Raw genomic sequence first — 1,153,433 nt, 5'->3', positions numbered from 1 at the left:
ACCAACATTCTGTCACACACACACACACACACACACATAAAAAAAACACTTTACAGACTCGGTAATCTACACATTGTTTGCATTAGAAAATATGTTGGCTCATATAGATGTGTGATATCTATGAGCATATATAGAGGCCTGTATATTCGTATGCTGGCTGTAGTATAAAATGACCTCACACATAAAAGGACGATTTTGGAAATAATTTCAAAACAAAAAGAGGTTTGTATATTAAGAAGTTTGTACATTTATTAATTTGGTATGTTGAAGATTTAAAGTTAGGCAAAAGAGCAACTTTATTTTGGCGTACAGTTTTAACAAAACGATATCGATTTCGAAGGAGTTCAGACACAGGTCTGTCTCCTTATGTAGCAAACATTTTGGCAAAAGGTTTTTTTGTTACAAACGTAGTTTTGTTTCTAATGCATTAGACAAAATCTTACTTTCAGAATACTTTTTTTTCTTTGCTGCTGCAAATAATATTGCATATTAATCGTAAATGGAAATACTATAAAGATAGTATAAATAGCAGAAAATGCAAAATTATAAAAAAAAGAATTCCTTTTTTCTTATAAATGCATAAAATATTTCAAATGAGCTTCTAAATTATCTTCTTCCATAAACTATGCATTTATAAATGCTAATTTTTATCTGCTTGGTACGATGATTTCCAAATGTCAAGCAACAAGTAGAGAAACTAGGAAAAGAAAAACATGCAACCGAACTTTGTATGTGTGAGAGATGTACGCATGCCTAAACTAGCCGCCAGAAAAGATTTTGCAAGGTAATATTTTAAGAAGGAAGTGCTTTTAATATAAATACGCTTTTTTAGCATAGCCTGTATCGCCAAGTTGAGAATTCAAGGAAAAAAACCTAAATGCAACCAAATTTTGAAAAAAAAAAAAAAAATGTTAAACAACATTCCCCGAGTGAGAGATGGTAGGCGATGAGAGTTAATAAGATATCTCGAAGAAGAACAGCAACATTCGGAGCAATCTTAAGTCCTAAATATTAGCACTATGTCTTTTACTGTTGTGGAAGCTGTCTCAAAAATAAAAGGGAAAGTATAGCCCCCCAAAAAAACAGAAATTATGTATCCAGTGGTTACATACCCTCAGTATAACCATTTTATCAGTCTACAAGCATGGTGCTACAAGTCAGTCATTGCACAGGAATCATTGCTTCCATCTTGTAGCACGGACAGAAAAGCGGTACGTTAGTAAATCATGTACAGATGAATGCGCTGTGTGCAACAACGAATGGTTTGCGTTTCACTAAAAATCTGTTATAGAGGGGTTAGTTAGTACTGCGCTCGAGATGACCACAAATGAACTTCTGATCAATGTGTTACAGCATTTAAATGGGTCATTGTTTGATTCCCAGATTGACTTCTGACGATTACTGGTATAGAGAACATCTGTAACACGACAATAATATCTTCGAAATACACTAATATAGAGTCGATGATTTGGACAGTGATTATTTTCGGCCACCATAAACATCTCTTAAATCTTTCTTTGTACTGTGATCGCAGTGCTATATATAGATTCCATCCTTATGTAGAGATCCCATCCTTAAGTATGTTTGCTCATTTTTTTGCGACATTGTGTCTAAATGCTGTTCAGTTTGACCTGGTTTCAGATCTCAGCGGTCTAGTTATTACATGAGCGTTTTCCCAGCTTTCCTTAAGTTCCTAAGTGTAACTTAAAAAAAGCTATGAAAGAAATTGACTCACCAAGGCTAGACTTAGTCCTTCTATACTTTCCATATTCAAATAATTCATTCCTGATGCTCCTCTTATGGATCATTAAATGAAAGTTTACACGCTCACTTTATCGGCTAGTACATGGTACTGGACTACTCCTTCATAGGAAATGGCTATCGAACGTATACGAATGGCTATGGCCCACCTCTCAAACCTTTAACAACTAGGAACATATGAATATGTCTGCTCCGTTAATCTTAATGATTTTATTCTTGCCGTAAATCATTGCTATCAGATATGAATTTCCTAGCAAATGTCATCCTATTTCGTACTGGAAGATCTTCACGAATGAGTTTGCTAATTAAGTTTCTTTTGTTATATGTTATGATCTGGGAATTCCAATAAATATTCTTCATTTTATTCGTTAACAAAATGTGGTGCAACAGATCTTGAATTAAAATGTGTTTTTTCATAATGATTTGTTATTTTGTTAACTTAAGTACCTCAATATAACTAATTTTAGTTTTCAGAAAGCGACTAGGGTATAGAAGAACGTTCACAGGATGAACTGAGAATTTTCATCGTACGTAATTTCCATGTCTGTTGGTACTTGTAATTAAGAACAACGTTTCTAGCTAAGAAAAAGGAACAAGTCTCACCGAGATCTGGATTAACAGACATTCATCTGACCTTTGTTCTAAAAACTGCTTGTTTAAGGTATCTGCCTACGTTAAAAAAGCGATTTCGGCGAAAAAATTCGATTTTTTTTATTGCCCAATTTGAAAGATCAATTTTGTAGGATTCCGAAAATGGTTCATTTTTACGTTTGTGATAATTAGAAGAGAAGGTATAGCCAATTAACTGCACTGGAAGTGAAAGCAGAAAGACCGGAAGTGCCATTTAAAAGGCTCAACTTAAAGGTAAACAATGTTGTTATCCGTGTTTTTTTTTTTTAACTGTTTGTGTGTAAAATTGTGCTAAAACACTTCCTTTTAATTCTGGGTACTTTTTTTTGTTTCTGGCAATAATTATTTGCCTTAATTCTTTGAACTGGGACTGGCAACATTGCGGTTTTTTTAACTGGGTTTGGCAACATTGCGATTAGGTATAAAGACTATGTTGCTGGGTGCATATATAGCCGTTTTAATTTTTAATTCAGGGTATCTTGGATTACTTCCTGTGTTTGAACAATTAGGCATATCAACTGAACAAGAAATGATTAAAAATTACTTTGGAATTGATAACGAAAGAATAAAGAACTCGAAAATTCATTCGTCGCTCATTTCGAAAATAGCCAGAAAAAAATTAAAATCAAATAGGAAATCAAAATTATTTAAGTATAAAGATATGGAGGGTGTGATGTACAAATGTGGAGAATTTTAAGTGTGTAAATACAACAGAACAGTTTTTCTGTTAATGTGAAATCTTTAAATGCGTTTTCTGAAAAACTAATTTTTCTAGTGTTTTCACATACAAGAAATGTAATTACTCAAAACGTTCTAAAGATATCGCTATTAAATTTCACTAAAATGTTTTCTATATTATTTATTAGGTTTTAAGCTACAATCTAAGTAATATTTATTAATTTGATTGTTTTATAAGTATTTCTATATGAAACGATAAGAAATATTTTACAAAAAACTGTGTTTTTTCATGTAATTATACATATTTTAGTAAATTTTAGAAATATCATATACATTTTAGTTCATAACACAGATAAGTGTTGTAGTAGTATACAGTATAAAAAAAATTGAAATATATGCTGTGAGGAAAAATATACGGCATTTAACGTAAGTGTTAAATTCTCCTAAAAATTTGCATAAAATTGCATATATTTCAAAAATTTATAAAAATATTCCTAAAAATTTACCTATTTTTATGATTTGATATCATATTTTGACTAAATAAATATATATTTCATCAGAATTCTACGTTTTTAAAAAAAAGTGCTCCGAACGTAGGCAGATACCTTAAGCAGCGCATCTCCAGATATCCGGACAACAGTTATTTTGAAAAGATACCAAGTATCGGAAGAGAAACAATAAATCTCTATTTTTATGTTTCTTCTATTCTTTAAAGAACTATAAAATTAGGTTAGATGTTACGTATTTAGTCACTTTTTAAATTCGTCATTAAGTATGAAAATGGTTACCCCCCATGCTGCCCACACTATTATACATTGTTCATACTGATTATAAGTACTTGAAATACTAAAAACCTATTTAGATCCCTTGAAATACAGAGATGGATATGCTTAGCTTAAGAGGGTGAACAGTGTTTCAGAATATAGGTGTTAGTGGCTGGGCGTGCCAAACTGTAGAACTGAATTCTTACAACTTTCAGTATATGGCAAACAATTAACGTTATTAACTTCATAAAACGAGTTTAGAGTTGGATGGAATAATTAGAACATTTAATTTATTTCTTATACACTTGAAGCGAGCGCGTTAGTTAAAATTTAGCCAGTGTTTTCAAGTGAAGTTCATGTTAAATTTTAGTATTAATTATTTGTTATTAAAATCGTAAAATGAATTCTAGGCCGTGCAAGAAGTAAAACAGTTTTAAGTTATAATTGAGTTTATTTATTATAAGTTGTAGAGATTTATAAGCATTTGTGGTATCTTTTGTTTCTATTGTTCTCCGCATTAGAATTAAACATTCTTTACTGGATAAATTGAAAGAGTTTCACCACCTAGTTATGCTTGTTGAAAAGTGAATAAGTGAATCAGTTTAATGAGGTACTTTTGAAATTAATAAAAGCCGAAAATATTTTTTTAGATTTTTTTGGCTTTTATTTCGTAAAGCTAATTTTTTATTTTGTAAAGCTAATTTTTATTTTGATCTAAGTTATTATAATTTCCTAAAATATATTATAATAGAACGAAGTTTGAAGATTACATTTTGGATACGAACATTCGTTTTTAAGTGCTTAGTTTTCCCTGAAAAGTCTGAAATTTGTGTCGAAAAACGATTTTAAACTCTAGCATTCTTGAAATACATTTTGCAGTTGAAAAACTATTAAAATTTCTTAAGAATATTGAACGAAAACGTAATTTTAATTTCAAAATACAGCATCTTTCTAGAAATATTTTGATAATAATTTTATTCCTATTGCTTTATTTCTAATAATCGTTTTTACTGAGAGCGGCTATCTTTTAAAAGGCCTCATAATGTAAACACGCGAATACATTAAATCCAAAATAGTAGGCACCTCCGCTGCTAAGCGTATTCAGTTAACAATTTTTACTCTTAAAGTTGCTTTCCATAAGCATTTCAACGTACGAGCAATGATATATTTGCTTTTTCAAATCTAATGTTTGTTGAATTTGCATGCGAAGTTTTAGGCCTCTCATTTACAAGTCAATTTCGCTTCATAGCGCAAATAATAAAATCTCTCGCTGATATATCTATGTAGCTTATTAAAATCAATTTAAACAAAGACCTAAATTACAAGAAAGTATTAATGCATTTCCTATTAATGTGTATTCAGTTGAAATAGAATGTAAATAGTTTTGATACGACAGTATTTACTTAAAATTGCTGTTTTCTGGAAACGTATTTTTTCTCCTCTAAATACACATCTCTCTGTACAACCTAAGATTTCAATCGTACTAATTATGCTTCGCTGATGCCACGTACGAATTTTCTAGAAGTGTTTTCATCCTATTTGTTTCGTAGAATTTTAATGTTTATCTGTCAAAAGGAAAATAGGAAAATCCCGCGTAAAATGCCCGTCGAGATCGAGTCTCTCCCGTGCTTTTAGTTCTAAAAAAACTCTTAATTTATGCGTCAATTAAAATTTTTGAAATGTTTGAGGTAAATATTTGGAAGCAGCCTGAAATACAGTAAATAAATAATTTGAAACACAGTTGTGTATTGCAGAAGTAATGTTAAGGTATTAACGAAAGAATTAAAATGTAATTATATCAAATTATTCGCTAATATTTTTGTACTTGCATGTATTTTGACATTTGATAAATGATTATTTGATTATTATAAGAATTCTGTAATGCTTTTCAAGAACTTTTGGAATTATAGTTTCACGATCTCATGATAATCTTACGAAAAACAGACAAATAACGTATCTTATTAAATAAATACTACCAATATTACTTCGACAAGTTGTATTAATGAAATTGTTTTAAAATTTATTCAGAAACATAAACAAGGGTAATTAAAAGTGATCAGTAACTATAAACACTTATTTCAAGATATTTCAGATAATCACAGTCTACTTTGAATTCAAATTAATTTATGCGTACAAAACGTTTGTCACGCAAAATAACGCTTTTTAAATTTCAACTTGGATATATAAATTCATATGCATATTTTGGAATTTAAATATCCTATGCTGTACAGCTATATTAATTATAGTACCCATATTACTATATAGTACTATATAGTACCTATATGTACCTATATTAATTAACGAGTGAATTTTAAACATCATTTGCAATATGATTCTGCTTCATAACGCTCCAATTATAATATGTGTTGAATTTGATGATTAAGATCCACGTCAAAACCGAATATAATGTTAGGCAAAAATAAATTTTAAATTGGTGTTAGTTTCAGAGAAATTTTCGATATCACAAACACCTTTTCTTTATGAGAAAAAATATGCTGCTTACAAATTTGCTGCTCGAAGAAGAGCAACCTCTTTAGACATAATATGGTCTTAAATTTTCAGAAATGAGCTATATTCATGAAAGGATAATGAGTATATTATAATTTTTACTCTTTGTGTGTAGTAAAGGAGGTATTGTAATCGGGAAAAATTTCGTGCGTCACATTTCAACGAAAAATATCCTTGACATCTGTACTTACGATCAGAATAAAGGACGCATTTTTTTAAAATGGATTGTAAAAGGTATTTAAAATTAATCCAGAAGGGTTTTTTTTTTTTTTCGTGACGTCTGTACGTACGTATGTATGTATCTCGCATAACTCAAAAAACGATTATTTGTAGAGCGTTTATATGGGATTGTTATAACATCTAGTCATGCATCTCCCTTTCTGTTACAATCTGCCGATATATACGTATCCATTCTTTTACCTGGCTGAATGAGCCCTGTTTTTTATTGTTATTATTATTATATGTTGGTTTTTTACTTTAAAAGTGATTGAATTGTATTGTTTTTATATTCCGGATAAGGTTTTCATGCCTTAACTGCATGTTAATCTGAATGCAATAGTTGTAGAATTATCAACAATTTAAAAGTGTGAATCTCGCTAGGCATAATATATCGTTTATTTGTTTACAGTTGAAACTCTGAGAAATATAGTGAATTAAGTCAGTAGGTGCACCAACTTCAGTGTCTTTTAATACAGTGGGACAAAAGCGTAAACTTAATATTTTTTTGCACCGAAAAAGTTTTCTTTCTGTCCATTGGCTGAATTGCTTGTTTTGGCCTAGAAATTCTAATTTTTATTGCAAAAAATAGTTTTTTTTAAATGTTTTTAACGGTATTCAGTGTCATTGGTATAAGGTATTTTCTTCTTCCTTTTTGCATGCTTTCGTGGTGTAATGGCAGCCGTATTTTACAATTCTTAATGAAGCTACCTTGAGATTTTAAGCATTTTTGCTTAAAATCTTTGAACATCACGACTCAGACCAAACGTTTGTGCAAACTGTAAGAAGTAGTAATCGTGAACCTATCGGAGCCTGTTTTGTGAATTGACAGCAAAAGTCTCTTAAAGAACCGTGGAGAAGATTGGCTGAGCTCGAAAAGTGTTACAGAAGTTAATTTCCATTCCTAACCCCAAATGAGATGGAGATTTAAGTTAAGATATTGTTACAATTACATTGCAATCTTAGTATACGGAAACGTGTTCTATTGCCGTAAACATTAGACAAGGAGATCTCGATTTTAATTTGTTTCCTTGTTAGTTTGTTACATATACGATTTGTCAGATTTTTACTTTTGAGTTTTATCTTACGTTTAGTAGCTAAACAGCGTCAGAGATAATGACTCACTAAGCAATATATTTAACTTCTGTGGATAGCCGTTTGGTGTTTAGAAAAACAGAGTTAAATTCTTTTATATCACAGAATTTACATAATTAGATTTTCTCATATTTTTACTTCTTTGTGCGAAATAAAGGAAGTATTGTAATCGCTAAGAATTTCAGTTATCATATTTCAACTGAAATACCCTTTTACCGTTCTCGAATTTATTTCGACGATTTTTTTGCAATGATGTCTGTACGCATGGCTTCTTTTTTCCAAAATAGGTTATAAAATGGATTTAAAATAGATTCAGAAAGGGTGTGATGTATTTTTGTGATATCTGCACGTTCATGTATTTATGTACGTACCTCGCATAACTCAAAATCTATCAACCATTGAAAGTTAGAATTGTACCAACCGTATATATTTATATACATCTATCCCCTTATCTGGCCTTTATACCCTTTGGCCCTTATTATATATATACAGTTTTATTCCTCTTCGTTTTATGGCACAGATATAAGGCTTTTATATAGATCAAAGAAGGTAACAATATTTCATCGTCTTTAATCGGTGCCATTTTGACATTACATTTGCTCAGCTTTTATCAGTGTTTGAAGGTGCAGCAATTTTAAAATATGTTTCAAATATTTTTATTATGATTTTAATGAAATTAGGCTCAGCAGGAGGCACTCGAGTGTTTTCAAACTTCCAGTGTTCAACTAAAAATAGCAAGTTTCAACACACTTGATAGTTTTTGTAATTAAGTCTTCTATATACCCCGTTATTTATATCTATTGCTTAATGTTTTATTCCATCAATTTATACGTCCTTCATTCAGAACAGATTAATTCTTTCAGCGGATTGCATACTATTAACCCATATTATTAATTCTTACAATATTTCAAATATTTAACTAATATTACATTGAAGTGAGTACAATTAATGAACTCACATTCACCTTTACATGTTTAAAAGATATCAATAGTTACATATGATATAATCTAAAACGTACACAACACAGGTACGAGCCGGAAACAAACGTCTTGAGTCAAACTGTAAGCCAAGATGTAAAAGTAAATGACAAGTTAGAAGATTTATTTTAATTTACGCGTTATTTCCTATGCTGTATCTTTCATGGACTTCTAGTGTTTCGCTACTCCATTAGAAAAAGAAAATTACGAGAGTTTAAATAACCAGTGAGAAACTACGTTTAGAGAGAGAGAGAGAGAGATCTAGCATCTTAGGCTTGGAGTTTAGTGATTCTGTGTCTTCCTCGAGGAATGCAGTAAAGCTTGTTGGCGGATGAACTTCTCACTTGTATTTACGTGAGAGGGCGCATTAGCATAGGAGACAGGCACATAGTGTTTATTATTTAATTGGCAAATAATTGAAATACTTAGTATATTATCAGAAAGTAAGCAGCAGGAACGGCTTGTTGTTTAACAAGCCGTTCCTGCTGCTTACTTTTAACAAGCTGCTGAAGTTTAAAGTTCCGCTACCAAGCTTAAGTGCCATTAAATATTTTAGTTGTTTTTATAAGTCTGCTATTATCAGGTTGAGTTACACGATTCTAAGAGACAATAAAAAATCAGTCTGTCAGTCTAGTATGATTACTCAGTGCCTAGATTATGAAATTAAAATGTACGTTCTTGAAGGTCCATTTTAAAGGATTGAATGAAAGTCCATTTCCATTTTCCCTTTTTCTTAGTACATTTTAAAGTTCTAGAAGGAAATCAAAAGTGGTATTTCAACAAATGCACACGGGTAATAATAAAGCGGAAGAGTTTTACTTTACACAAAACTGTCTTTATACTATATCCACTGCTTTAGAATAGGCGCTTCAAGGAAATTTCTCTTCCCTAAGCTAATACTCATAACCATGGCGCGTCTATTGCGGAAAAAGAAGTCGAATCCTCTAATTTATTAAAATTACATAATTCTCTCAGTGCGGTAGTGATGACACGCGTTGTGATTGTAAACGAAGGGAAGGTCGCTGTGATTTTGAGTAACCCATTTTAAAGTAACAGACTGTAGTACAATGTTTATAGTGCACACATGAAACTTATTTGTGCTAAGAAACAAGTTTACAACAACAACAATAACAAAACATTTTATTGCTATATTCGATTTCTGCCTGAAGCTTAAGTCGCAAAAATACCTGAATTTCAGGTTAATACATAAGATACTGCTCATATAAAGTAACGCTCATATGCCTCATAAGTCATTTATGTACATTTTGCTATATCAGGTGGAACTGATGGTATTTTGAATCAAAACATCAAGGTGTGTTATCGTCAGTTTCAAACATAAGCATTGTGTCCAAAGATGGCTGCCGACTCGGATATATAAATAAGAAGAAAACTGGGCAAACGGTTTTCTTGCCTATCTTCCGTTTCTCGCCTGCCAAATGCAACGCCCGCCTTAAGTGGCGGAGGAGTTGTGGGGGCTGGGGGGACGAATGCATCCGAGTGACAGGGGCGCGGGACAAAAGGGCTATTGATCCTCCGCCCGGCGGCGCCCCGAATATGCGTACTCCGTGTTGACAGTCGGCCTAAAATTAAACTTTGGATACGGAACCGTCCTCCCGTGGGGTGAGGGAAGGGGATCCAAAGAAGCGCCAGAAGAAGATGGAGAAAGAGGAGGATTGTAAGAGGCAGGAGGGCGGAAATTGCTTTTAGCGTCGCACCCGTGTGAAACTCGATTTTCGTCGAGTAACGAAGGAGAGCTTCGACTTTATTAAGCGCGCCCAAGGAAGCCCTATTTGTCTCGAAAGCTCTCTTTAGACGAATGTGTCGGAAGAAAGTATTTGCATCTCGGGAAAAACAAAAACGAAACCATCGAATTTTTCTCCATTTCTACCAGTCTCTTTCCTCATAGCTCACTAAACCCTTTCTAACAGTGAAATGGATGGCAGACTTGTCCTGTATGTCTTTACAAGGAGCAAAGACTGTAACGAGTTCCAATATACCCTCCTTCTCGATACATGCATATACATATATTATAAAACATATCGTGTTTCCGTAAAATGAAAACTAAGTCTCCCCAGCGAAACAAACTGATGTGAAATTTTTTAAGTATTATCTGAGAAAGTTAAGGAAACATAAATAAAAACAATTTAATAAGTCTTTTTCCATGATTATTGGAAAATTTTTATATTAGGAATTTGCTTCTTTATTATATTTAAATTAATATCACGAGTGGCTAAGGCTACGATAGGGAAGAACTGTTGTCCCAAGGTCAATGCTTGTGATGAAGTCGGGATGATAATGGAAGTTTTCGGCTTTTTGAGAAATGAAACAAACGGGACTGTGCGGAAATGTGTATCTAAGAAAATGCTTTCTGAATGGGGGCAGTTACAGACTACAGAGCCAAATTTCCCGAGGAAAGGTGGTGTAGGGAAACAGTATTTCATTTCTTGCATTCTATCCTTGTTTGGTTGATTAATTAAAGGAATATATCCAAGCATACAAAAGCTATCTTCTTAAGAGAATAGATCTATCTTAGAGGATAACCCGAGCCTAATCAATCATCTGAAACAAAAGCAGGATCGAAAGACCAATGTTACTGAAAATAACGTAGTTTATTAACATTAGCTGTATATTGCCCAGTTAATCGATAAATACACCTACATTTCCGTAATACCCTACACACCTACATTTCAGTTTTCACGACTTAAGATATGCAAACAAACGTTCTTTCAAACGTTTTCGTTGTTCTAAAAATTGAAACTACAAGTTTTATTTCCTCAAATTTAATTATAAATATAAACTTTCAGTTACAAAGTTATGTAAATGAGGTTATGAATTTTATGAAAAACATTTCAGTGTTGTGAGCTGCAGAGTTTTATAAGCAGAAAAATCTAACATTTTGCATATTTATTGTAAAGCAAATGTTTATTTAGTAAATTGATAACATTCATTAATCTTTAATAAGGTAAATACTAAAACTTTCATACTGTTATGTGCAGATACTCAGATATGTTAATAATAAATTGTTTCGAGAATATAGCTGCTAATTTAATAATCATGATGGTTTATCCGACACGGAACCATACATTGCGAAAATGAGATATTACGTTTATTACTGCTTTCTAACTTTGGGTTTAATAAAGCTGAATTTCGACCATCAGTAAATTATGAAAAGTAATCAACTTTTCCTATCTATTTCGTCTTGTTTTCTCTCTTCTTCCAACATGACTTCGTGGTGTAATGATAGCACAATGGGCGCGTATTCGAGAGGTCAGGGTTCGGGTCCCGACGAGCGCATGGCACACTTCCAGCAATCAAAATGCCTAATGACTCTACAATGGCACCCGAACTAAAAGATGAAGGAGAATAATTTGTCTCCACCAGGATTTGGCAATTGGGTCTCCTAATCGTCAGTCGCTCTTTAAATGAGGGAGGATGTATTTTCTGCTTTCTTCCAGCATGTCTTCGTGTTGTAACATTCGTATTCGAGAGATCCAGGATTCGAGTCCCGGCGAGGGCACTGCTCATTTTTAATGTCTCCAGGATGAAGGAAAGAATAAATCTGGAAGCTTTCAAATTTTATATTGCAAACAAAGGGAGGTTTTTTTTAAACGTTTTCTGTGTTACCTTTATTTATTAAATATCATGTTCTTCAAACTTGAACCAGATAAATTCTATTCAACAACAATATTACTAAATAATTAAAAACAGCATATCTTTAGAATTTCCGACAGTCTCAAGCACTGGAGATAATTTTTTTTTGACACCATTTTGCCATTGCTTGCTTTGAAATCATTGAGTTTGTCAATCAAAAATACGTTGAAGTTTTACAAAATTTGAAATAGATAATAAAACAAATTCGAAATTCAAAATTCGGGTTTCCAAGTGCCCATGTTCGGGTGGAGGAATACGTCATTCAAAATTTGATGGCTCTAGATACCGTCCTTTTTTCGCAGTGCGAAAAATATACAAAGTACGGCAAAATGATAGGTACCATTTCGAATGTCAATAAAAACCAAACCACATAAAGCAAAATTTTTTTTATTTCTTTATGAAATCTACATTTCCTGCTATTTCGGAACGTTATTTTTTTAAAATGATATCTTTTAAATGACGGCCGTTATTGTCGATGCACTCTTGTAAGTTCTCACCGAAGCGCGCCATTACCCGATGGATCATTTCTTGGGGAATTACGGCAATATCTTGTCACATGGCTGCTTTTAATTCTTCCAAAGTCCGCGGACGATGTGTAAAAACTCTCGATTTGAGGTAGCCCTAAATAAAAAAGGCGAAAAATCAGGCAAACACGGCGGCCAGCCGAGATCACGCCGTAAAGACACCACTTTGTTCGGGAACGTACTTTCATTCAGATACTTCAATACTTAATTTATTTCAATGTAATATATGCGACAATATTTGGTAGCAACGTTTTGAAATGTAATTCAGACTTTATAAAAATAACTCTTTATAAAATATAAATAAAGTTAACTGATAAATTTAACTTTTAACTTTCATAGAGAGATTCAGCTCAAAATGCCTTTTCGACACTAATAGCCCTTCTAGACTAACGTTCTACTGAGTTCTAATGACTCTACGACTTAAATGCAGATGTTTTAATTTTATAGTATTTTGGCAAGTAGTAGTTTGAATTTGCATATCCCTATATTGGACATATTTCATTATTTATGTTAACAAAAGCAAATTTAACAAACTGAGAAAGAGAATTTCGATGATTTCTGATTTAACAATGTTCTTAATACTAAACTGTCGAGTAGACGGAGAATGCCCGTGTTTCAGAAAATAAGTTGTATTTGGTATGCTTCACAAAATTTGAGTCGTGATCTACGAATGATTTAAAAAACAATTACAGATGACTCGTGAAAATCTCGAATCACTATATTTTACGGCATCATTACATACCTGATGTAACGATTATATCAGTTAATTGTTAATAGTTACTCTATGTTAGTTATTTCTAGTGAATTGTTAACAGTTATTCTATGTTTATTAATTAAGAGATCATTAATATATTGTGTTTTACTAGAGATCTTCTTTCCCCTCCTCTTTTTTCCAGAGAAGTTAAATACACTTAAGTGTTTTTTGTTGTTTGACTTCTGAATTAGTATTTATTCGGCGTGTTATTGTGTCTTAACACTTAAGTGACTTCAAATGCAGTTATATACATGTAGATCAAGAACCTAAAAATATTTGTGGAACACTTGTTTCTTGCATTCCTCAACGTCACAGTCAAAGAGGATTCACAGGATTTCAGCATAAGAGGAATCATGGAACTACCAGTTGCCAGTTTTAAGCTATCTGGTTTCTTTCAAATGGTATATTTTATTGAAAATTAAAGTATGAATCAAAATTGGTTTATATTTATCCATGTTATACATCGATATTATGAAATAAATGCCAAAATACCTAAAGGCTTATGACACAACTTTTTATATTTGTTATAAAAGCATCTACAAAGAAGCCTGTGATAAATTTTAATTAAAATTACCACAACGCCCTTTTTTATTTATTATAAAACTTCTTGAAAAATGTTAATTTAAAGTAAATGTATTTGAAATATATCTTAACTATCTCTGTCTACAACTCCAAAACCACAAATCTGCTTTGTCTTCCACTCACATATATATTCATTAATATTAATTTTTTCGCTTGTGTTTTCATATTTTTTATACGCTAAAAGTTTTCAGAGGCATATGTTTTTAGATGCATATATGAGGATAATTACGAAAAAGCTTTCGTTCGTCTTTTCTTAAAATCAAAAGCGAGGCTTATCTTTAAGCACATTTTTCTCAGAATCAAGGTTTTATAAATTTATAGTTTTGGTTTTACAGAGACTTCTTACAGCAAAAGCGCAGAATGACAGATTCAAAAGCAAACTGCTTTCATTCTTTGAATAGCTTAACTATCTCTATCTACTAATTTTACATCCGATATTATTGATATTAATGTTTGTAAACTTAATCAAATATTAAAACCAGGGATTAACAAAGATAAGGCTATTTGATAGACAAAGAGAAGGGACTTTTCCTTTTACTCTCTTCATTTCAGTTATTTCAAAATATAATTTAATATTTTTTTATCAGAGTACTTTGGTCACAGCTTGTAAGATTAAATCTAATTTTCTGTACAATTTCTTCTTTTAAAACTTCCCTTTTTCTCAAAAACGTCTTGCTGTGACAGTCTTTGCAATTAAACAGAAATCTAAATAAAGTTTAGAAAGTCCTCCACGAAGGCATTCCCCCTTTAGGCAGATAGCCCTAGTGTGCTTTGCCGTATTCTCAATACACCACACCACCTAAATAAAGTATAACTAAGCTTCAATAACAGATAAAAGATGGGAAATATGATGAAAAGGTTTATTAAAATGCTCTTAATAGCATAGCTTTTCTCTTCATTTCCTCCGATAATGTGGCAGACTCCCACTGGGTTTAGTTACCTTTTCGACAAAGAGCCCCATTATCGGACTTGCTTAGCAATTTCACGTTTGTGACATATCCGCCAAGTCTGTCCTTGGGATGCAAACTAAATATTGTTACGTTTTTTATTCTTCTGACACCAGTTGTTACGTTATTTTCTTCCTTCATGCACGTACGGAGTTCGTAGATTTGGAGTGAATAACGACGACACTTGATGAAGTATCGAAACACACTTTATTTACCAATATTAGTCAGATAGCTCCAAAATCACTTTTACAGTCCTCGAACTGTTATAAACACGCTGACACGTTCAGCGACACAGCCTTCACACTGTCGGGCAATAACGGTGGAGACAGCTTCACTGCAAAGCACCCGAATACAGCTGCCAAATCTGCTTGGTCGTTCTTGGAACTCCACACGCTCTCTCGGAGACTCTCCACGCGATGCTCTTTGGGGGTACATATTGGATTTTAATATCATTTGAAAGATCAATAGTAGCTGTGTGACCTATTTCTGTTACATTGCAGGTTTCATAATCTTTGGATCAAATTAAGGATCCAGAGAACCGTATTTATGTGAAAATTTCTTATCATAGCTGTTTGTCTTCTTCTCAACTACTAGGCCTAGAGGAGGAAGCCCTGCCGACACTTGATGACGTTTTGTACTCATGTAACATAACTAAATATTTATTAAAAACTACTAGCCCCTGCTTGTTCCGAGTTTCAGTAATCATGTATTTAAAGCAGTAAAACACAAAATTTTAACATTCGCCTATTGATTCATTTGCGGTAATGAAGATTCTAAAGGATGTGGGAGCGAGTGTCTCAGGCTAAACAACTGTACTATAAGCGTTCTCTCTAAATAAAATTTTGCTTGCAATTTAAACTTAAACTAAATTTGACTTCTGCTTAAGAGTAATGGAAAAAGGAAAATATAAAAAAGGATTAATATAAAATAATGTGTTAGCTGAAATAATTTTATAAGCTTGAGGCTTGTAGAAGAAAAAAAAAGAAACAGTCTTTATAAATTTACGATGGACCACTAATAACATTTACAGAACTTAGGGTTTTGAAGCCTTTCATTATCCCTTTAATTGATGTCATGAAAAGCTAACTAACACGTGTATTATGTACAAAAATTTAGTACTAACACGTTCATTTGGAATAACGGCCTATGTGTTTTTGATAAACATGTGTTCAGTTAAAGAGAAAATCTCCATAATAACGGTAAAATAATATTTAAGACTGGTCACAAAAATATTTTTATTTCCCATATTTCATGGGAATAAAAGAATAATTAAAGGTCTTTTCTTAGAAGTTCTAATTTAAAGTAAAAAATTATCGAAAGATATCTAAAATCATACATTATATATGCACAGTGGTATATATATAATGTATATATACCATTATGCCCGGTGGCGCAGTGGCTAGCGCATCGCACAGCAGCAGCATAGGTCCGGGATTCGAAGAATCCCGGGCTGGACATGGTCAACTCAGCCTCTCATCCTTGATTTCCATCGCTTGGGTCGATAAAATGAGTACCAAGTTCGCTTGGGGACTAAACACTGGGGTCCTGCGGCAAGCTGACCACTTGTTCAGGGCATATGCTTACGCATCTCGGTGCCCTCGGTCAAGAAAGCAGATTTCGGGCACTGCAGTTCTTGGCCTATTAGGGCTGCTACGCCACTGACTTTAGTTTATATATATATATATATATATATATATATATACTACGATTGTAGTATATATATATATATATAATAAATTGTAGCTGTAGATACAGTTTCTCGAGCATTAAGCATCATATATACACTGGTGTGCAAAAATTAAGGACGAAGTCGAAAAATTAGCATATCAGCTGAACGAAGAGGCAGAGCGGACAGAAAGACAAATCAGGAGATTAAGTAAGGTGATGTACGGTAGCACATGCGCAGATATGCAGGTAGACGTAATGGGGGAGTGTCTGAGTAGTATAAAGCATGTTGTCGGTGTAACATCAGTATTTCTGGCAAAGAGATTGCACGCCGTATAGCAGTTAAAATCACACCGAGTTGCTGCCTCAGCAAGAAATGGCGAATAATCAATCTGTTAGACGACATCTGGATGCTTGTACCCGAGGTCGAATCATTGGGAAGTTGGAGGAAGGCCGCAGTGTGACAAGTGTGGCTGCAGAGTTCGGAATTGCTCACAGCATCGTTTCACGACTTTGGAGACAATTTCAAACTTCAGCTATCCGGGGGTTTAGCAGTGGTCGTCCACGAGGAACCACACCCGCAGATGACCGGTATATTGCCTTACAGGCCAGAAGAAACAGGCGGCAGACAGCGGGAGAAATCGCTAGACACACGACACAGGCGACTGGACGACCGATATCGCGTTTTACCGTGGCCAGAAGACTGCACGGTAGTGGTCTGTTTGCACGACGCCCTGTACGGTGTGTACCTCTAACGCCTGCCCATAGGAGAAGGCGTTCTCTGTGGTGCCGGGAACACCGGAATTGGAGAGACAATGAATGGGGACGAGTACTCTTTACAGATGAAAGCACATTCAGTCTGAGTAGCGATTCTCATCGCATACTCATCTGGAGAGAGCGGGGAAGCCGCAATCATCCCTCGAACATCATTGAAAGGGACAGGTATGGAGGTGGCGGTGTTCTCGTTTGGGGAGGCATCATGCTTGGTAGTCGTACAGACCTTCACATCTTCAACGCAGGTTCAGTCAACGGGACCCGTTATTGTAACGAGATTCTTCTTCCATATGTGCGTCTTTTTAGAGGCGCTATGGGTCCGCAGTTCCTTTTCATGGACGACAATGCACCATGTCATCGCACAGTAGCTGCCGAACAGCTCTTAGAGAGTGAGGATATTGAACGTATGGATTGGCCGGCACGATCTCCGGATCTTAATCCCATCGAGCATGTATGGGATTTTCTAGACAGACGCTTGGCAGCTCGTACCTTACCACCAGTAACGATTCCGGAGCTTCGATTGGCGCTGCAAGACGAATGGGCAGCAATGCCTCAACAACTCATTGACACCCTCATTCTCAGCATGGACAGACGCTGTGAAACCTGCCTAGCAGTCAGGGAAGACCCCTATTAAACCCAGGGTCATATCCCCTATTAAAGACCGGATGTTTCTTGCTGGACACCCATCACAGGGATGTTTCGGCCTTCAGTCGCATTGCGCTCCATGCTACTTTTTCAATAAAGCTTCTTTTTATCCCTCTGATTTCTCTTTTAGTAAGTGTTGCTTACATTACTCATGTCCTTACGCATTGGGGATCTTACGGTATTAAATGTGTTGATTTGGAAAGCTTTTGTACAAAGTTATATTGAAAAAACCGTCTCGTCCTTAATTTTTGCACACCAGTGTATATTCATACACATAAGTAAATTATTTATCATAAGAACGATTTGGTTGAACCTCTAAATATAGAAATGGGAAAAGTTATAAATAAATGATCTACGCAATAAATTTGATTACATTTTAGAGAGAAGGATTTTTAATAAAGAACTTGAAAATAACTACTTAAAATACTCACATGTGTTAACACATTTTACGAGAACTTCCGCTTTTGTTACTTTGTATTTTAGCTTCACTGAGCTTTAAAAAATTGTCCTATTCAGGTTTCATTCTTAAAATGCCATGTCTCTTGTTTGAAGGCACAAAACCTAAAAATTTTAACACTTCAACCTTCTTCGATAAATGGAATTTAATTATGAAAGTTGCGGAAAAAGATTTTACTGGAAGAAAGCGTAAGTATAAAGATAGAGAGAAAATTAGTTGACAAAAAAAAAAAAAAAAAAAAAAATGCAATAGACAGAAAGAAGGCAGATGGAAACGAAAGAGATGTGAGGAAAAACTATGGGAGCGTTAGAAGATTTTGTGAAATTAATATTTGTAGATTTTTATAGTTTTAACAAATTTATTTTCATTAAAAATGAATTTAGTCTTCTCTATCTTTCTGTATTGAAATTTGCGGGATAATTTATAAAGCTGAGGATCGAAATAAAAATGAGCAAAATGTTATCAAATAAGAAATGAATTTTTATTTTATGCTACGTCTAGCTATGTCTAACTATGTCTAATTTAATAGTATCTGTGTGTAACGAATAATTTTCTTTAATAAATGGAAGAGTGGCACAAACTAAAATAAACGATTTTACACAGTTACCTTTTCAATGCTTCAAACTTCAGAATTAAACAGTTTAGATGGTAAATACTGGATGTGGTTTCCCTTTAATTAAATGTACGTATATAGGTTTTTTGTATTTATCATAGTGTAGGATCTAACCTTCTTTACTAACATACAAAGTGTCTAGATCTCTATGTCCTGCCAGGGAAATTCTCGCGCTGGCGTGAAAAGTAACACAACAGGTGAAGGGTGTGAAAAGTCCTTTTTTATTTATAATAACTCTTTAACAGAAAAGCACGGATTTCATGCTAACAAAGTTGCATAGTAATATAATATTACATAGTAACAGTATAATAGTGTATAGTGCATAGTAATATAATAGTGCAATAAGCAATAGTATAAAAGTGCATAGTAATATAATATTGCATAGAATTTATAATAGACAAAATCTTCCTTATTACCATCAAAACGTGAAATGTCGACAGTCCACAGGCGAAAAGACTGTTTGTCAAATAATTTTACATTAAAATACAGCATACAAATGTCAACAAGTACTGGACCATGGGAATTACCCATAAGTAAGCTTTCAATTTGATCAATAACGAGAACGAAGCATGTCTGACTCATAATTTTATTTTTTCAGTAGAAGACTTAATAAATAAGTTTATATATATTACGCCAGTTCTCATTGATAAAATTATTCTTTTTATAGCTATCTTAATTAAAAATTAAATTAGATGCCTTTGTACAGTAAGCACGTTGGCTTTCAATGCTCGCCAATATATAAAATTAGTGGGGATTGCATTAATTGTAAATTAGTGTAATATTGTAAAATTAGTGGAAAAGCAAATAAAGCAGTGTTTCTCAATTTAATTATGTATACTGTATATGGACTTGCCGTTCCTTAGCTCAGTTTTCATTCGAATTTTCTTTTTTTAACCTGCATAATCTCTGTTACAATAAAATATAAAGCAGGAAAAAAGAATTACTACTTTACTTTCATCACAGTAAATATGTAGCTGGTTTATAAAAGAAAGACAGCCCGTTAAAAAGACAGTGGAGCCTAGATTCTACATATTCTATTATATTTTAAAAAATTACATTAAAAAATTTCAAATATCCAAACTATTTTTTGCAGTTTCCTTTATCCTATCATTGATTCTTAGTTTTCATACAGAATACAGATACTGCTATAAAGATTGGTTAGCTGTCAATTTGTCTTTTCCAAGATAAAAAAGGAACGAAGTTTCACTCTCGTAGTATCCGGGATGCAAAAATACAGACTTCACTCCAAATAACTTTTCCTATAACTTAAAAAATACAGAGTTTCATATTCAAAGCAAAAAAAAAAAAAAAGGAAAAGAAAGTGAAATTCGACAGAGTATTTCCCCGCTTTGAAGGAGATTTCCGGATCTTCGTCTATTCTTTTCTTATTGTTTTTCCGAACCGTCGGGGGATACCAAAGGAGGTAATGGCGGCATGTGTGCGGGCATCTACTCTTCTTCCCGCCCCCTCCCTCCGCTGGCGATCGAAGCGAGAAATGACCGAGATTCGAGCCAGTGTTCGGTCCATTACCAAAAACAAAGAGAAAAAATAAAACAACAACAACAACCGCGAAAGGACAAAGTTGGGTGAGCAAATTGAAAAGAAAGAGCAAGGCCCGGAGGGCCCCCAACGTTCAATCGAAAAACCATATCGGAGAGAGAATGGGGTGGCTTATTGGGGGATTCCCCCCACTCGGCTATGTCGGTGACAGTACCCGGGATAAACTGTCAAAATGGGAATCATAAGAATGTTCCTTTCGCCTGGAATCCGCCTCGATTCCTTTTCCGTATTTCCTCTCCACCCACCCCATCTCGCTAGTGTCACCTCGAAGGCAGTGCTGGAGTAGGAAGGAGGTTGGAAAAGGAAACTAGGCGTCCCACTGCACTCTCCAGTTACAGTAACATTCACCTTCAATCAGCAGTGGAAGATTAAAAACTAAAACAGTGTTTCTCTATTTAATTTTATTGGGGAATCCTGTCAAATTTAATAGCAAAACTCTGGATCCCTGCCAGAACTTACATTTGGAACCGTTTATACGCCGAATTCAACTACAGTCATCCTTTTTTTTACCTTTACTTATTTTTTTAGTGTTTTATTTATTTATTTATTTGTTATTTCATTACCATGTGTTTAGTGAAAAAAGAGGTTATAACGTATTTCTCCAGTTATAAGGTATTTCTCCGCTGGGCGTGCATTCCAGAGGTCCGTGGTTCGATTTCCCGACGTTGCTCAGTTTTCATCTTTCCTGCTTTCAAAAAATACCTAATGCCTCTACGCCTGAACCAAAAGGGTGATGGATGATGATTCTTCACCCTCAGGATTTGGCGATTGGGTCCACTAAAAAACCCCAGTCGCCCATTAAAAGGGGAGTATATAAGGTATTTTTCTTGCCTTCTTAGAGTGCCTTCGTGGTGTAGTGTTGCACAATTTTGATGTACTCCTGCTTCAAAATAAACTAATGACTCTACAGTGGTTTTGGAAGATTTCGAGGATCTGGACAACATTCTCCGGAGCCGTGATCGCTGCAATAACCAATAATTGGTTGAACATTTAATTTTTAAGTTATCAGAGTTTCTATGTCACAGCCCCACCCTGAGCCAGCAAGGCATTTTAAAGACAGAAAGTCTTTTCGCGGCTTTATTTTTCAAATGTCCGCATGTTTACTCCAATTTAAGCTTGGATCAAGAATACAACTCAAATATTTAGTCGAATCATTATGTTGAGTATCTATATCCTTGTATGTAACCTCGAAGTAAAAGGCTGTCTGTTCAAAGTGAAGAGTGTTCAAAGTGGTTATTGAACAAGAAGATATACGCAAATTATCGCTATGTTTAAGAATGTTGGGCTAAAGATTGTACAAAAGAAGAGCTCTCCTCTGTGATCTATTCAGGAAGACATATACTCCTAGTCTCTGGGTGTAAACGATCTGTTTAGCTAAATGGCTGAACGCCGTTCGGCTGGAAAATGATGTTTGAGATGAAACAACGAGTTCCTGAGAAATTCGATGCAGAAGAGCAGCGAGAAGCAACGTATTCCATAGCCATCATCTCTATGTGACACAATGAAAGCTGAACACATATCGATTCTCGGAATAATAATGGATTTCCCCAACGTTCAATTTCTAGCAGCAGAATAATAGTGTTTAACCAAAAAAAAAGTAAAATTAAAGTTTGATGCCTGGTATTACCTTTACACAGTTCCTGAATTTCACGCTGAAAATTTAAGATATCTGTAGCTTGTAGTAGAACATAGTAAGAGAAAGGCCGTCACCTAGACAGCCGAGAAATAAAGGCCTTTAATATCGATAACGAGTTATTTTTCTGATTGCATTATTATTTGTTAATCATGATATCAGGTTCAATGTTCCGTCTTACTTTCTTCGGGAACATGCAAGGACCTGACTCGGAACAGAGAGCTTACTAAAGCTATGTTCAATAACTGTGGGAAGTAGACAGGATACACAAGAAGGGTATACAAAACCCTTTATTTTTCTCTATTTACAATAACTTCCGTACTTCGGAATACAATGACCCACTACTTGTGGTCTAAACGTAAGAATATAAAACTATAACTAAACTTAACTTTGAAGTAATAAACGTGGAAGATTGGCCTTATATTAACAGGAAGCCGTATGTAGTACAGAGAACTGTTAATACTACAATACGTTTAAAATTATCAAGAGGATTAAACCTCTGGCCTGGAAGGCAACCAGCAACTGAGTAAAACTTCTAAGGTAAGCGGCCTGCTTCGACTAACTACTTCCTCTCTCTCGCTTGGCAAAAAGCCACAACTTAAATACTTGGCGTTCGCCAGACAAACTTTGCATAAATACGTTAACGCTTATAATTCTGGACGGAAGTAGAAAATAAGAAGTGATAGTAAAGATTTAAAATAAAATAAACGTTAGTAAAACTTAAGATCCTTACATACTTCCCGCCAGAGTTAATTAGTTTGAAACTGAGGTCTAAAACGACCTTGTTGAAAACTTTTAGCTCTAGAATCTAACGCGAGGCCAATCTTTTACAAACATTTTTCGCTAGAAACTAGAAATTTAAAAGAAAGAAATTTGTTTTTACAATAGCAGCTCCCAGGACACGCAATTTTTTCATCTGTACTGCATCTAAACAGGAGCTTTTATTCAAATCTGGTTCCTTCCAGAGATCTGGAAGGAAAAGTAGTTTAATGAAATGTTACACAATGAAATGGCAAGTAACATGTATAATTATATTTCTCTTAACATTCTTATTTCATTCATGACTATTTTAATTATCTCTCCCCGTGCTCTCTGACATGTGTTGTAAAAGAACACCAAACACGAATGTGTTTATGTCTACGTGTTCAACACTTCCTCCTACAATCAAAGCACTAACATGTTAAAACTTCAACATACCAAAACCTCGTAACACACCCTAACTTCAACTCTAAACCCTGAGGTACTATTCTGAAAGTGGCTAACTCTGAAGTGTAGCGTCAGAGAGCCTAACTACATTCATTCAACCTTTAACACATATTCACCATGATTTGGTCTTTTTACAGTCACACGAATAACAAATTTTTAACATTACTTTCACTTTTACCATATCACGGTATTTCTTAACATTTGAAATAACAGTTCACATTGTATATAAGAACATATTAACATGCCGTTAATTTTACGCATTTGACAACATACATTAGTAGTACATTGTTAACTTCTATTCTTTTCAAAGCAAGTGCCAATTCTTTCTACAGTGAAATACTACATTTCAAAAAGTCTTTCAGACTAAAACTTCTTTCTTGCCAGAAAGTTTTAAATAAAATTTATACAATAACTTTTACAATATTTAAGTCTTTACACATCGCTATTATACATCAACTTTAGTTTTACACGCGAGTAATTGAAAAACATAATACCAAAATCGGTAACAACTCATTTCTCGCCCTTTTGGCGATAAAGGTAGACCTCGCATGAGGTAAAACATCTTGAAATCTGCCACTTGCAGTAAGAATGAAAGATTAACTTAAGTTTGCAAAGTAACATAAAATTTTACTTATCTTTGTGATATTCGGACATTCTTTTCTGAGCCCAGTCCTGGAAAGTAGCGTAGATTCTTGTTTGATTTATCCTCCTTCGTGTGCGGGCTCGCCCTTCAGTGCCTTCCTCTAGAAGCTTTCTTTTTTTTCCAGTTCGGTCACCATTGAATACCTTCTTTTTCGCCTCTGCCTGTGGTCTTGGCCGTTTGATGGCAGCTGGTCTTGGCAGAACCGGGAAACTTCTTTCGTGTTCCTGCTTGGACCTCGTTGCTGGCCGTTCAAATTTTCCTTGTAACTTTTCCTCCGCCGTTGGTGGCCCTTCCGCAGTTCGGCTACATTTGCTGCGGAGAGTCCTGTCGGATGAGTAGATCTTCCGTTTTAGAGCCGGGTTATAGTTGCCGTCATTTCTCCTGGCTCTCTTTGCATACGTCGTCCTTCTCCCTTCTTCATTCTGAAGGTGTTCGTGAGCTCTCTTTTCTGGACGGTGGAACGGCTTCTTTTTCTTGCTACCTTCAATTTTCCCGCGGGGAAACTTTCTTTTCACTTGCTCCTGCCTCTTAATGGCTTGCCCTTGTACTTGTCGTTGTTCCACCTCTGGAGCTTGTGCCTGCGGTGTCTGTCGTGCCGGATCCTGCAAAAGATCTTTGAAAATATGCATTTTATTACGATCATAGTAGGGTTTGATTTGATCAATGTTTGCGGAGCAGGTTTCACCATTCTTGGCTTTTAACACTACTACAGCGTGAGTTATTTTTTCTATGACATATGGTCCTTCAAATCGTGGAAAAAATTTGGCACTTTTATCTTCTGGTGCTGAAGAAAGTGAATGCTTAATTTTTAATACTTCATCCCCTACTTTATAAGTTACTCCCCGACGTTTCAAGTCGTAATACAGCTTTTGTTTTCTCTGTGCTACTTCAGTATTCTTTTTTGCTTCTTTAATTAGTTTTTCTATATCACCCATTTTAAATTCTGGGGCTCTTTGTTGCACATAAAATAATTTATCTAACGGCGTTATAATCTTTCTGCCTAAAAATAACTCAGCAGGAGTTTTGCCCGTTGTATCATGTTTTGCGGTCCTAAGGGCGAAAGCAAATTCATTGACATAGTTATCCCAGCTTTTATGAAAATTTTTAACATAACAACGGATTATTTTCACTATATTTCTATTGACCCGTTCCGCTATATTTGATTGCGGCCGATACGGGACCATTTTTAAATGACGTATGCCCAGTTTTTGGCACATGTCTTCAAATACATTACTTACAAATTGAGGACCATTATCCGATATAACTTTTAGGGGCGCCCCGTATTTTAAAATATATTTATTTAAAATAGAATCAGTAACTAATTTCGCGGAGGCTCGTTTTAAGGGAACAATTTCGGTTCACTTACTAGAATGATCAACCATAACAAGGAGATAGCGACTTTTATTTAACTAACTTTTTGGGAAAGGGCCCAATAAATCGATGCCAATTATTTCATTTGGAAATTCGGATTTAATACTATTTAGAAACCCGGCCGGGTGGAAATTAATATAATTAACTGCTTGACATGTTGGGCAGGACTGGACATACGCCCTTGTTAACTTTTGCAGTTCAGGAAAGTAGACTGCCTCGCGTACGCGTTGGATAGTTTTCCGAATACGAGCATGAGAAGCTAAAGGGCTGTCATGGAGCTCCTGCAGGATATTTAATCTAAGACTAGCTGGGATAACAGGTCGAAATTCGTTGTTGGAATTCGTAGTTTTTGTATAGAATAATAGACCATCTATTAGTTCGTAATGGGCCGCCCTATTTCTTATCGCCACAATATCTTGGTGGCTAAAATTTTCAGGATCCTTTAAATACTCATAAATGCTTCCAAACTCAGGATCCTTACCCAGTTCGGTTATTACAGTTTCTCGGGAATTTATTGTACATGCTGTGAGCATTGCCACCTTTACAGTATTACCTTCTTCATCTATTTTAATTCTGGATAGGGCATCTGCTACGATATTTTCCTTTCCGGGGGTATGCTTGATTACCAGATTATATTCTTGTAGCTTGAGTGCCCATCTTATTAACCTTGAGGATAAGTTTTTCCCTGAGTACAATCTAGTTACCGCCGCATGATCAGAGTACACTGTTATTGGCGCCTTTCCAAAATAGACTCGGAACTTTTGCACTGCTAACAGAACTGCAAGTGCCTCTCTCTCGGTCGCGGAATAGTTTCTTTGTGTTTGATTTAAAGTTCGGCTAAAAAATGCCACGGGCTGCTGATTTTGCGAAAGTACCGCTCCTACCGCATAATCCGAAGCATCCGCTGAAATTTCTAAATTCTCATCCTTTTCAGGAAATTTCAACACAGGGGCTTGCGTTAATGCTTGTTTTAATTTTTCGAAAGCACTATTGGCTTCGGCCGTCCACTAGAATCTTGCCTTTTTCCTTTTTAATTTTAACAATGGCTCAGCAATAGCTGCAAAATCTTTTATAAAGGACCTATAATATGAACAAAGTCCTAGAAAAGAAGAGAGCTTCTTCGCTGTGTTTGGAGTCGGATACTTTTGTACAGCGATTATTTTTGATTCGTCTGTCTCGATTCCTTTCTGAGATATTTTGTAACCTAAATATTTTAATTCAGGGGCTGCAAATTTGCACTTTTCGACATTAACTTTTAGACCGGCCTCATTTAATAAAGAAAACACCTGTCTTAAATCCTGTACATGTTGGTCGGGATTATCACTAGTAATAATGATATCGTCTAAATAGATAAATGTGGACTTTCCAAGAACAGGCCTTAACACAATGTCCATACTTCGCTGAAATGTTGCCGGTGCCCCTGAAAGGCCAAACGGCATACGCAAAAATGCATAAGTGCCAGACTTGGTTATAAAAGCAGTCTTAGGCACGTCCTCAGGCCTAACCCCTATTTGAAAATAACCAGTCGTTAAGTCTAAAGTCGTCATATATTTGGTGGATGTTATGTTCCTTAGAATTTCTTTAATAATAGGTAACGGATATACCGGATATTTAGTTATGGAGTTTAATTTACGGTAGTCAATTGCGAATCTCCACCTTTTTGAATGTGTCAAAGGATAGTCATTATTTTTCTTACATAAAACCACCGGGCTAGCATAACTACTTGAGATGGGCGTTATGATCTTTTTACCTAGCATATCGGTGATATGCCATTCTATAATTTTTTCCTTATTCTTATCATACCGGTATGCTTTGTGGCGAACTGGCATTGAATCTCCGGTGTCAATACTATGGTTAGTAACCTGAGTAAATCCTGGAATATCACTAAATAACGAAGCAAATTCACTTACCACTTGTCGGATTCTTCGTTGCTCGTCATTAGGCAGGTGGTCAAGATTTAACATCGGCGGTTCAGCCTTTTCTCCACGAACTGGTTTCATCGTCAGCTTAAGGGACGCTTCATTAAAATCCAGCGTTGCTTGTGCCTCTGAAAGAAAATCTATTCCTAAAATAATATGTGCTTGCAGATTCTTTACTATGAAAAACATAACCTTTACTTGTTCGTCCTTGATACGGACATACAGCGGTAATTTACCTATACACTTACATTTTTCTCCTTGCGTAGCTAACACTGTCGTATTATCCGAATTATATATGCGGTATTTCCGAAAATACTTCCTAAAAAATCTTCTGCCACACAGGAAAACTGCGCGCCTGTATCCAGGAGTGCGGTGGCTGGGATATTATTCACCAACACTTCAATCTTCGGAAGAGTCAAATTTTTCACCATTACTGTATTTAACTTGAAGGAAGAGGGGTTTTCGTGGCCTTCGGATTTCCGCACCCTCCCGTCAGCAGAAATCCGTTTTAGTTTAAATTATTTTTCATTTCCGTGCTTTCCTTCTTTTTCCACTGGCCTTGAGACTTTTTTCCTGGATTGCTATTGAACTGTCGACGTTCGCCGGCTGTTTTTGAATACTCGGGTTTCCTTGCCCACTGATTCGCTTTGCTTCCGTAGCCGTGTGCTTGAGTTTGCTGTAGTCTTGGCGCACCAAATTGGTTTCGCTGTTGATATTGGCGTCTTCTTTCAATGTCCGCCGTTCTTCTACTTTCAAACTGGATTGCTAGCTCAAATAACTTTTCCAGTGTAGTCGGATTTCTTAATTCAATAAAGTCTTGCACTTGGGGCATTAACCTCGGCAAAATCACTTGAATTATCTCAGGATCCGGACGGTTTCCATACAAGAGTTTGAAGACGTGAATTTTTCTTAAAATAAAGCTTGAGAGATTTTCGATTCTTTGCTGATATATACTAAAAAGTTCCGTTTCTAATTTCGCACGATCCCTTACAACAGGGAAGGCTTTTACTAGGGCAGTCTTGAAATTCTCGTAAGTATAGGTGGGACTTCCTGCTTGACCCAAGAGACTTCTGCCTATACATTTGAACCAATTAAGCGCTTGGCCCCTCAAAGCGCTGGTAGCTAAGGTAACTTTTTGAAATTCGTGCACGGGGTAGAGCATGAAGTGGTCATCCAATTTTTCCAAAAAACTGGCTACCGGTGAGTTTCCATTAAATGTTGCTTCTGGTTTCATCGAAGCGCGCATGGTCTGGACGATGTAACCAAATCCTTCCAGGGCGGCAGCTGGCATTTCTGGATTCTGAGCCGCTTCTGCAGGCAGCACAGGTTCTTCTTGAAACTCGGCCATAGTTATTCTTCTTCGTTGGGCGCCACTATCAGGTTCAATGTTCGTCTTACTTTCTTAGGGAACATGCAAGGACCTGACTCGGAACAGAGAGCTTACTAAAGCTATGTTCAATAACTGTGGGAAGTAGACAGGATACACAAGAAGGGTATACAAAACCCTTTATTTTTCTCTATTTACAATAACTTCCGTACTTCGGAATACAATGACCCACTACTTGTGGTCTAAACGTAAGAATATAAAACTATAACTAAACTTAACTTTGAAGTAATAAACGTGGAAGATTGGCCTTATATTAACAGGAAGCCGTATGTAGTACAGAGAACTGTTAACACTACAATACGTTTAAAATTATCAAGAGGATTAAACCTCTGGCCTGGAAGGCAACCAGCAACTGAGTAAAACTTCTAAGGTAAGCGGCCTGCTTCGACTAACTGCTTCCTCTCCTCGCTTGGCAGAAAGCCACAACTTAAATACTTGGCGTTCGCCAGACAAACTTTGCATAAATACGTTAACGCTTATAATTCTGGCCGGAAGTAGAAAATAAGAAGTGATAGTAAAGATTTAAAATAAAATAAACGTTAGTAAAGCTTAAGATCCTTACAATGATACAAATGTTCTTCTTTTCAGGCATTAAAACTCAGATATTTTAAAGCTTAACTCAAGGCTATTTTACATTTTATTTCGTTCATACGGATAAATAGTTTTACTACCTGATGACAAAGTTTACACAAGGAGACAAAAATGGGATTTTTCTACCAGTCGTTTACACGGAATGCCCACATACATACATTTCTTTAATTCAATACTGCCATAGCCTAAAAGCGAAGCAGTGATTCACTTTCTCCCATTTTGAACCTTCTGACTATTTTTACCAGGGAAGAAAAGCAAGCCTATAAATGCTGTGGGCCATTTTTTTTATTTTTTAGAATGATATCTCCCTATTTGAAAATGACCGGAAACTTGCATCTCCAAATAAAAACACCGACCCGCGTTATGAATCGTAAAATTTTGCTCGCGTTCTACATTCTTCCTCGTTTACGGGAGAAAAAAAAATGATCACCAAAAACCCTTCGTAAACAAACGGAAAAAACCGTTTTCTCGGCAAGGCAGGACGTGATCCGACTATCCCTCCCCTTCTTCGGAGCTTGGATAGACATCCCCCCTTCCCCCCCAAAGCGAATAGTGAATCGTGTCTGGGGGTATAAAATAAGAAACGAAAAGGGAGTTGGACCTCAGATTTATGGACGAGAACGGAGCTGCTTCAGATAATACATTTATACCCACCGTGTAAAAAGGTTGGGGGGAACAACCAGAAATCAACTCCCCCTCGTATTGCGTGTGGGTAAGTCATTGACATTGCTTTTCAGCTAATCTCATTTCTCTAATCCTAAATGTGATTAATTTGTAAGGTGTTATGTTCTCCTGGGTGGTTAGGTTTCAGTTTTGCTTCATACTTTCTAAGCAAAGCTAGCAGTTGATGTTGGTGAGTATTGGACCTCATTGCAAGAATTCTGCAGTTGTTCCTTTTTAAGTAAGGCCGTTCAATAATTCTGTTGATTTTTATTCCTGCTTTGAAGCTATTTCAATAGCCGTTAACTGAGTTTGTTGAAATGGTCAGCAAAGTTCATTGAAGAGCAAAAGATAAATGTATAATATAAGTGATTATGTTATAAAGTAATCATGAATAGATTTAGATCTCTTTAATTTTGAATTTATAATGCATGTTGCCTTTTGTGAAAAAAAGGAGTTTACGTAGAAGAAAGGTGTCTTGGGAACTGCTTTTCATTTCCAAAATTATATACCGCAAAATTTATAATATTTTATTGAATATGAATCTGACTGTTGTACTAAAGCACAAATTGACAATGCACTAGCACCAGTTTTAGTTATTGAAACGTATGTAAAAGTAAATTTGTTTACTTTACAAAATGAAAATAGTATTAAGATGTTTAATATGAAACACTATCTGAAATACCCGTTATTGTCCAGGCTTTAATCAGAGCGAAAAGACTTCATTTATTGAGATGGGGATAGTTTTTTCGAAATTTCAAGTAGGCAATGATTTTTCTCTTATTTTGGTTGAAGATCAATTGTGCAAAATTTTACCAATCTCGAATAAAATTTTAAAACAGTGTAGAACTAAGGTAAAACCTTTACGCAAGGTAAAGGTTTTAGTAAGAACTGGTACTTGCTTTGTTACCTCTTATATCTTTCTTTCGGAAAATCACAACGCACTTTGGCAGATTTCTTTAGCGTTTTCGGGATATTGGCAAAAAACTTGCAGAGGGTGCACTTAAATCCTACCTTAAAGTTTCTACCGTGTTCTAAAGAGTAAACGAATAACTGCGCTATCTAACGCTTTTAATAAGAACTGATAACTGAAATGCAGAAACAGCCATATGAACCTAAATTGGTGACGTGACTTTAAAACTGAAACTGTGTAGAAATATTAATATTTATTCTTTTACAGAATTTTACAAAAAATTACAGAGGTTATAAATTCCTTGCTTAGCACATATGACGTCCACTGATAGCGATAGTGCAACTACCAGGACGTGAATCTAAGATGGCCCACATGACTGCTACGTTCTGATAAAAACATGTTGAACTCATGGGGTGGTCCGTGGTTCGATTCCCGGCGAAGGCGGTTGCATATTTTTCACCTTTTCTGCTTCCAATTATCCTAATGACTCTACAGTGGCGCCCGAACTAAAACGGGTTGTGAATGATGATTCTCCACACCCAGGATTTGGCGACTGGGTCCCCTAAAACCTTGTCGCTCTTTAAAAAGGGGAGTATATAAGGTATTTCTCCCGCTTCCCAGCGTGCCTTCGTGGTGTAACAGTAGCACGCTGGGTCGGTATTCCAGAGATCCGTGGTTCGATTTCCGGCGGATGACTCTACAAGTGTAGATATGTATGAATTACACACAAACAAACGAACATTCTTCTTCGTATTAGATGATTGTAATGAATCTAGCTAGAGTAATTAATTTCATGGGTACATTTGGTAATTAATAATAACTGAAATGCAGCTGCCTTTATTTCTTTTAAATGGCTTTGTTTGTTAATTAATAACTAAATTTGAGAGAAAAATTAAATATATGCTTTTCTGAACAACAAAACTCTCGTGGAAGATGAAAGGTATTTTAATGGCAGCATTGCTTTGCAAAGTTTCAACACAAAGCTTTACTGATGACCAATGACACACATCCTTACCGCGTTACATCATGGATTTTACATGACTCACCCAGCTATTGGGCAATGACAGCAGACAACCAAGAAGAAGCAAATCGATAACAGACTTACTGATGCACATGAAAGAAATATTCATGTTAATAAATCCGAAGTATTCGAATTTTCGATACTGCCGTTGTCAGTATTTATTGTAATTTTATGGAGGTATTCTATTTCTGATCTTTTCAAAGAAATTAGTTGAAGAGATAGTTAAATTAATTTAAATATTTTTTGTAGTGTATCTTATCATTTATAATCCATTTTATATAGCAACATCGCTTTTGATAACGAGGTCAAGACAGTCTGAATGTCCTTGCTACACTAATTTAAGTATCGACTTAGTTTAGTCCCCGCGGGAAACTCTACAAATACACATCGCTATTTGACCAGTAATTTGACCACTAAAAGTAAGTTATATGGATATGTTTTAATCGCGACATTTTAAATAAAAAGATAGCAGATGAAGGTAGTATAATAATTCAGAACTTTTGAAGTAAGAACACATGCAAATCCATACTCTTTATTATCGAGTGGAAAATTAATGGATATTCATGCTTTCGAATATAACTGAATGTATGTTAAAAAAAAAAAAAAAAAAAAAAAAAAAAATCTTTAAAAACGATTATCATGCAGCTTTAAGCAGTCCTACTCAACATTCCTCTAAATTGATCCCTGATGTCCAAATACATTCCGAAAAGTTGTTTTAATGTACCTCCCAGCTCTGATTTTCAATGTGCAGCTGTAAAAGAATCTTAAAACACTAAGCACCGAAACAAAGTTGTTGGCTGTCTTCAGTATTGTTTTAGGCTACTATTGTCTGCAACACGTGAATATTCTGAGCTGTGCCTTTTCTACGCAAGTGGCGTGATTATGGATGCTAATCATTTGATATAATTCTTTAATCCATTGAGTAAATTTCTTTTTAACCTCTTTTCAGCTAATTGGCCACTAATGTGATTCCAGTTATACAACAAAAGCACGCGCTATAGATTCATTAGGTTCGTCCAAACAGGAAACATGAAAAATGTGCATTACGTTTTCTGCGATTTGATCTCCAGATCTCCCGATTTCTAGCCAGATGTGCTTACAATTATTATGCAACGAAGTATAGTGAGTAAAATAAGAGGGGGAATAGCCTTATATCTCTTGCCCCATTCGAACGATCGGCGAAATTTGTCTTGCGTTTTTCATCTCTCAAAAGCGCAATTTAGAATATATATTAGATTTATACATACAAAAATGAACCGAATTCAATGATGAATGAACTGAGTTCAATTTGACAAATTTGAACTGGAAAAGATTTTGTGTACTGAAACTGGAAAATATGAATAATAACTGGAAAAGATTTTGTGTTGTTTTGTGTGTGGAAAAGATTTTGTGTTAATCCCAACACAAATCTTTTTGTGTTAATCCCAACACAAAATCTTTTTTAAATGATGTCTACATTTTTTCCATATTTCGAATTATATCTCTCAAATTATGCCAAAATACCAAGTTTTGTAGAAATCCCGCGAAACGTTTTCATTAATTAGCACTCAAACTTTTATTTCGGTAATAATAATTGAATTTGGCATATATTTAATAATATCGCTTTTTAACTGAATTTCCTTGCTTTTTCCTTTTAATAATCTGAAATTAATTTTAAATCCGAATAAAACTGAGACATTTTTTCTAGTTCATTTCTCAATATAAACATTTCCCCCCTCCCACCCAATAAAGACAACTTTAAAGCAAATGTTTTAGGCACATTTCCAAAAAACTATAATTTTTTATTCAAAATTTTTGGATATGTAATTAAACGTAAGTATTAGAAATATTTAGCAATAATTTCAAACTTCACATAAGGTTAAAAGAAGTAACGATGCCAAATATGAGAGTAATTCCTTCTGCTCTGTTTACGTAACCTTCGCTATAAAAGATTATAAAGATTCAGAAAACCAAAGACTTAGAAGTCATCTTTTCACTCTGCTGAAGTCACGATTTCAGCCTCTTAGCGGTGCTGTGTCATTTAACTTTGTAGATGCTATCGATGCTTGGGTGGGTATAGCAAATGTGAAGCAAGCTAACAGGCGCTGAAGTAGCAAGCCAGTTACAATTGCAATGTAACGATGTATATATATATATATGTTACCATGAAAGACCGAAATATGAGAATGTCGACTTTCACCGGAGAATGTCAACGTTCACCAAATACGTCGGTGAAAGATCGAATATTGTATTACATTGTTGTACATTCGGACCCTTACCGGTGTATGTCGACAATCACAGATGTACTCTGGTGTAGGTCGTAAAGAGAGGAGTATATGTACTCGCTTGTCATTGCAAAAGGAAGTATTCTACAAATAAATGCAGTTGTAAAAGCAATGGCCTCTTGTGCAATTCAAAGTTGTTGCAAAAAATAAGGTTTGAATCACATAATTTAGTAAGTTTTTAACTTCTATTATTTTCCTTTCTCATTTTGAATGTACTGTGTGTTTTAAGTTCTTATGTTCTTAAGTTCTTATTTTAAGTCTCAAGTGCGTTTTTTCGTGACTGAATGACGGAGAAGAAAATATAATATTTTGTGTTCAACATTCACCATTAGTGCATGGTGAATGTCGACATTTACAGGTGTAAGTCAGAAAGAAGAGTATTTGGAAAATATTTCGGACATACACCAAGCGACTATGCGAATGTTAACATTCACAGGTGAAAGTCGACATTCTCCAGATTTCGGTGTTTCACAGTAACATATATATAAGATCTAAGATCTGTCTAATTTTTCCAATCGTTAGTGAAATGGAGATAGTTTTGCTACAAGTTAGGAAACAATCAATTAGTACTACAAAATAATCAAAAATGTGTACTGAAATGAAGCACTATTCCCCAATTATTGGTCTGAATGGGTATGCGTGAATTTGCTGTAGAAGGGAAGACATTGTGGTTAAGGAATGGATAACAGATAATTAACCGTTCTATGGAAACAGAGGGGAGGTTTAGCAGCTCCTTTGACATGGAAGTTCTCGATAGCTTTAGATTCATTGTGGGAGAAAATGGCAACTAGTGCGTTATGGATGTTCACCGATTCATTTAGTGCTCGCAGATAGAGACATAATTCTGATATTTCAAAGATGGAATTCCCATGCTCAGCCATTCACCCACTCTACTACCTAGATTTTTTTCCTCAGACGTTTCCTGTTTCCCCAAGTGTAAATTATCAAAGAACGAAGACGTTTGAAGAATGTTTAGGATGTAAAGAAATCCAGAACTAAAAACTTAACAATACTCGGGAAAATTTTAAAACAATTTTAATATCTGATGGAAATATAATATTGTGCATTGAAAAGAAAGAGGATTACTTTAAGAAAGAGTGCTTATTGTCTCCTGTGCGCATTTAACTATACTCGGATCAGCACAGTCTTATAATTTTATATTCAGACCTTGTGTAACAAACAATAAGAGTAGATCGGAAACTAGAATAAAATGTTAAACAAATGATGAAACTTGGTTTTGCAAAAATTTATCTATCTTGAATTTTTACAGCATTATTTCACTAGGAATTTTTGATCATTTTATTCATATTTCCATAACGCATGTACAAATGTATAAGAAAAAGAGGGTGTTAGACCATGTATAGTACTCAGACAATAAAATTCAGGACTAAATAAATTTACTTTCAATACATTTTTGTAAAACATGGATTAAACGCTTAGGCACTCGAGACAAAAGACCTATAAAGGAACTTTTCTAAAAGCAGTGCTCCCCGATCCCTCCTCTTTATTTATTTAGAAAATATTTGCAGGGAAAAAAAAGAGGGGGAGTTCGTGGGAGTAATGCCATTGGGATGCAGGACACGGCGTCGTAACGGAATGCACAAAAATCATTTTTCTCTATCCGGCGGCCCATTCTCTTTGCAGCAATCGCAGAAGGAAAGCCACCATAGATCTGAGGATTCTGAGAGGGAGGAGCGGCCGCACCGACCGCAAACGATCCACATTGGGGAGACCCGATTTAAAGACCATCGATTCACGATCTCCTGTTTCTGATGCCTCTCTTTCGAAACAGATTACAACCTAAGAGAAAAAAATCGGTTAAAGTGTATTTGAAATATAATATTGTGATATAGTAACATCAGATTATTTTTATACAGAGTTCAAACATTTTACTCTAAGGAATTTTAGCACTAAAGATTATTACTCGATACTTCCGTCTACTGTTAATGCACAGCTATTATTTAATCAACAATATTATTCCTAAATATTTTTTATTACTTTGTCATGATTTCTAAATCTAAAATTTCTTTCAAGTAGATGTTCTTATTCCTTCAGCGAGCACTTAATTTCCATGAAAACCATTAAAACGATATGTACTTATATGGAGGAAATAATTATTGAGATATTACTTTCTAATCCCTTGATATCTATCATAAGTCTTCTGATATCACAACGTATGTTTCGCTGTTCCCAAAATGTTATCCATGCTGAGTAAAATTTCATATGCATACTGAATAAATATGAGAACATTGCAATTTAATTTCGAATATTTTATTCTTTAACATGTCGTTATAAATTTTGCATATATACGGTTAATTTTATTCAAGTTATACCTGAAATTGTTGTATTTTTCTGTAAAATGTCGCACTAAAATCCAAAGGGAAGATTCTGTGCTGGAAAAATAGAAATACAGGAGCGAGTCTATTTAACTTTGTTGTAAATGGCTGTCTCGCTAAATTGGTGAGATATCGCCAAGCTGGCAACAGTTTTGGCGAATAATTTTTGTCACCCAGTTTGGCGAGAAATCGCCAACAGTCGCAAAATTGGTGACCTGTTGAGCCGGTCCCTGTATCACCGTAATAAGTACTGTAAATGTATAACTGTCATTGATTTCATATATAACTGAAACTGTGTTCAGCCTTCATATGCCTTCTAGTAATTTTGAGAAGCAGAAAGTACTAGAAATATCTCGGCGGCCGAGTAAAAACTATATAAGACTGGAGAGAGAATTTACCCTCAGTTATCGTTGTGAGTTGTTAGTTCTTAACTCACAACAACAACTAACACTCAGTTGTTGTTGCTGCTTCGCCTTTTAGATGCGTTTTGCTTGCGTTGTGTTTAACGTGTAGTATTTTCAAATTCAACTGCTGGGTGTACTCTGTGTGTGAACACCTGTAGGATTGCTATGGAAAGTGAGAAACATGCAGGAAATAAAGGAACAATAGGGAAGCAAAAAGAATTTTATTGAAGGCAATAACTGAACTAATTTCTTTGAAATATTCATATATTATAGTAATGTCAGTACTCTACCACACACGTGCGCTTTTGAATATTCTTTCTCTATCAGAAATGGGTGCTGTATGTATTTTTTTTTTCTGTTCCTTTTTCAAGAATAAAAGTAGTGAATAGAGAGTAATATGCGAACATTTACTTCCTTTAGGCGAGTAGTCATGTTTGTTAAAAATCCTGCAAAGAGTTTTCCTTTCCAAATCTATCATCGCATTTGGTACGTTCATTCTTTGGCTATACGAAGCAGACCACTAGGTTCTCAATCACATGCAGGATCAAACATGCACAACTCACGACCCATGGCTGCGTACGTCTCATCTGAAACATAAGGAATATTTTTAGGTTATGTAAATAAATTGTATTTTTGCTGTGTAAAATGCAAACCCTTTAATACATGAGTTAAAAAATTTTAAGGGCTGGAGCAAAATGTGTAAAACCTCCCATCTGGTCATACTGACGGATGCAGTCAAAAATGAGGTTAATTCGTTCATGTATGTCTTGTTTCGTGACGTATTTGCTCAGTTCAGAGATCTATGTAAATTTTATAACAAGCAACATATATAAAATTTAAAAGAAAATCGTAACCAGTCTTATCCTGCGTAGAAATTTGGCCACTGCTGCTGACGCAATAGTCTGACTTAAAGTGAATGTCTACCATTGCCAAGGTTGTTTGTTATATGTGTTAAAAGTCAGTTGAGTCCTTCCGACACAGTTAGAGTTACAGCTTCGAGTAGATTTGCTGGAATTATAACCCAGCTAGATATATGATACAGGATTCTAGCAAAAAACTGTCAATAAAAATTGTAAGCCTTTGATTTGTATTATTTTAAGACCCACAAGCTGTGAGGAATAAAATTTGATGTTAACTTTCACATTTTGTGTTGTGTCTTAGGCTCACAGGAAGCATTAAGACAAGCTAGCACATATATTACTTGTAAATGTTAGCAATTAAGTACAAATAGTTATTTAGCAATTAGACGGCTTTATTTTGTATGGGTAAACTTTGTAGAAGTGATTGCTTGAGGTAAGAAACATTTTAATGGCGGAGTTCACATTCATTAATATACGCATAAATTTTTCACTTTATGCAAAAAATAATATCTCAGTTCTGCACTTTAATTATAATTGCAATTGTTTCCAATGCTACACCTGTAAATTTCAAGCATTTCTTGCGTGTATTGCCAACTTCAGTTATTCTTAACTTTCTAGCTTTACTTCGACTGAACTGAAAAAGGAAAAACAAATTCTGAAAGATTTCAGGCTTTTTAAGGTACGCCTTAAGGAGCATTCTTTTCGTTTACACACACATACACATTTCGCGAGCCCTTTCGAGAGCATTTGGACGAAAAAATATTTAGAAACAGAATATCTTTATACTTCCTATAGATAGTGTCAGGCACTGGAGATAAAAATAATTTAATTCCGTAGAGAGTTGCCACTACTCGCTTTGAAATCATTGATGTTTTTAATCAAAAAGTTAATAAAACTTTACACAACATGAATTAGATAATAAAATAAATTCGAAATTCAAAATTGGTGCCGATATCAGGGTCCAGGACTACGTTATTCAGAATTTGATGTTTCTAAGTACCGTTATTTTTCCACATTGCGAAAATATACAAACATTCATGCAGATTCTTCATCATTTAATTTCTTTAAATAAAATACAGGGATATAATATTTGGTGACAACAAATTAAAAGGGATTCGACGCTTTTAGTGATTCGACGCAAAATGCTGTTTCGAGACTAACAACCCTCCTCGCCTAACATCCCTGTGGGCTAAAAAAGGGAACTTGCATTTATATTTTACAGTGCTTTTGTATAAAAGCTATTTAGTGAAATGTATTTGTTGTAATTATGCAGAAAATGAATCATTTGTCAATTAATATATCTTCAGAATTCTTCTCAAATTTAAGCAAAAAAGTAATTTTGGTATGAGGAGAAATTGGCTAGAGCGTGAAGAAGAACCATCCGAAGAAATGGAATAACAAAAAGGCAACACACCCCTACCCTTTGAGGTCATAACATTTAGAGTGCTCGTGAAAAGGCTGAGTATAGATTTTGTTTTTCCTTGAAGAGTTCTAGTCACGTGAAGAAGCACTTAGATTCGAAATGGCAAAATGGTGACTTGTATTCTTCTAACAGTTACTAGCTAGTTTTATTCAAATTTGCCCTTTTTACGGAAATGAAGCTGAAAGTTGCCTTACCATTTTTATGGTTTTACCCAAATTATACCTTGTAAAAAGAAATATGAAAAGAAAATTGTTAATTTTTTTAAATAAAGAACGTTTTTGCAGATTTATGCCAATTTAGACAAAGAATGTATAGAATTAATTATTCTGATATGACAGTTAAATATATATATTAATATATTATTACCTTTTCGTGATATAATGCTATTCAAAGAACCAAAATGTCTGTTAAAAGGAATATGGAGCCGATTTTAATGTTTAAAATGTACCTTCCATGAAAATAAGTTTTCAAATAAAAGCGTTAAATATAGTCATGTTTTAATTCAATTCTTTTTCTTTTATTATTTTTCTTATTTAGAAAGAAAAATTTCATAGATATATTTTTATTATTATCTTAATAATATTAAATATTAATAACCTGCCTATTATTAGGGTGACAAAAACTGTCACTATTTTGTCTACTTCCAACAAATACAAAATCTAAACATCAAATCTAAACCTGAACTTACTATAGGAGTTTCAGATTAATTGATACACACATATTCCTATATGAGTGACAGTTTATGTTTCTCTTATATTTACATGTTAACCCTTTATGTTGTAAAATTAATGCCTACAAGCATAACCTTCGTCTTTCTTACCTTAAACATCGTTTATAGTCAAGTTGTTCAATTATTTAAATAACAGAATACAACTGGGAGCCATATATGGACAGTAACCTTTTCCCTCTGCCTTCTGCAAAGTTAAAAAACATTATTGTTAGAATTGTGATTATCATCATTGTTGCTATTGTCAGTAGACTTCTTAATGTGTATATATTTTCGCATTAAAAAAAGACATTTCAGGGAGGAAAGAAGACTTTTATTTCGTACTTTCATTTTTTCAGGTTCAGAAATACGAAATTCACTTACAACACAACTCTTTTTCAATTTAAGGGAACAGATAGGCAATGACTTGTCCAGGGGTTCAAAAGGGGGGGTAAACTGGCCTTACAAGCAAAATATCTCCAATAATGTGATTTTAGAAAGAGAACTGAATCTACGTATAGAAACGCATACACAGTGTGTTAATACGCTTTTTCATTATGACGGCAGTGAATATTTATGGCTTATTGAAATTAACATTTTTATGTTGATTTTGGTGAACTTGAGAATTCATGTGGTGCATATGGTGCATCTATGTGGTGCATGAGGTGCATACATATATGGTGCTCTTGTTTAAACTGTTTCTGCTTAGACGTTGCGGAGAATACAACACATGATGACAGAAAAGGAAGCAAAGAGAAAAAGCATTGCTCTTCTAAACCATCGCCATGGTGGTAGAGAATAAAGCGATGACAAAACTTCGAAGTTTCAAAATATCGTTGAACAAAAAATAGTGATAAAATATAAATAAGTTATAAAACATCACAGAGAAATATTGATTTTACTCTTCTAAGAAATACTGAATTCTCCAGAAAGTAGTTTTGCTAGTATAATAATATATATTGAGATTTTAGGTGATGTTAGGTTATTTAGATACGGTAAAACGCAAGAGCGTTATCTGCCTAAGGAAACAAACCCTTTCATATAGGGCTCAGTGACTCGTTTTCGTAGTTTTCAGAGAGAAAAACAATGAAAACCAATTATGAAGCCTCCCAGTTCTCCTAGGTTTACGTATGAGGCAAATTACTTGCATTCAGCAATCTTTAAAACCAAGGAACCTCTATTGGGGCGTTAAGCTTTTTAATTAGAAAGAAAAAATAAAACGCGGTACTTTAAATTTTACTTTTATGCTTCATTTTTTAATTTAAAACATGGTTAATGTACAGTTTAATATTTCTCGTTACCTCTTGATCATACTGTTTATTTGAAGTGCATATCAAAAGCTTTAAACTTTTTGTCAAAAGCATGTCAAAAACTTTTAAACTTTTGCATAACTAAATAATTCTAAAACTGATTTATGAATAATCACTGAATAATCTATTGTTTCTTTAATCATAAAGAAATTATTATTGTTTATCTATAACAAAGGGATACTGATATTGATTTAATAAAGTAAATATTGGATAAAATCTTAAAACGGTAAAGACTCATTTTTTGACCATTTTAGCAAAATAAAAAAAAATAATGTTTTTATTATTCTCTTTCATGTAAACAAACACTGGAAAAATGTTTTATATGTAATTCTGTATTTATTAGGCGTAAAAAATACATACCTCTAGAATATTTTTGTCACACAAAATTTTATGACTGTCATAATTTTTTGGCTATGATATTTTGAAATTTGTAGCCCTTTTGATTTTTTTACAGCGTTGTCTTAAAATTATATTTTTGTTCTTTGCTTTTCTATTACGATGTTTAAGAAGATGATATTACTCCTCGTATTGCTTTCTCCATGATATTTTTAGCAGTAATTTCCCTTTCCTTCTATTCCCTTTCAAAGATATTCTGGGTTGTACCATCTGCAAAACTCCTGACCAAAATAAATAGTATTTCGAACTTTTGTTCTTGATATATGAGTAACTAGCGCACCAGTGACCGAACGGTAAAGCCACTGAACACTGGTATTTCTGTCCAGGGGTTCAAATCCTAGCGAACCGGCTGGCTGCATGAGCATTTCGTGTTTTACTATTAAGAGTCAGTTTCCCTTAGAGAGTCTTTCACGAAGTCATCCCTTCCCTAAGTCCCATAACCCTAGAGAGCTTTGCTACTATCAAATAAACCAAACCAATCCTGATATGAATACAAAAATACTATCTTTGAAAAAAAAAACATATGTTTATTATTTCGAGACAGTCTCAAGTTGTCTAGCTTGAATTTAAAAATCAGTCTAAGAATTCAGGCAGCAGTAAGATCTTAACAGAAAAAAAAAAAATCTTAATATGAAAAAAAAATTAGGAATCTTAATTTTGATATCTGTATGCTATAGAATCAGAAAAAAAAACAGAACGAAATTCAGTTCATTTCTGAACAATTTCTAATATAATTTTTATTCAAAAGGGGAACAGAAATACTGCTTTTCTTTATGCTGGATTAAATTTTAACCTTTTTTGATTAGAAGAAATCGGAATCATTACAACTCCAATTTAGTTTAACGTCATTCGTATAACTATGCTTACTTGTCTGATGTAGTCAGCCCAAGCTCTCGAAATTCCTTATGGCAAGGAGCGCTAGAATACACCTGCCGTTGGCAACAGCCTTGAGCACCATTCAGGTGACAGTGCGATTTAGCTCAGCTCCGCCCCCAATTTTGATGGACAGCATCTCGAGGGTACGGGTCCAAGGGTCTCCTACCTCTCTCCCCTTCCATCAAACCACATGAGAGGACTTTTGGCTCGCTGCATATTTAAAGTACTGCTATGCCGCAATGACCGGGATTCGAAACCGAGTACTTCGGCACGGCAACCAGAGATGCTAACCACTATACCGGTTGGGCCACACAAGGAGTAAAGTTGTAAGATTCCAAACTTTGAATGTAAGGCAAACCTTACAGAGTCATATAAGGAGCAAAACTTTAAAATATTAGATTTCTATTATTTTTAATTTATATAAAATTCACAGAAGAATAAATATTTTTCAATACGCAAAACAATGTTTGATTTGCATACTTTGATGGTTTTGTGCATTTCTACAGTGCAAGGATAGTGATTTCTGATAACCTGGTGTTAAATTAAAATTTGAAGGATCATATTCCAGTATTTTCATTTACTTCCGTTTACCTGTTTATTTCAAAAACCCTCGGCGAGTGTTAATTCCTTGTTATCAGTCAAAAAAAGGTGTTATTAAAAATAAATTCTGCAAAGCTACAAAGAGTACTTTTTATTTATTCAGCTTTTCCGCCTGCAAGAACAAACAGCTTCTGATATATTTCGCAGCAACATTATTTAAAGTATCGATTTGTTTCTCGGATCTTGTTATCATCGATAATGATTATTTATTATGAACAAAATTATAAATTGCAACTCGAGGGAGAAGAGAACAAGATTGTGGGCTCACGTGTAGAAGTATTCTTTTTTTGAAATTTTTTTTTATCGCTACTGCAACTGTTGCGAATGATTGCATTGCTTCTTTTTATATTTATTTTTTATTATTATTAATTTTTTCTTAAGCTCGCGGGCTCCTTTTTTAACGAGGAAAAAAATTCATATTAAGAGAGCGATAAAAAATGAGAAAGGTTGAGAAATTCGATTTTAAAAAAATGGCAACATTTGGAATCACGCTCCGAGGGAGCCCCTAACGAGCGGGACTCGAAACGTGCATCTTATTAAGAATTTCCTTAACCGATGATTAAAGTAAGACTTGCTTTATAGGGTGAGGGAGGAGGGTGGAGGGAAAAAAGTGAAGAATAGTGGAAACAAAACAGCGAAGCGCGAAACTAGGAAATGGTGAAGATGTAAAATATCGCGCTGTTCGATGCATGAGTAGGAGTGAAAAAAATGGGGATCTTTTGCCAATTATTTGTCGGAGGTGCGTGTTTAAGGATCGCTCGTTAGCCATTCATCATGCAACTCATTACGAGTTCGGATTCACGCTCCCTGCCGACCTCTTGGACACTCCTCGCATTTTCTTCTGCTTTTTGTCTTTTTCTAGGGACTGTAATACAATTTAGGAACTGTATAAGTCTTTTTTACTTTCTCGACTTTTAAAAGTTACAAAGCCAAATTGCTGTTCAATATTTCAGTCAAATTTGTCAGTTATTAGAAACCTTGGCATAATTTTGATTTTGACCGATAGCAAATGCTTCATTAAACACCTCAGGCACTGGCAAAGTATTACATACGGACCTAGATGAGAGGCTATTAACAATATAAGGTATTTTATCGCTCCTTTCTGCATGCCTTCGTGGTGTAACGGTAGCACACTCGGAGCATATTCCAGAGGTCCAGGTTCGAGTCTCAGCGAGAGAATTGAAGAGAGAATTCGAGAGAATTCTCACGTTTCTCACATCAAATAAACCCTAATGAATCTACAGTGGCGCCCGAACTAAAAGGTGGTGGATTCTTCACCACCAGGATTTTGCGATTGCGTCCCCTAATTCCCCATCGCCCTTTAAAAGGGGGAGTATATAATGTATCTTCTCCTACCTTTCTGCACGTCTTCGTAGTGTAATGGTAGTACACTCGACACGTATTCGAAAATTCCAGTTTGGAGTTCTGGAGGAGACATTGCTGATTTTTTAAATATCTCACATAAAAACAAAGCCTAATGACTCTACAACTGTCTAAAACGGCAACATATAACTGCATATCTTTTCACTGGGTACCTTTATATGTGATATCTGGCATCTTCAGAGATATCTAAATCAATTACCATGGAAGATATCTAAAGCAGCAACACCATCGAATAACTAGCTCAGTCAAGTTATTAAAATCTAGAAGCAGCAAAATTAGAATTTTCCATGTGTTAGCATCGCTTCCTAGTGCATTTGATTTCATTGTTGCGTTTCTTTAGATTCTACCTTTACAGGTACTAAACGAATAGAGACATCTTTTGGATACAAAAGTGAGTTTAAAGACAGTTTTTATAGCCTGTCTTTGACTGGGTTCTGAGTGTTTACAGCACAACAAAGCAGTCTGAGAATGGTGCCAAAACCATTTCAGCTTGCTCCTTCCTTGCTTTACGCGAGATCTTTTTAATCTGGAATTAATTGGAATGTCTTAAGTTGTATTTATTCAAGGTTATGTTTAAACTGCATTTCTTTAACTCAATGTCCTCTGAATTTAGTATAATATATTTCAAATGAAACGTTTAATTAATAAAGCAGCGATTTTTCTTTCCTTCAGCTAGAATCATTCCTTAATTATCTGATTGCTTAATATTTATTGCTTAAATATTTGATTGGACAAAACTGTTTGGGTGAAGAACTGTGCTAAATATAGCTTTAGCAACTATAAATTCAAAGGCGGTAAAAAATGTAATACAATACATATCATTTTTGTCAGCTAAAGAATGTTTACCTAAATTCTGAAAATTTTCGTTAATTCTCTACTTGCTTGTTAAGAAATATTCTCCAAACTTTTGAAAGATTAGAAAAGGCATGTGAAGTAACGAACGAAATATCGCTTATCGCTAGTAACAGCAAAAACTAGCATAATGTTGAAAAAAAAACACCTTGCTCGCGTTTCAGCTGAAAACGTTTACGAAATCAAAAACAATTCAGAATTTCGAAAAATAATGCCCGATCCATAATGAACAAAGCAGGAGAAACTAGCAGCGTTATTTATCGGGTAAAAGAAAACAAATTTCAAATCAAGAGTATTTTAAGAGATGAAGACCAAAGAGTCGTTAAATACTGAAACAGAAACAGAAATACGAAAACGTTTATGGATATGAAAGGTCTTAACAGCACACATTCGATGCACTTAAGAAAATTCTTAAAATAGTAATTTTATCAGAAGAATATGCTCAAGTGGCAACAATTTGTTTATGAGTTTCTTCTCTTCGAATAAAAATTGCATGCTTTTTAAACGCAGAAGTTAAAATTTTGCTTGGTTTAAGGTCTTTTGTCTCTCCTTTTTGCATGCCTCAGTGTCGTAATTGGAAGCCCGCGACTCATATTCGTGAGGTCGAGGTTCAAGTCCCGGCAAGGGCATTGCTCATTTTCCACGTGTTCTGCTTCAAATAAACCTAATGACTCTACAAACTTGTCTAACAACTTCACTTACCTCATTACCAAATGATTTTAATGATTTTAGCGCGAGATATCATACATGAAAGGTTTTTAACATTCTAACTACGCTTATTAATTTGTTAATTAAAGAAAATATACTTTTAGATTTAGATGTATGAGAATTCATCCAAATTTATGATTTATGGGGGAGAAGGAGGATGAGAACTGAATTATGATGCTATATTTTAATGTATAACTACCATCTTTTATAGGAATAAAATGATTTCTTCACTGCATAGTCAATAAAAACGAATTGCAGCTCTGTGAGTAGAAATGGCTATTACTCATACATATTTGACATGATTAGGATTCAGATCACGACATAGACCAGAATAAAGTGAAGAAATGCGTAGCATTAAAAGAAAGAACAAATGAAAAGTACCTTTTTTTTAACTGACAAGATTTAAAGTCTCAAAAAAATGCGAGAAAATATTCGAGAAATTCCATTATACTAAAGAGCTAGATTTATTGCTTATAATGAAACTGTTAACGAAAGGAAACCAATTAAAAATGTCACTAATAAGTGTTCATATGACTGTGCAAAGTTCCCATGACTCCTATCATAGTTCCTATGACTGTGCAAATTTTTAATATCAGGACAGGTATCATTCAGACAAAAAAAATTTCCTCAGATTGTGAGATCTAGTTTTCTTCTGTATCATGCAATGTAAAATTTTCTTCACTATTTAAATGTTAATCTTGCGACTTATGGCAAAGACTTGAAAATTAATACAACAGGGAAAAGGTGTATAAAAACCTTTTTATTGAACACAACGGTTTACAAATGGTACAGACTTGCGTGCTTAAAGTTACCGATCATTTGCTGTGAGAAACTTAAAAGATAATGTAATACTAAATTTAAAGGTAAAGAATAGTGAAAGATTACACAAATTCAGTTTAATCTAGCAGGCTGATTCAGAACCTTATACCTACAGGATAATAATTCGGCGGTAAGAATGCGAAGCCGCTATTCAAGGTTAACAGCTGATGAAAATAAAAACGTGCCCTCGCAGTAGCGAAACACATTCTGACTAAACCTTTCGCTACATCACTTGAACCCCGGGACAGAACGACCAGTGTTCGGCGGCTTTTACCACTCGGCCGCTGTAGGGCTACCAAACTAATGGTGAGGAAAGATAAGGCGAATAAGAGTATACAGAAAAGGGTAGCAAATTTAAATAACTATTAGTAAAAATGAAGGAAACTCTATAAGATAAATTTTTCAGAAAACGTTTCTGTTAATCTCGCTGCATTATCTCAGTGCAAGTAACGTTTACTACAAAAAAAGTACCGGATGTCGGCGTAATGGGCAAGTAGTTAGATTTAAGCAAAATATATAATGGTGTTAAACTTAAATCACCTTAACGGATTTGAAAATTAATCAATAGTAACGGTATTACGCCAGTTTTTAAGAATTAATTAAAGAAGAATTTTAGGTGAGAGTACGAGATGGTTTTGCTTCATAGTCTTCACAGTCTGACATTTCCTCAAAACCACGACGGTATTAAAGTTGCCAACTCAAAACCATCAAATACTACTGCTGGAAAAGAAGTACAATAGACTCTCTTCAGATGCTACCAATTGATATGCAACTAAACTACATACGGAATGTCGCTAATGCCGAGAGAATATGATGTGAGAACATTCAAGAAATTGACATTGAATGCTATACAGTTCTGGGTCTAAATTAATACTAAGAGATAACTGAGTTGTTGCTCCAGAACTAAAACCATTTTACCGCCTGAACAAACATTAACAATCGTGATTATTTTTAAAAACTGACAAATATTTAAATAATTAAATTCTTGCTTTGACTACTTCTCGAGATAAACCTAATTCTATATACTTGTGCATTATTAACTCTAGCTTGTTCAAAATAGAACACCAATAGAAAGGGTTAATGAATATAAAAGGAGATAGGACTTGATTGCATTATTATCTGCTTAATTCAACTGAGAAACTAAATGAATCTCGTAATCACTAATTTGAGCAGATTCTGAATACGTTCTCAAACTATACGATTTTGATTCTTTTCTGGTCTGAACATTCTAGGAACAGGCACTACCAGTAGTCTTTCAGTATGAACTGTTTTTTCTGTCAAACTGCAGATATCTGTAATCAACAGAGAACGAAAAGTAACTAAATACGTTTACTAAATCATTATCCACAGTTTATATAATTCAAGTGTTGATTATTAATCCTTTCCTTAGGATATGGGTCTAATAACTTTTTATCTGATATTCAGTGCCTCGTGAAATTTTCAGCGTGTGGCAGTGCTACTTGCTGATGGAATTAGGAAACATTTTTCACTACCCATGGCTAATACTTCATATTACTCTTGTCTAGGTTTTAAAACATCTCATGATACGATGATCAATATCTAAATCATAATGAATGTGCAAAAACTGGCCTCTCGTTTTAGTTTCATATATATTTAATCAAAAATGAGAATGGAATTAACGTCTACGTTAATTGGCTGAGTTAAATCCGTTAGCTCTGCTTATGGTTAGATTAAGAAATTGCAGATACAAATTTTGATTGCCGAGAATCAAACACGATCCACCGAGTTGTCTATCTGTCAGATTTTGGAAATAATTCAAAATTATTTTCAGATAGATGAACTTGAAAACGGGCCTCTGACTAATACAGATACACATAGACCAAGAAAAATATTAACTTTCTAAATATATTTTTATTTAAAATGCATTTTGAAAGAAAATAAACACTTAACTGTTCATCCTGTATTTTAAATTGCATCTGCGATAAATAAGATGAAAGTTTACCTGATAATAAGTATTTAAGAATTGTTAAAACTTTAAAGCCCACTCAATTTTATACGTTAGGAAATTTACGAACTGAAAAATGTAGTTTCAAACTTATCTTCTGCTGTTCGGCTTATATTACACAACAATATTTAGCTAATATGCACTACAGTATATAGGGATTTATATTTATTTTAAATAACCAGTTTTATTAAATCTGTTATTCTTTCCTATAAGGCTTCATTTCCATAATTGTCATTGCCATAATATTTAAATCTGGTAGCGCGTGTGAAGGAATGCAAATTCTACCTTGAAGAAAGAATTTAAAAACCGAGATTCAGTAGGAAAGTTAGAGAGAGCGAGGCTGTTGCCGTCACCTCTGCTGCGTAAGCGTCTGCTTCCAGAGTTGTTGCTGTTGTAGCTTAATTGCATTTACTTGCTGCCACAGGTTTCGGCGCGGGTTTAAAAAACAGGAATTATCTGAGACCTGTAGCTTAGTTCTACTAAATGTACGTGCCTTCGAATTTTTAGTTCAGTTCTGTGATTTCAGTTACTGCCCAAGGGAGGCGTGTGTTAGCGTCGAGTTGACGCATTGTCAATTTTAAAGAGTTAATAAAGGGTACTTTTAACCCTTCTCCTGTGCAGTTGCTACTCTTACAGTTCTCACACAGAAGTTAGATAAGTGGACTCTAAAGTATTAAGACTAAACTTGTGAATTATCTTGGCCGCATTTTAAAATGTATAGTTTGCTTCAGATTGGAAATAAAAGAAAGATGACAAAAATAACAAAAGTAAGAAATTTTGGAATGTAAAATTATTATTTTAAAACTTTTTAAATTCTTTTTTTTGGAATCTACTTTACTTTGTTTCTCCATCTTTGCTGCTAAGTTTTGCCTTACATCAAAATGAACCTCAACGTGTTAAAAATAAATCTGAAACAATGTTGGCAAATGAAATACTCTTTTGCGGTTTGGTCAAAAGTGCTGTTCGAAAGCCTTTAGATAATCTTTTACAAGAAATCTTAAATGGGTATATTATATATCTCCAGTGCGCAAAATTTAAGCAAAAAATTTATTTTTGAACCTACAACCATGAAACTGATGAAAAGCAATTTCATGGTTGTATGTTGAAATCAGTGCAATGAAACGCCAACTCAGTAGAAAGGTGATGCATATGCAAATATCAGCACCTTGACGTCAGAGTGTATGTTAGGGCGCGCAGAAAGCAAAGAGTGAGCACGCGTAGTGCAAGGCTACTTTAAAAGAATAAAGGAAAGCGTATTCTCAGGGATTCTTCTTTAAATGAAATTAAGATTGTACGTGCAATATGGCTACAAGAAAACACCAGGACGCCTTTACACGTGATATAACGATTGTCAAGCTAGATGATAGGCATAGATTGATGGCTGTCGCCCAGAAGGTTTGGAATTGATAAAAGTATTGCTTTTTGAGCTTGGAAAGCTTTCCAAATGACAGGTACAGCTTAAATAAACGTTGGTGGTGGTCAGCCAACAAAACCAACGGTGACTGATGATCGATGTAGCGCCCTGCAGACGAAAAGAAATCGAAACCAAGTAGCGAGCAATATTTTTCAACAGCTGTGCGCGGTAACCAGACGACAAATATCCTGTTTTAGTGCGGCCAGAACTCTTCTTGAAAGTTGGCCTATTTGCCCTCCGTCCTGAATGATGCGTGCCATTGACAACAGCCCATTGGCGGCACCATGGTGCAGAGAACATAAAGTCTGGATACTGGACAATGAAGTCACACCTTCCTTACCAATAAGAGGCTTTTCAACCTGATAAGCAATTCTCGTCACCACTTAATATGGAGAAATGCAGGGGACCTGTTTTCATTTCACTAACATCAGGAAAAGAGATGGTCGGAGTGGTCCTAGCGTTCCTGTATGGGTGGAATTATGAGGAATGAACGGATGGAGCTTTACATTTTTGACAGATATTCACTTTCCGGAGATTTTTACTGTGATAAAGTTACCCGGTCCCCATGTGCTTCTTTTCAATGGTGCCATTGGTCCCAACTTTGTTTTTATGAATATCACACAGTGCTCATGCTGTTATAGAAACTCCTGGAAAGTAAAGATGTCGACAGAATGGACTGACCAGCATGCTCCCTTGATTTAAATCCCATTGAACATATGCGGGGTACTTCACGAAGACGCACGATCTTACCCTACAAAGAATTAGAGACAACAGAAACAGATGTTCCATAAAGAATAGAAACTGTTACCTCAAGAACCATATCTTCTTATTAAGGCTCTTTGGTTTATTATTCTTCCCCTGGCAAGGCAGTTGTTTTGTATCAATGCCATTCTGTCAATAAGGCCTTTTTCTGTTCATTCCGTAATGAACGCATCCTATTCATTTTTGTTATACTGTACTCTCTGCATCCTTTAAGTACTGTATTATGCTTCTATAATATGAACTTCATGTCCCCCAGTTGAATTTTGAGGAATTACTGCCAAACTGAGAAACATTGCTTAAGTTTTGCACACATATTAGCCTTATTCGATGAAAAACTTTTATTTAGTTTTGAGAAAAGTAGTGGATAACATTTACTGTTTCTTCTGTGGCAGTGAAACACCTCAGACAAAGTTGTGCTATTTTCCTTTCATTTAAATAAATTTCTTCCAAAATATATATTACTTACAGAAAGAGGAATACTGTCTCCAATAAACAAGAATATATATATTTTTTATTTTAAAGAAACTGAGCAATATTTACCTCTTTCTCATTAAGAAAATTTTACTTTTTCATATAAATATTCTGCACTTGGTTTTTCATTACCTGAAGCCACGTTATCGAGGGTACTATTTCTTATCATTACCGTTCAAGAGCACTCTTCTTATTATTATCTTTTCATTTGTTAAGCCGGAACTAAAAGCTAACAGGCGCTCAGTTATAGCCAGACCCCCGCAAACAAGTAACGCGTGCGGAGCTCTCAGGTCCTTTTCCCGATCAAATTAAATTTTACGCTCGAGCTAAAAAGGCGAGGATTGCTCTCTCCATACGAAACGGAAAACATCTCTAATAAAATCCACCCTAATTCTCCCATCTTTGTTGCGACGAAACAAAACGGACCTATTTCAACAACAATGGCTCCAGGCGTCCCAGGCAGTCATTGAGAAGAGAAACAGGGAATCATTTTTAAGGCAGATGCCAATTTTAATGAGTCTTTTCCTCCAACTTAGATCCACAGCTCCCGCTCGACTTATCCTGACTTCGTATGCTTCGTAGTTACTTCTTCTATATGCGTTCGTGTATTTTATGGTATAAGTATTCTATCGCCTTTTATGTTACACCTACTCAAGTGATAAATAAATGGGAAATCTAATGTTGCTTTTTTTTCACTTTTTTATTCTTTAAAGCAATTTCTAATACCATTTTTGGGAGTGTTTTAGGGCCTTGCGGGTATTGATAAGGTAATCAAGAATAAATTGAACAGTTATTAGAACCAAATTGCCTCTCACTGTTAAATACATCAGTTTATAGTCTATGCGAAGATTATATATTATTCAAGATTACATTAAATTTAATTATTATTATTGTATGTCGGCTAACAACCATGAAGTGAATTCTTCAACATACCGAATCACTTTGTAACTAGTTAATATGTAATTGCCGCCTAATCTGGGTAGTGGCTAGCGATGCTGACTGCTGTACCGAAGGGAGATGATGCTGAGTACCGTACGCATCCTGGAGAAAGCATGGATGTTTATAAATACATAGTGTCTGTGAGGCCTGGGGGCACTCTAAATTCGACAATCCGAATATCCTCTCGAGAATTCGGTGGTAGGGAAAGAGGGTATAAGGTATTTCTCCTGTCTTCCTAGCGTGCCTTCGTGGTGTACTGGTCCTGCACGCTGGGCTGGTATTCCACAGGTCCGTGGTTCGATTCCCGGCGAAGGCAATTGCTCATTTTTCATCTTGCTTGCTTCCAAAAAATCCTAATGTCTGTACAGTACCGCCCGAACTAAAAGGGTTATGGATGATGACTCTCCACACCCAGGATTTGGCAATTGGGTCCTCTAAAAACCCCAATCGCCCTTTAAAAGGGGGAGTATATAAGGTATTTCTCCCGCCTTCCTAGCGTGCCTTCGTGGTGTAGGGGTTCTGCACGCTGGGACAGTATTCCAGAGGTCCGTGGTTCGATTCCCGACGAAGGTGATTGCTCATTTTTCATCTTGCTTGCTTCCAAAAATTACCTAATGTTTCTACAAGGGTGTACGAGACTCTCGGAACCGCCCCACCGGGGTGCTCTCGTTCAAAACTGGGAACGGAAACGGAACTGAGCAAAGTTGGCCTTTCACCAGGTTTGTGCCAAGGCTCTTTCTTGTCAAAGACTTGCTGCCTTGCCACGATCAATTTCGTGGGCTTGCTCTGATATCAGACAAGCGAGGTTATTCACAACTGCAACTGGGACAAAGTTGAGCGCCAGTTTAAAAGTGAATAACTTAAATGTTCTTAGGAGAGAGAACTCAAATTTAATTGAAATTTCTTTTTGAATTTCACGAGGCATCCGAGTGCATCTCCTCTTCAGAAGCGAAATAATATGGTTTGGTTCTCTCATCTTCAACGCAACGAACGTACAGTGCTATTTACTTCACTCAACAGAACTTCTCTATGTTGGTATCTAGTGAGAAAATGGATAAGCACGCAGTATGATTTTCTGTAGGCATTTACTGTGACAATAATTCAAGATTCCAAGACGCATAAGGGCAATAAATGCGTATTTCTGTTCTTGCATACCTAAACTTATAACTTCGTCATTGGTTAGCAGAAATATTTACGTCTATTGTCATGATTTATTAATTTACACGTGTAAAACAACTTTGAATCACCAGGTATAAAGTCATTAAAATGCATTAGTTGTTAAATTTTTCATCTGCTCCATCCTTTTCTTTCATTAACAGTTCATCACTTTGCACAGATATATAAATCTATTTAAAATTTAAGCAGCTTAAATACAATAAATATCAATCGGTAGTTAATAAGGAACTGAGCAAAGGAATTTTTGCTTGCTTATACGTAAGATAACAATAGTAACATAAGTAGAATGGATCTAGGATTTTGAGTTGACTAGACTACCGAGGGGATAAAACCGCTGGACACCAGTGGTTCTATGGGGATTTAAATTCTAGTAAATGGGCAGGCTGTATGGTTGTTTTTTATGGTTTTCCTATCAGTAACGTGAATACGAGCCAATTTCTTTTAGCCTTTCAGAAAGGTGTGACTTTTTGCTTAGGTAGAAAGCACTCATTGAGGTTTTCTTGGTCAAATAATCAGGCTCAATGCAAACTAATCATACAGAATTTAGCACGAATATTTGCAGGAATATTCAGGAGTTCTAAGACTGTTTTAAGTACTTTCTCTTGGCCTTAGGAATATTGATAGCTTCTATTATATAGACTATTCCGAACTTAACTAATTTTTCTGTACTTGATGTTTGATTGTACTTAAGCTTTAATCCCTGCACGGAATGAGAACAAATTGGGGCATAATTTTGGATTAATTAAAATTTTTCTGTTATTTACCAGCTTAGGACAGTGCTAAGTTTCTGTTAGGCTAATAAATTCTGCGGTAATTTAATTTAATGATTTGACACAGATATAAATGGGCTTTGGGAGTTTAAACTAGATTTTTTGGATTTAAATAATATCTATAAATGCAGTCTGCCGTAGCCAGCAGACTGAATTTATAAATATTATATACTATACACTTGCATTCATATCGACAGGAATCCATTCAATGAGCCATTTCAAACTTTTGGCTATGTAGAGAAAGATGCATAAGAAGATGTAATTTTACAATTGTTAAACAACATAAAATCTTGGTTGATGGCTCATCAAACAGACATTGTTTGTTCGCATATGCTTAGTTCAAAGAAGAAATAGAAGCTTGTTTTGCATGCTTCTATATAATACACCTTTCAATTTCATGCGTTAAAGGAAAGTATGCATTTAGTTAATCTGCTCAAAAATTTGATGCGCAAATATTTTAGATCTCTCACTGACAGTCCTTTCATTATACTCCGTTATTCGTCGATAAGTCATCGAAGAAGTGATCCCTTCTTTCCTTGAGAGGGAGGAAAAGAATTGTACATAAATTCGAAAATGGGCCCGCGTTGAATGCTCCCCAGAGCCATTAAGCTTCTCCGATAAGAGGTTTTAGAATTATTTGTCGAAGTCTCGCTACGGATTGTCTCATTCATCGACCTATCTTAAAACTTCATTTCGGTCGGCAAAGAAACTTCATTTCAATCCGCCTTCGTTACGAAGATTCGATTGGCAGGCTAAGTGAATTACCGTTAATGCGGCTGTTTTTTGCTTCTTCATTTCGTTTTTTCTTTCTTAAGTAGTTATGGCGAGTTTTTATTCCTCCTGCCCTCTGCGAATTTTTTCTTTAAATTTTTTTCCTCTTTCTTCAGCCTTCGATTTCTTTTAAGACGGTGGAGAAACAAGCCGTCATTCTATTAGGTACGCGCTTGGGGAAACGATCGATAACTTATTATCCCAGAAAGAATAAATAATTTTTCCGCCATCGAAGTCAAAGTATCGGACACCGAGTGCTGACGTTGTCTGATAAATGATGTGTCCGTCCATACTTTCGTTAAGACTACCGATTGAAGTGGTGCCCTTTATTGTAAAGGGGGAAGGATATCTCGTTGGTAATTAAGGCTGTTTTTTCCTTAATATAATGCTGATAATTAAGTGCAACAATATTTCATATGTTTCTTAAGAAATGAAGACATAAAAATGCAGTTAAATATTGGGTTTCAGTACATGGTTTTGTTTTGCCCATAATTATTCAAGATCAGTTGACTCGAAAAGCGCTATATTCTAGCGCTCTTTTTATGTTAATTTAAGCTCCTGCCTATTTTTTTAACATGTCGAAGAGTATTTGTTGTTTCCAGTTAACGAGTTTTGCGTCCTGGTAAAAATATATAATACTTCTAAGTCGATAAAAGAAATATTTGTTGCAAACCTCATATGCAAACGATGCAATGAAATAAATCCACGCCTATATCTTCATCAAATAAGTTTCCAAATCTCCATGTAGCACTGCTTTACATTGTAATAATATTATAGTAATACCATTTTTTAACATTTAATATTGTCATTTTGAATGTAAGATTTTATATTCTATACCGCTAACTTCTGAGATACTAGTTTTAAGCTATTAGGCTTTAGGTAAGAGTTACAGGTGAAAACAATCACGAAACAAAATGTCGCGGAGAAACCAATATAAGGAGAAATGTCCTAGCAAAAGAAAAAGAACAGAAAACATAACAGTTCTAAAACATCGTGGTATAAATCGTAGTTAATACCATTCAATGATTTGGTGGTTGCTTTATCATTTTTACCTCGATATTTTGTGCCAGAATGTTTCGAATTTTCAAAATTTTGCAAAGCTTTATTTCATACCACGCTATTTCCTACTGCAATGCTTTAGAACAGCGATGTTTTCTCTTAACTTTCTTTTCTCTTACGATGCTTTTTTAGGCAAATTTTTCTCTTCGCGTTGTTATGTGGACACTTCGAGTAAATGCTTAACTTAAAACTGGTTCAGATGTCAAATTTAAATTAAATTTATGTACATTGATTCCCAAAAAGCAATTAGTTTATTTATATATTTATTTAATTGTACCATTAATTATCATGTCAGAAGAGTACTTTCTTCCAGTACTACAGACAGGTGCAAGTAGGAGCTAAGCCAGTATTTCTGTAGTACAACAGACGACTGAGGTATTGCTAAACTTAATTAACTGTTAAGCTTCAGCCTTAATTTTGAAGAAGAATGAGGTGGTAGCCCAAGGGTCTCCCACTCGTGTTCCTTTGCCAACAACCTCTCGAGTGGATTTTCGGCTCATTAAGTATTTTGAGGGCCCAATGCCTCACAGATACTATAATGTACTCGCAGACATTTACAGCCAGCCATTTCTTTCGGCGCTGCAGTCAGAGCCACTTTACCGGCTGGGCGGCAGTACTACAAACAGTAGCTTCCAGTTAATGCGCATTGTTTTATTTATAACTTGAGTAAATAATTTTAAAGATAATTTGGGAAATCAGGAATACCAGCCAGTCAAATATTACAAGTGTAATGAAGCCAATAGCAATCACTTACGTATAAGGCTAGAAGCCTTCAAACGCTATTAAATTTTTAACGCATATGACAAATGTTTATAATACACGCGCAGACATTTACAGCCAGCCATGTCTTTCGGCGTTGCAGTCAGAGCCACTTTACCGGCTGGGTGGCAGTACTACAAACAGTAGCTTTACAGTTAATGTGCATTGTTTTATTTATAACTTGAGTAAATAATTTTAAAGATAATTTGGGAAATTAGAAATACCAGCCTGTCAAAAATTATAAGTATATTGAAGCCAATAGCAATCACTTACGTATAAGACTAGAAGTCTTCAAACGCTATTAAATTTCTAACGCATATGACAAATGTTTAATTTAAGGAAATAAAAGCAGAACAGCGCTTTATTATATTCATAAAGATTGAAAAATAAAAGATCTTTTAAATTATATTGTAATATTTTATTTTGAGATTTAGTAACCTAAATAATTATTGTACTGCTTTTTTATTAAAAAAAAGAGATTACCCTTGCAAAACATTAATCACGGAGAACATAATACTACACAAATTTGATAAAAAAAATTTGGTCAAACTCAAAACGCAGCATGTAATAATTTGCTTAGAACACTGAAAATAGTTGAGACTTAGCACCAACAGCAAATAATAGCAGTGATATTTTCAAAACAGTTTAGTTCTCAGTGCTATATTTAAAACAAATGACATTGAAGAAGATGATTATTAACAAGCAGTTTTACGAAGTATTTTTCATATCAATCAATGAACTAATAAGCAATCATAACCTCCAACAATTAAATAGAAAGAATAATAAAATACAATTAATAAAAACGTTCTAGCCTCTGATAGATTTGATAATATGATCGTGAAAGTCATTGGTACAGGTATTCCAAAGCTTATATTAACTCTATGTAACTTTCTGGAAACTCCGACGATTTCCTAAAGGAATAAAAATATTAGATGTTTTCTTTTTTTTTTTTTTTTTTTTTTCCACAAAACTGGAAAAGATCCTTTATTTTACAGACCAGTTAGTTAGCTTCCTACTATTTGCTCTGGAAGTAATAATTTCCATACTCATTTTTTTTTCTGAAAACAAAAGCGATCATCCATCCTAAACAGTATGGCTTTCGAACTGGAAGGTCGACGTAGCAAGCATTAAAATGTCTCCTAGACAACGTAACTGCTAACAGAAAGGCTGATTTGCAGACGGTACTAGTATTGATAGCTGTGAAAGGGGCATTTGATTCTATCTGGTGGCCAGATATTGTTGGAGGCCTTAAAAAATCACAGAACTCCCTAGAGGTAATAAATATCATTAGAAGTTGTTTAAAAGATAATGCAGTTCAAATCAAAACGGATAAGGAAATAATTCAACATAATCTTGAAATCATGTGTCCACAGGATTTGTTCCTTGGGCCCATTCTATGGAATTTGATTGTGAACACAGCCATTCTGTATTTTAAAACTTGGAACAAATACACATGAAAGCATTTGTTGAGGATTTTCTGCTGTTAGTAGCTGAAAGAAAAGATGTTGAAACAAGAACACAGAATTGTCTTGACATTTTTTGCAAAACTGGCAAAAGAACATACACTTCGGATTTCAACGAACAATGCAGCAAAATTGAAAATCTGAGATAGTTAGGTTATATTATTAATATGCTGACATGTATCCAACATCTAAAAGAAATTAAACAAAAAATAGAACTTAACAAACCATTGCTACGCACAACTGCAACTGAACTAGGGAGTAGTGGCCTGCCTCTTAAAAATGAGGTACAAAACCTGAACAGAAAGAATCATACTCCACAGAGTAGTCCCATATTTGAGGTTCCAGACTGATATATGAGAAAATTGCTATTAACCATGCAAAGATTACAGTTACTTATGATCTGCAAAGAGTACAGAACGCCATCAATATTTTCACTTCAGTTTCTGGCTGGGCTTCCTCCTCTAGACCTGGTGTTTGAGAGGAAGGCCAGAATAGCTATAATAACAAAGTTGCAGGTGGACACGGTCTTATGGTATCTTAATTTGGTTCACAGGGATTGATTATGAAACCTGTAATGTAACATCACAAGATCATCCAATAACTACTGACCTCTCAAATGATACTGAAATGCGGTATGCAGCCCTAAAGAAAAAAATGTCTCGTTATATATGAATGAATCTAAAACTAAAAACGGTACAGACAATGCATTCTGCTTACTAGAAAGTGAAGAAGTAATATACACTTAGAAAAGAAAGCGGTGCCGTCTTTCAAGCTGATTCTACCGCATTTAAAACAGCAATTAATCCATTAAACAACAATTAATGTAACTTAATTTTGTTAATGTAAGTAATAAAATTTCAAAAGAAGTTATGATTAACAGTGATTCGGCTATAGTTTAGAAGCCATTAAGGGACTGTGCTAAGGCTGCATCAAAAGAAATGCTCAATACGTTTTGAATTCCAGCGCTCATAGGAATACAAATAAATGAGGAGGCAGATCATATGACTAAATTTGGCAGCAAATGATGTGAACTTACTATAAATTCCTGATAATTCTCATGCTTCATTTCTAAAGAATAAAACAAAAAATAAAATGATGCAAGAATGGTAAGACAGATGGAATAACATACAACAGGAAGACAAACTTGCAGGTTTTTCCCGAAAGTGCGCTTAGAACTTAAAGCGCATAATAGCTTTGCAACACGATTCTTTACTGCTCACGGGCCATTTCCAAAATATCTTAGAAGATCTGAGCGAGGAGATTTAGAATACTATTAGTGTGGTAAAGTCGGCTACTCCAGCCATTTTATATTCAGCTGAAGCTTAATAGCCAGAAATCATTTTCAGTCACCGCTAAACAGTTTTGACCGCAGTAGAAAATAAATGAACATTGATTCAAAGTGACAAAATTAAAAGAAAACTAAGTGAAATTATCAACACTATACAGTATCCTTCAGTTAACAGACGCAATATAATGACAGTATAATAGAATGGAAAAGGCAATATAGTGATGACAGAGCTCTAAAAGGTATCAGCATTTAGGATGGAGGGCTATCGCAGGATTTATTATTATGATTTATGTATGATGATTATCATGGGCTTATATATCATACACCTATGAATCAAGAGCATAGCACGACCCTTATGTAACATAGATTCTGCTCAGTTCCTCTCCCAATCTTGATTGAGGCACCCCGGGAAGAAGGGGTCGAAGGCCTACCCCTCCTCTTCCTCTGCCACAACCTATCGAGAGGTATTCCGGCTCGCCGCATATTTAGAGTGCCCCCATGCCGCATGGATCCTATACATTTACAAACAACCATGTCTTCTCCGGGACACGAACCCGGGCCCATCGGCGCGGCAATCATCAGGTAGTAACTACCAGGATGGCTAAATGTTGAAAGTCTTTTCCGGAAAATGTCAGAACAGTGGTCATCCTTGGTGATGTCAAAATTATGGAGATCTCTGCGAAAAACAAATATATTGCAGAACGCCTGCAAGCATTCTTAGAGTCTTTATTCTCTCCTTCTTTAGGTGAGCTTTGGGAAAAGTGGTTAGGATTACTTGGATATACTTATCATGATGAAACAGAGAAAAAAGTCCATGGAATACAATTCTGTAGTCTGTTTCTTTGAAACAGGCACCGTGACAGCCCTCCGCATTTGCTATTGTAATGCGTGTTGTCATCATTGCACAACACATATTTCTCCGCCTCATTTGAGACTTTAGTTAAGTCAGCCTACATTTTCGACTTTTTGAAAAGAAATGAAGTGCAGAAAAAATTAAGCGGCACGAATCGTCAGCTGCAGCTGTCATTTCCATGGTTAAGAGGCAAACCGGGCTGCGGAAAATGAATCTAAAGTTTCTATTTTAAAGAAACAGAGAAACAGACTATAATGAGCAACAAGAATGGAATCGCATTAATTTTCCAAAATAGAAGTCAAAATATTATAAACTCTCACTTTTGGTGGTAGGCTGAAATTACTAGGTAAGAATCACCGCTTGCTGTGAGTTCTTTGTTGCTGCCAAACGCTATGAATTCTTGCATACAAAAGACTTTCATCTGAACTCTGGAAGCAAGTATTTTGTCAGAGAAACAACTAAAATTGAATACTGTGATGAGAAGTCGGTATGAGATTCCTGCAGAACTCCCGCAACAAATATTCTATAATTTGGATAGAATATTTAAATTCAATTTTCTAATTTCTCGACTACACTCTTAATGGGTTTTTATTTATTTTTTTTTTAGCCGATGCTTTTTACGAGAAATTTACCTCTTTAAAATTTATTTATAACAGGGAATTAATTTTCTTTAACATATGATTTTTTTACAAATAATAAAATATGGCCTTTTGCAATGAAACTAATTGTTGACAATATTCTTCTGTTCTTGAAAATTACGTGAAAGACTGTGAAAAAAAATAAATTCGAGACACATCTACCCTCTTAAAAAAAGTCCTAATTACAAATAAATGTAAGGATGTAAAATAAAAAAACTAAGAATATACAGAGAGTATTTTTTAAAGTCTTGGAGCTAGGTTTTTGTCCCTTGTGTCTCACACATCTCCGGAACAAAGTATAATTTAGAAATCAAAAGTGTCGACAAGAGGCCATTTTTTTATTCGCTTTCGCTCACACTTGTCTCTCATTAAAAACTTAAATCAGCGTGATTCTAAAGCAGTTACTTTTGATTACGGATTTTATTTAATTTTTTTCCCAAGTTCTCTGCTGAGACCGACTAATTAGGATTAATTAAAACGTCGTCACCTCTGCTGCCAAGCGAACGAATTCCTTTCCAATCCATTAATGGCCATTAGCGTATTAGAAAATACAATTTTCACCCACCCTTCCGGAGGGGAGGGGATGAAAAAAGCCCTTCTCATAAAGCCTCGCTGCAAAACGAGATAAGGCGAGAGGCATCCAAAAAACGGAGACATGGTGAGAGGGGGGAGGGAGGGGAAAAGAAAAAAAGCAACTGTCGTGTGTAGAAAACTCTCCTAACGTTGGACAATCTGCAAAAAAGGCTGTTTTTAAATTAAAGTAGCATCCAAAAATAAATTAGCTCTTCTTTTTTGTCTTCACCTATCTCTTTTATGTCCTTGGTGCAAAGCGCCATTTTTTAACAGCGTTTTTTAATGCGCTCCCACTTTTTTATCCCTCTACACATCCCCTCTCCTGTTTTGTACTGAACGAGAAGGGATCAGGTTTACCATTTTGTGAGTGAATTCGCCAATTTGGCGTACAGTAATTAAAAAACTTAATTAATTAATTACCTTGTATCAAACAATGCTTGCAATTGACCGGCAAGTGTTTTTGTTTTTAAACAACTAATTAAGTTACAAGAACAAATAAATTTGCTCTGTGCAAGCAATTTAATTACATCTACAGGATAATTAAATATCCGTTTATTTCCCGTAGCACTGTTTGCCTTTTATTATTAATTCTGCTGTTGTCGTTGAAGAAGACTTAAAAACGAAAACAAAGAGAATAACAGAGATAATTTCAAAATTAAGAATTAAAATCCCTTTGCATAACTCTGAGCTACACTTTATTTTATTGAAATTTTTTTCAAGATTAAACTTTTTTTATCTTTCTTTTGAAACGTAAATTATTCCTACTGTTGCTTAAATTTTAAACAAAGTAATCTTAATTTAACTAACCTCGGATACAAATTAACCAAACAAGAATTAAGACTTTTGCCTCTACAGCAGATCATTTAAACCTCATTCACACAGAAATAACAGATGTCATAAGTAGTTACTCGATACGAGCTAAATCGCAGTCGCAGGTAATAAACATGTCAGACACAAAATAAAGCAGCAATGGAATAGATGCAATAAAAGTTACAGGAAAGCAATAGAAAGCAAAGAAGTAGCAAAGCAATATATGCTACATGAATAAATCCCGCAGTTATACTTGTGCGTCTTCTTTGCTCGTACCTTGTTCATTAATTTGCCTTATTTTTTACCTTTTCCCTGACTAATGGAGAGTAAACGGGATAAAGACTTAACAGGATAGAAGATTAAACACTAAATTTGATTGGGAAAGTTTATATTCCTCGCTATTTTATGATTGGTAAAGAGATACGAAGCTCTTACTGGATACTTGCTTTGCAATCTCAAAAGAGGAACCAGCGAAAACTTTTATACACCATACTTCTACCACAAATTTTAGATATTATATCATATCTATTCTTTCTAGCCGTTCGGCAGTGTTCGTAAAGTGTCCTTGTGTGTTGAATGCGACACTCGGCAATTCGTACTCGAGGAAAGCTGTTCTTCCTTATTATTGTGCGCTGCAATTATTTTATTTTATTTTATACAAAAATTAGTTGGTTTTTTATAAAGGAATAATGACGCTTTTCTTTTTGCTTCCTTCTACGAAATAAAGGAAGTATTGTAATCGCGAAACATATGCGGTTCTCCTTAAAGAGCTAACTGAGAGCATCATAATTAATGAGCCGCCCAACCGGTATAGTAGTTAGCGTACGTGACTATCGTGCCGAAGGGCCCGGGTTCGAGTCCCGGAGATGACATGGATGCTTATAAATATATAGTGTCTGTACGGCTTGGCGGCACTCTAAATATGAGGCGAGCCGAAAGTCTTCTCGTGTGGTTTAATGAAAGGGGAGAGAGGTAGGAGGCCCTTGAACCCATACCCTCGAGGTGCTGTCCATCAAAATTAGGGGCGGAGTTGAGCTAAATCGCACTGTCACCTATTAGGTGCTGTTGCCAATGACAGGCGTGATCTTCCGCTCCTTGCCACGAGAAATTTCGGGGGCTTAGGCTGACTACGTCAGACAAGTGAGCTTAAGCAACAACAACAGCAACATAATCAATGTGGAACAATACTTTGTTCCTCTACTGCTAGAAGTGGTGACCACATTCTATGTTCTTTACCCACTGCATTATCACACCATATTTGTAAGTAAGCTTCTCTATGATACTAACTTTTCCATAAAAATTGTCTTTCGCGTAAAACGCCCATAAATAATTCCTATTCCCAGTGTATATATATCATCAAAATCTTTCACGTTTGTAACTTTTATATCTTTTTGCAGTTTGACTGTTGACTAAATTCTTGTATCTAAATTTATTTGATGTAAACAAATTAACTAAATAAATCCTATTTCTGTATGGCCCACCAGCGGCCGAGCGGTAACGTCGCTGAACACTGGTAGTTCGGTCCGAGGTTCGAATCCCGCGAACGGGCTGGCTGCATGGGCGTTTTCTTGGTTTTACCCATGTGTAACGTGTATATGAGCCAGTTTCCCTTAGAAAGTACTCCACGAAGGCATCCCACCCTTAAGGCAGATAACCCTCGAGTGCTTTGCCGTTATCTAATAAACCAAACCTATTTCTGTACGAGTGCATGTTATGAAAAGTTATAACCCAAAAATCCTATGTAATGATTACATGTTTTTTTAGACTTGAGTAACGATTTTTTCATCTGAAAAGAAAATTATAAGTCATTACAAAAAAAAAAAAAAAAAAAAAAAAAAAAAAAGCATAAAAAGCGAGATTTTATTCCTTTTAACCACAGAGGTACAACTCATGCGCTGCCATATTTTAACCTTAATAAATAGGTAACAAATACCTTATATTATAATAATACAATACTTCTTTTTAATATTTTGCGTAAAATTTGATATAAAGCTTTGAAAACTCAACACTGAGTTGACATTTATACGGTTTACTAAGCTAAACAATATCAATTTCTATTTATGTTGCATGTTTGCATCAATTGTTTCTAGAAAAAGTATATTCAGCGAGTCTTAAATATTAATGTTTATTTTATAACTACTGTTATAGGAAATAACTTTTTCAGTAAATTATCTTAAAAAAATTAAGCATTTTAGCACCAAGTTTAGATAACCAAGCTTCGTTATTATCCTTAGTACTGTGTCTGAAGCATCTTTTACATATGTTCATTAAATGACGCTCTTAAAGAAATAAATATGAGAGAGAAGACCATATGTGGATTGACCATATAATTTACAATCTGCACAGCTGACCTTATTACACAGTTCAGCACCTCAGAAATTTCTATCCTCTTAAAGAAACTAAAGGTCTTGAAGTATTTTAACCCTGCTAGTTATTACAATAAAAAAGTCTAGTTTTGTGTTAGCATTAGAAACCAGATTCACTAATAAGGTGAAACTGGTCACCTGCAGATCGATTAGCCTCGTAAAATAATATTTTATATACTTTTCACAAGCAGATTTTGATTAAGAGTGTAGGATTTCGTTTAATTTTACTAATAAGTTATTTTAATTTAATAGCCTTTTCTGTCTTCTCTTATTCCTCTTGCCTTTCTTCTGCAGTATGTAAATTAATTAGCTATGGTAAAAAGAGTATATTTAAACTGATGTGGCGATAAGTTTAATCAGAACATGGTTTCGCTATTGTAAACGCACGTTATTATTTCTACCAGCTGTTAACCTTAAATATCGGCTTCGCATTTTTGCCGGAGTAGATTCTGAGCCAACCTGTTAGATTAAACTGAATTGTGTAATCTTGCACTACTCTTACCTTTAAATTTAGCGTTACGTTATCTTTTAAGCTTCTCACCGCGAGTGGTCGGTGTCTTGTCAGTACGTAAGTCTGTGCCATCTGTAAAATATTGTGTTCGGTAAAAGGGTCTTTTATACCCTTACCCTGCTGTGTTCATTTTCAAGTCTTTGCGAGAAGTCGCAAAGATTAACACTTAAGTAGTAGTTATATTGCATGATAGCCAAACAGACTAGATCTCTCAAGAGTAATTATGATCAAATAATAAGTATTATGATGTTTAAGACGAATGAGAGTTATTGTCTATATCTTATTATAAATATTCAGTTTTATAAGGTGAAATTCGCTGTCCAAAATAGAGTAATACGAGTTTTGGTCCAAAATGAACATAAATTCAAAGAATATGTTGTTTAATGTTGTGCAGTTCAAACAAGTATGTTGTTGAATATTCAAAATAAATAAACATAAATTTAATATAAAACATAATAATATGATTTGTGGTGGTTGTAAATACAAAAATGCTATGGATCTGTGGAAAATTAGCTATTGTATTCTTAAAATATTACACTCTCATGAATTAAAAAATTTCCTTATCTTGCTGTAATAAATAATAAGGTTAAAAAATTTTGAATTTAAGAATTATCTGTGACATTTACTTAGTAATGTATACAACTTAAGACTAAGAGAATTTATTTTGCGAAGAAAGAAATAAAGCAATAAATTTATAAGATAATATATTCAAATTTATTTTAATGTCAGAATTGTTTTATTCCTACTTAATACCATGCTTGAGAAAGTACAAGAAAAGTGAAAAGGACAGAAAGGGAAATAATACCGGGCATTAATGCAACTTTATTACATTATAACAATGCTTTTAATCATGCAGCTGTATCACATAATTTTTAAGATCCTTAAGAACATTACTATGCCTTCGGTTTATTCTTCATCTTTGTACTTTTTTTCTGAACATTTATTTCAATAATTCATTGATGTGCCTAGACTAAATATTTACTGATCTAGAATTTTGGAAACAATAAATATAGCTTAACAAGAACTGAGAGGAATTTTGCATATGCGGTGCTTATAAAATAATCTTAAATTGAAGCTAGTAAAAGTTAATGCTATAAAATCTTACGTTTGAAAGCCTTAAATGTAATGCAAACAACTATGTTTTTTATTTTAATACTTTCTCTAAACACAGACAGAGGCTTTACTTTTTTAATGCAAACGTCTTCAAAAACAAAGCTGTCTGATCTGGTATAAACTTTTGTTTGGGAGCAAAGCTACTTTTCCTTCATATCAAGGAATGTAAAATGCAGATTTATTCTCAATATAAGCGTTTCTAAACTATAAGCCTACTTAAATAGACGATATAAATGTCGTAACATTGTCAAAGCAGCTTAGTATTTATGATACCATTAAATAGATAATCTACTTGGCGTCAGATAATCTGTCTCTGTAGAAGACCCAGCTGTACTGAATGATCATAATTCAACTTCAGTAAGATATTAATATTTTTAATGTACTATTAAATCTGAATTATGAAAACGTTAAACAAAAATCAAATTATTCAAGGAGATTAGCTGAAATAAGTTTGAAGTGATAAAATATCAGAAGAAAAAAGGTATTATTAACGATTTCTTAATAAGATAAGCTAGTAGTGCTTCTCAGTCGTTTTGCTTTGAAGAATCTGTGAAAAAATATTCATGTCTCATTGAATCCCTACACAAACATTGCATATGATCGCGTATACATTTGCGTTTGATATGGTTATATCACTCTTTCTAGTCGAAACCTTAGCAACTTAAGACTAAAGGTTGAGAACAGATGATATAGGTAATTTATTAATTGTAGTTTCACAAATCAGTAATTTCCATTATACTATGCAGAAACTGAATAGTTTTTCCTGCTCAATGGATAGTTTAGAATATTTGTTCAAAAATAAAATCGAAAACCGCAGTATTTCGAAAGGACCATGGCCATTCAGATCTTCCGACGCTTCCGATGCCTGACTTTTTGAAGGCCTTGGATTGTTTTTTTTTTTTTTTTTTTTTTTTTTTTTTTTTTTTTTCATGTGGTGCACATGAAACGCATAAATAATTGGAAAGTTCTGAAGAATCTGCAAGCCGATATAACAGTTGGCAATATCAAGTCAGTTGAGGAAATTACATGCAATTCGGTAACATCTATATGCAGTGTTGCGAGGGTATAGCCTTCATAACTAAATTCAAAGATTATCTTGTTAATCTGCTTACTCACGGTTATGTATCTTGTATGTCTCGATGTTAAGAGAAAATTTTTGCTTGTGGCTGCAGTGTATACTGAATATACTGCTAAATTTAGAAGTGAATACTGCTAAATGTAAACAAGTACATGGCAGCGCATTTAAAAGTTTCCACAACTTCCGCTGGCGAATTATCATTACGTGCGTAGTATTGTATTACGCGTATTAGTTACCTGCGTAGTATTAGTATTACGCGTATTAGTTACGTGCATAGTATTATTATTACGCTTTAGTGTTAGCTGAAATAGTGTGGAGACATTAGGTTTTTTTGAAAGCAGGAGAGAGGAAAAATGAGCAATGCCCTGGCCGGGATTCGAACCATGGACCTCTAGAATACGCGCCGAGCGTGCTGACCACTACACCACGAAGGCATGCTAAGAAGGCGGGAGAAATATCTTGTATACTCCGTCTTTTAAAGGGCGACTGGGGATTAGGGGACCTAATCGACAAATCCTGGTGGCGGAGAATCATCATCCACTACCTTTTTTAGTTCGGGCGCCACTGTATTGACGTTAAATTTTTTATTGAAGCAGGAAGAATGGTATATGAAAAGTTTTCTTATTATGAATAATTATGATTGATTAATTACATTAATATATATATTGATGCACTTTTGTATGTGATTATGTTGAAGTTTATCAAAAGGAATTTTAATAACGAATCTACTGTTTGAATATTATACCCGAAAAGTTTTGCGGTTACACTTGGCAAAAAGCCTGAGCAGTAAAATCGCTGAACACTGGTAGTTGAGTCCAAATTTCGAATCCCGGCAAACGGATTGGCTCCATAGGTGTTTTCGTAATTTTGAGTATGTGTAACGTGTATGCAGTATATTGCGAATGCATACGTAAATAAAGCGGGCGCAGCCCGCGCAAACCACTAAACACTGGTAGTTCGGTCCAGCTTTCGAATAAAGGCGATCGGGCTGGCTGCATGGGTGTTTTCGTGATTTTAGGTATGTTTATCGTGTATGCAGTATTTTCTGGACGTATACGCCAATAAAGCGGGCGCAGTCCGCGCTGAACACTGTTAGTTAGGTCCATCCTTCGAATTTCGTGATTTTACGCATGTGTATCGTGTACGCAGTATCTTCTGGATGCATATGTGAATAAAGCGGGCGCAGCCCGCGCAAAACCGCTGAACACTGGTAGTTCGGTCCAGCTTTCGAATACCCGTTAAAGAGCTGTCTGTATGGGTATTTTCGTGATTTTACGCATGTGTATCGTGTATGCAGTATCTTCTGGATGCATACGAGAATAGAGCGGGCGAAGGCTCATCACTGGTAGTTCGGTCCAACTTTCGAATCCCGGCGAACGGGCTGCCTCCATGTATGTTTTCATGATTTTCCGCATGTGTAACGTGTATGCTGTATCTTTTGGATGCATACGCGAATAAAGATGGCGCAGCCCGGGTAAAATCGTTCAACACTGGTAGTTCGGACGAACTTTCGAATAAAGGCCAACGGGGTGGCTCTAAGGATGTTTTTGTAATTTTCCGCATGTGTGTCGTGTATGCAGTATATTCTGAATGCATACTTTAATAAAGCGGGCACACCCCGCGCAAAACCGCTGGACACTGTTAGTTTGTTCCAACTTTCGAATCCCGAAAATTTGCAGGCTGTCTGCATGGGTGTTTTCGTGATTTTACGCATGTGTATCGTGTATGCAGTATATTCTGGATGCAAAGCGGGCGAAGACAGCGCGAAACCGCTGGACACTGGTAGTTCGTTCCAACTTTCGAATACCGGCGAAATTACATTAGGAACTCTTATACACACGAACAATGAAAAGCGAGCTTCAGCCCGCTCAGCTGGCGGGCTTGCCCGCTAGTCTATACTATTAAAATCTGTGACCACTACACCACGAAGGCATGCTAAGCAGGCGGGAGAAATACCTTATAATAGATATAAGATAAATATTAGATTTTTCAATGTGATTATTAAAACTTATTCATTCCAAAAATTAAGCGTATGTGTTAATAATTAAAATAACCATTCTTACTATAAATATCGTATTTTGTTCTAAGTAATATGAGTTCAAAATTACAAAAAATAATAACACAGGCAAACTTCGGATTTTCAAGATGCGTACTTAGCATTTTCCAATGTTACCAAAATCAACATAGAAATAAGTCTAAGTCATATGCAGTCTTGAAGTCTACAAGCAGCAATATTGCATGCGGAATTTCCTGAGCGATATGTGAGTTCCCAAATTTTACAGTTAATTTTGGTCTCCTTCTCTTTCACAGTTCTCGGACTGTACCTGTACAGTCTTTAGCTAACATCCCATAATGGAAAATCTTGTGACCACGGTTATATCAAAATTATAGGTTCACCCCGCTTATCTTCGAGAAAGCATTCTGTTTGTCATTCAGCATGTTGCCCGTATAGCAGTAAAATTAACTCGGCTTTAGGTTTTATGTAAATAAATAATTTTTGTAACTAGGGTTTTCTAATTTTATTAACGCTTTATGAAAAAGCTCACTAGTACTTGAATATGTTTAATGTAATAATTCTACGTGCTACTCGCGAAAGAGAGCTGTAGAAGTTTACTGTATTTAACATGTTTACCCTATTTACTCGAAAATGATACCCCCTATTCGGCTGTACGCTTAGTCTAAAATTTAGTATGGTCTTATATATGTTAATTTTGGCACATGATATTGCAGAATGAAAGAAAGAAGTTTAATTATTATGTTATGCAGAATAATTATACTATTTAAATACTAAATATATCACACAGGCAATTATCGTAAGATTCTCTTTCCCAGAATTACTACAAGACAGAATAAATATTCGTCTATATTTTCATTTCTCAAAATTTATCTTAACACGCTATAAGGGTCTTACATTTGAGATCTTATTTTCCAGAAAATATGATAGTGATTTTGTGTGAGCGCAACTCAAAGATTTTCTGTTTCCGCAATCTGTTATAACAAAATTCTATGCTAATGGTAACTTTACAAATAATTCTAATAGAAATTCTAACATTCTAACATTCTACTGGAATTCTAACATTTCTAAAGGAGTCATTATCAATACTATTAATGCAAAACTTCTTAGAATTAAAAGAATCTGTAATAACGCAGACCTCCTCGAAGAAGAAATACTCTACTTCATTAAAATCTTACAAAGCAATCTTATACCAAAAACAATCATTAAAAATTCCTTAAAAAAGCTGGCATTTACCTTTTACTTTAGATTATTTGAATTGGATAATGAAATTTTTGACTTAACTCCCAAGGGAAGGTAGATGATGAAGGGCCCAATATAGCCTATCTCTGAATACCTGATATAAAAATGCAATCTTCTTCCTGAAGAGTATTTTGCGGTACGCAAGTGTTCATATGGCTTCACAAAGCCTAAGCTACATTTTAAAGTCTGTAACCGGAAAGAAGTGAAACTTTCAAGTTTTTGATTGATTTGATTCGATGCTATTACTGCACTGGTCCAATTCTTTAAAATCCAAGACATGTCGACAATGGACCACAAATCGTTCTTTAGGATCTAATCTAAATGAAGACGAATGACATTCCTTTCAGGTATACTGTATATGTGATATACAAAATACTTAGCGATGACTACCTTTTCGCTGGTTTGTATGTGCAAGGCCATCATTACAATTATCACAATAAATTCTTCACATGAATGGCCCGAGAAAACCGAATTACCTCATGATGTTCGATATTGCAAGATTCCTCTCTTTGGAACTGATTATAAATCCACATTCAGAAGTAAAAGATTCCCGAGGTGCGATTATGTTTAATAAACAACAGCTAATATGACAATGAATGCTGGATCACAGACTACTGAAAAGCCACCTTTCCAAATAAGCGCTCTACCTTACGTGCACGAAGCGCTAATTATATTTCAACTGCTACTCCCGTGACTTCAGATTTGCCGATATTTCTCTGAAATGAGAAAAGGCAAAGAGCAGTTTTCTATTGAATAACTATAGAAACTTCAAATTTTTTCAATGGCATCGGGAATAGCTTATGATATTTAGATAAAAATAACGAATATTTAGGCATGGTAAATGTTAAAACTAGTGGATGAACTTTTAAACCTTAGTTGGCTATCACAGTATAAAACTGAAGTTTTCATCGGTAACGGTATGTCTATCTGCACTTACTCGGTTTGTACAATCTTACCGTAAAAGTTTTCTCTATTTGACAGCATTTAACAGCTACATATTTAGCATTATTACTAATAAATGCATATTAAAAAATTGTATATTTATCAGACTAAAAATAGAACAGAAGTTTTCTAGTAAATGCTATTTACTTTATAATGTTTTAATAATTAATATAAGGATAAAGTTTATCTCTTCTGTAGCTAAGATTTCTCATTTAAAATGCAATTCCTGCGAATTAGTCGCCACTGGCGAACCTGCGTTTTTAGAGTAACCCTAAAGGGGCTTGTCAGGAAAAACGCGCAAAAAAATTAAAACGGGAGTAACGTCACTTTGGTCTTTTAAAGGGAGGGAGAAAGAAGAAGGATAACATCATTTTTTTTAACAAACCTACATAAAAAACACAGTCACAAGCAAGAAGCAAGCGAACGCAATAAAAAAGAAATGAGAAAAAATTGGGAAATGATGACTGAGAGGAGAAAGCAAAAAAAATGAAATTGAAATGAAAATACTTTAAAAAACTTTTTTTTCTCCTCTTCTGCAAACACTGTTCTCCAAATGCTTAACTGGCTGGGTGCTCAAAATATGGAGTCACTCAAAGAAATTTTGTGCATTTTGAATACATTTTCTTCCGTGGAAATTTCCCCACTTTAAGTCTAAACCTCTCTCAAAACACATTCAAATATTTTCATGTCGTTCTTAATGAGAAATTCTGTTCTCATCTTCTTTTCTTAAGATTTTAAATCATCTGATTTGCTGAGTACTGTTAGCTATTTCACCGTAGAGCATGATCAGGATAAAAAACCTTTCAAAAAAAGTAAAAATTGGTTTGAAAAGGTGAAACAAATTGTAGCGATAAATTAGTTATCGAATGCAAGAATCTTAGTATTAAACCCTAAACATAACACAATCATCTCTGCACTACGTTATCATAAGTTTCGGTAGTAAACTTAAGAACAAGTATTAAGTATTAGACTATTTTCAATAACGGAAAAGATTATTACATCACTTTCCTTAATGAGATATTCAACTATCCAGCCGCTAAAGCTAAATACTGTAAGACGTTGTAGAGAAGCCTATACTGCTAAATAGACTGGCAAATTTCTTCTTGTCGTCCAAATCTGATTTTTAGACAAGCTAATGGTGCAGGCCCAATTCCTAGTAAAGTTATCTCCAGAAATTATTATGGGGTAGCTATGGTTAAAATTGTAACTGTATTATGGAACCAATTCACGTAACTATTTTAGTGAATATTCGGAGATTTTGAATAAGTTTGTGAATGTAAACTTTTTTTCGCTAAGATCAAGTAATTCCACTAATTTTAATTGTTTTCTAATTTATCTATTACATATTACTAAATTATATATTACAATACTGGATAGTATAATAAATTATGCTCTCCAGTCACGTAAAGTGTGACCCTCATTGCATCTTTTCCAGAGCACACACCTGGCCATAAAAATTTTCTCACTAATGTTATTATCGATTCGTAGCAAACCTTGATATGAAGATGTATGTCAGGTAATAGGAAAATGACTACAAATACAGCGTTGATGTGCATTGCGTAATGCCAACAGAGGACAATGAGCTTCATTCCTTCTGGGGCATCAAAAAAGTACTCAGAGACGTTTGGCCTGCACTTGATTCTGTTGTACAGAGAATTTTTTTACTAGGAGTTCCGTTACACCTCCATCAAACACTGATCAGCGTTCGTGAGGGGAAAATCCTCAGGCGACGTCGGTCGGTCAACTCGGTGAGTACCCCGCCACCTCAGTCATACTGTTAGGAAGTATTGGGACAAACCAATGAGTGTTCATCATGATTGGTTGAGCAGACGTAACCTTTAGATGATGATTCGCTTGCCATTGGCCGTTAAATATGAAATAACCGCAGAGTACAGTCCATAAACAGTGGAAGAATTATAGCTGTTTGAGCTGGTAATAAAATTTGGCAGGCAGAAATGTTCGTTAAACTGCAAATTTGCACTTAAATGACAGTGAGTGTCATGAAATGATGGAAATAAAGATCTTGAGTGCACAGCAGCAGAGACGTTGGAATTACACAAGTAGCTTTGGGAAAATATAAACAGTAACACAGATGCAGAACACTTAAATAGATGGAAACTTCGGACTTGAAAAAATGTACAAAGATGAATTTTTTAAACACAGTATGGAGAACGAAATACATAGCGCTTGAGAGTATTAAATCGTTCTTAAATAAGTAGGCACACTCTTGTAAATATGCCATCCGCAGATTTATAGACGAGAAGATAGTCATATCACCCTACATGCGCACGCAGAGCCAACTGCATCATTGTCCGCCATCCAGACAAGGCAGAGCTTTCAGTACAAGCCTCTGAGTCTGTCCATACCATTGCGATTCTCCTGGCTGAAGAACATATATCATCCCTGTGCCTGTTATATGTGCTGTCAGAGACACCCACCCTCTTTGGAGAAATATCGCGCTCTACGAGATTGGACCGCAACTGAAAGGTACCAGGCCGAGTTGCAATTTGGGCAGTGATGATAGGAGTGTATGGAGCCTTCGTGGGGTACTCCTCAGTTGTGTCTTCGCTTTTCAGCGGTACATTGCTCCCATAGTTGGTGTGATGGTATGGGGTGACCTAAGTTGCGACACCCATCACCTCCAACATTGACCTAAGGCCTTATGACAGCCCAGTGGTATATTCGTGACATCCTTCAGCTACATCTGTTTCCATTCATGATAGGGCTCCCAGAAGGCAGTTTTTACTAGAATATTGCTCGGTCACACATAGCAAGGGCGTTACAAGAATTCTTTCGATAATATCCACCCTTCTTCGGCCTTCCCGATCCCCAGATTAGTCACTGATCGACCATGTCTCGGATCACTTGGGACATTAAACTGCACAGGCTAGGAGCTTGATCGAACTAGAAGCTGGGTTACAGCAAATTTGGAATGAGATGACGCAGAGGATGTGAAATGGCATGATATGTATAGAGGTGTCCGCCGATAACATCTCGGCAAAAACATCGCGGAAGAAAACGTCGCGGAGAAAACAACGCAAGGCGAAAACGTAGTGCTACAAAACATCGTGGGAGAAAACATCGCAAAGAGAAAACATCGCAAAGAGAAAACATCGCAAAGAGAAAATATCGTGCTACAAAACATCGTCATCGAAAATAAAGCGGTTCAAAAACTTCGCAGTTTAAAAACATCGTCGTCGAAAATATCATGGTAAAAAATAAAATATCTACAAATCATCGCATGATGATAACTTCGCAGACATGCTTTTTTCAGGTTTTAATTATTGTAAATGGATATTCCCATAATGATTTGTGAGCGCAGTATGTAAAGAAGGATAATTTTTATTTTCACATATTTTATTAACTAATAAATGTTTGCTGAAAAAGTAAGAAGGAAACTTAAGCATAAAAAATTAAATGCAAATTATAGATTATACTTTTCATGAAAAATTACCATTAAAAAACTTTATAAAAATGATTTATTGATGGCCATTGTTAGTTAGCTATGTCGGTTTAAAATTCTATTACGTGCTATAAGTTGCATTAATTTTCTATGCTTAAGTTTCATTCTTATTTTCTCAGCAAAAATTTATTAGTTAATAAAAAGTATGAAAGTAAAAATTATCTTTCTTTCCATCTTGCGATCACAAATCAATATGGGAATATCCATTTACAGTTATTAAAGCCTGAAAGAAGCATGTCTGCGATGTTATCGTCATGCGATGATTTGTAGATACTTTATTTTTTACTACGATATTTTCGACAACGATGTTTTTAAACTGCAAAGTTTTTGAACCGCTTTATTTTCGACGACAATGTTTTGTACCACGATGTTTTAGAACTGCGATGTTTTCTCGTTGCGATGTTTTCTCCCACGATGTTTTGCAGCACGACGTTTTTGCCTTGCGTTGTTTTCTCCGCGACGTTTCCGTCCGCGATGTTTTTGTCGCGATGTTTTCGGCTGTAACCTGTATAGATATGCATACTTCTGTGCCCACATGTATCGGTTTACAGCTGACACAATTGGGTACCAGAAACTCCATTAATTTGAAGATTTTCCTGTAGTAAATAATACTTTTGCTTAGATTCTGTAATTACTTAGTATGTCAACATTGCACTCGCATACACTATACTATTGCCTAAATTTTTTAAACAATTTATGATAAATTGTTGGAAAAACAGAGGCTTAAACTTACATGGAACTATTTTTTAAATTAATAGATTTTGCGGTATCGTTATTGTATGAGGATTAAAACACAAGTTTTAACCTTGTGTGCGATGAGGAGAATTTGTGAAAATAGATGTGTAATTTCTTTCGATTTTGACACCTCTTGTCGCTCTTCTTTTAGCATTGTATTTTCATCTTGTGTGTCCTTCACCTACTTAACCTGATTGTAGGAATCACTGTTAGCTGTATTCAAGAAATTTTTGTCTAAGGATAGACTGCTACTTGGTTATATTGTAAGTTGGAAAGAAATGAAGTTATTTTCGTATGCTACCGAACTTTCTAAAATTATATGCAATTGATTAACGTTATTGCTTCTCTACTACGGAGTATTTCTGCTTGTAAAATACTATTACTTTTATCTAGATTATCTTTCATTAAAATTTATACTATTTGTACTACTTATTTGTACTAGTGTTATTATACTACTTATTTGTACTAGTGTTGAGAAATATTGCACATGATGAGTAATTTCTGAGCTATCCGGAAATGTTCTGGAGAAATTAATGCTTATAATGCCATTAATGTCAATTCATAATTAGTTGGTAACTGCTGCATCATGCTTACCATGTAAGAAAAATGAGTATCACAAGTTTTCTAGGCTAAAGGATGCAGTGCGAAAGTTTAATTGTAGGTAAAGTTATAATGCTTTTGAGGAGCATGGTTCTGTTTTTCGTTTGTTATAATGTAGTATCGTACCACTAAGAAAGGACAGTGGTTCGCTGAAAATTAAACGTGGAATGGTTTAACTGTTGTCTAGGTTCCCAAGGTTGATTAACTATTTCCTAAATTTTTTAAACAATTTATGATAAATTGTTGGAAAAACAGAGGCTTAAACTCACATTAAACTATTTTTTAAATTAATAGATTTTGCGGTATCGTTATTGTATGAGGATTAAAACACAAGTTTTAACCTTCTGTGCGATAAGGAGAATTTGTGAAAATAGATGTGTATATTTTTATCTCGTTTAAATGCGTTGAATAAGATATTTATTGATCGATGGCTATGGTGTAGTAATTTATCTGCGTTATAAATTTTATTCTCTTATCGCCTATTTTAAAAGTGGGTTTTAACGCTTATTATAGTTCTATAGCTCATACGTTAAAATAAACTTAACTACTATAGGCACGATGTCAGTTGAGATCATAATGTATTAACTAGATGCCTCGACAAGGCAAACACAGGATCTGAAGATCACGAAAAATTGCAGAACGTATTACTTTACTATAAATTGTCGTGTTACCATATCTTGGTGATGGTGATATCATCTTAAAAGTTAACTAAATCCAATACTTGTTTAAGGGATGAGTTGAAAAAGAGGAGCAAGCACTGCAGAATTTACAACCAAATAAATACATATCAAAAACAGAGGTAACAAATTCAGGAAGATTTATTTTGTTGGTTCATTTTATTGCTTCAATCCTTTTTTAAATTCCCTCTGTTTAAAATTTTGTTTTAAACTTTATTATAACATTTTTGTGAATTCTTTAGCATTTTCTTGTCTCATTTTGACTTCATTGAAAAAAGAACTTTACTTTCTCTGTTTTGTATCGTCAAGTTCTTTTTTTTTTTTTTTTTTTTTTTTTTTTAATCAGTAACATAAACCTGAAAGGAACAATTTAATCCATTTGCTGTTGACATCACGCTTTTATCAACATGACGGAAATAATCCGACTTCTTGTAAACTCAAGATGTTCAAATACACTGGTGTGCAAAACTTAAGCAAAAGGTGTTCTTTTGGCCATAACTCCACAAATAATCACCTGAGAGACATGAAGTTCAGAACTGAGGGACAGCATTTTGTATTTAAACGATAACAAAAGAATAGTAGCGCAAAAATGCTTACAAGGCATACAGTATGGAATCAAACAAAAAAAGTCTTTATTGAACTCATAGTATCGTTACACATGATTTTCTGCACAAGAGAAAGAACAACAAGCAGATTTTCTTTAATATGGGATATGCCCTCCTCATACTGCAGTGGTTGCTTCGCACCGTCACTTCATACCCAGCACCATATTGTCCAACAAATCATGAGGTAAGAGTGCCCATCCCTCAATCAGTATCTGTTACAGTTGTTGGGTGTTCCCCGAAGGATGTAATAGTGCCGCAAGGCGTCTCCCCAAAGCATACCACACATGTTCTATAGAATTTAAATTAGGAGAGTCCGGTGGCCAATCCATTCCAGTGATATCTTCACTTTCCAGTAGCTTCTGAAAAACAGGAGTCCGATGTGGCCTGTATTGTCATCCAATAAAAATGAAATTTGCTCCAATGGCACCTCGGAACAGACGCACATGGGGAAGGATCACCTCCTGACAATAGCGATCTCCGGTTACAGAACCTCTGTCGAAAACGTGGAGCTCTGTCCGCCAGTGCAGCATAATGCTTCTCCAGACGAGAACTCCATACCACCGTAACGGTCTCTTTCTGTGATGTTGCTGGGATGAAACTGTGTCCCGACCTCTCCCCAAATCAATTGGCGTTGAGAATCTCTTGTGGCACTAAAACGACTCTCATCTGTAAAGAGGACAAAACTCCATTGATGAGATCCATGTTTGTGCTCCTTGCACCACTCTAAGCGGTGACTTTCAAACAGATTCAGAGTTCAAAACGGCGGACGAATAGACTAGCTTCTGCGTCTGGCTACGCAGACATCTGGACGCAGTTCACTGCGACACCCCGTTGCTGTACACAGTTGTTGAGTTATGGCGCTTGCTGACTGGTTTCAGGCTCTTTTTGCCTTCAGGTATATCAGTCATCCACAGGAGTCCACGGCGGCAACCAAAAACTTTTCTAAAAACTGTACGTATGGTTAAGGCTTTCCAAGGGCGAAAAACGACACTTTTGTTGATTCCGAACTTTTGAGCTACACTGGTCACACTATGCTCCTCCTCCAGCTTTCCGAACATTCTTCCACGTGCGAAGTCATGCAGGTGAATTCTTCTAGCCATATTTCACGAAAGAACTCATCTGTACTTGCATCGAATATCTTTAATTGCGTGTCCCTCCTTCCTTTTATTGAAGTCTTGACTTGAGTCTGCCGATTGCACTTGTTTTGTGTACGCTCACGTCGCCTGTGACGTTTTGTTCCTGACATTTGCATACGCATGACCTTTCTACTGAATTGCGTATTCATTGTACTGATCGAAAGAACCCCTTTTCTACAATTCCATGGCTATCTGATTAAAATTTACATTGTTGCTTAAGTTTTGCACACCAGTGTATATTCATGTGATTTCTACAGCTATTAAAAATGGGGTGAATGAAAGAATTTTGCATTTTACTTTCTGAAGCTACATATCAGCTCCGCGTTTCAAAATCGCCCTACAGGTATTCCTTTTGCTCTACCACATTTCAACCATCTTCGTAATGATGCCAAACATCTGTTTACAGAGGACGTTACTAGTTGAAAACACACTCTGGCCCAATTCTTAACCTTGCGGGAAAAGTAGTCTAACACGCTGACCCGTTTTTTTACCCTGCGGAAAATGTAAATTAAAGACTATTGCCATTAACACATTGACTGCGAAACATATTATGAATATCGTCTGGATATCATCTTATTTTACTCAATATATTTTATAGAGTTAAACACAAATTATTAGAAATAAAATGCCAGATATCTGCAAGAACCGAAACAAAGCTGAATTTCATTACATAAAGAGTATACTTCCCCTAGAAGAAAAAAATTATCAACAAAATCCCACTGAGTCTGCACCGCTCAAAGGGACATAGAGAAACGCGAAATATATGTCCAGCATTTACAGAGAAGCTCATGCGTAGAAAACCGTTTTAAAGTAAGTCATAATTAAAATGAGCTCTTATAGTGCGGTTTAGTTTCATTTTTATATTCTGAAAATCTTGTATAAAAAATTTTAAAAATTATTTTTGTGGCGCCTATACAGTTATTTATGAACCTTTAACAGACGCCCAGCTCACAACATTCGTATACATTTACAAAGCATAATTCGCGCTGAGCACGGAAGAGCTATTCTACGAAAACAAGATAACATGTGATGAGCATCTACTAGCACAATCCCAGTCTCAAGTAGGTATTCAAGAATATAACTTATAATATTTATTAATTTTCAATCTGGAAACTTCAAATTACAGTCAAATTATTCTAAAAAAAGCGACCTCAAAAAGAAATTTTACCACTTACATCTTTTTTAAACGTGAAAAGATCGTAAAATAATTCGCATCTTTCTTCTAAGATAAAAATAACATCTGTATCTTTAAATACTAAAATTGGATCTTTCTTGTTAATTAACATTAAAACTCAACTAATTTTTTAGATTGACTTAATAAAAAGGATAAATATGTAGAATTTTCCATAAGCCTTATTAATCGTCGACGTAGATCCATCATAAATCCACTTGCTAAGAGGCTCGGTTGTACAATAGTTTTACACTTTTGTTGAAATCTTCATTTAAGATTACGCGCAGGCATTAGTGTCCATATTAGTCGACGATATTAGTGTTTTACTCAGTAACTTGTTTCTGTGTTAAAAACTATGAGCATCATTAGTCTAGCGGCTTAACTCATTTTGTTAAGCTACAGATACCAATCGCCAAATTCAACCAGATCTTATATATTACGGTTTTAGACCCATACGCCATCATCCTCACTGACTGCGTGCAGCTTTCATTCGGTTTGTGTCGAACCTTTTCAGCATTATCATTATTTCCATAGACTGAAGATCAAATCTCCTTTGCATCAATCGCCAAGTCTGTTCTACGGGGAATTAAAGGATCCTAAATGGAAACATAAGTATAAAAAAAGACTTTAGTGGCAGTAAACTAGTTTCAGCATTTCAGAGGTTCCCGAATGGGTTTTACTGAATTCGAACGAAACTTAATCTTCATACTTTCTTCTATTTTCAGATGCATAATAAGACTACAAATCAAGCACTAATTCAAAATGCATTTACTTACTTAATATTTTATCGAAATAAGCATCAATTTCATTCAGCAGTCACTACGTAATGCATGTACCAATCGCCAAATGGTAGCATTTACTGTGTTATAGTCCTATCTGCCTAAACATATGCAAAAAAGAAATTCTTCGTAGAAATTTGCTTGCATAATTACGGCTCAACCTAAGAGGGCTATTTTCTAAAGGGTATGGATGACTTCCGGGAGAAATTTCTAAGAGACACTTTCTGATGTTAATGTTACACAAAGAGAAAAATCACGGAAACATCCACGCGAGCAGCCAATTTACCAAGATACGAAGCCAGGTCGAACTACTAGCGTTCAGTGATTTTAACCACTTGGTTACTGGTGGTTCCACTGTGTAGAAAGTAACCAGAACACTATATTTTCAAGTGCCAGCTCACAAAAGAGCTACACTGCAAAGGAAGGTCACAAATTACGCCTGAGTACATTAAATGCATGCTAAGGATACCTCAATTACAACAAAAGGTTTCCTTGATTATGAAGAAACTTTCTGCATATAAAAGAGAAGACATATGTCAAAATGCTATCACATCTGTATAAATACCTCTTATTCTACAACTAAATACAAAAATAATGCAAGATTTCAGAAATATTGTGTCTGAAACAGGCTAAATATGGTATAAATAGTTTTTATAAAATAGCTACATTAAGAATTTGGGCTGTATTAATGTAATAATTAAATCATTAATTAAAAAATAATATAAATAATATACGACTCTATTAGATATATTAGTGTAAATGTAAGTATTATGTGATTTTCTAATGTATATTTTCTGTATTTATGATACATTAATTTACAAAAATAATAATGTAAGACTTCAGTGCTGATGCATTTGTGTGTAACAAGTTAAAAATTGAAAGGAAATGTATTAATAAGAGAATTCGCCTTAGTAATTCAACTAAATATGATAAAATGCACAAAAAAAAAAAAAAAAAAAAAAAAGAAAGAAAGAAAGAAATCCTTCAATTAGCTCCTTAAAATGATGTTTATTTTAATTTGATGTAACTAGATATACTAATGTAAATATATTGTTTGTATGAAGTACAATGTACAATGAAAGTTTGTATGTATGTATGTTTGTTTGTATGTTATGTTTGTATGTAAGTAATTATGTTATTTCAATCTGCCATAATCCAACTTTTGTTAATAGGTTAATTTCTTTGCAATAATTGTATACTATGTCTTTTTAATTGTATATTCAATACGTAAGTCTAATATTAATGTAAAATTACTATGTAAGTGTCTTGGTAGGCTAGCATCCGATGCGGGCCAACTAAAAGCCCAGCGGGGTACAGTAGTGCGGCGGAGCAACACCTGTAAAAGTCACTGACGAAGTTCTGGTGCTCCGTCCCTGACCAGTCCCCAGAGGTCCGTCCACTTTTCCCTGTCCCCGTCCCTGTGTAGAAAGTAAGTGAAATTACATTTAAAGGATTGGAAACAGGCGTTTACGGGTGCAATTGCTCCAGAATATTCTTTCAGGAAATTAAAAAAAGGACATTTATTGATCAGAGAATATCGGGTACATTATTTATTTTAAAAGCTTTTGAAATTTAATTAATCAGGAGTAAACTGTCATTCATCATTTCTAAATTTTAGGAAATATTTCAATAGAATGGAAAAAAGAAGATCAGTGAACGTCTAGTTATTTTATTGTACCAGCAAAACAAGCCCGAAATATTAATATCCTAGAACATGTCACTTTAAAAAAAGCGACGTTGTCATTATCCGTTGTTTTTTACCGAGAAAAAATACGATAAGAACATTAAAGGACACCGTAGATGCTGTTAATCTCGCTTTTGTTAAAAAAATATTTTATGTCAAAGCTTTCGGAAAAAAAACCTAATTGCAACCCTTAAGAAAACTAAAATGACAGTATGTTGTAACAAAAAAATTCACATTGCCTTAGGAGGTTTTACACTTCAGGCATAATAAACAAGCATACAAAGGAGGTTAGTTTATAAAATACTTTTATAAATATTTTAAAACAGTAACTTTAAATTCCGTTCCTACATTACAAATTATTACAATGATACTATCCAAATTTTCTTCTATTTTCCTCCTTGATGCTTATAATATTGGTCTAAGAAAAACTAAAATTGCTGTTTTTTTATTCATATTTGGAGTAAGTGTAGGTTTAAATTTCTTTTATTTCAATAAACATAATAACAAATTTAATTTTTACTTTAATAAATATTTTTTTAATAAAAGTCTTTATGTAAATATGAGTTATTTTGTTATTAAATTAAAATCTTTTATTATTATATGATATCATTTTCCAGTTAGTAATACAATCTTATTCAATACAAATATTGATCAGATATCCAAAATCACATTGTCGTTAATCGATCACGCATGAGATCTCTTATTTTTGCATCGTAAAAAGTGCTTTGCTCATCATTAATAAATGATTTAAAAATTTAACTTTTTTCCCTTAAGAACAAACTTCTTAATAGCATTTTGCTAGAAATGATATTTTGTAGCAGAATAAATGAAGGTACTGTTCTGTTATTAGGATAGGATTGAGAAATGGATATATGAGTTCATGTACGCATGTATATATGCATACATGAACGTACGTATGTATGTATGTATGTATATACACGCAGACATTATATGCACATACACACACTTGCATGCATACAATACATTTCTGAATCCGGTCCCATGACAAAAGAGTGCCTAAATGAAACATTTCTGATGCCAGAAAATACAACATTTGCAAAATTTGTAATTCTATTTCTTCTGCACAGAATTGTTTGCATTGTAATACAAAGTTGAATTTTGATGCTGAAATTTTGCAACATGTACAGATTGCAGTTTTGATATGTATTTTTTCTTTTACTTCCTTCCACGAAGTTGTGAGGTTCCAACATTTTCTCTTACAGTTAAGTGTGTGGAACCTCGTTAACTGGTAAGCGAATAATCGCTTTATCTCAGAAAAGAGAGATGTACACTCAAGAAGGATTAATTACTCTTTATTTCTCAAAATAAGAATTTATAGTTGACTCTTTTCTAAGAACGTACAGAAAAGTCTCCACTTGGGCTGGAACTCAAGAATACTAAGAAATCAAACTTAACTAATGCTTAACTAAAGAGATATAGCCGAAGCTATCAAAATTCTAAGGAGTTGGCCCACTAAATATCAACTTAACTGGCGAAGCTATCAAGGGTCTAAAATACGACTAAGTGTAGTAATAACATAGAGAGAGTGTAGCCACAAGGCAAATGCGCGCTAGTCAGAATCTCTGGCTCTCTAACGAAGTCAGTGGAACTTCAACTTGAATACCGCTATTCCTCATTTGCATTAACTTCGATTCTAAAAACACACTTTGGCAGGAAATTGTAAGCTGAAAGTAAGAGAGATAGGAAAATAGCTTTTACTAAAGATGACTATTAAAAAGGATAAACCTTACAAAGTGATAAAAGTATTGTAATCGTGAAAAATATCGGGTATCATAGTATTTCAACGAAAATATCTATTTTGACAGTTTTCGAATGCAATTTAACGATGTTTTAACGTGATATCTATACGAAAGGACAGAATAAAGGACTCTGTGTCCCTAAACGGATTGTAAAATGGATTTAAAAGGGATTTTTTTCGTGACGTCTTGCATAATAGCAAAAACGATAAATCAATTTATATCTTGCATAAGTCAAAAACGAGTAGCGTCAGAATGTTGAAATTTCGTGTAGGGGACTGCTATGTGCATTTACGAGACGTTTTGTTTCATAGTCCTCTGGATCATAACATTGCGGTCCAAAAGTGGGGCAAAGATGTAATTGCAGGACAGTAGTTACGGCTGCTTCTTGTGCTGCTTTAATATGTAGTGGCAAAAGTCCCGCCAGTATTGTAGCTGCCACTGTAGCTGTTGTACGGTATCTTTTTGTAATAACCAGAGCAAAGGGGCGTTGTATACTGCTGAGTAATTTCCTTTTCCTTTCATTCATTGGAGTTGCTCAGATTGCCGCTCTATAGAGGGTCATTTTTTTCACGACGGACTGATAGAGGATTTTTAGGATCTGTGGTCTAAGGCCGCAGTCTGAGCCTTGAAGGCCCCTTAAAGTATTTGCAATTGCGTGTGTCCTCGTGCGGACTGCTTTGGGGTGAGGTATTCAAGAGAGCTTTTCATCGATTATAAGCCCCAGCAGTTTTAGTTCCCGAGTTCGTTTGATGGTTCGGCCCTTTAGGTTCAAAACTGTTTGATCTATCAAAATCGTAAAAACAACCTTGTATTTAGCGTAAGTATATTTCAATATACTTACGCTAAATACAAGGTAGTTTTTACGATTTTGATTGTCACATTAGCGTGTTTCTCTTCTAGTCATGTTTGACCTAGTTTGTGAACGATCAAATACGTATGCTCCGAGATAGTGAGTTTCTTGCCTTCACAGATCTGTACAAATTGAGCTATGGCATCATTACTATTTCTTTCCAGCTGGTCTCTCGTTTCGCCTCTGATGATGAATGTCGCGTCATCAGAAAAAGCAATCACCTTTGTGTGGGTTGGCCGCAGAGCCTTGAGAATGGAATTAAAAGTTGCATTCCATAGGTCAGGACCTGCACATGAACCCTGAGGGCAGGTCCAGTCTGCTTCTTCTCGACAACTCCACCGTCATGCACTGCTACAAGAGTGCTATCAGAGAGATAGCTTTTGAACACCTGCAATAGATTATTAGGAATGTGAGCATCGTGAAGTCCTTCCAGGATTATTGGCCACCACAGAGAATCAAACGCACTTTTCAGATCTAGACTTAGTACGGCTACATGGTTGTTAGAGTCATACGCTTCATAGATATCCTTTTATAGGGCGCTAAGAGCTTAGATAGTTGAGCGGTGCTCTTGAAAACCGTACTGAGAGTCCGTGATCTCACCCTTAATCTCCAAGTAGTGCTTTATTCTCTGAACTCTTTTATGCATAAATTTGATTCCGAGAGTTGGTTGGTAACGGAGGACGGGGACGCCTGAAATTCCGAGAGTGAAAGATTCTTGACTTTATTGACGAATCCATAAGCAATTTTTTACGCTGAAAGTGTTCTTGAAAAATATTACAGAAAATTTGCTGGCTGAATTATTTGGCTTATGAAAATGCAGCAGTTCCTTAGTTAGAAAGAACAGCGAGAAATACGATGCCAAATTTTGAGAACAAGATGTTTGGTTATAGCAAGTAACAAGTCAAAAAGTCAAAATTGGTAATTCTTTTAAATTAATAGGAGGGTCAGTAAACCGCACTTTTAGCATGGGAAACATTAAAAGAGTAAGTACCATTAGGAATTAAGCAATATCATTGTTATTGGGTTTTTCGTATTTTTGAGAATACTTGCGTAGTGGTTGTCTACTAAAGGAGCATACTTGACATAAGCAAAATAAAAGGACTTTAATCGAACCTTTCCTTGAACAGGGTATATCATCCTATGATATACGAGGAAACAACATAAGATAGATAACATTCTAATACTTAACTGCCGTACATTTGAAAATGATAACGGCTGCGTTATATAAGTAGAATCAGCATAGTCATTATATTAGTTCAGCAGATGCTTGAATGCAATCGCATGCTTTGCTTCTTAATAAATGCTGTCTGGAACACTTTGCTAAATTACTACTCCCATTCCGGTCTTCGACAGCTATATTTCATGCTAAGGTTACATGCATACATTACATCACGGCTATTGGCCACGTCGATAACCTGGAAGACACACACATTCCGGATAGCCACATCGGAGCAAGACACAGTCTTGATTTTTATACGGGTTTATATTCCTCTTCAGTAATGCGCAGACTCAAGGAGAAATGCAAATTTTTCAACAATCGCTTTAAGTGTTTCGATTATATTCATCACATATTAGGTCCAATAACCACAGCTCGGAGCGTTGCCAGAGTTGCCCTTGATATGGCGAAAGGCATATTACAAGGGATACGTACATTATGTGATAAACGGAGATTTTGAGTTTCGAAAAGAATGTATAATTTTTTGGGAAAAAATTTTATCTTATAGCTAAATAAGTTCAAATATATCATATCCACTTCAAACTATTGCATAATAAAATGAAAAAATAAACAGTAATTGCATTATTTTTTATTTATAATTCAGTCATATGAGTAGGTTAATATTTAAATTTTAAATGAATTTTAAACTATGCTTGAAATAAATATACCACATCATCGATTTCACTAAATAAAGTAATAAAAAGCGGCAGTTGCGTTAAGAGTTGGCTGCATGTTGGGTGCTTCCTTGATTTTACCAGTGTGCGACCGATTACTATTAAAAGGTCCTTCACGACGATACTCAAGCGTTGACGTAGTAAATTACTTAATTACCAAGCAGACGCTTGGATTCAAATAAAGAGTTTATTATTGTAAATGAATGATAAAATGGTAAGCAACATATTTGTCCAGTACATTTGTCTCTGGCTTCATGAAATTTCACTTTACGATCCCTTACTTTTAAGAAAGGCCTACAGAAGAGGATTACACTAAGAGGAGGATTCACAAATTAGTTACATTTGATTATTTTAAGTTTATAACAATTCATTGAGCGGTACGCTATAAGAATATAATTCACTGTCTTTTATATAAACAATTAATATCTGTAAACATTTGCCGAAATGTTTAATTAAATATTCGATTTCCCGAAGGTACAATTTTACTCCAGATAATGGAATCACCTCAGAACTGCTGTTTACAACTGTTCATCGTTTCATTGTTCACACAAGATAACCAGTTTTAATGCAATTAAATTAATCTATGGGTTGTAAAATCACTTTGCCCACAAAAGCAACCGTTCCTTTTACATTGATCTTGGAATAAATTTTCAGTTAATCGCACAGTTTGCACTTGCATTATTGTCCGATATTCTTACCGTTACAAGAATGAAATTGCTTTCGTAGTAATGTCCAAGTATCAGATTTATTCTATTCTTACCATTACAAAAATGAAATTGCTTTCGTAGTAATGTCCAAATATCAGATTTATTCTGTGCGTAAGCCACTACTAAGTAATTCTGTTAAGTGTTGGCACAGATATAACTTATGTTTTGAAACTTCTATATACCTCTTTCGACTTTCAAAAGAAATTTAAAGATTATTTTCACCTTTAAAATAGTTGAGGAGATTTTGTAAAAACTAATAGGACTAATAGTAATAGGAAACTAATAAGACTAATAGGAATACGAAAATGTTTCTTATTGTTCGGTGGTTGTTTCATGAAATGTTTGGAAATATTTATAGTTTTTAAGCATGGAAGAACATGCAGGCCTAATGTATTCCTGAGTTCAAATGCAGAATTATCTGACCAAAAAAATTTCTGTCATGTTTAAAGTAGCTCACATCAGTCAGAACAGTCAACAAAACTTGACTGTCAGCATCTGTTCAGATAGAAAGGAAAATTTTAAACATGGTAGTCTGATTACAATTAACAATCCTCTCTCTTGTACAGGAAGTAATGTATTTTTAACTGCACCCGTTACTATTCCCACCTCACTTAATCTTCACATTCACAGTTTAGTGTGTACTATCGTCTCTGTCATTATCTTTAAGTCTGTCACTAGGGTAGTTCACTTTCAGTTATCCGAGGGGACAATACGCGATATATGTGATTGTTAATTTATTTGAATTGTACATTTGTTATACATCACTCTTGTGTTTAATGTTAGTAATTATTCTGGTGTCTGAGAACGCTCATGAACCTTGTCCAGTATGAATTAATGCTAATTGCTTATTCGGTTTCCCAATTTCGGCTTCCGATGAGTTTCTTAAGAACGTCGAACCCCCGGTTTGCTTCAATAGTATGGTTTTAATATAATATTCTATAGAAAAGATTATTTGCTACAGAACTGATAATTACTTCGAATAATATTTATGCGCTTCAAAACGTAATTTGAAAATTAAACCAAAAGTTCTTAAATAACGTATTCAAACAGGACATTTAAATTTTAACTAGTTGAGCGATACAGTTTTTAGTATTATAGATGTACTTAATATTAGGCTGTTTGAGTAAAAATTAAATTCTCATGTCAGATTCGATATAAAGTCTGTCGGGACATTAATTTTTTCTCAACACGTAAGCTGACAGCCTCGTTTCGTACAAACATGTAGTTGCAAACGTATCAACACGATCTTTTGTGACAACTGAGTATATTCATCAAACCGCATCCGAATTCCACTTACGGCATTAATTTTAACTTTTCTTGCAGCCATGAGTCACATATAATTTTAATAAAAGTTTCGTATTCTTCTACCAAGATGGCAGAAGATCGTACATTGACTATAAATGAGTTTTTTATCCGCAATTCATTAATCGCTGTTCATTTGGAAATACTAACCTTTCAGGCACTGCTGAATAATTTCTTCAATAAATGCCTCCCCTGTTTCACCCACCTCCTTATCTAAAAACATTTTATTGTTGGGAGGAAATGAAACTCTTTGGAGGGCACATGTATCCAAAATTCTACGAGGGTTGGGGCAAAAGCCATGGCAACTATTTTTTTCTTGTAGATATGTGAACGGATCACAAAACATATATGTGTCATGTGGAAGTTCTGCAGGCATAGTGTGTATACAGAACAACAGATGGCTCTGTGATAGCTGGCTGTGTGGTAGCGAGGGCTCTGAAATCAGTCAGTTGGTGAGTGTCGTGCGAGATGGAAATAACCAGTGTTGAGCAGCGCGCTTACATCAAAATATAGTAGGCGTTCTCCGAGGAAGAGGCGAAGTTCTCCGAGGAAGTTCTCCGAGGAAAATAGGCGTTCTCCGAGGGAGAAATGCGATGGAATGTCACAGTGAATTAGTAGAAGTCCTTGGGAATAACGCCCTACCATATCATACAGTAGCACGGTGGGTAAGAAAGTTTCAGCAAGGACATGTGTCAACCAGTGATGAGTAACGTTCAGGACGACCAGTAAGTGTGCGGATCGACTTGGCAAGTGCCGTCATGGATGAAGACAGACGATGGACGTTACTGGAGTTAGAGAGGGCAAGTGGCATCGAGAAGCGCACCGTCCACAGGATATTGCGTAATGAGCGCACCGTCCAGCTGGGCAAAATCGCTTCGTGGTAGGTAGGTAGGTAACGGGGAGCACGGGCACTGTCCCTTTACCATAATGGTTAATCGGTATTGCACCGTGCCCACCACTGTCTAGAGCCAATGTGTAGGAGCCACATTTGCGCCCAGCACCAAAAGCCGAGGCCCAACGCTCGGACCATCCAGAGGGCAGTCAAACTGACCAAAAGCGCCCTCCACACAACGCTCACCCAACCGTCCAGGCATTAGTACATATGATAGCAAATACTGAGATTCTCTGACGATTATAATACAATGTGCAATTGGTACATAATGAAATTGCAATTATAAATATACTGCATAATACAAGTCCAATAGTACAATATCAATGTAAAAAGTAAGATATAATTACAAATGCAAATATTTCGTGAACCATAAGTGCAAAATAATAGTAAGTTAAAGGACTACTACTTCAAATATTAGTACATATGATAACAATACTGAAATTCTCTGACAATTATAATACAATGATCAATTGGTACATAATGAGATTGTAAATATAAATAGACAGTATAATACAATACAAGTCCAACAGTACAATATAATGCAAACACGAGTATGTAATTACAAATGTTAATATTTCATGAACCATCAGTGCAAAACAATACTAAGTTAAAGGACTATGCATATCAATGCAAAACATAAAGAGTAGTAGTATACAATGTTAGATATAGATATACTATACAAAAGAAAGTCATATTCGTACATCAGAATGGTATTGCAATTTAAATACCAACAGTATTAAAATATAATTATAATAATAAACTCAAATAAAAATCCGAACATATGACCAATACAAAAGCAAAATGTTATTCTTAAAATATCTATGCAATGCATATTCAAATACAGTCAGTAGATATATACTGATATAATTATAAATGCATAACAAGTTAAAGACATATCGAGAAAACAACCCAATACAATCGATAAGATCTATACAATACAAATTCAAATACTAAAATAATCCAGATATTAATAGAAAAGTAAATGCATATATCAAATGGTACTTCTAACAAAGATAAATTATATATATATATATATATATATATGTAAACATTCTTATTGAACAAAATTCAACGAAGATTCAATGAGACAAATACCAATCCAAGCATGTGATAAGTTGACATATGGGAATGGTAGATTAACACTAACATGTATGCGTACAATATAATAAAATTGTAAATTATGTTACCAAGCACAAGTCAGTACCATAGGAATGAAGTATTTCCATAATTTTGATCAGTTTTTTTAACTAAGTATTTTTGTTTAATTAAAAACTTACAAAATGCACGAGTGTTAGTATTTGGTATGGGAATGTGATAATCTTGTGTAATAGGACACTGAGTCACATAATGTTCAGGATTTCCAAGTTCACCACATACACACATATCAGTATTTGAAATCCCATGCCGATAATAGTAAACTGGATAAAGTCCATGCCCTGTAATATAACGTACCAAATGATGATTGGTAACCTGTCTATGTATATCAACATATGCAATATGAAAATAAGTACGTGGGTACTGCATGCACTGACGGAAGTTCAAAGGTGGGTGTGCTATGCAATATGTTCCGACCACTTTGCACGCTGGCAACAGGACGGCGATCAATTCTTTTCACGAATAATCACCATTGATGAATTTTGAGCCAGGGCATACAAACCAGAACTGAAATGTCAGACCGCGGAGTGGCGACATCCTGGATCATCAAGGCAGCAGAAAGTCCGTCAGAATCCTTTCCCAGTCAAATTGATGGTGATGGTCGTGTATGACGACGTCAAGGGTGTCATTGTTGGCCACTTTGTTCCTCATGGCAGAACAGTGATCGCACGGTACTACAGGGACTCATGTCAACTTTATGTGTATTATGTTATCATTCTTTTGCACGGTGAAGGCCATTGTAATGGCTTCACGGATGAATAAGGCACCATAAAGAAAACGAAACAAATATTTATTAAAAATTAACGTTCAAAGAATAATGGTAAACTCGGAACACTACCTCGCTCCTACAACATAGTTAATCTACCACCTGCGTCCTCTGAGGCTAACATGCAACTGTCGTCTCTCTCACTTGCTGGACTATGGCAGACAGCTGATTGGCTCACCGCAGCTAGATACATGACACCCCCGGTAACATTGTGCTATGCCAAAGCGAAGCAGAATCTGAAAACTGAACCAGCAAATACAAACTTAAATTGTATACTCCACATACCAATGCTTAATAATTAATACACTTATTAATATTTAAATCCTCTCACATTGAAATAAACAATTAAGCACTTAAATGACATATATAAACACTTTTACAAATGCAAATCAATACCTATACTTTCCTAGTATCTCATTATATATATTTTTCCTTAACCAAACTAATTCAAAATATATGAACATGTATACATGACGTAATAACATACTTTAAAATAAGTGCAATAAACATTCATCTCACAACAGATGAACAGTTGCTTTGATACTGTTACGAATTTGGTATTTAAAAAGCTAATATTAGTTCAATTATAAATTAATTGGTTTTATTTCTCGCGCAGTGCAGCGCGTGACGAATATTAAAAGAAAGCTAAGCCGGAAAATTGAAAATACAAGAGCGCGTGCATTAAATAAATAAATATCTCTTTTTGATTTCGAGAAAGTACTGGAAAATTCTAGCGCGTGATTTTAAAATCTTATAAAAGGAGGAAAACATCTCAGTTTGTAGTAGTTGCTTAGTTTGTTGTTGTTTAAAAAAACTACTGTTGTTGATTGTAGCGAATTCGTGGATTAGCGTTCTTTAGCTGTTTTGAATTACGTTCTATTGGACATTTGAGTAGTTAAAAGAAAACTACTGTGAGATATTGTAATACTGCGTGATAATTTGAGAAAATTTAAGCATTTTTGTTGTGATAATAATAAATTTTTGTTCATTTTTTTTCATCGGACTTGTGCATTCATTTCATAACGAACCCGTACGCACGCAACAATTTTTGGTGTCAGGAGTGGGGTTTTGAATGCCAATCACAAGAGCGATGGAAGAACAGTTAAAAACAATTCATGGTAGCCTTTGCTACATTTAAAGAAGAAATGAAAGACTCTGTTAAAGAAGAAATTAGGTCCGTTAAAGAAGAAATGAAGTTGGGCCAGGAATCCGTTAAAGGAGAAATGAAATTGGGCCAGGAATCCGTTAAGGAAGAGATGAAATCTCTTAAAAATGAGATGAAAGCCGGTCAGGACGAAATGAAAAGAGAAATTACCTGCGTAATAGAAAATAAATTTGAGGCTATGGAAGGCAGAATAGACGCGGTTGAAACTAAAGTTGAACAAATAGAAGAAAGAGTTTCTTCGGTAAAAAAACAAGTAGAAGAAAGAATTTCTTCTGTAAAAGAACATATAGAAGAGAGAGTTTCTGCCGTCGAAGAACAAATTGATGATAGGGTTTCTGCTGCCGTCGCCAAAAAAGTTGACAGCCTAAAGAAGTGCATAGCGACGATAGGAAACAATTCTGAAGGTTTCAAATTTTTATCGATGCCTGCTCGTTCCGTTCTGAAACTATCTACATATGATGGGAAGACCTCCTGGCAGGTGTATAGGACACAATTTTCTATCGTTGCGGATGCGAATGGATGGGATTCCCAAGCTAAGGCCTGTCATCTCGCCGCTTCTCTGAGAGCAGACGCAGCGGATATCCTGCAGACGCTTCCCGAAAATCAAAGGCTAGATTTCGAATCTCTATCCGGCGCTTTGGAGCTGCGCTTCGGCGAGAAATGTTTAAAAGACTACAGCAGGCTCCAATTAAAATCTCGTCAACAGAAGCTCACCGAAACGCTTAAGGAGCTCGCCACGGATGTTGAAAGGCTGTCACATCACGCCTTTTCGGAGTGCCTGACAGAAACAAGGGAAATCCTGTCCCTGCAATATTTCATCGATGGCATCCGGGACCCTGAAATACAGAAAGCACTGCGAATGGCGGATGTTAAAGATCTGAAAAGCGCTTTAGTGTATGCCATGAAATTTGAGGTAGCCCAGCAAGCCACCCGTCGAGACCGCCATCCAGTCAGAGCTGCTCAAGTCCAGGAGCCAGGGGATCAAGTCACTGCTCGTCTAGACGATTTAACTAGACAACTGAACGCCTTGAGACAGAATATTGGTGACAAGAAACCGACCGTAAAGTGCTGGAACTGCGGTGCTGAAGGACACATCCGACGAAACTGCAGAACACCCCAGGGCACGGATGCTAAGACCGCTCCTAACAAACAGCAGGGAAACTAATTAGTGGCCATCTCGCGGGGCGGAGGTTGCCAGATCATGAAAAGCCCCAGTTTAAAGCGCTTCAGATTTCTGCAGTGAGAGGCGGCAGTAATGGACTTTTCATAATAGGACATATTAATGGAGTTCCCTGCAATATGACGATAGATACAGGAGCCAACGTTACCATCATCCGAAAAGATTTGGCTCAACAACTGGAAAGCAAACTTATCTGGACGCCGCCCTGCGTTACCCTACAGACTGTGTCCGGTGAGAAGATCGACATCAATGGGAAAGTAAATGTTAACATCACGTTTGGAAGTGCCGCTTACCATCACACGGCATATGTAGCAGAGATCACTGATTCTTGCATACTCGGATTGGACTTTCTAAGGAAATACAATTTTTCCTTGGACTTTAAAAATAACGAATTGCATTCTGCGTCTGAGGACATAACGTTATTTGGAATTAATAATGAAGAAGTTAAATCTGTCCACAGAATCATAGCACAAGACAATATCACAATACCAGCAAGAACAGAAATTTTACTCCCTGGATCTATAGCCGAAAACAGAGATTTCCGCTACGGCATCATAGAATATCCCAATAACTGTAATAGCCCGAAAGGAGTACTAGTAGCCTCAACACTCGTCGACCTATCGAGAATGGTTATCCCGGTGAGAGTTGCCAATGTAACTGAGAAGGCGAGAGTTATTAAGAAAGGCAACGTGGTTGTAGCATGTACTCCAGTAACCAGCGTTGAAAGAAAGAGCAATATCCAAGAATCCGTGTCCTCATCAGAGAGCATTACATCGGAGTTATTGCAGAATGCGCAATTGAACGATGAAGAGAAGAATGCTGCCGATCGCGTCATCAAAGATCTTCAAGTTGTTTTCTCCTGCTCGTCTTCTGACGTGGGTCGAACTAGTTTGACACAACATAGAATAGATACCGGCGATCATCCCCCGATCAAGCAACATCCAAGACGTCTACCGTTTGCTAAACAGGAAGAGGTGCGAACACTGTTAAAAGATATGGAAGAAGGCGATGTCATCGAGCCTTCAGCGAGTCCATGCGCATCTCCCATCGTTCTCGTCAGAAAGAAAGACGGCTCAACAAGATTTTGCGTTGACTATCGCCGGTTGAATGAGGTTACGAAGAAAGACAGTTACCCTCTTCCTAGAATTGACGACATTCTAGACACTCTTTCTGGAAGCAAGTGGTTCTTAACACTTGATTTAAAGAGTGGGTAATGGCAGGTAGAAATACAGCCTGAAGACCGAGAAAAGACGGCATTTACTACGGGACAAGGGCTTTGGCAATTCAAGGTGATGCCGTTTGGACTGTGTAATGCGCCGGCAACATTCGAACGTCTTATGGAGACTGTTTTGAAAGGTCTTTCCTACGAAGCCTGCCTGATATACCTGGACGACATCATCATCGTCGGAAAGAGTTTTGAACAACATTTAGAAAATCTTAGGAAGGTGCTTCAGAAACTGAAAGAAGCCAATCTGAAGCTGAGTCCCGCTAAATGCAAATTGTTCCGAAAGGAAGTGACTTACCTGGGACATGTCATCTCTGCAGAAGGTGTGCGCACGGATCCTGAAAAGGTATCAGCGGTTAAATCCTGGAAACGTCCTGAAAATGTTCATCAGCTGAGAAGCTTCCTAGGGCTTTGCACCTACTATAGGAGATTCGTGAAGGACTTTTCTTCCATCGCAAGACCCCTTCACAAGCTGACAGAGAGCAAGCAAAGATTCTTGTGGACAAAAGAATGCGAGGATGCATTTAACAACTTAAAGGAGGCTTTAACATCTGCTCCAATCCTGACGTATCCTCAGCTCGACCGACCATTTATTCTTGACACCGACGCGAGCAATGAAAGTGTCGGTGCTGTTTTGTCCCAAGAAATAGACGGCCAAGAACGTGTAGTGGCCTACTGGAGCAAGTGCCTGTCTAAACCGGAGAGGAATTATTGTGTCACCAGGAAAGAGTTGCTCGCCATAGTCAAAGCCGTAGAACAGTTCCATCACTATCTATATGGCAGAAAATTCCTGCTCCGCACCGATCATGCATCATTGACCTGGCTTTTAAATTTCAAGAATCCTGAGGGTCAAATAGCCAGGTGGATACAGAGAATCCAAGAATATGTCATCACTATCCGTCATCGTAAGGGATCATCACACGGAAACGCCGACGCCCTGTCTAGAAGATCTTGCCAAGAAAGCTGCCGATATTGTTCCAGGGTGGAAGCGAAATACGAGCTGCTGACTCCGGTCGCAAGACAAATTACAGCATCAACATCGGCTGATCGAGAACCGTGGAGTGATGATGAAGTCAGGAAAGACCAGCTGGAAGACCGCGACATTAAACCGATAATTGATTTAATGGAGTCATCAACCAGAAAACCTACCTGGCAGGACATTTCTATCTGTAGTCCTACAACCAAACAGTATTGGGCACTCTGGGATTCACTTCACATTCGAAACGGCGTCTTATACCGGAAATTTGAATCGGATGATGGGAAGACGTTCCGATGGCAGCTGATACTTCCAAGATCCCGCATTCCTGATGTCCTTAAAGAACTACATAACAGCCCTACGGGAGGTCACTTTGGAATAATGAAGACCTTACAGAGAGTTCGTGAGCGCTTTTACTGGAATAATGCAAAGGATGACGTGCAAAAGTGGTGCCGATCCTGCGATGCCTGTGCAGGTCGGAAAGGACCGAAGAGACGCAGCCGAGGCAAGCTGCAACGTTACAACGTAGGGGCGCCTTTTGAACGTATCGCCTTTGACATCTTAGGACCTCTGCCACGAACTGCTGATGGCAACAAATACATACTCGTTGTCATTGATTACTTCACCAAGTGGCCTGAAGCGTACCCTGTTCCTGATCAAGAGGCTGTCACAGTAACTGAGGTAATGATACAGCACTGTATTTCCAGGTTCGGAGTGCCTCTTCAGTTACATTCCGATCAGGGAAGGAATTTTGCCTCGGCAGTAATCAAAGAACTATGCAAACTACTCGGCATTGACAAAACTCAAACGACGCCATTGCATCCCCAGTCGGACGGCATGGTAGAGAGGTTCAATCGAACCATCCTTAATAACCTCTCATTAGTGGTTTCCAGAAACCAACAGGACTGGGACAAGAAATTACCACTCTTTTTACTGGCTTACCGCAGTGCTGTCCACGAGACTACCGGCTATTCTCCATCACAGATGCTCTTCGGTCGTGACCTTCGTCTGCCTTGTGATCTATTGTTTGGCCGCCCTCCGGATGCTCCTTCATCGTCTGAGGAATATATTCAAGATCTCCAAGCCCGGTTTGAAGTGATGCACAACTTTGCACGAGAGCGAGTCAACTTGGCGACGGAGAAGATGAAGACCCGCTACGACACAAGAGCTACTGAACATCAGTTCCACGAAGGAGACAAGGTGTGGTTGTGGAATCCGACTCGACGGAAAGGACTTTGTCCGAAATTACAGTCACCTTGGGATGGCCCGTATACAGTCCTAAAAAGGCTGAATGACGTTGTGGTTCGGATTCGTAAGTCTTCGAACTCTAAACCTAAAGTCGTTCATTACGACAGGTTAGCTCATTACTATGGCCATAGTACGTAATGTAAATAATTGTAAATAGTATCAGACCATGGTCCTTTTTGTTTATAAATGTGTATTTGATTTGATTTGTATTTAGTATTTAATTTGCATTTAGTATTTGATTTGTATTTAGTATTTGATTTGCATTTAGTATTTGATTTGTATTTAGTATTTGTTTTGTATTTAGTATTTGATAGCATTTCATTTGTTTAAGTTAGATATTGCATTTATTGTTTATATTGTTTGATATTGTAATGTAATGTTTATGCCTCAGTTGCATTTATGCCACAGTTGTAAGTTTAGCTTCCTGTCCAGGGATTGTACTGCCCGGGACGTGCAGTCCTTGGGAAGGGGGCAGTGTTACGAATTTGGTATTTAAAAAGCTAATATTAGTTCAATTATAAATTAATTGGTTTTAATTCTTGCGCAGTGCAGCGCGTGACGAATATTAAAAGAAAGCTAAGCCGGAAAATTGAAAATACCAGAGCGCGTGCATTAAATAAATAAATATCTCTTTTTGATTTCGAGAAAGTACTGGAAAATTCTAGCGCGTGATTTTAAAATCTTATAAAAGGAGGAAAACATCTCAGTTTGTAGTAGTTGCTTAGTTTTTTGTTGTTTAAAAAAACTACTGTTGTTGATTGTAGCGAATTCGTGGATTAGCGTTTTTTAGCTGTTTTGAATTACGTTCTATTGGACATTTGAGTAGTTAAAAGAAAACTACTGTGAGATATTGTAATACTGCGTGATAATTTGAGAAAATTTAAGCATTTTTGTTGTGATAATAATAAATTTTTGTTCATTTTTTTTCATCGGACTTGTGCATTCATTTCATAACGAACCCGTACGCACGCAACAATACAATACCGGAGTTCTGTAATAAAACATATATGCAATACTATTTCAAAACACAATATTATAATGCAACATTAAATCAAAACCACTATTTTTTTTTTCAAAACAGATCGAAAGTAGCTCTCGTACGATACCGGAACAAAAGAAAAATAACTAATGCAAAGTTATAAACATATCAGTGCATACTTAGTTCACACCTATTTCATTCACCAACTAGTCTTGAAAGACCATCTGCATTTTTTAATTGTGCACCAGGGCAATGAGAAATATGAATATTATAACGCTGAAGTGCCATTGCCCATCTGTGTAATTTGGCAGAATGCGGTACCGATTTATGCAAATATAATAATGGATTATGGTATGTGATCAGCTCGATATTTGGTCCAAACACCCAACACTCGAACTTTTTTAATGACCACACAACGGCATAAACCTCGCGTTCAATAGTTGAACATTTCTGTTGAGTCTTCAAAACTTTTTGACTAGCAAAGCTGATAGGATGCAAACTGCCTGTGCTGTCTCGTTGTGACAAGCAAGCACCAACACCATATGAACTAGCATCACACTGTATGGTGTAAGGTTTTCCTGGTTCTGGAGTGTACAATTTTGGTATTTCACACGGTCGACGTTTCAGATCTTGAAATGCTGATTCCTCAACAGCAGTCCATGGAATTATCTCAGGAATTTTCTTTTTCGTAAGCTAAAAAAAAAAGTTCTTTTTTTTTAAAGTTCTAAAGTTCTTTTTCGTCAATGAGCGAGCTATTTCTGCATAATTTTTTATGTAATCACGATAATAGTTGAATAAGCCTAATGCACTCTTTAGTGCAGTCTTCGTTTTAGGACTTTTTATAATTTCGATGGCTTGTAATTTTTCAGGATCAGGTTGATGTCTTCCAGCTCATATTATATGTCCTAAATACTTTATCTCCGAACGTGCAAAAAGCATTTCTTTACGTTCACCGTAAACCTGAGATCACTTAATGTAGATGAGAATTCCAATCTGGTGAAAAGATAGCAATATCATCAATATATGCTTTGCAAAAATCACTATGTTTTCTTAAGGCATCATTCATCACTCGCTGAAAAGTAGAAGCTGCATTTTTTAATCCAAAAGGCATCACTTTCCAACGGTATTGGGAACGATGTGTCTTGAATGATGTTAAATCACGACTTTCTTCTTCTAAAGGTATTTCCCAGTAATCTTTCAAGACATCTAAACAGGTGATAATATTCGCGTGTCCAATTTTATTGATTAGATCAGTCACATTCTTCATTGGAAAATCAACAGGCTTGGTTACTTGATTCAACAATATGAAATCAATACATAAGCGCATACTTCCGTCTTTCTTGGCAACACATACGACTGGGTATGCTATTTCAGCTTCACTTGGCTCAATAAGACCCAAGCTCTCTAATTCCTCGATCCTTCAACACCGAAATCAAATCACTTTTAACTACTCCCTTAAACATATTTAGAAGAAATTTTCCTTAAAATTACAACAAAAATTTCTCACCTTTTCTCAAAATCCAGTCACCTTCGTTCGCTCTGGTTCTCGAAAGGAGAGCGTGCTGTAATGGCTTCACGGATGAATAAGGCACCATAAAGAAAACGAAGCAAACATTTATTAAAAATTAACGTTCAAAGAATAATGGTAAACTCGGAACAGTACCTCGCTCCTACAACATAGTTAATCTACCACCTGCCTCCTCTGACGCTAACATGCAACTGTCGTCTCTCTCACTTGCTGGGCTCTGGCAGGCAGCTGATTGGCTCACCGCAGCCAGATACATGACAGCCATATTGCCCTGTATACTACCGTAATAAATTCGTGTGTTACGATATTCCAGTGCTATTCTTTGTTCACACATGTAGTTAAGACCTTGTCCTTTCATCTGTATATGTCACATTTTCCAACCGAACTGGTATCTTCAAGAAGAATAATAGTTGCCATGACTTTTGCCCCAACCTACGTATTTTTTCTTGAAATCAAGAATTCTTCGTGAATATCATATACATTTACAACAAATCATTCCCGATGCGGAGTGTGGATTTGAAAAATGCGGTTTCTCGCATAGCGTTTTTTTAATTGTACCCAGCTTTAGTTGTATCCAACGCTAGAATTTCATTTATATGCGTTCAACGTTCATCAACACTGAATGTTTACTTCAGATCTGGCCAGAAATTATCAAAAACTTTAAAGCGCTTTTTTCGATCGAAAATGAAGTCAAGGAAATCGTACTAGTTGTAAAAACAACCTCCTCCCTTAGCTTAGAAATAAAGCTTTTGTATCTATCCTCGAGATATTCATTTAACTTTAATATGTAAAAGAAGAGACGTATGTACACTTCTCTTATTCTCATATAATATTTTGAATAAAGGATTTTTTAGTGGCTGAGATTTTATGAAGTAGCCTCCCAGAGCGTAAAGTGGTTAGTGGCTCTGATTGCCATATCGAAGGACCCGGAGAATGGCGTTCCTGTAATTTGTCCGTCCCTTCATAGGAGACAACGGTTGTCCCCTTATTAGATGCATTCATAATAAAGAGACCACTGCATCCGGCCTTAGTAACAGCCAACGAACTTAACTTATAAAGGAATTAGCAAAGATACGACATAGCTTATAAACGGCTAGAGCACGCCATTGGAGAAAAAAAAGATTTTATAACTTTAATGACTTTCACGACTTCACCAAGAGCAATATTATCACTGGGATAAACGTTTTTACAGAATATGTCTGCCATTGGATCATACAGTGATTACTAGAAAAGTTTTTGTAGATATTTTAATGGGTTGCATAGTCCTATTAATTATGCCTCTCATGGCCTTTGCTGCATCGGTACAGATATCAATAGAGTTGTCCGATGGTACTTTATTCGTTTCAAGAAAAGAATTTAACCCATTAACCGCCAAAACTACAAGGAGGTTTCTTTTCTCATGAAAATAATAACAAATATTAAATTATTAAATTAAGCAATTATAGCATAAATTTACATTGAAAATAAAAAAAAAATGCTCTTACCTGTGGAAAAAGCGAGTGTTGCGTTCGCGCAACGTCAGTGTAATAAGACTATGGATGTTTAGTGAGTAGGATTGTACTCGTGTGATGTTTCTTTTGAGTGGATTACTTTTTAGCTGTATAACGTTTTATAAATCTACAAATCACTTTACTTGTAATTAATTTAATATTAAAATATAAATTCTATTTCTTTTACAAATACAGATTATTTCATTTGAAAGATTCAAGCATGAAAATCTTGATTACAATCATGATGTAAAGCTACATTACATACTTCGCATCTATAAACAATCTGGCTATGGTACTCTTTACAACAAAGTCTTTTGTTATCAACGGACTTTACGATAAAATATCTACCATCTATATGCAATGGTTTTTGAATGCTGAATTTACTAGCTCTTCCTTTTGCTGATCTATTTCTGGCTAATTCTACACTCTCAATAGGAGTTTGCAAAAGGAATAATGCATTCTCGCATTATTCCTTTTGCAAACTCCTATTGAGAGTGTAGAATTAGCCAGAAATAATCTAAAAGAGACTTTCTTTTTGAAATCTAAAAGAGACTTTATATTTCCAGTATTAAAAAGTGGTAATATTTAGTAAGTTTAGATACGGTCTCACCTCATATAATTTATTAGTATTGTCAATTTGACTATTGTCAAATGCAAATTCTGCTTCATATTCCTGTACTGCAAACGTGATATCAGTTCTTGTACAACAGGAACAAAAATGTCCTTATCAAAAGATAAATACATTTTTTTCTTTAGGTAAAGAATATGATATCCTGTAAGCAATAATATTCCAAAAAATCGTCTCATATAGGCAATAAATTCTGGGCCTCCTTTTTTTTTTTTTTTTTTTTTTTTTTTTTTTTTTTTCTGAGCGTATATATTTATTTGTTCAACGAGAAGAGAGTAAATGTCTAAACCAAAAAGAAAATTGAAAATCTGTGCCCTAGTTTTTCCTTGTGTTTTGTCTTGTATAATTTCTCTTCTATCTCTCTCTTCATGTTCTTCCTGAGACATAACTAACAGTTCCTTTTTTATCTACTTCAAGATTTCAGTCTTCTGCTTTTTAAACTTTTTAGTATGACTATAAATTCTTTTAGAAGGCTGAAACTTACTTCTTACGTGAATTTCAACTTCCCCAGCAGTATCATTCGGTAAAATATCCTTATCATTATTTAAAACACTGCCATTCCTTTCTTCTTCGTCACTAGCCTCTGCAATTTCTGTGGGAACAACAATAATATCACTTTCATTCTGGTCATTATTAACATTATCATCATCTGTTTCTTCATCAAAAATCTTTGAAGGGCTTCTTCTAATGTAAGATACCTCGTTCTAGGCATTTTTAAACAACCAGAACATGAATCAGAACATCAAAAGGAATGAGTGAAAAAGGAGATTGACTACCTGTTTCCTGCTGACGTTGCGTCAACGCAACACCTGTTCCCCCCCCTTCCGAACACAAATATAAACATCTGACTGATGTAATGTTCTGATAAACGGTGACCTTGACTAAAAATAGATCACTCATAAAGACGGCGATTCTTTCGTTAAATATTTTCAGCAAAAATACCCGGTCGAAAATTTTGCTTAAAATATTAGATTAATTATTATAAAGAAAATGATTGTTGAAGGCAAATATTTTTTACAGAAATAATCTTCATAATATTCCCTACACAAAATCATCTACTAGTATAAAATATCTTAGGTAGTTATATTTATATACGCATTTATTTTGACCGTTGCGTCAACGCAACACCAGCGGCTAATGGGTTAAGAAGCCATGTATTTCCACTCCTCTAGTAAGTGTCGGTAAAGATTTGCATAACAGATGATCTTTCTTGCGTTTTCGTGCGGATAGTTAATGATGGAAATTAATATAAAAAATGCTCTTAATCCAGCTACATGGGTATATCCATCCAATTGTGATGAAAATATGCATTATTTCCAACGAAACGTAATTTCATTCTTTATGTTTGCTTCTTAATCGCTGATGCGCTGAGCTGCACTGTCAGAAATGTCAGATCTTTGCTAATTCTTTTTTTTTTTTCATCTAACATAAATATTGCCATCTCTACAGCTTGAGGTTTAATAAGATTTTCTGCAGTTTCTTCAGAGCGCTGAGCTATCAGATAGCAGAAGAGGAGTCACAGTTATTTTTCCATTCACTGTTCTTGTGGTTTTGACCATAAATCTTTCAATTTAAAGAGTTCGTCTAACTTCAGAGTGAAGAAATCAGCATTTTGTCTTTAAACTTGCTATGAACAGACTGCAAATGAAGACGCATTTTGGCTGAAGCATTAGAGCTAAATGGGGAGAACTTTTCTGTGTATAACACACTGAGGAGGATTACCGTTACTGTTTCGGATAACTTTCATCATTCTTTCTAAGTTTTTCAAATCACGGTTGATTACTGAAGAAGCATTCATTGGCCTAACTTCTTTTGGGGCGATTTCATTTGTAGCACTTTTATTATTACCATCATTATCTTCAGCAAAAGAAGCCATTGATGAATCCGGAGCAGAAGAATCAAACTGTGCAATAGAATATTTAGAGTTCTTTTAAAGCCACTTCTCCATCCTGCAACAACATATCGAAAATGATTTCAAGACAAAGCACATAGTGTTTTTAAAAAATACAGTGTTTACAGCGTTTTTAAGGTCTAATAAAATTTAAGCGATTACTTACGTTGATAATATTTTTATGAGCAGAATATAAAACACAAGCAAACTATTAATAGAATTTAGAGACTTTAAAACTTCATAGACAGAATATAACAGCCATCTCCATCTTCTCTGGATCACGTGGTACTTAATAAATAACCAGGATTCATCAAGTGGACTGTAACATCTGCTGCAAATCATGTGAAAGGATAACATTTCAGTTGGAAAATGCGCGCAATAGTAGCCGCAATTGGATTCTTTTGCATCTGTGTGTGTAATAGTCGAAAAATAAATAATTGTCTGTTATCCTGGTTTTACAAGCTACTTTCTTGATTACTAGCCAAAAAATGCTCTTAAGTCTTATAGAACCCTTGAGTGATCTGCGTGGAACCTCGGGTTCCGCGGAACACAGTTTAAGAAATAGTGTTCTGCATTCATAAAGGGGGATCGACTCTCATAGAATAAATATGCATTAAATACTGATAGCGATTGAACCAACGTGTTCTATGTATTTAATATGTCAATGTCTATTGAAGCATTATAGTTGCTGTTAATAAGAAACTTTTTTTTACTATCATTTTCTTTTTCTAAAATATGCAGCTATTTACTATAGTCTTATATATATATATATATATATATATATATATGTATATGGAAACTACTTATTTCGTTATTTATTTATTTCATTCAAATTTATTTACCTGGAAATTATATGTTTCAAAATTAAAGTTAAGAATCCACATAGCATTCAGAATGTGTAAATACAACAATGTTGAATAAGATGACAACAAGGCATTAAAGATTATTACAGAGAATCTGTAAATAGAAAGATAAAGAAGTTCATAAAAGGATGAAAATTCTTAAGATTCTTGAAACAAATATTTAATTTGTAAGACATAAATTCCGTTATTCGCTTAGAGATGTGACGTTTTGTCAGTTTAATAAAAAGAATGTATATCTGATTCTAATTACGTACATTTGTGCCAAATTTACTGAATTGTTTTAAACATCTTTCATCTGCTTTAACCTGTTTAATTAAATATAGGCGAAAAGATCTACCTACCAACTTAAATTAAGAGATTATCATTTACTTCGTAAAACTAGATTGAATAAGAGAGGAGGCGGCCTAATATTCTTAATACCTAATGTCAATTGTAAAGCTATTGATCTTGACGTACCTTAAAATGACAATGACCTGCAAATACAAGGTATACAGGCCCGCGCCGACAATAGGTGCAAGGTCATGCGGCGCATGACAATGCCGAGTCAAAAAGTTCGTTTCGCTGACTGCCTGAACAAGAAAATTCTTGTCTTATTTAAACGCTTTTCCGAGGGTCGACTCAGGTAAAACTGGGAAAGCTACTGATTCGAATCTGTCGAGGCAGTCTCGGCCGCGAGTGTTTAAAATCAGTCTCCACAGGACTGGAGTCATAGCTGGCGATGCTTTTTTTCAAGGACCGTATGGTACTGTCTTGTCCAACTCGTTGGTTGTGATGGAGTTATATAGTCAGATATTCATAGTTGTCCGAGGCAAAAGAGCCCCGTCGATGGAGTTGGCGAATTCATAGCCTTTAAACTGCTTGAAGTTTCCAGTGGGCACCTGGAGCCTCAAAACTGCATATTCATTTCCTTCCTTGGTTTTTCACTGGGGTCGCCTAAAGCCGAGATCTGTATAGCATGACGTAGTGTTAGCAGGCTAGATTAGTGGCTGGTCTTTCTGACAGTGTTTGACTTCGTTTTTCTGTCCGGGGTTGAGGCTCTTGTTGATGGCAAATGTTTTTACTACCCTTCCAGAACAGGGACGTGGAATGTGAGTTTCTGAGTATTCCTGTCGACTCAGTCTTAGCTCGTCGACCGATAGGTTTGCGGCTTCTTAGATCACCTCTAGGGGTTGGGGCATTTACCTCTAGGGTAACTATGTTAAGGCACCCTCGACCTTGCTAGGTCTGAGTGCTCCTTCCTCTTAGCACACTATCATATTTGACCGAAAGTTATAACCAGAATAGGAGTGACGCATTCGACAAATTTCTTAATCCTTATTTTGTGTCTACTGTTAGTAATTTGTGCAACATTTATCTTTTTGTGATTACTTGATGTTATTGTTTTTCTACATAAAAAAAGGTAAGTGCAGTTTTCTATTATGTTAAACTTAGTTTAACTTTTTAATTCGAAAAAGCAACGATTTGAGCATAATTACTCGAAAACTGTTTACCTCTCATGTTTGAACCATTGTCGTATTCTTGGCCGCATAAGTTACTAATATCTAAATCATTTTCCTGTAAGGTTTTTAATAAGAATGTAGTTTGTCCTCCACCGGTCGTATCTGTTGTAATACAAAATACTAAAATCCTTTCTCTTAATACTCATGTCTGTATTTTCTAAATTAAAATACCTCATACAAATTGATATCTGTTCTTGATTGCTAGCATTACGTGTACAATCAAGTAAAATAGAAAAATTCTTTACCTGCTCGACTTTATTTAAAATAATTTGCTTTTATATTATCCCCTAATAAGCTTATTGTTTTATTTTGAATTTTATTTCCAAGGTAATGAAGCATATTTTTTAAGTTTGAATTTAATTAATATATACAGACATTGATAGTGTCAAATTTTGTAATCATTTCTTTACACTTTAAAAAATTATTATATCTTTCGAATAATTTGTTACTGGAACCACGGAAGGCTAAGTTTTATTTCGCTAAAAACTGAATAGCATAGATAATTCTTTCAATAACATCGTGCCAATGCTTAGTCTCTTTTTTAATGAAATTTGAAATTCCGAATAAACAGGTTAAATCTTTCGTAATCGTTCTAAGAAATCGGATAAGCCAGATTCGACAAAAGTACATCTAAAAAAAAATAACGTCTATTTTTGTCTTTTGGGAAACTGAAACTCGAAACCAAGTTTTGGTAATATCTAGAACAATTTTCTGTTAAGGCTTGAATTTGGGATGGCAATAAGGGACTTGGACATAATCTGGAATCATCAGGCACAGGCAAATGCGTATTTACTACAGAAATTGTAGATTTCAATAGTATTTTTTCTGTTTTTTCGAGAGACTGGCATTGAAGCTAATTCCCAGTGAAAACACTATCTATTTCTGATTATTAGGTTCTTTTTGCAATTTGTAATTGTAGCTTTGTTCTTTTGTAATTGTAGCTGAGACGTTAATGGACAACTAGTACGAGTAGCGACAGGTTGGGTATTCTTTGGGTTTTGGAAAAACTGAGTAGTTTTAAATTCTGCTTTATTAAGTCTTCCTCTCACCTTCTTGTTCTTCATTACATTCTAATACTCAGATAGTATTTTACTGTTTTTCTTCTGACATCTGAGGAAAAATTAAAACAGAAAAGTGGGAGTAAACATAAAGCAGAAAATAACTATTATAAGAACTATTGCGTAAAACGCTTCTTGAAAACACTCAGTCACTGTTTGAAATATTTTACCTTACTCCCGAAAATGTGAGTATATCTTAAATCATTGCTTGGAAAATATATGAACTATTAGATCAATACCAAATAATTCAAGGAGGTGGTGGTACTCGCTTATTGATTAAAGTAAATATATCAAATTTAAAGTATGTATTAAAAACGTAATGAAACAACTAAGCATTTTCCTTCAGTTTCCCGTATAGCTAAAAATCGGAAAATGGGCAATTTTTGATTTCAGAATACCTTGTATATTTTTATTTCACATCAAATCTCATGTAGGTATATTTTTAATTCTGTGATACTCCGTAAGTATGTCAATTCTTTCTTCTCAAAAGATAATTATTTTTAGTTTAATAAGAAAATATTCGATGTAAAAAAAAAAATCCGAGTAATTATGCTCAAATCGTCGCTTTTCCGAATTAAAGAGCTAACCCAAGTTTAACATAATATGTAACTGCCCTTACCTTTTTTATGTAGAATAAATATAACATCAAGCAATCGCTCAAAAAAAATCACAGAAAAGATAAATGTTGCACAAATTACTACGATTGATCTGATGATTTTGTTCATTCATAATCAATCTAAATCTAATATCGCTACAAATTATTTTCTTATTAATATTTAATACTGTTAACGACATATTCTATTGATAAATAAGATAACTATTTAAATATCAAATAATTTCTCGGAAATTACTACTTTTGTAAACGTATTGGATTAAAGTATTTTGTGGACATTAAATACAGAGCTGATAAGATGTTTTTATGGAACAAAAACAAGTAAAAATACTGTAAGATGAAAGATTTTATTAAGAATAAATATTAAAGGGGGTGTAATTTGCTACGTTATATAAATCCCTTGAATAAAGGACATTTAGTCTTCAAAAATCCTGGATTACCCCTTGAATTTTATTGAATTTTAAAATGCAGTCTTGGTTATCTGAGAAAACTGCTATCAACGAGCTAAAAGTGTCAGGACTGCTGTTTCTTCTGATTGCCTTTGGAAACATAACTGCTGAGTATGAACAGGGAGTTTACTTAAAACTATGTTCGTGCGTGTGGGGTAGAAGATACAATACAAATACAAAGGGCTAAGTTTACCCTTTATTTTTCACAGCGTACGTGAATATTTCAGCAAAAACTTAAAATCCTTACAAAAGGTTATACAAAACAAAAACAATTGTGTGAGTATGTCCAAATACGCATTAAAACCTATTGACATTTTTGTTGAAAAATGAGTGAAAAGTTGAAAAATCCATAGCATAAACTTGAAAATATTTTAAACGCATTTAAACACTAAATTAAACAAACGAGTCTTCTTAAACTCAATACATAAAAGAAAAATTAAGAGAAAAAACTGACAGAAACCTTGGAAATCCTCCAAAACGAAATTGAATACAATTTTAAGCTGAGGAAAGAGGAAGACAATCCACTGTTTGTTGAAATGAGATGCAGGGAACAGTTGCACTAATATTTCAGCAAAAGGTTTTCGCAACTTTCCTTCTCGTGATTCATTTTCAATTCAATTTTACAGTGCTCTTTCAGGCAACGCATTTCGAAATGTAAACGCATTTGGCTTGTAAGATTGAAATATTTTAGTCATGGAGGATCGAATTACAAAATTAGATCAAATTCTTCGAAACGATTCAATAAATAGTCTTACTATTTTTTCTGAATCCTTGCGACAGCAGTCAGTTCCATTGTGTAAGTTTCCGAGTATCTTTATATACTATATTTCAAAACATGTTAAGATTTCTGTTTAAAACTTTAAGCCTCGCTTACTTCCAGTTCTTGGCGCTTTTAGTTTAATATCTCTTAGTCAGTGTGAAAACGGGTAATTCATAAAACTAGCAGAAATCCACATGAGGATGGTTTCCTAAATTAGTGCATAATGTCAGAAAGTTGAGTAAAATAAAACATAGTTAATAGTTAAAAAATATGACAACTAAAAATTCTAGAATTGCAATCATAAATATCCGTGAGTTAAGATTTGATTAAAACAAGATAAAAGACAAACAATTGTCAGAACTATTCTTGGAGTATTCTATAGAGTATATTCCCGGAGTGTCAATGGACGTGAAATATTTAATATAACGTTCGAAGTAACATGTTATGTTTTATACTCTGCTCTTCTTTTCGACTTATTTCATTTCGGATACAGGCTTACTCAGTACCTGTTAAAGAAACTTTAATTAGCGTAGGTGTTGGTTCATGTTCTGTGAAAAGCATATTTTGCTGCTCGGTTGTAATTAGTACTTTGCGGTTACCAGCAGGAGCGATTAAAAGATATGCTCAAACAACTACATCTATAATAACTTTTAAATGATAGATACAGATAATTTATGCTTTACAGTTGCAGTTAAAAAAATTCCGAAAGTGTGCGAACACTCTCTGTGTTACTTAAAATATGAGTATTTCTCAAAAATTATTAATGTTATTTTGAAAAAATAATGATTTTATTTGTTTTAAATTGTATTAGATCATGAGCAAACACTTGAATATTTTCATTCTAGGATCTTGATGATCAGTCTAGGATCCTTACTCCGTAACTGCATTGCTTTTATATCTATATTCTTCCAGTCAAGTTCATTGCAGTTTTATTAGCCCAAAGAGCGTTAGTCCAGATGGACTATTAATTTTGTTTTGGCATTTTGCTATGACTCACTATAATCGGCGAATAACTTTTTAAATTGTTGCCACTAAATATTAGAGCCCTGTATTATATTTAAAGAAATTAAATAATGAAGAATCTGCATAAATGTATGTATGTTTCTCGCATTGTGATAAAACAACATTACCTAGAGCCATCCAGTCTTGAATAACGTACGTTTCCACCCGAATAGGAGCATCTGGAAGCCCAAATTTGGAACTTGGAATTTGTCTTATTATCTATTTCATACTTTGTAAAGCATTTATGAGTTTTTGATTAAGAAACTCAAAGATATCAAAGAGATCAATGACAAAAATGTACGGGAAAAAAATTATCTCCAGCGCGCGCGATTATGTATCGGGAATTCTAAATTTTATGGTTTAATTGCGAAGAACATGATATTTAATAAATAAAGGTAACACAAAAAACGTTAAAAAAAAGCCGCTTTGGGGGTAATATAAAATCTGAAAGCTTTCAGATTTTTTTCTTTATATTCCGGGTTTCTCAACTACAGTTCATAATCCCCAATAAATAAAGCGATAATTTTTGTTCATACAGCTCCCACATGGATTTCTCGCTAGGCAGTAAGTTTAATTTCTCCTTTAAGTTGTGTAAGCTATTTAATGTTAAAGTTTCCGGTAATGTGTAGGATAATGCGAGCAAACGTTTAGGAATTTTCTGTACAAAAGTGATCTTTTGAAGAAAACTCCCATGATAACGCACGATTTGATTTAGAAATTACGTTTGCCTGCTGTTCAAAAGCAATCTCCCAAATTTGTTTTGATCTGCAACCTATAAAGATACGTTGTGTAGTTCTATAAACCTAAAACACTGGTGTAACGGTCAGTGTGATTACTTACCGTTTTACCTCTTCGGGAATAGGGAATCTAAAGGTCACATAGCGAGCTAAGCAATTCACAAGTAGGATAAACGGATCTGAGACACGTAGTCTACAAATTAGCGCAATAAATTTCAGTTCTTTCCCTTTGTGCTTTTCAATTTCCCACTTCGCTTTGTACGTTTCTATTTTCCATTCTTAGTGGCGAAACATTCCAATTAAAAATATTCATTTTCAATCTGGAGAAATTAAAAATGTTCAAAATCATTGATGGTGGAAAAAACAGATTAATATGAGCGAGGAACTTGGACTTCCTCGAAGCAATGTAAATTCTGCATAGATTTAAAATAAAATAATTTGAGCAAGAGAGAAGCAATTGCTAGAGATTGAAAACGGGATTTTTGAGAGGCAGACCACCCAAAACACGATTCTCCAGCTTTTAAATTATTAAACAATATCCAACAGTTAATGAATAAATATTAAGGAATGAAGTAATTAAATGAAAAAAGACAAGCAGTATATGCTTTTCATGCACTGAAAAATGGTTATTTCCGGTTGAGTCGTATCCTGTCATACGGCCCCATTTATGGTATGATGTTCGAGCAAGAATTAAACAACTTAAAAATAACTGCCTTGCCTAACTATAACTTGGATGTACGAAAAGTGTTTAATATACATATAACTTGTTTTTTATACAGTGCAACTGTCCAGAAGAGAAGTGCACTGTAAAAGCCTTGCATCATATACGTTTTAATTGGAGAAATGGCGGTAGACTTCAGAAGATTCCCTTTATTCTGAGTTGTAAATCTAAAATAGTCAAAGTAGTTGAAATGTAAATAACACTGTAAATCTCGGATAAAAATGAGATATTTTGAAAATATGTTTGCGACTTTAGACAACGATTCTTTGAAAGCAAACGCAGCATCATGGAAAACTATCCCGACTGGCTTCTAAAGAAATTTAGTTTATCTGGTGTGTATGTGATTAAGGCGAAGCCTCGAGGGATATCTACCTAAGGGGAGGGATGCCTTCGTGGAGGACTTTCTGAGGGAAACTGGTTCTTATACACATTACACATGGGGAAAACCACGAAAACGCCCATGCAGCCATCCCGTTCGCGGGATTCAAACCTCGGACTGAACTACCAAGGAATTTCGTTTAAAAGCAGCAATGATTAATTTGTTTACCCAACTGCACTTCGGTGCTTAAGTCAATGGTTTAAGGTGTTATAAAACATTTTATGGGAGAATATTTGTTTGGTAGGTAGTGTGCAATCGAGAATCTCAAAACTTCTGACGTGAAATTTTTTAAAACATTTCGAGGAATTGATAGGTTTCAACAGGAAATTTCGGTCCAAGTTTAAAATCAATTTTTTCCCACTAATCGGTGTTCGAAAAACAAGGAATGAAAAAAACAGAGTAAGTCATCCATAACCTTGTTAGATTGAGATGTAAACAACAGTTCCTGTCCTAGACGGAATCGAAGTTGACAACCTTGCAAGTTTAGATACGGAATTATTGATTTTAAGTATACTAACTGAAAAAGGTATAAATAATGTAATATTAAAAGCATAAAAATGTGAAAAAACTTCACTGACGATGAGGAAGAAGCAGAGAGCATTTTACTTCATTTTAAGTTCCAAAGATAACTTTTGTCTTTTAAAATTATACATAAAATCGGTTAGATTTTTCGGAGCAAGATGATGTGTTGGAGATCAAAACTTTGAATACCTTGCAATGCTAGCGACTAGCGAGTCACAATGAGAACAGTTATCACTCTCAACTGTTTATATTATCTAAGAATTATCAAATAGAAAACTTTGCTTATTTTTTAATGAAGCATTGAAGGAAAATAAACTATAAGTAATGTAAGTATAATTATGTAGTTGTAAAAGCTTCCTTAACATTATTTGTTTTATTTTAATAATTTATCCGTTTGCCACGTCTGACCACGCTAAATTGTAAAATTTGTTTCTGATTATTTTTTTCTTCCAAAACATATGTTCTTCTTTTAAATTAAACTATCGTGATTGCAAATAAAATCTGAGAATTTTGGCTATCCGAATCAATGAAAATTCGTATTTTATCTGTTATCTATCTAAAACTTCGTTTGAATACCTGTTGATATAAAGTTTTGTACCGACTCAATAAAATTTATAGCTAGCCGGAATATTTAGAGAAAATAGTTGGATTGGATAATGGCTAAGTCTTCTAATAGATACTCAACTATCTAATAATGTGCATACGTGTTTTAGCTATCTTGCAATATTAGAACATTTTCTATAGAAATTACGAGGTATAACTTTGAAAAACACGAACTATTAAAGAAAATCAATGTAAGAATATTATATGTTCTGAGTTTATTATATCTTGCATACCGAAACATAACTTTTCATGAAGCAGAAATGATTTCTGTAATTACCACATTAACTTTGGTGAATCAGGCAGTTTTTGAGCCAAAATTACGCTTTTTTATCCAAATATAATAAAAGCCTGAAATAAATTTTTAAATAATTTTGCCTTCTTTTATTCAGATATGGCGCAATAAGACTGAAAACTCTGAAGGTGTGTCATTTTTATTTGTTAATGTACAGAGATCTTTCAATAAACAATTTTTTTCTTATTGCCTACAGAAAAGCACTCTTTCTTCCCAAAATCCACTTGAATAATACTTTTCGATTCATTTCGCTTTCTGACCCAGTAGAGATTTGTTTTCCTCAAGCCGCAAGGAACATCCCAGGATAAGAGTTGGGGGTCGGTCGCGGGCAAGTAATCTTATTTGCGGTTAAAGGCAGTTCAAGGTGGAACGTGTCACCCATACTCGAGGCTATGTATAAGTCGCACGTGATCTTCAACAAAGATCAGCTTGAAGTATGGGTGACCTAAGTCCACGTAGAGAATCTGAAAAAAATTAAGCGGAGCAGAAAATACTTGGCATTCATTTTCAGGTAACAGATACTCAATATTTTATAATTTTAGTACCTTGTTTTGAAACTGATCCTGAACCATGAATAATAAATACAAAGCTTATCATGATGCAAGCTATTTTGAAGAAGATTTTCCTGTTCTTTCGTTTGATCTACTGTAGGTAACCATTAAATTGTAGGTATTGTAGGTAAGCATTCTATAAAGGTTTCTTTAAACGGAGTGCAGCATTCATCCAAGAATTCTGAGTAATGATCTAAAAATATGCTTTTTACAATTGATAGTGCTGCTTAAAAATGAAAAATCTTCAAAATTTCTGTAAATTTACTGACTTCAACTATTCATAAAATTTACAAATGACACTTAAACATTAATCAATACTGTACCAACTGTAAGGTATCTTATGTTAATTAACCATTTTTAGTCCAAAGGGGCTTTTGTCCCTGAAGGATTATTGTTTTCGTTTTGCGATATTGCGTTGAATCACTAAAAATGTCCATTTCATTTTTCAAACTGTTGCCACCAAATGTTAGAGTCCTGATTATATTTAAAGAAATTAAATTAATAATGAAAAATCTGCATAAATGTATGTCTATTTCTCGCATTGTGATAAAACAACGGTACATAGAGCCATCGAATTTTGAATGACGTAATCCTACTGCGAATATGGGCATGTGGAAGCCCAAATTTGAAATTTGGAATTTGTTTTATTATCAATTTCATATTTTGTAAAACTTTAACGAATTCATGAGCAACAAACTCAACGATTTGAAAGTGAGCTATGGCAACAATCTATGGGAGGGAAAGAAAACCTTTTTATCTCCAGCGCCTCCCCCCGCCCGCGGAACTTTGTATCGGAAATTCTAAAGATAGGCTCATTTTAAAATTATTTTGCGACATTGCTAACGAACTGAAATTTATGTGTGTGTGAACATGATATTTAATAAATTAAGGTAACACACAAAACGTTAAAAAAGCCTCTTTGGACGTAATTTAAAATCTGAAACCTTTAAAATTTATTTTTTTAAATTTTTATTTATTTGTTTTTTGTAGACGTGATCGAATGGTAATCTTCTCAATATACTTTTTCAAATTTTTCCTCCTGTGTATATCATTTTGCATTAAAAAAACGTGTGTAGAAATGTGCTAGAGCTTTTTTTAAATTTATTTCTGTCTTTACTGTAACTTCTTTCCATATTCCACATCGGAATGCAAATTTGCTTCAAGAGTACTTAAGCTGAGATTTTTGAATTTTTAGTAAAGAGAGCTTCTGTTCGCCGCGTCTAGCTGTTTCTCACCAACTCTCATTAAATGTGACATTCCAGCTTCAGCATTCTCGCTAGTCAATGCTTTAAATTGTGCCTCGGTAATATGTTTGAGCCAGCTTATTTCTTATTCTATTGCATGTGTAGTCTTGGACTACATTATCAGCGTTTAAATTAAATTGACTGTTCATTTAATTTAGCCACGAGTGGTGGTTTAATATATATCACAAGTTGTGTCTTTATGCTCTATTTAGACTTGCCAGTGGTTAGGAAAACCAACTGCGATACCAATGGGCCCGGATTCGAATCCCGGAGATGGCATGGTTGTATTTATCCGTTCTCTCACAGGAGGCAAAGATGGCCCAATTCTTAGAAGCCTCTATAATAAAGTAACCACCGCTTCTGGCCTTAGTAGTATCCAACGTCTGCAGACGGTTTGGGCCCGCCATTGGGAGGGGTGGTAAAAAAAATGCTCTATTTAGACTAAAATAAAAAGGTTATTTTAAACTTTCTTCAGCACTTTTTGAGTATTTAAAACGTTGCGATAATACGCTAGTAGGGTCTGCAGGACTTAACTTAAGTTTCTAGTTACAAGAGTACCTTTACACAGTTACAATGAAAGCAAAATGTTATAAAGTCTGAGTTGTTTGTATTGATTACTTTGTATAAAACTTACATCTCAAGTTTTTTCCTGGAGTTTATAATCATCATGTTCATTCATTAAACATTAAATCAAAGACACACGTGAAACTTACGGCTTATCAAATATATTAAACCAGCCATGTTCTCATTTAATTCGTATGTTAAACATTGCTTTAAATTAAAGCGATGAAGAAGATCCGTTGATACGAAGTACAAAATAGCTCAGAAAATTAGTAAATTTATAGTTGAATCTTATCTTTGTAAACGTGTGTGTGAGGCAACATTTTCCTTCATCATAGCTATTTAAATCTTAGTAGTTTTGAACTAACACTTGACATGTGACCTACAATATTAATTTGATTAATATGAAAGCAACATAAAAGTAAGCCGTGAATTATTCAAAGAGACTGCAAAACTTTGTTAGCGTTTCGCCAGTTGCCTTGAATTCATTGTAAGTTCTAGTATTATTCTCTTCAGTTATATTATATTATAAGCATTGATTGATTCAAAGATTAGCGATATCTTCCTAATATTGTTTTAAACACCATTCCGGAGAGATACAGTAACTGTAATCTGAGGGCATTTATGATTATTGTAGGATACAGAAGTACGAGCCAGTTTCCTTCGAAAATCCTCTACGAAAGCGTCTCATGCTTTAGGCAGATAACCTAGTGAACAGAAGTAAAGTTTCGATGCTCCTAGCATAAGGTGAGGCGAAATATCCATCAACGCCCAGTCAAGATTCGCTTCTGTGGTTTTTTGATCTTCAACCTGCACCTTACCGTTTGCTTCTGACGCAAACTAATTTGCAAACTGGGATTGAGCTCGTAATTTTTGCCATTGTGGTTTTTCAGTTTCTCTGTGTAACCTAAACAATTTCCAGTAATCGATACCACCTGTCGATGGTACGTTGGTCGAAAGATCTTTGCTGTGTTTTCCTTGAGAACTAATTGCTTTGCATTTGTAATGCAGAATCAAAATAATTTAATTAGCAACAGTACTAATTCAGAAGTCAAACAACAAAAATCAGCGTTAATTTACAAAATTTTGTAAATTAACGCTGATTTTTGTTGTTTGACTTCTGAATTAGTATTTATTCGGCGTGTTATTGTGTCTTAATTAGCAACAGTACTGTTACGGATTTATTTTAAGTTCCTTTCTTTAACTTTTTTAATGGTTCTTAGAGAAAGATTCGCCAGGCTTTTGCATTGTAGAAAAAAAATAATTTTACTTAAAAATAATAATTGTTAAACAGTATGCAATGAAAGATAAAATGCTTGCAACCATTTTCCTTTATTCCAGGAATTTGAAGAGTATAAATTTTTACAATACCTTCCTTAAGAAATTGAGCTGAAATATTACTAATTACTTCTCAGTGTATCATTTCTGCTACATCTCAAGTCTGGAATCGTTGGACTGGAATGACAGATAATATTAATGTAATCAAAAAAAAATAATTTTGATTTATTATTAAAATCATTAAATGCTTTTATGAAATTATAATTTAATTAGTTGAAATGGATGAAAGTGAAATGAACCCCTTAAAATCATTATATAATTTTTCTTCATAATAACTTGATTTGGGCTGCTGGTTGCGCAAGCAGCTGGTATCAGAAAATCATTAATCAACTTTTGAAATTTATTTATTGTGCATTATTTGTTTTTGAAATTAAATTACTGCTCATTAATAGTAAATTCTTTTTATTTAATGAAACCTAATACTTGAACTGGAGAGTCGGTTCTTATGTTTTGTTTTGTTTATTGTATTTTTAAAACTGTGAAATTTTAAACAAAAGTAAATATTATAAAAACAAATAAAAATATCTGAAAGCTTTCGGGTTTATATTAGGGCCAAAGAGACGTTTCTCCATTTACGCATAACACATGTTTCGAGAGCATTTGTGCTAATGCCCCTTTGGACTAAAATTACTTAAAAACATTTGTTTATAGAAAATTCTAAAGATATAACAGGGTAGTTATATCTTTAGAATTTCCTATAAACAATCTCACGCGCTGAATATAAAAATGCTTTTTTTCGTATAGCGTAGCCTCTACTTGTTTTGAAAACATTAATAAAAAATTTTTCAAAGTTTTACAAAATATGAAATAGATAATAATAATTAAAAGATCTGAAAGCTTTTAGATTTTATATTACGCTCAAAGTGGCATTTTTTCATCTACACAGACATATACGTTTCGACAGCATTTGGGCTAATGTCCCTTTGGACTAAAAGTATTTAAAAACAGCACATCTTAGAATTTCCGATAGCCAGTCTCACGCGATGGAGATAAAAATGTTTTATTCTCTACATTGTTGCCATTGCTCGCTTTGAAATCGTTGAATTTGTTAATCAAAAATTCGCTCAAGGTTTGCAGAATATGAAATAGGTGACAGGTGACGGAGGATGGGGACATCTGATGTCTAACAAAGGTAAGCAGGTATATGTCCCACGTCCTCCACTATCTTGAACGAACCAGCAGCTTCCGAGTCCCAGTAGGCCTGCCTCGGGAATATAAAATAGACAGTAAAACAAATTAGAAATTCCAAATTCGGGCTTTCGGGGGCTTATATTCGAGTGGAGGACTACGTTATTCAGAATTCGCTGGCTCTAGGTACCGTTGTTTTTTTCACAAAGCGAAAAACGTACGTACTACATTCATGCTTCATTATTTAACTCCCTTAAATAATATTTGGTAGCAACGATTTGAAAAGTGATATGACATTTCGAGACTAACAGCACTTCTGGGCTAACGTCTCTTCGGGCTAATAATAAAAGAAATTAGAAATTTAAAATTCGGGCAATATTCGGGTTGAGATCTACTTTATTCAAAATCTGATGGCTTTAGGTACCGTTGCATTTTCGCAGCGCGAGAAACATACATACTTTCATTCAGATTCTTCATCATTTAATTTCTTTAAATATAATACAGGTCGATAATATTTGGTTGCAACAGTTTGAAAACTGGATTCCATGCTTTTAGAGACTCGAAGTAAAATGCGATTTCGAGACTAACAGCCTTCTGGGCTAACGCCTCTTAGGGCTAATAAATTTTTGAATATTACTGTAAGATAAGCTTATAACTATATCATGTTATCTTCTATATCTAAATTAACTATTCTTCATGAAATCCGCATTCTATAGAATACTTAGGCATTTTATAAAATGCCTGAACCTGGCCGATAATATATAAAACGTTTAAACATTTCACACATTGCCTAGGCATTTTATAGAATGGCAAATGACAAACTAGCAAAGTATGATATACATCTCCATATTATTTGCAATGCCTAGAGAAAATATATAATAACTCGTGCAATATATTGCCAGTTGTAATGAGTAAGACACAGGGTAGTTTCTACCGTCTTGGAACTTCTGAAAGAATTTTGAAACTACTGTATACGAGATCACAGTTCATTCTGTGTTCTAAGAACTTGCTCAGAATTGAAGATATGCCTGACCCGAAATTCCTCTCTGGTCAGTCGCAGTTGCTCAGTCCAATGGAGGTGGCCAAGAATTTATTAAGTGTAAAGGAAAGTGACGAAATATGAAATGTCTTTGTGTGAATAAAGTAATGAGGTGATTTCAAAATATTATTCAAACCTGGCATTAACCTATTTGCAACAAATAGATTAATTTTAATTTCTTATTTTTTATACGAAAATTTTGATTTCTTTATTAAGAAGACATAAATTTTTGTTTCTTACGACTTTCATTTATCTTTATATATTTTCAATAAAATTTTTTATGAAAACTCCTTCATTATTTTTTCAAAATGGTATTTTTATTTTTGAGGAATGAGTATTTTTAAATAAGAGCCTTATCATGAAATTATTCCCATGCTTTGCTTAAAGAGAATTTGTGATTGTATAGAAGAATGCCTAGGTAAAGTATATAATAATTTTCATATTTCGTACTTTGCCTAAAAACATCAGGCATTCTATAAAATACCTAGATATTTTATATAATTTCGACATTTATACTCTACCGGAAACATATATAATTTAGCTCCTTGATAGCAGTTGCCATTCTTTCAGATATCTCGTTTAAAATAATTATAAGCTCATTTCATGTTCAGACATTATAGTTCGCAAAACTGTGACAAGATGATTTTGGAATTAGCTATCTGTTTGCTAGCTGAACTCTTTCAAGGCAAACAGTATTATGACAAATATTCATTTCAACAAAAGTGCTACATTTGCATTACTATTTCATTTCTACTATTCAGCTGACCTTATTGACAGTTGATGAATTAAATCCTCGCAGATTGTATATTTGTGCAAGCAGAATTTGTTTCCAATCTTCAGCCAAATATCAACAAAAGATCGCCAGGTAAGTATTTACCACGAGAACGCATCGCCAGCGAACAGTGGCAGAATGTGACCACTCTGGTGCTGAGGACTAACGGACAATGCGAACCTTTACGAATCTTGTCTTTGTTTGGAAAAGCTGTCGATGGGAATAGATATTCGAAATTGCTCTTGAAAAGAATGCTCTCAAAGCAGGGGTCCAATTGTTGAGAGTCACACTTCGAATAACTGCGTCCTTTTGTATATGGTTGGGATGTTTGTTCGACGGAATGTTTGTCTTCCTTCAAATCACAGGGGAACCACCCCAATTAATTTCGAAACTTCCTCGATGCCTTTGTTTAGAAAATTCGCCTCATCCTAAAAGTTGTTGGTTCCTCTGATATAATAGATTTTTGTCACATACTGCTTTCAAAACAATTGTGATTATTAACAGTTTTTAGCTATTCAGACTTCGAGAATTATCATTCACAAAGTAGAGAATAATACCCTAGTTAAAATATAAGTACTCTAAAGTAAGTAACCTGAAATGGAAAATTTAATACAACTCTCAAAAGTAATTGAACTAGCTGCATAGTGATTATAACTGTAGAATTTTATTGTGAATAAAAATATTTTTTCTTATATAATGACAATAAATTAACGTTAAATGTTAATAAGCATAAAAATATTCAAGCTCTCTGCAAAATACTAATACACATATTGCTTTAAATTTTAGTCTTTCCATACCACTACTATACAGCACAGGTCTTTGGGGTTAATTATATATAACATAGTTAAAATTAGTTACTGTTTTTACGTAGTTGAAGTTAATAGCTATATAAGGTAACTACTGTATGAGGTATTCTGCTTTTTTACATATTTTCTGCTCTGAAGGGATTCATTTCATATTTTGCACTTGAGTAAATCACGGAAGGATTATCTGCTTAACAGCAGGGATGCTCTCGTGGAATACTTTTTGAAGAAAGTCAGCTTGTATTCACGTTGTACATAGGGAAAATCATAAAAACGCCCATGCAGCCAGACTATTTGCCTAAATTTGAGTTTGTGGCGAATTACCAATATTTTAGTGAGTGACTTTACCGCTTGGATCGCTGGTGGCTTACCTTCTGGTGGGTCGCGATCTTTAGATATTTCTTGAGGGAAAAAATAAAATGTCATTTACTCATTGCAGAAATATGTAAATAAGAGTTTATAAATAGCCGAGTATAAGAAGGCGCACATTTGCTCATTCTGTTGTTGACCATTATTATAGCTAAATAAAAATTGGGTTACAGAAAATATTTATTAATGTATTTACGATTAAAAAAATGTAGATTAAAATTAGAGTTTCTACGCAAAAACAAGCAATTCGCTCAGCGGGCAAGAAGTCAGATTGTTCGCTGCACAAAACTGAAAGCTTACTTTTGGTCCCACTCTCCAAAAAACACTGAAGGTGCAGAAACTGACTTAACTCACTATTCTACTGAGTTTCAAATGTAAACAAATGGCGGTTCGTTAGGCTTAACTCGCCACTTAGGCTTAACTTTTAAATTGTTGATAATTCTACAACTTTTGTATGCAGATTGAATAAAGGCATAAAAACCTTAACTGGAACATAAAAACTGCATAATTCTATCACTTTGGGGATTTAAATTTATTTTAACTAGCAAGTTAAAGTTTAATTTTAAACTTTCCTATCAGTTTTCATTCCCCTAATTGTCAACGCCAGAATATTTAAATTTTGTAGCGCGCGTGAAGGAATGCAAATTCTACGTTGAAGGAAGTAGTTTAAAAATTGAGTTTCGGTAGGAAAGAGAGAGAGTTAGGCTACAGCCGCCGCCTCTGCTGTTTAAACGTTTGCTTCCAGCGTATTGCTGGTTCACGTGGTTTAATTGCATTTACTTGCTGCCACTAGTTTCGACGGAGGGTTAAGAAACGGGATTTAGCTGAGCCCCGTAGTTTAGTTCTATCACTTGTTCATATCTTCATATTTTTAGTTTCATTATCTGATTTCAGTTACCACCCAAGAAGAGGCGTAGTTTGTTAGCGTCGAGTTGACGCATTGTAAAATAAAGAGTTAATAAAGGGTGCTTTTAACCCTTTTTCTACTATTCCAGTTTTCTCACAAAAGTGAATCTCGTGAACTCTACAACTTTTAAAACAAACAATGCCTAGTTTACCAACATATAGGACTCACCGAGCCGGGTAACAAAGCGGGAATCTATCTATCTATCTATTTATATGTATATATGTGACTGGTGAAGCCGATTGCAACGAAAAAGGGAGGAGCACAACTACATGTTGTAGCAGTCCCATACACAAAATTTCAAAGTTCTACGGCTACTCGTTCTTGAGTTATGTGAGATACATATATACGTACATACAGACCTCAAAAACATTCTTTTCTGAGCCCATTTTAAATCCAATTTACAATCCTTTCTGGCAAAAATAGTCCTTTATTCTTTCCGTATGTACAGATGTCACGCGAAAACGTCGTTGAAATTGTTTGGAGAGTGGTTGAATTTTGTAATCACGAAATTTTTCGTGATTACAAAATTTTCAAATCTTAAATCTTTGTATGATTGCGTAAAAGCCTTTATCAAATTGTTTCAAAGTTAGTAAAAATCTAAATAGATGACCTTTCCGTAAACAATTTTAATAAAATTTCTTATTTTTTTCTATCATAACGTTTATGAAGTTTGAAAATTTGCTTTAGGTAAAGCTAATTCAATAACATCGAGCATTTCAATTTACTTAATTAAGTACGTTCTTTCCAAATTTTTAATGCGTCATATTATTTTTTGTCATATTTATCGTTCCCTTGTTGAAATTAAATTTCACTACGAAGCGTTATTTCCAAAAATGAATTAATGTCATTTAGTTTCTCATAATCTCTTTTCAGCTTAAATTAGATTTTCTCTATGTTAACAATATTAGATATTTATTTAGTTATGTTATATTATATCTTATTTTCATAATTATTATAACAAATCTATAAAACGAATATTTGCTAACTATTTCAATGATATCTTTCTTTCAATTTCATTTCCTGTTTCTAGTATAGGAACTTTAATTAACTATAATATATAAAAAGAGGAGACAAAAAATGCGTCTGAAAGCAAATATCATTAACTAACTCGCATATAAGAAAAATGTCTTAAAAAGATGAAAATACATTCCAAGTTCGAAATTAGTAATTCTTACTTTTGGGAAAGAGATAAGCTTAGTATTGGAGTTAAGATTACATTAAAATAAGCTGAAGGATATGAAACTGCAGCTTATTTGAAAATTATAATTAGACTATAATTTCCAACTGTAGTATGGCAGCTTTTATTCCGAAGCTTACGAAACCACAATTTATCTTTTAGAGATTACTATGTATTTTCAAAGCAGAAACCATTGAAAAACCAACTAGAGCAACTTCGAGTCACGAAAATTCAAATTATCAGTTGAATATTCTAATGACTTATACCGCAACATATTGCGAAGGGGAATGCGATAATTCTTTACATTCTCTCTCCACTTAAACTGCAACTGTAAAGAGGCACGAGACCCAGTCGGCTGAATACAGATGGTGATGAATTATCGTGCACAAAATTTTAGTTCAGCAGTAGGGAATGCTAATTTTTCTTTAAAGCAAGCAGTGAAAAACTTATTGTACTGTCCCCGGGATTCGAACACGGAATCTTTTAATTGATCTTTGGACGGACTGATCTTTTACTGATCAGTGAGCTCTGTCGTTATTATGAATGCTGTCTTACGTATCCGATCTTTACAGTCCAGTGGATCTGTATGAAGTAAGATGAAAGAATTCCCATTAAGCGTCAATTAATATCAAATATGCTCTTATTGGCAGGACGGGAAACACAGAATTCAATCTTAATGCAGAAGTGTATAGGACCCACAGATATGGGATGACTACATAGGGAGCTTTTTCAAAAAAGAAAGTTGAGTACTTTTGGTATCATACTCACCACTATCGTAATTACATAGTTCTTCAGCAACATTTCCTAATTCCAGCATCCTAAGCTGTTTTCAATAACATAATATCCAGCAATACTTTGAACACACGTCTTGCGTCTACACTCTTTTGGGCTTACCCCATCGTAATTCCCTAAAAAAGAGTCTGTTTGGAACATGAAAGAAACTTGTTAAATTCATCCTGGAATTTTAACCGAGTAACTAACCAATCAAATCATGCAATAGCACTCTCTGCAATAGGAAATGATACGATCTACGAACTATAGGAATTTATTCCAAATTGGGAATCGCTCCAATTCATGGATTGCAGTAAAGCAAACTGATTTTTTTCAGTTTTTAAACTATTTAGACTGAAATAACTGCCCCATTTGTGATGTACCAAAGACAATTGACAAACGACTTACGGAAAACAAATTACGTTCCAAAGGAGTGATCTCTTTTTTACGTGTCTGATTCTACCAATGTTGGAATGTGAGAAAGTGTTCAGTGTTGTATTTTACTTACTTCAATTATCAAAATTTAAGTTTTTATTATTATCCAGTTCTTGGATTATTAGCTCGTTCTTTTTTTTTTTTTTTTTTTTCCTACTTTGCATTTATTTTACCTTGTAAGGTCCCTCACTTGAAATTCTAAGTTAATGTTGGAAGTGAGGAACCTAGGAACTGATAAGCGAATAATCGCTAGAGTTCGAAGACAGGAAACAACAAGAGAGAAGGGTAAAGATAAGATTTATATTGTATAAGATTTAACAAAACTCCGCCTGGGAGTGAACAAATAAAGTCCGCACTTTGGACTTGAACTTAAAAGACTAAGAATTAAACTAAAACTAAGATTAACTAACTAAGTATAGCCAAAGCTATCAAGGTTCAATGAGAGTTGGCCCCTTAACTTATTTTACTACGAAGCTTAGCAAGGGCCTGAGTACGGCCGAGCGTATAACAGCTTTGAGAGAGAGAGCGGCCAAAAAGGCAGACGCGCGTAGTTCAGAAACTCTGATTCTTTCTCTGTCTCAGTAAGTAACTTCGTGGTTTAAATACGCTCCTTCTCATTAAATATTCAGCAAATTCCAAAACTACGTTCTAGCCGGAAGTAGTAAGTTGAAGTTAAGAATTTGACAGGAAAGGAACTTAAAATTTAACTGTTAATAAAATTAACATAATCCTTACAACCTCTAATGGTAAACGAATTAACACTTTGTCCTTATTATCCTAAATTTAATTCATTTGACGTTCCAAAAATATTAACTAAATATGTTAAATGGACCGACCATAATTCACTAAATAAACAATTTTGCAATGCAAATTTTGAATTGCAGAGGAAAATCTGAATTTCTGATCAAAGTTCAAAAAGACGAATTAAAACTTTGCCTCTGGATAACCACCTTACTTCGGAATGTAACAAAAACGTTTTATGTTCACTGCCCATCTCTTGGTATAAAATCGTAAAGATCGATTTAAATTCGAAGGTTGAATTTAATTTATTGAATTTAGAGCTCGGTATTTAATAAAATTAACTATTTTCATAGCTTGATTCGAAATGATTTTCAGGTTTTCGGGAATTGTTTTGGCGACTAAAACTTCACGATGGAGCAATCAGTAAATTTAGTTTCAGGTGCGACTTTCTTTATTTGAGAAATAATACCGGATTGTTTTCTTGTTTAAACTCGAGTTCCTTCACTGCATACGGCAATGCACTTATTGCAAGAAATATCATTCGTAGACATAAAATTGCCAATTACTTTGAAAATTTCATTTGAACTTGCTCTATCATGAAGAGATTCGCAAAATAAACGAATCTTCGGCAATTCGTTTATCATCTTGGAAACATATGTAAACTAATAATTGAACAAAGTTCGGCATACCAGTACTTTCATCCAACTACAATGCAAAATATTCACTGTGTTTCATTTTTTTAATAAGTGTCTCTTTAATGGAATTTACCATTTCATGAATTCGTCGACTTAATATATCATTTGACTTAATATATCATTTCTTTGTGAATGGTCGCCTTACAGAAGGAATGTTCAATATCAAAATATGCTTATGTTTTCAGAAATACTGGTTTCTTTCAGAGTTGGTCATCTCAGGGAGGTGGTTTTTGCTATGGGTTTGTTCTCTGAATACACACACATACGCACTTACATTTCTGATATTACAAATAAACACCGGTATCAACCAACATCTCTTTAACGCGACCACGTTCATTCACAATCGCAAAACTATTTTTCTCCGTATTAACGCTGATCGTGATGAAAAAAATTACCCTCCCTTCGCCACTCTCAGAAGAAGTTTCAGAAACAAGCAATATGGTGCCGTTCTAGTTTGTGTTGTGCGCGATGTTTGTGTTATGTTCTTCGCGGATAGTAGGCTGTAGTAATGCAATAAATACTTTATTATGATTTACTATATTACAAATTTTACTATGTTTTACTGTTTAGTTATTAATAATAAAATAACAGCACTGAGTGTGAATATGAAAGCAAATACCACCTAAAGCCATGCACGTGTAATCGTGTCTAATGTGCCCACCAACGGCCGAGCGGTAAAGTCGCTGAACACTGGTAGTTCGGTCCGATGTTCGAATCCCGCGAACGGGCTGGCTGCATGGGCGTTTTCGTGGTTTTCTCCATGTGTAACGTGTATACGAGCCAGTTTCCCTTAGAAATTCCTCCACGAAGGCATTCCTCCCCTTATGCAGATAGCCCTCGAGGCTTTGCCATAATCACGCACACATACACGTGTCTAATGTTTGAGAGAACTTTGTTGATAGGTGACTAGTTCTGAAATGGAGTTTCTGCGCGTGAAATTGATTTTCCATCTTTACTTGCAATGTGCTTAAAGACTGAAAAGTGATAACTTCAGACTTGATAATTTGTATCAGTGTGTTTACATCAAATGCACAAATATAGTTTTTGAATCCTACTAAAACTGTATTTATGAAAATTTCATTTTTGATTATAGTTTAGAAATACTTTTTAAAGCTTGTTCATGTAGATGCTTTATCATTTGAATATTACGTACTAATAAATTTTAGTATACTTTACTTAAAAAGGATCTTTTGAATTTTTCTACTAATGTGATGTGGCCGAGCAAAAAGAATGTTTTTTTATGAAATGAACTAAGTATATTTCGCTAAGTATATTACTTGAAACAAAGTATATTACTTGAAAAATGTACTAAGTATATTTCGCGAACAAAAAAAAGGTAAGTTTTATTAATGAAGTAAACATTAAAATATTTAATGTGTTTATTACTTATTGAATGGGGTAGACAAGACATACAAGCTTAAGGTTGACGCAGCCCACAAAAAGGCCATAGGGCGACGTAAAGTCTGCCAGGAGGATCGGGCTGCTTCCCTCATATCATATCATATCATATCATACAAGCTTAAGGAATCTTTTTTCCATTACTAAAATAATGTAAAAATTTAGATGATCATAGTAGCTTACATTTTTTTCTTTTTGGTCTATTTTCTTTACAAGTATGAAACTAGAAATATATTTTTACATTAAATATTTTGTGCTCTTTTGTTAAAACACATATAATCATTTTAATGCATACTTTAATTTTCCTTATTAGTCTGATGAAGAAAATTTCAAAAAAAATTTTTTTTTCAGAAATTGCTTTTGAAATAAAAATAGATTTGTGATTAATTAATAGAGTTTATGTAATGTTAAATGTGCAAGTCTTGGGAGTATAAAAAATGAATTATTTATTTGAAAACAATTACGTTAAGTTTAACCTTATAGAGTAGTTATTTTCTTAATAGTGAAAATACCACTAAAGCCAATAGAAACCTCATATAGTGGTATTATTTGGAATTATAGAGTTAATTATTTTAGGAAAGTTTCACTGTATAATCAATTGGTTTAGGTGTAGAAATTTTTACGTGGGTATGAATTTTGCAGAAGTAATTGAAAGGCTTTATAAGACAGTTAAAACCAAAGCTTTTCAAATCATGAGTCTTCTAAGGGCACTGGACGGCCCACCAGCAGCCGAGCGGTAACATCGCTGAACACTGGTAGTTCGGTCCAAGGTTCGAATCCCCGAACGGGCTGGCTGCATGGGTGTTTTCGTGGTTTTCTCCGTGTGTAACGTGTATACGAGCCAGTTTCCCTTAAAAAGTCCTCCACGAAGGCATCCCTCCCTTAAGGCAGATAGCCCTCGAGTGCTTTGCCATTATCTAATAAACCAAACCAAACCAATCTCAGGGCACTGTTTTAGCATTGCTTTCAAATATAGTTAGATTAATATTTAAGCATTATTTTCTTTCATTAGTTATACTGCGGGAATGGTAGTTACAATTTTTTGCACTAAATTTATTTGTTTGTGTAAGTATTAACGTAAATAAAACTGTGTGTAAAGAAATGTAACTATATGTGTTATATCCGCTTAATAGCAATAACAGCAATTTTAACTGTGTTTGTATAATGCTGTACAGAAGATTTATTTATATTGCTAAATACTGCACTCTATAAATTTCATTTGGCATTGTAAATACAGGAAATGCTTAGCACGAAGTGTTATTTTTATATTATATAATCTAAAGTCAATAACAGTAGCTAACTTTTCCGTAAATTAAATTTTACTATTTAGAATTTATATGGTTCGAAATAATGTTTCTATACACTTTTTAAAGTATTTTTTCTACAATAAAATCTAAATAAATTATACCTAAAACACTGACTCGAATTTATTCCAATAATTCAACGCTTTAATTAAATTTATGTTCCTTGGAGATGATATATGAAAAACTTTTGTAATAATAAATTATAATTATATATAGTAAATGCTTTTTATATATTTTTTCTATAGGAATTTAGTTTCATTAAATTAGTTATTTAATAAATAGATACTTATAACTACGTATATATGAGTATATTCATACTTATTTACAGAAATGGAATTTTTACAGTACGAAAGTTAATAATTAATCTTTTTCACATCGAGAACTACATATAGTATAAATACCTATTATGTTATAGATTTCATTTATATAAAATATGTGGAAGATTATATAGCATTAAAAGTGAGATACAGAATAAATATTATACGCTATTAGATATTTCCTTAATTCCCGAACTGTGGGTTGAGAATCGGTATTTGTTGAGACTTGTAAATTTTTTAAAGTTTGTTTTCTTACAATATAATTTATCGTATTTTGGGTATTATTAATTTTATTATATTTTATACTGATATTTCATTATCTGAGAGATACAGGAAACATTCAAAGTATTGTAAAGAGGTGGTCGACACAGTGTTTGTATATTATTATTTCTTCACTACATTATATTCTAGGATTCATCCTTTCTTTCACGCAGAACATCTATGTGTATGAGTGTCATAATAAGCTGCAGGGTGTTGCTGCCAGTGGTAAGCGAGTTTTAAGGAGATACCAAGTATGCTAAATTTGAACTCTATGTTAAGCTTTTAATTTGAAAGTCCCTTATTCTTTTTGCTTGCTTGTTAATAGTGTTTCTCTTCCTGAAAATTAGGGTTTCGTCTAGTTTTGTTTAAATTTGGTTTAATGCATTGTCAGTAACTTGAAATTTCAGCAGATGCTAGAAAGTACAATCCCTTGGCAATACATTTCTCATTAGATATCAAATTGTTAAACAAGCTGATGTGATTAAATGCCATTGTTTAATTTCCCAATTAAACAACTGAAATACAAATATATGCAGTGAGATACAGTACTATATATATATATATTTATAATCAAATCAATAATATATATACAATCAAAATCATGATTTCCAACCATCAATAATAATATATATAATAGATATATATAACCATCAATCATATATATAATAGATTCTGTAGTCGAATTCGTAATGAACAGCAAGAATTTTGATAGCATAGAGATGTTGAAATTCCAATCCACAATGAATAAGAAATTTGGCACTCGAGGTAGATTTAATTCAACTTTTCTTTCAGTAAATATGTTGCAGCCATTAACAAATTGGGACATTATATATGCCTATTCCAAAAATTTACAGTTTTGGTAAATTTGTAGTAAGGAAGAAGGAGCAGACAGACTGCAGTCCAGCTAGGCCAAAAGCAAATGCGTGTAACGCTTTCTACACAGCCACGCATTTTCTTAATACACACGCATTTTCTTAATTCAATCTGAATTAAGATTACACTCAAATAATTCACTTAATTCAGACTGAATTTTGGTTCTCAGTGCATTTTTATTTGATAATTAATACTGCTGTAAAATTACTATTGGCTGTTTGAGTTTTAGTTCCATTTACAACATCAGAATTATGTACTAGTCATATTACATGGATTAATCTCGAAATGACTCAGTGCAGTGAAATTACTATTTTTAGAATAGAGAAGGAAAATTAACTTTACGCTGCTAATTTAATCTTTTACATATTCTTCATTTTCTTACAGGCACACACATATATATATATGTACACTGCTCAAAAAAAAAAAAAAAAGGGGGGGGACAGTTCTATATCTCCTGTTCTACTGGGCCGATTCACGAAATTCAAATTGCGTTCTTCATGCCTCGAAAGCGCGACTTAGGATATATATTAGATTTATATATAGCACTATTCTAACATAGGTATTTTGACACAAAATCAGACGTTTTCTGAAATAACATACCAATGTTTTTACATATTTCGATTCTATGACTCAAATTATGCCTAAATATTAAATTTTGTAAAATTTGGTGAGAAATTTACGGAGAAATTCAACAATTTATGTTGCGCTTTTTATTCAGTTTGCGCCAAAATTAATTCACTTGGCGAACTTCTTAATATGTGGCAACCTATTTTCCTTTCCATTTTTACATAGTGCGTGAGAGGAAAAAAAAGACTCAATCGTTCCTTCTTTCAAATAATGTTCTTTATCTTATATTTTTAATTATAATTGTTATTAATTTTAAGCAATTTTTTTCTTTTTCGAATTTATTTTAATTGTTTCCGTTGCATAATTTCTTTCGAATAACTGTTTTAAAAATTTCTATTTACTTATTCGAACTGCGTATTTTAAATCAAAGGCGCATCGTTTATTTTTATTTTTTTTTTTCAAATAGTTTTCTTTATACTATATTTTTAGTCATAATTACTATTTTAGGTAATTTTTAAATTTTTAGACTTTTATTTTAATTGTTAGTGTTGCATTGCCTCTTCAGATAATTATTTTAAAATTTTCTATTTATTCATTCGAACTGAGCACTTTAAATATATTTATTAATATAAATTTTCCATAATTTGATTTTATTTATTTGAATTGCGTTTCTTTCGGAAGAATACTTTGTAACCCAGACTACGATGCATTTGAAAACTGCATATATTAAAAGAGAAAATACAGTAAAGCACACTTAACACGCCTTTCAAAGTTCCGTTCAGAAAAGCTATATATAAATAAGAGAGATGTATAACCGACATTTTAACTTAGGATGACTTGCATACACTGCTTTAAACAGTTTTATCATTGTGCTCTGCTTTACACAATTTTATCCTACATTTGGTTTCTTAAAATGTTATTCATATTTTAGTCAAATATTTTATTTTTGAAATCGCAAGAATCAAATATTATAAGATTAAAAAGTTTTAAATTAAAAAAAGTTCAAATACCAAATTTTACGCAAAAATTTATTTTTTCTTCTCTTTTTATTCAGGCATTCTGCTTCATTCTTGCTCTTTTTCTTTAGGCATTCTGCAAGTGTATTAAAAAGCATTCAACTTTTCGAAACATCTTGGTATTTCTGACAATCATTTTAAATAAAGTTACCGCCTTCCATTTCATAAAGGCCCACAAACGGCCGAGCGGTATCCCCGAACACTGGTAGTTCACTCCGGGGTTCGAATCCCGTTAAACGGGCTGGTTGCATGGGCGTTTTCATTGATTTTCTCATGTGTAACGTGTATGCCAGCTGGTTTCCCTTGAAATTTCTTCACGAAGGCATCCTTTAGGCAGATAGCCCTGCTTTGCCGTAACTTAATAATCCAATCAATCCATTTCATCAGAGCCTTTATCAGTCTTTAGAGGCTAAGCATTTTGAAGATATGAGATAAAAGGAAAGAATTGTTTCATCAAGAGGTTTTGGTTTATTTAATTATTATAATGCACACTGGGGCTATCTGCCTATGGTAAGGGATGCCTTCGTGGAGGACTTTCTAAGGGAAACTGGCTCGTATACACGTTACACATGGGCAAAACCACAAAAGCGCCCATGCAGCCGATCCCTTCGCGGGATTCGAACCTCGGACCGAGCTACCAGTGTTCAGCGACTTTACCGCTCGGCCGCTGTTTCATCAGGAGGAAAAAAAAACGTCTTTAGGTGACATCCACATACATCACTGGATAAACTCCTGAATCTTCAAATAATTCGACTGAGAAATCATAGGATTCTCCGTTTATGATAAGATATGATGTTCTATAACGTAATTTAAATTTATACAACCATATAGTCTAAAACCAGTCGCTCTTCACTTTAATTTGCAATGATACCGTTTTTTCTTTTTTGTTAAACAAGCTCAATTGATGGTATTTGCTGGTGTACACGTCCAAGTGTTTTCTCTTTGAACACCTAAATTCTTTGAAGTATCCTGAAAGTATCTTCAAAAGCGTTCAACTTTTTTAAACATCTTGGTATGTCTGATAGCCAAATTCCCCTGCAAATTTTTGCTTACTTTTCTCCCTAATTTTCTTCTTTTCTTCTACAGTTATTTTCAGTGCTCATACAAGAAAATTAAGATTTTTCGATTGCTAGACTTCAATAAATTTTGCATTCATGTCAATTTTTTAAAATATCAATTACATGAATTGCGTTTCAGCTGAAGACAGCTTTTCATTTTCTAGTCATTTTAACTGTAAATAAAGTTTAAAGCGAAGTCCAAAGGATAAATATTTTAATTAAAAGATTTTTTGCTAAATGACAAAGAAATAAAACAGTCCAGCAGTGTTTATTCTGTACCACCGAGTGATCCGACATTCTTTCTAAGAGGATTAATATAAAAATTTGTATTTATATATATTTTTTTAAAGCTGGGACTTGAACCAAACTGTGAAAATTTTGAGGTTTAATTTACATGGTGGTTATAATTAAACTTTGAAATGGTCATAAAAGGAAAACTACCGGACCAAATGTTATCACATTTGGGAATCGTGTAAAGAAGGTTATGGGAATTTATTTTCCGTTGGAAAAAAAGAGTTCAAAAACTCACCACCAGGGGATAATGGCGCTGTATGGAATATTGTTAAATGAAATAAGACATGAAAACATCGTTTTAAAATGTGTTTAATCGTTTCCGAAATGTGTTACAAAGCATGTTCAATGTAGCGTCCAGTATTTTCCGAAAGCAAGTTAAATCTTACTGCATTCTCAACAGCAGCTTTTAGCATATCAGGAGGAATGTTACGGATATGTCGGGGTGTCACATTTTTCAATTCTGCCAAATTGTTTAGATTATTACCATAAACAGTTCTTTTGAAACCCCATAGCTAAAAGTAACAGAGGTTGAGGTCTGTTGAGAAGATGGAAAGTGTCGGCCTATAAGACGTTCAATCGAGAAATGTTGCCTAAGTAACTGTGCGACACATGTGAGGTGGGGCCCAGCCCTGCATAAAATCATAGTATCTAAAATGCCACGTTGCTGCAGTTTATGTATCACGAAACATTTTAACATTGACTCTAAGCGAGCTGCAATCACAGTGGTCCAGCTGTCGACTGCTCTTCAGAGAAAAAAGGGTTCAGTTATGAAACTAGCTGTCATTCCACACCAAACGGTGTGGAATGACTGCTATGCAATCGAATGCAGTAGAAGAATGCAATGGAACTAGGTAGATAATATGAGGGATTTCTTTGGCCCAAATCGATTAAAAGCGTTTTGAATCAGTATCTTCATGTTTTAGGTCCGAATTCAGGCTTCAAAAATTACAAATTAGCGATCTGTAAGAAAACGATTTCCAGATTGTACGCACTTGTGCGAGTGATCTGCGATCTCACATTTTCTAATCGTTAATTCGTAGTTTTCACGGACGAATTTCTCCCTTACACGGATGGCGCATTCGACTTTTATCGAACTTAACTCCTTTAAATGGTAATTTGCTCACTTCAAAGTTTCTTAAGGGTTCAAAGTTCTTCAAAGTTCAACATATTAAACCCAGACAGAAGGTTAAGTTAGATTCCGACCCATATTTCGTTTAACAATATTGCATACAGCGCCATTTCCCTCTAGTGGTGAGGTTTCGAACTTTCTTTTTTTCGCGGAAAATAAATTCCCATGACCTCCTTTACACGGTTACAAAGTTTGATAACATTTGGTCCAGTAGTTTTCCTTTTATGACCGTTTCAAAGTGAAACTTTAATTATAACCACCCTCTATATTATTAAATATTATTATTAAATATTATTATAAAATATTATTAAATATTATTATAAAATACCCTCTATATTATTGAAGCCATACCATGCGTAAGATTTTCACTTTTATGGAAAAAATAAAGAATCGAAGCAAATATACTTAGGATAATGGACCAAAACTGAGAAAATTTCCCTTGCCTCCGAAAATTAAATATTGAAACTTCGACCTTGAGTTTATTGGATTATCGAAATATTCAATTTGACTTATCTTCTAAGTCGTAGTTCCGACAACAATTCCGTCAAAAATTCCGAATTACTGAAGCTGAAGTAAAAGGTTTAGTATATATTCACTGTATATTAATAAAGTAAACAGAGTCTAATAAAAATATATTATAGAATTTACGCTGATCCAACTTTTTGTCTGAATGCACAACATGTAATGGAAGAGAAGGCTTGTAGAGATCTGTTTTTGACATGCCTCTAAAAGTAGATGTCATACTCATTTTGTCTCTTCAATGTCAAAAACCTTTCCTTTGAGAGCAACTTTAGTTTTTGGGAGAGAAAAAAAATCACAAGAGGACAAATTTGAAGAACATGCAGGACGATTGAGTACACATGCTTATTTCCGAATACAAGTGGTTCTCCGATTGGTTATTGAATAATGAAAATATGCATTGTCATGCAATACAAAACATTTGAAATACGTTTTCTCACTGAAAACGTAAGATTAAAAGTCATCTGCTTAATTCACAGCCATTTACAAGTCAACTGCTCGGGCAATTTCAGAATCGTTTTGATTTTGAGCTTGTAAGACAAACCTAATATAACTGGATTTAAAAACTTCTTTAATCTTCCGAGAACATTCCTTCTTTAGTTCATATTCCAAGAATATTAAGTGAATACAATTATTGCAAAAGAAACTGAATATTCATTTGCACTACGGCTTGGTAGTTTACTGATGATTAGAGTTTAGTTCTTGACAATTACATTCTAAATTAGAATTTTAAGGATAAAATGAAAATAAGCTATGCATAAAAATACATTTTAGGATAAAAAATGAGTTGATTTTTTATGTTTAAAAACTTCTTTAACTCATTTAATAAACATCGTACCCTCGTTGTTAATTGAATCCAGAATTTGGGTGTCGTTTATATAATTATTCTTACTTCTCCACAGAACCTGCTGACTTATCCAGCCATTAAGTAGCTGCAGATCATTTCTACATAACCATTAATTCGGTCTCTAGAAGGTTGTATGTTTATATCATAATTTGACTTTTATAAAAATTATTGTTCTAAATCTTATGTTTCTATAAAAAATATACTGTGCTTTAAAAATATGGATGATAGTATCAGCCGCTCTTTTAGCCACTTCATAAGGAACAGCTTGTTTAGAAATAAATTATGCAGTTAATGTCATAAAATATTTTCGTAAAATTCAAATAAACATTAAACGAAAGTTCTCAGTTTTAGACAATTCGATTTAAACGAAGTAAAGTAGCAGACGATAAAACGCCGAAGATAAAAATTTATCCTTACAAATAATTTTTTAAAAAAAGGAAGAAGAGAGAAATTAAAAAAATAGTTAAAAATTTGAATAATATCATCTATAATTTAAAAAAATAGCTTTTTGTATAGTATTAATAAATATTTATTACGCATCATTGAGGGGAAAAATTTCATATAATTAATTCTCCGTAAAATTTTACTTGAAATTTAATGTTGAAAATAGCTGTGACAATTCACTGTAACAAAAATCCATAAACCACATTTGGCGTTATTATCACTCAAAAAAAAAAAAGATGCCAAATTTCAAAATGCGAAAATATGTAAATTCGTGTATATCTTTGTAAATTTTGAATAAAAAAGTCTAATTTTTTGCAGGTATGCTTAGAAACACACCTAAAGATGATGGTAAAAATTTTATAGGTTATAATTCAAAATTTTTTTCGAAAAATTTATAAAAATTATTTAAAAATAGAAATTTAAAAAAAAAAAAAAATGGGTAAATTTTATTTGGAATGAACCTAAATTTCGAAATGTGAAAGGAAAAATAACAAAAGTTTAATAAAAAAAAAGAGATATTGATAAATTTTTGCCAAATTCAATTAACATTGAGGAGCTAAAATTTTGAGAGCTAATATTTTAAAAACTACTCGTACGATTTTTACAAAACTTTGTATTCTGGCATAATTTGAGTCGTAGAATCGAAATATGGAAAAAAAATTGGTATGTTATTTCAGAAAAAGTCCGATTTTGTGTCAAAATACCTATGTTAGAATAGTGCTATATATACATCTAATATATATCCTAAGTCGCGCTGTCGAGACATGAAAAACGCAGTTTGAATTTTGTCAATCGGCCCAGTAGAACGGGAGATATAGCACTGTCTTTTTTTTTTTTTTTTTTTCTGAGCAGTGTACATATATCATTCGATCGTTGTGAATCATGACTTTGATCTTTCTATTAATTTTATTTTCAAAATTATGTAAAGGGAGTTTAAAATTTTGTAAAGAGAATTTGTACAAATATTTTCTAATATGTTTGTAGATACTGACATGCATTGAGAAGGACAGGGGCTTGTAGATATTTTAAAAATTTTATTAAGTTTATTCGCATCGAATTTTATTTTAAAATACTCTACATGCTTTCTCTGTCATTTAGTTCTGTACATTTCCATCAGTGCTAATTATGTACTTTTGCTGGTTTGTGTTTTAAATTACTAGTTTTTATGGAAATTTGATCTACAGTTCTATTTTTGTGTACTGTTTCTTATAGGGATTGTGTATATGGATACCCGTTCTATGTACGATACTATGTATGGATACTCCGCTACAATATAATTCTATTGGTTTTGTTTATGGGTTTTTGTCTACTGTTTTGTGCAGTGATTTTGCCAAGAGGTACCTTTATCGGTCTGTGGTTTTTGTGTATTTGTTTTTACAGGAATTTGGCCTATGGGTACCCATATAGGTGTATCTGTTTTGTCTACTGGTTGTTACGTGGCATAGACCTACGGAATATCTATTTTTATGGAGATTTGGCCTATGGATATGCATAAAGTTCTGATTTCTGGCTATGGGTTTTTACTGGGATTTCGTTTATGGTGCCTACAGTTCTACAGGTTTCTATGAGTTTTTACGGAGATTTGTCCTACTCGTATCCGTACAGTTGTACGGGTTTCTATTTATAGGTTTTTATGGGGATTTGGCCTATGGGTACCCGTACAGCTGTGCAAGTTTCTTTCTTTATGTTTTTCCAGGGATTTGGCCTACGGGTACCCGTACAGCTGTATGGGTTTCTTTCTATGGGTTTTTACGGGGATTTGGCCTACGGGTACCCGTACAGCTGTACGGGTTTCTTTCTATGGATTTTTACGGGGATTTGGCCTACGGATAGCCGTACATTTGTACGGGTTCCATCTGTGGGTTTTTACGGGAAAAATTTTTATGGGTTTCTACGGGGCATTTTTAGCAGGGTTCATATTTTGATTGGATAATAGTTCACCGCAAACAACAAGTTGAGGTTGAGTGTCCATTTCATCTCTACTTGAAATAAACCCAAAGGATAAATAACTTTCACTATATTTTCTATAAACAATTTTTCTTTTATTCTGAATGTTTTTAGTGCTGGTAGGCTGTACCATGAATCATCACTTTTAGTCTTAACCATTTTTCCATTTTGAAAATCTATGTTTGCTTTATTATTTTTTATAAATACTTAAATACACAATATTATACGAGTTCTTCAAAAACTATATCCTCAAATCTCAATACAAAAAACAAGAAGACAAATTTCCTGCTGTTAGAGATAGCAAATTGACGTGAAAGTTATTCTAATTGAAAATAGAGCTATATGAGCCCGGAAATGGTGGCGAGATAAAGTGCAGCCACGCTAATAAATCGATCAATTCTGAAAGAATTAATGAGATACTATTATCTTTTTATAGAACTTATTTTATTTCCTATTAAATAGAACATCTATTTCTATTACTCCTTTTAAAACATCATCTACGACAAATTTTGTTATGTCTATGCCTAAAATATTGTTTGTGAAAATGAAAAGAGTCTATTTTGCTAAAATCTGTGAGCGTACACGTACCACTGGTTGATAATCGCTGCCTTATACCATTTCTGAAATCCAAGTGATTTCCTTTCTTACGAATTAAATGCACTATTTTGTTCACTCATCATATCTTTCAGGTGCTTTTTTTGAAGTATGTTAATAACAGTTTGTTGTTGGATCTAGAAGATCAGGCAGCAGCTTCTTCAAAAGAGAAAATCTTGGGGGTTAAGGAAATTAGACTTGATAATGGACACTCATTTTCCCTTTGAAACAAAAGTTTAGAATATTTGAATACAGGAAAGTGTATTTAATGTAGTTATCTGCCTACGAGAGAGAATTTCTTCGCGGAGGACTGTGCAAATGATATTGATTCGTATCCCCTTACGCACTAAGAAAACTAGCCATTAAGTAAACGCGTTCGCCTGGGATCGAGTCCAGATCAAATTCCTAATTTTCAGAGGTTTTTAACCACTCAACTAATGATGGAGGTCAAATAAAAGGAAGATAGTTTGAAGACATATCTACTGAGATCACGGTCGAATTAGTCAGTCACCTTAATTGAATTACTTGAAGCTCATAATTAAGTATTAAATTATCTATAGCTGGTTGTCAGCCTAGATAGCTCAGTTGGTAAGGCTCACTTTGCTCATAAATAGGAAAGATCCTGGAAATTATGGCTGTGCTTTACGAAATAAACGTTAAGTGAAATCGATACCTCAAATCCATGCAAAAGGTTGCATTACGACTTTCTTAGGAACAAATTACTAACGTTAGAAATCAAGTTACTAAAAATCAGGTAAATAATTCTTCGATCTTTTTTACTCCGTAAACTAATTAAACTTTAATTTTTTTTATTTCAAGTAGTAGCACTAGTTTATATTTTCTAATGCATAGAAGTGATTTAAATATGCATCATCTGTTTGTGTAAATAAAGTAATCATCTGGTTGTGTAAATAAAGTAGTCATCTGAATTCTTTGTTTTAAATGGATTTTCTTTTAAAAAGCTTGCATTAGTAAAATGTTTGGAAGAGCTGTAGCATTGTATATTTATAGAAAGCTCTCATAAAATGGACTTTATAAAAAGAAATATTCTGAAATTCATTTAAGTACACCGAAATAATGCGGTATTTATTTAACTTTTTTTTCGTTTTTACATTTAGTAATTACTTTTGAAAATGCATTATAAATTAAGGGGCTAAAAAGAAACAGATTGTTGTTAAATTATTTTGCGAGATTACGTTTTAAATTTTAAACTGAATAAACAGCTCAGGAAATTAGAAATGTAATTGAATCAGTAAGTTGTTTAATTTAATTTAGGTTTGATCAATTCTGTAGTATAATTAGAAATTACTTAAAAACTCAGATACCTTACAGCTATTTTTTCCGGTTCTTAATGACAAGAATAATTCAACACAAATTAATGACTTTTTGAGACAGAAAGATTAAAAAATGCAACATTTTAGACACAAAACCCTTTTTTTCTTCCATATTTGGATTGCTGGTTTTTTATTGGGCATAACTATCCAAAGTGGACAAATTGTGTATCATTTACGAATAATATAATTCTTATTTCTTATCTTCCCTTCTTTAATCTGTCGGAAATAAAGGAATTTGAAACATATTAACTTTTAATAACTGTTTAATATGTTGATTTTCATTAAAACGGCGCATGGAAAAAAATTTCTCTATTTTTTTCATTACATGCGTTTACCTTCTACTTCTTGTACTGAGTTGAAAGAGATAGGATATCTATCTATGATCCTTAAAATTTTGTTTAGAAAGTTTTGAATTACAGTCAAATATAATTATGTGAACATTAAATAAATGAAATGCTAATTAGCTTTCTTAAATTTCAGAAAATTGATTGATGCTTAAATCTTCCATCAGAATCAAGATTTTACACTATATAAAAAGTTAACAGCTGATACAAGAGACTTTGCAAAATATGAATACCGAAACTGATTTTGCTTTAAATTTCAGTATAATGTTTTTAAATATCAGCAAAAAACCTCATTTCTCAAAGATGAAAAAAGAATTAAGAAGAACTAATAATGAATTATAATTTATCAAAATATCAAATCTATTTTTGACATTAAAAAGAAAATATCTGATATGTACACCAATGACTTCTTTGTACGAAATATTAAATTATAAGCATTTTTTCCTGCAATTCATTTACATTTGTTTCCTCGAATTTTATTAGAGGTATATTTTTCATTCAATCAATTCAGTTTTCACTTCGCGGCAAGGAAAAATGCAATGAAAACTCAAAATATCTTCATTAAAAATTGAAAAATATAAAACACCAAATTCAGTTAAAACAATTAAAAAACAATTTTTACAATTAAAATTACAGTTTCTAAACAAAAACAAGCAATTTGACCAGCAGGCAAGAAGGCAGATTTTTCAGTGCAGAAAACTAAGTTTTAGTCCCACTGGGCAAAAAGACATTGAAGTTGCAGAAAGTAATTATTCTGATTATTTATTATTGATTCAGCTAAGTTTCTGCTAAGTTTCAAATGTAAATAAGTATGGCTGGTATGGTGAAAAAAATTAGGCTTAGTAGCACTTAAATAACTTTAAAATTGTTAATAATTTTACAACTATTGCACGCATATTAACTAAATACATGAAAACCTTAACCGAAAGATAACAATAACATAATTCAATTATTTTTAAAGCAAAAAATGCCCAATTTATCAACATATAAGAATAAAAAATACTGAGCTCACGGAGCCGAGTAGCAGAGTGGGTATATATAGAGAGAGAGTGAAAATCGTTTACCACGAAACTGAGAGGACCGAAATATTTTTTCTTGTTAAAAGAATTTCATATTAAAGAATATTGAAAAAAAAAAAAGTCTGAAATGTTTCAGATTTTAAATTATGTCCAAAGGGCGTTTTTTAACGTTTTGTGTGTTACCTTTATTTATTAAATATCTTGTTCTTTGCACTTAAACCATAAAATTTAGTTCAATAGCAATGTCGCAAAATAATTTAAAAATGAGCCTATCTTTAGAATTTTCGATACACAGTTTGACGCGCTGGAGATAAAAAGGTTTTTTTCCCCGCCGTAAAGTGTTGCCATTGCTCGTTTTTAAATCATTGAGTTTGTTACTTAAAAATTCGTTAAAGTTTTTTACAAAATATGAAATCGATAATAAAACAAATTCCATATTTCAAATTTGGGATTTCAGATGCCCATATTAGCAGTAGGCTTACGTCATTCAAAATTGGTAAGCTCTAGATACCGTTGTTTTATTACAATGCTAGAAATAGACATACATTTATGCAGATTTTTCATTATTTAATTTCTTCAAATAGAATGCAGGACTCTAACATTTTGTGGCAACAGTTTGAAAAGTGAACCGACATTTATAGGAGTCCGACGCAAAATGCCAAAACGAAAGTAATAGTCCTTCGGGACTCAAATGCCTTTGGACTAAAAAAAAAAAAAAAAAAAAAAAAAAAATCTGAAATGTTTCAGATTTTAAATTACGTCCAAAGGGGCATTTTTTTAACGTTTTGAGTGTTGCCTTTATTTATTAAATATCATGTTCTTTGCACTTAAACCATAAAATTCAGTTCAAGAGCAATATCGCAAAATAATGTTAAATTAAGCATATCTTTAGAATTTCCGATATACACAGTCTCGCGAGCTGGAGATAAAAGTATTTTTTTTTCTATATAACGTTGCCATTTCTCGCTTTTAAAGCATTGAGTTTGTAAATCAAAAATTCGTTAAAGTTTTACAAAATATAAAATCTATAATAAAACAAATTCCAAATTTGGGATTTCAGATACCCATATTCGCAGTAGGATTTCGTCATTCAAAATTCGATGGCTCTATGTACCATTGTTTTATCACAATGCGAGAAATAGACAATCATTTATGCAGATTTTTCATTATTTAATTTCTTCAAATATAATGCAGGACTCTAACATTTTGTGGCAACAGTTTGAAAAGTGAACCGACGTTTATGAGTCCGACGCAAAATCGCAAAACGAAAACAATAGTCCTTCAGGGACAAAGCCCCTTTGGACTAAAAATACATTCAACAAAATCAAAATTTAGTATAGTATATTTTATTTACATAGGTATGTATGCATGTATTTAATAAAAATCAATGAAACAAAAACGTCCACAAGAGCTTAATTTAATACAAAATTTTCACGTTTTTTGAAAAACAAAATATTTATTGAGCTTTGGGAAAATAACCTGATTTTTTTCTTTGCATTGTCTTTTTTAGCATCAAACTGTCAACAAATTATTCGATGTCGTCCATTTTGTTATTCATTTCACCATTGAAATGTGCGTCTAAATAACTGCGCATACTTTTCAGGATGTTCCTCGTTTCGGATGACGTGGGAACAGGAGATGCATTATTCATTTCATTTTCGTCGTTGGCCTCTGCACCAATGATATTTTTCGATCATTTTTTAACAAACTCCAGACTTTCTTTGTCTGCCATAATTGGGGCTGAACACACATTATCATCGTCTACTGCATCGAATTCTTCTGATGATACAGTAGGCGAGTCCACTAAAACAGAAACTTTCTGAAGTATTTTGTTAATGTGTGGGCTCAATATAGTCCTTCTCCATTTATTTTGCCGCGAAACAAACATATTAATACCTTAGGCAAATATTAATACCTTAGGCATTCTTGAAATACTAATGTACCGGAGTAAAATATTAAAGCTATAATTATTTTTAAATGAATTAGTATAATACTAAATTTAAAATGAAAATTAAAACTCGATCTTGAAAGATTCAATACATTGGTGCCCTCATTAACATGCACGAAAAAATAGGCAATTTTTATTCTCACTTATTGCCGATTCAAAAATCATCAGACATGTCCTTGATTCTCCAAGGAATTGTTTTATTGTTTAAAACGAGAGTCAATTAGTGAGGGAATGTGTGAGTTTTGTGCACAGCGGAAAGATGGTGGCACGTAAAACCACCAAAGTTTGAGCCCATGCTGTTTTGAATTCGAATATGTGTACGTCAAAGTCGAATTTCGAATTTTTTTAAATTTATTTTACATTTCTGGAAAGTTTAACACGTTTCATATTGGAAAACATTAACTTAATGCATATACAAGGTGCGCTCGTAAAGTAACCGAAAAAATTCAAAGACCAAATAATGAAATAAAAAAGTGAAGAATAAATGTATGTTTAGAAATAATGAAACCTCAACACTTGTCAAAACCAGTTTAAACTGCATATTTTATCATTTGCTTATTTGCAGTCATTTTCATTTACTGAGAAAACATTGTACAAAACCTTTATTTCGAGATGAGATAACGAATAACATTGAATTTCGTTAGAAATTATTTAAATCCGCTACCGAAATGTTAGAGATGATTCGATCAGTATATGGTGATGCATCGTTAACAAGAACACAAGTGCGTGTGTGGTACAACAGCTTTAAATGGAAGCGTAAAAGCTTTGAAGATAACCATACATAGCCGTGTCCTTCAGCTTCAAAGGTTAAGTGTAATATGCGAAAGGTTACTTCCAGCACTTATAAACAATGTTTCGATGATCTGGAAAGATAACACAGATCATTCTGACGATTATTTTAAACGAGATAAACTTATTTGAGGGTTAGTATTAGATTTCTTATTTATATAAAATTGCTCGTTTTCTATATGGGCGCTCCTCGTAATTTTCGCACTCACACTGTTATGAAGATGCGCGCGTATCTTTTATGACTTCAACTATGACAGATTAAAATTTGAAAACTGTAAAAGTCTAGACCACGAAAAAAAGGAGGTTTTAAGAGAAGTTTGTTGTATAGTTAAATTTGGTGAGTAAAATACTTGTTATGTCCTTTTTATTCTAATAGCGAAGGCATTTTTTTAAAAATTTTATTTTTTACTAGCCACTTGCACCTGCAGGCCTGACATGCGTAACTAGTCAGATCGAGTGCATGCCAGACCGAAAGCTTACAGTTCAAGTGCTAGTAATACGAAAACATCGCATTCAGCATATAGACTTTGAGTATTTTATATTAATTGATCGGATACTACGCTAAAAAATGATGAAGAATTTTCAATCAGATTTGCGCTAATTATATCAATAAAAAAATACATTAAGATTAGTTCTGATACTTTATTATGAAAATAATGCTGAATAATTAATGATAAATATGAAACTTTAGCGATAATTATTTGATAATTATTTAATAAAATAATCTCACAGATAAATTATTTTCAATAGACCTTTTTAATCTCACAGATGTTTAGTTGAAAACTGTTGTTTTTAGTTTCTCCAGCAATCTTTATTGTTTGTTCTCTCCAGGAAAATCTTTCGCAATGAAATCATAGATTTCTTAAAAATTCTATGTTTATTAAAAGATTTCAGGAAAGGATTACTAGCATTTTATGTATTTACTTCTTTTTCACACACAATTTACATATGAAAAAGAGAGATCCCCCTCCCCGTTCAATCTCGGAATCAAAGAATTATGATTCTCTGTAAACTGGTTCATTGTTCAATAAATGCATTTACCTGTAATACATTTTCATGTTAAACGATATTTATTAAGCTTCTATATGTAAAGGAGGCCCACCAGCGGCCGAGCGGTAAAGTCGCTGAACATTGATAGTTCGGTCCGAGGTTCGAATCCCTCGAACGAGCTGGCTGCATAGCCGTTTCCATGGTTTTTTCCGTGTGTAACGTGTATACGAGCCAGTTTCTCTTAGAAAGTCCTCCATGAAGGCAACCCTTCCCTTAGGCAGATAACCCTCGAGGCTTTGCCGTAACCACAGAAAACCAACCAAACTATCTATGTAATGTCCCTGTTATCATTTTAAGAAAATGAAAAGTACCTTTTAACATTAAAAGTTTTTATAACATACATAGCCGTTACAAATTTCGGGGGTCCATGGCAACTCTGTCGTGATATTTATCATACACATTGTCTGGAAATTGCTGCCATTTCAAGAAACAAAAGATCTTTAAATTACCTTGCATACTACTTGGAAAGTACCCAATTCTGGAAGAATTATCATTCGGTGAAGCAAAAGGCCTTTATAGGTGAAATTATAATTACAATTGCTTAATAAGCTCAGCGATTAAAAAATACTAAATGTGCCATTTAAAAATTTCAATCTTTATTGTATCTTTTACTCTACATCTATTTATTTCATACAATTTATGATGTACTTAATTCATAGCATATCCTAAAGATAATTATTATAAAACATTTTTCCTGTTATCATAAATAATAACAGTTCTTTTTAACAAGTATACGTTATGTTGTCTGAGTAAAAATTCATTACCCACAATGAATCTTCTTGCCGATTTACTTTATTTCACTTCACCCGCTTGCACCAGAATAATGCAAATAAACAGCTTCATAGCTTCATGAAAAAGTTTGAAGAAAAGCGCAATGTTAGGCTGTTTTTGTTGCTACTTCCCTAGAATCTGACACCTCATTTTTAAAATTTGCGCCATCGATGACTTTAGACTCGATTTCTTGTTGTGGTTGACTTAAGTTGAGGAGCTATTCCTGTGAATAAATAAATTTGATCTTGACTTAGTTAAATGAATGAATACGTTGGATGAAAATTTAAAAAGAAAATCATTTTGTGTATAGGCTTTAAGGTTAAGCCCTGCTTTGATAAGCTTAGTATGTCACCTGTTGTGTTAATATTACTATAGTTGAAAGCATTTTATTTTTTTAGTGCAAGACATCACAGACAAAACTCAGCTTCCTTTGTTTCTTTCTTTGCAAATAAATACAAAACAATCAAAATAAATTATTTCAATGTATTAGTGAACTATAGAATTTTTGTCCAAGAGAAAACTTTCAGATATATTTTTATCAAACAGTGACACGATGTTGCGACAGTTGTCTTGTCAGTATAACGGTTGCAGATGTACGCCCTCAGCCTGAGTCTGAACTCCAGAAAATGTATGAACAAAGAAGGGGTTAAGACATTCAAGACAAGGACATATCAAATTCATCAGTCCAACCGTCCTTCCTGGTGAAAGAAGAGGGTAGGAGACACTCGGATGCTTTCCAAAGTAATGCTGTTGAGAGACAGTACACTGGGGGAAAAACTAAATGGATTTGGGGAAAAATAGCACCAGCATAATCAGTTAAAATGCTTAAAGTCTCTAAATAACGAGAAGTGCATAGATACATGAGACTTAACTGTGTTACTAATATCGTTAAATAAATATCAGCAACAAATCTTTGGAATGAAAACTCACGGAATGTCACTCCTTTCTGTAGTTAACACAGATTCGGAGATAAAATTTATTTCAGTGTTATACTTGTTTATTTCTCCTTTTAATCGCGAAAGTATTTCCGAAGCATTACCCGAAAAAAATGCTCTCGCCTTAATTAGTTCAGATGAATGAGGTTCTTCTGTACTTCTCCTGATTTTTAACTTCCTATGTCTACTAGAATTTCTAGTTACAGTAATGTATTTGAGGAAGATATTTCTTCATAAAAAGCAGAAAGCTGTCTATACCATATGTACATATGTGCATTGATACCATCTTCAGCATAAGAATTTTTTATGGTCAGGTAAGGTTCAGGTACCCAACATGTGGTTCACTAAGCCAGGCTTTAGAACAGGTATGTCAAGGTGACTATGAACACGTATGTGGCCGAATCATTTCATTCGTCTGCGGCTCTGCGTTCACGCCAAAGAAATAATATATTTGTATACATATATATGTGTGTGTGTGTGATTCTGTTTTCTTAATAAAAATTGGATTTGACCGAGTTTCTAGAAGCATGCACAGTTTTCGGTGCTAAAAAAGCTCTTTAGATGTTAAAAAAATGCTTTTTCAATTGACGATGAATTAGAGGCAGCCAATTTACAGATGCTGTTAAAAGATATGCTGTGGGACTTAACTCTAAAGCAAAATTTCAGTGAATTGGGAATAGCGGAATACTACAAATATGGTTCACAGAAAGTATCATATTTTGCATCGTACACGATTTCCATGGTCTATAATACTTACCAATATGAATAGTTTTTCTCACCTATGAAACCAAAACAAGTCCTTAACGAAATAAAGTTAACAGACATTCATCTGACTCTCTGTTCTGAAAACAGCCAGAGAAAGTTTCCAGGTATCCGAAAGCTGGTTGCAGAAAAAAAATGTGTTAGCTGTCGAGAAAAAAGTAATAGGTATCTATCTACTAAACAAAATTCCTAATATTCAGTCTACTTTTTAAAGAACTAGAGTATTAATTAAGATTTTAAGTAGTTACTCGTTTTTTAAATACGCACAATTAACTTCAGTTGTAGAAAGACAACACTGCTCCCGGTTAATTGTTATTATAGTTGCATTAGTTTTATTTCTCGATTCCAAGGAATCGAAAATTACAAGCTCTCATAACATTTCCCTGTCGCATGATAAGTTTTAAGATTTTATTTCAGTACAAGTGCAAATACCCAAAATTTTTTAAGAGTTTTTATCTATTTTCATTCAATGCTTACGCACTATATGGAAACTAGATCTACATCTCTGTTGCAAGGTAGAGGCAGAATAAATCCTAGTAAAGGGGCAATGAGCCAATACTGGTTGGAAACAAATATCTTAACACAAGAAAGGACACAGGATGGTCCGCGGTCCATTCCGCCTACCACAAATTAAAAAGCCATATTATATTTATATAATGTATTTACGATATCACTATACATTATGTAATATTAAATAAACTAATGTGTGGATACAATATATTTTATGTATTGTATAATATATATCGTTATAAGTTCGTATACATGTTGTTCGTTAAACACTGCAGCTCCAAGTTCATGATGTGTTATGTTAAGACAAGAAGAAGCATTTTGAAACTGTAAGCTCATGCCGAAAAACATTGACTTCTACAGTTGAAGCCATAAGAAAAAGAACATCAGAGTTACAGTTAAAAAGATTGGTCACTCTAAATTGCGCTCCATAGCTATGGGTGAAAGAAAGCATTGATATAAATGATATTGCTACACCAGTATTATTTACAAGAGGTGTTGATGAGAACTTTGGAGCTGCTGAGAAACTGGCATGCATGCAGTCGTTAAAGAGAACTGCAACGCAATGTGTTATTTTTCGTGAAAATCTAGAAGGACTTTCAGCTTTGACAATACCTGTAGCAAACATATGTAATATTACGAATTACGACTGATGGAGCCTCCAGTATGACAAGAAAATGTCTGGATTTCTTAGCCTTCTTAATCAAAACAATCCCGGGAGCAGTGTTGTCTTTCTACATGCGCGACACATCAAGATGTCCCGTATATACCTGCACTGAATATGAAACATGTACTTAATGTAATCTTGAAACTTGTAAATAGTATTCGATTTCGGGGACTTAAGGCAGTTTTGAAACTTTAATCAGGACATGCAATCTGATTATCTTGATAAGCTGTATTACACAAAAACTAGGCGGCTTTGTGCAGAATGTATTTTCGAGCGAGTATGGCAATTAAAGACGACATTCTGTCATTCTTCTATAAGAAACAGTGTTCTGTGGAGTGTGAAATATTGTAAGGCAAAGCTTGGTTTTCAGTTTATGACACATTTTCTATGTCATATAAATATCTGTTAAGGGGCAAGTAAAAAAATATATATTTATGGACGATATCTAAGCCCATTTAAACGGTTTTAAACTAAAACTTGATCCATTTACTGGACAGCTTGTCTTATTCCTTGATGCTAAATTTAATACCCTCAGTAAATAAAAGTAAGCTTCAGAGTTATGAAGATGGCTTAAAATAACTGCATTTTAAATTTGAACGCTTTTTTTTTTTTTTTGAAGGATTTCAAAATTTTATTGCCATTCAAGCCGAACTGGATATTTTTGCTGTGTCTTTGAACATAAATTGTAGGGCACAGAGGCCGGATTTCCAGCTTAAATTAATTGAGTTACAATCTAACGATCATCTCATGCAGTTGTTTTTCAGTGTCCTGGAATTAGAGTTTTACAAATTGTTATCGAAAGGAAGTTTAAGAAATTTAATATTTTAAATTCTATATCTCAAGCCCAGAAAATCAGTGCTATGTTCACTTTATCTTATATATGTGAACAAGTGTTTTCTGCCATGAACCTTAGAAATAATTCTATTAGAAATAGATCGACAGATGAACATTCAGCATCACTTGTCAGAATTAGTACATCGCAGTTTGAACCTGCGCTTAAGGAACTTTTAAAAATGCAAGTGCAGTTTGATATATCACATTAAGATTTGCATAACCTTTTTAAAATTTTAGAATAAATTATATTGGCCCTCTAACTTTTTTCTTTTGTTTTTTAGCCCACTGGCAAAGAAGTTGGCCTATCTCTGTCTTAGAGCATTGTAAGAACCTGTAATTTATGATAGAACTAGATTTCCCATGAGATCAAGAAGATATCTAAATGCCCTTTTGCTTACATATTCTCCTTCTTTGGTCAAAACCTACTTGGGTTAAACTTAGTTTAGTGACTGATCTTAAAGATAACTGCCATGAAGATTGATGTCAACAAATAGCTAATGCCCAAACTAAGGATGGCCTTAACGTACTACTTAGCAGAACAGTTTCATCACAACACTTGAATTATGTCAGTAGGACACAGACACATGAATGGGGTAGGTAAAAGTTAATCAATCCATTGGGGTATCGAGCTTGGGTTCAGGCTGGATCGATATCGTTACCCTGAAGTGGCGTTCATCTCGATCCAGATGAATCCAGGATAGCGCAAACAACGACGCCGTTTTAGAATTCGAGATGAGAAACGCGTCTCCAAGAAAACAGAATAAGGCTTGAGGAGGATGTGAAAAAGGGGAAGGGCGGAGCGTGAGAGGGGGATAGAGGGTGCTCGGAAAGCATCTTTGGCAGGCGATCTATAATGCGCGTGTAGGAAAAATGCGATCCAACAAAACAAGAAGCGCAGTTGACAGAGGAGAGGGGGAGAGAAGAGGGTTTTACAGACGTCGGGAGAATAAGAAAAGAATTTCTGGAAGCGGGTGATATCTTGGCTGCGTGACTGCAATCCCCGCTTTTTTTTCCTTTCGATTTGAATTGGTTTTTGAAAGCGACGAAAAATGAGAAAAAAAGACGCATCCCGGAGAACCGTGTGGATGCTTGCGATAGCCTTGTCGGAAAACATTCTAGCAAGCCACGCCCCTATACCTTGATGTGGAAAATCCTCCACCAAGGTCTACCGTCACCCCTTTTAGGTGCTCACTGTTAATTTAGGAGAGTAGTTGTCTCAATACAAATGACTAAACATTTCACAGCTACATAAATATGTCAAGTTCATTTTGAGTTAAAAGTTCTTTTTACTTTCTTTCACAGAGAAGCATTAAAATTCCATGAAAAGCTCTTCAGAAGTTCATTGTTATAGGTCGTGTAAATTAACAAGTCAGATTCGCAAGTTTAATGCCTAAAAGAACTGATAATCCCAAAATGAAAATTAGTTTGTGCTCTCAGCGACAGATGGCGCGTACTATTCCGCTGCGATGTTGGAGTGCTTAGGGGTGTAAAGCGAGAACGTGGTTTCGTTTTAATTCTTTAGAAGTACGGTGTTTAAATGCATGTCTACGGACTTCTAAGTTTCAAAAGACGAACGTAGCATAATATACCTGAAGTAAGTAATAGCCTTTACCGCCAAATTTTTCAGTAATCTCTGATAACTTCGGGGAGGAAAAACTGTTCACGCGCGAAGCTTGGTAATTGTATTTTGATCATCATTGACGTTTTGCAATCAGCTATGCATGCAAAATAATGGCATTTTAGTGTGAAAACTCACTGAAATCAGTGCATGGCCATTCGCGGCCGCAGCTTATAGGGAACGTTCTTTATGGTTCGATGGTACAGGAATTTATGAATTTTCACAATAACTTCGAGTTGCTTTTTTCCGACAGTATCTTCACAAACTGATATTTCAAAAGTGGAATCTTTAAGTTTACGATTAGGCAAACTAATTTTGTTATCCTCCCCATTCAAGTAAGAACACTGCGGGGATTTGAATTTTGAAACAACTTGCCAAAAAAGCCGAAACAAAATACCAGTCGTACGCTAGTACCACGCATCCAGTTAAACCGAAAGGCATGACGGACAAACCACTCCAACTGGAAGATTTGTCGACCTCTTCAACATCGTGTGGACTCACTGGCCATTTATTTATAAAACAAGTATATGTACAATACATTACAAGAAGGAATAATTATTTTTACGATATATACAGAGTTAAGCCCTTACAATTTGAAAGTTTCACAGATGTAAAGATTTCCTTACAATATACCTTTGGTCATTCACAGATGTAAAGACGAAGTCTCTACAGCAATCTCATCTTCTTTATTTATGATGCTTTGCATCAAGAATTTGAGTCATGTTATACATTTGCTGCCGTGAACTGTTCTCACCTTGGTTAGGGAAGTCGCGTACGTTGGGAGATAGGTCTTTCTTTCTCTTGAAAGTAGTGGTCAATCTTTAAGATAGTGCTCCGAGGATTAGGTAAAGGGATTTTAACGTACAAAGCCTTTCAGAAAAAAAGTCTTTTACAGAAATAGTTTTAACTAGCATAGTAAATAAAGAAAATTAAGAGCAGTATATCTCCCATTTTTTGCTCTTTTTTATATGGACAGAGCATTTTAATAACTTTTTCCCTCTCTTTTATTATTAGTCCAAAGGGGCTTTGTCCCTGAAGGACTATTGTTTTCGTTTTGGCATTTTGCGTCGGACTCATAAATGTCGGTTCACTTTTCAAACTGTTGCCACAAAATGTTAGAGTCCTGCATTATATTTGAAGAAATTAAATAATGAAAAATCTGCATAAATGTATGTATATTTCTCGTATTGTGATAAAACAACGGTACATAAAACAATCGAATTTTGAATGACGTAATCCTACTACGAATATGGGCATCTGGAATCCCAAATTTGAAATTTGGAATTTGTTTTATTATCGATTTCCTATTTTTTAAAACTTTGACGAATTTTTGATTAACAAACTCAAGGATTTCAAAGCGAGCAATGGCAACGTTGTGCAGAAAAAACATTTTTATCTCCAGCGCGTGAGTCTCTGTATCGGAAATTCTAAAGATATGCTCGTATTAAAACTATTTTGCGATATTGCTGTTGCACTGGATCTTATGGTTTAAGTGCGAGGAACATGATATTTAATAAAGAAAGGTAACACACAAAATGTTAAAAAACGCCTCTTTGGACGTAATTTAAAATCTGAAACATTTCAGATTTTTTTTTTCAGGTATTTTTTTCCCCTTTCATGCAAGTATTGATGTAAGTCTGACAGTTACCGATATAATGCACATAGTTTATTTGAGTATGGTAAAGCACTGGAGTGCTGTCTGCAGATAGCACTGGAGTGCTATCTGCCTAAGAGTTTCCACAGAAAACTTATTATGCAATCTACTCTTCCTATCTATCGGAAAGGTATGAGTATCATTTCTAAGAATTTTTCTATACTGGTATTTCTTAGCTCCTAATACTTTTTGTGCATGTTCTGTTGCATAGGATTACATAAAAAGCTATTTCATGGACGCTTTCTATTTATCATATGTGGACATTTTTTTCACCGTGTAATCAAATCTATTTTTGTAAAATTTTAAAGTTTTGCGATGCGGAGCATATTTCAGTTTTTTTTTTTCTGAGATTCACCCTTTGTTTATGTATGCCCCTGTGTTCAGGCTTTTCATTCTTGAATTCTTACTATTGAACAAGTATTATTCAAGAAATAATTGGAATGATTAAAACTTTGTCAGTAGAAACAGATTCCAAATCTAAATGTAACTTTACATTTCGCCGAACGACAACGATACAATGCGTTGCTATAGAGAAAATGCTGAAGACAAAAGAACAAATAAACATTTAAAGACACCTATATTGCAGTTTTTAGACAATAAAAAGTGAATTACGATAAATATTCGTTTTCAAAAATTATTTGTAATGAACACATTTAAATTTCTTCACTGCCTTTTATTTGTTGAAAAACAGAAAAAGAAAAAGATTTTTTTTGGAGCGTATTATCACTTTTTATGCATTTAGTTTGATTTCAAACAGTCTTGGATAATGACAGAGCCAGATTATGCAAAGCATTGTTGTATCTCAGTTTTAAGTGACTATATGTAAAAGATTTTTGTTTTCAATCAAAGTTTAATTTATAATTTGTTTTAAATCAATCTGAAATCCATACGAATGTTTTAACATTGCTGGGCAATTCCATGCACGAAATAGTATAGCAAAACTAAGACTTTTCTCTCGCATTTTAATTTTAAATGGTAATTTTATGATGTTGCGTGGCCCCAACTTGTCCGCAACAATAGTAGTGACTGCTATGAACTGTAAATTATACAAACTCGTAAGAAGGGTTTAAATCCCTTTTTATTTCACTTTAGAAATCACAGTTGCGTTCACTTGACGCTCACAAACTACGCCGACCCGGCGGTTAAACAAAAATAGAAAAGTACAACTAAAAATAAATGACAGAATGAATAAAGAACGAAGTCACTATTTACGAGGCTCTATAATCGTAACTAACTTAACCGCGTTCTAAGATATAGCTGAGATTCAGCAAACTTACTGATTAAGAAGTTGAAAAATTCAACGAACTGCCGAGAAAGGCACACAGGCCGAAACGCGCGGTTCTTAAATTTCTACCTAGCAACATTCACGCTCGCGATTCAAGAAGCACACTTACAATCTCGTTTCCCTTCTATTTAAACTCAACTTACTTCTGCTAAAATTTGAATACTCTGAACGTTCTACTAAAATTTACATACTCTGGCATTGGCAATTCTAGGGGAAAGTAAAGGCTTGACAGGAAAGATAGCTTAAAATAAATGTTAGTTCAAATAAATATAAACCCTACAATTTATTTTAAACATGATCGAATTCACATGAATAGTATTTCATAGTTGTTCAACTGCTCTCCCGAAGAAAAATATGCTCTCCACTAATAGGCCAAGTTTAGCAAGTTAAGCTAAGTTCAGACGACATTATAAAGAGCATAAGTGGTTTAAGCCAAGCTAGCGTTGCCAGGCAACCAGTCTGTTCTACGTTGCTTGCTTACGTCTGTGTTACGGGCTTTTTGCATAAAGTTCTAAGTTTTCAACTTTATGCCGGCTTGGGATAAATGTCAACCAGTCAGAGGGAACGCGCGAAACCTGAGTGGGAAAATAGAGCGGAAAAGCTGTAGAGACATCCCCGCATGCGCAAATTTAGCTTCTCTAAGTGGGTGCGGTTAAGACCCTGTGTCGCAGGGTGTGAACGGAATTCCCGCATTTTATTCCTTGTGACTGTATGACATTAACGCCGCAGTCTAAACGCAGCTTTATGGCGAAATGTGCAAAAAACTAAAGAAATCAGACATTTGGGGACAGTTGTGTGTATGGATAACTTAAAGAAGAGGAAAACTGCTAAGTTCAGGCCAAAGTAGCTAAATGACCGCCTATTTGCACCTATTTCCATAAGTGGGGCAGAATTTTTGACTAAAAGTCCGCTATTTTCCTTTTCGGCTCAACTTCCATCCACTGAAAGTGAATATCAGCATCCTTAGGGCCCTGATGTTTTAAGTCAACCAGTTTTCATGAAAAATGTAAATTGCTCACTGTTGTGCCTACCATTTTGGAAAATATATACTGTTACGCGCGGACGGGTTCGTAATGGATTGAATGCACACAGAGTCGATGATAGTTTAATGAAATTAATTTTTCCGTAAGCACTTCACAGTTCTGGAACTTTTCACACAAAAGCACTTCCACAGATTTTTCTCAGTACACAATCAGAAATTACCACTTAACTACTAAGAACGTTGAATACTAGGTAATGCAAAAAGCCCCAAATGCGTAAGTTGGCACTCTCAATACTCTGAGCTAAAATCTGCACTCAGCTCTGAACTAAACTAAACTGATGTCTCCTATCTTATATAGTCTTTCCTCGGCTGATGAAAAATATCCAATACCTTCAATTTCTCAAAGTTGCTGGAAGCCATATACAGTTACATAAGGATCGGACCAATTACAGTTACACAGGGATTGGACCCAAATGTTGCCAGATAGTCGCCAAGTTTGGTGACTTTTGTCAGTTTATAGCCAAATTTGGCGACTAATTTGTCGCTAAAACCACCACCAGCTTGGCGCTAGGCGACATAGCCATTTACCTCAGTGTTAAACGAACTTACTCCGTAACTTTGTTTTTCCAGTAAAGATTCCAATCCTGAAGCTTTTCATGTTACATTCATTGTACAAGTACAGGTATAAGTACAGGGAATAAGAGGTATTTACCAACAGGTGATTCAGGTGTTGTCCTTGTCTACTAACTATCCAGATATACTATCCGTACAAGAGCGCAGGGTCCCGATGAGTCGCCGAATCTTACAATTAGGTTAGTGCGTACCGCAGGCCCTATCACCGCCAGCGGTACATCGATTCTATTCCATTTGCCCTATCGCTTTACTGAAACACAAAATTTACGTAAATACAATAGTTCTTTGATTCACATGGCAGTCCTCATTACATTAGTCATGTGTGGTTACATTACAGTATTAAATATTATATTCACTATAAGCACTTCATAATGCTTCTTAGTTTCAAGTTCATTGTCATATGAATAAATTTTCAACTAAGAAGAATTATGTACTACTACAATTTACATATTATTTCACTAAAATTATTCATACAAAATTCGTAACAATTCTTTTACTGAACATCAATTCTCACAAACTTATACCTTTAGAATATGGTAGACGCATACAAAATATTATTTAATTTTTATGAACAATATTAGATTATTATTACTTATATTATTAATGTTGATTTAAAAAATTAAAAAAAAAAAAAAAAGGAAACCTGAAAGGCTTCAGATTTTAAATTACGTTCAAAAAGGCGTTTTTTTAACATTTTGTGTGTTATTTTTTTTTTATTAAATATCATGTTCTTCGCACTTGAACCATAAAATTCAGTTCAAGAGCAATACCGCAAAATAATTTTAAATTGAGCCTACCTTTAGAATTTTCGATACACACATATACACTGAAGATAAAAATGTTTTTCTGTACAACGTTGCCATTGCTCGGTTTGAAATCCTTGAGTTTGTTAATCAAAAATTCTTTAAAGTTTTACAAAATATGAAATCGATAATAAAACAAATTTCAAATTTCGGCTTCCAGATGCCCATATTCGCAGTAGGATTGCGTCATTCAAAGCTGGATGGATAGGTATCGTTGTTTTATCACAACGCGAGAAACATAGATACGTTTATGCAGATTCTTCATTATTTAATTTCTTCAAATATAATACAGGGTGATAATATTTGGTGGCAATAGTTTGAAAAGTGAAATTGACATTCAGAGTGATTTAACGCAAAATCGTAAAACGAAAACAATAGTCCCTCAGGGACAAAGCCCCTTTGCACTAAAAATGTCTGAAAATACGTATAATGTGTAACTCTTAAAAAAAAGTGAGATCGAAGATTGTAGATAATGAATAGGCAAAGCTTTATGTATTTTACAGAGCTTGGATAACAAGTGTAATATACTAGCTGATAACAACTGAGCCAAGAAGTATGTATTTATAATTAGGCCGCAGTTAAAAAGTTGTTCTTTTCACAGGAGGCGATTTATAAGTGATACTATTTATAATACTGTGATATCCGTAATTTCCAGATGCGGGTAATGAATATATATTTCGTTCTAGCTCATTTACTTTTGGTTTTTTTTATTTAGCTTATCTGATTATGGCAAAGCACCCAATGGGTTATCTGCCTAAGGAAAGGGATGCCTTTGTGGAGGACTTTCTAAGCGAGACTTGCTCGTATACGCGTTACACGTGTGGAGAATCACGAAAACGCCCGTGCAGTCAGCCCGTTAGCTGGGATTCGAACCCTATACCGAGCTAGGAGTGTTCAGTGCCTCTACCGCTCGGCTGCTGGTGGGCCATTTACTGTTGAATACTGGTTGATGATAGTACATATAGCTACATAATAAATGCAACCAAATCTAAAATGATATTATTCGTTATTAAAATATATTTTAAATTTTCCCAGAACTTCTGTGTGATGTATCGGAGATTTCTGTTGAAGAATTTCTGTTGTTGTTTTGTTCCTTTTACATAAGATTTCTTTTCAGTGAATTGTTCGAATTATGGCATATCTAATAACGAGAAAGCGAACTTTTGACTGAAAGCTTAGCTTGCCCTTCTTCAAACGCCACTTATACGTTTGTCTTTTCACTTAATAAAGTGAATGATTAATATGAAAATAAAGAATTAATTTAGGACTGAATATATGTTACCTAAGGAAAACGCTACTTATTCAGAGAAACATCTGTGATTCTTGATGCTCCCCAAAACAGCTGATGCTTTAAACTTTAGACAGGACACGATTGTTTGAGTGGCTCTTATTTCGATTGGAGATTATACAGTTTCCGAACTAGGTTTTATGTAGAATTTTTTTTAATTAATTACAACCGAAAACTTGAAAGTAAACTTCATGCTTAGAAGTTTTATTAATATTATGAAGATGTATTAGAGAGTCCTGAACTGATAGCTGTAGCTCAGCCTCGTAAACCACAGTAGTAAATAAATATTTTTGGTGCGGTTTTCGATATGACTACCACTAACATTGCAAATGATATGAAAAATTTCAGCCTGACTTAAGAACCCGTTCAGTTGTTTTCTGAGATGTTTTCTTTATAGTGTTTCCAGGACGCTTCAGAGTTTTTACTATGAGCATTTCTTTTGAAGAAACTTTCATGAGTAGCAGCATTACAAAGCGGTGATAATAATTTTTGGAAAGGAGAAGATCATTGTTATTTCTACAATTTTTATTTTGTAGCGGACACAGATATAGTCAGAGAAACGCAGATATAGCCACAGACAGAGAAACTTATAGCCTTCACCCAGATAAACTCTCTATATTTCTTAAACCATGAAACGAAAGGACTTTTTGGTGATAAACTGAGATATTTTGCGTTTGGTTTGTAAACATATGTCAGAGTTAAAGCAAGCGGCACGTCAAGACATATCGACATTTAAGTATATCCAAAAATCGTGATTTGCTCTGAACGTCCAAAATTATTACCCTAGATTTTAATGAGGCCCGAAATTATCCTACATTTGATAGCAATCATGTTATGTTTTTTCCTTGTAAGAGTAAGGACAGTGAATGTCATATGCTCCTGAAAGAACACTGTGTCTGGAACACCAGACTATCTTCATCAGACCCTGACCTTGAAACTTTCTTCTTCCGGCATAGAATTCTTCAGACTAATATGAAGAGCACAAAACTACTCTGAATACATTTTATCCTTCAGAAGACTTGTTGCCATGTAAATGTAATAACTTGTAAACACAGTTAAGGAATTTTAATAATCAAGTTGCAAGTTGTCAATATATAGTATATTCGATATACTTAGACTGGGGCAAAATTTATATACGTAAAAAGGAATTTTCTGTTTACATAGTGGTTTTACGTACAATATATTTTCCTAAAAAATCGAGCACGTACAGTATAGTGCTGATACTATCGTTGCATAATATAGTATATATACTTGTAGTATAATTCGTCTGTTTTCCAATTCTTACAGCTATTAAATAGCAAATATGTTAATATTTTTCAGTCCCTATCTTAAGCGCTGGCCTCACTAAGGCCAAGTGTTTAAAACCACTGAAAACTGGTGATCAACTCGAATTCGACCGTAGGCGAACGGGCCAGCTGAGTGGTTGATTTTCCCCATGTGTAACGCAAATGAGAGCCACTTTCTCTTAACAGGTCTTCCATGAAAGCATCTCTCTCCTTGGGCAGATAGCCCTAGCATGCTTAAAACACTTTCCAAAAACATTCTCTAACCTTATAAGTACTAATGTAAACTTCGTTAATTTGGTTGAATAATCTGTGCGTCGATCAGACTTTCTTCTTTTTATAAAAATTTCTTCCATTTCATTTCGGTAGTATGTAATATGAACTAACCCTCACATGTGTAAATACATACAAAATCGTGAAATAAAATTTTCAAATTATGAATTATGTACTCCTAAACGTTTCCTGCTCCTCTCAGTGCTCAAGAATACAAAATGAAAATATTATAACAAATAAAATCGCACCTTTCGCAAAATACCATTTCAGTCTTTTAGAGCACAATTAATTTCTTAAATTTATTTTAATCCAAGCTTCCTTTAATACACATTTTAATGTAAGGAAGATCAAGATGACAAAGAATTTCACAGAATTTTTATCATTATTCGTGTGTTTGTTAAACAATATTGCTCTTAATAACCAACAGATGGCAGCACAAGTCCCTCTGCGCTCAATCAGCATCTTTTTCAGTCTGAAACATTTGAAGAGTTTTTGCCTTAGTAGCATAAATAAGGGCTTGTAAAGTATGCCGTCGTATAGTGACCCTTAAAGGGTCCTTAGACTTTCTGCTGAAGTAGGATTACATGCATAAACTTTACGTTTAAAAAGAAATTAGAAACGAAACTCGATTTCTGCCGGTGTAAGAGAATACAATTAAGTATACATGAGTTGCACATAAGAGACCCTTGGAACAACAAAACATGAACGAAACTATATCGAACGACATACTATACATGCTAAAACATCAATCGAAAATTTAAAAGATTGCAGATTAAAAGCAAAAGTTACATACATTTCAGTTCTTGTGAGACAAGAGCTTTCAAATTGTGTGTTGCGCAGTTATTCATCTCAGTGAAAGAAAAATCTCAGGTCTCCCTTAAGCACAGGGTCAGACTGAAATCTCAGATTTCACTCCTTTTTGAAATTAAAGAAACAATTTTTTTCACTCCCTCTTCAACTTTCTTGAACTTCCCAAGTGGCTATTAGTCTCGAAATGGGATTTTGTGTCGGTTCACTACAAACAAGGAATCGCGTTTGAAACTGTTGCCACCAAATATTGTCGCATTGTATTATTTTTAAAGAAACTAAATAATGAAGAATTTGCATGAATGTTTCTCGCATTGTGAAAAAAAAGTGGTGCCTAGGGTCATCAAATGTTGTAAAACGTAGTTCTCCATCAGAACATTTCATATTTTGTAAAACTTTAATGAATTTTAGATTAGCAAACTCATCTATTTGAAAGAGAGTAGTGGCAACACTGTTCCATTCAAAACAATTTTATCTGCAACTCGCGAGAGTGTCTATAGGAAATTGTAAAGATATTATGTTTTTAAATATTTTGTGATTTTGCTGTTGAATTAAATTTTTTGTAGCGTTAATGTGAGAAACGGGATATTTAATAAATAAAGCTGACACAGAAAAGGTAGTAATAAAAAGAAGAAAAAAAATGTTTGTCATTTTACTAACAAAATTGTAGGTTGATATAATGAACTGAGAAAAGATTGGAAAAACATAAAAGTATATGACAACAGTTAACACTTTAGCTGGAATTCTAAACTTATGCCATTATGAAGCTTTTAAACATTTTGTGATTTTGTTGTTGAACTATATGCGAAGAAAACGTTGCTTAATAATAAAGCTAAAAGGAAAAAAAAAAAAAAAAAATCAGGAAAATGTGCGAGTTCAGGAGAAATGTTACAAGCCTTAACAAAACCTCTTGGGCAACCGTTTAAATCTAAATTTTTTCAGAATATTTTTTTTTTTTAATTTTTTTCCTGATGGCGAAAGAAAGGCATTTTCACAATTTGTCAAGGGGGTGGAAGTTATTTTGATTCATTACATCTTGTTACTTTAATCATGTGTTTATGTTATTTAATAGTCAACCGAATCCTGCCCAAAGCTATTATTATTAAAACAGTTGGTCTTGGGATACTTGAAATTGCTGCTTTTTACTTTTCCTCCCCCCCCTTGTAATGCTGTAATTGTAAATCAAAGCGGCGAAGAAAATATTTTGTATATGATTCTGAGATTTTCCAGCTATGCCACTGTTTTGTCTAGTTTACGAAAGTAACTCAAATTTCATTTTTTGCTTGACTTTTATTTCCTTTAATGACAATTACATGAGATGTATTTAAATACACCATATTTACTTCTTAATAAGAAAATATAGTCCGTTAGTTTAAAATAGGAGTTTCAAGGCCAAATCATTTCTCCCAAATCTTCATCCATTACAATGGCAACAATTGCTGGGGAAAAAAGATCAAATACCTTGTTCTGATTTCCTCTGTGCTGTGATGACGACATAAATTTATTAATTTCCATACAATAATTCCATTTATAAAATTTCATAAATTTTATTTCAATATTTTGAGATTTATCAATATGTTAATTTATGTTAAGTAATGCTTTAGTGCAAATAAATTTTAATAAGTAAATATTAAGTTTTATTTGTTTCAATATCCTTTATTTTGAAGAGCAATGTGTTTTTGACCTTAATAATTGTAGAATAAACTACAGTAACTGATAAGCCGTGGTAATTCATGAGAAATAATAAATTCACCAAAATCAGTTTTCATTTGCACTCTATTAAAAAGTTGGCCTTAAATCTTGTAAGTGCGAACTATGCATCTGTGTATTAAACTCTGTCATAAGAAAACACACACAGAAGGAAAAAAAAAAAAAAAATCTGAAACCCTTCAGATTTTTTTTAACGCCAAAAGGGGCGTTTTTTTTTTTATTTTTTTAACGTTTTTGTGTGTTACCTTTATTTATTAAATATCATGCTCTTTGCACTTAAACCATAAAGTTCAGTTCAATAGCGATGTCGCAAAATAATTTTAAAACGAGCATATCTTAGAATTTCCGATACACAGTTCCGCACCCGCTAGAAATAAAATGTTTTTTTTTTTTTTTTTTTTTTTTTTTTTTTTTTTTTTACCCGCCGTACAGTGTTGCTATTGCTCGCTTTTAAATCGTTGAGTTTGTTACTCAAAAATTCGTTAAAGTTGTACAAAATATGAAATCGATAATAAAACAAATTCCAAATTTAAAAAGGCCCACCAGCGGCCGAGGGGTAAAGTCGCTGAACACTGGTAGTTCGGTCTGAGGTTCGAATCCCGCGAACGGGCTGGCTGCATGGGCGTTTTCGTGGTTTTCCCCATGTGCAACGTGTATACGAGCCAGTTTCCCTTATAAAGTAATCCACGAAAGGCATCCCTCCCCTTAGGCAGATAGCCCTAGTGTGCTTTGCCATAATTAAATACACCACACCACCAAATTTAAAATTTGGTCTTCCACATGCCCCTACTCGTAAGAGGATTACGTCATTCAAAATTCGATGTTCTATCTACCGTTGTTTTATCACAATGCGAGAAATAGACATACATTTATGCAGATTTTTCATTATTTAATTTCTTCAAATATAATGCAGGACTCTAACAATTGATGGCAACAGTTTGAAAAGTAAAACGGACATTTATAGTGATTCAATGCAAAATCGCAAAACGAAAACAATAGTCGTTCAGGGACAAAGCTCTTTTGGACTAATAAAAAATTGCATGTTCAGAGAGTTCAGTGATGATTTGTTAACTTTGCCGCAGGTCTACGGTTGGTTGTGACTGGTTTAGATGGCCTTACTTATTTACATACATTTAACAAGATCTAAATGCTTTTCCTGATGAGCCAAAGGTAAGATCAAGCTTTATCAGCAAGTTTTCAATTTTTAGGGCTAGAATATTCTACTTTTCACTACCCGTTAATACTCAGCTACTTTCGCAAGCATTTTTCGCACAAGATTAGTGCTTACTTTGCAATGACAACTTTTATTGCTATAAAATAACTTTTATTTATAGAGATATCATAGACTGGAACTTTGAAATTCACTCTCTGACCAAGTACATTGCCCACTCATCAGCAAATTTACTTATGCACAGTGTATGCAGACACAGCTATGACTGGCTATGTCTAGGCTGGTTCAACGAGACGAAACACAGCCTCTCTCGTGAGAACGTGGAAATTTGAACACATTCTTCTGACTTCTTATTTTTAGTTGAGCTGTTGAACTTTTCATGGGAACAGGTATTTCCTTTTTCTACACAGTGTGAAACCTAAGTCAGGCATTTTATAATGCTGCAACTTGGTTAAATCTTTCTTTAAGGGAAGTGTATTGTCATGAAAGTACGCAAAGTTTAAAAAATTCTAAATTAAACATAGGAGTCAATGTATCGATATGCTTATATATTTATTTTACATATTAATTTTCTGTTCCTCTTTTTTATGCCTCTCTTATGCTCAGCTTTAATGAGCACGCTGAAAAGTAAATAAAAGTATAACTCTTTGAAATATATAATTAGTTATGAACAAGAGTGGTCGGTAATTTTGTTTTAAGATAAAATATACTTTATTTCCGCAGAAAATGATGAACTTGTCGAGAATAGAACATAATATTTTTAAGTACACAGAAATAAAAATAAAATAAAATAAAAAAAAAATAAAAAAAAAAAAAAAAAAACTGCAGAAAAAAAGTGCTTGAATCTCTAAGATTCGTAGCATATTTAACAGAAAATAAAACTTTGTTGCTTAACTGTTATAAGGTATTTCACCCGTTTTCTTGGCATGACTTCGTGGTGGGGTGGTCTGCACGCTGGGCTCGTATTCCAGAGGTCCGTGGTTCGACTCCGGCGAAGGTGTTGCTCATTTTTCATGACTCCTGCTTCCAATTCACCTAATTTCTCTACATTACTTATAAGTTGGACATACTATTGGCTAAAGCAGGGCAACTCTGCTAGTTCATTGCAGAAAAAAATTGCAAAAATTAGGAATTTCACACTATTTTTTCTCATGATCAGCAAAGTACCATAGTTAAATTTTAAACAAAATTTTGAATGTAAAATATTTGGTCTTTAAACTCCTTTTCTTGTTCAATTTTCATTTTTTGACCTTTAATAGTAATTATTCTCGTTACAAATGTTATATGCCTCTTCACAAAAAATTACTTAAAAATATATCTCAGGATACTTGTTTTGAATGATTTTACGTTTTCAGCCTCATATATGCTACGCGCATATTGGTGGCTGGCGTTTTCTAAAATGATGAAAGTTTTAGTAAATTGAAATGCTACATCGAAACGTTGTTCTTACAGCATGTAAACAAAGAATAGGATTGACTGTAAACAGTTCTATTCTGTTTAAAACTACGCGATCTACATCCGTTAGAACGTACTTTTAATATGCTTTATTTCGCATTCTTCCGAGTGGTTTCTCACTGTGTTGAATATTTTGCATAATTAATTAAGCCAACATTTTATTGTACATTATTAGCCCAAAAGGCTATTAATTTCCTTTTGGCATTTTGCGCTGGTTCACTATAAAATGGCGTTTCACTTTTCAAATTGTTGCCACAAAATATTAGAGCCATGCATTATACTTAAAGAAATTAAATAATGAAGATTCTACATGAATGTACGTATGTTTCTCACATTGTAAAAATCAACGGTATCTAGAGACATCAAATTTTGAATAACGTAGTACTCCACTCGAATATGGGAATCTGAAAGCCCAAATTTGAAATCTGGAATTTGTTTTATTATCTGTTTCAAATTTTGTAAAACATTAATGAATTTTTGAATAGCAAACTCAACGATTTCAAAGCGAGCAATGGCAACACTGTGCGAAAAAAAAATTGTCGCTTGCGCGCGAGACTGTGTATCGGAAATTCTTAAGATGTGCTTTTTTAAAATGTTTTTCGATATTGCTGTTCAATTGAATTTTGTAGTTTAAAGGCGCAGAACATGATATTTAACAAATAAAGGTAACACACAAAAGATTAAAAAAAAAAAAAACGCCGTTTGTGCGTCATATAAAATCTGAAAGCTTTCAGATTTTTTTTAATATAGATATATAGCTATTTCTGTGAAAAAAGAATTCAGGTTATTCTTCTAAATTATACCACGTGTTATAATTCTATTTACATAATCATTCTTCTTTATTAATTTCAGTATCTTCATAACTTTAACTAAATAATACTGGAAGTACCTTCTGTGTTTGAAGCAGAAGCATCAAATATGAGAGTGAGTTAAATAATAATAAAAAAAAAAAATCCCATCGAGTTGCCATATGTGTAAAGCTCGATATTCCATTTTATTTTTAAATAATAATTAGAAGTTATTCCACGTATCAGTGAAATACTTTTTAGAATACCTGGTATAAAGTTTTATTTCATCAAATTAAAATCTAGTTATCATCTTTTAAAAATAAGACATAGTCCGGCTTCGACTATTCCATATTCACTGTAGTCCGAAACAAAATTTCAAAACAAACTAAATTTTAATTGAGTAAAATAAAAATCATTTCTAAGAAACGCAAAATTATTTTATACAAAATTATTTTAAGGTATAAGTGAGCAATTTTTTTTAATGCTATCAATTCTCTTTTTATAAGACTTTTAAATTATGCGATATGAAGCGTATTTCAGTTTTTCTGGAGGTCAGCCTTTATTTATGCATGTACCTATGCTCAGGCTTTTGGTTCACTAAATCTTAAAAACGGTTTGCTGGACAATAATTAGTATTATAATCACTGTAAACTGATAAACAACTATTTAAAAAAAATATTGGAATGACTAAAACTTTGTCACATCATATTATGGAAATGGATTTCAAAGCTGAAATTAACTTTACATTTCGCCGAACGATAAACGATATAATCCGTTGCTACAGAGAAATGTTTGAAGTGAAAAGGCTGAACAAATATCTGCAGACATCAATATTGAAATCTTTAGATAATTAAAAGTGAATAACGATAAATATGCGTTTTAAAAAATTAGTCATATTAAAGTTTATAAATAGCGTTTTATTAGTTGAAAAACAGCAAAGGAAAAAAAAAAAATTTGGAACCTATTGTCATATTTTTGTAGGCCTTTAATTTTTCAGTTAGCCCGATTTCAAGCAGTGTGTAATAATGGCAGAACCGATTTGCTTGACTATTCAAGGTATTGCTGTTTCTTAATTGTAAGTGAATCTATATGAAAGATAAATTTTTTTAAATTTAAGTTTAAATTACAGTTTATTTTTAATCAGTCTCAAATTTCATATATTGTTGAGTAATTTCATGCCTGAAATAGTATAGCAAAACTAAACACTTTTTTTCTTTTCTTTTATTTGTAAAGTATAATTTATTTTAATTTAAATATGATCAAATTCATATAATATTGCATTTCCCAATTGTTCGACTCTGTATCGAAGAAAGAAGTTCTGTTCATTAGTATGACAAGTTTAGCAAGTTACCACCCATTGTGCAGCCAAACCACGGAATATAAAGCACTCGGTGAATCCAACTATGGAAATTGGACATTCGGGTACAATAGTGCATATGGATAACTAGAAAAGGAAAAATGTGAAGTCCAAAATTAGTGGGGAGGGGAAGAATTTTCGGCTCAACGTCTACCGGTTGAAACAGGGTTGAACCAGGACATCACCACTCTCGAGGAATCACCAAGTTCACCTTCTGTCTATTACACAACCCCACATGACCGCAACAACCCTCCCTATTTATCAACTCTAGTAAGCCTAGTTTCGTCTTCTATATCACACTTCCCCCCTTTTAATCTTCATCGCAGCCTCTCCAAGTGCTGCTTTGGGGATACCCTCGAGGGGAAAGGGGGTCTTAGTTACATTGGCTTGGAGGGGAGTTATATCGATGCCAACCGGTTGCCAGAGCGTTGGTTGATATTTCCTGTATGAAGAGGACGGGATTCGCCTCGTCGCAAACATCTGAAAAGCTGGTGTATCCTGTTTAGAGTTTTGATTGCTAAAGCTGTTAAATCTTAATGGTGATTAGTATTTCTTAGATGTCAGAAAGAATTGTGGATAAATTTCTCAAGAACTTCAGAGCATGTAGCTACTGCTTAAACACTACTGCTAGAAAAATAACAGACTACAATTTACTACTTACAAATTTCGTTAAGCATTTTATTTCTCTTTTTTGAATGCAATTTGTAAATATTTTATAGTCTGTTCCTTAGGGTAAGATAATGTTAACCACAAAGAGAATCATGATTCTCTGCAATGCAGACAGGAGGTTTTAAGAAACAAAGAGGCTAATTATCCACAATAAATTTTGATGCTGGAGGAAGACAGTGGACATACACAAAGACAATTCTAATATCTTGCCTTGTAGAAAGAAAGTTTTAAGGAACAAAGGTGAAAATAAAAGGTTTAAAATATTATCAACAATAACTTTTACTATTGGAGCAAGACAATGGTAACCCAAAAGATAATCCTGATTTATTATAGCGCAATAAAGATGTTTTAAATATTATGCACGATTTTAAACAGCAAGTCAGCTATAATAAGCAGACGAATTATAGTTATTAAGTTTTAGAACTGCAATTAATCCAGAGCTTTTATTTCTAATCAACCAGAAAAAATCATCTAATTGGTTACCGGTATCTTGCTTGAATTCTGAGATCTTAATTGTAATAGTCGATCTTCAACTATAATAGTTGATCTTCAACTGCTTAGTCTCCAACTGATGAGAGGATATTAAATCCTCTTTCATTATTGCTATTATAAGGTATTTTCTGTTTAGGAAACTAGTAGAAACCCTTATAACGACTTTCAACTGTATTTGGTTTGCTTACAGCGACTATGTTTCATACGACAACTTAATTCATCTTAAAGTGTTTCTGTCTATTAGGTGAAATAGGACTAATACTGTTCTCCCGCTGATAAATAGTTTTAATCTTTAAATCTCCCCGCAGACAAATTTAACAACATGCAGCCAAACTAGAAATGATTTCATTCCTCAAAAGTAATTTATTAAAACTGGTGCCCGGTGCTTGTGTTATTATTAATTGATCAAATTCAATACATTTGTTTACGCTCGTGACCGTGTTCCTAGATTCCAAATTGCTAATACTTATTTTATTTATGTGTTTCGACGTTTTCGTAGTGATCTTAAAGATTCTCCCCAGCAATGAACAGCAGGTGTGCCGAGGCATCAGGGGGAGCACGCACCGTAAAAGGAGGGAGGTAACAACGCAGGAAAAGGTTCTGCTCACGCTTTTTATCTATTAAAAAAAAAAAAAAAAAAAAAAAAGGCATGTCCTCTCAACACATAGTAAGTGAAAGATACTTTTAATTTAGGCCCCAGATGGCAGATGGCAGATGTTAAAGTGATTGTGATCAATTTAATAACTAATTAAGTTGAAAAATAAATAATTTATGAATAAATAATTGAATAATAAATAATAAAAATAAATAATTGAACTGTACAGCGCTTGATGTTACATCATTTATGAATTTAGGTTAATTCGATAGCTCAGGTTTTTTTTATTTTTTATTTCTATATATAATTTTTTTTTTTTTTTTTTTTTTTTTTTTTGTGAGCTGTTTTGATATTACTATTTAGATTTTTTTAGGAGTAATTTTACCCTTTCATTCAAATACTTATATAAATATAAACCATATGCTGTTAATTATTTATTTTATTCTCAAATTTCTCAAGTTTTTCAGGATTTTAATGCAACGAGCAATGAACTTATAATTGAATTTCTTTTACCTGTATTATTATTATTTTAAATTCAATGCCTGGTAAATCTGAACAGTTTAAAAATGACGGAAAGCTTTTAGAAATTATTCGGTCGATTTAAAATCTTATTTACTCGAAAATATGAGCACTACATTTTAGATTTAAAAAAATAAATAAAATTTAAAAAAAAAAAAAATAAAATAAAAAACTGAATACTTTTAGATTTTATGTTACGCCCAAAGGGCCTTTTTTTTTTTTTTTTTTTTTTTTTTTCGTTTACACGCATATATGTTTCGAGAGCATTTCATTAAACTTTCGTGTGGGCTAAAAATATTTAAAAACAGCATGTCTTTAGAATTTACGATAGACAGTCTAGCGCGAGATAAAAATGTTTTACGGAAGTGCAGTGTTGCCACTGCTCGCTCTGAAATTGTTGAGTTTTTAAATGACAAATTTGTTAAAGTTTTACAAAATATGAAAGAAGTAACAAAAAAAAAAAAAAAAAAAAAAAAAATTCGAAATTCAAAATTACGGTTTCCAGGTGCCCATATTCGGGTAAACTATGTTATTCAAAATTTGATGGCTCTAGGTAAATTTTCAAACAAAATTGAGCAAAAAAAACAGGGGAGGGAGCTTTATTTTCGAGTAAATGCAGTATGTATCTGCTAAAAAATATTTATAATCTCTGTACTTTTACTTTCGCTTTATGATTATCGAGAATTTCATATACGTTCTTCGTACATTCATGGAAATGATTATCAAAATACCGCTTTTAGAGTGTAGATTTGTAAATAATGAAGTATTATCAGAAAGATGATGCATCAGTTTTATAAATTTGTTTCACATCATATCAGAAATTTTCCAGTTGGAAAAAGTAAATCTTCAACAATTCACTTAAATACACGTTAAATGTATGCATCTACGGCAGGGATGTCAAACTCATAAGTACACTTGGGCCAAACAAACAAGGTTTAACTTTAAACGGGCCGAAAAAAAAAAATTCAATATTCATAGAAACGTAGATTTATTTCGAATAATACAATAATAAACATATATATATATATATTTATATAGAAAAGAACAAGAAAAATTTAATGTTTACGTCCTGATACTTGACATCTCTTCTCTGCTATTATCTTTCCTATTTCGGGAGAAATTTTGTTTGCAGTGATAACTTTCAACGCTGACCCAAGGTGAGCATCATTAATACGGTTTCTAATAGGAGACTTATTACTTTTCATGACTGAAAATAACTGCTCGCACCCATAAGTGCTACCAAACATGGAAATAATTTCATATGCGAATTTTCGAGTATTTTCAAACCTGGCTGGTAAATATTTGTAAAATTCAAGCACGCCCACTTCAATGAATTTTGCTTTCAAATTTGAGTTGCATTGAATCTCGATCACCTCCATTTGCATATGGCTGGGTACTGAGTCAATACTTATTGAGAAAATCGAAAAAAAAAAAAAAAAAAAAAAAAAAAAATTGTCTTCGAGGGTCTTCTAAATAAAAAAAAAAACTAAATAAATAACTATGAAATTCCTAACAATATGAATTAAGTAATAATTAATAATAAAGCAAAGTACCAATATATCGTACAAAACTATGATTGGAAAACTGAGACCATGAGTTCGGCCACATTCGGCTATCGGGGGATGCGTACAAGTTCTGAGTGTACGTGTCCCCCAAAAGCCGAAGGTTGCTGAACGCAAGCTACTCACACGCATTTGTAATTTAAGTAGTGTGTGTGTGTCAGCTCGCTGTGAGTAATCTAACAACACTGAATAAATTATCGTTAATTACTTAGCAGTAAACATTTCATTTTCTTCTTCGTCGATATGTTATTTTATTATTATATATTATTATTTGCCGATATATTGGCCGGGCCGCAAAAATATTTGTTGCGGGCCGCAAGTTTGACATCCTTGATCTATGGCAATCATTCAAACATGAGATAAACCTAAATTAAGAATAGAACCGACAGGATTTTAAATAGACGTTGAGAATACATTGAAATTTTAAAAATATTTGCTTGTTCTTTTCTTGTTTATTAATACGTTTTATGTTTCCTGTAACGGTAATATTTTTTACAATTCCTTTTCATATGCACAAGTATTTTCATTTGAAACGTAATTCCATTCTGAGTTAAAATGATGGAAAATACCGAAGAATTAATATCCAGAATTAATTTTTCGACGGAATCAAATATGACAAGAATCAGTTACTGAATTCGACAAGAGTATATACGAAATATGATGATATTTTTATGACAATTTAACAATTATGATAATTTTAATAACTATTGTATTATTGAATAATTACTATATGATTATATTGTTCAGTAATTATTGAATTACTATATTATTGAATAATTATTTTATTATTATATTAAAAAATAATGTATTATTATATTTTTGAAAAATTATTCTGTTATTATATTTCATGGATAGTTATTGTACTATTATACTATTGAACAGTTATTGTACTATTATATTTTTTAAAAATTATTGTATTATTTACATTAAAAATATTGTATTATTATATTCTTGGATAATTATTGTATTATTATATTATTGAATAATTATAATACTATCGACTATTGTAGATCAAATTCCTAAATTTTTGAATAAATGAGAAAGTTATCTTTCTTCTTTTGACGAGTCAAGAATTTTTCGAAAATTTATATGAAACTCCAACAATCTTAAATCTGTTACGTTAAAAGTAGGCATTTCTGACTCTTCCCATTTTTTACTGATCCAAAATAGGCACTTCTGACACTTTCCATCTTACTAACCTTTCTCATTCGCGACAGTAACTATCGTCATCACCGCGCAACACTTATTTTCTCCATCTCATTTGAGACTGTAATTCAAGTTCGTCTTCACCTGTTCTTATTCCGGGAGAAAGCGGCAATTAGGGGATCTGATCATCTGCGCAGCTGTCGATGCCATAATTACGAGGCAAGCCCGGTAGAATAAAATGAACCTCAAGTATCTATGTCTTAAGTAACAGATTACACTTGGGTAAATTTTACTGTTACTACTGCTATTATTAATACTATCGTATAGATCTAGTTTCTATGATGTTGCTATCCTAATTTAAATTATTAAATTCTTTCTGTTTACGACACAAGTATTTCACTGGAGGACCGCCATTTTTTTGCTCTTTCCGCTTTCAATCCTTTTCATTTATAACCCCAGTCAAGTCTTCTACTTCAATCCACTCTTCGGATATCTTACTTTAAGTTGCGCAAATTTAGAGGGAAGTTCCCCCGTCCCTCTCCATTTCATACACTTCTATGCGCAGAAAATATGTTATATAATTGCCATGTACTTTTTGAATTGATATATAGCTTGTCATTCATCTTTTTCCTAGCTAAAGCCCAGAAGGACTATTAATTTCGGTTTGGCATTTTGCGTTGAAAATTTTAAATGTTCGTTCACTTTTCAAATTGTTGCCACCAAATATTAGAGCCCTGCATTATATTTAAAGAAATTAAATAATGAAGAATCTGCATAAATGTATGTATGTTTCTCGCACTGTGTTAACACGACGGTACCTAGAGCCATCCAGTTTTGAATAATGCTCGTTTTATCCGAATACCGACATCTGGAAGCCCAAATTTGAAATTTGTTTTATGATCTGTTTCATATTTTGTAAAACTTTAACGAATTTTTGATTAACAAACTGAACGATTTCAAAGCGAACAATCGCAACACTGAACGGGAAAAAAATTCAGCGTGCGAGACTTTGTATCGGAAATTCTGGTTTAGTGGTGTATTTAATTATGGCAAAGCTAATACTAAATGGTATTAATTTAGGTAAGGAAAAAGACCGAAATACAATTTCTTTTGTAAATACAAACTAATAATAGCGAATTTAGAAATGGAGGTTAGGGTAATTAGAATATTTAATTAGAAACGGTAAATTATGTAAATAAAAATAACAACAGGAGAAAATTCAATGGTGAAATGTAGAGATATTTCGAATTCTCCTATTGTAATTTGAACTAAATTAGCATTTTCTCTTGACGCACTACGAAAATCGCGAAAAAAAGAAAATTATTTTTCCTATTTTCCGAATGTAATAGAGGAGGGGGAACATATCCGGTCCCTAGGGATCCCCCAACACGGACACGCCCCTGAGCAAGTCAAATCGAAATCTTCCCATGTTCCCGTCCATGTCCAGACGTAGATTTTGCCGCCTCTTGCGATCGACAGGATAGTCACTTTCTTTTTTCCTTTCTTTTTTTATTCTTGTCTGGTAGGCCGTTTTGTTTCGCGGGACGAAGTTCTCACCAACCGCGTAATTAGTTGGCACGCACGGGAACATTTCCTCCCCCTACTGTACCTCTGCACTTCTCTCTTTCCTCGCTTCTCTATATACCCCCTCCCAACCTTTCATCCCTCCTCTCGTCGTCCGTCTCGGTTGACGGGCGGCCGTCGAAACCACGTGGTCTAGATCTCGACGCCTACAAAAAAAAGCCTAATGAAGCGAAGCACTCTGTGAGTTTCACCTTCACCACGGCCGCTGATTTTTCTTTTTACCCCTTGTGCCGCGCTTTTTTCTTATTAATTATTTCAGGCAGGGGGTAATGTCCCCAACTTTAGTCAGGGGCAAACAGTGGGCAGAATGAAAAAAGTACGTGTCTGTGTTAAGGTGTTATGGCAGATTATATACCTCTTGAAAACTATTGGGTTAAATAATAATAAGACGCAGTGGTATAGCTAGAGGGTGAGGTCCACCCCAGGTATCACATTTTAAGGAGGTGGCATTTTTTAAATACGGCATAATTTTATTCTTGGACGATAGGTATTTATGGTAATTTTGTATTTTTTATTACTTAAAGAATAATGCCCTTTATCTTTGCAAATGAATATAATAATATCATTTACCTTTGAAATAAATCATTATATTTGCAAAGGGAAGGAAAGCGCTGCGGATTTTTAGTCTAAAGAGGCAATCTGCCCAGAAGGACTATTAATTTCGTTTTGGCATTTTGCGTTGGTCCACTATAAATATCGGTTCACTTTTCAGGTTGTTGCACGAAATATTAGAGCCCTGTATTACATTTAATGAAATTAAATAATGAAGAATCTGCATAAATGTATGTATGTTTCTCGCATTGTGATAAAACAACGGTACCTGGAGCCATCGAATTTTGAATAACGTTCGTTTCTACCCGAATATGGGTATCTAGAAGCCCAAATTTGGAATTTGTTTTAGTATCTATTTCACATTTTTAAACGAATTTTTGATTTACAAACTCAAAGATTTCAAAGCGAGCAATGGCAAAACTGCATAAAAAAAAAAAAAAAAAAAAAAAAAAAAAAAAATTCCAGTGGAGACTGTGTACAATAGAAAAATCTAAAGATATGCTCATTTTAAAATCATTTTGCGATATTGCTAATGAACTGAATTTTATGGTTTAAGTGCGAAAAACATGATATTTAATAAATAAAAGTAACACAAAAAAATTTAAAAAGTTCCATTGGGCGTAATATAAAAATCTGAAAGCTTTCAGATTATTTTTTTAAAATTAAAATGAAGAAATTGTAATCTTTTCCCTGATGACCAAGCATCTATGACGTATACGGATATGACACATACTTAATTGTATCTAAAGGCACATACGAAGTTTCTACTTGATAGTGTTAATCTCAAGACTGGAAAACAAATATTGATACTGTTGCTGGTTTACGGCGATGAAGGAGCTACGTTGAAAATGCCTGGTATTTTGTTGAGTGGTGTTACTGGATTTACATATAACTATCTAGCGTTTATGAAATTTTATTATATTGCATACAAAATGTCAATTGAGTGTTGAAACAGGAACGCCTTTATAACGGCACCCCCTCGTACTTTCATTCTTTTCAAACTAATTTTCTTAAATAATTTTTAAGAATTTTCACTATGTATTATATATAATATATATTACACTATATCCTCTGTATTATATGCAAACCAGCTAAACACCATATCTGTATTTTTCCTTCCATTTGTTTCACGAAAGAAAACATTTGAGAAAAAAGACACGTTAAACGAGTTAGGATTTTATCTTTATAAAACGCTTTCTGTGTAGCAACAAGTGAAATTTACTACTATATTCTTTGACACAATCATAAACAAAATTAAATTCTGCTAAGAAATTGTCTGATTTTAATATGTTTATCTTTCCTTTAGGAAAAATATTCAGTACTATCTTTTTTAAAATGCCATCAGTGTTAATTTTAATTCATTATTCCTTTTGGAATGACTAAGAGTACAGTTCTATCAGTTTCCTAGAGATGGCGCTAGCTGAACAGTCGCTTAGAAAAGCTGTGATAATGGGTACTTACTTTCTTGTTTTTATGTTGTTTGCACTTGATTATAAAAATTGAGACTCAGTACTCACATATGAATTAAAAACACAGACCATTACTTAAGCAAAACTAATAAATAAGAGTTTCAGTATTCTATATGCATTATCATGCAACTTCTAATTCCTCTATAAAAAATTTTAATTTTTTTCAGGGATGCATAAAAACATTAATGAAACCCAATCAAATAGTTGCAGTATTTCGTATAGGAACCAAATAATGAAATAAATAGCTATAGAACAGAAATAAAAAATAGGTGGTAAAATTTACCCACAACAGAAGTTATATTAAAATTGTTTAGCATAATAATAATTCTTTAATAAAATTTTCTTGAAAATTTGATAAGCTTTAAAAGAAACATTTTTGGATGTAAAATATTGTTTAAACTTGAAAAAGAAAATCAAATTAGTTCCAGAAAAGAGAAGTGAAATTTCTGCTTCATTTCCTCGGTAAAAGAAAGCATTCATTCTGTTAAAGGAACATAAAAATATATTCAATTTTGTTTTTCATTTTTAAGTGTTCCTTTAAGAAGAAAAACAAATTTGAATATATTTTTATGTTACTATATATATATTTCCTTTCCATTTAACGGAAGAAACCTTGCTTTCCAAATAAATTCAATATGCACTGCATCAAATCTCAAGTATGCGTGATTTATTTTTTCTTTTCAGAGCGTATATCTCAAAATTATTCAATATTGCATTAAAATATTTTCATCATTAAGTTTATTAATCAGCTTCATAGAGAATGTAATTAAAACCTTAAGTAAAATCGACACATATCAGAAAACTGCGAAAAAAATCGGCATATCTATATTTTTGGTATCATTTAAAAAATATTTCGCAAGTGCATAGTGTGTTCCAACCACGTTGAAACTGTCAAGCAAAGCATACAATAAATTATCAAGGTCAATAATTTCAACGTTCTCTTTTACTACGAAAGTGTAAGGTAATTAAAATGGCGTCTTATGTAAAACTGCAAAGAATGATTTTTTTAAAATGAAATCTGATATTTTATCAGGTGTTTATAGTAATATAACATGATCAAACTAACATCTTTTTTAAAGTCAGAGAATTATTATTTTTTTAAAAAAATTTTAGACACGTTTTAGCTTTTGTATTTAACAAACTTAAAAGAGTAAAGTGTAAATTATCAAATAAATAATCAGCTTAATTGCTTCATTTTTGGAAGTTGCAGTCTCAGTTAATTAATTCAAACGGTTATAGATCATTCGGAAAATTTAAGAAATGTATGGGTGTCACCTTACAATGGTATAAATTGGTGCAATATTTTGTTTTTGAAAATTTAGCGTTTGGTTCCCCCCCCCTTGTTTTTTAAATTTTTTTCTCGTGGTTTACGTTTTACGCACAGTTTAATATAACGTTTTAGGGTTTCTACAATGATAAATTAAATTAAAATTAAAACTTAAAAAAAAAAAAAAAAAAAAAAAAAAAAAGCCTGAAAGCTTTCAGATTTTACATTCCACCTTTTTAACGTTTTGTTGGTCACCATTATTTATTAAATATCATGTTCTTCGCACTTAAACCATAAAATTCAGTTCAACACAAATATCGCAAAATAATTTTAAAATCTTTAAAATTTCCCATACACGCTGGAATTTTTTTTTTTTTTTTTTTTTTTTTTTTTTTTTTTTTTTAAAGTCCCGTACAGTTTTGCAATAGCAAAATGGCTCGCTTTGAAATCGTTGAGTTTGTTACTCAAAAATTCGTTAAGGTGTTACAAAATATGAAATCGATAATAAAACAAATTCCAAATAAAGTCTTCTAGATGCCCATATTCGGTGGACGATTACGTTATTCAAAATTTGATGACTCTGTGTATCGTTGTTTTATAACAGTACGAGATACATACATACATTTATGCAGATTCTTCATTATTTAATTTCTTTAAATGTAATACAGGGCTCTAATATTTGGTGGCAACAATTTAAAAAGCGATTCGCCGTTTATAGTGAACCGATGCAAAATGCCAAAACGAAATTAATAGTCCTTCTGGGCAAATTTCTCCTTTGGACTAATAAATAAATAAATAATGGGGGGGGGGGTCAAAAAAAGTAGACTGCGAAATATTAGAGTTTACGAATATATCCACATTTCCGATTCTTCGTACTGGTTATAATAGGAACATGAATGTGAATATTTTGTTTTATTATTAAGAAATATGAATTTATTCTTAGTGATGAAAGCTCAATTAACCTGCATTTCAATTATCACGTAAATTAATAATTAGCATGTGATGCAAAAAATTCTAAAAATGTGCAAACATAAAATATTTTAGTATATTTTCTATAATTTGAAGAATTAAGTAACAAATTAGAAACAACATAGTTTATTTAGTTCATCAAAACTTAACGTCATCATGAAATTGCGAAAAAGACCTGAGAAAATTATCTACGAAAATCTTGAGAATTATACAATTATAAAAGTGTGGCCAGACAGTAATGCATTATTTTTCGACTGACAGCATTAACAAAACAATGACAGCAATTAACAAAAATCTAGATATCGCACTTTTTTATAAAAGGTGAAGGAAGAGAGAGAGGGGGAGAAAAAAAAAGGCCATGGTAACTGTAAAATTCAGCTTCAAGAAAAGTATACATTCAGGTGTAATTTTATCCGCACACGTACATTTACAACGCGAAGGAAACGCCTGGATCTACGAGAGAAAACGCGGAGAATATCTGCCAAAATCTCGAGTTATCGTATCACTACCTCCCTACACTCCATCCTACCTTCCCCACTTACACGAACGGCAGCGTAACAAAAATATGAAATTCCGGCAATGCCTCTTCTAAACCGAGGGACCATTAAAAAAGTAAAATTCATTCTATTTTTGCTCGGGCGATTAGTTTCTTGTTTAATGATCGAGGCAAGTTAAAAGCCGCGGTTGATAATTAGTGGTAAGAGTCTCGTAAAGCGCTTTTTATCGAATTACTCTTAAATAAGCGCTTCCTTCTTAATGAAGGGTTAAATTAAGAAGAATGAAAAAAATAAAATAAAATAAAAATGGCGAACGGCGTCGGGGGGGGGGACTACGCACAGCACACGATGCACACAAAGGGCGGCCGAATGTTGACTCGCTCTTGTTTTTGGGTCCCGACAATATGACACCTTTCTGCGCAAATAACTCTTCACTCATTACGTTCTGGCCGCTGCTTAAGCGGTTCTTTTCGTCGCTATTTGCGGAAGGCAACCCCCCAAAAAACGCGACTCCGCAGCCGCCGTTGCCGCGTCGGGGGGGAGTAGTGAGGGGGCGTTCCGATGCGGTACCACCGATTCTTGAGTGACGGCTGTCACCAGCGCGTGACGTCATACCAGTCCCGCCTGCCGCCGAGAGCGCCGCTCATTGGCCGTGGCCGATCGGGCCCGTTTGAAGATACCACGTGGGCTGGATGAGAGAAGGCGCGGGAAATGCTTTGTGGAGAGTCATGTTTGTTGATAGGGGCGATCGGTGAGTGCGTCCTGTTTGCCGGGCATCCTCGTTTTTCTGCCGCGCGGGGGGTGCACCGCTTCTAAACCCAGGGAACCGTGGACTAAAACGCCCGAACGTCATGTCGCCGTTGCTGCTGCTGCCCGTTGGATGTTCCTGATGGCGACGCCGCGGTATTGATTTGGCGGTGAACCTTGGCGACCATGTATCCCAACCGACACCCGGTGAGTTAACCCTAAAACCTTCGCCCTAATAGAGCTTCTTAATTGTTCGCGCCTCCCCACCCCCGCTTAATGAATTTTCTCTCATTACTTCCGTGCCGTTTAAAGTTTGCCGGTGCCATTTTCGATTTGAATTTCCTCTCACGAAACGTGCGGTTTTTTGTTCTTTTTTTAAACGGTGTTCAAAAATACTGAATTGTCCATTATGCGTTGCGTTTAGTCTGCTAATTTTTTCTCCAGCTTTCGCTATTGTTGTAAATGTTTCACTTTTTGCTGTACCTGCACAAATTTTTACCCTGACCTTCCATGTACTCATTGTTTTCTTTAAATCGTTTAATTCCACTAAGAAACGTTAAAAGCTCTTTTTCTTCCTAGGCTTTATGACTCAGTAAAACTCTTTATGTCCTATTTTAAATATATAATACTTGCTTGTATAATATTTAATACAGCTTTTTAAATAAACACTAGTTGCTTACGCAGTATGTTTAATATGAATCCATTAATATTTAGTATGTAAAATTCCAAATCCTAACTTTTAAATCAAGATTTGAGTATTTAATATTGTAAAATGCCATATTTAAGAATATTTACATCTTACATTTAAGTAGGTAGACATATAAGGTTTTTCATTTTGTATGCGCTGTTATTGTAATACTAAGTTTTCAATGTATTTAATAAAATATACTGAGTTTAAGTTATTTCATTTATGGAACATGTGAATATTTCAGCTGTGCATAATTCTTTGATATCGCTTGCATTTTCGAATAAGCTGCATAGCTTAAATAATTTAAATGCGAGTTTGAAAATATATCGAAATGGAATTAAAGCTGTATTCAGATTTTTAAATGTTTAGTTACTCCAATTTAGGCAAATTTCAAATTTAGATACGAAACGTTTACCTTGATTTCTATATCAATCTGAGCTTGAATTTCGCTTAGTTTTAAAACTTCTCTCTCTCATAGTCTTTCAAATGCTGCGTTTTAGAGTAAATATTAAATTAAAACTGAATCTTAGGATGAAACTTAGACTGGTGTGTTGCATGTATGTTACTTTGGTAAATTAGGAATCAAAGTATTTAACTGTATACATTAAATACCTATTTATAAATGAAGACTTTTAGTTAAAATAGTCGTTTCGAGTAACGTTTTTCTAGATTTTAACTGCAAGCTCTTAAATTCCAAATCTTAATTCCATATATAAGCGTTTAATTAAAAATTTTGAATAAATTAAAATACAGTACATATTATAAAAGCCGAATGAAGAAATTCCGGCATTTACGCTTATTAATTATTGTTATTCTGTTTTATAAATATAAGCTAGTTATCCATATTTATTAAATTTACTATTTAAATCACAGCACTAAATTCTTTAACAAGTATAAAGTTCTTATATTCAGGTATAGATTAGCTTCATATCTTAAAATCTTAATAAAAACAACAATTATTTAAATCCGAATCTTTCTTTGTTGATAACCATTTGATTTGTTTGTCATGCTTATTATTAGAAATTCTAAGTTCATTTCTAGTTCTTTTCAGATGTACAACATATGTTTGCACATCATACAGTTGCATATATTTTGTTGTACAATAATCAATTTATAAAACTGTTCGTGATAAGAAAAATGATTAAATTCATTAATTAGATTACATGCAAAACATTTCCATTGTAATTTTCTTCTAAATTAACACCTAATTATGCATGTTCTTAAATTCAAATATCTCTCGTAGATTTTATTTCTGAAGGATAAACTATTATAAATTATATTTAATTTCGTCTTTTTATATTTTTTCACGAACAAATTCAGGTTCAGATATTCAGATATAGTTATAGTGTCAATTTTTAATTAAGGTTAGAATGTTTAACATTTAATTTAATTTTTCCTTCCTATTAACGAACGTCTTGTAAACAAATGATCGTACAATTCATAAAGGTGAATTAGAAATAAAAATAAAAAATAAAATTATAAATGTTTAATTAAGTAAATAAAACATTCAATTTCAGATATTCTTTTGCATTTTGTTGGTTAATTCCATTACAGTTTAATTGTTCAATAAATGTTTAATTCCTTGGTTAAGATGTGCGAATTGTTTAACTCTAAAATACTCGTACATACTAATTAATTATCAAATTCCAACTAGTTGTTGAATGCTCTTCTGAAGTGCGAGGGAAAATTATAGATAATGCTGACCTACAAGTGGGCTTATTCAACTAAAACTTGTTTAGTTTAGATTCAGCTCAGGAAGAATTTTGATATGTTATGGCTGGGCCTTTGCAGTTGCATATCTAAAGCACTGATGAATTTTGTAAGCGCACAGAGATCAAGTCAACAGCACGCGCTAAACACACATTAATGATTTATTTGCCTGACCGCGTTGTTGTTATCTTCTGCCCTCTCTTGGCATTCTGTTATGAATGATTATACATGAAATTTGAATTACGTTATAGCGGAATTTTACGTGAATTAATTTACTTGTTTAAGCCTGCTTATCGCTACTTTCAGATAGTAATTAACTATAATTACCACTCATCAAAAGTCAGTGTACAAACAACCGAATGTTGTTTAGTATATTTCGAATACGTTTGTTATGATAAATATATTAATGCAAATATCAGTGTTATGAATAAATATTGATTAATAATTGCTATTGATATTTAACATAATATCAGTAATATGTCGTTATCAGCACTGAATTGATGGAGGGTTTTGCCAAAGATTTCTGATTTGATTTGTAATCAAAACTTGAAATAATACAAACACCAGGATGTAAGTTACATAACTAGATTCATATCGTGCACATAATAGCTAGTAATTAATTATGTTATTTTATTATAAATAAATAATAGCCCTTGCATATTTGCATAGTAAATGAGGTACTCTTCTTTTATCAAGACCGGATTCAGATGTGTATGTATGTGTGTGTAGACACACAGATACATATGTATATATACATATAAACATGCATACATGAAGACATACATGCGTACATTTCCGAACGGGTACCGATAACAAAACAGTACCGTAAATGACAATTTATTTATGTTTTGCAACATTACATAAGTTTTATTACAAATACAAAAATTATATATTATAAGGTATTTCTCCCGCCTTCCTGGCGTGCCTTCGTGGTGTAGTGGTTCTGCACGCTGGGCCGGTATTCCAGAGATCCGTGGTTCGATTCCCGGCGAAGGCGTTTGCTCATTTTTCATCTCTCTTGCTCAAAAAATCCTAATGTCTCTACAATATTTGATCTAATAAAAGATGCTAGAGTTTCGTATGACATATGTCTTATCAGTGGATTAAAACTTAGATTTCATCGAGGGTTTTAAAAATCTCGATGCTACTGATCCATCTGTTAACAGAACGTATACAACGAACCAGTATTTCATATATTGTGAAAAGGAATCTCCCGTATAATACATTCATTGAGTTCCTAAATATTGCCGTATTATACAAAACAAAATAATACAGTACAATCAAATCCTCGATCATGTCCGTGGTTAAGCCCATATTATGATACAGAGAAAAATGCTGTTAACAGTTTAACCTGTGTTTTTAAACAGCTGGATCTGGAGAATATGTTCATTGGTTAAGTAAATTAAATCGACATTTAAAATAAAGAGTAAATGATAGAAAAATAAAAGTCAGTTGAAATGAAAAAGATAAGCTGTGAGTATCATGAGAAAGTAAATTTATCTTTAATTTCTTTTTTATACATTCCGTAGTCAGTTTTGCTTCATGGTCACGGTTTGTGATTAGTAATTTTTCCATCACTCGACAATAAACGAATTTAGCTTATTTCTGTTCAAAAAGTCTTGATTAATCTTTTTTAATAAAATACAGGAACATAACGTAGCTTTATTAATTAGGTTATCAAAAAATTTATATAACTGCATTATGTTCCTTACATAAATGCAGAAATCTGTTTTATAAAAGTATTAATAATTGTGTGTTGAAAATTTTTAGTGAGTATATCGATGATGATGAAGTGATAAGTTATTTTGTAATAATGTTAAATAAAGCACAGTATCTCATCCTCTGTTATCTTAAGCGTTGCTAAGCGTCATTAAACAAAGGTGCTTTCTTTTCGGCGAAATATCCTGAGATTATGCGCCTTCTTTCTCATTATCTTGGCTTCTATGTTCTGCTCCACTCCCCCCCCCCCCCATCCAAAAAAAAAAAAAAAAAAAGACTATCATTTTCATTTGCTGCAATTTTTTCTTTAGATCGTCAAACGATTCGAAGTAAGAAGCTAAGCATTTGAGAATATTCGCTTTGGCATTTGTGCATTTTTTAGTAGAAGAAAATGTGATAAAGCTTCACCTGAGATTATTCTTTTCGATAAAATTTTCAGTTTTAGAGTTTATGTGCTCAAGGAATTAAACTGGTCTAGTCAGATTATTCAGAATATCCATTATGTTAGGAAACACCTTGCTTTAATTTTAATATACTGGTATTTTAAATTTTCTTATCTGATGTAATTAGCTTTAAATCAAAATTTTAATTCAAAAATTCTGTTCTAGAGCTGTACTAATGCAGAATTGTAATTCAGGTTTACATAGATATATGACAACTGGCTATACTGTATAGATAAAACCATACCGTAGCTAATATTTTTATCATAATGTGAAGCTAATGATAGAAAAAATTGATCCTACATATTTTTTCCTACCACATACTATTAATTTAACTAATTCAATAATATGCATTTTAACAAAATTAAAAAAAAAATTGTTTCATGTTGTTGTTGGGACTTATTTCACTTGTCCGACAATAACATCAGAACAAGCCCATGAAATTCATCCGTATCAAAGAGTGCAAGATTACACCTGTCGTTGTCAACAGCCTTGAGCACCACACAAGTGACAGTGCTTGTTCCGCCCCCAGTTTTGATGGAGAGCACCCTGGGAAGGACGGATCCGGGGGTCTCCCACCCCTCTTCCTCTAACAACAACCTTTCTAGAGGACTTTCAGCTCGCCGCATATTTAGAGTGCCCCCATGCCGCCAGACACTGTACTTTTACAAACATCCATCCCTTCTCCGGGACTCGAACCCGAGCCCTTCGATGTGGCAGTCAGCTTCGTTAACCGCTATCCCGGTTGGGAGGCAAACTGTTTCATAATTCACCGTAGTTCGTAATGTAGTGCATAACTATACGTGTAACTTATTAAAAAAAAAAAAACGACTGCTCTGTTTAACGAGATTAAAATTTTGCGGCTTATTTAATTCAATGAACAGTTCTTAAATCTTATATTCTAACGCGTGCAATAGTTATGGCTTTTGAGAATTAGTCTAGAAATCGATAAATAATACAGTTTTCAATAAAAATTTATCGATTTCTCGGGCGCTCAGACATAGGTTCTTTCTTCTCAGCATGCGAAAAAAAAAATGCTTCCAAAATAATAACAATATTTTTTTTTTTGTCCACCGCATTGTTTTCACTTATGTATTGTTTAACTGAGAATAATTAATGGTGACTAATGGTGACAGCAAAAAGTAATTCAGCTAAAATCATTATAAATCTAGGAACTTTATAATGCAGCATAATCTAGAAAATATTTCATAAACAGCAACATATGTATTTTCGTCTTTATTGTAATAGTGGTTTAAAGGTTTCATATCGGAGGGAAAAGAAGCAAAGATTTACTAATGTTTCTTTCTGTATTCGTATGACGTTATTTAATATAAATTATTCAGATATACAAGAAACAGAATAAATTGTAAAACAGGTAATTATAGGCAACTTTCATAATTAGATCTGATGATATTTTTAGGGTTCTTTAATAATACTGAAATTAAGATTTTTAAAAATTAAAATTTTTTATAAATTTAGATTGTCATTATGCAATAATTACCTTAAATTAAATCTCTTTAAAAATAATGTTGATGGTAATAAGTGCAGGCTCTATGCAATAAAGAAGCTTTGTAAATGGGGATTTTTGTAAATGATCCTCCCATATGTTCTATCCATAATTTCAAATTACATGAATTAAATTTATGTGATATAACTTTATTTGTTTAATTAACAGCGTAACTGGATTGTCTTTATAATTAATTGTAGAGTTCAATTCATTTCTGTGGATCTCGATAATAAACTTAAAGCAATGTTTTTTTTCATATTTTTATAGTTCCATTTATATCCATTACTGGAACATTTCATTACCTATAAAATGTGCGCGAAATTCTGTTATTTAACAACAAATTGCTCTTTGCTGTTTTGGAATATTTTTAACTGTATACAGAAATTCTTTCTATACCTATGTGTTTTATGTCTGTATTATATGCTTATAGAATTTTGTGCCTGTATGTTCTCTCTCTTTTATGTTTATAAAAGTTCTTGCATTTATTCTGGAATATAAATTTCTAGTCTTTTTCCTCTAAACAATGACTCCTAAACCATTCCTTAAACCATAACTTAAGGATTAGCATATTTATATGTATCGAGATTTCTCTATTGCATCTGTAATGTTTCGAATATTTTCGTTTATTCCTAAATGTGTATAGATTGGTCTATTAAAAATGACAGTTATGAGGTATCCAGTTTCATTTTAAACTCTGAAATATACTCATTGAGGTGCATATCAGGCGTGCGTGCTAAATTAAAATGACTTCAAGATAAAAATTTCGTCAAGTAATGGTATAAGATAATAAAGTATTGGTTCATAGTCCATTTTCGATTGACGGCGCACACTGTAGTAAATTATACAACACAGTAATCTGGATCTTTAATTATTGTTGCTATCACTATTGTATTAATATTTATCTATTAATTTGAAGCGTGCACATTGCGTGTATCACATGAGTGGTAAATGTGGTCCATATGGCTGACAGAGCAAGAAACAGATCACATATAAATTGCACCTGCCCGTTTCTCTGCTTGTGGTTATTGCTAATTTACGTCTAATTGATATTTTCATCTACATTCTGACCTGTTATCATATTAATGACAATATGTTCCTTGATATAAGTTTTCAAAATTTGTGAAGTGAGTTTTTTTTTTTTTTTTTTTTTTTAGTTGATTATTTTGCTGATTTTTATGTTCGCTACAATGCGGTTTTTGCGACTGATCTTCGTTTGATTGCATCCCAGCGCAAATGATCATTTCTGAGGCCTTCTTCGAAAAAACGTTCTTTCGGAATCAATATTTGTAGATTAATTACCACTTATTGCTAGTTTGCTGAAGTCCTGAAGACATAATAATTTTTATTTTTCAGAAAATTTCGTTTCGGTTGTCTTATTACGCTCTTTCCACTATAGTGAATAAATATAACAGCGGTTTTAAGCAATCACGTTCGCAGTGGTGGTACATGCCATACACTCCTTGTTAAATTAATATCAAATTATAAGGTATTTCCTCCGCCTTCTTAGCATGTCTTAGTAGTGTAGTGGTCAGCAAGCTTTGGCGCGTATTCGAGAGGTTCGAGTCCCGACAAGTGACTTTTTACGTCATTGCTCATTTTTTAAGTCTTCTGCTTCCAAAATAGCCTAATGTCTCTATGTCGCTCGAACTAAAAGGTGGTGGATGATAATTCTCCACCACCAGGATTTGGCGATTAGGTCCCCTAATCCCCAGTCGCCCTTTAAAAAGGGGAGTACGTAAGGTGTTTCTATCGCCTTCTTAGCATGCCTTCGTAGTGTAGTGGTCAGCAAGCTCGGCGCGTATTCGAGAGGTCGGTGGTTCGAGTCCCGGCGAGGGCATTACTCATTTTTCATCTCTCCTGCTTTCGAAATAACCTAATGTCTCTGCAAAATAACCTATTTAAACACATTTGCTAACACTTATCTCTACATGATAGCGTTATTGCTCGATTTGGTTTTGTGAACCATACCGCATTTTCATTAACTATCGGAAGTTTGAAACATTGAATTGTTGATGAGTATCTGCGTGCATTGGAGAGACCAGTGTTTTTCAAATATTGATATTTTCATGCTGCTGCCTGTGTAAAAAATTCATGAATTGTAATAAATACTGCAAAACTAATTGACTAAAATAATAAGAAAATTAAAAAGGAAATTAGTCTTATTCCTATAACATAAAGTTAGTCATTTTGTCCTTTTAATGCCTTTTGCAATAACTGGCCTTTGATATCCAAAGAAGGTACAACTTTTAAGAAATATGCCATTTTAATTTAAATCTAGTTGATTCCTGGGGGAAAACTGCTCAAAAGTTTTGCATCCTTCTTTCCAGCTGCTATTTAGATTTCCGTATAATATAGAGGATAAGTCTCAAATCTGCATATTTAACAGCTTCGTACTACTTTTCTGGCATAATGATTTCCAGTGATTCCAAAAAATGAGTCCAGATTTTTACGTAAATTGTGAAAAAGCAAATATAGTTGCTTGTTTGCCATTTTCTGAATGCTCTAATCACTATACTAAAAAGGCCGTCTAGATTTACATTATAATTACCAGGCTGGCTCTAAATACATGCTGTTTCATCGTAAATCGGGGATTAAATTAGTACTCTTTTAAGGTTTTCTATGGGTCATTTTTTTTAGTAAATTTAGTGCACAGAATATTTTAATTCATTCTGCTAAATGGTTGAAAATTTAATGTGTATAACATAAATTTTAAATGTAATATTTGACTTCTGTTTTAAATCGGCAGATTTTGCGCACATAGATTCACGTCTAGGCATTTTTCTCTTCTCTGTTGCATTCTTTCTCAAATAATCGCTTTTGTATTTCGTATTTCTTAGTACGGAAATTTCTCCCTTGTATAATTTGATTATGTAATCAGACCAAAAGCACGAAATTTTGTCTAATCGCCAGCTTATGACCTCTCTTTCCGACAATAATCCGAAAGATATTTTAACTAACTAACTTATTAGATTTTAACTTTTTCTAATACAATAACACGAAAAATACGCATCAGATATAATTAAACATATTATTTGAGAAAAGTATCGAAAACGGAGTACCTTTAAAGGGTTTTAGGTATAATTAACAAAATTACATTATGTATTTTACATATCTTTATGCACATGGTTGCGAAGGAAAGGCACATCACTTTAAATTTTTCATTTAAATAGTATTCAGCCTTTGACTGACATTGGCTTTATAAGTAATTCAATTTTCACGACTTGATCTTACATAAAACCTCAATTTCTGTATTTGGGAATGCGTTTTTGAAACCGTCTAATACGCATACCGTGTCATTAAAACTATACTATAATAATTTGTAATTTCTTACTTAATTTTTACGTCAAAAGAACGTATATATTTAGCTTTGCTTCATAATATGATATTTAAATCATATCTATCATTACATTGTTTCGTAAAACACCTGGAGAAGGGAAGGGACGTTTTATATTCGAGCTGATGTGGTACAGAATATAGTTTCATATTTTTAACATGAAAGTATATATTCTTTTTTGCTACAGCCTGGTTAAGGCGTAGAGCTTATTACCTAACTCTCCAACTTCACTGATGCTCCTGAGAGCATACGCCATTGCTGTCAGGAGCATCTGAGACGTATCGTCGTGAGTAGGGGAATACGTCTAGAGCGGAAACAGGCGTTTATTCCAGCGCTTTCGATTTCTTGCAAAGTAGGCGGAGAGGAGCGTCTCGGGCCACTGAAGAAAGGCATTTCGCGTAAGGCTACCCAAGAGGAAAGGAGCGAACATGGGAAGGGGGGTAGAAAAATTTCTATATATCACCCGCCTTTCCCACTTCTTCTTTCCGTATAATAATGGTCTTGTAGTATTCCAGAATCTGCTTTTTTGAAAATCCATATAAAAAGCTGGTAATTCGAGGTTTGTAGCGGTGAAGATTTATGCTGAGTTATTATGGAAGAATGGGCCCTTTTGGTCATGTTTTTGATTTTGTGATTTTTTTTTTTTTCAGATATATTTTATGGAACGCTTGCGATGTGGGAATCTTTCACACTAAATCAAGTTTTGTTATTGATTGAATTAATTTTATTTCAGCTTGCATATTTTAAAATGCAGTGAAGTCAACAAATGTGAAAGGTACATTAGTTTTTTATGTCTGAGTTTAATAATTGTCAAGATTCAGCATTAGTCTGGTGTCCTAAAAAAACTTCTTAAAGCATTTTGAGGGGGGGGGGAGAATAATGGGTCCGCTTTTTTAGGAGCAGAAAATTATTTTTCGAAAGCGCATGAATTCGAACTTCACAAATATAGTGAAAAAGATATCTAAGCCCCTTACTGAGAGAAAAGGTAAATATAAAAATTAATGAGGAGAGGTGGAATTTACTGTTTGATTGATTTTGAAAGAAAGTAGATGCATGGTACTGGCTATCGAAATAGATTATAATTTTATGAAAATAACATTACAGGTATTTCAACTTGGATGGTAATAATAAAGAAATTTTGATAGAAATAATATTGTGATCTTTATTTTGATAAAAATAACATTGAACAAATGGTAATTTTTTGACAATTCTTAAATCGGTAAGCTTAGTTTTATTTTTGGATATAAATCGTAATTTTTATGAAGAAAATAATTTTTATAGATTACGCGAAATTGAACTTTTTTTTGAAATGCAACTCTTAAAAAGATATTTTATCATAATTACAATTGGAAACCTACCATTAATTGTTATTAAAACGGTTTTTCTGTTGTTAAAAAGCCTCTTTTTCGTTCAAACACCAAAGACTAATAAATGTTTGTTTCACTCGCTGTTCATTTTCTAAATAAAACACCACCAGAAAGATTTATAAACACAGGGAGCATTGCATACCTGAAATTTACTTGTAATTTAATGAGCATTAGGGAGAAAGAAACGACATTAGAAGCGTAGCATGTAGATTTTAAATAAAAGTAGAGAGGAAAACGTATTTACATTACAAATTTACAATTTAGTTTTTAAGCGAAGTTTTTTTTTTTTTTTTTTTTTTTTGTGTGTGATCAAAGTTAAAAAATGAGAAGTATTTTATATTCCGGTTTTTTCTAAATGCTTTTTTCATTATCACAACAAAGAAAAAAAGAAGAGTGCTTTATAGATTTAAAACAGAAAGAAGATATTAGGCACATATTTCAGAGGTCCGTCGTTCGATTCCCGGCGAGGGCGTTGCTCATTTTTCACATCTTTCTGTTTCAAAAATAACCTAATGTCTCTACAGTAAGATAATTCATATTTTTCTTCCAACGCGAATAAAAATTTTTGCTTAGTAGTCACTGAATATTTTACTTTATTTGAATTTTAAGGCAAATTCAACCTTGGTCTGATGTTTCTCTCGAGCAATACTGCATGCATTTCAAGAAAATATTACATATATTAGCCTCTTTTCATTCTTATAGTAAAGATATCTTTGCATATTACCTGAAAATACATAGAACATCCTTTAAAATTGTCAACAGTTTAAGGCTCACCAGTCTTTGATTGACGCTAATTACCTTATTTACAGGCAATGAAATTTTTACCACAGTCTTTGATCCGAAAGGAAGGATACCGGAGAATGCCTGATTCCATTTTATAAAAAGTATTTTAAAATGCTTTTTTGGAGGGGAAGGTTTCCCTAATTTAAGATATTTTCAAAACCACTTATATTATCATATTTTTACGTGATAATAAGGCTGTTCAAGTGTCGATATGACAATGCTTGCTAATGCGTGAAAAATTATGACGGAAATATTCGAGAAAATTTATTTATTACGAAACTTCTATTACATACAGCATACACTGAGTTTACCCCCTCCTACACTGAAAAGTAATGAACTATGTATATTCATAGTTGTATTAATATTAGCTAGTATTTTAAATTAAGCACTTTATGTTGTCTATGTAAAAAGATATGCAGATGACTTCCGTAAAAATTATCAAATTATATAACAAATCGAAGTTGTATACTTTTACACAAATTTCTAGTTTGAAATTACTGTGTACGTAGATTTACAGATAAATATGTGAAAATAAATATAGTATGTGAAAATGAATATAGTGTGTCAGCTGACTATATGATCAAAAATGATTTTCTTGATCGTATAAGTAATTCTGAGATTGATAAAAATCACAATAAGTTTATAAGGTATTTCTCCCGCCTTCGTAATGTGGTGGTTTGCACGCTGGCGCGTATTCCAGAAGTCCGTGGTTCGATTCCCGGTGAAGGCGTTGCTCATTTTAGATTTCTCCTGCTTCCAAAATACCTAATGTCTCTACAGTGGCGCTCGAACTAAAAGGGTGTTAGTGGTCAGCACACTCGGCGCGTATTCGAGAGGGGAAAAAAAAAAAAAAAAAAAAAAAAAAAAAAACTCGTGTCTCTACTTTTATATTTACTTTCTACGGAGTTCTGCATCACTTGTCGTCATGTTACATGTTATAGGGCAAATAACCATTTATAATAAATTTTAATCTTAACATTGTGTGGCATGTAAAATAATGTACTATATTATTAGCTATATTAGCTATTTTAAATAACTTTCTGAATCATGTAAAGCGTATGCATATTTCTTAAAAAATACCTTTTAACAAATCCCAGATTTTATTCAAATGCAGTTAAAAGATTTTTCTTTAAGTCATCATCGAAATTGAATAAAATATTCTTTCTGAGAGTTGTGAAAAGTAGCTTTAAAATTTTCCTATGTGATGTAGTTTTCTGTAAAATAATGCATCATTTTATTGAAATGTATTCTCAAGAACTCAACTCACACACAAGAAGAAATGCACTCTTGTGTATTTTGCATTTCAGAAAATGTGGGCTAATTATTATTCATTAGAAACAAAAATGCGTGGAAGATAGAAAGGAAAGAGTTTAAATATTTAAATTGTATCTGGAGCCATAACAACTTAACAATTTCTAGAGCCCTGCAGTAATATTATATTCTTCAAACTAACTTCTATTATTGAAGTTGCATTTCCAGTATCATTTTAAGAAAGAAATGTTTTAACTTTAATTAAATGTTTCAGAATTCGTAGTATGTTGAATATTTTTTCCCTAAGATCCTTCTTCTTCATCTTTTCTTGAGCTTTTTATAAAATTTTGAAGATGAATTAAGGTTTTAGATGTTGGTAGAAGAATGCTTAATGATATTAATGCTTGAAAGATACTTCTGTCAATTTTCTAGCAAAGATATGAATAAAAGTGCATTCAAAAGATGATCTCTAAAACTGCTGTCAAAGACCGTATTTATGGCGGAAGCTTCCTTCGTTAAACCGAGGGCCCACCAGCGGCCGAGCGGTAAAGTCGCTGAACACTGGTAGTTCGGTCCGAGGTTCGAATCCCGCGAACGGGCTGGCTGCATGGGCGTTTTCGTGGTTTTCCCCATGTGTAACGTGTATACGAGCCAGTTTCCCTTAGAAAGTCCTCCACGAAAGGCATCCCTCCCCTTAGGCAGATAGCCCTCGTGTGCTTTGCCATAATTAAATACACCAACACCAACACCAACGTTAAGCCGAGGCTTAAGTGAAATAATGGATGACTATTTTGGCTGCTTAATTATGGCAAATTACCCAGGAACAATCTGCTTCAAAGGAAGAAATGTTTTAATGGAGGACTTTCTAGTCGAAAATATCAATAAAAATAACTTTGAATCATAAATCTAAAAGCCAATCATGTCTAGTTTTTTTTAATAAGACGTTATCCATTGTTTAATTTTCTTAATGCATATTTTGTACTAAAAACTATAAGGTATTTTCTCCCTCTCTTCTGCATGCCTCGTAATGTAACGGTAGCACACTCGAGTCGTATTCGAGAAGTCCAGGGTTCGAGTCTCGGTGAGGGCATTACTCATTTTTCATGTCTTCTGCTTCAAAATAACCTAATGACTCTACAAAACCAGTGTATAAGAAAATTGCATGCAAAACAGCAAACTGGAAAATCTCTATGTAAAAGCTCCTTTTCTTGTCTATGGCTCTCAAATGGTATAAATGCTGATTAGCATTGCGTGAAAGTTAGGTTAAGTTAAATGATTTAGGGCAAAGTAACTCGAATGCTATCTGCCTATAGAGAAGTATGCCTTCGGGGAGAACGTTTTAAGGGAACTATCTCGTATTCACGTTACACATGGGTAAAACCACGAAAGTCAACCACGCAGCAGGCCTATTTTCCGTGATTCGATCCCAGGTTGAACTACCAGTATTCAGCGAATTTACCTGTCGGCTTCTGATAGGCCTCATTTCGAGACGTAAACTCAAAAGAAGATCGTTCATATGTTGTTTGAAATATAGATGTACTGACTGTAGGTATTAATACAATATTGAATTATAAATGTATTAAGCATAGGACATTAGTATCTTCGAATTTCACAAATAGTGCCAAAGATTAAGATCCGAGAGCTCGAATCATTCCGCTTTTTCCGTCATTCGAATCTTTCGAATCGTAAACTAAAAAATCAGTAAACTCTTTAACTTTGGAAACATTAGTTTTATCGACGCAGGACGTTTAGTAGAAGTGTTTGGGAAACAGGACGTCCAATTGAAATTTTCATTAAAACAAGAATGTGATTGTTGCTAATTCACTAGACCTCGATCAAAAGTCATCTTATGGCAGTCATGAGTGTTACGCTATTAATTTTCTATAAAGAATTTAGCGTTCTGTGTGTAATATTATGTATGTCAACTTTTAAAATTATCCCACCCTATCAATACTTGCTTTGATTTAAAGAAAATATATATACAGATATAACTTAACCGTTACACTGTATTTTTATCAATCAAATTATACTGAGAACCTAAATGCTATATAAGCAGAAACCAAGCAAAACTGTGTTATGATTCTTCGATGTAAACTGTTTCTGAACCTAAAGCTTTTAAACTGAGAATAAAAACTATTGAATTTTAAATGTGCATTACGTGCATTTCATTATTTTATATTATGTGCAGTATTTAACAATATAAATACTCAGATACTATAATCAAATTTCTAATACATATAATGCTAATTCATATTCATTAATGTAATTAAAACAAGTTGATGTTAAGCAGTATGCCCTTTTTACAAATTCAGAATACCCTCGGCCTCGGTCATTTGATATCATGAACTTCAAATATAGCGATTACGTTATAGAAGGGTCTGGCTATGAAAGTTAGCATTCATTTACAAGTCGTGAACGATATCAGGTGCCAATACCTCCGTGAACGATATCAATCACTAAACGATATCAGTCGCCAGCAACAGCGCGAGATAACAGTTTGATTGTTGAAGAATGTCATTAAAAACTGAAATACGAAATTTAAAATTAATTCTATTTTATTCTATACTCTATTTCTAAATTTATGCTTTAAAATATAGAATTAAAAAAATATGTGTATAAAATATTACATATTTTGAGTATTGCGGAAAGATTCGGAAGCTTTCTGAAAATGGAGCCAACGTGCTGTGGTGTAAATCAGCCTTTCACAATTCTTGCCCTTTCTAAAATCAGATTAAGATTCAAGAAAAGAAGCTTCTGCGTTTTGGGCCAATTCTTTTTCTTTAATTCTTATAAATACCCACAATTCCTTCAGAGATCTGGAAACAGGTCTATCAAGTCCATTTCCCTCTTTTGGAATTCCCGAGATACTATAACTCAGCGTGGTGACCTACAATGAAAACCCTGTGGACTGTTGTGATAAGAAAGATTCTCTTTGTTGTTAAGAGTTTCTGCTTCTTTCGTATGCAAGAAATTAGTGTCATATTATTGCTCGTAATATAAGGGATCTTTATCAAAGCTATATATATTGAAAACCCGCAAGATATTATTTTATTCCTCGCACGACCTCCAGTTCATCGTCCGACAAATACGTAGGAATAATCAATTTGATTTTTGGATAACAATCTTTTAACTTTGGACCTTTCTTGTTCGTATACAGGCATATCTCTTTTTATTGCATTTCTCACACGTTACGAGAGTTTTTGCAAATCGAAAGTTTGTGGCAAACCTCTCGATGGATGTCATTATGCCACCATGCCGACATTTTCTCGTTTCGTATTTCTGTGTTGTAGAGTAACAGCAGATTTTGTTAAAGACCGAATAGCCGAAACAGATTGATTGCCATTCTATGTTATTCTGTTTGATAGCAAAATACTTTTGCTTTACTGTTTTGCATTAAGACTAAGCCTAATACTACATACAATGGCGGTAATTACACGGTGACTAATACTATATTTCAGGGCCATGCTGACAAAGATTTATTATCTGAAGCAAATTTCAGAACTGTACTTTCTAAATATTTTTTATTGTTTTCATATTTATTATATTTCAATTTTGCATTCCTTCTCGTTTTTTACGTGAGGCTTCATTCGTCGTACTGTCAGTGAGGTACTGCTATATTGTTATTTAAAGCTTTAAAATGTTTTTTTTATACAGTCTTGCCAGTTATTGATTTTGCCTGTTACCCATATCCTAATTCTGTTTTTGTCTCCCACACAATTTATTAGTATATCTGTCAATTTGATTCTTTTAAGACATAAGACTTGGCATATGTTTCTGTATGTAAGCTGAGAGTGTATAGCAAATTGTTTTTCAATGTGGACTTTTGTACAAACTCAAAATAACTTGCAAATAAATTGATCAGTGAAAAAATATTAATAATTGAAATCTGTCTCGGAATTTTCTCCTAGTATTTGGAAGTCTATATCTGCTAAAAATAAGTCCAACTGAATGGTATCCACTCGACATTTCACCATTAATATCATCGTCATCACTGTTGCTGATGATATCATCTTCATTTCCGTCCATAGTATCCTTGATGCAACATTTCTTTAACGTTCGAACCATCATTTTTTGCCTGTTATTAAAATTGAATTAACAAACTCGGGAATTAAAACTCTGCTTTGCTTGTGCCCCAAATAAAATTCTTATCTTCCACGTGCCGGTGCGTTACCATGTTGTTGATTAACAAACAAACAAACAAAATCAGCGATTTAAAAATAATAAAACAGTGCTTATTAATTTTTTAAACATCTTTAATATTGTATCTGATTTAAATAAAAATGCATTTAATTCGTGATATATCCAATTAATAGTTGTCGTAATATATGATCAACAAATTGCTGTTCTCAGATCATACACTTTATTTGTAACTCATAGGAAAGAGTTTGGTACAACTGTCAGCTTTATATGTATTTAAATTAATAACTCATAAGGCGTTTTAAAGCGTAACTTATTAATTAGGCTTACATGTAACTTATTCGTAAACGTACCCACCGTAACAGACGTTCATACTGCATCGTGCTTGTCTATATCTTTTTGAATACCCATAGAACTTAATCAGAACTAGCTGTTGCCATTTCTGAGTAGATAATATATCCAATAATAATAAATAATTTATAATCATCATAAAAATGCTGCTTTACGTTGTCACCAAATCGACAGTTTGCCGCCCCTTTCTAAGCTTTAGATAAATGTATAATATTCAGGATTTTATTTTAAAGTTAGTGAATTGTATGTTAAACTATTTTATAAAAATTAATTTATATTTTGTATCCCAAGAAATCACCAGACTTGTTCAAATGTATCTTTTACTTGCCATTTATTTTCCTTTTAACTATACTACCATTTAATTTTTTTTATTTAATACTGAATATTCTTTCATATTAAAACAGAAACCAAAAACTCTAAGTAAATTAGGGAGATTCAAGCAACGGAATCCCTTTGAAATCCAAATTAATACACTGATTGCCAAAGTCAAATATTTGATGCTATAAAACTTACATTATTTAAGGCAACGTTTACTAAAACGATCGAATTACTAAGGCAAAACTGTTAAATGTAGCGAATTTAGCTGTGAATTATATTCGTATTTTCACATTTTATAAGAAAATCGACTTATAAAATATTTATCTCGTTAATTCTGAAAAATGTATATTTTTGCAAAGCGACCTTTTTATTGATATTTAAATACTGCACTCCAAATATAATCCCTTGGTATTAATATATTTAGTTACGAATCGCTAACATTTTCGATTTTGATATTACTACAAGTATTTTGTACAGCGGCAAATGGAGTTAGTATTTTAAATTTGCTTATATATTCTATAGCTTTGCAATTTATGTTAGCTTTAATATCTTAAATTCAAAAATTTTCTTCGAACCTGAAAGGAAGATGAAAAATTTTCAAGGAATAGAATTTTCCTTAAAGTTGGTCGAAGTGATAGAGGATTCAGTGATGATTTTTATTTTCAAAAGTTCGTTCTTAACAGTGGCATCATTTGCTCATTTTCATCCCTGTTGGGTGGTAAGGAAAATATGCTAACCTACTGACTTCGTTAGAAAAAATTAAATTGTAATGAAAAACTTATTTGAAAATTTTTTATCGTGCATTATTTTCATTTTGCTTACACTTAACTGTAAGTTTTTCTTTGAATAACACTCTGGATCACGAATTGTGCTATAGAATAAATACATGAGAAAATAAATCTTCTGCATGGTACTTTACCCTTATATGAGTAATATGCATGTAGTATTTTTACTGACATTTCTTCTAGAAATTTGTTCTATTTTCATCGCATTTACGTATAATTTGAATATTATATGTGTACATAATTAGTTATTTACTTCTTAACGAATCAAAAATAAGTACTTAATATGCATACGTGATATTCAGATTCCATATCAGCAGCATGAATATGTCTTAGCGTATGGAAACTCTGAGGTCGAGCCTAGAAGTCAGTTTACTATGCCTTGGAATGTCATGGCCTATAAAACATTCTCAACAGAAATGACGAGAATCTTGTGTATGCGTAGTATTTTGAAAATATTTTTCCCCTTCCTTCTTTCTAACGTTCTACTATGTTTGTCTAGCTGTATAAAGTGTAATAATTACTGGAAATCTATATATAATGCATAAGAAGTCTTCAGAATTTCATAATTCGGATTTTTATTCCAATATTCATGGTTTTTTTTAACTCCTTGAATATGTGTATGTTAGAGAAATTTTTCAAATATATTATAAGTATATTCTTTCAGAAGTACCGTATTGTTCTATTTTGGAATTTCCTTCGTGCATAATTAAATATGGCGAGTTGTAATTTATATGTCAGTTAGTATTACGTCAATGTAAATAAAAGGAAATTACAATATGGAAACTTCAGAGCACAATCTAATACCTCTAAGATTTTAACTATGCATAAGAAATAATTAACCCTTTGAAGGTCAAAACGTTCGAGACGAACTCTCATTCAAATGATCACAAGCGCACAAAATGGCTGAGATTGCGATATTGTTTTCTTTCCTCCCCTTTAAATGTATGCATGCAGTAGCAGATGCAGTTTCTCCAAATTTATTGTATCAGTTTATTGAAGACAGCTTGTCCTAAAAGGCTAATGGAAGCTTCTTTGTTAGAAAGTAGAAAGAATGTCATTTGAAATGTTCACACCTCTTTTGTGCGATAATAGAAGGGAGAGAAGGAAGCGGGCGGGACGCGTAATGGACGGGGACGGGCGTTTCGGTATTTTAAGCATACAAGTTAGCGAAGTCTTCGGTTTCCTAAGGGTTAATAGTCCTAGTAAGTAAATTGAATTTTCTCAAAAACTGTAATACGGAATCGGATTTTTGAAAAATGACTTACGAAAATGATGTTATTGCCCTTTAAAATGTCTCACAAATTTTCGTGGGCTTAGGCTGATGTTGTTGTCAGACAAGTGAGCATAAGTAACAACAATAACATGTCTCACAAATTAAATTTTTTTCATTTTATGTAAAACAAATCAGAAGAACGTTTTCTTGCATTTTGCCTAGCTCATATTCCTTCCATTCCAAATTATATCGTTCATGGGCTGTACTGGCACAACTCGAAAAACGGAGTTTTTGAAGCTTTTCTTGGTTTTTGAGTGCAAGTGTCTCACGTTTAATTGATTGATGGGTAAAAGACTACGCATTACTAAAACGCTTTATAGGAGTTCTGTTAATAGTAATAATTATAAAAAGTTATAAAATAAACATAAATATATATAAATTTTGATAAGTGTTAACCTTATGTTGAATTACACTGGAAGTTCATGATTAATAGAAATGGAAAAAAAAAATTAAAGGCAAAAAACTAAAATTTATTAATAATGTTACCACATTGCAACATGTAATACAAAATTATAAAATGGCATCCCTAATGTTTCATTGCTACTTCATTAATCAAAATATAAGAAAAAATAAAGAGTTTCCCAAGAATAGTCGTATTTATATAAGTTTCTAAATAGAACCTATTTTATGATTCAGATTTTAGATTGCTGTAAAATGTTGAATAACAGCTTGATATTGTATTGTTGGCGATTAATTTTTGTAGATCGTCAAATTTCCTCTTAGATATTGCTAAAGGTTTGCTGTAATCTGTTTCAAATGTTGCTTCCTGGAAGGATTGCAAACTTTTCCACGTCTGGAGGCTTTGACATTGACAGTTTTAAAGTCTTTTTCTGTAAAAGAAGTCTTATAGTCTTATAGTAATTCAATGATTGTTTTCTACTTTCAATACAAAAATGTCATTGAATTGTATGGTGTCATTTTTAGTATTTACAATAAAAGTTTGACATGGCTGGTCGGTGAGATCCTTGACATCATTAAAGCCGTCTGCCAAAAACTGAGGAATGTCAGTATTGCAGCCAGTGTACGCGAGAAACCGAAGAATGCAATAGAGACAGTTGCTGTCATCCGTTATGCGGTACTGAACTAAAAAATGCGGCATTGCTGGTTGTCGCAAAGAAGACGATTTTATCGAAATTATTAGTTATAGCGATTTTGTTGAGAATCGCTATAACTAATAATTTCAATTTTTCTGCCTGTGCTGCAGCCTTTGAACGATATATTAGTAAATGTAGTAGAAGATTACATAGCCAATGTTCTGGAATTTATTAAAAGTAACTTTAAATCTGATTTATTAAATGAATAATTTAAATAAAAATGATATTTATTTTCGCTTTTATATTTTCGAATGGGCTTTTTTGCACACTTTTAATTAAGTTCCTTCTAAGTGAAAATAAAAGTGTGACAAACTGGAATGTACTTTAAGCTCTGAATATTGCAATTATTATACTGCCACTGTTTTAACTAAGGTATGTGATGCTGATTTGCACACTCATAAAGAATCTCCATCTGCTTTATCATCCGTTTATTCTTACGATTGGTTTTCTGCCTTAAAGGCTATTAATCATCAACAGATTTTTAATATTCCAGAAAAATCTGGCCATAACTTGTCTAATGATGCTAACACGCAAAACTTCCTGATTGCAGGAGAGCCATATTAACCAGGTTATAGTGTGTTGTTTACTTTCAAGAACGACATGGTACACCCTTGTTTCATGAGTGGTCACATATCCATGTAAGACGTTATCTGGATTCCGCTAAAACTTTATCAAAAGTGATTCAGAATCCTCACATCCTGTTTTCTGCGTTTCCATAGATATTCTGAATTAGGCTGAGGTTTTCCTCATCATGATATACTTTTTAAAAGTTGATTCTGTTTTATCGCATGAAATACCCCATACATACTCAATAGCCACTTGACCATTCAAAACCATAATTTTCCACTCTGGCAATAATTTCTTCTGGGATTGATGTCGATGGACAACATGATGTGGATGGATGACAGGAGCGTGAATCATTTTCACTGGAAAATTTTCCAGAGGGAAATTCGTTTGACTATTTGACCGCTGTGAGGAAGCAGAGACATTATCTCCTAATGTCTAATGCTCTTGTTTCGACATGTGCTTCAAGTAAAACGTTTATCACAGCACGAACTTCAATTTCTTCTCTTTAAAATTTGGACTCATATGTTGACTTGAGATATTTTTAAACAGGAGAAATTCAGTAATATATATTATCAAATTTGTTTTGAATCATATAGCTGTTGAATACTGTATAAACGGCAGATCTAAATCGGCTTACCTTTGCCCTCCTATCTACAAACATTTTTATTGCCTTTCATATGGAATTGCATAGCAATCTATATAAATTTAGAATTTAGGGAAATTTTATTGTTGATTATGACAGGTCTTATGAAAGATAGTTAACCTCTCATAAGACAACCCAAGACAGGCTAATTACCTGTCATAATCAACAACGAAAATTCACCTGTGATAATACCGTTTTCAGGCACTTAAGAGGGTGATTACTCTTTGAGTGCAAAAGAGATATTAATGATCTCCCTTTGGGGGTCTTAGAGCTAAGAATGAGTGATGACTCATGATACTCTCTTCAAATCCTCTTGATATTTTATTCAATTAATACTAGGACGTTAATTCGTATTGTGTAAGATTTTTTGGTCTATTATTATAAATTGCAACTTTCAAGTTTTGCTACACCTGAAAAGATCGCAGCTTTAAAAGATTAAAATTCTATATCAGATCTTTTTAGCCCGAAAGACGTTATCCCAGAGGGGCTATTAATTGCATTTATTATTTATAAACGGCGAATCACTTTTTAAATTGTTAAAACCAAAAATTAGAGCCCCGTGTTATATTTTAAAAAAATTAAATAATGAAGAATCTGCATAAATATATGTATGTTTCTCGCATTGTGATAAAACAACGGTACATAGAACCACCAGATTTTGAATAACGTTCGTTTCCACCCGAATATAACCATCTGGAAGCCCAAATTTGAAATTTGGAATTTGTTTTATTTTCTGTTTTATATTTAGTAAAGTTTTAACTAATTTTTGATTAACAAACTCAACGATTTCAAAGCGAGCAATGGCAAAACTGTACGGGGGGGGGGACGAAAAACATTTTTATCTCAAGTGCGTGAGACTGTGTATCGGAAATTTTAAAGATTATGCTCTTTTAAATGTTTTGTGATATTGCTGTTGAATTGAAATTTATGGTTTAAGTGCGAAGAACATGATATTGAATAAATAAAGGTAACACACAAAATGTTAAAAAAACGCCTCTTGGGGCGTAATATAAAATCTGAAAGCTTTCAGATATTTTTCATATTTATTTTTCTTATTTTGATTGTTTTTAAACGCAAATGTTTTCTTCAAAATTTAAATCACTTATTAGTCCTTTGTTTTTGGACTTAATTTCCCATTGCTACATCTCAGCAAAATGCTACTCTATATTTACGGTTACGTAGTTGGAAGAGAAACAGATCAACGTAAAAATATAAATTAAGAAAAAAAAAAAAAAAAAAAAAAAAACTTAGATCGGCATAGAATTTGAATAAAACTCTTTCCCCCCTTCCAGTTTCGAGAGGGATCATGCTTAGGTTCCGTTTCTTCAGAAGCAAAAACATTTTTGCCAAAACCATTCTGCTGCTGAAGAAGCAAACATAAAATAATAGTTTTCTACTGAATTGCTCTGTATTTTGACGCTCATTCCCTCCGAAATACAAAGATTTTGCTTATGAGAAAAAGGGCATCTATTCGGACCGTAAGCTAATTCGAGTGAGTTTTCATAAAATATACGCTAATTTAATGTTACTTTTTTGATGAATTTTGAATTATAGTCAACTGTCCAAAGACTTTCAATTATTGATCACGGAGTATCTCAGGGAGTATTTTTCCCCCTCTTTTGTTTCAAATTTAAATAAAATAATTTTAATAAATTTTAAAAAGCGCTTTGTTATATCAAAAATACTCTGCGTGGTAATTATGCTGACTTTTGATTTTCTTATTTTATAGTTTTTCTGTAGCTTTTTGTTATTCCTCACTACTAAGTAGTGCTGTATGTTAGGACCGAACGAACATAAAGCATTAATTAAACAACAAGGAAGAAACAGACAAAAACAACAGAGAAGGAAAATAATTATGATCTGCTAAATCATATGATTTAGATGAATAGGGAATTGGATAACCTAAAGATAATGCTAAAAATGAAATAAAGGTATAAATTTTTAATTATTAGATACATTGCTTTTTAATTGTTCATTTAGTTTGTAAGATTCTAGAAATTAACTTTAATTTGCTGGCGAGATCTTTGCTTGAACTGTGAACTAACTATTCGCTAAGTTCAGCTGTATCAACGACAAGCCGAGAGAAGGGTGGTAAGGTCCTTTGATTCAACTCAAGAATGGATTTACAGATGGCATTCCTGGTGCTTACAAACGTACCTAATACTTTTGGCTGCAACTCAAAATAGAAATATAAAATTAAAATTAAGTTAAATAATCAACAGAAGCTGTGCAGAGAGGATTAACGCGAGCTGGCTGTTAGCCCTACCACCGATGTAGTTAAACAGGCAATTAATATGCACGGCCGTAAAATAGCAAGCTTAAATATGGCCGAAAGGCAGAACGTGGTCTGTCTGAAGAAACTCAGACACCAATGTGGCTCTTTCTACTGTACTGCCTATTCCGGAGGCAGGCCTTGTGGTACTCGGGAGCTGCCGGTTCAAGATAGTGGAGGGCGTCGGACATATACCTCCTTTACCTTTGTTATACATCAGGTGTCCCAGTCCTCCGTCACCTGTACTTTGCATAACGCGCGAAACTGAAATATCATTCTGGCAGAAATGGATGTTATGTTGCTATTGTTGTTACTTATGCTCACTTTTCTGACAGTAACATCAGCCCAAGCCCACGAAATTCCTCGTGGCAAGGAGCGCAAGATTACGCCTGTCGTTGGCAACAGCCTTGAGCCCCATACAGGTGACAGTGCGATTTAGCTCAGTTCCGCCCAATTTTGCTGGAGAGCATCCCGGGAGGGGCGGGCCTTAGGGTCTCCCACCCCTCTCTCCTTTCACCATACCACACGAAAGGACTTTCGGCTCGTTGCATATTTAGAATGCCGCGCCAACACTATACATTTACAAATACATCCAATGCCTTCTCCGGGATTCGAGCCTGGGCCCTTCGGCACGGCAGTCAGCGACGCTAACCACTATACCGGTTGGGCAGCTGCCGATATGGAAAGGAGGGAAAATAGAAAAGGTAATTAACTGAACAAAACTGGTTAGTTTAAAACTAAATAAGTTCTTAGAAGTTAATTAATGTCTGATTTCAGTTTGAAAGACAAATTAATAGATGGTACGCCATATCAAAACGCAAAAATTCCGAGAGCGGGAATTTGGTCACATAAATGGCAAATCAAAGACCTTAAACGCTTCATCTAATTTAAATACTACTTGGCAGGCTGAGAATAATATAAACATCTTGATGGTGTAACTTAAAGTAACTGAAGGCGAAGAATGGTAAAAAATAAAGAGTTTTCTATTATAAGAAAAATAGTTAGCTGTTATTATATACCATCTATATTAGTATTTCTAGAATTATTGCTTAAATAAGAACACAACTTTATTTAGAAAGTTCAGAAGGTGATGCGTTAAAATGGGCGTATATCTTGTTTTTCTAGAGCGAGAAATTATTGTCTCAACTTTCGAATTTAGAAATTATTGTCTCAACTTCAAATTAAATCCCGAAGAGTAACAATGTTTTAACCCCGATGTACGGGTTAAATCTCTGTTAACCTTCAAAGTTCAAGCCTAGCTGTACAGGTTAAATCTTTGTTTCTACTTCCCGTTATTGTTAGTAGCAGGTTCTTAATGTCAGTGTCAAAGGTTAAAAACGCAGTTACATCACAGCTAACGGGGTGTGACCATCCGAATGAGGTTTGTTGGCTCAGATCCTAACAAAACAAGGAACGTGCGTGTTTATAAACACTTGATCCCTGTTGACCTTGATAGTACAAGCATGAGTGGTTGCTTCAGCGAAGCGGTTACGAAATTTCACAATGAACCAGAGACGGTTACGCTGTTGTAGATTTTGAAAATTTTATTTTTTAATCTGACACGACAAACGACAATATTGGAGGGTGGGAGAGGGGGGATTCTCTGCGATTTGGTCCTTTATAAATTCCAGAGTAAAACTTCAAAGATATCAAAAAATCACATCTTTGTGAAGTGAAATGTGCAAGTCAATCCAAAATCCCAAGCTCTCTCTCTTTTTTCCTTTTTCTTTACCGTGGGAAAATAGTTACTCATACATGCCTATGATGTGTGACAAACTAACAAACTAAACAAGAATTGTAAAGATTCCAAAGTCTACGTTTTTTACTTTTTCTAAAATATAAAGCAGCTTAAAATCATGCACTCTTTTTCACCATTTTAAATACAATCCAGCATTTATGATTTAAATGCAGCGAAATAAAGAAAATGATGCATGTAGGATTCAAAGTGTATTGCTGCAGAACGTTACTGCCATTGGGTTTTTATTTATAACGCAGACGATAGTATAAACGTAAACGGATTAAAGAAAAGTTCTTTAATTAAGTCGCTTTTTATCTGGCGTTAGAAAGATCCTTTTGATTAGACTAATGTAAATAAATATATTTACGTTCAAGAATTTTTAGGTGTAAATTCATACAGAATTGAAAATTGAAGAAAACTACGATCGTTTTCTCTTTAGCCTTCAATGTGCAGTTCTTAATTTAATAATATAAGTCTATACATGTAACTTAGCTCATTCAGACAGTTACTTCTTTTCCACGTTAAATTCATTTCTTTTGGAATACTGCTTAAGTTTCTGATTACGGTCTTCTGAATCTCTTCAGTAAAGTAAGGAACTTCGAGGTGAGACTTTAGTTTTAGAGAGGAGAAGGTAGTCTACAATCTAATGAATAAGGTTATTTGAGAAATATGAGACTTGCTAGGGACAGCTTGACGGAAATAGATTTATAAGATGACGTATTGTCGTATAGAAGTCAGTTATTCGATGGAGCATTGTCTGTCCGAACGCGCTGAATTCTTTTAAGTCTATTCATTACTTCCTTATAAAATATAGAGTTCACTATCTATCTCTAGCAAACTGCTTCTGAACTATCACTTTCCAATAGAAAAAGGTCATCAACATTGTCTTTACTCGAAATTCCGTGGCCCTAGTGAACGTCTTCAACATAAAAAAGATGATTGCACCAAGTTTTATTTCCAGTCACAAAGTCTTAAAACCATGACAGCACATTCATTCTATTGATGCAAACGATTAACTATATAAAGAATTCTGTCCATAAACAGACGATATTTTAGGAAAAGCAAGTTGAGATGCCATAGTAATAGATGCTGTCAGTTACTGCTTGGACAATTTATTGGAATTAAAAGAATAATTCCTAAAACTTTGCAGATGCACTCGCTAGAAAACCTTCACTGAAATTTTTACACTTTCACAAAAATACAAAATCAGTAAAATAATATAATCGACACAAGGAAACAGCAGCATTTGTAGATCAGACATTTTGTTAATAGTCTCGTTGCCATCGAAAAGTATTATTAAAAAGTTGTAAATATTTTTTTTCTAAGTGTCTCATTTTGCTAGCTTGATGAAGTGATGTTCTACTTCTTGTTTCTTCTCGTCGTCGAGATGACGGATTAATGTTATTTCGAAGAAAATAAAAAAGCGATCAGCAGAAACCCATTTAGTGAAACAATTTCAAGCATTACAGGTTACGCACTGTTATATTACATAAATATTATATGGTGCACAAGTTCGTGCTTCCTTAGTCTGTTACATTATTAACAGTGAATTTTGTGTTGCTGTATGCGTTTACCTTATTTCGACATTTGGAGTTTGGGAGACGGGATAAAAATATATGATCAGATAATAAGATAATAATAAAAAATATTAAATAATAAAATAATAATAAAGAAATAAAAATAAGAATAGAGAGAAAACATAACAAAACAAAGCAGAAAAAGACTGAAAAGAATATATATAGTGTGTGTGTGTGATGTGTGTGTACTAATATTTTAATGCGTAGTGGGAATCCAGTACTTTAACTTCTGGTTGTAGACATGGCTGGGAGGAAAAGGCAGGAATAAGTCGTTGATAAAATTGAATTGAAGAACCACCATCTTTATTTTTACACATTTCAAATTATCTCTTTGGCAAACAAATTACTTTTGAATCATAGTCGAATACAATAAATTTTTGTGTAACAGGAAAAAAGATACGACGTCATTTCAGTCAGGGAAGCATAAGAAATGGTGAGATGTTGACATGGCGGAAGCTAGGAAAAAGGAATGTAGTCCCTCGCAAGCAGTATTTATACTGCGTAAGTGCATATGTGAATCTAAGCCGTGATTGGTTAATTTTAGTTTTAGTTACCTTTTTCAAGCAGTGTTATGTAATTTGGAATGATTTCGAATTTGGAAGAACAGATGAATTTAGAGGGGAGAACACCAAATCTAGAATAGTTAATTTTGAGGTTGCCAATTATTTTTTAACATAGCCGTAGTATTTTATTATATCTTACATTATATAGATAGATAGATAGATAGATAGTAAGTTTAGTACTATTCTTGCACATGTAATATTCTGTACAAGCAAATAAACAGCACTTATTATTATGCAGGCGAATTAAAAGGCTAACTGATGCAATACATACATTAGCACTATTTCAAGCAAATCAGTATAGCATATTGGATAAATGATAAAAACCGGCTGATACAATACGTAAATTTAGGATTGTCGCATGTGAGTAAAGCACGACTTGTTTTCAATCAACAATAGGGACAAAGTTTGAAATCAGCTGAAATGAAAGTTGGCAAAATATATATTACTAGAAATACTGTACAATAATTATGATTATTAACAATATTGAAATGTCTCGTATATTACTAAATAATAATTATACTTTACCGGGCATGTTCATCAAAATTCCTACCATCCCTATTCAAATACTTAATACTGTACGAGCAAATAAACTTTACATATTATTATACAGAAAAATGATACAGATTAACCGAAACGATACACAGATTTAAAACTGTTACAAATGAACAAAATATATTATTATCAAGATAAATGATAAAGATTATTTGATACAATACATAAATTTAGGACTTTTGTGAGTTTACAAGACTTGTTGTCAATTAGTAGTAGCAACAATATTTGAAACCAGTTAACATGCAAGCTGACAATAAATCTGTTTCTAGCAGTATCATACAATATTTATTATTAATAACGACATTGTAAAGCATTACATGCTCATATATACTGTATTTGTAATTTAGAAAAGTAATGAAAAATGTTATACCATGTGGGTTCGGGGCAGCGTTCTGTATTATCATAATTGTTCTTCGCAATATCGATACTCTTCAGCTTATTAACAAAATAGAGCTATTTTCATTCTTTTTAAATCCGTTATGCATATTCGCAATTGGAGTACTGAACTAGTGGTTTTTATATCTTTTATTAGTTATGTTTTTATAAAATGCAATTTCCTCTCAAAATCTCATTTTATGCATAATTTATGAATGCTGTAAGAAATTGTTCAATAAGTAATTAATTGTCTAGTCATTATATATTCAATCACTGGTTGTTTAGTCACTAGCTCTTGAAATGAAAATATTGGCATATCCCTAGTTTCTGGAACGAAAATTGCTCCCAATTTGTCACTCAAAACCTTCATGACTTTTTTCCGTGTCTAATAAAAATGCTAATCAGCCATTTATAAAATCTTTATGCTTGCATGCCTCTTAATAGCAATACAGAATTTAGATATCCATGATATAAGTTATCTTTTTCTTTAGGATATATCTTTCTTGGAGTTTGGCTAATTAAAATGATACGTAGGTTTAGATCCTCTATTTACTTATTTGTAATTACTTATTTTAGCCTCTATTTACTTATTTGTAATCGAAAATATTCAAGATATGATAGGTAAATTATAATTATTAGTCCAAAGGGGCTTTGCCCAGAAGGACTATTAATTTCGTTTTGGTATTTTGTGTTGATTGACTATAAACGGCGAATCACTTTTTAAATTGTTGCCACCAAATATTATCGCCCTGTATTATATTTAAAGAAATTAAATAATGAAGAATCCTAAATTTGAAAATTGGAATTTGTTTTATTATCTGTTTCATATTTTGTAAAGTTTTAACTAATTTTTGATTAACAAACTTAGCGACTTCAAAGCAAGAAATGACAATACTACGGGGGGGGGGGAATAAAGGTAATAAAAAAATCTGAAAGGTTTAAGATTTTAAATTACGTCCAAAGCAGAGTTTCTTTTTAACGTTTTGTGTGTTAACTTTATATATTAAATATCACATTCTTCGCGCTTGAACCATAAAATTCATTTCAAGAGCAATATCGCAAAATAGTTTTAAATTAAGCATATCGTTAGAATTCCCGATACAGAGTCTCGCGCGCTGGAGATAAAAATGCTTTTTCTGTACAACGTTGCCATTGCTCGCTTTGAAATCCTTGAATTTGTTAATCAAAAATTCATTAAAGTTTTACAAAATATGAAATGGATAATAAAACAAATTCCAAATTTCAAATTTGGGCTTCCACATGCCCATATTCGCAGTAGGATTACGTCATTCAATGTAACGTTGTAACGTCTCTATGTAACGTTGTTTTATCACAATATACATACATTTATGCAGATTTTTCATTATTTAATTTCTTCAAATATAATGCAGGACTCTAACATTTGGTGGCAACAGTTTGAAAAGTGAAACGGACATTTATAGTAAACCAACGGAAAATCGCAAAATGAAAACAATAGTCCTACAGAGACAAAGCCACTTTGGACTTAAAAAATATATATATATATATATATCTCCAGCGCGGGAGACTGTGTATCGGAAATTCTAAAGGTATGCTCATTTTAAAATTGTTTTTCGATATTGCTGTTGAATTTTATGGCTCAAGTCCGAAGACCATGATATTATTAAATAAAGGTAACGCACAAAACATTAAAAAAACCGCCCTTTTGGACGTAATTTAAAATCTGAAAGCATTCAGATTTTATTAAAATTGTTTTTATTAGCAGCACTTCAAATTCGGGATTATTCTTTGATTTTCATTCCAGCATTTTTGAACTGATATTACAGAAGAATTTTATTAACTAGTGATGAAATTCAACAATGGTTTAAACGGCAGGAGAAAGTTTTTACCATTTATTTATCTTTCAGATTATCACAGGCGGATGACTTGTCAGTGAAGCATTGAAAGTCACAAAGAAACAAAGTGCTCGCATGTTATCTTTTTAAAGAACTTTTGGCAGCAGAAGATAAGATAATATTGTTTGTTTTGTAAGCGCTACAGGTTCGGTTTGTTCATGTCAGTAATTGTTGCCTTATCTATTCGGAAATGTTTTGATAAATGCAAAAATATCTATATGCATCCCCCCCAAAAGTATGCTTTTATTGCATTTGGAATAAATGTTTCCATTTCTTCAAGAGCCCTTTAGTCAAAGAAATTTATTTGATTAAGGTTAAGGATTTTCATATACTCAAGAAAACAGTTAAGGAATTTCTTTTGTGAATTTACTTTCACTAGCATGCACACGCAAAGTTTTTAATTATCAAAAAATGTTTGAAATATATTTCTTGCATAGTAGAGTTAAACTGATGACAACAGTATAAAACTTTCCCATGCTATTCTTTATTAGTCACAAGAAACTATATACTATATTCTTTCCGTGCTAGTTTTACTGCTTGAAAAAAACTGTAAAGGGAAAATTATTTATGTGTGCTACATTTCTGAAGGGGCAGCTTAAATAATAAACATGGCACATTAAAAAGCGCACATAAAGGCACACTAATGTTATTATATTATGTATTTCAAAGGACTTGTGAATTTTTTTTTTTTTTTTTTACTTATACAAACTACTTTTATATTTGTGCATTTATTTACATTATTACCTTAAGCAGAAGTTTCTAAACCAAGTTCTAGAAATGCCAGGGAGAAAATAACGCAAGAAGGAGAAATATGCGAATAATTATGGGTGATACACAACAAATATTTGTCATAAACTTTGACCTCTAGTGGTGTCAGTGTTTGCCAACCGTGTCCAGCTTTGGATTCAGAACCCTGGTTGCGATGGAATCCAAATTTCTAGCTCTTCAGTTTCACTGGTACTTTGAAATGATTTAAGACTGACAGATTTTAAATACCTTATTTTCGTAAAGACGCTGTAAGCATAATTATTCATATCCTGTATATGATTCGACATTATCGGTGTGGTACTTCTGATCTGTAAGATGGTCAGTCGAGACCGATTACTGTAATGATGGAAGAAAGAAGTTTATATCATTTTTCTCCTGAATTATATTGGACCTTTTCTTTTCAAATGAACGCCTTTTCTTCCCCGACAGAAAGGCTGGAGCGTTTGCAGAGATTTCTCAAATGAGCTTTGTATTTTTGTTTATCTATCATCTTAGGTTCATGATGAGGTTCTGCGATACTTAGCTTATTTGATGATCACCGAATTAGATTATAACTGGTAATATTTATCCGTTGTCTTTCCACCAGTTTTCTGAATAATGTTTGTAAGTAAGGGGAAAAATATGCCATTATTTTTACTATTTTGCCTGCTTTTTGCATACTTTGCATGTACCATCTAGTTATTCTACATTAGAGTATGTACAACTAGATAGCTATACAGGCATAGACGGTGATCTTAATATGTCTTTACAAAAAAGACCAAGTGAAATCCTTGAATTGATTCATATAGTCGAGAATTGGTGGAATTCACATATTCAAGACATTACAATTTAAGTGCAGCATCTTGAATGGAAGTAAACATCCATTACCTTTTTATTGGATGGTTGAATAGACTTTAAAGTATCTGGCATCAAAGTCACATGAAGTCGCTTACAAAAACGAGACCCATGTTTTGCGCCAAGCGACTCTGCGACGCTTAATGCGTTCAGCAACATTGCGCAGCCATTTTATTTAATCTGGGGAAAAGCGAACAGCGTAGATAACGAAGTGAATTCGGTTAAGTGCTCGTCGGTTCATCCCGTCGAATCATCTGCGCCCAAGATTATCTCCGTTACGCGAAAGTAATCGAGCGTAAAATGTTCGTTTCTGCGAAGATTTCTTAAAAGCCTAGTTTTACGGTCGCTTTATTTATGTAGAATGTAAAAGAGGACATTTTCTGCCAGAGAAACAAATCGGGAGAAATCGTTCTCTTGTTTCCTCCCAAAGTTTTGGAACAAGTTGTTTAAGCGGAATCGCGAAACAATGAAAATACAGACAGATGAATGTATTGTATTTTTCCCAAAAAATAAAATGGGTTTCTGGCTCATCTAACTAAAAAAACTAAATATTTCGGAAGTTGAATCTAAGATAAAGAATTTCATTACTTAATTTGGAAAAATATTTTAATATTTTCTTTTTAAATGATTGGTTTCGTTGATGTTTTGGCGAAGAACCTTTTAACGTTTTATTCGCCAACCACAACTAGATCACTCGGTCTTTTGATTATGTACACTGTTTTCGTTACGCTGTTATGTAACATACTATGTTATTTTATTTAAAACACGCAGCTTATAAGATATTTCTCTTGCCTTCTTAGCATGTCTACGTGGTGTAGTGGTCAGCACGCTAGACGCGAATTTGAGGGGTCCGTTGTTCGAGTCCTGGCGAGGGAATTGCTCATTTTTCATCTCTTCTGCTTTAAAAAATACCTAATGTATCTACAGTAGTGCCCGAACAGGGACTCGAACCTTGGACCTCTCGAATTTGCGTCGAACGTGCTGACCACTACACCACGAAGGCATGCTAAGAAGACGAGAGAAATAACTTATAAGCTTTAGAAAACTAGAAAGACAGCCAATGATAAAGTAAGTCTTGATGATTTTGTTGTAAAATTAAAATAGAGAATATGAAATAAAATGCCGAATAGGAATAAAATCACTGAAATACAGGAAATCACTGAAATACCTTCATTAAGTAACTAAAACATCTCACAAAGATAACAACGTAAGATGTTAAATAAAATGTTTTGCTATGTTTTATTATTAGTTAAACCTTGAACATTAAAATATTTGAAACTATTTCCTCACGGACATTCAAAATTGAAGAACCATTAAAGCACGAAAAATTTAAGAGTCTTACAGTTAATTAAAATAATTAGACTTCGTATTGTTATGTCTCATCATGGTTCAATGGTACACTCCTACCCTTCCACAAACTCTGATGATTAAACTTTTAAGTGACAGGTGCCTAAACAAATCGGAACTTACTTCTTAGAATTTCCATTTGTCTTCTTGTTTTAAAGTCTGGGATTCTCAAAACACCTTCTTAAAAGAATGTTATCTTTAATACGTCTCAACTTAATGCTAATTATTTTTTTCTGAAGATGGAGTCACTTGATGAGAAATTTTTACATAATGATGATTCGGATGTAATGAGGGTTAGTAAAAGGGACAGTTTAGTTGGATAGTAGATTCTGCTGTGCTTGCCTCTTGACAGATCACGCTACATTAGTTTTTGCTTATCTAATTTTTTTTTCATATAAAATCGCTTCGTTCCTCTGGCTGCTGAAAGTTTCTTTCGCCCTTCTGAAACAGAGATACCTATATCCGATTGCTCTGGAAACTGATTTCAAAATCTACTTCAAAATGTGCTTTTCTATTTAATTTTAAAGTCTATAGTTTCTTTAGCTTTAAACAAAAACAAAAATGTGGTACTTGTCCGTAAACCGTTTGGCTGTATATCCCGGAAACAGCTTTTTGTAAGAAAATATGGACATATTTTACTAAAACCTTGTCGTCTTTCTTTCTATTTCTTTTTCTTTTTTGTCTACATATACATGTTGTCAGCTGCATGTGCTATCGGTTAAACATGATTTAAATGTGCTATCGGTTAAACATGATGTTGGCCGAATATCTTGTTGGCTAAATGTGGTTATCGGCTAAATGTGGTATCGGCTAAATGTCTTGTCACCCAAACGTCCCTGTTGGCTAAGTGTCTTATCGACTAAATGTTTGTGTCGGCTAAATGTCCTTGTAGGCTAGATGTCCTGTCGGCTAACTGTCCGCATCGACTAAATATCCGTGTCGCTTGAACGTACGTATCGGCTAAATGTCCTGTCACCTAAATGTCCCTGTTGGCTAAGTTTCTTATCGACTAAATGTTTGTGTCGGCTAAATGTTGTGTCGGCTAAATGTCCTTGTAGGCTAGATGTCCTTTTGGCTAAATGTCCTTGTAGGCTAGATGTCCTGTCGGCTAGCTGTCCGCATCGGTTAAATATCCGCGTCGGTTGAATATACGTATCGACTAAATGTCCTGTCGGCTAAGTGTCTCGTTGGTTAAGTGGTTATCAGCTAAATGTCAAGAACAAATTAAGCAATTCTCCGTCAGCTGACGAGAAACATCGTCAATTCCCAAAATCATTCTCAAATTTTTCTAAATCGCAATTCAGCTAATTCTAGAACAGAGCTACAGACTTCCAAGCCTATATCTACAGACAAAAAAGACCATATTTATGTAGTGTAGCACGAGTTTCTGCAAGCTTCGAGAATAATCGGTCGTAAGGCTGAAAAAATTACGTTTTCTCAAATCTTCGAAAACGTTACTAAGCTGGCTAGAAACCGCCAAATGTTTTGCCGTCGAGGCTTTTCAGGAGTGTATTTGCACATATGTCGTGTTCTGCGTGAACTAATTTTATAATTTAAACATTGTTGGGCTTAGCAGTGAATAATCTACAATTCTTTATAAGAAATATGCACTTCAGTACAAAATATTTTATATATTTATTTCATATTTTACTCTAGATATTTTATATTTATTTAATACTTATCGTTCTAATTTGTTAATTTTGAGCTATAAAAATTTTAATTCGGATGAACCTTTTTGCATAAAACTGCATTTTTTCCACCTTATTTCTAAAAGCGGAGGAATTCGGTCTTGTATTTGTGTTTAATGCAAAATTTTCCTTTGTTAATTTTAAAGAATAAATAATTGATTTCAGAAATTTATTTATAAATAATCGAATTTAAAATTTTAATCTATTCAGGATCACTTAAATTAACTAAATGCAAAAAGAGATGTTTAGTTTGAATATCGTTTAATATGCTATCTTATAAAAACGTTGCTTAAATCTTTAAATTATTCTTTTAATTTTATAATGTTTCTATGATACTCGCGGTAGGACAGCTGATGTTTGAATCTAACACAGGAATGTGAAAATGAGCGTTTTATATCTAATTATAAATATCTATCTGTTCGTAAATAGGAGAAAAGTGATTAAAAATATGAATCAGAAAAGAGCGAGACAGAAATAAATAAATAAGAAAGAATAAAGAAAGAAAATGTCAAAATAGAATATTGCTTAACCTTTAGTTATATCTAATAATTTGCGTTTATTATACTCGAAGCAATAAACGTTTTACTTATGTTTTTTGAAGCGCCTAATCGAATTGAAAACCTTTGGGGGAAACTTCTCGCTTTATTGGAAAATAAATTCTAACTATGTATAAATTATTGTAATCTATAGCTGAATTTTGTTGCATATATTTATGCTTGTAGTTTATTATTTACCTTAATATGCTTAAATTTTAAAAGCACTGTTGTACCAAGGAGCTTGTTTTAAATTTCAGATATGCAAGGTGCAGATGGATGAACAGAAGAAAAACTTATTATTGTCTTTAAGTTTCTGGAAGTTCTCTAGAGTCATTAAACTTTTTATTATGATATCTTTCGAACACGTAATCTCAGTTCATGAATTTATAAGAAGCTGAAGACCCGATTAGGAAAAGCGTGAAATTTTAAGCTTATACACTGTATTTAAAATTATCTTTGATAAATTTGTTTCAAGACTTATTAGCTATGAAATCTTATTATGCTAGTTGATATGATTTTCTGTTTATTAGTTTTGATTCCCCCCCCCCCCGAAAAAAGACTCATTATCGCAATCTTTTTGCTTTATGGTAGAGGGGTTTAGCAAAAAAGATACTTCAAGATAAAGTTTATTAATGTTTTTATTGGATGTTCTTGTTTCAGTTATAAAAGGATAATATAAAATGAAAACCCATGCTTTCTGCCTTTACAAAGTATAATACAGTACACGACTTAATACAAACAACAGTAACAAGAAATTTTTAAATGTATAATTTTTTTTACAGTTGTATAGTCATTAGTTTATTTTGAAGTAGGAGAAGACATGAAAAATGAGCAGTGATCTCGCTGGAACTTGAACCTGGATCTCTCGAATACGCTGCGAGTGTGCTACCGTTACACCACAAAGGCATGCAGAAAGGAGGAGAAAATACCTTATGTACTTCCCCTTTTAAAGAGCGATAGGGGATTAGGGGAATCCTGGTGGTGAAGAATCATCATCCACCACCTTTTAGTTCGGGCACCACTGTAGAGTCATTAGGATTTTGTGAAGCAGGAGACGTGAAAAATGTGCAATGCTCTTGCCGGGACTCTAACCTGGACCTCTAGAACACGTGCCGAGTGAGTTATTTTCTTTATAAACAGAAATTATTTAAAAAATAATGCAGGACCCTTGCAGAACAATTTGAAAAAGCTTGTCGTGATTTCGTTAATGAACGCATCTGTTTTTGTGAAGTCTAGCATGTATCTCTTGCCTCCCTGTATCTCGAATCCTCTGTAAGACCACGAAGAGCGCCACATCGAAGCAGATCGTCCCTTGTTCTTTTCCAGAATCACAAAGTGGGCAAGTAGTGTCGCTTAAAACGCCCATGCGGTACAGGCAGGTAGCAAGGCAATCATGTCCTGTAGACAGACGGAAAGCCGCAACTGCATTGCGTCTTTGACTATATTATTTATGCACGTAATATTTAATGTTTTAATTAACTTACTTTTGTAAGCCCCGTGTTGTATATTTTTGGCGCACAGGGAGATTGTATGTGTTCAAAGTTTAAAAAAAATTAAGTTTTGAATTTTTTTTTAACAATTTCTGTTTATAAAGAAAATAATGACAGAGATTTCTTGCTAATAAACATTAGAAAAAGCCAAAACGCAAAACAGTTTAATATGGAGTCAGTCTGGTATGCCCAGCTATGATGTGCTTTGGAATTTTTGAAACTAATTTTTTAGAGAAAAAGGGGGAAAGAAAAAGGATTATATCAAAGGAAAAGCTGAAGAGCCACCATTTCTGATATTCTCTCCCACAGAAACCTGCAGAAGGTAAACATCTGATGTGCCTAACACATGACCTTCCGCCTATTTTATGTTTTAAATAGCAATGAGCTCTACTTTAAGTGTCACTTCCGACTAATCATTTGTAAACAAAATTTAACTTGTTGTCCTAATAACTAGAAAGGTCTGTAATACAAAGTTTTGTATCATACGTTATTAGGTATAATTGATCATGTGAAGAAAAAACTGGTTTAATTTAATAGCAGTTGAATCAAATGTTTGTCCCTTTATTTCTTGTTACTGAAAGTTTTATTTTATTGGGTAGCTGAATAACATATAATTTAATTGGTAGAAAATTAAGTGTTTATAATATACATGAAATAAATACTTTGAAATGAATACTATAATTTTTCTTCTATGCTATTTTTATAGTATCAACAAACCTAAATTCGTTTTGATTGTACGTGTGATCCCGCTACATTTAGATATTAGTAAACAAGGCCTGCTAGTTTTTGCAACTGCAACTAATTAGTGACCACCAGACGTTCAAGGATCAGCAAGAAGTAAAACAATAAGTGTTTTCGAATTTGCTCTTTGCTCTTGTGCCTCGTCATCATCAACAGTGTAAGAGAATAAAAGGTGCATTTTTACTTCCTTGTGCAAAGTATTATAATTGCGAAAAATTTCGGATATCGTATTTCAACAGAAATATTCACTTTAGAAAGTTCCAGAAGTGATTCGGACGATTTTTTGCGTAACATACAGATAGGATAACGGACTCTTTTTTTTTTTTTTTTTCCCAAAACTGATTGTAAAATGTATTAAAAAGAGGTTTTTTTTTCGAGACGTATGTATCTCGCATAATTCAAAAAAAATTTTAGTCATAGAACGTTGAAATTTTATATATGGTACTTCTATAATATCTAGTTGTGCATCTCGCTTTTTTAATGCAATTGGCAATATCAAATATATATATATATATTTTTTTTATATCAGGATAATCAGGATTTTTCTTGTACCTACGAATCTACTCTCTCACTCTCTCTGTATATAGTATACCAATCCCCTTATCCAGCTCAAAATTACGGTTTTTATTTTCGTTGGTCGTAGTTATACACTTCCAGTTACAGAAGTATCTTAAATGATAAAATTGACCGGGACATTTAATTTCAAAATTTGCAGCTTTATGATTTTTTTAACTTCCCTTACATTTTTTCACGAAAATCTGTTCAGAGTTTCATGTGAAATTCACTTCCGGTTTATCAATTTTATCCATTTCTTGTCATTGATATAAATCTTTTAACATTAAAATTGGAAAGTTTTGTATTTTATTTTAATATAGGTTTTCATTCATACTGTTATGAGCTTCAAGTACCACTTCCTGTTCTCTATTTTTATCAAAATATAATCAATTCTTTATACGAATACAGAAAGTTTAAATATGGTAAACGGAAGTTTTTTCGATGTTTGATAAGAGTTATCCTGAGCGAAAACTTACACGTACATACATACAGATAGATATCATAGTAAAAACAGCGAAAGGGTGTTGTGGGGAATCTAATTCGTGCTTATTCACTGAAAACTCACTATCGAAGTTTTGGCCGAACCTCTCTTACCTATGTATAATGGTTAGTGAGAGGTAAAAAAGCCCGAAATGACACAATTTTTGTTGACACCTCCAAAAAAGCTTGAATGAAGTGAAAAGGCTGAAATGAAACGCCACGTTTTTTTATTTGATATGTATGTAAAAGTCTTATTCAGTTATCGCTTTATGTATTTCAACGTTTCGACATCGTTTGAAATTACATTTGTAATGAAACAAAGAGAGATAAAAAAAAAGGAAATACAAGGACTTACGCATTGTAAAAAAACAAACAAACAAACAAAAATCAATAAAAACTATCAATAAAAACAACAACAAAAAAAGGGGGGATTGTGGGCGAGCTTTGAATGAAAGAATAGCGATAATTGTTCCTATTTTTCTGCTTCTTAAAGCTGAGAATGCACAGGAAGAAGCACAAATACTGAATTTTTTACAATAATGTGTGTTTGGAAAGGTTATCCTTTTACAGTGTTTGTTTTGTTATGCGTAGGTTTTCCTAATAATCATGCAGAATTGCGTAATGGTAATTTAGAGTTACAATGCTTCTTTCATGCTTCAGATTAATCATACTGCGTTATTTTACCGAGCAAATAAGATAAACAACGAGATTAGAATTCATACTATTTTCTAAGAGCCTAAAATTAACTTGAATTCTTATATAAGTGTGACTATTAATTATTTTATAATCTATTAAAATTTCAAAATAAGAAGCGCCTCGAATGGTGAAAAATTTATATCTAGGTTTGTAGAGATTGGGTTAATTTTTGGAAGCAGGAAAGATGAAAAATGGCAATCGCCTTCGCCGGGAATGGAACCATGGACCTCTGGAATACCAGCCCAACGTGCAGAACCACTACACCACGAAGGCACGCTAGGAAAGTGGGAGAATAACCTTATAGGTTAACGTTTCTACTGCAAAATTTTCCTGCTGCAAATTAGAAATTTTGTCTAATTTGCAGTTATCATACGAAAAAGGGTTGTAGGATAGCTTATTCTTTCTATGTCCTCAAGAATCGGGAGATACTGCATTAGGGTACTTCATTCCAAGTGTTTTCGTGACGTCATTATCGCAGTTTAAGCTATCGAAAAATGAAACCTCAAAAGGCGCATCGTCTTTAAACTTATCAATCCATTGTGTCAATATTAATTCTGGAAGAGCAACTATTGATATAGTTTTTGTTGCTGCACTTTTTTGTTTTAGTTGTCTTGATAAACAAGCTACTAATAAAAGCGATACTTAGCATCAGTTCGCTTGGATACGGATGGAAAGTGTTGCTTAGCTTTGTTTGTTAGAGATTCTCTAATTCGGTATGTGTTTTATTATTGCAATATTAAACAGTACTTTAACGTTGCACGTTGCTTTTTTGTAATATCATTAAAGAAAATGCGCATCAGTATTTAAAAAAATAATAGCAGCTTATAATAATAATAATAATAATAATAATAATAAACAGAGACATTAACAAACATAGGAAAAATTAACTTCCATTGTTGCAATAGTACAGAGCAGAATGGAACAGCGTCTAAGCAGCACAGAGGCAAAAGCTGAAGTGCGTAATTATGCAAGGTGGATGCACACGAAGAGAAAGGTTTTGGTTTGAGTTAAAAGTTTCAGTTCACAATTATTACGTCATCAGTGCTGCGCAGGCCATGCAAAAGGCCATGCAAGTCTACAAATGACGCAATCGAGAGAAGTTATTACGAATTTTAGAACAGAGAGGGAGAATTAAAAATTTTACCGTTAGTTTAAATTATAATTTTGATTTATATATTTTTTATCTTACAGACACACACACACAGATATATATATCTGTGTAATATATATATCTGTGTATATTAAGAAATAATATAAAGAAGAAATAATATTAAGAAGATTGACGATGGTTCTAAGCATTATAACTTAGAGAGGCTGCTGCATAATTAGAAAGATGACACTCGAAGGAGAGACTTGTAGACAGACGTACCCGAACTGAACATAATCTTTATTGTTGGACCCGAACTAGTTATAGAAACCAAGTTTTTTATTACACGTGATTATGAACCGCACACTACAATTTTATATAGAGTATCACATTTTAAATAACGGCATAGTTAGCAGCACGACGAAGCGCAGCTTCCAAGCGGCAAAAGAGATACAAGCTAATTGCGTATTTATCCAATACGGCAATCTGTTAAGAGAAAGATTTAGGTTTAGGGTTTCAGTTCTTAAAGTTTAGGCTCAGAAATAACTATGTCGTCGGCGTTACGCAAGCTTTGTGGCATAGATTAAGCTAGAGATGACGCAATCCAGAGGAGTTATTACGATTTTTAGAATAGAAAGGGAGAATTAAGGGGTTACCGTTAATTTAAATTGCAATTTTGATTTACATATTTATCGCACACGCACACACACACACACACACACATATATATATAATATCCTGTATATATATATTATATATATAGAGAGAGTGTGTAATTTATTTACTAAAGAAATGTTGATTATAGTATCTCCTAATATAAATTTAGTAGAATGTATCAAAAAGAGGGAACCCATATGCAGGAAGTTTAATTCTGAAAATTGTGTTTTAAAGGAACTTGAATGTAAATAATGAAAAAAAAAAAACTTTTTAAGGGGACTTGAATTTAAATCATGAGTAACAAAATTTCAAACTTTGAAAAGAAAGTAAAAAACAAGTAATTATCGCTATTGATCGAAAATTAGTTGATTTTTCAAGGGGAACAAATCAACTCCCGTTCAATGAACAATAATTAATAAATGCGAAGGTGTTTCGTCTTTTACTACAGTAAGAATGATGACGCCAAACTGGCAAATTAAGTTAGGTCAAAATTGTAGTTCCGTGAAGTGATGGGATGTATAACCAAAGTAAAGTACCTGAAGCATTTTCGCTAATACAAGATTCTTTATAAATTTTGAGTGAATAGCCAATTTATGTGGTGAAATTTACAAGATACTTGAGTAAATGTCCCCCGACACCTACGCGTATATATATATATATATATATATATATATATATATATAATGTTGTATGAACTTAAATCCATTTAGTGCGAATACAAGTTATTATTACTTGCGCAATTGCTGCATAACTTACCAGTATGGATGCACACTTTTAAAATAATTCTACTTTAATTAAACTTAGGAGATAATATAATCAATTAATCAATACTGTTTAGGAAATAAATTATATATATATATATATATATGTAAAAAAGTTATATATATATATATAACTTTTTTACTCTAGAACTGCAGTATCAAATGCCTAGCTATTTTGAACTTTCCTCTTCTTTGCAAATATTATATCTTTATCTATCTATATAATATATTTTATTTACTAAAGAAATATTGATTATATTATCTCCTAAGATTAATTTTAACAGAATTATCTAAAAAGAGTGAATCCATAGCTAGTAAGTTTAATTCCGAAAATTGTTTTAAAGTAACTTGAATGTAAATTGTTAAAGAAATATGTTCAAAGAAAGAAAAACGCTTTTTTAAAAAATACGGAAATGATCATGATAGCTCATTGTTTAAAAGAAATAGCACAGCAATGGTTTCTGTGTATATTGCGCCTTCGTTCTATGTATTTCAATAAACATAATTAGCTTTTCAGTTTTTTTCAAAGTCATCGTTAATTATATCAACAAAGAATTATTTTCTTGATTTATTAAAAGAAGAACAATTGGAAACGTATTTACCATTAAAACAGCAACAAAGCTAGTTAACCATTTAACACACCGTTTGCTCACAGAAACAGTCCTAGTAAAATGAGTCTTCCATATCATTACCAAATTCTTGTGAATACTAAATTAAAATATATGAATGACTTGACCCTCTTTTTTTACCTCCCGCCAATCTCTATATATAGGTAATGCTTTCGAGCCAAAAATTCGATAGTATGTTTTCTGTGAATAAGTACGAATTAGGGCCCCACAATACGTTTTTGCTATTTTTACAATGTTTATCTGTGTGTATGTATATGGGGGGTTTTCATCCACGATACCAAACTTCCAAAAATTTCAGTTTTCTACATTCATGTAAAACATTGATTACGTGTGGGCTGAAACTGGACAAGCGAATGTGGTACTTGAAGCTGATAATTGTTTTTAATAGGTTTAGGAGTGACACTTTACTTGAAGCAGACTTGTTTAAGCTTACCGATCTGCTTTATTCACCAAGTTTCTTGAATGCATTGGAATAGAATGGCCAGTTTGATTAACACACTTCTGTCCTAATAGAAGATTTTTAGGCTTATACAGAGGGAAAAAGATGCTAATGATAATGACAAAATTTTTAATTTTGTATTTAATTGGTTTTGTAGTTTGATAAATTTAGAAAATTTTGGATGGAGAAATTCAAATAGTTTTCTATTCTAATTTTGTACATTATTTAAAAATCGAAACAGTAATACAGTCATTTCATATCGGTAATTAATGCCCCCCCCCCAAAAAAAATCGAAACTAACTCACTGAATAGAATTTTTAGGCTGTTGCGTTACTTAAGATTTTATCTTTATTTAACTGGGCAGCTTTTTAATGTAAATTAAATGTAATTTTAAAATGATCATATACAATAGCTTCTCATGGTATTTATAGCATAATGTAAAACATGTAGGTTAAAATAGCAGTTGACAAAAAGTAAATGTTCTTTTCTCTAGAATTCCCTGATGCTGGTAGACATGTCTTCTAAATTCGTTTGATATCTTTAACATGTGCTTTATTTAAAAAATCACACGATATACATGTTTATGGGTAGATAGCATATTCTAGAATTATATAGTACAAAAATATCTCATATTACATTATTCTATGATAGTTAAAAGTATTTAGGGAGTTATTAAGTGCATTACATTACACCATGATAGTTAAGAATTAAGGCATTATTCCATGATACTTGTAGTTAAGATTATTTAGGGAATAACTATATTTGTGTTAGTTCAGAGTATTTAGGGAATGAATACTGCTTAGCAATTCATCTCCGCTGCATCTTGGGAAAAAAGTTTTGACAAATCTCGCTTCGGAATCTTGGCAGAGTATAAGTCATTTATTATTTAAAAGGCAGAACTGGAGAAAAGAATTATTAAATATCATCCAGAATGATTTGAGGCTTAGATTTAAGTATAATTGGGTTAAAGCTTTTAGAAATAGACGTACAATTTACGTATTTGTTTTATTTATTAAAACAGAATAGAAAAACATATACTTTATTTTTTCCCTCAAATTTCCTTGATCCGTTTATTACCATCCACTCAATGAGCAAAGCATGCGACCGGTGATGTAAACTAGGATGCCATAGAAGATGATGCCTACTTTGTGGATAAATACCAACATCCGGCAGTCATTATTTCTTTCTTGCTATAATCTTAAAGTGCCACGCTGTCTGGTCGTGTGGCTGTAGCTGAATCTATTTTGGCACTACCGTTAACAAGGTCAGCAACCCATAAAAATTCTCCCGCTGTGTTTGAGACACTGTCTCCTCTTTTTGAGATTTCCATTTACCACATCTCACTTTAAATTTGAGGTATTTTCTCTTACTTCTTTAGTTTACATTGAAGTAATTAGTTGGAAATGTTGAGGCGAAGTCTTTGAAACAATAGAGAAAGCAGAAACGTGATGCATCTCATTTATATTTTAGTTTTTGGTGATTAATTCTGTTATGTGTTACATTATCTGCTTTTGATGCAAGTATCTAAAAGTTGGTTAAACTAGTTCTATTGTCTCTCCAATGCAAGGCAAAACTGCCTTATCCAAGAGTCTCGAGTTTGCCTTGGAAGGAAAATAATAATTTTAGATCCATAACAACAAAATTAAAATATAAATTAATATAAAAACATTGCAATGAGAAATTTGATTGCATTTCGCCTGTTTACCATCCTTTCTATTTTGAATCTTGTCTCTCTCTCTCTCTCTTTCTTTCTTTCTTTTTTTTTTTTTTTTTTTTTTTTTTTTTTTTTTTTTTTAAGATATATGCGGATAGTTGATTACAAAACGAGGTTTATTTTCCAAATAAATCCAAAGATGTATCCGCATGATATTAGTACTTAAACGTTAAAGAAGTATTTACTTTTTATAATAGAGACTTGTGTGCATATGCTACATACTTCCATTTAATGTACAATTCTTTTGAATATGTCTCAGTTTAACCAAGCAAAATGATGCAAAATTCAACGTATCCTGACAAGTGAATACTTCATGATATTGCTACATTTTATAAAATAAATAATCAAACAAAAAATGAATTTTTTTTTTTTTTTTTTTAATTTGAAGTCCTCAGTTGCTCGCACTGAAATTTCCTGTTTTGTCAAATGACAACTTCCAGTGTTTATTAGGAAGGTGGCTTGCTATGGAGGGTAACTCTTTGATGAGTACAACGTTCGACGTTGTTCAAAACCAATGTTTACTTATGTACATCCAAAAACTGGTCTCATTTAGAGGGTACCATCTACAGAAAGTGGTCTATTTGAGAAATTTTTCGGCATTTGTTATCGAAATACAAGCTGCGTGTCAATGCATTTGTTCTTAAAATGGATTTCAGCTATTGACTTGGAAAAACTATGCCTGACTTGGGGAAAGTATGCCCAAAATAGAAATACTTGGGTGCGTTTTGCTTATAATGGGGGCTTATGGGTGCGTTTTGCCGAAATATAGTCATGCAAATGTAAAATTTTCGTCTACGTTTTCTCGATCTGCAGGATTTTCCAGAGGTGATCTATTTAAAATCTTGTAATAGTTTAATTTTATTAATATGAAATGCAGCCGGAGTAGAAGCCCAAAACTTTCTTCACAAACCCTTCTTTTTTGTAGACCTTGCGGCTTCTATAAAATGTATACTTAGCGATTATTTAACGTAATTCTGATATTTGAAAATATCTCTCTCATACTAACAAAGCCACATACATGGCGATTATTTGCAAAACCTGAGGTATTTTTCGGGACATATTCTGAAGCGGGACACTGGATTGAAGGCTGGTCTATTAGAATATCCCCATGACATTAACAAAATAATCGGGTCTTGGGGATCTTGTCCGGGACATAATCTTGACACAATATTGAAATCTGGTAATGTCCCACATGAGATGTAGTCATTTTAGCAGTATAACAATTCTACTGTCTTATTAGTCTTGTTATGCGCCAAAGTAGCGCTTTTGATTTCATTTGAAAAGTCTGTCTATATTTTTATAACGAGACATTTAACGTTCAAATTTATGATACAAAAACTTTAAATTTAGCGAATACAGCTTTCTACGTGCTTCTCTTTCTAAGATGGATTATTTCTAGCTTTTAATTTAAAATGAGAAATGCAATCTTTGACTTTTACTTAAGGTAGTACTGATAATTGTATTGTTTTTAATGTTCCAAAATTCAGTATAATACCAGTGAAAAGTTTGAGCTATCACAAGAAGTAACAGCCTTTTTATTAAATGTCTAAATTTTACATAAATACTATAATATTCTAAAAAAGGAAAAGTAATGATATGAGTAGTTTCAAGATTAAGCAAAATTAAAAATTTCAGTATAATAATTCTGAAAGGATCTCAGAACTGCTAGACCGTAAGGCGACACAATGAAACCTTTTGAGTTTCAAAATTTGATAAATACATATGCTTATAACACATATGTATTTCCTTGGCACAAGAGATACGAAGTGAGCCAATGCACTTGATAAAATGTACTTGATTGACTTCTTATTCTTCAATCTGTAAGTCAGCACAAGATCTTTGAAGCACAATAAATTGGTTTATGCCTGTATTTGGCTTTTAAAACTACTCGTGAAATGCGTAGGAAGACCTCTGCACTTTTGCTGCTCACCTAAAAAATTTTTATTTTCATGTAGGCAAAAACATTTTGGATACGAATTTTCTTATAACCATTTACAAATACACAGATTTCTTCAAGATATCTTATCTTTAATTTAATTCTTCTTTGTTCTAAGTGTGTAATTTCTGTTGAAATAATTTATTGTCTAGAAAGTTACGTCAATAAGCAACCAAGTGAATAAATGGTGGCCGAAGAACTGTAAGAAATTTCCCAATGCACCTTGCAATAACATGCACGCCTTTCATTAGCGATTCTACATACACTCTAGTGTTTTTTTCTTTACTTTTGCAAGTAAGCTTTGCTTATTCTTCAGTCAACCTGTAAGTGCGTGGTATGATGGTGCTTAATAAGGCGTATGTGTCAAGTCTGTTGCATGTATTTAACATTTATTTATATGAAATTTGCATGTTATTAAATAGGGAATTATAGCATAACTTCTAGAGAATTTTCTTTCTGATTAAAAATGTAGTTACGAATTTGATTCAGAAATGAATTTTTTTTTTTTTTTTGTTTGTTTGTTTTCTGGCCTTTCATTGAATATGTTTGACTTTTCACCTCCAAGGCATGCAACACCGGATCGCGATTTATCTGTGTAGGATTAGGCTGACAACTCGTTTGAAGGATTAGGGTTCAAACCTATTTCACTGAAGATATATTACTTTAATTTTATTTTGCTTGTATTGTGTGTTGTGCATGTGAGTTTCATTGTGTGGCACTTAACGTTCTTGAGAAATATGAATACATTAATAAATTTTTATTATTATTTTAACTCTGTCTGCCCTTAAACTATGATGGAATATAGCTACTAGTTTGAGTAATATACCGTCTGCTTTTTGAGAATTTTGTTACGCGCAGGCAGACTATATAGGAGACGGATTAGACTTCGCTATCTTTCTTTGCGTCACGAATTTCAAGGAACTTCTGGCACTGTACACTGCGAAAAAAAAGCAGATTTATATCTCTTGTTCCAACTGGGCCGATTGACGAAATTCAACTTGAGTTTTTCATGTCTCGAAAGCGTGACTTAGGATGTATTAGATTTATATATAGCATTGTTCTAATATAGGTATTTTGACACAAAATCGGACTTTTTCTGAAATGACATGCTAATTTTTTCCATATTTCGATTCTACGACTCAAATTATGCCAAACCGCCAAGTATTATAAAAATCACACGAGTAGTTTTTAAAAAATTAGCTCTCAAAATTTTAGCTCCTCAATGTTAATTCAAATTGGTATGTATTTATTAATATCTATTTTTTATGAAACTTTTTTGATTCCTTCCTACACAGTTCGAAATTTAGGTTCAATTATTTGAATGTATGAACGATGACTTTTCCCCCGCTCATGCACAGTGAAGAAAAAAGGAAAAATAGGTTGTTATAAATTAAGAAGTTCGCGAAGGAAGTTATTCTTGGCGCAAACTGAAAAAAAAAAAAACCTCGCCAAGATAAATTTATCACCAAAAATTACAAAATTTAATATCTAGGCATAATTTAAGTCGTGAAATCGAAATATGGAAAAAAAAATGGTATGTTATTTCAGAAAAAGTCTGATTTTGTGTCAAAATACCTATGTTACAATAATTGCTATGTATAACTCTAATATATAACCTAAGTCGCGCTTTCGAGACATGGAAAACACAATTTGAATTTCGTCAATCGACACAGTAAAAATGGGAGATAAAGAACTGTTCTTTTTTTTTTTTTTTTTTTTTTCCCCGCTGTGTACAATATTCAGTTGCTTTACTTCACTTTCTAATTTACTCATAAATTTAATAAGATTAAAAGTTTGGTATGTCGTAAAAGCCTTATTCTCTCTCTCATATCCTACAGAGAGAGAGTATAAGATGATATGCATCTTTATGCTCTCTCTCTCTCTAGGGTTATTTAAAAATATGTGGTAAAATTGTAAAGGCAGATAGAGGAGACCGAAATAAGCCTTGCTTTGTGAACTTTGCTTATGGGAACCTTGCTTTGTACCTTTTTTATTATAATATTATAATATACACAGGAGTTATACGCATTACGAATAAGAACTCCCTACTTTTAATGAAGTTTTTTTTTTTTTTTTATGGTATACTTCTATACCTACTAGATATTTTATTTTGATGCTTCGGTTAACATTGACATTAATTCAACTAGTACTGTATTACGTTGCTTTAGTTCTTATTTCTATAGATGCTTTAGTTAACTATAGTTTCATCATTGGTACAGCTTTAAATAAGTTTGTTATTGAATAATATAATCCTGCTCTGATTAAACTTTCTGATTATCTAAAGCTCTAATTGCAGCTCTTTTAAGTCAAACTCGTTTAGAAAAAATATGATTACATTTCTAAGGCAAAAAGACATAATGATTTTAATTTAGTCTTAATTCCATACAGGCTTTTCTCAATAAGAAATAAGGAAGTAGTAAGTACTTACTCAGAAGTAGTAAGATTTTATTTTGTAAACTAATTTAAAGTAACATAAAATTCCGAAAAGAAGCAAGTTTTGCTCCCCTTTAGTGTGTTATTTTCACAAACTAATAGTGTTGTTCCATTATCAAACGCATCTTATAAAAAATTATTTTCCCAAATCATTTTTTAAAGAATAAAAGCAATTTTTATCGTTAAAAAGGAATTTCTGTGGAATTCGGCAAGAAGTGACTGGAATATTACTCATCACGGAGTGTATTCAGATTGTAATAGTAACTCAAATTTGTAACAGTATATGGGGAAGATAATATTAAAAAAATGCTTGAATATTCTTTACTATAGACATCTTTACTTTATCATTACTTTAGTCTTCATTCATAATACGACGAAATGTTTAAAGTTTTCGCAGTTTCACAGAAATAGTTGAATACTTTATTTATGAAATTATTGCGCATTTTCCCGCAAAATTAGGCCAATTTTGAGATACATTTCTTTAATCAGTGAATTTCTTGTTCTAAGTACTAGCAAAAACTATTCCTTTGTTAAATAACCTGCTTTTTCTTACATATTTTATAACTTTAACTTAATCCCTATATTTTTTGCTACTACTTGTAGGAAGTCTTGATTTTTCGGAAAAGCGAGAAATCAGCTTGAGAGGAGATTTTTATAGCAGGTGTAATTTGAACGACACTTTTTCCCAGCGCAGCTGTACATCTTGCCATCTTAGGTGTATTTAATTATGGCAAAGCACACTAGGGCTATCTGCCTAAGGGGAGGGATGCCTTCGTGGAGGACTTTCTAAGGGAAACTGACTCGTATACACGTTACACATGGGGAAAACCACGAAAACACCCATGCAGTCAGCCCGTTCGCGGGATTCGAACCTCGGACCGAACTACCAGTGTTCAGCGACTTTACCGCTCGGCCGCTGGTGGGCCTCTTGCCATCTTAACTCTGGGTATTACGAATTATAACTTATATTATAACTGGGAAAGCCATTTTCTGAAGAAATGTATTGACAATGGCCACAATTTTGTTGGATTATTAAGCTTTCAAAGAGAAAATATTGGGGTGGATTTAAATCATATTTGAAATTAGACAAACTTTTTAAATTTCCCAAGTATAGCTTGACCGTCTCAAACGCAACCCTGGCTGGCATTCAGCCAAAACACGTAGACTTGTCCAAAGGGGGCGCTATTACTTGCGGCGATGTGAAAGTCTTCTCTTCTCCGGAAAGAGATTCGCCGAAGGGAAAGAAAGTCCCCATCCTTCCACCCTATTTTGAGAATAACTCGGTCCGAATGCGCATGCGTGTTTGCGCTCATGGTCGCGGATGAGGCAGTCGAATTATACCTGTAACTATAAATTATAGCTATCTCAACAAATAAATTATCAGCTCAGTGATGAACTGGGTAATTTCTTTTAAATGGAAGTAACTTCTAGGGAAAAGGGATCATTTTATATATTTTTATATTCTTACAGAGACTAGAATATTAGAAGTTGACACAGTTTTTTTCAGGACCTTTTAGATGTTAGGAACTTGATTTTCAAACAAATAAAATGATCCCTAAGTAAAATAGAAGCAAATACTGCTACTAATATAATCAAAACTTGCTGCTGACTTGACTTTCCGTATGGCATTGGTGTAAAACTTTCAAGGTTTAAAATTCCTCACCAGTTTCTTAAAAGGAATGTATTCTGTTTTATAAGACGTCCAATGTCTGTGTCTAACTGTGTTCTGATTCTCTCTTTTTTGCAAGGGAGACGGGATGCCCCCTTTCAACGCTTACGGAGCACCTCCACTGGTCACCATGATGTCCAAAGAGGTATCGTAATTCTTTACTGCAGGAGCCAGTTTGCTTGAACAGTTTTTTAATCTGCGTTCTAACACGCCTGCGCTTCATTAACGGTTCCAAGCTATAGTTTTTTTCTTTGCTTTTGCAAGTAAACTTTCCTAACTCTTCAATCAACTTTAAGTGCGTGGTATGATGGTGAATGATGAGACATATGTATAAAGCTTATTACGCATATTTAACACTTATTCATGTGAAATTTGCATGTTATTAAGCAGAGAGTTATAATAGAACTTTTAGTTATAATAGTTTTCTTCCTGTTTAAAGTAGCAGTTGTGAATTTAACTTGAGAGGAAATGAAATTTTTTATTTTAGAGTTCTTGTAGAAGATTGTGACTTTTCATCTTCAAGAAATACGAGTCTCGATTACGATAATCCCACTCAAATAAGAGTGGGATTAGTCTGACAACCCATTTAAAGAACGATGACCAAATCTATTTCATTGAAGACTATTATTTTCATTTTGGTTTACTTATATTTATACTTTCAAGATTGCAAAATTGTATTATCAGATGAGATTCATTCATTGCATCATTCAATATTTCATTGGAAATATTACAGGTTCAAAGTTAACTGTTATAGTACTCTGATCATTTTCTTTAATTGTTAATTTTTATAAAATTAAATATTTGCCTTGAATTTAGTGATTGTGAAAGCATGTTATATACTTCATTATTTTGTCATGCAATTTTGAATTCGATTTTAACATTTGAAATTGAATCATATTCTCTGTTGCTAGTTTCATTGATATAGACTCCGACATTCTTGGAATCATTCAATTAAATAACAGAGTTGTGATGACAGACCTAGCAGGATTTTATTACGACTAAAATTTTGTTTTTCATTGATTTCTCTCCGACTTTTATAGGATGTCATTTTAAGTATGAATCAAGTTTCCTATATATCATTCAGTATATCTGTGCTATTTTGGAAAAGTTTGCTTTGTAAAATGTATTATTGAGACAGTGTACAGATTCGATCTCGAAAGAGACCTTTTGGAGCTAGGAAAAATATATCTTCTTTTGTAGCATACGAAGAAATACTACCAAGGAAAATATGTGGAAATATGTCGTAACAATACTAGCATTGTAATTCTCATATGTAATTGTTTAAGTTATAGAATAGGAAAAAAAGAGTTATACTAAAAATATATTCATTTAATACAATTCATTCAATGCAATATATTCGACATAATATAATAATTCAGTGTCTGCTGAGCATGTTTATTTCTGTAACATTAATCTGCTTGCCAATTTATGATGCACGGTTTACCTGTCATTTCTGGTTTTGGGAAATTATATAATGCGCAAAAATATGCAAGTCAAAAATATAATGACAGCATTATTCATGAAGTTAAAGGCAATTTAGTAATTCATTTCATGCATAATAATGCATGCAACATTGTTTGATTCTATGCATTTATGCCATGCCTGTGAAAGGTATTTTAACATAACTTTGGAGGAATATTCATAATTCGTTTTGTCAAATTTTTGCTTTAAATTTCATGTTAAATATCTCAAAAACATTATCATACTATTTTTACCTTGAGAAAAATGTCCACAGACACAGGAACAGCGCGTCTTTTCATTTATAGCTCTCAAAACGTTCTCTCCTCCTTATCTTTTCTATTCTTTAACGAGCAAACAAAACAAACAAACAAATAAACAGAAAACCAGCAGGGAAATCAAGTTCAGTCTCCTATTTTAGGAACGTTCTCTTTAGGTCAGGAAAACTACGAAATATGCTGACCGAACTGCTGGGCTCTTTCTCATGGAAAGAGAAACCCCTTAATTGGAAATGCATGCTATAATGGTACACTAGTAAAAGTAAATAAGTAATTTCAATGTACAAATATCTATCACTTAAAAAAATTGCCTTTCAGGCTACTTCTTTTTCAAGACGGACCTACATTAGTACGCTTTTCGGTTTAAGAAAAAATGCAAAAGCGACTTATCTCTCTCTTTTTTTTTAGTGAAAAAAAGACGGAATGACAAAATATAATTTATCATTTGCTTGATAGCGTTGTAGAGACATAAGTTTAATTTTGGAAGCCGAAGAGATGAAAAATACCAGCGTGCAGAATCACTACACCACGAAGGCACGCTAGGAAAGCGGAAGACATACCTTATATACTCCCCTTTTTAAAGGGCGACTGGAGTTTTTAGAGGACTCAATCGTCAAATCATGGGTGGGGAGTCATCATCAACAACACTTTTAGTTCGGGCGTCACTGTAGAGACATTAGGTTAATTTTGGAAGCCAGAGAGATGAAAAATTACCAATGCCTTCGCCGGAAATCGAACCACGGACCTCTGGAATACGGTCCAGTTTGCAGAACCACTACACCACGAAGGCACGTTAGGAAAGCGGGAGAAATACCTTATACCGTTTTGAAATGTTTAGCTTTAAATTTTAAATATCTTGCAGATTTATGTTGCTTTTGAAGGATGTCTTTTTTGGCCTATGGGAAACAATACAATCGAAAAAAACGTGCTAGTGTTGCTACGTGCTAGCGGTGAAAATGCGCAACTCAAGTGAACATTGTGTTATATTTTAAGTCGTTCATATGAATTACAAACATCGACATTTCATACAGAGGCAAGTACACAGCGAAACTGTAAACATTTTTTTTAATGGATAGAAACGGCACTTTTTTATTTCCTACTCCCTAATCTCCTGCATATTCAATGGCTCCGCATCGCTACAAATCTCATGATGGCAACGCACTATCGTCACTGCTACCTCCTATAAGCCTTCCATACTTAGCATCTTCAAAGTTTTGGAAAGTAAAATTCATCTGATTCTTCCTTTAAACGTTATTTTAAGTTTCAATCATGTTGGTAAGAACTGTTAATTGCTTTTCCACTTTACGTCCATTTCAGCTAGCAAAATGTTTGTATTTTCATAATGTGGAGGATTGTTTAGCATCCTAAAATGTGCAGCTATATCTTGACAATGTTTCAAGCAGGAAAACGTTACAGACAGCCTTTATTGTGACATTAGATATCTGTGTACATGTTGTTTATTCACAGTTAATCAAAAACAAACGGCAGCGCAAGGTGATTTGTACAAATTCTTTCAATCAAAACTCTTAAGCTGAAATATTGATAAATATATACGTTATTTGTTTCTTAAATTAAATGTTTAATTATGAAATAAGTTTTTCAAAACTTCTAATTATTTTGTTTGAAAAAGAATGGATTTAAGCATTTTATGGCAGGCAAAGTTTGCTTATATTGACATTTGCATATATCTTAAGGAAAGTAAAATTTACGAAGATTTTCGTATACTAAATGCATGATGATTGTATAACTCGCTTAAATAAACTCATTGTAAAAACTTTGTGAAATGTTAGATTAATTTTTTTTACTTGTAAAAATAAAATTTGCAGTCACTTTACTGGAACAAATCATTATAGTCTTGATGCATACTACTTAACTGAAGCTGATTAATAATTACAATATTTTTTCGGTGACAAATAATGAGCCTAACGAAATGTGAAGAGTTGATGTGCTAAACATGAGAACAGCTGAGGAAAAACTTCCGCATTTTGTACAAAACCTTGAAATTATTTTGTCACTTTTTCTGAGGTTAAAGCTCTGAAAGATTATTCATCGCCTTTTCCAAAAAAACTTGTTTAGATACTTAAACGTCATGTGACATGAAACGGTGGATGAAAATGGCAACAAGGTGCGGAAAAGATGTTTTAAGAGATAAAGCTTTAAAAACGTTTTACGAAAACATGAGCTTACAAGAGGGCATTATGGCTATTATACTTTACAAGATAGTAAGAAAAAATTGCAATTTAGCTCTGCATATATAATACTTAAAAAATGTTATAAAAAATACTTTTGTGGCTTTGTGAAATATTAAAATCGATACTTTTAATAATGAGATGAGCTACTCTTCTGTGTGATATGTAAGCTGAATAACATGCAAATATTCTTTTCTTCCCTCCCCCTCTCTCTTTCCTAATAATACCTGTTTCTAGCATGTAACAGATTAAAGTCCTTTTGCCTTTAATGTGCAACTCTATTTCATCACCTTTTTATAATTCTGCACTTGATTTGCTCAGTACTTCCAGGTAATGTTATAGAAACTTGTCCATTCGCATTTGACTAAAGGAATTTATCTTTAAATTCATTATTTACATTCATTTAAAATGATATATTCACTGTATAAAACTTTCATCTTTTTTTGGTTTATTTTATTTATATTAGAGTAAATGTCCAATCATTCGGCACATATCGCGGACTTTAAAGGTACTGAATTAGTGGACTTACTCGGTATAAATTTGTAGAAACGATTTTGTGACTATTATTTAACGTATTTTATGAGATGATAGAAAATAAACTAAAGAAGAATAATGTAATCAGTTACTGTTTTGAAATAAACTGAATTGATATTACTTAAGCCTTTAATGTTCACCTGTTTCATAGGCTGTTATTTTGAAACAATTATTGAGGGTAATGTAAAACTAATTCTTTTTCTGATACTGTGAAGGCTCTTATTTTACTTTGTTCCATATGTGGTGAATGAATTCTTCATAATAACATTTTTGGTTACAAATTCAGGAATTGAAATCTTAGGAGAGTCAATTTATAGACACTGGTGATTTTCAAAACGAAAATGAGTTGTCGTAAATAAAAATAATTTAGCTATTATTTATAAGTCTCAGAAAAATTTCCACATCTAGAGCTTTCAGTTATATTCATAAAATATTAAAGTGCACGTGTTTCTATTTTGTTTCGTTCAAAAATATCTTTAAGCTGAAAACAAAATTGTTGTTTTAATTAAACTGAGCTTGATTTAGAGTGGTAATCTACAATAATCAAAAGGATTATGTTCATGAATATTTCGAGAAGTACTGCCGTTATCCTGGGCTAGTATTCTGACCTTGAACTCTTTGTATTACATGATATAGAAACATATCGAGGACAGAATGTTGATATGTTTAATTTGGCAAGCATTTAGTGCGGAACATTTTTATTTGCTGCTATCAACCAACATCATAAAAGGGCCTGGCCGGTCAACATCATAAAAGGGCCTGGCCAGTCAAAGTTTATCTGGGAAGAAGACTTGTTTTTAAGTTACAAGAAATTAATGAAAGATAGAAGACTCACTTCTTAAAATTACGCATCATGACTACCTTTTACTATATGACACATAGGCTTAGAACTAGTCATCATGGAGGATTAAAATTTGAAAGAGAAGGTAGGAAAAACTACAGAAAATGTGATAACTACCCACACACAGAATTGACAACTGCGCATATTTTTGATTGTCAAAATTGGGGGTCTTGCTTAAGAGACCGAACCTCTACGATGATAACATTTTGCAGATCGATAAGGCTGTCATCTTCGCCCATGGCACTATTTGAATAGGCAACATCATAGACACGACAACAACAACAACAACAACATAGCTTTGCCTGCTGAGCGATATCTCTGGAAGGGGGAAGTTAATTAGGAAAAATAAGTATTTTTAAGATAAGCCTTCCTTGAAAAGTGAGGATTAAGATTAACGTGTAAGTTATATTTCGCTTACACGCAAAATCCTTTCTCATGATTCTGAGAGCATACATACGATAGTGTTCCTCTTCGAAGATATTGAGCCTTTACAGATGAAATCATTCGTTTATTTTTGTTATCATTAAGCACTCGAAGATTTTCTTTCTTAACGCGAGACTTCTTTGAAGAATTATCTAACTTTATTTTTAAATGTTATAAGCGTATCAAAATGAATTTGGCATTGTCCTGAAACTCGGAAGAGAATCAACTCACGAACAGAAATGTGATTTTTGGAGACTATAGGACATATCTCATATTAATTATATTATAATGCATTTTCTTCCTCCTTTCTGCGTGCTTTTGTGGTGTAAATAAAACCACGTCAGGAGTTCAAACCACGGCGTAGGCACTGCAAGTTTTTCATGGTCCTGTATCAAAAAACCCTTATGACTCTACAGTATAAAGGTATTTAGATAGCTTATAATTAAAGATAAATTAGGCATTTCGGTACAAGTAATGCAAAAATTCGTTTGTGCCCTCATCAGGTTTCGAACCACAGATCTTCCAGTGTTAGCTAGATATACTATCTTTATGTCACAGGAGTAATGCAATAACTTCTTATAGGTTTAAAACGAAACTCAGTGGTGTAACAGCCCTAACGGGCCAATGCCTGCAGTGCCTCGAAATCTGCTTTCTTGACTGTGGGCCCCGGGGTGCGTAAGCATATGCCTTGAACAAGTGGTCAGCTTGGGTCGCAGGACCCCCAGTGTTTAGTTGCCAAGCAAACTTGGTACTCATTTTATCGACTCAAAGGATGGAAATCAAGGCTGAGTCGACCAGGGACTGTGGTACTGCTGCGCGATGCGCTAGCCACTACCCTTATAGGTTTAGTTAGAATAAAACACGCGAGGGCATTATCCCTAAGAGAAATATTACTTTCGAAAAGACCATTACGAGGGGAATTGACTGGAATTTATGTTACGCGTAGAGAAAGTCACAAAACCCCTATGCATACAGTCAGTTTTATTTTAACTTTTTGTTATATTTGTGGGAAACAAAAATATAAGAACCTGATTTATCTTTCGGGTTGTGTTTTATATGTTGATGCCACTACAAAAGCATGTGTGAAACAAAAACAGGATATCGAACTTAGTAATAACTGTTGCATGGGTACGGGCAATTTAGAAGTAATATTGCATATCACCCATTTAGGCAACCAGTTCGTTCTACGAAAACAGAGCTTGATCATTTATAACGTCTTTTTTTCGTAGAATAAGCACTCCACCGGATCATTACTGTGTAGAATGACACTCCATAGCATCGACGTAATAAAATCGACCCCGGCATAGGAATAACACTGTCATATGATGGATTTTAGGTACCTGCATGCGATCGATACAACAACAAAGAAATTTTGATAATACGTAATAATGAATAAGAGGTTTAATGCACATTTGTCTCCTGTACAGAGTCATTGTAGACGTAGATCATTGTAGACAGAGTCATTGTAAAGACATTAGGTATTTTTTGGAAGCAGGCAAGATAAAAAATCAGCAATGCCTTCGACGGGAATCGAACCGCAGACCTCTCAAATACGCGCTGAGGTGCAGATCACTACACCATGAAGGCTCGCAAAGAAGGCGGGAGAAACACCTTACAGCATGAGATCGACACACCTTATAGCATGAGATCGACACAGATTTATTTTGCATAAGGTCAACACAGGTTTACTTTGCATGAGGTCGACACAAGTCTACTTTGCAAGAGATCAACCTAGACCTAAATCAACATTCTGTACAGTGTCAAGACGTAGGATAGATGGGGCGTACGATCGACACGTCATATGATAAAGAGAGCATAGGATCGGCACGGCGTATGAGTGACACCAACATTGCTATAGTCTAGATAAAACTGATAATTAACATAGGTGCATAATAAAAAGAGAAAAAATTGGATTAATTAATTACTTTTAGGTTACCTACAATAAGATCGACACTACCTTGGAATCGAAACCGATTTTGCGCTGCAGCGTCTAGCATAGTAGCTAGAATTTCTCAAAGTAAAATTCGAAACCAAATATCAGTGTTCTCTGGATTTAACATCTCCCTCTGATAGACCGAGAGTTCAGATAAAATGAAATTTTCATTTTTAACAGATATTTTAGACGATCCAATCATCCCAATACAGATTAGGTAACGAAATTTGAAGTGCCAGTGTATAAGCAAAAAATGCATTGCAAGAGCACACCTTTATAAAATTGTCACCTGATTCGGCCTAAGCTTTTGAAGGTGCTGCTGCCATTACAGAAAACGCTTTTCTTTGCCTCGCAGCTTGTCACGTAAGGCGGTTAAAAAGATAAGTCTTCCCTTCTTCGGCTGTAAAGGAGAGTGTAAAAGACTGGAGGGGGGGGGGAGGCGATAAAAATCCAAGTCTCTTCTCCGCGGAATAGCGAAGCAGAAGGAAAAGATCGAGATGACGAAAGAAAGCCGGATTTGCAATTGCTCTTTTTAAAATGCTTCTTTTCCCGGAATTGTGTCGCATATTATGTTCTAAGATAAGTTTCATTCGTAACTGTAGTACTTGGTGCTTACAGCACCATCGCACGTTAGGATTCATAGTATATTTCATATTTTTATTCGCTGCTACGAATGCCATGAGTAAAGGTTACATAACTTCTGGTATATATAAAATATATAATAAAGTATAGACTAAACATTTTCCTTTCTGTATGAACAATCCATTGATTTATAATACATTTTTGTCCGTACTGTATATGTACAATAATTAAGATTCTGCTATTTTCTTCCCCCCCCACCGTGTACCTTTTTAATGGTCAGCAGTGTAATTAATCGTAAGTGTAATATTGTGCTAAAGGGAAAAAATATAAATAAGGGAACAATCAGTAGTATATTGTTAGATATTTTATTGTTTATGTATCATATGCAGAATTTTTGTGATAAAAAGTAAAAAATTAACGTTATATTAGTTTTTATTTTATTTAAATACCGTATTAATTTTAAGCGATGATCTGAAGACATGAGTCTCCCTCCTTTTTTCCTAAGAGCAGGATGTTACATTTTTAAGAAGAGAGATCTAAATTAGATGGATTTTGCAAACCGTGTACCTACATCTACTGGGCAGATTTCGTTGATCGATAATTTTCGGTGTACACAGATGATTTCTTTTTCATTAAAAAAGTGCTATTATAATGAAAGAAATAGGAGAAAACGTTAATTTAAAAAACATTAAGCATGACTATTTTTTAATTCACTGATTTAATGTTATTTTTCTCAATCTTTTGGGTTAAACAAAGTAGGGTAAATGGGGTTGGTAATGGTAAGTTTTACTTAATGTATAACTCTAGCTCTAGCTGAATAACTCTAGCTGAAATTCTGTCATTAAAAGACGCTAGGGAAGAAGAAAGCTAATTTATAGGCTTAACGTCTATTCATATTAGCTACTAAATTGTCAAGCGGTAGGCTACCTGTTACCCTTACACAATGAAATAATATTCAATAAAACCACTGTAATCATAATTCTGTAATTCCGATTACAGTCATAAAATAGCAAGTTTTCTTTGCCGCTAGATATGCTGTGCTATCGAGAAATTTGTCTGAAGTTCATTGACATTTTTGGGGCTTTTATAAAATTTCTTAAACTCTGAAATGTTTTCGATTGACGATACACTTAACTGAGCAACCATAATTCTGTCATAGCGTAAGTTTAAAATTATTGGCACTTTTTTCTATTTCATCACAGCTCTCTTAGAGGATAATATAGTTACTATGATAATATAGTTATCAATATAATTCTATATATTGTTTCCTAACAACGTTCACATTTGAGTAAACTTCCACCTAACTCGCACATAGTCTTCCGGTAATGCATGCATATACACTTCATTTTCAATAAATTTAAAATTTACTCGTGTAATTATTAAGAATTACTTACAAATTTTCATTTAGCTTTCATTGCTGTGAATTCCATATCAAGAAGTTTAAAAAGAAATAAAAATGATCGAAAATATGCTTTATTAATATCTGTATTTTCCCTTTAAATAATAAACATTATTTTGCTACAAGTATTCTTTTAAAAATTAGTTCCATTCAAGGGTATAAGCGAATAAAATAGTTAATGTATGTCGTTGTTGTTGCTAATGCTCACTTGTCTAACCTATGATCAGCTTAAGCACACGAAATTCCTCGTGGCAAAGAGCGCAAGTTTACGCCTACCGTTGGCAACAGCCTTGAGCAACATACAGGTGGCAGTGCAATTTAGCTCAGTTTCGCTCCCAATTTTGATGGAGAGCACCCTGGGAGGGATGGGTCCGAGGGTCTCCCACCTCTCGAGAGGACTTTCGACTCCCCTCATATTTAGAGTGCCCACATGCCATACGGACACTATATATTTACAAACATCCATGCCTTCTTAGGGATTCGAACCCGGGCTCGTCGGCACGGCAGTCAGCGATGCTAAGCACTATACCAGATAGGCGGCACTAGTTAATATAAAAACTTTGAAAACTAATTTATTTGAATAATTAGATTAAAGCCAGGTAGATATTAAACTCTATCCCAATCTAAATTGAATTGTGTCTAATTTTAGACCATAACTTGATTAACTGATGGTTACTTTTACTGTTATTACAACAACAAAAAGCTATATCAATACAACTATGAGATACACATTCAATGGTATCTACATAATTTATTCATACAATAGCATTTTTTTCAAATAAAAACTTAATTGATTAATGCAAATCTATTTTTATTAAATTCTAATATAGTTCAAATTCTCTTATTTTACAGCACTGATAGTTTGCAAAAGTGCGTTGATTGCAAATAAATAGAAATTATTCAAGTTCATAAATTTGTTTCTTTATAGAGCTTTATAAATTTAAGAAGGGATTTATGTACGAACTTGGAATTTCTTTATGATAATTTAAGTAGTAAAACCTTACCTTTAAGTAACCTTATCTTTAAAAAGGAATCAGATAAAGTACATCTACGTTGCTGCGCTTTTTAAAATACTTCGAAGGAAACCTCTTCGATGCGTTTTTTGTTTTCAACAATCGCGGATTTTGCATCTTGGCAAAGAAGAGAGAATTATCTTTTCATTGGGGAGAAATATTTATTCTAAGCTTCAGTGGAAGTAAGCGATCATACGAAAGTACACAGTTATATTTTGGATACTCAAGCATTTTTTTCTGTAAATGAATGCACTAGACTCCACATGACGTTAATTTAGTATGAAATGATACCACAACGAGTTTTTTTTCTACCATTTGGCACTATCATTTTAAATAGTTCAAATTTTGTTTCAAGTAATTTTATATTCTGTATGTTTAATTTATGTTCTTGAATTAGTAGGCTTCTTGTGATTATTTAGCTTCAAATTGTTTCTCATACTAAACAATAATTGGCATACGAAGATCATGTTAAAATTTTATTAAAGTTTGTGATTTTATATTTAATTTTTTTTCAATTTGTTAAGCTTTAATGGCAAGTGTCATAAAGTTGCAATCTGAAACATCAAACTGTAATCTAATCCTTTCTGAATTGATATTTTTTAACGGAAAACAAAGAGTGCTGTAGAAATAAAATGGATTATTGGGAAATCACGAAGATGCAATTTTAATCGATGATGCTTGTGAGAACCGTTTTAAAAGGCACAGAAGAGACAAAATTGAAGTGAACCATAAATTCCTTTCAGAAAGCTTGAAAGATTTTGAGAGCAACGGATTTCGCTAAGTCTCCGTGGTGAACATCTGGCTAAAAAACCATAGGATTCGTTGCAGTAGTTGCTGGTTTTTTTACTAATCATTAAATATGAATGTATGTAAATTCAATTAACGACTGAAAGCACCTACATCATTTGTATACATTTAGCTTTTACTCTAATGGGGCTTTAGCAAAGTCGTCTATATTCTCCAAAAGAAAGCGTTAATTTCACTAAATGAAGTTTGCTTATTTAAATTGCTGCAGCGCTACGCTTGCGTTTAATATAATAATGTCCTGAATAGAGGTTTATTTACAAACATAAATATTTAAAGCCTTAATAAAGAACAAACATGTTTATTGTGAGCAACCTAATACCATTTCAGTTATCTAACTAGTTTGGATTTCTATAACAAAATCAAAGCCGTTTCTTTTTGAAATCAATGTAAATCTTCTCAAAAGACTACGATTCTCTCAAGGTAATTCAAAATCTCGGAATAAGACTTTAAATTGAACTTAGAAATGAAAAGTAATCTATTTACATATAATCACATTAGAACTAAATTTAACATGCTATTTCAGAATTTTTTTAAATTTTTAAATACTCTTAAGAATCATCGGCGGTATCAAAAGATATTTACCCCTTCATAATCTGTATTATTAAAATTATGCTTTTAGAAGGATATTTACGTATACCTATATTTCTGTCCTCAATAAAATTGTTAAAAAGCATAGATTTTTCTATTAAATCTTCAAAGAATCTTCTGATTTGTATTGAATTTCGGTTTTGTTAAAAGCGAATGCAGTGTATAAAAATGCTTTATTTGAAGATTCCTGCAATATTATATAGAAAAGTCATACTTAAAAGCGGTGTATAGGCCAATAATTAAAACTGTTTGCGATACAACGTCAAAGTAAATTTATCGAATATATGCGTATAAAATGTTTATATAAAATGTAAGAAAAATTATACTGCTTCTCTTTCGAAAACTAGGAACAATATATTTGAAAAATAAAATGTGAATTGCTTATATGTAATATCAAGCTTAAAGATGCAACCAGAGCATTCAAGTGGATGGGTATGTAATAAATCGGCATTTTAACAGATTAAAAAAAGAGTTGTTGTGGAAACGAGACTATTAGGATTCAGGAAATTAGTCTTTATTCATTTGTTTGCATTTTGAATTTTCGCATTTTTAAAAACGTAATCAGGATATTATGTCTACTATATATCTTCATTGCGACCCGTAAGAATAAAAGGATTAAAAATAAATAATTCATTTATCTGTTAACACTAATATTGAATTAACCGAGAGCTAACATGGTGCGAAGACCTACAGTAAAAATTTGTATTCGCAAAAATAGAAAAATATGTAAAACCTTTTTTTAATTCATACGCATTTAATAACAAAATTGTGCAACACTTTTTCAAAAGTCATTTTTGACAATTTTATGCAATTTTGGAACAGTAGTTATTTAGTTAGTAGTTAGTAGTAGTTGCATTTAATAACAAAATTGTGCAACACTTTTTCAAAAGTCATTTTTGACAATTTTATGCAATTTTAGGACAGTAGTTATTATTTTTATTTATTTCATTGTAAAATCCATTAAATAAATAAAAATAACGTGAGATGACGGAATCTGAAGTTTTCAGAATACTAGTTTATCTATTATTTATTATAATTTTTTTGATTAATTTGTCTATGGGAAGTAATTTTGTCATTAACTTGAGAAGAACGAAACCTATTTAAAAGCAGCCTTTAGCGGCACTGCTATTGTGTGAAACATAAGCCCTTTACTTTATTTTCCAAGCACCCTCACGTGCAGTGGATTCTCATATAATACCGGCATTCCACAAAGCATAAAATCTTTGAATGACCTTTCTACTTGAGCTTTTCAAATTTAATTAGTCTACTATCGATTACAAATTGAGACATTATATTGCCAGCGCAAATAAAAGGCCTTTATCTGATCCTCCATGCGCTCTCGCTTGCAATTGATTTTTTGTCTTGCCATTTACTACAGTATAAGTTCCTTAATTTACCAATTAAATTTAAGCTTCTGTTATTGATTAACAAACTGATCGGTTTAAAAGCAATAACAGGATTTCTCACCAATTTATATTTTTATATTTTTTAATAGTGTACCTAATAAAAAAAGTATTTTAATTTATACTTAATGGGCTTAAATTAAAATACTTTTAATAATAAGTAGTACCTTGGTAAGGATAGTGGTACCTTGATAACGATGGTAGTCCGTTCCAGGATTGCCATTGTTTTCTGCAAATATAATAATGGTAATCGATTAATTCTATCCGGCTTAGATGCCTATTTTATAAATATGTAATTTTCAAATATATCTTTAAGTGAATATTTACAACTTTGTTGCAATTAATAAAAAGCGTTTCTAATTTCATATGTTATGTAACTGGTGAAAAGTTGTTTTTAAAATTTTTTAGAATGTTTCATACTTTTAAAAATGTTTAAACATTTAAAAATTTAATGGTGAATTATTTTACTGTGTCCCAGACTATAATCTGATGTCTACAAATCGCAATTCTATTTTGTTCTCTTTCCTTTCCTCCTTTGGCCTTTTTTCTTTATTAGACCTAAATGAAAATAATTTTTGTATAATTTTACTAAAAAGTGCTCCCTAACTGAAGCAGCAGAAAAGACATTTAGAAATGTAGCCTTTGCGGAACGTGCCAATAAAACACATTTGTGTGAGTAGTTTTATTAATTTTATTATTTTTATATATTTTAAAGCCCTTTTTCGATAATCAAAATTGCAGCAAATTTTTCAATATTCTTCAACATTAGGAATCGTAATTATTCTCCCTTCATAGCCTGATTACCGCCATGAATTCCAATCCAGTTCTTCAAAAAGCTTTCACAATTTTAATATCTTAGCTTTTTAACGTTCCGTAATTACTATTTTTCTCACCAAGATCACGCCACGTTTGTGTTCGCTTTGCTCTACCCATTGTTTTCTGTATTTTCTTTCTCCCACTGCTGCAAGAAAAATTTTTGATTCTAAAAAGGAGAGACCTATGTCTGATCGCCCTCGAAATAGGTAGATTTTATTCAAAATCTACAAAAGTTAAGGTTGCTTCTTTGAATTATTTTGTAGTTATACTATGCTTAGATTTACATAAAGACAAAACTGTGTTACTTGTCCGTAAATCTTTTGGTAGTGTACTCTGAAAACAGCTTTTTATAATAAAGATGCGACAAATTTTACTATAAAACAACGTCGCATGTTTTCATCTGGATATATGTCAGCTAAACATGCTGTGGGCTAAACGGGGCGTCAGGTAAACTTGTAAATGGACATATCAGCTAAATGTCCTGCTGTCCAAGTGGCTGTCGGTTAAGTGGTTGTCAGCTAAGTGTCCGTGACCGGTCGGAAACCTAAAAAGGGATTTATACTATCTTTAATGAAGAATGCAGCATCGAATTCTAGTGTGCTCAACGGTTTTCGCTCCTGTTTTTTCCTCAAGTTTCTTGTTTCATTTAAATACATTACGTTTTTAACTTCTATGCTGCAAGTTACTACTACAAGTGCATTACAGACAATGTTTATCAGAGTAATTCATCGCAGACATTATATCTTCTAATATATAAACATGTTTATAGATGTAAAGGCCACATATATAACCTATACTTTCTGACAACTCTGCTCAAACACTGGTGATGAACAATTTTTAAGTATCAAACCTGAAAGAGCGTTATACTCAAAAAAGTTGAAATCAAAGAGCAACAACTGTTAAACCTACGATAAAGCATTGGTGCCCTTATCTACTTTTAACTATCAGCTACCCTTTGAAATTTCATCTCACACCCTAGGTTCTGGCACTTGCCCTATAAATAATGTATCTACGTTAGTCCATAAAAACCTTCAAATAGTAAAATTCTGAGATTTCTGCTTATAATTGTTGCTCTGGAAATGCATCTCGCAGTTATTATTTAATAGATGTCTTAATGAAAGATTCAGAATTCAACACCTAAGCAGTGAGATACAAAACAAGTGTTTGCGAATGAATTCTCAAAACATTTACTACGGTTTTCTCAGTAATTATACAAATTTAATAACTACAGAGTACAGATAATTAAGAACATTTATTTAATAAAGCTTTAAAGCCTATAGCTGCTCATCTAGCTCTGGAGACTAATAATAAATGTATACTAATTAAGGTTTGCAAGTTTGAGAATAGTTTGAGAATAGTAATGTTGAGTGTGCGGTGGAACGAATTAGTATTTCTATATTAAATATACAGAAGTATAAATAAAGATTGCTGTCATCATATAGTTTGTATTCAGCGTTGATTTATTTTGTGATAATAATTACTGGTTAGAAAAAAAAATCAGCTTATAAATTTTAAAAACAATGGATTTTTAATCCGTTAATTCTCTTGTATTGCAATGTTGTTATACTTAACATAATTTTTCTATGTTTAAGTCCATGTATTGCTCATGGTATTTAATTTCGGTTTATATATATCTTAATTGTACAATAACTGAATTCTCAATCTGACGGGTTTAGATTAGTGAAGGAAAAACTTCTTTGGATACAGGTCATAAAACAAAAGAAAAAATATTTAGAGAGTCAATATAATTTATTTGTAAAACTTCAAAAAGAAGATACAAATATTACAATACCAGTTAATAATCTGATGAATGAAATTACAAAGCATTTTTAAAAGTTCCTTAAATTCAGGTTCGAACTGCGATGTACTAATTCTGAGAAGTCATGCTAAATGCTCATCTGTCGGTTTGTTTGTAATAGGATCTTTCTAAGATTTATGGTAGAAAATACTTGTTTATATATATATATATATATGGTTGGGGATTTGAAGATGCTAATCCTAGGGTCAAATAAAAATTCTAACGTTTTCCACACCACAAAACATTTAATGAAAATAACAGAAAAGGTACAGATTGAATTAAATACAAGTGCTGTTGCGCCTTCTCGCGCTTGTTAGATATAAACACCGTTCTTTATCACTTTTAGAATTTAAATAGCAGCTTAGCGCCTACTCGCAATAACTGTCGTATATGCAGTCAAGTTACCACCTCCTCGTGGAAATATACAGTTCTATATTCAACACCTTCACGTGTAGACCTACGTCTTACCACCTTCTCGTGGAGACATCTCACCACCTTCGCGTGGGATAGACGACTGTCTGTCTATATGTCATACCCCTCTTTCACCTCGCTCTCGTTGCTGGCGCATAGTTGAGGCTCTCTGGTGGCTGTGTTGCACTTACTGATACCATAAGGTATACCATATATAAGATAAAACAAAAATAGCACTAATTATTTGGGCATGAGATATTAAATTTGGGAAATTTGCTTTATATAAAGATTTTCGAAACTCTAATTTTGGAACACTGAGAAACAACTGCTTGAGATAATTGAAGGGCCAGCAGCAAGAAAGGCCCAGTTCCACATTTTTAAATTTTCGGAAAATTTTGAAAAAAATTTCAAAAATTTTTTTGACTAAATATTTGTTTTTATTAAAAGTGCTAGTCAAAATATTTTTTACGCCTGTTACTGTAGCAGGATGTGTGTTCAGTTATGCTACATTATTATTTAAATTTAGGACCTAGGCCCTTATTTTCTCAGTGTTCATTGCCCATTTTTGGGGGATAGAAAATTTAAGAGCTAGTACCTGTGAAAGAAAGTTTATTAACAAATGAAAGATAACATTTATAACGTGTGAAAAAATAAAATAAAACAACATAATATGAAATCATTTCAGTACGTTTTCTTGTCAGTATTACATACAGTCATTAACTCAATGAAGATTATTTAAGTACTCTTCATTATTCATCGTTGAATTCACCATCAGTATTTTCAGCATCACTGCTTGTGAAGTCGCATTTCCTATGAACCAGTATTTCTATCAGCAATAACGTTTGTTCGAGTTGAAATATCACTCTTACTTTCATTGCGGTTCATTTTTCATTTTTTTTTCACAGGTCCCGATTCAGTACCTTTCTTTTCTTCCTTGACCGTTCCTTGTTATTGTTCTTGGATAGTATTCATCAGATCAGACCGAAAGGATAGATTCGGGGTCATTTTAACTTCTGTCCCACATGTGAGAAACTAGAAAAGCACAACAACGTTAATAAAAATACAGCTCTCGTACACTTAAAACAATCAGGAACAACACGGCATGAAGTATAGCACCAAGTAAGCAAAAGCTTACTCTGTAGCGGTTGAACTCAACTGTAAAACCACCTCCATCTTTTGAGAATTTTCAGAAATTACTACTTGGAGCTGAGCTCTTTTTGCTCCAAGCCTACAAAAACACCACCTACATCTCTTGAGATTTTTGGAAACTGCTACTCGGAGCTAAGCCCTTTTTACTCCAATGCAAAGAACGATTTTTATTTAGCAGAAAGTGCCCATGAATATAAAATCTATCAAGTGCTGTAAGTCCCTCAATTGTTAGATTGTAACTTAGTTAATTCAGGCTGCAAATCGGGCCTCACTGCTTCACTATTTACATTGAATTGCTTAGTAAAAATATCCAATTCTGTTTGAAAGGCACTAACATATTGAAGTCTGCTTTCAAACTCAAAATGCAGTTTTCTCACGCCATATTCATAACTCTTTAGTTTGCTTTCAGTAACTGAGGGTATTTAATTTAATCTCGGAATGATGTTCTGACATATGGTGAGAAAACAAAGGAAAGGGCTATTTTCTCTCCTTCGCACCGTGGTTAGTATGCTTCAATATATAAGAACAACTGTCTTGGAAAAATTTACCCAAAATGAAATCATTCGTATAACCAAAATTTCATAATTGAAAATTCAGACGTAAATCCTTTAAGCATCCCACTTACAGTAATAAATAATTAAAAGCTTAAATAGCGATTTGCAGGGTAAAACTAATGAAAGATTTTTTAACAAAGGTGTTTACAATATTTTTATAGCGTTATACAATATTGACTACATGTTTGTGACAATTTTTGTTAGTTAACTAGTTCAGACCTTGAATATGACTAATTGAAAAATTATCATTTTGAATGTATCTTTTAAACAATTTTTTGTAACGAGGAATAAAGTAAGTAAGTGAATGGATGTTTTATTAGAATTCGAGCAAAATGATACGTAAATCGTTACAATGCAAAACCATTAAGTGTCATAATAATTATAGCAGTGCTCTAAGATTTATTGCAGTGCTTAGGAATGACTGTTTACTCACAGGTTTTTTTTAAATGAGGTTTTTAAATTAGATAAATTTCGACATGAGATTGTCTTTGATTTTCAGAAAAGGTTCTGACAAAGTGAATAGAGGTTTTCTATAAAACCAATGTAAATGTAATCTAAATTTAAAATTCATTTGGGTTTACCTCTTTTATTTCTGTGTTAACTGAAGCTTTAGAGTGAAGAGAAGATTAATTATGGAAGTGATTAATATGCTTGTGGATATTTTTGTTTTATGGATGCTTTTTTGATGAATGAGCATTTATTTTTTTTAAAGATGTAAATGCTGATGAAAACACTAGTTGCGTGGTTTAGCACACTTGTCTTGCAGTAAAATCAGAACAAACCCACGAAATTAATCGTCGCGTTGATGGAGAGCACCCCAAAGGGACGGGTCCAACCCCTCTTGCTCTACCTTCAACCTCTCAAGAGGACTTTTGGATAGTCTCATATTTAGAGTGCCCCCATGCCGCACTGACACTTCGGTACGGCCGTCAGCTACGATAATCACTATCCTGGTTGGGCGGCTGAAAACGATAGTCAAATAACTGAATGAAAAAAGTATAGGAAGTAATAAGAAATATACTTTAAAATCCTTATGAAGCTTCAGTCTTTCTAAATCCTTGATTTCTAAATCTTGGGTTTTTTAATAAAAATTCTTAACAATATTTAAGCATTTTTCATATGCTGAAATAATGAGGTTTTCAAATTGTTGCAAAATTTGGTAATGATCAACTTTCATTTAGTAAACAGTCTTTAAGATGTGAAACTGTTTATAGTAGATATATTAGCAGACTTGAAAGAATGGGTTTTAAGTTAGGTTAAGTTTGCTTTCGGTTTTTGAATTTTTAAGAATGCTTTAATGTGCTATTTCTTATTTCGATGTTGTTAAAGGCAATATTTGAACAAAGATATTATATATCGCAGAAGGAAACAAGAAGAGAAGATTATTTTTTGACTAATATTTCCCCCTTCAGGTTTTGAGTGCAACAAACATGAATTTTGATTAGTAATATTCTCTGGATGAAAAACACTGGCACTAAGGGCAAAGTATTGAAGCAGAAAGTATCAAATCAATAAACAACTTTCTTAAAAAATACAAATAATTTTTCATTAATTCGCAAATTTTTTCTTCTTGAATAGCTGTTATTATTAACTGGTAAATAGCTTTTGTGTTGTACTTATCAAAATTATAGTGCCTTCGACAGCTTTCAAAAAATTGCGGGCTTCATAAATATTTATCTGCATCTCATCCACAAATTTTTCATGCGCGTATTCTTGGAAATTTCCTTTTAAATGTTTAGGCAGTCAAAAATAATTTTGCAAGATCGCATTCTTTTATATACAGAGTATTTATAAACTAATGGCGCGGTTTTAAAAATTAATAATGAATGGATGTATTACTTTATATGGGCAAACAGCCCTTACAGCATAAGCATCGGCAATTGTCTAAGTTTTTGATGAGTTAATCACAGTTCTTCAGTATGTGAAAAACTTGGTCTCACGACACACATCTACGCGGCAATTAAATTCTTCCCATATTTGGTGTAGCATGACTGCCGTGACAATCTGCAGTGTATGCTTTATCCGATTACTAACTTTCTCAAGGGATATGGGCATTGCCGGTAAATAAACTCGATCTTTAACAAATCCCTATAGAAAGAAATCACATGGTGAATTAACGCTGATTTTTGTTGTTTGACTTCTGAATCAAATCACATGGTGTTAAATCCGGCGAACGGGGTGGAAGAAGGCTGTTGTCTGCTGTTGCAGCAGGTGCAATCCAGCGTTGGTGAAGAAACGACTGAGAATTCATTCCTGTGAAAATGGGGCGGAGCACCGTCCAGCTGCAAAATGTTATCATCATAATTTGATGATAACATTTTGCAGTTGGTTCAGCTAGGTTCAACAACCAGGTTTCCAACAAGTCTAGAAATGAGTCACCGATCACAGTTTCGTGTTCGAGCAAACATGGGCCCTGCACTTTCTCGCGGGACACCGTACAGAAAACGAGCACCAAACTCACGCTGCACTGAAACCACAGCTCTGGAAGCCTCAAGCGAAGCACACAGAAAGCTCCATCTTGGAAACTGACTCTGCGGCTGCGCAGTAAGCATGACAAACATCAAGTAGCACATGAGAAACTTAGACAATTTCCAATGCTTACGGTGTAGGTTTCACCACGGGTAAAGTGATATATCGATTTAATATTAATTTTTAAAACCGCACCATTAATTTATAAACACCTTATATATGAATTATCCTCTTCGAAAAGGTATATAGTGCGATTTACGTGAACCCATTTAATGAAAAAGTAAGTTTTTCATACAAAACCACATCTTTGGAAATGTGATACTATTTTTTTTAGTATGTTAATTAGAACTGGAATTACAAAATGTCTATTACCTCACAAACCGGAAATATTTTGGACCTGAAGTGGTAGTTTAAATTAAGAAATCTAGTTTAAAACGTCAATTTTTTTTTTCAAAATTTATTTTAGGTCATTGATTTACAGCAATTTAAGTCTTTAAAAAAAGCGCAGCAACAATTTCTAAATAATATTTTCATATTGTTTATTATTTTAAATCTACATTATCTTGTTGATTTTGCACTTTGTGGTTCGGACACTGATTTCTTCTTATTTGAATTTTTGTATAATAATAAAAAAAGCAAAGGAATGATATCATGAATGATATCTCAGTTTTAATCGTGTATATTTGATTTATTTGCTGTCCGTGTTTTATGTCTTTTCTTTTCCCAAAACTTCCATGATGATTTGAAGGCATTCTGCAGCAGTTATAGCAAAATAAACATTTGTATATCTTCGAGCATTACTAAGCCGTACTAAAAGAAAACTTTTATGATTTTAAGTTGGCTTTATAGAATTTTGTATTTAAATTGGGTGTACAACCTGTATCTCAAGCTGAGCAGGGTTTCAAGAAACTATATAGAGAGTGCAAAATCGTGGCTCTAGACGGCATTCCACAAATATTTCAAAACTTCAAGTTGGAGTAAAACAACAATAAAGAAGTATTATAAAAAGAAAAAATCATGATGAAACTTTTAAGGCTTCACCTGAAAGGTTATCAAAACTTTTTTCGTGACTGGGAATTACTTTAGATATAGCGATGATTCATTTCACGTCTGGTGAGGTTAATAGTTCCAAATCAAGTGAACTTGTTCCAAATCAAGTGAATCACGACTTATGTAAATTGTTTGCGCAATAATGAAATTAATTTTGATACATCAAAGAAGCATCATATTTTTTCATAATTATCTGTTCGGCGAATGATAATAGACAGATATTGGTAATTCAACTTTCTTAAAGAAACTATTTTAGTAATGAGTAATTAGAACACGTTTTTGATTTCAGAAATTTCAATCATGAAGTGCTTTAGTAAATATATTACATTAGCATTAGTTAATAAATTATTTACTAACATAGGTTAAGGTTACTTGATTAGGTTAAAGCGCTTGAAATTTACCTCTTCGGTGACAAGTTTTATTTTCAGGAAACATTTGAATATACGTGCTATATTTATGGTATATATTAAAAACACTGAAAGAAACCTACTCTGCTACGATTTGAACTTGGGTAAAACTATCTTATTTGTCACTTTTGCATTCTGAGAAGATCTTAAAAAGAATTATTTATTGAAGTAAGAAGAGGGACTATTCTGCCAACTTCAAGGTATAGCCTCTTTAACTTAGATTTGAATATTATTCCCCTGTTACTGCCTCTGACATCAGAACAGTAGTGTGGGAGTGATTTATTGCTGCCATTCTCCCCCTTATTAAATGCATTCATATTCCTTGCCATTAACATTATGTAGTTAGGAATACTTGGCATTTGCGTGCCCAGCGGCATGCATCAAACTTTTAAATGAATCACACGCACACTTGCAGCTCATAACTAATTTATTAAGGGTCTGACTGTGCGAATTGCAAGCTGTCTTCTAAATGCGCATGTTTGATATGCAAGATACTACCAGAACCATGGAAACACTATTGTCAGGCATACCCACATATGAATATATACGTTTATCCTGTATATATAATTTGTGTCTCCAGCTTTTATAATTTAGCAGTTCCGTGCAGTGTGAATCTATCAATGTGCTTGTAAACAGCTCGACAAATCTGTGTATAAATGCTATTTGTAGTAACATGTCTGTTAATACACACTTATAATTTTATGTATATCTACTTTCGGAGTTGCACGGAGCACAGGATTTCATGAGAATTGATATTTTTTAATTACAGTATCTTTCACAACTTACGTAAATTGTAATGAAATTAATTTTGTGAATTGTAAATGAAATTAATTTTGGTTCGCAAGTTAACAGTATAACTTATTTAATGTCTTACAAGTTTTAGAGATTATGTGATCATTTTAATAGAAATCTTCTTCTTAAATAGTTTAAAGATTTTTAAACTTATGAAACCATTTTAATAGAAAGTTATTAAGTCAGTATTTTGTAAAAGAAAGGTTTAAAGGTATTTGAAAAACAATTAAATAATTACGGTACTCTTTTATTACAATTCCATTCGATTTTATTTCACGTTTTTAGAAATAATGGAACCTCGTTAATACTGAAAAAATCTCGTTAATTCTATTTTTCTTGCAAGTTTTTGAAAATTAAGAAAAATACATTAGATTTAGTTCTACGAAAAGTAAACTGAGAATGCAACGTTATTTAATTTCCTAATCATTTTTTCGTGATTTCGTTTGTGTTTGCTCCAATCTAATGTCAAAGTACAAAACCATTCATTCTTCAAAATTAGGCAAGGAGAGATTTTCCTCGACTTAAGAGCAACCTATGACGAGAGCAAATTCAGTGTAAATGAGTATCTGTCAGTATGTATGTTGTTTTTGTTGTGACTTATCTTCCTTGTCTGACAATAACATCAGAACAAGAACGCGAAATTCATCGTGGCAAGGAGTGCAAGATTGCACCTGTCGTTGGCAAGAGTCTTGAGCACTATACAGGTGACAGTGCTACTTTGCACATTTCCGCCCCCAATTTTGCTAGAGAACACCCCAGGCGGATGGGTAGAGGGTCTTCCATTTCTCTTCCTCTACCACCAACTTCTCAAGAGGACTTTTGGCTAATCGCATATTCAGAGTGCTCCTAAGCCATACAGAAAGTATATGTTTACAAACATCACCCGGTACGACAATCAGCATCGCTAACCAGTATCCCGGTTGGACGGCCGGGCAATTAGTATTTATAATTGAGTTTAATAGAATACACATTCTGTCAATATCAAATATATCTTAAAGTGTCCCCATGCTAATGTAGAACCCTTGGAAGTGTAAAAGCCTCTATACTTGCATTTGGACAGGACAAACTCCTTCCTAAGGCCCACCACCGGTCAAGTGATAAATCTTTGAATACTGGTAATTCGATAAGATTTCAAATCCTGGCGGTAGGCTGGTCGCATGGGAATTATCGTGGTTCTCCTCGTGTGCAACTAGAATATTAGCTGGTTTCCATAAAAAGTCCTCCGGGAAGGTATCCTTCTCTTCAGGCTCAGATTTGTCTACAGCTTTGCTGTAATATGAATAATCCTTAAGAGAAAGAGATGACGGGGCCCTTAATAGTTGAATACATAAATCAGTATTAAATTATATAAGTCTCATAAGAAAAAATTATCCAAAATAAGGACTCCAGTTAGCTCAAATGGTGAGAACAAAAGTTTACGAAAAAAACATATTGGATTCGATCCAAAGTCAAGGGCCAAATCTTTATAAATTTGATCACGTTTGTTTCTCTAAATAAGTTTAGAAATCCATTTTACTTTTAATTGGGGAGAGAAAAAAAACCCTGCATGTACTCTAGTCATTGAATTACTTCCTCAGATTGTAATACATACCATTTGGCATAACGGGATAAGAAAAAAAAAATCAAAGAGTACATTAGAAAAGCAAATTGAATTCTCTTGTATTTACACCAATGAGCTCCGTTAAAAACTATCTATGCGAAGAGAAGAAATTGTCCAAATCTCTTAGTTTCGAAATTATGTAAAGAGATGGATGAGAGAGCATTTTTCTGTGCTAGAACACTAACAATTATTTTGGGGCTTAAAATTTAACCATCGTGTCAAAATATCATAAACTGTGTATTTTACTAATTTTTATGTAATTAAATCTTGTGTGCAAAAAATAATTTTACTAACTTTTCTTGATTTAAAGGTTTAAAAATGCTGATTTATCTCAGAAAACTGAAAAGTATTTTCCGGTCTTTTCTTGGCAAAAAGGAACATAATTAAATCAACTCGTTATTTATCTTTGTGTCTGTTTTGCCACATTATATGCTTGTTATATTACGAATACTGCCTTGGTGTGTAATATTTTCATTATAATACACAAAGGTGACTAAAATAAAAATCATTGCAATTTATTTTCATTTGCACAGCTGGAAAATTAACTTTTGAACTGTGTAATTTCTTTACAAACTAAATCGCTTCACGATAGACTTTGAGGTTTGTATAAGCAAATATCAACCAATTTCCTTCGGATCCTCACCGAAATAAATCCTAAATAAAAAACTTTTTTTTTATTTGTAACTTGGTTATTTACGTCATTCTGCGTTACTTTGTATTAAGTTTCGTCATGTTACATTGCCCAATGCATATCTACAAAGCGTGGTCATTCAACGGGTTAAGTCTTTTGAAATATTAACACCACATAAAGTTTGCTTGTCTGATGGTTAGGAAACAATATATCTAATTCTTAACAATATGATTCAACATTACGATTATCAGCATAACAAACGAAGGTACTATTAACTAGCGCATGAATTCGTAGTGGATTGAATGCACATTTGATGATATTTACTTTTCGAAGAACACTTTACAATTCTGGAATTTTAAACGCATAAAAACACTCACAGCTCTTTTCAGTATTAAAGAGCACATTCAGTAGTTACCACTTTAAACTACTAAGAACGTTGAACCTAAAAGTAAATTAAAGAAAAGTCTTCAAATGCATAAGCTCGCACAATGATCTTTCAATACTCTGAGGTAAACTCTGAACTAAACTGGTATTCTCTTCGGTCTTATATAATTTTTCCTCGTCTGCAAAGAAATTTCTACTACCTTCGGTTTCTCGAAATTGCTTAAAGGTACAATTACTGTTACATAGGCTGGATACAGTTACATAAGGATCAAACCAGTTACACTTAACAGGGATCGGAGCAAAATACCTCCAAATGGTCACCAAGCTTGGCAACAATGTGAGATTTCTTGCCGAAATTGGCGATAAAAATTAGATGCCAAAACTATCGCCAGCTTGACCTTATCTCGCCAGCTGGGCAGACAGCCATTTCCGCCAGTTTTAAATGGACCTAACCCTGTAGCCTTAGTTTGCCGGAGATGCTTCGCATTATGGGGCTTTTCATGTTACATTACATAGTTGCTACAATTAGAGATGCTGCAATTTACGTATAATTTCATTAAAATTATTTACGTATGTACAAAATTTATAACGGTATATTACATACGTGCATGGCCCGGCGCGCGTCACGCAGCTACCACAGGTCTGGGGTTCGATGATCCCCGGGCTGGGCAAGGTTAACTGAGCAAAGTCGTACTGTCACTTGTATAGTGCTCAAAGCTCTTGCGAACGACAAGCTCAGTCTTGCACTCCTCGCCACGATGAATTTCGTGGGCTTGTTTTGATGTTATTGCCAGACAAATGAGATAACTTATACACACATGCATGCATTACAGAACTTTGTTAGAATTACCTCTCTTCCTATGAACAAAATATGTCTAGACTTATTATTTCATTCTAATATTTTAACTCATTTAACAAAAAATATTAAACATATTTATTGAAGAATAATGTTTGACTAAAATATTTTTATCACCAAATCCTGAAAAATTTCTGAAACTTGTTCAGTCAGATGAAATGCTTTTGTGTGTAGTTATTTGAGTAAAAAGAAATTGTTGAAAACTGTAAGGCTTTTTTGATAAAGCTTTTTAGAGTTCATAAAAATCACACAAAAGCAATAACTAAATTTAAAAACAAAGCTTGGTGAATACAACCAAGACATCTTACAATGTATAAATTCATGGAAATCAATGCATAAGCACACATCATTCCAAGTCTGCTGTCACACATCCATTTTTTTTTTTTCGGGACAAGGAACTGTTTCAAACAATTCTTCTATCTATTTTATCGTTGAAAGGAAGACTCACGACTTTTCATTCCTTTCACAAACAATTGTAAGTTGTTTATTTTCAACAATCAATCAATACTATGATATATATAAAAGTAATAGTTTTATGTTATATGCTTTATAGTAATATGACATATGGTAATAGTTCGTACGAATATTTTAAATTAATATAGTCGCGGATAAACAAAGTCATAATACATGCATTCAGTATATAATGAAAGATCCATTAACTATGCATTCAGATTACTCGAAGTTACCAAACTCTCTCTTTTTGATATTTATTAATATAACATAACCATTTCTATTTAAACAACAAAGGTCTTCCCCGTTTAAAATAGGTTCGCATCTTTCCACACTTTCTGTCTATGCCTTGTTAAAAATGGTCGCCAGCGAACGCCAGAATAAATTCAGAATAATGACTTTGCCGTTAAAGAGGAAGAGAAGCCTTATGATTCAAAGGGAAAATGAAACGAATGCTCGTCATCTGTCACTTTAAGGGAATGATGACGAATTGTTTAGTACAATATCATATACAATGGAGACATGTACGACACATTCAAAAAGAGTGTTTGGGAAAAGAAAAAAGACCTCAGCTTCATTTCACTTCAACCACTTCAGTTCAAAAGAATCGACTTTGGCATCGTTTTTGTAGCTTTGCTTTCTTACTCTTAACAAAAAGGAAGCGATATTCGAACTCTTTTCAATAAAAGAAAAAAGCGATGGGTTATAAAGAAAAGTGAAAAGAATAGGTCTGAGCTCTAAGAATGAACAATAAAAAGATAAATAACTTTTAGAATGGCTCGAAAAGAAAGCTGGAATAATTAGACACAAGAGCTGGAAACATTAAATCTCAACAACGCTTAAAAATATGTTGACTGTTAATCATTAGTAATGATATCATCAATGTTAATATAGTTTTTGGTTCGTTTAATTGTCACTTTTCGATGAATATCTACTCATACTCTATCAAATAATAATGCTAGTAGCAGACTGTCATAAGACAGCAAAAAGAAACTGTTTCGCTTGAGACGAAAACTTCCTTAATGTAGTTTTTCTCCTGAACTAAAAAAGTGTAGTTTCTTTTTTCCCTCATCATGTTTAGTTTCTGTGGCTGTGGGCAATATTGAGGTGTAGTGTGTCCAATATGTAATGAAAGAGCAATGCAAAGGAAAGTTAATTGGACTTATAATGTGTATAGAAATGACGTCTCACTCATGATTATTGTTATAGTGCTTATAGTTCTGTAACATTTCTTTGGTATTAAAGAGATACCATTCGTTATATTTTCCATCATATGCTCGTTATGGGATACAAGAGTTCAGTAAATTCTTCCTATATTATTGATTCATTCCAAAATTCGGCCCACCAGCGGCCGAGCGTTAAAGACGCTGAACACTGGTAGTTCGGTCCGAGGTTCGAATCCCGCGAACGGGCTGGCTGCATGGGCGTTTTCGTGGTTTTCTCCATGTGTAACGTGTATACGAGTCAATTTCCCTTAGAAAGTCCTCCACGAAAGCATCCCTTCCCTTAGGAAGATACCCCTTGAGGCTTTGCCGTAATTAAATAACGTAACTTAACTTCTCTTCAACCAATTAAATAAAAATATATGTATTATCATCAACCAGTATTCAACAGTAAATGGCCCACCAGCAGCCGAGCGGTAGAGGCACTGAACACTCCTAGCTCGGTATAGGGTTCAAATCCCGGCTAACGGGCTGACTGCACGGGCGTTTTCGTGGTTCTCCACACGTGTAACGTGTATACGAGCCAGTTTCCCTTAGAAAGTCCTCCACGAAGGCATCCCTCCCTTAAGCAGATAGCCCTCGTGTGCTTTGCCATAATTAAATAATCCAATCCAATCTAATCCATTCCAAAATTCTTGTTAGCTTCGTCAATCTTATTGTTTTATATCTTATTGGAAATGCTTTGAATTTTCAACATTAATTGCTACTAAATTACTTTTTTTCACCATCGACAAAACAACCGGCCCACTGGCTTAGGTGCTCTTGAGCCTGTCGGATCTCGTCGCTGGAATAAAAATTAAAAAAATCTGAAGACTTGCAAATTTTATATTACGCCTAAAAGGGCATTTTCTTAGCGTTTGGTGTGTCACCTTTATTGAATAAATATCATGTTCTTCGCATTTAAAACACATAAAATTCAATTTAACAGAAATATATATATAAAAAAATATTTAAAAACAGCATATTTTTAGAATTTTCGGTACACAGTCTCGCCTCGCCATACACTGGCTGGGGATAAAAATGTTTTTTTTTTCGTACAGTGTTGCCATTGCTCGCTTTGAAATCGTAGAGTTTGCTAATCAAAAAAAAAAAAAAAAAAAAATTCGTTAAAGTTTTACAAAATTTTAAATAGGTAATAAAACAAATTTGAAATTCAAAATTCGGCTTTCAAGTGCCCATGTTCGGTTGGAAGACTATGTTATTCAAAATTTTATGGCTGTAGGTACCGTTGTTTCTTCACAATGCGAGAAACATTCATGCAGGTTCTTCATTATTTAGTTTCTTTAAATATAACACACGACGATAATATTTGGTGGCAACAGTTTGAAAAGTGAATTGACGCAAAATGCCATTTTGAAATTAATAGCCCTTCTTGGTTAACGTCCTTTGGACTAAAAAACTAGAGCTTAATACTTTGTCCCCTGGTAATTGACTATGAGGAATACAGAAAGAAGGACCCGAATGTGGAGAGGAAGTGTATGGTGAGGACATTTGAGACTATGGTGAGAAAAGGCTGATCTTTAGGGGATGGTGGACTTTAAAAATTAGTTTTTTAAGTTTTTGTGTTTTCAACAAGAAATTTTCTACATATACGTATTATAATATCAGTTAATAAAGTATATGTTCAAAATTTTAATTTATTTTAAATTAAAAATTTTTAAAACAAGTAATTAATTATTTTAATTAAAGATTTAAAATGCTCCTTGCGCGCTAATTTTCAATATTTTTTCCTAATTTTTCTTTTAGTTATAAAGACTTGACAAACGTTTTTGTGTATCCGTTATTGAATATGATGGATCAGAAATTTTTAAAAAGAATTCTTGTGAACGTAAATACAGTTTTTGGGAAAAAGTCACCTTTTGTTAAACATTATCACAAGTTGAAACTTCTTTATAACCTCATATCCAAAAATGCATACACAGATCTACTGTAACATATAACAAGATAGTTTCTTCCAAATATCATTCATTTTTAACCAAAAATGAGACGCATGAAGCATTTTCAAGACATACGAACTGCGAAAAAAATTTTTTTGTGAAAACCGAATTTTAAGTTTTTCTTCAAACTTACCTTTAATACATGGTCATAAGAAACAGCAAATTAACTTTGAATATGTAGACACTAGACATCATTTTATTATCATTTAACTATTTTTAACCTCACAATATTAAATTTGAGAAAAATAAACATATCACAAATTGGTATGCGATTCGAAGTTAGAAGTAGAAACAATTTATGCATTATATTCAATGAAACTTTTAAAATTCAGGCATGTCATATGTTTTACCTTTATTTGTTATGTTTACATTATTTTTTAATGCTTTACAATATTTTTTACTATTTCTGTTTTTTTTCCAAGCAGATAAACTTCTCTTTTTTGCTTTGGTTCAAGCGACGTTGATCACGCTTTTTTGCAACGAGTAGGGAAAACGAGTTGGCTTCTTCCTGTTCTACGCCTATAGCATTTACATAAAGTAAAATTTATTAATAGTTGTCACTGGCATTTCTAGTTTTTTTTTTTTAAGAAATAACCACTTCTTTTGGTCAAATATACAAATAACATCAGTAAATAATTGTTGAAATATAAATTTTCTTTTACATTTTCTCCAAAATTTAGAGGGAAAAGTTCAAGCTGTTTACACATTTTAAATGCTTGTAACTTCTTTTAAGGCCTACCAGCGGCCGAGCGGTAAAGTAGCTGAACACTGGTAGTTCGGTCCGAGGTTCGAATCCCGCGAACGGGCTGTCTGCAGAGCGTTTTCGTGGTTTTCCCCATGTGTAACGTGTATACGAGCCAGTTTCATTTAGAAAGACCTCCACGAAGGCATTCCTTCCCTTAGGCAGATAGCCCTCGAGGCTTTGCCATAATCACCACACACACACACGCACACACTTAACTTCTTTTAAAAATTAGGTCTCACCAGCGGCCGAGCGGTAAAGTCGCTGAAAACTGGTAGTTCGGTCCGAGGTTCGAATCCCGCAAACGGGCTGTCTGCAGGGCGTTTTCGTGGTTTTCCCCATGTGTAACGTGTATACGAGCCAGTTTCCCTTAGAAAGACCTCCACGAAGGCTATCTCTCCCCTTAGAGGCTATCTGTCCCCTTAGATAGCCCTAGTGTGCTTTGCCGTAATCTCAATAAACCAAACCTTTTAAAAATTAGAATATTTGAACTCGGTTTTTTGCATATGATGTAGTTGTCGTATGTGGAATATTACGAGAGTGAAAAAAAAAACAAATTCAATATTTTGGTTGATTTTTGGCTATTTTAAAGTCCACCGTCCAAAGTTGCTGTTACTTGCAAGGAGGTACTGACACTGCCGAGTACAATGTACTCGCATTTGTCATGCATACTATTAGTTATACGATTAAATTAAAAAAAAAAAAAAATGTTGTAGGTGCTACACTACCGCTTTGCATATTTTTAATATGTTGTGTATTTCTGTTAATTCAATGCATATTTTAGATACTTTTCATTTTTATGATATATGTTACGCATACATATATAATAAGGGCATTGTGCAGGTACAGATATAAAGATGAAATCTGTATAAATATTTATACATAACAAATCATGAAGCAAAGCAAATTGCAAATTAAGTTAATAAAAATATATGTGAATATATGTTGCGATTACATTATGCAAACACTAATGGTAAATTATACTGGCAAAATTGCAAACTCATATATTTAAATTATTCACTAATAGTAAGTAAAAATACATTAAATAAATGCTGAGCTCAGAGAATGACATTAATATGTCTAATGCTCTTAAGTTACTGGAAAAAACAATCTGAATGCAAGAGTGTGTTTTTAAGTACTAGCGAAAATTAACTTACCTTAACCCTTACCTTGATCACATAAAGAAAGCAGTCCTCACTTAATGAGTATTCAAAGTGAATTAAACATGTAGTTTTCAGTTTTGCTTTAATTGTATGTCGCTGGTGGATTGAATATCTCACACTGCGCAGATTGTGTTTGGATTATTTGTAAGTAAGGCAAGGCGGTTGTTAATAAGATACAATTTCGTTAAGATGTTTTTGAAACAAAGTGAATTATGTAGACACTTTATAAGACTTGAGGTTAATTATAAAATGAATATCGTAATAAAAGTGAATACAATTGTTGAATAAAATAAAATTACATTAAAAAATGTATCAATTAAGTAATTTATATAATTATATTTAGACATAAATGAATTCAAATTTAATATAAATCATTAACGAAAGCAACTCTGAAACTTAAGCAAAACTAGTGCATCAGAAAAATAATAATAGTAAACTTGTATGTGTATATATAGAAATATGCTTCAACACAAAGTGCTTGATATGAAATCATTAACAAAAGGAACTCTGAAATTTAAGCAAAATTAGGGCATCACAAAAGTAATAAAATAACTTGCATGTGTATATACAGAAATATGCTTTAACACAAAAAGTATCTAACATGAAAGCAAAAAACTAAGCGCTTATTTGAAATCGTCGGATCCGAATCTATGATGTTCATAAATTTTTCCCCTAATGATTTTGGCTGTTGAGAAAAAATACTGTTTCATTTAATAAATATTTCGTATAATACTATTTGTAATAAAATACTATTTCGTATATTAAATATTTCGTATAGTTCTAAAGCGCATTTATTTCTCTTATAATAAATAAACTAGAAAATCGTGGAAATTTTATACTAAAAGGATTTTGTCGTCAAGTTAAATGCAATAAATCTGACAGTAATAGTAAAATTTATTACTTACTTATGCTACAAATTGCTGGGGCATAAAATTGTAGACTATTTTACGCCCACAGCAAGTGGTGAAGATTCATTTTGAGGATTTTAGCTAATAGAAAGCTACTATGTGATTCGCATTGCAATGCTGGGTGTGTGTGTGTGTGTGATTATGGCAAAGCCTCGAGGGCTATCTGCCTAAGGGGAGGGATGCCTTCGTGGAGGACTTTCTAAGGGAAACTGGCTCGTATACACGTTACACATGGGGAAAACCACGAAAACACCCATGCAGCCAGCCCGTTCGCGGGATTCGAACCTCGGACCGAACTACCAGTGTTCAGCGACTTTACCGCTCGGCCGCTGGTGGGCCTGCAATGCTGGGGTTAAACATCAATGAAATGAAATTTATCAAAATATAACGATATTCAGGAAATTGCTGACGATGCTGAAAAATAGGAAAACACAAAATAGGGTTTCGGTTTCAAAGTATCATCGATTTATTCATCTTTATGAATGTAAAATATTTTCATATTTTAGCTTCTAAAACTCCTGCGATTTATTGAACTTAAATTACGTTTTATGGACTTCGTATATAAAAATTAGAAATAAAAGTTTATTTATTTATTTATGTTTACCAGTTTGGATTTATTTACAGCGACCATTCTGATCTACTAAAAAATAGTTTTTTTTTAATTTATTTATTTATTACGTGCATTTATTTATTACCCTTAGGCACTACACGGAAAGGGAGGGATGCCCCGTGGAGGTCTTTTTAAGGGAAACTGGCTAGTATCCACGTTACACATGGGGAAAACCACGAAAACGTCCATGCAGCCAGCCCGTTCGCCGGGACTCGAACCCCGGAACGAACTACCAGTGTTCAGCGGCTTATACCGCTCGGCCCTGGTGGGCTCTAAAAAATAGTTTGCGCTGTACAATTCTCTTTCAGTGTTATCAAAGGAAATTTTTATTAGTTTTGTCGTTCAACTCAAAACGTTTCTTGAACCTATGGAGAAATAATTCAAGAAGTCAGGACTACCATTAACATGAAAATTTTATCCATACAAAAAGCAATATCATCTTATCTTCTAAATATAAAGACGTAATTCGTCTAAAGAGCACTGAAATTTATATTGGAAAATAATAAGCATTTATCATGCAATATAAATTCTTTTAAATACATTTCTGGGTAGAAAGCTATACTGATTGAATATGTATTCAGTTTCTTTTTCTAAAAACTTTTAAATGAGCTGTTGACAAAACTGACTAAGATTATATATTGAACTCCGCAATAACAAGATCTACCTTATGAAAGGTGGATGTTAATTTTTTAGCATTCAGAAGTAAAGAATGATTTTTATAACATGAATCTGTTATGTGTACTGAAAGTTTATATCATAATTTTACTAGCTCATTTGTCGCTTGAGTTATTAGATTCGTCTTTTATTTTTATTTAATTGGTTGAAGAGAGGTTAGGTTAGGTTATTTAATTACGGCAAAGCCTCGAGGGCTATCTGCCTAAGGCAAGGGATGCTTTCGTGGAGGACTTTCTAAGGGAAATTGACTCGTATACACGTTACACATGGGGAAAACCACGAAAACACCCATGCAGCCAGCCCGTTCGCGGGATTCGAACCTCGGACCAAACTACCAGTGTTCAGCGACTTTACCGCTCGGCCGCTGGTGGGGACTTGGTTGAAGAGAAGCTTATAGAAACTTCGAAGTTTCAACCAGTCTAATGCCAACCACTGGTTTAGTGTCTTCTGCTAAAAAACCTTTGCATTTAAGATTACTTTCATTTAAAGCTCATATTCATAGCCAAAGGTGTTGTAGCTAAAAAGATCACTGCTATTCCAAAACAACAAGAAATTTAAGGCATCTAATTGGAATACAGGACATTTTTATGTATTATAAATAATGCTCATTAAAATATAAGAAAATTACCTGATTGACGTACGTATATACGGGCGAACCTTTTAAGAAGTTTTACTGAAATTTGCAATGCTTGGGAGTATTTAACCTTTACTATGTTCGCCAATTTTTTTCAAAAAAAAAAAAAAAAAAAAAAAAAATTAAAAGGAAAAAAAAGGAATTCCAGAATTTTTGTGTTTGTCATCATTTGTTCGTAGACCCTTTAGTATAAAAATGACAGTTTGTTAAAGTCACATTTCTCTTTATCCGTTTCGTTTATTCTTTCCGAATTGTAATTTTGCATGGACTACTGATTTTTACATAGAGCAAATATCTAAGAGTCGTTAGAAACGTCAGTCAGAGCTGTCATACGTAAGATTGTGCAAGTTTGTAACAAATGTCAGCTATTTCTCCGAATGAATAAATGCGTAAGAGGGGGATAGTTTTAGACCATTTAATTTTTTTAGTTTTTAAGCCCATACTTCTGAAAATTCATTTCCAGTAATTTTACTTGTTATTGTGTTACATTTATGCTATTTCATATTTTGTAAAGCATTTATGAGTTTTTGATTAAAAAACTTAGTGATTTCAAAATGGACAATGGCAACACTGTACGGAGAGGTGTAAAAAAAAAAATTGTCTCTAGCGCGCGAGACCTTGTATCTGAAATTCTAAAGATATGCTCTTTTAAATATTTTGTGATATTGCTGTTGGATTGAATTTATGGTTTAAATGCGAAGAACATGATATTTAATAAATAAAGATAACCCACAAAATGTTTAAAAAACACGCCTTTGGGCGTAATGTAAAATCTGAAAGCTTTCTGATTTTTTAAAATTATTTTTCATCTTAATATCTATTTTGTATCTCTTACTGCTGAAAATCGTTTCCAGAAGTAATTTTATAGCAATATGCATAATAACAAGCTTAAAGGTCTCTGACATGCAAAGGAGGCTGTTCGTGTGTTTTGTAATGCGTTAAGCCGTCCATGCTTTTAAAAGGTAATTCTAATGTATGAATAGCGTTTTTCTTTATCTACTCAGTTGATTGATACGGTGTCTTACAATGTTTAAACTTTAAAAGGTCGCAATGTATCCCTTATCCTATAGAAATCATAGTAGATACTACAGTTTTCATCCATTTTTATTTGCGTGTTGCACAGCAGTAAATTCAATCGGCATCGCAAAACGAGTTTCGAAACATAAGACTGAATTTAATGAATTACATGTTGCACCATCGTTCTTTGTATGGAAGGACGTTGCAGAGGTTAGCAAACTCTTAACGTTTATCGAAATGATGTATTACACTATTTTATTTCATGTGTTTGGCATTAATTTTAACTGATTGTGATCTATCCTGTTTAAAAATGCGCTTCATTTATAAATAGTGAAATAGCATTAAAAAATACCTGTAATTAAATATCCTGCGGTTATGACACAAGTTTTGTTTCCGAAAACAGTAAATGTATGATTGCAACATATAAGGGGTTATTTATTGTTTATAAAAAATCCTGAAGAAACACGCAAGCGCAATTTATTTTTGTAGAGAATTGTTTTAATGGGCACTAGTTCGTGATTGCGTTACATACGTAAAGGCAACCTAAAAGATACCTACTTCGTTTAATTAGTAACTTGTGCCAATGAAAAAGATTTTGTACTACAATAGAGTTGGATACTTTATGTGTAAGTTGCTAAACAATAGAAGATAATTAAATTATTCAAATTCAGAAGTGATTGAACTAAAGTAGGTTTGATTTGTTTTATCTGATTATGGCAAATCACTCACGGGCTATCTGCCTAGGGGAAGAGATGCCTTCGTGGATGACTTTCTAAGTAGAACTGGCTAGTATACACGTTACACGGGGGGAAAACCACGAAAACGCTCACGCAGCCAGCTCGTTCTGCTAGAATGGAACCCAGTTCGAAATTAGCAGTGCTCAACAATTTTACCGCTCGGTCGCCGCTGGGTTCTAAATATAGGACGGTAAGAATTCATAATTGATGAGTTTTTTTGTAATTAGAATTATTGCAAAGTACGGAATTAAGCATTTTTAGCACATTAAATTGAAGAATAAAATAAAACAATTAATTGATTCAACTAAAGGTCAAGAAAGTTTGTGAAAGCTTCCAAATTATAAACGTATCACCTAGTGTAAAATTAAAGATCTTGCTCATGATTGATTCTTCTGTTTGGTGATTGTGATTAAGCTAATAAAATTCGTTGGAGTTAAAAATAAAAATTTAGATTAATTTATAAATTGTAGTTGATGAAAAATTGAACTCCCTTTGATCCAAACCAAATTTCCTTGACTGTAAACAGTAGTTTTCAAATGAAAGAGAAACCATGCTTAAAATTTCGGACTAGCGTTTTTTTTTCAACTTATGAGGGAAATCAAATAGTATTTTATATGCTGAGAATTAACAATCAGCCAGAGATTTGAAAAACAAAATTAGCGGATTTTCTTAGTTCTAAAATAGATGAGCAATTTTATGCAGAGAAATTGCACTTGCATATATCAAATTTTTTTTAAAAAATGAATAGTCCATTTATCAAGATTTTTTTTTTTGGATAAAAAATTATAATTTACTTTTCCTGTATAGTTTCCGAGAGGACAAATATCTGGAGATGAAAACTAATGCTAAGTCATTTAATTGATTCCTTAATTGCACAGTGAATCATCAAAAACGTTTCCTTTCTTACCGATGGAAGTCGTAGTGTATATTCCTTTCAGTAAGATTTGAGATAACAACTCACAACGCAAGGTGTTGCTTGACTTTGCTCTTACCGCCAGCTCGGCACTCAGCTCCTGCTACTCTCACGAAAGTATATAATTATACGGCTTCATCTGCATCATTAATGAACACTACCAACCTTACGAACTTATGCCATCTCGTCGTTCGATTTGCCAAATTGCTTATTAGGACTTTTTTTGCTTATCTCTATTAATTCCTTCTTATGCTAGGTAACATTCTAAAAGTGCCAAAAAGTGTTCTACTGGGATAGGGCCATGCCCAGGCGCCCAAGGAAACTGTACGTTCATTCATCGAGGAAGGTGTTGCTAATGCGAGAGCCGGTGGGTATTAGCCCGGGGCCTCCAGAAGCATAGGAAGTTTATGCTAATCCGTTTTTATTTCGTTTACATTTCATTAACGTGAGGGGTTGTCAAAGGGTCACCAGCACACTAATTTGCCCGGTGATACACAAAGACTGCCCTGGCTAATTTATTCTGGCTTTCTTCAGTCCCATACTTGCTCTAAAAGTACTTTTGCCTCGGTAAAGAATCGCATCAATGGTACACAGTATGAAACTGTTTAAAGTCTCAGTGCTGTAATTTGAAAGATTAAATTGCTGATTGTTAAAAATGAATCTAGTATCACAATTTATGTTTTAAATTTAAATGATTGTTTAAAAATAAAAGCATTGTTTGCCACAACGCGTGCCACAATTAGGGGTCAAAGAGCCGCAGTTAGGCTGTATCTGCTGTGATAATTATTGCATTAGTTATTTTTATTAGTTGCTGTTTTACTTTATAGTTCACTGATTATTATTGTTTTCCTTTCCGCAGGGTCCTCCGCCAGCCGCCGGTCAGCCTTTCAAGTTTACAGTCGCAGAAACATGTGACAGAATTAAAGAGGAGTTCTCTTTCCTGCAGGCTCAGTATCATAGGTGAATATTTTACATGTGATTTTTCTGTTGTTACGCTTATTTAATTCATTCAGATAAAAATTATTAACAAATTTAAAATCAAATTATTACTAAATTTGCGTGATGACCTGTGCGTTTTGGCATATGGAGAGAAAATGATATGTATCTCAAGCTCTAATATACTCGGATCTTTCTTTCGTTTTATCTATATGTAATGCTTGAAAGTGACAAACAGAAAGCTTGGATGTACTTTTCTTACCATTTAACTATGAAAGTTGTCAGAAGTTTTGTTACGCAAAACAAAATTATGAAATATATTGATAACTTAATCAAATTAATATTATAACTGTATGAAGTTTGTCAGATAAACTGATTTCACTACCGAGTTACATAATATCGTGCATATGTGCAGACAAGTTTATTTGGATTGTGGCTAAGTGGACTAGAGGTGCCTTCATGGGAAACTTTCTAAAGGAAACCGGATCATATTCATGGGTGCATATTTGCGGTTTGGTAAAGTATGCAGCTGCTGCCCAGCCCGTTTAGTGATTAGTGATGTTAAAAGCAGTACCAAAAGGTCCGCTTTTGAATCCTGGAACAACGCATAAATGGAAGGTAAGCATATAGTGCCTGTGTGCCAAGGGGATATTCACAATACGCATGTGCCTCTCGAGAGGCTGTGGTAGGCGAAGAGGAGTGGCAGGTCTATCAGACTGCCTTCGGGATGTTTTTCTTTCTAATTCCAATTAGAGCCGAAGCATATTGAGGTATTATTAAATATTGAGGTAAGTACTGAGGTATTATCGTATCTAGGCAGCAATTTGCCAATGTACAGTAGTACCTCAAACACATGTGGTACTTAGTAAGTACAGAAGTGCTAGCTTAGCTTCTACCTGTACCTATAATATGCAGCTATTTTTTTTTTTCGAAGTACTAATGATTCTTAAATTCAGTTTGCAGTGGCAAAAATATCAAAACAAAAGATAAAGTAGGATATTTGCATTTATATTGCAAAGAACTTGAAACTAAATTTTCGATAAGAATATTCTTCAGTGTAGAGAATTACATGCAATGATTCCAAAACTTGAGAATACGCAAAAATTTTCCTTCTTAAATACAGTTGCAAAAGCGGATAATTCCCAAAAAGGGCAATATATTTAAAAAATGTTACTGGCAAACATACGATTCTATGTTTAAAAAATATATGTATTGCTCAAAATAAATTAAACATTTTAAATAAATATTTATAGTTTTGCAATTAAACAAATTGAAATATAATAATCCTTTCTATTTATTTTAAACCTTATAAAAGAAATTTTATTACATAATTACAAGAGGTTTAGATCATCTAGTAAATGTTGGCAACTATTCCCCAATGTTGCGCAAGTAATTTTGCAAAGTCACTTTCAGCTTATCGAACTAAATTGGCCATATTTTTGTATACAAAGCCATTGAAATAGCTTGATCTTGTATCAATATGTTTCTGGTAAATTAAATAACTATTCTAGTACTTCTAATTATTGAATATTTTATTATGAGCAAATACAAACAGTATATTTTACAAAATATAAGATATGAATACATTATTCTGAAATTTTAAGCCCATGTTATCTGAAAAAAGTACAGTTATAATATAAAATGCGTAATCAAAATTTTATCTTAAGTTAACATTTATTATTATTGATCTAAAGCATCGATAAATTAATATGGAATTCTTGAAACTGTTTGTTCATTGTACAATATCAGATGAATATTTGGTACTTTTATGTTTTATGTATACTTGTAAATGAAAGGCGTTAGACAACTTTTGTGTTGAATTAAAGTATCTTTCTTCTGCGAGATGATTTGTTCTCATATGTAAATTTACTTGCATGAGAACAAAGTAAAGTAAATGCAACTAACTTCTACCAGGTCAAAATTTCTAGCAAAAATATTCAGCTAAGGATGGCAGCTCACATTTCTAAGTAGTCTCCTTCAAGAGGTGTCTAAAATTCTAGCAATATAAAAATTTAATTTTTTGTAGGAACATGATCACTATGTTTCAATTCGCTTATAGTGTATTATGCGACATCGTTCATTGTGTCATATCTGATTCTCAAGATGTGTAATAACATACAAAACAAATGTTCTCAGTAAGAAATAAAGGAAAAATAAACCCGGTCTTATAAAAAAGCATATTGTTATTATTATAATACCGTTTAATCAATACTAAAATATAAATGCATTGAAGGAAATATATACTATACATAAATTAAGCATTGCACATGAAGCTGTACATAAATGTATTGCTGCTATACACATCAGCAGCAGTTTTTCAACGTGCTCTAACGTCTTTTTTCTTTGTTTGGTAATCCATTTCACCTCTTTTGCAACGTCAGCCGGTTAAATAGTGTTTTTGATTTTTACAATCGTAGATACCGTCGTACTCGGCATACGGTTAACAATATCCCCCAATCCCGGATATTCAGGATTTCTTCATACTTTTCAACAACCATTTTTTCTCCTTGCTTGACTTTTCTCATTAACTTTCCTAAAACGTATTGCTCATGAATTTACAGAATATTTACGATAAACAACCCCACAAAATCACTCGAAAATTCAGAGTTTTAGCACCTGTTGTTTACTGAATAGTTAGAATGGGCGTACTGACGCTCATAGGCAGTCGTAGTATTGTTTCGAAAGAGCTAAACAAGTGTAGGGCGCGCAGTCGTGGCTCTTCGAACCCGAGTCGTGTTCCATTACCAGACGAAAGTTTTCGTATCCAAACAGGACGTATAGCCACGTTGGACATATTTCAGAGTGATACTGAGGTATCACTGTATTTGTATTCTTGCGTGACGTGTTTTAAATAAATTTTGATGTTTATTTTACATTTTTATGCATTTAACATTTTCAGCATAATGCATCATTTTATGTATTTATCATTTATTATCGGACTTTTAATGAAGCTAAAGTTTGTGGTTTGCTTCTAAGGTTTATTTTAATTAACTGGTTATTTATCATGTTAAATCCTTCCTGCACTTCCATCTTTCTCGTTCTTCACCAACAGAAGTGAAAACCGAGCATGTTTAAATAATCTAGGTTGGACTATTGACAATTACGACCATAGTATTGTAACTCTCAATATTTTCAATTTTTGCTGAATAGCTGTACTACCGTTTAGTGACTTCTAACACGCGTATAATTACAGTTCAGCACTCGCTCTTGTTTTTGAGCCGGATTATTAGATTTATATTTGACTCTTGGTTTGGAAAAATTTAAAATTATTGCTGTATTTTTAACCCGCAAAAGATGAAGTTTCACTTCTGTTAACATTTTAATTTGTAACTTCCATCTGAAAGTATGAATAGAGAATTTAATTGTTTTATAGTTGCTATATCAAATTTGTGCTCTTGAATTCTGAGTTAAAAGGGGATGATGATTCATCTTCAGTTAAAGAAGATTAAACAGGTGTCGTTTAAGTGAACTTAAACTCGACCTTACATGCTTTGGGCCGTTACATTGTTGGAATATGAAACAGAAAAGTTTTGCTACATCAATAAGTGAATTAATAGCCACTTAATTTTTGTCTGTATCCCACAATATAGTGAAAAGCATCTTGCTTTTTTTTGGAAGACACTGGGGACGATTTACGCATAAATACATTTACTTACAGTTGCAGGTATTTTACAGCAAACATCAACGCACATAACGTTTTTGTCGAACTTCATTTCATTTATAGCATTTCTGCTTCATAAGTGCATTTGCTTTTTTTTTAGCTGAAATATAATAAAACCATCAGTTTACTCATATATGCGACTATGTCTTTATAACATAAAGGCATGCAGGTTTATCTGTATTACAGTATTAAGGCAAATATGCTGGTAAACATGATATTGTTATCGAGTATTCCGGGCATCGTCGGTTCATTTGATAGGTTGGAGAATAGAGAATTTTTGTTATTCAAAAATAGTCAATATACGAATCCAGTTTTATTTGCAGTTTAGCTTGGAAATGCGTTTTGATTATTTAAAAATGTAAATAATGCATTAATATCACTTACAAACGAGTCAAAAGCTTGTAATATACTTACATATACACATATGCAGTAAAAAGAAAGAGAAAAACTTGTCTAAATCTACTAAACAGGACACAAGACGGAACCAGATTGTTGAGAAGTTGAGAAGATACCAGGTCTGTTAGGTATGCAGTGATGTCGAACTGTCCATTCACATCAGGATTATTTTCTAAGAATGAAGTAATTGAAAATATATTAGCTTCAAAATTATCAGCTTTATCAATTTTAATAAACCTATCCATTGGAATTACAGGCTGCAGATAAACTACTTTTGACGAGGGAATTCATAGATTACATATGGGTAAGGAACAAATTATGGGTCAAATATATCGGTTCGAACTATAAATGAAGAGTTAAAGAATGTGAAGTTAAGACGAATAGCAGCCACATTACGTTTAATCTAACGGATATTATGTAAATGATATTTTCCCCAAATGCATTTAAGATCTTGCAGGAATTTTGTATGGAAAAATAACAGTTTCCAGTTTATTTTACTTGGATTTTTAAAATGGCGTTTTAAATACTGACGTGTTGCTTTTTCTGTTAGCATCTGGAAGATTAGCGAAAAACTAGTCAATGCGCATTCTAAACTGCTTGAACTATTTCTTTTCTCCAAACTTTTTATTCGTTTTATTCAGCGCAAAGTATTCAGCAATTCTTTATATTTTTATCTGTGCTGCTTTTTTTAGTATCTGATATTTCGGTTAATACCCTCTTTGTGGGAGTTGATAGCCCAGCGCGTTTCGGGTTGAGGTACCCATCAAGTTATTTCCAGCGAAATTTCTCGTGCAATCCCACGATTTTTACGCTGCAACTAATGGCTCAATCACGAACAAGCTAGTTTAGAAATCGCGCTCTAGAATCTAGCCATGCTTGAATACGAAAGGGCGCCAATTGTTGTTCTTCGCTAATGTTCTGTTTCCGATGTATTACTCAAGGTCGTGCAACTACGAGGTGTTGTTAAGTTCCTTCGCATCAAATAAATAATCGTTTCGGACCATATATTTTACCTGACAGGTGAGAATTCATGAATAAAAATGCTTTTTTTCAGACGTGCCCTTGGCGTCTGAAGCATGGATCTTGAAAAATGTTTCCTCACGCGTTAGTTGAATTACTTTGGAGATGCTAGTGCGGAACAAAATTGCGACGCCTTGTCTTAACTTCAAATAATTTTTGTCTTAAAATGAAAACGAAATGTTGAAGTTTAATAACAGACTTGCTGTGTAAGTTTTCTTTAGCTATAATACTGTAGGATGAAAAGCTGTGAGTTGGAATTTACTTGTAGTTTTTAAGAAATTAATAGTCCTAGCTAGTAAAAGATCACGTGATGAGATAATACGCTGCCATTATTTAAGTGGACATTGTTGGTAATTATGTAATAAGGTGATCAGTTGAACCATACGCGTATTTGTAGGCTGTAACAAAAAAAGGTCAATTGATTGTTTCTGATTTATGGACTCTTTCAATGAATCATCCCCACTAACATTAACATTTACAGTTAACTGCATGTTATATTTTTATTCAAAAATTAACCCTGAGTTTCATACTAGTAATAACAAGAATAATTTAGTTATGCGACAGTAGCTTTTTCACTGCATTTGTAAAAAATTAATCGAATTTTGATGTTAGAGATATGGTAGCGTAAAATACATGATTAAAATATAAGTCAGTGGACTGCTTCAGAAATTTATAAGGCGTAATGTTACGTTGTGATTATGCAATGCTACGTAATTCAGCAAGTATTACTACTGCGCGAGGCACAAAAATCTTTAATGTATTTTCCACGCGACCTCGCAGTTAGTCGATACTCAAACTGCTGCCATTCTGCAAGGCATAAGATTTTTAAGCTACTTTCTAAGTTCAATAGTCTACAGCTACTTAATAAACTGATTGATCAAAAAGCAGTAAGCCTTCTCAATAATTTAAATATTTATTTTTATAATAATACATTTAATTAGCGTAAGTTAAAATACTTTAAACTTATGACATGTATATTTGTTAATTGCTATGAGCATTTGCATCCATATCATAGTTTTTAAAAGATGCTTTTAACTCCATATGTTACGTACTTTGGTGCAAACTAATTTGGTTCTTCCACCTTTAGTATCATACAACGTTTTCCTTTTATTATTTGCCTGTGAATTATTTCATCAGCTTACGTAAAGAATTACGAGAAAACTCCTTTTTGAGCAAGCATCTCCAAGTTATCTTTTGAGACTCAGCTATTCGATACTCTAAAACAATTCAATACCAACTGAAATGAGATATTTTTAAAGGATCTTTTTTATATTTATTTCGCATTAAAAGGAGGAGCTGAAAGGAAAGTGCTTAAAAACTACACCAATAACAATTTTAAAATTCCTTTGAAGCTGAACACGGCCCAAAAAAAAAGCGAATTAAAAGAGAGCATTGGATAGAATTGGAACAATCTAATATTATCTTTCCCCGCAGAAAACAAGATCTGTGAGTGCTACGGTGAAAATCGCGTATCAGAGTTCCTCCGCATCTTAATTTTATTCGAGCTTTTGTGACGGAAAGACTCTTATCACGTGGAAGGAAACGGATGACAAAATTATATTTCCTCTCTTTTATTGCTGTTTTCTTCTTGAAGGTCACAAAAGGATTTTTCCCATTGCTGTTTCGAATCGGTGATTTTATTTTTAATCATAACATTTCAGTAGTCAAATATCAGCGTTATTTGATGATATCTGAGCAATAGAACAATGTGGAAGCCTAGTGGTGATATCTGGAATTAAAATCTGTTTTAATCGCTAAACAGACAAACAAACAAAACTTTAAATTTATTGGATATTTTTCTAAGCCTGTTGGCGATACTAAGCCTGTTGCTGCCTTTTTCGTACAAAAGCAAGGAAAGCTTTTGATATGTCCAAATGATTCCTATTTTTAGTCCAAAGGGACAATTTGCCAAGAAGGACCATTAATTTCGTTTTGGCATTTTGCGTAAAATCACTAAAAAGGGCGTATCACTTTTAAAATTGTTGCCACCAAATATTATCGCCCTGTGTTATATTTAAAATTGTTATATCAAAAATTCGTTAAAGTTTTACAAAATATGAAATCGATAATAAAACAAATTCCAAATTATCAGCAAAATCACGTTTCTAAATTATATCTGGATTAGTTTCAAAACTAATCAAAGAATTCTTAAATTTTGAAGATTCATTTCAGATTATAGCAGATTTTATAGTTTACAATTTAAAAACCTTTTTAAGTTCCTTAAAAATATTTTATATGCTTTTAATTCTCATCTAAGTATTTAAAATAATTTTTGTTTTTCATTTTCCCCCGTAAGTGCATTTTTAACCAAATTTTTTTTTGAAATTCTCATCTGCTATTACGTGTAACGTGTATTGCACAATTCTAACTTCATTTGTTGTCAGAAAGTCTATTCAGAAATATATATATATATATATATATATATATATATTTATAAAAAAAAAAAAAATCTGAAAGGTTTCAGATTTTAAATTACATCCAAAGGGGCGTTTTTTAACGATTTGTGTGTTACCTTTATCTATTAAATATCATGTTCTACGTACTCAAACTATAAAATTCAGTTCAACAGTAGTTTCGCCAATTAATTTTAAAAATGAGCATATATCTTTAGAATACTCGCGCGCTGGAGACAAAAATGTTTTTTTTTCCGTACAGTGTTGCCACTGTTCGCTTTAAAATCGTTTAGTTTTATAATAAAAAATTTGTTGAAGTGTTACAACATCTGAAATCGATATTAAAATAAATTTCAAATTCAAATTAGAGCTTCCACATGCCCATATTCTATGGAAGATTACGTTATTCAAATTTGGATGGCTCTAGGTACCGTTGTTTTATTACAATGCGAGAAACAGACGTACATTTATGCAGCTTCTTCATTATTAAATTTCTTTAAATGTAATACAGGGCGATAATATATGGTGTTGCAATGATTTGAAAAGTGGTACAGCCTTTTAAAGTTTTCGGCTCAAAATGCCAAAGCGAAATTAATAGTCCTTCAGTGCAAATTGCCCATTTGAACTAAACGAATGAAGGCGAAATCCTGCGCTTATTAATACAAAAGCAAATAAATGAGTTTCGTTTTAAATAGCTTACATTTTAGTTTCATTTAAGAAATTAGCGAATTTTAATGTAGTTTTTGATTTTAAAAATGTTTTTATGAAGAAATGAAACATCGATCTTTTTAGATATGTAATATTGATTACGAATGTCTTTATTAAGGTTATCCTTTAAAATATACGGCTCATACTTAAATTAAAATTTAAAAAATAATTGTTATTGTGTTAGTGAAATGTTTACATCATTCCAGAAACATCAATCAATTCATTTTTGCATTACATACTATACTTTCAAAATATACATAACTTACATTTAAATTAAAATATTTACGGTAAAATATACTTATAATCCTCACACGCAGTTATCTTTCAGTCGCCTTAAACCATACATAAGTTATTCAAGGTGCTTCCTAGCGGGAGATTTTGAATCTTTAATGCGCCGAGGAGTCCCACAATGGAGTCTATTGGAGGGAGCTGGCGAGAAAAGGGAAAGATAGCAAACTGCGTCGTACTTAAACGATTCCGGGGGAGCCTTGCTGATTCCGATCGATTCGTAGTCCTACTTAGAATGTTTAAAAAGAGCCGTTTTCTCTCCGTACCGTCTCCGAGTCAATACCCTTATTGTTATCGGGAGCTAATTATATTTCCCTCGGACTTTTCCTCGCTCCAGGCTGACTGCCTCTCCCGAAGAAACTTTTTGCCTCTTCTTCCAACGCTTAATTAACGCGAACTGCAACTTATCGGGTCGGAGGACAAAAAGCCATGTTTGCTCTTCCACTAGATCGACATTTGATTGCAAAGGCAACGCGCTTCGGATGGCTGACAACTAACACCGTTATATCTTTCAGGAGGGGATGGAAGAGGACTGTGTTGAAGATTATTCGCTTGCGTTCGCTGGAGCTTCTCTTCTTACGATTGCTTGATTAAGCCTGTTTATGGGGCTTTATTTGTAAAAATGGTTTTTGTAAATACAGGAGGTGTCCATTATAAAATGGTCTCCGTTATTCGTCGTTTCTCTTTGCTAATTATTTGCGACAATTTTCGAGAATTGTTTGATGTGGGAGGTGGAGACGTCTTGTTACATGAAGAAGGTGGAGTTAACAGCTATTCGCGTTGCTCTGATATCCGGCGTTTAATGAGTGTAGTTGGATTTGTTTCTTAATTGGGGAAAGAAATAGCATTTTCTTCTTATTTCGTCTTCTTGTGATTAATGCATAATATTAATCTGCGGTTGCTTTAAAATTTGAAATTTGTATACAGTACGTTTAATTATCTGCATAACATTCATGCGTATGGGCTATTTTGAACTTTATCTGAACACAATAAATGCAAAATGGTAGAAATTCAAAAGATGAGTAATTATTAAATTACATATCGGTCTCTGTATTCTCATTTCTATATACGTTTAGCTACACATTGATACATACAATAAAGAGAAAATATAAAACTACTAAAATAAAGCAGACCTAATAAACCGAATAAATGTTATGAGAGGAAGCTCAGATTTATGCATATTTAAGCCTGCAATAGTATCAAAATATATTTGCTTTAATATTTTTCTCTTTACAGCTCTAGTTTGCTGTGGCGATGCTGTGGCGAAATATAAAACATGTCTTTATGTCTTTAATGTTTTATTTATGTGCACGTTTATATATATATATATATATAAGGGGAGAGAGAATTACACTTTTCATAGAGATTATTAAAACCTAGTCTACGTTCGAAATAAAATATTTTAAAATGTGAACAAAAGATATGTTCAAATTTTACTACTATGCATCATGAAAGAGTAATAATTTAAATAAAGCAAATTTTAAAAAAGTAAAAATTATCTTCACTAACAAGCTACACTGATGAATATGCGCGCGGAAATTTGCACTATAAAATATTAATAATTTAAGTTATATTATAGTCTTGTAAAAATATTCGTTGTAATAATGCAAAAGTAATAAAATAGAGGAAAAAAATATGATTTTAATAAAAAAGAAATACTTTATGCATTGGAAATCCTGTGTAACTGAAATGCACTCTAGTAAGTGAAAATTCTCTAATTCAACCCATAACACGTAAAAGTGAAAACGTGAAGAACATTTTCTGAATAAGAATGTAAATTGGTTGGTTTACGCTTATCTTCATCAATCGCTACAATAACATAAAAGGGCCATTTATATAGTCTGCCAACCATTTCTACTTCTGTAATGACTAACAGTATAAAGAAGTAAAATTTTTAATTGATACAAATATTTTTTATTAATGGAATTATGAGAAAAATTAAGATAAAAAATACGTACTATTACACATGTTAGAATATTAAAAAATGATGCTGTCTGTCTCTCTCTCTCTATATATATTGTTAAGGATTTGGTATTTAATTAGTTAATGCTAGTAGAATTATAAATAAAATTGTTTTATTCCCCGCGCAATGCAGCGCGTGATGAATATTAAAGTAAAGCTAAGCCGGAAAATAAAATACAAGAGCACGTGCATTGAACATTTAATAAATAAATATCTCTTTTTGATTTCGAGAAAGTTACAGAAAATTCTAGCGCGCGATTTAAAATCTGAGGAAAACCTCTTAGTTCGTAGTTAGTTAGTTAGTTTGTTGTTGTTTTGTTTAGAAAACTGCTCTTGTTGACTGTAGCGAATTCCCGGATTAGCTTTCTTTAGCTGTTTTGAATTAAGTTCTGTTGAACGTTTGAGTAGTTAAAAGATATCTACTGTGAGATATTGTAATACTGTGCGAATATCTAAGAAAATTTAAGCATTTATGATAATAATAAATCTTATTCATTTTTTATCGGACTTGTGCATTCAATTCCAAACGAACCCGTACGCACGCAACAATATGTATATATATCTTCAAGTAATGTAAGTATGTATATATATGTCCGTGCAAGTAAGACAAAAAATATGTAAACTAAAAAATAGTACCTTAATTCTTCATTTTAATTTGGCTTCATCCCCTTTCTGTCTTAAAAATAGTAACTGCTTATAACAAATCGCTCTAAACTGCATCATTTACAAATGATCCATGTCAATGATCAATCCGTGTCATATGATTCTTACGTAACGCTTATGACGCAGGACATAAAGACTTCAGCTAATAATAATGTTCGAAACTAACTATACCAAAAGAACTTAAATCGGACCTGAAACCCAAACACTCTGAACTAAGATTTCATTTTGAACGCTTAGCGCCCGCCCTCCGCTTGACAGCTAGATGGCTTTTGTTATGTTTTCCTGCTTTTGAAAAATGTTAAAAAAATATTAAGATTCTACAACAGACGCTTATTGCGCCACTTTACTTCCTTAGACTTTAAAATTTAGGTCAAAGAAAGTAGAAAGGAAATGTTCAAATCAGACAGGAACACTCATTCACATACATGTGTAACAGCAGAACTTGCGAAGTTCACCTTGAATAAAACAAATTTTTCACATTGCTGGCTATTTTTAGGTAAAAACCTGCAGATTCTTTACACTCACTAATCAGTCAAGAAACGAAATACATAGATAATGTATCTATACTATTAAAATCTGTGTGCCTCTGTCTGTTTGTGTGTTTGTAACATCATCTCCTCGGGAACGTCTGGGTGCAGAGCTTAGCGGAAGGTACCGTTGGATTCAGAATGCCCGTGGCTCGCCGGATTGACCATCGGCATCTTCGTGCGACTTTAATTAGCCGAGATATTAATTAAAAACTGATTTTCTCCCTACGTTTCCCTACGTTTTGCACTTTCTTTCACGGGTTTCCCCTATTTTAGGGATTTGGCCGAGTGCCAAATTCGTTTTTCTCGAATATCTGCGGAACGGCTCCGAGTTGCGATTCGAAACGCATATCCCCGTATTCGAAAAAAATCAACGAATCCATCGATACCGGTCCCATCTTCGTACGACAATAATCGGCGGAGTTATTAATTAAAAACTGCGAAAACGTTATTTCATTTTTCGGAGTGGCAACCGTCTCGGAATTAGCTGAGATAAAATTGCTTTTTCGAAAGCGCCGGGGGGATGACAATTGCTTCCGCTCGAGATTTGTGCTGGCGAAAGGTCACGTGTCAATTTCTTTTTTCTTAAATATCTATGGAACGGCGCTGAGTTGGAATTCGAGGCAGGTGTCTGCGGATTCCAAAAAATTCTACAAATCCAATGATACCATTCTCATCTTCGTAGGACGTTAATCAGCTGAGATATTAATTAAAAACTGTGAAAACGCTAATTTTCGGGCTCATTTTTCCGATTGCAACAGTTTCTTGAATCGCCGCAGATACAAATCAAGGTTATATTCTAAAGTTGAATAAAGCACGCGATTGCATGTTAGCTAACTGTATTTTAAAAATATTTCGTTAATGTAGGCATTTTAAATAAACAGCTGCTTTTCACAATTTTTTTTTAATTTCAGGTTAGGATGATTGTCACGTTAATTCTTTTATTGATATTGAATAAAAGTTATTATATTACATTAAATTTAAATGATGACGTTCTTGAAGTTGTACAACTTTAATCAGCTGGGATATTAATTAAAAAATCTGAAAAAGCTATTTTTTAAAAATATGTTGTTATTTTTTTAATAATAAATTTGATTTTTTGGAATAATATATTTTTTTATGTTATTAGATACGTGCACTTAATTTAGATATTATCTTTTAATGCAAATAATATTTTAAATAAGTTCGCACCAATAAAAATTAAATTCACACTTTTTTTTTTTTTTTTTTTAGATTAAAGATTTTTCTTTGCTCCTTTGAGATGGTATACGGTAACTTTCGAATCCCGGTGAGCAGGCAGGCTACACTCATGTTTTTTGTGATTTTACGCATATCTGTTGTGTATGCAGTGTCTTCTGGATGCATAAATGAATAAAGCTGAACTCTGGTAGTTCGGTCCTAATTTCGAATCCCGGCGAACGGGCTGGGTCCATGGGTGTTTGCGTGATTTTACGCATGTGCCTCGTGTACGCAGCATCTTCTGGATGCATAAGTGAATAAAGCGGCCGAAATTCGCTCAAAACCTCTGATTACTGGTAGTTCGGTCCAACTTTCGAATCCAAGCGACCGTGTTGGCTCAATGTGTGTTTTCGGGATTTTTCGCATGTGTAACGTGTATGCGGTATCTTCTGCATGCATACTTGAATAAAGCGGGAGCAGCCCGCGCAAAACTACAGAACACTGGTAGTTCGGTCCAACTTTCGAATTCCGGGGTACTGTACATAAAATTTGGTCGCATACGTGAATACAGCGCGCGGATACCGGGTAAAACCGCTGAACACTGGTAGTTCGGTCAAACATTCGAATCTCTGCGAGCGGGCTGGCTGCATGGGTGTTTTCCTGATTTTCGGCATGTGTATAGTGTATAAAGTGATTTCTGGATGCATATGTGATAAAAGTGGGCGCAGCCTGCTCAAAACCTCTTAACGCTGGTAGTTCGATCAGACTTTCGGTGTCGGCGAACGAGCTGGCTCCCCGGGTGTTTTCTTGCTTTAACTCATGTGTATCGTTTATGCAGTATCCTCTCCATGCTTATGTGTATAAAGCGGGCGCAGCCCGGTCCACAAAATCGCTGAACACTGGTATTTCGGTCCTACTTTCGAATTCCGGGGTACTGTATATAAAATTTGGATGCATACGTGAATACAGCGCGCGGATACCGGTTAAAACCGCTGAACGCTGGTAGTTCGCTCAAACTTTCGAATCTCGGCGAGCGGGCTGGCTGCATGGGTGTTTTCGTGATTGTTCGCATGTGTATCGTTTATAAAGTATCTCATGGATGCATACGTGAATAAAGCGGGCACAGAATACTGCTAATGCGGTTCTGGTAATGCGGTAATTTCGAATCCCGACGAACTGGCTGGCTCCATGGGTGTTTTCGTGATTTTACGCATGTGTATAGTGTATGGAATATCTTCTGGGTGTATATGTGAATAAAGCGGGCAGAGCCCGCGCAAAGCCACATAACACTGGTAATTCGGTCCAACTTTCGAATACCGGCGAACAGGCAGGCTCCATGTTTGTTTTCCTGATTTTACGCATGTGTATCGTTTATGCACCATCTTCAGCATGCATACGTGAATAAAGCGGGCACAGCACGCGCAAAATCGCTGAAAAATTGTATTTCGGTCCAACTTTCGAATCGGCAGCGGGCTGGCTGGAGGGGTGTTTTCGTGATTTTACGCATGTGTACGGTGTACGCAGTATCTTTTGCATGCACACGTGAACACTGTTTTGGGCGGGCTCCCGCCCAAAAGCGCTGAACACTGGTATTTCGGTCCAAATTTCGAATACCCGCGAAAGGGCTGGAAGCATGGGTGTTTTCGTGATTTTCCGCATATGTATAGTGTATGCGGTAACTTCTGGATGCATAGGTGAAAAAAGCGGGGGAAGCCCGCGGAATGCCGCTAAAAAATGGTAGTTCGGTTCAACTTTTCAATACCGGCCAAATTTAACATAGGATATCTTTTAAAAACGAACAATGATAAGCGGGCTTCAGCCCGCTCAGCTGGCGGGTTTGCCCGCTAGTCTATACTATTAAAATCTGTGTGCCTCTGTCTGTTTGTGTGTTTGTAACATCATCTCCTCGGGAACGTCTGGGTGCAGAGCTTAGCGGAAGGTACCGTTGGATTGAGAATGCCCGTGGCTCGCCGGATTGACCATCGGCATCTTCGTGCGACTTTAATTAGCCGAGATATTAATTAAAAACTGCTTTTTCCCCTACGTTTCCCTACGTTTTGCACTTTCTTTCACGGGTTTCCCCTATTTTAGGGATTTGGCCGAGTGCCAAATTCGTTTTTCTCGAATATCTGCGGAACGGCTCCGAGTTGCGATTCGAAACGCATATCCCCGTATTCGAAAAAAATCAACGAATCCATCGATACCGGTCCCATCTTCGTACGACAATAATCGGCGGAGTTATTAATTAAAAACTGCGAAAACGTTATTTCATTTTTCGGAGTGGCAACCGTCTCGGAATTAGCTGAGATAAAATTGCTTTTTCGAAATTGCGCCGGGGGGATGACAATTGCTTCCGCTCGAGATTTGTGCTGGCGAAAGGTCACGTGTCAATTTCTTTTTTCTTAAATATCTATGGAACGGCGCTGAGTTGGAATTCGAGGCAGGTGTCTGCGGATTCCAAAAAATTCTACGAATCCAATGATACCATTCTCATCTTCGTAGGACGTTAATCAGCTGAGATATTAATTAAAAACTGTGAAAACGCTAATTTTCGGGCTCATTTTTCCGATTGCAACAGTTTCTTGAATCGCCGCAGATACAAATCAAGGTTATATTCTAAAGTTGAATAAAGCACGCGATTGCATGTTACCTAACTGTATTTTAAAAATATTTCGTTAATGTAGGCATTTTAAATAAACAGCTGCTTTTCACAATTTTTTTTAAATTTCAGGTTAGGATGATTGTCACGTTAATTCTTCTATTGATATTGAATAAAAGTTATTATATTACATTAAATTTAAATGATGACGTTCTTGAAGTTGTACAACTTTAATCAGCTGGGATATTAATTAAAAAATCTGAAAAAGCTATTTTTTAAAAATATGTTGTTATTTTTTTAATAATAAATTTGATTTTTTGGAATAATATATTTTTTTATGTTATTAGATACGTGCACTTAATTTAGATATTATCTTTTAATGCAAATGATATTTTAAATAAGTTCGCACCAATAAAAATTAAATTCACACTTTTTTTTTTTTTTTTTTAGATTAAAGATTTTTCTTTGCTCCTTTGAGATGGTATACGGTAACTTTCGAATCCCGGTGAGCAGGCAGGCTACACTCATGTTTTTGTGATTTTACGCATATCTGTTGTGTATGCAGTGTCTTCTGGATGCATAAATGAATAAAGCTGAACTCTGGTAGTTCGGTCCTAATTTCGAATCCCGGCGAACGGGCTGGGTCCATGGGTGTTTGCGTGATTTTACGCATGTGCCTCGTGTACGCAGCATCTTCTGGATGCATAAGTGAATAAAGCGGCCGAAATTCGCTGAAAACCTCTGATTACTGGTAGTTCGGTCCAACTTTCGAATCCAAGCGACCGTGTTGGCTCAATGTGTGTTTTCGGGATTTTTCGCATGTGTAACGTGTATGCGGTATCTTCTGCATGCATACTTGAATAAAGCGGGAGCAGCCCGCGCAAAACTACAGAACACTGGTAGTTCGGTCCAACTTTCGAATTCCGGGGTACTGTACATAAAATTTGGTCGCATACGTGAATACAGCGCGCGGATACCGGGTAAAACCGCTGAACACTGGTAGTTCGGTCAAACATTCGAATCTCTGCGAGCGGGCTGGCTGCATGGGTGTTTTCCTGATGTTCCGCATGTGTATAGTGTATAAAGTGATTTCTGGATGCATATGTGAGAAAAGTGGGCGCAGCCTGCTCAAAACCTCTTAACGCTGGTAGTTCGATCCAACTTTCGGTGTCGGCGAACGAGCTGGCTCCCCGGGTGTTTTCTTGCTTTAACTCATGTGTATCGTTTATGCAGTATCCTCTCCATGCTTATGTGTATAAAGCGGGCGCAGCCCGCTCCACAAAATCGCTGAACCCTGGTATTTCGGTCCTACTTTCGAATTCCGGGGTACTGTTTATAAAATTTGGATACATACGTGAATACAGCGCGCGGATACCGGGTAAAACCGCTGAACACTGGTAGTTCGCTCAAACTTTCGAATCTCGGCGAGCGGGCTGGCTGCATGGGTGTTTTCGTGATTGTTCGCATGTGTATCGTTTATAAAGTATCTCATGGATGCATACGTGAATAAAGCGGGCACAGAATACTGGTAATGCGGTTCTGGTAATGCGGTAATTTCGAATCCCGACGAACTGGCTGGCTCCATGGGTGTTTTCGTGATTTTACGCATGTGTATAGTGTATGGAGTATCTTCTGGGTGTATATGTGAATAAAGCGGGCAGAGCCCGCGCAAAGCCACATAACACTGGTAATTCGGTCCAACTTTCGAATACCGGCGAACAGGCAGGCTCCATGTTTGTTTTCGTGATTTTACGCATGTGTATCGTTTATGCACCATCTTCAGCATGCATACGTGAATAAAGCGGGCACAGCACGCGCAAAATCGCTGAAAAATTGTATTTCGGTCCAACTTTCGAATCGGCAGCGGGCTGGCTGGAGGGGTGTTTTCGTGATTTTACGCATGTGTACGGTGTACGCAGTATCTTTTGCATGCACACGTGAATACTGTTTTGGGCGGGCTCCCGCCCAAAAGCGCTGAACACTGGTATTTCGGTCCAAATTTCGAATACCCGCGAAAGGGCTGGAAGCATGGGTTTTTTTCGTGATTTTCCGCATATGTATAGTGTATGCGGTAACTTCTGGATGCATAGGTGAAAAAAGCGGGGGAAGCCCGCGGAATGCCGCTAAAAAATGGTAGTTCGGTTCAACTTTTCAATACCAACCAAATTTAACATAGGATATCTTTTAAAAAAGAACAATGATAAGCGGGCTTCAGCCCGCTCAGCTGGCGGGCTTGCCCGCTAGTCTATACTATTAAAATCTGTGTGCCTCTGTCTGTTTGTGTGTTTGTAACATCATCTTCTCCGGAACGGCTGGGTGTAGAGCTTAGCGGAAGGTACCGTTGGATTCAGAATTCCCGTGGCTCGCCATATTGACCATCGGTATCTTCGTGCGACTTTAATTAGCCGAGATATTAATTAAAAACTCATTTTTCCCTACGTTTTTGGCGTTTCTTTCGCTTTCTTTGTTGGGTTTTTCCCTATGAAAGGGATATTTCTCCGCGGCAAGGGGCGAAATTAAGGTACTGGAGCATTTTTAGTCATGTCGCTAATTAAGCGTCTAATTGGCCGATCGACTTGCAACAAACGGCATACGTCGTTTGAAGATCCGAGAATTAAAAATTTCGAAATTTCAAGAAAATTGGATGATTGGTTCCCAAATTACGAATTTTCCTTAATTAAACAAAATGAATCGGAAAAATGCACCAAAAATACGTATCTCCCGATCTAACCGACCGATTTTTTTCAAATTTTGAATTTTGCACTTCCCGGATGCTCAAATGAACGTTAGCGTTGATTGTAAACTGTTTTGCTAATTAGGAGCCTAATTAGCAGATTCATTAAAAAAGCGCTACTACGTTTATCTCCCCTTCCTAACTCGTGGTTGACGGCCTTCGACTCGGAAAGCGACGGGTGTCGGGGGTGGGAGATGGTATCCGCTCCACTGTTGGAATCGTCAAGGCCATTCGCTGGGAATGAAATTAGCGTAGTGGCGCTTTTTTATTCATTATGCTAATTAATGATCTAATTTTCCAATCAATCTAGAACAAAGAGCATCTTTCATCTGACCATCTATCAGTTGTAAATTTCTAAATTTGGAGCCGATCGCATGATTGGTTCCCGAGATACAAAATTTTACTGAATTTTTCTTAATTACAGAAATTGAGCCGGAAAAATGCACAAAAATACGTAACTTTTCTTCAGGGTTTTAAATTGAATTTCTATTGGTCCGTGGGTGTTTGCGGGATTTTACGCGTATGCATAATTGAATAAAGCGGTCGAACTTCGCGCAAATCCGCTGAACACTGGTAGTTCGGTTCAACTTTCGAATCTCGGCTAACGGGCTAGCTGTATCGGTGTTTTCGTGATATTCCGCATGTGTATAGTGTAGGCAGTATTTTCTGGATGCATATGCAAGTAAAGCGGGCGCAGTCCACGCAGAACCGCTGAGCACTGGTAGTTTGGTCCTACTTTCGAATCCCGGAAAACGGGCTGGGTCCATGGGTGTTTGCGGGATTTTACGCATGTGTACCGTGTATGCAGTATCTTCTGGATGAATTGGTGAATAAAGCGGATGAATCCCGCGAAAAAACGTTGAATGCTGGTAATTCGGTCCAACTTATGAATCCCGGCTAGCGGGTTGGCTGATTGCGTGTTTTCGTGATTTTAGGCATGTGTATCGTATACGGAGTATCTGCTGGATGAATACGTGAATAAAGCGGGCGTAACCCGGTCAAAACCGTTGAACGATGGTAGTTCGGTCCAACTTTGAATCCCAGCCAACACGCTGAATCTATGTGTGTTTCAGTGATTTTCCGCATGTGTAACGTGTATGCATTATCTTCTGGATGCGCACGGGAATAAAGCAGGGGGAACAAGCTCAAAACCCCTGAACACTGGTAGTTCGGTCCAACTTTCGAATACCGGCGAAATTACAATGGACATTGAACAATGAACATTGAACAATGAAAAGCGGGCTTCAGCCCGCTCAGCTGGCGGGCTTGCCCGCTAGTCTATACTATTAAAATCTGTGTGCCTCTGTCTGTTTGTGTGTTTGTAACATCATCTCCTCGGGAACGGCTGGGTGTAGAGCTTAGCGGAAGGTACCGTTGGATTCAGAATGCCCGTGGCTCGCCATATTGACCATCGGCATCTTCGTGCGACTTTAATTAGCCGAGATATTAATTAAAAACTGCTTTTTCCCCTACGTTTCCCTACGTTTTGCACTTTCTTTCACCCGTTTTCCCTGTTTTAGGGATTTGGCCGAGTGCCAAATTCGTTTTTCTCGAATAACTTGGGAACGGCGCCGAGTTGGAATTCGAAACGCATATCTCCGGATTCGAAAAAAATCAACGAATCCATCGATACCGGTCCCATCTTCGTACGACAATAATCGGCGGAGTTATTAATTAAAAACTGCGAAAACGTTATTTCATTTTTCGGAGTGGCAACCGTCTCGGAATTAGCTGAGATAAAATTGCTTTTTCGAAAGCGCCGGGGGGATGACAATTGCTTCCGCTCGAGATTTGTGCTGGCGAAAGGTCACGTGTCAATTTCTTTTTTCTTAAATATCTATGGAACGGCGCTGAGTTGGAATTCGAGGCAGGTGTCTGCGGATTCCAAAAAATTCTACGAATCCAATGATACCATTCTCATCTTCGTAGGACGTTAATCAGCTGAGATATTAATTAAAAACTGTGAAAACGCTAATTTTCGGGCTCATTTTTCCGATTGCAACAGTTTCTTGAATCGCCGCAGATACAAATCAAGGTTATATTCTAAAGTTGAATAAAGCACGCGATTGCATGTTACCTAACTGTATTTTAAAAATATTTCGTTAATGTAGGCATTTTAAATAAACAGCTGCTTTTCACAATTTTTTTTAAATTTCAGGTTAGGATGATTGTCACGTTAATTCTTCTATTGATATTGAATAAAAGTTATTATATTACATTAAATTTAAATGATGACGTTCTTGAAGTTGTACAACTTTAATCAGCTGGGATATTAATTAAAAAATCTGAAAAAGCTATTTTTTAAAAATATGTTGTTATTTTTTTAATAATAAATTTGATTTTTTGGAATAATATATTTTTTTATGTTATTAGATACGTGCACTTAATTTAGATATTATCTTTTAATGCAAATGATATTTTAAATAAGTTCGCACCAATAAAAATTAAATTCACACTTTTTTTTTTTTTTTTTTAGATTAAAGATTTTTCTTTGCTCCTTTGAGATGGTATACGGTAACTTTCGAATCCCGGTGAGCAGGCAGGCTACACTCATGTTTTTTGTGATTTTACGCATATCTGTTGTGTATGCAGTGTCTTCTGGATGCATAAATGAATAAAGCTGAACTCTGGTAGTTCGGTCCTAATTTCGAATCCCGGCGAACGGGCTGGGTCCATGGGTGTTTGCGTGATTTTACGCATGTGCCTCGTGTACGCAGCATCTTCTGGATGCATAAGTGAATAAAGCGGCCGAAATTCGCTCAAAACCTCTGATTACTAGTAGTTCGGTCCTACTTTCGAATCCAAGCGACCGTGTTGGCTCAATGTGTGTTTTCGGGATTTTTCGCATGTGTAACGTGTATGCGGTATCTTCTGCATGCATACTTGAATAAAGCGGGAGCAGCCCGCGCAAAACTACAGAACACTGGTATTTCGGTCCTACTTTCGAATTCCGGGGTACTGTATATAAAATTTGGATGCATACGTGAATACAGCGCGCGGATACCGGGTAAAACCGCTGAACACTGGTAGTTCGCTCAAACTTTCGAATCTCGGCGAGCGGGCTGGCTGCATGGGTGTTTTCGTGATTGTTCGCATGTGTATCGTTTATAAAGTATCTCATGGATGCATACGTGAATAAAGCGGGCACAGAATACTGGTAATGCGGTTCTGGTAATGCGGTAATTTCGAATCCCGACGAACTGGCTGGCTCCATGGGTGTTTTCGTGATTTTACGCATGTGTATAGTGTATGGAATATCTTCTGGGTGTATATGTGAATAAAGCGGGCAGAGCCCGCGCAAAGCCACATAACACTGGTAATTCGGTCCAACTTTCGAATACCGGCGAACAGGCAGGCTCCATGTTTGTTTTCCTGATTTTACGCATGTGTATCGTTTATGCACCATCTTCAGCATGCATACGTGAATAAAGCGGGCACAGCACGCGCAAAATCGCTGAAAAATTGTATTTCGGTCCAACTTTCGAATCGGCAGCGGGCTGGCTGGAGGGGTGTTTTCGTGATTTTACGCATGTGTACGGTGTACGCAGTATCTTTTGCATGCACACGTGAACACTGTTTTGGGCGGGCTCCCGCCCAAAAGCGCTGAACACTGGTATTTCGGTCCAAATTTCGAATACCCGCGAAAGGGCTGGAAGCATGGGTGTTTTCGTGATTTTCCGCATATGTATAGTGTATGCGGTAACTTCTGGATGCATAGGTGAAAAAAGCGGGGGAAGCCCGCGGAATGCCGCTAAAAAATGGTAGTTCGGTTCAACTTTTCAATACCGGCCAAATTTAACATAGGATATCTTTTAAAAACGAACAATGATAAGCGGGCTTCAGCCCGCTCAGCTGGCGGGTTTGCCCGCTAGTCTATACTATTAAAATCTGTGTGCCTCTGTCTGTTTGTGTGTTTGTAACATCATCTCCTCGGGAACGTCTGGGTTCAGAGCTTAGCGGAAGGTACCGTTGGATACAGAATGCCCGTGGCTCGCCGGATTGACCATCGGCATCTTCGTGCGACTTTAATTAGCCGAGATATTAATTAAAAACTGATTTTCTCCCTACATTTCCCTACGTTTTGCACTTTCTTTCACGGGTTTCCCCTATTTTAGGGATTTGGCCGAGTGCCAAATTCGTTTTTCTCGAATATCTGCGGAACGGCTCCGAGTTGCGATTCGAAACGCATATCCCCGTATTCGAAAAAAAATCAACGAATCCATCGATACCGGTCCCATCTTCGTACGACAATAATCGGCGGAGTTATTAATTAAAAACTGCGAAAACGTTATTTCATTTTTCGGAGTGGCAACCGTCTCGGAATTAGCTGAGATAAAATTGCTTTTTCGAAAGCGCCGGGGGGATGACAATTGCTTCCGCTCGAGATTTGTGCTGGCGAAAGGTCACGTGTCAATTTCTTTTTTCTTAAATATCTATGGAACAGCGCTGAGTTGGAATTCGAGGCAGGTGTCTGCGGATTCCAAAAAATTCTACGAATCCAATGATACCATTCTCATCTTCGTAGGACGTTCATCAGCTGAGATATTAATTAAAAACTGTGAAAACGCTAATTTTCGGGCTCATTTTTCCGATTGCAACAGTTTCTTGAATCGCCGCAGATACAAATCAAGGTTATATTCTAAAGTTGAATAAAGCACGCGATTGCATGTTACCTAACTGTATTTTAAAAATATTTCGTTAATGTAGGCATTTTAAATAAACAGCTGCTTTTCACAATTTTTTTTTAATTTCAGGTTAGGATGATTGTCACGTTAATTCTTTTATTGATATTGAATAAAAGTTATTATATTACACTAAATTTAAATGATGACGTTCTTGAAGTTGTACAACTTTAATCAGCTGGGATATTAATTAAAAAATCTGAAAAAGCTATTTTTTAAAAATATGTTGTTATTTTTTTAATAATAAATTTGATTTTTTGGAATAATATATTTTTTTATGTTATTAGATACGTGCACTTAATTTAGATATTATCTTTTAATGCAAATGATATTTTAAATAAGTTCGCACCAATAAAAATTAAATTCACACTTTTTTTTTTTTTTTTTTTTTTTTAGATTAAAGATTTTTCTTTGCTCCTTTGAGATGGTATACGGTAACTTTCGAATCCCGGTGAGCAGGCAGGCTACACTCCTGTTTTTTGTGATTTTACGCATATCTGTTGTGTATGCAGTGTCTTCTGGATGCATAAATGAATAAAGCTGAACTCTGGTAGTTCGGTCCTAATTTCGATTCCCGGCAAACGGGCTGGGTCCATGGGTGTTTGCGTTATTTTACGCATGTGCCTCGTGTACGCAGCATCTTCTGGATGCATAAGTGAATAAAGCGGCCGAAATTCGCTCAAAACCTCTGATTACTGGTAGTTCGGTCCAACTTTCGAATCCAAGCGACCGTGTTGGCTCAATGTGTGTTTTCGGGATTTTTCGCATGTGTAACGTGTATGCGGTATCTTCTGCATGCATACTTGAATAAAGCGGGACCAGCCCGCGCAAAACTACAGAACACTGGTAGTTCGGTCCAACTTTCGAATTCCGGGGTACTGTACATAAAATTTGGTCGCATACGTGAATACAGCGCGCGGATACCGGGTAAAACCGCTGAACACTGGTAGTTCGGTCAAACATTCGAATCTCTGCGAGCGGGCTGGCTGCATGGGTGTTTTCCTGATTTTCCGCATGTGTATAGTGTATAAAGTGATTTCTGGATGCATATGTGATAAAAGTGGGCGCTGCCTGCTCAAAACCTCTTAACGCTGGTAGTTCGATCCAACTTTCGGTGTCGGCGAACGAGCTGGCTCCCCGGGTGTTTTCTTGCTTTAACTCATGTGTATCGTTTATGCAGTATCCTCTCCATGCTTATGTGTATAAAGCGGGCGCAGCCCGCTCCACAAAATCGCTGAACTCTGGTATTTCGGTCCTACTTTCGAATTCCGGGGTACTGTACATAAAATTTGGATGCATACGTGAATACAGCGCGCGGATACCGGGTAAAACCGCTGAACACTGGTAGTTCGCTCAAACTTTCGAATCTCGGCGAGCGGGCTGGCTGCATGGGTGTTTTCGTGATTGTTTGCATGTGTATCGTTTATAAAGTATCTCATGGATGCATACGTGAATAAAGCGGGCACAGAATACTGGTAATGCGGTTCTGGTAATGCGGTAATTTCGAATCCCGACGAACTGGCTGGCTTCATGGGTGTTTTCGTGATTTTACGCATGTGTATAGTGTATGGAGTATCTTCTGGGTGTATATGTGAATAAAGCGGGCAGAGCCCGCGCAAAGCCACATAACACTGGTAATTCGGTCCAACTTTCGAATACCGGCGAACAGGCAGGCTCCATGTTTGTTTTCGTGATTTTACGCATGTGTATCGTTTATGCACCATCTTCAGCATGCATACGTGAATAAAGCGGGCACAGCACGCGCAAAATCGCTGAAAAATTGTGTTTCGGTCCAACTTTCGAATCGGCAGCGGGCTGGCTGGAGGGGTGTTTTCGTGATTTTACGCATGTGTACGGTGTACGCAGTATCTTTTGCATGCACACGTGAACACTGTTTTGGGCGGGCTCCCGCCCAAAAGCGCTGAACACTGGTATTTCGGTCCAAATTTCGAATACACGCGAAAGGGCTGGAAGCATGGGTGTTTTCGTGATTTTCCGCATATGTATAGTGTATGCGGTAACTTCTGGATGCATAGGTGAAAAAAGCGGGGGAAGCCCGCGGAATGCCGCTAAAAAATGGTAGTTCGGTTCAACTTTTCAATACCGGCCAAATTTAACATAGGATATCTTTTAAAAACGAACAATGATAAGCGGGCTTCAGCCCGCTCAGCTGGCGGGCTTGCCCGCTAGTCTATACTATTAAAATCTGTGTGCCTCTGTCTGTTTGTGTGTTTGTAACATCATCTCCTCGGGAACGTCTGGGTGCAGAGCTTAGCGGAAGGTACCGTTGGATTGAGAATGCCCGTGGCTCGCCGGATTGACCATCGGCATCTTCGTGCGACTTTAATTAGCCGAGATATTAATTAAAAACTGCTTTTTCCCCTACGTTTCCCTACGTTTTGCACTTTCTTTCACGGGTTTCCCCTATTTTAGGGATTTGGCCGAGTGCCAAATTCGTTTTTCTCGAATATCTGCGGAACGGCTCCGAGTTGCGATTCGAAACGCATATCCCCGTATTCGAAAAAAATCAACGAATCCATCGATACCGGTCCCATCTTCGTACGACAATAATCGGCGGAGTTATTAATTAAAAACTGCGAAAACGTTATTTCATTTTTCGGAGTGGCAACCGTCTCGGAATTAGCTGAGATAAAATTGCTTTTTCGAAATTGCGCCGGGGGGATGACAATTGCTTCCGCTCGAGATTTGTGCTGGCGAAAGGTCACGTGTCAATTTCTTTTTTCTTAAATATCTATGGAACGGCGCTGAGTTGGAATTCGAGGCAGGTGTCTGCGGATTCCAAAAAATTCTACGAATCCAATGATACCATTCTCATCTTCGTAGGACGTTAATCAGCTGAGATATTAATTAAAAACTGTGAAAACGCTAATTTTCGGGCTCATTTTTCCGATTGCAACAGTTTCTTGAATCGCCGCAGATACAAATCAAGGTTATATTCTAAAGTTGAATAAAGCACGCGATTGCATGTTACCTAACTGTATTTTAAAAATATTTCGTTAATGTAGGCATTTTAAATAAACAGCTGCTTTTCACAATTTTTTTTAAATTTCAGGTTAGGATGATTGTCACGTTAATTCTTCTATTGATATTGAATAAAAGTTATTATATTACATTAAATTTAAATGATGACGTTCTTGAAGTTGTACAACTTTAATCAGCTGGGATATTAATTAAAAAATCTGAAAAAGCTATTTTTTAAAAATATGTTGTTATTTTTTTAATAATAAATTTGATTTTTTGGAATAATATATTTTTTTATGTTATTAGATACGTGCACTTAATTTAGATATTATCTTTTAATGCAAATGATATTTTAAATAAGTTCGCACCAATAAAAATTAAATTCACACTTTTTTTTTTTTTTTTTAGATTAAAGATTTTTCTTTGCTCCTTTGAGATGGTATACGGTAACTTTCGAATCCCGGTGAGCAGGCAGGCTACACTCATGTTTTTTGTGATTTTACGCATATCTGTTGTGTATGCAGTGTCTTCTGGATGCATAAATGAATAAAGCTGAACTCTGGTAGTTCGGTCCTAATTTCGAATCCCGGCGAACGGGCTGGGTCCATGGGTGTTTGCGTGATTTTACGCATGTGCCTCGTGTACGCAGCATCTTCTGGATGCATAAGTGAATAAAGCGGCCGAAATTCGCTCAAAACCTCTGATTACTAGTAGTTCGGTCCTACTTTCGAATCCAAGCGACCGTGTTGGCTCAATGTGTGTTTTCGGGATTTTTCGCATGTGTAACGTGTATGCGGTATCTTCTGCATGCATACTTGAATAAAGCGGGAGCAGCCCGCGCAAAACTACAGAACACTGGTATTTCGGTCCTACTTCCGAATTCCGGGGTACTGTATATAAAATTTGGATGCATACGTGAATACAGCGCGCGGATACCGGGTAAAACCGCTGAACACTGGTAGTTCGCTCAAACTTTCGAATCTCGGCGAGCGGGCTGGCTGCATGGGTGTTTTCGTGATTGTTCGCATGTGTATCGTTTATAAAGTATCTCATGGATGCATACGTGAATAAAGCGGGCACAGAATACTGGTAATGCGGTTCTGGTAATGCGGTAATTTCGAATCCCGACGAACTGGCTGGCTCCATGGGTGTTTTCGTGATTTTACGCATGTGTATAGTGTATGCAGTATCTTCTGGGTGTATATGTGAATAAAGCGGGCAGAGCCCGCGCAAAGCCACATAACACTGGTAATTCGGTCCAACTTTCGAATACCGGCGAACAGGCAGGCTTCATGTTTGTTTTCGTGATTTTACGCATGTGTATCGTTTATGTACCATCTTCAGCATGCATACGTGAATAAAGCGGGCACAGCACGCGCAAAATCGCTGAAAAATTGTATTTCGGTCCAACTTTCGAATCGGCAGCGGGCTGGCTGGAGGGGTGTTTTCGTGATTTTACGCATGTGTACGGTGTACGCAGTATCTTTTGCATGCACACGTGAACACTGTTTTGGGCGGGCTCCCGCCCAAAAGCGCTGAACACTGGTATTTCGGTCCAAATTTCGAATACACGCGAAAGGGCTGGAAGCATGGGTGTTTTCGTGATTTTCCGCATATGTATAGTGTATGCGGTAACTTCTGGATGCATAGGTGAAAAAAGCGGGGGAAGCCCGCGGAATGCCGCTAAAAAATGGTAGTTCGGTTCAACTTTTCAATACCGGCCAAATTTAACATAGGATATCTTTTAAAAACGAACAATGATAAGCGGGCTTCAGCCCGCTCAGCTGGCGGGCTTGCCCGCTAGTCTATACTATTAAAATCTGTGTGCCTCTGTCTGTTTGTGTGTTTGTAACATCATCTCCTCGGGAACGTCTGGGTGCAGAGCTTAGCGGAAGGTACCGTTGGATTGAGAATGCCCGTGGCTCGCCGGATTGACCATCGGCATCTTCGTGCGACTTTAATTAGCCGAGATATTAATTAAAAACTGCTTTTTCCCCTACGTTTCCCTACGTTTTGCACTTTCTTTCACGGGTTTCCCCTATTTTAGGGATTTGGCCGAGTGCCAAATTCGTTTTTCTCGAATATCTGCGGAACGGCTCCGAGTTGCGATTCGAAACGCATATCCCCGTATTCGAAAAAAATCAACGAATCCATCGATACCGGTCCCATCTTCGTACGACAATAATCGGCGGAGTTATTAATTAAAAACTGCGAAAACGTTATTTCATTTTTCGGAGTGGCAACCGTCTCGGAATTAGCTGAGATAAAATTGCTTTTTCGAAATTGCGCCGGGGGGATGACAATTGCTTCCGCTCGAGATTTGTGCTGGCGAAAGGTCACGTGTCAATTTCTTTTTTCTTAAATATCTATGGAACGGCGCTGAGTTGGAATTCGAGGCAGGTGTCTGCGGATTCCAAAAAATTCTACGAATCCAATGATACCATTCTCATCTTCGTAGGACGTTAATCAGCTGAGATATTAATTAAAAACTGTGAAAACGCTAATTTTCGGGCTCATTTTTCCGATTGCAACAGTTTCTTGAATCGCCGCAGATACAAATCAAGGTTATATTCTAAAGTTGAATAAAGCACGCGATTGCATGTTACCTAACTGTATTTTAAAAATATTTCGTTAATGTAGGCATTTTAAATAAACAGCTGCTTTTCACAATTTTTTTTAAATTTCAGGTTAGGATGATTGTCACGTTAATTCTTCTATTGATATTGAATAAAAGTTATTATATTACATTAAATTTAAATGATGACGTTCTTGAAGTTGTACAACTTTAATCAGCTGGGATATTAATTAAAAAATCTGAAAAAGCTATTTTTTAAAAATATGTTGTTATTTTTTTAATAATAAATTTGATTTTTTGGAATAATATATTTTTTTATGTTATTAGATACGTGCACTTAATTTAGATATTATCTTTTAATGCAAATGATATTTTAAATAAGTTCGCACCAATAAAAATTAAATTCACACTTTTTTTTTTTTTTTTTTAGATTAAAGATTTTTCTTTGCTCCTTTGAGATGGTATACGGTAACTTTCGAATCCCGGTGAGCAGGCAGGCTACACTCATGTTTTTGTGATTTTACGCATATCTGTTGTGTATGCAGTGTCTTCTGGATGCATAAATGAATAAAGCTGAACTCTGGTAGTTCGGTCCTAATTTCGAATCCCGGCGAACGGGCTGGGTCCATGGGTGTTTGCGTGATTTTACGCATGTGCCTCGTGTACGCAGCATCTTCTGGATGCATAAGTGAATAAAGCGGCCGAAATTCGCTGAAAACCTCTGATTACTGGTAGTTCGGTCCAACTTTCGAATCCAAGCGACCGTGTTGGCTCAATGTGTGTTTTCGGGATTTTTCGCATGTGTAACGTGTATGCGGTATCTTCTGCATGCATACTTGAATAAAGCGGGAGCAGCCCGCGCAAAACTACAGAACACTGGTAGTTCGGTCCAACTTTCGAATTCCGGGGTACTGTACATAAAATTTGGTCGCATACGTGAATACAGCGCGCGGATACCGGGTAAAACCGCTGAACACTGGTAGTTCGGTCAAACATTCGAATCTCTGCGAGCGGGCTGGCTGCATGGGTGTTTTCCTGATGTTCCGCATGTGTATAGTGTATAAAGTGATTTCTGGATGCATATGTGAGAAAAGTGGGCGCAGCCTGCTCAAAACCTCTTAACGCTGGTAGTTCGATCCAACTTTCGGTGTCGGCGAACGAGCTGGCTCCCCGGGTGTTTTCTTGCTTTAACTCATGTGTATCGTTTATGCAGTATCCTCTCCATGCTTATGTGTATAAAGCGGGCGCAGCCCGCTCCACAAAATCGCTGAACCCTGGTATTTCGGTCCTACTTTCGAATTCCGGGGTACTGTTTATAAAATTTGGATACATACGTGAATACAGCGCGCGGATACCGGGTAAAACCGCTGAACACTGGTAGTTCGCTCAAACTTTCGAATCTCGGCGAGCGGGCTGGCTGCATGGGTGTTTTCGTGATTGTTCGCATGTGTATCGTTTATAAAGTATCTCATGGATGCATACGTGAATAAAGCGGGCACAGAATACTGGTAATGCGGTTCTGGTAATGCGGTAATTTCGAATCCCGACGAACTGGCTGGCTCCATGGGTGTTTTCGTGATTTTACGCATGTGTATAGTGTATGGAGTATCTTCTGGGTGTATATGTGAATAAAGCGGGCAGAGCCCGCGCAAAGCCACATAACACTGGTAATTCGGTCCAACTTTCGAATACCGGCGAACAGGCAGGCTCCATGTTTGTTTTCGTGATTTTACGCATGTGTATCGTTTATGCACCATCTTCAGCATGCATACGTGAATAAAGCGGGCACAGCACGCGCAAAATCGCTGAAAAATTGTATTTCGGTCCAACTTTCGAATCGGCAGCGGGCTGGCTGGAGGGGTGTTTTCGTGATTTTACGCATGTGTACGGTGTACGCAGTATCTTTTGCATGCACACGTGAATACTGTTTTGGGCGGGCTCCCGCCCAAAAGCGCTGAACACTGGTATTTCGGTCCAAATTTCGAATACCCGCGAAAGGGCTGGAAGCATGGGTTTTTTTCGTGATTTTCCGCATATGTATAGTGTATGCGGTAACTTCTGGATGCATAGGTGAAAAAAGCGGGGGAAGCCCGCGGAATGCCGCTAAAAAATGGTAGTTCGGTTCAACTTTTCAATACCAACCAAATTTAACATAGGATATCTTTTAAAAAAGAACAATGATAAGCGGGCTTCAGCCCGCTCAGCTGGCGGGCTTGCCCGCTAGTCTATACTATTAAAATCTGTGTGCCTCTGTCTGTTTGTGTGTTTGTAACATCATCTTCTCCGGAACGGCTGGGTGTAGAGCTTAGCGGAAGGTACCGTTGGATTCAGAATTCCCGTGGCTCGCCATATTGACCATCGGTATCTTCGTGCGACTTTAATTAGCCGAGATATTAATTAAAAACTCATTTTTCCCTACGTTTTTGGCGTTTCTTTCGCTTTCTTTGTTGGGTTTTTCCCTATGAAAGGGATATTTCTCCGCGGCAAGGGGCGAAATTAAGGTACTGGAGCATTTTTAGTCATGTCGCTAATTAAGCGTCTAATTGGCCGATCGACTTGCAACAAACGGCATACGTCGTTTGAAGATCCGAGAATTAAAAATTTCGAAATTTCAAGAAAATTGGATGATTGGTTCCCAAATTACGAATTTTCCTTAATTAAACAAAATGAATCGGAAAAATGCACCAAAAATACGTATCTCCCGATCTAACCGACCGATTTTTTTCAAATTTTGAATTTTGCACTTCCCGGATGCTCAAATGAACGTTAGCGTTGATTGTAAACTGTTTTGCTAATTAGGAGCCTAATTAGCAGATTCATTAAAAAAGCGCTACTACGTTTATCTCCCCTTCCTAACTCGTGGTTGACGGCCTTCGACTCGGAAAGCGACGGGTGTCGGGGGTGGGAGATGGTATCCGCTCCACTGTTGGAATCGTCAAGGCCATTCGCTGGGAATGAAATTAGCGTAGTGGCGCTTTTTTATTCATTATGCTAATTAATGATCTAATTTTCCAATCAATCTAGAACAAAGAGCATCTTTCATCTGACCATCTATCAGTTGTAAATTTCTAAATTTGGAGCCGATCGCATGATTGGTTCCCGAGATACAAAATTTTACTGAATTTTTCTTAATTACAGAAATTGAGCCGGAAAAATGCACAAAAATACGTAACTTTTCTTCAGGGTTTTAAATTGAATTTCTATTGGTCCGTGGGTGTTTGCGGGATTTTACGCGTATGCATAATTGAATAAAGCGGTCGAACTTCGCGCAAATCCGCTGAACACTGGTAGTTCGGTTCAACTTTCGAATCTCGGCTAACGGGCTAGCTGTATCGGTGTTTTCGTGATATTCCGCATGTGTATAGTGTAGGCAGTATTTTCTGGATGCATATGCAAGTAAAGCGGGCGCAGTCCACGCAGAACCGCTGAGCACTGGTAGTTTGGTCCTACTTTCGAATCCCGGAAAACGGGCTGGGTCCATGGGTGTTTGCGGGATTTTACGCATGTGTACCGTGTATGCAGTATCTTCTGGATGAATTGGTGAATAAAGCGGATGAATCCCGCGAAAAAACGTTGAATGCTGGTAATTCGGTCCAACTTATGAATCCCGGCTAGCGGGTTGGCTGATTGCGTGTTTTCGTGATTTTAGGCATGTGTATCGTATACGGAGTATCTGCTGGATGAATACGTGAATAAAGCGGGCGTAACCCGGTCAAAACCGTTGAACGATGGTAGTTCGGTCCAACTTTGAATCCCAGCCAACACGCTGAATCTATGTGTGTTTCAGTGATTTTCCGCATGTGTAACGTGTATGCATTATCTTCTGGATGCGCACGGGAATAAAGCAGGGGGAACAAGCTCAAAACCCCTGAACACTGGTAGTTCGGTCCAACTTTCGAATACCGGCGAAATTACAATGGACATTGAACAATGAACATTGAACAATGAAAAGCGGGCTTCAGCCCGCTCAGCTGGCGGGCTTGCCCGCTAGTCTATACTATTAAAATCTGTGTGCCTCTGTCTGTTTGTGTGTTTGTAACATCATCTCCTCGGGAACGGCTGGGTGTAGAGCTTAGCGGAAGGTACCGTTGGATTCAGAATGCCCGTGGCTCGCCATATTGACCATCGGCATCTTCGTGCGACTTTAATTAGCCGAGATATTAATTAAAAACTGCTTTTTCCCCTACGTTTCCCTACGTTTTGCACTTTCTTTCACCCGTTTTCCCTGTTTTAGGGATTTGGCCGAGTGCCAAATTCGTTTTTCTCGAATAACTTGGGAACGGCGCCGAGTTGGAATTCGAAACGCATATCTCCGGATTCGAAAAAAATCAACGAATCCATCGATACCGGTCCCATCTTCGTACGACAATAATCGGCGGAGTTATTAATTAAAAACTGCGAAAACGTTATTTCATTTTTCGGAGTGGCAACCGTCTCGGAATTAGCTGAGATAAAATTGCTTTTTCGAAAGCGCCGGGGGGATGACAATTGCTTCCGCTCGAGATTTGTGCTGGCGAAAGGTCACGTGTCAATTTCTTTTTTCTTAAATATCTATGGAACGGCGCTGAGTTGGAATTCGAGGCAGGTGTCTGCGGATTCCAAAAAATTCTACGAATCCAATGATACCATTCTCATCTTCGTAGGACGTTAATCAGCTGAGATATTAATTAAAAACTGTGAAAACGCTAATTTTCGGGCTCATTTTTCCGATTGCAACAGTTTCTTGAATCGCCGCAGATACAAATCAAGGTTATATTCTAAAGTTGAATAAAGCACGCGATTGCATGTTACCTAACTGTATTTTAAAAATATTTCGTTAATGTAGGCATTTTAAATAAACAGCTGCTTTTCACAATTTTTTTTAAATTTCAGGTTAGGATGATTGTCACGTTAATTCTTCTATTGATATTGAATAAAAGTTATTATATTACATTAAATTTAAATGATGACGTTCTTGAAGTTGTACAACTTTAATCAGCTGGGATATTAATTAAAAAATCTGAAAAAGCTATTTTTTAAAAATATGTTGTTATTTTTTTAATAATAAATTTGATTTTTTGGAATAATATATTTTTTTATGTTATTAGATACGTGCACTTAATTTAGATATTATCTTTTAATGCAAATGATATTTTAAATAAGTTCGCACCAATAAAAATTAAATTCACACTTTTTTTTTTTTTTTTTTAGATTAAAGATTTTTCTTTGCTCCTTTGAGATGGTATACGGTAACTTTCGAATCCCGGTGAGCAGGCAGGCTACACTCATGTTTTTTGTGATTTTACGCATATCTGTTGTGTATGCAGTGTCTTCTGGATGCATAAATGAATAAAGCTGAACTCTGGTAGTTCGGTCCTAATTTCGAATCCCGGCGAACGGGCTGGGTCCATGGGTGTTTGCGTGATTTTACGCATGTGCCTCGTGTACGCAGCATCTTCTGGATGCATAAGTGAATAAAGCGGCCGAAATTCGCTCAAAACCTCTGATTACTAGTAGTTCGGTCCTACTTTCGAATCCAAGCGACCGTGTTGGCTCAATGTGTGTTTTCGGGATTTTTCGCATGTGTAACGTGTATGCGGTATCTTCTGCATGCATACTTGAATAAAGCGGGAGCAGCCCGCGCAAAACTACAGAACACTGGTATTTCGGTCCTACTTTCGAATTCCGGGGTACTGTATATAAAATTTGGATGCATACGTGAATACAGCGCGCGGATACCGGGTAAAACCGCTGAACACTGGTAGTTCGCTCAAACTTTCGAATCTCGGCGAGCGGGCTGGCTGCATGGGTGTTTTCGTGATTGTTCGCATGTGTATCGTTTATAAAGTATCTCATGGATGCATACGTGAATAAAGCGGGCACAGAATACTGGTAATGCGGTTCTGGTAATGCGGTAATTTCGAATCCCGACGAACTGGCTGGCTCCATGGGTGTTTTCGTGATTTTACGCATGTGTATAGTGTATGCAGTATCTTCTGGGTGTATATGTGAATAAAGCGGGCAGAGCCCGCGCAAAGCCACATAACACTGGTAATTCGGTCCAACTTTCGAATACCGGCGAACAGGCAGGCTTCATGTTTGTTTTCGTGATTTTACGCATGTGTATCGTTTATGTACCATCTTCAGCATGCATACGTGAATAAAGCGGGCACAGCACGCGCAAAATCGCTGAAAAATTGTATTTCGGTCCCACTTTCGAATCGGCAGCGGGCTGGCTGGAGGGGTGTTTTCGTGATTTTACGCATGTGTACAGTGTACGCAGTATCTTTTGCATGCACACGTGAACACTGTTTTGGGCGGGCTCCCGCCCAAAAGCGCTGAACACTGGTATTTCGGTCCAAATTTCGAATACACGCGAAAGGGCTGGAAGCATGGGTGTTTTCGTGATTTTCCGCATATGTATAGTGTATGCGGTAACTTCTGGATGCATAGGTGAAAAAAGCGGGGGAAGCCCGCGGAATGCCGCTAAAAAATGGTAGTTCGGTTCAACTTTTCAATACCGGCCAAATTTAACATAGGATATCTTTTAAAAACGAACAATGATAAGCGGGCTTCAGCCCGCTCAGCTGGCGGGCTTGCCCGCTAGTCTATACTATTAAAATCTGTGTGCCTCTGTCTGTTTGTGTGTTTGTAACATCATCTTCTCAAGAACGGCTGGGTGTAGAGCTTAGCGGAAGGTACCGTTGGATTCAGAATTCCCGTGGCTCGCCGGATTGACCATCGGCATCTTCGTGCGACTTTAATTAGCCGAGATATTAATTAAAAACTGCTTTTTCCCCTACGTTTCCCTACGTTTTGCACTTTCTTTCACGGGTTTCCCCTATTTTAGGGATTTGGCCGAGTGCCAAATTCGTTTTTCTCGAATATCTGCGGAACGGCTCCGAGTTGCGATTCGAAACGCATATCCCCGTATTCGAAAAAAATCAACGAATCCATCGATACCGGTCCCATCTTCGTACGACAATAATCGGCGGAGTTATTAATTAAAAACTGCGAAAACGTTATTTCATTTTTCGGAGTGGCAACCGTCTCGGAATTAGCTGAGATAAAATTGCTTTTTCGAAATTGCGCCGGGGGGATGACAATTGCTTCCGCTCGAGATTTGTGCTGGCGAAAGGTCACGTGTCAATTTCTTTTTTCTTAAATATCTATGGAACGGCGCTGAGTTGGAATTCGAGGCAGGTGTCTGCGGATTCCAAAAAATTCTACGAATCCAATGATACCATTCTCATCTTCGTAGGACGTTAATCAGCTGAGATATTAATTAAAAACTGTGAAAACGCTAATTTTCGGGCTCATTTTTCCGATTGCAACAGTTTCTTGAATCGCCGCAGATACAAATCAAGGTTATATTCTAAAGTTGAATAAAGCACGCGATTGCATGTTACCTAACTGTATTTTAAAAATATTTCGTTAATGTAGGCATTTTAAATAAACAGCTGCTTTTCACAATTTTTTTTTAATTTCAGGTTAGGATGATTGTCACGTTAATTCTTTTATTGATATTGAATAAAAGTTATTATATTACATTAAATTTAAATGATGACGTTCTTGAAGTTGTACAACTTTAATCAGCTGGGATATTAATTAAAAAATCTGAAAAAGCTATTTTTTAAAAATATGTTGTTATTTTTTTAATAATAAATTTGATTTTTTGGAATAATATATTTTTTTATGTTATTAGATACGTGCACTTAATTTAGATATTATCTTTTAATGCAAATGATATTTTAAATAAGTTCGCACCAATAAAAATTAAATTCACACTTTTTTTTTTTTTTTTTTAGATTAAAGATTTTTCTTTGCTCCTTTGAGATGGTATACGGTAACTTTCGAATCCCGGTGAGCAGGCAGGCTACACTCATGTTTTTGTGATTTTACGCATATCTGTTGTGTATGCAGTGTCTTCTGGATGCATAAATGAATAAAGCTGAACTCTGGTAGTTCGGTCCTAATTTCGAATCCCGGCGAACGGGCTGGGTCCATGGGTGTTTGCGTGATTTTACGCATGTGCCTCGTGTACGCAGCATCTTCTGGATGCATAAGTGAATAAAGCGGCCGAAATTCGCTGAAAACCTCTGATTACTGGTAGTTCGGTCCAACTTTCGAATCCAAGCGACCGTGTTGGCTCAATGTGTGTTTTCGGGATTTTTCGCATGTGTAACGTGTATGCGGTATCTTCTGCATGCATACTTGAATAAAGCGGGAGCAGCCCGCGCAAAACTACAGAACACTGGTAGTTCGGTCCAACTTTCGAATTCCGGGGTACTGTACATAAAATTTGGTCGCATACGTGAATACAGCGCGCGGATACCGGGTAAAACCGCTGAACACTGGTAGTTCGGTCAAACATTCGAATCTCTGCGAGCGGGCTGGCTGCATGGGTGTTTTCCTGATGTTCCGCATGTGTATAGTGTATAAAGTGATTTCTGGATGCATATGTGAGAAAAGTGGGCGCAGCCTGCTCAAAACCTCTTAACGCTGGTAGTTCGATCCAACTTTCGGTGTCGGCGAACGAGCTGGCTCCCCGGGTGTTTTCTTGCTTTAACTCATGTGTATCGTTTATGCAGTATCCTCTCCATGCTTATGTGTATAAAGCGGGCGCAGCCCGCTCCACAAAATCGCTGAACACTGGTATTTCGGTCCTACTTTCGAATTCCGGGGTACTGTATATAAAATTTGGATGCATACGTGAATACAGCGCGCGGATACCGGGTAAAACCGCTGAACACTGGTAGTTCGCTCAAACTTTCGAATCTCGGCGAGCGGGCTGGCTGCATGGGTGTTTTCGTGATTGTTCGCATGTGTATCGTTTATAAAGTATCTCATGGATGCATACGTGAATAAAGCGGGCACAGAATACTGGTAATGCGGTTCTGGTAATGCGGTAATTTCGAATCCCGACGAACTGGCTGGCTCCATGGGTGTTTTCGTGATTTTACGCATGTGTATAGTGTATGCAGTATCTTCTGGGTGTATATGTGAATAAAGCGGGCAGAGCCCGCGCAAAGCCACATAACACTGGTAATTCGGTCCAACTTTCGAATACCGGCGAACAGGCAGGCTTCATGTTTGTTTTCGTGATTTTACGCATGTGTATCGTTTATGTACCATCTTCAGCATGCATACGTGAATAAAGCGGGCACAGCACGCGCAAAATCGCTGAAAAATTGTATTTCGGTCCAACTTTCGAATCGGCAGCGGGCTGGCTGGAGGGGTGTTTTCGTGATTTTACGCATGTGTACGGTGTACGCAGTATCTTTTGCATGCACACGTGAACACTGTTTTGGGCGGGCTCCCGCCCAAAAGCGCTGAACACTGGTATTTCGGTCCAAATTTCGAATACACGCGAAAGGGCTGGAAGCATGGGTGTTTTCGTGATTTTCCGCATATGTATAGTGTATGCGGTAACTTCTGGATGCATAGGTGAAAAAAGCGGGGGAAGCCCGCGGAATGCCGCTAAAAAATGGTAGTTCGGTTCAACTTTTCAATACCGGCCAAATTTAACATAGGATATCTTTTAAAAACGAACAATGATAAGCGGGCTTCAGCCCGCTCAGCTGGCGGGCTTGCCCGCTAGTCTATACTATTAAAATCTGTGTGCCTCTGTCTGTTTGTGTGTTTGTAACATCATCTTCTCAAGAACGGCTGGGTGTAGAGCTTAGCGGAAGGTACCGTTGGATTCAGAATTCCCGTGGCTCGCCGGATTGACCATCGGCATCTTCGTGCGACTTTAATTAGCCGAGATATTAATTAAAAACTGCTTTTTCCCCTACGTTTCCCTACGTTTTGCACTTTCTTTCACGGGTTTCCGCTATTTTAGGGATTTGGCCGAGTGCCAAATTCGTTTTTCTCGAATATCTGCGGAACGGCTCCGAGTTGCGATTCGAAACGCATATCCCCGTATTCGAAAAAAATCAACGAATCCATCGATACCGGTCCCATCTTCGTACGACAATAATCGGCGGAGTTATTAATTAAAAACTGCGAAAACGTTATTTCATTTTTCGGAGTGGCAACCGTCTCGGAATTAGCTGAGATAAAATTGCTTTTTCGAAATTGCGCCGGGGGGATGACAATTGCTTCCGCTCGAGATTTGTGCTGGCGAAAGGTCACGTGTCAATTTCTTTTTTCTTAAATATCTATGGAACGGCGCTGAGTTGGAATTCGAGGCAGGTGTCTGCGGATTCCAAAAAATTCTACGAATCCAATGATACCATTCTCATCTTCGTAGGACGTTAATCAGCTGAGATATTAATTAAAAACTGTGAAAACGCTAATTTTCGGGCTCATTTTTCCGATTGCAACAGTTTCTTGAATCGCCGCAGATACAAATCAAGGTTATATTCTAAAGTTGAATAAAGCACGCGATTGCATGTTACCTAACTGTATTTTAAAAATATTTCGTTAATGTAGGCATTTTAAATAAACAGCTGCTTTTCACAATTTTTTTTTAATTTCAGGTTAGGATGATTGTCACGTTAATTCTTTTATTGATATTGAATAAAAGTTATTATATTACATTAAATTTAAATGATGACGTTCTTGAAGTTGTACAACTTTAATCAGCTGGGATATTAATTAAAAAATCTGAAAAAGCTATTTTTTAAAAATATGTTGTTATTTTTTTAATAATAAATTTGATTTTTTGGAATAATATATTTTTTTATGTTATTAGATACGTGCACTTAATTTAGATATTATCTTTTAATGCAAATGATATTTTAAATAAGTTCGCACCAATAAAAATTAAATTCACACTTTTTTTTTTTTTTTTTTAGATTAAAGATTTTTCTTTGCTCCTTTGAGATGGTATACGGTAACTTTCGAATCCCGGTGAGCAGGCAGGCTACACTCATGTTTTTGTGATTTTACGCATATCTGTTGTGTATGCAGTGTCTTCTGGATGCATAAATGAATAAAGCTGAACTCTGGTAGTTCGGTCCTAATTTCGAATCCCGGCGAACGGGCTGGGTCCATGGGTGTTTGCGTGATTTTACGCATGTGCCTCGTGTACGCAGCATCTTCTGGATGCATAAGTGAATAAAGCGGCCGAAATTCGCTGAAAACCTCTGATTACTGGTAGTTCGGTCCAACTTTCGAATCCAAGCGACCGTGTTGGCTCAATGTGTGTTTTCGGGATTTTTCGCATGTGTAACGTGTATGCGGTATCTTCTGCATGCATACTTGAATAAAGCGGGAGCAGCCCGCGCAAAACTACAGAACACTGGTAGTTCGGTCCAACTTTCGAATTCCGGGGTACTGTACATAAAATTTGGTCGCATACGTGAATACAGCGCGCGGATACCGGGTAAAACCGCTGAACACTGGTAGTTCGGTCAAACATTCGAATCTCTGCGAGCGGGCTGGCTGCATGGGTGTTTTCCTGATGTTCCGCATGTGTATAGTGTATAAAGTGATTTCTGGATGCATATGTGAGAAAAGTGGGCGCAGCCTGCTCAAAACCTCTTAACGCTGGTAGTTCGATCCAACTTTCGGTGTCGGCGAACGAGCTGGCTCCCCGGGTGTTTTCTTGCTTTAACTCATGTGTATCGTTTATGCAGTATCCTCTCCATGCTTATGTGTATAAAGCGGGCGCAGCCCGCTCCACAAAATCGCTGAACACTGGTATTTCGGTCCTACTTTCGAATTCCGGGGTACTGTATATAAAATTTGGATGCATACGTGAATACAGCGCGCGGATACCGGGTAAAACCGCTGAACACTGGTAGTTCGCTCAAACTTTCGAATCTCGGCGAGCGGGCTGGCTGCATGGGTGTTTTCGTGATTGTTCGCATGTGTATCGTTTATAAAGTATCTCATGGATGCATACGTGAATAAAGCGGGCACAGAATACTGGTAATGCGGTTCTGGTAATGCGGTAATTTCGAATCCCGACGAACTGGCTGGCTCCATGGGTGTTTTCGTGATTTTACGCATGTGTATAGTGTATGGAGTATCTTCTGGGTGTATATGTGAATAAAGCGGGCAGAGCCCGCGCAAAGCCACATAACACTGGTAATTCGGTCCAACTTTCGAATACCGGCGAACAGGCAGGCTCCATGTTTGTTTTCGTGATTTTACGCATGTGTATCGTTTATGCACCATCTTCAGCATGCATACGTGAATAAAGCGGGCACAGCACGCGCAAAATCGCTGAAAAATTGTATTTCGGTCCAACTTTCGAATCGGCAGCGGGCTGGCTGGAGGGGTGTTTTCGTGATTTTACGCATGTGTACGGTGTACGCAGTATCTTTTGCATGCACACGTGAATACTGTTTTGGGCGGGCTCCCGCCCAAAAGCGCTGAACACTGGTATTTCGGTCCAAATTTCGAATACCCGCGAAAGGGCTGGAAGCATGGGTTTTTTTCGTGATTTTCCGCATATGTATAGTGTATGCGGTAACTTCTGGATGCATAGGTGAAAAAAGCGGGGGAAGCCCGCGGAATGCCGCTAAAAATGGTAGTTCGGTTCAACTTTTCAATACCGGCCAAATTTAACATAGGATATCTTTTAAAAAAGAACAATGATAAGCGGGCTTCAGCCCGCTCAGCTGGCGGGCTTGCCCGCTAGTCTATACTATTAAAATCTGTGTGCCTCTGTCTGTTTGTGTGTTTGTAACATCATCTTCTCCGGAACGGCTGGGTGTAGAGCTTAGCGGAAGGTACCGTTGGATTCAGAATTCCCGTGGCTCGCCATATTGACCATCGGTATCTTCGTGCGACTTTAATTAGCCGAGATATTAATTAAAAACTCATTTTCCCCTACGTTTTTGGCGTTTCTTTCGCTTTCTTTGTTGGGTTTTTCCCTATGAAAGGGATATTTCTCCGCGGCAAGGGGCGAAATTAAGGTACTGGAGCATTTTTAGTCATGTCGCTAATTAAGCGTCTAATTGGCCGATCGACTTGCAACAAACGGCATACGTCGTTTGAAGATCCGAGAATTAAAAATTTCGAAATTTCAAGAAAATTGGATGATTGGTTCCCAAATTACGAATTTTCCTTAATTAAACAAAATGAATCGGAAAAATGCACCAAAAATACGTATCTCCCGATCTAACCGACCGATTTTTTTCGAATTTTGAATTTTGCACTTCCCGGATGCTCAAATGAACGTTAGCGTTGATTGTAAACTGTTTTGCTAATTAGGAGCCTAATTAGCAGATTCATTAAAAAAGCGCTACTACGTTTATCTCCCCTTCCTAACTCGTGGTTGACGGCCTTCGACTCGGAAAGCGACGGGTGTCGGGGGTGGGAGATGGTATCCGCTCCACTGTTGGAATCGTCAAGGCCATTCGCTGGGAATGAAATTAGCGTAGTGGCGCTTTTTTATTCATTATGCTAATTAATGATCTAATTTTCCAATCAATCTAGAACAAAGAGCATCTTTCATCTGACCATCTATCAGTTGTAAATTTCTAAATTTGGAGCCGATCGCATGATTGGTTCCCGAGATACAAAATTTTACTGAATTTTTCTTAATTACAGAAATTGAGCCGGAAAAATGCACAAAAATACGTAACTTTTCTTCAGGGTTTTAAATTGAATTTCTATTGGTCCGTGGGTGTTTGCGGGATTTTACGCGTATGCATAATTGAATAAAGCGGTCGAACTTCGCGCAAATCCGCTGAACACTGGTAGTTCGGTTCAACTTTCGAATCTCGGCTAACGGGCTAGCTGTATCGGTGTTTTCGTGATATTCCGCATGTGTATAGTGTAGGCAGTATTTTCTGGATGCATATGCAAGTAAAGCGGGCGCAGTCCACGCAGAACCGCTGAGCACTGGTAGTTTGGTCCTACTTTCGAATCCCGGAAAACGGGCTGGGTCCATGGGTGTTTGCGGGATTTTACGCATGTGTACCGTGTATGCAGTATCTTCTGGATGAATTGGTGAATAAAGCGGATGAATCCCGCGAAAAAACGTTGAATGCTGGTAATTCGGTCCAACTTATGAATCCCGGCTAGCGGGTTGGCTGATTGCGTGTTTTCGTGATTTTAGGCATGTGTATCGTATACGGAGTATCTGCTGGATGAATACGTGAATAAAGCGGGCGTAACCCGGTCAAAACCGTTGAACGATGGTAGTTCGGTCCAACTTTGAATCCCAGCCAACACGCTGAATCTATGTGTGTTTCAGTGATTTTCCGCATGTGTAACGTGTATGCATTATCTTCTGGATGCGCACGGGAATAAAGCAGGGGGAACAAGCTCAAAACCCCTGAACACTGGTAGTTCGGTCCAACTTTCGAATACCGGCGAAATTACAATGGACATTGAACAATGAACATTGAACAATGAAAAGCGGGCTTCAGCCCGCTCAGCTGGCGGGCTTGCCCGCTAGTCTATACTATTAAAATCTGTGTGCCTCTGTCTGTTTGTGTGTTTGTAACATCATCTCCTCGGGAACGGCTGGGTGTAGAGCTTAGCGGAAGGTACCGTTGGATTCAGAATGCCCGTGGCTCGCCATATTGACCATCGGCATCTTCGTGCGACTTTAATTAGCCGAGATATTAATTAAAAACTGCTTTTTCCCCTACGTTTCCCTACGTTTTGCACTTTCTTTCACCCGTTTTCCCTGTTTTAGAGATTTGGCCGAGTGCCAAATTCGTTTTTCTCGAATAACTTGGGAACGGCGCCGAGTTGGAATTCGAAACGCATATCTCCGGATTCGAAAAAAATCAACGAATCCATCGATACCGGTCCCATCTTCGTACGACAATAATCGGCGGAGTTATTAATTAAAAACTGCGAAAACGTTATTTCATTTTTCGGAGTGGCAACCGTCTCGGAATTAGCTGAGATAAAATTGCTTTTTCGAAAGCGCCGGGGGGATGACAATTGCTTCCGCTCGAGATTTGTGCTGGCGAAAGGTCACGTGTCAATTTCTTTTTTCTTAAATATCTATGGAACGGCGCTGAGTTGGAATTCGAGGCAGGTGTCTGCGGATTCCAAAAAATTCTACGAATCCAATGATACCATTCTCATCTTCGTAGGACGTTAATCAGCTGAGATATTAATTAAAAACTGTGAAAACGCTAATTTTCGGGCTCATTTTTCCGATTGCAACAGTTTCTTGAATCGCCGCAGATACAAATCAAGGTTATATTCTAAAGTTGAATAAAGCACGCAATTGCATGTTACCTAACTGTATTTTAAAAATATTTCGTTAATGTAGGCATTTTAAATAAAATAGCTGCTTTTTGCAATTTTTTTTATTTCAGGTTAGGATAATTACCACGATATGTTATTGCCACGTTATTTCTTTTATCGATATTGTGTAAAAGTTGTTATATTACATTAAATTTAAATGCTGACGTTCTTGAAGTTCTACAGTATTTTAAATAAACATCTGCTTTATGCAATTTTTTTTTTATTTCAGGTTAGGATAATTCGCACGTTATTTCAAAAAATTTTCTATGCAGACATTTAAAGAAGAAGTTGAAATTACTATGTAAACTACTAATTTAAATTTTCACTAAAAAAAAAAAAAAATTCTTTTCGTTCAGGGATTTAAATTGAATATGTTTTTTCTTGGAGATGGTATAGGAAAACCTTTCTTATTATAATTAATTATGAATTATTAATTTCATTAATGTATATATTGATACAGTTTTGCGTGTGATCATATTGAAGTTTATAAAGTAAAAAGAATTTTAATAACGAATCTACTGTTTGAATAATAAATGCGAAAATTTACGCGATTACACTTTCTACAACGGCCCATTTAGCGGGTGAGCGGTAAAGTCACTAAACACTGGTAGTTAGGTCAAGTTTCGAATCCCGGCGAACGGGCTGGCTGCATGGGTGTTTTCGTGATTTTCCGGTTGTGTATAGTGTATGCAGTATCTTCTGGATGCATACGTGGATAAAGCGGGCGCAGCCCGATCAAAACATGTGAACACTGGTAGTTTGGTCCAACTTTCGAATACCGGCGAACACGGGCTGGCTGCATGAGTATTTTCGTGATTTTCTGCATGTGTAACGTGTATGCAGTATCTTATGCATGCATATGTTAATAAGGCGGGAGCAGCCCAGGTAAAATCGATGTACACTGGTAGTTCGGTCCAACTTTGGAATCCCGCTGAACGGAATGCCTCCATAGATTTTTTCGTGATTTTAGTCATGTGTATTGTGTATGCGGTATGTCCTGTATGCATAAGCGAATAAAGCGGGCGCAGCCCTCCCAAAACCGCTGAACGCTGGCAGTTCAGTCCAATTTTCGAATCCAGACGAACAGGCCGGCACCATGGGTGTTCACGTGATTTTACTCATGTGTAATGTATATGCAGTACCTTATGGATTCATTTATGAATAAGGCAGACGCAGCCCGCACAAAACCGTTGAACACTGGTAGTTTGGTCAAACTTTCGAATACCAGGTAATGGGCTACCTGTATGAATGTTTTCGTGATTTTCCGGATGTGTAACGTTTATGAAGTATCTTGTGGATGCATACGTGAATAAAGTGGGTGGAGAACACTGGTAGTTCGGACCAAATTTCGAATCCAATCGTATGGGCTGGCTCCATGGGTTTTTTCGTGATTTTCCGCATGCGTATCTAGTAAGCAGTATCTTCTGAATGCATATGTGACGAAAGCGGGCGCAGCCCACGAAAAACCGCTGAACACTGGTAGTTCGGTCCAACTTTCGAATTCCGGCGAGCGGGCTGGCTGCATGAGTGTTTTCGTGATTTTCGGCATGTGTATCGTGTATGCAGTGTCTTCAGGATGCATATGTGAATAAAGCGGGAGCAGCAAGGGCAAAACCGCTGAACACTGGTAGTTCGCTCCAACTTTCGATCCCGGCGAACGGGCTGTCCAACTTGCGAATAAAGGCCAATAATAGCGGGCTTCAGCCCGCCTGCTAGTTGTTTTATATTTTATATAGCTAGTAAGACCATAAGTACAATGACTTTTTACTATACGTTTTCCTCAATGGATTTCCAGATCTTCGCCCCTGTAAAGATAGCTTTACGTCTTTAGCCTATACTATACAGGAAAAACTACATTGTAGGTGTTTCGAATATCGTAATCATTATAAGTACTGAAATAACTGCAAAGTCCCTCTTATGTTTAAAATTTTAAATGTTAAATAGGCTTTAAGTTATTGTAATTGGATTAAAATTTTTGTTTTCCAATTTAATATAAAATTTCTCTGTTATTTGCTGTGTTAGTAGCAAATAATAAGCTTTTTCGTAAGATTTTGCATGTTAGATACAAACATAACGCCCACGTAGGGTTTAGTAAATAAATAAAGGATTGTTATGTAGCTAAGTATTGCGAAAGTGAGTGGGGTTGGAAATTAATACTACTTAAGTATTAATGACGAATACTTTATTTAAGTAACTGAAGGCATTTCGAAATGAAATAATTTCTTATTGATTGCTGAAATTGGAATTAAAAATCTTTCTCGAAAGAATGTTTTAGGAGTGGATTGAATGACTTGTAATTTTGTGACTCATTATACGTAAATTTAATTTGGAAAAATCGTAGTTATTCTATTATAGATATTTTACTGTGATCATATGTTTCGTTTTTCACTAAATCTAGTTTCCTGTACAGCACATAAGCTACGTTTTCCCTAGATCGGAATTGTTTTGCTATGTTTTTGGATGGAATGTATTCTGTAAGTAAATCCACATGAAAATATAACATTTTAATCATTAAAGTTATCTAAGAAATGGAAATTTTCTTTTGAAATATAATTCTGTAGCAATTTATTAAGGCTACGTTTAGTGTATCATAATTGGTAAACCGGAGGAAGGGGAAGCAAATCTCTGCCTAAAAGTTGATTGCAAATATTCTTCTACGTTGTAATCTGGCACTTAACATTCATGCGTACTGAAGTTGTCATAAAGTAGTACCTTTAAATTCTGAAACATCCATCCATTATCATCATTATCATCATGCTAATAATAAGAAAAATTGATGTTTTTTCGCGTAGTGAATAATATGTTATGTGTACTTATATTTTACAATTAAGCTATATAAGATTTGTAAAGATTGCTAATCTTGTGATTCAAATTTTAGTGAAATCGCAGATCAACAGGAAATACAAGAATTTCATATATTAGCAGGAAATAGAAATATTCTGTAACCGATGCACATAATATATGGCGTAAAGTTTTTTTAATTACGTGTAAATATTAGCGGCATAAAATGGTATGAATATAAATGAAATATACGAGCTGTGACACAAAAGAAACGAGACTAAATGTATAGCTTGAAAACAGAGTGGAGTAGGCAACAACTGTTTTGGTGACGTCATGCCACACACCTCCTCTATCCATTCCACCAGTTGCGAATTAACCGACCACGCCAGTGGGGAGTACTGCACCATTGTGTGAACATGTGCAACTGCATTCTGCTGGAAAAATGTCTAATGTAAAAAACCGAACAGCGAATCAACATCAATTTTCTTGTGAAAGTTAAGACATCAGCCACAGAGGAAACATTTCAGATATTAAGCGAGGATTATAGAGATGAAACTTTGTCTCATGCACGTGTATTTGAATGGCATAAGCGGTTTTCAGGGGAAGGGGACAGTGTGGAAGATGATGGATGTGCTGTGCCCCTTGGGCCCCCAGTCCAGTATGTTCATCATGATTGAATGGGTTCCCAATGGTCACACTATTAATCAGTATTACTACATTGAAGTATTAAAAAGACTTCGTGAAAACATTAGCGAAAAAAAGGCCACAGTTGTGGAGTGATGGATGACTGTTGCACCCTGACAATGCACCCGCTCACACGGCCCTATCGGTCAAGCAGTTTCTGACCAGCAAAAACATTACTGTGATGGAGAATCCTCCTTATTCACCTGATTTAGCTCCATGGGACTTTTTTTTATTTCCTCAAGTTTAATCTTACTTAAAGAGAACTCATTTTACCTCAGGTGAAAAGGCTCAGGCAAAAACGGAGTAGGCAACAACTGTTTTGGTGACGTCATGCCACACACCTCCTCTATCCATTCCACCAGTTGCGAATTAATCGACCACGCCAGTGGGGAGTACTGCATCATTGAAGAGCCTTCCAAAAAACTTTTTCCAGAACTGTTACCAGCAGTGGCAGCACCGAAAGCAGAAGTGTGTGAATGCTGAAGGGAACTACTTTAAAGGTGCTAATATCGCGGAGAACTAACTGATTCTGTAAGTACATTGATTTATTGGAGCAGTCTCGTTTATTTGTGTCACACGCTGTATTAACTTAAAAACGGAAAAAGAATCAAAATATTGTTTATAGATTCTTTTTAAATGGTACCATTTTTCCCGCTGATATTTAACGTGCTATTATAATTTGTAAGCTAACCAGAACATCTTGTGCCACATACCACATTAGCAACAGCTCTCTGTTCTGGGTAATAGTGATTTGTGTCTGTGAAACGAAAATAAAATATCCCTCTTATGTGATTAAACTAACGGTAATAGGTTAGTTTCCACCTGTAACAGAAAATTGTAATATCCCAGAAAGTGAACCTTCATTACAATTAAAAGTGTATAAAATGCGATCTGAAAGCTATCGAATGCAGCTTAATATCTCAAAGACCTTACCGATAGTTTAAAAAAATTAATTCAAAATATACAAAAGGATTAAAAGGAAATTACCATAGTCATGTATGCATATTTATGTTTAACACCAGAAACAATTTTAAACTAGGCAGTTATGACAGTTTTACTAATTTAAGAATTAGTCCGCCAGAAATTAAAACTGTCGTACGTAAAATCTTATATTTAAAATGAGCTGTTAAAAATGTCAAAGTAAAAAAAAAAAAAAAAATTCTACGATATTTACTTCGTAAATTAATATCACGTTGAGACTTGCGCACTTACTTAATAAAGAAAATATTTAATTATTCAAAATATTATTGTGCACTTGTTTTACTGGATTATTTCCGTATGAAGTTAGTAATAAATAGCATTTTCCTCAAGTGGCAATTTTTAGCCCAAAGGAGCATTAACACAAAAGGGCTATTACTCTTAAAACGGGATTTTTCGTTGAATCACTGTAAAAGACTGAATAGCTGAATAGCTTTTCAAATTGTTGCCAGCAAATATTACCGTCCTGTATTATATTTAAATAAATTAAATAAGCCCGAATGGAAGCACATGGAAGCCCGAATTTTAAATTTTCAAATTTGCTTTATTATGTATTTCATATTTTTTGAATCTTTAACGAATTTCTGATTAAAAACTCAATGATTTCAAAGCGAGCAATGGCAAAATGTACGGAAAAAAACACTTTTATCTCCAGCGCGTGAAACTGTCTATCGGAAATTCTAAAGATATGCTGTTTTTTTACTTTACTATGCATTTCAAATTTTGTAAAGCTTTAACGAATTTTTCATTTACAAACTCGCCGATTACAAGGCGAGCAATGGCAACACTGTACGAAGAAAAAAAAAAAAAAAAATTTATCACCAGCATGGGAGACTGTCTGTCGGAAATTTTAAAAATAGCCTGTTTTTAAATATTTTAGAAAAAAATAACATTATCCCAAATGCTCTCGAAACGTGTATATGAATGTAAATGAAAAGACGCCACTTTGGGCGTAATATAAAATCTAAAAGCTTTCAGAGTTTATTTTATTTTATTTTGCTTTATTTTAATATTTTATTTCCCGAAACACAAAATCAGTAAATGCCTCTTTAAGATGTATAAAAGTATCCTATTCTGAATTCTATTTAACCTCCTAAGCTTTAGTTTTTAAATAAAAATTTTTTATTCTCCTTTCTTTGAAAATGATAGTAACACGCGTCTGAAGCTGTTTAGCTGTAATTACGAATCCGAACATTTATGTTGAAAGTTCGATTCAAACATGCTTTAATTAACAGCTAATTTATTATTATTTCAAAAATTCTGTAAATGATCATTTGTGATAATTTAAAACTGAAACCCCAAAAGATAAATATATGTGAAATGTCGATGTAAATATAAAACTTGAAAATATCGGTTAATGATTCAGTTTCTTAAAGATAAGCAAGATAATAAAATTTTATCTTACATGGCAGTCAGATTAATGCACATTGAAAAATTAAATAACTGTTAATCACATTCATCCCCCCCCAAAAAAAAACAGAAATTGCAGATCTGCAGTAATTACATGTATAATTTTATTTTCTAATGTATAAAATTGCGTTTATTATAATGTGTCTTAGAATCATTATTTGGTAACTTTAGTTTCAAAATAGGGATGGTTCTTCTAAAAACAATAATTAAAGTTTCATTTAATTATTTTTAGACAAAAGGCCATTCAGCGCAGAAATCTAAAATATGCTGAAATAATCGGAAACAAATTACTAACTTCTTATGCTGTTAAAATTTGCTTTTATTTTAATGCATTAAAAGCTAAATAAATGTAATATATTGTTACGAAATGTACAGGTGCGGTAATATAGCTTCCCGGTAAAGCACTTTTAGGGTTGCCATAAAATGGCAAAGTTGCCACATTTGACAAAAAATCGCCACATTTGGCGGCAGAATTAGCGATATGCCATGGACGGATGGAGAACCTTCTGGAACGAATTCTTACTGGTTTAGCCCAGAATGTTCTCGAACACAAGCCGAAATCTAAATAAACCGTACTGGTACGCAGTCAGAGTTTGCCTCGTCTAGTGTGAGTTAGTGTCTCGAGTTAGTCAGTCCATGCGGAGTCGATCCAATTGACAGCCGGGCAGCGACTGCCGAGTGGGTCGTCGAGTGCATCGAAAGAGTCTCTTAGTGTATCGTGGTTAGTGCATCGTCGAGAGAGTGTGTTGAGCTCCGGGAACGACTGAACCGAAGAGTCGGGAGCTATGCTCTGTGTGTCGTCGAGTGCATCGCGAGTTGTAGAGTCTTGAGAATACGTGGAGTTCCGAGAAAAACCAAGCAGAGTCGGGAGCTGTATTCTGGTGCTTTGCAGTGAAGCTGACTCCACCGTTATAACCTGATAACAAGAAGGCTGTGCCGCTGATTGTTCCAGCAAGTGTATGGTAAATCTTCGACGACTGTAAAACGTAACTTTGGAGCTGTCCTGATTAATATTGGCTAAATAAGGTGTGTTTCGATACTTCATCAAGTGTCGTCGTTACTTGCTCCAAATCTGCACGAACCCCGTACGAACGTGAAGTGAAAGAAGAAAATAACGTAACAACTGGTGTCAGAAAATAACTTAACAATATTAAATTAAATATTATTTATTTAAATCTAATACTTAGCTAAAGATAAATATCCTTTAGACCTGCACAACGAATATGAAGATTAGTAGTCCACCTTATCATGAAAAGAATATTTCAATAAAAAAATCCAGTATATTGACAAGATTTGAAGCTTTTTAAATATCCCAGTTATTTTGCCCGGAAATTGAAAAATCAATTATATGAACAAGAATCCCTCTATGCTTATTATTTTTTAAAATGTCCTTTGTCCTGAGACTAGAAATCCATTATTTATAATTTAATTTCCTTAAAAGGATTTTGAAATATACATCTCAAATTAAGTTTATAGATATTCATCGTTGATGGTATTAATGCGTCTTTTTAAACTTTCTAAGAAAACATCCACGAATTTGCTTGCATTTTTAAGTAACATTTTGGATTTCGGTATTCAGCGTTTCTGTTGTTATAGAAAACATTTTTGTTTAAACAAATTAATGTTTTATGTTATTCTACGATTCTAGTTTACTAAACTATTTTAGTGTTATGATTTCATCTTATCAAAGACTTCGATAATTCTTTAAAACAACTTTGTACTCATTTTTCAAATATCTGAACTTCTTCGAATAATGCAAATCATTGCTTCAGATTACGTAAATAAGAGCTTAAATATATCACTAAATTGTTTATTCTTAAAACAAAGTAAAAATTTTTGCTGATAATGAACGTATGAAAAATTAAAGCTGAACTAATATAAATAATGTTAGACAAACATTCGGCGGATTAAATTGCATTTGTTACTGAGAACTTGAATGTATTATTCTAAATAATGGGATTATTTTTAAAGTTTTAAAATTAAAATCTACAGTAATTACTATTGAATTTAAATCTGCAAACGAATTTCAGAACATCTCTGATAAATTCAAATAAATTATTATAAACTTTTGCAAAAAAGAGCGAAAACTGCATTTGCTAAATTGCATTTCCTTTCTTTATTTTAAAATTTACAAATGAAATTATGTTTGAATTGCTAATGCTAGATTTTCAGTAATACAAAATTGTCTTTTCATAAAACAAGTCGTTAATTTTATAATATTTTTCTTATCATGAGTACAGTGAGTGTGAGCTAAAATGAGGAATTAATGTAAGTGGCAAGCAATACTTTCTACTGTATAACTATAAGCCATTGAAATTACCTTGCGAATGTTTTTGAAGAAATTTAAGAAAATAATAAAATTAAAGAAAAAAGAATCTGAAAGCCTTAATATTTTATATTACGCCCAAAGGGTTTTTTTTAACGTTTTGTGTGTTACCTTTATTTATATAATATCGCATTCTTCGCACTTAAACCACATAAAATTCAATTCAACAGCAATATCACAAAATATTTAAAAACATCATATATTTAGAGTTTCCGATAGACAGTCTCACGCTGGAGATAATGTTTTTTTCTGAACAGTGTTGTCATTGTTCGCTTTGAAATCGTTGAGTTCGATACTCTAAAATTTTTTAAAGTTTTACAAAATGTAAAATAAAAAAAATTAAAAATTCGTATTTCCAGGTGCTTATGTTCGGGTGGAGGATTATGTTATTCATAATTTAATGGCTCTAGGTACTGTCGTTTTTTTCACAATACGAGAAACATACTTACATTCATGTACATTCTCCTTTACTTAATTTCTTTTAAAATAATACTGGGCAATAATATTTGGTGGCAACGATCTGAAAAGTGATTTAGCCTTTTGCAGTGATTCAGCGCAAAATCCCATTTCGAGAATAATAGCTGTTCTGAGCTAATGCTCCTTTGGGCTTTAAAGACCAGGAATTTGATATGATTTTATTGAATCTGAAAAAAAAAAAAAAAAAAAAAAGACTGCAGCTTGTGTATCTGTACAGTTTTATTTTCCGCCATAATACTCTTCATGAAAACTTTCAGTTTGTTATAAAAAGCTTGATAAAATTTTTAATTAGCATAACAGTTTGGAAAAGTCCTTTTTTAGTATTGAATAAGCGTGTTTTCAGCTTGCAAAGATTTCAGCTATCTGCTCTTTGTTGACGCACTGAGTTCTTGTTCTTTGTTGAATAAAGTACTGCATTTATCTTATAATTGTTCTTTGCTTGTCAGTGTAATTAAGGAGGCTATTTAAACAAATTGTAAGTCTAATATGGCAGTGTTATTGTCAAAGAAATAAGTATTGCAATCATAAACATCATGCAACATTTAAACAAAAGTACATTGTGGTGGACTTTTTTGTGTGCTAGAGATGGATGAATCATTCATTTTTTAGAATACAAATCCTTAGATACAAATTAATTAAAAGATTTTCGGAATATGATAGTTATAGAATCTTCGACCTTAAAATTTTCATGTAACAATAAAAAGTATTAAAAGTTTAAAAATTTGAAACTTTCGTTTGATGAAAAACAAATTTAAGAATACTAACTTTTAAACGTCTGCCGACATTTATAAATAGATGCAAATACAAAATTACGGAATCAAACACATGGTTAAAATTCTTCAACTCTGAGGTTGCTTTTCTCAGTATAGTTTGATAAAAATGTTTGAGCACACTCGGCGCGTATTTGAGAGGTCCGGTGTTCGAGTCTGGACGAGGGCATGGCTCATTTTTCAGTCTCTCCTTTGAAATAACCTAATGTTTCTACAGAGTAACGGTTAAAATATTTATTATTTTTCTGGTATTTTTAAAATCAAATTTATGAAAAGCAGAGGCGAGCATTTCAAGAGTTAAAACCGGTTAAAACTACGCACGAACTAACAAGTAATCTGTAAAAGACTGAGTGTAACATTTAGAGTCTCTATATATTATTAGTGATCTAAGTAATATGTAATTAAAACTGTAAAAATCCTTTCGTTTAAGGAAGGCTTTTATTGGCTGTCACTAATACGAAGCTTTCTAAAGTTTTCAGTTGAAGTGTGTAATTGTTATTTAGGTTACGCTTCGAAACATTCAAATCACAAAAAAGCGTGAAGAATTGAGTTTTGAGAAAGCTAATCCTTTTCAAGATCCCCTCTTTTTAACCTTAGTTCCTAGAGCATTTGTTATTGGACTAAAATACAGAAATAAAATATTTCTCTATCTATATGTATAATGCAGAAATCAAATACTTTTCAATGTATATCTGTTTTAGGATGAGAATAAATATAAATCCTTAAACAAATTATGATGCAAGACATTTTAAGTGCTATATTACGGCAAATTAGTTGAATCAGCTATATCTTATTAATATTTAAAAATAATCTGGTACCGTTCTGTTATCGGGACCGGATTCAGAAGTGCATATATGTTGATGTTTATACACACATACATTCATTCATTCATATATACCTGCATACATAAACACATGCATCCTTGCATGCATGCGTACATTTCTGAATCCAGTCCTGATTGATAACAGAAGAGTACCAATAATTTTGTATTTAGGGGAAAGAAAACATTTCCTCCATTTCTTTCCCTGCCTTTTGCTTGAAGTGAAAACTGGGACTTTTTTCTGGAATTCTTAGGAATATTTTAAGATTTTTTAGGTTTTATTCTCTTATTGCCTTACAGGAGAAGGAAACGTAAAACTGATTTTGCGAATTATGAAGGCACTTGATATCGACTATGTTTATATTATTAAAGACTATAGGTTTATTCACAATTCGTGAAACAGCTTAAAAATCGTCAGTCGCCATAAATAAACTATATAAATGATACCGAGTTTTATTACTCTGTAGTGGAGGCAAACTCTTTTTGTTCAATTACAAATGCTTTGGTGTATCAATCATTGTTAACATTGTAGACAGCTTATGTGCTTGTGGAGAGAGTTTATTTTGGCTTACTGAAAAGTTGAGTTTATATCATATCTGAGTGGAAAAAGTGTTAATACCTTTTGCAACAACACTATTGTCCGGCTTAATATCATAAAAAAAACTTCTATTTCTCACCAGTTGGGAGTAGTTTAAGATATTGAGCACCATCAGCTCGAATTCCAGCAAATGGGTTAGTTGCAGAGCGTTTTCTTTCTGTGTACCATGAATACAAGGCAGTTTCTATTGGAAATTTCTCCACAAAGGTATCCCTGTCTTTAAGCAGATAGCTCTCGAATTCTTTTTCATAATCAAAGAAATAAGTTCGCACAATAATTATCAAGATCATTAGCAAATTTTGATTGTCACAAGACCAACAACATTTGCAAAGTGCCTCAATCAAAATTTGCCATAAACTGGAAATGTATAAGGAGATGTGAACCCTGGCCTCTAGATTTATTTCCATGTGACATTTCTTGGGGGAATAATTGCCAAATATACTGCCTTTTTGTCTCGCCTTCTCACTAATCTCCGGGATCTTCACAACCGTATCACCAATACTGATTGTCTGATCATCGTGATACACCGGGCGGAAACGAACCGAATTATTACATAGATGTCTACTCTATCAACAAAGACGGACATATTAAACATTTGTGAAATACATGAAAAAATCGTGATGAGTTACTTCTGCTTTACTTTAATAAAATTTATTATTAGCTGCGTAGTTTATTTTTTAGGAATTGTTAAAAGATTTCTCGGAATTGTAACTCTGTATTTAAGAAAAAATCTTATATATTTTGCAGTTAGCAATTTTAATGCATTGCAACATTAATTGTTTCCGTATAATATTCTGCATTTCAAAGTAATGGACATCTAAAAAGTAAGAAAATTTGGATTTATTATAAAACCACATCCACACTTCCGGAACCAAATCATCATAAATCTTTCAGGATAGTTTAATGTCATATGATCCGTTTATAAATAACGAGATGCAATTAGCAACAGCGCTACATTAGTTCATTAATTTATTTTTAGGTCGTCGTGGTATTTATTGATATAGTTTAGGAGCAGCTGTAACAGAATGCTGTACATCATTTGCAACTAATTTTTAGTATAAAATGAATTTTCCTTTTACTTTATTTTTTTATGATTTTATTTTATTGCTATGATTCTTAATGTGTTTTTTCTTTTCTTTTCGACCTGTCTGTTCCGGAATCGCTCACCGGTTCCAGAGACACAGTCAGGTGAGTCTGTATTTTTAGTTATTTTTCTGTTATGCATGCTTTATTTCATTTTTATTGTGAGTCAATTATTTTCTTTCATAGTTTTTATCTTATTCAGAATTTTATTTGGTATTTTATTAAAAAAACGATTATATTTATACCAAAAGATTTTTTTAATAAAAATTACTATCGAGAAATTTTTCATCCACGTAACATTTGATTCCAGGTATATGTCTTCTTGAGGAAAACAGTATTAGAGTAAAAATATTTTTTTTTAATGTAAATGACAAATCTTACCCAATTACAAATTGTCTGTAAAAGTTTTGTTAGAAAAGACAATGAAGAATTACCGAGTTGGAGTTATGTAAAGCGACTATTTAAAAATCTGACATGGACTCCTCATGGCTTCTTTCTATGTCCTATTAAATTATACACATTTTTGCTGCATTTCATTTAAAATTATTTCCTGGAATTTAATTAGAGATATATTTCTCATTCAATTAAATCATTTCTTACCTCGCGGCAAAGTAAAAATATATAAAATCTCAAAACATCTTCATTAAAAATTGTAAATTACAGAAAAATATAAAACATCAAATATAGTTGAAACAGTTAAAAAAGAAAAATTTTTACAATTAAAATATTAGAACTTTCTACGCGAAAACGGCCAACGGGCAAGAAGGCATATTTTTCGGTGCACAAAACTGAAAAATTTCCTTTGGTGTCACTTTGCAAAAAGACACCGAAGGTTCAGAAATTGACTTTATTCATTATTCTAATGAGTTTCAAATGTAAACAAATGGGGTTCGTTAGGCTTAACTCGCCGCTTAAACTTTTTAATTGTTGATAATTCTGCAACTATTGCATGCAGACAGAGCTGTAGCTAGGATTTTCAGCGCCCGGGGACAACTGAAGATATCGCGTTCCCTTTTGTTTGCGAAGAATGGAAAACTTTTCATTCTAAAAATTCGTTACATCAGTTCGGCGCCCCTTGTATGCTGCGCCCGGGGACAGGTGTTCCCCCCTTGCCCCCTTTAGTTACGCCCTTGCATGCAGATTAACTAAAGGCATAAAAACCTAAACCGGAACATAAAACCATATAATTTAATCACGTTTAAAGCAAAAAAATGCATAATTTACCAGCATACAAGAATAAAAGAACTAAGTTCACCGAGCCAGGTAACAGAGTGGGAATATTTGCATTTAAAATTTCTTAATTAAATTTTAAATTTATATTTATACGAACAGAGAATATTTGTTAAATTCAAATTTCATTCCTTGCAGCAATGGCGCAGGAGAATTATTTAAATTTAATTTAACTTTAATATATATATACGATTGGTCCAACCGATTGCAATGAAAAAAAGCGATGCAAAACTACATATTATAGCAATCTCTTATACAAAATTTCAACGCTGTATGGCTACTTGTTCTTTGGTTATGCGTACATACGTCATACATACGTACAGACGTCAAAGGAATGAAAATCTCTTCTGAATCCATTTTACAATCCTTTTTGGCAAAAGCAGTCTTTTATTCTGTCCGTACGTGCAGATGTCACGCAAAAACATCGTTCAAATGGTTTCGAGAGCGGTTAAAATGGATATTTTCTTTGAAATAGGATACCCGAAATTTTTCGTGATTGCGGTACTTCTTTTACTTCGTATAAGCAAGTAAAAATTAAAATTTACGAAGCTGTCCAATCCAATAAATTCTAGATAAATATCTAAACAGTATTCTTTTAATCCATTGTGAAACGCATGACATCGTCAAAAAATTGAGATCGAAATTATCTTTTACAGTGAAGTGCTACTTACTGCTACTTGCCATGTGGTGGATAAATTAAATAAGATTTGTAAAGATTCTGAATTTAAAAATCGAGCTGCTCTAAAATTCAGACCACCAGAAGTCATACAAATATTTCATATGTGTTTTTCATTGAAAATAATTTCGTTTTTGACATTCAACAAAATAAAGTTTTATGGTTTAAATAAGCTACAAAGATTATTATTATTATGCCTTACTTTTAATGCAGACTGTAGTGTACGAGCACGAGAGTTAGAAAGCTGCTGTGTGGTGGTGAACTTCCTTAATATTTAACGTTAGTAGCATTGTTTATTCATTATACTGATTTTTAAAAACATTAAAAAGCTTTGTCTGTATCGAAAAGGAACAACTTATTTATTTAAAATAATTTTTTTGTTCAATCTCAAATGATAATTCATATATATTTGATAAAGAATGATCTTCCACGGCATGGTACAGGAAAAGTCTCTTCTTTCGATCAGAGATGAATTTTTTGCAAAATGAAAGCAAAAGTTTCTCTTTCAGGTGCTAAAAAAGGCCTTCTTTGAGGAATTTTACGATGGGGAGAAGAAATTCTTCTGGGGAATTTTATACAGGGGAAAAAATATCAGGAATGCGATGTGGGAAAATAAAGCTGTGTTACCAGTTTAAACGTTTTAGTCCAATGTTCTAGAATGTATAAAATCAAAATGAGTGCTGATACATTTTATTTATAGTGTTGTGTATTTAGCTGCTTCTTTGGAGTACTTTGACATGTTAATTTCGACATTAATTACGGTTAAATGTATAAAATAATATAAAGCTACGGACGTATTATTACTAGGTATCAAACAGACTTCTGTTTGTAAAATCAAATTTTAGAATATCATTTTCACAAATCTTCTCGTGACCATGAAATTAAAACTAAAGAAGTAAGTGCGTCTATTTTTGCATGTATGTTTAATACATTTTATCACTGAATACATTAGCAACACCGTTAAGGAAGATGTTTTTAATGGCGAATATCAGTATATCGATATAAAATTTTAGTTAAAAATAATAAAAATCAAATATATCAAGTATAAATTTCAATTTATAATAAGAATTTATAATTCAGAATATAGAAAGATTTATAATTCAGAAGATATATATATATATATATATATATATATATAATATGTGAAAAAATGTAGACAGAGTTACTGGCAGTTCGCTTTCTTAGAGATAAAAATTGTAATTTCTTGAATTCAAGTCTTGATAAGGAATGTTGTTTTGAGTGGATGTAATATTCATAGCAAAAGTCATGCTTTGAACATAAAAATTCTTAAATGTCAAGAGCTATCGGGATTTTACTTTTCAATTCTGTATGAAAGTTAAACGTCATCATTTTCCATTTAAAAGGTAAAAATGGGGTAATTCATTACTAAAACTAAAAGACTTGGTGATAATGCCCCAACAGTCTTCAACGTCGCGAATATTTTATGTTAGCTAAGCATACCCGACGTTATAAACTTTTTTAAATTTACAAAACACGATGCAGTATGTCGAAATAATTGACCCTAAGGTTTGCAGGAAAAAAAAACATATCAATGTAAATTAATTAAAAAAGATAATTTAGCAGATTTTGATACAGATCTCTTTTGTTCTTAAAGGGGGGCAGGCCTAAACATTGCTTCTTTTCTCTATAGATTAAGCTTTTCCTCCTCCCTTTCCTTTTTATTAATTTCTCCATCTGAAGAAGAGGGGCCTGCGTCAACCGCAAGTCATGTGTAAAAATTATTTCCATCTGAGCATTTGATTTTTAATTACAAATGAAAATGATTGACTCCAGGGATAGTTGAAAAACAAAAACTCTTATTGGTCATTTTTACAATGCAATACAATGCTTTAATTTTCTCTAAATAATAACGAAATTTTATGAAAACGGTTTAAGCCTCAATACTAAGAGGATTCTGCAGTTATAAAGACCTAAGTTTTATATGAGGTAGGTCTACCTTGCAAAATTCGCGGGGATATACGAGAAGAAACATATTGATGTCATTATCGTTTCAAAGACTATTACTGATCAACGTTTAAGAATTTTTGACGAATCGTAGGCAAAATTTGGTTAGAAGCAAAATTTGGTAGTTTTGGCTATTAAAATCATATTGGGTCCGTTTTTTAAGTTCATAGCTCCTTCAAGGAAACATTAATTACACGTGTCTAATTAAATTTTACATATAAATGTGCGTATCATTTTCTGTTTAACTTACTAAAACATGTAGAGAACCTTTCAAAGCCAGAAGATATGAAATAATTAATGCGGCTTTGTCTGAATTCAAACTACCGATTATTTGAACTATTCGTTAAGGATAATGTGTAGTTTTCGAACTGAAATTTTTGCTATATGGAAATCGTATAAAAATTTAGGATTTATAACACATAATTCTTTCACCATGGATCTTAAAACATTTTTCATAAATTTCTGTACGTTATTTCAAGAAACCTTTTCATTTGGAAAGCATTTTTAGATTCATTGTGTAAAGAATAGCCTGTAGCTATGAAGCCTGTAGCCATACATTCCGAGTGAGAAAGCATGGATATAATTTGTCCTTCCTTTCATATGAGACATTGTTGGCCCACCTAATACGTGCCTCTAAGTAAAGAGACTACTGCTTCCGGCCTTAGGAATGGCCAACGCCTATAAATGGCTAGATCCCGCCTTTGGATAAAAAATATCTTCCGAGTATTCATATATTTTTATTATGGCGGATTGCTAGGGCAAATTATAAAATATAGTGCTAGTTTCTCAAATTCCTTTAATAGAGTTTTTGCTAACTTAGAAGCCAAACAACAAAAATCAGCGTTATGTTTTCAAACTTTCACAGGACTAGCTTCGATGGTTTTACCGAACCATTATCCTCAGCTGCAAAAGCGCATATGAACGAGATAAAATATAATGATTAGATAAGATAAGATAAGAAAGCCTAGCCAGGAGATAAGCTACTGGCGCCATCTGTTGATGAAACCAGAACTAAAACATAATTTCTTTAAAGGCTGAAGGCAAAGATGGATTGGAATTAGGGTCGTTAACTAGAACAGAAAGATTTTTTGAATGTGAAATGCCTCTAGAAAATCCACTTCACCAATGGAAGATGTTTTTTGAATAATTTTGGCAGCAGAACAATTGAAAATGTGATTTTTGGACCAACAATGTTGGGCAACAGAAGACTTCTGTGTTTCCTTTTTTCTAACAAATGCCTGATGTTCCTTAACGCGAAATTTTAAGGCTCTGTTAGTTTGGCCAATGTAAATTAAACCACACTGACAAGGAATTCTGTAAATACCCCAGGAATTCATATCCGCAATGGGGTTCTTGAGTATGGAACTCGGAATTTTATTGTAGGGAGAATAAACGACCCGAAAGTTAAATTTCTGCAAAATACGTGCAACTTTATAGCTAATTGATGGAAAAAAGGGAATGACAACATAATTTTTATAATCTCCTAAAACAAGAATGTGCCTTTTGGTCTATTGAGATGAGAGTTTTTACTATTTTATTAGAGTTTACTGCAGCCATTTTATATTACTTTACAACTCATTAAAAATTTTGAATGTGTCAGCCATCTTTCTGTCCGGCAATAGGTTTTGAAAGCTCCGGGAATGGAGGTTACTCGTTAACGATTATCCTATCTCTTAAATATTGCATTTCCCTATTTATAATGATACTTGCCACATCCGAATAGGAAGGATTTATGTCGCAAATATTTTGCAATATTCTCTCGCGTATTCCTATTCTATCCACATGTTTTCAATAACTTTCCTGTTCCTCCCGCCGCCGTTTAAATGTGGCCATTTCCGTCTAGGACATGGTCACCCGAAGTATGTCTATTGACTCCAACTCGCCTTCGCTCCGTAAATATCCAAATTTAATCAAACTGCCGACATCCCGAAAGTCCGCTACTTACGAATTATCATTCGGAGGGAATTATTCAAAGGTTTCGACGCGGATTCCGAGCATTAAAGCATTCATTAGTTGAAAATTGTGTCCACTCTGTCGGTTGATGGATTCCAGCTATAAACGACTAATCAGGTCTTCAGTTGAATCTCGTTCCTGACGCCGGCCACCGTCCCTGGTGACGTCATGCGTTCGAATTACCTTGTAATTAAGTGGTTTACTATGAATGGTCAGTTGTTTCTCGAATTTCACATGCAGGAACTTTGTCCGATCGGTTGCTCATATTCGTCTGGATTGCTTTCACATGTGTTACTGAAGCGTGGACTCTTGTGATTAGATCTTGCAATCTAAATTCTGTTTACATTTTAAATATTTAAAAAATATTGCAGCTTCATGAAAATGGCATGCTGTTTCAGGTTGAGTAAGCCCTAGCTCATAATTTTCTGTTTTTCATATAAGAGTTAGGTAATAATAATAATAATAATAATAATAATAATAATAATAATAGCACTTCAGTTCATATATCAATGGATAAATAATGCGTATTTGTTAGCCAGGTTACTCATATTTATTGATTATTTTTGAGTGTAGTAAATTTTACCTATGACTTCGCTGATTTTTAATTTTTTAAGACAACTATTATATAATGCTTCTAAATTTGTAAGATTAAATGTAATTAGCTATCTAATTACACCTGTTTGACCTCCCTTTGCCGTAATATACTATTGCAACTAAATAGTCCTCTAGCTAAACTGCGATTACATACACAAAATATAAAACTTTACTCAAATTTTGTTAAAATTACATCTTGCGGCGTAAATTAGAGGACACTAACCCCTGCTATTTGTAGGATTTCTGGAACTCAAGTATTTAAAACATAAAATATAATTTTTAACTAAGTAACTCGGTATCAGCAATGAGGATTCAATTTGAATGGTTTAACGGGTGCAAATTTCGCTCAGTCCCAGATCCAGGCGGGATGCTTCTCTATTCCTGAATATTCAGGCTTATACACTTATATGGTGGTTGCCTCATTACTTTGTAATTTCTCCCGTTATTGTAACTCAACTCTAATTTACATTAATTAATTAGTAACTATTAATTTTTAGGATTTACTTTCATTGTTTCGAGCTAGCTAGTCAATAGTTAACACGTATAACTAACTCTAAACTAAGTGCTCTGGTTTGGTCTCTAGTTTTTAATTAGTGCAAAATGTTTATTATTCCAATTAGTATAGATTTGTAATTTTATATCTAACTGGATTTATATCTTGTTAGCTAATACTGCCAATAGTTCTGTAGTTGGACACATAGCTGTATCTGATATTGCTTAATAGCTCGCATACTTACTGACCAATATAAACTCTAGTTTGGCTTCTAGCTCATAAATAGCACAAGCCATAGCTGGGCCTATAGCTCACTAGCAGGCAAATGCTATAGCGCAACCTATATGTTAGCTAACATGTTTATAATTGACAACCTAACATGAGCTTGACATACATCTCATTAGTTGACACTGGATATTTATCCTCGTTAACCAGCTCAGACTATAACTTATTAGCGCATGTTGACATGGGTTCCCTAGCCAACAATAATTATGGTTTTTCTCACATATGTTTTTAGCGACACTTCGATGCCTAACATGGTTTTTTATGTCCATCAAGAAATGCGGAATTTAATTCCTGAAAGATCTAAATCTTGGTTTCTTAAGGGATATTGACTCATATCGAAAGCTTCATGAATCCTTGAAATGTGATGAAGGGCACCATTTCATTAAATGCTATAAGTTTTAGACATGTTTCTAGAATGTATTCATTGAAAGTTTTGCTTGCAGTTTACGGTTAGTTGGAACAAAAGTCCGTATGTTTTAATATTATTTATTTAAGAAATTTTTTAAAAACAATTGCATATTTATGAGTTTATGTCAAGTGACTAAAACTGCTGAATAATGAGAGCTTTGCTCGTTTGCCTCCTGTTTTTCGAACTATGGGTCCTATCGATTGGAAGGCTACATCGTAATAATCATGTATAGTGAACTCGTTTTCCTCCTAGTACCTGCGATAATGTAATATACGACAAGGTAAATACTATTATCGCTCAATGCTTTTTATTTAAATTTACTTAAATATGGGCTCTTTTGGATATAACTAAACTGAAATATTCCTTTAGATTAAAGGGAAATGTTTGTTAGCTCTATTTGATATCTTTAAACATGTAAGATGCAAACATGTAATCTGTTTATAATACAACATTTGGGAATTTTCCCAATTAATCAGACATATTCGCTTTAGACATTCATCGGTAATAATCAAATCCATTTATTTCTGTAGCATTTCATTCCTGAGAGCATTCCTCAAGGTACACCGCATGTGATAATTACCGAGAGAAAAGGGGATTAACAATAAATATCCGTGCCATTTCCAAGACTTGAATATACAGTGGATGGACAAAAATATGGAAACACCTTGTGAAATGCATGTTTGAAAAGAAAGATTGATTTTAATGAAATATGTAGGTGGCCCTGGCGTTTGTGACTACTGACGCCACCTATACAACTTCGTAAATGTGCTAAACAGTTCAGTTGTTGTCGGAGTACTGTTATGTGAGGTTGTCATTGCATTATGTCAGAGTTAACAGACTTCGAACGTGGGCAAATTGTTGGAGCACGTATGGTAGGTGCTTCCGTAAGCAAGGTAGCCGAGGTGTTTAGTGTTTCAAGAGGTACTGTATCGAAGATTTATTCCGCATATTTGAAAAGCGGAAAAACATCATCTGCTAAATCACAGCGCGGACGAAAGTGTGTCCTTAGTGATCGTGACAGACGATCATTAAGGGAAATTGTGACGAAAAATAAGAAGACCACAGCTGCAAAAGTTTACTGCTGAAATGAATGTTGTGTTACCGAACCCTCTGAGTACCAAAACAATTAGAAGGGAGCTTCATAAACAGGGAATTGCTGGCCGTGCTGCAATTGAGAAGCCACTCATCAGTGATGCTAATGCCCGTAACAGGAAAAGGTGGTGTTTAAGTCATAAAGCCTGGACTATAGAGCAGTGAAAGCGAGTAATATGGTCTGATGAGTCTTCTTTCACATTGTTTCCCACTTCTGGCCGAGTTTACGTCTGGAGAACGCCATCTCAAGCCTATAATACAGACTGCTTTTTGCCAAGAGTGAAATATGGCGGGGGTTCTGTTATGGTTTGGGCAGCCATATCGTGGTTCTCTGCTAGCCCCATGATAACTGTGTCAGGGCACATGAGTGCCAAGACTTATGTGAACATTTTGGCCGATCAAGTTCATCCCATGGTACAAACTTTGTTCCCCGATGGTGATGGTGTCTTCCAAGACGACAAAGCCCCTGTTCACACAGCTCACATTGTCCAGGACTGGTTTTCTGAGCACGAGGATGAGTTGTCCCATCTCCCCTGGCCACCACAGTCACCAGACCTGAATATTATCGAACCTTTGTGGTCTGCATTGGAACGGAAAGTGCGTTCTCGTTATCCACCGCCAACATCGTTATCTGAACGTGCCACCGTTTTGCAAGAAGAATGGTATAATATTCCCTTGGCAAACATACAGGAACTGTATTTATCCATTCCGAGAAGACTGCAATCTGTTTTGGATGCCAACGGGTTTCCTACACCATATTAAGCAAAAAAACATGTTTTTTTAAAGGTGTTTCCATATTTTTGTCCAACCCCTGTAGGTCCAACAATGTGGCAGACGACTCCGCTAACCAGATATCGAACAAGAAAGGAAAGTGGCAAAGACAAATTTCACAAATATTTTGTAAAATTTAAAAAGGAAAGAAACATTGTTATGTCAAAGCCATTCATTCTGTTTTGAACCACAGCAAATCAAAACGTTTTTTTATTTAATAATTATAGGTAAATTAAATTTGTCTAATGTTATTTGCTGTAAGGAAATGGAAACCAAGGCCTTGGTATTCTAGTTTGAAGAAACTGTTGCTTTCTCTCAGAACCATTTATGTGGCAGAATTGAAGGAGCGATTCACTTTGCCTCAGGTGGTAGGTCGAGTGTCAAGCAAACCGTAATCCTGGAGTCTTTTAGCTCAATGCATCAGCGCTGAGACACTTCGCGTGCCGTTTCTCATTGCCGATCCCGATAACAGGCGGGATTGGCGACACCAATTACATATTGTTACCAACTGCTAACGGGAACCGATAAAATGAATGGAGTTCGCTTAAAACCTATTCGGAAATCGCATTCCGCGACTGATTACCCGAAAAGCAGTGGTCGGAGGGAGAGAGAAACAGCGCTAAATTAAAAGTGGGCAGACACATTTTCTCCCTCCCTATTTCACTGTAAAGGAGAAATTAAAAAAAAGCAAATCCACCTCCCCCGAGGGGTGGGGTTTGGGTTTCTTTTAATAAGAGTCAGGCTGTACATAAGGGGGTGGAAAGGGGTGGTCGCGAAGCTGCACAAACACGTGTCGCGAGCGCATCGGCGGACAAGGGTTCTGGCGCCGGTGGGTGTGGGGGGTGGGGCGTGTTCCGTCCTTCGTTAATGAGTTTTTCTAATCGAAATGCATTTGCATCTCTTAACAAGTTTTCTCTCTCTCTCTCTCTCTCTTTCTGCTTTTTTTATACAGCTTCCTCAGACCGTAACGACTTTCTTCTCCATTAAGTATTTTGCTTCTCATAAAAACCTTGCATTCGCTTCTTTTTTAACGAATGTTCTTATTAAAAACGATGTAAGGGCGCAGCTAAAGCTTTTTTTTTCTTCAACTTCTTCCCCCTTTCCTTCATTCCTTTCTAGGTTCTCTACCCTCGTCGTCATTTGGAGTTCTCTCCACCACCCCACCACTTTTTTTATTTTTTATTTTTTACCCGGCTGTTTTTCATTACGGCTCGCGTCTGCGTCTTCATTTCTAGCTGCACCCTACTACCTCTGTCTCCTCACCCCGGGTTTTTTGTCTCTCCTTTCATTTAGAGCCGGGTAAAAAAAAAAAAAAATTAAAAAAAGGAGCTTAGTCATTAATGGTTTTTAAAATACAAACATGGTTTTTTAAGATTTTAAGAGCGTAAAAAAACAAGGGCCGCTTCGCTCCTTGCATTAGAAAACGAAAAAAACACTAGAATTTTTTTTTTTTTTTTTTTAGTTTTCTATCCTCCACCGAATCTTCTCCTGTCCCGGGGCAGTTTTTTTCCCTTATTTTTTTTTTGAGGCGAGGGGTGGCACGGAAGCGGCGACTGGGGGGGTGGTGCCTTTTTTTTTCCTCTTCCTATGCTCGCGGGTACGGTTTGGCAATATATTTTAATGAACCTTCTAACCGGTGGATATTAGAAAGCGCTTGATGAGAATATTTGAAGCTCGCATATTTAAGAGAGTAAAAGAAAGAGAGAAAAAAATAATACGTAAAAATAAAAGCCTTTTAACTACGCTCTTTATTTACTTATTCGAGCGGGTATCGCCAAATTCATCGGCTTCTTCCATTATTTATGACTGAAGCCCTCGACGGTATCGATCCTGCAGGTGCACGCAACGTCACTGAACGCCTTCAGGAACGTCTCCAAAAACGAGCTTTTACCTTTTTTACACGTTATTGCGCTTTAAGCGCTCTCCGATGGCACAGCTACAACCTCATTACTCTTCTTTGTTGAAGATTTCATGTTCCCATCAAGCTGAAAATCTGAAATCTGTTGCAGAACTTACAGCAAAGAGGCTAACCAGGCACGATCTGATGGGTGAAGTGATATGAGTTTATTATTAGATTATGGCGCATTGCATTTTACAGAGTACTGATCGCGAAAAAGTAGTAAGTTAATAAAATTATCCCACTAGATCGTTTTTTAAATTACTTTAAATTGAGCCTAACGTTTTCTCGGGCTTAAACATTTACAGACACAATTATTGACCTACACAATGTTCCTCAGATAGGATAATATATTAAATATAATTACTTTTTGAACTAAAATTTATACGTATATATGAAATATTTTGGAATTTTGAAAACATATGTTGATAACGTCAAGAAGAAACTTGCAATCACGGTCGATTTTAATATTCATTTTTGTTCGTTGACAAATATTTTTATGAATCAACGTAAATAAATTGGTGCAGTAAACATCTGTTCTAGAATTTATTGCATTTCTGACATGTTACGATAAGGGAAGCAGCAGCAGTTCTACCTCTCAAGAGAGAGAGGAGAAGAGAGAAGAACGAATGCGACGTGTCTAAGATGAAAGCTTGGTTCATTTGAGATTCAGAGTCACTTCAGTTTTTGATTACTATGTTCCTACTAGCTGTTTCTGCTGTTCTTGTTGATTCAGTTTGCAAAATTATCTGTCATTGGTGGGATAAAAATGGGAAATAGCCAAATGAAAATGGAAAGTTAAGTTGAGCCTAGGCGAAAGGCTCCAACAAAGTGTCTCGCCACACAAGGATGCGGTCACCATGATGATGCACGCAAACGTGGAATTCATATGACGAAACGATGTCACGCCATTCAAAAATCCATATATCATTTAACGCAGAACTATAGCTGCGGATGCCTGTGCTGGGCTGTTGAAAGTAGGCGAAACGGTGGCTGACTTGCAAACACTCCTGCACACGACGGTGCATCTTACGCAAATGGACACTTGCCGTACATTCAGATTCCTAAATCAGGGTGCATGGCATGATCTTGCGATTCATACGGGCCATGAGCAGATGTGACTATATATTGCTTTCTCAGTTCCTTCTAAGCCAGGGGTTCTCAAACTTTTCAGATTTTGTACCACGTAAATATGAAACAAAAATATATATACTTCCATAAAAGCATTTCATCATGAAAAATCAATTCATCCTAAATGGAGTGTATATAATCAAAGAATAAAACCATTTAAATTTATATTATTTAATTATATCCGTCAATGAAACTTTTACAGTACAATAAAATATGAATAAGTATACTACAAGTATATATATATATATATATATATAACAATTGTGGTAAATAATGAGTAATAATATATATATTAAGCAAATAATATAGTTTTACAAAAGCAAAGAAGACACCTGAGTCACAGGGCCAGCATTGAAAAGATACGTTTAAAAAATGTATACATTCTGTCTTTTTGACATTTTAGATAGTACAAGATTTTAAAAAAAATGGTGAATGTTGTGAAATTTAGTCAGTTTTCTTTTAATTGAAGCATGTGATTAAACGTATTTACATGGTTTTGTGGTTAAGGTGTAAAACAAATTATTAAAATAAACCAAGACCATAAAATGCAATACCGCACCTTAACAATGTTGTTTCTCTATAACACTACTCGTATTATTAACAAGCAACTTAATCTTAAACGAAGCAAAAAATAGAATTATAATCATATGAAACACTGTCAAACAAACTAAATGTCGAACACATGTCAGATTTAGGATTGTTTATTCTTGAGACTGTATACGAAACTATCATTGCCATTAGTTAAAAAAAATGTTAGGTTAAATATCAGTGAGGTATTATATTTGCTTTATAGCACCATAAGATTAATTAATGATGAGAATTAATGCGACTAATAAGCCTGTTTTACTGAAACCAATTTATATATGTCAGGTTTATTTTCATTAATTTCAAGCACAAATCCGATTCAAATTGCAACCATGTTCTATATCTATTTTTGATTAATAGCATAACTGGAAATCCAGTTTCCCAGAGATATGACGTGTTGAAAGGCATTAAAAACTTTATCGCTTTGTCCAAAATATACCCATATATTCATCTGTTCTTTTTAACCCAAAACTGCATAAGTTATCTTTTTGAAGTCGTCATTTCAACATTAAAGCTAGAGCCGTAAAAGTCAAAAACTTGAAAAATATATGTGTTTCTGACTAAAATAAATTAGATTAGATTAAAATAAAATGTTAAAGGGGCGCAATTTTACATTCATTTTTAACATTCATTTAATTTTTTTTCTGTAAAAATCGTACCACTAAAAATATTGTAATTTGTACCACCATTAATACGTGTACCACAGTTTGAGAACCGGTGTTCTAAGCCCATATCATACGAGTCCATATTCGCAGTGATTTACACAAAGCATACTTTGGTCTCCTTCTTAAGTAAACAGCGAGGAAATGCGACGTACATAAAAAATTAGCAAACGCCAGGTATTAACTCAAATAGACAGGGATTTTTTTTATTACTGGTGTCCATAACTTTCACCATGCATTGCATTGTTAACCATTTTCATGTTATATATGTTTTAAAGTCATTGCATATTTTCTTCATAATGTTGTCATTGTATTGGCCAGCCTTTTATATATAGCGAAACCTGTCTAAGAAGAACAGCTATAATTCCGAACTATTTTGACCTTCGATAGAAGCGTGCACCTTGCGAAAGAAAATCAAAAACGTTCAGTATCATTATTTAATTCCCTTCCAGAAGACTTTTTCCTATAATTATCATCACCTCAGAGAGTTTACTGTCGGTTACTTACTGTTACTTACTGTGTAGAGAGTTACTGTGTTTATGTACTCAGAAATACTAGTCAACAGTATCAAAAGAGGTTATCGTCAGATGTTTCATACTTGGAATCCAAAGGTTAAGCTGAGGATGCTCTGGAATATATGCGTTATGTTTTATGCTTTTTATGTTTTGTGCTTTTAAATATTTTAAAATGTAATTTGAAGAAGCTTTATCAGAGCATTTGTTTAGAGTATTGTAATATGATCAGCTGTTTGTTGCATATATTAGAAAGCATTAGCATTTTTCATCACTTCTATCATTTTCCCTTTCAGCTGTTCTTATTTTTTTCTTTTCTTTTCTTTCTTTCTTTCTTTCTTTTTTTTTTTTTTTTTTTTTTTTTTTTTTTTTTTTTTTTTCTGAGGCTTACAAACATGCCTTTTTGAGCCTCGAAATCACTGGAATTGTACATCAGCCAAAGCAAAAAGATTATTTTTCTCTCTACGTTTTGCTGTGGGGTCTGAATTTCTGACTCGAAAGCAATCATACAGTTTTCTTTCTGTTCAGCTCTTGCTATTGAATGTCCGTGTTTAAAAATATGACTTTTGTTCGCAAAAAGAATTTTTTTTTATCTTCACCATGTTTTCAATAAAAGAGCTCGAAAAAATATTAAATTTGAAATTTAATATATGTATATGTCATTCCGATAAAAAATTTCTAGGTTTCAAAATAGTTTGGGGTATTTAAGATAATGACGATCAAAATTATTTCCCAGTGCTATTAAAACACTTATATCCAATGAGTTAGCTACATGTGGTTTGTACCTTTATCAAAACCATTTAGGAGCTTGTCGAGGTTGTTCTGATGCTCTAGCCTGAAATCACTCTAAATAGATTCCATGTAGGTGTTTTAAAGAAGGGCAACTATGAAAACGTCTCGAGGATAATGTTAGAATTATGGGACTTTTAATTAGGTGGTTGAGCCAAGCTCATATGTATGGTCAAAATCTAGTTATCAGCAATTTTCAGCTTGATACACAGAAAGTGTATCTCGCAACGCTGCGCGTTTTTTATACTTGTGTTCTCATTTGACTGTCTTGTGAAATATATAGATTTCTCTATAAATAGTAATAAATTTATTGTGGACTCTTGCAATTTACGTCAGCGTATAAGAGTTTTATTAAATCCTGTTCTGTAACTTCTTTAATATGAATAATCATTTTTAACCCCTAAGCTCTCCGACGCTAGCGTTGAATTGGATTCAGTTATTTGGATTATAGCAGATTTAATTGAATCATAGCAGATTTATTTGGATTATAGCGCAATAAAGCTACCTGCTTAAAGGTATGAGAGACATGTTTTCGAAGAGGAATTTCGTAAGGGAATGTAGTTAGGATTCATATTATACTTAAGGAAAACCATAATGTATGGGAAAAATCACGAGAAATATGTAGCTAGATCATTAGCGGGGATTTGAACCCAGATCGAACTATCAATGCTCAAAGGTCTTATTACTTGAACAATGGTGGGCTTGCAAACACTACAGCTGGCTTTTCGTTGTATATTTTCGTAACTGTAAAATAGCAGAGCCATGCACTCCCAAGTGATCTGCAAATATCCTTCACATTTGACCAATGAAATACGAAGATATTTTGTGTTGCCATATTTCTATATGTAAAAACTATGCAGTTCGTTTGCTGTTTATTTTAAGTTCGTTATGTTAAGAAGGGAAGTATTTTGGCAAAATATCAGTTGTTTATCTGGAATCTTCAGGTAGACTGTCTAAATTTCTCCGTATTTCCTCAGTTTTTAGTCCTCTCTGTAGCAAGAAGTTAAACACTGAAAATATTGCTTCCCTCTGTTTTATAAATTACATTATTATTATTATTATTATTATTATTATCATAGCATTAAATGAATTTACAATACATTTCATTTTGATTTCATCTTTATAGTATCATTTCTGTATAGTAATGCATTAAATTTAATGAAAATTTATTTCTTTTTCTTTTACCAGCCTGAAATTAGAATGTGAGAAACTGGCTAGTGAGAAGACAGAGATGCAGCGGCATTACGTCATGGTAAGCACCTTTATTTACAAAATATCAAATCTCTGTTAGTTATGTAAAAGATTAATTGTTTAAAATTATCTTTAAACTGAAGCTTAGTATGTAACTAAACGGAGTTACTGAATTCATTTAATAGGTAAGACTAAGCTCATAGCTACCAATCGTACGTTAATTAGTTCTAGAAGATCCAAAATCTCATTTACTTTTACAGTACTTGCCGTATGCTGACAAAAGCCTTATTTAATATAACAAGCTTACTGGAATTTGCAGGATTGCTTTGATTGATTAGCTTATCGAGCGCTGATCTGCAGCCAAGCAAATCGCATCAAACTTAGCTCTTCCAATGAGCATTTATGGTTAAGTTTAATAATTAATCAAGAGAGGAATAAACAGTATTGTTAATAACTAACTGTTGGTTATTCTAAGCCAAATTAAGCTATAAAGTTTAAACTAGTTTCAGTTTTCAACAAATTATTGATTTCATTTGCATTGTCGTTCTATGCTTAAGCAATTTTCATTCATTATGCTGAAACAAAGTTTTAGAGATACAATATGCTAAGTCCGTTGAAAGATAATATACGTAGAATACACAGGTTTACAATTTCAATAGCTTTTAGATGGGAATTTAAATAAATATGTTTATTAACTGAATTAAGTCCGTGCTTGGAATTTATTATCTGAAAAGCTTATTTTGTTTCAGACTGGCACTGTTTCCCTATCCGAAAATTAGATATGGGTACCTAATATTGAATTTTCTGAAGGTTATGCATCAACATGTTTGAACTTGCTATTGTACAGCCATGGTCTTCGATATTTTATGACAGCGAATAGAAGTATTTAGTACGCTTGCACTATGAGGTGAGATGGATGTCTCTGTTTCTACATAAAAGAGATGCGACTGATTTTTATATTAAACTTGGGAAGATTTGTAGCGAAACACTTCTGTTGTTATAGTATACAAACGGTGATGAAACATAGCAGAGGCATTTCAAGACTGTAACTTCAGCGTTACAACAAAGCATGTTCTGGTAAATTCTCTACTATCAACATTGTACATCCATGGGCAGAGTGTGAATAGTGATTATAACGCACTAGTCTCTAAAACCATTCACATAGGTACTACCGAGAGATTGCATTTACTCCAGAAACTGAGGTTTTACTCCAGAACAATTGTCTGGCTGCATGTTGATGCTGTGGCATTGTTTAAAATCGATATCTCAACACTAGAATATCTTGTTAATTGTTAGACTTAGTGAAGATGTGATTTCTGGACGTTCTTAGCATTGAAGAGGCAACTATGGTTCTCTACGGCAGAGAATCTCTTCTGACGAGGAACTGCATCAGTAGTATTAAGGAGAATATGATAAAAGAGTCTATTTCATGTTTTTAAATCTTTAATAAAACACAGTGAAATGTGTAATTCAATGCGAAGTGCTCAACTTGTAGAGACATTAGGTATTTTTGGAAGCAGGCAAGATAGAAAATGAGAAACGCCTTCTCTGGGAATCGAATCGCGGACCTCTGGAATATGCGCCTACTGTGCAGACCACTGCACCATGAAGGCACGCTAAGAAGGCGGGAGAAATACCTTAGAAATGAGTCATCTGATACAAAGTATAAGATTCATTCTAGAAACTTTTGAATCAGCTTGCGTTGTTAACACAGATTTTGATGATTGTGTGATGTTAATATACTGTAATGAAATGTAAGTAATAAGATAATCAGTTCACAATCAAGATATTATGCCTGTTTTAATGACTTTGCAGTAATATTATAAATCTTTACTGCACTATCTCGGGTATAATAATTTATTCGAATAAATAACTTTATGTCAGCTTTCAGTTACTGAAACTGAGCCTTCATAATGCTATATCAATTGTTGCGTTGAAGGCTTTATCTCTACTTCCATTTGTTATACTTAATTATAAAGAAGTTAGTTCTCCTCTCGAAGCTTTTATGTTATGCTGTGTTAGTTACAAATAATTTTATTAGTCAAAACTAATTATTAATCGAAACTAATAAAATCCTCAATTTTAACCCAATAAAACATTCCAAGTACCACGGGAAAGCATTTGAAAAATGGAGACATAACAACATTTTTTTCTAATAGTTTTGTACTTCGTATGTAATTGTTGCAGTTTATTAAGACCTAAACTTATAAGGTATTTCTCCCCTCTTTTTAGCATGCCTTCGTGGTGTACTGATCAGCACACTCGGCGCGTATTTCGAGAGGTCCGTGATTCGAGTCCCGGCGAGGGCATTGCTTTCTTCGATATAGCTGTTAAACTTACCTAACGTACAACTTCCGAGATGAAAAAATTATTTTCCTGTTGCTAAATTCACTTAAACTTTAGTGTACTTCACTGACAGTCAAAGTTAGCAATTCTTTCTTGAGAAGTCTGTATTGTTAGAGAAGTTTGCAAGAGAAATAATTGCAGTTGTATAATTTGAAAAAACAAATCACAATTTTGCCAGCTAACTTTAACTACAATTTAAGTCGGATTGCTAATCAATCGTAACTAGAATAAAAGTATTAACCGATCAGTTGTCCGACTAAAAATACTGAAACCCCAAATCATACACCTTCTATACAAAACAACTTCAGAATTACGTCTTTACTTCAATGCATTAGGATGTTATTTAGACAGGCAGCATTCTAAGATATGCAGAAGCAGTAAAAAAAAGAATTTTAAGAAGAGTTAAAACCCTTCGAGAAAAGTTATGTTGCTAGATCTTTTTTTTGGGGGGGTGGGTGGGGGAGCGAGTGATCTTTCAGTGCTAGTCTTTCTTTCTTTAAATTTACATTTATTAAAGTTATTTAAATTATTTTTTCTTTAAATTTGCCGTAACGGAATGTATAATCAAAAATGCGATATTTCTTCTACTATTATTGGCCACCATTTCCGAACATGAGTGATATTTTAGTCCACCATTACGGATTTAACTGTTATAATCAACTGTTATGTACTTGACCACAAAGAGTCAATATGTTTCTTTTCTTAAATTTCTTCCTTTTTATCTTGATGCACTGGTATTTAGATGGTATACTATATCTGGTTCTCCTATTTCTAAAATAGAACGACTACTGCTAAAGCTCTTCTGAATGAATGAATCCCGAATCATCGAAGATATTTCTGAATCTATTCATACTGTTTTAATATACATTCACGATCACTCTAAATTTCTTATGGAGTCAGTTCCACTTATTCTGCTTTCAGTCTAAAATGGTTATTAATTTGTCCATTCTACTATTCAATATCTTTGGTACTTCTCTGCATTCCTGTGGCTTCTTAAAACCAATTTACCTTTTCTAATTTTCTGACTTGTTGTTATAAGAGGTATTAGGTACATATCTTAGAATACGTACATTTTAATTAAATATCTGGGATAAATTTTAATAAGTAGAGGTTTGTTCTACAGTGCTTGGGAAAAATCATCTATATTAATCTGAGGAATTTTTCGAGAAATATGAAGTGCAGTTCCCCTAATTATGCAAATTAATTGGAAGAGTTAGACTCCTCAGTGTTCAGGGCCACTTACGGATAAATTTGGAAAGCTTTTCGATGATGTAAACTCTTGTGGTGATTTCAGAGTAATTACTGTGAAACTTTCTTACACTTTTCGATCCTTATGAAAATTTAAGCTATGAAAAGTTACTTCGCTAGATTAAATTTAAAGGGAGTTTTGTAAGAACCTTCTTATTCGTAAGTTAATGATCTAAGATTCAATATCCATTATCGTTATTTTGAGTATAAAATGCTGTTTACATTTTCTTTTTCAATAATTTGAAAATTTAACTTCTGTTCAACTTTATTTTCTATTAATTTTATATTCTGCAGTTATTATTTTTTTAAAATAAAGGAAGTTTCTTGTATAATTTCTTGAAAATTCAATCAATATGTATGGTATTAATTTCTTGAAAATATTTTGACGCTAAATAAGATTTAATAAAAAGGTTAGCATTAAAAAATATAAAATCTTACCATTATTTATCCTTCATTTTGATCCTCTCACCTGCATTTGTTACTGATAATTGTCTTCTTATTCGTAATGCAATGATTTTTTATATCTAAAATGTGGCCTTTTTCTTTTTCAGTATTACGAAATGTCGTATGGTTTAAACGTTGAGATGCATAAACAGGTAGGATTGTTTTTCTCTTTCTATGTGTATTTTTATATGGTTGACGTCTTAGCATAATCATGATTTTTTTCTTTTTTTAATTAATGAATGCTTAGTATTTTTCGTTACTAGCAAGATTACATCATTGAGGAATTTCGCTTGCTTTTTTTTTTTTTTTTTTGTGTGTGTGTGTGTGTGTGTGTGTGTGTGTATAACTTTGCTTATATCTTTCCAAAAAATTCGTATTTATTGAGCTTACATGTGGATTTTGTGCCAGATATTATTTTTATACTTTTGCATGCAAATACGTATGGAAACTTTTGAAAACGTTTAAATTATCTCAGTTTAGTTCAGTCCAATTTACCTTTTGAACTGTAGTTACTTTTAAAGTTAAACATGAAAAAGTGTAGTTTGATAAATACGTGCTATGTGGAAATAAATTATATTCATAAAATATAGTATGTAACCATGAATCATCATTAAATCGTCGATAGATCTATTGTTTGGTTCTTTGGTTTATAAGCCTTTCTCTTGCATTTCCTTGCTTGTGATATATTGGGGCATAATTATTAATTAAAGTTGCAGCCTTCCTTCGAAAGTAGGGCTTCGAAAGTAGAGCTAAGGTTCCAGATCTGCTGCTGATACAAGAAACTTTAAAAGCTCTGAAAAAAACTGTGTTCACGATTATTCAAAGCAATCCCTCTTCATCTCGATGTGCGAGCTTGATCTTTCTATGGTTCCATGACGAGTCTGACTGTTCGATGATTGAGCTCCAAAACCTGCTCTGGAGTAAAACTTCGTTCGCAGTCTGTGCTGAATGTTTGATATATTGCTATTCAGCAGGAACCATATGTCACATTTTCAAGATGTGGCTTCATACAATGAATCTTCGTCACCAGGTGATCTCGAAATTCTAGTTAGAAGGCACACCTTAACTTCAATTAATTTCCTTGCAATGGCTAACTGGAAGCTGTCCATTCTTTGGGTCCATTCCTTCAATGTCTTACCTTTCAAGAGCACACCTTTCAAGAACGTGAAGAAAGGCAGTGTAATACTTCTTTGGCGAAATGAAGCAACTCCAATGATGGAACACAGCAATAACTTTTATTTAGCACTAAAAAAATGGCGACATACAAACAAGAAGAGAAAACATATTCTATCATTTAAAAATAAATTACATTCTTCGTGCGAGAGTCGCACGAGGCACTCGAGTTTGGTTTCAAATATTGCCATTCACAAATACCTTAATGTTCATCTATTTAAATTATTTAAACTACAAGATTTTAATATTATTTAAAGCTGTTACAGCGGATAGTACTGTGTCAGTAAATTTCGATGGCTCTTTAGCTCGTAACTGCTCATTTCCCCAACATGCAACAAAGTTCTCTGTTTGTACCATGTGGGAATTCATGAAAACGAGAGCCATATTGTCTTTGATTAGCGATCTTCAGAACTGTTCAGATCTTCCTTTCTTGAATGTCCTGTAAGGATGAAAGGGCGTCATTACCATTTGATCCGTAAAATTTATTTAAAATTTTTATCATTAATATTAAAAGAGCGGTTCTACAATTTTATCATCAATCTTCTTCGGAATTCTAAATTAATAGTACTTACTAGAAGCTAATGGAAGCATTTTCACCTATATGCAAATTCTCAAATTTTATCTGCCAAGATTTTCTTTCTTTTATTATCATTTTAATGTGATACTTCTTCCCTATCAAGAAAGAGATAACTCGATGGGATGAAAATCTTTTACGGAAGTATTTAATGTTATTTCGCGTGGCTAAATTTTTTTCCAATTAGATATAAGAAAGGCTTGTCATAATGTCAGACTGAGAGGAAACGTTTTTGGATAGTCGGCGTTTCTATAAACTAATGAAATTCTTCACTTTGTTTATTTCAAATTTTCTAAAACTTTTTCGTGTATGCCCATGGAAGCTTCCTGTGCGCTCAGATAATACAGGATACGCTCAGATAATATAGATGCTCGCTAACACACTAGCAGCTTAGTATTTTGATCTTATCAGGTTGTTAGCTTCTGATGGCTCATGTGACACTGAATACGTTTTTGAGATCCAAAATTAAGGTAATGCTGCAGACGTGCGGCTTCGTCAGCACAACACAAATGCAAAATTGCAAAGAAGTTTGTTCTAAATTATGTGTTTCGTTTGCTTCATTTTTATGTGTATTTCTATTTCATTAATTCGTAAATAAATTCGTAAGACAAAATTAAAAAATTATAAGTATTAGTAAGATTATAAATACATGTAATTCTGGCATTGTTTCCTGAGAATGCCTTTTAAGTGTGTTTGAAATGTCAGTATAATAGAAAAGATAAAAACCTTGCGATAACTTGTGAAAACTTGCTAGAAGGCTTGTGAATAAAAAAAAAAAAATGTGAAAATAAAGAACTTGCGATGAGGAAATTATTGCGGAATGAAATGCGAAAGCATGTGATCAATTGTCAGAGGATAACAAGAATAATATATATAAATTTAGCTCGAGTCAATTGTTGAACAACTGGAATTTCAACAATAAGTTTTAAATTATTCAGTTTTTTTTAAATATTTGAAACTGCGCTAGTTCAAATATTTCTTGTTACATGAACTAAGCTACTTTTCTCATCAGAACTGAATGTTTGAAACTCCCCATTCAAATATTTCATCTTTTTAATAAAATAATTGGCATTCCAGCGACGACTCACTAATGATGTGACTACTGTGCTATGTTAAGAGTGATGAAATTGTAAAAACCCATCTTTTACCAATTAAGAAACGTGTTTCATGCAACTCGGAATTCATAATTTTAGGTGCAGGTCAAAAATCAGCGAATAGAATTCATCGTTATCTTCTGGAAAGTTAACTTGCATCATGCTAAATAGCTACATATCGTGCCATATTGACAGACATATGCATTGTGTGGTTTCAGGCTATGTAGCTACATGTTGGTGCGAATATGCTTGTTTCGTCGTATTACCCAGTATTTCATTATTTTATTCGTAGTATCTTCCTTATCTCTGAGGATTAGTGGGTTTAAAGATAAATAGAATGATCAGCCATTTTAGGGAATTTTCATAACAATTAATGATCGTGATGGTTGTAGATTCTTGAAAATTATGTAGCGTTAAAAATTACGTTGTTTTCGGCATTTACATTCCGGATGTGCTGTTTCGTTTTATCGGAAGTGTCCCTGCATTCGTTTTACATGTTCTGGCTATTCCAGGATCTTTGTTTTGTGTACTTAGGACGCGTTTCCAGAAACCTGCAGGGTCTTATACCTAGCGAATGATAAAGGTAACTTCAGTACATTATGTTATGTATACAGGTTTAACATGAGACTACGTAATTCTACGTTCTCGATAATTTTTTGCATTCGTTTCTAATATAGTACAAAGGGCATAGTAAAGATATAAAACAATTGCTATGAAACAGGTTTTTTTCCTCTCAGACGAGAAACGTTAAACGCTTAGCTTTGTAACATCCATGCAAGTTGGTTTCAGTACCATTCCATACTTTTTCTCCAGTAAGTAGCTCTTAAATTCAGCATTTTGGAGAAAACTGATGATTAAGCCATTACGTTTAGTACGAAAGTGACCATTCAGATCATCTCTAAACCTGAAACTTGCAACTGTTTGATTATAAATTTACTTCTTATTGCGAGCATACGAAAATCATTCATAGCCATTGGTAATTTTAAAAGGCGCTATCTGGCGGCAAGTACTGCATATCTCTGAAAAAGTGCTGTTGTTTCCTGTTCGCTTATTCGGTTTTCAGAGTATTCAGCAATGATGACTATCATATTCAGCAATTTTTATAAAATAAATTCTTTTAAGGAAACAACGTTGTCTGAGGGGATGGATGTGATTAACAATTTTCCTAATCAAATTCTTTTAAAGAGTAACCCTGATTATATTCATTTCTGTAAAAATTTATTAATTATAATTTCATGCTTAACACAAGGATGGTTTTGTTAATTGACTGAGTTAATAATTCGATGAAATGCTAATTTTTTAAACGTTCTCTGAGTTTTTGATTCCCACTTTAGATTCCATATAAATCAGTCTGTACTAATCAGTATTTGAATAGGTACATTTAAATTAATTTTAAAGACTTAAATGCTTTCATTATCAGCAATAGTAAAATCAGTAAATAACTTGAATTAATTTTTCCTGATTTTTATTATATATGTTTAACTAAAAGATCGTATAAAGTACTTACATCTGAAGTGTTTCTGATATCAGTACAGATATGTATACATATATTACCTGTAGCTATAATTTATTGCGGTTTGGAAACTGCAGAATAAAATCTTAAAATGTCAATTTGGTACTTGTTTCTCTGTGAAGTTGTTGCATGTATTCTTGCAGTACGCCTCAGGGCAGTATGCCATCATGCTGGCATTCTGCGTTGCATCATGTTGCTTGTAGTATGCCATCATGTTGCATGTATTTCTGTAGCATGTATCAACGCAGATATCGAAGGGTACTACTAAAAGAATACTTGAAGACATGATGATAATTTGTACAGGCAGAATGTATAAGTTGGCAGTCGTGCCAGATTTAGATTTTTCTTTTTATTTAGTTGATCAAACATTTAAGCCAACATAAATAACTGAGGGTCACAGTGCCCGGTTTTGGAGAATTAATTTGCACCGTTGTCATCCAACTTTATGTAAGGAACGGAAAGGGAAAATATCCAAATTAAAATGGAGTTAAAATTATAAATATTTTTTTTACATATTTTTATTTTACATATGCATACATATTACATTTGCCCTCAAGCCAAAGACGAGAAGCAAAATTCCCGGAAAAAGTATTGTAACATTGAAATAAGATTGACATATTTTTATATATTTCTATTAACAATTAATTCATAATTACTGATTAATTTATTAATTAATAACTGTAAATATAAATTTCTTTGGTTATATTGTGATCCCTCCTTCCAACTTGCCTTCGTAGTGTAACGGTAGCCCACTCGGCGCGTATTCGAGAGCTCCAGGTTTGAGTCCCGGAGAGGGCATTGCTCATTTTTCATGTACTCTTGCTTTAAAATAACTTGATGACTCTATAATATATATAAAAGGAATATTCTGTATCTAAAGAAAATAAACTGCAAAGTGTTTTGAAAAATGATTTTCGAAAAATTGTTTTTGATCCAATCGAAGGTCACTGGGCTAAGAAAAATGTTCGCTGAATCAGGATATGTCTGGAAATATGTCGCGAGTAAAAAAAAAAAAAAAAAAAAAAAAGCTACTCTAAATTTCGCATAATTTTATTTCAAAATGCACCTGATGTTCTATACAAGTCTTATAATAAACTTAATAGTGCTAATTGTTTTTGTTTTCCGGCATTAAAACCCAATTTATAGCTCCAACGAGACCTCTTCGCTGCGATTAGCTACTCCTGTATTCAACCGTCAACCAACGTATGCAGCTGTAAAAGGGCAGCAGCTGAAAACTTCATGTCTTGAGCTGCTAATTGCGACGCATATTTTTGGTAACCAACTTCCGAGCAGCCTGTCAACATTTCATTTACCGATTTTTAATAGCGACATCTATGAAGCTTGAGGAAGTAGTGGTAAGAAGGAGGGATGTTGGGGTAAGTGAGTGTGGGAAGATTCTGGAAAATGCCAACCTTTTAACTGAATTAACGCTGCTTTTCGGCGGCGTCTGTGCCACGTATTTTCAATAATAAAAACGAATATTTGAGGAGTTTTTTTTCTTCTTGTTTTTTTCTATTTTCCACGTTTTGGGGCGCGAAGCAGATGGGTGTGTGCGTGGCGTGTGTATGTATGCCGTCGTATTTGCATTGAGAGTCTCAATCTGTTTAAGTCGTCGCATCGAGCCTTTCGTTATTTTAAGGCGGGAGGCCGTTCCCGATGTTTGTGCAGTAGCTGCTGAGAGTAATGTCGGTGCCGTGAGGCGTCATCGCTAAGAAACTCCGTTTCAAAATGAGATACTTCGAACTGCCAAATAGCATTCATACGCCATTTTTGGACATTGCTTGGGATTTATCTCATATGAAATTTTCTTCGTACGGTTTGAATTTCGAATAAATTGGACTGTGTAACTAAATTTTAAATTGAAAATTCTTAAAATCCAACTAATTAGCTAACTCATTAGTGACTACTTCAGTTTCTAATTTTAAATAATCAACATAGAAGATCCTTATCAGTTAATCTGATGTTTCTCTGCTATCTAATCAGCAGTGTGAACGTACTCTAAGTAATAATTTTTCTATTAGAAGAGTGTGATAACTATTTTAAAATGAAATTTCATATTTAAAAAATTATTTTAATCATTGTAATAATTAGGAAAATAAAAACTTTTATGCTTCCTCGCGCCGTAAATTAAAAACATATATATTAAGATTTTTTTAAAAAAAATTAACTTTTCTTTTTTTATATATAAGGAGTGAATTTAAAACTTTTTTTTTTGCAAATAATATTATTTATTTATTATTCATCTATTTTTGCTAACACGGGAATATTTAAAGTGAGGGAAAATTTTATCTTGGATTGACGTTACTTTTGCAGTAAAATGCTGGGCTTTTCGAGAGGAACCATCAAGGATTTTTATTTTACTTGGGACTTGAAGAAGAGGGTTGCATGTTAGCCTCTCTTTAAAAGTCCAACTAAGGTTTACTCAACGACGAACTGAATCCATGACACAAAGAAACTATGATTTTGACTAATCCAACAAAATATCGTGAATATTTTTAAAACATTTTTTACCTTTCATTTCATAGACTAACAAGAGTCGAATCATTATTTTGACGTTATTTTCACACCCAAAAGAGAAGATTTTAATTACAAAAACTAATTAAATTTACACTTAAAAAATTTTATAATATCAATTTAATACATATTTTAGAAATTACGTATGACTCATCATCTTCATGTGTTTATACGTCAGTATTAAATTTTAAAACGTTTTATTTATCAAGTACAAATCTTCGCTGTTCCTCGCCATAAATTTATGTTCACTTTTTTATTGCTTTCAGGAAAAGATGTCCTAATAGTATATTTCGTGCGATTATTACCACGTACATTTATAGTAAACGAACATTTCAACTGCCGAACCTGTTTAGCTTTATTGTCTTCATATCCAGGTGGGGAAAAAATAAAAAAAGTATTTTTGCTGCTGAACGAGAAAGAAAGAGATAGTTATCTCTCTTCATGGCGTAACGTTAGATCAGCAAGGAATGCTCCGAATTCTTCAGTTGATTTATCGATGGTGTAATGTTTGTTACAACGTGCAGGTATATTTATGTGACAGCATTATGAGTTGGAACTTGTCTTTCTATTCGAGCTCTTATGTATTCAAGTGCAGTTTTACTTATCTGTGAAGATTCTTTAATACGAAGAAGAGATTAGAAATAAAGTTATGTGTTCTGCTTGCTGCAGGATGTTGTTTTGCTGGTTGCTGATGCAATAAATGTCGGTTAGATTGATTGTTTGGCTAAATGAAGTTTTTATGTGTGACATTACATAGTAAAATAGAAACAATGCTTGTAATTGCATTTATTTTTTAGTAGCCTATCTTTGGTTCTTTTTCCTGAATCTTTGCGATAATTTTGATGGCAAGAATACGGACTGCAAGCTAATATTTGACGTTTCGGAGATCTGAAAAAAGTTTATTTTGTGTATAAAACATGTATTAAAAATTCGAAAATTAAGGTTTACTAAATTATTTTCATGGGAGGTTTTATTCGTTTATTTCTTTTTTCTGGGGGGGGGGAGGAGGAACTAATGCACAGTGACAGAAATCATACAAATATTTTACCTCTTTTTTAAAGTAAAAGTAACACTCAAAGTTACCTTCTTATAAAACGAATTATTTGGAAGAAAATATAGATAACAAACTATGTATTACCACAAAATTTTATTGCAATCATCATGTTTTCTCTGGAGATAAATGTGGATAATGCAACAAGGAAATTCTTCCCTTCCCCAATCATGATTGGTACCTGGCAGAATCGCAGGATTTGAAATAGATATAACCCTTTAAAGGCCAAAACGCTTGAGAGAGCCTTCCATTAAAACGACAACAACGGCAGTGATTGCAATGTTGTTGTCTTCCCTCCCCTTAAGGTATGTAGTAGCAGGTGTAATTTTCCCAAATGCATTGTATCAGTTTATTGTAAACAGCTTGTCCTAAAAGGCTAATGGAAGCTTCTTTAATTTAGAAGTCAAACAACAAAAATCAGCGTTATATTTACAAAAATCAAAGCTTCTTTGTTAGGAAACAGAAAGGATGTCGTTTGAAATCTTCACACCTCTTTGTGCGGTAATGGACAAGTAGGGTAAGAAACGAACGAGACGGGGACGGGAGTTTGGCTATTTTAAGAATAGAGTTAGAAGTAGAAGTAGAATTCTAATCAAGTTAAAGTGGTTAAAGGCAAGTAGATGATATAACTTCGTGCAGCATTAGCTGCATGGACCGAATTACAGAAAACCACTATAAAAAGTTTGTTTAAGAGTGAACTCCAAGTATAATTAAAGTCTAAAAATAGTGAAAATTGCAGTAAAGAAGTAATTAGAATTTCGGGAATTTCACCTGTATTGCTTTTTTCTTCTATGGCTGAATTAAAATTCGTTCAATAAGTAAGCGAATGGTTAATAGCAGTTTGTAGCTACTATAAGATTCTACACTGTTTACTAGTAGCTGAAAAAAAGGCAATGCTGTTGGAACTGCCAAAAGCGTTTTTTTCAATAAGTATTCTGTTCTATTTTTCCCCTTATGTTTTCGTAAAAATTATAAGTTGTTTGCGTAGTGTTTTTTCACACTTGTCATTTTATTATATTGCTAAGCAATTTGTTCTTATAAGTTGAATCTTGCGTAGCGTGATTTTATAATGGCTTTCAGTTTTTTTTCAGTCAGTAGTTTCTTTGCAAAATCGGAATAATAATACTTTAAATAGCTTTTTCTTTCAAGTGTTAGTTAGGCGTAACTTCGTATTCTTTGTCACGTGGTGTATTAAGAAATGCTTAAAGTGTAACCTTGAGAAATCTCAAGGAATTAGGATAAAAGACCTCAGAGAACACTCAGAAAGAGTAAAACACTCAGATTTTTCTCTTTGCTTCCTGAAGACTTTTTTTTAACATTAATTTTTAGAGCACTTGATTTATATTTAAAATTTCCTGACTCATTTTAGCTTGATTAAGTGCATAAAATATTTTAAGTTGTTTCGAAACGTAATTAATATATTTTAGAGTAAGAAATAAAATTATTAGCCTATTTATATAACTTGATCTTAATTTTATGCATTTAAATTTGGTTTAAAGGTCAATTTTAAGCCTTAAAAATTTATTTTACTGTTTAAAAACGCATTAAATGAGATGAATTCGTGTATGCATATTGTATGAATTCTCAGAATATAAAAGTACCTCATTAAGCACCACAATCAAGTGCTCATTAAAACTCGCAATGACAAAAAATGCTTTAATTTTAAATTAGAGATTAAACTAAATGAAAACTATTTAATGATATGAGGGTTAAAGAAATTTAATAAACATTAGAGACAAGTGAAAATTTATGCAAGATATAAGCTTTAACAGCTTCCCTCTTCTGTTTTTGCATTTAAGGTTTAAAAAAATATATATATATGCGAGTAGATAATATATAAATTTTGAAATATTTATACTGTTATACGCCTAGGAAAATATCTCGAGTAATGTGAATATTAAAATTAAAGACTGGAATAATTAAATTATGAACGTGTTAAAATTAAAGAGCCATTAGTTAAGCAACTATGAAATTAGATAATAAATTTACTAACTTTCATAGATTTTTTAAAAATATTATCAAGAATTAAATAAATAACGCTTTAATGCTGAAAGCACACGTAAGTGAAAAACTGTACTGTTTTGGAGTCTCAAAAGAAATAGCAATTCTTTTCCATAGCAAGAAGAAGAATTAGATAAGAAAGAAAAAAATATATATAATAGTGTGTACTAACTCTATTAATTTTCAAGAGGAAAAAAAAATCGCGCAAGATCACTAGAAAATACTTATGTGTAAGAAGTATGCGAAGGTAACATCCGCAGAGGTCTTTTTATGCGTTTGTTACCCTAGAAATTTAAAATAATAAATATTATAATTCTGTATAAGATAGTGCCTTTAAATAATAAACAAATGTCGCTAATATATATTCCCCTCATATTCACGCAACAGTAAATAACGCAGCAGTGAATTCATCAACATTATAGCCATCTCCTTGGCAATATTAATTACATTTTATATTGATTCTTTATTCAAATACAAGTTCAAGCAGCTGCTGTGGGAAATGAAATAATATTAGCGAGCTGTTAAGAGCTGGTATCGGTAACTTTTTGTTTAATTTGCGATTTGAGGATAACTTTAGTGTTTAATTTCCTTCCTTCTTCAATTTTGCATAGTTTCCGAACAATTTTTTGAACTTATTTTATTTTTATGTTTTTGTTAGCCCAAAAGTGTTATTAATTTTGTTTTGGCATTTTGCATCGAAAACTTTAAAAGTCTGAATCACTTTTCAAATTGTTGCCACCAAATATTATCTGACTGTATTATATTTAAGGAAATTAAGTAATGAAGAATCTGCATAAATGTATGTATGTTTCTCGCATTGTGATAAAACAACAGTACCTAGAACTATCAAATTTTGAATAACGTAATCTTCCAGCGAATATGGGCATCTGAAAGTTCTAATTTGGAATTTGTTTTATTATCGATTTCATATTTTGTAACACTTTAACGAATTTTTGATTAACAAACTCAACGATTTCAAAGAGAGCAATAGCAACACTGTACGGGGGCTTAAAAAAATTATCTCTTGCGCGCAAGACTGTGTATCGGAAATTAAACCTCATATGCAATAAAGATATGCTCTTTTTAAATTATTTTGGGATATTGCTGTTGAATTGAATTTTATGGTTTAAGTGCGCAAAGCATGATAGTTAATAAATAAAGGTAACACAATAAACGTTAAAAAAACGCCCCTTTGGGCGTAATATAAAATCTGAAAGCTTTCAGGTTTTTTTTTAATGTTATATACTTATTTTATCCAGGATAAATATATTTATTTTGTCTTCTCAGAAAAAATTTTAAAGTACGGGAGGCCCTGTGTTAGAAATCTTTGAACTCATTAGCTGGAATGAAATTTTCATGAAACTGTCAGTACAATATAGACTACGCCTTCCATAAATAAATGCTTTTTACAAGTAATTGAGGTTAATTCATCAGAATGTACATAATTTACACTTTTGTTAAATGACATCTTATATTAAAAAAGGCGAAGAAAAAAAAATATGTGGCGTGGACGCATTCAGCTGATCTTATAAGATCAAAGGGGAAAACCTCTTTCCTCCTGTTCTCCGGCAACGTGAAACAGCAGCCAAATGTTTTCCTATCTGCATACGGTGCGCTTATCGCATCAGGTGGAAATGCATTCTTTAGCATTAAGTTTGACACAATTTCTTATTAATTTTCGGAGCATTATTATTCATGTTTAACAACATTTTTACCCGAAATATTGTGTACAATAAAATTTTTGATTTATTTCACGAGTTAATTTATTTGTTAGCTTTTCTGCTCATTGTTGCGCGAAGTTTGAGTTACGTTATAAAACTATAAAATAATTAATCCATCTTCGTTTAATCGTTATTTAATATTGTTTATTTATTTTTTATTTTCGTTTAATTATATTGCCAAGCCTCAAGTATATAGAAATTTGCAACTGGATCTATTTCACGCGTTCGCTTATTCGACTCGTTAAAAAAGCATAGGTTTATTATAATGAGTTGTTACTATGGTTATAGTGAAACCTGAAATGTGTCTGAGAGTTCCTAACCGTTCTGCAATAATGAGCATATTTGCGATATATTGGGAGATTGGCAACATTTTCATGAAAGTAGATTTGCAATTAATAATAACAAAAGTAGTAGCGCAAATTAGTCAAAAGCTAACAGAAATAATTTTACTTTGCCCAAGAGTAATTTTTTATGATTTTTGATGCCATCATCAATTAGATCATTTTAATCAATCAGATCCTTATTTTTCAGGATTTAGGATGATGCGCATTTTAGGATGTAGATCCGCTCTGCAAAAGTTCGTAAACAGACCTACTTCTTAATAACTTCCGTAAATTGTAGCTGCTCAATAACAATCACAGATGTGTTCACCAGTAATTCAAGAACTGTACTTTGATTTCTTTATTCATCGTTGAAAAAAGTCGTAATAAGTAAGTGGAGCCAAAGAGTGAATTCAGTTTGTATACCGCTCATTGTAGGCACTAATATGTTTTCCTATTAACCAAATTCCAAAGGTTCTTTCTTCTCTATTGTATGTGGATTTAAAACAATTTCGTTTTAGAAATAGAAATCGGGAATTAAATTCTTCTGTCAGGATTTCAACAAGTTTTTCACTGGATTTGTTTATTTTCAATAAATTGTTAAAAAAAATTAGTATTCGAATGAAATTTTATTTAAAGTAAATTTGCAATGTCAACCACATACAAGAGCACCAACACTGGCTATCACAGACAGTATTGACCACTTTGGAGGACTACTGACTTAATAGATTTGTCTTAAGAGGGAATCTGTGTCCCGAAATGGCGTATAGAGAAGAAGGTGTCATCTTCGCTTCTGGGGGACGTTCGTCGAAAAAGAATCACCGTGAGCTCGATTCTGTGCCCATAGGGGAAAAAGAAGTTTCCATTCTGTTTCCGGAGAAGCCATCTGCTCTTTCTAAGCATCTCATTTGACACGTGCTTCATCCGCGGAACCTTTTCTTTCCGTTCCAAGCCCCCCCCACCACATCCCTACGCTCCCTCAGAATGGGGGAACGAACGAAGAAGATTCAACCGAGGTTACGCCAGCTTCTTTTGCTATCGCTGGGGAGGGTAGGTTCACGATCAAAGGACCCGACTGCATTAGAATGAATTATTGACAGTTATTTTTCATCGCCGTTCTCCTTCCCCACGTTTTTGGGAGCTTGTTTCTTTGCGCTCTGCCTCATCCCGAAACCAGGCAGTGCAGCGTTTCTCTCCAAAGTAAGATCTGCTTGCTCCTGGTCCATGGTTCGATTTTTTTCACTCTTTGCTGTTTGATTCGTTATCTGTTTCTACACGTTAATTTAAAGCTTATTGGCGCTGCGTGTTTCGCTTTCGCCTTGAACCCCCATACCCCTTTCTTTCGATTTTCAAAATCCAGGAATTGTTTTCGGCGCCTTGTCGCTGGGGGGATATCGTATGCAAATGAGATACGGTTGGTTGTCTTTGCCTCGCTGTTTCGCATCCAACGTTTCACCTCTGTTCCACATGTAGCGGGACTGCCTTAATAAGCGCATTTGGACTCCTACTGATATATGTATTCGAATGGTAAGTTCTGCTAATCCTCCTTGTGGAGTTCCCCTGTATTTGCTTTTGCTACCAAAATTGTGTGCGAGTCAATATCTTGTATTAAAGGGATTTTTATAGCAGTAGTCGAGAGCTAATAATTCCATAAGGAAAACTAACTTCCATTTGTTTGCATTACAGCATTAGATGTAATCAGTCTTCGACATATTTGCCTATTTTTTCCTAAAGAACAGTTAAAGACGTGTTTTTTATTCAAAGATTGTTCACCAAACTGTGATATACTTTTATATCGCAGGTGATTCCTCACCCTCCTTAAATGTAGCTTTATTTGAACACTTAGCTGCAAAAATAGCTTGTTCAAACTGTCTGATCTAAGTAATTTACTTGCGTAATACTTGACTGTAAAAGTAGGTTACGCAATATCAAAAGTCTACTTACAATAACACTTGGCTGTAAAAGAAGATCGTGCAAAATCAAACTATCTAATCTAAATGATTTGCTTATATAACATTTGAAAATAAGATTATGCAAAATCATACTATCTAATCTTAATAGTTTGCTTATGTAAGGCAGAATCTGATTCTATGAATACGAAGAGTATTGCACAAGAAAAAGGAAATTAGCATACATGTGTTATTAGCATAGTTATCATTTGCTTGATTGCTTTTAATTTATTACTAGTGTGAAAAAATTATTTTTCTTCTCATATCATATTTACATATTCGGGTAACATATTTGCGAGCTTTGCTGTGGTTTGCTATTTTTATACATGTCAGCTCCTATAACATAAATTTAGTTTGCAATTGTGATTTAAATTATTGACAGGAATAGTTAGGGAAAGTTTAATAATAGTTTGAATATAGATATTAATCGTAATTTCTGTAATAAAAATAATTAAATTTATAGGCGTATATTCAAAAGAAACAATTATTGCCAATCAGGAAAGAATCTGAGGGGTAAGAAGGAAGAACATTGACTTACGAAAATTTAAATGTCTAGAAACTCTGATTGTTCCTTCTAATATATGAAAAATCTGGTGTTCAAAACCGAAAGGAGTATATAATGTTGTTGCATACAGAAAAGAATATATATATGTGTGTGTTCTGTAGCATACAGAATTTAATAAGAAATGCATAGATTTATGAAATGGCAGAAATAATAGAACATTTTTTGCAACAAAAAATAATTCTAAATATATACAAAATCAAAGCAGGCATACTAAATGTAAAGAAGAGCCCGAAACTCATTTAGCAGTTTTCAGAATAAAGCATATTTTGTAATCAAAATAATGCCTACAATATAAATCGCAGAATGCATGTAATTGGAAATCATTACTTCCTTTTACCCTTTCAAGAAAAGAGCAGGATTACTTATAATATCTATTGTTGTATTGTTTCTTTTTTAAATCAAGAACTGTTTTTACACTAACTCTATCTACGTAAACCTCTAAATTTGTATTCATCCTGAAAGTTCGTATAACTTTGCCCTCTTCCAGTAAAATATTCCATTTAAATTTATCAAAATAATATCGTATGTAGTTAGTTCTCAGCGTTTTTTATGTTAACACTATTTCAATCTAGTTCGGAAAGCGCTTGTTTCATCATTTGAGTTTTGTTTGCTTAAATGTTTTTATGCTCAAATACACTTCGAAACACAGTTAAAGTGCAAATTCTTATAGGAGTGAACGACGAAGTACAAATTTCGTGTAATCCAAATTTATGCAATTCTTCTAGCGCAATTTATATCATGAATAACGCTTGAGAAATGATATAATAATACACCACCGTCTTCTTTTGCATTATTTCAGTATGATATGCGGAATGTCCTTCAGAGAATTTGTCGCGACTCACGTTCATCGGATTCTTTTCATGCGTTGCGCACCTTTTGTGTAGCTCACGCAGGAACGTGCTCATGCGGCAGTCTCGGAAAAGGAAATGAGTCGCGAATGGGGGCCATGCTTTGGCTTGACCGAGCGAAATGTAATGTCTGCCCATCCAGTGTGAAATGGACGCTAATGACCGGCTACCCAGAGGCTTAAGTTTCAGACCTTGATGGAAAGGCGGATCTCCTTATCGGATAAATGCGGTTAACTGGTTGTTAGATCTTGTGCTTTAATGCCATGGATATTGGTGCCTGTTTTCGGTTAAATAAATCCCAAAACGTATATTTAAAAAATATACCTATAATGAAGTGGCCCCGAATTTGGATAATTAATGATCTTGAACGCAGGGGTCAAACAAATAATTTTTTTAAAATTTATTCCTACTTTGCTGCAGTTTTAAGACATATCCACTTTAAACGATTACGCAACTTTAGGAGAGGTATTGAATAATGAGAGTACAGTGATGATTTTAGGACCACAAATATATGAGAGTATACTGCATATATTTGTGGTTCGCGTATGTGGGGATTTTGACAATTCATATGCATTATATAAGCTTTTGCGCAAGATATATATAGAGAGAGATTATTGAGCATATCATTTCTTTTGACAAGAGTAGTTAGAATTCTATGGGAATGGAGTAACTCATTAGCATATTTAAAAATGGAATCTTGAATAAATTTTAAAATGAAAACATCGAAAAGAATTCTTAAATAAATTCAAGATGGAAATTTTAAAAAGTGTAATTAAAAGGGAAAATGCAATCAATAAACCAAGTAATTATCGTCATTGATCGGAAATCGGTTGACTTTTCAAGGAGAACAAACCAATTTCCGATCAATTAACAATAATTAAAAAATGCGAAAGTGTTTCTTCTTTTTCTCAAATAAGAACTATATATATACGTAAAATATAAAATATCTGTCTTTCAAATAATAAATTAATAGCCATTTAACTCCTGTCTTCATTCTAAAAATAACAGAGCAATAAATTTTTTAACTAAACGAAAAAGATCTGTCATTTAACATGTATTGCGAACTTATCCATGAAGTCTGAATCCAACACCTGTACATTAAACTGCCATGTGATCTGAAATGGAATTCGTATTAAAAAGGTCAGTTGCGTCGCAACTCTCTTTTTCTTCTGTCTTCTCTTCTGCTTCCAGTGTCGCCTTGCTGCAGAGTTTACTTTTCTAATTTTCGTCCTTTAAGAAAATGTAATCTGTACAAAGTTGGGAGGTGCATAGCGCACTCACAGTGATACTGTGCAATATCTAAGAAATAAAATTATTTGTGGAATTTAGGCCATGTGTGAAAGTTTTCCTGGTTTATGCATCCAACGTTCTAACTACGCAGCAAAGTCTTCAAATTATGATGCAGTCCTCTCCGACGCCAATCCATTGTAACTGTCACCAAGTCATCTTATTTCAATAATGCCGCAGTCTTAGTACAATAATGGCACAGTCATATTACATATATATATTCTTTTAATTTTTAAGGAAATTACCTAAAGGTGTGAAATCTTTAATCTATTTTCCAAGCTGTCTAACCAATTAATAATTCCCAAAATGTTGCTATTCGACATGATATAAGATTTTAAATTAAAACTGAAGACTTAAAGATGTCTGACAAATTGAATGTTCTGAAAGAAAGAAACACACCTCTTAATATTTTATACATTGATTTCATTTTTGAAGAATTTATCTATTTATAATGCATTTAATTGATATTATTTATAGCATATTAATAATTTTTAAGAGCAATATATACCATTTTTGCAAATTAATAAAAGATGCTTCTAATACCATGTATTGTTAAAAAAACTAAAATACCTCCCAATAAAGAACAGTTTCACTTCTTTATGGTACAGTGGTCACATAGCTACAAAGTGAAAAGCCTCAGTTTCGATTCATGATCCAGGTGACAGTACGTTAATTTTTCAAGATTCTTGACGACATGTAGACGCAGAAAAGCTGATGTTTCCCACAGTACTGCATACCCCAGAATAAACTAATTGGTTGGTTTTCCTATTATTTCCACTCATATTTTTTTTTTGTTTGTTTGTTTATTAAAGTGGCTCTTTCTTGACTTTGTGCCTGGACTTTTTTGTTTTTTTTTCTTTCCATATGGATGGCAGAAAACCATGGAGAAAATCTTACATAACTAAAAATATTCCAATCTTGTTGTTGCCATATATGTCTCATCAGAAATCTGACCTCATCAGAAAAAAAAATCTGAATGATTTTCGGCTCGCCGTGTATTTTGAGTTTTCCCATGCTGCATGGACACTATACGCTTTCAAACATCCATGCCTTCTCCGGGATTCGAAACCCAGCCCACACTAACCACAGCTATGAGAAACACTAACCACTCTACCGAATAATGTGATCTAAGACCCAGACTAAGTTCCCGCATTCGGAATCCACACTGTACTCGTCGTACCGACTCGAGTGTCTTCAGACATTAGCAGTAGCACGTCAGAACACGTAGACGATGGAGTAAAATTCAAGTTGGCGAACAGAGAAAAGAGGCACGAGGAAAAACTTAGGCCAGTGGTCAGTGGTTTTCAATCTGGGTGGGGTCGAGAATTCCTTTCAGGTGTGGATTTCATTATTTCAGGAGGAATGCCATCAACTTTTATTTAGTTATGGGTCTATAGATTCAACCAAAGATTTTAGTGGGATGAAGAAGCACTTCCTTAAGTTAACCATCATTAAAGAAGTGAACAAAATATGAGTACAGAGGGGTCTCATTTAAAACCGCCTAACCAAATATAAGATAGAAAATAATTTTAGCAGTGACAAAAGTATAGATATTTACGTTTTGGAAACGTTAAGAAATATTATTCTAAAATAAACAAAGAAAAATAATTCTTCATGGATGTTAACGTTTTAAGGAAAAAGGACGTATTAAACAATAATGCATAAAAATCCTGATATCCGACATTTATCTGGCAGGCAACGAAAACCTAATTTACGCCAGAAATTATAATTATTTCTAATACCATCACCATATTTTTTACGTATCATAAGTATACACCGATAAAATTGCAAATAAATTTTAGTGTGCGGTGATTATGTTTAGGTTTTACTGTTTTAAGTTTGTAATAAAATGTTCAGTGTCTCTTTAACTAATAATCGAATAATAATTTAGTACTTCTATGTTACCAGACCACCTATCAATCTTTTCTATAGTGTATAATCAAGACTGTTGTATTTCAGAAAAGAATTCGGATTAAGAGCAGTAAAAAAAATGCAGTGTTTTTTGGGGGGAAGGGGAGCTTTATTTATGGTCTAATTTTCGGGTGTAGAAGAACATTTTTCTAAATTTTTGTAAAAAAATTCCTTGATTCTCTGTGAGTCAGTATAACGAAACTGAATAAACTGAATGAACTGAAATAAAATTGTCAGATAACGCACTAGGAAGTTTACGAGAAACCCCGGAAAGAGAGGCGTGATATTTGTTCTATTCTCTGCATAGTAAGCTGTTAAAAATGTTCCGTCATATATAAATATTACATATTCTTTTATGGAATTCCGGATACTTGTCGGCCATTTATGCTGATATTTGCCAATCACAGATTGCTGATTTTCTTTGAAACGCCCCCTTAAACTTCGATGTCCCCGAAAACAATTATACCCCTTAATTAATACCTCCGTTTAAAAAGCGTGAATTTTGGGGCGGATCCCTTTCTGGCACGATCCACTTCTCCCGCACGGGTTATTAATTTTTGAGCGCAGCGTGAGGACGACCGATAATTAAAACAGATCGCGGCCATTATCTATTCATTAGGGCGCACCGCAGCGCCAATTACCGGCCGCCTCTTATGAGCAGGTCCCGACAAAATAGATTTACTGCACTCTTCCCGCCTCTCTCTCTCTCTCTCTCACTTGCTTCGCTCTCTTTCCCGAGTACTGTCTGTGAACACGAGTTCTGCAGGAGGCGGGGGGAAAAAATGTTTTATTGCTGGGCCTCATTACGTAAGCGGATTAGGAAACCGTTCTAGGGAGACGAAGTAACAAATCTTTCGCGGCGTTTGTCTTCTGAACTCCATTGGGTTCTTGTTCTGCCGGCAGACTACAGCTAATTCAGCATCTGGTAGAACCATCTGATACGCTGTTTCTGCTGTGCATGGTGGATTTAGATAGAAAGTGGTAACATACATAAGAAACGGTTTATTTTCATGTTAGATCTAGTGGAATGATTCCTAGTAAGCCAATTTGGAATCTGAAATAAAATTGTCAGATTTATGCCACGGTGACTCTTGTATAATATTTATTGTAGATTTTGCTCTAAACAGAAATACTTCTGTGCAACATTAAATTCTTAGAATACGTTTCCTTCTTTTTTTCTGCTCTCCTTTTTTTACGGGGAGGATGCTAAGTATAGTTAATTGGAAGTGCGGATGAGGCCGGTCTGACAAGCACGATAATCACAGAAAAGGACCGGCGCCTTTTTACAAAGTGATCATTGTTCGCCAAAACATAAGGGTATCGCAACATAAAGACACAAAGGTACATGGCATCCTTATGAAGTTCAACTTACATCACGATGAATGTGACCTTCATGTATATGCCGGGACGCCCATGTGAAGTTCTTTATCTTGGCGAATAGTAACAGACTCGCATAAAGATGCCGGCATCTCTCTGACAGGGCACTGTTATGATATCGTCGAAGTGTTCCAACATGAAAATTCTGCTTTGATGTTATATAACAGTGGTGTTAGGGGCCGCGTGTCCAAAGTGGAATGGCTGCGTGCCATTCCGTTTAAGATATTAAATTAGAATTATTCATGAGTTACCTCAAAATGCTTAGATTTGAAAACTGGAATGTATTTAACAATGAAAGTACGCTCATGTCCATAAATTAAGGATAATGCAAAATCAGGCAAAGGAAGAGTTAGAAGCAAAACAAATTTGACTTATTTGTAAAGCTTATTTATTAAACAAAAGGTAAAGAGCAAAAAAAGATCCTATATATTGGATATTATTAAAAAATTAGCGATTTTTTCTCCTTGGAGCAAATTAAAAAAAAACCTATTTACAAAAAACCAATATTATATGGTTGGTATAATTGTTAATACATTGTATGTCTCTCAGACGATGCAATACAGTCCGTACAACGCCTAGGCATGCTGAGTATCAAATTATCGATCTGATCTTGGGGGATATTATACCACTCAAAAAGCAATGCTCTCCGAAGTTCCGGTAGACATGTAGGAGGAGGTTGACGGGCTGCAACTCATCGGCCAAGCATGTCCCACACGTGCTCTACTGGATTCAAGTTCGGTGAGAATGCTGGCCAGTCTATACGGGTGATATCCTCCAATTGAAGGCATTCGCTTACAATGTTTGCACGGTGAGGACGGGCGTTGTCATCCATAAACACAAATTGTGCGCCCATGGCGCCCCGAAACAAACGTACGTGTTGTTCCAAAATGACGACCCAATAGATTTGGCTTGTCATGGTTCCAATTTGAACATGCAGGTCAGTTCTGGAACCGAGAATAATTCCACCCCAAACGAGCACTCCTGCACCACCATAACGGTGTCATTCAATGAAGTTTTCTTGGTGGTAACGGGTACCTGGAGCTCTCCATATGAAAGTCCGGCGAGAATCAGACTGCAAGCTAAATCTGGACTCGTCGGAAAACATCACACAAGCCCACTGTTGCGGTGTCCACAATGCTCTCTCTACTCCAGGCTAACCGCAGGCGACAGTGAGTTGCAGTAAGCGGAACGCATCTTGACAGGTCTACGAGCATACAGACCAATCTGCCCTAAGCGTCTGTACACGGTCTGCCTTGAAATTGTCGTACCAGTGACTGAAGAGAGCTGACGAGACAGGTCTGAGGCTGTGCTCCGCCTGTTTCTTTTGGCAGAAACTGCCAAATACCGGTCTTCATTCCGCGTTTTAACTCTGGGGCGACCTGTGCTGTAACGTCTACTCACATTACCATCATCTTAGAATCGTTGCCAAAGCCTGGAGATGACACTCTGGGCAATTCCAAGTTCGTTTGATACTTCCAGTTGGGTACGCCCACATTCCAGACGGCCGATAATTCTACCACGTAAAAAATCATCCAAATGCGTCCTTTGTGTCATAACTATTCGGTTATTGCACTGAAATGCTTATAAAGCGCCTGCGAACAATTTTACTTCTTTGCCTGTATTCCTTATATATCACTCTCTTACACTCTCGTCATTGTGACGTACCATCGGTGTCATCTGGTTACTTCTTGAAATTTGCATATGATTCTTGAAGATGCGTGTAGTGATTTTACAGGTGATATATTTATTTTAGAGTACGATTTCCGCGTGATTCCGAATTATCCTTAATTTATGGACATGAGTGTATTAAAACTCACCGGCAGTCTGTAATAAATTTGAATTCGTTTATCAAATATTAGCTGCTTCAACTTTGGCGTATTCTTTGCCGTGTAACAAGTAATATGATTGGTACAAACAATTGAAACGTCATAAATTGGGTCAATAAATATATATATCCTCTCTATAGCGATATATGAAAATCTTATATTTAGGCTTAGGCCCTATGCCACTGGCATTATGTGATCAGTAAGTAAGTGAAACGTTCAAGAACAGACTAAAACACATATTAAATAGTATAATTTTATTGTGATTATTGATTAAGAAAATAATATTTTATTCGCGTGCCGGCTGACGAGGCTCTGCGTGCCGAATGTGGCACGCGTACCATAGGTTCGCCATCGCTGTTATATAGTTTAGTTTAGTTTACGAGTATGCTGCAACCCTCCTGGCCGACAGTAATCGCCCTCATGGTTAACGCAGCACACCCGACGCAGAAAAACAAACAAACAAAAAAAAAAAAAAAAAAAAAAAAATAATAATAATAATAATAATAATAATAATAATAATAAATAAATAAATAAAAGATTAAAATATTTAAAGTCCTGTTCCTATGATAGTCTTATTTTCATTCACAATCCTCATAATTTCTGTTGCATAGCTATTCAAGAATTTTCTTTTTTCAATTACATTTTGTTCATTTATTTTTCCAAATCTCGTCCTCACACTCTCGGTCAGTTTACATTCTTCCATAAAATGAGCTGCATTTCCGTACTTCCCACAAGCCAAGCATTGATCATTGCCCTGGAGATTAAATTGTTTTAAATAGGCCGGGAATCTACCATGATCCGTGATAACTTGAATAGTATCTATATTATTAAATAGATCCATTTTTCTTTTTATGATCAAAATCCTCAAGTAACCCTTATTTTTATTTGAACCATTCCATTACCGAGCCCATTTCTCAATTATACTTGCTTTCATTTTTCTCAAGGTAATTCTTCTCGAATCATTAATAGCCTCATAAATATCACCCTCTCTCAGGGCAGCCTCTTTAGCTAGCATATCCGCCCTTTCATTCCCGATAACACCAATATGTGCCTTAACCCAATGAAAATATATATCATTTTTCTCTCTTATTTTGTTATAAATGTTTTTTTATATCCAAAAGAAGTCTATTGCTTGGTTTCGGATTTGCCAAGCCTTGTAGGGCCTAGAGAGCATCAGAATAAATATGTATTGTAAAGTACTGTTTTAAGTTTTTATAACCCCACCGCAGTGCCTCTCTAATTGCAACCGCTTCAGCTTGATACACTGATTTATTTCCTTCTAATCGTATTTTTCTAGTATAGATTTCGACTCCGTAATAAAAAATAACAAAAGGGCAACCAGTTCCACCTTCATATCCGGAGCCATCAGTGTATATATCAATCATGCTAGTATTCATATAATCTTTATCGTACGGTATGCCCTTGAAATCTTTTGGATGTGTATTCATAAAATCTTTTCTTGTCAAGGCGTTACCATTCAAAACATCACCATTTTCACATGTTAAAATCTTTTTAAAACCATAGCTGAGTAAAAATTTTTCATAATAAAATTTATAAAAAATTGAGAGTGGCGGAATGCCAGCAAGTAAGCAAATAACTTCTGTAGAAACACTGTTATATAGTATAGGATGATGTTAGTTATGAATTTCTGGTGAGCTAACAAACATGATAGGTTTAGTATGTTTACCGTTACTTTATGTTTCTTTTCTGGGGAGACATTAAATATTTTTCTCCCAACGAATTTATTGTTTTTTTCTGCATGAATCCCACAATTATAACTAATCTTTCATTTGTTTCTAAACAATTTATGTAAGTTCCCGAATTCCCGATAGTCCCATTCGCCCTGGTTAAATGCCGCTTTCTCATTTGTTTTTAAAAGCCTTGCAGAAAACGTGTATTCAGTTTAATGCAGTTATCTATTTGCTTATTTATATCCTTGTAAATACATAAGTTTAAAAAAGAACAATACATTATAAGCGTTTGAAATACTCCAGCGACCTTCCGAATTAAAAATTATTTTTTCATTTTCATTTATTTACTTACTTATTTGTTGTTGGGCCATCATAAATTAGAATGTCATTGTCCAGTGGCCTTTTAGTCCAACCATTAAAGGTTTAATTATAATATACGTTCCCTTTGCATCTTGAAACTCTGTTAGCCTTGTCGGAAATGCAGTTTAGGATGGGTAATGGTCCCTTAATATAGCGATACCTCGAGGCGGCGAGGATTTTGTGCACGAGCCCCTTTCTCCAGCGATGCAAATGTCCGCGTCTGCTTCGGATTTCTGACCGTCGTAATAGGAAATTAAGCGGCTTCCGCCGTCGAATGACCGAACGGGTTCGTAGAAGCCGGATTAATGCTAATAAGCGGCCTTCCCTTTGAGCACGTGTCAAATGCCCCACAAAGAGGTGCGCCGCTGCTCTCAAAACAAGCCCCCGTAAAATGACGCGGCGTTCAATCTAGATCTGCTGTCCACTGTTTGGAGTGGAACTTAGACTGGAGGGGTGGAGAAGAAGGTTCGAGGAACATTCCATAGCTCCAAATGACCAAACGGAAGTCGGGCGTCACGGGCTTTACATGAGCCGGATTATTTTCGATGCGCCATTTTCGGTACAGCCGGATTTTGAGATTTAAGTGGATGAAGTAGCATAATCCCGAGATTTGTCGCTCGCTTAGACTGTGTTAAGGCTCCAATTTTTATTCTGACTTCTCTTAAACTTCCTTCTGGGTGTTTTATTCGTTCTTTAATTTTAGCTGTTGTAAAAGTACTTTTTTATCATGCGATTAATCTTTTCCTACTATGCTATTTATTTGTTTAGTTACTGAAAATTATATAGATACCTTTGTTATCTTTGTAACGAAGCAACTTCTTCGTGTTCATCATAATTTTTGAATTTCTTTTCGTTGTTCATCGTAAATATAGAACTTCTAATAATTTATAATATTTCACCTAGTTTTCTATATGTCGGTGTACAGCCAGTTGTTTGTTTAGTTGTTTAATTTTGACGGGCCGCAGGAGTTTTATGTGATAGAAAACTATACTTTCGTTTCATATCTGAGATATAGGACTGGGAACTTGTATCTATTGATGTATCAGTATTTTAACTACGTGACTATTATCTGAAACTCTGAAATGTACTCAAAATTAGACTGAACCTCTGAAATATACTCAAAATTAGACTGAACCTCTGAAATATACTCAAAATTAGGGGAAAAAATTAGAAAACTTAGACTTTACAATCTCACAAATAATCTCCAGCCCCCACACATAAATAGTCCGACGCTTGCTTCTTAAGCATTCGTAGAGAATGGCCAAACGTATCAATCATTTAGCTGACTCATTACCAAGATCATGCCCAGGCGGCAATATCGGGAGCGAGCGACATTACACCCGCAAAGAGGAAGAAAATGAGTATACGCGGAAGAAGAGTCCATGCCCTCGGTTTCGGGTAGTAGTCAACATCCGCTAAGCACTATATCGTCCAGAGAGCCTATTTTGTAAATAAGAAAAAAGAAACTTTCTAATTATCACAGATCGAAGTTTAGACGGGACAGGTACACAATTTAATTTTGTAACAAACAAAGATATAACTTAATTTCATCCTTTTCTGTGTCATTCTCTTTCATGGAAGCTCAGATCCTACACTAGCTCAACTTTTAGAGAAACTGTAGCTCTCACCTAGTTGTTCATAGCTTTTGTTCGAATAAACTTAGGTTCTTTATTTATATTTAAAATAATTATTATCAGATGAAACTGCGAGAACTGTGAGATACTAAATATGCAATTCCCAAAACACTTGTGAATAAAATAAACAATTGTTTTGTAAGTAAAAATCATGATATTACAAAAAAAATTCGTCAAGTAATAACCGGATTGAAATCTATTTGTCGTTTGATAAAAAAACAGTGCTAATATATTTGAACATTTTATTAATTAAATACTGTATACCGAAACTGATACTCAATTTTACTTTTTCAAAAATGCAAAAGGTTAAAGCGTAAAACATTTGCATAAAACGTGCATAATTTGGTTAAGATAAAAGATATGAAATGATATTAAAAATATTTATAGTTTTTCAATTAATGGAAACTTGTTTTGTTATGAATTATTGTTTTTACTTCTACGAAGTAAAGAAAGTATAGTAATCGTGACATTTAACGGAGATATCCATCTGGACCAATCCCGGATCCATTTTGGGTTCTTTTTTTTCTCGTTACGCTCTGTACATAAATATTGCACATTCTGTATTAAAAGTAAAAGGCGTTTTATTCCAAAACGGATTTAAAATGAATTTTTTAATGAGATCTCTGCGTACGCGTTATCTCGCATAACTCAAAAACGACTAACCGTAGAATATTGAAATTTTGTATTTGGGACTGCCGTAACATCTAGTTATAAAACTTTCTGATTTTTACTTACTTGTACGAAGTAAAGAAAGTATTGTAATCGCAAACAATTTTGGTTTTTCAGATTTCAACGGAAACGTCCATTTTGACTGTTCCCGAATGCATTTTGACTTGTTCCGTCGTGAAGTCTGTACGCACGTATGTCCTATAGCTCAAAAACGGTTCGCCATAAAATATTGAAATTTCGTATTTAGTTCTCTTATAGCATCTAGTTATACACCACTGTTTTTGGTTGCAATCGGCAATGCCAAAAGGGCAGATTACTGTAAGACTTTTTAAATTCAATGAAAATATGTTACAAATGTAAATAAAAAAATTAGTAAGCTTCCAGTGTTTAGTTTTTGTTTTCATTTTGTTCATGTTGTTGTTTTCTTGTCTATGAATTTCATGGAACAGTGGTTGGCAGAGCCTCAAGGAGTTTGGACTTCTATTTCCATCCAAATTTTGAGGAAGGACAATCCGAGAGGGGAATGCTCTTCCTTAAAATCCACATGAGAGGACTTTCGGCTCCTTATATAAAGTGTCCCCATATCGCAAAGACACTACACACATACAAACATCGGCCTTCTCCGGGATTCGAACCGGTGCCCTTCGCTACCGCAGTAGGCTCCCTTAACCACTATAACGTTTAGGTGGCCATTTTTTTGATAGTTCATCATAATAATTTAGGAAACATAATATTACATAAATAAAAGTCTTACATTTATTTAAAAAGTAATAAATAAAATTTTTCTCTATCCTAATATTTCAGGTAAGATTGTTGAATTAATAATTGCATAAATATTTGATATTAATAAAAACTAAATTTTTAGTAATTATGTAACTGTTCACTTTATTAAAAAAATTGGAGGAACGTATCTCACTTTCAAATGAAATGTTTAAAAGAAGTGCAGCAAAAAATGTGTATAATTCAGTAAGCGCAGGAGGAAGTCATGTGGTGTACACATCATATTTTTGATTTCTTTAATGCTGATAAAAGTTTGATTTTTAAAATTTTAATTTTGGTATTTCATTTCGGTTTTTTTATTTATAGTCAATTTTTAGGGCTCATGCAGTACTGGTTTTAAAAATTAAACCTTTAAAAATGAGTGCTGTGTCATCAGAAAGGGAATTTATATTTTTAATTTTTTTAATTCTTATTATACGATGAATTTTCATGTATTTTTATTTTTTAATTATGTCATAAGGTATTTTCTCGCTCTTTTACGCATGCCTTCGTAGTGTAATTAGAAGCATTCTCGACGCATATTCCAGAAATCCCGGGGAGGACACTGCACATTTTTCACGTCGTCTGCTGCAAAAAGACCTAATGACTCTATAATATGAATTCCTAAATATTTGCAGAACAGCGTGTCACGTGTAGCAACGTCTTTTAAAATCAAAATATTAAAAAAAGAAAGAAAAAAATTTTTTTTTTTAAATTACTCTTGAAAGAAATTTTTTATGAAAAAATTGTAAGCACCTTTGTAAATATATTAAAAAATTATTATCTTTTTATACCTTAAGTTTTGAAGTAACATTCACCAGTAAAATGACTACAAGTGATAAATTCATGAATATATGATGAAATATAATTTGGTGTTTGAATCTCACTTTTATCAAGATTTAATTAGATTCATCAAATAATTAGCTTCATTCTTGGCATGAATGGGAAAATGTTCAAGGAAAATAACTCTGTAAAATGCCTCATTCAAAAACCATTAATTAGAAAAACGATTAATTAACATTAAGGGAATCTAAAAAAGACTGTATCTCATTTTGGTTGAGACTTTTAGAAATATCCGTCTTTCATCCCCTGCCATTTAGTTTTTAATTTCCTTTCCTAGATATTACGTCATTTTTAGTCGAGCAGTATGTATGTCTTATGAATATATTGAAAGATCCTTTCTCCTCCAGATCAGTTGTCCATTTCTCTTTTAAAATTGTAAGATGTCTTCGTTCATTTAATACGCAATTATTTGAATCTTCTTAAATGAAATTTGCTTCGTTTTTATGTTGAGTATCGTTTTAAATTTATACATACTTATTATGAAAGTCTTTGTTCTTTTGGTGGCATTTTTATAGAGCAATATTTCGGTGCACGCTGAATTACTAAGAAAAGTGAACTTTCTCAGTTGAATGTAAAAATTAGAAATAGAAATAGAATAAAATGCGTTCTAATATTAATCTCTTGCAAACTCTAACAGTCGTCTTCTTGTATTCGATAGGTTTCCTGGATAGCGCCATGGAAAATAATGGTTGAAATGATAAATGTACCTGTCATTAATCGTAAACATATGTTTACGCTTGTTTGCGATGGAAAACTGTCTACTGTATCTTCTAATTCATCAGAAACTGTATGATGAAGTGTATCCAATAGTTTTGTATCTCTCTTTCCTTGCTTTTTTCAATATTCGAACGATTAAAGACTGCTGAATACTGGTCGTTAGTCTTGGGTTCGAATCCAGACCTAACGGGCTATTTGCATGGATGGTTTTCGGGTCTTATGTATGTATTATGTGAATACGAACCAGATTTCCTTAAAATGTCTCCATCAAGGCATCCTTCCCTTTAGACAGATAGCCTGATAGCCTTCGTGTTCTTTGTCATAGTAAATAACCAAGATTCAACCTTGTTTTGATCCCATTGTATTGGATAATTATCGAAGAAATAGGTTTTAAATGCTCTTGTTCCGCATATGCATGATGATCAGAAACATAATAGCAAACCAGAGATTCAAAATGGATTTCCAGCGTCAGAACCGCGTCCGCAAACCTTCATACTAACCGATTGGAATCGCCAATTGTTTAACTGTTTATCCTAAAAATATTGATTTCTGATTGCTCTTAAATTGAGTATTAGAGGAGTCATTTTTTATTATTATAGAATTAATAACAACATCACTATACTGAAGTGCTAAGTTAGAGAAATGCACACTACATCTACAGAATTTTTAGAGCCAAGATTGCACAAAATCAAAAGCTAAAGTAAGCAGCACTCTTAGTTCTTAGCCCTCACTATACATTCTCTGTAAGGTTAGGAAGCGCTTGGTACGTTTAGATCGCTGCTTGATTCTTTCACAGCACCCTTCTTTCGTAATAATGTAGACTCATTACTTAAGATTTTCTGAATCTCTTCGTTGCTATTGAAATAATGACTTTTCATGTGAGACTTAACTTAAGAGAAAAGAAAGTAGTCTACATGTACTGAATCTGGTAAGTAAGGGACGGGTTTTCAGATACTTGATGGGAATGGAGTTGTGCGATGGCAAATTGTGACGCAGCTGAATTTAGTTATTCGACTGAGCTTTTCCTGACCTAAAGCGCCGAATTCTCTTCAAAACTTCGTTCGTTACGTCTTTGTAAAATATTAAGTTCATGGTTTGAAGCTCTCGGGAATAAAATTAAAAGTTACCAACAAGGTCCAGAAAGGTTACCAACATTAGAAAGTTAGCGGATCGATGTTATCAGAAAAAACATTAGAAAGTTACCAGATCCATGTTATCAGAAAAGGTGACCAACATTTGAAAGTTATCAGATTCATGTTACCAGAGAAGGTTACCAATATGATCCTTAGTCGAGATTTCTGAAACTAAAGATTCTCTGGCCTGATGGACTTTCTCTAACCCAACTAATGATTGCCATTTTGCCTCTGTTTCATTTTCCTTCACAATTTAAGTTAAAAAAATCAAAATTAATTACGGCTTTATGATAAAACTTTGTTGCTAATCTTTGTTCAGCTTTCGAATTCATGACTAAAAATTCAAAGCAAAACAATTAACTGCTTAAAAAATTCTGTCCGTAAGCAAACGTTATTTTAAGAAAAGCAAACTGAGATGTCAGAATGAGAACCCGCTATACGCTATAAGTTATCGCTTAGCACATTTGCTTTAATTTTATTTAAACACTTAATTTTAAAACTTAGCAAAGGCAGTGTGAATTATATTTTATCATTAAAATGATAGAAAAATTCATACAAAAAGTTTTACTATGGAGAGAAAGTTAAAAAATTTATTTGGTAGAGATAGTATTTGTCCTAAAAATGTTAAAAGGTACTAAAAGAACCAAAATTTGCTCTGACACATGTTTAACAAAGAAAACCGAAGCTAAAAATTTGAAGATATATATTTCTTGTGTTGGCGAAAGTCTAATATACAAAATTTCTTAGGGGAGGAAATTTTTAACACATTTTTTTTTTCATGAATGCGCCCAAAAATGTGCCATAAAAATGACACTGATGCGACATTAGTTTGATTTTTAACTTTTATTAAAGACAAATACTATCTCTGCCAAGCACAAGAAATACACTGCTGACCACCGTAAATGCAACACTCTGAAGGAATCATGCAAATAACATGAAATTTACAGCATGCATTAGCGGAGGTGCAATATGCAAATGCTAAGAATTCAGCGCAGACGCACATCACGCGCGCCTGTGGCGCCACTTCAAAGTGCTATTTAAGGTTTGGAGTTTTCGACGATTTCAAGATCGGCAATTGTGCTTTTCTTGTGGTTTTTCAAAAAAAAAAAAAAAAAAAAAAAAAAAAAGATCAATTATGCCTCGTAGTAAACAGCGATCATCGTTTGATCAAGTATCCGAGTTCCACAGAGGAAGAATAGTGGCCTACCGAGAGTGTGGATTATCTTTCAAGGAAATCGGTAGTCGTGTTGGACGAAACCGAACTACCGTAATGCGGATATGTGACCTTTGGATGCAGGAAGGTACGACGAACCGATGTGTTCCATCGCATCCACCTCAGTGCACCACTTCACGTGATGACAGGAACATTGTGCGCATGGCAGTGACGGATCGCTCAGTCACATCACGAACCATAGCACAGCGCATTCAGTCTGTAACGCATCATCCAGTGTCTGCGCGTACCATTCGACGCCGAATACAGCAGAGTGGTCTGTCCGCAAGACGTTCATTGCTTCGTCTACCCTTGATGCAGAACCACAGACATCTCCGCCGCCAATGGTGCGATGAAAGAAGGATGTGGACGGCAGAATGGAATGAAATTGTCTTTACCGACGAGTCACGCTTTTGTCTGCAACACCACGATGGTCGGATTCGAATCTGGAGACGCTGTGGAGAGAGGACGCTGTGGAGAGAGGACGCTGTGGAGAGAGGAGCTGCGTTATGCACCGCCACACTGATCCTGCACCGAGTATTATGGTATGGGGCGGTATTGGATATCACTCTCGCACTCCTCTACGCATTCCCGGTACTCTAAACAGCCAGCGCTACATCTCCGAGGTGTTGGAGCCAGTTGTCCTTCCTTACCTTTAGGGCTTGCCCAGAGCCATATTTCAACAGGATAATGCGCGACCACACGTGGCATGTATTGTCCAAGGGTTCTTCGTCAATCGCCAGATTGAATTGTTTCCCTGGCCGGCTCGCTCTTCGGATCTTTCGCCGATAGAAAACATGAGGTCCATGGTTGCTGAACGATTGACCCAGATTACATCCCAAGCTGCCACATCAGATCAACTTTGGCAACGTGTGAAAGCTGCTTGTTTACCTCTGTTAGACGCCAGGCATCCCCGTCCTCTGTCACCTGTCACCTGTGAAAGCTGCTTGGTCTGTTGTACCCCAAGAACACATCCAAAGTCTCTTTGAATCAATGCCGAGGCGTGTGGCAGCGGTAATCTCCAAGAATGGCGGCTACTCTGGCTACTGATTCTGGAAGTAACTACACTTCATAGAATTCTATAAATTTAATTATTTGATTCTTGGTCAACATGTTATCTACTAAATAAGTTTTATTGTGATATCTCTTGTCTTTCTTGGTGTTGCAATTTGGGTGGCCAGCAATGTATATTTTCAAATTTTTAGCGTCATTTTTCTTTGTTAAGTGACATTGTTATTAATACTTGTGATAATATTATTATTATTTATTAATATACTGAAGTAATATTACCACATTTTAATCCAAATTATAACATTATTATCATCAACACCATTTATACACTGTTCATGAAGAATACGAGTTACTCACATACCTGACTTTTAGACAGTTCCTGAAGCATACACTTTTTGCAACCTTTGAATGAATCCTGTACTATAAAATACCGATAACCTAACTTTTACATGGGCAAAATGTGAAGAATAGCAATTTCTAATGTAAAATGCAAATTCCCGGATAGTTTTCTCCGGTGCGCCACAGCTTATTATCTTGCAATGGTTAGGCCATAACGAAAATGGAATTTGTATCTTTATAAGCATACATATATATACATAGTATAAAATTACATTTATCTTTAGATAAATGAATGCTATGTGATTTTAAGTGCTGAATGTAGTTTAGGTGCTACATCCCAGCCTACATTTTGCAATTACTTGATTAAATGCGCTATATCTTACGAAACTTAAAATATACTATTTCGTATTCAACTTGCAATAATTATTTCAGGGGATGTATTTAACTAGAGAAGATGCATCATTTATAACCATTGCATAGTTTATGAATCCAAGCTAGAGATCAATACTTAATTTGCGTAGGAAGCTAGTTAGTTGAGCAAGTTTCCTGAACCTATTCAATGTACAGTTTTAGAATGTATAATGTGTACATTAATGATTACATGGCATTTCTATAAAGGGAACCGGATTAGGTTACTAGATTCTTTCTTGGAGAGCTGAATCATTAAAACGATACATATGTCTCGTATGTTAATCGTTCTACGCTGATCATTTTGTGAAATAGCATGTTGAGCTTTACATCATACAAAGGATCATCGCGGAAATTATGTCAAACAAGGCATTGGTGATAATTTATGACTGTATTCTTTCTTGCTTGGGTTTATAGCTTAATATCCAATCTTGATGAGGAAAAGGCGTAGCGTGGAAAAACTCTTCGAGTAGTTTCATCGAGGGCGCCCAGGCTATATAATAGGGAAATCCGCATTCAAGTTTCATCTTCTATATCAGCGCTCTTTCCTGATTAGCCGGCCCGATGTCGATCAAGCCGCTTAACAATCGCTGTTTTTTCATATTCTCATCCATTAACTTCATTTATTGCAAATGGCATTTTCCTTCCTTGTCTGATATATTGAAAAGATCGGAGAAGGTTATCATGGTCCAAGGGTGGAAAAGTCATTGCCTCTTTCATGATTGCTCCATTAAGACTGATCGACTGATTTATTAAATGTTTCAATGCGCAGCTAACTCTTGTAAGAAATGGCAAAGATCTGCATCTGATTTTTGCAGCCCTCAAAACTTCTTAAATTACTATTGATGAAAATCTTAATAGATAACGTAAATAATTGATTAAAATTGTTTGTTCGTTATACCTATTATATACTCTGTAATAAAGGAAGGTAAAAGAAAGTAAGATGGTATTTAGGAAAAGGAAGGAAACGAAAATATGTTTTCCATACTGTAAGCCCACATTCTTTGTAAAATGAGTTATCTCTGTATTAGTACTTTTATGAAGATTTTCTCATGTCATTCAGAACACTATAGGTATCTAAAGAACGGAAACAAACCAGTGTTAATTATAAAGTAAGTCACGTATAAAATGTTTGATTCTATTGATTTCGAGGATGAACTACCATAGATTCCCAATTTTTTAAAAAAATATTTATCATCTTGCAAAATAAGTGGAACCATTGTTAGTTCATCCTCGAAATCTATAGAGTTTTATATATATAATACATAAATATCGAAAAAAATTAAAACAATTTTTTAATAGAATTTTGTATATTTTATGACAATAAATAATAAACTAGATTAGCGTTTACATACATTTACACAATTTTGACATGCTTTTTTTTTTTTTTTTTTTTTTTTTTTTTTTTTTTTTTTTTTTTTTTTTTTCATGTTACGTTCTACAGTGTTCATCTACAAGTTTTAAGTTGCAGCAAATCTTAACATTTCAGAACATATTTGTTGAGAAGAATCTTCTTATGTATGGAGCCATGCGAACATTTACACTCTGCATTGTTCAAGGCCATGTGCCTTTTAAAATATTAATGTTAAATTAAGGCCTTTTAAAATAACCCCCCCTAATGGCGAGCACTAGCCATTATAGGCGTTGGCCACTACTAAAGCTGCAAGTGGTGGTCACTTTATAATGGAGGCCTCTAATAGGTGGGCCACCGTAACTTCCTCTGAAAGGGCAGACAATTTAGATCTGTGCCTTCTCCGGGATTCGAACTCAGGCCCTTTGGTGTAGCAGTCAAAGTCGCTAACTACATTCCCATCTATGTGGCAAAATGTTTATATCACTTTAAAAAAGTAATGGTACAACTTTTGAAGTTTAATTTTATGAAGAATTATTGCCTTTTATATTTTATGTAAATCTTTTAATTAGCAGCTTTTAGATTTCTTTGGGGATGAGCAACAATAACAGCAACAACATTCGAAGCGTTATTATAAAGCGAAATGTGTCGAATCTTCCAAAAATTTTGGTGTTAGGAACCTTGATAACCTTGTCTCAGTATTACATTTAAGGAGAAATTCGTATCACAAACCACTGCATACCATGACCATGAACAGTAAAACATTAATAAATGCTGTATTAACCATAGGCTGAACCGACGTTTGTTTGATTTCTTCTTTAAAACGATCTGCAGAAAAATGTGAAGATCTTATACGGGGAGCGTACTATTAATTATAATATATTGTTAAGAAATTTATATCACTTGACCCTTAGTTTTTATTTTAGAAGAAAACATATTTATTTACTTTTACCTCAAAGTATGTTTATGTAAACCACTTAATTATTTTTTGAGCATATTAATTTCATGTATGTGAGATAATGTAATATGGACCCTTGCCTTTTTCTTGAAAACCGCCTTCAAAAATGCTGAATCGTTTCACATAAACAACTACTATTTTATATTCGAGTCAGTATAGTGTGATGTAAATATTATACATAAATATAATTTGAGTTTAAGATCTATTGGTGAACCTAAAAAACATCAAAATGTAATAACAGCTTTCAAAAGATCTGGGAAATTTTCTCCAAAATAATTCTGAGTGAAACAAATTTTGAAGATTCTGTAGATATTTCAACGCGAAGTACCGAGGATGAGTCTAATCATACTCATTGTAAGAAAACCAACGGTTAATTGGCGTAGATTTTATTCCGCAGACGTGTTTTGGTCATTTAACACTACCTTCGACTTCATTTACGCAAGATTAACAATTGTACACAATCTTCCTCGGCTAAAAAAGATTAGAAGGACAAGTATCCCAAGAAGAAAGAAATGATGTCGTTGTCCTGCACTCGGTGTAGCACTTTGTTACAGATTAAAATATGGCGACAAAAGCATCGCAGAGAAAACAACGCAAGGAGGAAACTTCATCTTACAAAACATCGTGGGAGAAAAGAAAGCAAAGAGAAAATATCACATTTCTAAAACATCGATCTACAAAATCTCGTAGAAAAAATAAAGCACCTACAAATCATCGCGTGACGATAACATCGCAAATATGCGTTTTCTGACTGAACAAAATTTAAGTAAATTTCGCATGATGAGCGCAAGAAGAAACAAGCGATTTTTTTTATCTCTGTATTTCATAATTTGGTAACTAATAAATGTGTATCGAAAAAGCATAAGGAAACTTAAGCATTCAAAGCATAGTAATCAGTGAAAATTACTGTTACGTATAGTATGAAAATATACTAATATGTCTTTATGAAAGAGATTAATTGATTAATGACTAGCATCAGTTTAAAATCCTATTAACTGCTATACATAGCATTAATGCTTGCTTAATACAAAGTATGAAATACCGAGGGGAAAATATTACCTGCTACTTTTTATGTTCATTTGATGTTTTAAAATGTCAAGAGTTACTAAACAACTTAGCTCAAGATGGCAAAGAAATTGCCGTGCAATAGATGCCACCACACTGTGGCCTTCATCGAGATGATAAGGCAGATTTGTTGGCAAAGAAAGGGACCAATATTCTCTAAATATCTCATAACCACATCCCTTTTTACACTGCCAAAAGAGTAATCAAGACTAAAAAGAAGCTTTTTGGAAGGATATTATTGAAAGGAACAATCATAAAGTACAGATTAACAGACTTTTTGACATTCCTTTATGACCCAGAAAGAAATCTGTTGCTGTCTTTTGTCGACTGGTCGTTGCGCTGGTAATCCTGCTCAGTACGAGAGAAACCGCAGGTTCGGAAACTTGGTACATGTGCCTGGTCGAGTGACCAGTGGTGCGAAGCTACCATCCGTGGGATTATGACTGAACGCCTCTAAGTCAGAATCCCACCTAATCACTGCAACGATACCGTTTGTGCCTTGCACGTCGGTGGGCTATTTTAGCCGGAGCGTACATCTGTCCCGGACGGGTCAGACTACTCTGGCGACGAGGCCTATTCGACTCGGAGCAATCGAGGGGCCGCTGATTCTACGTGGTCCCCGCTTCGAAATCCATACCGTGCAGGTGTGACGTGCAGGCGCCAAATCGTCTGTAGACGACTTAGGTACTGGTTTGGATGTTGTAAATAGTAGAGCAGCCACCATACTGCGATCTATTGAGACTCGTGCTCTGACTGGAAGATTTGTTGATTGGCCATGATTGCCTTTTAAAACATCTGCATCTAATGAACACTATCTCAACCCCAAATTCTAAATTGTGCAACCTTCATAAGGAGATGAATGCTTCATATATGTGTCGTTGTCCTGCGTTAATGCTGGATCACTCTGGGAAAGATATTGGAAGGCGAGACACAAAATAGATTTATAGATTATACTGTCGACTTTTTAGGTTTGTTGTTCTCTTTCTTCTTTGCTCGTTTTGACTACAGTTGTCTTTGCAATCTGCCATTAAACTCAAAACTCAGCGGCACAAACAGCCCTTAGAGAGCCATTGCCGGCGGTGCCCCGATATCTGCTTTTTAGACCCGTGGGCTCCGGGGTGCTTGTGCATCTTGCCTGGACAAATGGTCAGTTTGTCGCAGGACCCCCGGTGTTCAGTCCCCAAGTACTCATTTTATCGACCGCCTTAGGGATGAAAGGCTCAGTCTACCAGCCCAGGGAATCTGCCATTACAAATTTTAAAAAGGTAACTTTTTGTACTCACAAATCATTATGCGAAAAATATCTTAAAATGTTTAGTCTGAAAATGAATGTCTGTGATTTTATCATCATGCGATGATTTTTAGGCGTTTTATCTTTCTACTGCGATATTTGTGAATTTAAAACTGCGAACTTTTTGTACCACTCTATTTTCTAGTACGATATCTTAGAACTGCGATGTTTAATTCCTTACTTGCTTTTCTTTCACAATGTTTTATTCAACAACGTTATTCCCTTGCATTGTTTTCGCCACGATGTTTTCGACAGACATTTTTATCTTCCCTTTAGTTGCAGCTGAAAATGGCGGTATTATTGAACCGTAAAACCCTTCTGCTAAAATAAAATCTACAGCAGTTTTCTTTGCTTTCTTATAGTTTTATTTAGCTCTTCTTCCTTTGCGAGATATCACATTGTTAGATGCGATTTTAACTTTGTTAGAATTTGAATCAAAGATCCAGTTTGCCCTAGAAAGCTTCTCTGCGAATGCATTCTTTCTCGTGCGGATAATCTTAGATCATCCTCCGTTTTATATTTAGATTATATTAGGTTATTTATCATCGATTATAAATAACCTAATATAACCTAAATATAAAACGGAGGCAGTGAGTAATCCCTTTTATTTTAATGAGAATCCAAATCATAGAAGAAGTGACATTTGTGTGTTTTTGTATTTCACTAGTTGCGACAAAATTTACTCTTGTTTTATTTCGACAAGAATTAAGTTCAGTGGAGCATTTAAGAGGCTGAGACACTTAGATTCATGCTCACTCTCAGCAAACTACCTTATCATTCTTTCTCCTAGATGCATCACGCAATAATGTCTTACAGCCTGATACTTTTAAAAGAAAAAAAGAAGGTGATAACGTAGGTGACAGTTGGATGGATGCAACTTATTCAATTCGTTTGCAGTTTTAGCTACTTGCGAGGGGGTGAATCACGATTGAGGAAACTCAGAGACCTCACGATTCTCTTTCGATGGGAAAATAAAAAAATAAGATTTAGAAGGATGAGGGAAGTCAAATTCAAGGAGCTGAGTGTAAAGGAAAGAAAAAAAAGCATCAAAATGTGTTGAGGGATCGCCCTTAATCAACATAATTGGCGGTGAGGAGTTTATTATTAGAGCATCTCTTTTCCTGGGTTGTTTTTTGCTTGGGGCGGCGTCTTTTACTTCTGACAGATGGCGCATTAGCGCCCGACAGAATCTTCAAATATTTGCGACCTCTCGGAACATGTTTTACGGGTGGCGCCCCGCACGTTCTTTACCCTACTGCCACTACTGTAAGGAAGGGCTCTCAGGCTTGAAGAAAGCTTTGAAAATTACTGTAAACAAAAGAAACTGCCTGTTAGTCAACTTCGTTTCTGAGCTGCTATTTTTACATATACTCTTTTACTTATTATGATTTTTTACGCGTCTTGACTTTTTCCTTACATTTCCACCTATCATTCTACTGGCACTTGATTTTTCGTACCTAAGCAATATTTTTTTCTGCCCATTTTTATAGGAAATAATTTAATTTTCATTTGCTTATTATTTTACATAATTACATCGGAACGGTATATTTTAATTTAGGTACTTTATATTTTTATAAGAAAGTATTTAATTTCCGTCTTGCTTTTTTTTACAGTTATAACTCTTCTCATTTGTTTAGCTTTGTGTAATTATATTCCTATCTGTTGCGGATCAGAATGCAAATTTATTCGTTTACAGCATGAAATACCGCCATATGTTTTGCCTAATTTTAATGAGAATCCCTTTAAGCTATTTTACCTGTATTATTTCATGTGCCTGGTTTACAGTTTTTTTTATATTAATGTATATATAAAATGTCCCAAGTCATGCAGAATTTTTTTCCTCAAGCTTATTTTAGGTCAAAGAATTTTTGCTTCATTGACTATGTTAATGGTTTATAGTCTTTTATGTATTACAGAAATCGCTATAATTTTGCTTACGTTATTATGTACATTACTAAAATTTTGCGAATGAGTAATATAATTTGTCTATATAAGTAAGATAAAAAATATATATAAGTAAGACTATAAGAGTAAGATACAAATATGTAAATCAGAATATTAACTTTAATTTTGAATAGTTTCTAAACTCTCTGTTTTAAGTTGGTTATTTCCATTTTCCACACTAAAAATAGCAATTGCTTATAATAAGTCCCTCTGAACTGCGTCATTACAAAATCAACTATTCACCATATGATTGTTTCAGGCCCTTACAAAATATTTAAACCAATTAAAATTTCAAGTTTGCAAATCGAAACTTAAAAGCCAGTCAGAATGAGGCTGAACCCAAAGAGATTTATTATGAACATGATTTTCGTCTTAGACATGTCGCATTTTCCTTTTCGCGTTTTTACTGCTAACATTCTTATGCTTACTCGCCTTCTTTCTTCAAATATATTTCACAAATCGAAAAGCGAGAATCAGCTCTGTTATTGCGTCACTTCGGCTGTTTTTTCATCAGCAATGTTCATCTGCAACAAAAACATTTTTTTTATCCATTAATAAAAGAATTGTTCCACTGGTTTTGATAAGAAATACATTTACATATTACGTGTATGCATGTTTTATAGAAATTTCAAAGGAATTTTAAAATTTCCATCTCCTAGTAAATACTGTTTTTCTGAAATATATATATATTGTAAACGAGTTATGAAATTTTATCTGAAAATGAATTTTTCTTTACTGTTATTGAGTACATTTTCTCCTATGTCTGGTTTCATATGAATATAATTTCGGATTTGTATAAGGTTGCTATTGAGAAGAAAGTTCTCATATTCCTTCATGTCTGGAGCGGTAGGCGTTTCTTTGAATTATGACGTTTTTCTTTTCAAAACATCATGAAGAAAATAATAAGAGGGCAAAAGCACTAACTTATGAATCCATAATAGTAATATATTTCCTTATGTAGCAATTTGACTTAAATATTTTTCAAAATGACCACCCCGTGGTGAAGTGCGTCCCGCAGCTGCATCACAGGTCCAAGGTTCGATCCCCGGGCTGGGCAAGCCTTTCATCTCTTATGTGGAGTGATACAATGAGTACCAAGTTCGCTTGGGTACTAAACACAGGGGTTCCAGCGACTCGCCGACCGCTTGCCCAGGGCATATGCTGATGCACTCCGGAGCCTAACGGTTAAGAAAGCAGAATAAGGCATTGCAGGCCGTAGCCTACTAGGGCTATTGCGACGCTGAGTTTAGTTTAGTTTATTTTTCAAAATACTCCGTGGTACTTATTATTTTATCTTATACATCAAAGGAAGGTAATATTTTTGGTCTAAGTTGTTAAATATTTGGTAGAATTAAACTAAAATGAAATTAGTCTTTAAAAAGTACTTTTTTAAAGGAAGTGTGATAGTATTATTTTTTATTCTTTACTCGTTATATTTTACCTTACATGTAATGCAAGTAATCATCTTTATTCCTCTTTAGTTACAACATTCGCGCGTTTTCATGATATTTCATTGCATATTTTCTTTTCTCTGTTTCTTTCTATAAGGATCTCTATTTGTTTCTTTAAGAAATCCATATACTGAATATTGTTTTTCCCTATGGTCAGACACTTTGTTAGTTAAGCCAAATTTGTCGGAAATAGCCAAATTTGTTTGTCTGCCATCGGAAACATTGCCATATACCACGAGAGGGGGGAACGAATAACCTCCGCAAGAAAAAGGAAGCTCCGACGCAGTTTTGAAAGAGGAAGGAAAAGTGTACAAAGTTTTAGGAATATATTGCCATTAAGTCGAACTTTGAAGAAAATATCATTGATACTGCTTACTGTTCAATTTATAATTCTTGTACAATGCTTGGCAGAGCATCTTGATTTCATCGCAGAATTCATCTTTTGAAATACTAAGTCTCTAGTTCCGATTATCTGAATCACTTCAATCTATTAAAATGATGAACTTAAAGAGGTGAGACTTCGCCATTTAGGAAGTCTCACCTCTTAAGTTTAAAGAGGAGGAGGAGAAAGTAGTCATGGTTCAGGTGGCATATCTTGTGAACAAGGAGGATGGTTGAGAATTTTGTCACTTTTCTTTGCTAGAATTTGCTCCATGAAAATGGAATTTTATGATATTGCATTGTCGTTCAACAGAAACCAATTATTAGATGGAACTTTTCAGGTCTTAAACTCGAAATTGTGTTCACGTGTCTGTCCATTACATCCTTTTAAAACACGGAGTTTACCATCTCCTGCTAAGGAACACACTCCTTAGGTATTGCTTTCGAATCGAAAATATTTACCAGAATGGTCTTCATTCCAGATATCTAAAAACCGATATTATTATGCTCCTAGTATATATTATCCAACTCAAGCTGTTTTGTTTCAAGATCATAAGCAAAGCACCAGGTTTCATCTCTAGTCCAAAACATCGTTGTTCCAAAACATCGGGATTAATTTCGCTTTACTGAAACAATTTATTTGCTATTTTGTGCTCAGTTTTCGCCTCCTTGTTTACTGGATCAAAGTAAATGATTCACTGTATATAAAAATCGTCCGCAAGTATGTGATGTTTTTAAAAAAACGTAAGTTGAGATGTCATTGTAATAAATACTGTTAGTTATTCTTGGGATCTGTTAAAAACGTTTTCTAAAATTTTAAAGCTGCACTTTGTGTGTATAAAATACGTTATAAGTAAAATAAAGTAGATTTTGAACTTGTGTACTCATGTAAAACACATCAGTCATCTGAAAGTGTATTTTTTGTGTGTATTTCATGCAAGTATTAAACCATTATTTCACATAATGTTTATTTTTTTCCTATTTTCCTAAAATTCCATTTTTCACCCCGAATAAAATGTGCAGGATGAAGTTTTGCAAAAGTAAGTTTTTATGATCATAAAAAATTAATTTTAAACTAAAGTGGTTTTGTTTCTACTGGTTTTAAACTAATTGTATGGGCTTTCACTGTTGAAATTTAAACTGGAATCTGTTTTCCTGTTTCGACATACATCAAACTTGTTACATAATTGCCCAAGTATATAAAACTGCTTATTTCATATTGCACTTCGATCAGTATGACGTAATGTTTTTTTCTCTTTATGTTTGCAGTCATTAATTTTAGTTACCAAAGGAAAATATGATAAAGTATTGAATATAATCGATATTGTCTATGGTGATTATCTCCAGAAAAGCCAAAAATCATTTGAAAGGAGCATCAATGCATTTAGTTTAATATACTAAAAACATATATCAAAATCATTTCTGGTTTAGCATATATCCTGAAACACTCTGCTGTTACAATCTAACGAAATCGAAGAAAATGATTTAAGAACTTACTTTTTTTTTGTCTTAACTTTTTAATGTATGGATTAGCCGAGCCTCTTTTCAACACTTCTAGGTGTTTATTTCTTTCTTTTTTCTTTTTCTTTTCTTTTTTTTTATTCTGAAATTTCTAACCAAACTGAATAAATTTTATTCTAAGCAAAATAAGCTCTATTAAGTTTGTATCCCATATTATCGGGATAAAAATTATATATTTCGAAATTTCGTCTCAATTTCGCTTAAAATGTTTCGATGTAATCCTTGATTAGCTTATATCATACTTATCAGAGATGCAACAGCATGCTGAATTTTTTTTTCATTTAGACAGCAAATAACTTGTAAATCTTATGCTTGATTTGATGCTGTAAAAGCTTTAATTTGTTATTTTAATGTTTGATTTCATAGCATAAAAGCTGTAGGTATTACTTTTGTAACTGATTTCACAGCATGAAAGTTTCAAGTTATAGAAGTCAGAATTTTTAAATCATAATCAAGCCAAAACATCAGTAGTGGCAACGGCAAAATTTTGCCATAAATGACTTCTGGACTTGATTTCGGAGGCAGAAGGAGTCTATCATCTGCATTTGAGGGGATTTCAGTGTTTTTCCATTTATTTCGTTGCATTTATAAACCACGAGGCAAGTGCGAACTAAATTTTAATTAATTCACGAAACAAGGCTGTAAAGTAACGTAAGATAAAAGGTGTTAATATTGTACGTAGTTTTTCTTTTCAGATTGATCGGGTTATTATAACCGAGTCTTGCTATGTTGAAGTCATTGTTATTTTCTCTTTAAACCTCTGTTTGCAGAAATTAACAGCTTGTGTTATTTTGCAAGTTTTTTTCGTCGCCATAGCTGACTAGTGCCATTGTCGAATTTGTGGTTTGAGTGTAAAGAATGTGACATGAATCTGATGGCGAATGATAAAACAGAAGTTTGTTTTATTGTTTGTAGAGCATCCCGGTTGACTTCCGGAAAAATAAAGCCGCGATGCTTTCTGATGTCTTATAAAAATAGTCTCACACCGCCAATTCTATCTAAGAGTCTCCATTTTTAAATCGCCTTCCTCTCTCTCCCCCCTCTCTCTGTCAACAAGCAAAGTCTCTCACTCAGTTTCTCTTTCTTGTGTCTAAACTTATCACGGCGGGAGCGTGCTTTTTTTAACCCGAGCGCATTTTTTCCGCTGATTCATCGGTCGTCTGCTTTGTCACTCAACTCTTCTGCTCGACCCTCCCAAGCTTCAGTTCTAAGTGGCGGAAACAAACGCTAAAAACAGATTAGAGCGGGCGAAAACACATCCCAACCCCCGGCACGAAAACATTTATCCTACACGTTGATAGAATCCTCAGACAACTTGAAATCTCTCTTCAGAATGAATTCTCTCTCTCTCCACCCACCCCGTTCCGTCTCCCTCCCCTTCTGACGACTGTTGCAGTGGCAATTATGAAAGCGGCAGTACTGTCTCACGCAGCAAAACATGTAATTCTACTTTGTTCGGGGCACTGAATGTTTTATCCGGAGAGAAGACTGCATTTGTTGGGGGATATTTCTTTCCTCCAAATTATGGACTTCCCTTCTTTCCTTTATTTTGTTCCGGAAGTTTTGTATTTTCTTACTTTTTCTCTTCCTTTTCATTATTGTGCACCTTAGCTCACTCGTTTTCTTATTTTTAACAGATTTTGCTTTCAGATTTTTCCAAATTTCCAGCTGTTTTTTTAATAAATATAAAACTCCACCAATATGTTATCTGATCTTTTATTTTGTGGTACATCTGATTTTTTTCTTATTTCGGATATTACATTTTCTTAAGATTAATATTTAATTTTTATTTGATATTTGAGATGTTATGATAATAGAGTCATTTTTATGGGATGTATATGTTGCTCAGGACCGACGTTGATTGGGATGGGCACTATCCTTGCTGACACGTAAGCGACACGGCAGCTCAAAAACTGGTTTCAGGCCTAAGTAATAGCTCTTTAGAATACATAAACGCAAAACGTACATAGTCAAAAGAGAAAGAATCAAATTGTTTTCTTTTGGGTTATATGTCCTCGCTAATTATAAGTCCTCGCTTTGTATATGTGACTGTAAACCTCTCACGCTTATGCTGGTGTCGATTATTCATTAAGTTGATTCGCCTTCATAACTTCCAACACGAGATTAGGTCTCTTCAGCAGATTTTCGCGCACCAAGAGAAAGAACATGACTAAGTAGATGGTGCGCAGTAGCTTCATGGTTTTAAGGTTTGGCTCAAGTGGGAAACGTTTTAGTACCACGGGAATATCTGAGGGTCCTTACATGTTCTGAAGTCAACCGAGCTAGTGCTGTTTGCTCCTTCCTGTCACCTCTGAAAGTAACAGCAGTCCTGTGGTGTGTCGACACTGTGCCAGTGTTGTCTCTACGCAATGTTCCTCTTTACCATTGTTAGATATGTATCAATATTCATTTTTTATCACGTCGATCATGTGCCACTGACTAGCGACATCGTATATTACTGTAGATTCTAGGTCATGTTGACGCTATGCATTGTCTATCCAAGTGGCAGTGTTGATCCTATGAATGTAGGCATTTTCTTTCGAAATTCTTTCTCTTCCTTTACTTTTTCTCCTTTTTTCTTTCTATTCCTGATTTCTTTTTTCCTTTTAAGGCGTTTTTCCCTTCTTCATCTTTTTCTTCCTAATAGCTATTTCAATTTAGAAATTTTAAAATTTCCTTTTTCAACTTTTTACTCCCCTCTCCTTTCTAATTCTTCTAATATATCCACAGGTTTAGTTTTTCTTACTTTCTTTCACTAATGTACATGGAATATGAAAATTTTATTTTTAAGTTCATAAGCTGTTTTTGTTTGGAGATTATCTCTTTTTCTATCCTGAAAAATCGAGCATACCTATCATTTTGATTTTTTCTGTGCCTTGACCGCATGCCTCTGTCTTTTTACTTCCTTGTACGAAGTAAAGGAAAGTTTAATCACGAAAAATTCCAGGTATCATATTTCAACGAAAATATCTATTTTGAAAGCTATCGAATGCAATTGAACGATATTTTTGCGTGACATCTGTACGTAAGGACAGAATAAAGGACTTGTTTTCTCAAAATGGATCGCAAAACTTATTTAAAATGGATTCAGAAGAGATTTTTTCGTGGCGTCTCTACGTACGTATGTATGTATGTATCTCGCATAACTTAAAAACGAGTAGCCTCAGAACGTTGGAATTTCGTGTATAGAACTGCTATAACATATAGTTGTGCACCTCCCCTTTTTGGTTGCAATCGGCCGAACCCAAAGCACATAAATATATATATTTATATACCCACTCTGTTACTTGGCTCTGTGAGCTTAGTTGTTTTTATTCTTATATATTTCCACCAAAATATATTAAAGATTCTTAGTATAGAAATCTTTGCTTCAGTAAGAAAGCATCTTAAATATTATAGTAGCAGTTAGCGTCGCTAACCACTATTCCAGTTGGGCAGCATTAGCATATCTTGTTGGAGTAAACATTTGGTTATCAAAATCAAGTTTTCCTGCAAGAATGAAATACTCTGGATATCACATTCACTCCGTTTTCTGTCTTTGCTTTTCAGTTAAATACGTTTGAATGTATATGAAACGGAAGTTCTGTGTTCTTTGCTTTTCGGCAGTTAATTTGTCAATTTAGTTTCACATCAAAAATCGAAACTCAGTATATAAAATTTCATATACTGAATAAAACTTTCCCTCTAATTAGCCTTGCAACTATTGTTGAAAGCTATATTTCTCACTATATATTTTTTTAATCAACACTAAAGCAATTATTCTTCCCTCGTATTTTTCTGGAAAAGACAAATTTGGAACTAAGCAGAATTCATACCTAATTTATCGTTGGTTTTTACGGAAAAATTCAGTATATTTTGAGAGAATGTAACACAAACACTTCTCCAATTATTGAAAAAAAATTAGCTCCATTTTTCTGCAAAAGAATTAAATGAACAAAACAAAGTAAAATAAAAAGTAATTACATTAATCAAAACGGCAGCAACATTTTAACGCGATCCTTTCTCAAATCTCTGCCACCAAATATTATCTCCCTGTATTACATTTAAAAAAAATTGAAATATGAAGAATCTACGTGAAGGGTGTCCGGCGATAACATCGCGGCAAAAACATCGCGGACGAAAAAGTCGCGGAAAAAACAACGTAAAGCGAAAACGTCGTGCTACAAAACATCGCAAAGAGAAAACATCACCTTTCTAAAACATCGTGGTACAAAACATCGACGTCGAAAATAAAGCGGTTCAAAAACTTCGCAGTTTAAAAACATCGTCGTCGAAGATGTGGTAAAAAATAAAGTATCTACAAATCATCGTATGACGATAACATCGCAGACATGCTTTTTTTTCAGGTTTTAATAATTGTAAATGAATATTCCCATTATGATTTGTGAGCGCAAGATGTAAAGAAGGATAATTTTTACTTTCACATTTTTTTGTTAACTAATAAATTTTTGCTGAAAAATTAAGAAGCTGTGATAAGGTTACATAAAAGAAGAAGAGACTGAAGATTTATATGGACAAGGATGTCTTGTGAGCATAAGCTGAAAATTATTATTTTTTTTTAACTTACAAACACGTTTTCATAGCGGTTTTGCATAGCGGTTTCGGCCACTACACCACAGCAGTAAATATTAAAAGTTGGTGGCAGCTTTTAGGGATTGTTCCTGAGAGTAAATTTAGGAACGGACTTTTTCGCCTGTGAACTTGAGGTTTATGTTAACAGTAAAGACTTTCTTCTCTTCAAGAACGATCTAGTTTTGCGTGCAAGGACAGTTCGCGTGGTGAAGCCTCTTCAGTGATAAGTGACGTGTGTCAGAAGGAAACGCCAAAGGAAGCGTGATCTAGTGCCACAAAATAGTGAAATTTCCCGGAAGAATATCCAAGTAGTGCCAGGAGAGTCAATCGAAGGCGTCTTCAAAATTGGTGAGTACCATTTTTGTGATTTTGGAGAAGTTATGCCAGTTATTCGAGACTAGGCTTATTTTGGATATAGAGCAGGAAAAGGTTGCCTCTTAATTAGCATTTTTTTAATATACGCTTTGTTTGTAGGCATAGGTATTATCATTATGGTTTGTAAGGCAATTTGTGTTCAGAATTGTTAGGGAATTATTCAGTTTTGGAGAGATAGACCTGTTGTTGTTTTTCGGGGTAGGTTATTTTTCTTTAATTTTCCATAATGGGTGAGTTTATGAGGAAATTTACTAAAGCTCTGCTATTGGAGTTAGCGGAGGAGTTTGAAACAAATGTGTGTCAGGCAAATAGAGTAAGAGAAATTAGGCAGGCTATTCTAAATGCCGAGGACTATGAAGAAGAAGCTGCGAAAGAATACGCGGCAAGAATTTGGGCTGCGGCTGAGCAGAGAAAAGCAGAAGAAAAAGCCGAGCAAGAGAGAGCAGAGCGGGAACGTGAACAAGAGAGAGCAGAACGGGAACGTGAACAAGAGAGAGCAGAACGGGAACGTGAACAAGAGAGAGCGGAACGGGAACGGGAGCGAGTTTTTGAATTGGAAAGGTTAAAACTGATGAATGTGATTCAGACTAATAGCCTAGCTTCCACGGTTTCGAAAGTGGTGCTACTTTGGTAGACGGTTGCACGGATTTTTGGCGATTTACGTTGGCGCAATTGTTGGCGCGATTTCTACAAACGTCAGCCATCTTGAAAAACGCTGTTTTTACGCATAGTAAAGTATTCAAAAAATAAATAAATAAAAAAATAAATAAATATCGTTAGAAATAATGGATTAATTTTTTTGTTGAAAATGTCGTTTTTTAAGATGGCAGGCAAGTGTAAATAAATACATTTACTATGAGTATAAAATACTAAAGTAAGGTTATTATTACTTTCATATAGCAAAGAAGAGAATAAAAACACCGCTATAAAAACATTGGGCCAACGTTTAATTAGATTAAAATATTACTGAAATTGAATATCGAATTAAAAACCGTCATACCAACATTTAAAAGAATTAGAATATTATTAAATTCAAATACTTTAAAATACGTTATATAGAATATAATTAACATTAAAACATATGGACAATAATTATCTCAGCAATTTCTGAAAATAGTGTATTAATTTTTTTAACAAAAATTGAAGTATACAATTATAAAATAAAAGAAAAATATGTACTTACATTTTTTTGAGTGTTTAACCTGTTGTTTATTGATAAGTCCCACAATAAAAAATCAGAATCATAATTTAGATAATATCTTTGAAGGAATTCGAAGATATAAATTAAATTTTAAAACGGCCCGGAAATGCACAAATTGTCAGTAACCAATCAGGGAGCTGATTACAGCTCGTTAATGCACAAATATTCTATAACCAATCAGAGAGCTTATTACATCACGGCTAGAATTAAAATTATTTAAAAATTCATACATAATACAATCATTTAAAAAAAATGCAAAATTAAATTGTATTTTAATATTTAAGAGCCATAAATAATGTTTAAAACATTAGATTAAATTTATACATATTAAAACAAATTACTTTTAAAGTAAGGTGACGTCATTGATTACATCATCCACAACATAAAATTTCATAAAATATGATAAACAATAACATTTTTATTTCAAATAAAAATGCAAAATTAAATTGATTTTTAATATTTAAAAGCCATAAATAATATTTTAAACACGGAATTTATGCACAATAAAACGCACTATTTTTTAAATAAAATGACAACAAAGTATCCGTTACCATAAATGACTTATGGTAAACCCATTGCTTGTTATCCAGCAATGGGTTTACCATAAGTTGTATTACTCGCCAAAGGAAAATCTCCAAAAAATCGCCAAAATCCGTGCCACCGTCTACCAAAATAGCACCTCGAAAGTTGAACAATCTAGAGAAAAAAAGGTTAATTTGAAAGATCTAGTACCGCGTTTTGAACCGAGTAATATAGATATTTCATTATTCTTTATGCTATTTGAGAAACAAGCTCAAAAAGAGAACGTTAATGAGATTGATTCGGTCTCGCAATTAATTCCTTTATTACCTTACGATGTAGCCCAGTTAATAGTGAAAGAACCAGCGGATAAAGGGGATGATTATCAGCATGTTAAGAAATTACTCATGCAGAGATTCAAGCTTAGTTCTTGGGCACTAAAAACAAAATTTGAAGACCATTCTAGAAAAAACGGAATGTTATGGGTGGATTTAGTGTATGAATTGAGAGTGTATTTAGAGAGTTGATTGGATTCAGTAGAAGTTCAAGATTTTGAAAGTCTTAAGGAACTTATGCTCACTGAGCAAATTAAGCGGCGAGTCCCTCTAGAAATAAGAGAGCACTACTTAGACAATTGGGAAGAATTTAAAACAGCTTCCATTTTAGCAGAGAAATGCGACAAGTATGAGGCTTTGCGAAGAGATACGAGGAAGTTAGAACAGAGAGTGGTGTTAAAGAAAACATTTGAGAACAGAGAGCGGTATGTAAATTCTAACTGTAGTTATAATCAGAAAAGTAGTGGTCATCAAAGAATTAAATCAGAGGAGCATAGAAAAGTGGAGGCTCCTAAAAAAAAAGCAAGTTTTCAATGAAGCAGGTTTCGAGAAACAGCGGAAAATAAGGTGTTACCAATGTGGAAAGGATGGACATATCCGACCTAACTGTCCTTCGCTGGAAAAGAATAAGGCTAATCTGGTGAATAATCTAGGAACGGAGAGTTTAGGAAAATGTTTTGAGCCGTATTTCAAGAAAGCAGTAATTAATGGGATAGAGAGAAAATATCTGAGAGATACTGGAGCTGGTATAGATCTGTGTATTAGTACTTGGATTAATACTAATGACTTATTAGGGGAAACTGTATGGGTGAAACAGCCTTTGGACACAGAATGTAAATGTTTACCTTTGGTGAAAGTCACCATTGAAGGTGATTTTGGTGTGGTCACCACAAAGGCAGCGGTTACTCCGGTAAAGTTAGATAAAGAGTACTATTTGTTAGGGAATAAAACTGCACAGTTGATTGAGGAAATTAGGGAACGACCGGTTCTCTTGAATGTTGTGGAGACTCGTAGTCAGGCGCATGCGCGCAGGAGTTTAGAAAGAGTGAGTGCAGAAGACTTAGATTCCAGATCGGAAGAAGAGAAAGAGATAGAAATTGAAAGGGTCGTTAAAAATGAGCATTCGGAAGAAAGGAGGTTAACCAGTAATACGGAGGAGGACATTAAAATTTCAGACATCAGTTTAGAAGAAAGGACTATTCTTGCGGATGTTTCGCCAGCAGAATTCTCGGAAGCACAAGCAACAGAAACTCATGATAATGTTCAACACCTAACAAAATGTATTATATCCCATACTGAAGGAACACAAGATCTGCGGAATTCGATATTCGAAACCCCCACTTCTATCAAGACGTTTTCTTCTGAGAAATTGCTTCCAAATAATCTTGCTGTAAAAATGATGTTTAATTATAATTCTGAATCAAATGCATATGTTATATGGCATGCAATGTATAAGGAGACGTTACCAGCCATTGGCGAGTTTTCTTTGGATGAACTGACAAATCATAAAGTCAGAAAAAGAAATTGGGACCTCATTCAAATATAGTTGTAAATGCTGAAGAGTGTCCTATCTCAGTGATTGATTATTCGAGATCAGATCTACGGACAGCAGGAACTTTAGCATATGAAGTATATGGAGGAGACAATCATTTTTGTTCTGTAAACTGTTGTTTGAAAAATGATTTTTGTAGCGTTTTGGAATTATATGTTTGTAGAGTTAAATTTGTTTGCATTGTGTGTTTCTTATTCAAAATGGTTAGAATGAAATGTTTTGTGTTACATATTAGCAATTTGTAAACTGAAAAGGTACTTTGTGTAGATTCAAAATTTAAATCTTTTTGTTGTATTTATGCAATTTTGTTATCTGGAAATAAGTGCAGGGTAATGTAACTGGCTTCTCCATTCTCACTTAAATAGTTACCACTTGTGTTTTGAAAGCAGTGAAATGTATTTAGAATTTTTCCTTCCATAGTCAAGAAAAATTTCTTTATGAGGGGAGGAGCTGTGATAAGGTTACATAAAAGAAGAAGAGACTGAAGATTTATATGTACAAGGATATCTCGTGAGCATAAGCTGAAAATTATTATTTTTTTTAACTTACAAACACATTTTCAATAGTTGTTAAAATAGTCTTTATTAAAATAATTAAATCGTTGGCAATGTTAAAAACGCAAGCTCGAGAGCCACGAATTGCTCTCGCACGTAAAATGTATAGAAGTTGATTTTTGATAGAGATAGGTTTTTCTCTGCAGAATTGCATGTAGCCATTTTTTTAGCATTCAATAAATTTTATTATGCTGTGTTTTGTTTTGAACCTGATGTCACAACTCAGGTTTTGCATAGCGGTTTCGGCCACTTCACTACAAAGGAAACTTTAGCATAGAAAATTAAATGGAACTTATAGATTATACTTTTCATGAAAAATTACCAGTAAAAACTTTATACAAAATGATTTATTAGTGGCCTTTGTTAGTTAACTATGTCGGTTTAATATTCTATTAGGTGCTAAGTTGCATTAATTTTGTATGCTTAAGTTTCCTTCTTATTTTCTCAGCAAAAATTTATTAGTTAATAAAAAATATGAAAGTAAAAATTATCCTTCTTTCCATCTTGCGCTCACAAATCATTATGGGAATATCCATCTACAGTTATTAAAGCCTGAAAAAAGCATGTCTGCGATGTTATCGTAATGTGATGATTTGTTGATACTTTATTTTTTACCACGATGTTTTTAAACTGCGAAGTTTTTGAACCGCTTTATTTTTGACTACGATTTTTTTTACCACGATGTTTTAGAACTGCGATGTTTTCTCCCACGATGTTTTGTAGCACGACGTTTTTGCCTTGCGTTGTTTTCTCCGCGACGTTTTCGTCCGCGATGTTTTCGGCTGTAACCACCTAGAGCCATCAAATTTTGAATAACCTAGTTCTCTACCCGAACGTGGGCACTTAGAAGACCGAATTTTCAATTTCGAATTGCTTTATTATCCATCTCTAATTTTGTAAAACTTTAAAGAATTTTTTATTAAGAAATTCAATGATTTCAAAACGAGCAGTGGCAACACAGCACGGAATGAAGCATTTTTATCTCCAGCGCGTGAAACTCTGTATCGAAAATTCCAAAGATATGCTGTTTTTAAAAAACTTGATGATTTTGCTGTTGAATCGAATTATGTGGTGTAAGCACCAAGAATGTGATCTTTAAAAGACCCCCCCCCCGAAAAAAAAAAAAAAACACAAAGCGCTAATAATAAAAAAGGCAAAGTTTTGTAAAGCCATCTGAGTAAGAAAACTACACAATAACATGATGAACTGAGAAAAGGTTGAAGAAAACAGAAAAATGTATGCCAACGCGTTGCATCTGAATACTACTATGCTGCTTTTAAAATTTTCGTAATTGTAAATTTGAATGAGTGTAACAGCCGACTGGTAAACTGCGAACTAAGTGAGAGCGTAAAAAACCTTAATAAACCCTTTCGGGCGACTGTTAAAATCTGAAAACTTTCAGATTTATTTATTTTCTAAAATTTATTGTTCTGTTTATATCATATATATGATGGATTATATAAATAGATGAATAAATTTTAAAAAAAATGATGTGTTTAATGTTATTGGTAGTTTGAAGCAGTAATTACTGTCACACTGAGAAGAGCAGTACGAAAACTTTTGTGAAAAGTTCCCAAATTGCAAAATCTTTATTTTAGGAAAGTACATTTCATCAGGCTATCTAAGATATTTCTCCCGCCTTTTTACCAAGCCTTCGTGGTGTACTGGTCAGCTCACTCGGCGCGTATTCGAGAGGTCCGTGGTTCAAGTCCCGGCGAGGGCATTGCTCATTCTTCACATCTCCTGATTCAAATAACCTAAAGACTCTACAAAGCGATCATCGGTTCTGTGTGCATTAAATGCATTAAGAACATGGACGCGCGCAACAAATTGAAGTGCATTAGAAAAGTATTGTAATTCCATAGTCCTCTCTACGTTAACCCATTTTTTTTTCCGCCTGGTCTTTTAAATGGCAGAATAGTTTATCTTTGCTCTTATATATCCAATATTTGAATAGTAAACTAATATTTAATAGTAGCAATGACTGAAGTCTACAGAAAAGTTTAGTTATTTTCTAATGAAGGATAGAACCATTATGTTATTTTGGAGATGTGAAAAATGGAAATTAAAATCATATTCTGCACAATATAGAAGAAATTGCCATAGATAAAATGATACTAGTTTATTCTCATTTTGAAAATGTTTTCAGGTGGAAATGTTTATTTTGAACTGGAGACGTGAAAAATGTGCTCAATTTTTTTTTATGGTTCGATGGAATGGAATGGTGTGAATTATGATGACTATGTGGTAGGTACAGATATCTAAAGGGCTGAGGTGCTGTACTTCTGTCTTGCAAACACCGTAACAAATAAAGAAAACTGTACAGTTACATCTTACAGAACAGTCGTATGCCTGCTTCCACTGTTCACATTAGATAAGCTATGTGAGCAATGTCTATGTCCTTTATTGAAATGCTTTTAGTTGAGAGCCCGATTTCGATTCATCGTATGAATTTGATTAAATTTAAGAAATTAAAATTGTATTCTGGACAATATAGAAGAAATTGCTTTAGGGAAAATGATACTAGTTTATTCTCATTTTGAAAATGTTTTCAGGTTAAAATGTGTGAAAATTTTTATTTTGAACTGGAGATGTGAAGTGCTGTGACCTCGCCGGGACACGAACCCTGGGCCTCTGGAATACGCTTCGAGTATGCTTCCAATTACACTACGAAGTCATGCGGGAAAGAGGAAGAAAATACCTTATAAACGTTTTGAATGAAGTTGCAAAGCAGAGAAAAATAATGAATTGCTTGTTTCAAAACGATTATGTCCAATTTAATTTCTTTTTAGACTTTCAATAATCAATAGAATAAAACCTGAAAATTTATTTTCTAATTATCACTGCTTTCGAGTGCATGTTTTCAAAATCCATCCTACTCCAGATTCTACGTGGTTTGCTTTTTTCATTCCATTTTCGAACTTGCATAAGCTCACCGAATTCATTCATCACCGATTCCGTAATTAAATTTGTATTTTACAATATCCATTCCATTTACCATTATGCTGTATGTTTTCTAATTGTATTTTGTTTGAGTCACACGTCTTTCTTTTACATGAAGTACGTCATCTTCTTGTTTTTCAGCATATTCTGTGAATACATTTGAACCTCTTCCAACATTCCTCAATTTTAAGCATATGCAAGTCTAAAGAGTCCTCTTAAAGAAGCTAGTTCTGTGACTTACTTCGATATGTCGGATCAGACTCTTATTGCTATAAATAAATGCGTAAGTTGAGTAAGCAGAAGAGCATAATTCTAAATCCCAAGTTAAAATATCATAAATCCGCCACTCTCTGACAAAAAATTAACACTTGGAGAAGTGATGGAAGTTGGGAATGCTTTAGCGCGCAACCTGCAGCCCGTTACGTATTTCATCTATAATTAGAAACTCCTAACTTTCTGCCTTCCCACTAGTCTCTCTTCAAAGAAAGACCTCCTATTTCATTCTAGAGCGGCTTTCTAGAAAGATTTGACAATCTCTCCAAATAACGGAGCACGTTACAAGAAACATCTTCTGCACAATCTTGCCAACGAGCAACACTCTGTTTCCAACCCTCTTCTCCACCTCCTCTTTCCGTCTCTTTCTTTTTCCTCTTGTATAAACACGTCTATTTTAAACCCCCTCTCTAGGGTAGGGGGAGGGGAATAACCTTTCTTTCACTGTAGATTCACCTTGAAAGATGACAGAGTTAAGCTTTTCTGTTTGATGCGAATTTAGCAGCGCTAACATTACTCCTCAATGTTTCTCCGAATCGTCTCATTTACCAAGGGCTTGGCTCGGCGCCGCCCTGGGGCTGAGTGCGAAGATGTATGGAGATTCGCATTTAAGCGAGCGATGTCTAAATGTGAGGCTTTTGTTCGTCTCAATTTGGCACGACACAAATCTGTGACATGAAGGCTTATTGATCTAATTTGACTCGGAAAAAAGGATGGAAGTGTGTCTTTTCCTTGCTCATTCATATAATTATTTCCTTTCAGCGTGTGTATACTCTTGCCGTAGATTTTAGTTGGAGACACATTTTTATCTTCACACTGGAAATTTGTCTATAAACGCTCTGAACATTAATAATTTTTTTATGGTTGGATGGAATGGAATGGTGTGAATTATGATCGCTATCTGGTAGGTACAGATATCTAAAGGGCTGAGGTGCTGTCTTCTGCCTTGCAAACACCGTAACAAATAAAAGAAAACTGTACAGTTAAATCTTACAGAGCAGTCGTATGTCTGCTTCCACTGTTCACAATAGATAACCTATGTGAGCAATGTCTATGTCTTTTATCGAAAAGCTTTTAGTTGGGAGGCTGATTTCGATTCATCTTATGAAGTTGATAAAATTTAGGAAATTAAAATTTTATTCTGCACAATATAGAAGAAATTTGCTGTAGAGCAAATGATACTAGTTTATTCTCATTTTGAAAATGTTTTCAGGAGAAAACTTTCATAAGAAATCGTCGAAGATCTCAGTAACTGCCAAGCATAGTCTTGTTGCCACTTGTTGACAATCTTGTTATCATAATAAGCTAAACTTAATATGGCCATTGAAGGGAATATGTGCGTAATATAATTTATATTTCTGTCCATTTATTTGACGTAAATGTGATTCACTAAAAACAGGTTTGTGCCAACCACAGATAATCGAAATTGCAGCTTACCTGGAAGCTGGTTGAATTATTGTTTTCAATTACGTCAACGGTCTAGAGGGAGGAAAGCGATTTCTGTAATAGCGAATGCAAAATAAAATAATTCCTTTGAAATTAAATTGTTCTATTTCTAAAGTTAAATTCTAAGATCTATCGGCTAATGCATCAAATACTATGATAACTGCTGCCACATATTCAACCAAAATTTCTTCAAAAAGGGGTTATAAGTTATTTTCTCCCTCCTTTCCTCATGCTTTCATGGTGAAACTGGAAGTATGCTCGACCTGTATTTAGGAGGTCCGGAATTCAAATACCTTCGAGGGTATGGTATATTTTTCACATTCCTGCATGCATATAACCTAATGACTCTACAAGTGGCTCCCAGATTAAAAGGTGGTGGACAATAATTCATCGTCACCATCAGGATTTGACGACTGGTTCCCTAATCCCCATCGCCTTTTAAAAGGTGAAGTATATGCAGTATTTTCTCCTTACTTACCACATGCCTACGTGGTGTCATTGGAAGCACGCTCTACACGTATTTGGGAGGTCAGAAGTTCGAATCCCAGTGCACATTTTTCACGTTCCTGTATCGATATAACCCAATGATTGTATAGGGTTAAGGAGATTATTTTATAATGCATTGTAACCTAATTGCAAATCAACTTTGCTTGCATTTTATGCATCCTAAATTTATAGTTTATGTAAAGATTATCGTGGTATTTTTCTCAAAGGCTAGATCCTAAAGAATAATACGAGTTTTATTCATGAATTATATTCTGTATATGCATGCTGGTCACTGATATTCTGAAAAGGCACGATCGCTTATTTATCAACTTCTTCAATGAACATTTACATTGGGGAAACTCAGTTGGCTATTTCTCATCTTAGTTCACGCTTTCAGCATTATTTGCATTTCGTGGATCATGCCTTCATCGAAAATTGCTTTTCCTTCTCGTTATGATGATCATTGTCGTTATTAAAATTCATCACGAAATGTTTACTTAACTTTTTGAATGAACTTCAATAATGCAGACCTTTTACTAGGCAATTATTTCCTTTCTTAATTTACTCTTTTATCGAGTGGGATATTTACATCACCAAGAGCATTTCTTCTATCTACTTTTATCTTGATTTACTTTTCACGTATTATATTTTTACCTTGGATAATCGTTTACACTTGCATCAGGAATAATATTTCTTTATGTTTTTACCATGTACTACCTATCGTATGCAATGACTTTTCGTGCATCGTGCTCTCACCATGAATTACCTTTCTTATTTTTTATACTGCTCGTAGTAATTCTTCAAATCATTACGAATTGCATATTCCTTAAATTTTAACGAGTTTCTATGATATGCAACACCACTTGTAGCAAAGAAAAGAAGCATTATAACAATTTTTCTTGCGCTTTGCACTTATTACACGTCATAATATTTTTGCTTACAAGTTAGATAAATAGCTTCGAGTTAGATAAATTTTCTTGTAATAACTTCTCAACTGAATCGTTTCAGTTCTTTCCAGATAAGAATCTAAATCACATTTGTTTGAAATTGAAAGTAGAATAATTATTAAATCTTGAAAATAAAAGTTATATAGAATGCTTTCCAATAATATTAATATTTTCCTGATGCCATAAGAAAGTATTTTTCCTTTAGCTTTCAAATTTGATATAGCCGTTTTCAAATTAAAAAAAAACTATTCTTATGCGATTTAGAAGCACCTTTATTTTCAAAATTAATACATAGTTTCGCTCTAAAATTTACAGTGTTAGAGGGTTCTTTTTTCTCAGTTAATTTTGTAAAAAGGTCTCATTCAGATCTCTAAAAAAAGCGAAGTGCTGTTTGCCCAAGTGACTATAGATCAGAGCAGCATAATAATAATGTTGGCCCACCAGTGGCTGAGCGATAAGATCGCTGAACACTGGTAGATCCGGGGTTCAAATCCCGGGGAGCAAGCAGGCTGCATGGGCGCTTTCTTGTTTTCCCCCATGTATACGAGCGAGTTTCCCTGAAAACGCCCTTTACGAAGGCATCCCTTCTTTTAGGCAGATATCCCTCGATGCTTTGTCATAAACGAAACTAATTAAACCAAACCAACCAATAACAGTGGTTATATAACATGAAATCTTGGTTTTAAACTGAGCTGTTCAGAAAGGCGATGCCAACTAGTAGGAAAAATAGCTTGGTACTACTCCATCGTTCCTATAGTACTATTCCATCGTAAATTAACGTCATGTGAAAACTTGTATACTTATTTAATTTTTAAACAGAAGTCTTAATTGTTCAAGACGTAGCTCTGCATTTATTTCACTGAATCCACTGAGCTTGAGATTTGCAATAAATATTTTCTTCAAGTTATAATACTAAGTTTTTCTGTTGTCATTTGAAAAATATTTATTGCAGACCTTCAAGCTGGGACAAGGAATCCACGGTGTGAAAGCATTGAACTCCCCGAAGAGGTTTCTTTCGAGGTGGTTAAAAAAAAGTAAAAATGTGTATTTCTTATATATATATATATAAATCGATCTTGTATTCTAGCCAATACTGTAATACAAAACTGCTTAACTGAACATATTCCGGAATAAATAAATCAAACACATCAAACAATCTCTTGATGAAGAGAACGGAATATTTTTTCTCCATAATAAAACTCATAATCTTATTCTAAACCCCCCAAACTCCACTCTGTATTGCTTGCACTCGTGTTCCCGCTTTCACCAAAGTGAATATTAAAAGGAAAGGGATTTAAAAATGAGCAATGCTATGGGAAATGCAAAAGAGAGGAAGGATCAGATTGGAAGGAGTTACCAGGTACAATTAAAAGGAAGGTTAGTCGATGCGGAATTAAAACTGTTATGTTCATTATTCTACCTCCTCTTTTGCTGAAAAGGGAACCTTTATCACCCAAACCTCTCCTGGGGGCTGCCTCTTCTCCGGCGGGCATTAAACAGGAGAGAAGAAAGGGGCATGCTTTTAAGGCGATATTCTTCCATTCTTCAACCCGCTTTTAAGACAGATTAGTTCGTATTTAGAGCTAAGGTGCCACCCTGATAAGGAACTTTCTTTTCTCATTCCCCTCCCCCTTTACGTATATAATTCTTTTTTAAACTTTAGCAGGAATGAAAAAAAAGGGGAATCGCCGAGGGGGAAGGAGTGCTTTTTAAAAACGTCCCCCCCTTTCCTCTATCTTATTTTTTTCTCGTTAGCCGCTCGTCCACATTTTTTTTTATTATTATTCTAATCCTGAAATGTTCCAAAGTGTTACAAAAGAACTAAGAAAATGTATAAGAAAAAAAGTAGTGAGATTTTTTTCTCCTTCCCCCATCAAGGGTATTTTTTTTTATTTTTTTCCCCATCTAACCATCCCTTTTCTAATTTCATCGTTGTCTCCACACTTTATGTATTCCTTTAATTTTCCGGCATTTTTTCCCCTTTTCCTTGCAAAGAGGGAGTAATGATTCTAGTATCCACCCTTGATTCCCCACCCCCTCTTTAAAAAATGCGGGAGATAAAAAAAATTAAAAGAAAAAACTGGGGGGGGGAGAGCTTTCGCTCTCCGCTTTTCATGAGACGAAAAGAGAAAAGTAAGCAACAATAACAAAGGCTACGATAAGGCACATTTATGAAAAAAATAATATCGAGAGTTGGGCATGGGGGGGGAGGGGCAAAAGGATGCACAGAGTAAAGAGACAAAAAAAAAAAAAAAAAAAAAAAAAAAAAAAAAAAAAAGAAGGGAAAGTGGAAGGGGAGGGGGGAGAAAGAAGTCTTTGGTGCGGAGTCTGGTACAAAGAGGTTGTTTGCGTTTCAAAAGAATAAAGGAGCTTATCTGGGAGATTGGAGGACGCAAGAAGGGATAAAATATTAATTTTGGGAGAATGAGGGAGCTTATCGTTTAAATATTGATTCGCCTCGAAGAAAAAAATAAATAAAGTGGGGGAAAAAAGAAAAAAATTGCAAGTAGGGGAGAAACTGCGACATGTGAGGGCGATAATTAAGTGTAAGGCAAAAATATTCATCGCCCTTTCAAAATATTTTAAACGTCTGTGTTGACATCGCCTCGACATTTTTTTCTTTTCTTTTTACTTTTTTTATTACTTATTTTTGGAACAGTTTTGAATCAAATACCGGGTGGGGAAGAGATAAATGTAATTGTGGCGGTGAAAGCTGCGAATTGTGATTCTCCTCCTTGTATTCAATTCTGCTTTTAAATGCTCGTTCTCGGAGGCAATCAATTATGAAATGGGTTAATGGCGGTAACATTGTATCCAGTTGCGCTGGATCAATCATGTTATGCGTTAAATGTTTAAATCATGTTTTGCGTTTGGTAGTTGGTTTTATGAGCAGGGGACGTCTGTAAAATGAGTAAAATTTATTTCTGTGCCTTCATTTTGTATTCCGCACAAAATTTTAAGCATCGATTTTATTTTATTCTGGAAATGTTATCAGATGGGTGTCCTAAATTCTAGTATAAAATATGAATAATTTGTAAGCTCGAAGGGCAATTTGTAAAATTAAAAAATAGGCAATGATGGAATTTAAAAAAAATAATAAATAAAAAATTTTAAAAAATTCTGAAAACTTTCAGATTTTACATTACGCCCAAAGGGGCGTTTTTTTAACTTTTATTAAATAATATTTTCTCAGTTTTCGGACTTAAACCATAAATTGCACTAAAAACAGCAATGTCGCAAAATAATTTTTAAAATGAGCATATCTTTAGTCTCGCGCGCTGTAGATAAAGTTGTTTTTCCCACAATGTTTTACCACAGTCTTGCCATTGCTGTCTTTGAAATCATTGAGTTTCTTAATCAAAAATACAAAATATGAAATCGATAATAAAACAAATTCCAAATTTGGGCTTTCAGATGCCCCTATTCGGAGGAGGATTACGTTATTTAAAATTTGATGGCTCTAGGTACCGTTGTTTTATCACAATGCGAGAAACATACATACATTTAGGCAGATTCTTCATTTTTAATTTCTTTAACACAAGGCGATAAAATTTGGTGGCAACAGTTTGAAAAGTGAAACGGATCTGGAAATCTGTCTATGGACTGTAATTATACCTAAGAATTTAAATATTTATCATACTAAAGAGACAGTCCTGTAGTTTGTTACTTTAAAATAGGCTCTTCAAGGCCTTTCCGACTCTTCCCGATTTGGGAATAAAAATTAAAAGTCATCACCTCACTGCACTTATTTTCTCTAATTCATTTGAGATTGGCCAGTTTTCATTCGTTCTATAAGGGAAATGAAATAGGCAGAAAAGAAATTAGGAGACTTGAGCATCTACAGCGGATGTCGCTACCAGGGTTACGAGGCAAGCCAGCTAAGGAAGAAATAACTATTGTAAAGTAACAGACTAAAGTCTCATTCCAGGATCATCCTGATGACAAAAGGGACTGGCTGTATTAGTGATTTCCTGGGGTCTTCCAAATCTGATGTCAAAACGGAACGATTTCTTTTAAATATTCCTGTATAGATCTGCTCCTTTTTAGGCTGCGAGTGCTTTTCATACATTGTGAATCAGCTACTTTTAAAAAGTAACAGACATATGAGCTTTTTTTTTAAAAAAAAAACTCTCATACATAAGAAAGACTTAGGCCTGAGGAATGTATCTTTTATTTAGTATTTTATTCAAAACTACACTCTTGGAAGGAACCGTTTAAGATACAAATGAAATCGCTGGATTTTACATAACGCGGAGATCTAAAAAAGATTTCCATGTGAATAACAAAAAACACTTTTACATAATCATCTAATGAATTATTTTAAATCAGAAGCGTATGAAACGTTAAAGCTTATTATGTTGATTAATCGTGCTCATAATGTTAGTTTTATCTTTTTGAAGGGGATATGCTCAAGACTCAAGGCTCAAGACTTTTTCCCTTTTCAAAAACAAAACAAAGGAATTAGAATTGTTTACATTAACTATTTAATTACAACATAAATATATAAATCTGGCAATAACTATTGCATTAACAGTTTAATCTTTGAAATGTACAATTTACAAGTTTGCTCGAATGTGCCGTAATTTAAAATTAATTATCTGCATTTTTGTTTCATACATACGACAAAATATATTCATGACTTACCCTCTTATCAAAGTTAAAAGATGCCAATATTGTTTAGTACGTGGTATACATTGTTATAATGAGCATTTAATTGAACGTACGGTAAGTTGGAAGCAGGAGTGTCATAAAAATGGGTAATACGTACATTATACAAAAAAGAAAAAAAAAAAAAAACAAAGCATCTGATGTGTTAGTGTGTATGGAACCTTGTCTAGTAATCTGCGGTTGTAGATTTCCGTGTAAAGTATTGCAGAGTTCTTTAAAAGGCGTTGCAAGCTATTTTTGTCAGTTAAAAAACAATGAAATAATTAATTTGATTAATAAATAATATCGAGAATGATGTTATCACTCACGTGTCGCTATACAGAACCATATTTTATTATCGTCATTTTTAAACTCAGATTAGAAAACTAAAGATGGATGAAATTAATTAAATATGTCCTTCTTATCGCTATCGGAAAAATGTTTCTTTTAAAGAACGAAATGGCATTAGGAGGCTAAAATCATGAAAACGTAAACTCCTGGGATTTTAGAATCAGTGATTCAATTTTCGTATCACTGTAATTTCATTCAAATCTATGCCAAATGTTCTACAGGCAGTTTGGAATATAGTGTTGTAGAGAGTAAGTTCTATCTGCATTTCAGACCTTTGATCTTTATATCAGTTCAATTGTTTGTATCCTTTATTGTAGTGTTTTGAGTATAGCTTTTCTGTAGTCGAGTCAAATATACTTTATTTACCTCTCGATAAAGTAAAAGAACTTCTTTCTACAGCTCTTACTCTTTCTTATACATTAGTTATCCCTATGTTTACAAAAGATTATCTTTTATCGTTACTGTATCCTTTGCTTGCTTTGTCATTTGTTTCGTTAAAAGAGATGAAGACAGATCGAGTTGAGTTGCGCTGTCCTCAGTGTGTTAATCTGTTTGTCAGGCACAGATAAAATGGAATCTGATCTTCGATTTGAGCTTGACAAAGAACGGACATCTTCTGCATATTTTAAACAGCGAATCTGTAGATAAAATTACAATGTGAGTAGTTACAAAAGTAGTGATTTGTAGAAAACTGATAGATTGTATTATAGGTAATTTTTTAATGTACACATTAAATATATAGGAAAAGACAAATTAAGATTGAAGCAGTTTAAAATTTTTGTTTGTGAGGTCTCTTTAATTTCAATAACCAGTAATTTTATGTTTTGAATCTTTACTGCCACTTCTCTCTTTCCGCTTTCGCGTGTGTTTAAGTGTAGTTTTGAGATTGTTAAGATAAAGAGTTTTAAATTTGAGTCAACTTCGCTGTAAATTGCTGTGTGTAGTCTTTGGCTATTAGTTATTTAAATTTAGCTTTACGTTTGAATTTCTACTTTGAGTTTCTCGCCATGAATGCTGGCAGACTTGTAAGCACCAGGTGTACCTTCCGTTCATCTTGTTTTACACTTTTGTCAAGTTTGTCTTGTACTTCTCTCTTGCATTTCAGGGCTTCAAATAAGTTGCTAAACGTCTAGCAAAAAGTTAGTCACAAGTTAGCATAGTGAAAGTTACAATAGTGAAAGTTATAATAGTGTCACAAATTACAATACTGAAAGTTACAGTAGTGTTACAAGTTATCATAGTGAAAGTTACAATAGTGTTACTAGTGTTACAAGTTACACTACTAAAAATCCTTATAAGTTGTGAAATAATGTAATAATAGCCAAAAATAATAAATAGCCAAAAAGATAAATGTTGCATTTGTTTGCAATGTAAAATATGTAATTCTTTATACAAAACCGCGGCTGTAACTGTATTTATGATAAATTAGTTATTTTTATATTCTATAATTTCACTGATGATTAAAAATGGTTTTGTCATCTTTTTAGTTGGACAGGAAGGCTATTATTAATGCATCGAGAAAGAGTACAGCCTCTTTCAAAAGCATGAAACAACATTTCTAATTTTTTGCCATGTGAAGCGTTGCATCTTTTAGTGTCCAATAAAATTGCCTTTTGCGGTGTTTTGTTTGATTCTGTTACGATTAAATTCTGGAACACGTCAACTGAAATTCTCACTTCTTTACAAAATTTTCGAGAGACAATCAATAATTAGAGCTCAGCCTACTAAAACCATTCACAGACGCCATCTGCTGTATGTGTTTTTGTTATGTCTTCATGAAAAACCAGTTTTTGAGAGAAATATTTTATGCTACTTGCACAACTAACTGCTCAAAAATTCTTTTGTAATGCTGAATGTTTCTCCGACAAGTAAACATTACAATCAGAGGTATTTTCCTGAGCCGAGAGAAGACCATTATTAAGTTTTCTCCTTGCTGTCATTTAGAATAAATGCTTTTTCCTTTTAGTCATGCTATTAATATTGCCTATCGATCGGGCCATCTAAATTGAATTTTTCGTCGTCACCGCGTATGACATGCTTACAAGCGTCAGTCCGTGATATTTTGCTTTTAGCACATTTCAAGCTTTCAGCTTTATGATGAGATGTCAATAAAAGCGCTGATTTCGTTTTGTGTATGAAAGATAAAAAAAGGATAAACCTACAACGCTGCCAGCTGTCGACTGAGAAACGGAAATGTCTTTTCTCTATGAAATTGCATGTGATGAGTAATTATATGTAGAAATTATTCAGTAGTTGACATTTTTAGTTTCATGTGTGAATAGTTTATTACTCGTTTCGTATGTAGCGGAAGACAGGCTAATTTTATAATTAAAAATTGTGATCAAAGTACAGGTTCTTAGTTCATTATAATTACCTGATAATTTTCTCTTTACATGAATTATTAATTAGAAAATGCCGCTGAAATTTACATACATTTTTACGCTAGATTTATTTACAAGGTTGATTTAATTACTGCGTTAGTGACTGAGTGAAAATTTAAAGGCCTTGTGCGAAGACCTCTAAACAAATTTTCATTTTCTGTTAAGATAAAGTTGCTTGCTCAGTTTCATCTGAAATATATATTTGATGCTTCATTCTCTAACAGTGTCATAAATAACCATTAACTTTTGCATAGTTTATTTCCATTTAAACGTTCTGTACTCTTATAATCATGAAGTATACAGTCTTCCGTATGTATATAGCAAGTTCGACTAGAACGTCGCGATTCCTTCCTATGACATTGAAAAGACCTTAGCCACCTTTCAAACTGACTAGTATTTCTCAGAACATAAATAAACATCGGTACTGAACATCATGTTTATAAAATGACCAGCTTTACAGAAGCCAAAAATCAGCTGGAATCATAAACGATTGCCCAACAGAGTGTTCTCTGTGTATATTTTGGCCATAAATATTTAAATTAAAAAATTGTTAACACTTTTACGATTAAAATTGCAACAAGCTTTGTTATTTATTTTAACTTATTAGAACCCTAAAGTGAGACAACTGAATTATTTCCAGCCAGCTAATATCATTTAAGTCCAAGTAACAAAACTTACTACTATTCAATAATTAAACCATTTATCTAGCCATTCTTGCTGAGAGAAAATTATTGATGATTGTACTAATTGTAATTTTAAGTAGCTTAATATTAATGTAGCTCAAATTAGCTTCCTTAATTCAAAGAAAGAAATTATTGAATTCTAGATCTTAACCATTTATGGATTAGTCTCACCAATGAAATAACTTTTACTTACGAATTTGTTTTCACTACCTAGCAGTCCCGACGCTTAGAATTTGATTCTAAGTGTCGATACTTGCGTGCGTTTAATCGCAACTTCATTTGCGGCGTGATTTATAAATTGTATTATTTTATATTGAGGCTGGTAATGCATCTGAAACACCTGTATCTGGAATGTAATATTTTATTTAACACGGTGTAGGCTGTTTCTAGGAAGTCAGTACTATAGTGGTTGCTTTGGAAATAACCGAGGTAAGTTTTGCGTAGCTACTAAAAGTATTTGTAACCATTTCTATTGCAAATCAGTGGTTGTTTCACTTCATCGCAGCGTAGAAAGGAAATAATTTCCAACTCAGTCTTTTCAAAGAATCACTTTCCAAAGAAATTCAATAGTTCTGAGATCAAGGGATTGCGCAGGACATGAAGGATATTCAAACTCATTCAAATAACTTTGTAATTAGCTCTGCGGTACGAGATAATCCATTGTCATTTTTATTTTCGGCACTTCATTTAGAATGCAGTGCTTGAAGGATTGGATAGATTTATCCCTCTAAAATACATCGATAGTCCTTGACATTGATGTAACCTTTAAGAATAATTAACCTTTGCAGAGGGTTTTGAAGCATTGCGGCGTAGACCATCACCTGTCCACCTGCATACTCTCTATAAGCATGAGACATTTTGGATCATACGCCGCTACCACGCCACTTCTACCTTCTCTAAGGAGTATTCTACTCATAAATTCTTCCCAATAGTGGAAAAATAGTGAAGCTGAACTTATCGACGAAGAAATACATTGCATATTGTCTAAGTTTTGCTATCTTACGTACTGAAAGCAGTTTGTATGCTCGCTAGTTGTCAGAGGCCTTTTGTAACTGTTGGATCGTGAACAGCTGTTAATTATGTGAAAATTTCAGTAGGCAGTTTTTGTAGAAAAGAATGATATGAAGAGGTTGCTGAATTTTGCCATAATTATAGTCAGTTTTAAACCTTTTTTTCATGTCTTTTTAATGTCATTACGCATTTTTCATATACGCGTTTTTTTACCTTGCAGTAGTTACCCCGATTGGACGAAGTTCTTTGCTTTTTTTAAACAGACAGGAGCCTTAGATGCACAAAAAGACCTCTGTCGTGAAAACATTTACTAGACAAACAATTTACCATCTTTTGAACTAGGACATTTCTCTTATTTATGTCCTACAAATCCCAATGTTTGAAGTCGATACTTCTAATAAAAATGAAAATTCAAACTTTACATACTACTGCCGTTGAGAAAATTCAAAATCATTCGAGGCTCTCAACAAAAAATGCATGCATTGTGTTGCGATTTCAAATGTTTTATTTGGCCGCCCACTGTTTCGATTTGATTGTTTAGCCCTTATATTATACCAGCCAGAGTGTCATAGCCAGAGTTTTAGCCGCTCCCCGGTTATATATTTACCGCTCTTCTCAGTGCACACCAAAAAAAAGTATATAAAATATCGAAACGACATATCTGTAAACAAATAAAATTTCTATATTTATTTTTTTAAATAAAACTTTGAGTTCAACATTCTGAAGTGCTATTTTGCTTGTTTAGCTGTTAGCAAAATTGTCGATTACATTGTAGAAGTTTGTTTCATTATTTTAGTTGCTGTTCCGTAAACAGCCTAGTATGATTTCTTAAACGCAGGGTATATTATTTTGAATCTTAAACATTTCTTAATCGATAGGTGTTTAGAAATATTCCTCTCGCAACTAGTAACAGTTACAGAAACTGCAAGGACAATTTTCAGAAATTTCTACAATATTTGGAATTGCGTTCTGCTGACTGCATTTTAAAATAAACTACAGACGTCCAAAGTGATTGTCTTTCCACCTTTTTGTTTTGTGTTCCAAAGCGATTTCAAAATAAAATTCTAAACTATTTCTCTCTCAGTGAGAAATTCCTCCTCGTTTAAGTCATTGTGTTCATAATAATCGGCATTCGCATTTTTCATTCAAACTTAGTTGGAGTAAAAATTACGTAGCAAGGCCATGAAGCTATTGGAATCTCGTTGGGATTTCTTTGCATACTTAGTCCAATGTAGAAGCATTTCTTCCTTAATTAAATTTTGTATGAAAATTCAGTATCTCGTGATTCTTTACCCCAGCAATGACAGAGTGGATGAGATGACTAAATGCCGACTTGGGGTCAAATCTTAAAGAATGGGGTATCTGCATAAGCTTTTTGCGGTATACTCTGTTTGTATGTAAGGTTGTATTCACACATACTTGACGTGAGACAAAGACGTGAATACCAGACAATTCGGCTTTCCTGTCGTAACAGGAATCTGAACCAGTTCCACGTTTCTAAGCCATTCATACAGAACTTCAGGAAGGTATTCCTCGCTTTAGGCAGATAATTAAAGTTGCCTATGAAATTCTAGTTAATTTACGTGTCCTTGGCTACTATACTGAAGCGTCTAACGACTATTCGCTAGTCTTCGTGCTACTATAAAATATGTCCAAAGAATGGTTAAAAATGGTTAAAATACCCTTTTATTCACTCAAAGAAATATTACAGACAGCCCCTCTTAGGATTACGGGGAAGCGCCCACTTGGACTTTAACTTAAGCTAGAAAATAAGGAACTAAACTCATTCTAACTAGCTAAACATTAGCCAAAGGTGTACAGAAATAATTAACCGATTTGACCCGTAATTAAACCTCACTGGTGAATAATAACAGCTGCGTAAGACTACGGTCAAATGTAGTAAAATAGGCTTAAGACGTGGTTCGAAGGTAAAACACGTTGTACTGAGAACTTCTGAGCACTTCTAAGGAAGTGACTAAACTTCCCATTAAATACTGCTTCTATTTCATTTACATAAAATGCGATAATGAAATCTCATTCTGGCAGGGACTTGTAGGTGGAAAACAAGAATTTAAAGGAAAGGGTATCAAAATTAAAAATAGCTATTAGATAATTAAAGTAATTCCTACATACCTTTCCTTTAGTTTAGTTCACCCCAGTCCTTATTTTTACTCCGACGATCCCTACGTCTGAGCTGTATAAAATTACGTTTCGCTTGATAAATGCTACCCAAGAAATGTGCCGCACAAGGCGGACGGACCGCCTCTGGCTATGCATATGTCTCTGCATATTCGTCTGAAAAACTTGCATATAAATTAGACAACAAGAAAAACAGTTATTCAGCATCTATAACTGTTTAAAATAAAATAATAATATGCAACAACAAATTAAGGAATTACTTAGATTTGTAAAAATGAAAATACTTCTTTAAATGTCAACTGGAAGGAATAGTAGAGTTCTGTTTACTTTTATTGATGAATTGAAAAAAAGCTAGCACTTGCGAATAAGTTTAAAAACAAGAAAGTTACTGCAATGAATGCTTTTTAAATATTGAATTAGTGTTTGTGTGCGAGGTTAAGTGACTGAGTGCCTCCTTGAAAGTCCTCTTTTGTGATGAAGTGGTTAGCGTAGTGGCTTCACGTGCTCTAGATGCTATAATCGATTCTTGCTTGAGTTAAGGGTGTTTATAGTGTTCTCATTAAGTAGAACACTTAATCAGTTATGAATTTGTGACGAATAAAACAAAATCGCATTTAAAAAAGTAACCTCAATGAAATGCTAAAGTGGAGCCATAGTAAAAACATATCCGTAATAATATCCGTATCAGAATCAGTTAAAGCAATAATTCACTCATATTGGTGCAAGTTCATTTAGTCTGATTTATTATCATTCGCAGACTCGGAATTTTGTTAAGCTTACAATTTAACTCAAAATTGTAAGTAATTTGCTACAGTGATTGATTACAGTATAGTGGATGATAATTAATTTGTGATGTCAAAATCATCGTAATATAGAAATAATATAGAAACAACTGATTTGTGGAAATAATATATAGAAAACAACTGATTATATGGAAATATAGAATATAGAAAACAACTGATATCACAATATAGAAAACAACTGATTGTGGAAATTGAAGCGAATTATTTTTCTCATGTCAGAGTTCCCCCCCCCCTGAGCGCAGTTCTAACTCAATATTTAATTGTTTCGTAGCATTAATTATTTTTATTAGCATTAATCATCTTGGCTCTTCTCACTCTTTCTTTTTTTTTTTTTAACGACGTCGAATGAAATTTTTCCGGATATGTTTATTATTTTCCGTAAACGGATTTAGTGTCTTAGAAAATTATGAACTATTGCCACTTGCGGGAAACATTTGTTGCAAGCCTCGAGCGTTAGCGGTCCAGAGAATGCACAGCTACACTGTAATTAATTAAGTCTTATCTTTATTAAATAAGAGCATGAATCTCCACGTGGCAATAATTTAGGATGAGATAATATCATAGCAAATTTTTATTATATCATTTAGCACTGCTGTCTTGAAGAACTCATTTTAAATGCATAATTTTGTAAGGAATTTTCTACTGTAAATGGTTATCAGGTTTAGCTAACAGTGGAATATCCGTGGTACGAATCCTGACGAGGACACGTTTCATGACCTTTTATGTTTTATGCTCCGAAATGTCTAATTAATCTCTCTATTTTTCTCATTTCCAAACTAAAATGTGACAGACGATAATTCGTTAAGTGGATTCGGTCGACTAGTTCTTGTGCCTCTTCCCAGTCGCTATTTATGTGAGAGAGAATATAAGGAATTATCGCCTACTGCCATGTGTGCTGTTTTGTAACACAGCACGTCCACCTAGCAAACTGAAAATCTACGGTTCGAATCCTGGCAAGGTCTTCTTTCTCAAGCTGCGGAAAACCTAATGCTCTCGAGAATTTGTATATTCGCTATTTTGAATTCCTGGAAGATTCATTTTTAAACTAAAAGGCTAATAGTAACTGTTTAGTTTGAAACTGTTTCAGCTGTTAAATTGGATAATTAGCATATGAAAATCAGATTACAATTTTGCAAACCTTTATGATTTTTATATTTATTTATTTTTTTAAGTGTTACTTTACACTTCGAGATGTTAAAATATGATGTGAAATTTTCAACTTGACATTTGTTTTCTTTCATCCTGTTTTAAATCTTCAGGTTTATATTTTGAAATGCGTAATGTACATTTGCATGCATTTATTTACAGCTGAAAATCATTTAGAGTAGAGAAACTTCCGAAGAATTGATGAATAGTCGAGTTAAAATGCCAAGTAGATGCGTACCGAGAGGGGGTGGACAGTCCCTGTTTTCTGATCAGGGAAATCTCCGAAAAACTTTAATGTTTTAAGTATATCTACTTATACCTAGGAATAACTTTAATAAAAGCATATACGAAGCTAAAAAGTGGTCTGCATTGAAAATATTAAAGTTCATTGTGGAAATAGACTTCCCAGAATTAGTCTTTAATTTAAATTTGACACTAAAGCCATTTTTGACAGTGTGATTTCAGTTGGTTTTCACGAGGGAAACTTTTCAAATTTGATTAAAAGCTGACTTCGATCAAAAATGAGCCTAGTAAGACTTAACGGGTTGGCAACCCTTTCCACTGAAAATGTGGTAGTAAAAATTTTAATGACGCTGTAAAAAAAAATTCCGCAGTCAAAGCTCACAAAAAAAAAAAAAAAAAAAAAAAAAAAAAAATTTATTTTTTCATTGACAGAAAAGTTAAAAGCACTTTTTTAAAATCATAAAAATGGTAGATTAATAAACGTTTTTAAATATATGTTTGTCTGCTAAATCTAAGCTATATTTTTAGTCTTAAGATTTCTTGTTTCCCAAATTATTTTAACTATTTAGTTTTCATTAAATAACTGTTCGTTGTATATTTGCTTTGACATTTTATATGGGTGGGTCCCAAAGGAAATTTCCGCCCAGGCCCTCGGCCTATAGGTCTGCCACCGATGCTGTATTCAGTTTCTTTTCGCAGATAAACCAACGATATTTGAGTGTCAGTGAGGAATGAGAACTTCAAATGTGTCTGCTTGAAGGTTTTCTGAAAGATTGGTAGTGGAGAAACCAGTAGTGTAAAGTATAATTTAATTTAAATACTAACTCGGGCTTAACGGGGAAAAAAAAAAAAAAAAAAAAAAAAACTCTTATCCTTATGGAAAGGAAACTGTTTTAAGAGAATTCTGCTCCGTATAACTTCAAAATTCTACTTTTCATTCCCAAACGATGAAAGGAGAAAATGAGAAATCAAATCAGGAGGAATCTTCTCCCAAGATAATGTCTCATCATGAATTATTTATCCCTCGCCCGAGACGAGAAGGAGTATCTGTTGTGGGTGAAAATGATCCGCTTAATATCTCAATCGAAAATTACTTCTTTTTGAATTAGCGACGGTGCCGCCATCTGCATGCCCAGCTGGTAAGTTTTCTCCCGTTTCCTAATGAGCCAAAAGACTCGAAAATTTGAGCAGCGCGAGTGAGTAAATTCAAGGCAAGGGAAGTTGTTTTTAAAGGAGAAAGCCGGGCATAAATTTAAAGTAACTTACTACATTAAGCTTTTTTTTAATGTTCATAGATTTATACTGATGTTTCTCTCACCTATACATATGGCATTCGCAACATGAGTTATTGAATCGTATACTGCAAAAACTGTCTGCCTGATCTTATTCAGAATTTTCACGTGCATCCATTACTCATGGTTCAAACCCATGTAGGAGCTTTATTGATTTTTTAAATGCTATACAGCACTTAAGCTTCTCCATTTTTTAAAAAAAATATATTATATGCTGAAATCTGAGATTAAAAACACGGCATTTTATTATTTTCCTGAGCTTATGGGGGTGAATGGGATATGGAACATTTAGTTCATCAAATCATTCTATGTAGTAATCCTATCTTTAAGACTTAACTGTAGCTATATAACAAGAATATTTAAGACATAACTCGGGCGTGGTTGGATTCCCAGTGCCTCAATAAGTTTCAATATAATAGTTTTCCATATTTCATGTAAAATATCTCAGTTTCTAGTTATGGAGACTCCTCTAAGAAAGTATCCCTTCAGACTCTTATCCCTTGAATGCTTTGTTAAAGCTAAAACATCAGATCGAAAAACTCAGATTCAAGTAAAATGCGAATAGCCTTTTCGTTTATTCAACATTTATTACCTTAGACTGGATAATCTAATTTAGGTAAAACACACGAGCCCATTTGCCTATGCCCCATGCCAATGTTGGCGGACAGAATCCGGTGATCACATGCTCCTCTTTCCTTACCACCTCTCGAAAGGTCTCTTGACTTTCGTCTCGACGGATTTTCATGTCACAAAAAAGCTACAGTCACAGTATTCATACCTTATCTGGGATTCAAATTTAACTGTGTGGAAATCTGTTATCCTGCGCTAACCTCCATACCACCCAGAGCAGCTTATTTTATCATAAAATAGTTTCTGCTACATCATGCTATTTTGTAATTCTGGAATTTCACCTGAAATTTCGAATTTAGGTGATGCAGTAACATTATTTACTTTTAGCCTATATTTATGACATTTTTAACAAGATAGTTAAACTTTGGAAAACTTCTTATAAACATAATCGAATCATCATTTAACATCACAACTGCATTTACATTATTGCAAATTTTTTATATCATTTAACGACTGGGCTACTAGTATTTAAATTAAGTTTTCAGCTTGAGCATCGAAGAATATGAAGATGTATCTAATCATTATCATCTGGGAAATCTGTAATCTCTGATATCTTTACAAGTAATGTTTGAAGTTTCTAAATAAAATTCCACATTTTAAATATTATTCTGTGATTATGTGCTTGTAACAGTAACATGCAGGAAAACGTTTCTTGTTAATGTGCTGAAATGGTTTGGCCGTACTGCAGAATTACCATGGTACATAGAGAGCAATCGCGAAAAATTTCTTAATGTCTTCTTATGCTTCAAATAGCGGTGTTTTATCTTCCAATTTAAAACTCGACAAAAAAAAAATCTTTTTATAAATTGATGTGACAACATCTTTTGAACCTTTTTTGGCATAAAGTATTGGAACAGTTTAATAATGAGCTGCTGAAGAGTAGTGATCAATGTAGCGATTTACTTCTTAAAATTGTTCTAAATATTTGATGAATATTCCAAGTTAATCTTATTGCTTGCATCCCAGATAATAACTTTTTCACTGATCCTTGCTTCTTGTTTATATTTACTACAGGAAACAAAATCGTCAGCCTGTCTTTGTCAGATTTATATAGTACCTTGTTAGAATACAATTAGATACAGTCTGTGTCCTTGAGAGATTTTGAATGATCGCAATGGGCTTTTGTGCAGCCGCTAAGACAAGTCATCAAGAATTTAACTGTATGCTGTTAGGAGATTGGTGCATATATTCCTTCCAAACGTAATAATACAAAGAAATGATGTAAAAGTACCCGCTAAGGAATAATACTTTTTCTTGTTTAACTCGATATATATCTGTATTGGATGCAACTTTTGAAAAAATAAGGGAAAGGAATGTTCTAAGTTTCTGCACCTGTGCGATCTTCCTCCTATCACTGCTTATTTTCTTTGGAGTGTGTCACGCTATTGTTAGGCCTGTTCGCTGCCTTGGTTCTCTGTTTGTCTCCTCGTACCCCTTCATCCTCCAAATCCTACGAAACCCCTGGAGATCTTCGGAAGAGAGGAAAAGATCAGAAGAAGAAAGGAAAACCCATCGAGAGATGAAACGATTTCCGCTCTTGGAAAAAGGGGGTTGTCCAGGGACGTCTCGAGAGCAAATCTACGCGTCGGATGCAGTCACCATGGAAACGGAACTTTCTCTTCCCGAAGTCCCCTGGGGAGAGTCTGTCCGCAGTTTTGTTTGGACAGCTCAGCCAGTGTCCTTTCCTTCGCAAACTCGCTCGCCGTCAATGGGAGCAGCAGTAAAGGAAACCCATTCTATGGTCAATATGCGTTTTAGAAAAGATTCGCTATGTTTCACCCATTCACGTACCTCGATCCGCGAGAATGGGCAAAGGAATCATGCAACGTTTAAAATAGTGCGGATTTATCTTTCAGCCATCGTTCTGAGTATCTTGTTGACATTTCTATTTGCTATTTGGGATTTGTTTTCGTTTAATGAGAACACTGAGAATCAAAGGAGCTCATTGGGAAAGACTGAGCAAGAAATGGACTTTCCATATGACTGAAAATATTTTTCACTATTTGATCTCTTAGGTGGTTTGTAAGGTGCCCAGATTTTAACATTGGTAAAGCGGGACACCATTTACATGGGGAGGGATTTTTGATTAAAAATTTGGTCTATATGGAGCAACACAAATTTTCATAGAACGAAAAAATAGTATTGTAATACATTTTTTTCCCTGATTCCAACATAAGAACAATTTACAAATATAATACATTAAAAAATTACGTATAGCATTATTTTATTCTTTGGCATATTTCTCATTTGAGTGAATTCTCTCAGTAGATTGCTGGCGTTTTTGTTGAACAACTTTTGGACAGCTTGTGTTGTACAAGATCTGAAGGAATGATTGTGATTATTAGCAAGCAAAGACATAAGTCCTCCTGCTAATGCTAATTTCTTTTCTTCGTCTCCATAAATTGTTTTCCGAAAGAATTCTTGCGTTTTGGAGGAAGATGCAGTAGTATTTAAACATATTTTATGTTTCTGTGTCCCCGAATGTTTTAAAATATCATTTTTCCAGCCGGGCGAAATAGAAAATTCATCATTACATTTCTTACATTTTACCATGTAATCGCTTTTGGTTTTTTTAACAAAAGGAAATTCACTTCTTAGATCATCTTTGAATTTGCATCTTCTGTTTTCACTCATTATGTTAAAGATATAAGGAAGTAATTTATTATAAATTTATAAATTTTTCTCTAGATATATATATATTGCTTAAAGACACAGTAAGTAGGTACATAATTACATGAACATATTTTATTGTTAGTTTAAAAATTTAATTAATTTGTTTGTTATAAAGTAACTATATTCTAAAAATTATTTTAATTTTAATCCTATATTTCTTTCTAAATAATAACAATACTAATTTGTATTATTTTTCCTCCGAATTTGCCGTAAAGTAAGTCGTCAGCGTCACATTCAAGGCCGACGCTAAACCTTTTGCCGCCACTATGAAATATAAATATTATGAGTACGGTCTGCTAAATTTAAGAAAATTTATGTGTTTATGAAATAAATACTCGTACATAAATTATGTAGCTAAATTATATGAATACCTGATTTGTTGACATCATTTGTTTAACTAACTCTAGCACGCACTATCATGTATCGTCTGAGAGACAGTTGCAAAGTGTTTTCGTCATTGCCAATGCCAAAAAATGCCATTAAGTGGTGGTGCCATTAAGTTTCGTCATTGCCAACAATGGTAGTTGAATCCTAACAACTGATCAGCAATGCGAACTTTGATAAGCAGATCTCGATAATCAGTTGTGAACAATTATTTGTTATTATTAAAATTTAACATTATAAAATTTAAAAAAAATAATATAAGACTTATATCCTGTGAAGTAGCCACACTGTGCGTTTTTTCCAAAAATCGGGACTTTTTTTAAAACGCCGCGAGAAGCGGAACGAATTGTTAAAAATCGGGACTGTCCCGTCAAAAGCGGGTCGTCTGGTCATCTTGCTTTAGAGTGAAGGAGGAAGACACTGAGTTTTAATTATAAGGATTATAGATTTCCGTTGTGGCTAAGGAAAGCATTTCAATCACAGTAAAACATATTGGCTGCAGATGAAAAGAAATGCACATTAATCTTACCCACTGATAATTTTTCGCTGCTTTCACAAATACAATTAAGCCTGCATGCTGGAGCGTTTACAAAGTAGTATATGATGTAGAATGACTTCTAAGGAGACGTCAAATTAATTAAAATTTTTCTCGTTAAATATAAATTTTATCTAAAGGAAAATAGAAAGTATTGTAGTCGCTTACATATTTAGATAGTTGTCATCTCGATTTATGCTAACTGAATAATTCTTAGAAAATTTTTGAAACGTTGCAGGTATTCGCTCTTTAAATTTACAGACTGAAGAAACTTTCATTTTAGTGGCATTCGATGCCAAGATTCTTTCATTTTTTGTATTTTTTGGCTAAATTGGATGAATTCATGAGATTTAATTGTTTGTGCTTTTGTGTATAATAGTAGTAAAGACTTTATCTATGATATAAAATCTTTTGTGGCGTAATTATTTAAACGTACTTTGATTTAAAAAACAAACAAAACAATACACTTAAACTAAAAAAATAAAGACCGGGGTTAAAAACGTATTTCCCAACCTAAACAAAGCCGAAAAATACCTAGCATAACCTTTTTTGAACTTTGCAAGTTTGCAACACAAAGCCTATTTCTAAACTGACTTGATTTGTAAGATTTCAGTTAAAACTAGTGAAAACAGAAATATATATAAACCCAAATCTACCAGAGCATTAATAACGACTTTAGAGTTTTGTGATTAACGCCACTGTTCTTTTATTCAAACACCAGTTTGTGTCCCTTAAAATGTAAATATTACATTAAGTGTTTTCTTCTTCGTATTACTTTTTGTGATATAAAAATTACATTCTACATGTAACTGTATATAGTTCTGCCATATTTCATCTATTTCTCAGTTGTTCACGAAAAAATTCGGTAGCTTCTGTATGCTGCGTAATAAGCATAGTACTCTGATGTTTTACATTTAAGTCCTGGCATTGATTATTATTATATAAATGTAAAACTCTTTTATAGTATAAACATTCAACCTCAACAAGTTTAATTTGTATTAGCAATTATTTATCAATAAATAATTATTCTAGTATAACATAATTCCCTATATCTTTATCACTACCTCTATAAATAAATTGGGTACCATACGGTTATTTATATGCCATTCGTCCAGTTAAACAATATATTTTTCCAAATTCATCATCATTTTTGTCAAGCTGCCGTAGTACCTTTGTGAGAACTCTTTGTCATTACCCCTGCATGCGCATATGAACCAGATCTGAGTGCAGACTTTTAATATTCCCAAAAGATGGTATTTACTTTAAAGGATTTTCAGAGACTGATATTACCATTAACCTTTTGCAATGTTGTTTGCGATCCTTTCCTGGTGCGGAAAAGCTCACACCAAGTCCAAATGATCACTCTGCAAAAGGGAATGTTTTCGTAATATCTACGGGCCATCCCTTTTTTTTTCTGTCACTACACTTCTTCCTTGAAAAATTTCTGAATATCCGTTCCTGTTGTATAGTAGCTATGAGAAACTAACCCATTTGATGACTGGTGTTTTTCTCGGTTTATCTGTCTCTTGTGTACCTATCTCTTATTTCCTATAAGAGAGCGCAGCAGTCAATGATTGGAATTGGATGGATGGATGTGTTACTTTAATTTTCTAGCAATCCCGCCAAGCCAGTTATAGTTTTACTTATTAAATCTTATTTACTTATTATAAAGTTTAAACTTATTAAATCTTCCCTTTGAGTACAATCTGAACTCTTTAAAATTATTTCTGAGCTTCCGTAAAGAAACTTTTAATCTGTGGCCGACTCTTTATATATCGTAGTGAATCAATTAACTATATTTTGTACTACTCTGCTAATAAAGGATCTGAATTCAATGAAACTTCTACTTGCTTCAATCGAACGTTAATTTCAGTGTATATTAAATGTCACCGACAGCATGAAGTTCTAATCTTTTAGAACAGTAAATCCGATAAAACTAGGCTTTACGTTTCTGACATGTATTTACCGACTGCATTTAGAAATGTATTTGTTTTTCTCTTATGAAATAAATTGTTGACTAAAGCTCTATCAAGAATTAAAAAATAAATTGGCTTAACTCCCCCTAAGTAATTCTTAAATTCTTTTAGCAAGAGTAGATCTTCTCCAAGAAAGAGTTGAAAAATAAAAGAACATGTAACTAATGTTTTATTAGAGAAGCGGGATCAGATAAAAGATACATTCTTTTAAAGAAGTGTCTTCTGTCTGTTGTGAGTGTTCTTTTTGTATACCTGTTTCTTTTTAAGAAACCTTCTATTCTTATCTTAGATGTCGTTTAGAAATTTATCTTTTTTTTTTTTTTTTTTTTTTTTTTTTCCGTTTTGTTCATCATCTCTGTTCGTGTGTTTTGAAAATACTCTTTCCTGGCTTTTCGTTTGACACGGGCAAAAAGTCTCTCTAATAGGATTTCGAATCTGTCTTTTTTGATTATCGGTAAATGCCTTTCATCGCGACAAACAATTAGGAAGGACCGTCTTCATTTTTTATTCAATAATAATTCCCACTTTTTTCCCCCGTCCTTCCCCTGCCGTCTTGTTTTGTTCTTGATTCTGGGAGTCCCAATTTTCTAGGTGACAGGATTGCAGGCTGCCTGATGAGATTATCGCTGGAAATAGTGAGGAAGCGCTAACAATATTACTCCCTTCCCCACACCCCACCCATCGTTAAGGATTTAACATTCGCGCCTCTCTTGATTTACAAGAAAGCCATTACCCTGATGCTAAAACCGCTTTGAATCCTGGGTTAACGGTGTCCGCCGCCATTTTTGTTTTCCAGTTTCTTACCAAGCATGTTTTTAATATTAGTTATTCATTAGGAAAATGTTTTACAAAACCTGTTTTCTTTCCAATTTGGTTGATGAAACCAATCGCAACCATGAGCGCTTTCATGCGCACATTCGGAGTGATATTTTTCCGAATGTAGTAGATGGATGTTGTAGATACATTAGGTTATTTCGAAGGTGGAGAGATGAAAAATGAGCAATGCCCTCGCCGGGAATCGAACCACCGACCTCTCGAATATGCGCCTAGCGTGCTGACCACTACATTACGAAGGCATGCTAAGAAGGCGGGAGAAATACCTTATATACTTCCCTTTTAAAGGGCGAATGGAGAGTAGGGGACTCAATCACCAAATCCTGGTGGTGGGGAAACGTCATCCACCACCTTTTTTGTTCGAGCGCTACTGTAGAGACATTAGGTTATTTTGAAGCTGAAGAGAGGAAAATTGAGCAATGCCCTCGTCTGGAATCGAACCACGGGCCTGTCTCGCCGAGGATGCTGACCACTACACTACGAAGGCATGGTAAGAAGGCGGGAGAAAATACCTTATAATATGATTTCTGCGACAGGAACTTTTTAAGGTTTCATTTCTTCTGTTCATATTAGCTTTCCGGAATAAAGAAAAGAATAATATGAATTGTTTTAGTTGTTAGATAAATGATAAAAGCTTTTAGAGACATTAGGTATTTTTGGAAGCGGGCAAGATGAAACATTAGCAGTCGCCTTCACCGGGAATCGAGCCACGGACCTCTGGAATACCGGCCCAGCGTGCAGAACCACTACACCCCGAAGGCACGCTAGGAAGGGAGAAATATCTTATATAATCCTCCTTTTAAAGGGCGACTGGAGTTTTTAGCGGACCAATCGCCAAATGCTTGGTGTGGAGACTCATCATCGAACAACCTTTTAGTTCGGGCGCCACTGTAGAGATTTTTTTTTGAAGCAAAAGAGATGAAAAATGAGCAATCACCTTCCCCGGGAATCGAACCATGGACCTTTGGAATACCGGCCCAGCATGCAGAACCACTACACCACGAAGTCACGCTAGGAAGGGAGAAATACCTTTTAAGATACCAAAGCGACTACTGAAAAAGCCTTTTGAAATCTTCACTGTGCTCCCTTTTGTATTTGGCACACCTACTGGACGACTCTAAATGTCATGAAAAAGCTAATCAGAATAACGCCTTCCAGGGTTGGATAGTACTTAATAAATGGTTCAGTGTCATTTGAGAATAGTAGTTTGTATAGTATAATAGCATTCCCGCAGAAAACTACATCTTCTTGATTATCTTTCAATAATATGGAACAGCAGTTTGGAGTGTTAATTTGCTTTACAAAATTTTAAACTACTGGATTGCACAAATATATATGTTAATAAAGTTTTACATTAGGTGTTTATATAACAAATATTAAAATATTTTAAATAGATTATCTTTTTTGTTATTCACGTAATGTTGTAATATGTACTGCGCTGCAACATTATACAAATATATTAGTATTTTAGCTGGTTTGTTTTTGAAAATAATAAAAATAATGTTTAGTTAAAATGTCCTGAGTTAAAAATAATAGAATTATGTTAAAAAATAACATATAAAATAACATAAAAAATAACAAATATATAAATAATAATAATAAAAAATAATTAAAAAATAAAATAACATTTTATTTATTTATTTATTTTATTTTCGTAGCTCCAAAATCAATAATTTTTTAACATAATTAAAAATAATTTCTAAAATTTTAGGCGAGGGGCAAAGAAGTTTTATTATTATTATTATTATTATTATTATTATTCTGACCAATGGTTTCGAAGAAATCGTGCATGCAAGCAAGAAAATTATAGCATACATAGAAAGCTTTGATTAACATCTTCAATTAACTGGCTGCATTCGTAGAGTATTTTATGTTATTTGACAAATTATTATGATTTACACCTTTACTATAACTTCTCCTTTCCGTAGTCTTTACCAAAATGCATATTAGATGGTTCAGTATTTTTTAGGTCGACTGTTTTGAATGTTTTAGCATTAGAGCTTTTGGCAGCCTTGCCTGCAGTTTACGTCATACGACCCAGTTCTGCCAGTGATTACTCCGAATTTAGCCATTTCGTTAACCGACGTTAAAAACGCGCTTTAAGAAATATTGAGCTAGCTTAAGTACACCAACTTGTGTAGTCTCCGAATACATTATCTCCGAATACATTTGAAATTTCAGCTTATGCTATTTTAAGTACCCCCAAGTGGCAACATTTATTTGTACGCACAAGTTGTGCTTTCGTTCGTTTGAAAATTAAATAAAAAGGTTATTTAAAATCTACTCAAGACTTTTGTCATAATATTTTAGATGGAGTGATAACTCGCTTGTCATAGGATCAGAAGGACTTTGATTTAACTTCTACAGAATAAAGTCCCTATGCACTTTAAATTGCGGAACTTAAACTACCTGTAATTTTATATTTCTTAATAATATATTCATTTTTTCTGAAGTATTTCAGAAATATATTCATTTTTCTGAAATTTCGATTTCAGTTTTCGAATTTGTATTGTCTTATTGTTTTTTCGTCATCTGTTCGCCTGCAATTTCTGGTGATATCTTACAATTGTGCATCTAGTTTTGAAGCTCGTTGTATTACAATGCAATGCGCTGTTTTGTGTCTATTATATTGTTTCTACTTAGCTAACATTCGGATTGATCATATTTAGTGTACGCATTTCATTTATTGCTGTTCGCAGATTTTGTTAATCTGTTAACGGAATGGTTTCTATGCTGTTTCCAGTGTAACGACTGATCAGGCTCATCATCTTAGGAATTAGTTGCCCGTTTCCAAGCCACTAGAATGATGGGTTTCTGTTAAGGGGTGTGTTGACTGTTTCGAAATCTAAAAGTGCTGAACGGCCTAATGAGATTCATGCCTGACACTGTTTGGATTTTTGTTCTGAGATTGTTTAAAATCTTCGTTTACGCCTGAACAAGTTTTCATCTGCTGCAAGAAAGCATCTGTCGTGCTCGCAGTTTAGTTGTTCCTACTTTTATCCAGTAATAAACATGAAATACTGGAGGGGTCATTTGACTGATCTTGTGTTTAATGTATAGAAATCATTTGCATCAATTCCTATAATATTCCCTATGGTATTAAATTTATGAGACACATCGTGTAAATTATGTTTAGTGTTTTCGATTTGTACGTTCCCGAATGGTTCTTTGGTTTTGCATCTGCTCTTATTAGTTATTTCTCCCGCCATCCATCCAAGCATTTGCTCCTGAAATGCTGTCTTAGAGCTCATGAGAAGAACGTACTTTTGTGATTATATGATTCTAGTACGTTTATGACTAAATGTATTTAAACTCGTTTTCGGCAATAACGATTTGGGCATATTTCAAGCTGCACGTTATACTTCAAATGTTTAGGTTCAAGTGTTTGGAGGGAAATATTGATAAAGGTATATAAGTGTTTTGATGGCTGGAGATTTATTATTCGTAATTCATACTTTTTCATGGTATACGAATGTATTGTGTTTTACTTTGCATGCCTGTGATAGATTATGAGCATTAAAAAATAATTGACATTTTCTTCTTGTGTTGCGTGCTTTCTAAGTTTACTGTTGCAATGAATATGGAGGCGATTTTTTTGTTTTTTGTGTTCTTAAATGGCAGCTGCTCCGCATTTCAGCATTTAGCAGATTTTTATCCGTAATGCATTACTTTCTCGCCTCTAATCATTAGAAAACAAAAGAGAGACGCGCAAAAGCGATAACGACATTTGGCCCCGGGGGGGAGGGGCTGTTTTTTTTCTCGGTATGTCCTTTTTTTTTTGTTTTGTTTTAATCCCGCCGTCAGGAACGATAAGGTTTTTTGCCCGTCATCGTTATCTGAAATTATTCCGTCTAAATAATTACCGGAAAACGAAAGACTTTAGAAAAAGTCTAAGCTCGTTTGCGACTTGTCATCATTAATAAGCGACGAGACCTTTTCTGCAAAAGACGTACAATTCTTTCTGTCTGTTTCTCTCTTTCTGTGTTTTATTCGTTTTATTTATGTAATTTTTTTGCCTCTACTAGACTAGATATGTCCGTATTATTATTATTCATTCATTCGCTTGTTTTCGGAAAGGATTTCCGCACTATTGTTCCCTTTCGATTCCACTAATGGAATTTGAGAAACAGGTACGGGAAACGCGGCCACGCATAAATGGAAGAAAATTACTTTCACAGCGGTGGCTTTCATATGTGTCTCCGTCTCATAATTATGTAAAACTGTAAACTACAAAGACCCGCAAATGACAGTTTCTAGATGGAAGTTGGAATGGATCCATCCCAAAGTCGGTGTGCGGTGGGACTGTGCACATAAAGAAGAAACCGATTTCGTGAAAGCGCGTATAGCAGTTAATATAATACCCGCCACCTGTTTTTATTGTTACGCTTGTTTCATTTTAGCTGCAGAAAGCGCACCGTTTATGCCTTATGCTTAAATTTTTATGGATTCGTTTTTGCATAACAAACCGAATAGGTTGAATTTTTATCATTCTAAATTAACTTTAAACAATAAAAAACGAAGAGAGAAAAAGTATATAACTAAAAAAAATGCTGTGGGGGGTAATGAACTGTATCTTAATTTTACTCAGCACGAGATTTCTGAAAGTGTTTATTTATAAATCTGAACTATCTCATTGATAGAAAACAGAAAAGAAAATTGTACTCTTTCTCATCATTAGTTGTAGAATCTCAATATTTTCAGTAATTTGAAAATTTGCCAATAATAAACTTAAAGAGATGGATTGAAACTTAAAGTTTCTCTGTACAATCTCCGGTTTCGAAAATTAACTTGTTAATTTACAAAAGAAAAGTGTTTGCAAGGAATGTTAACTTATGGAATTTTAATATCTCGACTGTTAATTTGTGCAACTAGAATTTTCTTAAACTGCTGATGCGGATATATTATCATTAATGACGTTAAGTGTGAAATTCTGAGGAAATATTTCTTCATTTCTAATAATTCCCCTCTTTTGGAATAAAATTTTGAATATTAATGTTAAATCTAAACTTTAGCTGAATAAGTCTGCTTGCTGAACCAATGCCAAAAATTTAACTAGCAACATTGTAAAGTCATTAGGATTTTTGCTAGCAGGAGACGTAAAAAATGTGCAATGCCTTCACCGGGACTCGAACCTGGACCTCTCGAATACGCTCCGTGTGTGCTAACTGTTATACCACGAAAGCATGCTGAAAGGAAGCAGAGAATACCTTATATACTCCCCCTTTTAAACGGCGACTGGGTAATAAGGGACCTTATCGCCAAATCTTTATGGTGAAGAATCATCATTCACCACCTTTTAGTTCGGCCGCCAATGTAGATTTATTATGATTTTTAAAGCAGGAGATGTGAAGAATGAGCAATTCTCGCCTCGAACCTAGACCTCTCGAATACGCGGCGAGTGTGCTAACCGTTGCACCACGAAGGCATGCGCTGGAAGGAGGGAGAAAATACCTCATAATAATTACTGTCCTTTGACTGTTCATTGACTAAGTAATTATTTTAAAAAGATGTATTTAAAAAAAATAATAATCAATTGCAAGTTGTGCGTTATCTAAATTTAAATATTGTAACTTTCTTCCAACAAACATACAATTAATTCTTACTTAACTATGACAGAAGTTCTAAAAGATTTTTGCACCATGCATCCCTTTCTCCAATGCTAGAAAATCATTTCCCTCTCCTTTCCAAATTCGAAAAATAAATCTAGATAAATATATATATTTATCTAGATTTACATGACTTTTTAAGATGTTTTATAAATTAAATAACAAAAAATGTGAAAAATGTTGATAAATGCCAAAATTTGGATAAGAGTACTTTTTTATATTTATAAACTAAAACTAAATACCTAACAGATAAATAAAAGGTTGACCGCATTCTCCCTTCTCCGAAAATATGAAATTTTCGTTGATGATCCTAATTATTGGCCTCTGAACTATAAAATTACTAATATTTTTCTGTTGTATCTTATGAATAAGGTATCTATAACGCCATTACTTATTTTCTTTTCTGGTTTGAGTCTGAGGAGCTAGTTAATTCCTTTTCCAATTTAGTAATTTACAATAACGCTGAGTTTCCCAATATAGCTATTTTTGTAATATTCGTGCCAATAGCAATAATATTACTGAAACTGTTCACATGAAATTTATAAATCTTCTTGCAAAATATGAATTTTAATTATTTGCAATAATATGCGGAAAAATAAAGCAATGGCAGATTTATAAAGTGGGTTAACTTTTAGAGGATTCATTTCTTATGTAGTTTTACATGCTTTTCTTTGATCTAAGAAAGTATTTTGGTGACCTTTAGAACTTGGGTCTATTCCCGATTGCGACTTGAAACTTACATCTAAAGACAAGAGAAGTTTTCTTAAGAATTACTCTTTAAAACGTTAAACAAAATAATAATAATAATAATAATAAACTAAATGCAAATACAACCGTTGCTGGGGAAATTTATTAATGATTAGAAATTGTAGAGACATTAGGTATTTTGGAAGCAGGAAAGATGAAAAATATGCAACGCCTTCCCCGGCAATCGAATCACGGACCTCTGGAATACACGCCAAGCGTGCAGACTACCACACCACGAAGGCATGCGAAGAAGGCGGAAGAAATACCTTATAAAATAAAGACAAAATCATCAACATTTTCTAACTCTTTCATTACGTAACAGAAGCACACTAAGCTGTGAATTCTGGCGATGAAATGAGTACCAAGTTCTCTTGGTAACTAAACACTGGGGGTCTTGCGATAAGCTGACCACTTGTCCGGGATACTCATGCACCCCGAAGCCCACGGTAAGCAGAAAGCAGGTATAAAGGCACTGCAGGCCCAAGAAAGCAGGTATCAAGGCACTGCAGGCCATGGCTCACTAAGGGCTGTTGTGTCACTGAGTTTAGTTTATCTTAAACCTCTTCCTAATTCTTGTGTTTCTGTCAAAGCTTTTGGTAGTTACACACTTCCAGTTCCTGATCTGTATTTAATTCTGGTTGCTACAAGGAGAGAGTGCGTCCTTTCGCCTTGCATCAACTCGGGCCGCTTCTTTTTTCCTGCTTGTGGTACTTCTGAAGCAAGTTTCGAACATATGAAGGGACAAAACTACCAATACTGGAAGGAGCTGGCTAGCATTGAAATGAATTCAGGAAAACTGACTAACAATGTAAAATAAAATCTTTAAAGTAAAGAATATACATATAGATTTATTCTGAAATATATCAAATAAATCATATATTTAGTATTTCGCCGTTTATTTCCTTCCATATAGCTTCTTTGCTTGGCATTACAACATACTCAATTCAAGAGAAAACTGTTTTGTGTTAGAATTTTGATGAGAAACTTTAGGGAAGTAATATGAAACCACAATGCCACACTAAGTCTATGGCTTTGTATTCATTCCTCTTTTTGTATAAAATTTTAAAGTATATTATATTAAATATAATATTACACTGTTGTCTCATATATGAGGCAGAAATATTTCCAACAATAACTGACTGACTTTTGTGATTCCTAACTGTATGGCTTCTGTCTAGACATCCTTTCCTTTTGCCCGGTAGTCATTTCGGAGAATTTCGTAACTGTAGGCTGCAGTGTTTTTGACAAGATGTTTTCTTTCCTTTTAAGCTGTTTTTCACAAATATGCAACATACTTGTTTATGTGAAATGGTGTACTAATATTTTCCTTATTTTCTGCTTTAGCAATGCTATTTGTTATTGCCTCATGAATAATATCTCACGCTGCTATATTAAGAAATTTCTGGTTCATAACTAGTTTTCCAAATTTTAACTATCTGTCTGTGTATATTGTTGATCTTTCACACGCATAAAATAAATGCTGACACTAATAAATACTAAATAAAGTAACTTGATATCTGGTTAATTTTCTATTGAAAGGCATTAATTAAATTAATATTATATTTAAATAGATTCGTAACGTGTTTGGCATTTTTAACTCATTTTCTTTCACCGAGAGAAACGAATTAATTTCTGAAAATACCGCATTTATTTTTGCTTATTTTTAGATTAAATATTTCGCTTATTTTTTTACAGGAATTTCCAATAAAAATAATGTTGTCACAAAATTAATGCTTAAATCAAATCATTATTGATGCGTAAATCATGATTTATCGCTTTAGAAAATATTTTATAATTTAAAGAAGAATTATTTTTATTTTTTGAAAGAAGTACTTAGAAATACGCATTGTCAATGAGTATTTCTAATTATTACATTATATTTATTATAATAAGTTATTTTTATTTTTTGAAAGAAGTAATTAGAAATACGCATTGTCAATGCAAAAATTTTGCCTTACTTAAAGATGTCTGAGTTGTCTTTGGTTTAAATTATTTTCTTCTTCTTGATTTAAATTTTTTTCTTAATTCTAATGGCTGGTAGTCAGTTAATATTTAAGGACATGTTGTGTGGAATTTCAAGCAAATTATGAATACAAAGCATATAGAAAATGCATAACTTATTCTCCTGATTAAGAAACTACGTAGTGTAAGGTTCTGTAGGTCGGACCCCATAAGAAAAAATAGATGTAAATTGTAGGATCTATGATGTAAGATGTAGCAATAATATCTTGTGATGTTGTTGCTGATATTTATTACAATAAAATTCCATACACTCTACTCTTTTGGATAAAATTAATAAAATTATTTATGAACATGAACTTAATACGTCTTATACAACCATTACTCCAAGTACCATCTATAGCTTAAGCGGTACCACATTTAAAATTGGACAATTCTAATAAAAATTTCTTTTTCTCAATTAATTTTTCTATACAATTAATTTCAACAGAAATTTTTTCATTTTCTTGTCAACTGCAGCACGTAAGTCATGTACCATCCTTTGCATTTTAGGCACTGAATCATATGCTTTTCGTGGTCTTCCTCACAAATATTACAGGGAGACGAACACATTTGTAAAACAATGTGGTTTACTAAGGGATATGACTCGTTTGGCCAGAAAGGGCGCGAATGGCGTGATATTACTAATATTTAAAAGATTACGCCTAATATTTAAAAGGTACGACTTGCAAAGCCCTGTAGACAAAAAAGTCTGGGTATATTTGTTATACATGCGCATACCTGTTATATTTTTCCTGTCTGAAAAACATTTAATTCATCTCAATTAATTACGAACATTCGTTAAGCAGCGTTGGAACCCAAAAATCTTCAAAAAATTCTGATTTCGAATTTTTGCATTTTCAAATTCTGTACACTTTTATCTTTCTAAAAATACCATTCTTTAATCACTATGAAAATTAGAACTGTAAAAAATCTAGTTTTAATTTGTCATCGACTGCTTTGATCAATGAGAATTTTTACATAAAAACGCGTTTTTCTCCAAGCGTGATTTTTTTTATACTCGATGTACCCTTTCTCAGGAACTACTGGTCACAGGTATCTAAACATTTTATAGCTTATTTATTAGGTTTCCCAATATTTACTGAAATGAGCATTTTGTGTTAAACTAAGAAAACAAAATTAAAAAAAAAAATTGTGTGAGAAAAGTGCTAAATTTTACTATGCCTAAAAAATATTCTGTAAATTACTCTAAAATTCAAAATGTTTCAAAAGCTCATTTCAATATAATCAGATAGGTATACTTTAATTACACAAAAAATTTCAAGCGTGTATCTACAGCAGATTTTCAGAAAAGGTACATCGAAAATGGCCAATTTAACATTGTCGGCATAGGGGTTGCTGATACCCCTTAACGAAAACCGCTCTGATACATGCAATTATGTACGTAATACGTAAATACGTGCAATTACTTACGCAAATGTTAAATTAGTATTTGGCGAAACTTCTCCAACTGTTTATTCTACCTTGTTAATTGTGCTACCTTATCAGGTATTTTCTCCCTCCTTCCAGCATGCCTTCGTGGGGTAACGGTAGAATACTTGGCGCGCATACAAGAGATTTATGTTTGAGTTTTGGCGAGGGCATTGCTCATTTTTCATGTACTCCTGCTTCAAAATAACCTAATGACTTTACAAATGGTGCTCGAACTAAACGGTGGTGGACAATAATACTAAACGGTGGTGGACAATAATACTAAACGGTGGTGGACAATAATTCTTCACGACAAGGATTTTAGGAATTAGAGGATTAGGTTCTCTAATCCCAGTCGTCCTTTAAAATGGGAAGTATATTCAGTAATTTCTCCCTCCTTCCAACATGCCTTCTTGGTGTAACCGTAGCACATTCAGCGCTTATTCGAGAGATCCAGGTTCGAGTCCCGGCGAGGGCATTGCTCATTTTTCATGTATTCCTGCTTCAAAATAACCTAATGAGTCTACAACCGTTTTTTGAATGAAACGCCTACCGGCAGCCAGATGTTTCGTACTAACTGGGTAATGTTTTCGCATACTCTGGAATGATTTCCTGGATGAGAAAATATTCATCTATGTCCCAAAACAGTTTAGTTTCATCTGTATTCTTTGTTTCAGAAGAAACATTTAACGAGATATTGCCTGTTATTTCAAAAGGTTTTTCCCCCCTCCATGTTTGGCAACGCAAGCCTTTCCCTCCCCCCTTCATACTACTCTAATTCCTAATCGAATATGCTTTACACCTTCAGTTCCGAATGTTGTATTTCCACGACAGTGGGATGAACCAGTATAGATGAGTAATTTCAGTATAAGAAAATGCCCAGTACAAGAAAATGCCTAATGATTGGAAGGCAGAGACAAATCATTTACATGGCCGTCAAAATTCCAACCTTCATTTTTTTTGTAAGGCTTCATAATGAGCAACGAGTTTTACCAGAAACATAAATAAGGATGAAAGAATCACGTCACATGATCATATAAGTTATGAATGAGATTTCAAATTTGAAAACTCGCATTCAGGTACTCTAGAAACCGAAATCGAATTCGTTGTTCTGAGAAAAGTAAAAAAAAATTACAAGTGGAAATTTTCTAATAATCTACAGAATCTCAGAAATTCATTTTTTAAATTTTATAAACAATGGATATTCAACCTTTATTAACACTTGTTACCTTATTTTCCGCCACAGATTTTCCTAATCAATAATGTAAAAGTAATTAAGTATATCAAGGTTGGTGCTGAGATGATACATGCTGTATAAGCATGCGGTTGAGTGAAAATATAAAATTTTTCGCATGAAGTTGAATATTAGAAGAAAGTTTCTTTGCTTAACCTTACGGTTTTTTCTTAAATTTGCTAATATTATTTTTTGAAGCATTTAGTAATTGGAGGAAGCTTTCAGCTACTCTTATTGCAACTGTTAAAAAATAATACGCTATAATTGTGATTAAGTTTTGTTGTAATTGTAAATAATAAAATCTGCTATCTAGGAAGCAGCATAAAAATACCATACCTCCTTTCCTTTCCGACTTTTTTTACATTAAATACTATAAGGCCTTTCCGGAATTTGATCATTTCATTTATTCTGAATCCTTTAGCAATAAATAAATAAGTAAAAACTTAATTTTCCAATAAGAATAAAACTAATTTAGCTCTCTTAAACGCGAAAACAAATGCCGAACTGAAGTGCAACCATTAATTAATACACGACATTGCGTTTAAATATTTTAATGTCACTTTATTCACGCATTTGGAATGCCCAGTCACTCCAAAAATTTCTCCATAAAAGCACAAAAGCTTCTAAACGGGGATCAGAGCGAATATTTGAAATCGTTTTTCCTCCTCGGTGGAAAAAAAAAGTATCTTTCAATTAAACGTCGGCGACGAGCCATTAACAGCGAGAAGGGGTTAATGATATTGGCTAAAACAATGAGCCCTTAAGAGGCGGTATTTTCTTTATAACCAACCGCTTTCATTACGCTCATTAACCGGATTAGCACCAAGTACTATATTCGCGCCATTTTGAACCACACATAATGTTTTATCTTTTGGAAGAATTTGTAATTTTTATTATTCATTACATCTTCCGAAAACCTGTTCAAAGGAGTTTTTAATAAAACTTTTATTTATTTTTGTATTTTTTAAACTTGTTGCTTCTTTTCGTCTTCATCTATTGCCAGTTCCAAATGAAAAAGTTAGGTGTTTATGAATTAATGAAGTTGATATTCCAAATACTCCCAAGAAATATTATGCCAATTCATCTAGTGTTTGTTAAAAATGCATTATTTTATAATTGGAATGTATTATATTAATTTAATGTTAAAAATGTTTTTTCATTGGAACGATAACCAATGGTCTTGGTTTTCTTCAATGTGTCTATTCCATTTTATCCTTCCTCTCAGCAAGAGCTCTCAAGTTTCTAATATTTAAAATGATAAATTATTCGACTACACAATAATAAGATTTTTTTTATTTATTGGCTTATCGCATGTTGACTTTGCTAAAAAATAATCTTTTGTAGACTTTGTCTTCAAGTCCAAACCATATATACTTAGTCGACTACACTTTTCCTCTTTCAGACATACTTGGCAATGTCTGGTTGCTTATATATTTGGAAGAATTCATAACTCAACTTGCCATATTAAATTTATACAGATGCCAAATGTGCTTCATAAAATCTCTCTTTCTTAGTCTGCGAGCATTCTTTATCTCTGTTGTTTGCAAGGACTGTATTTCAGTCGTAGCACAAATCATCTAAAAGGTCTAACTTTTGAGTTAAAATCTAATTACAGTCTTTATTATACAACGAATATGATTAAGGCATTAATATAAGCTAACTGAATTCATTGATTGTACTGATTTTTCTGTGTTTGACCTATAATGGCCCTGGAATAAATATTCTTGTAATTGCTTTTAAAATATACTGCTTCAGAACTGGTTACATTATACTGTAGATATTTCTACGCAGGGAATGATTTTCCATTATCAATTGCAACCTTTCTTATAGTTACCCAGCTTCCTAGTATATGATAAATGAAAAGACAATGTGTTACTCAGTAATTCAGTAGTTTTCTGCTCTTAAATAGCTGACCAAATTACTTTGACTTCCATACGATAATAAAAGTTAACTGGTGACTTCCTTTGACTAGTTTATTCAATTTTCTGGTGAATTGTGTTGACCTGCATGTAAGCTTCGTCTTATTTTCAGTCAACGTCAATGGATTATGAGCGACCAACAGTATATCGGGAGAAAGATTTTAATGAGCCACGAAACATTTTGTATTTTACATATGTATTGCTTTATAATAATGAATTAATTTACAGTAATTAATTAATTGCTAGTTATTAGGTACACAAGGAACCCTGTCTTTTGCGACTACCTGCTTCAGATGACCTAGTGACCAATGTTTCTGAGAACCTATATAAATAACTGCATTAAAAACAACAGCTCTTAAGACAATTACCTCTACAAATTACCAGTATAATCTGGAATTGTGGGTGATCGGTTAGGACAAAGTTCACTGTATTTAGTTATTGTTATCTCAGTAAATTCTTTAAAGGGTCATCTTTCTCTGGCATGTTTTTTCCTGTAGGTTGCAATACTAAAAAGTTGAATAAACGTAGATCTGGGTCTTTTTTTTTTTTTTTTTTTTTTTTTACATTAAAACTTTGTATATTAGCTAACTGCACATTTGCAAGCGTTTTAATCATTTCTTATTGAATGATGACCAAAAATGGCTGAGTAATTAGATGCTGGCTGTAAGGATGTTATCGCTCATTAAGTAAGCTTTTATGCGAGTGGAGAAAGCATTAATTGACATTTTCTCTCGCTTTCTTTTCGCTCTTTTGTTTAAATTCTCTTTTTACTATGTTCTTTGTGTGTGTATGTCACTATGTAACGTGTTTATCGGATGACACGTTGGAAACAAAAGACGACACTTTGTGTCTTTACAAAAGATTCTTAATCGTCTTGAAAGAAGCGTTATGGAAAACAAGAACGAATTTCTAAACCGTTTGCCCTATTTAGTCCCGGCTTTAATAAAATGTAATAAAATTAAGATGTCATGTTTCCATTGACTTTTTGTATTTTTTTTCCTTTTACTTTCAATCTGGGAAATCTTTTAGCGAAAAAGAGAATTCTTTTGCAAAATGGTGTCTCAAAAATCGTTGTAAATCTTTTGAAAAGAAAATTACAAATGACTGAACACTCTTTACGAACTAGTAATGTTTTCTGTCGACTCAAGTTTTTTCCCTTATAAAAACGTGTTGACTTCAAGCATTGCATACTGGGATTGTGCTTGAGACTGTCATTCATTACTTACTTTGCTATGATTTAAAAAAGAAATGTTTTGAGTTGGCACCGGAGTTGTTTTCGGAATTAATTACGTGAGTTAGGGCATTAATGTCAACTAAGCAAATAAATGGGCGTCGTTCTAATTAACCTTAAAGGTGACTCGAACATACTATACGCGGCTACGTATGTGTAAGAAAAGTTTTGTAAGCTGATTTATGTTATTAAATACTTTTGTCCTCATATTTAATATGAGGTATTGAGAATGGCTGTATGTTAAAGGTATTTATACGAAAAAGAAATTATAATTTAATGGCATTAGAAATTTTACTTTTATGATATGTACCTTAGATTTTTCATTGGTATATTTTGTTACGTATTTATTTAAAAATAGCTCAGGGATCTTTTCTATCAAATGTTTCAATGAAATTAGTGTTTTAATTTCTATCACATACTTAGCAAAATTGTTTTTATTTAAAATGCCGTGAAATTAATATTTTGGACCGACACATATAGATTTGGTCGTGTCTGGAGAGACTGCTGAACTTACCCCCATTCCATGCCTCAAAATCCTATCCCATTGCTCAGAAAATGAACTGAAACTACTACACCTCAAGATAGAGAAGATACAACAAACAAGCTATCAACTTGTATACAGGAATTGAAGCTGCGTCCATTGCTGTCGGCAAAATTTCTTACGACGGAATCATCGCAAAATGTGAATTTAATCCGAGTGAAAAATAAAGAGAGTTTTGAATAACGCGTGTACGTTAGTTTTAACATGTTACTAATTTGATTAGCAGATGTGACTGGTAGTTATAAACATAATTCTTAATTACAAAACACTAAAGAATCATTCCTAAAAAAATCTTTCTTTTCTTTCTAAAGAGACTAAAGAATCATTTCGCACATCGTAAATTAACGAGTCTGAAGACAAAAATAAAACTGCTAAGATTAATTATGTGATAAATTGCGTTAAACGAGTTGTGTAACTGAAATCTTACAAGAAACGCATATGTAAAAAGCAAGAAAATCCTTGCTTAGCTATCCTTGTTTTATTGTTAATAATTCAAAATGCATCTTATCAGTGTTCCATCATTTCTGACATTCAACTGTCAAGTTGGCATAAGAAAGCTGTAAAATCATGTTATGTGTTATTGTTTGTCATTCTGTAATACTTCCATAAAGATTCACGAGAACTCTATTTATGGAGCGAATTTACATGACAAATATTTTGATTCATCTAAATCGTTTTGCGATTTAGAACTCCGTTGTTTTCACAGAAACTCCTTTTATTTGTCACTTCGTTAAGTACATTTTGCTAAACTTTTGTGTTATTTTTATCTAGGTATATTTTATTTAGCCTTTCAAGGGATGTATTAATTGGTGCTTAATGCCTGTGAGGAAATTGTGGCTTTAGAATGTATGAATATAACTTTACATCATTGTATCTTGGTATAATTTTGTTTTTAATCCACTATTTCCGTGACTTTTTTTTTTTTTTTTGTCTGCGAACTGTGTTTTAAATATTTCAGTTCCTTCTCCGTTAGCTAGTTGCAATCACCACATCTTTACGATCGCCTAGTGGAGAAATGTTTTAGCTTTAGTTCTAAGAAGAAAGCTATTATCATCGTGTTCTGTGCTTACTAACACGAGAAATGAAATTGGGCCGTTTAAAATGCAAGTAAACATATTTAGTTTACTTCCTTAAACGGATAGAAATTGGGAATTTTACATTGATGTGGAGAATAATGTAGTTGCGATGTATATCAAAAATTTACTTTAAACCCTTATCCAATCGAAAGCTAGTGTCAGTTACAGTTGCGTAAGTTTTTGTAACGCATTTCTAGCAGATTTCATATTTTGCCTCTGGAGCAGGAGGAAGAAGTTCTCCTTTTTGCCTTAGGTCTTCGTCTTCAAATGCGACTATAAGGGAAAGGATTGTAACCCCATGGTTTTTCACTGAAGAAGATTTCGACGTGTCCCTTACTTCCCTCTAAGCTGAAGAGGAATGAAATGCTGTTCTTTTCTCTTCTCCCCCCTCTCCGGCGGCGATTTGCAGAATTGCGAATTCCGATGTAGAAGCGCCTATCCACTTTGTTTATTTTAATTCTGTGCCGTCGCTTCGACCGAAAAGCATGTGAAATTCCAATCAGGGAGGTCTTTCCCGACCCCCCTTCTACGTTCTGTACACGAAATACAAATGAGAATGCAAGAGAGAAAGAGAGAGCTGGCGAGGGAGCATCTGCTGCATTTGCGGAAACACTTTTTTTTTGTTTGTTTGCTTGTTTGTGACTGTGTATGTGTGTGTGTGTGTTTCGTCTGATCCGAAACCTCACTTCTACGGTTTGTGACAAATAAAAAGAAGTCTCTTCTCTCTCTCTTTCTGTGAGAATCTTGGTGGAGGGGTGGGCAGTTTCGTAGTTCGCGTAAATATTTAAGCGGCAAAGGCAGGCACACTTTTCTTTATTTTTTTATACCTCGGCCCTCCCTTTCCTGTACCCGGAGAGAAGGGGAAAAAATCATTCTCATCTGCGAACCGAAAGAATTCTGTGGAATTTTTGGATTAAAGTCTTCAGAAATAGTTCTTGGAAATGAGGCAGCCCATCGTAATAAAAAAAGTGATTTTTTTTAGTCGTCCCATTTCGCTTTGTTTTTCGACGGCCCCATCATTGCACTATCCGAATAACTGACTAATTGATGAAATTAAGGCTTGCTTTTGAAATGTTTACATCTTATTTTTTTCCCTTCTCGAAATCATTGTGCGGTATAAGACGAGTTTCAGTTACATAAACGACGAAGATTGTAATACTCTTGCTCCGCTTGCTTCCTCGCAGGTTTGCCAGACAGCTTTTATTTTGGCAAGAGTTTAAGTTGAATTTTCCTTATAAATAAATAATACAGTTAAATACATTTATTTATTTACATATTCTTGTGCTTTCGAACACTTTCTTTAGAAGTTCATTTCAGCGAAACCATCTTTGCATTGAGAATGTTACTGTGTTATTAAAAAAATCATTATGCAGTAACATTTGTGACTTCTATTTCAATATGAATATTGACTCTTGTTTACATTTATAAAATTTTAAAATCATTTTAGTTGTAATATATTAATAAAATTCTCGAATTCAAGAGGATTTAATCGTCAGAGAAAAATTTGGAAATAGCAGCTTTGGATTAAGTATGATAACGTCTTTTATATCTGCTATGACTCTGAACTGAACATTTTTTCTTTTTGGTCTGGAATAAGGTAAAGCCATTACGAATTGCTCTTAATACTCCAGTATACTTCAATATTTCTGCTTTTTTACGACTAAATTTCACTGTGTAAAATTTATCAATTTATGACATGTTGCAGAATAATATAATTAATAATGTGTTAAAATGTATCGATCTCGTTCTGAAAGGCAGTTTATAATTACTTTTTAAAGTGTTGGAGAATATAAGTTAGTAAAAATTATGCTTTATGTAGATTTTCTCCTTTCTTGAACTATAATGTAAGATGTTTTTACCATTTTAGAAGTTAGTTGAAATTATTAATTAACTTGAAATCTACAGTCGATATTTATATAAAATACTTCTTTCAAGATTTCAAGATTTCAGTCGGAAATAAACAATGAAAATGGTGCTCTTAAAACGGCTAATAGTTTTTTTTTTGTTTGTTTATTGAGCTTTCTTATGATCTTTATATAACAAGTAATTAGTTAATAACATAAGAGTTACATAAGATAAATATACGTAACCTAAGATAAATAGTTAAAAATAAAAATCTTAACGGTGATAATCCGTGATCCACTAAAAACTAATAATGGAAAGAGCTTTTTGAAAAAAACATTTTTTTGATCAGGTGACAGATGGTTGTCCTTAACAGAAATTATGACAAACGATTATTAATAAAAAGTGTTTTGTGCACCTGTCACTGAAAGTGATTTGAACTGAAAGGGCTTTTATTTTGTTAGCTAACAGTAAGATAATTATTATTTTATTTTTGTGTAAAATAACTTAATTTTATTTTGTTTGATTTACAGTAAGAAGATTGGTCGTTTGATAGAATAGGAATATTGAAGGGTCACAAACATTTATAATACTTTTCTTATGCCTATTGTTAATCGAAATTAGAATTTTTTGGGGGCGGAGAGTAAGAATGATTACCTCCTGAAACAACTCTCACAGTGGCCCTAAAACCTGCGTACAAAAAGACATATGGTCTCCATTGTTGTTATATAATGTGTCTGTTAAAAGATACTTAACTGCACAATGTACATTAATTTTTGTGAAAAATGCAGCACTATAAAGGAATTGTCGGAAATGAATGATAATTATTTCACATATTACTAATAGAGGTACAAATAAATGATAAAATTTACAAGACGAAAAAACAAAACGAACGTCGGAAATCAGTACTTTGTGTGTCCGCCATACTGACACACGCTGTACGTGTCGTGGGATTGAATCATACAGGTTCTGAATGTAATCCTGGGGAATGGCATTTCATATGGCTTCGACAAGACGTTTAAGTTCAGTCTTAGTGTGTGCCCCACCGCCCCACCAGCTGTACTAGCGAGTCCCCGACCGATGAAATCCCAAACATGCTCAGTGGGTGATGTATCCAGGAATAAGAAGGTTATGGAAGAAGAGAAATCTTTTGTATTCTAAAGAAGGCTTGTGACCATGACACTCATGTGACCGCACACCATGACACCAGAAACTTGCTTTTTTTCAACCGAAACAAAAAAGGCAATTGTGAAAATTTGAGTCGTCTGGTATTAGATGACTGGTATTAAATTATCTAATTAATAATAATAATAATTGATCTATTATTAAATTATCTAATTAATAATAATAATAATTCTAATTAATAAGTTTCTATAGATTGTATTAGCTATTTTTTTTCCTTCGCTAAAGCAATTGTTCATTTTCTGTGCATATCTGCATGATGGAATAATTGAGAGCCTATAAATTCGTCCTAAATATCAGTCTTGTTTTTCTAGTAAGAGGATGTTTCTTTTTGTTGGACTTTGAAAGCTTGCACTTACTTAAATCAGCTCATCTTGGGCTGCTGAACTGGATCTGATGCTCGACAGGATGGATGGGGGGAGGGAGAGTATTTACAAAAACGTGTGAGAGACATACTTTTACGTGATATTTTGCAGCGGCGTTCCTAGATCAGGCGTTAAAAGAAACGCAAATGCAAATTAAATTCAAAATAATTTTACATGCTATGAAAATTCTGCATTATTATTGCGTTATTTCTCAATCTAGTTCTGATTAACATAACTCGAAACGCGTCGAAAGCTGAGAAATATACTACATTAATTGCTTATAGATTTTTCTAATAGTATCCAAACAAGTAATTTTATTTATTTATCTTCTTCTGTGAAAATAGTATAAAATTTAATTTCTATAATAGCAGAAATAGTCCATGATACATGAATTCCTTTTGTCCATGTTGTTTAAATACTTCTGTTAATTGTAATTCCTATTATGCAGAAGGGAAGAAAATATATATAATCATGAGATCTATTCAATCATAACGCAATGGGCAATGGATCTCACTTGTAAAGGCTAAACAATTTGCTTCTGAAAGTAAAATGTAATTGGATATTGCCAAACGAGCTTGGAATTCAAATCCGCGGGTTTCTATTTGATAAAGCCGGAAAATGCCGATACTCTAAATTTTTATTTTCATAGCTAATTAAGTAATTAACGATTTAATTTCTCCTTTTCCATCACGGAAAGGTTTTCTTGTACGCTATATACCCTACATTTGCAAAAAGAAAACCCTACGCTTTCAAATTAAAAAGAGAAAGAAAAAGGAAGGAAAGGAAATAAATTAGAAAAATTCGAGATCATCCAAGGGTAGCAAAAACGGAAGTCGGGTAGGGCGATGACGTAGAAAAAGAAAGAGTTAAAAATCGCGGCGGAATGAAGCGGTGATTTATTCCTGGGCGCTAATTAGTAACAATTAAGAGTGCGGCTCATTTGACGGGTGATTAAAAGGCCACAAAGGGGAATTAAAAGCACAGAAGAACATGTTTACACCATCGCCTCAAAAACCTCCTCCTGATGCATTAAGTGCTTTTAATTAGAACCTTAATGAGCGTTCTCTCTTTCCCCTTTCCCTCCCTCTATGTATTTTTTTAAATTTTTCCTTTTCGGAGTGAAGTATTTTTTCAACGTTTTCATTGTTTTTGGTGGTGTTTAAAAGGGAGCTTAATGAGTGTGGCTTAAAACACTCTACTGGCTTCGTTTAAGGAAATTAATTACTTTTAATTATCGGTAGCGACACCTGTTGCTGTGAAGCTGTAGGGCAATCAGCGTGTGAAGAGCTGTTTTATCTGCTGTTATCGATTTTAAGAAAAAATGATTTGTGGAGAAATATGCTTCTACATAAAAATAAATAAGATAATATTTTATTTATTATTTAAATTAGGTGATTTAACGTATGAGTACGTCATACTCATGTATTAAATTTTATACATTTTAATTTATTTAAACTAAAGTATTATGATTATGCTCATTTATATTTATTTAACAGTCTATTGATTGAAATAAATTTGTTTACTTTCTGGAAAGAGTTATTTTCATTTCATTTTTGTCGTGATCTTATGAAGGAAACATATTAGTTCAAACCGAGAAACAATTAAAAAAACTTGAACATTATTCATTTGAATTGTTTTAAGAGTCATTATTTTTTGCTTTAGCCTACTGAAAGGTTTTATTAAAATGAACTATTGAGAATAATTGTGTAAGATTTTTGCCACAGATAGAAAATTGAAACTTATTTGATGAATGTTATAACATCATCTGTTATCTTAATTTTTTAAGTTATAAGTTTCTATACTGCTTTCGTAAAATTTGCTGTTTTACATGTTTATATTTGGTGTAGCTTCTTTTCAGACAAATATGGCTGCAAAATATTTCTCAACAAACTACTATAAAAGTTTCTTCGTGTTAAGGGACAAGTTGCAGACTATTTTAGCTAAAGATATTATTCCTTGCCACAGGAACGATTATGGCGTAGAATGTAACCATTATTTTTGTTCATTAATTAATTAAACATTCTAGAATTCGTTTCTGTTCCATAATAACCCACATCATCTATTCTAACTGAAAATAGCATCACCTAAAGTTTCAATAGATTTTTAACCTGCTGTTCGTACATGTATACTTTTTATCAGAAGAGTATGATTTCTAAATTCTGAAATAAATGAGACCAGAGTTTATCCTTACATCCTAAAAGGTAAGGATAATTGGGTTCTATTTTTAAGATGATAATTGGTACAGATAATTCGGTTGTTTAAAAGGTATGTATAACTAAGTTGTCAAATATTGTAATACTAGTAAGGGAAGTTTTCAACTCTATGTATTTAATTTCAACAAATATTGTGCTGTTAAAAATGAAATGCTTTAATTTCAGATGAAAAAAAATATTACAGTATTTCATATTAAAAAAAGTAATTGGCGTTTTATGCTCAAGAATAAAAAAAAAAGTATATTAAAGAGGTAATACTAAGCTATTCACTGCAGCTGGGTAGCTTATCAAAATGCTTGTCGGTCGAGAAGAATTTATGTAACGTCACCATTTTTTAGTCTATTTTTTGAAAAGTAACTAATACAGATCTATCAAACGTTAATGCCAATATGTATGACAGGCGCATTGACAAAATTAATTTTATAGCTTTTTAAAAGTATGTGCTGTACTTATTATCTTCTTTTTATTTAAGTTAAAAAATTAAAAGTAAATTAATGTAAATGATTTAGTAATGGATACGAGTTTCCTAACCTATGAAGAAAAAAGAGTGAATCTTGTAACTAAAATCTCAAATATCTGGAGACCTCATGATTGAGTTCTAGCGTACCTATTGATGCAATAAAAGATAATTTCGTTGATTTGAGGGCTTGTACATTCTCAGATAAATGTAAAGGTTTAGGATTTTGTTACTGCAATTAGCAGCACAGGTTTTCATACTTGTAAATGTGGTGAAACTGTAATAACATGAATGGGTATATTTAGTAAAGTTATATTTTCTCTCTCCTTTCTGCATGCTTTCGTAGTATAACAGTAGCGCACTCGGCGCGTATTCGAGAGGTCCAGGTTCGAGTTCTGTGGATGGCATTGCACATTTTTCACATCTTCTGCATCAAAAAAACTTAATGCCTCTACAAAGTGACGCTGTTAGAATATTTTCTTCTGAGTCATCATTCTGCTTTGTGTAAACCACAAACTAAAGAAAAAGTATAAGCTGTTGTAAACTTTGTTTGTTTAGAAGCACTGCACATTTTTCTTGCGCTGACATACAGTTCCTTCATCGTAATTTGTATTATTTAGAAAAATGTATAGTCAGAATGTATACAAATTTTGTAAATCTGTTTACAGTATAATGAAGAACTCATTCATCAGTCTTCTGCGGGGCGAGTTTGTGGAGCAAACTTAATGACTGTTCAATAACTATCACATAAGTGAATTTTAGCTTTTGACGCTTGATGGACTTTTTAAGAGAAAAACAATTGCATTATATTAGGAAAAGAAAATGTTTGTTTGTTAATAATTCCATAGTTTTTGTAAGTTTTCCAGTTAACAGATTTTCAAATGAAAATTTAAGTCTTCCAAATTTTTTATAATGTATTTAATAATAGAAAGTTTTTTTTATTAGAGACTTAAAACAGGAATAATTCAGGTTTGCTATTTTGATTTATTAAAATAGTCTTTTTTAAATGAATCTTTTGAATGAAAATAATCATACTAATAATATATTTTCCTTGAAAAGTTTCTTTACAGAAAAGCTTATTTATTTAAGATAGAGTACTAGTTTGAAAATGCTATTTTCCGAGAAAGCATGTTAACTAATATAATAATTCTACTGAGGCAATTTCCAAGTAAATATAATCTCCTTAAACGAAAACAGCAGACGGAGTGTTTTTAAAAAAATAGATTAAACTAAAACCGCACTTTTAAAAACGAGCATTAAATCATAAAATTATAACCCTTGAAAGAAAATACCGTTTGTGGGAGAGAATAAATCCATATGCATGCTTTGAATCTATTTCACTTTAGAGGAAATTGCGCAGGTTTCCCATCATCGTTCATTTGTTATTGTCATTTCAATTCGCCTTGGTTCATCATGCTAATCGTATATTGCGTAAACCATTGTTCTCTGTTTTCATTATTTTCAAACAGTCCGTTAAAACGCTTCTAAAAATATCTTCATATTCTTTCTAAGACGTACAATCACGAATGCGGAAATAGAAAGTTACAGAGCAAGAACCTGCAATCCCAGACTATTTATTGTACACGAAAGAAAAATGTAAAATATTGTAATAAACATCGAAATTGACCACAGATATTTTTGACAGGTAAAATTTGCATTAAAGATTGGCATTCAGGTTTAATGAATTTTATGAGTGCTGGTAAACTTGGGTTTTTAATGCTAATTTTCGTGAAAAAAAAATTAAATCCATGCCTTTATCGACAAATCATAACAGAAATAGCGTTTGAACGTTATAGAAAAATAAATTTTATCATTTTGAAAGCACTAGTATAGAACATGTTATGGAGCTTCTGTTGCAAGATTTAAAATGAAACTTTCATACGATGTTAACAACAGAAATCAGCACTCAGCAAGGAATCAAGTGAATCAGAAATGACTCAAATGAAAAATATATGAGAGAGCAATGCGCTAAAGTAAAGTAAAAAATTAGACTATGGGGATGAAAAAAAATTCAGATTTTAGTCGATGGGGGATTGAAAAAGATTAATGCAGATTTTATGTTAAATTCCATAGATTTCAAGGAGCGCTGATAGGTCATATTCTTCAGAAAAGAAATATACCCCAATTTTTTTAACCCAAGAGAGAATTAGCCCTAATGTGCTATTAGTCTCGAAACGAGATTTGGTGGCAGATCACTTTTGAAATTGTTGCCACCAAATATTATCGCCTTGTATTATATTTAGAGAAATAAAATAATGAAGAATATGCATGAATGTATATGTGTTTCTCGCCCTGTGAAAAAATGACGGTACTTAGAGACATCCAGTTTTGAATAACATAGACTTCCACTAGAAGATTGCATGTGGACTAATTTCGAATTAATTTTATTATCTATTTCATATCTAGCAAAATTTGAATTTATTTTTGATTTTCAAACTCATCGATTTCAAGCCGAGCAGTGGCACCTCTGTACTGAATGAAACATTTTTATCTCTAATGTACCGAGACTGTCTGTCGGAAATTCCAAATTTAAACTGTTTTTAAATATTTTGTGAAATTGCTATGGAATTGTATGTGGGGTAAGTCCAAAGAGCGTGATATTTAATTATAAATTAAACACCAAAAACGTTAATAATAAAAGCCATCTTACTAAGGAAACAATAGTGATACGGTGAACTGAGAGAAGACTGAAAAAAGTGTAAAAATGCCTTCTAGCACTTGACGCTGCATCGGGAATTCTAAACATATGCTTCTATGCTGCTGTTAAAATGCTTGAAATTTTGTTGTTAATTTGTATTTGGTGTAAGTGCGAAGGCTAAAAATGCGTAAAAGCTAAAAAGATAAAAAGAAGTGGGTTAGCTGGAGTGTAAAAATCTTAACACACCCTTTTAGGTGACCGTTAAATTTTAAACTTTTTTCCCTTTTTTAAAGCGTAAATTTAGACTCGAATCCCACCTTCTGAAGGAGAAGGACCTATGTTACTCGCCATTGAAACCAGTATATTGGATGATCTATAAGTTATCGAAATGGTAAGCCAAAAACGAAAATAATACAAAATATATTAAATTAAATTTAAATAAAATTCAAGATACATAGTAATATATTAAAATAACTTTTTTCTGTTGATAGTATAGAAAAATAATGATAACCTAGTTTACCTATAGTTTACTCCCTGAGAGTTTTTTTTTTTTTTTTTTAAATTAGGATCCGAAATCGTGAAGAAAAAATATATAGATATATTTTAAAGACAAACAGGCCTTGCAATTAATTTCTATCGTAATTATCTAGCCGAATTAAAGTTAATCTTAAAATGCTCACATGATACAAATGATATTATGGTTTTTACTCAATAAAGCTAGGCATAGGAATAGGAAAAGATATTACTTTATCAGTTGAGAAAAATTTCAATGCAAGTTTAGTTATAAAAGCGTTATGTTTGCTGTTTTTACTTACTAAAAAAATCTGATTATTCTAGCATTTATGAAAAATTATCACATTAGCTGGACAAAATTTTGTGTTATGTGAAATTATAATAAATCATGTGCATTTCAGTCTGTGTTCATGAACTAAAAGTATAAGGTATTTCTCCCGCCTTCTTAGCATGCCTTCGTAGTGTAGCGCTCAGCGCGCATTCGAGAGGCCCGTGGTTCGAATCCCGGCGAAGGCGTTGCTCATTTTTCATCTCTCCTGCTTCAAAGTAAATAAATAAATAAATACTAATGTCTCTACAGTGGTGCACGAACTAAAAGAGTGGTGGATGATGATTCTCCGCCCCCAGGATTTGGCAATTGCGTCTCCTAATCCCCAGTCGCCCTTTAAAAGGGGGAGTATATAAGGTATTTCTCTCTCCTTCTTAGCATGCCTTCGTAGTGTAGCGGTCAGCATGCTCGGCGCGTATTCGAGAGGCCCGTGGTTCGAGTTCCGGCGAAGGCGTTGTTCATTTTTCTTCTTTCCTGTATCCAAAAAATGCTAATGTCTCTACAAAAGGAGTAAGCTTAGATGCATGTAACTGATAAGCTTTGCAATTCTAAACTTTCTGTAGTGCTAAAATGTGTATGCTTATTAGCCTGATGCCCAAACTTTTGCTGATGAAAACACATATTGAAATTAATATTTTTATCAATTTTGTACTGTGTTCCATCACCTCCACCAAAATAAAATATATATATATAAAAATAAATAAATAAGAAAAGCTTTTGTAATATTCAAATTTTACTCAGATGCCCAAATTGTTTTCGAATGGCTTTTGTTTTGGCACTCTTTCTTTACCATCATTTTGAATGAATTTTGAAATTCTAAATAACAGACAAAATTATGAGCTTCACGAGCTTTCAGAAATTAAGGTCCTGTAGAAAATGCTTTTCGTGGATTCGAAGATTTGTCGTATCTTTGTAGATTCAGAGCCAGACATCTACGAAATAGCTAAGGCTGATAATTTTCCAAGTTGCAAGGGTATATTACCATTACAATGCTATGAGAAGTAAGTATTGTATTATTAGAGTGTTATAAACTTAGTTCTGTTATAAATGCTTGATGATTTTCATAAAGCGACGAATTTTGTCCTCCAAATTCTATCTAAATTAATTTCGTCTGAAAGCTTGTTATTAATTATAATTTATTTAGTACTCATATTCCGTTTAATATTTATAAGAAATTTGCTGACACAAGCAATAGTTCATTGACTGGTTTACATTAAATTAATATCCACGTCATTGTGCATGAATAATTAATTATGCCTATTTTTAAAAAGAGTATGATTAATACCAAACAGACACTTATGATTTAAGCTCGCAGATGTTCGTTTGTACATCGTGGCTACGTCATGTGAATATCATTTAGATATTTTGAGCCATTTTTAACATTTTACTGAAACTCGGAGGTAAACAACGACAACTTTGTGTTGTAAGTAAAGGTATATATGATATGCGTAGTCCTCAGATTAATGTGACAAAATATTTTTTTCAGGATGTACTTGAGTTTGAGGACCAAGGTATTCCATAGCCATACTAGATTTGCGAAAGCTCCCTTTTCAGTGCTTCTTTTCTTTTCTTCATCTTTTTTTTTATTCGGGGCGCGAAGACATAAAGCCGGCGTCTCGTGTAATCCCATTGGTCAACAGGGCTTTCGGGCAATAAAGACGCGAACAAGTTCCGGCCGCCAATCTGATGGCCAAGATTAAGTAATCCGGGCGCCCACCGAGCCGGCACGAGCTCTCTCTTAAGAGGATTGGGGCGGAGACTACTCTTCTACCCCCTTCACCTTACCGCCCGCCGGTAGCAAATGCGGCGCGTAATGGCAGCCCCACTCTCTACCACCTCCCATCTCTCATTCCTTCTCTCATTCTCTCTCTTATGGAGCTGGTGGTGCTGAGTGCCAAGCGTTTCAGGTGATCTCGTCCTTTCTGGAGAGTGATTCCGGCGCGATTGCTGATCAGAGGGCGATCTGGGAATCCTCTTAAAATGTGTTGGCCGAACTTGTGGCCAGGTCCTCTCCCTCCTCTGGATGTCTTCCCATTCTACACGGCCGTAGTATTTTCTAAGTTAAGTTCCCACACGTTGCCCCGGCCTTACTGTCTGTTGTTTCTCTTTGCTGAGAAAATGTGCCCTTGCCAAAGAGTAATCCCCCGTTCAGCCTTCTTTCGCTCTAATTATTTTGTCGATGGTGCTTATCCTAAATAATGATTTCTGGATACTTTGATTTTCTTGGCAGTGTAACGGAAAATAATTATGCCTGCTTGGAGATTGGGGTTGAAAAGCTATGAATGTAATGGTAAGCGTATTTCCGTTCATGGCCGTTTTGTCAATATCTATTCAGTCTCTCAAATTCGATCCATTAGGAGATGCATTTGCCATTAGTTGGGTCTTCTTCTCAAAGCCGCTAAATGAATTTCCTGGAAAGTTTGATAACGTAGTAAAAATCGGGAACATAACATTTTCTCAACTTTCTATTGATGAAAGAGAACATTTTAGAACTAAAAAATTTTCTATCTGTGGGGTAATTTGCTTCAAATATAAAGAGACCTTAGTACTGAGATGTATAGAATTCCTCTGGCAATTAGTGGAATATCACGCATAGTAAGAAAATTGCTAACTCCTTATTTGTGGTGTATACTTTGAGTTTACTGGATGATAACTTATATTATAAACCAAAATCAGAAAACATATGTAGATGTTTTGAAATTCTGGAAACCAGAAATGCATAAAGAATTTTAAGCCAGTCATCCTTTCTTTTACATGTTTTACACATGATTTGCATTTATGTAATTTTATATGAACAGCTACAAATTAATTTTTTTAATGTCAATTGATTCATTTAGTACGTTTCATATGTGTCTTATTCTGTATCTTATTTAAATTTATTAATGTCATTCTCATTCCTTTCTTATATATTGAATCCTTTTTGAAGAATAAATGGAATCTTCCCACAATCCACATTGTCACCATGATATAAATTTGTACTTTTCGAACAGAATTTTCTTTACTGTTCTGTAGACTGAAAAGGTGTTTATAATTTATAAATTCGTGCCATTTTCTCAATTCTTACATTAACGATTTTGATATGATCTGTTTAATAATCTCAAATTCATTCATTTTCAACACTGATCGTTTTGCTACTCAACGCATAATAATTTTAGACAAGATATTTCAAGGACAATTCCATGATTGCTTTTCTTTAACTACAATAAAACAAATGTATAAACATCCGGAAAATTGAAGAACATAGTATAGGATTGTATCATTAAATGTCTTAGTTAAACTTTCTGTGGAAAAAAACGTTTTTTAATTTATTAATGCTTTTCCTGAATATAATAAAGGTGTTGTATAGACATTAGGTTTTTTTAAATGTCAGGAATAGGTGAAAAATGACCACTACACCACAATGGCATGTTGAGAAGGCGGGAGAAATACTTATAGTGTGATTCTAATTAATATTCGGCATGTTTATCTTAACTGAAGATTGCAAATATTTATATTAAATTTTTAATTTATTTTATTTAGATTAACTCCACTACCTGTAACTGTGTTAACTACCTGTAACTGTGTTAATTTAGATTAACTCCACTACCTGGACCTGTAACTGTGGAGGGGTATAAGAGCGAAAGGGGTTTTCGGCGATTTATGTGCCGATACTCCTTCATGATATGCGCCGTGTTTCTGGCAAGGTTTGGGTAAATTGTAGAAGGTATCAGTTAAAATGAGTAGCTATGAACATATGGATGATGGAATGAATTTTCCGTAGCCTGGAAACACGCCGTTCACAAGCGCAGGTATCTACAGATCTTAGTCTAACACCCAGTGTTGTCTGCAGGTTGTGAATACAGTTTCAGGACACTGATATCGAGAGTACCTGGACAAGATCGAACAACATCCACAATGAGGACTATTACTTGGCACTTTTAGCGCGGCGACACGCAACTGCTACAGCTTCACAACTCACACGTGAGCTGTATGCTGACATTAAGAGTTTTCCGGTCTACAATTTGCCTGAAAACTTTATGTGATACGGCTGCATGCAAGAAGAGTGGCTGTTTGCATCCCGCTCATTGCAGCACACAAAAGAACGCGCTTTGTTGGCAAGATGAACCGACGACTAGATTTCAGCGGAGCACTGCGCTTTTTGCAAATGAGTTGAGATTCAGCCTGGACACTGATTCTCAGTGTACTATCTAAAGAGAGCGTGGAACGCGATACCATCCCTCCCTCATCAAGGGAAAGGATCATTACGGTGGTGGAGGCGTTATAGTTTGGACAGCCATTTATTTTGAATGGCCACATATCCCTGCGCATGCTTGTTAAAGGCTGCATGATTATTATGAGTTATAGAGAGGAGATCTTAGAGCTCTATGTTCGACTTTTCAAGGGCTGGGTTCTTGTTAATGGACGGCTGCGTTCATCTACATAGGACTCAGCTGGTCGACGATTGCCTGGAAAGTGAGGGTAATTGCCTCATGGATTGGCTAGCCAGATCTCCTAACCGTAACCCGCACAGAGCATGTGTAGGATGTGCTTTGGAAATCAATTTCATTTCGCCATCCCCTTCCAAGTTTTTTTTTTTCGGAGTTGAACTACCTTACTGAAGGAGTGAGATCGACTGCCGCAGGGACTCCTCATCTGCCGCCTGTCCAGTATGTCATTTTGCTGCGCAAACTATCGGCTTGAGAGAAGGCACCATACTCCGTACCATACTAATTTTCAGTTCGATATCACAACGTGGATTTTGGACAGCATTGCATTATGAAATTTAATGATTATCTTGCGCATAAAATTACTTTTTAAGGAGTGTTAGAACCCCAAAATCTGCAAGAAATTGTGATTTCGGATTTTTGCATTTTCAAATTCCCTATACTTTTACTTTCTAAAAATACCATTCTTTAATCTCTATGAAAATTAGAACTGTAAAAAATCTAGTTTTAATTTGTCATCTACTACTTTGATCAATGAGGAGTTTTACATAAAAACGAGTTTTTCTCCAAACGTATAGCTTATTTATTAGGTTTTCTAATATTTACGAAAATGAGCTTTTTGTGATAAATTTAGGAAAAAAAATTTTAAAAATTTCTTTGTGTGAGAAAAGTGCTAAATTTTACTGTGTCTAACAAAATATTCTGTAAATTACTCTAAAATTCAAAATGTTTGAAAAGCTCATTTCAGTATAATCAGATAGGTATACTTTAATTACACAAAAATTTCAAGCGTGTATCTACAGCAGATTTTGAGAAAAGGGTACATCGAAAATGGCCCATTTAACATTGTCGGTATAGGGGTTGCTGATACCCCTCAATATTACATTTCGTTTTCTGTTATAACTGTACATTCATACTGAATTTCATTACGGAATGCCCATTAGGTTTTCAGAAATTTGGCATTATTTGCAAATTCTTTTAATTTTGCACTGAAATTTGAGTATAACTGGATAAAAAATAGGTTCGAATATTTTCAGAAGGGAATGGTCAATAAGAGAATTGTTGGCATGAAGAAGGGAAGGTTGGAATTAAGGATAAGGGTTGTCAATAAGGGAATTGTTGGAAATCAGAAGACATGCCACTGAAGGAAAAGAATAACTTACTGACAAATGAACAGATTTGACGTTAAAATGTAAATTTAAGCAAGAGCAAAACTTTGTACAGGGTTACTGAGCTTGTAAATTTAGTTTAAACACCTAAAAAGTAAATATCTGAAGTTTACTATTCGGGTGTTTTTTTTTTTTTTTTTTTTTTTTTTTTTTTTTTTTGTATAATACCATTGCAGTGAGAAATTATTAGTATGTATCTTGTGTTCTGTTTTTGATTACTGCGTGAGTTAATTTTTATTTATTGAAGAATGATTCGTCCAGTTTACAAAACGCAAATTTTAATATTTGTATTGTGTGAAATTAAACGCTAATCTTTTTTTTACTATCTGAACTCAAGTAACTACTAATATATTAACAAGCAGTTAATTGTATTTAACAATAAACTGTATTTAACAGTTAACCATAACCATAACCATAACTGTATTTAACAATAAAATTGTTAGTACGTCTGTATAAGCTTTTACCAATTTAGAATAGCAATGAGTATCATAGCCATAGCCAAATTGATTAATACTTTTAGAAGAATTCGTTTTAATTAGAGTTTTAAATTTATACGGTAATCAATTAAATATACAAACATAATAATCCTTAATCACTAATATATATGTATATATATAAGCACTGAAATTCTCTTTAATAATCTTGTAACAGTGAAGGATAATAACTGTTTATATATAAACAGAACAACATAATGAAGAGCTAAACATTCACGAGCTCTATGGTAGTTCGTTGCTAAGGTTAACTTATGGCATGTTTATGTAATTTTGTTCATTTAAGAGTTTTATGCAGTTTGGCTTGTGCACTTAAAATTATTTTACAGCTGTATAAATACATATTTCACCTGGTACACGCTTTTTAAATGTCTAAAATCCTTATGAAACTGAGAAATGCCCTGAACTTCCTTTTATCTGTACTATTTAATGAAGGTTATGCACGGATAAATTAAAAATATACAGACACCCCGGTATAATATATGATGCTACTAAAAATAGAGCGTAATTAAAATAATTGAAAAGTTGCATAGTTTTCTCAATTATTCAATTATTCATTTGAAAACGTTCATCAATAGATTTTTTGTTTTTGATTAATGAAGGAGTCATATTTCTTTAATATAAGATATGTTCCTTATTTTAAAGAAGATTTTTTTAAAGGAAAAAAAAAGGGGTTTCTTTTCTTTTTAGCAAGTATGCGCTTGTTCTAGAACCATCTCGACAATTTTTCACGCAATACAGGCAAACGCACGTAACTGCCATATCATTAAGCTGAAATTCAGTTTTTTTTTCATTCAGATTGTTTAAAATTGTTCTACATATGGCTATGTTTAGTACTTTAACTTCGTCTCGCCGTCCAACCGGTATAGTGGTTAGTGTCGCTAATTGCCGTGCCGAAGGCCCCGGGTACTAATCCTGAAGACGGCATGATTGTTTGTAAATGCATAGTATCTGTGCGGCATGGGGTACTATAAATATGCAGCGAGCCGAAAGTCCTTTTGAGATGTTGGTGGTAGGGGAAGAGGGGTGGGAGACCCTCAGACACGTTCCCCCGGGGTGCTCTGCATCAAAATTGGGAGGCGGAACTTAGCTAAATTGCACTGTCACCTGTAAGGTGCTCAAGGCTGTTGCCAACATTTTGCCACGAGCAATTTCGTGGGCTTGGGCTCACTATAAGGTCAGACAAGTGAACATTAATAATAACTACTTCGTCTTTGCTTTTTTTTTCGCGCTCTGTTTACTGTGATTCAATCCATCAAGATTGTCTTGCTGCAGTAAAATTATATAGACTTCATTTATTCTTGGCTTTATCTATCCATGTTTCTGTATTACCTTTGCTTATACTTTTCAGAGCTGAAGCCAGGAATAAATTGAACGACTGTTCAGGCTTTTTCATAGATGAGCAGTCTTATTTTACCCTAACAGTCGTCAATCCTATTTCAATCTGAATTTAATTAAGCGTTTGATTCCATTGCAAGCCTCAGTAATGAGATTCAAAAATCAGGCTTTTTTCTTTCCAAAATATCACACATTTTTCTTCTCCTTCAAATTCTGGTCTGAGAACTTTGTATAGAAACAATGCAAGGATAGTCTGTAAAACCAATAATCCATACACATTGTTAATTGGAATTTCAGAGTGTATATTAAAAATAAATTCATGACTTGAAATAAGTTCCTAAGTGTTGATTCCTTAAGTAATCTTCTGATGATTTTTTTTTCGATGATGTGCAAACGCTTCTGTTTGACGATAACGCATTGATGAAATATTAGTAAACTGAGCACATTAAAAAAGTGTAGGAGGAGAATTTTGCATTCGATGATGCACATCTGATATTGGTTTGGTTTTCAAAAATGAGAGCTGCGACGATGGTTCAAGTAAGAATTTTATAGATGCACTTAAAAAAGTCCTTGTAGAATTCCATTTGAAGGAATGTTGACAAACCTCTTAAGTATTTGAGGAAAGCATGTGGGTAGAAACCATTTCCAAGTTTCTTGAATTTTTGAAATATTAACTTTATGTTATTCCAAATCTATCTGTAATAATGATATTTATATTTAATTTAGAAAATTTTCTTCTAGAAAATCCTATTTATAGCACTGGTAAAGATATGAGTTTTTAAGAGATCTTGTTCGAAATAGATCTAGGTTTCAAGAATTTTCATATTCTGAAGAATAAATTAGATATGTATGAAGTCTTCTGAAGAGCAAGATTTTTGTACTAATATTTTAATGATTTTTTATTGATATCTGAATAATGCGTAAGTGTTGCACTGGAAAGCTGCTGTTCTGTATGAAATTTAAAATTAGCAAAGTTAAGTCTGGTATTGATATTAGTTCCATTTCAGTATTTCATTCTGATTAAACTGTAAATAGCTTAATTTCGTACTAAAAATCAACGAGCATCAATATCAGATATTGATATATGATTACCTAGTTCTATCTGACTTATATCTGATTACCTAGTCAGATAGAACTAGGTAATCATTTTAAATCAAATAATTTACCCGGATTTTGTTTTAAACAATCATCCTCAGTTTTTTTTTTCTTGATAATAAAAACGATTTTAAAGTTTTTCCTCCCCTCCTTTCTGTTCTCATTATATTATACTAATTTTCTTCTTCTTTACATAGTCGAGCATTTTTCTGTGGTTGTATCTGATTCGGATAAACTTCGATATTTTCGCATGATATATAACTATGCGCTAATATTTAGTGAAACTATAACCAACTAAATCATAGCGAAGCTTATCAACTTGGCTTGAATTTTAACTACATCTCGGTATGTAGTCCTTAGTGATGAAGCTATAACATCAGTTCAGTCTGAAACTATTTGTATTTTCCTTTCTTTATTATAATATACTTTTCTGAAACATTATATTCTCGTTTTTTCTAAAGACATATTATATTTCAACTTTATGTGTCAAACACTCCAATGTTTTCCAGTGTTTAAACTTCACAAAACAATCAGAATTTCGAAATTACAAATTCTAGCTAAGCTACTTGCGTGTTTGTTTTCATGACTCTTTTTAATATGGATATACTCTAAGGCCTTCCTAAAGTATTTGCGATGCTTTGCCTTTACTTATCTTTCTTCTTAACGCTTTTATATTCGATAAAATTTTTCTACAGCTTCTGTCATAGATTGTATTTGAGTCTTTACTGCCATTAGTCCATAAAAAGTTAACTTCTTTTAAAGATTCATTTGGGTAAACTTAATTACAATTTAATTATTTATTTCTAATGTCCATTTATTGAATCTAATTTTATTAAAAATTTTTGAAGATTAATTTTGATATTAATGTTTTATATATTGACAGCAACTGTTTGCTTCAGACCTCGTGACTAACAGAAGGATGTTTAAATCTTTCATCTATTCTCTATATAACGTAGTATTTACTTTTCTTAATATTCATGTCTGTGCTTGAAAATATATGAATAGGTATAATCACCACCTTGGTACCACTTCTCGTTCAAAATAATAAAGTAGTCCTTCTCACTTCTACACGACGAAATGTGGCAACCCTGTAACTAACCACCTCACTCTATCCATGCCAGATACTCGACTCAATGTGGCGTGATAGCGCCAGCAAATCCCTTTCAAGGGAAAAAGAGAGAGAGGCTGGGGCAATAAGGAAAAAAAAGGATAAAGAAGACGGAAAAAATCCATAGGCGTGATTCGAGTTCTCTGTGCTCTTTTCTTTGTGCGCGGCCGCGAGAGTACGATAAACTCCTCAACTCGGCACGTCCAGGTCACGTGAGAGAGACCACTGCGGAAAGGGTAGGTGGAAGAAGGGAAAAGTGGGGAGAGCAAAAGGGGGCCATTACCCTGCCTCATTATCATCTGATGGATGCTGTCTTCTGCTCCCTCTCTGGAGCAATCGATAACCACTGGGATACAAGACCCTACCTACGCACACGACCTTTTTTCTTCTTGCTCCTCTTTTTCTTCTCTTTTTTTCTGTTCTACCCTCCCCCTTGCGCTGGGGATCAGCATCGAGAGGCAGAAACAAATTGCTAGACCGCATCCTTGTTTCCTCTACCACCAACTTTATTTAAGCTTTCTTTATCTCTGTAAGTGCCTTAATTCCGTTGACCGGTAGGGTTAAGGATGTCTATAGGATGTCTATAGGCCTTATAGTCATTTAACAATGGTATCTTTTTGTATTTGTTCTTACCACATGGCTACAGTGAATCCTTGCAAGTTGTTAAGGACAAATTCATAGTCTCAAGAAGAAGAATTATAATTAAACAGTTTGAGCATACTCTCTGTATTGGTGTATAAAGTGGCATGTCTATTGGTCTTATATTCCTCTAGAAATGGTGTATTGTTGGATTGTATCTTACCATATGACAACAGTGAATCCTTGTAAGTTGTTAAGGACTGGTTCATAGTCTCCAAAGGAAGAATTATAATTAAATAGTTGTGCATATTCTCTGTATTAGTGCATAAATTGGCATGCCTATTGGTCTTATATTCTTCTCGCAATGGTATCTTTTTGGAGTTTACCATACCACAGCAGTGAATCCTTGTAAGTTCTTAAGGACTCGTTCATAGTCTCCAAAGGAAGAATTATAATTAAATAGTTGTGCATACTTTCTGTATTAGTGCCTAAACTGGCATGCCTATTGGTCTTATATTCTTCTAGCAATGGTATTTTTTTTTTTTTTTTGATTTTATCAATTACCATATGGTCAATAAAATCAAAAAAAAAAAAAAAAAAAAAAAAAAAAAAAAAAAAAATACCAGCTGTGAATCCTTGTGTAAGTTGTTAAGGACTGGTTCATAGTCTCAAAAGGAGGGAATAATAATTAAATAGTAATACTTGCTCTCTGTATTAGTGCATAAATTGATTTTAGATAATTACTGTATTAGCGCATAAATTGATTTTAGATAATTACTATTAGTGCATAAATTGATTTTAGATAATTACTGTAATAGTGCATAAATTGATTTTAGATAATTACTGTATTAGTGCATAAATTGATTTTATATAATTACTGCATTTGTGCATAAATTGATTTTACCTTTTAAAAATTTAGTTCTTGATGTAAACTTTAATTATGTAGTATGTCGCGGAGTTTTAAATACTACAGTTCTTTTAAATTCTTAAAATTAGTCATATAAATTTATATGCCTCTATTTTAGTTTCTAAATAAGATCAAATATCAGCAAATCAAACTATTTATCTACATACATTTTAATTCATGACAATTTATATAGAGAAAATACACAGTTTTGACGCATTTGCTGACATTCATAATATTTAATTAAGATATTCTACGTTTAACAAAAACATGAGTAACAGTATTTCACAGGTACTCGTAACAGGCTTCTATGAGTATCATAGTGACGTTTACCATCATATCATGGAGATCTAGTGCGTCCTCAATGACAGTATAGATATGAATGTCTCTCAATAATCATATTCTCTCTCACTCTCTGTTTCTCGTTTTTTCTTACTGATGAAAAGCCATGCAAATATAAAAATAATGGAAATGATGCAAACCATCTCGATGTGAATGTGTAACCTTTGTTCGAAATATGAATAAATAGATGATGGCGTACTGAAAACCTTATTTCAAGCCAGTAGTCCTGGCAGTGAAAGGTTTTTGAACACAAGTTTAAGTTTCTGCTAGTCAGCATATCAGAAATTCCCATATTGAGTCTAATTTAAATCGCAATACTACATTACACGCATACGTTCTGTAACACATAATCAAGCCTAAGTAAAAGTATGCTAAAATAAACATAACTTAACATAATGAAACAAGTTCTAAGACGATTTGTATTACTAGAAATTTCGGGAAAATTCTTTTTTATACTTTATTTACTACAATTTCCAGAGCTTTGAAATTCCATAGATGGAATATTTATTTACCTTTTTTTTTTTGTATATTGTTGAAGTTTCACTTTTATAATATTTTGCATGTTGAGAAATATAGCTTTATTTTCCCTTAAAACTTTTGAAAATTTATAACTCTGTTTAAAATTTACAAGTCTTTCTTTTATAATCTGCTGCACTAAATCGCAAGAACTTATTTTTTAATGCAGTTCAGATCATAGCATTCTAATAGATTTCTCTTCTCAAGCATTTAGCTTTAACTTCTATGCTGATAAATTCTATAGAGATACTAATTCTTCAACTTAAATATCATTTTCTACCTACTTGTAAAATTACATATGTATTCAATATGAGAATCTAGAACTGACTTCCATACGACTGTGTATTTGAAATAAAATTTCCACAACTGTGAGTAGCACAACTCAATCTGCCTTTGTTTTTATTGTTTATTCCAACAGATTTTAATACTGGCGATATCAAACATTTAAATTTTTGATATAATTCATTATTTTATTCTGTCGCTAAAGGCAATAACTAATCTATTGTAAAAATATTTAAGATGCTTTCTTACGGAAACAGACATTTCTATACTGAGAATTTTTAATATATTTAGGTGGAAACCATGCTTGGTTATTAATTGTGGAAACATTGCAATTTGAAATCTTTATTAGAATATAATATGCTGCCCAACCGGGACAGTAGTTAGCGACAGTAACTGTCGTACCGAAGGGCCTAGGTTCGAATCCCGGAAAAGGTAGGGATGATTGTAAATGTATAGCATCTGTATGACGGCACTCTAAATAATACGGCGAGCCGAAAGTATTCTTAAGATTGGCGGTAGGGTAAGAGGGGATAGCCTCTGACCCATTTCTCCGGGCTGCTAATCATTAAAATTTGGGGTGTAACTGAGAAAGTAAGTCATATTGACACCTATATGGTGCTTAAGGCTTTTACTAACAACAGGCGCGATCTTGCAGTCCTTGCCACGATGAATTTCGTGGGCTTTTTCTGATGGTATTGTCAGCCAAGTGAGATAAGTCACAACAACAACAACAGAATACCAGAATACGATATTTAATAAACTTAAAGAAATAATGCTATAGTGGACCTACTTTTCTGTAAAGTAAAATTTTAATTAAAATAATAAAATATTTAAATTAAAGTCTTCTCTAAGGCATTTTAGTTATCTAATCTCAGCCTAAAAAATTTCTTTCAAACGAACTTATAAAGATCAAGCGCAATCTAAAAAGTTCCCTCTTTCTTGCTAGCGAGGCATCAGTGATCTAATAATTTTGACTATTATCTGATGAATAGAAAATAAATTTAAACTATCGCGCTAAGTTAAAATGAATTACGTTAAAACATTTCATGTGAAAAGAACTACTTTTTATTAAAATAGAAAATATTTTAATAAAAAGCAGATAAAAATGTAAAATATTTTATATTGTATTTGAATAAATACAATATAAAATATTTTAATAAAAAGCAGATAAAAATGTAAAATATTTTATATTGTATTTGAATAAATACAATATAAAATATTTTAATAAAGCTCTATTTCTATATTCATTATTTCGCAAAAATCATCTAATTGGTGTTTGTGAAGCCTAAACATATTTTAAGAAACGATAGTGACTGTTCTTTGGCTGTGCTTTAAAGTGTTTTCATTTGTAACCATTTCAGTCTCTTCCTCATTGTTAAATGCTTAAATATTAATTTAATATCTAGCCGCAAAAAGAAACTATGCGTTATTAAACTATACGCATTAACTATGCGTTATTATAAACTACGTTTACTATGTGTACGTACTATTGTCGTTTCCTTTCACTTCTGGAATATTAAGACTCTTAACTGTTTCTTAACTTTCGGTAGAATATATATAGAATTCTGCCCTTTCGACTTGGCAAAAAGCAAGTGTCGCTGCTATTTTCGTAAGAAATTAATCATTTGCCTTTACTCTTTAGTAGGAGCAACATAGAGCATTAAGTCATTTTTATTTGTTTTTATAAAGTGGCCATTCTTTCTAGAATAGTTTTACTCTTTGAAGCAGGGGTTCTCTGTACTTGTATCTCTTGAAATAAGCAGGGAGGTGTTTTTTTTTTAACTGACATAAATGTAATCCTGAATTTTGCTTAGATTCAAAAATGTACTTCAGTTCTTATATTTGTGATTGTAAATATCAGTAAATTTCCAACATGAAATTCTTATAGTTATCATATAATCAGTTGTATATCAAATGTAAAGACAATTTTTTAATTATTATTAACCAGGCGTCACTCTGCAATACATTAATAAGCGCCGCATTGCTTTTCTTGAATGCGTGGTGTGCATGCATTTCACACCCAAGAAATCCGAAATCATATCAAATTTCGCTTAATAATCATAACAGAAAATTTCCTTAAATCCTTTGCCGACACCTTCGTGTCATCGAAGTGCAGATAAATATCATTAGGAAAATATTAGAAATATTCAGTTGATAAATATTTTTTTTTAGTATGTGTGTGTGCCAGTATTATTTATTATTAGTTTGGACTCTTTCTCCTTCAAAAAAGAAATGTAGCAGCCTAGCCTGTTGAATGTCATTTTAAAATCTCAACGCTATAATTATCTTTAATTTAATTTAATTTAATTTTTTTTGTTTTTGATCTTTTTTAATTGGTTTTATGCCAGTATCGACTTTCAGTATCATAAGTTCATAAACCTCTTTTAGAAATATAAACAATATAGAAAAGAAGAAATTAAAATGTCAGAATCTTATCTTTGAACTCTTTGAATCTTCTGATTGTAAATGACATTCATTTGCATTTTTCTGAAAGCGAGTTTTTGTATTCAAAAATTAGGAAATTATTTTATTAGAAGTGATCGCTATTTTGAGCTACATAGGGAATTCTATATTAACTGGAAAGGAATAAAATAGTCTTATAAGCTTGATAATATTGCAAATTAAAATTCAATTATTACCTCCGCTGGGAGTAATTTAAGTTTCTGACATTAATGACTATATTTGTCAGGAAAAACTAAAATACACTTGGTGTCTTTGTGTAAGGTAATTGATAATTTGGAATTTGGTTGTGTATATCTTTATTTTTTTCTTTCGTCTTCTAATAATTTACCTGTCATGGAAGCATATATTTTACTTTATTATAACAAGTAATTTTGGTAAGAAATAACTTTCTCTCTTCTTGAGTATTTCTCCTTTGCTTTAGATTATTTTTTTTATTTATAATGCAGCTAGCTTTTATTTATAATGCTCTGTATGGTATATTCTTATGCCATACAGAGGTCCAAAACCTATAAAAAATACAATAATAATGCAATAGAATACCCAGTACAATAATTTACACAGAGAAATCTGAAGTACAAAGAAATATTATACAAAAATAAATGTGTAAGGGATAAAAGTTATATATAAAGATAAAAACGTTAGATTTGATCATGTGTTATGACAAAGCATTCTATGGTTAATCTACATTAGAAATTATGCTTATATGTCTGGCTTTCTTTCGAGGAATACATCATTTTGTAAAGTTTTTCTCCCTCCTTACCGCGTGCCTTCGTGGTGTAAGAACGTCCGGCTAGCAACCGGAAGTTCCGGAGTTAGAACCCCGGCGAGGGCACTGCACGTTTTTCATTTTTCCTTCTTGAACAAACCTAATGACGCTTACAGTTTCACATCGTATACGAGAAATACTAATGCAGCATTCTAATGCACTGCATTCTAATGCAGCCTGTTCTTTCGGTCGCCTAAACTCAGTTAATTTATTTAATACTGCAGCGAATTCGAGGGATATCCACTTCATGAAGAACTTGCGAAGGGACAAACTCTTGCATTCCCTTAACTCATGTTGAAAGTCGTGTCATGTTGAAAAAAACCAGTGCAACTCGTTGGTTGGTTTAATTGGTTTAGTAGATTATGGTAACGCACACTAGGGAAGACTTTCTGAGGGAAACTGGCTCGTATACACGTTACACATGGGGAAAACCACGAAAACGCCCATGCAGCCAGCCCGTTCGCCTGAAATCATGGATCCATTACATGGAAATAATCTGATATCTGTTACATGGATTTGAATCGGGGCTAAAGTATTAGTATGCAGTAATCTTCTTTCGGCCACTGGTAGGGCAATTAAGAATCGGAATTAGGAATGAGCTTCAAGTATTCATTGGTTTTATCTGTTTAACCAAGTTGTGAATATTTGCCTTTAGCTAAAATTTTCAGGAGAACATAGTAGTAATAGAGCAACAGGTAAATTGAAATTTTCGTTATACTAGATTTTCTTGTCACTACATTTCTAACATTTAAGATTTAATGCTGTAATTAAATTATTATACGAGACATACAACTGAAGATTTGATCTAAAATAAAATGTTCTTGTAAAAAAGCCGAGAATTAAGAAAAGTCTTGTCTTCATAACATTTGAATTAAATATATATAATTCAGAATTAGAAGTAACAGAGGTAAAAGCAGTTTTAGAATTTCATGGAGAGATTTTCGTCCTTCTTATAGCAACGTTTTGTAAATATTACCTACAAAGAAAATTCGGAGAAATAAAGTTAAAGATTTCTTTGCCTTTTTTAATTACCTGAATTCTATTTAACTCAATTGTTAAAAATGCTTGTTTTGTTATCCAAACAGCCCACTGCCACTACTTATTTTGTTAAACCTGTGTAAAAACCTAACAGCTTAGTTTATATATCTTTTTAAGGATTATATATTATATGCTTTTCAAAAAATTGTCAAAATGTGATATCGAATTTATAATATCATTTACGCTATTTATATGTATTTTGACGGCTATTAACTGATTTCTCTAAGTTCATAGAGTTGTCATACTCCTTATTTGAAGGAAACCCTTGAAATATAAAGAGGCAAAGAGTAACCATTCGTCTTGAAAATGTCGTGTATGGTAACTTTTGATACAGTTTTTGATGTTACATATTTAATCAAACAAAGAGCATTCCAAGCTTGTTTAATCGACCTTTTTGGATCCAGAACTGTAGTTATAACATTGAATTTTGTAATTTTGTTGGAATTCAATTTTCCGTCTGGGAATATAGTATTTAATGTAGTTTAAAAGATTGAAAAATCTTAGATTGCGAAACAAACGCTGTACGAATTTAATTGTAGATGAAGTAATTAACGTCTCTTGAAAATAAATATTTTACGATTTTATAAATAAAGAAATCCAATACAATTTACTTCAAACCAAACCTTCGCAAGCTCCCATTTCGGCCACCATCACCTAAAATTATTTGAAATAAAATCTTTAATTAGGACGTTCTTATCGTGTGTTTTGGTAGTTAAACGGTCTGCACTCATTACTCAAAGTTTCTCCGTTGGATAGTAGATAAAAGCGAAGTAAAGTTTGCAAAATTTCTCATTGCCAAACTTATCTTCTCCACAAAACGAACGTCACACACTGCATCGAAAATCTCAACACATCTAACTATATCCCTATAACATTTCTCAATTTATGTGCAAACACACTATGCATGATGTAACATATTGTATTATTAAACCTGTACTATGCAGTAGCTCACAGCTCACATATTTCATGAACAAAATACTGTGTTCAGGACGGGGACCACTAGAATGCTTCGGTATGAACAATTCGTACAACTTAGGTGTAACCTGTGTGGCACGAATTCATCATAAAAGGCAAAAGAAGCATTTGTGTATATGGGACCTCTCCCCCTAGAGATCGGGGTTGCAGGTAAGAGGATGGGAGCAGCCAGGGAAGAGAAGTGAATGTTTGTCTCCATCTTTCCATCTATTTCTCATTCGGCTTCTTGCTTCGATCCGTCCTCCCCGGCCTATTTGCTTAAAAACTACGCCACCGGAGAACGGCACTGGGCTAGAAATTGAATTACAACGACTGCCTTCTTTTGGGTCTGATGAAGAAAGTCGCTTTTTTCTCATTGCCTCTTCTCAAGCTCTTTCCATCTTTTTCTCTTTCCTTCAGTGCCTTCAAGCGGATTTGCTAAACTTTGGGCACCTATGCGAGCTGAAGTGCCACATTTGGCTGCGATATCGCGCTACAGGTTTACCGCAGTCAGGTAGTAAACTGTATACTTTATGTTAAAAGTTTAAACAACTAAGGTAAACTAGACGTAGTATTTTGCGTGCTATACCATTAATGTTTTTAAAATTATATTCGCTTTATTTGACCTTCCGTTGCACTGTTATAAACCATTTCCTGTCAGCGAAAAAAAGTATTTTTAACAATATGTACTTAGGATTACTGAATAAAATATTGATGAACAGTTTATGCAGATCTGTAATCTGTCTCAGTTTTAATATAAAAGATTTTAATAACATGAATTGAACATTTTTGAGTTACTTTTGTTGAATTTGTAACCTTATTCAATTTATAATGTATCAGTGTTTTATCAATGTATTCATAGTTTAGTATCTATTATGCTACAGAGCTACTTATTGCTGAATTAAGGAGTAATGAAACAATACATTTTTCGGGGGTGGGGAACTCTTCTATCTTCGGAAGTCAAGTATTTTAAAGATTGATCTTTCTGGTAACATTATGATTTAAAAGTATGAAGTCTTGCCTGGAAAGCGACGTATCTTATCAATGCAATTTACGTATTCAATCTTGACGTATCTTATCATATTTTATCATGACTTACTTTATCATATCATATCATGACGTACTTTATCATATCATATCATGACGTATCTTATCATACCTGACGTATCAATATTTCAATCTTAACGTATCTTATCAATGCAATTTCCTTGATTTTAGTCTACCCTAATTGTTCAGCTGTTGTTTTGTTTCGCCTTCTGACTGAACATAACGAATACCCATTCGTTTCATTGTGGACTCAGAATTTCGCTTAATTATTCTCTTTAACAATGAATACTTTGACACGTGTTCTGGAGCTCAATGGTAACTTCAAGATCCCTTACAAGTATCCACTTGTAAGCATATAGAAAACGCATTTAAAATATTGGTCATTATCCACTTGTGCATGATGTAAAAAGGGAAAGGAAAGTGGGTTACCATAAAATAAGAATTTTTTCGAAGTGAATTATTCTTGGCGCAAACTGAAAAAAGGGCGTCAAGATAAATTTTTAAATTTCTCAGTAAACTTATCCCCAAATTTTACAACATTTAATATTTAGGCGTAATTTGAATAGTATAATCGAAATATTGAAAAAAATCGGTAAGTCTTTTCAGAAAAGTCCGATTTTTTGTCAAAGTATGTATGTTAGAACAATACTATATATAAATCTTATATCCTAATCCGCGTTTTCGAGACATAAAAAACGCAAATTAAATTTCGTCCAGCGGTTCAGTAGAACTGTCCCTCCCCCCATTTTTTTTTTTTTTTTTTTTTTTTGGTTGTGTTTTTGTATGTGTGTGTGTGTGTGCGTGCAGAGTGTACTTATCACTGTCGAAAACGAAAACTGTTTCAATGTCTTTTTCTTTCTACGACGGCCGGATATTTACTTACTAAGCATCCGAATCCAACAGTTACTTAATATCTCATCGTCGAGAACGTTTGCCGGTGCGTACTGCAGAGGGCGTCCGTTATTACACCCTCCAAAGGAAGAGAGAGAACGCATACTATCATTCTTTACGCGGAAGTTGAATCCATGCTCTTTGTTTTAAACCAACTGTCAGTTACTCATGCATCGTGTACCGTTCGGAACGGCCAGTGCTAATCGCTTATCGCAAAGACGGAATTATCCAAAGTGTCTCCTCCTTCCCTTTAGCTGAATAAATTCATAATACTTGGTTTAGGGAGCTATGGCAAAGCATGCGAGGTGTATTTAAATAAGGAGGCGAATAGTTTCATGGAAAACATTTCAAGAGAAATTTGCTCACATTCACGTTATGTATGGGGAAAACACGAAACCAGCCATGCAGACCTCTTGTTCGCCGGGATTCGAAACCTTGTCGAACCATCAGTGTTTAGGCATCCAGCCACTGTTGGACACCAAGATTCTCTTATATTTCTCTATTGTTCTTACTTTCTTTTCCTAAATGAAAAAATAAAATCCGAAAGATTTTTTGTGGGGGCTTAAAAATTTGTAATTGTTTCTTTTCGAGTAGGAAGAGATTTCATTTTCGATGTTTTATGCAACAAATGTAAAGTGAAAAAAAAAAAGGTTTTTTGTTTTATAATTGGGCTAGAATTAAACTAAAATAATCAAACAAATGAGAAATTCCTTTTATATATTTTTAATAGTGTACTAATACACGTTAACTATGAACTACAGTAGCAAATTGGCCATTGTTTACCAAGACACAACGGTGCCCCGATATAAATTCACAAAAGTACACGGCAGCTTTATAAATTTATACCTATGAGGTTTATAGCATGTAGGATGCAACCTCCCAGAAGATGCCGAGACGCCCATGCGAAGGCCTTTATCTTGGCGAACACTCACGAACTCACTTAAAGGCCCCACATCTTTATGACAGAGCACCATTATGAAATCGTCAGGGTGTTGAGACACACAAATTCTCTTCTTTGATGCTAAGGAGAAAAGGATTACATCCAATAGTTTTGAATTTCCGAAGAGTTAACAATTTGACGCAGTTTAATGGTTTAGTACGTTTATGCTTCTTTTTTTTTCGGAGGTGGTGCTATGCCATTAAGTATATTTCTTCAAATGAGTTTACTGTTTTTTTATTAGTGTTTCATCCGTTTTTCAGTCATTCATATCAGGTGATGTTGCTATATGCCAGTGGTGCCTCGAAACATTTTCCGAAATCCTGATAGCCCTATCTATTCCTTATTAAAATGCTTTCGTTCATGACGCAGGTTTGTAAAACTGCCACAATATGAACTGCACACTAATAATGAAACGGTTCCTTGCTTGTCTACATTTCTAAAACTGCCACTGCTGATCCAAATTTTGAAATTTCTTTCCAAACAGTTTTTGATTGGGGAGGGTTTAAAAATATTTAAATAGGTACAAAATCTACAATTTATCTTCTTTCCAGCATTCATTTAAGACACTAATATATCCATGTTATTTTTTCTCAATGTCATAAATGCACTAACCTAACAAAACTTCTAGTTTTCTACTGTTCTATGTCAAAGACAAAATGTAATAACTTTCAAGAACTTTTTTAGTTTTGATGAAACTTAAATATTTCTGGATTATGTTGTAGACATATAAGTTGGCAAACACGAAAAAACACTACTTTTCCCCTTTTTTTATCATTATATCCAAACTTGTGTGTACTAGAGAATACCTTAAAAAATAACTGAAACGGTTTTTGGATTCTCAAATATTTGCCAAGATCTTAGAATTGAATGGTAGGAGGAAGAGTAGGGTAGCTTTCTTAGTGACAGAAAAGCATATAATTTTTGGTTCCAATATTTACTTCTTTCTGGACTAATTCTTTCGAGAAAAGAAAACTTTAGCCTTTCTGATGCTTTCTCAAAAGAATTTATCCACATCAGAAATTATGAGTTATTTATGCTCCCAAAAAAGACGGCACAAACACTTAAAATTAAAAATCCGGAAATGTGAATGCTATTTTTTAAGTCGCGAGATAAAATTCTGAGTATGGCAGCTTACTATGTCAACATAAGAGTTTTTTTTTGTGTTTTATTTTATTTCAGTGTGTGTCTAGCATAATGAGCTCAAAATAATATTTTCTTTGTGGTAAAGGAATTTGAAGACAGAGCCCGAGGAAAAAAGGAAATATTTTCCACCTTTTTTAAAAATGTGTGTTCGAAATTTATTATAAGGCGCACGGTGTAAAACAAATTCCCTCAAAACGATTTCGTAACTTGCATGATTATCGACGTGTTTAGATTGCTTTCCAACAAAAATTGATTGTCTTCAAATATCACTTTAATATTGCTTCCTTATATTGCTTCCTTAAAGCAAAAACTTCTCATAATAAATCCAGTTTCTATTTGGAAATAATAAAAAGTATAGAACTTTTGAAGTAGATATATATATCTAAAAACTAAGTCCCTTTGTCACCATTATGTACAAAAACTAGCTCGCTATAAGTTACAACATGCTCAGTGAGTTTTCAAACTCTAGAAAGTTAAAACTGATACGAATTTTAAACATAGATAGATGATTTTAGTGCAATCATTTGTGAAAATGTTGTATTTTTTTACATAATACAACACGAAAAGTCTTAAGAGGCGAGCTATACCGGTAAAGTAAAAATACAGGGGCAAGTCCATTTAACATTGAGTAAATGGGTATCCCGGTAATTTGGCGAAATATCACCAAGCTGAGAGTGGATTTGGCGACTTATTTTGTCGCCAAACCTGACGAACATTTGGCTACATATTGGCCGGTCCCAGTATCACCATAATAGATTTTATAATTGAATAAATGTAATTGATCACTATATTAGCTGCACCGTAATTCGACCCTTATATTGCTTTCCAGTGATTTCAGGAAGTATAAAGCACTAGAAATATCTCGGCGACCGGTTGAAAACTATATAAGGCAGGAGAGAGCATCTGCTGTCAGTTATTGTTGTTGCGAGTTGTTAATTAATCGTGAAATGAGTTATTTCCGAGTTAGTTTTCTCTTTAGGCACGCTTTACATTGCCTTGTGTTTAACGTTCTTAGTTGTTTGAAAAGTAACGACTGATTGTACTCTGTGATACTGTAAACATCTGTATGAATATTTCTGTGGAAAGTTCGAGAACTTTGAAGTATTTCATTTGATAAAATGAATATCATCGGACCTGTGTGAATTCAGTCTATTATTACGAACCCATACGCACGCAACAATATTTTTCCTCTTTTCTAAGACCCAATATTCAATTACGGGGAGGAAGTTATTCTAGAACTTATTAAAATGTTTAAGAGGATTGAAAATTCCTCCAAATACGAGAATAAGGAAAATACTTTACTGGTAAAAATCTCTGTCGAATTAAAAAAATTCAATGCAAATTCAATCAAAGTCGTGGTAATTTTCATGATGAAGAACACAGTGGCAGATTATCTGTTCTGAAAGGTAATTTGATGAAAACCATTGATAGAAAAATTCAAGAGAACAGGTACTTCTTTAATTGTGTCTTTAATTTTCCTGTCGATTGTGAAAATTATCAAAAATTCTTCTCTGTAAAATATGGCTAAATCATGCAAACTATCAAAAGTTAATATTCTTGCTGAGTTTTAAAACTGGTCTTCTAAGAATATAAGTAAATGCAAATTTGGCACCGTTCTCAGCTTCTTCATTCGATGCCGTAAGAATGGCAATGCATTTTTAGTCACTTCTTTGTAATTTTCGATATATGGATATCCCATTCAGTGGAATAAGGTATCCCATACATGGATATCCCATGCAAAACCATATCTGACACACCAATATACAGAATGGAGGCATTCTTGATTCGGAGAAATTCGGAAATTCAGATAAGGTATTTCGCCAAAAAATATATGCACGCAATATTTTGGAATCTGTTGCACTATTTTTATTGCGGTATTTTTCCTTTAATTTGATATGATAATCTTCAAATCTATTGTAACACATTTAGAAAAAAAGAAAGAGATTGTGAATAGCAATTCAAGAGAAGATATGCGAAATGGCTGCTCAGCCTCAACCTACGGTTCTGCTTCTTAACAAGACTCAGCCGCATATCGCTGTTCATACTCAAGCTTTAAGTCAGCTATTTTGTTGTAAATACATGGATCGTTCTCTTTGCAATGTAGACACAAAATTAGTAATTTTTCGCCTTTTCTTGCATTCAAATACTATTTGAAAACAATGAAACGGCCGTCGAAGCGCGGCATTGGTGGAATAAAGTACTGCAAAATTATGTGTGAAGAGGAAGGGTGTTGTGCCGTTGCCTCAAATGCCTCAGTAATCGCGAGGTTCATCTAAAATTTTTTTAATAAGTATGGAACATAATACTAATAAATGTTTTTTAAAATATTCTTTTCTGTTATTTCTTTGTAGCTAAACGAAACCTCATTTCTGAATACAGTAGATTTAGTGTTAAATAGACTTCCTACCAGCGGGAACAATGTCCGCTGTTAATCTAAAATCACGATTAATCCGGCAGCAGTTAAAAAACACGGAAAATTATATTATAATTAAAATACTGTTCATAATTTAAGATACTTAATTTAAAATACTGTTTAATAAACTTAAGTAGTTTAATATCAAGAATAAGTCCATTTTCTTGCATAAATTAAATCGTTCCTTCTAAACACTTAAAACCATGAGTAATAATACTTTTGTAATAATACTAATTAATAATAATTCTTTTATTATTATTTGTGTATTTGTATTATTATTTGTATTTTGTATTGTCTTGTATTTCGATTAGGTGTCAATGGGAACCAGAACTTGAGTGGCTTTACATTTAATTTATTTTTAACGGATGGTTTAAGGCTGTTTATATATTCCAAATTACATGTAATTTAATTATGAACTGTTGCGTGTTAAAACTGTTCCTGAATGCTATGACATGATCTTCTGTCACTGATGTTAGCTCTCAAATTTTCCTATTCTTTTAATATTTCCACTAGAAATTTTGCTTTATTTTGATGTTTTCTGATAGTAAATTTTCCATCTTCACCATCTTCTTTAATAAACTGTATAAATAAATGTAGTTTATTAAAGAAAGACCTATTGAACTATTGCAACCTTCTTAAGCTTTCTTCGGTTAAACGGAAGTTGGCTGTATATTACATACATTACCTAAAATTTTAATAAAAAGTAACAAGCTGTCTTTTGTAATAAGCTGAGCACTGACCAGGCAATTTTAAATTTTTACATCGATAGAAAGGAATAAAGAATCTGTAGCCCGTGCTTTCCAAGAGAACTGAGTTTTCGCACTGTTAATCAATCCTAGCAATTGTGTACGTATTCATGATAATTAAGTCATGAATAAATAAAATAATTGCTGCAAAGCAATGTAAAACTTCACGTTTAGTTAAATTTCATGAATTTTTCAGTCCATGCAGTAGTATTTTCTTTGTTAATGACTTTCAAAAAATTATTCGGTAAGAATGTTTTCGCTTTGCAACACGTTTATGTGCAAAACTTCTGGAATCGAAATTTTTATTTAGAAATATTAGCTGTAAAAGAATATTCAAATCATCGGTTACATAAGAATAAGTAGCTTTAAATTTGTCCTTTATTAATAAATAGCACTGAAAATGAGGAAAAAGGAAACAAAGCTGTTGGCTTTATTTCAATTTCTTTAATTGGAGTTTTCTCGATTTTTTAATTTCTGTTAGATGTCACCACTGGCTTTGTCTTTTCTTATTAGCTGGAACTTACTAGAATGTTTTGTCTATTGTTATCATGTGAGCACATACATTATCTCGAAATAAAAGGGTTCCGTATAACATTTGAAATTACAGTTCCCCCCTTTTTTTTCCAGAACTTTGGCCACTTTTTTGTCTCTTTTTTCGACACTGGCCACTCCTAAGGGCGGGAGTTGTGGCCGTTTTATTGTGGAGGCATCTAGTAGGTGGCCATCGTTGCCTTCTATGAAGGGACGGACCCCGGCCCTTTCGATACCGCAGTCGGCTTCCCTAACCACTATACCATCTGGGCGACGAAATTACAGTCTTGCAAACTTAACGCAACTTAACGTTGATTCTTCTCTGCTAGAGTATCTTTAACCTTTGTTTATAATTAAAACTCAAACTCTTTAAACAGAGCAAGTTAAATTATTAACCTCATTTGGCTTTTACTAATTAAAAGCAAACAAAATCTGAAAATTTGTTAAAACTTGCAATCAGGTAAATAATTTATAAAGTCCAAATAAATCTTTGCAGTTAACAAGCACTAACTTAAACTAACATCTGGAGAATTCTACCCATTTGCCACCAATCTACTTAGCTTCTACAAAATGCACTGACAAAAAGTGTGCAAAATTACACCTTCGATTCTTCATTTTTTTCTTATTCCTCGTTGCTAACGTTTTCTGAATAAATCATCGCTTATTCAAATACTGTGGAACCTCCCTAAATAACAATACGTTGTTTTAGATGATCACAGAAGCGAGTATTTTAGAGAATTCAGTTATCATTTGTGTTTAATACCGTTATTTAGTTATTTTCTCAGAATTACTTATCATTTTCAGAGAAAAGTCGAGATTTTTAAAATGTAGTCGCCATGTGGCGTTGCGCTGTAATAAAGAAGCGGGTTAAACACTAAGGTATTGATTCCAGTCAGTTAAACTCACCAATACCTTACCCATTCTGTTCTTCCCATTTTCGTTTAGTTATTATATATATATTTATCTGAATCGAAGGCCTTTAATTATAAAAAAATAATAAGTAAAACAAGTTAAGATGCTACCGAACTAAGATATATCTTGCAGCCCTACTCTACATAGTGTCTTTTTCAGATAGGAAAAGTGATTGAGAATATTTTAGACTGGTCTATATAGCAATTACATTTCTAATTTTTCCTGTGGAGAGGAAATGTTTATTGTAGAGGGATTTAGGAGACTCCATTTAGCTAGGGATTTAAGCCTAGGTATTATTTGTATAAATGGTAGTCACTCTCTCTCAGTAAGTGTCTTGAATAGATGAAAATATGTTCTGTTTAATAAAGATTTAATTTTTCTGATTGATACGTTATCATTTAAAGATTTTTACTTGCCGTTTATCATGTATTACATGGTGGAATTCATGTCTTCTTACTGATGAGTTGGATCTCTCCTTAGTTTTAAACTACATTATTTCAAAATGATAATATATCTTTTAATTCAATCTCTTGTCGGTCGCCAATTTCATTGGCAATTCATCGCCGAGATCTGGACAAGCAACCCTACTTTCTGCAAGAATAGCGGTGGAGTCAACATTTAATCAGAGGATGAAGAGGGCATCTTCAGGATCTAAAGGGGTTTGAGGAGGGTTGGAAAGAGGGGTCGTGCGTTTCGTTACGTCTGCAGTCCTACCGCATAAAGTGATTGGGGAATTGGGCCAGCCGCAAATGAAGTTCTGCTGCTCAAATCTGGGAGGGAAATTCAGTCCAAGAGCCAAGGGCGCGCGTAAAGAATGCGAGGATGATTTGTTGGTTTGAGATCGGCCCTAGCATTGTTGCATTTTCGCAGAACCTCTTTAAAAGTTATTAATGATGCTCCTTAATAAGATTTGCATCTGCAACAAAGAGGAAACTATTTTTATTGCTTATATACCATTTGTTTAGATTACCAAATTTGATTCTTTCATAAAAATTCGCAAATTCTTTAAAAGTTCAGCTACTCAGTTAACGACGTATATTTACAAATTCAAATTATAAAGATAAATATCATAAGGTTACGCTTATTAAGAATATATCTTCTTTAATTTTTTTCAGTATTTATTTTAGATAATTATTTTTTGTAAAAACAAATATTATTTAACTCAGTTCAAAATCTCATGTGGTTGTGGTTTTTTTTTCTGTTCGTTTGTTTTTTAAAAGCTGCCAAATTTTTTATATATATGTATAAATTAAATTCAAATTAAATGTTATATATTACATAGTAGTTTCTTCAATATTTCGGATTATTATTCGATGTAATGGAAATAAGTAAGTAATTCTTTGAGTTGTTATGTAAAGATCTTGTTGAAGCTGTCTGCCTAAGCAAAGGGTGAAAATATTTGCATATGAATTTTATACATAATTAACCGGTTGGTTTTGTAAACGGGAAAATCGTTTCTTGTTTTGAGGCAAAGAATAACACTTTAGTGTCTTGGAATTCGAAAGCAAAATAAGTTAATAATGCGTTTTTCTGATTTCTAATCCTAAATTTGAATAAAACATTAGTTTCAATTTTTAATTTAAAAATATCTTATTTATATATTAAAATATGTACAGAAATAAACAAAATTATAGTGACTGTTGAAATAAAAAAAATCCTGTAAAACTGCCTTTCATTACAGCGTATTTTAATTGAAGAAGGATAGCCTTTTGAATTATAGAGTGATTCCGAAAATGGTAAAGATTATCTTAACTGAATTAAAATTGTTTCGCAGATTGTGAAAAGCTTGTAAATATTTCTTTGTACATAACAATATTAAAAAGTATGCAAAATCCTTATACTCCTTGTTCCACATTATGGCACTTCAAGAATAATATGAACTGTATTCTACGCTTTTCCAATAGTTATAAAGTATGCTATTCAATAAACGTGTTTCGGGATTTGAAATGCATTAGTATAAGATCTAGTTACTATATTTTTCATCACTGAGAGGACTCGCGACCTAAAACTCCACCCAGTGGAAATTATTTATTGAAAAGATCTTTTTTGCAGAGAATTTTTACAATGAATATTTTTACATGCCAGTGATAATTTTACATGATAGTGAAAATTATTTAATCTTCTTTGCATTCGTATGCTACGTTGAGCTAATTTTGATATATATTTCAATTTGATTTTAATAAATTTCAATAGTTCAAGATTAAGCGAAAGTTCTGTATTTGAATAAAGTTCAATAGATTAAATTTCTTGTGTTTTGAAGTTTCAAGTTCTTTTGATCGAAGATTTTGTACATAAAGTAGTTCGATGTTTCAGATGATCGTAATTTCAGAGGGCCTTAGTTGGTTGATATAAAATAAATAATTTCCAGTTTCAGTTTAGATCTTAGTCCGAATATTATAATCTTTTTTATAAATGATTGTGGAATCTAGTTAATTTTGATATATACGAAATAAATAATAAAAAATAAATCATAGACTCTAATGTTTAATATTAGAACCCAAAAAAGAAATTAGTTCATGAAAATAACTGTTGAGATTATTTGTTATGATTGATACAGTATTCTATTGTTTTTGAAACTTTATTATATAAAGCAAGATGTTTTAATAGGTGTTGGGTCATTCTTTCCAGTACTTATTTGAAGGTATTTAGTTACTATATAATAGTAACCGGGTGTACTTGCATTTATAAGGTATTTTCTCCCTTCTTCTAGCATTACTTAATGGTGTAGCGGTAGTACACTCGGCGCATATTCCAGAGGTCTAAGTTCGAGTCCCGGTGAGGGCAATGCACATTTCTTTGGTTTTCGGGCATCGAAAAAATTCTTAAATATCTCTACACTGGCGCCCGAACTAAAAGATGGCGGACAATAATTCGTCACCACTAGGATTTGGTGATTGGGTCCCTTCATCCCCAGTCGCCCTTTAAAAGGGGGAGTTTATAAGGTATTTTCTCCCTTTCTAGCATGCCTTCGGGGTGTAACGATAGCACACTCGGTACGTATTCGAGAAGTTCAGTTTTGAGTCCCGGCGAGTATATTGCTCATTTTTCATGTCTTCTGCTTCAAAAAAAGCTAATAACTCTGCACATTTATCTGTATTGATTATTATCTGTGTTTTAGTTCAAATAATTACAGCTTTTTCATCTATTTAATTTTTGGAATTTCCTATAAAATGTCATTTAGTCTCATGTTTTTGCAACTGAAAGGAACTAGACTAGGCAAATTCACGATAAGGGACTTTATTTCATTTATTTTTGCTTGCATATGGAAATTGCAATTTAAGGGAAGGAGAAGTGTTATTTTTTTTTATAATTCAATTAAATATCCGTATGCTGGTATCATTATTATGTCAACTTATTTTGCTTTTTGTTTCATCTAATTGATTATAGGTATCTGAATCTTTCATTCATCCACAGAAGTATAATCACTGAACTTTGAAAGTTTTCCCAGTTTATTAAATAAAAGGAAAAGATACAGTTTGCTTTGCTACATGACTTATTTCCTTATCTTGTTCGTGTTTTAAATGTCACTATTGGAAAAAGTGGGAATAAAATTATGTAGTGGATTCCTTTAGTTCTTATGTAGATTTCATCTTCATTACAAAGTAATACATGACGGAAGAAATGTCGTATATAATGTGCAGTTGAGCTTTGTGAAACGCTGAGCTTCATTTAAAGTTTTTCTTCAGTTCAATGCTAGACAAGTTCAATTGAAGATTTCAGTTGTGTTCCAATCCTCAATCAACGAGGGTTGCTTAGTCCACTTAAAATAAAAATATACTTTTCTTAAATAATGTTATTGTTGGAAATGTCGAATTGTCCTTGAAATGCTAAATAAAGCCCTTTTCTTTTCTTTGTTCTTCATGAATGCAGAAGGTTTTATGATGCTACTAAATTCAAGCTGCATCTAAGACAGTTTAGTTCCATTGCTATCTTAGAAATCTCTTATATATCTTAGAAAGATCCACGCCAGACTTTTCGAGCGCAACACATTTAGCAATGAAATATTTTAATGAAACATATTTCCTAGCTATTTCTTTTCTTGAAGTATTCTTACAAGTATTCACTAGGTAGAGAACGAAGAAGAAAAAGAACCGAAGTGCTTTCCGAAAACCGCTTTTTTAATAAATAAATAAACATAAAAAACCCTCTCCGTTTTCAATTAAATAAAGCCTCTGTTGGAGGACTTCTATGTCCTTGGAGGAAAAACCAGGAGTGGTCCTTTCATATCCTTTATGCGTCCGAGACCCTAGAGGAAAGTGAACGACCCTAGCTCGGGTCCTCTTTTCTTGTGGAGTTCCCGTGGAGGGCTCTCGTGCGCTTTATGATCGAAGACTAGCCTCTATTGTGCCGAAATGAAGGAGAAAAACTCTGGAGGAGAAAGATAGATTAGTTCTTGGAAGGATAGAGCCGGGAGCTTGGAGGAGTTCCTTAGCCTGATGTGTTGTCACTGTCAAGCATTTGAGAGTTCCGGACGATTGGAAATGGGGTAAATGAATGTCAGGGTTTGGGGAAGCTTTTACCGATAAGAGCTGCTCCCAGGCGTTTAGTATCATTTCGAGAGAACGCGCAATTTTTCTGGGCATTCTTTTCGCTTAATGTACTAGTATCACGTCTGAATCAATCTACTAATATAGCTCTTACTACAAATAATACCACTGTGTCATTTTTTATGTATGTAAACGTGTCATATAATATGATAAATCTTTTCTGATATTATTTTATATAATTTAAACTTTAATAAAAACGTTAATGCTCTTGAAATTTGAAACTTGGTCCAGAGATTTTTTCTTGCATTTCGGTTTAGTTTCATGTATATTTTCGAGTCACTCTCACTGTGTTTCAGTCCATGGCATCTACGGTACATTGCAGTATATTTCTCGTAATGTTGTTTATAGTATATTCTAAGATGCGGTTACATACTGCGTTTTATCTTATGTTATTTCGTTTTATTTTTTGAAAGAATTTGTTAATCAATCAAAATCAATTTGTTAATCAATTTTGTTATCAATTAGAATTTTTTAATTAATTTATCACATTTTCAAGAGTGTGCGTATATTATATTAATGTGTTATTTTTTTCACCATTTTCTTATAGAAAATAAGAATTTTTTTTTTTTTTTTTTTTTTTTTAGAGAGCGAGACATTATTTAGCTAGTGCATGGCCGAACTTAGCGCGATATTTTGGAGATAAAAATAGATAGGAAAAACTTAAGTAGATTTGGTTACTTAAGTGTCTTCTTTTCTTACGGTTTTGATCGAAATGCTTGAGGCCATTTGTGACTTGCAATTGCATTTAACAAAAAATTCTGAAAGATTTCAGATTTTTCACGGTCGCCCAAAAAGGTTTGTTAAGGAATTTAACTCTTCGATGAGCTTGCAGTCTACTAGTCTGCTCTTGCACGCACTCCTGCTGATTCTTTCTTTTTTTTATATTATTGTTGTCCTTTAAAGCTATATTATCAAGCATCGTTTTCTTCCCACTTACGCCACATGAAATTCAACAGCAAAACCAAAAAATTTTAAGAGCAGCATATGTTTAGAATTCCCAGTGCAGTGTTAAGTGTAGGAATAAACATTTTTCTATTTTTTCCAGTCTTTTCTCAGTTCGTCATATCAATATTCAATTTTCTTAGAAAGACGGCTTACAAAACTTTTTTGTTGTCTTTTTATTATTCACTTTTGCGCGTTAACTTTATTTACTAAATAACACGTTCTTCTCACTTACGCTTCATAAAACTCAATTTATCAGAAAAATCACAAAATATTTGAAAACAGCGTATTTTTAAAATTCCAAGTAGAGTGTTAGAAGTCACCTTACATATTTTTATATCACGTTATTTCTTATACATATTTTTATTTCAGATTAAATCTGAAAGTATCTTAGGTTTACTGAATATCAACACTCTAGTGCGCGGTATAAGTAATAAAAGTATTTTATTTCCATGCGCGGCAACACATTATTTTCATAGACCACAGTTTGTTAATTAAAACTGACAGATAAAATATCTTGCATTTTTCTGAATGGCAACAGTCTCGCGCACTCGAGATAAAAAAGTTTTGATTTCGGACAGTGTCACCAGTGCTCACTTTCAAATGGTTGGTTAATCAAAAATTATAAAGTTTTACAAAATATAAAAGAAATTCGAAATTCAAAATTCGAGCTTCCACGTGAACATGTTCAGGTGGAGGACTACGTTATTTAAACCTTGATGGCTTTAATACTTCACACTGCAACAAAATGGAATTCCTAAAGCCTTTAAGATACTGCACTATTTGCATTCAAAGTCTTTATTATTTATTTACAAATAATACAGGGCGATAATATTTGGGGACAAGAATTAGAAATGTGAAAATTTCTTTCTTTTAAAGGTTCACCGACATTTATAGTGACACTCCGCAAAATCTCGTTTCGAGGCCAATAGTTCCTCTTCCGCTAAAAAAACTGAAATACGTTCTCTAATACCGCCTGATTTGCGGGTTATAAGTTCCAATATCTGTTGTGTTATGTTGTCAGTAATATGGAACACTGTATATTAATTTAAATACATTAAATGAGGAAATATCTGCAGCCGCATAATAGAACATTAACTTTGTCATTTAGAATAAGTTTATGTATTTATAATTATAAATTATATATTGTTGTCTCAGTGTTGAGTTGTTCCGATTACAAAGACAATTAAAATATTAAATGAAATAATCACCAGTTACTGAGTGCTGCATTGTAAATTTAATGCGTTTTCACAGTTTCTGTAGCTTCGTTTGTTTTCGTTTAATTTCAAACTAATTCTGAATGAATGACTCCTTTCCCTAAATATATAGAAAGATATCCTATCCCTAAAAAATATATATATATATATACACACACACACATATAAAACACTTGTACTCTACAGGGCTTTATGGAGTTTCAAAGGCTAGTAGAACAGTAAACCAGCTTATTACGTCAAAACACTACTGGACTTGTTAAACCCTTATCCAAACCATATTCTTATATACAGTTTGAAACGGATCCAAGCATTATACGGTTTGAACCCTTATTCAAGCCGTATACAGTTGTAAAATCCTTATCGAAGCCTTATACAGTTGGAGCAGGCTTCTTCCTGTCCAGATTGTATAAGGCTTGGACATTTGTAAAAAGAATACTGCATAAGATATTTAAGATCTTTGACTTTGTTCTAACTCAAAATTCACTTTGAAATGAAAGCTTTGACATAATTAATCACCGGAAGTAAAAGCGATCATAAAGCACATTTTAAACTCTGAAATATGGTTTATAAACCCTCAGGAACGTATCCTACAGGGAGATGAAAAATAACTCCCTATCAATAACCGTTAATAACGTTTTTTAAATCACAGCAGTTTTATAGAATAAAAAACAATGTGAAGTAGAAGAATTGCTTTGCCTATTTTTATTTATTTCATTTGAGAATGAGAGAGAGAGAGAGAACGGAGGACTTGGGCACTATCCCTTTACCAAACGGTTAATCAGTATAGTACCACGTCCACCACTATCTATAGCACCCCTTCAAAATACACAATACCACCTGAAAGGTATTCAACCTGCACGATAAGACATACAAAATAACATGTTTCAGAGTTAAAATTAATATTCAAGATACTTTACTGGTACATTACTGATGAAAATATGACAGATGCAGAACTGATACAAAGCTGATATAATACTGATACTGATATTAATTTCTGATAAATTTGAGAATGACAAGAACAGTGCAGTCTTACCTAATGCTTGACACTGCGTGATCGTAGCAGATCGCATTCCATAATGAAGTAGGCCCCACCAGCGGCCGATAGTAAAGTCGCTGAACACTGGATGTTCGGTTCCGATGTTCGAATCTCGCGAACAGGGCGTTTCGTGGGCGTTTTCGTGGTTTTGCCCATGTGTAACGTGAATACGAGCCAGTTTCCCTTAGAAAATCCTCCACGAAGCCATGTCTCCCCTTAGGCAGATAGCCCTCAAGGCTTTGCCGTAATCACATAAAACAAAACAAACCATAACGAAGTGAGTGAGCCTAACTCCTTTAAAACATTTCTTATTATGAAAGTTGCGGTGTGACCATTTTCACGTGCCGTGGGGTGTGTTGACTTGTAAAATTGCATGCTCTCTGTACGACAAGGGGCTAGCGCGTCTGAATGAATCGCCCATCCTGTAATCATGCGTTTGACATTATAGTTCTTGAAGATTACCGAGAGACCTGTAAAAACTGCTGCACGTTCTTTGAACTTCACAACAGACTCACATTTCGTATCGAGTTGCGATATGTTATCAATGCCAGTCATTGAATCATTTCGCGATACTCGATACTCTTATCACTCTAAAATCAAACAAATAGAAACCCACATTATAAATAATACTTTTACTTTAAGGATTACAGTATATTTTATTCCGTGCAAATGCTGAAGTTTTGAAAAAGTGATTAATAATTTAGTAGGGAGTTAGTTATTCTTCATTCATCTTCATCATCATATTAGAGCGTAATTCTTTCCTTAGATCTGGAACTAAGCTTTGATGTTCTCAATCTGCTGACGACTATTTTAGTCTCTTAATTATAAAAAAATTAACTCTTTTCTCATTATTGATATATTTAGGGGCGTAAGTCAAAATTTCTTTCAAATTTATCTTGAATTTTGTAGCTTGATTGTTATGAATTCATTGAATAACATCAAAAATTTGATGTTAAAAGTATGAAGGCTTTCATGAAGTTTACTGTTGTCATATGGTTATTTACTTTAATGTTGTTTCGGATTCTGTAATTATAATCTTTTTTTAAAATAGTATGTCCATTGGTTAACTAGCCACTTCATGTTATGCTTTTCGTATTTTTACTATTTTAAAATTTCTTATCTCTTTCTTGTATTTCTTATTTTTTTAAGCAAAAATTCTGTGAAAATACTAGTCCTAATAGTAATATTTGATTCCTGCCTTTGAATTGTAGTTTGAAATTCCTTACGGGTTTCGTTAATTTCATTTTATTTTGTTTGTCAAAATTACTTTCAATTAGTTTAATGAATGAGACAAAATAAAAAATGTATTAAAATGTATTAAATTTCTTAGAAAGCTTTCAAAATCTTTTCTGGGCATTATCAGTTCTTTTACACTTACTTTCAACATATTATTAGAAGAGAAATATGCAGTTCTTTTCCTTTATAACCTAATGCACAAGTCGAGAAAATTGACTAAGTAAAAAATAACAGTTGTTTCAAAGACAAAGCATATTTTGCTATTGCAAAAGCAATAATTCTGCAGTTAAAAACCATATACTATATATCAGATTCGTGAATGCGAATCTTGTAAAAAAGCAAATTAGCAAAAACATATGTTATTTTAATCGATTTCCTTTAGCAGTGGATCACTCATTTTTCATTTCTGAATCAATATTTTATGTACTGAAATATGTTTTGTTTTGTAAGTATTCATAAATATTTTAGAGGTATTGATTATTGTGCTGAGTCATAATGTTATATTTATTTTATCTTCTATTAAGTAACACGAAATTATTAGGATCTTGAGAAAACGGATATAAAACTAAATAAATTAACTTCAAATTATCTTTGATTTCAATACTAATAATACTGCTAATAACAATCCAATACAGTATATCCTGGTAGAATATGTTATACGTTTCTTTTCTCCAAGGATGAAAATATATTTAAGATTTTTAGAAAGCCTTCGCTCTTTGGTAGAAATGAAGAGATATTCATGCAAGATCCCTACGAAATGGGTAAAGATTGCTCATAAAATCGCAAAATCAGTGCCTGAGCTTGAATTTTGATTAATTTTAAGTAGCCGTTTACCTGTCAAATCTGTTAAGCTTGAAATTATTGTGTAATGTAAAATTAAGTTCAATCTTAAATTGACATTGGTTTTACATAGAAAATGCTCTTTGCAGTCAACTGATTTTAGACTGAAGCTTTAGAAAAATGGTTTTGCTAATTGAAAACAAGGAGCCTGTTTTAGGCTTCCTCAAAATGCTTATACTTTTATCTGTATTGAAAAATTCAAAACCATTGGCGAATGCATTTAATTTGTTTTAATTTTAAATTTCAAACTGGCGTGCTTTTCTTCTCTGTGTTATTTTTTACGTTAATTTTTATGTATAATTTTATCTGCTTCATAAAGTTTGTATAAGAATATTCTTCGTTTAATGAACACTCTTTGTAAATACCATCTTTTTGTGAATTTTTTGTTGCTACACTTTTGCATCTATACTGCTGCAGATGTCAAATGATTAAAAATTGTAAGAGAGAGAATTTCGCATTCTACATGCGAATTTGGCAATTCACATGATTGCTTGGATGGATTCAACTATTTCCATTTTACATAAATACATAAACTTCTGAATTTTAATTTTTTAGTTGTTTTATGTATAACACGATTAAGAATCTAAACGCTGGCTGGTTATTGAAGTTGTAATTTATTCTTATCCTTAAATTTTGGAAATTTAATTTTCTCCCATAAGGATTTATTTAAAATGAAATTTTTCTTTCTAAAGTTTGAGTTATTTAATTTCACATTTTCTCATTCAAGATTTAATAATTATCATAGGTCCGAGAAATTTGTGTTAAAAAATACAGTACTCCTTAAGTATATTTTAATTATTATTAGAACTTTGTTTCATAATTTTGATATATAACGCTTTCATTATAAATTTATCTCTTTCCAGACTGACAAAAACATTTTTTGTTGCACTAAACGTTCTGTAATTCCGGAAGGAGATTTAAGTTAAGTCTGCATCTGAGATAAATGCAAGTTTATGAACGCTAGTTTATGAAGGAGAAACATACCTGGGAACGAGTTACCTGGGATTTGTATATAAATCTCAACCCTGGATAATAGCATAATAATATTACTGTAATACTTCATATGTGATAGTAATAATACTAGATAATCTTAGAAAAATAATAATGATAATCATAATAATAAGCTGTAGATGCTATTGTACTTGTCTAAAAATGAAATTGTATAAAATGTTCCGTAACAACTCGGAATATTCAATGCAAAATAATGAAAAATCTTTATCCTACATTGCCTAGTACCTTACTTATTTGTAAGAGAGTTTTCGAAATAAGAAGATAGTCTCTTTATTAGGCAGAAGATGATGTTAACGACAGCGAAGAGCATGTAAATGCTGGGTGATAAAAGTTAGATTATATCTTTGAAGATATGATCATAAAAATAAATACAAACTCCCGAAATCAAATGTAAGAATTAAGATATAGGTGCCTCTGTGTATGAATTACCATGTAAAAAATGGAACTAGTCCTTAACACAAAGATTTCCAGAGACACCAGCAAATCGCTTACGCCGCTCCTTGCAGGTTTCTTCGTGTACGCTTTTATGTTCTATCAATTCAATTTTTCGCTAATAAATTTTCCTTATAGAAAAAGTCCGCAAGTAAGAACGTCGTAACTCTAGAAGTCATGAATCTTCTCTGCTCGCGGTGATAATGTGTGGTTGCTTAACAAATTCCTTCTGATAAGAAACTTTTGATTGATAGAATCTGAGGATATCACATTCTGTTTCCATTTTCACCAAACTCATGTCAGGACTTGCATAACAACGCATTTTAAACGCCCTTTCTTTTGTAGACATTACAATCATAAACATTCTAAGATTTGAAGACTTACCCTGAGAAGTCATTAGTTTCGTTGATCATCTTGCAAATCTGGGTTCGTTAGCAGGCGAATTAGCTTAGAATTATCGTCTTATAATTTCACGTGAATTGCATTATTTTTAAGAGCAATGTAATGGGGCATTATGCGTTTCAAGTGCATAATCGATGATAGAGCCTTTCCAGAATTCTGCTTTATTTGGACATCGTGGTAAAAGTTTCTGCTTTCAATAAATGCCATGCATCTCTTGTATGAGAATTCATTATTCATCTCCATAGTGTTTTACCAATGGGCTCACGAAACACTTGTCTTCCTCACTCCGTTACAGGTTATTCTCTTTATATGGAGAAGACTTTGGAGTGAATCTATGTGGATCCTTTTCTAAGATCTTCATGTGAAACATCAAATCCGAGTTCTGTTCGAATAAGTAATGTAGATAAGATGGCCGTGGACAAGAGGTATTAAAACTTCAAAATAATAAGGATAGAAAGATAATTATTACTCCTGCCTAGCCCTAGGCGACTTATAAAATTCTGCACGTCGTCACTTGCAGAAGCGTGCCTGGCTACTCTTAGCGTTACAGAAAGTTCTGCTTCCTCCACAGTTCGTATTTCAAGCCTGAATGACGTTACGGAAAACGCCTATTAATCTGAGGTTAGTGAAAAGAGACTCATACCTTGTTTGATTCTCGAGAGGATCGTTAAAGGAATAGAGAATGAGCCGCGCGTGACTCTTCAAACTTTCTCGTGTTCGTTACCCGGGTGAATCGATGAGGCGAGAAATCGGACCGTGACCTGGGCTTTTGTATTCCCTTTCCATGTCCGAAAGAGTCGCATGTTTCGATTCTTTGATTCCCTGGAGGATGAGCAAATCAGATTCCACCGTCTTCGCGCCATAAATTTCTGGAATATGCTCGGAAGATTTGGCTATCTAAATTGGAAAGATAGTCAGTCCAGTTGGAGCTGTAAGGATTGTATGGATCCATGCTGAGAAAATGGATTAAAAAGTAAAAGATTACGAGGTTTAAAGGATTATCTTGTTTGCAAGATTCAAACTAGAGAATATACTTAATACATTTTAAATTTAATTTAATGAATAGGAATGTATATTTCTCCATTTTTACAAACTTATATTTATAATATGAGATCATATGTCATGTCTGTATGATATTCATTAATCAAAGTAAAGAATTTCAGAGTGGAATATGATATGTCAAAAACAGCCATTTTTGATAATAGATATTATATATCGCAAAATGCATGTACCACCTGTTTAGTGAGAGGTCTAAGCCAAAAACGCGTTCATCCAAGAATTTTTAGAAAATTTTAGCATTGAAAAGACTGCTGATTGAAAGTACTTTGATCGTAAAGCGGTATCTTTACAAATCACAACTAGGCCTAACTTAGATCACTAAGTTTACTGGCTAGACTTTGATTTTCGCGTGTTAGCATTAAAGGATCATGCATGTGGAGAAAGCACGCAACAGGAATAAAAACACGAGACATATTTCTTTAAAATATACGAAGGGCAGACAATAGCAAAGCTAAATAAACAAAAGAAAAAAGTTAACAAAGCTCATTTTAACACGTTCTTCAGTCAATGATTGGTTAGTCTAAACTAAACTGCTTTCACTAAATTTGATGTTACAGTTAGTGAATTAAATTAGCTTAATGCTCCAACTACTCTCTCAAATTTAACATTACATTTTCCATTAAAAATTGCTATTAAGTACTGAAGTTTTCAAAAATCTACTCACTCAAATTGTATTTTCATCTTTTTTTTAAAAAAAAAATTCTAATCAAATTTTCATGTTTCTGGAGTAAAGTTGGGTTGAACAAAGAGCAAAGGTTCCCAGAATAAAAGCAAAACTAATTATTTTATCCTAAAAAACTTATGTATACTTTCTTGAGTTTCTATGTCAAAAGAATTTTGTTCCACCCGATTCTGTATGAAATACCAGATTGTCATGAAAAGTCATGATAATTATATGTAAATTGTACCATCATACAAAACAATTGAACAGAAGTAATAAAATTTCATTCCATTTCTTCCGTGTGTTTACGTACTCCTTGTCTTCTCTTTAGAATGAAAAATATAATTCGGTTGAAACATAATGTGGTTTCTATTTGTGCCGTTAAAATCATGGTCACGCTTTTCTTAGGAAAAGAAAGAAAGCGCATTTATTCAACTCATTTTTAGTGTTTAAATAATCTAATGCCTCACGTTTATGAAAACTACTGTATCACATCTCTCATATCTATACATTCATGTGTTACTGGGCGAAAAAATTCTGGTTTCCTATTTGGTCTCTCTACAGAAAACATCTTATTATGATGCTTTTTTTTACTTTATATGTGCTGTGAAGGCGTACACATTTAGATACATTCCTTCAGAATGGTAATCGAAACTCAGTACGACTTCTTAATTTTTTACACACTCTTCCCGAAGATAAGTTCCCGAAGATCTATGGTTTGAATCTTGGCTAGGACACAGTTGATGTTTTATATTATCTTGTCCAAAACTTTTTATGTTTGTTTCCTAAGCATATTTTGTATTGGAAATTTGCAACTGATAATAAATTGAAAAACAGTTATTGTGCACTTACTCAGTCTTCTGTAAGCATTAAGTGACTCGATTTTCAAGTATCCAAAATTTCATTCTAGTTTATATTATAGTCACGGAATTTTAACTTTTTCTGCTAGTATTACAGTTAAGGCATTTAAGAAACACATGTATTGCTAGACATAAAATAGTATTAAAATATTCCGCATGTAGTCTGCTGAGTCTATTTGTAACTGTAAAAATTTGTGCTTAACTGTTTTTTTTTTCGGATATGACTTTTTTATTAGCTGTTGCATTTTATAGGTCTGTCATCACAGTAGAAGTTTACAGTTGAAATTGAAAGAATTAATACATGAATATGTGCACTTTTTCCTTTTATCCGCAGAAATGGAGAACTATTACATTTCTAAATGTTTTAAAAATGGTAAAGCATCTCATCACGTGGCTACTGCGTTTGATTAAAAGGAATGAAATTTATGTCGATCAAAATTGATAAAAGCGTGTATGTACTTGGATTAATTCTTTCAAAATTAAAATTCTTACTGTAATTCAAAAATTAAATGCACCACAGTTCAAATAAATGCTATAAATTTAAAAAACGAATACTCTGGATTTAATTAATTGTTTACTTTAAAGAGTTAAGCATGCTTTGAATTTGTTAAATATAAGAAGGGATATTGAAATATTTTTTTAATTTACAAATATAGATATCTTTTTTCACAAAAGATTTTTCAACGTTTAATATAATTTTCTTTATGAACTTCTAGAGCCCATGAATCCAGTTTTAGTCGCACTCGCGATTAAAGAAATCATTTTCAGTGAATTCTCAGGCATTAGTTTTGTTCAGTCTTATTATCCTTATCTAGCATTAGTTGATTTCTGTCCTTTCCGAATAATGAAATCTTTTACTCCTGTGAAAGGACTGCATGAAACCAAATACCATCTCTGGAGTGATCCAGATATTCAAAGACGATTTTACAAGCGTTTCTAAAAGTGAGTATATTGTCGCATGAAATATGTGAAACTGGCAGCGAATACGTTGAAACGTTCGATTAAATTGATAAGAATTACTACATTCCCACTTGTATGCTTTCGTGGTGTAAATGGTTAACGCATCCATTTAACGAAGCTCTATGGTTTGAATCTTGGCTAGGACACAGTTGATGTTTTATATTATCTTGTCCAAAACTCTTTATGAACTTCATGAAATGAGCTGTTAAATAAGAAGAAAAAGCTTTCGGTACTTTTCCGTTTTGCCGGCGCAGACGATAAAGTCGCCAATAATGGTACGACCGATGCCAAACGGAATATCCTCGCTGGTAATCTTTTACTCTTCATTTTCAAAACAATTTTCAGCCATTTCTTATCAGATTGATTTTTCCTTTCAATACTGGTGTACAATTACATAGAATTTTTACCAGATAGTTCAATTTTATGTCCTAAGGACATTCGCGGGCGGTAATTAAGTGAATTAGGATGCAATCGCACCGCTCACCCGATGCCGAAAATATAGAAAAGGGAAAGTCAAGGGTTAAAGTTATCATTTCTAATGATAATGCACTGGGTTTTACATAAATTCTGAGCAAGCTATTTGTACGAATTGAAATAATTCTTGCATTTAAACTTGTATTACAAATTAAGATTGAACTTGAAATTACTAGATAATTACTGAGTGAATTAGATGTTTGTAGCGTAGTTTACGTGAGATGAGATCACTTGTGGTCACGTGATGTGAACCGGCGGATCAGAATGTGGTACCATGAAAGCATACTCAGTTCTTAAATTAATGTCTTTTTACAAATTTTTTGGCTTTTTTACAAAATTTTAAACGCCATTAAAATGTTTATATCTTCAAAATAAGAAATTTTTAGCACTAACATTTGTCTTTTTTTTTTTTTTTTTTTTTTTTTTTTTTTTGTATACTGTGTGTTGTCGCCAATAAAGTCTGCTTGGCGAAACGGAAAAGTACCGAGCTTTCATTTACATTATTGTACTTCTAGAACTGCAGTAGCGCTTTATGTATATTTTGTGGCTTTCTATCAATTTTGTATTTTGCTTAGTCGATTATTTTATGCGCAAATTAAGTACCATCCTCTCCAAATATCAAGCTATGCTATCTTAATAGCGTCAACAGGAAGAAATAACAGCTAGACGGCCAACAAGCATTGGATTTTTTTTTTTTTTTTTGCCTTGTATTTTTATTCTGTTTGTATATATCCTGTTCATAACCAGACATGTCTGTTCAGCAGAAAAGTCTTTCCTGCAGGAAGGACTTAAGGCAACTTTCTGCAATCCTTGCCTGCCCCCTGCTCCCCGAGGCAGAAGGATCTCTCTTTCTCTCTCTCTCTCTTGTTCGATATTTCGTTAACCGCTCTCGCTGGCCATCGATCTCGCAGTAAAACGGTTTCCGCAAACGCAGATTCAAGCGAAAATCGGACAAAAGGCACGCCGTTCCTTCCAACATTTCCGATATTCTACGCTCAGTCTGCTCTCGTTTCCTATTAATGGAGACCAACCCTTTTCACTTTCAACGAAGCGTTCATAGTTTTAACTGCTCCCTGACTGCTGCGTTCTGATTTCGAATCATGCTCACTCGTAATTTGTTTAATATAAGAACGGACGCGTTTTCTTTGCAGATTGCCCAGTTGACAGATTTAGGTTGAGAGGTTTTAGTCATTAGCGTAAATGTAAAAGGCTTCACTGTTTCGTTCTCGTTTTATGCCATCTTAGTTTATTACCTTGAATAAACTTAGGCAATGTACGAGTAACTCTGTTTTGAAATGTTGCATTCCTGTTGAATTTGCTTTGATTTTTATTGCATTTTGGGCCTTTATTGCCGTAACTTCTGAGAATAAATTGTAATAACATTCTCTATAATAAGAACATTCTCCAAATAAGCGTTATCTGAAAATATAGTTCTATATTTTGCCTTGTATTGTTATTAAATTGTGAATTTTCAAACTAAAAGTAATGTGAGAAAATAAATTGTTACATCCTGAGTTGATTGAGAAAAAATGCTAACATTTTTAGCTTTTACAGTTTGGTACAATATAATTGGTCTACGGCAAAACTTTGAGGGCTATCTGCCTAAGCGGAGGTATGCCTTCGTGGAAGACTTTGTAAAGGGAGCTGTCTCGCATACACATTACACATGGGGAAAACCACGAAAGCGTCCATGCAGCCAGCCGTTCGCGGAATTCGAACCTCGGACCGAACTACCAGTGTTCAGCGACTTTACCGCTCGGCCGCTGTTGGGCCCTTTTATACAATATTTTGGGAATGTTTCTGAAATAAGTTATATAATTTAAACGTTTTGCTAAATTGTTAAATTATCTCCTATTTGGTAGTTATTCTGTTAGTGTAGTTTAAATTTTAAATACTAATATTACAAAATAATGTTTTATAAGGTATTAAACTACGTGTATTTCAATCGATTTGATTTGTTTTTGAAGTGTGTTGTTCAGAGTTTGATGGCACTTATATATTCTTTTGCTTCATTTTAAATATATGATACTTCTATGTCATACAGTATTACCAAATGTAAAAATAATGGATCTCAAATCCAAAATTAAATCAGTGTATCTGAGTTGGCTTTTTCGTGTTTCTTATTTTACTTTTTTATTTGATTATACAGTGCAATTCAGAAGTTTACAGACTCTCATTATAATTCTTTTCCCTCCAGCAATGGTAAACATTTGCCAGTACTGCTCTTCAGGATAAATGGGCTTGTTTTTTGGTGAAATATTCATCCGCATTACGGCCTGGGATATTAAACAAAGGAATGGGTAAGAAGGCTAGTCATGCGCTAAAAATTCTGAAACAGGAACCGAGATTTACTTTATTAAAAGCGGGTTAAAAGTTGAAAAATCTGCGGAATACAACCATTTGAGGCATCTCGTTCAACATTTAAAAAATTATGAAACTTATGTCATCATCTTTATTTATGTATCGAAGAGCATGGTTATCATTACAGAACCTGCGGTAAAAGCATATTTCTGTTCGCTTGCGTAACAATTTACACTCATGTCCATAAATTAAGGATAATGCAAAATCAGGCAAAGGGAGAGTTAGAAGCAAAACAATTTTGACTTATTTGTAAAGCTTATTTATTAAACAAAAGGTAAAGAGCAAAAAAGATGCTATATGTTTGATATTATTAAAAAAATTACGATTTTTTCTCCCTGGAGCAAATTACAAAAATAAACTATTTACAAAAAACCAATATTACATGGTTGGTATGATTGTTAATACATTGTATGTCTCCCAGACGATGCAATACAGTCCGTACAACGCCTAGGCATGCTGAGTATCAAATTATCGATCTGATCTTGGGGGATATTATACCACTCAAAAAGCAATGCTCTCCGAAGTTCCGGTAGACATGTAGGAGGAGGTTGACGGGCTGCAACTCGTCGGCCAAGCATGTCCCACACGTGCTCTACTGGATTCAAGTCCGGTGAGAATGCTGGCCAGTCTATACGGGTGATATCCTCCGATTGAAGGCATTCGCTTACAATGTTTGCACGGTGAGGACGGGCGTTGTCATCCATAAACACAAATTGTGCGCCCATGGCGCCCCGAAACAAACGTACGTGTTGTTCCAAAATGACGACCCAATAGATTTGGCTTGTCATGGTTCCAATTTGAACATGCAGGTCAGTTCTGGAACCGAGAATAATTCCACCCCAAACGAGCACTCCTGCACCACCGGTAACGGTGTCGTTCAATGATGTTTTCTTGGTGGTAACGGGTACCTGGAGCTCTCCATATGAAAATCCGGCGAGAATCAGACTGCAAGCTAAACCTGGACTCGTCGGAAAACATCACACAAGCCCACTGTTGTTGTGTCCACAATGCATGCTCTCCAGGCTAACCGCAGGCGACATTGAGTTGCAGTATAAGTGGAACGCATCTGACAGGTCTACGAGCATATAGACCAATCTGCCCTAAGCGTCTGTACACGGTCTGCCTTGCAATTGTTGTACCAGTGGCTGAAGAGAGCTGACGAGACAGGTCTGAGGCTGTGCTCCGCCTGTTTCTTTTGGCAGTAAATACCAAATACTGGTCCTCATTCGGCGTTGTGACTCTGGGGCGACCTGTGCTGTAACGTCTACTCACAATCTTGGAATCGTTGCCAAATCCTGGAGATGACACTCTGGGCAATTCCAAGTTCGTCTGATACTTCCAGTTGGGTACGCCCACATTCCAGACGGCCGATAATTCTACCACGTAAAAAATCGTCCAAATGCGTTCTTTGTGTCATAACTATTCGGTTATTGCACTGAAATGCTTATAAAGCGCCTGCGAACAATTTTACTTCTTTGCCTGTATTCCTTATATATCACTCTCTTACACTCTCGTCATTGTGACGTACCATCGGTGTCATCTGGTTACTTCCTAAAATTTGCATATGATTCTTGAAGATGTGTGCAGTGATTTTACAGGTGATATATTTATTTTAGAGTTCGATTTCCGCGTGACTCCGAATTATCCTTAATTTATGGACATGAGTGTAGAAATCCTTGGAATTAACGCTGTTCACTTAAAACAAAATGAAATAACGGTATTATAAAGGTGGGATCTTTTAGAATAACAATTCGGGAACTTTGATCTTTTAATATTATAATTCGAGTATTTTTGACTTTCTAAGATTAGAATTCGAGAACTTTTGAATTGCACCTTATAAAGCATTGTAAAGAAAGGTTAAATGTGTGAATCCAATAACCGGTTTTTAATGGATCAGTTAACGAAAATGATAATGGACTAAACTATGCCAATATAAAAATTCAAATTAAATAGAAAATCAGCAATTTTAGTTGGGAATAAATTTAGAATAAACTTTTGTCAGTTTCAGACGATATTAGACACAGGATTCACTTATTCACTTCTTCAGAGGAAAGAAAAAGCGTTTGCTGATAAAGAACAGTAATTTGTGTCAGATCGTCCTTGAAATCGACGGTTTGGCTTGGGTAATTACAGCAAAGCCTCGAGGGTATCTGCCTAAGGGAAGAGATGCCTTCATGGAGGACTTCTTAAGGAAAACACGTTACACATGGGGAAAACCACGAAAACGCCCATTCAGCCAGCCCGTTCAGGGAATTCAAACCTCGAACCGAACTACCAGTGTTCAGCAACTTTACCGCTCGGGCGCTGGTGGGCCCGAAACCGACGGAGATTTATTCTAAACCTCTGCCAAACTAAGATTGCTTTTTCTGCCAAATTTTAAAGATAAAGGTTTACGCAATTAATTTTAAATTCAAATCAATATCTAGTTAGCATCTGTAATCTATTCGATAGGGACATAAATTCCATGCATAACATAGTAATGAGAAGAAAAAAAAACGATATTTACCTTTTTTTTTTTTTTTTTTTTTTTTTTTTGTGTGTGTGTGTGTGTGTGTGTGTACTTTTAACCCAACTGTAATGAAGGTAAATAAACGGCGTAAAGGTCTGATTTAAAGAACAAAACTATTAGCTACAATTAGTTAGCGTAATCTACCTTGCATTTGCTGAAGATATTTCGTTAGCAGAAGATTAGGAAATGTTTAAATATTTCTTCCTTTTCATTTGGTTTTAACTGCTTACCTTTATTTATAATCTGAGCCCACCAGCGGCCCAGCGGTAAAGTCGCTGAACACTGGTAGTTCGGTCCGAGGTTCGAATCCTGCGAACGGGCTGCCTGCATGGGCGTTTCGTGGTTTTCCCCATGTGTAACGTGTATACGAGCCAATTTTCCTTAGAAAGTCCTCCACGAAGGCATCCGTCCCCTTAGGCAGATACCTCTAGTGTGTTTTGCCATAATTAAATGAACCTAAATCTAAACCTATTTATAATCTGCGGCTACCTAAAGGAGTATGTCACTGCAGTGGTGGCAGACTTGCGGCCCTCGAATGCATTTCAATTATGTATTTTTTTGGTCAACTACGGTGCTTATAGTTTGAGAGACATAAAGATTTCGACTGTACTTATGTGCCCGGTTGCTAATGAAAAAAAAAAGGATAGTATAAAAACTGTTTGTAGACTTCTGTATAACACAGCAGATGACAAACTTGTTGATGAGTCCTAGAAAAAATTGCAGATATCAGTGATTTGGTTGTCGTACTGTATTCCTGTAACCTATCATCTACCGAGATCATGACAAATCAGTCTAATATATTCTTGTGTGCGTAAGGGTCCGTAATAGATCAAATGCACACAAAATCGATGATGGTCTGATAAAATTTATTTTTACGATAAGAAAACTTTCCACACACAAAAAAAGTAGTTGTACAGCTCTTTCTCTGTATCACAGAGCATAATCAGTACTTATGCTTCAAACTGCTCAAAACGTTCACCACAGCGCAAGGCAAAACCTATCATAAGAGCGAAGGTCGCATGAAGATCTCATGAACTGAAAAACTGAGATCTAATGCTGTCTCCGGTCTCATATAGTTTTCCTCCGGCCGCCGAGAAATCTCTAGTATCTTCCATTTCTCTAAATTACTGTAACGCATATATGGCTAAAGTTACACATAAAGCCCGGATGCGGTATCAAATGCCGTATCAATTAATTATGCAGGGACGGGGACCGAAATGTCACCGAATGATCCCCAAGTTTGGCAACTTTTTTCGATTTCTCGCCAAACATGGCGACAAAAAATTAGTCACCAAAACCATCGCCAATTTAGCGAGATAATTATTTACTTCGATGTTAAATAGACTTGCCCCTGTAATTTTTTATTTTCTTGCAGAGCTTTTGTATCTTAGGTTTGAGAATGCCGAAAATTTTGTGTGATATAAATTAAAGGTTATTGTTCTTTCGCGTTAGGCTATATCGGCTTACGAAACGTTACACAGGATTGTCTGCTTTTGTATAAGAAGGGAAAGCTACATAATAATAACTAACCATTTTTTATACCATACTGAAGTACTTCTAGATTATTCTTATCTTCAAGTATTTGAACATTTCTCAAGTGCAATAGAATGTCAAAAATGGTATTAAATACATCCAAACGCGTATACCTAATCATTATTCCATTTCTTTGCTTTTCGGATTACTAATTAATTCCATTAGGTTAAGGGCGTCTGCTGTCTCCCTTGTGACGTCACTAGCAATCCCATCAAGCCTTCTTCATTGTTTGGAAACTTGGGAGAGAGCGAGACAAAGCACTCGAGAAATGCCTTTCGTGTTAACTCATTAATTAACTCCTCTTAAATGACGCGTGAAAGATGTAATACAAGTTGAATCGATAAGCTATCGACCTGCGGCTCTTCAGTCGGGGAGAGAAAAGGGGTTTGAAGACGGGGGGACAAAAAGGAGGTGCTCTTCATTAAGTGTCGCCCCTTGTTGAGTTTCCAGAGAGGTGAAGCGCTTTTTGAAAGCTTTTAATTAAGGGAAAGGATTTGTTTCTCCTGTCAGGGCCCAAACTGCTTCAAGGGTTTGAAAAAAAAATATATGCTATGTATGTTCCCCAACTGATGGTAATGCTTTCTAAATTTTTGAGAAATGACAATAAGGATGTGGGTGACGGACGGAAAGAATTGCGGGTTTGGGGTTCTGCGAGGTCGCGTATCTCTCAAGAATCGTTTTCAAGAGGACACATATTAGTGTTTTTTAATTTCCGCATTAGAGAGTTACTTTGTTTTAACATCAAAGATTAATCTATGGTAGGCGCTGTTAGGATTAATTTTGAATCCTTGGCATCATCGTCATTAATTTGACTGTCATTTTGAAGGTGACAAATGGGGCTTTTCGAGGATTAAATATATATTTATTATCGAGAGTAACATATTTTTATTGTCAATATTTGCTCCTTGTAGATGAAGATGACATGTGTCACAAAACTGTCTTATTTGCAAATATAAGAAGTTAAAAACTTTTTTTTTCTGAAAGGAAGCCGTTTAGGATTTACTCATTCGAAATTCTGAAACTTCTGTTGTCGAGTCACAAGTTTTTGTAGAACTGACAACTGGAAATTTTGTTTGTTGATATATCTAAAGGGTCGTTAACCATAGAAAGCATAGTAGAAAGCTAACCATAGTAAGTTAAAACTATGATTAGTGATTTTTGTTTGTGTACTGATGATATAAATTCAGAAATTTTCAATATGAGACGAAGTTATCGTATTTTTGCTGAGGTATATAGGAAACACATGAAAATTTAGAGACAGAATTTTTTTTAACCTTCATAATTTTAGCAGACGTTTAACATCTTAAAGTAATATTTTTGCTTTGCATTTTCTAGTAAACAAATTAGTCTTTTTTTTTTTTTTTCTTCTTATCTTTTTACGGTGAAACGCTCAAAAGCAGGAGACTGGTCCATATGCGCATTGCATAATGGGAAAACATCAAAACCTGTTAAAATAGCCAGCCCAGTTGATGGAACCGAAACCGAGGTAGACTGGTTTTATCCGACCCACTACTGTGAGTTTTTTGAAAGCAAGGTGAATAAAAGTTTTTTCTTCACTGCAGTACGTCAATTTCTTGGTTTAAAATTTGTAACTGTGTCTCGCTTTTTCACCAAGCAGTTACGAATAAAAAAGCGGGTTATGTATATTTGGATTAACTGTGCATACAGGATAAAGACTAAAGGAATCTTTGAATTTCTAGTTTTGTGGTTCATAAACAAAATACGGAATATTTTTCACAGGGTATGTAGATATTTAATATGAGCGATTTATGCTTGAAGAGTGAGAAATTTCAAGCTAGATTATGACCTGTTTATTTCTGACATCTCTGTTAATCTTTCCTATTAATTAATTGCGTTCCATTTTGTGTAAGTATTTTTATAAAGAAGATTACACACAAATATAAACTTTAAACAGTCACTTTGTTTATTTCATTTATGGTTAATTAAACCCAAAGCGGCTATAGTTTTTGCAGTTTGTATCATTTTGAATTTGCTTCTTTGAAATACCTTATTACGCGAAAAATATTGTATAACATAAACACGATCTGCGTACAATAAAACTCCTTCCACCAGTCATAACTTCAGGTTCGCATCTAAAGATCGTAGAGAGAAAATGCCCCTCTTTTTCGCAAGAAATTGCGAATGACGCAGTTTAATTCTTAGAATAGCGTATTTCGAATATTTGGTGTTTGTTTACATTGCTGTCTTGGAACATCTCTGCCACAGTTGGAGATATGCTCTGGCATCAAATTCCTTTTCTACCCCCCCCCCCACTCCTTGTATTCTATTTTTTATGCATACGAAGATGGAAATTGTGACCACCGTGTGCCACATAGCAAAGACCATTGTTTCTAACTGCAAATACTGCCCTATTTTCATCGCCATTTTTGGTCTCGTACCTCTTCCTTTTGCAAATATTTATGTCGAAAGTTCTAAAGAAATGCACTCAGGAACAAACAAACTTTAGAGAATTGTACATGTTTTTCAATAATTTCACTAAAATAGATAATGCTCATAGTGTAAAATATTTAGATTATTAGTTTGTATATAATGTCTTTTCCATTCGAAAATATATTGTAGACTAGAGCTGTTTTTACTGTATATATGTGCTATTCTACTCAGTATAGTAGATATTATATGAATTCGTTTAATTTCATATCTTGAATGGCATATGTATATATATGTGTGTGTTTCATCACTACATCACAAATCATAGGCATGTCAAATCTGTTGGCCGAAGCAGCTTAATAATGATTAGGAAAGAATGGTGTCAATGGTCGGGATAATTGCTCCTTGGAATAAAGTCTTTCAAAATTTAGATTATATGTTATTTAAAAAACGTTTTTAGCATAGAATTTAATTTTAAAAGATAGCATTAAATCGAACATAGACACTTCATGTCGATTTCTTTGTTTTAATCCAACTTTGTGTACAATTTGAATCAGCGCTTAATTTCTAAAATTAGATGTGCTGGAGCTTTATGGTATACTTTCAGGAAAGAACATAAATAAATAAATAAAATGACTGGTAAAATAATTAGTAATTAAATAATTAATGGTTAGAATAATTAAACAATCAATATTAAAGCTTAATGAAATATAGAAAAATAAATAAAAATATAATGTTATTAAATAAATGGTAAATAATTAAATAATAAAATTAAATACTGTTTCTTAACTTATTTGGGTTTTCGGCTGGAATTACAATTTGACACAAAAATAAGAAACAGCTCAAACGGTCTCCTGTTAAATTTTAACTTTGATATAATATAATACTTCAAGGGATGATAGAGAAAGTCCATTCTTTTCCCAGCACACCAATGAAAAGTGTTAAAATGGTTAAAGTGCCACTAATGAAAATATAGAGAATGCCATTAAGAGAATATGGAGAAAATTTCATCGGATGACCTGTAGGCATGAAAACAAAAAAGAGAAGAGTCAAGCATTTTCTGAACACGATCTTCTCTCTGTATAATTCTAGCTGTCAAGCAGGAATATGACAGGGGATCGAACTTTCGCCGAATCGGAGATTTAGCTGAAAAAAGAATAACAAAAAGAGAACAATTTTTATCCCCCGTCCTTACCCGGTTACATTGTTCCAATAAGTCTCCAGGTTCTTTCTTCCGCGGGAAGACACTAGCGTTGGAACGGACACTTTCCCCGCTGTCATAATTTCATTCTACACTCTGGACAATAAGCCTTTGACATGCAAGTGGGTGCTTTTCTTTCCTTAAGTCTCGACCTCCATCCAAGGGTTTGTTCCCCAAGGAAAGAGAAGCATGCATTCAGAAGTTAGAATCGATTTTAATGTAATCTTATTATTAAAAGTAAAATTTTCGAGATCAGATTTCTGCTGAAATTGCTGTTCAGTTACATTAAAGAAGTGTAGGAACCTTCTTATTTATGGCTCCGGTGCAATTTAAGCTCTGATTTGAATTTATATCAAATTATTTAATCATCTCGTTTCACATGATTTGATACTTGACGCAACTTTATGCAACTTGGCACTGAATGCTTCTTGCACTGAGATTCGATGCAACACACACTTATTGTCAACCTGCTACTATACATTTATTAAGGTTTAAATATGTAGTAAATTCATTTCAGTTTTGCTGAAGCTGGAGGGCCCATTACTAACTAGAATTTCTTAGGCTAACATATTGTATATTGAATCAATACATTACTATTTATTAAATGAATATACAGTAGTTACATTATTGTTACATTATAGTTGCATTATTTCTTCATGTATTGTATATTGAATTAATGTACGTACAATTTACAAGCTTCCTGCATATTTAGAGTGCCCCCATGCCTCATGGACACTGTACATTTATAAGCATCCATGCCTTCTCCGGGATTCGAACCCCAGCCCTTCGGTACTACAGTAGGCTCCTTAACCACTATTCCGTCTGGGAGGCGAGAAGAAAGCGGGTGTTAGGAAGTGGATGAATTTACATGCTAAATTTAGAACAGACTCAGTATGTGTCACATATAATATAATACTAATTATGGCAGATATTCGGCTGTTACCATGTTTGCATCAAAGCGTTATTTAAATTATGTATATTCAGCGATTATAATTGATAATTATTGAATGTTATTACATTTCTAGATGTCGATTCATAGTAATTAAGGATTCTGTATAACATTTTAACTGCAAGTGATATTCTACTTCGGTGATTAAAAAGTATAGCTCTTTTATTATTCTCAATCCTTTAATCTAATCTATAATAGATATTTAATTTTCATATCATTCTGGTACTGGATATCTTATTTGGAAAAATTCTTGGAATGGGCAAAGTATATTTAATACCGTATATTTATTTCCTAAAAGCAGCTTCCATTCGGGGAACATTTGTCATGGGCTGTCTAAGTTAATGGAGCGCAAGGGAACACTTCACAGTGCGTGATATTCCGCGACCACTGAAACGTAGCTCTTGCAGTTACACAGTTCCTACGCGCTAATGCGAGCAGTCACGATAGTTCAACGTGCTTTTAGAGCAAATTACAATCTGAATGCATTTTAATGGCACATTTTTAGTGTTTCGCGTGTAAAAGCTATCGTCTTGACAATAATTGTGTATGTTTTCGAGCGAATTTTCGTGCTTGTCTCCTCAACAGCTGCAGTTCGTATTTTTTTTTCACTTTCATGCACGCTTTGACGAATACCATTCTTTCATCGTAACAGACTTTTTTCCCCTGCGGGAGGGGAGAATTAAGATGTTAAATTCGATGACAGCTAAGTAATCCTGAGATCTTCAACAAAGACTTATATATTTCTCATTCAAGAGCAATAAATGTGTTTCTTTAATTTCCATATTTTAATTAAATGTCTTTAAGAATAATATATTGTAAAAGTAGTTTTACGGATTATGACATTACAAGGTATTTCTTCTTCCTTCTAGCATGCCTTCGTGGTGTAATGGTTAGCAAACTCGGCGCGTGTTAGAGAGGTCCAGGTTCGAGTACCGGCCAGGGCATTGCTCATTTTTCATATCTCCTGTTTCAAAATAATAACCTTTAAGTTTAAACGTATTGTTAAATCCAAGTCATCAGCATAAGACCCGAATTTTACCAAGTTAATTAATACATGAACTACATAAAAGCAGAAATCTAAGATATTAAGACATACGTTGAAAAATGGTGCCATAAGAATATGTCTTATTTTTTTGTATTGATCATGAATGAAACTCCCGGAGAATTCCATAGATGTGCATAAAAAAGTGTTTTATGCACAAATTATACGCACTTACACACATTATATATATATGTATCCGCTGACAAGCTCTGTTTGAAGCGTTAAACAGAGGAGATTAATAAAAAAGTTATTTTGTTTTGTTATGTATAATGTTCTATAATTTTTTTAAAAAGTTTCTCTTTTCTCATATTAATTTTCAGTAAAAGATAATGTTTTTGAAAGTTTCATCAATTTACGCTTACTCAGTTTGGTAATTTTTTATCTCGAGAAGAAAGGTTAGACCTTCATATGAAGGAACAAATTTTATTCAATTTCGTTCCGGCATTTACTTTTTGATTTTTATATCCAATACAAGCTGAAACCAATAATTACAGAAACATGTGATTTGAAAAAAAATTAAAAAATTCAGTTATGAATTTTTTACGATAGTTTTTATATATTGAAAACTTCGAAAATGCGCTTGTGCTCTCTTAGAGCGCTGTATGTAAAACCTCAAAAGGTAATATAAAAATTTCTTTAAAAAGAAAACGGAGAAAATGTAAATTCGTGTTTTTGGTGTTGGCAAATAATATGTTTGTTAGCGAATGAATATTGTGCTCTATGTCGTCCAATTCTTAACTGAAAACAGGCAAAAATGAAACTTTTGATTTTCAAACCAATAGAATTGCCAATATGACCTGAAAGTTAACAAATTTAATGTATGTAGCTAAATCATTGAGAAAGGAGTAAATAAAAGACTCCATATTTAAATTTTCTCTCTTTAAATGTTAAGTAACATGATGCTTAGCTTACTTAGTATGTGAAATAAATACGAAATACTTAATATATGCAAAATATTGCAAGTAAATTATCGAAGGGATGGGAGAGAATTTACCCAGGAATTGAACCTTTATTCTCTTACTCAATGTTTTACATTTTATCGTTGTATCGTTGCTTTAGTGCTTAATTAAGCCAGTGTGAATGCCGATCGTTTCCTAAAACTAAAAAGAAAATAGGAATACTCCAGGAATTAATACATACATATTTAATTTTTTAATACTTTTTATTAATTAGAGAAAATGATGCTCCATGATTCTTAAGGGATTTAATAAACAAGTAAGAACATTCGGTGAATATAAAAATGTGCTTTTAGACAAATACATTCATCAGCCCCCGAATAATACTGTTATTAAGGGGATTTTATTATTTTTAATTGAAAAGAATAGCTTCGTTCATTCTTAGTTTTCGATCAGTTTCCATTTAAAGTTTATTTATTCTAATGGGAAATAAATTACAATCTGTAAACTTTTTACTGATTTTGTTTAATTATTCCTGATTGAATAAGAAGGTCGTGACAGTAACTAAAATTTTAATGATAATAAATTACAGAAAAGAGAAATAGTTTATAGACGTAATTCGACAGTGTGTAATGCAGAAGGGTAGATTTATAGAAAAATAGATTTTAATATATCTTACTGGGAACACATGATGATTAGCCTATGCTATCAAAGAACGGAGAATTAATTAGAAAAACAAAAAAGGATTAGAATGTCTCATGCGATTTTATTAAAAAGCTGCAAATTTTAGGCTCTTAACGGTTGTTATAAAATATAAGTAGATAGGATATATAGCAGCTGAATCCTCACATCTGTTGTCTGGTTCTTGAAATTTCCCATTATAAAATATACATTAATTTTGAATACTATGCTATTGAATTTATAGAGACATTAGGTATTTTGTGAAAGCAAGAGAGATGAAAAATGAGCAACGCTTTCGCCGGGACTCTAACCAAGAACCTCTCGAATACGCGCCGAGCATGCTGACCACTACACTACGAAGGTATGCTAAGAAGGCGGGAGAAATACTTTATATACTCCCCCCTTTTGAAGGGCAACTGGAGATTAGGGGACTCAGTCGCCAAATCCTGGAGGTGAAGAATCATCATCCAGCACCCGTTTAGTTCGGACGCCACTGTAGAGACACTAGGTATTTTTTGAAAGCAGGAAAAAGGAAAAATCAGCAACACCTTCGCCGTGTCTCGAACCACGGGCCTCTCGAATACACTCCGAGCTTGTTGACCACTACATTACGAAGGCATGCTAAGAAGGCGGGAGAAATACCTTATAAATTTACTACAATGAAAAACATTTTAGAAGCTGAAAGTTTTGAAATCTTTAAGTGTTTCTTCTTTTAAGTAGTATAGTATTTACCACTCAGGATTTCTGAAAGGAACCGTCTTAAAAATTTTGAGGCAAAATAGATATTTTTTTAAGCTAAGTTTGCTGTAATGTATTGCTATGTATGAGAACTGGTTATCGAAAGCCGCAAAAATATCCTGTCAAGACTCTTATTATTGTGACCAAATATGGCGCTCAGGTGTTTGCGTTCCAATCGAGCGCTCCTGAGGGGTGGAGTATCGTTGACATTCGATCAGAAGGGAAAATAGAGTTGTCGGATCGATCGCCGCGGGGAGGGAGTGAATGCTTCTTTTCCTGAAGCTTCTATAAAAGGTTTCTGCTCATACAACCAAGAAATACTTTTCCATCGACTTCCATGCCCATTCCCTTTGCCGCTTCAAGATTTTGAAAGATATTTAAATTGCATCCGGGAATGTCATATGGCCTTTCAAACTCTGCGCAGACCATAATTTTGCTTGGATTTCTCCATTTGCTTAACATGATGGGAGATCTTGGAGACAATACCGCTGTTGTCTGTACTTTTTGCCTATTATACCATACATGTAGATATGCTTAATATATCTTTTATCACAGCGTTTAGGAAATATAAATGAAGATGTCTGTTGTATTGCATCTTTATAGTAAGAGAGTAAGAATTTGTTTTAAAGGAAAATGTATTCAATTTTTGGAGATCAAATTACTTTAACGTTTTCAGAACACGAGTAGAGTGAAATTAATCTAATCTTCGCCAAGGAGTAGCCATTGTTGATTGTATTATACATACGATGAATATTGTTAAATGTTACTACAGTATTTTCTCATCCAGTTCGATGTGCTTTATAAAATACGGCTAACACTATACAGCCATAGTAGTTATTGCTTGGTTTTATCAGTTTGTCCTCATAAGATTCAGTTTCACCAACAAGTTTTCATTTTGTTTTTTGATGGTCTTTATTCTTTCATTTCAGTTAAGTATTATTTTATAGGTAGGGATCTAATTTTATTTAAATTTCAGTCTCGGGCTCAAAATCGGGGAACTGTGTAAGGTTTACTGGAACGCGCTGCAATAAGCAACGGCTTTCAAATGTAAATTGTGCAGTACGTAGCTGAGGCGTGTTCGGAAATTTGAAAATATTGTGCTGTTTAAGAAGATGCAATGAGCTTTAAAATAACCGGGGGGAGCAGTTCAGACAGTTTTCCTTTTCTGAATAATTTTTTTTTTGACTAGTTTCCCTTTCCTTCATGATCTCTCGGTTGATTACATTAGTAATTCCTTTAAAGATTTATTTACAGTGAGATTAAAACAGCCTGATATCTATCGATATTTTAGAAGGAAAGCCTGGAAAGTAATTAAGAGGATTTTTTCTTTGCAAGTTTTAGAACAGCAGGCTGTGGAAGGTGAGACATTTAAAATTTAAACTCGGTAATTTGTAGGCGCTTGTTGGAGTATAAATGCTAGGTAGGTAGAAGTGAGGTGAAGCACCAAATTCTACATCATGGATTGCACAGTCTGCGCCCCAGCACTTTAATATACAATTATGTAAATATACAAATATTTAAATTTCGTAACATGCTTTATTGTATGCCTACATCCAGTATTATTTGATACGTTGGCATTTCTCAGTTTAATTTTTCTTCATATGTGTATACTTAATTCGCTTACATTTTTGGTTTTTTGTATACTGTACCCCTGATGCTTACACTCATTTTGAATTTAATAATGTTGCAATCATTGCCTACTACAGTATTATTTTATATATTGATTCTTTTTGCATGTACATTCAACTTGGTTAAAAATGTTTTATCTTTACAGAGCATCATTCTTGAGTACATTACCCTAGGTATTTACATACATCTTGAACTTATGATGTCGCTTTAGATGTTATGCATTCAGTATTAGCTGACGATGAAGTGTTGCATTATTTGCCATATGGGTAGTATTGCTTAGTACACCGTCATTCTTTCTCAGCTTGGTTATTTTATACAAAAGAAATGTGCTAAATAGGACTATGATGGTGATAGCGTGGACCGCAGCAACACTTCTGGCATATTCTTCGATTAGCTGAAGAAGTCCAATCAGTGTTCTGAAAGTGACTGTTTTCCCAGGAGAAAGAATTTAATGGAAGATATTTGTTAAATTTGTGTCATTCACGGGGATATGTCTCGAGCGTACCATTTCTTTTGTTGAAAACTAACTAAAATGCATAATTTCGATGCATGCATGTTTTATTATGTCCTTATTACAGCCTCAGGAAAGAAAAGTTACTTTAACATCCTCCCTCAAAATGTTTGGTCTTTGCCAAGAATTAGGTGGGCCCTGTCATATAGTACAAACTTTAATTTCATATGTCTAATAGACATAAATCTCGGTAAATATTTTAGTTTTGTTTCGTATGCTTTTTAGTTAGTAAATTTCTACGACGAGCATTTTAATTATCAATTGCTAAAGAGTCAAGCTAGCTGTTTGGTGAAGTAGTGAGCTATAGAAAGTGTCAAAGAGAGACAAAGAAATATTATTACACAAAACAGAATACAACTCGTTAAATATTGACCTCGTATTTTATCAGCAATGTAAATGCATGGCTATACAGCAGAATCTTATCCCTTTTAACCAGCATCAACGTGACTTCTCCGAATAAGAGATTTTCCTGGATAATTGAAGATATATATTTCTGTAACTTACTTGTTCATATTTTGTGAGAAAAAGCACGAAAAATCCATCGGTCGTATTTATTAATCTCTAGGCCATTGTGTGGATAACGTTTGTATCCTAGAAAACGTTATCTAGACAATGACTCATAATTTAAAATATGCGACAGATGGATTTTTCGTGCTTCTATTTCTATAAATGGTGTCAGAAGCATAACCTAAATATTTTTTACAGTTAAATATTCAAATTGGTATCCCATTATTTATTTTTTATCTCTTAGACTTAAATTTCGGATATAAATTTACCTTCACAAGTCCTGTTATTTAGATAGTACCGGTTAACTAGGTGCCAGTTGCAACAGATTTTACTGTATCCTGTTTGCTTTAGAAGTGAGCTTAAACTCATCATTATTATTTCTAAGTCACCGTCTAGTATCAGGATACACTGTATCATTATGGAAATAATTTTCTATCGACGCCTTTTGCCAAAACATGGAGGAGAAAACGCGAAATGAATTATCATTCTCCGCCACCAAAATTCCTCCTCGGTAATGGGAATCGGGGTACGTATGTCTTTTACGTCGGTCCATATTCATGAAGAAATTTTTCCACCAGCGAGTTTTGTTTCTGACTCAAAAATATTTCTTCCAACCCTCCAGAAGTGAAGAATCTAATCTCGAAGTGAGAGTGCTAATGCGAATAAAAGAAAGAACGGAAACGATTTTTGTGGGTGGTTTAGATGGGAAAGAGGGCGTGGCGGCGTCTTCTTCCACATCCAAAAGAGGTGGTCCGACAACCAAATGGAACATGCTATGGCCGTAACCTTCGATTTTTCTCTTTGTGGAAGAAGTGAAGGTATGACGGGAGAGAGAAGGAAAAAAAAATACCTGACAGCACTCTCTTTCCTTGCATTTACTACAACAGATTGGTCTCTAGTCATAAATGATTGAGAGTATGGCAATGTCGTTCTCTTTTGGATGTTGCTTTTGCGGCATCTTTCCCAGCTTTTGCTATACATGTGTAAAGTTTAAGAATTATCCATTTCCCACACAAAAAGGTGCTGTGATATAATAACTGCGCAAATAAATGTTTATTTTAGCTATTATTTTTACTCGTTGTTACTGTTCACTTCCGCCTTTTCACTTCCCAAAATTATAACCCTTGTAAATGCGATTTATGAATGCGTATTTTGACCTTATTAAATATGTCTTATAAAGGATGTAATTAGAAATGGATAAATTATTAATAATTAGTGCAATATTTATTGATTTCTTCATCTATGGAGTGCACAGAAGCCTTGTGATTCCATAGGGCATTTTTAATAAGAGGAAATTAAGAATTTCATTTTATTGAGCTTTAAATTATAAGTGCAAGAAACGAAGAAATTTTAAAATTTTTATTACAACAGTTTTATTTTCCTTTGTTTAGTTCTAAATTCAGAAACAATATCAAGTAGTATAGTGTAGCTTAAATAATTTTATTTCAACTTAAAATGTTCTTTGTATTTTATATTTACAAAACGAGTCACAGACGGGTCTCCGTGATTAGGAAAAGCAAGTATGGACACCGACAGTAAAGTGTGTAATTCAATCTTTTATAATCTAGTTATTGTGTTTTCTCCAAGACAATGCAGCAGTTCTGTTCACTTTTCGAAGGAAAAGATTTACGTTGAATTATTTTACAAATTTATCAATTTCATTTTTTGCTACTTTTTAAAATTTTTAAATCAGTCTGCAGAGCTTTCTTTTTTAATTTATTTTTATTTGCAGTTAGAAAAATCATATTATACAGTTATTCAGATGTTCAGATCCACGAGATTTGTGTTAATATCTTTAAAAATTTTGTATCTTATTATTAATGAAAGTAAAATTATTTTTTCATGTCAATATTTTCATAAAATAAAAGATCGCATTAATTATTAAAACACAAATACTACATTACAATTCTACAGCAAAAAGATATTTGTTTTAAAATAAGTCATAAAATGAAATATTAAAACGAATTTGAATCTTTTTATAAATATTGAGAAAACCCAAACCTTGAAATCTATAATCTAAAATAAGGATTCTAAATTAGTTTTCGGTAGAACTGTGTAGCTTTATTATTAAAAGATCTGAAACATAGAAAACAACTTTTGGAGAACATTTATTGTGATACGATTGGAAAACAAGAATTCGTTGAAGTTTGTAGAAGTAAGTAACCGTAGTACTCACTGTATAACCTTAGATTTCGTTAAGTGTATAATATCATTCGTTAAGTGTATAACCTTAATCGTTACCTGTACAATTGTAGAATCATAAACTAGTATTTGGTTGAACTATATAGCATTAGTAAAATTTATGAGGCATGAAAAATAATTTGTATGGATTTATGTGATAAGGAATGGAAAATTGAAATTCATAAAAATTGTATAGTTTTAGATAAGAATCATAAATTAATGTTAAACGAATATATGTAGGCGTAATAAGAGGCACGAAATTTTATTCAAGAAATACATTGTTACGAATTTTGTACGTATGTAAATAATTTTAGTGAAATTCTAGGGCCTCTTTTTTTTTTTTTTTTTTTTTTTTTTGTGTGTGTGTGTGTGTGTGTGTGTGTGTGTATAATGTAACATGAAATGCATGAAAGAGAAGATGCTCTGCTGGATATATAAGAATACTGGGGAAAGTCTGTTTTCCCATTGAATATATGTCTATTTCGCTAAATTGGCGATATATCGCCAAGATGACGATGGTTTGGTAGACTAATTTTTCTCGCTAAATTTGACGAGAAACCGCCGACAGTCGCCAAACGTGGGACCATTAGGCAACATTTTGGTCCGGTCCCTGTACAATTGCAATGGGCATCGAAACTAAATAACTGTAATTGATCCTATATGTAACTCTAACTATATCTGGTCCTCATATGCATTCCAATTCTCTCAGTAGCTGTTTAAGTCAGCTGGAAGTTTTGGTCTTCGTAGGAGCTTTGGATTTTAAAATGCGTTTTGCATTTCTCTGTGTTTAACGTTCTTAGCAGTTTGAAGTGTAACTACAAACATGTACTCTCTAATATTGAGAAGAGCTGTACGAGCATTTTTGTGGAAAGTTACAGAACTGTAAATTATTCCTTTTGTTAAACATTTTATAAAGCTATTATTTGTTCTGTGTGTATTCGATCTATTAACTCCGCCCCATATGTAAGAATTTTTTTTCCTGCATGGAAATTAAAGCCCTATTTAAATTTTACACATTTCATAACAAAAATCGAATATCAGCTAAAACTTTTATATGCTTTATATATTATTTCCGTACAAAATCATTTATATAAATTTTAATTATGGCTGTTCATTGCTGATTATCGAAGGAACGAATTTAAAAACACTGGTGACAGAAGCACTAGTGCGGTGTTCTCTTACCTTTTACGAAACATCAGAATTCCATACCTAGCAAAACGAAAGCGAATACGGAAAAAAAAATTCCTGGGTTCATATAGGTGGTATGTTCAAAGCGTATATTTCTATGTAAATTTCTAGATCCGAATGTTTTTAACATTACAATACGTATTTTTGCTACGCATGATAAGGCGTAAAAGAAATAAATACGCGAAGTATACAACAAGAAAAAAATAACATAAAACTAAAAACTGAAAAAAAAATCATTCTTTTTCCTGCGACAGATGATTTGTTTTCTCATTCTGTGGGACAGCACTGTCGAGCGCTCTATTCATATTTATGACTCACTCCCCAAGCTGTCACCTCACACGCAACGACAGAGGCGGCCATGCTTTTCTTTTGTCAACCGTGTATCCATGGCAGATATTTGGCCTGTGTTTCCGTGCCATTCGATAGCGATACGATCCCGTGCGGGGATGAATTCATTGTGTGGAGCCGGTGCGGCTGTTTCTGGTCTCTGTTAGATAACAATTGACAGAGGTGTGGCATTTGCTGGTGAAATAATTCACTTTGGCTGCTGCGAGAATGCCAGAGATTATATCGCCAAGTGCCAGAGATATGTGATTGTTTTTTGTGGGTTGTGATTAAATAGAGATAAGTGTAAATAAGAAGTCTGAATAATGTTTTCGATGTTATAGATCTGCGTTTTTCACACTTTTTTCGAATGGGGACCACTTTTCTTTTGTCCTCCGCTCCCCGAAAATATTTTTAGCGTGTGTTACTAGCAAAACGCTTATATTCTTAAAATACAATTAATTAAAGTTCTATTTAAATTTTACACATTTCATAACAAAAATCGAATATCAGCTAAAACTTTTATATGCTTTATATATTATTTCCGTACAAAATCATGTATATAAATTTTAAATATGGCTGTTCATTGCTGATTATCGAAGGAACGAATTTAAAAACACTGGTGACAGAAGCACTAGTGCGGTGTTCTTTTACCTTTTACGAAACATCAGAATTCCATACCTAGCAAAACGAAAGCGAATACGGAAAAAAAAAATTCCTGGGTTCATATAGGTGGTATGTTCAAAGCGTATATTTCTATGTAATAAGTTTATATTAGTAATAAGTAATTACGTTGTAGGATTCTCCACTGTGTAGTTCTAAGTTACAGTTGAAAGTGAAGAATCTTAAGAACTAGTAAGCGAATAATTGCTTGAGTTCGTGAGATATAAAACAACAGTAAGAAGGGTGAAATAACCCTTTATTATTCCAATTAAAGTTTAACAAAACTCCGTCTTGGATTTGTACAATAAAGCCGAAACTTGGGCTTGAACTTAAGAGACTAAGAATGAAACTAAACTAATCTTAACTAAAGAGATATAGCCGAAGCTATCAAAATTCTAACCGAGTTGGCCCCTTAACGCTAACTGATTGCGAAGCTATCAAGGGCATAAAGTACGGCCGAGCGTAATAATAGCTTACGAGAGAGTAACCTAAAAAAGCGGGCGCGTGCAGCCAGAATATCTGATATCTCTCTCTCTAAGACAAAGAACTTCGCGGTTATATATCGCTCTTCCTCATTAGCATTCAGAAGTAATTCTAAACCTACGTTCTGGCGGGAAGTGTTAAGTTGAAATGAAGAATTGATAGGAAAAGAAGTTTAACTCAACATTTAACTGTTAATGAAATTAACATAATCCTTACAACGTTAATAAATGAAAATTTATATTCGTTTGCATATAATTCGTGACGATTAGAATTTGGATAACCTTACCTTACCAACTAAAAATTAAACAAATTGGTACTCACATTAATGAGATGGATGAGATTACCGATTCAACTGCTCTGTATTTGAATGTATAAATACTATAATACTTACTAATACTAATAATACTTACTAATAAATTTATTAATATAAATACTAATACTTACTAATAAATTTATTAATATAAATACTGATACTTTCTAATAAATTTATTAATATAAATACTAATAATACTTACTAATAAATTTATTAATATAAATACTAATAATACTTACTAATAAATTTATTAATATAAATACTAATAATACTTACTAATAAATTTATTCTCTAATTATATTTTATTAAATTTATTCTTTTAATTAAAAATTTAATTTTTACTATAAAATATGTAAATCTAAGTCTATGTTAATATATATATATATAGATAGACTATTTTACTAATACATCGAATCATGTTGTTAATATGTGGCTCATGTTAAACCAGTTTTGTACTACATTAATTACTGTAGTACATATCTGGTAATGTTTTTGAATTAGAACTGGGACTCAGATTCGATATTCTAAATTCGACTGAACTCAGACTTGCTGAAACTCAGATTTAGAGTTTTTCTAATGCACAACAATATATTACCATTATTAATATTTTGGTTTAGTATGTATGTATAAACAATTAACATTGTATGTATTGTAATAATTAAGACAATTATTTAATTTGTTCCTGCTTAAAACTGTAGTTCTATTAATCCGAGGTAAAAAGATCAAAATGTTTGTAAATATTAAACATATTATTTTAACATGCATATAAGCTTAAAATGTAACTTTTAAACTAAGAAATGCGTTTTATGCACCCATTTATTTTATAGTTATTAGGATTTCAAAAATATAAGTCATATTTTTTATTTACGCATGTCTGTTCGTTTCTTCACGTGAGTTTTACTAATATTTTATGCAGGCTATTATTATTTTTATCACTATTGTTATTTTTTGTATATATTATTATATTTCGAATATATTCTTAACCATCATAATTGTTTGTCGAAAACTGAAAATTACAATTACGTCCATTCACGAAACTTTTCGTCGATTTTTTCGTAAATCATAGACGAACGTTCGAGAGAAGAAGTTAATTGTATGTAGGTTGAACGTCTTTTCCAGATGCTTCTCGTTATTTATGTGGTCCATTGCAGTAGTTCTTTTCTTTTTAAGGTATTTGGAATGTTACCTTTCGATAATAATGAGGTACATCAGTCATTATGAGACGGTACTGGAACTCATCACAACCAGCATTATTATATAAACACACACACACACACAAAAAAAAAAAAAAAAAAAACCACCTCTCAGTGGATCAAATTTTAGCCATGACGAATAGAGTAGATTCATTGCATCATGTTTTTGCCCCTTCTGGGGGCAATCATTACTGTATATTTATATAAAACAACAATTCTTCATAGTTTTAAATATTGAAATAAGTATATTAGCGAATGAAAATGGCTTTTTGCTACTTTGACGACGCGGTATTATCCGAGAGGTAGTTTGTCTGTAAATTTGTTTTCTCTGCGTTCTTTGTATACTAGCAGGGAAAATACATTTACAGTATTTTAAATAACATTTAAACTATAACTCCTATTTCAATCAGTCTATCATAAATCAGTTTAAGACCTTCTGCAATTTTTGTGATAGATTTTATCTGCCAAATCATTATTTTATGCTTTCAAAACCTCTTTGTGACACCACTCTCTGTTCCAAATGAACTACTTCTTCACTGGGGATAGTCATCGTAGGTAGGTGACGGAGGACGGGGACGCTTGATGTATAACATAGGTAAACAAGCATGTGTTCCGTGTCCTCCCAGGGCCGAATCGGGTGTTTATTAGTTTTAAAAGAAAATACATACATTGCCATACAAGCGCGCTTTGGACATATTCGTTGTATATTGCTATATTTTTATGGTGGACATATACATACATAAATACTTTGTTTATGTTCTAAGAAATAACGAAAATCATTCGTATTTCTTCAATCTTTCTACCATTTAATCAGCTTTGCGACAGCGCGAGTTACTCGATTGTGAATGATCAGATTGAAAATCACAGGATTCTGAAGAATAAAGCTACGAGTTTCTGGATTCTGAAGGATAGGATTAGGAATTACTGTTTGCAAAAAGATTATACTCTGAGTTATTGGACTCCTAAAGTACAGATTTTATATTACTGGATCTTGAAAAAAAAATGTTTCTGTTGTCTTAAGGATCAGAGTGTGTCAGATTACTAGTTGCAGGATTCTAAAGGCTTAGATAACTAGGTACTGGATCCTGATGGATCAAGCTTCGAATTACTGGACTCGGAAAGATAATATTGCAAGTAATCAGATTACGAGTTACTGGATTCCGATGAATTACAATGCGAGCAAACCCTGGAAGATGAATATAACAGTTACTGGATACTGAGAGATAACTCTGAAAGCTATTAAATCTTAAAATACCCAAGTTTTGTTTTTCTTTGGAAGAAACTCAATATATCTTTTCATGTTATCGTAATCGCATATCAAAGGCCGATCTCTTTATCTGAAGTCTTTTATGTCTGTGAAAGACAGATCTGTGACCTTCAAAATTCTCTAAACGTATTGAAATTTATTTCTCTTAATTAGTTCCTAATATGCACGAGATGTAAGTATAAATTTCAGTGACAAAAAGTCGGTTTTCAAAAGATTCGCTTCCCCGAATCGATAGCTTTTGTTACATTCAAAAATCTTTAATCACTTGTGAAAGAGCTGTGCCTTTGAACTGGTTACCTCAGATTCTGATATCATTCATAATAGCTCTGCATTTAACCTAGTTAGAAGCAAGACAAAGCTAAAAATTTATTTCCGCCATTAATTGAATATTCCAGAATTTCAGTTTTAGCGTTTCCGGTTGTTGCCATTCATCGGAATCTGAATACTTCAATAAAATTTCATAATCATTTTCCCCTCTTTCTCTGTCTACGAGGAGAATAATACGTATTTAAGTTATTAGCGTTATTTTTTGATGGAAATTGTCATTCTGAATGCGGGCTTTTCCTCCCTTCTACCTCTACCGGAAACGTCGACCGAAAACATCAAAAGAAACCCGAATTAAGAAGACAGAACTAGCTGGAAGAGCGCGTCTTAAAGTTTTGAATCGTCTGCGTCTCCGGAGCAATTAAAACTCTCGGCGGAAGACGAATTTTCTTGCCATTTGCAGCCATCGGAGGGGAAGAAATAAATGGGCGATCTTACAATCGCTGGAAGGGGAGGGTCGGTATCCGGAACAGTCATGAAACTCTCTTTCAAAATGTTCTAATGGAATAAAGCATAAAGCACGCTTTAATGGAAGCAGAAACTCATCTCGACAATTTACAGTGGAGAACTGAGCTTTATTATCTTAAGTCTTAGTAGAAGTTTTCTTTTTTTTTTTTTTCACTCTAATCTTATTCCCCATCTTCCGTTGCCAGCTTATTAGCAACGTGCAACGCCACAGAAAACTTTGTAGCATCGCGTGGGAATAGTTGCGATGTGGGGCAAAATTTTGTACAGATGGTATTAAATTATCATGCATGGGGAGGTATTTTGCATATTTCGTTGTATTTTAATAAAATTTCGCTTTCTTAAAATGTACGTGCTTAAGTTATATGCGCAGTATTGTATCTCCCAGAAAAAGTGGCTTTCTTTTCTAAATACTATTGAAAACTCATTAATAAGATTTGCATCCGGATTTGAAATTTGCTTAAATTATAATTCTTGTTTTACTTTATTACTGTATCTTATATTTTTCATTCAATTATTGTGTAAAATTTATCAGTTCTGGAGGGAGAGAGGAGAGGAAAGGTTATTCTAGAAGTCATTTACGTTTACTATCAAACAGTTTTCTTTTGTCCGAAGTTTACATTTTTTTCTTCTATTCCCTTGCAGTTCGTTATGCATCAGATATCGATACCACATCAGTCGCAAACTAAGTAAAAAAATGATATATTAAACGGAAGAAACTGTAACCGTAGTATAAAAAAATCCAATTGATAAATTGAATTTTTTTGATGTAAAGCGTAGTATAAAAAAATTCAATTGATTTTTATGATATTTTAATTCAAAATTTAGTGTAGAGAAAGAATGAAATATTTTACTTACTTACTTACATGTCATTTTCGTTTTATTGTAGTTTTGCTGTGTCTTCCATTTACATATAGAATTAGAATGAAGAAAATCAGGAAACTATTTCTTAACTTTTTCTGTTACCTATTTCAAAATCCTATTATCTGCATTTTAGTTAAAACTGCAAACCATAGAACAATCTGGATGCCAACATACATGCAAAACGTAGAACAATTTGGATGCCAACATACATGCAAAACGTAGAAAAATCTGGATGATCTTGAAAAGGATTATAATTCTTGAAAACGATTGTAACGAATTCCACGAATAGGCAGCACTTCAAAAAAGAGAACTAAATTTTATTCCTTATAACAATATCCTGATTAGTTTGCATGCTTGGAGGAAAAGGGAAATAGAATTTACTTTACGACATTGCTTAATATCTGGTCGAAATACATCGGGATGACAGATTTGCGAATTTGAAATATAAAAGAGCAAAATTAGAACAAAATAAATTAGTCTTAAAATAGCTATACAAATTTCTCTCTTAAACACGTACGGAAAATCAGACTGTGTTATGTAAAACTTAATTCCCTTTGAATAAAGAGTAAAAAAAGTGGAATGAGGAGTAAGCAATGGACAGCTTAACTATGTTTTTATTGTATAATACATAATTTTTCTTTTAAATGAGCTAATAAAATGCTAAAGATCCTTGAAATTTATATAATTTATACTGTTGATAAATAAATAGATGTTATATTTTATTTCTATCCTGTAGCTTTATAAGGTATTTCTCCCGCCTTCTTGGCATGCCTTCGTGGTGTAGTGGTCTGCACGCAGAGCGCGTATTCCAGAGCTCCGCGGTTCGATTCCCGGTGATGGCTTTGCTAATTTTTCCTCTTTCCTGCTTTCAAAAAAATCCTAATGTCTCTACAAGTGGCGCCCGAACTATAAGAGTGGTGGTTGATGATTCTCCACACACAGGATTTGGCGACTGGGTCAATTTTCATTCTTCTATTTAATATTTAATTATTTTTATTGATTCGTTTGAACTGTTCAGTCCATTCATGAAAAGCATATTATTTTCCTAACAATGATTTTCCGTTCTTAATTTGCTTTACCCCTCCAAGCAAAAAATTCTGAAAAGCTAAGATAATATAAGGTATTTTCTCCCTTCTTTTAGCAGGCTTTCGTGGTGTAACAGTAGCACACTCTACAGGTATTCGAGAGGTCCAGGTTCGAGTCCCGGGGTGGGTATTGTATATTTTTCACATCTCCTGCTTCAAAAAACGTAATGACTACAGTGGCGTCCGAACTTAAGAGTCGTGGATAATAATTCGTCCCCACCAGGATTTGGCGACTGGGTCCTCTAATCTCCAATAGTCCTTTAAAAGAGGGAGTATTTAAGGTATTTTCTCCCTCATTCTAGCATACCTCCGTAGTGTGACAGTAGCACACTCGGCGCGTATTCGAGAGGTCCAGGTTCGAGTCCCGGCCAGGGCATTCCACATTTTTCACATCTCCTGCCTTTAAAAAAAAAAAAAAAAAAAAAAAAAAAACTTGGGATTCAGCGATTCAGCACTAGCGCGTTCTTCAGCTGCAACAATGAGACAGTGCTGAGTTGCTTAAAGAACTTCAGATAAAATTAAATTTTCCCCATTTGTCATCGGTTTCCTCACATTCAGCCCTAACAGTTTCAGTAAAATTATCATTCATTTCGCCACATTTGACATGAAATATAACAAAAATTTGATGATGTAATTAAAATTTATCGCTCATTTCGCAGCATCCGGTGCGCAGAAAGTAAGAATAAATTTGTTGGTATTAACTCATTTTTGTAACAATAAATACGGCATACTAAAACAAACTCTGAGATTTGAAGAAATTAGTTAATATTTCCATTTTTATGTAAAAAGAATTAGTAGAAAATATTTAGCGATTTTTTTTTCTATTTTATGTTTCTAACATATAATATTACTGCATTGGTTCTCAATGTCGAAAAGTATTTGCCATTGGCTAATGTTTGTTGGTTAGATTTTAATTAAGTATGAAGGAAGAAAAACATAAAATTTCCTTTTAAGAAAAAGATAAATTTATGTAATAAATTTATGTACAATAAATTGGGCGGTTACTTTCTTTTCATTATTTTATCCATCGATTTAGCTCAAGGGATTAAGTCTTATTAGAGGCATACGTTTTGTGGAATTTGAGCTCTGCAACTTTCCAAATTTTTCTGTTTAATATGGCAAGAGGGTTTCCGTAGTTTTCTGTAAGGTGAGCCCCTTTTAATACCTTTTACTAAATTTTTGATCGATATATTGCCTTTTCCTGTAGTTTTACGTTTCACTATATATTTCGTAATTACGGATCGCTTATAGAGACATTAGGTTATTTCGAAGCAGTAGAGGTGAAAATTGAGCATCGCTCTCGTCGGGAATCGAGTCACGAACCTCTGGAATACGCGCCCAGCGTGCAGACCACTACATCACGAAGGCACGCCAAGAAGGCGGGAGAACTACCTTATATACTCCCCCTTTTAAAGAGCGACTGGGGTTTTTAGGGGACTTAATCGCCAAATCCTTAGTGTGGAGAATCATCATCCACCACCCTTTTAGTTCGGGTGCCACTGTAAATGAAAAATGAGCAACGCTCGCACCGGGAATCGAACCACGGACCTCTGGAATACGCGCCCAGCGTCCAGAAAACTACATCACGAAGGATCGCCAAAAAGGCGGGAAAGATACCTTATACGCTAATCCTCGTTAGTTTGGTTCGTCCTCTGTGCTAATTGTTTTTCTACTTGCAGCGTTCTGCCATTTTTGTGTTGGACGACTTCAAAAAATATACATTGTGCCTAGAAGTTTGCTTTTAATTGGGGACACCTGCAGTTGCTAGTATTTTTATGCTTCGAAAAACCCTTAAAAGCAGTTATATCGGCTACGAATGAAAGATATTCGCATTGAAGAAGTTGTTTCCACCCGACAGTTTTCAAAAAAAGAACAAAATGGTGCTCGTGTCTCACTCACGCCACATACCAAATCTCCTCTTTGCCCAGTGTAACTTTTTTCTGTTTTCATGGATAAAAGAAATCTCTAAAAACAGTTCAGTAGATAAAAAGAGAATTCAGTGATGTGGATGAGGTGAAAGGAAATACGTTTGTTTGCTTTGACTAATATTCCAAGTCAAGTGTTCCAGAACTATTTTCGTATTTTCAACAATGGGCAAAAGGCTACGAAAATGAATCGATGTGGGTGGAGAATACTTTAAAAGGAACTAAAATATGAAAACGTAATACGCAATACAATTCCTTAAAAATAACTGCGGTAGTTTTTGTTCACCACTTATATGTATGAATGGATTCACAGGTTTCAGAGAGAAAGAAATGTAGAAATAGTTCTACGTCTATAGAAAATAATTAATAAATAGGAAAATGTATTTCTACAGTATATTTACCTTCCAACTTCAGCATGCCTGAGTAAAATGTTTCTTTCAGACACCGAAAGAATTTATGTTTCCATATTTAAAAAAGGAGAAAGAAAAAAGAAGAATGTATTCAGCATTAAATCTTAAAAACAACAATTTAGTATTAAATCATATAAGCATCTATTTAATATTACTCGGAGAAAATACTGAAAAATTTATATTGCAGGGAAAAAGGTAAAAAAATTGACTTAAGCATCTAATTCACTTAATTATCTAGTTATAATAAAAAATTCATTAATGCATGTTAGAATAATAAACATTATTTTCAAAATCCTATTCTTTGTTGAATATTCCGCTAAAGGAGGGAAAAAGTGGTCTGTGTTTTGTTTTTCTTTGCCAGTTGAAAATTAATAAAGTAACGAAATTGATTAAAGTTTTTATTTATTCAGAATTAAAAATTTGAAAGTAAAGTATGTTTCTAATAAAATTTCGCTGCGTTTTTGTGGTTTGTTACTTTTTTCTGCGAATTAATATGCTGAAAAGGAGATCTTTTTCGTTTAAAAATATAAGTAGAGATTTTATTTATAATTTCAAGCCGTAGCAAGGAAATGTTTCGTAAATCTGATTTATTCTTTTAAAATAAAGCATTTTTCCTAAACGGCGAGGATTACATGTGGTCATTTGTAAAACACTGAAGAATAAATAAAAACTCATAACGAATATACAAAAGTATCAACAGAATATTTGAAAAAAGGTGACGTTTGCAAACAAACAGTAAGGAAAACTCAATAATTTAATATTAAAAGCATTTTTTTATTATTATATTATGTTATTTTTCGTTAAGTAAAGAAAACGTTGTTGCGCAACTATTATTTTAAAATTAAAACATTTAGAAAATATTTGTGTACTAGATAATTTTTGTATAAAAATTCTTTAAAAAGTTCAAAATTTCATTTCAAACAGAAGTTTAAAAATTAGATACATATTATATTTCTAAGCCGGCATCCTTACCTTAAGTCTTCGAGACTTTTCCTGTTACAAATTTCGCAAGATTACTTTGTACCACTTAGGAACTATAACATGTATTAACCTCGCATTATCAAGTAATGCTGATTCTTAAAATTATAACATTCAGCAGTAAATTATAATAGTCTGCGTTATAAAATTAGTGGTGTTCATAAAAATCCTTACGCGGCCTTTATATTCACGGCCGTTCTTCGTAGATGTACACTTGTTGTTGCTGTTATTTTGTCCATAAATTTCTTGGAAAAGTGGTTACCAGAGCCTCAAGGAGAGACGTATTCTTCCAAACACAAAAACTTTTCAAATGATACGAATATTCATGTTTTCCTATTTTTATATGTAAAAACAATTTGCTTAAAATACGAAATCTAACTTTTTATAATATATTCTCTCGATTCCCATACCTGTATTTCGGAGTATGTTATGCTCAGTATGAAAAATAAAACTCAGAAAGTTTGATTTCCTTACGACAGAAATTAAACCAGATAGTTCACTTCAAAATTTACGATTTTTGAAGTCATTTTTAATTTTCTGTCAGGCGTCGGTTAATAAATAAATTAGAATAATTCGAGGATGATTTTCCCCGTTAAATAGCATTAGCGATACTCTTTTGCGACATACTAACGTTTAATGTTTCTTTAATTTATAACTTTGTTTCAATTCATGAGCTAAAAAAAATTTAACACAAGTAATTTAAAACTTTTGAAGCTTTAAATATATGTTGTTATTATTCTCAAGCGGATTTATTGCTTTGGAATCCTTATCTAAAAATCGTACAAAAATTTAGTTAAAATAAAATGATTTTTTAATTCATGCAAATAATGTTACAAGTTGGCAGTAAGACAGTCTGCCAATGTTTTCTAGAGCAATAATACTGTAAGCTTCTCTTCTGTGAATATTATCTCTTTTAAAAAATTATTAATAAATATTTTCCATGATAAAATGGGTAGAAATGCTTGTCTTTTAATCTATTAATATCAGAAGTATTTTCGTAAACGGATATTCTATATTTAGTTAAGTATAAAGCCAAGCACTTCGCTCTTCAGTATGTGTATGCCCTAAATATCTCTATCCATTTTTGTCACATTTTACTACATTACATTTACACATTTACATTTTAAAACAAGTATATCATTTTCCTAGGTTGTGAGCACTTAGACCAGAGTAAAATATAAAAAGTTAAATTTTTACAAATTTGTAATTTTTACATTTTTTTAAATACCAAAAACATGAACGTCTGTGTCACTTGAAACATTTTTTAATTGGAAGTATATGTCTACAACCAACGATTTGCCAGATATAAAGGCTGGGCCGGGAATTTTGTGGGTATGGTGTATAATGTTATAATTTTCATAATAAATTATTTCAAATAACAGCAGTTTTCTATCTGTAATCGTAAATAATATTGAAGTCAACAGCAAAATAATGAAAACAGTGGCTACAATTTTGAAAATTATCACATTTGCCCTTGCGTGCTGTCATAGTATAAGTAGTTAGCACCTTCAACTAGCATTGGAAAATCTGTGGCTCAGTTTCCAGTGACGGCATAGTTATTTTATTTTTCAAATTTTATCTATTGATTCCTGTTAGGGCATAGTTAATTTAATTTCTACTGAAGGCATAGTTTATTAGCCCAAAGGGCGTTAGCACAGAAGGACTGTTAACTTCCTTTTGGGATTTTGCGGTGATTCACTGTAAATGTCGGTTCACTTTTCAGATTGTTGCCACCAAATGTCATCGTCCTGTATTATATTTAAAGAAATTAAATAATTACAAATCTGCATAAATGTATCTATGTTTCTGGCATTGTGATAAAACAACGGTACCTAGAGCCATCCAATTTTGAATAATGTAATCCTCCTGCAAATATGGCCATCTGGAAGCCCAAATTTGAAATTTGGAATTTGACGTATTATCGATTTCATGCTTTGTAAAACTTTAACGAAATTTTGATTAACAAACACAAGGATTTGTAAGATGGCAACTTTGTACAGAAAAAACATGTTATCTCCAGCGCGCGAGACTGTGTATCGGAAATTCTAAATATATGCTCATTTTAAAATTATTTGCAACTTGAACTGAATTTTATGGTTTAAAGACGAAGAACATGATATTTAATAAATAAAAATAGCACACAAAATGTTAAAAAAACGCCCCTTGGACGTAATTTAAAATCTGAAACCTTTCAGATTTTCTTTAAAAAAATAAATTCTATTTTAGTTAATTTTAAGCTGGCTTGATTCCGGGCTCCGAAGAGCCTACCAGTCTTCTCAAATAGATTTTATAAACATTCTGATACGTTATCTCATGCATTAAACACCTAACTGAAAGAAAGAGAAGTCAAATTGTTCTTTGTATTCTCCACATTTGAAAGCGGTTTGTAATGAAAATATATGTCTAGTGCAACTGTTAGACGCTGTTCAAGCATTTATAGTTTATTCGTTTTGGAGAGAGCTTGTCTTAAAAAATGCCTCTAATTAAAAACATCTCGCTGCCTATTTTATTCCCGAGCAATGAAGCGCCAAATGATGGCAACCCTAATCTGATCTCTTCCCTTCGGATTTCAGCTCTGTGCCTTGGAAATAATAATCAGCGGATGAAAGAGGACGCTAAGCCTAACTGCCTTCTGGGATCAACTTCGTGTCGACAAGTGCCATCGGAAGAGGCGAGTGAGAGGAGGAGGATTCATTCAGCTCTCTTTCCTCGCAGCAGTTCGACTAGGGAGTTTATATCCCGTGGCTCCTTCTGCCCCGGCTTCGGACTCTCCAAACCCCAAAATCGTCGTTTTACTGATTAGGATTATACTTTTATTAAAGCTATCTTTTCTGCAGATTATTTTGCTTGGGGATTCGAATTACCAATGAGGATAAAAGATTTATGCTCTCGATGTTTAAAACTCTGATGTTAAAGCTTAGAATAAGCAAATAGCATCTTTGTGATGGAGATTTTGGATCTGAAGAATTTCTCCTTCTAGTGACTGAATTATTTTAAATACATTATAAATTTTCTTTCAAGTTACTGTCAATTAGTTTTATATTATCTGAGGCTTACACTGATAACATTAAAATTTTTAGAAATGTTTTTATACAGCTATCAAATAGGGATATGATTATAATACTAAAGGCCATTTGATTTAAATATTTAACTGAATAATCTAGTTACAGAGTAGTATTTTAGATAACATTAAATAAAATAGTATTTCGCTTAATATTTAATCATAATTACTTCCTATTTAGAATGCACGGTTTTCTAAAGTGTGCGTGATGTAGAATATAAATTGATTATTATAAGTGTTCTTTTTAAATTTTTTTGCCAGTAATATGCATTTTTCTTTAAGACAGTTTCCAGAAGCTTAGATATTCCTCCATTTTTAACTGGTAACTTTATTATGTGTTCAGTTTTTATCATGATGAAATTGGTAATCTCTCTTTTCCACTGCTTTAGTAATCTTTCCGAAAACTTACTTTTTTCTGTATTTTTTCATAATTTCTGGGCTTTTCCCAAGGGTTCAACTTCGTATAATTTTGGAGATTCCTTTTTGTGTGTTCTTAGGACTATAATGGATAATTTCTTCGGAGGGGAAGAGAATTCCATTAAGATAAACGGAAGCTTAAAACACATAAAGCATACTTCCTAATTTAGATTCATATTTATGTTAATATTAAAATCTTCGAAATCATTCTAAATGAAATCTACTAGAACATTCGTTTATTATTATACGACATACTTTGCACTGTAACTGCAATTCACTTATGTTTTTTATCCTCATCAGCTGTCAAATGGATAAGATCATTGAGGGCTGGTAGTTTGTCTGTGAATATGTTCTTTCTAGCTTATTCTTGCTATTTTCTTTTCCGTGTTTTTTTGTTTTCCTTCATTCATAATATCATTTTGAGCTAGCTTTCTTTCGAAAGACATCCACGATAGTATAGCGAAAAAACAGCTAGCGTTCGCGGTCGTTTTTCAAGTAAATTACCTCCCTTTGCTCCGAAACATTGGTTAGAACTATCCATAATCAAACAGATTTTATCATCAGTCCGTCTTAAATCATTTTTGTGTCTGCCTATTTCTCTGCATAATTTTCATTCAAATTACCATTATAAAAATTTGAATCTTGAATCATCTTCAGCCAATCACACAGCGTCTAAGCAGCACAGAGGCAATAGCTGAAGTGCGTAGTTATTCTATACGGAAGCATACAAAGAGAAAGGTTTTGAGTTTAATGTTTCAGCTCCCAATTATTACGTCATCAGCGGTGGGCAGGTCATGCAAAATCGAAGGATCTAGAAATGATGCAATCCAGAGAAGTTACTGCGATTTTTAAAACAGAGAAGGAGAAGTTTTACCGTTAGTTTAAATTATAATTTTGATTCACATATTTTTTATCTTACATATATATATATTTATGCATGTGTTAAGTACACTCATAATCTCATTATTCCTTGTTCTTCCATAACAAATCAATGTTTACGACTATGCCTTTTATCATTTAACGTTAAATTTCAAAACCTCAGTAATGCTTTCAATCACTTTAGACTTTTACTATGACTTTGACTGTTCTCTTAGACTTTTATTATGATGCTGTAGTGAGAAAGTTTTAGAATATTCTGGAAGAGTATAGCGATGAAGTTGCTTCAAATATGATTAAAACTGAAGACGTTTTCAATATATTTCTTTTATATCCTTGGTTTTGCTTCTTCTGGCAAATAAAACTCTTGTTTTATTTAGATGATGTTTCGCTTTCATATGTTTGTTGCTTGTAATACCACCAGCTTCTGCGTTTGAACGCCGTAAAAATAGTAATTTAAGTCTATTGCGAAATTTTTCTGACTTCGTGTAAAAACACATGCATCAGGAGAAATCTTTTGATAGGATTTTGAGAGCTTAAGCAATTTCGGATTAAAAATTCTCTGCTTTAAGTAAAGTGCTATGCGTTGATTAGAACAACATGTCTTACAGCGTTTTTCGTTGTATGAATGCAGATTACAGAAATATTCTTAAAAATGAATTACTATATGCTCTATTTCACTATCCGTGTAGTCTGAAAAGTAAAACAGAAGGTATATTTTTTATATTAATCGTGAATATAAAAACGTACAGCAAATATTCTCAGTTTGTAAATAATATCCATAGGTAAATGGTAATTATATATTTAGACATCTGTGCTGAACTGACAAAAATAATTAAATGGCTTTATTATTATTTTCTATTTTTATTTATTTATTGTTTGTTTGTTTCAAACTATGGGAAGGCAAATTCCACTTCAGAGATTCTGAAGATTTGTTTTTATAATCGAAAATTTTTATTGAAATTACCAGTACTTTTTAAAAGTTAAAAATCGAAGGTCTGTTTCATTTTTCAACATTTCTGACGTCAGAAAATTATCCTTTTGGTTTGTATTTGTTTTTTTAACTATGTGAATATATATAGTAAAAATGTTTACATAAAACGCACATGCAATTTCTCTACTTTCACCTTTTTTGCGTCTTACGGATCAAAATTGTTCAGTGTACCCAGACTGAACAATTTTGATCAATAACAGTAAGGGTATAACAATAAGGGTAATGAAATCAGAACTAATTTCAGTAGTAGTACATGTAATTGTCTCTTCATACAAATTATCTGTAAAACTAATCGTTTGTCATCCTAGCCGTTTACATTCCTATATTAGAACGGCGCCGAAATGGAAAGATAAATTTCGATTCGAAACAGCAGTAATAAATTGAACTACTCCCAGTTTATTCAAACCAAACTGTAAACATATAAAAGATAAAATATTCATACGTAAATATTAAGTAATAATCCAATCACACAGTTAAGTTTTAAAATAAGATTTAGAACAGTTGTAGGTCAGCTGCATTCTAGCGACCGATTCTATCGAAGACGAATCCAAAGCCTGTTGCCAACGCAAGGCAACGAAAAAGTGCAAATTAAATCAAGTGGCTTGGACACTAGCTATAGAAGTATCAAGCGTAAACAAGAAACAGAATTCAAGAAAATGTTACTGCAAAACCTTTTTCTAGAGAAAAACAATTTTTGTAGTAACCTCTTCTTGATGCTGTTTCAAAGATACGGACAGAGCTGTTGCTTTAAAACTCTCTAAGCGGCAAGGCCGTATATATACTAAAATATTTATTGTGATATATGTAAGAACGTATATATACGTGCATGTTAAAATATATCAAGGAAATTAAGGCAATATATAAAAAAAATCCATGTATGAAATGCCAGGAGAGTTTTTGCATTAAAATCAAAAAAATAATTTGTTCTCATAGTAGTTTTGGGAAATTTGTGCTTTCTTAACGAAAACCCTGGCCGCACAGAGGGTTAACACATATTGTAAATTCAAATATAAAAACAATGTAATATCTAGAAACGTTTATGGCTCTTATTGCACTGTATTTGAAAATGTAAATCTAAAACTTTTCATGTGATGATAATACTTTCTGCCCTTTTTCTTTTGCTTTTGCTTTAATTAAAGATTTGGCTCGATACCTCGATCTTTTCCAATTCTTTAGTACTGCTTTTAATGTTTCATTAATCATTGATTATAATTTATGTAAATATATTATGAATGATTTTTTAAAAGAAGGAAGAAGCTCTTGACATTTCTATTCGTGTGCAGCATCCATTCAATGATCTGCTCATAACAAACTTACAGCCACACACTATCAGCAGTAGTCTATCGCTTAGTATTGAGCGCACGATTGTGTGGCTTGCTTTTTGCAAGATAAAACATCAACCTTTTTTCTATCTTTAAATCTAGCTCTCTTGTCTGCAGCTTCTCTTTGTGTTATGAAGACAAACTACGTGCAGCAGGCGCATTCATCTACGAAGTAAACATAGCGTGCTTAGAGCTTAAAAGGACTGAAAAAAAGAAGCAGAAACAAGCTTTGAACAAATGATTGCGCTGGGGAAAAAAAAGAAGAGGTGAAATCAGCGACTGCGTTAAGCGAACCTCATCCCCCCACAATGTCCCCGTTTACGGATCGACAGATAGACAGACCCGCATGAGAGTAGCATACCAAAGATGTAGGAAGGGGATCGTCTTATTGGGACCTAACTAGATCAGCCTGAGTCTAGGGGATGAAGGGGTGGGTGCACTTTCCCACCGAATCGAATTTGGAGCCGAGAGCGACTTTCTCTCTTTCTCTGTAGATTCTTCGTACTCACCATCTCTGTCGGATGCGTTGTGAATTGGCTTAGGTGAAAGCTGTGAGGAGAGCTATGTTGGAACGTGACTTCTGTACAAAAAGAACTTCAAGACCAAACAACGCTGCGGTCGAACTTTACTCTTGCAAAGATCTCTTCTTTTGCTTATCTTATTTTGTCTTTTTCTCACTCTCTTTATTTTTTCCCTTAAGGCTAGTATTAAATAAGTCTCTCCCTGCAAAGTAATGTTTAATAACTCGTAACAATTTTTTTACAATTTAGTGTTAATTAGTTTAAAAATTTTACATTTGTTTTACAATCTTGTCGAGGGTTAGTTACAATCTGTTATACTTATACACTTGATATCTTGTGCGAAAGGTTAGCTTAATTAATTCACTTTGCATCTTTAGTTAGCATCCAATGCTAGCAATAATAATCCAGTTTTTAACAAAACAACATATAAAGTACAAGAAGCAGACGCAGCCCGACCCACCTAACCGAACAAGTTAGTCTTATGGTCATAACAGGCCATGCCTTTTCTCAAAACTTCGAGCATGCCTTCGTAGTATAACGGTAGCACACTCTGCGCATATTCTAGAGATTCAGTTTCAAGTACCGGCGAGGGCATTCTTTATTTTTCATGTACTCCTGCTTTAAAAAAATACTGATGACTCTACAGTGGCATCCGAACTAAAAGGTGATGAACAATAATTCGTCACCACCAGGATTTGGCAATTGGGTTCCCTAATCCTCAGTAGTTTAGCACACTCAGCGCGTATTGCAAAGATCCAGGTCGAGTCCCAGCGAGAGCATTGCTCATTTTTCATGTACTTCTGCTTCAAAAAACACCCTAATGACGTTACAAAAGAAATACGGATGTTCTTTTCATGGGATACTGTCTGAACATTAGTCAGATAATTCGAAGAATCCGAATTCGACTTTGAGGAAAGTTACATCAATATTTCAATGATATCTCGCTCCAGATTTGTCTCATTTCTCCAGTAGTTCGCTATTATGGTGGACTACTAACTTTTTGGGCTAACCAGCCTAAATCAATGATCTAAATTTAAAATAAAGTGGTATAATGCTTCACTATAAATTGTTGAATTATTATCTAGTTGGGAATTTTCTTTTCGAATGGCTTTAGGGAATTTAAAAGATACAGTTATAAATAGAAGTCGAGTCTTCTGCTTAATATTATTACACTGTGGTTTTCGAAAATGTAACTGCTGAAGTTTAAGAAAACAAATTTTTAGGTTCTAAGAAGCTTAAGGGAACGGCAGGGCTTATTATGGTGTAACTGCATAAGAATTGTAACATAACTTTAAACTTCTGGAGGAATACTTTAATTCAAATTTCTGTTATTCTAATATAGTTCTGAAGCTTTCTGAAGCTCCCTGTTATTTTTATATATCTTCTGAAAGTCTTTGAAGTTTCTTTGTATACATAGTGTATATACAGAAACTTGTATACACAGAAACTTCAAGGACCTTCATAAGATAGACATTCATGATCAAGTTAATGTCTATTTACTGAAGCCTAGGAGAATAGCTCAGTAAATAGACATTAACTCATAGTCTAACTGCAAAAATCTATGAGACTCATTCAGATATAGTCTAACTGCCTAACTATAGAAACCTATTCTTATATTCCGTCTGTATGATAAAACCATTGTATGTCTATTATTACTTTGTGCAATTATTTTTGTTCACTGCTTAAAATAAGAAATTAAAATTAATAACAATAAAAATAAAGTTAATAACCTTCATGGTTCTTGATTATACGTTCAGACTTGTTGCATAGTATCGATCATAAATCCTACAAATTAAATGTTGAGGATTTCTATCACACTATCTGCACAATGTCACAGCCAGGAAAACGCATTTTTAATATTTTCCTTCACATGAAACTTTAAGGTAGTTATTCGAGCTTAGCTAAACAAAAGAAAAGCATATTCTCTGAGGGGTATAAAGAGAAATTATTATGTAAAACTTTTCTCATAACTAAACCCAAAACATCAGATACGTTTTCTTCAAATCAGGGATCTTTCAGTGATTCATGGTTTTGATATATTGCCGACGATAATGCACTGAAATATTTTTAATCCATATTTCATGGTAAACATTACAAAGTGAATAAATGTTGAAAGTGCGCTGCATTTAAACGACAACAGCATGCTGACTATTTGTCGTAATCATGTTAAACTATTTACCTTCAACCACTGCAGCACACTGTAAATATTACTTCATGCTGCAAATTAAGTTTAGCAGTTCGAGCTTAAAAGCCGAAAATGGAATATAGCTTCATTTCGGCATACAAGAGTGAAAGAACAATATTATAAGACAATCAGAAAACAAAGAATAAAATTGCTAAATTGGTTCTTAAAGGAGAAAGTTAAAAAAAAAAAAAAGTATGATAATACTATAACGGACATGAATGTTTCACATTGTTAAATTAAATTAAGCAGAACTTGTAATCTGAATTGCTCCTAACCCTTTCTTTAATGGAGGAGTTCGAACTCTCATCCCACAGTTTCAACCGTTTGTCTCGGATCCCTCGGAGCATCATTCCGTTTCTATGGCAACAGGATGCGGAGGAGTGAGACCTTAATGGCTGTACGCTCTCGCTCCGCTTAATGAGCCTTAAACTCCATTCACACTCTCTTCATCCTCTCTGTTCGATCTGCCGACCACCGAACCAGAACCCGAAACGGACCAAACAAATTATCGCAAACGATAATCTGCTGCTCCCTCTCCACCGCCATCACCACCGCCGCCTCTCCAGTGTTTACCTTCCATTCATTTTTTTCACACCCCATCTTTTCAGGAGGGCTTTTCTTCTCTCTTCAGTTGTTGCCCCGTAATCATCCTCGCGAATATGTTTAATGGATTTTTAAAAATGAAGCGTTAGTTTTACACTCTCGCCACCGGGGGAAATAAAAAATGGAGCTATGTTTGTATAAAACCGATCATTTGGTTATTCCTGTGAAATCTAATTGCTGCCCGAATAAGCGATAAAGGAAGAACGGGAAATGGGGGTATTCCATGTCAGCGGTCTTTGTTGAATAAGTAAAAGAAGCTTAAGAATATTGAGATGGGAGACTGCATTTTGTACCTCTAGAATCACTTACTGTAAACATAGTGCAGAAGACTGTGCCGAAATGTAAATATTCTTCGAATCATAATGTTTAGGATTATTTTTAATTAGAAATTATTCTACCAAAAGAAAATGGAATTCTAGTCCGAATTAAAACGTTAAATAATATTTAATAGAGCTTTTTCATTTCATCTGCTGTTTAGGCTAAACATAAATTTGAAAATTAATGCTGTAGAAATATTCGTATTAATTTTATGTTATTACAAAATACCGGTGTTTAAAAACTTATTGAAACCTGATTTTATATCATCATGAAATATAACATGTAATTATCACAATATTTATAAATTTATCTCATTAGCAAATAAGTAAGTACTATGTTATATTTGTGTGTTACCTGAGTTCTTAAATATAGATGCGATAGATAGTAAAAAAAGGTTTCGTAATTTCAAATTTAAAGTAATAGAAATATTTAAAGTTACTTTAAATCAAGTAAAGTTTTGCAGTATCTGATAAAAATATAAATAAAAGTTGAAATAAATTACTTATGGGTATATTTGTTTATTATGGGTACATTTGTTTATTATATTTGAAAGTGAGTTCATTCATCTTTCATCATAATTAAAACATATACTCGTAACTATTGTACAAAAGTTGTGCTAAGGTAAATATGTAGTAACAATATATTCGAAAAAAAAATTAAAAAATTACACTTGGAAAAAAACCGTTGCATACCTAGCAATGGATAGCTAAGTATATTTATCTAATTACAAACATATGAATGTTATTTAAAAAAATCTGATGTGGATACGACATGGTTTCCTTATACGGCCTATTAAATTATACGCATTTTTGCCGCACTTTATTTAAACTTATTTCCTCGAATTATTCTAACTTAGTTGAGTCATTAGGAATTTTTTCGATGTCAGGAAACTGAAAAAATGTGCAGTACCCTCACCGGGACTCGAACCTGGATCTCTCGAATACGCGCCAAGTGTACTATCCTTACATCACGAAGGCATGTGGAAAGGAGAAAGAAAATACCTTATAAGTTAACCGATCCCTCAACATTAACTTAAATGTAACTCAAGTGATATCAAAAATTGCAAATTTTGAAATTAACTGTCCCGGTCAAATTTTGTCATACGGTAGCCAAACTTCTTGTGATTCTATTTGCATAACGAATATAAAACTTATAGCAGTCCGATACACAAAATTTCAACTTTCTACTGCTAATCGTTTTTAAGCTATGCGAGAGCCGCCCAGACAGACCGAAGGGCCTGGGTTCGAATTCCGGAGAAGGCATGGGTGTTTGTAAATGTATAGTGTCTTTGTAGCATGGGAGCACTCTAAATATATAGCAAGCCAAAAGTCCTCTCGAGAGTTGATAGTAGTGTAAGAGGGGTGGGAGACTGTCGGATCTTTTCCCCGGGATGCTCTCCATCAAAACTGGGGGCAGAACTGAGCGAAGTCGTAATGTCACCTGTAAAAAGCTTAAGGCTTTTAAAATGATATGCGCAATCTTGCTCTCCTTGCCATGTTGAATTTCGTGGGCTTCTTCTGATGTTATTTTCATACAAGTGAGATAATTCACAATACAGCAGCACTACACAACAAGCTAAGCGAGATACATACATAAGATGTGCGTATAAGGGGTCACGAAAAAATTCCTTTTTAATCCATTTTAAATACATTTTTACAATCCGTTTTGGAAAAAAGAATACTTTATTCTGTCGTATGTACAGATGTCACGCAAAACAAATCTCCAAAATTGATTCGGGAAAAAGTTGAGTTGAATGATGATACCCGAAATGTTTCGTGATTACAGTATTTCCTTTACTTAGTACATGGAAGTAAAAAGAGTCATGTCAGGCAAAGCATTTCCTCAAGACCAGTCTTGTACTAACATGGCTTCGAAATTTAAAGTACTAAAGTATATATTGAATATATTTTTCAAAATAAGCAATGAAGTAACTAGACTTTAAATATATAGCGCAGTGCCTATTGTATTTATAAATTTGAATTGACTCCCCTTCCAAAAGGTAGATAGTCAAATTTGGCATACCTACATCCATGGAAAGCAAGGAATCATGGCAACAGTATATTCGAGAGACGATTTTCCAGTGCAAGTACAGTTTGTGGCAATGGGCGCCTACATTAGAGCAGGCTGTGTCGCAGACCGCTGAGTAGGCATTACGGAAGAACAGTAAAGATCGGAAGAACTGTGGGCTGGACAATTAGAGGATTCTTTAGATTCCAATAGAATGGTGCAAAAGCAAACTCAAATCACACGTTGAATCACGTTTGGTTTTAATACATTTACATTTTGATTACCGCATTTTTCGAGCTTATATGGCAAAAGATTCTTTAAAGGTTAGATGCTTTTTACGAATAAAAAGAATTTACTTTAACTCAGATTTCCCAAACTTGGAGTTACTTATATCAAGTTATTGTTTTGGCTTTGATTTAATGTTGTGTTACATGCAATAAGTATTGCAAATACTAGACGTTTCTTATAATTTTGTGTTTTTTTTTTTTCCTTGCAGACGGAAATAGCAAAGCGTCTCAATGCCATTATTGCTCAGATAGTGCCGTACCTATCACAAGAGGTGAGTGATTAGTTCGCTGTTGTGCTTTTTCTAACCACTGTACTTTGGTAGACTATAACAAAGACATAAATAAAGCGATGTGTAAAATATATGATATTATTATACACCTCTTTTAGTAAGTTCGCACAAAACTACCATCATCTCAATGCCGCAATAGAGAGTTACAATTATACTTGCGAGACGACAAAGCTTCATTGTCTAGTATCACAAGCATAACATTAAATGAAGGTAACCCTTTCTTAAAAAATCCAAAATTAAATAAGCAGACATGCTATGTAGGCAAATTAAAATATCCTTAAAATGATGGTATCTACCAAAATCAAATCTAAAGTGTAACTTAAATCTAAGTAGTAAATTAAATTTGAGGTTTCAGATTAAAAAAAAATGGTTAATCAAGACGTGAAGAATTCTCACATTACATTATGTTAACATTAATTTTAAATTTCAATAAAATGTTGTCTTGGATAAGGATCAATTAAATGTTATCTTGGATAAGGTATAAACATACTACTTTCTGATATATTATGCAATTACAATTTACTTGTGCTAAATGTTTACATAAAAATGTCCGTACATATATAGAAAATAATATTTTAACCCCTTAACTGCCGCGGGCGTATATATACGCCTTGCTCAACCAATGCGTTAACTGCCCCGGGCGTATATATACGCCCTTACAAAATACTATCAGTTGCTTTGCGCTGCTACCCGTTAAATTATTCGCAAACTTTTGGAATGCAACACCAGAATGACCTTGACGAAGTATGTGAAGGAGGATATTATTTCAGAGAAGTGTGGGGAGAAATTGGAGAGAGGGACGTGTCTAAAGTGCTGAAAGTAATGACTGCGTGGTATTGGCTAGTGTTGTTTGAGTAAAACGTATTTTTTTTTATTCTGTGTCCTCCGTTTTCGTTTACTTTTTGTAGTAGGTTCCAGGAATAAAGAAAGATATAACGGATGTTTCAAATCCATTTATCTTTTTTGAATTATTTTTTTATGAACTGCTCGTGCTTTATATTGCTACTGAAACTAACCGTTTTGTAGACGAGTATATGAACCAACAACACCTTGCAAACGAAAAATCAAGAACAATATCGTGGCATTCAGAAGAATATATGTTTTTATAGGCATACTGATTTCACAAGGTATATAACACTGAAACGTGATATTACACTTTACTGGTCTAAAAATGAATTGATCGAAAACCCATTATAGGGACTTTTTTTATTATAAAAACATCATTTTTATTATACTTACATCTTTTTATTATATTTTTACTCAAAATATTAAATTTTGTGCATTCATTTTTTTTTCTTTTAGTGTTTATTTTGTGAAAGTAAACAATTTTTAGAAAGTAAAACTTGCTCTTATTTTCCCCCTAATAAATCGCATAACTACGCGCGGATATGTGAAAAACCGTGGCACTGGGGAATGAATCTTGTACGTTTTCCGCGGCAGTTAAGGGGTTAAGAATAAATAATAATAATCTATGAATAAAGAAAAAACATCTAATATAAAAGTAATTATATTGCCTGAGTTTTCTGTAACTTTGTTTCCGATATAATTTTTCCCGAGAAATAAATATATCTTAATATATATTCGTTTGATAATAAATACAGCTTAGCAATATAAACGCAGAAACGACTAACCCAATGTTCAAAGAATTTTAGGCTTTTACATAATTGTAGCACTGGAATTGTCGACCGGTTGAAGAGACGGAGGAGGTGTTAGTATCCGAGGGGCGAGTGTGAGTTGAACGAACATTATGCTTCTGTTACATTAAGAAAAATTAATGCTTATTGTAGCAGATAGATATAGAGATAGATATAGTATTTCGATTTATTTACTGTTGTTTAAAATTTTTAGTTTCACTTTTGTCATATTTCATTAGCTTAACATAAGAATCTACGACATGTATTAATTTTGAAATGGTGCAGTTCAGAAGGATTTATTATAAATCTTTCACTATTTTTAGAAGGAAAATAGAGAACATTCAATTTATAAAAGAGACTTTAGAGGTTGTTAATAATTAAAGTTGAGTTTTGTAGAGTCATTAGGTTTTCTCTGGAGCAGAAGACGTGACAAATGCGCAGTGCCCTCGACGAGACTCGAACCCCTGACCTCTCGAATGCGCGTCGAGTATGCTTCCAATGACACCACGAAGGCATGAGGAAAGGAAGGGAGAAATACCTTTATACTGCCCCTTTTAAAGGGCCATTAGTTCGGATGTCACTTGTAGAGTCATTAGGGTATTGTGCATTGCCCTCGAAGGGACTCGAAACTTGAACCTCTCGAATGCGAGTATGATCAAGTCTCGAGTATGCTTCCAGTTACACCACAAAGGCATGTGGAAAGGAGGGAGAAATTACCTTATAAGTTTAATATGTCTGTATGAAATAATTCGGAAAATGGTGGCTTCGTGTAGATGGGTACAGAAGAAGTTAACAGTCATGTCCGGATTGTAATATTCCTTTTTATTTCTCGTTGACACAGATTTTCGTAGCCAATATAGATTAAGTGGCGTAATAAGCACCCAAGTTTTGAAGAACTAATTGGTACAGATGCAATTTACCCGATGTTTTCGATTATTTTGAAACATGTTTTAAGCAACGGGTGTCAATAAGTTTGCTGGAAGATGAAAGCTTGGGACCTATCCTTCCTAATTTCGGCTTACAATTTTCTACCAGATTGAGTTTTTAGAATCGAGGTTACTTCAAATGAGTTAGAGCGGTGTTTAAATCGAAGTTCCACTTTAGAGAGCCAGAAATTCTGACTAGCGCGCGTTTTCCTTGTGGATCGAAGTTAATGCAAATGAGGAATACCGGTATTCAAGTAGAAGTTCCACTGACTTCGTTAGAGAGCAAGAGATTCTGACTAGCGTGCATTTGCCTTGTGGCTACACTATTATTACGCTCAGTTGTATTTCAGGCCCTTGATAGCTTCGCAGTTTAGTTGATATTTAGGGGCCAACTACTTAGAATTTTGATAGCTTCGCCTATATCTTTTTAGTTAAGCATTAGTTAAGTTTTATTTCTTAGTACTTTTGAGTTCAAGCCCAAGTGGAGGCTTTTCTGTACGCTCTGAGAAAGGAGCCGACTCTTAAATTCTTAGTTTGAGATTAACCCTTCTCGAGTTTACGTCTCTGTTCCTGAACTAAGCGATTATTCTCTTACCAGTTCACGAGGTTCCTACACACTTAGCTGTTAGATAAAGGTTGGAACCCCACAGATTGAACCTATTGAAAATTAAAATTACAATTTTGCTTTACACATCTTACATACACACACACACACACACACACATATATATATATATATATATATATATAATCGAATGTTGTTGATCTGGGCAGTCAAAGACCGCCGATTTTTGGTAGTGCATTTGAGAAGGCTGTATGAAGAAAAGGTTTCGTAGTTATTAATTTTAGTAGTTAAAGTTGCCCAATATTCAATAATGACTTGTATAATATTGCATTAGGCATGTGCAGTGTAAACTAATACAATTACTCTGAATGAGCTCTTGGCAAGCATTTAAAACGATAAACAAATATTCTGGCACTTGGAATTTGAGGAAACTTGTTTATTTTTATATCATGTCGTACAAAGAGTAGTCTGTTTTTCTATTTCACAGTGATAATTTTTTTAATATAAAGTACATTCTTTCTTTAGAAGAATAACAGTGCTTCTGTTTCCCAAGATATTGAAATATTTAATATCCCGATGTATTGCAACGTCATCCTTTGGCGGGTGATATCAGCGCAGAGCTGTGAAGATGTTCAAATAACATGCGTCATCTGCGCTGCAGTGATGTTTATTTCTTGTTTATGATCAGTGTCATCGAAGGTTTCTTGTTCTTTCACCTTTTTTTTTTTTTTTTTTTTTTTTTTTTTTTTTTTTTTTTGATACCGCAAATGATTTCTTTGTTTGATGGTTTATCAGAAATCATAGCCTCGTCATCACTGCATTTCATGTGGGATATCACCCATCACTTCTCTGCGCCAAGATAACAGAAAACTGGGGAAAAAGAAATCTCGACAAGTGAGTGCGTTTCTCGAAACGAAATCATGCGTAGAAAATTTTTTACTAAAATATAAAAAAAAAAAAATTAAACTTTTGCCCATGATACCCGATATGCAATACATTCGCATTAAGATTTTAAATTTAGGCAATTAATTTCCGATCAATGACGATAATTACTTGGTTTATAAATTTTCCTTTTCGAAGTCTGAATTTTTTTTTTCATGATTTAAATTCAAGTACGTTTAAACAAAAAATTTCAGAATTATTTTTCCATGATTTAAATTCGGGTATCTTGAAAAAGTTTTCGGAATTAAATTTCTTACTTCTGGGTTACTTCATTTTGATACATTGTACTAAATTTATATTAGGAGATAATATAATCAATATTTCTTTAGTAAATAAATTATATATATATATATATATATATATATATATATGTCATGATTCCGGGAACATGGAAGATTAATTAGTTTGCAGTCGTTGTAGCTGAGACTGAAGGATTACAGAGGAAGATAACAAAACGTAAACTTGAAGAGTTTCCAGTCTTTATTTTCACACATATAAAATCATCTCCGTAGATGTTTATCCAATCATAATAAAATCCGATGTATTTCTATGATTCAATCATAATGAAATATGATAAAATGCTATTTACATTGATCCTTAAAATTAAGACGCAAGCACTTTAGACGTGGAAGCAAAGCAAGGAGTTATTAGCGAGGGGTGGGAGCTAGTAGAACTAGTGACGTAAATAACTGCGAGGGGTTTTTATACCAGAGTAGGTGCGATTCAAGAGATAAGCTATAATTGATTAGTTATTAGTTTTGATTACCCTTTTCAAGCAGAGTTACGTAATGTCGAAAGATCTCAAATTTGGGAGAACAAATGAATTTAGGAGTAGATAACCAAATCTGGAATGTTAATTTTGTGGTCGCCAATTATTTTTTAAAGCAGCTATCGTATTTTTTTATATCTTACACACACACACACACACACATATATATATATATATATATATTAAAAATAATGTGATAAGTCTGAGTATGGAAAAAAAATTGTCATTACATTTACTTTTTATTAAGTCTCATATGAATATATTTAAGTCATGTGATTTTAGCATCTGCGGAATTACTCCTCTATTGCGAATTTAACAACGTAATGCTGTCATAAATACAATATTAAACCCAAATTGATCAGCTACTACGTAATGATACTGTTGCATTTTTTTTTTTTTTTTCTGTCACCAGTTGTTAGGTTATTTTCTTCCTTCACGTTCGTACGGGGTTCGTAGATTTGGAGTGAATAACGACGACACTTGTTGAAGTATCGAAACAAAATTTATTTACCAATATTAATCAGGACAACTCTAAAATCTCGTTCACAGTCGTCGAACTGTTATAAACACGCTGACACGATCAGCGACACAGCTTTCAGGTTATCAAGCTACCGCGATGGAAACAGCTTCACTGCAAAGCACCAGAGTACAGCTTCCGACTCTGCTTGGTCGTTCTCGGAAGTCCACGTACTCTCGAGACTCTCCACGCTACAACTCACGATGCACTGGACGACACGCAGAGCACAGCTCCTGACTCTTCGGTTCAGTCGTTCCCGGAGCTTAACACACTCTCTCGACGATGCACTAACCGCGATACACTAAGAGACTCTTCGATGCTCTCGACTACCAACTCGGCGCTATACTTCTAGACACTCGCTCAATGAATGACTATCAGCTCGCTAGACGACGCACATACTCGATAATAACTAATTCGCACTCTAGACGAGGCACACACACTAACTGACAGCGGACCAGCAGGGTTTATATAGCTTTCAGTTTGTGTTCGAGAACATTCTGTGCTAAACCGGTAAGAATTCGTTCCAGAAGGTTCTCCATTAGTCCGTGGCATGTCGCCAATTTTGTCGCCAAATGGGCGATTTTTTGCCAAATGTGGCAACCCTGCCTTCCCTTGACATTTTATGGCAACCCTAAAACTGCTTTGCGGGAAAGCCATCTTACCGCGCCTGTACATTTCGTAACAATACTAATATTACTATGTAGTTGTATTTTAATGGAATACTTTGTTTTAAGGCTATTAATCTTACGACTTCAACTGCTGTTTGCATTTTATTTCACAATTTCTGAAGTTATAGTATATGTTATTATGCATTTATTACGAAGTTATAATATATGTTATTATGCATTTATTAATATTATTTATTACTTTAAAGTGTGTTAGAAGTGTTTTGATTTGTTTTTTAAAGCATAGAAGAATAACAAAATTTTACAATGTATGGTATATATATATATTCTTCTTTCTTAAATTATATATATATATATATATGTTATATATCTAATGTTATTTATAGAAAATAGTTAATCTCAACGTTTTTCGCTCGAATGCAAGCCATTGTGAAATATTAAACAACTTATAAAGTTACTTAGCACTAAATTACTAGTACTAAAGCCCTTAGTTACTAGTACTAAAATATGCAAAGAATTCTGCAATTGTAACGAATATAGCAGTGTTCACCTGAAAATTTTCGGAAAATGAAGGGAATAAAAAATGACTAAAAAATGCTGAGAAAAATTTCTCAACGTCAAGATTGATCAAAGATCGCAAAGTGTTTTCAAAATGTAAGATTATAATGGAACTTTTTTTAACTTCAGGGAAGCTAAAAAAAAAAACATGCAGATCAATCCTCTCAGATAATAAAATTTTCAAATTTTAAGTAGTAAATTATAAACAAATAGTGCCTGTTTAAAAGGAAAGCGAATGAAATAAATAATTATTTTAATCTTTGTGTTTCAGGCAAAAACCTATATTTGAAACTATTTTATGGTACTATCTGAACTTATACTATAATAACTATAGTATACTTAGATCTAAGTATAATAACTATATTATACTTGGATACTATCAGTATCAGTTTTTCTAAGTAGTTATCAACAGTAATAGATGTGGAAATTAAAATTAAAATTTGCAAATTTTAATGCAATATTCTTTGCAAATTTATTTAAACACACTACTTAAAACTCAAAAATTAGCTGACATTATGCAAAACTTAGTATAAAAAGATAGCTTTCCCTCTTCATAGTGTTTTTACAATGGCTTTCAAAATACATTTCAGTGCTCACGATATTTACATCCGAGCTATTAAAAAAAGTTAAAACATCATTTCAAATGTCTGCATTCATTTTTTACGATGGCTTGAACAGCTGCACTCTTCTTTGAAATCTCTTTGTCTTTTATTGTAAGCCCTCCCACGTTATTTTATTGACGTAAATTTAGGATAATCTGGCGTTGTTTCCCTTCTTTTGCTTCCAATAAATTAAGACCCGACCATTGGGCAATCCCCAATAATAGCTTTTGATATATCTCACGGCTGATGAGAATAAAGTGGAGGGGGATCGAGGTTGAGGAGGATGTAGAGTAAGCTTCTGGCCTCATTACGCCTCGCTCAATGGCGATCCGGAGCACTGTGCCTCGAATAAATTGTTTTCAATCTCTCTTACTCTCACTCCGGCAAGCATCTAATGCTTGCGATTATAAACCTGCTCCCATCTCTTTTCCTTTATGTCTTAGAATCCCTTGTTAAATGCCTGGCGATGGGCCGTAAGTAAAAGCTCCGATCTGAGGGTAGATGATGAACTATGCTTCTAAGCCCTTTCCTTTTAACTGCGCCTTTCTTTTTCGTTATTCGAAATTGTTAGTATACTAAAATAAAAATTTAGAATCGAATTGAAATCAAAGACAACTTTTTGGTTTAAGTTTATTGTAATGTATTGTGATACACAAAGATGTGGTGTTTGGTTTTTGGAATAGGAACGAATGAAAAATCGTAGTGAAAAGCAACAGCTAATGTATTAGGATATCATTGTCATTAACAAATTTGAACACAATAGAGATTTTAATTTATTTAACCATTTTTTAATATGTGTTTAAGTTCAGATATCCTTTGTTCCACTCGATTTAATTTGTTTACAAATCGATCTCAGTTTAGGAATGAGGAAATTTAGTATATATTTAAAAAAACACGACGGGCATCATGAAGAAGTGTTCAGGTCTTACCATTTCATTTCATCCTCAGCAAAGGTAGCGTAGTAATGGTGCAGGAAATGTGAGAAATTAATTGTGGGTTCTAATCATGGATCTTTCAGCTCGTTTCTTCCAGCGATTAACCACTGACATATAGTCAACATGCAGAGAAAAGATGGATATAAATTACCCTTACAACAGGAATTCATCTACGGGATTGCGGGTAGTAAATTAATTTAAGTATGACATTGAATACTGGCGACGGATTTTTATTTAAAGTTAGCTTTCATTCTGACATCCGTACTTAAGATGCTGCGCATCTGTTATTTAAATTGCAGTTACATCCGGCAAGTAGCAAAGTATGTAATTTGTTTAAAGTTTTTATCTATGCAATATGGAATCTAATGAATATTTTAGCTGGTATACGTTAAGTTGCTTTTAATCCCGGCGAAGTCATTGCTCATTTTTCATGTCTCCTACTTAGAAATAACCTAATGCCTCTATATATTTTCGGTTTCATATATCTGAACTTTGCGAAAAGATAAAGTTTTTGTAATGCTATATAAACAGCTAACAATGCACTTGATGAAGGATTTATTTAATTGTTTATTCTGTTTTCAGCAGCTGACTTACATCATGCCAGATTCATGTACGTATCATTCATCTTGGAAGACTAAAATCGGCCACCGTTTAGTTAATATAATTAATAAAATATTGATTGATGCAAATAAATATTTTTTGCACTGAAGTCTAGGAAAAAAATAGTATATCACTAACTGTATTTTTTGCTATTTATATCCCTTGTCATATTCCATTTAGATATCAATGATATAGAATGACGAAAACTCAAGGAGAATAATCTTTCTAGCTTTTGTCTTGTTGTTGACATACCTAAATTGTAGTCCGTTGATTGATAATTCAGTCTTATTTCCTTCTAGTATTCGTAGAATGATTTAATAAATTTGCTATGAGATGCAGACTTTTACAGATTTTATGCCTTTAAATTTCGATTATCTTGCAATGAAAAGCCGGTTGTAAAATAATTATTACTATTTGATCACATACAAATTGTCTGTGTACCACCAATGTCCAACACGGGACTTGCAAAACATTCCAAAACATAATTAAACATTATAGAAATAGATAAATTCACTGGCAGAGTCAAAACCTAGAACTTTATATTGTTTTTGAGGCATAATTCTAGGGCCATCTGAAGTAGGACATGAGAAAATTAAATGTTCCTCATCTTGAGGTACTTTTTTCGAACACTCGCACAAATTACGTAATCTGAAAACGAAGCAAGTATTTGAAAGTTTGCCATAGCCAAATAAAAATTAAGATGCTTTCAAATTTGCAAAGAACTACCCAGAATGTAATCTATAGTTAACAGAAGGAAAAAATTATTTAATGTGGATTAAAAGATAAAGTGCATTCTTCACTGCACTTAAATAAAAAGCTTGTTATAATTAAAGGATTTCCAATAACTCGTTGGAATACTAGCATTAATGTCGATTTGTAAATTTAAAGCATCTTTAACTAAGCAATTAACTGGCATTTTTAGCTAAGCAATGGGCTGTCACATTTCAATAATTGCCATGATGGCAACGCACTTAAGCAAAATGGGTATCAATTCCTCTATCTTTAACTGAACATAATTTCAATTTCCATTTTAACTCTGCTCGTTATAATGCTTAAAATCTGAAGAGAAGAAAGATAATCAAAATAAATAAGTTATCTTGAGAATGCAATCCCATTATCCTTCGTCCACTTCACCACAAGATAAATATAAAGAAGTTCTGCTCGAAAAACTGTGCTTTCGCTTCGAATACGATGTTTAAAATAATAACTTCAGATTGGTCTTCAAAAAGAAGAAATGCCAAACTAAATTTATAATCCATTTTATTACCATTTGTTAAACAAAGAATATGAAAACATATCTCAGCAATCTGTTCATAATCATAGAACTTTATGGGATCTAAAACAAATAAACGAGGAATAACATAAAAAGGTAAATTTCCATTTATGCTATCTTCTGAAGTATCAGCTGACACGGCCAAAAAAGTAATATTATTCCTACATTTAACTTGGAAATCAATAGATAGACCTCCTATTGATTATTTTACTTTGTTGTTATGAAAGCTGCGTTAATGCCGATTAATTATTTAACTCACATCAATATAACTTTCGTATGTTAATTCATAAAATACATCGATGAATGTTGCAGCTTATTCTTGGATAGTTTAATGAATCGTTCAAATGCTAGTATTAAATATTTCTAAAATGTAGGTTTCGTTATGCTTTTCGTTCGTTACTGTAGTATGTTAAAACCTGCATAGAAGCAGATGTATATCCACCAAAATTTGCAATGAAAGTCATAACAGTATACGTACTTATTGAAATATCATTCAATATATTGTTGCCTGCGTACGGGTTCGTAATAGATTGAGTGCACAAATCCGATAATAGGTTCATAATTTTTTTTAAAGAAATATTTCAGAACTCTGAAATTTTCCATAGAAATATTCGTACAAGTGTTCACAGTATCACACAGTGTAATCAGTATTTACACTCCAAACTACTAAGAACGTTAAACACAAAGTAATGCAAAGGACATCTAAAGAGAAAGCTTATCCGATCTCACGCTGAACTCGCAATAATAACAACAGCAGCTGACTAAACAACTGAGAGCAGATGCTCTCTCTTCATCTTTAAATAGTTTTCAACCGGCTGAGAGATATTTCTAGTACTTTCTGCTGCTTGAAATTACTGGAAAGCAGTACGAGGGTGGAATTAAGGTTACAGCTAACATAGTGGTCAATTGCATTTATTCAATTTCAATACAAGTTACCGAGCTACTCATTTACTGATGCACGTGCCCCTGTATTCTTACTTTTCTGGCGTAGCTTTCTCTTAATATTTTTTTCGCGCTACATTTCACAGAAAAACACAACAATTTTATTTGTAATTCTACTACAATTATCTATCTAAACTTACGAAACTATATTATGTACATATCCAAGAAACTTTAATACATGCATCTGTTAGAAAATTACATTAGAACACTCAAAGTGTTAGGTGCTTTATACAGGAGATGATTTCATAGGATACTTTCTGAAGGAAGTCACATAGCTTATAAGAAGAATCACAAAACCCTTCCACATTCAATCATTTCAATCACTGAGAACGAACCCCTGCACCAAAAAGCTCCAGTTTAATGTTCTGAAGCGAAAATTTTTGCTTATCGAAGATTATCATTTGTACTTGCATATGTCAGATACAGAGAATCTCGAATCACATACGTCTCATTTTTCGATGAATTCGATTCACAAACAAATTATCAGAAAAAAATTTCCCCTCGAATGACGAATAGCGTTTTGAGTTACAAACACTCAAATTGGCATCATGTGATTTTCAGAGGTGTTTTGACATAACTTGTGGCCCAAAATTAATACTCAGAGACTTCTAGAAACAGCATTATAATATTTTCTGTTACTTAATTCTTGTTAGCAAGACTTGGCAACAATTGACTTACAGGACCATGACTTCGGCCTGGGGGAAATTAAGATTAAATTGGGTTGCAGGTAGAGACTAAGGTTAGGTTATTTGAATATGATAAAGCACACGAGGACTATTTGCCTAAACGGAGGGATGCCTTCATGAAGGATACTTCATGAAGGAGGGATGCCTTCATTTCTAAAAACATTAACTCGTATTCATGTTACATATGAGGAATATATGAAAACCACGCAAGCAGCCAGCCCATTAGCATGGATTCGAACCCAGGTCAAACTAGGAATATTCAGCGTTCTTACACAAACAATAACATTTTCCTCATCATTATCCACTCTTCTTTATACCAGCACAGTAAAATTAAATTAAGTTTTCATACACTTTATAATATTGTGTTTATCTTTTTAGCTTTGTATTTTAATTATTTATATGGTTTGGGCTTATGAACGTGTGCACAAAGTATTGTTGTAAACTTCAGATAAACAGTCATCTGTGGTTCAGGAACGAATTAATCTATTTGGCATTATAGCCTAAGGGAATTTTTTCCGGTTGACGAACGGCCCTTCAGGAACGAATTGAATTTGTGAACTGACCTTTCACTGCCATTCATGCCATTACTAATACATTGTGAGTAAATGTACACATGCAATAAATATTCGATTAATGTTTTTAAAATATTTCATGCATACATCATGTGAAACAATAGATCTTAAAGTGTACAATGCAGTAACATCTCGTTTAACCTAATCTCAATAACGAAAATCTCGCTTAATAATTTACCACGCATCCAACATCACCTTCTTTTCTTTGTCCTTCATGCTAAATTTCTATTATTACATGTATGCACTTACATATATATAAACCATTTGTATTTTTGCTAGCGTATGAAACACAATTCATATGTTGCATACCGAGTAAAATATTCAGAGCTTATCTCATACATTTAAATTATAGAAATTGCAGCCATTGTTAAATGAAGGTAACAAGTGAAATAAGTTGTGATAGGTGAAAATAAATTTTCATAACATTTTCTGAATCGTGTAAATTTAAATCTACTCTTCCGTATCGTATATAAAGCAAAAAAAAAAATCACTGCTCAATGAAACTCGTGCGAAAACTGAAAACTTGCTATATGATGCTCATACAAACAAAATCAAGAAAGAGAAATAATCAGACGTCCTCTCTGTAATAAGGAAATAACAATCTGTATCTATTGCGAGAGATTAAATTGAACCTTCTTGTTTGGCACTAACGGAATAGAAAAAGAAAAGCCTAAAGAGAAAAAAAAAGAGGAGTAAACGAATCCCTCCTCGACAAACAGGTCGAAGTGACACGAGCATCAGTTGGGAGAAGCTTAAAGGAGAGGAAAATATTCTTTAGGGTTAGATTTCATCGGCTGGCCCTTTCAGTAGCCAGCGGCTACACTGAGTCCGGCTTAAACACTGTTTGACCAGAGGCTCGGTCAATATTGGCCTTTGCTCGTCTCTCGGATTAAATCTCCCGGTCGCTATTACTCTCCGGAGCCCCTTGGATTAAGTCTCTTTTCGGCCGTCGCCGCTTTCCGGAACGATTTATGCTACAGTCTCCAGTCATCACGTCTGCCTCTCCAGAAGCATTTAGCCTCTTTCTCGACGCGGTGGAAGAGGCATTATGGGGTTATGAGTTCTGCTCTCCTCGTTTCAAATGAGTTGTTATTAACCTACGTCTTCCTGTGTCGAGGTTATTGCGATTTCTCTTCGAGGTTTCATTTTAAAATTCTTCGAAATGTTGGTGTAATGTTATTGTGTTGACAGAGATATGCAGATAGTTCTACGCTTTCAGATATACACATCTGGTATCAGATTTGGATATGGTAATAAATAGTGTTTATGTCTGTGCGCTATTTGCTATGGTTAAATAAAAATACTGTTTTCGAACACTAATTACTTTTAAATGTTATTTGAAGTACCTGTTCGGTAATGATTGCTGCAAGGGAATGCTGATTGTGTCGTTTTGACGTATATAAAGTTATTATTTTACATCTATTAAACATATGAATTTTATATCTATTGAATTGCAGTTTTGTAATTGATTGCTACTGTTGTTATACGAATTGTAATGTTTTCCTCACATCAAGTTGTTAGTTAATTATTTTATATCCTTCCCGTTAAAAAATTTCCCAGGAAAGTCCTACCACGCCTGTAAAACTTCAATAGCAATGTTTGGCTGTTAGGCGTTCGTGTTTTCTCTATGGATAGATAGACAGATGGAGGAGCATCGAAGGCACTTAATATGCACAAAGAGTAAACAGATATCGTCTCTTTGTACTATTCCTCTAGGACAAAACACTCACTGGTGTTTAACTAACATTGGAGCAGACAAAACACTAATTAACATTCTATTCTAATACATGCTATTGCATTCTTTCTAGTCATTCTGCTTAAGTAATTTCGAGCTGCCCAGACGGTATAGTGGTAAGGGGAGCCTACTGCGGTACCGAAGGGACCGGGTTCGAATCCCGGAGAAGGAATGGATATTTGTAAATGCACAGTGTCCGTGCGGCATGGGGGATACTCTAAATATATGTCGAAACGAAAGTCCTCTCGAGAGGCTTGTGGTAAGGGAAAGGGATGAGAGACCCTCGGGGCCACAACAGGAAGCAGAACATTTAAATGTTACCCGAAAGTAAACTTCAAACTTAAAACTTGCAATAGCTACATAACTCAATGTCTAATGGGACACGGTCCTTTTTTAAGTTATCTTAAAAGATTTAATCTCTGTATCTCGGATAACTGCAATTGCGGTGAAGTGGAGGATCTAGATCATTTCCTGTTTCACTGGAGTAATACTTCTCAAACACATTTGAAAAAAGTCGAGTGAAAATAACTGCCACTTGTGGATTCAAAATTTATTAGAAAATAAAAAACGCACTTAACAAACTATCACAGAGTATAAAATATTGTGCAGCACAATATGCCGGTTGGGACTAAACTCGTTCTACCTTTCTTTTCTTTGTCAAACATATATATCTAATCAGAAAATCTTCTGTAGCATTTTTGGTCCTGACGGAGTATTATTTTAATGTATCTGTATAATATATTCTTAATAATGTTTATAACACTGTGATTGTGTCAGACTGAATAGTATTACTGTATTTTTGTTTCCCTAATTTTTCTCCCTAAAAAACACGTCTAGTGTTATTAATCTAATACATTTAGTTGATGAAGCTAATCACTTTATAATCACTTTATATTCTCTTTGTTTCTCTAGTATCCAATATATATATATTAATATTATATCTAATTTATAACTAGCAGTTATTTTGTACTATATTTACTTATTGGGTTCATAGCTTCCTTATGCATATTTGTGTCTATGTAATCAGTAGTATATTTTTGTATTCTAAGGAATATATAGTAATATGTTTCCCTATATTTTTTGTACTTTGGTCATTTGAGTACATTAATTTTAATCGATTCTGTTGTAACTATTTGTTATATAAAAGTGGGAATCTGGTGTTTAATTCATAAATGGGATCTATTAACCTTGTGCAACTGTAAATTTTGTATTTAATTAATAATGTGCTTTGTTAACCCTTTTGCAAAGTAACCTCCTCTTGAAGCTGTTTAGTAAAATGAACTTATGTTTAGTAAAATGAAGTCATAAAAAATAGCTGTATTTAACATCCTAGCATCGAAAATGTTTAGTATTATATGTAAAAATTTTCATATAAAACTATATGTATATATGGCACTGTAATCTTTTGGAGAATTGTTTAAAATGTTATCCTGCCTGCTAGCTGTAACCACGGATAACTGGTATTAGATGACATCTGCCAACATAATAATTACACCGAGAGACTCGTTAAGTCCTAGGGTCCATAGTCATTTTGGTAGTGTTTCCGGGGTTGATCTCCATCAAAACTGAGCGAAGTCTTACTCGCAATCGTACTCTCCTTGCCACGATGAATTTCGTGAGTTTCTTCTGATGCTACTGTCAGACAAGTGAGATAAGTCACTATAACACAACACACATGTGATTTCTAATCTAAGTATGGAAATTAAATATTGCTATTTGGAAACTGGAATTTGATAATGAATGGAAAGTGTTCTTTATTTCATATGCTTTTTTATTTTGCGCAAATTTGTCCCATCACAGTAATATTTTCAATTATAATTACAATTACAAAGTTGCTATTATGATGCTGAGTATTACATTCAATAAGCTGAAATAAATGTGTCATAATTTTGAATAGGAAAGAGCTGTTTGGATAACGTAGAAAGAAAGTATCTCAAGTAACGTCCTTCAGAATAGCTTAGTTCGTGTTATAGAATAAACGGGGTTAAAATCATCTTTCGACCATTCGGCGTGAGGGCGCCTATTGAGAAAAGAAACTTTTTTTAATCAGAAACAGATTCCTACCATGTTACTATAACCCTATTTACCGAATTTCTTACTATCTGACCCTGCTGATTTCTCTTATCAAGATGGCTGTCATTCCTTTGAGGATGTTAGGTGCTCCAAAACAAGTGCATATATTCCATTGAATGTTGATTCGAAGGTGAGTAGGTAATTAAATTTTACAGTAGGTAGTCATATTTTACATTTTAAAAATTTTAGCCCTATAAGCAAATTCGGTGAACGTTTCGAACACTGGAATATATGCTAATGGTCATTAAAATTCTTCAGACACAATTCAATAACTTGATGTTGTAAATAAATATTATTTAAATACAACTATATAATTTAGTATTATTCGTAAAATTTAAGAACAAAATAATAATAATAATAATAAATTAATAACTACACGTGAAAATATAAATATATCAAAATCAGACTTCTACGAAATGTCCAAAATGTTTGTTAATATATTGGCAAATATTAGATCATGTGACAAAAAAAACGAATTAACATCATTATTTTAAAATAATGCTTAATTCATTTTTATATTGTGATTTTGTAACAAAACTGTAGGCATATTTAGGACGTCTGGCATTGGTGCCTTATCTTTAAAAATCAAAAGTTATGTTACGCCATTTTACAGGAAATACGTAAATAGAATAGATGAAATAAAAGTAAATAATTCATAAAAATGAAACTAATATTTAAAGCGCCATCTGCGAGATACGAAATGAAAGAAAAATTTACGAAATAAGGCTTTGAAACACATTGTTAAAAGCAATATTGGAATGAAAATTATGCATTTGATGCACGAGATATGTTTCATGCAAATCTAATTCACATTTTAAAGATACATTTCAACAAATCTGGTGGAACTAAAATTAAAAGAATGTTAATAGGATCAGCAGTGAACAGCAATGGAAAATTGCTGTGGAATCTATCACTTTCTCTCTCTCTCTCATTGCCCTCCCCCTTCTTTACATGTTTGGTATTCTTTGATTTTAAATTGTAAAGGTCTTTTTTAGCCAGTGTATCTTAAACCACACAAATAAAAGAAATAATAATTTTCCAAAGAATTACATTTTGAAATGGGGTATTTAAGGACAGAAGAGTAAATTTTAGTAAACATCAGTCTCCTTAATAACTATAAAGAATCCATAGAATGAAACTATTTCGTTGATGGTTCCCATTTTATTATTGGATTTTATTTTCATACATATTTATTTTTCTTACAAGGTATACTTATTTCTCCTTTCCTTTCCGATCTGGAGATATAATTAAAGTAAACGTAGGTTTGCAACACCCAGCTATAATGTCATTGATATAAGTGCATTACCATGTTATTAGAATCCAAACATGTGTTCGGAGCATTACTGTAATTATGTGATAATATGTCTGGTAATATTATCTCTTTCAGAAAGGGATATCCTATACATAGTTTTCTGGCTAATTCTCCTATTAGGTAAACTCATATTTCAGAAGAAATATGCTGAAATCCACTCCTTTTACTATCATTACTATTAACTAACCCTATTTCAGTTCGTTGTGGAAGATCATTTCATATTCTGTTTTTGATGAGTATAATTCAAATCATGAGTAAGCCTCCTAAAATAACCTTAAAAAAAGGCTCGAATAACTGCTCCTCTTGGCCTTTTTAATGATTTCCTATATTCGTGTAAATCCTAAAAACCCAAGCTTTGTTTGTTGTTTTTAGCACAGCAGAATCTTTGATTCAAAAGTAAAGAGCTTAAACGTATTTCATAAAGTTTGCTCTTTGAAACTGCGATTCATATGGGCAGAACTATACATAACATAACCTTTAACTATACATAACCTTTTTCTATTACATGACAAAATTTTTATATTAATAGACATGATGTCGGAACATTAGGTGACTTCTTTCAGAGCTGTTATGTTTGCAGAATCTTACCTTTTTTAAACTTTCATAATCCATAGATCACATAAAGAATACTATGTTGTAATTCTCGATAATTAGTCGTATATTGATAATGTGATGTATGATAAACTATATTAATTAATTATTCAGTAATCAGGTACAATAAAGAGATCCTTGATTCCCGATAGATAGTCTCGCTCGCTGCAAATAAAAATGTTTTTTACCGTGCAGTGTGACCATTACTCGCTTTGAACTCGTTGAGTTTGTTAATAAAAAATTCGTTAAAGTTTTACAAAATATGAAATAGCTAATAAAACAAATTCGAAATTAAAAATTCGGGCTTCCGCGTGCCCATGTTCGGGTGGAGGATTACGTGATTCCCAATTTGTCGGCTCTAGGTACCGTCGTTTTTTCACAATGCGGTAAACGTACAACCAGAATCTTCATTATTTAATTTTGTTAAAGATAATACAGGACGATAATATTTGGTGGCAACACTGTGAAAAGTGATTCAACGCAAAATGCCGTTCCGAGATTTAATACCCTTCTGGGCTAACGCTTTTTTAGTTTAATAAATGAATAAATAAACTTAAATCTGTATTATACTAGAACGTCTTCTACAGAAAAAGGGCGTCTGAAACAAGAAATGCTGAAAGAGCTCCAACAACAAATAGAATTTCTTTTTCCAAGAACACTGAAAATAAATAGCTCTTTTCAGATCTAAATACTAATTTTATAACGATAAAAAACATATCATTAATGTATCTTATTATAATATAATTTCATATACCCATGTAACCCATATAACCGCATAAACATGTTATAAAATATTATATTTTAAATTATCATATTTTATAACATTTTATGTTGTTTCGGATCTTTGCGCATGTTTATTATTAAAACTTTTTGGTGTGCACTTATATTATTTGTTTCATATAAATTTTTGCCTTTTTTTATTTGAATTTGTAAATTATTTTTTATTTGAATTTGTAAATTTATGTATTTGTTTGGACTTTTAAAATTTTTTTATTTTGTGTATATTTAATTCTGTTCCCCTGTAGTTGTTTTTAGTCTGTAGTTTTTTTTTTTTTTTCCCGTTTATAGTTGTGCGTCTGTAATTTTCAGACAGACTTACTAGAACAGTTGTTTTTCAACTTGTTTTGCACTATGCACCCCTTTGACGATTTCCCACCCTCTTCTTTCCAAAACTCGAAAAATACATATATATTTATTTAGGTTTAGCTTAATTTTAATGTGCTTAATAAATTAAACAACAAAAAATATAGAAAATGTTGATAAATACCAAAACTTGAATAAAAGTAGTTTTTTATATACATAAAAATATTTAATTACTTAAGAGCTAAATAAAAGGCTAACTGAATTTGATCCTTGAAGGTATGAAATTATCCCCTGGTTGAGAACCCCTGCACTAAAACAAAAGATGTTGAATCTTAAAATTTTCCCCAATTGGGGGTGGAGGAATTTGGCTACATTTTGATGTTTGACAGATTATCACCAAATAAGGAATTCTTGGGAATTTCTTGAACCACTCGCTATTGATTTCTCAGGTGATAAAAAATAAAATACCCAAAAATTTCTGGAATTCTTCCGCTTCGAAAATGCTCTGACTAGAAAGTTTGATGCCGTTGGCAAAATATTAATGGAAATCAAACAGTGTTGAAAACGAAAAAGATTCCGATTTTGGTGCGAAATTTTGTTGCTGAGGGCTGTCAAGATTTTTGTAATTTATTTTTCAATGATGTTGTCATTCTCAGAATTGCGTCGAATACAAACTGTTAATAGAGACAAAAATGAAACAATCCATAAATTCGTTCTCTGATATCATGATTAATTTTGATCGTAAAATTCATTACTTTTTATCCCAAATAAATTAAAGCACGAAAACGAAGATTACTTTACAAATTGGAATACAATAGAGTGCGTATGAAAAGTTAGATTTTATTTTTGCAGAAAGCTCCTCATCTACAGTGTAGAGACAGCTTTCAAGAATTTCTGCCGCTTATTTAGAGAAACTTTGCGATCACAAGAATATATCTAGAATCAATATTTAAAGAAATCAGCTAGTTACCATCTTTTCTAACGCCTTTTGTATAGGAAACATTCGTTTAATCTATAAATTCTGTCTTCTACTATGATTCCTATACATGCCCATCTGTCTCAAGACATTCGATTGTGTACTTCGCCAGTCTTATTCCTCTATTCTTCATCTTTCTTTCCTTCATTTGTCAAGATATCATGGAGGAGACATCCATCCCCCCTCCCGTTGCCTCTTCATTCCCCTTCCGGCGCCCACAAATTCCTTTTCCCGCGTAATCAAAGTTAGAGCAGAATCCGTGCCTCGCTTCCAGAGCGGGGGCACGCGCCCCGGGCCCTCTTGGAACCATGCAGGATAAACATCTCCGACTGCGAATCTCTAGGGACGAGTTCTTTGTGTGTAGCTTCTGGGATTTGTTTGCTTGGAATTCTATCGCGACTCAGATCGAGATTCACTTTAGATGCGTAAGAGGAAAGTGGGGCTTTTTCCGACATTCCCTCCTCTTACAGATTTAAATCTGTGGAATCCCAGCTGATTTCTTGAGTTCCACATAGTTTGTACATACAAGCAGCTTGTGACATGTGCTCACCCAGAGTGTTGGAGGTGGTAGCTATCGTATTAATATTCTCTTAAGAAAAGAGATTTGTTTATTAAAGTATGTGGTTATTACTGTTTGTCATTACGTAGTTGTAAAAGTCTTTTTGATGTGTAGATAGAAAAACAAAGAAAGAGGGAAATATACAAATGTCTAAAAGCTTCGTCTTGCTTTAAGTTATCACTTTGGTGAAGAAATGCTTAACATTATTAGTGTAAAGAGAGACTAATGCCTCCTCTGCATTTTCATTGAATTTGTACTAAAGTAGTAATATCTCTCGGATAACTCTGGGAAAGCCATGGACATGGGTCTTGTGTTTCAGCACTTGTTGATTCTGTAATTCTGTAACCCAAAAGTACTAGGAAGCAAGATGGGTCTAATGACTCGAGTGCAAAAACCAGGAATTTATTTGTAACTAAATATTAAATCTCTTTGATAATTTAAAATTGTAATAATGAGGAAGGCCATTATTATTTCAAATAAAAAAATTTTACATATGGAAAGTTTCACAGTTTAAATGCTGTAGTAGCATTTTTAAGATCATTTAAGTCATTTTAATATTTTATTAAAATAAAACGAAAAGTGTACAATTACATTTATTTTTTTGTTTTGTATGAGTTATACAGCTTTTTATTATTGTTCGGTGAATAAACTCTGTGTAATTTTAGTTGCGTTTCAGAACGAATTTTTTATCTCAGTTGGAAATAGAAGTAAAATGGTAAAAGCGTGTTTGATTGCAAATCTCTCTCTTTAATGACTTTTAAATTTCAACGTTTTAAGTATTCATGTAATGTGTATGTTATGTTTGTCTTTTATGTTATTTATAGTATCTTTTAGAGAATTCAAATCTGAGAGAATTATAGGAAATAATTATTGAGCGGCGCACGATGGATTATTTTATTCCCAGTTGTGTAATAAATGGCATTAGAAATATCCTTTATTTTCCCCCAACAATTATGAAAGTTTGTAAAATTATCATGTAGATGTATTATTAGTCATATAAATTAAATTTATTAAAATTTGTATCAGTTAGAAGATATCGCAAATAAAATGAAGTACGTATATTGCTGTTAGATCTTTTCGTTTGCTAAGAAATATATTGTTTAAATATGAAAGAAAAATTAAAGTTCTTATTGAATGTCAAGTGGCAATATCTTTGAGAGCTCACAATTAGGCAATCCACATTGATGGCTAATGCAAAACGCTTCGTAGAATAATGACATTTGTCAAAATGAGTAGACGAGAAACCATCATTAGCGCAATGCAATGTTACAATTTTAAAAATGGAAATTTTGAAACACTATTTCTTAAATTGTGATTCATATACCACTGATGGTACGTTACATTATTTTGGCGGTGCAATTTTTACACAAAAAATTAAGTTAATGTAAAATAACACTCCTTTTAGTACATATATTGTTACATGAGAAGTACGTATATTTTTTATTCTTGTTTATGTGGCACAAAATTTTATAAGTCTGAGAATCTCTATCCCAAGCTGTAGATGTGTTAGTTAGGTACATCAAACAAGTTTAGGTAATGATGAAAAGGAGTTATTTTGTGAAAAACTGCTTACAATTTTATGTTTTGAAATATCACAGCTCCAAGATTATCCCATTTATTAAAGCATTCCGGTATCGAAACCTGTCATATTATAGAACCATCAAGTAAATGGTTTAAAAATAAACCCTTTGAAATTAATATATATAGTAAAAACGAATGTTTCAAGGTAAGCAGCTTTTGGATAATTATGTTAAAAAGGTAGAAACAATATGTTAGTTATGTAGATCTTGGATATCTCCTTGATCCTCAAACCCAGGTCCATAGCACACTAATCGTAATTTACGAGGCCCCAAAATCATCCTATAATTACTCATTAACTTTGTTTCCTTTTCTGAAAAGAAGAAAAGTAAACGTTTAGGATTCTTGGAAAAATCTTTTTGCCTAAAATTCTCGACTCTTTTATTTGGGCCGTGATTTTTTTTTTCTTTTCTTTTTTTTTCAATGGCGGGGCGCTTTATTTATCGAATCCGGCCCCATCGCTACGACAGTCAGGTTCTCTAACCACTATATTGGCTGGGCGGCTCTGTCTCTGATTAAACTTGTAAATAAAAAGGAGGAATAAAGCACTAGTGTTACCACTAAGACTTGTGATAGCAGTTAAAAGAAATTAATTCTTCATTCAAAGCAAATATTTATAATTAAGTGCCGAGATTAGTGTACATATGTGTGTAAGTCCTATGTATAATGGCAGATGGAAACAATTTGTAAACACTATTATTCTCTATTGTTGTAATTCAAAATCCGCTTAAAAGTGCACTGAAGTAAATCGGCTTAGTTGCTTTATATTTCGAGAATTTTGTTGATATGACTTTAAATTCAGGATCGAAGCAGACGTTTCATTTGTTAATGATTTCTGGAATTGCAGTCAAACATTGCAAAATAGTATTTGAAAATATTTTATCTTTAGTTTGGCGTTATGTTTTTGAAATTATGCATCCCTATAAACTAGTCTTAATATTGTAGAATTAATGTTGTTATGGCATGAAACTTCATATTTTTAAAATAAACGATTAAAATAAAAACAAAATATACGCAAAAATATATTTTTTAAAGTTATATCATATTTTCAACAAAAGAAGCGAAGTTATGTATGTCTCCATTATCAATAAATAATTGGAGAGTTTTATATTCTGGGGAATTTAGTAATATAGTTTATAAAAGTTGTAACGTAGGAAAAATAAGACTTGAAATTTTAGTTTAAATAGCATTCTTAACCTTCTTTATACAGATATATATGTACAAGATTTATATGTGCAATGGTAAGATAATCATCTCGGAGAAAGTTGAGTAAAGGTCTATTGTAACGAAAAACTATTGTAATTCACTGAACATGTGGTGAATTAAAGATATAATATTAAAATAGTAAATGAATTATTGCTTATTCAGTAAAAAAGGATACATGTAATATATATATATATATATATGTGTGTGTGTGTGTGTGTGTGTGTAATATAACTGCTCCATTATTGCAATAAGATTGTGGCATTATTGTAATAAGCCTATAGCATTATTGTAATAAGATGACTTGGCGAAAAAACAGTTGCAACGGATTGCCGATGATGCTTTGCATTATAACTGCATAGTTAGCAAGATGACACTCGAATCAGACACATAACGATACACATATAATTTTATTTCTTGATAATGTACACCATCACTGTGAGTGCATCCTTAACAATGGACGAAACTTACATCCTTAACAATGGACGAAATTAGAAAAGTAAACTTCGCGTGGCTAGAGGCAAGGCGACACAAGCATCTAGAAGCAGAGGTGAAGAGCGAAGAAGGAAGAGCTGTGACGCAATTACCTTTTTATACCGAATTCCATTTCAGATCACATGACAGATTAATGTCCAGAGGTCGGGTTCAGATTTCATGGATAAGTGTGCAATACAGATTAGATGACGGATCTTTTTCATTTAGTTAGAAAATTTATTGCTCTGTTATTTTATATTGAAGACAGGAATTAAAGGTCTATAATTAATTTGTTATTTGAAAGATAGATTAGCTATTTTATATTTTACATATATATGTGTGTGTAACGTTATATTATATACATATATAACAGAACCCCATTCCGTCCCCCAATGAGCTCTAGCTTCATGTAAACGGCAATGGTTTAGAGTCAATGAAATGCATGCTACAGGACGTCTGGCTTGAAGCTATCCTTAAAATAACCGATTTGCAACACTTCGTTGTGTCACTGTGGTGCCAACTGCGGGTCGAATTTCTGCTGCAAACACAGTATGGTGCGCCACTGCCATACTCCGAACACAATGGTCTTCCGTCTCAGTAGCTCTACTTGGCCGCCTGGAACTCGGTCTTCTTGAACTAGTACCTTCCCTTGACCACTGCTGCTGCCAACAATCATGCACAATGGCTACATTCTTGCCAAGTTTTTCTTCAATATCGCGGAAAGGAAATCTACCTTCTCGCAACCCTACGACCTCGCTCGAACTCACTGAGCTGCTGATAATGGCTTTGTCTCCTTAAAAGCATTCTTGACTAACATCAGCTGACTACGTCTAATCTCAACGATAAAAACCGCTCACCAACTTTACAGGCGTATTTAAAGCAAACCTGATTTGCATGTTTATAGTGGCGCTACTAGCGCCACACTTATGCGCTCAGCGCAAAATTTTAATAGATGTCATCTGAAAGATCACGTATATTGGCGTGTCGAAACAAATGTCAGACAAACGTGTCGAAACAGTGTCGAACAAACAAATCAAAATGATGATGTATCGAAACAAATGGAATAAACAAAGACTACCAAATTTCGTTTATCTAGCGTAACTCCTTCTTGGTGTTGGTTTTTTTTTCCACATCAGTGTACATATCTCCTGAAATACACATTTTTAATCATATATAATCATTTTAAATAGAAAAACTTAAAAATATTAAAAATGAGTTACAAATATTATTAATAAATATGGTTTTAACGTTTACTTAATGTGTAAGCACAAAAATGGTTAGCAATTTCTTGGTGGAGCGATGCTGATTGTAGAAAACTTTCATGTATATGTTTGTGCAAAAACTGAAGAGAATGCACGAGTTTCAATGTCATAGTTCGTGTAAATAAAAACGTATTAATTATATGTTTCACAGTTTTGATATTCACCCCGGTAAGGGCGTCTGTGTGTTAGATTTCTTTAATATGTTCATCACCATCTGAAGAATATTCTTAGATGTCAATATTTTAATTTCTATTGTAATATTTTCTTCAGTCATATCTTCGTATGTAACAACATCGTCATCATATATTTGGAAATGCATCATGTCACAATCTGAAAACATTGAAATGGCACTTTTTGTTAGCCTCTTAGAGACAAACAAATCCTCTTTTTCATCAGCTTCCTCTTCAACACTCTTTGTTACGCCGCCGAGCTGAAAAATAGTTTCGGATGATCGGTTCTGTAACAAGTTTCCAAGATTTTTCTAGTACCAGTATTCCATCAAGAAGTGAATTATTATATAATCTACTTAATTGTCAAACTTCTCCAGTCTTGTTTCTTAAAGCGAAATTAAATTAAATTAGATTAAATTTCATTAAATTCATTAATTAAATTAAATTACACTTTTGATGTACTTGTACACACTTTTGATAATCTTCACTTGGTGCATATTTAGTCTTTAAATTTTAACATTTAGTTTGACGTCATCTGCATTGGCACTAATAGTGTCTCTGGTGGTAAAAGGCATCCCATTTATTTCCCAGTTTCTTGAGATCAATCTTTGAAACACTCCTGATTCTCCGACAATTTTTCGTAATACAATATTCCGCTTACTAAGGGCATCCAACCAGCCATATGAGCACAAAAAAGTAAAGAGTAAATTCATCGCTGTTAATATGAAGCCTTTGACCAGATATAAGCAAATTGGGGCTTCTATGAATTGTAAACCATTTCAGGAATGCCTCTTCAACATCCTTATGCTCGAATTTTCTCAATATTATCCCAGTATCCAAATTTTTTCGATAACCAAAAATTATCGAGTATAATTTTTCCCACATGACACCATTGTAGATTGGGGTAAACTGTATTCCCGTTAGATATTGAGTAGGCAACAGCCTACTCAATATCTGACGAGATGTATCTATATTATATTTTCTATATTATATTTTCTATATTATATATCTCTATTATATCTATACTATAATCCTCGTACTATTTTGAAGAATAACGTTTACAACTCTCCATAGGAAACAAGTACAAAAATTATTTCAGTTAAAGCTATTTCATGAAGTTCATTACATCCGATTCACAACGTTTGGAGACTCTTTATAGTTGTATAAAATAATGTTAGTGTATAGGAAAGAACTTTGTTCGTTATATCGGGTTATTCGTTATAAACCGCGTTCGGTTCTACTGTTTAAATATTATGCTAAAAATGCACTATTTTCCCCCTGCTTTAAATCAGAACATCTTTCAAAGTGTCATCAAAGTAATTCAGATATATAATATTTATGTCTGTTTTAATCTATACAATTGAAATTTGCCTTTGCCTGAAACGAGTGTTTTGTTGAAAATGCATACAGGAGTAATTAATTACTGTCTGAAACCGCATGGCAAAGCTTCTGCACCATAACTCTTCGTTATTATCTCTCTCAGATACTTAATTAATTCGCAGTTTGCTTATTTTTGGCTGCGTCTTTAAAAAAAATGTTTTAGGTTTCATTTGAGATAAATGAATTAGATCTGCGATGGCAAAATTAAATTATTCCACATGTCATATTTCAATTATGCAAAAATTACATTTAATCTTTAATTTTACGCAGTATTATTAATTAATTTAGCATTTAATATTTATTAAATTAATTTTTTTATTTTATTACATAATGAATATTAAAAACACTCCTCATTTTTTGTTTATAATCTTTTCAATGATGTAAGTCTTGAAATTATCTGAATGCAATTTTTCAAAGTAGGAACTTAAAGGAATGGGAGTATTCACCGTGGCCGGCCGTTTCGCCGTCTGGACGTTTCACCGTCGGGACATTTCGCCGTCAAGACATATTTTTCTTCGACTGTATTAGATTGAGTTGATTTAAATTAATAACTCTGTTTAGTTTAATAATTTAATTTAAATTAATGAACATTTTATATAAAATGTTCTTGTGTACAGTTTTATATAAGTACACCGTTACACATGACATATTAATTTTAAAAGAGTAAGGCGCTTAAAAGATTCCAAGGCAATTCCGTTTTGCTTTCAGATTTCATAAATATGTGAACTTCCTGCTTGTATGAGTGATTTCTCTGAACTAGCCGACTAGGAAATTTTGACGAATGATGTAAATATCGTACCCGTATAATTTTAAAATCGATAATATAACTTCTGTTATATCAGAAGTTTAGTTTCAGTTCGCTTTGATACCGACATAATTTTCCAACTAAATACGTGTATTTTCTCATACTTGTAAATAACTATAAATATTAAAAACAACCTTCAATAAGTATACAAAAGCTAAACAGAATTATTAAACTTAATAAATTTAATACGAGTATAATACTGCAAGACAAAATACAATCATCTAAGGAAAAATATGTCTTGACCGCGAAACATCTCGACGGCGAAACGTCCCGACAGCGAAACATCCTGACGGCGAAACGTCCCGACGCCACTGCGAAACGGCCACGGTGAAATGGCGATGGCAAACAGTTCTAGACCCGGAACTTTATGATAAAAGAAGTGTAATTTTTTGCCGATTAAATAATTTATAGTATTTTTTTATACTTTTAATGTAATAAATAGTTATTTGTTCTTCATTGATTTGCTTTGATATTTTAAATTTTCAAAACATTTCATGATTTGCTGATTTTAATGGTGGATTCGTGCAATTCTTATAGTTTTCATAGAAGCTGTGTTTGGAATATTAGAAATGCAAACTTAGAACACCATTATTTCGCTAAATAATAATATATTTTCCGCCAGTATTTGACTTTAATAATTGTCAAAATGTGAAGTGTGTGTTATACGGTTAAGTGATATAGGTTTATTAGTCGTATTATTTTACCGATTTTAATTTTAATAGATTTGTATAATTTTTATAGTTTTGGCAGAAACTGTGTTGAGATATTAGAAATAGACCTTTATAACTGCATTATGTCGCTAAATAATTGTATTTTTCCACCAATATTTAACTTCAAATATTGTCAAAACATGGAGTATATTTTATATGGTTATATAATATATGTTTCTAATCATTTTATAATTTTTCTTGCAGCACCAGCAGCAGGTTGCTGCTGCGGTAGAGCGTGCAAAGCAAGTCACAATGACAGAGCTAAACGCCATTGTCGGGGTGAGTTTTCTAATTTATGTGAATTATTTAGCTAATTTTTTTAATTGATGATGAACGTTGACAGTTGTAAACATTGCTTAACTAAAACATACCATGACCATGGTCTTGGTTTATTTCATCTTTTGATTCATAAATAGTAAAATTAGTAGTACAACAACCTTGAGTTTGGCGTAGGTTTATGTCAAGATCTCAATCGAATTCGAGAACAAACAGGTATGTCTGTCATAGTCAGGAGTAAAGAAATCTGCAGTTTAGATCTTGTTACATAAATCTACACTAAATGTTGTTGTTTTACTAATTTTATGTTTCACTTGACGTATTTCTCTTCTATTTTCATAAATCGTAATAAAATTTGAGTGAATTATTCATCGCTGATCACTATTGGTCATTTAATCATTCTTCCAACTTTATCCAAAATCTTCCTAAATGTATCCAAAGGATTTGGTGAATAAGAATTTGGAAATCTACTTAGACTACTACTAATCTACTAATTAGAATTTCGAAATCTTACCTGTAATTAATGTGACTAATTCTAATTCTGCATAATTAGATATGTTTAGGAGACCTAGCTCATATTTTTAATTCTTTTCTTTGTTCGATGGATGTCACAACAATTACTGGCCTCTTTCTTTTTTATTTGATCTATTTAAATGACGCATTTTCGGCTAATGACCATCACAATTAGACGTAAAAATCAATTATTATTATAGGATATCAAAGCTTGCTTTTTTTTTTTTTTTTTTTTTTTTTTTTTTTTTTTTTTTTTTTTTTTTCATTAGGCATTCGTTTTGGAGCACATACACCTAAGTTAATAACATTCTTTCATCACTAAACTGATTAATGCTGCATATGAATAAATCTTTTGTGGACAATAATGGAGTCTAGAGCATGAAAAATCAACGAAGGAATTCGAACTCCGGACATTTCATTTGCTAGCCGGACGTGTTTCCAGTTACACCACGAAGGCTTGCAATGAGGAAGGAGAAAATTCCTTACATTCTGACCCACTTGAAGAGTTGTTGGGGAGGAAGTATACCCTGCCGCCAAATCCAGGTGGTTCATGAAATGTTAGTTTTGGCGTTACTTAATAAAATCAAGTTTATTAAATCTTCATGAACTTCATATTAAGGCTGCCGAAATAGGAAGCGGGAAAAATGAGCGACGCCTTCGCCGGGATTCAAACAGCAAAACTTCCAATTGGTTAGCCGAAAGTGCTTCCAGTTACACCCCGATGATACCCAGTGAGGAAAGAGAAAATTCCTTACCCAAAATTACCCCTTAAATTTTTAATTTATTTCGATTTTGACTCTTTGTTCTGTACAATTTCCACGTACGAAAATTTAAAAGGAATCAGAAGAATCATAATCGTTCTATATGGGATAAATAATAGTTATACATTACTTTCTATAAATTCTTTTTAAAAGGAATTCAACTCAAACAGCAGCTGGAATAAATTAATCATTACATAAAATTTGATAAATAAGTAATTTATATATTTTTATTAAATTTTCAAAATTGAGAAAGTTTTCTGAAAAATGAATTAAGGGCAGGGAGAATACACCATGAACCTTCTTAAAATTTATATTAATACAATAACAGTTTTTGATAAAAACGCATTATCGTGTTAATATATATTTTATTACAGTGATTTCGTTAAAAATTTCAGGAAGAAATAAATTAAAGACAAATAAAAGAATATGTAATTAACGATGCAACTTTGAAACAGATTATAACAATAATCCATCTTATAAAATATTCATAAATGTGACTCGATAATACGGAATTTTTATTTCATAAAAATACCGTTTCTATGAAATGACATGTTACGCAGTATTTTTGCTACAACCCCTTCCAATTTATTCTTGATGGGGAATTTTTTTAGCAAAGAATTATCTGAAGGATGAGATGACAGGCCCTCTGGCCGCGAGGGCCCAGGATAATTCGTCTTTCTGCCGACTCGCGATTAATAGCGTATTCTTCTCTGATCTCCCTCTCCCCACCACACATTGTTCCTTGTTAGGCGGTAGAGAAAATCTCCCAATTCTAACCCCGACTCTTACAAGGAGATCACATATTAAATTATTTTCTTTCTTATCCCAGACATGTTACGTCGAGCCAAAGGTCGCATTGGATTATTTATCACGTGACGAGCTTTAGTAGATTCGGGAGTAGTTTAGTTATTGCGGAAGCTTTTCAAAAAAATTTTAAATTGTTTCCTCCGCTGTCTTTGATTATTTATTCAAGTCCAACAACCTTGTATGGTATGCATGGCGTAACTTCTGAAATTTATTTATTTATTTTACTGCGATCACGTTTTCTTGCCTCCTTTCTGTAGAACAGAAGTTGATTGAATGAAAGCGTTGTTTAATGTTGCTTATTACTTACAGATGGCAATAACTCTAAAACTCGCATAATGCGAAAAAAATTTTTAATGAATAAATTGATGAATAAATGACTTTTAGATGTGTACATTTTTTTTTTCTGATCTTGCGTTTAAAATTATAGGGGATTATTGAACATCGCTGGTTTGAATTATGAGGCTTCATTTAAAAGTATTTTTTTTACTGCATTTGTTTAAATAAATAAACAAACAAAAAAGAATTTTGCAATCTGAAAATTTCAGATTAAAAGCTTACATATGGAAGAAAAATTAACCATTAATAAATTTTAAATATATAAATGAAATAAGAAAAAAAGAAAGAAATTTATAGAAGTAATTTATTTTTTTTAAAATAAAAACAGTAACCACCGTAGTCAACTCAGGAAACTAAATCTTTGCTTTTGAATAAAATTAAAGCTCATCTTAAAACAAATTTCAAATCTGGCTTTTATTTTTGCATTTAAATTTCTTCATTTTATATTAAGTAGTTACGTCTTACTAGCACCTCGAATTAATCAAGTGGAAGATTCTGATTTCGGAAAGCGCCCAGGTAATTTTTCACGTTTCCGTCACAAGACAACCTAATGTTTACTACAGTGTTTTCTGAGCCATAATTCACCACCGCCTGGATTTGATCGACTGGGTCTCATGCCTTTTTCCAAGCACCCTTTAAGTGAAGAAGAAAAAAAAAATTATATTCCCCCACGCGTGTTCTCGTGGTGTAAGTAGTTAGCACGTCTAGTTAATACAGTGAAAGATCCATGGTTCGTATCCCGGTGAGGGCACAGTTGTTTTATCACGTTTTCCGCATAGTAATGCATAGTGACTTTTTACAGTTTAAAATAATTACATACTGATACGTAACATGGAAACAAAGATTTGCCTTATTTGCTTTCTATGAACAGACATCTAAAAATGTCACTCTTTTTCTCCAAAATCAAGCTATTTAAGCATACTAAATTTCTTTCTACTTTTCTATTATGATCTATGCCTTCTGAGATAATAAAATTTCTCGTAAATTTCTTTAATTTTTCTTTGTTCATTTATGAGTATGTTACCAGTTGGCGGCAGCCAAGCGTTTTGATTTTTATAATTATTATCAAACATTTGAATAAATTGCTTCTTTAGAGAGATACTAAGGTGATTTATTTGGGCCGCTTAAACTTGTTCTATAAAGTCTTCATTCCGTATAACCAGCTTGATCTATGAGTTTCATTACTCTATCTAAAGTCGCATACATAAGCTGAGACTTTACGGCGAAACTCACCAACATGCATTAATCTTCACTATCATCAACAATTCCATAAAGTGGAAAACATTCTGTCCTATACGGCAGTTTGCAGCAGTCTTAGCTTTGTATAATTTGTAAGTAGCTAGATTTGCACTATTTGAACGAAAACGTATTTCTAACCGAACTTTAAGAAGTTTTTGCAAGCTAAGCGTTTATAGTTTGTAAAATTTACTAAACATCTGAAAATGCGAAGGCAGTATTACTAAACTTTTAATTGCTTCATCTGAGCTCATTCAGCGTATTTCACCTGTCTAATATCCGAGTAAGTAAAGTTTAAAATATTTGGAATGGGACAGTGATAAAATAAGTAGCTTAAACAGCCGTGTTAAAATTTCAAAACCTATTATAGAAAGTATATGAAGTATTAAACTGAAAATATCATAGAAGTACTTCTTTCTACTAATATACTTTTTAAATTTGCTCTTCCTAAACCCAATGAAATTGCCAATCACTGCGTATTAAAGTTTAGGTTTCCCTTTATGATGATTAGCACTAGTAGAAATGTGCTTGAATTATAATTTCGTGTTTATTCTTTATTTAAATCGCCTTTTTACTTCCTTGTACGAAGTAAAAAGGAACTATTGTAATCGCGAAAAGTTTCAGGCAGCATATTTCAACGCAAATATCCATTTTGACCGCTATCGAATGCAATTCAAAAATATTTTTGCGTGATACCTGTACGTAAGAACAGAATGAAAGACTAGTTTCCTCAAAAAAAATTATAAAACTGCTTTAAAATTAATTCTGAAGAGAATTTTTCGTGGCGTCTGTACGAACGTATGTACGTACGTATCTCGCATAACTCAAAAGCAAGTAGCCTCAGAACGTTGAAATTTTGTATATAGGGACTGCTATAACATGTAGATGTGCACCTCGTATTTTGGTTGCAATCGGCCGCACCAAACGTATATAAATATATTTATATATCAAGCAAGGTAATAATTACAATTTTGAAAAACCAATTTGGTCTAGAAAACATTTTGCGCAATATGCTGCAAAATAAGTAAAATATAAAAATTGTAGTAAGCTCGCCTAAACGTTACCAGGAGCTGCTGCTCCAAAAAGTTCAACACGTTTTAAAAAATTAATACATATGAAAATCAAACCATTAAACACGTAAAACATTAAAAAAAACAGAATCAGATAAAAAAAAAAGTAAGCGGAAAATGGTAAATTAGCCCAACTCGACTTTCAAACTGGCTTTTCAAGGGAAATTTAATTTGTTTGAACGTCGAATCAAACTAACCCCATTACGCGTTTCACCGAAACAGACTATTGAAACTTTTTCGCTACAAAAATTTTTTAATTTAGACAAAGTGTCTTGGAAAATTTTAATAGTCTCAATTCTCTGTTCCAATTTCCCGACGCGTCCGCACAAAATGACACATTAAGGTGTTAAAATATGTAAAACTATACCGAAACATCTTAAATCTAGACTAAAATAAAAATAAAAATAAAAATAAAAACAAAAATAAATAGCGGTCTGCTATTAGTCCTAAATATACAAAAAACATACGGGCTGTGCCTACAAGCTTAAAGATTAACAATTTTATATATTTTAGAAATCTGTAATTAAAATAAAAGAAAATTAAGATGATAACCAACAAAGTGGGTCTTGCTAAGACCAAGAAAAAGTTGTAACAAAAGAAACAAAAAACTGACCTGTGGCGATGCAGAGCTCTCCCTCTTAAAACTAGTTGCAAAGTGGTTGTAATTCCCTTCTGTGTACTTCAGTCGTATGACGTATGTAGGGGGGAGCGAAGTTCTGTGGGCATTAGCCAATACGAAGAGTTTGTCCGTTATCTGCAACTCGTCTCCTATTATCGAAGGGGATCGGAAAACTCGGTAAAACGTGAAAAGATTTCAAAAATGGCGCCTGACATGTAGTTGGAAGGAAAAAAATTGTGACTGAAAGTGAAAATGGCTAATTCAGCTAAAACTACAAAAACTTGGCCACAAAAGCAAGAGTAAAAGGAAAAAACAGCCATTTGTTAAAAAAGTCGTAATTCTTCAAGCTAGCGGGCGATCAAGCTACTATGAAAAACGAAAAGGCCCGATTTGTTAATAAAAGCAGTAAAATTGACCATTATAGAAATTTAAAATTATTTATACAATAGTATTTAAAAGTAAAGTGCCAAAATTTTGGAGGAAAGAGAATGAATAAACAAGAATTATCTGTACATTTTTACATTAGATTTTCTGAATCAGTCATCCATCTTAAACGGTCCTTCGGGCTTTAGGCATAAAATATCATTATCTAATTCAAAAAATCTAAAAATTGGCAAACAAAGGCTAATGCCAGCTTTTGTTAGGGTATTTTTAATTATTTTATGAGGAATTAGGTATTTTTTCAAAATAGTTACGAAGTATAGTATTTCTTCTTGTAAGTGTTTCGCAGTATTGCAGATTCTTTTTATTCTAAGTAGCTGTGAATAAATTGTGTTGAGTATGACTCTTTTGGAAATATTTGAATTCCAGTTAGTTAATTTAAGTGTGGAAAAATTAAATTCTCTTCTTTTGTCGTAAACTTTAATAAAATTTTAATCTATAATATGTAAATCAAGGTAGACTACATAATGCTGTTCTGTATTTGTTTTATTTAGTTTTAAGCATGCAGGGTAGATATTAGTTACTTCTATTTTGTTGTAGTTATTAAATGCAATGACATCATCAATATATCTATAGATGTGTTGGTAAAAGAAACGTTATTCTGTACTGAGTGAACGGACATAGGTCAATTCTTTTGTAAACAGGAATAATTCACAGACAGAGCTTGAAAAATTACCGCCCATAAGGATTCCCTGTACTTTATAATTTGGTATTTATAGATGTTATTGTCAAACTGAATAAAATAAAGGATATTTCGAGTTGGCGACTGTCTGAAAAAGAATCCCTTTCTGATCATATGATGATTGAATTTGAATTTTGTCTTTCTACGTTCTTACGAGACACCTCAAATGTTCCTTTTAAAATCTTCAATACAGGGAAAGCAAATTGGGATCGTTTTCGAAAATTTTGTTCTTCTCGCATCACCCGTTTCATTGATATTCTTAACGACTGTACTGACGGTTCTCGACTAAATACTCTTGTTGAGAATTTTAGTTCTGTTCTTCTCCAGGCATCTCAAATTTCCATACCTGTTAGGAATCATGGTAAGCACAATGTTCCTTGGTGGTCTGCCGAAATTTTTTGTATGAGAAAAAGGCTTAATGCCTCTAGGCGTAGATTTCAGCGTTGTAAAAATCCGTCTCTTAGAGAACTTTATAAAAGTAAATATCTTGAATATAGAAAAGTTTACAATCTAAAGCTTGCCGATGCTAAATCTCAGTCTTGGAAAACATTTCTTTCGACCATTGATGTTCGCAATGTATGGAAAAAGATTTACACGTATGGAGTTAAAAGAGATTTCATGAAAAAAATTGAAATAACTGGTATTTGTCTTTCCACTGGAGAGACAACCAACTCTTTAGAAGAGACAATTATTGCTGTGCTTCAGAAATCTTTCCCCTCGGATCTAGAGGAAAATGATGATGATTTGCATAAGGAATACCGTCAAGCTGCGCGTACTGCTTATTCTTCTTTTGTAGATCCTATGTTTTCTTGTGATGAAGTTAATACAGTTATTTCTATGCTGGAACCAAATAAATCACCTGGTCCTGACTCTTATTTCGAACGAGATTATTAAACAGTTTCATTTAATGTTTCCTCAATTTCTCCATAAACTTTTTAACGTTTGCTTAAATGTTGGCATTTTCCCACGTGTTTGGAAACATGCTCAAGTAATTCTTATTCCTAAAGGAAATGAGTCTAGGATTCCTTGCCTAGATAACCTTAGGTGTATAAGCTTACTTCCTGTTTTGGGTAAGTGCTTGGAAAAACTTTTTATTAACAGAATTTGCTGGTATCTCCGCCATAGAGACCTTCTTTCTGGTAATCAGTATGGTTTTACACCTCAAAAAAGTTCTGAAGACGCTCTTTTACGCTTGAATGAAATTGTTCAGAGAGGAAAAAAGAAAAACTTGCACACTATTTTGGTCTTTTTGGATATTAAGGGCGCCTTCGACTATGCGTGGTGGCCTTGTATTCTCAATCTTCTCAAAAAAGTGGAACTTCCAATGAATATTTTTTCACTTGCTGCTGATTTTTTAAATGATCGGGCGGCCAAATTGCAATTGGGCTCGGCTTCTGCAATTCGTCACCTTGAAAGGGGTTGCCCTCAAGGTTCTGTTTCAGGACCTACGTTTTGGAATATTATTATTAATGATCTCCTATTAAAACTGGAAAATCTTGCTTGTTGTGATACTATAGCCTTTGCGGATGATGTTTTGTTTTGCTTCCAGAGTAGGGACCTTTCTGCTACTTTTTTACAGGCACAAGAGACTTTAAATTTCGCCTCCAACTGGTCAAAAGGTTTTAAATTAGATTTTAATCCTGATAAAACCAGGGTTATGATTATTGAAAAGCGAAACATCTGTTATGATGCATTTCAGTTATCTCTCGATGGCACCCCTTTGACTGTGGTAAAGCAAATGAAATATCTTGGGGTTTTTCTTGACTGTAAATTTTCTTGGAAACAACACTTAACTTATGTATCAGAGAAATGTAATAAATTACAACGTGGATTAAGTCGTATTGCACGCAACACATACGGTATTAATTACAACGTTCATTCGCTCATCTATAAACAAGGAATTGTCCCCTTCATTATGTATTGCTCTAGAGTCTGGGGTATATCGCTCAAGAAGAAGATAAATTATAGATATTTACGACGTGTTCAAAGGCGGATACTTCTGCGGGTCATATGTGGATATCGTACCGTAAGCTATGAGTCTGTTTATGCAATTTCTGGCTTTCCTCCAATTGACATTGCCATTCTTCATTCTATTGCTTATAAGGAAAATATTTCTGCTTCTACTGTCTCTCAGTATGATTGTATATTACCTCTATCTGATCTCCCTCATCCTTCAGAAAGAAATGCTGTTAATTTTATTCAGTTTAGCAATAAAGTCGTAGATGATTCGCCTGTAACTTGCTATACTGATGGCAGCAAAATTGATGGCAAGGTTGGTCTCGCATTTGTTGTCTTCAAAAATGGTCTTGAATTTGAGCACTTTCAATTTAGAATCAGAGATGAATGTACCGTTTTCATAGCTGAACTTTTGTGCTTAAACTTCGCCGTCAAATGGGTCTCTAAACAAAACAGTGCTGTTTCAGACTATCTCATTTGTACTGATTCCCTTTCATCCTTGGAGATCTTAAAATGTATTTCTTCTTCTAATAATATCATTATTGAGATTCAAAAAGAACTGAAAAATGTAAAGGATAAAAATATTTCGGTTTCATTTTCATTTGTTCGTGGTCATACAGGTGTTGTTGGGAACGAACGAGCCGATTTCCTTGCTAAGACTGCGACTAAGCAGGAAATTGACACTTTTGTCAATATCCCTAATTCCTTCTATAAGAAGGTCATGTATAAAAGCATTGTGGAGTCGTGGAATCACGAATTCATTAATTCAAATAAAGGGAGTTTAACTAGAAGATTTTTCCCTTCTATTAAAATGAGATTGTCGTGTCATCATTTCTTCACAAATTATAAATTAACCCAGTTTCTTACTGGACATGGGAATTTTAAAAGTTATTTGAACAGATTTAAGTTGAGTCCTGAGTCTGTCTGTGACTGTGTCCTCGGCGGCGAGGAGAATGTAGAACATGTGCTTCTTCTATGTCCTAAATATGAGAACGAAAGAAAAGTCTTGAAACTGGGACTGAAAAATTTTAATATTAACTGGCCTCCAGAGTTTTACCAATTTATTTCCGAGAGAAGTGCTTTTAACACTTTTTGTCAATTCATTGTAAAACTGTGTAATCATCCTTAATTTTATTTCAATTTTCTCTTCTGTTTAGTTTGTATTGTGTTTCTTACTTACTTCTGTAAGCCCCATGTGATACTATGTGGTACATGGGGAACTTGTTGTGTTTCTTTTAATAAAAAATAAAATAAAAAAAAAACTGAATAAAATTATTGAAGAGCACGCTGGTGAGGAATAGTTGCCATTTTTCGTTGCTGAGAATGGTAGAAATTTGCGGAAATAAGTCTGGAAGAGCTAGTAAACTTGTATAAATTTCTTCAAGCGCTAGAGATGTATAGAGGTTTTCAAAGTCGTAGCATTGGATATGGTCTATTTTAAGTGAATTCATAGTTTTAAGAACTAGTTCGTTACTAGAGATCATCCAGTTGCAATGCAGACCCTCAAAATCATAGTTATTAATTAGGTCACGTATCATACGAAGTTTTTGTGCAAAGAGATAATCTATTTCTTTGAGATAACTTTTGGTACTATTAGCTATAAACCTGAATTTTATTGAAGACTTATGAAATTTAAGTAAGGCATAGAGATTGGCAAACCTGTTGTTATATTTCTGGGGTTGTATTTTTAGTCTTTTATGGAGTGCTTTAAATTTATTGAGAAGAATCTGAGCACTGGTAGTGATTTTTTGGTAAGTGCAGGTGTTATTTAACTCTTTATGCAGAAATATATCCACTCTATTACCCGGCTCAGTGATCTCAGTGTCTTTACTCTTGTATGTTTGTAAATTGTACATTTTTTGCTTTAAAAATGATTGAATTATGTTGTTTTTATCTTCCGGTGAAGGATTTTATGCCTTTAGTAAATCTGTGTGCAATATTTTTAGAATTATCAGCAATTTTAAAGTTGTTTAATTGCCGCTAAGCCTGTTTTTAATGGCGGCCATTGATGTTTACATTTGAAACAGGAGAATAGTGGATTTGTTGCCAATCTAGAGAAACTTAGCTTCGCAACAACAAAGATAACGCATTCATTTATTATTGCCAATTAAATCCTGCTTAATTCTTTCTGGAATTTTTTCGAGGAAATAAGCGTTTGAGATTTACTTCGTAATTTTTAATATAGATATTTTGAGTTTTTATGTATTTCTGCCTTCTCGCGAAGTGAGAACTGAATTAATTAAATGAGAAATACTCAATCGTCTGTGAAAAACTGTTTCTTTTTTGTTTTGTTTGCTTAATTTCTTTTATACATAGTTCTAGCTTTATTATGGTATTTGAATAGAACATGTGGCAACGATTAGATAATTCTTCAAATGATATACATTTTGTGCATTCTGAGTTATAATATGAATGAAATGTAATACTGTTAAGTAAACCTTGCGCCAGAGTGTCGCTATGGTAAACAAAGTGAATTTTAAAGAATGCATTTATTCTATTGTGGTTTATGCGCTGTCGGCGAAGTAGGTTTAATTCAATCTAATAAGTTTAAATAAAATGCAAGAAAATATGCGTATAATTTAATATTCCGTACAAGGAAGTCATGTGGGGTACACATCAGATTTTTTCTCTGAAAATATTGTTAAACAATCAAATGCTGTAGGGGCAAATACCTGTCACTTTAAGTTAAGGTTTAGAATTCTCATGGATCATAGTCTGATCAATAAATTTAGCATAGGTCTCACACTGAAACTAAGTTTTGAAAAGTGATATATAATTCCGTTAAAAAACTCTTAAAACTTAATAATAATAATTCGTGTTTAACATTCCGATTCTCACTAAAACATTAAATTTATTTACGAAAATCTATCAAACCATATGTAATAGTAAAATAATAGTAACGAAATTGAAAAATTAAGTTAACAGAATTTCAAAAATGTTAGCGAGGATTGGACTGGAACATAGGATTTTAAAAGCATTAGGAAGAACTGAATTGAACAGTCCTTCCTTCCGCTTTTATGATATTATCTATCATGTGTATTTGTGTCACCAAAACAGTGTAACATCTTAAACGAAAGACTAAAGAAAGGCAATTAAGAGAATTTTGTTATTAAATTAAGAATTAAGAAGTGCTAAATATTAATTAAGAAGTGCTAAATATGTTTATTTCATTTTCATAAACAATTCTGTGAGTCCATATCCGAATGTAAAGTTTTCATCATATGCCGCATTTTTAATAAATAAACATCTATACTTTTTAATACAACTAAACATACAAGTACTATTTGTGTACATATTCCCTTGTGTACTTTGCAATATTCTAATAAACAAACAACTATTAGAAGTAGATGCGTATTTATTAAAGTCGCAGAATCTATTATTGAAATTTTGCGCAGAGCGGTAAAAGTATCTTTGTGTTTCTTCTCTCATAATTCATGCTAGTTATCTAATAGTCGTAAAATACTGGAATTTGATTTCGACTTCATGTTTGTTTTAATTTTTTTCTGAAAAGCCTCTACGTAATGGGGATTATGTATCCAGTTTAATGCTATTTCCATTTGCGCTAAAAATTTTAAAAATTCATTAGCTACTTCACATTCATGCACCACGGCCAACATAAAAAGTTAGACTTCTTTTTCAAGAAAGGTTTTAAGCTTTATGATCCGCATTATTGCTTCCGGTCCTGGTGTGAAGCCTTTAAATGAATAATAAATGGCGTTATTGTTTTAGAGATAATCTTTTCTTTGTTGATTAATATCAGTATGTAATTTAATTGGTTAACCTTACACTATATTTTGTCTCTTATTAAAATTATTCTTAATTTAACTTGATTTTAAAGGAACTGCAGTTCAGCTGTTTGCTTTTGTATTAGCTTCACTGAAATAGTTGGAATATTTTGTTGTAACTTAGATTTCGAGTTGTTTCAAATTATGTGTAGATTTAGGTGCTTGAAATCTGTACAAGATCAACCTTACGTGGAACTTCTAAGTGAAATTTTTGTTTAGTATAACACTGATTTTTGAAATTTTATTGACTGTTTGCATGGGATAATTGTTACATCTGAATATGGATAGTTTCACTATCTTGCACTTCCATTTGAAAAAAATGGCTTGCTGATGTTCTAATCCTCTATTGTTGTGACCAGTACTCCAGTGTCCTTTTTGTAGTTCTTGTACTATAAGGTATTTCTCCCGCCTTCTTGGCATGCCTTCGCGATGTAGTGGTTTGCACGCTGGACGTGTATTTTAGAGGTCCGTGGTTCGATTCCCGGCGAAGGCGTTGCATATTTTTCATCACTCTGCTTCCAAAATACCTAATGTCTCTACAAGTGGCGCCCAAACTAAAAGGGTGGTGGATGATGATTCTCCACTCCCAGGATTTGGCGATTGGGTCCCCTAAAAAACACCAGTAGCCCTAAAAGGGGGAGTATATAAAGTATTTCTCCTGCCTTCTTTGCGTGCCTTTGTGGTGTAGTGGTCTGTATGCTGGGCGTGTATTTCAGAGGTCCGTGGTTCGATTCCCGGCAAAGGTGTCGCATATTTTTCATCACTCTAGTAGTTCCAAGAAGTCCTAATGTCTCTACAGTACGACTAATTTAATAAATGTATTTTGTGTAAGAATTGCAGTGTCGTTTGTGTAGATAGCAGTAATTGGGTTGTAATATGTGAGATATAGCGTTCACAAAAATGTTGAATAAAATGGGGGTCTAAAATTTAATATATTTTTATAATATTTTTTATTATTTAATATACTATATTAAAAATTAAATTTATTTTAATATACTATATTATATTTTTTAGAATAATAATAAAATTAATAAGAATTTTTAATCTTTCAATTTTATGATAAGAAATCTTTTTGTTTATACCGTCTTCCATATTGAAACAAAAATAGCTTCAAACAAACATTCGTTTTGACTGTTCCTTATAAAAAGAGGGTGGAAAAAAAAGAACTAATTATATATATATATATATATATATTTTTATTTTTTATTTAGTCCTTTTATCCTACATCGCATCTGCTGTGAAGCCAAAATGTAGTTTTTGTAGTAGTAACCATTACAGAGAAGTAAACGAAGCGGTCACATTTTTAATAACCGAAGATTGTGCTCACAAAATGCTCCTATTAAAAAAATTCCCTCGGGGTAAAATACATAGATAGAAAAAGTATGTTCTTGAACGTCGATCACCTTTCGGCAACAGAAGCTGGCGCTCGTTAGCGCACGTGTTTCACAGGGGGGTGAAGACCTCCTCCAAAATTACCATTCAGTCTCTTCTTTCTGGCTCGGGCGAGCGAGCAATTTTCACTCTCCGTTACACGCGGCGGTGCACGCCATAACCGAATAGGATGGGAAATTCTCCCTCCTGGATGTGTGGAACTCAAAAAGGGATGCAGAGAGCAAGAGGAAAAAAAGTTGCCACTAAGAAGAAGAGCGATTCATTTTCCACGGTTAGGATGGCATAGGGTAAAAAGAGGCGCGTCTAAATTAATATTTTCCAAGTGAATCGCCCAAGGAAAGGGCCTAACGGCCAGACGAGGAACAAGTAGTGCGGATCTTTGAGCTTTATGGTGCGACATCTTTTAACTCTTGAAGACGTTGAAACGATGTCACGGGGTACAGGGGTAAAAGATCAGCCTGGGTGAATTTTAATTCTTTCTTTGGTAGTATGACATAAAGAGTTGGGTTTGTTTAGCCTTTCATGCGCCTTACGATTTCTCGTGTTTAATATGATTATTTCAGATTTTGAGAAAAGTGTGAATAAACTCTTTGAGTAATGAGAAATAGGGATAGTTGATTTTTAAGCAATACTGGCAGAAGCTTTAGAAGTGAAAAAATGTTTGCATGTTTTGGTCGCATGTTACCATGTGTAATGCTGGCTGTATTTGGCTTTTACAATTTAAGTAGATTTTTCTAATTTTTTAAAAAACAAAAACCACAAACGTTTGCAGATTAACGTTTTAATAGCCACAAACCTTTTTTCAGAGTCTCTATGTATGTACCCGGAGAATATAGATTCTGGTAAAAAATTGCTTGATTTAGCATGTTGTTCTTGTTTTGGCTAATCTAACTTGTCTGAATCAGAACAAGCCCACGAATATTATCATGGAAAGGAGGACAAGATTGCGTTTCTTGATGATATGAACCTTGAGCTTCATATAGGTGACAGTACGACTTTGCCCAGTTCAGCACTAGCTTTGAAAGAGAGCACTGCAGGGGAAGGATCCCGCTTTCTCTACTACCAAACTACTCGAGAGGTCGACCGTATATTTTAAGTATCCCCATGCTGCATAGAAACTATACATTTACAAACATCCATGCCTTCTGTATGAAAACAATTTATAAAGAAATTTGTTATAATAAATTTATAACTTTGACAGTTATAACAAATTCGATTTAATGTAACTTTCACCTTAAAAGCAACTTTAAATTGAATTCCAATTTCGAATTATTTTCTAGCTATTAGCAAATATAATGTTTTTTTTTTTTTTTTTTTTTTTTTTTTTATAATTCCTCCAAACTGCACTCCTTTTTTGTAGACCTAAAACAACAGCTTTACTTCTATATCTGTTTGGCTTCCATGATCTTTTACCCAGGGAAAAAAAGAATTGTTTTCGCTATCGCTTTTCACAAAAAGAAGTAGTTTTGCACATTATTTCACATAACAGAGGTGAGTTTATATATATATATATATACTCTAAGTGGGTGCCAAAGTTGGCTATCTTTTTCTAGACATGCTCACTTTGAAAAGTCCCTTAGTTAACAATCTTTCTCAAAAAATTCACTTTGAAAGCTTTAAGGAGCAGACACTCTGCTTAAAAATGAGCTTAATAATTTTCTTAGAGGAATTTTTGAAACTTGATAAAGTTAAAGGATTTTTAAAAGCTTTTAATTTTTGAAATCATGCAACAAAAAATACTTAATGTTGTTTATAACATTTAGTTTTAGCTTGTAATCAAAGCAAAAAGTTCTTAGATGACTTTAAAAGAAAGATTTCATATAAAACAAAGGCATTTAAAATTAGGCAAAAAGCTGCCTTAGTTCCCAGTACATTTTAAATAAAATAAAACTGTATCTTCGAGGGCGATTTGACAGAGAATTTCTTTTATTATTATTTTATTTTTAGGCCAAAGGAACGTTAGCTCAGAAAGGCTATTAGTCTCGAACCGACATTTTGCGTCAAATCATGAATTTTTGCCACCATCCGTACAATTTCATTAGACATAATTCAAATGTATATATCTGTTCATTATATACTAATTCAAGAATAGTTTTTCTGTAATGTATGCATCGGTCGTTGAAACCTTAACTTGCAACAAACTTCTTCAGACTTTATTAAAAAATTACTCAGGCACAAATCAAAGAATAAAGGGGGGAGAAGAGTTCGTAGATTTGTGAGGAATATTTTTTCTTTTCTTCTCACGTGCCTTCGGGATGTAACTGAAAGCACGTTCGGCTGGCAATCAGGAGGTTCAGAGTTCGAATCCCGGTGAGGGCATTGCTCATTTTTCACGTTTCCAGGTTCGAAATAAACTGATGATTCTAAAGAATCTCGCTTGCTATTTGTGAAGTCAAATAATTCCCTTATGAATGTATTAATACCCTCGTTGTCTTATTCTGAATCATGAAATAAACTTAGAACTAAAGTAAATTAAGCTTATATGAAGCAATTTAGAGTTATTAATTATCACTCCTCTAGGCGTTTTATCAAATGCGTAAAAGCATTACATTCGAGTAACTAATAATTGGATGAGGAAAAAGATTTTTTCTCTATTTCTTCTATTTGTTTTAGGTAAAATGCATTATTTATCAGCCAGAGAATATCTTTAAAATATGAGAAGAGACGGGGCAGTTGCAGCGGTAGTCATGACATTAAGTGGAGCAATTTCTAGCGGCCGTCATTTTGTGGAGAAGAAATCATCACTCAGTTTGAGCATGTTAGCGTAATGCGTTACGTATATATCTCTCTCAAAATGGCCTCTTCACTAAATCTCCCTTGACTTGGTTCACTATTTTCCACAGCAAATTTTATAGGGGGAAAAATAAAATAAATAAATAAATAAAAAGAAAAAAAATTATTTTATTTTATTTAGCTATTTTTTGTTTTTTATTTTTTTTATATTTTGGGTCCTTGTTTCGCTGCAAGGGATGGAAGTAAAGTCCTTTAATATTCGTCAGAGCGTACCCTGTTCTCTGTACTAATGTTTATACTTATGAGGCCCTGTTTCTTCCAATTCGTTTCTGCTTCGTCTAGAATGCACTCTGGATATGGAAAGTGCACCTTAAATACGAACAACAGCGGGAATAAAAAAATAACTGTATAAAAAATATATAAAAGGAGGGGGATTTATTTTATTTTCCTTTACACGAACCGAATATAGCTACCGGCAATTGGAAATTTCTTACGTGCTCTTTTGAGTTCCCTCCCCACTCCTTACTTCTTTTCCATAGTTGCTGTATATTTTTTGTTCCCGAACATTAAGTTCGTGGGGGTGGGGACTTGGGGGGTTGGCAGGGTAGAATATGGGAGCATAAAAGGCCGTGTTGGGGGTGGCTTTTCTGCATCGATCAACAGATATGCCCCACTTCCCCCTTCTCTTTGTTTCCCCATTTTTTCGCTTTTGCTCCACTGAGCCAAATTACAGTTCCTTTTGTATATTCTTTCTTTTTTCTTGCTTCTGAACCCCGATAAGCCCCAGCACTTTCTCCTTTCTTGCAGTCTCCATTAAGGGGTTTTTCTGGGGGAACAGACTTTGCCTTCTTCTTTCTCTCTCTTTCTTTTCCTTCTTCTTCTCACCTTTTCCCGTTGGCCGGGTGAGAGATTTAAGGGCGGAAAATCCAACCCTTTTATCTTCTTAAAAATTTCGATTCCTCGGATTTCTATGGACGTCACTCGGCGGAGATTAACGACACATTCCGGCATTAAAAGTTTAAGTAGTTTGTCACCTAAGACGCGATTTTGAGTGCTGTTTCTCAGTGATTAATATATTTGTTTATTGATTTCATCAAACTCGTTTTAGAGTAGCTGTGGAAAGTGTAAACAGGACTCTGCTGTATTTCAGAATACGTTTTTAAATACTATAATGGCTTGAATGTAAGATGGCCTCACATAAAAGATGATCTTGCATTTTTGAAGACGCTTTGCAAGGAATAAATAGATTTGCATGGAAAATGGTTTAACATGTCTGAGCTACGTATGTAGCCAGGCAGTCTACAAGAAGATCAATGAAAAGATGTAAGTGTCGTATTTTGACATAAAGCTAGGTAAATATATTTTCATTTAACATAAAAGTCGTAAGATAAATTATCATTTCTTTGAATAAATATTTTAGATTTTCGCCGGCTTTTATCAAAGGGAAAACAATTTTCACAAAAATGCTGTTTTGTCTGATAATGGGGCCAGTACAGCATACGAATGTAAGAAGATTAAAAACATCCGTTTAATCAAACTATACAACGAGTAAATGCATTAGTTTGGTTTATTCTGATTAGGGCAAAGCACTTGAGGCCTATCTGCCTAAGGGAAGGGATGCCTTCGTGGAGAAATTTCGAAAGGAACTGGCTGGTATACAAGTTAAACTTGGGGAAAACCACGAAACGTTCATGCAGCCAGCCCATTCGACGGGATTCGAACCACGGACCGAACTACCAGCGTTTAGCGAATTTATCGCTCAGCCGCTGATGGCCCTATGAATAAATAGAAAATTGCTGCAACTAAAGTTATGGTTATATATTTACTATTTGCAGAATTCTAAAACTATATACTACAATAGAATAGAAATTCATTGGACCTAAAATTACATTTATATATTTCCTACTCTCTTCTAGAATGCTAAAATAAAGCATAAGTAACATCTGTTATTTGTCTGTAAACAATGCATTACAAATATAAAAATACAATCTATCTCGTTTAATAGATCCACTAGTTAAATTGGACAATCATTTATTTGGGTCAAATTTTAAAAAGCATTTCATAAAAGTTAAAAATGACTAGAATCTTTTTCACTTATTATGGCCAACATAAATTTAATTGGAGTATTAACTAGACTCGAAAAAATATTTACTCTATTACTTGTAGTTTTTAGCGCCTAAAAAGTTATGGCTTTTAAACGTAATAGGTAACGAATATTAATCTCATGTTTATAGAGACAAAGAGTTAAAGCAATGGTATCTCTGTTAAGGTCTATAAATATACAAAGACTGAACAACGAAGCTGAAGCACCTGAATCTGGAATGTAATATTTTATTAATATCATGTACATAGCAATATTAATACTGTGTAGACTTTCGCAATATTATTTACTCATTGCACCAATGATTCATTTTGCAATTATCAATTGCTATTACAGTAATTATTGGTAGAAATGACTGACACAAATCTTGCATAGTCCTTAAAAATACTTTTAGCGAACGAAACGCCTTTTTTATTGCATCCTATAACATATTCCATAAAATCTCAATAATGATGAAATCAGAGGATTGGCATGCAAGGTATTTTTCATTTCTTCAAATCTACACTGATAACGCAGCAGATTTGAAGCACTAGGCGAACAGAGTCTTCTAGAATATGTTGACACCTTGACAGTGAATGTCAAAAATAATGACTGTTGTCTTAGAGATTCCTACATTATTGCATCCCGGATCACCAGTAATCTTACGGCGAGCACGAGACAGTCCGGATCATATGCATTTAAAGGAGTTCTTTAACACATTTGCGCACGCAAGATTTAATACAATAATAAAAGTGAACTTATTGTTGAATAATATACTATTTTACGTTGTGTACCATCCAGATTTGTTTTCATGACATAAGTGAAACTTGTATTTAGTAGTAACGCTGTCATCAAAGACTCTGCTATAACTAGTTCGCCAATGCACAAGAGAGCCATGGCATACAGTGTGTGCCTAAAAGTGTCAGCACCATTTTGACATTCAGTATCACGAGGGAAGCAACCGTCATCAATGCTATTGGGATCCCATGTAAAAGTCTTGATTTGGGCGAGCAGTCGCCCCATTTTGCAGAAAGGTGTCACTTTTTGTTTTTTTCAATTTGCCCATCGCTTACCGAGACCAAGGAATACCCTGACATAAAGGCACAGATGTATTGGTACTTTTATGAAGTTCAGTATCATGAGAAAAGGAACTATGAAGGCTGCTGGGACATCCATGTGAAGGTCTTAATATTGACGGACAGTTGCCTGCTTTCATAAAGCTGCTGCAAATTTATTTGTAATTTGTAAGACACCAGCAACATCGCAGAATAGATAAACTAATAATCTTGTGTTACTTTGCCTATTTTCATATACGTTTAAAATGATTTCAAAATAAAACTGCTGGAAAACCAGTTGGGAATTCGCAGTTTCTTATACAGAAATATTAACTGTTGAAAATCGTACTTTTAGTAAGATTTTCAACAGTCTCGGAGACTTGTGGTGCTGTATTCCAAAATTTTTCGATTCTTGATTCGAACTCTTGTACCTTCCGACTGACGTGCTTTCGATTCACACCACTAAGACGTGTGGTAAGAATGGAGGAAAGCCTTACACCGTAAAGATCATACTATATCTTCTGTGATAAATTACAACATCGCGAATTGTTTTAAGGGAAAAGAAGTTTTGTGTAAAACTGAATTCATCTTGCAAGTAAATTTCGCATATTTATTACGATTTCTAATTACAAATAGATTTTTAAAATGGTGAATTTTCTGTGTAAAATTTAAAAAATTTTAATTAATAAAGTTAATATTGTTATTGTGCCATGTCACTTAATATAGAACTTTAAAAGATTATTTTTTAATAAAACAATTTTTACTCTGTGTAAATTGAGCCAGTTTTATAAATAAACTTCATATATATACTATGATTCTTAACCAGGGAACTTGCAAACTCTTATTAAAAAGCCAGATCATCTTTTTGTACAGAATTACATAAATTCGTTGCTTCATGCTTGTATTATGATACTTAGTCTTTAAATTTATAATTTATTTTTAGAGGGATAGCATTTCTTTCCATGCATAACTGCGTCAATTTTCAGCATTCTGAGCAGTTTGCTGCATCCATCTACTTTTCTTCCTCTATTGCTTGATTATTTAGTAAATTTTCAATGTTCTGAACAGTTTACATTTCTACTTTTCCCCGCTATTACTTGACGATTTCGTAAATTTTCAGTATTCTGAACAATTTACTTTTCCCCGATATTGCTTGACCATTTGATAAGTTTTCAATATTCTGAGCAGTTTACTCCATCTACTTTTCCCCAATACTGCTTGACTATTTGGCAGATTTTCAGTATTCTGAACAGTTTACTCCATCTACTTTTCCCCAATATTCCTTGAACAGTTTATTCCATCCACCGCTGTTGCTTAACCATTTTGTAAATTTTCAGTGTTCTGAACAGTTTACTCCATCTACTTGTCCGCGCTATTGCTTGGTCATTTTGTATTGTGTAATAGTTATCCAAATAAAGCAGCACTTTGTCCAAACAATGCATATAATAATGTATAATTTAAGAGGATGGCTATTAATGTAGCATTCATTATATACTGCTGCGTGATGTCATACATGACTCTCGAATTATAATTCCAAGTCAATATAAAACTGAATTTAATTAATTACACAAAATTCAGTAAAAGTAAAATCATCCAAAGTCAGCAGTCTGAAGTAGCTCCATTATTGTGGTAGGTAGCATTAATAATCAGAAGAAGCAATATGTGATATATTTCTTAAATAAAATCTGCTTTAAATGTTGACAGATACTGAGTCACTAAACATAAAATTTAAGACAACTATCTGATTAGAAAACACATACTAACCACTTGATCCAGCTCATATCGCGGGACTTTGAATCGGAGTTTTTGTACTTTAAAAATTTCTCAGCGTAAGGTAGAAGATTTTGTGAAAACAATTTCAGCATTGAACTTGAGAGGGTTCTGTAAATGTCAAATCTAAATTTTTACATGACCCCCCCCCCACAGATATGCAAGTGCAATTAGTCAGTTATGCAATATTTTTTAATAAATTAAATAACTAATTCCAAACATTTAAGCTTAAAATTCATGGAGCTATTTAAAATCAATTTTCTGACTTCAGTTAGTCTTTAGAGGCTATTTGCTAAATCCTTTCGCCAGATTTTAAGGAAAAACTAAAAAATTAATTTTGCTTGCTTTGGTGATTAAATTTTCTTTTATCGAATAAAACAGCACCCGTTATTAACTTTGTAAGTGGTCCCATAAAGCTGTTATTATTATTATATCTGCAAATTTTACACATAATTGTATTGTAGGGAGCTTTTTTTGTAGTTGTTTTTTATTATTATTATTTATTTATTTAACTATAATTGGCTATTTGGACCATATAAAAATTCAGATTTTTTTACCTCTTAAAACTTCAAGTGCTGAAACTATTCCAATAGAATTTTATTACTGAGAAACTTTGTAGTTGGAAATAACATGTTTAACGTTTAAGGAAGTATAGCCTGTAGCCGCTTTTTCGCACACCCTGTATAAAAATAACTAAAATATTCATCGAAAGCCACATCTAAATATTTACACTAAATCAAATTATAACTTAAAAACGCTTTTGTTATTTGAAATTTAACAAACCCTATTAACTCTCTAGTTGTCACTAACTGTTGTGTGTAAATATGACTGTTTTGTTTAGGGTTAGGTTATTAATTTTAACAAATCCACATTGTCAGCTATGAAGGAATAACGTCTAATTTAAGAAAATCTGATTGAAAATTGTAATTATTTTTTCCAAAAGCCAATTGGTTACAAAGTACTGAACTGATTAATGCAGAAAAGGTTTGCAGCTGCCATTGCTGAAACTTCTTTTTTTGCTATCACCTCTTGGAGTCATCTCCTACAATACTGTATGTGCATGTTTTGGAGATATAATATAAAAAAAAAATATAATATAAAATGTTACATTAATTTTAAAATAAAATCGTACGGAATTGCATTCCCAAATTTAAGAATGCTCTAGTTTTACTCTGTGGTTTGAATAAATTACCTAAGTCCCTGTAAGTAGACTTTTTTTTTAATTGTAAAACGTTCAGTTCGTTATTTGACAAAATATATTTATATATTTGTAAGTTTTCAAAGAATCTGGTAATTTTGGGACATTTCTTCCTCCTTTCAACCCGTCATTTTAATTAACTATTAAAAATAAACGTACAGTGAGATAATATAAGTAATTATTGGAAGCAAATAAAATTTATATGCAAATGAAAATAATTAAATTAATTAAAATGTTAAAATAATTAAATATATTATTGTACAAGTAATAAGCGTTTTCCTCATTTCTAATTTCTTTGCTTTAGACAAACAAGTACATCAGCCTAACCAAATAATCTTTACCAATTAGCGGCAGCGAGTTATTACTTAGTAACTTTCGCATTACAGAAATTAAGCCAATTAACATATCGCGTACATGAAATAAAGGGGGGGGAAACAAACTAGAAAAACAGTTTAAATGGAATAAAATGGCAATTCTTCGTATCCCCTCGAGATTTATTCCAAACCCCCTGCCTAGGGGAGAAGAAGGGGGCTCGACTGATGACTGAGCTTTTTGCGCCATTCCATAATTAAAAGACGTAATTGAATTGGAGCGCCCCTCAATCTCATTGCGCTATGACGTTTTCCTTAAATAGCCGTCCCTGCTCATTTGATAAGTGTGAGCTGGATGGAATAAAGGCTCGGAAATGTTCCCTCCCCCTTATCACCACATGCATAAAAACTAAATAAAAAAACATGGGGCGGGAGGCAAAAAAAATTCCCAACTGATGGTCTAGTTCAGCAACGGAATGATTCCATGATCTATTTTCCATAATTCTTCTTCTACGCTTGCATTTTTCCCTCTCGTTTAACCCGGCTCTTCCCCCCTCCCTCCCCAAACCTTGCCACTTTATTTCCCGACCCCCTACCTTCGGGGGGTCTCTGACTCCCCCGAAGTCAGACACTCCTCTCTTATCCTCCATATTCCCTCCATTTACTCCCATTTTTTTGTCGCGACCCCCCCGTCCATACCCTTGCACTGGAAGGAGGAGAATATGATGCATGAACTAAGCCGTTTTTATGGATCTTTTGGCGCGCGAGGGAGGGGGGAAGCAGCCAGACCGCCTCCTAGTGGGATATGGTGGTAGGAGTTCTACCGCCCAGAAGGGGGGTAGGAGCGCTCTTCAAACGAGGAGGGATGTCTGACCCAGGACTGAAAGTCTCTTGTCGCCTTATTTTTTCCCTCTCCTTTTCTCTCGCTCTCTGGTGGGGATGAAATTTTATTTTTCTTGATGCGCCTCGGAGAGGGATTTTCCTCCCCTTTTCGTCTTTCCTTTAAAGATATAGCAGGGTGGCAACGGGGGGTGGCATTCGAAGGTTATTCCGATGTGGGTTATTGAGCGGAGAACTGTCGTAACTCTGTGTTACATGACTTGAGCGTGAACTTGTTCTTGTAGTGCCTCGGCCATAAAAACCTGGTTGAAGAAAAAAGAAATGGAGACCCGGAGCCGCTATTGTAGTTCCATGAACTGCTTGTGCAAATTTTGGAAGTTGCTCGCCTGTCGTTCTTCGTTATCGAAATTCGTGACTGCCGAAAAGGGTTGGTGCAGGAGCCAGGACACAACCCTTCCAAATGGAATATGCCTCCAGAGGCGGAGTTTGTTATAGCGAATTGTAAAGCGTGGTTACATTGCTTACCTTTCAAATCCCCAATATCCCATATTCTAAAATTTGTGGGAGGGAATTTCAGCCGTTTACCCTCTCTGTGGTTTAATCGCGCGTGGTTTTCATGCATTAGAATTGGCTGAACCTTCTGGTATATTTCCTCAGCTGAGATAAGAAAGTTAGATTCATGTTGATTATCTTGGATGAGCGGCTGAGATCGGTATGGGGGTTGATGCCGTATAGCAGCGCTCGGGCTCGAATCTTGGAAAAGGTCTTGGATATTTGTAAGTGCATAGTGATGTTTTGGCGTGTAGTTAAGCATAATACTGTTCAACCGACATTAAGTCTCCTGGAGATGATCATCAGTACATCAAGTCCTCTGGAGAAATTTGACAAGGGAAGAGGTATGGGCGAGCCTCAGGTACGTCTTCGGGATACTGTATGTGGAAACTGAGTCGGGAGATGTACAACTAGTGCGCTGTTACTATATCTATAAAACTATTCGTGGAGTTCTGGTGTCCTGATATCGAATAATGCTAACGAGGATGGTATCCTTACATGTTAATCAATACACCATTCTCAAATTATTGAGTTATATACTATATTATCACAACTGGAATTTTACAAACAGTATATCTTGCAAGGGAAAATCTTTAAAACACACCCTGCTGCTTTTTATGAACTTCCAAATCATTTATACATGTATTTATACAGAAAGGAACAAAGGAAGCTGAGTTTTGTTATGTTTAACATAGACAAAAACAAGACTTAGCTGTTCATGTGAAACGTCCCTTTCCAAACTACTATATTTTATACACTTTTATGGAGTTGAATCTTTTGTTCGTACAAATTCCACACACAACAATAATTTTATTCTGTAAATCAGTAATAAATTATATAAAACGCATACTTAGATATTAATAAACTAAGTAAACAAAACTGTGTGTTCTTTATTACTGGTTATTTCTAGGTACATACCAGAATTACTCGACGCAGCTACAAAAAGTAAAACATTGCATCTGTAGGAGGAGGATGTCTCTGTGCAACTGCTTTTCCAAGGTAGTCCCATAAGTTCTCTATCGCGTTAGGATCAAAAGATTTTGCTGGCCGCGGTATTCTTTCGGTGTCTTCATATTCAAGGAACTCGTCGTTGAGGTTTGCTTGATGTGGACGAGTATTATCGTCCTTATATAAAAAAAAGTCAGATCTATATGCATCTCTCAAAAGTCTTATGTATTGCTCTAAGATCTCATCCTGATTTCTCTGGCTAGTCCCAGATCGCTGTTAAAAATGTGTAGGGGCGTAGGTCCGTCGACCTTTATTTCTCCTCAAACGTTACGAAATATCAACGAAAATATACTAATATCAACGAAACGGTCCCGTTCCGTAATGCTCTGAGAAGAATTTCTGATTCCTGATTCGCTCCAGATCCTTAGAATCAGATGTTGAAATATGAGTCATCAGTAAAGAGATTCCATTACCTGAATACGGCAAAGCCACGAGGGCTAACTCCCTAAGAGGATGGATGCCTTTGTGGAGGACGTTTTAAGAGAAAATTGCTCGTATTCACGTTACACAACCACGGAAAACAACCATGCAGCAAACCAGATCGCCTGGGATCGAACCTGGGCTAAGTACACGTTCTTTAGCGCAGATGTTGAAAGCCGAGCAATCAGATGGAAAAAATGCCTTTCTTCAATACGAATGCGAATATAACACTTTATTGCTGATCTATTGCGCGAAGCGTTTATCGGCTTAGATGAAATTTGAGGCTTTCGGTGCTTGACGGTGAATGTTCCATGATTGCAAATTCCATAGAAGTAGCTTGGATAATGGTCACTTTACTTAACCTGTTCCGCCAAACTAACTTTGGCACTACAGGGTTAGGAAGTCATATTAGTCATTGCTAGCAATCTTACGGTTAGGCCGCCTTTCTACATTTTACATTAATCTGTAGTTTCTTGGATATAATTATTTTCATTCGCTTGCTTCATTATCTCAAAGATGCCCTTGTTGCAGTAATAGTCCGTAAACAGTCTATTCACAGAGTGTGATCCTTTGCTGCAGTGTTTTAGTTTCTTCGAGACTTGAAGGAGCTAACAGCATCTCTTAAAAAGCTGGCATAGCTCATCTGGTGAAAGAGTAGTGCTGTGGTGTTTGGAGCTAGAAGGAGATTGTGTTCAGCAGGTCATGTAATTATGAGTAAGCCTGGCGTCACGGGGTCAGGAATGGCAAGTCAGACAGTATCTTCCTAATTCTTTTCAACAGACAAATGCAGTTATCATTAATTAATTATAATCAATTATAACAATTATAATCAATTTTTAACGCATATTTATTTTTTAAATAAAATGTGTCCCCTGAAACTGTGTTTCATTTATATAAAAGAAGTAGAGCCTTTTTATGTAGGCCTCCGGTACGCTCCGGCTAGAATCACGATTTACCTCAGAAACTGAGAAGTACCGGAGATGGGCTGCGGTGGTCTCCGGCGGCACTAGCTTTGAGAAGCACATAATATATTGCACAAAATAGCGATTAACAAAACATTTCAACCATGTCGCTTCCACTTGCAACCTGCACAGACCACAAACAGTAGGACAGAACCACGCACACTATAACACTGGATGCAGCATTTCCAGCTTAGACATGCCATTGCAATATTTCATGCGTATTTACACCCTACCAACAACGCCTGATGACCCGCCTTTCAAACCAGAAGAAATTAATCATATCTTCCAACAATTGCTGAGAAAAAAGCTCCAGTCCCAAGTGGGATCAACAACGCCATAATTAATAAGCATTACCGCAGCAGAATACAATACTTTCTGAAGTTTTTCAGCAAGCTGCTGCATTATAGAGTCTCCCCAATATTTTCAAAACAGGCCAAGTTGTTCTTTTTCTCATTCGCAGTAAAGATCCATATAAAGTCCCGACTCATACCATTCTATCTGCCTTTTATCTGCGCTAGGAAAAGTGTAAAAAAGTATCAATTATTAATACATTACTTCTCCAACTACACAAGTCTCAGTACTTGAATAATAGAGAGTGTGGCTTTCGAGCCGGAAAACCATCAGCCCGTGCCTTCGTGTACCTAAATGCAGTAACGTAACTAACGTGGAGCAAGGGGAGACATAATTAATTAATTCGCCCCGAGTGCAGCAACGAGGGGGTGAAATTTTAGAATGAAATGTTAGGGGCGCAAAATCTTCAGTTGTTCCCGGGCGCTGAAAACCCTAACTACGCCTCAGCCTAAATGGCAGTATTTTGACCAACAAGCTTTACGGTAATTATGCAGTACTTCTAAGCTTCGATCTCCTAAGCGCATTCGATATCCCTTGGTAGCTTGCGATTCTGCTTGCCGTGCAAGACACAAAATGCACCAGCAACATCTATTTCATTTTCAAAAACTGCCTGAGCAACACACTGCACTTTATAATGCATGATACTGGCCCCATCAGTAGGATGCAAAATAGAGGTTGCCCCATGTTTCATATGCTAAGCCTATCTTGTGGAATCTGACTTTTAATAACATCATTAATGCAGTATGGCTCAGTCATACCTCGGTTATTGCTTACGCTGATTATACGACTTTCATAATAAAAGGAAGGACAAGAGACGAAGTTAAATTACACTATAACGAAACAAGTGAGCATTTTTATGATCACTGCTACCAGATCAAGCTTCGAATATTTGAAAGAAAATCCACAGCACTTATAATCCCTGAAAAAAGGCACCAAACTCACAAGTAAACCCAGATTAGAAATGAAGGGACACAGAATTAAAATCACAAGCACACTCAAATACTTCGGAATGACATGGAATCCACTTCTTACTTAGATACTACACATAATAGACCTAAAACATCGGACAGAATAGACCTGAAACATCGGACATCGTAAGAATGGCGTACAAACTCCGGCAAATACATGGTGCCAAGTGGGGACTTGAATACACAATTACAGAAAATCCTCTACACAAGACTTGCTGAAAATATCATAACTTATGCAGCGGCAGTCTGTAAATATCAATGCAAAGTGGAAAAGTAAAGCATCGTCTATGCATCCATAAGATCGTGTAACGTCGACAACCACGAAGTTCTGAGAAAAAGAATTACCATCTCGAAAGTTCCCACGGACAGAGTATTTCTTAGCAAATTCTCGGAAAGAGGAAGTGACCAGCAGTCACAAAACAATCTCAGGTTTTTGTTCCTTTTATAGTTTGTTCGAAGAAAGACATTGTTCCGTTCCCTTTCATCAGTTTATTGCTTCAGTGTCTCAGACCACCCGGTTTGAGTCTCCAGTTGGAACCGAAAGGTTCTCACGTACTTTTTCCCAGTCTGTCTTCACCATTTCCAGTTGTTAATCAAAATGCTCTCTCCGATCAAGAGGCGCTTCTAAAAATTACGGACAAATGAGGATCCTGGGATTCGTTCCAACACGCCCAGAACAACTTGAACAAAATCATGGAACACAGTTCCAGAGAGAGAGAGCGAGTGAGAGTGAATTGCAGTAAGTAGAGAGAGAAACCTTTTCTCGGTTTTTCCAACTCAGCCACGAGCAAATTTTATTTTCGCTCTGCGTAGAACGATATTGGTATTTCTTACATTTAGATTACGGCGAGTTAGCCCGGTTCGCCGCTACCTTACGGATGAGCACCCCGCTCAGAACCAGCTCAGTCCTCAACCACCGGCTTAGAGATTCGATTAATTCAGCACAGCCTCATCTTGAGCCTACCCTCATCTCGAACTATTTCCAAACATTACTTTGTGAACGGTGTGATTTTATTCACACCGTCTTTATTCACACGGTGTGAACTTTATTCACACCGTCTGGAACTGGTTATATTTCTTTTCCCCTCACCCTACTGTGAGAACATTTATTTACTTATTTTTTCATATAGCCGAGAAAAAACCCAAATAAATTTATTTACGCTACCTCTTGTCTTTCGAATTCGTCACAATCGTTTACCATCAGCCTTACATGTTCTTAACGTACAACGTCAGCAAATATCCTAGCAGGACTCACTCCACTGCATATGCAAACAGAATTTACAACTGCACTACAGACTATTCTCCAATTACGAAAAAAAACGCAGTTCCACAACACATGAGTAAACTAGACTAGAAGAGAAACACGCTAATGTGACAATCAAAATCGTAAAAACAACCTTGTATTTAGCGTAGGTATAATGAAACACTCAATCGATTTCGAGGGCAGCTAGAGGTCCCTCCTCATCAGGAGAAAGAAATATTTAGAAAGAAGAAAGTAAAGGAGAAGGTGTTTCTGTGACTCCTTCTCTTTTATTTTCTTCTTTCTATGTATTTCTTTCTCCTGATGAGGAGGGACCTCTAGCTGCCCTCGAAATCGATTGAGTGTTTCATTATACCTACGCTAAATACAAGGTTGTTTTTACGATTTTGACATGAGTAAACCCTCATGCATTTAAAAGAATCGAGCAATTAGCTGCGTTTTCATCCAGTTGTCAGAGGAGTTTGCAATAGAAGTATACATCTACAACAGCAGTCTACCACTTGTAATGCAAAGTTGCAGAACTGCAATGATGATTCAGACCATGATAATGGAATAGGCTATGCCTTTGTTCAATACACAAATGAACAAGGATTACACACATTGAAAGCACAACTTTTACTCAAAAATAGCTCTTCCAGGCAGAAGCGCACTCAATTACAATGGCAATAATGCAGTGAACAACAGAGGTTACAACACTAGTTATTACAGCGACAACCTGCCAGTGCTACAGGCCATCGCAAACACCCTTCACAGTTCTCATATCCTCTGGAATCTTCAAACGTACTCACGACGCTTCAGACACCATAATTTGGACCTACAATGGGTAAAGGCACACGTCGGAACTCTCACCTCAAAAGAGTCGTCAATAATTTGGCTGAACCAAACAGAAAAACGAATGTGACCATGTACCACGAGGCTGGCGCGCCTATCTACGCTTTCCCAAAGTCGCCAGCAAAGGTGTACTTCCACTTCTGACTCGCTATATTACAAAGTCACTACACCTGTCTAACTGTTAAATATGACGGCAAAATATTTGTGTCTCCGTCTTCCGTTTCTGTTACCTGCTTTCATGATTGTCTGCCCTGCTTCCAAACGGTCGATTCACAAATTCTTCCAAATGATTTTTCAAAACCATAACAAATCATTTTGAGTGATTATGTGCTGAAATCAAAGGCTGCATGGTAGAAGTTCTCTCAGATATTCACTTTGCACAAAACGCTTGATTCACTGTCAGATGACGTAACGCCTTGATTTGGTATCAGATACCGTTAAATCACTCTTGATTGGATAATGCTAAATAAGCTTGTTTTCAACACATTCCCTGCAAAAAAATAGATTACATCGAATGGATATTTCACAGAAAATCTCTTTTTTTTTTTTTTTTTTTTTTTTTTTTAAGATATGTAAAAATAAATTTGGACATTAGTATATATACATTATGAGATGTAACATTGAAAACTTTTAGATCTAACAACGCAGTATAAAACAAGGTGGCGTAACGCAATTACGCTATGCCATTGTCAAGCTCCTATCCATAGTTTTGTAGGTGCATAACTATCTTTTATCTCTTTCATTAATCTGAATGACAAAGTGACGTAAGCAGGTTTTCATGGATATTAGAACACTAAAATTAATTATTATTAAATTAATTTTTATTTCCGTATTGTAGAGCTCCGTGAGCTTTAAATACAAACGAGTAAAAAAATTTTCAGACGATTAAAAAATAAAGAAAAAGAAATAAAAAAAATTAACAAGTGGAATGGAAGAAGAAAGATTACTGGTAGATGATAGAAAAATGAGGTGCTAACTCCAACTGTATACACATTTTATTCATTATTCTTTTGGATATATTGCATATGTGAAATTACTTCATTCATTATATAGAACAATATAAATATTAAATTGTTGAAGGTTCAGTATTAAGAGCTGTATTTTATTTGTATGTCTGTATTCCGGTTATACAAGAATGTGATCTGTGAATAGCACTGAAGTGATAACGAATTTAATTAACATCGCTTGTTAGATTATGTTCCCTCTTATGACATGTTGTCAGATTTTAAAATGTGTAAAAATACAAGCACATCCGATATGATCAGGCATTTGAATATTCTAGTGTCTAATTGCAGCAGTTAAACACTGTTTTTATAAATGAGGAAAATATTTAAGTAACATGTAAATTGTTTAAATAAAAAATTAATAATTTCATTAATTGTTAATTAATGAATTAAAAAATAACTAAATTAATTATCATATTGTTTAAAAATTAATGCTAATAGTTTAAATGATAAATCAATACTATTTATTTTTAAATAATTGTTACTTGTTTAAATAAGTATTAAGATGATGTAATTGTTTAAATTATGGAACGTATTTTTAAAGTGTGAATTATTTATGTTTCTGTTTAATAAAATACTAAAGTATTTTTTTTTAATTTTTATTAGCAACAACATCCCGGCATTGCCCACCTCATGGTAAGTACCATCTGACAGTCCAGTATTTTACAACTATGATATTTATAATTTATTAACTTAATTGTTAATTGTTTGCAAGAGCTGTTGGAGACTGAAACAATCGCTCGCGGATAAGGTTAACCGAAAAGTCCTAAGTACTAAGCTTCGTTTCTCTTTATAAAATAAAACTGCAATTTATATGCCGCTATTCTTTTGCGCGGTGGGGGAATAAAATTAAAAAAAGGGTGTCTTCTTTCTATTATTAAAATTAAAGATTTTAATAACGTGTTAAATTTTATAATTTTAATTTTTATTGCATATGCTCTTAAATTATATTATACCATTTCTTGGAAATGGAGCAATAATAATAAGACGGAAATAGTTCAGTCCGTTTCTATGTGATGACTTTTGTAAAAAATGCATGTACAATTTTAGGATAGAACTGATTTATTTCTCGTATGTAACCTGCAGTATGTCAATAATGTAATATAAACTAGTAACTTTATTCAACGGCAGTTTTGTACATATAAAAGTTTCTTATAAGAGTTTTGCGTTGCATAAGATTCCAGGAATATACATCTATGAAGTTGCAGGACTATAAATTTTTAGAAGTGCTAGGTGAGCTGTAAGGAGAGTTTTACAATTTGGTGTGCAGTACAACTAAAGATCTTGTCTATCGTGCACTTAATATAAAATTTGAAATAATTTGATTACGTGGTCGTAATGAATCATCTAATCTCTCACTAGAGTATTATTTTCTAAAATATTCGAAGGATATATTCATATAAACAACTCCCATTCCCGTGGGAGTAGAATTACATTTGGAGTGCAGAAGTCTAGCCATCTACGATAAGACGCATAATAAAAATCATTTTCTTAATTATTTTATTACATTTTTTTGGAATAAGAATTTCACCACATTTGTATGTCTGAAACAAATTTTGTGAATTTGTTAAAAAAAGATAGGTCTAAAATTTTCTATATGAATCTTCCGATATCTTAATCTCTACCAGCTTCTTTCTCCACCTGCAATATTATCGCATCGGGGACTGTAATCATGGCTAACATTAATCATTGAAAAACTACGTTTGCCCACAACGCTGTGGAAACACAAAATACCACACATATATATTTTTTTCATTGGTATTTTACAACAATATGCATTTTCTTAATTGTTGTACCATTCAAATGGAAAGAATATTTTGATATCTGCTACTGAGGAAATCACTAGTTTGTTAGAAAGAAGCACTTTTAACTGTGCAGATATGTTAGCTTTCTAATATGTAGCTATATATATGAATGCAATTAGTTACACTTTTTTTCCCAATTGAATATTCAATTTATTTTTTGCAAGCAAAATTAGCAAAAGAACACTAGGAATTCCATATAGCATTTCTAACTTATGTCTTGAGAAATAATAAAAATTGGTAGGAATATGTCGCTAAGTCATTTTCATAAAAGGGTACTGCATACTCTATAAAATATTCCCGCTGCAACCAAGCGAATCAATTTTCAAAATCTCTCTTTACCTCAGCATTAATTGCAGCTTCACCAGGCGTTGTTAAGTCAGAGTCGTACCGGATCTCTTCTAATTTGGCGAAAGCGAGAAAATTCGCGCTAAATTTCATTAGTCTGTTCCGGAATCCTTTCGGGAAAAGACCGAGGGGCTGACCTTTGAGAGGGGAATCACTTCAACGGGAAAACCAACCCCAACTCACCGGAATGCCCTGTTCCTTTCTTGTCTGCGACGACGGCCTTTAAACCTGACGGCGAATATCATTAAATTCGAAGGAGAAGGAGACTTTTAATTAAATAGCAGTGTTTAGAAAGTGTCCATTCTCCGAATTAAAACTGGGAGGAGAAACGGGCTTGAGTTGCGTTCGCCCCGAATTAACGTTAAAAGTATTTGCTGGATCCCATGCGTTGATTACATTAGTTTGGAATTGCATGAAAAGCATCTTACGTTTCGGTAACCAGAGGACTCATGATTGGAACGCTGGTGTAAATGCAAAGCTTGCTTGTGACATTTGTGTCCTTTTCTTGTGCGCAAAAAGCCATTTAATTGAGACCTACTGCTACTTGGTAATGGAATAAAAAAGAGGAGCTGGTAAACTATGCATGTGGTTTTTGTAAATAGTGCAAGCGTTACTGGCGAATTCTTTCAACATAGTATCAGAAAATATGTAAATTAAATAAGACCTTCCTTTTACTGAAACCTACAAATTTAAATGTTGGAAACATTACAATTTTAACATTTTAACTCATGCAAATTACGCCTATGCTTCATTATAACTATATTTTCAGGTTCTAGCTATGTTCCTTAGTGATTATAGATAGCGAATCCGCCTTTCAGAGTGATGGATTTGGCTTCGACTCCTACACAAAATATGTACATTTGATTCGATGTCGACAACAAAGCACGCTAAGGCTATCTGCCTAAAAGAAGGAATGCTTTCATAGAGGTTTGCTTTGGTTTGTTTGTATGATTATGGCAAAGCATGCCAGGATTATATGCCTAAGTGAAGAGACATCTTAGTGGAGCACTTTCTAAAAAGAACTGGCTCGTGTCTAATCGCAGGGAAGACTACGAAATCTTACTCGCAGGAAAGACTACGAAAACTCCGATGCAAGTAGTCCGTTCGCCAGCAATCAAACCCAGCTCGAATTGCCAGTTTTTAGCGACTTAAACAGCCGCTTGTGGACATATTTTATAGAAGATATTCTAAGAAAAATTGGCCCGTATTTCTGTTGCACATTTGGCATTTTTGTCAGGATGCGAACTGAAGCTGAATTAAAGTATTCACTAGTCAGTCTCCGATGAGCGAAATCCCTAAAGTACGTTTATCCGTGCCCTTTAATGCATCCTAGACAATGTTCTTGGAGTCAATAAGATGAAGTTTTTGATGAGTCCATCCAGCTTTCGGGTGTTTAGGGGCCGGGATTCTAGTTGTTGGAATATACTGTCCAGTTGTTTTACTATTAAATTTCCAATCTGAAATTTATTATTTATCAAGATATCAGCTTAATAAGGTTTTCGATTTTTTGTGTTCCCGAAAGTATTGTTCCTAAAAGTTCAGTTTGTGCCTTACAGAAATATGAAATCCTGAATGGGCAGTTGCTGTCAGTGGGATATGATCAGAGTGGATTATTTTCAGAGCCTGTTCAGTATTTTCTTGCAATCAATTCCAATTACCTTTCTTTGCAAGCTGTTTTTAAATTCCCATTATGTTTTGGAATAAAGGTTTGAAATTCCGTAAGTGTTCGGGTTCATTAAACTGCCAATTTACGTGGCGATCATTGCACAATATCTGTAGCTCTTGAAGATGAGGTTTCTGACAGCTTTGAACCTCAACATTCAGTGATAAACTAGTGATTTTAGAAATATATTGTACGGACTTATGGCATTGACTTGAGGATGTTAACCTAGTATAAGTGGTTGGCATATCAAGCTAGGGGTAGAAAATCGAGGGCATAATTCATTTTTCAAGTTTCTTGGCTTCTAAAATCTCTACTGTGACTACACCTCTTAAATAAAATATGGTGGATGACAATTCATCGCCAACTGGATTTGGTCGACTGGTTCTTGTGTCTTTCTTCAGACTCCTTTTAAGTCGGGAAAATCCAAAGAACAGAAAAGATACAGTAACTCACTAATGCATGAGATTGATTAAACTTGGAATCGATGCATTACAGTATCTTTACCTTACCGTCATATTATATTAAGATTACTCAACAAAACTGTCCAGAATATAATAATTCTCTTTCACAAAATTCTAGGAAAATAAAAGAGAAATGTGCTTTGAAAATAAGGAAATGGAACATACCAGTCTAAATTATAAACAAAGCAAAAAACGGGGCTCGTTTAGAAAAATTATGAGGAATGAATACTACAGAAACTAAAAGTTTTAACTAATAAACTGTTTAAAAAAGATTGTATAAAAATTATTTACTATTTTCGAGCGAAAAAAGGATTAAAACAATTATTCTTTCAGTTTGAAGACTCACAATAATTTCAAATGAGTAATTTTTTACAACGTAACTAGTTTTACTAATATTTATTGTTTACTTTATTTCTACCTCAGAATTTTATTTTCGGTTTGGATCAGGCAAATACATAGTAATATCTGTGTTGACATGAAAGCATTTTAGTATTACACACTCTTAAGACATTTGCAAACATTTATCTTTCAAAGCAACTAACATTCATTTCTAAACAGCAAATGTCATCAAAATCAAAGATCCTTTAAACCACTGTAAATACTTGCTTTTGGCAGTTTAAAAATCATTGCAAAGTAATTCCTGACTTGGTGTCTTCTTTTCTTCTCCCTTTCTTTATTTTTTACTTTTAGAAACGGAAGAATCAACATATTACGTTATTGTCTCTTTTGTGTAAATATAAATCAAAGACAGAACTATATTTCATTTCCTTACTTGATTTCGCTAAAGTAAAATGTATTGAGATTTTATTTTAAATTCATTCTAATTATGGAAATTTTTTAGATGCTGCGCTTTCCGTTCATAAAAATTGGAAATGTGAACTAATATCTATCTTGGTATTAGAAAGTTCCTTAGAGGAGTCTCCAGACTTTCTAAATCATTAGATTATGTTGCGTTATCATGAACATAACATCCACTCCCGTGAACTAGTGTAGCTACTGCTCGACACATAAGTTGTTTCTCTTTCATGCGTATCTTGCATTAGCAGTTCTCAGGGTATTGCCATTCGGTTCAGTAATTTATTTTCGAATTTAATAGATTTATAATTGCTTAGTAAATTCAGCAATTAAAGCCAATGTACGTATTTCTTAATAATGATTTTATTTTATTTTTTGATTGTATATCTAACTTCTATAAATTAAAATATATTATTGTCATTAATAAGGGATGTCTCCAGCACCATATTATACGCAATCCCGAATGGGATATTTGCTCCAAACGGCATTTGCGTCGAAACACTTAAGCGTTGTATCACTTTCCAAATTATTCTCACCAAATGTTATCGCCCAGTATGATATTTAAACAAATTAAATAATGAAGAATCTGTATGAATGTACAAATGTTTTTCGCATTTTGAAAAAACAACGCTATCCAAAGCCATCAAATTGTGAATAACGTAGTCCTGCACTTGAACATAGGCAATGGAAGCCCGAATTTTGAACTTGAATTTTTTTTTATTATTTATTTCATATTTTGTAAAACGTTAACGAATTTTTGATTAACAAACTCAACGATTTCAAAGCGAGCAGCGGCAGCACTGTACGGGATGAAACATTTTTATCTCCAGCGCGTGAGACGGTCTATCGGAAATTTAAAGATATCCTGTTTTTAAATATTTGTGATTTTGCTGTTGAACTAAATTTTAAGTGGCGTCAGTGCCAAGAATATAATATTTAATAAATAACGTAAACACACAAAACGTTAATACAAAAAGATAGAAAAAAGTGTTTTGTAAATACATCTTAGTAAGAAAACTGAACATTGATATGATAAACTGTGAAAAGACTGAAAAAAAATGTATGCCAACACTTAACGCTCCGTCGGTAATTCTAAACGTATACTGCTATGCTGTTTTTAAAATTTTTGTAATTTTACTGTTGCATTGTATCTGGCATAAGTGCGAAGAAAATTATGCTTAATAATAAAGCTAAAAAGAAAAAAAAAGTGGCTAGCAGGAGTGAGTGTTGGAGCAGACTAGTAAACTGTGAGCTTAATGAGAGATTAAAAAACTTGAAAATAACCCTTTTGGGGGACAGTAAAAATCTGAATCCTTTCAGGTTTTCATTATTTTTATTATTAGTTGAGTCTTTCTATTTTGGCTTTACTTTATGTTTGATACGCTGCTGCAGCATTAATCATTTACGCGAAATGTCAAATACGTAGTCAATACTTATAGCTGTTTCCAATTTTCGGTGGCATGGTTTTTTACTTTATATAACAACGGTTTAAAAACAGTGTATTTCTCTCTATATAGCTTTATTATTTCATTTTTAATAATGTACTTAATAAGCTACATAACAGATAATTTTGTAAATTCATCTTACATCATTATTCATAAGTGTCCATTTGAATGACGCTTACTATGTATTCTACAGAAAAGTACTTTTTGTCACTTATATTTCTATAATCAATATAGTAATAAGGAATAATACAACACCGTCGAGCCTTGATCTATCGTTTATCTGTGGAATAAAAGAAGCGATAAAACGGTTACACATTAGAAATAAGTAACATATCGTAAAACGTAATACTAATTAATTTCAGTGCGAAGGAATTACCTTAAAAATCCATCTACCTTTCAATGGAAAAGTCGTATACTGGCTTTTCTTCCTGCCTGAATTGGAATTTGTTAATTGAAAAGATTAAAAATATTTCCACAATCTAAGTAATAATAGCACTCTTGATACCAGTTATGAACTGTGGTTTGAATATTGATAAATCATACTTAATACCAGCTTTTAAATTAGCATTATCTTAACATGTAAGTACAAATATCTGTCCTCTAAATTATTGCCTGTTTGCTTCTCCATACCGTTTTGAAATATGTTTATTTGAGGCATTAGGATGTAGATATATTACAGTAAACAAAAACTAATGACTATTTTCACTATGCCATTTACAAAAACTAATAGTTATTTTTTTCACTATGCCATTAACATTTATCCGATTTTTGATTATAAATGAAGATTCATTGATTAATTTTTTTATTTGAAGAACTCATTTGGTTTATTTCGCAAATTTGACATAGGATGATATCTCACCTTTACTTGGCTAAACCATTCCGAGCAAATGAACACAGGATAGACGATAGCATTTATGGTACTAAATTAAAACTAAAATTGATAGTGTTTCTTGTGGTTTTCCATTTTTAATTCAGAATTCGCAAAGGCTTTGAAACTGCAAAACAATTGTTTTTAAAACGATATGAAAGTTTCAGTAGACCTCCTGATTTTTCAAAATTTCTATTTTGAATATATTCTTCACTTCTTTTAAATTGTTTTCTGACATGTTGTGTCTCCTAAATTCCTCAAATACATACTTCAACTTTACATGTCTTCGGAAATATAGACAAAGAGTGACATATTCTCATTTTGCATGAATTTAGACAAAACTTTGTATTCGACGCATTCGCTACCATTGTTTCCAACAATTCCATCTTTACCTGAACGCAGAATATGACAGACACTGGTTTCTTACCATTCTGAAATGTTTTATGTATACTAGGCTCAGTTCTGCTGTTATGAATTTTTATGTCCATTTTTCTCTTATATCCGATATGTGTTATAGCTCTCTTTTTGACATGGATATCCTTTTTTATCTTCTTCAAAATATAAGATTATAAAAGTATTATGTTTTTAAATGAACTTTCAGATCAAAGTACTAGTAAATTTTAATTTCCTCTTTCGTGATTTCTATGCGAGTTATTTCTCTTGGAGATAGAAAATACACTACAGTTCGAAAGCGGAAACATGTACAATGCAAAATGGCCACCAGCAAAATTCTTTGACGAAAAGCTGAAAAGAAAGCAGTTCAATCAAACCTCATGAAAATGCTGATTCAATTATTATGCGTGGGAAGAAGCAACTTTTTTTTAAAGTTATTTTATGAAGAAGCACGAGCATCTTTGGAAGTTTCTTTGGTTATGAAATTTTATTTCTTGGACGCTTTTTCTTTGAGATTAATTCAGAAACAGTGTTTACTGGATCGACAATCAAGACCTGCAGCACCTGAATGCATAACAGACGCTTTGGATAATAGTTGCACCGAATACGCGAAACTAACTGTTATCCTGCATATTTCTCGTGCAGCGCCCAAAGTGAAATTCATTCAAATCGTTATAGTGCTTTTTTATGATAGTATGAAAAACAGAAATTTCTTTAGTAAATATTTTTATACAGTCCTAATATTCCGATCACCTTCATTCTATCTACAGTATATAAAGTGAATTAATTGTCTTTTAGCGAACACTGGCATCGTAACATACGTTCTTTTTTTTAAAACTTATAATATTTTGCTGTTAGGAATACGTAAATTCTATTTGTAAAGTTTCCAACTTGCCTCGTTAAATTATCCACTCAGTTTATGTACAGCGAATATGACATTCTCATTTTGAATCATTTTCAATTCATTCAGTGACGCTAATTTTTAACCAGCATTTAATTTTTTAGACATTTTTCTACATTTTGTGTAAAGCTGCATTTCATTTTAAAGTTTCTTTTTAATCAGCACATGCCATTGAAAGATTTCCTTTTAGCATGTTTTTAATATTAATTCTCATTTAGAATATATTAAAAATAATAAAAAAATCTTAAAGGTTTCAGATTTTAAATTACGTCCAAAGGTTTTTTTAACGTTTTATGTGTTACTTTTATTTATTAAATATCATGTTCTTTGCACTTAAACCATAAAATGCAGTTCAATAGCAATGTCTCAAAATAATTTTAAAATAAGCATATCTTTAGAATTTCCGATACACAGTTTCGCGCGCTGGAGATAAAAAGTTCCCCTCCCCGTAGAGTGTTGCCATTGCTCGCTTTTAAATCGTTGAGTTTGTTACTCAAAAATTCGTTAAAGTTTTACAAAATATGAAATCGATAATAAAACAAATTACAAATTACAAATTTGGTCTTCCACATGCCCATATTCGTAGAAGGATTACGCCATTCAAAATTCTATGGCTCTATGTACCGTTTTTTTATCACATTTCGAGAAATAGACATACATTTATGCAGATTTTTCATTATTTAATTTCTTCAAATATAATGCAAGACTCTAACATTTGGTGGCAACACTTTGAAAAGTGATTCGTGGCTTATAGTGATTCAACTCAAAATCGCAAAACGAAAATAATAGTCCTTCAGGGATAAAGTCCCTTTGGACTAAAAAATAATTAACCAAAAATTTGTTCATTATGTTCTGAAGATTACATTTATTAGTTTGCTATAAAAATGAATTCTTCAATAAAAAAAGTATCAAATCTGTAAACTTTTTATTTTTTGTAACCGGGATATTCTCCCTTTAACTAAAAGGTACAAGTATTAAAAAAGGGGGGAAGAAAGGGAGAAGAAAAGGTTTTCTGCGACTGCTTTTGGGTGGATGTTCTGTGTTCTTTATAAATAGTAACTATACTATACAAAGAGTTTTCGATTTGAAAGTTTGGTATCCCACCTTGCAACAATTTTGCGAATAGAAAATGCCACATATTTGTTATTTCCCTTTTAATGTTTCCATATTTGTCGCATTATGTGCTATTGTATTCAAAACTATTGCCATTTTCTAAATGGAGCTAGTCATTAATTCAGTCTTGAAACACATTTTCACTTTTTATTTAGCCTACTTGACGCCTTCGCATTGTTTCTCAAATTATTTCTACTTTCTCCATAAATGGAGTATCCTCTTCTAGAGCGAGTTTTCATTTTAAATGGTTTCATATTTACCTCTTTCAAAAGCTTTGTTTTCCAGCATATAATCATTTTCTCCGTAAAGATTGTCGCCTACTCCTATTTGCAACAAATTTCCATTTTAAAGTTTGCCAGACCATCTTTTCCAATTCTCGGAACTCGAAACCTCATTCATTAAGTGGACCTTTTCGAAACATTAAGCGATTAGACGTGGGGGGAAAAAAACGATAATTGACCTCAGCAGCTGGGGTTGGGGGGTGTAGGGAAGCAAGTTCTTTCTTTCGTTCCGAGTGTGTGTGTGTTTAATTAAGAAAATCAGATTGGGAACGAATGCGCTTCGAACGTAAACGGAGGGTGGAGAGGTTGAGAGGTGGCAATTAGAAAGGAGGAGGATTTCCGCTTGTAATGACTCCCGAAAATTCGCCGGAGAGACACATAATTAAGATCCCGCAGCAAGGAACAATAGCCAGAGGTAACGCACTTAACGCGAAGGTTCTTGTTTGGGGGCATTCACAAATTGAAGTAGACTGCATCCAGATGAATACATAGAACCCGTTTCTTCAGCTGATTTGCAGTGTTCGTTGATTTGTTTCTTCGATTGATTTATAATGTTGACGCATTTGTTCGGTTGATCTGGAAAGTTATTTATTTTCTTCAGTTGATTCTGTACCTAAATGTTTCTGAATTAACACTGTGATTTCATTTCTTAAGCTGACTTTTTTTTAATATTTTTAAATATTACAACTGCAACATCAGTTTTCTGTAATTTTTTTTCAGCTGATTTCTAATAGTATAGATAAAAAATGCGACTATCACTTAAATATTCTGTAATTCCATTTCTTCGGTTGAATTAATTTCGTCAGTTGATTTGTGTATTGTAAGTGTTTTGGATTTTCTCTATAATTTTTTTTCTTTTAATTGATTTTGCGTTTTGTAAATAAAAAGTATTACTATTGAATCAGTATTCTTCAGTTTCCTTTCGTCTTTAGATTCTATGTCTGTATGTGATTTTATTGTATAATTTATTCTGTGCCTAAAGTTTTTGGATTCAGTCTGCAATTTTGCATTAAACTCTAATATTCATAATTTGCTTTGTAAAATAATTTTTTAATTACATAAGCGAATCTGCAAATATTATATTAATATCCTGAGTTATTTCTTGGTTGAATTTTAATAACGTAAATAAAATTTGTAACTGCTATGCTTAGTATCTATATTTTATAAAGTTCATCTTTAGTTGAGTTCATTTGTTCTTCTCATTGTGGGCTAAAATTTCAGGATTTATTTTGTAATTTTATATTTTCTGTTAATTTTCAATAGTATAGTTAACTTCTGTAAACCACAAAATCAATGCTTTGCAATGCTGTTGATTTGTAATCATCGTTGATTTCTATCGATTCTGTGCCTTATCTTTTTGTAGTTTTTCCTGTGATTTTGCTCTTACGGTTGATTATCAGTAATATCAAAAATTAATATATCATTAATTTCTGTAATCATCATTACCGTGTGATTAATTTTTATAACTTCGTAACTCTGTAATTTAAATAGCAAAACTAATTTGTTTTCTCTGTTCTCTATTTTTTTTATTATTGTTGTTGTCTGAAAGTTTTAATTTTATTTTGTAAATCAATTTCTGCGCCTAAATATAACAAATGTAGATAAATTTATAATCGTAACATTAATATTCCACAAATTTCGTTTCCTGAGTTGAATTTCGTTTTTCAGTTCATTTTCAATCTGTCGATCTCAGTGTTCATGCATTCAGATGCACAGATGATATCGCTTCTTTTCCTTCTACTCAAATGTTGCAAAAAATATTATTCAGTATTTTCATATTATAAATAAAAAGCGTTTGTTCGTTCTTGAAAGCATTCGATATCTGCAGTTGAGGCATTTTTATATTTTATATCAATCTTCAGTTGATTTTTAGTATCGCAGATTAGTTAGTTACATTATTATAATGATAATACTCTACAATATCTTTCCTTCAGTTGAATTTTAGTAGTGTGCCTCTAGATGCTTACTGCATTCGGATATAAATATAATTTCGTACTTTCTTCTTTTTTACAGAAATGACTCAAAGCGTTGGAATGGTCGGATGATATAAACGGTTTTCATAATTGTAGCATACGATAAACTTTCAATTTTATGAATATGAAAGGGCAAAATTGCCTATTATTGATAGTTATCTGTTAAATGGAATGCATTTTAACAAATTATATATGTTAAATGGAACTATAATACGCTATGCAATGCTTAATTTATAATTCGAACTGGTAAAAATCTGTAATATATATTTAAATAAAGGAAAAGGAAGATAAAAGATATATAATTATTCCGTTAAATAGGTATTAATCGTTACGCGCACAACAATTATCAAGTATCAGAAATATCAAGTTCAACGTTTTATATAAAGATAACCACCTGTTCACTGCTATGTGAATGTTTTGGTAAAGAAGGTGTAGTAAAGCTGCTGCTGAACAAATATTATCAGGTTGCTGTTTCTTTATGCTTACAAACCAAATTTCCCTAAAATGTTTATAAATATCTCATGCATGTGGAAGAAGTTCATTGCTTATTATCTTGTTAGAAAACTGTAATTTAATTCAACATTCAACATAATAACTTTACCTAAACTTTTTCCCCCACTATACCAATAATAATGATACAGAGTGTGTATTTATAAGTGATAAATGAAAATCGCAGTTGCATACGTGAAGGATTAAAATGCACTCAAAATGTAGATAAATGAATCGCGTAAAATATCTGGGCAAACTGATTAACAGTTTTCGATTGGGTCGAGTTTCCTCTCGTTAAATCCACAATCGACGGTCCTGTTGGATATCTTGAACATAACAGTTGTAATTCCATCTCTAATAACAGCTGTTATAATTATTTTTATTAATTAAAATGTAATGTTCATTCTTTTCACAGTAAGTGACATCGAAGTGATGTTACTATATTTCATAACAGCGTCTGAGCATCAAGCAGAGGAAATTTCGTTGTAACATACGTATCTTTTCCTTTTCGGAGGCGTTATTAATCATCCTTTTTTTCACATTCGATGGATTTTCAAGCATGTATATTGAACTGCTTTATTTCAATTGGTAATGAAATATTGGACTTCTCGTTACGAAGCTTAAATTTAAGAACATTAAATTTGGCTTAAGCAGATTATAGTTTCCTCCATCAAAACCTTTTTATTAAGATTTTTAGCCAGAAAATTGACTAAAAATAACCGCAAGTGACATAATTAATGGAAAATTTTGTCTGGAGTGTAAGGGCTCAATTTTGCTTTTTTCAATGTGCTTACATTTGCAATACTTGTCTACCAGTGTTTAAAATTTTAATGTTATCTAAGAATATAAAAATAAACTTTTAGTAGATTGTGCAATGTAGATTATTTTAATAATAAAACTGCATTATTGTTAAGGACTTTACTCTAAGGACTCTGATAGATTAGGCCCACCATCGTATCAAAAATGTTTAAATGTCATATTTGAAAGCAATTCCAGCTAATTTAAACAAACTCCAAATTAATCTTGTAAACCTATTTGTTGTTATGGACTAACTGGACTCAACTTTCTTGATGGATTAAACCCACCGTTGTATCAAAAATGTTTAAATGTCATATTTGAAAACAATTCCTGCTAATTTAAACAAACTCCAAATTAATCTTGCAATCCTATTTGTCTATCACTGACAACAGTATTGAGCGCATTTTGTCTTAGAGGATTTTGCATCAAAATAAATCCTGAAACAATGTATTAAATTGCCTATGAAATCTTTATTCAAGCATCATCGCTCATTTTGCATTCAACTTTGTATGTTTTAATTCAAGAATCCAGCGGTACGAACATTGCTGAAATTTAAATTGAAGCATATCGCATGCATACTTTAATCTCCTCATTCTTTTGCAACATTTCCTTTGATCTTCACTTCTTTATCTTAAAAATAAAAACCACGCTTCCGTCTCTCTTTCATGTGCGTCATAATATGCCTTTTCATTGTATGTTCTATGTTATGTGTTTTCTCTGATTATGAAATAATTTACATCTTGTTTTAAATTTTCTTTTGATAGGAAAATTGGTTATGTTAGAGTAAAAAAAAATAATTGAAATTTGTAACCTGCGATGTCTTATTTTTAATTCTGTATATTTATCGCATAATCCACTCTTCAGGCTAATCAGTAAGATCGGATTAGTTAAAAAATACACCTGAGAAAATCCAGAACTTCGTATGAAATCACCATAGGCGGCTCCTTTCGATTAATAAATTCATTTCGGTGTAATTACGGATACTGCAAAATATTTCATATTTACCACTTAGAGAATAATAGTTTTCAGAAATATTCTCCATCCGAAAATTAAAGCGCTTTTTAGAAATATTCTCCATCGGGAAATTAAATGCCTTTTTTGTCTGACCACACTTTGGAACAAAATATTTTATTCTGTAGCTCTGCCAAATAATTCCAACCGTCGAGATCTCCTAAATTAAACTTTTTATCATTCCAACGAACACTACCCTATTTTGAGCCTATGACGTTATTTTTTTGCAAAATTATGTTCTTTTCTTAATGATGTTTGGTCAGAAAAGGCCAATATTTCATTTTCTAGTCAAGTTCTTGATAGTCATTGTACATATATTTAGACTGTTCCTCAGTATACAGTACGTGTAAAGTCACTGTTTATTTATCCACTGTTATTGAGTATGCTGTCTATTCACAAATCTTTGTGTTATGGATCATGTCTAATGCTTCAACTTATTAGCACATTAATCTTGAAATTATACTATACTGAAGCCCCAAGCGATAAACAATGCATTTGCAATCTTTTATATATTCCACTTGATTTTATGGAATAAAAGCAATTTTAAAGTACTGATAATGCTTAACATCTTGACGTACTTGTGCCCATTTACCTCAACATTACCTTAATGCTGGGATTGAATTTCCGTCCAAAGTTAAACTGACAATGAAGGCAAAAACACGCAGATGATAAAAGTAACAGCAAGTAAAACCTTAACTTAATTTTATTTTTTCTCACTACTTGTGAATTCTAAATTAAACAAAAAATTAGTCTGCTTGATTTTTCAGCAAATGTCTGGGCGTACAATTCAACTAGTCACAATACTAATGTTTCTACTCGAGGCGAGCGCACATCCCAAACGCAACTAAGCGTGTTTCTAGTACAAATGATGTGGCTACGATTCTTCTCCTCCTTTTTCACTGCGCCGCTTGCCAATAAAAATCGTCAAACCGCTCTGAACTGAGCGAGTACGTAACCAAGAAAGGCGTGAAGGGAGAATTTAAAATCAATTTTTAACTGTTAGTAAAATTCAAATGACATGTCACTCATTTACATAATTCGAAATGTCTCGGATCGACAGTTTCTTAATTTCCATTTCCCATATTGTATCAACTTCAAATTTAAGCTTGGAAAAAAGAAAGTGTGGAATCACTACTTAATGAGGAAGGTCATGTTTTCTTCAATTCTCATCCTCCAGTCCAAATTTCTGATGAATGTCTATAAATTTACATAATGGAAGTACTTAAGTGGCTCGATAGTTTGTGGCAATTTTCCACAGGAAGATTAAGACAATTTAATTTTATGATTATCGTCAAAATTTTCTAATATTTTTATCAATCTTTCTCCAATTTAATCAAACTGCATGTTTGCTTTGTAACAATTTTAATTTCATACAAAACTCAATTTTATATTTTTTTATCATTTTCTTATTAATTTCCTGTTAACTATATATTGAAGTTTGGCAAAATGAAATAAATTTTACACTTCTCAGAATCGAGCGTCTATTATTCTGAAATATATATAATATGTGACAATAAATATATTACATCAAAATTTTTCTTCAAAATCAATTTTTCAAAATCTCATGATTAGCTAATGATCGGAAAATAAAATTTTATTTCAACAAATCATCTCAGTTACAGAATAAATTCATTGGGAATTGAATAAAAGTTATGTATACGAAAGCGTAAAGAATAAGTCACGTCTTAAATGAAAACAATGGCTAATGTTCAATTAAAAGATCCTTACGCTTTTATCGATGTTGTGCCACAAATGAATTTTCGTTATTCACATCAAATGAAATTGTGGCTTTAGGCAGTAAATCAACAAATAAATATAGAATCACTAAAGGAGTTTAAGATCAATTAGGAGGAAGAATTCGTCCCTTTGATTAATATAATTGCTTCCCAATAAACAAATTAGTAACAACTTGTTTTATTGCGTGTTTTCTAATTCCTCATAAGCTTATAAATTCGCTGTTAAAGGAAAACTATGCTTTCATGACGTCTTTAGAAGCAAATGAAATTTTTAATTAATGTAATTTTCACTTTATTTTTTCAGTTATACTACCAGAATTACAAAAAAAGGCCATTCAGTAAAAGCAACCTGACTCAAATATTGTGTTGTTTCCCAACTATAAATAGTCTTTCATAGCTAGAGAAGAAAGCAATATTTATATCGGATGTATTTTACTGTGTTGCTTGTTTTCAAACTGCCATTGTAACTGAATAGTACATTTCTTATCAAACTAACAAATTAGGCAATTAAAATGTAAAATGAGTTATTCGCAATTTCATTACTTAACGGAGTGATTTCGTTGTATGATTATATTTCAGTGATTCTTACATATTTTGGGGTGCTGATTTTGATTATGAAGACTGAACTGCACCAGCAAAGGCCTTTCTTTTTCTCTTTTTTCGTTTGTTTATTATTATTATTATTATTCTTGTTGTAACAATTTTTTATCAATCCCTTTGTCAATCCCAATGTATATTTCCTTCATTCGGTCTGGTTTCAAATAACTTATTCACTCTCTGAATTAATGAAAACATGAGGTGGAGATAATGGCGTCGCGATTAAAGAGATGGAACCACATAGTAAGGAACAAAAGATAGTTTTCATCAAAAGCAGCAAGAACTAATTTTGAATTTCAAAAACTTCAAAACGTATAATTTCAGAGAGCAAAAAAATGTTACTTTTATACATTTCAAAAGTATATAATTTTATACACTACAAACGCACGAACATTTTATTTTAAATTTTAGGAGCTGTATTGCCTAAAACTTTAGTGCGCTAAGATAGTACTAAAGAATGGAGACCAATTATAAATCTTTTAAGAAAAGCTTAAAAGCAGCCATCTTACTAACAGAACTAACTGTCCGTCAGTGTTACTCTATTGCGCTGCATTCCTGAAAGAATCTTGATAAAGTATGAAACTTTTCCTGGAATGTATAAATAATAAGCAAATTTTCAGGGCACGTCTAAGAAAATCTGAAAGTAATAGCACTGCTACTCAAACTACAACTTGGATATGTGAAATATTGTTACTCTTTGATATGGCTTGGTTTAATTTGTTTGATTAGGGCAAAGCATGTTAGAACTATCTGCCTGAGGAAAAGGATACCTTTGGGAAGGACTTTTTAACGGTAACTGGCTCAAAACCACGTTATGCATTAGGAAACCACAAAAACGCCTATGCATCTAGCCCATTCGTCTTGAATTGAACCCATGTTGAACTATTTCAGCGACTTTACCACTCGGCCGATGATGGGCATGCTTTTTTATGTTATGAATTAGATGCAGAATAAAAAATGAAGAACAAAACGTTACACAAAAAGTCTCTAAATTTGAAAATGCACTGAATAAGGCTGAATAATAAAACATTGAAGTCAGATATGGTAACGTACTTATTCTATAACCAAAAGACATACAGTTATAGAAAACTAATTTATAATTTCTCGGAAAGAAAAAAAAGTGTAAAGCAATGGGATTGTAATACAACAACACTTAAGCTTCATATTTTTGTACTCAGCTTGATTTGTTTCTCAGAAAAAAAAGTCGTAAATGATAAGCATGCAGAAAGATCAGGACGTTGTAAAATGAATGCATGTTGCAATCAAAACTGGAACACAGAATTCTAATTGACTGCTTTGGGATTTTAAAAAAAGATTTATTAGAAGTAAAAAGCAAAGAAAATAAAATTTACTGCAATGCGATTTTAATTACTAAATCCAATGGCTTATGCATATAAAAATATAGCATTTTCTGAAAAACAAAAGAAAAAAATCCTCATAGGAAAGTCTGGTAACCAGGTTTAAAAATCCGTGCAGAAACCTATCGCCTTAAATATCAAACCTAAAACACTTGTTTTAGGCAATGATCTGTGATTACTTTTCAGTTTTCCACATTATTCGCTTTGATTTAAATGCGCTTAGAACAGCGATCCGTTAAGCTTCGAATTTTAGCAGAAAAAAAAAATGTTTTGTCACAGCTTTCAAACCATTCTTGAGTGGCATCCTTCAAATTCATAATCTACTCTGGAACGTAATCCACGCTAATGCTGTTTCAGGTTTTTTTTTTTTTTTTACCAGAAAAGAAGTTTTTTGAGAGAAGAGAGGAGTTGAATATTAGTCTGAGGAATTCGAATGTTATGTGCTGGAGGTATGGTGCAAAAGCAAAACTTTTTTGTTATATTATTCACAGCGTTTAGTTTTGTGGCTTGGCGGAGTCAGTTTGTCAACAGGTTAACATAAGGAATAAGGAATATTATTGTGGTATCATGCAATAATTTAATCAATGAGCAGTGGTCCCTATTCATCCCGAAAAATGATACCGAAACTTTTCCCGGCAGATTTCTGATATCTGAGCTTGTGGAGTCCAATGTATTTCTACATCATGCTTTCTTGTTTCGTTTCCGGATAGTGGATGTTGGTCATGTTTTATTTCTTATCATTAGCTATAAATAAAATATTTTATTAGAGTTTGCCGTGGATAGCATTTTTAGAGAACATTCGATTCGGTTTTTAAACATTCTGGCATAAACATCCAGGTTATCCACCTGCCACAGAACATCCCCAACTTTTCAGGCAGGAATTTTCTTTTGATCCAACACTGACCTATTTCCGTAACTATTTAGGGAATTGCAACTTGTCTATTTTCCATCATGCATTTCTTTTTTTTAATTACACATATCTTCAGTGGTTACACCTATACTGCGGGTTAGTCTGGCATCTTCTTTGAGTGATAAAAACATCACTTAAAGAAGATCACATCACTCTATCTAAACATGACAGCCACCTTTTGATTGTGACAGACTAAAGTGCTGTTTTACATAGGCAGCAAACCATGCGAATATGAATATTTGTCAGTATTATGACTTCTTTTAACAAGAAATCATACCTAATTTAGGTAATTTCATACCTAATTTCAATAACATACCTAATTTCATTTTTATAACTGTTAATTTTTATAATGATTTACGCATTCAGACAGACTATAAAGCCAGTCATTATGTACTTCGGCGACAAAATAATTATTTTCGTACTTTGCAAGATCAAGCTTACTACATTTCGTTATATTATTAATAAAAAATAAAGAATGCGATATGATTAATCAAAAGTGAAATTTAATCATTATATTTCCCTGGCAGGTGTGTACATAGGGTGGTTGCATTTATTTTATAGAATAAAAATTAAAAACCTCTTCACCATTTCTTTGCGGTTTAGAGGGAAGCATGCTCTGAAAGTTCCAGGGTTCAGTTTTTTTGTGAGGCCGCATTAATTTTTCCAGTTCCCTCACAAAACTTCTGATGTTTCTACAGATGAACACGAGAAAGATAATAGTCTTACACTAAAAAAAAAAAAAAAAAAAAAAAAAAAAATATGTAACTTTCCAATTTCAGTTATTTGATCGTGATATCACGAATGTCATTCCCTCTCCTTTCCAATATGCTACGCTAAAAATATTTATAAATAGAGAAATGTTCTTAACCATTAATATTTGCAACATCACATCACATATTAACGTAAAGCCTTTTATGGATACAACTAAATAAATTGAAGTCATAAAATGCTACAATATCATATATATATTTTCACTAAAATTTTTTGCATATATTCAAAGTTCGTAACAATATGATAAAATTTAGTTCTGAGCTTCATTAAAAGAAAGGTGATTTTTGTGTTGGTTTATTTTTTATTTTCTCATATTTCGGGAATCTCATTAGTTATTCCAAAAGTATGCAGATTAATCTAATATATAGAGAGAAAGAGAGACTGGCACGATTAGCGGTATAGAGCTGATCTTAGCTGAAGTACTGAGTGACTATTAGTATTTCACATCAGCACACAGCCATCTAGTATAGCTGAGTCAAATCTAGACATCAGCATGTTTCTGTAAGAGTTTACCGCCATTTGCAATTATTGAGCTTTTAACTAACTTTTGGAAAGTTGGATTTTGGTGATGTTTTAATTTAAGAAATTTTTCTTTCAGAGAATTCAGAAAATAATTTTGATACAAATGTTTATTATTATTAATTCTATGTCTGAGAACATTTTCCGCTTCAATCCGCGAAAGTTTTAAACTAGAATCATTTAAGTTTCCTTTAACTACACTGGTGTGCAAAACTTAAGCAACAGCAGGGTTTTTTGCCATAACTCCACGAGAAATCGACTGAGAGACATGAAATGCAGAAATGAAGGAGAGTAATATGTACGTAAAGGATGATGAAAGCATCGGAGCTGAAAAAGGTATACAATGCATATGGTATGGAATCAAACAAAAACAAGCTTTATTGAACGCATAGTATCGTGACTCATGATTGTCTATCCAAGAGGAAGAACAACAAACAGATGTTCCTTAATATGGGATATGCCTTCCTCTCACTGCAATGGTTGCTTCGTACAGTCTCCGCATACTCAGAACCAGCTGGTGCAACATTTCTTGCGGTAGGAGTGCCCATTCCTCAATCAGCATCTGTTTGAGTTGTTGGGTGTTCTCCGGAGGATGTAAGCGTGCTGCAGTGCGTCTTTCCAAAGCATCCCACACATGTTCGATGGGATTTAAATCTGGGGAGTACACTGGCCAATCCATTCGAGTAATATCTTCACTTTCCAGTAACTCCTCAACAGCAACAGTCCAATGTGACCGTGCATTGTCATCCATAAAAATTAAGTCTGGGCCAATGGCACCTCGGAACAGACGCACATGTGCACATGTTCGTTCCTGATATTTGTATATGCATTTCAGTCGACTGGAAAGCACATGGGGAAGGAGTACTTCCTCACAATAGCGATCCCCGGTTACAGACCCTCTGTCGAAAACGTGGAGCTCAATTCGCCCGTTCAGCATAATGCCTCCCCAGACAAGAACTCCAGGACCACGATACGGTGTCTTTCCTTGATGTTACTGAGATAAAACCGGGTCCCGACCTCTCTCCAAATAAAACGCGTTGAGAATCGCTTCTGGTGCTGAACCGACTCTCATCCAGTACCAGAATCGCTTCTGGTACTGAACCGTAAAGAGGACACGACTCCATTGATCATTGTCCAGTTTCTGTGCTCTCTGCACCACTGTAAACGGTGGTGTCGGTGGCCAACTTTCAGCAGAAGGCAGCGTTCAGGACTGCGGGCGAATAGGCCCCCCTTTTTGAAGGCGTCTGGCCACAGTAAACCGCGACACTTGTCGCCCCGTTGCTGTACAGAGTTGCTGAGCAATGGCGCTTGCTGACTGCTGTCGGCCTCTTTTCGCCTGCAGGACGACATATCGGTCATCCCCTGCAGTTGTCGTCCTCGGGCGGCCACCACCAACCTTTCTAACAGCTGTACCTTGGTTTGGAACGCTTTCCAAGCGCGCGAAACGACACTTCTGTTGATTCCGAACTCTGCAGCTACACTGGTGACAGTACGCTCCTCCTCCAGCTTTCCGATCATTCTTCCACGTGTGAAATCGTCCAGGTGATTTCTTCTAGCCATATTTCACAAACTGGCTCACTGGCACTTGCAGCGAATATGTTGAATTGCGTCTCCATCCTTCCTTTTAAACTACTGTTGAGCTGCGCGCGCCGACATCACGCGTTTTGTGTACGCTTACGTCGCCTCTCACGTTTCGTTCCTGATATTTGCATATCCATGACGTTTCTACTGATTTACGTGTTCATTGTACTGATCTCCAGACCTCTTTTTCTGCAATGTCATGGCTATCTGCTAAATTTTTACATTGTTGTTTAAGTTTTGCACACCAGTTTAAATTCTTTTTACCAACAAATATTTTTATTTTTGTTCACTTACATATGCATCATTTTCCGTTCAGTTAAGCCGTACCTCTGTAGATGATTAATCCGCCGCAACAGTTGTAAGCTACCATGTACTAGCATAGTTATGTAAATATATTTGTAGGCTAAACATAACAAGAATTACTGTGTAATTTAAACTATTCCGAAACAAATTTGAAATCTAATCCATAATGATTATCTTGCCGAGCTTCTCAAGAATTATACTGTTAGAGCATATAAATATTGTAACAGTTTATCATAAATGTAACAGTTTATCATAATTATATGCAACAGTTTATCATAAAATAATTTTAAAATATCGTCGACTGGAAAGCAGATTGCTTAATCCCTTCCAGCTATGGAGATTGGATTGTTCAAAGAAGGTTACTGTTTAAATAGAGTGGTTTGATTAATCCTTGTTGTAATGCTGATGTTTGAATGGCATCACACTATATAAAGCATTTAATATTTCATTAAAGTAAATGAACTTCACAAAACAACTTATCCACTTCAAAGACAGCCTGGATAAAGCATTTAATTCTTACGCGCTTTAGACTGTGGTTGCGTAAATGTGGGTCACAACCTAGCAGTGCGCTTGTAGTCAATTTTAATGCATCATGAAAAGCACTGAAATTTTCTTTTTTATTTTTATATAACTGCATATATTTATATTTTATAATTATTAATTAAACATGTTAATTTATTATAATTATTTATTAATTTAGTATCTCAGTTTTCTTCCAGATCTCCTCTTTTTTCTTTTCAATAACTATACGCGTGTGAGTCGCGATAAATTGCTACTAGCCTATGGCCATAGAATACAATACTAAATGGTTTCGAAAGCACTGCTCTAAACATCATTTAAATGCAGTTTTATATTCTGACTCTTTAAATGATCGAATTTTTTCTAAGCTTTCGAACATAATCTTGCAGAACATTATTATTCATTATTAGTCTTATTTTCAAAATCAGATCTCTTTCCTCAGACAGTTAGTCATGTTATTCATATTTAGACAAATTGTTCCATGTTTCTGCTTTCTTATGGCAAATTTCTAGAACATTCGATAACAATTTTATATAAAAATGCGATATTATAGAATATTTTAATGCCTACCGTATATGACCAGAAATTAAAGATGTACGAAATTAATCCTTCATACTGACGGTGCTCATATGGCCTTTTCGTGTTCAAATAAAATACGTTTAAAATCTCCCATTAACGTGAATGAGCTTGTTATGCATTTCTGTAAAGAAGGCTTCAGTACTTATTCGTCTAGACATCCATTAACTGCAGTTTCACGTCGGCAAATATCTTCATGTCATCATTAAAAGTTATCATGTCTTTGAAGACTTGCTATAGTGTCTGCATTGTGACAAACTGACCGACTTTTTGAAAGTTGAAAACGAGACGTTTTTATAGACTCTCAGAGCATGATTTTATACAAACAAACAAAAAAATGTTTTTTCTTATTGAGTTGTTTAATGCGTGAGAATTTATAACCAGAAATTGATAGTATGTGAAATTAATCTTGCTAACATACGCTTAATGGCACTGAAATCAATTGTGTTTAAAATCCCGTTAACGTGAATGAATTTCTATGGATTTTTGGAAACATTTGTACGGAAGAAGTGCTTTGTCTATCTTTATGGCATATTTATTCAGACATTCGTACCATTGATTCTAAATTCATATACACAAGAATCTTCGATAGTAGTTATCGTTTCATTAAAAGAATTTCAAAAATTGTACGAATTTTTATGTAGAAACTCCCAGGGTTTGAACATAAAATCAAGTCTCTTTCTTCAGTTCGAGGTGGAGTTTGCACTATTTCAGCTTTCTATTTTAAGAGGTAGCCTTAAATACCATTTTTATGGCTGTGGTAGAAAAAGAAACGAAAATAACAAATCTTCAGCATTATGCTAGCCGGTGTTAAATCACAATGTTCGTATTCATGATTTGAAAATTGATAAACTTCCTCATCATTTAGAGTCCACTTAAGACATCATTTTCATGATGGTTCCTAATAAAGACTAAAGAACATATCTTTATCTAAATGTATATTAGTCTCAAGGAATTTAATGTGCCTGGTTGACATGTGGACATTTTAAGCAGAATAGTTTAATAACAACTAATTGTTTTTGATAAAATATCCTGTGTTTCTTCGCGGTAGTTTTCTAAAAACTTTTGGAAACGTTTAAAATATTTTGTTATTAAGCTACTTAGTGTCTTTGCGGACAATTTTGGTATTAGTAGTCCTTAATCCGTAAAAGAATACGTTTATAACTTTCATAATTAACTGTGCATTTAAAAACTGGTGATAGTCTGCATTGTCATTGTTCCTACAATCTACCAACGTAAAGAAAATTGCAGTTTCGTATCGTCCCCTGTTGCTAAGGAGAACGATGCTGCCGCGGCTCAGGGTATTTAATTAGCGACAATCTCTCGGCTAATTACCTTAAGCGGGAGCGAAAGGCAGCATGGTCGTCTCGACACTATTAAAAGCGGCCGTCAAGTCGATTGGAAAATAAATAGCACCCTTTCTCTGCATCCCGGTTAACTTTCCTTCCGATTTCGAATGTGTTCTTCGTTCAACCTTCATTCTTCGATGCCTCCCAAACTTTGCCTATGGTGGCGAAGCATCAGTATAACTAGCATTCTTATGTCTCCATAGAAACATTCCCAATGTGTGGGATTAAGGAGACGTATTAAGCTGAAATAGATGTACTCCCAGAAACAGATATGAAATTTGAGCTATTCTGGATATTTCTGAGGGAATGATTCCTCATCTAATAATGCAGAACACTTTTATATCATTGCATTTTTATTTCCTGATTCATTAGTGTTACAGAAACTTTTATATCTTTATATCCATAATGTAAAACATTATAAAGCATTGTGTCTAAACCTTGTTGTCTTGCACTGCGCTTCCTAAAATTAAAAAACTGATAGTTGTGACTTAGTAAATGATCTTACCTATGTCTCTTTAAATTCTAGAGAATGACACCTCTTAGCAATAATGCAAATCTTATTTATGTAATCACGCTTCTTTTTCTGGCCAATAAGAAGTTTTTATATTTTAATTTCGTTGTGTTCATAATGGTAGAGATTGTTAAACATCTTTTCTGAATACCGTTACGAACTGACCCTAGCTTAAAAATTGCTATGCTATCTTAAAAATTTAGAAACGGATGTTGTTTGTAATGTCATTATCTAAGCTTTGTAATACGAAACGCGGCTACGTTATCGCGTTTTTTCCCCTTCTATCGGATCAGTACTATTTAAAAAAAATTAGATTTCTTTATAATTTGGATATATACGTGCATAATGATTTAGGTATACTAATTCCATATTCAAAATATTTTGTCTAAATATTGTTTTCATATATGTAGTGTATTGTGCTCGATTGAAAAGCTCACAAACCATTAACTGTTGTTACAAATTACTATTAACACTTTTTATAATGCTAAAATTTTTACAGTCATTATAAAAATTTTAGCATTATAGAAAGTTTATAGTTTTTCTCTGCTTAATAATGTGCTTTAATATAACATGACTCTCTTTATCCTTATAAGGTACTTTAATTTCTTAATTAAATTAAAACTGGTAAAAAAAAACATGACTTTTAAAATGTATGATGCATTATTCTAAAAACGAAAGTCTGAAGATTGAGTACCATTACTTCCAAAATTGTAGATTTTTAGCAAATATCCACAATATCAGTGTTGAAATAATAACACTGCATCCGATAGCTTGGCTATGATACTGATTTTTGATAAAATTAGCTTTTCACGAAGTTTCGAATTGGACTCAATAATCTGAATTATGGCAAAGTATTCGATTACTGATGAGTCGAAAAGAGACCGGCATTACTGTTCATCAATCAATATCGTTTACTAAAATGTAACGTAAATAGTAGTAGTTTCTCTTTAGATATCTTACATAATAATCTACCAGCTTCATGAATTAAGCAATGAATTTTTGAAGGCTCTCAAAAATTAAAACAAGTCATCTTTGTGCGTGGAACTCCCAATGTTTAGATCTCGTTGAAGCACTACATCACAGAATAAGATATCAATTCCTTTTATGGTCCTTAAAGCCTTATCTGCCAGAAAAATATGGGCAGCTCATGTTTCTTAGGGGATGGAAACTCAGTCCGTTAAACGAGAACATTGCTATAACTACTGAAGTAGTTCCTAAAATCCCATTCCAATAGCTGAACGATTGAAAAAAAGAAAGATCTATATTTTGTTTTCTTAATTTATTGAAGAAATATGTTGTACATGACAGGTCTACACGAAACAGGCTGCAGTCATGAATATCTTAGTGTGATAAAGACCTATTAGTTAGCATAACGTCTTTCCGAGATGTCGATGTTTTGGAAGTGATAGTCTGACGTATCTCATCTTATTTACTAACATTAATTTCAGATAAGCAAGTTGACTTCACAAAGACTGAATAATCTGTTTGGATCTTGCTGAAATTCTCGAATTTTCAGACATTTATCATACACAGAACTGTCTTCACTTAGTGATAATGAAATTTATAAAACTATTCACTGCCATCATTTGAAAAATTTCTATCAATGAATGTAAGCAATGTTTTGCATAATTTCTTCTTCTGTTTATATTACTTATGTGCTAAAGTTGTTTCATCCTTCATTTTTTGCAGCAACAGATGCATGCCCAACAGTTACCTCCTCACGCACATGCGCCACCGCTGCCTATGATGCCACATGCGGCTGCGATTGCTGGCCTGCAACCTCCAACACTACCCGCCAGCAGCGCAGCAGGTCTTCTGGCTCTCTCAAGTTCCCTAGCGGGGCCCGCGGCCCACCTATCTGCGGCTGCCGCCGCTTCCACAGCCTCTTCCTCATCCTCTTCCTCTATTAAGGACCACAGGGAAGAGAAGCGGAACTCCAACTGTAAGTTGCTCTTCCTCATTTGTGTAGCATTCATCACTGACGCATTTTTCTCATCATAAAAGGTTTTATTTTACATCAGTAATGTTACTGTGGATCATTTTTAACAGGCATTGGTAATTTTATCTAATACATTAAATTTAAAATAGTATTTTTAAAATCTATTGCTCGAAGAACGTTTGAAGCAGTATTCCATAATAGTATACCACATAAATTGTTTAAATGCATAGTATAAATTTGACTTATGTCTCACTAATTAAGTGCTTTATTTGTAAATGGAAAAGATGTGCTGCAATACCAATAGAGAAATTCAACTTTTGGTTGGATTAATTTCAAGAAAAAGGCATGTTATCACTTAATTGGGGGAGAGAATTATCCTATTAGTTGAGACTGATAAGAGAAATTTTTTACTTCTAACATTCTTGTTTTAAGCCTCAGTTGGGTTTGCAAAATAAACTAAAGTTAAGAAACGCTGCAGCTTGAAATCAGATGTTAAAACCAAAAAGGAACTAAAATAACTTTATTTAAATAACTTTTGAAGCGATTAACTCCTGGCAAACAGTAATAACAATAAAAAAAGAACACCTTTCAGTACTTAAAATTAAAAATATCTGTATTTTAATCATTCCTTTTATTACATCACGTCATGGGATGTTACACTAAGTTATCATATTGCAGTTCAGATTTTTAATTTTTATTTCATATAACTAAAATTCACTGCTTTAAAAACAATACGCTGCTATAAATCTATTTAAAATATATACGTGCTAATCATTTCAGAAGTGATATGCGTATTTCTTAATATCACTAGTATTTATAACTTAATATAAATAATAAAGGATGTTTTTAATATCAGATATCATGTATCTCCTCTGCAAAATTTCAAGGTTTCTAAACGATATATTCATAGACGTGGAAAAATAACAAAACCTCTTCTGTTACTAAACAACATGCAACGGTTTTCGACAGAATGGTCTGTGCGACAACATTGCCGTCGGTAAATTAAAAGTAATCTTTTCTTAACAGTCTTAACACTGTATGGTAGTGTTCTTATTTACAAACCAAGTATTGTCCATAAAAATATATTATTGTGTTTTCTTCCTTAGTTTAATAAAATAGCTAGCCCTAAAATAGCACTAAAAGGATATATTTCTTTATGTTTAGAAAACACTCACTGCAATCGGAAATGACTTGATGACAAAAGTATGGTTCCTTGCTGAAAGTATCATGTTCATGCACATATTATTCCACAGATATTTGGCACGTGAATAAGATCCGCAATATATACCTTACGTTATTAAATATTAATGTGAAAATTGGTTTTCTAATTATTTTATCACAAAACCGAATGTAAAGGTCAGTTCACATCGACTCTTAAGATCGAGTTTATTCAGTAAACCAGATTTTGAAAACATTAGAAAATAAGTAACATTTTCCCCTCGTTTATATTTATCACCATTTACGGGGGGTGTTTACACATTTTTAGAACGATTTCAATAAAGAATTTTGAAAAAAATAAATGTTTTGAAGTAAAACTTTCTAGCAACAGCTAATTATTTGAATTGAGAAATATCGTTTGCTACTTTTAAAATTATTCTTTTTTCAAAATATCGCATGTAAACAAGCTACAGATTGAAGGATATGCATTTACGCTTGTAGAGACATTAGGTATTTTAGAAGCAAGAGAGATGAAAAACGAGCAATCGCCTTCGCCGGAAATCGAACCACGGACCTCTGGATACCGGCCCAGCGTGCAAAACCACTACACCATGAAGGCACGCTAGGAAGGCGGGAGAAATACCTTACATACTCCCCCTTTTAAAGGGCGAATGGGGTTCATAGGAAACCCAATCGCCAAATCCTTGGTGAGGAGAATCATCATCCAACACCCTTTTAGTTCGGCCGCCACTGTAGAGACATTAGGTATTTTTTGGAAGCAAAGGAAATGAAAAATGATCGAACCGCGGAGCTCCGGAATACCGGTCCAACGTGCAGAACCACTACACCACGAAGGCACGCTAAGAAGGCGGGAGAAATATCTTATACGCTTTACGAAGAGAAGTATTCCTATTCTATAATTCAAAAACGTCGTGAAATGCATGGTATTAAAATTTCTAAGTGCAAAGCAAGCAACATTTATTAATAGGAAAGGAAAAATCGTCAATAATTACTTCTCTATGGAAAGAAGACTATATGAATGCCTAAAAAGGTACGCTTTGTTTCTAATGTTACCAAAATTGAGTCACTTGTAAAAAGAGAAAATCCGCCGACGCAGAAATCAATTGCAAAGTTTTTAAATAAATCTTTAGCAACAATAAATAAAGTAATTAACAAAGATTTACAATTTAAAAAGCTAAAAAACATAATGTTCGTCGTCTTTTGCTGAGGCATGTGGTTCAACGCAGAAGAGTTTTTAGAATCCTGTATGAAAAGCATTTCGCGTGAGGAAATGCACTGTGAGCTTTGATGAAGCTTGGATTTACCTAAATGGCTCCAACAAATAAAAAAGAAAAGGGTACAAACCTGGTTTCATCAGTGCAAAGGGGTTTATGATTGTCGCGAGATTCTCTGGCAATGGGAAGTTAAAAATAAGTTGAATGAAAAAAAAATGTTAAATTAAAAGAAAGTTTGCCGTCCGATATTTACCAGAAGATATTCCATTTCTTTATTCCAGTCACTTACAAAGAATGAAACTTCATCAAGACAAAGCAACAAGCCATACTTCGAAAAGTAACACTGCATTCATTTGAAAAGGAAGACTGATACAGGTATATATTGCATATATATAACTTTTCAACGTATTCCTGCAAAGTCTCTTGACGTTTCACTTTTGCACTCTTGTGCCTCTGGTCCCTTTATGAAAGATCTTTCTGAGCGCAAAACGGTTACGATTTCTGGAGTCTGGAAAGTAGTGGAAGAAGACTGAAAATCAATACCCCTGGAATTATAACGAAAATCCATTATATCACATAAATCACAATATAGACTTATAATCCAGAAAAGAAGGCTGTCAGATCGAACATATATATAAAAAAAAAAAAAAATACTTTTTACATTTTAATACTTTTTACATTTCGGGCTGTTTAAGATGTAAAAAGTATTAAAAAAAAATACTTTTTACATCTTAAACAGCCCGAAATCTTTCTAAATTGTGTAACTACCTTCTTTATTTTGGAATATATCTTGGTGCTATGTTTTAACCACATGACGTACAGATATTTTCTTATTTTGCTCTGTTCATCTAAATTCTGCGATTAAACTAAATAACAATACTAGGATCTAAACTTAAAATAACTCATTTTATCACAACTGTTTTCATTTCTAACCTATTTTTCCTACCCTACTAGTTATAATATTTTATCTATATTTCGAAAAATAAAATTCAAAACAGTCAACTTAAAAGATTTTCTTATACTGTTGTTTCTATTGTTTTCTTTTAGTTTTCAACGACTATAGCTTCTTTCAAGCGATTTTCCTCTCAATTTGAAAAACGAATGCGAAGAAATTATCACTGACAAAAATAAACAAACTCCACATTTGGAAAATCTTATTCTTTTGAAAAGAGTATTAAATAATCTAGTTTAAAAAAAATAATAATAAATAAAATGCTCTCAAATAAGCTTTGTTTCCAAAAGACTTAACATGTTGGGTTGCCTCTATAAGGCTCTATTTTCAAGCAATTGGCTCAATTTTCTTACCTTCCTCCTGAACTTCATTTTTTATTCTTTATTTGTTTGAAGAAAAGATTTTGTTTACGATAACCTTTTAGCGTATTTTTTATAGCTAATTGGTTCGGGTTACCAGGATTTCTTTTCTTTCGTATTTTACTTTTTCGCAAACGTTGGATAAAAGGGGCATTTTGGAAGAGAAACATTTCTTATCTGAGCCTTTAATAGCTGGAATTTTATGAACTTTAAACTGCAAGTATTGAGTTTTTAAAATCATTTATTGCTTCGATTCTTTATTCCAGACAACCTGTTGCTGATCTAGAAATACTCTTTACATTATAGCTGCATAAATCTGTTCATGCAGGTCGCTTATGATGAGGCTTCTTATATTTTTTATTAATTATTTTATTGGCTTATTAGTTTGCATCATTTATTCACTTAATTATTGCTGCCTAGTTATTACAGTAATTAGCGGAGGCAGATCCTACATCATGGGGCATAAAAGGGGTGTGAGATTCCTGTTTCTCGTGAATTTTCTTGATACAATTAGGACTGAGCTGGACAGAGTCGTACTATCATCATCAGTGCTCTATATCTAGGAGTACGATAAACGAAAAATATACCTAATATATTTATACATGAGACCTAACAATGCCAGTTCTGAAAAAATTAAACACACTACTTTCTTTTTTTCTTTTTATGGAACTTATAAAGTCTGGTATGTTTCGTAATCGCCTAATAGTGAGTGTCCAAACTCTTGGTATATTTTAAGCGAATTATCGCTAAGTCTAAAATAATAACTGAAAATTGAGAAAAAGTGTAAAACTCAGAAGTAAACTTTTTATTCAAAACTCAGAAAAACAAAAGACACACCTGGTGCTTACAAGCTCAGCCAGCACTTATGGTGAGATAACTTAGAATAACACTAAGTTCAAATGCAAAGTTATATTTGAGTAAGATAGTAACCAAAGGCTACACAGATCTATTTAACGCGAAGTTGGCTCGCTTATCTAACCGGCGTGCTGATTCAGTATCGGCAATTTTAATGAAAGGCCGAAAACTATAAATCTTATCTTATCTAGCAACCTAGTAGCTTTTCCTCGAGAGGTAGAACAAGCTCTGTCTTACAATTTAAACACCTCATTATAAATATTCGCGAACTAATTTCTTCTCTGGTGGGAAAACGGAACGGAGAAATAAAAGTAAAGATACAAAACATAAAATAATTGGTTAATTAACATAAAGAAACTTTACGGACATTGTATTAACATCATTTGAATAAAGTAAATTTTGTTTTATAAATTGAACTTTAAATTATTTTCTAACTTTAAAGATTAATTTTTCCATAAAAAATGCATGTAAAGAGTTACAAAGTGGCGTAAAAGAATGATAATTTAAAATCATTGTCGAAAGTTTTCGGGTTGGTTAAAGTAGGTAATGTTTTTAATTAATATAGAATTGATTAATAATTTTTTTTCTGCAGTCGCTGAAACCAAATGGAGAACATTTGGTTTCAGCGAGATATGTTGCTAATAAAGTATAATTTGGATTTAAATGACTTAAAGGGGGATAAAGGTTTTAAACCCAAGAAAAATGAATGTAAAACATTTTCAAAGGTCTTGTTTGATTTTTTTAATTGGTCATTTAAAACAGACTCTTGTAAAATAGTATTCCGGTCAATCTGTGAAAACTTTTACGCACTTAGAGCATTGTGATCGGTACATTGTTTTATTGTCACTGGCCTTGAAATAATAATTGACACTGATAGACATAATTAATAAAAAGTTTATTATTGCAGGCTACCATGATTAGAAATCCTCGGTTCCTGTAAATGTAATCAGATATTATTTAATTTCAGAGTCATCAAAGGAAACAACTATAAACATAAAACATTAAGTAAAAAGAGTTAGAAAAGGAGAAGACGCATAAAAGATTATTTTCCCTTGGAGTGTTCAGCTGAGTTACCATGTGCATGATAAATCTGCTCTAGTGCATGGTAAATCTGAATGTATATTTTTATCATAAAATGAATATAAAGAAAATTTAATTGTGCACAAAATGCGTGCAGTTTAATTACTCTAAAAATAAAACAAAAGGAAATCATAGTTGAACTATCATAAAATCACAGAAATACCAGTTTTAATCAAGTGACAGTAAGCAATAACCATCAACCTGCAGTCTCAAAGTAAAGTATAGTCAGTCTACTTCAACGACATTTTGCATTCTGTTAAAAGCTGTAGACATCTGGGTTATATGTAAACTGAAAGCGTAGACAAGAACTATTACAGAATCAGTATATAAATTTTCACGATTAAAAATAGAAAAATAAGTGCGTACTATACTAGCCTAAACATAAAAAAGGCACTTTATTTTTTGCAGTTTGTGGCCTCTTGTTTCCCTGTCGAGGATTTCCATGTTCGCAATATGCGTTTATGGCGAGTATAGGTTGAGTGTAGGTAAAAGGATCTACAGCTGTGGAGACCTATATCCGAGAGCGTGCGATGAGCTGCATAATCACACTCTCAATGGATCCTTCATCACACTAAGTATTATGAACATGAGTTTCGGCACCTCTCCTCGTATTGTTGACAAAAATAAGGCAGCCTACAGTGGTATTAATAAATCGTTATTCCGACCATGCCTTTTCAGTGACACGAAAAGTCTTTTGTTTCAAAGCCGACTTTCCTTTATTCCCTAATCCACATTTTTAATCATGGAAAATAAAACTAGAAACACATTTTTAATACTTACAAAATGGTGCAGCAGCTGAGAAGTTTCATGTAAGTGCTTTTTATCACATAATAAGTAAACACAAAACAAATTCCAAATGTTAACGTAAACTCACCACTGAATAGCATTGCTAATTATTCTACATTTCCATGTCATCATTTTTTAAAATATGATGAAATGGCCCAATTATTACTGGCCACAGAAACTTTAAAAGTTATCCTGAGCAGATTTAAGTTGGGTGCAGATACTTTTTGTGATTGCAGCGTCGGTGGCGAGGAAAATACTAAACATGTGCTTCTTCTATCTTCCAAATATGACAATGAAAGAAAGATCCTGAAACTGGCACTGAAGACCATTAATATTAAATGGCGTCCAAATGCTCATCAGTTTATTTCCGGAAGATGTGCATTTGACTATTTTTGTCAGTTCATTGTAAATTTTTATAATCGTTCACAATTTTGTTTTAAATTTTTCCAATACTGTTCATTATTTTGTATTGCGTTTCACACTTACTTCTGTAAGCCCCATGGGATACTTTGTGGTACATGGGAAATTCTTTGTGTTTTTAATAAAAAAAATCCGTCGGATATTGCAATGTTAATATTACTATGTATTCTTATTGGAATGTAGGTTTCTTTTAAAGGAATAATAGTGCAATATTTATGTGTAGTTTATCCATGACTAATTTTCAGTTATTATATTCTTACTGTAACCTCGTTCTTCGAAAACTAAATTACTCACATAATTTTTCTCTCTCGATTTTCGGAGAATTAAATTATTTAAAAAAGAGAAAATACGCAAAGAAATAAGGTATTCGTCTTTTTGTCTTTTTAGTTGTCTTCGGATAATCGTTATTCTGAATGGTAGTCACTGTTGTTAACCGTAATTTGATAACTCAAAAACCATGATTTTGAATTAACGTGCACGTCGTCCCTATGATTGTCATAGTTAATCGGGGGGGGGGGTAATGTTAGCGTCGAAATTTGAAGGACCTTTCCCAGACCTGCTACTTCTCCGATTATTTATTTATCAAGATGGACCGGGTACTATATAATCTGAATGAAACAAGCTGTGGGTGCAATGTTGACACTGAATAGAAAGTATTTTAAATACATTGAAACTTTGAAGAAAGAAATCTTCGAAATAAGGGCAGACTTCAATATAAAACTTATTTTCTAAACAATGATTTATTACGTAAAATAACTTTTAAAATTTCCATCATGATAGCTTGTATGTATTATTGAGATTACGTATTATTGAGATTTCCATTCGGACTTATGTAGTATTTTTGTGTTTTATTGCATATTTATATATTATTTATTTTCGTAACTCCAAATTTAACAATTTGATTATGTGACAGACTTAAGAAATTTTATTACGGAATAGACTTTATATCGTTTTCAGTCACGACATTTGCGCCCATGACTACAGGTCAGCAGATTTACGTACTGCAAAGGTGATTTCAGAAGTTTTGGTTGGTCAGTGGATAGAGACGGTTTGGTTGGTTAAACGTTCTTATGCAGAATAAAACTGAAACTCATACATTTCGTAGAAAATACTTCATTTCTCCCCGAAATGCGAAAAAGACCATGAGAGACAAAGGTATGAAAGGATAGAATTTTTGAAATCAAAAAAGTATTCCTTTCTGAGAAGGTTAGAAAAGACGAAACAATAATTAGGGCTTTGCATGCTTTTGGAATTATATATCTTACTTTGAATCGTTATTGAAATATTCACTTCTGGATATTTGCGAAAACTGAAATAAGAAGGGAAGTTTAAAGCGAAAATTCATTTCATTTTGGTTTTGTTTTGTTTTGTCTAACATTTTTAGCTTTAAAAATAAATAAATGAATGAATAAAATGGCGAAAGGCTCATTTCATCCTTTGCGCTATGAAAACCGCTTTATCGATGGACCCTCATTAGTTTTTAAAGCTGTTTTTTCATTCATTTCTAGCTAGTGCTTAAGTTTATTTTTACATAAATCCTTCCCATAATGAACTAAGTATTTTTTTCTGAAATAATTATTCGAAGTCTTTGGGTTCTCTGCTTCACCGAAAAAAATTCCCCTCTGTAAAGCTTTGCTAATTGCGCGTAGTAAAAATACAAAAATGAGTAAAAAAAGGTTATTGCAGAATTTTTTTTAAATTCATTTTCTCTCTCGAGATTCTTTTATTGTTTAAACCGTTTTCCTAGAATTTAATCTGGGGAAAAAATTGTATTTATGCGAAAGAGTATATATACACGATCGCTATATAATGGTATCAAAAAATGCCATTCCACGTTGTTTACGATAAAAAGAAGAAAAGAAAAAAAGAGGGAAAAAATACATAATGTTTATCTGCTTAAGGATTACTTTGCCTTGCAGCAATTTATTTCTTTAAAAAGGATATACTTTTCACGTCTGATGTGCGTAGAAAGGAAAATAAGAATATGTTTTTCAGATATGTATGAAAATAACCAGTTTTAAGACTTCCGAAGGTGAGAGATTTCGAAAATTCATTAACACACCAGACTTAATTATGGCAGAGTCTCACGGTAGGAATTTTCTGATTGGCTATATGTGTTGACATTTTTAAAGTCTGAGACTAATCCCCAAAATAGGTAAATGTGTAACCGCTGAATCGGATCATATCCATCCGGTGAAAACGTTTCCACAAAAGTTGATAAATAATGAATTAGCTAATTTTTTCATTGTGTTTAAATATTTTCGTGTAATTATTTATTGCGACAGCAGGAAATTATTGTGCTCTGGGTAAATGCCCGGTTTACGGCCTGTGATTACAGTTTACGGTTTTACTTCATCATGGATTCATGCTTTTTTAAATTCTCAATACAGGCACAATAATTCAGATTAATAGTGAAAAGGAGAAATGAAATATTTTCTACGAAATGTATGAGTTTCAAGTTTATTCTGCATAAGAACGTTTTCATGTCTAAGCTGTTTCATGTCTAAACTTATATACCGTATTTACTCGCGTATTTTCCCCCTTTATTTTACTAATTTCATCGTACGAAACTCGAGAGGTGAAAATTATGCGAGTAATTTAATTTTCGAAGGACACGATATACCAGTAAGAGTAAAACAACTGAAAAGTATTCATCAGTCAACTGCCGGTAACTATCACAACATTATTCACTTAAAAGAAGCCTCCTTTTCATTTGCGTGTAATACATTGTAATAATTATATTACACTGTCTAATCATCTATTTTCATTTCCGCTTCCCGATTTCTGCCAATTGGTAATTCCTAGACATCAAATCATTTAATGCTGTCACAACTTCGTCTTCTCCATCGTTCAGTCTGTTTTTTCCACGCGCAATGATCTTCAGAACCATCAAGAACAATAGATATCTCCGTTTTGTTATTAAAACGATATTGTTGTAACAGATATCAGGTTTAAGTATGCTATCATAAAATTTGCTTGGAAAAAGATATACAATAGCATGAAAATTATAATTTCAAATTATGCTTTACTACAAACTGAGACTCAAAATTGCCTTTTAAATGAGTATCAAACTTTTTTTCTCGATATATGATTTACTTTAAAACACTGGCATGTGGCTCACACAAAAGGAACTTAATGAAGCACGGTGTCTATAACTCTGAATATAATGTCTAGGCAATACAAACATGTTTCACTTACAACTATATTTTTTAAAAAGGGCTTCCCTAAATCACATTCTTTATCTTACATTGTACTTACCTTGCACAAAGGAAAAAGCATAAAATTATATTTAACGTATTCCTGCTAGGAATTTTGTTGAAACTTTAAACTAAAACCTTGTTTTGAAATTTTATTCCATCATGTAAGAAATGTTAATATGCTAATTGCCTGCATAACAACCTTATTAAAGAAGGCCCACAGTAGAGGGAACAATTAAGGAAGCAGATCATTGGTAGTTCTGTCTAGCATTCGATTCAATCAATGAAAGTTTAATTTGCATATCCATTTACATCCCATCCAGATTAAAATAAAGGTAAAAAATTTTTTCTTCATTCTTCAGAAGGTTATCTTATACTAAAAACTAAATAAAATGTAGTTAGCTTGACTTTTTTGTCGCCCGGTGTAAACTCTGTGACTACGAATCGAACTACCAGTTGTCATCGACTTTACCGCGCGGCTACTAGTGAGCAGTGTAAGGCAAATATATATGTAATCACTTTTAGACGGAGAAGATTGTTATAAAATTATTAAATAAAACTGACCATGTAAAAGATACATTAGCGTCTCTTTCCCTGGACGATTTGGTTTTTTACTTTGAAACATTTGTTGTATATTTGTTGTATTTGGTGTATATTTTCATAATCTTAGTCATACCCTGGAATGACTACCCTGGAATATTCTAATTCTTTTGACAATAGGGAGTAATAAATTCCTCAAAATTCCGAATCTGGAGTCATCGTCTTGTATATTGAACCTTTAACTTTATTAATGTTAAATTTTTATTAACAACTGAAATACAAGATGCGAACAATTACGACTGATGTGTTATTATCATCATTGTATTTACATGTAAAAGGCTAAAACTAGTCATTTTCAATGGCAAACCCAGTCATCGTAAGACTGCTCATACGATTCATGACAAACAGCAATTAGGAAAGCAAAATGTCAACCTCTGTGTTTAGCGGCTAGCTCCTTAAACATATTAAGAGCTGAAGCCGAGTGCATTTATTTTGAAGTTTGCATGATGTAAAGTATAAAATAAAACAGAAACTAATTTTTTCTAGAGTCTCGTAGAAGTGCTTTTGTTAGTATTATATAATCTTACGCTAAGTAATAAACGTGACATAATAAGGGTACTACTATGTATAACAATCTCAAGATGTCTAGGCCTCCCCGAAAAACCAAGAACGATGCTTAATTTGAGAAGCTCTACTTTATACATTACTAACAGTTAAGAAGTTCAGCATAGCAGTTAAGAATAGCACTTTTTTCAGCTTTAAAGACTAAGTAAATTTTACTAATTGAATAAGCTCAGTTTCTTATCGAATTATTTATACTGTAGAAATATATTTCTTAGATATGAGTATTAAGAACACCATTACATTTCTTTCAAATTTTCATCGAGTCATTCGCTCATTAGTCTTCTTTTATGTCTTTTTTTCCTTTTCTGAAGGATAAAAGAAATAAAAGTCGGAGAAGGTTGCGAAAATACTTATCCAGGTACTTTTTTTATTTACCTCCACCCTCCATGTCATCCCGACGGTTTTTTGTCAATTCTTGTTCTCTGTCTCTATATAATAGCACTTCGAAATGAATCATGGAAGTCATTTGCAAACAATTGTTTCAGACACCTTCGCTTCCAGCTAATAATAATCACGTCTTAGGAAGTTGTTTGTCTTTCTTAAAAAACAAATAAAATACTTTAAAATAATAACGAAAGAACCAAAAAAAGAAGAAGAAAAAGCTAAACCATCGCTTCCGGGTGGCCTGCGCGTAGTAATCTAATTCGAGAAAATAATGCCGACTTCAGCTCTCTGAGACGGATGGCAGTAAATCCGATTACAAAATTCTATTGCTCTGCTCTCATTTACTGCCGAATACCTCTTTTATTTTTGTGATTTTCTTTAAAAGATACTTCTGTAGATGGATTTATTTTGTTTTACTTTCATCATTCCGTACTCATTTCGATTGAAAGAGTCGGTATTGCGTTGCCCAGATTGAAAAATAAATATGATGACTGAAATAAATAAGTTTTCCGTAGCTCTTTTTTTTTCCTTTAGCTTGTAGAAATGCCTCTACGGGTCTATAAATAATTATAGAGATATAAATGTACAAATAAGAAAAAAATGTGGAAAACGAAACTGTAAGGCCATCTTCGATTTCTATTCACCTGACAAGATATCTCTCCGACCATGCGTATGTGATGGAAAGTTCGCTCTGAACTGGAAAATGGATACTAGGGGGCCATTTTGGAATGGTGAGATGAGTGGCGTGACGACCGGGTGTCGACGATAGAATATTCCAGGGTAGTCATGCGCTATTTATAGGAGGTGGATAGAGGGGAGGAAAGCATCAAAAATTATATTAGATATTCAGAAAGTGATTTCCGGAAAAAAATAATTGAAAGACTTCCATTTATGGAATATGTTTATTTCTTTAAGGGCTCTTGGAAATTTTCTTGAAATCCTAGCTTTTTACTAAACTTTTATTCAGTGGTTTTGAATTAGGTTTGCTTCCGTATCAAATAAGAGAAAACTTCTAGGCTTCCTTCTTAGATTTCAATTAGCATAACTTATTTATAAATTTACCGCTAAGGTAGATTTGTTAAGCATTCTTATTATTTCGAATCCAGAGTTTAAAAAGCAAATTTTCAATTCAGTCCGAATAAAGCTGACATTTGTCTACCTGTGAGTTCGTAACAGCAGGCATACTTTATCTCTGAATACGAACTTTGCAAGGTACAGCCGAATCCAAATAATTGGACCTGACTTTAGCACTTTGGCCTAACCAAAGGGTTGTATCGCTAGCTTAATTTAAGTTTAATTTTTTAATTTAAATAATAAACTAAGTATCTTATTTTTCTCAAATTATTCATTAAAATTTATTTTGTAACAAAGGATAATGAAATCTATATTTAATGCTAAAAGTATACCCACTTTTATTTTAACACCAGCATATGTAGTAATATTAGGACACTGCCTTCCTGTTCGATTTTGCCAGGTCCGAGACTCGACTGAGAACTAGAGAACTGTCGTCCACTCTGGATCTGATCCAAGAAATATGCATATCTGGAGAGAAAAAACGCGTTGAACACATTGTAATGCCTTACCTTTGTCGTGGTATTGTAGCCGTGGTGTTCTATCCTTATGAACTCTTGGCTCAAAGCAGACTTTTGCAGGATTGCTTTACTTTTTGATTACCGATGATCTAGTTTAATATATTTTTCATTTCAATAACTTGTTTTAACTCTAGCCTCTCAAATTCAATACAACTTTTGACAAGATAAGCTCAAATACCAAAATGTAGAAAAGCAAGACTATTTCATCCCGTAGGCAAAATAACAACCAAACAGACGGCGTATGCAAAAAGAGCTGTCGTTGCACATGTACTTCCATTTGGGATATGTTCAATGGCTATAGGTAATTTATATACGTATGTTGGATGTCTATGCAAAGCATTAAGGTCGAAAAATGTCCCATCTGCACACTAGTGAATTTACGCTAAGCGAAGGAGGGCTAAATTAAATTACCGGAATTTAGGAAATTATTCACCGAACCAATTTAGACCACTTGTGCCCAATGGGAAGCTGCGTTATGCTGATGTTGCAAGCCATCATCAACGGCGAAATCAACTGGCATAAGAAAGTAAAACACCACTCTACAACACCGTATCATTTAAGAAAGAATCGCGTTTCATTAATAGTTCTTGTTGATGCCAACATAATACAGCCTATAACACTACAAAGCTACCATCAACTTCTAGCTCATGTAATATCTAGCTGACAAAATAGATATATTATTTCACGCGGATTGTTACCCCACAAAGAACACATTCATTTGCTAAAATTAGCTGAAAATGGAATGCGTCAGGAGGGGCAACTTGGTGCTTGTCACGCAAGCTTCAATTTCTGCATTCTTTGCCTCGAGTGATGGGCATTAATCGATGCGTTGATGTTAATAACGATATGTGAATAGATTGACGGTAACCATACCCACACTGAATGCAATATGTATGACTACTGGATTAAGGGGACGGTGGACTTTAGAAACTATTTTCTTAAGTTATTGTGTTCTCAACAAGAGATTTTATACATATACATATTATAACATCAGTTTATATGTTAAAAATTTCAATTTATTTTAAATTAAAAATATTAAAACAAATAATTAATTATTTAAATTAAAGATTTAAAATGCTCCTTGTGCGCTAATTTTCAATATTTTTTCCTAATTTTTCCTGTTAGTTAGTTATAAAGACTTATCAAAAGTTTTTGTGTATCTGTTATTGAATATGATGAATTAAAAATTTTTAAAAAGGATTTTTGTGAACTTAAACCTAGTTTTGGAAAAAAAAGTCACCTTTTGTTAAACATTATCACAAGATTAAACTTCTTAATAACCTTATAAGGTATTTCTCCCACTTCCCTAGCGTACCTTCGTGGTGTAACGGTAGCACGCTGGGCCGGTATTCCAGAGGTCCGTAGTTCGATTCCCGGCGAAGGCGATGCTATTTTTCATCTTTTCTGCTTCTAATACCTAATGTCTCTACAAGTAACGCTCGAACTAAAAGGGTTGTGGATGCTGATTCTCCGCACCCAGGATTTGGCGACTAGGTCCCCTAAAACCCTAGTCGCCCTTTAAAAAGCGGAGTATATACGGTATTTCTCCCATTTCCCTAGCGTGCCTTCGTGGTGTAACAGTAGCACGCTGGGCCGGTTTTCCAGAGGTCCATGGTTCGATTCCCGGCGAAAGCGATTGCTATTTTTTATCTTGTCTGCTTTCAAAAAAATACCTTATGACTCTACAACCTCATATCCAAAAATGCATACACAGATCTACTGTAACATATAACAAAATAGTGTCTTCCAAATATCATTCATTTTTAACTAAAAATGAGACGCATGGAGCATTTTCGAGACATTATGAACTGAGAAAACATTTGTTTTGAGAAAACCGAATTTAAAGTTTTTCTTCAAGCTTACCTTTAATACATGGTCATGAAAAACAGCAAATTAACTTTAACTATGAATATATAGACACTGGATAACATTTTCGTATCATTTAACTATTTTTAATCGTATAATATTAAATTTGAGAAAAATAAGCACATCGCAAATTGGTATGAGATTCGAAGTTTGAGGTAGAAACAGTTTATGCATTCATTATATCCAATGAAACTTTTTAAATTCACCCGCATCATATGTTTTACCTTCATTTGTTACATTTACAGTATCTTTTAATGCTTTACAATATTTTTTACTATTTCTGGTTTTTTCCAAGCATGTAAACTTCTCTTTTTGCTTTGGTTCAAGCGACATTGATCACGCTTTTTTGCAACGAGTAGAGAAAACGAGTTGGCTGCCTCCTGTTCTACGCCTATAGCATGTACATAACCAAAGTTAAATTCATTGATAGTTGTCAATACTGACATTTCTAGCCTTCTTTTAAGAAATAAATACTTCTTTTGGTCAAATATATAAATTATAACATCAGTAAATAACTGCTGAAATACAGTTTTTTACATTTTCTCCAAATTTTAAAGGGCAAAGTTTACGCTGTTTACACATTTTAAGTGTTTGTAACTTCTTTAAAAATTAGAATATTTGAACTCAATTTTTTACATACGATGTAGTTACGTATGTGGAATATTACGAGAGTAAAAAAACAAATTCAATGTTTTGGTTGATTTTTAGCTATTTTAAAGTCCACCGTCCCCTTAAGTAGCATTAGCACTGAAAAAAAGTGTGGTGTAAAGTTTTGTTTGGTTGGGTCATGCTATCTTGTTTATTCGCCAGTAGCGATACTCTTGTATCAGTTATGTGTACCTACGCTATTTCCCCAAAACTGTTGTCTGCCTTAAATTTAAGAATTCCTAGTAAACTTTATTAACTGTTGGTGATGAAAATCCAAGAGTTGTCAAAGTTTAGCGTGACTTTTTGTTCTAGTCTTAACAGCTTGCCTCCTAACGATAAATCCTCCTTTACACTTGTTTCAAATATAACTATTAAGCTACCGCAAAACAAGATTCATGATCATTACATCACATATGCATAATCCTGCTGAGTATCCTTAGTGAATCCTTCTGAATCGATATATCCTTAGTGGGTAGAAACTGAAAATGTTCAATGCACTCTTGTCCCTTAGTTTTGGTAATTAAATTTATTTTGTATAAACAAATTTCACTTATTAAACACTAGTATTGTTATTCCTTTGAAAATAGTCAAATATTTATCCTAATGAACCCTTAGATTTTTTAAAGAATCCATACAAATCATTTAGTCTTTCGATTGAATGTTAATGGACAAAACCAAGCACATATATTTCACGCAATAAATGGATAGCCGTCATTCTCTTCCCATATTAAGTACGGTTGTAAATGCAATTCCTAGCATCTTTCAAAGTCCCTTGTTTAAATTCAGTTTTTTTTAATTGTATATCGTATGAAAAACGAAAAACATAACACGAAAAGAAACTTTAAATACAGGGTGATGTCGAATGTTACTGATAATCTTGGGGAAGGAACAGAAGAGTTGGAACGCAACTTTTAGGTGGCAATGTTTAACATTCAAATACTTATCCCTCTATATTGCTTACATTTCTGGAAGCAGAATATGGTCAGTTTGAGTTTTCAAACATCAGAGAATCATACAAACTCGGCATTGCGCATCAGTATCTGCCAAATGCATCTCATTGCATTGCCAATGCATTGTTTTCCTTAGCAATTTCGAGACGAAATATTATATGCTTGCAGAAAATTAACCGCAGTTTCTTCCATTACTAGCAAATTCAACCAGTGACATTGAGTTAAAGGCAAAAAAAATATTACCATTTGTTTATGAAAACCGCTACAACTTGGAATACAACAAAAAGAACGCATGCGAAAATGGCGAATGGCGACGTTGCTTGATTGAAGTACTTATGAGCATGACTGCCTGAAAAATGGTTATGCGCTGTGTTGCCAGATTTTGGCACATTCTGAAAATTTGGCGATTTCTACTAAGGTGGTTGCGATAATACTTACGTTTTCACGCTTTCTTTTGACACATACTGACGTTTCACAACTGTACAGTGCACATGCGTTTCTTAGTTGTCTTAACACCTAAAATGGACTTTAGTGAACTCTAATGCTTTGCAAGAGCGCTCATATTTTAAGGGCATAAATATGTTGCGGAAAATTGTATTCAAAATGGCATTTTAAATTTCTTTTCTATACTTTCTTTCGGTATTATTTTATTTACAAAACTATTTAAAAACTTTTTTGAAGTAAATATCAAATATAGTATCTTAAAATAATATGTGTTGTCATACTAAGGGATATTCTTTAACACTGGCGTAACAAACTTATTCTGCGGCCTGTGGCATCAACATACATCTCGGATTTGCTCTTACTGATATCTAACTGATCTAATTTAAAATGCATATGCTTGAAAATTTTTATGAAAATATCGCATAGGCAGAATTATTTTATTTAACTAAACATGTTCTGAATGCAATATTCTATGTACTTGGATAAAGGACTTTTTTAATTATTATTTTTATTCAAACTGCAATCATTAACAAAATGCTCTTTTTACATCTATACCATCATTTTACAAAGCTATTACACTGAAACAGTATCAAAAGTTTTACAATACAACATTTGAGTTATACTAACAGTCAAGTTGTTTGGAATTCTTTTATCATTTTTTTAAAGTAGATCTGATTAAAATTTTCAACGTTTTTTACTTAAAAGATTTTGCATTAAGTTTCTTTTTTGATAACTTTTAAATACTGTTCTTTTTTTAAGTAGTAATAAAAACCTGAAAACCATTATCTAATTGTTTTATAGATATAATAGAATTAAATTGTAACATATATGTATATTTTTATTCATTAGTGGATTAATGTTTTAATAATAATCCCCCAAGTTCTAAGCTCGATAAAGGTAACAAATTTTTTAGATGCGTCATTTAACCTTTTTAAAGAAATATTTTAATGATGTCTTAAAATTTTAAATATACGATTATAACTTCAAAGATAAATTTTTTTTGAATTAAAGCTACTTTTACCGATTTTGAAAGCTATTTTCCATAAACACTGATCTTTTTTAATTCGATGTATTCCCATCAGAGGAACTCGAATTTAAGAAATGAAAGAGCCTTTGATTTTTAAAATTTTATTAGCTAGTTTTTACTTACTTTTAAGCCCTTCTAATTAAAAAAATGTCACGAATGTTATATGCTGTACAATAAATGTAAATTTTTGAGATTTGTAATATTTGGAAAACTAATTTCGTCTTAGTCCGCGATATGAAATTTTTCTTTTTTTTTTTTTTTCTAGTTTTTCCTAAAATTTAAAATTTGATGTTTGAAATATAAATATTAATGTAAGAATAAAAACTGTTTTACTTCCAGAGTGCATTAAGTAAAATTAAGTTAGAAGTAAAGAACTTTCTGTAATCCTTTAGATTATGTTTTTTATATATATATCTTCTTTGTAAAAGTAAAAATATAAATATTTGAAAGATAAAAGATTTTATTAATAAAATCATCTTTCGGTTGTTGGAAAGAGCATTTACAAACTAGAAGGAAAAAAATTATGATGTTCCTTTCATGAACCTGTTATTTCAGTTAGAGAATTTCAAGTTAATTAGTTAATAGTTGACTAGATGTGACATTATAAACAGAATATATGGCTATTTAATAGTTAATCCATCTACGTCTACCTCAGTACCTATGTGTGAAGACATAATCTTTTAACTTCAGATATTGCAATAAATTGCTTTATAAACTAGATTTTTAGACCTTTTTTTTTCGTCTGATTTGATAAATTCGCATTTTGATAACAATAAAAATTAGTTCTAAAGCAGACTGTCCTGAAAAGCTGATTATCATAATTAATAATCTAAGCTAAATTTAGTTTCTACTTTTTCACGTAAATATTTAGTTTTAAGATGCATATATTAATGTTAAACACATAATTAGCAGTACTAGATCCGTAATCAAAGAATGGATTATTTCATTAAGGTAAAGCACACTGGAGTTTTCTGCCCCCATGCCTTTGTGAAAGAATTAAAAAAAAAAAAAAAAAAAAGAACTGAAAAAACGCAGGAAAAACTGATGCAGTCAGCTTGTTCCCTAATGACCATAAATAGCCGAGAGTATAAAGCGGTTTAACAGTTGACCGCAGTTTAGCCTGCGGTGAATTAATTGTCTTGCTGCATGCAGTTTTTATGATTTTTCCCTTGTGCAGTGCAAATCCGATCCAATTTCCTTTAGTCTCCTCTTAGAAGTCCTCCACGAAGCCATGTCTCCTCTTAGAAAAATAGTTTTCATATGATTTGCAATGATCAGTTAACCAATCATCTGCCAGCAGTATCTTGGCCGAACTACGGATATTAAGCGATTTAAGGGAATCATCAAAAGATGGCAATGTGTAATCAACAGCACTACGTATTTTCAAATTGACTAAGCTGCAAGTTTCAGTTTATTTTCAATCTGCATCACGGAATTATTCAAGCTCAACCTGTTTTAAATTTCTTTTAAAACAGTTTTATCTGGTGTCTATTTACGTCCGTAACAATCCATTTATGATTATTTTGTTAAACATAGACATAGTTTTCTAATAAATCATTTAGATTTTTTAAAGATCTCTTCAACTTAATAATTCACTTTTCCCCTCAAGTCTGAATTCTGAAACAAGGGTGTCTGAAAGCGATTTCAGAAAAGTATTGAAAAAAAAAATTTTTTTTTCTTATAGTGAAAGGTCTCGGTTTCGATCTCTGAAAAGAGAGCCGCTATTTTTCAAGATTTCTGTTCTTCCTCCTCCCCCCCAAAGAAAAGGTTAGTAACTATATAATGGCATTTGTACAAGAATGTGGTGGACCATAAGTAATATCACCTCCACTGGTCAACTGGATCTCAACTCCACCTTCAACAAATGCGACATGTGGTGCAATTATCAACACATCCGTATAGCGCAGTGGCCGTCAGACTTCATGGACCCCTTTCATCATTGCTAGACGATCATTTCCCTGCTTCCTCTTTTCTAGAACTGAAAAAAATACATTTATTTAATTTAGAATATTTTTAATGTTTTTTATAAATTAAAAAAAAAGAAGTATTGAAAATATTGATAAATACCAAAAATTCAATACTAATTAATGAATTTATATTCATAAAACTAAATACTTAAGAGGTATACATAAACGCCTGACTACATTCCCCCCTTGAAACTATGAAATACCTCCAAGGGGTATAATTCCTCCTCGGTTGAGAGCCTCCTGGTCTAGCAGCTAGAAAGTCTCTGTCTCGATTCCAGCTAGAACATGGTCAATTTTTCAAAATTCTCAGTCCAAACGGTTGTGTCAAGCTATGGTTAAGTACTTGGCAGTAAGTATATGAGTAAAGTTTCATACTAGGTACTTGATGCCAGTGTATCATCTAAATGGTTTACACTGGGTTGTAGGTATATGACTGTAATCTAATGTGAGTTATATCTTATCCCACTTTCTAATTTCATCACAACGTTATATCTCGAACATTATATTTATATTATATTAATTTTTCATGTAAAAATATGACGAAACACATTTTATATCAGATTTATATTGCGTAAACGTAATTTTTTAATCTATTTATCTAGATTATCTCTGAATGTTATGTCTTGTTTAATTGACTGAATGTTGTTTAATTATGATTAAATACAGTACATTGTAAATCTTTGCTTGGTGACTAAAATTCAGCGGCTTTAAATTACTTTCATTATTTCTTCTCAAACTCATACATACACTAAAGTGAATGTATACTTGATCAAACTAAATGGAAAGAATCACGCTAATAAAATTTAAAATTAGACAAAAAGAGCAAACATAGATCGGGGTAGCTCTGAAATAAAACCCTAATAGAATAAATAGAGTTTTATTCAAAATCTACGCCAACCTAAATGTTTAAGCTAATTTTTAATTTGTTCTTTTTTTGTAAGATTCAGTCGAAAATATTGTAAGTCTGAGTCTTCGTAAAGAGTTTTAAATATCAATGTACTTAAATTACAATAATTTATAATTTAAATACACTTAATTCAGTAATGGATTTAAATCCTGCATTAATGTATATAACTTGTAGGAGATTGGTAAGCAGTTTATTGCTGCAAAACACTACAGGTTTGTCTGCTCGAAGAAGAATATGCTTGTGAAGGCATTTTTTTGTAAAAGACAGAAGTATTCTTGTATCCATACAGAAAATAAGTATGAAAATAATCATGCAGCCATTCCGTTCCGCTTCTGATAATCCAATCACTATCCAGTCGACATAAAATTGTTCTGATCATTGGATTGCAGTTTGCAGTAAGAACAATATTAAAATATTTTGTAACATTGAGAGAAATTGGCATTTCCATGAACAGGGTGATTACCTCAACTTTTCTTCTGAATTTGAGAGAAAATGGCCATGAGCATCCAATTAGGAGATAGCATTGCAGAAAAGAAAAATAGTTAACTGAATCTGAGGAATCAATTAAGTACATACATATTACGTAATATTAGGAAAAGTCGAAGGTAATTAGCATCTATGTGGCCTATTGTTGAAGTTTTTATGTTCAGTTCCCAGGGAATGGAATTATGTAGCTTTTTCTGTTTGCTTTTCTGTAGACCTAGAATGTTTTTTCTTACCAATCATAAGCCTCTTTATTCATCGAAAACTATGTTTTACTTCTTAGAGTATTCTGCAAACAAAGAGCATTTCTTCCACAAGACAACATTTTTCTTCTGTGCGGCTTACAAATGCGTGTTTTCCTGCTTTTGTGTACACAACTTTGTTTTCATCTGTATACTGGACTCAGGTATTGCAGCTCTGTTTGTATATTTTTATTTCGTTTTAGGTGTTTTGTTTAGTTTTGTTTTAAAGTGAAATTGGAGTTTAGATTTGAAGAGAAGACATGGGTCTTATCGGTAAGGTTTTCCGCTGGTTGAACTTTATTTTTATTTGGCTGGACTTTTGTTATTAGAGCGACTTATTGTGGAGACAGCGGTCATTAATTCTTGCAGGATTTCGGCTTATTGAACTCCAAATAAGGTTTTGTGATTCTGAGCACATCATTTCTTAGAAAACATAGTTTTAAGGAGGCTTTTAGTAAGTTTTCTTGGAAACATAGTTTCATTTATTATTTCTGAAGCAATTTTCTTCAAAATGTAGTTTCATTCTTTATTTCTAAATTTTTCTTTTACGCTATTGTAATATGCATGTCTGTCAAACTAAAATAGCAGTTGCTTTTATTAACCATTTCAAGAACTTTTTTATGCGATTTTAAAGCGATAGTAGGTGAAATATGGGAAAATATTTTCTCTAAAAAAATTTGTTTCATAGCTAAATGTTTTACAGAGATTACTTTCTTGGCTCACTAAAGCCTGAATTATTCCTACTATAAGAATGGGTAAAAAAATTAAAAAGGAAAACAAATTATCAGACACAGTTTAACTAAAATATCCATTTCAAAAAGAGTGTTTGAAGATATTTACGTTTACTAAAGGTAATCAATCATCTTCGAAAATAAAATTTCTGGGAATCCGTCTACGATTTCGTAGCATAAAAATTTCTTGAATAAATCTCGTTTTCAGCAATCCAGTTGAAATCTCTGCTAATTTGGAAATCTTTGTCAATTTGTCTTAAAATTTATTAATCTATATGAACGTAAATCAAATTCATTTTAATGAACGTTCAAAGTACTGTTTTCGAAAACAATGTTTAAACTTTTTGCGCAAAAGTAGATGTGAAAGAAATTTTTCGCCTGGAATATATTATTTCAAGGTGTAAGATAACAATTATAAGATTATTTAAAGCCAAAAAAAAAATAATTCTAAAAATATAAACATTTATTGTTTTTATTGTTCTTAGTCTGCAACAGCTGCAGTTGCATTTAACGATGACTAATTAGTTTCGAGGTATGCTATCGAGAGTTCATCACACATTTAATACATAGATAGCTTTATTTTAATTCCTGTGTTTTAACTCAGCTAGTATTCAATTACCTTTCATCACTCAGTATTTTTAAATTAAAGAGAAAAGTATAGGACGGAAGATATAAAAAAGTTTTCAGTACTTAAATTGATGATAAGATGGCAAAAAATAGCTGTATTAAGTATAAGATAAATATTCGTGTCAGTTTATTCAAATTAATATGTCTTTTTTTTTAATTCTATTTTAAGTGAAAAATGAGTATGTTTCGTTTGACAGCATATGCTCTAAATTTTAAAAAACTACAAATTATTCTCAGATTCTAATAGCTCGAAACTTGAATCCAGAATCATCTCGTCTATCGAACAAATACAGTTAACTACAGAATTAACCGGAGCCGTTAACTATTTCGGAAAAATTTTCCGTTTTACGATGTGATTTAGTAATTTGACCGTGATGTGACCGGTCACAAATTATTCAGAATATTTATCCTCCAAATGTTAAAGTAATAATATTAAGACATTAATTCAATCATCTCAGTGATACTTGTCAATATCTGTTAACCACTGATAAAGACCATGTGTCCCCATTCCTCATCAACTGAACTGAACTAATATTTTCGTTTCTCGCATTCCATATTTCGAACAACAAAATACATAAAAATTCTTTGAATGTAAGTACTTCGGCTTCTAAATTCACATCTCAAATCTTGATATAAATTAAATCTGGTAAACTAAAAAATTTTCTTCTTTGCTGCAGTAGCATGCCAGATTTTAATTCACATAAATATATCGCATATGGTGCGTTTTTAACAGACGTGATAGAGTATGGGCTTAGCTTATATAATTTAACCATACCAAGGGGATGCTCTTTACTTTAGAAATTAATTAAAATGTAGACCTCGAAATAAGTAGACACATCATTATAGGCGTAGAATGATTCCAAACCACTCTCTATTTTGTGAAAATAATACGTGATACCTACTTGCTGCTTGAGCTGACAGTCTGTAATTTATTTAATTTTAGAGAAACAGGTTTTTCAATCTTAGTATAATCAACGTATACGAAAAACAATTTTTCCAATTCATCACATGGCGAAGGATTTACGTTTAACTATACATAAAGTGAGTATGGTGTACCTCCTAGGCTATCTAAAGTTTAATTTGTAAAATGTGTAAATTTTTTCTATGATAACTGAGATTTCAGGTCAAACAGAACTCACTGTTCTTTTAATAATGTTTTATTGATATAAGGATGTAAAAATGCTCATCAGAAGTCATTTGCTTTGTGTGTCGCATAGACTGTCTGCTTTTAAAAATTGGAGAAATTTAACTAAGATATCTAGGATAACATTTGAATATTTTACGGGGATACGTGTAGAGATACTTGTTAATGAAACTGTACCGAGAAAGAGATATGAAAGGTAGCGTATATATTCATTGATAGTGATAAAAGTACGTTCAAATCATCGTTATTTTAAAATCCTGAAGGCCACATTGTAGATTCCTGTTATATTTTACCATTTAACCTTTTTTCTTTATCCGTTTTTTGCTTAGATATTATTTCCTCGCTATTTGCAGTTTGAAGGCCATACTAGTTGTTATTTCTGTTATCAATAACTATTGATTTTATTGCTTATCGTGGCTGTCAGTCTTATGCAATCTCCAATTGAAAATACCAATGTCAGTATTATTTTGTTTAACGTACTTCTTGGTATTTTGTCTCAACTGCTTGAAAAGATTTGTAATACTGGCATCAGTGCTTCAGAATCTTACGTACTAATATTATACTTTTCTTGATATTTAACGTACATATCAGGCTTCCTAGTTTATCAGCCAAAATATGTGATAGTATTCATTGACCTGAAAGTTTTGGGTAGGACAGCGTCTACTTGTTTGTTGAGGAAATTTCTTTTATTGATTTGCATTCTTGCTTCCTTTCAGTGAAACTGGCTTGACATTCTGTGTCATTCCGATCGTCTTTTGCTTCTGTGGTTGTTTTCGCTTGGCTATTTTCTACTACTGATAACTTGCTGCTTCTCAGTTTGTTTGGCTTTGTCTACCCCCTGTATTCCTGTGACGGATGTATACTAGAACTAACTTGTTTCCCTGTTGTGTACTCAAGTGGAAGGCAAGAGGAGTGGGTTAAAAAACGGTTTCTAGCTATCTTCTGTCTCTCCGAACAAACTGCGGCGTGTAATTTGATTTGGTTGCAGTTTTCGCAAGGATACATTTCCCGGAGTGCAATGGGTTCGGCGGACTCTGGAATAGTGAAGAAGAGAGAAGGATAAGACAAATTCGGCGTTCGAGTATGGAACGCAAACAAGAGACTCCGAAACATCAACATAGGCTCGACGGGTTTGCTTCCCAAACACTTTAAAGCGCGTGCAGAGGGAGAGCTCGCGCAAAAATGAATTTCGCTCATCCCCCTCTCCAATATTTGCTCTCTCTCTGCTACGGGCTTGCAGTTGCGGACCTGACGTCAATTGTTTTCCCGAAATCCGCTTCTCTTCCGTTTGCTTTTCCTATTTTTGGCGTTTGTTTTCTTTTATCGGTACCGCGTACAAGACATGGGATCTGTTTGTCCGCTCTCGAGACTTCCCCGGCTTTCTGCCTGGGTACATTTGGAAATGTTTATCTGTAAACTTTTACTATCGTTATACGCCGTTATCCGATTTTGAGAGATTCCTGGCTGCTGATCAAGGATTTTCTGGTAGAAATTGTTAACTTATTCAATTTCAAAGCAGTATTTGGATCTTTAGTACCAATTAAAAGAATCTCTGTACTGTGTAATTTGCAAGAAATGTCTGTATAGTAAAATGATGTAAGAGTCCTAGCTCATTAACTCACTTCTAATGCTAAGCCCTGTTTATCTTGGAGGTTTACCACCACACACAAACACATTGCTTTAAGTAGAAAATAATACGACAATAGGTACAATAACCTGAACGTTTTCTTGATTCGTATAGATATTAAGACAGTACTAAAACTATATTGACCATAAAGATTCCGCTGCAGACATTGTAGAAATTAGCATACAAACTAAAGGCTGCAAATTTTGCAGGAACAAACACAAACTAGACGTTCAGCAATAGAAACTTAGCGCATAATTTTAATATGAGCAAAATTTAAGTGAAGGCACGGCTAACTAAACTACAGTATTCACCGTCTTAGTGCCGTGGCTAGTAAATTAAAGTGACTTTCCGCTACAGATACTACAATGTGCAGAGTGATTTTAGTAAATCTGCTAACTAAGATGAGCACAGATACAGAAAACTCACAACGGAACTCGCAGTTTAATAGTTCTCTGCATTAAACTGTTAAACAATGATGTCTTTAGATATCCTTCTGTATCTGCTTCATATAGTTAAATCCACATTATGACTGTTTTGCTTTCGATTATATGAACTAGTTTTTTTTTCTACAGTGAAAATTGTATCATCTAAGTAAAAAAACAGATTAATTCACTTTTGACTACATTTTCATAAACTCTGCAGAAGACACTAGACGCAGATTTCAAATTAATAAACAAATGTCCATATAATATTCATAATAATTATAATACCAATTAATAGTCCTCAAAACCTCAATTGTTCCGCTAAGTGTCGGGAAAAAATGGGAATGACTCTTGCTCAGAATTGACTTAAAAGGGTACAGAATGGCATAGCAAGCAAATAAAAGCTAATTACTCAATTATAAAATTAATGATTCAAGGACATTATTAAATTTCAAAATTCTTATACATTAAGAATTTCATCTCAAGTCTTTAAGAAAACTGAGCAGAAAAATTTTAGCGGTAAGTTAAAATAATTTGGGGGCTTGATGCTGTGACCGAATGCGGAAAACCAATAATTCCATCTGTTGGACAAGAAGTAAATTAGATCTTGCTTCATGAATAGGATTATGTTCTGAATTCTGACAGTGTGATTTCTATTTGTGTCTTATTTTTTGTGTTTGTGTCTTACATACTAATAAAAGAACTCTTACAAAGATTTTGAATGTAGATATTTTATCTCTTATGATTCTTATAAAGAGCGCTTTCCACCATTTGCCAAATTGTTAAAGACTTTTAAATAGTCGTAGTTCTCGAGTTCGAGCCTAGACGAGGACTGGGTGCATGGTTGGTTTTCGTGATTTTGCCCCACGCGTAATTCGAAATCGAGCCACTTTCCCTAGTATGTTTTTCCATATTCGTATAACCATCTAAACACTGCAGTTTTTAAAATTAAGTATAAAATCTATGTTAGTTGTTATGTCATTTAGTACCCTACAGTAAAAATGCAATGTCAATTCTTTTTAAAATAGGACTTCAGAAATAAATGACATCTTAAATTGCATTTTAAATTTCCTACGTTATCTTTTTGAATATGTTTGAAGAATTTAGAGTCCGAAAAATATTATTATTTTAAAATCAGAATATGAATAATGATATATGTATGTTTAAACGTACTCTGTTGCATTTTTATTTAATTTTGACACATATATTATATTTTTCTTGTATCATTTTCATGTGGTAACATTGTTTTTCTTTCTTTTTTCTGTGGCCTGCTTTTCTTCCGATCTCATCTTATGACACGCAGCTGTAAATGACGACCGGCAGGTAAGCAGTTCCTCTTCTCTTTTCTGTTTTCCGTTTTGTGAAGTTAGCAATTTTTCGTACAACGTAGTCATAAATTGCGTTCTTTTAGAGGCAAATGAAATATAAACCACACCCGATATAATATTTAAGATGCTTTTCTAGGAAGGCTAACTCAAAAAACTTCAGAGAAACTTCCTTTAAATTTCAGCGATCATTTTCTGTCATTATGCGTAGTATGATTATGGGAGTTTTGTAACTTTAATAATCCTTTTATATTTTCCCACATGGGTTTGCGTAACATTCTTTTATTTCTTCGAAATTTCCCTCACTTTGGATACTCATGGAGTTTAATTAATGCTTTAATCTTACGCACATGGGTAATTCTAACTTGAAAAGAAATATTTTGTTGTAACCGCAACACACTGAATATCTGATGAATTAGAGCTGACATGTTATAATCCACGATGTGGCCGAGAAAGCACTTAATGGAAATATCTTGAATTACGAGGTAGCGCAGCTTCATTCTTCATTTTAAATAAAACACGCCCGATTTGATTAAAGAGCAGTCGTTCAGATATGACATACGTTTTGAAAATGCCAAGTACAAAGTGACACTTTGTACTTTGAAAATGCCAAGTACAAAGGAATTTTCTCCTTTCTCACTGCGTTTCTTCTTGGAATACTAGGAAGCATGTGAGATTGGCAAACAAAAGATTCGGAGTTTAAATTGCTGTGTAGATATCGTTGAAGTTTTACGTTTCTGGCTTCAGAAAAATTCTACATCACTCTACAAGAGGCAGCAGAACTGAAATGGGAAGAACGATAATTCGCCGCCATTTGGATTTGGCGATTGAGTCCCCCTTCACTCCAGTCGCTCTTTAAATAACGAAGAATATAAGGAGGAAGATAGAAAAATACAAAATGAGGAACGTTAGCTTTCTTAAATGGAATTAAAGTCATTAACTGAAACCGACTGAGTCTGATGAAAGAAAGAAACTAGAAGGAAATATTTAAGGAATAGATATTAGGACAGACGCTTATTTTAAAATATAAATTATTTATTAAATAAAAATCAAGGAAAAGGTAAACAAATTACCCTTTCATTTTCTGTGTCCAGAACTTTCGTATTTTTTAAACCTAAACAGCTGGAAAAAAATGTGTTTATCTAGGTCTCAAATGTATTATAACCATGTTGCAGGCATAAAATGGTCTGTAGAATATGCATAAATTAAAGTCTGTTTTCAGTTTTTGTATATTTTCGTATAATTGCCCTTTTTTGCTTTCTAATTTTGCTTATTAAAATTGTGATTTAAAGAGCTATGGTTGTGAACTGAAAGACTTCTTTCATCTGTAATCTAATCCACTTTAAAAAGTAACAAAGCAATAGCAAAAGCAAAATCTATCAAAAAAAATTATTATTTTAAAAGGTTTATTTTGCTTGGCTGAAAAGGTTTTCTTTTCTTATTTTTAAGTAAAGCAAATTCTTTCTTCGGTGTGTAGTTGTATTACATTGCACGCGTTTTGGTTAAAACCTTATTCGGTGGTAGATTTCAGTAATTTTTGATAAATTCTGCAGCTTTCGACAACTCATATATTCTGAAATGAAAATAATTTTTCAACTGTCTTTCTAAATTTGCAATGGAACAAAATTTTTATACGAAGAAAAATTTTGTTTCGTTTGTCGCTTTTTAACTATATTAAATGCAAAATAAACCAATATTTGAACGTTTCACGATCTGTTATTTTTACCTTTTCCTGTGAGCGGAAATGAAATTAGAACGAGTTGCTTAACTTACTTTATTACATTTGACTTGGTCTTTAAATTTAATGTTGGATTAGATAATGGTAGAAAATTTCATACGGAAGTCTTTTTTTTTTTTTTTTTTTTTTTTTCAGGTATATGTAAGATGCATTTGTCTTAAAGGAAAGTGGATCGCAAACTTTGTCTCTTTATAAATTTCTAGACTGTTTTCAACAATTTAATTCTATAGTATTCAGTTTAAATACTTTAAATATTTGCAATTCTGATACAAATTACTAAACCGTAGAGTTTAATATGCTTATAGTTATTGGTACATTTTCTCATATTTTTTTTTTAATTTTTGTTTAAACAAATGTTCGTGAAGGCTACAGGTTTTATTTCCTTAAATTTTGGGCCCACCAGCGGCCGAGCGGTAAAGTCGCTGAACACTGGTAGTTCGGTCCGAGGATTCGAATCCCGCGAATGGGCTGGCTGCATGGGTGTTTTCGTGGTTTTCTCCATGTGTAACGTGTATACGAGCCAGTTTCCCTTAGAAAGTCCTCCACGAAAGGCATCCCTCCTCTTAGGCAGATAGCCCTAGTGTGCTTTGCCATAATTAAATACACACACACCTTAAATTTTGATCTTAAACATGCGTTTTCGAATAGAAAGCTTGTCAAAATGAGATATAGAACCTTATAGGAACAGTTTCAGCAGTGATAATAAGAAAAATTCTGTGATAAATATTTAAAAATCTAACATTTTATATGGTCTCTGTAGATCAAAATGCCCAATCAGTAAAAAAATAATTATGCTTTAATAAATTAAATTCCATATCTTTATGTGCAAATTTCGTAAAGATATGCAAAAACGTAATGTCTGACTGACTTAAATCCAGGCTGACCATACAACAAATATATTTTGTACAAACTTAGGCAAGGAAACATACTAGACCTGAAAAAATATTAATTTTGTATTTGCATTTATTTCACTCTCTTTGCGACATTTTATGATATTACTATCATGTTATCATAGATAGAATCGCTACGTAGAATTACTAAATTAATATATGACCAATAAAAGTTTTTTAGAAATGTCAAAGCTCATCTAACTCTAATTATCTATTAAACGACTTTTTGGTTATTTAATTTTCTCTTTACTTTTACGAGTTAGTTATTTATAACTAACTCGAATTAATATTTCATTAATATTAATATTTCATTCATTTAATACGTCAATTATACATACAAGAACAACATATAATATATTTATTATTATTATTAAATTAATTGACTAGAGTCATTCTTCAAGGGAGTTTTTAGTGTACTAAACTCACGTCTCCTGCTGAAAACATATCTTTATGTCTTTCAGATATTGCTGTCGAATGAGGGAGGAGTAATATGGTTTTAGCAAATATTGTTACATCTAGAAGTACATATTCTCGTATATCATTTTTCATTTAAAAAAATCATTCTACAGCACTAGGATTTTTTTCGGTTGTAGAGTTTAATACGCTTGCCACTCATCCTAAGTGTCTAAAGTCTTGGTAGACGTCAAGCAAATTATCGGTGAGTCTAAAGTAACAGCTGAAACTTTGAAAGGGTGTAAAAGACCCTTTATTAAAACGAAATGAGAGCAGAAGGCAGGAAGATAAAAGAGAAGCTGAAGTAAGAAAAGAATTCAATTTTTTCTATAACAAAACTTATCTCTAAAACGTCATTGCAAATACAATTTTTAATCAAATTACCAGAATTTAAAAAATATGCACAGAAATTGAACAACCACAATAAGAAATTCTTCTTCTAAAATTGTACAAGAAAATGAATTTCCAATTAACTTCATTAACAGTCGACTTAAAAAAGCTGGAGAGGTCTACACCCTATAAAATTCTGAAGTAGTGAATATTTTATCTAAGAGCTCAAATAAAAGAAGGATCTTTTAGAGGGTTTTATAGTGTAATATATATATTATATTACTGTACATTTTTTCTTGATTATACTTTTATTAACAAAGGGTCTACTCTAGTCTAAGTCGAAAATTTTGTTTCTTTTCTAACATTTTTTCCTTTTTTTTTTGCGTTATTATAATGCTTGCCAAAATCTAAATTTCTAAAATTTGAAAATTCACGTTTTGGATCATTTCAAACTTTTCATCGACAAACTTTGGCCAGTGGCGCCAAACAAGCAGCCATTAACGTCTACTATTGCCTTTCGGATTGCTGTTCTTTTTTCTAACGCAGTAGTGAGATCAAAAATTATGATTGTCTGTTAATTATAATATTAATTAATTAATGTAATTATCTGGTTGTAACGAAGGTTTTCCCCAAGAAAACGTTCTTAATAAAGTTAGAAAAAAAAACATGAAAGCTATACCTTTAGTGCAGGTAGTAATAAACACCGAAATCTATGATTTTCTGCCAACGTTTTGGTAGTTTTTCAAAGCCTTCGTACCAGAAACTTGGTAATCGTGAATCCAAAACAGATCAACATCATTTCGAAAGTTCTGTGCAGAATGGAAGATAGCACCAGCAAGATGTAGCTGCTAGTGGAAAAAAAAGGTAGAACGGTCCGAAAAAAGGTGAACGATGTCGGGTCTATATAAAGATTTCATTCGAGTCCCTACAGAGTCCAGCCTGGGAATGCAGACACATGTGGTCTTGCATATCGTGATGGAATATTACCTTTTTGCGCCGCAACTCACTTCGACGTTTTCCTTGATAACAGCCTCAACTTGGAACAGCATATCGCTGTGCACCTTGCTGTCGAGGGTTTTACCATTTTCCAGATACAGTTTGTGGATAATGCCACGGTAATCCCACCAGATACAAAGCATGATTATTTTATTAGTCAAATTGCTCTTTGCGATACTGCCGTCCTGCTCACCGGACGCAAACCAACCCCTTTTTTTGGTCTGTGTTGTTGAAATAAATCCACTGTTCATCACAACTGACGATCCAGTAAAGAATTTTGTCCTTCCGTTGATATTAGAGCAGATTAGTGCAGGCCCGAACACGTGTGTCCTTATCTGCTTCAGTCAACGCATGCGGCACCCAGCGAGTAAACTTGTACATCAGGTTTATGCGATGCAAAACACGACTAATGGGCATAGTACTAACGTGTAACTCCTTAACAAGCTCTCAGGTGGTTGCATACGGATCTTCTTACGCAAGTTCTCGCAGACGGACCTCATCAACATCAGTAGACCGGTCAGAGCGCTTTGCTTCTTGGATGTCATAGCCCTTGTTTCTGAACTTTTGGTACCAAACCTTCACAGTGTCGTATGATACAGCATGAGTACCTAAAGCTATACACATGATTTGGTGACATTCTATAGCTGATTTTTAAAACAGATCTGGAAGTAAATGATGGCTCTAATCTGGTGGTGTGATAGCTCCATTTCAGACACCTTGTATTTAATGATAACGGTATTTTTTACAGATTTCACAATGCAGTGTTCTAAAGCATGTCTCTTTATTTCTAATGCCAAGAATCGTTTTACAAAATATGCTTAAACACGCCAACGGGAACTGTTTGCGAAGACGATATTTATGGTGGTGAGAAACTTTCGTTAATCACATTTTAATTTGAACTTTAATATCAATATGTAGTGTCTATTTTTCTTTTAATTTTTTGGACATTGAATTTATTTCATATGGAATTGTTTTTGTAAATTTTCATTTCATATGAATGGAGAGTTGCGTCGGGGAGACATTCAGAATTTTGTGGTGAACTATTATAACTAAATTATTTAAGATGTTTCATCGGCTAATTTTGGATGAACAGACTCGAGAAAGGAGGGATTCGATTGCATCTGATTTACCTTCTCTTGATAACGTTGAATCAGATTTTGATAGAATTCCTCTTCCTATTTTTTGTATTTTTATGTGTTTGTATTGTTTTAGGAAATTCCTCTGGTTCGAAAACAATAAGCAGACTCTTTCTGAATGGAAAAATGTGTGCTTTTTTGCATCCTTGTATGAAGTAAAAAGGAAGCATTGTAAACGCGAAAATTTTCAGGCATCATATTTCAACGAAAATGTCCATTTTGACCGCTATCGAATGCAATTTAACGATGTTTTTGCGTGACATCTGTACGTAAGGACAGGATAAAAGACTCTTTTCCTCCAAAAAAATTATAAAACTGCTTTAAAATGAATTCTGAAGTGAACTTTTCGTAGCGTCTGTACGTACGTATCTCGCATAACTCGAAAACGAGTAGCCTCAAAACGTTGAAATTCTGTATATAGGACTGCTATAACATGTAGATGTGCACCTCGTATTTTGGTTGCAATCAGCCGCACCAAACATATATAAATATATGTATATATATATATATATATATATATATATTCACTCTGTTAACCGACTCAGTGATCTCAGTTTCTTTACTCTTATAATTTGGTAAGTTGTGCAGTTTTTGCTTTAAAAATGATTGAATTATGTTGTTTTTATCTTCTGCTTAAGGTTTTTATGCCTTTAGTAAATCTGCATGAAGTATTTATGGAGTTATGAACAATTTAAAAGTTGTTTAAGTGCAGTTAAGCCTAATTGTTTTTGTGATGGCGGTCATGTTTATTTACATTTCAAGATTGGCAAAATAGCGGATTTGTTGTCAATCTAGAGAAACTAAGCTTTGCAACAACAAAGATAACGCCTTCTTTTATTATTGCGAATTAAATCATGTGTTATGCATTCTGAAATTTATTCGAGGAAATAAAGGTTTAAGATTCACTTCGTAATTTTTAATATAGATATTTTGAGTGCTTATGTATTTTTGCCTTGTCGGGAAGTGAGAATTGAATTAATTGAAGGAGAAATACTGAATCGTCTATGAAAAACTGTTTCTTTTTTGTTTTGTTTGCTTAATTTCTTTCATACATCGTTTTAGATTTATTATAGTTTTTGAATAGAACATATAGTAACGGTTATATAATTCTTCAAATGATATCAATTTATATGCATTCTAAATTATAATATGAATGAAATGTGACGCTATTAAGTGAACTTAGCGCCGGAGTGTCGCTATGGTAAACAAATGTATTGAATTTTAAATAGTGCATTTATTCTATTGTGGTTTATGCTCTATCGACGAAGTAAATTTAATTCAATCGAATAAGTTTAAATGAAAGGCAAGAAAAAATGCTTATAATTTAATATTCCGCACAAGGAAGTCATGTGGTGTACATATCAGATTTTTTTATGCAGGTTCTAGGGCCACTGTGAGAGTTGTTTCAGGAGGTAATCATTCTTACTCCCCGTCCCAAAAAAAATTCTAATTGCGATTAGCAATAGGCATAAGAAAAGTATTATAAATGTTTGTGACCCTCAATATTCCTATTCAATATTTTTATTTCTTGTGTTTCTTTGTGAATTAGAGGCTAAATTTATTATTCCAAGGTTCCATTCACAATGATTATAAATTCAACAATTTAAATCTAACTAGACTAAAGACTATAAGCTCTGGCTATAAGACTATAAGACTAAAGACTATATACTCCGACAGAAATTCAAACACGCCACGCACCAAAGCGGAATCGAAACTCGCTCTGCAATAATCACATCAAAACCAGCATTAGAGTCGCCAACAGATTTTGATTTAATCGGCAAGACAGCATTGGCAGCAATAAGAGTGTGAGAGTGTGGCAAGACAGACCAAACTCTCACACTCTTATTCGTAATTCTATAAACGTTAGAGTAAAACTGATTTCCGCTCAAATCTACATAAATTCTGGAATGAGCGAACGTCGTGGCTAAAAGAAGCAGAAAAAAAAATTAAATAGTATTTCGGTAGTAAAACTTTTTGTGGCATATAATGCCACCAAAAAAATAGAGCTTGAGTGTATGATCCCTTATGCATCAGACTATCTATAAGAAGTCAAGTTTTAATTTTTGCTCATTCACAAAATTTAAAGATACTAGTGAAGAAAATATATGAAAAAACAGATCGGCAGAATGGTAGGACAAAATTTAGATTCAGTTTGCATTCATTTAGATAAAAATCAACTTCTTTACAGTAAGTAATGAAAGTATAAGTGCCAAAAATCTAAAATATCTAAGTACACCTTTCTATGAAAATTTTGCAGGGCAAACATTTTAAGCATTTGAATCGATGAAACGTAAATCCGCTTCCAAATGTAATAGATATCACGTTATTTTAAAGGCAGTTTCTTCAGACACTCACAATTTTGTGCAGATTAAAATATCACCATTTCTTTAAGGATTTTGAAAGGAAGAATGTTTTCTTCAAATAGAAATTATCGCAAGTGCTGCAAAGTCATTTTTGTTTCTTAAGAATCGTTTTCTTTTCCTCAAGATTTTTCCAGCATGTTGTGTAATAATCTTATATTTTAGACATAAAGACAAATTATATTTATTAGATAAAAAATAGTAGCTTTTTTATAAGTCTACAATTTATAGCTTTACTAATAAATAAAAATATGACTTTTCTACTGGTGGCAAGCACTAAAGACTACCATCAAACACAAGTAGCCAAAAACTAGGTCATACACTTGGATTTTCAGTCGAAGGGATTGCCTGATATCCGATTAAAGGACTTAACACCCTTTCGGTTGCTGGCAATAAATTAAACTTAATTTACGACTTCTAGATGCGGATTATCCTACAGTTTCTCTCAATAAGTCTAGATCAGCCTTATAATTCACGATGGGACAATTTTGTTAGGCTATTAATAATTGGGAGCAAGATTTCTTGAAACATTCGTGGATCCTCGGCAATAAATTAATTTCAGTATACTGAACGGCTACGTTGACTGCAATCATAAGAGCATATTAAAGAACGGCATTTATTCTTTACATTTTACGCATTAATACACACACACAGATATAAATTTCTACTGGGAAGAAAAGCGATCCTAATTGGCTGCCTTAAATTGCCTTAATATGTGGGTCTTAAATATGTCTGCCTTAAATATGTGTGTCTCAATCAAAGAAGTAGGTTTGTTTGCCGTGTGAGTCTTGGCTGTTACGTTAGGTAAAAATACAAAATATCAAATTAATAAATCGAATTTACTTTGTACTTACGTTCAGTCTGACTGCTGGGTAGATCTTTACAAATCCAAAAATGTGAAGCTAATAGAAAAAAAAAATATTACAGTCTATTTACAAAACATATACATCACCGAAAATTTGTTACAGTTCTTCATTTGTTTTACATACGACCACTTTTTTCCGTTACTCGGTTCTCAACTGCTTATTTTTATCTCAAAAACATCTGCATTGCTCTAGCGCTGTTAGTCAGCGCCCTCTGTCTTATCAGCTCGTGATTTCGTAACAATCTCCCCACCTTGAGTACGATGCAATTCTATTCAAAATCACAGAATAAGTCTCTTTGGCTTATGTATTTTTCCCCCACTTCTGGAAATAACTGGTGGAGATTTCAGGTCTGCTTTGACTCTTCCATCCGGAATAGACTGCAAAACCGTCATTTCGTTTGCTTGCTCACCCATTTCTAAAGGATAAATATTCTTCGCGGGTCTTACTATGTCACCGTTCTTACTTGAACAACACGAACATGTTCATCCTTCCCTGGATACAGCTTAGTTATTCGTCCTAGCTGCCAATCAATCCGTTTAATATTTTCTTTCCCAACCAAAACTATTTCTCCTAATTTTACTTGTTCCTTAATTTTACCGGCTTTCTTAGAATATTTAAGTTGTCCTAAATATTCAGCTTTGAATCTTTTTCTTAAATCTTCGGCTATCTTTGACTCCCTACCCTTGCGATAGTAATGTCTTTTGAATGTGATCTGTAGGTGCTGACTGAAATTGGTTAAACGTTTTTAGGTATTTATCGCATTTATCCTTATTAAATTCTTTATTAAAATTCATCGTACAATGCGGAAAGAGAATAATAAGGATTAAAAGCTTCCCAACTCATCTGTAGACCTGATAAACAATATACATATTCTAACAACACAACGTACTATTCGCGTGCATCAGATATACCTGGATCATATTTGTTGTTGGGTTTTAGAATTTAGACTAATACCCTATAACTTCGTTCCCTGCATATACACAAATGAGTATACATGCAATATAAATCGACTGAAATGATTTAATTTCTTGGAAAGATACGATACTGTATCAGGTGAATATTTTAATGCTTATTTTAAGGATTTTTAGACAATCATGTACCTTTTCAACTCAGACAGGTGGTGATGACCTCCACGTTGTGAAACTATGCTGTATAAAAACGCAATTTCTCCTCAATAATATACAAATATGCGGTAAGAAAGTCCAAAGAAATATTTGAGGCATAAAAGTGACGAGTTAATGAAAGCACAATCATCAGTTCAAACACTGCATAACATGCGATTAAAACAAACAACAAAAAAAAACAAAAAAAAACAGAACTCAAGAAAAACACTATTGTATCAAAGAAGAATGAGCCACATGGTCTTTCTATCCTTCTGGGGAATATTTACTCCCCTCTTTTTTCCGCATTATCACTGATCCAAAAATTAATGAGAGAAAAAATGTGTAATAATGTGCCTCTTTTTCTCACTTTATATATTTTTATTTCCTATGATATTTTGTTATTTAAAAATCAATCAAGAAATAAATTAAAAAATCTGCGATCTGATGAAATCCATGTGATGCTCGTTTTCTTACATAAAGCTGTCAGCTACAAAAAATAAACGCTTTCATATTTCCTCATAAATCCATAGCCTTTCATTCTCAATCTTCTCAGTTCTTTTGGCAAACTCTTGGGAGACACGCTAGGGGTGGAAGTGTGTTGAGATGAGGGTGGATCATCAGAAAAGAGAAAGCGAGTTCTAGTGACACTGAGAAACGAAAAAAAGTGGAGGTTTGAATGTCGGCGCATAGCTGAGAAAGAAAATGAAAGACCCGTTCTCAGTAAACGTACACAAAAAAAGGAAGTAAATAAATAAATGTTTCGGATTCTGTTTACTGTTCAACGAAGGGTAGATATTCTCGTGAAGGCGATAATAAAAATGAAAATTTCTCTTGCCAGAACTTTGCTTTTAGGCTAAACATTTCCATCGTGAAGCTCTAAAAGAAATGATATTCCTTACCATTGCTAATCCAGATATCTGGATTGGACTCCTTGAAATAATAAATGTAAGTTAGGAATTCTTAACATAAATATAATGGAGACATAAATATAATGGAGACATATAATACATTAGGATATTATTATGCATCATTGAAATGATACAGAATGAATATAGTGAAATATACTATTGTATAACGCAATAGGGTTGAGAGTATGTATGACATTTCACAGGGATAGGAAATTTGTATGAATTTTTGTAGCGTATGTAATAATTCATTTTATTACGTAGCATTAGAGCTAGTACAAGGTCGGCCATAAATTTTTGCAATTTCGAAAGCCAAATAAAAAAATGTGATTGCATTATCTTATCGAGTTAATATTTAACAGATTAAACAGATTCGAGACACTTTACAAATATTGTCTCCGACATTATGATCTTCATTCTTTTGCACTTTTGCACCCAATCATGTAAATTTTGAAAACCAAGCATAGAACACATTGAACACGAAACTGTAGCTATTCCATAGCGAGTATTTTGATTGAGTTATTGTTGTATATACAACATTTTTGAGGTGACTTACCCGTTTTATTAATTTTTTATACACAAATTTTAAGGTTTTTCCAATTTTGAACTACGACTTTTAAGATACCTCCATTTAAAAAAAAAAAAAATTAAAAAGTAGGCGAGGAAAAAGGACTTCATTGAAAATCACTTCTACGAGGAAACGATTCACTTGGGATCTATCGGGAAACACTTCTTTGGACACGTAAGGCATATAATACCATATTGCTCCATGAAATCTTGTACCCTTTAAATTCTTGTAACCTTCAAAATCTTAAAAACAACCTTATATTTAGCGTAAGAATACTGAAACACTCAATCGATTTCGAGGGCAGCTAAAGGTCCCTCCTCATCAGAAGAAAGAAATACATAGTAAGAAGAAAAATAAAGGGGAAAGAGTCTCAGAAAAACGTAGTCCTTATCAGCACTGCACGTGGTTATAACCGGGTTTTTAATCAGAGTTACACTGGCCGCCTACTTTTACTGAGCCAGGCTATCTGATCAAACATGTAACACAAAGGACAAGAAAAAATAGCGAAGTTAAAAATAGGGAGCGAGGGGCAAATCATTCGAAGTTCAGATTTTGAGCGTGAAAGTGCAATTGCCCCTCGCTGCCTATTTTTAACTTCACTAATTTTTCTTGTCCTTTGTGTTACATATTTTATCAGATAGCCTGGCTCAGTAAAAGTAGGCGGCCAGAGTAACTATGATTAAAAATCCGGTTATAACCACGTGCAGTGCTCATAAGGAACCACGTGTTTCTGAGACTCTTTCCCCTTTATTTTTCTTCTTACTATGTATTTCTTTCTCTTGATGAGGAGGGACCTTTAGCTTCCCTCGAAATCGATTGAGTGTTTCAATATACTTACGCTAAATACAAGGTTGTTTTTACGATTTTGATTGTCACATTAGCGTGTTTCTCTTCTAGTCTTCTTGTAATTTGTTGAATGTCTAATGGCATGCACTTTCTTTCGCTTCCCCAAGAGCATGGCCATCCTATTTCTTTCAGAGTTAAGAAAAAATCACTTTATTCAAATTCTCTGACCTAGGCTTTGACTAAATTAATACCGGGGGACCGAAACACTGAAAGCACGGAGACAGCTAGCCATAAACCACCACGATCCCTCGAGCCGTCACAGTGGTGCCTTTTCGGACGTGACAGGAACAGGTACTTGACGTAAAAGGAAGGCGTACACCTAACAACATGAGGAAAAACTGATGAACTACGCCATTCGCACCACTCACGGCACCTCACTTCACAAGTGTTCAAGGGGCTCAACTAGCCACGACCAACGAACGGAGCTGACACAGCCCACCAACGCAACGATCAACACATCATCGCATGCGCTCTGAAACACGGCAACAAGTCGTACTTCCTCATTAGCATATAGATGCTGGGGGTATGGCGGCCCGCGAACCACTTAACGCTCGCGAATTCAAAAGAGTTGGATTACTTGCATTCCTTGCTGAAGAGTTCTAATGTGGCGAAATAGAGTATTTCACCCTCATGAAACAGACTCAGGTTCTGTTCTCAAGATAAAGCGACTTCTCACATCGCACTTCAGTTTCGACCCATAGAGATCGCCAAAAGCAAGCCTCCGCTAAAAACACCGAAAGCAGGGGAACAGCGAGCCATAAATCATCACCCTCTGCGGTCGCCACAGTTGTTTCCGTTGTTCACAGACAGTACTGACTATCAACTTTTCGCAGCCTCACAAAAATAAATTGATACTTACCAGCAATCCTTGCATCTATTTTTATACTCCAGAAGGGTAATGTAATCATGGCACTACATTTCGTCACAAGTATTATAGTTTACTCAGAATTAAACTTATTTAGCGCCCTTTGTATAAGTAATTATAGTCTGTGTGTAATAAAGATGGTATTTAAAATCTATTGAGCTAACATTTATCTCATGCGATTGGTGACAGAGAAAGAGGGTGTAGAAGACCGTTGGATTTTATCTGGCAGTGTCCTAAAAAGAAGGACGAAGCTTAGACAGGTAGTTCATGACCGTTGTTTATTTAAGTAATCAAATACATCCTAAATAAAAAAAATAAATAAGCATACTACTTGTGGATATTCATTTAATATTTTAAAAGGACAGTTGTTATAAATCGTCATTATATTTTAAGAACTGAAATTTAGATAGAGTATTTTATATCTGAAGTATACCGCTATTGATGTGTAATCTTGTTTGTCCTATAAGGAAAAAAATTCCTAAAATGCTTTGTTGTGAAATGTGTAAAATATCTATTTTATAAATTATTTAATTTTATATTAAAACGTCTTTTTTTATAAATTAAATTCATCTTTATAAATGTCGGGAAATTAACTGTCTATCTCTCTCTAAATTCATATTTTAAACACAATAGTCTATCGACGTTCCTTGGAATTTTCTACTTTCAGCACCATAAAGAAAAAAGTTTGCACAATTGCTTTAAAATTAAATCTGAACCTCGTGCTTAAAAGTCTTTTATAAAATAAATTGTGCTTTTTTCCTCCCAGAAATCGGAAACCATAATAAAGAAATTTTTTAAAGATGTTATAGAACTTATAAATTAGGAAACGTTTCGTCTTCTTCAGCAAAATTGTTTCTATTTCGAAATGTTCAGACGGGATCCTTTGTTTAAAATTTTTATATTTTAGGCAATCATTCGGCGCCGGATGCAATATCGCGTAGTATTTGTTTCTGTTTTCACGATTTTAAGTATCTCGCTTTTTATTCGCCTCTTGCTTCGAAGTGTTATTACAGTTTTCAGTTCCCTTCGTACCTGTGTGAAGTTGACTTAAATGTTAAGATAACTCTTGCCGCCATATTTGTCCACTCATCAAAGTAAACGCTTTCAATGGCTCATCGTTCTTAATACAAATTTTAATATTTGAGTTACTTATTTCGATTTTCGTGGCTTCAGCAATAAATTTCAATTAAATACATATGTTATTTCAAAAATCTCTATACTTAATTTACAATTTTTTAAATCGTTTTTAACTTAGCATAAAATAATGACAGACGCACAACTTGAATTTTAAAATTAGGCAAATTGAACCTTCGATTTCTTCTGAAATTACACTAAAGCGGTAAACATTTCGGATAAACCGTGCATTGTTCCTTCTTCATCGTGAAGAAAAAGCGTTCATTACGCCATGTGTCGTTTAAATAAACGTTCATGCGTCATTTAAATAAAAGAAAATAAAATAATAAATAAAGCAGCATTTGTGACACCATCTGTTAAACAAGACAGAAAAAAATGATTCAAATTCCCTTCAAGGTATTCAAATTAGCATTGTAAAGCTGTTCTTTGAATAAAATTCTTAAGAAACTAAAAGCTCCTTAAACCAGACATTTTCATTTATCTTTCTTGTATTATTATTATTATTATTAAATGTATTGCATATTGAGGATATTCATAGTATTATATTAATATTCTCTTTTACGATGCACTACTTGGTGTATACTTATTTCTAGAAGGCTTATTCGAATTTTCGATTTCTTCCTACAATCATATGATTGATCATCACGTTGTGATTCAGGATTCTACGCGTTGTTACAAAAATGCTACATAATTATTATGTGCGTCATGTAATAAGATCTATATCTAAGACTAATAACAAAAGAAAACCTGAAATACAACACAAAAAGTGAAAACTAATTAAATTATCATAAAACGCAAAATAATGAAATGACTTTAATCCATTGCATTAATTATTCAGCTCATTTTAATAAACAAACTAACAGAAAAATTGCTGATCCCATTTTTAAAAGGGAGTCTGTCTATCCTCGAGTAACTAAAAAAAGTCTATGATAATGTATCCTCGAATAACTAAAAAAAAAGTCTATGATAAGTTGATTTTTGTTATCTTTTATTACTTAGACTAGAAAAAATGTTGCCATCGTATATAATTTAATCTTGCACTCTTATATCCCTTGGCCATACAAATGCGAATACTGGTGGTGAGTGCAGTCACAAATACGGTTTAGTCCTTAAGGATCCCGGGCCGTCAGGTTGGGTTCATGGAGCCTTCTCCGTGTGTAACGTGAATACGAACCATTTCTGCTTTAAAATTCTCCAAGAAAACACCGCTAAGATATATTTTACAAATCAATTCAGTTTTCTTCTCGTTTTCGGGACCGTCTTTATCTGAAGAAACAAAATCCCTAGAATTTACGTCCGTGATTCGACATTTATATACAAAACAGTCTAGCACCATTAGTATTTTCACCGCGCCCTGAATAAATGGATTTAATTACATATGGTCTGCTTAGTTAATTTAATCCACCTCGTAGACCAATTAACCATTTCATGCTGAAGGATTAACTACGCGAACCCGAAACGAACTCTTATTGAAGGTGTGACAAAAAAGATTTGGCGAATAACATCATACGAAGCGCACGCGTGGTAATGGGCAAACGACAAAATGTGAACGTGTCTGAACATGTCTGAGTGTGGCATAGAAATAAGCATTGCGAATTTTTGTTAGTTACACTCTGATAAGCAAAGGTAGGCTGTGGCTGTAAACTGGAACAGCAGGCGAATTCTGCTTCAAGTTTGATAAATCTAGGAAAGAATGTTAAGAAACTGAAGAATCATTAGGTTATTTTGTTGCTAGAGACATGAAGAATGAGCAACGCCTTCGCTGGGACTGGAACCTGGATCTCTCGAATAGGCGTCGAGTGTGCTACTGTTACACCATGAAGGCATGCCGAAAAGTGGGAGAAAATATGAAACAAGTTTTCGGAGATGATTCTCTAAACTGCATTTATGAACGGTTTGAACGTTTTCAGGAGTGATGGGATTTCACTGAAGCCGCTGTTCTAAATGGTAGACTACGGCTTCTCACAGTGACAAAAACATCGAAAAAATGAAATTATTAACTAGAAAGAGCAACAATGTATGCTAAGATGGTACAAGGATGTTCTGGCAGATCTGCTGTCAAGGATCTGTCGTGTACGCTGAGAGAATACCTAGGCGGGATCTTGGTTACTTCTCTATGAAAATGTCTGGCTCGTCTGGTTCTGAATGCCTGAAAATGCCTGGCTTTGTCTTGGAATAATTTATGATATGTAGAAGAATTATAGTCTCGATCATCCACCGTACACACCTAATCTTGCTTAAGCAGATTTCATTATCTTCTTAAAGCTGAGACGAGCCCTAAATAAAGAAGGATTTTTGGATATTCTGAACAGTCAAATTCAAATCCATTTGAGTAAAAAGGACTGGCATTGCAAATGATGGGCATTATTTCGAAAGAATATGAAATGTGTTTCCTTATTTAAGAAAGCGTCTTTTATTTATCCTCGCATGAACCGAACTCTGTTGTCATAGCATGCTATATTTTAGCTGTTCGGCCACTGGTGGTCTAAATCTTTTCGCTTGTAAATTAAGCAAGGAGCTGGTAGAATGTCTTCCTCGAAAGTATTTCATTTTAACTGTGGTAAACAACTTTTATCTCATTATATAAATTAAAATTTCATGAAATTTTTGATTTTTCACTTAGAATTGTTCATTATCCGCTTCATTCGCAAATAATGAATCGTAGGTATTCCAGATACAGAGATCTAATTTTTTTCGTATGCACGTTTATAATCGCCTGCTTCTATTAGATATCTATTGTTCGATAGAAACTATGAAATTGCAAGAAACCTAAGAAAAAGAATTTCATCATTTACCACTATTGAAGAAACACGTATAATGCTTGAAATTTTATGCGTATCTCAAATGCATAACATACTGGACGGAGTTATTTTTGATTAACTTATTTACCCGTTATCCTTCCAAAGCGCATCGGCTAAAAGTTGGGTAATAACAGCCACTAAGAATTTTATGTTTCTGGCTTTTATATTAAAACTGTTTAGTTTAACAATGCAATTGTCTGTACTAGCTCCATTTGTTTTCGAAAGTCTTTTGGTGATCTTAGTGAAACGAATTAGAGACTGAGTTCAGTGACAAGTATAGTTCCGTGAATTTCAATCTTATTTTTGCAATGCTTTGAGTAGAGTTAGAAGTCATTATCTTTAAAAGTCCACAGTAAATTTTTCGAGGTGTTTGTATAAGCAACCAGAAATTTAATATTAAAAGTTATTTATTTTCCTTTTTCTGCACACTTAGCTTTTTTATTTGTCGACTTTCTCTTTGCTTCAGTATTAAGGAGAACTGAATAGAGAAAGAATTTTACTCGCATAATTACATGAAAGAAGGTGAGTTCCCTTGAATTTTGCAAACTTCTCTGAAGGAAATTTGCTTTGGATTTTTATCACGCTGGAGCATATCTATTTTATATTTTATTTTTGTAAGGAAAGAAAATTAAATAATGATAACGAAAACACAGGAAATTCATTCTTGAATGCCATACTCTCTTTATTTTGTAACATACATTTCACTTTTAAATTTGTTTTGAAACATGTTGTTGAGTCATGCATGCAGTTTTTTCGTGCTCCTTTTTTAATTTGCCATGATGGATGGAACGATGAAACGGAACGAAGATAAATAAACTTATGCTGTTTAGTTAAATCTGGCTACCTAAATTGGTTTCCACGAGTAACCGAGTACATAAAATTCCTGAAGTTCGATCCGAATTCAAATTGCGGCGAACAGAATAGTTTTCGTGATGTCTCTCGCGTATAATATGAATACGAGCTAGTATGCCTTAGTACTTCACGAAGGTATCCGTTCTCTTAGACAGACAGCTCTACTGTGCTTTGTCATAATCAGTTTAGCAAATGTAAATTTGATGTTACGAATAGTAAAATAAAACGACTTAGCATTACAGTTGCAATGTCAACTATGCTGCTTAAACAATGACTAAACTAACTGATTGGCAAGTGCTCATAAATAAAAGGCTCGTGAATTCTTCTTCCTTAAAGTTGCTTACTTCTGGGCCAGGTTTAATTGGAAAGCAGAAAACAGATAATTACAAACTTAACATACGAAAATTTGATTTCTACAACCTTGCCTGAACACTGCTTGAAATTTCATAGCGGCTGGCTGAATTTGTTATTCAGAATAACTGAAAAGAATTTTTGATATAGTGGTCAATGAAATAATAGTGAATATTATAAGCAATCTACATGAAGAATTTTCTTCATTACGAAATTAAACTCAGTAAAAAGCAAAAGGTTCTAAACTGTTTAGGTGAGATGGTTATTTTCAGTTTTTGTGTTAGTCTGTGATACAATTGAAATTAATACTTCATAAAAATTGTTGTGCATTTTTCTCATGAACATTTATGTACTTTTAAAGCGTTTCTTCCGCTATTGCGTATAATCTAATGAACCTGGCATCTGCAAGCTTTTTTAAAAACTTTAATTAGCATCTGTTAGGGTTTCTTATAAACTTGTTAGCCTTGATTTTCTAACTAATCGAATAAGCGAACATGTGAAACTCATTACGTTATGAATTGCATCGGAATGAGAATGGAAGAATTAAAAAGTAGATAATAATTATAACTAACTTAAGAACTAATAATAACAATAATAACTAACGTAAACAATAATTAAAATAGGCAACTCATGCCTTAAAACTTGGATTATCTCATAATATTTTTAAATTATCATCAAAGCAATTATGAACTAAATTATGAAATAAACTTTCAACATCATATAATAGGCTTTCAACATCCTATTGATTGTATTATTCGGAACTTAAAATTCTCAATTTTAAATATATAATGATATCTTACATGTTTCCCAAAATAAAAATCTTAAAATTTAGGATTGCATTTTAAATTGCTTTACAAATAGTTGCCATTCTCAGCTTCAAAGAAAAATTGAATTAAACATTTTGATAGTTTTCAGAGTTTTTCAGATGCTGAGTTAATATTTTTCTGTGTTAGCACATGGCATAAACTTTCTGAATAAACATGCCAGAAGAACAAAAATATTAACCAGATATTTGAACCTCTTTTCTAACTCCAAGCAGTAAAACGTTTTACATCCCAAATATCAATAGCGCAGCGAATATAAAAAAAAAAATATGGCTACATTTAGCTTTCTGAGACCTTAAACATTAATGATCTCATCAATGTCTAATGAAATGACTAATCGGTGGAGAAGCAGGTTTCAGTTTGTAATCTTTCATCTGTCGCATCCAAATCGGTTGTTAGAAAATTTTAAGTTATCATTTCAAACATTTTATGTTAACCCACAATTAAAATCACTGATTGTTACCGAGTTTCCTTCTCGGTAAGTGATTAGACTAGCTAAGATGGGATTATAATATATATAACATGTGAGCCAGTTGCCTTTAGAATGCTTTCAACAAAAACATTCCTTTTAAGGCAAATAGCCCCCGAGTTCTTTACCGTGATAAATAACCTAAACTAACTTCGTTTTATTTAAACTTTCAAGTTTTGAGTTAAATTAGTAGAATCTCTGTCGAAGATGATAAATTGCTAAAACACTACTTGGGGATGCTCAGGTATTAAAGCTGGCGTGCGCTGTAAACTGATATTTATGATTTATTTAACTAATGCATGCACTTGTGCAAGACTGCAGATCAATTGTTTGTTTAAAAATTTAGCGGAATTGGTAAACTAATCTAGGAATCTCGTAAACGAGTCTCCTCTGCTTTTCCTGTGTCATTAATAATTGCGGACACATCATAACCATCATCTTTATCTTCCACGCAATCTGCGAAGAAAGAAGAACCATGCCACATCTAATCCTTACCACGGCGAGTGAATAATGCAAGAGCGTGCCTTTGCGTTTCATTACGGAATTGCGTTTCAAGAGGTAAGGAATAGAAAACAATCGCGCAAAAAAGTTAATGACTTTGTTATTCCTTTCACCAGAACGGATCAGCGTTGCCGCTCGAGGAATTAAGTTTGTTTCCTAATGTCTGGCAGGCTGTAGTCCCCAGGTATTGATACTTAATTTCCCCTCTTCCGACGTGCTCGGAAGTAACTCTTGTTTATTATTCCGAGCTGAAACGTTTCTGGTAGATTACATTTCTAGTAATTTCTTATAAGACGTCCGCGCTGGGGTTTTGTTAAAATGTACTTAAAAATATTTTTTTCCTAAGTTAGAGGTGAACATTATCTTAATGCATTATTTCAGAGAAGGCGGTCTTTGGAAAATAGATCTTGGGATGCAGCATGTTCCTGTTTTCTATTGTTTTCGTTGAGTACTGTGTCTCCTGTGTTTAACTGTGTAAGCTTTGTTATATCTCCTTTAATCAGGTGGTGTGTTTCTAAGCATGAATGCCAGATTTCATTAAATAGCTTAGATAATTTTGTGAAATGCATTTGCTTTTATCTTTGTGTGATTTTCCTAAGCAACGCATTTGGTAATTTAAATGTTATATAAGCGATTAAATTTATATGCTTTCTTCTAAGCATTCATTTTTTTCATTAGTTTTTTATTTTTAAAATTCTAAATCAAGATATATTTTTAAAAAATATTGGCTTTTCTTTCAAATATCACAGCGTATTAACTCAGATGTTAAAAATTAAACTTTTTTGTGTCCTGCTTCTCTATGTTTTTTTTCCACATTTACTTATTTATCATTTGATATACAGACAAATGGATATGCGGATAAATGATATAAAAGCACACACCTAAGGGGGAGGGGGGAACTCGAACTTAAAAGCAAGCAATTTTATGAGGGATGATAATATAGACAAATGTAGCACAATATTATTAGAACAGATTGCGATAAAACTAATTTTTGAAACGTTAAATTATCTCTTCCATCAATAAAAACTGTTCTCTGTTCTACGACTGTTAGCATATTTTTTATGATATGAAGGTGTATCTTTAAGAATACGTATGTTGCCTCTCCTCTGGTGACAGAACTCTCTCTAAATACATAGCTAGATAGCTTACGCAATCAACTCAGCAAAAAAATTTTAAAATTCATCTTTAATTTTAGAGAACTGTTGAATGATTTTTGAGAGAGTCTAGCGTGCATCTTTCTTCAAGGAATAAAACTGGTGGTACTGGTGTATTTAATTACGGCAAAGCACATGGGCTATCTGCCTAAAGGGAGGGATGCCTTCGTGGAGGACTTTCTAAGGGAAACTGGCTCGTATACACGTTACACGTATGGAAAACCACGAAAACTCCCATGCAGCTAGCCCGTTCGCGGGATTCGAACCTCGGACCGAACTACCAGTGTTCAGTGACTTTACCGCTCGGCCGCTGGTGGGCGCGGAATAAAACTTCTTTGTGAATGTATGTATATATACATTCAGAACATTTTTACTTCTTCGAGCAGAAAAAGGCGTATCAGAATCTCTAAAAATGTATGGTGCATTTTTTATAAAATCAACGTAAAGCTAAGCCTGAATTATGCTTAATTTTTTTAAAAAGGCAAATTTGAAAAGAATCATTTTTTGAAATTATTAACGTTCTTGTTTTGCAGAATACGTGTATATACATAATTAATTAAGTTAAATTATAACCACTCATTTAATCTTATCAATTTAGAACTAAGACCAAAATTTTTAATGACTAAAGAAAATAAAAATGAAAACAGATTTCAATTTTAGTGGATGTATCAGAATAATAATCCATAGCCTCTGGCTGAGATTGACATTTGAAAGAAAATTTTAAAATCTTAAATAATTTCAAAATAAATTCATGAAAACCAAAAATTATATAACTGTATTATCATTATCAGATTCTTAACGTCTTCAGGAGATGATAAAATCTGACACTGACACCACAAACTGTATTTGGCGACTAGGATATGTTTTTTCTGTCCATCCTAACTTAGCAGATATAACTAAAATCTTTATATTAAAATTATTTTTAACCTCTGAAAATTAAGGGTACTACCTGTGTGACCAACTAGACCACCACCTGGACACCTACAATTAGTAGTTAACCTGGTCAGTTTGAGATTAACTACTGATTGTAATATGTGATATTGAGAAGAGCTGTACGAGTATTTTTTTAAAATGTTCCAGAACAGCAAAGTATTTCTTTTGGTAAAATGTATCAAGCTATCATCGGTTTTCTGTGTGTATTTAATCTATCACGAACCATTCGCACGCAACAATATATATTATTTCAGATTGCTACCTGAGGTAAGAATGCTTACCGCATGAATTGTATTATGATTATGTTTAAGGTATTTTTGAAAGAAATATCCAATTAATACGCCTTTTAATATATTAGCTTGTGCATTATGTTGAATATGTCTTTCTTGTTCTACAAAGGTACTGTTCTTGTCAAAAAATGTATGAAACGTGTGTGTGTTCCAACCATTCAACTTTTATGAACCTACAATAAAAGAATATTTGCAAGGAATTGCACTCAAATGTTTTCTGCCTTACATTTTTTCCATTGCTTTTTATATTTTCCTGTGTTGTTACTGCAACCTGATTTAAATTATTAAGTGTGGAGGGAAACACAGTAAGTAGTTATTTGTTATATGTGACGCTCCCAACCTAATGTTCATCTAACCTTTTATATGTTTCGGCCTTTATATACCTTTAACTTAGGTTTCTGTGGATTATTAAGTGAATATAGAAAACGAATTTATAAAATTACTTGTAAATTTTCGCCATGTAATGCATGCTGTACTTTTTTTACATATGGTGAAATGTTTGAGTTATGCTTATTATTATCATCATCATCATCATTTTATTTGACATGGCTAGTTACAACTAGTAGTTTTGCGTAAAGCCTTTTAATGGTTACGTGCCTATAAGTTTTATTTGGATTAATTTTTAAACTAAAAAGTGGCCATCAGCAAATATGTCACGTGCTTGTGTTTTTCGAAATGCAGACTCCATATGCTAGTTTATAGGAATGCTTTAATGTCATAGCATCCAATAGGCACATCTGCATGTCCTTTCAGACTATCTGCTTGGCTGATTTGGAAATTCATTGGCAATTGCTTTTTTATATGGATGCTTTAGTGTTCCCTTAATGCTCGCTTTAATCTTTTCTATTGTACTATTTTCATTTTTAAAGAATTTTTTATTACGTCATTAATGATTACATAATTTTTTTTCATTTCTGGAAGAGCTCATTTGACATCTGACATTTAAATGTATCTATTTGCTGTAAATGTTATTTCTTATTATTTTACCCCGTCATGTTTTTAAGAAGTGATTTTTATCGTTTAATGTAATTATTTTCTTCGTAAAAGGTTATCTGAAATACAAAGCAAAATTTAAAGATTTTCTTAAGATTGAACACAGAAGCTATTACTCATATCTCTCATTCCCAAGTGCGTAAATTTATTGCATACAGCATAATTAATTTGTTAAAAGCTGTAAGGTTAATTACATTTGATAATAAAAGATGCTTATATTGTGGTCAAAGATGGATGTGGTGTACGTATTCGCATTCCATTACTCCTTTCTTCTTATGCGAAAGCAATTTGTAGTCGCCCTCGCTTTATTCAAAATGAGCAGCAGCATTCACTCTTTGTCGGATTGCTCCTTCCCCCTCAAAACCTTTTCGTGTTATTTGGCTTCGCTGCTGAAGACTGGAGGAACGTTTTTCCGTAGAAATGAACTTTCACGCGGGAAAAAGACGATTGAAATTCTTCATTCGCTTCGGCTGCCTTCGTAAAATCCCGTTCTCTCTCTTTTTTTTTCCTGCTAGCCTACCTCTTCGCGTCTTATTATTGTTATTATTATCTTTTCTGGAAAGCTTAAACGTTTTTCCTCGTTTTTATGGGCCCTTTATGAACTTCAGCCTCCCATTATTACAGCGGTTGCATGCTTTTTGTCTCGTCGTTTAAAATGCGTTGCTTCTTCCACAGCAGAATCCCTTAGAAACAAAAGTCGGAGAGAAAAAATATTCAGGAACGAGAAGTGGTAGCTAGTGGAGTTTTGAGTACCTCTTTTTTTTCTGGTAATTTAAAAGAGAAAAATAAGGGAGTGTAAAAGTTAATCAAGTACGCTGAATCACTGTATTTTTTGTTCTGCTTAACTATTGTAAGAAAGCCCTTGTTGTGCTTTGAATGTGTCATTACATTGTTTTTGATGAGTTAAAATCACGACATCTGTATTTTTTATTTATTATTATTTTTTAATTCATGAAGGCGTATTGTGTTTAAGCAGCGGTACTTTATCATTTTGAATTTTTTTTTTTTTTTTTTTTTTTTTTTCAATGTTTACGAATAGATTTTTTAAGAGAATTTTTCAGATTGGCAACTTCGCATTTTCATTCCTCCCCCTCTCCGAATATTTTTTTTTTCATTTAAAAATGTATCTAATGGTTATTTTTTCCTCCCGTTTCTGTAATCCATAAAATTTCTTGTGCGTAAGAAATAAGTGCAAAATTTTTGAAAAATGAACATAATTTTTTATAAAACCATTAAATAACTCAATGTTTAGAAACTAAGATGTTTAAATGTTTCGGAAAAAAAGTTGTTAAGGAATTTATTTCGTAATTAGTACTCATTTGTTTATCATTCGAGATTTTTAAATTTCATTCACTATTGACAAGTTAACAAACACAAGAAGCGATAATAGTAAAAGTAGGCGGAATCTTAACATTTGATATTTTTCTAATTAAACCTCCTATTTTGTGCTTTACTCGGACTGTATTTGTTAGGAGTCATTGAAGTCATGCTAAGAGAATAGCATAGCGTAAGGGAGTAAATGTTCTGAGTTAGTGTAGTTTCAACTTTTTTTTAAGAGATAAAGTTTCATACTTTGAAAAATCTTGAACTGTATTTCACCAGATGCAAATATACAGGTAAACATCATTAAAAGTTCTTTCTAACTAAGACTTATGTTACATTAACAGAAACAAAAAAAAAAATGGTTTATTTAAATTTATCTTAATGACGGTTTTCGTGGTAAATGTATATGCACGTCATCAGGCATCAGATTGTCCCTCTGAATCTGCCACATTTTTTCCTTAAAAAAAGGGTGGTTAGAGCTGAAACAGGTGCTAACTTGTTTTACTGAGTTATTAATGTATTTTTCTCATTTAAACTTTTACATACGAAGCGTAGACAAGAAGTATATATTTGATTTGATGCAAGTTTTGAAACTTAATATTAGACCTTATCTTTGTTATGCTACATTTCATTTGAAAATAAAAAATCGCAAGGCTGTATTTTGCTAAGCAGAATTTTTTTTTCCTTGTACGAAGTAAAAGAAGTATTGTAATCACGAAAAATTCCGGGTATCATATTTCAACGAAAATATCCATTTTGACCGCTATCGAATGCAATTTAACGATGTTTTGTACGTTGTGACATCTGTACGTAAGAACAGAATAAATGACTTTTTCCCCAAACGAATTATAAAACTGATTTAAAACGGATTCAGAAGAGATGTGGTTACATTTGAAAATTGGCAGACTAGTGATTTAATTAAGTTTCTGCACCTTCAGCGTTTTTCTGCCAAGTGGGACTATAAATAAACTTTCGGTTTTATGCACCGAGAAATCTGCCTTTTTGAATGCTAGCCGAATTGCCTTTTTTTTTTTTTTTTTTTTTTTTTTTTTTTTTTTTTACGTAGAAACTCTAATTGTAAGGAAAAAAAAGTATTTTAACTGTATTCTGTGTTTTATTTTTTCTGTATTTTTAAATTTTTGATGAAGATATTTAGAGGTTTTATGCATTGTTGCCTTACGGCGAAGTGAGAACTGAATTAATTGAGTGAGAAATCTATCTTTAATGAAATTCGAGGAAATAAAATGAAATGCAGCAAAAATATGCGTATAATTTAATATTCCTTACAAGGAAGTCATGTGGTTTCCGCATCAGATATTTTAGTGTTAGAGATCATACGAGTATCTCCTTTGTTATATGCCTAAAACTTTAAACTATTCTGAAGATGCTCTTCTAAACATAAAGCTACTTAAAAATAACTAAGATCAGTAAAAGTCCTGGTTATTTTCCTTTAATTATGTGAACGAAGTTTTTTAATTGTAGTTGTTATTATTAGGTTAGTCGCTTTTCTTTTTATGTGCGTGCTAGGATTTTAATTATCATTATTATCGTATTACTTCGATTTGTAAAATCCCGTGGTGTTTCATTATTATTAATAATATCTTATTAATGTTTTCTGAGATTCTTTGCATAGATTTTCACTTCTTCCCCTTTGATAGTACTTTGACGTGTATGATGTCTTCAGTTTGTAGTATAGGCGAAAGTAACAAATAAATTTTCCCTCCTCTGAGAGAGAGAAGAAATATTTACGTGCAGTGGATGGAAGTCGGGAAACACATTTCTAGCCAGGCGTGACGTCAAATATGTACTCGAATGAAATATGTTCCATTTCTTTCCCTTCCCTTTCCCTTGGTCGGCGGAAATCCCGGGCGTGATGCGATGCCGGGGCGCCTCCCCGAACGGACGCCCCTTCCGCCCGCCTTTTAAAAACAGGGCCATAAATGTCCCTCAATCTTTTCTTCTTGTTGTGGCCGCGTGTGTTGAGGAAATGCATCTTTTCTCTGCACATCGCGCGATATGTTTTTCGTATCAAACTGGCGGATTAAAAATCTCTGAATATTAGTGGTCATAAAACATACTTCTGGCACTGTTCGTTTGTTGAGATTTCGGACTGTAGGTTTTTTTCCCCCATTTTGGAGAGTAGATTTATTTTAGGACAGAGGGTGGGTTGTTACGCTGTTTCGCTTTATTTGCCTTTGACGTTAAGAAGAGTTGAATTTAGGGCTATGTGCAGTTGCGTTTGAAAGAAAAGAACAGAGAAGAGCGGATTTCTTCAAAGTGCTTGGAGAATATACGTTTTGGAAAGACACTGTGTTCTAATTTATTTTGGACACATTTTTAAATTGTCATTCTATTTATGCTCAGGCTGCTATTTTTCAGTTATAAATAGTAGTAGTTTGTTTATGTAGCTCACCTCCCTCTTCCTCAGCTGTTTGATTTTAATTTTGGAACTTATTTTTGAAATGCTGCATAATACTACTGAAAGAGGAATTAAGTTAATAAAAGCATCAGAAATAATAAACAATCTATATACCATGAATAAAAATACAAAAAAGGCAAAATATAAAATAGTTGTGCGACTGAGATAAAAAATTGGGGACTAGCATACTACTTTATTTCATCAGAAGTGGAAACAAGTAGTCGTGAAATTTATACCAGCTTTTATTATAAATTTAATACCATTTTCTGAACTTATACTGTCAAAAAAATGCGACAATCTAAAATTTTTTAAAACTTAATGTTTTAATGAAGAAAGTAACTTAAAGTGATAACATAATAATCTGTGTCTCCTAACTTAAACAATTAAGTTTTGTTACTTTTATCTAACTATGGGTTATTATTTATATGTACGACATGCTTCCTTTCTGATGCTTCAAAACGCAATTTCTTGTACGGTACTTTTTTTAAGAATATTTAAGTAGCAAGAATTTTTTACCACTGCTGTAAATAAGTTTCTTCGTATAACCAAATTTATCATTAAGCGCATTTGTATAGGTTTTTATTCAATAAAGTAGTACCTAATTGCAAAAGATATAATCATATATATGTTTCCTGGAAAGATTCGCATTAATAGTAAAATTTTATATCTGCTATTTTCGGAGTCAGAGAAAGAAGAAATAGTTATTTTTGTGTGATATTTAATTTCTAAGTAGTTTTCCATGTTTCTTCTCTGTATGCGGCCCAAAAGTATTAATGTCATTCTTTTAAAATTGATTATGAACTTTTAATGAGCATTACTAGAAACCGTCTATTTTTTATATTAGCTATGTTTCAGAGAAATTGATTTTTACAATTAAAAATAATATTAGCTCTGTTGCTTTGAGTATTTGTCTGTAGAACGCAAAAAAAAAGGTAAGATTCTCCATTCAAGAAGTGGGGTTAGGAGGTTTAAGGGTCGTAATTCTATAGAACTTCTTGGAGAAATCTGGCAGAATGTTTGATTTTTATTTTTTACATGAAAATGCTGCAAAAGTTTTATGTAAAACAATATTACAAAATGAACTCGTAGCTCCATTTATGTCAGTTTTTTTTCTCAAATATCGATGCAAATATTCAAGTATATGCGATATTTTTTCCGAATATCGATATACATATTGAGATATTCCTGCGAACGGCCGGCTACGTCGACCGTTTCGTCGTTTTCACTGTGTGTAACGTTAAATGCTAGTTAATTTCCCTTAGAAAGCCTTTCACGATGGTATCTTTTCCCTTAGGTAAATAGCCCTCATATCTTTTTGTTTTAATCCATTAACCTAGCCCATAAACATCGAAGTATTCAAATGACGCACTCGCGAACGATATATAAATGTACATAGAGATATTCGGATACACGTATTTATTAGCGTATAGTCTTAAAATGTGAAGGACGTATTCATGGAGTGAAACTGAATTTGCTGTCACATTTTGGGTGAACTTTGGATACCTCCTAATTAATTAATAAATTCTAAATCGTGGCATGTCGCTCAAATTTCACCGTCGACGTGAAGCAGGCAATGAAGCAGAGCTCTTGATGTAATGCTGCCTTCGTGCTGTGCAAGTTAATGCGATATAAAATCTCCCTTCTTTTTAACCAAAGAGCGTCTGCCGTGAAATAAAAGGTCTGTCCCCTTCACCAAAAAGATCGACGAGGGTGGAACAGAAGGGGGATAATGGATGCGGCGCGTGTCGAGAGAAGCACCACCACACGCCCCGATTTGTCGCTTGCTAGACTGTTCCATCCCCCCTTCAGTGAGGGGGAGCGAATGATTCGCCTACGGAAGCAAACTGCCCCCTTTACCTTTGAGTAGGAGAACAACCAATATCACGTGATGTGATTTCCGGGGAAGAATAATGGATATTTCGATGTGTCATGCAAAATAAGTTATTTCGATTACGGCTGGAGTGATGTCTGTGATTTGATAATCATCGCAGCTGATGCAGAAAATTGCTGAGTGCGGACGCTGGAGGCTTTCGCATTCGAATGCCGCTTTTGGAATATTAAACAAAAGGCAGCAGCGGATCGGGGCGCTCTTAAAAGCCCCCAGATACAGCACTGGGACATTTCTAATTAGGCTCGGCATTCGAATTCATTGACCATTGCCGATGCCTTACAGGAAGAGCGTAAAATAATATTTTTGGGGAGGCATATTGTGTGCGAATGTATTGTGTAAAGTCGAGATTCTGTCATGAGCAGAATCATAATGGAAAGATTTCGGTGGTCTATGTCATCTCAGCTTCTCAGTGTATTGCAATAGAAATTCTGACGCAACTGTTTGTTCACGCTAGTCAGCGAGCAGACTTAATCTTTCGCAGTTGTAAGTGGTAATAGTAACTATAGTTGCCGTCTTGTCTAGTTGTACAATCTATAACTTATATTGAAATGGCTTAAAATTTATACATGATAATATTAATTTCTAGCTGCCGTATTCTCTTACAATAAAACCTGGCGATGCATCAAAAAATATGTCCCTGTTATTACTACGGAATAATCAATGGGTTATAATTTTTTTCAATAAGATTTTTTTGAGTTTTCACCACATTATTCAAAAGATTGCAGTGGAAATAGTCCATAGTCAAAGTGAAACTGCTTAGTATTTCTAGCTGCCGTATTCTCTTACAATAAAACCTGGCGATGCATCAAAAAATATGTCCCTGTTATTACTACGGAATAATCAATAGGTTATAATTTTTTTTCAATAATTTTTTTTTTTTTTTTTTTTTTTTTTTTTTTTTTTTTTTTTGAGTTTTCACCACATTATTCAAAAGATTGTAGTGGAAATAGTCCATAGTCAAAGTGAAACTGCTTAGTATGAGCTGTAGTGTACAAGATGTTAGATTCGTAGTATTGGTACTGCTTATAAAGGCTATATGTCTAAGAAAAAGAAGGGCGTTTTTAACCTTATACTGCATGCGCTTTCATGTATGACTTTCCGGAGGAAACGGAATATATGCCGAATGCGAACATTTACTAATTTATATGTATTGAAAACGACGAAGTAAACACCGAGTCCATTATACTGAGGACCGAAGCTAAAACAAATGTATCCCAAAGTGAAAGGGTTCCGTTACCAAAGAACCCTTTCATTACTACTGAATCCCCACTGAAGCCAGGTGGTAACAATGCGTTAACTAGTAGTCTTAAGTATACATGATGACTCAACTTCTTTCATACATTTTTACCCTGACTAGAACATTGAATGTTATGTCATATTTTTACTTAACTTTTTTGACACTTTTGAGTCAGTATGGTAAGTTAATTATTACGAACGAGATAATTTCTTTGAAACGCGTATTTGAAACACGTCTATACAGCAGTATGGTAAGTTAATTATTACGCACGTGATAATTTTTTTTAATGCGGATTTAAATTCATCAGTATCTTTATTTGCATTACCTCAAAATTATTAGTATCATGAAGTCATATATATACATACACAGTGTTTATAAAAAAGTGTGTGTAAAAAAGTATATGCACATACTCGTATATACATATAAGTGTATAAAAAGTTTTATACGTACTGGTATATGTATATATAAAAAGGAACCATCCTATTTCAAAAAGCTACATTGTTGAAACCAATCTAGAATCATGTGGCAACTTGTACAGTGCCTATCTGAACATCAAGTTTTATGCGAACTATTAATGCTCATTACGCTCTCCGCCGGACTCGCGGAGAGCGTATTAAGTGATACATCTACGTGATAGTCAAACTCATTTCATACTTGTATTCAGATATTTATTATACAAGTTGCTGTATAAATAAATATTTAATAGTTTAAAAATTATAACCTTTTGAAACTTGATAATTCTTTTTGATACACGATATATATGATTGCAACAAACAGGAACTAGAGTCCAGAGAATTAAATGCTATTAATGTGTTGATAGTCACACTCAAAGCAACAAATATAAATTCGCTGAAAAGTAAAGAGCTTCTACCAATAATATTGTAGTTAAAGAGTAAAAAAACGAGAAAGATCTTCAGCTGAGAGAACAAATATGGCAGGAAAGTTTTCAAGTATTATATTCACGTAAATTAATGACAGGTGAAAGAATACAAGAATACGTGCATAGTTTGAACTTTTACTCTGAATAAAAACAGTGATCTCTTTCAGTACTAATTTTCTCTTCGTTTATTATATTTTCTTCGTAGACGCCTAATCGGGATAGTGAATCTGGTTGCCTTATCGAAGGCCCCCTTTTTTGAGTCCCGGAGAAGGCATGGATGTTTGTAAATGTATAACTCTGTGTGGCATGGGGGCACTCAAAATATGCGCGTGCCGAAAGTGCTCTCGAGAGGTTGCTGGTAGGAGAAAAAGTGTGAGAGACGCTCGGATCAGACCCTCCTTCCCCCAGTGTTCTTCAAAATTGGGGTCTCCAAAGACAGGCACTATCCTGCCCCCTTGCCACTATGAAATTTCGTGGGCTTGCTCTGGTATCAGACACAACAATAGCATTTTCTTCGTATTTTTTAATTTTAAAGGTAACAACAGCTTAAATGCGGATTTACTTGTGTATCCATTTATGTGTTTCTCTCTTGCAAGCATATTTTTGTTTTAAAATAGTCTTTCCTTGATCACCACAACAGAAACTGAAAGAACTAGGCGAGACTTAGCGTACATTTTTAGACTATTTTCTCAGTTACATAAATGTATGCTGACGCTCAAGTTAAATCCCGAACTACAGTTTTTAGTATATTTATCCAAGTTATTAAATAAAGTAGAATAATATATATCTAAAATATTCAAATAACACTGGCCGTATCATAGATTAAACTAGCGAGATTCAGATCTAGATAACAAAGAATTTTAATATTACCCAAACTGAATTCGCAGTTAAAGCGGCAGTTTAACTACTGAATGATTGTAGGAGTCGGAAAAATTTGACGAAATAACTCAAGTAATATGACATATCTTGATGATGAGTTTTTTGCTGCAAGGCATAACATGCCTTATATATCTTGTTAACTGCATTCAGAACTCTCCGCACCTTTTGCTTGAACTCCTTGTGCATACTTTGCTGTGACACGTCTTAAGATTGTGTATTATAAAGATGACTTGCCAAAAATATGCTATTCACTTGTTATTTGGCTAAACGTAGAATTGCATTATATTTTACTTTAAAGCAGGAAAAATATGAATTGCTGCTAATTTTTCTATAGTTTGCGTATGTTTTGCAATGAAATAAAAATAACGGATCACTCCCATTTTCATGCGGTTTTCAGCATAAACGTTTTATAAAGCATGCAGCATTTTAGCATTCTAAATATATTTATATGCTGCATGATTTCGTGAGTATTTTAAGGAATCTTTATATTTAAGTTTAAAAAATAAACTTGCAAATGGATTCCAATACTAAATTATCATAGCATTTCAGTTGAACCGAAAAATTCGCGATGCTGGCCTTCACGAATATTCATTGCTCTGCGTCAAGTACCGAAGTGAAAATTTGAATTTTTCGCACGACTGCATTTCAAGTGGCAAAACGTGCGTCCATACCTCATGAGCAAGCTAATCGGCTCCATTAGCAGACTTATTCTGCTCCAATCTCGATGACTCTCTTTTACTTCCATTAGAAGAAGACACAAGAGGGTAAAGTGACGCATATCTCGGTGCAAGAATTTTTTCCGTCCTCTCACTGCACAAATTTTTTCTCATCGTATTATTTTATCGTAATGTAAAATTACTGCAATATCATTGGTGCTTGGTTTGTATTTTCATTCTTAAATAAGCCTGAGTTTTAAAGATTGTTTTGTACTCTCTTCCCTATTACTTTTAATTAAATGGAGTACTATTGTAGGCTAACTTTTCATTAATTTTTATTTGCTGTCTCTTATTTGCGAATAAAGGATGTCTTAAATCCGTCTTGTAATATTTGAACAGAAAATTTGCTTCATGCATTTAAAAAATTGATAAATAAATTCGGTTTGTTTTCTACTGACTTTGCTTGATGTAATTTTTTTCAACAATAAACACATTTCAGAACTTCCTCTTAAATTGCTAATTTTTTCCCTTTAAATATTTCTGTTCCTTTTAAGAATTCTTAATTTTAATCTAAAAAGATTAGATTAACTACTTCTTCATTTTTGTTTCAACCATTTCTTCTTCATTTTAATAATTTATTCTAACAAGTATTTTTTCGTTGTTTATTTTTTATTTAATCTGGTTATTTCTTTCATTTTTATTACTCTATTATTTTAGTGTTATTAGTATATATTTTATGTCGTGCTCTTTCAAAGATTTCTCATTCTTGTGATTCATATTATTCTAATTATTTCTTTATTTCGCGTTGTTTTAAACTTAGTGTGACCAATTCAGAACTTGCACTTATTTGCAATGTTATTTACGAGAAGATTGAACTCGTATGTTTCGTATTTTCTCTACACATACGAACTGCTTTAGTTTTACTTGATGTAAGAATACCTGCTGTAAATTTTTAAATGTGCTACTTAACTATGTAAATAATAAGATATGATAATTTAGCAACCTTTAAGGTATCATAACTCTAAAGGGCCTTCCATAACCTGGAAATTTTACTTCATTATAAATCCACCATCTACTGGTTGGAAAAAGCAAAAACTCAGAACATTTGATAAAAATTATCGAAAACAGAATGGATATTGAATTTTCCTTGTTGCAGACGCAAAGTTGCGTGCGTAAGGTCATGAATATTCCAGACACAATGAAGATAGCCAATGTAGCAATCTTTTATTCACGCACAGACATAAATTGTATTTTGCATACACTTTAAAATATTAAAGAACTTCCGAGTTGGTGACAAATTCGTAGAAGGTAAAAACAGGCCATGATGACATCCGTCTTACTTCTCCTCAGTAGACAAAATCTCCACATCTTAAGCTCACTGGCGATGCTTCCATCCTCTCTCACAGAGTCACTACGTAAGACACTGATATTCAGTTCGCGCAGCCTCAGTAGCTCGGATAAGCCTGGTTGCCATCCAGGGGTCGTTGTTATACGTGGTAAGAGAAATGAAGCTCAGGAAACAGACTCAACACTTCACTGCTTCGTAACATTCTATATTTTAGATGGAGTTTCTATATTTTTTCTACATTCTATATTTTACTACTACTTTTCTACATTCTATATTTTAGCTTCACTGCTCCATGCATGTGTAGGAGATTATTTTATACTCTTGCCAACTGCACATTTAACTGTTTTACTAAAATGTTAATTGCTGCTGCTTCTAAATTTTAGGGCCAACAGCCCGAGATTATGTGCACCTGTTTATAACAACAAATTTAAATTCGGAAACAAGACTGGTAACTTTGTGACGTTCTGACAAAATTTTCGGCAGCTTAAATTTGAACAGTTTGAAAAGGATTTTATCAGTATTTGGAAAGCCATCATGAAAATTTCCTCTTCGAAAGCCATATATACAAGTACCTCGTAAATGGGAAAAGGTAGACTAAGTGGATACAATTAGAGCTTGCACCTTTTGAAAAGTTGCTATCGAATATTTGCTAAAGCATGACACCAGTGCCACTACCGCAATAGGCTTTGCTAGTTGATAGGTGTTTAATGATTTCCATGCTTACTATACTCCTTTATTATTCCTTTATTATTACTTCTTTATTACTCCTTTATTATTACTTCTTTATTAATCCTTTATTATTTATATTACTAATACTAAAAATCACTGGATCTTCTGAACAATGCAAATCTCAATTCATTAGTGAGGAACTTTGCTTCTTGTTCAGCATAACGTCTGTTACTGATTTCCATGTCCGAGAGTAAGGGACGATACATACTGATCATTTGCCAGTCTGTCAGCTTTGTAAGCTGCATTATCACATTATTATTGTTAACATCATTTATTATTATTAGCTTTGTAAGCTGCATTGTTGCATTATCACAAATTCGGTTGGTTTAAAATGCGTATTTTATTCTTTATATATTCTTTAAGCTATCTTGAAATATTATTTGCTATTTAGACGCACTATATTAAATATTTTTACACTGCATTTAAGTATATTCATGGATTATTTCTGATATTTTCAATACATGAACCCGTTTTAAATAATAACACGACTTGCAAGCACGATAAATAAAGCGTCATTCTGAAGACCGTTTGCAAAAAAATTTAAAGATGTTTTTAACTTTTATTTAAACATTTTGAAAAGGAGAAAAGGAACATTTCATTAGTTTTCGTTATTATTTCAAGTAATAATGAAAACTTATTAAGTTGAGAAGCATACATGGCCACAAATATTACAGAATTTTTGTAATAAGTTGCTTATGTGTTAAAAAACGGTGTCTTCTGTTGCGAAAAATTTCTTCTTTTAGATAATGCCTTTTTGTATCACTAAAACCCTTTCAAAACAAAATTTTTACAAAGTAATAGCTTTTGGATTATATTTTAAATGTCATTTGTTTAAAATTTCTAGATATTAAGATTATTACATACGAAAACCTTTATAACTTTCATTATAAAAACTAATCATTGTTTAAATTTTCAATTCAAAACCTCATTGTGATGATAATTTGCTTTACTTAACTTAATTTTACTGATCTTTATTGTTCAGTTACGCTATAAGTAAGCATCTGCCGTTTTAAATTTTATAAATTTCTCTAATACTAAAAATTTATTCAGAAACAAGTGTTAACAAAGATGTTTGGCAAAAAAGAATCAGAAACACGACTTTAACTTTCAGATTTAAAAATTTATTCTTCGTGTAATGTGTTCTTAAATGTAATTAAACGTAGCAGCTGCAGAATGTTCTATTATGTTATTTCGTTTTTAATGAAATTTAATTGATCTTTATGAAAAATGTAACGCATTACATTATTCAAAGAATAATCATGTATTATTACAAAAAATATTTACTCAGATTTAAATTAACAATGAGCAGCGAATAAATTGGCTACGAAATTATTTCTGATGCGGGAATTAAAGTTTATTGACTTAATATTCAAATAATATCCTTGCAGTGGCATTATGCAGTTTTCACTTGTTAAGCTTTACGAAAAAAAAATCACTTTTAATAGGGATTTAATGTCATCAAACAGAAGTCGACAAAGTTCGGAATACGTTGATATTTTGATTTAAATTTTTCCTACGCAAACATAGCTTTCGCAACGATAAACGGCAACAAGAAAAATATAATCACAACAAAAACAGTTCGACAAATTGAAGTACATTGTCGTGTTTATATTCCGAGAACTGTTTCTCCGATTTTTGACTTGCAATCCTTATTTTTATTTTTAAACTTTTCCTTGCAAACAAATTCAGAAAAGCGAAGGATAAATTGGTAATTATTTTTTCTCCTTCATCTGTAAAAATACATGACTCAGGTTTGTTAGAATCTTAGAATTAGCGACTTCAATTACGTTAACGAGCATTTCAAAAAGCTAAAGGATTATTTTAATTTAATAATCCTGGACGTAATCCACTTGTAATTCAGATTCAATTCTAAATTAGCGTACGACTGCTAGGAGGGAGAAAAAAATAAAGAGAAAATACATCGAAATAAAGACGAACAGCCAAATAAGTTATTATGCTTTTTGCGCCCTGAAGGCGATGAATTCTCTCGTATTTCGCCGTGGAAGAAAGAATAGTCGCTATTTGCAGAGGGAAAGAAACAAGAAGGTTTTAAAATTTCTCACCAAATCGTAAAAGAGGTCCTCATTCTTTTCTTACATTTACTTTAAATGAAGTCTTGTTTGGAAAGCAAATTACATTTTTGTCGTGAAACTAGATTCTGGTTTTTAAAATGTCATATTGTGTCTCAAAGGTTTTGGAATGATGATACAATTTTCGAACGCTATTGAAAGAGTGCTGCGAAGGCATTTCCTATTATTTACGAAACAGAAAGTAATCCTGTTAATAAATTGCAGAAGGAAAAAAAAATATATAATGTCAGTATAACGCCCGTTTTATAAAATTTATTTCTCTAAACCTTTGCAAATAAAAAAATAAAGAATTTTCTCATCCGAGTTCTAAATAGCACTATGATCTAATTCCGAAATATTATTAGTTTTTTGAAACATTAGTCTCATGTGCTGATCTCTCTTTTTCTCAATGGAATCACCACATTATTTTCTGTGCTTTTAAAAAAGTTGCATTATATTTCATTAAAAGAATTTGTTAAATTTTATGAAAGGAGATTAAATTAAATAATCTTATTTGATGCTAGATTACTAGACCTGCATTCAGTGCTAAATGATCAAAATAGGCCTTAGAGAAATAGAATGCACGAAAATTGATGTTTGTTGTTGTTATATATATTTATCCTTGCAAATGCTGACAGGATTATACCATCTGTACCCATCTGCACAGATTTTGAGCAAAAGTATTTCTTCTCTTGGTGCCCTAGTTAAGAAATTAATTGTGGTACTACTGCTTGGTACTTACGTGTTAGCACAATAATCTTGGCGCAGTTTAGAAATCTTTTACGAAGAAAATTTTATGAGATACATGTAGTTATGTTCGAATGATTTAAGCGAGAAAAAAAAATTTTTTTCATACGTACATATTACTGCGTACATGTTTTTAAATTTTAATTCGGTATTTATATAGAAAATTATATTAAAAATAAATCGATTTAAGCGGGTTTTAGTTTTCGTTCTGGGGAAAATTTCCTGACAATTCTTTTAAGAACAGATTCAGTAGTTCCTTTTAGCGGTTTTGCGGAAAATATTGTATTTTTCTGCACTTTGCAGAAGCCTGGAATTCTCTTAAATTAAACTTAAGACTACGAAAAATTTATCACGATTTTTATTTTAAAACCGTTGATTTCAGTTATCTATAGAACTTATCTAAGTTCTATAAATAACTGAAATCAACGGTTACGAAAACGGATACGTTCTATAGATAACTGAAATCAACGGTTACAACAAAAACGGAGGTTACGAAAATGCCGACTATGCTTGTTAAAACTTAATATACGCATGTTTGAATTGTTCTGCACATAATTGCAGAATAAATATTGCACATAATTGCACATAATTGTTCTGCACATAATTGCACATAAGTGCAGAATTGTTCTGCACATAGTTGCAAGAATTTAGCGCAGTCTGAATTTGGCAACTTCTACCAAGGAGGTTGCACTAATCTTTTGGAAACTTCGGCTATAGCAGCATCTTTTGTTAAGTAGGAACATGGGTGATAGAATGGGCTTCTCCAAGTGTTATCTGAAATCTGATAGCAACCCTTCTCCCGAAGAAAACCAAAATACCTCACAAATAACTTTTCCTTTCCGACGAATTTTTTAATAGATTCTATAACAGTTGGATTTTAAACATTTCTTACGCTATACAAAGACACTCTCACAAATGTCCACCCATAACCTGGATTTGTCCTTTCAGCTTGGGAACAATCTTCATTGGTCACCATATTCAGTGGGTGATTAATGGTTATATGCTTTCAATGTTTCTTCGGATTTTTCTTCTTTCTGTCGATTTCTTGGGCTCATAATTTTATTTGCCTCTATTTTGATCCTTGTTGTGAATTTCTTTCTTTTATAATATAGATGTCCTTGAATCATAATACTAAAGAATGTTTTCGCAACATACTGTTCTTTTTTCTTATTCAAGTGTCAGAACCAAATATTATTATTAGTGGATTATCATCAATATGCAGTTTTTCTTTCTGCTTTATTGTAATAATTTAATTACAATTTAGGCTAATTTTTTAACTAGACTTTTTATTATTAGAATACTTCAGGTAACTGAAATACAAAGTACGTTTGCAAAGTTTTAAAACTGAATTTCTCTACTTATCACAGAAGCTTCTGAATAATAATCAGTAGTACTGGTTATAAACACATCTCAACAGATTCTATTTAAAATAGTCCGCTTATGGAAAGAAGTGTGAATGGAATTCTTTGTCTCATTTTATGAGATACATGTAGTTATGTTCGAACGATTTCACATTTCTTCGTACATTGCGGTTGCCTTCAAGCATTTTATTACAAAGAGAAATATAACTATCCTTAATTATCTCCCTCCTTTAGACATTATTGCATATTATTTTCACATAGCCTGCACATTACCTTCTATTTCTAGTCTCATCTTAATTCTGCAATGAGAATGTGAGAGAGTGATTCCTCACATTATTATATTATTAGTTTCGTTTCGCCTTATTAGCAAAATATTGGGTTATCATGAAAAGTAGTAAGATGGCACACACCGGATTTCAGTGGGATATGAGGATTTAAGCATACAATTTAATTCCTTCCCCCCTTTTTTTGTTTGTTTGTTGTTGTTTTTTCTTTTGGTAGATGCTTGGATGAGTCTTTGTCATAGCAGTTTGGTCATATGGCTTCTAGACCTTATTCCCTTGAACATTTTACTGCGGGTCCCTGAAGAAGAGTTGATAGAGATGATCGGATACAGGAATTTCAAACAACTTGGACAGTTTATCCCTTGAGATATTGAAGGTATGAGTTTAATATGCTGAACGATACAAAGGTCGCAGGAACTTAGCCATGGCCCTTCTTTTCACCTGCTGAATGTTCTTGTGCTTATACTTGAATCTGGAAAAGGTCATCATTTTTTAACCTGCTAACTCCTACACAGAGGCAAGTAATAGCTGAATGTGACGATATAAACCTAGAGACTCTGAAAAATCATACGGAAACAAAGTAGTTTCCAACCATTCTGATACTTACTGGTTTATAGCCAGGTGTTTTTACTGGTTGGTGGTGTTTTTGCTGTACTGGTGTAGAGCCAGGATTTTTATCTATGCAATATCAATAGCCTAGTGTTCTGTTTTCATCTATACTTATACCAATATGCATTGCTGCTAATGTTAAACATTTTGAATATTGCTTATTATAAAGCCAGTTTTATTCTATTGTCTACACATTAAGGATGAGGGGATTAATATGGTATTCACTGATAAAGTTTCTTTTTTATCTTTTGCTGTGGTACAAAAGTGTTTAATACCAATTTTTAATCATTTTTAAACCCTGAATTTGGCTTTTTTTCTTGTTACTGACAAAAAGAAATATAGTTCTTTGCAAAAAAAAGGTTCAGACCCTCCGCCTCTCAATGCTGAGTCCTCATAGAACGTCTTAAGGGTTTTCTATCTATCTGTAAACAAAGAATTAAACACTATTTCTACTAATATTTTTGAAGTACTGCCGTTGTCGATGACTTTGCTTGACGCCCTGTTATTATCTTTCAATTGCCAAAGCACAGTGTATTTCTCTACTTCTACTCCCATATCATATTTCCTCCATACTTTATCAGTGATTGCTTCGATTAGATAAGTCGATCTAAAATCCTCTTGGTTATGGCCAATTGTTTTACCTTCAGTATTTTATTCTGGTCCATAAAATTACCCCTGGTCTAGTCTACCTCAACCAACACGACGTTGTCGATCAATGACAGTTTCGAGAAATAAACAGAAAATTGTCTGCCTCCAGAGGAAGGAGGTTTGATAGGTGGAGGGTTGAAATCTGTTCTCGCGTTTGAGGGGTGGAGCCGATTCTTTGTCTCTAAAAGGCAAACGTTCTTCACGAGCTGCAGTCACGCCAGGTGTCGTGAGACTCGCGGAAGTTTTTGGGCGTTCAGAAAACGGTTCTCTAATCTTCGGGGTGTATTTTCGATATTTTTACTTCTCCAAATGTATTTTGTCGAGTGTTTGAATAGATTTACTGTGATATGTAATCACTCTGACGTGCAGTATTTTGTAACTAATAGTGAATATTCGTAGATTTTTATGTTTCGGAATCTATTTCGAAGACTGCCTATTGTGCCGAGATAGTTATGACTCTTATTACACTTGAAAATCATTTGCCAACAATTTGGATATTAAAAATGCCGTTAACAGAGTCTCCGAATTTTTGGACCGTTACATTACATGTATGCCCAAAGTAATGCGTATATGTGATCCAAGGTATATTGAGCCATGCATATGTAGAATCCTTGTAGGTACTGCCACTGCGAGAAACATAAACTTTTCAGTTTATTTGCATGTAATTTCACGTGTACCTAGTTATCAGAGTGTTGCCATTTGGCAAAACATAAGATTTTAAATTTTATGTTTCAAATTTAATTTAATTGTCTCTATTTAAAAAAAATTGAGTGACTGAAAAATAATGAACCTGTCTTTAACGATGCTGGAAGCACAAACCTTTTAATCTTGAAATTAATTCATTTGGTCAACATTTTAGTTAGAAGTCTAACTTAGATCTTTTTATGAGATATATATGTATGAACAGCCTGATTTTGTAATAAAACAAAGACATAAACGCTGTATCTTACGCTTAAATCAATGAATTTTATGTTTGTACATTACAGTCGATTAAACTTTTGGATAAAAGTTAAGTAAGTATCACACGTGATAACATACGAAAGCCACAGAAATTGGTTAGTTGTTAGAAACATATTTAGATAAATCTAAAGAGAAACACGCCAAAGTGAAACCTAAAATTAGTAAAGAAACGACAACCGTGTATTTGGCGTAGATTTAGGGGAAAAAAAAAAAAACTCAATCGATTTCGAGGGCAAACAAATCTCTCTTCATCAGAAGCAAAAAAATTTGCAAGACTGAAAAGCAGCGGGCGTAACGGTCTTATTTATGCTCTACTACAGTAAAGCAAATGGGAAGGTAGCGCCATCTGTCAGCAAAATTAGTGACAGAAATTTTTAAATTAAGTTAATTTTAAAAGGACTAGAAATTAGGAAGGACTGGATTGGAATTAAAGTCATTAACTAAACAAGCTAAACTTTTGTGAATGTGAAAAGCTTCAAGAAAATCTTGTTCACCAATAGAGAAACTTTTTGGATAATTTTTGCAGACCCCCCCCCAAGTCAAAATTATGATTAAATTCTCAACTATGACTAGCTATCGAAGACTTGTTAATTTCATCTTTTCAGACATAAGATTCCTGGTACTTGATCCGAAACTTCAACGACCTTTTAGCTTGGCCTCTATATCTCAAACCACATTGACATGATATGCTATAAATTCTCAAGAATTAAAGTCAGGAATAGAACCTTTAAGAAACGAACCACTGATTTTATTGATAAACGAGAAAATGACATGAAAATTGAATTTTTTTGAGAATCCGTGCAATTTTATAACTAACAGAAGGATGAAAAGGCTGCTAATGTTATTTCTTACAGCGGAATGTTTTCTTTAAAGGCAAGATGAAATTTTTTTAAAGGCTTCATCAAGGACCATGAAAGAAAATCCTCAGCCAATGGCAACTGATCTACTAAATAATCAAGTTCATTAGCAAGCAGTGGCTTTGAGGAACAAACTCTGAGAGCGCGAAATACATAATAGTAAAAAAAAAAAAAAAAAAAAAGCCATTTTTTTGCTTAGCCTGGTGACATGACTTAGCATGAGGCGGTAAACAAACAAAAATGGGTGTACGGTAAACAGTAGTAGTGAAATCAGATTCATTGCGAATTATAAGAATATCGAGTAAGGGAATCATATTGTCAGATTTAATTTCAAAAGGGAACTGGATGGCAGGATCAATCGATTTTATAATTAATAAAATATGGAATAAATCTTCTTTATTACCATCCAAAACGCCCGAAAGTATGAGCTACGTAGTGAATCCGGAGACGAAAAAAGTTTCTCAAATAATTTGACCTCAGAATAGTGCATGTAAATGTCTGCAAATATGGGACTGAGAGGATTACCCATAGCTAATCCTTCAATTTGGCGAAAATATTCATTTTGGGAAACAAAGTGGTTCTGACTTAAAGAGATTTTAGTAAGAGAAATTAACTCTTTCATTTCTGTATGTGTGAAATGGAATTCTTGTAGCCTAACTTCAAGACATTTTAGTGCTCCTTCGACTGGAACACCCGTAAACAATGATTAACATCAAAATAAACCATAATGGATTGCAGGGAAGGAATATCTTCAAGTTTATCGACGACTTTAGAAGAATTTTATAGTGCGAATATTATTGTAAAGCAAGCTGGAAACTAAATATTTGGCCAAAGAATATGATGCCGTTTCTCAATTTTCGTCTAATTTTGCCGACAGATGGCGCTACTTTCCTGTTCACTTTACTGCAGTAGGATAGAAATAAGACCATTACTCCTGCTGCTTTCCAAGCTTGCAAATTTCTTTGCTCCTGATGAAGAGAGACTTGTTTGCGCTCGAAATCGATTGAGTTTATTGTCTAAATCTACGCCAAATGCAAGATTGTTTCATTACTAATTTTAAGATTTATACATAACTCGGTTACAGATAGAAGCCGTCTTGCATTATATCTTTAGTCTTACATACTCTTATAGTAAATGTCGTCTTTCGAAAAGCGGTCGTACATGGGAACAAAAAAAAAAAAAAAAAAGAAAAAGAAAAAGAAAAAAAAAAGAAAGAAAATTTTATTCGTAATAGTTGTTTCGTAAAAAAAAAAAAAAATAGTCTTGATATGTAAAAGAGATTTCTATTTCTGCTACTGCATTCTTTATTCCTTTAACTAATATATGTCGTGTTATAGTAATTTTTAATTCTTTATATTTTATTTTACCGCTGATAGAGAGGGGTGCAAACAGAGAGTGGTTATACAATTACTAACATCACCTTTCCCATATATTCAAATAAGACTTATTTATGATTGAAAACGAAGTAAAGGAGGGTTCATAGCTCGGGATTTCCCGAGCATCACAGAAATTTAATATTTCAATTAACAGTGAATCTAATGTATATCATTTCAAGCTTTCCGTCTCCTTATCTCTTCTTGGTTCGTAAGAGGGAGAGTTAATTTTCTTTTCAACTTTCATACCTCTCAGATCAGTTCTCATGATTTTTTTTTTTTTGGGGGGGGGTGTCTGTATTAATTTACATTCTATTTATGTTTGCTCTAGACAAGTAAGCAATTCAAGAAAGTACGAAAAAATATTCCTTTCATGTTTCCTTTTTTGGCGGGAAGAATATTTATATTGTTAGTTTCTTGTGTATTTAAACGTAGTCATTCATAAGACGTTTTTAAAAGACAACAAACATTTATTAAAAAGATAAAAGTACTCGTAATTTATTAAGCTCACTCGTAACTTATTATTAAACGTATATTCCCTAATTCTTAACGTATATCTTATATCTGTTTTTTTTTTTTTTTTTTTTTTTTTAAGAATTTAAATAGAACGACAACCAGCGTCAGCTGTTGCCATTTCTAGTAGACATTCTAAATACAATGAACTTACAATTATGCTTACAATATATTGTGACTAGACAGATACTGTACCACTTAATTAGCGGATGGATTATATCCTAGTTTTTTGCAATTATTTTAATTAAGATAGGAGGGAAAATTATCTTTCTTTTGTTGAATTATCTTTTTGTTGAAATTAATGTTGTCTTAAACCTGTGTACTAACGAAAGTGTTAACACGTGTAAGAAATATGGACTGAAATGACAATATGAGACACCTTTTCTATGAGAAAGTAATGCATTCTTCCCTTAGTATTATTAATTTACCAAAACCATACTTACTGAATCATTAGCAATAATTATCTTATTTTTGTTACAGCATTCTTCAGTGATTTCATAGATTGATAAGTTTTCGATCTCTTATTAGTTTGATTCCCTCCTCTCTCAAAAAACATCAGGCAATTTCTTTAGGCATTTGTCGGGACAGGCTGAATACATCTGTCTTCAACCGTCTCTTTGCCGAGAATGTTATCCTGGGTGTACCACAGGGGACGACTGATATTAATCCTCGAAGAGGAGCAAAACAAAACAACACACTTAAGCCAACCCTCACGGGGAAGTCAAGCCCTTGAAGTTTCTGACTACCGATCAGCCTTCGTTAACTCCTGTACCTCCCAGAAGGGCAGGCAGTTTGACTGTTTTATTTTTTATCATTTATTTAATGTGGTTTTAGATGGAAGTATGTGACTGGATAAAAAAATTGACTTTGTTGATTCAGATACTTCAAAAATTCAAAACCATCTCTAAAAATACCTCAAACACTTTTGGACACTTCTATCTAGCTCATATATAAAGGTCTGCTATTCAACTAACTATGAGAATCTCTTTTTGCTACAACATTCCAAACTTAGCATATCCTGTTAAGATCTGAGGTCTTTTAGATAGAGACGCATCGAGGTAGTTCTTACTGCAATAAACCATATTCATTTCGCGTGACAACCGCAGTTCTTAATGGCAGTCGTTACGCAGCAGGAGCCATCCCAGCTGGCTCATTTGAATCACAACAAATCACCATTATGATGAGCGGGAGAAGCGAAACTGGATGAACTGTGCGTTTTAAAGATCCTCTTCGCCATTGTCAATGCCTCTAATATTTTCGGAGTTCTGCTTTTGTTGTCGGTTCTTGTCTTTCTCGGACATCGTTAGAACTTCAAAAGCCATCACGGTTTGGTGGAGAATATCTTAAAATTTGCTATTTGTTCCACGCTGCGGTTTGTATACTTAATGGGAATGAATATCAATGGGAACAACTTCTTGGTTGCTATTGTCCTTGCGAGTGAATTGACTGTACGGAATTTAGATTTCGGTTTTAAATTTTCAGGTTCGAGTTTGACGCAACGTTTACATGTTGAGCGACTGTGCCGTCACGAAACTTCAGGCATATTTTTACTGTAATAATAGGTTACCTATGGATTTAATTGTTGAAGCAGGAATGAAATGCTTTATTAATTAATTCGTGGTAGCTGGAATGCTTGAATGAATTAATTACTTGATATTTATATCTCAAAACTTAATGTAAGTTTAAAACATGAACAGGGTTTTTTTTTTCTTATAGAATATATTCAACCTCCTTTCCAAACCGAAATGAAAAATTGACGTCCGTAATCTTTAAAATGCTTTGTAATTAAGTCAACGTAATGTTCGCAAACGTGTATCATAATTTTAATTTTTCTGCTGTTTTTCGAACTTGATGAGTGAATTATTTTAACTTTTACTAACATTTAAGTTTAATTTAAACACTGTACTCTTTACCTCTTTCATTCTCGTAGCATATATCTTCGTATACCACAAAGTTTTGCAAATTACAGCACGCTGAAGAAAGATTAAAAGATAGCGAATGTTAACTATAATTAATGCCTTGTTGAGCAAGCAGAGTTGCTGTGCGTATGTAGAGTCATTAGGATTTTTTTATGCTGGAGAAGTGAAAAATGTGCAATGCCTTTCCCGGGACTCGAGCCTGAACCTCTCGAATACGCGCCGAGTGTACTACCGTTACACGACGAAGGCATGCAGAAAGGAGGGAGAAAATGCCTAATATACTCCCCCTTTCAGTCGCCAAATTCTGGTGGTGAAGAATCATCATACACTACCTTTTCGGGCGCCACTATAGAATCATTAGATTATTTTGCTGCTGGTGACGTGAAAAATGAGCAATGCCCTCGCTGAGACTCGAATCTGGAACCTCTCTAACACGCACCGAGTGTGCTTACGTTACACCACGAAAACACGTATAAAGGAGGGAGAAAATGCCTTATACGTAAGGATTGATTTATTTGATTTATGGCAAAAACGTATTGAATCTGAAACTCATCTATCTGGAAAGAATTTCTAGTTCTCGCAGGCCGCATTGATTCCCATTGTCACTCCAGGTTGGTAAGTTCCTCTTTATAGTAATTATCATTGGTTAACATCAAGTATCTTCTTGTTGACATCAAGTATCTTCTTCTTGAGGATTTGATATTGGATAATTGTAAATTTCAACGTAGGGGACCTAAAGTCTTAAACTTAGTTCTATATAAATATCCGACCCTTTTGTCTCTAAATTCTTGCTCTAGTTATAATCCAACAAGAGAGGGCAAAAAGGTTGTTAAATTTTATATCTGTGTTTGTATATGTAGAACAGTTAGGGCGATAACTAGCCGATGTTTAGGAAGTGACTCTTAGTGATGTATAATTAGGTGGACATATTTTGTAAGTAATAGTTTAAGTAATAGAGTTACAAAAATAATGCCACCGCCGCCTTTACGAATCATTGTTGTTCTTTAAAAAATAAGGAAAATATGAAATTTGCATTTACCGATAAAAATATTTTAGTTTTATGTTATGTTAGTTTTGAGTTTCACACCTAAGATTATGCATAGATTAACAAATAGGAATACATTTCATTATAAAAACTTTGTCTTAGTTGTGCCCATACCGCATTAAAGTTTTTACACAGAATTCTAAGTCAAGCTGTACATATACAGAAAATTGTAGAGAGATGGTGCTGCTTCACTCTCATAATAATTAAATATTTCAGTATTAATTAAAAATAACTAGTATATGGTCTGAGAAATTTTCATGGGAGAATAATCTAAAGTGAATGATTTAAAATTTAATATTTACAAATTTTCATATGATTCATGTTTAACTACATACGTATATCTTTCTATCTCTCTGTGTACTAATTACTGTTCACAAAATATTTTAAAATCAAAATATAAAATCCTTTATAATTTCATAAAGCGTAAGAACCACAGACACTGAGAGACTGTATATTAAAAGTATTTACAACACGTGCTTTCCAAACGTTGCTTTAAAAAATATCTCTAATGAAATTTATATAAATCTTTGCTAAAATAGAATACTGTACTGAAGTGATTAAATTTTTCTTTCCATTGCCCAAATCCTCTTTCTGGAAAATCCGGCTTTATAGCAAATACGTATCATTATGTGTACCTCAGATTTGCCTAAATATAGCCTGAGCGATTCTTTTCTGCTCCAAGCTCGGTTCAGAGAGTAAACTCGTCCCGTGTCATTGTGTCTCATCTCTAGTTGTTGCCACAAAGACACCTCTTTTTGCTTCTAATAGGGCAGAAAAGCTGGAAAACCTAAAAGCCTCGACTCACAATGATATCCGTGGAGTGGTCGGAGATCACAAAAGACTGGTTCTTTTTCAGAAGAACATTCCCGCCAGTGATTCGTTAGGGCGGCAGAAATGGATGTTTGTTCGCGACGGTGAAGAACCGTAGCGATTCAAATTTAACGATGCGTTGAACTTAACTGCGACATGTCTGTCCTCGGAACCTTTTAGTCTGTTGTGATGACACACTCTGAGCGGTGATATTTCGACCGCATTGTGGAGTGGTTCGTCTTGACGAGAACTGTATTGTGTAGAGGTTTATGAAAAGCGGCGTTATATTTAGGTGTGCTAGAAATAAATTCAGAAATCCTGACGGGTGTTTATGCGATATCTCTGTAATATTACTTTAATTTAGTTTGTTAAAAAATTGTATAACTATGCCTAATCCTTTTAATAATTTCCAAATCATTCGGTTACAGTTATTATTATCATTATTTTTATTTTACTTGTGATACTTCTTTAATTTAATTTGACTATTCTCCATCATGTCCTAAAACTACTGACTGCTTATAATACGAATCTAAAGGGCATCATCTATCATGCCATTTTATGTAACGCGTAGCATTGCGGATATTTTTTTATGTATTATCTGGTTATTGGCATATAAACTTAAAACAAAAAGGTACCGAAAAATTAGCGTTTATAACCAAATTTAGTCTTTATGAATTCAACAGTTTATCTTTTGGTTGAAAAAATTCCCCAACTATATTTTTCAAATAGTTCTTAGACAAATTTTAAATAAATATCAAATGGAGTTTGCTCTAACTGGTTTTGATAACATCACAGTATTCTTCCAAAATTTTGAAGAAAATTTAGAACATCTTAAAATAATATTTGATGTATGTGAAAAAGAAAATAAAGAATTAAAGCATTCAAAGTGCCACTTTGCTAAAAGAAAAATAAATAAATTTTCTAGGATGTAAAGTCCAAGCTGGAAATTATTAATCCAGTAATGCGAATGTTGAAGTTATTGAAAAATTACAACTCTCTAAAAATGTTAAAGATTTACAAAGGTTTCTTAGAAATATTAATGTGTGTCATGAATTAATTTCAAATTATAGAAAAATTAGAGCTTCTTTAAGAAATTTACTTTAAAAATATACCAATGTAAATGGACAACTGAATGTCAAGCAGTCTTTCAAAATATATAAGATGCTTGAATTTCCAGAACCATTTTTACTCTATTAACCCAAATTATCCCTATCATGTATTTGTAGATGCTTCTAATTAAGCAATTTAAACAAGAGCATCCAAATCGTAATTTACCCACAATAGCTTTCCCTTCTCGAGATCTTACGAAAGAATTATATGCAATTACTGAATTGGAATGTCTAGCAATTGTAAATGCTGTAGATAAATTTTATTACTATTTGCATGGAAGCCATTTTAATGTACATACTGATCATGCGGCTTTAGTTTGGCTTAAAAATATAAATTATCCTTATCCTACAGGTAGATTATTTCGATGGTCTTTAAAGTTACCTATGTATGATTTTGATATAAAAAAGGTTCTACTAATATTGGAGATGATATGTTAACTAGGAATCCTATTTTTCAACATTTGTGTGTACAAATTTATTATCATTCAAAAATTGAAAATCATCAAAATTTGGATAATGTTTGTAATCCTAAGTATTAGAAAATTAATACTATTTTAACTGTAAAAAAACAAGGGTTGTTGTGTTAAATTGTTAAATTGTTTTCTAATAAAATTGTAATATCAATATCTCTTCGCACTCAGTTACTTGAAGAAACCCATACTAAATTTAATCATATTCTTGTACTCTCAGTACTAAATTTCTTATCTCATCAACTTTATTGGCAAAATATTAGAAATTATTGTAAATATTATGAAGCATGTCTGTTTAGTAAGAAAAGTAAAGAGAAGGAATTTGGTTTAATGCAAACACTACCATTTGTAATTAAACGTTTTGAATTGTTATCTATTAATGTTATTGGTAGATTAAATTATTATACTTATCCAAAATTCACATTATTATAGAACCTGTTATACATGGACATTTGCTTCTAAAAGTGTAACTACTCATATTCACATAAATTGCTTAAGACAAACTTTTCAGATTCTGGAACCGAGGAAAATTTTAAGTGACAGAAATGCAGCCTTAATCAAAATTTAAGCATTTTTGGAAAAATCATAGTATTAAACAATTATTAACTGCTAATAGACCAGAAACTATTGACAAAATAGGAAGAGTTAATCAAGCTATTATAAGCAGATTAAAATGTAAATTAAATTTTTATCAAGTTAATATAGCATGGACAAAATTGTTGCCTCAGGCTGCTGAAATTTATAATACACCACATTCTGTAACAAAATTTCTCCATCTTGTTTAATGTACGAAAAATTATTATATTATCCATTAATCGAAAATCAAAATCTATATCCACTATTTGAAGAAGCTAGAAAAATTGCTCAAAATAGATCTGATATTACCATAATGTAAGCAAGACATAACACCCATTTTAAACTTGGTGATTTAGTAATAGAATTTCACTTCGTTATCGATAGACTTATGAAATATGTTTTTGAAGAAAGCAGGTAGGGGCAACTTGCAACAGCGAGGCAGAAGTGAAAAGTGATGTGTTCAGACAAAATCTTCATCCAAAGTGAGTTAGTTTCAATTTCAAGACATTTTGATTAGATAATAATTAAAGTTCTAAAATTATTATTGGCTGCATGAGTTTTAGTTCTATTTACGTGACCAGTCTATTTAGATTTTGTAAAAGTCATGTGATATGTATTAATCTAGAAATGACACAGTCCAGAAAAAGTTATTATAAGTAATTACTAATTTTAGAATAAAGAAGAAATACCTAAATTAAAATGAATAATTAAGAGACTATTGTTAAGTTATAATTTTTATTTAAATTTTTTTATCTTGCATATATAAAATTAAAGGTTTGATATGAATGAGTATATAATTTACGTTGTAGTTAGTGCATAAGACGTACTTGTACTCAGCCGATATTTTATTTTCATTCTTGGAAAAAATTTTTTGAAACAATCATATGTAGCTAAGCCGGCGTAAGACATGTCCCTTTTTTAACAATTACATCTGTTTTTTTCGCATCTTTATAAACAAAGTATTTGAGGTCAGGAAAATAAACAGTGACAAGTAGCAGCAAAGGAAAGAAAGGGTGAAATACGCGGATATTAGTATGAATGTTAGTGAAATTATAGTTCTGTTTCATTTCGATAGGTTGATAATCTCTTTGGTTTGCAAATTTTCAACATTATTATTAACAAACTTTCGGCGTTAAATAAATACATGCGTCATGAGATTTAAAGAAGAGCCATATATCATCAATTTTGAAAGCGCAGTTCAGAGAGATTTATTATAAGAAGTATGTTATATTAGTATTTATTATAAGTATTTTAGTGTTGAAAGGGGAAATAACCAAACTAGATAAGATATTTGAAGGCCTACTGCAAATTAAAATTTAATCTAATATATTCTTTATCTTATACATATGCTCCATTATTATCCATTTAAAAGGAAATTATAATTATTAGGGTATACTGGATATATTTTTACATGACTCTGTTTTAGAACATGATTATTCTCATACGTAATACTACTACCATTAATGAATTAATGGTAGTAGTATTACGTATGAGAATAATCATGTTCTAAAACTTTCTATTAATACTTTCTACCATTAATGAATTCGTTAGCACTAAACATCCATAAATATAATCTCTACAGTGTCATTAAATAGTTACCAAGTAAATATTATGAATTTTTTGATTAATTATTTTTAATATCTTTGATTTTCTCGTCAAGAAAGTTAAAAGAATTTAAAACTGCCAAGAAAACGTCTGTTTTCAATGAGCAACAATATGTTGTTTTTTCGCTATCTCACACAAAATGCTATTTTAAAAATTAGATACACCCAGGAAGTAATTGCAATCAATGAATTATTACCCGAAATCGGAAACATAAATAACTTAAGTAATTTTTGCATAAATATTATGATTTCGGAATATATGCAGGTAGATTACTAAAGCAAATGAAATTTGGGCTTTAAAATCAGGTAAAACTTAACTATAAATTGTCTTAAGTTCTACGTATAATGACTGGTATCTGTTCATTAGTTTTCTGTATTTCGAAGGAATGTTACTCAAGTCTCATTTGTTTCAGAAACAAAAATATGCTCTTCCTTAACCATTGTTAGTAGCAGATTTTAATGCTACTGTTTTACTATTATTTTTAGAGAAATTTTATTATGCTGCTTTTAGTTTTTTCGAAATGCTACATAGAAATATTTCAGTTTTACAGTCATATTAATTCAAATTATGTAATATTTAATAATAATAAACAAGAACATGCATAATTTTATTTCCCTCTTTGATCTTGACGAAATCAACAGATTTTTCCAGGAAAATTTTAATAAAGATATACATTTGAATTTTTCTTAAAGAAAGTCTTCAAGTGTCAACTGACGTGCCGTTTGATTTTGAGCCTTTGCTTAAATAGCAAAAGATAACCTAGTTAAAATATGCTTACCAAATGGCACATGAATGGAGCATCTACCATCAGCAAACCTGTCTGATCATTATACTGCAGAGTATATGCTACCCATAAAAGCAATCCCTCTTTCATTTACAAGGTCTGTCCAGTTTCAGGTATCCCACGTCTTCCTTTCTCTCCATATCTTAGTGTATAACTTCCAAATGCTATCAAAGTAAAATATTGACTGTCAGAGAATATGTTTCAACAATAAGAAACATCGGTGACTTAGCCAAGTAAAACCTGACTCAAACATGTTCAGCGAAGCGTAACCGAAGTTATGCCTTGTATAAATGAAATATTAATACAAGTTGGAAAGAATCGAGACAAAGATATAACAACGTATAAATGTAAGAGAGACGTATAAATGAGCAACTTATAAATGGTGCTTCATTATAATTGATTGAAAAATCTGCATATGTTTATTTTACCTTTAATTACCGAAGATATTTATCGTGAGTTATCAAAAAATTGTTGACTGAAATAACCCTCTTCCTTAATTAAGACAACAATAACACGCCGAATATTTGCTAATTCAGAAGTCAAACAACAAAAATCAGCGTTAATTTACAAAACTTTCACAGGACTAGTTTCGATGGTTTTACCGAACCATCATCTTCAGCTGCAAAACCGCAAATGAACAAGATAGGAAATAATGTTTAGATAAGATAAGAAAGCCTGGACAAGAATAAGCAAGTGGCGCCATCTGTTGGCGAAACCAGAACTAAAACATAATTTCTCTAAAAGCCGAAGGCAAATTTGGATTGGAATTAGGATCGTTAACTAGAACAGAAAGATTTTTATGAATGTGAAATGCCTCTAGAAAATCCAGTTCTCCAATGGAAGATGTTTTTTGAATAATTTTGGCAGCAGAAAAATTGAAAGTGTGATTTTCGGACCAACAATGTTGAGCAACAGAAGACTTCTGTGTTTCCTTTTTTCTAACATATGCCTCATGTTCTTTGACGCGAAATTTTAAGGCTCTCTTAGTTTGGCCAATGTAAATTAAACCGCACTGGCAAGGAATCCTATAAATACCCCAGGAATTCATATCCGGAATGGGGTCCTTGAGTATAGAAGTTGGAATTTTATTGATGGGAGAGTAAACAACCCGAAAGTTAAATTTCTGCAAAATATGTGCAACTTTATAGCTAATTGATGGAAAGAAGGGAATGACAACAGAATTTTTATAATCTCCTAAAATAAGAGTGTGGCTTTTAGTGTGTTGAGATGAGAATTTTTTAACTGCTTGATTAATAATGTTGGGTGAAAAGCCCCTGTCAATAGCTATTGCTTTTAAATAATTTAGTTCTTCATCAAGGGCTAGTTTGGAGGAGCAAACTTGAAGAGCACGGAAAACATAGGAATAAAATGAAGCTAACTTTTGTTTAGTCGGATGACATGATTTAAAGTGTGGTGGAAGGCAAACCGATGAAGGTTTACGGTAAACTGTAGTACTGAAGTTGGATGTGTTACGTGTGACCAGAATGTCGAGAAACGGAAGAGAATTGCAAGTCTCAAGTTCAAAAGTGAACTGAATAGCAGGATCAATAGAATTCATTGTTGAAAGAACTCTATTTAAATCATCTTTATTACCTTCAAACAGGGTAAAAGTATCGTCTACGTAGCGGAACCATGCCGGGAAGTTTAAAGTTTCAAACAATTTTGATTCATAATAATGCATGTAGATATCAGCCAGGATGGGACTGAGGGGGCTTCCCATGGCTAATCCCTCAGTTTGCTTGTAATATTTATTTTGGAAAACAAAATGTGTTTGTTTCAAACAGAGTTGGGTGAGAGAAATTAGCTCATCAATTTCGATGCAAGAGAAATGAAATTCGCGAAGTCTGGTTTCTAGACATCTTAATGCACCCTCCACTGGGACATTGGTGAATAATGATTTTACATCAAAAGAAACCATGAGTAAATTACTAGGAGAAATGTTTTTAACCTTTTTTACAAACTCTATTGAATTTTTTATGGTGTAAATGTTATTGTCTAATAGAGTGGAAAATCTAGAAACTAAATATTTAGCTAATGGATACGAGGCAGTACCTAAATTTGATACAATAGGGCGGAAAGGAATACCACTTTTATGAATTTTGGGAAGAGCATATAATCTGGCACAATTCGCAACAGATGGGATAAGCGAATGTTTTAAGTTGCTTGAAATGATTTGCGAAGATTTGATCGCAGTTTTTATTTTGGATAAGTCCGAAGGTGAAGGATCTGAATCCTTCACCTTCGGACTTATCCAAAATATCGCAGTTTTTATTTTGGATAAGTCCGAAGGTGAAGGATCTGCGGTTTTGCAGCTGAAGATGATGGTTCGGTAAAACCATCGAAACTAGTCCTGTGAAAGTTTTGTAAATTAACGCTGATTTTTGTTGTTTGACTTCTGAATTACCTCTTCCTTAGTTTAGATATAAGGACTTCTATATGATAAATTTCTATTTTTCAACCGTTAGCAGAGGCAACGTATAAAAATTGTTCTCTAATTAATTTGTTACATTCGGGGCGGGTAGGGGGAAAGGGAATTCCAGACATTACCGCGATTAATAGTTCGAAATCGTACAGTGCAGAAATGTCACAGACGAAGAGAAGATCAATTGCCGACCCTCCTTAGACCCACCCCTTCATCCTCTATCGCTTTGACTGGGTGAATTTCTAACCTGCCTCTCTTCCCTGCCTTCCTCCCGCAACTTTTCCTACATCTATCCACACACACCCCTCCCTCATTCCGTCGGAAGCGGTGACAAGCGATAAGCAGCTGTAATTCGGTTCGAAGATTTATATCCTTCTCGCTCTTAATAATGGTCGGGCGGATAGAGCCGCGGATCAAAATACGAAGGGAATTCCATTCAAGCCGCACGAAACAATATCTTCCAATAAATGAATGCAGCCTTCGGTAATGAAAGCTGAAATTCCAGCCTCTTGGAGAAAAACGACCATTGTCTACGGTGCCGTTGATAAATGGAAACGGTATTTGAAAGTGATAAGAGAGAATGCACGATTCTGGGTCCGCTGCTTTCTTTTCCATTTAACTGCTGAATTCAACAATTACTGCTGTCTGGCTGAAATCGCTGCCTGGATGGGCGTTTTAAAAATATGTTCGTCTCCTTCGAAGTATAATGGATATCGTGCAAATTTTAGCGGCTTCTTTGCGTATTAGAATGAATTTGATGACATCTTAAGCAACAAGGACACTTAGTTTAAAGTTAAACATAATCCTGTAATTGTCGGAATGTTTGTTTGTGTAAACCATCCCGCGTAAATAGCCAAATTTGTGAACATTATACACCTCTCTCTTCGGGTATTTATTCTTTTCAGTTAGCAGATTTCTCATGCCGATAAAATAGACTGTGTATACTCACTTGAGAGAATTACTTATTTCAAACCTATTAATCAAACGATATTGTGAAATATAAATGCACATTTGCATCTTGAATGATTAATTCTTTTCTTTATTATTCGTTAAGGTGCATAAGTCTTCATGTGGTGTTGATTTATAATAAAGTAACTAGCAAAGCAAATTTCTTGCTTACTGCCTCCTTTCCTCCTCACCGCTTTGCCATTTTGCATAGCTCATTTTAAATGCGAGATTTTATTTTCTATATTTTTAATTTCTGGGGGATCGAACTGTTAAACTATAATCGGAAACTTTCAGTTCGCAAATTTTTGCTTCTTTTTCCCCGGCATTATTGATTATTATCAGTTAAGTATAAAACTTCGTTTATTAAAGCTTAGTGATGAATTTTATGTATCTTAGGCATTTAAAATGAATATTTTGCTATCGATTAGTGTTACAAAGAATGCGATGTTTAATTAATGCATGTACAGAGTTATGTGTAAAAATGAGGAGCTTTTATGAATCGTACGTACTTCATTTGGCTGTTGCACAAATTAAACCGTGTCTTACTTTCCTTTAATGGTCACCAAGTTTAACGACTTTTGGCGATTTTTAACCAAATTTGAAGACAAATTAGTCGCCAAAACCGTTGCCAACTTTGCGATATTAACCAGTTTAATGAGATACTCATTTACTTAATGTTAAATAGACTTGCCCTGTAGTCTTACTTTTCTGAAAGCTTCGCTGCCCTGGATTTTCATGCTACATTATAAACAGAAAAATACAACAATTTCCCATATAATTAATTGCGCTAAAATCATCTGTCTGTGTACAAAATTCGTAGCAATATAATCCAAAGTAATTTACCAGATTTATTTTCTAGTAGACGAGAAACGTGTCGGGGTATTTATTGTATAATGTTGCTTCCGACCGACTTTTCATTTGAAAAGTGGTACAACGCAAAAGTAAAAATCGAGAGTAATGGCCTCTCTGATGCTATAAACGTTTTAAAATTAAACAGATTTACTTTTATTAATTTTTACATAAAAGACTAATTCTTTCACAGCTCGTTTTCTGGTTTCTTCGTAATAAAAAGTACGAATCAGTCATATCAAAAAGACTACGAATCTCGTTTTGTTCCTACTAAGCGACGTTCAAAGTAAATATACCCTGCCAAGCACAATGGGAACCAGAATTTCTGCTTAACTAATCGTTTTGTAATATGAAAAAAGTCGTAAATGAGAAGGAAGAGATATATGATGGAACACGTGACACTTGCATAAATTATTATAGTATGATACGTTAAAGATTTTAATTTAGTGTGACTTTGTAGATTATAATTGCCAAGCGGAAAATGGAATACAGAAATACTTGGTGGTTATTTAGGGGTATTTGATAATACAAAAGCATTACAGTTTGTTCAAGGAATAATAAATTTTCCCTTACGTTCATTTTATAATGCTGTTGCTGACAGCTTAATAGATTTTTATATCCAGTTAATTACGTGTTATGAAATACAAACGGTGTCATTCGGAAAAACACAGATGATTTCACAGTTTTATGATTCTGTGAGTAACGACTATTTTTGATAAAGAAAATAATAAATTCGCCGAAAGTGAAATAGAGACTAGAAGATAACCTCGACGTGTTGCTAGCCTTTTTCTGTGATTTATGAGTATTTCATTAGAAAGCAGTATATTTTGTTCAAAGAATAATAAATTTGTCCTTGTCTCTATTTTCTAATGCTGTCGTTGCCACTTATATAGATATTTATCTCCAGTTAACTATGTGTTACGGAATATAAAAGGCGTTAAGATAAATTGTAAAAAATCTAGCTAATTTTATACTTTTATTATTTTTCGAGAATATATTTATTATCTGCCTTTCCAACCAATAATAAATAAATTTTTAAAGATAATTTTGACAATAAAATGTTTTTTCTTCTTCAATAAAATTCCACATTTTATAGCGAATTACGGGATGTTTTTTTAACATAGTATGCAACGTTTATTCTTTTATTAAATAAATTTATACCACTTTTGTTTTTGAACTAAGGAATATTTAGATTATTCTATGTTTCTTATAATTCAGGTTTATCGAATTTTGATCGACATTTACTTTCATTTTGAAATTTCGAATAAATAAAAAAGCGGTGCTAAGAAATCTGCTTTTTTGGGAACGTTTAAAGATAAAGTTGTAATGTCTTTAAGGTTTGTGCAAGGTTATCTAACCTAACATTGTAATCTCTTGAATTTGTTGATTTGACTTATTTCCATATGCAAAATATTATTTTTACACAGGTCCATAAGGCTCGACCCCCCCAAAAAATAATAATTGGACACTTCTGAAGTATTGCTATGCCCAGTGGACTCTGTTAATATGATAGAATGTATTTCTATTTTCAGTTTCAAAATAGGCTTCAGTAAAATTTATATATTCAGTTACAAGTTTTAGGCGAGTGCAACTATTTAGTGTTACAAAAGCTGTTTCAAAAGTTTGCTGCTGCAAAATTACTCTTATAAGAAGTATAACATTCTTGCAAAAGATGTTGCACATAAGTTCAAGATAAGCATGCGCTCACCAGGGCCCGAGCGGTAAAATCGTCGAACACTGACAGTTCAACCCGGTGAAGGGACTGCCTGCATAAGAGTTTTCGTGTTTTTCCTCGTGCATTATGTAGTGCGAATCAATTACTTTAAAATGTCAGCCGCGATTGCTCCCCTTTCATATATACATGGCCCTCACGTTCTGTGCTGTAATCTGTATAGTTCATTGAATCTTTTGAATTCATTGGACGGACCAATTTTCCTTAAAAATATCCTTCATGAACGAGTTCCTCACTTTAAGCAAATATTTGTCACGTATTTTGCCGTAATCTCAATAATCCAGTCCAATCTTAAACCACGGAACGCTTGTAGTTTGTTTGAGGTTTGATTTCCGAAGACTACAGACTGAAGAGGTCGCTTCAGTCGGGTCTTGCTAGGACTCTAGGACTTTCGGGCGTCTCCGTTTTGCTGTCGCCCTTTTACTGACAGGACAATCCGTCATTTCGCCATCCAGTAGAAATAAAATACATTACATTTTTACGTTAGTATTATACATATATCTTCACTGTAAAAGCATTTTCTCCTTAATTATATTATTTATGTAAGAATACTATAGAGGCTTTAGCAAGGATTATTTATCAAACTCTAATTCAGTTTAATTTTTTCTCAGGATTATTTATCAAACTCTACTAAATACGACTTTAATCTAGCGGTTAATAGCATTTTTAATGATTGTCTAGACAACATAACTAACCACAGGGACTACATTAATAAACAATATGGTAATGGTATCAAAATCATCAAACTTAGAAAAAATGGAAAGTACGTCATACCACAAAAATTGCAAGGAAAACGAATTACAATTCTTGATAACCTGAAAAATGCAGATCTACATAATACGGAAATTACAGATAAAGTAGATAAAGTGGATAAATCTGAAGAAGTCAAAGCTTCAACTACCAATTCCTATGCACAAGCTTTGTACTATAAAAACCAATAAGACGATGTTTGTTTGTTTTATAGCTTGATTTAATATTGTATCGTATTTTTAGATTGTATTTTTTTTTTGGGGGGGGGTCATATGGTCTTTTTTTTTTTTTGTGTGTGTGTGTGTGTGTGTGTGTGTATGTGTGTGTTTTATGTAATATGGGCGCAGCTCCTTCGTGTCATAAGACGGTCCGGACTGCGACCTAAATAAATAAATAATAAAATTTGTTTATAATATATTATAATTGCTTACTTACAAATGTGAGCTATAAAAAATTACAAGAGGTAGCTACAAAATTATAGCAGTATCAAATACAACAAAATTATCAGATTTCATAATTATGGTTTAAACCTCTGAGATAGTCTGTTATATAATCTTTTCTAAATTGCTTACTAATGACAAAATTCTTTTATCAGCCAGCCTATACTTCGGTAGGGGGACTGAGGAGTAGGAGCAGAAATTCTCTAAGGTCCGGAGCCGTCTTTTGAGACTGATTGTTTTTCGGCCATCGTCTTCTAAGCGTTAATAACCTTATGTTTTTACAGTACCCTGTTATATGCATACAATACACCTAATTATTACACTGGAAAAACAATCCTAATAAACTCTTTACCTCGTAAAAAATCATTAGATATAGGTAATATTTTAGTATTTCTAAGAGATATGTTGTGTTACAAAAGCTTTTTTTTTTTTAATATAAGGCTGTCCGAGGTAAAAAATAGGTAAACAAATTATTAAACTAAATAAACTTAATAAAATAATGGTAATATACAACGGTGAACAGTCCAGGGAGTTTTCATGGTCTTTCCTCATGTATAACGCAAATACGGGCCTGTTATTAGAAATATTCCATTAAAACGTCCATCGAATGCTTTGTTGGTAATAAATAACTTAATTATTAACATTTTGGAAAATGTCGATTTTACTTTAAGAGAGATGCAAGCTATTTATTGAGCAACATGAAACTGTGCTTACTGTATATTTAATATTATTTTGAATATAAATATGATGAAATATTTCTGGCTATGTAAGAAAGATGGAAAAAAAACAGTTCAGAAATTTAGTTTGAATCTTAAACTTAGGCAAAATAGCCATATATTGATGTTATTTTTTAATTTTTATAAAACCCAAAGCTATCTAATGATGAATTTTGCCTAATTTTAAAAATCACTAGTTATCTTATTTAAATTATAATTATAAATCCTGACTTCCTGTACTTTCGTTGTTCGAAACTATACAACTCTTTCTACGAAAACAACTCTTTCTACGAACAACTCTTTCTTTCTTCTTCTTCAAAACAACTCTTTCTACGAAAATTATTGTTTTGTCTCATATATATATATATACTGTTTGTACAATCTCAAATAGCAAAATGTTTTTTCCTATAGCATGCGATGGACTCATAAAATGTCTAAATAAAATCCATCTTCGTACAAATCAAAAGCATTTTCTTTGAACTGATTCCACAATTATTTTTTAACTGATGCACTCTAGAATCCTTTAATCCTTTTAAAAGGTTGAGCCATTTCTTAGCTTAATGTTGATGTTTTATTACATCCGTCTTAGTAGAAATTTAAGTAATTTCAAGGTCTATAGGGTGTAAAATGATGTTTTTTCAAGGTTAATTTGGTGTTCCATGGAGCGTTTGCTGAAATATTTTAAAGTAGTTTTAAGTGTAGAGATTGTGAATAATGACCCATAAGAAAGCAATTGCATTTGAAATTAAAATAAATTGCAGGCAGAGGAAACTCTTTTTTTTTTTTTTTTTTTTTTTTTTTTTTTTTTAAATTTGTCATTATACTAACAAAAATTTGTTTTTTTTTTTTTTTTTTTTTTTTTTTGCAGAAGCAAGACATTCTACACAAATTTGAAGCATCATAAAACATACTGTTTCACATAGGTATTTCACATGTATTAGTGCATGACTGCAGATATTACTTGAGCATTCTCAGGCTACATTTTCTTCAACAGTATGAGTTTATTTCAAATTCAGGTAACTGGTTAGCGCCAGTTAACTGGGTTTATTCGAAATTCAATTATATTTTTGTATTACCCTGTCTTTTCATTTGCTCGTTTTTCTAACTTACATCATTCGCAGACCTAGATGGCACAAAAGAAGAGTAGCGCTGTTATGTATAATAGGTAGTATCAGATATATGATTATATCTATCAATTTGCACAGATTTTTAGGTGTCTTGCCCAGCTGTTACTAGATGAAATTAAACTCAAGTACATTCAGTCAGAGTCTTCGGAAATATTTTCAATGAGGCGTAATTTAACATTTTTGAGTTTAACATTTGAGGAAATTTAAACTAATCAATTGTTACTTTGCTTAAAAAAACATATCTTTGTATAGCTAATAGTAAACAAATAACGATGTTCAGTGTCGTATTAGCAAAAGTAAACAAAACTTGATGACTGATTGCGTTTTTGTTGAAGATATGTCTAGCTTTTTTAAAGCGTTGTTTTTCAGGTACTAAACACGGTAGCATTACAGTGCCTATTGCATTTACTACCGTAATAGCAACCCTTTGATAAAGTTGGACCGATCTGCAATGAATTTTTGCCTATTTCTACTAATCATAACGTTGAGCTTCTCCATTTGCTTTCTGTTCATAAGTTAGTTTATATCTAAACTTCGTTTAGTTGAACATAAATCCATACTTAATAGCCATATATTGATGTAAGAATTATGTTAATTTTATTAACAGTTAAATTTTAAGTTAAAGTTCCTTTCCTGTCAAATTCTTAACTTCAGCTTACTACTTCCGGCCAGAACGTAGTTTTAGAATCACGTCTGAATACATAATGAGGAAGAGCGGTATTTAATTGCGAAGTTCTTTGGTCTTAGCGACAGAGAATCAGAGTTTCTGATTTACGCGCGTCTGCCTTTTGGCCTCTCTCTCTCTCTCTCAAAGCTGTTATTACGCTCGGCCACACTCAGGCCCTTGATAGCTTCTCAGTCATCTGGTGTTTAAGGGGCCAACTGCATTATAAACTTGATAGCTTCGGCTATATTTCTTTAGTTAATCTTAGTTTTAGTTTAGTTTTTAGTTTCTCAAGTTCAAGCCCAAGTGTCAGCTTTGATTGTACAATCCAAGACGGAGTTTTGTTAAATCTTATTAGAATAACAAAGGGTTAGTTAGTTACCTTCCATCTTGCTGTTTCTTGTCACACGAACTTAAAGCGATTATTCGCTAAATAGTTCTTAAGATTCGTCACTTTCTACAGTAACTGAGATTTACACAGTAAAAATCTTACAACTTGATAAATTAGTATGTTGAGTTACACATTATAGAGTTATATTTGCGATTTTTACTTCATCAGTTTATTCTTAGAAAAGGATGAATAGATGAATGCATTAAATAAGATCGTCACTTTCTACAGTAACTGAGATTTACACAGTGAAAATCTTACAACTTGATAAATTAGTATGTTGAGTTACACATTATAGAGTTATATTTGCGATTTTTATTTCATCAGTTTATTCTTAGAAAAGGATGAATAGATGAATGCATTAAATAAGAATTGCTAGGAAAGGAACAATAAGCAGACATTTTATATCCGACTTTTGTATTATCCGACAAAATAATATGAAGTAAGAAATCTTAATGGGGACCACATCTATTCTTTTGAATGTGGTCCCTATAAGGACTATATTTTATAGGGCCTATTAGATTTATAAGACCTTCTTAGATTTATAGGACTATACTTTAAAAATAATACTCTTTTTTCACAAAAGGTATTATTTTATCGTTATATTTCTTAACCATAAATTTCAGTATTTTTTATATTCCCATTTTATGAAAGTATAGCGAAGGATGTGTTAACTAGCGATCAAAAGTTTGTACTATTTTTTTAACTAACATTTTTCCTTAGAAAACAAAATATTTATTTTTTTTTTCTTTCATAAAATAAGTGTTTAATCCGATGCGCTGATTTCAGTTAGTTCCAGAATAATTTTCCTAAAGATTTGTGTTATAGGTTTATATGCATTAAACTGTTTTCAGACTCTTCAGTCGGGTCCCACTTTTATAGATTCGAATTTTCTGCCGGCCACTTTACTTTCGTCCTCTTAGAAATCAATTCTTTAAACATGAGTAGTATAAAAATACGGGTTCTGCGACGTGGGGTGTGGGCGTGGTCAATGACATCACAGAGGGCGGGACCAAAGGCAACGTCATCACACTAGGAGGCGTGGTCACGAGTGGAGTTGAGGTGTTGGTAGACTGCTGGTTGAGTTGTAGACCTCCTGCTTTTCATTTAAAGTTAGTTTTTTTTTTAAATTGGCAACAGGAAATATTTTCTGCATCTTAATTTTGATGAAATGGCGATGCTGCCCTCTCTTGACGAAAAAGTGAATTATATGTTTTAGAAATATATTTTTAAGTCTGGTGTTAAATTATTCAATGCGCGACTCTGAAAACAATGTAAAAGAAACAAATATAAAAAAGACTTTCCTTTAATGTAACTACAAGATAATTTGTTTTTATTACTCAATTTTATTCTGATACTTTTATCTTTTCTAGTTTTAAATGAAACTTTAACTTATTTCTTACGTTTTCTGTTCATAATAACATATTCATTTACTGTCATATTTTTTTAATACTTAACGTTTCTAATTTGTAATATTTTATTTAATTTCCACATACTATTTTTTTTCATACCTTTCATACCATTTCAGCATACCCTGATTTTTAACTTATATATTATATTTCACAAACGTTCCCGCACATGCTGTTTATTTGTTACACTACTTAATTTTAGATGCAATTTCACACTTTTTTTAACGTTATAATGTTCAATATATTCTGAATTTTAACTTCATTTACTTTTTTAAAACCATTCTAGTATTCTATACACACTTTAACTTAGTGGTTTGAAATTCTATTTAAAAAGAAACGTTTATTTTTCATGATCTTAGTTCTTTTACTAAATTTTCTACAGAATTTCTAATTTCTTTCACATGTTTAACAATATCTTCCTTACATTACCGAATATTTTTTTTTTAAACTTAAGTTTATAACTGTTAATTGCTTTTCTTACGTTCATGATTTCCCTTCTGTGTTTATATTTCTTAATTCTAGTTTAACTTATTTATTATAATGTTTTTATTTCTGTCTCATCACTCGTAATTCCAACATTTTATCCCTTTTTATTCATTTTAACGATATGAATTGTTTTCATTTACTCCATATTCAAATATTTCCTTACAATTTTTATAATACTTGTTTTATTCCTCGATCATAATAGATCATCTACAGGTTTTACTCAGAAATTTCCATTCACAACTTTACAGTTTAATACCATTTATATCTAAATGTATTTCTTTTTCATATAGTTTTATGGTCTTCAAAGTTTCTAACATCATATTTAGTTTTAAATCCCGATTACCTTTAAGTGTGTTGATAATTTTCATTTCTAATTTTACAACCACGTTCAGTGTTTCATCCACACATACCAAAATATTTCTTACATTTTCTGATATTTAGTCTATGTCATATTTCAGTACTTCAAATGAATTTACACTGCTCACACTATTATTTTTTCATGTTTTAGAGACACTAACTATACTAATTTTACTATTTTTCCTGCACTAATTGCATCTATGTCAGCACTCATGATAAACTAGCAATTGTTTTGCATCACATGCATAAAGAAATTCTTAAAACCAACTTTTTCAATAACGTACTCAAATTACTGTTTTCCAGATGGGAATTACCAGTATTCTTTGGTTTTACTCTGTTACATCTTTTTAAATTTTAACATCTTACTTTTAATTCTAACATACATCTTTTAAACAGTTTTTTCTTTTAATGATAGCCTTACCTTATTTGTTCAAATTAATTCTTTCATTCACCTTCTTTGCTACCTTTCAGTACCTTCATAATTCACTATGCAAACGCAATGTCTTTCACTGACATTCTGTTTAATAATACCACAAGTTTCCTTAATTGACAAAAAGCGAATTATTTCTCATTTCAAAATAGAACTACTATATTTTTGCACAAACATTACCTTTATCCATTCAAGCCACCCCTTAACCTGTAACTGACGTAGCGATAGGAAAGGAGATTCTTATCATATGCTCTTTCGACATTTGAGGTTTCTAGAACTTCTTTGACAAGTATATCAATACCATCAGAAAATATACTTAACGCTTTTACCCAGTTTAAAGGCAACATACTGTTATAAGAATGGTTTTAGTTAAATTTATAACACAAATAAACGCATTTTGTGCTAAATAGGCATAAACACTTAGATTCAGAATATTTCTTTTTAATCCGATGTAAGACTTGAATTTCATTCATGATACGGATTGTCTCTTGATTTTCTTTTTGTTTACCTTACACTAATAGAAAATTTTTATTTTACAAGTTCAGCTTTTAATGAAATAGAAATAAAAACTACGATACACCTGCTGTTTTTAAGAAAAGGAACTGTGATATATTTCTGGAAATGTAAATGCTTTTAGAGTTTTCTTTCAATAACGTTGATTTTCATTACTTTACTAACTTCAATAATTCTCTTATTAGCTAATATGAATGAAAGAAGATTGTCAAAAATGTGACACAGTATAATTCTTACGAACATACGTACCTTTACCAGCATACAGATATTACCGATTGAAATGAAGAAAGATACAGATATTTTACTCCAATCTACATTAAATTAAAAAAAAAATATTTAAACTTTCATACATTCCAAAGAATAAACGAAAACTCAATAGATATTGTCATGTTTGTATATATGAGATAAAAGTTTTATGAATGGTATTTAAAGTAATGCTTGGAACTTCATAAAAGCGAACATTCACTATGTTAATACACATATCATCAGTTATTTACATTAATCAATGTAATATTAATCATTACATGTACTATATGCATATATATTTAAAGTTTAATTGTCTTACAATTGAATAATTAACTATTGAGAGAAAGAGGTTCATATCTTACACTATTTAATTCACATGGAACAAATTTTTCCATCAACCACATTGAACCAAGTTTATTAAATTCGCCAAAGCTCTTTTATTTCTGCATTTTCACACTCACGACACATTTTAAATGTAACTATTGATTACCATTTCAAACACCGATATCATAACTCAGTGTAAAACTACATTATAACTCATTTTTTCCCTACTAACTACAATTTTATATATTCAAGAAGTACATCTAAGACATGATCATTTTCTATGTTCTAGCAAATCGATTCAATTGCGAACATACTATTAAGACTTGCGATTTTAGAAGACTTGCATGTATTAACGATATCAACGTTTCTTCGTTTTTGTAAGATTCACATCAAATCATGTCGCATTCGAATGTGGTGTAAGAGATCACTTTTTCTTTTAAACACTTGTAAACAATGACTGCAATTTATAAGAAGAGAAGTATCATGCTGTTTCAAAACATCATCATCAGCATATTTCTGTTTCTTTTGACACCAGCAAAATTAAAAAAAAAAAAAAAAAAAAAAAGGGTTCGTGAGATTTTCTTCAAATTCTGTTTTACTTGAAAAAATGTCCGAACATTCAATACGATGTAAAGATTCATGTTGTTTTAAATTCTTATGCTCACTAAATATTTTTTATCACGATTTACTCTTAAAAGTAACTTTATAAGTTTTCATATCCTTTTTACATGAAAAGAACTTGTGATTATTCACTACAAAATTCTAAGACGAGAAGCTTCGCGACTTTTCAAACTACAAACTTAAATTTCTTAGGACATACACTACATCTGATGTTTCTTTCATGAAATTTCAAATATCTCTTCAGATTACTCGTATTCAAGAAACCTTACAAATATCACATAAGTTCAGCGAATAATCGCTACATAAACTCTTAAATTTTCAACACGAGTGAATCACTTGAAGCATATACTGCACTGTAAACATACAATACTTAAAAAAATTGTTATAAAAAATAAAAATACATTCATTTCACCAAGAAGCTTTTCTATTTAAATACATTTATTTATTTCCAAAGAACAAGTTACTGTATTATACATAAAATATACTTAGAAATTTCTTTCATTAGTTAATATCAAATTAACAACAATATCCATTTACTGATATTTGATATACATGTTTGCTTTAAAATTAAAACTAAAATTTCAATATATTTCTATTAAAAAAAACATAAGGAAAAAAAAATACTCATAACATCAACCAAAGACTGAAATTTAGATAGAATAGCTGTACTTATATTAGTGCATTTTTATAATCTTCATAACATTTCGATTCAAAAAACCTATTACAAAATAAATGAAACATTTTTTTCTGCCTTAAAGAATCTCTTATATTTTTAAAATTAATACATAAAAATATATCTTCCCCAATATATTTAATTCTATCCTCAACACTTATTATAATGCAATCATGTCTTGTTTGTGAAGGATGATTTACAATACAATCTTCGCATTTAAATAGTTTTTTAATCACTGAATTTAATTCAGTTTTGATAGAGTTTATGAGTTCTTTAAAAAGTTCATCATCATCACTTACCATATCCGAACAATTGTTTTTACATTTGATTTGCAACGGTAAAATAATTTCAAAAATACTTTTATATAAAGTATTAGATACATCAGGAATAATTTCTTTCAATTTTTTTAAAATATCACAGTTTACTTTTAGGTATGTAGGTTTTAGTTTAAAAGAATTTTCATCTTGTTTAAAAACTTGTTGAAAAATACACTCACCTTCTTTGTTGAAAACTACCAACTCATTATTGCAAATGATGCTGGCAGTCGTATAGACAAGATTAAATTCATATATTTTTGAGGAAAATTCTTGCCATGTTGCAGGAGTTATAACAACACCGCGTGTAGTAGGGTATAATATTTTATTTTGTTCCACAAATTCACGTAGATGAATGTTCATTCTGTTTTCAAACTGATTTATGGACACAAAATATCCCCAACCAAGAGTCCACTGTGCAATCAACTTCGAACTTTCTTTTTTCTGTTCTTGACTATTCGGCATGAAGATATTTTCAGGAACAGACTTCATATAGTGGGCAAACCAGTCATCCTCTGGAAGTTCATCCTCATTATATTCCAAGCGTCGTTTTTTAATTTTCGAAATTTTTATGTTTCGGAATGTGATACTAATTCTAGGATCTTTAACGTCAGGTTGAGAGGGTATTCCGTGCATCCAAAATTGATTCGTTGGGGGTTTCATTACAAGGAGAGTTCCATGAGTTAAGTCCACGCTTCGAGATGTGAAATTTCACCTGGTAAATACCATTTGACGTTTTGCACCTAAACTGATGATAGGTATATCACTTTCAGGTTCGAGACAAGTTTCATTGTCTTTATGCGTTGAAATTTTCGCCACTCCGTCAGGATAATAGTTCAATAAAGCAAAATTATATTTTTTGCCAGTTATCGTTTCAACATAATCTTTTACATTTAGAAGAGTTTGAGTCCATGGTTCTGCACAAATGCTCGTTCCAGAGAATTCGTAACTAAGTCCTTCATCACCAAAACCGAGTACTTTTCTTTGTGGAACATACTGAGTCCCATTAATTTCAAAACTAATATTTTTAAAATCATAATTTGATAGTTCATCTAGCAAAATATCAGCTTCATTTCGTGAATAAAATTCTTCGTATAATTCCACATTTAACTCTGTATCACATATATTCCTCATATTCGCTTCTGAATCTAACGACAATTCTGAATGATATAGAAATACGTAGCATTCTTAAATAGCAAAAATTATCTAAAACATACATTAACGAAATGATTTCATCAACACTTATCGTAATACATTCTTGTCATGTCTTGTTTGTGAAGCCAGTCTTTCCGGCGTCATATGTGTAAAAATAATCATGATAGGATAGTGGGAAAGAGTTATAGTGTCCTAATGTTGTTATTCTGAACCTCGATATTACATATATGCATAAGGAGATTCTCCTTATGCATATATTCCTTATGCATAAGATTCTCCTTATGCATATATGTAATATCGAGGTTCAGAATAACAACATTAGGACACTATAACTCTTTCCCACTATCCTATCATGATTATTTTTACACATATGACGCCGGAAAGACTGGCTTCACAAACAAGACATGACAAGAATGTATTACGATAAGTGTTGATGAAATCATTTCGTTAATGTATGTTTTAGATAATTTTTGCTATTTAAGAATGCTACGTATTTCTATATCATTCAGAATTGTCGTTAGATTCAGAAGCGAATATGAGGAATATATGTGATACAGAGTTAAATGTGGAATTATACGAAGAATTTTATTCACGAAATGAAGCTGATATTTTGCTAGATGAACTATCAAATTATGATTTTAAAAATATTAGTTTTGAAATTAATGGGACTCAGTATGTTCCACAAAGAAAAGTACTCGGTTTTGGTGATGAAGGACTTAGTTACGAATTCTCTGGAACGAGCATTTGTGCAGAACCATGGACTCAAACTCTTCTAAATGTAAAAGATTATGTTGAAACGATAACTGGCAAAAAATATAATTTTGCTTTATTGAACTATTATCCTGACGGAGTGGCGAAAATTTCAACGCATAAAGACAATGAAACTTGTCTCGAACCTGAAAGTGATATACCTATCATCAGTTTAGGTGCAAAACGTCAAATGGTATTTACCAGGTGAAATTTCACATCTCGAAGCGTGGACTTAACTCATGGAACTCTCCTTGTAATGAAACCCCCAACGAATCAATTTTGGATGCACGGAATACCCTCTCAACCTGACGTTAAAGATCCTAGAATTAGTATCACATTCCGAAACATAAAAATTTCGAAAATTAAAAAACGACGCTTGGAATATAATGAGGATGAACTTCCAGAGGATGACTGGTTTGCCCACTATATGAAGTCTGTTCCTGAAAATATCTTCATGCCGAATAGTCAAGAACAGAAAAAAGAAAGTTCGAAGTTGATTGCACAGTGGACTCTTGGTTGGGGATATTTTGTGTCCATAAATCAGTTTGAAAACAGAATGAACATTCATCTACGTGAATTTGTGGAACAAAATAAAATATTATACCCTACTACACGCGGTGTTGTTATAACTCCTGCAACATGGCAAGAATTTTCCTCAAAAATATATGAATTTAATCTTGTCTATACGACTGCCAGCATCATTTGCAATAATGAGTTGGTAGTTTTCAACAAAGAAGGTGAGTGTATTTTTCAACAAGTTTTTAAACAAGATGAAAATTCTTTTAAACTAAAACCTACATACCTAAAAGTAAACTGTGATATTTTAAAAAAATTGAAAGAAATTATTCCTGATGTATCTAATACTTTATATAAAAGTATTTTTGAAATTATTTTACCGTTGCAAATCAAATGTAAAAACAATTGTTCGGATATGGTAAGTGATGATGATGAACTTTTTAAAGAACTCATAAACTCTATCAAAACTGAATTAAATTCAGTGATTAAAAAACTATTTAAATGCGAAGATTGTATTGTAAATCATCCTTCACAAACAAGACATGATTGCATTATAATAAGTGTTGAGGATAGAATTAAATATATTGGGGAAGATATATTTTTATGTATTAATTTTAAAAATATAAGAGATTCTTTAAGGCAGAAAAAAATGTTTCATTTATTTTGTAATAGGTTTTTTGAATCGAAATGTTATGAAGATTATAAAAATGCACTAATATAAGTACAGCTATTCTATCTAAATTTCAGTCTTTGGTTGATGTTATGAGTATTTTTTTTTCCTTATGTTTTTTTTAATAGAAATATATTGAAATTTTAGTTTTAATTTTAAAGCAAACATGTATATCAAATATCAGTAAATGGATATTGTTGTTAATTTGATATTAACTAATGAAAGAAATTTCTAAGTATATTTTATGTATAATACAGTAACTTGTTCTTTGGAAATAAATAAATGTATTTAAATAGAAAAGCTTCTTGGTGAAATGAATGTATTTTTATTTTTTATAACAATTTTTTTAAGTATTGTATGTTTACAGTGCTGTATATGCTTCAAGTGATTCACTCGTGTTGAAAATTTAAGAGTTTATGTAGCGATTATTCGCTGAACTTATGTGATATTTGTAAGGTTTCTTGAATACGAGTAATCTGAAGAGATATTTGAAATTTCATGAAAGAAACATCAGATGTAGTGTATGTCCTAAGAAATTTAAGTTTGTAGTTTGAAAAGTCGCGAAGCTTCTCGTCTTAGAATTTTGTAGTGAATAATCACAAGTTCTTTTCATGTAAAAAGGATATGAAAACTTATAAAGTTACTTTTAAGAGTAAATCGTGATAAAAAATATTTAGTGAGCATAAGAATTTAAAACAACATGAATCTTTACATCGTATTGAATGTTCGGACATTTTTTCAAGTAAAACAGAATTTGAAGAAAATCTCACGAACCCTTTTTTTTTTTTTTTTTTTTTTTAATTTTGCTGGTGTCAAAAGAAACAGAAATATGCTGATGATGATGTTTTGAAACAGCATGATACTTCTCTTCTTATAAATTGCAGTCATTGTTTACAAGTGTTTAAAAGAAAAAGTGATCTCTTACACCACATTCGAATGCGACATGATTTGATGTGAATCTTACAAAAACGAAGAAACGTTGATATCGTTAATACATGCAAGTCTTCTAAAATCGCAAGTCTTAATAGTATGTTCGCAATTGAATCGATTTGCTAGAACATAGAAAATGATCATGTCTTAGATGTACTTCTTGAATATATAAAATTGTAGTTAGTAGGGAAAAAATGAGTTATGATGTAGTTTTACACTGAGTTATGATATCGGTGTTTGAAATGGTAATCAATAGTTACATTTAAAATGTGTCGTGAGTGTGAAAATGCAGAAATAAAAGAGCTTTGGCGAATTTAATAAACTTGGTTCAATGTGGTTGATGGAAAAATTTGTTCCATGTGAATTAAATAGTGTAAGATATGAACCTCTTTCTCTCAATAGTTAATTATTCAATTGTAAGACAATTAAACTTTAAATATATATGCATATAGTATATGTAATGATTAATATTACATTGATTAATGTAAATAACTGATGATATGTGTATTAACATAGTGAATGTTCGCTTTTATGAAGTTCTAAGCATTACTTTAAATACCATTCATAAAACTTTTATCTCATATATACAAACATGACAATATCTATTGAGTTTTCGTTTATTCTTTGGAATGTATGAAAGTTTAAATATTTTTTTTAATTTAATGTAGATTGGAGTAAAATATCTGTATCTTTCTTCATTTCAATCGGTAATATCTGTATGCTGGTAAAGGTACGTATGTTCGTAAGAATTATACTGTGTCACATTTTTGACAATCTTCTTTCATTCATATTAGCTAATAAGAGAATTAATGAAGTTAGTAAAGTAATGAAAATCAACGTTATTGAAAGAAAACTCTAAAAACATTTACATTTCCAGAAATATATCACAGTTCCTTTTCTTAAAAACAGCAGGTGTATCGTAGTTTTTATTTCTATTTCATTAAAAGCTGAACTTGTAAAATAAAAATTTTCTATTAGTGTAAGGTAAACAAAAAGAAAATCAAGAGACAATCCGTATCATGAATGAAATTCAAGTCTTACATCGGATTAAAAAGAAATATTCTGAATCTAAGTGTTTATGCCTATTTAGCACAAAATGCGTTTATTTGTGTTATAAATTTAACTAAAACCATTCTTATAACAGTATGTTGCCTTTAAACTGGGTAAAAGTGTTAAGTATATTTTCTGATGGTATTGATATACTTGTCAAAGAAGTTCTAGAAACCTCAAATGTCGAAAGAGCATATGATAAGAATCTCCTTTCCTATCGCTACGTCAGTTACAGGTTAAGGGGTGGCTTGAATGGATAAAGGTAATGTTTGTGCAAAAATATAGTAGTTTTATTTTGAAATGAGAAATAATTCGCTTTTTGTCAATTAAGGAAACTTGTGGTATTATTAAACAGAATGTCAGTTAAAGACATTGCGTTTGCATAGTGAATTATGAAGGCACTGAAAGGTAGCAAAGAAGGTGAATGAAAGAATTAATTTGAACAAATAAGGTAAGGCTATCATTAAAAGAAAAAACTGTTTAAAAGATGTATGTTAGAATTAAAAGTAAGATGTTAAAATTTAAAAAGATGTAACAGAGTAAAACCAAAGAATACTGGTAATTCCCATCTGGAAAACAGTAATTTGAGTACGATATTGAAAAAGTTGGTTTTAAGAATTTCTTTATGCATGTGATGCAAAACAATTGCTAGTTTATCATGAGTGCTGACATAGATGCAATTAGTGCAGGAAAAATAGTAAAATTAGTATAGTTAGTGTCTCTAAAACATGAAAAAATAATAGTGTGAGCAGTGTAAATTCATTTGAAGTACTGAAATATGACATAGACTAAATATCAGAAAATGTAAGAAATATTTTGGTATGTGTGGATGAAACACTGAACGTGGTTGTAAAATTAGAAATGAAAATTATCAACACACTTAAAGGTAATCGGGATTTAAAACTAAATATGATGTTAGAAACTTTGAAGACCATAAAACTATATGAAAAAGAAATACATTTAGATATAAATGGTATTAAACTGTAAAGTTGTGAATGGAAATTTCTGAGTAAAACCTGTAGATGATCTATTATGATCGAGGAATAAAACAAGTATTATAAAAATTGTAAGGAAATATTTGAATATGGAGTAAATGAAAACAATTCATATCGTTAAAATGAATAAAAAGGGATAAAATGTTGGAATTACGAGTGATGAGACAGAAATAAAAACATTATAATAAATAAGTTAAACTAGAATTAAGAAATATAAACACAGAAGGGAAATCATGAACGTAAGAAAAGCAATTAACAGTTATAAACTTAAGTTTAAAAAAAAAAAATATTCGGTAATGTAAGAAAGATATTGTTAAACATGTGAAAGAAATTAGAAATTCTGTAGAAAATTTAGTAAAAGAACTAAGATCATGAAAAATAAACGTTTCTTTTTAAATAGAATTTCAAACCACTAAGTTAAAGTGTGTATAGAATACTAGAATGGTTTTAAAAAAGTAAATGAAGTTAAAATTCAGAATATATTGAACATTATAACGTTAAAAAAAGTGTGAAATTGCATCTAAAATTAAGTAGTGTAACAAATAAACAGCATGTGCGGGAACGTTTGTGAAATATAATATATAAGTTAAAAATCAGGGTATGCTGAAATGGTATGAAAGGTATGAAAAAAAATAGTATGTGGAAATTAAATAAAATATTACAAATTAGAAACGTTAAGTATTAAAAAAATATGACAGTAAATGAATATGTTATTATGAACAGAAAACGTAAGAAATAAGTTAAAGTTTCATTTAAAACTAGAAAAGATAAAAGTATCAGAATAAAATTGAGTAATAAAAACAAATTATCTTGTAGTTACATTAAAGGAAAGTCTTTTTTATATTTGTTTCTTTTACATTGTTTTCAGAGTCGCGCATTGAATAATTTAACACCAGACTTAAAAATATATTTCTAAAACATATAATTCACTTTTTCGTCAAGAGAGGGCAGCATCGCCATTTCATCAAAATTAAGATGCAGAAAATATTTCCTGTTGCCAATTTAAAAAAAAAACTAACTTTAAATGAAAAGCAGGAGGTCTACAACTCAACCAGCAGTCTACCAACACCTCAACTCCACTCGTGACCACGCCTCCTAGTGTGATGACGTTGCCTTTGGTCCCGCCCTCTGTGATGTCATTGACCACGCGCACACCCCACACCCCGTGTCGCAGAACCCGTATTTTTATACTACTAACATGCAGCAGTATACTTACGTTTTTAAAATACAACTCATTGAAATGTATTTAATTTTATATTAAGTTACGAGGTATTTCTACCGCCTTCTTAGCATGCCTTCGTAGTGTAGTGGTCAGCACGCTCGACACGAATTCCTGAGGTCCGTAGTTTGATTCCCGGCGAAGGTGCTGCTCATTTTTCATCTCTCCTGCTTTTCAAAAAAAAAAAAAAAAAAAAGTACCTAATATCTCTATAAAGTTAACAAAATTTATGTTTGTTTTTAATAACTCAAGCCTATTAGAAATATGGATAATCTTTGTCTTCTTAATGAAAAATTAAATAAATGTTGGTACTCACGTTAATGAAATGGATAAGCCTGCCGAATCTTGCATAGCTGTTCTATGTTTGGATGTACGCTGCTGAAAATCAGCCTAATCATAGTGCTTTAAATCTCTCTTCTTTGCTAAGTCTAGAGTGGGATGTCCTTAACTGAGGTAGCTGGTAATAAAATTTCATAAAATGTCACTCTTAGGAGAAACCGTGACAGTCAGTTGTCATGTGTCACTTCCAGACTCTGAGAATTTCAGTTACAGTGTGGTATACGCAGTTAATTTAAACTTTATTTTTGTCTTTTTTTGGAAATCTAGGAGGACTCCAAGGACAGGTTTCGAGGCGGACCACAGAATCACTGCATTAGACTACCAACTAAATTTTCAATTGCTTAAAATTGAATTTTTCACACTAAAAAAGAAAATAATACCCTTCTTGATTTAAAAATGTGACATAGATGTTTGAAATAAGAGCGAATACATCGTTTATACAGACTGGGTCAGTTGCACGTTCTACGGATTGCTCGATAACACAACCATGCAAAAAAAAAAAAAAAAAAAAAAGAAAGAAAGAAAGAAAGAAAGAAAAAAAAAAAGGTTGTGTTTCATTCCTTCAATTTTATAGAATAAATGTATTTGATCATTTTATTAAAAAAAAATAAGGGACATCACGATATCCTCTTTATGCCTTTGGCACTCTTGCAGACAAGCATGTAGATTTTGAAAAACACACTGGCGTGGTGCGAAGTCTTATTATAAATATTTTGTTTCAGTTGAAATGTTGTTCTGAGTTTTTGTACGACTTCTTTTATACGACTTTTAAGCTTCCCTATGTGCAACATTTCGTTCTAACCACATGTATTAGACACGTTTTAGGTATGGCATGTGGAACCATTTTACTACATCCAGATCTTCTTGTCATAGCCTTTAAATTCTTGCAATTCTGTCTAACATCTAGTGGCCTGCACAATTTCTTCGCTTCGCCAACAGCGTGGCCGTGCTGTTTGTTTCACATTTATGATGGATCCCGTTTGGTCTAACTTTATGATCCGTGATTCAATTAAATTAACACTATGGCAGTCACAAATATCGTGTAAATCGTAGTGAAGTAGTATAGTCGTACAGTCGTCAAACAGCAACGTAAAAATCGTTGTTTTTGTAAAAAGTATTTTATACAACTAGTTCATTGTTTATCTCTGAAGTGTTCCATGGTATATATTAAAATTCCCATTATCTGAAGGATCGCTAACCATGAAAATGTTGTTTTGTTTTTTTTGGGGGGGGCACAATATTGCTAATTGCAAAATTTTATCGTCCACCTTGCATAACTTCTAATTACAGTGCAACTGAAAGGGGAATAAAGAACCGTAAATGAAACACTTTTATTTTTGTAATAATTTCCACGATTTGAAGGAGCAAAGTTATCAAATGTTATGTAGAGATTTACTTCAAAAGTTAAGTATATATGCCAAAATTTTTTTGAAATTATGTTAGTTACTTTTCAATTACATCTTAATAGTAAACGATATTTTTCCTGTTCCAAGACACAGATCCTGATACGGGGAAAAATCTCACCCGATATCAGGATACGTCTTAGAATCAATTACTTTTCTCCAATTACTTCCGAAGTAAAACATTTTTCTAAATTAGTAATTAAAATAGATGTAGTATTGCTGTTAATAAATCTAAGCTTATTACCGAAAATATTTATTTAAATATTTATTTTAGCGTTTTATTTAATTTGTTTTATTTTCTTAAAACCAAAAATCTTCATTTTTTTCTGTTGGATGAGGCATGCAGCTTAAAGAATCGAAGAAATACGAAAGTTATTAAAACTGCTAATCAAATATATTTGTTTGAAATTCAAAATTCTCGGCATTATTAGAGAATTCCGCTTGAAAATAATTCAAACATTTTAAATCAAATTATTTGTGACACCCTACATGATTGTTTTCTTAACTGCTTATCAAAGAAACTTGTAACCTTAAATTTCACTTCTTTAAAAAACAAAGTGAAATTTTATGCTTCTAGGAAGTTTGTAAATTGTTTCATAATTGTCAACAAAACTATGCAAATGGGTAATTAAACGATTCCAACTTAACATTCAGGTGACGATAACGATCTGATTACCAACTTGGGTTCTGTGCTGCCATCTGCGAGCAATTTAAAGAACTACAATGCGATTTTTCCTCGAATTCTGCAACAGTTGCGACATGGGAAAAGTCTACGTAGCAAACTATAGAATACAATTACCAAGTTGCTTGAAAAGGGTGTCTGTCTTAATTAACTGTCTGTCTTTCAGTCTTGAAAACAAATTATAGTTCGCAACAAAGTATTTGTTAATAAAGTAGAAGCTGAATTTTTTAGTTCTAGTAATTGAGTTGATAAGTTGAAAGTAAAATTACATGTGCATTTCACTGCACTATTTATTATTTGTAAGACTGAAAAAGCTCATCATCCCGAATCCTTTGCATTTTCTTGCTAGTTTCTTTAGAAAAAAATCACCCCTTCCCTTATCAATTAAGTATGATAACTAAAGACTTAATCGAATTCTGTATCGAATTGCTCAGTCAGTGCTGTTTTGAATCGAATTTGTGGTTGAAAATTTTAAACTTTGGAATAAAAATTCATGTACATGTTAGCATTTAATTAGTTCCTTTATTAAAAACACATTCCGTCAAACATTAATTGTTAAATACTTGCTTTATTCAGAAACATTACCGTCAACATTACTGCTCAAAAAACTTACAGTTCAAATCATTATCGTTCTAAAAAAAACTGTTGTTGCCAATCGGGAAAATACATTTTAAATAAAATTAATACGTTGCGTTTACATTCGGGCATCCTGACTTAGTTACGACTTCGGAACATTAAGAACTTATATTTAAAAAAATTAAATCTGTAATATTAATGTTTATAGTTCGAAAGTCTTTAGCTGTCATATAGATTCACCGTCGTTTTCTATTCTTTTTTCGTGTCCTAGTTTTAGTAATATGCGGCGTGTTGTTATCGTTATCCTCAGTAACACTAATGTCACCACCGAGTGAGCTACAGTTTGACGTCTGCAGTGCGATATAGGTTTTAGGTTCACCAGCGGCCGAGCGGTAAAAACCGCTGAATACTGGTAGTTCAGTCCGGGGTTCGTATCCCGACGAACGGGCTGGCTGCATGGCCGTTTTCGTGGTTTTCCCCATCTGTAACGTGGATACGAGCCAGTTTACCTTAAAAAGACCTCCACGGGGCATCCCTCCCTTTCCGTATAGTGCCTAAGGGCGGAGCACGTAATAAGCAAAAAAAAGATAGAGGTTTTAGGTCTGAGGTACGATACGGGTTTAACAGAATCGAGTCATCTTGAAAAAATCAGCAAATTTACATGTTTAATTCGGTCAAATTCAGAAAACCTGAGGATTTAGCTTAAGAAATGTTTATTTTTGGATCAACCTAAATATGTGAAGAAACATTTTTTATTAATCAATCTCAGCAAAAATGTTTTATGATCAAGCATCATCAGTGATCCTTCACAAGCAATAATAAGAATTTACGCTACAAAATTATCACCTAAAAGTTAAAAAAAAGAAAGGGGAAGTCTTAACAGTTTTAAAACAGCATCATTCGTCTCATTAAATTGTTGATGATGGGAAATTTATTTATTTTCACATTGGAATTCAATTTTCCTGGTAATTATTATTTGTAAGGGATAGATAAACCTCAAAGCAAAATACAAGTTAACATGGGCTCAACGGTAAACAGAGGATTAATGGCTGCATATGTGATTTATTTTTAAGACTGAGCAATTCGCTTTTAATGGACGATTTAACACTTCTAGGCATTTTGGATTACATACTATTGCCAATTAAAAGAATTCCCAAATACTGCATCATCTGCTATCACTGTTGTTAACACACCAATGTTTTCTCTTTATCGGGAACTTAAGTAAAAAGCCTCCTTCAAGAAGATGCACTTAACATATTTCAGTATTGGTGATAAAGTTTATGAGTTTAGGTTAAGGTTAACATCTTTCACAAAACAAACTAACTTTAAATATGCGCTTCTTATGAAAAATAAAAGTTATCCACAATTTACAGGATTCCATAAAATAAATTTTTGAAGCTTAACGCTGTAGCCTGTCATCATTGAAATTCTGAAAACTTTCCAAATTAAGTTTTATCCACAATTTACAGGATTCCATAAAATAAATTTTTGAGCGTTACTCTGTAGCCTGACATCATTGAAATTCTGAAAACTTTCTAAATTAAGTTTTCACTGGGAAAAGGTATTTATGTTAGGAGATTGATGGTATTTCTCACTCTTTCTTTAAAATTAGTGTTCGTGTGAATGAGTAATAAATTTCAATATATAATGATTCATTTTTGTGTATTATAAGAATTTTCCTACTGTTAGAAATTTTATTCCTTATAGAGTTCACGTTTAAGTTTCTAACCAATTATTTTCTGTTAATTTACTGTCCTATCGCCTTCATTACCATATTCCTGCCAGAATGTAAATTTCTAGCTCGTGTTATATTCAAATGAGTTATAAAGAAGAGACTATTTAAAGGAACGTTTGAGAGGGTAGAGTGAGAGCCTGTTCTGCCTGCTTGAAGGCCACGTTGCTAATTTGGTTCTCTTGGGAAACAGTATTCTGTGACATTGAATGCCGACCTTAGGTCACAGCCAGCTTGCTCTTTATTCCAGTTGTGAAGACGTTAGACTAACTTACTTTCTTAGTTTTTGTTACTCCATTATGTTTGAGTTAAGCCATAACTGTTGGCTTTTGGGCACGAGTTGATGCCGTATGTTAAACTATTATTTGTGTTAATAAAAGGGTTCTTTACACCCTTTACCTGTCTCTCTTATACTTACAAGACGCAGTGAAAATTCGCTTACATCTTTATAGAGCTTTAGTTTAGTTTATGCTACCCAAGAACGTCAAAATCTATATCCTTAAAACGATTTTTAAAACTAAAACACTAATGGAAACTGAAATTCTGCTTAAATATATTTCCATCTGCTGAAATATGTAGAATTTGGGGAGAGTAGAATTTTTTCATAAAGATTTACATTTTTTGTGGATAAATCTGTTATTAAGTTTTATTTATTTATTTTTGAAAATTGTATAAAGAAAGAACGTGTTTTTTGGAAGTTTTCTCTTGGATTTCTGTTGATTAAAATGTTTCGGTTTGAAAGTTCGTAGTTGTGTTGAATGATTTATGATGTAAAATAAAAACCAAATATATATTTATTTATAAGTTGGAGAGATTACCACCCTGTAAAAATTAGAGTAACTGTTTATTATAATGGAAAAAAAAAAAAAAAAAAAAAAAAAAAAAAAAACTATTTTAACACATTGAAAGTACTGGCCAGGTAAAGATACATTACATAAAGATTTTATAAAGATACATTATATAAAGTCTTATATAAAATATAGCTTCTATTTAAAACAGCTGTTTAAAATATAGCTACTGTTTAAAACAAAATTTAAAGAAAAAGCAGCTACATAAAATTTGCTTTATATTTCAAAATAAACCGTTTATTTTTTATGGAAATTGAAAACTTAATACATTAAAAATATTCCGCGAATTTTAAATGCTATCGAAAATTTTTAATATTTTATATGATTCCGTACCATTCATAAGTGTTGGAAATGAGAAGATTTTTAAACATGAAATGACGATCGGTTAAGACTGCATGTTTGCTTTCATGCAGCGTTGTATACCACTCTAAATTCTCACAAAGAATGACGACATACACCAGCAAAACGATTTTATCTCCCGCTCACCACCTCAACTCGCCATTTTTGCACATACATTCCATTACGATATCTAAATAGATATCTAAATAGATATTTGGGTCCCCTTTACCCGCTTGCACATTTTTACGAGACATTTTTGAATCACCCTGTATAAAAGTGTATATAATATATTTATTTCGAAAGAGTTATACAAATTAAGTCAAATAATTAAATAAGTAAAAATGTTTAATTTACATTTCTCTTAAAAATTAATTTCCGAAAACTTTATTTATGTTTAGAAGGAAATAAAAAATTAGTAAATAGATAATCTGTATGGTGGAGAAAAAGTAAAAATATTTAAATCAAACTTCTAAGTGAATTTAAATCATGACCTTCTTCACGTAAAGTATAATTTTGTATTTCATTCTTTATTTAGAAATAAGTAATCGCGTTTAATCTTAAAAGTGCTGGAATATAACATTAAATGCAGATAACATGATTATTAATGTTATCTTCATCATTTAGTTCAAATATTCATTGCAGATTTAATGGTACCTGTCTTATGCGAGTACTTCTAAAAACTGGGCTATTACTTCTATTTAACTAGGGGTAAAAAATAAAGTAGAGGAAATAAGATATTAAAAGAAAACTATATTAAAAAAAAAGATTAAGCGAAAGAAGGGAAAAAAGGAAGAAAAAAGAGGGAAAACACCTGAAATCTCGGTTGATTTCAAGGAGAATAACGAAAAGAGAATGTTTTTGTACGTTGGTATCGATTCTATTCTAGCAACGTTCTCGATTGACTTCTTTCAGTGATTTTTTTTATTCTTATTCTTTTTATTTATTTATTTTCTTTTTTTTTCATCGCTTCTCCCCCCCCCCAATGGTATTTCTTTTTTTGTTTTGTCGGCTCTTACTTTCTCTCTTCTACGCTCGGAACATGTATGTCTGAAGAGAAGAGAAAGCGATTTTCGCTCTCGCAATCCACGTTATTACGAAAGTGATTTTTCTCTTTTTCCACTTGTTTATTTGACAATTAGTGTTGCGGATTTTTTATACTCTCCCCTCTTCACTTTTTTTTTTTTTTTTTTTTTTTTTTTTTTTTTTAGATTATGGCTCGTCTGTGATGTAATAGATGCTAGTCATCGCTTTCCATTTGATGTTTCATCTACAATGATTGCCTTTTTTTTATTTCCTTTTTCCTCGCTCCAGTCATTTGATTTGTGCTACTTTTATTTCTTTTTGTGTGTGTGTGTTTTGTGATTAGTAGTATTGACAGTGCCTTTTTAAAATAAATTCCGTGTGGTGCAAATCATTACTTATTTAAGAAAGTTTTGAAGTTTGATGTGCATGTGCGCTATATGATAACCTTCCAGTTGAAGTTCTGAGATTTTTAAACGCCCATAAATGCTCATTGTTGTCGTTTATCTTACATTTTGTAATTTTTAATAAAGACTGGCGAACAGCTATTTTAAGACATACAGGTTCCGCGTTATTTATGAAAGGTTGCTTTACACCACTATAGCTCTAAGTTTACGGAAGAAGAACATGGAAGCATAAAACGCAGTGTTTTTTACGCCACTGTGGTTTTTTACTTCGTATTATTAAGTTCGTTTTGATCTAAGATAGAAACTTGGCGAGGATTTTTACTTTTACGGGTTAAAAAAAGGCAAAAATATGGTTCAGCATTTGTTTTTGAGATGAAATATGACTTTAAATGTGAAAGAACTCGAAGGTTTAGAGTTGTTTTACAGTGTTTGGATTATTGTATCGCAGGATGTTTTGATTCGCTGTAAAGAACTACCTATTAGAAAACATACTTTATTTAAACAGTTAATCGCGTTTGATCGTATATGAAGCCTTTTACACCAGCCAAACCTCAAATTTTTATACAGGGACAGACGCAGGGAAAGGAAATAAAGACATAATCTAAAAATGTATATAAATAGCAGTCCTCTTTATCCTGTACCCTAGTCTTCTGTACCTTCCACTACCGAATTATCAAAACTTATATAACCAACGCGATCTTTAACATAACATACAAGGTGATGCATAAACGTTAGAATTTAAATTACGAATACTTTTTATCTCCCAATATTATTTATTTTGCCAGTTCTTAATATTAAATTCAGTGAAATATTGGATCACGAACAAATCGGTTCACGAACAAATTTTTCAAACGAGAATGTCTTGGAGGGCGAACGATGTCTCGAGATACGAACAAGTAAGACGCTAAGGAATTGATATTCCATAAGTATAGGAGGATGGGAATATTCTCCAAGAGGTTATTTTAGCAGAGAAATTCATACAAGATAGAAGAAGATATAGAGATTCATTCAACATTATCATCCTGAAAGAGCAGTAGTAAGACGTAGTATAAGTATTTGCAATGACAATGCTATTTCTTGCTTTAGGAACATTTTAAAACATAGTTTGAAACAAATCGTATTGAGTAAAGCCCAGATATTCTCAAATAGAGGTGAGCAGTGTTAAGGGGAAAACAAGAGAAAAAAACCCAGAAAGACATCAGCTATCTGATATTTTTACGTAATAGGATTTTCTCCTTTCAAACAATAACATTCTGCACCTCTTTGGCTTCTGTTCATCGTTTCCCACTTACGCTGTCAACTTTCTTTCATAGAGATATTATAAAATTTAATTCAAGTTTTCCTATTTTTTGTGCGTTTAGTATCGTGTTAAACATTGTGTATATGTCAATATTGCATGCGTAAAATATTCTTTTCTAAGCACATTTTGAGATCAGTGAACTGATTAGTTCATTTTACATTAAATTTGTATGGTGGAAATTGTTTCGCTTTTGCGAATATTTCGGATGATTAAAATCGTGAATCATGGTTTCACTGTACAGTTTAGAAAAATATGTTTATGTTATGGTTTAAAAAAGTGTCTGACAAATGTTGCCCATTGTTAACCTTAACATGACGGGATTTATCTAAGGAATTATGCATAACTTTTGTTGGAATTTCATTTGCCAACTTTGATCTGCTTGTCGAATATCCCCCCCCAAAAAAAAATCTGCAGCTTCTAAATCCGGTGATCTCGATGGTCAATTAAAATTTGAAAATTAGGAAATTATGCGATTTCTAAAAATTTTTCTTAATAAAGCCATTGTTTGCAGCTGAAAATGTTGAACTAGTCTGTTGGAACACTAGACACATTCCGAATACTAAAGAAGCTGTGATTTGTATCCGCTACCTCGAAACAATGAAATGTTAAATTTAAAAATTAGGAAAAAACGAAACCTTAATCTGTTGCAGATTCTGAATGAAACTATCGATTTCGAGAGCAGTCTGATACAGGTCTCTCTTCTTTAGTAGAGAGTAGGGAAACGTTTTTTAAGTGGCCAGAAAAACAATCCTAGTTTGATATGTAGATTTTGATTAGAAGTAAAACTGAACAGTTATTCTTTGTTTTGTAATGAATTTTCACAACATAAAAATCTCCGAGTATATGCGATACTCGGAAATAACCTAAAAAGAAGAAAAATTATTTATTGTGTAAATCATAACTCTAATTATGTGCTATGTATTTACATCAATACGTCTAAGCCGTCCAAATGTTTAGTGCGCTTCCACGTTTTTAAGGTAAATTTAAATAACATACGTAATTTTCGTCTTTTAAGTTTTATAAACTATTTGTCATTATTTGATAATTTTTTAAGGCTGGAGAAGCGAAAAACTTAGATTATAAATTAGATTTATAGTCTATTTTTTTATGGTTTTTTAAAATTTAATCGGTAAATCAATGGTAAAAGCTTCTTCACTTTCTGCCATTTCCAAGGATTTCATAGGAACATTTTGGTTTCGTAATGCTGGTAAGATATGTGCTGTATTTTATAAGTTTCGAAGCTTTAATAAATGCACTTAGATTTCACACAATGTAAATTTTAGTAATTTTTCTCCTAGATTAATCTATAATTACTTTGATTGCGATTACGTTTAGTAACTTTTCATGTGATGATGAAAATGCAGCATAATATCTATTATCTGAATCGCCCACCAATCAAATTTTCTCAGTACCCAGGACTAATTTATGGCACATTGTTTTTCATATAATACATTAAAAGTTATAAGTATGTGTGTAATACACTATACATGTGTAAGCATGTATAAAACATATTGTTGCATGCGTATAGTTTTGTAATTGATTGAATGCACACAGAACCGGTGATAGCTTGATAAAATTTATTTTACCAAAATGAACACTTTACAGTTCTGGAACTTTCCACAAAAACAATCGAACAGTTCTTCCCAGTATTGCGGAGCACATTCAGTAGTTACGCACACAATGCAATGTAAAGCGCATCTAAAGAGCGAAGATTACACGGAGATATCTCAATACGCCATAGTCCACTCTGAACTGAAAAACTGAATTATCTCTTCGGTCTTATATAGTTCCCGGCCTCCGAGAAATCACGAGTACCTTTCATTTCTCGAAATTACTGGAAGGCATATGTGGTTAAAGTTACATATAAGGGGTGGATACGGTTACAGTTACACATAGGATCAATTACAGTTATTAGGTTACATAATTAGTTATACAGACCAAAGCGACGCCAAATAATCACAAAAATTGGCGGCTTTTGGCAATTTCTTGCCAAATTTGGCGACAAAAATTAGTTGCCGGAACCATTGCCAACTTGGCGATACCTCGCCAATATAGCGAGATAGCCATTTACTGAATGTTTAATAGACTTGCCACTATAATCTTATTTTTCCAGCAGAGTTTTTGTTTAAACATTTCATGTTAATTATGCAAAAGATACTACTATTTCACATTTATTTCCACTAAAATTATTTACTTGTGTATAAAATCGGAACAATATAATACATTGAAAACGTATACTTATATAACAATGATTTAAAGTCTAACTAATAACTAATTTAAACCAAGTCCTATATTCTCTTTGTTTCATATCGCATAGGCTCTCTCAGACCAGTAGATTATGTAAATTTAAAGGGTGCGCTGGAGAATGCAAAAAGTAGCGAAAGTTAACTGAAATTCGTGCTTTGTTGAGCTATTTATTTCCAGCGCCAGTCTTCGTTGGAAGGTGACACCTTTTAATTGTTGACCAGATGTATTAATCACTAAGCTACAAGAACTATGGGAGGAATGCTTTTAGTTCCTTACGGTATCATTTTTTTTTCTTTTCAAGTTCTGTTAATGTTAGTGGTATGACTAATGCTAGGGAATACTGTAAAACACTTCAGTTTTTTCCATAATTTTTCATATTTAGGTAAGCATTAGTTATTTATTTTCACATTTTTAACTATTACGGAAAATATTTATCTTAAAATTTTATTTAAAATAATTAGTAATAATAATACTGGGGCTAATTCGAGTTTTAGTCTGTAATATTCAACAATGGACTCTCTTTCAGTTTCATTGACTATTATTATATGTTTTAATATGTGACTGCTTCAGAATAAAAGAGGCGGTGGGAAATCCGCGTTGCTTTAGTATATCTTTATTACTTGTATTCTTTAATTTCTGTGCCGCCATTTCCTGTTTAGTTGTAATAGCTTCTACGTAAGCTTTTAAGAACTTCAAGAACTGTGTTTTGACTCTTTTACGTCATCGTTTAAGTTAGTTATAACGGCTTCTTGCCAGCTTTTAATTCACTCGGGTATCATTCTCATAATTACAATTATTCTTGTAACTCCACAGCTACATTTCCTTCCAGTGCTGTTAAATTACCTCTAGCCTGTAAGCGATGTCCATCTCAAAGAAATCGCTTTGCTGGATATTTATTCAAAGCCATATTCTGATATAATTATAGTATGATATTAATAACAATAATGTTAAAAAACATATTTTTAAATATCGTGTAAAATTTAATTTGAGGAAAATTAATAAAGATTCCTTTTAAACTACCGCGTAAATTTAAAGAGAGTAATCAAACATAGGTTTTTAAGGCATTATTGCGTTAAAGAGAGCAGCAGTTTTATTCGATGGCGTAATCACGAAAATATCAGTAGTCATAGTGCATAAACACATTATTGAACGTAGAGAATTGAAGTATATATGTGATGATTTTAAAATGCGTAGATGAAGACACTGGAACGTTAACAGCTTACAATATTGCATAGATGGCTGAGAACACCGTAGTGGCTGAAGGTAGGGCTGAATGGAAAAGCATGATGACGCATTTATCACAACGGAAGTTAAGAATCACAATCTTTAATTTTTTTCGTATATCAAATCATCATTTTTCAGACAAGATATTTCTTAATTATATTCACATTATTTACGCATTATTTAAAAATAAGAAATTGGTAAATTATTATTATAATACTTATAATAAAGCTGAAAGTATTATAAAATTTAACTATATAATAAACTGCTTAGATAAAAATTTATGTCAATGATTTTTCTTAATGCTTAAAAATAAATCAGTAAAATTCCAATTTGACAATTTTAAAAAAATACTACTTAAACTACTTGTAGTTTATTTTTGATATCAGTTATTTCGTTTCATGTTTGTGAATCTCTAGAAGAAGAATCAAATAGTTGCGCAAACTAATGCTTCTTTATTAAATCACAAAAGCTAAAATAATATTATTAAGTTTTCTGATTTTCAAATATATTTTAAGAATTTTGTAGTATTTTAATCTTTTATACTTTAGAAATATCCTTCCATATGATTTGTTTAAAAGATTAAAATGATTGCTAAATTAAAAAACATATATATATATTTATAATACAGAAAACTTAGTAACATTATTTTTTTTTTTTTTTTTTTTTTTTTTTTTTTTTTTTTTTTTTTGAGGAGTAGTTGACTTTTGAGATTTAATAAGGAAGTTAAGTTTGGTCAATTATTTGAGTCTTCATCTGTAGAATCTTTAAATTATTTTGAAGCAGAAGACATGCAAAATATGAGCAATGCCTTCTTCGAGACTCGAACCGGCACCTCTCAAATACGCGCCGAGTGTGCTACCACGAAGACATACTGGAAAGAAGGAGAAAATACTTTTATATATCAGTGGATTCACAAATATGAAAATCATTTTTAAACAATGAATTGTTAAAATATTACTTTTTCTTTTTGGGAATTCTTGGAAGAAAATTCAAGTAGTTATGCAAGCTATGCTTATTAAATCTCAAAAGCCAACCTTGGTTCAAAATAATTGTACTAATTTTTCTGCTTTACAAATATTCTAAAAAATGTGGTAGTCATTTTTATCTTTCACACAAGTTACGTGAAAAATATCTCTCGAGTAGAGACTAAACGCCTAAAGCTATAATGATTTTAGGGGAATCCTACGCTCTTCAGAAAATAAATGAGAAAAAAGGAAACCCTTAAAGTATACATTAGTGTATGTGTTGTGTGCACCTATCTGTGGAAAATAAAAAGGAAATTATAGCGTTTCAATTTTAATCATAAAAGCAGATTTCTTTTATGCTATTTGAGGTAAATGTTATTCAATTAATTATTCCTAGATAGTCGGTTTTGTGGTCCAGGTGATAGTAAAAAATTCTTTCGAATTTTGAGGAATTCCTAGAAGAGTTGCTTCGAACGCCACGACTCCGCGAACCGCAGTTTGAAGACCACTGGTCTTCATTTAAAAATGTAATGCTTTGCAAAGCTCGCAGGAGGACATTCTGCAGCTCAAAGGTAATCGCCAATTGGTAAAAGAATTTCGTCAAAAATAAAAGAAAGAATATACGCCGGAAAAGTAATACAATAATGGGATTAGATTTCGGCAATGGTTGCACAAACTGTACTGTGCACACTCTTTTTCGTCTTGCTATTAGCGTAATTTCGTGCTTTCCTTTGAAACTCGATTTTCAAAATCAAAATTTTGCAAAGTGCCGTACAAAGTGCCGCTCTTAAAAATTAAACACTGAACTGCGACGAAACATTTCTCCATTTCTGACTTTTCTAGTCCTTTGCTAAAAGGAAGCCTTTTCCTAAATCATCAACTCTTATTTTGTTTGTATTTCGAATTAACCACTTTTCAAAGTGGTTTCTTTCTTGGTATTTTTGAATTCTCTTCTCCGCAAGTTCAACGAAGAAGTAATTCGCTTAAATAAAGTCAGTCGGAAAAATAAATAATTACTCGGAGATACTACAAACACTACACTCGCTTTTACGGAACTCTCTAACCAACCAACACACAGCGTTACATTCCATTAACTTATTACCTCAGCCCCTTAAAGCGATTTTTCTGCCATTTTGCGAAAGTAACACTGTTTAATGTGCCATGTTTACCCCGAGAAGTTGAAACACGCGGCTTCTCAGAATGTCGGTCGACACCCTCCCCTTATGTACCTCCCTATCTCAATGTATTGTACTGTGAGGGGGGAGGGCAAGAAAAAAGAGAAAACTTCAACGCAGAAACAATAACGGCCATAATAATAACGGCAATAATAAGGAGGAACATGCTGCATTCCTCTTCTCTCCAGGAGCGCTGCCCGAAGATAATTAAACAAGGCTCGGTAATTAATTAACCATTACCGGGCGTGATAAGGGGAACCCAATTAAGCCGACGGTTGGCCATGTTTATTCATGTCGTCGGCCGTGTTGACAAAGGGAGACGATGAGGCAAGGGGGGCGGAATAGCGCCACTAATCGCCGTTTTATGTCCACCCCCGTTAAGATTCGTGCTCCGGCGAGCGCGCACCGGATTTTTTCCCCGTTTTCTCCCGTTTTTTTAAAATTGGTTTTCCCGCGGCCGGAATAAGGGAATTAATTTGTTTTAATTTCCGCCGCGATCTGTTTGTGAGCGGAAAAGAGGGATTTTACTTTTCGCGGGATTTCCGAGGAAAAGGAGTGAGAAAAGGAAGGTGGGAAGGAAGGAGGGAGAGAGAAGAGGAGCTTTTACTTCAGAAAGAGGAGAAGTTGAAGAGGAATGTAAACGATCTTGCGGAAAATTCTTCAGAAGAGAGAACGAATTTCGGTGGAAGTCATATATTATTGGAATCATAACTATATATATGACTCTGTGCTTCCTAGAATGTCTGAATTCAAAGTAAAACTATTATTAAATTTGTGTACTATTTTACAGAAACTTCATAAACTTCCTAGAATAGAAACTTAGCCCATTTATTGATTCATTCTTCTCATAACATATTATCAGAAATTCGTGGGCCGTAATAAATGGAAATGTAAAATAACTAAGTATTGGAATCTGTTTCTAATTTTTTTTTATTTATTAGCATTTTTAAGTACTTTTTAAAATTATTGTTTCACTAAGTGAATTTATTAGCTTGACAAAAAAGGTACTGTTGGTATTTCAGCTGAGAAAATATCTGTCGCAAACCTCGTATATCAGCTGTCTAGTTTAAAAAAAAAAAAAAAAGAAAGAAAGAAAGAAAAAGAAAAGAAAAAAGCGCAGCGTACGCTTTGATTGATAATTATGTTTGAATTAAGTTCTTTTCATTAAATAAGTGCAAGTTTAAGCAAGTTTAATTTATTCCTTCCTTCTTCCCTACTGAATAATATCACAATACATTTGCTTTTTGAGTTTGTATCAAATATTTGATTTTACTTTCCGTGTTTGAGGATTATTTTTTAAATTCGTAGTTGGTCTATCGTATCTGTGTAACTTATAATTTCTTTAAGTAGCAAATTGTTAGATGAATGCAGAGATCAGCTTTAACTTTTAATGATAAACTCTTCGTTGAGATATTACACTGGTAATCTGAAATTTGCATTCCCTTCGTTGCGAGTGCTAAAATGGCAGTCTCACTTTAAAGTCATGTATATGGAAAATTCGATTAAACAGATTCTCTCGAAAGCGCGCCATTGGTCACCACTTTTCAAGAATATTGGATGAATCTTCGAGGGACTGTTCAGTGAACCTTTAGAAACCTAGGCCTAACACGACTGGATCTTTGCCTGTGTGATCATTAAGTGTTGGGTTAAGCTAAGAACACCGATCTCTTTTAATTAGATTTTGGGATATCACGTATAACAGAAGGAATAACAGATATGCTTCTATCCTCTTAACTATTGAGAAGTTGGATGGTTGCTTAATTATTAAGGCAAAGCAGACGAGGATTCTTTTGCACAGTGAAAGAAATACTATGAAATACTTCTTAACTAAAAACGCTGGTACTTAATGATATCTATGGAGAAAATACGAAAACACCATCAGACGATATGGGCATAAAACTCCCAGCAACAGATACTTGTACAAAATATATAAGTATTCAGCGTTTTTCTCACTCAGGTACGTATCTGTAAAAAATTTAAAATATTCGAAGAAAATGTGATGCCGATCGCTAGGAAATTATTGCCCATGCTGTATGATTTTAAATTTTTGATATATTATATATTTTAAGCATTTATGTCTGTTATTGAACAAAGCTTGTACAACTTTGTAAATGTTTACTCCAATTTTTTAATTTCCAATCATTTCTATCGAAACACTTTATACTCTGGCAGTCTTCTTTTCACGTAGAGCAGACTTGAAAATAAAAAACCATCTTTTGTAAAGAGATCTTCCAAACCTGCTTAGTTAATGCATAATTGACCAGTAATGAAATTTGGTAATGTCTTTAGTGAATCGCTGTTCCCACAAAAACTGTTATCATGAATTTCAATTTTTTTTAAACTGAAACCAATTATATAAATTTTAATACGCAGTTAATCAAGCTGATATCTTAATAACTTCGTCTACAGACACGCTATTTCTATAATACGTTCTCTAACGACAATTATACTATAAGCCTGCTGTGAGCATAAGTAGGACAAGTGCTGAAGAAATTAGAATCAAAATAAAATTTTATTTTATTGACTTAAATTTTTCATAAATAATTCCATTTCTGAATACCTTCGCTTTATGTTCGTATTCGACAGAAACTTTGTTCAGAAACATATGTAAGATAGCGTTATACCAAGAAGCTCCACAGCTGTCCAGCAGTTAATACAAAACAAAAACGGCACCTATCCAGTCCCCATAAAAGCTGCTGCACCTGTATTCGTACTTCACTGCGACACTTCCTCCGCTGTCTGTCTATGCGAGCAGATGGACTATGTGAGCATCGACAGTCCAAGAGGAAACACATCTCAGATGAGATTCCCGAAAGGCAACACAAGTGCGTAAACGTTCGATGGCTTCACAAGAAAAATAAAAACCCTTGGCTGAAGTAAATGTATCTACAGATGCGCCTTGGGCACTGTCGTATTGTGTGCTCAAGAGGCCGTAGAAATAGAAAGAGAGGACAGCGGTGGCCAAACATCTTACGTCAACAGGCCGACATTTTCTTTGCTTTCCTTTTTTTTTTTTTTTTTTTTTTTTTTTTTTTTTTGTGTGTGTGTGTGTGTGTTCGTTTTTCTTTACCCTTTCCCTCTCTGCGCTTTCTTTTCTTCGTCTTCTCCCGTCTTGTGCACACAAGAGCCGATGGCCATCGTCTATTGCCTTCGGGGCTTCTACATGTTGGCGAGATTTCGCCCCATTCCCTTGTGGGTTTTGGCGTTTGATATAGACTGGATTTGTCTTTCCTATAAAAATTTTTCCTGCTTCCTTTCTTGTCTTTTTTAAATATATTAAATGGAAATGTAAATGTTGAGATTTGGTTTAAAATAACTAGTAAATATTCTTTAGATGGTTGGTTAAACTACATTTACTCTTTCTTATAACAGAGTACACGGATGAGCTTAAATTCACCTGTTCTGTTTAAATTATTTGATTAAAGAACTTGTACTGTTATGAGGTAGGAGACGGACCGGCTCCTAACGTTGAGTCAGTTATCTATAAACAGTATTAAATTGAATGACAATGAGCTTTTAAAAGTTAAAATAATCCATAAAATTGGGAGATTTCATACCCAAAATGACCCTTAGAAACTTTAGATTTCATATTTACTTAAAACTGAGACTTTTGTGAATTTGTTGTTGAGTTTAAAGTTTACGACTATGTACCTGCAATTACAATAATAAAATTAATGAGCAATAACAGTAATTACAGCTTAGGTGGAAAAAAGATTAATGTAAAAAAATGGTATTAATACAAGTAAAGGCAATGAAAAACATTTGCTTTTGTGTATGTCTTGTTTAACTGTAAAATCTGCGATTTATTTTGAATACAGTAGTTGTTTTTGAACTATTAGTGTCTTATAACTGAGTTATGGAAATCGTTTCTTCTTAATTTGCTAATTTCGCTTTTCTCTTGTCAAAAGGAGTAGCCCTAAACTGCTACTGAAATAAGCACAGATAAAAACTTTACTACTTCAAAACTACAACTTTTTTATTATTCAGTTTTATTGCATTATATTAAAACCTAGAAGCTTTAATAACTAATAATCACTAAGTATTTTGAGTATGTCTGTAAATTAGAAAAATTTAGCCTTCCTAAGCCCTCATGTGTTGATGCGAACACACTCATCATTCAGGAGGATGTTACGCATAATCTTGCTGATGCAGCATCACTGAATATAGTTCATTAACAGCTCCACTGTTTACTATTATTATACAAGTTTTTTTCATCCCATCATTTATGAAAGAAAAAATAAGAATGATTCATTTACCTTCTAAACCAAGAGTTTAGACTTTTTCTGCCTTGTAGATCTAAGTTTAAGTATGTGAACCATCATAGAGGCAATATGTAACATTCTTAAATGAAATATTTATTTGTAGGTTATTAAAAGGTATTAATGAAACAATTATAGTACAATATAAAATGTGAATTCCAAATTTTGATAATTTTAGTTAATAAAAATGAAACATATTTTTACTTTTAGTAAAATAATTATTTATAGTAATTTAACTTTATATGTAATACTTAATAGTAAGTATTTTTATACTGATAGTAGGACATTATATTTACTATTTCAAACAGCATGTAAAAAAATTTATGTCTAAGAGTATTAAATAGGATCCTATTAAACGGGAAGGCTGTATGAATGTGATCTTTGTAGCTGGTGTTTTGTTATTAGCATATTACTATCAGGCTCAAATGTTGTGAGAGTCAGACGAACATCACCTCTTTTCAGTACATTAAGTCGATTACGACTTTTTGTTTGCAACTGTGCTACACGACTAAAGCCACATTTCATGAAAAGATGATGAGAAAACGATGACGTACATTTTAGATTTTCCCTTAAAAGCAGATATTTACATGCAGTATCCTTATTCTTACACACATTATGCTTTCGTTTCTTGAACAGATTTCAGACTCTGTCATCAGACCTTTTAATTCTACAAATTCCTCTTGTAACTCAATTTCAGCGTCAGCAATATTTACTTCGAATGGAATCAGCACACAGTCTGGGATGTTTAATTCTAGTAGGTTCTTGAATGCATGTCTTCATATTTTTTTAATGATAAACGTACATAACACAATCATCATCTTCTAAATCACTGCTAACTGAGGCGAGATTTAGAAATTGGTCAAATGCACAAGGTGAGATGTTAATGCATTTTGAGATTTCCTAGGAATATATTGATGGTTTCTTTTCTTAGATATCAAATAATAATTATTGTATATTTCGGCAGAGAAGACAAGGTATAGATTTTCGATGGAAAATGTGGAAAATAATTTTATCTTTCTGAAGAAGAGAAAGTTGGGTGGAATTCTTTCGAAGTATTTCTAATCTAACCTCAATCTAAATTTGAGCATTGATAATGTTTAAATTACTTTCTGTGTTTTAAATTACTTTCTGTGCCATTTCTGTGACCATTATTATCTTAAAACATTGTTACTGACTTTTTTTGTAACCATCAGCAGCTATTTCCACTACCTATATTCTTATCTTAGATTTTGTCCGTGCTATATATATTTGCACTGCATTTCGTTTGCCAGCAATATTTTTGATAAATGAACGTGCCACTTTGATATTTCCGTTGTTCTGCACACGCTGCTGGTAGCTATTGCAACGGTGTTGACAATGTTGAATGGGAGAGTAAATGTTCCTCCATTTATGCTTTAAACGTTTGTTCAGCTGTGCGGATGTGGGTTCTGCTTAAAAGTAAGTCTCCATTACTGTGTACTGTCACGTGCGTTTATATTCATTGCGCTATTGTTCTTTGTAACGTTTCCGCAGATTGTTGGCTATGAGTCACACAGCATTCTCTCTCGTCAGCCTTTGTTGTTGTTTAAACAAAAATTATTTGGAAATGATTGTAAAGTATCTTACACCCTTTTAAGAGGTTAGAGGATTCAGTTTTGAAGTAATGACTTTTCGCTCAACCTATAAAAAAATTAAAATGGCAAGCCAAAGTTTAAAAGAATTAACAAATACGTGTGATGTATCTTTAAATAAACGTATGGTTGTTTTCGCTGGTAATTCAGTGAACTGAATAATAAATCTACCATCCTCATTTCTTCTTCTGCTATTTCATAGCTTCGCAATTCTAGGATTTTATAGCTTGGCAATTCCAGGACTTTATAACTTGGCAATCCTAGGATTTCATTCCTACAGCCTGAATTTACATTAAAGCCCGTAATCTAAAGAAAAACTTATGACCATTGTCTCAATGGTCATAATGATATACAGTCGCCCAAATGCATAATTATGTAGGACCGTTAAATTAATGTGTATACTAAAAGAGGTTGCGCGCTCTCAAAATTGAGAAATTTGAAAATTTGGAGCAGCATTAATATTATTTAAATAACCTTCTCAGTACCAAGCCTCGTGCTCGGTGGATTATGGCACCACATTTTTCTACTAACTTTAAGTCTTAGAATTTAAATTGTTACTTGTATTCATTTATTCTCATTTTTTCGAGTTAATATAAAAATTCTATGGAAGCAGAACAAATATAAATTTTAATATATACTTTATCAGTATTTTATCAGAAGATTGCTATCGTTTATCTTCACGGAATGTATTACTTGAAAGAAGTGAACTGCTTGCAGTAGCATCACTGTTTCAAGACAGATGTAATCTTTTTATATTGTCTAAAGTAATAGATAGTGTAAATTTAGTATCATTTGGCAATTCGAATGTAACTGCGTTATAACGAATAGTCATAAATTTCGCATTTTTAGATTTCTCTTCATTATTTCATTATATAGAATTAGCATTAATCATAGTAATGTAAAACGCGATGCTAGAGTGTTTATAAAGCCAACTATTAAATTCGTTATTGTTACCATTTTAGTTAGTTACAGTAGTCCAGTTTAAATCTATTAAATTTGGCTGGTTTGATGTATAGTTTTAGAAAGCTGACCTCTTGTTGATTTTCATTATACAACAAAATTTACTTGACATCACACTATATTATTACTGTGCATAAAAACAACAAATTCTTACGATTTAAATTCTTTACCATTTTCTTTTTTAATTTTCAGAGGAATTCTATTTCCCCTCACGATCGAGAGAAGCCTAAAAGTCGATCTCCAGATCTTGACATCGAGAAGAAGAGGCGAAAAGAAGACAGACATGACCACGTAAGTGATTTAGTTTTCTACAGTTCAGAGAGTTTTTGATTAAATAATATTGTCCCCATATTTTGATTTAAATAATTTTATCTATAATTAAGAAAATCTGTCGAATGAAGGAAATAAGACTGCTAAAACACGTGCCCTAAATAGTGTAAGTAAATATTGTAATGAAGAACATATGTAAGATATACAAAAAGACAGAGGGCTACAGGCTTTACTTATTTAAACATTGAACCTAGACATGTACTTCCAATTGCAAAGAAATCTCATATATAAAGACAGAAAGAATTCTACGAAAACATTTTCGGGACTAAGGATTAGAAGGTTTGGTAAGGGAATGCGGTATAGGATCGACATTGTGTTAGGATTTTTAATTTAGATCTTATGTCGATGTCAGTCCTACACCAATGCCATTATCCTAAAAGAGTAAATTGAATCAGGTTGAATTGGTTACAAACTTTCAGGAGAGATAGGGTGTACCTAAACGATGGAAAATCAGATAGGAATGCATTGTTGGAAAGACCTTCCTGATTCGGCTAGTGAAAACACAAAACACAAGAGAGAAGGAACATGTTTATTATGCTTATTACAGCAGAAATCAAGAAATAAAAAAGATAACGATCGTCATCAAAGAAAGAGTTCGAAATTACGAATCCGGACCCTAATGCAGGCGTCTCATCTCCGGCACACGAAAGATTTATGTTCTAGAAAATACCGGGCATGTCCCAGACTTCCCCAGCAGCTACCAGGATGAGTGCAACAAGTTCCTCAGCACTTCTAACGACGGAGATTTCGTACACCAATGTCTTGACGTACCCTCAAAAGACGTAGTCAATGCAAGTGAGGTCTGGCGATCTTGCTGGTCAATGAACTGGACCACCCTTGCCGATCCCATGTTGAGGATACGTTTCGAAATTATTTTCAGACACCTTCTTTGATGACGTTCGTCTGTTTTTGTTCTTATTTATTGGTTTCTGCTGCACTAATCATAATAAACATACATTCTCACCTTGTTCGTGTCCTTCCTTTCTTGTGTTTTGTGTCGTCACTACTGCGCCAGGAAAGCGTTTATGACCATGCATTGTTATGTGTTTTGCTATTATCTAGGTGTATTGCCAGATTACTATCCAGCTGTCTAAGTTACTTGTCATTAATGTGCTTTTATAAACATAAATTTCAGTGCAACAAAGTAACTGTTTTAGATTAATTAAAGTTCAGCTTGCTAAACAAACAGGTACGTAATCTATTTCTTACTATTAAAGGTTGAATTCTAGTCTTCCTACGAAATTCCAGGAATTCACAATGAGTGACAACGCAGATGAAATGAATAACAGCAAGCAAATCACTGAGCTTCAAAGGAATCCTCACTAATTAAAAATTAACTGTTAAGAATCAGATCTCTTGTACCTATTGTTCGCGTAATTAAGATGTACGTGGTCTCTTTGACTGGTCGTAAAATGGCGTACTGGAGAACGAGAATAACAGGAAAATCGCATGAACTAAATATTAATCATCAGCAAATTATCACTGTAGAGACATTAGGTTATTTTGAGGCCGGAGAGATGAAAACTTAGCAGCGCCTTCACCGGAAATCGAACCACGGACCTCTGGAATACGCTCCCAGCGTGCAGACCACCACAAAATGAAGGCACGCTAGAAAAAGCAGGAGATATATACCTTATATATTCCCCTTTTTAATGGACGACTGAGGTTTTTAGGGGATCCAGTCGCCAAATCCTGGGTGTGGAGAATCCTTATACAACGCTCTTTTAGTTCGGTCGCCACTGTAGATACATTAGATTATTTTGATGCCAGAGAGTTGAAAAATTAGCAACGCTTTCGCCGGGAATCGAACCACGGACCTCTGGAACACGCTCCCAGCGTGCAGACCATCACAACAGGAGGGCACGCTAGGAAACGGGAGATATACCTTATGGCATAATTCTCATAACTTATTAAAATATGATGAATAATTTACTACTTAGAATTTTTTCTCTGCAGGGTATCCCTGATGAACGCGCTGGTTGTACTTTTTTTTTTTTTTCGTAGTTTTCCTAGTGTCTAACCTGAATATAATAAGCCAGTTCCCCATAGAAAGTTCTCGATGAAGACATCCCTCTCCTTTAAGCAGATAGCCCTTGTGTGCCTTGCCGTATTCAGATAATCTAAACTAATCCACTCACGATGTCGAAACTGTACCCCTAAAATACTTTACTCAAATCTTTTTCAACTGGAAATACAAGTTTAGGATAAATATTCTATTTTTTTAGCCTCCTCTATATGTGAGGTGCATACATTTCTCTTTAAGCAACGTACATTCATAAGGTTTTAAGATTACTCGTTAACATATAAGAAACCTTCTTGATTAGCTGTTGGTTTTACATGTTAAATTGTTGTAAGTGGTTAGATAATTCTTTTCATACATGTCGAATTTTGAAGAAACATTTGTTTATGTTAAATAACTTTTTATGAAATAAAATTTTTGTTAAAAATTGACAAATATGCTTATATAAAATGGTGTTAATTTATATCTGACTAAATGAATGACGAACAACATTATTCACTAAAGGAATAATATGAATAACATAGTTTTAATCGAAGAGAAACAAGCCAGTCTAAAGTTTGAAATTAGATAAAAAAGCAACCTTATTTTTACACAGATTCTGAATAAAATTCGCTCAGTTTCGAGGGCAATCAGCCTGAGGTTTCTCTTCTTCAGGAGCCCCCCAAAAAATGTTTTTTCTCAAAAATCTGAAAAAAGAGTCTGATTGCCCTTGAAATCGATATAATTTTACTCAAAATCTACGCCAAACTGAGGATGCCTTTTTGCCTAATTTTAAACATAATTTTGTTTAGATTAAAATTATTCATAAACCTTCAAGAACATTTCTGTTCTTGTAACGCTTTTCTCCCGTAATGAATCTAATAAAATAATTATCTGTTTGGTCGTGATTATAGTGCTTTATTTATTTTAAATGTGGAAAAGGAATTAAATCTTTATAGCAAAATTTAGAATGACAAGCTATTGTTTCAGATTTCAGTGTATATTAAAACATGATCGCATTTTATTATTTTTTCAAATCTTTTAATTCAATAAGTCTTGGCGTGCCATTGCTAAAACTCCGCCTTGCCGCGCCTTCCGCGGTTTGGCCATCTCTGATCTAAATCCTAGGTAAAATCTAAATACTAGAATATATGCTGACAGCGAATTTTATCGAGTCTATGAATTCTGTATTAAACCTTAGCATTTAAAAATTTCACTTAACTATGTTATTTATCCAATAAAATACAAGTAAAAATTTCAAAGCTTTTTCTGTTTTACTAGTGCTTCTAAGGTCTCCTAAGAAAACGTCATGCTTGTATAGGGCATGTATTAAATATTAATTTAACCTACTTTACTTATTATCGTATCTAGTCGTGATAATTTTTACGTCCTAACTCATATACGCTTGACATCAGTGTTGTCATCTTAGTAATTACTAACTACTTTTTCTAACTTTATATACCTGCTTTAATATAAATTTGTTTGTTTAACATTTTTGCATGTATATCACTTATTTGGGGAAAAGCGAGTTTTTCGATTTGCAATGTATTGTTGAATAGAAAAAGAGTAATGCCATATGAATGACCCGCCAAAAAGTTTTTAAATGGGTTCTGGGTAGCTGTTGTTGCAAGACAGCTATTAAATACTTAATTTGACAATAGATTTCGAGGATTATATGCCTTAAAGTATATGGCATGTGTTAAGTAACAATGGCTTGAAGGCAGGCACGTTAAGGAACAATGGCTGATATTTACGTTACACGCATAACGTGTATCACAATATCACAATAGAATATACAAACCTTAGTATTCTGTGGATGATGATAATTCTATCAGTTTTGTAATTGTTTGGATTTCAGTCCATCATTTGGGTAATAATTACTTCATTCCTTTAGAAATTGGGGAATATCAGCATTTTTATTTGAAATTTCATCGCATTGATTTGAAATTACATCAGAATCACTGAAACGGCAATTCTAAAGCTTCGCAGTTTAAATTCTTCTCCAAGTACTAATTAATGCACTGTGCACTGCCCTCCAAAAGTTTTTAGGCCTTAATTTTTTAATAAAAACAAGATGAAAACGAAATATTTAGCTAAGATTACTAATTTACTGTACATAGTTGTATATGTGTTATTCTGTATTATGGAAAAAAAATTTTCTTTGAAAAACCACAATACTGACAAAATTATTTTGTGAAAACAATTAAGAAATAATACTTGTTATTTTACGTTTGTTAGGTATTGATATTGGCGATAATCCGTATACCCTTCAGTTCTCTCACTACATAGTTTAATTACAGTAAAATAATTTACTGCTCTTCGTCTGCAATACTTAGTACTTATCAGTAAGATTTAGACCTGATGATCACGACTCTAATAATAGCTACCTAGATTACCAGATTGCAGTCAGGATGGCTAATCAGTTAAATCAGCAGATGTGTGTTCTTCTTTGCAGTTGAAATAGATGTTGATATTGGAATGTTTACACTGTAAATAATTATTATGTTTTAGTTTTTATCGGAAAAGCAGATACTGATCTGTAAAATACTGACTGCTTATGGCTACTTTGAGAGCTAGGCACCATCGTACATTATAAGATGAGTATCATTTAACTGTAATAGTATTGAACATGAATGATAAATCCGTCATGGCATATGATGTAATAATTTAGTTAAGCTGGTATGTTTAGACGAACAAGGAAACTCACGCAACAGATTTTCTTAGCTGATTTCTTCTTGCGTTTGGAGGAACTGTAGAAAGAAAAAATTTCAACTTTCTGTTGATACAAATTGTCGGCAACAAGTTGAGGCACACATATGTTACTTTCCTTTGATCATAAAAGCGCGTAAACGAACATCAGATGGGCTTGCAACTTGTGAAGGCCTTTAATTGGTATTCATAAAACCACAGACTTAAATTAGGAGAAAATTATTCCATTGTATGCGGATGAGACATTGTACTTAGCCGTTTTGCAATTTCAATTTTTGATAAGCCATTTCCATGCAGCGAATTACTTGTTCTCTTATAAAATTAAATAATCGATATCATTGAGACATCTTTTGCTATAATTCAAGTATTTCAATGTCTTTTCAGATCTTTTTTTAAATTCAGTATATTTATATAAAGAAAAGTTGTCATGTCTACTCTAAGCATTTTTTTTCCACTATCAATTTTCAATATTCCTTTATTCATATAGATGTTCTAATTCAATGGACGTGATTAGTCTGTCTGTAAGTTATATTTAACGTATAATTCTTTCAAAACATGCTACGGTGAGAAAAACTGTTTGGGCCTTACTTTTTTGAGGGCAGTGTATGAGTACTTCATTTCTACCATGTTGTTATTTAGCTTTTGTTGATTAATTTACCAGAAACATTTTCTTATTTTTTGAAAAATATCTTGTATCGCGCTATCTAAATGCATAGGCTTTAAACTAATTTTTCGTTGAAACTGTTTGGGAACCACTGTTCAGGCCAAATAAAACGCTGAGTGGTTGTGTTTGTATTTCAGTCCGAAAAAGGCGGAACGTGGAACGAGCTGGCAGCCCTCTGCTTCCCCAACACCCAGGCGAACGAAGAGGACAAATGCGATCAGGACCTCGTCGTCGATATCTCAAATGAGGTCAGATTCTTAACGCATGTACTACTTCTTAGTCTGTTGTTCATTCCTTTCTCTGCCGCTTGTAGAAGTGTTCGCCTATAATAAATCCTCTGTGTTTCTTTCATTTTTAAAATACTCCTCCTATAATGTATCCGCTAGCTTGCAGCTTATACTGTGGGCTGCTGCCTTCTTTTGGGAAAATAATGCTGTGTCTGCCTTAAAATTAAAATTTTAAATCTTGCTGACATCGCAATATTCTTTTGCATGAACCTTCATTAATCAGTAGCGATTTATTTTATTCTGCAAGTCAATGATATCAGTAACTAAAATACCTATTTAATTAAAGGGCCTTGTCAGTTATAATTATAATTGTAATAGCCTTGTCAATGTTGATCCTAAAAGTTTTTCTTGCAGAAAAAAAAATTGATTAAAATTTTAATTTCATTATAAATTTTAACTAGAGGTTTTCTTAATGGAAGACTGTTGCAAATATTTTATGTGTGTCATAGATATGCTATGCAGAAACTGTAAGTTACCTTAAATATCCTAGTACACTTTACGTGTCTTTAAAGTGTCATAAAACGTTAAATGTGGTTATAATTTTCTCAACTGAAAGTGCATTGGCAAACAAAGAAATTCTAGTCAGATATCTAGTAAACAATAATTTGCGTTTTATTTTAACAAAAAAGTATACATTGCAATTGTTTATAAGATAGATTTGACCTTATCCTAAATGTATGATATTTCTCATGCTAGAAAATTTTTAATATTTTCGTTAAGTGTCTAAAGTGAAAGGTTCACTTTCATTTTCTTCATTTATTACTTGGTCTTAGATGTACGAAAATTTGATCTTAATGCAATCGAGATTTGATGTTATCTTGCAATAATATGATAAAAAATAATAAAAAAAAACTTATACATTATAATTAACTTACTTTTTAGGTCATAAAAGTGAATACTTTATTACTCTCAAGCGCTGTAAATATAAAATTCTAAGATACATATAATGTTCTATACTACTTGTTAAATTTCAAAATAATATTGATTTTTATAGTAATTTCAGGAAAGAAATAGTAGAAAAAATAAATAACAGGAAACACTGTTGTAAGTAACAGGAAATAATCTTAAAAGTAATAGAAAACATTAAATTGTAATTAATTAAATAACAGGAAATTTTAAGTTGTAATAAACTAAATGTTATAAATATTAAATAATAGGAAATATGAAGAGTGTATGACTTAAATGATGTGCAAAATTAAGCATTTTTCTTGAGCTACTTATAAGTATAAAAATACTGTTCAATACATACCTACACGATTCTACAATTTAATGCACAAGACTGTGAAATTACCGGAATTCTCTCTGACAAAAAAGTTTGAAAGATGTAAAACTTTATTCCCAACATAATTCTGCATGTTAATTTCTTTCCCCCCCCTTTTTTTTTTAATTTTCCAAATAAAAAACTCATTTAAATGCCTTTTCTGCGCAGTTAACAACCAGACTTGGAGCAGTGGTTCCCAGACGAAATATTGATTAGCTATTAACCTTGAGCTAATAAAGTATTTGTGCGAGATATTTTATTCGAATAAAAGCAATTGTTTCCAAAACTTAAAAGCAATTCTATTAGTATATGGAAAATATATTTTAATTGCATGCTATAAATATATTTTTATAAATGATTTCATATCGTAATAATAACACACAGTTGAAAATATTATTATATCTCTGAAGAGTAAAATCAATTACCATTATAATTTTAACTATCTTATAGGCAGCTGTTAAATTTAATAAGCGTATGAAAAGTATTTAAATTAAATTTCGAAATTAAGTATTTTGTTTGAGAGCTATTTCGCTTTCATAGTTAATTTAATTAGAAGTTTTTTTAATTTTGCTTTGATGTAGTTGAAAAAGTATAATTTCGTTGCTTCGTCTAAAATATTCCAGCAAATAAATTTAATATAACTTCTCTTTTACTGTGAAAAAAGTTAGATACAGATTGATGTCATAATGCAAATCGCAAACGATGAAATATTGCATATTATAAAGTATAAAAATTACTTCATAATTATAAATAAAGCGGTGAATGGTAAAAAGTTTTGATTTGATAATTTCAAATAGCAACTGTGTAAAATATTCTTAAAAATAAACTTTAAAGCTTTTTATTAAAACTCAAGCTTATAAACTATCATTAGTATTATTTATTTTTATATTTTTTTAGCTTCTTGAATAATTTTTTCTCCCAAATTTATGGAAAATTTAATAAAAAGTTATTGTTTATATTTGTACTGAACATAATTTACTTATAAATTTTCAATCATGCCTGATATTTCTTAGGAACCTCTTTCACCTCCGAATGGAGAAATGTCACCCAGGGAAAACGGCACAGAAAGGGGTCCAAAACGGGAGCGACCTCCTAGTCGTAGTGGGTCGTCTTCGAGTAGGAGTACCCCGTCCTCTGCTAAACACAAGGACCATGTTGTGAGTTATTGTTCTTGTGGTAACATCTATTAATTTAGACTAGTCTGTTGTAGGATCTCATATTCTGTTGTATGCTTTGTACCAGTAACTAAAGTGCGTATATAATTAAAGGGTAAATATAATAGACTTGTCTATGTCCATCCTAAACTTCTTATAAAAAAAATCAAAAGAAATTTTAATTAATATTTTAATTATAAATTTTAACTAGAGGTTTTTCTGGATTGTGAGTAATAATTTCAAAATGTTAAAAAAATAATTGGTACTTTTCCGTTTCGTCGGCGCAAATCTCGCTAAGCAGATTTTATTGGCGACAACATACAGTGTACACATAAAAAATGTTAACAAATGTTAGTTCTAAGAATTTTTTATTTTGAAGGCATAAACATTTTAATATCGTTCAAAATTTTCCAAAAAGCAAATAAATAAAGACAATAAATTTGTAAAAAGACATTAATCTAAGAATTTATTATGCTTTCATGGTTCAACATCCTGATTCGCCGGTTCGTATCACGTGATCCCAAGTGATCTCATCTCACGTAAACTACGCTATAAAAATCTAATTCTCTCAGTAATTATCTACATTAATTTCAAGTTAAATCTTAATTTGGAATACAAGTTTAAATGCAAGAATTATTTCAGTTCGTACGAATAGCTTACTCAGAAATTATGTAAAACCGCAGTGCTTTACTTAGCTAGCGCATTCGTTTTAGAATTGATGAACTTAAGCCTTTTCTATATTTTCAACTTCGGATGAACGGTGTGATCGCATCCTAATTGACTTAATTACCGCGAGTGGCCTTAGGGCACAAAATTGAACTATCTTGAAAAAATTCTGTGTAATTGTATTCCAGTATTGAAAGAAACAATCAATCTGATAAGAAATGGCTGCGACTAGTTTTTGAAAATGAGTCGTAAAAGGTTACCAGCGAGGATATTCCGTTTGGTATCAGTTGTACCATTATTGGCGACTTTATCGCCTGCGCCGGCAAAACGGAAAAGTACCGAATAATTGATTGGTCTCTGGTTGTAATCATCTTAGTCTTGTAACTGATTAAGAAACTCAGCTTCCTAGAATCTCAAAATTAATTAATCTAGATTATAGTTTTTTAACATGGGCGCTGAGGTCTCGGAAGTTTTATAGAGTCAAGGAAAAATAAGTTTCAGAAGAAGCTGTGCAATAAATATACGTTTGGGAAAAGTGGCTTCCTAAAACGCTTTGAAACGAACCCTTAAACATTCACTTGATTATACAAACATTACACTTAATTTACAAAAATTATACCAGTTATAGCACTTTATATGGATTGGTGCAAGATAACAAGCGGCTTAGGTTTTTTTTTTTTTTTTTTTTTTTTTTATTATTCCAAAAGAACACTCAGAATGTAAATTACAAAACTATGACTATAAAATTCTAAAATACATGCCGTAAGTCCGTATTTGCAGCGATCTCAAGAAGCAATATTCGTCAATAATATGCGCAAGAAGCAATATTCGTCATCTCATATATTATTGTCGCAAAGATACCGGTGGGAGTTCAGCATATTCAAAGAGGGAGCTGAGCTAAAACTTATCGGAAAGTGATGGCGTCTTATGAAATGTGGGAAAACTAAATCGCAATTTCTCAAATTTCCCGGCTCCTTTCCTGCCCCCTTTCCGAGTTTTATGGTGCTCAACGCCCCTCTTCCTTACAACAAGGATATATCACGTATCTTTCAAATGTGATTTGTGGCACTGATAGAAAATGCTTTAACATTTTTAGATACTTTTTGCACTTCACCAAATTATTAATTAAAACTCTTCATTCAGAACGGAAACTGAATGGTAACGATTAAAGACATCTAAAAGCATTTGTAATACTGACACTGACAAACCTTTATACTAATGACTCTTTCTAATCATTCGCAGATTCCTGCAATGACACTTGTTATGAATTAAAAGAACTTGCTTTTTTCGCATACTGAATCTCATTATAAAACAGATTTGTGACCATGCTTTCAGAATACTAGACTATAGTTTATAAATTAGCTCCTATGGGAACAGGAAAATGAAACTACATGTAGCTTCAGCCAAAATATGTGAGAAGCTGATATTGCCTAATTGGTATGATATTTGTATCAAGTGAATGCTTAAAAGTTTATTTCTAAAGTAATCAGGCAACCAAATTTTTTAAGTGTGTTTTTTATTGTCCACTTGCTTCTCAACACTTCCCGAGACCCTCCGTAGTTTATCTTTAGCCCATGTTTGGGAAAACATAGTTTAACTGGAAGTGCTATTGTCAATAATGAGAAAAGCTTAACATAATCGCCTAAAGAATGATTTTCATTTTTATTATTTGTGCGGCGAAGTTAAAAGCAATTTTACAAAACTAATGTAATATTGTGTATAATAATAATACTTGTAAGCATTTCATTGATTCAATTTTCCACCAACTCAACATATTTCTGCGATTGTTTCTTTAACAGTCAACCGCATCGGATTAAAGTAAGATTTTCATGACGCCAGGTACTGTAGGTTGTCAAATATATCAGGATTTATTTTAAATAAGCTGCTTACTTGGTACTAATACTATATTAAACAACGCCATCTACCCAGGTTACGAAAATATGTTCGTCTAGCATTGTTGTGCGCTAAAAGGAATTCTAGCGAAATCTGCAGGTAATTAGCTTACCCAAAGTCCTGGTAACGCTAAATGATTCCTCTAAAAGTTTCGTAAATTTATTTTTGCGCAGAGCATTTTCTAAATCGTTGGACTCTGTGATATGCACCTTCATTATCTTTGTATTGTTCTGAATTGCAAATTGAACATCTTCAGAACTTCGAAACGAAAATAAATAACTGAATTGCTGAAACCTATTTTTTGATTAATTAATTGTAATTTATTATGAAAATTCCGTCATTTCGAATTAAGATTTGGCAACTTTCTTATAAGCAATATATTAAAATATTAGAAATTTCCTGAAATTAATTTCATTCCTTTTTTTAATGTAATTTCATAATAAATAGGAGCTTCTAGCTCAGTAGATTGATCTTTCTTTGATTCTTAAAAGAAATTTTGTAATATAGCTTTTTATTAATGTAATATATTTTACTACGTTTAAAACAATTAATTAATATTAAATCTAAATTTAACAGAATGAAAAACCTCCGACTCCGGTATCCAAGCCGGTGACACCAACAAGTTCCGGGTCTACGACACCTAGTTCCAGCGGTATCAAACCTCATCCAAAACACGCACTAGGTGAGTGGCGTTCCTTAATTCTCTATATTTTCTCACTTATAAATAAATAAATAAAAACTAAAGAAAACTGGAAATCATTCAGAATCTTTTATTCTTTCTAAACTTTTAAACTGATCTCTTTAATAATTATTAAAATATTTTCAATTTTCCACGTATCTAAACAAACATATTTAGCTTAATGGCGATGTTGCAAACATTATTTGAAATTAAAATTATACTAATAGAATGTTTTTAAGAGGAATCAAAACTGATAAATTTTTTTAGAAATCGATGCATGTCATTATGCGATCAGATTGAATTTAGTAATTCAATTTAATTTCTAAGAAAAAAGATACTTCAATGGATATCGCAGTGCATATAGTTTAATTTCGATTATAGTTTGCAAAGTTCGTCATTCCACTAACGTCTGTAACATGACTTTAACGTCACCTTTAAATGCCATGTTTGCAGCTGACGTTAAATGTGCTGCTATATCTATTTTCTTGCAGATAATTACTCAAACAGCCAATAAATTTGTTTAATAAATACACTGAATTTAAATATATCCGAACTCTACTCTGTCGATATCGGGGTTCCTGCATCGTGTTTATGTTTTAATGTAGTGTGCAAGGAGTTTTTCAATAAATGACCTTATTCCTTTTTTAAATACAGTTATAAAAATATGAATGCAATCAAACCTGTGTCAATAGTATCATAAAAACTAACTTTCTCATTTCCTGAACGGATGTTGCTTTTCGAGGTCCACCTTATCCATATGCCCTACATGGCGGAGCTGCCCTAGCCGGAGAGCTTGGCTCTGGACCTGCTTTTCCTCAAGGAGTCCTTCATAATAACATTTCGCCAGCACTCAATTCCTACTCAAGATCCTTGGTAAGAGTTTTTTTTTCTAGTTTTAGGTAATTTACTAAACATGTTTCTTTGTGTTATTTTAAAAGTTTTAAGCTTATTATAAATACTGTAAATATCTCTGTAAATACTTGAATAATCTTTTTATTACATTAATTTTATTTATATTAGGTTAAATATTTTGCATAATGTTGGAAATATGGGGATTTGTTAAATAAAAATTGCGAGCTTAATATCACCGGACTCCTTGTCGTTGAAACGACCGTATATTGTGGTGATATCTCCCGGTTGCTAAGCTTAAAATAAGGATAACTGCTGGGTTAATCAATATAACTTTTCTAATTATTAGGTCTCCATAATTCCGTATTTATTAGAATGTATTAATTTGATATACATAAATTTAAAAAAATGGTAATTTATAGTTTAAGTATCGATAAAATAATAATGAATAGCAGCATGTTTTATTAATGAAATAATATTTTTAAAGTTGGAAGAGTTACAATGACGATAACGCAATATTCTATAGCTCACAACTGGCATAATTTTCAAAATGATGCGATACTGAAAATACCTGTTCGTATACCAAAAATTCAATGAGATAATGTTTTCTATATGAGTGCGTATTTTCAATAGGTAGTAATATAACAAATGGCATAGCATTTTAAGCCTTATAAATACTTGTTTGGAGATATTTTAACCCTCTAAGCGGCAAGGCCGTGTATATACGGCCTAGAATATTTTTTGTGATATCTGTAAGAGCGTATATATACGTGCATATTAAAATATGTCAAAGCAATTAAAACAACATATCAAAAGTACACATACCAGCAGAGTTTTTACATTAAAATCAAAAACATAATTTGTTCTCATAGTAGTTTGGGGAAATTTGTGCTTTCTTAGCGAAAACCCTGGCAAAGATGATATATTCGCTTTACGTTTTTTGTAATAATTTGAAAATCTATATTTTTGCTGTTGTGGAGAGAGGAGGAGGTACATTGGAGTTAATGCGTAAAACATTTGACTGTCTTGAAAAGCAACATAACAAATTCATAAGCTATCAAGAAAGGAGCAAATAAAAAAAATAATACTTTACTGTTACTGGGACCGTATTTAGAAATATGTATGTTTCGTTTGATTTATTTGATTATCGTAAAGCACGCTAGGGCTATCTGCCTTAAGAGGGAAAACACCTTCGTGGAGGACTTTCTAAGGGCACTTGGTTCATGTACATGCTACAAATGGGGAAAAACTACAAAAATATGTAGCCAGCTCATTCACCAGAATTCGAACACCGGACCGAACTACCAGTGTTACAGCGATTTTACCGCTTGGCCACTGGTAGGCCAAATGTGTATGTATACATGTATATACGTATGTATGCGCGTGGATGTGCACATATACATATGTATACGTACTTACATACGTGCACACATGCATACACACATACATTTCTGAATCCGGTCCCAATAACGGAAAAGTAACAAAAATATACTGAAAAGGCAAAATTGCATAATTTCTGTAAATGTCAAATTTTTAAAATTCGAAATTAATTTTTTTAACTGGATGAGAAGAAAGATCCCCCGCAAAAAATGATAAAAATGCATGGGAACTAAACGTTCTTTGTTAAGATGGAAATGTTGCATTCAAAAATAGTTGAATTTTAAGTCAAAAGTTTTGAAAAAGATAAAAAAATATAAAATTTATTTAAAAGAAAATTTCTAAAAATTTTTAGATAAAGGGATCTTGAAATATCCATTTGGTAAAATATACAAATTTCCAGACTGAGGAAAGATTATGCGGATTCAAAGAAATCCAGGAAGTATGGAATCCGAACACTCAGAAAAGGCAAAAAACTGCCCAATTTTCGTAAAAGATGAATTTTTAAGTTCTAAAATTAAGTTTATTTTGAACTGGATCATAAGAACAAGCCAAAAAATAGATAAAAATAGAGGGAATTAGGTAAATTTTGTAAAACAAAGTTGGTAAAAATAAAAAGTAATTAAATTATAAGCCAAAGGTTCTGATCCGAAATTCTAAAATTTTTAATAGGTAAATTACCCAAAAGGTTAAGAATGTAAGTAACTTGTAATAACTTGGTATAATTTGTAAGTTTTAAAACTGAGAAAATTTTATAGTTGGAAACCAAAAGAAATAGGCAATAAGCCTAAATTTGGGAAATGAAAATGAAAGTAATTAAAATAGATAAAGGGATACAAAAATATAAACCTTTGTAAAATAATTAAATAATTAATTGAAAAGAACAAACGGAAATAGAAGACCAGTTTACCTACTACTCTCCTCCCCCTGGAATAATAGTGTTGTGTAAAATCAATGTGTGTAATATAATGTAAATAAATTGGGATTGATAATAAGGGTAAGAATTATATTACTTGAGGAGTATAATTGCTGTTTAATAAAACTATATTTTTAATACCAATCTAAATAAGAAATTAAATTGTTAAAAAATTACTGCACCGTAAATATTTTAATTAATTTAATTGTTATTAAAGAAAAAAATAAGAAGAATTTTTGTAAAGACTTTTTAAATGGAAAATTTTTAAATGAAGGATTTTAAATGTAGGGAAGCTGTGAAAAGGATATTAGTAAGTAACAGTATATACATAAATATATGTATAATTTAAAGTTAAGTTGTAAGAACAATCGGAAAAAGACCTATGCGGTCAAAACTTTTGCGCATTGTGCTGCAAAATTAAGGAAATTAGAAGATAAATTTTTGTACACACGGTGAAAAGTTACCAAAATCTGTGGCTCCGTGAAAACTTCAACATAAACATATTTAGTTGCTATGAAACGTGTGAAAAAGGAGAAAAATACAACATTTGAATATTTACAAGTAAAATTAATAAAAAGTAAGCTATATGCTAAACGAATTAAGTAATTTTAAACACAGTAAAAAACAAATCAATTGATCGAGGTAAAAATAAAAATAGTAAGCTATATGCTAAACGAATTAAGTCGATTTGAAACACAGTAAAATACTAATCAATTGATGGAGGTAAAAATAAAAAATAAAAATTAAGAAGCGGTAAATGGTTAATTAGCCTAATTCGAAGTTCATTTTGGCTCGTCAAGGGAACTTTTTAAAATGAATTTCGAACTAAGTTAACACCAATATAGGCAATAAGCCTAAATTTTGCGTTTCGCCGAAACAGACAATTGAAACTTTGCGCGACAAAATTTTTAATGAATTAAATAAACTATGTCAAAAACTTTAGTCTCAATTCTGTATTCCAATTTCCCGACGCGTTCGCTAATTTTGACACATTAAGGTGTAAAAAAGATAAAAAATAAATAATGGAAAGGCAATTCCGATGTACAGAAAAAATAAATTGCAATTCGCATGGTATGCAGAAATTCATTTGAATTTTGGTTTTGATTTGTGGGATGTCTAGACAAGTTGCAGGATTATATGACACACAGTTTAAAGGTTGCTGCTCTAAGAATTTCCAGATGATACGTCAGAAAAGTTTTCTTCAAGAAGCAATAATGTTTCCTTAAAAATAATATGTCTTGAAGAAAATTCTCTGTAACCTAATTCACCTTTTGAAGTACTGAAACTAGATAGTTTGAATGTGTATATATAGCAGAATTACGGCTTTTATGCCCATTAATGTATTATTTGAATCAATTAATATTTTCATACTGTTAGATGGAAAGATCATCAGCCTTTTATAATAGGCAAATTGTCAATGGATGTTTTTTATATTTCAGGTTGGCTTCGACCATCCCTCCATGCGAACGAGTTTTGGTAGCATACCCGGTGGAAAACCGTAAGTGAATTTCTTACCATAATCTACGTATTTAATGGCATGGAAAATTTCTGAGATGTTCTACCTGAATTCGATGTTCACAACTCTCTTCAACCAAGCATGCTTTATGTTAAAGGAAACATCACTTAATAAAAACATTTGCATTCATATTTCATAGCAGTCAACGAAGGTCACACGGGAACTTAATTTTGCATTTTTTTCATCCATTGTTTTGGCTTTTCGTATAATTATGCAAATTCCTATGCTGAAGCTAAAGCATTTTCTAAACGCATTTTTATGTCATTGCTTAGCTCCATTTGTATGACTTTGTAATTGTGTTATCATACATTATTGTTTTTCATATTTGACTGATAATATAACTATATTCCTTATGAATTTACTCCGAAAATAAGTTTCTGCATGTTCATTATTATGTTTAGTTAATCTTTACTTGACATTTTCACATCATCTTTATGTTTGATAGCTATATGAATACATTTTAGTGTAAATATACTGAGTCGTGTCCATTGTACCCTCACAATCTTTAGAGTGTGGTGTACGAGAGAATAAAGTAATAAGTAACATGCATTTCATAAAATAAATACATGAATTTTAGTCACGTCTTGACTTCGATTTTCCTGCATTGTATTAAGTTATTTATATTTATTTTCATTTGAATGTATTAGTATAATAGATATTGAAACTCTCTTATACCACCTAATTTCAGTTATTAATATAGATCTGATAGGAAGTAATATGATATGAGTACATTTCGCTAAGAATAATGTTTCACGGAACTTAAAGACACGGAAATGGGTAATATATGGGTGTAATGTAAAGATATTAATAATAATTTACACGAAGAGGAATGAAATTGTCAATTTTTATGTTTGAAAGTAATAAATTAGCAGAAGCATTCATCGTAGGCTAAACTGGCAATATTAAAAACAAGGTCTTTTGCAGCAATATGTTTATGAGTAACTTCTGAAGGAGGCACGCATTGTCAATAGATTCAGTACGAGCAATGAGTTAAAAGACAATGTATATAAATATCTAAACAGTCAATTATTAAAGTTTTTTTACGGAGTCTGTGTGTAACTAGAGCATTTACACATCTGCTTTGAATGTAATGGGAACTATATTAAAATATAATGAAGTATTTGCAATCATATTTTCCAATAATCCCTTAATAAGCAAGATATTAAAATTAGTTTTGCCTCTTTTTCATATACTAATTAAAAGCTTCTTTCATTAATTTCCGTGATTGTCACCCTTTTTTTGTCGGCCTTTTTTGCATTCGTTCTAAGTAACACTAAAAATCTTTCCATGATTAACCTTAATTTAATTCTTTCTTTAACTGTTAACATAATCTTCAACTATAGTTGCTTTTCTCCAATATAATCCAAATAACAAATTCATTAATTCTTCATTGCTCTTCTGTTAAACACAGGGCGTACTCTTTCCACGTAAATGCAGATGGACAGATGCAGCCCGTGCCTTTCCCTCCGGATGCTCTCATTGGACCAGGCATACCGAGGCACGCGCGACAAATTAATACACTGAGCCATGGCGAAGTTGTCTGTGCTGTCACCATATCTAATCCTACAAAATATGTCTACACAGGAGGAAAGGTAAGGAGCTTTGTGTTGTCAGTTTGTCTTCTCAGAGTTTTTGTTTCAAGTATTGGTAAAAGAATCAGATTTTAATTCATGAACATCTATTAAAAAAGGGTCTTTCAAGTTGCAAAGTCGAAATCAAAAAGAAAAATTTCACAATAATAAGCAACATGTGGAATCATCGAAGAATACATTACAGAAAATAAATTAATAAGTTTTATTACCTCGTTGTATTATTCTTTTCTAGGAAAAATCAACTGCAACTTCTTGAGTAATCGAATCATGGATCTTCCATTTGATTGCTGGATGTACTAATTATTACACTACAAGAACAAACCTGAAATACTATAATTTCTTTTCGATTTGCTTCCAATGAAAAATTCTGTTCGTCAATATAGAGACTGTTAAGTTTTTGAAGCAAGAAACATAAAAAAAAAAAAAAAAAAAAAAAAAAAAAAATGGTGGCGTCCCTTTCCCCAAAAAGCAGTCTTTCAGTTGTGCGTTAATGTACTAACCAATCACACTGCAAGAACGTACACAACAGAAATGACATAATTCCTCACAAGCAATAGCATATTTAATCCTTGAATACAATAATACTTTTTCTCCACTATAGTTATCACATATAAGTTTGGTACTGGACAATTTTATTTTCCCTGTCATCATCTGTTTTTTGTCCCTTATACCTAATCTTAAACTTCTTATCCTAAAATATTTCGAACAGTGCATTTTTTTTTTTTTTTCTTTCAAACCTAAAGCGAAATTCTTGTCGATGACAGTTATCCTTCCAGGCTTGCATCAGTTCGGCCATTATGAAATTTTTTATTGGAAGATATTTACTCCCTCCTTTCCACGTACCTTCTTGATGTAATTGGAAAGCACATCCGACTAGCAACAGTAGGTCTTGTATTCGAAACCCGGGGAGAGTACTGCACATTTTTCACAACTCTTATTCCAAAATTAAAAATAAAATTAAAATAACTAATGGTCTTTATATAATGTACGCAGTTTTCAGATATGCAGGAACAATCCGCAAAGCTCTAAAATTTAGGATTAATAAACATCCTAGATCCAGCGTAACAGCAGCTACTGAAACTGCTGAGTTCTTCGTCTTACTCGAAAAATCAGAAATCGTGATTTTTGTTATATCTTTCTCAATGCAAAATGTTACGGTGAATTTTAACACTCCCCAGCTATTTTCGAAAGCATTCAGTCTCTTGTTGCGAACCATATTTGTGATTGATATTTCTTTCGAAGTTCACAAAAATAGTTCCTAGAACTCCTTTACATAGGTTTCTTTTGCTTTTAATAGCATACCCATGAATTCTTTCTTAAGCCAAAATGAAATGAAATTAAGAAGTAATTGCTATTAATTTGTATAGTCTTTTGTTGCGAATGATATTTGTCGTTATTTCATACACAGTGGATGCTCAAAATTTTTCATTCTTTTCCAAACATAATCTTATTACATCATACAAAAAAAACATAAAATTTTAAATGAATGAATCTAGGAGGAATCTAAACAAGAGGATAAAATTTTACGGGGTGATAGACCGCAGCCACACAAGCAATATTCGTCATATAAAGTCTGGGCGGAACGCAAACGGCGAGCTGCTAGGTGGCATTCTAAATGGTATAAAAACGATCGGTCCTCGTACCCATTGGCTTTTTCTACCGTAGATTGCCGAGACGATGGCTGGTTATACGTACCACGGAATTTCCAGGGCGATGGATTGGTCGAGGTGGTCCCATATTTTGGCTACCGAGATCACCGGATCTCTCGTGTTTGGACTTTTTCCTGTGGGGCCATATTATAAGTCTAATCTACGAATGCCCCGTTGAAACGGATATGGATCTAGTCGTCAGGTTCTCTCTTGTTACCGGCGATACTCGGGAAATGCCTGGTGTCTTCGCAAATGTGCGTCATTCCCTATCGCGCGAGTGTGATCGCTCTTATTTCCAATCCTGCATTACAGCTAGCGGAAGGTCTTTTTAGCAATTTCTTTGAACATGTAGATCGATTACACTCCTGTTAATAAAATGTTTTCTAAAGTATCTCCTCTCGTTCTTGTGTTAATTCTTTAAGTATTCCAGTGAAAACTGCCTTTTAATTTCTCACCATTTGCGTTGAGACATGTGACGAATATTGCTCGTATAGCTGCATTCTATCACCCCGTAGTTTTGCCCCTTGTTCAGATTCACCCTGTATACATAAAAGCGGGAATGAGATTGTAAAAGCACAGCCTGTGTAAAGGGATGTAATTAGCATAACTTCCATCTCCTAGAACTCGGTAGCTTCTAGAATATGAAGTTCAAAGGTGATGGTTGCAGTGACATTTGCTTGGCTGATTCGTCAGAAATTGGGATACTAACTGGGTTGTAGAGAGGAATGTTATCTAATTCATATCTCATTTTCATTTGAATTCATTGTGACTTATATTTTCGGCTTGTACTGTGTCTGCCTGCATCAATATCGAAGATTAAACTCTGTTGTCTTATGTGAATTTTTATAAAGCACTTGAAATAAAACAGTATGGTATTTTTCGTATTATAAAACAAGCAATAAGTGTTGGCTTTGGGAAAAACGGAAGACATCTATGCTTTTTTTTCTGAGAAAAGTAGGTACCAATACAATGAGGTAAAGTAAATATTTATAAAATGGGGAATACGTGTATTATACTCGTAGTATTACAATCTCTATGTTTGTTTAAACGAAGTGCGTGTGCAATTACCACTTGAAGGGTTACGTCTACCGCTCTTATTTCCAATCTGTTTTAAATCATGAGATATTGCTTGTCGTCGGATTTGCTTCAACGTGCAGGTCCTGAAAAATTGACAACGCCAATGCATCCTGTTTCTGTTAGACATCTTATCGCAAAAGACGTTAAAGCTATGCTTCAAAACGACTGGTTTCCGGCTGAATCTTATTAACGTTGTTAAAGAAGACGTCTGTGCTCTCTTTCGTTTATGTTCGTAGCATATAATTTATACTAACTTAGTTTTCTTTTTAGAGATACAGCCCTATGCTAATTTCGATACACAGAATTTCTTTGTTCATGCTGTGAACATTCTTAGAACTTTAATCTACTTTCGTTATGCTGAAATACTGCAGACAAATTATATTACAGAAATTTGTGAGACAAATTATATTACAGAAATTTTATGTGTACACGTCCTAGATTACTTACTATGACGTGGTGTTTTTTATCAGAATGCATTTTATTATCTTCGATGCAACTTATTATCCTTCAGACTATTGAAAGGAGAATGCAGTCTTTTCGACTCATTCATTCGATTTCACGACAAGTGCCAGAAGTTGATGCGAATATATTATAGGAAAATCCACTAATGTGATTAGAATTAATTCCAGTAAAGTATTAAATTCGTATTACTTAATGTTGGATCTTTTGAACTTAATTTTCAAATATAAATTACCTTTTTTAAGTAGTATTCGTCTATTAATAAGGTATTTTATGTTAATTTACTAATACTTTATAATGTTGAATATTTTGAACTTAATGTTCGAATATAAGTTGGCTTTTTAAATAATCTTCGTCTGTTTATATTGTATTTTATGTTAATTTACTGATACTTTATAAAATATTTTTGTGATTTGTATTTTTATTGGAACATCTCCTTTCCGTTAGCCCTCACCAGGATGCAAATGAATTAGAGTATTTATTTTAAGTTTTGAGTGTTTTAGAGCTTTTGACGACTGTAACTTTACAGCGACGACTGTAACTTTACTTTTTATCACCCAGCTGCCCGGCATTAGCCATTAGCTAGCCGACGTTAAATCGCGCCATTACAATTGAGCTAGCTTAGTTAGGGCAAATTTATTTAGTCTCCGGCTACGACACTTTAAATTTGCATATTCAACTTTATGTTATTTTACTGCTGTCAAGTAGCGAGGTTTGTTTGTTTGTATAAGTGGTGCCTTCTGTTTAAATTCAAGTTTAATAATAATAATAAAGACCAATTTTAATAATCATAAATAATAAAAACCTTCACAGGGTTTTATCTCATTTACAACGACGGAACAATGACTCGCTGACAGGGTCTGAAGGACTTCGAGTTAATATCCCAGAATAAGAACTTTCTAGATTTTTAAAATTTAAATGTAATATAGTCTCTCTTTTTAGTTTCATGGATTAAGCAAGTTGATTTTTCCAAATAAATATGCTTTTTATTATTTTATTTATTCACGATTATTCTTTATATTTAATGCTTCCCGAAATTTTCTTTATTTTTTGATCGATAAGAGTTATCTAGAACTAGTAAGGTAATTAAATAGTAAGGAAATTTTACCTAAGTACAGTTTATTCATGTTTTTCTTACTAAAGACGTTAATAAAGCTAGTTCTATTTATAAATAATGATGTTTATTAGTTAACTGTTATTTATTTAAAATAGAATTTACATACATGCACTTCAGATAATTCTTTTTCATTTGTTTGTTTTTATTTCTTCAATTAAAATACTTCATTTCAGAATATTTCTCCGAATCAAGTTTGTTTGTAAATGTATAACGAAAATTTAACGCTAAAGATCTGTAACATCTGGTGGTGCCAAGATATAGTGACTAAATTTATTCGCTTACATTAATTCACCCCCCCCCGCTCAAAAAAAGAAAAGGTCTTAGATTAAAACGAAAGAATGAAAGAAAAATTTCACGTTTAGACAAAACGGTGTCGGGGCAATAAAAAATTACGCTACCCGTCGTTGGTAAGAAAAACATTTTGAAAGGTGTCATCAGCTCAAGAAAAAGCAATAATAGTTGGTATCTAATTTGAGCAGCCTCCAGTCAGTGACGAATCATGTGCAAATGATTGTCGCGAAGCTACCCATCACATGGGAGAAACGTGTTAATTTAGTCGAGACCATGTTTTGAGGAGACGCATTTAGACCAAAGAGACAAATAGCTCTTGGCAAAAGGTCTTCTCCTCCGAGTCCTTCTCAGAGCTTGTCTTCTAGACAAGCCAACCATAACAAGAGACCAAAATACATGTGTCGTAATCATCGCGTTATGTCCCTAATAGATGGATATCTTCTCGCGGGGTATTTTCTTCTCAGCTGCTGCTCTTTTTATAGGCTTCTTCTCACTTCTGCGCCGGGAACTGAGGTAATGGATTCTGGAAAGACATACATCAACGTCGGAATGCTACCCGCGTTCTATTTTGCTTTTTCGTCTTGCGTAAAGAGGCGTCTGATGAGGAAGACAAATTTAATTCATTGTCACGATTGCTGTAATGGATGTAATATGAACACGTAAGTGTCGGATAGGTCCTTTTCGCAAGCGCAGAACAAGATCAAATATGTATAAATTATTTATAGTGTGTCATCCGCAATGAATGACAGGAACTGTAGATGTGTTTCAGTGACTGTGTCGCAGCCAGGTCACTGATTTTTTTACTACTTCCTTTATTTGTAGAAAAAAGAAGTAAAAGGGATGAAATACAATGTAATACTCCATGCAACTGAGATATCGCTTTTCAAAAGGAATGAAAACTTTTATTTAAAGAAAAATGTTATTTTAATAGTGTGAAGAAACATATCACTTGCTTAGATTTAGTACTTATCCATTTACAGAACATACAAACAAGAAGAACCTTGTTATCAGTCTATGGGAAGTAAAACATGTAAGAAAACCTTTTATGCTTTTAAATTGAAATCAAATGCGCCGTGTAACTTTGTAAGTTAAGTGGCCTTAATTAAATGCACATCGAAGTAAAAATAACTTTTTAATTATATTAAACTAAAAATAAAATCCTAGGTTTGTAAAAAAATAGCGGCTATTTAACCAAAGTAGAGTAAGTCAAAGGTATCAATGAGAAATTCAAGTAATTTTATAAATTATGTTTGATTTAAAAATCCGATGTCATCATTATTGCTAACATCTGGATTGTAGCTTAAAAAATCGAACAATTTTTAGAATGAAGTTACATTAGAAATTCTATAAAGGCCTTCATTTGGAAGATCATTTTTTTTTATCTATTCGATGGTGTAATGATGAATATCCTGTGAGTTTGAGGGTTAAACAACGATGCGGGATGTTAATAAAAGTGTTATTTCAGTAATGTTATCTGACGATGATATTCTAATTTTTCCACCATATTTTTTATTAAACTATAACGCCATTAATTTTTTTCATTTCTCCCTTTTAAAAGTATTTTTACATAAATTCCGTAATTTTATCACCTAGGTATTTATTGACAAAAGACAGCTATCTGTCATTTAAGTGCATTTCTGTGATTCATCCTAGCAACAGTTCATTGTTGGGGATCATGATTTTGATGATCTGTTTATTTTAAATAACAGTACTTACTTTGAGTGGATATATCGCCAGTGTTATGAGACAGAAATTAAGCAGAATAAAAAAAGGGTTTTCGCAGTTTTTTGGATTCTCGAAAGTTATTGACAAAAGATTCTTTCTTCGTGGTTAGTAAGTTAGGTTATTCAAATATATAGCAAAGCACACGAGTCTATCTGCCTTAGAGAAGGAATGCTTTCGTCAAAGCCAAATAAGCTCGTATTCATATTACACGTGGGTAAAGCCATTAAAACCAACCATGCTGCCAGTCTGTTTGCATGCGTTCGAACCCGGGTTAAACTACCAATATTCAGCGGCCTTAACCTCTCAGCCACTGGTGGAACCTTTCTTCAGAAAATTGTAATTTTCAAAAGTACAGAATTTAGAGGCAGATAGAATGTTAAAAATTAGTAATGTTTGTATTCAAAATAATTTTTTCACAATTTGCATGTTAAATTTCTATGTACCGTATCTCAAGTTTTATCGTAAACTATCTACAATGCTCATGCGTGCAGTTAAAATGTATTTTTAACTGTTTAACGCTCGTGGTTAAGGATCATAAAAAACACCGACCATAATATTCTCATCAACATTTTTTAAAATACGGGTCCTTTAGCTGTAAAGGGTTTTGAATAATAACTCAAAAAAGAAGGAAGCGTTCCCTTTCAGTTGGTAAAATAACATTAAAAAATGTTGTAAAGGAGATTCCGCGAGTTAAATGCCTCGTCTTAACATCTCCCTAGGAAAAGAATTCGTACCTGAATATGTCTTACCAAAGTGGCCAAACAGTGATTCTCGAAGAGTGTTTTAAAAATCTCTGACGCACTTTTGCTACGTCGTTAAGGTTCTTCGCGAAGTTTCTCGTCATGAAAGAATTTTACTCCACGAAGCGCTCGGATATTTTGAAACCATTCGCATCTTTTGTTAAAAATACTTGAAGCCTGGTTTAAAGCCTTTCCTAGTCCACTTCAGAATTTTTTCGGTGCGAACTGAAAACTTTTGGAGTATGTTGTTTTCCACGCTCCTTCTATTTTTTGTTAAAAGAATCACTATTAAATCTTTCTGGATAAAGCCATTTTGCGTATTTTTGATATGCTTATTACCCCTGAAGGGTAAATTTAAATCAGATAAGAAAAATAAAAGAAAGTGAAAAAAACTAAAGAAATTTGTCAGCTGCGTGTGATTTTTGACTGAGCATATTTTTAAATTATTGACGGATATTTCTATGGAACCATCATATATATTACGTTTCTCATTTGTTTGATAGAGAAGCACATTTTCAAGAAAGTCATGTGCATAGCGAGGTAATGTTTATCTATTTGCTTTAAAATCAAAGATTTTTGTAATACATGTTCTCGTTATTCCGTTTAAGTATTATTTAAATTCTTTATTTTTTTTAAATTCTTCTAATTCTTTTATACTTGTGTAGAACATTGATATTAAGTATTTTCAAGTTGTTATTTGACTATTTATATTGTAAGGAATATGTTCTATCACTTTTTAAGTGCAACATACAATTCGTCATTTATTAGATTTAACTGCTTTCTTGTTTTCAATATAGAAACAGATGCAGTATTGAGTTAACTGAGTAAACATAAAATTCTCATACAAGATTAAATTTGTATGATCATTAACTTTGTTTAAAGATTATAGAGGTACATATGTAAGAAACGTACGGAATCCAATTTTCGAACAGAAACAATCCTGCAGCAGCAGAAGATTTTGAATGCAATTTTTAATGGCAATGCAGTTACGTAAAGAAGTCATAGTGTCGAAGTAATCGCGCTAGATATGGCTATGTCATGGAGGTAAGATAAAAGGTTAAAATATTCTTCCCTTCAAACTTAAATGAGCTATTTTAAAAACTGCTTCTCGAACTTCATCTACGGGAGAAATGTACTTTGTAATCGCAACTGAAATTGAGCCTTGCCGGTTACTTAAATCGTCTCTTCCTTTTGATTTAATATGACATTTCGAAAACGCGATTCAGATGTTTTCTCAGTAGTGTATATATATATATATATACACTGCTGGGAAAACAGTAGTCATATATATATATACACTACTGGGAAAACAGTAGTCATATATATATATATATATATATAGTCATATATATATATATATATGACTACTGTTTATATATATATATATATATGTTGCTAGTTTGTCAAACCCTGAAAAAATTTTAAATATAGATATTTCCATGTGCTTTTAAACTTCTGTATTCTCCAACACAAAACAATGTACGATAAATGGAGTCATATTGCCATCTAGGTTTAGAGCAGAAATATGGTAAAACTCTTTTCTTCAAACAAATGAAAAAAGTATTAAACATTCTGGACATTATAGCAACGATTTCAAAATATCATGATATAGTCACATCTTCACAACATGTTCAAACGTGAATTATTCCGTTTAGAACAGGGAACAAATTGAAAACAACTGAAGCAAATAATTAAAAAAACAAAACTGAAATAAAAGTTAATAGTTGTTAATTTCTTGGTCTTTGTTAAAGAGCAAACGAAAGAATTATGAACACAGCCATTTTTCTGTATTATAACTAGGTGAATTGCATAAGAGAATAATCAAAGAAATTCTATTTTAAATTTAAATAAAATAATCAAATGAGGAAATATTTTCCATCTATTTGCATCAATTGTTTTAAATTTAATTTGTGCCTTCCTATTTTACAGTTTACCACTATTGGTTGATATTATATATATATATTATATATATTATATCATTACACTTTTTCCTTAGATAGGATAATCAGGACAACATTTTCCGACTTACTCGAACTCATATAGTGCGTATTGTATTTTACATATATACATATATTGTTACGGGTGTACGGGTTTTTAATGGATTAAATGCACACAGAACCGATGACAGCTTAATAGAATTTATTTTCCCAAAAGAAACACTTTGCAGCTGTGAAATTTTCCACAAATGTACTCATACAGATCTTCTCAGTAAAATAAAGCATAGTCAATAGTTACCACTTCAAACTATTAAAAGCGCTATACTGTACACAACTCAATGCAAGGCACATCTAAAAAGCGTAGCTCACCGGGAGATCTCTCAATGCTCCGAAATCTACTCTGAACTGAAAAACTAAGAGCTGATGCTCTCTTTTGTCGCCGACCGCCGAGAAATCTCTAGTGCCGTCTATTTCTCGAAATTATTAAAGGCATTTACAGTTACATATAAGGGCCGGTTACGGTAATACTTACATACTCGTACTTACATATAGGGGCCCCTATTAGACAGATTTTTAACATTACTGGTTTTAATGTGTCATTAATTTTAAAGTTTTTAAATCATATTCTATTGCTCTGATGAAGTTTATGAATGAAAATAGGGCGCTGGTAGAAATCTTCTGTTAAAATTGAATTTTGTATTTATATGGGTTTTAGATATCTGTTCTATGTTGTGAATTTGTGTTTATGTACTTTTTTTTTGTTTGTTTGTTGGTCTGTAATTTTGTGTTAGATGTGCTTACTTATTTTTGATTTAGTATTTTTGTTTGTTGTTTGGGAGTGGCTGGGTTACTGGCTGCCCTCGTTTGTGGAGATGCAGGACCCCTTCTTTTGAGCTATGGGGTCACTCGTGTCCGGGTGGGCTGAAGGGAGCCTCCAATTCTTATTTACATATAGGAATCAATTATAGTGATTTAATTATAGTACCAATTACAGTTATACAGAAAACGTACCAAAATGTCGCCAAATGATCGCCAAGTTTGGCATTTTTTGGACATAAAAGAGTCACCAAAATCATGGCCAACTCGGTAATCTCACCAATTTAGCGAGATAGCCATTTATCTCCATGTTAATAGATTTAATCTTGTAACCTTATTTTTCCGACAGAGCTTCACTCTCTTCAGACTTTTTGCGTTACATTATGCAAAATTCGTTGTAAAGTTCGAGGTCATGGGTAAAAGGGTATTCTGATAATCCTATCCAAAAAGATGTAGTGAAGTAATTATTAGTAAGCCTATTGTTCGGGAAACTTAAACAGGTTATATATATGAATATATATATATATATATATATATTATATTATTAATGTAGGATATCATCATTATCAGTATCTATATATATAAATTATATATATAAAAGTTAAAAGAATACGATATATAAAATTATATATATGAAATATATATAGATGTATAAAATTATTTTTATATAAAATATATATAGATATATAAAATTATTTATATAAAATATATATAGATATATAAAATTATATATATAAAAGTTAAAAGAATACGATATAATAAAATACAAATAAATAGAGTATACCAAAATAATTAAAAAAAAGCAAAATAAAACGAGTTGTTGCATATCTGGTAACCTCTTTTCCGCTGATTGGTCCAGGAAATATTGCAGAAGCCATGTTTCTGAACTAGGCAATGAACTATTTAACAAAACCAACATATTCTTACACTTTCGCAAATGAAGTAACTAAGGGTCGTCTTGAAATATTTATTAGAAATTTTTCTTCACCGTATTATTCATATTAAACCTGCTGCAGCTTTTATTCTTTATGCAGCTCCTAATTATATTTGAATTTATTACATTTATTTATTATTTTAACATTATATTGATAGATAGGTAAAGTATGTGTAAAAACTGATTTTGAATTTAAATATAAGCATCATTAGAAATTCCTTTTTTTTATGAGTTTTAAGTTAGCAGTTATTTTAATATGTTTATTGCAGGGCTGTGTTAAAGTCTGGGATATTAGTCAGCCTGGCAGCAAAAGTGCAGTTTCCGAATTAGTTTGCTTGGTAAGTATAGTATTGTTACTAAATATTTTATTACTTTTTTACTGCTTAGCTTTTATTTACATTATTTATTACCGTTCAAGTCACGTTTGGGGAGTTGATGATCAAAGTTGTTAAGCAGGATTCATTGGCCTGTTTCCTTATTATAATAGTTGCATTAATCATTAATATTTCCTCTTTAAAAAGTGGCAGCAATGATTGTTCCATCTAAGGCATCTGTTCTTTACTACATTTAAAATGGATTCATTTTAGCATAACAATCTGATTTAAAAAGAAAAATGTAAAACATTATGCAAGCGTTCCAAAATTTTTTATACTGTGAATTTTATTTAAATTATTGTTATTTACGAAAATAAAGTATAATTTTTCTTTTAAAACTAAACTCTGAGACCAAAATATCCTATTAAAACTATCATTTTAGTGTATTTGATTTGAAATTCAAACTTTCTGAATAATTTTATATCTATTTAAAAAAATAAAGTTGATTTTTATAATTATTAACAGTTATATCTTGCACGTTTCTAATTAGTCTATACTCCTTTCTTTCACCCTTTATCTATAGAGGTATACAAAACAGAGATTTGTCAAATGAAATGTGTTTCTGAAGATAATAAATGAAATAATAAAAATACCTCAGTACATATTACATAACATTTATAATTAATACCAAACCTCCTTGTTTATTTTTCGGTCGCTGTTTAATTGACTTTTTTTCGTCAGATAATTTTCGATTTTTCTATTCGCTTTTGTGAATTGGAATGTAAACCTTGTTTTTAATTTTTATAAAAATACTTTATAGATCCCTATCTTATTACCTCTGGTATTTAAAAAAACGGCAGTGCATCGATAAGGTATTCAGATGACAACTACCAGCTTGAAATTTTAAGCTAAAGTCTTATTGAAAAACCGATCTTTATTGCATTTATTGTGTAATTCCACTGAAAACATGTGAACTTATCGGCTGGTATTTGAATTCTAGACATGAACTGAAAATTGAATGTATACTTCCCTTTATGCTTTCTACGTAGTTTGCGTTTAAGTGTGGAAACATCTTAAACTATTGAAGGAATCGAAACTGATTTTCTGATTCGGAATGATGGTAGAAAACACTACTTGTTGGGGATATAAGAAAAATACCGAACATCATCATGATCGGTATCTTGAATTTGGCTAGAAATTTTCACTCAAAAAGGGAGGCATGTGATATATGAATTTAAGTTGGAATCTTCTGAATAGATCAATAATGGAGTTTGATTTTTGGTATCATTGCTTATTAATAATATAATTATCGGAGAAGTTGACATAAATGATCTGTTAATTTTTTCATTCCAGGGGACTGAACATAATAATAGCTCTCCTGAAATGAACTGAGATTTTCTTAAGAGTAGAAAACCCTATACGACGATTTTCATTTTACCGAGAGTTTTTATGAGATTTTTGCATGATGAATTTGGATCACATAAACATCTATATTTTTTCCCTGACTTACTATTTAAAAAAGCAATAAACTTCGTCACCAAGCAATACATGACGCTCTCATGTCAACATGAATTTATTATGGAGTTCATATTGCGAACATGAACCATCTGTTAGGGTTGTTTTCTATCCACGTTTGTGTAAGAGGAACCGTACCGTTTGGTAGAGCGTAAAATCTTTGCAACAGAACTTTTTTCGATGCTCATTTCTCGAGACATTAGCTGTGCATTACAATGGCTACTAATTCTTCATGAAAGTAACCAAAACTGCAGTGGTTATTCTTTGTTTCTTGCAGTTTCCGGATATCCATTGTGATGTTTTTTATGCACTGATACCCTTTCTGTTTTCTAAAAGCTTGGCTACAACTCTGTGTGTAATGTTCTGTTGGAGTGAAAGTTATCATCAAAGCTTAAGGGTTACTTCATTATTTATAAAAAATATCTGTTTCCTAGATCAACAGTGCAAAGCTTTATCACCTGAAGGCAAGGAATAGCAGGTTATTACAAACCCATTTACGCCAATTTTACAGGTCATTATCTCTTTTAAGAATTAAGATATCAAAATTAACTACACCACTGTCTTTTTGAGAAAAACTGAGCTATAGCTTATATACCACATAACTTCTTTTTTTCTCTTTAAAAAGTTCTGAAAGACGAAAGACAACGACCGTGATGCATTTATTCCTCAACGGGTTGCAATTTTCACCCATCAACCAAACCCAGTTTCAATTCCTCTAATCGTTTAAAAAACAGAAAGGTTCTTGCAGAATTTTGCATCGCTCAATAATTTATAATTTATTTTATTCTTTCAGCAAAGGGACAATTATATCCGATCCTGTAAGCTATTACCTGATGGCAGAACGTTAATTGTAGGGGGTGAAGCCAGCACAATATGCATATGGGACCTCGGAACGGTAAGTAACCTGGAATACTGCGCAATTAAAAATGATTCGCTGAAACGCATTAATTAAAAATGTAACTATGCATCATACTTTCGTTTTACTTTTTCCAGCAACTGAGGAATAATTGAGTCAAATATCTTTTTTGAAGTATTAGTTGCTTGATTATAAGGTTTCCATAAGGTTATGTGTACTCTGAAAATTTTGATTTTTATTCACAGAAGAAAATCATTTGCTAATTTAATTCAATAATGATATGCATATTTCCGCACCATATAAATAAAAATAAGTTCGTTAATAAACATTTAATAATATAATTATCATCTTTTTAGAACGCTGTAATAGTATTTGTGGGAAATAAAATAAAACTGCATGTTTCATCAGTTTACGTTGTAGAGACATTAGGATTTTTTTTTTTTTTTTTTTTTTTTTTTTTTTTTTTTTTTTTTTGAAGGCCAGAGAAATGAAAAATTAGCAACCGCCTTCGCCGGGAATTGAACCTTTGGAACCCCAGCGTGCAGAATCACTACACCACGAAGGCGCACTAGGAATGTGGGAGAAATACCTTATATACTCTACTTTTTATAGGGCGACTGGTGTTTTTAGGGGTCCCAATCGCCAAATCCTGGGTGGGGAGAGTCATCATACACAACCTTTTACTTCAGGCGCCACTGTAGAGACATTACTTACTTGTTGAAGCAAGAGAGATAAAAAATTAGCAACGCCTTCGCCGGGAATCGAACCATGGACCTCTGGAATACCGGCCCGGCGTGCAAAACCACTACACCACGAAGGCACAAGGAATGCGGGAAAAATACCTTATAAACTCCCCCTTTTAAAGGGCGACTGAGGTTTGGGGGGACCCAATCGCCAAATCCTGGGTGGGGAGAAATCATCATCATCCACCACCCTTTTAGTTCGGGCGCCACTGTACATATATTAGGATTTTTGGAAAAGCCAGAGAGATAAAAATTAGCAACCACCTTCGCCGGGAATCGAACCACGGACCTCTGGAATACCGGCTCAGCGTGCAGAACCACTACACCACGAAGGCACGCTAGGAAGAAATTCCTTAAAACGTTCTGCATCTTACTACTGAGAATTTTGTTTAGAATTTTAGAATTTTGTTTTCATCATTATACAATCTAAAACTCGTAAGTTCACACTTTAATTTACTTTTTTAATCTTTAATAAACTTAAAGATTAAAATAAATATGTATGGAAGTAAAATTTAACAGAAAGGAGAATTATTAAATTTTATGTTGATTGTTACTGTAAAATATTAAAATCTGTTATTTTAAATTGTCGTCCTAAGCTTAATCTTTCCACTTTCCGCGTTACGTTGCTTAACGTTATCAGATCTCAGCTCATTTGTTTGATTAACTATATGGCTTTGCATATAAACTAATTAATTTAGGAGATAACCTGAAATTCAGGAGATAACAAAACTGAAGTGAAAAGAATAATTATGGTATAAGAAATGCCGTATTAGATTAAACAAGAATTTAATTAAAAATCGTAATATTAAGTTTTTTATTTCTAATATTAAATATGTTCTCTTAATTTAAAGCGCACATGTAAAATAATCAGCATTTTAATTTTTATGCTCTTTTATCATTTGTATCATATAAAGTAAAGAGAATGTTCTCTAATCAAAACCACAAATAAATATTAGTTTGTGTGAGTTGGGGAAGGGAAGTACTTGAAATAAGTGCCTCTGATGTGAATCAAACTGTGCTTAAGTGGAAATGAATGTACTTTATTTCGCTTGGAAACGCACATTTAAAAAAAAAAAAAAAGGATAAATTTATGAAATTCTGTTTCTCTCTTCGCATTATCACCTTCTTACACAAAATGAGGAAGATATGCTGTAATAAAAAGTACAGCGCAATAAAGTAGGTGGAAGCGAAAATAAGATTTAGTTTATGAAATGAAGTGAATGAGAAATTAAAAAAGTAAGAAAAAAGCAAATTCTGGAGCTAACCTGCGGTTTAGTTGAAAGATAAGACGGCTGAAAAAAAAAATTGTTGAAATAGCACATACACACAAAAACCAACATTCGGAAATGCGACTCAGCTTTTCCGCATAGCGCTTTTACTATTTTTTCCAATCCCTCGAAAAGACTCTGCTTAATGATCGGTAATAAAAACTCGGTGATTATTTGATTAATTACAGTTTACCCTCTGTCGCTTCTTACGCTCTATCGCACACGCGCACCAATTTCGCGCGCTTAGGATTTCGCGGGAAAAATTCACCACCTTTAGGAAAGGGGAAAAAAAGGTAAATTGGGGGAACAGAAACAAATAAAAAAAATCTCCTCCAAATAATGCTCAACAAAGTGTAAACGCTTAATTAAATAAAAAGGGAGTCTTAAATGAAAAGAGGAGAAGAAGGGGTTGGTGCAAAAACGAGTGGAATAACGAGGTAGCTTTCTATTTTTGTTTTTTCACCTTCCTTTTTTCCACTCCTTCTGCAGACTGGATTAATTGCTTTAATTAGAGTAAAAGGGTGTTTTTAATCCAGCGATTAAAATGCCCATTAGCGAACTAATGGGAAGCAATAGCGCCGAGATTGGTGCGACAGTCTCCTCCATGCCGCAAAGGGGTCGGCTACCAACTTACCTAATGAACCGATGTTTAATGAACTTAATGGATACTGTGGTATTCTGAGAATATGATAATGAGAAAAATTTTCGTGGTTGTGTTTTTTATTCTGAATTATCTTTCCTAGTAAAGGTACTTCGCATAAAACCGTTATAATATCTCGAAGACAGAGTTAAGAGGTTTATTCCAAGATTGATCGCAAATATTAAACCGAGGATTAAGACAGCAACCATGGCGTTAGTCAAATCTAGCATGGCATCGCTCGACCTGTTCTAGATGGCACCGATGTCATGATCGCATTTCACCGGTGGCTACTTGGTCCAGGTTGGTCAACAATAAATTTTGGCATCATTGTTGTTTGATTTTCAGTTCTACTAGCAGTGAAGATTAAATTAAGATATCCTTGTGTCAGGTCTGTTCCCGTGAATGGAGCATTTGCCTGAATGTAACAAATTTGAGGTTTAAGACTACAAATATAATATTCTGAATTAAGAATCTGTTGTTGTCTGATTTCGTTTATAATAGCAGTTGAGCCTCTAATGAAATTGGAAATGGCGCTCGATATTTGCTTGAAGGATATATTAACTCTTAAGCTGATTTACAGTCAGCTTTACAGTACGAAGATTACAGTCATGACATTAGCTTACCTTTGATCATATTTTTAGACTAATAATATTATCAGGAATAATATTGTTTTATTATAAATTCTCTTAGGTTCGAAACAATGTTGTAAGAGTTCTGTGATTTTTTTGGTAATCAAGCTGGGATGATCATAATTCTTAAGAAAGATGATCTTAACACTTGGCTAATGAATCTCATCGAAACAACTTAGAGTAACTAATCAGTATGAACTTCAGAAAGCTAACAATAATTTTTCTCTTTGATATTCTGGAAAAGAGAATATAAATACTTCAAAGTGCTTTTACGTATTACAGGAATGGTTATTGAAGAAAAATATAACAAAAACTTGTTTCAAAATAATAATTTTAAGTATCTGAGATATTAAAACGTACTTTTACAGAAATCAATTTCCGACAATTTTCAAGGATTATCGTCAGTGAACCAGTTTTTGTGTAGTTAAAATTTTTAAATGGTTTTGATAATCTGTGTGCTTGAATGTAAACAAAATGTAAGAAGTTCTCGTACAGAGCCTGTTTACACACTTTTAGAACGATTTTGCGATTTTGATAAAGCACTAAAAACAACAAATGTTTTGAAATAAACATTTCCATCAGCGGCTTATTATTTAAAATGAGATATATTGTCTACTACTGTTAAATTTATTCTTCTTTCAAAAGATCGCTTGTAAACAAGTTGTAGGGTGAAGGATATGTTTATAACAAATAAATATTCCTATTCTGTAATTCAAGAACGTTCTGAAATGCATACTATTAAAATTTTTAAATGCAAATAAACAACATTATTAATCGGAAAGGGAAAAACCATCCATCATTACTGCTACATGGAAAGAAAACTCCAAGCGAATACCTGTAAAAGTTACGTACTGTTTCTAATGTGTATAAAGTTTAATCGTTGGTAACAAGAAAAAATACGCCGCAGCAGAACTCAATTGCAAAGTCTTAAAATGCAACCGTAGCAACAATAAATAAAATAATAAACTAAGATTTATAACTTGAAAATGCTAGAAAACATAATGTTCGCCAGCTTTTTCCGAGGCATGTGGCTTAATGCAGAACCGTTTGTAGACCCTTGTATGAAAATTACTTATCAAAAGATGAATGGAAATACATTGTGACACTTGATGAAGCATAAGTATGTACTTCTAAATGTGTGCAAGAAATAAAGGTCTGTTTATTATTGAAAACGAAGAGAAAAATGTATATAGACCTGATCCTGTCAATGCAAAAAAGTTTCAGTAAGGTTCTCTTACAGTGGAAAATTAAAAATAAAAAGAATGTTAAAATCATCTCAGCGTTGCATGAAGAGAAAGTTTTACGTCCGATATTTACAGAAGAAATTACATTTCTTTATCCCAGTGACTTTCAAGGAGTGAAGCTCATCAAGACAAAGCAACAAGTCATACTTCAAAAAGCCTCCATCGCTTGAATTCCTTGAAAAAGTGAAGTCTGATATAAGTATTGCATATATATATTTTCAATGTTTTCCTGCGAAGTCTCTGACGTTTCACCAATGAACTATTGCGCCTTTGGTCTCTTGAAAAGAGTTCGTTCTAAGCTCAAACCTACCACGACTGATGGACACTAGTGGAAAAGGAATGGAAATCACAATCCGTAAAAATTTTGCGAAAAGTCCTTCTATCATGGAAATCACTATATGGAAGTTTAGTTCAAATTAAAAGCTACAAGCTCGAACATTTAAAAAAAAATACTTCATATTTTAAACTTTAATTAAACGCCTCTTAAGTCGCTCTATAAATGTGTAAAAACTGTCTATAATAGGAATAAATAATTGAATTAAATTATTGACCCTAAAATAGCAGCACTGATTGAACAGAAGCTAATTAAAAACTGCTAATCAAAATACATATGGATTTTTTTCTGTATCATATAAGATCAACAGACCAGTTTTCACTTAAAATCTTGTCATAGGGGCAGATAATTTTCGGCATAATTTATATTTTATTTCAACTTTTCGCCCACAGATCACATTTTTAATATCGCAATGTAAAAACAGAATTAAAAAAAAACATAAAAATTATACGATATTTATTCGTTTTATCTGAGAGCATATTACGTTACTACGAATTATGTAAATGTCCACAATTTTAGGATCTTCTTTCAAAGAATTTAAAATTTGTACGTCTTGTGTAAAGCGTCATCTCTTAGTAAATAACTTAAGCTAAAATATACTTTAACCAAAAAATTCTGCCTGTGATAAGTCTTCAGTTACAAACCGCATTCTGATGCTCCGATTAATTTATTTCATATGCTTCCTATAAAAAATTCTAAATTTATAGGATATCCAGTTTTTGCATATTTAAATAATACAACATAAAATTCCTTTTGAATATTTTTATTTCAGTTGATCGAGGATTATAGAAAATGACATTCTTCGTAATGAAATGATATGTCTACGTAATTTTAACTCCAGGTTGATGTGATTGTTTCTTACTTTGCTCCTATGTACAGTCTAATTAATTCTGATTTTTCTACAGAGTAATTTAGCACCGAATTTTCTTTTTTTAATAGATGGTAAACGATAATGTGTAATGTCTAATGAATGAAAATTCGCAGCTTTTTGAAATCTTACATAAATACGAAAATTCTAGAAAGGAAATAAGTGCAAGAAATTAATTGAAGAATGATATTGACTAAATAAAAATAAGGAAATTGTTAACTTGGAATTAAAGGAATAAGTTTTTAGAATTGAAAGGGTTTAAAAAGCTAACTTTAAATAGTTGTGTTGTTCTTGAACTTTACAGAGCTTTTAGGCAAGACGTGTACGTATTGCTTCTATTAGACCTGGAAATAATTTGAAACTTCCAATTTTAAAGTTTGAATTAGAAATAAGATTTTTTCAAAAAAATGTCTGTTTAATTTGCTGTTTTGAAATTAACAATATACAACTTTTAGCAGTATAAATTTTTGTTTAAAAATATATTATTATTTCAAGTCAGTTTGAATATGGCTTGACATCTTTTCTCCTACATTCCATTATTAAATATAAATGTTGCAAATATGCTGTAGGGAAAAGAAGAAAACACTGTAAAATTGATTTCTTTCAAAATGAAAAAGTCAAATATGTTAACATAAACTGGAATTTCTATCTTATTAAACGTATTTTTTTAAAAAAGAAAAGAAACGAAATTCTTAAAACACAAAGTACTGACTTTGCGATGCTTATTTTCTCGCAAAGATTAAAAATTCTAAAAATCTTTATCTAATTTGAAGTGGTATGACTTTATAATGTGTTCAAATTTTGAAGTTTTATGATATTCTGTTTAATGGAAATGAAAGAAAAGTTACGAAATGATATTTGAAATGATAATGAAATATTTCTCTTTGCAAAACTTTTCTTCTGGAAAATGAAATAGCACTTGTAATGAGATTTTTATTATCTCTCAAATGTATTGTGAAATTCAAACAGCAAGACTTATTGCAACAAATTAATGTAACAGGGGAAGAATCCTTTTTCTGTTATCATCTAATTATCTCCGGAATTCTAAAGTTAAGAATAATAAGTAGAGTACAGAGTAAAAGAAACACATACCACATTTCTTGGGCATTTGAAACTTGTTACCTATGACAGCTAGCATAAGAAGGCTAAAGAAAACGGATTTCTTTGGTTTTAACTTTAAGAAATGCAGATTTCTGTTATTAAGAAATCTAAAATAGGGCAAATGTTTCCTCAATAAAATATTTTTTTTTATTCTCTTTTCTTTGAATTCAGATTTTATCGTTGAATTCAATGAAGCAATATGTTTTACCTTTTAAGCTGAGGAGAAAAATAACACTTGCCGACGTTAATGTCAATTCCTTTAGATTTTTTCAGAAATATAAGCTAAAATTTGAAAAAGACATATATATATGTAATGCACCTATATTGAGTATGAATGGGGAGACTGGACAACAGGTTTCTCATTTGGAAATCTCATTCGAACGGTGGTTGTTCGTGTACAGGTTGCGTCATGCCTCGTATAAGAAGAAGAAATTTCTACCATCACTTGTCAGAATTCAACTGCACCAATATCCTGGTCTATCGAGACAGTAGTTTATAGTTCCACAATATTACTGCTTATGTTGGGCGGGATTCCATGACTATGGATATGATGGGTCCAAGAGGGGCATAATGAATGCCTTACAGGACCTCAGCAGTTTTGGACCACTAACGCCCAGAGGACAGATATGTTATCCTCTTGGCCTTGCGAGATCGTAGAGCCAAGTCACGTAGCCTAAGTCAGGAATTTACCTCATGTGCAGGATAAATGTTCGCACTTACAGTGAAAAGACGTCTGCAGCACCACGGACTGTCTGCACGACGACCAGTATTGCCGCTTTCCTTAATGCTGCAGCAGAGCCAGGCGCGTTTACAGTGGTGCGAAGAACGATGACACTGGATACGTCTTTTTAAGCGAATCCTGGTTCTGCATACAGCATCATGATGGACGTATCCATGGAAGCACCAAGCAGAACGAATGTTGCCAGCTTTCATTCATTATCCTCATATGGGCCCAGGAACTGACAATCTGGTATTGAGTGCCATTTGGTACACATCCCGGGAACCTCTTGTTCGCATACCCGGTAAGGTGGACGGCCGCCGTTACATTTCTGGTGTGTTGGTCTGTGGCTGTGGTCTATCGTCGGATCCTGCGTGACGCCATATTTCAATAAAATAATGCACGACCGAGTATTGCCCATGCTGTCCTTCTTCGATGTAGAAGGTCAGGATTGTTGCCCTGGCCAGTATGTCTTTCAGATCTCTCACCCTTTCATAACATCTGGTCATGGGTTACTGAGAAACTGACATGCCATCACTCGCAAGCCCCTACGCTTGATAAACTCTGGCAAATAGTTGAAGCTGCATCGAATGAAGTACTCATATTTTGTTATCCAAGCTCAATTCGGCTTGATACCCAGCCGGGTTACAGCTGTTATTGCTGATAACGGTGGCAGCTATGCGTACTGAATTCTACACGCTGTGTACCCCAAACCACCTGCAATTTAAATCATGTCTTCCTCCAAATGTACTGTATACTTTTAATAAATAAGATTCTCTTTCTTTTTTTCCTTTCTGGTGTAGCAATTTTAATCACAAACCGATTTGTGCGAGTTCGTGTCTTAGGAGTGATAGACGACAACACTTGATGAAGAATGAAAACACAATTCATTCGCCAGTATTTCACAGGAGAGTTCCATAGACATGTTTAGAGTCTCGAAAAACTACGATATTCTGGTAACATTCTGGTTTGGGCTGAAACAATCAGCAACACAGCCTTCAGGCTATCCGGCTATAACGGTGAAGACAGCTTCGCGGCAAAACACTAAATACAGCTCCCGACTCGGTCGATTGCTTTCGGAGTTCAACACACTCGAGATACTCTTCACGATAAAACTCCTGACACACTCGACGATGCATTCACGGTGCACGCTGTCGATGCACCAACCCGCGATACAGTCGACGACCAACTCGACACTAGACTATACTGCTACTCCGCGTACAGGCGGTGTTTATATAGATTTTTGGCATGCCTTCGAGAACTTTCTGGGCCAAATAGGTAATAATTCGTTCCAGAATGTTCTCCATCCGTCCATGGGATATCGCCAAATGGGCTATTTCTCGCCGAATCTGGCAACCCTGGCATTTCGTACCGCTGGGCATTTCATAACAATATATATATGATAATTTCTTGTAATAAAATTAAGGATTTGATCAGTGGTGTTGTTCTTTCGCTTTTGACAAAAATTTGGATAAAAACTTTTTTTTTCCAGATATCATTAAAATCTTATTAGGAAATTTCGTTCGAAGATCCTCCGACAAAAATAAGGAACCTTTAAATTTAAATCTTTAAAATCTTTAAAATCTTTAAAATTAATTCTGAAGAGAATTTTTCGTGGCGTCTGTACGAACGTATGTACGTACGTATCTCGCATAACTCAAAAACGAGTAGCCTCAGAACGTTGAAATTTTGTATATAGGACTGCTATAACATGCAGATGTGCACCTCGTATTTTGGTTGCAATCGGCCGCACCAAACGTATATAAATATATTTATATATATATCCACTCTGTTACCCAGCTCAGTGATCTCAGTTCCTTTACTCTTATATGTTTGTAAATTGTACATTTTTTGCTTTAAAAATGATTGAATTATGTTGTTTTTATCTTCCGGTTAAGGTTTTTATGCCTTTAGTAAATCTGTATGCAATATTTTTAGAATTATCAACAATTTTAAAGTTGTTTAAGTGCCGCTAAGCTTTTTTTTTTATGGCGGCCATTGATTGTTTACATTTGAAACAAGAGACTAGTGGATTTGTTGCCAATCTAGAGCAACTTAGCTTCGCAACAACAGAGATAACGCCTTCATTTATTATTGCGAATTAAATCATGCTTAATCCTTTCTGGAATTTTTTCGAGGATATAAGTGTTTAAGATTTACTTCGTAATTTTTAATATATATATTTTGAGTTTTTATGTATTTTTGCCTTCTCGCGAAGTGAGAACTGAATTAATTGAATGAGAAGTACTCAATCGTCTTTGAAAAACTGTTTCTTTTTTGTTTTGTTTGCTTAATTTCTTTTATACATCATTCTAGCTTTATTATTGTATTTGAATAGAACATGTGGCAACGATTAGATAATTCTATTCTTTAAATGATATAAATTTTGTGCATTATGAGTTATAATATGAACGAAATATAATACTACTGTTAAGTGAATCTAGCGCCAGAGTGTCGCTATGGTAAGCAAATACTAGAGTGAATTTTAAAAAATGCATTTATTCTATTGTGGTTTATGCGCTGTCGGCGAAGTAGATTTAATTCAATTCAATAAGTTTAAATGAAATGCAAGAAAAAATGCGTTTAATTTTCGTGTGAGGAAGTCATGTGGTGTACACATCAGATTTTTTTTTTAAATTGCTTTGAAAAAGCTGTTTCTGCGTCGAAATGGGAGATCTTAAAACAATTTTATGGAAATGACCTAAATAAATACAAGTTTTAAAGATCAGTTTATTCATCGCATTCATTTATTAGCATATTTCTAATAATAAGAGCTTTTCTGCTAAAGTAACTTTACGAAATATATTCTTTAGCGGATGTGCACCACTCGTACTTTTCTCTCTGTATTCGGGTTAACTTTATTCCGAGTGTGAGCTGTCAGATAAAATAGCACACCTTATCGAACCTAGTAATTAAAAATGCTCAATCATTCAGTCAAAAAAGTGTATATTCTACAAGTGAAATTATTATATAGTGTTTATTGCAATGAATTAGTCAGATATTTATCAGCTTAATATATAATTTTAGCTTTGTTATATTTGTTATAACCACTTTACAAGCCCCTTATGACTAGTTTTCGAACCAATTTATAGATACTTTATAATCAATTATATTAGCCAGTTTCACTCAATTTATAATCGGATAGTGTTTATTATTGGATATTGGATAGTTATTGGGTATTGGAAATTATTGGATAGTGTTTATTGTAATGAATCAGTTCGATATTTATCAGCTCAATATATAATTTTATCTTGGTTATATCTGTTATAACCAATTTATAAGCCCCTTATGACTAGTTTTCGAACCAATTTATAGCTACTTTATAATCAATTATAGTAGCCAGTTTCACTCAATTTATAACCGATTATGGCAATCTTCTGGAAAGAGATTTAGAAAAAATCTGTTATATCAAATCAGCGAAAATTGATAGCGCGAAGTGGTATTTTAGTATAGCTATAACGATTAATCAAATCTTAGCTGTGGTTAGTATCTCATAAGCTTTCAGTAACATTAGATTTTAAATAGTGAAAGTCTTAGAGTTCTGAAATACTTTTTAACATTCTGTTACCGTGATCCTGTCGATATATTCCATATTTCTAGCAAAAGTAACGGTTACTTAGAAGTTATCAAATGAAATAGAATTTTCTGAAATGTTTTGATAAATGTTATCGCAGCTGAGTCGTAGAAGTATTTGTGTTGACGATGATATTTTATGAGAATTTAATAAAATTAGTACGTAAAATCCATGTTAATTTTCCAATTAATCATTTACTCTGGTAAATAACTATTACTATTCTCTCTAAAGACCCTGAATAGTATTTTCAAAAAAATGCGCAATGTTAATGATGTATCTGTCTTCTTATTTCTCGGCCTTTGTGTTTCTAATCAACATGATGTGGGAATTGTTTTCAGTTTTCGAAAATTACATACTTGTGTTCTTTTGTAGCCTACGCCACGTATCAAATCGGAACTGACGTCCAGCGCTCCCGCTTGCTACGCTCTGGCCATCAGCCCAGATTCCAAAGTGTGCTTCAGCTGTTGTAGCGACGGCAATATAGCTGTTTGGGACCTCCATAATAATAATCTAGTCAGGTAATGGAGTGTTCTACGCTCTGTAATTACCTAGTTCTTCAGTTTTCCACAAATGTTCTCCCCGCATATTTATTGGTAATTTGTTTTATTATTTTTTGTTTTAATACAGGCAATTCCAAGGTCACACAGACGGCGCGAGCTGCATAGACATCTCCAGTGATGGCACAAAACTCTGGACAGGAGGTCTGGACAACACAGTGAGGTCGTGGGATCTAAGAGAGGTAAATCTCTATTTCTTTTTTTTTCTTCATTCTTCTTCCCCCCTTTATTTATTTATTTATTTCTATTGCCAAATCAGAGTCGGTCTGTTCACTACACGTGAAGAAACGAAATTTTGATGCAATAAGTATGGAAAGCTTTTTAATTTAGTTTGATGGATAAATCGATTGGATCTGATGTGCTACATAACTATTCATTAAGCGATTAAATTTTTCGATTAGATGTAGATAATAAAAAATTCATCATATTATTCAACTCAGTTAAGCTAACAACATGTTTAAATCATTATGTAATGAAGAAAACATGATCATTCAAAATGAATGTCTGTTTTGCCCTTCATTTGAAGCATTTCAGCATGTTTTAGCAGTTTTTCTAAATTATGTGTTGAGTTGTAACACGAAGTTTTTCTTCAGATGTTTCTGCTAATTTTATGCTGTTTTATTTGTAGGGTCGTCAGTTACAGCAACACGACTTTACCTCTCAAATATTTTCTTTGGGTTACTGTCCAACTGGAGAGTGGCTTGCAGTCGGGTAATGTATATTTTCTAATGTAATATTCAGATATTTCTAATGTAATATTCTAATGTATATTCGGATGCTTACCATTATGATTAATTATGTTATGATGATCTGTCTTAGACTGTAACTGAAAGATAAAGTAATCCGTTACACCGTTTAACTGTAAGGCATTCATTAGAAGGATTAAAAGGATTTAATTAAAACTCATGAGACTTGCCAACTATAATAGTAAAATTGCATAGTCTACCAAACGCAAAGTTTTTTAATTCACATGTATTAATTACATTTCTATTGTTTATTTGTTTTATTTTTAATGTTGTTTAATTTTCATGATTATAATTTATTCTTTTATAAATTAGTCATGTAAAAATATGCGATCTGAAAATTTCAAATTGCAGTCTAACATAGTGTCTTCAAACTGCGTTCTGTGGAAGCTTAGAGGTTTCAAGTAAAATCTCTAGAAGTTCCGCAAATTAAACTCAAAATCTGAAAGAATATTTTATTAACATGTGGCCTGCAGACTAGCCATTCAGAAAGATAATTAAATGAAACATTTCATTACTGTTCTTCTAGTTACCATTAATAATATAAATAAAATCTATTTTTTAAAGTAAACTTGTAATGAAGTAATGATTATTTTCTTTTCATTTTCTTAATATCGTGCAATAAAATTCATATACGAGTATTTCCAATGCTTTTTTTAACATTCATTATTATTATTAGGTTTCCATAAAAAATGTAGCTTTAGAAGTTCAGAAAAGGTGTTAGGGGTTCTTTGAGTCAATACTGTTTGAAATACTCTAACATTTCCAAAAAAAATTAAATTTTGAGGGGAGTATATAAAAATTTTAAAATAAAAAAATTAAATACGCTATCTGACCTTCGTATACTTAACATAAATTTAAGCTAATCATAACTAATTGCTTATCTTGTCGTACACTTCACAAAAAAAGGGGGGAAGAGGATAGTTTTATGTCTTCCGTACCACTGGGCCGATTGATGAAATTCAACTTGCGTTTTTTATGTCTCGAAAACGCGACTTAGGATATATATTAGATTTATATATAGCATTGTTTTAATATATGTTGTATATGACCCAAAATCGGACTTTTTCTGAAATAACATGCAATTTTTTTCCATATGTCGATTCTACGACTCAAATAATGCCAAACTGCCATGTTTTGTAAAAATAGCATTAATAGTTTTTAACAAATTAGCTCTTCAATGTTAATTGAATTTTGGATATATTTATTAATCTCTCTTTTTTTTATTAAACTTATTTGATTCTTCCTTTCACATTTCGAAGTTTAGGTTCATTTCAAATAAACTTCGCCCATTTTTTATCATTTATTTTTTAAATTTGTATTTTAAAATAATTTTTATAAATTTTTCGAAAAAAACTTCCGAATGATAATCGATAAAATTTTTACCACAATCTTAAAGAAGATGTATTTGTAAGAATACCTGCAAAAACCTAGACTTTTTTATTCAAATTTTCCGAAGATACACATGAATTTATATATTGGCGCGTTTGCAATTTGGCATATTTGTTGAAAGCGATAATAACATCAAATGTGATTTACGCATTTTGTTAAAATTATTTGAAAGTAGGAACGATGTAACTTTTTTCCCGCTAATGCAGAATGGAAAAAGGGAAAGGAAAATAGGTTGCCATAAGATTAAGAAGTTCGCCAAGTGAATTATTCTTGGCAAAAGTTGAAAAAATTCCGCAAAGATAATTTTTTTTAATTTCTCCGTAAATTTAGCACCAAATTTTACAAAATTTAATATTTAGGCATAATTTGAGTCCTAGAATCGAAACATGGAAAACAATTGCATGCCATTTCAGAAAAAGTCCGATTTGTATCAAAATACCTATATTAGAACAATGCTATATATAAATATAATACATATCCTAAGTCGCGCTTTCGAAATATCAAAAACGCAAGTTGAATTTCGTCAATCGGCTCAGTAGAACTGTCTTTTTTTTTTTTTTTTTTTTTTTTTTTTCCCTCGCAGTGTACATAATTTTTCAATGTACTTTTTAGAGAAATTCTAAATAATTTTATAATCTTCAGAATGCCTGAAATTTTTCTTCAGGTACTCTCTTTGTAACGAAACATCTTAACCACAGTTATGGTGAAAAAATAGCAATGCCTTTTATTTTTTTTAATTTAAGAATAATGACTGTTGAAAGTTTTTAATTAATGGGTAATGTGTATAATGATATAATTTATTGTTTCTGATATAATCACATTATTAGCTTTCTTATGCCATAATGTTTTCTCTGATCTATTCTAAAAATGCATTGGATCAAAACACTAGAAACACCTTCTTACTGAAAACAAAAAGCTGTGTTTAGTACAAAAAGTTTTGCATCCGACCGATAAATATTTAGTTGCAAAACATTTATCTTTAACAACTTCATTATTCTGCGTGAAATGTAGGCAATTATGAAAATGATTTTTGACTTTTTTGAACAGGAATAGAACTCCACGCATCCTGCACAGCGCTCCATAATTCCTCCAATTTGATGGATGATAATGTTTTAGTTTCAATAAAATTAAATACAAATTACTTTTGTTTAAATTTTCTATTTTTTTAATTCCGTATGTTCTCAACAAGTCCGGTGTCTGAGAGGGCAATGCCGGAACATCAGTTCTGTTTCCTTCGAACTAGATTTCCGTTGGCTTTGCTGAATGCTTCGAATAATTATCTCATTGGTACAGGCATGAGTTGATAGAACTGTTGATAGAGTCATGAGCCATGAGCAGAGTGGAATGTTCTCGTCTGTCAATGATATTATTGTGTTTTCTAAGATATCAGCTTACACCTGTTGGACATGATGTCATATCTGAAACACTGGGTCCACGTCGTACCAGGAAAACAGCACCAACAACATACTGCCACCTTCATCTTTAACGCTTTTTATTATGTCATTTTATATTCCAAACAAATTAATTTTTGTTTCATTTCTCCAGACCACATTTCTTCACTATTTATTCGATTTTTAGTGTCATTTTCGACATGGTACAATTTGGTAAAACACGTACACTTTTTGATATGTATTTTTTGTAAAAACGGAGCTTTCTTTGGATTTCGAGAATATACTTTTTCATTCGCCATTGTGCTTCAAATTGTTCTGGCACTTACATTAAGGTCAGTTTCACGTTGAAGTGCTTTGGCACATAAAAGTGGCTTCCCTCTTGACTTTTCGGAGAAGTATTCTTTTCTTGCTTAAAGTTATTTAAAAGTCCTACCCCTACTTTCGGGAATATTTTTTTGGCATTTTGTATTGCTGCAAAAACTTTCTGTAGGGAACATCTGACCGATTTTGAAATTTTTCTGATTAATAATCCACGGATGTGTGAGTCTTAAAATAGTAGTTTGTAATTCTCCGCTGTTGCAATGAATGCTCTGTCAGTTTTCTTCTAAATAGTTTACATGAGAAAAGTAATCATTTGGAGAGAAATTTCAGAGTTGAAAAAAAAAGAATGACACATCTTTATGGATCATTTTTAAGGAGTAAATGTTATTTCTGTTTAAAGTATTTTTTCCAATGCAGTTTTTGGATAATTTAGAGAAAAACGCTATACGGAAACAGCCTAATAATCAGTATATGTACTTAAAACACATCCCACTACTCAGTATATGTAGTTATGAAACAGCCCAATAATTAATATATATACTTATAGTCTCAATGAATTATATCCCTAAAGTCCAAACAATACACATTATCCATAAATTTGGAATGCTAAACAGACTTTGTTCTTAAGTTTTCAAATAAATAAATAAATAATATATCTGTTTCTTTAGCCATAGCTGTATTTCAATATCAAAACAATTTTTAATTAGATATGCAGTATGAATGGTATAGGTGTATTACGAATTACATCAGTTAGAGATATTATTAGAAAATTTAGGAATAATGTTAAGAAGAAATAATTATTTGGCTTCTAAATCACCAAGTTTCTTAAAAACATATAATTTTTAATCTCGAAAATAAATTAAAGACATTTTTAACTATGTCGAATGGTTGCATGCAGTATGGTAATAATGATGATGATAAAGTAAAGAACAAACACGTGGAATGAAATAGCATGTGGAGATAAAGTAGCATAATGAGCATAACGTAAGAGGATGAGAAAAAGATCGAAAGAATGAACCATACACATTTCTGATGTCAAGACCACTACTTATACATTGCGTCGCATAATTTTTGTCTTGCCAGTTCTGATAGCTTCCAAGAACCCTGGATATTTGTATGCAGCTTTGATCAAGTCTCAACTTTCATCGTTTTTGGTCACTTTCGGGAGAATGTGGAGAAAACTTATTCTTCTAGATGGCTGCACGCGTGATCGTATCGTTTGATGACAGTACTACGAGAAGTAACGCAGTGGCATTGGAAAATCAATTCTTAAAACTGAAATTCACAATAATACCAATAACCTCACTTTATCTCTTTTTTTTGTGATGTATTAGCAAATTCTTCCACGATTATTTTACTTTTATGTAGGTCGATGTCGCTGCATCAGTGCTACTGTGAGTGCTTCTAGAGAGTTTTCTTTTCTAAATGTTTCTCTCAGAAAGCAGTCATTCCTTCTGTTTTCACAGTTGACTTCAACAGTGGTACTAATATCTCATCTCATCTATCTCACAGGCTTATTCTGGCTTATTCTTATTATTATTCTGGTATGCAATCGCCCATGCTGCACATTGTAATTAGATGTTTCATATTTAGCGTCATCTTAACTAATGATGTAAATACGGCCCTTGACTCTCCTTTGAAATGAAAAAAAATAAAAATCGAGGGTCAAATTTACTATACCATTCACTATTTCCCTGTAGTATATTAACACAGTGCATCTATTTCATAAGTGTACCCATATTTTAACTCACCCTATTTATTATAAAATATGCTTGCTTATCCTTCTGAGTTCTCTAATAAGCCTTTCTGGAAGAAGGAAATTGAGAATAAAATTTTCTCAACATGATCCTCAATGCACATGGACCCGATAAATTTGTTTAATGCGTAGGCGAATATGAGGGAAGACGGAGAGTGTCGTATCCTAATTCGTTCAATTTTCTGTAGGGTCATGCTCGACGTGCGGCCGAACATCGTCGTGGAGCAGAACTGGCCCCTCTCTGTTGACCAATGCCGAGCACATGCGTTGCAATTTTTGGTGCATTTCGTTGATTTGCTGACAGTACTTATCTGCCACAATCGTGTCGCTCAGATTTAGGGAGCTGTGGTAGATGAGACCGGCCCAGACCACCAAACAGTCACCATAATTTTCTTTTGGGGTGCATTTGGCTTTGAAAAGTGTTGTGGTGCCTGACCGCGGTCCAACCACTGAGCCGAAGGTCGCCAGTTGTTAAAGAGAATCCACTTTTCATCGCACGTAACAATTCAATCAAAAAAGGGGTCGTTTTTCTTGCGGAGAAGAAGAGCAGATGACACTTCAAAACGGCGATTTTTTTTTATTTTTGCTAAATTCGTGAGACATCCACTTATCGAGCTTCTTTGACTTTCCTATACGATTTAAGTGATCAAAAATCGTTGTTTTGCTTACGCCAAGCTACTCCGTAAGCTCTCGAACAGTTATGCAAGGGTTTGTTTCAACTGAAGTCTTCAAATCGTCGTCATCAACAGCTGAAGAGCGTCCACTACGCTCTTGATCTTCCAGGTCAAATTCTCTACGACGAAACTTTTGGTGCCACCGTTGAACTGTAAATTCATTAACACTTTTCTCGCCCCATATTTTGTTAAGTAGCTGTTTGTGCTGCGCTGTGGCCTAGATTGTACTCATAAAAGTAAATTTTCCGAAAATTCCGTTTTCACATCTAAACAAAAACACCGAGTAAATATGTTCAAAGTAATTTTGAAACAAAATGATTATTACAGAAATATAGAGCCAAATTAGAACTTCAAAAAGATATATAAATGAATGAAATTCCTAATATTTTTGTTGCTAAAAATGTATAGGAAAGATAAACAGTTGCAAAAACCGGCATTATTTTCCGGACAACCCGATACTTACATTAACTTTTGATAGTGATTAATTATGTTATTTTATGAATATAAAGTTATAAAAGGTAAGAAAAATCATGATGTTCTAAATGTCTGATATCACAAATTAATTTGTAATTGAAAAATAACCATCAGTAAAAAAAAAGTTTTGCTAAAATATTTTGCTTCAAACTTTATTGTAAAATGTTAATCAGTTGTTGCTGGGTAAGGGACCCTTTCTCACTTAAACGCGAACTGAGTTTAATATTAGTCCATCTTTAAATACTGGTTCAGGAATTCTTCCTTATTCAAACTACTCTTTAATCGATGACAATTTAAATCATAGAGTTTCAAGTGTTTATTAACGAGATGAGGTTTATTTTCTGTTGCTAAAGCAATTTTTTTTTTTTTTTTTTTTTTTTTTCCATTTTTCCTTTAGAATGGAGAGCAGTAATGTTGAGGTCCTGCACTGCAGTAAACCTGATAAGTATCAACTTCATCTTCATGAGAGCTGCGTCTTATCGTTGAAATTCGCGTCCTGCGGCAAATGGTTCGTGTCCACGGGAAAAGATAACCTCCTGAACGCTTGGAGGACACCATACGGAGCCTCAATTTTCCAGGTAAATTATTTTACAGCATTTCGCTTTCCTTTAATCCTTTAACTGCCGTATGCCAATGTTTGGATTAGTTTACGAAAAATAATTTCCATTTTCCCTGAAAGATTGCATTATGATTAAGAAATGTGGTGTTATAATGCACATTGTGCTGAGCAGAACGTTATTTTAACACATCTCACACTGAGTGTGATTTTCCATATACATTTCGATTCAATATACGATTAGCAAAGAATGCTAATTTGGTAATTTTTATTTGTTTAAATGTCTTCCATCTGCAAAATTAAGATTTGGAGTATGATTTTTCTCTGCGAACTGCCGTATAAAATTGCCATAATGCGTAATTTCATCATATTCTCCTTTTCACAAATGGTGATCTGAATATTTTTCTCATAAAACTACTAATTTTATTTCAAAAGTTTCATTACCCCTTCATATGGATTTCTTTTTCTTGGTTGCGTTTGCCCTTAAACGTCGATGCATTTTATTCTTATTTAAAGAACGAGGATCTAAAAAATTAATCTATTATTTGTACACAAATGATAATTTTAATTTTATGAATTTGAATTTATAAATTAGATGACTCTTTTATCACCAGAGATGATTTCGACCCTCACTTTTTTATCCGTATAACTTTTGAAATAAAAAGACATTACCAAATGTTATCAACGTGCATTATTTTTAAAGAAACAATATAGAGAATATATAAAAATGCATGACAACACGTATAAAAGAGTGTTGCCACCAAATGTTAAAACCAAGTATTATTTTTAAAGAAGTAATATAGGGAATATTAGAAACTGTATGTCAACACTCTATCGAGAATTCTAAACTTATGCTACTTTTAAATATTTTATGATTTTGCTGTTGAATTTTATGCGGAATAAATGCGAAGAAAGTGATGTTTAACAGATAAAGTTTAAAAAAACCTAAATGTTCGTAATAAATGTCTAAAGTTGTGTAAGTCAAGATGACTAAGAAAACTCAGCATTGATTCTAAATATATGCTGCTGTTAAAAATTTTCGAATTTCGCTGTTGAATTTTATGTGGCGTAATAGGGTAGAAAATAATGTTTTAATAAATTTAAAACGGCGAAACAAAATTTATGTAAGTCATTTTGTTCACAAAATTTAACACTGATATGATGAGCTAAGAAAAGACTGAAAAAATACAAAAATGTGTGGTAACACATAACAGTCTATCGAGAATTCTAAAAATATGGGCTCTTAATACGTTTGTGTCTTTGCTGTTGAATTTTATGTGACGTAAGGGCGAAGAAAACGATATTTAATAATAAAGTTAAATAGACAAAAGAAAAAAAAAGAGAGAGAGAGAAAGTTGTTTTAGTAGGAGTGAGTCCAAACAGTATACTGGTAACTGCGATTTCAGCAAGATCATAAAGAAGCTTAACAAACCCTCTGATGCAACATTAGAATTTAAATCTTCTAAGTTTTTCTTTCTTTCTTTTTTCAAGTTATTTTACTTAGCTTAGGGCATTTTTTAAGATTTTATTTAACTTCTGAATTATACTTTATAATTATCTTCTATGTGTGTAAAACATATTACAATGCACGCGTTTATGAATATTTTAAAGATCTGTTCATGAAATGTATCGTACTGTGCTATTTTACTGATACATTTTCTGCTTTCTGCTCTTGAAGTTTGTTTGAGGCTATATATAGAACCTTTAATCTGTCAAAGATTTTATATGCAGTTACATCTTAAATAATGGAGAGTACAGGTAATCGAAGAAACGTGGGTTTATTAAACATGAGCAAGCGTAGAAAGAAAAGACGTATATCGTGGCAGGGCTTTTATAGGCTTGGTTCCTTGGCTTTAATCCTGTACAGTTACTGGGCAAGAGTTAACAGCATTGCAAAGAAATTGATGACGCAAATGGTGCAATAAAGTTCCTTGAAGCTGGATATATTTGAATTAAAATTAACAATTTAAAGGGCTATTGCCAATTAATTTAGTAATAAGGCTTTTCTATCGTTAAGTTTTTTTCTTCTTGAAGGGGGATATGTAAGGTATAAAAATTAAAGAAAATTATTAACAAATTAAATGTAATTGGAACAAATTACTAACTTAATCGTCAAATATGTAGCCCATCGCCATTCCACTCATAACTGCCGTCTTCTGTCATCGTACCATCTAGATTATCCTGCATAAACATAGTATATTTCACTGCAGTCTTTCTTCAACGGTACCTAAATGTATTATTTAGTCGAAAAACATCTAGTTCGGAAAAGCAATAGATAAGCATATACGTGCCGAATTTCTGCTTAGGCTGGAGACGCGCTGTAATGGGGCCTTCCTAAAGGACCTTCACGAAGGCCAAGGTTGTAACCGGGTTTACGTTTACTCCTTCCATACTAATTTAAGCGCGATGTGTATCAGTCAAGTAAAGCTAATGGAGGCTGCTCTATGCCCTTTTAATTGTTCCTCTTTAGTCAGAAGTCAGTTCAAGGACTTGGATTTTGACTGGAGCCTGAACCAAAAATCTTTCTCCATTGTCAGGTTTCTTTTACCGTAGGAGCTTATACGGAGTAGATATTTAACACGAAAACATTTATATTTGCGGTTTAGATTCAAGTGGTTTGATCGAATCTGACGGTCTTAACAGCGGATTTCTTTGCAGAGTTCTGCATTTGGATATTTAGCCAGTATTTATGCAGGAAACGAGATATCGCAAATGTCGGAAAGTGTATACATTAGGTGAAAGAAGCCCTGAAACACTAAAAACGTGAGCTAAAATTTGTTTACAGTTTTAGAAAAACAAGTAAAAAAAACAAGAAGCTTCGAATGGGGAATGGAACTTTTTTCCCTTCAACTGCCATCGTCTTCTCTAACACTAAGCACAAACGCATATAGATGGCGCAACAGTACATCTATATGCGTTTGTTAGAGTTACAGTTACAGGTGGCCGTTTCCTACATTTATGATGCATGTTAAAAAAAATGAAGAACTCCTTTGCAATCAGTCCTTTTTCTCGTCAAAAATCAGATTCTGGCTGAAATATTATCGTTCATTGATTTTGTTGTTGGCCGTCAACAGTAGTAGGTCTTTCTACACAGAGAAATTTCTCAATCTAAAGAAGAGAGATTCCTCGGCTGTCTTTCAAAAAACTCTGATCCTCTGAAAGTGACATAAGGTATTTTCTTTCTTCTTTCCGCATGCCTTCGTGGCGTAAGTCGAAGCATCCTCGAGGAATATTCGAGCGTCCAGGGTTCGAGTCCCGACGAGGGCATTACATATTTTTCACGTTTCCTGCTTCAAAAACCCTAATGACTCTACACTAAACCCCAAGTAGAGATTTAATTTCGCCATTTAACATTCATTTATTTATTATTAAGATTATAAGTCGTTTAGTTCTTAACACGTTCATTAATTTTTTCCTCCAGGCGAAAATAAAAACCATGCAAATATGATAAAAATAAATTGTTTAAAAATTACATATTTCATTACTGTCTATACAAGTAAATTCAAATATGTAAAACTGAGTACATTATCATATTAGACCGGTTAACTGTAAATGAATTAAACCATTTAGTTCTTAAGCGTAAGTTTAATTTTTTTTTTTAAATATATATATATATATATATATATAATTCATTAAAATGTTTCCTATTAAGGACTAAAGCAAAAAAAAAGTATGTTTTGACCATGTAACTGTTTCCACTTTACTTTCTTTAACTATTTATTTGGTTTAACAGTTGTTCAGTAATCAAAATTAGTTTTAACAGCTGTAAAATCAGTGTTTACTGGCCGAACGACATCGCTGATTTTTTTTTTTTTTTTTTTTTTTTCAAAAGTCTAAAGTAATCATTATAGAAAACGTTACCCAGTTTAATACACTTCTGTGGTTTTTTAAACAATTATAGTTTTTTAAACAATTAAGTCAAATAATTAGAGTGAAAAGTTATAAGAACACGAACGTAATTTACAAAATGATTGTAGGGAAAAAAAATTAACGCTTCCCGTGTCATTGGAACATGTTAGGAAGCCCTTTTCTAAAAGCCTATTTAAAAAAAAAGATTACTCCATTTAAAAAAAAAAAAAAAAAAAAAAAAAAAAAACTTAACTAAAAACTCCTCTCTCTTAATAATCATTCCCGGAAATTGGTTTTTGTAAGACCGGACGCGCTAATGAAGGCAGCTAATGAAATTTCGCTCTTAAACGAAACGGTTAAACGAAAAGTAGAAAGCCTTTTGTCCAAGGTTTAATATAGTTTTAAATTAAAATTTTCCTCTTTTTTCACTGCCACCACCACCTTCTCCCAATTCCATTCGAGAAATCTTTAATCCAAGAAAACGCCTGGCTCTTTTAATTTGTATCCAACGCAAAGGAAAATGCTGAACGGAAAATTTCGAACGAGTAATTTTCATATAAGAGGAAGAAAGAGCTCAAAAAATTATTTTAAAAAGGTAACTAGGAAAAAAAAAAGAAGAATCTCTCGCAAAAATAAACTTATTAAATTAACGCGCAAAACATAAAATTCCCCATAAAAATTTAACTTTGAAATTAATTAGACAATTTCGCCAACCTTTCTCCTTGCGAACAAAATTTCTCTCTTTTTTCTTCCTTTATTCAGGGAGACGAGATTAGAAGGTAGAACCTGTAAATTAAGTCGAACGGGAGGTATAGGGGGTCTGGGAAAAGGGGGCTCAAAGAAAATGAGTTAGTATGTTGATTAAATGCGAAACGGGGCCCGATTAGAAAAAAGCAGCTTCCAAATTAAAGACAGCGCCTTAGCGAGGGTGGAAAAAAAACACCAAAAAATGAGAAGTGCTTTATTTTCCACGCATGTATGGCGGCAATTTTTAATATTAATGAAAGGAATTTTTTTCAGTTATTCATTCGAGATGGTAAGGGTGGATAGAAGGGGGGACTTTTTGTTCATTAGCGAGCGGAGAAGCTATTCCTAAGTGCATTATCTTTGATCAGTTTTAATTGGGCGACCGTAGGAAACAAATCCTTTTCCCACATTAATTGGCGAACATTGTCTCCACTGGAATAACCTTGATTAATTCTGCTCCGAGTTTTTCAATTAGCCGCCTTTAAAAGGTATGCGAGAGAAATGGAATGGGTTTGTTGGAAAATGGGCTAAGTCACTACCGTGTTCGTAATTTTCCATACATAATCCTAATCCCTCTTTTCTTTGTATCTTAAGTGTGCAAAAGTCTTTTATAAAATTAATTGTTATTCTTTGTAATTTACTGTTTTCATACACGTTAAACTGCTCTTTCAATTTAAATTTAGAACATTTCGCCATAAATTAAACTTATAAAAACCATACTGTATTAAAAATGTTCAGCAAGTTGAATCATGTTGAGGCGTTATAACAGCAATTGTATTGTATTATGGGACTATAAAAATTTCTAGTGCTTAACCTGTTTGTTGAGTCTTATATACAAACAGAGCATTCCCTCAGTAATAGTGACACTAGCCAAGGTGTGGTGTTTGGTGTATTTAATTATGGCAAAGCACACTAGGGCTATCTGCCTAAGAGGAGGGATGCCTTTCTTGGAGGACTTTCTAAGGGAAACTGGCTCGTATACACGTTGCACATGGGGAAAACCACGAAAACACCCATGCAGCCAGCCCATTCGCGGGATTCGAACCTCGGACCGAACTACCAGTGTTCAGCGACTTTACCGCTCGGCCGCTGGTGGGCCACTAGCCAAGGAGTCATGTGATAAGGAGCAACACCTTCGACTACAGAAAAAGGGCGTTGGTAAGTCTACTACAGGAAGTCTTAGGGCCCTCTATTTACAACACCGTGACAAGAAAAGAATCAGTGTAGTCGGCCTTGGGCTCATTTGACCTTTACTTTCCAGAAACTGTTCTAATAATCTTGTTTTGAGGTTGTATAATGCCCATAATACCAATAATGCCCAGAGTACCAGCTTCTAGATAATGAATAACAGTTAAATTAGTGAATGCTTTTTTAAAAAAATTTACAAAGATAGCCGAGTTAATGGGCCGCAAGCAGCTTCTCTCGAGCTATTACAACAATATAATAATACTTTACTGTGTAGCTTCCTAAGACTTGGTGACTCTGATATCTTCGTTAAATGATTTGTGCCCACAAAAGCATTAGCAAATTTTATTACATGGTGTGGCAATTATCCGTTTAGCAGATGCAATGTCTTTATAGCGGTGTCATCAAATCCTTTAAAGTTGTAATCTGAAAAATATGTGAGTTTAGGCTATTTGAAAGACAGTATCGTCATTCGAGGCTATTTAAATTATACATAACATCTATTTACTTTGTCTTGACATCTTTTGTTTTTGTAATTATTGAATGCCATAGAGCTCTATAGTTGCATTTACTGAAGCTTAAATATATTCTGTGACTGGTTTTATCATTGTGATGAAGCCCTTTGTGTATATCAAGTCAGGAAAATCTCGTCGCACATGATTTTCATGACTTGATGCACACAAAATCTGTCTTCAGCTATTTTGATAAATCTTAGATCCAGCATGTCTTCAAAGTGTTAAGTATGTATACTTTTTCATCTAGTAAGAGATTTTTCACCTTCCTTATCACCTGAATTTCTTGGTGGAAATCTTGGCGAGGGCACTACTGATTTTTTTTATACATTACATCGCACATTATAGTTTTGAGTGTTTCACGTGAAATATTTCTATATTGCTAATAAACTCATCATTTTACATAATAAATAATAATAAATTATGTTACATAACCTTATATTACATAATAATATATTACACAATTTTTAACGTAGTAAAACAATTTATATCTCAGGCTATGCGTTCTTATTCGCTTTAATGTATGCTACTTAAAGTTAATTTGTAAATTTTGCATTTGGTAAATTATTTGTTTCTTAAATTTCTTTTATATTTCGGATTTTGCGAAATTTTTAATTCTATTTGTAGCTATTAAACGTTTGCGATTAAAAAGTACTTTCAACCAATGAGAAGTTCATATGCTGTCCCGTTAGGGGATAGTCCCATACATTCGATTAGAAGGTCTATTTAATGACATTAATGATGCCATGAGAAGAATATTGTCTTTAAATATTCATCTTTTGATATTAATATCATGAGCGTTACCATTAAATATCACGAGATGCATGACATTAACGTATGCTCATGAAAAATATGATGTGTTTTATCTTTTTTTTCCCCACATTCAAATCTTTTTTACAATCTAATATGAGATCTTAGGCTTCCATCATACACATATTACATGTTCCTTTCATATTTAGTTTTATTTTTAATTGTCTTATTTTAAAATATTTTATTTTCAATTGTCAGTTAGTTTAATTAAAGTTGTTAAAACTTTGTCAGTTTAATTAACTTTAATGTAGTTAACTTTTAATGTAGATTATGTAAACCAAATAATTTCCCATTCAAAATATTATCTGTTTTCATACTTTGTCCTAAAGCGTAGGTCGCTTTAGGACAATTGTCAGTTAGTTTAGGACAATTGTCAGTTAGGCAATTGTCAGTTAGTTTAATTAAAGTTGTTAAAACTTTGTCAGTTTACTTTTAATGTAGATTATGTAAACCAAATAATTTCCCATTCAAAATATTATCTGTTTTCATACAACGCTTTAGGACAAAAACACTTCTGCGAAACACTTCTAAGTGGTTTCAAGGTATAAAACTGTAAATTATAAATTTAGCGGTTATAGTTCTTGGGCTCAATGTAATAAACGGAAGACATTCTGAAAAATTTTAGCGAAAAAAAAAGTGCGAACGAACTAGAAGTAAAACGTATAAGTTAATGAGGTGGAAAAAAAAAGGATTCCATTTGTGTAATGATTGAAAACATTCTAACATACGTTGCATATAATTATTAACATTGCCTCTCACCACACACATACACTCAAAACTCTTTATAGAGAAACTAATTACCTGCTCATCACTTTTGTCTGTGTGTTCCTTTGCTGTCACATTTCATGCACATGGTCAGTTCGTGATATGTGTTTCCTTAACAAGTTGCTTGCGTGCTCTTTGTTGTTCATAAATTGACTTTTCTGCTTTAATTGCTTTGGTCGCTCATGGTTAGTCAATTTTACAAATTGCTATTCACCAAATGGCATGTAATCTTTAAAACGCAAATACAAGAAAAGTCTAATAACGATTAGGTCACGCGAAAAATGTGACGTCACGCAAAATTTCATTTTTCACTTTTCTATTTCTATACTAACTATTCCCTCTTTTAATACAGCTGTCTTTATATTCACTTTATATTGAAACTAACTTGTTGATTAAAGAACACCAAGTAGCCGGATTAACTAAGATCACAGCTCATTTGGATATTCAAAAAATTCTGTTAATTTGATTGTCTTTTATCTGCAGACTTCACTTATCATATTTTGTTGCAACTATGATTATGGATTTTAAAAAATATGATGTGTACACCACATGACTTCCTTCTACGGAATATTAAATTATACGCATTTTTCCTGCATTTCATTTAAACTTATGGAATTGAATTAAACCTACTTCTTCGATAGCGCATAAACCATAATAGAATAAATGTACTTTTTTAAAATTCACTATATTTATTTACCATAGCGATACTCTGGCGCTAGTTTCACTTAACAGCGTTACATCTCATTCATTTCATAACTCGGAATGAAAAAAAAAATTATAACATCTAAAGAGTTCTCTAATCGTTGCCACATGTCCTATTCAAACACTATAATAAATCTAAAAAGATGTATAAAAAAAATTAAACAAATAAAAAATAAACAGTTTTTCTCAGACGATTCAGCGCTGCTTACCTAATGTGCATCCGCTACTCTCCTCTGTACGATCTCCTCTCTGTCATTTTCCTCTGTACGATCGTACGAGATAGACTGGTGACAATATTTTCTGCTAATACGAAACACTTATTTCAACGAATTTCATTAGAGATATATTTCTCATTCAATTAATTAAGTTCTCACTTCGCAACAAGGCAAAAATACATAAGAATTCAAAATATCTTTATCAAAAAATTGAAAGATGTAGAAACATAAAACACCAAATACAGTTAAAACAATTAAAAGAACAATTTTTACAATTAAAATTAGAGTTTCTGCTCAAAAACAAGCAATTCGGCCAGCAGGCAAAAAGGCAGATTCTTCGGTGCACAAAACTAAAATTTTCTGCTAAGTTTCAAATGTAAACAAATATGGCTGCTATAGTAAGAAAAGTTAGGCTTAGCCGCACTTAAACAATATTAAAATTGTTGATAATTCTACAAGTGTCGCATGCAGTTTAACTAAAGACATAAGAACCTTAACCGGAACATAAGAACAATATAATTCAATCATTTTTAAAGCGAAAAATGCACAGTTTACCAACATATAAGCATAAAAAAAACTGAGCTCACCGAACCGAGTAACAGAGTGGATATATATATATTTATATACTTTTAGTGCGGCTCACTGCAACCAAAAAGGGAGGTACACAACTACATATTATAGCAAATTATATTACAAAATACAAAATTTCAACGTTCTGAGACTACTAGTTTTTGAGCTATGTGAGATACATACATGCGTACGATCGTACAGACGCCACGAAAAAAATCTCTTCTGAATTCATTTTAAATCAGTTTTATAATTCGTTTGGGAAACGAATTCGTTCCTTTACTTCGTATAAGGAAGTAAAAATCCTAAAAAAACACTCCAACACTCCTAAAAAAAAAGATTGGGGGGGCAGGATATATCCTCAACCATAACAAAATCAATCGCAAAAGAAAACTTCATGTACACCGAAAGGCAAATCGAAATGCTGTGGATAGAATTGCAAATGCACCGCATAGCGTAAGACTTAAATTACTTGCATGGGAGGTAATTGCCATAACGTCAGCAAGTTTGTTCAATACTTTTTTTTTTTTTAAAGCTCTTATCATAGTTAAGTAATGACGCGTCGAATGAACCAAAAAAAAATAGGCTTGTATATAACACATAATTACATTTTTATCAATGCTTATAAAGCCTTATGTGTGAAATGGAGGATATGTCGTATGTTATGTAAATAAATTTTGTAGGCTTTTTATAAAATATGCATTGCTCTGTATTATTTTTTTATGTTATTTCAGTGACTAAGGAGATGAAAAACGCATAATAAATTAACGAAATTCTTAATTTTATTTATTCTTGACTCAGAAAGAATAAGCGATTCGTAAAACTGGAGTTCTAAGTATCTGTGTCTGGATAGTTGGGGGACTGTTGCGCCTACTTGATAAGAATCTTATTTAAGTTTATTATGTATCAGATATAAATTTTGCAATAAATAAATAAATAAATAAAATGTTGTTATTCAAAATTTATCTGGCTTTCTTTCTGGTTAGGTTGTGTTATTTATTACGCAAAGCATGCCAAAGCTAACTAACTGCCTTAGTAGAAATGCTGCTTTCGTGTAGGAATTTCTGAAAGTACTCAAATCTACAAGGGAGAAAAACTACGAAATCTCGTTGCAGCCATTATGTTGATCTGCTAAACACCGAATTCAGGATAAATGATCAGCGTTCTACTCAGCTATTAATGGCTCCGCTGCAACCTTAGGAGTACTAACCGAATGCATCAAAACAGCAAGTTCGACACAATTTCTTACCTGTTAATGGTTTGAACAAATGCGATGCTTTTTAACAGTCTTAGTCATTTTTTTTTTTTTCTAATTTCAATATATTATGAAAAATACATGCAATCGATTGCTTGGTGTTTTGGAAAGAAAGCATCCTGCAAATCTAAGACCTTTTCATATTCGTCAGTATGCCGCTCAGACAATATAGTAGTTATCGGAGCCGACTACGATACCGATAACTACTAAGGGCCCGCATTCGAATCCTGGTGAAGGCATGGCTGTAACTGTCCGTCCCTTTATAGAAGGCAAAGGTGGCCCACCTATTAGGTGCCTCCATATAAAGTGGACCACCACTTCTGGCCTTAGTAGTGGCCAAGGCGGCTGAGGGCCCGCCATTGGAAAACAGAATATATTCGACAGTATTCGAAGCAACTTGCTTTACAAGCAAACTCAAAGCCGGGTGTCCAGTCAGTTCCTTGTTGGAAACAGACGCACGTAACCAAGGTTCTCTAAGCCCCCTTTCCCAGATCACCAAAAAGCAGTTTTATAACAGCACATTTGGCGTAATAACGATCGGTCGCTATAATGAAAATGGATTTAATGTAGTGTCATCAGCTGAGAACTTCTGGTGTTGGTTGTTATAGCATATGATGGCTATTACGAGTGGTCGTTACAGGAATGATTGCAATAATAACTGAAAACTACAAGCACTTATAAAAGCTTCACATTTTTAATAAATAAATTCATGTTTTGACGTATATCAAGCCCTCCAGTGCCAAAAAAAAAATAAGACTGAGAACTTGTATAGACTATGAGGTAAACATAAAACGTAAAAAAAAATTGTGGGCCCTCACTGGAATTTTAAGCTGGATTTTACAGTTTTCGGTTAGAAGTACTAACCGAATGCATCAAAACAGCAAGTTCGACACAATTTCTTACCTGTTAATGGTTCGAATAGGGAGGCTGCATAGGCAGTTTCGTTGTTTCGTTTTTTTTTTTTTTTTTTTTTTTTTTTTTTCCCATGTATTATGTGAATTTGAGTAAACTTGCCTTAGATGTTCCATTTAATGTTGTCATAAGGAGTCCTAATGAGTCATTAGGTAATTTTGAAGCAGGAGATGTGAAGAATGTGCAATACCGTCACCGGGACTCGTTCCTGGATCTATCGAATACGCGCCGAGTGTGCTACAACAGAAAGTTCGACGTATTATTACTGCAGAAATGTGTGATTTGTGCAATTATTTATAATCAAGGCTTAGTACCTATATTTGATTCTAGTGTATGTAAATAAATGTTTACATTTAGTTTTTAACAAATCTGAACATTTAAGTGCATTAAATTTTGGATAGCTCTTGTTTCTTTATGTTACATAATTTCTTTCCGTTGGTCAAGTCAAAACTCATGGTTGTACCGCTTTTCTTCGCATTGCTACTTCTCCCAATAGAAGGGGGGGCACTTTTTCAATAAGACAGGAGAATGCCACTCTCTTAATAACGGCGAAGGTAAAAAATTTGCTCCAGTTACTGATTTCATAATTTTTTCCCCCTCCTTCGAGTGAAAATATTCGGAGACTATAATGTGTAATGTCTTTTATTTAACTAAAAGAGAAATTCTTTCGTGAAGGATTATCAAAGAATTAAATGAAGAAAGTTTTTTTTTCTTCCTTTATTAGTTTTTACTTCCTTTCATTTGGTTCCAGTTAGATATCTTTGAAATTTTACACCGACATAAGAAGAAGAAATGAGGGGAGAAAAAAAGAATATTTCGAAGAATGTGTTTAGGAATACTTCATGAAACCAAAATATGCGTATTTAAAGAAAAATTTCCCTTCCCCCCTTTTTTTTTTTTTTTTTTTTCTTTTGTCTTCTTTTTTTTTTAACTGGAAGGTTTCCATATGCCCGTAGAACAGTATTTTAAGTGAATTAAGAAAAATCTAGAAAGATATTTTAATAAAACGCTACACTGAGTATTGAAAATTTGATACAAAGTAAGATTTCCTATTGAGAGTATTTTCATTTCACTTTTATTTTATTTTTGTTAACGTGGTTTCGAATTTAATTGGGAGATTTATTTAAGTAACAATCCCTTCTAGTTTTTTTTTCCCCATAATTTATATTTTCTTTTGAATAGGATTCCGCACATATTTGATTACTGTAGGTTATGAGTTGCGAAATTTCCAGAATATTTATTCAATGTTTTAACTGTTATTATTCATTAACATTATATATATATATATGATATCGTAATTTTTGCGGAAGATGAAAACCAATTCAATCTTTAGTCATGGTCAAGAAGACTGTTACTTAGATAACGACTGGCGCGAAAATCACAACTGGCTTGATGATTAAAACATCATTTTTATTTTGCACAAGAACAATTATTCAGAAATACTCGTTTGCTTAAACTGGTACAACACTAGGGATGCTAAACTCGTTCGATAAATTCTGTACATGAAGTTTACACTACAGAGAAGAAAGGCGAAGCGAGAGACAACATTATCCTTTGTGGAAAGCAACATCTTATAAGAAAGTACTACGTACTAACTGGGGTCGTATTTATTAGTCGGAAAGTCTTTGTGTCAATCCTGTGCAGCGATTGGGCTAAACTTTGCAGTATAGAGAAATTGCAGGAAAAGAATGACATAATATGCTGCAGAGTGAAGCAAAATGGTGCAACCCGTATCTTTGAAGCCGGGATGTGTTTAATAAAAATTTATCAATTTAAAGGTCTATTGCCAATTGATTCCATATAAGTTTAATAATTTTGTTTCATATTTTATATTATATATATATATATATATATATATATAAGTAATTAAAAGGCCTAAGACTTGCGCTAAAACTGCAAAGTAATGAACCAATAATTTATAATAAGAAAACTATCCATGTACCATCTCCAAGAAACAGAAACTCAATTTAAAACCACGAATAAAAAAACTTTTTAGTCAGTATTTTAATTAGTATTTTAATTAGTATTTTAAGCTAGTACTAGTTTAAAATACTAATAGGTAATTTAAATACTAATAGTATTAAAATTACGTACTAACTAGGGTTGTATTTATAAGTCGGAAAGACTTTCGTAATTTTAAATACTAATACTAGTTTCTTAAGAAGGAATTCAAATTAATGAACGTAATGAAGATGCAATTCATGGCAAATGTTACATTTTTTTTATTTTTGGGCATAAAATTTTTGAAATAAGCATAATGCAACTAAAATGGCATAAGAGGATCGCTTATTATTCAGTAATTTCAAGAATATTTTTCACACATTTACAGCATTGCAATTAGTGATAAAGAGAAGTGACAAACTTCATAATACAAATAATCTGCCTACTTTGGAATGTAAGTGAAAGCCAACTTTCTTTGGAAAAGTCTCCGAGTTCCATGCCATTGGAATATTCTCCAACGGAAACCATTTTAGAAAGAAGTCCATACGTTTTCATTCATAATCAATTATTTAGTCTTTAAGATCATAAAATGCCAAACAAATAGCTTTTACTCTAGGAACTTAGTCTTTTAAAATTACCTCTGTTTGAAGAATGAAAATACAAGGTGCAGCAGTGAGTCGGTCGATTTAAAAAATGTTACCAAGAATGAATGATTAGCTTTATTCACTTAAAATTCACTTAAGGATCCGACCTCGTTCGGATACCATTTTTTTAAAAATGGTTTTGATTTTAACTATAAACATATTAATTTGAAGATAAGCATATTAATGAGTGAAAACAATTTAAAACGTAATGCTAAGTAATTTTAATTTTGAAAAATTATGAAAAAAAGGATAATTTTTGCTTAAATTTTGCCTTTAACAATCACGGTGAACAAAGTATATATAAATATGCAGTTTTTTTAATTTGTATTTATGTTTACACTTGTTTTGTATGCAATCAAGCAAAATAATTAAGAAATATTCATATATTCTTGAGATATGTCAAAATGTATAGTATTTACTGTATATTTTCCTATTATTGCATCCAAAATCTAAAAATAAAAAGTAACAATTCAATTTCTAATTAATATTTCTAAAATCTTTTGCTTCAGAGCATGCATCAGATTATATAAAACATATATAAAAAGTATCATTAAATTTTATCCATAAAGTTTTGAGTTATGGCTGTTACCATTGGCAATATTTACAGAAAAAAAAACATTTTTCAGAAAACAAGTTTAAAGTTTTCATATAATTTCTTAGTGAAAAAAGCATCCCTGATAATTAAAATTCCTCTGCTTTGTAACTTGACACCTTGGTTTTTTCTTCCCACACTTTGCACCTTTTCTTTCGAACAAAGCATAATTTTTTCTTTGAGTTTTTGTAAAACTTGTGGAGTGCCACCAAAAGTCATGATTTTGCACTTTATCAAGTTTTCGAATTCCCTGCTCAATGTAAAATTCAGGGCACATACCTAACCTTGAAAATGCTTCAAGCAAACCTATAAATCCATCATTAAATAACATTAAATAACACAACACTTACATTTGCTCCAAACATTAATATTCGCAAGTTTATGAATTTTTCTTTCGGAACAATTTGCAATAAAATGCCATTAAAACGTTCCTTGACATTTTGAGTTTTGTCATGTAGACACTTTTTAATAACTCTTGTTTATGTAGGCAACTCCATATATGTAGGTTTAATTAAATTCAAAATATATATTGATATACCAGAGGTTTTTGCCTAATTTTTTTGTTTCTGATTTTTTTCTGATTTCTGCAATTACACATTCATAGTTGCACCAATTCATTGATTATTGAGGAGGGCATTGGCTTCGAAGAAGAGCTACAATGGAACAAGCAGTTAGTACAACCTGTTGCATCTCAATTAAGTTTCAAACATGACTTCTAATTGCAATTCCCAATTCTGTAGTTTATCAATAAAAGAATCAGTCAGTTTACCTTTTCCTTTCAATTCAGGAGCGGAGTTTTTTACTTTTTGTAGTCTACTACCAACCCTTTTCTGTACATGTTCAATGCATTCCACTTTCTTGACCGAATCTTTACCATATATATCTTTTACTATTAAAAACCCCTTAGAATCCCCATCCTCGAAACACTCCGTGTACTTCAGCTTTCGTAACGTAATAGATCATTCAAACAGGGGATAAGCACCAACTGCTTCCATACCCGAAGCTGCTTCTTTATAATTTGCAGAACAATTATGTTACGCTTTATATATGTCGTGCTGAAGATTGCATGCCATTCTGTTTATTTTGTTGCAAATGATGCAAAAATGTGACATAGCTTTCAAATCAAGCACTTTGTCAACGCTAATCGACAAAGCAGCAACACATACATTCAACGTCGAATACCCAAAAAACTAACACCAGATTCTTAAAATGTATTACAAAATATCTTAACTTAGTACGCAGGTTTACAAAATAATTTACAAAATCTTGATGATAAATCTAAATAGGTATATCTATTTAAACGCTCACTTCCGGCACAGAATATTGGAACTTCTGGTTTATTCAATTACAGAAAAATGCTTATAACTTCAGTTCTAATTAACCTATCAACAAGCAAAAACTTGTATTTGATAGCTAAAGATGTATTCTTTAAGATAATGTAATAAATTAAAAATCGAAATTTTGACCGAAAATCGTCTTTTGTACGAGGTCGGATACCTTAAAACACGTTAAACATTTAGTTTCCAAAATAAATAAATATATATATATATATATATATATAAAAAGTGTTTTTTTTTTTTTTTTTTTTTTTTTTTTTTTTTTTTTTTTTTTTAAGTAATGTCTTTCAGATGCCCACCATCTCTCTGTACGCACTCGAAAAGTCTTCTGCTAACATCGCCCATTACTTGTTGCAGCATCTACCCAGGAATTCGTTGAATTTCTTCCTTAATTCGAAGTTTCAACTCCTCGATTGCGTGAGGGGCTGGAGAATTGAACACTTGTGATTTCAAGTAGGGCCACAAAAAAAAAAAAAAAAAAAAAAAAAAAAAAAAATCAACCTCTTTTTTTACTGCCGCTATGCCTTTGGGTGTACACACTGATTTCTCACTACCACCTCTTATTTACTGTCGAACCAGTGGCCAGTTCTTGATGGTTTCGTACCCAGTTCTTGATGGCATAGGCTGATGGAACAGCATTATTACGATGAATCTTGAACTCTCTTCGAAATTCACGCTAAACGATCACTTAAATCTTGCCATTTTTATAAAATGCCTTTACAGCATTAGCACGTTGAGCTTCTGTCCAAAGCTCCATTGTTACTAAAAATGCTTTAAAGTTCTTTTACAAGTTGGCGATAGAATCATTCTCTCCACTTTAGCCAAAGCAAAGCAAGCGCTGTTGCCAAATCGTCCGAGTCATTGCCGCACCTTACATATTTACATCTCTATCCTTACACTCGAAATGCAACTTAGGTGGTGTAAAAACAGAAATTTTGGGCGAAGCATATATATTAAAAAAATAAAAATTTATGCATACTTATTGAATTCAGTCAATGAGATACATTCTGCAAGAGAAAAAGAGGAAGAATGACCTTGTTGTTTACATTAGCTGTACATAAGTCACGTGATCTCTGATGTCATCGGAATGTATCTCATTACTGCTGAAACACAACTTTTTTTTTTTTAACATCAGATACCAGACACGTGTCAAATTTTTTATATCAGTAGGCATTTTATATAGAATTCTTGTTTTTTAAAACTTATTAAATGTTTGTTTAAAACAACTTAAATTTTATAATGATACAAAAAATGTGTTTTGTTTATAAAACAATTTATATTTATAATAATAATACAAAAAATTGTTTTGTGTTGTTATAAAATATAAATTGTTTCCTTTCGGACTATAATTAAAGAAAGCAATATTCTCATTATTACATTATTTCTAGTGGTTATATATTATTTTGTAGTACAATTAGTTGCAGCGTCGTTATTTTCAAGGTCATTTTATTTTCTGAAATTACCATTATTTGCATGGCAGAAATGACAATGCTTAGCCAAACGCAGCTACCACCAAATCATATTTACCTCATATAAATGGTATCTGAAATATTTTTCACATTTAATAAACGATTTAGTTAAATTTTCTTGAATGAAAAAATGATGTTGCGTAAGCTCAGCATGGCATCAGCAATCGACAGCAAGAAATGCTTCTTCAATTTTATTTTGTTTTCTTTCATAAAAATGCATGTGTCTTCATTTTGGCGTATATTGAAAACTCTCATTTCTGTCCATTTTAGTCATTATTGATATATTGAGTTGTTATGTTTTTGTGAATTTTCTTTTGCGAATTATGTATATCATTGATAATTCACACTATAAAGATTAAAGAAATCTTCAGAATGAGAAAACTTCTCAATCAAGCCATTGTTTGAATTTAAATTAATCTAGTAATATCAAATCTTTACAAGTTTTTTGAAATTTTTGCTCTGATTTCTGCTTTTGAATATTATCTGCTTTGTTGAAAATTTCATAATCACCCAATAAGAAACTGCATGCTTGTTTTTTGGTGACATTTATTTTATTGGCATATTATTGAAAACAAAAGCAAAGTATTTTAATGCAGCTTAGGGAAAAATCAATTAATAATACCTTATTTTCTTTCTTTTCAGTCGAAAGAGTCTTCGTCTGTCTTGAGTTGCGACATTTCTTCTGACGACAAGTATATAGTGACAGGGTCCGGCGACAAAAAAGCCACTGTTTATGAAGTCATCTATTGAATCCTATCCCAATACCACTCCCCAAGAATGAACTGAATATAATGGTACCACTCCACCGGGTCGAGGCCACCGTTACTTCTCTCCTGACGCATAATCGCAAGATATGGCAGACAAGCATGTCGGACAGCAAGTCATCGGATTGCTGCTTATGAAGCGTTGCTTTCCGAATCTCAGCCATCTTGCGGACACGAGGCAACGGTCTAACACAGTAATTGTTCTCGCTGTGGGTTCAAAACTGATTATATAAGAACAATAACATAGTTTTCATTAAGTTCCAAAATCTCATCACCAAAGGAAAACCACTTAGTGGACCTTTTTTTTTTTTTTTTTGTTTTATTTTGTTATTACGATTCAACTCCGCTTCTTGCCTCATGACTTTCCATAGGAGGAGGTTGACGGTGGCTTTTGCATCGTGTTTGAGACGTGGTGTGTTCTTCCGTTTCATTTTTCTTCTGCAAGCTTAGAAAGAAACCTTGTCAGAGCAGTATCGAGGATGCCTTCATAAGTTCCATGCACCACTCACTAAACTACTACTTCTACTATTACTACTACTACTACTACTACTACTACTACAACTACTGCTATTACTACTACTACTCGGAGCCGCCACATCCTACAGTCTTATGTTCCAAATCGCCGCTTATGGCCCGAGGCGGCACTCGATGTAACTGTCGAAGTAAAAAAAAATTGAAAATTAATATCCTGGATATGTTACCTCGAAACACGCATAGTAAGGAACTGAAACTTCTAGAATTTTACTATTTATGGAACATTGTCGCTGCATTCAAAATTAAAGGAACGGTCTTAGGGCGCAGGAAAATCAAGCATTTCGAAAGCGTAACTTTTTTCCGTATATTATTTCATAAGAAATGTTTTACATACGGTTAAATAAATAACGTAACTGTGCAGAGAGCTAGAATTTCATTCTTCTTTCATCTCAAGTGTATAATAGCTTCTTCTTTTTAAATATGTACAGTTTTAATATTTGTCAGATTAATCAGGCGAAAGATAAACGTATTTATAGTCAATGAATCCTTATCTCATTATAAAGCTTGTAAAGGCATTTGAATAATATAAAATCCTAGCACTATTACTGATGATCAGAAACCAAGCATTAACATGGATAATTAGCCGTAAAATTTCCTGTGCTTTGAAACTAGACCTCTTTTTGACATAACAGATTCGGGTACTTTTCTATTATGCGGACCAGCGAACCAGACTCAGAAATGTATGTATGTATGCATGCATTGTTTGTACACTCTACGCAAAAAAGAGAGACAGTTCTATATCTCCCGTTCTACTGAGCCGATTGACGAAATTTAATTTGTTTTTCATATCTCGAAAGCCCGACTTGGAATATATATTAGATTTATATAGAGCATTGTTCAATCGTAGGTATTCAACACAGACATTAAATCGGATTTTTTTTTAATGACATACTTTTTTTTTTTTTTTTTTTTCATATTTCGATTCTACGACTCAAATTATGTATGCCCAACTATTAAGTTTTGTAAAAATCGCGCGAGTAGATTTTTAAACATTAGCTGTCAAAATTTTAGCTCCTCAGTGTTAATTGAATTTGTATATATTTATTAATACGTCTTTTTTATTAAATTTACTTCATTCCTTCTTCCACAGTTCTAAATTTAGGTTCAGTCTAAATAAAATTCACAAATATTTTCTGATTTGTTTTTAAAATTTGTATTGTTACTCATTTTTGTAAGTTTTTCGAAAACTTTTTTTAAATATAAAATTTTTACCATCGCCTTAAATTAGATGTATTTCTAGGCATATCTGCATAAAAATAACTGATTTTACCAAATGCGGTTTAAGCAATTTGTTAAAATTATTTGAAAGAATGAACGTAGCACTTTTTCTTCTGGTCGTGTGCAATGAAAGAGAAAGAAAAGTACTGTGTTGCCATAAATTAAAAATTTCCCCAAGTGAATTATTCTTGGCGCAAACTGAAAAAAGTGTGCCAAGATAAATTTTTAAATTTCTCGGTAAGTTTCTTACCAAATTTTACAAAGTTTAATATTTAGCCATAATTTGAGTCGCATAATCGAAATATGGAAAAATATCGGTATGTCATTTCAGAAAACGTCCGATTTTTGTGTCAAAATACCTATGTTAGAAAAATGCTATATATAAATCTAATATATATTTTAAATCGCGCCTTTGAGACAAAAAAAAAAAAAAAAAACTGCAAATTAAATTCCATCAATCGGCCCAATGGAACGGGAGATATAGAACTGTCTGATTTTTTGTTTACGGAGTCCACATATGCATGTATGTATATGCCTACACGCACACATACATATACACATTTTTTAATCTGGTCCCGATGACAGAAAAGAGCCCTGATGCGTTATCCTTAATTGGAGGAATAAGAATACATGAAAGTTCTTTTTATTCTAATTAGAGAAAAAGTCATTAATTTTAAGTATAAAAAAATTCTTAACTTTCGGTGATTTATAAAAACTGAAAATTTCAACAAGAAACCAGAGTAAGTAACATTAACTTTTTTATCGAGATCAGTTTGAAAATAATGTGTAGTCAAACCCGGCTCCAACGAACTTTTAAGGGTCCGAAAGTTTAGTTTGCTTTATCAGATCGGATAAAAAGGAACACGGAGGATTTCACACACACACACACACACACACACACACAAAAAAAAAAAAAAGTAAAAATTAATTGATGAATTGCACACACACACAAAAAAATTAATATTATTACGAACTTATTAGTATTTCAGAAAAGAAGGGAATAATTACTTTTTTTATAAAAGGTTACATTAAAGATTAATTACAATTATATTATTATTATTATTTATATTATTAGTTTCCAGTTTCACCAAATTTCGATACTTTTACACGAATTTTAGTAATTTAACGGCTAGCAGAAATTATGGTTCAAACCATTCCCTCGAAATCCATATCTCCCTCTAAAATGTAGATTTATAATTACGATTAATCATTTTTGTAGTAAAATATGGTTTCCTAAGTTTTCCTTTGTTATGTATTTTTATTTTCTGGGAATGAGTATTACACCAGCTTTGCATTGGACTTGGTTTAAAACGCAAAGTAAATGGTATAATGATAAAAAATAACATGTGTTTTTTGCTATCCTAAATAGTCTAAACATGGATATATTTTCCCCCAGAATTTTTGGAAGCTTTAACTGAAAAATGATTTAACTGATCCTTTAAAATTATCCATTTTTAGACTATTCAGGATAGATATATATTTTCCCCCAGAATTTTTGGAAGCTTTAACTGAAAAATGATTTAACTGATCCTTTAAAATTATCCATGTTTAGACTATTTAGGATAGCAAAAAACACACATATATATATATATATTATATATATGAAAAATGACAAAAACGTTTCAGTCGGAGACATCTATAATGTTATGTTCGATTTTCACATGCTTGGATGCTTGTTAAAGCCATATCAAATAGTAACTATGTAAGAAATTGCGCAATATCAAAAAGTTCGTTCGTTATTAGCTGGAAGTTTTTTATAATTCGGGTTCGCTATAGTGAGGTTTGACTGCATTACACATTGCTATCTATAGAAAACTGAAAAACTGAATAACATGAAGTAGTATAATTTTCTGGAGATGAGAATTAAATATTTTGAGAATTATATAACGTCGTAGTAGAAAAACATTTTACATTAAATATCAATCAATGCGTATTTTACGTAGATCTTGTAGTAAAGCGAAATAGTTTGATTCTTTTGCAAAATCAGAATTAATTAAAAAACTGACTAAATCTAAATCTTGCTCAACCTGCGATCTGTCAAAAACAAGTAAGTCTGCAATCCATTACCTTACCTGCTCGGGTGATATTTAGGGTGTCACGTTTTCAAAAATAAATTTTTACTAAGTTCATTCAATTTTCTAAAGTTCGAATGCATAAAGAGAGAAATTTGATAATCTCTAAAATATTGATTTAACATTATTATTAATTACATATTCTTTGAGGCTAATTATCTATCAAATAAAAAACAGTCATAAATTTAGCCGTTTGGTTTCTGAATCGTTATCTAGAAGGTATGAGTCGCGTACTTCTTTTACTGACTTAAAAGAAAAGTATCAAAAATAAAAAATATACCTGGTGTTTTTCTAATTGTATTAAAAAATTATTGCATTACATGCTTTAACTTCTTGTTAATTATTTATTTTCGAATTTAAAATACAGAAGTGTCAAAGTGGAATATTGCAAGCACTTTTCTGAAGTAACGATACAGGCATTTTACGGAGATGATAGAATTCTTAACTGCAGTCCTACAGTCCAAAGGCTATTGCTGTGACTGGACCTCATGCTCAGAATGATATGGACATTTATTTTCTTTATAATCGATTTATACACCGTAGAGAAACGGCTCTTTTAACCTTTCAAATCTGTTTGCTAAATATTTTGAGATATCTTTTGTCTTAAGTGTCTGTTCTTGCAATATGTACACCACCATGTTCTTAAACCATGGCGATCAATGTGATATGTGTGAAAAGTTTTCAATTTTCATGACTACCTCTCACTACCCCTGGACTGTAGAGGGCTAGGGAGATACTTTTCCTGTTGTAACTGTTTCATTTCCAGTTTTAAACTACATGGAATGCACCGTGCAATGTTACTTGTTGTTAAAACTTCAATTAAATTAGAAGACTGGATCTGGCATCTGTGAATGTTACATACGTCAGGACTTGATCAGCACTACAGGACGCTGCCTGAACAGTATGTTATTGCAACCAGGAACTGTATTCACAGAACTGAATAAGAATGCATCACTTCTTGTCTCTTTGTATCATTTTGTAAAGCACGGAAAGCAGTTTTGACCTTAACCTATGAACTTTCGGACCATACAAGGTATAATATTGACTAGTATGAGTGCATATTATCGAAATGTGTCTCTTAACACCCATATATGGGTATTTGTTGGGGTTAAGTGAGATAGTAAACTAAGTGTGTAAAAATTTGTTTCTTCCCTTTTACCTCGACCATCAGGTTCATGGATACTAAGCATCACTTTTCTTTTTGTAAATGCGTGTTCATCGTCTTCAATGACGTCATTTGAAATAGCAAAGACGTATTTTTATTGTAAATCTGCATTTTATCAAATGGTCTTTCGTGCTCCGGTTTCGAAGAAGGAGATCCCACATTTTTTAACTTAAAGGAAATTAAGAAATTTACTTTAAAAAAAAAATCATTGGATTCTTTTTTAGTTTTAAAAGTGCAACATTGATATATCATATTTTTTTCAAATTTAAGTAATTTCAATTTATATATATGAAATATTATATTATTACATTAATATTATAATTTTTGAAAACTGCTTTGAACTATAAACAGATTTATGTAAAGCGAAAAAATTCTGAGAATATTAATTTAATTCTCCTTTAAAAAATTTGAGTTCAATGATATTTTATGTTTTCTTACGCTTTCATAACAAAGATATGATGATAAAATTTATGTATGTTATGAGCCACAAAAATTCAGTTCTGTTGTTTGATGAAAGCATAGATATGTATAATTATGGAAATAATTACGTAAGTAATAAAGCAGAATCTTTAGTTCCTTTAGTTGTTTACATTTTAACCTCAAGATTATGTTGCATTCCAGATTCTGAACAAGCAGTTACTGGGTATTATGAGGTGTATCAAATTTTGAATAATCGTAAAGAATTGGGCAAAAAGTACAAGAGTTAAATTTATTTTTTCTAAATTTTGTCTGCACTTTTTTTTTTTTTTTTTTTTTTTTTTTTTTAACTCAGAAAGTGGCATCTCCGTTTACAAAACCCGTGGAGCGCATTCCTTTAAAAGTGAACGACGTTGCTACAGGAGAACCGAATATATTATTTTCAAACAATTTATCACCTTTTAAGAGGTTTATAAACTGCCACAGGGAAGAATTAAATGGACTCTTTATATATCTTTATATATATAGATATATAAAGAGTATATATATAAAGAGTATATATATATATATATATATATTCGTGTAGGCTCTTTTCTCCTGTTTTTTTTCCCTCTTAATTGCAAGAAATCATCCAGTGTTACGAAATTTGATATCTTTTAGCTGTGTGTAATAAAGTAACATCTTAGACGCTTAAATGATATACATTTTATTGAGCATTGCAGCAAAAATAATTTTAGAAAACCGGATCTGTTTATATAAATGTATAAAACTTGTGCAAAATTAAACTAATATCTTATTATTAAAAATCTTATTTTGACATAACAGACAAGAAATTTAATTTCGTGTACCTCAACTTCGTTGCTGTTCTCGATATTTATTAAACAAAAAATTTTTCCGTTATTTGTTGAGAAATAAAATAAAAGATGTTTTAAATTTTATTATATACAGGCCCGGACTAAGCATTCTGCTGCTCTGCGGATCCTAGATATTACTGCTAAACAGCTTCTTAAACTCTAAAAATTATGCTGGTTCTAAATTGTGTTACCCAGTTCATTCCTTAATTCTAAAAATGTTACCAATCCCTAACTTTTGCTGCTAGGTGCTTCTATAAATTCTAAAAATTTTGCCGCCTTTAATTTCTGTCGTTCGGTGTCGTTAGTTGCATTCTCCCTACCGTCGACCCAGAATTAATTTCAGCATTGCATGTTTTTGGTTTTTCGCTAATGTGCTGTGCTTTGTTCCTTTAAAATATTTTTTAAATATATATTTTTATCCTTGTTAACAAATTTTAACCTTGAATAACAACCTTTAAATAATAACCTTGTCTATTTTTAGTTTTGATTAAAAAAAAAACTTGAAAGCAAAACTTTACACTTGAGTTTCGCACTTAAAATTATTATTATTATTATGGTGACAGAGATCTTATGCAATTTATATAATTAGATATTTTATAAATATTATCAAAAGCACCTTTCGCTTTTTTATTAATACGGTGATAAATTAGTGACTCGCATAAATTAAGATGCATTTTATTTCTAAATTCGGTTCTCCACGCTGCACACTTTGCATTACAACTAGTTCCTTTTCATAAACTCAATGTTCAAAGCAATGAACAAAAGTTAAAAAAACAAAAGTCTCACGAAAATAGTTCCTGCTTTTTTCCTTTTACGATGCACAAGACAATTTTGCTCTTGCATTGAGCCGAAGGAGATATAAAAAAGAAAATAAAAGACTTTAAGACCGCTCTCATCTCGTGTTCCTTTGTCTTGAGACCCATCGAATTCTGTTCGTTCCCTTCGACTGAAAAAAAAGGAAGACAGAACACGCGGTGCTTTTCATATCGCCTCCTACTAGCTCCTGGGACGAATTTTGTTCGTTTTTTCAAACAGAAACTATATATGGTAGAAAGTGCTGTTATTTTACAAGGGATTGCCTATATATTTTCTAAATTATTGTTAAAACCCACGCTATGTGATATATGTTTTTCCCCTCGAAATTTATGCGAAAAATCTAAATCTTTAAAGATGTTTCAGTTTAAATTTAGTTAGAGTAAGTTTTAGATTTTTAGATAGTTCTTAAGTATTAGAATAATTTTTAAACTCTGAGAAATTCTTCCTTTTTTATTTTTGAACACTAAACTGTTAAATTTTCAGTATTTTTTATTCCTAATTTTACTTTTAAGTTTATGAAACTTTTATATCAATTTTGTATCATTATTATTATTGTCGTTATTAAAGCAACAATTTTTTTAACTTTTTCCTGATTATTTTAATGAGTATTTTCCAAATTTGGGGGATAACGTTTTATATTATAATGTCTAAATTTTAATAAATATGCAAGGTATTCAACGTCTCATACTTTTAAATATGTAAGGAATCCAGTTTTACATATTTTATGCAAAATATGCATTATCATAAAGTCTAATCATTCCTTTGAAATAATTTTCAATTTCTTTAAATAAAAGCAAGAATTTTAAATCACCATTCCGTAATCACATACAGAATCTGTAATTAAATCCCTGACTAAAAATATTTGTCGAAACAGTTTCTGAAAAAGTATTAATTTTTTTATTTTTATTCTTTCAGATTATTATTAACACTGAACTGAAAAATTTGACTTTTTAATACAAAATGTTGACATTAACATTGGGTTTGTATTATTTTAAGGAATACTGTGATGCAATATCTATGTATGACTTCAAGCCGAAATTTATTTTTTAATTATCATTTCTTGATACATATGTAATAATTTTTTGCATTCTTACACTTAGAAAATGTATTTTACACATATGTTTCTGCTGTAGTTTAAGCATTTTTAATCAATATACTTTTAATTTATCTTTTTTTTTTTTTTTTTAAATCTAACGTTAAACAAGCAAAGCATTTTCTTTACTATATGAGAATTTTTATTTTTGAAAGGTTGATGCAATGTTTTCAAATACTCATAATCATGAAATTTTGTTAAAACATTCATTAAAAGTTTCATTTTATTCGTTGCATTATGATTTAAAAAAGGATTTGCTGTTATATGTGTTACGATGATCATGTGGATCAAATTATTCAAAACAATAAATATATTAAAAATAAATTATTTTTAACATTGTGCAGCACAACTTGACTGTCACTGGAATAAATGTTTACGGTAATTATATGATCTTTATTTGTTATCGAATTTCGGTAAAATTTCATGATTAGTGTATAATAAAGTGATTACGATGCCCATTAATTATCATACTTTGCATAAGATGTTATCTTGAGCAATTATTGGCATTCCTTGCAACAACAGACTTCAGTAGTTCTGTTTGGTGGAGCATGGTCTCAAAGGAAGATGAAGCATTGCGGGTCTCTTCCTGCATTGTAAATTCCTAAATAGGGGTACGCAATTAGCATGAGAACTTCGCAAGACCGGATGGTCTAGTTTGTCACGCATTCTCCCTATCTCAACATCACAGCAACATCCTACTCTGTCATTATGATGAGTTTAGGGGAATGATCTCATCATAATCTTAATCGAAATGTTCCAAAGATGTAATGCTTTCAAAAGGGTATATCGTGTAGGTCGTTGGCAAATGTCGCATAAAATGTTTTACCTTTAATTCGTTGCAATATATTCACTTGCAGAAATGTAGCGCAGTGTTGTTTGTTATTTGTGGATTGTTTAATATATTCTGATTTTCTCATCGAAGCAATTTCTCTAGTTTATATAGAATTCTTAGAATAAAACTTGTTATACTTGCATTTAAGATGTCAGACACAAAAGTCAATTTGGGCAATTTGATGCAAGTTAGAAAGGTCAATCTTTTATAAAATAACAAAACGATTTCTTGTATTATGCTGGATAAGCTATCATTTTGCATGCCTGTCACAAACATTACGTCAGTTTTTTGTTTTAATAGGAAGCAAATTAATTTATAAAAAACAGTATGGAGTTTTATTTTAAATTATTTTTAGTATTACGCTAATATAAATAATTTCATATATTCATAAATTCAGTTTTCATTCAGATATAAATTCAGTTTCATTTGATTGAATTTATGTGAAGAATGTGACGAAAAAAAAATGAAAGGTACAGTAACTTAAAAAATCAATATGACATTACAAAAAAGTTTTTTTTTTTTTTTTTTTTTTTTTTTTTTTTTTTTACAAAATTACCATAAATTATCTCCAAAAATATACGTGTATATATATATTGTCAAGCTATAAAGGATTTTATGATTTTTTAAAAAAATATTAATTACTACAATAAGTAACTAATAATTTACTGTAATGAATTATACTTTGGAAGCGCTTCTATTTAGCATCGAACTAATTTCCGAGTCTCGTATTAATATATATTTTGACTATGTCTAATATCTCAAGTCGCAAACAAAATTTCGAAATTGTGGTCGGTAACTTTAATTTCAAACTGTTTCCTTTTCTCGCTGTTTAAAATTCATTATTCCGCTGCAGCTAATTAACAATTTTAATTTTAAAAAATTCCGCAGTATGAATCATTTCTATTTTATATTGATTACCATGATCTTATTGCCATTACTTCCTTCATTTTAAGTGTGCAATTATTATTTTATTGCATTTTAAGTTTTGCTTATTTTAGCTCTACTTGTCCTCTCATTCGCAAGCAGCTAGTAAGAAAATCCTCTAGCTCCTATACAGTTATTCTGAAAACTCCATTTAAACAATTACAAAATTTCAGTAGTTTTAAACGCAGCTGTTATATATAGGTTAAGCTTTTCAAAAGTAGCTGTACAGTTTTTGTTATGAGTATCAATACGCTTCTGACTATGAAGTTATGATTATTAAAATAGTTTTATGAAGTCAGGATAAGAATGACATAAAAATGCAGTTAGGACCGACAACCAAAAATCTTACAATCTATTTTCTGTACTGAAACAGGATTTCGCCTAAATGTTCTTCATTAACATCAGTTTCTTACCATCCTTGTTTGATGAACCGAAACATGTCGGCAGCAATGCAGGGTGCCCTAGGAAATACTTTATTTTTGATAACAACCTCTGAGAAACAAAATTACAAATGAGTTAATGTAATCACAATTAAAACAAAATCATAAGGAAACTGAAACAAGTATTAAAGAAATGAGATATAAAATAAGTAATGAAGAACTTTGAGCCCAAAATCTGTTTCGGAAATTCACAAACTGTGTGCCTAGTTTTGCATCCCTTATATTTAACTTTTTTTTTTTTTTTTTTTTTTTTTTTTTTTTTTTTTTTTTTCATGCGTATCTAACTGTTTTGCTCCTGCTTTGTTGTGCACGAAAACTATAACACTAGCACCTTATTATAACACATTTTAAGAAGTAAGGGAATGCATTACAGATATCTCAGTATTTAGTTTAAACTGGAGATGTTGCAACGAATTAAAAATGTCTGTTAATTGCTGCTTAAGCGATTTCATTCTGGTCAGTGATGCTGAAGGTAGGGAGTATGCTTTGTGGACAGTTGCAGTTGTTGTTCCTCATGATTTGTATGTGTGTGTGTGTATGCGTGTGTGATCGTTCATCTTGTCTCATCCCCATCCTGAATCGCGAGGAAATACGTTTTTGTATTATAAGATGAATACCCTATTACTACTTGTAAATGAAGGTTACGAAAAAAATAGCATTAAAAATCCATAATGTACAAACCTTGTTCTGTGTTGTGTGTCTCATTTTCTTTTTATTACAAACATAAAAATATTAAAGCGGAAATTTAATACTAAATAAAAGAATTGGTTTTCTTATTCTTTAATGGCATGATGTTTTGAAAGTACATACAGAATTTAATTTATAGATCTTACCTTATTATGTTTGAGCAAGTGACGACTTTTTAAAATTTTATTCCAATAAAAATATTATTATATTCGCGAAAAAAAATATTTCAATGGCATACATTACCATTTTGAATTGACTGATAAATCATATACTCTTTACTGGTAATAAACTGAGTACATCGGCTTACATTTTTATTTAATTAAATTTTTAAACAACACATATTCTGTTTTTGCGTAAACAAATAAAACTTTAAGCTCATATTAACACCAATCTTCGTACATTTATCAATTTCAGCTAGTTTGAAAACAATTTAATTTACATGAAAATATTCCATAAAAATTACTTATAAAAAAGGAAAAAAGTGCTAAGGAATTTTTCGTAAGCGGCTTCTTAAAGGCACGTTTTGGTGACATTGTTCTAAATTTCCTTTACCAGAAAAATCACAACATAGGATTTCACAATCCGTTTGAGATTCACAATGAGTATGCAGTTTCGATAATTCATATGCTTATGTTGAACTTACGCTGTATATGTATTCTGTATATTCTTAAATATGTATTTCCCGACATTATAATCAAACCATATCGATGAAAATTTCAAGTTTTCCCTTCTCTTTGTTAGATTACAAAATTGACTCAAAAGCCGATAGCATTTTTATTAGACAAATGTAAAACAGATTTACACACTAAGCCATTAATGAAAGCCTTTATCACATCGCGCAATCTTTTGGTTGGCTCAACACTAAGAGGAAATTTGTATCTTCCGATTCATAAAATTTCATCTGGCGAAGAGTTGTAGATAATAATTTACCTGTCAATATCAAGAAAAGGTAAAAACCTACAAAAACGCGGCATTAACCCTACTTGCTGATGACTGGCAGCCTTTTATTGCGAATAGTGGTCTTGATGAATGGCAGCCTTTTTTTAAAATGCGAATAAGGGCGAAATTGAAATACGTTGAAGACTGCCTAATTTGTTGTGTACAAAATACACTCCTGCTCAAAAAATAAGCGACAAAGACAAAACACAAAATAAAACAAAAACTGTTTAACAGATATGCGTGAAATTTATCCAAGAGGTTCGTGTAGCATTACTAAACCACGTACCAAACAATAAAGCAAAAACACATGTATTACGACCATCTCATCGCGAACGACCAAATGGGTCGGAAGAATGTGTAATGGAAACATCACGCTAAAAACTGATATGATAACTTCTAGCTGAAATGCATACAAAGGCGAAACAAGTTGGAAATAGTGTCGTGGATCTCCTGTTGTGGCGGTAGCGCCTATTCTTGAATCCCATTTTCATGTCGGAGCTCGCCGAGAGCGCCTGATAGCACACTGCGACTTGCTATCCATCGTCCCAACATATACCACACCTATTCTATGTTGTTCACATCCGCCAACCTAGCAGGCTACTGTAGATGTAGAATGGTTTCACTCTCAGATAACTCCGCACCTCTCGAGCTCGACGCGGACGGGCGTTATCGTCCATAAATAACGCGTCGGTACCCATTGCAACCATAAAAGAATGCACAAGAGGCTTGTAGATCCATCGCGATATTGGCCGGCTGTGACGGAATCACGTTAAGGTCGGTAAAAGGCCATTCGTTGCTAACCCAGCCCACACAAGTTATTCTTATCTTCTGTAGCGGTCTCTTTCGGAGATGTTTGACACCCGATAGCTTGTCCGTGGCTCTTGCCAAATCATTGCCCTTCAGGGATCGTTCTGTATGTTAAATCAAGACTCATCCGTAAGGAGTACGTGGCCTCTTTGCTTGTTTCCAACTGCGATGTTCATGGGCCCAATTAAACCACGCTTTTACATGCGATGGGAACAAAGGAAAACAAACCACAGGTCATCCGGGTGTACAGTCAAGCTTCGTGCAGTCGACAAGGCACAGTTTGACGGGATATGAGCCGTCCTGCAACAGCAGAGAGAAAAGACACCACCTGTCGTGCTGTTAGTGAGGTTAACGTGGTTAGATGGGTACCTGGAAATAGCATACAATGAGAATTTTGCAAAGTTCATAGGTAAAGAATTTGCGAAGCAGAATTCAGGAGTTCAAAATCTCTCGGAAGTATTGAATCTAAAATTTTCAAAAATAGAAGAGGGATCGAGATTGTTAAAATGTAGAGACGAAATGAATATGGACAAAAATTTTTAAATTAATAAATATATACGTAATTTTAAATCACGAAACTTGATTCCCCCCCCCACACACACACAATTTTTTTTTTTTTTTTTTTTTTTTAAATTTGACATACTTTGGGGAAAAACTGATCCCATGTACATGTGTAGAATTTTATTTATAACATAAAATAAGTGATTTAATATCTAAGGAACTATCTGTATATGTTTTTAGGGAATAGAAAAAAATTATACCCTGGGAATAAGAAGTAAAAATGTGTGAACTGGGGATAAGTAATGTATTTTTAATAAAAGCAATACAAATTAAAATAAATTTACTAACTTGTTGTTTTTCATTTTGACATTATTTTAAAATATATAATTTCTTAATATGTACTTAAGTGTTAATCTGGTTAAAAAGCATACACGTTTACTACGGTTAAATTATTTGAAGATTTGCATCATTTTTATATTTTTATAAAGATTTCCCTAAATTCGCATATAAATTTCGTAATGATATATGCGTATTTTAAAGAAGATAGGGCCAGTTTAACAATAAACCAGTTTTTATAGTTTTTCATTTATCGCGTATGTCTCACTTTCCCTTAAAAAAGCAAGCTATCTTAAAAACAAAGCGATTTTAGAGAAAAATAAACTGAAGAGACCAAGGCTGTTGTTTTCGATGAACATGAGACCCTCTAATTAAAGTATCATTCTTTCATTAGTTTATCAGAAACTTACGTAGAGAATTAAGAAATTCTTCGAAGTGCGTCTAAGAATGTACAATTTCACATTAAAAAGTATGGAAATATTCATACAACAAGTTCTTGATCAGTAATATATTTAAACTCTCCCTCCCCCCCCCCCCAATATAAAGATTCATCTTGGAGGAATTGTTCAAGCGTTATAAAAACTGCCATGTGAGATATGCTTAAAAAGGAATAAAAATTTCTGTGATACCGTTTTTTATTCAAATGTATTAGAGAGATACATTCTAATAAAACACGGTATCAAAACTTAAATAATACTTATAATTCAGACTTTATTCCATATTATACAGCTGTCGCTGGGCTGGACATGCGCGGTTGCAGATGTGATATAGTAGCAAGGCCTTTTACGAATAGCATCCTGAAGTAAAAAGTACCAGATATACACGGAGCTGCCCAACCGGTATAGTGGTTAGCGTCGTTGCCTGCTGTGCCGAAAGGCTCGGTTTCGAACCTCGGAGAAGGCATGGATGTTTGTAAATGTATAGTGTCGTTGCGGCATGGCGGCTGTCTAAATATGCGGGGAGCCGATAGTCCTCTCCTGTAGTTTGATGGAAGCGGAGGGGATCCCCAATTTTGATGGAGAGCACCTCGGATCCGTTCCCCCCGAGGTGCTCTCCATCAAAATTGGGGGCGGAAGAGCAAAATCGCACTGTCAGCTGGTACTCAAGGCCGTTGCCAATGGCAATAGTATTCTAGCGCTCCTTGACACAAGGTATTTCGTGGGCTTGAGCTGACTACATCAGACAAGTCAGCATAACAACAGATATAGAAGACTAACTGATTGACTAGTTAGTCGACATTCTTAGGAGGGGCTCAGGCGGATCCTTTAATGTGTAAAACAAACTTGACTAAAGATATATTCAAATAGGATCTCGACTTTACTAAATCAGTAATAGAAGATCTGTGCCACTTAAGTGAGGGTAGTTTTCTTATTGAAAAGGCTTAGAATGGTCAAAATCTGGTATCAAAATACAGTTGACATTCGTTATTATTATATTGTGCCATACTGAGGATTTATCATTGCTACGATTAAAAGCAGCTACTTAGACAGTCATTTCAAGCTGCGAGATGTGCGGTGTTTCACAATTAAATTCGTATTTCTTGTACTACTAAACCGACTTGTGAGAAATATGCGTTGATTACTATTATTCGGTATAAATCGCAACTCATCGATGAAAAATCACGCGATCAGTAATCACACATAATTTTCACGTTGGTTGTTTCAGACACCATTACAAACACTGATAAGAATGCTAGTTAGTCTTCAACAGGCCACAGATAAACTTTAGGAAGACACTGCATAATTAGACGTTGAATAGTAACGATTCAGATGGAAGCGTCCATACTTACTGACGGCCATGGATAGGAGAAAAGCTACGTAAATTTTTATTAGTGCTCTGCTATGACGCTCAGTTTTTCCTTTGACTGCCCAATTAGAAACTATTTAATAGGCCCTTTGGCTAGATTCAATCTTCAGTTAACTTCGCATCGCTTCAACCCACATGCCGGGTGACAGGCCAGTTACACCAACCCTTCTTTTTCAATCCAGTGTTTCAACTTCTTTCGGAATTATTCATTTGCCTTGCATGTATTTCATTACTTCGTGTACCGGAAAAGGCCGTTGTCCAGCCATTTCAAAATACCTAATTTATATATGCAGTCATTTCCACTATGTTGTGAATTTTGTTTCATGAACCATCAGTGCAGTATATATAATATGTCTTCATGTGTCTCTAACTAAATTAAACAGCTGAATCAAAGTTTTGCAGTAGCAGTTGAATAATGTTTTTAATACTCGTATGTGGAAAAGGTTATTTGAAATTGGATTTCAAGTGCCTCTTTAAATATTAAACTTCCCTTCAATCGTGTTAATACTCTCATTTCTAACAATTTTTATTGAAATATTGTGATAACTGTGATTAATAACTTACATTAATGGAGAAATAAACCAAATACTACCTGAATCCCCTTTAATATACCCAATTTTGCATTTAAAAAGACATCAGAATGAATTGTTTTACTAATTAAATTTATTGCGATACTCATATATGATATTTGTGTCTCCATTTTTTACTTTAATAACAAAAGAACAGATTTTTTTTTAAAGTAATGAATTGATTGAAAGGCAATTTGTTTAAAAGACCTTAATATGTTACTCAAAGTTATAAACCACAGCTTCCTTGATTTACCACACTATCATCTCTTGATTTAGCGCTTGTATTTAATACTTCATTTCTAAGGCATGAGCTAAGAAACAAATATATAATATTTATTCAGCGCCCCGACAGTTCAATTTAAATCCCCGTTTTCGACGGCTGAACCAGACGTCAGTGACCTAAAGTTGTAAAATGTGACGCTTGACAAATTTGAACCGAAAAGTGACTTATGAGTTTGAGAGGAACCTTGCGTTCCATTGATAATAGCGAGTTTAGCTGAAGATAAATGACAGAATGGATGATGAAATAGATTAATTTTGTCAGGTTTGAAAAGTTGTAGCTTCTTAAAGTTTACCTGCTCGACGTATTTTTTGCTATTACGTTCAGTCTCGAGAGAATTTCGTGAGGAAATTTTATATATTCCTTTAGAAATCTGCTTAAAAGTAAGAATATATATATTCGCATACACTCTGTATCAAAGGGTGCAAATGAGTTAAAATTGAGTTGTCCTCCTTCTTAGGTTGGTCAGGGTTTTCCTGAATTTATACGGTTACCATCACAATCTGATTTTATGGCAAAAGATAACTCACATGAATTTCATAATTCAGTACTATTAAAAATTATTTAACGTATATTATTAACAACACATACTTTTAGCACAACATTTAAAGGTGACAATTTATTCCGATATTTTAATTAGAAGTTTAACAGGGAACCATTAATTAAGATAACCTTTGAAGTATACGGAGAAATAAATGGATCAGGAAAATTAGCATTAATAACAAGTTTCTAACAACAGTTGTGGTCTTTTTATTATTATTATTTAATTTTCCTACTATTAGCTCACATTCTCCGTATATCTTGTTCAAATTTTCAATCGTTAATAAAATACTTTTTATTCATCCACTCAAGTTCAGATACAATTTTTTTTAACTTGTAGTGGATGACACTTAATGTTAAATGATTTAAGTCCGCATTAAAAATAGTTTCCGAAAATTTTCTTCCTTTTCTGAATAAAACAAATTAATTCTGGACGACAATAGGCATTTGTGAATTATACGAGTGAGTTGGGCTGACATTGCTGATACATATGATGCTATATTTAAACTACCAGTAGTAGTAGCGATAAGCTTACAGCTATTAAAACAGTTACTTTCTGGAATATCGCAATGTGAACACAGGTGACAAACTTTCTTTATATCCTGAAAATGATATCAGCGAGCTGTTTGCTCATTCTGAATACAGCAAACAAAACAGACCTACTATATACTTCCTTTCGGTGCGTAAAATTATCCTCACAGGTCATATAAATTTAAATTATACTACTATACATTTAAACAAATAATTTTAACTGTTCAACGGTTTGTGGTTTGGCTGTTAAAAATTGAATGAACATTAAATTCATATATATATATATATATATATATATATATATTGGGCGCGGAGGGAAGAAAATATGAAGTTTTAAAACCTTATCAACAATATTTTTATGTTTACCGCTTTACATCGAATATAGCTCAAGGCATTCATAAAGATAATACGGCCGTATTCATAAATATACAATATAAGGAGCTAGACTTCCCGTTTCAGATCCTGATTACTACTTAGAACTGAATACAGAATCTCCGAAATTTTCATAAATTTTTTTAAATGTAATATTCTTCTTTTTTCCTTGTAGAAACTAAATAAATAAGAAGCACAGGAACCACGAACGAATGCTGCCCAGTTTTAAATAGACTCTGATCCCAGTCAGTTATTAATAAATGATAATTTCCCCTCATTTATAAATAAATTTCTAGATGAATTATTACAGAATCTTGATCAGATTTTTTTTGCTGCCAATAAGCATACTAGACCTTATTTTTTTTTTTTGGGGGGGGGGTAAGGTTTAGTGATTAATTACTGCTAGTTATGGGAACTAAATTTAACCATGGCAGAGCACATATAGGCTACCTGTTAATGAGTAGGGATGACTTCCTAGAAGTTTTTCGAACAGAACTGTGAATGGTCTGCGTTTATACATACAGAACGCCCACCAGTAGCCGAGCAGTAAAGTCACCAAACACTGGTAGTTCGGATAGGGGTTCGAATACGGCGAACGAAATGGATGCATAGGCGTTTCTCGTGTTTTCCCCCATGTGTAAAGAGTATACGAACCAGTTTCCCTCAAAAAGTTCTCCATGAAGGCATCCCTCCTCTTAGGCAGACAGCCTCGAATGCTTTGCCGTAATTAAATAAACCAAACCAAACCTACACATAAAGAAAACCATGAAAACTTCACACGACCAGACGGTTTAGCTGCCAAATATAGAACTCGTGCAAATCAAATATATATATACCCATTCTGCTACTCAGCCAGTGATCTCAATTTCTTTATTCTTATATGCTTGTAAATTGTGCATTTTTTGCTTTAAAAATGATTGAATTATGTTCTTCTTATGGTTCTTTTAATGTTCTTATGCCTTTACTAAATCTGCATGAAATAGTTTTAGAATTATCAAAAATTTAAAAGTTGTTTAAGTGCGGTTAAGCTTAATTTTTTTGTACCATAGCAGCTATGCTGGTTTACATTTGAAACTTATCAGAATAGTGAATTCAGTTTCTGCACCTTCGGTGCCTTTTTGCCGAGTGGGACCAAAACTAAACTTTCAATTTTGTGCACCGAAAAATCTCTCTTCTTGCTTGTTTTTGCTTGCATTTTTTAAAGCTGTATTTGGCGTTTTATGTTTTTCAGTATTTTACAATTTTAAATGAAGGTTTTTTGAGTATTTACCTTACTGCAAAGTGAGAATTGAATTAATTGAATGAGAAATATATCCATTGAAATTCGAGGAAATAAGTTTAATGCAGGGAAAAAAAAAATGCATACAGTTTAATATTCTATACAAGGAAGTCATGTGGTGTCCACATCAGACTTTTTCATATATTTTTATTCCGAAACTGCTGAAAAATGATTTCAAAATTTTGCCCATATGTTTCATCTTATTTACCTTCCCTCCATTCTGTTGCATTTTTTGGCTCCAATAACTTCAAAGAATCCGATTTTTCACTAATATCGCAAGCAGAGTATATGTTTAGAACAAAACTGCGCATAAAATTATTCTGATTACAATGTACAGTAAATTGTAATGCAATTTCTTCATTAATTAACACTATTAAAATAGTATGTCAAACCTGTGTACTACTAATGGCATCATAAGTTAAGCCTTAACCGATTCTTTCCCATATTAACATATATAGATACTTAAGCTGATTTAGAATTCATTTTAATAGAAATGGTAATGTAATTATTCCTTAATAAATCATAGCAAAGCATATGAAGATTTGAATCTGTTCAAACTAGCTGTTGACCATTTGACTCACAGTAGACCAGTCTAGCCTTGTCTATTAAAAATGATGAGATTGAGAAAGAATTCAAATTATAACTATTACAAACATTTTTCATTACCTTACTTTTATTAGGCTTATTTGCTAGAAAAATATGCTTTGAATAGTGGTTTTTCCCAGTGTCAGTGCTGTCATGCATTTATTTTGCTAAAATAGGCAGTGGTCTACCAGTGGTTAAGCAGCAGAAACACTGGTAATTAAACTAATAAATTTTGCATATTTAAAAAAAAAAAAAAAAAAAAAAAATGCGAGTTTTCCCGGTATCTCCATATACAATGCAAATATGAGTCAATTTTCTTTAGAAATTCTATGTTGAAGAATTTTTACAGTGAATGCTATGCTTCAAGTAACCTTTACTAATCTTGCTTATTTTAATAATAGATAAGATCCACTAATGGCTGAGAGATTAAATTTATAAAAATGCGCACCAGTAGTTTCATTTTGGTTTACTGAAAGTAGATATTTTCATAGTTTCCTAACATAAAAGTTAATCCACTAACTTGTAAAAAGTGGCACACAGCTGAACACCAATAATTTGACATAGTGAACAGGTAGGCTACATGGATGTTTTCATGGTTTCTTTATATAATTTTAATACAGCCCAATTTTCCTTAGAAACTCCATGAAGGTGCCTTTCCCATGTGGCAGATGGCCCTCACGTGCATCACTGTAACCAAATAAACAAACTGCCACTGAAAGTCCTCCATAAAGACCGTCAGTCTAGTAATCTAAAACTTCAACTGAATACAACCTCAACTTATGTCTGGAAAGATTAAAATATTTTACCTAGCTTCCTTCCAATAGAGAACTTATGAAACAACTGAGGGGAATTCTAGTATTTAGTGGATCTAAGATTTCAGAAAGACAAGATTGGTGTTCTCAACTTTTTTTAAACATTTTTCTAGCATTTTAAAACTGAATTAAACAGCATAGTTTAATTCATCTTATTTGCAACCTTATTTATTTCTAACACAAAATGCTTTTTCATTTATTTTTAGACGGACGAAAAACTCTTAATGGTGATACAAGATTAAATTGATCTTAGCTGATTTGAGATAAAGTTAAAATAAATTATTTTATTCAAACAAAGTCTATGAGCGTTATCTTGAAGTTTAATGAACATTTGAATAGTGGGTACACTTGACAACTGAATTCAAGATTATCATTCTTTCATGCCCTACAAAATTGGATAGATTTTATGCATTTCCTTTCTGCAAAAAACTGCAATACTATGTCAGTGAAATACGAGGTTTGAACTCAAACCACAAAGCATAGCACTCATTTAGTCATCTGTAACCACTATGTCATCCAAGGCAGCATTTCCAGCTGTTGCTTGTATATATTAAAAAAAAAAAAAAAAAAAAAAAAAAACTTACGAATATTTTGAGCCTGTTATATCCAGCAGTTCTGGCACCCTAAGGAATAGGTACAAAACTTGCCCCCACATATTATAATTATATTAATAATTCAAAGCAAAATATATTTTTATTTAGTTTTTACTAAGGGGGAACACCTCAACTGGCAGCTTAGGCAGTTACGTTGAATATGCTTGGAGTTGGCCTTGATTATACTTGTTCAATATTCCTTGAATGGTAAACAATAAACACATCATTATGAAGTGAACTTTCATCACAAAAATCAAAATTTTTGCTATTTTATATGCAATAGGAAAATGAGACAATTTGAGGAAGAATGGTGTATTGTATAGATTAATTTAGACAATGGCATTTTTGACTATAATAACAATGATCTGCTAGCATTATTATTTAAAGAAAGGGGAGACAGCATGTAGCACTGCACTGAAACCATCATATTATTGATAATCTTATAACTCAAGTCAGTAGTAATTTACAGGATGGGGGAAAATTGTTAACTTATTTTCCCCCCACCTTGTAAATAACTATTGACTTCTATCTATCTTATATAGATTTCTCTTCTGGGATTCCCATTTTGTGGTGTCAATTTTTCTTTTTGTCTAATAACAGATTTGAACCAAAGAAATCACCTTAACAAGGCATCCAACTGCAGTGGTTCCCAAAGTATGAGTCATACCTCAAAAATAGATTATTTTGATTTGGGGTTGCGAACAATACTGATGTTATTGGAGAAGTCAAACAAGAAGAATCAGTGCTACATTTGTAAATCTTGCAGGGCTACTTTCAACGGTTTTCTCCAATTATTATTCGGCATGCTATTTTAACCTAAATTTTGAGTTTTTTTTAGCAGAGTCAAAGCTAGGGTTTTCAGCGCCCAGGGACAACTGAAGATTTCGCGCCCCCTACTGCTTGCCAAGGATGGAAAACATTTAATTCTAAAATGTCGTAACATTAGTTTGGCGCCCCTTGGATTCTGCGCCCGGGGACAGATGCCCCCCTCTAGCTACGCCCCGGTTTTTTAGTGTAGGTATTATAACTATACAAATTGATAAATATTGTTAGTAACTTATCATTTTATTACTTTTTACCTCCACCCCACTTCCCGGGGTTGACTAGTGTGCTGGCTGGAATGAGCAATGAGGTGCTGCTTGTGGGTCTCGAAAAGCAGCTTAGCTTAAATCCCAAAAGTGATCAAATAGTAACTTGGTATTGTGGGGCATTGAGTTAGCCTGTGTAGTGCTGGTGGGAAGCAAACTGATGACCAATCAAATTATCAGGGGTGCCCGCCGTTTTATGTTCCGGAACAGGGAGTGGTGACCTCTTGGGCCCGGTTCATTGGTCATAGTCTTAATTTCTTTGCTTTTACCATACATACTCAACTGACCATTTACTCTCCACTAACCTGCAAACCTCAGGTCAGTATTATGTTGGAATTCCCTACATTCAAATATGTCTGGAACCTATGATGATTCCAATTCCTGGTCTTAAAATGTGTAACATTCATTTAATATTTTATAATTAAAGCACTGAAAAAAATACTTTGTTCCTCACCATCATCCATTGGATGTCTAGTCTATGAAATTTAATCAAAATCTTAAATGCCGTTTCCGTATTCCTTAAAGTTTAATTCATACATTTATATAATTATGTGAAAATATATTTTGGTAAGTAGAATAAGCAGATACCATCTACAGTCAAAAGTCTTTAATCTGGACCTCAAAGCGACAAATTTTCTGCGCATGCGTGAACGCGTAATACTTTCACGCATGCGTGTTTAATGTATAACGAACGGCATAAGCTAAGCTAAAATTATCTATTTCAGCTAATGTTGCAGATTGCGTTGTTCCTTAATCTTCGAATTGGATTCCGCTTATTATTTTTTGCAGACTGTTAGAGCAATTTTATAAAAGTAAGGTTGAACTTTCGATTATGTCAAAATAGAATTTCCGATTCTGGAGCTGCCAAAGGATTTACAAAGCGAAAGCATATTTCGATGTCCATTAAACAAAAAGTGGAATTGCTGCAAAAAATAGATAAAGACATGAAGAAAGTGACAGAGAGGTGATTTGTTTCTCTAACCATTCCGAAATCTGTTTATCAATTTCACGCTGCTCTGCGGGGACGGGGGGGGGGGACATCTCGGCACGCAATGAACTGGAAGTTGATCAGTCAACCGCTCGGCTGCTGGTGGCTGATTTAAATGAATTTCCTCATCATTATAAATATCACGAATACGCATAAAATAGTTTTCTGGTTGCAATTTTCTAATCTCGACTACGCATAATGTATGCTTTAGGCATGCGCGCGTTAAAAGAAATTTTTAATATAGTAAACAAATAAATATTAAGCTTTTTTTCGTAAATTTTGATACCCTTTAGATCACAATTGCTGTTTATTTCATAAATTAAGATTTCATATTTTTAATTGTATAATTTCTGCATGCCATCTTACCAGATTTAAACCGATGATCTATAATCTGGAATCGCCGAAGTCCCGACGAGTCCGGATTAAACACTTTTGACTGTACTAGATATTAAATAATTTTTAAAATCACTACTACAACAAAAACCTAATTATTTGACATTCAACTAACGAAAAGGCCCACCTGCATGCGAATGGTTTATATATATATATAACCCTGGTGAAGCCTGGTAGTTCCAACCTTGTTTCCAGGTGAATGAGCTGGATGCATGGGCTTTCATTGTGTTTCTTCAGGTGTATGTATACGAGCCAGTTTCTCTTAGAAAGTTTTACATGAAGATATTTCTTCCCTTAGGCAGATAGTCCTAGTGTGCTTTACCATAATGAACTAAGCTAAACCAAACCAACTAACCAGAGAGCTCAAGTAACCGGAAGATTTAAAAAAAAAGAAAAAGTTGCAGAAAAACTTAACAAATGAGAAATTTGTCACAACATTATACAGCTTGTAATATTAACATGAATACATTACCATCAAGCAGTGTGACTGACGCTAATAATGGATAATCATGACTCTATTATCTGGCATGTGACATTGTCCAAACTTTTCAGATGGTAGAAAGTTTACTTTAGTTAAAACTTTTAAGATCTGTAAAATATTCCAAAGAATAAATAAATAATTATTACTTTTTTTAATTGAGAAAACATAGTTTTTCCCTCTTTAGTTATCCTTTGTGTTAATCTGAAATATTTCAATGAATAAAAAAATCATTTTTACATTTTTTTAATGAGAAAACATCCCCCCCCCATTTAGTTATCATTTGTGTTAGCTAAATGCTTATAAAACTTCTCTTAAGAGTAAGAATTCACTGTATTTTCTAGTACAAATTATAAATTATGAAACATGAAGACAACCTACAGTCATTTTGATTCAAACTGAATATTTTCACTTTGTAAATAATTACCCAATCCAGGTCAAACTATGTAATCAAAAGAATTGTTAGGAATCCTATATAATATGGGTTAAATGTTTAAAAAAAAAGTGTAAGGTAGGTGCAATATACATTATGTTGAATAGCTAATTATTCAGGAAAAGAATGAAAATTAGCAACTCTTTATTTCCTTCATTCCCCTGCCAAATCCAAGATGCATCTTTCTAAAAAATTACACATCTTAGAATCAAAATACTTTTTTCAATTACTAATTATTCTAAAAAACTTAATTTTTTTTCAATTACTAATTTAAATAAATGCTTGTTATTAAAGTAAAATCAATTGCTAAGTATTTTCTGAATGTAATTCAGGAGTTTTATTTCATCTAATTAATTTTCTTAGAACTAAACAAAAAAAATTTTTTTTTTTTTTTTAACAGTGGTGGTGTACTGAAATTAAGCAGTGCATCTCTGAATTGGAAAATATACATTCAAGCTATTAAACTTACATAAATTACTGAAGTGCAAAGTATGTTTTTGAAGAGCAAAAATTTTGATATTTTTTTATAAGTAACTCGTAAATACGGTTCTGTGAATAATTTTGTGGAAAAAATATGTAACAAAATAAGGCAAACACAAAAAAGCATGGAAGTGTTTATTACAAAATAGCACAACACACAGCGCGTCTCCTTCTGACGGTACTTCCGAGACTCTTGTACAAGTGTTTTTCTACTTATATATTTTTTAAATGAAAGATTATTAAACAATAGCTGATTAAGTAAGAAACAGATGATACATCATCAGCTATTTTTTATTAATCCAAAAATAATATTATAATGAATATAGCAGACTAAAAAAATAAATTGCATTTTTCCAATCAGGCAAAAGGGAGGAATTCACTTATATAACAGGAACACTTTTAAGAAAAAAATACTTTCAGAGAAAGCAGATTCTACAAAATGTACATCTTTAAATACACATTCAACAACTGAGTTTTTTTTTTTTATTTCTAAATATGAAACAGTTACTAATTTTCTGAGTGCTCTGTGCTATGACCTGGTGTATATTAGGTAAAAAAAATTAACAAACATTTTTTTAAAAATATTCATAATAAAAGAAATCTTCAGTAATGTTAATTAAAATTTTAGTTTCTAAAAATACATGTACAATTAAATGACACCATTTAAATGCTAATGCTAAGACCGAAGTTCCCACATATTTATCAAGAAGTAAAAATACCATGAATTATAGATACATATAATAAATAAAGTTTTAAGATGCTTAACAACATATATTTTTAATTAATGAAAGTTAAATTATATTGATGGATATGAAAAAAAATATATATATGATTTTTCTAACTTTCCACGTATTTACTCAGTTCTCCAAAGTCTAAATATTTAGTGTGCACTGCAAAAGCGAACAAGAACACACGACACACCCGTAAAATTTTTAAATGTACAAAAAGCACTTCATAATTAACACAAACTTTACACACACTAAAGGTTCAATTCTTCTGTTTCAAATATAGATGAACATTAGCAATTTTTAAAAAAGGAAATAAAACATTGGAATGTTATATGAACTTGGAAAATTAATAATTGTAATAGTTTTAGAAATATTACAATCATAATTATTATCGCAAAGTAAATAGTCTTAGAACTTTAGATAAATAATAAATAATACTTGAATTCTTCATGCACCGATTGAAAAAGGAAGAAAAGACTGTGGGAAATTCCAAACATATTTTGCATACTAATGAAGCAAAATTTACAAACGAATTTATACAAACATATTTTGCTTTAAAAAATATTTGAAATAGGACACTGGAAGTAAGACCTAAATTCAATTTAACCAAGTAAAATTGATCAAGTGGACTTATTATGCCTGCATTTCAGATTATTTTAATTAATAAACTAAAAATTTTATAATTATAATGCTGTGCTTCCTCCAAGTTCATGGAAGACAACTTGCAAAAATTTTAACACAGTCATTGTTTTCACAATCTCTTAAAACAATGCAGCTTCATAGTTCCAACTGTGCATACTGTTTCTTAATTTTTCAGCTATATATGAAAAGTAAACTTTTTTAAATAAACGCATAATTTTATTTTGAAACAAAATAACAAATTTTCATTTTTTTATCATTTATACAAATCTGAAAATGTTACATGTAGTAAATATATATTAAATAATGACTTTTTAAAAATATCACAAAATTCTAAAATTTTATTATATTTAATTATAGTATTTATTAAATCAAAATTTAATGTTGATAATTCTATTAAGATACTCAATAATTTGAGAACTTCTATCTTACACTATGTTAAAAAGGGTGAATACTGTAATTATTGATCAAAGTATTTAACACAACAGGCAATTAATGAAAACATGATGTTGCCTGAATTTTCTCAACCCTGAGTGCTGTTGCCCAATTTAAACATTTATTAACTACCTAAACTTTTCTGAATAATGATTAAAACAAGGTAAAATATATGCCAGCATAGGAAACAAGAGTTTCAGGATGTCCGTCGTAACAGATGTTGTAGATTTCATGTTTGGTAACTGCACATTTTCGAGCACAACAGTGCGCATGGAAAAATAAATCACATAAGAAAAAACTGGACCACTGTGATAGGCTAAATGAATGAAAAATTTGTCCTTCCTAGGCGAAAAATGCAGACAACTTCCTAGCCAAATGTCTGTACAAGACCTGTAAGCCATTTACAGGCACTGGAAAATTAATCAATAGTAGGTAATGGAAGATAGTTATGTCCAGTAATGTGACATCACACTTCCATAACACAGATCTTTAGTATGCTTCTCCACGAAGCTATGTAATTGCTGTTTCACCAGTGCACTAGAACATCATGAAGAGTGTCAATCAGTCATGAAAAAAGATATGATGGCCATATCTACAAATTGTATTGCCCAAATTGCAGGCACTGCTTATCATCAAATGGTAAGGTACTTTATGAACTGGAACTAAACATCCAGGTTTAATGTCAACCACTTCCAACATTTGTTAAAAAATTCTGTAATTAAACTATTCACTGACAACACAACTTTTGCTTCTTCTAGTATATTTTGTCTCCATACCATGGGAATGTCTGCATAGTGGTCACCAAATAGGAGGAATGATGATACTTTTAATAAATCACTTCATAGACTGTTGCCTTCTTGTCACCCGATCCTGTTACGATATATTTGTCATCAGACGATATATCGCAGCTCAGTACTGAAGATGATTCTTTGGACTAGGGAACAGAAAAAAGAAAAATTAAATTTTAGAATATAACTCATGATACTCACAAACATAACAAAAAATATGTATATAAATCACATTTATATATTTTATTCAGAACTTTCACTTTTTCTTAAGTATCCATTAAATTTTTTTCTTTCCTCTTATTTAAGAACAATTCAAAAAGTTTTTGCCCATCATTTATCTTTGAAATATATGCCGCAATTTCATGCTTGGTAACAACACATTTTCAAGTGTAGAATATGGCTTAAAAAAATAAACCACACAATAAATAAACAAGCAAAGCAAACAAACAAGAGGGGGATCACTGAAATATCTAGTAACATTTTCAAAAGCATAACATGTATTAAATAATTATCCTGTCAGTACAAGGGTTAATAGATGTAGTTCTTATATCAGAGGGTCCTGGTTTGAATCATGGGTAATCTGTGGTTTTTTAAGTAGAGCAAGGAGTTAAATGCTGTCACAATATGAAATTTCTCTAAGACTATTTTTAAGAAATAGAGATGGAATTCCACAGAAGTCTAACTGCCTATACCAGAGCCCAAAATCTCAGACCAACAACTCCTTACTTTATGGGGCTATAGGTATTTGACGATCACCAAAATAATTATTATTGCCTTTTTCTCCTATTATAATAACACACTTTTGCATAAAATTTACAAACTGTATCAGATCTGCATAAAAAATAAATTAACCCATAATAGTGACAATTACTTTGTACTTCTCAATCAAGTGGAAAAAAAAGCAAAATTGCTCAATTGTAGCTAACTTGTATAACATGTAAAACAGAATTTGCAAACCTTGGAAATACATAAGTACATGTCTTATTATGAGGCTGGTTACAAAATTAATTAAGCATTTCTTCTCATAAGGTTGAAATTTAGATTAAATTTAATAAACTTAAATTTTGGATTAAATATTCATTCATATCAAAAGAAAACTACAAAAATAATTCATAATATTCTTTACAGATATATAAATTTTAACCATAACTTTGTTATTATAAGCTTTAATTTAAACCACTACTTAAAAAAAATACATATACGAAATGTGAACAATCCTGTCCTCATACCTGCTAATTTTGTATCTATGTTTTATTGCTCACTTTCTTTTTGAAAATAAATGGTTTAAATATCATAGACAATGAGTTAAGTGATAACGTGATTTAATAGTGAAATAACAGTAGCTAATTTTGTCAATATTGTGACTTTTATTATTTTCTAACCTCTTCAAAACTAACACATAATACTCAAAGATATTTCACGCATTTGGAGAGAAAGAATAGCTTAATCTCACAATCACTGAAAGGTCAGGATAAAAACATCAGAATGCACAACTTTCATGTATCGAAAATGAAGTATATTATAAATATATAATGGAGTGTACAGTACACTAATAACATCACACAGCATTTGGTACTATCTGCAATGATCTTAAAATATATTCCCTGCAAATATGATGGCACTATTGACCTCAAAATTTCAGACCTTACAACTCAAGCCACAAAAAATTTATGCACATATGCATGTACACCTATTTGAGAGATTATTATGAAGATACTCAAAATATTAAACTATTAAAAAATATTATTACTTTTATTAAATATTTTTAATTAATTTGTTGCAATAAAAAAATTTAAAAAGGACAAATAAAATGCAATTGAAGTTTTCCTAAAACAATATAAAAGTTAATAATGTATAGCCATACATGATAAAGAAATGACAAATATTACCTGGAATATACTTGCACCATATGGAGTACGCCAAGCATTTAGGAGGTTGTCTTTACCTGTAGACACAAACCATTTGCCACATGAAGCAAATTTTAAAGAAAGTACACAGCTCTCGTGTAAATGCAATTGATACTTATCAGGCTTGGTACAGTGTAAAACTTCAACATTGCTGCTCTCCATTCTAAAATTGAAAATACCTCATTAAACATCTGACAAATTAAAATATAAAATAATAATAAAAAAAATATTTAAAATCATAAGGAAACCAAATTTTAAGTTAAATTTTTGACACAACAATTTGGTATATATATGTAAATTCATCTGCTTGAGGCAAGATTACTTTCTTATGTAATACTTGTGTGCCAGTAAAAACTAAAAACAATGATAGAAATGCATTCTGCACCATAAAAGAAATAAAACTATGATTTGAATATGATGGCAAGAGTGCAGTTTACAACTAAAAAGCTTTCAACGAATAACTGGCTTATAACAGCATTATGCAAAGGCAGTCATCATCCCAGCGCGTTTCTCAATAGTTGCATTTATACTGTTAATTATTCCATACCTCATTAAGAATCAGCCAGTGCTCAACTACTACCATCTATTATAAACAATTTTCACCATTTTTGTTTTATCAAACATTCATTACTAGCATTTGCCATAATCTTTTATCCCACTTTTAATTTTTCTTGAATACAAGGGAAAGAAATGAAAGCAGTTCCATGAATACTACATTTTTCCTTCACTGAAATTCAGCAAATACACTCTGCATACATATAAGCCTTTAATATTTATAATTTAAGGGGTTACATGGGTTTCATCCGAGTAAAAATGGCGTATTTTCAAGATTTATTTTTCATATAATAAATTAAATATTTAATTCAATTTTTATCTTAAAGGTACATATTTAATAAACAATTTCTGAAATTTTTGAAAAAAAATATTAAAAACTCCGCCATTGTGACGTCATTCCCGGCGAGCTCTCCGAAAAAAGGTGCATTTGTGTTGACAGCAGAACTCCTAGCAAGATCATCTGAAGTGGGAAAAAAAAAAAAAAAAAAAAAAAAAATCTGTGTTTTAGTTAAGGCTTCAAACTAGATATTGGACAAAGGGGGAAAAAAAAAGAAAATTCGATAAAATTTCGTGGCATTTGGGGGGGGGAACACCTTTGTCCAAGTCCTTGTAAATTGTATCTCGAAGACCTGTTTAAAATTTCATCGAGATCGGTGGAGTAGTCTTCGAGAAATCTTGACAACCGACTTTAAAAAAATAGTTTTGAGAAAAACATGTTTAAAGTTTTGCTGCTCAGGATTTTTAGGATTGAACGACTTTCTCCGTTTCTTGGGTCGATCTTTTCTACGAGCACCGTCCACTAATTGAGATCTTGAAACTTTGGGCATTTTTAAATATAATTTACTTTGGACACTTATAACCTCAAAATAAACCTCGTGGTTCAACAAGTGATCACCAAATGAAGTATTTCAACTAGTTGCCCTTAGAAAAAGAGAAAAGTAGCCATAAAGGACAAATGAACAATAGGCAAGCAGCTGCTCTTTTATACCTGCGGCAAGCGGAGCCCAGGTAGCCTTGTGCGTGCCACTTCAAAAGGCTGTATCTCCGAAACTATTACTCGGATCAACTTGAAATTTTTTGACAATATTCGAGAAATGCTGTAGATTTTAATAAGGGAAAAAAAAGTTTTTTTTAACCCTTGAAACCCATGTAACCCCTTAAATATAATTCTGTCTATGTAAAAAGACCCTAAATGGCCAATCAGCTTTTTCCAGGTTCAATTTCCAGCAATTTAGCAGTGGCATTAAGTCCCCCGCCAAACATATTGTTGCACCTTTTCTTCTCTTCCAGTCTGACACCAGTTGTTACATTATTTTCTTCTTTCACGTTTGTACGGGGTTCGTAGATTTGAAGTGAATAACGACGACACTTGATGAAGTATCGAAACATTGCCAGTATTGTCAAGACAGCTCCAAAACACGTTTTACAGTCGTCAATGAACTACTATAAACACGCTGACACGATCAGCGACACAGCCTTCAGGCTATCAGGCTGGCAGTGGAGACAGCCTTACTGCAAAGCACCAGAGTACAGCTTTCAACTCTCCTTGGTCGTTCTCGGAACTCCACGTACTCTCGACACTCTCCATGCTACAACTCGCGATGCACTCGACGACAAACAGAGCACACCTCACGACTTTACGGTTCAGTTGTTCGCGGAGCTCAACACGCTCTCTCGACGATGCACTAACCGCAATACAATAAGACTCCTTCGGTGCACTCGACGAGCCACTTGGCACTCGTTGCCTGGCTGTCAACTCGATCCACTCTGCAGGCACTGACACGATAGGCGAGACACACACTAACTGACTGCGGACCAGCAGGGTTTATATAGCTTTTGGCTTGTGTTCGAGAACATTCTGGGCTAAGCCGGTAAGAATTCGTTCAAGAAGGTTCTCCATCCGTCCATGGTATATCGCCAATTTTGTCGCCAAATGGGCGATTTCTCGCAAAATGTGGCAACCCTGTCTTCCCTTGCCATTTAATTACAACCTAAAACTGCTTTGTGGGGAAGCCATCTTACCACACCTGTACATTTCGTAACAATATAAATTAAATAAGAGTCACTGTTTCCTTTAGAATGTCCTCCATGAAGATAACTCTTGCACAAAGCAAGTATTCTCAAAACTATTTTTTATTCTTCATGTACTTTGGTTTAATTAACCTAATTTGTTAAGTATGATAACAACTACAAACCACTTACATTATAGACTTTCTCAAGATATAAATACATTAATATAGATAAAAAATAAAGTATTTTGTTTCATTTACACAAACATTTCTCACACAAAAAATTTACATAAAGCTAAAATTAAAGTTTTTTTATGCTGTAATGAGACTGCATCCTAATAAAGAAATAATGTGCATAACATAAATAAGCAATATTTTTTTTATTCCAGCGATTCCAATTCATTTTTTATTTTCTATAATTAGCTATATATAAAATAACTCCATTCGACATTAAAATAAAAACACTTGTAGAGATTTTAGACCACATACACTATATACAGGTCACATAGAATTATTACATTTGGGAGGATTAAAGATAAATTCTTTCAAAGAGACATAGAAAGTCAAGTGTTTTGTATTTCCACAGTTTAATTTCATTTCAAATTATAAAACAAATTTATTGTTTTAAATTACCAAGAATTTTAATGAAAATTGCTTTTACTATTTAATAACAAAAACATACATATAATTTATTCCCAAAGAAATATAATTTTAGAAGATTCAATTTCTCAGTACAGAATTGGAAATATATATACAGAGAGGGAGAAATTAGGATGTAGTCGAAGTTCAATTAAAAAAAGTACGCTAATACTAACAAATTCAAAAGAGATCCTAGTACTAACAAGTTCAGAAGAGCTAAGGTAGGATCCTGATATTCTTACAGCATCATTGGATTATCATCTTGACTTTTTTATATCCCATTATGCACAGGATTTCTATCAATTTCAAGACTTATTTACTACCTAAGTAAACATCCCCAATAAATAAAAGTTCGTGAAACTATGGCACTGAATGCTTTAGAAATATATACAGAAAAGCTATACTCTTATAAATTTATAATTGTTACAATATTCCTTTGTTTGTCTTTTCCTCTACATTTTAAAACATTGAGAACTACAAATTAGTATCATAACTGCATGAAACCCAATTTCTATACATAACAGACACAACATAATTCATTAATTTTTGTTCATATATACTTAATCATTCTTCAAACAATTGATTGCAATTAAAAATATTTCGAACTCACCCAACTGCAAGCCATTCACCAGATGGACAGTATCCTAATGAAAATATCTGAGAAGTAAAATCATGCTGTTGCAATTGACGACCCTGAAATATATGAAATGCTTTTAATTTTTTTTTTTTTTTTTTTTTTTTATTTTTATTTTTTTTTTTCACACTGCAGATAAAAATATGCATAAAAACACAAAGTTAAGTGTCTTAACCTCATTTTTGATAAAATGATATGTATACCATAAAAAATTAACAAAACAAACATAACATTTACTTCAGAATATTACATATAATTTATCCATTAGAGTAATACAGAATCATAATAATAAACTTATATTATTCCCAAAGAAAAATACAGTTATATTCTGACGAATAAATATTTTGAACTTTGATAATGCAAATGATATTAAGTAAACACATGACATATAAACATAAAATATGATTACATATTTAATTACCTCTCTTAAATCCCAAGATCGTACAGTGTTATCCAAACCACCAGTCCATAATTTAGTACCATCACTTGATATATCAATACAACTGGCACCATCTGTATGACCTTGAAATTGCCTACAATTAAATGGGTTTCATATTTAGGAAAGCTGTATTTATAATAAATTTTGAAATAAAAATATTATCTAATTAAAGATATTTCTAGATATTTTTTTATATTTATGATCATCTATATCATTCCGTAATTTCGAAGTGTTTACTAGCCTTTGAAATTTGGCATGAAAAGATGTGCTTGAAACATGCATCACACTGTTACCAGTGTTGTACCTAGGTTTTTCAGCACCTGGGGACAAATAAAGATTTTGTGCTCCCTCTGACTTGCAAAAGTGAAATGGGGAGGAAAAAAAAATTATGGATGTTGCACCCAGAGATGTCCCTCTTTGCCTCATCCTAGCTATGCCACTGATTGCTACGCAAAGCTCATTTAGCCAGAAGATTTAGTATTAAAATAAGGAGAAAATACCAGAAACTTTGCTAAAATCTTTAGCTATTTTGATACAGAAAGCCAGCTCATAAATATAGCAAATGATCTACACTGGTGTGCAAAAATTAAGGACGAAGTCGAAAAATTAGCATATCAGCTGAACGAAGAGGCAGAGCAGACAGAAAGACCAATCAGGAGATTAAGTAAGGTGATGTACAGTAGCACATTTGCAGATATGCAGGTAGACGTAATGGGGGAGTGTCTAAGTAGTAAAAAGCATGTTGTCGGTGTAAGATCAGTATTTCTGGCAAAGAGATTGCACGCCGTATAGCAGTTAAAATCACACCGAGTTGCTGCCTCAGCGAGAAATGGCGAATAATCAATCTGTTAGACGACATCTGGATGCTTTTACCCGAGGTTGAATAATTGGGAAGTTGGAGGAAGGCTGCAGTGCGACAGGTGTGGCTGCACAGTTCGGAATTGCTCACAGCATCGTTTCACGACTTTGAAGACAATTTCAAACTACAGGAACAGCTATCCGGGGGTTTAGTAGTGGTCGTCCACGAGGAACCACACCAGCAGATGACCGGTATATTGCCATACAGGCCAGAAGAAACAGGCGGCAGACAGCGGGAGAAATCGCTAGACACACGAAACAGGCGACTGGACGACCGATATCGCGTTTTACAGTGGCCAGAAGACTGCACGGTGGTGGTCTGTTTGCATGATGCCCTGTACGGTGTGTACCTCTAACGCCTGCCCATCGGAGAAGGCATTCTCTGTGGTGCCGGGAAAACCAGAATTGGAGAGACAATGAATGGGGACGAGTACTCTTTACAGATGAGAGCAGATTCAGTCTGAGTAGCGTTTCTCATCGCATACTCATCTGGAGAGAGCGAAGCCGCAATCATCCCTCGAACATCATTGAAAGTTCTCGTTTGGGGAGGTATCATGCTTGGTAGTCGTACAGACCTTCACATCTTCGACACAGGTTCAGTCAACGGGACCTGTTATTGTAACGAGATTCTTCTTCCATATGTGCGTCTTTTTAGAGGTGCTATGGGTCCGCAGTTCCTTTTCATGGACGACAATGCACCATGTCGTCGCACAGTAGCTGCCGAACAGCTCTTAGTGAGGATATTGAACGTATGGATTGGCCGGCACGATCTCCGGATCTCAATCACATCAAGCATGTATGGGATTTTCTTGGAAGCTCGTACCTTACCACCAGTAACGATTCCGGAGCTTTGATTGGCGCTGCAAGACGAATGGGCAGCAATGCCTCAACAACTCATTGACACCCTCATTCTCAGCATGGGCAGACGCTGTGAAACCTGCCTAGCAGTCAGGGGAGATCATATCCCCTATTAAAGACCGGATGTTTCTTGCTGGACACCCATCACAGGGATGTTTCGGCCTTCAGTCGCATTGCGCTCCATGCTACTTTTTCAATAAAGCTTCTTTTTATCCCTCTGATTTCTCTTTTAGCAAGTGTTGCTTACATTACTCATGTCCTGACGTATTGGGGATCTTACGGTATTAAATGTGTTGAAATACCATAAATACTTCACTAAAAGAATCATTCATTCTGTTCATAAAAGGAATTCATTAAACAAAACTAAATAATTAACAAAAACATATCCAGTGGTATAAGTTACACATCCGCACACATCAAAATTAAACTGAATCTATCAAACCAAGTTGATAACTTCAGAGGTCTCAGCCTCGATTCATGAAAAGAATATCTTTGATTTGATCCCTAGTCAGGATCTAGACAATCACAACACCCACTAAAACAGACTAGAGTGACAGACAGATGGCTCCTCTGTTCATTGCAGCCCACGAGCGGTAAAAGTCGCTGAACACTGGTAGTTCGGTCCGAGGTTCGAATCCCGTGAACAGGCCGGCTGCATGGGCGTTTTCGTGGTTTTCCCCATGTGTATGTGTATACGAGACAGTTTCCCTTAGAAAGTCCTCCATGAAGGCATCCCTCCCCTTAGGCAGATAGCCCTCGAGGCTTTGCTGTAATTAAATAACCTGACCTAACCCCTCTCTCTGTTCACTGCCACACATAGCCTCCCTCCTACGATAAGGAAAGTATAATAGGTGTATCCAATCACTTTGTAAGAAATTTTTCCCTTCTTTACTACATGCCTCTGTGGTGTAATTGAAGCACCTCCAGCTAGCAGTGTGAAATCCAGAATTCAAATTCTGGTGAGGGCATTTCTTATGTTTCATGGAATGTAAGGAATTTTATCCTTCCTTACTATGTGTTTTCATGGTGTAATTGAAAGCACATCTGACTAAGTCAGCAGTTTTTGCAATAAGAGATCCACACTTCAAATCCTGGTGAGAGTGCTGCTTATTTTGCATGTTCCCTATTTAAAAGTAAACCTAATGGTAGCTCTACAAACTGCACCCAAACTAAATATGGTGAATGCTAATTCATCGCCACCTCGATTCGATAACTGAGTCCTCATCCTCCCAGTTACCCTTTAAGTGAGGAAAGAATGTAAGGAATTTTCTACATGTTTAAACTGAAAGCATGTCTAGCTAGCAATGGGAGGTCCAGAGTTCAAATCTTCCCAAAATCTAATGATTCTACAAGTTCACCACACATCATATTCAACGAGTCTTGTGAAAACGTAGGAATTACCCACAGCTCTCCAATGACTCCCACACAATTCAGCTGGGAAGAACAGCTGCTTGCAGCTAAAGGGCTCTGGATTCAATTCCCAGTTGAAGTATTAACAGCGGTATAATAATTTGTAAATATCAAGTTCAAATTGTAACTAAACATTTACTCAAACCATATTAATATTTTCATTGCTTTAATTTTAATAGAAACAGAAGCAGAAACACCACTACTTTTACAATGTGCCAGAATACAGGTTTTAAAATTTTATAAAAATTAGAACCTAACAGTTAGCACAAATTTACCTGACTAGATTTTGATTATGAAGATCCCAGACAGCTATATTTCCATCACTACAGCAGCTAAAGCAAACCTTTGAATCAGGACTAATAGCCAGAGCATAACAAGCAGGGGCACTTGATGTCAGCTCTGATTTTATTCTTGGTGTAGGCTGAAAGTAAAATACATTATAATGCAGTAAATACTGATCAGTAAGTTATTACTTTGCATAAATATCGATAATAATAAACTGCAATTAATTCAGAACTGTTTTTAAGACATAATACACAGATCACATTATTTTGGAACAATACTGAAATTAACAAATAAAAAAAAAAAAAAATTTTGCTCAATGCTTGCTACTTCCAACTATAGTTTAATATATTATTATAACTATTTTTTAGCATTTTATATTGAGGTTTGAGCAAGTTAATTATTATATGCGATGGTACCAAGTATTTTGGTCAGATATATAATTATTATATTGTATTGATTACAATGCTTATAATTCCCCCCTCCCACCAAAAAAGAAAATTAAATGTACACTTAGCACTACTTTTAAAGTCTAAGAAATAAAATTTATACTTCAATCTATATGCAAGCAATTAAACTGAGACCTTATTATGATCATACAGCAGCACCAAACCAAAATTATTGAAAAATATATGTTTCAAACTGTATTTTCAGAATATACCAAATTACTCAAATGTTACTTACTGCAGCTAAATCCCATATAGATATAGTACTGGCTTCACCACCAACAATAAGAGTTCGACCGTCTGGCAGTAATTTACAGGACCTGATATAATTATCCCTTTGCTGAAAATAAAGAAACAAATCTTAAATATCACCAAAAGTGTAATCACTAAAAATCACATTATCACCAAAGAACATAGAATAGCAATAAACATGCCCTTAGTGGGTACAAAACATACCAGGCAATCTAGCTGAGAAACTGGACTTTTGTTTACGGATTGGCTGATATCCCAAACTTTTACACAACCCTAAAATTAAAACCTTTAGTTAAAAGCTTGTCTAAACAGTATTAATTTAAAAAATTCATTTTTCATACTTCAACTAATTATATTTGCAGTAACCACACAAATAAAAAGCATTTCAAACACTGAACATCTGACAAAAAAATACAGTTATGGAAAAAATACTGGAAATCAGGCTTTTCTTAAATTTTCATAAAAAATATTTTAACTCACACGTATAATAAAAACTGAGTTAAAAGTACTCATCTTGGCAGTAAAACAATCACTATGATGTAATTTAAAAATGATATTTACATGTACTGTTTCAAGAAATGGTAACTTATTTATGACATCCTTCCTTAAGAGCAATTATTAATACTTAGAAAAGCTTAGCAAACTTATATTTAAAATATATACTTTTTAAGATATCAGATGTGAGACAACTACATACTTTGCCACCAGTGTAGACATATTTTGTAGGATTTGAAATAGTTACAGCACAAACAACTTCACCATGGTTAAGTGTGTTGATTTGCCTTGCATGCCTTGGAATTCCAGAGGCCACAAGAGCATCTGGAGGGAAAGGAACAGGCTGCATTTGACCATCTGCACTTACATGAAAGGAGTAAGCTCTGAAAAGATAACAAATCAGAACATTTGATTAGAAACCGTTAAAAAAATAATATCAAAAAGTCATAATGTTGATTTTCAGAGTGAATATAAGATTCTGATAGAAGCAGAAGATTAGAAATCTTTAGAAAAAAAGAAATTATAAATAGAATAGAAAAAAAAAAAAAAAAAAAAAAAAAGATTAGAAGTTAGAAATCTTTTGCTATAAGAGACAAAAATAATAATACAAATTTTTCTGAAACTTTTATTTATTCTAAATTACAATGTTCTTAATAATTTGCCAAAGAAAGTGTTAATATATGATTCTGTAACATACAATCATACATAATTATTTTTTCAGAGGATTATATTCAAATTCCTATTATTCACAAAAGCTTTGCTCAGCATTTTAAAGAATTACATGTTTTTTACCACAAGCCCAAAATCTAGCACATCAAATAATTAACTACCAAAACACTTTTGAAGAAACAAGTAAGAGACTTATGCTAACTACTGGCAAATTTCTATTAATGTAAATGATTCCTAAGCAATAAATTATTATTTGTTCTTCAGGCAATAAGTACTTAAGTACAACACCTTGTTTTCATAAATAAGAATGAGGAAATCTTTACCTCATTTACTGGTAATTTATTTAAGTATTTAAAAATTGAAGAGCTGTAATGTAGCAAACTTTAAACTTGGGGTACTAAGGAAAAGAAATCTTAAAGGAATGAGCAGAAAATTTTAATTTTACACTTAAAAAGCAAACCTGTTTGTGCATCAAGAGATGAGTGTAGCTGTGAAGTATTCCATAATTTTAAATGCCACTCATTTTTGTTAAAACAGCTCAAAAACTAGTAAATTAAAGAAACTCAGGCTTAAATTCATATAAAGAAATGGATCTTTATACAAATAAAACTAAAAATTATTTTCTGAAGTAAAAATCTAAACATTCATTTATTTCCATTCCATGTCTTAGTTGTGTAACTGCTTCTAAAAATGTTATTTATTTTTATGAAAATGCTAGCTTTAAATAGTATCTTAAAATTTAATTTAATTATAAAGTGTTTTTAACACTTTCCCAACTGGAGATACTGAGTGCACTTTATTAACCACTTCGAGGCCGTTGCCATCTTCCCCTTTTTCAATCGTCATCACCGCAGAAGGCTAATTTCTCCTGCAGCTGTCGTTGTTATAGTTACGAGACTAATCGGGAGGCGAAAATGACCTTGAAATTTCTATTTTAAAGTAACAACAGACTACAACGCATTTACGTTTAAGCAAAATTTCACCGTCCCGAATATTTTAATCTTGATTCCAAAAAACTTGCGTGTGAATTATTGCACCAGTTTCTTGTAAAAAATACGTTAATAATTACTTAAAAAAAAAAAAAAAAAAAAAAAAAAAAAAAAAAAACAGAGACTTGTCCATTATCACTCTATACCCGTTTTGTCGCCAACCTCCCGCGAATATACGCCAACTTCTGTAGCCAATCGAAAGAAAACGGCACAAATGTTCTGAAGATTCTCTGTAAAATCGACAATTGAGCCGTTTCACTTTTTGGAATGTTAAGAAGCAGTTTAAACCGACAAACTAATACTTAATGAGAAAAAGTGCATGAACTCCAAACGTCAGTCAGAATACAATCGGAATTCGATAAGCCGAAAGCTAAGGCTGCAGGAAAAAATCCGAATAGTCAAAAATTCGATTTACGAATTCCGAGCACCAGATATTTTACTATATAGACATGTAGAATTTATGCGCATTTATATTAATGTTGCTATTTTAATTTAATATACGCCATGCGCGAAGATTTAAAGGCGCACGGGTAAAATATGTAAGAACATGATCAAACTAAGTACTTTTTTACACGGGTATAAACAAAGAATAAATCAACGTCACTTGATAAATAAATAAAAATTAAAAAAAATCAATTCGTAAAATATTACGATGCTTCTCCATAATAATATATGCAGCAAAGTAATTAACTTCTTTAAAAGCGCAATAACATAAAATTTCATCTACACTCTGGAAACAGATTACACTTACAGGAATAAAAAGTAATCTGCTGAATTAAAGTCAAGTTGTTAAAAGAAAAAATGAATCCACAGTCTAGATATATAGCTGAAACGAAATAACAAAGGAAAAAAAAAAAAAAAAAATCACCAACAACAACGCCGCCTTTACTTGGAATAATTGCTAACATACACAGAGACATCTGTAAAACAATTTCGGAAAGTATTTTTAACACGCTCCCCTTTAGAATACAACTAAAAGCAGAAACCGCGGGAAGAAGAACAAAGGATGGTTGAATCGCTTCTTCACGAACGCGCTGCTAAGTTTGCTTACCGTTTGCCGCCGCTTCGATTATAAACTAATTGCCGCAGCCAGCCAGGAATAAAAGCAAAGGGAAGCCTTGCTAAGTGAATTAATTGAAAATGCTAATCCTCGTTAAGGGCATTAGAGGGAGGAGGGCACTTTTAACGCCTCCGGGTGCTTAGAAAACGTTCTATCAGAATTCTTTCCCCGTCAGGAACTCTTAATCAGACGGTGCAGATAGGCAGAAGTTCATTAAAAGCGGCTCATTTGAGCGATGATACAAAAGAAAGTTGCATCTCATGCGGTATTCCGGTTAACCGATCCGCAAAATTTCGGGATCTCCTCCGTCACTAATGCCTGCGGCGATTCGTCGAGGGAAACTCTTTTTAAAAGTCAAAATAAACGCTAGTTCATAGTAGTGTTTCGCTCAAACAGTTTTCGATTAAACAAATGGCGAGAATTAGGAATAAGATCGCGCCATCGTTCTTCTTACTCGTCACCGCTATCTTGTTTATTTGTTACAATGTGAAAGCGGATGAGCCTTTATCTCTGAACAGTACAAAATTTTCTGTTGAGTGAATGGAACAAAAGCGATATTTACAAAATTGCAGAAGTCTGAAGAATCTGTGAGCTCTTTAACAATATATATATATATATAGAGAGAGAGAGAGAGAGAAGAGAAGAACGTTAATTTGAAATTCAAAATTCAATCTTACATTGATCATTCTTTTAACTTAAATTGTCCTAAATTCATTCAAAAGATTTTTTTCAATTCTTAAAATTGAAATTTTGGAAGATTTCCACAGTCACCCAAATCCACCCACTTTAGTTAATAATTTTAATGCCAATACAGTTTTTTCCCCAAACATTTGAAGGCCTTATCAGAATTTATGGTACTCTGGTTTCCATTTTGTCAATAGATGACACTACATTTGTTCTTTCTTTAAATTATATATATTTTATCTATGGCTTAGAAGATCTTTGATTCTTTAAAAAAGAAATCCCATACCATGGGCCAATCAAAATACCAGATCTACATACCATACAGTTGATCCTAAAAATACCAAACTGAATTTTGCTAATTTTAATTCTTGAACAAAAAAAACAAAACTGAAACTCTGGATCAACAATATTATAACTCAATCTTTCATGCATTAAAATTATGCATAAATAATGTAGCAGATGCAGAAATCAATATACACTAATACATATATTTTAACTAAATTTCAATGATGAATGATGCTGAATGCATTCTTTATGGAAGCTGAAAACAACTATTAAATTTAAAAATTACAGTTTTGAGAACGTTAATTATTTATTTCCAAATAAAAATATTTACAACAAAATCATATTAATATTTTAAAAAGATAAAAAATTATTTTTTCAATATCAAACAAAAAATAAGAATGTATGGCATATATTATAATCATAAATTTAATGATTGTTTTCATTAAAATATATCAAACCAATGAATTATCTTGTGTTAGAAATCTTTTAGAAAAGTAATATTTTTCCCTTGTGCATGATTAAAATACAAATTAGCAGACTAACTGATTAATACTAATAAATATTTTAAAATGTACACATGATACTTTTCTAGTCCCTTTTAATGGCAAAATCATGCATGATGAAATTTTGAAATTTGCAACATATGCACTGGCAGCAGAATTTGTAGGGCAGCAAAAAGTCTGATACCAACCCTGATCATATGTAGCATTGCTGGTATGTAGCATATTGAATACCTATCCACTTTGGACATACCTTTATATATCTTCAGTATCATTTAAAATACCTCATGATATTTCAAAGTTTACACAAAATTCTTTGCAACGTTTTTCCATATTCATTTTGATCTTAAAGAATTTGGAAAGATTACTCTTTTAAATATTCAATTTTTCTATGGTAAACGATTTTGGAAAATGAAATAAATATCATTATCACAATAAATACATAAAATTTAAAATTTTAGTCACTTTCCTAAAAGGAAAAACTAATTCTAAAATTAATATACAAACAAGAGATATCTAAACCTTTTTTGATTCCAAAATTAATAAATTAATAGGCACAATATTTTATGAATAAAAATGGATTTGGAAAGATATGATAGTTTAAATATATATATATATAATGCGATATTTGCAAACAATACAGTGATGTTGCAGCTTTAACCAGTTCATAAGAATTCTTCTTCCCAACTTTAAATATATTATGTGTCTCTTTAACTAGTCAGATGTAAAAGTTGATTATTCTGCTATGGCAGACTACAAAAGAGTTATCTATCTCAGCAGGTTTTAATTGAATGTATCCTGGGTAAAAATGATTAAATCCTGGGTAAAAATGATTAAATGTATCCTGGGTAAATGATTAAATGTTTCCAGGAGATAGAATTTGAAGCTTCTGTTCCTTCAGTTCTGTCAGCACTGACCTCTCAAGAGAACTTTTCAATTGAAGAATTTTAAATGTTCCATTCTGCAGAGCTAGTACAACCACAAATACTCAAGCCTCATTAGCAATACTCAACTGTCATATTTAAAATATGTTGTATCAATGACTACTTGCTTACCAGATTTTTACTATAAAATTTAATACTGTAGAAAACTTACGGCTTTCCTCCTGAAATGGCACCAAATGCTGGAGCTCGCATTGAAGGATGAGGATCATAACCAACCTGAAAACAAAAATACGTAACCTCAGGGGATGATTAGAATTATACAGTAGAAATAACTCATAAAGCAAAATGAAAGGAGAAATGTTTCCAAATGAATTTTTTTTAAGATATTCGCTAAAGCTCAATCTGTATTTTGATGAGCAGGTTACAAAGAACAATTAACAGATAGGCAGATTTATAAATTAAATTACCTAAACAAATCTACATTAAAATTATATGAGCTAAAAACTTTCCTAAAAAGAGTGTTTAAGTTCACATTTTTCAACTTTAATAGAAACTGAATGAATGAAGATCAATAGTTTTAATAATGTTGAATGATAACACTCATTAACACTTTCTTTTCTTGGTCAGATTTTTTTTTTCCAAATTTCTGACACAAAAAAGGACTTTTTTAAATTGCTGAAAATTAATACATGTTCTATCCTAAATTCAAAAATGGAAAATACTTTTTGACAGTAAGTAGTTTTTAATGGACCTATAGGTGGTCAAATATGTGATAGCCCATCCACTGATCACCAGTTTTCCCTGCAATGCACCCAGAGTTTCAGGTTTTAATTTTTAAAAAAAATATATGTGATACTATATTTATTAACTCTATTGTTTGATGTGCTTAATAGAAATACCTACATAAAAATAATTATTAAAATTATGTAAAAAATGCTTTAGATTTCCAGCCTTACTGTTACAAAATAGCTTTACAACCTGCCTTGGACATCAGAGCATAAAATCAACATTTATCACAAAACCAAAATCATTCATTTAAGTAAAAAAAAAAAAATACTTAGTTTATCAAAAAATTGGCTATGAATATCAAAAACATTTTGAATGCTTTCTTTTTTAAATAATTATTATTGAAATTCTAACAGATATTAAGGTAAGAAATCTCACTATGAAAACTGTGAGGAAACTAGGACTAGTAATGCTATCTCTTAGCACTAATCAGAAATACAAAAATAATCATGGAATTTAAAGCGATGTATGAATAGTGATGAACTCAATTTCAATGATGGAATTTTTCACTTTGTCATGGCATGCGATGCCGAACAAGAAGGGGATAAACACAAAATTATCCTAATTCCTTAAGACTTTATAATAGAAACTAATAAACCTATTAATGTGTACTGCCCCTTGGAAACTACACATTAATAGAACACACTCTGTAAAGCTTTCTTTTTTCTCTCACTCATTGTAGAAGGTAAGATCTTAGTTGACTTGAAAAACTATTTACTTAAAGAATAACTAACTGTAAATTAAAATACTCTGAAGTTTCAATTTAAAAAGCACCAAAATTTTAATATTAAAAGGCAGTGATATTATCTGTATAGTATCAACATAAATTAAAACACCTAAAGATTAAACCTCATAAGAGATTCTTCTATATATTACAAGAAATGTATTAATATTCAGTGGAGCCCAATTTTATTACTATAATTATTAATGAAGGAAAACTGATTTCTATTGAATTCATCATCAAAATTGAATTTTGTTATTAACAGACCCTCAAAAAAGATAAGCTATAAAAATGAGTATGCTGAGCAGGGCTTAATTTCTAAAATTAGAGGCGCTGAAGCACTGTGGTAGACTGTCAGGAAAGAGGAATAACAATAAATAAATAAGTAAAATGACTAACAAATCATCAATAATTTAAAAAAATTAAATAATTAATGATTAAACTAATTAAAATTTAATAAGTGATTTTTAATATAATTTTATTGCTAAAAATAAAATTTGAGTTCAAATTTCTACTGAAATTGCTGTTCAGTTCCATAAAAGAAGTGCCGAAGCCTTCTTATTTAGAGCTGCAATGCACTCTGTCTAGAATCATAATTTATCCCAGAAACTAAAAAGTGCCTGAGCCTGGCTCCAGCACAATTTAACACTTTACCGACTGCTAACGGTTCAACAGCATACGAACGATCACTCAGCCGCAGATTCTCCGTCCTGAATAACTGTCAGAAAAATCTGATAAATCATCCAAAAAAACCTCTCCAGTACCTTTTTTTTTTTGGCTCATCGTGAACGTGAAATTTTTTAAAAAAAGATGTGAAAATGTGGGAGTTTACAAAGCAACGCACTTAACACAAGTGACCAATGTACCTCAATACTAATAATAAAATGCAGATGATATAGCAAATGGCAATTGTTAATCACCATGGCTACCGATTGATAGGTTATTTTTAGGTAGACCTAAGGAAAAAAAAACGATTAATAGGCTATCAGTCGTTAGGTGTTGGCGAAAAAAAGCCAATTAATAGGCGACTGGTCGGTGAAGTCTTAAGCTCTGATGCTCAGTAATTAAAAAGGGGCATTATACTTTAAATAATGAACTATTAAAAGCAAAGTTTTAAATGAACTAATTAAAGCAAAAACACAATGAACTCTTTATTTTTAAAATAAATAATTAAAAACAAAAAAAAAGGGGATAGCAGCTGCACAATATATTATTCAGGTCCCCTTGAATGATGTTACATCTAAGCAAGTTGAAAATTATACAAAATTGTAATACTTCTAAAAAGAAAAGATCTACAGCAGAAAAAAAAAAAAAAAAAAAAAAAAAAAAAAACCACCTGCCAAGGTAAAATATCAAAGAGACTTACCAGAGTACGTGAATAGTTATTAAGAGCTGGAGACATATTGCTGTGGAGGACTCCCTGAGAGAATGCTGCACTCGAACTCAGATCAGCTGGAAGGCCAGGGTGAGCTCCTGCAGGTCCATGCAGAGGATAAGGATAAGTAGGTCCTGAAAATATATTCCCTGACATCATCAATATTAAAATGAAACCTCGACAGGATTTCTATCCTCAAAATGCAAAAAGGATTATTCAGAAGATACTTACCCAAAGGAGGGGCTTTAGGAAGAGATTTCATACCACTGGAACCAGGTGTACTACCACCCGAACTAGTAGGAGTAACAGACTTTGGAACTGGTGTAGTTGACTTTTCGTTCTGAAAGTAATTAAATGAGTTCAATTACAAAGTATTTTTAATACATTTAGTATCTATTATAAAAGATTTTTTCATTATATAATATATGAAATGCTCTATCACAATTTAAATGCTTACATCTTTATGCTTAGAAGAAGGAGTACTAGCATTGGACGAGATACTACTATGTGGACTATGAGAGCCATGTTCTTTTTTAACTACTTTGTCGGTGCCATTTTCCCGTGGACTTGGAGCACCATTAGGAGGCCCCACAGAGTCCTAGAAATAAAAACCGTAACATTATTTCTCCTAGCAAGACCTGCAATTAATGCATATTTGATACATTTAACAAGAAACAGCTATAATTTTTCTTACAACTTTCTTACTTACTGCAATTTAACATAATACTTAACATTACAAGGGAAAACTTAGTGGTTTAATTAAATCAATATGCTGAAAAAATATATTCAAACTAAATTAATCACTACTTAACTGCTATCTACTATTAAACACCAACTTTTTAGTAATAACAGCATGATATGCATCTTATATATATATATATATCTATTCTCTCATTACAAAAAATTATTACAAATTATAAATTTTTAAATTATATAACCTTGATATGGGAATAAATATTTTTTATTTAATAATTTAACCCTTAATTAGTGAAATATGACAGCTAGGCTGAGATTTATTACACCTATTTTAGTAACTGATAGTTTCAGAATGTTAACAATCATATTTGCACATTCTCAGAATGAAAATCAACAGTACTTTCATTCTCACTACCAATGAAATCTGTTTACATTTCTTATGTTTTTCAATTTTATTTAATAACTTAAAACTCATTCTGGTTAGATACATCTGAAATTAATTTTAATGAGATGCATCTTAGTAAAATTACAAAGTAAATTATCACACATTTACTAGTATTATATTACACAATTAATATATTTATATGAAAAATTCAAAAATTTTTTATGCTGTTAACACAGATCCTATTTCACACATTGCATTATTAGTTGTATGCAGCTAAACAGCATTTTTTATTGAATCAGAAATATTTATATTTTTAATTAATACAGCTTTGTTCCAAAAAACATTTTTTTAGTGCAAACAAGCTTTACTTTTCTCAGTGTGAATATTATACTTTAAAAGCCTTAGCAACAACTTTCTTAAAGAAAAAACATGTTTGCATACACAGCAAATATATTCTTTCATTTTTCAAAGAAAAAATTATGTTTTTTAAAGAAAAATCAAGTCTGTGCCTTTATTGATTTCAGAAAATAATTAAAAAAAGGTGTTCATAATATTTATAAGAAATGGGAGTTTTAATTGGTAGGAAAATAATTTACCTCATTTGCTACATCTACAACTAATTCCTGATCACTTTTTTCGCCATCACTGTCCTGGAAAGAAAATGAAAATTTTGTCAAATATATTTTTTTTCCCTGTAGAAAATGAAAGAGCACTTCTTTCTCTTAATTACTATGAAAACACTTTTCAAATCAAAACAGTCTACATAAGCCTAAGAACTAATTAAATTCACACTCAAGAACTTTTTTCCTCTCTCCTCACCAAATAAGAATACAAACTGAACTTCTTGTAATGATAAATTTGACAAAGTGATGCACAATGGCATAGTTTAAAAAAAAAAAAAAAAAAAAAAAAGAGACAAAAAGTATTTAGTCAGTGATTATGCACAGCCAGTCATAAAGAATATCTTGTCAATTCTAACAACAATGAAAAAGTCTGCTAATTCCACTAAATTGGATGCTTTTTTAATTACCTGAGAAAATGTAGAAATCCCTCCTTAATTTATCCTAACAAAGATACTTTTCCACATCCTAATTACTTTTAGGGAACATTTAAGGACATAGACAAACAATGGGAACATCTGGCAGAAGCTAATCAAACAAACTGCGGACAATGCTGCAATTACGATGCTTCTTTAACGTATGCTGAAATGGATAATAATTAAATTATCAAATGAAATGTTTTATTGGATGTTTTTTCTGTACATAATTAAGCTCCTTAATGAAGATTTTAATTAGATACTTTTTTGCTTCCCTCCAGATGAAATGCTAGGAAAAAAGTACAGCAAAAACAAGAAATGAAAAATGCAAATAAACTTCCTCACCTCTTTCCTGGAAACATAATTAAAATGGAAAAAGTATGAAAAGAAAGTTAAGACTACACCACTAATTCATGGCACACATAGTAAAGTGTAACAGAAAAATGAGAAGCGTCTTTTGTAGCCTTATTAAAAAATATTAATTACTATTTCAATTTAATCAATTAAGACAATGAATTTGTTTCTCTTAGGGTTTAATTTACTGAACAATAATTGAAGTTTTTTAATGCTGGATTTATTATAAATTTCGTATTGGGAGTTTTTCAAGAGAAAAAAAGGTGCTGAGAATGAAATGCTGATTGAATTTTTTTTTAAATTTTATTTAAGAAATCAAATATGATTATACATTACTCATTAAAATCTAAAAGACTCAATATTTGCTTCGAATTAGTTTTTTTAGTTGTGTTACAATTGTTCCTTCAAATTCTATTCATTGCATAGGTATTCATACTGTTGTTTTTATGTTAAGTAACACATCATTCAGAAGACTATTATTAATCACATATAACATTTACATTTTGCTTTCTTATGAATAAGCTATACATTTTCTTAAAATGTTTCAAAAATATTATTTTGTTGCACATTATTTTCAACTTTTTTATCTTTTAATGCAAAGAGAAGATTTAGCATCACAGTGCATAAAGGTAATGAAGAATGACAGATCTGGAAAAACAAAATTTATGCTTCATAATCAGAAAACTAAAGAACTAAATATATTTCTTAATTTAAATTAATGAGAAATAATTTCACATAATTTTATCTCCTCAATTTTAATTTTAATTGCATTAATTTAATATTCCATGTAGGAACTAAAGTTTACCCAATCTACATCCATTCGCAAATTATATCCAACAAGGAAATAGATCTTGACCAATTTAATATAACAGAATAATTGCATTTATAACTATAATCACTCTCCAGCCTACTTGCACATCCATAGTGCAAGCTATATCATTTACACATAAAAAAAAAAGATCATTCTATAATCTCTTCTAAACTACTCTGGATCAAAAAAGTAATAATTTAGAAAAGATTTCAGAACAAATGATTTATACTGGCTATATGTCTATGCTAGTTTCCACCAAGTACTACCAATCCAATGCATATAATTTGACAGTCTCGTACTCTTCTTCCCCAACTATCATCCTCTCATTCGGGCTTTTAAATCAATGGATTATTAATGCCCCATTCTGCAAAGGCATTACAGTCACAAATAAGATGAGAAGAGCAATTTTCCCAGACTTCATTTATTAAGGAATTGGAGGCAACATTACAACTTGGTCGTTTGGGGGGGGGGGGCAGATTAAAAATATATTATTTTAAAACTGATAAACAATTTAAAATGACTCAGGTGTTGTAATGGAGAAAAGCAACATACTTCTTAGTAAATATGTGGCAAACACACATATAAAAACATTTCCCAGGCCATGCCAATCTGGTCTTACTCTGCTGGCAAAAGTTCAGAGACTGCAAGCTTCCTGACAGACTGGATAATAAGATAAAAAAGTTGGATATTATAAAAAGATTCAAGATCTCTAAAGGCCATCTCAACTGAAACTCAAATTAGCAAACCTAGAACAAGATTTAATATAATATAAAAGTCTGTCTGGGGACAAATGATGCAGGTGTCAAAACTCTTAAAGCATAATGAGGGCCTATAATTTAAAATAACACACCAAATAATAATTATAATTCATTAATAACGATTGTTTTTTGACTTTTCCAATAGTTAGAATGGGGACTACAGATATTTCTCAGAATTAGAACTATTTCAATACAACCAAAGGTTTTGGGGGTTACATATTTTATATTCCAAATTTTCTTACTTTAGACAGTATTACATGCAAAATATTATAGAAGCATTATTATTTTTTTTTAATTGCAGCAGTTTACTTCTAGAAGCAACATGTCACTGAAAGATGACTTCCACAGTTACCTCCATATTAAGACATTCCTAAAATATATAGATACATTTTCCCAACTAAGTGCTACACCATCAAAACAAAAGATATGTAGTTCAGATGAACTGCGATAAACCAAAAAAACATTTTACGAGTCAGATTAGCTATTCTTAATTTACACAGCACACAAAAAAATTACAAGAGGTTAAAAAAAGAATTTTTTTTAAGGAATAAATAAGATTTATCAGAATAAAATCAAAGTGAATGATGATTACTTATATTAGTAAATAAGATTATAAAGATTAAGATTTTTTATGTAAACTGAACTAATTTTTTTTTTTTTTTTTTTTTTTTTTTTTTAAATATAGTAGCACTTTTGATTTAATACTCACAAGAGCTAAATACTTACCATAAGCTTTTCTTCCTTCTTCCTTTTTTTCAGGTCATGATCTACATCTGGAGACCGTGTTCTAAACTTTTCTCTGTCATTTGGAGATATGGAATTTCGCTGAAAGGAGAAGAAAACCATTTTATTAGCATCCCAACACTCTGAATGAATTTTGAATTTTATTAAATATATTAACAAACAGCAAAATTTAAAAAAATTCACAGCTGGATAGTTTTAAAAAGTTCTTTACTATGATGAAACTCTTACATGTGCATATGAAACTGCAAAGACAACACATACTTCAAAGCAATCGCGAAGTTCCAGATGACCTTGAAGGCTCATAAGTTCAGTACCATTCTCTCAGCAAAATGCCACGGAAATTTATTCTTAATGCATAAATAGAATTTAAATACCAAAATCATTTAAAATAACAGCCCTTAATTGAAAAATCAATTTTTAAATGTGTTAAATAATCTCAACTAAGACATCAACATCACATTCAGTCACAGTTATGACAAGGACAAGTCATTGTACTTTTCTCAGCTCAGTAATATACACATATCAAATTTCCCACAAACATTTTTAACTACTTATACAAAAAATCTCTAGTATCATTTTTCTGGCAAATGCTAGCAAAGGGAAAATATATAAAAGAAAACAACTCAGAAAGTTGAAGTCTCCCCATTGACTACATATAAGCAGAAACGCAAAGTGATGTTGAGCCAACTGAAGATTTATCTTTCACTCAGTTCCCAAAATGTGCACACACTTGAAATGAAAGGAGGAGTGAGAAAAAGAGAGCTTCAAAACTTTGTGGAGTGTCAGACTTACTGGGAAAGTTCACAATATTTATTCAACACTGGCTCTAGCACAAGAATGCTTTTCATTTCTCTCTCTAGCTCAGAACTTTCCTTTGGAAAAAATTGAAATATGCAAGAAATCTCATATTTTCCTGCTTTCCAATCTCATAGGAAGATATGAAGAATTAAGACTTTATAAAAATGCTTACACATGTCATCTGTGATATGACTCAGTTCTATTTACCTGAAAAATGCTCTTCAAAGAAAGCAAGAGTTCTCATATCAAGAACTGAAGAATCTCAGATGGAGTATTAATTTTCTGCTTAAATAATTAATATTAATCTTCTGTTTTTGTTTTCATGGACTGTAAAAATAATTTCAGAAATGAAAAACAAGCATGCCAAAATACCATTTGAATACTACAGCTTCAAATAAAATGATAAAGATTTATTTTCCTAACCATTATTTTCAAATTAACTTTAGTTACCTTATATTGACTGAGACTGTGTGGCTCATACTTTGCCAAGTTGGAAAACCATAAATTTACTTTTAAAGCAAAATCTGAAATTCACTCTGTGAAAATCAAATTAAAATTAATATTAATAAATTACAATTTACTTTCTTATGTTTTATTTTTATAATCATGAAATCCTATTCCATGTTTCCAATGATTACAATTAATTTTAAGGACACTGTAAACAACAAACAATGCCTCTCATAATTTACAAATAATTTGTTCGAATTTGCAGTTAGAATCTTGCAAATTTTTATATTTCCTGTTCTAACTCTCTAGTAAGAAGAAAAATACACTTATCGTAGAAGTGGAAAAATTCTGTGCATTCTTACTTGAAAGGTTCTTAATTGCAAATTGTTACAATCAGCTCACACATGCCTTTTACTAACTGATGTAACATAACTATTTGACCTTAACCATATTACTTGATCAAACCCCATTTAGCGGCAAAGAAACCAACTAAAGTCTGTTGACCTCTAGCTAGGCTATCACAGTGGAGACAGCTTCACGGCAAAGCACTAGAGTACAGCTCTCGACTCTGCTTGGTCGTTCTCGGAATTCCATGTGCTCTCAAGACTCTCCATACTACAACTCGCGATGCACTCGACGATACACAAGAGTATAGCTCTCGACTCAGCACAGTCTAAAACAAAACTCGGCGATGCACTAAAAGACTCTCGATGCACTCAACGACCAACTCGACGCTAGACTTCGAGACACTCGCTCAATGACTGACTACCAGTAGGATTTAAATAGCATTCGGCTGGTGTTCGAGAACATTCTGGGCTAAACCGGTAAGAATTCATTCCAGAAGGTTCTCCATCCGCCCCATGGCATGTTGCCAAATAGGTGATTTCTCACCAAATGTGGCAACCATGCCTTACCTTGCCATTTTATGGCAACCCTAAAACTGCTTTGCAAGGAAGCCATCTTACCGCTCCTGTACATTTTGTAACAATATTGTAAATCTTCAGAAAAAGTGTTACATCTATGCCAATAATAAATTTTATTATCAAATTTAAAAACTATGCACATTAAAATTTTAAACTGGACCCAGTGAATGGAGAAGACTTTTGAAGAAGGCCAGGGCCCACTCAGGGGGGGGGAGAGGGGAATCGAAGAAGAAGTTGTTTATCAAATTAAAAATAAATCAATTCAAGTTTTCACTATTTTGGTACCCTAAATTACTTGATTAAATACTAGTGAACTAATGAACTAAGTTTCTTATGCAAAATTAGCTAAAGACTTTCTTCTGAAAAATTTTCGAATTTCTTCCCGTTTTCTTAGAACAATTTAACATTACAATTACCAAATAATTATGTTTAAGCAAGAAAAGAAATTTCAATAAATAAAAATAGGAGTTAATCATATGAAAGCGGTTATTTTGTTTTCTTCCAACAACGATCTGTGCTTCCAAAACTGAGGAATTTAGTGCCAATGACGACGAATGCTATATGGCTTGATATTTACAGAAAATTAAGCTCTATTAAATCGTCAATGCATAACAACATGAAGGTCAAACACATTTAAATGCAACACCTCACTTTGTTCTCAATAGCACTCTCCAAATGAAACTCCAAAATAAACATATTAAGAACAGAAGAACAACTAAAATATGCGAAAAATTTTCATTCGGTTTACTCTGATGTAAGTGCCCGTACTCTGCCTACCGCATGAAAATGCACAGGATCTATGGGGAAGAGCGAGGTGACAGGAGAAAGATGGAAGTCTCCATTTTTCTCTCCCTTTTCGTCATTAATCTCCGGAGACTCCCCGGCAACACTCTAGGGACTTCATTAATGCCTAAGCACCCACAGACTCCAATATTCCGTTTCTTGTCACTAGCCCAATGGTAAAGCGATTTAAGAGCAGCTCTTGCCTTTTCAAGCTAATGAGATTTTCCATGCATTTCTCGCGCATTAAAAGCATAAGATAAAACTGTAAGAAAATAATGCGTTTAGGCAGCCACATGACATGCAGATTTACTTTATAAATTTAGATAATAATCAATACAATTAAGTACGCTGTTACTAAACGTAAAAGCAAATGGTTAGATTTTTATGAAAATCCTTGCACTTAGTACGAAAGTACTTAAATTACCAAAGGGTATTTTATTCTATGCAAAGTAATTTTTTTCAGTATATCATTCGTTAATTTCTGACACAATTTAAAACAAACCAAAAAATTATTTGTAGTTCACTCAATTAAAAAATATAAACAAAATTTATTAACAATCACTCAGATGTCAAACATCACAATATTGATTCTTCAAATGAGATGGGATGTAGGAAATATGTACGACTCGCAGCAGAAAATTCTTCTGCGAATTTCCCAATATTAGATTACGATGAATTCAAAAGCTAAACATTAAAATAGAATAATCTACCATTTTCGAATTTCCCAATTCCGTTACTCTTTAAATCCTGTTTAACTTCAAAATGCAACATTCACGGAGTAAACGAAAAGACAGCACACTTCGCATAGCAGAATTTTATTTCCGGGACGGTCATATATAATCCCCAATCCTTATTTAATAATATTCCATTCAGTATTCCCCTCCACTCAAAATCCAGACCGGATCAATCCTTTTGCTAAAGAGAAACCAAATCCCAGATAGGCACCCTCCCAGGACGCCGGTTATAGGAAAGCAGCAGCAGCATCATAATTTTGTGTCCACTCCTAATTTGCATTGAGGAAGAGAAGCTCATGGTCCTCAAAGAGAAAGACCAACAGGGTCGCTGTTAAGGGGGAAGCGTTGTAGTGATGATCCATCCAAACTGGAGGGGGTTGAGTGGTACGCAGAATGTGCACCAGTGCATGCCTAAAGCGATTAGGTGGCTTCGGTGGGGTGGCCGGTGTGTGACAGCTGCCTGCCTTCCTTTTATCCGTTAGACAAACTCCCCCAGGCTATTATTCGATACCGGTCCATACAATGCGGGAACAAGATTCGAAGATGCCTTTCAAATGATGTGATAGGGGATGCGCTTTAATTGAAGAAATACAGAAACCAAGATAGACCAACCTGCAAGACACTGATGTAAAATATTATTTAGTTCCAAAGCCTATATATTTTGCTTTTAAAAAAAAATCACAAGATGGAAACACCTGCTTAAGGTATGGTTTTACTCTGTATTATCCGACGGCCTAAGAGTCGTAAATATTTCAAAATTTAATAAGTAAAGATTATTCGACTTGACTAACCTCATTTACCTTTCATGAAAGGAAAATTCAGCAAATGAAATGTTTAATTTTTCCTATAATCAGTTACTACTATGAGAACACAGATAACATTAACCCGAGTTTTAAAGATTAAATCTTATTTAAAGTTAAGAACCAATGTAGTTTTCCTTTTAATTAAACTAATTTTGAGAATTCATTTACCCCCCCCAAAAAAAATATAAATAAATACAGAATTAGTTCCTATATGTTGAAATAACAGATAATATTTTTAATAGTCTCGAGCAAATTCGTTGCGCTAATATACGGCTGAGAAAAACTCTTTGCTTCTCCAGACATAAAAGTCACGCAAGACTCTATTAAAAAGCAAAAATATAAAAAGATTTTGATGAAAGTTTTAAAACATACAAATATCAAGGTGAAAATTCAAACATTCCGTGTTTACTTGCGTAATAATCACACTTCCCCCCCCCCCCCCAATTTTTCATTGTGAAAGTGTAGATGCGATTATTATGCGGGGAAATCTACTACACCATATTGCACACTTTTGGTCACTTTTTCTGCTTCAAACCGGGGATGCTAATATTACGTGCGTGAAAACGGTATATTCGGAAATGGTACCTTTAAAAATAAGTTCATCTGAAATCCAAATGCAATGGAAACATAAATTTTAAATCCAGTTAAAAATATTCAGTTATTGAACACCTTTGGGTGAAAGGGGGACGAATTGCGAATATGTGCATTTATATAATATTTTGTGACAGACTTCATGTTAGACATAAGCAAATCAATGCTAAGTCAGTACATTCTCGTGAAAATTAGAGCACAGCATGTTGATACTTTAAATCATAAAATATGTGAAATACAACAGACTTTTTTTGCTTAGGTAAATACTTAGGTTTTATTAATTGACGGGCTCTGAGGAAGGCGAAATCAAACAACTCAGTGGTGTGAATCCAAAACTAACATGATCATAAACTTTAACAATATTCATAATTACTTGAATATATTCTACAAAACGTTCCAAAAACATAACTCTATAAGTAACTTAACACGTTAATGAAAATTTCAAGGAGTTATGACAAAATGGTTGATAAAAGTTAATTTAAAATCTAAATCCGAAACCACTAACGCTTAATTCAAAATATCCGAAGTCACTATCACGCACATCCGCACGAAAAATGCGCATCCGGTAGCAAACAAATGAACAGAACCTCTTCCCGCAAATGACAACTTACCCCCAATCCACTTTACCCCGTTCCTGTGAACCCGATCTGTCTCCAGAACAATTTCTCACGCCCTATATCGTCCCTCGTAAACGAAAGGTTATTTCTCTTTGGGTGGCAGAAAGAGAACTCAGGAGTCCCACTCCTTCACATGCCCTGAAGGATAGGGGGTGGCAGAGAACCACATAAAAAAGAAAGAAAAGCAAATGAAAAAGAAAAAAGGTTTCCGGGCGTGTGCCCTCCAGGGGGTGTCGAATGACGTGGCTATCTGTCGTCTGATCTCCCCCATTCCACCAACTGTTGCTGCACACTCGAGTGCCTCCTGCCCTCATACCCCACCAGAGGCCAGTTTATGGTAAACATTAACGTTACACTATCGTTTTCAAAAGGAGAGGGAAAAGCCATTCGTCTTTCATTTTAAACAGCTCTTCTTCCTCCCCTTTTAAAACAAAGAAGTGCTTTCAGCCGCGCTTCCGGGCTTAGCCGATACACGTCCGCCCCATCACCCCCTTTGGAACTGGATATGCACTTCTGTCGGCACTCGTGAATCGTATTTCACACACTTGAAACAGCTCAGTAATAAATCGCTGGAAGACTTAAATTATCTCCGCCATACTCCGCCGTAGCAGAGATTCATTTGCGGTTGAGATGTCAGACGTTAGACTGTTGGATTATCCATGCTTTGAAAATGACGATTTACTACTTGCTGACTTCTTTACCATACATAGGTATGCTTTAATTGCCACAAAACACACAAGGGCTATCTGCCTACGGGAAGAGAATGCGTCGTGGAGGAAACCTTCCCGTTGCATATGAATTAAAACAGTTACAATAAAACAGACCGACGAACAAAACGTTTCACTCATCATTTCAAAGCAGAACTTTTACAGAAGAAATAATGAAAAACCCTTTTCCTCAGAAGTTAGCGTTTTACTATACAGAAAGCCATGATTAAATCTCTGCGAAGTAGCTGCCAATAATAAGCACACGCGATCCATGAAAAAAAAAAAAAAAAAAAAAAAAAAAGAAGAAGAAGAAGAAGAAGAAAAGAAACTCATAGCACGACAAATTTTGTCAAAGATGTGTGTGTGTGTGTGTGTATGCGCGAAAACCAATCCCTTCATTCCAAGCGTACTAAATCGATATACTAGAATTACATGCAATTCGACGCCATCCGCCAGCAACATTCGCCCACCGATCTCAAGACACTTTTAGAAAAGTATCCGACGGCACTTAATCAGAAGACTCGAATATTTATATCGGGAGGCCAATTATCCCGTGAGCGACGAGAATTAAGAAGGAGAAATAAAAAAAGAAACTGGGGGGGGGTTATTCGGTACAAAGTTTGGGGAAGGAGCGGTGTAAACAAAGATTAATCGTCATTAGTGGCACAGCATGCGAGGAGGAAAAGCTATTATTAGTTTGTTTAACAACAGCACTCAAGTTTCGATCTGGTGTTTCATTAAAACAGCGCGTGTGAGACAGCTCTGATCGGTGCGATGTTTTGAAAGGCGTGAACCAAGTAAAAACATAACATCCAGGTAGGTAATAAAGAAGAGCATTGGCAACCAATAGCAATCAGCAACGTACTGTAACGGGGAAATAAATTTATCGGGAAGAATTACATTTGAAATGTTTTCAATTATACCTTCATGGACGTACTTATCGCTACCACACTTCTTTTTTGGTTACTTGGTACAGTAAATGAATCAAAAATCTGGATGATAAATGGGATTTAGAATAATCACACTCGTAAAAAATTACGTCAATGACTCTAATTAACTATCAAACAATACAAGTTTCGAATAACATAGATATGTGTTAGCCTCGACTGAATAAATAATTCCAATGTTGAATATATAAACTGAATGACCGGAAATAGATAAAAAAACACAAATTTAAGAAAAATAAAACAACGTATGGTAATAATTACAAGCTTAGTTTTATCAGTCTTAGTGGAGGGATTATTTTATGAACACAACTAAGGTTGAAGAGCTATAATTTCCTATTAATTAAAATATTGTACGAGTAGATTGGGGGGGGGGTAACTGTTTTGGTAAAAACACATTACAGTTTAAGATCCGAGTCGGCAATCTGGAAGATTTAATTTTACAATAAATTTGAATTATCTGCGAGACAGAATTCAGTCAATTTTATAAATTCGGACTCAGCAGTTCTTCACTACAAATACAAAACTGTCAACCTTCAGATTTCATTTTTTTTTTTTTTTTTTTTGTAAAATGATGTCAAGGTTACGAAAGAATGCCAAATCTTTATACTCGGTGGTGCGTTAATATTCGATTATTAAAACTAATTTTAAAAAATCAGATTAATTTTATTAGTTAATATTGATTAATAATTATGTTTCTCGGCTAAATTTTGCAACTGCTATGAATTGATTACTTTATAAGGTATTTCTCCCACTTCCCTAGGTATTTCTCCCACTTCTACCTTCGTGGTGTAACGGTAGCATGCTGGGCCGGTATTCCAGAGGTCCGTGGTTCGATTCCCGGCGAATGCGGTTGCTAATTTTTCATCTCTCTGGCTTCCAAAAAATCCTAATGTCTCTACAAGTGGCGCCCGAACTAAAAAGGGTTGTGGATGAGGATTCTCCGCATCCAGGATTTGGCGACTAGGTCCCCTAAAACCCTAGTCGCCCTTTAAAAAAGGGAGTATATAAGGTACTTCTCCCACTTTTCTAGGTATTTCTCCCACTTCTACCTTCGTGGTGTAAACTGGGCGGGTATTACAGAGGTCCCAGAGGTATTCCAGAGGTCCGTGGTTCGATTCCCGGCGAAGGCGGTTGCTAATTTTACATGGCTTCTTCTCTGGCTTTTCTTCTCTCTGGCTTCCAAAAAATCCTAATGTCTCTACAACTTACATCTTAGAATTTTAAATATCCTTTCCGATTTCAAACTGTAGTTAGATTTCTTTAAAAATACTGTAGGCACTAACTTACAAAGTTACTTAGATTATACAGGGTGTCCATAATTTGATCACCGGATAACAAAATTACATTAAAACGCAAATTTATGAAGTAATCGAAAATAATTCACATCGACATATCTTTAGCTCAAGGAATTTCATTTATTCTAATTTTTGTGAGTGGCAACAGAGAACTTGTTTGAAAGCCTTGTTTACAGACAAAATGGCGTCGAGCAGTGAAAAAGCAATGTACGTTGTTCTCTTGTTATGGGAAACGAAACCGAAAACAGCTGAAAGGCGATTCAAACATGAATTTCATAAGCTCCATCAAGGGAACAATCAATTCAAAGATGGTTAAAACAGTTTCGAGAGACCCAACATATTTGCATAGAGGGTGCATGTAAATAAAGAGTTAATAATCTTTAGTGCATTTCACAAATGCACCACTAAAGAGAAATGAAGAAGGTTGTTGTTATGACCTTCTAATCCGTAACGTAACAATTTAGTTCTGTAAAGAAACAATGAAAGAAATTAAAGCATAAATCATGCATGAGGAAAAGAACGCATAAGCGCCAACAGTAGTTAATGACAAGAATCCATAACCAAAGCTTCTACATGCGGTTCAGTATAGGGTACTAGAAAATGAATATTTATTTCTTCTACATGCTTGCAACAATGAAAAGGAAATTTGAACTCATATGCATTTTAAATATCAATCGGTACATTGCAAAATAGCCCATTCATACTATAAATTATTTATTAATAAATTCAAGGAATGCATGAAGCACTGTATATGGAATGAAGAAATGTAAAGAATGCATGAAGAAATGCATGAATGCATGAAGAAATTTACATTTCTTCTTTGAAACTATTTCCCTGAGATTCTTCTGAATTCTAAAGCTAAAAATAACAGATCCAGAACACAAAAAATAACGTAAACCACAAGAAAAGTTTCCTAACAACAGCTCCTGAAGTGAAATCTTGTTGACTGGAGCATTTCATGGTTTCCGAAACTTGCCTCTTCCATTTGTGTAAAAATAAAAACATTCACCAACCATATTAATTCAAGAAACTTTATGGTATTGTAGTCTTTAAATGAACATCTTCCATCATAAGATGGTGGTTTTTGGGGCGTGCCGTATATTTCAGTACCAACAGTTTTTTAGGTATATATAAGTACCAACAGTATTCAGTATTTTGTGGCGTCTCCATATCTCAGTATGTGTCCAACATCCCGTATATCTCAGTACGCCATACTGTTGCGATCTAATGCTCATATCCACGAAGAATTCGTTTCCCTCTTCCCCCATTTTCATTATTTTGAAGTTAAATTTTTAAAAATTATGTGCGTGATATGTTACTTATTTATTTTCAATGGGTGAAAAATATGAATCAGCACCAAGTGCTCTTTTTTTTCACTTGGAAAGCCAAAGTTAGTTTTCAAATAGCGAGGTTGATGGTTCACGTCTCATTGGCGTGGGATTCTTAGTTGCAATAACAAATTGCCATGGTGAGAGTTGCAACAATGAATTACAAACTTGCGATTTAAGCTGGAGACAGACGGGAAGCGATGTGCAACCGAGAGATCATCGATTAATCGCCAACATAGTGGCCATGGGGGCGCGATCGATGGAGGGTGGGTGGAAGAAGGCAGTAGCGTGGATGGTTCTGGCGAGGGCGTGCTTTAACACACTTAGCGAGCTTTTACCCGGAACGCAGTCACGGAATCTAGTCATTAGCGAGAGACGGTAAAAGGAGTAATCTCGGATGGGGTTGAGAGTGAGAGGGTGGAGGGCGAAGGGTCCACGGCCACATCTCACCCCCTCCTTTGCCATCCAACAACGAGAGAGCGCGGAATGGCATTCCATTATTTCCATTCCACGAGGAAACTAGGAAGACACCGTTTTTGGATTTACCACGCAAAGTGGATTATAAAAGAGGATAGATTGAGGCGCAGTGCGTCGTTTAGTTCGAGATGGTGTGCGGGTGCAAGCCGTAATCGCTTTTCCGGACGGTCAAATGAATATTTTACTCAAATGGGCTTTTGCTCCGCGGCTCCGTTTGTCGGTTTCCACTGAATTGGAGAGAGAGAGAGAGAGAGAAATATATAAGGAAGGGAGGAGAGTGTGATTTCCTTACCAGATCGGAGACGGAAGAGATGGAACCTAATAAAAAAGAGCCCATAAACGTGAGCGAATTTCGAGAAATGCGGAAGAAGAATCAATGGCATTATTTGAATTGAAAAGATCCTAAAGAGAACATAGTAGCACAGCAACGGGCGCTACGGGATTGCCACATTTTAAGGCAATTATGCGGCGATAGAATGACGGTTACTCCTACATGCTTCAGAACGGTTTCCATTCTCGCAAGAACCGCCATTTCAATATTAAAAAAATCAGAAAAAGGGAAGAGAGTTTCAACTCAATATAACCGAAAAATCAAAGTCAGCAGCTGAGGTCAACAGCTGAATATCTAAGGTAACTTTCTAATGGGGATATGTTTTTCATTAGGCAACATAATAAATCTAATGTTATTACAAACTTATTTTTAATTAATAATATATTGCCAAATCGCATTACGTCTAATTAGCTGTAAAAGGAAAAATTTTAGAAAATGATTATAAGTATAATTAAAAGCTTTCAAAACCATCTATCTATATTGTAACTATATTAACTCATAGTTTCTACAGAATTAATTTGATTTTAGAAAATTCTAAAAGCTTTTTTTGCATTTCTTAACTAGCACAAAGGTTCTACTCTATGACTGCTGATGATCTAAAATAATAAATTCCATAAAGTTCAAATTATATTAAAGTAGATTTTTATAAAGTACAGTACAACTCCAATTATCCAAACTCTGACTATCTGAATCGCTTTCATAGTTTAAGAAAAAATCAACAATTTCAGACATTACAAGGAGCAAACTTGCACTTATAAACTTTGTGTTACTGCTTGAAAATGAAGATGGAAGTTGAAGAAAATCAATGCAGTGACAAACAAAAATTTAGAAGATGTCATTTTCATGTGGTTTTTGCAGCAATGTTATATGAAGAAAAAATCTTAGCTCAGAATCTTGGTTGTTCATCCTTTAAAACAAGTAACAGCTCATTAAGAAATTTTAAGTGCAGGCACGGTGTCCATCAGACAGACACCTGACTTTGACTAAGATGTTCAGCAAGCAATGACTTTCAGCACTTGTAAGTACTGTACAGTACGCTACGTAACATGCACGTAAAAGTGTTGCCTTTTCATTTTAATTAATTAGAAACCTCTTTCTTTTCTTTAAAAATATTTTTTCTGCCATTTTCAACATACAGTACATACAATAATTAATTAGAGTGTATATAGGCCCTTTCTTCGGAAAAAATCCAATTATCCGAATGGGGTCCAGTCCCAATTGATTCGGATAATTGGAGTCCTACTGCATATTATTTACTATTACAAAAGCTTACTATTTCTGTTCAAATGCAACTGTAATTAAAATCATGTATTTTCCCTAATAAATGCATTTTATAAACTTTTCCCTTGTGCAACAAATATCTATATAAAAGTAAATATTGCAATTCCACTGAAAGGTTTTTCTTTTGGAGGGGAGGGGTGCATTCATAAAAGGTAGAAAATTAAAATAGCAAATATGTGTTTAAACAGAGTTTTCTTCAAATTAGCCAATTCATTAGCAGAAATTAGTTCTTTCACAATTTTTCATGTTTCATTAACTGGAGCTTATATGTTTTGGACACATCTGTGAAAAAGAATGGAAGAAATCAGAAATTTTTGTTTATATTAAAATACTATAAAAAGGAAGTTTTTTTTTTAAATAACCCACTACAGTAATAATTTTAGCATGCAATAATTATGGTAATTTACTGTCTAGGGGTAAGGTAGCTACAAATTAAAAGACTGCAAAAACTAACTTTTGTTTATATCACACAAAGTAAGAGCCACATCTTACTACCAGAAACAGAAAGGGAGACCAATTAGCCATACTTTCGATTCTTTATCCACTCAATCACTGGTGGAGATGAGGTGTCCTAGAGAAGCATAGAATTATTTAAAATATTCATTACATGGAAGGGGTGAAGAAAGAAAGAAAAAAAAGCTGCGGATTTGACTGGATTACAGCAATCACATAGCTTCTATTTGCCTAAGGAAAGAAATTTCTTTGTGAAGGTCTTTCTACAGGAAACTGACTTGTACTATTTACATTACACAAGGGTAAAATCCATGAAAAAAACTGCATGCAGCAAGCCCATTCACCAGAATTTAAATTTAGGCTGAACTGCCAATAACCATGGAAAGTTCTATCAGCACTATTTTACTTTGCTGAAATCTTTCATTCTTCTAAATGCATTTTTATTTTTAGAAAATTTACTGGACTTTTTGTAAAGCATACAAATGTTACAAAGGAAAAGTTGGGGAGGAGTATTTCTTGAGACGATATTGCAAAAACAAACAACAAAGTTACACTTTCACTTTCCTAAGATTAAAAGTAGCAAAATATACTAAAATAATCAAATTTTACAATAATAGGAAAACTCGTGATTATTTTAGTAGAATAAAAAACAAATAGAAGAATTTTTAAATTAATAAAAAATATTAAACGTTAAAAGCATGTGAGCTACCTTTAAAAAAAATCTCAAGCTGCAGTAAATTAAATACAATATAAGTAAGGTTGTAGTATGATATTATATTAAAGGCAAAACACAATATGCACAGAAAATTGGTAAGATTATTCATGGCATTTAAAAATTTTCTTTTTAGGAAAAAAAAAAAAAAAAAAAAGTTATCTGTTTTATAAAGCATTACTTCTCAACATCACTTCCCACCCTGTGGCAAGTTTACGTAAAAGATTTTTAATATAAAATTCCCACCTAACGCATACTTCTAATAAAAACAAGATTAAGAACTGTACACAAATTGGTTTATTTAGATTAATATACATACATTCACACACACGCGCACGCAGAATATAAGAAACTGCGATTACACATTCCAAACTTCTTTGCTCCCACGTACGTATTACATCCAATCCATTTCGTTCCGAATGACAACCCGCACCCTCCTGATAACGGAATCATCTTCCAAAATGTGTGAATAGCAATCGCCTCCTGGTGGGGAGCAAAAACAAACGTCTACGGCCAGCGCGGAGGAAAAGAGTCCCGCTTTTACGCGTCGACTGCATCATGTAAATGAGAGCGTGAATTATTCATAGACCATCTGGCGGAGTAGCACAATAACCGCACCACGTGGCCAATCAATTACCTATTGAACCTGTCACCCGATCAATTACGAATTGAACACCCACGACAGCTGACTACTTTTGGGGCTTGGCGAAAAGGGAGGGGAGGAAGAGAATCTAAATATCCATTTCTTCCCCCCCCCCGATCTCATAGATATTCAGTATCAGGGCGATGTAACAGGAAGTTTCTAAAGAATTAGGATGAAAACAAAAATATTTTTTTTTTACATGAAACGAATTTTTAAAGCAGGAAAGTAATCGGGTAATGGGCTTTCATTTTGCAAATGTTAGTTTAAAAAATAGACAGAAAATAGCCTTAAATTTATAAGAGCTATATAGGAAGATGCATTATGTAAGATATAATTTGATACAACAGATTATGTAATATATTCTTCAGAAAATAGAACTAATGGTATTACAAGTATGTCTCCAACTTCTTGGGATATTTTTAATGTTCTCAGACTAACCATATATGCACTGGAAACTGCACTTTTTTAATAACACATGTTCAGACAAAGCAGAGATTAAAGCAAAATTATTATTTAGCAGCCATTTGATTTTTTAGTGGTTTTTATTATAGCAGTATTTTTAACAATTATTAATTGCACTAATGCTATAGCAGAATTAAGAGCTCAGATATAATTTCCAAAAATGAAATTATACCTGAGCTCTAATGAACATTAAAAAATGAAATTATGTCCAAGTATAAATTTAACAGTCATTTTAATTTCTAGATTAAAGACTGGGATTAAATGTTGTCATTCGGTGCAACACAAAGCTTGACATAAATCAAGTTACATTCTACTGGTTAAAAATAGCGTTCAGTAACAAAATATGCAGTGATTTTTACAGCAAAATAACTTTCAAATAGCCGGGCCATTTGGTCTTTAATATTTTTATAATAACTTGTTATAAAAGAGTAAGGAGGTAGTTACTTTCTTAACAGATATATGTTTACTGTAAATATATTTTATAACAATTCATAGCTAATAACATTACCTTTTAACAAACATTTTATAAAAGTAATTATATAAAACTTACTTTCATGCAATTTTTATCTACTAATTTACAACCAAAAATTATATCTTATTTTTCAGTTGTTTCAGAAATTAAATATGGCATACTCATCAGTCACTACTTACGTGAGGTTATTTACATATGATTTTTTAACATAATCCCACCTTCACAAAAACAAATATCATTGCTCCAAAATTTTGATCTTTTACTAAATCACCGATTTAACCTGATTTATAGGGATTGGTATGAATTTTTAAAACAGATCTGGACAGTACCAAGTTGCAGAGGGGCGAACGTAGTGACGTAGAGTAGTGGTTTTCAACCTCTTTTGCCCCATATACTTCCCTTTCACTGTTGCTTGAAGATCGTGCCCCCTTCAGTTCCCAAGCTCGAAAAGTACACATACATTTATTTAGATTTAGAATTTTAAATTAGAATTATTTGTTTTATAAATTAAACAACAAAAAATATTTTAAAAAAGTTAATAAATACTAAAACTTGATTTTTTTTTTTTTTTTTTCTTTTTCCCATTCACAAATTAAAACTAGATACTTAACAGCCAAATAAAAGGATGACCACATACCCCACTAAACCTATCTAATTCCATTCCAGGGCGAGAATTCTCTAGATTCCCTGGATTAGAGTACAGAGTTAACCTGCATCTTTCTCACGGCGTTTATTATCTCTCCCTGAAGATACAGGTACACGTTTCTGAACAACGAATTAATCGCTGCGGGTGGCAGGTGAGATTATCCAACATAACAATCTTCCCGGGCGAGAACGCGAGGCACGTCTTAGTTCCCAGTCGCACAAAATTTATTTTCATACTTTGTCAAACGCGACCGATTTGTCACCTCACCTTCACCCTAGGCTTTATTTCTAATTCTCCGAACATCATCCCTGAGGGGATGTTTAAATAACAAAAACATCAACGACGAGAAGAGATTCGAGCGACAAATAATTCCAAGTGGAGGAGTGGCGAACGGATGGGAGGAGAGGGGGGTAGGAGAAAAAACACCTCAAAAATTGGGAGTCGAAAATCCTGTTACAGTAGTTAATGATTCAACACCTTCCAGCCGCAGTCATTCATTTTGTCTCTCAGGATTTTCTTCCTTCGAGATGGATTCAATCACGTGGTCAGGGGGAAAAAGCGAAACCACGTGGTACACCCAAAGCCCCTCTCCTCCTATTGGTCGGAGACTTCACAGACGTAAAGACTCGATGAGGGACCGACCACCATCTACAGATGCATAACTACCGCTACATGGTCAGTTTCTATTTAACCAAGAATTTATTTAGTATTACGTAGTGTTTTATAGCAAAGACTTTGCTTAGTGAAAAATTTTAGTTCGCGGTCTTACGACTCCTTCACTCGCTACTGACCATCTTTCTACAGTCTTATTTTATTCAGCAATTTTATGAAACTTAGGACTTATTTTGCACCGACCACTGCTAATGACATGCCATTTAATTGCATTTAAAAATGACTATTTACTGAGTTTATCTCATGACTTCGATCTCGCCTTCGGGTGTGGTGTATTTTTCAATACACCTTTTATTTTATTATGATTACTAAGGGTCTTTGGTAAAATGTTTAACTACTGGTTAGAACTCCTAGAAGTTGATGCCAGAAGAAAAGATACGATCGTAGATCCTACATGGTCAGACTACACGAAGTTCGATAATGGATGACACGATTAGCAAGTCCGGAAAGCCTGAATTTCGACTTTCAAAGCCGCATCCCAGCCGAAGAGGCTAAATGCTATAGATGTTACTTAAAACAATTACACAGTAAGCATATCATCCACAAGGCGACATTACACAATTTAGCCTAAAAATTTTTCATTTTGGATTGAAATTCATTTGCATATAAGTGAAACGTTACTAAACAGCAAAATTATTTACTCTGCATTTCAAATAATCAAAATCGATGAAATATAAACTGCTCTCAAATCAATAAAAAGTAAACGGTCCGATATTATTTATGAAACTAAGCCCGGGTATCAAATAAAATCCACAAGAACTAACTATTACAAGCAATCCTATATTAACAAACTAACTAGAACGCATAGATGGCAAAGGAACAGACGTTTTCTTCGGTTACCAAAAAGAAGATATATTCCTTAACTGCAAGTTCCTAAACGCAGATTCCTTTGCCAGAATGCAAACCAGGATTTCATGAAAATGAGGTTAAAAGTCCACTTTTCTTTGTACTGATATTTGTGCGGCAAGGAGTTCCCATTAAATCACCTGACCACATCTTGAGTGACAGTCTTTTGTAGCAATATTAAGTAGAACTAGTGATCTTGAAACCATGAAAATGTGCAGGAGCTTTGAAGCCACGAAACTTGCTGTAATGATACTGTCAAAAGGACTCGCAATGTATAACTTTCGTGTGTCCTCAAAAAATTTGGTTCTGTCTCCGGCTAGAGTTTACCAAAATACGCAGTCGCCACTGCTTTTTTAGCTAAAGCACAAAAAATTTTCGTCATTTGTGCATCACTCGTCTCTATTTTTAACAGATAAAGATTGATTGTACACGTACAACTTTTTGAGTGAGATCTATAATTACTAGTTTGTGCTTCATAATTGTTGCAACTGCTTGATTTACTCATCACAAAAGAACATGTCCATCTTCTAATACATTTTCCTTCATTTACCAATAAAAATTTTGGCATACAGTAATAAACGAATAAAAATTAAAAATGCCGAGTAATTCCTATACATTTACTGAAACCGTGTTGAAATCGGAAAGCGTGTAATAACCACATAATAAACAAAATAAAACGTGTAGGCAAAACTAAATTAACACTGAGCATTCCAAAAACGAAGACAGTAGCAAAGGACAACGAGATAAAAGAAACATTGCTGACATTTTTTTTTTTCCCCCCCGTAACATTCTGCATGAATGCATATCTCCATGCGTCACTGAATTTTCCACTTTTCTGATCGAGACAAATTACCGTTTTGTCCACACGCCAGGCAGAACCGGCTCGTGGCACTTTTTTTTCGGGGAATCAGAGCGATGTGTTTATTTTGTTTCCAACACTTCACAAGGAAAACTAATTTTGGTCAAGCTATGTGTCTTCTGAAAAACTCATGTTCCGCATGCTTAAACATGTTTACACAGACAGAAATCACCGTAAACAAGCAACGTCTTATAGGGGTCGTTGGCAATATTTTCATCTTCCTAATCTTTTGTGAGATATTTTTATAATCGCTGAATAGCTAATTATTTTTGTAGTACCCGAATAATTTTCGAAATCTTGCAAACTTCTCACGAATGCCACTAATGGCATCGTCTCAATAGCAGCTACAAATCTCTGATGGCAAAATTAACAAGACGCGCTATTGCAATGGGCATTCCTATTTAAAACTTTTTCTAGTCAGAATTTATCAAAGTTCTTTAATCTTCAGAATCATCGTATGACTTAAGTTAGTCGTTATATAATATACGTTATACAGTATATAAATACTGGCATGTGGAATGAATCAGTTCATCGCATAGATGCCCACCATACGTGCAAAGTCGGGCACATTATGCGTTTATGAAATTGGGAATTGATGAGCTTGCCTCTATTTCAGCATAATATTAGGTACTGCTAACCGAATTTATCTGTTAGGAATTTCTCAAATGCTTCACGAAAATAAGAACAACGCCATATTTTAAAAGTAATGAAAAGCTATTTCAAGTTTGAATATATAGCTGTAACAAAAAATATCGTTCACATGAACTATTTTAATATCATCATAATAAGTTACCAAAAAAAAAAAAAAACACGATTTTAATTATTCTACACCCTTCATACCAAGCCATAATAAATAGTCAAGTATATGTCAATAAATTAATGATAATTCATTTTTCATTTTGAAAAATAACATAATGTTCATAAAGTAAAAACAAATATTAAGAAAAATTTCTTTCGTGGAAAATGATTTGAAGCTGAATTATAGGGGAAAAAAAATTATAGAAATTTTAGATTAGCTCGTTACTAAGTCTAAATTCGAGTTTTAAATATTAAAGAAGAAAAATTAAGCACAAATTTAATGCAAGCTAGCATATTTAAACTTTAAGACAATGTTAATAAATTTTTTTTGAAAAATTAATAACCTTAAAATTCTATATTAAATAGTTCACACACATATACTTAATTCTGCAGCAGGATAATTTTAATCATATATCGCGAAAACCTTAGCTGCTGGCATACTACCAGATAACACAATTTAAATATAAAGGTTTTATCTTCCCAACTCCATCAGACAAAATTCTTGATTTTATCTTTTGGTAAGGAGTGAATATAAACACGCAGACCAAAAATTAAGTATGATAAGCAAAATGAAAACGCTTCATTTCACGCAATCGCTTTACAAAAGAAATGCGCTTTTATATATATATATATATATATATTTAAAAAAATCTGTTTATTCATTTTTAAAGCACACTATTTGCAAAAACCAAATTGCTGCTCATTGAATACACAAACGCTGAAAAAAAAAATCTATACTTTGAAATAAATAAAATTCGATAAGAAACACGAAGTACACGGTCACGTGGGATAGTGGGTAACAGTTGAGATTTTCAAGCGGCTAACAGTCGCCTAACAAAGGAGCACTACAAATAAAATTAAAAAAAAAAAAAAAAAAGCACTAGAGAGAGTATATTCATTTAGAGGGCGTTGCACAAACAGCGTTACTGCAGGGGGGGTGATACAGAAATCGAGCTAATGCATCTGACGGTGGGTTGGGAGAATTAAACTTAAATCGTGACCAACCGCTGCCCTAAAGAATATAGTGGAAGAAGAAAAGGACAGAGCAGGAGGGAAAAAAGTCCTGGTCCAAAGTGCAGAGAACAAGCTATTAAATAGCAAATCTGGAATTATGGAGCGGAGTCGACCCCTGAGATGAGAGGAGGAGGGGAAGCCAGTTGTACTTTTCCCCCTCTACTAGCACAATCCCTCCCATCACGGTGAGATTTTTACGAGGCGGGCAAGATAACGAATGCAACTCACGAAGCGAACCATCAGTTCCGCTCGACCGCTCCTCTTCCAATGAGTTAATGACACGGCGGGCCGCCACTTCTTCGCTCCCTCCCTCCGCACCTTCACCCTCCCAGCCTTCTAGGGTGGCGTGTTCTGTCGCCCCCCATCCCCGCGAGGGAGCCGTTAAAAATTGTCTCCCGCTAACAACTTCCTCTGCTTAGAAGTAGACGGGTGGACGGATTGGATTGGTCTAATGAGGATCAAAAGGTGGTGAAGCCGCAAATTGGAGAAAGGGATCGGGTTGGGGTAGTTGGGTGGGAGGCAAGAGGTTGTAATTCTTCTTTTGGTGTTTAGATTGTGTGGAATATCCCTCCCAAGGCGGAACATATGATTGATAAGGTAATAAAATTATTGCTCCTTACAAGTCAATTCAGAGGTTTGAATTTATTGAGCAAACCAAAAGCTAACCACAATAAAAGTGACATTTCTATTGATATAGTTTACGAGAGCTAGAACTATTAACAGATTCCGATCTGAACTCATGAATAATAGACTTGTACAAAGAGAATCACCTTATTTGGCATTTATATATGCAAAACCCAATACATAATCAATCGTAATGATGGTTAAATCTACCCTAGTCTTAAAATCAGAAAGGAAACAACTTCGCTCCAGCTTTTCCATTAGCGTAAGCATCAAACTTTTTAGTCTGAACAGACTCAATCTGTATTTCAAACAATTATACTTAAAAAAGAAAACTGATTAATAATACAGATTTTTGGCTTTCGTTTTCATGATATGGCTTTTAATGATCGCATGATTTTGCTTTTAAAAACTCTTGCTTGGAGAATTAGGTAAGACATAAAAAAGAAGGTTTAGTTAAAGTATCTGCTATCGAAACTGCGCTTTTAATAAAACTGGAAGTAGAAAAATTTAGAAACGAAAGTTAAATATCACGGCATATTCGATACGGATCTGACATCAGATGAATAACCACGTATAGATGTCACCAACTTAGGTGAAACATCTGGCTTCCTCAAAATGAATCGAAATGGTGTTGGTGGTATTTACCATCCAACTACCGCAGCAAACAAAATGTCACCCTTACCATGCCACCACCAGCAGGACAGTTTGCTTCCCAGCATAACATAATGGAATAGACAAGGGGGCGTGACACCAACTCCAAAGGTAAGTGCGGGAAGAAACGAATCGCCCCTCATCCGGCGATCAATTCGTTCCCTCAAACTTGTGGAGCTGCCAAAGTGATTTCGCCTCCCCATTTTCATAATACAAAAGAGGGAAAAAGTGGTAGCTACAGATTTCTATCAGGAGACCTACAAAGGGAGTCTTCTCTTCACACTGGGGAGTGCTTTTGCGGATTTCTCTCTTCTCCTAGCGTCCAAACATGAAAGTACACAATGCTGCTAACCGATTATGGGAACAGAGTCCATGAAAAGCAAAGCAGGTGGTATAGTGTTGTTCTGGAAAATAAATGAATTCTCTAAGCTTTTTTCAAACTAACGCCCCCATCTTTGTTGCATTGTATGCATACATACAAAACAAACCCTAATTTTAAGCTTAAGCACTCTTCCTACATTTTCATGTACAAAACACGTCATCACGTGCTATCAGAACTTGACCAAATGCTATTTTTATTTGCCGTCCATCTGTGAAAGCACACAACTATATAGTTACAAATATGCATAAATATTTTATGGCATTCCTCATAGCCATTACTTATGGAAAATTTTTTAGATCTCAAAGACCTTGTCTTCTATATTTAAGGAAAGCAATAAATTTATTTCAGAATTGCTATCCAGTTACGGCAAATTTGTAAGTCATTCTCAAATTACAGCAATGCTCAATGTTTCCACCATTTTGTAAAGAAAATAGTCCTTAATTCTACACGACCGGACTTATCTTTTCATTCACGCACTTATAGGTAAACTTTTGAGGATTATTTCAAATGAATTATTTCCAATTCAACAAAATGGGTTCATGTTTCAAGTAGAGAAGAAGGAAATTTTATTTTTTAACCTCCAATACCAATATCCGAATCCAAATATCTGAAATTCTAATACCTGAATAACAAGAAATGTTCCTTAAAAATAATAAAATATATTAATAAATAAAAATAAAATTTAAAAAAATCTGCCAATTACATTCCACTTATAATATGAATTTTAATTGCTGTCATTTCTTTCTATTAATTTTCTCATGAATTTCCTGTTGTTTCTGAGCACGATTTCTTGAGGGAATTTTAGCTGAAATTAAATTGATAAACAAAAAATTCCTAACTTCTGTAAAGACGTATTTGGCTTATAGGGAGAAAGAACCTAATGACACAAAAAGCCTTGATTTTATCAGCCTTTTCTGTCATTAGGCAGTTCAGACATTTAAATTTTTTGCTGCACTTAAAAGAGAACTGGTACTCGTTTACAGGAAGTTTGATCACCTATGTCATTCTTGATATAGAAGAAAATAAAAGCTGCGGATATACGAAACAGAAAGCAGTCATTAACCTAGGAGCAGGTTAGGAAAAAATAAACAGCCTAAAATAATTTCTCTGCGGATGGACGAAAACTGTTATAATTACAAAGAGTAATCAAGCTACATCTCAACCATCGCCGACTTATGGTCATCGACAACCATCGCCGACTTACGACGATATTCCAACTGCATCTAAAACAAAAATCAAATGCTACAGCATAAATAAAAACGACCAAATCGTAGCTGTAGGATACAAAAATATAGAAAAATACTCCATTTAATATTTCTGATAGCAGAAGATAAGTTAAGACATTCTCTAAATGGAAGTTACATTAATATGAATCAGAACGCTTAGAAAAGGTGAAATGATTGTGCTGGACTAAAGCTACAAGAAACACTTTTCTGAAACACCCATCTTGAGAGATTCATGGAGTTGGCTCGGCATCCCGAATGGTACTACAGCTACTCCCTAAAAGAGAACTGCATCATCCATAAAAATAAATGGAAGACACAGCGAAACGATGCTGGAGAGAATGAAGACAAGGGACTTACCTCTGCGGCCAGTAGGGCTTTAGCTCTAATGTTGAGGAGAGCAGATGCCATATCCTGGAACACAATACAAGGGATATCTTAAGATGCATTCGGCACTGGGATCCGCACAGAAATAGGGGTAAAAAGGCCTCCAAAGGAAATTGGCCTATGGTCTTTTGGGGAAAGGGGGCAGGTACATATAATATTGAAATATACACTTGCAAATAAAATGTCAGATATTGCAACACTCTTGCCATTCAATTTACAAAAGTAGAAAGGACAGACATTTGAAAGATATTAACAAATCACAGTTTTAATATAGAACAAAAGTCAATTTAATGACCACAAAAAAGAAGGTTTTTAAAACTCATTCAAGAATTAAAACAATTAACAAGCAATCGCGAGGCATGCACGCATTAACTCATAAAATGCAGGGGTAGAGCTCAACATATTAAAAAAGACATGAGATTTAATGAAGAAGATTTTCATATGATTACATATAGTTAATGACATGCGAGGGTAAGAAGCATATTTCACTGAAAGGTATAACTTTTGATACAATATATATAATTATAAATGGGCAAATACCGCACATAAAAATACAAATTGAATTGAAAGGTAACTTTTCAAAAGGAATAAATAAATTGGAATGGTAAGTTGAAATAGAGTAAAGAAAAAGGAAAATTTGAATTTATCTCTTCAAAACAAAAACCTCTGTTAAAATTTTAAAAATGCTCTCATAGTGATTTATGATTATTTAGCAGAACAAATACTTTCAAAAAACAACTATTAACTGTCATGTTAAATATAAGTATTTACATAATATGTTAATAAAATTTTGAAAAAGTAATAGTTTTATTCCATGTTAGAATTTCTAAATATTCCATATTCATTGAAAATGTACATGAATACCACATCTGCTACTGTCTTAACATATGGACATATTATGGGCCCTTCCCAGTAAGTATAGGGATCCATATTTTGGAAAATTTAGTGTAATTCTTAAAAAAGGTGATGCGCATACAAAACAAAGTACACAACAAAAGCTTGCAAGGCATATGATTTAAAATGATCTTAGCCCCCTTTCTTAGAGTGTAACTTAATATTTTTTTTTCATTAAAAAAGTTATTATGTGCATTTGGATTGGCAACAGTTAAAGTAAATTTGAAACTAAATTAGAATTTTTAATTAACACTAGTATTTTTTAATTTAAATTAAATTTTTAGATTCTTTTAATTTTGCATAAGTTTTCTAAAATTATTATTATAATTTTCATTATACATGCTAAGAATTTTTACTCCCCTTTAAAAAGTGATTATAAATTTAATGAAAAATTTTTAATACTTTTGAATTTAAATATTTTTTCTCTGTTCATATTTACCAAATATTAAGCATTTAAGCACATAAGTAGGACTAAGCATCCATTTATGTAAATATTTTCTATTCTTTCATATTATTTTGATCCATTTAAGATCAAAATTCCATAATAATATTTACAAACAAAATATTAATGAAGAGAATTCAAGATATAAAATAAATTAATTAAAGCATGCGCAAATCTCATCTCTCTTTAATCTTAAATCCCATCAGATATAGATAATTCTAACTAACGAAAGGTAGATCTTACTTGTTTTTGGAAGCCACAATTGTATAATAAATTCTAAAAGTATCATCAAAGTATTTTAACAAAATGCTGTGTTTCATAACAAATTTTTTTCTCCTCATTTTATCTGTCACACTTAAGTAGAGACAGGCCTACATTACTGCCATAGCAAGATTCGAGTCTTGACATATTTTTTTCCCCACAACTGTAACACGGATATGAGCCAGTTTCCCTTAAAAGGTCCTAAATGAAAGCATCCCTCTTCCTGGTCAGATGTATAATCAAATAAACCAAACATCTTAATATAATCTTCCTTTCATAAAGACAGAGAAAATTAATTTTGGTAGCTAGGACTACTTTGGAGCAATGCCCCATCATACAGGTGCTGGTATTTTTTATGTAATTCCATCACTGCTCAATCTTCCTAAGTATAATATGGCACTATGAAAAAAATGCTAAAAAACGATCACGTCTAAAAGCGTTCATATCATGACATTTCAGTGACGTCGACAAATTGGCAAGATGCAACAGCAAATATTTTGCGTCTTCACAACATTGTAAAGACATCGTAAAAGTTACCACGACCACTTTGCAACCTATCGGACCAGTCTGCAACGTCGTATGCTACTTGGGATCTCATTAATTCTTTTCATTATCTCATCAATTTTCAATTAGAATCATTTCTTTACGTCGACTTGTTGTCAGATATAGTAACAGCAGGTATTTGTCTTCTTGTTGCTTTGTATTCCCCACTTTTCTAAATGATTTGAGAAAAATCCTCGTTTGTTTCTGAAGAGCTTTTAAAATATTGTGCATTTTGTCTTCTTGTTGCTTTGTATTCCCCACTTTTCTAAATGATTTGAGAAAAATCCTCATTTGTTTCTGAAGAGCTTTTAAAATATTGTGCATTTAAACATTTGTGAAAAAATAATAAAACAAGCCTAGATTTTCAAAATGGAAAAAAGGCTAGGACTGACTAAGCAGAAAAGTGATGATTCACAAGTTGTGGGCCAGGAAAATCTATTAGCACTAAGAGTATTGAAAAGAAAAAATTGCAAATAGAAAATAGAATGAACGTTATTTATCATTTGGATTTACTTGAAACGGAGATGAAACGAACTCTCAACCCGAATGTGTTGTTTGCGGTGAACTACTGTCTAATCAAAGTATGAAACCATCATTTCTTAAAAAACATATTGAATCTCAGCATGACAATCTAAAGGATACATTTGAAGAATATTTTAAGACGAAATTATCGAGAGTTCAAAAATAGTAAACAAGTAATGAAATGCTTTGTTACTTCCAAGTGAAAAAGCTCTGGGAGCTAGTTACCTAGTAAGTCTGAGAATTGCGAAGACTGGACAGGCTCACACTATTGAAGAAAACCTTACATTTACCATCAGTTAAAGATATTGTTTAATTATAATACAACGAAAAAGCAGCTAATGAACTTAATAATATTCCGTTCTCAAATGATTCAGTAAGTCGAAAAATCCATGAAATAGCAAATTTCATAAAAGAGACACTTATTCACAAAATAAAACACAATGAGTATTTCACATTACAATTGGATGAAAGCACTGATATAGCGAACTTTGTTCAGTTATTAGTTTACATATGTTGCGAAGAAGATAAGCAGATTGCCAGCCAAACAGTATTTATTTTGTGAACTTTTTCATGATAGAGCAACTGCACATGAAAATTTCAAAGTAATTGATAATTTTATGTCTGAGAATGATATTGCATGGAATAAGTGCATTGCCATGTGCTGTGAAGGAGCTCGGCCTTTAACAAGGAAACATTCCGGTGTTTCTTCTCAAATAAAAAAAAAAGTCACACCTGAAATTTATTTACTGCTCCATTCATTGTGAAGCTTTAATATCCAAAGCAATCCCCGAAAACCATTTTAAAATCATTTTGAATCAAGTTGTGAAAATTGTTAATTTTCTTAAAAGCCGCACAGCTAGGGCAATGAACATGAAACGCTTTTGTTACATTCCAAAGTAAGGTAGTTATCCACAGGAAAAGTTTTAAATCATCTTTCTGAACTTCAATCAGAAATTCAAATTTTCGTCTGTGATTCAAAATTTGAATTGCAAAAATCAAGGGCAAAGCGTTAATTTGCTAACCGTTAGAGATAAAATAAATGACAAAAACTTGAGCTAATAATCAAAGTATTGTATAATAATATTTTAAGCTTTTTACCCCTTTCAGAAAGTTTTCTAACTGAAAATTTCAAAAAGAAAAAAAAAAAAAAAAAAAAAAAAAAAAAAAAAGAATCGGCATCCAACATTAAAAATCATTGTTTTTAATTGAAAAATAATTTGAACATGTACTTTCCCGAGTATTATGAAAAAGAAAATTGGATTAGAGGTCTCTTTTGTTCAAACGTACCTGAAATTTTATCTCGTGAAGAAAAATGAACAATTGATAGAAGTTTCATGTGATCGAACTCTAACTGAAGATTTCAAAAATAACACACTTCTTAACTTTCGACTGATCGACTGAACACACACACACACACACACACACACACAAAAAAAAAAAAAAAAAAAGAAGAAGAAGAAGAAGAAGAAAGAAGGCAGGCAATTTAAATAAAGCTATTAAATTTTTATTGCCTGTTTGCATAACCTATTTGACTGAACAAGAATTTTCTTGCATGTTATATTTGAGAAATATATACAGGACAAAATTGATTAGTTGACAAATTGAAGTTTATCCTAATTTATAGTTAAAACTAAGCGAAATTATTCCAGACATAAAGAAATTGATTTCTCTTAAACAGGCCCAAATTTTACACTAAATTTTAGAATCAAAGTATTATAACTTAAATTTTGATATTTAAAATGGCAACCAATTTTTAATCTAAAAAATTTGTATGTGTGCATATTTAATACAAAAGCCAATAGGTTGTGCAACTGACAAAATATTTTTTTTTAATATTCCTATTGAGAAATTAAAAAATAATCCTTGTAAAATGTAGTGGTGATACTTTTTTAGTTTAGGTTTTTCACTTTTCGTTTAGATGGTATGCCGTTAGTCAAGATGTTGAGGACCCAGATCATTTAGTGATATCAAAAACACATAACTCGCAACAATACAATACGTTACGCTACAGCAAGTACAGGAAAAAAATTGGTCATAATTTTATCACTGTTCATAGAATAACAATGCAGTTGCATGGGATTTTTGCAAACCCTAGACAATTATTCTAATTCCATGTATTACTTGCGGCACTGTTTTATTTAATTTGAAAAAGAAAGCTATTTAAAATCCGGTCAGTCATTTTGAATAATCATGCTGCATATTTATGGATGTAAATATACACAATACATTATATGTATATTAGGACAATTAGCTATTTAATCAAATCAATGAAGCAGCAGTGTGACTATTTCCAGCTGTCTGCGTGCTCCACCCAAATAGCGAACGGCTCTAATTTAAAAAAAGTGAGGCATAATAGCTAACATTCTGCTTCACTTCGCTGGAGCAACGTCGCTCAGCAACATTCACCTAAAAAAAGAAAACTATTCCATCCACCTAAACCTCCCCGTTCACAGGTAATAACCGACACCACTGCCCACCGGTCATTAGTGGGCGCATCTGCGCTCATTTGGTAGATTGAGTATCTTTCCGTAGATAGGCACAAAGACGGACAGCGGTATATAAATGAAGTTCCGCTCTGCAGCCATTCAACACTTCAATGACGACGATCCTTTTTCCGTCATTGATTATTCTCTAATTCTGCCCCCTCGGAAACAGGACGTACAGTTGCGCATCGATGATCGAAGCAGGGTGTGGTCGAGAAAAATATAGTAAGGTATAGGATGCATAATTAATACAGCTAACCGCCGTCTTATCGCGTCTAAGTAACAGAAGCACGTGTTACAATCCTATCATAACGCCGTGTCATATTTTTTAATCATAAAAAAAGCTCAATAGCCGCTGCGTTTATGAAATAAGATTTTAATTTCTCAGAAATGAATTCCTTTATAGAGTTTTCTTTAATACAACAGCTTGTAATATGGAAAAGAAAATGTGTACAAGGGCAATAACATTAACTTATGGAAGAGGCTCTCTGAAACATTTAATGCAATTTAATATCAATTTAATGCTGAATTTTGCTTCATTTTAGAATATTATTTAGTCCTGTTATCGAACTTAATTACCAGTAAACATTAATCCAGGTTCAGCAAAGATTTTTGAAGGGAAAAAGGTGACCTGTTAATAGAGTAATTAACTATAGATTAATAATGAAGTTCGCTAAAAATACCTTGTTTACTCGCATAATAGTCGCGCCCCTGTTTCGAGGCAGAAAAAATCATCAATATATTTTCCCCGCATAATAGTCGCAGTTGCGTATTTAAGCTTTATCTAGAAAATAGAAAACTATCAGCTGTTTCCAGAACTAGTTCTCATAATGGATTCATCAGTTCTGTCAGTCCAACTGACATTCTCAATGGTCATTTCATAGCGAGATAAGCAATTGCCTGCTTTCCTTGGGAGGATGGAAGAGCTCCTGGGGCAGGATTTCTTACCCCCTCTTATTTTAAAGCTTCAACTCGTTCTCCGTATACACGTGCTCTAAATCTGTTGGGCTGACGTATCCAAAGTTATAAAGAAAAAGAATCCTTGACGATATTTTGTTTTGCGGCGAGGAGGGCTTGAATATGGGAAAATTTAGAAAGAATAGTAATAATTATACGGCGGGAATGCTGAAGGAAATGGAAACGGAGCTGCTGAAAGAGAATGGAATGTAAGCGAAAAATTAATAGAGCACTGGAAAAAATCCAAACAATCGCAACAAGAAACAAATGTAAATATGCGAGCATTCAGAGGACCACAGCATGGGATAGAAAATGAACTTCTTTCTCATGTTCATGCATTACGGTATGATGGATGTGCGGTATCTCCAACGCTTTGGACAGAAGCGAAGATGACATTTTATGGAATGACGGAAATTCTTCCGACACCAATTCACATTACAACGGTGATACTGATTTATTATGAATTATGCATTATAATTACCAAAATTTTCACAAAGATTATTTGTGAATTTTATGTTTATAAAAATATTATTACCCTAAAAAGAAAAATGCCTCTTTTTTGTGTGCAACTGACGAAGACTATTTAATAAACAGCACATAATCTGGAAACATTTAGTAAGTTACTAATTATAATGTATATTTTACACCAGTAACGTTTTAGCATTAGAGGGTGCAATATTGTGTAGTAGATTTCCCCGCACAATAGTTGCACCTAGACGTTCACAATGAAAGACTAGAAAAAAAGTGCGACTATTATGCGAGGAATTATAACTACACACGCAATCAAAATTATTAAGTACGAAAAATGATTTTTTTTATTTAAAAATTAATATTATCAGTTAATAAAAATTCTCATCGGATCTCTATATTCATTTAAAAATAAATTACGATTATATATTAAAGTATTTCTTAAATATTGAATACGAGCTGGCTACAAAAATAATGAAAATATAAACGGAGCAAGCAAACACTGCAAAATCAGTGCCCTAGCAACACCTTCTTAAAGACCTTCTGTTTAAGGTATTGGCCCTAGTAAGGCGTCTCTCGTGGGTTCGGAAACCACCGCCAACCACGTTTTACACAGTAAGCGCATTTCGTGGGTTTGAAAACCACCGACGGATTACCAGCAAGCTGAAAAATTTCTATCTTCCTTTTGCAATTTTATACCTAAGAACTAATTTGTATCTCTAATTATATACTGCTAAAAATGAACAAATCCTCAGCTGTTACTAGGTGGGAAATTTTAATTTCTTTCACATTTGTCCAGTCACAAAAGAATAGAGGACTTACAGGCAGTTTTCTTACATTTTAAAAACTTAAATACCTTACAAAAGTTTTTTAGGAAAAAAAAAAATTACAATGACGTGAAACCTGCTTCGTGTTAATTCTAAAAGCTTATTTCAACATTTTGTATAACATACTTAAGCTGAATACTAATATTCTAACTACTTTTGGCTTAAGCATGTCAGTGTTAAGAGAGAAAAAAATTGTTTTAGTGGATTCGTATTCGATTCTCTACACATCGCTTAAAGCACAGAAATTATAAGTTTGTCTGTTTTACACAGTAAGTGATTACGACGTACATCAACTATTCTGTAATGAGTCCAATAAATGGTACAAACTTCGGTTTTATTACAACACACCTAAATTAAACTGAATATTTATATATATATATATGATATCAATGATATGTTATCAATGATGAAGTTTAAAATATTAATGCTTCACGAAACTCTGACCCATATTTTCAGGGATAATTTCAATCAACAACATTTAAAAAAAAAAAAAAAAAAAAAAAAAAAAAAAAAAAAAAAAGAGTTATTATCCAGTTGACATGCTATTCAGTAATTCTATTCAACATTTCCGGGGAAAATGAACTGCAGGTAGATGCACGATGCTCTCTACCTCTTATGCCCCCAGTGCTTCCTGAACAGAAGCTGCGGACCCAGATATACCACAATTGTTTTCTTGCCAGCCTTTCCAAAAATCGAACTGTTATAATTCCGCGGATAGCACAAAGGAGGAAGGGGTGTATTACTACACCCAGCCGGAGTTTTCCCAGCACCTTAAACAAATGAACGGCAAAAGTCAACACAAGGCTTAGATAACCGTTAAACAAATAAAGCAGTCGATAAGGACGCCCATTTCCAACTAGCGAGTCGAAGACGCCATCACCTACCTACTTTGGCGAGTGTTCCCTTTCGGGATGGGGGAAGGGGGCAACTGAAGCGCAGCCGGGGTGGGAAAGGCAGAAAATTCATAAATCAAACTCGATTTCTCAATCCCTTTCCTTCTCTTTCTCTCGTCTGGAATTGGAAAGTCAATTGGAAATCGGGATTGTGAATAGAAAAGCGAGGCTTTATCAGAAAGTTAGAGAAAGCAATTAATTGCCTCCGCAATCCAGCAAAGCAGGGAGAGCGAAGAGAGAAGGAACACCAGGGCTCCATAATCCGGTGGAGAAGACTCCCTCCGCTATTAGCCATGGCCGGTGACTCTTTATCTCCCAGCCGCTCTCCTAATTACAATTAAACTTTGGTTTCCCTTTGTAATCAGGCAGCAGCCTCTATTTGCTTCAGGGAAAGGGGGCGGTCGCTCATCTGCGCTTTACCTCCCCCCTTTCCACCAACCTGGTGCAAGCTAGAAGCGCGAGAGGAGGGAGGGAACATAGCTTCCGAAGTTCAGACGACGTCGACGAGGATGATGATGATGAGAAGTGTTTCCAAGCAATCTTAACCCACTTCGGTAAATAAAACACAAGGCGAGCTTTGCGCCCAAGATGGGGCACGGGGACAAATTTTGGTTGGCTAATTTCCTGGAGTACGCGATTGCAAGTCCGAAGGAGAAACTAAGTTGCAAAAGTGTTTGGCTATACTCCTTAATGAGAGCGATCTTTCTTCTATCAGGAAAGAATAAGAATATGCGTTCAGCAAGAACAAATGATATAAGTAGTAGTAATAATGGATAAGTTTGCTTCAAATACAACAACGTCTAAAGTACACGCATATTCGCAAACTGTAATTAGCAAAATTAAAGTTTTGACATGAACTAAAGGTTCGTTATTCCGAAAGATTAAAAAAAATTCTAGTACATAAGCATGCAAAAATTTCAGCCTGCTTTTCAAGAAAAGTGTGAAAAGTGAGATTTTTTCAAGTTTTAAACACTTTGAGCGGCTAATTAAAATTTATTGAAGAAAAATAAGTACGAACTCAAATTTGATATTAGGCAAAATACAGTCAGTGTTAAACATCTGATCTATAGCAAAACTGTACACATTTTACAGAGGCGCTGACACGATGTCCCTTGAAATTATTATTATTATTTTTTTAAATAAAACTAACGACAACCTAAGAAAAATCGTGAATATGAAACAAACTCCTTTCAAAGTTCTCCACGAACGTACAACAGTCTTTAGGCAGAGAGTCTTTGTATGCTTTGCCATATTCAAATAAGCCGATTTGTTTCATTTTAATGCACTCGTTATAATCCACCAAACCGAAAAAAAATTTTAAAATTTTTATCTCACTTTAAAGATTGTGCTTTTAAAGCTCTAATCATTTCCAAAATTGTCATCGATGAATTTTAAATTCTCTAATATAAAGGAAACCGTGAATTAGTGGAGGGAAAAAATATTTCCAATTATTTTCTCTAAGATTATTTAACAAATATTCACATTAAGTAAAATACAGATGAGTTTATATTTTTGAGATAAGAACTCTAAAGCAACCGTCATATGATAGTAGAATAAACAAGCACGAATTCGGGATTGTTATATTCAGCGAATTCATTTTTTTCGCCAACCGTAGATCTGATTTTTAACCAAAGCACTAATAATTTCAGTACAAGTAACATAGGGATAATGACTGGCAGAAGAGATAATCGTTAAGCCTTGTAAAATAAATACACACACAGTTATTTAAAAAAATAAACAAATAAACAGCACACTAGATGAATTTTCCAGCTCATTTGTTACGTTGCCCAGAATGCATCACAGAGAGCGACTATCATAACACACGCAAGACAGGAGATAGACCACAAATATCCATGTTTTCTCTGGGATTCGAACGCCGATGCAACGATATGGAGGCCGGCACCGTTAACTTCCAGACCCCAAAGAGCGGTCTGAAACTGAAATTTTAATACATTATTGCGAATCTCAAAAACTGCAGATCGCAGGAAGTACGAAATTCTCCTTTTCTTAGTACATAATTACATGCCTTTACCTATAATTAAGAATATCTTGTTATCAACTAATAATTAACAGTTATATATGTTTATTCATTATTTACTTCTAAGAATCTTCTAGTGTCCCCCTTTTACTTTCCTCCGAAGCAATTATATGTACAGATCGTGAGAACAAAAAGCTTGGGAAACACTATTAACTCAAGACTCCAAAAGTTGCAAATATAATAAATCGCTATAAAAAGAAGCTTGCTTTATTTCTGGAAGAAAATATTTTGAAGGATGATAATACATTATTCAAAGTTATGCTGAAACTGTCTTGTCTTGCTCTAGCTTCGAAAAATCCTGGTCATTTTCTCCAAAGAACTTATATTTCATGAACAAAGAGGTCACATGATCCATCCGAAAATACACTAGAAAATTTTCCTTCCAAAAACTTCCTTTATATATATCATTCTTATTCATGGCATACCGTATTGCACATAATAAATAGAAGATGCACACAAAGACGTAATTAAAGCAAAAAGTAGCAATAAAATTTTAATTCATTCCAATAAATAAAAGATTCACACCAGCATGTGCTCACAAAATTAAGTTTTAGTCTTTGATCATATTTAAAAATGGGAACTATGAAAACGCAAAACAATACAAAGACTTCATCATGACATAGTACTCCCATAAATGTGGTGCTAACTTCAGGCTTACAAATTATGCACAGACAGGCAGATCAAATTAAAATTCCCTAACTGCAATTCTTTTAATGGATTCATTAAACTTCAATCTGGCGAAATGAATTCTTTTCCCACAATACTTAAATGAAGTTTTATCTTAAATCAATGAATGAAGATTGCTTTGCACGGTGTTTAATTTCATCTCTGCACCAAGAGAAGGCAGACTCCTAAATTATACTCGATTCCAATAATTCACAGTCGCAAATATGCAAATACCAAATAAGAAAAGGGCCTAATTACAATCGAATGCAGATGAATGGGGAGCCGGGTAATTAGCAACATTGGAAAATGGTCATTTGGTCGACCGTTAACAGTGAAACGGAAACAATATTCGAAGACGCAAACTGCACTTTTTAAAAACTCACGGTCATGTTTATTTGCATCACACGTCATTTCATTATTATGGAGAACAGTGGAATCGATAACAGAAATCAGTCACGCTTCCCAAAGCAGATAAATTACCAATACATTACCAATATCAACTGAACTTGTTTTATTTTCCAGTGCAAGTAATGGATTAGGGGATCAGGCAACATCAATATAATCGGTATACCGGGTAAAAGGCACGTATTTATACGAGGAAAAGGAGGCATATTTTAATTAGTTACGTTGTTATCACAAATAACATCTAGGACATCCGCTTCTAGCAATCTGTCAGACGTCTTTTCCTTCAGCGTCGTAAGTTAACTGTCATTACAAACAGGAGGACAACTCGCATGCCAAATACTGATACTACTCTCCCTTACATCGGTTTTGATTAGTACAGCTAAATGACACTCATTAGCTTTTACTACAAACTAACAGTTGCTCTAGAAGTTGCTTAGGCCTTTAGACCTATGCTGCAAGTACTGAACTTCTTAACTACATTTGGCAGTCTTCCCCAGTTTCAATTTTCTTCTTCAACATGGCTTGACTTTGATATGCTTATTTATTTTACATAAAGGGTGTCTCGAAAAGATGTGGTGACACATATATCCAAAATCAATGTAATCTGAAAAGTTGAAGAGAATTATTCAGAAAGTTTTAGCAGATTTTTACGCAGGAACCGTTAGTAGCTCAAGCGATACTCATTCCACACGTTCGAAAGCATCATTCATATGATAAAGTCTATCGCCTACGTAGTTCGGACACGCATAATCTGTAACATCAGCCACAGGAGTTTCATGCGCGCTATCTTCAGAAGCTGCCACAGAAAAATATCTCAAAGGGGTCTCCGCGTCAATCTTCCGGGCGAAAACAATTTCTTGAGTTTTTCTCTCTACCTGTGTACACGACAAGGCAATAAATATATTGAGCATATATAGTCTCAATACATACTTTGTGTTTTTCATCACTTTTTCTTTTCCTGTATATTTCAGAAATTTGATAATCATACAAAGAATAAAAATAAAAACATAAAAATCATTTCTCTTCAAAGTACCAATGCATATTAACTGTAAATAACTTTTTCAGTTATCCCGAAGAATATCTCCACCCCCCAAAACATCATTATTTTTTCACTCGCGAGGTCACCATATTTCCACAAATTCCATGATAACATTGGTCAAAAATTAAAAACTTACAACATAACGAAACCACACTTTAAAAATAATTAGAGGATTGGAACTACATATTAATTACTTATTTTATATAACTATTTAATCCAGCAGCATCGATCTATTAAAATGAAAATTTATAAAATATTTACTACTAGTTTAATTAATTTAAGACGTTAATATTGTTTACATTTTAATCACCCTGATTCGTTTATTTTTGAGTTTATTATTTTTCAACTAATTGTTATTCAGCCAAATCTATCCAAATATTTTCTTTAAAAAAATATTTTCTGACCGCTGAAACATCCATATCTCGGAAATTAAGCAATTCCCTATCGGAAAAGGAGGGGGGGGGGAGTAACGCTTACTGAAATTTAAGGAGATTTCGGAAAAAATTCTCATAAATACGTCCAGAATTAACGACTGGATAAAAGCATGCCATATTTCAATACAAATTATACAAAACAAGCACTGTAATCAAATTTTAAATCTTAAATATCCTGTTTAAAGAGAGACTGCAACGCATTTTTCGATTTACAACGTACATCCACTCGTGCAGATGCAGCATTAAATTAAAAATTTGCATTAAATTAAGAAAAACAAAACTTGAATATACACGCAAACAGAAAACTTAACACTATTCTGCATTAAGAGGTTGTGACGCGACAGCAACTCAGTGAATACGAGAAGTGTCGGTTGCTCTTCTTATTACTTCATCAGTGTCAACAATGAAGCTACTTAGCTATTTAATCTATGCTGAAGAGATGACGCATGCCCTCGCAAGAGCGGATTTTTATCAAGATACTGGGGTTCATCCATTCCCCCCACGGTTAATGATTGCGTCCAACCCCCACCGACCCCGAAAGAAAATCAATGCTCTCAGGTGCTAGCTCTCCCATAAGGGACTGGGAGCAAAATGCAATTGAATTTAGAGAATAATCCAGTTGGGGATATGGTGGGAAGGAACAGAAAATTCCATCCAACGAAATTTTCATCGCCCTTTGAAGGGGAAGAAAATTGAATCTATGTCTATACAACATAGAATTGCATTATGGGTTCCTCGTTTAAAGTTAAAACGAATGGAAATTGAAAAAATGCTGCAGAATTACAAATCAGCGTTAACTCATGGAAGAGGCTGAACAGCTTCGGTCAAATAATACGATATCTTAATATCTCTCATCTTAAATAACTATTACAACAGTCAATTCTCAAATAAAACAAACTACAAGCAGGCTGTAATAATGCATTCCAATGATGAATTGGGTAATAAGCCAAAAGAATCTGAGTATTAACTTAGTAATATATTATAACTTGGCAATAACCAAAATAATTCATGTAGTGACTTAGAGCTCTAGTGACTCAGGGAGACTTGGGCAATAACAAAGTTGTTACAGTAATAGCGAAATAAAACTTTATTCAATGTTGCAATGATGACTTACTTTCGATAATTTTGTTATTATCGAACTATAAACATTAAGGGTTAAAATTTCCGAAACTGAAGGGAATACTTTAAGCTGTATTTAAAAATTACGCAAAATCAAGCATAAGATAATTTTTAAAAATAATTTATAAAAAACTAGCGGTATAGTTTTCATAAAAATTCTACCAAAAACTAAATAAATAAAAAATAATAAAAAAAATCACAATGCAAACAAAGCTCCTCGTAAGTTGCCCACTAGGGTTCTGTTAAGCTAAAAAAATCTTTCTACTATTTAAGATATACACAGCCAACTGCAAGACATTATAAATAATTTACAAAACTGGCAATTTTACTCTTCGCGAAAATTTTGTAAAACAATCGCAATGTGGAAAAGGCTTCCCATAAACTGCGTACTGAGTACAGCGAAGCCGCACTTTGTACTACTTCCTATGCGCACAGCCAACAGCAAGACCTATGTAAGCTATTCATCAACAGCATAAGTTATAAGGAGGCCCGGTGGCGCAGCAGCACCACAGGTCAGGGGCTCTTTCCCCGGGCTGTGCAAGGTTGACTCAGCCTTTCATCTCTAGAGTGGGTCGATAAAATGAGTATCAAGTTCGATTGGGGACCAAACACCGGGGGTCATGCGACAAGCTGACCACTTGTCCAGGCTAAGATGTACAAGCACCCCGGAGCCCACGGTCTAGAAAGCAGATATCAGGGCACTGCTGGCCATGACTCTCCAACTGCTGTTTGTACCGTCGATTTTTTTTTTTTTTTTTTTTATAAGCTATAAGGTCAACGCACAAACAAGGATTAACTTTCAACACAACAGCGCATTTTCTCCCGTCCTTTTTAAATTATTTTGCCTAGTTGAAAGTAAAGTTTGTAAAGTTTCTTGCCACTAAAATGCCTAGTTGAAAGATTCTCCATATAACTACTGAAGTCCCACGTGTGCAAATGCACACTGCTCTCGAAAACCAACTTTATGTTAATGGAAAACACAGTGATTTCATAAAAATTGTTAAATGAAATTGAATGAATTTAGTTTGGATAACATGCTGTTTTACATAGTAGAAATACAAATGAATGTACTGACTTCTACTCACATTGCGATTTCATACTCTGAACTAAGTGAAAGAGTTTCGGGAAATACGCTTCACACCTGTAGTATGGTCTTCAAAGCATTGAGATCTCGAAGAATTTCAGCATGCATGACCTTTTCCAAGTTCCTTATGGATTCAATCAGGAGATTTTGCTGGGAAGTTTATTTAATCATGGACTTCGTTTCAAGAAATTTACCAACCAGGTTTGCTTGATATAGATATGCGTTACCATTCGTAAAGGGAAAGTCAAATAAATCTACAAGGATCTTCAAACTCTAAACGTCGTTGCTTTGCAATTAAGTTTTTATCGTAACAAGCAATTACCATCTTGAAAAGCAGACCCTCCTTTCCTTGCCTTGTTTTTCGGCATCAGTTCCAAATTCTATAAATTTCACCAGTTTCAACGTAAATTGTCCTTACTTGTAAATTGTTCCGTAATAATCCGCACTGCTTCTAATCGAAAGACAACTCTCCATCCCAAAAAATGCTTCCATTACATTAAAAAAAAAGTGCTTTGACTTTACAAACATTAAAAAATAAACTTTGAACTGTAGAAGCTCTTAGCTAAGCGAACGCTCTCAGGCCAAAGCATTGCCACCCTTTTGGATGACATCATGCCATAATTGATTAAAAAAGATTAATTTAAATTGGATTACAATATGAAAAGCAGGTTTGCTTTTGTTGCTTTCAATATAAATTAAATCAAATTGATTATTCAATAAGAAATAGTATTAGTTTTAGGTATCTAAAGATAATTTTGGATACCAATGTATTTTGTTCCACCTCCGATAGGACCTAGAAATGGTAATCTAAAAAGAACCCGCAGAGCTTGTTTTTATCATCTCATGCAACACTGTCTTATCCGCAACAAGCATGCGAAAAAGTACTCACAACTTTTCCTCATAATTTACAGGTCAAACGAAAAATCTTTAACTCAGTTGGCATCGGAAATGTTCTTCATTCCTTTGGATGTCTATCCCTCCTGGCATAAGGCGCGGTGAAGTGGAAAGTGGGTGGGACAGACGAAGAGTATGCTCTTCGCAATCAATGCCCCCGATACTTTATTCGTGGTGAAAGGCAAGAGATTTTCTTCGCACTTCACAAAGGAATGATCGAGTGGTGGAGGGGGCGTCACAGTATCATCAGAACAGAAGACAGCGACACTCCAAAGTCGATACTTTGGTACTTCTCGCCACGTCATGATTTCAAGAAGATTCATGCCGATACTGAACAAAGAAGCAAAAAATATCCTTTACATATAAGTAAGTAAACTGCCGCTTTCAAGAAATACATTTATTGTTCCAGAACATGATTAAATCAGCACCAAGCTATAAATATAATAAAAATATTATTTCGGTAATTTTCCCCCTTAGAAAAAATTACTAAATATGAAATTTTCTAAAAATGTTATTATGGTTACATTTTTTTTATACAGCAACAACCCCCCCAAACAGCATTAGTTTTATATGCTGTCATAATTAGCTACAACACATGAATTAGCAGATTAACAAGAATCAAAGTTTTTATGCATTTTACACTGTAAGGATTATGTTAATTTTATTAATAGCTAAAATTTGAGTCAAACTTCCTTTCCTATCGATTCTTAATTTCAACTTATCACTTCCGGCCAGAACATAGTTTTGATGCACGTCTGAATGCTAATGAGGAAGAATTACTAAATATGAAATTTTCTAAAAATGTTATTATGGTTACATTTTTTTTATACAGCAACAACCCCCCCCAAACAGCATTAGTTTTATATGCTGTCATAATTAGCTACAACACATGAATTAGCAGATTAAAGTTTTTATGCATTTTACACTGTAAGATTATGTTAATTTTATTAATAGCTAAATTTTGAGTCAAACTTCCTTTCCTATCGATTCTTAATTTCAACTTACCACTTCCGGCCAGAACATAGTTTTGATGCACGTCTGAATGCTAATGAGGAAGAGCGGTATATAACCGCGAAGTTCTACAGTCTTAGTGAGAGAGATACCATATATTCTGGGTGCATGCGTCAGCCTTTTTAGGCTATTCTCTCGTAAGCTATTATTATGCTGGGCCGTACTTTAGGCCCTTGATAGCTTCGCAGTCAATTAGCGTTTAGCAGCCTACTCTGTTAGAATTTTGATAGCTTCGGCTATATTTCTTTAGTTAAGATTAGTTTAGTTTAATTCTTAGTCTCTTAAGTTCAAGCCAAGTGTCGGCTTCATTGTACAACTACAAGACGGAGTTTTGTTAAACTTTAATTGGAATAATAAAGTGTTATTTTACCCTTCTATCCTGTCGTCTCCTGTCACACGAACTCAAGCGATTATTCGCTTCTCAGGTCTTAAGATACTTCACTTCCAACAGTAAGTTAGAATTACACGGTGGGGAATCCTACAACACCAAATATAATGCAAACAGCCTGAGATTAACCACCAATCTGCATTCCAAATGTTTTTGATCTTTTATAAGATGAAAAAAAATTATATGAAATATAATATACCGCCATAAACTTGCTATTCGCAAATGATCGTAAGCTTACTTCTTTGACATATCCCAAGCCTGCATACCCCACTTTGGAGACCACCGTTTAACACTAGGAAAAAAGTATATACATAAAAAAAATTATTTAAAAGTTATAACCTACCCCCTCAGAAAAGTGATAAATTTTTAAACACATTTCTCTGGAAACTATAATTTTGCAGATAAGCCGTTTTACGATTGTATACCTTACATTTGGAGGACCATACAATACTGCAGCAGCAGATAATCGTAATTTCTTGTTGATTAAATGCCTATCAAATTTCCCCCCTGGCGCCTCTATCTAATGCACTATTATATGCATTTACTTACATAAGCTTTGCAATGATTAAAATCTTCCCAAAATCCATTCCAGATTAGTGCTGCATTACAATGCAGCCTCCCAATTTAATGATCACCATATAAAAGAATAATATATTTATATGGTGAATATAAGCATGTATTATAAATATATTATTATATACTATATCAAATACATAATAATATATTTATAATACATACATATAAAGTAATAACTCAAATCTCATTCTAGTGGTACTATATTAAAAGGTTCAGTGAATACTTTATAAGGTATTTCTTTCGCCTTCTTGGCATGCCTTCGTGGTGTGGTGGTCTGCACACTGCATGCGTATTCCAGAGGTCCGTGGTTCGATTCCCGGCGAAGGCATTGCTCATTTTTCATCTTGCCTGCTTCCAAAAATACCTAATGTCTCTACAACTTTTCTTGTTATTCAGAAATTAAGGTGAGAATAACGAGGATTAAGAATTTCACCTGGTTCTCATTTCTAGATAACACTGATTCCATGTTCAGTTAATGATATACTGTATTCAGAATAAAAATAATTATTTCTGTAATTACAGCTGTTATAACCATTGCTCTGGAGATATCAAATTTTAATCATATCATTTATTATAAAACATTAAGCTGGAATAATTTAAAAATTTGGCATTCAAGGTTTATTAAAAATTCTACCAATTTATACAAATTTGCTATTTCAATTATCACTAAAAATTCAGCAAACTCTTCAGTAATTTAACCATAGCTACATAAACAGGCCAGAACCATTCATATCATATTAAAAAACTGCAATCTCATTGACATAAAAAATAATCCATACAGACACACATATATATACTGCAACTTCTTTATATTAAACAAAAATTCTTCTAAAATCCTTTTACATATTTAAATGCAAAATGTAAGAGAAGCATGCAGATTTTTAAGAAACAGGTAAAATTCAACATTAAACAGGTATTAAATTTAGAAAAATAAAATATGCATTTTAATAAAATTGAAAGCTGAAGTTTGCTTGAATTTTAAGGCACAAACTTTTAAATAAATAAAAGTTCATAAATAGAATTTTAAGAATTAAAGTTATTTAAATCATGCTATGTCTCAGCTCATTTAACTTTGATATGTACATTTAAAGACACGCAAGATTAAAAATACCAGTATTCTGCTAATGTAAACTGAAAACTTTTGACAAATCATCATATGAAGAAACTTTTTTTAAACCTATCTATCATTAACAAGCAAGAGTCAAGGTTTTCAATTAATTATAAATTATACCTATTATAAATCATCTTAAAATTTATTTATTTTCTTAGAAGATTGGCAGACAGAATTTAATGATGGACTTTCTACCTTATGACGTGTAGGAAAGTACATAATAATGGAGGGAAAAAAATCTCTGAGGCACACATTTTCCTTTCTAAATTCAATATACTTTAAATGAGACATTTATAGTAGTTGTAGAATTTTGCAGTAATGAATTACCATATATTAACAAATTACTTACAACACCAATTATAATCTACATACTCGTATATCAGAAGTTATGAAAATAATTATCCAGTATGTATCCCCTTCTTTTTATAGCACGATTCTAATAAAAATTAGTTAATATTTTTATTAGATTGCCGTTATAAATATTTCACATATATCATTAAAATCTCTTATCTAACAACATTTTCTTTTTAAATGATGAATTCAAAAAATTAATTTTTTTAAATTTATATTTTGCAATTCCTACAAATTTTGCAACACTTTTTAAAGTTACTTCCTAAATTCCGAAGTTTAAAATTTTTTTACTATACTCTGAAATCAACTTTTAATAAAATTCTTTGTAATACTTTCTTATAAATGGTGTACTTTTTATTCATTTACATTTCTATAAAGCAACAGATTCTTCAATGCCTTTTTCATAAAGATACACCACTCCTTCCAGCTGAACCAATCTGAAAGTTTTTGCCTCTTGGAGAAACAATACCATCATTTTAATGAACTTCGTGTATGAATTTCAGTATGATACACATTCCTCAAAGAATGGGAAAGAAAAAAAAATGCAACTATAGAAATTCTGATGTTTCACTTATAACGGAGATACATAAATATTGATACTATTAAGAGAAATTATAAATTAAATGCAGCATGAAAAAAAAATTCATCAAATACATCGAAAACGGTCAGCATCCCTAAAAACTTACGCCTCTAAACAAGAAGAATCATTTTATGAATCTCTCCCTAGAGTTAAAACGAAGGGAGGGGGGAAAAAAAGAAAGAAAAAGAGATACAGAAAAAAAGGGGGGAGTGGAAAACCTAAAGAAAAAGAGTAAAATTTACAGAGAGAAAAAAAAATTCCAATGGATCTCCTAGCAGATAGGGAGGGATAAAAAAAAAAAGGGCGCGAGAGAGGCATATTGGGCGCAAAGACACATCCATACATCCAACCCTAGGAGAGGTAAGGTTGAAGGGGGGAGAAAAAAAATAATCCACTTAGGGGGTGGGGCAAGAAGGATGAAAAGTGTAAGAGGCTACTTACGTGTCTGTCTTCGGAGCTATGAGCTGCAGAGACGATCGATTCGCCGTTGCCATGACGACCGCAACAATGCACACACAGAGAAAAAATAATCCACGCGTACAGGGGAGGAGGCAGAGGAACGAAGAGGTTAAAAAAAAAAAAAAAAAGAGGAGAGAAAGTTAGTGGTTATCTGAAAAGCGGATGTTCGTCTTACCCACTGCAATCTCGGGAACTTCGGGAATAAGATGGAAAAGGGAGTTGGGAGGCGGAAAAGAATGTTTCTTTTTTCCGACCCCTTCTTTTTTTTTTTTTTTTTTTTTTCGGGAAGAGGATGTCTAGTGAATGGGATCCTATTCCCCATGAACCAAACGAAAATCCCTACCATAGAGCGGATTCTACTTTTTTTTTTTTTTTTTTTTTTTTTTTTTTTCCCGTAGGAAGTTATGCTTATATTAAAATTTCGTATTTATAATATAAGCATAATATTATAAATTCGAAATAGTTCAATTTAAAATCATCAACTATCCTCCTATAAAATTCAAAACAAAGCTTAATTTTTCAGTTATTCTCACTGCAGTCACATATTACTAATTATATGAATTATAAACATCTAATATACAATTAATTATTATGCTAAGTGACTACAATTATAAAAGGCGTTTTGAATACTTCATATTTTTCTCCTGATAATTGTAAAACCATTTTGATATACCTCAAAATACAGCTACACAGGAATAAAATGGAAAACTAAAAAATATCCCCCCTCAGTATTAAAAAACCAAATACTTATCTTAGTATTGACATTCTAGCAATCAAAGCAATATAAAATTATTTTTTGCATTTATTATGTATTCTGCAACTTTACAATTGTACTTATGCAGTTTACGTGGAAGAATTTTGCACTGTTTATTTAATTAATTTGGCACTAAATGTCCAACACAGTTAAATATAAATTCATATAAATCTAACTTCAAAATTCTAAACATCCAGAAGTAAAATTTTTCTTCCTCCAATTTTTTAACACAATTTTTATTTAAAAAGTTCATTTTTATAATTATAGTAAATGAATTATTTATTTTTTAATTTAAAAAATAATCTTGCATTGTTTATATTTTGAAAAACCGCTTACATATTTTTTCCCAATTCAGCAACATTTGCGAAATATCAACATAAAAAATTCATATATTTCATACACTAATTTTAATACATGTTTAATATTTATGGCTGTGTTATGTTATCTTTCATAATAGCAATCACAATTATCAATTTGTGATAATAATAATAATGACACGGGCCTCGGAGACGGATTTTGAACTTTTGAAACAAACCACAAAACCGAGTCAAAATTAAGTTTTTCTTTTAATTTCACATTAACCTTTAATCTGCCAAATTTAAATTTTGCACACCCTACAGTTTTTTACCTTACCAAAGAAAACGTCTCAATCACCCTATCAATGTAACTTAAAAACTATTGTCTCTAATTATACTCGATGCTTTACGTTGTTTACAAATTTTAATTTTAGTCTCCTATATTTGTCCAATCACGCTCTCACGCCATTGTTAACTCTAAACACAATATAAAATTGTCAAAACTAGCGAAAATAATTTTTAAAGAATTCAAGCCAATACAAAGAGAAAGGTAAAACTGAGAAGTCCACTTTCTTCCCTCCGATGCTCGCAAGTTCCCTATTGTTGGGGGAAACGGGAATGGACTGGATTCCAGGGATTGTCGTTTTATCCGTCCGAAACTCGTGGTTTCGAAGTGGGGCCATGTAGGAGGATGGGGGGAATCGGTTGTCACTCCACCCCGCGCCCCTGAAATACGAGAAGGGGGTTATGGGGAAGAAACGGAAAGGAAAGAAATAAATTGTCTCTTCTCCTTCGCTCTCAATGACAATCGAAGAGGCATATTTTTTTCGAAAAGAACATGAAATGAGAGAAATTCCAGAAAAAGGAGAAGAGCAATGAGAGGGGAAGGGGCATTATTTTTATTTTTACTCTTTTTTTTAAGTGGGAAATGAATGAATTAAAAAAATGGCACAGGTAGGTGGGATAATGTTTATACTTTTTAATGCCAAACCTCGGAAAGTTACGAAATAGCAGTAGGTAAGAGCTTCTTTTTATATGAAAACAAATTAAAATGAATTATTATAAAATTAAAAATGATATACATAATTAGCTAAAAATAACACACACATAATAAATATTTTATTGAAATACACAAAAAAGAAATCATTGGTTACACACACAACAAAATGAAAAGGAAATTTAAACAAATGATACTCGTAGAGAAAAAATATAAGAGGATAGCTAAAAGCACTGAATTAAGCTGCTGACTTCAATTATGAAATATTTTTTTTTAATTTACTGATTCCCCTCCCCCTCCAATCCATTACCATCTAACTGAAGGGAAAATTTAACTATTATAAAAAAGAAATTACAGATAATATGTATAGCATGTTCATGCTTGGTATAGGACCACATTTAAATTTTAAATACACTCTTTCACTATTACACATGCTCAAACATTCATGAAGATATGCTATGTGGGTAAAACCTGAAATATCTGAATTTCACTGTAAATGAATGCAGAATAAATATGTTACGTGACAACATCTTGAAAAGTGTATTTCTGCTGTACAGCAAACTGTGTTAAATCATCTTTTGGTCATTCAGCAAATGATTGTGTTTCTTTGACCAGAAGCAGATCCCTGCGATGTCATGATCAATTTCTCCCCCCCCCCCGCAGATTTTTCACTACCTGACACCACTACTCTCTCATCAAGACCAGTTCTTCAAACCATTCCAAATGACAGGATGGCTAACCAATGCCAGATGTCAAAAGGGTCATTTGCCAGGAATGGCAGAAGCACTGCAGCAAGTGTATATACAAGGAGGAGAGATGCCACTTCAAAAACAGCTAAAAAAAATTTTTTTTTTGGGGGGGGGTGGCATATAAAATACAACTGTTCTAAAATATTTTTAACTTGCTAATTTATTAAGTTAATTTTTCTAGTTTACACGTGACATTTTTTAAAATAATTTTTCATTAAATGGAGTTATTTTAAAAATCAGCTTCATCATTTCATAATTGAAATTAGTTGTTAATCATGTAAAATTCAAAAACAATAACAAAGAAAATAACAGAGGAGAAAGTTTGCTTTTATTCATCATTTCTTAGAGACAAACATGAAAATTTAGTTAAAAAATGCTCAAAATAAAAGCATTATTATACAATAAATGAATAATAATAAATAAAAACTTTTTGCATAACACACAAGTGGGAGGAACTTTCAGAAACAAAAATACAGAACATATAAATACATAAATGCTCTTAACCTCTTTGCTCCCAGTGTATCATACATGATACACCTCAGTTTCTCTTTGTGTAATTCTCTTCAAATGTAATACACATGAGAAGTGTCGCTGGTGACTCACCATATCATATTAGATACATTGAAATCGAAAGTTTTATTTCAAATTTTAAATATGCATAAATTCTGTCCAATTGGTGTGAAACCTCACTGAATGGAATCAGTTGAGTACCATCCTTGTTGCTATGAGTATTATTTAATATTTTATTCCACAAATATAAAATGCAGGATGATTAAATGTGTGATCAGATATTAGAATGTATCATGCAATACAAGCAGCTTAAAATTTTGCATGTAAATACAGTAATAATACATAATAAGCACTGAAATTTAAATTCTTAACTTTTTTACTTCAGTACTGTACAGAAATAATCTAAATCTATATTTAAAGGGAAAAAATCATTATCACTAATACTGTAATTTTTTTAACTGTAAATGTTAAGATTTTTCTGTTCATATTATAAGAAACAATATTTAAATATCATATTCAAAAATCCATATAATTCAACGAAAAGCTTATAGGAATTATTTTTGCAAGTGATCCCTTAATTGGGAAACGCGCCGGGAAACATAGTGCGGTTCAGTGCTCCAAGGTCATAGGCACACGGGGGTACTTTATTCTCTCGACGTCGGGAGCGAAGAAATTTAAAAGTCCTGAGCAGTAAGGTTAGTTTTGGATATATACAGAGCTGCAGAAACACTTGAGGAATATTAAATGAACAAAAATGTTCGAAACACAAACACATCTCTTTTATAAAAACTCTTACTAGAAGGCTAAATTTTTTTAATTCACTTCACTTTATGGTTGAAATATTAAGCTTTCAAAGCTGGAATAATTTCGTTAAAAAGCGAACCACGAAGAACTTCGCGAAATTGAAAAGTACAGTCCCCCTCCACGAACTCCTACAAACTTCTAACTTCCTTTTCCTAATTCAAGAGCTATCTCAACACCCTTTACTAACTCATAAGATATATAAAGCGGTCTCAGCCCCCCCATAGAAGGGGGAGGCAGCTCGAGGTGGAACCAAAAATACGAGAGATTGAAATCGGATTAATCGGTCGCCGCGCGCTCCGCTCATTAATCTCGGGTAAGTGGGCCATTACGGGGCTCGATAATTAGTCCCTGCGGAGGAATACAGTCACGTGACTTCATCCGCCCCGCAGCATAATGGCAGCAAATTATAAGCCTCGCACCGAGATTAAATTCTCCCTGCCCACCCCCCAGTTTCCCCGGTCGCCTTTTTGTGAGCGTAGGCAAACGGGTGGAATTTTCGCAATGGGTATAGAGGGATCATCATGAAGGTGCGAAAGCAAATGACTGGGGATACCAGTTCAAGACAAATATTCTTAATTTATTATCCTGATAAACTGATTCAGATTCTTCGCCAAGAAAAACACACAGCTTGGCATTGAGATATTCCAAAAATCACTCTTTCAGGAAGTGCGCTACAGTCATATGACAATAACATTGTAATTCAAAATACCTATTCCAAAATTAGTCTCCTCATAAATTTATTACTACTTTTATCCTAATTCGTGTGTTGTGACGTATCTCACTTGTCTGACAGTAACATCACAATAAGCCCACGAAATTCATTGTGGCAAGGAGAGCAAGACTGCCCCTGTCATTGGCAAGAGCCATGAGCACCGTGCAGGTAATAGTAAGACTTCGCTCAGTTCCGCCCCCAATTTTGATGAACAGCACCCCAGTGGGACGGGTCCGAGGGTCTCCCACCCCTCTTCTCCTACCAATAACCTCTCGAGAGGACTTTCGACTCGACATATATTTAGAGTGTAACCATGCCGCAAAGACACTATACATTTACAAACATCCATGCCTTCTTCGGGATTCGAAACGGAGCCTTTCGGTACCGCAGTACGCTCCCCCAAACCCTATACCATCCGAGCGGCAAACCCTTATTCGTACTTGCATCGGTTCTCTTATAAGAACTCTTGTACGGTATATAACATGATACAGCAAGGAGGTATATTCAAACTGCTTTACTCCAAAAAAAGTCCAAAACAGCAATAAATGGAGCTATCTCGCGGTGTTAAAAGCTTTGGGTTCCATAAAAGTTCCAAGGAACCGAGACTCAGACTATTAAGTATTATCTTCTAGTTAAAGCCAACTACTTACTACAACTAAGCTAGCAAGACGCGAACATAAATTCACTCACACATTTAAAATGACAATGCAAGCAAAAAAAAACTAAATTTTTCAAATTTTCTATTCAACATAAATTTCCACAATCACGCTCATGAAATTCGGAATTACATTAGGGCATTAAACATTTCAAAGAAATTTCGAGCCTTACAAAACGTAATATCGCTTGATTTAGAACTTTAATTTTGACCTGCTACCATTAAATTGTTCTTTACGACATAACATTAAAACTGCGTACCATTTTATGGTAAAATCCTCTTGATTATAAAGTTACTAACTTTCTTTTAATTATTTAATGATTGTCAATTAGCTCAGGACTATCCGGCTTAAGATACACTAAGAACGAATAAATTATACAGCTCAGCAAATGGCTTACTTTTGAACCTCGATTTAACAAATTCTTAATTCACTAAAAAAAAAAAAAAAAAAAAAAAAAAAATATTAAGAACTCCGTGAATTTTGAATTAGATAATGCTAGAAGGTGGAAAAAGTTTCAAAGTTCTAACCCTTTTCAAATTGCGTATGCATCGATCGATGTTACTTTGTACAAAATGCGCTTCGGGGTACAATGTGATTAATAACGAAATTTTCTATGGTCACTTCTAAGGAAGAAAATACAATTAAATCGCATTTGCGGTTTTCTTTCGGAGGGGGGAATTTTTTAATGAAATACGAAAAGATGATGAAATATTTAATAAATTCTTAAAAATGAATATAAAAAAAATTAAAAATGATAATTTTTATAGCAGCCTCTATACCACATTCCTCCAGTTCAATCATTTATTGTCAGAAGTAAAGTCTTAAAGATATCATTATACTCTGTTAAGTCTTATGTATAATTCTTGGAATTAATTCTGTTTCCGCGATTCCTCTTTCCACGTTTTTCAAAATTCTTCCTGTTTCCGCGAAATCGGAAAAACGTGTCTTTAGTTTAGGCTGTTCTCAAAATCTTTAGTTTCATTCTATTTATAATTCTGCTACAATATTAGCTGTTATTTTCATATCTTATGTTAATCAATATAAGTTTTAGACATTACTGAAACTTAAAAAAAAAAAAAAAAAAAAAAAAAAAAAAAAAACCTTTATAAAGGTTATCAATTTCGAATTCGGAATAGAAATAAGGAAAATGTGGTTTATTGGATTTGCATAAATGAAATAATTAAAAGCTGCAATTAAGACCAAAGCAGAAGTCGTTTTAGAAGGAAGAACTTCGTTTTAAAACGAATATTTATTCTGAAAGATTTTATTATAGCTCACTTTTATGCAGACTTTCGGAAGAATATTATTTTTCACTTTAGGAAACTATCTTTTAGTTCACTGCCAAAAATCATCGCAGAATTTGAACATCCTTTAAGATACAGTATTAGCATCACTCACGCAAATATCTGAGATAGTAAATATTTTTCGATTATTTCCTTTAATTTTTTTAATCTAAAAATGTTTTCTTTCCTACATTTCGCGAGAGGCCAATGTCCAGCCAGCCCCCCGTATGTAACCCCCTTTGGGAAAGGGGTAATGAAGATTGATGGTTTCGCGGAAACAGGAACGTTTTTGACAACCGCGGAAACAGGAAGACATCTAATTCTTGTGCTTCCTCACATACCTGTATGCCTAATTTAGTGCTTCTTAGTTTAAGGAATAATTTCGATCGAACAAATTTTATCGCCAATCCAAAGCAATTTGCTAAATCCAGATCCTACTGTAATACCCTCCAGCAATCATAATTAAAAAATATCTAAAATTCATTCACACTGACTATCAATTGCCACGAAAATGTGTGATGATGGCCAATGGCAAAGAACTGATCAGATTTTCCAACAATACTCCAATTATTTGAAGTACCTCAATAATATTCTAGTGTCCGAAGGTAAACCACCTCACAAGCCCAGTTCTTGCATTATTTACAATAAAGTACTTCATATAAGAAAGGTCTGACATCGTCAGCAGTCAATTCACGTACTCAAAGAAAACAATGGCCATCAATTTGGTAGGTGGAGCCCCGACATCTGTGACAAATTTCACAATGATATAAAGCCTATTTAGTAGGTGCTATAAGATGAATAGCAAGCAAAAGCACAGATGATTATTCAAACAGGATAAAGGAACGACCACACACAGGGAAGACAACACGGCATGGATCAACTTACCGGAACTCGATCGTTTCTCATCCCTGTGGTCTTTGAGGGCCCCCGCAGAAGACACGGCGGCAGATAGGTGGGCACCGGGTCCAGCACCCGCCAAGGAACTCGATAATGCCAACAGACCTGCTGCGCTGCTTGGGGGTAACGTTGGAGGTTGGAGACCCGCCATAGCTGCCGCATGCGGCATCATAGGCAGTGGAGGCGCGTGTGCGTGAGGCGGAGGTTGCTGAGCGTGCATCTGTTGCTGCAAGAAAAAGCATTTATTTATTTAATTAACACCAATTTTATTCGAATCTAATACATGAAAAGCACCACTTTAATTCCAAATACGTCATTAAAAGGAACATTATTCCAGCAATGGACTTAAACGGCTGAAGATAACAGCTAAAGGCTTACGAAATGAGGTGTGCTTACAATTACCACTTGTATTTATTTTAGTGTATTTACTTTAAAAAACTCCAGTTTTATCTTTAACAATTCAGTCCAGAGAACTTAAGACTATATTTATTAACTACAAATTCCAAAATCATAGTGCTTAAAAGATACAAAATATACTTTAAAAACAAATGCAATATACCAAGCATGTACAAGGCAGTGACAAAAATCTAGTCTAGTAGTCATACTGAATAAGCTAGAAAAGATATATTGCACAACAAATTACATATATAAAGCAGTCTTCACGGCAACGCTTTTTTTTTTAAACTTCTTATTTGTAATTCACGCGTCATCATGAATCAATATCAAGTTTTCATTTGATGGATGGCTTGTTGATATTTTAAATTTCTAATTAGCCTCTGTTTTTATGTGGATATACTGTACCCATGCTACTGGTCTTAAAATGCAGCAAGGCTCAAAATATATTAAATATATATACATATGTAAATAACGTAAATACAACATAAAGAGAACTTTTAGCAAAATTCAACCTTAACAGCAATTCACGTAGTTTTCTTTATCTGAAGTAAGGATGAAAAACTTCGATAGACTTTGTATGATTTTTCGCTGCATTGTACTTGCATTAATCTTTTTAAACGAAAATTTAACATTCTTAAATATTACAGATACGTTACCTACACTATGACCCAGAATCTCATGCTGCTCCACAGCTGCTTAGGTCATATTTTATTTGTTATTTATGAAAATACTTAAACTAGAATAAAAGCACTTTCACTAACGACATCTCTATCAAAAGAAATATTATTTTCTATTTTCATTATCATTCTTATATATATATACTATGTATTATACGACCCACACACAAAACACATCTCAAGGGATCTGAACAAGAGGGCAACTTTAAGAGGTGATAGAAGGCAGTTACATTCGTCTCAGAATGTATGGTCGGAACGCGAGCGGTGAGAAGTTAAAGGGTAGTTTTCGATTGTCACATTTAAAGAATTAACACAAGAATGCGAGGAGATACTTCAGAAAACATTTTATTAACAGAACACGCTCAAAGAAATTCCCCAAAAGACCTCCCGCCAGCTGTAATGCAGCAGCAGCCGCCAACAGCTGCACACCTGCGGGATAAGGGGGATTGTCGCAAAATTGCGAAGACATCAGGCATTGCTCGAATATAGCCGCAACTACGGCGACTATATTCCATATTGGTTTCAATGGAGGACAAGAAGATTAGGCTTTTCATATGTCCCCACAGGAAAAAGGCCAAACATGAGAGATCCGGTGATCTTAGTGGCCCGCTACGGGACCACTTCGACCAATCCTCTCGGTAATGCATGGTAGAAAATGCCGCTGGGTGTCAGGACTGACGTTTTTATACCATTTATTTACAATGCCACCTAGCGGTTCACTTTTGCATTCCGACCATACACTGTATGAAGAATATTACTCGTACAGCTACCTTCTATCACACGGTGCCTCTCTTGTTCAGATTCACTCTCTATATATAACTTTTACGATACTGAATATAGTAAGAAACTTGGGAAATATACAAATGTAATGCGAATGCAATTACAGAACTAGAAATACAGAAACTTTTGAAATTTCTATTAATTTTTATTCAATAATTAAAAAACAGATGGAAGGGTATAAAGAACAAATGGAAGTTCGGACTGAAAGAAAATCCGAGTTCCATATATACAGCTGGCGATATAAGTACAGACAGGCAATTTTCCTTAAATTCTCAAGTACAAAAGCGGAGGTGTTAAATGCATACAGGTCAATAAATTTGTCATTACACGCTTCCGACAACTTCAGCAGCTGAATCATCCCCCAGATCCCCTTTTCAACAACATATATCGGGAAAACTTAATTCATCCTAACAAAATACAGATTTGCATTGCAAATGACGCGCACCATGCGAACGAACATCTAACGCTAAAACAAGGACTGCTGCAGCGACGGTGCACAAAACGGGAAAAATTAACGCAAAAAGATACAAATAAATAACCAGCAAAGAACACTTTGCGTAGCAAAACTCAAAATACACAGTGGAAAAGCGAATATAGCAACAATGACAAAAGGGGTTGAAAAGAGACATGGAAGCAATGAATGTCACGTGAACCATGTGGCGTCACATCGTTCCTGTTTGTCAACCTCTTTAATCCTGACTCTCGCTTCATTCCTTTTTTTTTTTTTTTTTTTTTTTTTTTTTTTAAATACACGCGTATTTCTTCCTTGTTTCCCAACCGCAATAATGATTAATTACAGCTTTCACGCGCCAGCTTTGCGCCCCGAGGTCACGTGATATTTCGTGGAAAGTAATTATGACTCTCTTCGACTTTTTTATTTTCGATTTTTGCGCGCTAGACGTACTTAAATACTAAAACGAGGTGAAAAGAGATTTCACTTTCCTATTAAAAGTTATGATTTATTCCAGCTGAAGTACCTATCTAAGCTGACGTCACTTAAACGAAATCGAGCTTATGCAGGAAATACAGAACTCCGCTATCTGGATTTCTCGCTATCTCTTTAATTTACGTAGTTTCGCTTTTAATTATTATATTATTCCACCGATATAAATTTTTAATAAGATGCAAAATTAATTTAGCGCCTATAACTTTCGGTAAATGGAGGCGTATTCATGGAAAAAGAACTATGTTTTCCTATATAGCTTAATATTTGTAATTTATCCCACAAATTAATACTGAGCCATAAAAACTGTGCCTATTCCAAAAAGGCCCCACGAGTGGCCGAGCGGTTAAGAATACTGAATGGTGGGAGTTCAACTTAAGATACTAAGAAAACGCCAAATGAAGTGGCTGCATTGGTTGATTTTCGTGGTTTTTCCCATGCATACGAGTAGGTTCCTCTTAGAAAATCTTCTATGAAGCCATTTCTTTCCTTAGTCCTTAGGCAGACAGCCCTCGTGTGCTTTGCCATATTAAAATAACTCACCTTAATCTAACAAAACAAAACAAAACAAAACAAAAACAAAAACAAAAAAAATTCTACAAAAAAGACTGTAGAAATGTAATGATGTTTATGCCAATTCCTTCTTTATGCACCCCTCCCCCAAAAAAACAGAGAGAGAGAGAAGAAAAAAAGAAAGAGTGAAAATTGTGTTGAAATAAATCTACACACTTTACACTACACTCGGTCCGCTTTCTTTCAGTTTTTTTAGTTTTAAATTTTATAAAGCCTTACGCTGTAACCTTTTATTTTTGCGCTGAAAAGTAACATACGTAAAAGAATTTCAGCAAGGTTTTCTCTGCCATTTCTGCAGATGTTGCAAATAAAGATACGGAATCTGCTGAGAACAGCTTACTGAAAGATAAATAATACTTTACTAATTGGAATTTGTACAACACAAGAACCGTAAAAGTAGCCATTTTGTATTAGAACAAATTAAGACAACCAAAAAACAATTTTCAATACTCCATCGCTTAACCGATGAGCAGCTGATGGACCGATGTCGTATTTAATCTAAAAAAAAAAAAATACGCAAGCAAGCAAGCAACCATGCTGTCATTCAGATCTACGTAAGGATCTGGCTAATGTGAGCCTATGCTTTTAAAAGCTCTCTAAAAGCACTCCAAAATTTTGAGGAAAATTCAATATTTTTGTTTTTCTGTCAAAAAAGTGTGTTTCTATAGATTCCGAAAGAATGCTTAATGCTTCATATTACATCAGTCCTGAACTCAAAACAAATTAGCCACTAATACGATGGCATGCAAAAGAAAATTATTTTACGGTTCTATCCACAGAGCAAGCTTTGGATTAAATGATGCTCAAAAAGATCATTCTTGAAAGAATTACATCTCGATGTTTCAAGATTACACGAAACTTCTTTCAGTTTACTGTGCCTAAGCCTAAATAAAAATACGGAATTATTTCTGTTTATTCGCGCTGTTAGCACAGAAGCAGAAGTTCAAGAAAAGAGCGGACAGGAAAAGAAGTATATTTACACCAAGTGTCTGTCTGCTCATTGAAACACTTTTTGGGGGGGGGGGGGGAGGAGGGACAGCAAGATGAAGAAAAGAGTGAGGAGATGTTTTAGTTGAGAGTGTTTCTTAAACTGAAGAGTAAAAATATATACACACTCCACAGAGCTAAGAGGCGGGATGACGGGGTGGGTCGCCGAAGAAGTAACAGCGGAGACAAGTTTATTACGGAGAACTGTGTAACCTGCTCAACTTAACTCTCCTCAAAATGAGAAAATAGTGGGTCCGCAAGAAGGGGTTTTTCGAGCACTTGTCGGCGAGTAGAGCTGATTTTGGAAATAAGCCAATAATTGAAGTGCGGAAGGAAGTAAGAAGAGGACAGAGAGAGAGAGAGAGAGAAAGAGCAGTATTGCCTCAACAGTCTCTCGCGTTTACGTCATGAGGAGAAATTTGTTTTGGGGTCCTTTTCGGTTTTCCGGTTCCCTCATCATCTGAATTCCGGAAAAAGTGAATCGCCACGAACAGGTAAAAAAAACCGGATGGTTTGAGAAAGTGGAAATGAAGGAATTCGTTCTCAAACAAAATTTTGTAATATAAGTTAAAAAAGGGTCAAGTTAGGGTTCCTTTCCATGGATTATAGGGCATTCTTATTCATTTCTAAGTTAAAAAAATGGTCGAAATAGGGCTTCTTTCCATGGATTATAGAGCATTCTTATTCATTTATAAGTTAAAAAATGGTCGAAATAGGGCCTTTTCCCCATGGGTTATAGGGCATTCTTATTTATTTAACATTCCCGAGAGTCAAAACATTCCTTAGAAATTACCATGAAGAACTATATTGCATTACACTAACAATATAAAGTCAAAATAATAATTTCTGAAGAAGAGTACAGGGCAAGGAAATTTTATAATCAACTAAAAAGGGGGGATTTCGGTCTTTAGGTCTTCTACTCCAGGATTTTCAGGCGCAGTCTTATTAATTTATTACTCTCAATAGTCAAAACATTTCTCGGAAATGACCATACAAAACTAAGCAATATTACACTGATTCTGCAATATAACGGCAAGGTAATAATTTTTGAAGGAGGACAAGAGTAATTTATCACAATTTAAAGTAGCGCAAATGAAGTAGAAAGTTATGTTTCCAATGGCAAGTTGAAAAGCACATCAAAAATTGGAAACTGTGAAATTAAATATTCCGGTCAATTTTTCTCGTACGGTAAACAATTACGGTAGAAGTAAAATAAAAGTTTCAGAATGGTTGCAAAATAGTTCCAGATCGGCGCAAGTCTAGCATATTCATTTCCTTTTCGAGTAGGAGCCCACCAGCGGCCGAGCAGTTCGGTTCAGAATTATAATCTTGGCGATCGAGCTGGCTGCATGGGCGCATTCGAGGTTTTTCTCCATGTGTAACGTGTATACCAGCCAGTTTCCCTAAGAAAATCTTCTACAAAGAACGCATCCCTACCCCTACCCCAGATATCCCTGGGTACTTTGTTATAACCAAATAAAACAAACCAAACCTTCTCGAGTAGACTTAAAAGAGACAGGAAATTTATTCTTGGCCCTATGTTAATGGCGGAGCGAAATATATCAACAAAAGTATTTCCTTTGGACATGTGACGCTGCTATACGTATACTGAATAATGGCACACTGGGAAAAAAAAAAAAAAAAAAAAAGGAGAGAGAGAAAGTAAACAAAACGAAAAAGAACTATAAGTTAATTATTTTAAACACAGCAAGTTTATTGCATTAGATTCCCTTCACAAACGATATAGAAAAGGTGACAATGGGTTTATATATTGTACAATTCGAACCATGATATTATCTCTTTTTTTTTCTTAAAAAATTAAACTTGCAGTGCATAAATCCAAGGATTTTCCATCTTATTATCCTCTTAATCTACCTGCATACATTGGATTCTCACGTACGCTGAACTGAGAAATCAGCCACAAGCTTACTAAAGACAGGTAGTGGTGCAGATGGTATAAAAAAGTGTTTGCCAAGAGCTTTAATCACATCCTTACTTTGTTCCGAGGCTGATACAGCACAATACGCAGGGGAGATAAGATACTCCGTTGACATTACTCTGTCAACAATCCAAGTCCACGAGATAAGCTGTTTCGGACAAAAATTGCTCCTACCAAAACGCAGATAATAATAATAAAAAAGAATATACGGTGACCTTTATTTAGACAGCCAAACGACACGCTCCATCGGCGATCCACCAAAACAACGATAATACCACTGTCAGACACGTAGAAAATACAGTAATGGATCCTAACAATTCGTTAGATATGTTAGACAGGAAAATGATCCACCCACATTTCTATTCACTTAGCACCGAAATAACGTTCCCCTCGTTCCTGCTGTTGAATGATGGATGGCCCTTTTTTCTGACGACATGTATATTTAACAAAGTACATTGACCTGAAGGCTAAGAAGCTTGTACAACTTGCTGATGGGTTCAATACTACATTAACTACAACCATTAGTTAACTGTAGCACAATGTAATAAAATAAGCTATAAAATATGAACTCCCGTGTCTGCGACAAGGGGGAAAAAACCAATCTTTCATCATTAAAATGTGACAAGCATGGCTATTAATAAAACTTCTATTTTAGTACCTCGTTATTCAAGGTGTAACGCATGTTTCCATACACAATGATACACATTTGAATGGCAATACAAAATTATATATCATTTCTCTACAAGCGTCGCTTCAGATAGCATTTGAAAACACCTCAATTCATCATCAGAAATCGAACCAAGAAAGAATTTGTATTGCATTACAGCAAAGTACTGTAGCAATAAATGTTCGCGTTACAAAGTAGTTCTGTCGCGCTGAAGCTCTTTTGCATCAGCGGTATAATATTCGACTGCCTCATAGCAAACAGATCCAGGATCGAATCCTAAGCTCATTGTCTTCAAGGGCATGCGAAACTCGCGCCACTGCTGCACGTCACTAATAGATGGCGACGCGAGCAAACAACTACCTACCAAGCAGCACCATTACGTGATTGCCTCAGTACAAGACGGCTATCTGCCAAACGGAAGATCCGCCTTATCGGTACAGTGGTCAGCGGCAAAGGCTGCAATACTGACGGATCTCTGGATTCGAGTCCGAGAGAAGGCATGGAGAAAGCGTATAGTCATGGGGAGGGATACTTAAAATATTGGAAGCCGAAAGTCTCTCTCGAGTGGTTGGTAGCCAGAGGAAAAGAACACAGCCACAAGCTGATGGCATGGCAGACACTTGAGCCGACCCTGGGGTGCTTGTTCTACATCAAAATTACAGCGAAGCTTCACATTTAGTGCAGTAAGATCTGTAAAACCAACATACTATGCCTGTAAAACCAACAGTGAATTTCTGGTGTCCCACCCACTTATACCACCTAAAGGAACAGATCTTTCGTGGAGAACTTTTAAAGGGAAACCTATTCACAATCAGTATATGTACATCAGGAAAACCACGAGAAATACGGGCCCACCAGCGGCCGAACGGTAAACTTGCTGAATACTGGTGGTTCGTTCCGAGGTTCGAATGCCTCGAACCGGCTGGCTGCGTGGGCGTTTTCGGAGTTTTCCTTATGTGTAACGTGTATACGAGCCAGTTCCCTTAGGACGTCCTCAACGAAGGCATCGTTCCCCTTAGGCAGACAGCCCTCGAGGCTCTGCCGTAATCACATAAACCAAACCAAGAGAAATGCCATGCAGCGAGCCCGTTCGCCGGAATTTGAACTGTAGTCAAACTACTTATTGTTCTGGGATTCTACCGCTTACGAACCGATTTACCTAACCAGGACACTACCGCTTACATTGTGTGTCCGAACCTAAAAAGATATTACCAGTCTTCCATAATTTTAACCCTTTGGATACTGGTCAGCGTCCTTCGATGAAAGGCCGTTTAAACAATGGATTAAATTTCGGCAAACTGGCTATACAAGCTCCAGTTCCTTTAATTCAATTTCGCAGTTTACGCTATAAAATTCCTCGACTATATGCATTTTTCAATGTTAACGGTAAAATTTTTATGTTTACACTTGATATTCTAGAACTAACATCATTATGTAATAATTTATTGCTTCAACTTCACCGGAGAAAATTAAAGAAATAGGAAGAAAAGCAAAATGGTTCAATACCACCAAATCATGTAAACTTCGTCACTGGTTTGGAGATAGTATCTTATGGTGGCAATGAAATGTAAATTTGATGAACTAAAGATCCAAGATTTTGGTGTTCATAAGATTTTTCATATTCTTTTTTGGTTTAAAATTTATCCACAAATATTTGGTATAAGACTCATTTTTTAAGAATATATATTATTACCTATTTAAGTTCCTTTTTAAAAAAATTAACACATTACTGCAAATATGTTCTTAGTACTTTATAAAGTAAATTCATTTTAACCATAACACGCAAAGCATTTTACTATTTTTTTCACTATCTAGCATTTTTATTCCAACGTTTCTTAGACTTTACGTGTTTATTGCTACTAAAAGACCTCGTAAAATTTAAAATATGTAAAAGTCATACACAGAAGCAGTTAATGATCCTAACTGATAAAGAAGATCACAACATCGCCATGGTCTAAACTAAGGATTTTAGAAATCAAAATTTCAGCGGAAAAATTTTCTCTGATCCACCGTTTGTGCTTCTGTTCGTCGATCGTGAACAAAATAGCAAATTTCTGTGAACTGTTATGATTAGTTTCAAAAATTTTGTTTCATTGCCTTCCAACTGTCTCGTTGTTTAATTTTTATAACAATAATAATACACATCAGCGGCATAAAATCGAATAAAATATTTCCATTTGAATCCATTCTAAGTCTTGCAATTTCAATGTATCTGGTTGGAAAAATTAAGTCCTAAAATTTTTAACTAGAAACTAAAATCGAATTTTATTTTGACAAAAACATTTACAGTGTTACTTTAAAATGCGCACTTCAAGGTCATAGCAGCCTTCCCGTTGTTTTCGATCGTAATGAGAGTCGTCATTATCTTAGAGAGGGAATTAAGGGATTTTAGCAAATTAGAAGATTCGGCATTTTTCCCGCAACAGTCGTTACCATGATTTTGAGTCACGGTTGCGAGAGGAAAATAACCTTGAAGTGCCTATTCTAAAGTAACAGTAAACATGACACTAACATGGCATAGTTTAGAGCCTATAATTTCCGTTAATTAAGGCAGAGAAATAAACAGAAGAGAAACTGATATATGAAAATGAAAACCCAATTCCCCCAAAGACTGGATACTTGTTTGAAAGTATTCATCGGGAATGACCAAATCCATTCATCATTTAAGCGTTTAAATACCAAGAAGCGCCTTAAGAGATAGATATTACACCTGCGAAAAGAGGAAGTGAATGATACATACAGCCAAGCTTTGCAAGCCTTGTTAATGGGATGTAGACAGTCTCTGCTAACCGCTATATAATCCTGAGACATAAAAATGAAGTTAAGCATACCAGCAATAGTAATCCCCCTTCCGTGTCTTATATCTGACCGTTCTTAGATATCGATAGAATTTTATTCAAAATCCACACGAATTTAAGGTTTGTTTTTTTATTGTTACTTGTAAAATAATATGAGAAAAGTTCAAAGCAAACCTCACGCTTTAAACACTTCGAATTTATGGATGCTATTAAACTCATAAATAAACACGATTCGTACAGAAACTATTTTTCAACCCTTTCAAGGAAAGCAAAACTTTGCTTTCAAAACGCACCATTCTTTCATATAACAATTCCAAGTTCATAGATAAACATACGATAAAACTTCCTCTGTGCATTGTGTTCCCAGCCAAAGCTGATAGGCGGGCAGATTCAATATTTACACATCTGTTTGCTTCTTCTCCACACTGCGTTCAAACTTCCGACGATAAAAGCTGGTAGGTCTAGCAACTTGCTTGCAACCAAAACTGAAAATTTCGTGATTTAAATCATTACTTCAACTCATGAACGGCTGTAATTATCTGCTCCCCCCCTTCGTTCTTTTTGCAGTTTATCAACTGCTCCACCCCATCAATAAATAAAACTATCACATGAAACATACTTAAATCTTTCCAACACTATTACTAACTTCTGTTTTAATTACGCCTACTCTTTTAAAAATGATTACCACAATTTTCAAGGTGAAGTTACAAGAAAAATAATTCTTAATTAGTATTTTAAGGAAATGTTAATAACTTTTTAAAAATGGATTATTATTTAATGTAATATAATGAACTCACTTGGCTAATTTTGTGTTGGATATTTATGAAAATTCATCGAGTTGTTTTACTTGTTTTCCCTTTTATATGAGGCGGTAAGCATTTATATCAAATAGCTAAGGCTCTTTAGTATTTTAATGCTTCTTGTAAATTACTCCATTTACAAAAATATTTCGCTATTTTTTAGCCTAGTTAGCCATGCATAATCTTACTATCAATACATAATCATTCCCTAATTGTAGAATAAACGATAAAAAGAGAAATAGCATTCCCAATTTATTTGCATCTACAGACTAACTTCATGAAAGGTCACTCCGGCCCAAGGCTTCTGACCGTCTGACAAATGGGAGGACAGTTGTTTCATTATAACTATTTTACGTGTTCCGCCATAAAGGGGTTATCACATCTAAAGGGGTCTCTACTAGACGGGACTTTTCTGAGAAATGATTCTGGTAGCACTGGTTTTAAACGCTCCGCTGGAAGCGATGTACCGGACAAGCGGGATTTTTTGAAACCTCGCCGAAAATATTTCGGCTGCAGCTCTGTAATGGGTAGAGATCAACCAATCAGACGAAAGGTTTGCTTCTGAAGGATCACGTGATTCCAATCTGAGCGATAATGAATTACTGTTTGGCGTTTAAGCCTGTTTAGTAAGTAAAAATGAAAATCTAACTACGTAGATTTCGTGGAAATGTGCGGCTTATGAGAATTGTCCCTTTCGGCGCCCAGTCCCTGGTAGCAGAAACATATATGATTGGGACTTTAGGCACTAAACGGAAGGGAGGTATGCCTTCGTGGAGGATTTTTCTAAGTGAAACTGGTTGGTATTAACATGTTACACATGGGGAAAACCACGAAAACGCCCATGCAGCCCGCTCGTTCGCTGGATTCGAACCTCGGACCGAACTACCAGCGCTAGGGGACTTTACTGCTCGGCCGCTGGTGGACCTACTTTGAAGGTCTGAAATTAAACTATCGATGTCCGTTAAAAAGGAGCATCCATTAACAAGGATTCGACTGCATATCCTTTAGCCAATTTAAAAAATAAATCAATGAATACATGAATCAGTTCTTGAGTTCCAAATTCTAATACAGATACGTCCATTATTACAATTTAAACTTCAATTTTCATAACCATCCTTTTAGAAATAAATTATTTTCATTCAACTGCTCATTAATACATCTTGCAACGATGTTTCTCTCTTCAAAACAAGGGTTGTGTTCCCTATAAAAATACACTGCTGTCCCCGGCAGAATTTTGCTTAGGTTCTTCCATATTAAAAGAAAGTACCAAACACGACATTCTGAACCATTATTTTCAGCTATTTAAAAGAATTATAACAAATACAACATACGATATTTACCCCTATAATGGCATTCAATTCCGTCATGGTAACTTGCTTCGCTCTCTCAACCGCAGCTGCCACCTGCTGCTGGTGCTGAAATAACAAGAGATCAAGATTCAGATAACGGGAGTGGCTTAATTTTCCACCATTAATTTTCATAAGGATACATAAATAAAACATAATTTCATATATAGGTCAAAGCGCTCGGGTGAACATAATCAAACACAAAACTATCTTTCGCAAGAAATAAAAAAAATAATGACTTCTTTATTAAAAAATAGAATACCCTATTGCTTATGAGAACGTTTTCAAAATACCACCTACGAGGGAAAAAAAAAAAAAAAGTTTAAATTACTTGAACTAAATGCTATAATTTTGATAAAAGCTTTAAATTGGTCTTTTAGAAACAACTAGGATATGTAGCCTTACTTAAAAATGCAGAGAGAAAATTCTTTTGCTACGATATGTTTATAATAAGGTTAGGGTCTCATTATTTGATTTCATATTTTTACAGAGAATTAATAGAAAATAACAGTAAATAAAAAATTTAGCTTGAATTTATTGTTAAATTATGAGATTACTACTCGGGTAATAATATAATTTTTTTATTAGTGACACATACGTTAGCCGTATGCGAAACTATATACAAATCAAAAGAGGGAATGGGGAAAACACTAAGATGTGTTCCATTAGTTTACTTTTTTAAATAAAAATTTAAATACCAATTACAAAACAAACTTACCTCTTGAGATAGGAACGGTAAAATTTGTGCTATGATGGCATTTAACCTTTTGGCAATCTCTGTCTGTAAAGGAAAATACTTCATTAATAACCTAATTTTAGCCATACAGCTAAAACAAGCAAAAATAAGTTTGCTAATCAAATTAATAAACATGAACTGTCACTAACAAACTTTATTTCTGACCCAAACGATAGCTAGATAAAAATTTAGACATTTCCAATAGCTAGCGTAATAGATTCACGTCACTTTTATTTAAATGCACTGATAAAACTGATGCAGCTGTATATTGCATAGCTATAACTTATTCTACAAAAAAATGTACGACATTAGTTGTACCACAGATAAATTATGCTCCATATTCGTATAACTAAACAAAATGCTGCAGTGGGATAAACAGGAAGCTGCCATTTTACAACAAAATCCCACCATTATTTTTTGGGCAGTCTGCGTTTGGTTTTTGTGGAATAATAATGAAACTATTTAGTCAGATGCGATGAAATAAAAGATTATATTACATAAGCTCTCGCATCACTATACAGAAGTCTGATAATTCGGCATCTAATTGTTTGGCCCACCCAATAATCGGGCGTTTGAGAGGTTACGAAGGTATCTTTCGGAAATAATCGGAACCATTCAACATTTAAATTGGAGCCTTAATCATTATGAGTAGAGGAAAATGTTACTTCAGAATCACAATCAGCGTAACTTATCAACAAGCATGATAATGTAGTTATCAGGTAGGCGGAGTTTATACCTGACCACTGCTGGTACCCACATGTTTTTAATCTTGTCCAGAGCTATTAAACTCCGACCAATGAATACTGATCCTGAAATAATATTTTCTCTCTACTATTATACTGAAAAATTCTGTTGAATAAAACAAAAATATTGAAAGTCCTAATAAACAGATAAACTTAATACAAAATATTCACTCAATTATGTGAGACATTTGTTAAAGATCAAATCTGCCGGATTGATTAAGAAAGCCAAATATGAATCAGTTGTGGAATAAGTCGTTGGTATCAAAAATGGCGAGTAACGAGGAAAAAGGTTTTACTAATATTACTTGGTGCACGGCTGCCGAAATATTAACTGTATTCACAAAATTTACAAATTATAATAACGCCGAAGTTCTAGAGAGATAATTTATCTTAGAATCTCCAATGAAGCTTTTAGATGAAGATGCACATTCGAACTCTAAAGTATCTTCCTGAAACAACATCGTAATCAATTCGAAAACATAATTGATTAAAATAATTACAAAATTGTCGAGCTTTTACTATACTTTTATTTAATACGTAAGTCCACAAACGTTTAAATTGCACTTAAAAACAGTCAATCACGAGCAACTCACCATCTAGCGTAGAATTCGAAAATACTACTACCATCTAAACTATTATTAAACAAAATAATATGCACCACATGCACCTACCTGTATTTCTTACGCAAGAACAATTGTGTTCTGAGTATGGATTCTTCCTCAATCGTTTTATCACTAATTAAAATAAATAAAATTATATAAAAATGAACATAGGAGAAGTGAGCTACGAGCCAGTTTTCCTTTAGAAAGCCCTCCATGCTGGTATTTTTCTCTTTCCACAGAGACCTCACATGTCCCACAACAGCTGGCAACGAACAAAATATAAACAAATTTGATGTTTCTACTCAGCAGAAAATTGAAGGTTAACAAGTCAAAAAAATACCACGAAATACTTAAGTCATTCACAGAAACAACATCCTAATGAGAATTAAAAACGATTAATATTCCGTTGAATGAAGACAACAAAGGTTAGGCGTTTTAATTTTTATTCGCAGTGAGGTGTGTTGAGTATTTCTTCGTCTAATTTCACCGGGAGTGGCAACATTGGAGCGAAACTGATGCTGGCCACTTAGAACGACTTTTTTATACCTCTTTTTTTTCAGCCGTCATTATTTCACACGAAAGCTACACCACATAGCACTTTTTTTTGCTGATGTTTTAACTTTTTTTTATTGTTCTTACAACGGAATCTAAAAGCCGTCCAAATAAGTAATTCGAACATCACTAAAAACACGATGATGTGGATGAATTGCAGGAGGATGGGCAGTTCGTCAGGGGGGATGCGGCTCATTAACGAGGAGGGAAATAATTCATGGTCATGCTCCGCGTAGCGAGCTTTTTCCATCGTGGTGAAGGAAAAAAATCCCTGCGGAGTTTAGACACACACATCTTCTTCAGGAAGGAAATAGAGTACATGCAATTGTGGAATCAATAAATTAGTGTCTCCAACTGTGAAGTTTTCAGATGATACAAACAAATTGAAAATAACAAACAAAAAAGATTTTTAAAAAACGCTTTGTGTGTTACCTTTATTTATTAAATTTCATGTCTTCGCACTTAAACCATTAATTAAATTCAATTCAAACAGATAAACATTAAATTCAATTCAAACATTAAATTCAATTCAAACAGAATATCGCAAAATATTTAAAAGAGCTTATCTTTAGAATTTCCGATACACAGTCTCGCGCGCTGGACACAATCATCCCCGTACAGTGTTGCTATTGCTTGCTTTGAAATCGTTGAGTTTGTTAATCAAAAATTCGTTAAAGTGTTACAAAATATGAAATCGATAATAAAACAGAAATCCAAATGCCCATATTCGGTGCAGGATTACGTTATTCAAAATTTGATGGCTCTAGGTACCGTTGTTTTATCATAATGCGAGAAGCATACATAAATTTATGCAGATTCTTTACTTAATTTCCTTAAATATAATACAGTCAGATAATATTTGGTGGCAACAATTTGAAAAGTGATTGTTTAATTTCATATATAATTTCAAAGTGAAACGGACATTTAAAGTTTTCAACGCAAAATGCCAAAGCGAAATTAACAACCGTTCTAGGTTAACGCCCTTTGGGCTAATAAAAATATATTTAACACCCCCAATTCATTAGATTTTTTTCCTTCACAATCACAATTTTCCCATGCCTCGCCCCCTTAAATAATAATGTAATTAATAATTGAATCTGAAAATAAAAGTGATTTTGCTATTAAATAAAGTAAAATGTTACCTACTGCTGCCAAATGAATAAACTATATCTTTATTGTGAAAAAAACAAAAGCTACTGAATTGCTCTTGTTTTTTCTTGTGTCCACTACACTTCTTTTCTTAAACCCTTCATTACAGCGATTTCCAAACTAAGATGAATGTCTTGTACTTCAAGGAACATCAAATTTAGCCTCCGCGCAGTGAAAGAATGCGGTATTAAAAAGCAGCTGACCCCTTATCCTCGGAAAAGAAAGACCTTTCGCATTTCAAATGTCATTATTAAATGGGCGACGAATAATATCAGATGGAAGAAAATGCAGTTTTAAAACAGTACTAATTAAGATTTTAAACAGAGAATTTCAAAAATTTGTTACTCTCACATAAAATACAAAAATGTTTACTACACTTAATTGCAAAATAAATAGATTTTTTAATAACTAAAACGAATAATAACAATAAAACTGCTTAATTAAATGGATGCCAAAAGAATTAGTTGGGAAAATTCTTTTTCACTAATATCGTTTAACTGTTTATTTTTGCATGTCCAGACTATAAAATTGATTTAAAATAAAAAAACTATTTAATTGCCTTATTAAGTTTTCAGAATGACTTGTTTATTTCAGTTGTTACACGAGTAGAGCAAATTTTCAAAATATATATATTTTGAAATATCCTAGTACTACTGCATTAGGTACACCTAAATAAACAATCAAGTTTTTTTTTTTTTTTTTTTTTTTTTTTTTTTTTTTTTTTTTTTTAAATCTCCAGCGTGCAAGACTGTCTATTGAAAATTCTTAAGATACGCTACTTTTAAATATTTTTAGTTCAAAGGGACATAAGCCCAAATGCTCTCGAAACTTGTATATGTGTGTAAATGGGTAAAAAAAAAAAACCCTTTGGGCGTAACATAAAGCCTGAAAGCTTTCAGATCTTATATATACATTTTTTCCTTTCTAATATAGGTTCTAACATTATCAGGTTGATATTGCTCTTTTCTGTTGATCACTGCCAGTTTTATTTTTTTTTTTAACATATTCTTATATCAACAGTAATATTTCACTTAAGTTTAGGAACTCGAATGACGCTCAGATTATTCGTCAACATACTTTGCCTCTATACAATAAAATAAGTAGAACCGCAGCGCATTATCTATGCATGTACTTTTCCGAATTCACGAAGTTACCTTCGCATTGACGACCAATTAACCAAAATATGTCAGCCATTTTTGTGATAGGTCTTCGATCTTACCAAAAAATGATCGAAAACTTATCAGTACACGCACCAGCGGCCAAGCGGTAAAAGTCGCTGCTGAACACTGGTAATTCGGTCCGTGTATCGAAACCCGGGGAACGGGCTGATTGCATGGACGTTTTAATTTTCCCGTGAATTTTTGCTTGCATAATAATGAAAACAGACTTATTTAAAGATAAAATCCTAATTCTATTTCAAATTGTCTCGGAGAACGAATGATTAAACCCATACATAAAATCTAACGTAAAATACTTCCCCAATACCACAAGAAAAACCTAAAATTATAAAATGTAACAAGATCAGAACTTCAATTCGATCAAAACTACATTAATTAAATATCTTCCCGTCCATAATCGTCATAGAGCAAGGGCGTCACAATAATTCTCCCTCTCCCCTCAAAAAAGGATGAAATCAGGTAAAACAAAACTGCAAGCGGAAAAATTCCCCGCCCGGATTCTTTTTTCCCTACGGCGCAGGGGAGAAGGTTCCGCACGAAGGGAAAAAGAGTCACGCACCGTGACCCCCTACAGAAGCGGATGATCTCGGCAGCGTCACGCGAGAGCGACCAACGCTAACGAGACCTCATGTTACAAATCCATGACCGCCTTGCCCCCCTCCAGTCGGCCGAGCGTGAAAAAGGGATGGCAGTATCTTTCCAAGGGGCGCGAGAGTTGTAGCCCCGGCTCCATTTGGCAGACACGCATCAAATTTGCCATCGTCTTCATAAATCATGAATTACGAATAATTGATTATTCATGCTGGCGGCCTACGTTTAGAAGATACAAATGAATATTTTAGTAGGTTTTATATGCTACACCTAATTTTAAATGTCACACGACACTTACATCATGTTTTATAATCGTTACTTTACCCTCCTTTCTTTTTCAATTGTATTGCGTAATTATTATTATTTCGGTGTAAATTAAACCATAACTTGAAAGCAAAGTACACCACTGTGAAAATATATCAATAAAATAAAAATTATTACAAAAACTGTATCTACATTATTATTTCCGTGCGTTACGTTTTTTTCATCACATTGGGTAACTATTATTTTTTGTGTGAATTACATCACAGTATCATAGCAAAAACTTTACCTCAAAAGCGTTTTCTCGGGAAGAAAGGAAATGAAAAATGGAATTTGAAAATTTAAGGTTAAAGAATAGCACCTCGAAGAGTACCATTACAGTTTCAAGGAATAAATATAAAATAAAAATTATAAAATCTTATATTAAAAAGAGATTAAATGCGATTTTGGTACGCAGACTTCAGTTTAAAACACATTAAACAATCAAAATCGTAAAAACAACCTTGTATTTAGCGTAAGTATATTGAAACACTCAATCGATTTCGAGGGCAGCTGAAAGTCCCTCCTCATCAGGAGAAAGAAATACCTAGAAAGAAGAAAAATAAAGTTGAAGGAGTCTCAGAAACACGTGGTCCTTATCAGCACTGCACGTGGTTATAACCGGGTTTTTAATTAGAGTTACACTGGCCGGCTACTTTTAGTGAGCCAGGCTATCTGATAAAACATGTAACACAAAGGACAAGAAAATTAGCGAAGTTAAAAATAGGGAGCGAGGGGCAACTGCACCTTCACGCTCAAAATCTGAACTTCGAATAATGAACTTCATTATTCGAATTCTCCTGATGATGAGGAACCTTTAGCTGCCCTCGAAATCGATTGAGTGTTTCAATATACTTACGCTAAATACAAGGTTGTTTTTATGATTTTGATTATTTCTAATACTAGTCGACTGTGCTTCTAACTATACACTCTGAAGGCACTCAATAATGAGTGAAAAGGAACCTTACAATGTGAAAAGACGTTTATTATGAAATGATTCAGTGTCTTTGTATATTTCAAAAATAGAATCCTTTCAAAATAGAAAGCATAATCTTTGAACATTCTTGCTCTATTACAAATGGTCAATAGCTAACATTAGTGGGGCATTTTTAAACTAATATTAGTTGTGCGTTATTAAACTTACATTAGTGGTCGATAAATAACATTAGTGGTTCATTAGTAGTGGCGCATAACTCACATTAGTGTGGCATTATTAAACTAGTATTCGTTGTGCAGTATTAAACTAACATTAGTGGTCGATAACTAACATGAGTGGTGCATTATTAAATGAGCTCTAATTAGTTTTTTCAAAATTTGATTGACTTCGATTCGAAGTTCAGATTTTGAGCGTGAAGGTGCAGTTGCCCCTCGCTCCCAATTTTTAACTTCGCTAATTCTTTGTCCTTTGTGTTACATGTTTGATCAGATAGCCTGGCTCAGTAAAAGTAGGCGGACAGTGTAATTCTGATTAAAAATCCGGTTATAACCCCGTGCAGTGCTGATAAGGACCACGTGTTTCTGAGACTCCTTCCCCTTTATTTTTCTTCTTTCTAGGTATTTCTTTCTCCTGATGAAGAGGGACCTTTAGCTGCCCTCGAAATCGATTGAGTGTTTCAGTATACTTACGCTAAATACAAGGTTGTTTTTACGATTTTGATTGTCACATTAGCGTGTTTCTCTTCTAGCCACATTAAACAATTTTATGCTAAGCAGCTACAACAGGCTTACTAGTTAAGAATTGTACTGGTTATCATAAATTAAGGAAAATTCACAAAAACAGCGATAACTCCCTCAAGAATAAGTCAAACCGTGTAAAATTTGGTTATGTTGCCAAGTATAAGTAGCTGAGTAAAACTCCAATATCCAAATTAGTGGCGCTGCCCTCGGAATAAGTCATCTGCGAGGAGCATAAAAGTCCGTGTTTGAGAGCAAGCCCGAGAGGAATCCACAATTAGCTATTTATAACTTACAACTGCATATTAACAATATCGCACACTGGTGCTCCATATGGCAAATCAATCTTAACGCAAATAAATGCTGTACCGTTCTCTACAGGAGATACAAAAAACTGCAAAGAGTTAATGCTAAAATCAAAATTAATAATAACCCTATCCAGCAAGCTGATGCATACAAATACCTCGGAGTCTTTATCGACAAACATCTCACTTTTAAAAACCATCTTAAATTTATCGCAAACAAAGGGAACGCAGCTTATATGGCCATCTACCCACTTATTGGAAGAAATTCTAAATTAAATCTGAACACTAAAAAAGTTTTATACACCTCACTCATCATACCCATCCTTACCTACGCCGCCCCCGGCATGGGTTATTGGAAACAAAAACGAGAGAAAAAAGATTGGCATTCTACAAAATAAAATTCTGAGATCAATCTCGAACGCGCCTTGGTTTGTCAGGAATAGAGATATTCAAAAAGACTTCAAAATACAAGCCCTGGTGAATCATATTCTCACAATTTCTCACAACTTTTTCGAAAGCATGAAGAATAGTGAGTATCCGGCTATTCAAAATATTATAAATTACGATCCTACAATTGAATACACAGTAAAGAGACCGCGTTCGATACATCACAATGCAAGGTGGTGATCATGTATATTTGTATAAATTGTAAATATTCTTTATTCATCTAATCAAGAATTTACTTAATCAAGTTTATTTAATCAAGTATTCAAGAAATTATTTCAATTTGTAATGTATCATGTGACCTTTCTGGTCAAATTAGAACTCTCAAAAATGAACTCTTGTGATTTGCCAAGAGACCTCACGTGACCTCTCCTGCTTTCATTCGAACTGTGTGCTCCTTCTTCATTCAAGGGACGGACACCGACGTAGAATGACTTGACCGTTTGCTCATCTTTCTCAAAAATTCTCTTACCTGACTACAAGATTGCTATAAGATCTACTTCCTGAATTACCCGACCATTAACTGAGTACCTCTTATGCCAATTGCTTGCCATGCTTATCCAAATCAACTGCAGGACTCTATGTCTTTGAATATTTTCGCCTTTGGGCGAGTGTGATGCACCACTGATTGCTTTCATTAAAATTGGCCATAGGCATGATCTAAAATCGATAGGATGATGACTCGTTGTAGTCATGACCTACTTTGTAAAAGGAATAGATTAGATTAGATATTTCACTGTGATAGTGATATCAGAAATATGAGATAGCCAATTCGTAACAATGACCTCTAGGCATCATTTGCCTGCAAAACTACAATAGAGAGCCATTGGGAGACTAGAGGCAGGACAAAAGTCAAACAGAAGTGGCCAGATGGCTAAATGTGAGTCCTTCTGTGGTTCATAGACTTTGGAGGCAATTTCAAACCACAGATTCGGCATCTAGGAGGTTCAGCCAAGGACGGCCAACTGCTACGACGAACGCCGATGACCGATATTTGACATTATGTGCACGCAGGAATAGAACCGCTACTCCGACTCTTCTTAGATCCTCCCTTGCTGCAGCCATCGGAAGGTTGATGGCAACGTCAACTGTGCGTAGAAGGCTTCACGAAGGTGGTCTGTATGCGAGGCAAACAGCCATTTGCGTGCCGCCGCTCAAGTTACGCCACAGGAGGGACCGTTTGCAGTGGGCACGACAACATGTACACTGGACGCCTGAGCAATGGATGGCTATTCTCTTTACGGATGAGTCCAGGTTTAGTCTAAAAAGCGATAGTAGGCGTTATTTGATATGGAGAGAACCTGGAACCCGTTATCATTAGTCAAACATTCGTGAAAGAGATGCATACGGAAGAGCCAGTGTCTGTGTTTGCGGTGGCATCTCTTTGGGTGGACACACAGACCTCCATGTTTTCCAAGGGGAACCGTGAATGCTCATGTTTATAGAGATGACATCCTTGATGCTTATGTGCGCCCATATGCCGGGGCAATAGGTGATGCTTTCCTGTTACAGGACGACAACGCAAGACCACACAGGGCTCGCATAGTATATAATTATCTTCAACAGGAAACTACTATCGCTGAATGTGCTGTATTGCTTCTAGAGGTGATTATATTCATATTGAAGGACTTTTATCTTCGATTTGTTCATTTTATACATGTGCTAATTTCTACACTACGATAATTGTCTGGTAATTTCTTTTTATATTATTTGATACCTTACTATGTGTTGTATATTGTGGGTAAGTTTCATAAAATTCTACATGTAACTTTTTCAGTAATAGTGATTTTTCCTTAATTTATGATAACCAGTGTATTTCAACAAAAATTAAAAGTACAGAATTGTTGTACATGAAACGCGCTGTTAAAAACGGCAAAGCTGTTAAAAACGGGAAAAAATTGTTGCGAAAATATTTCACCGTATAACCAAAATGTCATAAATCTAAGCGTTGTTATCTTCTGAACACGTTCGCTGCCAACCATGAGTTACCTCGTGTCAGAAGTTTGTGTTTAGGCGCCAGCTACGAATTAATTCGTAGAATGTTTTTGTTTTACCTACGCCACATAACGATCAAACTGATAGTATTTTCATGCTCTTTGAAGGTATTTGGCTTTGGAGATTAGAAAAAACACAACAATTTGGCGCAATTCAAGAGATTTATTATAATTAATATAAGTAATTATAAAGAAAATAACATAGGAACTGTAAAAATAATTAAGAAATTTATAAAATAATTATTGAATAAATAATCAATCTCTATTATAAGCAACCGCCAACTTCAAGTATACTCGTACAATATACTCGTTACGAGTATACTCGTAGTTAGCGCTAATAAAACATTTTATTGCAAAAACAGACTACCATATAATTCGTATAATTAATAGATCAATCAAAAATTATCTAAATTCAATATCTTTCCCATAAATACATGCTTTGTATCTTTATTTTACAATTAATTAATTAATTAGTTGGCGTCCAGGAACCATTTTTGAAAATGTCGCTCGGCAGCCAACGTGTTAAATATATTCTTCTTCTCCTATAACATGACACTGAAGGCATGTGTTCCAACAGAAAATTTACTGCTACAATGCATTTACATTTTATTACTGACATTACAAATAGAAAAAATTACTAACCTTGTAAAAAGACTTAAGTCAGAGACAAAACATCCACGGAACTCCTGTCCCATCGCTGACACTTATCTTTCACTGTCTCTCCTCTTCAACAGCTTTAAAAGGTTATTTATCCTTATATATTTTGTCAGTTACTATTTTCTTTGTGAATCGTCCTTCTTTTTAAAGGTTTTTCGACCCCTGAGGGACTTTACCAGTCAATATCATTATGCCTTAGGGCTTCAGAAGAAAAATTTAATTCCAAAAAAGTAAAAAGCTTTATGCGCTACTGCGTGCAGTCTCATTAGAGTAGTAATATAAATAACACAATGGTGAAAGTTGTTTCTCTACAAATCGTTTTCTTACTGTTTCACGGAATAATAAACGCTGAGTGATTCTTTGAACTTATTTTGAGAACTCAGTTTAACAAAGTCAACTTAGAGTCACGGTAGTCTACACTATCTTAAATCTGAAAGTACATTGAATATATTGTGATATTTCGCTACGCAATGAAGAAAATGCATTCTTTCTTTATGCACCAGGACTTAAGGAAAGGAAGATAAATGTTGCACGATTATTTCCCATTTTCAGTCTTTTCAGGATCAATGTTAAATCCACAAATGTGATCGGAGGTTATATAACTGTGAAATATATATGAAATGGAGTTGCAACGGCGCGCCGGATTTGTGTGTTTCCTACAATTTTAACTTAATTAAAATTTTCATACAGTTTTAATGCCACACAACGAGGAGAACGAATACAATAAATATGGAAATATCCTTTATTTGATTACAATTCGATGCTATATGGAAACATGAACACACTAATTTTTAATGAAATACTCGCGATTAAAAATTTTAAGAATTCTACACTTAAAATAAAAACGAAAACTTTCAGAATTGGCTTAGCATTAAAAATATAAATTAAAATTATAATGTTAGAAAAACTCAAAAAATTGCATTGCTGTCCCATTTTTTAATAATTTATGCTCGTTATTTTATTGAAATTGTTTAAAAATACGCTTTTCTTCTGAAAGAAACGTGTTGAATCTTGTATATAAAAATGGATTTTTTTAAGACCATTTGACAAACTGGGTGGTTATACTGTGTCCTAATAGAAGATGTGTTCTTCGTTTCCAGCTATTTTCTGGTGTTTTTCGTCAACCTTAGGAAGTTTTCTCTTACTTTTTTTTTCCCCCTCTTTTTTTGCGGCCGATTTTATATTCGAATAAAATGAGTTATGAAAGAAACGTGAATTTCAGTTTTGAATTTGCTAATAAACAGTCCATGGCCAAAAAGAAAAACTGATTTAATGTACGGTAAATATGCAGTGTGTCTGGTAAGCACTCAATACAATTTAAGCTACTGATCCCCCTTTGAAAATTACTTGATTAAAAAAAAAATAAATAAATAAATAAACTATGATATCGACAAATAAAAACTGTAATGACACGAACTTTGACATTCTCGTTGCGAACACCTGGAAGGTTATTTAATTAAGGCAAAGCACTCGAGGATTATCTGCCTAAGGCAGAGGATGCCTTCGTGGAGAACTTTCTAAGGGAAACTGGCTCGTATGCACCTTACAAATGACGAAAACCACGAAAACGCCCATTTAGTCAGCCAGTTCGCCGGGATTCGAACCAAGGACCGAATGGGTTCAGTGACTTTACCGCTCAGCCGCTAGTTGGGCTCACGGAAAGAAATGGCACTTTTCTTTTGCCACCTCCAGAAAGCCTCAAATGGGGGAAAAAAACTGAAATGGGACATCAAGGCTGTAACAGGAAAAAAAAAATCAAGCTTTCGGAGGCTGATACTTTACCACACACTATAATCTCAACAGTAACACGGGACTAAAACTGGAACTGCAGTTGTTATGCATTCTGAAAATCATGAGGGGGTTACAAGGTTTGGTTTCTTTGATTATTTTAAATATAAAAGGGCTATCTGCCCGACGGGAAGGAGACCTTTGCGAAGGACTTCCTACGGGAAACTGGCTCGTATCGGCACTACACATGGGGAAAACCACAGCAACACCCATGCATGTTTACTTGGGAATCGAACAGAGGTCGAACTACCAGTACTTAGTAACTTTATCACTCGGCTGCTGCTGGTGGGGCGAATACACAAGGACTCGATCCTTGTCACACAGTACAGAAAAGGACTAAATCCTATATACGACATCCATAATTTCTGTATTCCTTATAAATACTTAACTTGTATCTCTTAAAAGAACAGAAAAAGTTTCTTTTACACCATTAATAATCTTTTTTCAAGCACTGTAAATGCCCTGACCAGTAGGTCCCAAGAGTAAGGGTACAGCAATCGTAAATCTAAACAACACATGTTGGGGTAAATAAATATAATTAAGTAATGCTTTGAGAAATAAAAAACATCGTTAGGACTCATTTTATTGGCCATATGCGATAGCATAGAACCTATATTTAAAGCAAGAATTTTTGGTCGCACTTGAGCAGCAGCACCTAAAATTTCAGGGGGTATTGTCTGGAGACATCAGCATTTTAAAAAAATGGAATTTTTCCGCCCAATGTAACTTCTCACGGGAGTCATGCTGCTCTTGAAACTCTCGATCTTCCTACCCCCCTTTCGATTTCCGGCACGTGGGCGGAACAAAAGCACCGCTTTTCAGCCCCCTTTATTATAGCGATGACCCCTCACAGTGTAAAGGTGAGCGGTGAGAGATAACGGTGACGTCATAAGCGGAGTGGAGAGAGAAGTAAGCGTAAATTGGACATGAATTTTCATTACTGGTACCCAACGTCCTCAGAGCGGGAGGGGTTTGCAGATGCATCCGGTGGTCGGGCGGAATAAAGAAGGGGAGGAAAGAGAGGGGAAGAAGATGAGTGTATGTTCTATTGCGTTCTGCACTGCATTGTCCGAAACTGTTCACCCCCCTTCATTACTTTTCCCTTCACTGTTTTCATGCATCATCACCAGCCGGCGTGAAGTCTAGATTTTGAAGAGACTACTTTCACGTCACATTCGCGGCATACCGTTTCGGTTGGATTAGAACAAAGCATTGTATGTAGAATTGTCGTCTTGTCGACGATGACAAGACCAAACACAATTTGTTAACGACAAAGGGGACACTGAAACCATGACTTGGGAATATTTATGCCGATGCGACCGAAAGCTGAGAAAATTCAGTAGTTTATAAAACAAATTCCTCGCACATGGCAGCTTTTTGTTCTTTAGTATTCCTTTAGTAGGTAGATGCCACTATCTTTTTCTGAATCGCAGTTTTGGGCAAATATTTTTATTACTTCCCTTAATGCTTAAAATTTAATTTAAAACTACATATTTTACACGGTGCATATCAAAAGCATCGAAAATGTCACATATTTAACATACAGCTTGACAAAATTAAAATACAATAATGAAGCTACTCACGAACATAGTAATCGCTTCTCTAAATTTTTAAACCGGACAGATTTTAGAATTCACAGAGCCTTTACTGTGCAGTGGCCTCGTTTAAAGCTACAAGCATACATACGATGAATTAAATCCAACTATTATTCATTTACTATCGCATAGGTATTAGAGTTAAATAATCAATCAGATTACCTGAAAAACAATTTTTGTTCTGCAATCGGTGAGTCACTGTTTTGTTATTGACGTAAATAATAATATCCCTCCCCTAAATGCACACTGGCGCAATCTATTATAAAATGCATTTAATGTCAGCGTATTAAATACACCTTAAGTTAAACGAGAAGAGAGAGAGGGGGATCTGCTTTGAGCTTTTTAATAACCCCAATAATTCCTTTACAATAAAGGAGAAGAGTAGAAAGACACAAATTCAGTTACAGCAGTCATGTGCTTTGATGGTTAACTCTTATCACACAAAGTAACTTTCATTGAACATTCCCACCCCAAAGCAGAACTTTTATAACGGACATAATAAATTTATCACCTCAATATTACTAGTTTAAAAACGCACTGCTATAGGAATATAATTATCGATTTTACGAAAATTTAAGATATTTTTAGCATCTTATTAAGTCTACAAAAAGATTACTGAAATACTTCCCTCTCCGGGGGAAAAAGAAGGGGGCAGATAATTGCAGAAATTGTCACTACCATTTTACACGCGTTTGTCACGTGATGTAACCGTAACTCACTAGGAGAAACAAGAAAGTCTTTCCGGTTCGAAACAGGACAATTACGTGCAACAGAACAGTTTACCGCGATTTTACCTACTCATACAATCGTATACCATCCCTTGGCCACTTCTTTCTTGCCTTGTTATGGGTGATATTTAATGGCTCATATCCAAGGCCATAAGGGGGAGGGTGACAAAGATCGATATGATATAGGGATGGCCTATCGAAACAAGTCGACATGACTACATAAGCTTTTCTGGTCTCACAAATTATATGAAAGAAAATAAACTAAAGACAATCAGTACGGAATTACAGGCCGTTTGGCAAAGGAAATCGGATAAAAAAATAAATCTGATTTAATAGCTGAAGATAATAATAGAATGCTGTAGATAATGAGGACAAATTTAAGTACCACTGCACAAGATAAAAGTATTACATAATACTTCACTAACATTATATATTTTTGACGTTATACTGAAAATCACAGTAGAGACAGTTAGACGGCGGGCAGACAGCTCTTTCAAAACAACTTAAGCCCACTTTTCCGAATTTTTTTAATTTCGGAATGCAAAACAGAATACAAATAAATTATTATTACAGCATGTGTTTAAAATTCTGGACTCTAAACCAGATATTGTAAGTTTAGAAAATAATCAGGTCCCTGTAAAGTTTCATATTTCAAATATTTAACCTTGAAAACATAATAATTATTTATATTACAGAAAATGAATGTGCCAAAGGCAGCATGTGATTCAGTGGATTCTTATTTTCCTTAACTTCTAATTAATGAATTACATATTTTTACAAATTGCGACTCGGATCCAAAGAGTTTATGATAATTTTAAGACACATTTCCATTTCCGAATTAAGAAAACAACCCTTTTTGCAGTCTTGAAGAGTTCGTTAAATCAGAAATCCACTGTAATATGAAATAGACGAATTTACGAGGCAGTCCAAAATAGATAGGTTTGGCTAATTAATTAATTGGAAGAGAAGTCTTCTTAAAAGGGACTTTCTATGGTAAGCAGGCTCTTATTTAAGTTACACATGGCAAAAAAAGACGCAGCTTTGTTTACTGGAAACTGACCTTAAACTGAACAATCAGTTTTCAGTAGTCTTGTTCTCTAGGCTACTAATGGTGTGTGTGATTATGGCAAAGCTTCGAGGGCTATATGCCTAAGGGGATGGATGCCTTCGTGGAGGACTTTCTAAGGGAAACTGGCTCGTATACACATTACGTATGAGGAAAACCACGAAAACGCCCATGCAGCCAGCCCGTTCGCGGGATTCGGATCGAACTACCAGCGTTCAGCGACTTTACCGCTCGGCCGCTGGTGAGCCGACTACTAATGAGTTATATAAAGAAACAAAATAAATATAGCAGCCTTTGGCCAGTTAAGTGGCTTAGGTTGTGAAACACAGACATTCAAAGCCTGACTTCGATCCCTAATGCCACAAAGCTAGCTACATGGTCTTTACCACTTAGTTAGGCTAAATTATTACTATACGGGAAAGCCACGAGGGCTATGTACCTAAGGTAAGGAATGCCTTCGTGCAGGACTTTTCGAGGGAAACTTGCTTACAATCACGTTACGCATAGGGGGTGGGGTGAACCATGCAGTCAGCCCGTTTACCTAGGCTCGAAGCCGAACCAGATGGAACGACCAGTTAATTAAATGGTCTTGACCACTTAGCCACTGGCGAGGTTGATCTTCATAAGATTTTCATAATTCCTGTTTTTTTTTTAAAAAAAAGTTTCAACTGATTAAACGTAATACAGGCATTAATAAAATTGACTTGCTAGAAAGTAATTGTCTAATTATTAGTAATAAAATTCTGAACATCAATGCGAGCATTTAGTAGCTTTTCCAATAAAAAGGTAACATCACTATGACTCACCAAATAAACCCTCTAATACTGGCGATTCACTAACTATCTTTTTTCCAACGCCTACTTGCCAATATATTAAGTTGTAAACATTACTTTCTAGTAAATGAAATAGATCAACTGAGCGGTAGCTCGACTCACGTGCACCACGGCTGGTCCATGGAGGTAGGAAAGGGAGGAGGGGCCATTCCGCGCTAGAAGTGAAACACTGCTTTAAAGCTTGGGTCACCAGACGGGGTGTTCTTTGTTTACATTCAGAAGCTCGCTTGACAAGATTCTGATAGTATTTCGACACACGACAATTCCATAGAAATCGAAAAAGGGACACTCTCGCATGAAAGAAACATTCATAGTGTGATGGATAATAGCAATTTGAATAGTTTACTGACATTTACGCAAAAATCACATCTTGGTTATTTTTCGATAACTAACAACAGCGATTTTGATTATGAATTTGTTTTATAAAATTATAAGCAGTTGCACTACAAAAATATAGATTTTAAGAAAATTGCTAAAAGAGATCTGCCAAAATTTATTTCCTAGAAGATTTGAAAAGTTTGAAACTTGATGGCTAAATGCAAATATAAAATTATGTATGTTAAAATATTTGTAATTAGGCACATAGGTCAGATTAAGTTCTTATTAAATAGAGTAACGCATGCAAGGGCTATCAGCCTAAAGAGAGAGATGCCATCGTGGAGGAATTTTGAAGAAAAACTGACCTTTGAGTGGGTATTAAAAATAATACTTATGATTTTCATTCAAATTATATTCATATATATTTTTATGTAAAACTTTCGGGTGTATGCTAAATTAGTGTAAATTACTTTACACGAAAAATATAGTGAATGCACAGAAATTAAAGATTTGCACATGCCGGAAATGATAAATAGGAAATATGTATGGGTATTTATGCATGTGCTTGCAAAAAGGATGTATCTGCCTTTGACAAAATACTTAAATATTCATTAAATTATTTATAAATGTATTTGAAATGAAGAATTTATTCACTTATAAACAACTGTGAAAGTACTGTGAAGAAATCTAATGATTAAATGTATCTAATTTATAATGATTATAAATGTTATCTAAATATATAATAACCTTAATATTGAATTGTAAACATAAATTGAAATCCTGTTGACAAATATGTTATAAAACTATTTAAGCAAGAATTGTTCGTATTGGAAAGCAATCTGTTAAAAGGTATTGTAAAGCAAATGCTATGAGATGCGCACTTAAGAACGTAATAAAGAGTTTTGGAATATGTATTGTTGAAATGAAGGGTAAAAAAAAAAAATCTGATAAGTATAATTAAAAGAATTATTCCCTTTACATTTTATAATAACTCAGTTACAAGTTTTAAATAATACTTAAAAAAAAAAAAAAAAAAAAAAAAAAAAAAAAAAAAAAAAACTTATTTTATTCCCTTTCAGAAATGTTCAGAGAAAGTCAAATACTATTTAATACCTATTTAATTATTCAAATTCTCTAATTTAAAATGAACCGAATAGAGCATTAATTATAAATTGACTTACATTTTTCGATTTAAAAGAAGCCAAAAAATCATGTCATATTTAAGAAAGTATTTTAGGAAGAAGCTCTATAAATAGAAAAGAAATAATGCATAATTTTAATATTAATAATACAATAAACTTTGATCTTAATTTTTGTACCTTAACCGAATAAAATCGAATTACCTTATTTTTTTTTTTTTTTTTTTTCTAATGTAATTAACGAAAACTTGTGAAAACATTTCATTCAAATTAAACCATTCTGAGAAAACTGTCCTGTGAAAAGTATAGCATTTAATTCCGTTCAGAATGAAATGTTGTTTAAAAATATGTTGTTTTCACATACTTAGGACTCTGAAGTGTTGTAGAAAATGAAAATATATACATTTATATGTATATTTGCGACGTAATTAGAAAATATTTACACCCGAACGCGTCAAATCCCATAGAACTCAATGGTAAATGACCCAATGTTTTGGTCATCACGTAGGGATCGCCGGTGCTTCAGAGCAGGGTACGGAGAAACTTGTTTAGGGCGACTCCATCTTACTTCCTACCTCCATGGGCTGGTCGAAGGGAGTTTCAGCGATTTTTTTCTATGCGTAACAAGAGCTACCCAGCGGCCAAACGGTAGCCAGCGGCTACCGTTTGGCTGAACACTGGTAGTCGCTGAACACTGGTAGTTCGAACTGGGTTCGACTGCAGACGAGTGAGCTGCATGCATTGGACGTTTTCGTGGTTTTCTCCATGTGTAACATAGACACGAGACAATTCCTATTGGAAAATCCTGCACGAAAGCATCCCTCGATTTTAGGCAGTCAGTACTCGAACGCTTTGCCATTATTATAGCAAAACAAACCACACCAAACTCAACCTATAACGTGAATATAATTCTATTTCCCTCAGAAAGCTTTCCATGAAGACATCCGGTCCCTCTGGCAGACAGCTCTCGGCTAAGTTTCGGCCAATCCAGTGCGTAAAATAAGATGTCTTTTTGCTCTTTTTAGATGGGACATCTCTGCACCTACGTTCATTAAAGATGAGTTATATGCATTATTCTATAAAAAGTTGATAATACTTGTTATAATAGTTTACACTTTTTTTAATAGCACTGCACGGAAATACTAACGTATGACGACTCACGACTGCTTTTTTATTATAAAAGCTTCTTAACAAAATTCGACAGCAGAATTTAATCATTGACGTTCAAACTCTAATAATCTCGCATACAAAGGAATGTCCTTTTTATTAATAAACAGTGTTGTTTTTTCTTTCTTTCTTCTTCTGCTACAAGATGGGAAGCAATAAACTTTTCTAACAACGAAATTCTCACGTATGCGTGCTTGGGAGATTGAACACGATGATTAGCACTTAGATTCCAGATTTGTAACCCTCGATTAAGTTAGCAGCGTCTAACTGAAAACAACTTCTGCATTCCAAAAAGGAAGGGAAAACCACCCGCCCTTAAGGCATCAACAAATTAATTTCTCTCACGCATTAACTGCAGAGATGACATAGCTATTAGGACTCCATTACAGGAACTATTAAAAAATCAACAAAGCAAAGCAAGAGGACACGAAAACCTCTGGATAATCTTTCACCTCTCGTGACAAGCAAACGCCAAGCGCATAACAAAGAGCTGAGGCAAGTTTTTTTCTCTCTCACACACAACCACGGCTGGGTATATTTTAAGCAACGAAGTGAGTTTACACGCATTAAATGAGAATTCATGAGCTCACTCACTGCCAGTCACAAATGACGATACCGGCATAGGATAAATATTTGACGAAATGACTGCTGAACATCATCATCACCATGCCTTGATTATAAAAGTACGCATTGTGAATGAAAACCACTCTTAATTATACTAGGAGGAAGAAATTGCATTCGTACAATTTAGAGGTTAAGCTGACATTTTGTGCAGACAGAGCATATACTGTAGGTAAGTCTGATTGGATGTTTGAGATCGGAATGAATATGATAGAGAAGCTTCTGTATTTGCGAAACTCTAGGCTGTTATTTAATATCGAAAAGCACCTAAGGATTAACTGTCTCAAATTAACTATTTTTCGCGTTGTGCATCTGGAAAAGCATGGAAAACCCACGCGCTCTGCCAGTTCAGTGATCGGAAACAAAGTTGAGATAATAATCTTCAATTCCCGTAGGCTTATTAATAGGTTTATAAACACATTACAGAATCTTGGTTTAGGTTGCTTACTCACTTGAGAATGGACAATCTAGTTTATCAGTGCGCAGCAAATTACAAATGTATGGATGCTAAGAAAAACGTACAGTACGTTGGCAGTGGTGTGGAGCATATGAGGTATATTTTAATTTTAGAACAGTTATTTTTAATTTTGAAACACTTTCCTTTCAGTTCTTGTTTCCACTTACAACTCCTTACCAGCACGACTTTTTAGAATAAGGTTCAACTAACTTCGATTGAGAGCGCTAGGAGTCCTTAGTGACGCGTATATTTGCTTTTTGGCTACGTCACTCTTGAAGCTGTAACGCTCGGCTGTATTATACGGGCCAAATTATATTCACCGGCTTGTTCAAGTAAGGGACAACCACGTTAGATAATTAAGTCTAGCTGCGGCTAAGTCTCGTTTAGTTAATTATAATTTAGTTTCTTATTTCTTATTCTGAGTTAAAGCCCGAGTAGAGGCTTTAATGTAAGTCCAAGAAGGGTCCAACTGTTATTCATATTTAATTGAATTTTTTAAAAGCGCACAAATTTAACACTTCTCGAGTCTATATCTTAGTTGTTCTCAGCTGCAAGTGCCTACGTAGTTCACTAGGTTCTTCGGCGTTTCATCATAGACAAAGGACCCTACAAGCAGCAGCATGCATTCATTCCCACCTTAATATTATTATCAAACAAACTTTTTACTTCAGAACTTCCTCGAATAACACTTCTAAGCTTAAGATTGTCTGATCTGACTGACAAGTCAAATTTATTATATTTTCATGCTGGAATGAATTCGTCAAGAAAGGATTACAGTGCAAAGAAACGTGCCAAGTTCCGGAGTGAATTCGTGAAACACCTTATTATAAACGCAGTTTTTCAATTCCTATCAATATATATTTTTGTACTTGATTTTAAAAATTCCATTATTACAGAAGAATCAAAATACATTGACGAAAATAGCTTTAAAAAAAAGCACCTAACAGCGATAAAAGGCACACATAACATAGATTCAAAAATTAAATGTTAACATTTAACTGCTCAACTTTTTCCGTTGTGAGGACGTATACAAAGAATACTGGTGCTTTTGCAAGTGGCGACATAGAGCAGCTTTTCTTCTCTCTCTTTTCTTTAAATTTAAATTAAGAAATTATATAAAGATTCTAGAACTTCCTACATATGCTTATTTTTTTATTTAGGAGACAAATTTAATAAATAATGTGTGCAGTTACTTACAAACCAAAGGTTGATAATATAAGTGTTATATAATCTTGTTCAAAATTAAGCAAAATTCGATCTTATACTGACGCCGAAAGATTCCCCCCCCCTTGAAGAAGCGGGACCTCATGCCAGTCTTCCTCAATGAACCTTTTTTTTTTCGGGGGGGGGGGAGTAAAGCCAATGCCAGTTTAAGGCTGGGATTTTGTTTAGTTTCAAATTTCATGTTGGTATTTTTCTCTTTCTCCATATAACGTAACCTTCCGGATAGAACTGTATAGATACTTAGCATATTACTGCTAGAATTCAAAATTGTTAATATATCTGTACATTGTACTGTATTCCTCAATGTATCTGATAATCGATATAAGCCGCCTGACTAGTTTACTCAAGCCTCGGTTGAATCTGGCTATGGATAGATAACTGTCATGGCCAAATTGCGCCTCGCTAAATACATACAGGTCTTAGGATCCTTTTAAATGTCTCATCTTAACGAAAAAAAAAGAAGAAAAAAAAAAGTTTAATTTTTTAAATAACATTCAAACTTGAAATACGTTGCACTCTAATGTTGCAATCCTAATCTTGCTGAATGGCATCACGAATATGTTTAGGGGTAACTTACACTAAAAAACGTAAAATGGAAATGATGAACTCAGTAGCATTTAATGAATTAATTATGTGATTTAGAATAAGCTTTTGTTTTCATATGTTAGCCGTCTAAGCCATTATATTTAGGCAAAAATACTGTTACATTTAACATTTTTTGCATAAAGAACTGCAGTTTTTTCCCAGGCGCATTATCCCGTCTCACTTTTAAAAAATACTGTTAATCATTAATTTTGTCTTTTAAATTGTTGTATTATTCTTCCCTCGAATGAAAAAAGCATAGTTACGAATTTTGTACACATGTAAATAATTTTAGTGAAGTTATATGTGAAATCGTAGTATTTTTTGTAATATGTAACATGAAATGCTTGAAGAAGACAAAGCTCTGTCAGAAAAATAAAGTGTATAACTTTGCGGCAAATGGCTATTTTGCCAACAGTTTCTCAATTCAGAGTCGACTACGGAATATTAAGACATCTCCGCGTGAGTTTCGCTTTTTAGATGAGCTTTGTACTGCGTTGTCTTTAACGTTCTTACTAGTGTTATGTGTAACTATTGATTGTATTCTGTGATATTGAGAAGAGCAGTACAATGATTTTTGTGGGAAAGTTTCAGAACTTTTGTATCATTTGGCAAAATAAATTTTATCAAGCTATCATCGGTTCTGTGTGCATTCTACCTAATACGAACCCGTACGCAGGCAGCACCATCTTTCGCAGTTTAAAAGACAGCTCTGTTTTCTTTCTCATTTTACACCTATTAAAATTAGTTAATAATTTTTTTTAAAAAATGCTTCGTTTTCTGTCTTAAAGAAAAAACAAGGAAAAAAAAAGGGGGGGAAGAAAAAGAAAATTTAATACATCGCACAGAAGTTTAAAATTTGTGTTTTGTAGAAATATTTTTTCCTGAAAACAGGTAAAGAGCAACATGAATTAATTACTTCTTTTTTATGTTAAATAACCACAATAATCGTAAAGAGTAATACAGTTAAATTATCTGAAACATTCTGGTTTCATTTAAAAACTGTTTTACTGTTTCTGCTTTTAAACTGATCTAAATATCTCTTTGCGCCTCTTCAATTTTTTCATATTAAAATATGCGGTCCGTACGGACATAAAGCTTGGTACCTCTCTAACATTTATTGGTTGGCTACAGTTAGTTATTGATAATTATAAGTTGGCTTGCATTCATTGTTACAGTATTAAGATTAGTCCTCCACGACACTTCCTAAACGAGGTGCAAGAAAAAGTGTAAAATGGAGAAATAAGAGAAATACAGCAAGCAGCAAATAGAAAGTAATACTCCATTTACAAGTTGAACACAGCACATGTTTGCTTTCAATACATTACTTCGTCGGCGTTCTGAAGAACTACGTTCAACAGCGAACTTCATTAATTAAAAAGGGTCAAAGTAAATGGATAAGTATGTAAAAGAGAACTACATTCCTTAGCAAAGAAGGATGCTCCTACGGAGAATTTGCACCGGGGGAGATAGTTTCGCATTTGCATTTATTAGGGATATAATAGCAGCAAGCAGCAATGTTCAGAGGCCTCTGAATCTCACAATCCATGAAATGACTCATCAAAGGACATTTGGCCGAAACTGAAAGATGACCGATACATAACACTTTAGTTTGCTTCAAAGGAATTCCCACTGTCCTCAATAAATTATACATCTACACCAAGTTAAATTATCGCTAACTGTAAGAAGAAAAAAAACAAGGTCAACTGGACGGACGTACTAGAGATAGTTGTGATACTTCAGAAATATGAAAACCAAATTGGGGGATTATAAGAAAAACTTCTTTATACACTCACCCACCCTTCGATTGCTACAATATAATGACACAAACGATAAAACAATCCCTTAATTGCCGACAGCTCGCCGTGGGGAACACAAACGGACGCCGCAACGATGATGATTGATGCGCAGATCATTTTCTCCCGAATGATGACTGATCGAAAATGAAAGACGATGATAGACCGGGCCATTCGGAAGCGTAAACAGTCACCGAATTTCTTAACGCGCCTATTACGGAATAAAATACTACGCAAGATAAGCGAGTTGAAGATACGGGGTTGTTCCTTTCCCTCCCTCTTCCCACGTACTTTCCGGTTGCTATTTACATCTTTTATCGTGGGTGCTTGACGATATTGTTAACTAAAACGCAAATCAACACACTGACTCATGAATGGGTTATACAAAATACACAGTAAGTCAAAGCGATATTAACATATAATTTATTTAAATTGAAAAAAATTGCTTTGAAGAGCTTTTGCACCAGATCTGTGCGAAAGCCCATGAAAATGTCATCGATCAATCATTTATCATCATCAATAATATACGAGTTTTAGGCTATCTAATTTTTTGTCGGATTAAAATTTTCAAATCAGACAGAAGTGCTCCCCTCCTGCTCTATGAATATGCACAATGAAGACTGTTCTCCAACATGTATTCCTATCACATAACGCATCTGGGAAGGTAAATGCTTCTTAAACGATTTAGGTGCTATTTCGCACCTATTTAATTCAAAATGAGGAGGAACAAAAAAAAAAACTTCTAGCTACGTAAGCTGATGCAAATTTCAGTAAAACATATGAAGGCTATCTGTTTAAGGGAAGGGATGCCTTCGTAGAAAACTTTCAAGCACCAACCCCGCTCTCCGAGATTTGAACCCGGGCGTAAGTACCAACGTTCAGCTATCTTATCCCTCATGAGCAGTATTTAGAATGAAATCCCTCATATATTCGAGATTATTAATATTCCATAACACTGCTAACAACGAAAATGTAAAATTTTTACAAGCAAGGAAAATATTTAAAGTACCGTCGCCTGTAAGTTAACTGCAATAAGCAAAATTTGAAAGGTTACTGAAAGTTACCAAAAACACTGTACGAATTAGAAAACATTTAAGCTTTCTCTACAGTTTTTAAGGACGGACGTTTAATCAAATGTTGGGAACAGCTAATTTTTAAGCATGTGATTATCTATATTTCATATTTAAAATAAAGAACGGAAAATACTTTGTGATCATTTTACCTCAAACGAGTTATTTCCGGTAAGTATATAAAATGTGGTTCTCTGTGGAAAATATAAGCTTGCTGAACTCATTTTGTTTAGATCTGATCACAAGAATAATTAAATTTCATCAAATAAAATCTGTTCTAAACTTGGACGTTCATTATTGAAGAGTACCTGCCAATTTATGAATACTTGCCGACACTATAATAGGCAATACTCACATCAATAATAACAAAGATTTCTCCGAGTTTGGGTCCTTTTGCAACTCCAATTAGTTTTATGGAAGTGCTGATAGAGTACCACCAACTCAGAATAAACTAATCAAATAATTCAAACAGAACCTGAAGTAAAGCTGAAATTCATACGCAAAACAAAATACAACAATGCACCTGACAGATTTTCGAATATCAGTTCGTAATAAGAGACCAGCTGAACGATTCCCATAATCAGTGCGATCATTCGAAACAGGAATTTGCCCAGATGCCCACTCGAGAAGAACGTCCAGGCAGACAGACGCACCGGGTAAAATGGAGCGCGTGGCTCTCCAGAGAGTACGAGGCGAGTGTTTTCCTAGTCAACCACTCGAGACTGACACACACTTTCGGTCAATATTGATCGGCAGCTAGGAGAACTTCAGCAAACACATTCCTCCACGCTCGCGCAGAAAAGGTTGAACCAGTAAATGGGAATGCCACACGTCTACTTGAGAATTCGCCCAGCACTCAGCTATCGAAATCTACGGATCTCTTAACAGTTTGTTGCACTGCAACGCCCACCACTTGCTTTCAAAAGTTTAACAATGCCATTTCTCACAACTGCCTAAGGCAATACTGATCGGCACTTCCATTACCTTACACCATTTGGTATCATACACGACAAAAGAGTGAACACACTTTTGTTCCTAAATTATGTCTTAATTACATAATACACATGGTGTCCCATTTTACTCTCATCATTTATAATATTCGTAATTTTAACGAAATATTAATCAAGGCAGCGTACAAATACGCTTACTCCTTAACAGAAAAATCAAAGACGTTTCCTCTCAATTTTTATTACCCAACGAAAAAGAGTGTGGAAGCATATAGTTGGCAATAAAGTACTTAGTAAGTATTTTCAAATGAAAAGCCAGCCATACATCTCAAACGCGAGCTCTGATGGTTGTACAGACTTACAATCTTCTTCCACAAGATACTAACAATACGATTCTAGAAGCAAAATGAGGTGTTTCCAATCAACATAGCCAAGCGCAAGAACAAGTAAAACTGCGTTCCAAAACTGCAAATGACTTTATCATTCACCCTTTGGCAGCTGAGGATGATGGTTCAGTAAAACCATCGAAACTAGTCCCGGAAAATTTGCAAATATAACGCTGATTTTTGTTGTTTGACTTCTAAATTAATCCACTATCATGTTTATTCTGATAAGAGGAAATGAGAAAATATATCTCAGGAGGGACACACAACCTGAAAACAAGTATAAGGTTCTGCATGGATATCTTCTAAGCAACTGTTCATATTGGCGATTACTCCCGGAAGATCGTAGGTAGCTTGACCAAGTTATTGTTATTTCAGCACATTAGAGACCTCTTTCATTTAACTTACCCTCCTCCCATATATGGTGTAAACTGCAGATACAAAATCAGCGGATAAGAATGAAGAACAGATCTTGTACATTACGTGTACTTCTCTGTGCTACACATCCAAATTATTATTTAAACATGTTATTTACGCATATAGTGCGAATACTTAAATAATGTACCAGCATCAAAAGAACAGCACAATAACATTTAGTGAAATAAGCAATAACTCCTATCCAACAAGTTAACACTTGTATGCGTAAAGTGCAGTGAAGTAAATAAACACGTAAATCAGACGTTGCTCAGTGTTGAATGATACGAACTAGGGACACCTGTCACTGAACGGATGTTGCTCAGTGCTGGATGATAAGGGTTAGGGAAACAAATCCAAAGAACACAAAACTGACTCAACAACAGATTTTGCAAAATCCACTTTTTTTCTCATTCGCGATTAATCTACGTAGCATGCAAGTAGCAATGCAAGGGTTATATTTTATAAAGAAATTTAAAGATACCTTCAAATTCCAACTTGAAACCATAAATTAAGAAAACAGTATCGTTTCCCCACATCATCTCTCACTAAAGATATGCAATACATGCAGGAGAATATTTTAAAGTCTGCAATTAAAATAGTGTTATGCTTGGAAAGCATGAAGGTCATACGTGCAGGCCTGGATGTTGTAACTGTATCATGTCTTTGCGGTATGGGGATACTTAAAATATATGGTCGAAATAATTGCCGAAAGTCCTTTTCGAGAGGTTCGATAGTACGGGAAGAGGCGGTGGGATAACTCTTGGATCTGTCTCCCGGATAATTCTCTTTCAAAATTGCAGCAGAGCCGGGCAAAGTCGTATTGCCACCTGTATATGTGCCCAAGGCCATACCAACGTCAACGCAATCCTGCCCTCCTCGACACAATAAAAATTCGCAGATTTGTTCTGATGTCACACTACTAGGGAAGTGAGATGAGTCACATAATTATATATGCTGTATGTATGCCATTAATTAAACAAAAACAAAACTTCCTTCTTGAAGTAACAGCCTCAGCCTCAATTGAAGGCTCGCATCTTTTTTGATGCATCGGTATCTATAAACAGGCTCCTTTCAAGCGGCATTATAATTTACAGTACAGCGGGCAAGTTTAAGTCCATCCAACCTCATACAATGGTTACATAATTAACAATGAACAATATTAGATAAAGGAAGATGGCCCGTATCCATCCTGCACATGGAAAATATCGCGAAAATTCCCATGCAGTCGGGCTGTTCGCCAGATCTGAACCCGGATCGAACTACCAATGTTCAGCGACTTAACGGCTGGTCGCTCGGGAGCTCGATCTCCTGAGGTGAAATGTAGCCTACATCTAACTTGAATCCAATCTTTTATGCTTCCTGTTTTAGAGAAAGAATGGGCTCTTTCGTAAAACCGGGCTTAACTTTTCTTATTATTCCTTTGGAAATTACAGAAAATACGTATTTTAATGCAATAAAGGATAATGTACAAGTACGTTTACATTAACTGATCTTATTGTATTTATTTCCAAAATGAAAATAAATACACAGATGTAGGAAATAACCAGTCTAATAAACCAGTCTAACTAAATTTTTCCAACAAGCACGCTCTTAAGCTACGAAAAGATGACAAGAATTACAGCTTCATCTAATATTGAGCCTGTGAGAAACATTTTCCGAGACGGCAAATAAGTACGATTCAAAGAAAAGAAAATAACACATTTATAAGCACGACACACGCTCCCCAAGTTTTATTTTCTTTACTGCAACGTAAGAAGCTCTCCAAATCCTCTGAGAATCATCGCCAAGGCTGTTCGCCAAGTGGGCACTCTACGACAGCCGCTGGACGAACCAACCGACCATCCAATTTCTCTCCCCTCCCCCTCCAAAACTCCCGGCGCTAGTCAATCGATAGCACGAGGAGAAGCGGCGAAATGTTTGTCGGTCATTGATTACCCACTTTAATCAGGTTGTCTTCATGTCCGAGGGGGTGACGTCATGTTCAGCGGGCGGGGTGGTCACTCGCCGCCGCAGAGCAAATATGGAGAGGGGGGGATGAAGCGAGTGAGACAGAGCGAATGCGGGGGCGGTCCATTAATTAAGCCCCGCTCTTACCCACCAGCTCAGTCAGCGTCTGTTTGTTCCCAGATGCCACCCTCCCTTCCTCGTTGCAATATTGACACGAGGCCTCGGACGCAAATTCCAATGTTTGTCCGGAGGCGGTGTTTGCGGAAGGGCTGAGCTGACCGGGGCGCGCATACGATGGCCCTAATGAAAATTCAATCCGATGTGGAATGAGACACGGAGATGGGGTTTTAAAAGGTTTAAAGTGTAAGCGAAGTCGCTCAGTGGACTTTTGGAATTACTTTCCAAATCCAAATTCAGTACGAAAATTCAAAGAACAAACATGGACCAAGCAATTGTACAATCCCTGTAATTAATCAGTCAAGAGCTATACTTCGTTGGGAAGGATTTAAACAAGGCATGAATAGCCATTTGCCCTGTCATTTTTTGAAGCAGTACTCCCTGAATTTCTGATGTGTAATATTCAGACGCCAGAAGTTTCAACCAAACATTCCAAGAATGAAAAGTTTTCATGCTACGTTCTTTTTTTGCAACAGATGATTCATTTACTGCAAGCATTTAAATGCGTTTTAAAAAATCTAATTATCTTTTTCAAAGTTCAAATCATATACACGCACAAGGAAAATAAACATGAAGCACAATTATCAGTAGTTAAGTTGACAAAATAGTTCTTCAAATTAAAATAATAAATTATAAAATTAAATTAATAAAAATATAAATTATAATATTAAATAAAATAAACAAATTAAAAAAATAAAATCTTTGTAGGCTTTTGCTGCCCGGTTGTGACTCCTAAATTCTGACGTCCATTGTCTCCCCAAATGTAAAAAAAAAAAAAAAAAAACTGCCGCCCGGTGCAGTTGGCTGAATGGATAGGGCCTCTGAATTGGCAGTTTATGTTTAAATCCCAAAAGAATATTTCGCTGCACAGTACCTCCATCGCTCTACCCAAATGTAACATAAATATGAACCAGTTTCACTTAAAAAATCTTCCACGAAGGCATTCTTCCTTTCATAGCGGATAGCCATCATGTGTCGGATATTAATCAACTAACCACACCATATGTAAAACCAAACAAAAGCTATATCTTTCCTCGAAAAACTTACATCGGCAGAAAGCCTTTACTTGCTTTTCAAAGATTTAACAATTAACTTTTTTTAAAAATCTAATATCCGTCGATCGACTGCAAGAGTGTATATATATGCAATATTTATAGCAATCTAAATTTTACAACAACAATTATCCTTCTCAAAAAACAGCTCTTAATTTTTTTTTAATATACTCACTAGCAATGTTTAATACCACTGAAAAATAAAGACCTGATAACATTAATAATTGCTGCCCCCCAGGGCGACCGAGCGGTAAAAGCCGCTGAACACTGATAGTTCCGAGTCTCGGCGAACGGGCTGGGCGCATGTGCGTTTTCGTGGTCCTCCTCATATGTAACGTGGATATGAGCCAGTTTTCCTTTAAAAGACCCACACTAGGCATCCCACCCTTCATATTTCAGTGCATAAGGGCGGAGCACGTAATAAGTAATAGCATCAATATTGCTGTGAGATTTACAATAACTGCTAGCGATTCCCGTAAATTTATCTACAGATACGATATTATGTTATTTCTTTCTTTGGAAAGGTTATTTTGTTTCAGCTCTCAATCTGGAATATTTTTAAATAAGATTATCAAATCAAGGCGTAAAAACCTCGGCATCGAAGGAAGATTTTATAATCGAGAGAATGCCAGGAACACAATTTCAAAACACAAAGCAAACTACTTGTAACACAAAATAATAATAAAAAAGTTCTGATAATTTCGAAGGTATCTGAAAACAATATAACTGTCATAATGAATACAATTTCATCAAATAGGCCTTTTAAATAGCAATTAAAAAAAGTTACTGAAACCTAATCAACAAGATAAAGCTAATATTTAAACCTAAGAGTGCTTTTCAAACATTCAGAGCATTAGTAAAATTAATTTTGAGTGACGAAACTTTATAAATTTGCACAGCCATATCTACGAAGGGAGGGGGGAAAAAAAGGAGTTGATGCATTTTGAGGAAGAACCCTCTGAACATCTTCCGATCCGAGGCAGTAATTAGAGCACGCTTCGAGAAAGCTCAAATCTTCGGCCCGTAATTAATGCGATTACTGCCTCATTTAGCGGAGGCACCTCAATAAATTGCGCGATGCCGCATTTAATTAACAACTTTTTTTTTTTTACGCAAATTTTAAAACAGCAACACCTTTACGCGTAAATGTACCCGCCGGCTAGAGGATACAGAAGAGCAACAAGGACACCTTAAAACCATTTTTTCTGAGTAGTTGAATATTGAGATGATATACGCAAACTCAGAATAAAGGGCTGATTGAGTTAACACGTGGTACGACAAGTAGTTGACACGGCTGGCTACGCATAAAAATTTTAAAAATTTCAAATAAGTCATGGCATTTAGGGAAGATCTAGAAATTAACAAAATGCATACGCTTTAACAATTACAGAAAAAGTAAAAAAAAAAAAAAAAAAAGAGAGAGAGAGAGAGAGATAACACAAGAAATGACGCCTGATCCGTTTGCTGGTTGCGAGATTTATATTCTGTAAAGAGGAATGACTTCATATACAGGTCTTCCTAAGAGTAATTTGTTGATATTTATTCTGTCCATTTGTCTGGGCAGAACTGTGATGTCCGTGATTTTTCTGGCTGGGGGGTTTATATTTATTCTGCCAAACCACCTATTTAGTCACCTATAGTTTAACCAAAGATGTTTATTTATTTATTTATTATATATATATATATATATATATATATATATATATATATATTGATAATTGGTCATATGGCTAAGCACGCCAGAGCTATCTGCTAAGAGCAGGAAAGCTGATTCGTATTCATTTTACACATGATTCACAAGGTCAATCACTAGAATTCGAAAACGATTGAATTACAAGTTTTCAGCGGCCTTACCTCTCGGCCACTGGTAGACAAACCAAAGATGTATTACAACTGCCTAGCGGTTCTTAGCCATTCAGCACAAGCAAGATTGGTTCTGGACTGGAATAGCTAGTATTACTTAACCAGCAAAAGGATTTTAATTTGCTACTGAACAACGATGTTGAAAAAAAAAATTGCTATCTAGAGTCTGTAAAATTCTGGGTCTTTTGATTTATTTATTTGGGAGGGGGGAAGAAAAAGGAGATGCAACTGATTTAAAAATTGGATTGTGAAAAATCTGAGAATTAAGAATCCCAAACGATTCAGAATTTAAAAATACTGAAACAGCTAATTAAAAAATGATTAATTATAAGAATATTGTATTGTGTTTCTATAAGATGTGTGTGTATTTAATTATGGCAAAGGACACTAGGGCTATCTGCCTAAGGGAAGGGATGCCTTTGTGGAGGACTTTCTAAGGGAAACTGGCTCGTATACACGTTACACATGGGGAAAACCACGAAAACACCCATGCAGCCAGCCGTTCGCGGAATTCGAACCTCGGACCGAACAACCAGTGTTCAGCGAATTTACCACTCGGCCACTGTGAGCCCGTTTCTATAAGAAAAAACCTTTCTCAGACATATAATTTTGCCTTTCAACTGTAAGTAATCGCATATCGTTTTTATACAGGTGAGGGGCAGGTTACGTTTCGTTGCAGATTGTTGCCGCGAAATGCACGAGCTCCGTAGTAAGCCAAAGTCATCAACGGAATTACTCATCCTAGGATTCTAAGTGTTATATTATCGGAAAGTGTATAATCTGTGGATTAATTCGGTGCAAAAATCGAGTGGATAACTTCAGCAGTTCCGGAGATATTACATTTTTAATTATTGTGTTTCTCGCGACGAATACCACGCAATTTCCATTGTTTTACTGAGTGAAGTGCCGATTGTTACCTGTTTTATATAAATCGATTGTGTAAAATCTAGAAGTAATCCATCCACAATCGTTATACGGTTGAATAGGGGATACATTTCGCTCTCCTCTCGTACAATTTTCGTGAGTGTGTGCCGAGCGTGTGTGATTTTATATAGTTTTTAATGAAGATCACTTTTTAGCCATTTACTCAATCGTTACAAAGGATTACTCCGGAACCCCTGGTGCTACAGCCTTCATTTAACAACAAGGAGACCTTGGCATTCCACATAGTGATCATAGTGTTACATAGCTTCAACCACACAAGTGTATCATGCCAGAAGCCGACACGTCAGTGCACCATAGCAACTTAGACACAGCTATCCTCATCGAATCAAAGCAATATAACTACTCCGAAAGTGAACTCACTTATTGAAGAAGCAAAAACAATTGGTACAACTATCAGGAACAAACGATTCCTGTTACCTGCTGATCTCAGAGACCAATCAACAACAACTCTGGAAGCTCTCCGAAATTTGGCCCTCAGAGGACTGTCCTCCGTACCTTCAACAACTGATGCGGAAGTTAACACAGATCAGGAGTTAGCCACCTCACCACCCATTGCCACACCTATTCCGCCTACTTACAACATCACGCGCACATACGCTCAAGCGACCTCACAATCCTATAAGCACACTCTGCTTGTTTATCCGAAAGAGGACACCAGAACAACCAGAAAGGAGCTCAAAGAGAAGCTGAGCGCACAGTTCCCACTTCCCTCATTGGGCATCAAAATCGCGACAGTCCGTAACATCCAGGAGGAAGGACTAGCAGTCGATTGTGCCACTAAAGAAGATCTCGAAAAGCTCACCCAGGCACTCCAAAGTACACAGGGTCGAGAAATCGTTAAAATGAGATTGCCAATCATTAAGACTCCCACGGGTAGCAATCCACATCGTCCCTCCTAATATCACTCAGGAGGAAATAGAGCAAGCTATTGGCTCAGAATTTAAGATCTCCAAAAGCAACGCCAAAGTCCTCTATAGGTTAAAAGATAGGGGCAATGGCGTCAAGTGGATCGTTGAATGCCAACCCGCAGCTTTCCACACCATCATGCAATCATCAAGATTGTATCTCGGCTGGCGGGCATACCGCATCGCTGAACATTTCAATATCCGTCGCTGCTACCGCTGCCAGGAATTTGGGCATACCCAAGACAGATGCAAAAACAAAGCATATTGCTCATACTGCTCAGGCAATCACAAGATCACAGATTGCAAATCCCAAAAGGCCACTTGCATCAACTGTGCGGATTACAACTACCGCACAAAAAGCAAATCACCCTGCAACCACCCAGCCTACGATGTCACCTGCCCAACTTATGGACGGTACATCAGCAGAATTAAATGCAGTACCACCTATGGATGATTTACAGAATTTCAGCAACGATATCCTCACAACAACAATCACAGACGCTCCCAAGACGAACGGACCAATACGCTGTGCTCAGATCAATTTACAAAGAGCTCAAGCAGCTGCCTCCCAACTGGTCCAGCATGTCATCACCCACAACCTGGACCTCCTTCTCATACAAGAACCATACTGTAAATATCGTCGTGTAGCCAGCCTTCCAACAGCCTGGAAAATTTTTCAATCACAAGCAGGTACGAATGATAAGAGCAGTTATCGCCTGTTGCAATCCTTCTTGTTCCCCTCTCGTTATCACACTCAAAAGAGACTACATCGCTATTTTACTCGTTTACAACAACATACAAATCATCGCTGCCTCTGTTTACTCTTCCCCCACGGAAGACATCAGCAACGCCATCGTCAACATACAGGAAACCAGGGAAAAGTATCCTTTCACACCACTCCTCCTAGGTGGTGATTTCAATGCGCATAACTCCATATGGGGTTACGCAGACACCACAATGAAAGGAAAAGAACTCGAAGACTTCCTAGCAATCCAAGACCTGCAGCTATTGAACGCACCAAATGCGCCACCATCCTACGATAGTACCTAGGACAGGGCTGGCCGGATCTCATCATATCTACAAGCAACATAGCATCCTTCATCCAAAACTGGACCATCTTAGACGAGGAAAGTGCTTTAGACCATAAGTACATCCATTTTCAAGTAGACTGCGACACCTCCATTACTATCCTACAACACTTTAAGTTACCAAGAAATAAGATTCGTCCCATTACCCACACCTTCACTCGCTTACTCAGCGAAGAAGAAAAGAACATTTACAACTTCAGAAGCCCGGACGGCATGGAGCACTACACGAATCATCTGATAGAAAGCTTACACGAAGCATGCAGAAATCACCTTCCTATCCGTGTGGCCAAGAAAATACAGGGTGTCAGCTGGTGGACCAAAGAGCTAAGGCAGCAAAGGCAAAAATGCAGAGCCCTTCGACGACGTCTCCGCGCCACTATTAACGAAGAAGAAAAGACACACCTACTCATGACATACCGTAAAGAGCGAACAGCATACAAAAAGAACATCATCACGGCTAAAGTCACCAGCTGGCGCACCTTCTGTACCAACAACAACAATCCTTACGGGATCCTACACAAAATCTCGTCGAATAAGATTTTCAACCCGGCCCAGATCCACGCACAACCCACCATGGATTTTACCACCAACATCGTGCAGAGCACAGCTTCCACCATTCTGGACACCGTCTTCTCAAACGATGACCCAGAAGAGGACACGATAGAACAACGAAAGGTTCGCAATAACACCACCATTCCTGCGACACCTCCCGATGTACCCTTTAGCGATAAAGAAATCAAACAGCTGTTATGTCACCTTCCTCGGAAAAAAGCGCCAGGACCTGACGCTTGACCTTAGATTATTCAATCATTCATACAGCTTATAAAGCACGCCCCTCCTTCTTTAAGACCTACTTCAATCAACTTCTTCACTAACAAATCTTTCCAGCAGCTTTCAAAAGAGGACATGTTCTCTTTCTTAAAAAGAATAAGAACCCACAAGACCCAAGTTTTTACCGGCCCATCTGCCTCCTCTCTGCTTTAGGCAAGATTATGAAAAACTCCTCGTTAACAGGCTCAAGCACCACCTGCACAGAATTAAACATCTCAGCCCCCGGCAGTATGGATTCCGCACAGGATTTTCCACGACACATGCCTTTTACAATATTCAGGATACAATACTACGCAATAAAAAGAGCGACATGCACACAGCCTTCATTTCTATAGACCTAAAGAGTGCATTCGACACCCTCTGGTGGCCAGCAATTAAGCAGGCCCTCAGAGGAGCACACTGCCCCTCCAACCTATTCAACATCTTTAACATCTCCACGACCGCCATATTCAGTTTGTAAATAACGACGGTACGACATCCAAGATACAAGAAAAAGGTTGTCCGCAGGGGTCCTGTGCGGGACCGACACTCTGGAACCTCACCTTCAATTCAGTCCTTGAAACCAACTGGCCACAGCATACAAACATCACTGCTTATGCAGACGACGTAGCCCTGCTCGTAAGAGGACGCACCAGGAAAGAACTGGAACGCAACAGCACAGAGACCTGCACCTTATTTACCAGCGCATGCAACAAATTAAAGCTCACGATCTCCATAGGAAAATCGTCAGCAATAATAATTCCCAGACGAGGTACCAATCCAACTCGTCGTCCATGCATAAAACTCCTAAGCCGAAACATCAAAATTGTGCGGAATCTCAAGTATTCAGGGGTAGTATGGAACCAAGGTCTCACCTGGATTCCGCATATCATGGAAACCAGAAACAAGACGTCAATTATCGCCCGCATAGCAAGACAATTTCAAGGTCGCAACTGGGGCCGAAACCCCCATATCCAAAAAGTGCTATAGCTCACAGTTGTAGAAAAAATAGCTTTATACGCGGCAGTGATCTGGGCGCAACCAATGGGTACTCGCAAGATCAGGCAACTTACAACGCTACAACGCCCCTTCGCCCTGCAATTAAGCAAAGCCTACCGCACAACCGCCACCAGTGCAGCAACAGTTCTAGCCGGCATATTACCACTCCATATAAAAGCAGAGATGGAGGCAACTTTTACTAAATTGATCCACCTACGCAAAGATGCAACTTTCGCAAATACCAGCTACAGCCCAGTCCAGTTCGAACGTCCCTCCACTTCTACCCATACTCATCCAGCTCTCAGAGGAAGTGGAACCCACATCAAAATTGACAAGCAACAGACTCACACCTCGACAGACGCACCACGGAATGGGAACTAGATCTTCACAGACGGTTCAAAGCAGGAGAATGGTGTAGTCAGTGCTTTTGTGCACTATGAGAATGGCAAAACTGTACACGACTGGCAAGGGCAACTTCGCACTCACAATAGCATCTTCCAGGCGGAAGTACTGGGAATTACGGCAGCAGTGCAACATCTCATAGATTGCCAGATCCCACGAGCAAATATCTATACCGATAGCCTTTCAACTTTACTTGCACTTGAGAACCATCATCATGTCTCACCTCTCATACTCAGTCTCCAACATCTCCTTATGCAACACCCTCATTACCATCTCAATCTAGTCTGGGTTAAAGCCCATGCGAATAATGAGGGCAACGAGGCTGCTGACACGTTGGCCAAAGATGCAATTTCCAACCCGACAGCCCAACCCATCACCGTACCTGCGCCCTGCTCTTATCTAAAGGGCCTCCTACGAGAGCAAGGAATGCACCAATGGCAACGTGAGTGGACCGAATGCGAGACAGGCAGACGGACTTTCACCTACCTCCCGAAAGTTTCCACCGATCGATTCTTTGCCGTAGCACCTCTCACCTACTTCATCACGGGTCACGGCCCGTTTCCCAGCTATTACAATCGCCACGGCATCTCAAATACAGATATCTGTCTGTGGATCAGAAGGGTCACCAGACCATTACGTATTTGAATGTCCTTTGACGGCTGCACACCATCTTCCGCTACCTACAAATAATAGGAACGCCTATCACCGGTTCCTTATAACGCATAAAGGAGCGGTTAATTCAGTCTCCAGCCTCATGAATACCATCGCGGCATTGAGCACAGACCTTTGCCTACCGTGCTAAAATGACGCTCTGGTGTACTGACAATAAGCTCTAAGACTAGTCCAGTGAATTTTACAATAGCTGAGCTTCACACAACTGTGTGTTTAAGCTCCCCTGCCCACAATCTAAAGTGGCAATACTAACAATTCGCAAATATGTGGCATCTCCTTAGTGAGATGTGTTATGCCTCCATAATGATACGTGTGTAATGCCTTCAACAGCATGTGAACAACATCTTCTTATGCAGTGTTAGTGAACGCTTGTGTGCCTCACGATGCACACATTGCTGGGGCACTGCCCAATAATTAGTGCTACAACATCCTCGTGCCTTTTATGTTTTTATCTATGTTCTTAGCGACGCTACAATAATCAACGCCTTAGCAATCTAACCGCACTCTTCTGCACACATGAGTATTCATGAACTCATCATTCATCATTCAAGATGTACCTGTATTTATATACAACAGAACTGCCTTACACTAACATTGTGCTCCAGCTTTCATGTGACTTCATGTACTCCATTTATCTTTTTGTGCCTTAAGTGACTATGTGTATGTACCTGTTTTTTGTGCTCTCTGTTTATGCATTTTACGCATTGTGCTTTGTGTATTGTTGCCTATGCATTTTTATGTCTTTTTATGCGTACGTCTTATTATCCAAGTATTTTTAGTTTAACTACCTACTATCTGTAACATCACAACTTGCCTCTTCAAACTGTAATACAATCCTACTGATGCCCTTGTAAGGCCATGTACTTCCCTTTGACAACTTCAATAATCTCCTGGTGCAGCCTCGTGTGGTTCCAGGAAGCTTTTGCCGTAGTTAGAGGAGGGCTTGGAACACATGCCTGTTTACCTCTGTTAGACACCAGGCGTTCCAGTCCCCCGTAACCTACCTACCTACCTATACAGGTGAGTCATCTTCCGCATATATCAGTCTCACATTAATCATCGATATTCCCACTAAGATATTTACATCTGTAATTAATATTTACTAAATTACCAATTAAGAACACCAGTTAGTTAGCATAAGTGCATCTTTAACACATAAAATCTGTTTATATACGAACGATCGCTTAACATTAGGTTTTTCGAACAATTACTATGTGCGCTGCACCCAACCGGGATAGTGTTTAGTGACACTGACTGCTGTACCGAAGGGCCCGGGTTCGAATCCCGGATATGGCATGGATGTTTGTATAGTGTCTGTGATGCATGAGAGCACTCTAAATATGGGGCAAGCTGAAAGTCCTCCCCAGAAATTAAAGATAGGGGGAATTGCGGAAGACCCTAGCCTTTATTTAGATTATGCCTGATAAATTGCAGTACAGATGTAAATGTTATATACTTATCACCCCCCATACGAAACATTAAATATTAAAAAAAAAAAAAAAAAAAAAAAAAAAAAAAAAAAAACAGGCATTAATGCAAATACACGAACAAATGCTGTCAATGCAAGCAAAAAAGTCTTTGCTGCCAAAGTCGGAATCTCGATCTCGAATTAATAGAATGATAAAAGAAGGCCTGATAAAACGAAACTAAGTAAAAATACCACAAATAAGGAAACGTTCGCCGGATGGGAAATCTCTTGAATAAATAATTGACAAGAATAGATTAATTGCACATGATTAAAACTACTCTCGTTCGACAGAAAAAGAAATCGTGATGGCCACTGAAGTTTTAATTCCTGAGATATGCAAGCAAGAGTCAAAGATAAGACGATTTTCTTTAATAAATAATAAGCCCTTTCGCTTGTCTGAAATGCACGCTTTCTAGTTCCGATGAGAATTGGAAAGAAACGGGAATGCAGAAGAATGTGAAATGTTTGTTAATGAATTACTTGAAACAGAAAGTAATTCTTAACAAATTATTTATTCCTAGAATGGATATTCAACAAATGGAGTTACGTGCGATTGCTGTACTTGCAACAACAATTATACGTAAATTTAATTCTTTACAATAAAAGATGAAACATATTTTTCGGATGAATGTTTAGCAACACAACAGCATTATAAATACATGCCAAATAATCATGCAGCATAAATACATAAACGCAATGGTAATAATGTAATAATCTCTGTGTTGCTAGTTCTAGTTAAAAACTGACCTTAATAAAGATGTCCTTCCTATATTGCCCGATCACTGGCCTATCTGCATAAAGTCGTACAATCTTTAGAAAATCATAAGATAATTCAGAATAGAAAAACTATCCGGTAAATATAACCTATTTGTCTCAACGAATTTTTCAAATCAAAACGCTAAATATAAATTTAAAATACAGGAGTACAAGAGTGGGTAGCGGTCTTCAAACTTTGTGAATTCAAGGAACTCCTACCATTCTTAAAAAAGTAAATTTTACAGTTGCACGGTTTTAGAGTAATTAATTTTTATATCATCATTCCCCCATGTGTTCAGATACAAAACGAATATTTCTTCTTATTATTATTACTGTAAAGAATGTGAAACGTAATTTATTACGAGTTGTCGGGTTCTCAGCCTTCCAGTTATAAGCCTAAGCGGAAGACAGGTAAAATTCCGTAGTCGGCTCCCTGCGAGAGTCAAATTCGCGGAAAAACTGGTTCATGTGTTCAGAAGCTTTATTCACTTCGGTTTTCACAGGCAAACTTTAAACGAAGCAAAGTAGGCTTAAACAAACGACCTTAACTGTCCTTCGAAATAAAATACTAGTTCACTACTCGCTACTTACTTTTGCTCATTATAGAGAGTATAGAGATGCAGGTCTAAGTTTTTCTAAAACTAAGAAGCCATTTCTAATACATCCATAATTAATAATCTAGCAGTTTGTGTACTACTTCACTAAGGCTGAATGAAAAAAATAACAAACTTCTCCACGACAGTAACATATAAAGGCGGTAAACAGCGACGAAGCAATAAAATGCAGCAAAAAAGAACAGCCGTATGAATAAATTCATCTAATTCCCAGATAAAATTCAAATCTGCTAAAGAAAAATAAAATTAATTCTGAAGAGCTAGCATTTTCTAGCATAAAAATAACAAACAAGCTATTTAAAACAATCACTTGCGTAGTAAATGATAAAGCTGTTTTGAACGCCTAACTCTTGATAGAAAAAGGCAGCAAAGAAGTAAAAAAACATCTGTCAGTCACAACAAAGAGATAATGCTACTAAATTACCTGTCATCCAATTTGCTTCCACACACACATACACAAAAAGCCAAGAACATATACAGATTACTCAATCATTCACCATCAAACATTCCAATTACGTTTCGACACTATTCTTGCATCTACACATCTTTCCTTAAATTTACGAGGTCAGAGGATTCATTATAGTGATTCATAGCAGGTTTCTCTTTTCTGCACTGTCATTCTGGACAATCCGATATTGCAAGTCAGTTTCAGTACGTTATGACACAGCAAAGGAAAAGTAAAAGATTTCCTAAAATATTCCATTATTCGCTTGCAGCAGTTAAGGAAGAATGTGATAAACAACAGGCATCCATCCAAATTATTTCTGAAAAGAGAAACTGCAATAGGTTTTCAGTCTTGTGAACTAACAATCAGCTTCAGAAACTCCTTAACAGAATTTAAAAAAAAGGATAAGACATACCAGACATTGCCTTTAAGCTTCATAGGTTACATTTCTGAAGTTTTGAAAAATAGGTCTTCCAACAAGAAAAGTTACTTGCCATCAAACATGTCTTGCTTTGGATAAAATAAAATATATGGCAATTTAAATTTTGCATTTTATGCGGAAACATAATTATTTAATACAACTGCTGTCTATACTGACTTTTTAGATAACACTTTTCAAGCTTTTCCACAGAATGAATGTTAGAATGCATTTACTACCACAAGACAAAACAGATAGCCCTCTCACGGCTTTGCCGTAATAATTAACCAGTTAACTGTGGCGCTCTCGTTTAAGAGTGCGCACCGTTTTGTGTCGCCAGAATCGAGCCATGACGAGTATATTCGTCAATCACAGAGCAAGCTGAGCTGGTAAGATATTGGATGAAAAAGACGGGTTTATTTTATAAAATTGAAAATTTTATTACTAATATTTACTTATTTGGCTACCATAAACATATGTTACATACATATTAAACTAAAAACGCAATAAATTAAATTAAATATTATACATATAAAAGTAAGAATTTAAATTCATGCTGTGGAGTGATATTCAGCGAACCTGATCTTACGTTTGTAGCAATGCGAACACTTTCGCGTAGGTTTTTTTTCCCTTTCCTCCCCCCTCGATGTTCCGGGTATATAATCCGGAACAAGATTCCCGCCTCAATGGCTTATATTAGGTCTAAATGGCCGAGTTTGAGTCGATTTATTTCTTTCAATTGGATACGTCGCAAAAGTGCCTTCAATAAATTTGAGCAAAAAGTTGATACGCAATAATGTTCCATTATTTTTTTTATATAATATGAATGCATTCAGACACATAATGTCTAAGAAATGGAGAAATATCTTTTTGTAGTACTTTTTGAGTCGTTTTCTTACTGTAGAGTACGCTATGATAATTCCATCGCTCATATCCACACCACCCATTTTTTTATTATACTCAATCACTAGCTCCGGTTTTCTTGTCATTATTTTTCTTTTCTTTGTTTCTATTACGTTGTCATTATGTACAGTACTTACTAAATAAACCTCCCTCTTATCTTTCCATTTCATTAACATAATATACGCATGACAAGTATACTCGTCAATATACAAAATCGTGTCGCGACTCCGTAACGAGTATACTCGTCAATCACAGTTAACTGGTTAATGGATAATCATGTAGTATGCGATCAACTGCTTTTAATTGGTTATTTCTTAGATGACGGCACTACAACGCTACTTTTAAATTCGTGAGATAAAATGGCGAGGAGTAGAAATTATTAAAACACCAAACAATTTTAGCGCCATCATCTAAAAAAATAACTAACTAAAAGAGGTAGATCGCATACTACATGATTACCAAACAATCTAACTGAATCTAAGCTAGAGGCACTATATAAAAAGTATAAAATGTACACTTTCATAAATTTTTGACTACGAACCAGTAACCTACTGGGCGCTCGTTTAGTGGTTAACTTACTAGCCTCATCTGTGACATACCTGAAGTATTCACCTTTTTAGTTTTCAGAGCAGATCGACACTAACAAGGCTTATATTACTTCACTGACTAGTCAGTCAATAGAGCCGTAACTAATTCCTTCTATTTTTCATATCGCATCATTAAATACTTTAAATCTATTAAAAAACTGATCAGTCAGCCATTTGATAAAACAAGGAATCGGCCATTTTCTGCAAGCCTCAGGTCAGATAACTGCTGTACTACAGGTAAATCCGAGCAATTTTGAAAAATGTTTCAATATTGAAAAAATTCACAATATGTGAATACTCACAAATAAGAAAAGTTAGTTTTTTAATTTCACAATGGATCATCCTTCAATAATGAAAGTATTGATTTCTAATTATTGTTTGTTAAGACTAAAAAGAAAAATCTAACTAATCTAAGAATAATCTAATCTAATTATCCTATCTTAAAATGATCAGATGCACTTAATTAATCCCGCGACGGGCTGGCTGCATGAGCCTTTTCGTGTTTTCCCCATGTGTAACTTGTTATACGAGCCAGTTTCCCTTTAATTCAAATTAAAGAATCATGCAAAGTAAAAAAAAAAAAAAAAAAAAAAAAAAAAAAAAAAAAAAAAAAATTAAGCGGTAAAAACATTTTTAACTCTTTCAAAGCATGAAACGGTGCAAAATAAATGCATTAAAACCACCTAAAATTATGAAGACAGCATCATAGCAAAGTACCACCGACTTTGCAAAAGCATTTCAAATGTCATTACAGATTAACTCAAGTTCTTAACAAACAATAATTAGAAATCAATAATTTCACTGCAAACCTAATTTTAGAATAGTATAATAAGAACAAGTATGTAATATAAAAATAAAAAAAAAAAATATCGCGTTGTAAGAATTTAAAGAAATATTAAAAAGACACAAAGGGATGAAAACACTTACAGGACGAGAAAACGATCGACGACGGTAGACTCCTCTATTCTATGAAACAAATTTTCAGGAAATTCTTTTAGTAATAACAATTCCTCAAAGTGGGCCATTCTTTGAACTTAACAAACTCGCATCTTTGATGCAAAAGACTGCAAACAGCGCTTAAAGCGCATCACCAAATGAATGGACGTTTATATGGAACCGAAAAGAGCTCAGGACACTATAGAAAATCATTTATCCGGGCATTAAACGCTTTAATAGGCCGTAAAGAGCGTCGGTGCTCGCCTCGGATCTAATTAAACATTAGAGAAAGGCCGGCTTCTTCCTCGACCGTCAATAATTAAAGCATAAAAAGGCTTTAAAAGAAAGAAGAGGGTAGATAAAAGACAGAGATGTCGGAGTGTTTGGTAATGTGCTACTTTCCAAGTTTTAAGGGGAGCATCGCAAAATCTGCATCGGTCACAACGCTCTAAGTTTAAAAAATAACTATAAAATATAAACTTTTCCTGTGTATGAAATGTCTAACTCAAACAATTCTTGAATAGGAAAATGCTCGTATTAAAATTCTTTCAAACAGCGGGAAAATACATATAGAGTTGAAAATGTGTGATTAAAGGTCAGAAAGTCTACGTCTTTTAACTTTTCTATGGACCGCTTTAAATAATGCCGCTAGAATGCCGGATTTTCATAAGTTATTTAATTTACCAGTTATATAACGTGTTAATTTTTCCATCCTTAATACTATTTTGTCGACCTTCAACAGAATGAAAATTAAGCGAAGTTAAATAAATACAACCATGTATATAGATTAGCAACATTACAATTCTGCTGACCCAATAAACTAATATAATCCTTGAAATCGTCTTTTCCAGCGGCTCTCTTGATGATATTTGGTAAGCGATTTTATATCTATTCACAATTAAGCACTAACCAGAAATGAATAATAGTAGATTTCGATAAGCACAAATTTCACTGCGCTTTTGTAACGTAATAAGTTTGATTAGGTCAAGTGATTAAGGCAAAGCAACTCAAGGCTTATCTGTCGGAGGAAAGACTTCCTGGACGACTCTTAAAAGAAAATTGCTCGTATCTACAGTAAACAATGGAAAAACCCCGAAAACTTCTAGCAGCCTGTCCGTCCGCGGGGTTCGAAACTGGGTCAAACCTCCAGCGTTCAGCGACTTTACCACTCGGCCGCTAGTGGGCTTGCAACTTAACAGAGAAGTGATGCGCTTTGTGTTAATTTGAAACCTTATAGTTCTGGAAGGCTTTTTTTCACTCTTTAATTTGAAAAGTCAACGCAATCTTCAAATGAGTTCTGTCTCTGCGGCCGCTAATTGAAGTTCAGCACATACAATTAATTCGTCAAGATGGCTGTAAATAAGTCACAACGATCATAAACCGAGTAAAAGTTAAACAGTTTACAGAAGTTAAATCGAGGTGAATCTTTTTACTAAAAAATATGATTTTAGCTGCTAATAATGATTCCATTTTCACTCTAAAATTTTATTCGCGATCGTTATTAAATTACTGCAATTAGTTCTATATATGCGATATAAAAGAAGAGAAAGGAATACAAATACCACCAGGTTCGGCGCTCAATTTTATGCCAGCTGGTGCGGTCTTACTGGTTGGACAGACTCTGGAGCGGCCCAGCACACCGGGTTGCACCTTTCTAACCTAATGCGTCTTTAAAAATCATCCGAACTACGACTTATTTTTTACAGGACAGCTTTTGAAAGTATAAATAACTACAGCATTGATATTTAGAACTACACAATACGTTGTTGAAGTGGCAGATATTCCAACAGCAATCTTGTTGCCACTGAGAAATATCAAATGTTATTACAAAGCACACTGGATCACTCTACTGCAATAATCAGAAGTATTGCATTAAATTCTGAAAGCTGTAATAAAGTGCTACTTGTAAATTTTTTTCCGGGGGCATAATTTTATTTTCATTCTTCAGCAACCGGGGGTGGGGGGGGGAATGTCATGATGATATTAAGCCCCGCATTTCATGGAACGAAAATACACTCATGTCCATAAATTAAGGATAATGCAAAATCAGGCAAAGGAAGAGTTAGAAGCAAAACAAATTTGACTTCTTTGTAAAGCTTATTTATTAATCAAAAGGTAAAGAGCAAAAAAGATGCTATATGTTTGGTATTATTAAAAAAATTAGCGATTTTTTTCTCCCTGGAGCAAATTACAAAAAAAAAAAAAAAAAAAAAAACTATTTACAAAAAAGCAATATTACATGGTTGGTATGATTGTTAATACATTGTATGTCTCCCAGACGATGCAATACAGTCCGTACAACGCCTAGGTATGCTGAGTATCAAATTATCGATCTGATCTTGGGGGATATTACACCACTCAAAAAGCAATGCTCTCCGAAGTTCCGGTAGACATGTAGGAGGAGGTTGACGGGCTGCAACTCGTCGGCCAAGCATGTCCCACACGTACTCTACTGAATTCAAGTCCGGTGAGAATGCTGGCCAGTCCATACGGATGATATCCTCCGATTGAAGGCATTCGCTTACGATGTTTGCACGGTGAGGACGGGCGTTGCCCTAAGCGTCTGTACAAGGTCTGCCTTGAAATTGTCGTACCAGTGGCTGAAGAGAGCTGACGAGACAGGTCTGAGGCTGTTTCTTTTGACAGTAACTGCCAAATACCGGTCCTCATTCGGCGTTGTAACTCTGGGGCGACCTGTGCTGTAACGTCTACTCGCATTACCCTCATCTTGGAATCGTTGCCGAAGCCTGGAGATGACACTTTGGGCAATTCCAAGTTCGCCTGATACTTCCAGTTGGGTACGCCCACATTCCAGACGGCCGATAATTCTACCACGTAAAAAATCATCCAAATGCGTCCTTTGTGTCATAACTATTCGGTTATTGCACTGAAATGTTTATAAAGCGCCTGCGAACAATTTTACTTCTTTGCCTGTATTCCTTTTATATCACTCTCTTACACTCTCGTCATTGTGACGTACCATCGGTGTCATCTGGTTACTTCCTGAAATTTGCATATGATTCTTGAAGATGTGTGTAGTGATTTTACAGGTGATATATTTATTTTAGAGTTCGATTTCCGCGTGACTCCGAATTATCCTTAATTTATAGACATGAGTGTATATACGATATTAAAATTTAAACGTTTTAAGGAAAGTATTAACCGAAATGATAACACCACTAATTCTTTAAATATAGATAATCCAATCAATATAAAGATTTGGGAAGTGCTTATGTAGCTAATGGAGTGAGGTTCAAATCTTAATTAAGGCAGGCTCCAGTGCTTCGTGGAATTGAGGCATTTAAAATTCGTCGATTCTTAAGTCCTCAGAAGAGGCTAGTGGTAGGTTTTTATGAGATTACTGCAGACTCGAAGGGTATCTGCCTAAGGGAAGAGATGCCTTCGTGGAAGACCTTTCTAAGGTATTGGATTGGATTATTTAATTATGGCAAAGCACTCGAGGGCTATTTTCCTAAAGGGAGGGATGCCTTCGTGGAGGACTTTCTTAGGAAAACTGGCTCGTATACACGTTACACATGGGGAAAACAACGAAAACGCCCATGCAGCCAGCCCGTTCGCGGGATTCGAACCTCAGACCGAACTACCAGTGTGCAGCGTCTTTACCGCTCGGCCGCTGGTGTGCGACTTTCTAAGGAAAACTGGCTTGTATACACATTACACCAGGGGAAAAGTAGGAAAATGCCCATGCAGCAATCAAAACCGGATGCAGCTGGATAAAAACTGCACTGTCAGCACCGATGCTCGCTAACGGCGACGACAACATGATTTGAGCAGTACATGATTATTCACGATGCCACCCACAGGCTGGACATAGAATTAATTACCTACACTAAGCAAAATATATGTTTAAAATAAAAAATAAAGAGTTAATAAAGTATTAGATAATTTTCTGCCACATAACTTTAAGCAGGGTGTATCACATGTTAAACTTTTTTAATGTGTGTGTGATTATAGCAAAGCCTCGAGGGCTATCTGCCTAAGAGGAGAGATGCCTTCGTGGAGGACTTTCTAAGGGAAACTGGCTCGTATACACGTTACACATGGGGAAAACAACGAAAACGCCCATGCAGCCAGCCCGTTCGCGGTATTCGAACCTCGGACCGAACTACCAGTGTTCAGCGACTTTACCGCTCGGCCGCTGGTGGGCCCTTAATGAGCTTACTTTTAACATTTACTTAAAGTTTTGCCAGTTTCAATGGATTGTACTCAGATATTGTAACAATGCTTAAACAATTTTTCATGTTTTAAAAAGGGCATTGACAGGGTAATCCACAGATCACAATTTTTGACACTTTTACTGTAGCTCTGGAGTACATGTTTGCAAAAATTACACGCTTTCTTTAAAGAAGAGAAACAGACAAAAATAATCCTCACATCATTAGGGAAAACGTTCCTTTATTTATTTATTTTTACATTCACTTCTGACAGAACGTCAACATTTTAGCTTGTTTTCGCTTTAAAGTATTTGTTATACAGAAAGGTCCATCATTACACACTTTGTACTTTTTACACGATCGCTGAAACTTTTAAAGCGTTTTTTAATTATCTTTAAATGTTCAGCTAAAAAAGAAAAGCTTTTAACGGTTTTTTAAGTATATCACGATAGGACGAAAAATACAGTTACGAAATTTTAATAACGATTTGCAAACAAAAACGCAGGTTGGCATTAGAAGGAGGGATTTATTAAATTCTACGCTGCAACTTTCGGAATACCGATAATTTAGAAATGTAATTAAATTTCAATGTAACATTTCTGAAAGATGTTACATCGCACGTTAGGAAGTCGCGTATTATTTCAGACCATCTTTAAAATTCATTTTAAGCTTGTTAACAATAGAATATTTTAATAATGTTTAACAATTCGTGATACTTTCAGAAAATAGACAGGTTAAAAAAAAAAAAAAAAACCTTTTTTAATAATCAGAATTTATGCGTAAAATAATTTATAGCAGCTTAAATTTGAAATCCGCTAGGGTCGAAATTTATTCCACTTTCCCAAACGTGAAGCTTTCAGCATTCTGCCCAATCAGAAACGGATTTCTTTTTACGTTTGAACTAATGATGTCTGGATTCAGCTTTTCCCAACTCAATCCGAGCTAGAAATATCTCTTGACCAGCAACCCTAACTCATCCTTCGTTTACCACTCCCTCGTAAAAATCTAAAGAAGGAGAGTTTATGATTCAGACCCCTGCGCTTTTTCACATACCTTCGCTTTTCGTCCTTTTTCTAGAACCAAAATTTTGTAGTGTGTGTGTGTGTGTGTTTTTTTTTTTTTTTTTTTTTTCCCTCTCGTTATCTAATTGCCCTGCATTGATTACCAGGATAAACAGTTCTTTTAAAATAATATCTCAGAAGAAATGTGAAACTAATTGGAAGCCAAATGAGCATAAAAATCCAGATTCGTGACAGCACGTCTTATTTGATTCAAATATGTCTACAAAAACGAAGATCTGACGATTTACCAATTGTAAAAGAAATATTCTATTAAGTTCAGAACACCGACTCTACTCTTTCATTCAGGAAAGATGGTCTTATTGATTCAAATTTGTCTTATTTGATTCAAATATGTCTACAAAAACGAAGATCTGACGATTTACCAATTGTAAAAGAAATATTCTATTAAGTTCAAAACACCGACTCTACTCTTTCATTCAGGAAAGATGGTGTAAAGACTTATGTTATAAATATTTTTTTTTTTTGTTTAGATTGGGCTTGGCAATAAAATAACTGAACGCGCTAAGATGATAATGAAACTGTTAAGGTGAGTTTAGAATCGACTAAGCCGTTTGAATTGACCTCTGGCAAAAATCTATTGACCAACTGATTTAAAACATAAGAAAAAAGCGGGAGGGATGGATGCTTCACTTCTCTATTAGGAATTAAACCGTAAAAAATATTTAACTCTTCAAAGCAAATTTTTGAGTAAATATAACTGTTTAATAGTCCTTGTACATTTTACTTTTATCTAGATACTTCAAATTTAAGCTGATCATAAAAAATAAGATAAGAATCTAAACGTAAAGGCAAATAAAAGCATTAGTTGCACGAAAAAGCAAAATTTTCCCTAACTGGGAACGTGTACACGTTTTCCAATTAATTGTTACAATCCCCTTGAAATGTCTAATATGACACGATTTATTTTATGGATTTCATACATCTCCTTCCTCAAACACAAGACCGTGATTAATTTCTCAACACCCATTAAAATCACTCACAGGAAATGAAAAACATGTTTGAAGGACAGCAGATTAGTGCAGAAAATTTCATTTACAAGGTTCGCTTAAAACTTAACCGAGTTGAGCGTGCAAGCGTTGAACAATGGCATCGATTTGCGAATTCTCTCAAAGAGCACGTGCTAAAAAAGTGTTGTTTTTAGATCATTTACAAAACTATATTTTAAATGACAGTGTTTTAAAACAAATATTTTAAATGCAATGTAGTAACCATTTTAAAATTAAACAAAGGTCTACAATTAGATGGCTTGAAAATGAAATCTCTATGAATTCTAAAATTTATATGTGATGATATTTTAATTTACCAGTGGCATAAAAAAACAGGAAAATTTTATTTAAGAAAAAAATTTGAATTGAGAAAGACGGAGGAAACCAGTGAACTGGAGACTATGGTTCCTGTGATTTTTCTTACAACTATGCGCTACTGAAATATACATGGGTGTTCCTTTCAAAAATTATCTTTATAGACAACTGCTTTTCGAATGCATGCAAATTTTCATATTTTTAACCACCTTAGGAGCACTTCCAAACTTGCTGAAAATATCAGCAGTATAACTCAAAATTAGATTTAATAAATTTGCTCTTCGTATGAGAACTCAAAGTCTTTTCCCATTTAACCTGCTCATATTTTTTTAGCTTTAAAATCTCGCAAACATTTTATAAGAAAATTATTCAAAGTAGCACTTTCTATTCCCTATACTTGTTACATCCCATTTGATACCAGTACTACTCATCTATCGATTGCAAAACTATTTACAAAGTTCATTTGAAATACGTACTCAGAATCTCGAAATAATCGGCGACTTTTAAACCAAAAAATTTCTCCACATTTGCGAAACGTAACATAGCGTGTGGCCCATTACGCCAACACAGAATCACAAAAAGTAGTTGCAGAAGATGCCCAACAATACCTTATATGAATGGTTAGTTGACAATTTATAATGACAAACACGTGATGTATAACTTCGTATAGCACGCTTTAAGGGAAACTGGCATGTACTCAGATTACACATAAAGGGGCCATTTACACTGGAGTTTATCTGAGCTAATGTAATCAGACAACGTATCTCTTGAACACCTAATTAAAAAATTCGAGAACAATTCGAGAAAATTCTACTTTTAAGAATTTTACGTTAGTTAGGTCCCGTGATTCTTTCTTTCTTTTTATTTGTTAATCTACCCGCAGACACCAATGAACACAGTTTCCCATCGTCGTAAAAAAGAACCTGCTTTCCAATCTAATTTTAAGAACACATTTCTAGGGAGAACAATTCCCGTTGCGTTTCGCATTCGCTAATGTGATATCCCCATTAAGAGACATTTTAAATAACAAACAGTTAAATACATTGTACTTAACTAGACTCTGATATTATTTTTCTTGATAATATTACATGCATTTATTTAACTTTAACAGTCGAAAGCAAATAAGTGTTTTATACGACTTTACTCCCCTTATTTCGATAAACTGTATTCTAATTCAACTAAAACTCCTAGCAAAGACTAATTTTTCATACATCAGAAGAATTTATATATCAAAAGCTAAAAACATATAATGGTGTTAGAAAGAGCAAGATATTTGTTTCCAAGGCGCATTGCTTTTCGCTAAATACGCTGCTCAGGAAAACTAACATTAGCATTAACCAATTGCATTTCCTCAAAAACGTAATAATGAAAATAATAAATGAATAACAAAAGAATTTTAATCTTCATTGACTAAACTAAATTCATTAGAACCATTATACCGATGACATCAAACGAAATTTCGAATGATATTTTGCCTTACTACGAGAGCGAAGATTTTAAAACACCATTATTCATCAAAACAGCTCCTGGAAGTTCTAAAACTCACTTGGCGGACGATCCCCAGGCAGTTCACCAAGACGCAATGCTCCCCGGATATTCATTTTTGACATTAATGTTTTATCGTAATAGTGCAGCTCAAATCCCACCTCAATGGAGGACTAATTTCATTACGCCTCTCGCACTTTATGGAAATGCAAAACAAGATGGCACGCCAGTCACGAACAAAAGAACCATCCTCCAATTGCGGAACGCCCTCCGAGGCCGAATAACTAAATTATTTCTTAATTGGGGTTAACGGTTATTCAAACTGCACGCTTTAATGGCTATCAGGTTTTTGGATTCTCGGGGCTTTCAGATAACCTAATCACGAGCAGGAAATGAAAGATACGATGTGTCACCAAACCGAGAGTATCTTGGTTAAATAACCGAACACCAAAAAGTCAACAGACCGAATAACAGCAGTTTAAATACAAAACAGAATTCCCCGAAATTGGGCTGCTTCTTGAAAGTGAATTTATGGTTTGTAACAATTTTCATTATTGTTCCCAATGTGATGTTGTATTGTATCACTGCATGCTGTTGTTCCTCATGCCTGAACCACTCATGGAAAAGAAATTTCTCAATGAAGGAACAGAAGAAACTGTGTTTAAATGGATGTCTGAATGAACAAGAATTTTGGTTCTCCACTTAAGAAAGTTTTTAAAGAGCAAGTATTATCTCACACAATGTGATCAGATGTTGAATTTTACACAAGTCCTTATTTTCAGGGTTTTTTTAAAGAATAAGAAGGGATATATGCACATATAAGATAAAAATATCCAAAGCAAAATTCTAACTTTTGAATCTTCCTTTAACTTATTTTAATCTGGGTATTTTTCACTTCTGTTCTCAAAACAGTACTTGCTGATCTTATATTAGAAAAGACGAACGGAAAATGTGTATGGCCTGGACACACTCAAGTTTATGTTTAAACAGTATTAAGTATTCCCCTTTTCTTTTTAATATATATTCGCTATACTATCTGGACACACTCAAGTTTATATTTAAACAGTATTAAGTATTCCCCTTTTCTTTTTAATATATATTCACTATACTATTTATATTTGAGATGTAAATTGACATTCATCTGTAAAAAATGTTGCAGTCATTAAAAAAAATAAAAATTTTTGATTAATTTTTCTGCTTTCTTATCGCTTCAGGCATATTTATTCATAGACTTTTTACAAAATGTTAACACACAAAAATACCTACTCAGTATTTGAAAACACTGAAAAATAGGAAAATGTTTAATTTATTAATTCTTTGTTTTAAAGTTCAGGATGGTAATTTAAAATTAAAAGCAATTTAAAATGAAAGCCCGAGTTTTAAGACTTTTATTTTGAAAAACTCGTACGATGTTATTTTTATATATTTAAAATTGTGAATTTTAAGATTCCAATAATAATTTCAATAGGATGTTATAACTCTTACAATGATCTAATTTTATAATTTGCATTTTGAGAATTTTAAAATACTATGAGATGAATTAGCTTTAAGGCATACGTTGTCTACTTTTATTCTTAACTTAAATTATTATTTCCAGCATTAGCAGTGACATCACCATCTTTTCAAAGTGTCGCACTTTCATTTATTAAATTCATTACAGAATCGGGAGCTCACTAATAATGAATAAATCACTCATGCATAAAAAATATCTTTGTCAATTCAGAATTTAATATATGTAATATGCTTCTTACATAACGTTAATAACACAGATATTTTTGGTCTTATAGATGTTGCATTTCGAGCTCTCGCTTAGTGACTACCAACTTGCTATTGCTTATCAAGATGTTTGTAAAATAGAATAATGCGGAGAGATAATGCATTGCTTTATTAAGATTTGAACGTTTCACATTAAATCAGCTTAATGGTGCTACTGATTTAAAAAAATCAGTAAATTTCTTTTAAAAACTCAAGTATTATGAAGCATACAACAAAAATGCAGCTCTCTTTATGAGGAAACAACCAATTATGGTTGGGATGGTGACATAGACAATAAAAGAAAGTGAAAATTTGGTCTAAGATGCCAAAAAGGTGGCATTTTGTAAACACATTTTTGCGCAATACCTTACTTTTACTTTATTACTAGCAACTCTTTAATTGTATGAAACAATTATTCCATCTTCTTCCCCATTTCCGCTACACAGATAGCAAGGCCTTTTTCATTCTAAGTAGATGTAAATAAGATTTGATTCATTACTTTTGTTACTTGTCTACTGCCAAAACTGCATTGCAACATTTAATCTGATGCATGTCCTACCTACGTATTTCCCATAGTTATAAATATGTATAACTGAGTGAGAAATTTAGCCATTCCCGTGACAGCCCATAAATATTTTACATTCTAAAGGAAAGCCATTCTGGATGGGGCCAGATATTTTTCTGTCCCAAACCGACTAGGGTCTTTTCCCTCCTCCTTTTGCTAAGTGAAAAATAAGGTATATACATTCAATAGCAGAAGCTAGCACCAATAACACTCTCATTGCTGAAAGAAATTTTATAAGAACAATATAATTTCTTAATCATGAGTTTTATTACAAAGAAATACCAAAGCTCAGTTCACTTTGAGTGCCTGTGCAACAACGATTAAAAACTGAAATGCAATTAAATTGCATTCCAGGGTAATTTAAGCTCGGCATGGACTTCTGTTTTAAAAACGCCTTAAAATGAAGCACAGAATTTTACAGAAACAATTTCAGCATTGGAAGGAGGGTTTTATAAATATAAAATATTTACGTTTTATGTGATCCCGTGCACTGAAAAATCAAATTAGTGAAATGTTCATTATACTTTTGTAAGTTAAATTAAACAACAACAACAACAAAAAAAAAAAAAAAAAAAAAAAAAAAAGTTCCAAAATTCAAAACTCTATATGAGAACACATTCATTGCTTTATATTACTTTTCAATGCTTAGTATGAAGCAATTTCAAGAATTTAAAAACAGAAGTTTCTCTTTTGGCTCTTAATGGTTGCGTGCTGATAAAACAGAACTCGCTAAATTACCGCTCAAACCAGAAAATTTATAATTCCTAAAAAAGCCTAGAATTTGGCTATATATGTAAAATAATTTGTATTTGTTTTGAAGCCATTCTGATTTACGAAATTCGATTTAACGAATTACGCTATTTTGTGGTTCGTATAATTTCGTCAATCGAGATTCTAAAACGAAATGAAAATAAATTAAATCGACATCATTTATTCTATTTAGAAAACAAATACATGGGCCCAACAGACAAAGTGCAATGTTACCACTCTTGAGGATTTTCAAGAAATTTATTGTCCAGAATACAGTCGCGGTAAAATTAACTTACTATCACAATGAAAATAATGCATCCTTTTCAACTGGTCAAATTCCGGAACACTGCTCCCAAATTTCATTTTAAAATGTTGTGCGAAAACCAGCGACAAACGAAATTGTACTGATCACTTTCTACTCTTCTGCCTAAACATACGATTTAAACATCACTTTTGTTGCACGAGAGCAAACAAAACCCAAAGAGGCCAAGAATAAAAAAGTTATTCTGAAACTTATCAAGTTGAAAAATCCAAATGAGCTACTCGAACATCAACAAAGCACGCCGTACAAATCAAGAGGAAAAATTGACTAAACGTTGTATCGAAGCATAATAGGTCTTGAGAAGTGAGAGTTCCAAACCACTTCGAAAGCATTTCTTTTGTCAGAGGGCACAAAGAGAAAGCACAACACTGATGAAGCAATGTCTTTTTTCTTTTCCACCATCCTCTTCTCGCAGCTATCCAAAATCCTCGCAATGCTTTTCCCATTCAATGGAACTCCACCCCACATGCTCTGCCTTCCCCTCCAACGAAATTCCCTGAGGGAATGGCGCGATTACAGGCCTCACGAGCTCGAAATGGAAGGATCCTTCTATTGATCGGGCAGAATGCCGCAGGCTTTTACCACTGCTATAAATGATTCCTGCGGGAGGGCTCTTTCGCTATCCCCAATCCAGGTACACATACGATTCAAAACGGATAGCTACTCCAATCGGCTGACAAAGTTTGGATGCAGGGGGAGAGGAAGAAGGGACAGACTGCCGAAATCCATAAAGGCCGATGGCGAAATAAGTTATTGAAGGAAGGAACTATTCGGCAAGAGTGTTTATTTTCCCGAGCGCCCGCTTTCTAAATTAAAAGATAAATCGATGGATGGAACCACCGAAGCAAGGGACAACAGAGAAGCAGACAAGATGACCAGATGGAAGCCCCAGAACGCAAACAAACGGAGTGGCATATGCTTTGAGAGAAGGCACTGTACCTCCTAACGTCATCGAGATTCTGACAAGCAGAACAATAAAACATGGAATTTAGTTAAAGATCCCAATCGAAAATTTCGCTAAGAGCTCGAAGGAAGAAAGCCAATGCTACAAGGTACCAAGCAGTATACCTGCAAGATTTTCTAAAACTCATTTCTCAAGCATAGATTTCAGACAGATTGGTCATTCTTAAATACTTAAAATAAATAACTTCACAATCCACAGATGAATCAATATCTGCATACAAATTACATAACGTTTCACTTTTATAACAGACTCGTCTCCCAGATTGATATATTTGACTAATTCAGTTTAACTCAAAGTATCTTCACTGCGCTAAACTTCATTATTATTTTTGCTTCTAATCTGAACTACAGATCAGCTCCATGAATTTTATCGTGGACAAGAGTTACTGGTTTCGTCTATCGATAGCTCAGGTCTTGGACACCTTATGCAAGCTTGCCCAGCTATGCCCCAATTGTGACACAGAATCTCCGAGAAATTGAACCACTCTTCTGCCACCAGCTTCTGAAGAGAATATTCGGCTCGACAGTATTCTAACTGACCCCCCCAGTCGCAAAGACATTACACGTTTATGGAGATCCAGGCCTCCTACGAAACTCGAACCCGGGGCAGGACTAAGTCAACAAAGCAGCATTATAATTCATTCTACGACATCTACGGCAAATCGCAGCTGCGTATTAGTTTTTTTAGCTTCTGAGGTAAAATCGGTACCACCGTCATTCGTAACTAAGGTAATACAATCAGCAGCAGTATTGGCTTAAATAGTTTTTTAAAGTAATAAAAGTAGAAAAACGTCTTAAAACTTTTTTACTTGCGAGAAGCGTTAAGTAGAATAAAGGAACAAATTTCTTAAAACTTAAATCAGTTTTTGTAAGCAAATTAAAGAAAATTAGCAATGAAACTCACTTAATAGGGAAAAATATTTAACAAATGAAATTTAAAACTAAAAATTTTACAAACCATTTTCTTTTAAGTTGATTAACATGAGCTTCTTTATATTAACGTATTTAATGTATTTATGTAATTAACATGTATTTTCATAGTATCATTCAATGAACAGCTAAACATTAAACCTAAGAAATAAATATAAGCGTTTCGTAAATAGAGAGATTACATACAAGTACCAACTGACACTATTGGAACTTATATGCAAATGAATATAATGAAATTATACAAATTATCAAGTTCTAGAAAATTTCAGTGGCCTATAGCCTGTTGGGAATCTAACTAATTTATGTCAAAACAAAGACCTTACAACGAGCTTAACAAATAAAACGCAAGGAAATAAAAAAAGATGAATACAGCAGAAAAGAGCAGGTGCAATAATCCATCAAGCCGGAATGTATATACACGCCCAGACGAGAAACCAGCGGCATGGACACCTTCCCCGTTGTTCACAAGCAATCCAAAAGGGAAAGGGGGTTGGGGAATCCGAAGATCTAATATTGATCCAGGACCAGTAGTGTTTACCCGAAGTTTCACCGATGACTCGCCATAAAGGTCCGAGAGTAATTATTTCTACACCGGAGATCAGAGGAGACCGGGCTCCGTTTGCCCAAGGATTAAGGCCACTGCGCGGGTCAGAGGAGTATTTTTTCCCTTCATTTTTCTCTTCGTAGATTCCCGCTGTTTCTTTTCCACGCCTGTGTAAATGGATTGCCATGGATTTGGGGTTATAATCTGTCTTTTTAGTACTGGGAACGAAACGGGGTAAATAGACCGCGATCCTAACCACCGGAGATGATTCTTGAGTCAACAAGGCAGCCCGTTTGCAGTTCTAATATTTCTCCCTTCCAAGATTCTTTCCCCTTTTATTATCATCGTCATATTCTTTGCCATTAGTTGAAGAATAGGTTTAAACTACACAATAAAAGGAAACAAACAGAAGACGCTTTTTTAAGTAAATGGATAGACTACAAAAATCTGAGAGCTTGGAAACATGCTGCAGATGCTTCTAAAAAGGAAAAGAATTAAGCTGTGATGAAACTCGATAAAAATGCTGAGTAATATTTTTCTACAAGAGATTCACAATTCTCTTTCTACCTGCTATAATTTTGTATTTAAAATAATTCTATGTTAAAATTCACACAAAAAATATTTGTTTAAATATTGAACATAATCTACTACCATACAGGGATGAAAAATAATGAACATGGGAAAAGTAAAAAAAAAGATAAGTTATCTGGCTAATTAACTTTGGCAAAGCACACAAGAGTTACCTGCTTTTCTTTGACGGGGGGGGGGGGTCTATGTATGTCTGATTCAGCCATCTGAGTCTAATAATAACACACATTTACATTATATTAAACAAGCTTCTTTACACATTATATTTATAGGCTACCTTTTAACTTATAGAAAGTAACTGATTGTTGCAAAATATTCAAAGATTATTTTAAGGGAAGAGATGTCACCACGGAGTTATTTCAGTGGAGACCAGCCACTGATTTACACATTAGAAAAGCAACATGAAGCTACCATCTTCAAAAATCAAGGACTATAGTCCAGGTGAATTGGCAGAGTTACCCAGACTTCTCCACTGGCAGGTTGAAAGATTAGTCACTACATTATTGATTAAAATTTTCCAAATAATCAGATTCATTTCATATTACACCATACTCTCTCTTAAAAAAAAAATTATGAATTTCAATATGAACTACAACCTGACAGATAATATAATTTATTTTTATTTGGGTGTCAGAAAAACTAATTCCCTTATTCATAGTATTAGAATTTTAAAAAAATTAAAAAATGCCAAGGATGCATTGATATTTTTGTATTGAAGGCTTTCATACATATATACAAATAAGAAATTTTTTAGAATTTCTTTGTCTATAACAGTTAAGCAGCAATGTATAACAGAAACAACAATTCAGCTTTCCTTCCTAAATATTTAATAGGCCAGTTATAAATTATTTTTATACACAGCTTAAATTCAGTTGAATCCTATCCTCAGAGTCCTTTTCAAGGCATCATGGTCTCAGCTTTTTTCCTAAATGAAATTACTTCTCGCCCTTTGTCGCATAACTGACAAGCCAAATTAGCAGGAAATCATACTATTAATGCAACAATTCTTTTATCAATTAGAAAAACAATACTGACATTAATTACTCAATGTATGGTTCCCTAGAGTTCTTCCTCTTTCCAGTTAAATACGTACAGTATAATGAGCAGGAAGGGAGAAAAAAATACTCCATATTCAAATGCAATCCTGCAATGGAATATTTATGGGCTATACCCATTGATCAAGAAGTATTCAATTTCTTCACTCCCAATATATATCTGGAATATATATTGGGATACATATAATCTCAGCATTATAAGGAGAATGAATTAGTTTCCTGAGCACATGACCTCTGTGCTCTGAATTTCGCTGTGAACCAGCACACTTTTATTGTTAAATACATATTAAAAAATTCCTTTGATACCGGCTTTTACTCAAAATCTTGATTTTTACATATAGTATTTAGAATATTTTACTTTACATAGATTAAAAATGCAATTAATGCAATCAAAATGCAAATTAAAAGCAATGAAACTTGCATGCTACCTTTGCAAAATTTTTTAACAATTACATTTATTATGAGATTTTATTTATATGTATTAAAAGATTTAGAAATTTGAAAAACACTTACATATGCAAAGCCTATATAAACAATACTCTGCACGGCATTTATACAAACATATTAGAAATCCTTTACACTTAATGCACAAAAGTCCTTACCGGGCCTTTAATTTTGCAATCATTGGTCACAGACATATAATATTTCCAACTACAAATATGTTTTAAATGATGTAAAGATTCATATTTCCATATTTTTAAATATAAAAATTAAATTATAAAATGAAAAATCTAATTTTTTATATATTCTACTTGTTGCTATAGTTATATTTAAAAAAACTTTCTAATTGTTATAAAATGTAAAGTACAAAATATTCAGCTCCTGTATGACAAAAATTGACCAAAATATTGGATACTAAAATTGAGAATCACATTTAGGAGTCATACACAAATTGAAGGAAGAAATGTTTGCATTCGTACATAACTAAAAATAAAATATCATTTAGAAAAAGGTTTCTGGTGTTAAGAAATGACCTTCTATCAAGTATATTGTAAAAAATATTGATCATCCCCCCAAAAAAATGGAGATCTGATTCATAATATCTTACAGAACTTGTGTTCAAGAAAACACTGTCTGATTCCTGCATGAGCAAATAAATGGCTAACTCATAATATTATTTGCATTAATTAAAAATGAAAATATTTGCAAATTTAATGACTTTTTTTAAATTACTGGGCTATGATTATAAAGTAATAAATTTCTTGTGAAAAAATACTTGACACACCTAATTTAATAAACTTACACTGGTGTGCAAAAATTAAGGACGAAGTCGAAAAATTAGCATATCAGCTGAACGAAGAGGCAGAGCGAACAGAAAGACCAATCAGGAGATTAAGTAAGGTGATGTACGGTAGCACATGCGCAGATATGCAGGGAGACAGACGTAATGGGGGAGTGTCTGAGTAGTATAAAGCATGTTGTCGGTGTAAGATCAGTATTTCTGGCAAAGAGATTGCACGCTGTATAGCAGTTAAAATTACACCGAGTTGCTGCCTCAGCGAGAAATGGCGAATAATCAATCTGTTAGACAACATCTGGATGCTTTTACCCGAGGTCGAATAATTGGGAAGCTGGAGGAAGGCCGCAGTGTGACAAGTGTGGCTGCAGAGAATTGCTCACAGCATCGTTTCACGACTTTGAAGACAATTTCAAACTACAGGAACAGCTATCCGGGGGTTTAGTAGTGGTCGTCCACGGGGAACCACACCCGCAGATGACCGGTATATTGCCTTACAGGCCAGAAGAAACAGGCGGCAAACAGCGGGAGAAATCGCTACACACACGACACAGGCGACCGATATCGCGTTTTACCGTGGCCAGAAGACTGCACGGTGGCGGTCTGTTTGCATGACGCCCTATACGGTGTGTACCTCTAACGCCTGTCCATCGGAGAAGGCGTTCTCTGTGGTGCCGGGAACACCGGAATTGGAGAGACAATGAATGGGGACGAGTATTCTTTACAGATGAGAGCAGATTCAGTCTGAGTAGCGATTCTCATCGCATACTCATCTGGAGAGAGCGGGGAAGCCGCAATGATCCCTCGAACATCATTGAAAGGGACAGGTATGGAGCTGGCGGTGTTCTCGTTTGGGGAGATTTCTCGTTTCATGCTTGGTAGTCGTACAGACCTTCACATCTTCGATGCAGGTTCAGTCAACGGGACCCGTTATTGTAATGAGATTCTTCTTCCATATCTGCATCTTTTTAGAGCCACTATGGGTCCGCAGTTCCTTTTCATGGACGACAATGCACCATGTCATCGCACAATAGCTGCCGAACAGCTCTTAGAGAGTGAGGATATTGAACGTATAGATTGGCCAGCACGATCTCCGGCTCTCAATCCCATTGAGCATGTATGCGATTTTCTTCGCAGCTCGTACCTTACCACCAGTAACGATTCCGGAGCTTCGATTGGCGCTGCAAGACGAATGGGCAGCAATGCCTCAACAACTCATTGACACCCTCATTCTCAGCATGGGCAGACGCTGTAAAACCTGCCTAGCAGTCAGGGGAGATCATATCCTCTATTAAAGACCAGATGTTTCTTGCTGGACACCCATTACAGAGATGTTTCGGCCTTCAGTCGCATTGCGCTCCATGCTACTTTTTCAATAAAGCTTCTTTTTATCCCTCTGATTTCTCTTTTAGTAAGTGTTGCTTACATTACTCATGTCCTTACGTATTAGGGATCTTACGGTATTAAACGTGTTGATTTGGAAAGCTTTTGTACAAAGTTATATTGAAAAAAATGTCTCGTCCTTAATTTTTGCACACTAGTGTATATACTAAATACACTGGTAAATCACAAAGCAATATCATATGATACCATATAAGAGGGAAGGGGGAATCATGATTTACCCTAATTTATCTATTAACTGACCCTCCAATGCAAATTGTATTGTGTCAAAAATTACCGATATTGAAATTAAACATTATATCCCCCTCAAATTTTGTCATGGAACTAAGCCATTTTGTATTCTATTTTTTATATTGAATTCAAAAGTTTTCTAAACATAAGTATAGCGATCAGAAGAATGAACAAAAAGTTAAATTTAATAATATTTATAAAATGGATTTTTTAAAATTTAAAAATGCTAAAACATGAATATTTGCATTATTTGATACATTTTTGTAACTAGAAGCAAATATCTACCACCAACAGTAGCAAAAATAAAGGCTGGGTAAGGATTTCTGCAGTCACAGTACAAAGTTTGAAGAACTAATAAATACAGAATTCAACACTAACATTTTTTATTTATATTAATTTTTGCTGACTGCTAGTCATTGAATAAAATGCCCATCTTTTCCTTCTTTATTGATGTACTAGCAGCTACGCAGCCAGCCTTTGTCTGGCTTTTAAATAATCAAAAAGATAAAAATTAAAAAAAAAAATATGATTCGAATTTTGAAAAAAATCGTTTTGAGGTGCACTGGCTCTTGTCTAGATGCACCTATATACCAAATTTCGTAGCCCTGGGTCTATTAGCTTATATCTATTAGCTTATATACAGCACAAACGAAAGACACACAGACTCTTTCTTTTATTATACGTAGAGCTTTCTTTCTTTCTTTCATTTTTTTTTCTCCCCCCCTTTCCTTCTTTATGACTTTTATAAAATTCTGAGAAATGCTGTCCAACAAGATGTAAGTAATTATTTTCTGAATATTTGGTGTAAATTTTTTAATGAACTTTTCTAAATAATGTGAATTAAGTTACATTGAAAACGTGATACAGGCATATTTTCACCTATATTTTTTAATAATACTTTTCCATTAAAGATAGTTACACCTAAAAACATTAAAAATTCTTTCAGAAAATGCCAAATTTTTTCTAATTCCATTTAACAGTTTTTGAAGGGCTGGGTAGTGCTTGCAGTACTGAATCTCCTCTTCCAACTCCCCCCCCTATTTTTATTAGAGTTTATCCATCCTATTTTAATCATGAACTCTCCTTTCTTTCAAACTTTTTTTGTTTTCAATTGACATAACTTTCAGAGTATTAACCTTGTTATTCAACCAGTTCTTCATTTCTTTATTATTACTATATTATTATTATTATTATTATTATTATTATGTAAACTGAAATTTGCCTAGCCTTCTGTTACTGCAAATGCATGCACGTATATTACTGCACAATAAATATGTAACAGAACCTTCTTAAAAGATCTCCAGTTATGAAACTTTACAAGATATTTTATGCTATTCCTGCTCAAACTTCAGCTCTTTTTTCTTAAATTTCCTTGTGAGAAGTCATCCCCAAAAATTACCTGGGTTTATACCTATACACAAAACATTCTGAAATTAATCAAGAATTTTTAAACAATACAGCATAACACTTACCTGTCTGTGCATTTCTACATTTAAACCATAGGACATTTCATAGTACTGAAATAGAAAAAAAATCAAAATTATATATATATATATATAAGCTACATAAATAATTAACAAAAAATAAACAGGCATTATTTATAAAAAAGCTGGTTTTAATTCATTAATGTTTGACAGGCACAACAGTTCTATTGAATATATAATGATTGGTTATTGAGATAATTTTTTAATTAAAATACATAATACAGTCTTCATTTGCTATAGGAAAAGGAGAAGAAATATCAAGATTTATATTTATTTCATTCAGCACAATTTATGAGCATAGTAAATGCATGGTATACAAACTAACCATAAGCAGATTTATCTAGATTTTGAATGATGTCAATAATGAAATGAAAACAAATGCAATTCCCCTTTATCTACACAATCTCAAAATTTGTTTCATTATTATGTCAAAATATAAATTTAAAATATAATCATCCCCTTGGTAACATATGCTTCATAAATGCACTTTCTAATTAGGTCACCCAAGAAACTTAAGAGAAATTGGAAAATCATCATTTTCTTTAACCTAACTTTATAAATTTGCTTTACAAGAATAGACCATAGTAAAAAAAAAAAAAAAAAAAAAAAAGACAGAGAGAAAAGAAATAAAGTAAATATGTGACTTGAAAGAATAAAATGATTTCCTTTAAGTTATACTGATAAAGCTTTTATCAATATAACTTTAAGGAAATATCAGGCATAGTGTCATATTTCTTTCAATCATTGCAGGTGAGAGAACTGCATATGAATTAGGCTAGGATAAAAAAAATATAAAAAGTTTTAAAGAGCTCTGAAAGTATAAGCCAAAAGAGACTTCTTCTTCTAATAAATGCTGGTTGCATTGGACATTTTTTTTTACACTTATGCACAATTTACTTAAGTATAAATTACAACAGTGATAGTATACAGTTTACAATATTTAAGTCAGTAATGTCATCAGTCAGAAATAATCACACTATAATGAACTTATGTAACAAAACTTTACAGTTAGGTTATAATTTTATTGATAAACAAAACTGTCTCTACAAATAACATAAGTAATATTTTAACTTACCATTACATAATGCCTCTGCATTTCTGTTTTTTCACTTGCTAACTTTTCACATTCTAATTTTAAACTGAAAAAAAAAAAAAAAAAAAAAAAAAAAAAAAAAAAAAAAAAAAAAGAGAGAGAGAAAAAGAAAACTTTTAGATAATACAGAAGAAATTTTCAAATTTTTGTTCAAGAAGCAAAAATACTAATAAAATTTCAAATAGTACTTTAAATACAACTAAAACACCTTCTATAATAATTTTTTATAAGGAAATTTTTGTAGTGACCTTCATAAAAACAAAAACCAAAGATTCAGTATCAAAAAACATTACTTACAAAATCACTTCCTTGAGATTAAAATTTTACATCACACCATTAACAGTACTCCAAAACAGCAGATTAAGCAAATTACTGTAGCTGATTCTGATTAACCTCAAGATATTAAAATTTATGCTATTGAATGATGTGCCCTTAAAAAAAATTTGGGGGGGGGGCATTTTTGAAATATTTAAATTCTACAGTCAACTCCTTTCATATTAAGTCACGTCAACAATTGCTAATTATTTGAATCAGGAGATACAGCCATGTCCTACTTTTCTATTCTATCAATGCATTCACAATATGTATAATTCCGATTTCATGGTTTATTGTATATATGATACCTACAATATAACTACTTAAAGTGCCACTCTAGTTTTTAGATTTAAAATTTTCGTATTAATAAAATAATGACTTGAAAGAATTTTTATTTTGATTTCTGACAATGCTGTAGACAAATAAGAACAAGTAAAAATTTTGAAATGGAATGGCATTATGTATTTAAATTACAATTACTATAATTAAACATTAAATTTAAATGGATACTACTATTTTCTTATAATGTTCTTAATTCTTTTATCTTCTTTACTCTGCTTATAATGTCACTTTTCGAAGAGTCCTGAGGGTTGATTTTATAATGCATTCAGAGCACATTTATGTTTCATTTTTTTTAAATTGAATAATAAAAGATAAGCCTGCTATACAAAAACCATTTAAAGTTAACAAGCATACAATAAAATAAACTACAACAACATACTCACATTTAAAAAAAGAATTTTTTTTTATTATAATTCATTTATTTACACATATACTAACTTTAATACACTATAACATATTTAAATATTGATATCAATTAAGTAATGAGTTATTTTTACCCCAAAGGATCATTAGCCCAGAAGGGTTATTAGTCTCAAAATGGCATTTTGCATTGGATCACTAAAAGCTTGTGTTACTTTTCAAATTTTTACCACCAAACATTATCACATTATATTACACCTAAAGAAATTAAATAATGAAATATCTGCATGAATGTATATATGTTACTTGCACTGTGAAAAAACAACAGTCTCTAGAGTCATCAAAATCTGAATAACTACGTCCTCCACTCGAATATAGGCATCTGAAAACCTGAATTTGGAATTTTTATTTTATTTCGTATTTTGTAAATCCTTAAATATTTTATTATTAACAAATTCAACGATTTCGAAGGGAGCAATGGCAACACTAAAGGAGGGAGGAGAAAACATTTTTATCTCCAGTACACTAGACTGTCTATTGAGAATTCTAAAGACAGGCTGCTTTTAAATATATTTAGCCCAAAGGGACATTAGCCTAAATGCCCTTGAAACATGCATGTGTGTGTAAATGTGGAAAAAACTACTTAAGGGATAATATAAAATCTGAAAGAATTTAGATTTTTTTAAATACTATTTCAGTTTTTGTTACCTGTTACATTACCATTTTGTAAATGGTACATGACAGTCATTCACAAGGCACAGATTTAACTATTCATTGTATCTGCATACAATATATTGAGATAACTCTTTATAAAATATGCATTTACAATTAATAAATGACAGAATAAAAAAATTAATTTTTTTATTCTGTCATCTATTTAATTGTAAATCACTAAAAGCTTGTGTTAACCAACTTTCTGCCTGACAAATACAGTACAACTATTTTTCTACACAATTTTAATATGGCACAGCTCAGTAAAAAGCATTGATAGCAATCCAAATTGTCAATGAAAGACGAATATGAAGAAAATATTTTAAATGTACTGAAGAAAATTAGTTAAAAATGCTATCTGTTTTAGAATTTCTGAGTTTACCATTAAAAACTACTCATTAATTTTATCTTTAATCTAATCTTTTTTATCTTACCTAATTTTATATTTTTATCTTAAAATACCAAATATCTCCAGATTAACATATGCAAATTACATGGATCATTTCAATAAATAAATTATGTGAATTGGAAGCATGAGAATGTAAACCAATGCAAGGTCAAGCTAACTGAATGGCAATGGGCCTTTTACACAATTTCCATGATTCACAGTTTTCCAAAATCAGACTGAATTCCAGTTGGCAGGCACATCTACGGAAGTTCACTCACAGCTAACCATACTGACCTTTGCCGACAGAGTGTATGTACAATTACAAACATACTGTAATTGAATGGAGTAGTTATAAAAACACACACAACAAAAGCAAAAGAAATCGAGCAAGGTCACGAAAGCGTCGATGCGCATCCATCAGGGGGCAGCATAAAAACGCGCGTAAAAATGCACTCCTTCTCATAAAACAGAGGACCAGACACGCTCTGCGAAACATCCAAATAATATAGACAGGATTTAAAAAAAAAAAAAAAAAACATACGCTTCAAAGCTTTTCGTTTCGGGACTGGCAACGCGAAAGATTTCACAAAAAGCAATTTACCGTGAAACACTAAAAAAAGGACGAAAAAAATAACGATTGAAGAGAAATACGAGCAAAAAAGCGGCACATCTGATGCAAAACGCTTAGTATAACCTCAATCTCGATTGAGGGGGAAAAAGAAAATATCTTCCTCCAGGTCAACGATGAGAAATATATATATATATAACAAAGAGAGAAAAAAATTACATAATTACATTAATAACACCTTTCTTACGCGCGCTATTAGAAAAGTAATGAAAGATGACATCTGATATCGGAAATGTGGCTACTTTACATTTTATAAGCCCCCCCCCTCCTTTTTTTTGGTTTGCTTGCAATAGGTCCTCATCTCTGTTCCTTTATTTATTTTAACTACTAAATATTTACTATATTTTCATAACGTCCCCCCATTTCAAAATGCTTTCATATCTAAACATTCAAACGTTTTCAGAACCTTTTCCCATAACGCAACCAAATTTGACTTTCATTAGTTTTATTTTACTTAATAGACGGATATTTTACATTGAATTTTTCGCTTTCCTTAAAATAAAACTACCTTAAAATAAAAATTAGTGGCTTTACCGAAACAATGATTTGAACTAAGACTGAATGGGTTAACAAAGCCACACATATCACTTTTCTCTTAAGTTTTCTATTCCTTCATTATTAAAAAGAAAATACATTATATTATTAATAATAACAGACGTAACCCTATAGATTTGTATGCCTCCCCCGAAAAAAGGTGGATTTAAAAGTTCTATCCTGAAAGCTACCTATATAAGTATCCAGGTTACTTAAAATTTTCCCTAATCTAAAATATTTTTCTAAAAGTAAATAAACCATTAAAAATAAAAGTATTAAAGCTTTGAAATAAATTATGCAAAATTCTTGTAGAACATTCCAAACGAATTTGTGCCATTCTATGAAAAACGGAGCTGTTTTGCTATCCAAAATGTAAGAAGAAATGTCGCTAAGTGCACTTATCTAAGCCTTGTCATAACAATGTACTGGAGGGAGGGGGAGTGCATATTACAAGATTAAAATTAGAATGTTCAAAATGAAAATTTTGAAGCATATTTTAATCTAAATCCTACATTTAAAAACACTACTGTAGAAAAATGTGCGCAAAATGATGAATTCGTTATGGTAGTAAGTCTATGTGTTACACGAAAACGTTTTCCCGGATAAACGGGATTATATTGCATAACTTTGGCTTATTATAAAACACACATGCAGGCACACAAAACTGCATACAATCAATTTCCGATACACCCAGATTGTGTAATCATTGCGGAAAAATAGAAAAATAACTATCACAAACCATAAGAACAAAGGAAAACACAAAAATTTCAAGAAAATGCATAAGATAACAGCAGCGATAGCGGAGGATACCGTAATAGTTAGGAATTTTTATCCACGACAGTGCGTAATTTATTTGCACATAAATCTGAAATATATAAACAACTGCTAAATCATCCGTTAAGACTAAGTCCTAAATCATAAAAATAAATTACGGGCACAGGCATTAATATTCTATCAATTCGCCTATTCACTTCTGTTGAAATACAAGAGGAATACAAGCAAAAACAACTGCTTGTTTTTGAGAGCACTGTTCTTGTTTTGAATACTAATTTAATTTAATGAGTTATTCTCCAGATTAAACGACTTAAAAATACAAGATGATTTGTTAACAGTATTGCTTTGCGCGTACGGGTTTGTCATGGAATGAATGGACACAGAACCGATAAAAGCTTGACAGAACTTATTTTCCCAAAAAACACACTTTACATCTCTGTATTTTTGTACAAAAGTACTCGTACAGTTCTTCTCAGTACGGACACAGCACAATCAGTTGCTATCACATCAAATTACTGAGAATGTTAAACACAACGCAATGTAAAACAGAGCTAAAGAGCGAAGCTCGCACAGAGATATCTCAATACTCGAAAATCAACTCTGAACTCAAAGAAATAAATAAATACTAAGAACAGGTGCTTTCTCCGGTCTTGTACAGTTTTTCCTAGCAGTCGAGAAATTTCCAGTACCTTCCAATCTTGAAATTACTGGAAGGTATAATATGGTTGAAGTTACATATAAGGGCCGGATGCGTTTACAGATATATATATAGGGACAAATTAGTTATTCAATTAAAATACCAATCATATGGATCGGACCAGCGATTTCTCGCCAAATTTGGCGATAAAAATTAGTGGCCAAAACCATCACTTGTTTGGCGTTAATCTCCCAGATTTGGCAAGACAGGTATTAATGTTAAATTAAGGACAATGTTAAGGGACTTCACCTGTAACCTTATTTTTCCCGCGAAGCTTCACGCTTTCACCCTCACTCACTCTTCTTCACTGTTTCAACGTTACAATAAACGAGAGATACTAGAATTTTACACCTAACTTCACTCAAATTATTTACATATATGAAAATTCGTAACAGTATTTTTTGGGGGGATGCAGAATATTTCTCATTTCTTCCCCTCCCCAGTTGCTGTCGGATTAACCGTGAATGTCGTCACATCAGCTGATTGGGAGTCTACTGTATAACAGATGAACATCCATTCACAGTAAACCATAAAATCCGAACTGCTTCAAATGATTTAGAAACTAAACGTAACTACTCTAATTTATTCACATAAAAAAAATACTAGCAAAGATGGTAGCTGAATAAACTACTGCATTTACTCGCATGTTTCTTCCCCCTGAAAATTTTACCCCTTCACTTTTTTAGCATAGACTTAGAAATGTTTGATGTACAGTAGTAATGCTACAGAGAGATAGCAAAGGATGTTGGCAAAAAGAAGAGTACCCCCCCCAAAAAAAAACTGACAAACGGTAATAAAATAGTATACATTATGTCATTTTTACCTTTCTGGGTCATTTTTACCTTTTTCTTCCTTTAAACTTCATAAAATTAGGGAAGGGAGGACTGTATAAGTAATTAAGGTACTCAGACAAAAAATATTTATCATCATCCACAAAAGACATAGTTTATGTATACAGTAGTCAGTATACAACAGGACACAAAAAAAATCTGACATTACTTACTCTCTTTGCTTTGAATTTTTTGAGTTAGTTGTTTAGGGTGCGAGCACAGTTGGTTCTGGATGAATTTTCAAAAAAATTATTGCCCAATTTATTTAGCACTAAATTAAATCTCATTTATTTGTTTTACTGTTAATGTGTTTAGGAGCAGTTTCAGAAAAACAAGTCAATTACAATGGAAAATGTTTCCTTAATGAAGACATAGCCACTCTGATCCTTCCTACTCAACTTTTTGGCCCTTACCGTTAGGCTCTCCTTATATACTTTTCTGTGGAGAAATCACATCCTAACCCCCCCCCCCAATTTCTTAAGTTTATGATAAACAGCCTATTTGAATGATTCTCTGAATTTTTACTTTTCTGCTATCCATAAGAAATATTTTAAAATAATAATAACTGCTATCTTAACATACATATTTACAGAAAGAAAAGTTTTCGGAGTAATGGCAACGACAAAATTCAGACATGAATCCACGTTGTAATTGCAAACATATACAACGGAGCTATAATATGCAGGATGTTTAATACTGAATGGGAAAAAAAGAAACCATAGCGTAAACACTGAGTGTGATTTTTTTTAAAGTATAAATCAAATTTACAGTGAAACTATAGTTATCCAAGTTTCTATAGATGTTCTATGTGTGCCCCTCCAATGACAGGGTATAACAAATGATATATGATATTCCAGTTCCTGCCATACTTGTAATAGAATATAATATCCTTTGTTACGGATTTGACCACATCAGTTATCCGCTGCTTCCATTGATGTGAGCTCTGGGAAAATAGAGGCATAAACACCTTGTCTTTAATAAAACTGCACAGGAAAAAAATTGCAAGGGGCTAGAACTGGGGATTCTGATAGCCAACAAAACAATGACACATTGTTTGACCTAGCATGGCCAATCCAACAATGGGGTAGACTATCATCATTCAGGTACTGGCCTATGTTTTTATACTTATGTGGTGGAGCACTATCTTGCTGTATAATATACCTGGGAACCTCTTGCTCTTACTGAGGAAACAACCACTCTGATGGTATATCTTGTTAACTGCACCCAATGATTTTTCCATGAAAAAAAATTACCAAAAACAGAACTGTTGGCAATGGTGCAGAAAATTACCTTTGGAGAATCATGTTCATGTTCCATTACACCACATGAGTTTTCCGTATCACAAAATCTTAAGTTACAATGATTAACTTTGCCAGAAACATGCAAAGTTGCTTCATTCGTAGTCAGTTCATCAAACGATTCACCTCCAGCTTATCTTGCAAATTCTCACAGAAATATTTATGCTACGGTTTGTTGGAAGGTTTTTAATGCCAGCATCATCTTGAAAGGTATATTGCAGGCATTGTAGACATTTCCATAACACAAGCCATATAGGGCACTTGAGTTCAACTTGCATAATGCATTGATTTTGTGGGAATCTGCAAAAACAATTTCCAAATTTTTTCAATCACTTCCGTTTTGGGTGCTGTTCATGCCAGACTGTCTTTTTTTTTTTTTTTTTTTTTTTTTTTTTTTATGCAAGCAGCCCATGTCCTGAAACTGTTTCACCCACTGTTCGATGCTGTAAACAATGATGGTTTTGTGTATTCCAAAACACAGTGTGCTTTCTCCCGCACGGACGGAGAAATTTTCATTAGCAGTGACTCTAGCAGCCATTTTCAGAATTAATTTGTTTTGGCTTAATAAATCAAGTACAGAATTTGTACTATGCTATTCCATATTCAATAGGAAACACCCTGCATTACTCAGCATGAGATAAAAATAATTGCTAATTGACAGTAATGTTATGTATATTCATGCAAGGATTGATCATTTATTTATGTAACAATTAATTTATAAAAACATCATTCTACTTATTTTATATGGTTTTTAAGAAAAAAAAATTACTCCTGAAAGAAAATCTGTTACTTACTGCTTAATTATTTATTAATTAAACCAAAAGCTCAAAATGTTACCTCAAATTCAACTGTAAATTTCCTACTTAGTTATAAAAATCTGAGGATTTAACTTAAATGATTATTTTTTGCATCACAATGTAAAATTTAATTACATAATACATCTTTTTAATATAAGCTTTCACCATTTTTTAGATTTTACACTGTTTCTAAATAGAGAAACGTAATATTCTCCATATAATAACTAGTTAACTGGTTACTAGTATAGCATCAGTATGATGAATTGTTCTTTCATAATTATGGTTCTAAAAAGTATCTCAAAGTATTTTTAAATTGCAACCAAGATGTAAGTTTGAATTCTACCACATACAGCCAAATACAAAGCTTCACCTGCAGCATCACATTTTAAGTCCCAGGGAAACACGAGAAGTGCTTCATCATAAATGTGAACTTTTAGTACAAGTCTGCCAATGTAGAAACTTTGGCAATGCTGGTTGAGCATAAAGGTGATGATGAAGATGAGCTTTCATGAAGAAAAAAATTTTGAAAAGTTAATACAAAAATTTGGTTTGGTTTATTTAATTACAGCAAGCCACTAAAGAGACAAATGCAAAAGTGATAGCACCCTTATTCTGTGGCATTGACATGCAAATAGCATTTTAATTTGCTACTCTGATAAACAGAGGTAATGGAAATCCTGTTTATACAGAAGTGTCAGACCTTTATAAAAGATTCCACCTTCCAAATTCAAAATATTGATCTTCACAAAGCACTTTTATGGCAGCTTATTTTTGTGAAATTTTACTCCCCCCCCCTCCAAGTTAAAAACTGATCTTCACAAAGATGCCAACACTACTAGGCAGTGGTAAACATGTCCAAAAATATCTCAAATACTGATCCCTATCATTTTCATCTGTTTTCTTATCCTTATTCATGCAGAAACTCTGCTTATTATGTTATTTTAAGCTTGTACTTTTAATTTTTTTATGAACTCCTTTGACAGCAAAATCATTCAGTTTCCAAAGCAGTCACCTCATAGAAATAAATATGATTTTTCAATTTCAAAGTTTGCTTAAGTTAAAACCATACAAAGCTTGCATTATTTATTATACAAATAGTACAGGATACAAAACAAAAGCATTTAGGTTATAAAAGAAGTTGCAATCTTACCTATGATATTGGGCTTGTAAAAAAGAAAATTCTTCTTTTATCCTATCACAGGACTCTGCCACCGTAAACTTAAACGGTTGGCCCGGTTGAGGAGGGGGGCCCTGCAAGGAAAAGAAAAAAAAAATCTATAATTTCAAATTTAGATTAACATTTCAAATATTGCAATAACTTAAATGACTAGCTAAGCTACATTCATGTTAAAGAAAGATGACTGTTTATTACCAATAACCAGAAAAAGAGCATGATTGTAACAAGCATAAACCACAGCAGGTTGCTCATCAAATATTTTCATCACACTTATGTTAATTCTCACTGAAATCATGTTTCCCCACTTCACATGCCTTTTTAGTGTAATTTTATGCTAATAATATTTATCAGTCAAATTTAAAGTTAATTTATCATACTGAATAACAAAAGTTAAGTAGTGTTTGAATTAAGAAGATTGAGAGACGAAATTTAATGAGCAGAACGAGTTAAGATATAATTCAAAACATACTTTAAAAAAGACATTTTACGACTCATACGTTAAAATGACACTAAATACTTGGAATTAAAAGTCATAAAAAGCAACGTTAAAAGAATTTCACGAGAATAAAAACTCAATTATCGTTTTCGAGGACACAGAATTTTCAATTTTGTTTCCTGATGGAATATGGATATAACTCAAACACTTTTTAAACCAATTTAAAATTTTCAAGATACTGTTTTAGTACATAAAATGCGCAGAATATTTTAACTACTAATCTAAGCTTATTTTACAGTCATATTCCCATAACTGACATACTTAAGGGAGCATAATTTACGTACTTTCTTATCGCCATCGACGGAACAGCTGGCCCAATGGATTCCGCCGATGGAATTAAAAATAAATAAAGAGTTCCTGAGTACTGTGTCCTCAGGCATTGATTACATTTAGAGCTTAGTGCTGTGTCCTCCCGGAACTGTCCATGCTAAACGAGGAACATTGAAAGAAGGACCAGAACATGGAAAGAAGATGCATGGTGGGGACCGTTGAGACTAAGGAGAACACTTTTCACTATTATGGCCCATGTTACACATACAAATATAATAAAAACATGGTATAGACGCAGGTATGTTACTCCTCTTTTATTCAAAAATATTACTATTTAACCACGTAACTATCTCGATTATAACGTCTAAAACCACCTGAAGTCTAATCAGAAAATATAAATAAGAAAGGGCCAAGGAGAATGCAAAACGGAAATATGTGCATCAACAGATTGCTTTTAAATATATTACTAATTCTTATATTACGAAATCAATAAGCACAAAATAAAACAGAAAAATGCTTTTAGATAATCTGCATGCAAAATTTCTAGAATTATCAACAATTTAAAAGTTGTTTAATTGCGGCTAAGCCTAATTGTTTTACCACGGCAGCCATATTTGTTTACATTTCAAACTTGGAAAAGTGAATTAAGTCAGCTTCTGCACCTTCAATGTCTTTTTGCCGAGTGGGACCAAAACTAAAGTTTCAGCTTTATACACCGAAAAATCTGCCTTCTTGCCTGCTGGCCGAATTGCTTGTTTTGCGTAAAAAACGTAATTTTAATTGTTTTAACTCTATTTGGTGTTTTATGTTTTTCTATATCTTACAATTTTTAATAAAAATATTTTGAATTTTTGTATATCTTTACCTTGCCCCGAAGTGAGAACTGAATTGAACGAAAAATATATCGCTAATGAAATTCGAGGAAATAAGTTTAAATGAAATGCAGGAAAATGTGCGTATAATTTAACATTCTGTACAATAAAGTCATGTAATGAAATGCAGGGAAAAAAGTGCGTATAATTTTAAAATTATGTACAATAAAGTCAGTGAAACAGTAGATACGCCTCCAAACAAGCATAGAATTGTTGTACTATACTCCAAAAGTGCGTTAAAACCATTTACTTAAATACATTGCAGAGAAATATTACAGAGAGATTATTCATGTATTTTATTGACGGTGAATTCAGGTATGAACTTGGAAATCCAAAATTTAATTAAAAAAAAAAAAAAAAAAACAGAGTTATAAGTCATGATGAAAAGACATGTCATATCAAGACTAATATGTTTTAGGCAAACTTGTTATTACGTTTTTATTTTTATTTTTTATTTCAGAAATTTCATTTTTACATGTTATTTCTGAGAGCACTAATATAATAACTTAAACAATTTAAAACACATGAACCATTCAAATCAAAAACCTACAATTCTAGGAATTAAATACATACGCGTCACCTATTATAAGGTAGAATAACAACTTGTTCCTTGAAGAAGAGAAGCCTGAATCTTTCTCAAAATGCGTAATTTCTACACAAATCTTCAATTAAAACTTTAAATATGAATAAATTTAAATCTCAAATTCATATGCATCTCTTCCATACACCCATATTTATATCTCAGCTCTAAAAATAATTAATAATAATAAATTTATTGCATCTTATCATATATTTGTGCAGCATAACAAGACATAATTACATGCATAAAGCCTTTCCCTCGTGAACCAGGTTTTTCGTAATACTAAGTAAAATGTTAAAACATAAACGTTATTAAGAGATACGAATACTCACAGCAGCTTCCGTATTTACATAATCGGGTCATTTAACCCTTTTTCCCAAGCTCTACATTTTAAATAATTTTTCAACTTTTTTTTTCTCCTGTCGGGCACAATTACGGATATAAAAGAAAATAAATCGCTTAATAAAGCGGTCAGAGGAGAGAGGGAGGGAAAGACGAATCCAGAGAGCTTGAGGGAGACACAAGAAATTAAAATAAATGCTGGGTTCGGGGGAGGGGAGAAGATGTGGTGTGTGTGCAGGCTCTCATCCCATTTTGCCGCGCGATTAATACTCGGGCACCCTCGAAAAGCTGTAAAATAATGGCTTTAAAATCCGGGCAAATGAGGCGTCGAGTGGTGCTCGTGAAACCGCAAGCACCTTGTTCCGCCGCCATTGATCGACCCCTTCCCTCCGCTAATTAATGTCTCGCGTAATTTAATGGGGCGCCGTTTTAATATCGGAGGCCCCTCTCGCCTGTAATTAACAGCTCCTTGGCCATTGTGGCGAAGCGGAAAGGGTTGTCGGAATTTTTAAAAACGCTCTCTCCCCCGCTTAATGGAAGGGAGACACATTATTTAATGAGGGTTATTAGGGGCGCCGCAAATGAGCCCCTCGCCCTATTGACTACGAACTTCCCACCCGCCCCACCTCTAAGTAGGTTATAACTTCCCACCTGCCTACGCGCCCCGGCACTCGAAAATGGGGCTCGCAAGAAAATAAAATGCATCGGCGAATTAAAGCACCAGGATGTTTTGATCAGGCGCGAGCACTCGAGTTTTCCCGAGAAACAGGGGATTGAGTAGGGAAAGGGTGGGAGAAGATTTCGAAGCGAAATTGGGTAAGAGCCACTCCAACTACTTCAACGATAGCCATTCGCCTATTAAAGAGTTAACTTCGGAAAATCCAATCCAAACCACTCTTTCTCCATTAAGTCAGAACAGTGGAAAATTGGCTTCGATACGATTAAATATTCCTCTTGCAAAACTTAAAAAATGTATGTCCTAAAAAAGAGCAAACGTATTAGCTTAATTAAAAGTTACAACCATACTGTGCTGTGCAATGTGATCTGTTACAAATTAATCTATTCATAATTCAGAATAAATTAATAATCTATCACAGAGCAGAATTTTATTGCTTTGAATTCATATTATATATCATTAACACACTCGGCAACTGCCCAATTTATACACTGAAAACCGTCCATTTTTCGTGTTAAACATCTTTGACAGATACTAGCGTGTTAGGAATATAATTCAAGCCTTACTTGTCTGGTAGATAGTCTAAACTGCTTCTGACCTTAAGTGAATGCTTTTTTAAATATTGAATGCATTTTATTCTTTTTAATGTGTCTCTAATTTATTTATTTTAAATTTTGCGTGCTTTTTATTCCATTTTGTACGTTTTTAATTCCTTCTGTGCTCGTACTGCGTTCGTACGTAGCAGAAAATCTCAAATTAAAAACTACTGTCAGAAATAATAATAATCATAGTAATAACAAAATAAAACTTGTGAAGCAACACAATGGTAGCAGCAGATTTTCTTAAGCGCAGCTCTATACCTCTAAATTAAAAAGTTCGTAACAAGAAGAGCCCACCATTCGCCGAGCAGTAAGTCAATTGAACACTAGTAATTCTACATGAATTCAAATTTCAGCGAACGGAGAAGCTTCATTTAAGTTCTCGTGGTTTTCGCCATGTGCCATTCCTCATGTGCCTTGTGAATACAAGCCAGTGTACCTTACAGTGCCCTTCATGATGGCATCCCTACACTCTGGCAAACAGCCCTAACATGTTTCGGCATAACTAACATAATAATGTTCTTAGCAACAAACTGCGGATAGCTATGTCATCACCATCGAAAACAGGTCCACGGATCACAATAAATTAGAATCCAGATAGCCAGTAAACTATTTCCATGCTAAGAGTTGTGTAACAAGTCGTTCCCAGCAGTGTGTTGCTATATCGTTCGTCAAATGTAACGAAGCTCTCACCCTTTGGAAAAACCAAGGAAACTTTCGTGTCAGCAAATCATGCTGTTACCAAAGACAAAATACGATGACGTATAGAGTGAAGTAACAGCAGTTTTAATTGACATTATCTATCTGATCCCGCATATTTCACAAATACACATCGGCGTAGCCACTGAAGGAGGGGTTTCGAAAATGGACCAATGAGCTGCTATTGCTCTTGTGACGCTAAATCTTCGTGCATGTGAGCGTATGTTGTTTACGTTTTAATTTGCATTTGTTTCGCAGTTATAAATATATGGCGTAATATTAGAAAATCTCGTAGCGCTTTCGTTTTCCGAGTTTGATTAATCGCTGACATTTCACTTTCGCGATTTTTATCACGCATTAATATTAGGATTGATGTTCACATCATATTATGTGAATTAAGATAATTCAAGAGTATATTTTTTTTAATGAGCTGAGAATGACTGAAAATGTTACAATGAATGTAGTGTTTTCTTATTTCAGTGCTTGCATTCTTTTGATTTTAAAGTGTAAGATTCAGAATACATATGATCTGATTATATCCATTGTTAACATTAAAAACTATACGCGAATAAATTGAATACGATGAATTCACTCCATTTGATGAGTATTTCTTGTGTAGACAGTATACATTTAAGACTGAGCAGTTTTAAATGGGAAATTTAACACACTAAATGTATACGAATGCAAATTAGTAAAGTTAACTTTGAATAAAATTCTGCATTAGTTATTATTATAGAACATCTTTTTCATATAGACTGCAATAAAAAGTGCTGACTTCTATTTACGTATATAATTGGTGTAAATATTTTTCTCATACGCTTAGTTTTATGTAAAGATTGCATTTGGGCTCAGAAGTTTATCACATATTTCTTTCTTCATCTTATTTACCACATATTAAGTAATATTTCACATCGCTATTTTTGCGAAGTATCCAACATGTGTTTGTATTTATTTCAACCAGGTAGTCAAATCTTCGTAATTTCCTATAATTGATTTAACTTCGCAATGAAAAGTTTCAGAAGCAATCGACGATGCTTTAATTATTTTGTACAGAAAATTGCACGGCAGAATATATTCAACCATCTTGCTTAAATCTTAAAGCACGCGAAAGGTCAGGTGACATGATAGAAATATTACTGGATGCTCATTGGTCCATCCTAGAAGCCACGCCCTCGGTGGCTACATAGATGTGCACTTGTGAAATATGCGCTCCGACTTGATGCGCCATTGTACTTTTCACGACATTGTTACATTACATTTTTAGACCAAAATGGGCTATTAGTCTCTGCGTAGGTGCACTATAACCGGCGTATAATTTCTCAAAATTGTTGCCATCAAATATTACCGTCCAGTATTATTTTTAAAAAAATTAGAAAATGGAATAATCTGCATTAAGTATGTATGTAAGTTCCTCGCACTGTCAAAAAAACGACGTTATCTAGAGGCAACAAATTTTGAATACGTAGTCCTCCGACCTAACATGTGCAAATGGAAGTCTGAATTTTGAATTTTATTATTTATTTCATATTTTGGTAAAATTAAATGAATTTTTGATACGGAATAAAACTGTCGCGGAGACTGTCGATCGGAAATTCTAAGGATATACCGTTTTGAAAAATTTTGTGATTCTGTTGTTAAAATTTTAAGTGACGTAAGTGCAAAGAACATATTTAATCAAGGAGGTTAGAATAGATGGAGTAAGCATGACGTCAAAAAAATAAACGTTCCAAAAAGCGTGAAACAGCATGTTTGTATAAAAGAATATATTTTGGTGCAATTTTATAAAATTTATCGTCTTCTGGCATCTTTTCAAAACCTTACAATTATTTATACATTAACATAGTGTTCGGGCAAAAAAAAATTTTACCGAATTCATATTTGGGAAAGATAAAGAACACCGTAAGCCTCCTTTAAGTTTTTTCCTATACTCATATACACAATAGTATTCTTGCGCAAATGATATAGGTAAAATTTTGAGCCAAACGATGACAATTTATAGAACTATAGCGAAAGTTGCTTCTTCAAGCCAATCACCTGTCATCTCACGCCCTTGAGAAACACTTTTATCCTATAGCAAAATGCATTAAAGTCTGGTAACCCTAAAGCTTAAAATAACAAACAAATCGATTTGCAAAAACTGATTCGACGAAACGGATTTGTTGAACAGACTCGGCGAAACTGATTGGTTCGTTGTGACCTTCATCATTAAAGTTTAATTTTCGACAATCATATATAGTCATTAATCTAGGAATCTGAAATATAAGATTTTTGGCAGCATTTTATGAACACGTTGTATTAGCCGACAAAATACAGTGATACAAAACCGAGTCTGAGAATATATTTTTAATATTGCCATAAACAGTGAAGGCATACTTCAAAATTTTTCCGAAGACTGTGATTTTATAAAAAAAATTACCATAATTTTATCATAAATAGAATCAGAAGAATAGTAAATCATGCAATATAGTAAACAAACTAAATCTTATTTCCATTCTGCTAGAAATTACCGTTTACCACTATAATACGCTAAAAAGATAAAATAATTAAACATGAAACCAGAAAAGAAAATGAACGGCTGGCAAATATAATATAACATACATATTCATTCCCGGCCAATTACTACAGCACAAGACCTACACAAAGGACGGGAAGAAGTGGGTGAGACAACTGCATTTCATCAGTGTTTTTAAAGTATAGTCCCAACAAACTTTACTGTACAACTCTGTTCCAATTTTGGTAAAGAATTTCCAGGACAGATCTTTAATGCCCCCTTTTCCTCTACCATCAAGCCTTTCCACTGGACTTTCACACTGCCGATAAGAGTCCCCACGCCGCACAGACACTGTACATCCAAATGATCCTCAGATTCGAACCGGGTCCAACGATATGGCAGCGCCACTGACCACTATACCGATCAGGGCGGTACAGAATGTTCTTTCATGACCATTCCGAAGCCCACTTTATTTTTGTGAATGAAAAACAGAATGAGAGCTTTTGTTTAGTAGGAACAGAATGTTCTACAGCAGCAGCCAGCACAACCAACAAATAGGTTGTACCCTTGAAACGTACATTAAAAATCATTTTCGAATGTAATTAATTACATGTAATTGTTTCAAAATTAAGATTCCTCGAAGGAAAAGGCGAGATTCAAGACAGATTTCAATTTAAAAATTCAATACGAAGTTCAATTACTAAATGAAGTATTTAAAACTGGTTTCTTGAAGGAAAAATCAAGATTGGCATGGTATTGAAATGCATGCTCAATGAAAAAATAAAATAAAAAGGCGGACTGGCTCGTATACACGTCACATGTTAGAAAAACCACAAAAGCACCTATGCAGTCAACCCGTTCCCCGGGATTCCTTCACAGGACTGAATTACCAGTATTCAGTGATTTTTACCACTCAGCCGCTGGTTAACTACAAAGTCCTAGAATGCCAAAGATATGCAGGGTAGATATCTTCACGGTTATATTTTTAAAGAATAAATTCTCAGATATACTTATTCTATTAAATAAAAGAGCAATAACATAACTCAATTCCTTTTTGATTTATAAAAAGGTAAAGATTTATGGCCTACTCTGTACATTGTTTACCATAAAGATTATGATTTTTAATTCGAAAATTTAAATAATAATAATGTATCATCTTGCAAAGAAAATTCGATTTAGCTCTACTAGCACTTACGTATGATCCTGTCGACAGGCCACATAGTTCGATTTAGTGTCAATTATTTATTACCACTTGCTTCAGTATTCCGCAGTAATGACTAGCAACTGTTTCCGAAAGTTCTGAAACGGTCGACGAGATAATATGCAAGTACTGTTAGACCTAACATTACGCAGAAGTTTCAATAATGGGCAAACCTCTCAACTTTTGTCAGTAATGTTTAATTATGGTTTATGCAATTTTTTTATATAATGTTGTTTGCATATATATTAATCCTATTATTGAGCTTTTTACAATGAATTTTAAGTAGTTATTTTTATTTGTGTCTTTTTAAGCTTATACATTACTAATTTTAATGCCTTTTTTATTAGTTTTTGATACTCAGTGGTCCGGGCATTATAAATCATGTATCCAAAACTTAGTATGTTGAAATGAATTCATTGCAAAAAGGAATAATGTTGATTACCATATAATAACATTTGAGATAACTAATAGTGTAAAACATTACCAAAAACGGCACAATTTTGATACACATAAAAAAGGAAACTGTGCTTGTCTTATAGCATACTTGTAAATATTTAGAGATCTACAATTAAAAATGCTCCTGTGTTAAGATTATTATTGTCATAAATACAATTTCAAAAATTATTGTGAAATAAAAACTAAAAGTTTGCATATAAAAAAATGCAGAATCTCTAAAAATACTCCTCAGACGCAGTCTGAATACCACATCTCTAAGTACGGGTCATTCACATATATTTTAAATTTACATTAGATTGAAATGGATCAAATAATAGCCCGGTGAAGTAGAGAAGAGACTTTACGAGAATGTTGATCCAGCAGCAGAGATGTAGTTTTCGCTTTTCGCACAATCGTTTTTCAGCTGTGCAAAGTTATGCCTTAACTTTAAATTCACTATAGACCTTTGAATATGCGTTAAAGACGAAGTTTACAGCTTAAATAATTTAAGCTGTAAACTTAATGTTACTAACAGAGACTATATCATATCAGGGCATTAGATTTAACTTACTGCAACTTACACAGGGCACTTATAGTTTTAAACTGTAATACATAACCTATTTTAAGGCTCTAGCAATGTTCCCTTCCCTACTAGGATTTATATAAATCCCAGCAATTAAAGTAAAAAGGCAAAATGTTTTGTAAGGATGATTAAGAAACGGAATTTCTTACATACTTACATAACTAAAAGAAATAATATTAATATTAGAGAAATAAATACTGATAAAAAATGAAGCGGTGTTTTTAAAAATACACTTTTCTCGTAATTTTTTACTTTTTTACATTAGTAATATTGGCCTTTTTTAACGCAGACCTGCCTTTCCATTCTACCTTTTCGAGCATTTTTTTTAAAGAACACTGGCAATCTCATGCATTTCTACATATCAGACTAAAAACTGTATGTGGAGCATTGCCTGAATAACCACTTCTTTTCACTCAATAAAAACATAAAATTCTTATCTAACACTTCCGAAAGCAATCTAACACTAGAACGTATTCATTTGCCAATAATAGCCCAGTGGTAAAGTCGCTGAACACAGGTAGTTCGTTCCGGGGTTTGAATCCCGGCAAACGGGTTGCCTGCATGGACTTTTCGTGGTTTTCCGCATGTGTAATGTGTATATGAGCCAGTTCCTCTTACAGAGTCTCCAGTGGTTTGTCATAACTAAATAAACCATTTGCTATTAAGATTACTCTTATGATTTTATTTTTTTACAACTGCTTTTCCACTTTCCCCCACTTCGCCACATAAAGACTTAACATATCTTATTGTACGAGGGCTATCCAGAAAGTAGATTACGTTTTGGAATAAAAAAATAAACAAAGTATAGGAAACAAATTTTATTATATACAGATGAAAGCCACACTCAAATACTACTTTTCTACATAGTCACCATACAAATTAAGGCATTTATCGTAGCGATGTACGAGCTTGGAAATTCCTTCGTCGAAAAATTCGGCCGCCTGCGCCTTCAACCACTTCGTTACCTCTTCTTGCAGCTGTGCGTCGTCATCAAAACGCATTGATTGCAATTTCGTTTCACAGTTCACATGTTTCGTCACCAGTAACGATGCGATCGAGTAAAGAGTCACCATCCTTATGGTAAGCGTCCAAAAAGTTCAACGCTGCAGCCATTCGCTGATTTTTGTGGTCCTCTGTCAAGATTTTTGGAATCCATCTTGCACAAAACTTGTGGTAACCAAGCTTTTCGCTGATGATTTCGTGCAACAAACTTCGCGAAATTTGTGGAAAACTCAAAGAAAGTTCCGTTATTGTGAAATTTCGATTTTCACGGACTTTAGCATCGACTTTTTCGAGAAGTTCGGCGGTCACTATGCTGGGTCTCCCACTTCGATCTTCGTCGTGAACATTGGTTCGGCCATTTTGAAATCTTATGACCCACTGACGCACTCCACCTTCAGTGATAATGTTGTCCCCATACACTTCACGAAGCTGCCGATAGATTTCTATCGGTTTACAGTTTTTTGCAGTCAGAAACCTTATTACTGAGCGCACCTCGCAGCTCGCGGGATTTTCAATTAACGCAGACATTTCAAACCGTCACAGTATCTGAACGGAGCACAGCACGAACCTCTCACTAGCACGGCTAGATGCAGACTGAGCTGCGCAACGCTCTGACCCCAAGATGGCCGCGCTAGCCCCGCCCCTAGCGGACACAGACGGAAACGTAATCTACTTCCTGGATGGCCCTCGTACTTTCAAATATAAAAAGAGTTATCAAAGGGTTTCGTACTGGCCTCAACACATGTGTTCTTGGACTTTTATTAACACGAGAATCCTGTACATGTCTTATGCAAATCAAGGATATCTTAGGATATGCATTCCTAAGCTTTGACTGGAAGTCTGCACTGGTGATCATACTGCCTTGGCCGTGTAGTATTTTAGGCTGCTCATAGTTTCAGCAAAAATTATGAAAAAATTTTCTCACAGAAATTCTACCATTCTCGAGATGATATTACACATTAGGGTTCATATATCCTATTTTAAGTTTGTCATCAGACAACTAGTACAAAACTGTCTAAGCAACTGTGACTCATAATATTTTCAATGCAGGGAAATCCAGCAATAAAAACAATTCGACGATGTCTATGCCTAACAGCATTCAAAAATCTTTCTAGAAAGTATTGTATACATTTTACCAACAGTCTATTTTGTATACGGGTTATGGGGAAAGGGATGCCTTTGTGGGGGCTTTACCAAAGGAAACTGGCTCATATTCACTTAACACTAGGAAAAACCCATGGAGGTAAAGAAAGGAAGGAGCGGCCAACTGGCACTAGAAGTGAAGCACTGCTTCGAAGCTTCGGTCACCAGATGGGGTGTTCTTTGTTTACATTCAGAAGCTCGCTTGACAATGTTCTGATAGTATTTCGACACACGACAGTTCCATACAAATCGAAAAAGGGACACTTTCGCATGAAAGAAACATTCATAGTGTGATGTATAATAGCAATTTGTATGGTTTAGTGACATTTATGCAAAAATCACATCTTGGTTATTTTTCGATAACTAACAACAGTGATTTTGATTATGAATTTGTTTTATAAAATTCTAAGCTGTTGAACTACAAAAATATAATTTTTAACAAAAACGTTATGCTTAAAGAATGAAAAATACCTTACGGTACCTTTAAAATTGTATACGTCTTTCGATACCCTTGACAAGAGTATTCGCTACTTTTATTTTATGTTCCAAACGCCAAAATGTTTTAAATAAAATAAATTTTTTTCACATCCATATATTATTTAACATGTACCTTTTAAAATTTTTTAGAGGAGAGGCTTTACTGTTGCTCATTTTAAACTCATCATTTTAATTTTATGTATCTGAAAAATAATCCCTTTGGGCTTACATGTTTTACTTATTTGGGTTATTTAAAAATAAAATATAGTGAATGCACAAAAATTAAAGATTTGTACATGCCGGAAATAAAAAATATGAAATATGTATGGGTATTTATGCATGTGCTTGCAAAAAGCATGTATCTGCCTTTAACAAAATACATAAATATTCATTAAATTATTTATAAAATATCTTGAAATGAAGAATTTATTCATTTATAAACAACTGTGAAGAAATCTAATTATTAAATGTATCTAATTTATAATGATTATAAATGTTATCTAAATATATAATAACCTGAATATTGAATTGTAAACATAAATTGAAATCCTGTTGACAAATACGTTATAAAACTATTTAAACAAGAATTGTTCGTACTGGAAAGCAATCTGTTAAAAGGCATAGTAAAGCAAATGCTATGAGATGCGCACTGAAGAAAGTAATAAAGAGTTTTGGAATATGTATTGTTAAAATAAATGGTAATAAAAATCTGATAAGTATAATTAAAAGAATTATTCCCCTTACATTTTATAATAACTCAGTTACAAGTTTTAAATAATACTAATTAAAAAAAATCCTTATTTTATTCCTTTTCAGAAATGTTCAGAGAAAGTTAAGTACTATTTAAAGTATTTAGCTAATTTCTAACATTTCTCTAATTTAAAATGAACCAAATAGAGCATTAATTATAAATTGACTTATATTTTTCAATTTAAAAGATGCCTCAGAAGCCAAAAAATCATGTCATATTTAAGAAAGTATTTTAGGAAGAAGCTCTATAAATAGGAAGGAAATAATGCATAATTTTAATATTAATAACACAATAAACTTTGATCTTAATTTTTGTACCTTAACCGAATAAAATCGAATTACCTTAATTTTTTTTTCTAATGTAATTAACGAAAACTTGTGAAAATATTTCATTCAAATTACACCATTCTGAGAAAACTTTTCTGCAAAAAGTATAGCATTTAATTCCATAATAGAATAAAATGTTGTTTAAAAATATGTTGTTTTCATATACTTAGGATTCTGAGGTGTTGTAGAAAAAGAAAATATATACATTTATATGTATATTTATAACGTACTTGCAAAATATTTACATCCGTTCGAGTCAAAACCCATTGAACTTAATGGTAAATGACCTGTTTAGGGCTACTCTATCTTACTTCCTACCTCCATGGGAAAACCAACCACAGAGGCAGCCCATTCGCCTAGTATCAAACACTTAAGCATTCAGCCAACAGTTTCCAGATTTTTCTTGGAGATGGTGTTCAGCTCTCTTAACCACATGGCCAACAGTAAGGTGCTTTCTAAAGGATTTACTCTAAAATGAAATTGACTATTAAGTTGAATATGGGTAAAAACACTAAAATATCCAAGCTAGAGCTATCTGACACAGAAGAATGCCTTCAAGACTGATTTTGGTGAGTACTGGTTTGTATTCAGATTATGGTTAATAGAAAACTACAAAACACACCATGCAGGCAGCCTGTTTATTCATCTGAAACCGAAGCTGTGACAAACAACCAGAGTTCGACAGTCTTATCTATTAGTAAGCAGCATCAGGAATGAATTTCCTCATGTATTACATAAATATGAGCCAATCTAACAGACATCCCTCAATAAGGTAGATAAATATCCCTCAATAAGGTAGATAAATATGGCAAAACCTTCTTAGATTAAGAATTCCAGCACTACTTCATTAGCTAAGGAAGTAATGGTTCATTAGTGAAGAATTAAATTAGTAATTGTACGGTAATTGTTTAAACTCTCGAAATGATTAAATATGCTGCAAGAGAAGTTTAAATGAAATTACTCACACAGATTGTCAAATTAAGATGCACAAAAAATAAGAAATAAACCTGAAAAGAAATACTCATTCAATTGCAACAAAGTATCTTCAGGCAAATTTATAACAATTATTCCAAAAGCCATACAAATAAATAAAAGAACGTATGTCGAAGAGCTAATTAATTTTTTTTACCACCTTTATCGATCAAAAAAAAAACATTGATTAAATTTCGAAATGAATCCACAATGTAAATAATAAATAAATAAAAGAAGGGCGAGGGTAGAACCAAATCAGTTAACACTAAAGAGTGAAATATAATCCCTCTTTCTCAGACTTAATGCGGTACTTTTAATTAAAGCAAAAACGCCAGAATCAATAAAAAAAATCAGCAAAAATAAATAAAAATAATACACAGAAAAGTAAATAAAGCGCAACCCAAAGAAGAAAAAAAAAAAATAAATAAAACGCATAAACGTTTCTAACTGTAACCATAATGTCGCCAAATTTAGTAAACATGAAGTACAGCCCTCTGGCATGTTTTTCAACCCGCTCTTTCCACACTTAGAGAGAGGATAAAAAATTGAATAAAATAAACAAAACAGCTCCGATTTTTGCCGAGAATTAAACGTCGGACAACATTACGCGACTCCATTTTCCGCCAGATTAACTCATTACGCAATTAAGTTAATTAACCATGCTCTTTTGTCGGAGACCCGAGATTGAAGGAGGTGGAGTAGGTAGGGGGTATGGGTTGTTCGGCGGAAAACCACTTTCCATTCATTCAATACGCAAGCCGTTTCACACTATACGCTTCATAGAAAAGAAAAGACAACTTGGAAATCATTTATTTAGCGCCACCACACACTTAAGCATTTTATTATTATTATTATTATTTATTATTTATTTCTCGCCAAAAAGGAATTCCTGCCATACATGCATCCATACATACACACCCTCCCACAGTGGCCCGTTCGCTTTTATTCTTTTGTGTTCTGATCGTGTTTTCACTTTAGATTAAGACTCCGGCTTTAGAATGGTGTGAATGCCCCGCTCGAATGCGCTGAAGAGGAAGCGACAGATTTTTCGGAAAGAAAACTTTTCATTTCTCGGTTCATTAAGCGAATAAAATGGCGGTTCCAAGGGTAAACCTGTTTCCCAAAGTAAACTCGCTTTTGTTACAGGAAATTTCATATTTTATTCTCCGCTAAATTTTCAAACAAGCGCGTATACATTAGCCGACTGTAAAAGTACAAACATTAGGACACGATACTCCGAGCTTATGATCAAAAATGAACCACTCGATGGCCACGATGTTAAGTTCTTTAAAACTGAACCAAAGTTTATTATTATTATTATTTCTCGCAACACTCGGGGGATTTATCTATAAGTTTCATATCTACAAGTTTTAAATGCAAGTAGTACAAAAATACTTGTATGTTACTATTTTAATTATTTGAAATGCTTTATAGAAAAATAAGAGCCAAATGATAGTTTGAATTTTCATTTAACTGTTAACAACATGGAGGTAGGAAATACTTATTCTTACTTCTATGGTTAACAGCAGTATCACATCTTTTCTTTAAGAAATAAGCATCATAATTTTACTCACGGCAATTGCCTATACGATAAGAAGCCTGTTTTTATCAAGGTTTTTCCAGAATCTCGTTATTCATACTGTACCTAAATTTAGAGTTTTAAAATAAACACGAATAATTTAAGCTGCAATGAATTTAAAAGCATCATATCAGAAAACATAAACCAGGGTAGAAAATTTGAAACCACAGCTAAAATTATTACTGTTTAATTTTTATAGTTTATAAACATTAAATGGTCTAAATTTTGCAGTTTGCCATTTGTAACTTATTTGAATAATAAAAAGCTTCTTGTTCTTTTTTCTCTGTTGCCAAATGACACTTTGTATAAAGATCTATTATTCAATATTATTGTTATTAAAAATAGAAAATGCCAAAAAAGTATTCATGGGAAACATCATTTTCTTCCACCATTTTTTGTCAAATGAAACCAAACAAAAAATTTACAATATGAATGGAAAATTGCCTTTCTCAGATGGCTTCCTAAAGACATTCAAATAAATAGGCTGTATATACAATGAAAGTTAAACAAGCGAAAAAAGAATGTAACCACAGGAACTCAAGCAACTAGCTCATTCAGTGGGTAATTTACCATCCAAGAGTTTATCAATGTTTCACATGTTTCTATCATCTATAATCAATTCCGATATCATATTCGTGGATATTATTTTGTATTAAATGGCCTTGCAGCTGAAGAGTTTTCACCCTACTTAATTCACTACTAAAAGAACAAAAACATATATTTCAGATTCAAACTTCCAAGCCCTTTAAAGTTGTGGGTTTAGACATTCCCTTGGATATATGCTTTATTTTTTTTTTTTTTATTTATTTATTTTTTTTTTAATTTCATGCTATGACTCTTTCTATCCCATCCAAAAACCACTTAGGAACTGTCAATAACATTAGCAGGAAAATTTCAATCCAATATTCTGGTTCATTTATGGATCTGATAACTCACATTTGAAAAATAAATACACATGCATTCATTTTCTCTACATTTTGCCCATTTACATGATTCTGTTGTAAAAATGCAGTGCATTAAGTTTCCTTTCTTATTTTGATGTAATGTAATACATATACAACATCCCATGTTTGTGTACATGAAGAATGGCTATATTAAATCCCTAAAAAATGACTTTATACACAGCTGGCACCTATGAAGCAGAGATACAGAATACTTGGAAAACTATTTTAGAGTGATTCAGCAATTCTTATAACAAATGTCCATGTAGAAAAAAACGTTACAGTTAATTAGTTACTAATTTTGCCTTAAAGGAAGACAGAGGGAAAAAAATTACTAATAGGTGCACTAACATTCACTAATTGAAAGATTTACTAAAAATAGTAATAAAAAATATTACATATAAATTTACTTTACCTTCAAGATCAGAATACTGAAAAATAATAAAAAATCAGAAAACGCATCGTCATTTGTGGCATTCTTAAAAGCAGGAGATGTTAAGAAATTAGATGTAAGATAAAATGCTGCATCATATAAAATACCAACACAATTTTTTAAAAAGGAAAAAGAAACAAAAGAAAGCATTCTTACACCATTAGCAAAATAAGAGACCGACTTAACTAAAAAAAATATTCAGTGCACTTAACAGAGCAGTTCCCTATTGAAAATAAGCGTATCTTTTCAAAGCAGAAACACCACTTTTGTCACCGAACAATAGTCTCGCATTTAATTAATCACATTTCTCACAGATACTGCCATACAGGAAAAGATTACAAATGCACCACATTTATGCACTAAGTTAAAGTAAACAAGGTCACTTAAAATACAGTGAGAGATGGCATAACAGAAATGAATAAGCATATTTCCCAAATTAACTCGGAATAATTGTATGCTGGCACAAAGATAACATACGGATACAACACTTATGCTGCAGGGAAGTATGAAATATAAAAATTTCTTCCCCCTTAATGAACTTCTAAAAGTGGAGGAGAATAAGACAGTACTTTGAAAAATGGAAAATGTTAAATTCTTTGAATAATAACTTCATTATGCAATTTTTTAAAAAATTTCTTAGTGAAAGAAGAAAGGATATGAAAAGATTAGCAAGTTTCTCTAACTACTAAATGAAATCAGAACAATAGGTAAAAATAAATAGTAGTATTAAACAATGATGGCAGAAAAAAAATCTTAGCTATAGGTCGAACCTCACAAGACAGACAGAGATAAACTGGATGTAATGGACAGTTTATCTCTGTCCATTACATCATAATATGTTTCATTATATTTAAACAACATTTAATAATACATATGCAATTAATAATAAAAAAATGTATTCATTAAAATAATTTTAAAAGAGCATATCTTTAGAATTTCCAATACACAGTCGCGTGCACTGGAGATGTTCCATCTCCCCGTACAGTGTTGCCATTGCTCGCTTTGAAATCATTGAGTTTATTAATAAAAAATTCATTATAGTTTTACAAAATATGAAACAGATATTAAAACATAAAAACAAATTCCAAATTTGGGTTTCCAGATGCCAATATTCGAGTGGAGGACTACGTTATTCAAAATTTGATGTCTCTAGATCCTGTTGTTTATTCACTGTGTGAGAAACATACATTCATGCAGATTCTTCTTTATTTAATTTCTTTAAATATAATTCAGGGCTCTAATATTTGGTGGCAACAATTTGAAAAGTGAAACATCATTTATAGTGAACCAATGCAAAATGCCAAAATGAAATTAATAGCCCTTCTCGGTAAATTGCCCCTTTGCGCTAAAAAATGTTACTTACACAATATTTGGAACACATTGACAGCCAAACATGAGGTAATTCATGACTGACAAACTGCTGGTCATCAGGAGTTTGTCATCAAGAATGACTATCAGAAGTAGTCTTGATTTTGCAGTTGTAGTTCCCACCATGAGTTACTATGTTATAAAGGGACAATAACTTAGTGTTTGGGGTGTCTGTGAAAGGTTCACTGGAACAAAGCAGGCTTTGTAAAAAAAAAGATTTAATTTGTGTACAAGATTTTTGAAATATAAAAATGCAACTAAACGACAATATAAGAGGGAATATTAATTACAGTATGCTTTAAAATATTATTTTACAAATAAAGGAGGCTTCTGCTCATACGACGAGCAAAAATAGTGTTTTTCGTCTTTCTTTTTGGATGCTGCAAACACAGTAGGCCTTGTTGGCCATGCTTTCCTTTTTTCATACAACATATATGTGTGCTCTCCAAGAAATGAAATTCAGTTTGTTTTGGTTCTTTACAACTTTTGGCTATTTTATTTACATCTTTGTTTAATTCAATACAATAAATTTAATAAAACATGCTGGTTTCCAAATTAGATTTTTTCAAAATGTATTGGTAACATATTATATTATCAATACTTCTAACTTATAGGGCACCATTGTTCCAAAAGTATGCCATGATTTTTCAAACTGATTTTAAACATTACCTATTAAAACTCTAGAGTTTTAATAACAACTCTTTATATGATCTTTTTACGAATCGCACTAATTTAAAGCTTGATTTAATTTAAAGATCAAATCATAAAGCTTTTACACTCCTTAATTATTTGTCCCCCCAAACAATAATTAAATTTAATAGATTAGGTTTCAATTACTTTCATTCTACACTAATATTAACTGCATATTAACAACAGGATTGTGGCAATTCTGGTGTTTATAGTTCTGCAATATATAGCACAAACCTCATCCTTAATTATTTGCACTTAAGTTACACAAAACGGTTTAGATTGTGTTTCTTCAAAACAAACCCGAACCCATATTTTTGAAGTAGCACCCACTGGATACACACGCCTATTTAAACGTAAATGTATTCTTTAAAATAGGGGGATAATGGATAATGTTAGTTTTAGGTCAAAATAATTTATTAGTAGGTAGATTATTATATTTTTATGCCATTTCGAGTGCATATGTAAAGGGTAGAGGAAAGACAGTGTTAAGTTTCTGACCAAAATAATGTAACTGACTTCAACGTGGATTGAAAAACCACATCTATCCACTCTTAAGTTTTGGCCAGCTCTCTAGTTCAGAACTCCCATATTCTAACTACTATGATCTTCAAAATTTTTACACTTTTACCTTTTTTAAGTGAAAATTTAAAAAAAAATTACAAAGAAAAAGGATTTTCCTTATCTGAGGCTAATAGAGCAAAAGTATTTAAAAAAACACACACATGGTATATAACAATAAAAATTTAAAAACTGAGATACCTGCAAGGGAAGATGGTAGTAATTATCAGAATATGCAATCAAACACGAAATTTTGTATCAAAGGATGTTAACACGTAACAAGGCTACTTGCCCAGCACTGAATCCATGATCCTGTGAATGGCGCAGATAACCACAAAGCCAATAACACATAAAATAATACAGTATCATACTTATAATACGGTATCATACTATGTATATATACAACAGTATCATACTTATAAAATAATATGGTATCATACTACGTATATATACTACAGTATCATACTTATATGAAAAAGAGAGAGAGAGAATGTACTGCAGTTCTCTGTTCTCAAAATGAGATTTAAAATATTTTTAAAAAAAAAGCTTTATTACTATTCAATTCTATAATATGCACAACGAAAACATGAAACTACTTAAAAGAAGTTCCACAAATTGACTCTTGAAGCCACCTACCGAAGCTCTATTACTATTCAATTCTATCATATGCACAACGAAAACATGAGACTACTTAAAAGAAGTTCCACAAATTGACTCTTGAAGCCACCTACCGAAAACAGATTAGAAATGGGAAAACGGAAACATTCCCGTCGTGGTGAAACTGAATGGATTAGGTCATCATTTTTCAAGAGATTTACCGTTGCTTTTCCGTTGCATATGAAAAGGGAAGTTATAAGAACAACTACAATCACGCAGTGAAACCCAACAAAGCAAAGATGGCGTAAGGGAAGGTTGAACGCTCGATCATCACGGCCACTTGTGCCAGCTAAGCATTCCCTTTGTCTGAGCCAAGCATGACTGTCGTGGTCGATCGCGGACCGACCGACAGACCGCGACGAAGTCGGACTGACAAACCGATGCATAAAACGAGCGACGGACGTGTCGTCACACGCTGGAAAGACGGGAAGATGATGTTTACGACACAGTCGCTTCGAAGAATCCAGATCGTTTCGCTTCATGCACCATTCCAGCGCGAATCCTTCAAGACAATGGATCACAGAGAACGTACATCGTCTATCATACGGTGTGGGAAAACACACCGAGTAAATTCTACACTTGCAAAACTCGATAGTGCCAAGAAGGTTGGTTATCCGACTTCTTTGCATGCTGATAAAAATTTTTATTCAATTGCAGACGAAGGAATATGCCTGATGAATCATTTGAATTTAAGGTATGGAATTTACTTTTCTGAAGACTGCAGCGATTTAAATAACTATTAATTTATTCCAGTCTTTACACAAGTAAAATTCCATTACGCAGTTACATTACAACAGTATCAGGTTTGCTGATACGACAAGTAGCCAAATAGGCACAACTTTGGTGCCTTCACAAAAAATTGCAAAAGAAGAAAAAAACATGAATTTTTTTCCAGCAAAACCAAACAGTTTTCGTAGATATTATAAAAAATTCATAAAAATTGGTGGATATAAATGCGTCATAATAACACTTATAAATAAAATATTTAATTGTTTATTTAAACGAAACTGCAATAAAATAACTAATATAATGGAAATATCTAAAGCTGCAGTTGCTTATTATTGAATTAATATCTGAAAACTTGGCGTGAGGACTGGATTTCTTAACGCCACATAAATTACTGAGACTTACGTACTATTGCAACCATCTATAGAAGTAGCCAAATTTTCAGAAAGTGCTAAACTCTGGCAATCATGCTCATAACAATCGTTTCAATCAAGCAACGCCGGCATTCTCGCATGCGTTCTAGTTTGTAGTTCTCCAAATTACAACAGTTTTTATACACAAAGCGTGATATGTTTTGCCTTAAATTTAGTTTTAAAATATGAGCCTGTGGAATTCGGCAGCAATGAAAGGAATTACGGTAAAATTTCGATAATGATACAGAATTTTGCTGAAAATTTTCTACATGGAACAACAACGAAATGTGTTTTCTAGATAACCCTTGTAGCCGATGATTGTGGGAAGCCGAGCATCCGCAATTCTCTGACGTTTTTTAATATGAAAACAGATCGCTGTATACTTCGGAAGAAGAATAACGGGGAAAAAAAAAAAAAAAAAATTAGAGAAAGATTCTCGAAGAAGAATGCAAGTATTTTATTTTTTAATGTATGATGTAATCCTTATTTAATAATTCCAATTTGTATTTTAAATTACTAAAGTATGTTTTCTTTTCCTATGTTGATATTGTTTACCAAACTTATATAAATATCGATAGTTTGGGATTCTTTCTTGAAAAGAAGGGACGAAAACCCCCAAATTGCACTTGCAACTTTTACATTTTCATCTGCAAAATTCGTGCCGAAATGGTTGCGATAGTGCGTAGGTACCAAATTGCTTTGTCCCAAACTATCATTTATAGAAAAGGGCACTTGGATGAGACTAGGAACTGCTTACCTTTCGCTTAACATCTAGCAACAAATTATTTTAATCTTGGGACTATGTAATCACACTGGACATTAGCAAAAAAACTAATGTTTTACTTTTTAATGCATAACCTTTTAATGTTATTATTCTCAATAACACTGGGCATTAGCAAAAAACTAATGTTTCACGTTTTAATGCATTACCTTTTAATATTATTCTGATAATATGGTGCAAAACTTGGGAAAAGTCAATTCGGACAATGGTGGCACGAAATGATGATGCAATAGTATGTATCAGTAATTTATGTGGCGACATAAGTAATTTACGAATTTATTCGAATATTGTATAAGAATTTTAAAAACGTTTAAAAGACGTTACACTAAAAAAAAAAAAAAAAAAAAAAAAAAAAAAAAAAAAACTGTAACATAAGTAACGTCGTAAAACTTAATCATTTAGAAATATTAAATAACAAACTAGATAATTTTGAAATCCCCCTTCATAACTTTTTTGTCTAACACATCCTAAAGGGTCAAATTCTAAAAGAAATCTCATTACTCCTAAAAATATTGTTATAAAATGCTATAGCGTTTTCTGTAATGTTTGAAAAAATGCTACATCTTTTCATTCTTATAATCAATTTTAATTTTATACTTGTTACTATTACTTAACTGTGATATAATTACATTCGCTTTTTATGAATTAAACATATGACAGATCCACAAATTGAGGAGCGAAAGAAAAATAGCGTGAAAGATTTAAAAATGGTCTAAATTCGCAAAACGCTCTGAAGCACGAGAGCGCTGCTATACTAGATACAAATGTAAAAATTTATGCAAGATAAGTTAAATTGTTTAATATCATTAGCGAATACAAAATTGCTAAAACAAATGATAGAAAACGATAAAAAGAAAATGAAGCCTCCTAAAATAAGTCACTCAAATATTCTAAAGTTGCGGCTTCGAGTCTCGAAAACAAAAACAACGCTTGATATAACGATAACTGTCATCGGAAACCCTTTTCCTTACTACGTTAAAAATAAAGTAAAATACAGATGGCCGGCTCGATTTACAATCTCGCGCACGCAAAGACTGCCATGCAACATGAACGACAAGACCCGACCTCTTTCAATCAGCCAACATAATCAAGCCAAGGAAAAGGGTGGGCGTGGATCGAATCCGCGACAAATATCCATCCCCCCGAGACAGCTGAGGTGCAGGCGGGCGACTCACTTCCGTTCACTTCACTCACACAGACCACTTCTGTAAGTGGCGCAATTTGAGAGGTCGGGGTCGAAAACGTGACTCCGCCCCACCACCTTCTCCCTGGAAGGACATTAAACCTCGCAACAATGCTCATTATCAGAACCATTCTTTCCATCGTTCTCCACCATACCTTCCCTCCCACTTCTAAAATGCTTGCGGTTTGGAATAATGACACCGGCATTGTTCGGTCTGCCGTAACAGCCCACAAGAGCTCTGGACTACGGCAGTGGTAAACAGGGATGAGGAATAACTTGAGCCTAAATATGAACTGTACTATATCTTCTGCTTATCTCGACAGTATCTTGTTTCTTGCTGATAGCTATTATGCACCAGAACACACCCAGCTGCGTCGCTAAGAAATGATTACGATTCATCTCGTGTCTATCCAGCTGAAAGCTATGCTGTGGAAAGACAATTCGTGCGTAATAAATAACAATTTCGTATGCTAAATGAACTCTATCAGAAAAGCAAGCCCAAAAACTGACAGCTACAATCTTGTTCTCACAGTTTTCTTCTCTAGGCGGCTGTTACTTAACCTGTAGCATCACAATCTACTTATTGAAAGCATGTATCGCTTACTTGGAAAGAAAACTGTTACTACTGTAAATTTCCAATTTTTATCATTTGCAGAAAAATGGAATAAAAAATGAAAAAAAAAAAAAAAAAAGAATTTTAAAATGATCGCAAAGTTTACTCCCTCATTCGACTTCCAGAACGTAGTTTTATCTCTGGGACCTTTAAAGCATTTTCCTGTAAGTTGTTAATTTCTGAGTTGTGTCAGGTGGTGACAAGTCATATCAAACTAAAATTATTAGAAAGAGGTGAAGCCTTTTTGTTACATATCATTTCCTGCTACATAAATTACTTATTTTCTTTACAAACTTTACATAAGAAACAACTTTTATTTTTTTAATTCTTGAAAAAAGGAATCAAATTTAAAAAACTAGCATTTGCTTCAACTATAGAACTCGTATATCAAGCACATTACGTCCTTAATTTAGAACTGAACATTAAACACGATTTAGATTTTATCTGCGCAATTTAATATCAATGTTAGTTCTAAAACCTGCATTCTGAAATTTCTTGAACTTCCTTTTAAACCACTCAAGCTTTAAATATCTGTTTTCCTTAAATTTTTTTCTGAAAGAAAATGATTGTTATAAATTAAAAGTTATACTTCAAAGGATCAAAGGCCACGCAAGCCGCACTAGAAACGAATTGGGGATTTATTTACTAGCAAAAGTACTAATCAATAACAGCGTTTCATTAAATATAAAAATACCAAAAAGTTACATCAAATCCATTTTAAAACATGAAATTTTAACAGAATGGCAACATATATGAGATTCTATTGAAATCAGAAGATATAATAAATAGTCTCGTAACTAAAGAGAAAACTACTAAACTATGTTCCGACTTTTTCCTGACCCAAGTATACATAGGACACGGGACTTTTCCGTCCTATCTAAATGTGCATAAGTTAATGAATGCTAAATGCACATGTGGTTTAAGAACAGTAAACACAAATCATACTTTAAATAGAGTGTCAAGAATTATCTCAAATTCGGAAGCATTTAATAAATTTATAAATAACCAGACGTCACATTTGAATCATTTCGACGTTCATTGCAAAATTGACAAAGAAAAACAATTAATCATCGAATATGTGAAAGATCTCTACGATAATGAAACAACTCTGTATACTCTATGACTACTTTATCGTTATACTAAACTGTTCTTTTTACCTGATTTCGTATCTCGAATTACTGTAGTATAAATAATTTAGCACACTGCAGTCGTACTCTAATTTTGTATTCCAATTCTGATTTGATTATATTATTTTTTATTAAAGAGTTTGGCGAGGCCAATAAATCTATTCAGACATAGGGATAAGATTACTTATAACATTATTTTATGGTTCCTAAATTCTTTTATCTTCCACGGTGATACCTCTTTACAGAGGTGAGGGCTGTTTTCCGTTTCTTGTGGTAACAATTTTTATTTAAGTCAACAACATCGGAATAATGAAATTAAAGTCATTACGTCAAAGTATGAATATGCAAATAAAAAAGCATACAGATGAAATTTATGATCGTAAATAACTTTATGCATATAAACAATTTTAAAAACTTTCCACACAAAATGCTATTAGTTATTTTCCCAATACATCAAATTTTAAAATACAAAATCTTCGTGTACATTTAAAAAAAAAACACACCACCACCTGCACTCTACCTTATCAAGAAAGAAATGTAGTCATATGCACGCCTCTCTAGTTGCAAATTTCGGTAACCAGTCTGTGCCATTCTTCGATCTGGTCAAAATTCTGACAGAATCATAAACTTTAGAACCGTCGTCTGCTCTTGACTCACTTTTGCTCTATTACAAAACCTCCAGCAGATTTCAATAATTAGTTCTTCGCACATAAAGTAGAAATCAAAACAACGTAAGGCCTTCTGAATTTAAGGTCATCCTGTAAAACACTATTGCTATCTTTTAATTGCTTGATTATCTACAAAACGGCAATACACAAGACGAAGCAAGTATGACACACAATGTTGAGATGGCCTTTGTGCCATCCAACAAACAGGCAACAGATAAATTTAAGTTTCTTTATAATCTTCCTTACTTCCAACTATTATGCAAATGTTACTGCTAACTAAATGATCAATAAACCCCCCTTTATGTTTAAAAAATTTTCGTTTTTATACAAATGGTTAAAAAAATTTATTTAATTGGTGTGGCCTTCCCTTCTCCATTTAATCAAGAAAACTATATTTGCGAAAGAAACGTTAAATATCAACAAATGCATTACGTAAACCGATTTAAAAAGCTTTCGACTTTGATATGCTCGCGTACATTTTTCAAAAAAAAAAAAAAAAAAAAAAAAAAAAAAAGGTATTAAAGCGTTTATTTCTCATGACGACTTGAAAATAATGGAATGACATAATACGCGTAGACCAAGGTAATTAAAATAACAGCCAGTTTATTACTTTGAATAATAGAGGAGACAATTTTGTGTTTAAAAGGTTTCATAAAACGTCTGCTATGTGCCAATCGCAGCTTTAAAAATACATTAATACAGACGATTTACCAAATCTAACATTCCACAATGCAGAAAACACTTTCCTTTTAAAAGCAAACCAAAAAAGTTCTTGTGAGTCATCAAAAATAAACAACAGAACATTTCATTTGTTATTTGATGACCGTCCGAATCCGTCCACAAAAGAGCAAAGGACGCAAGAGATAAAACACCTACAATAATCAACAAAACTCCCCCACGGGCGTTAACTGCAAACGGATCCTCTCTCTCTCCACATCATTAAAACCACCGACAACAATCACACCCGAGGCCTTGTGCATGGAGGTAGGAAGTAAGAAGGAGTCGCCCTAAACAAGTTTTTCCGTACCCTGCTCTGAAACACCGGCGATCCCTACGTGGTGACCAAAACATTGGGTCATTTACCATTGAGTTCTATAGGATTTGACGCGTTCGGGTGTAAATATTTTGTAATTACGTCCCAAATATACATATAAATGTATATATTTTCTTTTTCTACAACACTTCAGAGTCCTAAGTATGTGAAAACAACATATTTTTAAACAACATTTCATTCTGAACGGAATTAAATGCTATACTTTTCACAGGACAGTTTTCTCAGAATGGTTTAATTTGAATGAAATATTTTCACAAGTTTTCGTTAATTACATTAGAAAAAAAAATTAAGGTAATTCGATTTTATTCGGTTAAGGTACAAAAATTAAGATCGAAGTTTATTGTATTATTAATATTAAAATTATGCATTATTTCTTTTCTATTTATAGAGCTTCTTCCTAAAATACTTTCTTAAATATGACATGATTTTTTGGCTTCTTTTAAATCGAAAAATGTAAGTCAATTTATAATTAATGCTCTATTCGGTTCATTTTAAATTAGAGAATTATTAGGAAAATAGTATTTGACTTTCTCTGAACATTTCTGAAGGTACTGAGTTATTATAAAATGTAAAGGGAATAATTCTTTTAATTATACTCATCAGATTTTTTTTAACCCTTCATTTCAACAATACATATTCCAAAACTCTTTATTACGTTCTTAAGTGCGCATCTCATAGCATTTGCTTTACAATACCTTTTAACAGATTGCTTTCCAATACGAACAATTCTTGCTTAAATAGTTTTATAACGTATTTGTCAACAGGATTTCAATTTATGTTTACAATTCGATATTAAGGTTATTATATATTTAGATAACATTTATAATCGTTATAAATTAAATACATTTAATCATTAGATTTCTTCACAGTACTATCACAGTTGTTTATAAGTGAATAAATTCTTCATTTCAAATACATTTATAAATAATTTAATGAATATTTAAGTATTTTGTCAAAGGCAGATACATGCTTTTGCAAGCACATGCATAAATACCCATACATATTTCCTATTTATCATTTCCGGCATGTGCAAATCTTTAATTTCTGTGCATTCACTATATTTTTCGTGTAAAGTAATTTACACTAATTTAGCATACACCCGAAGATTTTACATAAAAATATATATGAATATAATTTGAATGAAAATTATAAGTATTATTTTTAATACCCACTCAAAGGTCAGTTTTTCTTCAAAATTCCCCCACGATGGCATCTCTCTCTTTAGGCAGATAGCCCTTGCATGCGTTACTCTATTTAATAAAAACTTAATCTGACCTATGTGCCTAATTACAAATATTTTAACATACATAATTTTATATTTACATTTAGCCATCAAGTTTCAAACTTTTCAAATCTTCTAGAAAATAAATTTTGGCAGATCTCTTTTAGCAATTTTCTTAAAATCTATATTTTTGTAGTGCAACAGCTTAGAATTTTATAAAACAAATTCATAATCAAAATCGCTGTTGTTAGTTATCGGAAAATAACCAAGATGTGATTTTTGCGTAAATGTCAGTAAACTATACAAATTGCTATTATCCATCACACTATGAATGTTTCTTTCATGCGAGAGTGTCCCTTTTTCGATTTCTATGGAACTGTCGAGTGTCGAAATACTATCAGAATTTTGTCAAGCAAGCTTCTGAATGTAAACAAAAAACACCCCGTCTGGTGACCCAAGCTTCAAAGCAGTGCTTCACTTCTAGCGCGGAATGGCCCCTCCTCCCTTTCCTACCTCCATGGCCCCATGGCCTTGTGTCAGCAATCCCACCATGAAGATTACTTCCTCGAAGCTGCAAGTACTACGGATGAATACAGTCCACGCATACGAATCACAATAATCAATTCAAAAAAAAGAAAAAAAAGAGTTCAATTTTTGAAGCGTGAGAACACACAAAGAGACAAGCGCCATTACTGAGCTGGAAAATATAATGGGAAAGTATAGTAATAAAATTAAAGACTAAATAAGAAAAAAGCACAACTAAAAAGTAATAAAAAAGTGGGCAATAGCTGCAAAGCGAGAGATGCTAACCCCACTTATCGTTATAGAACAAGAAGCATTAAAGGCGAGGCAGCAAACAGGTTTGAAAGGATCTGTAATCATGTGGCAAGTGCCAAAACCACTAATCCCATGCCAAAGAGGGGGTTTCTCTCTCTACTTCGTGACCGGTCGGCCATCAACAGGTGGAAACGGGGAGTGTCCCGGTCTGATTACTTCCAGACCTTTTGCTTTGAACTTTTACTTGGGAAATTGAGTAACAGCAGCTGCAGGTCGGCCAATGGGTATGTTGGATCATAGAAGAAAGGAAGATAACGATCAAGTTCTTTTGAGATTTAAACTCCTTTTAATTGGGGCTGTGGGAGACTAATATTCACTCTACTATTATAATTCATTTGTATTTTCTTCAAGACCAACAAAAATTAATGACGGACATTAAAGTAATTACAATTAGAAAAATACAACAAAAAAGCATGTTGCTTAATTTGCTTAAATTGAAAACATAAAAGAGAACACACGGGATAACAAGAGAACATGCTTCCTTTTTATTGCACAACTTACATCTTGTTATGAGAACTACCTTGTTATGAGATCTCTTAACGAGGAAAATATGCGAAAAGATACAGTTTTTTTTAATTACTACCATTGATAAATTATTAATAGACGTTGAAAATATAAACCAGGAAATCCACAATGTATTTCCTTGATTATTTGGATTTATTTTCCTTGATTATTTAATACAATACGTTTGAAAAATCCCAACACTATCTCCAATTGTATTAAAATTACTTACATGGCAATGTCGCAGATGATGTACCTGTAATATAAAAACAAGGAGTTGGATGTCGCTCCAAAATCAGTATTCAGTTGAGACATGCACTATGGAGAATCCCAACACTATCTCCAATTGTATTAAAATTACTTACATGGCAATGTCGCAGATGATGTAACTGTAATATAAAAACAAGGAGTTGGATGTCGCTCCAAAAGCAGTATTCAGTTGAGACATGCACTATGGAGGCCTTTAAGTCGATCATACTTGAAATGCAGAAATGAACGTCACAAGGGGCTTAGAAATGGTATAAAGGAGTACATATGCATCTCAAACAACTAGAAAGACCAGTTTGTTACATCACGTTAAATTAACAAGAGTAAATAAAGTAGTTTGTGGATTATAAGTCCACGATTGTACTGTACATTCTGAATTCGCTGAATAGATCATAGTAATTTACTCAACGGTATATGTTGTTTCAGAAGCAAAAATTTGAAGTTTGCGTGTCTTAAATATTTCCACACACATTTCTGTAAGGACGCAAAAACTGTTCAATAAGTATTCTACTCCAATCTGGCGCCCCTAAGTACTAATTTTTCGCCTTTTCAGACAGAAAAACATGATCTTAAGAAACTCACAAGATGATTTGGTGGCCTCACAGAATATGGACTCAAATCCGGGTCTCATGGGCCTAGGCCATGGATGCTAATATATTTCACCGAACCATTTTATTAATGCGGCCCTCAGCAACCCGCCCCCCCAAAAAAACTATAAAAGAATATTTCGTTCAATATAATTTTTAATTCTTATATTTTACAACATACATTTTAACATACTTTCACATACAATGAATGAATGTTACTTTATTAATAAAAGATAACTAAATCCTATGATACAGCTTTCTCGCATCAGATTTGGAATGTGAAGGAACAGCCTAAAAAACAATGTCACATCTCATATAGTAGCGATTTGATAGATGATGTACGTTTCCGACATGATTATGCAGTCTGAAGTGTTTAACTTATCACTGATAGATCTGTAATTAAAAAAAACTAACATAGAAATTATATATGCAGTTAGAAATTTAGTGCCCCAACAATAAAACCATTGTTAAAACCATTTTTGCTAATATATTATTCTGGGTCTCTCAGAATGGACTAATTTCATTGGCGTTTTCCCAAAATGTAACATAAGCATAAGATTTCAATTCTTTTAATTTAGGGAAAGCACGCGAGGAAATCTGCCAAAGCTTCATTTCAATTTCAACTGTTCTACAGATATGGTTTCCGAGGACTTCGTACCTTTTTTCTCCCACCTCCAACTTCTGCAGAAGACATTCAGCTCCACTGATTTTAAGTGCCCCTTATGCTGCAAAGCAAGTGCATTCATAAACACAGAGTATATGTTTCCCTCAGTCACCAAGTAGTCCAAAGCCATCAGAATACCGTTCTAGGCAGCTGCTCCAGACAAATATGTCGCTAAGCAAAGGTAAACATCAGATATTTTGGTACCTAATGTTACTTCTGTATCTAAAGTTTACTTTATGGTGTTTGGTGTGTTCATTTTATAGTATATGAGGTTCATTTTATAACGAAAAATAAAAAATAAACATGCAACATAAATAAACTCTCAGACACAGTTACGGTGTCTGACAGACACGGGATCTAAGTTAAGTTCTCGCATTAAGTCGAACAATGTCATCACAAAAAATCATGTGCACAGTTTTCTGGGATAGGAAAGGCGTTTGGCTTACTGAATTTCTTCCCAGAGGTGAAACCATTAATGCAGCACGATATTGTGAGACTTTAACAAAACTAAGGCGTGCCATTCAAAACAAAAGAAGAGGAATGCTCAGTAAAGGAATTGTGTTGCTCCATGACAATGCTCGGCCCCATACTACTGGTGTCACTCAATCGTTAATTCGACAGTTAATGCACTTGGCACATACTCAGAAAATGTAAACTTCACCATTATCCATATACGTAGCGTATTCGGAAAATAAGTACCGTTTCATTCTAGCGCCGTCGCAGCGCTGTGGTAGGCATCCCGCGCATGCGCACTAGTCTTTCTTGTTCACTGACGTAAGAATGTTTAATGCAGGTCGAACAAATGTCCACGCCGAGGCTCGGAGTGGTCGGCCTTCTGTTGTCACCGATGACTTGGTAAGGAAAGTCTATGAAGCAATTCATGAGAACAGACGCTTCACAATGACAACTCTTTCAGAGGCATTTCCACAAATTTCACGTACTGTTTTGTTCGGAATTGTGTCTGACCGCTCGAATTATCGCAAACTGTGTTCCCGATGGGTTCCAAAAATGCTCACTGATGTTCACAAAACAAAGCGACTTGGTAGTGCCCTGACATTTCTCACGCGGTACAGTGATGAGGGAGAAAACGTTTTAAACTAAATTGTGACAGGTGATGAAACTTGGGTGTGTCATTTCACACCAGAATCGAAACAACAATCAATGGAGTGCAGACACACTCATTCTCCAAAAAAAAAAAAAAGTTCAAAGTGACAATGTCATCACAAAAAATCATGTGCACAGTTTTCTGGGATAGGAAAGGCGTTTGGCTTACTGAATTTCTTCCCAGAGGTGAAACCATTAATGCAGCACGATATTGTGAGACTTTAACAAAACTAAGGCATGCCATTCAAAACAAAAGAAGAGGAATGCTCAGTAAAGGAATTGTGTTGCTCCATGACAATGCTCGGCCCCATACTACTGGTGTCACTCAATCGTTAATTCGACAGTTTCATTGGGAGCAGTTCGATCACCCGCCGTACAGCCCGGACTTGGCGCCGTCCGACTATCACTTGTTCCTGCACATGAAGCGCGAGCTTGGTGGCAAGCGCTTTGGATCTGACGAAAAATGCTGTGGAGTCGTGGTTATCGGCTGTGGAGTCGTGGAAACTGGCGGGAAGTTTTTTTGACGATGGTATACGAAAACTGGTCACCCGCTATGACAAGTGTTTGATCATTGGCGGAAACTATGTTGAAAAATAGTTTAAGACATGTATTTTCATGTAAAAATAAAATTGGATTCGAAAAAATTGTTTTACTTCCCCCCCCCCAAAACGGTACTTAGTTTCCGAATACGCCCCGTATAATGCAATTATGCAGCTACAAAACTTCCATTAATCAAGAAAAATGTAAAAGCGCCTTTTAATAAAAGTCTTTACTATCGCCAATGATTTATGTGGAAAAATGCATCTGATGAGGCCACGTAATAGATTTCGCGTGACAGCTAATGTGCCAATGGCTAATTCAGCTAAGTAACTAATGCATATATCGAACATCACCTAAGGCGACTACCTCCCGAGTCCAAAATTGTCTGGAAACATGAACGGTCAGCTTAAAGAGATTCTTTTACTGCCAAGTACCTGTTCATGTCCAATGTGTAATCACTTAACATTAACGCTTTGGTAATAATAACCAGTTAATTGTAGAAAATTGCGATATGACTAGGTAGTTGTACGCAGTTGTTACATTAACCTTCATGGGTACTGTAAAACCGTGAATAATATATTCGAGTATACCTAATGAAATTAGATTCTACCATTAAAGACATTAATAATGCTTATAATAGATTACATAATATCACTACATAAATATTGAAGTTCATTACCAGAAATTTACTCAAACTTGACAAATAGCTTCTGTACACCCAATCCGAGGCATTGAAAATAACACGCTCAGCATGCCGAGGCAATCAAAATATGGCAGCCCACGTGCCTCATAACATGCGCAATTAGTTTCTCCACAATGGACGCTAATAAAAAAAATCTCGCTTTCATAAGCATCCATCTTCTATCTCGCACGCTAATGACTGAGATTCGAAACCGCCTTCTTTCAAGTGCACTGAAATTAAACAAAACGAAAATAATCCATTGCTTCGTGTTAAGAGACGGCTACATCACCAGAGAGAGTAAAAGAAAAACAAAACAATAAAAATAAAAATAAAAATAATAACTCCCATTGTTCAAAGAACCGAAGTCTCGAAAGAGTCGGTCACGATATCTCAGAGATATTAAAGAAAGGAAAACAGCAAAGTGTGGGGGAAGGAAATAAGAAATACCATATTGAATGAGATAAAGGTTGTTTGCACGTTTCACTCGGCGATAAAAAATCCTCGGCCACGTTAAAAGTGACGGGCAACAACCTTTTAACAAACGAAAAATCGTGGTATCCACTTAGTGGCTTTCTAGTAGATCACGTTTTCGACAGCAGCGAGTGCACAGTCACGCCACTGGAAATAGCAGCAAAATGGGAAAATTTAATACGGTTACATAGTAAGAGATCACACAACTTAATTTTAGGAAATGCAACAGAATATATATATCAAAAATAGATACAATTCCAAGAATCAACTCAAAAATAGATACAATTACTATTGGAAGTTCAGTAATTTTTATACCTCCTTAACACTGATAACTCAGCAAAACATACAAATAGCTAATCACTAGAAAACTTAATCTACTACTAACCAAATTCGCAAGGACACAAATACACGTAAATGAAGCCACTTTCTGTTGATTACCGCACATACTCATGCATTTCATTACTTGAAAGCAATATAAAATGTCTTCTAAGCATTCAGGTTTAAAAAACTTTTCCCCAGTAGGCCAGGCTTAGAACAAAAAAGGGTAGGTGTTTAAGAAGCTAAATAATGCAGTACATTCCGGCGTGTAAGTCGGGGTTTTAGCTTTAAAAAGATGAGGGGGAGAACCCCTAAAAGTTTAATCGATTTACGGCGGGTACATCCTAATTTATGTTTACTAATTAAGTTGATGATTACATTGAATTGAAATGATTAATTATATGTTTATCATTACAAATAAAACATTAGTGGAGGTTTTAGACTTAAAAAGGATGAAAAGGGAAAAACTTAAAACTTTTAATAGACTTATTGGGTATAATTCCTCATAACAAGTTTACTCAGTTATGAAATATACTGAATAAAAAGTATCAATTTTATGTTTATCATTACAAATAAAACATTAAATAAAAATATTTTTATTTACGAAATTTTTTTAAAAAATATTATTATTACGATTTTTGTACAAAGATAGATAATTTTAGCGAAATTATAAGTAAAATGTAAAGTGAAAAGCTTGAGAAAATGCTCTGCCGTAAAAATACGAATACAGGGGCAAGTCTATTTAAAAATGAGCAAACGGCTCTGGCTAATTTAGCGAGATATCTTCAAGCTGGTATTGGTTTTGGCAACTAATTTTTGGTCGCCAAATTTGGTAAGAAATCACCAAAACTCGCCAAACTTGGCAAACATTTCGCGACATTTTGGTTCGGTCCCTGTATAACTTATAATGGATATTGTAATTGAATAACTGAGATTGATTCATATATTAGTTGTAATCGTATCCGGCCCTCACATGCCTTCCAGTAATTTCGAAAAGCACTAGAATACCAGAAATATCTCGGCGGTCGGGTGAAAACTGTACAAGACCGGTGAGAATATCAGTTTCTCAGTTGTTGCTAATTCAGAGTGGACTATAAAGTATTGAGATATCTCCGTGTCAGCTTTGCTTCTCAAATGCACTTTCCATTGCGTTATGTCTAACTTTCTTAGTAGTTTGAAGTGTAATTACTGATTGTACTCTCCGATACTGTGAAAAGCTGTACTAGTACTGCTGTGGGAAGTTCCAGAAATGTGAAGTGTTAGTAAAATAAATTTTATCAAGCTATCATCAATACTGTGTGCATTCAATCTAATACAAACCCGTACGAACGTAACGATATTATTCTACGAAGGTTTTTATGAAAGAAAAAATTAAAAGGCCATATGGGCTGGCGAAGCATTTTTATAACTTTATGCAGGTAAAACCGTTTTTAATCACTTTTATTTAAAATCAAAAAGTTCAGATTTACATTCAATGGTTAAATTTAAAATTAAAAAATTCATTTATCTCACTTTGCATCCACAGTATCTTTTCTTCCCATAAATCGATAACATCTACTAACAATACCCTGAGCATCTCTAACTTTCAGACTGGATTCAGTCCATTTAAGATCATAAATACGTACAGCGTGAGTTTGACGATGTTTTCATTTTGGATATTTTCTTAAAATCTAAAATAATTTCTTAAATCTTGAGATGGATTTTAATGTTGGCATATTTTCTAAAACATCCTACCCCCCCCCCTCTTTTTTTTTTTTTTTTCCTTCTCTCGAGTTAAAATTTTCTAGATGCCCCCCCACACAAGAATACGTAAAATTACTAACTATTTAATTACCTCAGAGATTAGCTTAATACGCACATCGACATTAAGGTATATGACAGGCGATATCGCGTTCGTTTAGGTTAGGTTAAGCTTATGACAAATGAGCTTTTATTCCAAATAGCTCTTGTTAAACATAAATAGGGCTATTTTAAAAGTACAAAAAGCAATATTTCATCGATTTTTGAGTAATAAAGGTAAAAAACAGATAATCAAGTGTCGATTAAACCATGATCAACCGCTTGCGCACTCTAATCCATGACCAATTTTCGGGTGCACCGGCATAAAAACGACCGCATTCTTATGAAAGTTGCTTTTTCGAAACTGATTTTCGTAAGGGTGTGCACATTTTTTGGAACACTCTTACAACCGTTTCTGTCTTTCTGAACTGCGGCCGACCTGTCTAAGGGTCCGGCACCTTTATGACGCGTGCGCAGTGCTGTATATTGGAGGAAAAAATATGCTACCTGAGTGTACTGGATATTACTGCAAATACGGATCTGTGGTCGTGTTTCTAGAATAGTAGACTGACAGTTTACAACTTCATTCCTTTGAAACAGAAAAAAAAAAAAAAAAAAAAGATAAACATCTAACTTTGGGGGGAGGGGTTTAAACAATAAAGGAAATCCACTTATGAATAAGAAACATTACTGAGATTTAATGACTAGAATTAGTTAGACAATGAACAGATTATTATTACTTTTATTATAAGGGCACAGCCTCGATCTTCCTAGCCGGCACAAGCTGATCATATGATCAAAAAATGGGACTGACTAGAAGACACATACAAAGTCCAAAATCTAAGTCTCAGTTCAGAATTCCAAATCTATCTTTAGTCGTATTTATAATCTTCATTATTGTCTCTGCAAAATCTTTCAAATTTGAGTAGTTTCTTTTAAAATCTTCCTTAAAATTATTTCTATATTTCTCTCTTGCACTCCGGGTAAGCGTACATTCATTGACGAAGTGCCTCGCGTTCCCAAACTTATCACATATTAAACATTTATTAATATTCTGTACATGGAATCGATTAAAATAAGCCGGAAACGCCCATGATTAGTCAGTACCTGATTTATATCACCATTATTTATAATATTTATCTTCTTGTTTAACTTTACATTTTTATTAACTCTTTTTTCTTATTAGAGGACTCTCAGCCAAAAACTCCATTCTGTATAAATCCAGTTTTCAATTTCAGCAATGAAACAATGAACAGATATACGCATAGATAATTACTATTCATAAATACCCGTATGACATATTCCGAATACCTGTTTTAAATTCCCTCACTGCGACACAATTTTCGAAACCCATAAAAATATTGTAGTCTCTATAGAGTTCTTTCATCTTTTGAACTATAACCTTGAACAGCATTCACATCGCTTATTATAACATATTCATCACAGGCAGACAAAAGGTTCGACCAACAAACGCATAATTAGACTTCTGGAGCGTCTCTTCAACAGCGTGACTAGATAACACAACGAAAAAGGAAAACAGTTTTCCGGAAGAGAACGACTGTTCCTCCCCCACTCCGGATGGCCGTCTTAGGAGACACATATCTGCTATTCAATTTATTCTCCGTCACTCAAAGTTGTGGCACCCATCTGTGGATAGTTCTGAAAAGTATTAAGCAACAGTCATCTTCAGAATGAAAGATAAATACACAATAGCAAACCATGAAACAAGACGCTTCGCTCTTCACAATAAAAAAAGAGCAAGTCTGTCGAACAAGTCCGATTATGGAACAGTCAAATCTTTCTCTTTCCACAAAAACGGTTCTAGATGGTCGATTCGCAGACAAGCTGCTTCTTTTCACTTTATAGCAAGTCCTTAACCCACTTGCTTAATGACCCGGCCGTTTCCAATCTGCTTACAGCTGCAAAACCTATTAGTCAGCAGTTTCATCGGGCAAGGAGATTTAAGCCGCTGAAGATTGAAATCAACACAATGTAGCAGTTCAGCATTGCGCAGCGTTTCCGACCGTATACAAATCTTTTGTTTGAGGGCACTCACGCGTACCGCAACCAATAAACGCCTACACCGCCAGAAGGTGTTTGTGCAACATGCTTGATTAAATGAATTGCTTGAAAGGTATGATCTGAGTTCTGCCGCAACAAACGAGATAATTTTCTCACTTTTAGAAAAGTCACAAAATTATATTAACTATTCCTTTTTACATAAACGGTCAATTCAAAGTTCACTGTAACTGAAAATGATTACAGCATATACAGCAAGCTATCTTTATACTCTGAAGGGTCAATAATTTGGTACAAGTCATTTTAAACAAGTCCCGTATTTTAAAAACGGCCGTGCCTCAACCAAACAAAAAATGTTCTCTACCGAGTACGTTACTTACAGTTCTAGAAAAATCTATTATAAATTGCAATAACGTTAGAAAATAAAAGATTTCAACTACTATGCAATGCTTCTATTTGCTTTTAAATCTTTGTTAAGTAAGTGCAAATTAGTTATTGTGCATTCGATAGATTAGACACTTTACGTTTTAGGCAATGGTAACAGTTTCCAAAGTAAATAGATGGAATTTTAATAGTAACCTAACACGAAGTTTCTAATTTAAAAAAAAAAGTAAAAGTATTAAACCATATCCTTTCTTGAAACATGCGAACCGTTTCATTGCTCGCAAACAAGGAATGCCATAAAATACTTTTCCTTTCAAAATAAGTGGCATGGAAAATATGTTTAATCTTAATGAACAGTTAACAGATTAATATCCGTTAACTTTATCATAATACTCAAATTCAAGTGATATGAAAGATAAACATACATATATTTATTTAAAAAAAAACTCCATCGATAATCACGAATGAAGGAAAGCGATTAATCGGATAGAGTAGATAACATCAGATCGAAGTTTCAATAATACAGTAACAAGTTTATCACCATTTCTTATTGGAAATTATTGGCGTAAAATATTTTTAAAACACGACACGAAAACTAAGACCTTCCCGGAAAGTGACTATCAATCTTAAGTTTAAACTCTAGTCATCTTTTCGCAATTACAATAATATATTTTAATTTATATCAATTACACTTATTATTAAAAAAGAATAAGATTTTAAGAAATGCATCTTATTTATAAGCCTTAGAGTTTGTTAAGCAATTAGCGATAAATGAAATTTGAAAGATAAATTAAAAATCTTACGCTTCACCGAATGGCAGAATTCTGCTTACATGCAAAGCGTATGGAAAATAAACACCTTTATATTTCGCGTAGTCGGCAACACTTCAAAATCAAGTGGTTGATATATCCATAGTAGCGCAGGGTAATGCTACCTAATAAGCATTCAATATTTCAGTATTTCTAACTCACGGGAATATAAATTTAGATGATATAGTTGGCAACAAATTAATATTTAAAGCGAAATCTTAAGACCATCAGTGTTTTGGTTTTCATTTAAAAAAAAAATCAAAGATAAACGAAACTCCCGCACGCCGGATTCAACTAAATATTAATGGCAACTGAAAGACAGAGCTTTTGTATACACAATTTGTCTTATGTTCAAAGCAGCGTTTTTAATTCATCACGCAGAAAAAAAACATTGTAAAAACTCATAACATGGATTTTGGATACTGTCTTAAAGCAGCCTCACCAATGGTCGCGTAGTTAAGTGCTGCTGAATACTAGTATTTCGACACCAGGCGAATGAGCTGCGGTGTATGGTTGATTGTAATGTGAATACCAGCCAGTTGAATTAGTTCTGTTTCCGCGATTTCTCTTTCCGCATTTTTCAAAATTCTCCCTGTTCCCGCGAAATCGGAGAGTACAGTCCCCCTCAACAACTTCTCAGGGAATGTCGCGATAAGTCATTAAGAAGAGCTGGGCAGTTCCTTTGTGAATAAGTTAGTCTTCGTTAAGTTTAGGCTCCTTTTGAACTCTTTAATTTCATTCTATTTATAATTCTGCTACAATATTAGCTGTTATTTTCACATCTTATGTTAATCAATATGGATGTTTTAGATATTATTGAAACTATAAGGAAAAAATCTTTAGTCCTTTATAAAGGTTATCAGTATCGAATTCGGAATAGAAATAAGGAAAATGTAGCTTATTAGATTTGCATAAATTAAAGAATTAAAACCTGCAAAGGAGCAATTAAAACCAAAGCAGAAATCGTTGTAAAACAGCGAACGTCCTTTTAGAACGAATATTTTACTCTGAAAGATTTTATTATAACTCATTTTGTGCAGAATTTTGGAAGAATATTGTTTTTTTAATTTAGGAAACGATCTTTTAGTTCACTGCCAAAATCATCGCAGAGTTTGAACATCTCTCTCTCCTTTTAAATACAGTATTTAGCTTCATTCACGAAAGGTCTGAGATCGTAAATATTTTTCGATTATTTGTTTTAAAAATTATTTTTTCTAAATCTAATTTTTTTTTTTTTTTTTTTTTTTTTTTATTTCGGAAGAGGCCAAGGTCCACTCGACTCCCACTAGCCCTTTGAGAAGGCAAGTAATGAAGATTGATGGTTTGGCGAAAATAGGAACGTTTTTGACAACCGCGGAAACTCGAAGATACCCAGCCAGGTCCTACCTCCTCTTAGGCAGATAGCCCTTGTGGCTTTGTCATATTCAAATAACCTAACTTCTTGTTTTATACGACGTAACTATATACTTACTGTTACATGAAGAACGTTAACTAAGTCAACACAACCGCTATTCCGACATGAAAATCATTTATACGTCAAATTAAATAATTTTATTAATATTTAGCAAAATTAAATTATTTTAAATCACATTTAATAAATTAAAACAATTATGCAATAAAAAATAAAAGCAGCAATGTACACAGGATGAAGTATGTTTCTTTTAATAAATACTAAAGACTACAGAAAAAAGTATGACCAGAAACCATAAACCTATCTCTTATAAATAAAGTAAATATGAATGCCAAGCTAACCCCAGACATACCTGAATGTCCTACGTGTACCAGAAAAGATTTCTTCACATTAAGTAAATGAAACCAGGCAAGCATGATGCATTTGTCATTGAGTCAATGCAGTTGAACAGAAAAATGTGCCCGGAATAAAGAGATTAAACATGGCTAGTTAAAAACCCTACAGAATAGTTGTCAAAGACGGAACAAATAGGAAGACAAAAATGTGTCAAAATACAACTGTAGATACACTTAAAATTCCTTTCGTACAGGCGGTAGCACGAAAAGAAAATATACAGATTAAAGAACAGCCCCATCTCCGTTTATTGGCTAGCAAGACAAGTACCATTGACAAACTGTAGCATAGCATCAATTCAACCGAAAACCTAACGCAACGGCAAACATTTGTCAGTCTGTAATTCAGATTGAAGAAGTAAAGCTCTTTTCTTTGGAAAAAAACGGCAAGATATCTATACAAATCTTAGCGGGAAAACGTGACAGTTTCTTTATATGAAAAGAAAGCCAGAAAACTTACCAAAAAATGCAAATTTTGAAGGTTTGAATGAGTTCCGAAACCTGCAAAGAACTTAGGAGTAGCAAGAAGAACTTTAAAGACCTGGTTTACACTGGTAATGAAGCAAAAAACATAGTAAAAGAGATCACGGAAAGAATTAATAAAAACCTGGTCGCAACTGAAACAATAACAAAGAACACCCAATATGGATGCTGCTGGAGACTTCGTTTATTTATATTGTATTGCCCTATATGTTTTTTCTTCGTGGCCGGTCTAAAAAAGTGATAAGGCGAGCTTGGGTACCAAGAGATTGGACCGCACCATACCTATCTGTAAAAAAATATTTCGAGAAAGCAAACTAAAATATTTTTTAAATCGTAACCACGATATTCACCGCAAAAGAATCCCTAAACATTTCAATAAGTTGTAGATTTTTAGAATAAGTATTTAAAACACTGTTACTCTAATTCAGTTTTTTAGGAATTCATCGTAAAATCATCTCTACAATTTAGGATACATATGAGTGGATCTTTCTTGAGTTTATTCATTTAGTTAAACTAATTGCTGAAGAGTAAGATGAATTTTTTTCCCTCCGAAGTATACGGTCCTCAAAATAATGGATATCTCACATACCATAGCGTCTAACAGTATGGCATATGGAGTTTTTAGGCGGGTTATAGCCTTTCTTATCCAACGTCTGGATGAACGAAACTGTGCATACCAGGAGGGGGGAAGCCAATCAGCTTTGTATGCTGGTCAACAGCCTTTCAGAAAACTCGAGCCCAAATTAAAATTTAGTAAGAGGAAATTCAGTAAGATGGAAACTCAGCCATCTGTAATTCCAGAAAATTTAACTAAGCTTGCTTCAGGATATTTCCATTAGCTACCCATTCAATGAGATACAAATAGAATAGCTAACTACCATTTATACACTTTTATGTAATTCCAACAGGCAGAACGAACAGGCCTAGTATTTTAAGTTTCTCCAATAAGCATCAAAGAATGCAATGAAGGCAAACTATCAATATAATCATTCAAGAAAAAAGGAGTTAGTAATGCTCTTAATGTTTCCTTCCCACCCACCGTGATGAATTGTTTAGTAGTAGTATTCAGTAGTTTCTTTTCTGAGATTCCAAGTAACAAGCAACTTAATTCTGGAGAAAGAACTTCGACCGTCATTAATAAAATATTGTTAATTGAGACGATAACACAAAGGAACTTAGTAAGCGCACAGAATAAAGGCTGTAATATATTTCTAGATTGGTATTACTCTGATTGAAAGAAGCAAATTGCATCGATGATTTGGTAGATTATGGGAAAAAACACTATGGCTATTTGCCTAAAGGATTGGATTGGATTATTCATTTACGACAAAGCACACGAGGGCTATCTGCCTAAAGGGAGGGATGCCTTCGTGGAGAACTTTTTAAGGAAAACTGGCTCGTATACACGTTACACATGGGGAAAACCACGAAAACGCCCATGCAGCCACTCCGTTCGCGGAATTCAAACCTCGGACCGAACTACCAGTGTTCAGCGTCTTTACCGCTCGGCCGCTGGTGGGCTATATTTGCCTAAAAGAAGGGATGCCTTCGTGAAGGACTAAGGGGAACTGGCTCCTATACGCGTTAACAGGAGGATAACCACGAAAACGCACATGCAGGCAGCCCGTTGGCCTGGAATCGAAGCCTAGATTGGAACTACCAGTGTTCAGCGATTTTACCACTCGCGCTGCTTGGCTTGGAAATTATATCAAACTACTTTATGTTATTCATGCTAAAATTTTTTACATGAGGAAGCAAAAAATTAATAATAAATGATAATATTTTACCTACATTAGATTACAGTTAAAAGAATACAATTTAAATATAATACACTTCAAATCTTGAAATTCTTGAAACTTGAAAATTCGCATGACTGTATATGTATTAAAAATATTATGCATCAACTTTAAAGCAACATTTAACTGAAAGAATGGTGTTAATTAGCTTACAGTCAAAAGAATACAAATTAAATATGATAAAGCTCAGCCTCGGAAACAATACAAATTGAATATGATAAAGCTCAACCTCGAAAACAATACAAATTGAATATGATAAAGCTCAACTTCGAAAACAATACAAATTAAATATGATAAAGTTCAGCCTCGAAAACCTTCTTTAAAGATATTGTGCATCAGTTTTAAAACATATAGCTCAAAAAACTCTATAAACTGTAGAATACGAGAAATACGTTCAAGAGTTTCTAAATATTAATTCAAAAACTTTTTCTTAACTAAATCAAGTCGCCCAACAGCTAAAAATGGCTAAACTCTTGAAATATAGTAACCTGCCGAAGGTTTTATTCGCCGATGTTAAACATATGGTTGCATGAGGTCTTCATGTTTTTACCCGGTATGTAAGTAAGTATACAAAGGCCAGCTTTCCACAGAAAAACCAGCCAAGAAGACATTTCTTCTCGCAAGCATATAGACTAGCAACGTTTGTATTAATCGAAAATCCAATCCTAGATCTAAATTAACTATGTATCATGGCAATGGTGAATAGTTGACAACTATGTACACATTTATAAACATAGATCGATAATGCATGAGCTTCGACAATGTATCACAGACACCAGTGGGCAACAAAATTAATCCATGGCTATTCCCCTCGGCTACTTTCAGTCAGCAATTTCAAAAACTAACTTTCAAGCGTTAAAAGTATCTAAAACTACTGCCATTACAAAACTAGAAAAAAAGTACCAGACGAGCTATTAGAAGCAAAAAAAAGTTTCTCGTCTTAATCTATTCCTGAAACGCTGATAAATATCAGTTGAAAAAGCAAGACAGAATGAAAAATAAAACATCGCGATGGCTAGCGTGTCATTTTAATTCACCTCTAAGTACATAATGCGACAGGAAGATATAATAATATGGATGACAAATCACTCAAATCCTTCACGATCTCGCGCTACAGCTCTCCCACGCATTAAATGTGAAGTACATAACGTTCTCAATTTTAACGCCTCTTAAGAAGATGAGCTACTAAAGTGGAAAAGGCACGGGGAAAAGTTTGCTTTCGAGATGAAAAGCAACAAAATTAAATCGTGGATTTTTCTGAGGTACCTTTCATTGCGGATTTCAAAGAATTCAAACCAATATTTGAGCTACACAATTATATTGTCGAACAAATGGTAGCTAACACAAGATAAAACCACGGAAGACTTTCCATAAAACAGTCAACAGACTTGAAAGTAAATGGAATCTCACTGGTTACAGAACTGACCCGTTCTTCTAAAACCGTATTTCATTTATTACAATGCTTTACTTATTGGATTACTGTGCAGTAATTTTGGCAGCAGCCTTAAAAAAATTAATAAAATAAAAAAATAAATACGTCTGGCACAGTAGTTTGCTCAACACGATTGAGATACTGGATACTCGGTCAGATTTACATCACTGTAAAAAAAAATCTGTAAAGTTACTAAGAAAACTCATGGAAACTGGGATGCCATGGGTTATTTGAGTAACAGAAACAGGTGTTTTCTTTGTAACATTACAAGAGTTTTGCCTGTAATGGTTACAGATCTTTTTCTTGTAATATCACAGCATATAGTTATGTAAGTAGAACATATTTTTCTCATGTAAATTCCCAAACGATATATCTGTAATGGTTACAGATTATTTGCGTGTAATATTACAGCAAATAATTATGTAAAAAGAACATGTTTTTCTCATGTAAAATCCCAAACGATATATCTGTAATGGTTACAGATTATTTGCGTGTAATATTACAGCAAATAATTATGTAGAAAGAACATGTTTTTCTCATGTAAAATCTCAACAGATATATCTGTAGCCGTTACAGGTTATTTACTTGTATTATTATAGCAAGTTATTATGTGAGTAGAAGATACTTTTCTTACGTAAAATTCCAATGGTTGTATCTGTAAAGGTTTCAGATTATTTCCTTCTAATATCCAATTAAGTAATTATGTGTGTAGAATATATTTTTCATAGATAATACTAAAGGATATGTTTATAAAAGTAGTAGATTTTTTTTGTCTAAAATGATGCTTATTATAATAAAATATATTGAAATCAAGATGTTTTGAGTAAAACAATATCTTCATGTGTATATCATTATACAGATATATGCAAGTGAAGCATAATAGTTTGGCTTTTTAAATTAGTCAATTTGACCTCAGAATAGCATTAATTTAAAAGATGTGCTTTCAACAGCAATGTTCTTTTTTCAAAATGTAACATTAGTCTGTTGCAGAGTATTTTTGTTTTATGAAGAGAAACTTATGTCTGATATTATTGAAAGGCCTTTCATATTATCATTTTGATTAATTTAAAAGTTCAAATTGATATGCTACTCCTTATATTTGCCCTGTAAAATAGCTGAAAAAAATAGTATGTTTTATTTGCATGTTAGTGTCAGTTAATAAGATATGTTCTAGAACTTTCTTTTTAGTAATTTTAGCTAAAATAGACACATGTTGCTTTAGATTTAACTTATATGAGTAAACGTGTTGCATGTTGATATGATCATATTATTACAGTAAAAGACATTTTGTGAAATATTTCTATGAAGAACTCAGAACAGCTGTTCTTCATATTTCAAAAGTATATTCTCTCCTTCTAAAAAATAACATTTTCAGTAAATTAAAGAATTCAACATAGCAATGAACTTCATTTTGTTACTACAAGGAATTCAAATTTTGTTCATACGCTTGAATTACAACGTCTAACTAATTTTTTTATTCTTATCTGCACTCAGTGTTTGTCAACAGTCTGCTATTGTTTGAAATAATGCATAACTTTTTTACTTACCTTCAAATAATTTCCTTTGCATTAACAGATAGAAGTCTTTCATTAAAAACCTAATGTCATGCTTTTTGAATAAGCATAAAACTTTGCCAACTGACCTTAATTTTTAAAGCCTTGTTTCCCTTAAAATTCTTAATACAATTATGCCTTTAAGAAATTTATTTCTAAAATTAATACTTCAGTTTAGCTTAAAATTTAATGCATTTTAATTTTACCTATAATTTTTTACAAACATAATATGTAATAAATCTAAGCTTAATATTTACCATTTCAAAAGTGATACTAAAAAAGTATTCCTAGATATTATAAATTTCGAGATTCGCATACAAAATTGTGAAATAAACATGCGACAACAGAAAACAAACTTTATGCTCTCTCTATATTACAGCATGTTAATTAAGAAGTTTATTGAATTTATAGTTTTATTGTGAAACACTATGAAGCAAATAATATGCTAATTAAAATACAGAAGTAAAAATAATTTATTACTTAATTCGTAAACTTTACATAAAACCTGAAAAAAAGAATTAATTAAAAAATAACATAATTTAATAAACATTTCATAAAAATTCGTTTCGACTGCTTGGAAAAAATGAATGGTTTTTCTCCTCTTTGTAAACCATGTCTCCTAAATAAAGTAAAAAACATTTCTTTTAAAATCATAATCATGCTCTTAAAAAGCTTATAAAAATTATTTTAATAGATGTTTTAAACATATGCTTATATAACACTTTTAATCATATTTCTTTATAATATCTTAATTAATTAAGAACAGCTTAAATTCTTTAAAAAATTGGATTACAGTGAACCGTCTCATTACGACAAGCTACCTCAGTCAATCACTTTTTAAATTTAATCAGCATCCCTCATAAAATAACTAATTAGTAAACATAACTTCGCTAGGATGCCCACTATCATTTAAAGATCAAAATTTTCAGGAATCACGTAGCTTAGAGAAGGTTCATTGTACAAAAACAGCCAATATTCAAATATTTTCATAAATGAAGCCACCATAGTTATTAAACTTATATTCAGAATTCAGAACTTGAATAAATTTCTCGAACTGTTTTAGCATTCGAAAAATATTATATTTATTACCTTAAATTTCTAAAACAATATTACATATTCGTCCAAAGGAATCACTGGGACTCGGACAACATTTTCCCCCTAGCTTTCTTTTAGCACAGGATTCTGAATATGTTTTAAAGATTTAGGTAATGTTTGTCTTCCTTAAGGCGCTCACAAAACAAGTTACCCTAAATGTTTTGTCCGCATAGTGGTCCTTTTCATCTTACTAACTGATTTGCTAGTGGATTTTGGATGCATGGCCTATCATTGATGAAACAATAATAGTGAACAGCTTCAAGAAAATGGGGATATCTAATGCTCTTGATGCCATATTCCCACTTATTTTTACTAATTTTATCTTCCGAAAATTAAGAGGGAAAAATTAAACGAATAATTTAATTTCCAAAGGACACAGTCACAGTAGGAATATAACAAATGAAAAGTAATCATGGATAAACTACTACTATCACAATATTATTTATTTAAAAGAAACCTCTATTTCAGCAAGAATACACATAATTGCAACATCTAATAAGTTATCTCATTTCTTCTTTATAATTTGAACTTCTGTCATTCTCATTGTTGTTCTTGCAAATCCTTAGGCCTCAGATCATACATAAATAATTAGAGAAGGTTGTGGTCCGATGCTTGCTAGGGTGAACATTCAGCTGATATGGCAAAATTGCACAGTGAATGGCAGTTGGATCTTTCACTATCATAGATCATTGTTTGTATTAGGCTGACATAATATTCAACAGTTAGAAGAGAAAGATTCAACGGGGCCTTAAGTGTGCAAAAGTTTGCCTTTGTTAGTATGACGAAAACAATCATTATGTTGATAAATCCATTTTAAAATCTTGGAATATTGATTTTCTGAATGCATTAAAAGGGGGAAAATTATGTAAATATTTTTTTAATTTTCAGAATCTGGTTCTAAAGCTGGGTGGGGTGGAATATGCAACGCAATATGATAATTCTGAAGATCATTGCTCGTGGCAGTACAAACTAAACGGTGATAACTTGCATGCTGTATGTAGAAAAAGACACAAATTGCAGTTCCAGATGCATTAAATGCTTTGAAGTCTAGGGAGTAGCAGTGGGCAATTGAAATTCAATGTATAGGGAAGTAGGAATGAAAATTACTTTTATTAGATAACTTAAATGATTATGTTACTAAGCGTTCTTATTGGAATGTAGGTTTCTTTTAAATAATAATACTATGATAGTTACCAGTAGTTCATTCATGAATACTTTTGATTGGTTATGATCTTATTGTAATCACATCCTTCAAAATTAAATTGATTGCTTAATTTCCCCCTTTATTTTCATACTATAATATAAAAGGAGGAAAATAGTCTGGAAGTAAACATAACTCCTCTTTCTCTCTCTATATATAGACATGTATCTTCATGTGCAACTAAGCAAAACACATGTGACTTTTTCTTCTTTAAAAAAATTGTGTAAATAAATAGAATTAAGTTCATTTCAAAGACTTATGACACATGAAATATACATGATCAAAATAAATTAGAAAATTAAGTTCAAATAAATTTTAAGCTAAATTACGTGTTGCAATGTAAGTTGCAATAATTCAGTTGTAATAATTAATACTAACAAAACCAAACATCATATTCCCATTCTGCAAAATATAAAAATTCTTCTGCAAAACTGAAAAAATGACCAACACTTTGGCTTATTTGATAACTTTCAAATTCACTCCTTTGTTTGCATTTAGAATTTATAACTTTAATTTTCCACAGAAATTTGTTTTTGATTTTAAAAAATTTCACTGGCATAATTTCATTCACTTCAGCATATATTAATAGATGCAGAAGGTTTTTGTACCTTACATAATTTTAAATCTTATGTAAACTAATGTAATTAATAACAAAATCAAAACATAGATCAGAAACAGCATAAAATTTAATTAATAATTACTACTAGTGTCACACAAAATGCTATGAAATTAATTAATTAAAATAAGAATGAGATAAAATATATAGAATTAATATTCCACATGTGTGAAGTTTGGAAGTTTCACGTTAAATTTTTTTTTTTTTTTTAATTAAGTATTTTTAAAAATGACCCCTTAAAGCATGGGACCTTTCGTAATTAGAACTTGCAAATCTGCTTCGCTAGTCTTTCATAACATTGCTTTTCTTTTATTAACAAGAAATATTGCATTCAGTTATTTAATTTAAGATATCAAAAATAATGCTACTGAAAGGCATGAATATTTACTTAAATTTGAAATTAATTTGGTTGACTTAAAATAATATTAAAAAAAATAAATTTTCATATATAGGTCTAAAAATCAGACCTTATTAATTTTCTTTTATTTGAACGATATCTGAATTCTGCCTTAGTTTGGACTAGTAAATCATTGGGCAATTAAATGCCAAGCTATAAGAGAACTAATGTAGTTTACAAATGCACTGAATTTTATTTCCGGTATTAACTTTCAAAGAAAGTAAAATTTTCTGCATATTTGCATCATTTGGATTGATAGAATATGGCAAAGCATGCAAAGGCTATCAGCCTAAAGGAAAGTATATATTCATAGGCGGTTTTGTAAGGAAAAGTAGCTTGCATTTCCATTTATTCATGTGTATATATATATATATTGTTAATGCTAAAATCAATGCTTCATTAAAAATTCATTATTATTTTATTTTTAATACAACATACAGATACAGAATTGTTTTAAATTCCAATAAACAATAATAATTTATTTTTAAGAAAACTTATTTTATGATTTATATATTATATTACATGAATAAGAAAAACATTTGTCAAGAAATGTATTAAACTTGTATTAGCAGATTCATGCTATCCTAGTAACAAGACTATCATACTTCAAAACTGTATTAAAACTGGGCAAAATAAAATCAACATAAATTCTACATTAAATGTTTAAAAACTTATAAGTATGCAATGGTAGTTATATATACAATATAATATATGTTGTCATTTATAAAATATTAATGAAATGATATTTTTGGAAATAATGCACAAAATTTTAGTTTTGTTTTATAATTAGTTTAACGAATTGTTAGAAAAATATTTTAGGTCATTTCCATTTTTCCTCTGTTGATATTGGTATATTAAAATATATGGAATAATTAAGTTGCATCTAGTTAGTAAAACAAAACATTACGAAAAGTATGATACGGCATATTTTTAATCAATATAATTACTTCATTTTGGAATTATAATATTTTCGTAAGAAATTAATACCACTGAAAAAAATATTATTACACTAAAGGAATAAACGAGATTCTCGACCGCGTTGTTCAAGTTTTTGTAATTTTACTTCATAACACACTCGTACATAAACATATTAGACTGAATTATAAACCAGGTATAACTAATTAGATAATCCTAGAAAAAGAATAAACTAAACCTAGTAAGCAAAAAAATATATACATTACATTCAGAATTCTAAATGTTTATATAAACGTTTCTCGCAAGGCCTGCCGGGAAAAAGATGTCAAACGTTCTTTGGTCAGACGATTGGAAAAGAACGGTAAAATGATTAGTTTTGTTTTCAACAACCACATTACCATTTCAATTATATACCACAAACAGTGATTAAATTTTGGAATAATTAGTTTTAAATAATAATAAGGGCAGTTGAAGGCGTAATTTATCGGATGCACAATGACAAAATACTACTATTAGATCTGCATTTGGAATAAATATTTTGCACTCTTTCAACTCATTAGACATTACGAACACTGATATTAATTAATCGCAAAGCTTAAACGTTTACATACTTACTCACTACATATAACAGTGCAAAGTGCATGAGAATAATCTGCATAAAATGAACAAAAAATATTTCAAGTAGTAATTGTAAACATTTTCTTACTTACCTGCGCTATACAACCAACATGCATTCAGCCATGGTTTTTTCTGCAACTAGCTTTCAAACACTTTTCTCCTGATTGGCTAATTTCCAGTCAGTCACGTGATTCTTCCGCGCGGCTACTGAAACATTATCTGTGATGTTACAAGCAAATCTGCTGTTACCGCTACAGTTTGCTACAGTTTTCCATTACAGGAAATTCTTCTGTAACTTTTTGATTTCTGTAACTTTACAAAACTTTTGCCTGTAAAGAGCGAACTTTTTTTTTACAGTGATGCGGATTACATGCAAAAATAATGCGTGCCGTACCGCATTGCTAAATACAGTCATTTAGTTATAAATCCATAAAATGTCTTGTTGGAAGGCACTGGGGCACATAAATGAATACAGCACAAATTTCTATGAAAAACGTTAGGAGCGGTCCATGAAGTTTTTGGCTTGTTTTTTTTTGGTTTAGCTCACTAGCGAAACGTGCAATGCTACATTAACAATTGTAAAACTGTATTCCAAAAAGCAAAAATAGAATAGCATTTTGAATTGGCGATTAAAATACAGCGAGAAAAATCTTGCACTGATTTCCCACACAGGGATTTCCCCTCCTCCCTTCATATAGCAGACGTTTTAATTAAATTTGCACAATATAAAAATAAAACTTTTAAGTAAGTCAAATATTAGTTAAAATATCAGACTGTTTCGCAACTAACAAATTTATTACGTGTAGTAAAAAATTGTCAGATGACAAATGCATTTACAACAAATTAATCGGAACTAAACCACCACCAGTGTCAGAATGTGAATAAGATAAGGAAATTCAATACACATTTACAAGTAGCGATGATGTCCCTTTAAGAGTTTCAAGTCTCTATCACAAAAACCAAAGGGAAAGAAACTACACTATAACGAAAATTATACCACGACTTTACACCCAAAGCAATGTTTATTAACAATCTCCAAGAAAGTACAAAATTTACCACCACGAACTGAAGATATACTGATAGAGACTAAAAGCTAACTGCCGTAATCTATTCTTGAAAAGCTGCTAAATACCGGTGGAAAAAGCAAATGAGATCAGTAGTAAGCGCGGGTACTCGTGCTACGGAAGTGACGTCACAGAAAAGGGGCGTGGGCAGTATCCAGAGGGGCCTGGAACCGGAAGTGACGACACCAGCGCCATCTTGTATCACGTGATGGAATGACATCATCAAACTTTCGTTTTGATTCTGTGGCAACGATTTTACGTTTTCAAAGTTTTTATTTTTTGTGGCAACGACACTATTTTTTGTTTATGGCAACGAGCTGTTAACCACGTGTTTGGCAGGACACCACTTTTAATTTATTGATTTTAATTATTTAATACGTCATTACTTTTAATTATTTACTCATTTTTATACGATACATTTTAATTATTTAATCCGTCATTAGTTTTAATTAGTTTTAATTGATTCCATTATATTTTAATCCATTTTTAATGAATTTAGTATCATTTTCCCTGTACTTTAAAAATAACTCCACGGCTGAGATTCGAACTCGCTATCTCTGGGATGGGAGTCTGGCGCTTTACCGCTCGGCTACCCTGTCCTCTTATCAGACTTGTTATTTGAAACTCTCTTTGTCCCTTTGAGTTTTTGCACCATTGATGACATAAGGCTTGAAAGTCTACGCATGCGCTTTGATATGAAAACCGCGTCACACATTTGTTTTTACACGATGGCTAGGATTTCTTTTGGCTTCTTAATCATTACTTTATTCATTGCTGTTTTAAATGTAAGATTTTCCCACGGTTTAATTTTTTTTATTATTAAGATATTTTTAATTGTTTTCAATTTTCATCTCATTCTTACTTTTTTAAGTTATTAGTTAATTTATTAATTTTTATTTTATTTTTTTCCCTTTCCCAAACATAAATTATATTTTTAACTTCAACAAAAGTGAATTTAAATTTTCTTTTTACTTTTTATCTTGCAAAGTTTATTTTTTTTATATTTAATTTTCTTTTTGGTTTTACAAAAGTAATATTTATTTTTACGAATTGAATTTTTCCTTTTCACTTTTTTATTTTGCAAAAGTTTTTTTTTCCAAAATTTTTTCCTTTTTGTATTTTTACTTTATTTTAATTTTTTGTTTAACTTTCTTTTTGGTTTTACAAAAGTAATATTTTTATTTACGAATTGAGTTTTTCTTTTTCACTTTTTTATTTTGCAAAAGTTTTTTTTTTTCCCAAAATTTATTCCTTTTCGTATTTTTACTTTACTTTATTTTAATTTTTTGTTTAAACTTTTTTTTTTGGTTTTACAAAAGAAATATTTATTTTTCCAAATTTAATTTTCCTTTCCGCTTTTTATTTTAAAAAAAGTTGTTACTACATTTTTAACTTAATTTTTTTTACAAAAGTAATATTTAGTTTCATAATTTTAATTTTTTTGAGTTTTTTGTTTACACAAATTTTTTTTGTTACATTTTTATTTTACCCTTAACTTTTTTCCCTTGTTTTAAATACAATACGATGTTACATTTCCATTTCTCCAAAAGTAAACTTACCTACATTTCTGTGTCTTTGAAATTTTAAGCTGGAATTTACATGCATATAACTTCACTAGATAATATTTTCTGTAACATTAAGCCAATATACACAATGCTCTTTCTATATAGTTTAACTGGAATACTACATTTCTTACTTTTTTTACTACCAAGTTGGAGATACTCAGAACTTTTCCTTCTAATGCATTGTACTAACTATTAATGCCTGTATTAACATTTTTGGCCAACTATACAAAACTTTGTTGATTCCCTTTTACACGTCTTACTTTTATTCAAAGGATTCACCAAACTATGTCTGACAAATGTAATTTTTACACTTTCCATTTACACATTTACCCTTATATTTAACTTATAAAACATTCATGCTGTATTTCTGATTCCCTTTTCCCACAATAAATACAGACTTACACATGTTTCTTTATTGTAAGACTTACTAACTTTAAAACAAATCTTACAAGGAGCAATAAATTTTCATGGTATGAAGCCCACTCAAACCAATGCATGGAGCATTTCTACCCAGTTAAGTTTAGATACATACCAATAGTACTTCATTTTTTCTTATTTTACTCTACAGATATTTATACATATATATTCAGAACACTCCCTTTCATTCAGTAAGATTCATTTATACTACTAACACAAATTTTGCTAACTCTTTGAAATATTTTACGAAAATATCTTGTATTTTCTTGCACACATCCTACTTAAATCACCAAACATACACTGAACCTTGATTTTTTCTTCATGGGAAAACGTTACTCGGATTTTTAATATGATTCCACCATTTACCGCAGAACTTTATAAACACTACTCTATTTGAACTTATCACAGCCTAACTCTCTTAACAAGGTACAGAAGATTGAATTATATTTTAACTACAGAGAAGAATATCCACATTGTAATGAATTATTTTAAATTTGAATTATAATCACATTTTGTGAAGGAGAACTTAAAGTCTATAATACACATGGAATTAATATTCAGCCATGGAAATGAAACTTTATCGCCTTTTTCCCAATTTGGAATATAAAAATTTGTTAACTTGGAATATTTTTAACGTATTCATTGTAACTTAACTGAAAAATACTCATATTTCCCATTGTCAATAATTTATTTAGCACTGAACTCTTACAGCCTTTTGAGAACGAAATTTAATTTATCATACCTGACAAATGACTCCTACATAGTTATGATACATTACATGAAATACTGAGTAGAGTTCCAAATAATGATCTAACATAGTAATTAACATAAAAGACCTAACACAAATAATTTTAAGATAGAAATTTCAAACTGACATTGCTTACTAATGAACTTTTACAGCTTTTTTGACTGACATTTAACTTCTCATAGATAATAAATAAAATTACACACAAATAATTATACAAAATAGGTAATAATGACAGAAAGTCCATATAATGATCTACTATAGTCACCAACTTTAAAAATTTTAACGCATTTCTAATATAAGAAAGACCACACTTTTTTGAAAAGCATTATTTTAATTAAACATTGGAGCCACGCAGTCCTGCGCACATGCATAACATCTTTATTTATCATGAGCATGACACATAATAAGTAAATAAAATTTTCACAAAGTACGAAACACATTTCTCTTTTAACTGAACTGTACTCTTAAGAAAAATGCAGTATGAAATGCTTAGAACACTCAGGGCCACAGTTCCTCATTTCCCCACGCATTGACCAAAATATACATGTACTTTAAAATCAGTTAAACAAATTCAAATGTTAGTATTCAAAGAGGAATACTTCACAAATTAGATGAAAGAAAGGTACACAATGAACTTGAGTGAAAAATACACAAAAGCAGGTAAGGACCGAGAAAAAGATGTATTCGTGGAGAACTTCTTTAAGATAAACTTGCTCTATTTTTGCACATGGGTTACATTTTGCATTTCAGATTAAGAAAACATTCAAGATAATTCCTGTATAACTAGGGATTTTATTCACACTTGTTAGTACTGTAATTTATTAGAACAGTCACAGACATATAGGACAAGTATGCCATTTCCAAGGAAAACAATTTTCCCAAGCCAGACTTTAACAGTGAAATATAAAAGGGAATAAGAATATCCCATATTTCAAACAAAATTAGTATCTGAGTATGCAAAAACATGAACAAAAAACGAATATTTTTTCTGAAAATGTTCCGAATGGTTTAAGTCAGGACTAGTTTCATGAACAGAGCATGAAAAATAATGATGAATTTTTAATTTTATTTTGTCTGTAGTACATTTACTTATGCTAAAATCTTCCATTTTGGTTGACTGTACTTTACATTCAGACCTAAGTTGATAAATCAGAGTGATTTTGTGTTTTAAAGCTTCAAATTCAGAAATACTACAACTCAAAAGCAAAAAGATTAAAACGACAAGAGAATATACTGCAAGCAAGCGAACGAGATAAATGACTTTTTGGGCTGAATTTCATGAATTCATAGATGGGGTGCAAAATTTTAATGCACTGTATATGAACTATTTTTCAAATGTATTACGATCACCAACTTTACATAGACTTTAAGTAAACATTTCATGTTAATTTACCATTTTATCTATGTATTTACTAAATTTTTGCATTTTGTTTATAAATATAATAACAAAAGGACATAAGAGAACATTTGTTTCTTGAAAATGTCCATAATTTTTATTTCTTTCATAGCTTTGAAGTAACCTATTAAACACATAGTTATCTTGTATTGACCAGACAGCCGTTGGTCTTGCCAATGTCTGAGGGAAGTCACAAAGCTAGAGAATTTAAGTAATATTTTACCAGTACGGAGAACTTCTTACGGCGTTTTTGATGAAAATTGACCGAATTTAGTAGTTCATTACTAACCTAGGAGCCTTTAACTATTTTTTTTATTCGAAAAAAAAAAAACACATCAGAAATTATCATCAAGATTTTCCATACAGATATATTGTACTACTTTTCATGCCATTACATTTCAAATGAAATTTGATTCATTGTCAGATAGTTAAATGTTTGTTATTATTTGTATCGCATACGAATGCATTTTCGTGTCTCACATACGCTCATTACATATGATTTAACAAAATTACGAACAAGTTAGAAGTTAAATGAATATTTCCTGAAATACTGTACATTTCATTCCGGAAAGTTTACATGAGTACCTTCATTTCGAAACCCCTAATGTTTCTTTTCCTGAATTCAAAGTAAATTTTGAGTGTAGAATTTTCAGTTTTGACAGAAGTTATTTGTAAGTGGCTGTGATGTGTTCGTGTTTTCATAAACCGTTTTTGTGAAACACCCTATTGGTAACCTTTAGAACAGTTTAAATATTACCATTTTTTACCTTACTGCCACTGCAAATCATTGAATTTTCAAATATTTTCCTTTTTTATCGTTTACAGTGCCTCGTAAAGTCTTGAGAACAAATTTTTACTAAATACTTATATCATTCGATTTAATAATTTTGTTACACGTTTGGAAGATTTAACTTCACCATCACGCTAAACCAGAAGTTAAGAAAAGAAATGTAATTGTTATCTTAGTATTCTATGGGGATAGATTAATTTTCTCTGACATTGACGTATTCGTGTGTATATAATAGAGACTTCTAACCCAGCTCATACAGACTTGCATTGTCATAGACGTTTTTCTCGTGAAATATATTTCTTTCTTAAAAGTTTATATACTAATTTCTTTAGAAACATGTCTAAGAAAATACCTCATCTTCATAAGAAACATCAGATTTGATTTAAATTAATAATAAAATAAGAATCATTAATTTGTAAATATATTTCTCTTTGACTCAAAAGTTTCTTTATCATATTCGAAATGAACAATTAATTGTACATAACTAATATATTGTATTGATGAACCAGAGTTATATTTTACCTTACTGCATTATATTTCAAAGAGAATGTGTTTTATTGCATATTTTAATAAAATCTTAAAAGCTTAAATGAGTGTTTCATTACAAAATTTGTACTTTCTAACTTCATTCTACTGAAACGAAAACATTCATAACTTATTACGAAGAAAAAGTTTTACATATTATACTTTTTGATTAATTTTCATACCACAGTATTATCTTTGAAAATTTTTTTCCTAATCCACTGCTAATATATTACTAATTTTCGCTCTTTCAATACACTTCGTACGTGAGAAAAGAACTCAGTTTAGAAACTTTTTTCCTTAACGCCTTGTATTGCATTGCTGAACCGGGGCCATGCTTTCATTTTTATTACATATCATGCGAATATTTTAAAAAAAGCATATTTTATCCTTCTGTTAGCACAATTTTAACCAGCATTTTACTATTACAGAGACTTTAGTAAAATTTCAAGGGTTAAATTGATCGTTTCATTATTAATTTTGAAGATTCTGGATATATCCTATTTAAAAGTTCATAACCGATTAGCAAAATAATTTATATATGTACTTTGTTGTCCTCTTGGTTAATTTTTAAAGCGTTTTTCAACTATAACACTTGATTTCTAGCGAAGTATCGAAATGATTATTTACTTTCCACTTTTCCAAAGAATTTCGTAGACACATATGTTCAGTACAGAATATTTTCCTAACTTAAAAATATTATTACCAAAATAGAAAAATATGCAAAATTTTCCTAAAAATTTATATATTTGTTTTTTAAAAACATGTACACGAATATCCACATTTAATCACTTAATGTGTACTTTCCTATATCAGAACTAAAATTTCGAACGAAAATTTTTTAAATAATGTCATATTCCATAAAATTTATGTCTTTGTGATGTCATCGTCTTTTCGCAAACGTTTTGAGAGTAGACGTTTAGACATTTTGAAACTGTTTTCTCTTTGCTATTGGAAACTATTTTATCTTTGCTGTTGGTATATGCCAATGAATTCTGGATAATTTTTTCTCTTGGTTTATCTTCAGCTTATGAGTTATTTAAATACTTAAAAATATATTTGTAGATCTTTTATGTTGACACTTGTAATAGATTTTTTTTGGACGTTTTTGGAAAATGTATTTTATTCACGTGAATGAAACTGATGTTTTCTTAAAATTTTATTATTCAGAGTGTTAGTCAATTACGATAGAATGCCGAATTTGTTCTCTTTATTCAACATTCATATGAACTTCGGTATTCCAAATCCCTCACCCAAAATCTAATTTTTCTATCAGTAATAGGAAGACGAATGGAATAAATGCAGGTTATGCAGACATAAGATAAAAAATCTGGAAGTAAAAGACATTCTCCAGACCTAAACAATTCAGTAGAATGTGCAAATATTCATCCTATTCGAAGCTTATTTTTTCAATTACATAGAATATAAAATGTAAATTTAATAAAAAGAGATATAATGAAAATCAAGTATTCTGCAAAATCTGGATGGTAATTATACAAAATTAGTTATAGAGCAGGTTTTCGCAAAAAGCGGTTCCAACGAAGGAGACATGCCAGCAGTCTCTTGAAACTCTAAGTGGTCATTTGATCTTCGCTCTTACGTAGAATTTACAATTCTACTTAGCTTTTGTAAGAGCAAAGATCAGGTGCTCACTTAGAGCTTTGTGACTTCCCTCAGACATTGGCAAGACCAATGGCTGTCTGGTCAATACAAGATAACTATGTGTTTAATAGGTTACTTCAAAGCTATGAAAGAAATAACAGTTGGGTAAAATTATGGACATTTTCAAGAAACAAATGTTCTCTTATGTCCTTTTGTTATTATATTTATAAACAAAATGCAAAAATTTAGTAAATACATAGATAAAATGGTAAATTAACATGAAATGTTTAAAGTCTATGTAAAGTTGGTGATCGTAATACATTTGAAAAATAGTTCATATACAGTGCATTAAAATTTTGCACTCCATCTATGAATTCATGAAATTCAGCCCAAAAAGTCATTTATCACGTTCGCTTGCTTGCAGTATATTCTCTTGTCGTTTTAATCTTTTTGCTTTTGAGTTGTAGTATTTCTGAATTTGAAGCTTTAAAACACAAAATCACTCTGATTTATCAACTTAGGTCTGAATGTAAAGTACAGTCAACCAAAATGGAAGATTTTAGCATAAGTAAATGTACTACAGACAAAATAAAATTAAAAATTCATCATTATTTTTCATGCTCTGTTCATGAAACTAGTCCTGACTTAAACCATTCGGAACATTTTCAGAAAAAATATTCGTTTTTTGTTCATGTTTTTGCATACTCAGATACTAATTTTGTTTGAAATATGGGATATTCTTATTCCCTTTTATATTTCACTGTTAAAGTCTGGCTTGGGAAAATTGTTTTCCTTGGAAATGGCATACTTGTCCTATATGTCTGTGACTGTTCTAATAAATTACAGTACTAACAAGTGTGAATAAAATCCCTAGTTATACAGGAATTATCTTGAATGTTTTCTTAATCTGAAATGCAAAATGTAACCCATGTGCAAAAATAGAGCAAGTTTATCTTAAAGAAGTTCTCCACGAATACATCTTTTTCTCGGTCCTTACCTGCTTTTGTGTATTTTTCACTCAAGTTCATTGTGTACCTTTCTTTCATCTAATTTGTGAAGTATTCCTCTTTGAATACTAACATTTGAATTTGTTTAACTGATTTTAAAGTACATGTATATTTTGGTCAATGCGTGGGGAAATGAGGAACTGTGGCCCTGAGTGTTCTAAGCATTTCATACTGCATTTTTCTTAAGAGTACAGTTCAGTTAAAAGAGAAATGTGTTTCGTACTTTGTGAAAATTTTATTTACTTATTATGTGTCATGCTCATGATAAATAAAGATGTTATGCATGTGCGCAGGACTGCGTGGCTCCAATGTTTAATTAAAATAATGCTTTTCAAAAAAGTGTGGTCTTTCTTATATTAGAAATGCGTTAAAATTTTTAAAGTTGGTGACTATAGTAGATCATTATATGGACTTTCTGTCATTATTACCTATTTTGTATAATTATTTGTGTGTAATTTTATTTATTATCTATGAGAAGTTAAATGTCAGTCAAAAAAGCTGTAAAAGTTCATTAGTAAGCAATGTCAGTTTGAAATTTCTATCTTAAAATTATTTGTGTTAGGTCTTTTATGTTAATTACTATGTTAGATCATTATTTGGAACTCTACTCAGTATTTCATGTAATGTATCATAACTATGTAGGAGTCATTTGTCAGGTATGATAAATTAAATTTCGTTCTCAAAAGGCTGTAAGAGTTCAGTGCTAAATAAATTATTGACAATGGGAAATATGAGTATTTTTCAGTTAAGTTACAATGAATACGTTAAAAATATTCCAAGTTAACAAATTTTTATATTCCAAATTGGGAAAAAGGCGATAAAGTTTCATTTCCATGGCTGAATATTAATTCCATGTGTATTATAGACTTTAAGTTCTCCTTCACAAAATGTGATTATAATTCAAATTTAAAATAATTCATTACAATGTGGATATTCTTCTCTGTAGTTAAAATATAATTCAATCTTCTGTACCTTGTTAAGAGAGTTAGGCTGTGATAAGTTCAAATAGAGTAGTGTTTATAAAGTTCTGCGGTAAATGGTGGAATCATATTAAAAATCCGAGTAACGTTTTCCCATGAAGAAAAAATCAAGGTTCAGTGTATGTTTGGTGATTTAAGTAGGATGTGTGCAAGAAAATACAAGATATTTTCGTAAAATATTTCAAAGAGTTAGCAAAATTTGTGTTAGTAGTATAAATGAATCTTACTGAATGAAAGGGAGTGTTCTGAATATATATGTATAAATATCTGTAGAGTAAAATAAGAAAAAATGAAGTACTATTGGTATGTATCTAAACTTAACTGGGTAGAAATGCTCCATGCATTGGTTTGAGTGGGCTTCATACCATGAAAATTTATTGCTCCTTGTAAGATTTGTTTTAAAGTTAGTAAGTCTTACAATAAAGAAACATGTGTAAGTCTGTATTTATTGTGGGAAAAGGGAATCAGAAATACAGCATGAATGTTTTATAAGTTAAATATAAGGGTAAATGTGTAAATGGAAAGTGTAAAAATTACATTTGTCAGACATAGTTTGGTGAATCCTTTGAATAAAAGTAAGACGTGTAAAAGGGAATCAACAAAGTTTTGTATAGTTGGCCAAAAAAGTTAATACAGGCATTAATAGTTAGTACAATGCATTAGAAGGAAAAGTTCTGAGTATCTCCAACTTGGTAGTAAAAAAAGTAAGAAATGTAGTATTCCAGTTAAACTATATAGAAAGAGCATTGTGTATATTGGCTTAATGTTACAGAAAATATTATCTAGTGAAGTTATATGCATGTAAATTCCAGCTTAAAATTTCAAAGACACAGAAATGTAGGTAAGTTTACTTTTGGAGAAATGGAAATGTAACATCGTATTGTATTTAAAACAAGGGGAAAAAGTTAAGGGTAAAATAAAAATGTAACAAAAAAACATTTGTGTAAACAAAAAACTCAAAAAAATTAAAATTATGAAACTAAATATTACTTTTGTAAAAAAAATTAAGTTAAAAATGTAGTAACAACTTTTTTTAAAATAAAAAGCGGAAAGGAAAATTAAATTTGGAAAAATAAATATTTCTTTTGTAAAACCAAAAAAAAAGTTTAAACAAAAAATTAAAATAAAGTAAAGTAAAAATACGAAAAGGAATAAATTTTGGGAAAAAAAAAAACTTTTGCAAAATAAAAAAGTGAAAAAGAAAAACTCAATTCGTAAATAAAAATATTACTTTTGTAAAACCAAAAAGAAAGTTAAACAAAAAATTAAAATAAAGTAAAAATACAAAAAGGAAAAAATTTTGGAAAAAAAAACTTTTGCAAAATAAAAAAGTGAAAAGGAAAAATTCAATTCGTAAAAATAAATATTACTTTTGTAAAACCAAAAAGAAAATTAAATATAAAAAAAAATAAACTTTGCAAGATAAAAAGTAAAAAGAAAATTTAAATTCACTTTTGTTGAAGTTAAAAATATATATTATGTTTGGGAAAGGGAAAAAAATAAAATAAAAATTAATAAATTAACTAATAACTTAAAAAAGTAAGAATGAGATGAAAATTGAAAACAATTAAAAATATCTTAATAATAAAAAAAATTAAACCGTGGGAAAATCTTACATTTAAAACAGCAATGAATAAAGTAATGATTAAGAAGCCAAAAGAAATCCTAGCCGTCGTGTAAAAACAAATGTGTGACGCGGTTTTCATATCAAAGCGCATGCGTAGACTTTCAAGCCTTATGTCATCAATGGTGCAAAAACTCAAAGGGACAAAGAGAGTTTCAAATAACAAGTCTGGTAAGAGGACAGGGTAGCCGAGCGGTAAAGCGCCAGACTCCCGTCCCAGAGATAGCGAGTTCGAATCTCAGCCGTGGAGTTATTTTTGAAGTACAGGGAAAATGATACTAAATTCATTCAAAATGGATTAAAATATAATGGAATCAATTAAAACTAATTAAAACTAATGACGGATTAAATAATTAAAAGTAATGACGTATTAAATAATTAAAATCAATAAATTAAAAGTGGTGTCCTGCCAAACACGTGGTTAACAGCTCGTTGCCATAAACATAAAAAAGAGTGTCGTTGCCACAAAAAATAAAAACTTTGAAAACGTAAAATCGTTGCCACAGAATCAAAACGAAAGTTTGATGATGTCATTCCATCACGTGATACAAGATGGCGCTGGTGTCGTCACTTCCGGTTCCAGGCCCCTCTGGATACTGCCCACGCCCCTTTTCTGTGACATCACTTCCGTAGCACGAGTACCCGCGCTTACTACTGAGATCGAAAAATAAAACATCACGATGACTGGTCATTTCAGCTCACTTCTAACTACATAATGCGACACGAAGATCTAATAATATGGATAACAAATCATTTCCGATCGCACTAAAGCTCTCCTACGCATTAAGTGCATCACTCTCTACATTCTAAAAACATTTTATGTAGTTAGGCTTCAGAGAGCAATAATTTTTGATCCGGGATGAACTGGATGCACGAGATTTCAAGGATTTCTTCGTGCACAACATAATTAAAAGCGAGATATCTTTATAAAGATTTCCATGAAGGCATTCCTTCCTTAAGTAACAGCCCTAGTACTTTTGCTATAATACATTAATCCATGTGCTCCAATTGCATGTGGGCCGAACACTAAGCAGCTGAAAAGTCAGAACATTTTTTTAACAAAATTTTAAAAGACTTTCTACAAAATAAAAGATAAATAGAATAAGTTTTAAATTTCACATACTGAATATTTATGCAAACCCACTTAAACAACAATAATAATAATAATAATACAAAGGAAAAAATTTCAAATTTATATTTAGTTTTGATCTGAAGTTTAAAGGCATGGGTACCTCAAGAAATTTCTATCGGTTACACTTTGTAATTCAAATGCACTGACTGCTAAATATTGAATTTTAGATTGGCATTTATTTCATGTAATTTCAATATTTTGCATTAAATGATTTACTTTAAGCGGAAATTTCAGAATACTGAAGCGCCACCACCTTTCGGCTAGCAAATTAAATTTACTGACTGTATCAACGTGAGAAATTCTCCCACATTACCCTACTCACGAGGCTTGATGTACAAGCACACAAAGACAAAGCCTCAACTTATTGTTTTTTCCTTCAATAGCAGTCCATTACTTTATGTCTCTAAACCTATAAGCATCCTATTCGCAAAAAAACGCGCAATTAAAATATACTCGCGGGAGCCAAAAAATTGCTTTGGAGGCCACATTAGGCCCGCAAGTTGTGAGTTCCGAGACAACTACATTAACGAAATACCCTCATATGCGGTCAGGTCGTAAATTTAGAACCCCTTTTTTCACAGGGGGGGCTGAAAAGTAGGGAATAATCTTGCTCGTGGTCTTGGGGGTCGTTTAAACATCTAACTTCTCTACATTCAGTTTTATACAGAGAAAAATACAAATTGAATTCTTCGAATGAATGCAATTTTGTACAATGAAAATGTATTACTTAACGATAACTGTAAGATAAATAACATCTTTTTTTAAAGCCATAGGTGTAGAAAGACAGATATTTGTTACACAAATGAATTTGTTGTAAATATTGAGTTTTTCATTTCGAATGCTATGTTCCATGTATGCGAAGTAACTGAGTATGTGAGATAATAGTCATAACCGAATGGTTTTCAACCTTTTCACGGCTAAGGAGTGTTTCACAATTACATTGTGGTCGCTGCTTTTTGGTTAATTTTCTAATGACATATAAACAATAGTTGTTTTTATTTGAGACTTATGAATAAAATAACGCAAACTAGACTGCAGAAAATTTTTAAGAATCCGGATCGAAATTCTTAAGAATCCGGACTAAAATATGAGCATAGAATCTACCTTTAAACAATGGGATTTTTTTTAAACACTGTGGCCTGAGAGTGCCTAGTAATAATAGTTTTAGCGTCGCTAAGAATCATTTTCTGGATTCTCATATTGATTTTTTCCAAAAAATATTAAAAGCTGCAATTGACGAGTATGAGCAATGCATAATACATACATATATAACGTAAGCATACCATAAAGAAAAATGAAGTTAAATAATACTGAAAAATACATTATTGATGCACTTTTGTGTTTTATATGTAGTATTAACTACTACTATAATCCTTAAATTATATATAGGTATATATAAATGGAACCAAATATAGAACAAGGTATAAAATATCTTTATTATACAATGTTCATTACCATACGTATATTTACGTAATATCAATATAAATAGTTAGGTTTCGTACATATAATTATTTATTTTTATATTTTGTATTTTTTGTATTAGATTCAGGTATTGTATACGTATCTGAAGTTTAATTTTACTTGTTCTCTTTTTGGGTTACGACTTTAAGTGAGAAAGAATTGTTAGGGCCTTCATAGGGATTTCATTATATACAATCAGTTAGGATCCGACTTTTCCTTTCTTTTAATCATTATATATATTGAAATACTACTTGATAAGTATACGTAAAATAAAGCAGTTTTTTAAGCTACTTATTTATATATCTATTGTTTGGTCTGGTTTGTTTGATTATAGCAAAGCATTCGGCGGTTATTTGCCTAAGGGTAAGGGTGCCTCGTGGCGAACTTTCTAAGCAAAACTGACTCTTATGCACGTTACACGTGGGGAAAACCTCGAAAACGCCAACACAGCCATCCCCCGTCGATTCGGATTCGAACCCCGGATCGACCTGCCAGAGTTCAACGATTTTACAGCTCAGCCGCTAGTGAGCCACACACACACACACACATCCACACATATACATTAAATAGTATTTACATGTCGTTCGTTTATAAAGTATAATTGAGTGCAATTTAATCATAAAGAGAAAATATTCTACGGAATTACTTCACTTCGTAGACTTTTTGCTAAGCTTCACCATATTCACTAGGAAATAGAATCGCAACGCTGATTCCATTTCCTAGCCCTTTATGTATCTTATTTTTTTTTTTACACTGAATTATATTTAGAAAATTATTTCACATGGTTATAGCTGAAAATGCAGTTTTTTTATTGAAGAATTTAAGGGTAAGAAGATAATTATGCCTGTTGAAATTATTTCTTTTCCCTCCGATGGATTCAGTTTTTCTTTTATTTTTTATCGTCTGTCGCCGACTAGGTCACGTGACTGGCGGCAGAGAAGGAATGTAATACTTTTTTAGTTAAGCTTGAGGGCGACGCCTTGAAATGATCTGATCTTGGCCGCATAGCGGTAATTGTTCTTGATAAACGAATATTGGCCCTATGATGGGAAAATTTATAATATATGTATGATTGTGCTTTCAATAATGTAAATAATGTACATAAGCTCTTCATTAAATGTTTTGTTTTTATATAAAAAATAAATAGAATCGTGAATTCGTGAGCATAAACGTGACAATTTTTATACACATATTTTGGTGCCGAAATTCCCGGACCTTTAGATACTTTAAAATCGAAACTGAATATAGTTGAATATAGTTCTATGCTGGAATAATGGAAGGATACCTGAAAATATCAGGTAAGCCATTTTCTTTCATTCTTGAAGTATTCAACCTTGAAAAATAATGATTGAGTTGAATAAAAGTATTGAATATTTATGTTGTTTTATTGAAATATTACTTGAAAGAATAATACTTCATTGATGCTTAAAAAAATAATTTATCTTAATCGAAGGAAATTTGTGGACTATAAATATATTGTTTTTAAAGGAAGTGCTTAAAATATTGAAATACTGTACTTTAAATTTTGTTACAATTATTTGTTGAATTTTATAAGGTTATATTCCATTACTTGAAATATGGAAAATATAGACAAATTAAAGTCGAAAAGAGCTGCTATCAGATCTGCAATCACTAAACAAATAAATAAAGCAGAAGATTTGCTGGTAGCAGCGATTGAAAGAACTGACACAGATTCCTTGTTAGAGTGCCAGGATATTTTGTCAGAAAAAGAAAATTCTTTAAATGAAATTGATAAAGAGATAGATAAATTGATTGAAGATAAAGCTGAATATGAAAAAGAATTAAAATCGGTTGAAGAATACTCTCATAAAATTTTGAGTATGAAATCCAAAATTAAGAATAGGTTAAGAAAATGTAAAGCAGATACCGAAGTTAACGTAGTTCAAAATGTACCTGTAACTCCTGTAATCGAAAGTAAATTTGTTGCGGCAGTTAAGTTGCCGAAATTAAATATTGAAAAATTCTCTGGTGATCCCAGCACTTATTTAGAATTTATTAACTGTTTCAAGAATGCTGTGGATAACAATGACTCTTTGTCAAAAATAAGTAAATTTCAATACCTGAAATCTCTTTTGACAGGTACTGCATATAATGTTGTATCAGGGTTTGATCTCACTGATGAAAATTATGATGAATGCCTAAAATTGTTAAACGAAAGATATGGTAGGCGTGATACAATCATAAACTGTCATATAAATAAAATTTTGAACTTAGAGCCAGTAAAATCATCAAATAATATAAGGGGACTTAGAAATCTGTATGATAAATGTGAAATACATATCAGAAATCTCAAGTCAATGGGGGTAACAACAGGTTCATACGGGCATCTACTTTTGCCTATACTGTTAAAATTGTTACCAGAAAACATGGTTCAAGAATTTCATAAGAAAAATAATACAGAAAATGAGTATAAGGTCAATGACCTATTGGAATTTATAAGAGAAGATTTACGTGCCCGTGAGGCCACAATATTAGTAAATAATTCTTCTAGTAATAAAATACATGACACTTACACTAATTTTAATTCCAAACAAAAATATAATCAGAACTTTTCTTCTAAGAAAAGTGTTCCTTCGGCTGCTGCCTTGAACACTTCTATAAAAATATTTTGTGTATTTTGTGACTCTTCGGATCATACAAGCTTGGGTTGTAAAAGGTATACAGACCAAGAGAAACGTTTTAAATTGAAGAAGGGAGGACGCTGTTACAAGTGTTTTTTAAAATCACACCTGTCTTCTAACTGTAAAAGTAAATCAACCCCATGTTCGAAATGTGGTAATAAATTTCACAATGAGCTGTTCTGTAATAAATCAGAAAAACATGAAAGTCCTGAAAATATTAACGCAGATAAATCCACAACCTTAGTATCTTGCGTTTCTGAACAGAAAAATAAAACTATTTCTACATTACTCCAAACTTATATTGTATGTGTCTCTGGTGGTGAAAACAGAATCCATGCAAGGGTTTTGTGTGATAGTGGTTCAGAAAAATGCTTTATAAAAGAAAATTTAGTAAGAAAACTGAATTTAAAGCCTATTAGAAAAGAAAATTTATTAGTATATTCATTTGGCGGACGAAAACCACAAGAATCATCATTTGACGTAGTTTCTCTTGAATTACAAAATGTTTCGCAAACAAACAATTCCATAAATATTGAAGCCTTGGTAGTTGAAAAAATAACTGGTGCTACAGTCAAAATTCCAGACAAAGGTTTGATTCAACGCTTGAAAATGAGAGGATTTAATCCTGCTGATACAGGGCATGAACGGGAAATAACTATTTTACTAGGGTCAGACTTTTTATGGCAAATTCAATTAGGTATTGTGGGAAAAATTGGGAAGCATTTATACATTGCAGAAACTATTTTCGGACATACAATTCAGGGGCAGATAGAATCAAAAGATAGAAGAATAAATTGTTGTAGTGTATCAGTTGAGAGTGAAAATGATGAACTGAAGAAATTTTGGGATTTAGAAGTCATGGGTATTGTTGAGAATAACGAAAAGAATTCTAGTGATTTAGAAATCATAAATGACTTTCAAAATAATTTGAAATTTAAAAATGGTCGTTATGAGGCAAGGTTACTAGGGAGCAAATCTCGCGATTTATTGAGAAATAATCTTGAAGTGGCTAAAAGAAGATTTGCTAGTCTAGAAAATAAATTTAAGTGTAATGAAATGTTATTTGAAGAATACAACAATATTCTCAGGGAACAAGAACATTTAGGAATTGTAGAAGTATGCCCTGAAAACAGCTCAACACTTAATTCTTATTATATGCCTCACCATCCTGTAATTAGAGACGACAAAACAACAACAAAGGTACGCATCGTTTACGATGCTTCTTCAAAATCAAATGATGCACTTTCTCTCAATGATTGTCTTCACCCAGGGCCAAATCTAAATCCAAATGTTTTGGACGTTATTTTGAAATTCCGCGAAAATAGGATCGCCTTTTCGGCAGATATCGAAAAGGCATTCCTTCAAATATCAATCGCAGAAGAAGACAGAGATTATCTGAGATTTCTTTATTTTAAAAACCTTGATAGAAAAGAGAGTGTAATTTCTTACAAAATGACAAGAGCAACCTTTGGTGTAACTTGTAGTCCTTTCATCCTTGCCTGCACAATAAAACATCACATTGATAAGTACAAGAATTCTAACTTTAAGACTTTTGAAATGCTTAACTCAAATCTTTACGTGGATGACCTATTTTCTGGAGCGACAACTGTTGAAGAAGCGCTTAATCTATCAAATGAATTTGTTAAAATTCTTGCTGAAGGAGGTCTAAATCTAAGAAAATTCGAAACCAATTCCCTAGAGCTTAAGCAGAAATGGCTTGAGGAAAAGTTAATCTCTCTCAATAGTGACACTCCATGTACATCCTTAAAAGTACTAGGTTTAATATGGAACAATGATGAAGATGTCTTAGGACTAGAATTAACACCCTTACTGTCCTCTATAAACACTGAATGTACCAAACGTAATGTATTAAAAATAGCAGCCAAAATTTTTGACCCATCTGGATTTATCGCACCCTTTGTAATTCGAATTAAATGTTTATTGCAACAGCTATGGCTTCAAGGGGTACCTTGGGATGAGATCTTTTCTGGAGAACTCGAAAATGACTGGAAAATATGGCTCTCTGAAATAAAAGAACTTAAAATGTTGAAAATTCCCAGATATTATTTTCATGTACCAAATTTAGACAGGGACACTGTTCAGTTACACATTTTTAGTGACGCTAATCCGAATGCGTATGGCTCAATCGCATACTTGAGATACAGAACTGATGAAGATAAATTTGAAACTACATTTGTTTTGGCAAAATCACGTGTTGCACCATTAAAGAAATTAACGCTTCCCCGCCTTGAACTGATGGGAGCACTGGTGGGTGCTAGGGTTGCCAACTACCTGAAAAATATTCTACATATTTCAAATGTCATTTTATGGTCAGATTCGGAAATAGTTCTACATTGGATTAAAGGTACAGCTAAAAGATGGAAACCTTTCATTGCTAATAGAATTTCAGAAATACATGAAATTTCAGATCCTTGTTCATGGAGACATTGCGAAGGAAAACTCAACCCTGCAGATCTAATAACAAAGGGTTGTTCTGCAAAAGAACTGATAGATTCTTCGAAATGGTGGCATGGCCCTGCATTTCTTTCGTTACCTGAAAGTCAATGGCCAAAATCCAAACTATCGACGTCAAAATTACATGATGTATCAGAAGAATCTCGAAACTCGGAAGCTATCCTAGCGTGTTTGATCAAAACAGACAAAGCTGAAAATGTTCCACTCATGAATTTGACAAAATTTAGTTCCTTGAAAAAACTTTATCGTGTGACTGTTTGGATTTTCAGATTTATATCAAATTTAAAAGTAAAAAGGGGAAATAGAAATTTTGCGGAAATTTCAGCAGAAGAAATCAGTAAATCTGAAACCTTTTGGTTAAAACAAGCTCAAGAAGATAGTTTTCCTGAAGTTATAAAGTCTCTAAGAGAAAACAAGCATATTCCAAAAGATTCAAAATTGTTCGAATTAAATCCCATATTATCAGATGAAGGTCTACTTTTGGTACGAGGTCGGTTACAAAAGTCAAACCTACTATTTAACAACAAACATCCAATAGTAATCCCTTCAAAACATAAATTAAGTGAATTAGTAGTACGAGACGCTCATGAAAAGGTTTATCATGCGGGTGTATCGGATACTCTAGTGCATATACGTGAAAAATTCTGGCTCTTAAGAGGAAAACAATACGTCAAATCAATCCTGAGTAAATGCTTAATATGCAAAAAATATAATGTACGTCCTGGACAACAAATCACTGCACCTCTTCCAGCGGATAGAGTTAATGAATCTCCACCTTTCGCAATTTGTGGACTCGATTTTGCAGGTCCTTTGCATGTAAAAGAAAATGACAACAAATACTACATTTTATTGTTTACTTGCGCTACTACAAGAGCTATTCACCTTGAGCTCGTAAAAGGCATGAGCACTGAAGAATTTTTACTTGCGTTCCGCAGGTTCGTATCCCGAAGAGGTTTGTGTTCCACTGTGTACTCGGACAATGCTAGAACATTTAAAAGAGCCGAACTTGAATTAAAGCAAATGTGGAAAGTGATTAACCACCCTGAAGTTAAAAAATTTTATGCTTCGCATGGAATCACATGGAAATACATTGTGGAACGTGCTGCCTGGTGGGGCGGTTTTTATGAACGTTTAGTTCGCAGTGTAAAAACTAGTTTAAGAAAGAACATTGGGAAATCATCTTTGACTCAAAGTGAATTAGAAACGCTTTTGCTTGAAATAGAAGCGATGATAAACTCGCGTCCATTAACATACGTCTTTTCTGATCTTGAAGAGCCCTCCGCACTTACTCCAGCCCACCTGTTGATTGGTAAACGACTCTTGAGTTTGCCAGCTGTAAGGAGGAATGACTTGAATTTACCAGGTTCCAGAGAAGTAATGTTAAAACGTTTCCGTACACGAGAAAATCTAATAAATCACTTTTGGAACAGATGGAAAAAAGAATATCTCCTGTGCTTGAGATCTGCTCATTATACCGGTCAGAAGAAACCATCTACATTCAACGTGAATGATATAGTACTTTTTCATGATGAAAATTTACTTAGAAGTTGGTGGAAATTAGGAAGAATAACCAAAACCTTTATTGGTAGAGATGGAATGATCAGATCGTGTGAAGTGAAAACTGGTAATTCGGTAATCAAACGTCCAGTGCAGCTATTGTACAATTTAGAAATTGATTATATCAGTAATTGCAATAATCAGTGACTGGTTTAAAAAAATTGGACTGAATGACTGATAAACTGATGAAAAAAAAAATGTTCTTTTTCATAATGTTTTCATTTATTCATTATTATTTTCCTTGGTTTAATGATTTGTGGTGATCTTGAGAAATGTTAATTTAAATGTTTTGTTTTTTCTATAGTTTCAGAAAAAATTTTCTTGATGTTAAGAAATTATTGATATAATGTGACCTGTATATGTAAGTAATTTTTATTTGTTTCTTATTGTTATAGTAATATTGTAATAGTTAAATTTATGATGAACCTATTGTTCATCGGGGGGGAGTTTGTTGAAATTATTTCTTTTCCCTCCGATGGATTCAGTTTTTCTTTTATTTTTTATCGTCTGTCGCCGACTAGGTCACGTGACTGGCGGCAGAGAAGGAATGTAATACTTTTTTAGTTAAGCTTGAGGGCGACGCCTTGAAATGATCTGATCTTGGCCGCATAGCGGTAATTGTTCTTGATAAACGAATATTGGCCCTATGATGGGAAAATTTATAATATATGTATGATTGTGCTTTCAATAATGTAAATAATGTACATAAGCTCTTCATTAAATGTTTTGTTTTTATATAAAAAATAAATAGAATCGTGAATTCGTGAGCATAAACGTGACAATTTTTATACACAATGCCCTTTTCTAATTATTCTTGAAGCATTTAATTTTTAAAGAAAAAAAAGCGCACATTAATACGGATCACTGAACTAAAGTGCTCGATATAGGACAGATTAATTAGCTACTAAATTTTGATTTTCGTTGAGTAAAAATGAATTCATCTGCATTCTATAAGAAAGTAAATATTCAAGATTTTTTTTCCCCCCCGATTCTCGCAGTCATAATATTTTTCTTAAGTATTCAGCTAATTCATATTCAAATATTCCAATCCATTACAATAAATCGATACAGTAAATAAATAATTAAAATCAATTAAATGGAATTTTAATTGATTTTAATTGCCATTTTCCCTCTGATAAACCCCTCTTTAGAGTTCAATAGCAGTCGATCAGCTTTTGTTGGCGGTTCATTTTTCTTTATGGTATGCTTACGTTATATATGTATGTATTACGCATTGCTCATACTCGTCAATTGCATACTCGTCAATTAATATTTTTTGGAAAAAAATCAATATGAGAATCCAGAAAATGATTCTTAGCGACGCTAAAACTATTATTACTAGGCACTCTCATGCCACAGTGTTTAAAAAAAATCCCATTGTTTAAAGGTAGATTCTATGCTCATATTTTATTCTAAAATTAAAAGCTGAAAGTCAAAATTAAGGGGGTTGCTCTTAGAAAGCCTCAATTAGAAGTAGTTATAGGAAATGTTAATCAATACTTATAATCTTACGGTTTAAACACTTATTCCCTATTTGATCACGTGCATGGCAAACAGATATTCGCCATTCATAAAGAAAAGAAAGGTGAATCAAAATGAGTTATTTTCTTGTTTTTCCAACTGCAAAAACATCTTAAGATACTATCGGATTTAATCTTTAAATTATTCCAGTAATAATCAGAACAATGGGGGCCATTATTCTTAACTATAATTTACTAATGCAAATCCTATTTTGGTTTCAAATAGCTTTCATTAATTACGTTAATGATATACTGATACTGAATGAGACCTAAAAACACTTTTTTTTAAATATATCTCCCCTTATGAAATCCTACACAGCCGTTTACTTTCCCCTTCCGTAATTAACGTCAGTCTCCTGCTGTTGTCCGCATTTGCCAAGCCACCACATTAACCACATAACTACTCACACTTCGGAAAAAAATTATAATCAGGAAATAGGCCGTACAAGATTTTATAGTCTACATTTCAACTATGCCGCCCAGACGGTATAGTGGTTAGGGAAGCTGATTACGATACCAAAGGGCGCGGGTTCAAATCCCGAAGAAGGCATGGTTATAAATGTCCCTCACTTCATCGGACGGAAAGGTGGCCCACCTACTTTCATAATTGAGGAAGACTTCATAGGCATAAATCACACATCATTATTTATGGGTGCGCTAGGCAACCCACAATTTTGTATAGCTTACAGCTCTTTAGACAATGGCGATAAACAACATAGGCAAGAGATGCATGCTTGCAAACAGCAAGCGAAGAATGAAAAACAAAAGAGCGACGTAATAGTAGAAGTGATATTATTCTTGGTTTAAAGTTTCAGCTCTGCGATTGGACGAGAGCCATCGACAATGCAGGAGGATTGTATGTGTAAGCATGAATGAATTAATTTGGAAAAGCCCCAGTCCAGGAAATTATTTAAACAATTTAGAACAAAAAGAGAAGATAGCTAAATTAAATGAGGTATTAAAAGGACTATTGCCAAATTAAAGTTAATAATTTTGAGTTACATTTTTTTATATCATACACACACGCGTTTGTATATATATAAGCTAGCTATTTTGTTAATTTCCTTTCGAAGCAAAAATTTCGGCATAAAAACGAAAGTACTTATTTAGACCAAAAACAAAAAAAATAACTGAAGCTCATTGACGCTGCTAATAGTAAGTATTTCATTTTATTGCACTCACTGAAAAGTTTCACTTGTTTGAAGATATTTTCGGTTTTAAGAAATAAATTTTACTTTCAGTGCAACTTTCTTACATTCAGAGTACACATCTAAAGTACAAGTTCTGTTATAATTTAGACGAGAAAAGAAACAGCTTTATGTTATTACATGAGTTATTGCAATTTTCTATCTAGCCAGGACAGGATTTTCTTCATAACTGAAAACGCATCTTCTGTAAAGCTGCTGTAAAAAAAAGTATAAGAGAAATATTTTTTCATAAATTAATTACAAATCCTTAGCTCCTATTTTTATATTCTTTGCACCACTCAGTAAAAGAAAAAATATAATAAAATCTATACTGTAGAACAGAATCAACCATTATGAAAGATAATGAAATCATGTATTAACATTAAAATTAAATATATTGCGTAATTTAGCTTAAACAGCGATAAATTCTCAACGTGTGACAAGAGCTTAAAACACAAACTTGGCCTCCTCTACTCCAAACAGCCGCAAAATGCCGCTTCGATTGCATATATTAGAAGCAACAAACAAGCATTTCCCAGAATTCCTAAATAAAACCGGAAATGCGGTTCATCTGTCCTTTTCCTGGTAGGAAGTAAATGAACTCAAGGACGATTCGATTTAGTCCTCCGAGTGATTACAATTGACGACTAGCTTTCTTTTTCGGTGTGCGGAAAAATTAATAGTTCATAAGTAACAATTAGTATACACGATGGTATCATTACTCAGCTAAAAAGATATTTCCTCTATTAGCATATTACATAGATGCCTGCAGTTAAAGCATACTATCTCTGAAGGGAAAAGAGTTTTTTACCAGCATACCATAATTCCACATAAGGCCTTTTTTAAGGGGGGGGGGGAATAAAGAGATTAGTACTCGGGCTAGAGACAACAAGGACGCTTTCATTGATCTAGTCAATTTCGACGACATGCGATCTCCATCATCAGCTTTTTCAGTCTCATTTAGACTGCAATGACTTTATAAGCGTTTTCCTCAACATCAGTTTATTCCTAAGCTATACTCTCAACTATTCTAGCTAAAGAATAATGCCACTGATTTTGACAACTGTTAAACAAACGCGGGATCGGACAGAAATCCTGGCGCCTGACTGAGTGGTACACGTACCACTGGTGGTACGCAAGAGAAAAATGGGTGGTACACAAAGAAGCACAGTATTTTTAATTATTTAATTCAAAAATTAAAACCCCAACATCCTAATCGAGTTTTTTCTCCAACACTTTTAAATTTCTGCGATCTGAGCTTTGTTCAAGAGTGGCAGTGGTAGTAGTAGTACTTTGTAGTGGTGGTACTAAAGGTTTTCAATCTTTGCTTAGATGGTACCCGTTAGTCAAAAGGTTGAGAACCACTGATTTAAGCCAAGGGAGTCAACCTTTTTTGTTCCTAAGAGCACATTCTAGAATATCTGTTGAACGGCGGCCCCATTTACTTTTTCAAGATATAGCTGGACAGAGTTTTTAATTTACAGCTGGACAGAGTTAATAATACATGTACATAAATAAACAGATCGATCGCATTTCGCTTTGTGCTGGTATCTGTGTTGGACGCAATTTCTATTTCATTAAAAAGGGGAAACTTTCACATAGAATTTTATTGAAAACAAACATTTTTATTGTGATCGCACAGTGACGGACACACGTTAAACGATCGGCGGGCGCCATGATGCCCGCGGGCACTATAAACGGTTCAGGTCAGGGGTTGGAATCTAAGCCGTTTAATTTACTTTAATTAGAAAATTTTTACAAAACAGGTGCCCTTATCTTCAAATTCTAGTATGCCGTTATGAGTCCAATTTCGGACAAAAATTCATGGATTTTATAAGTGATTATAATGTATCGAATGTTCTGCAAATTTCTCCTAGAAATTTTATTCATGATGCGAATCGCCACTCGATCGGTATGTCAGTTGTCGTAGGCAGTTACCACTGCGATCGGCCTAGGTTCACACCATATGGTGCCATGCGCATGATGTAATGCCACCGGTCTTTAAACTTTGCAGACTCACGGTTTCCATCACGGTTCCAAACTATGAGATTTTCGTGGAATTCCTAGAACCCTCGGAGCCGCATTAATCAGTATATCGACGCTGGTTGACGAACGAATGGCCCACATTTGAATTCCGAAGAAGACGTGGGATGTTTGCAAGCGTACAGTGTCCGCGTTGCTTGAAGACGCTTAAAATACTGGTGAGCCAAACGTCCTCTCGAATGGTTTAATCATGGAGGTAGGAAAGGGAGGAGGGGCCAACCCGCGCTAAAAGTGAAGCACTGCTTTGAAGCTTGGGTCACCAGATGGGGTGTTCTTTGTTTACATTCAGAAGCTCGCTTGACGAGATTCTGATAGTATTTCGACGCACGACAGTTCCATAGAAATCGAAAAAGGGACACTTTCGCATGAAACATTCATAGCGTGATGGATAATAGCAATTTGTATAGTTTAGTGACATTTAGGCAAAAATCACATCTTGGTTATTTTTCGATAACTAACAACAGCGATTTTGATTATGAATTCGTTTTATAAAATTATAAGCTGTTGCACTACAAAAATATAGATTTTAAGAAAAATGTTATGCTTAAAGAATGAAAAATACCTTACGGTACATTTAAAATTGTATACGTCTTTCGATACCCTTGATAGAGTATTCGCTACTATTATTTTATTTTCCAAACGTCAAAATGTTTTAAATAAAACAAATTTTTTTCACATCCTTATATTATTGTAACATGTACCTTTTAAAATTTTTTAGAGGAGAGGCTTTACTGCTGCTCATTTTAAACCCATCGTTTTAATTTTATATATCTGAAAAATAATCAATTTGGGCTTACACGTTTTATAAATATAAAATTATGTATGTTAAAATATTTGTAATTAGGCACATAGGTCAGATTAAGTTTTTATTAAATAGAGTAACGCATGCAAAGGGTATCTGCCTAAAGAGCCTAAAGAGAGAGATGTCATCGTGGAGGAATTTTGAAAAAAAAAAAAAAAAAAAAAAACTGACCTTTGAGTGGCTATTAAAAATAATACTTATAATTTTCATTCAAATTATATTCATATATATTTTTTATGTAAAGCTTTTGGGTGTATGCTAAATTAGTGTAAATTACTTTACACGAAAAATATAGTGAATGCACAGAAATTAAAGATTTGCACATGCCGGAAATGAAAAATAGGAAATATGTATGGTTATTTATGCATGTGCTTGCAAAAAGCATGTATCTGCCTTTGACAAAATACTTAAATATTCATTAAATTATTTATAAATGTATTTGAAATGAAGAATTTATTCACTTATAAACAACTGTGAAAGTACTGTGAAGAAATCTAATGATTAAATGTATCTAATTTATAATGATTATAAATGTTATCTAAATATATAATAACCTTAATATTGAATTGTAAACATAAATTGAAATCCTGTTGACAAATACGTTATAAAACTATTTAAGCAAGAATTGTTCGTATTGGAAAGCAATCTGTTAAAAGGTATTGTAAAGCAAATGCTATGAGATGCGCACTTAAGAACGTAATAAAGAGTTTTGGAATATGTATTGTTGAAATGAAGGGTAAAAAAAAAAATCTGATAAGTATAATTAAAAGAATTATTTCCCTTACATTTTATAATAACTCGGTTACAAGTTTTAAATAATACTTAAAAAAAAAATAAAAAATAAAAAAAAACTTATTTTATTCCCTTTCAGAAATGTTCAGAGTACTATTTAATACCTATTTAATTATTAGGAATTAGCGAAGTACTTATTTAAAGTATTTCGCTAATTCCTAATAATTCTCTAATTTAAAATGAACCAAATAGAGCATTAATTATAAATTGACTTACATTTTTCGATTTAAAAGATGCTTCAGAAGCCAAAAAATCATGTCATATTTAAGAAAGTATTTTAGGAAGAAGCTCTATAAACAGAAAAGAAATAATGCATAATTTTAATATTAATAATACAATAAACTTTGATCTTAATTTTTGTACCTTAACCGAATAAAATCGAATTACCTTAATTTTTTTTTATAATGTAATTAAACGAAAACTTGTGAAAATATTTCATTCAAATTAAACCATTCTGAGAAAACTGTCCTGTGAAAAGTATAGCATTTAATTCCGTTCAGAATATATGTTGTTTAAAAATATGTTGTTTTCATATACTTAGGACTCTGAAGTGTTGTAGAAAAAGAAAATATATACATTTATATGTATATTTACGACGTAATTACAAAATATTTACATCCGAACGCGTCAAATCCCATTGAACTCAATGTAAATGACCCAATGTTTTGGTCACCACGTAGGGATCGCCGGTGCTTCAGAGCAGGGTACGGGAGAAACTTGTTTAGGGCGACTCCATCTTACTTCCTACCTCCATGGGTTTAATGGGAAGAGAGTTGAAGCCCGCCCCCGAGGTGCTCCCCATCAAAATTAGTGCGGTGGGGCTAAACCTGTACACCTAGCCTTGAAATTCTTGCGTCTCGCTCACTTCTACCTATACCATCTTGCGAAAACTAAAAGTTATAAAAATATTAAAATTGTATCCATATCTAGGGCATTTGTATTCGATATCCATCCATCTATATCTAGGGAAACTGGGAAAAAAAAAAAAATCTTTACTTCATTACTCTTTTATCCAGGAAAACAGATCTACTTCATATTATTTTAGATAAAAAAAAAAAAAAAAGCATGGCAACAATTCTCCCTCCCTCCATGTGTGAATTATTTCGCGGGTTTACTGTTATCATTCTAATGGTATTCAACTTTCGAGTAAAATTCAAAAACTAAAACTTGTATAATCCCTACAAGGGCTGCACAGAACCCCAGCAAACATGGTTTGCAAACCATTAGTCTAGGCAAAGGTATATAAAAGTGGCCTTAAAAGGTTTGGAAGCTCTTAGGCTTGCTTGCTCCTTAGGTACAGATAGTCTGGTGAGATTACAGCTGTACAACACAGCGAAATTCTGGTATCCCGCTTATTTCTACCTATGCATTTAGTTATTCTATAAAACTGGACACCAAATGAGTTTAGGATTATTATAAATTATAAGATTATACCTCCACACCATGTGGGATAGGAATTATTTAAAAGATACTTGTTGAATACACCATCGATCAAAATAGCATAAAGCGTTTCCTTACTAAAAAGCCAGACCCATCAGCGGGCGAGCTGTAATGTCGCTGAATACTGATAGTTTGGTCCGGAACTCGAATCCCAGAGAACCAAGGCTGCTTGGGAGTTTCCGTGCTTTTCCTCACCTATAACGTGGGTACGAACCAGTTTCCTTGAGAAAGTCCTCCATGAAGGCAGGCACAGCCCTCGAATGTTTTGAGCCACAATCAAACAAACCACAACCAAAACCCAGGAAGCCAAAATTTATTTAAATTTGAAAAGAAAAATGAAAGATAATGATATCTGTCAAACATAATTTTAATTTTTTAACGAAATTCCTTGCTAAACATAAACACTACCTACAAAGAGGACTGATTACATGCAAAGAATACTAACGTGATTTTACGTGAGGTACTTAACTCTTTCACAACGAAAGCCGCCTAAATACTCGTACATTTAAACAATGGGCTGTCCCCCCAAACACCCGGGATTTACCAGCGACGAAGCGATACACTAACAAGTCACTATACACTGATAATTCAAACAGCGTTCAAATCCCGGAGAAAGGGTTGGCTACATGGGCACTTTCGTGGCTTCCCCAACAGGCCACTTTTCCTTAGAAAGTCCTGCACGGAGGCATCCCTCCATAGGCGGATAGCCCTCAAGAAGCTTTGCCCTAACCGTTAAGCTGTTAGCCTCTGATAGTCCAGGCGTTACTCATTGGTTACTCATTTCAAATGTTCAATGGGTTTTCAAAACAATCTTCTGAACGTCTGTTCTGCATCAGCGATTCCCATCTTACTGCTCATGGCTCTGTTCAGCCATAAGTAAGCAGTAATTATTAATTCAGTAAGCAGTAATTCTAAACATCATTCTCATGCTATTCTGCTCATGACCTTGCTGCTATTGGAATATTGCTCATGGCCTTGCTGCTATTGGAATATGGGTCAATGGGTGAAAGAGAATTGGTAATACATAACAAAGAACGTTAAAAATAACCAGGTAATCAGACAACTGTTAGGTTTTGAGCAGTTTACTTCATGGAAAATTTTTTCCTTACTTTTTGCAGTCTACTTCCTCTCCTTCCAGCAGATATTCATAAACAAAGGAGTTAGAGAGAACAGATTTTGAGGTCAATATATGCCAAAGACAAACTGGTGCTTTCTAACATAGTAAATATGAAACAGCGCCATCACCCATAACGAAAGTGACAACATTCAGTGTAGTGATTTTGTACAAAAGCGCTGTGATTAGTTACAGCCGCTTTATCTAATACCCTTAGCGATAACGCCCATATATACTAGTATCGTAACATATATAGAATTTCCTCCCATAATAATGACTCGACAAATAGCTTTAAAATAGTTACTTCAGCAACATAATATAAAACCGTTAAAAGTTTACAGATGGGGCGGATTAGCACCTGTATCGTACAGCGGTTCCAAAGTCGTTAGCTGCCTTTTTGTGCAAGTTCAAAACTTTTGGGAAGGGACAAAGTCCCTCTGACCAACGCAGCCTCAAAATAAAGAGAAAGTTATATAGTTTTGGGGGTTTGTTACGCAAGTAATTTTTTTATTAACTATATTACAGATATGAAACAAGAAGTCCTTCATAGGTTTTGATTTTCCTCAGATATTTGAAGCAATATGTCATAAACAAACAACATATTTTAAAAAGGATAAAATGACTCACTTATCTTTCTTCATCAATCACTCACCGCAACTGCATTCTGAACACATCCTTATCGGCATCATCTAACATTGTTAAAAAACCCACACTAGCACATATTATTCCGAAGATAATTCAGTTGTAAAAGAAGATGAATAGTAAGTAACAAGGCGGACAATATTATCGGCCCATTTACGAACAACAAAAAAAGACGGGGGGAAAGCAGTCGACAAGGAAGAGTAAGCCATGTAAGACCATTTTATTGAATGGTTATCTCCTTCCCTGCACTCTTATCGCAATTTAAAGACAAAAGAACGACCCATCTCGACTCACTTAGCGTCATTTTCAGCGAAATCTGGCGATCAGCGATTTCCTACACATTCATATACACTGGAGAAGATAAAACTCTTAAGCGATTTAGGAGAAGGAACGATTCTTCGGATGAGAAGATTCGCAAGCTATATACAGATAGCAGTACTGGAGGGGGAGAATGGAGCAAGTTTCTGGAACCACTTACACAGAAAAAAGTATATTTGTAATAAGAAAAGATTCATTTATTTATGTTTAAACAGTATTGGGGGCTTCATCTCTCGCTGCACACCGGTTTAAGCAATTAACAAGCACAAAACAAAAGGAATAATGTTTACAAATTTAATTCCAGTTAATTAGATGGTTTAATACTGTTTATATGAAAACTTTAGCATGCTTTAATTTATTCGAATAATATTTTTGTCTTAGAACTATAACTGTACATTGATCTTCAGTCATAAAAATTAAAAAAAAAAAAAAAAAACTATAGTAAAGAATACGTATTTATTAAAGGCAACCAGTAATTTTTATTTCTACAACTATACTTGCTTTTTCACTCTGTGTCGAGAGTAACACTCATGACTAGCTGAAAATTAAGGTGATAATATTTGGTGGCACTAATTTAAAAAGCGATACGCCGTTTATAGTGAACCGACACAAAATACTTTTTCGAGATAACCCTTCTGGGCTAATGCTCCTTTGGGCTAATAATTAATATACCTACTACTGTGTATATAAACTTAGTAATCTCACAATAGATTGATGTAAAATAAAATAATATACAAATATTACTTAAAGACTAAAGGATTACTTGAAGACTAAAGAATCCTCATAAAAAATTCCACAAATGTTTGCAGTATATTAAGGCAATACAGATCAGGTAAAGTTTAATAAGAAAAATAATGCAGAAAATAACTAGTGGTGGAAGCATGAAATCTGCTAAATTTACGTTTCATTAATTCAACAAATTTCATTTATAGCTAAAACGCACTTTCTTTGGTAAACGCTAAAAGTTAAAAACCGAGAGATTCGGTCATCTACTAGGAGACCGGAAGTGTTATTACGATCTTAATTAAACAATTACAGGCGTAAAAAACTTTCAAAATCCTATGTCGGTACTAAAAACTGAACCATGACGAATTAATTACCAGCGCTTTGATGCTTTAGCCACTAAGCAAATGGGCGGCTGATCGATGGCAGCAGTTCTCACTGATGAAAACATTGCAACGTAGCGCTTCGTCCAACCCTTTATTTTGATACTTACTTCATAGCAGTTACCCATCAGAAACATTTATTAACTTTGAATTAAATACAAAATAATTCTTCATGCTCACCATGATGTACGAGGGTACCTCCATCACCTGAAGAAAGAAAATGAGAAGCTAGTTATATAATCCAAAAGTTTATCATCAAACGCGAAATTATTCATCATCACGTTTGGTGATTATATCATCAGATTATTATCATCAAACGCGAAATTCGCGTTTGATATTTCAAATCAAACGCGAAAACTTCATAAGAACATGGCGCATAAATTCAAAAGCAACTCGAATTCTAAACAAAGATAATCTGAATCCAGAAAAAAAAAAAAAAAAAAAAGAGCACGAATACAGTACGCAGATAACAACTTACATAAATAAATATAAACAAAACACAACACTGAAGGCAGTTATTAACACTAATATTTAATCGTATACATCATATTTATTTACTTCTTAATATTTACTTTAGAATTTTTTTAATAATAGCTGCGATATCAATTTAATTACATTATTTAAACTTTTCCTACTGCGTCACCCCATATTAAGTTCCACTTTCTGCGATAGATGTCAAATGCAAATCAGAACTGAGAAACTAAAAGAGAAAGTCAAAGGCTTCTTTAAGAGCCTGACATTTCATATCAAGATAACTAATACTCCAGCCAAAAAAAAAATCCTCAACTTAAATGATATCTGATATTAATAGAACAAGTTCTTTTCATCTTACCACCGAGGATTCAACTTACAAAAAATATTTGCAGATTTGTTAACGCTTCCGCTTCTTTAATTGCAAAAGATAACCGACTTCCCTCCTACTCTAGATACTTAGTACATGATCGTGCAACACGTGGGTGCAATCGTACGTGCCTGGGTGACATCTGACATTGACATGCGGCTCTAATAAAAATGGGAAACTGAAGCTAAGACTTCCAATTTTGATAAAAAAAAAAAAAAAAGAAGAAGAAAAGAAGAGGGGGAATTAGAGCGAGTTGTGACTAGTTGAAGTCAGATTAGTCTTCAACGGTAGCACATCACTTTTATTCTAGTGTTTGTCTGCACACGTTTGAAGGGGTAAAATGTGTTTTACCAGTAAAATCAATTATTAACAAACACTGTGGTTATGTTGACTACCAACACCGCCATTTCTTTTACAAACGTGTAATTAATAATTTTTAATTATTTAAAAAGTAATCTTTATTATATGCGGCTTAAGTGTCTGTTTGTCGTCGATAGTTTATTGGTTGCTTGTGTAACTGTACTAGCCAATGGGGTGAAATTGCCACGGCATTCAAATAGTCCATACACACTGATACCATACATGCAGTTATCATTGTTTTAATTATCATGTTATTTGAGAACATTTAAATATTTTTAATTCATACAATTGTTGCTTATATTATTGTTTATTCATACAATTGTTGCATTTAACTATATTTACATATGAATTACCTAGAAATTTGCAGAAATTAAAGGAGACGATTTCTGCAATATTCGTAGACATTACTATTTTGAAGCGAATTGAAATGACAAGCTAGTCATCATCGTGTTTTTCTCTTTTGTTTGACGAATAATATTAGTGTTTCAACAGCAGATTAAAACGATATGAAAATTCTTTCAGTTTCTCATTTTTGTCTAGAAATGTGTTGCTTGCGGTGCGTAGACCATAATTCGAAGACCGTATAGATGCTGTCCATATTTGCAAGAATATGAAAGTGTTTGCAGAATCCAGCATTCTTTACTACTTCAGTGTATAATTTATAAAGGAGAGAATAAAATTATTTGATTACAGAAGATCACAATTAGTCTGTTAGCCTGCAGTGGAGGACAAACTTCGCAGAAAGTTTTCTGAGAGATAAAGGTATCCATTTGCTCATCAGAAAGTTGCCCGCCAGAAAACTAAGCACATTTAAAGCAGTCATTTAAAGCAGCCAGCACATAAAACACCGCCGAGAAAAGAATCGAGTTTTCGAAGATTTAGTCACTAGACAGCCTAAAAGACTCTCTTCCCGATGTTTCCTATAATACGAGTCATTTTGCAAGAGAACAGATATCGTCATTTTCTATAAAATGGCATTTCCTAGAACTACACCTGAAAAAATACTCATTTTAATACGTATTCGAGGTATAAAAAAAAATCCATCCCTTTGAAATCGAACAGATTCTCCTTATAACTTTTTAGAATGGCTGAAACAAATCAGACTTTGAAATCTAAACCACAGAAGATTTAGAATCCATCAGTTATGTGGTTGTAACTAAACCTAACACGACATTCAATCAAAATAATCCGATAGGACGACCACCCTGTAATCAAGAATTTAATATGATATGCAACCTGTCCTCAGACTCCTCAAACCAATATTACAATTACTGGAGATCTTCCATGCAGTATATACGACTATCCATTTCCATTTGCTGAAGGAGATAAACAGAGGGACGAAAATTACTGGAGCGATTGGAGGGATGAACAGAAGAAAATTCCGAAGGGTTCGGTGCAGTTAATTAGGCGGCGGTGCCATCGGAAACGGAGTCGGCAGGCATCATCGATCGGCGGAACGGATGGTGTGCCAGGAGGCGCTTGCAAATGAGGCATCGAAATCTCTGATTATCCGCCTTTTCAATTACCCCCTGGCGATAAAGCGCAGAGGACCACCGAGCAATAAGTTAAACGAAATGACAGGCGACGCGGCCTAGGTTTGCTAATAACGCCAATCGCTCTTTGCCGCCCGTTACGACACGATGCCTCGACGGGTCACTAGCCACCAGATTCTCCAGTGGACGTTGCGTCACAGAAGAAGAATGAAGGTGTAATCAATGAAACGATGGGGGAAGAGAAGCAAAAGGGGAACCGAAGACACGCTGGTGTAACGCGAACCGGTTCGCCGCCGCAGTGATCTAATGAATAATATGCTTTTCCAAGAATTATCATAACAGCGACTCTTTACGGTGAATGTGCCAAAAAGAACGCATTCATAATATGCATTTAATGACACGTTTCGAATTGTTAAGTAACAAACAGCCAGCGGCAATATAAGGTATTCATAAAAACCACAAAAGAGTGGTGAGTACATACCAGACGACTGTTATGAAACAAGTGAAACGCATAAATTTGATTATGTCTTGAATACAGATTTCGAGGTTTCCAATTTCACTTACTGAATAACAAACATCCACGTAAAGGGAACATTCCCCAAATAAAAGTTTCTTTAAAAAATGTTGTCTAGTTTGAAAAAGAATTTGGTTACGGGCCTTTCTTGTTGCGAATGCCTTTAAAAGAATACAAAATTAAAATAACATTTATTTATAAATCAAGAGCTACAGCAGGGATTCCCAATCCTTTCTTCATCGACTCCTTTTAAAAGTTTTTCTTCAATGACCGCCTTACATTTTTCTCTATAATATAGAGCAGACAACATAATCATACTACAAATACTTGAACGTTAAATAGCTTAGACAATGAATATGAACAATAGATTGGAGTGGGGGAAAAAAGGTTCATGTTTTATTATTTTTTGTATTATTCTTGATTTCATAAGTATAAACAAATATTCAGAAACAAAATCAAAAATTCTAATTGCACAAAAGTTTTAATTTACTGTGGTGGCTATGCTTGATAAACTGATGCAATTGTTTTAATATTTGACATAAAACTGCTTAATTTTTACATCACCTCGTTCAAAAATAGTTAACCTTTTTTTGTTTTCCGTTGTAAACTACTGACTTGATTGAAGCATGCTTATACTTGGTAAAAAGAGCGAAAAGACAATAATGTCGGTTGGGTAACAATTTTTATTTTGGAATATTATTTTAGGATGAATTTAAATTTGCAAACAGTGTACTCCTACCAGCCAACGAGCGGTAAAAGCCGCTGAACACTGGTAGTTCTGTCTGGGGGTTCGAGTCCCGGCAAACGGGCTACCTGCATGGGCGTTTTCGTGGTTTTCCCCATGTGTAACGTGGATACAAGCCAGTTTTCATTACAAAGACCTCTAAGGGGTATTCCCCCTTTGTAGTGCAATGAAAACTGGCTTGTATCCACGTTACACATGGGGAAAACCACGAAAACGCCCATGCAGGTAGCCCGTTTGCCGGGACTCAGGCACTACAAAGGGGGAATACCCCTTAGAGGTCTTTGTAATGAAAACTGGCTTGTATCCACGTTACACGTGGGGAAAACCACGAAAACGCCCATGCAGGTAGCCGGTTTGCCGAGACTCGGATCCCAGCACTACAATGGGGGAATACTCTTTCATATATTCTGAAAGCTTTCAGGTTTTACATTACGCCCAAAGGGACTTTTTTTAACGTTTTGTGTGGTATTTTTATTTATTAAATATACTTTGCACTGAAACCATAAAATTCAATTCAACAGCAATATCGCAAAATAATTTTTAAATGAGCATATCTTTAGAATTTCCGATACACAGTCTAGCGCGCTGGAAATAAAAATCCCCTTTCCTGTACAGTGTTGCTCTTGCTCGCTTTGAAATCATTGAGTTTCTTAATCAAAAATTCGTTAAAGTGTTACAAAATATGAAATCGATAATAAAACAAATTCCAAACTAGATACCCATATTCGGGAGGATTACGTTATTCAAAATTCGATGGTTCCAAGTACGATTGTTTTTGCACAATGCGAGAAAACTAAACATAGGGCGATAATATTTGGTGGCCTCCAACAATTTGAAAAGTGATTCGCCGTTTATAGTGAATCGACGCAAAATGCCAAAACGAACTTAAAAGCCCTTCTGGGCTAACTCTCTTTGGGCTAAAATAAATCCAGCGTACTCCTATTTTGAATAAGGCTTTTATGACTATCCTCCCTCAATCCCTCAATGAAATCAGCTCTTCTTGCATCATAATATCTAGATCAGACAAAGCGCAGCTCAGCAGTTCTAGATTTCGCTGTGGTTCATTAGTTTGGTTGTGCTTCTTAAATTCTTATGTTTTATTTTTGTATATTGCATGATATGGTGGTAGAAGAAAAAGTGCTGCTTTCACCTATGAGTTGCCCAAGGCGCTTGTTAATGACAGACGCAATGCAGCGCTTCACGCCACGCTAAAATTCGTGGACTTGATTCTGATGTTACTGCCAGACAGTGAGATAAGTCGTAACAGTGCCAGTGAGATAAGTCGTAACAACAGCATTAGATGAAATGAAAAATTACAGGCTACGTAACTCAAATTCCGAATAAGAAGGCAACAAGAAGAAAACGTAATTATTCTTTTATTTAAAAACGAAAAATAAATCTCAAATAAATTATTTGAGAAATTCTTCCAGACAAAACAAAAGACACAAAATGTATCCCTTTTATAGAAACACTTCAGTAGGTTTCCGGTGATGCACGTCAATAGCACAAAATGCAAGACAGTAGCTTAACGGTATAGGTTAAACGGATGGTTAACCATACGTATAGAATGCTTCTAAACTAATTGGATAAAGATAGTATAATGTGAAAAATGCTTCTGAAAGTCTTTCACGTAAAACGATTCGAACCACCCTGTCAGCGATATACACTGATGTCGAAAACAACAAAACATAGATGCAGCAATGATTTTCAATTCCTTGGTGAAATTTAAGCAAACATCCTGATCAATAGTTGATTGAAGCCATGTCAGAAAACTAAACATAGGGCGATAATATTTGGTGGCCTCCAACAATTTGAAAAGTGATTCGCCGTTTATAGTGAATCGACGCAAAATGCCAAAACGAACTTAAAAGCCCTTCTGGGCTAACTCTCTTTGGGCTAAAATAAATCCAGCGTACTCCTATTTTGAAAACCAAAGCACACGTGGACTTTTGCAAAGTACCAATGAATGGTCAGCAAACGCATCAGAGAAATTAGTTAAACCGAAAAGATTACAGTTAACAAATTTCGCCAATATGGTACTTAACGGTCAATTCGGACGTTTTATCTGAGAATGCTAGTTAAATCTAAAGATCATAAAAGAAACAAAGGCAACCAAACTAAAAAAAAAAAAGTACTCAGGAAACATTCTGATGCGTTATGGCAAACATTGCATTATGATGCGTTATTCAATCGAAGTTTAATGATGTTATGACGGTAATTAAAACCATATCAGAAGCAACTCGGAAAATTTCCTGGAAATGGGGGGGGGGGAGAACCACTTTGAAGAACATATTTTCAAGTGATACACAGGCCAAAAATAGTTCCTCATATTTTTTAAATACTCCTGAAAGGAAAGGATAACTATCATAAAAATCAATGAGAATGATTTGATTTTTTGGGGGGTAGGGCATTTCTACTTGGCGTTAGAGTTAAGCAAGCAGCTGAAGACGATAAAAGTTGAGAATGATGCATGGCTTTGCGAATTTGTTGCCGAAATTTGATCAGCAGAAGTCCTTTAAGCATTAGGACAAGCGTCAGAGTTTTGAAGTAATAAATACCCGAAATGTGAGCTTTAAAATTTCATTCTCGGTAATCCAAAATCTGTGCCCATCGACAAGGTTATAATATTCAGCTCCTTTTAGATGGCTTGTAATAAAAATCAAAAACTATTGTTATCATAAACAAATTATCAGCAGAAGTAACAAGAGAGTGTTAAAGGAAACCCACTCACTGTTCGTAACCTTAGCCATACCGTAATACTAAGATGCTCTTGAAAATACACTGAAATTGTTAAAAACTCAATTAATTTAATTAATTCAGCTTTTAACAGTTTCATACATCAATTTTAATCACTTAAGCAGTTGTACTATATGCATATACTTTGGTAATCTTATCTGCAAAAAGATTGGCTACAGACATAAAAACTGCCAACTTGCCGATATAAAAAAATTGTTGCCATTCTGGGGAGAAAGCTCATGGCAGTAACATAAGGTACTTCGTACTTCCTCACTGCCACGATTACCTACATAAAGTTATAACGTAGGTAATCGTGACGAAAACCTGACGTTAGAAAATAGACGCTTCTGAAATCACTTTTGAGTTCCATTTTTAATTTTCAATAAAGTTGTTTAACCAGCGATATAGAAAAGGAAATGCAAAACTAAGAGCAGGAAAATGTAAAAACAGCCTTTGCAACATTACCTTCCAAAAGTTCCCATATCTATGTTTCCCACATACGCAGTTAAAACTCTATAATGTTCACAGCCACTTAGCAGCTACAATTTATATTTGAGGAGTCGCCTCTTTTTATCTCACAACAAAGGAAACAAATGCTACCAAAAAGCTTATCTTCCGAGACATCCGTGCAAATAATTTAAGATCCCTTCTAATCTACGCTAGGTTGATCCTGAAACCACCCCTTCAAGTCCATATCCGATTCCCGTAAAAATAAAAACAATAAAAAATGCCCTGCAAAGATAATAATGCCTAACAAAGCTGTTAGAGAGGCTGATGCTTTCGAGAGATGAAGAATGGGGTAACACAGGAGGCGCAATTCCGGTTAATAATACGAGCCCAGTTTGGCGGGCCACGGTTCGCTGGGCCTGGCGTCGGCTGGGGGCAGCGGGCCATGACTTTCACCACTCCATTAAACGGATACCGTACAGCTATCCTCGCAGTCAGGTCCAAACAAACTATGTGGTCTTCAAGAAGTCTTCTGATATACTTTCTCAAATATACGAGTGCCATAGGGAAAATAAAACATTCAATAGTATCACAAATTTTTTGAGGCAGTAGCTCTATTTTGAACCGAATGTTTCTACAATAATTCAGAGGTCTATTAGAAGAACTGACAAAGATTTCAGCTTCTCAAGCATATCATACTAAAAGCGAAATAAAAAGAACTGAAATAACATCGATAAATTATGTATGAAATTTACATGCCCCAAAATCTTCGAGTAATGATATTTATTATAATAGCTATTGTTCTTAAAACACATTTTCTTTACATAGCGCACACAATAGAGAGAATAGTAATGAAACTATTACCATAAATCTTTACAATAGCATTACTGTGAACACTTCGCGGTAACGAGACAGCATATACAGCCAAACTAAACAAATGTGATCTTCCAACACTTACTAGGAGTCAGTCTGCAATGATTTGTGCGCTACCGATGTATTACAGAAAATGAGTCTTCATGGTAGATCGTCAGTGTACAATGCGTTAAAGATAACCTTTTAATCTAGAAACACTTTGTCGTGCCCATATACGAATCCTCCAAACAGGGAATATTCCCTCTCATCCTCCTTACATTACCTGTCCCCGAATTTTTCACTGGAATTCCAGTAATTCCGAAGCCCACCTATTAACTTATTCTCTGCACAGCTGATGCCTTTTGACTAAATAAATTTTCTACCTCACATGATGATGTTATTCGTCATTACGCATTATCACAAAAAACTGAGACGAACAAAATAAAAGCGATGGTTGACTTCAGCAATACCGATGCAAAAAAATAAAAGCTATGCCGTAGGAGATGCATAGCATCTAAAGTGAATTAAATGGAAGATGGATTTGCAAGTCTCTTTCCAGCATAATTTTTCTAGCAAGCGTCATTACTTTTGCCACACCTCATATAGGAGAAGTTTTATATTTTAAGATTAACGACGCATCCAAAGATAAACTTCACACTGACCTTTACCTCAATGATCCCTCCCTTCGTAACTTTACGGTTTATGATTATTTATTTCAATTACTCATTCAGCTTATGTTTATTTTATTTATTCAATTCATTTTAATGCATTCTTCATGTATTCAAGCAATTTAAAATATAGGAATGGAGTCATCGTCGGCTTGATTTTAGACTTTTACCACGAAACAACCAATACAAAGGACATGGATAAATCAGGAGACTTCACATGCGCCGTTCGCAAATACTTACAAACTATACAACAGTTCTTCAAGCTTCAATTTGGCGACGATCACAAAAGTGATCGAAATGCTTACGGCTTGTTGTCTTGCGAGGCTTTCTGCGATTATTTATTTTATAAAAAAAAATAAAGGTTACAAAAAACATGAAAAGCTTCAAATTTTAACGATCGTCTAAAAGGGTTTGTTAAGGTTTCTTACTCTCTCACTGAACTCGCCTCTACTGTTGCACTCACTCCTGTTAACTTTTTTTTTTTTTTTTTTTGACTTTTTAGCTTTATTATTAAGCAGCATATTCTTCACTCTTACGCCATATACAATTCAACAGCAAAATTACAAAAATTTTAAAAGCATCATAGCAGCATATGTTTAGAATTCCCGATGTTAAGTGTTAGCCTACATTTTTCTATTTTTTTCAGTCATTTCTCTGTTCATATAAATGTTTAATACGATGGCCTACCAAGCATTTTTTATTATTATTAACTGTTTGTAGGTTAACTTTATTTATTAAATATCACGTTCTTCGCACCTCGCCACACAAAATTCAGTTGAACAGCTAAGATCATAAAACATTTAAAAACAGCCTATCTTTAGAATTTACGATAGATAGTCTCGGGCGATGAAGATAAAAAAGTTTTATTTTGTATAGTGTTGCTACCATTTGCTTTCAGATCGTAGCCATTAAACGATCATTTCATGGAATAATGTTATATATATATTTTTAACAAATAATAAAAAATATGTATAACGTTATTCCATGAAAATATTGAATATTTTTAATTAGACAGATCATGAATTAAATGCATTTTTTTTATTTAAATCACGGGTATTTGCCTATGCCGGCATCGGCCACTTCTAAGGCCAGATTTGGTGGCTCTTTATTATAGAGGTACCTAACAGTTGTACCACCTTTGAATCCTATGACGGAACAAACAATTTTACATCCATACCTTCTCCGGGATTCGAACCCGGGCCCTTCGGTATCAATATCAGGCTCCCCTAAGCACTATACCATCTGGGCTGGGGTGGAAAGAAATAAAAACTCAATTTCTACGACAACATGCATTCACAGGCTTCAAATTTTGCAAAAGGCATTTTTTTGCTGCAAAGTACATCGCAATATATACACAGTTATCACCCCCCTAAAAAAATGTATAAATATCAAACAATGGCAGCCCCAAAACTAATTTGTTTTAAATACAAATACAGTATACGGCTTAACGATTGTACACTTTCTTTCCTGTTTGACTGTTCCACCGCTTTTAGGAAATAAACACTTAACTAAATCAAGAATTCCATACAATTTGCGATTTTGATTCAAATAGATTTCACGGCAATTTCATATATTTTTCAGCAAATTGCTTCTATAATTGCATGCATGCATGCACACAAACAAAGGGGGGAAAAGGCGTTAAACGACAGCTACAATAATGCCAATCACAAAGCAATACCATGCCTGCGACTGGCAATTTCTTTCGCAGGTCAATACCAAAATGGGAAGCTAAAAGCACCAAAATAACCATTTAATAAAGAAGTAAACACATCCTAATGGGTTTCGAGTTAAATTTCGACCAACAATGAACCGCCCTAGGGAGGGGGAAGAACTTTTTCCTTTTCTCATAACCTAGCACGCATATTTACGTTATCTGGATAGGGAAAACGGGGAGGGAGGAAGAACAAACGTGGAATAATTTGGATCATAACTAAGCAGAGAAAACGACAAGCTATAACAGCAAGAGCGAGCGTCCTCACGGGAACAAAAGCTCATTCACTTCCGAAATGAGTGAAATTCAACGAAATCTTTATTTACGACGTCGAGTGCCGGCTTGTTTTTTCAAACAATACCAATTGAGGAGCCACACTTCCAATGCCCCGAAGCCAACCTCGGGGATCGTCTCCAAAATTTAAAAAGAAATGCACACGTTTTTCTTATCGCATTAAAGACAGTTGCAAAAGAATTGGTAAAAGACGTCATCAATGCTATGTTACTACAAGCGCCTTAAATTCGCAAATTCAGAGATATAAACACTTCGCGATATATTGCAGAATCTGATTAAAACCAGAAAAAAAAAATTCCCATTTCAAATAATTTTATTTTTTTATATAAATCACAAATCTTTAGTTTGTTCGGAAAATGTTATTCAAGTATGTTTTAATGATAATGGTAGGCTGAAAAATAGCTATCAACCTTTAAAGGGCATTTTAAAAATTTTTGCACGAGTTTTATGTGAAAAACAATTCAAATAACAGCTACCTTTCATAACGGAGAATTTTAATTAGAAAATCCTGTAAAATGGTTATTTATAATAGGAACAATTTCAAAATTTATACTAGTTTTCTTAGAAGGGAGAAGACTATCAATTTTTAATAACACGCAATTTTGAATTGTGCACCATTTTAAGGAAAAATAAAAAATATTCATTGGTCTCTCTCTCTCTCTTTTTTTCCCCCAAAATTACAATGTGAATGATACATTTCCTCTTTATAATGCCAAATTTTACAATAGTTTTATAAGAAAAATAAAATTACGACCTGCTTTCAAGAGACAATTTTATGCTATTTCACAGAAATAATTTTTTATATTTCGTTTCAAATAAACTACACCCCCAAAAAAACTTCAAAATATTTTTTTTCCACCAACAAACCATTTTTAAATAAAATATATTATTTTCAATGACATCCATGCAAAAATTAGCATTTGAAATTTTTGTTATAATTTCCCAAAAATTCAGCCAGATGGAATATGTTACGAAATTACGCATAATGTTAATATAGCGTTTTTTTTTTTTTTTTTTTTTTTTTTAGCTTTAAGAATTGATATATTTTCAATATTTCACTAAAATAAAAATTACTTAACAATAAATGAATGGCAAACTTAAAATCCTATTTTATTTGCTTTATGATTAAGCAAAAAGCAATAAAACAGGATTCTCTCGTTTCCTTATGCATTACCCAAAAACAAGATAATGTATAGGAAAATGAGATAGCATAACAAATCAAATATATCTAGAAATTTTTTTTAAAGTATTATAGTTAAAACACGATGCAATCCAAACTCCCGCATCCGTCTAATTCGGAGGATTATTCACTTGTTTTACTTTTCAAACTCCTTTTGTACTTCGGAATCTTGTACACCATCAATCAAGCCACACATCGTTCTCTAAACACGATGTTGGATGATTGTAGCTTTGGGGGAAACAAGCAGAAAGATACAATCGAAGTCCTTTGGCGTAACCTCATTCTGAAATAAATAACTCCAAGCCATTAAAAACGCTTGTCTCGCTAAATGGCAACAGCCCGTGACCGTGGAAATGATTTGGAAGGTCGCATGATTTGTCATCCAATGATTTATGCCCAAGCGACTGAATTTTTTCAAAGCTCTGTTACGGATATGAGCTTTGAAAAGAATAGAAGCTCTGAAACAAAGGAATTACATCCTAGACTCGGATTAACAGATGTCCATCCGTCATCTTCAACATTTTGTACACAAGCTCTACATCACTCTCCTTATCAAAAAGACATATATTAACCATAAAATTCTTCTTTATAACTTTCATTGCAAAAGTCTCCTCACAATAGCTACCCTCTCCTCAAAATCCTCTTAACGACCATAATAGCGAAAATGTTTTGCCTTATCAAAATCAGTAGGCATTAGGTTTTGCCGTCCTTAAATCAAACTTTTTAGTGATACTTTTCTAATGAAACAGCATAAATGTCTGCTTAATAGGAAAATCACTTTTCTTTACTGCTGAAATACTAATAAAAATTCCAAATATAATTCATCATGAGGATTAATATAAAATAAGAGTGTGCAACAAAAGCATGTTAGGTACCTGTTTCAGAAAGAATGTATGCACATGGGGTATCTGTTCAAATTTACATTATACTAGCTGGGGTAGGGTTTTTCAAAATTTTTTTTGTACCACATAAATGAGAATAACAAATATAGGTACCAAATGCTATTTTACACTAATTTTTAACCTTCACTTAAGTATTTCACATGAAAATTGTACTAAAAATAATATATTGTACTGTTAGTGGTACATGTACCATAATGTGAGAAACCCTGCACTAAGGTAATGCTTCCCGAACATTTTAGCGTGCTGATTTAAATAATAATAATTTTAAAAAATAATTGCTCATAACATCATCAGGTAGGTTTGCATTAAATTTTCCAATGCCTCTGAGACATCAAATGAATCTTGCCATAACATGAACACTACAATAAATAGACATAGTATAAATAATAATAATAATAATAATAAAAACCTGAAAGGTTTCACATTTTAACATTTGCCCAAAAGGATTTGTAAAGTTTTTTTATGCTCTAGCTGAGCTCTATTGATGCACTCACTCCTGCTAACCCATTTGTTTTGCCTTTTTAGCTTCATTATTAAACATCATTTACCCTTACACAAAATACCAGCAAATCACGTAATTCAACAGCAAAAACAAAATTATTTAACAAAATTTAGAATTCCCGATACAGCGTTAAGTGTTAGCTTATATTTTTTACCCCGAATGAGCATTAGCCCAGAATTAAGTAAAATAAATAATGAAAAATTTACATGAATGTATGCAAGTTTTTTCCCCATAGTGAAAAAACACAATGGTACCTAAAGCCATTAAAATTCTGAATAACATAGTCCTCCACTCAATTATGGACCCCACCTGGAAGCCTAAATTTGTTTTATTGCATATTTCATATTTTGTAAAAATTTAATTAATTCTTGATTAACAAACTCAATGATTTCAAAGGGAGCAATGGCAACACTGTACGGGGAAAAAAAATTTGTCTTCAGTGCACGAGACTGTCTATTGGAAATTCTAAAGATAAGCCGTTTTTAAATATTTTTAGCCCAAATGCTCTCAAAACATGTATGTGCATGTAAATGAAAACAGCCCTTTCTCTATAAAATCAAATCTGAAAGCTTGCAGATTTTAACTTTATATTTTTTCATTTTTTCTCAGTGTTTCAGTATTTTTAATAAGATGGGTAACAAACATGGTTTTTGTCTTTTTATTATTAAAATTTTGTGTATTAACTTTATTTATTAAATATCACGACTTTCACACTTATTCCATATAAAATTCAACAGCAAAATCAACAAATATTTAAAAACTGCATATCTTCAGAGTTTTCGATTGACAGTCTCGCGTACTGATGATAAAAATGTTTTATTCCAAACGTTGCCATTGCATACTTTCAAATCTTTGAGTTTGTTGATCAAAAATTTGCAAAGTTTTACAAAATATGCAAATGATAAAACTAATTCAAAATTCAGCTTCCAGGTGCACATGTTAGGGTAGAAGATGTGATGGCTCTACCTGTGTTGTTTCTTCACACTGAGAAAAATGATCATAGGTTCTTGTAGATTCTTCATTATTTAATTTCTTTAAAAATAATACAGAGATAATATTTGGTGGCAATAATTTGAAAAGTGATAGGCTGTTTACAGCAATTCAATGCAAAATCTCGTTTCAAAATTAATAGCCCATTTGAGCTAATACCCCTTTTTGGGCTAATAATTTAAAGACTTGTTGGCCGGTGAAATTTCATTTCACCTTTCAACAGTACCTCCTTAACAGTTCCATATAAAATATAACAGATGAAATTGCATTTAAAAAAAAAAAAAAAAAAAAAAAAAAAAAAAAAAAAAACTTAAGTTCTTTCTTTTAGTGCAATTACTGGAGAATGATCAACACTCCAGTCTATGAATCTTTGGTCAAAATATGAAAATACTGGGTTTAAACGAAGTAATTATAGATTAACTTTCAATATCATTCAATACTGTTCTGACATTTCCCTCTCGAGCGATTGAATTATTATTCCATATTCAACAGGGATTAGCTCATTTACATAGCACTCTGTGAAAAATCGACTTTCAGAAAGGAAATGTATAATAAAAATGTTTGATAACTGCAGCTTATATTTTCTTGTAAATCTCAAAATTTCTAGCAACACGGTTCTTCAGTATAGTTTATTACTACACAAACACACACATATATATCATCTGTTGTATATATATATGCTTTTAAGAAATACACATAAGCAGAATATTAAAGGATCAAAAAGCTACTCAAATTTAGGAATGTTTTACTTGAGGAAAGCACAAAAAAACAATTATGCAGCCAGTGCACTGGCCTGGGATTGAACTCCCAGTGCTCGATGGTCTTAGCCACTCAGCCACTAATGGGGCGTTCCTTAATATACTGCTTTACTTAAATCTCCTGTGCTTAAGTCTGAGAAAGAATGATTTAAAAATTATACCAATTTCAGTGAAAACCAGTGAATAGCAACAGATGATAGCAATACAAGAGGTTGAATTATTAAATGTGCAATTTTTCAAAATGTATCATTATGGCTGAATGAATGATTCGAAAAGATGATTTATTTACAGAAATTTGTGATTTTGCCAATTTGCTTCTCATTTTTAAACAACAGATCACTTGCAATTATTAGAAAAATTTTTAATCATTTATGTTCAAATGTTTAATCATTTACGTTTCAGAAATGGGCAAATTCACGGTCTTTATATCGAGTTACTCAGTTGAATTACTAGTTACCAATGCCTAAGATTGAATTACATATGTAACGTAAATAATATGCAAAGTTTAATAACATTATAATACAAAACATACCTCCACTCTAACACTGAATTTATGGAACAATATTTCAAATTTACAGTCTCATCATTTAAAAAATAAACAGCTAATATCGTAACAGACTAACCAATTAAAGGTCTCAATCCTGTAAGATAAACGGAACAAGACTTTTAAGTAAACTTCCTTATCTCAAGTAACATCTAATCTTATTCAAGAGCCATAATTTTTCTATGCATTACAGGAGAAAAATGCGACGCCTTTTCTTTCCCCTTTTACTTTTTAATCCAAGAAGAAAAAGAAAAGAAAAAGCATTCATTTCGCCCTTTTCCTCTACCCTAAGATTTGCGTTTAAACCTTTGAACTCTAAGTCAAAAGGAAAAAAAAAAAAAAAATTCGGCATTACTTATTCTAAGCCAGTTTACAGAAAGTCTGAGAAAGAATGATTTAAAAATTATACCAATTTCAGTGAAAACCAGTGAATAGCAACAGATGATAGCAATACAAGAGGTTGAATTATTAAATGTGCAATTTTTCAAAATGTATCATTATGGCTGAATGAATGATTCGAAAAGATGATTTATTTACAGAAATTTGTGATTTTGCCAATTTGCTTCTCATTTTTAAACAACAGATCACTTGCAATTATTAGAAAAATTTTTAATCATTTATGTTCAAATGTTTAATCATTTACGTTTCAGAAATGGGCAAATTCACGGTCTTTATATCGAGTTACTCAGTTGAATTACTAGTTACCAATGCCTAAGATTGAATTACATATGTAACGTAAATAATATGCAAAGTTTAATAACATTATAATACAAAACATACCTCCACTCTAACACTGAATTTATGGAACAATATTTCAAATTTACAGTCTCATCATTTAAAAAATAAACAGCTAATATCGTAACAGACTAACCAATTAAAGGTCTCAATCCTGTAAGATAAACGGAACAAGACTTTTAAGTAAACTTCCTTATCTCAAGTAACATCTAATCTTATTCAAGAGCCATAATTTTTCTATGCATTACAGGAGAAAAATGCGACGCCTTTTCTTTCCCCTTTTACTTTTTAATCCAAGAAGAAAAAGAAAAGAAAAAGCATTCATTTCGCCCTTTTCCTCTACCCTAAGATTTGCGTTTAAACCTTTGAACTCTAAGTCAAAAGGAAAAAAAAAAAAAAAATTCGGCATTACTTATTCTAAGCCAGTTTACAGAAAGTCTGAGAAAGAATGATTTAAAAATTATACCAATTTCAGTGAAAACCAGTGAATAGCAACAGATGATAGCAATACAAGAGGTTGAATTATTAAATGTGCAATTTTTCAAAATGTATCATTATGGCTGAATGAATGATTCGAAAAGATGATTTATTTACAGAAATTTGTGATTTTGCCAATTTGCTTCTCATTTTTAAACAACAGATCACTTGCAATTATTAGAAAAATTTTTAATCATTTATGTTCAAATGTTTAATCATTTACGTTTCAGAAATGGGCAAATTCACGGTCTTTATATCGAGTTACTCAGTTGAATTACTAGTTACCAATGCCTAAGATTGAATTACATATGTAACGTAAATAATATGCAAAGTTTAATAACATTATAATACAAAACATACCTCCACTCTAACACTGAATTTATGGAACAATATTTCAAATTTACAGTCTCATCATTTAAAAAATAAACAGCTAATATCGTAACAGACTAACCAATTAAAGGTCTCAATCCTGTAAGATAAACGGAACAAGACTTTTAAGTAAACTTCCTTATCTCAAGTAACATCTAATCTTATTCAAGAGCCATAATTTTTCTATGCATTACAGGAGAAAAATGCGACGCCTTTTCTTTCCCCTTTTACTTTTTAATCCAAGAAGAAAAAGAAAAGAAAAAGCATTCATTTCGCCCTTTTCCTCTACCCTAAGATTTGCGTTTAAACCTTTGAACTCTAAGTCAAAAGGAAAAAAAAAAAAAAATTCGGCATTACTTATTCTAAGCCAGTTTACAGAAAGTCTGAGAAAGAATGATTTAAAAATTATACCAATTTCAGTGAAAACCAGTGAATAGCAACAGATGATAGCAATACAAGAGGTTGAATTATTAAATGTGCAATTTTTCAAAATGTATCATTATGGCTGAATGAATGATTCGAAAAGATGATTTATTTACAGAAATTTGTGATTTTGCCAATTTGCTTCTCATTTTTAAACAACAGATCACTTGCAATTATTAGAAAAATTTTTAATCATTTATGTTCAAATGTTTAATCATTTACGTTTCAGAAATGGGCAAATTCACGGTCTTTATATCGAGTTACTCAGTTGAATTACTAGTTACCAATGCCTAAGATTGAATTACATATGTAACGTAAATAATATGCAAAGTTTAATAACATTATAATACAAAACATACCTCCACTCTAACACTGAATTTATGGAACAATATTTCAAATTTACAGTCTCATCATTTAAAAAATAAACAGCTAATATCGTAACAGACTAACCAATTAAAGGTCTCAATCCTGTAAGATAAACGGAACAAGACTTTTAAGTAAACTTCCTTATCTCAAGTAACATCTAATCTTATTCAAGAGCCATAATTTTTCTATGCATTACAGGAGAAAAATGCGACGCCTTTTCTTTCCCCTTTTACTTTTTAATCCAAGAAGAAAAAGAAAAGAAAAAGCATTCATTTCGCCCTTTTCCTCTACCCTAAGATTTGCGTTTAAACCTTTGAACTCTAAGTCAAAAGGAAAAAAAAAAAAATTCGGCATTACTTATTCTAAGCCAGTTTACAGAAAGGGGGGAAAGAAGCTAACAGAAGCGCCCCCATCCTACGCTGATGTTATTAAAAAAATAAAAAGGGGAAGCAAAAAAAAAGCGGTAACGGGAAAGATGATGAAAGACGGCAAGAAGCAACTCCGCCAAACAACCAAGCAGTAAGTAGTCACTCCAGCGCTTCCCCTCTAACGCTCCCCCCCCAACAAGGGCGGCTTACAACCAACCATACCACGTAGCATCGAAACTCGTGCTATGCTATCCCTCCCCCCTAGAGCGCATCCCACCCCACTATAAACGTCCGCGTGACCAAAATCTGAAAACTCTGCCTGAGAAGCTCAACAAAAAAAAAGAACGGAACAATAAGTAAAAAAGAAAAGAAAAACTTTGTCGAATTTCGGTTGAATGTTGTAGACATGCTGCGCATTTCTTCACATAGTTTTATACTTTTACCGCGGGCAATTTTGTCAGTGGGCCCCCTACTTCGAAGCCCCCCTTTCTCTCCAATCTGCCGAACTTTTTATTTTATTTTATTTTAAAAGGGTTTTCCGAACGACTTACCGACATGTTTCCGACAACACTAACGTTCGCCGTGGGAGAATACATAAAGGAATACTTCTCCCCACCCTTAGGCAACCGAAATATATATTTCGTTCGGGAAGAAATGTAATAAAAACGGATATGATATAATAAACCATACCGTACACCAACCCCACTCTTGCCAGCAAGAATGATTTTACGTGATTTGAAATCGCGGAATATACATACACTACTCTCCAATGTTTTCCAATGTAAATAAATTTAATTCTAAATATTTTTTTCAACCACACGCACGCTCATTTAGAATTTCGTTCATAGTGAATTCCAGCTGTGCCCAAAATAACAAGCATAAGATTTTCCTGAAGTCAAGCTGGGTTAGGGAAAGCAACTCGACGGTTTTGACCTATAGGGAAAAGATGCATTCATGAAGGGGCTTTTAAAGTAAGTTGGCTCGTATCGTTACATACGAGAAAAATCACGAAAACGAACATGCAGTCAACATGTTTTCCAAGATTCAAACCCGTGTCGAACTGCCAGCGACAAGCAACATTAACGCTCGGCTGCTGTTGGACATCTGAAAAGTAGTACTGTAAAAATCTTCCTATGAATCAGGACTTAGAGAAGGGCTATCTCGTAGAGCTTTTCCCTCTGAAGCAGAAAGTGAAAAGTGATGACGTAGTCATGATGACACTGAGCGCGCAGATGCAATTCACAGCTTGAAAATTAGCGATTTTGAACCAGCGTTTGAAATGAGCTGTGTGTGAAAGATAGCTATAATTTGGAAGAGACAATGTTACTGCTTTATGCATTTTAGACTGAACCATTAAAAAAATGAATAATACTTACTCAATTTTAAAATAATAGACAAAATGTGCTACTCTTTTAACATAAAGTTCCGTGGGTTTTTTCAATTTTTATTTGCAGGTTTTTTATTTAATGAACGTTTATTTCTAATCATTTCTTTATCTGCATGTGAACTGAGAGAATTTTTATACTGCTTCTAAGATAACTATAATAGCAGCTATTTAAATTTACTCAAAAAACAATTTTACACTGACATAGTTTTAAACATATATGACATATATGGCAACATTTCTGCTAACCTACATTTGATTTTTTGCCTAATTGTAAATTTTACATTGTTATAATTCTCTTCCAATTCAATACAATAATTTTTTTTAAATAATTTTGTAATTTATACTTATATCTATATTACAATTAAATAAATGTATGTAAGATTGTTACCTTAATTTTGACAAAATAGCTTTACTCAGAGTACCTAATACAGTTATTTAATTTTCCAAAAGTGTGAGTAAAGGAAGCAAGTCTTTTTATGCCAATTACTTTAATGTTTTATACTATTATATTTTATCTAGAATGCTAATTTAGCACAAAATCTAATCAATAATTAGTTACAAAGGATACAATAAGAATAACAAGTACTTAACAAAATTAGTTTGTTAATTACTTGTTATTCTTGTTGGTACTATTCATAATACCGAAGATATTATCGATTAACTCATAGAAGTCAGATGCTTTTTGATTTCCTGTGGGGTGGAGTATATCTTTTGCGGTACTTTTTGAAAATAATGTTTTCTCTGGAGCGACTTTTTATCTCTCGTTTTCCTTGACCATTAAATAATTCGGTTTGTGACATAATTTGATTTCTTCTCAATCTCTATTTAAAACCTCCTTAATAATAACAAAATTTAAAACAGTTCCATCTTGTAAAACAAATCCTTTATCTAAAACGTGGCTTCTCAGTAATTTGAGGCAGAGCGCGAAATGAGACCTCTGATTAAAACAAACTGCACATTTTGAAAAAAACCGAGAACTTGGTCCAGTTTAGAGTCATAGCAGAGTTTTCAATCTATATGCATTTCGTCGAAACTGAGAACGCATATTTTTTCTACAGAATACAAATATTCGCCTCTTCCCTTCTTTAGAGTAAGAACATCACTTTGAATTCTTGGACTACACTAAAATTTAGCGCACCATTTCTTTAATTTGCTAATACTAGGTAAAGATATTCCAATTTTTTTTCTTTCCAAAAATCATAGCTTTAAGATGACAGAGCTCTTATGACAATGCAACGTGAAATATCTTCACTAGTCCACCTGATTTTTTTCCTTCTTTTTCAGTAGTACATTAATCTGCGTCTTTATAAAAATAGGCTTTAGACATTTTTTCAAATTCTCCGATTTGTGCTTTTCCCCCCCCCCAAATTTCGCTATTCGAGATTTTAATTTCTGATACCAATTTCTGTCTAGATATCGTCCACCTTCTTTGCCGCTGAACAAACATTTAAAAATTTTTCTTTTCTCTATTTTTCAATACTTTAATACAATTTTCTAAGGATATTATTTTGTTCTTCAAATTATCAATGCATTCTTGTTTATCCTTAAACTTAGGGCATTCAGGAATATCTATATTTTCATTTGTGAGTTTTATTTCAAAATCATTAAAATTTGATTTACTATTGCCATCATCAATTTCGATTTATTATTGTCATCATAATTTACTTTCGGCACAGCATTCCATTTCAACAGTTTCTTTTTGTGGCTATCCAAACAAGCGATTTTTCATATCTTCTTCATAAACACTGCATAGAAAATGTTCGCTGCAGATTTTTCCGCTCTTCGCATTAATAGAATCTCGTCTTTGACATTTGTGTATCCATTCTTTCGTCAAAAGCAAAACCCCATTTGGATCCTTTGGTCCCATGAAATAAAATATCTCATCCTTTCGTACTTCTGTAAGTGCTACGACAAGTTACTACAGCGCAAAAAGTCATATTACGTAAATGGTACTTTACAATATAGAATTTAAAATAAAAACTGACTAAAATTACATATATATAAATTATTTTAAATATATACATTATTAGAAAACAGATATATATATATATGATTAAAATTAATTTGGGATATGTACCTCCAGAAAATCGTCTCGCAGCTGAATGAAACTACAGTTTTAAACGCGGAAATCAGAACAGGTGGCATCACATTGACGTCAGATTACTGCCTGTTAATTTTCCTCATTAGGTTCGAGTCGGCGAGGAGTCGAACAAAGAAATGAGCTCTAGCCCTTTCTATTTATCCCTGCTATGAATAATAAAACACCAGTGGCTACGGTATTATGGAAAAAAAAACTTTTATAATAAATTCTGCAACTACTGCTAATATTCAAGGAAACCCGCAGTAATTCACTTAACACAAGAAAACAGATGAACTATCGTCAATAAAATGTCTAGAATAAATAATTGCTTCAGAAGGTAAACGTAGTGCCAATTTAAAATGACTAAGCAGCTGTCAATGAAAAAACTGCAGTCTCTCGATCCCAGGTATCTTATATCAATTTAAAGTCATTCTGCATTAAGTGCTAAAGCTTTTAATCCCCCATTCTACCTGGCCTACCAGCGGCCGAGTGCTAAAGTCATTGAACACTGGTAGTTCGATCCAAGGTTCGAATCCCACCGAACCGGGTCGCTGAATGCACGTTTTCGTGGTACCGTGTATACAGCCAGTTTCCCTTAGAAAGTCCTTCCCTTAGGCAGATAGCCCTAGGTTTGGTAATTACACACACCAAACCCTCATTCTATCGTTTGCTTTAATTATCACCAGTACGTCTAATTGGTGACCTCTTAATTTTCAAAACATGCAAGGGCTATCTATCAGAGCAATGCGGTATGTTCAAGAACTTCCTTGAAGACACTGGCTCATATACTTGCTACGTAAAATGTTGGGAAAATAATGAGATTCTCCCCCTATCTGCTCATTCCTAGAAACCGAATTCCCTGCATTCGGGAACTTTTCCCAGCTAGGCATTGGCAGGCCACCAGTACTGTACAGTTAGAGTAATCATATGATTAGTCACACTGCTTGGGTCATTATACGAGTTAACAGAGCTATTATGCAATGGACTAAGGTTCTTAACTGGTTAAGAACCTTTTATATCTGTGGCGTGACTCTCCCTCTTCCTTTTGCCAATGCAAAAACGATCTACTTCCTATAGTAAATGTTTTCAGTAACAAGACAAATAAAACACATCGGTCCTTAATGAATATTAATTACCACCTTTGATTTACAGCGCAAAATATGGGAATAAGTAGGATGATTCAGAAATTAACAAACATTCAAAAAAATTATATTTCAGTAAAGTTACAACACATGGTGACATAATTTGCACACACGTAGATTAAGTTTTGGTTGTTATAATTATGCCCACTAGATGGCGGTGCATACTATAAACCGACATCTTGAATATATGGCACGGCTCTAGAACTTTCACAGCCACAGATCAGCACTGCGCTTATTTATTACGAAACATATTATTTACTAATTTTGGTGAAAACGGTGAAATACCACTTGCAGTATGAATAATCATTCAGATCTCCATACTGAAAACCACTTAATTACTTTTATTTATTTAAATCAAGATTATCTGAACTCATAGAGTTTACTCATATTAACAGACGCTTTCCAATATGTGTTAATGATCCCAACAGAAATGTCTTCCATACGGTCCGTAACATCTTAGTACGTCTTCTGGTAATGTTGCTAATGGTGGCCCTCGCATTACTTGAATACGAGAAACTTATGACAACTACCTCTCTAAGGGCCTTATCTCGACTTAAATTAACTCATTATTTATACGAGGGCCATCCAGGAAGTAGATTACGTTTCCGTCTGTGTCCGCTAGGGGCGGGGCTAGCGCGGCCATCTTGGGGTCAGAGCGTTGCGCAGCTCAGTGCATCTAGCCGTGCTAGTGAGAGGTTCGTGCTGTGCTCCGTTCAGATACTGTGACGGTTTGAAATGTCTGCGTTAATTGAAAATCCCGCGAGCTGCGAGGGGCGCTCAGTAATAAGGTTTCTGACTGCAAAAACCGATAGAAATCTATCGGCAGCTTCGTGAAGTGTATGGGGACAACATTATCACTGAAGGTGGAGTGCGTCAGTGGGTCATAAGATTTCAAAATGGCCGAACCAATGTTCACGACGAAGATCGAAGTGGGAGACCCAGCATAGTGACCGCCGAACTTCTCGAAAAAGTCGATGCTAAAGTCCGTGAAAATCGAAATTTCACAATAACGGAACTTTCTTTGAGTTTTCCACAAATTTCGCGAAGTTTGTCCCGACCTGGCACCGAGCGACTTCCACCTATTCCCAGCAATGAAGAAGTGGCTGGCTATGCAGCGTTTTCATGACGACGCACAGCTGCAAGAAGAGGTAACGAAGTGGTTGAAGGCGCAGGCGGCCGAATTTTTCGACGAAGGAATTTCCAAGCTCGTACATCGCTACGATAAATGCCTTAATTTGTATGGTGACTAAGTAGAAAAGTAGTATTTGAGTGTGGCTTTCATCTGTATATAATAAAATTTGTTTCCTATACTTTGTTTATTTTTTTATTCCAAAACGTAATCTACTTTCTGGATAGCCCTCGTATTATACAAGGAGAAAATCACAAAAACACCCATATAGTGAACCAACTGGTGAGCCGGTTTCTTCAATAAACATACATAACTGGTACTTCGTGTTGTTGCATGGAGAGCGCCTATGTGAAGAAATGCGCAATTAAAAATTTAAAAATGACTTTTCTTAAATTAAAAAAAAAAAAAAATTACGCATTTCTGAGTTAACTGTGCTATTTTACACTGAAACACCACTAAAATACCATAAATTCTTACTAATTTGGGGGACACCTTATGTAAAAAATATCCTCAAATCCTATCCAACAAATTAAAATTTTACATTACCGATTTTTCAAATCTATTTTCGTAATACACCAAATTAATAATTGCACAGAATGTACACATCACGCGATACGAATGCTGAACGGATCACCCCTCCTCCCATGGACACGCTGAAATTACATTCATGATTCTGGCCCCAAAACAGAGCTTTCTGAAAGCACAACTATAAAATCTTAATCAGACACCTCATTAGAAGGGCAATTTAAAAACAAAACCTAATACATTTTCTAACACAACTACTTCTCCGCCTTTAAATACAAAAACTAGTCCCAACTGTCAAATTGATGGATAACACTCTCCAGATAGCCCGGGGCAGCTAGCTACCCATAATCGCCAGCACGTGAACAGACTATGCAGCCTGATAATCAGCTGGCGGTAGCTGGTTAAGTGTGATCAATAGATTAACAGTCTAGTCATGCGCAAATTATGTTAGACGGTATTACAGGATGCTGTGTTCGTTCTTTGATTCTCATTCCCCTAACAGCAAGTGAGGTAATTAGCGTCAATTACATTATATATTTACGTCTGGAAAATGTGCAGCATGGACTGGAAGATTAGTTAACGAATTATCCACAAGCCTCAGGAAACAAAAGTGTTGACAGAACAATAACGTACTACTCTCCAACCAAATCTCCCCACAGGAAAAAAAGTAAACACTTTTAGTTACTAACTTAAACTATGAATCCTAGTTAACTAGAAGATTAAGATTTTCCCCATTGCGTAAAAAAGCGATATATATTAAATATGATTACCGCTTTTTTTCTTTAACCTCACGCATACTTTGATAGAATTTGAGCTCCTGGATAATATGAATTTCATAGGTATTAGGGAAAAAATTCTAGTGTTATGTCAATGAACAGTCAAAAATCTAAAATTAACCACCTACCTCACCGGTGAATCTGGGGAATAAATCTTTGGCGAAATTACTGTTATACAATATCTGTTATTAATAAATTCTCAAATGTTAAAGAGTACTTAAACCCGCCCCACAAGAAGAATTAGCATTCCTTCTGCTTTCCTGAATTAGTTACATTAATGGTCTAAAAATAATTCTTAATTAGCGACTTCACAATTTCACATGGAATAATTCATGTGACAACACAATAAAAATTGTATTTTTCTAACTTTCTAAGTTTTCTTCAAAAGTTTCTGAGCGTATTTTCTTGATAATTTCCATTAGAATTTTATACAAAATTACAGACATCTAATGTGTAGGGATAAAATAGTGGAAATGGGACTGAAATAATTTTAGCAAAATTCTGATAGATTATCTGACTTAGGCGAAAAATGCCTGGTTGAAGAATTACGAATTCATAGTAAACTTAAAGCCACAAGCAAAATATACATATAATATGCTACTATACTAAAGAAAAGACGACTGCGCCTACAGCAATGAAAGACACTTTTTATTATAGGCTTGTTCAATTGCTCGTATAAAATGATAAGGCTAAGTAATTATCGTTAAAACCAAGAACCTTCTTATATCAGCTGCACATTCCGATGAGGAAAGACGGTTTCTATCATCACTGATATTAAAACTTTTCATCGCTGATAAAAGCGAACACGTTTTCTGCAATAAATAATCAATCTTATCACGTGATTTTATAAACATCGGCGATTCACTACAGTAGTTTCCCATATGGCATTCAAAGTAATCTAGAGCTTCGCAATGCGTAATCTACAGCTTTGTAAAAACATTTAAAAATGAGCTGAAAACTACTCGTAATATGCTTATATTTTTTGCACAGCTTCGAAATTAATAAAATAACTCAAATCTTACATGCTTAAATTTAACAGTGAATATATAGTACCTCTTAGTGATATGGCTTTATACAACCACATGCTGACGGCACTCATCAATAATCACGATAAATGTCCAACAATCATTAATTTCGATTCCTCAAAACAGATTAAAGCTCTTACAATTAACAGCGAATGTCAAATAACCCTGGTCTGTCAAAAACTTGTCTATTTAACCAGTCTATACGAGTAGATTGATAATACTTGACACTGGCATACACCAAGATTGGTACCTGACGAACAGTCACAATTTGGAGGGGACAAGACTGTCAGCTGTTCTCTGTTGTGCAAATGGCTGCATTAACAATACTCTTTCACAATGAAAGATGTTAATTTCGCCACGCTGCATTGATGCAGTAAGATTCTTCAATTACTCGCAATCAAAGCTATACAAAGGGCTGTCTATCTAAGCAGAGGAATACCTTCGTGGAGGACTTGCGGAATATCATGAAAACAAACCATACTGCCAGCCCGTTCGCACGCGTTCGATCCTAGGTCGAATTAAGCGATCTGAATTAATCGGTCACTGCTGAGCCGTTCCAAAGAAATGGTCTGCTGAAGTGGTGCTAAGCAATCAACATTCTATGCCATAACCTGCCAGCTGTCACTTAGGGTTTGCGATATAATTGTAGACCTTCAAAACTTGCACAACCAATTTCATACTTCTTTTCAGCAACAATTCGTGGATTCCTATTCATTTAATGTAAAAAGGGGAAAACTAAAAACGATTAAATTATCAACTTTATAGCGTCAACCAAACCTTAAATTAAGCGAAAAGGAAAACGACTTTCGATATTATTTGGTTAATTATACAGCATTGGTTTTGCGGAAGAAGTCATAAATACGCCTCCGAAATTTTTTTCAGTCGTCCATAAAAAAAGGGCTCATTTCCTCCTATTTTTTACTAAATTTTTTCACAAATCCCTTATTTCATCTCTTAACTTTCAGACATTTTGGACATGGCATCAAAAGATAACCCCCACTTTTTTTTAGATATTATAAAACAGCATCTAACACAGATATGAAGCTTTTAATCTCACCACGTTATTCATTTTTGTCCATGCTTAGGTAATGAAATTTTAGCTAATTGCATGAAAATTTTATATGCATACTTCTGCTAGAATTTAAGAGTAATAAAACTCTGGCTAACACGCTACAGAAGTGAATTATCATGTGTAAACACTTAGTAGCGTGCAGCTTTACCGAATCGTGCTTTTACCTACCCTTACCGTGCCAGCAAGTTCCAAACCGACAGGCACGCTAGTATTATTTGTTGTTTTATTGAACTTAAAAACTGCATGCATAAAATGAATCTCCTGTGCCAATAGGAAATGCTGTTGCAACGAAAATATTTGTCATTGTTTCTATATTTTACAAAAACTGATACAAAAATTCAATTTTTCGGATTATACGAACAGGAATGTCGTCTATACTAAAACATTTAACTTGAATAATATTTTTTAAAAAACCTGTTTCAGTACATCGCTTATTTAAATTAATCGTTTTAGGTAATCAAAGAGATTCTTGTTTTTTAAATGCATTAAACATATCTAATAACGCTTCGTCTACATAGACAAGAAAATGCTTGCATATTCCATTCTTTAAAAAAAATTTACTGGTCCGAATATAAGAGATATTTCTTTAATAATGACTTACACTATACCGAAAATTACACTTGCCTTATATGCACAAAATTCATGCGTACAAAAAACCAATAAAATATTTATCCTTTTTAACGCTATAAGAAAAACATTTACTTTTAGGTACGGTTTCTAAAACCATTTACTCATCTTTCTGGTATAACACATTCCGATAGACAATTTTTTTTTTTTTTTTTTTTTTTTTTTGTCCTGTACAGTGTTGCTACTGCTCGCTTTGAAATCGTTGAATCGTTCAATTGGTTAATCAAACACTCGTTAAAGTTTTATAAAATATGAAATAGAACAATAAAACGAATTCTATATAATTCCGTTTGGTTCATGTCCGTGGTCGGAAGCCATCATAGCGGTGCACTCACTCACTCCCTCCCTCCATATTCGGGCTTCCAGGTGCTTATATTCGGTTGGAGGGTTACGTTATTTAAAATCTGACGGCTCCAGGTACCGTTGTTTTTTCGTAGTGAGAGAAATATACATACGTTCATGCAGATTCTTTATTACTGAATTTCGTTATATATAATAGAGGTATTTGGTGGTAGCAATTTGAAAAGTGACTCGGACTTTTACAGTGAGGCAACGCAAAATCCCGTTTTGAAACTAATAGTTTTTCTTGGATAAAGGCATTTGAGGTTTTTTTTTTTTTTTTTTTTTTTTTTTTTTTTTTTCCCGCCTAAGAAAGGGGAAAAAGATAAACTATAGATTTTAAAAGATAAGTGAAGTCTGAAGTAATCAAAAATATCTCAAACCAAGAGAACTGCATTTGTTAGGCAATACCAGCGCCGGTCACAAATTTTTTTGGAACAAATCTGAAAGGACCGATTCGTTCTATATACAATATTTTACTCGCAAACTCCATCTGTTGCTCAAAACCGTAGTGTGAGAGGATCAAGATGGAAGACGACACGTACTTTCTTTCGCTAATACAAGCCATAACGGAGTTTTAAGCATCCCAGATAAGCTACTTGTGGAAGACCATGACCTAGCTGGCTATATTCTCTCAAAAACATGTGCTGATATGCGATAAGATGATGAGATACATTACCATTTTTTTAATCTGTAAGACTAGACTACACAATTATGAATTTATATGCAAAATGAAGAAATATTATTTTCAGAGGAAAAGTAACAGCAGAATTTCTTACGAACTACAAAGCACAACTAACTGCACATATTTTGAAATTAAAATTTCCTCTCGAATCTTTAATAATCCTAAGGTATGAATTTTACCGCCACTTGAAAACTGCACTATTCTTCAAAGACAGTTTTCCAAACAGTGGATCGGGAGACAGCTGTTGGTTCAATCGCGAAAAGTTGGAAATGGTATATAATTCAATATGTCTAATTATAAATTACTTAATAATTAGTTATTAATTATAAATATATTATTACGTCATTTTCGCCTAGAAGGCTTCCTATTTACTTCCTTGTATACGAAGTAAAGGAAGTACTGCCAATCACGAAAAATTTCAGGTATCATATTTCAACGAAAATATCCATTTTGACCGCTCTCGAAATTATCTCAACAACGTTTTTGCGTGACATCTGTACGTAGGGACAAAATTAAGATATCTTTTTCCTAAATAATATTTTTTATAAAATGGATTATGAAGAGATTTTTTTCCGTGACGTCTATACGTATCTCGGAAAACTTAAAAACGAGTAGCCTTCAGAACGTATAAATTTCGTATACGTAACTGCTATAACATATAGTTGTGCACCTCCCTTTCTGGTGGCAATCGGCCACACCAAATGCGTATATATAATATATACCCACTTTGTTACCCGGCTCGGTGACCTCAGTTCCCCCCCCTTATATGTTGGTAAATTATCCAGTTTTTGCTTAAAAAATGATTGAATTGTGTTGTTTTTACGTTCCGGATAAGGTTTTTATGCCTTTGGATAATCTGCATCCAACAGGTATAGAATTATAACAATTTAAAAGTTGATTCAGAAGTCAAACAACAAAAATCAGCGTTAATTCACAAAATTTTCACAGGACTAGTTTCGATGGTTTTACCGAACCATCATCTTCAGCTGCAAAACTTCAGCTGCTGTTGGTCCGAAAATCACACTTTCAATTTTTCTGCTGCCAAAATTATTCAAAAAACATCTTCCATTGGAGAACTGGATTTTCTAGAGGCATTTCACATTCATAAAAATCTTTCTGTTCTAGTTAACGATCCTAATTCCAATCCAAATTTGCCTTCGGCTTTTAGAGAAATTATGTTTTAGTTCTGGTTTCGCCAACAGATGGCGCCACTTGCTTATTCTTGTCCAGGCTTTCTTATCTTATCTAAACATTATTTCCTATCTTGTTCACTTGCGGTTTTGCAGCTGAAGATGATGGTTCGGTAAAACCATCGAAACTAGTCCTGTGAAAATTTTGTGAATTAACGCTGATTTTTGTTGTTTGACTTCTGAATCAGTATTTATTCGGCGTGTTATTGTGTCTTAATTTAAAAGTTATTTAAGTGGTACTACGCCTAACGATGCCGCCATTTGTTTACATTAATGTTTTTAATTGTACTTGATGTTTTATGTTTTTCTGTATTTTACAATTTTTAATGAAGATGTTTTGTATTTTTGCCTTGCCGCGAACTGAAATGACTGAATGAGAAATATATCTCTAATGAAATTCGTGGAAATTTAAATGGAATGCAGTAAAAAATGTGTATAATTTACACTTCAGTTACGGTTGAAGGCCAGAGTGACTGGGCTCCGTAACTGCAAATTAATAAACTAGACTGCCGATGAGTATCAACAATTGGTAATGGAGATTGTATCTGCCGCCCAACCGGTATAGTAGTTAGCGTCACTGACTGCCGTGCCGAAGGGGCCATGTTCGAATCTTGGTAAAGACATGGATGTCTGTAAATGTATAGTGTCGCTGCGGCATGGGAGGAACTCTAAATATGCGGCGAGCCGAAAGTCTTCTCGAGGAGTTGTAGGTAGGGAAAGAGAGGTGGCAGACCCTCAGGCCCTCCCCCCCCGGGGTGCTCTCCTTCAATACTGGGGGCGGAACTAAGCTAAACCAAAGCCCCCTAAAGATATGGGACGAATGTTTCCCAACTTGCGTGACGTCACAGTTTAGTTGGGAGGCTTTTTATTTCAGGGGGCTTTGGCTAAACGCACTATCATGTATCTGTAAGGTGCTCAAGGCTCTTGCCAATGACAGACGTATCTTGCGCTCCTTTCTATGCGGAATTTCGTGGGATTGGGCTGATGGTACTTGTTAGACAAGTAAGCATAAGTAACAACAGCAGATAGTATCTAGTAATTTTCCTCCAAGATTACAAACTATATGAAAATCGAAACCTATGAAGGGTTGTAGCTGAAAGATACAGAAGAAACTAAGTTCTTAATTATTTACATACAGATATTGTGGACATTGCAAATATACGAAGTTTATAATTATTTACATTAGTTTATAATTATTACATGTAAATATGCGTTTTTCTGTATGCATCACAAAAAAAAAAAAAAAAAAAATGCAATGCATAAAAGGAGAATATTTAAGTCATTACTTATTCTCAAGTTTTGTCTTTCTTGAGAAGTTTTCATACATTTTACTTTAAGTTAGAAGTAAGTTATGCAATTGGTGACTTCAATATATTACAATTATTTGAAAAAATAACAGCTATAAATTTTAGCCGTTAATATGTTTGAATTACAAATTGAACCAACAAAAACTGCCTGCAGATTTCAGGTAGAAATAAACGAAATTTGAACTTTTTCTTTGCCCCATTTTTATTTGAATGTTTTGATAAATACGTAATTTTTTTAATTTAGTTAATAAATTTTGTTTTGTTAACTTTTTTATTTAATTGCGGCCCGTCAGCTACTCTCATATCGCGCATTATCTGGCCCGCATGCAATTTAAGTTTCTCACCTCTGCTCTAAGAAAAGCACTTATAGAGATAAAATGCACAGAACTTCAAGGGGGAAGCTAACACGCTACAAATACAATAGGCTGTAGTACTTGAAATCCATATTGTTATCTTTGAGATAGTAGTTTAATAAAAATAATAAATGGAAAATAAGTTAAACAGACATGAAATAAATGGTAATTCAACTCAGTTTTGAATTCAATGAGACATTTTCCGTTAACAACTTCCTCTGGCTTTTTTACTTAAGCAGGAAATACACTAGTCGTAAGTAGTCATCAAACAATGCCACGGTAAAACTGGCGAAAAGTTTATTACGCATAACTACGATGAATAAAATATGAAAGCATTACTCAAACTTAAAAACTGCTCTACCAAAAAATAGATCAGATTAGCAACGAAAATATTTTAAGTAAGACAGCTGCTATACTTCGCTTTACTGCACTGAATTATTCAACGCTGCTATAATATATATATATATTTTTTTAAAGATACGACCGCTTTGTCGTAAGACAATTCTATTTCCTTGCGGTGTAATTTTTTTTACACTACATAGTTTATTACACAGCTGCGTTCAAATTCGCGATAAGAACACTTTGTCGTAGGACGATTTTATTTCCTCGTGATGTATTTTTTTTTTTTTTTTACTCTACGCAGGTTATTAAGCAGTTCCGAATTCGCTGGTACTACTGCAATCCTGTGAATGCAAAATGCAGTGCTTGTGTAACAGATTAAAACAGTTAACTGGTAAAACTAAATGAAATTTGCTACAATTTACTGCACCGTACATTTAGCATACATTTCTCATCTCTCGAATTCACGGACGTTTTAACATAATTTTTAATAGATGCTACAACACCTGTAACGATTAGTACAATAAACAATTTCAAAGGATAGAAAGAAAAATTTATTCATCTTATCAATGCATATGGGAAGAAGCATCAGACCGATTCGCACATGCGTATTTGGTTTGCTCATGTTGTATTTCACATGCTCTTTCTCGCTTGGCTTCCGTTTTGCAACTTACCTGCATTTCTCTAATATGTAAAATAGTTTTTGGAGATCGCAGTAAACTGAAACCTTTCACGAGGGACGACTGTATGTACTCTGATTTAAACGAGCCACTCGAATAAAAATTCCCTAATAGAGGTAGGTCACAATGATATTTACTACAATACACAATGAAATCAATACCTGAAACTTAAGTACAAAAATGAAGCATTCGGAAAATTTACTGATACAAGAGCTTAATTATATAAATAAATTACAGTTTTTCTTTTAAATAAACCCCGTCAGTGTCCAAGTAGCTAAATTGTGGAATATTAATAGTTGCACCTAGGTTTGATTTGTGATATCTGCATGAAACTTTTCGTAGTTTTCTCGTATGTAATGCAAATACGTATAAATTCCCCTAAAATGTCCTTCACGAAAGCGTCTATCTTAACGCACACCTTTGCCATAACTACCTTAAACTTCCCCTGTATCGAATTCCGTACGCAAGTCAAAAACAAAAATAATAATTTGCATGAGAAACTACAACATAGGCAAATAACGTGATATCACTATTTAACAAATACGCTTCAAATAATACGTCATTTATGAAAACAACTCAAAAGATCCTCGATCGGGGCACCGTTAATAGAGGCGGCTACTACACCGAAGATCCTGGGTTCAAATCCCAGGCAAGTACTTAGATGCTTTGTGATTACGACGCTGTTATAATAAAGGCCATTTTGAAGAGCCATATCACAACTAATTGCAGTTTGTTGGTTCAAATACCATGCCTCTAACCAAGACCATCCCTTTAAGATGGCCGCCTTGTGTCAGTGTGTTGAGAGACAAGTTAAAATTTACTTATCTTAAGGCCTCCGGTGAAGTTTATTACACAATTCAGAGGTGTATCAACGCCTGAGGATGATCTCAATGAATATATGTAACATACGGCATACCGTACCAATTGGATTTATCTTCACCGACCTCACACCTTGATCACAGTTCTTCATACGTTGGTTAAATGAACTTCTGAGCTTAAAGCAGTCGTCCTTCAAGTTAAGTTATTGACTACGGCAAAGCTCTCGAGAGCTACCGACATTTTCTAGACTAAACAAATCAAATCAATAATTCAACTAACATTCTGCAGTTCTTGACTCAGAACCAGATTGCGCAACCACTTTCCAAAAAGTCGATTCCTGAGCAATAATAATTTTCCAAAAATTTGTAACTTGAGTATTTTCTAGAGGTTTAAATTTTCCTTTCATCATGAGGGGGAAAACGAAAAAAGACTAAGAAATAGAAGGTCACTTATACAAGCCGTAAAGTTGCCGAAATATGCACAACCCTGCAATTAATTCAACTGTAAAAATGTTTGATATATTGGATTTAAATGCTACAACGTAATGTATTTGCGCATATTTCTTTCGAAATAATAATCTTACGGGCTATATAACAGCTAGAAGTGACCAAAACAAAGAAATACATACAGATATATATAGATTAAAGACTACTCATAACAGTGATGAAATTTGTAATGGGGCAATTTAAGATAAAAATCCCGTATCAAAACTGCTATTCTAAGAAATGTTATCTCTTACGGGTGAATTTTTCGTTAGCATTGACGTAAGAACTGGTGACAATGGCAATAATAAACTGAACCATTAAAGCAAAACTTAAGCAGCAATCTTCAAAACGTGATCGGGCTACAAACGTGAGAAATGTTTTCCTGTAATTCGTTGATAACATAAGGATAGCACTAATTGAATAGGAACTCTCGATTTCTTTTTTCATTTAAAAGTTTCCATCGACGAGATCAATTACGCCTTCATTAAGCAAAAGACTTAACGACGAAAAAAAAAAAAAATTAAAAAAAATACACAAAACGGTTTCTAGATTGGGAGGGGAGAATAGAAATTAACCCAACTTTCGGGGGGGGAACTGAAAGATTACCTGCGACTTCTAAGCGGTTTTCTGTTTCTGTCAGTAGTTAGTTGCTTCGACCGCGACGATGTTGCTTACTTTTTTTTCCCAAAACTTTTTGCAATGTCATCGTATTAATTTGAAATCTCTTCACCGTATTTGATATGTAATATTTTCAGACAGCACAGTTTGAAAGTAAATCTCAATAAAACATCTCTCGATGGCCCACATACTGTTTTTCAGGAGAATAATATGCGCTTTTCTTTCTTTATTTTTTTTAAAGTTTTATATATACTACTTTTTTGTTTCATTAAAAACTTTAAAAAAGATGGAAAACGAACTATACATTCCGATGAGCAAATGTTCAATTTATACATTAAAATCTAACTTTTAGAATTTAAATAGTTACCCACCGAGTCCAATTTTTAGCTAGAATTTTATTTATCTTTCATATTTTTTACTACATTACTATCTAGTTAGAAATAAAATAATGTTTATTGGAGAGAAAGGAATTTTATGCATTTTTTTTTTTTTTTTTTTTTTTTTTTTTTTTTTAATGTCTAGATTACATACGTTCTTCCTAATGAAGTTCTCTGCTCTTGGAACTCTTCATAAACATATTCTCTAAAATAAACATTAAATTTAACAAATGGACAAAAACTTCTGTAAGCCCCGTGTGATACTATGTGGTACATGGGGAATTTATTGTGTTTCTTTAATAAAAATTAAAAAGAAAATTAAACAAATGCGTTACTGTGGAAAATACAAAAAGCAATTACTCTAAAACCTTTTTAACAAATGTTCTCAATCTTACTGTTTTATCTCAGTTTTATATACTGTCAAGTTAATGAATAATGGCACCGCCCAGCCAGTTGTTAGTGGCTGAAACGCCGTCGCATGGACCTCCGACCTAAGGTTCTACACCAATCAGAGTTATGCCAGTTGTTAGTGGCCCTGACTGCTGAAGTGATGGGCCCTGGTTCAAATCCCGGAGCAGGTATGGTTGCAACTGTCCACCCCTCCCTAGGAGGTGACCGTGGCCACCTATTAGGTGCTTCCAAAATGAAATGGCCACCACTTCTGGCCCCTGTACTGGCGCAGGGCTAATGGCTATTAAATAAAGTGCTTAGCCATTAAAAAAAAAAAATGGTGATTATAAGTTTGTTTACATGCATCATTCTGAGACAGCTTTATCCAATAGTTAAATTTTATTATGAGTCTTAAGTAAAATTTGAGACAATAAAATCACTTCATTTTTTCATAAAAATGGTTTAACAATTACTTTTTTATGACATATAACTGTTCCAGAGACTCAAAGAATTAAAAATGTGATGTAGTAAATCACAGCATTAAGAAACATTAAAAAAATACACTACAGTATGCTGCTTGTAACCAAAAAGCTCCAGAATATTTTCAGAGAGAGAAATTAAACTTATTCACCTAGAAAATGACTATTATTTACCCATATTTCTCAGAAAAAGTAAACTGAACAAATAATTTTTTCAGTAAAAATATATATAGCTAATTCCAAAACCTCCCAATGCAGCGATCTCTGAAAACAATCATCATTTCTGACATTAATATCAAATAACAATAATGTGTGTGTGTGATTATGGCAAAGCCTCGAGGGCTATCTGCCTAAGAGGAGGGATGCCTTTGTGGAGGACTTTCTAAGGTAAACTGGCTCGTATACACGTTACACATGGGGAAAACCACGAAAACGCCCATGCAGCTAGCCCGCACAATAATGTGTGTGATTATGGCAAAGCCTCGAGGGCTATCTGCCTAAAGGGAGGGATGCCTTTCGTGGAGGACTTTCTAAGGGAAACTGGCTCGTATACACGTTACACATGGGGAAAACCACGAAAACGCCCATGCAGCCAGCCCGTTCGCGGGATTCGAACCTCGGACCGAACTACCAGTGTTCAGCGACTTTACCGCTCGGCCGCAAATAACAATGATGAAAATCACTGATAACCATTTTTTGAATACTTCCATAATTTATTAAACATGGAGGAGTGATTGCCAAGGTTTCTTAACATTTGCAAAACCATAAAAAATGTACAATGTAACACCTAAATATGTAGTGTACGCAGCGAGATCATCTTTTACTTATTACAATTACATTGCAAGTGTTCATAAAAATTATGAATCGCATATAACATTCAAACAAAATAAAGACCTGCATGATAAAAAATTGTATTTAGTATCGAGTAGCTTAGTCTGTTAAGCAATTAAAAAATAACTGAATTTGAAACATACATTAAAACTCTCATATTTTGTGAAATGGTAGTACTTCAAGAACTGCTTATTTGCAAAACTACAGGGATGATTAAAGATCTTATGTTCCAGGTAATGCCAATGCTTATGAAGGATAACAAATGCATAATGCTATATAATGTAACAGTCTAAATTTTGAGGGGGGAAAAATTTCTACATCATCATAAAATGTAATTGCAGTGGATTAACAGGTCTCCCCATATCCTTTACCGAGTTTCCTAGCAGATATTAACAATTTAGTACTTCCAACTTTGATCAGTGCTTTCATCTTTCAGTTCAATGTGGCTTGACAATGCTAGAACGTTTTTTTTTAAAAAAATTTCATTAGCGTTACTTTACAAACTCATATATGCAATCTATTATAAATTATATAATTATTATTAGTGATAACAAGGCAAAACAATGCCTTAAAATCTAAAAATAATTATTAATAAACATTATCATTTTTGTGATAAACAATACATGTGGTCTATAAATATTTAAATCAACTTACAGAAGTTATTTTCCTTTTTAGTATGTGTACATTACGTTAGTTTGGTTTACTCAAAGTAGCCAAAGCACTCAAGAGTTATCTGACTGCCATACAGTACTAAACTTGAAAGTACACATATTAACCATAAGGAAATTCTGGATATTAGATGAATAGTCCTGGTAAGAAGTATTCAAATGACTGTGTAATGAGGGGTATGGCATTAAAAACTTTCTTTCTATTAGTTATAAGGGTGCAAACGTTTACTAAAATTGCAAAGTTGTAATAAAGCACATAAATTAGAAGTATCATATCTATATCCATTAGATTTTAAAATATAAGGGCATGAATTATTAAGTATCGATATTGCTTTTAAATTCTTCAGCTAAGCAACTTATTTGGAAGATAAAAAAACCTCATGCCTCATTGAATTGCAAATCTTTTAAGAACTGGCAATTTGCTAGGATCTTTGGGATCATAAATTGAAAGATCTGATGCCACAACACAGCAGTAATTGGGCCATGTAGATGATAAAATGCCTGGTACAATAACCTTATATAATAGCCACTAAAAATTCTGAAGAAAAACTACAGTAATGGTTTAGAATATCAGAAGTGACTATGTGAAGCAATTTAACACTTCTCATTAATTTATATCTTTTGGCTTTCTTGGGTGATGATAACCTTTTCTAATTATGTGCCCAACTCATATATCTTAAACCCTATGCTGAATTACCATATTTTTTAAAGGTTTTTTTTTTTCCACTTCCATTCTGATTTATGCCCTAGTCTGAATTTTGACATCAGTTGGATCCTTCTCTTTGATTGCCCACAGTGGAGGGTATACAAAACCTTTTACAAATGATTACTTCAGACACTACACTGCATATGATTTATTTAAATTTCAGATATAGTACAGTCAAAAGTCGTTAATCCGGACTCGTCGGGACATCGGCTATTCCGGATTATCGATTTTTCCGGATTATAGATCATCAGTTTAAATCTCGTAAAATGGCATGCAGAAATTCTAAAATTAAAAATATGAAACCGTAATTTATGAAATAAAGAACAATTATGATCTAAAGGGTATCAAAATTTACAAAAAAAAAGCTTAATATTTATTTGTTTACTTTATTAAACATTTCTTTCAATGTAAGTTGTTTCGTTTTATGTGATAATACTTTCTCTTTAATTCTATAAACTGACATAATTTCTTGTTCAGTTACAAAGTTCCACTGTTCAAGTCCCGTAATTGCAGTGCCAAGAATACCGACTAACTTGTCAATCGAAATTTTTTCGTTTTCACTAACCTCTCTGTCACCTTCTTCATATCTTTATCCATTTTTTGCAGCAATTCCTCTTTTTGTTTGATGGACATCGAAACATACTTTCGTTTTGTAGATCCTTTGGGAGCTCCAGCATCGGAAATTCTTTTTGACATAATCGAAAGTTCAAGTTTACTTTTATAAAATTGCTCTTACAGTCTGAAAAAAGTAATAAGCCTGATCCAGTTCGAAGATTTAAGGAGCAACGCAATCATCAACATTAACTAAAATAGATAATTAGATAATTTTAGCTTATACCGTCCGTTATACATCAAACGCGCAAGCGAAAACGTATTCTGCACTTGCGCACACGCATATGCGCAGTCGTAAAGGTCTTACGCGCACACGTAAACGCCTATGCGCATGTGTCAACGTGGCGCATGCACAGAAAGTTTTTAGCTTTGAGGTCCGGATTATGGGTGTCCTGATTAACGACTTTTGACTGTATATATTACTTCTTCTTATTAACCCTTTCAGGGGCACAATATTATGATTTTTTAAAAATTATGAAAAAGTAAGCATAATGACATGCAATGGTCCTATAGACATTCTGATCTATTCTGATTTATGCCTTAGTCTGAATTTTGACATCAGTTGGATCCTTCTCTTTGAATGCCCACAGTGGAAGGGTATACAAAACCTTTTACAGATGATTACTTCAGACACTACACTGCATATGATTTATTTAAATTTCAGATATAGTATATATTACTTCTTCTTATTAAACCGAAAATATCAAATACAATACATTTATACACTCATTCATCCATATCAGAGAATCCAATTTATTCCTTTCCCTCAGGCAAATTTAACTAAAGGACCTTTTTCATAAATATTTTTATGAATTCTTTCTGCACTGCCTATGCTGAATCTTCTGCTCTCCTAAAAATAGCTCTTCTTTATCTGACAAATCCTAAGCTTTTTTAACCCTCTGAGCTGCCAGGGTTTTCGGTAAAAAAGCACAAATTTCCCAAAACTACTATGAGAACAATTTTTTTTTTTTAATTTTAATGTAAAAACTCTCCTGGTATTTCATACTTGGATTTGTGTACTTTTGATATATTGCCTTAATTTCTTTGACATATTTTAATAAGCACGTATATATACGCTCTTACAGATGTCACAAAAAATATTCTAAGCTGTATATAAACGGCCTTGCCGCTTAGAGGGTTAGCTGATGGATCAGACTGCTAATATCTTTCAGAGCCATAAAATAAAGCTAATACATTACATAACTTTGAAAAGTAAACAGAAACTTAGTTTTCGTACATCTTTGATAATTATTCCAGGATATCATAGTTTCATTTATCACATGCATTTTTTGCAAAATTTAAATGATGTCAGATCCTTCCAGTAACTTCTACAACACATCTTTCTAGAAATACAACTTCATTTGATCACAATTAGCGACTCAGCAGTATACAATTATATTAAAAAAATCAGATCGCATCATTTTAATATTAAGTAAATACCACAGCATATAAATATGCAAGAAATACTGTAAATATTAGGTGTGTGAAGACACATTATCTGTACCATGGAGGTAGGAAAGGGAGGAGGAGCCAACCCGCGCTAAAAGTGAAGCACTGCTTTGAAGCTTGGGTCACCAGATGGGGTGTTCTTTGTTTACATTCAGAAGCTCGCTTGACAAGATTCTGATAGTATTTCGACACAAGACAGTTCCATAGAAATCGAAAAAGAGACACTTTCGCATGAAAGAAACATTCATAGTGTAAAAGATAATAGCAATTTGTATAGTTTAGTGACATTTACGCAAAAATCACATCTTGGTTATTTTCCGATAACTAACAACAGCGATTTTGATTATGAATTTGTTTTATAAAATTCTAAGCTGTTGCACTACAAAAGTATAGATTTCAAGAAAAATGTTATGCTTAAAGAATGAAAAATACCTTACGGTATATTTAAAATTGTATACGTCTTTTGATACCCTTGATAGAGTATTCGCTACTTTTATTTTCCAAACGTCAAAATGTTTTAAATAAAACAAATTTTTTTCACATCCATATATTATTGTAACATGTACCTTTTAAAATTTTTTAGAGGAGAGGCTTTACTGCTGCTCATTTTAAACCCATCGTTTTAATTTTATATATCTGAAAAATAATCACTTTGGGCTTACACGTTTTACTTATTTGGGTTAATTAAAAATAAAATTACCATCAAATGCTGCAATCCTCGTCAAAATTAATAAATATACACACAGATATGCCAACAAGTTAGCTTTCCCTTGATTTGGAACCCCACATTTGTGTAAAATTATGTACAGTTTTACACAAATGTGTGGAACAGAAGAGGGATACATAAATATTCATTAAATTATTTATAAATGTATTTGAAATGAAGAATTTATTCACTTATAAACAACTGTGAAAGTACTGTGAAGAAATCTAATTATTAAATGTATCTAATTTATAATGATTATAAATGTTATCTAAATATATAATAACCTGAATATTGAATTGTAAACATTAATTGAAATCCTGTTGACAAATATGTTATAAAACTATTTAAGCAAGAATTGTTCGTATTGGAAAGCAATCTGTTAAAAGGTATTGTAAAGCAAATGCTATGAAATGTGCACTTAAGAAAGTAATAAAAGTTTTGGAATATGTATTGTTGAAATGAAGAGTTAAAAAAAAATCTGATATGTATAATTAAAATAATTATTCCCCTTACATTTTATAATAACTCAGTTACAAGTTTTAAATAATACTTAAAAAAAAAAACTTATTTTATTCTCTTTCAGAAATGTTCAGAGAAAGTCAAGTACTATTTAAAGTATTTCGCTAATTCCTAATCATTCTCTAATTTAAAATGAACCGAATAGAGCATTAATTATAAATTGACTTAACATTTTTCGATTTAAAAGATGCCTCAGAAGCCAAAAAATCGTGTCATATTTAAGAAAGTATTTTAGGAAGAAGCTCTATAAATAGAAAAGAAATAATGCATAATTTTAATATTAATAGTACAATAAACTTTGATCTTAATTTTTGTACCTTAACCGAATAAAATCGAATTACCTTAATTTTTTTTTTCTAATTTAATTAACGAAAACTTGTGAAAATATTTCATTCAAATTAAACCATTCTGAGAAAACTGTCCTGTGAAAAGTATAGCATATAATTCCGTTCAGAATGAAATGTTGTTTAAAAATATGTTGTTTTCACATACTTAGGACTCTGAAGTGTTGTAGAAAAAGAAAATATATACATTTATATGTATATTTACGACGTAATTACAAAATATTTACATCCGAACGCATCAAATCCCATTGAACTCAATGGTAAATGACCCAATGTTTTGGTCACCACGTAGGGATCGTGGGTGCTTCAGGGCAGGATACGGAAGAAACTTGTTTAGGGCGACTCCATCTTACTTCCTACCTCCATGATCTGTACAGAGCCATTAGGATCATCAATATCAGGAAGCTGAAAAATGTGCAGTGCCCTCGGCTGGGACTTGAACCTGCACCTCTCGAATACACGCGGACTGTGCTGCCGTTACACCACAAAGGCATGCTGGAAGGAGGGGGAAAATACGAGGGCCATCCAGGAAGTAGATTACGTTTCCGTCTGTGTCCGCTAGGGGCGGGGCTAGCGCGGCCATCTTGGGGTCAGAGCGTTGCGCAGCTCAGTCTGCATCTAGCCGTGCTAGTGAGAGGTTCGTGCTGTGCTCCGTTCAGATACTGTGACGGTTTGAAATGTCTGCGTTAATTGAAAATCCCGCGAGCTGCGAGGTGCGCTCAGTAATAAGGTTTCTGACTGCAAAAAACTGTAAACCGATAGAAATCTATCGGCAGCTTCGTGAAGTGTATGGGGACAACATTATCACTGAAGGTGGAGTGCGTCAGTGGGTCATAAGATTTCAAAATGGCCGAACCAATGTTCACGACGAAGATCGAAGTGGGAGACCCAGCATAGTGACCGCCGAACTTCTCGAAAAAGTCGATGCTAAAGTCCGTGAAAATCGAAATTTCACAATAACGGAACTTTCTTTGAGTTTTCCACAAATTTCGCGAAGTTTGTTGCACGAAATCATCAGCGAAAAGCTTGGTTACCACAAGTTTTGTGCAAGATGGAAGGCAAGAAGAGGTAACGAAGTGGTTGAAGGCGCAGGCGGCCGAATTTTTCGACGAAGGAATTTCCAAGCTCGTACATCGCTACGATAAATGCCTTAATTTGTATGGTGACTAAGTAGAAAAGTAGTATTTGAGTGTGGCTTTCATCATTACTTTGTTTATTTTTTATTCCAAAACGTAATCTACTTTCTGGATAGCCCTCGTAACTCATATCTGTTAACAAATACTATATAGAAAAATGGATAAGTTATCTACATTAAGTTAGAAAACATATGCAAATACTAGTTGAACAGAAAAAGGAATTTTTGATTTTTTGTGGATTCTGACACCCTACTTGCAATATATAACAACTAAAAAAATCTTTATGGTAAAAGTAACAATCAAGACAAAGTGATGATCGAATGGGTAAGACAGCATAGCGGCATGGATGTAGCATTGACACATTCAATTCTATTTCATGCCTCAAGCCAAAATATCTGATGCAGAAAGGGACTTAAACTGAATGTACATATTTTGACAGATTTCAAATTTAAAAACTACAATTGTATAAAGCAATTAAGGACTTAGTCAAAAATGTTCAAGCTGATACTGACGTGGCTAAACAATTCGCAAACGAATTCATCGAACTTATTAACAGTGAAAAGTTATCCGCTGAACAGATTCATAACACTGACAAGGCTAGCCTTTTCTGGCAGTGTGCCTCAAAATACCTTAGCGACTTCTGCAGGTCCCCAACTGCTGTCCAATTCCAAAGTGATGGCAATGTGAAAATACCATAGGAAAAGCACAAACATAAATTTTACATAATTTGAAAAATACATCACCTTGGGCATTTAAAGAGTCACAGATGTTCCTAACTATCTATTGTTCAAATAAAAGAGCATGAATGACACAAGCATTAATAAAATGACTGGCTTGAAAAATGATTTCATACGAGACGCTTAGCAACATTTGAATCCTTTTTTTTTTTTTTTTTTAACTGGACGATGGAAAAAACATTATCCTAATAATAGAGAACTGTTTGGCTCATCCTTCACTTAAATGTTTCAAGGCTGTCTAAGGTGAAACGTGCCTTCACATATGATTTCCTAACCAATATTTTCAGTCGCTTAGTGAAATTTCACCGAAACAAACTTTTTGAGACGGTTCAGTTAAATCTGATGAAATATTTCATTGGACCTGCAAAAACATACATGATCAAAATTTCACGATAATTAGCTCTGTAAAACTCAGCCAAAATGTATTTCAGAACTAAAAAGTAAGAAAACCAACCTACATCAATTTGCTTATAATTGTATGCATTTAACAACCAAATGAAGATTTTTAAGTTGTGCAATTTTTAACTCTGTACCGGAGGCTGGATACAGCCTCTGAAATAGCAGTCTTAAGCAGCATTATAAAATTTTATAGACTGGCATTTTTTTAAGGTAATGTTGCACCGTCATGCCATTTTTTGTCACACTCTATTTTCTAACTTACATAAGTTTATATTCTCATATAGTTAAATACAACTAGTCTCCTGTCAAAAAATAATTCACAAGTTTCATGCAGAGACATGCTTAGGTAGCCTTTCACCTGGGGCAAAAAGGTAAATGAGCACTTTTACCTACAATCAAATTAACTGAAGTTTTACGTTATCATAATTTTATGCGTTCAGAAAAATCAAGATTTTATAGTTTTTAAATGAAAACACTAAAAAATACCTTTTTGAAAAATAGCAAAAATATTGAAATAACATAAAAGATGTATTAATATTCAATAATTTTTTCCTTAATTTATATATATATATTTTTCTTTTAACAAAGTTGATCATTTTTTCTCAAGATCTACTTGATTATTTAAGTTCTATGAAGAAATAGTGGTATTTGAAGGGTTTTTTCGAGTACTTAGAAGACCTTTTTTTAAAAAACTATGCCCTTTTCCTCTAAATATAAAAGCTTTAAAAATATTTTGAACATAATTTCAAAGTTCACCTATGATTACTCTGAGCTGCAATCCCAAGTTATGTGTAAAAGGTCTGATTTTGCTTTAACAATCAGAATTATTGAAATAGTACAATCTTTAAAATTAGATATTTCTGATGAAATACCTGGAGCATTCATATCATTTAGATATTTAAATGCTAAATTAGAAGCTGGTCTTTTTAAAAATACCTAAGCACCCCTCCATAGCCCTCGTTACTTTGCCAAACTCAAACTAACCTAACGCTTAAAATATATACATTAAATGGCTCCACCAACAATCTACTGGTAGCTTAGACCTTTTTAACTTACCCAACGAAGGCAACCCTCATTTTATAAACAACATTCATTTTCAACCATTTAGGAACTGAAGATCAAACATTAACTCATAAAATTGATAAGTTCATTTTAATTGTGAGATTAAAACACCTTTCATTTCTTCTATGCAAATATAATTTTGTAAAAAATTATTTCTTTTATGAACTGAATTTTGAAAGCTTGGTTTCTTAATCTTTAACTTCTCTTCATATTCATCTTTTAAGCTAAATTTTCACATTTGACAAGTAGCAGAGCGGCAAAGTCACTGAATACTGATTGTTCGATCCAGACTTCAAATTCTGGCAAATGGGCTAGCTGCATAGGCATTTCATAGTTTTCCCCATGTGCAACAAGAATATGAGCCAGTTTCCCTTACAAAGTCCTTCAGAAAGGACTCTCCACAATTTAAGCAGATAGCTCTCAAGTGCTTTGCCACAGGCAAATGAACCAAGTTCACATTTCTCAAGAATATTTTATCAGATTTTCCAAAGACCAAAAGATAAGACTTCTGGGTTAGAGTAGACTTTAAGGTACCCCTTGTATTATGGCGAAGTTGTCGTTTCATTTATGATAGCCTGAGTAGTTGAATGTTATGGGTAAGTGGGTACATGATTCTGGGAAATTTTTAATTATGGGATGTTTTGTAAGCGCTTTTGTGGTGTGTGTTTGTTTTATTGTTTAGACGATAAAATAGGTGAATGTAGTAAGATTAATTTGAAGTTTCTGTACAATTTGGAATAAATGGGGAAAAGAGCTTTAATTGACTGGTGTGGTAAATGAAGATTTACTTATTTACCAACAATTTTGCCAACAGCATCTTTACTTATGTTAAGTTCATCAGTTATCATTCAAAGAGACAAGTGATGATCTGTCAGCATTAACAGTCGATTCTCATCCATTTGAGACTACAAAGAATGATTATTCCTGGCTGAATCATAGTCATTATGGACAATACAAAATCCTCCATACCAATGTGGATATGTTAATGTTTGATCCCCATATAACTTACATATTTCAAATGTCTCCCATGGTATTTTTTTCCCACCATTATAATAAAACTACATACCCCCACCAACTTTTGAATCCATGGCAGGAGATATTCACTGAATCTAAACAAACAAATACCTGCATAGAAAATTCTGTACACAAGCAGATGATACTTTGGAAATGTCTATAGATATAACATAGTATTAAATGTTGTTAATCATCATTTGGCAAATGATGTTAACGCTGTAGATGCAATGTGTATGAAAATCTCTCTTTTGCTCATTTTTGAAGAACAGCTGAGCAGATGTATTTGATAAACTAACATTATGTTTATTCCACACATTCAGCTCTCCCTAGATTTACTGAAGGTTTACGGATTAAGCATCCTGTCGTCTTTCTCACCGAAATTCTTTTGAACTCCTTTTATCTTTTCTGAATATCTCTTTTGAATTTAAGTGTTTCTTGAACTGTACTTGCAACTGCTTTATATTTTAAACTGATTTCTCAGAAATTCTCAGCTATCTCAAAAAACTTAAACCTTATTTTTTTCCCTGGATCTATTAACACATTTAGCATATTTTATGCATCAACAGCAATAAATAGTTTACCTTTATCTAGTCTATAAACTGTTTATAAGATTTACTTCTATAGCTGAAACATTTTCTTTCTTGATAAAGCAAACATATGGATACTCATTACTTAGAAACATAGATATTAGGACCATAAAGTACTTTGCTAATGACAAATACGGTTTTAAGCAGGAGTCACTGAACATTCCTCAAAACACATAAAGCATTTTTCTTAAGAAACAAAATAAGAACAAACCCCCAACAAATATACTCAGACTGCTGGTATACAGTTATTAATTATGAATAGTAACATGTGTGATAAACAAACACAATTACTGTTTTTATTAAAAAAAACCTGACTAAACTAGCATTTTTATTAAAACAGAAGGGAAACAAGAGAGCAGCTTACCAAAAATTCAATATACTTCTGAACAAATGAACTCAATAAGTTATCAAAAAATAGTGTATAGCATATTTCTTCTTGCAAAAATACATATGAATAATAAAATATAAATTATAATATTATATTAACATGGCTAAAATGATGATCCAGTAACAGATTCTTTCTCACAGTTTTCATTATTACATACTGCTTTTATAACACTTTGTTATAAGTATTGTAAAAACTGCAACTTCATGAAATACAGTTAAACTATATTTTAAAGTTTTGAAAATAAAAATAATCCAGTTACCCTCAAGACTTATAGCAGAATACTTTTTAGAAAAAAAAAAAGTTTTCAATAAAGCTGCACTTAGATATATTCAAAAAAAATTTTTTTTTTTTAAGATTTGAAAGTATAATTGCGTTCTTAAAATGTATTACAACCAAGAAAAAAATTCGCTTTAACAGCTAATCCCAGCCTTAGACTAAATGCTGAACAGGCGCTAATTTAGACCTATTTACAATACCTATTTAGAAAGTAAAGATATAATGCATAAAGAGCACGTTGGTTATAATTCAAGAGTTAAATACCATTTTTTTAGTTCCACTCCCTCACTATGTAAAGACATAAAAATATTTACTTAATTTTAGTTAATGGAGAATAGTGTACACTCTTATTTTAATAATTACAAATAAATGCCATCAGCAAAAAAGTATTTTTACTTCCTTGTATGAAGGCAAAGAAGTACTGTAATCATAAAAAAACTTTGGGTATGGGATTTCAATGGAAATATTGTATGTATGGGCAGAATAAAGGACTCTTTAATCCAAAACAGATTGTAAAAAGTAATTTTTGTGACACCTATATGTATGGATGTATTTCACATAACTAAAATTCACGTAACTCACATAACTTTCGTATTAGTAGAAATTTTGTAAATTGGACTAGTTGTGCATCTCTTTTTTACTGCAACTAGCAGAACCAAAATATATACTCATACCCTTACATGACTTAAAAATCCTTACATAGCTTTTTATTTTTGCAATCATTGATTGTAGACATATACTTAATTATATATAATTAAGATGTTTTTAAATGGAGAAAATATTTAATTTTGGCAAATTAAAACTTTTTTTAAATTAATTTTGGACAAATAATTAACTTTAACTTTTAATGTCGTCTCCTGTTCTTATATTTACATTTGGTAAAGTTTTATACTCATCATGAAATATGAGATACAAGACAAAAATAAAAGAAGTTTGATTCCCATATGACAAAGATTAACCACGATAAAGTTCATAGTTTTTGATATTATTTTCAACTTGCCTTGAGAAATTGGTTAATTAAGTCAGAGTAATTTAAGAGAATGTGTATAATTTAATAGGCACAAGGTACTCATGCGATATCAACATCAGATTTTTTACTATTAAGTTTTTATGCAATTCACATAATGCACAACTATCAGCATTCACACTTCTACTACAACATTTGTACTATCTGACCATACTAAACATATCAAGATATACCAGACACAAACATTATCCAATTTTAGACTATTTTACTTCATCACAGTTTCACTATTTACTGTTATAGTATAACATGAAATACCACTACATATAAAGCTTAAAATTAACACACTTTTGTATAATTATTCATGACATTATAGCCTCGAAAATATGTTCTGTCCTAATTTGATAGTAAGAGATTGCACTTTTTTGACCTAATACGTATTTTTTCAATGAAATAATGCAACATATAAAATGCCCATTTAAAACAAAATTTCTCACAGTATTATTTTGAATAATAGAACCATAAAATACTAATTACATCAGATCATAAAATAATAGAAAGGTAAAGTCGGATTGTTTGATGAATGATAATAAGCAAATCTTTGCATTATTATGTCAAGCTAATTTTTGTTTATCACTGACATGATTGAAATTTATTTCATATGACAAATAGATATGACTAGAATTAATTTCGAAACCAAAATAAGTTACATATTTCAAGAAATGAACCACTGCATCTGATATTTAATTCCCAGAATGAAAATCTTTAAGCCTTCACATGCATAATATTAATTTATAGCCGGTCCCTGAAATTGAAAGGCTCGCAGTGACTTAAACTCTTGAATTGCTCTTGAACTCGAAGTTAATAGGCAGTTATCCCGTTCGCACTGAAATAGCAGACGATAACAGATCTGATAAAACAGAAACTTCCTGCAGAAGCGAGTATCATACATAAACTATGCAGCATTAATCGAATTTCTGTCGGATGCAATAAAAGGTGAAAACGTAGAGGTACTTACAGGATGACGGGCCGGATACATTGCTTATCACATCAATAGTCAAGAGGCCACGTAAAACACGAAGTAGGCTTAACTTCTTTGTTCAACCGAAACTAGCGCTGATTGCAGCACACTAGCGCCATTTGTGGAAAGATAGCAAATTAATGATATACACCACAACCACCACTCGTCGTTGTAATCGCTATCGAAGTAACGTCACACAGAATCCAAACTTTGCTAGTGAGGCCACAGTATTCGATGGGACGCTAGGCCTAACCGCCACGGCAGAACGCATCTCTTTGTGTATCCATTGTGAACAACATTCGCTCGCAGCGGAAAAATCCCTCCGAGGGAAGCAAGAGGAAGGTTTCGCACAAAACCTTCTTGTTCTGCGAAGATACTCGTAACCGTACAACAGCAGCCAGCAGACAACCCGTACCCGCGGTTTGACAAGAGCGATTGCGGATATGCTCTCACGCTCAGATTGGCTTAATCAACAAACATGACTGTTCCCAGGCGTTGCCCCACCGTCCCACGTGGTACGACAGCTTACACTGAGCCCCCGCCGCCAATCGTCGATCCACTCGCGCCTCAGCTCCACCCTAGTAGGCGGAGTCTACTCTTCTGACGGCTTTGACAGCTGGTCGTCAAATGCACGTGGTACCGCGGGCTTGCTTGTCCTTGCGCTGTTAATGCGATTCAGGAAAGCAGCCAGGCGATCATCTCTCTCGGAGAGCAAGATAATTATACAGGGCTTGATGTTGCTTTGGATGGCCACTTGAGCGTGTCGTGTTGATGTTGAACAAATGTTCGAGGAGCCTCCATTGCTTCAACCTGGACCGGTTTTCTTGTGCATAAAACGTGGGCGTCCATTTTGGCTTGGGGCAGACGAAGAGCGAATAATATTTGACCGAATTTCGGCGGCTAATCAAAACAAACGGCTTCCCGCGTCTAATTAGCGGTCTCAGGGCCCCTCTAATGGCCTGGCTGGGCCGCTTGATGGACGGCCCCGCAGGCCTATTGTTTGACGGAAGGGCGTAGGCTCTTGCCACATCTGTAGAACTGTCGTTTAGGGTTGCTAGTTCTCTTCCCTTTTAAAACATAATCACATTTTCCTCTTTTATTATTCTCGCTTTCATTTTCTTTTTTATTTCAGTTACCTATACAGAGGGTGTCATTCCAAAACTGGAAATTACATAGTTCAGATATGTCCTTCCAATGATTTATTTATTTTACAAACTCTGCCGTTTTTGGAAACTAGATCAGTTAGGAGACAATTTAAGAATCTGAAAAAGGAGCCTACCGTATATTCATATTTTTATTTCGTTTCCAAACTGACTCGTTGCCTATGCATTGAAAAGGTCCATTGGTTGATTTGAAATAAAAATCTGTTTCTGATATAATAAACCGCTTTAAAGTCGTTTATATCACGGTATACACTTGAACATAATAATGTCGGTAATGCATCAAAAGTGACATGAAAAACATTTATTAGCAAGTACAATTACAGCGGAAATTTTGGTACAATGGATGATGAATGTCTAGGTCACACAAAACTGAATATTCCATCTAAATTTAAAAGCTTATTTTAAAACTTTTTTCTATATCTTAATTACATATTCTAAAAACGGTAAAATGCACTTGAAGGAAGAATCATATTTTATGCATAAGAAACATTATTAATTTTTAATATGCCATTTGTATGTTTATGATTAAAATTCTTGTTCAAGGTAAAAGTTGACTTAAGTAAAAATTAATGAAAGATTTGAAATTTTCCCTTATGCTAATAATATTTAAAACAGTTAACTGTATAATATAGAAATATTTTTTTAGGAATTTGAAGCTTTTAAATTTCAACAAGGCAAATTCGTAAGTTAAAAAAAATAATTAATTAAATTTTATGTACGCATGTGCAAGCAACTTTTATTGTAATTTATGTATACTCACATATGTAACAGCCACAATTTCTAATCCTCATTAACAGTTCAGTTTTATTCAGCATATTATGTCACGAAAAGTGCTATGATATAACACATACTGGGAAATAAAACTCCATACCTCCTACCTCCCGTAATGAAAATTATAATTTTTTTAATGTTATCAAATCATTTAATAATATTCTATAAGTGTTTTTATTAATTTCAAATTTTAGATTTTATCTTATAAAAAACATTAAACACATTTTTCAATAGTTTTTTTACTTCAACTAGCATCTAGAATTTACATTGATGCAATTAAATTTTTATGTTATGCATGAAAAGGAAGCTTTTTCAAAGTATAAAAATTAATCTCTTTGCATCTCTCTCAGCATTAAATGTTTGAATTTTCTTCCCCCCCCCCACCTTCTTTGAACAAAAAGAACTCTCTCTCTCTCTCTCTCTCTCTTTTTTTTTTTTTTTTTTTTTTTTTAATGCACAAGAAGTGCACAAGACCACATGCACAAGGAGTGGTACTTACGGAAAATCCCGTCGACCACAAAAGACGGCGCCAATCGCGCCAAACCTAAAAATAAATAAATAAAAGTAAAAAATACAAGAAAAAACGTTCTATTCTTATTTTTCTTTCAAATTTACTATATTATCATTTATTTATATTTAATTTTCCATTAAAAATTTCCATTATTTTTTATTAAGGAGATATACTGTAAAAGCAATTATTTTCGCGGGAAAATATATGTCTCGCGAAATACTTTTTTTTTTTCGCCTTAAATAATAATAAAAAATCAGTACTCTTCTGTAGTAGGCAGGTCCCAAATTTTTATAATTTTTTTTTTTTTTTTTTTTTTTTTTTAAAGGAGTCTTTACTCAATAATAATAACTAACACATGTAATCAAGGTTACAGCAAACCCAGCGTGTTTGTAGAAGACATTTGGCGAAAAATCGCGTAGTTTGACGTCTTTTCTTTAATGGGCAAAAATGGTCGACGGGATTTTCCGTAAGTACCTAAGACGTTTTAAAAGTCTGTTTGAAGAATGTTCATTTTTACATACCTCAAATAGTAAGTAGTTTTCATCTCTGGATAACAGTAATTGGAGCTGCAACATCCTTATCTGTTTAGCATTTAAAAAAATCTGATGTGTACACCACATGACTTCCTTGTACGGAATATAAAGTTATATGCATTTTTTCTTGCATTTCATTTAAACTTATTGGATTGAATTAAATCTACTTCGCCGACAGCGCATAAACCACAATAGAATAAATGCGTTCTTTAAAATTTACTCTAGTATTTATTTACCATAGCGACACTCTGGCGCTAGATTCACTCAACAATATTATATTTCGTTCATATTATTATAACTCATAATGCACAAAATTTATATCATTTAAAGAATAGAATTATCTAATCGTTGCCACATGTTCTATTCAAATACAATAATAAAGCTAGAATGATGTATAAAAGAAATTAAGCAAACAAAACAAAAAAGGACCAGTTTTTCACAGACGATTGAGTATTTCTCATTCAATTAATTCAGTTCTCACTTCGCGAGAAGGCAAAAATACATAAAAACTCAAAATATCTATATTAAAAATGACGAAGTAAATCTTAAACACTTATTTCCTCGAAAAAATTCCAGAGATGATTAAGCGTGATTTAATTGGCAATAATAAATGAAGGCGTTATCGTTGTTGTTGCGAAGCAAAGTCTCTCTAGATTGGCAACAAATCCACTAGTCTGCTATTTCAAATGTAAACAATCAATGGCCGCCATAAAAAAAAAAAAAAGGCTTAGCGGCATTTAAACAACTTTAAAATTGTTGATAATTCTAAAAATATTGCACACAGATTTACTAAAGGCATAAAATCCTTAACATGAAGATAAAAACAACATAATTCAATCATTTTTAAAGCAAAAAATGTACGATTTACCAACATATAAGAGTAAAGAAACTGAGATCACTGAGCCGGGTAACAGAGTGGATATACATATAAATATATTTATATACGTTTGGTGCGGCCGATTGCAACCAAAATACGAGGTGCACATCTGCATGTTATAGCAGTCCTATATACAAAATTTCAACGTTCTGAGGCTACTCTTTTTTGAGTTATGCGAGATACGTACGTATGTACATACGTACGTACATACGTTCGTACAGACGCCACGAAAAATTCCCTTCAGAATTAATTTTAAAGCAGTTTTATAATTTTTTTGGAGGAAACGAGTCTTTTATTCTGTCCTTACGTACAGATATCACGCAAAAACATCGTTAAATTGCGTTCGATAGCGGTCAAAATGGATATTTTCGTTGAAATAGTATGCTGCCTGAAACTTTTCGCGATTACAATACTTCCTTTTTACTTCGTACAAGGAAGTAAAAAGGGGAGCGGTCTCATTTTCTGAAGATATTACCGTATTTGCTCGCTTAATAGTCTCCCTTTTTTTGCCAATTTTTCATTCTGAATGTCGTGGTGCGACTATTATGCGGGAAAACCTAGTACGCAATATTGTACACTTTTGGTAATTTTTTTCCGCTTCAAAACTGTGGTGCGACTATTAAGCAAGTAAACAGGGTAGTTTAGATATAGCAATGTTGCTAGATATAAATAACAGTGGGTACCTTCATCACATAGCTATTTAAATCCTCCACACACCAAATTTTTTATCAGTTCATATGCTAATTTATAGCCAGATTTTTTCGATAACAAGATTTTAATTTTAATGCATTAAAAATATTTTTTTTTTCCCTATTCTACGGATAACTATGCACTTTATGTTATAAATTTTGCAAAACCTTCAGCATGTGTACTGCCTTTACATATATTTTATGTAAACTTCTAGAACAGAAATATAAATTAAATACTTCCATTTTCTGCTAAATATTTACATGAATTTAGAGATTTCATAAAATTTAAACAAAAAACCAGGAAATGGATATATTTAGCTTTATTTCAGATACACTTAACTATTATACCATTAGATGCATATAACACAAGATTAACCACACAGTATTATAAATAATATAGAAATAAAAGTTCGTAGTGTAAATATGTCCGCTCTTCTAAATACAGGAACAAATACATAAACATACTGAAATTCCAAAATTAGGCGCAATATACCCAAGAATATTTATATGCAGTAAAATTTTCTCGAGTTATCTGCTTTAACCGTTTTTTCATAAAATCCAGAATTTTTTGCTTATATACACTGCTGACCATTAAAATTGCAACACCATGAAGGAAAGCAAATGTATAAAAGATGCTTATTGCATATAAACAGTATGGCATGAAGACAAAATGATTAAATTTGTAAGCATTTTGGAGGGTTACAGAAGTGCGAAATTAGTAGATCGGCCTTTTAGTATCCAGTATTCTTTTCGAAGGCTTGTCAAGGTTGCTGTAACATGCGTCAGTTTATCATGTTCTCTGTTAGTAATCGATTCTGTAAATTTTGAATTTCGAAGCAAAAGAATTGGTGGTGAAATCAGGAAACTGTAATCTTCCTTTGCCACAAGATTCCTTTATCATCTAAAAAAAGGAAAATATGGATAACTTCTTAGATGTGTTTTTATCAGAAGCAATTATGAGTTAGGTTACTCTTTAAGTTCTTCGGATCCAGAATTCTTCCACATTTTTGTGCACAAGAGCTCCAATACAGGAAAGGTAAAGGATTTCAAAGGAACAACTCCTGGAGGCAATAAATCTGTTTGAAAAGTTCAATTGTTCAAAACTATTCTCAGATATACTCCATATCCATAAGCTTTTACACTAGCATCACAAAAGCTATGGAGTTCTATTTGCTTCATATTTACATCTAATATTCCTTCTAAACAGTAATGGGGTATCCTGAGGCGGCTCAGCTCTTCAGTTTACTCATATCAGTTTGGTTTATTAAATTATGGCAAAGCACACAAGGGCTATCTGCCTAAGGGGAGGGATGCCTTCGTGGAGGACTTTCTAAGGGAAACTGGCTCGTATCCACGTTACACATGGGGAAAACCACGAAAACGCCCATGCAGCCAGCCCGTTCGCGGGATTCGAACCTCGGACCGCACTACCAGTTTTCAGCGATTTTACCGCTCGGGCCGCTGGTGGGTTTACTCACATCAGACTTTCCATTTACAACTAATAACAGACCTAGTCCCACTCGATTTGAAAAGATCATATTTCCTGAATCAAACATTTTATTCTTATAATGAAAGGACCCAGAACCCGACAGGTTCGAAAATACGGCCTGCGGTTTGTAACAGAAGACATACTGAGTTAATTGGCAAAGAGATAAAATTTGCTAAATGTTGAGTATCGAAATAAAATTTATCATTATCCGTATTCCAGGATGTTCCTAACATTTTGATCGGGACAATTTCAGAAGCTTCTTGTATCGAAAAGTTTTTCTGACACCAGACGTCTTTCACTTCTTTTGAGTTAGTATGCCACTTATGTAGTGACATATTAGCTTCTTTGAAAATGTTCAAACTTTCTAAATTTATTTTCAACGCTTGTTCTAAATTTTGTTGACCACCAGTAACATCGTCAACACACGAGCAGTTGTTTAAGAATTCTGCTGTTTCAGGATATATTTTTTAATATTTCTTGAGGTAATGTAGAAACTGACTGGATTTTACTCTGAAGAAAACCTTTGTAAATCTAAAAGTTTTCTAATTCCATTACTATTATCTTTCCAAAACAGTATAATGCCCTTATCTTCTTCATTTAATTTTATCTACAAAAAGATTTGTGTATTTTTAGCCATAAAATTTCAGCTATCAAAATTTTGCCTAAATTTTACCAGTAAATTAAATACATCAGATATAAGTTTTTACCAATATATAAACAATCATTTAAAGAAAGTCTAGTTTATGAGCTGATACATCAATTCTTAATCTACTTATTGCTCTACCATTTCAGATGAGTGGCTTATGAGGTAAATAAAATAGGGCTTTACCATTTCGATTGTCTTCCTGAACTGGTTTAATAGTATGTTTTAACTCGTTAATCTTCTAAAACCTTTTGATACTGAACAAGCAAAGAGTTGCCAATTTGAAATTTGCTATTTAATTTCTTAAATCTTTCAAATGAAATTTCCGTATTGCGTTCTATTAAATGCTTTGAATTTGGTTTCCTCGGCTATCTTATTTTGTGTCTATCATTCTTATACTTGAAATCAAATTCGAAAGATTTCATAATTTCTAAATCAACAGTTTTGTCGTTTTGAGTATCACATTCTAAACCTAAATTTAACTTCCAAAACTTTTGTAATTGATATCAAGTTTTCTTATACTATTACTTTCATAGTTAATAATTCACTAAATTTTACTTGTAATTATGGAATAGCAGTTTGGTTTAGTATATGTGATTACGGCAAAGCCTCGAGGGCTGTCTGCTTAAGCGGAGGGACGCCTTCGTGGAGGACTAAGAGAAACTGGCTCGTATGTGCGTTAGACATAGGAAAAACCACTAAAACGCCCATGCTGCAAGCCTGTTCGAGAAATTCGAACCTCGGACCGAACTAACAGTGTTCAGCGACTTAATCGCTCGCCCGCTGGTGCTATGGAATAGTAGAAATCTCCTCCTATAAGAATATCAATTTTGCCATTTTGTTTAATGTCAGCTAATTGTAGATTTGCCAAAACTTTGCTTTTTTAGCAAAATTTATATCTTAGGAGGGAATACTAATATTGGAGATACTTTCTGTTTCTAGTTCTTTCAACATCTATACTAAGACTGGGATTTTTGATATTTTCTAGTTTTGCTTTAAGGACATTCAGTGTCTTTTTTAGCTCAATTTTATCTTCAAATCAGTAAATAGAAAGTGATTCTTTTCTAATAATCGGAAGCTTCATTTTACTAGATACATCTTTAGTTATGAAAGTTCCCACTGAGCCATTATCAAAAAGAATTCTTACATTTTCCATTATTCCGAATCGAAGCGCAGAAGTTTGCAATAAAATTTTAATAGAACTATTTTCATCGGGATGGTATGGCGAAACTGCGGAAATAACATTCGAATCCGACATTTTCTTTTCAATTTTACCATTATCCTTTTTCTGATGACATAAATAACAAATCCGCTTTCGAATGCTACGTTTATTATTACTAATGTTTGTTATTACTAAAACTTCATTTTACTTTTAAGCTTGCAGTCTTTAATTCTATGCTTTCTATCAGAACACAAAAAACATCTGCCTTCATTTTTGAAGAGCCGTTTCTTCTTCTACAAACGTAAAATTTCATCGCAATCCGCCAATTTATGACTTCTCTCGGCGCAAATGAGACACTGAAACATAATCAACTGTTGATGGCATGTTTTGATGGGCTAAAGTTTCAGTTTAAAAGGTAGGGACTTTTCTAAGCGCAAGAACTTATCTTTTGTTTTTTTAACTAGTTGATAGAAGTCGCACATTTTCTATTGAGCATTTCGTTTCTTAAAACTTTAAATAAACTTTTCAAATTCCAATTTTCATCTTTAATTCTTCGGCTATAATCAGAATTCTAACCAATTCGAAGGATCACTATAAAATTAATATATTAATTTCTAATAATATACTATCTAATAATTATATAACTTCTAATACTATAGTATATCTAATTATAATTTCTAATAATATACTATCTAATAATTATATAACTTCTAATACTATAGTATATCTAATTATAATTTCTAATAATATACTATCTAATAATTATATAACTTCTAATACCATAGTATATCTAATTATAATTTCTAATAATATGCTATCTAATAATTAATTAGTCAATTCAGGTAATTTTACAGGTGAAGTTTCTGTACTTCGATTTGAACATAATTAGAACTAGACACTCCATCATTAGAATTATGATGTCCAGTACTTTCCGATAATTTTTCTATTTTAATAATTACATTACTCTTGCCTTCCAATAGATTCCAATAGATCCTAAGGAATAAATTTCAGCATCAGAATCTTTAAATCCATTTCTTTTAGTATAGAATTATCAGTTAATTTGTCAATTTTAGTGTTCAGTAATCATGCGTTTAAATTACTCACGGGCTTATTTTCTTCAATAGTCTTATCTGGTATTTCACTGATAAGCTTTGTAAATAGAACCATTTTCACTAGCTCTAACATTTTTTCAGATTTTTCCAATTCCATCGTAAATGAAGAAAATAAATGCTGTTACCTTTTCAAATGTATACATCCAATTATTTAATGAAATGCAATTTTTGACATTACGATGCATTCAAAATAATCGTCGAATAATTATTAAATTTTCTTCTTAATAATTTTTCTCGGCTCACGGGATACACTATGACACTAAAGCTCAAAAACAAAATAACTTTGTCTTGCTCCAAATCGCAACTCTGTTGTTTCAAATTCTAGATATAAGCGGTGTTTCTATTTCAGTACTTAATCCAAAACTTGGGTAAGATAAAATATTTATTAATATACTATACACAGGTTAAATAGTATATGAATACACATATCTATGAATTAAAGGATATGGCTTAGTATTCTATTCCCGTTTAGTGTCCATCATCTATCTGATCTTCCTTTCTTCAGGTGGAGACGCTACAATTTATGTATGAGGTCACATTTCTTTATATCACCTGCCGCACGGATATTATTTTAGCCGATTAAAAGATTATCTTCTTCTTTGTAAGTTATATACATTGTCCTTAAATTTATACTACATGCAGAGAAATTTTCAGTACTTAATTCTAGACTTCTCTGCCAATAAATAATTATCTTTTACTTGTCAACGCTTATTTGGGTAAAATGATTAATAATATATCAAGAGAAAAATTAATATCTCATTTCCGTGCGTTTCCGAAAGCGTTTTTTTTTTTTTTTAACCTTTTTATACGATGACCTACGAAAGGTAGACAGTAAAAAAAAATGGTGTGTTAAGGTAATTGCTGTATCGCATGTTGGTTGCTTGTCGTTTCACCTGCGGGGACGTTTTTGACTTTTTTCCCTTTAATGTTGTTGTTGCTGTTGTATCAGCTGTGTCGGTTTCGTCGAATGTGGCTCGTAAAATATTTTCTTCCGCCAGAAAGGAAAAGTTTATTCGTTTAAACAAGGTTTCCATTTTGGATTTCCTATGTTTATGGCCCTTATACGTTTATATCAATAAATTAGTTTGTCTTGGTGTAGTGGTAGTCTGTACAATGTTTATTTTGAAATGAAACATAATGTACGTTTGCTACTTGTTTCGACATGGTAGCATCTATTGCGTTTTCAGTATTTTTCATTGATTCTTGAGATATGTCCATGTTTTAATTATTTACTTGTTTAAACTTTAATTTTGTTTCACTGTAAATATGCATTTTTTGGTATGATAATGTTTACATGCAATAGCTAATTTTATTAAGGCTAAATACTATATTTACTCTTGTTGTTTTTTTAAAAGCAAAATAGTCAGTTATTTTAGATAAGGATTCGTACTGAAAAATTCCCATCACCGCTCATCGGCCGCTCATCGGCCATCATCAGGCTGTGATCCGGTGATGGCCACAATTGATAGGAGCCGCATATTATATTTCAGAAATATTCAAGATCTGTAATTACATTTTCTAAAAGACACAACTAGATTTTCTAAGCGCGTCCATTTGTAAGGTATTTTCTCCCTCCCTTCCACATGCTTTCGTGGGGTAACTGGAAGCACACTCGACGTGTATTTCGGAGGTCAAGAGTTCGAATCCCGTCGAGGACGTAGATCATTTTTCATATCTTCTGCATCAAAAATACTAGTGACTTTACAAATTAAATTAAATTAAAATTTTGAATAAAAAAAAGTTGGGAGAAAAGAAATATGTATGAAACAAATTAACAAGGAGTTCGCACTTTTTACTTCCTTTCACGAAATAAAAAGGAAGTATTGTAATCGCGAAAAGTTTCAGGCATTATATTTCAACGCAAATATCCATTTTCACCACTATCGAATGCAATTTAACAATGTTTTTGCGTGACATCTGTACGTTAGGACAGGATAAAGAAATCTTTTCCCCCCAAAAAATTGTAAAACTAATTTTAAATGAATTCTGAAGAGAATTTTTCGTGGCTTCTGTACATATATATATATCCACTCTGTTACTCGGCTCAGTGAACTTAGTTTCTTTTTTCTTATATGTTTGTAAACTGTGAAAATTTTTGCTTTAAAAATGATTAAATTATGTTGTTCTTATCTTCCGGTTAAGGTTTTTATGCCTTTAGTGAATCTGTATGTAATATTTTTAGAATTATCAACAATTTAAAAGTTGTTTACGTGCCGCTAAGCCTAATAATTTTTTCTATGGCGGCCATTGCTTGTTTATATTTGAAACAGCAGAATAGTAGATTTGTTGCCAATCTAGAATAAGTAAGCTTCTTAATAACGCCTTCGTTTATTATTGCGAATTAAATCAGACTTATCCATTCTGGAATTTATTCGGGGAATAAGTGTTTAAGATTTACTTCATAATTTTCAATGCAGATATTTTGAGTTTTAATGTATTTTTGCCTTGTCGCGAAGTGACAACTGAATTAATTGAATGAGAAATACTGAATCGTCTGTGAATAACTGTTTCATTTTTGTTGTTGTTGTTCTTTGCTTAATTTCTTTTATACATCGTTTTAGATTTATAATAGTATTTGATTAGAACATGTGGCAACGATTAGATAATTCTTAAGATGATATAAATGTTGTGCATTCTGAGTTAAAAAAACATCCTGCATAAGATGGCGCAACCAGAGCTCCAGTCAACTAAAATACTTTTCATCCCTACTAATAGATGGCGCCACACGTCGCCTCGTTTGTTCAAAGTTTACTTATTCTACTGACGTCGGCACAGGAGCCTCCGTCGCTAGTAATCTCTGAGTTCTAGCACAGCATGTGCACAAGAACTTCCATATTATTGGATACAACTTACTCGATTCCTCAAGTCAAGTATAATACATTGGTAAAGGCCGTTAATCGTCGATTGCCTCTTACTAAGTGATAAGATATAGACATAGACATAGTTTTAAAAAAATGAACCAAATATAACGCTGTTAAGTCAACCTAAAGCCAGAGTGTCGCTGTGGTAAACAAATATAGTGAATTTTAAAGAGTGCATTTATTCTTTTGTGGTTTATTCGCTATCGACGAGGTAAATTTAATCCAATCCAATAAGTTTAAATGAAATGAAAAAAAAAAAAAAAAAAAAAAAAAAAAAATGGTATAATTTAATATTCCGTACCAGGAAGTCATGTGGTTTTTTAATTAATGTTGTTATTTGTAAGCATAAACAAGTAATTCTTCCTGCTTTTGATCTAATTCTGTGAAGTATGTTTCTATGATAGGCAAATTTTAAATTCTCCTACTTTGCACCAAAATCTCTCTAACAGATTAAACAAAGCATATTCTTCAACATTTTAGCTTGTCTCCCTTCCCCCGATTATAATTGTCAACTAATTTTAATAGCATACAATGTTCTAGCTAAATTTGTATTATTTAGCAGCTCGTATACTTAAGAACTATTAGCGACTAACAGCTTGGTTCTACTGCTTCAATAATAAGTCTAAAGAAGGGTTAAATTGCCCTTTTATTCAGGCTTCTATTGGGCTTAAAAGAAGCCTCCATTCCGGCTTCCTTTAATCTAATAAAATTCTTTAATCTAATAAATCCTTTAATCTAATAAAATCCTAAATAATTGTCCTTTATTCAAGCTCACTGGCGAATAGTACCAGGCACGTAGCAATGCGGCCGAACGTAGTAAAACTAGCTTAAAGCAACAACGTGGCCAGAAGGAAGGCAGAACACACTTATACTAAGAACTTCTAAGTTCTTCTACTGAAGTGGATCTTCACTCCTTAAATGGTCTACGACCTTTGCAAGCCTTTACCATCATATTTTTATCGTATTCTCTAGGACAACTTATGTTGATACTTACAAAATCCATAAGATAAAAAACATCTGCAGTATTTGTACTGCTAACTCTTGAGAGCATTTCTTCGTGAAATCGTGAAAGCATTTCTAAAGCTGTTGTAACATTCTGGTATAACATACAATGCAAAATAAGAATAAGTGAAAGAGAAGTGAACATATGTCCAGTCCTAGTATGCGTTAACGTTCGCTTGGATGCGAAATATGCCGTTGAATCTTATTGGCTCAGTTGAACCAATCGAAAATTAGCATTAACAAATCCTAAAATTGCAGTCAAGTTTAATCTTGAAATTAAAATTAAGCCCATATCTTGAAAGTACAACACAAAAATATTAAAATAATAGTAAAGAAAATCAAATATATTGTTATGAAATGTACAGGCGCGGTGAGATAGCTTCCCCGCAAAGTATTTTTAGGGTTGCCATAAAATAGCGAGGAAGGCAAAGTTGCCACATTTGGAGATAAATCTCTCAATTGGCCACCTTTGGCGACAAAATTGGTGATATAACATGGACGGATGGAGAACCTTCTGGAACGAATTCTTACCAGTTTAACCCAGAATGTTCTCGAACACAAGCTGAAAGCTATATAAACCCTGCTGGTCCGCAGTCAGTGTGTCTCAGTGTGTGTGTGCCTCGTCTAGCGAGCTGATAGTCAGTCATTGAGCGAGTGTCTCGAAGTCTAGCGCCGAGATGGTCGTCAAGTGCATCGAGAGAGCCATTTAGTGCATCGTTGAGTTTTGTCTTAGACTGTGCTGAGTCGAGAGCTATACTCTTGTGTATCGTGAAGTGCATCGCGTGGAGAGTCTCGAGAGTACGTGGAGTTTCGAGAACGACCAAGCAGAGTTGGGAGCTGTACTCGGGTGCTTTGCAGTGAAGCTGTCTCCGCCGTTATTGCCTGACAGTGTGAAGGCTGTGTCGCTGAACGTGTCAGCGTGTTAACAGCTCGACGACTGTAAAAGTGATTTTGAAGCTATCTGATTAATATTTGTAAATAAAGTGTGTTTCGATACTTTATCAAGTGTCGTCGTTATTCACTCCAAATCTACGAACCCCGTACGAACGTGAAGAAAAGAAAAACGCAACAATATGTAGGATCTAAAGCTTTTCAAAGTTCTAAAAGCTTCACAAAGTTACGTGTAACTGCGAAGTTAAATCCCGCTCTTGCCTTCGAACATTTGAATTGCCTTTAGGCCTTTGCCATCTGAAAGTTTACCCATCTTATTTTGGGTATTCCTGTATTTTAGATAGTTTTAACACACACTTTTTTATAAATATAGCAAAAATCTTCTGTTTCATTTTTTTCCCCCCTTCATTATTAGAATTGCTAGTGTAATTTTGGCTAGATTTGGAATGAGTATTTTTGGCCCCTACCTCGGCATATGATTGGCTGGTTCCAGTCACATGAGTTTTTCGAATTTCTTCCTTTCCAATGGCGCTCGGAATAATTTGAGTCTTTTTCTTGTTTCTGAAGCTTGAAATTATCTTGATTCTCCGGTCTTTTCGGGCAGTTCTTATAGGATGCTGCGTGTAGGCCTTTACAAATGATGCACTGAGCTGTAATTTCCTTATTTTCCTTAACTGGGCATTCGTAAGATCTGTGTTGTCCCAAGCTGCTGAACTGACGGGGACTTAAATATGGGTTCTACCTCATTTACATAAAATGCTATCCTGAAAACTTATTCTTGCAGAGAATTATAGGTGAAAAATAAGAAATTAAACGAAAGCTTATTCAAAAATAAAAATAACTATTAGGAAATTAAAATAAACCCCTACAAACAATAAAGTAATAAAACAGAAGTAAAAGCAGACGTTAAGGTCTTTACTGTAATTCAAAAGTATTTTTATTCCAGTGAAGAATAATTTGAAAATTAGAGCCAATTATAATAATAAATAAAACACGTTTTCAATAAAATTTGGAAATGAAGTTATTTTTTATTCCAGAAGTCTGATAGGAACAAGCAAATTCCCTTTTGTTTGTATCTTTAAGACAAACATTCCTTGCACAGACAATTTTTGTTTAGTCTGTTTTTGAAAGACAGCGACTATTGAAAGTTAAGCAATTACTCATTCAGAGAAGACGCTAGAGATTCATACTGTATAATTATAGATGGGTAAAAAAGAAAAGAAAAAAAAAGGGAGGAGCAGTAACAGTTTCAATAATTGGATGATTGGTTTATTTATAGGTACATATTTGGGGAACACTGCATAGTAAATTCATCTTATTTTTTAACTTTATGCATAGAATATATGCACTCTAATTTATTTCCTAATAAATGAAAGAGTAAAAATAAAAATATATAAATTAAGATGTTTAATTTTACTTGTCTTAGAAAGAGCAAGAGATTCCGATAGCAGAATTCCGGATATCTCGAACACGAATAATTGGCGTTCTTACTGCATCTGTAAAATAAATCTAAGAAGATAGTTTCCTGGCAGAAACTCCTTAATTACTACTCAGTTATTAGAATCAATAAGCAAATACTCGTTTATCAAAAAGAAGCTTTTCGAGGAAGTGATGGAGAGGTCATTCTTTTTTTAAATCTTAATATTATTTGTAGCGTATTAATGAACTAGTTATTATGATTTTAATCTTTACTATAATTTCTACCATTCCTCTCCGGAAGGCACATTAGCTTTGTGAGCATTTAATTTGAGAGCTTTGAATCTTACAGAGAGAGAGAGAGTTTCTGGCAATAGCGGCGCGCTGGCTAGAATTCCTCTCCAACTCTGTTTAAAACGATATTCTAGCTCTGGTATTCTCTTGCTAGCTAATACTTTAAACTTACGCGCCTTTAAAATATTGAGCAAGTTTATAGCTTATTTTGTGGATTGTGTAGTCTTATACTACATTACACGAGTTTGAATTTAACTGACTGTTATTGCTTAAATTACATCATCACAAATGGTACTATGTCTGTAACACAAGTCGTGTTTTTTATGCTTAATATTCAGATTATATAAAAAAGCTATTTTAAAGATTTCTTCAATGTTTTGAGACTATTTAAGATGTAGTGGTAAGTTACTATGTTGTCTTCTAGGGTCTGCAGGACTTTAACATTAGTTCCCAGATACAATTAAAAGGTATTTCTCCCGCCTTCTTAGCGTGCCTTCGTGGTGTAGTCGCCTGCACGCTCGGCGCGTATTCGAGAGGTCCGTGGTTCACTTCCCAGAGAGGGCATTGTTCACCTTTCAAGTCTTCTGCTTCCAAAAAAATCCTAATGTCTCCACAGTGGTGCCCGAACTAAAAGGTGGTGAATGATGATTTTTCACCACCAGGATTTGGCAACTGGGTCCCCTAAAACCCCAGTCGCCCTTTAAAAGGTATTTTTCCCGCCTTCTTAGAGTGCGTTCTTGGTGTAGTGGTCTGCACGCTCGACGCGCGATCGAGAGGTCCATGGTTCAATTCTCGGCGAGGGCATTGCTCATTTTTCAAGTCTTTTGCTTCCAAAAGAATCCTAATGTCTCTGTACACAATAACGATCTTAGAACTATATTTATCGAAATATAAGACGAGTCCCGCCCCCAGTTTTTTAAATCTAGAAATGTAGAATCGTTTTAAATTTGAATATTAACAAAATGATATTGACATACGATGGGTTTTTCATCAGGAAACAATATATAGATTCCATTGTTTTGAAAGAATAGATAACAGGTACAGTTTTGCGCTTTTTTACTGTTACCATGATTTATCAAATTTGTTTTGCTGGAGAAAAATATAAATGTTAACAATTAAATGCAAATTCTGATTACGAAAATTTGTTTCGTAATCTTAATTTAGCCCTAATAAAGACTCAAATTTCCTATTTTTTTCCTTTCTTTTTTAAATAAATATATTTACTGCCTTGCTAGTTTTTCACACCGTATTTGCTTTATTGACTTATTGCATTTGATGTTTAAAAGCGTACAAATAAAATATCATTACCTTAATGTCTTAAAGGTGTTTCAAGCATTGTTGTAAATAAGAAGGATTACAAAATGAAACTTGAAATCAAAAAGTTTCACTTCCACCGAAAAAAAAAAAAAAAAAAAATCTTACCATAATCATTGAATCGTGAAGCACAAGCAATTACTATGTTTAAGTTTCAAATCTTATCTTATCATAAGAGTAGATGTATAAATGTGTTTTAAATTTTGAGTCATTTTTAAGTTATTGCAGAATACTTTTGAATACTGATTTTTATATGCACATTTTAAATGATAATCCGTAAGTATATGGTTGAAACCACAAGAAAGTAGTTCAAACATTGCTTGACATTTCAAGTTAAATATGTGAATATATTTTTCTGGATCAAATATTTTTATAAGGAATCAAGTTTATCATTGACTAGGTAGATAAAGCTGTTGATCACTGACAAGGTCCAGGTTCTATTATACAACAAGGCGAGTTAACTGTATTCGATATTTTTTTTTTTTTTTTTTTTTTTTTCATTTAACAGGAAAAGCATAAAAGAAGGTTTAAGGAAATTCTTCAAAAATGCCAGCATAGGAAATTTCCAGCAATTTCAAAGAAAAGAGTGGGATAATCTAATCTCATAACTTCAGATTACAGAATACCTCAAAGAAAAGTTTCCCATTTTAAACATATGGAAAGTTTAAGTGTTCGATGTCCAACAACAGAAGAAATGCCCTTTTTTCATTAACTCGTAATCAATAACATATATTGTTAAGAATTTTGAATGTATGTAAATATTTTAGCGAAATTATATGGGAAATTGCAGTACCTTTTGTATAATGTTAGAGATGATCTGCTGGAAACATAAGAATATAGGGGCAAGTCTATTTAATATTGAGATAAATGGCTATCTCCCTATTGGCGAGATATCGCCAAGCTGGCGATGGTTTTGACGACTAATTTTTGACCCCAGATTCGGAAAGAAACGCCAGACTTGGCGGTCGTTGTGCGACATTCTGGTCTGCTCCTTGTATACCTGTAATTGGTACTGTCACTGTAATTGATCCCTGTATGTAGCTGTAACCTTATCCGTCCCTTATATGTAACTTTAACCATATAATACCTTCCAATAACTTCGAGAAACAGATGATACTAAAGCGCTGATTTCGAAGTATTGAGAGATCTCCCGTGTGGGCATCGCCTTTTAAATGTGCTTTTCTTTCCGATGTGTTTAACGTTCCTAATAGTTTGAAGTGTGACTACTGATTGTACTGTATCATACTAAGAAGAGCTGTACGAGTATTTTTGTCGGAAATCCCAGAACTGTAAAGTGTTTCTTTTGGGAAAATCAATTTTATCAAGTTACCATCGGTTCTGTGTGCATTCAAACCATTACGAACCCGAATGCAAGCAACAATATATTTTATTATAGTATCAGAATTGTAGATTTCGTATGAGAAATCATAAATATGTAATAATGAAGCAAATCGTCCAATATTTTAGGTGAAACGTTCAAAATACTCTCTATTTCCGCAGCTAATTTACTGTTGAGCACTATTACAACTAAACAAGAATATTTCCATTTTAAAAGCTTTGGCGTTTGATTGTGTATTTCTTTTTTGAGTACAAAATAGTATAAAAAGAAAGTTTCAAAATATTTGAAAAGTACATTATTGTTTGAAAAAAATTTAATAGGAGGGATGTATAAAGAGGTTTCCATTTTAAATGCTACTACCAAATTTCACTATAACTTTTATAACTAATTTTAGTTCTAAGTTCGCATTCACTAAGTTCTAAACATTTTCCTGTTTCTATAATGTTAAATTATATTGAAAAAAAAAAAAAAAACAATATATATATATATTTTAAAGAAATTCTTATTGAATGCACACGGCATTTTTCTATAGCTAGTAACTCTGTACTGACTGTAATAGTATTTGCTATCGTTATAATGGTTAGCAAGATCCCTAAACAAATTAATCAATTTAAGATGACAGAAAGGTCGCTAAGTAGTGGTGTATTTTCTTTCGAGTTTGTTTTACAACTTGTTTGTGGCCTGAACAAACTGAAACATGTTTTTTGGTCATGGAAAAGAAAAACACGGCTTACAGCCAAAAAAAAACTAAAAAACCCGCTTTTCTGTTTACTTTAAAATTATGTCGGCCAAACCGGAGTCATGAGATTGTTCTTTTTATAAAATTAATTAATGAATGTCTTATGAAAGCACGCGTGTTAAAAAAATTCTATGAAAAATATCGATAATTTTATTCTGTTTTGCATATTTAAATCAAATTTAATGAACTAAATTATTCAGTAATTAATAATAATCAATGAATATTAATTATAAGTAACTAATTATTTAATAATTAATTATATATTAAAAAAATTTAGTTGAAATTTAAGTTAAAGGAACTGCATTTAAAAATAGTGATTTAATTGAAAATAAAAATTAATATGAATTACTTAATTCAGTACAATGATCTTAATTTCAAAACAATTCGAAAAGGTTATGAATTTAGTATTATGTATTAGTAAGCTCGTTAGCTATTAACTATAATTCTAAAAAAGGGTGGATTTCCACTCTCTGTTTAAAAAGTTTTCTCTTTTAAGGAGCTTATTTATTTATTTGGTTGTGGAGTTTAATGAAAAATCTCTTAAGGGGATCTTGCTATGTTTGACCGAAAATCTGTACTACTGTAATGAATGCTAATAAGCAGTAGATTAACAACCTTTTAACAGTAGATTAACTAGCCGTCTCAAAACAGTAATTATTCTTCGTATACTGTTCTAATCATATTTACTATTGCAGTAAGAATATTTTTAATATAAAATTCTTAATATTATAAGCGTCAAATGTATCATAATAGTCGAGGCAATTTTAATTCCTTTAAACAGTTGCTACTATAACAGCTACCTAATTGTCATTTTAATTGGAAAATATAACATATAAAGAATTATAGAAATTTGTTCATTTTAGGAACTTATATCAGCAAGTTTTCCTAGTATCTGAATGCTGAATTGGTATATATCACTCCAAAAGCAAGTGCAGAGCTTTTCCAATCGATGGTTTTATCGAAAACCAGGAATCGATTTTGAGTCTCCATGCCACATAGTTTAATATATGGATTTCTTACTCCTTTCGGCGCTTAAACGGAAAGAAACGTCGATACGGAGTGGGGAAATAATAGTTTATGAATCAGAACTCTTCATAAGTAAAAATGCGTTTCGAAGAAGCGGTAAAAGACGCTCGCAGAAGCATCTGAGTAAACAAATGTCTTTAATCTCCGATAGTATGTTATTTACGAAATGGATTCTATTCATGCTTTGAAGAAACTTCATTTTCTTCGAGCCATGAAAGCATACTTGAATATAATTTTATATGTAGTTAGGAATTTC

General features: G+C 33.4%; 2 protein-coding genes and 1 long non-coding RNA gene across 10 annotated transcripts; 1 reads left to right on the top strand and 2 right to left on the bottom strand.

Moving 5' to 3' along the window:
• Positions 1 to 179,201: 179,201 nt before the first annotated feature.
• On the top strand, positions 179,202 to 824,389 carry LOC118202282 (transducin-like enhancer protein 4). 2 transcript variants are annotated; one of them, XM_085810638.1, is made up of 24 exons: positions 179,202 to 179,481; positions 230,732 to 230,797; positions 268,886 to 268,986; positions 340,641 to 340,704; positions 344,789 to 344,833; positions 534,571 to 534,633; positions 562,914 to 562,988; positions 594,534 to 594,563; positions 620,688 to 620,940; positions 648,508 to 648,527; positions 744,961 to 745,059; positions 750,608 to 750,718; positions 753,032 to 753,175; positions 756,308 to 756,413; positions 757,153 to 757,283; positions 760,992 to 761,050; positions 762,480 to 762,660; positions 773,675 to 773,743; positions 776,028 to 776,129; positions 787,582 to 787,727; positions 787,837 to 787,948; positions 788,395 to 788,477; positions 794,915 to 795,095; positions 813,218 to 824,389. In XM_085810638.1, the coding sequence occupies exons 1-24, from the start codon at positions 179,461 to 179,463 to the stop codon at positions 813,323 to 813,325; spliced, it is 2,370 nt and encodes a 789-aa protein (XP_085666764.1). In that variant the 5' UTR covers positions 179,202 to 179,460; the 3' UTR covers positions 813,326 to 824,389. The 2 variants fall into 2 exon arrangements, with proteins under 2 accessions (XP_085666764.1, XP_085666763.1); XM_085810637.1 differs by having other exon boundaries at positions 757,138 to 757,283.
• On the bottom strand, positions 623,579 to 657,429 carry LOC146998389 (uncharacterized). Its single transcript, XR_015039419.1, has 3 exons — positions 657,287 to 657,429; positions 640,880 to 641,032; positions 623,579 to 623,875 (listed from the first exon to the last, which is right to left on the bottom strand). It is a non-coding gene; the product is annotated as an uncharacterized LOC146998389 (long non-coding RNA).
• A 13,932-nt stretch (positions 824,390 to 838,321) lies between the features above and the next one.
• On the bottom strand, positions 838,322 to 1,133,835 carry gro (TLE family member transcriptional corepressor groucho). Of its 7 annotated transcripts, none has more exons than XM_085810630.1 (24): positions 1,133,343 to 1,133,835; positions 1,084,008 to 1,084,034; positions 1,001,056 to 1,001,156; positions 992,214 to 992,277; positions 991,127 to 991,171; positions 927,946 to 928,008; positions 927,213 to 927,296; positions 915,310 to 915,547; positions 907,646 to 907,668; positions 887,192 to 887,245; positions 864,295 to 864,393; positions 861,206 to 861,259; positions 859,986 to 860,126; positions 859,760 to 859,868; positions 859,520 to 859,677; positions 856,858 to 856,922; positions 851,778 to 851,958; positions 851,285 to 851,353; positions 851,067 to 851,168; positions 850,376 to 850,521; positions 846,957 to 847,068; positions 846,512 to 846,594; positions 842,681 to 842,861; positions 838,322 to 840,937 (listed from the first exon to the last, which is right to left on the bottom strand). In XM_085810630.1, the coding sequence occupies exons 1-24, from the start codon at positions 1,133,361 to 1,133,363 to the stop codon at positions 840,830 to 840,832; spliced, it is 2,328 nt and encodes a 775-aa protein (XP_085666756.1). In that variant the 5' UTR covers positions 1,133,364 to 1,133,835; the 3' UTR covers positions 838,322 to 840,829. The 7 variants fall into 7 exon arrangements, with proteins under 7 accessions (XP_085666756.1, XP_085666757.1, XP_085666758.1 ...); XM_085810631.1 differs by having other exon boundaries at positions 927,222 to 927,296; positions 1,133,343 to 1,133,833; XM_085810632.1 differs by having other exon boundaries at positions 859,520 to 859,662; positions 1,133,343 to 1,133,832.
• Positions 1,133,836 to 1,153,433: the final 19,598 nt, after the last annotated feature.

This window comes from Stegodyphus dumicola, chromosome 2 (assembly GCF_044657685.1).
Source record: "Stegodyphus dumicola isolate Sdum_Otavi_A_Nest chromosome 2, ASM4465768v1".
NCBI classification, from domain to species: Eukaryota; Metazoa; Arthropoda; class Arachnida; order Araneae; family Eresidae; genus Stegodyphus; species Stegodyphus dumicola.
This window is presented reverse-complemented; position numbering and strand designations above follow the sequence as displayed.

What these genes read in the sequence shown, in the direction of transcription:
- LOC118202282 (XM_085810637.1), top strand. Translation starts at nt 179,461, where the DNA reads ATGTATCCCAACCGACACCCG. An exon ending in TCATCCAAAACACGCACTAG is followed by an intron (nt 756,414 to 757,137) that starts GTGAGTGGCGTT and finishes TTTCCTGAACGG; the next exon opens with ATGTTGCTTTTCGAGGTCCA. An exon ending in AGCATACCCGGTGGAAAACC is followed by an intron (nt 761,051 to 762,479) that starts GTAAGTGAATTT and finishes TGTTAAACACAG; the next exon opens with GGCGTACTCTTTCCACGTAA.
- gro (XM_085810630.1), bottom strand. Translation starts at nt 1,133,363, where the DNA reads ATGTATCCGGCCCGTCATCCT. An exon ending in TTACAAGCCCAATATCATAG is followed by an intron (nt 992,278 to 1,001,055) that starts GTAAGATTGCAA and finishes TTTTTTTTTCAG; the next exon opens with TTTAAAATTAGAATGTGAAA. An exon ending in AGAAGGAAGAAAAGCTTATG is followed by an intron (nt 861,260 to 864,294) that starts GTAAGTATTTAG and finishes TTTTCTTTCCAG; the next exon opens with GACAGTGATGGCGAAAAAAG.